The 960,958-nt window shown below is 41.4% G+C and overlaps 1 protein-coding gene, 1 long non-coding RNA gene and 3 pseudogenes across 23 annotated transcripts; 3 read left to right on the top strand and 2 right to left on the bottom strand.

Annotated features, from left to right (window-relative positions):
- Nucleotides 1-70,265: 70,265 nt before the first annotated feature.
- Nucleotides 70,266-71,493, top strand: LOC307098737 (argininosuccinate synthase-like; annotated as a pseudogene). The gene has a single exon. The product of its transcript is annotated as an argininosuccinate synthase-like (transcript).
- A 30,265-nt stretch (nt 71,494-101,758) lies between these two features.
- LOC307097596 (small ribosomal subunit protein uS11-like) lies at nt 101,759-159,501 on the bottom strand (annotated as a pseudogene). The gene is made up of 2 exons: nt 159,437-159,501; nt 101,759-102,204 (listed from the first exon to the last, which is right to left on the bottom strand). The product of its transcript is annotated as a small ribosomal subunit protein uS11-like (transcript).
- A 69,582-nt stretch (nt 159,502-229,083) lies between these two features.
- On the top strand, nt 229,084-925,750 carry PARD3 (par-3 family cell polarity regulator). 19 transcript variants are annotated; one of them, XM_079769113.1, is made up of 26 exons: nt 229,084-229,521; nt 336,939-337,040; nt 439,570-439,750; nt 499,537-499,715; nt 518,296-518,427; nt 578,243-578,331; nt 580,496-580,579; nt 604,401-604,526; nt 606,312-606,694; nt 611,288-611,427; nt 614,802-614,930; nt 618,627-618,665; nt 633,270-633,458; nt 634,804-634,974; nt 643,954-644,113; nt 651,303-651,492; nt 657,813-657,964; nt 659,009-659,053; nt 663,859-664,086; nt 687,316-687,547; nt 731,833-731,943; nt 741,809-742,051; nt 821,595-821,681; nt 902,698-902,818; nt 915,504-915,631; nt 923,760-925,750. In XM_079769113.1, exons 1-26 carry the CDS (start codon nt 229,402-229,404, stop codon nt 924,151-924,153), a joined length of 4,155 nt encoding a protein of 1,384 aa, XP_079625239.1. In that variant the 5' UTR covers nt 229,084-229,401; the 3' UTR covers nt 924,154-925,750. The 19 variants fall into 19 exon arrangements, with proteins under 19 accessions (XP_079625239.1, XP_079625229.1, XP_079625240.1 ...); XM_079769103.1 differs by lacking the exon at nt 821,595-821,681; XM_079769114.1 differs by lacking the exon at nt 821,595-821,681 and having other exon boundaries at nt 657,813-657,961.
- Nucleotides 310,295-311,398, top strand: LOC307098851. Its single transcript, XR_013813476.1, has 3 exons — nt 310,295-310,635; nt 310,677-310,717; nt 310,759-311,398. It is a non-coding gene; the product is annotated as an uncharacterized lncRNA (long non-coding RNA).
- On the bottom strand, nt 344,167-349,042 carry LOC307098388 (glyceraldehyde-3-phosphate dehydrogenase-like; annotated as a pseudogene). The gene has a single exon. The product of its transcript is annotated as a glyceraldehyde-3-phosphate dehydrogenase-like (transcript).
- Nucleotides 925,751-960,958: the final 35,208 nt, after the last annotated feature.

Here is a 960,958-nt window from a genome sequence, read left to right on the forward strand (position 1 = left end):
GCAAACAGTTATGCTTATACTAGAGGCCTGGTGCATGAAATTCATGCACGGGGCGGGAGGGTGTCCCTCAGCCCGGCCTGCACCCTCTCCAATCTGGGACCCCTTGGGGGATGTCCCACTGACGGTTTAGGCCCAATCCCACAGGCCTAAACCGGGGGTTGGACATCCCTCTCACAATCTGGGACTGCTGGCTCCTAATTGGTCGCCTGCCTGCCTGCCTGATCGCCCCTAACCGCTTCTGTCTGCCAGCCTGATCGCCCCCTAACCGCTCCCCTACCAGCTTGATTGATGCCTAACTGCTCCCTTGCCAGCCCAATCGCCCCCAACTGCCCTCCCTTGCTGGCCCGATTGCCCCCAACTGCCCTCCCCTGCCAGCCATCTTGTGGTGGCCATCTTGTGATGACCTAGGCTTTTACTTGTATAGATAGTAAGGACCTGAGATGTAGTTCCCGGGCCTTGTGTTTTATCAGACCCTGTAGGATCAATGCATTCAAGCTGGATGGGCCTTAAAGAGCAAATACTTAAAACTCTCACACTGGAAGATCCCCTTCTCAGAGCCTGACAGACTGGTCTCTGAATAAGCTTTTATGATATTTAAGTCATCATAAGCCTACTGAAATGGCTCCCAGCAGGCCCTGCTTTGCTGTCTCTACCCCAGCTTCCCTAACGCCACACATGGCATTTCATTCCCCAGGCCCACATGCACTTGCAGCACACCATGGTCCTGTGCATCCTGGGCCCCATGAAGTGACCTTAAACTATAGTGCTCTTGTGCTCTTTCTTACCTACCCCCTCTTCTCATTCCACTGGCCAAGTGCATTGGGCTGGCTTTAAACCATGGGTTTCTTCCCTTAATTTCTGTGCAGTTACCCAGCTTCATCCAAAGACAGCTTTTTCAGAACTCAGGTGATTATGAGGGACTTTGTCCTGTTGTCTCTTGCCCCCACACTCCCTGCCATTATTGTTATGGTCCTTTGAGGAAGGACATAGGAACTGTTGCCTAGATTCCCTAGCTGTTGTTCAACCTACTGCATTGGAGCACCTGGTTTCAGTGACTGCCCACCTGGTGCTGAATTTACCACATTATCTGACACTAGGTTTTGAGATAGCATGAAGTTCTTGCAGGAGCCAGACTCTAGCTATGCGATTTTTTCCATTCTTTGGTTCCACAACTTGTCCACAGATCTCTTCCTTGCCTAGTTTCCGATATGCCTCATGCCCAAGACAACCTATTGGTTCCAGGTTGGTTCTCTGGAGCAGCAGAAAATACATGCAATCTCCTGCTGCATGGTAATTTTTCACAACTTATTTCCTCCAAACTAAGCATTCTTAATTTAATATGGTTTCCAAACCATTTTCTATAACAGTGTACACTCTTTCGCTCTCTAACCGGGAAGTGTTTGTTAGCTCAACTGTTCAATGTTCACTGCTGAAGAGGCTCATGACTTGCCTCGAATGACTATGGGCAAAGGAGGAGTTGGTTTTTGTTTTTATCTTCTCCTGAGCATATACATATTGCTTTGAGAGAGAAAGAAAGTGGGTGGGGAAAACATCAATGCAAGATAGAAACACTATTGGTTGGCTCCCATATTTGCCCCAACCGGGGAATGAACCTGCAATGGGGATCAAACTTACAACCTTTTAGCGTATGGGATGGTGCTCCAATCAACTGAGCCACCCGGTCAGGAGCAAAGGGGATGTTTTTGGTGTGTGTTTTTTTTTTAAAGAGAAAAGTTTCTGGCGGTACTAGCCCCCTTTCAAAACTACATCAAAATTACAGCTAAACTACAGAACAACCATCATTCAGAACCACCTGAAATCTAGCTGAGCAGAAGTCCTACAATTAGGGAATTAAAGAAAAAGCCATTGAGACTGGTAGGAGGAGAGGAGACTCTGTGCAGAATTGTGTAACTGGCTGGTCACACACCCATGTGTGGCAGTTTAAAACCAGGAGGTATATCTTGGCTGTGGAAGTTTCCCTGAGGAGTGAGTGGTCCCAGTCCCACACCAGGCTCCTCATCCCAGTGTTCCAGTGCCAGGAAGAGAAGTCGCCATAACTTTGGGCTGTAGAAACCTGTGGGGATTGTAGCTGAGTGACATGGAGGCTGCTGAAGCTCCAGGCAGTTCCTTTTAAAGGGTCCACACACGGACTTACTCAGACTCATTCCCTCTGAGCTCCAGTATTGGGGCAGTAGCTTGAAAGGAACCAGGTACATTTGGGGAGGAATTAACTTATCTGGTATCAAGGTGAGAGTTGGAGGAATGGCTTTTCTCCCAGACAGAAATGCTGGCAGAGGCCATTATTCCTTTGCTGAGTCCTCCCCACCATAGATCAGCAGGCAGGAGCTATATCTGAGTCTCCAGTAACCTGGCTCACACTTTTCCCTCTGCCCAGGTGATTCCCTGAGACCCTGCCCCTCCCAACTTGCAGGTTCACCCAAGCCATTTCCAGTGGCTTTTCCATATAACTGGCCTCTCTTGCCTGATGCTTCCTAAAATCTCTCAAACAAGCAGCAGTTGGCCTCAGCATTCCCCATACCTCTCAATAAGTGGGCCTAGCTAGGCCTGACAATAGCAGCAGCCCACCTTGGTTCACAGCTTGGCCTCTCCTGGGCACTTCCAAGCCCAAGACAAGTAGCAGCCATCTTCAGATTGCTTTGTAGCTCATGCTGGGTGGCTTCGAGCAGGGCACAGACAGTGACTATTGTTGCACCTCCCAGGAGGCCCCAGAGCCAGTGCACCTGGTGGTCAGCTTCAACCACATCAAATTACAACCCTCTACCCTCCACAAGTGACACACTCAAGGGGAAAACTCAGTGAGCACCAAAGCCCCACTGAAGCAAGTCCTGCTCCATAGGGTTGGCTTCTCCACAGCAGTTCTTTCAATGTAGTCACACCCGATCCTCGAAACCTTTGACCTGGGGGTCAATCCCTCCCAGTGACACTAACATCAATCAAGGCTCAACAATAGTAGGACAGTGCACACTACTCATATAAGGGTGCACCTGGAGTGCCCAGCTCAGGTGACTGGGGAGACTGAGCCAGTGAACCTATAGGTCATCTACTACACAAGGCCACCCTACCAAGTCCAGGAGACATAGCAAATCTAGTTAATACATAGAAACAGCTAAAATGTGGAGACAAAGAGACATGTCACAAATGAAAGAACAGGAGAAATCTCCAGAAAAAGAATTAAATGAAAAATAAAACTACTAGATACAGAGTTCAAAACAATGGTTATAAGGATGCTCAAGGAAGTTACTGAGAACTTCAAGGAACTTAGAACATTAACAACATTAAAAAGGACCAGTCAGAAATGAAAGATATACTAACTGAAATAAAGAATAGTGCACAGGGAATAAACAGTAGAGGATTCTGAGAATCAAATCAAGAATTTGGAATATAAGGAACCAAAAAAACACCCAATCAGAATATCAAAAAGAATAAAAGAATAAAAAAATATGAAGATAGTATAAGGAGCCTCTGGGACAACTTCAAGCATACCAATATTCGCATCATGGAGATGCCAGAAGGAGAAGAGAGGGAGCAGGATATTGAAAACCTATTTGAAGAAATAATGACAGAAAATTTCCTTTTCCTGGTGGAAAAATAAATATACAAGCCCAGAATGCATAGAGGAACCCAAAGAGGCCCACACCAAGACAAAGCATAATTAAAATGCCAAAGATTAAAGACAAAGAGAGAATCTTAAAAGCACCAATAGAAAAGCAGTTAGTTACCTACAATGGTAGTACTGTCACCTGATTTCTTAACAGAAACTTTGCAGGCCAGAAGAGATTGTCAGGAAATATTCAAAGTGATTAAAAGCAAGGACATACAAGCAAGATTACCCAGCAAAGCTATCATTTAGAAGTGAAGGTCAGAAGAAGAGCTTCTCAGGCCAGAAAAAGCTAAAGGAGTTCATCACCACCAAACCAGTATTATATGAAATGTTAAATGATCTTTAAGAAGAAGGGGAAAAAAGATAAAAATGTGAACAATAAAATGACAATAAATACATATCTATCAAAAATTTAATCTAAAAGTCAAAATAGATGAATAAGCAGAACAGAAACAGATTCATAGATACAGAGAGCATTTTGATGGTTGCCAGATGGGAGGGGGTTTGGAGGTATGGGTGGAAAAGGTGAAGGGATTTAGAAGTACAAATTAGTAGTTATAGTATAGTAACAGTGGTGTAAAGTACAGCATAGGGAATATAGTAAATAATATTTTAATAACTATGTATGGTGTCAGATGGGTATGAGATTTTTTGGGATGATCACTTAATATGTTTTATAATGTCTAATCACTGGGGTGTACACCTGAAACTAATATATATTGTATGTCAACTGTAATTGAAAGATTAAAAATGATTTTAAAAAAGAGTTAACACTAATGCCAACCCTAAGAAAATGACTTTGAATATAGGAAAGCTTGTTCTTGAGCCTTTTGTACCTTTTGTGCTCAGTGATTAAGTGAAGACTAGAGAAAAGAGTCAGAAGTGGTCTAGAATAAAAATTGAGGAAATGATTTCTATTAGAGGAGGAATGATAATGGACCATCGGGTCAGTTCAACAAAATGTTGCTATTGAGGAAAGATCAATGGGATGAAAAAAAGTGGCCAGAACTCATGTTTTCACTCTTTGCTGTTATTACCTGTTCATAATTTTTCTTTCCTTCCCAGGCTTCAGCCAATGAGCAGGGATCAAGTGAGTTAACGAAAGGTCACAAAGGATCTAGGAAGTGGCTTGGAGTCAGTAATGTATCCTATGGAGAGTAGCTCATTAGAAATCCAGAGATTTACTAATCCTGTACAGAGAGCAGAAAGGAAAGAAAGGAAGAAAATAGATTTAGTAACATGTTCACCATGGGCTTGCAGGGCTTAACTACTGTTGGTCAGCCTTGTTCACATCTATTATGGGTATAACAGGTAACAGAATAATAGTAATAACTACACTAAATTGTAAATTGAGTCTTGATGATAATTTTTTGGGCAAAGGAAACGGCTTACCAAAATATAGGTACCCTGGCAGGTGGAGAAATTGCAAAGATGTTGGTCAAAGGGTACAAACCTGCAGTTAGAAGATAAATAAGTTCTGGGTATCTAATGCACAGCATGGTAATTGTATGGACATAAAAAGGCCTCTCTTTTTCTTTCACAATATATGAGAAGCACCTGGTAAATAAACCCTGAGATTGTTGACTCCTCTGTTCAAACTGAAGGACAAGATAAACTACTCTCAAGGTTGCATTCTTGCATCCCCTCCTCCCTGGTGTTTTTCTGCCTCAGGGATAATTCACACCAAGGAGTCTCTAGTTAATAGAAAATTCCCTGTCCCCTCCCTTTCAAACAAGCCTCTTTTGAATTCTGTAACTTTTGCTCTAAGCATATTTTACAGACTTGGGAAAATACTGATAAGACACCTCCTTAGGACATCTGCTGGACTGTCTCCTGGAAAGCAAATAAACTGTAACTTTTCAAGACAACCCCCTGGTATCTGCTCATTTTCAACACAATCCCCCTTGCTTCCTTCCTTAGCAACTGCAATTGCTTACTTTTAAAAGCAGAAGCCACTCTTTCTTTCCTGCCATTTATTAACTAGCAATACACCAACCCTTTTCTCCTTTAGTAAATAAAATAAACTTCCTCTCTGCATCTCTTCTTTTAGTTGTGAGTTCTTTCACAGCCCAGTCACTGGCCAAACCCTAACAGTGATTATAGTTAACACTAGAGGCACGGTGCAAGTGGGGGGTGTCCCTCAGCCCAGCCTGCACCCTCTCCAATCTGGGACATACCCCTAACAATCCAGGACTGCTGGCTCCCAACCGCTCACCTGTCTGCCTGTTTGTGCCTAACTGCTTCACCTGATCATCCCCTAACCACTCCTCTGCCACCATGATCAATGCCTAACTGCCCTCCCCTGCCAGCCTGGTCACCCCTAACTGCCCTCCCCTGCTGGCCTGGTTGCCCCTAAATGTCCTCCCCTGCCAGCCTGATCAACGCCTAACTGCTCCCTTGCCAGCCCGATTGCCCCTAACTTCCCTCCTCTGCCAGCCTGGTCTCCCCTAACTGTCCTCCCCTGCAGCCCTGGTCCCCCAACTGCCCTCCCCATACAGGCCTGGTCCCCCCCAACTGCCCTCCACTGCAGGCCAGGTCTCTCCCAACTGCCCTCCCCTGTAGGCCTGGTCACCCCTAACTGCCCTCCCCTGCTGGCCTGGTCACCCCTAACTGCTCTCCTCTGCTGGCCTGGTTCCCCCAACTGCCATCCCCTGCAGGCCTGGTTCCCCCCAACTGCCCTCCCCTGCAGGGCTGGTCCCTCCCAACTGCCCTCCCCTGCTGGCCTGGTCACCCCTAACTGCTCTCCCCTGCTGGCCTGGTTCCCCCAACTGCCATCCCCTGCAGGCCTGGTTCCCCCCAACTGCCCTCCCCTGCAGGGCTGGTCCCTCCCAACTGCCCTCCCCTGCTGGCCTGGTCACCCCTAACTGCTCTCCCCTGCTGGCCTGGTCCCCCCAACTGCCATCCCCTGCAGGCCTGGTTCCCCCCAACTGCCCTCCCTTTCAGGCCTGGTCCCTCCCAACTGCCCTCCCCTGCTGGCCTGGTCGCCCCTATCTGCCCTCTTCTGCAGGCCTTGTCCCTCCCAACTGCCCTCTTCTGCTGGCCTGGTCACCCCTAACTGCCCTCCCCTGCAGGCCTGGTCGCTCCCAACTGCCCTCCCCTGACGGCCTGATTGCCCACAACTGCCCTCCCCTGTCAGCCATCTTGTTGTGGCCATCTTGTGTCCACATGGGGCGGCCTTCTTTGACCACATGGGGGTGGCCATCTTGTGTGTTGGAGTGATGATCAATTTGCATATTACCTCTTTATTATATAGAATTATTGTACAGTTGACTTTTGAATAATGCAAGGCTTGGGGCACTGACCCACCAAGCAGTTGAAAGTCCACATATAATTTGACTCCCTCCAAACTTAACTACTACTAGCCTACTGTTGACCAGAAGCCTTGCCAATAACATAAATAATCAACTAACACATATTTTGTATATAATCTGTATTATATACTGTATTTTTATAATAGAGTATGGTAGAAAAATATTAAGAAAATCATAAGGAAGAGAAAATACTTTTATAGTATTGAAAAAAATCCATGCATAAGTGAACCCGCACAATTCAAATCCATGTGGTTCAAGGGTCAAATGGATCATGTACTTGAAAGTTGCTAAAAGACTACATTTCAAATATCTTCATCAGAACGAAGAAATTATAATTGTGTGACGGAGTGGAGCTGTTAGCTAACACCATGGTAGTAATCATATTGCAGTATATAAATTTATCAAATCAATACATTGTACACCTTAAACATACATAATGTTATAAGTTTCCTTTTAAATACAGTCCCTAGTGATGTTGTTGGCTTAAGTGAAATAGCTTTTTCTTTCATGTGCAGCATAAATACCCAAGGAGACACCTCAGTTCTCCAAATAATAAAGAGGTAATATGCAAATAGACCATCACTCCAATGCACAAGATGGCCACCCCCATGTGGACACAAGATGGCCACAACAAGATGGCCGGCATGGGAGGGCAGTTGTGGGAGATCAGGCCAGCAGGGGAGGGCAGTTGGGAGGGACCAGGCCTGCAAGGGAGGGCAGTTGTGGGTGATCAAGCCTACAGGGGAGGGCAGTTGGGGGGGACCAGGCTGGCAGGGGAGGGCAGTTATGGGCAATTGGGCTGGCAGGTGAGCAGTTAGGCATTGATCAGGCTGGCAGGGGAGTGGTTAGTGAGTGATCAGGCTGGCAGGCAGAAGCGGTTAGGGGCAATCAGGCAGACAGGCAGGCAGGCAGGTGAGCAGTTGGGAGCCAGCAGTCCTGGATTGTGAGAGTGGTCCCAGATTGGAGAGGGTGCCGGCTGGGCTGAGGGACACACCCCCTCCCCCATGCACGAATTTCATGCACCAGGCCTCTAGTTAGAGTATAAAGTTCTAGGTATTCCCTTTGAGAGCCAAGTGGAAGGTTCTCTAGAGGAACAGGATATATGAGACGCAACAAATGCTTTACTTATGTTTTTATAAGAAAGAGGACTGAGGGCATCTTCTTCCCTGACACTAGGATAAAATTGCTAGGGAAACCAAAAATGTGTTCTCCAGAATGGAAGCAGAATTGCAGACTTCTATGCCACTGTCATTCAAAGGGTCTGGAAAAATCTCAGACCAAAAACAACTTCCAAATATTACCCTGATCTCAGTGTCTAAAATTTACCTATTCAAGATTCCTTTAGATTTAGTTGTACAAACTGATTTTCTGAGAATGCTCACACATTTTGGAATACTTTTGCTTTTTCATCAGACAAACAAGCAAGCCAACCTTCTGTTCACCTGAAGGATTCAGGTCACAAATCTTGAGCTCTGGTTGGAAGGAGACAATCTGAAGGGCCCTGGAAGTGGGAGGATCAGCCCACAGGGATGTGGAAAAGGCAGAGACACTGAGAGGAAGCCCAAATTTGGAAAATAAACATTTCCCACTGTTCACAGCTAGAGCTCTTTGTCTCCCTCTGGTGGTGTGAGTTTTGGCAAATACAGTCAATTCTTTGTAACTTAACACATTCAAAAGTTGGGGTGAGTTTTATTCTCTTTTAGAACATGAAGTTTTGTCTCCCCAACTAGGGTGGCACCTTTTTGTCATAACAACTGGTATGTGTACCTGTGCAAGTGCATGATGTACGTGCAGGCTGCAGGAACTAAAGATGTGGAATCTAGTTTGTCAGGAAGGCTGTGTTTCTGTCCCTGGCCCCATGGTGAACTATAGACACTCAGCAGATGTTGAATAATTCTAGTCTCCGTAATAGCTGCCTGCAGTAACCCTGAGTAGGCTCCTTAATATTTTTCAATGAATAATAACCATAGCATTGTTGTGAGGATTAAAGGAGATAATTTATCTGAAGAACCTAGCATTTTAAGTGTTTGATAAATAATATTTGCCTGCCTATAGATTCAGGCTCCACAGGCACCAATCTTATCTAATAAAAAGGGAATATGCTAATTGACTATCACACCCTCACAAAGATGGCGGCACCCACAGCCAATAAGGAGGGAATATGCTAATTGACCGCCACACCCTCAAACATGGCAGTGCCCAACAGCCACAAGATGGCAGTGCCCAGTCCTCTCAGCCCCGCCGGGGCGGCAGGCAAACAGCACGGCTGGGCCCACCCCCAGGTGGGTCCAGCCACCCCATGAGCCTGACTCCAGAGTCCCCCAGTCCCCACAGCCACCCAGCCACCCAGGACAGGCCCAAGGTGCAGGCAAGCCTTGGATGTCGGCTGCCCAGCCACCCAGGGCTGGCCTGAGGGATGACCAAAAGACTGAACAAGCAGGCTGTGTGGGGCGACCAGGCTGGCAGGGGGGGTAGTGAAGGATGATCAAATGACTGAATAAGCAGGCTGTGTGGGGTGACCAAGCCAGCAGGGGGCGGGGCAGTAAGAGGCGACCAGGCTGGTGGGGGGGCAGTTGGGGGCAACCAGGCTGGCGGGGGTGGGTTACAGATGGGGACAACCAGGCCAGCTTGGGGGGCAGTTTGGGGTGATTAGGCTGGCAGGGAGAGCAGTGAGGGGTGACTAGGCTGGTGTGTGGGGGCAGTTGGGGGCTACCAGGTCGGCAGGGAGGGGGCAGTTGGGAGCAATCAGGCCTGCATGCAGAGGCAGTGAGGGGCGATCAGGCAGGCAGGCAGGTGAGCAATTAGGAGTCAGTGGTCCAGGATTGTGAGAGGGTGCAGGCTGGGCTGACGCCCTACCTTCCTCCCTCTCCCCCCGTGCACCAAACATCCCCCAATAAATTAGCCAATTGTGCAAGAAAGTGAGCCTAAATTCTGACCAATCTAGAGTGAGGGATATTGTGCATCCTGACAGACCCTGTGTTGGTGTGCATCCTTTTGAAAAGTAAAGATATTTACAGTCTGGGAGAAACCAAGCTGGCGGCATATGTAAACACCTGAAATTGCTGCCTCGCACAACCATTTTAAAACTACAACTAAAAGACAAAATCAACATCATCCAGAACCACAGGAAGGCTGGCTGAGTGGAAATTCTACAACTAGAAGGAAAGAGAAAAGCACACTAAGACTTATAGGAGGTGCGGAAGTAAAGTGCAGAGGTACAGAGGCGTGCGCGCGGAGAGGGGCCTGGCAACTGAGTACACGGCTGTCCTTTTCAATATGGAGGGAGACACAAGCTCCTGAGTGCTCTGAACGCCAGTTCCGGGCGAGACTCTGGGGACCCAGACTCATACGGGGAGAAACTGGACTATCTGGCATCGGGCGGAACTTGAGGGCGGCTTTCTCTCAGAGGTGCTTGCAGCGATTACCTCAGGACACTGAGACCCAGGGGCCTCTTAGGGCAGGGCTGATGGGAAGCCATTGCTGTTTGCTCTGCCCTGAGACCCCCCCCACCCAAAATGTGCCATGGCTTTTGCATATGAATGACCTGGTCCTTTGAAATCTAAAATTACCTAACAAACTGCAGCTGAGTCAGAGAGACCCAGAACATCCAAAAGAAGGCCCAAGGCCCCACAGCAGCTTGCATTGCTTCACAGCTGGGCCTCATCTGGGCACCTCCAAAACCCAAACAAAGAAGAGAAATCTGCAGATCTCTCCGTAGCTCCTGCTGGGTGGCCTCAGGCAGAGCTAAATTTGCACCTCCTTGGAGATCCAAGAGCCAGTGTACCCAGTGGTCAGAGTGGGACCATCCAGATTACAACTCCTCAGATCCATAAGGGACACACTCAGGGGGCAGATTCAGTGAGCACCAAAGCCCCACTGAAGCAAGTCTTGCCTCATAAGGGTGTCTCCAGCACAGAAGCTCTCCCATCATAGACCCAGCTGATCCTCACAGCCAATTGGCCTGGAGGTCAATTCCTCCCAGCAATACCAACAACAATCAAGGCTTACCTACAACAAGACTGTGCACACAGCCCACAAAGGGGTGCACCAAGAGTGTCCACCTCAGGTAACTGGGGAGGCTGAGCCACTGGGCCCTATAGGACACCTAGCACACAAAGTCACTCTATCAACACAGGGAAGTAGCCGAAATGCAGAGACAAAGAAACAGATCACAAATGACAGAAATGGAGGAAAGCAAACGACTGGATATAGAGTTCAAAACCACGGTTATAAGGTTACTCAAGAATTTTCTAGAAACCGCCAATAAATTTAGTGAGAGCCTCGAGGATATGAAAAAGGACCAACTAGAAATTAAGCATACACTGACTGAAATAAAGAATAATATACAGAGATCCAACAGCAGACTAGAGGATTGCAAGAATCAAGTCAAAGATTTAAAATACAAAGAAGCAGCCCTGACCGGTTTGGCTCAGTGGATAGAGCGTTGGCCTGCGGACTGAAGGGTCCCAGGTTCGATTCTGGTCAAGGGCATGTACCTTGGTTGCGGGCACATCCCCAGTAGGGGGTGTGCAGGAGGCAGCTGATCGATGTTTCTCTCTCATTGATGTTTCTAACTCTCTATCCCTCTCCCTTCCTCTCTGTAAAAAATCAATAAAATATATAAAATACAAAGAAGCAAAAAACACCCAACCAGAAAAGCAAAAAGAAAAAAGAATCCAAAAATATGAAGATAGTGTAAGGAGCCTCTGGGACAACTTTAAGCATACCAACATTTGAATTATGGGGGTGCCAGAAGAAGAGAGAGAGCAAGATATCGAAAACATAGTTGAAGAAATAATGACAGAAAACTTCCCCTACCTGGTGAAAGAAATAGACTTACAAGTCCAGGAAGCACAGAGAACCCCAAACAAAAGGAATCCAAAGAGGACAACACCAAGACACATCATAATTAAAATGCCAAGAGCAAAAGACAAAAAGAGAATATTAAAAGCAGCAAGAGAAAAACAGTTAGTTACCTACAAGGGAGTACCCATACAATTATCAGCTGATTTCTCAACAGAAACTATGCAGGCCAGATGGGAGTGGCAAGAAATATTCAAAGTGATGAATAGCAAGAACCTGCAACCAAGATTACTCTATCCAGCAAAGCTATCATTCAGAATTGAAGGTCAGATAAAGAGCTTCACAGAGAAGAAAAAGCTAAAGGAGTTCATCACCGCCAAACCAGTATTATATGAAATGCTGAAAAGTATTCTTTAAGAAGAGGTAGAAGAAGAAAAAGGTAAAGATAAAACTTATGAACAACAAATACATATCTATCAACAAGTAAATCTTAAAATCAAGTGAATAAAAAACCTGATGAACAAAATAAACTGGTGAATATAATAGAATCAGGGGCATAGAAAAGGAGTGGACTGACAATCCTCCGGGGGGAAAGGGGGGTGAGGGGTGCGGGAAGAGACTGGACAACAATCGTACACCTATGGGCGAGGACAGTGGGGGAGTGTGTAAGGGCATGGGGTGGGGTGGGAACCAGGTGGAGGGGAGCTATGGGGGGGGGGGGGGGAAAGAGGAACAACTGTAATAATCTGAACAATAAAGATTTATTTTAAAAAAAGATAATTACAGTCTGGCTCCCAAGTATCCTTTGTTTTCTACCCAGACCCCTGGTTTGGGGGCAGAATGGGAGTAGGACAAGCAATAGGCTTCTGGCTAGAACTCAGTGTCTGGAGAGAGCGAGGCTGGAGAAAACCCAGGCACCCACCCCTCTCCCAGGCAGTGATCCCCTAGTCCTGCGACTGCAGAGGGCTTGTTTTGCAGCTGAGGACAGCAGGGTCAGAAGAGCTTCCCTGGTCCTTGCATGCTTGCCACCTGCCAGCTGCCAAAACACCTAAAACAAAGCCGCCAGTGCTGGACTCCACTACTCATAGGATGCAAAAGTATCCCCTTGGAGCCATGAGAGAGAGAACGGAAGAAAGTAACAGTCCACCTGATGGGATCTGGCCCACAGAAAAGCCAGAATCAATAGAGACATTCAGCCACTTGAACCAGAAAGTAATAAAAAAATAAAATTGGGCCCTGGCTGGGTAGCTCAGTTGGTTGGAGCATTGTTCCAATACACTAAGGTTGTGGGTTTGATCCCCAGTCAGGGCACATAGAAGAATCAACCAATGAGAGCATGGATGGGTGGAACAACAAGTCTCTCTCTCTCTCTCTCTCTCTCTCTCTCTCTCTCTCTCTCTCTCTCTTCCTCCCTCCCTCCCTCCCGCCCTCTCTCTCTCTGTAAAATAAATAAATAAAAAGTAAAAAAATAAATAAATAACTCAATTACAACATAAAAATACTTTGCAGAAATAAGAGACATGCCTTTTGCATTTAAAATTTTAATTGAGGAATTGAAGTAGAGGATGGTTGATGTCTGCATTAGTAGCCCACAAGATTCAGCAACAGAAAAATATCAAAACATAGAACAAAATTACTGGAAGATGGAAATATTAATGGACCAGAGCCTGGCCAGCATGGCGCAGTGGTTGAGCATCGACCTATGAACCAGGAGATCACTGTTCAATTCCCAGTCAGGGCACATGCTTGGGTTGCAGGCTTGATCCCCAGTAGGGGTGTGCAGGAGGCAGCTGATCAATGATTTTTTATTATCATTGATGTTTCTATCTCCCTCTCCCTCTCCCTTTCCCTTCCTCTCTGAAATCAATAAAAATATATTTTTTAAAAAGTAACATATAGGTTATAATTTTTGTCTTTTAATATAATAGGGAATTCAGCCTCTTCACATTTAATGTAACAAAGTTTATAGAGTACTTGCTTTTAATCTTTCCATACTACGTTACTATTTATTTTATGTTGTTGTTTCATATCTTTCTTTTCCTTAGATTTGCTGGTGTGATCACATTCTCTTTTCTTAACTTCCCTTTCTTTCCTGTTAATTTGAAGATTTGCAGGAAAATTGCTTTCCAACTGGAAAGAAGGATGCAAAGGAACTGTTCAGGGATGCCTGGGCCCTGACTCTGAGCCTTACTTCAGCTTCAAAGATAAGGCATTAATGGCTCTGAATTTGACTCAAGAACCAGCACATTTATGTTTGTATTCATTCTTAAAACAGAAGTGTTAGCATTTCTTTCTGGAAATTTTATTATTCACGTGTAAGGTCTTCTGGATCTAATTTTCAAGTATTTTTTATCTGTTCCTTTATTTGTTTATTTTTTAAAATATTTTTAAGCCCAGGCAGTGTTGCTCAGTGGTTGAGCATCGGCCTATGAACCAGGAACTCACTGGGTCCTCCACCCTAAGGGTTATAAGGGTGGAGATTTTAGGGGAAGTCACAGGGGAAGATCTTAGTAAAATACTCAGCAGCTTTCCAAGTGTGTCCTTACAGGGTCTAGGTCTCTACTGAGTGATTGTGGGCTCCAAGGCAGGGGCCATTATTCACTGCAGCTGGTCCTGAGATCAGCCTTGGCTGGTTGTTGCTTATCTGGGCTTGGAGCTGAAATACATAGATATATAACTCGAGACATAGATGTTATCTCTAGGGAGGAAAGGTCAGGGGTCTGTGAGAGTAAACAAGAAATCTTTTCTGTCAAAGAAGGGAGTTTAGGCAGCAGCCATTTTGGGTCATGTGACTTGGGAGCTGCCATTTTGAAACAGCAAAGGTCAACCCCTCCCTTTAAATTAGCCAATTGTGCAAGATTGTGAGCCTAAACTCTTTCAATCAAGAGCGAGGGACAGACCACATGTGTCAGGAATAAAGGCCTGAGCAGACCGCTGCTCAGTGGGCATGTACTCCCTGACCATGTGCTGTGCACCCTCCTGCAGGAGGAAAGATATTTGCCTTGCTGCCTGGCTCCCGAGTATCCTTTGTGTTCTGCCAGGACCCCATATTTTGGGGGCTTGCCTTATTTCTAACATATTTGGGGGCTCATCCGGGATTCCATTGGTCACTATGAGGTGTCATTACACCCCTCTCCTGAGGAGGTGCGCCCCGCTGCCAAGTTGCAGTGGCCTTGGTGAGGGGGGACAGCCATTACCCCCAGGTCAACTACGAGCTCAGGATCAAGAGTCAACCAGCAACGCAGGAAGGGCCCAAGCAAGCAAGACCCATGGCAATCAGGTGACCTCATGCATGAGCCAAGGTGGGAAATTGGACTGAGTGCACTTTGGTGATTGGGTGTCCTCGGAGGTCGGGTATAAGTGACTGGGGTGTGTCTTTATTCCTGACACATAAAGCAAGTGCCGAGTTCTGATCTGTGGTTCTATTCTCCTGTGAGGGAAGCAGCCAGAGAGAGACAAAGCAGATTTCAAGGAGTGTGAGAAATCTCCAACATGGAGGGAACTGAGCACAGTGCAAGAAATCTCCAATACAGGAGGTTGAGCACATAGTCACAAGGGACTTTCTGAGGATGGAAAACAAAATTCTAGGCCTAAGGAATACATTCCCCCAAATAGTTCATTGGGAGGAATGCTGAGGTTCAGGACAGGAGACATTGCTCTGCTTCGGTGGTTTTTTTATGCAGGGCATTCTGTGGTGTCTGTGGGTCATGTGCACCTGTGTGCACCTGTATTTCTGTTGATTTTTTTGTGTCTCTTTGTTATTTGGTTTAATTTGTTTAAATATGGGGCACATCCTGCTTTGGGGGAGGCCAGCTATTTGTGGCGAGACTGAACATGTGGTAGAGATTACAGGAGCATCCCAGCTTGGGGACCCTTTCTGCTTTCCCTCTCAGGGCGTCAGCCATTAGAAACTCTTAGCTAGTGAGATTTTTGTCTATATGTCTATAATGTAATTTTGGTTACTGATTTGCCTTGCTTGCTTTCTATATTTTGGGGGACTTAGTTTGACATGGCAAAGTAGGGATTAAAGGCATGGGGAAGTAAGCAATACGGGCTAGGGTGGGATTCCATTGTTTAGGTAACAAGGTTAATTTTTCTTTTTCTTTTTTTTTTTTAAAGATCTGCCTTTTTAAAATATATATATATATATTATTGATTTTTTACAGAGAGGAAGAGAGAGGGACAGAGAGTTAGAAACATCGATGATAGAGAAACATCAACCCGCTGCCTCTTGCACACCCCCTACTGGGGATGTGCCCGCAACCAAGGTACGTGCCCTTGACCGGAATCAAACCTGGGACCTTTCAGTCCGCAGGCCGACGCTCTATCCACTGAGCCAAACCGGTTTCGGCTGTCTGCCTTTTTTTTTAAAAAAAAAAAAAAAACACACACATATTTTATTGATTTTTCACAGAGAGGAAGGGGGAGGGATAGAGAGTTAGAAACATCGATGGGAGAGAAACATTGATCAGCTGCCTCCTGCACACCCCCTACTGGGGATGTGCCCACAACCAAGGTACATGCCCTTGACCAGAATCGAACCTGACCCTTCAGTCTGCAGGCCGATGCACTATCCATTGAGCCAACCAGTTAGGGCAGGGTTAATGTTTCTATGATGATGGGCAGTTCTTGGATGAGAATGGACCACATTCCAAAGTTGACCCCCATGTCCTGGGAGCCTGTAACTTAAAACTTTGCTGGGTTAAATGGTAAAATTGTTAAATATCAAGGTATTTTGAAATAACAGGATACTGAATATATTAATCTGAGTTTGCCTTGTATGAAGAAACTAAAGGGTGGATTTGAATCTGTTAATGAATAAGTCTTGTATTTTATGTAATCAGAGGTATGTGAATTACTTACACGTCACCTAAAGATGAAGGTTTCTAAGGGTTAATAATTCTAATTGGAAATAAATTATTGTTTGGGCATCATTTTGAAGGAAAAAAAAGTGGGTTCTGCAAGTTGTAAGGTTTGTGAGGAAGGGTAATGTTTGTAAAGAGAAATGTTAAAAGGAAGTTATATAAATGACCCCTGCCGGTAAGCCAGGATATATAGAATAAGGAAACAGATGATTGAGCAGCAATTTGGAGCCATTTAGTAAATCCCATCTTCCTTAAACCAAGGACACTTAAGAGTAAATGATTTGCATTTTGCCTCCCTAACCAGAGGGCAAATAGCTTATATCAAAGTACTCAGGGAGACAGATAGCAGAAATCAAATTAGTGTCATTTGCTGTCCACACCCAAGGACAAATGAAGTAAAACTCTTTCTTGACCTAGAATTGGCTTCAGGTTATTCCAATAGGCACTGAAATGCCTCAAGATCTTCCTACAATGGAGACTATGGACCAGTTTCTTAAGAACTATGTACTGGGTATCTCTTCTACTTTAATCTCTCTCAGTTTAGAAGGTCTCCTGACCCAAGCCCTCCTCCTGAATTCTCAGCTCATTGCCATCGACCGGGAGACTACGTTCTGGTCAAGACAAGGAGGGAAAAAAGTTGGAACCATCCTGGGAAGGACCCTACCTCATCTTGCTTACCACTGAGACTGCTGTTGGGACTGCAGAATAAGGTTGGACCCATCACACATGGGTTAAGGGCAGACCACCAGCTTCTCCAGGTAGAAACACCTCAACTTGGACGGCCATACCAGGACATAGGCCCTTGAAATTAACACTAAAGAAACTGTAAGCTGTCTATTTGCTTTAGGGCTCTGGCAAATTGCTGGGGCTTACAATGTGGGCTACGGAAATGTGTACAATCCGGATCATGCTTACCCAGTTAAGTTATTGATTATAGACAACTTGAATGACTTGGATATTTCAGCCTTTAGGCCAAAAGGTTGGCTAAGACTAGATTTAGGAGTAGAAGTCACAGGACAAGATCCCCTAGGCCAATGCCACCACCATGCAAATAGAAGTAGGACATAAAGAAATGAATGCCCGGGTGGAATGGATTGAATATTCTGTACACGCCCTGAATAAAAGTGACTGTTACGCTTGCGCAGCAGAAAGGCCAGAGGCCCAAGTGGATGGACCTCAGACAGTAACGGGATGGAATGTGTGCTTGCCCTGTATCGGGAGGAAATCACCTGGGGAAACACTTCCTGTAAGACTCTCTCCCTGTTGTTCCCATCCAACAGAGGTAAAGAGCAAGGATCCCGCAAAACAATCTGGCCCCCATCCTCCAACATAAACTATACATCCTATCTCTCAGGATTGGGGAAACAATACTCAGAGTTTATGGGAAATTTATCCGGATGTGTAAATGGCCGAGTATCCTCAGAAACCAATCATTCTGCACTGTTGATACCCTATGCTGATGTCTAGTGGTATTGCGGGGGACCATTATTTGTGGCCTTGCCCAGCACTTGGAGTGGAACTTGCGCTCTGATAAAATTGGCTATCCCTTTCACTTTGGCATATCATAAACCTTTTTCAACAAACCGACAGTTTCCAGGGGGCTCCTTTGATCCCCATATTTACATAGATTCCATTAGGGTTTCAAGAGGGCTGCCAAATGAGTTTAAGGCTAAAAATCAGATTGCTGCAGGGTTTGAATCTGTCCTGTTCTGGTGGTCCACTGTAAACAAGAATGTGGATTGGATTAATTACCTAATCTAATAATAGACAAATATGCAAATTGACCACACCTTCGCTACACCCAAGCCACGCCCACCAGCCAAGCCATGCCCACCAACCAATCAAGACGAATATGCAAATTATCCCAACAAAGATGGCGGCTAATTTGCATATTGCGACAGCGTAGAAAGAAGCCAAGAGCTGCAGAAGGGAGCAAAGCTGCAGAGAAGCAAGCAAGCCGGGGGGGAGGAGAAGGGAGGAGCAGAGGCGGGGCCGGGGGAGAAGGAAGTTGAGCAGGCGGGGCCGGGGGAGAAGGGGCGGGGCCGGGGGAGAAGGGAGGAGTGGAGGCGGGGCTGGGGGAGAAGGGAGGAGCGGAGGCGGGGCCAGGAGAGAAGGGAGGAGCAGAGGCGGGGCCGGGGGAGAAGGGAGGAGTGGAGGCGGGGCCGGGGGAGAAGGGAGGAACGGAGGCGGGGCCAGGGAAGAAGGAAGGAGAGTGGGCTGGCGGAGAAGTTAGAAAAGCAGGGGGGCTGGCGGAGATCACGGGGCGGGGGACAAGGGAGGAGAGCAGGCAGCGTGGGGTAGAGTGCAGCAGGAGGATGATGTGGGAGAATAGGTTGGCCTTGGAAAGATTCTGGCAGAAAAAGGAGGAGTTTGTGTAATGTTGGGGGGCCAATGCTGTACATTCAACCCAGACAACACAGCTCCAGATGGAACCATTACTAAGGCCCCACAGGGATGAACAACTTTAGCTAATGAGTTAGCTGAGAATTCTGGAATTGAGGATCCATTCTCTGATTCACTAGAGCAATGATTAGAAAAATGGAAGGGGGTGATGGTATACATATTCACCTCTTTGATAATTGTGTTAGGAGTTACAGTGATGGGATGTTATATCATCCCATGCATGAGAGGTCTTATCCAAAGGTTAATTGAAACCACATTGACCAAACAGCAAAATAATCTTCTCCTAGATACTGCAGAGCATGAAAGTTAGCTAATGCTGACCGAGTTTGAAGAGTGAAATCAGTTAAGTAAGAAAAGGGAGATATTGTGAGAATAAATAAGTAATCTTTTCTGTCAAAGAAGGAAGTTTTAAGCATCTGCCATTTTGAAATTGTAAACGTCAACCCCTCCACAAGTCCTTTGAATTAGCCAATCATGCAAGAATGTGAACCTAAGCTCTGACCAATCAAGAGTGAGGGAAAGAAGGCATGCGTAAGGGATAAAATCCGAGTGGACTTCCCATTTGGTATGTGTGATTACCAGACCCTGTGTTGGTTGCATATCCTTCTGCAGAAGTAAAGATACATATTTTTCCATGTTAAGACACCCTCATGTATAAGATGCCCCCACTTTTTCAACCCAAAATTAAAAAAATCAATATTTTAAATATAAAACAGAACACATTTTTATTTAGTAGTTACTGCAGGTAATGTTTACATACCAGTACTATGATATTATGCAGCATATCACTTTATTCAGCCTCTGGTGCATCATTGCTCTCTTCTTCATCACTATTAGTTTCACACATCAATTTCTTCAACTTCTATTGTATTACTGCTGTCTTCTGAGTCACTGTCTATATATGTGAGATCATCCTCATAAACTGCTGGCATTTTTTGAGCTAATTTTGTTCATGTTCTCATGGCCAACCCTTCTCTCCTCATGAAATTGAAGCACCATTTTGCCTTTCCTGTAAAATCAACAATGTTCATTTCACTTGCAAACATTCTTGCCTGATATCGAATAAGCTTGGTTGACACACATAAGCCACTCTGGCGCTGCTCCATAATCCAAGTCTTAAGCCTCTGCTCCAAGTTTGCCCATTTTGCTGGTTTTCCTCTTAAGGCCTTCTTCTTTTTTGGCATCTTAAGTTGTTCTTCCTGTTTTCTCCACTATCTGATCATACATTCAGTGGGAGGAGGTCCAAATTGTCTCTCTGTAGCTCTATTTCCATGCTCTTTTGCATAGCTGATTACATTCAGTTTGAATTTTGCAGAGTAAGACAATCGCCTACTGGTATTTATCTTTTTTTTTTTACTTCTTTATGGACTCAGAATGCTCTGGTCCCTGTTGCATCTGCGCACTCTCCACCTCCACCTCCAATTACGGCATCAGCTGACATCAGTAACAATAACGCTTGTGATTGGAGGAAACCATTTTGACAAGGTATGGACAGCTACCCACCCTTGTGGCTTCTTCCTCGGCTGACTTCTGTGTATAAGACACCCCTTGACTTTCAGTCTAACGATTTTAGATAAAAATAGCATCTTATACATGGAAAAACACGGTATTTGCCTTGATGTCTGGCTCTCGAGTATCCTTTGTGTTCTGCCAGGACCCCTGGCTTTGGGGCTCCCCTTCTTTCTAACATTTGAAAAACAAAAAGATTTTAAAATCAGCAATATTTAAACCAGAGTCATAAGAACAATAATTATTCTCAGTTCATTTAGTCCCATAACCAATTCTTTGTTTATCCTTATTATTTGCCAGTATTTTCTTTTCTTTTAAAAAAATGTTTTTAAAATTGATGTTTAGAAAGAGAGGAAGGGAAAGGGAGAGAGATTGAAACATTGATGTGGGAGAGAAAATCAATCAGTTCCCTCCTGCATGACCTCCACTTGGGATTAAGCCCGAAATATGGGCATGTGCCCTGATTGGGATTTGTAACTTTTTGGTGCACTCAACCAACTAAGCCACACTGACCAGGGCTATTTGCCAGTATTTTCATGAATTCAGTTATTTCTTAGTGTTGTAGGCAGTAGGAACAGCAAACCACATGTCTGACCAGTGGGGTCAGAAGAATTCAGACCCAAACTGTAAGAGAACATTTATTTGGTAAACACAGAGGTAGAAGAAGTAATCCCTGGAAGAAATAGGCTTAGGGAGCAAGTTATAGAGGTAAAGGGAGGGCCCTTAGAGCGTGGCCGTGAGGAAGCTAATGGTAACTGCCGGGGGCAGGGAGGGAGAAGGAGAGGGAAAGTCATGCACTTGCTCCCAAGAGGGAGAGCACACTGGGTCCTTCATCATAAGGGTTTTAAGGGTGGAGATTTTAGGGGAGGGCTCAGGAGACGATTCTGTGACTTTCCAGGTGTGTCCATTCAGGGTTGTGGTCTCCACTGATTGGCCAGTACCCGGGCAGGGGGCCATAATTCAATGCAGCTGGTCCTGAGGCTGGTTTTGCTGCTTTTTTGGGTCTGGAGCTGGGAGGAAAGGTCAGGGGGTCCAAACCTCATGACCAGTGATATGCTAGGGGAGAAAAAGTCACTCTGGGGGCGAGGTCCCACCCTACAATTGATTGTCCATTGCTAGGCACCTGGGGCTTTCCACCCTCGTGACCTTCTGTACCTGGTCCATTGTCCTTGCTCTGCTCATGTCTGTCTAACTGCCTACCACATTAGAGTTCTATAAATCTTCATCTAGTTACAAAATATGACTTGTTTAGAAACCTATAATTTACAATAAGTCAGCGTCCTTTTCATGGATCTTTCTAAAGATGTAACACATTTGCAAACGTATTAGAGTAATACAATGTCTATAAACAAAAAAAAATTAAAGGGGCATGATTATAGATTGATTATAATGCAATTGATAAAAACTCTGCTTTGCTATAAGATATAACATAACATTCCAAGACAATAATTTCTTGGTAAATAAAATTACTGTAAAATGGCATAGAGTAAAGTATATAAAGTATATCTATACATACCGTCACACATACATATATTAGATTAAATACACAATTTCAATATATACAAAATAAATAACATGCAAGATTTTAAAACATTGCACATGGCTTATCGGAAGTGTGCATTGAGCATTAGAAACAATTCATAAACTCCCGATGTATGGAGCACAGACACCTGGAGTACTACTGCCAGAGGCCCCCACAGGGAACTATCAGTCTTGGCTTGCCTGATGTCACTGACAGAACACCTGCTATTCCTGGGAGCTCCCTGTTTGAACTTGGCTTTGAATTTTTACAAGTTCCTCCCTAGGGTAGGTTGAAATGTTTAGAACATTCATTTTAATGAAAATATGTGTATAAAAATAGTATATAGTTTTAATTATTATTTTTCTTTGGCAAAGTTTCCCATGAAATTTAAATCATATTAAATAGCCCCAATTACCCTAAATACTTTTATAAAAAGAGAGAATAAATCCTTGAGGTATTCCAGGGCCCATTGGAATAATCCATAATAACCTCTTGGTTAAAAAGTCTCTTAAAATTTAAACTTTGGAAAGCTTGTGAAACAAACTTAACCAACATATTGTGAGATCAATTCTGAAAAACCAGGTAAAATAAATGCATTTTTATGGTAATAATTTTAAAAGACATGAATCAAACTTAAAATAGTTTTAATATTATTTTGTCCAGACTATATATAGGATTCTGCTTAATCTATATAAATATTTAATCTTTTTTTAAAATGTAAATTCTTTATTATTTTTTAAAAATAAATCTTTATTGTTCAGATTATTACATTGTTCCTCTCCCCCACCCCCCCATAGCTCCACTTCACCCAATTCCCACCCAACCTTCTGCCCTTACCTCGTCCCCCCCCTCACTGTCCTCATCCATGGGTGTACGATTTTTGTCCAATCTCTTCCCGAACCCCCACACACCCCCTTCCCCCCAAGAATTGTCAGTCCACTCCCTTTCTATGCCCCTGATTCTATTACATTCACCAGTTTATTCTGTTTATCAGATTTTTTATTCACTTGATTTTTAGATTCATTTTTTGATAGATATGTATTGGTATTTCATAATTTTTACTTTTACCTTTTTCTTCTTCTTCCTGTTCTTAAAGAATATCTTTCAACATTTCATATAATACTAGTTTGGAGGTGATGAACTCCTTTAGCTTTTTCTTCTCTGTGAAGCTCTTTATCTGACCTTCAATTCTAAATGATAGCTTTGCTGGGCAGCATAATCTTGGTTGTAGGTTCTTGCTATTCATCACTTTGAATATTTCTTGCCACTCCCATCTGGCCTGCATAGTTTCTGTTGAGAAATCAGCTGATAATTGTATGGGTACTCCCTTGTAGGTAACTAACTGTTTTTCTCTTGCTGCTTTTAAGATTCTCTCTTTGTCTTTTGCTCTTGGCATTTTAATTATGATTGTCTTGGTGTTGTCCTCTTTGGATTCCTTTTGTTTGGGGTTCTCTGCGCTTCCTGGACTTGTAAGTCTATTTCTTTCACCAGGTAGGGGAAGTTTTCTGTCATTATTTCTTCAACTATGTTTTCAATATCTTGCCCTCTCTCTTCTTCTGGCACCCCCATAATTCGAACATTGGTACGCTTGAAGTTGTCCCAGAGGCTCCTTACACTATCTTCATATTTTTGGATTCTTTTTTCTTTTCCAGTTGGGTGTTTTTTGCTTCTTCATATTTCAAATCTTTGACTTGATTTTTTGCGATCCTCTAGTCTGCTGTTGGATCTCTGTATATTATTCTTTATTTCAGTCAGTGTATGCTTAATTTCTAGTTGGTCCTTTTTCAAATCCATGAGGATCTCACTAAATTTCTCGGAGGTTTCTAGAAGATTCTTGAGTAACCTTATAACCATGGTTTTGAACTCTATATCCAGTCGTTTGCTTTCCTCCATTTCTGTCATTTGTGACCTGTTTCTTTGTCTCCACATTTTGGCTGCTCCCCTGTGTTGATAGAGTGGCTTTGTGTGCTAGGTGTCCTATAGGGCCCAGTGGCTCAGCCTCCCCAGTTACCTGAGGTGGACACTCTTGGTGCACCCCTTTGTGGGCTGTGTGCACAGTCTTGTTGTAGTTAAGCCTTGATTGTTGTTGGTATCGCTGGGAGGAATTGACCTCCAGGCCATTTGGCTTTGAGGATCAGTTGTGTCTATGATGGGAGAGCTTCTGTGCTGGAGAAACCCTTATGAGGCAAGACTTGCTTCAGTGGGGCTTTGGTGCTCACTGAGTCTGCCCCCTGAGTATGTCCCTTATGGATCTGAGGAGTTGTAATCTGGATGGTTCCACTCTGACCACTGGGTACACTGGCTCTTGGATCTCAAAGGAGGTGCAAATTTAGCCTCTGCCTGAGGCCACCCAGCAGGAGCTATGGAGAGATCTGCAGATTTTTCTTCTTTGTTTGGGGTTTGGAGGTGCCCAGATGAGGCCCAGCTGTGAAGCAATGCAAGCTGCTGTGGGGCCTTGGGCCTTCTTTTGGAAGTTCTGGGGCTCTCTGACTCAGCTGCAGTTTGTTAGGTAATTTTAGTTTTCAAAGGACCAGGCCATTCATATGCAAAAGCCTCTGCGCACAGCTTGGGTGGGGTTGTAAATTGGGTGGGGCAGGGTCTCAGGGAATCAACATGGCGGAGCAAACAGCAATGGCTGATCGTCAGCCCTGCCCTAAGAGTCCACCGGGTCTCAGTGTCTCGCGGTAATCGCTGCAAGCACCTCTGAGAGAAAGCAGCCCTCGAGTTCTGCCCGATGCCAGCCAGTCCAGTTTCTCCCCATATGAGTCTGGGTCCCCAGAGTCTCACCTGGAACTGGAGTTCAGAGCAATCGGAAGCTTGTTTCTCCCTCCCGATTGAAAAAGACAACAGCGTACTCAGTTGCCAGCCCCTTTCTGTGCGCACGCCTCCGTACCTCCACACTTCACTTCCACACCTCCTCTGAGTCTCCGTGTGCTTTTCTCTTTCCTTCTAGTTGTAGAATTTCCACTCAGCCAGCCTTCCTGTGGTTCTGGATGATGTTGATTTTGTCTTTTAGTTGTAGTTTTGAAGTGGTTGTGCGAGGCAGCAATTTCAGGTGTTTACCTATGCCGCCATCTTGGTTTCCTCCTAAATTCTTTATTGTTTAAATTAATACATGAGTTTCCTTTCCCCCCCATTGACCTCTCCCTGACTGCTTCCCCCCACCAGCACATGCCCTCACCCCCCTACTGTCTGTGTCCATTGGTTATGCTCATATGCATGCATACAAATCCTTTGGTTGATCTCTTTTTTTAAAAATTTTTATTTTATTGCTTAAAGTATGACAAAGAGTAGTATATATGTCTCCTTTTGTTCCCCATTGAACTTCCCCTAGCCTCCCCTACCCCCCAGTATCTTGCATCCATTGGTTATGCTTATATGTATGCATACAAGTCTTTCAGTTGATCTCTTAACTCCCACCCCCAACCCTCCTCAGCCTTCTCGTTGTAGTTTGATAGTCTGTTCCATGCTGCTCTGTCTCTGTATCTATTTTTGTTCATCAGTTTATAATGTTCTTTATTATCCATAAATGAGTGAGATCAAGTGGTATTTTTCTTTCATTGACTGGCTTATTTCACTTAGCATAATGATCTCTAGTTCCATCCATGCTGTTGCAAGTGGTAAGAATTCCTTCTTTTTTACAGCAGCATAGTATTCCATGTGTAGGTGTACCACAGTTTTCTAATCCATTTATCTGCTGATGGGCATTTAGGCTGTTTCCAAATCTTAGCTATTGTAAACTGTGCTGCTCTGAACATAGGGATGCATATATCCTTTCTGATTGGTGTTTCTGATTTCTTGGGATATATTTCTAGAAGTGGGATTACTGGGTCAAATGGCAGTTCCACTTTTAATTTTTTGAGGAAATGCCATACTGTCTTCCACAGTGGCTGCACCAGTCTGCATTCCCACCAGCAGTGCAAGAGGGTTCCTTTTTTTCCGCATCCCCTCCAGTACTTGTTGTTTGTTGATTTGTTGATGATTGCCATTCTGACAGGTGTGAGATGGTACCTCATTGTTGTTTTGATTTGCATCCCTCGGGTGATTAGTGACTTTGAGCATGTTTTCATATGTATCTTGGCTTTCTGAATGTCCTCTTTCGAAAAGTGTCTATTTAGGTCCTTTGCCCATTTTTTGAATGGATTGTTTATCTTCCTTTTGTTAAGTTGTATGAGTTCCCTGTAAATGTTGGCGATTAAACCCTTATTGGAGATAACAGTGGCAAATACTTTCTTCCATGTAGTGGGCTTTCTTGTTTTGTTGATGGTTTCTCTTGCTTGCAGAAGCTTTTTGTTTTGATGTAGTCCCATTTGATTATTTTCTCTTTAGTTTGCATTGCCCTAGGAGTTGTATCGATAAAGATATTGCTACGACAAATGTCTGCTATTTTTCAGTCTATGGCTTCTTCTAAGATTTGTATGATTTCCCATCTTACATTTAAGTCCTTTATCCATTTTGAGTTTATTTTTGTATATGGTGTAAGTTGGTGGCCTAGTTTCATTTTTTGCAAGCATCTGTCTAGTTTTCCCAATACCATTTATTGAAGAGACTGTCTTGTCTCCATTGTATGCTCTTGCCTCCTTTGTCAAATATTAATTGAGCATAATGCTTTGTGTTGATTTCTGGGTTCTCTGTTCTGTTCCACTGGTCTACATGTCTGTTCTGGTGCCAGTACCAGGCAGCTTGGAGAACAGTGGCCTTGTAGTCTAGCTTGATATCTGGTATTGTGATCCCTCCTACATTGTTCTTTTTTCTCAAGATTGCTGCAGCTATTCGGGGTCTTTTTTTTTTTTTAAATTACAGATGAATTTTTGGAGAATCTGTTCTAGGTCTTTGAAATATGCCTTTGGTATTTTAATGGGGATTGCATTGAATCTATAGATTGCTTTGGGTAGTATTGACATTTTAATGATGTTGATTCTACCAATCCATGAGCATGGTATGTTCTTCCATCTGTTTACGTCTTCCTCTATCTCTTTTTTCAGTGTCCTGTACTTTTCGGCGTATAGTTCTTTTACCTCCTTAGTTAAGTTTGTTCCTAGGTATCTTAATTTTTTTTGTGTGATGGTAAATGGGATTGCCTTTTTAGACTCTCTGTCTGTAAGTTCACTATTTGTGTTTAGAAATGCCATAGATTTCTTGGTGTTAATTTTGCATCCTGCTACATTGCCCAATTCTTTTATTAAGCCTAATAGTTTTTTGATGGAGTCTTTAGGGTTTTTATGTACAATATCATGTCATCTGCAAATAAGGACAGTTTTACTTCTTCTTTTTTAGTTTGGATGCCTTTTATTTCTTCTTCTTGTCTAATCACAATGGCTAATACTTCCAGTACTAAGTTGAACAGGAGTGGTGAGAGTGGGCATCCCTGTCTTGTTCCTGTTCTTAGGGGAAATGGTTTTAGTTTTGCCCATTGAGTATGATGTTGGCTGTGGGTTTATCATATATGGCTTTTAATATGTTGAGGTATGATCCCTCTATTCCCACTTTGCTGAGAGTTTTTTATCGAGAAAGGATGTTGGATTTTGTTAAATGCTTTTTCTGCATCAATTGATATGCCTATGTGATTTTTATCTCTCAATTTGTTTATGTGACGTATCACGTTTATTGATTTACGGATATTGTGCCATCCTTGAATCCCTGGGATAAGTCCTACTTGGTCATGATGTATGATCTTTCTGATGTACTACTGGATCCGATTTGCTAGAATTCTGTTGAGGATTTTGGCATCTATGTTCATGAGGGATATTGGCCTATAATTCTCTTTCATTGTGTTGTCTTTATCTGGTTTTGGTATTAGGGTGATGCTGGCTTCATAGAATGAGCTTGGAAGTGTTCCTCCCTCAGGAAGTTTTTGGAATAGTCTAAGGAGGATAGGTTTTATTTCTTCCTTTGAATGTTTGGTAAAACTCCCCTGTGAAGCCATCTGGCCCCGGGCTTTTGTTTGCTGGAAGCCTTTTGATGACCGCTTCAATATCTTCCATAGTTATTGGCTTATTGAGATATTTAGATTCTTCCTGATTGAGTTTTGGGAGGTTGTATTTTTCTAGGAATATGTCCATTTCCTCCAGGTTGTCCAGTTTGTTGGAGTTGTTCATAGTGTTTTTTAACAATCCTTTGTATTTCTGTGGGGTCTGTTGTTATTTCTCCCATTTCATTTCTGATTTTGTTTATTTGGGTCCTCTCTCTTTGCTTCTTGGTGAGCCTGGCTAGAGGTTCATCAATCTTGTTTATCCTTTCAAAGAACCAACTCTTGGTTTTGGTGATCTTTTGTATTGTTTCTTTGGTCTCTATGTCATTTATCTCCACTCTGATCTTTATTATTTCCTTCCTTCTGCTTACACTGGGCTTTTCGTGTTGCTCTCTTTCTAACTCTTTGAGTTGTAGGGTTAGGTAATTTATTACCATTGTTTCTTGTTTTTTTGCAGTAGGCTTGTAGAGCTATGAACTTCCCTCTCAAGACTGCTTTCGCTGTGTCCCGTAGATTTTGGATTTTTGTATTTTCATTGTCGTTTGTTGCCATGATGTTTTTTTTATTTCTTCTTTGATCTCTCTGGTAACCAAGTAATTGTTTAATAGCATGCTATTAGGTCTCCAGGTGTTTGATTTTTTTTTTGGGGGGGTTGTATTTATTGTAGTTGATTTCCAGTTTTATGCCATTGTTATCTGAGAAGATGCTTGATATGATTTCTATATTCTTGAATTTGAAGAGAATTTGCCTGTGACCCAATATATGGTCTATCTTTGAAAATGACCCATGTGCGCTTGAGAAGAATGTATATTCTGTGGCTTTGGGGTGAAATGTTCTGAAGATGTCAATTAATTCCATCTGGTCTAGTGAGTCATTTAGGATTGATGTTTCTTTGCTGATTTTTTTGTTTAGAGGATTTTTCCAATGGTGCTAGTGGGGTATTAAAGTCCCCTACTATGATTGTATTGCTGTCAATCTCCCCCTTGATATTCTCCAGGAGTTTTTTTATGTATTTCAGTGCTCCTGTATTGGGTGCATATATGTTTGTTGGAGTTATTTCTTCTTGTTGGATTGCTCCCTTTAGTATTATGAAGTGGCCTTCCTTCTCTCTTATTATGTCCTTCACTTTGAAATCTAATTTGTCAGATATAAGTATTGCTACCCCAGCTTTTTTTTTTTTTTCATTTCCATTTGCCTGAAAAACCTTTTTCCATCCCTTCATCATCAGTCCATGTGTGTCTTTTTTTCTGAGGTGGGTTTCCTGTAGACAGCAGATATACGGGTCATGTTTTCTTATCCAATCCATTACTTTATGTCTTTTGATTGGGGCATTTAATCCATTTACATTTAAAGTTATTATTGATAGGTACTTGTTTGTCTCCATTTTAATTCTTTACCCCTGTGTTCCTTCTTCGCTTCCTATTTCTTCTTTTTACAGCAGACACTTTAGCATTTCTTGCACTGCTGGTTTGGTGGTAATAAACTCCTTTAGTCCTTTTTTGTCTGTGAAACTCTTATTTCACCCTCAATTTTTATTGATAGCCTTGCTGGGTACAGTATTCTTGGATTCAGACCCTTGCTTTGCATGTCTTTGTATATTTCATTCCATTCCCTTCTGGCCTGATGTGTTTCTGTTGAGAAATCAGTCGTTAGTCTGATGGGGGAATCCTTTGTAGGTAACTTTCTGTCTCTCTCTGGCTGCTTTTTAAGATTCTTACTTTGTCGTTGGTTTTTGCCAATTTAATTATAATGTGCCTTGGTGTTGGTCTTTAGGGGTTCATTTTGTTTGGGACTCTGTGAGCTTCTTGGATTTGTGTGAGTTTTTTCTTCCCTATATCAGTGAAGTTTTCTGTCATTATTTCTTCAAACAGGCTTTCTATTCTTTGCTCATTTTCCTCTCCTACTGGCACACCTATTATGCGGATGTTGTCTCATTTTGTGTTGTTCTAAAGTTCCCTTAGGCTCTCCTCCTGCTTTTTAATTTATTTTCTAGAAGCTGCTCTACTTGGGTATTTTTTCCTACCTTGTCTTCTAGCTCACTGATGCAGTTCTCTGCTTCTTCTAGTCTACTGTTGATGCTTTCTTTTGAGTTCTTTATAGAAGCTATGTCATTTTTCATTTCTTCCTGGTTCTTCTTCATTTCCTATTGGTTCTTACACATATTGTTGAATTTGTCTTCCATTCTTTTCATCCACCTTATGACCATTTCTCTGAATTCTTTCTCTGACAGGTTGCTTGCCTCCATTTCATTTACTTGCTTTTCTGGTGATGCCTGCTTTTCTTTCATATGTGGGCTGTTTCTCCCTATGATTTCTCTTCTCCTGGTATCTGGTTATGTAGTTCTCTCTCTTCTGTGTTGACTTAAAGGGACAAAATACAACACAACAAGGCACAATGCACAAGGCACTGAACACAAATGTATTCACAATATTAATAACCCCAAATAAAAGGTGACCACCAGAGAAAGACGAATTAGAGAATAAGAAAGAAAGAAGAAGAGGGGAAAAAAAGGAGTGCAAAAATGAAATTGGGAAAAGGAAAAAAAAGTATGACAGAAAAGAAGGAGAATAAGAAATAAGAGGGGAAAAAACTATTTATATGGGGAGAAAACTCCAATAGAACAGCCACTAATCCCAACAAATGCCAGCAACAAATACCTAGAGATGAATGCAAACTGCAAATAACAACTAATATCAAGCGAGGCAAGGGAAAACAGAAGGAAAAAACAAAACAAAAAAACAAATAGAAAAAGTGAAACCATCTAACAAACAAGCATAAAAAAAACTGATATAGTCAACAATCAAGCAAACAACAACAAAAAGACAGAGAGGGAAAAAATTTTTGCATAGTGAAGAAAGAGAAGAGAGAGGTGTGTATGGACTTGGAGCAGGGGATTAGAAATTAAATATATAAGTAGGGTGAAATTTTAACAGGGGGTAAGAAGAAGGAATAGGGAAAATCTAAAGCAGGAATAGGGTAAGAGAAACAGAACAACAAAAGGGGAAAAGTGAGGAAGAGAGTGTTGGCATAAAGGTAAAGTTGAGATAGAGTAAAATGATGCTAAAGGAAAGATGAAAATAGAATGTAGAACACTAATCCCAAAGTAAAATAGAGAGAAAATAAAATGACACTTTTTTAAAAAAAGGTAAAAATAGTAGTAGTAATAATACTGATTGAAAATAAAAATGTAATCATTAAAAAGGTAAAATCAAGTGAGGAAAAAAGAAAAAACATTAGTTTCTTAAGTAAAAGATGAAAAAAAAAAGTGCAGTAGTGAAGGTCATTCACTTCCTCTACTGTTCTGTTTGGCATGCCTGTTTCCTAGTCAGGACATTATTGAAGTTCCCTGCTCCTCAGTGTTGTAGGCCACAGTCCTGATTTTCAAGCAGGTAGTACGTCTTTATTTCTTATACTCCTTTATTTGTGTTTACACAAGAGTTAATTTGTGATTCAACCCCTGGGTGGCAGTGTTTCAGGATTGACCTCTGGGTCTATAGGTCTTCTCTAGCTAGTGTTTAGATTTGTTTTCCTCATGGCACTTAATACTGGTTTGGGGGAATGGGTTGCCCCAGAGCTGGTTCTCTGATCATTATTCCCCAATCTGATCCCCAGGTTCCACAATAACAACTTTCCCCTGCAGTCTCTTAGAGTGTCCCCAATTGGGTGATCCTATGTATTGGGCTTAGTAATCAATGGCAAGGATTTAAAGAGAGAGAAAAAAAAAGAGCCAGAGTAAGTGCGCAAACTCTGGCGCTGTGCGCAAGTCTGTGCAGTCTTTTTTCCCCTTGGGTCTAAGCAGCTGACACACTTTTAAAATGTTTAGGTTGTCCTTTTGCGCCCAGTTCAGCTATGGGTTGCTTTTTAGAGTTCCCTTCTGTTAGCAGCTCTGTGGACCCCCTTCCACATTCGTGGATCACACCAGGCCCAAGGGCCGCGGACTTTTCTGGGTGCAGACTTCCCCAGGTCCTCCAGCTCCCATGTGTGCGTTTCTCTCTCCTGCCCGGACCACAGACCTCACCTTATCCCAGGCGAAATCTGACCTTTCTGTGAGGGGGTGCAGAGCTCCTATGAATCTGCGTGCTCGTGCCACTTGGGGACCGGTGTTCTCGGGTTCGCAGCTGTTCGCTGGGTGCTGTAGTTGTAGATTCCTGGGCTTTTCAGGCTTCCGATAACATCCACTTTCCCCTTCAAGATGGCGTGGTCTCCGCGTCAGAGCCAGTCACTCCGGGAGGGAACCCAGCAGCAGTGGGGGCTTTCCAGTCAGGGGAACCCTGTCCGGCTGTCCCCCACAGTCTCCTGGAGTATAGCTGTCCCTCAACTCACCAACAAACACTCCCCGTGCGACCACACCCTCTCCCTTTTTTCTCTCACTCACACACTATCTTGCAGTCTCTAGTAGCCCATCTTTAGATATTAGGTAACCAAATTATTTTACCTGTGGTAAACAGAATCAGAGCTTGTTCTTTGATAGCCATGTCCCTTTGTAGCTAGCTATTGTAATAGGTATATTGTGTCCTTTTGGGAGTCTAGTAATTTTCTAGAACATAAAACAAACCATCCACATATTGGATTAGAGTGGAATAGCTAGGAAATTTAACATCATTTAAGCCAGCATTTAGTATCTATAACATAAAAGCATAATATGCTAATTAGACTGGACACCCTAACGACCTTCCAATGTCATTCCAGACATCCTTCTGGATGAAGCCGCAGCAGCGGGGGCCGAGGCAGAGACAGTTAGGGGCGATCAGGCAGGCAGGCAGGCGAGCAGTTAGGGACATCAGGCAGGCAGGCGAGTGGTTAGGGGTGATCAGGCAGGCAGGAAGAGGGGTTAGGGGCAATCAGGCAGGCAGGCAGGTGAGTGGTTAGGAGCCAGCAGTCCCGGATAGTGAGAGGGATGTCCGACTGCCGGTTTAGGCCTGAACCACAGGATCAGGCCTAAACTGGCAGTCGGACATCCTTTGAGGGGTCCTGGATTGCAAGAGGGTACAGGCCAGGCTAGGGACTCTCCCCACCCCCACCTCCATTGCACAAATTTCATGCACCAGGCCTCTAGTCTAAGATAATAGGTGAGATTCTTTGTATATACCTGAAGCATTTACTATCCAAGTAAACTTGTAATCTTTCCAGGTTAAGGCGAAGAAATATTGACTGTCTTTCTACAGAAATGCTGAAGAGGGCACTACATAAATTTACTATTGAAAAATTTTGGCAGTCCACAGGAATGGCTGCTAATAAGGTATGTGAATTTGGAACCATAGGATGTCTGGGAATAACTAGCTTATTTATAGCTCTGAAATTTTGTACAAATCTTCATCATTTTCCATTTGGTTTCTTTACTGGAGGATAGGAGAATTATAGAAGCTTGTACATGGAATTATAAGCTCCCCTTTTTGTAATTTTAATTTCTCTTAAGCTATTAATAAGGAGAAATGGAAATGCCTTCTTGTAGTCCTCAGAACAGCCCTATGCTTGTTTCTCTGGGTGTGTTTTTAAAATCCCATTACAATTCCCTATAATCCTTAAAGTGGACAGACTTTTCTACAGGAAGTACTTATTTAGTCATTCTGTTGCTTTTGCTCCCAGAAACCAGTAGGCATATTAGTTGAAATAGGTTAGAATAGCCAGGATCACATATTCTAATAGTTAAATTTCTTTGCAAACCCACCAGGGTTCCAGAGAAAATCAGGAACAATTGCTGGTTCCTCTCTGGCTGAGACCAGCTTTTCTCCAAAGGGAGCTATTAGAATTCCTATTCTCATTTTCCCTTAAGTCAGTAGGGAGTGTAGTGGAGGAGATAGAAAGGGAAGGAAGAAGGATGGAGAAGGGCAAGTTCAGACAAGGAAGCTCAAAGAGCAAAGGATATAGTGAAGGAGCTATAGAAGGGGGAGGAATGGGGAGTAGGCATTTATTAGCTTTAGAAGACTTCAGAGACAGCAAAATTTCCTGAGGTATTAGTGGTAAACTGACTCATACAGGTGCATTCTCTCCTTTGTTCATGGCCTGAGAGATGCTTTTTGTCATGCTAATGTAACTGCATGAAAGGGTTACCAAGACATTTTTTCTGTGAACAACTTGGTCAAGAACCAAATTATTTGAGATGGGAGACATTTGATGAGGTTTGACTGTATCTCAAACAAGCAGCATGTGGCCTCAGCATACCCCATACCTGTTGCTAAGTGGCCCCAGGCCCAGCACTTGTGGCAGCCAAGCTTGGTTCATAGCTGGGCCTCTCCTGAGCACCTCTAAGCCCATCACAAGCAGCAGCCATCTGAAGATTGCTTTGTAGCTCATGCAGGGTGGCCCCAGATAGAACACAGGGTGACTGATATTGGCTAGCACCTTGCAGTAGACTTCAGAGCCATCATATCCAGTGGACAGCTTCAGATCACAATGAAGCACCACCCAACCAACTCCACAAGTGACACATCAGAGCCCCACTGAAGTAAGTTCTGCAACTTGGGGTGGGTCCCTAAATAGCTGATCCTTCATGGTGGTCACAGTCAGTCCTTGCAGTAGATCGGCCTGGGGGTAAATCCTTACCATTGACATGACAAATGCAATCAAAGCTCAACTACAGCAGGAGGGGGTACACTTCCTACAAAGGGTTTTATAGGCAGTGGGAACAGCAAATTATGGTGGGAGTGGGAGGCACAACTTGAGTGCTCAGACTGGGTGATCAGGAATGCTGTGCCACTGGACAACAGAGGATACCTCCTACACTAGGTCATTCTACCAACCCCAGGATATGTAGCACAGCTCTGCCTAATATATAGAAACAAATGTAGGGAGGATGCCAAAATGAAGAGACAAACATGTTCCAAATGAAAGAACAGAATAAAACTCCAGAAACAGAACTATACAAAATGAAGACAAGCAATCTACCAGTTGCAGAGTTCAAAACACTGGTTATAAGGATGCTCTATGAACATAGGGGAAGAGTAGAATTTTATCAGCATAAAAATGGACATGGAAACCATAAAAAAGAACCAGTCAGAAATGAAAGATACACAACTAAAATGAAGAATAATTTATAGGGAATCAAAAGTAAAGTAGATGAATCTAAGAATCAAATCAGTGATTTGGAATATAAAGAAGCAAGAAATACCCAATTAGCAAAAAGAAAAAGGAATTTAAAAAAATGAGAATAGTGTAAGGAGCCTCTGAGACCACTTCAAGAGTACCAACATTCACATCCTGGGGGTGCTAGAGGGAGAAGAAAGAGAACAAGAAATTGAAAAGCTATTTGAAAAAATTATGACAGAAAATTTCTCTAACTTGATGAAAGAAAATAGACATAAAAGTCCAGGAAGCACAGAGTTTCAAATAAGATGAACCCAAAGAGGCCCACACCAAGACACATCATAATTTAAATGCCAAAGGTTAAAGACAAAGAGAGAATCTTAAAAGCAGCAATAGAAAAGCAGTTAGTTACCTACAAGGGAGCATCCATACAATTGTCAGCTGATTTCTCAATAGAAATTTTGCAGGCCTGATTGGATTGGCACAAAATATTTAAAGTTTTGAAAAGCAAGGAACTACAACCAAGATTACTCTACCTAGCAAAGCTGTTATTTAAAATCTAAGGACAGATATAGAGCTTCCCAGACAAGAAAAGGCTAAAAGGAGTTTATCACCACCAAACCAGTATTACATGAAATATTAAATGGTCTTCTTCTTTTTTTTTTTTTTAAAGACAAACTCTTTTTTTAAAAAAATATATTTTATTGATTTTTCACAGAGAGGAAGGGAGAGGGATAGAGAGCTAGAAACATCGATGAGAGAGAAACATCAGCCAGCTGCCTCCTGCACGCCCCCTACTGGGGATGTGCCCGCAACCAAGGTACATGCCCTTGACCGGAATCGAACCTGGGACCTTTCAGTCCGCAGACCGACGCTCTATCCACTGAGCCAAACCGGTTTTGGCTAAATGGTCTTCTTTAAGAAGAAGAAAAAAATTGTGAACAATAAAATGGTAATAAATACATATATGTCAACAAGTGGATAAAAAATAAAATAAACAAACAAGCAGAAAAAAATGACTCATACATACAAAGAACATTTTAATGGTTGCCAGCTGGTAGGGCACTTGGAGGATGAGTGATAAAGGTAAAGGGATTAAGAAGTACAAACTGAGTCCTGGACAGATGGTTCAGTTGGTTGGAGCTTCATCCCATATGCCAGAAAAAGATTATAGATTCAACTCTCAGTCGCACATACCTAGGTTGTGGTTTTGATCCCTGGTCAGGGTGGGTATGGGAGGCAACTGATTAATGTTTCTCTCTCACATTGATGTTTCTCTCTCTCCCTCTCCTTCCTCTCTCTCTAAAATAAAAAACAAAACATATCCTTGGGTTAGGATTAAACAAAAAAAGAAGTACAGATTGGTAGTCACAGAATAGTCATGGGAATGTAAAGTACAGCATAGGGAATATAGCCAATAATCCTGTATAATAAAAGGCTAATTTACAAATTGACCGAATGTCAGAACAACTGAACAACCAGTAGCTATGACGTGCGCTGACCACCAGAGGGAGTGTGCAGAACATGGTGGGCGTCGGCCACAGTGGGATGGTGGAACAGGTGAATGGGGGCGCCAGACCAAGGCGGGGCACCGGTTGCTGTCATCGGGGCGAGCCTCTGATGGTTACTGAAAATTCTTTGCTACCACGCACTGTGGTTCTGCCTGGCACTCGCACCTGCTACCAGCGGAGTTGCTGCTCACACCCACTGCCAGCGCTGGCCCTGCTCACACCTGCAGCTGGTGCCTGGCGCTGGTCCCAATTGCTCAGTGCCATCAGCAGGTGCAAGTGGCGACTGCTGGCCCTTATCACCCCTGAGGCTTCTCCACCTCACCCTGCTCCTGAGGGGTGATTGGGGCAGCAGCTGCCATTTGCACCCGCTGCTGGCACCAGCCTCAGTCACTCCATGCCATCAACAGGTGTGAGTGGGGCTGGCACCATCAGCACGTGGAAGCAGCGGCAGGAGCGGGGCTGCTGGCAGACAGGGGACCTGGGGCCACAGTAGGAGGTGCCAAGCAGGGGCATGGAGGATGGGCCGAGACCCACCCCTGTGCTTACTGCAGCCTTGCAGCCCACAGTTCCTTTCAAGGTGCCTGAATTCGTGCACTGGGCCCCTAGTATCCTGTATAATAAAGAGGTAATATGAAAATTGACCGTTATCCCCTCGCACAAGATGGCCACCCCCATGTGGTCAAAAGATGGCCACCCCCATTTGGTCACAAGATTGCTGGCAGGGGAGGGCAGTTGTGGGCGACCAGGCCAGCAGGGTAGGGTAGTTGGGGGTGACTGGGCTGGCAGGGGAGGACAGTTGGGGGTGACCAGGCCTTCAGGGGATGGCAGTTGGGGGGGATGAGGCCTGCAGGGGAGGGCAGTTGGGAGCAACCAGGCCTGCAAGGGAGGGCAGTTAGGGGCAACCAGGCTAGCAGGGGAGGGCAGTTGGGGGTGATCGGACCAGCAGGGAAGGGAAGTTGGGAGCAATCGGGCTGGCAGGGGAGCAGCATGCATCGATCAGGCTGGCAGGGGAGTGGTTAGGGGGTGATCAGGCTGGCAAACAGAAGCAGTTAGGGGCAATCAGGCAAGCAGGCAGGCGAGTGGTTGGGAGCCAGCAGTCTCGGATTGTGAGAGGGATGTCTGACTGCCAGTTTAGGCCCGATCTCACAGGGATTGGGCCTAAACCAGCAGTTGGACATCCCACGAGGGGTCCCAGATTGAAGAAGGTGCAGGCTGGGCTGAGGGACACCCCCTCCAGTGCATGAATTTCAAGCACTGGGCCTCTAGTAGTCTAATAACTATGTATGGTGTCAGATGGCTGATAGATTTATCATGATGATAACTTATTAAGTTATATAATATCTACTCACTGGGGTATACAGATGAAATTAATATAATATTGTATGCCAACTGTAATTGAAAACAAAAATGATTTAAAAAATAAATTTCTGTGGTTTATAAGCCACTGAGTTTATGATATTTTGTTATAGAAGCCTCCCAGACTTCTCCACTTTAAGGTTATTCCTTTCCCTTTAGAATTTAAAAGCATTTTGTGGGGTGGTATTTTGAAACTATGTAAATATCCTGTTCCTCACCAAACTTTCACTTATTGTTTACTTATATCAGTATGGACTTGTGATTTCCCCTTCTACTCAAAGGATTATAATTTATTACTGTCATTTATTTGGATGCTCAAGTTGTCCCAGATTTGGCCAGGGTGAATCCCTCCAAACTGCCCTCTGTATCCTTTTGACATGCTCCCAATATTTATTTATTTTAAGCACTTTCTTACTTTTCAGGACAAGACAGTCCAGACTCATATGTACTTTATGAGCTCCAGTCCTGGAACCAGCCACTTATACAAAGAGACTATGACATTTTTTCCCCAATCCTTGCACTGAATTCTCATGTTGGCCTAGAAGTTTCCAGTTATATTTTGAAAAGAATAAAGGGAAAGCCAAAAGTAAATTTAAGTCTGATATGCTCCAATGTAGGGATTGTAAAACACAGGTGTGGAGAGAGAACTGAGTCAACAGATCCATAATTGAATCAGAATTAGTCATGCAGGCATCTTCCTTGATGTGTGGAATACGCAATTGGTAGGTCTAGGACAGACTTTGATTTAATGTTAGGAAAAAATTTGGCTTGGAGTGGCTTTTCAACAAACATTTGAATATATCTCCCTTAAATATGGTCCAAGAGATCTCATGGACCCAAACCGTGGGCTAGAGAGACCCTTCAGTCAGTTTGGTCATCCTTGGACCATCTTCCTATACACAAATTCAGTGTAAGCCGGTCCTGTGGAAACTAGGCCCAGGCAGTGGATGGCAGCAGGTGCTGTGCCAGGGTGCTCTCAGGAGTTATGCTGTAGCCTCCTGGAGCCAATGGAGACAGGACTGGATTTGCTGGCTACTGATATTGCCACTGTCAGGATTTCTGGATCCCAGGACAATGTCACATGGGAGAGCAGCCTCTGCTGGCAGGGCCATCTCTTTCAGAGGGCCTGGTCCAGGAAACTCTTTCTCAAATTTCCAACTTAAACAGAGTTTTATATTTTAACTAGAGGCCCGTGTGCGGGGGTTGGGGGGGAAGGAATCCGTCAGCCTGGCCTGTGCCCTCTTGCATCCTGGGACCCCTCCCTCCTAACTGCCTGCCTGCTCTCTCCTAACCACCTGCCTGCTCACTCCTAACTGCCTGCCTGCTAGCTCCTTACTGCCCACCTGCTCGCTCCTTACTGCTTGGCTCACTGCTCCTTAGCACTGCCCCAGAGGTGGGAGAGGTTCCTGCCACCACTGCTGCACTTGCCAGTCATGAGCCCAGCTTCTGGCTAAGCAGTGCTCCTGCTAAGGGAGCATACTAATGACTAGGGGGAAGCTCCTGTGTTGAGTGTCTGCCCCCTGGTGGTCAGTGTGCATCATAACAACCGATCATTCTGGTCATTCCACCATAAAGGTCGCTGGGCTTTTATATAATAGACTAGAGGCCCGGTGCACAAAATTCGTGCATGGGGTGGTATCCCCCAGCCAAGCCTGTGCACTCTCACAATCTGGGACCCCTCGGGTCCAGCAGTCAGACATTCCTCTTGCAATCTGGGATGCTAGTTCCTAATCGCTGGCCTGCCTGCCTGCCTGCCTGATTGCCCCTAACCACTCTGCCTGCCTGATTGCCCCTAACCACTCACCTGCCTGCCTGATCGCCCCTAACCGATTTGCCTTCCTGATCGCCCCTAACCGCTTGCCTGCCTGCCTGCTCAGTGCATGTCATGGCTATCGGTGGTTCCACCCTTCAGTCTATTTGCATATTACCCTTTTATTATATAGAATATGGCTGAGACATATTCTCAATTTAGTGACCTGCTTTAGAAATTGGGGCTAGGGAATTTGTTCTGATAAGGAAACTCTCCCCACAGAGTTCAGAATGCTTCCCGGACACACACTGAGGCTTGCAGTTCTTCAGTCATAACTGGCTTTCATGGGTTTCCATGTTTCTGAAATGCCTTTTCATACCCTTTGCCTATTTCTATTAGGTTAAGTTTTCTCACTCATTGATGTTTAGGAGATCTTTATGTATATTTGGTAGTAATATTTTGTCAGTGACATGTACTGCCGATACCTTCTCCAATTTTGTAATTTGTCTTTTTGCTTTCTAAAGAGTGTCTTTTTTTGTTTGTGTTTTAATTGTGTGTGGTTTTAATTTTTACTTTCAATTTTGGAAAATTTCAGACAAATAAAAGTTGAAAGTGTGATATAATGAATCCCCAGATATCCAATTTTTAACAATTATCAGTAAGTGATTTGAGGTATTTTTAAAAAAATATATTTTATTGATTTTTTTACAGAGAGGAAGAGAGAGGGATAGAGAGTTAGAAACATCGATGAGAGAGAAACATCGATCAGCTGCCTCTTGCACACCCCCTTCTGGGGATGTGCCCGCAACCAAGGTACATGCCCTTGACCGGAATCGAACCTGGGACCCTTGCGTCCGCAGGCCGACGCTCTATCCACTGAGCCAAACCGGTTTTGGCAGATTTGAGGTATTTTTGATGAAAAAGGTTATTAATTGTATATTAGTCAAGTTTATCAATATTTTGTTTTGTTAATAGAGATTCTCAGTTATTATTTATTTACTTATTCTTTAACTTTTTTTTATTGATTTTTAGAAAGAGAGGAATGGAGAAAGAGAGAGACAGAGAGAGATTTGTGTTCTACTTATTTATGCATTCATTGGTTGATTGTTCCTGACCATGGATTGAACCCACAACCTTTGTGTATGGGGACAATGCTTTAACCAACTGAGCTACCTAGCCAGGGCTGATATTATTTAGTCTTAGAATAAAGTTTTTATTTTGGAATAATTACAGATTTACAAAAGACTTGCAAGGATGATAAGTACAGAGTTCCTGTTTCACCCTCACCAGTTTTCATTTTCTCTAATGTTATCTTACACTACTTTTTTGAAATTTTGTAAGAGTTTATTTGTGCCAAACTGAGGACATATGCCAGTGAGCAATATCTCAAATGCCCTAAAGAATAGGTTTTGCAGTTTTTTCCCCCCTTGATTGACATTTTAATTAATTTTTAAATTATTTTATAATTTTTAAATTATAGTTGACATACGTTATTATATTAGTTTCAGGTATACATCTCAGTGATTAGACATTACACAACTTACTAAGTGATCATCCCAATAAATCTAACACGCACCTAACACCATACAGAGTTATTAGAATATTATCGACTATATTCCCTATGCTGTACTTTACATCCCCCTGAATATTCTGTAACAACCAATTTGTACTTAACCACTTTCTTTTCACTCATCCCCCCAACCCTTTCTCATCTTGCAACTGTCAAAAATGTTCTCTGTATCTATGAATCTGTTTTTAGTCTGCTTGTTCTTTAATTTTGGTTTTTCAATTCAATTGTTGCCAGATATGTTTATTGCTATTTTATTGTTGATAATTTTGTTTTCTTCTTCTTCTTCTTCTTCTTCTTCTTCTTCTTCTTCTTCTTCTTCTTCAAGAAGACCCTTTAACATTTCATGTAATACTGGTTTGGTGGTGATAAACTTTAGCTTTTCCTGGTCTGGGAAGCACTATATCTGTCCTTTGGTTCTAAATGATAACTTTTCTGGGTAGAGTAATCTTTGTTGTCATCCCTTGCTTTTCATCACTTTGAATATTTTATGCCAATCCATTCAGGTGTGCAAAGTTCTGTTGAGAAATCAGCTGACAGCTGTATGGGGGCTCCCGTGTAGGTAACTAACTGCTTTTCTCTTGCTGCTTTTAAGATTCTCTCTTTGTCTTTAACCTTTGGAATTTTAATTATGATTTGTCTTGGTTCGTCTTATATGAGATTCTGAAATTCCTGTATTTTGTATGTTTATTTCCTTCACCAGGTTAGGAACGTTTTCTGTCATAATTTTTTCAAATAGCGTTTAAATTTCTTGTTCTCTCTCTTCTCCTTCTAGCATGCCCATGATACAAATGATGGTATACTTAAGTTGTCATATGGGCTCCTCATTGTTTTTGGATTTTTTTTTTCCTTTTTACTGTTGTGATTGGTTGTTTTTGCTTTCTTATATTCCCAATTGATGATTTGATTCTTGGTTTCATCTACTCTACTGTTGACTTCCCGTAAATCATTCTTCATTTCAATTGTGTAGCCTTCATTTCTGACTAGTCTTTTTTTATGCTGTTGAGGTTCTCACTAAGTTCATTGAACATCCTTATAACCAGTGGTTTGAACTCTGCATCTAAGAGATTGCTTGTCTCCATTTTGTTTAGTTCATTTTCTGGAGTTTTGTTCTGTTTTTTCATTTTGGGACATGTTTCTTTGTCTCCTCATTTTGGCAGCCTCCCTGGGTTAGTTTCTATGTATTAGGTAGATCTGCTCTGTCTCCCAGACTTGGTAGAGTGGCCTAATGTAGTGGCACCCCCAGGCTTGGTAGAGTGCCACAGCCTCCCTGATCACCCAATCTGGTCCCTGGAGATGCACCCCCCAAGTGGGCTGTTTACATCCTTTTGTTGTAGTTGAGACTTAATTGGTGTTGGCATGTCAATAGGAGGGGTTTACCTCTAGGCCAATCAGCTGCAAGGACTGGCTGTGACCACCAACCACTGACCTCCAACCATTGTGGAGGAAGAGTTGTACAGGAACCTGACCCATAGGACTTACTTCAGCAGGGCTCTGCTGGCTGCTGAGTCTACCCCTTGAGTGTCTTGCTTGTAGAGAAAGGTGGTGGTGGTACTTTGATGTGGTCTGAAGCTATCTACTTGGTGAACTGGCTCTGGATCTTCCTGCAAGCCAAGGTCAGCCACCACCTGTGTTCTGCCTGGGACCACTCAGCATGTGCTATACAGCAATTTACATATGGCTGCTACTTGTACTGGGCTTGGAGGTGACAAGGTAAGGCCAAGCTGTGAACCAAGGCCAGCTGCCACTAGTACTGGGTCTAGGGCCACTTAGCAAGAGGTTTGGGGCAGGCCAAGACCAGAAAAATCTGAAGCATGAGCCAAGACAGGCCATTTGTATGAAAAGCCACTGGAAATAGCATGGGTAGGCCTGAAATTTGGCTGGGGTGGAGCATCAGGGTATCACCAGGGCTGGGCAAACTGTGTGAGCCAGGTTTATGGAGTCTCAGATATGGCACAAGCCTGCTGGCTCTATAGAGGGAGGTCTCAGAAAAGGAAGATGGCCTCTGCCAGTCCTTCTGTCTGAGAGAAAGCTGTCCCACCCCCACCAGTTCTCACACTGATGCTGAACAATTCAGCTCCTCCTCATATATCTCTGGTGCCTTTCAAGTGCTGCACCAATGCTGGAACTCAGATGGAGTGAATCTGAGGAAGTCCATGCATGGACCCTTTAAGAGGAACTGCCTGGGGTTATAGCAGCCCTCTGTCCATTGTTTTTTACAGCCAGAAGTTATGGTGATTTCTCTTCCTGGCACTGGATCCCTGGGCTGGGGTGCTTGGTGTGGGCCTGGGACCCCTCCTTCTCAGGGGTGATCTCTGCAGTTGAGATAACCCTCCTGATTTTAATCTGCCACACACGGATGTCAGATCAGCCCATTTCACCCCTCTGCCCCTTCTACCCGTCTCCATGTGGTTTCTTTTTTAATAGTTGTGGGACTTCCATTCACCCAGATTTGAGATGGTTCTGAATGATGGTTGTTCTGTAGTTTAGTTGTAATTTTGATGTGATTGTGGGAGGAGGCAAGTACTGCTTTTACCTATGCCGCTCTTTTATTAGATTACTAGGAGCCCGTTGCACGAAGTTTCGTGCAATAGACTTTTCCTTCACCTGGCTGCCGGCACCAGTTATCCGCCAGCAGCAGTTTTCCTCTGGCCACCCGCCGATCAGAGCGCCTCCTGCCAGCACAATCGGCCACCCCGAGAGGAACTCCGATCGGGAGGCGCTCCGATCTGCAGGTGGCCAGAGGAAAACTGCTGCTGGCGGAAAACTGGTGCCAGCAGCCACGCAATCGGCCACCCCGAGTTCCGCCACCAGTGTCTTCCGCAGCGCCGGCCTAAGCAGCGCCGGCCGTTTAGGCTGGCGGGAGGAGCGGGGGTCGGGGACTCGTGAGTCACAGCCCCCCCCCCCCCCCGCTTCTACCGCCAGCCAATCGGCCACCCTGAGTCCCGCCCCCCGCGCCTCCAGCCGGCCCAATCGTGGGCGTAGCGGAGTGATGGTAATTTGCATATTACCATTTTATTAGGTATGATTACTAGGTGTACTGGTTAATAATGGCGGATTTTGTAATCAAAGAAAACAAGATAATTTCAAGAAAAACATCAAAAGTGCTTTATTCAAAGTAATGTCCATCGCTAGCTACACATTTCCCCCATCTTTCAGGTAATTTGTGGATATTGTCCCAATAGAACTTTTCTTGTTTTGAGGCAAACCATTCAGAGACCCAATTTTCCACTCTTCATAATGCTTTGAAGTGCTGCTCAGAAAGTGCATGTGCCATCGATCAGAACAAGTGGTAAGCTGAAGGAGCAAGGTCTGGTAAATACAGGGGGTGGGTTAATACTTCCCAGGCAAGATCTTTTAACGTGTCTTTAACTGGTTTTGAAGTGTGTGATGGTGCGTTATCATGAAGCAAAATAACTTTGCCATGTCTTCTGGCACATTCTGGTCATTTCACAATCAAAGCGTAGTTCAAATTGATTATTTCTTGTCGGTAGCGATCAGTATTAACTGTTTAACCTGGTTTTGGAAGCTCATAATATACCACACCTTCCTGATCCCACCAAACACAGAGCATTGTCTTCTTTCTAAAGTGATTTGGCCTTGCAGTCGATGTTGATGGTTGACCTGGATCAACCCATGATTTTGTGCATTTGGGATTCATAATTTTGTGCACTTTTCATTGCCAGTCATAATTCGATGCGAAAAAGACTTTCTTTCATGCTGTTGAAGCAACATTTTACTGATGACTTTTCGGTTTTCCATTTGTCTTTTGTTCAGTTGATGTGGCACCCATTTTCCTTCCTTTAAAATCTTTCCCATTGCTTGTAAATGATTGGAAATTGTTTGCTGAGCAATGTTTAATCTTTCTGCAAGTTGTTTTTGAGTTTGACACACATCTTCATCCAATAATGCTTGTAATTGTTGGTCTTCAAACTTTTTTGTTTGACCCGGACGTTCTTTGTCTTTCACATCGAAATCATCACTTTTAAAGCCTTTAAACCAACGATCACAAGTACTTGAGATGGAGCATGTTCACCATAAACTTCCCGAAATATACGATAACTTATTCTTCAAAATAAAATAAAGATTTAAAACTTTCTACAAATGCTCTTTTTTTGGCACAAAATTAGATATTTTTAATTGTAAAAATATCTATGGTGTTAACACCTTTAGCAAATTTGACATATGAAATTTTGAAGCTTGCTGCCAATACAACAAAATAGCATACATATCAAACCACATAAATATCAACATATGTGTAACTTCATCTATTGAAAAAAATCTGCATTATTAACTGGTACACCTGATAAAAGTAAGAAACCAATATTGATACATTACTATTAACTGAACTCTAGACTTTGTTTTATTTATTTTTCCCAGTTTTGTTCCAGGATCTCAGCCAGTGCACTTAGTTGTTATGTCTCCTTAGTTTCTTCTGGTCTGGGACAGTTTCTTGGTCTTTTTTTTTTTTTTCTTTTTACTAGTATATCTTCACAGTTTTGAGACGTATTGGCCAAGTATTTTGTAGATTAGATTTTATTTTTAAGTTATTCCTTACTTTAAAGTTAGAAGAAGTCACCTGTGTTTTCTTATACTAGTAAAAGTTAAAATATTTTTCTTTTTACATGTCAGTCTTAATCTATTCAGGACTTATTTATGGTAGGGATCAAGGTTCATCCCCGCCTCTCCCATGTAGATAACCAATTTTTGATAATTGAACAGTCATTAAAGATTTGCCATGATCCTTTGGTCATATATTAATGTTTCCCATAAGTATAGTTCTGTTTCTGGGTTCTTTTTTCATTCTTTTGGTTTCCTTATCTCTCTGCCAATAACATAATTGTCTTAATTACTCTAGCTTTATCATAAGTCTTTATTTTTGGCAGAGCTAGCCTGTCTCCTTAGTCTTCTTGTTCAGAAATGTCTTGGATATTCTTTGCTCTTCCTCATACATTTGTCATGTTCCACAAAAATAAACACATGAACTCTGTTGAGAATTTTCATTGGAGTTCCAGTAAATCTGTATAGATTATTATGTGAAACATGACACTTTTAAGTTAAACCTTCTTGCCCATAAATATATGATCTTTATCTGGGACTTTTAAATGTTTTTTTAAAGATACACTTATAATATTTTCTATTATAAGGCAGGCATATCTTTTATTAGGTTTATTTCTACGTTCATCAAAGTTTTTGTTACTATTCAATGGTGTCTTTTAAAAAATAAAATTTATAATTGGCTGTTGTTAGTAAACAGAGTGCAACTATTGTTTATATGTTTACATCTATCATCTTGCCAAACTCCATTTTCTTTTTATATTTACTAATTTATTTGTTAATTATTTTCAGTTTTCTATGAAAATAATCATATCATGTTATTATAATTTTATTTTTTGTCTTTTAACTCTTATGACTTGAATTTCTTTTTCTTTTTTTAAAATTTCTTTATTGATTAAGGTGTTACATATATGTCCTTATTTCCCCATTACTCCCCATCCCTCCCGCCCCCCCCATCTCCCTGAATTTCTTTTTCTTGACTTATTGTGTTAGCTGGGACATGCTGACTGGACTGGTGAAAGTGGACATCTTTGTCTTCTTTCTGGTCTTAAAGGTTACTATTCCTTTTAATTTTAAAATAAGAGTTATACTTGCTTCCTGAAATGAGTTTGGGGTAATATTTTTCCTCCATTCTCTACAAAAGTCTTTATAAAGTTAGACTGATCTATTCCTTCATTAGGTAGACTTGCCTGTGGAGGTGGAGCCCATCTCTGACATCCATCATGCAATTTAGCAAGAAACTAATTTTATTCACTTATTTTTTTTACTCTAGAAAATTTTTTATTTTTATTGAATTTATTGGAGTCGCTTTGGTTGATAAAACCATACAGGTTTTAAGTGTACAACTCTAAAAACACATCTGCATACTGCATTGTGCATTCACCATCCAAAGTCAAGTTTTTCTGGCTCTGGCCCACTAGCTCAGTTGGTTAGAGCATCGTCCCAATATGCCAAGGTTGTGGGTTTGAACCCCAGTCAGGTAACATATAAGAATCAACCAATGAATGCATAAATAGGTGAAACAACAAACTTATGTTTGTTTTTTTCTCTCTCTGTCTCCCTCCCTCTCTCTCTTAAGAAAAAAAATCTCTTTCTGCTACTATTTATCCCCTTGTTGCCCTTCCCCAACCCAAAACACTAATTTTATAAGCAAAAACCTATTAATGACACTCATTTTGTTAATAAAAAGACTCCCATTGAAGCCTTTGTAGTAATTGACTGCTGACTCTGCTGTGTGGCTTTAAGGTTAAATGTTAACTGACCATTCTTGAAGAGCAAGTTCCTGATGAAAAAAACTGACTGCTGCTTACATGCATTTTAGAAGAAAACGAGAGAGAGAGAGAGAGAGAGAGAGAGAGAGAGAGAGAGAGAGAAAGAAAGAATATTTTCCTTGCAAATATTTTAAAGAAAGTTACAGCATTTTAAAGTCAGTGAATTCTCTTTGTGTGGATTTAAAAAAATGTATTTTGTGATCCCGGGCTGACTTTTTTTTTTTTTTACACCAAGTTAGTCTACTCATTTGCTGCCCTACTTGCTGAAACATGAATATCTGGAAAGAAAGCTCTCAGTGAAGCAGAGATTAACTCTGTGAGAAAGAGGAAGAAAAACAGGCATCTATAACAAGCCTGAGCAAGTTACTCAGGTATTCGTTAAGATTCAGTCCTTGATGGACAGACTAAACTCTTATTCCCAAAGATAAGATCAACTTTTTGGAGGAAATGTCAGAAATGTAAGAAAGCAGGATAAAGTCTTTATTAACCATTCACTCATTCATGTAGCAGTTATTGAATGCCTGCTATGTGCAAGTAACCATGATAGACACCAGGACTATGAAGAATAAATATGGGACAATTTTTGCCCTCAAGTAACTCACAGTCTAGATATAAAAGATACTTGAATATGCAAAGAGTATTATGAGGAGTGAAGATGAGTGTTCATACTCAAGACTTTGTTATCAGTAAAAAAATAAATGATAACTCAATTTCTACTATGAGGTCTGAGCTGAACTACATAACACTCCAATCCTCTTGCTGAAGCCAACAACAACAAAAAAAACTTAGACAACATGTTAAAAAATAAAAAAGCCTTTCTGAAAGCTCAAAGACCTAGAAAGATAGTGAAGAGTTACAAGGATAAGATCTGGGATGAGAGAGGTTCAGATCGTTCCAGGGGTAGAGGAGGCATGAAGGATGACATTCAGGACAGATACTCTGTGGGCAGAAGGAGTGGATTTAATACTTTTAAAGACAGGGAAAATTATGACAGAGGTTACTCTAGTCTGCTTAAGAGAGATTTTGGGGCAAAACCCCAGAATCGTGTTTATAGTGCTGCAAATTACACCAGCTTTGGAAATAATTGTATGTCTGCTGGGATACAGACCAGTTTTAGTTCTTATCAGAATGGCTATGATAGCACTCCACAATATGGAAGTAACGTTCCAAATATGCACAGTGGTACATGATCCAACAGGAATATGCATATCCTGCTGCTACTGCTGCACCTATGATTGGCTATCCAATGCCAACGAGATATTCTTATTAAGACTCTAAAAGTATATGTGAATGTCTTTTTTTCATAATTGAATTTTATATTGTGTGTTATCAGACAAGATAGTTATTTAAGGAACATGGGTAATGCAGAAATGACTGCAGTGCAGTAGTAATTATGGTGCACTTTCCCCCTATTTAAGTTGTATATTTCTCTACGTTCCTGAAACAATTTTTGTGGGTTTTTTTGTACTAGAAAATGCAGGAAATATTTTCACAAAAGTAAATGTACAGTTATTTGAAATATAATAAATGAAGGCAATGCATGGCCTTCCAGTAAAAAAATATTTGAAGACTGAAAATAAAGGATATCACTTACGATGACATAAAAATGATAAACTACCTAAAAATAAGTCTTACAAAAGATGTGTAAGATCTCTATGTAGAAAACTATAAAATATTGTGAGAAACTAAAAAGAGCTAAATAAAGTGAGAGTTATACCATGTTTGTGAATTGGAAGACTCAGACTAAAGATGGCAAATTTCTGTAAATTGATGTATAGATTCAATGTGATTCTATCTCAACAGATTTTTTTGATAATCTGATTTAAAATTTATATGGAAATACAAAGGACCAAAAATAATCAAGACGATCCCTTGAAGAAAAGCAAGGTGGAAAGTCTTACTCTTCTAAGTTCTAAAACTTATTGTCACAAAATATTAAGTCAACACTGTGTTGCTATAACAATCAGCAGTAGGATAGAATATAGAGCCCAGAAACAGACCTTTGAATATATAAACATGGATGTTAGCAAAGGTGTCACTGCAGAGCAGTGGGGGAAAGATGCACTTTTAAATAAATGGTCCCAGAACAACCGGTCATTCATAAGAAAAAAATAAAACTTGACTTCTACCTCATACCATGCATAAAAGTCAACCTCAGGTAGGCTGTGGACTAAATGTGAAAGGCAAAACAATAAAACTTGTAGAGAAGAATATAAAAGTATTTTCATGATCTTGCATTAATATTAAAATTTTTTAAAAGATTGATATATTTGCATACATTAAAATTAAGTTTATTTAAAGATACCACCAACAGAATACAAAAGGCCAGCCATAGATTGGGAAAAGATCCTTGTACTACGTTGAACTGACGAAGGGGCTATATAAAGAATATGGAAAGAAGTGCTGCAAATACTCCAACAGAAACACTGGCAAGAGATTGATTAAATTTTACAAAAATAGAAACCCAGATGGTCAATAAACATGAAATGATGCTTACCCTCTTCAGTAATTAGGGAAATGAAAATTAAAATCACAATGATAATACTATTTCCTACTCAAACTGGCTAAAATTTTAGAGACTGACTATTCCAGGTTGTGAAGCTACTGAAAATTGCATGCATTACTGATGGGATTAAATCGGGACAATTATTTTGGGGAACTTTGGCACTGTCTCCCAAAATTGAAAATACCAATACCCTGTATCCCAGCAATTCTATTCCTAGACATATGTGCTCATAGAAATTAAAAGAGATGTATAAAGGTGTACATAGCAGCATTATTATAAATAGCCTATGGCTGAAAAGAACCCAAATGTCTATCAACAACAGAATGGATAGACCATGGTATAGTCAAGTATAAAGTGCAATGAAAATGGTATTCATTGAAAGCCATGATAACGAACTACATGTGCAGCAACATGAATGAATGGGCTCAGGTAACAATTGAAGTGACAAGGAAGACCCTACCCTGAGCTGGAGAAAAGTGAGCACACCACACAGAGAAGCCCTGGGATGGAGATGCCCTCAGTTCCCAGCTCTCAAACCCGAGGTCCCATCTGCTTCCCTACTCCCCCTCCTTCTCCTTGCAGTGCTCTAGATCCCTTCTCATTTCAGAATCTTCAACTCATTCTTCTTCTTTTTAATCCTCACCTGAGGATACGTTTATTGATTTAAGAAAGAGAAGAAGGGAGAGGGAGAGAGGGATAAACATCAATGGGAGAGAGAAACACTGATTGGTTGCCTCCTACATGCCTGCCCCCTGACTGGGGATAGAACCTGAAACCTAGGTATGTGCCCTGACTGCGAATCGAACCTGCAACCAATTGAGCCACCCAGCCAGGGCCAACTGGCTGTCTTGATGGGAGTCCCCTTCTCTCTCAGGGTTCCTCATTAGCTTATCATTAGTCTCCCTACTAACATGTAAGCTCCTCAGGGCAGATACCCCATCTGTATGGACCATTTCACATGGCTAGGGCCTCAGAGGGCCTAGTCTCACAGAAGAGGCTCAGTGGCTACAGTTGTCTGATTGAAACCCGGTCTCACCTTAGCCTTGACTGGCAAAGTGACACTTAGCAATGATCTTACTCTTTCCTGGGTTCCCATCTCTTCCCCTGTGAATGAGTTCTACTCCAGAATTCTACGATTCTCTGACCTGTGGTACTGGCCTCTGTAACATGCCACCCAGCGTGCTAGGGAGTGGATGAAGAGAGAAATATTCTCCTTCACCTCTTTCCTCCTCCATCTTTCTCAGAGGAGCTTTGGAAAAGATCTGAAGCAGAAAGGCAAAGTGGAGTAAGCGAAGTTTAACTGAGTGCCAAGGTCTGTGATGGGCTCCCATATTTTTTTCTCTTGTACTTAAAAATAATTTAATTATCAAAACAATCCTTTCAAGTGGTTGCCATTATCTCTTTTTCACAGGTGAGTTAACGGAGGTTTAGAAAAGGTGAACAATTTGCAGAGTCATCAGATTGTATGGCAGTCTGACTGCAGGGTTCCTGTCCTTCTGCTCTCTCTGTTGCCTCCCCAGGTCTGATCAGAGGGCGTAGGATATGTGGAAAGAGGATCAGTTGTGGTATTAGTCTCTGTCTTAAGTTCAAAATGGACTTATACTTTCTTTAGGTTGTGATGCCTTGAGCAGTTTACTTAACAGCTCTGAGCTTCAGGTTCCTCACCAGTAAAGTAGGCAAATGGGACAAGATCTCTGTGGCCTGATGGGTATTCACTTGGCCCTGGGGAGGTGCAGGTGAGCACTGTGCTCTGGGTGGGTTTCACCAGGCCAGGAGTTCAGGTGTGTTTCAACCTCTGCTCTGTCCTGTCTCCAAGTCTGAGAGGAATAATGGATACCTCAAGGGCAGCAGGTTTTTGAGGGAAGGCTCACCTCACCTGCACTGAAAACTCCAGGGGAGGATCAGAGAGTCCACAGGTCTGTAGTGCCTCCTAAGTGCCAACCCCTAAGTGCCACCACCTGACATGTTGATGTGTTAGTTGCAGGACATTGCTACAGTACTTTGGACACTACAAAGTCCCCCTCCTCTAACCCTGGGCCCATTTGTACCATCTCCTTAAGTTCTACCTTAGAAAATACCTGTCTGTTGAGTCTTGTTTATTCTGGAGAGGCTGAAGTTTTCTCAAAAAGGTCTTCATTCTTACTCCTTCAAGCTGTGAACTCTTCTACAGACTGCTGCTATGGCCTCCTCCCTTCTAATCTCTTTATACTGTTCTCTCAGCCTCTTCAGATCAAAATCCCGCTCATCTTTCCAAGTTTAACAACTTGGCCACCTTTCCTAATCTCTTCAACTCAAGTTAAGTCCTTTGATGCCCTTTCCCACCTTTATTATGGCATTTGTGTCAGAGTTCTGTGGGTTTCTCTGTTTCCACACATGGATGGTGACTCCTTAAGGGCATTTGTCTCTGTCACCTCCCATGCTGGGCCCTCACTAAATGCTTGAGTAAGTGAATAAGAGAATGACTAAAGAATTCAGTGGTCTTCATTCCTTTCCTCTGCCACTGATCAACTTGAAACAACATTGAAACATTTCTTACTGCTCTTTGCTCCTTTCTCTCAATTTTTCTTTTCTCTTCTTCCTTTTCATGGCCCAAAACAGCCCAAAACAGAGTCAGGGGTGGCCAAGTAACATGCATGGGAGATTCCAAAATTCTCCAGCTGGTCTTTTTCCTTAGACTCCAGAAATGGAGTACCTGGAACCCTTTATACTGTTTATCTGGAATGCATTTACTCTTAAGAATTGACTCCCAAGCCTTCTTCCGCTATATTTTAGAGAAGATGTTGTAGAGCTGCTCTTTTCTCCTATATAGTTCTCCATTTCTCCAACAGGAAGGTATAATCTAGGGAGAACAAAAGTGTACCCAGTCTGTGAGGACCTGCATATAAGGTGATGCCCAGAGCAGTGGGTCTCTGCTCAGGCCAAGAATGTCCTCAGGATATTTTCTCATTGCAGTTCTCTTCTTCTTCCACCTCAATTCCAAAAAGGAAATGCTCAGCTTTACAGATGTTTTGAGGCTGAGTTATGGGAGCTCCCCAGCAGTGTCAGGCTGGCTTGTGGTCGCTGCAGAATCCCAAGGAGTTGTGAGTTGGCAGTGAGGGCTCAGGGATAGTAAGAGAAGGGAGCATGATTCTAATTCTGAGAAGGGGGTGATAAAGGTACCTAATGTCTGTAGGTACCATCTGGATTTTCTAACCTGTGGGGTTGAGAGTCTGACTCCAAGAACCTCCAAAAGACTTCATCCCCTGGTCCTGCTTATTCAGGGTCTACTAGTGTTTGTAAGTCTGCTTCTTGACGGAGGCTTCCACATTCTGAGGACCTATAGCACTCAGGAGGGAGCCTAAAAGCGGGGCATCAGCCTATATCCTGGGCTGGAGCTCAGGGCCTTAACATTAACTATGCTCTTGCTGATCCTTTCTGCCTTCAGGGTCTTCCCACAGGTTTGATTCTATGTATCCCATGGAAACCCCTATGCCTGCCTAATTCTCCTTACTTCATAAACCTTCTTGGCTCTGAACTTCCCCAGAGGGCATTTATTTCAAATCAACAAAAATTCCTTGAGATTCTAGAGTTTTGGTCTCTGCCTTCAAGGAGTCTTTAACTTTTGTATTTGTTACGGAACAGGGTCCAATTACTCAGCAGTTGCCAGTCAAAAGACAACTCCTAGACAATGATTTTAGGAGAAGGAACAAACTTTATTGGCAGCACACAGTGTGTGTGTGTGTGTGTGAGAGAGAGAGAGAGAGAGAGAGAGAGAGAGAGAGAGAGAGAGAGAGAGTTTCCAAAGTGTTGTGTGTCTGAACAAAGGATTGGATTTGTCTTTATTCAGGGATATCATGCATAAACAACAAGGTGAGCTTTGTCATTGAATGTATACGTAGGGATATTTCTGTGCCTTTGCAGTTATAAAACATATCTATACATACATCACATGTTCAAAAGTGGTGGAAAATCTCTGCCCTTGAGAGATTTTGGTATTATGATGAAGGTATAGTGAGAAAAGTTCATGGGGAGGTCAGTAGAGGGTCCTTTGGTCAGCCCTGGTGGTTCAAGTCGGATCAATCCCCTGGTCCTACAAATTTCATCCTAGGCTTGCTCTTGAAAAGACAGCTTTGGCAGCCATCAATGTCAGGGATGGTGTAGGTATAGAAAGTTTAACTAGCCCTTCTGTTAAAGTCTTAGCAAATTATAGGTTGTGGTTACACAAACCTCATAACATCTAGGGTAATCTAAATGGGTTTACAGGTTAATCTAAGCAAAGTTATAAATTCTAAATAAAAGTTAATCTCTTTTTTTTAACAAAAAAGCAAAAAAGAAAAGAAAAGAAAAAAGAAAGAAAATCTCAAATAAGCTGCCCAAAGCCTAATGGTGAGGCTGAGATTTGCCCCTGGGGAAAGTGTGACTTCAGAGCCTGTAATCTCTACCTATGTCCTATGACAGTTCTTACTTTTTTGGTTAACTAATTTCTGAAATGTTAAATTCTGAGCCAGATTGATGTTTAATCCTACGTTTCTGAAATAAAAAGTATGAAGTTATTTTGGAAACTTTCAAAAAGTTATTTTGGAACTGTTGTGAATCATCTCTTAATGGAGAAGCTATGGATTTAGAGTGCCCAATCTTGAAGAAATCATGGATAACGTGAGTATTGCTTATTTATGGGAAAGTATGAATATACATGAATATCCTATCTAATAAAGAGGGAATATGCTAATTGACTGCCACGCCCTCAAAGATGGTGGCACCCATAGCCACAAGATGGCGGCGCCCAGTCCCCTCAGCCCCGCCAGGGCAGCAGGCACGTGGCACGGCCAGGCCCACCCCCAGGTGGGTCCGGCCACTCCGCACGCCTGCCTCCAGAGTCCCCCAGTTCCCTCAGCCCCCCAGCTGCCCAGGGACGGCCTGAGGCACAGGCAAGCCTTGGATGGTGGCTGCCCAGCCTCCCAGGGCTGCCCGAGGCTCAGGTAACCAGGGCTGGCCGAGGCTTGCACTGCCAGCAGTGGCAGCAGCAGAGGAGTGATGGGGGCATCACCTTCCCCTGATCGCTGGGTCGCCTCTCACCCCTGAGGGCTCCTGGACTGTGAAAGGGGGAAGGCCAGGCTGAGGGACCCCCCCCCACCTCCAGTGCATGAATTTTCATGCACCGGGCCTCTAGTCTATATATAAAAGCCTAAGCGACCGTCCGACCATCCAACCATCTGACTGGTAGCTATGATGTGCAATGACCACCAGGGGGCAGATGCTCTGACCAGTAGCTATGAGGTGTACTCACCACCAGGGGGCAGATGCTCAATGCAGGAGCTGCCTAGCGACAGAAACTTTGCAGAGTGCCCTCTCGCACTCTGGGACCCCTTGCAGGGTGTTGGACTGCTGGTTTTAGCCCAATCCCTGCAGGCCAGGCTGAGGGACCCCACCTGCTGAAGGGACCCCGCTCAATCCACAGACGCCCTTCAAGCACTGGCACTGCCCCAGGTACAGCTGGCTGGGGAGGTACTGTGGGAGATTGGCTCCAGGGAGTGTCCGGCCCATCTTGCCCAGTCCCGCCCTGCTGGCCACCTTCTAATTAATTTCCTTTCAATGTGCACGAATCCATGCACCAGGCCTCTAGTAATAGTATATATATGGAACTGTATATGAATATATTAAGATTCTATGACACACTAAAGAAAAAAAAAAGTTAGTCTCTGTTAGGCTACCTGCAAGGCTCTATATATAAAGTTTAGGTTACATAGTGAAAATAAGACACTTCTACAAAAAGCAAAATGTAGCATGTGGTGAGTGTTCCAGCAGTTGGGGATGCAAAGGGCTACTGGAGCCTAGAGGAGGAGATTATTTCCAAATGAGTAGAAGGAAGAAGGGTAGGGTAAACCTGGAAAGGCTTCTTAGAAGAGGTGGCATTGAGTTGGGCTTGAAAGATGGCATATGCTTCAGGAAGTACAGATGGTTGGACAAGGACAGTAGACAAAGAGAGGGCATGTTTGAGGAATCACCAGCATTTTGCTATGGCTCAAGTACAGGTGAGAGAGAAAGTGAGATAGGAAGCTTGCAAAAGAAGGTTGAAATGTCATTTAGGGTCTTCATATCAAGCTCAGAAGCTTATACTTTTGTAGATAAAAGGAAGCTGGTGAAGAATTTTGAGTGAAGAAATGCCCTAGTCTCAAACTGGGAGCCATTCATATCCCCAGTTAGTCACCAAATCTACATTCATAACCTCTTGAGAATCTCCCCAAGTCTCTTCTCCCTATGGTGTCACAGATTTTGTTCATGCCACAATCTCCTCTCACCTGGAGGATGCAACAGCACTATGACTAGCCTACAGATTCCCCTCAAGCACATCCACTTCTAATGTGTTTTCTTTGTCAAAGTGCAAATCTAATCATGTGAATTTTCTGCTTGGAGACTTTTAAGAGATTCTCTTTACCCTTGGGATAAAGTAAAAATTCCTTCCTTATGATGCACCTGTCTCCTGCCAGCATATTTAATGATCTCTAATTCTGCAGTCCCTTTCTCAATGGGAATGCCCCCTTCACTCATCACCTGGCTGAACCTTCCAGGTTGGTGAGTCAAGGTTCAACTCAGGTGTCACTGTCTCAGGGACCCAGGTCTGACTGCCACCCCATCCCCTGGCTTCTCCTGCTGCCTGTGCTTCCTATTGGCCTAGCACTCATCACAAAGTGTTGAAATTGTCTGTTGGTGTAGTTCCCCAGCTCTCTATTTTACTATATGACCCGTGTTCCCACAGAGAAGGTTCTTGGAGCTCCAAACAAAAAGTCATCAAAGGGATGAATAGATGCTCACTTCCTCTCTTTTTTTTTTTAAATCCTCACCTGAAACAGATGAAGAGAGAGGGGGGGAGGAAGAGGGGGGGGGAGGAGATAGAGGGAGAAAAGAAACATTGATGTGAGAGAGAAACATCAATTGGTTATCTCCTATACCCACCCTGACCAGGATTAAGCCCACAATCTAGTATATCCCCTGACTGGGAATCTAACCTGCATCGTTTTGGTGTATGGGACAACACTCCAACCAACTGAGCCACCCAGCAAGGGCCACTTCCTCTTTTGACTGACTTCTCCTGTCCCCCACAGCCTCCATGCCCACTGGACAAATATTTTGCTCCTGTTTCTTCTTCTTCCCATTGTTTTTCTGTCCTTACTTCTGTCCAAAGAGGTGACTGTGGTTCAGTAGAAGAACACACAGAGTCTTTTACAAACAATAGCTATGGAAGAAGCTGGAGTAAAATACCAAACATTAACAGTCATGGTCTCTGGGAGAAGGACAAGAGATGATATTTTATTCTTTCTATTTTACTGTAATTTATCATTGTATTTTGTAATGGGAAACTACTCTTTTTTAAAAGAAAGACTACTAAGCCAAGACTGAAAGAGGTTGGTTTCAGTCAAAATAGTAGAATAGTGTATAAATTATCATGTCTAAATAAAGAAAAGTAGAAGAACATATATTTACAAAATCTTTCTGAAGGGAAATATAAGAAATGGACAATGTCAATCACCTCCTGAGAGGGCAGCTAGGAGGTTGGGGCCTGGGGAGCTAACTTTACACCATATCCCTACATACATTTTGGATTTAGAACCATGTGACTATACTAACTATGCAAAAATTAAATAACTAAAGTGTCAATTAAAAATAGCTGAGCTTGAATTCTAACCCACTGGATAACTTAGGAAGCTTCACTTTCCCCATCTGTAAAATGGAGAAGAATGTCCCAGCCTCACAGGGTCATTGCAGGGAGAGGATGGTGCAAGAGTGTGGATACATACCTGGTGAAATTCCACAACACCATACCATGGTAAGGACAAGGCCTCTGGCCTTCCAATTCCACCCAGTCCTCCCTCCTTTTCAGCTCTTTTCAGCCTGAAAATGAAGCTGTCAAGGCCAAACTCTGTGTCTGCCAACATATCCCCCATAGGAGTTGCCTAGCCTGGTGCCCTGCCTGCTGGAACACAGCCAACAGCAGGAAGGGAGAGCAACATTTCGAGGATCTGGGCATTTCAAAGCAGGCAAACAGCTCTTTTTGTTTCCTCAGGCTCTCAGTTTGCCAGCTAGTTCCACACATTTGAAGTATTTTGGGTCAGCACTATAGTTGGCAGCCATAGCAGATTCATTTTGTTTCATAACAACTTTCTTATAATAGCGCTGGGAAAAACTGCACTGCGCCTAGTCCCAGCCCTGCTCTTGGGCTTTGCAAGATCCATTCAAGATGGGGTCTTGGGTAATAATCATAAAAGAAGTCAAACTCCCCTGCAGCTCTCTAGGACTTGACCTGGAAAAAGGGATTGTTTAGATTGAATTTCTAAAAGGCAGCCATTGCTTCTCCTTCCTTCCTTCCTTCCTTCCTTCCTTCCTTCCTTCCTTCCTTCCTTCCTTCCTCCTCCTCCTCCTCCTCCCCTTCCTTCTCCTCCTCCTCCTCCTTCTTCTCCTCTTCCTCCTCCTCCTCCACATCAATTGATTGGCTCCCACACATGGCCCCAACTGTGTGGCTGGGGAACCTGCAACCCAGGTAGGTGCCCTTGGCTGAGAATCGAACCCATCACCCTTTGGTGCGTGGGCCAATGCTCTAACACCTGAATGATATGACCTGTCATGACCTTCTAACTGTTTGAGACAGAAAAAGGAGCTTAATTTATCATATTTCTGCTGGATTAGCTGTTCCTACTTTTCTATGCAGCCAGTGGATTTTCTCTCCTATTTGTGAATATTTACTGAGTGTTGATGAGAAGTGTGCTGCTGAAGGAGGTACTTTCTTTGGTACCTGGGATAGGGCTGCCAGCTCTGGCAAATAAAAATACAGGGCACTTAAACAAAAGTTCTAGTTACCCAATGGACACGTTTTTTAGTTTAAGTATGTCCCATGAAATATTTTCATACTAATAGTAAATATTATTAACTAGTGGCCCGGTGCATGAAATTCATGCATTGGGGGGGGGGTGTCCCTCAGCCCAGCCTGCATCCTCTCCAATCTGGGACCCCTCAAAGGATGTCCTACTGCCAGTTTACAGGGATCAGGCTTAAACTGGCAGTCAGACATCCCTCTCACAATCCGGGAATGCTGGCTCCTAACCGCTCACTTGCCTGCCTGCACAATTGCTCCTAACCACTCTGCCTGACAACCTGATCTGCTCGCTCCCAAATGCCCCCCCCCACCAGCCTGATCACCCCCAACAGTCCCCCTGCCGGCCTGCTCGCCCCCAACTGCCCCCCTGCTGGCCTGCTCACCCCTAATTGCCCCCCTGTTGTCCTGATCACCCCCACCTGACCCCCACTGACGGCCTGCTCACCCCCAACTGGCCCCCCTGCTGGTCTGCTCACCCCCCAACTGCCCCCCCTGCCAGCCTGATCACCCACAACGGCCCTCCCCTCTTGGCCTTTAACTGCCTCTACCTCGGCCCCGCCACCATGGCTTTGTCCAGAAGAACGTCCAGAAGGTCTCCTGGAAGGTCTCCCAGTCTAATTAGCATATTATCCCTTTATTAGTATATATAGAGGCCTGGTGCATGGGTGGGGGCCGGCTGGTTTGCCCTGAAGGGTGTCCCGGATCAGGGTGGGGGTTCCCTTGGGGCATGGGGCAGCCTAGGCGAGGGGCCTGTGGTGGTTTGCAGGCTGGCCACGCCCCCATGGGGTGAGGGTCCCCACTGGGGGGGCGTGGCCAGCCTGGGTGAGGGGCTGAGGGCTGTTTTCAAGCTGGTCACACCCCCTTCAGGGTGGGGGCTCCTGCTGGGGTGCCTGGCCAGCCTGGGTGAGGGGCTGATGGCTGTTTGCAGGCTGGCTACACCCCACAGCGGGAACTCTTTCTCCATGGGGGCATGGCCAGCCTGGGTAAGGGGTTGTGGGCCATTTTCAGGCTGGCCACGCCCCCCAGAGACCCAGGCTCCCAGCCACCCCTTCAGCGGCGCCAGGGAGGGCGGGAAGCTTGGCTTCCACCATCGCCAGGGGCAACCCAAGCCTCCTGCTCGCTCCAGCTCCATGGTCACCGCCATCTTTGTTGGGTTAATTTGCATACTCACTCCTGATTGGCTGGTGGGCATAGTGGAGTGGTGGTCAATTTGCATGTTTCTCTTTTATTAGTGTAGATTGTTGATCTGAGATTCAGATTTAATGGGTGTCCTATATTTTATCTGGCAACCCTGTCTGTGAGGGACATGGGCAAAACATCTTTAGCTCTACAGAGGAACCAGGAGGCCCATTTCTCTTGCTCTCTTGCCTGGTCCTATTCCTTTAAACCAGTCCTTCAGCCCTGGGCCACAGATTAGAACCCAAAAGGAGCAAAGCCTCAGCTCGCTTGCTTTGTGGCACACACTCTCTCTCTTAGCACTGTGCCTCACCCTGTTTAGCACTCTGTTTCTGGAACAGTATCTAGAACAGGAACTCCCAGTTCCTGTCTTAGCACCAGGTTTTTCTGCAGGCTTCTGCTCTGCCTGGAACTCATTGCCATCCCATACAGCTTGTCTGGGCTGCCTCACTCCTCCTTCAGCAACACACCCACATTTTCTCTGAGTGTCTTCTGTGTGTCCACTCTACACAATAATTCAGCCTGAGTCAAGGCAGCCCCCATAGCTTGCTCTGGTCCCAGACCCTTTGACTCCAGCTCTAGATGTGTCCATTCCTCTTAATGAGTCCTGGGTGTCAGGATCCAGCTCAGAGAAGGAGATGGTAAAATACTATCAGTCTAGAGACCCTATTTCCATAAAGCCAGTTGCTTTTATTGAAAGCCTATTCTCTGAAGCTGTGGGTGGATTCAGAGGCAGGAGTAACATGCAACTGTTCTGAGTTCCAGAACAGTTGGGCTCAGTCTCTCTGGGGCAGGGGGTGATAGGGGTGTACTTCCTGAAGTTTTAAGCTGGCTCAGTAGGTAAGTCTCCAGTAGAACTTGGGCCAGAGTCCTCAGAAAGAGCTGTGTCATCTGAGAAAACAGAATTAAAATTAGACTCACTTCACACTGCCAGATGCCCTGAAAGCTCCGGGAGGCCCACGTGTAATCAATGACTTTCTCACGATTGTGCCTTGTGATGTGACCCTTTAATGAGTGGGCATGTGAATAGGCTGTCTTTGCAACTGATGGTCACCAACACGGTATTCAAAGATACCCCACTGTGGCTTACTGATATCTGACATTATGCTTCATGTCTGGTATAAGTCAGAGGGCATCAAATAGCAAAATCTGTGATGGTTTGCTAAGGCTGGTGTAACAAAGTGCCAGAAATGTATTGTCTCCGTTCTGGGGACTGGAAGTCCAGTGTGGGGACCACACTGCCTCTGAAACCTGTAGGGAAGGTTCCTTCCTTGCCTCTTCCTGACATTTGGTGGTTGGCTGTCTCTCTTTGGTGTCCACTGGTTTGTAGACATATCAGTCCAACCCTTCATCTTTAAAAAATATATATTTTTATTGATTTCAGAGAGGAAGGGAGAGGGAGAGAGAAATAGAAACACCAGTGATGAGAGAGAATCATTGATCGGCTGCCTCCTGCATGTCCCCCACTGGGGGATCGAGCCCACAACCTGGGCATGTGCCCTTGACCAGAATCAAACCCGGGACCCTTCAGTCTGAAGGCTGACACTCTATCCACTGAGCTAAACTGGCTAAGGCCCAATCCTTCATTTCTACATGGCTTTCTCCCTGTGCTGTCAGCCAAATGCTGCTGATACACATGAATTTCAACAAAAACTTCTTGGTTGCTAATAAATAAAAACTGAAAAATTTTACAGTCTGGATTACTGTAGGCCTTTGTAATTTTTTGTTTGTTTGTTTGTTAATCCTCACTCGATATTTTCCCATTGATTTTCAGACAGTCAAAGAGAGAGGGAAAGACAGAAAGAAATATTGATGTGAGAGAAACACGTCGATTGGTTGCGTCCTGCACGCTCCCTGACCAGGGCCAGGGCTGGGAAGGAACCTGCAACCAAGATAGGTGCCCCTGACCAGAACTGAACCCGGGACGCTTCCGTCTGCAGGCTGACGCTCCATCCGGTGAGCCAAACCAGCTAGGGCAGGCCTTTGTAATTATGATTACAGTTTAGACTTTGTCAGGGAGCAGGTGACAGTTTTGTCACACATACACAAGTGTAAATGAGTTTGTCACATATCCTTTTCATAGGCTCTGGGCACTTGAGGTAGGAGGTCAGCGTGACAACACCGTATGGAGTGGGAATGAGGGGAGGGTGCTGAAGGCTGTGTACCCCTTGGCAGGGCGGGGCAGGGTGGTTCCACAGGCAGAGCTGGACCTCAGGCTCTCTTCCCGTGTGGCACTGGGCAGCAATCCTGATGCTCATTCAGCCATCCTCAACCCTCCCCGCCCTCTGTGCAACCTGCGCTCCAACCTCTCAAGGGTGTCATGCTTCTCTAGTAATTTCCTTAGTCATGAGAAGAGGATTTTCAAAGGGTATTTTTGGAGACCTTATAATCCAAACAAGTTTTGGCTAAGGAAGTGTTTGCTTCAATTCCTGGTGGTGCCTACTGGCATCCGGTTTTACATGATTTTTGTGGCCGTCCTCACCCTTCAAGTTAATTAGAGTTCTAATTTTCATTAACATTTTTCACTAGTGCAATTTTTGTATTATTTAGAGCTTTTTCTGAAAACAGTTCCACAAATTGACATCTCTCTTTATTTTTCTGTTTCTAGAGCAGAGTGTGCAGTGATTTGTTCACATCCTTGCTCCAAGGCAACACCTTAGCTGAAATTCCTCCCCTTCATTTACCCCAAATTTGGACTTTCCTGGTTAACAATCATCACTGTCTTAAATTTCTTTTACCTTCATCACTGATACATAGCATTTGGCCTTTTAAGGGCTATTTCCTGCAAAGCTACTAGTCTTTTAAACATTTTTAAGTATAATATATGCTCAAGCTAAAAGGTTATAATCCTTCATGAGAGTTGGAATGATAAGAGTTCACTGAGCTTCAACTGCTGGTGGTCAGCAAGGTGGGATGATTGGGACCCATTGTTCTGGGTTTACAATATACAAGATGCTAGCTATGTGTTTCACTTGCATGACCCTATGAGGTAGACATTACAATCACCCATGCATGGGCTAGAAAGAGGATGACCACAGCTCAGAGCCCAGGGCACTTGCCCAAGTTCACTCAGCTACTACATGGCAGAGTAAGAATTCAAACTCGGGTTCCCTTCGTAGTATGCCCAATTCTTCATGACTGTGCTCCTCTGCTTTCTTGCCAAGTGACTAGCTGCCACACCCCTCAGGAAAGTCTGGGAGGAAACACACCCTTTTGTGGAGAAGGTGGTGGTGGTAGTTAGCAGTTGGCAATAAATAGCAATAAAATATTAACATTAGTGAAATAACGAATTAATAAAAATAAATATATTAAACATAAAAGAAATTGGGGATTCAGCAAAATTGCATTATTTCATGTCATTGATTTTTATAATCTTTTGAAAGTAGTTGAAACTGCATTGTAAATCAATGAATATTAAGAGTCTATGATGGTAGCTTAACTGCCATCATCTTGTTTGAACAAACGTTAGCTCTAGATTTCTGTCTCATGTGTTTACTGACTACCTTATATATTTTTTCATGATACAAATATATTAAAAATACATGAAAAAAATAGGAATGCACAAAAGATGTCAAGTCTCTCGGAACACTGAAAGTTTTCATTGCACCTTTCACCATCTTGGGCAAATTGCCTGAACATTCTCATCCTGGGTAGACTTTGCTGGTACTGTTGGAAATAAGAACTGGATCTTATATGGCAATAAGAGCAATAGATCTTTTTGCTTGGAAAAACAAAGCAATTGGAAAACAATTAAGAAATAGAAGTTATATGAGAAGGGAGACATATAGTAAGTACACTGCTTAAGTCAACAGTAAATATTTACATAGTTAATATTAAATGGACCATTAACATAAGTATTAGAAGAATGAAAGAAGGAAATAAGAATAGGTGGTTATGCTAAGTTCACAAAATCCTGTCAAAACACTGGGTCCAAAGTTAAAATATACCAGAAGCATCAGCTAAACTTGTTCGGCATGTTGCTACTGGAAGTGGGGCTTAGTGTGTGGGACTGCTCTTTTTCATTAAAAACTCATAATTCTTTATTGTTGAGGTTCTTAGTTGAGACAACAATCTTCTTGAGCCTTTACTCTTATGAATAAAGGAGTTTGTTGAGGAATAGCTGTGGCTCCAAGAATAATGAGGAGGCCTGAAGAGGGAGACTTGAGGCTGTGTTCTCACAGCAGTTCCCAGACCTTGACTGCACCGTGAGAGTGATGGTTTCTTACCATGACCCAGGTGCCCCCAGATGCCCGCTGCACCAACTGTCAGCAGCAGGTTGAGCCTCCCATCACAACCGGGACAAGCAAAACACAGGCCCCACACTCACCTCCTTGCCCACTCATTCAGTTCCAAACCACAGGTGTACAAAGGTCCAGGTGATAGCAGAACCCACCTCACATGTCCCTGAAAGTTCCGGGACCTTAAAAGTTTAAACACTCTGTTGGGAAGGTGTGTTTGCATGATGTGAAACTGTTCAATTTTTTTTAAAGCCAAGTAGACATATTACTTTGATGAAAATAAAAAGAATAAAAAAGGAGAGGCCTTTCTGATCTTTAAATAGAGCCAGCTTCTAGCATTGTCAAGTACTTTTGTTTAATTCCTAAGTTAGCATTTTCACATGGGATAGGTAGAACATTATTTGAAGGTTTGGTTTTTATTTTACTTCTTTATTTTATTTTTATTTTTTTAAAATATATTTTATTGATTTTTACAGGGAGGAAGGGAGAGGGATAGAGAGCTAGAAACGTCGATGAGAGAGAAACATCGACCAGCTGCCTCCTGCACACCCCCCACCGGGGATGTGCCCACAACCAAGTTACATGCCCTTGAGCGGAATTGAACCTGGGACCTTTCAGTCCGCAGGCCGACGCTCTATCCACTGAGCCAAACTGGTTTCGGCACTACTTCTTTATTTTAAGAGATGCAGAGTAGTCATTTTTCTGGCTACAGTTAAGTAAAAGGTAGGCAATGAGCTATGCCTCTAATGAGGAAAGAAAGGCATACAGTAAGTGTGTGCCTTCTTCCCAGGGTCTTGTTCTGAGCTCATAACCTGGACCTTCCCTTTCCTCCTTTACACCCTTTGCACTGACATTTGGAACTTGATTATCCTAAAAGCAGTCACCTGAAATCGCACTGTGTCCTTAGACAGATAGCTGACTGAGGGTCCTGGCAGGGACAGGTGTCCATGAAAGAAGGAAGAAGTTGCAACGCTACAGTACATATTTCTAGTAGTTGGAGCTAAACAAAAGCACAACCAACCTAATCCTAAAGCTCCTGCCAAACACAATGGTGTGAAGACCTCTGTGATGAGTGAGTCCAGTGCGGTGGGAAGAAAGGCCCACTCACCACAGAAAGCTCTAAGAAACAGCACTGCCCTGTGATCTGTGTTACCTGTGAAAAAGGACACATAGAAGGTAAATGGCCACAGGCAGTCTGAGCTCTTCACACGTCTGGCTTCCCCTCCAGTTAGATTGCAGACAGTAGAGCACAGAGGGGCAGCCAGGAGGAACTGCAGAAATGCTTTGAATGAAATCTGGAGGGCAAGACAGGACTTTATAAAGCAACTTCACATTTAATTTTTTTTGTTTTATTGAGATATAATTGACATATACTATTATATTAGTTTTAGGTGTGCAACATAGTGATTTGATATATGTATGTATTGTGAAATGATCACTGTAAGTTTAGTTAGCCTTCATCATTTCACATCTTCTTATTCACAAATTGAATCACTGGTAAGTTTGTCACTGGTGTATTGTGTCTGATCTGTTGACATGCACTTCTGGAAACATATGAAACATTGGGGAAAACTGCTTCCATGGTGAAAATATTGTTGCAAGTTATAAAAACCACTTTCTGAAGAAAGAAAAGTGCTGGGAGGAGAAGCAGGGAGTGTGCCTCTTTGGACCCTGTGCAGAGTGGGCACGGGGATGTGGCCAGGGGCCAGATCCCAGATCTCAGGGACTCTGTCAGGTAGGCCTGGGCTCCCTGCACACACACAGCCAGAGACAAGCCCTGGAGAGATGTCATCTCCTGGCACTTCCCACCATCGTCCACCACTCAAGAAGGGAGGCTGGGGTCCCTGCACCGCGCCCCCACAGCGCTGCCTCGGAGTCAGCTGGGACTGAGGAACCGGAGGACTCACTGGAGTGAGGATTGACCAAGGAGGGCCCTGGATGACCCACACTTAAAATCATAAAAGAGATTTTTTTTCTTTTTAATGAGAAATCTGAGCTAAAAAGAAGCATACTGACATGAGACTTGGGCATAACTACACACATTTCTCATTTCCTGGACATGCACACTTTGTTGGGTCGATTACTCACAGTGGCTGGGTTGTGGGTTCAGGCTTTGCACTGGGGACTTGGGCAATCACAGTTGTTGTTTTTTTTAAAGAATGTCTATAGCATCTTTATTATTTGGGGGGTGGCAATCACAGTTTTGAGAGTTAAAACAAATAAAGAAGATTGTATATGCATACCTCTAAGTGGCTCAAAGAGAAAGGAGAAAGCAGGGTCTGCGTGTCAAGCTGGCAAATGGACTGGAAAAAACATGTTCCCTCACGTGCTGACTAAAGGGGAGGATTGTGTATATCAAATTTCCTGTGCCTTTGTCCTCTTATTTCTACCCACCCCTGCCTTGCCCTGGCCTCCAAAACAAAAGTAAACTAAGCTAACCCTAACTAAACGAAACAAACGAATACAAAAGTGATAATGGTGGCTAGCTTACAGGTAGAGAGTTGTGAAAAAAAGTCAAACTAGATTTTGAAGTCTGCCCTGCTTAAGCTACTTCCAAGTGGTTAAATCACAGGTCTGGCTTCCCCTCCACTTGGGGTGCCCTGGTTTTAGGATACCCCAGGTGTCTTTAATTATCTGAGGGCTATTGTGAAATTCTAAAAATAAAATTACTTTAAGTTCTGCACTTTAAAATAAACTCACACCTTATATTCTCTAAAAGCACACAATTTTAGTGGGGAAAGTGATTGTGAAACCCAGCCCAACAGATGCCACAGAAATCAAAATACCACTTTTAAAAAAATATATACTTTATTGATTTTTTACAGAGAGGAAGGGAGAGGGATAGAGTTAGAAACATCGATGAGAGACAAACTTCAATCAGCTGCCTCCTGCACACCCCCTACTGGGGATGTGCCCGCAACCAAGGTACATGCCCTTGACCAGGATTGAACCTGGGACCTTTCAGTCCGCAGGCTGACGCTCTATCCACTGAGCCAAACCGGTTAGGGCCAAAATACCACTTTGTATTTGGGTAACGCTCCACAGCTTCGAGAGCATTTTCTGATTGCTGGGTTAGTGACTAAGCAAGTAAATTAATACAAAAGATGACTGTTCTGGCCTCAACACTGCACCAGAGGGAGAAACAGAGACCTGCCCTTCCTTCAGCAGGAAGCTGTTGCCTCCGGTACATAGTAACTCAGCTGTGAAATTGGAAAGAGTCTGGTGGCTGCCGGGTCTGCTGTGGCACTGCTTGGGCGAGGCAGAGAGGGTCACTGTGGAAGAGAAGTGGGGACGGCTCCGTGCTGGCTCTTCATTCGGCCGCAGCGCCTCTGGAAGCTGAGTCCTGGGCAGCAGCAGGGGTGGCTGGCCAGGGCCTGAGGGAGGAGCCCTTCTCCCACTTTCCCTGGCTAACAACATGCATTTGGATACTGTTATACAATTCTTTGCTTTACCGTGAGAAATGGAAGTCATTAAGCCCCATATAAATAACATCTTTGTCCAGGACTGAGATTGCCAATGCTATTTTCTCTGTGGCTGTTTCTCCCCTCTACAGTGCCTGGGGGTCCTGGGGAGGCCTGGGGGGAGGAGCCCTCTCTAGAGAACATGTGGTGAGACCTGAGTCAGTGCCGGCACCAGAGGCCCTCTCAGTGAGGTCAGCTCTTTTGAGGAGCTGCTCTGGGTCTTTCCTTCAAGATGCCCAGAGGAATCTACACTCCTTGGACTCTACCATTTTTCAAGATCAGGGCACTGAGCCTCAGGCCACCAGGTGGGAAGGCAGAGAGCCCTGCCCCACCCCACCTCTGCCTCAGCTCCCCATCTCCAGAGCTGCTCCCCTCACTGCTGACAATGCAGGTTAACATCCTGCATTTGGGCCTGGTTCCTGGAAGAAACACGGCTCTTGGGGATTGAGAGAGCAATTTACCTTTTCTGTGTTCTTCACTGCAAGTGCTTCCTGGCAGTCCAAATAAGTTGCTAATATAAAGTTCCTACAGGACTTTACAATTTACAAAGTGCTTGACCAAATGTCATTCAGACCTTCAAATGACCAGGTGAGGCAATGATCAGCTAGTTAGAATGCCTACCCTGTGGTGGCAAACACAGCAGGACCTTAGTTATTCCTCAAGCAGTGAGGGTCGAGTATCCATTTTTCTGAACTATGAGATCAAATTAGTAATGGAAGGCCCTGACTGAGATCTGGGTCTGTTTATTCTGAGCTCACATGCTTACCAACCTGACTGGCTTCCTCTCAATATAATTCTTAGAACTGAGTTGTATTCAGAGAAACAAGGGTCTGCTACCTGCAGCCATAATAGGTTTATATTTATTTTATAGTAATACCATGGAAATTGGAGAATGGAGAGCAAAATGGATTGTAAAGAAAATAAATACAAGCAAAACTGAGAGAAAGGAATGTTTGTAATGGAAACCATAACTTGGAGAGATTAAGGCCTCCTGCTTAATCAAAGCTTCTTTTCCTCCTCTTGCCTCTGGATTCACCCTGCATAGTGCTGGCCCACCCTGTCCACTCCCACCTGAGGGCTGAAGTGGGTGTTCTACTTGTGGTTTTAATGCCCGATTGGACAAGATGGCTCAGGGGCTCTTCATATGAGAGGAACAATTGAATGAGCAAATGGCCCAGGGAAGAGAAAGCTGCTTAGAAGGCTGATAGACAACCTAGAAAAAGTTAATGAAGGATATTACTAATGAGGTTTGTGGTATTTTTCTCTAGAAATATAGTCCAGAGGGTATATTGAGTATTTAAAGAATTAATTAAAATTGGAAACATAGAAATGCATATTATATCAATAGTTTATGTGACATGTGACATTCACATGTACTACATACAATTGTTCTGAATACAATTTCCTACCCATAAATGAAAATAATTTGGCAAGTTAATAATTTTCACAGTCATCTCAATGGTAGATAACCATCATATAAACTCATATACGCTCCTGGAATTTGACATAGTTTATTTGTATTTTGGGGATTTGGAACTACTAGTAAAGCTGCATTAAGTACATCAACATTCACTGAATCAATCCAGAGAATACTGTTGTATTATTTTATATTTTACTCTGAAAGAATAAAATAAAAAATCTTAGAATAGAAAAACATATGTAAGAAAAATCTTCATTTCCTTTACTTCCTTTGTAAATTGCCCAATTCTGGCTGTATGCTTTTAACTTATTTCAATATTTTTACAATGTATAGTTAGATCTGAATAAAAATTTTATCATTCCCCAGAACATAATATATATTATAGAAAACTACTGTCATTCTGTATTTACACTGACAAACAATTACAAAAGGAATAATCTGGGAACTAGAGTCTAGTTCATTTTCTGCAGTAGTCATAAAAAGCAAATGTTTGTTTTCACTTAGAAAATAGGATGAACATTATGCTAAGTGAAATAAGCCAGTCAGAGAAAGATAAATACCACATGATCTCACTCATTTATGGAATATAATGAACAACATAAACTGATGAACGAAAACAGATCCAGAAACAGAGAAGCAGCGATCAGACTGTCAAACCTCAGAGGGAAGGTAGGGGAGGGTGGGGGTAAGAGAGAGAGATCAACCAAAGGACTTGTATGCATGCATATAAGCCCAACCAATGGACACAGACAACAGGGAGGGTGAGGGCATTAATGGGGGGGGGGGGGCAGTTTCAGGGGTTAATGGGGAGATGAGGACACATATGTAATACCTTAATCAATAAAGAAATTAAAGATTGGGGGGAAAAAAAGAAAATAGGATACATTTTAAAAAATGAGATTAGACTTCTGGTCAAGATGGGGCTGTAGGTAAACGCAGTACTCGCCTCCTCCCACAACCACATCAAAATTACAACTAAACATGCTCCGCCATCGCCTCAGGGACCTCGAGTGGTTTGCCAAGCAGTGACGACAGATTCCAGTAGCCAGGAGCCCACACCTTCAACCCCAGATGATGTCAGGCAAAGGCTCCATGATTCTGGCCTACAGTGGTGGCCTGGACACCTCCTTCATTCCTGTGTGGCCGAAGGAACAAGGCCATGATGTCACTGCCTACCTGGCCAACATCGGCCAGAAGGTAGACTTTGAGGAAGCCAGGAAGAAGGCGCTGAAGCTCGGGCCCAAAAGGTGTCCATCGAGGACGTCAGCAAGGCATTTGTGGAGGAATTCATCTGGCCCTCCATCCAGTCTACTGCACTGTACGAGGACCATTACCTCCTGGGCACCTCTCTGGCCAGGCCCTGCATCACCCGCAAACAAGTAGAGATCGCCCAGCGAGAGGGAGCCAAGTATGTGTCCCACGGCGCCATGGGAAAGGGCAACGACCAGGTCCGGTTTGAGCTCACCTGCTACTCACTGACCCACCCAGATTAAGGTCATTGCTCCTTGGAGGATGCCTGAGTTCTACAACCGCTTCAGGGCTGCAGCGACCTGATGGAGTACACCAAGCAATATGGAATTCACATCCCGGTCACCCCCAAGAACCCGTGGAGCATGAAAGAGAACCTCATGCATCAGCTACGAGGCCGGAATCCTGGAGAACCCCAAGAATCAAGCCCCTCCAGGCCTCTATCCAAAGACCCAGGACATGGCCAAAGGGCCCAACACCCCTGATGTCCTTGAGATTGAGTTCAAGAAAGGGGTCCCCGCGAAGGTGACCAATGTCAAGGATGGCACCACCCACCGCACGTCCTGGGAGCTCTTCATGTACCTGAATGAAGTTGCGGGCAATCATGGCTGGGCTGCACAGACATCGTGGAGAACTGCTTCATCTGGATGAAGTCCCTGGGTATCTACGAGACCCCAGTGGGGACAGTCCTTTACCACACTCATTTAGACATCGAGGCCTTCATCATGGATCAGAAAGTGTGCAAAATCAAGCAAGGCCTGGGCTTGAAATTTGCCGAGCTGGTGTACACCAGTCTCTGGCACAGCCCCGAGTATGAATTTGTCCGTCACTGCATTGCTAAGTCCTAGTAGAAGGGAAAGTCCTGGTGTCTGTCTTCAAAGGCCAAGTGTACATCCTCTGCCGGGAGTCCCCACTGTCCCTCTACAACAAGGAGCTGGTGAGCATGAACATATAGGGCCATTACCAGCCGATCAATGCCACCGGTTTTATCAACATCAGCTCCCTGAGGCTGAAGGAATATCATTGCCTCTAGAGCAAGGTCACTGGAAAATAGACTAGCTGACAATGAGGAGCTGGGCCTTCTCACTTTGCCCATATCCCAAGTACAGGCTCTAATTGTCCTGATAATTTGTAGTTGTGACTTGTCCTCTAGGCGGGGCTGGCAGCTTAGTGGGGGTGCCAGGCTCCAGCTTTGTTCCCTGGTCCCCTGTAGCCTACAAAAGTCGTCAGTGAAGGGAAGAGTGGGGGTGGCTATGGTGGGGAGCTATAAGATGACAATTAAAAAAAAACACAAGATACACAAAAAATATTACAACTAAATTACATTATAATCATTATTCAAAAGCACCTGAAATCTAGCTGAATGGAAGTCCTACAAGTGAGGTGTCAGGGACAAGCTCCTCAGCCAGGGACTTGACCCTCCTGGGTGAGGAAAATCGGAAGAACATGCATGTACAAGCAGGCAAATGTGACATGCTTTATTCCACACAAAAGCAGCCCCAGCAGGCTGGTCAGTGGCAGCTTATATACATGCTCAAACAAGCTCAAACAAAAGTGGTTTCTTGTCAAATAGTAACATCAGTATTTTGGTTACAGAAAGGCATGTCTGCGCAGTGTAAAGCTTGCGGCATCCTTGCACCTGCGTATAGTATCTTAGCCTTGAACACCCTGATTAAGCCCAGGCTTAGAGTAGCCTTAAACATCCGGTGTATTCTAGACAGGACCCCACAAGAGGATATAAAGAAGAAGCCATATTGCCTGGCCAGTGTGGCTCAGTGGTTGAACATCAACTCATGAACCAATTGGTCCCCAGTTCGATTCCCGGTTAGGGAACATGCCCAGGTTTCAGGCTCAATCCCCTGTAGTGGGCATGCAGGAGGCAGCCGATCAATCTCTCTCTCATTGATGCTTCCATCTCTCTATCCCTCTCCCTTTCTCTCTCTCTAAGATCAATAAAAACATTTAAGAAAAACAAAGAAGAAACCACATTGAGGCTGGTAGAATGGGTAGGGCTGCGAAACAGGCTGGCCCCACGTCTACGTGTGGTGGATAAAAATTGGGAGGGATATCTTGGCTGTAGAGGTCATCCTTGAGGAGTGAGGAGTCATAGCCTCACATCAGAACCCCCGGTCCAGGGTTCCAGTGCTGGGAAGAGAAGTCACCATAACTTCGTGTGTGTGTGTGTGTGTGTGTCGGGCGGGGGTGGAGGGGACAACAACAGTGGGTATTGTGGCTGAGTGAGATGGAGGGCTGCTGGAGCCCCTGGCAGTTCCTCTTAAAGGGCTTATGCACAGACTTACTTTGAGTTCCAGCACTGGGGAAGCAACTTGAAAGGCACCAGGGACATAGGGGGAGGAACTGAACTGTCTGATATCAGGGTGAGAGTTAGAGGGGCAGCTTTCTGCTAGACAGAGGCGCTGGCAGAGGCCATTGTTCTTTTGATGATCCTTCCCCCCCTCACCCTCACACAAAGCCTGCAGATGGGTGCCATATCTGAGTCTCCATCACTCTTGGTCTTGCTCTCATGATTCCCTGAGACCCTTCCCTACCCAATTTTCATGCCCACCAAAGCTGTTTCCAGTGGCTTTTCTATACCAGTGGCCTGTCTTGCCTATGATTAAGACTTTCCAGAATTCCTCAAACAAGAAGCATCTGGCCTCAGCATGTCCATTACCTCTCCCTAAGTAGCCCAGGTATGGCACTAATGGCAGCCTACCTTGGTTCACAGCTTGGCTTCTCTTGGGCACCTCCAAGACCAGCACAAGTAGCAGCTATCTACAGATCACCTTGTAGCTCATGCCAGGTGGCCCTGGGCAGAACTGAGGCAGTGACTGATTTTGGGTCCAGAGACAATGCACCTAATGGACAGCTCCAGATTACATTTAAGCACCACCCAACTACTTCCAAAAATGACACAATCAAGGGGCAAACTCAGTGGACACCAGAGCACCTGCTGAAGTAAGTCCTACTCCATGGGGCAGGCCCCTGCATAGGTGATCTTCCACAGTGGTTGCAGCCAGTCTTTGCAGCTGATCTATATGGGGGCAAATCCCTTCAATTGACATGCCAATAGCAATCAAGGCTCAACTACAACAGGAGGGTGTGTACAGCCCACATGAGGCACGCCTAGAGTGCCCAGCTCAGATGAATAGGAAGACTGTGCCACTGGACCCTATAGGACACTTCCTACATTAGGCCATTCTACCAACCCTGGAATATGTAGCACAGCTCTATCTAATACATAGAAATAATCATAGGGAGGATGTCAAAATGAGGAGATAAAGAAACATGTACCAAATGAAAGACCAAAACAAAACTCCAGAAAAAGAACTAAAAAAATTGGAGACAAGCAATCTACTAGATGCAGAGTTCAAAATACTGGTTATAAGGATTCTCAACGAACTGAGGGGAAGAGTAGATAAACATAGAGAGAACGTCAATAGCATAGAAAAGGACATGGAAATCATAAAAAACAATCAGTAGGAAATGCAGAATACACAAACTGAAATGAAGAAAAATTTATAGGGCCTCAGCCAGTGTTGCTCGGTTGATTGGAACATTGGCCCACACATTGAAAGCTCACAGGTTCTATTCCCAGTCAGGTCACGTGCTCAGGTTGTGTATTCAAGTTCTAGTTGGGGTGCATGTTTATCTCTCATATAGACTCCCCCCTTTCTTCTTCTGTCTCTAAAATCAATAAAAACATATCCTTGGAGATTCCAAAATGGCAGCGGAGTAAATGAAAGTTACATTGACAATATCCCAGGACCAAATTGGAAATACAACTAAAATAAAGAAAAACCACCCTGAAAAGTCAGCTGATGACTACCTGGAGAGAACCCTGATAACCAAGCACAGAAAGTGAAGGCTGTATAGAGACTGGTAGGAAGTGTGGAGGCATGAAAAGGCTGGCCGGGCTTCCACAGACAGCAGCTGAATTTCCAGAGGGATATCACAGCTGTGGGCAGTTCCCACTTAGAACTCTGGGGTCTAAACCCCAAGCTGAGCTCCCTAGCCCAGAGCACCAGAATGATAAAGGTGCCCACATAACAGCTGTCTGTGAAAAGCAACAGGGTTGCTGTCTGCCAGTGTGAGATGCCTGGAAATGCAGGCACCCTCTTAAAGGGACAACACACAAAATTTCGTGTGTAGCCACTCGCCTTGGGCTCTGGCAGAGGGAGGGCAGAGTGTACTCAAGCTGTGTGAGCAGAAGCCATGATTGGGGGGCTCAGAGGGTAGCCAGCCCAGTTTCCTGTGCTCAGCCATTCCCTCACACTGCAGAGAAAAGCTTTCTCATGTGAACATTTTGTATACAGGCAGATTTTGCATGGTGGGAAGACAGCTGCCCTATCCTGTTGGAAAATCTCTTGCTCCACCCTGTGGTCAGTAGCCTGAGGATAATAAAGTCTGAAAGTCAATGGGGCTCAGGCAGAGGAGGGGTCTCTGGAGGCTTTGAGTCTTTGCCTGCTATAATCTAGAGCCCAGGCTAGGAAAAGCAGACCCTGGTACACATCATGGTCCTTTCCAAAGGTACTCAGCCCCAGGAGAGGGAGCCACAAGCCCTGGATAGTTCTAAGCAGTGTACTCAGGGCCAGTCACAAAGAGGCCTTGTCCTGCAATAGGGAGTGGGAGTCATAGTAGATCTACCTAGTACACAGACACAAACACAAACAGGCAGCCAAAAGGGGGAGACAAAAAAAACAACAATCTCCAAACAAAAGACCAAGAGAATTCTCCAGAAGAAGAACTAAATGCAACAGAGATAAGAAATTTATCAGACATAGAGTTCAGAATAAGGATGGCAAGATGCTCAACAGCATGAGAAAAGATATAGTAACTATGAAGAATGACATAGCACTAATACAGAACACAATGGAAGGAATACACAGTAGATTGGGGGAAGCCAAAGATTGGATCAGTGAATTAGAAGACAGGGTAGAAAATATTCATGCAATAAGAAAACCAAAAAAGAAAAAAAACAATTAAAGACCAGGAGGACAGCTTAAGGGAGTTGGGGGACAACATGAAATGTGCCAATATTCACATAATAGGAGTACCAGAAGGAGAAGAAAGTGAGCAAGAAATAGAGAACATATTTGAAGAAATAATGACAGAAAAATTTCCTAACCTGATGAAGGAAAAAGTCACAAAAGTTTAGGAGGCACAGAGAACCCCAAGCAAGAAGAACCCAAACATGCCCATGCCCAGACACATCATAATTAAAATGCCAAAAATTAAAGACAAAGAGAGAATCTTAAAGGCAGCAAGAGAAAAGCAATTTGTTACCTACAAAGGAGCTCCCATAAGGCTGTCAGCTGATTTCTCATCAGAAACTCTACAGGCCAAAGGGTATGATATGAAGTATTCAAGGTAATGAAAAGCAAGGATCTGAAACCAAGATTACTATATCCAGCAAGGCTATCATTAAAAATAGAAGGTCAAATAAAGAACTTCCCAAACAAAGAAAAAAAAAAGACTAAAGCAGTTTATCACCACCTAACCAGCACTGCAAGAAATGCTAGAGGAACTGCTGTAACAAGAAGAAGAAATAGAGAGAGAGAGAGAGAAACATAGGCATACAGAATTAAAATGGCAATAAATAAGTACCTATCCCATATAATAAAAGGCTAATATGCAAATTGACCGAACGGCAGAACGACTGGTCGCTATGACACCACTGACCACCAGGGGCAGATGCTCAATGCAGGAGCTGCCCTCTGGTGGTCAGTGCGCTTCCACAGGGGGAGCACCACTCAGCCAGAAGCTGGGTTCATGGCTGGTGAGAGCAGCGGCAATGGCAGACGCCTCTCCCACCTCTGTGACAGTGCTAAGCCATCAGTCAGACATCCCCTGAGGGCTCCCAGACTGCAAGAGGGTGCAGGCCAAGCTGAGGGACCCTGCCAAGTGCACGAATTTTATGCACTGAGCCTCTAGTCAACAATAACCTTAAATGTAAATGGTTTAAATGCTCCAATCAAAAGGCATAGGGCAGCTGAATGGATAAAAAAGCATGACCCAATTATATGCTGTTTCCAAGAGACCCACCTCAGAACAGAAGACTCACATGGGATGAGCTTGAAGGGATGGAATAACATTTCCCGTGCAAATGGAAATTAAAAAAAGCTGGGGTAGCAATACTCATATATGACAAATTAGACTTTACAATGAAGGCTATCACAAGAGATAATAAAGGTCACTACATAATACTAAAGGGATTGGTCCAACGGGAGGATATAACTCTGGTAAACATATTCACTCAATATAGGAGCCCCTAAATATATAAAAAAATCTTCTAGAGGACTTGAAGGGAGAGATTGACAACAATACAGTCATAGTAGGGGACTTTAACACCCCACAGGATAGATCTTCCAGATAAAAAATTAACAAGAAAACAGGGACTCTAAATTATACATGGGATCAGACAGATTTAATTGACATTTATAGAATACTAGGGGCTCGGTGCATAAAATTCGTGCACTGGGGAGGGGTCCCTCAGCCCAGCCTGCCCCCTCTCACAGACTGGGAACCCTCAAGGGATGTCCTACTGATGGCTTTGGCCCGCTCCCCACAGTCTGGCCTCCCTCTTCGGGAGGTGACTGGGCTGATCAGGAGAAGGCGCCAGCCCCATCACCCCGTTGCTGCTGCCACTGCCAGCCACCGCAGCTGCCAAGGTGTTTTCATCAACACAGACTCCAGTCCCTTCACCATGAAAAAATGACAACTTTCTTTAGGCATTTTCAACATGTGTCTTTCATAGGATATGACATTTCTTTCTTTCTTTTTTTTTTATCCTCACCTGAGGATATGTTTCCATTGATTTTTAGAGAGTATGGAAGAGAGAGGGAGAGACAGAGAGAAACATCAGTGTGAGAGGGACACTTTGATTGGTTGCCTCCTGCATGAGCTCTGACCTGGGCCCCGACCAGGGAGGAGCCTGTAACCTAGGTACATGCCCTTGATCAGAATTGAACCTGGACCCTGTGGTCAGCAGGCGAGGCTCTATCCACTGAGCCAAACCAGCTAGGGCAGGATATGACATTTCTTAGCCCCTCCAGCAGCGGACCTTCATTTTTTCCTCCAGGAGTGTGGTGGAAAAACCCTAGATCACCTTTTTGGATTCTTATTACCCAAGTTACCAAGAACACTGCAAGTGGCGGCGTACAGGGAGCTTAGCCAATGAGTGGTCAGAAAAAGGTGTTTACTCTCGAACTGGTTTGGCTCAGTGGATAGAATGTCGGCCTGCAGACTGAAGGATCCCAGGTTTGATTCGTGTTAAGGGCATGTACCTTGGTTGGGGGCACATCCCCAGTGGGGAGTATGCAAGAGGCAGCTGATTGATGTTTCTCTCTCATCGATGTTTCTGTCTATCCCTCTCCCCTGTTATTTGTAAAAAATCAATAAAATATATTGTTGTGTCCACTGGGCTAGGGGCGTGTCCCCGTGGCCCGGGGGGGCATGCCCCCAAGGCCGGCAGCCAGCCCCATGTTGTGGGCACCAGGCTGGGGGCATGGACCCGGGTGGCCACTTGGCGCTGGCGCATGTGCAAGCAGCCGCGGAGTGGGAACATCCACCCCCAGCTGCTTGGCACCTGTGCCCATAGGCCCGGAGTGGCCAGGGGGGTTCTGGGACCCTGGCCGCTCAGGGCCTATGCGCAGGCCTACAGGCTAGGAGCAGCCTGGGTCCTGAGGATGTTCCCAGGACCCAGGCCACTCAGTACCTGCATATGCAAATTAACCCACCATCTTTGTTGGGTTAATTGCTACTCACTCCTGATTGGCTGGTGGGCGTTGTGGAGGTATGGTCAATTTGCATCTTTCTCTTTTATTAGTGTAGATATCACCCCAACACAGCAGAATATACATTCTTCTCAAGTGCACATGGGTCATTCTCAAAGATAGATCACATAATAGCACACAAAACAAGTCTCTACAAGTTCGAGAAGACTGAAATCATATCAAGCATCTTCTCAAATCAAAATGGAATGAAATTAGAAATCAACTACAGTAAAAACACTCAAACACATGGAGGATAAATACCATGTTATTACACAATGAATGGATTATCAATAAGATCAAGAATGAAATAAAAAAACCTTCCTGGAAACAAATGAAAATGAACACACAACAACCCAAATCTATGGAACCACAGCAAAAGCAGTCCTGAGAGGCAAGTTCATAGCATTACAGGCATACCTCAAAAAAAAAAAAACAAAAAAAAAAAACAAGAAAAATTAATAATAAACTATATAACTCTACAATTTAAAGAATTACAAAGAGAACAACAAGAAAAGCCCAGCATAAGTAGAAGAAGGAAATAATAAAGGGTAGAGCAGAAATAAATGTCATAGAAACTAAAAAAAAAAAACAAAAAAAAACTAAAAAAAAAACAATAGAAAAAACCACTGAAACTAAGAGCTGGTTCTTTGAAAAGATAAACAAGACTGATGAACCATTAGCCAGACTCATTAAGAAACAAAGAAAGAGGACCCAAATAAATTGAATCTGAAATGAAAGCGGTGAAGTAACAACTGACACGATAGAAATACAAAGGATTGTAAGAATATACTAAGAATATGCTAACAAGCTGGACAATGTGGATGACATGAATAAATTTCTTTAAAAAATACAATCTCCCAAAACAGAGTCAGGAAGAAACAGAAAACCTGAATAGGCCAATAATAACTGAGAAAATAGAAGCAGTAATTTAAAAAACTCCCAGCAAACAAAAACCCTGATCCAGATGGTGTCACAGGGGAGTTTTACCAAATCTTCAAAGAACAACTAACACCTATACTCCTCAAACTATTTTAAAAATTCCAAGAGGAGGGAACACTTCCCAGCTCTTTTTATGAGACCAGTGTTATACTAATTCCAAAAACAGATAAAGACACTCCAAAGAAAGAGAATTACAGACCAATATCCCTGATGAACATAGATGCTCAAGTCCTCAATAAAATATTAGCAAATTGGATCCAACAATATATTAAAGCGATTGTACACCACGATCAAGTGGAACTTATTCCAGGGATGCAAGACTGGTACAATATTTGCAAATCAATTAACATGATGCATCACATAAACAAATTGCAAATCAAAAATCACATGATTATATCAAGAGATGCAGAAAAAGCATTCAACAAAATCCAACACCCATTTTTGATAAAAACTCTCAGCAAATGGGAATAGAAGGATCATATCTCAACATAATAAAGGCCATATATGCCCAGCTTGTGTGGCTCAGTGATTGAGCATTGACCTGTGAGCCAGGAGGTCATGGTTCAATTCCCAGTTAGGGCACATGCCCAGCATGGGGGCTCAATCTCCTGTGGGGGGTGTGCAGGAGGCAGCTGATCAATAATTCTCTCTCATCATTGATGTTTCTATCTCTCTCTCCCTCTCCCTTCCTCTCTGAAATCAATAAACATATATATATTTTTAAAAGGCCATATATGGCAAACCTATAGCCAACATCATACTCAATGGGCAAAAACTAATACCACTTCCTCTAAGAACAGGAAAAAGACAGGAATGTCCACTTTCACCACTCTTACTCAATATAATACTGGAAGTCCTAGCCACAATGATTACACAAGAAGAAGAAATAAAAGGCATCAAAATTGGAAAGGAGGAAGTAAAACTCTCATTTTTCCCAGATGACCTGGTATTGTAACCTTAAAGACTCCACCAAAACTTAAAGACTCCATCAAAAAACTACTAGGTTTAATAAACAAATTCTACAATGTAGCAGGATACAAAATTAACACCCAGAAATGATGGCTTTTTATACACCAATAGTGATTTCTCATATAAAGAAACTAAACAAGCAATCCAATTAACCATTGCAAAAAAAATATTAAGATACTTAGGAATAAACTTAACCAAGAAGGTAAAAGACTTATACTCAGAAAACTACAGGACATTGAATATGAGAGAGGAAGATATAAGCAAATGGGAGAATATACTGTGTTCTTGGATTGGTAGAATTAACATAATTAAAATGATTCTTTCTCATCATTGACCCAAAGCAATCTACAGATTCAATGCAATCCCTATTAAAATACCAACAGCATATTTCACACTTCTGGAACAAATACTCCAAAAATTCATATGGAACCAAAAAAGAACTCAAATAGCCATAGCATTCTTGAGAAAGAACGAAGTTGGTGGAATCGCAATAACAGATATCAAGTTATACTACAAAACCACAGTAATCAAAACAGCCTGATACTGACACAAAAATAGGCATATAGATCAGTGGAACAGAATAGAGAACCCAGAAATCAACCCAAGCCATTATGCCCAATTAATATTTGACAAAGGAGGCAAGAACATACAATGGACCCAAGACAGTCCCTTCAATAAATGGTGTTGGGAAATTGGGAAGATATATGCAAAACAATGAAAATAGACCACCAACTTACACCATACACAAGAATGGATAAAAAATCTTAAATGTAAGTCGTGAAACCATAAAAATCCTAGGAGAAACTACAGGCAGCAAAATCTCAAACATTTCTTGTAGCAATATATTTACAGATACATCTCCCAGGGCAAAGGAAACTAAGGAGAAAATAAACAAATAGGACTACACCAAAATAAAAAGTTTCTGCACAGCAAAAGAAACCATCAACAAAATGAAAAGGGAGCCCACTGTATGGGAGAACATATTTGGCAATGGCATATCTGATAAAGGTTTAATATCCAAAATACATAAGGAACTCATACAACTTAACAAAAGGAAGGCACACAATCCAATTAAAAAATGGGAAAGGACCTAAATAGACACTTCTCCAAAGTGGACATACAGATGGCTTAGAGACATATGAAAAAAATGCTCAAAGTCACTGACCATCAGAGAGATGCAAATTCAAATGACAATGAGGTATCATCTCACACCTGTCAGAATGGCTATCATCAACAAATCAACACATGACAAGTGCTGGAGAGGATGTGGAGAAAAGGGAACCCTAATACACTGCAGGTGGGAATGCAGACTGGTGCAGCCAATATGGAAAACAGTATGGAGTTTCCTCAAAAAATTAAATATGGAACTACCATTTGACCCAGTGACCCCACTTCTAGAAATATATCCTAAGAAACCTGAAACACCTATCAGAAAGAATGTATGTACCCCTATGTTCATAGCAGTGTTATTTACAATCTGGAAACAGCCCAAGTGCCCATCAGTAGATGAGTGGATAAAAAAGCTGTGGTACAGTTATATCATGGAATACTAATCAGCAGTAAAAAAGAAGAATCTCTTACCCTTTGAGACAACATGGATGGACCTGGAGAGTATCATGGTAAGTGAAATAAGTTAGTCAGAGAAAGACAAGTATCACATGATCTCACTCATATGTGGAATCTAAGTAACAAAATAAACTGATGAATGGAGTGGATCCAGACATGGAAGCATGGAACAGAGTGTGGAATCTGGGAGGGAAGGCAGGGGAGGGTGGGTGGGTGGGAGATACTCTACCAAGGACCTTGTATGCATTTATGCATGCCCCATGGACACAGACAATGGGGCGGTGAGGGCCTGGGGCAGGGGCAGGGGTGGGCTGGAGTGGGTCACTGGGAGAAAAAAGAGGACATACGTAATACTTTCAACAATAAAGAATTATTTAAATAAAAAGAAAGAAAAGAAAATTAGACCCTTACATATGCTGCCTACAAGAGACTCACTTCAGATGGGAAGACACAGACTGAAAGTAAAGGGATGGAAAAAGATAGTTCATGAAAATGGAAACAAACAAAAAGCCTGGGGTAGTAATACTTACTCCAGACTTTAAAACAAAGGCTATAGCAAGAGATAAAGAAGGACCCAGCAATTTCACTTCTGGCTATTTACCCGAAGAAACCCCAAACACTAATTAGCAAAGACATATACATCCATATGTTCATTGCAGCCTTATTTATAACTAGAGGCCCGGCACATGAAATTCATGCACAGGTAGGGTCCCTAGGCCTGGCCTGCGACCAGGACTGATTTTCCCTGGCTGCCAGCAGCCGCCAACGCCGGTTGACCTCTGTGTGTGGGGCAACCAGCAGGGCGATCAGGGCCCTGCTCGCTTGCACCCACCTTGGCCTGGCGCTGCCTGTGTCTGCTGCCACCCACCCCTGGTACCCATTCCCCACCGGGCAATTGGAGCCTGCCGGCTGGGGGGAGGGACCGAGAGGTTGACCAGCAGGCCCTGATCAGGTGATCGGGGCCTGCAGCCTGGGAGCAGCTCCTGTGCTGAGCGCCTGCCCCCTGGTGGTCAGTGCACGTCATAGTGACTGGTCATTCTGCTGTTCAGTCTATTTGCATATTATGCTTTTATATATATAGATTAGAGACCTGGTGCACAAAATTCATGCACGGGGAGGGGGGGGTCCCTCAGCCTGGCCTGGCCTGCACCCTCTCCAATCTGGGACCCCTCAGGGGATGTCCGACTGCCTCTCGCAATCCAGGACCGCTGGCTCCTAACTGCTTGCCTGCCTGTCTGCCTGATCGCCCCTAACCCCTCTGCCTGCCTGCCTGATCACCCCTAATTGCTCCCCTACTGGCCTGATTGCCCCTAACTGCCTCTGCCTTGCCCTGCACTCGGGACCCAGGCTTCCCTCACTCTGGCCAGCCGCAGGCACCCAGGACCCGGGCCGGCTTCACCCCGGCCAGCCACAACCACAGGGGAACATGGGTGGGCGGCTTCGCCCGGGCTGCAGCCACAGGCACCTTGGACCACGGGGCGAGCGGCTTGTCCCTCTCCCAGGCTGCAGCTACAGGTGCTGGCGCCTGGGACTGTGGGGCAGGTGGCTTGTCCCTCTCCTGGGCCACAGACCCAGCCGCTGGTGCCCAGGACCGCGGGGCGGGCAGCTTGTTCCTCTCCCGGATGCAGGTGCAGCTGCTGGCGCCCGGGTCGCGGGGACTGGGGGGCATGCAGATTGTCCCTCTCTGGGGCCGCAGGCACTGGCGCAGCCTCTGGTGCCCAGGACCATGGGGCGGGCAGCTTGTCCCTCTCCAGCTGCTGGCACCAGGGACCGCGAGGCATGTGGCTTGTCCCTCTCCCAGGCTGCAGCCTGGCTGGGCCCCATTTCTCTCTCCCCAGTGTTGAGTGTCTGAGCTGTTATGGTGTGAGGGTGTGATGACCATTTGCATATTATCTCTTTATTATATAGAATAGGTCAGATATGGAAGCAACCTAAGTGTCCATTAATTAATGAATGGATAAAGAAATGGTGCATATCTACAGTGAAATATTACCCATAAAAAATACTGAAATTTTGCCATCCGCAACAATATGAATGGACCTAGAGTGTATTATGCTAAGTGAAATAAGTCAAAGACAAATGACATACGATTTTTCTTATATGTGGAATCTAATAAGCAAAAGAAATGAACAAACAAAACAGAAACCATCTCATAGATACAGAAAGCAGACTGGTGGTTGCCAGAGGGGAAGGAGGGTGGGAGACTGGGTGAAAAAGAGGAAGGGATTAAGAAGTACAAACTGGTAGTTATAAAATCGTCATGGGGGCCCTAGATGGTTTGTCTCTGTGGATAGAGCATCGGCCTGTGGACTGAAGGGTCCCAAGTTTGATTCTGGTCAAGGGCACATTTCCAGGTTGTGGGCTCAATCCCCAGTGTGGGGCATGCAGGAGGCAGCCGATCAATGATTCTCTCTCATCATTGATGTTTCTATCTCTCTCTCCCTCTCCCTTTCTCTCTGAAATCAGTAAAAATACATTTTAAAAAATAGTCATGGGAATGTAAAGTACAGCATAGGAAATATAATCAATAATATTGTACTAACTATGTATGGTGTCAGATGGGTACTAGACTTATTGTGGTGATAACTTCATAAGTTTTATAAATGTATAATCACTATGTTGTGTATCTGAAACTAATATAATATTATATGTCGACTGTAATTTAAAAATAAAAAAAATATTTTTTTAAAGAAAAAAAAATGGCCTACAGGCGCTGTATAATGTCTACATTCCTCTCTCTGCCATAGCTACTAGTATATGACCAACTCCACCCACCATATGCCTGACTTCATGTCCCCTCACTCTATTACTCTGGCTTTCCAACTGCCCCTCACACAGATGTGCACAGGCCAGTGCCCTTCCCACTTCCAGGCCTTGGTTCACATGCCGTCCTCTCAGCAAGGTCTTCCCAGACCACCCGACTTAGATTTGCAGTCCCTTCCCTCATACTCTTTATCCCGTCTAGGCTTTGTTTTCTCCTCCACACTGTCACCATCTAACACTGTGCATTACTCACTTGTTTGTTTGTTTATTGTCTGTATTCAGCCACTAAACTGTGAGAACATATGCTCCAGAAGGTTGGCATTGTTTTCCCTGTTGTTCATTACTATGTCTTCCAGACTGAGAATAGGCCTGCCTGAGGGTGGCACCCTGTACATATTCGTTTACAGTTTTCTCAGAAACTACAATGTGTTGAGATAAAGCAGCATTTAAATAAATATTTTTCTCCTTAAAGAATAATTAGCCCTATAATTGGCTGAGTCTAGGTGGTTTGAGCCACAGGATCACCTTGTAGCAGCCTACTCTTCATTGCATGCAAAGTCCTACTGCTACCAGACAGGGACTGAGCCCAGGCAAGCCTGCCTCGGGCTGGCCTGTAGTGTGTGTGTGTGTTCTTGACTTTGTGTAGGAAAAATTTTACAACAGGAGTCCATGTGATTTTGAGAGTACATTTATTAAAGCAGAGGACAGTGAAACAAAGGAAGGACTTAGGGTAGAAGAAGCAACAGGAGAAAAGCTAGGCGGTGCTCTGCTTTGACTCCCTAGGTCAGTGATGGCGAACCTTTGACACGCGTGTCAGCACTTGACACACGTAGCCATTTCTGATGACACGGGGCCGCATGCCAAGGATGAAACATTTGCTGCTCCTGAGGATGAAACATTTGCGACTAGAGTCTTGGAGTTAGTTTTTTCCTCAAAGTGACACACTACCCGAGTTATGCTCAGTTTTTTGGCAAAGTTTGACACACCAAGCTCAAAAGGTTGCCCATCACTGCCCTAGGTTATAGGGAAGAAGTGAACCAAGGTGGGGCTGCTTTTTAGCTCACTGGGAAGTCAGAGAAAAGGCAGGCCTTGGAAACAGGATCAGGCGTCAGCCACCGCCTGCTCTTCCCCTAGTTGCAAGTCTCATGGGAACCCTTAGAGTTTAGGGGGAGGTAAAAAGTTCATGCACAAGAAGGGGCATGGGTATGCTTTAGAACGAGCCTGCCCTGGGTCTTTGTCTTGAGGCTTTTTAATCTTTTTTTTTTTTTTTTCTGTGGTCGAAAATGTTAGGGGAGGGTTTCAGTAGAATATTTACCAGCTTTCCAGGTGCATTTTTAATATGCTAATGCTCACAATGAGCATATAGGGGAGTTTGGGGTCATTCTTTGGTCTGCTTTACTGTTTTACTTTTTTCTTGGGTCTGTCTGGCTTCAATGGGGTTTTTGTTATTTGTTTCCCGACTTCATCTGTCCTTGGGTTTAGCTGGCACAAATGGCATTAATTGGATTTCTGTTCTCTATTTTCCCAGGTCAGGGTGATTTAAATTATGTATTCTCTGGTTGGGGAGAAGAGGTATAAACCACTTGCTCTCAAGCGTTCTTGGTTGGGGAAGATAAGGTCTTGCTATTTATAAGCTGGCTGTAAGTTGTTCAAATTGTTTGGACTTTTTAAATTTTCTTATCTCAGTTTCCCCATTCCACTTGCTCAGGAATTTTTCTAGCTTCTTATTATCCTGCCTCACTACAAGGAAAAGAAATGTCTTGAATGCTGTGTTTATAAACCTTAAGGGAAAATAACACTATAGCAGTATGTTTTAAAAGTAAAGGTTTGAGTATTAAAGGATGGCTTTAAAGACAAACTAGTTGGGATACTTAGTTTATTTGGAGAAAACTCAACTTTTATACCCTTCATCTACCTGGTACCTGGAAAAGCTTCCTCAGGAACATGGAAAGTTTCCACTCTGCTGCGGTTGTAACACGTTGCGGAGAAACAATCTGTAGGGTTCTAACCGTCTCAGTGGTCTCCTTGGGACTTACCTGTAGGAAAAAAGGAAAATTACCAATTTCCTCCCAGCGCCCTTCCAGGGGCCTGCTGAAAACACTTTTTCAGGAGGCCTGCTGCAGGCAGTCTGGCTCAGGACTCCATCTGTTCACCAGCCCCACTCCGACCCCCAAGGAGGAAGCCTGACAGCTCAAGGCTGCAGCCAAAAACTGTCATTGAAACACCATGCTCTGGTATCTCCTGCAGAGACCACTGACATTTTTTGCTTTGGAATCACCCTCTCCAGGAAAAGCCTTATATAAAACATTTAAAATTATGTAAAGTCACAAAAAATATTCTTACTGACAAAGAGGCAGGAAGAGCCAGAGGCTGCCTGACTTTTGGTGAGGGCCATCCTTGACTCGTCCAGCCTGGGCCTGCCTGGATCTACTTCATCGGTGCAGGCATTGACCTGGCAGCTTCTTTCTCTAAGGCCAGAAATTCCAGGGCACTGGGTGTGGTAAGCCATGCTGTCTGCCATATCCGAGGACTCCTGTCAGCTCTGGACTCTGAAGCTGACTCCAGTTCACCCTTTCAAATATGCTCTCTTGATGAATGTCTGTGCTCATTCCTTAAAACTTTCTGAAACAGGCTATTAAGTAACTGATGACTTCAACCTTAAATGAAAAGGAGTAATAAAAACCATAATGAATGTTTATATAGCATCTTTCTTCAAGAAACACGAAGCACTTTGTATCCAGAGGAAGTCTTAAAATACAGTCCACAGACCCCAAAGCTCCAAGTTGCCTTTTGTCTCTTGCTATAGGACTCTGGGTATATATAAATATTTTTTCAGCTCTTTAATATATTACTTAAATTTGTTGCTATAGTCCATGCATCTGGTTTAAATAATTCCAACAGAACACAAGGGTTTCATGGAAAGCCACAGGTTCTTGTCCCTCCTCTCTCCACCCTTTTCTCTCCCTTCCCTCTCCTTTCCTCTCGGCTTTTGTCACGGTACTTTTCATTTTACATAGTCATGGGTAACATCCTTCAGAAATACAATGGAATATGCTGTGCTCTATCTGTAGATTTAGTCCGAACATGTAAATGTCAAGCCCTTTTAACATCTGAGGGCTGTGTCTGTGTGATCACAAAACAAAACTCTGGCATGGTCCATCCAGTTATCTTCCAAACATCCCCTTTGGGGTGACAGGAATCATGAAGGCAAAGATTTTCCATTTCACACAGATGTACATGGCTTGTGACCAGATTTGTGAGGCATACACAGACATTGTGCAATTACCTGAGAGGTAATTACCAACTATGTCTTGCTCACTGCCTTGCAATAAAAATCAGAGAGTAGGAGTCCAGAGCTCAACCTTGTTCAGGCCACCAGAAGGCCCACGATAGACTTCTGAGCATGAGTTTTAGGCCAGAAGAAGTAGAGCTGGAAAAAGTGAAAATGCAAGCTTTTGTTTAGTTTTCAGCTTTTGAAAATGCATGTGGACATCATCCTGCATGGGCAGCAAATAAATAAATAAATAAATAAATAAATAAATAAATAAATAAATAAATAAAAAATAAGATTTCCCAAAGCCCTTGATAGACAAAGTACTTTTTAAACAGATGCAATAATCCTTCTCATCAAATAACGGTTATCAAGTACCCACATTCAGGCCATTGCACTGTGAATATCAGCAAAGCAATAACGCTCCTGCTTTCAGTTTCAGTACTGGGTTCAGACAACTTAATCTCTGTAAGACTGTTTCCTAAGGTGTAAATGTACCTGCTATATATTTCTTGTGGGATAATGAACCTAACATGCTCAGCACAGAGGGCTTAAATAAACCCTTCTCATCTATGATTTCTTCTCTTATTCCAAGGATTTTCAGAGTTTTTACTCTAGCTGATCCTATTTTAGACAGGGTTGGGCCAACAGCTGAAGACTGACTTCAAATGCATTTTTTAAACTAGAGTTTCTGGAAAGAATTACAGCTGTTTCTCCATTCTGCTTTTACTGACTGAAATTTTTAAATTCCAAGATATTTTACCATACTGCTTTTACTGAATGGAATTTTTAAGTTCCAAGATATTTTACCTTTCCCAGTTAGGTTAAAAAATAATATTCTTTTTAATTTCTTGACATGCAATACTATAAGCATTTAGAGATATGTAAATCTCAGTCCGACTAAGCCTAGTGAGTTGGAGGGAGAGTGAGATGATAAAAATTCTGGTGTTTTATGATTATCTAATCGAGATACAGAATGTGTGTATACGTTCCATGTGAGAAAGCATAATATGTATCTGCATGGGCCTTATTTTCGTGTTAGGATTAATTTCTAGTCCAAGTTTTTAAAAGCTGTCCATGGGTAAGAAAGCCTTTGTACTATGATCTCATTCATTAAAATACTAGAGGCCTGGTGCACAAAATTTATGCATGGTGGGGGGAGGGTCCCTCTGCTCGACCTGCACCCTCTTGCAATCCAGGACCCCACAGAGGATGTCCGACTGCTGGTTTAGGCCCCATCCTGCAGGCTGTGGAATTGGGCCTAAACTGGCAGTCGGACATCCTTCTCGCAATCCGGAACCGCTGGCTCCTAACTGCTCTTCTGCCTGCCTGCCTGATCACCCCTAACCTCTCTTCCTGCCTGCCTGATCGCCCCTAACCCCTCTGCCTGCCTGCCTGATTGCCCCAAACCACTTGCCTCTGCCTCGGCCCCCGCTGCTGTGGCTTCATCCAGAAGGACATCTGGAATGATGTTTGGAAGGTTGTTCAGCTGTCCAGTCTAATTAGCATATTATGCTTTTATTATTATAGATAGCTATATCTCATCTATTTAAATCACACACATTTCCATTTAATGTAGTGACAATCCTATATAATAAAGAGGCAATATGCAAATTGACCATCACTCCAACATACAAGATGGCCACTCCCATGTGGACACAAGATGGCTGCCAGGGGAGGGCAGTTGGGAAGGAGCAGGCCTGCAAGGGAGGGCAGTTAGGGGTGACTGGGCCTGCAGGGGAGGACAGTTGGGGGGGTGACCCAGGCCTGCAGGGGAAGGCAGTTGAGGGGGGACCAGGCCAGCAGGGGAGGGCAGTTAGGGGCAATCGGGCCAGCAGGAGATCAGTTAGGTGTCAATCAGGCTGGCAGGGGAGTGGTTACGGGGTGATCAGGCTGGCAGGCAAAAGCAGTTAGGGGCAATCAGGCAGGCAGACAGACAAGTGGTTGGGAGCCAGCAGTCCTGGATTGTGAGAGGGATGTCTGGTGGGATCGGGCCTAAACGGGCAATTGGACATCCCTCGATTGGAGAGGGTGCAGGCTGAGCTGAGGGACACCGCCCCCCATCCCCACCCTGTGCATGAATTTTGTGCACCAGGCCTCTAGTAATTGAAATAAAGGAACATTATTGGTAGGTATAATGTATACAAAAATTGCCATCATTACTAAATAAGTTGTGCATTCAGAATTAATGAGCAATGAAATTACTCTTTTGTTTTTTAACTCACTTGATGTTTTAAAGTTTTAGTTCTATTTTTACAAGCTCACTGAAATACTCACAGAAAACTCTTGAGGCATCTTCAAACTTGCTTTTGTATAACAATTAAAAGAAGAAGAATAACCCCAGAGTTTGGATATGCAGGCCCTGAGTTATTCTGGCATTTTTTTCGTTAGTTTCCTTTTATGACAGCATTTCAAATCTCCTTGTTTTCTCAACAAACATTTTATTTAGAAGTTCTAGATTTACAGAAGTATTGCAAGGATAGTACATAGAGTTTCATATATTCTATTCCTAGGTTCCTCTATTATTAACATTGGTATATTTTCACAAGTCATGAACCAACATTGATACATTATTATTATTTTTAATTTCTTTATTGATTAAGGTGTCACATATTTGTCCTCATCCCCCCATTCCCATTCCACACCCCTCCCCACGGATGCCCCCACCCCCCTGTTGTCCTTAACCATTGGTTAGGCTCGTATGCATGTACACAAGTCCTTTGGTTGATCTTGATACATTATTATTAACTGAAATCTACACTTCATTCAGTTTTCCTTATTTTTAAACTACATAATGTCATTTTTTCTGTTCCAAGATCCCATCAGGATCATATATAGAGTGTGTGTGTGTATATATATATATATATATATATATATACTAGAGGCCAGGTGCACGAAATTCGTCCATGGGGGGGTGGGGGATGTCCCTCAGGCCAGCCTGCACCCTCTCCAATCTGGGACCCCTTGAGGGATGTCCAACTGCCCGTTTAGGCCCTATCTCACCAGGATCGGGCCTAAATGGGCAGTTGGACATCCCTATCACAATCCAGGACTGCTGGCTCCCAACCGCTCGCCTGCCTCTGCCTGATTGCCCCTAACCACTTCTGCCTGCCAGCCTGATCACCCCCTAACCACTCCAATGCCAGCCTGATCAACGCCTAACTGCTCCTGGCTGGCCCGATTGCCCCTAACTGCCCTCCCCTGCTGGCCTGGTCACTCCAACTGCCCTCCCCTGCCAATCTGGTTGCCCCTAACTGTCCTCCCCTGCAGGCCTGGGTCCCCTGCAACTGTCCTCCCCTGAAGGCCTAGTCCCCTCAAACTGCCCTCCCCTGAAGGTCTGGTCCCCCCAACTGCCCTCCCCTGCAGGCCTGGTCGCCCTCAACTTCCCTCCCCTGTTGGCCTGGTCACCCCTAACTGCTTTCCCCTGCAGGCATGACCCCCCAACTGCCCTCCCCTGCTGGCCTAGTCTCCCCCAACTTCCCTCCTCTGCTGGCTCGGTCACCCCTAACTGCCCTCCCTGCTGGCCTGGGTCCCCCACAACTGCCCTCCCTTGCTGGCCTGGTCTCCCCCAACTGCCCTCCTCTGCCGGCCTGGTCATCCCCAACTGCCCACAACTGCCCTCCCCTGCCAGCCATCTTGTGGCAGCCATATTGTGTCCACATGGGGGCAGCCATCTTTGACCAATTGGGGGCGGCCATCTTGTGTCTTGGAGTGACGGTCAATTTGCATATTACTCTTTTATTAGATAGGATATATATATAATTTTTAAGGACATTTTAAATTGATTTTTTTGAGAGAGATCAGTTGCCTCCTGTAAGTGTCCCCACTGGGGTATGTGCCCTGACCGGGAATTGAACCTGCAACATTTTGGTGTATGGGGTGCCACTCCAACCAACTGGGCCATACTGGCCAGGGCAGGACATCATATTATATTAACTAAGGGCCCAGTGCATGAATTTGTGCACCTTGAAAGGAACTGTGGACCGTGAGGCTGCGGTGGGCACAAGGGTGGGTCTCGGACCATCCTCCATGCCCCTGCCTGGCCCCTTCTGCCATGGCCCCCAGTCTCCTGTCTGCCGGCAGCCCTGCTCCTGCTACCGCCACTCTCATGGCTGACAGCACCGGTCCTGCTCACACCTGCTGATGGCACAGAGCAATTAGAGCCGATGCCAGCAGCAAGTGTGAGTGGGGCCAGCGCCATTAGCGGGATGTGAGAGGTTGCTGCTGCCCCAATCACTCCTCAGGAGCAGGGGGAGGTGGAGAAGCTCTCAGGGGCGATTTGGGCTGGCAGCAACCGCTCGCACCCACTGATGGCGCCAAGTGATTGGGATTGGTGCCGGGGCCATCAGTGGGTGTGAGCGGCAGCTCCAGTGCCGGCTGTGGGTATGGGTTACAAAAGAGATCAAAGAAGAAATAAAAAACATCCTAGAAACAAATGACAATGACAACACAACAATCCAAAATCTATAGGACACACTGAAAGCAGTCCTGAGAGAGAAGTTCATAGCACTACAGGCCTACCTCAAGAAAACAAAACAAAACCCAAAAACAAGAAAAAATAGTAATAAATTATCTGACCCTACAACTTAATGAATTAGAAAGAGAGCAACAAGAAAAGCCCAGGTTAGGTAGAAGGAAGGAAATAGTGAATATCAGAGTGGAAATAAATGACATAGATTGCAAAACAAAACAAAATACAATACAAAAGATCAATAGAACCAAGAGCTGGTTCTTTAAGAGGATACACAAGATTGATGAACCTCTAGCCAAGCTCACCAAGAAGCAAAGAGAGGGGACCCAAATAAACAAAATCAGAAATGAAAGAGGTGAAGTAACAACCGACCCCACAGAAATAAAAAGGATTGTAAAAAAAAAAAAATACTACGAACAACTCTATTCCAACAAACTAGACAGCCTAGATGAAATGGACATATTCCTAGAAAAATACAATCTTCCAAAACTCAATCAGAAAGAATCATAAAATTTGAATAGGCCGATAACTATGGAGGAAATTGAATCAGTAATCAATAAACTTCTTGCAAACAAAAGCCCTGGTCCAGATGGCCTCAAAGGGGAGTTTTATCAAACATTCAAAGAAGAACTAAAACCTACCCTCCTCAGACTATTCCCAAAATTCAAAACAAAGGAACACTTCCAAGCTCTTTTTATGAAGCCAGCATTACCCTAATGCCGAAACCAGGAAAAGACGCTACAAAGAAAGAGAATTACAGGCCAATATCCTTGATGAACATAGATGCTAAAATCCTCAACAAAATATTAACAAATCACATCCAACAATACATTAGAAAGATCATACACCATGACCAAGTGGGATTTATTTTAGGGATGCAAAGCTGGTACAATATTCACAAATCAATAAACCTATACATCACATAAACAAATTGAAAGACAAAAATCACATGATCATATCAATTGGTGCAGAAAAAGCATTTGACAAAATCCAACACACTTTCTTGATAAAAACTCTCAGCAAAGTGGGAATAGAGGGATCATACCTCAAAATAATAAAAGCCTTACTAGTATATGACGAAACTACAGCCAACATCACACTCAATGGACAAAAACTAAAACCATTTCCCCTAAGAAGGATAACAAGTCAGGGATGCCCACTTTCACCACTCATGTTTGACACAGTACTGGAAGTGCTAGCCATAGCGATCAGACAAGAAGAAGAAATAAAAGGCATCCAAATTGGAATAGAAGTAAAACTGTCATTATTTGCTGATGACATGATATTGTACATAGAAAATCCTAAAGACTCCATAAAGAAACTAGTAGATTTAATAAATGAATTTGGCAATGTAGCAGGATATAAAATTAACACCCAGAAATCTATGGCATTTTTATAGACCAATAATGTACTCACAGAAAGAGAAACTAAAAAAAAAAAAAAAAATCCCGTTTGCCATTGCAACAAAAAAAAAAATTTAAGATACCTAGGAATAAACTTAACTAAGGAGCTAAAGGACTGTATTCAGAAAAGTACAGGATGCTGAAAAAAGGGATAGAGAAAGATATAAACAAGTGGAAGAATATACCATGTTCATGGATTGGTAGAATCAATATCTTAAAATGTCCATGCTACCCAAAGCAATCTATAGATTCAACACAATCCCCATTAAAATACTAATGGCATATTTCACAGACCTAGAACAAACTCTCCAAAAATTTGTATGGAATCAAAAAAGACCTCGAATAACTGTAGCAATCCAAAGAAAAAAGAACAAAGTTGGAGGGATCACAATACCAGACATCAAGTTATATTACAAAGCCACTTCTCAAAACAGCCTGGTACTGGCACAAGAACAGAGATATTGACCAATGGAACAGAACAGAGAACCCAAAATCAACCCAAACCATTATGCTCAATTAATATTTGACAAAGGAGGCAAGCACATACAATGGAGTCAAGGCAGTTTCTTCAATAAATGTGTTGGGAAAATTGGACTAATACATGAAAAAAAAATAAGGAGGAAGAAGAAGAAGAAGAAGAAGAAGAAGAAGAAGAAGAAGAAGAAGAAGAAGAAGAAACTTGACCACCAACTTATACCATACACAAAAATGACCTCAAAATGGATAAAATACTTAAATGTCAGACAAGAAACCATACAAATCTTAGAAGAATCCATAGGTAGCAAAATATCAGCTATCTCTCATAGCAATTTGGAAACTAAGATGTGTTACCAACACATCTCCTACGACAATGGAAACTAAGGAGAAAATAAACAAATGGGACGACATAAAAATAAAAAGGTTCTGTACACCAAAAGAAACCATCAACAAAACAACAAGAAAGCCCAATGTTACATCTGATAAGAGTTTAATCTCCAAAATTTATAGGGAACTCATACAACTTAACAAAAGGAAGATAAACAATCCAATCCAAAATGTACAAGTGACCTACATAGACACTTCTCAAAAGTGGACATATAGAAGGCCAAGAGGCATATGAAAACATGCTCAAAGTCACTAATTATCCAAGAGATGCAAATCAAAACAATGAGGTACTACCTTACAGCAGTCAGAATGGCTATTATTAAAAAAAATCAACAAACGACAAGTGCTGGCAAGGATCTGGAGAAAAGGGAACCCTCATGTACTGCTGGTGGGAATGCAGACAGGTGCCGCCTCTGGAAAACAGTATGGAGTTTCCTCAAAAAATTAAAACTGGAACTCCCATTTGACCCAGTAATTCCACTTCTAGGAATATATCCCAATAAATCAGAAACACCAATCAGAAAGGATATATGCACCCCTATGTTCAGAGCAGCACAATTTACAATAGCTAAGATTTGGAAACAGCCTAAGTGCCCATCAGCAGTTGAGCGGATTAGAAAACTGTGGTACATCTACCCAATGGAATACTATGCTGCTATGAAAAAGAAAGAATTCTTACCATTTGTAACAGCATGCATGGACCTGGAGAGCATTATGCTGAGCAATATAAGCCAGTCAGAGAAAGATAATATCACATGATCTTACTCATTTGTGGAATATAATGAACAACATAAGCTGATGAACAAAAATATATCCAGAGACATGGAATCATCAAACAGACCATAAAACCGCAGAGGGAAGGCAGAGGAGGGTGGGTGGGTGGTTGAGGGGGTATAAGATCAACCAAAGAACTTGTATGCATATAAGCATAACCAATGGATACAGACAATGGTGGGTGTGTAGGCCGGGACTGGGGGGTGAGGGTGGGGTGGGGAAAGGCTAGGAGACGACAATGGGGGGAAAAGGGGACATATGTAATACTTTCAACAATAAAGAATTTTTTTAAAAAGACTGTCAGCTGATTTTTCAACAAAAACTTTGCAGGCCAGAAGGGATTGACAAGAAATATTTAAAGTGATGAAAAGCAAGGACTTACAATAAAGATTACTCCGCCAAGCAACACTATCATTTATAATCAAAGGAAGACATAAAGAGCTTCAGGGCTCCACTGATTTCTTGTGAACAATGGGAATCCTACCTTCAGTGCAAGTATCTAGACCCTGAGGCCGACCTTGTGTAAGTAAGCCAGAACTGGTGCCATCTGATCACCGACTGTGGAAAGCCAACTGCACACATGAACTCTTCACCTTACTCTCTCCCACCAGCATCACAATAAATGTTAAAGGGACTTCTTTAAGAAGAAGAAAAAAGATAAAACATATAACTAATAAAATTGCAATAACCACATACCTATCAATAATCACTTTAAATGTAAATGGATTAAATGCTCTAAGCAAAAGAAACTGATTGAATAAGAAAACAAGACCCTTACATATGCTGTCTGTAAGAGATTTACTTCATATTGAAAGACACACAGAGACTGAAAGTAAAAGGATAGAAAAAGATGTTTCATGAAAGTGGAAATAAAGGAAACGCTGAGCAGTAATGCTTATATCAGACAAAATAGACTTTATAACAAGAGACAAAGAAGGACCTAGTAATTCCACTTCTGAATATTTATCCAAAGAAATCCAAAATACTAAATAAAAAAAGACATCTACATTCCTGTGTTCATAACAGCATTATTTACAATATAGCCAAGATATGGAAACAACCTAAGTGTCCATTGATAAAAAAAATGGATAAAGAAGGGGTGCATATATACAATGGGATGTTACTCAGCCAAAAAGAAAGGTGAAATCTTGCCATTTGTGACAACATATATCCATCTAGAGGGTATTATGCTAAGTGAAATAAGTTAGACAGAGAAAGATGAATACCATACGATTTCACTTATATGTGAAATTTAAAAAACAAAATAAATGAATAAACAAAAGAAAAGCAAACTCATAGATACAGAAATCAGATTGACAGTTGCTAGCAGGTTTGGGGGGCTTGGTGAAAAGGTGAAGGGATTAAAAAGTACAAAATTGGCAGCTACAAAATAGTCAAGGGGATGTAAAATACAACATAGGGAATATAGTCAATAATCTATATATATGAAGAGCCAGGGTCGTAACATCCAAAACGACTGAAGGCTTGACCGAATGCCAGGCTGTGCGCGCAGCAGGCAAGTGGTCTGAACTACTGACCTCTCAGAGAGAGGTGGGGCTGATCAGCAGTGCCACCTGCTGCTGGAAGGGCCTGGAGAGAGAAGCAGGGTGATCAGACCCTACTTCTCTCTCCCAGCCTCGCCAGTAGCCAAGCTTCTCTCTCTCTCCCAGAGGTCAGCAGTTCAGCCCGCTCTCCAGCAGCCTGGGGCGGCTGCTGATCAGCCCTGCCTCTATGATCAGGCCCGGAGATAGGTCCGGAGATGCTGGCTGGCATAGAATCGACCAATCAGAACCAAATCTGGGTGAATTGTGAGGAGCCAATGGCTGCCTAGGAGGCAGGGCTTTTGATGATGACTGGCATAGAAACTGACCAATCGGAACCAAATCTGGGTGAATTGCGAAGGCAGAACCTAAGGTGGGGACTGAGGAGGGGTTTTAAGGGCAATAGCTGTTTGGTGTAAGGTGTAAGAAAGTGATTCAGCCCTAACCGGTTTGGCTCAGTGGATAGAGCGTCGGCCTGTGGACTGAAAGGTCCTGGGTTCGATTCCAGTCAAGGGCATGTACCTTGGTTGCGGGCACATCCCCAGTAGGAGGTGTGCAGGAGGCAGCTGATCGATGTTTCTCTCTCATCGATGTTTCTAACTCTCTCTCCCTTTCCCTTCCTCTCTGTAAAAAATCAATAAAATATATTTTAAAAAAATAAAGTGATTCAATTTTTTAATGACTGGTTTGGCAGTATAGTGCATATGGCTCACTATCAGTCCATATATAGGAATTATGTATTTTTGTCTGCCAAGAGCATCTCCTCCTGCTGAAAACGGCTCCCCCCACCCCCATTTAAGCAATCCTATCCTATATAATCTATCTATACTAATAAAAGGGTAATATGCTAATTAGACCAGGTCGACCAGCCATCTTCCAGATGTCCAACTTCCTTCCAGACAAAGCCGAGGCAGAGGCAGTTAGGGGTGATCAGGCCAGTAGGGGGAGGGCAGTTGGGGGCAAGATCAGGCCGGCAGAGGAGGGCAGTTGGGGGTGAGATCAGGCTGGCAGGGGAGGGCAGTTAGGGGTGATCAGGCAGGCAGGCAGAGGCAGTTAGGGGTGATCAGGCAGGCAGGCAGAGAGGTTAGGGGTGATCAGACCAGCAGGGGGGCAAGGTAGGGGTGATCAGGCCGGCAGGGGGGGAAGGTAGGGGCAATCAGGCTGGCAGGCAGAGGCAGTTAGGAGTGATCAGGCAGGCAGGCAGAGAGGTTAGAGGCGATCAGACCAGCAGGGGGGCAAGGTAGGGGCCATCAGGCAGGCAGGCAGGCGAGTGGTTAGGAGCCAGTCGTCCCAGATTGCGAGAGGGATGTCCGACTGCCCGATTCATGTGGGATCGTGCCTAAACGGGCAGTTGGACATCCCTCAAGGGGTCCCAGATTGGAGAGGGTGCAGGCCGGGCTGAGGAACCCCCCTCCATGCATGAATTTTGTGCACCAGGCCTCTAATATTGTAATAACTGTGTATAGTGTCGGGAGTACTAGACTAACGTAAGTTATACAAATGTGTAACCACTATGCTATACACCTAAAACTGATATAATATTGAATGTCAACTGTAATTAAAATTTTTTTAATTAAAAAAAAAGAAATTGGTCTGTTCAACCAAATATTTTATTAAAACATTTTATCCTACTTACATATTTTGTTAAGGAGGTTTTCTTTATCCACCAAAATGTTTAATTTGTGGCTAATCCAGATAGTTTAAGTGAGCTGTCAACTTTGGCTTCAGTAGTTGCTTTGCCTCCTGGCCTACCCCAGGAGGCTGTGAGTGGCCTGTCTTCTTTCCTTGACAGCTGTTAGAGTCAGTTCTAACCAATAGCCATCCGAGCCTCCAGCATGAAATCACCTTCATTTGCCCTGGGTCCACTTTTAATCTGAGTGTTAAAAGAAAAGGCAGAGCAAGGAATGAATATGCAGTGCAAGTGGAAAGTTCTGGTTATTTTGCTTAAGGAAAAAGAAGTTGGTAAGATGAAAACAAATTCATATATTTTTTTAGATTTCAAGAATATACTTTAGAATCTCTCTCTCTCTCTCTCTCTCTCTCTCTCTCTCTCTCTCTCTCTCTCTCTCTCTCTCTCTTTCTTTCTTAGAACATATATTTCAAGTCCAGAAGCAGAATTGGCTGTGAACATCACTAGACATAGGCTTCACCTTGCTGTTGCAGGCTGCTCAGAAGCTGGGTGACCACTGCACGGGCAGTGTCTGGGTCCATCTGCCCTCTGCTGCCTTATCTATATTCAGCTGAAAAATGGCTGCTGTTAGTTGAGGCTGAACCAACTTTGTGCCATGCACTTGCTAACAATCCATGTCTTAGAAGCCTGCAGGCCAAAACGACTGATCTTTTGTTCAGTCTATTGATCAAGAATTATGTAAAGCAGACTACTACAATTTGCCACAATGAATGTATTTAAAAAGGGGAAGCTGCAAACCTATTGAACTTGTAAATTTCTCTGAGGATGTGTTTGGGGAAATTTACAGTCCTTGAACGCAAGGCTGTCTAGTTGTCTACTTTCCACACAGCAATGGCTGATCTAGTATTTAGAAGGGACAGCTTCATCTCCATCTGGTCTATTCCAAGGAGCTACTGGAATAGGAAATGCTTTTTTGGGTGGGGGGCTGGTTAGACTGTTTTAAATGAATTCCAGCAGAAAATTGAAAAGCCAGTGTCCTCTTTAACTTCTCCAGCCCTCTCTGCCCCTCAGTCAAGCCTTCCAGCCTTGATCAGAACAGAGCTGCTCTGTTATTCAACACTTCCCAGCTTTGGGTGGAGCTAGAGTCTCCAATCTCTACAGGTCAACCAAGTGTGAAGAATTCTACTATCAAAGAGCTTTCCTTGGGTTTCTTAGTCACTCTGGAGCAGGTGCCTTTAAAACACTACGGTGTGGCCTTAGGAGGAGAATATCAAAATGCAATTTTTGTTAGTTTATATTCAGAGATCACATTTGCTAGCTGTCACCTGGAGAAGCAGAGAGCACCTGTTTTCTGGTGGGGAATGGGGAAGGCGTAGGCACTTTTGTTCCCATGTGAAGTGCTGAAACGGGGAGACAAACAGAATGCTGGGGAGAGACTCCTAGAAAGACCTTATGGCTGTGGCGGGTCTCCCTAAGGATAATTTTCTTGCTTAATTTTGCATATGGCCTCTAAAATCTAAAACAAATTGGCAAATTTCTAGAAGAGCTATTGTTATTGTGATGTAATTCACTGTTTAAAAGATTCTAGTAGTTACTAGTAATAGTTCAGTTTGAGTAGGATTCAACTGCTCATCTGTTTGCTATTAAAAGTGTCATTGTAATATTCTTCAGCTTGAAGGAAATACATCCTAGGTCCTGAAGGCAGATGAACAGGGGTGGCTTATGTACAATTGCTTTGGCTCAAGTTCAAGGGCTTTATGACTGCCTAATAAATCCCATGGGCTGTTTTTAGCTACTATAATAACATGTCGATTTCCCCTTTAATCTGCTATAAATAAATTTAGAAATTCAACATCTTTCTTTTCTTCAGGATTTTTATATATAAAATTTAATTATTTGGCGCCCACATATTTTCAAAAACTGCTCACTATAATTATGTCTAGTTGTTGGATTCCAAGTGTAGAAATAAATATGGTCAATATTATTTGGCATTTGCACACTAGCAGGGTATGTGCTCAATGGGCTCAATAGCAAGAAAAAAAGAGATGATTGCTCTTCTGACCAATGGCACTTTCTTGAATGGCAATGATGAAACGGATCTGCTGACTTGAAACCACACACAGGAAAACAAATAGGGAAGAGCCTTGGTTTTGATACATAGTGCCCAAAGGACCACGGTTGAGTTCTAAAATCCCAGTATCCTTTCTTCAAAAACCATTTTATAAAGCGTTTTGCAACCAAAGTGCTCTCTGCAACGAGAATCTTCCTGCAGAGGATGATGCCTTTGAACCTGCCCAGCTCAGCACCTTTTCCCGTGGCCCCAACGTAGGCTTGCAAGGGCTAGACAAGCATCTCTGAGTAGTTCCCAGCAAGCTGGTTCTCACTCTCATCAGTGTGTGTGCTGTGTTCAGATGCAAAAAAAATATAGGCATTCGTGCTCCATCAGAGTGTATGCTCAGTGAGGAGTGGGACACTAGAGTTGATGAACTTCAAGCTTTACTTTCTACAGGGACAATGATTACTGAGTGCCTATTTGTTGAGTACCAGGCACTTTCTAGGCACTGGAGATTGCCTGGAAGTAAAGAGAGTATATGTTACTGCCCTTATAGAACTTACATTTTAGTGAGGAGAAAATAGACAATAAAGTAAACAGAAAAGGATGAACACTATGAAGGGGGGGAAAGGTTAATGAAGGGAATGGTGATGTGGGGCTTGTATTCAGAAATGTAGCAAACTGAGTTGTTTAAATAGGCATGACCATGTTTCCTGCCTGGTTTATGATGAGTGGGTAAGTCTACCAGCCATGGGGTCACAGCACTGTCCTTCCCTGCTTCTGGCAGAAGTGCTGGGGATACCATCATCATGTTAGTTCCATTTGAGCTAGAGGAACATTAATTTGAATGGTGTAGGAGAAGGTAATGGAGAAAGGTGATTTAGGATACAGTAGCCAGGAAGTTTGGTGTCTCTCAACACCAGAAAATGCAGCCACATTTGTGACCATAATTATTCATATTTTCTATAGAATAGTAGTCTCTGAATCTCAGAGAGAGAAGACAGACCCCATTGAAAGGCTGATGGGTCAGTATTAGATCCAATCCCACTTCACAACACAGCACTGGTGTGATCAGGGAGTGCTGGTAAATGTCTAGTAATCAGCTCTCTGGAAAAAAATGTATATGTAAAGATTTAATTATAAACTTTACTGATATAAAGGATATGTAACACATAATTTACAAATAACAATAATAATAATATATACAACTTTAGCAATACTTATGATTTTATTTTTTTAGCTGACACAAAGGCAATTTACTAACAGAAAACAGTAATTTGAGGAGTCCTGTTCACAGACATCAACCCCCCTTCATGCGGGTGCTGTTGGAAGGGAAGAAGGTGACATCCTCAATCCGTCCGATCTTCATTCCCAAGCAGGCAAGGGCTCTTACAGCTGACTGGGCCCCTGGACCAGGGGTCTTGGTCCTATTTCCTCCTGTGGCCCAGAGTTTGATGTGAAGAGCAGTGATGCCCAGCTCCTTGCACCTCTGGGCCACACCCTGAGCAGCCAACATGGCAGTGTATGGAGAGGACTCGTCGAGGTCAGCCTTTCCCTTCATCCCGCCAGGCACACAGCAGATGGTTTCCTGGCCAGAAAAATCAGTGACATGGACAAAAGTGTCATTGAAGGATGCAAAGATGTGGCAGACCCCAAATACATTTTCTCCTTCAGCCACCTGAGGTCCGAGGCTGATGACCTGTTCTTAACTTCTTTTCTTCCCCCTTGCGAGGTGCCGTTTCCCCACTTCACCAGCTCCTCTCTGAAGCAAGACCGCCGTCTCCCCAGACTAGGCGAGAACCTGTGTTTGGGGTCGGCTGGCCACGCTCTTCCAACTGGGCTTCCAGCCCCCCCCGCCCCCGGCCTTGCTGGACCCCCTTGCCATAGCATGCCACCGGATTGTCCTCGCCCGGGCCTCCTACTTACGATTTTATCTATTTATTTGTTTGTTCGTTCGTTCGTTTATTCATTCATTCATTCATTTATATTTTTATTGATTTCAGAGAGGAAGAGAGAGATAGAAACATCAATGATGAGAATTATTCATCTACTGCCTCCTGCACACCCCCCACTGGGGACTGAGCCCTTGACCGGAATTTAACCAGGACCCTTCAGTCCATAGGCTGACACTCTATTCATTGAGTCAAACCAGCTACAGCTATACTCATGATTTTAATTGTAAATTGCATATAGCGAATTAATTGGACAGAATGGCATTATTGATTTTTGTTAAATTCTTGTCTCTGTGAACAACCTAATGTTAAAACTAATGAACAAATATGGTTCCATTATGAAGGTTGGTTGCATTTTCTTTCAGTTAACAGATAACATGAAAATGAAACAATAAAGATGTATGTTGGAGTCCCACTCATTCAGTTCATCAATGATATGAGTGATTTATTTGCTCAATTGAATAATAGTTTTTGAAAACTGAAAAAGTATTACCTCAATTTTCTGTGCTTTTGACAATGTGACAGTTTTTTCCCTATAATTTTCTTAAGTCTCTAAATAACCAACAAAACAATAAGTCAAATCAAGCCCTGTAGTTTCCAAGTTGAAAATACTCTTACTATGGTTGATTTCAAGATACCATGTCATTTCACTGAACATGGAGCTGAGAAAAAATGTGCAGTAGTATACCAATATACAGGGTGGGACAAAAGTAGGTTTATTGTTGTTCTTATCTATATATATAAAGAGCCAGGATTTGAAACGTCCAAAATGACCTCAGGCTCAACTGAACACCAGAAGTCAGGCATGCGGGGTCTCCATGGCCGTGATGCAACCCAGCACTGACTACCGAGGGGGCTGTGATCAGGCCCAGACAGAGGCTGGGAGAGAAGAGCAGGGTCTGATCACAGCCCCCGTGGCAGTCAGTGCTGGGTTGGTGTGGTGGAAGTCAGTCCTGCAGTCATTGCTGGGTTGCTGTGGCGACCCAGCACTGACTGCCCCTCTGTGGGCACCTCAGCGACCCAGCACTGACTGCCGAGGGGGCTGTCATCAGGCCTGGACAGAGGCCAGGAGAGAAAAGCAGGGTCTGATCGCAGCCCCTGTAGCAGTCAGTGCTGGGTCAGCGTGGTGGAAGTCAGTCTTGCAGTCAATGAACATAGGGTCAATTAACATTAAGTGAACATAGGGTCAATTAATATCACTTTGAGAGGAGTTGAGAATATAAAGTGCAGTGTAGAGCAATTACTTATATTATTTCACATAAAACTCTTTTCAACTATGATATTTTCCTTTATTTTAAATGTATCTTTATTGTTGAAAGTATTACAGATGTCCCTTTGTTTTAGTTTTTTTTTATTTCCCCATTGATCTCCTCCACCCTGCACCTGCCCCTTCCAGGCCTTCACCAGACTATTGTCTGTGTCCATGGGCTATTCCTACCTAATACATAAAAATCTAGAAAGATTTAGAGAAAATAAAATAAAAGATATGCCAGGTAAATATTGAACAGAAGAGCTGAAGTTGCTGCATGAATACTGGATACAGGCTTGAAGCCAAAACACAACTCATGAGATAAAGTTAGTCATTGTAACATAACAAAAGGTTCCTTTCACTAAAGAGATAAGATGGTTCCCAATACTTATACACATAATAGAAAAGTGTGGGGGTTCAGAATGAGCCTCACCAAGATGTGTCTCAGTGGTATGCAGATTTTTGAGCTAAGGGCAATTTTAGCTTCAGGCTCAATTGAAAATTCTGCCCCTCCTTTTAACTACCTAAAAAAAAATTGAATTAGAGGCTTTGCCCATAATAACACATTATCCTATATAATAAAAGGCTAATATGCAAATCTACTGAACAGCAGAATGACTGGTCGCTATGATACGCACTGACCACCAGGGGGCAGATGCTCAATGCAGAAGCTGTCCCCTGGTGGTCAGTGTGCTCCCACAGGGGGAGCGCCACTCAGCCAGAAGCTGGGCTCATGGCTGGCTAGCGCAGCAGCAGTGCTGGGAGCCTCCCTGAGGGCTCCCAGACTGTGAGAGGGTGCAGTCCAAGCTGAGGGACCACCCCCCAAGTGCACAATTTCGTGCACCAGGCCTCTAGTGGAAAATAATATAATAATTCATAAATAATAATACAAGAATAAACTGTTGTGTGTACTCACAATGTAAATCTACTTTTGCTCCATCCTGTATATCATTTCCACCACATGAATACAAGAAATATAAATAGCCCTGAGAGCATAGACAATAATAAAATGTAGTAAAATTATTAGGAAGTGATCAATTTTGAATACTTTTTACCTTTGTTTTTAATATAATATTTTAATCGACTTTTTCAACTGTGGTAAAATACACATAACATAAAACTTGCCATCATTGCCAAATCCACTGTCATGAAGTAGCTCCCCCTAGGTTTTCTTCAAAGAGTTTCATAGCTTTAGGTCTTAGGTTAAGGTCTTTGATCCACTTTGAGTTAATTTTTGTGGTGTAAGCTAAAGGTTCAACTTCATTCTTTTGCATGTGGACATCTACTTTTCCCAATACCATTTGTTGAAAAGATTCTCCTTCCCCCCATGGAATGGTCTTGGCACCCTTATAAAAAGTTATTAGACAATACATACAAGGGTTTATTCTGGGCTCTCTCTTTTATTCCATTGGTCTATATGTCTGTCTTAATGCCAGTGCTACACTGTTTTAATTATTGTAGCTTTGAAATAAGTTTGAAATCAGGAAGTATGAGTCCTCCAACTTTGTTCTTTTTCAAGATTGTTTTGGCTTTTCGGGATTCTTTGAGTTTGAATTTTAGTGCGGATTTTTCTATTTCTGCAAAAAAAATGACATTGGGATTTTGATTGCATCAAATCTATATGCTGCTTCAGGTACTATTGACATCTTAACAATAATAAGTTTTTCAATCCATGAAGATAGGATGTCTTTTCATTTATTTTTTTCTTTCTACATTTCTTTCAGCAACATTTTGTAGTTTTCAGTATATAAGTCTTTCACCTCGTTGGATAAATTTTTCCTAAATACCACTGACTATGATATTTCCTGCTGACTTTTCATAAATGGCCTTTATTATGTTGAGGTAGTTTCCTTTTATTGAGTGTTTCTATCATATAAATGTGTTGAATTTTGTCAAAGGCTTGTTTTGCATCAATAGACAATCATGTTTTCTTTCCCTTCATTATGTTTATGTGGTGTAGCACACTGATTGATTTTTATATGTTGAACCATCCTTGCATTACAGGATGAATTCCTTTTGGTGATGGTGTATAATCCTTTTAATATGCTATTGAATTTTGTTTGCTAGTATTTTGTTGAGGATTTTTGCATCTATATTCATTAAAAATATTGGTCTGTAGTTTTCTTGTAGTGTATTTGACTTTCATATCAAGGTGATGCTGGTCTCATAAAATGAGTTTGAAAGTAGCCTTTCTTCTCTAATTTTTTGGAATTAAATGAAATTTATATAAATTAACTGTTAAAAGTGTCTGTGTTTAGCATTTCAAAAACTATAGTCTTATTCTAAGAAACTAAAAACCAGAGCAATTCTAAGAGAAATAACCATCCCCCTAACCCTTTCTCTATCCTCTTTGCAGTGTTTACAGTTTAATGTCTTCTACTCATTCTTGATGACCATGAAAACAGGTATAGCCCAGTGGGTGTGACTGAGTGGTGACTGTCAACCCATGCACCAAGAGGTTGCTAGTTTGATTTCGGGTCAGAGTACATGAACGGGTTGTACCCTGGGCTCAATGCCCAGTGCGGGGCATGCAGGAGGCAGCTATCAATGACTCTCATTATTGATGTTTCTATCCCTCTCTCCCTCTCCCTTTCTCTTTAAAATCAATAAAAATATATCTATATACTAGAGGCCCAGTGCATGATTGAATTATGCACATGTAGGGTCCCCTACACGCTTTCGCTTTCGATCACGGGGGAGCTGGGTGCCTGTCTGCTGGTGCACCAGGCCTTTCAGAAGCCTCCGCCCCGCCGGAGGCTTCTGAAAGGCCTGGTGCCTGAGTAGACAGGCACCCAGCTCCCCCGCTTTTGATGGTCCACGGTGGGACGTGAGCTCGTTGCCCCAGAGGCCCCTTCTATGCAGCACAGCCATGGTGCAGACGCTGAGCTCGAGCCGCCACTGGCGATGCGAGCTCAGCGTCCCCGCCGGCCCAATCGGCCACCCCGGCCACCCCGAGTCCCGACCCCCCGCGCCTCCTGGCCAATCGCGGGCATAGCGAAGGTACAGTCAATTTGCATATTTGTCTATTATTAGGTAGGATATAAAAGCCAAGTAACCAGAACGCCAGAATGACCAGAATGACTGGAATGACCAGTTGCTTTGACGAACTCCCGTGGGCCTCCCCCTGGCCAGCCCGGCCCCGATCAGGGGTGGGGCCGGCTGGCCAACCACCTGCAGCCCCTCCCCCCGGCCAACCCCGACCCCTATCGCCCCTGATAGGGGTCGGGGTTGGCCATCCGACGTCCCACAGCCCTCCCCACTGGCCTGGTCCTGATCAGCCCCAATCGGGGCCGGCCAGCCAGACCCACCCATGCACGAATTTGTGCACTAGGCCTCTAGTATTTAAATAAAAACAAATGGGTACAAGCATGGTTTTGTCTAACTCATCCTTCAGATAAAGAGCCTGACTCAGCTTCTTCTCACCATCTCCACTAGTATGGTTGTGGTCCAAGCATGGTCATCTTTTGTTGGCATTATTTCAGTCACTTCATATTATATTATGCATGGAATTGTATCTTCCCAAAATGTATATGTTGAAGTTCTAATCCCTGTGTGACTATATTTGGAGATAGTGCCTTTAAAGAGAAGGTTAAATTCAGTTAAATGAGGTAATAATTCAACATAACTAGTATCCTTATAAGAAGAGGATACCAGGAATGTGCACACACAAAAGAAAGGCCACATGGAGACACACAGAGAAGATGACTATCTTCAAGGCAATGAGAGAGGCCTCAGAAGGAACCAACCTTCCAACACCTTGATCTTGTATGTCTAGCCTACAGGATTGTGAGAAAGAAAATGTCTGTTAGTTAAGCCACCCAGTCTATAATACTTTATAATGGCAGCCTTAGCTGATTAATACAACTCTTGACTGGTCTCCCTGCTTCTGCCTTTGTCCCGGTAGTCTATTTGCAACACAGCAGAAAGGTGAGCCTGTTGAAATGTGATTATGGCATGTCTTTCTTCTGCCGAATACCCTGTTGGTTTCTCATGCAGCTCAAGCCATAGCTCCTTCTCATGCTGGCCACAATCTGTTATTTAGACCTTGCTATCTCTTTGACCTCATCTATTAAGTCACCCTTTTTTTCACATGACTCCAACATGGTGGCCTCTTTTCTCTTTCCCAAACATGATGAGCATGCTTCTGTCCTAGGACTCTGGTCGTTGTCTTTTTGTCCAGAACACTCTTTGTCCAAATATCACCCAGGACTCACACATTTCTCCTTCTCCTTCAGAGTGCCCCTCAATATCATCCTTTCAGTTGATCATTCTGACCAAGCAACATAAAATAGCAAACTCTACCCTCAGCCCAACACTCTTTATTCCCTTTTCTGAATTTATTGTCACCCTCTGACAATATACACATTTGATTCTTTATTATTAATTGTCTGAGTTTATTGAATGAACAAAAGAATGAATGAAGTTTCTTTATGTTCTTTCTACTTCTAAGTATTTTCCTGTGGTCTGATTTTATTCCAAAGGACTTGTGATGCAAGTCTAAGGGGACTATTTATGCCAAGTATTAGGAATGAAGTCAGAAGATCAGGCTCCATGAGTTTCAATGGGGTTTTACAATACCGGGGCGGGAGTCTCTCAAGACCTGGGAAGTAGCAAATGGTAACATCATGAAAGCTGGGCCCTTGTTACTGTGTTTAAGTCAGACAAGTGCAAGTCAATTAAATACTGTGCCCCCCCGCATCTTTGAGTGGGAAATAAATATATGTCAATTGCATATCCTTAACAAAAAGTTAATGGCTGTGAACTGGGGTACCAACTGCCACTGGCCATAATTAAAATGGAGTATTATGGAATTATAATTCTGTTAAATGAAAATCCATCTTGCAGGGAGTGTTAACAAATGAAGAATGAATCTCATTAGACACAACTACCTACTCAAACTGTGCTATCCAGCCTGGCCATTGTGGCTCAGTGGTTGAGCATTGACCTATGAACCAAAAAGTCACTGTTTGATTCCTGGTCAGGGCACATACCAGGTTGTGGGCTCAATCCCCAGTGTGGGGCATGCAGGAGGCAGCCAATCAATGATTCTCTCTCATCATTGATGTTTCTATCTCTTTCTCCCTCTTTCTTCCTCTTTTAAATCAATAAAAATATTTAAAAACAACAGCAAAAACCTGTACTATCCAATACAAAGAGGCCTTGAAGACCGCTTACTGTGCACCTGGGAGTTGTGGGTGGAATTGCCCCTCCTTTGACGTGTGTCACAGAGTGGCAGCTGTGCAGAGTGAAACAAAGCTCCTACCCCATCAGATTTTCAGTGATGATGGAAAATGAGGGAAGATACACATGAGACACAGCTGTATTTTGGAGCAGTGGGCATTTAGTGACATCTAAGGGGATTTCTTTGCCTCTTAAACTTATTAGTGTCTTCATAAGAATGATTTTGCCGTGATTAGTAGGTAGATATGACTCCTCAGGAAAATGGAATGAGAAGAAAATGTGAGGGGGCTCCTTTTTGAAGCAGCTGGAAAGTCCTGTCAGGAGGTGGTAAACCCTAGAGAACAACTGATTACACAAAAAGAGAGCAGCTGAAAGGGAGCCCCTGGAAGCCACTATCCCAGAAAGCCACTGAGCTGGCAGACCTGGAAAGGCCGAGCTCTCCAAGTTGAGCTGACAGCTGACACCTAAGCCTCATCCCCAGAAGGGTCATTTTCCTGGGCTGGAAGCTGGAAAAATGGGAATAGCAGCTCTAATTCAGCTGTTTGGGTAATTCTAAGCACTTGGCATCACCTCTGGTGTTAGTGATTTGGTTACTGTTTAATATATTTCATTTCACATTGGATATTAAGGGATGAAACTAGTCACCCACAGAGGCAGAGAGCGTGGAGAAAGAACTCACTTCTGAACAAGTCCTAGGGTCACAAGGTTAATATACTTCTATGGCTGTTAATTGAAGCATGGCTCAAGTCCAAGAGTACAGGAATGTTCTTCCTCTAATCATCGCTGTATTGTTATGATTACTTCATTCAGCTCCTCCTAGTGGTGACCCCCTCTGCCTTCTTATGGATGCTACCAACTGCTAGGAAGTAGTTGTCTGTCACAATACAACGTTTGTGTTTTTCTGTCACTCACCTATAATTTAGATCTGGCTCTTTAAAAAGAGAAAATCTCTAATACTCAAGTTGCATCTGAGTCATTGACATGTGATAATTTCCTAAGAGTAGACAGATGAAAGATAGTAAGCATGAAGCATTACTGTTATTATTACTAGATTCCTCAGGGGGAAAGGGAATTGTGTGATCTTTAAGTAGTGAGTCTTAGAGCAAAGCATGTGGGGTTTGGACATGGGTTTGCATTCAGATTCTGCCTCTTGAAAGTTGTGTGACTGCGGACGAGTCCCGCAGCCTATGTCGCCTTCTCTGAGTGAAGGTAACTCCAGACCGCAGACGGTTCCTGTGAGTCCAAGGAGATGAGCTATGCAAGTGTGCTTTGAGAGCTGTCCATGCAATACAAACACAGGTGGCCTTCTCACCCTGGAGGATTTCAAAGCTCTCCATAGCATGCATGCCTGTCGCATGTCCCCTATTCTTCCTCCACCCTTGCCCCTCCCCAGCATAACTCTTTTGTCCCACCTCATCTTCCTTTTCCCACTCTCATGCTCTTCCTCCTATTCTTCCTAAGCTTCAGCTACAATACATTCCTCTGGGAGAGACCTCAGTGATCTTTGAATTTGTCATCTGTGTACATCATTTAACACTGGAGTGACAGCATATCCTTCTCTACCTGCCTCTGTGCCATAGTCCAAGTCTTCTTGAGTAGATTCTTAAGCCCCCAAGAGCAAAATCAAACTTGATGTACTTTTCTGGCCATAATAGCCAGTTGGGAGGCTCAACCATCACCCAAGCGCCTACTTTTCTGATGACGGGATTGAAATGGTTTTTGTTGAAATTATGAACTAGTTTTGCAGAGTTTTCTGTTATCCTCATCCAACTTGGAATTAAAGTGACTACCATTGATGGATGGTGGAACTACCATTCCCTGGAGAAGAGAGGAGGCCCCAGGCTGACTGGGTGCCGGGAGATGGAGGCTCCTTCCTCTGCTCTGCCAGCCTCTGAGCTGTCTGCAGAGTATCCTCAGAATGGGGAGTGGGGCCAGCAAGAGCCAGAGAGCTCTTTTGTTTCCAGAAACAAAGGCTTTCTTGCGACTTTTCTTTCTAATTCTAAAACATCTATTAAGCTTTCACAATGAGCCAAGTACTATTTATAAAATATCTAATAAGACGGTCCTTACTCTCAGAGTCAGTTTTAAAAGCACAGCAATCATAATATTTTAGGTAGTAAAGAAATTTGTTTTCCCAAGTTGCAAATGGCTGAGCCCTGCCCATGCTGCAGTTTGCAGCCCAGTGGACCCACAGAGACTGCCTTTGGCAAAGCTGGGGAAGTAAACAGTGTGGTCTCTCCAGCCCAGGTGTAGCATCCTTCTTGTTAGTGTTCTGCTGCTAGCCATGCAGCCCAACTCTAGTCCTGAGCAAACCTTTCTACATCCCTTGCTCTCTAAAAGATAAAGCCTGCACTACTAGGATGAACCAGACAAAATGTAGGGCAAAAATGGTCAAATATCAGCAATGCCATATAGTTCATCTAGTATATGTCAGATTGACAGAAACAGATAAGCTTATTTTAGTTGATAGCATAAGGGATCTTAACTGTGATTAGGAACCTAGGCTCCAGAGTTAGATAGGCCTGAGCTCAAAACCTGATGCTGCCTCCCTGGCTGTCCAGCATGATAACTGTCCTGGTCCGTTATAAAATGGAGATAGTAATGCCTACCGCAGAAGTTTGGTGTGACAATTAAAATTCCAACCTAGAAGAAGGCTCTCAATAACTGGCAGGCATTTACTACTGGTAAGTCTTGATGGCATATTGGTAATGGAGCAGATCTTAGACAGCAAGTCTTCCTTCATCTGTATGGAATGCTGAGTGCACATACATCAGCACTGTTCTAAGTAGTTGACATGTATTATTGTGTGTAACTCAATAACAACCCTCCGAGACAGATGCTATTATGATTATTATTCCCATCCTACATAATAAAAGGGTAATATGCAAATTAACCATCACTCCGCTACGCCCATGATCACGCCAGCGGGAGGCGGGGACCTGCTCCTCCCGCCGGCGCAATTGGCTGCCGGGCCGCTGAGCGGGGACCGATGGGGCCGGCAGGAGGCACAGGTGGCGGGGACTTGCGAGTCCATGCCTCCCACCAGTGCAATCGGCCGCCGCGCCGCTGAGCAGGGACCGATGGGGCCGGTGGGAGGCGCGGGCAGCGGGACTTGGGGTGGCCGCTGAGAGGGGACCGATGGGGCCAGCGGGAGGCACGGGTGGTGGGACTCGGGGTGGCCGATCGCGCCAGCGGGAGGTGCTCCGATTGGCGGGTGGCCAGAGCCAAGGCCTGGGCCCCAGGAGCCAGAGGAAAACTGGTGCTGGCGGAAAACTGGTGCCAGCAGCCAGGTGAAGGAAGGTCTATTGCACGAATCTTCGTGCGACAGACTTCTAGTTGTATAGATAAAGAAATGGAAACACAGAGGGGCAATTCACACAGCTGGAAAGGGGCAGGTCTGGGAATTCAAATCCAGTCTGCCTCCAGAGCTCACACATGCAACCTTCTGGCATCTTACTTCTTTCTTATACCTGTAATCTACTAGGATATAAACTAGATTTCAAAAAGCTGTCTTATTAAAAAATGGGCAAAAGACCTTAACAGCACCTCACCAAAGAATATATACAGATGATCATAAGATATGAAAAGTGCTGAACATCATATGTCACTCGGGAATTACAAATTAAAACAACAGTGAGACACCACTACATAGCTATTGGAATATCTAACATCCAAAACACTGACAGTACCAAATGCTGGAGAGGATGTATAACAGGAACTCTCACTCACTGCTGGTGGGAATGCAAGATGGCACAGCCACTTTGAGAGACAGTTTGGCAGTTTCTTACAAAACATGCTCTTACCGTACAATTCAGCAATTGTGTTTTTGTATTAATCTGAACACAGAAAACCTGAACACGGATGTTTATCGTAGCTTACTTCATAACTGCCAACACTTGGAAGCAATCTAGATGTCCTTCAGTAGCTGAATGAATGAATAGACTGTGGTAATTTCAGATAGTAGAAGATTATTCAACATTAAAAATAAATTACTATCAAGCCATGAAAAGACATGAAGGAGCTTACATGCGTAAAGAAGCCAATTCGAAAAGGCTACATACTGTGTGATTCAAGGCATATGACATGGAAAAGGCAAAAATAAATAAATAAATAAATAACTATGGAGAAAAAAATATATCAGTGGTTGCCAGGGTGGAGGGGGAGAGAAAGGGATGAATAGGATGGCACACAGAGGATTGTTAGGGCAGGGAAACTATTCTGTATGATACTATGATAGCAGATATCTGTTATATATTTGTCAAACCCATAGAATATACAACACCAAGAGGTAAACTATGGACTTTGTGTGACAATAATGTATCAAGGTTGGTTCATCAATTAAAATTAAAATGAAAACAAAAACAAAACAGTACACTCTGGTGAGAGATGTTAATAGTAGGTGAGGTTTTAGGTGTGTGGGGACAGGGGTAAATGGGGAATCTTTGTAATTTTTTTATCAGTTTTGCTGTGAACCTAAAACTGTTCTAACAAATTATCTATTTAAAAACAACAACGCCGTTTTTAGGGTGCAAAGAAAACTTTGGGCAGACTTTACCTTTAAATCCCCTAGGATCTAACTTCAGCACTTAGAAAGAAAAATCCCTAACTCTAAACCCAGAGTTCACCATACACACATCAGGCCTTGCCAAAGCTATTTGCATGTTGATAGGGGAGAATTCCATGTTAATACATGATATTGAAACAAGGAGCTGAGAAATTAGGAAGTTTCTAGATATTAGAGTGGCCAGAAGAGCTTTCTGGTAGCCTAAGCTCAGGGTTTTCAGGCCAAGGGTCTTGGTGTATTAATTAGGTCTTTGACACACTTGTGAGCATATGGTGTGTGGGCTCATGACAGGCAATCACATGTGAATGAGTCCAAAGAGGTTTTTTAAAATCCAAGCTGTTTGTAAAGTTAAGATATTAAACACATGTAGAAACATCAATACTGTGCCACTAGGAAATAATATTTAGACACGTCTGATGTGGAACTAATAAACTCAGATGCTGAGTGCTGAAATATTCATTCTGTCCTTCATTTCTTTCTTATATTACAGTATCAAAACTCAAACCATGTAAGTCTGCCCACTAAGTTGATTTTGACTAACAATTTCAGAGCCTAAATGGAACTATGCCAAGCTTAAAAAAAAACCTCAGATTTGAATAAAAATTAAAAATACCACTTGTAGGTAAATAGCATGGTTTTTAGGCAGTACCTCTCTTTGTCGCCAAATGCTACTTCTGTTGTACCTGGACTATAAAAGCAGGTTTATAAGCTGACTTTTTAAAATTCTGTCTTTAATAATCTGAGAGCATATTACATAATAAGTCTGCTGAGTAAAACTCTTTCATTGTGTTGGAATCCTGGTATTCAATTAGAATAGAGGATAACTTGCTTTGTTATCTTCTGGGTTTCTATTTTTCTTTAAAGAGTACTTCTTCTGGATCCTTCTCCCCTTGTGAGGTGGTTAAACATTGATGAAGAAGAATACTTACCATGCAAGACCCACCTTTGTTCTTTGCTTAGGAAAATCAAAAGAGTACCCAAAAATTCAGAGGGTTTTTTTGTGGTTTACAATTGCTTTAGATGTAAATTATTTGGGGTCAATGCTTGCCTCTATTTTTATCCACATTTTACTGGACTTTTTTTCATGCTGACATATTTTGTGTCCATTAAGAACTAGTTATAGCTTGTTTCTATGAATAACTAGTTTGGGGAATAGAAAAGAATGTGTAGAAATAATTCATACTCTTTTGACTTCTTCAAGAAGTACTCATTATCTGTGAGATGTTCCTTCCTTTGGAAAGTCATTTGCATCTCAGAGGGTTCATGGTAGGTAGGGCAAGAATACTCTATTAGGGCATAAAAGAAACTTTTCTTACATATTCTTTAACGGAAAAGTGAAATAAGTTTTTAGTCTGGCATAAAGTCTCTAGATACTACATTACTTTATGACTCTACTAGGGATGCTCAGGAAAATGGTTATCATTTGAGCTACTTGATCATCTTCTCAAAATGATTTAAAAAATCGATTTTTTATGAGGCCAGATATTGTTCTGTATGTGCATTTCTTTATCATGCTAAGTGATTTGGACATATAGAGACTAATTTGAAAATATATTAAGATGAAATTATGAGATTATAATTTTAAATCAACAAGGAAAGTGAGTTGTCCCTTTCACTCTGTCAGATCATTCCACAAATGAATCCCTCACCTGTGAGAGTGGTGGTCAGCCATCAGGAATGTGGTTGCACTAATGAGGAGCTGAAGGTCCAGATTTCTAGGCTGTGGTTAGTGATGACAATGCCTAGACACTGTTGGCCCGTGTTCAGTCTGAGTTCATTAAATGTCAGCTAAACAGCCTCAGTTGGTAGTTGGAATGAAACATTTGAACTTGATGCATCAAGATCGTCTTCTCAACTGTCATCTTTCTTGAAGCTCATAGTGGTGACACCTCTTCACCAGGGTTCACACCCAGCCAGATGTTATATGGATCCTACTACTTTGTGGCACAGTGCAGAGCTGCCTAAGTTCCTCCTGGCTGGGGCTGGCCTGGAGAGTGGGGCTTTAAGGTGAGAAGAGAGGCTGCAGCTGCCCCAGCTGGTGGGGCCAGGTGGGGTCCCCTGCTCTACCTAGTGCAGTGGGAGAGCTCTGGACCCAGGCTCCACCGATTCTGGGCTGTGACTGCTCTTGACACACTGTGCCTATTCACTCTCATTCTCCTCTGAACATTTACGTTTCCCAGAATGCTTTTCTCACATTACATTGTGTTGTGTTATTTTTGAACTAGAGGCCCAATGCATGAAAATTCATGCACTGGATCGGGTATCCCTTAGCCCGGCCTGCCCCCTTTCACAGTCTGGGAGCCCTCAGGGGTGGGAAGCAACCCAGCGATCAGGGGAAGGTGACACCCCCATCACACCTCTGCTGCTGCTACTGCCAGCAGCGCAAGCCTCAGCCAGCCCTGGTTACCTGAGCCTCGGGCAGCCCTGGGCAGCTGGGCAGCTGACATCTGAGGCTTGCCTGTTCCTTGGGTGTCGGCTGGGCAGCTGCCATCCGAGGCTTGCCTACTCCTCGGGCCAGCCCTGGGAGGCTGGGCAGCCGCCATCTGAGGCTTGCCTGCTCCTCGGGCATCAGCTGGGCAGCCGACATCAGAGACTTGCCTGTGCCTCGGGCCAGCCCTGGGCGGCTGGAGGGCTGAGGGGATTGGGCGCTGCCATCTTGTGGCTGTGGGTGCTGCCATCTTTGAGGGCATGGCAGCAATTAGCACATTCCCTCCTTATTGGCTGTGGGCACCACCATCTTTGTGATGGTGTGATGGTCAATTAGCATATTTTCTCTTTATTAGATAGGATTAGGCTATTGGCACTAAGTCATAACATACTGTTTTATTTTTGTTTCATGGTGACATGGTAGACCCTCTGTTCTGGTCACTCATCTTATAGCTCCAGAGATGATATTTAGAGAGCAAGTACTGGTACTTAGTAAACACAGACTAATTAATTGATTGGTTGATTAATTGTCTCTGCTTTTTGCTTAGGTTACTACAATGCATCCCTTTGAGAAGGGGATTGTGTGCAACTGAAGAATGGGCTGTGCAATTGGCTGAGTCTAGAAAACCTCTTTGTCCAAGAGGTCCAGCTCTAAGAGACCCATATCTGAAAGATTAAATCCAGAGAGGCCTTAAAGCACTCAAAGCCTTAAGATTAAAAAGTTGTGGGGAAAACAGGTTCATGTGTGGCAGGCCCAGACTGTTTGCAATCTTCTGTGGCTCAGGGCCATGTGCAACAAAATAAAAATAAGTGTTATAGTCCTGGTTTCTGACTGAATGAATTAGTCAGAAATATGGAGGATTTATTTTTCCCTTTGAGCCTCATAGTCTCCTACTACAAGGAACTAGTAAAAAAAGGCCATTTGAACAGCATAGAGAAGTTATATCTCTACTGGTATTCTTGAGATTGTAATGTCTATCTTTGTCTTTAGGTTTAATGTTGAGCATTGAGGATCAGAATCCTGCATAATAAAAGAGTAATATGCAAATTGACCTTAACTCTGCTACACCCACAAGCCACGCCCACAAGCCACACCCACCAGCCAATCAGGAGCAAATATGCAAATAAACCCAACCAAGATGGCTACAGCCACAGAGAGCAGGAGGGAGGCTTGGGTTTCCCTGGTAACAAAGGAAGCCAAGCTTTCCGCCTGCCCTTGCCGGCCTAAGCCTCCACTCAAGGCTACAAAGTTTCAATTATAGAAGGTAAACAAATCGAAATAGAAATGGCGGCAGCTACGGAGCTGGAAAGAGCAGGAGGCAAGGGTTGCCCCCGGCAATGGAGGAAGCAAAGCTTCTGCAGCCCTGGCTGGCCTAGGCCTCCGCTCCAGGCTACAAAGTTTCAATTATAGAAGATACACAAACCCCAAAAGAAATGGCTGCCGGCCACGGAGCGAGCAGGAGGCTTGGCTCTGCTCCAGGCTATAAAGTTTCAATTGTAGAAGATACATAAATCCCAGATACCAGGGCCTCTGCTTGGGTCGCCAGGGGGCCCTTCACCCAGGCTGCCCCACACCCCAAGGGAACCCCCACCCTGATCCGGGATACCCTTCAGGGCAAACCAGCTGGCCCCCACCAATGCACCAGGCCTCTATCCTATCTAATAAAAGAGTAATATGCAGATTGACCATCACTCCAACACACAAGATGGCTGCCCCCATGTGGTCAAATATCCTGCCCCCATGTGGACACAAGATGGCCAGCACAAGATGGCCAGCAGAGGAGGGCAGTTGGGAGGGACCAGGCCTGCAAGGGAGGGCAGTTGGGAGGGACCAGGCCAGCAGAGGAGGGAAGTTGGGGGTGACCGGGCCTGCAGGGAAGGGCAGTTGGGTGGGACCCAGGCCTGCAGGGGAGAGCAGTTGGGGGGGGGGACCAGGCCTGCAGGGGAGGGCAGTTAGGGGTGACCAGGCCTAAAGGGGAGGGCAGTTAGGGGCAAACACGCTGGCAGGGGAGCAGTTAGGCATCAATCAGGCTGGCAGGGGAGTGGTTAGAAGGTGATCAGGCTGGCAGGCAGAAGCGGTTAGGGGCAATCAGGAAGGCAGGCAGGCAGGCAAGCAGTTGGGAGCCAGCAGTCCTGGATTGTGAGAGGGATGTCCGACCGCCCGTTTAGACCCGATCCCACCAGGATTGGACCTAAAGGGGCAGTCGGACATCCCTCTAGGGGTCCCAGATTGGAGAGGGTGCAGGCTGGCCTGAGGGACACCTCCCCTCCACCACCACCCCCCCCCCCGCCCCGTGCACGAATTTTGTGCACCTAGTTTTTGGGCCTCTAGTTTTATTATAAGTCAGAGAAGATTTTAGCTGCTATTCCTAGGCTCAAACTGACTCAATGAATGTATGGGTTTTGATTTTGGTATTTATAATTCTTGGCAAAAATAATATTGGTCAGGATAATTGCTAAATTAAGCTTTCCCCTAATGAAGCTCAGCTGATTAATTTTAAAGGTAATTGATGATAAACAGTTTTAGGAGTGTTTAACCAAGCTAATATGTATTTTTAAAACAGAAATCTTATGCTAACCACACTCTAAGCCTACTAAGTAAAAATATGCATTATAAAGCCCTACCCATTATCCACAAAAGGAAAATTATAGCGCATATATATATATATATATATATATATATATATATATATATATCTCCTCTTAGCTGAAATTCTATAATTTGTTGTATACAATTATAGAAAAAGGATAAATAAGGAAATGGTTTTGGTTCTGATGAAATTTTAGCTATAAAATGTTACAATGGCTTGTAGCTTATTTAATAATCCCCCTGCTCAGGTATCTAATTGATGTAGATACACACTCTCTGTTTTAGAATGAATAAAATTCAGATGCATAGGGCTTCACCTCTAAATAGCCAAAGCATTTTTTAGCTATAAAACTATGATCCTTTTGCCAGAAGATTTAACAATCCATGTCACACACACCTGTAAAACATGAATGCTCATTTGGCTAGTTTTCCTTGTTATAATAAAGTGATCTGTTCTATAACTTCGCATTTCTATCATTGGCAGGAATGTGTCTCTAACCAGAAAAACATATGTTAGCGATTTGCTGGCTTACGTGGACCATGGTTTTATAGGAGCTTCATGTGAAACTGATTTATTTGTTAAAAGTTAGCTAATATAAGTGGGGGGGGGGTTAGGAACAGTCATCTCCCTTGCCCCCCTCCTCTGGGGTATTTGGGGAAGAGTCTGGTTAGAGTTCTGGGCTCTGCCTCACAGCAAATGTTATGGTGAGCCCAGGGTTTAGGTGTTAGGCAGTGAAACTACCCCCGTTGGGCCTGAGATTTGATGCTGAAGAACTGGGTCTCTTGACTTGGTGTCTTACTTTTTTAAATCTTCTTTTATTTTCACAGAGGGGTATATTCTGACTTGACATAAGGATGTTTCTCAAGTCATAAAATTATAAAACACACCTGCACATATGCACACTGGAACTCAATGGAAAATCCCAGCCCTTGGATTCCCATAAACCTGGCTTCAAATACAGGTTCAGTTCTCATAGCTCTGTGACCTGAGCGAAGTTAATTTATTTTATCATTTACTTATTTATAAAATGAACATCAGAATGCCTACCTTGATGGAGATGACAGATGTAGTGTTCCTGGAAGAGAAAAGAGTATATTTTAAAAGGCCTGGGTACCCAAACCCTCATGGTGCTGCTATGTATCAAAAGATCTATTTTAGGACCCAGTGTTTACCAGTATACTAACCCATTTAGAGAATAGACTTTGAAATTAGGGCTAAGATTTCTGGTTATTTCTCTTTCCCAATGCTAGAAGAAACACAGACGACGAGACTGTGTTATATTTTGTTAATCGTGCAGTTTCCTCTCCACCTAAATATCTGCACAAGCTTAAAGGGGAAAGAAGTACTTGACTGAGGTACCTATCACCTAGGTAAGTTTGAGAGAGTTGATGGATTTCTCTGAGCTTCAGTCTATTCATCTATGAACTATAGAGATTAACGTTGGACTTGCTGAATCATTTGGACGTGATACATAACATAACATGAATGGCTGCTGCCATGAACCCCCACATTGCTTCATTTCTCCAAATACAGTCAGCAGTGCCTCCGAGGAGGTCCCCTGAGAAGAGAGGACAAACTGGTCATGTGAAGCACTGACCACCTTCACAATGAGAATAGAGACTGTGCAGCTGGACACATGGTAGTTTTTCAGGAACAAATATTTCCAAATCATTATATGATCTGCTTTTGTTTTTTTCCTCTTTGGGGGAACAGGAAATTTAAACTCTGAGTCATACTCCTCTTCCCCAATCCTCAGGAAATACTAACACATTTAAATAAGCAGATTATTAAAGCGATAAAAATATATTCCAAGGCTAGGTACATATTGCGTTAGGATTATTTGATTCATGTTGACTATAGTTTTACCTTCCTCTCTCCTATGTACCTATCACCTATGTTCTATGTTCCTATGTTCTAGGTTTTATAAACTTAGAACAAACCATAAAGTTCTTTCTTACGAGTCAGGGACATTCAAGTGAGAGATGGGAGAACTGATTTTCTCAACAGTTTGTTAACTCAGAGTACACATGAACCCCTCTCCCAGCCTAAGCCCACTCAGGACGAGACTGCGTGCCCCACAGGGGTCCACTGGGACTGGCCTCCAGGCCTGTGCTCGCCAGCTCCTGATACTCATTCCTCCTCCAGCCAGCGGTCAGCCACACCTACTTTCTATTCAGACCTCCCACTACCAGAGAGATTGTAAGAACAAAGTCTGCACCTAACATCACTTTGATTCCCAGGAGATTTTCTCCTAACTCTGGAGTTTCTCTGACTTTTCAATCTGCACTTGACCCTGTTAGGAGGAATAACAGGTTAAGCTCCTATGGAGGGAGATTTGCCAGTTCTTATTACTGAAAGGAAAACAAATTCTTAAGTACATTTCTTATCCTCTCAGAGTAAGACCATACAACACTCAATGTCTAGTAACATCATATTTCATTTTCATCTTTCTATTCAGTGCTTTACTACTCTTTTCCCTGGCCCTCACACTTATCCTTCTCCTTCATTTTATTTTATTCTTAAAATAGATTTTTATTGATTTCAGAGAAGAAGGGAGAGGGAGAGAGAGAGATAGAAACATCAATGATGAGAGAGAATCATTGATTGGCTGCCTCCTGCACGCCCTGCACTGAGGATTGAGTGCGCAACCTGGGCATGTGCCCTGACTGGGAATTGAACCGTGACCTCTTGGTTCATAAGTCGATGCTCAACCATTGAGTCACACCAGCCAGGCCTCCTTCATTTTATTTTTATTTCCTCTTTTCTTTCTGCTCAATTCTCCTATTCCAATAAAACTCTCCCAACTCTGGGCGGTGAAACTGCCTATCATTGAGCCATCTTCGCAGACACCACACTCCCCTCACTCCAGTACAGCTGGCTCACTCAAGCCCCTGTTGTCCACTCCCCAGGGTTATATACTTCAGTTTCTTCTAGCTCTTTTTTCCAGTATTTACCTGGTAGTCATATTTTTCAACAGTGTACTTATTCTGCTGTTTTTTAAAATTCATCAACTTTAGACATTTTCTGTTGACTTCTGATTCCTACAGCTGAGCATTTCACTATAATACCCTTCCCCCACGTGGTTGCATTTTAAGAGAAGCTTGTGTTACCGGGAAATCCCACTGTTGGGCTCAGGCTGCCTGTCGCTGTGTCCAATAACGAAGGCGGGGTTGAATCATATTAGATGTTTATTGAGAAGGCTAGACAACCAAGAACACAGGGCGCTTACAAGCAACAAATCCTGTCCTCCAGCAAGGTGTAGGGGACAGGATTATAAAGGGGAAGGGTCTAGGGTCAGGATTGCAGCTATGTGCAGGCCTGGGCATCCGCAGACGTCAGCTGTTCTAATTAGTCATCAGGCCATGAGATGATGTTGATGAGATGATGTTTTGACTCCTGGTGGGTTGGTCTGACCCTGCTTATGGGTTCTGCTTTCTATATTCACAGCTGGGTCACCTCCTCAATCACTCCACACAAGCCTTGAAAAAGAAACTTTAAGAAAAACTTAACACCCTATTCACATAAATATATGTGTTCTAAGATTTAAAATAATATGATTATTTTTCAGATTCATTCAGGTGCTCTATCTATCCTATATAATCCTATATAATAAAAGCCTAATATGCAAATTGTCCCCTCCGACAGTCATTGGACTGAGAGACCGGGAGTTCTACTGCTCACTATGATGTGCACTGACCACCAGGGGACGGTGACCAACCTCCCCCCAGTCAGGGGGCTGCAACCTCTCCCGGCTACCTGGGGGTGGGGGTGACTGGGATGGAGGTGAGGTGAGAATGTGGGGTGTCTGCTGAGCTCGCTGTCACTCACCCTGCTACCCTTCCCCGGGATGCCAGAGCTCGTGCACTAGGGAAGTCCCCGTGCTCAGGTGCTGAGTGCCTGTGAGGAGCCCGCCTTGCACCCGCGAGGCCTCTTCCAGGTGAGCCGGGCTGGGCCGCAGCCACGGGACCCACAGGGGCTGGTCGGGCTCCCAGTGGGTTTGCCCAGGAGCCAGTCTGCGAGGCCAGCGGGGAGAGAGCGCACTGCCCGCCTGGCTTCCCTGCGGTGCCGCCGGACGGCCCAGAGGCCCACACTGTGCCCTGGCCTGTGGCGTCTGGCTGCGCTCACTTAATCTCCACGTGGGGACTCGGGCACTGTGACTCCTGTGGAGGGCAGTGAGTGGGGGCCGAGGGGCCTAGGTGCTGCCCAGGGCCCAGAGGGTCAGCTGGGACCTGCCCTTCCACGACAGACGCTTGTGCTTTGATTGCCTGCCAGGCCTAGAGACCGAACCCGTGCCCGAATTTCATACACTGGGCCTCTAGTTAGATTATAAGTCCCCCCTATCAGTTGTATCAACAGTTTCTGTTAGCATTATGAGGACCTTTTAAATACTGTTTACTCCTGAGCCATACAGTGTGCTATAATTACTTTTTCTTTCTTATACTTTTCCATTTTCTCTGAAGTGAATAATCACTTTTTTGCCTTTTTGTTTTGCTTTTTTATAAACATAATCTTAATTTGACCCATAAGCTTCATCTAAGATATTAAAAATGTTTCAGTATTATTTTCCAAAAGACCAGACTAACCAGTTAATTTATCAATCCCAATTCTCCTGTCCTTTCCACCACAACGCCCTCCCAGAACCCTTCACTCTGCTATTTCAGTCTGTGCTGGCCTGGACAGAACTGTCATCATAGAAAGTACCTTACTGCTTACTGCTTACTGTTCTCTTTTGCTGAATTCCATTTCCTGGGTTGCATGTAGTGTTTCTTTATTTATGCGCTTCATTTGCAGGGGTACATCCTTTATTCTTGAGAAAGAAGGCATGGGAGGTAAATTTGAGTCCTTGTAAAACTCATGTTAGAGACTTTCCCCAGGTGTTATCATGCTCCTTGCCTGCCCATTCATGTTTAAGCCCTAGCCAGTTTGGCTCTTTGGATAGATGTGTCGGCCTGTGGACCAAAGGATCCAGGGTTCAATTCCGGTCAAGGGCATGTACTTCAGTTGCAGGATCCTCCCAGGCTCAGGCCCTGGTCGGAGCTTGTATGGGAGGCAAGCGATCAAAGTATTTCTCTTAAATCAATGTTTCTCTCTGTCTTTCCCTCTCATCCACTCTCTCTAAAAAAAAATAAAAAATAAATCAATGCAAAAATATCATCGGGTAAGGAATAAAACATAAAAAAAAAGAGCAGAGCACTCAAAAAGTTCTTGGGAAATTCTCTGTATGGTCATGGAGCTTGTTGGCTCAGGAGCTTCCCTGTTGGATGACTAGGTGGCTTTTTCACTGGCGATTCAATAAGTGTCAGCATGTTCAGTGCATTAAGAGAAGAATTCTTAAATCTCCTGTTCTCCTTTCCAGGGGGCCAGAGGGCATATTGCTAATATTCTGAAAGAAATTAAGAAAGAAGGGAGTCAATTTGAAGAATTTCACAAAATATTCCTGTGCTCAAACCTAAAGCTCACCCTGTTTTCTCTCTATCTCTTCCAGAGAATAGACTTCTGATCTCTTGACATTGCAGGAGGAGAATGATGGTTGGGGGCAGGGGGGGCGGGGTGGGGCAGGAATCTGATTTCTGGGGCTTAGGGAGTGAACTCCACCTTTCCCTTCCTTGTCTTCAGGTTTTGAGCCTTTCAGGAAAAGAACTGGTTGTCTCTTTAGCAATCCCTCTCCAGACACAACTATTAATCAAGTTGGTCTTTCATCCTCTAATGTCTCCTTGACCAAAATATACTAGTATAAACTCTACTGGTTTATATTTTTTATTCAGAAAGAAGAAAAAGATATATGTATGACACTAATTCATCATATTTTGTCACTAATTCATCACATTTAACCAGAAGCCTTAGGTCTGTCGATTTTGCTGAAGAAATTCCTCTAGCACTGATGATAGGAGCGAAGAAACAGAGCTTCCTCCACTTTGGGGGGTAAGGTGTCTGCTGAGTATCCTGTTAAGCTGGAGAGGTTGTTCTCCGAGGCAGAACAAAATTTGTTTCTGGAACATTCTCTCATTCTTTTAGGTCTTCCCCTATTCAGTCAGCCATATTCATGGCTTTGAGCATAGACGATACAGCAGAAAGGCAGAGTAAAGTTTTTAGACAAGTTTGTTAACCTGGGGTCCATGGACTATATGGAGTATTTGTGGATATAATTCAAAGAGTCCATGAAGTTGGATGGAAGAAATATTATATCTTTATTTTCAATAGCCTCTAACTTAAATTTTATTCCTTCAATTATGAATGTTGTAGTAGACCACAGAGGTAATGGCTCTATCTGTGTCTTCGTTACCAATAGAAATCACAGATGTTGTCATATCACAAGTCAGTAGTTGTGGATATCTCCTATTATCATTTACACTTACTAAAAATTGTAGTCATTAGACCTGTTGCTAGATTCTATTTTTTTAAAAAGCATTGTTACAACTTAAATATTTTTATAAATATATTTCCATATATTTGGCTTATTTTGGAATCCTATGCATTTTGTTTTTACACTTAAAACCATATTTTGAAAAGGGGTCCATAGGTTTCACCAAACCCCCAAAGTGTTTAAGAACCCTACTTTAGAGTTCCAGATGTTTAGCATTAGGGGCTGCAAGAGTCTGGGCTCAGAAGAGACTCAAGCAGAGTAAATGATGATGTAAGAGGAACAGGAGCTCCAATCAGAAATTGTTTGGTTATAGAAATATAAAAAGTGTTACATTTCTTAAACACCCGAGTTAGCAAGTGCAATTCACACCCAATACTTTGGTTCTAACTATACTGGTCTGAATGTGTAAAAAAATAAATAAAACAAAACAAACAAACAAAAACAGGCAGGGAAGCCTACAAATGTATCTTTTTGCGGAAGATTTGCTTTGATTTTTTGTTTATTTTGCTCTTTTTTTTTTTTGTGGTGAACAAAATTAATAAGGGCACCAGATAGGCAGGCAGAGACCTGGATTCTGTATCCAGAATAGGTGCCTTGTGGAATCATTTAACCTCAAATGGGAAGTTGGACTGGGTGACTTTCAAAGTTCCTTCCATTTTTCTGGATGTATGGTATTTTATTTATTTTTTTAATTTAAATTCTTTATTGTTTAAAGTATTACATATCTCTCTTCCCCTCCCCCCCCCCATTGACCTCTTCCCGGCCATTCCCACTCCCCAGAACATGCCTTCACCCCCCTACTGTCTGTGTCCATGGATTATGCTTATCTGCATGCATACAAGTCCTTTGGTTGATCTCTCCCCCCGCCCCACATCCCCTACCTCCCACCCCTGCCTTCCCCCTGAGGTTGGATGGTCTGTTCGATGCTTCTATGTCTCTGGATATATTTTTGTTCATCAGTTTATGTTATTCATTATATTCCATAAATGAGTGAGATCATGTGATATTTATCTTTCTCCGACTGGCTTATTTTGCTTAGCATAATGCTCTCCAGGGCCATCCATGCTGTTGCAAATGGTAAGAGTTCCTTCTATTTTACAGCAGCATAGTATTCTATTGTGTAGATGTACCACAGTTCTTTAATCCACTCATCTGCTGATGGGCACTTAGGCTGTTTCCAAATCTTAGCTATTGTAAATTGTGCTGCTATGAACATAGGAGTGCATATATTCTTTCTGATGGGTGTTTCTGATTTCTTGGGATATATTCCGAGAAGTGGGATTACTGGGTCAAATGGGAGTTCCAGTTTTAATTTTTTGAGGAAACTCCATACTGTTCTCCACAGTGGCTGCACCAGTCTGCATTCCCATCAGGTGCACGAGGGTTCCTTTTTCTCCTCACCAGCACTTTTCCTTTGTTGATAATAGTGATTCTAACAGGTGTGTGATGGTACCTCATTGTCATTTTGATTTGCATCTCTCAGATGATTAGTGACTTTGAGCATATTTTCATATGTATCTTGGTCTTCTATATGTCCTCTTTCAAAAAGTGTCTATTTAGGTCCTTTGCCCATTTTTTGATTGTTTATCTTCCTTTTGTTAAGTTGTATGAGTTCCCTGTAAGTTTTGGAGATTAAACACTTATTGAATATAACATTGGCAAATATGTTCTCCCATGCAGTGGGCTCTCTTGTTTTGTTGATGGTTTCTTTTGGTGTGCAGAAGCTTTTTATTTTGATACTAGAGGCCTGATGCATGAAAGCCAGCAGTCGAACATCCTTAGGGTTGGCGTGGGGGCGGGAGAGGCTCCCACCACTGCTGCTGGGCTCGCCAGCCATGAGCCCGGCTTCTGGCTGAGCAGCACTCCCCCTGAGGGAGTGCACTGACCACCAGGGGGCAGCTCCTGCATTAAGCATCTGCCCCCTGGTGGTGAGTGCATTTCATAGCAACCAGTTGTTCTGCTGTTCAGTCAATTTGCATATTTGCCTTTTGTTATATAAAATAAGCTTGTGGGTATTCAGTAGTCTTTTCACACACGTGGCAGCCTGGGTGGTTGGCTGATGCAAGAAGCAAGCAAGATTATAGAAGCCAAGGCTGTGGTTATGGTGGAGCAAGTAAGGGGAGGGTTATCTGCTCTCAGTCTGCCTTCTCATTCCCCCCTCTTGATTCTCAAACTGCCCCTAGCAGACTTAGAGAGCATTATTATTTTAAGGGTGGGTATGGGCAAAGGATTTCCTGCTGTGCTGCTTGAAGGAAATGGGGTGCTGACCACTCTTGCTACTTCCTGCTGAATGGGGGCGTCAAATGGGGAGGGGATGCAGCAACCAGGGCTCCTCACCGTCCAGAGGGTTGTATCAGTAGTTGAGGGTCTTTGAAGCATCACCTGGAGTTTTATTGCTTCTAGATGGGAGGAAATGAAATGGGTTAGCATGCTGAGAACACAGGGGCCAAAAAGGAGTGCCATGAGAAGCATTAGGAGGGGGCCAGCGAGCGGGAGAGCCCAAGATGCCCAATTTCAGATATTACTCCAGGAGTTCCAAGATTCTGACAATTCCTATCTCCTTTTAGTGACCCGTTCCTTTAATTGCTGGGCCACATCTCTAACTATTCCTGACTGGTTAACATAAAAGCAACACTCTTCATTTAAGAAGAGGCATATTCCTCCCTTTTCAGCAGTTAGTAGGTCTAACCCCCTTCTGTTTTGTAATACTACTGCTGCTAGAGAGTCTACTTGATCAGGGTCTGAAACCAGGATTAGCCCAGCAGGTGTTGACCATCAGGTCCACTGACAGAGTCCTTAGGCTTTTGTGTAGGTTGATCACAGGTTTTCTGTCTTCTTAAGGGTGATTGCAGAGGGTCGTCTTGGTTGGGGGTTATCTTCCACTCAGGTTGGTTGTCCATTGGTGGGTGGGCTGCTTTCACTCGGGAGTGGTGTATCCAGGTGTTCAGACCTGCAACTTTAAGGGCTGTGGGAGTGGTTAGTATTACTAAATAGGGCCCCTTCCAGGCTGGTTTGAGGGGTTCCTTTTTCCAGGCTTTTACCCAGACTTGGTCCCTGGCTTATGGGGATGTACCGTTATTCCCAGAGAAATGGGTATTCTGTCAGTTACCCACCTACGTACCTTAAGGACTGTTTTTCCTAGTCCTTGCAGCTGTTTTTGAATCTCTAAATTTCCTAGTTCTTTTATGTCCCCCCTGAGTTTGATTAATGGGGGAGGTCTCCCGTATAGGATTTCAAAAGGGCAGAACCTTATCTTTGCCCACGGGGTACAGCATACCCACAGGAGAGCCAGAGGCAGTATTTCAGTCCAGGGCAACTTAGTTTCCTGACATAGCTTTGCCATAGCCTGTTAAAGGTCCGATTCATGCATTCTACTTTTCCTGAGCTCTGAGGCCAGCAGGCTGTGTGTAAAAGAGTCTTAGCTACCTACTGTACTACTTCTGCCATGAAGGCTGGGTCATAGTTAATGGCATTCCATATCTCAGGATGATGTCTCGTAGTAGAGCTTTGGTTACTTCTCTTGCCTTCTCCATGCGTGTGGGGTAAGCTTCGACCCAGCCCAAGAAAGTACAGACAAAAAAACAGGAGATATTTGCTTCACCTGCTGGGTCCTATTTCAGTGAAGTCTACCTCCAGATCTTCAAAGGGTGATTGGCCACAGTGCTGGACTCTGGCAGGCCTGATGAGGACTTGCTTGGCATTGTTTTGAGCACAGAGGAGGCAGCACTGGGAGACCAAGGTGCAGAGGGGTGGAAGTCAAGCAGTCAGGTAGTACCGGCTCAGTAAGACTTCTAGAGCGGTTTTTCCCAAATGGGTGAGTTAATGTTGCTGGAGGACCACCTGGTGGGCTAGTTGCTCTGGCACATAGATCTGTGGTCTGGGAGTATCCACCATCCTTCCTTGGTCATATTTCCCCTCTCTTGCTGTGCCCACTCTTCTTCCTGAGCTGTATATTTTGGGGGTGTAGGTGGTTCTGGGGCCAGCATGATTTTGGATGGTATTTCCTGTTCTCTTTCAGCTTGTTTAGCTGCAGTATCTCTCCGACGGTTCCCTTCTGACACGGAGTCTTTTCCTTTTTGGTGTCCCTTGCAGTGGATGACTGCTACTTCCTTTGGTTCCCAGACTACCTCTAACAGTTTCAGGATTTCATTTTGGGTTTTGATTCCTTTCCCTCCTGCAGTAAGGAGTCCTCCTTCCTTGTATATAGCCCCATGTATATGTAGGGTGGCAAAGGTGTAGTGCAATCAGTATATATGTTGGCCTGCTTATTCTTGCTAAGTTCTGATGCCCTCACCAGGGCCCACAGTTCTGCTCTTTGGGCAGACCATCCCTCAGGAAGGGCCTTGGCCTCCAAAGTTTCAAAATACGGAACTATTGCATGCCCAGCATATCTTCTGCCCTCACTCATGAAACCACTGCCGTCTGTGTACAGAATGAGGTCAGAATTATGCAGTGGTTTATCTGTCAGGTCTGGCCGGCTGGAGGAGACTTCATTAAGCACCTCCAGCCAGTCATGCTCTGGGGCCCCAGCTGCTATCGGCAAGAAGAGTTTTTACTGTTTCCAGTCTTACTTGTGGGTTTTCATATAGGAGCCCTCGGTACTGGGCCATCCGGGCCTGAGTTAGCTAGTCCTGCCCTCTTGCATCCATCAAGGTAATGACAGAAAGGGGCACCTTGACATTTAGGTTTTGTCTCAACGTGAGCTTGTCTGCCTCCTTGATCAGTAGTGTGGTGGCCGCTAAGGCTCCCAGGCAGGGTGGCCAGCTTGCTGCAACCGGGTCAATTTGTTTCGAAAGGTAGGCCACTGGTCTCTGCCAAGGCCCAAATTCCTGGCTTAGGACCCCCAGAGCTATCCCATTGTTTTTGTGTATGAACAGGTTGAAGTCCCGTGATACGTCTGGGAGTCCCAAAGCCGGTGCCTCCATGAATTTTGTCTTGATGGTCGTAAATGCCTCTTCTTGGTCAGGCCCCAGACAAGGGGTGGCTTTCCTTCTCCTTTTAGGGCCTCATATAAGGGTTTTGCCTCTTCTGAAAATCCGGGAATCCATATTCGACAGAACCCAGCCGCTCCCAGAAACTCTTGAATTTGTCGACGGGAAGTGGGAACTGGCATAGCATAGACTGCCTGTTTTCTTTCAGCCCCAAGCATTCATTTGCCCTGGGTAATTCTAAAGCCTAAGTATTTGACCTCCTTTTGGCAAATTTTTGCCTTTTTCTTCGATACCCGGTATCTAGCCTCCATCAGCAGCCTGAGTAAAGCTCTGGCTCCCTCCCAGCATTGGGCCTGAGTGGGACTAGCCAATAGGAGGTCATCTACGTATTGGAGGACACATCCTAAGTCCCATCCTAGGAACCTGGCCAAGTCAGATGCCAGTGCCCGGCTGAACAAGGTTGGTGAATTTTTTAAATCCTTGAGGCAGTCCAGTCCAAGTGAATTGTTCCTCTGTGCCCATGGTGAGGTTTTTTTCATTCGAAGGCAGAGGCTGGCTATTAGGCACTAGTTGGAGGCAGAAAAAGGCGTCCTTTAAGTCCAGGCATTCTGCCTCAGAAGGTATGAGTCCTAGCAGAGTATGTGGGTTAGGCAGCGCCGAGTGCAGCGTGAAAACAGCTTTCTTAATGGCCCTTAAGTCTTGTACCAGGCGGTAGTCATTTGTCCCAGGCTTCTTTATGGGCAGCTGGGGGGTGTTCCATGGACACTGGCATAGCTTTAGAAGCCCCCACTAGAGTAGTCGGTCTAGGTGAATCTGGATCCCCAGACGTGCTTCTCATGGAACCATATACTGGCGTATCTTGACAGGCTGAGCTCCAGGCTTCAGGTCAATCAGTATTGGGACGTGGTTTTTTGCCAGACCAGGGGGTGTTTCTTCTGCCTAGGCTAATGGGAACTCAGCCTCTAGCTCCAGGGCCACTATTGGCTCATCGGGCAGGGAGGTATACAACCTCCATTCTTCCTCCTGTGGTACCGTCAGAGACAGAATCATGGGAGGGGCTTCCTTATCTAGGCACAGTCATGCCGATCCATCCGGGGTAAAGGCTGTCTCTGCACTCATCTTTGCCAGGAGATCCCTACCCAACAGCAGGACTGGGCAGTCTGGTAGATGCAGGAACTGGCATCGTCAGGGGCCACCGGATGCTCTACAGGTTTTGGTCCTGGTAGCCCCCACAGTGGTGACTTCTTGTCCTGATAGGGGTGCTACCTTTTGTGTCACTACAGAATGTTCAGCCCCTTGTCTACCATAAAGTTCACTGTTTTGCTCCCAGCCTTCATTTGGACCATGGGCTCGTGGGGGCTAAGTTGGATAGAGCCTGATCTTTCCTAGTCAGGATCTACTCCTGCCAGGCAGATCAGGTCGGCCTCTCGTGGTTCTGCCCAGTAGTGGCTGGGTGGAGCAGAAGCTCCTGGCTTCCCCTTCTGACGGTTGGGGCACTCATTTTTCCAGTGCCCAGATTCTTTGCAGTGGGCACATTGGTTTTGTCTCAGGGGCCCTTTCCTTCTTGGTTCTTTAGTCCCTCGTTGTCTCTGTTTGGGCTCCTTCAGCAGGACTGGTTGCCTCAAGGCAGCAGCCAGGAGAGTCGCCTCCCTTTTCATTCTTCATTCTTCCTCCTTCTTGGCAGTGCGGTCTCGATTCACAAAGACCTTGTTGGCAATTTCTAACAATTCAGTGGCATTCTTTCTGATGAACCCCTCTAATTTTTTAAGTTTCTGTCTGATGTCGGTTTGAGCCTGTCCCACAAAGGCAGAATTGACCATGTACTGGTTTTCAGGGGACTCTGGGTCGAATGGAGTGTAGACTCTGAAGGCCTCACAGAGTCTCTCATAAAAATCAGCTGGGCTGGAGAGACAAAATGACGGCAGAATAGGCAGATGTGTCCTGAGCCTTGTCCCAGAGCAAATAGAAGGAGCAACTAAATCAAATAACATCCACCCCGAATTGGCAAAGTAGACACAGCTGGTGAGACAATTCACAGCCTGGAAGGGTAGAGGATGCCTGGAGAATGGTAAAATCAGGGATCTGGGCTGGAGAGAATTGTGAGACCTCCAAGCCTAGAAGGTCAGAAGGAAGCCAAATGGTACCAAGGCCACGTCCCTTGGGACAGGCGTAACATCTGACTGTGGAGAGGAAGTCCACAGGGCTGCTGGTGGCAGGGGATTCTAGATCTAAGCCCACAGCTACAAGAGGCTGAGCCCAGAGGGGGCAGCCTGAACAACTGCCCAAGCCGCATGGTGCCAGGGGGGTGGGGTACTGGGGAGAAGGGCTTGAAGTGGTGCAGCTCTTTCCCCTCTTTCTGGTCTTTGCTTTTATTCGCTAAACCCAGTTCATAGGACCTTTCAAATACAAACATTCACCCATGGCTGAGGTACAGGTGGAGGTGCGGACTTGTGGAGTCTGGGGAGATGCTGGGGAGAAAAGCAGGCTGGGGAGAGGTGGCTGGGAGTCTGGCACTGAGACATACCTTACACACCGGACCTAAGCAGACATTTTTTTTTTCTGAAGAGACAGCCTTTCTCTGCAATCTCCAGACAACCAATACAGCCACAACCAGACTACACCCTGAGTGTTACAAAGGATACAAAAAACAAAATTTGAATAGTCCCTCAGAGTTCTCAGGGACTGGCCTGAAGAGAGGCCGTTCAGTCCCGGAAAGCCATATGGCAACCTCCCCAACTATAGCCCTGTGAGAAACAGCTGCTTGAGAGATTAAGATTGAAAGTGGGAAGATTGGTCCCCTCTGCTGGCAGTCAAGGCTGTGGAGATAGACATGAACAGAGGAGCGGTAGACCGCTTGGAATTTCAACAATCTAACAGGAAACTGAGAAGTGGCAGACAGTACAGACGAGTGGGATCTTAAACCAGCCCCAATGGGGCATTAAAACTTGGTGGAAACGAATGACACTTCACTTTTTCATTTTCATTTTTATTTTATTTTATTCTATTATTATTTTGTTATCTTTCTCTTTTTTTCTTTATTTTATTTTTTCATGTGTTTCTTTATTTTTATTTCTTTTTGCATTATTTTTTTTATCATTCTATTTTTATTTTTTCCTATTTTAAAAATTAATTTTTAATTTTTTTCTCTTTCTCTTTGTTCTTATCCACCCATCCTCTTTTACTTCTTCTATACTGAAATGAGGTCCTCCCCATATTCATCCAGTTCCTTAATCTTACTTTCTGTATATAAGCTCAGCCTCTACAGATTCTGCCCCCACCCTCTTTTCTGGGTGTTTGCATTTTTTGGTTTATCTGTTTGTTCTGTGGTGTTTTCTCCCATGTATATAAATATATACTAATATATATTTTTTCCTTTTTTTTTCTCTCTTACCATTTTTTTCTCTCCTCAATATCATTTGTGATCTCTTTTCTCTCCCCAAATTCTCTTTTCTCTGGTGGTCACTTATATTGGGGTTATCGGTGTTGTGAGTACATTCATGTTTTGTTCCCTTGGTGTCGTGTCTTGTCGAGTTGCATTTTATCCTGTTTGGTCAATGTGTTAGAGAGCGAGCCACATAACGAGATACCCATAGAGTAGACTCCATCCACGAAAGGGTCAATAAGACTCCAGACCCAACTACAGAGGCAGGAAGATGGCGGCAGTGAGGGAGAGAGCATGAGGGAGCAAAAGAGGAGTATGTGGACGTGTGGGGTGTATGTGTGTGTATATGAATGAGGGACAGTTAGATCCCACAAGACCTTTTGGGACAGACAGACCAGGCTTGCCTAGCTGAGCAGCCTCTGCTACCATTGCAAACAGTCCTGGGGTGGCTGGCTCTACAGCAGAGACCGCACCTTCTTGAAGGGGAGAGCTGTTGTGACTGGGAGCCCAGCCTCACCTCCACCCAGGGTGCCCTCAGACACCACCCAGGACTCTACAGCCATCCCCACCAGGGACCTGCTGCCTCGGCTGCGGTCCCACAGTCACCGAAACTCCAGCCACGCCTGCCACAGGCTCCTGTGAGCTCTGAAGCATGTTCCCCTCTGGCTGGCCCAACGCTTTAGCCCAGGGTGCTGTGAGCAGCAGCCATGCAAGCAGCCTGCCCCTGTCCGAGGAGCAGCAGCCTCATGTGGCCTGCCCCCATCCGAGGAGAAGCAGTCTCATGCAGCCTGTTCCTGTCCAAGGAGCAGCAGCCTCTCAAGCTGCCCACCCCCATCCGAGGAGCAGCAGCCACATGAGCAAGTTTCCCCCTTCCAAGAAGCAGCAGCTCCACAAACAGCTTGCCCCTGCCTGCCCAAGGAGTAGCAGCCACATGCAGCCCATCCTCCTATGATGAGCAGCAGCCTCGCAAGCAGAACACCCCCATCTGAGGAACAGCAGCCGTACGAGGAGCCCGCCCCCACAAGAGGAGCAGCAACCATGTGCAGCCCACCCCCATCCAAAGAAGAACAGCTGCGTGAGCAGCTTGCCCCTGCCTGCCAGAGGAGCAGCAGCTGCGTGCAGCCCATCCCCGTTTGAGAAGCAGCAGCCTTGCAAGCAGCACACCCCCATCTGAGGAGTAGCAGCCACGCGCAGCCCACCACCATCCAAGGAGCAGCAAATGCGTAAGCTTCTGCTTCCAAATGAGGAGCAGCAGCTGTGTGAGCAGCCCGCCCCTGTCCAAGGAGCAACATCCATGCAAGCAGCCCGCCCCAGCCAGCCAGAGGAGCCACCACTGCTGTGAGCAGCTGAGTGAGCACGCCCACAAGAGGAGCTGCCGCCAACTGTGGAGCAGCCACTTCCATGACCTCCTGAGGAGCAGCCAGGGCCCGAATAGCCTCTGCTGCCCGAGGAGCAGCCCCCGCATGACTCAACACCTAGATCCTTTGGTGAGAGCAAAAATGGGGAAACAAAGAAACCCCCAAAGGAAAGAAAAGGAGGAATAGCCAGAAAAGGACCTTAGTGAAATGGAGGCATGCAATATGTCACAAAAAGAATTCAGAATAAGGTTCATACACTTCATAACTGGATGGATGAAAAAATCAACAACTTATGTAAGAATCAAGAGGAAATAAAGAGTGACATAGCTATAATAAAAAACACTTTGGAGATGGAGGACGAGAGGTCTCTGAATGTGCAGACTATACCTGACTTGCCTCACCTTCTCCACCCCTCCCCACCCGACCCCAGCTCCTGCCAGCACATAGAGATGCTCGAAGAATGAATATATCTTACACAAACTGAACAGAGCATTCTTTTTTATTTTTAAAAAATATACTTTTAGGAAATACCAAGATGGCGGCATAGGTAAACACCTAACTGCAGCCTCACACAACAATTTCAAAAATACAACTAAAAGTCAAAATGGACATCATCCAGAACCACAGGAAAGCTGGCTGACTGAAATGCCCACAACTAGAAGGAAAGAGAAAAACACAAGGAAAATCAGAGGAGCTGTAAAAAACTGAGGTATGGAGACACGGGCGGAGACATGGGCACGCGCACGTGCAGGGAGGACGGAGCCGGAGAGGACGGGACGGCTGAGTGCCTGGCCGGCGTTCTCTAGCGGGAAGGAGATAAAAGCTCCAGATTGCACTGAACCCCAGCTCCGACTGCACTGAACCCCAGTTCCCGGGCAAGACCCTGAGGACCCAGGCTCATACTGGGGGAATCTGGGCTGTAAGGCGGAAACTCAGGGGAGCAGCGAAAGGCAGAGCTCCAGAGGCACGCACGTGAATGCGCACAGAGAATGGACTGTTGACTGTGCTGCTGAATTGCCTTAGCGGGAAGGAGACAAAAGCTCCGGACTGTGCTGAGCCCCAGTTCCGACTGCACTGAAACCCAGTTCCGGGTGAGAATCTGGGAATCCAGATTCATTGGGGGAGAGACTAGACTGTTTGGCAGCGGGCGAAACTCCAGGGCGCCTTTCTCTCAGAGGTGCTTGCAGGGAGTACAGAGGGACACTGAGGGACACTGAGTCCCAGGAACCTCATAGGGCGGGGCTGACGGGAAGCCAAGGCTGTAGGCTCCACCCTGAAACTCCGCCCCATCCAAGCTGAGCACAGAGGCTTTTACAATTTTGCAAGTCTAGTTGAATAAGGCTGTCTCCCGGCGTAGACACAGCTGAGCCTCACAGCCAATTGGCCTGGAGGTCAAATCCTCCCAGTGTACCAACAGCAATCAAGGCTTAACAACACCAAGACTTTGTACTCAGCCCAAAGGGGGGTACCAAGAGCGACCACCTAGGGAGATTGGGGAAGCTGAGCTACCGGCCCCTATAGGTCACTGACCACACAAAGCCACTCCATCAACACAGGGAGGCAGGCAAAATGTGGAGACACAGAAGCAGGTCACGAACAGAAGAGATGGAGGAAAGTAAACTAATGGATGACACAGTGTTCAGAACCACATTTATAAGGTTACTCAAGAATCTTCTAAAAACCACTGATAAACTTGAAGAGACCTTCAAGGACCTTAATGAGAATACCAAAAAAATGGAAAAGGACCAGTCAGAAATTATGCATACACTGTCTGAAATAAAGAATATACAGAAACTCAACTGTAGATCACTGTACCCCAAGAGTCAAACCAAAGATCTGGAACATGAGGAAGCAAAAAACACCCAACCAGAGAGGCGGAAAGTAAGAAGAATCCAAAAGTGTGAGGATAGCGTAAGGAGCCTCTGGGACGGCTTTAAGCGTACCAACATCTGAATTTTTGACGTGCCAGAAGAAGAGAGAGAGCAAGATACTGAAAACCTATTTGAAGAAATAATGACAGAAAACTTCCCCAACCTGGTGAAAGAAATAGACTTACAAGTCTAGGAAGTGCACAGAACCCCAAACAAGAGGAATCCAAAGAGGACCACACCAAGACACATCATAATCAAAATGCCAAGGGCAAAAGACAAAGAGAGAATCTTGAAAGCAGCAAGAGAAAAACAGTTAGTTACCTACAAGGGAGTACCCATACGACTGTCAGCTGATTTCTCAACAGAAACTATGCAGGCTAGACGGGAGTGGCAAGAAATATTCAAAGTGATGAACAGCAAGAACCTACAACCAAGATTACTCTACCCGCAAAGCTATCATTCAGAATTGAAGGTCAGATAAAGAGCTTCACAGACAAGAAAAAGCTAAAGGAGTTCATCACCACCAAACCAGGATTACATGAAATGCTGAAGGGTATTCTTTAAGAAGAGGAAGAAGAAAAAAAAGGTAAAGGTAAAAATTATGAACAACAGAAAGACATCAAATACATACCTACCAACAAGTGAATCTAAAAATCAAGTGAATAAAAAAATCTGAAGAACAGAATGGACTGGTGAATATAATAGAATCAGGGACATAGAAAGGGAGGCGACAGACAATTCTCAGGGGGATGGGAGTCTGAGGGGTGCAGGAAGAGATTGGACAAAAATCTTACACCTATGGATGAAGACAGTGGCAGGGGGGTAAGGGTATGGGGTGGGGTGGGGAATCAGGTGGAGGGGAGCTATGGGGGGGGGGGAGAGGAACACCTGTAATAATCATCTGAACAATAAAGATTTATGAAAAATAAAAAATAAAATAAATAAATAAAAAAGCAGGGAGATGCAAAGTACATACTATCCTACCTAATAATAGAGTAATATGCAAATTGACCGCACCTTCGCTATGCCCAAGCCACGCCCACCAGCCAATCAGGGTGGTTAATTTGCATATCAAGACAGCGTAGAAAGAAGCCAAGCGCTGCAGAAGGGAGCGAAGCTGCGGAGACAATCAGGACGTGGCAGGCGGTATGGATAGCGCCTTACGTCACCTGCAGGGTGCAGGAGGCCATTGGGACTAGGCAGTTCTAGCAGGCAGCGCCTGATGCTGTCTGTGGGATCCAGGGAGCTATCAGGACCAGGCAGGTAGCATGGACAGCGCCTGACACCGCCCACGGGGTCCAGGCAGCGATCAGGACCAGGCAGGCGGCATGGATAGCACCTGATGTCACCCGCGGGGTCCAGGGTGCAATCGGGACTGGGAAGATAGCGTGGTCAGTGCCTGACTGCCTGCGGGCTCCATAGGCGGGGGTGGCCAGGGTCTCCAGGATCACTGTCTGCCCCCAGGCCACCTGAGGACACCAGTGGAGCAGGCCAGGGTTGAACATTTTAATGAAAATGCGATGCCTGTGCCCTGCCCCACCGCGTCCTGTCCCTGGCGAGGAGCGGGAAGTGGGCAGTTAGGAGGCACCGGGGCTCTGAAGTGGCTGGGAACAACCTGCAGGTGTGCTACCAGGAAGAGGTGCTGAACCATGAGGATGCAGAGGGCTGGCTGATGGAGGTGAGCAAAGGTGATGAGGCGGCTCTTGCCAGCACTGAGCTGGAAAAGTCCATCGAAAGCCTGATGGACAAAATCGCCTTTCTGAAGAAGGTGCATGTCCAGTATGCTCAGATCTCCGTGGAAATTGACGTGTTCTCCAAGTCCAACCTCTCCACTATGCTCAAGGACATCTGCACCCAGTATGAGAAGCTGGCCAAGAACATGCAGAATGCCGAAGAATGGTACAAGAGCCGCTTCACCATGCTGATAGAGAGCACTGCCAAGAGCACCTACGTGGTGCGGGCCAGCAACTGCTCAAGGCCAAGACCCTGGAGATCAAAGCATGCTGGGGCATGAACAAAGCACTGGGAAAGCAGCTGCAAGAGCTGGAAGATAAGCAGAACTCTGACGTTAGTGCTATGCAGGACACAATAAACAAATTAGAAAATGAGTTGAGAACCACAAAGAGTGAAATGGCAGGATATTTAAAAGAATACCAGGACCTCTTCAATGTGAAAATGGCTTTGGACATTGAGATTGCAGCTTACAGGAAACTCTTGGAAGGTGAGGAGACTGGCTCAGTATCACCAGCATGGGAAGCATAGCCAGCAGCTATTACCAGAGTTCCCAGGTCTTTGGTGATCTGCCTACGGTGGTTTACAGACTAGCTCCTACTTGATGTCTGCTCACTCCTTCCCTTCTTAATACACCAGCCACATCCAGGAGGAGCAGATCGAAGTGGAGGAGACCATTGAGGCTGCAAAAGCCGAGGAAGCTAAGGATGAACCCCCTTCTGAAGGAGAAGCTGAAGAGGAGGAAAAGGAGAAGGAAGAGGCTGAGGAAGAGGAAGGAGAGGAAGAGGAAGAAGGTGCCAAGGAAGAATTTGAGGATGCAAAGGAGGAAGAAGGAGGTGAAGGTGAAGGAGAAGATGCCCAAGAAGCTGAGGACGAGAAGAAAGATGAAGGTGCTGGGGAGGAGCAAGCAACCAAGAAGAAAGATTGAGCCCTCCTTTCCTTAATTATTTCAGAAATAATCCTCCCAAAACCAGGTCAACCCCGCCACCAACCAAGCAGTTGAGTTCCCGATACTATATGAATTAAGAAGTCAATATATATAACATTCTGAGGTGACTCAGGTTGGACATTAAATGTTATGCTATGACTTTTCTCCTTATGCAGAGTATCTGTTTGCTTGCAGAGTGGCTTCCTGGCTTGCTGCCAGCCTGTGCATGGTCCATGCTTATGAGTTCAGGATCTATGACAATGTGAATAATTCAGATGTTTACAATAAAAACACATGAATACATGAATTCACTGATGTTAATGTTAAACTTCATGGAAAAAATAGTCCTTTGAATCTTTGGTGGTTAGAAATTAAAGACCTCAAATCATGTGCAATAAACAGTAAATAAAGTTACACTGAATGACAAAAAAAAAATACTTTAGGGGCCAGGAAACGTCAAAAGAACTGGGGAACCATTCCCACATCAGGAAGGGAAGTCACAGGGTATATATTATTGCTATGAATACAGTATTTCCTACTACTTACAACATATGCAATGTAATGTATTAGATGCCTTCCTATTGGATGAAGTATGTATTCTCATAGAGTAATACTAGTAGATATGTTATAGTTATGGCAGTATGTCATATCCTATCTATATTAATAAAAGGATAATATGCTAATTAGACCATGAGACCTTCCAGATGTCCTTCTGGACAAAGCCATGGTGGCGGGGCCAAGGCAGAGGCAGTTAGAGGTGATCAGGCCAGCAGGGGAGAGCAGTTGCGTGTGATCAGGCTGGCAGGGGGGTGCAGTTGGGGGCAAGCAGGCCAGCAGGCAGAGTGGTTAGGAGAGATCAAGCAGGCAGGCAGGTGAGTGGTTAGGAGCCAGTAGTCCCACATTGCAAGGGGTTTGTCCAACTGCAGGTTTAGGCCCAATCCCACAGGGGTCCCAGATTGGAGAGGATGCAGGCCAGGCTGAGGGACCACCCCCTCCCCGTGCACGAATTTCGTGCACCGGGCCACTAGTATGGTTACATTTATTTAAAAAATCCAGAAGAGGCAAAGCTAATCTATAGTTGCTGTTGGGGTATGGAGTTAGGACTTTTCTGCAAAGGGGCATGAGGAAACTGTTTGGAGTACTGGAAATATTCTACATCTTGATTGTGGCGGTGATAAATTCACAGATGTATAAATCATTCAAAACTCACCTATCTGCACAGTTTAAATGGGTGCATTTCATTATAGTTGATTTAAGAAAGATGACTAAGTTTTGGTCTGGTCTTCCTTCTGTTGTCTGGTAAACTATAGGAGAAACTCTCACCCTGAAGTGACGGGGGGGTGGGGGGTATCGGTGGGGAGAAGCATTGGTTTTCCAGCTCTGGGACTAGATGAGTGTGTTTGTCTTATTAGGGGGAAATAGTAGGAGGTTAATCTGACTGCTGATCTAAGCCACATTTTCTCATTATCAGTAATAAAAGAGATGTTTTATAAAGCACAATATAACTTAAGGATTTAAACACTTATTTATTTCTGACCCCATGCCTCACCCATTCTAGAATATAAGCTTTTATCTGCTTTTGTCTCTTGTGCCTGGCACATAGTTGGTGTCAGTAAGGTTTAATAGATGCCCACTTGTTATCTTTGTCTTATTTTTCCACCGGTTCCAAACTCATAAGGGAAAGATGGAGTTGTTTATTTTTCTCCTAAAACTCCAACAGTTTTCTCTTCCTACTGAAAACAATGACACACAATAATAAACCACACACTGGCCAACATTTATTGGGTGTTTACTCTGTGCCAGGTTTGCTATGTGTGAAAATGGTTATCAAACATTTTATCTTTAAACCCTCATAATAACCCAATAAAAGAATACTATTTTTATTTGCATTTTGGGAGTTGATTAAATGAAAGTACAGAGAAGTGAAGTAACTCACCCAGAGTCACACAGTTAGTATGTGGCAGAACTAGATTTTGAATCCAAGTACTGGGCTTCTAATATGATGGTCTTATCTATAGCTGCCTCAATTCTTATCTGGTTCCAGTCCATTGTCCACACAACAGACTGAACAATTATTTTAAGATAGATTTTATCAGGTTAGTTCTCTGCTGTAATTCCTTCAATGGATCCTCATGACCCTTAGGAAGAAATACAAACAAACAAAACCAAAACCAAACAAACAAACAAAACTTTGATATAGTTCGTAGGGCCCTGCCATTCTTTTCAATCTCATTGAAGCTCCTTTCTCCTCACTTACTACTCACCTTATTTTGGTCATACTTATCAGTGTATCAAATGGTTTCCTGCCTCAGGACCTTTGCACATGCTATTTTCATTACAGAGAAGCTCTGCCTCTTCCCTACCCCACATCATTGGTGACACTTCTTTGACACCCTCTCCTCCAAATCCAACCATATCTCCTAGTTATTCTCATTTTCATCTATGCTTTACAGCCATAATACTTATCACAATTTGAAATTATTTTTTTCAATTTCTGTATATAACTGGTATGACCTGCTTCACCAGCTTGGGTTGAAAATTGAGTCACAACACTTTATTCTTCAAGTCAGAACTGGCTCTAGTTTCCACTAGCCAGATTTACAGGAAGCTTATTCCCTTCCTGGGTTTGTGGGGAAGTTCTTCTCCCACCAAGTTGTCCAGTAACTTCAGGGATTTACACTTAACTCTAAGGGGCCAGTCCTAAGTAAGCGGGTGCCTCTGATTAATTCAGTAGTTCACTCTAGTTTTTTAAAGTGTTACTGCTTCCCGTAGTTTTATTTGGCTTTTTGTTTGTTTGCTTTTTGTTAATCCTTACCCGAGGATATATTTCCATTGATTTTTAGAGAGAATGGACTGGAAGAGGAGAGATAAAGAGAAAGAAACAACAATGTGAGAGAGACACATCCAAGGGTTGCTGGGGATCAAGCCTGCAACCAAGGTACGTGAAGTGCCCTTGACCAGAATCGAACCTGGGACCTTTCAGTCCATGGGCTGATGCTCTATCCACTGAGCTAAACCTGCTAGGGCTCACTTCCCTTAGTTTTAAAAACTGACCCTATATTCTGTGATGGGCCAAGTGTCCAGTGGCCTTTGTTGGCCCAGAGCTCACTCTTTGGGCTCATTGTGCTAGGGTGGGCATGTCAAAGGTGGCCCCTGGCTTAGCCCCAGGCTGGGCTAAGGTTTGCTCCTAGACCCTAACCTCTTACATGCAGCCTGTGACCATAGGTCCTAGCACTACACCCTCTCACCAGCCAGCCTAACCCGTTTGTGGCATTTGATGATAGGGTTCTGCTGAGATTCATTAGGACCCCTTCCTCCCATTTCAGAGTGTAAGCAGCTTATACTCCAGAGCTCCCGTGGAACCTGCTGAAGCTACCCTCTGGGAACTCTGGTGGGAGCACATCCTCCTGCTTCTTGTCAGTCCTGCTCCCCAACTCCCTACGCTTCTCCCTGGGACAGCCGCCTCAGGAAACCACTTACTGATGAATCTTCATTCATCTCAGGGTCTGCTTCTGGAAGGGATTAAAGACACTCCTCTGTCATTATGAGCCCCTCTTCAGCACTCTTGATACTCTTTCTGCCAGCAGATCTCTTGAAGCCAGCGTCATCTTAACAGTTCTAAAACTCTGCACCCATCTCAAAGTCTCCTTCCCTTTCATTCCAGGAAGTTCCGTGGCCCCTGTCTGAGTTAGCTCACCTCCCCAGCTTACTCAAGATTGGGAAAAGCAGCTTCTATCGGGCACACACATCAAGTGCCTTATCTCCTTGTCCTAAAGTAATGGGTGCCACTCACCCTCCCATCACTAAGCAGGGTCACTCAAGTGATTTCTTCCAACACAAAGACAATTTACTCCCCAAAACTGGGGATTTTCCTAAATAGAAATTGTGAGAAACTTTTACATAGAGGCTCATTTCAGATTTTAAAAAATTCAAACTTCATCCTAGCTGCATGTCTCTCTCCCTGTTTAAGCCTCAGATTCTCTGCTTTCCTGTAAGCCCAAGGCTTCCCACCACTCCTGGTATCTGATGGGCATTCAATTAGTGTTAGTTGAATGAACGAATAAATGAACGAATGAATCATCAACTTCTGAATAAAACAGTGTCTAAGGATGAAGAGTTTGAGAACCAAAGGATTAACAGAGAATTATCTAATTATTTCATTAAAAGCTGATCATGGCCAGATATATGTCTGTGTACTTGCAATTTTATACTCTTAATTTAAAGAAGAGCTCCTCCGTTTTATTTTAAACTTTTAAGAAAGATTTTAGACATTCAAGATGGTATAAAAAAATAATATTATAGCAAACGCCAGGAAATCCACCCTAAAGTTTAGGAAATAAACCAGAAGTAAAGTAGTTAAAGTCACCTATGTAACCTGTCCCCCCTTTCCTTCCCACTAGAGGTGACCATTGTCCTGAATTTAAGGAACTTCCACAGTCCACACACAATCACACAAGGCATGGGCGTGCCCCACCCCCTCCCATCACAGGTGATGAAGCAAAGGTGGCCTGACACACCTAGGTTACTCTGCTGCTGCTTCTCAGGGATTTAGAATTGAGGGCCTGATCAAATTTGTTATGCCACTTTAGGGGCTTAGACTTTTTTTGGGGGGTGGCCATGGTGAGCCCTGGGCAAAAAGAAGAGTGTGAAAAGTGTGGAGGGATGAAAAGACAGAGCAGAGGAAAAGTAATGGGGTGGGGAGGGAAAGAGCCTTTTGCCTTATTTCCAAAGAGTTTTCCACTTGCCTGTTCTAGCCTTCTAAGACTTTTCCTAGTTTTGTGAGAGTTCTTTATAACCTTCCCATTATCTTCATTGTACTTGAACTAGTTTGGATGGGTTCTATTACTTTTAGTTAAGTAATCCTCAAGATAAGCTTTCCCCACAAAAAAAGAAATAAAGAAAGAAATTTTATTCACCAGTACAAGTGGTCAATGTTCCTAGAATCATACAATTTGATTCATTTGACAGATCTTTATTGAGCACCTACCATAGGCTGGGACAAAAGTAGAGTTACCATTGTGAACACTCAAAACACAGAGTTTACTTTTATATTATTTATTAGTTACTGTATTATTTTCCATAGAAGAACTGTAAACCTGCTTTTGCCCCACCCTGTATATCACAAGCTTTGTACAGATCTTCAGTCCAACCTTCCAACTAGGTTGGGCTCAGTTTGTGGGGACTGTTCCAGTTTTAGTACTAAAGGTGCCACGCCCTGAAAACTGCCTCAGACTGGGTGAAGTGAGGCGTTGAGTTGCATTACTTGCAACCAAAGCAGGAATTCTACTACAATGTCCCTTATTGGTCTCCCAGCTGTTGATATTACACAAGCATTTGGCTACACTTCAATGGCTAGAAAGTTCTTTTTGCTGAGGTTAATTCCATCTTCATATAGTTTCTACTGATGTATTCTGCCCTGATTCTTTCCTTATAATCCTTTTTTTTTTTTCAATGTTAAAACTTATTCCTTTCTGACCAGGAGTGTGCTATAATTTAGGCCTGAATTGGTAATCTACTGCCCACCCACAAATAAGGTGCTTCCCAGGCTCCAACAATCCTGCTGGGGTGGTGCCTACACCCATCTCTTCTTTAGGAGGGGCGTCTGAGACCCCCTCCTTTTTTTGCCAAGTGATTCCAAAGCGGTTATCAGTACATGTGAGCAAGACTCCTTCATTTGTTCACCAAACACACCCATAAAACCTCTGGTCTATAGACAAGTCGGGGAGAGGAGTCCTGAATGCCAATAAATATAATACAATGTCATAAGGGCTAAATTCTGCAAGAGAGAGGGATCCAATGCTAACAGGACTGAGAGGAACGAGTGACCACAGGCAGCTATGGGAACCAATTACCTGAGATTAATGCACTGTCTGGAAAAGCAGCAGCTACAATGCACTTTTCTAAATTCACAGACCAAGCACATTGACATCATTTTCAAATTTGACTCACTTAACAAGTCAAACTTTTGGAGAGAACATGAAAAAATGTTTGTTTCATGTTCAAGTCAAAGCACTTAAAGCCCTCTGCCTCACTCCCCTTCCTTCAGGGAGTTGCATAACCTACTCCCAAACTTCATGTACATCTCTGTTTAAATAGCATCTTCTTGAAGGCCTTCTCAGACCACTCTCTCTAAAATAGCACCCACAGCCACCATTCTCTAGCCCCTCATCATACCTCTTCTCAGTCTACTAAATAGCTTCTGTTTGTTTAATCTCTTCCCCTGTCCGGTTAGGAGGTAAGCCACATGACAACAGGGACATTATCTATGTGACTCTGTTGTATCTACAGAGCCAAGAACAATAGGTGTTCAACAAATACTTGCAGAAGAGTGAAGGGAGACAGGTAAGTTTTAATGGGAGAGGAAAAGTCTGGTGTTGCTGAAGTAGAGCAAGTTCATGCAGTGTCTCTCAGTTTTGGCACTTACTTGGCTGAGAGACCTGAACTAGTTACTTAATGTCTCTGAACCTCAGTGTCCCCATCTGTCAAATGGTGATAATAACAGTACCTGTGGGCCTTGAAAAGTTGTCAGATTACATGGGATTCTACATATATTGCGTAGCAAAGTGCCTGGAAGTAGGAGAATATGCCCAATGAATAGCTGGAATGATTGTGCATAGTGGAGAGGAGCCAAAGCCCAGATGATGGATGCTCTTGGAAAGGTGATCCTCCTGCAGGGAGGGACAGGGAAGGGTCTTAAAAGCACAGAGTAGGATCCAGGGGGTCCATGATGGAGATGCAATTGGTAGTTGGTGATGGTTGATGACCCAATCAAGTCTTTGCTCTGAAAACCAGTTTTTCAAACCTCCAGACATCACAGAGTTTCTTTGAGGATCAAAAGAAATACTGTATACGAAGTTCCTTTTAAAGCACAGGTTGTTACATAAAGGCCTGCCACAGTCTTTCCGCTGCAAGTGTTCAGGAATCTGGAGAAGGGCTGTGTGTAAATGAATAAACTAGACATGAAACACAAATTTTGAAGTCATGGGGGAAAGCCAGGCAGAAACTTAGTTCTCGTGTCTAAGCTCCCCGAATCTCCAGACCTACGGCTTTTTATTCACACAGTTTTCCCTTTAGCACAGCAAATATACATATCAAAGGTAAGGCCTGGTAAACAATAAAGGACCATCAGGTTAGGGCTGTGGTCGGCAAACTGTGGTTCACGAGCCACATGCGGCTCTTTGGCTGCTTGAGTGTGGCTCTTCCACAAAATACCATGGCCTGGGAGAGTCTATTTTGAAGAAGTGGCGTTAGAAGAAGTTTAAGTTAAAAAAATTTGGCTCTCAAAAGAAATTTCAGGAGACGGAATAGAGACGTGTTCTGAGCCTGGTCCCGGAGCAGAGGGAAAGAGCAGCTGAGGTTCGCACGGGGAGTGTTTGTTAGAAAGCTAGGGGACAGCTGAACTCCAGGAGAAGGTGGGGGAGTGCTAGGCAGGGTTCCCCTGACCATGCAGCACCCACAGTGGCTGGGTCCCCTCCCAGAGCTGCGGGTTCAGAGGGAGAAACCTTGCCATCTTGCAAGGGAAGGAGGATTTTATCGGAAGCCTGATTTTCCACAACAATGGTGAACACTGAACAGCTGTGAGCACCAGAACACCGGTCCCCAATCGGCACAAACACGCGGATTCAAAGGAACTCTTCACTGCACCAAGGAAAGGTCAGATTTCACCTGGGATAAGGTGAGGTTTCTTGTCCCAGCAGCAGGAAAGAGAAATGCGCAAGCAGCGGGAACTGCAGGACCGGGGAAGTCTATGCCTAGAAAAGTCCGTGGCTGTTGGGGCTGCCGTGATCCGTGAATGTGGAAGGGGGTCCTCTGAGCTGCTAACAGAAGAGATCTCTAAAAAGCAACCCATTTTGATCTGATGAGGAGGGTCAGACTAAGAATTTCAAAGGAGGGCAGGCTGCTTAGTCTTGCGTGCAGACCCACTATCCGAACACTTGGGCTTTTTCCGATTCTGATTACTAAGCCCAATACATAGGAAAACCCAGTTGGAGAATACCCTGAGAGACTGCAGGGGGAAGTTGTTTCTCCGGAACCTGGGGAGCGGAGCTGGGAGTGACCATCGGAGAGGCAGCTCTGAGGCGCACACCTCCACAAACCGGTAGTGAGTGCCATAGGGAAAAAAAAAAAAGCTAGAGAGGCCTGGAAGTCAATTCAGAAACACTGCCACCCAGGGGCTGAAACACAAAATGTCTCTGGTGTAATCAAAAATAAATACGAGAAATTAAGACACCACCTGCTTAAAAATCAGGACTGGCTTACAACACTGAGGAGCAGTGGAATGCAGGGAACTGTAATACAACCCGGACTGGGAAACAGGCATGCCAAACAGAACAATAGAGGAAGTGAATGACTGCCACTACTGCACATTTTATTCCTCTTACTTTTTATTTTTTTATTAATTTTTTATTTTAATTTTTTATTTTTTATTTTCATTTTTTGCATCTTTTACTTAAGAAACTAAATTTTTTTTCCTCACTCGATTTTTCACCTTTTTAATTATTACATTTTTATTTTCAATCAGCATTATTATTACTATTATTTTACCTTTTTTTTTTAAGTGTCATTTGACTTTCTCTTTGTTTTATTTTGGGATTAGTGTCCTACATTCTATTTGCATCTTTCCTTTAGCATCATTTTACCCTATCTCAATGCTAACTTATGCCATCACTCTCTTCCTAACCTTTCCCCTTTTGGTCTCCTGTTTATCTTAACCCTTTCCGGCTTTAGATTTTCCCTACTCTTTCTGTTTACCCTCTGCTAAAATTTCACCCTACTTATATATCTAATTTCCAACCCCCTGCTCCAAGTCCATACACACCTCTCTCTACTCTATCTTAACAACAACAAAAAAATTGTTTTTCTCTCTGTCCTTTTGTGGTTGTATGCTTGAATGTTAATTAGATTGAATTTTTATGCTTTTTTGTGAGATTGTTTTGCTTATTCTTTTTTTTGTTTGTTTGGTTCTTTTGTTTGCTTTGTTTTTGTTTGTTTTTTACTTCTGTTTTTCCTTGTCTCACTTGATATTAGTTGGTGTTGTAGTTTGTATTAATCTCCAGGTTCGTGTTGCTGGCATTTGCTGGGATTAGTGGTTGTTCTATTGGAATTTACTCCCCATATATATAGGTTGTTCCCCTTTTCTCTCTTAGTATCATTCTTGTCTCTCTTACTTTTTTTTTCTTTTTCTCTTTTCCCAAATTCATTTTCATACTCCTTTTTTTGTTCTTCCTTTTTACTCTTTCTCTTCCTCTCCTATCCCCTAATTTGACTTTCTCTGGTGGTCACCTTTATTGGAGGTTATCAATATCGTGAAAACAATTCTGTTCAGTGCCTTGTGTGTTGTACCTGGTTGTGTTGTATGTTGTGCCTTTAAATCAACGCAGGAGAGAGAGAACTACATAAGACATACAGAAGAGAGACCATGGGAAGACAAAGAAACAGACCCCATAGGAAAGAAAAGCAGGCATCACCAGAAAAGGAAGTAAATGAATTAGAGGCAAGCAACCTATCAGAGAAAGAATTCAGAGAAATGGTCATAAGGTGGCTGAAAAGAATGGAAGACAAATTCGACAATATGAGTAAGAACCAAGAGGAAATTAAGAAGAACCAAGAAGAAATGAAAAATGACATCGCTGCTGTAAAGAACTCAATAGAAAGCATCAAGAGTAGATTAGAAGAAGCAGAGGACTGCATAAGTGAGCTAGAAGACAAGATGGAAAAAAATACCCAAGTAGAGCAGCTTCTAGAAAAAAAAAATTAGAAAGCAGGAGGAGAGCCTAAGGGAACTTTGGGACAACACAAAACAAAACAACATCTGAATAATAGGGGTTCCAGAAGGAAAGGAAACTGAGCAAGGAATAGAAAACGTGGTTGAAGAAATAATGACAGAAAACTTCCCTGATATAGGGAAGAAAAAAACCACACAAATCCAAGAAGCTCACAGAGTCCCAAGCAGAATGAACCCCAAAAGACCAACGCCAAGGCACGTTATAATTAAATTGGCAAACACCAACAACAAAGTAAGAATCTTAAAAGCGGCCAGAGAGAGACAGAAAGTTACATACAAAGGAACCCCCATCAGACTAACAACTGATTTCTCAACAGAAACTCATCAGGCCAGAAGGGAATGGAATGGAATGAAATATACAAAGTCATGCAAAGGAAGGGTCTGAATCCAAGGATACTGTACCCAGCAAGGCTATCAATCAAAATTGAAGGTGAAATCAGGAGCTTCACAGACAAAAAAGGACTAAGGGAGTTTATCACCACCAAACCAGCAATGCAAGAAATGCTAAAGGGTCTGCTGTAAAAAAAAGAAAGAAAGAAAGAAATAGGAAGCAAAGAAGGAACACAGGGGTATAGAATAAAAATGGCAACAAATAAGTACCTATCAATAATAACTTTAAATGTAAATGGATTGAATGCCCCAATCAAAAGACAAAGGGTAACGGATTGGATAAGAAAACAAAACCCATATATCTGCTGTCTACAGGAAACCCACTTCAGAAAAAAAGACGCATACAGACTGAGAGTGAAGGGATGGAAAAAGGTTTTCCAGGCGAACAGAAATGAAAAAAAAAAAGCTGGGGCAGCAATACTTATATCTGACAAATTAGATCTCAGAGTGAAGGACATAACAAGAGATAACGAAGGCCACTTCATAATACTAAAGGGAGCAATCCAACAAGAAGAAATAACTCTGGTAAACATATATGCACCCAATACAGGAGCGCCCAAATACATAAAAAAAACTTCAGGAAGATATCAAAGGAGAGATTGACAGCAATACATTCATAGTAGGAGACTTTAATACCCCACTGTCACCATTGGACAAATCCTCTAAACAAAATTTCAGCAAAGGAACATCAATCCTAAATGACTCACTAGACCAGATGGAATTAATCGACATCTTCAGAACATTTCACTCCAAAGCCACAGAATATGCATTCTTCTCAAGTGCACATTGGTCATTTTCAAAGATAGACCATAGGTTAGGGCATAGGCAAAGTCTCTCCAAATTCAAGAAGATAGAAATCATATCAAGCATCTTCTCAGATCACAGTGGCATAAAACTGGAAATCAACTACAAGAAAAACAATCCAAAGAAATCAAACACATGGAGACTAAACAGCATTCTATTAAACAATGACTGGGTTACCAGAGACATCAAGGAAGAAATAAAAAACATCATGGCAACAAATGACAATGAAAATACAACAATCCAAAATCTATGGGACACAGCAAAAGCAGTCCTGAGAGGGAAGTTCATAGCTCTACAAGCCTACTGCAAAAAACAAGAAACAATGGTAATAAATTACCTAACCCTACAACTCAAAGAGTTAAAGAGAGAGCAACAAGAAAAGCCCAGTGTAAGCAGAAGGAAGGAAATAATAAAGATCAGAGTGGAGATAAACAACATAGAGACCAAAGAAACAATACAAAAGATCAACAAAACCAAGAGATGGTTTTTTCAAAGGATAAACAAGATTGATGAACATCTAGCCAGGCTCACCAAGAAGCAAAGAGAGAGGACCCAAATAAACAAAATCAGAAATGAAAGAGGTGAAATAACAACAGACCCTGCCGAAATACAAAAAATTGTTACAAAATACTACGAACAACTATATTCCAACAAACTGAACAACCTGGAGGAAAAGGACATATTCCTAGAAAAATATGACCTTCCAAAACTCAATCAGGAAGAATCAAAACAGCTCAACAGGCCAGTAACTATGGAAGAAATTGAAGCAGTCATCAAAAAGCTTCCGGCAAACAAAAGCCCGGGGCCAGACAACTTTACAGGAGAGATTTACCAAACATTCAAGGAAGAACTAAAACGTATCTTCCTCAGACTATTCCAAAAAATTCAAGAGGAAGGAACACTTCCAAACTTCTTCTATGAAGCCAGCATCACCCTAATACCAAAACCAGATAAAGACAACACAATGAAAGGGAATTACAGACCAATATCCCTCATGAACATAGATGCCAAAATCCTCAACAAAATTCTAGCAAATCGGCTCCAGCAGTACATCAGAAAGATCATACACCATGACCAAGTAGGATTTGTCCCAGGAATGCAAGGATGGTACAATATCTGCAAATCAATAAACGTGATACATCACATAAACAAATTGAGAGATAAAAATCACATAGTCATATCAATAGATGCAGAAAAAGCATTTGACAAAATCCAACACCCTTTCTTGATAAAAACTCTCAACAAGGTGGGAATAGAAGGATCATACCTCAACATAATAAAAGGTATATATGATAAACCCACAGCAAACATCATACTCAATGGGCAAAAACTAAAACCATTTCCCCTAAGAACAGGAACAAGACAGGGATGCCCACTCTCACCACTCCTGCTTGACATAATACTGGTTGTATTAGCCATTGCAATTAGACAAGAAGAAGAAATAAAAGGCATCCAAATTGGAAAAGAAGAAGTAAAGCTGTCCTTATTTGCAGATGACATGATATTGTACATAAAAAATCCAAAAGACTCCATCAAAAAACTAATAGATTTAATAAATGAATTCGGCAATGTAGCAGGATACAAAATTAACGCCAAGAAATCTATGGCCTTTCTATACACCAATAGTGAACTTACAGAAAGAGAGACTAAAAAAGCAATCCCATTTACCATCACACCAAAAAAATTAAGATACCTAGGAATAAACTTAACTAAGGAGGTAAAAGACATATACGCTGAAAACTACAGGACACTGAAAAAAGAGATAGAGGAAGATGTAAACAGATGGAAGAACCTACCATGTTCATGGATTGGTAGAATCAACATCATTAAAATGTCCATACTACCCAAAGCAATCTACATATTCAATGCACTCCCCAATAAAATAACAACAGCATATTTCACAGACCTAGAAAGAACTCTAAAAAAATTCATCTGGAATTTTAAAAAAAAGACCCCGAATAGCCACAGCAATCCTGAAAAAGAAGCATAAAGTAGGAGGGATCTCAATACCAGACTTCAAGCTGTATTACAAAGCCACTGTTCTCAAAACAGCCTGGTACTGGCACAAGAACAGACATATAGACCAATGGAATAGAATAGAGAATCCAGATATCGACCCAAACCACTATGCTCAATTAATATTTGACAAAGGAGGCATGAACATACAATGGAGTCAAGACAGTCTCTTCAATAAATGGTGTTGGGAAAATTGGACAGATACATGCAAAAAAATGAAACTAGATCACCAACTTACACCATACACAAAAATAAACTCAAAATGGACACAGGATTTAAACCTAAGACAGGAAACCATAAAAATACTAGAGGAATCCACAGGCAACAAAATCTCAGACATATACCAAAAGAACTTCTTCACTGACACTGCCCCTAGGGCAATGGAAGCTAAAGAGAAAATTAACAAATGGGACTACATCAAAATAAAAAGCTGCCGAAACCGGTTTGGCTCAGTGGATAGAGCGTCAGCCTGCGGACTGAAAGGTCCCAGGTTCGATTCCGGTCAAGGGCATGTACCTTGGTTGCGGGCACATCCCCAGTAGGGGGTGTGCAGGAGGCAGCTGATCGATGTTTCTAACTCTCTATCCCTCTCCCTTCCTCTCTGTAAAAAATCAATAAAATATATTTAAAAAATAAAAATAAAAAAATAAAAAGCTTTTTTACAGCAAAAGAAACCATCAACAAAACAACAAGAAAGCCCACTGCATGGGAGAACATATTTGCAAATGCTATCACTGATAAAGGTTTAATCTCCAACATCTACAGGCAGCTTATGCAACTTAATAAAAGGAAGATAAATGATCCAATTAAAAAAATGGGCAATGGACCTAAATAGAATCTTTTCAAAAGAAGACAGAAGGAAGGCCAAGAGACATATGAAAACATGCTCAAAGTCACTAATTATCCGAGAAATGCAAATCAAAACGACAATGTGGTACCATCTCACACCTGTCAGAATGGCTATCATCAACAAATCAACAAACGACAAGTGTTGGCGAGGATGCGGAGAAAAAGGAACCCTCGTGCACTGCTGGTGGGAATGCAGACTGGTGCAGCCACTGTGGAGAACAGTATGGAGTTTCCTCAAAAAAACTGAAAATGGAACTCCCATTTGACCCAGTAATCCCACTCCTGGGAATATATCCGAAGAAACTAGAAACACCAATCAGAAAGGATATATGCACCCCTATGTTCATAGCAGCACAATTTACAATAGCTAAGATTTGGAAACAGCCTAGGTGCCCATCAACAGATGACTGGATCAGAAAACTGTGGTACATCTACACAATGGAATACTATGCTGCCATAAAAAAGAAGGAATTCTCATCATTTGCGGCAACCTGGATGGAATTGGAGAACATTATGCTAAGTGAAATAAGCCAGGCAATGAAAGAAAAATACCACATGATCTCACTCATTTATGGATAATAAAGAACATTATAAACTGATGAACAAAAAGATAGATACAGAGACAGTAAAGCATCAAACAGACTGTCAAATTACAGGGGGAAGGTTAGGGAGAGGTGGGGGAGATAAGAGATCAACCGAAGGACTTGTATGCATGCATATAAGCATAACCAATGGACGCAAAACTCTGGGGGGTGAGGGCAAGTATGGGAGTGGGATGGGAGGACAATGGTAAGATATGTACACATATAATACCTTAATAAAAATTAAAAAAAGAAATTTCAATCATTATACTGTTGATATTTGGCTCTGTTGACTAATGAGTTTGCCGACCACTGGGTTAGGGGAATTGCCTTCGGCTGTTCCAGCTGCAGGTTATAACATGCAGATTTTCAGCCCTGCTGAATATGTCCATTAAACCTGTTGAGGACTTCTCCCATCTATTATGACCTGCTGGACTTAGCCTCCAGCAAAGGCCCTTATGATAATCTCCCAGTTTTGCCAGGGCTATCTATAAAAACACTTGTCTGTCTTGTCCTCAGTGATGCTGTCCTGTTCTCCAGAGACTGGTGTTCTTAGGGACTGTTCAAGCAGAAACATTGCTGGTTATCTGCTTCTATCTCTACTCAAAAGACTCACTTTGTCCCCAAATTTACTTCCTATTATTTTAGTCTATTTTAATATGGTCTTTTAGCAGAATAAAGATACTTTTTTATTATTCTACTTTATCCTATTATATTTCCTTTAGTAAATATTATTTCCTTTAGAAAATGCTGTTTTTAATAATGTAAACACTATCCTCATCTGTTGATGCAAATCCTTTGTTCAGTTTGTAAATATATATAATTAATACACACACACACACACACACACACACACATATATATATATATATATATATATATATATATATATATATATATATATATATATATATAATCTTGGCTCATTTTTACTCCTGTAATCCTCTCCATATTCTTTTTTATAGCATTTTTTTATTGATTAAGGTGTTACATATGTGTCCTTATCCCCCCATTGCCTCCCACCCCACTCCCATTCATGCCCTCACCCCCCTGGTGTCTATGTCCATTGGTTATGCTTATATGCATGAATACAAGTCTTTGGTTGACCTCTACCCCTTACACCCACCCTTCCATACCATCCCTCTGAGGTTTGAGCATCTGATCAATGCTTCTCTGTCTCTGGATCTGTTTTTGTTCATCAGTTTATGTTGTTCATTATAATCCACAAATGAATGAGATCATGTGATATTTATCTTTCTCTGACTGACTTATTTCAGTTAGCATAATGCTCTCCAGCTCCATTCATGCTGTTGCAAACGGTAAGAGTTCCTTCCTTTTTACAGCAGCATAGCATTCCATTGTGTAGATGCACCACAGTTTTCTAATCCACTCAGCTGCTGATGGGCACTTAGGCTGTTCCCAAATCTCAGTTATTGTAAATTGTGCTGCTATGAACATAGGGGTGCATATATCCTTTCTGATTGGTGTTTCTAGTTTCTTGGGATATACACTGAGTGGCCAGATTATTATGATCATAATATGGCCACTCAGTATATATATATTAGAGGTCCGGTGCATGAATTCATGCATGGGTGGGGTTTGGCCAGCCTGGCCAGGGGGTGGGGACATGGGCGGTTGGCCGGCCTGCCTGCTGGTGGAAGGGACAATTTGGATATTAGCCTTTTATTATATAGGATATACACTGAGTGGCCAGATTATTATGCATTCAGAGATCATAATAATCTGGCCACTCAGTGTATTCCTAGAAGTGGGATCACTGGGTCAAATGGCAGTTCCATTTTTAGTTTTTTGAGGAAACTCCATACTGTTCACAGTGGCTGCACCAGTCTGCATTCCCACCAGCAGTGCACGAGGGTTCCTTTTTCTGCGCATCCTCACCAGCACTTGTCATTTGTTGATTTGTTGATGATAGCCATTCTGACAGGTGTGAGGTGGTTCCTCATTGTCGTTTTGATTTGCATCTCTCAGATGATTAGTGACTTTGAGCATGTTTTCATATGTCTCTTGGTCTTCCTTATGTCCTCTTTTGAAAAGTATCTATTTGAGTCCATTGCCCATTTTTTTATTGGGTTGTTTGTCTTCCTTTTGTTAAGTTGTATGAGTTCCCTGTAAATGTTGCAGATTAAACCTTTATAGGAGATAACATTGGCAAATATGTTCTCCCATGCAGTGGGCTTTATTGTTGTTTTGTTGATGCTTTCTTTTGTTGTACAGAAGCTTTTTATTTTGATGTAGTCCCATTTGTTTATTTTCTCTTTAGTTTTCATTGCCCTAGGAGCTGTATCAGTGAAGCTACTGCTTCAGCATATGTCTGAGATTTTGCTGCCTGTGGATTCCTCTAAGATTTTTATGTTTTCCCATCTTACATTTAATCCCATCTTTATTCATTTTGAGTTTATTTTTGTGTATGGTGTAAGTTGGTGGTCTAGTTTCATTTTTTTGCATGTATCTGTCCAATTTTCCCAACACCATTTATTGAAGAAACTGTCTCAACTCTATTGCATGCTCTTGCCATCTTTGTCAAATATTAATGAGCATAGTGGTTTGGGTCAATTTCTGGATTCTCTATTTTATTCCATTGGTCTGTATGTCTGTTCTTATGCCAGTACCAGGCAGTTTCGAGAACAGTGACTTTGTAATACAGCTTGATATCTGGTATTGAAATCCCACCTACTTTGTTCTTCTTTCTCAGGATTGCTGCAGCTATTCGGGGTCTTTTTTTTATTTCAGTTGAATTTTTGGAGAGTTCATTCTAGGTCTGTGAAATATGCCATTGGCATTTTAATGGGGAGTGGGTAGTATGGACATTTTAATGATGTTGATTCTACCAATCCATGAATACGGTATGTTCTTCCATCTATTTATATCTTCCTCTATTTCTTTTTTCAACATCCTGTAGTTTTCTGAGTAGAGGTCTTTTACCTCCTTAATTAAGTTTATTCCTAGGTATCTTAATTTTTTTGTGTGTGTGCAATGGTAAATGGGATTGTTTTTTTAATCTCTCTTTCTGTAATTTCACTATTGATGTATAAAAATGATTTCTGGATGTTAATTTTTATCCTACTACATTGCCAAATTCATTTATTAAGTGTAATAAATTTTGATGGAGTCTTTAGGGTTTTCTATTTACAGTATTATATCATCTGCGAATAATGACAATTTTACTTCTTCTTTTCCAACTTGGATGCTATTTCTTCTTCTTGTCTGATTGCTGTGGCTAGCACTTTCAGTACTATGTTGAACAAGAGTGATGAAAGTGGGCATCCCTGTCTTATTCCTGTTCTTAGGGGGAATGGTTTTAGTTTTTGCCCATTGAGTATGATGTTGGCTGTAGGTTTGTCATATATATGTTGAGGTATGATCTCTCTATTCCCACTTTGCTGAGCATTTTTATCAGAAAAGGCTGTTGGACTTTGTCAAATGCCTTTTCTGCATCAATTGATATGATTATGTGATTTTTGTCTCTCAATTTGTTTATGTGATGTATCACGTTTATTGATTTGCAGATATTGTACCAGCTTTCCATTCCTAGAATAAATACCACTTGGTCATGATGTATGATCTTTCTAATGTAATGCTGGATCCGGTTTACTAGAATTTTGTTGAGGATTTTAGCATTTATGTTCATCTTTCTTTGGCCTGTAATTCTCTTTCTTTGTGGTGTCTTTATCTGGTTTTGGGATTAGGGTAATGCTGGCTTCATAGAAAGAGTTTGGAAGTGTGCCTTCGTCTTGAATTTTTTGAAAACTCTGAGAAGGATTGGTTTTAGTTCTTCTTTGAATGTTTGGTAAAACTCCCCTGTGAAACCGTCTGGTCCAGGGCTTTTGTTTGCTGGAAGCTTTTCGATTACTGTTTCAATTTCATCAGTAGTTACTGGCCTATTCAGGTTTTTTGAATCTTCCTGATTGAGTTTTGGAAGATTGTATTTTTCTAGGAATGTGTCCATTTCATTGAAGTTGTCCAGTTTGTTTGAGTAGAGTTGTTTGTAGTACTTTTTTTACAATCCTTTGTATATCTGTGGGGTCAGTTGTTACTTCACCTCTTTCATTTCTGATTTATGTCTATTGGGTCCTCTCTCTTTGTTTCTTGGTGAGCCTGGCTAGGGGTTCATCAATCTTGTTTATCCTTTGAAAGAACCAGCTCTTGGTTTCTTTGATCTTTTGTATTGTTTCTTTTGTCTCTATGTCGTTTATTTCTTCTCTGATCTTTATTATTGCCTTCCTTCTGGTTACTGTGGGTTTTTCTTGTTGCTCTCTTTCTAATTCTTTAAGTTGCAAGGTTAGATAATTTATTACCATTTTTTCTTGTTTTTTGAGGTAGTCCTGTAGGGCTATGAACTTCCCTCTAAGGACTGCTTTCATTGTGTCCCATAGATTTTGGATTGTTGTGTTTTCATTGTCTTTTGTTTCCAGGATGCTTTTTACTTCTTCTTTGATCTCTTTGGTAACCCAATCATTGTATAATTGCATACTATTTAGCCTCCAAGTGTTTGATTTTTTTCATTGTTTTTATTGTAGTTGATTTCTAGTTTTATGCCATTATGATCTGAGAAGAAGCTTGTTATGATTTCTATCTTCTTGAATTTGAAGAGACTTTGCCTGTTTCTTAATATGTGGTCTAGCTTTGAAAATGTCCCGTGTGCACTTGAGAAGAATGTATATTCTGTAGCTTTGGGGTGAAATGTGCTGAAGATGTCAATTAAGTCCATCTGATCTAGTGATTCATTTAGGGTTGCTGTTTCTTTGGTGATTTTTGTTTAGAGGATTTGTCCAGTGGTGTCAGTGGGGTATTAAAGTCCCCTACTATGATTGTATTGCTATTGATCTCTCCCTTGATCTCTTCCTGAAGTTTTTTAAATGTATTTGGGTGCTCCTATATTGGGTGCATATATGTTTACCAGAGTTATATCCTCTTTTTGAATTGCTCCCTTTAGTATTATGAAGTGGTCTTCCTTATCTCTTGTTATGGCCTTTACTTTGAGGTCTATTTTGTCAGATATAAGTATTGCAACCCCAGCATTTTTCTCCTTCGGAAAACACAGATATTTTCATTACGATTCATAACAGTAGCAAAATTACAGTTATGATGTAGCAACGAAAATAATTTTATGGTTGGGGGGCCACCACAACATGAGGAACTGTATTAAAGGGTCGCAGCATTAGAAAGGTTGAGAACCACTGGTCTATGTGAATTCCTTGTTCTGAGGTGGGTCTCTTGCAGACAGCAAATATATGGGTCATGTTTTCTTATCCATTTAGCTACCCTATGTCTTTTGATTGGAGCATTTAATCCATTTACATTTAATGTTATTATTGATAAGTACTTGTTTGTCATCATTTTTATTCTTAATGTTTGTGTTCCTTCTTGTCTTTCTGTTTCTTCTTTTTACAGCAGTCCCTTTAGCATTTCTTGCATTGCTGGCTTGGTGGTAATACTCTCTTAGCCCTTTTATGACTCTAACGCTCCTGATTCCACCTTCAATTTTGAATGATAGCCTTGCTGGGTATAGTATTCTTGGATTCAGTCCCTTGCTTTGCATCACTTTGTATATTTCATTCCATTCCCCTCTGGCCTGGTGTGTTTCTGTTGAGAAATCAGTTGATATTCTAATGGGAGATCCCTTGTAGGTAACTACTGTCTCTCTCTAGCAGCCTTTAAAATTCTTACAAGGAGGCACCCTGGAGCCACCTATAGGGGCAGCAGACTCAGTAGCCCTGCGTGTTGGAAAGGCGTAATTGCAGTGTCCAGAGGTCAGCAGCCGGGGCGGGGAATGTCCAAATTTTTGCTGCCTTGCACCCTTGGTTGAAATCGCTCATGCCCAGCGGGGGCTCACAGAGGCCCCCAGGAGCTGTCTGTTGTGGTGGTGGGGCTCAGGAGGCCTGCGCTCCAGAAAGGCACGACTACAATGTCCAGAGGTTAGCAGCTGTGGGGTGGGAAGACTCAGTTTTTGCTGCCGGGGCCTTGCGTACTTGGTTGGATTCGTGCATGCCCAGTGGTGGCTCACAGAGACACCCAGGAGCCATCTGCCAGGGCGGCGCACTCAGTGTGGCCTTCACGTTGAAGCCGCATGACCGAGGTGTCTGTGGGCGGACAGCCAGATTTGGGGCTGCGGGGGAGAGTCCGAATTTCTATAGCCGGGGCTGTGCACCCTTGTTTGGATATGAGTGCGCCCAGCGGCGGCTGACAGAGGCACCGAAGAGTCGCCTTTGGGGCGGTGGGCTCAGGAGGCCTGCGTGCTGGAAAACATGACTGTGGTGTCCTGAGGTCGGCAGCTGTGAAGTGGGAAGACTCAGTTTTTGCTGCTGTGCCCTTGGTTGAATTCGCGTGCACCCCATGGTGGCTCACAGAGGCATCCTGTGGCCGTTTGCCAGGGCGGTGCACTCAGATAGGCCCTTGCGCTGAAACCACATGACTGAGGTGTCTGTGGGCAGGCAGCCGGGAGTGGGGGACCTCCGAATTTCTACTGCGGGGGGCGGGGCGGCCTTGTGCTCTTGGTTGGGTTTGCGCACACCCAGTGGTAGCTCACAGCTCACAGAGGCACCCGGGGTCAGTTTGCCAGGGCAGCGCACTCACACACTCAGAGGGGCCCTGGAGCTGAAGCCTCGCGACCAAGGTGTCTGTGGGCAGGTATCCAGAAAGGGGGAATTCGGAATTTCTACTGCAGGGGCAGTGAGCCCTTGTTTGGATAGGAGCATGCCCAGCGGTGGCACTGAAAAGCAGCCTGTGGGGTGGCGGGCTCAGGAGGCCTGCACGCTTGAAAAGCGCTACTGTGGCGTCCAGAGGTCGGCTGCTGGGGAGGGGGAGTCGCACTTACTGCTGCGGGAGCGTGGACCTTTGGAGGTGGAGGTCCCAGGGTCCGTGGGTCTGCAGCTGGGGCAGCAGGATTTTGGCTGGAGTGGCTGCAGGGTCACGGGCAGTGTCCAAGGCCTGTCTGGGTGGTGATGCTGATGAGTTCCTAGAAGAGACCGCTCTCCCCTTCAAGAAGTCATGGGCTCTGTGCCCCAGCCCTGCAGCCCCGGGAGTGCCCACAGCGGTGGTAGTCTCTCCCTGTCCAGGAGAGCCTGGTCTGCCAGCCCCTGCTGCTCCTGCCGGATTTAACTATCCCTCACTCTCTCTCTCTCTCACACACACACACACACACACACACACACACACACACACACACCACACATCCACACACTCTCCTCTCACCCCCTCACTCACTCACACCCTCTCCCTCACCTCCGTCCTGCCCACTGCCATCTTCTGAATCCTTCCCCCCCCCCCCCAACACCCTATTCTAATCTCCACAGCATGATCCTGATATGTGTTGGGAGTATTTTTTCTTTACTCGCCATTACTCATGCATTCATTCAATCATTTATTTATTCAACAAATATTTATGGAGTTCCTACTATGTGCCAAGCACTGCTGCATTGGAGATAATGCAGCAAACCAAACAGAATTAAAAATAAGAACTATGGAGGAAAATAAAGCAGGGAAAAGGGTTGTTGTTTTTTTTAATATAGACATTGTTTTGTCTTTTCACAGGGCTCCTGTAAGCCCTGGAGCGGGTGGGGGAAACAAGTGTCCCCAACAGAGACAGGGGGGACTCACAACCTGACTCTGGAACCCCTCTCCTGAATGCCAGGGTCTTTTCTGACTGCTACACCTGTGCATCGCCAACACCCTATTCATTCTGCAAGAAAGTGTCACTTCCTGGTGAGGACTCTGTGCAAACTGCAAAGAGAAATAGTAGTGTCAGGGATAATTAATACAAAGTTGGGTTTCTTATTCTTTCCTGAGTTATATTAATTTTTCATCATTTTCAGTTTTGGTTTTCCAAAGTTTATAAAAATTTTCAGTATTACTTGGTAAAGAACTACCACTAGCTAATTAACTGTGAAAAAAAATTTTTTTTCTATCCAATACCAAACTAACATGTCTTTTTGTTACCATGATCACATTGCAAATCAATTGAATAACCTGCAGAATAACTAAAGGTATAAATAAAATACCTATATATTGTCAAGTGTTTTAGCAAGTTAAAAAATGGATCAAATCCTAGTAGGTGACAATATATAGCTTAAGAACTTGCTCTACCTTAATTGTACTTTAGTTACGGTAATCTTAGGGAATTCTCTAGACAAAAAGCTTCCAGTTTTCAAATTCCTCAATCCATGCCTTACATGAACTATATTGATAAACTTTATTGCCTGTAAATAAAGAATATAGTTAGAGAAAGCATTTGGAACAAAACATGCTCTTACAGAAAAATTATCAAAATCCTCCTGTGAAGTACATGTTTTAAACAAAAAAAAAACAAGACCAGATCTGAATGAAAGCTTACTTCCCTCACAGAACCCTTCCCTTTCTCTATTCTGATCTCCTCAAATTTCAAGATGCGTTTGAAGCATATAACATTTAGTTGTACTTTTATTTATTTATTTATTTCATTACATTTATTAGGGTGACATTGGTTAATGAAATTTTATACATTTCAGGTGTACAATTGTATAATACATCATCTGTATATTGTATTGTGTGTTCACCACAAAATCAAGTTTCCTTCCGTCATCATTTATCCTCCTTTTATCCACTGCTACTTCCCCTCACCCCCTTTCCATACTGTTGAATGTGTCTGTGAGGTGGAGATTTTCACCTTTTGCACCCCTCGGACAGCTGTCAGTCTGTTTTCTGTATCTATAAGTCTGTTTCTATTTTGTTGTTAGTTTATTTTGTTAATTAGATTCCACATATGAGTGAGATCATATGATACTTACCTTTCTCTAACTGGCTTACTTAGCATAATATCCTCCAGGTTTATCCATGCTGTCACAAAAGGTAAAATTTCCTTCTTTTTTGTGGCCAAGTAGTATTCCATTGTGTGAATGTGCCACAACATTTTTATCCACTCATCTACTGATGGACACTTGGGCTGCTTCCAAATATTAGCTATTGTAAATAATGCTGCAATGAAGATAACGATGCATACTAGTATATTCTTTTGAATTAGTGTTTCAGGTTTCTTCAGATATATTCCCAGAAGTAGAATCTCTGGGTCATAAGTTCAATTTTTAATTTTTTTGAGAAAATTCCATACTGTTTTCCACAGTGGCCACACCAATCTGCTTCCCACCAATAGTAGCCACACCAATCTGCATTCCTTTTTCTCCACATCCTCACCAACACTTGTTGTTTCTTGATTTATTGATGATAGCCATTCTGATAGGTGTAAGGTGGTATTTCATTGTGGTTTTAATTTGTTTCACTCTGATGATTAGTGACATTGAGCATCTTTTCATATGCCTATTGGTCATCTGTATGTCTTCTTTGGAGAATTGTCTATTCAGGTCATTTGCCCATTTTTAAAATTGGATTGTTTGATTTTTTGGTGTTGAGTTCTGTAAGTTCTTTATAAACTAGGATATTATCAGATGTATCATTGGCAAATATGTTCTACCATTCAGTGGGTTGTCTTTTCATTTTGTTGATTTTCTTTGCTGTGCAAAACCTCCTTAGTTTGATGTAGTCTCATTTGTTTATTTTTCTGTTGTTTCCCTTGCCTGAGGAGACATATCAGAAAAAATATTGCTAGGAAAAATGTCCAAGATTTTACTCTCTGTGTTTTCTTCTAGGATTTTAATAGTTTCAAGTCTTACATTTAAGTCTTTAATCCATTTTGAGTTTATTCTTGTGTATGATGCAAGAAGGTGGTCTAATTTCATTTTTTTGCATCTGTCCAATTTTGCCAACACCATTTATTGAATAGACTATCTTTACCCCATTGTAAGTTCTTGCCTTCTTTGTCAATATTCATTGACCATAAAGGTGTGGACTTATTTCCAGGCTCTCTATTCTGTTCCATTTATCCATATGTCTGTTTTTATGCCAGTATCATGCTGTTTTGATTACTATGGCCTATAGTATAGTTTGATATCAGGTAGCGTGATTCTTCCAATTTTATTCTTCTTTCTCTAGATTGCTGTGGCTATTTGGAGTCTTTGTGGCTCCATATACATTTTTGGATTATTTGTTCTAGATCTGTGAAATAAGGTGTTGGTATTTTGATAAAAATTGCATTTAATATATAGATTGCTTTGCATAGTATTGATGTTTAATGATGTTAATTCTTTCTAACCATGAACATGATATATCCTTCCATTTATTTGTATCTTCTTCAATTGCTTTCCTCAGTGTCTCATAATTTTCTGAGTACAAGTCTTTCACATCCTTGGTTAAATTTATTCCAAGGGTCTTGACCGGTTTTGTTCAGTGGTTAGAGCATCAGCACACAGACCAAGGGGTTGAGAGTTCAATTCTCAGTCAAGGGCACGTACCTCGGTTGCAGGTTCCCGAGCCCTGGTAGGGGTACATGCAGGAGGCAACTAATTGATATATCTTTCTCACCTCAATGTTTCTCTCTTTCTTTCTCTCCCCCTCCTCCCTCCCTTCCATCTCTCTCTCCCCCTCCTCTCTCCATTGCACTCTCTCTAAAAATCAATGGAAAAAAACATCCTCAGGTGAGGATTAAAACAATAAATAAATAAAATAAAAATTATTCCAAGGTATTTTATTTATTTTTGATGCAATTGTAAATGGAATTGTTCTCTTACTTTCCCTTTCTGATAGATCATTATTTGTATATAAAAATACAATCAATTTCTGAATATTAATTTTGTATTCTGCCACTTCACTGAATTCATTTATCAGTTCTAGTAGTTTTTTGGTGGAGTCTTTAGGATTCTCTATGTACAGTATCATGTCATATCCAAATAATGAGAGTTTTACTTCTTCTTTTCCAATTTGGATGCCTTTTATTTCTTCCTCTTGTCTGATTGCTGTGGCTAAAAATTCCAGTACTATGTTGAATATGAGTGGTGAAAGTGAACATACCTGTCTTATTCCTAAACTTAAGGAAAATGCTTTTAGTTTTGCCCTTTGAGTATGATGTTAGCTGTGGGTTTGTCATATATGGCCTTTGTTATGTTGTAATATGTTCCCTGTATTCTCACATTGCTCAGAGCTTTTACCATAAATGAGTGCTAGACTTTGTTAAATGCTTTTCTGGCATCTATTGATATGACCTCGTGATTTTTGTTTTAATCTTCACCTGATGTGTGTTTTCATTGACTTGTGACAGAGAAGAAGGCGGGGAGAGAGAACCATTGATCAGTTGCCTCCAGTATGCACTCCAACCAGGGATCAAACCCGCAACTTAGGTATGTACCCTGATGAGGAATTGAAGTTGCAACCCTTTCGTGCATGGGATGATGCTAAATCCAACTGAGCAACCTAGCCAGGACTGATCTTGTGATTTTTAACCTTCATTTTGTGTATGTAGAGTATTACATTTATTGATTTGAGGATTTTGTACCAACCTTGCATCCCTGGAATAAATCACACTTGATTATGGTGTATGATCTTTTTAATGTGTTGCTGGATCCAGTTAGCTAATATTCTATTGAGGATTTTGGACTATGGTCATCAGGGATGTTGGCCTATAATTTTCTTTCTTTGTAGTGTCTTTATCTGGTTTTGGAATTAGGATAATGCTGGCCTCCTAAAATGAACATGGGAGTCTTCCATCCTCTTGAATTTTTAAGTATAGTTTGAGAAGGATGTTGTTAGTTCTTTGAATGTTTGGTAAAATTCACCTGTGAAGCCATCCAGTCCAGGACTTTTGTTTGTTGGATTTTTTTTTATTATTATTACTGCTTCAATTTCATTAGTTGTAATTGGTCTATCCAGGTTTTCTGATTCTTCCTGATTCAGTTTTGGAAGATTTTACGTTTCTAGGAATTTATTCATTTCATTCAGATTGTCCAATTTATTGGCATATAATTGTTCGCAATATTTTCTTACAATCCTTTGTGTTTCTGTGGAGTTAATTGTCACTTCTTCACTTTCATTTCTGATTTTATTTATTTGGGTCCTCTCTCCTTTTTCCTTGATGAGTTTGTTTAAAGGTTTGTCAGACTTGTTTATCTTTTCAAAGAACCAGCTCTTCGTTTCATTGATCTTTGTATTTATTTATACTCTATTTCACTTACTTCTGCTCTGATCTTTATTATTTCTTTTCTTCTGTTCACTTTGTGATTTGTTTGTTTTTTTCCTAACCTCGGGTAACCCTGATGGTGGCAGGTAGGCCAATTTCTTTCTTAATTGATACTGGGGCAACATACTCTGACCTCCCTGAATTCCAGGGCCCCCTTGTCAGTCAGAAATCTCTGTTGTAGGGATTGACAGCCGTATCTCACAACCTAAAATGACACACCCCTTATCCTGCTCTCTTAATTCTTATATATTCCTACATTCTTTTCTGGTACTCCCCTCGTGCCCCACACCTCTTCTGGGCAGAAATAGTCTCACTAAACTTCAGGCAACCTTTACTCTCTCCCACTGTAGACTCTTCTACCTCTTTACTTCACCTCCTTCAAGAAACTCCCCCCTCGGGCTCTTTACCTTTACTCCCCACAGATGTAAACCCCCTTGTCTGGGACACCTCCCTCCCTTCAATAGCAGAGCACCATAAACTGATCAAAATATCCCTCAAAGACCCTACTCTATTTCCATCCCCAAAACAATATCCCATCTCCCCGGAAGCCCTACGGGGGCTCAAGCCAGTCCTCACCAGACTCCTAGCAAAGGGGCTATTAAGGCCCACAAACTCTCCCTATAACACCCCTATTTTACCAGTGCAGAAGGCAGATGGATCCTACCGCTTAGTCCAGGACCTACATATTATTAACCAAGCTTTCCAACCCATACACCCAGTAGTCCCCAATCCTTACACCCTACTTTCCCATATACCCTCCAACACCACCCACTATACTGTTCTAGACCTCAAGGATGCCCTTTTTACTATCCCCCTACATCCTGACTCACAAAACTTCTTTGCCTTCACTTGGACAGATCCTGACACGGGACGCTCCCAGCAATTTACCTGGACCGTTCTACCCCAGGGATTTAGAGACAGTCCTCATCGTTTTGGATAGGCCCTAGCTCAGGACTTACAAGAATTAGACCTAGGCAGTTCCACCCTCCTCCAGTATGTTGATGATCTCCTTCTCTGCAGCCCCTCAGAGGAGGATTCAAAACTTCACACCAACCTCTTACTCAATTTTCTTGCTAACAAGGGATATCGGGTGTCTCCGAAAAAAAGCACAACCTCTCAAGTCATCTACTTAGAACTTGCCCTGACCCCATTTTCAAAGGGCATTCCCCCGTCCCGCGTCGCCCTCATCTCCAAAATTCCCACTCTGACAACCAAACAAGAACTCCTCTCCTTCTTAGGTCTTACTGGATACTTTCGTCAGTGGAGCCCCAACTATGCTGTTTTAGCAAAACCCCTATACCAAGCGGCCAAAGAAGACCCTCATGAACCCCTAAATCCCTCCACTCCTATATCCACCCCCTTCAAAACTCTCCAAGAGGCCCTTCTCCGGGCCCCAGCCCTCCCCCTCCCCGACATGTCTAAACCTTTCTGTTTATATATTACTGAAAGACAGGGAACGGCTGTGGGACTCTTGGGGCAGCACAAGGGACCCACCCTCCAGGCAGTTGCATATCTCTCCAAGCAGCTAGACAACACTGTTTTAGGATGGCCTTCGTGCCTAAAAAATCTCGCAGCAGCAGCTATTTTAACTCTAGAGAGCCTGAAAATTACCTCCATAGTCCGTTTACAGTATACTCTTCACATAACATTAAAGACATGTTGTCTCAAAGACATCTACAGAACATTATGTCTCCCTCTCATATTCAACAACTACACACACTCTTTTTCTCCAAACACCTCAAGTAACCATAGCTTCGACTTCCTCCATGGTTTCTACACAATGGTAAATAGATCCTGCCAGGGAAGCAAGCAGATTCTATCTTACATTCCTTACATCAGTCCTTCCATGTAGGTCCTAAACTACCCTTATATGCCTCCTTACCCCAGTCCTTACCTGTTCACACTTGTCTGACAGCATCTATCACCTGACACATAGCTGTTCTATATGATGCACCTATCTCCTCAGGGATCCCTAAGGCCTCCTCCTTATCCCACCCATCAGGCCTGAGGCTTTACCCCGGGACAAGATTGGCAGGTCAACTTCACCCACATGCCTCCAGTAAAGAGAAGCAAGTATCTCCTAGTCCAGTGGTCGGCAAACTCATTAGTCAACAGAGCCAAATATCAACAGTACAACGATTGAAATTTCTTTTGAGAGCCAAATTTTTCAAACTTAAACTTCTTCTAATGCCACTTCTTCAAAATAGACTCGCCCAGGCCATGGTATTTTGTGGAAGAGCCTCACTCACGGGGCCAAAGAGCCGCATGTGGCTTGCGAGCTGCAGTTTGCCGACCATGGTCCTAGTCTTTGTAGACACCTTCTCGGGGTGGGTTGAGGCCTTTCCCACTGCCTCTGAGACGACATACACTGTATCTCAGACACTCCTCAATCAGATTATTCCCCATTTTGGTTTACCCACCAGCATACAATCAGATAATAGACCAGCATTCATAAGTCAAATTACTCAAGCAGTGTCTCGAGCCTTAGGAATAAAATGGCACTTACATATTCCTTACCGGCCTCAGTCCTCAGGTAAGGTAGAAAAAAACGAATTCAATCTTAAAGACTCATCTATCCAAATTGGACCAAGAAGTTAAAATGCCTTGGCCGGAGACACTACCTTTAGCCCTTATGAGAATTAGGTCCACTCCCAGGGCTCCCACCTTCTATAGCCCTTTTGAAATAATGTATGGCAGAACATTTCTACTGGGTCATGACTTAGCAGGTGAGGCAGAACCGATGGGAGACTATTTACCAGTGTTACAAACTACCAGAGCTATCCTCAGGGACGCTGTCAACACTCTCTTACCCTCTCCTAACCCTGATCACAGGAGTGAAGACAACTTGGCTGGACAGCACGTTCTAATCCGCCAACCCGCAGACAAATTACAACCTCGCTGGACTGGACTGTTGACTGTCGTCTATAGTACACCTACGGCAGTTAAGGTCTGTGGTCTGCCTCATTGGATACACCGGACAAAAATTAAGGTAGCACCCCTGGAGCCTCACCCTAGGTGGAGGTCCAAGGTCATCTCACCAACCACCCTCCGGCTCACTAAAATCCCAGAGAACCTACCCTCCTAGTCATGCCCTGGTACCTCTGGATACATATTGCCCTTCTTTTCCTAATCATTCTCATTCTGTCTTATTTTGAGTGTCGCTGCAATCCTAGGATAATTCCCGGGGAACCCTCTTTTGTCCCTGCTGGGACCCTGAGTCACCCCACTCCACTAGCCTTTCTGAAAAAGAGTAGTCTCTCTCGCATGTCAGCCAAATGACTAGTAGATTATATACCCAGGCTTTCACATTCCTGCAGATTGTTAGTGACAACATTCCCTGACCTGGTGCAGCCTGTCCCATCCAAACAGTACAAGGTATTTTCAAATTCATTACAGACCTCTGGCTCCAGGGCGATTTACAGGATTTCACTCCAGATCACATCTATGTGTTTACCTTCATAATGGTTCTAATTCTTGCAGATCCCTAAAATGGTTCCCCTACTAGTCCTCTTACTTCTCACCCCTACCTTCACCCTATCCCTCACCAGTACCGCCTGGCACAGACCATCAGTCTATAGTCCAGACCATCAGGGCTGCGGGCTATCAAATTCATCAATCCTCCAACACAACGCAGTGCATATGTCACAAACAACCTACCCCTGGTAACACTCCCCTCTTATGGGGAATTCCCACAATCTTGTCTCACATACTACGAAGCCGCCCTACATGCCAGGAGCCAGGCACACCAAACCCCACTTTACCCTTTAATATTGACCAGAAGGCTCACCCCTTGTACTGTCTTCATGTTCCCCAGGCCACCTTCGCTACAAACCTAAATTCCCCCACCTTAACCTCGGGGACAGGCTCCAGTGCACTCCAGACCACCTATGTATACCAGCTACCAGCAGGGGGCCTTTATATATCATGGCTTTCCAACACTGTACAACACTATTAACCCAAGCCAAAACACGACCTTCAACTACACTGAGTGGCCAGATTATTATGACCACCTGACGTTTGTAGGCAAATTAGCCATACACCGCATCGTATGGGATATGGAAGCCGAAGGCCTGTTCGAACACCTTTGCTGTCTGCAGTTACCAAGGTAAATCGTCTCCAGTTCACACAGGAACACAAGGATTGGACAGTCGAGCCTTGGAAAAAAATCATGTGGTCCGATGAATCACGTTTCCAGTTGCATCATGCAGATGGCAGAGTGAGAATTTCGCGGAAACAACATGAAAGCATGCACCCCTCATGCATGAGTACAGCCCTTCAAGCTGGTGGGGGCAGTGTTATGGTTTGGGGCATGTTTTCCTGGCATGATTTGAGCCCTTTAATTCGTGTGGAACAACGTCTGAATAACACAACATACCTAAGTATCTTTGCTGATCAAGTTCATCCTATCATGTTGCTGGCGTATCCCAATGGAGATGGCTTCTTCCAACAAGACAATGCGCCGTGCCACAGTGCTCGTATTGTGCAGGAGTGGTTTCAAGAACATGAGGGAGACTTTACCTTGCTTAGGTGGCCCCCACAATCACCAAATCTCAATCCAATTGAGCATTTGTGGGACGAAGTTAAAAGAGCCATCAGGCAGCTGGTTCCACAACCATCAAATCTCACAGAACTGGACAGTGTTATTCATCAGGCATGGTGTCAGATTCCTCGCATCACCTTTCAACATCTCATGGAGTGAATGCCAAGAAGAATCGCCACAGTATTGAAGGCAAAAGGTGGCCCAACGAAGTACTGATGGGGTGGTCATAATAATCTGGCCACTCAGTGTATACTGCTGATACTCAGGTCAACATTACATCTAATATTTATCTCAACCTGACAGCAGCAATTTGCAATCTTACAATTCCAGGTTCCGGCAACAGGTGCAATAAGACGCAGTATGACTTAGCTTTGTCACAATGGAAGAAGTTTCAGGGCAACCGCTCCATAGAAATTAGTCACTCCCCCGGATGCTCCTTTAACACAATCATCCACATTTCTTGGTTTAACCACTCCAGCCTAACTTCAGGTCTAAGGTCAGGCACTCAGGGCCCAAACAACACTGGAATCCTCTGCCTACCCACAGGAATCATGTTCCTAGGGGCCCATGGCAATACAAAGGCACAGATAGGAACAGCTGTCCAGTGCTTAGACCCAACCTGGCAGGGGGGCCTCTGGGCCATCAGCTATGTCACCCCAGAGGCAGGCACTATTTACTCATTCAGGCCTGATAACACTTCTTGGACCACACCCCTCAGTCTCAAGAGAAAAAAGAGAGGGACTTTGGTATCAGTGCTGTTGTTATAGGAGCAGTTGCAGCAGCCACGGCGTGGGACGAGCTCGGGGAATAGCATACAATGCTGTCACTCTGGAAAATGTGACAGTGGCCATGGCAAGCATTGCAGAAGACACAGGGGAAATTTTCAAACTGCTCTCTAAATCTTTAGATTCCCTAGCTTGCATGGTTATAGACAACCGACTAGCCCTAGACTATCTTTTAGCCAAAGAGGGAGGGGTGTGTCTAGTTGCTAACACCTCCTGTTGTTTTTATCTAAACTCTACAGGTCAAATCGAGGAAAGAACACAAAGCATCCTACAGAATGCTCAATGGCTCAAGGAAATCAGTCAGGATAGTATAGAGCAGTCCATATGGTCCAGCCTACAAGCAGCTCTGCCCAAATTAACCTGGCTTTTACCCCTTTTTGGCCTCCTGACACTATTTCTCCTCCTCCTCCTCTTCCTCCTCCTTGGGCCCTGCATTTTAAAATTAGTTGCCAAGTTTATACAAAACAAGATTACAAGTTTTAGTTAATCAAACAGTAGGACAGTTTGTCCTTAACCAAGTAAAGAGACCCTACAGGCCTATACCCCAGGAAATAATCTGACTTTACTCCTTAGGCGTCCACTACAGCCCCTCCCACGCATGAAGCAGACATAGAGAAACGTCAACCCCATTCCCCTTCTTTTCCTTTATATATACCCTTTAAGACAGGAATGGAAGGGTTACAGAGAATAAAACGGGGCAGAAAAAAACTTATTGTGCTTAGCAGATATCTTGCAGAAAGCTTGCAGCCTCGAGCACCGCATAGTTCAGATAACCAGAAGACACCTAGCGGTGGGAGGAACAAAGGACCAGACCCTTACTGTCAGCCAGCCGAACTACTTGAAGCCAGCAATAGCTGACAAAAGTCTCCCCCCTTCTTACTCTCTCCACTGACTCTCCTTTGTCAGACTCAGCCCGTCTGCACCCAGATGCCTGAAATAAAAGCATTTTGATACACTATAGCCTCATGTTATAGGTGCGCGACCCCGGCCCACTCCAAACTTTTCACTTACCAGACACTGAATAACTGCAAAAATTAGTAAGTGTAATGCAAATAAACCTATTTTTCTTGTTCTCTGAAAGTGAAATATTTCCTGTTGCACACACCAAACAAGTCAGTCCAAGACTAAAGACATGACAATCGGCTGTTAAAATATTCACTGCTAGTATTAGTGGAGAGAAATGGTGCGCCTGCATGTAGGCACATAAGGGAAATGAATGCAACACAATTATAGTAATCAATCATTAGTGAATGTTGTAGTTCGTTATTAATAATTATGTAAGGGGTTAAAGATCGACCAAAGGACTTGTATGCATGCATATTAGCATAACCAATGGACACAGACATTGGGGAGGTGGGGGCTTGCCCTCGGGGGTAGGAGTGGTGGTGGGGGTCAATTGGGGAAAAAGGAGACAATGTAATACTTTAAACAATAATAAAAATTATGTATAACAGGATATTGTAAAAATTAAGTTGTGAAATTTTTATTAAAATGTTTCTTACATAACATTATATTGGCTGGGCTGCAAAAGTATTCGTTGTGGGCTGCGAGTTTGACATACTTGGCTTACATAGACCAGTCATTTACAAAATTCTAGTGTCTGACCCCTGGTGACCACTTTGGAAATGAGTTAGTGGCCCTATGTAGGTCTGACCATCAGAGTTGTGGGTATCACTATTCTCGTCTTCTACTCAACCCTGAGTAGTGTGACTTGGAGTGTGGACCAACCTAGCAGAAAGAGAGAGAGAGGATACCATGCCTAGTCACCCCTAACTTCTTACCCATCAGGTCAATAGATCCAGTTTCTTTGCTTTTTCACCCTTTACACATACTATACCATCTTTTCGGAATGTTTTTCTCTCCTGTTTCATCTTGGCAAACCCTTATTCATACTTTAAGAAATATATCACCTTTCAGCCCCTCAAATCTGGCTCACATCACCATATGCTCACAAAGCTTTTCCCCTAACTAACATTAAGTTCCTCAAAATTGATTATGTCTTCATCTTTTTAAAAATTAATATATTTTTATTGATTTCAGAGAGGAAGGGAGAGGGAGATAGAAATATTAATGATGACAGAGAATCATTGATTAGCTGCCTCCTGCACACCCCCTACTGGGGATTGAGCCTGCAACTCGGGCATGTGCCCTTGACTGGAATCGAACCTGGGACCCTTGAGTCTGCAGGTCGAAGCTCTATCCACAAACCAAACCAGCTAGGACATGTCTGTTCATCTTTGACATCCACCTCCTAGCAAATGACAGTAAGTTCTCAGTAAATATTTTATGAATGGATAAATGAGTGAAAACTAGAGTGATTTTTTTTTCTTTTTCTTTTCTTTATGGGTAAGCCACAGTTTCAAGACCTAGAATTCTGGGTAAGGAGAAAATAGTTCTATTCCAAAGGCAAATTCTCAGGCATTTGAAACAATTTCCCAGATAATCTCACACTGGAAACCTAAACTACATAAAAGTTTTCTTAATTCTCTATTTGGCTTTGTGTGTGGGAACCAAATCCTTGAGCATCTGACAAGAAGGGCCAGCTGCATCAGAGCCTCAGATTGTTGTGTAAAGGGAGTCTAGAGCTCTGGGCTGACTCAATATAATGCTGAACTTCCTGCTATTTTAGAGCTTTAGTGAAATAAAGTGAAGCCTTGAAAACAAATCTTTGGGGAAATGTAGAATAATTCCTAGCTGTGGCTTTCTCAACAGAGTATAGTAATGTGGGAAGCCACTCACTGCCAATACTATCATGAGAGTGCACCAAGGAATGCAGAAGGCTGATGGACCTTGAGCATCAGCAAGGCTGACACTAAATACCTCATCTATTGAGATAGTGGTGGCTTAAGGCAATTCCCAACCTGATCATCCTTTTACTGTTTACCAAACTTAACCTTTGATATGCCTGTATGCATTGCTAAAGGGAAAATGTGTATTCAAGTAAATAAATAGCAGACCAGCCAGAGGTCAGTGTGCTCTTCATGAAAGAGACACGCCCTGACCCCCAATGCCTTCTAAATTCATATTTATTGTATAGCATTTTCATTTGTTCATCAGCCCCCTCCTTCAGATCCTGAACCCTGCCATGCAGGTTGTGGCATTCTGGTGCCCCGACAGGGACTGGAAGAGAATATTTGCCTGAGTGAAAAATGAAGTGAAAAAGTAAAAGTAAAAATTCACTGGAAAGGTGGGAAGTTCACTGCACACAAAGTCCATGCCAGCTTTGGAGTCACAACCATAAGTGGATGGGGACGTTTTCAATCAGCCAGGTCATAATGGGGAAGAATTTGAGTAAAAGGCAAAACATTATTGTAAATTTTTAGCTTGCATGCTCAAGGATAAAGGAATTAAGGTGTCAAAAGGTACTTTCTTAAATCAGGCTCAAGGAAAACAAGTGCCCTTGTCATCTTTAACTATGTGGGCTCTCGTTCAAACTGCATTGTGTCCACTTAGTATTGAGGATCAAAAGTCTGTAATACCTAAGGCCCTGGATCCTCCACCTCTAGTGTGGGAAGGCTCATCAACTAGAGAAAATGGGGCTAACAATCCTTTTACAAAAGGACTCCTTAATGTTTTGTCTGAAAATTACATTATGATACCTTGGGACTGGCAGATTTTAGCTAAAACAATTTTAGATGCCAGTCAGTGCTATAGAGAGCAGAATATGTGAACAACAGGCTGAGATCTAGGCCACATCTGGCTGTAAGTCCCAGGAAATGAAGAACATCTGAAAGATCCATGAAAAGAACTCTGATTTATTAAGTCTTGTCTACATGTTATGCACGCTTGTAAATATCATATATATGTGTCTGTTAATTGTTGTTTTACCTGTCTTTTTTGTTTTGTTTAATGTGTTTATTGTTAGTCTGTTAAGCATGCCTTTAACTTATTTTAATAGAAAAGAAACAGTAGATGGCCAGGCCATTACTAAATTTCCCCGAGCAAACAGAATGGGGGAATAGGAAGAAAGAATATGGGGCCGATAACACGTGGCCGATAACACAGGTCCTAGGAAAATTCCCTAGATAAAAGGAAGTAGAGGTAACTAAAAAAGGCCCCAGCCCATTAATTACTAGGTCTCTTGGTAATCCTGTAAAATGGATGCCCACTCTCAAGAGCATTCTTAAAAGTCTCATTTTCTCCATGTTTTTATTTCCCAGTCTGTCATTTAAAATTTGAATAGATGAGACATTTCTCACAATTTAGGGATGCCATCTGGCACTTCTATAACCTTGAAGAGAAAAAGACTAGTTCAAGGGGGAGGCGCCCCACCCAATTTTGGGTGGCCTCTTGGTCTAAGCCCCACCTATTCATGGATGCTATAGAATAGGCCCCAGACTGTTTTTCTTTGGAAGATGGTAAAAATGACAGAAGGAAAATACACAGGCTGGGTTTGGGCAACAAAATTAGTGTTTCCATGATAAAGGGCAGTCTTGAATAATAATGGACCACATTCCAAGGTTGCCTCCCAGGTCCTGAGGGCACTCCTGTTTTTATAAAGAAAAAATAATAATAATACTTTAACATTAAAGCCACTGAAAGTCAGTAAGTTATCTCTGTTACAGAATTTGCCATGAAAATGCCTTGGGTAATAATAATTGACTTTAAAATCTCAAAGTTGTTAAGGAAAATATATATAACTAAAATGGAGAATATATGGTAAATCTTTTTCAGCAGTAATTATATATGACTAAACATAGTTTTCCAGTCTTTGATAACTTAAAACTTTGGAGTTTGCTGAATTAAATAATAAAAATTATTAAATATCTAGATATTTTGAAATAACAGGATACTGAAATATTAATCTGAGTTTGCTTCATAAGAAAATTCTAAAGGATAGATTTGAATCTATTAATTAAATATGTCTTATATTTTATTTGAAATATATCCTTAAAAATATGAATATGTCACTAATCTGAGAAATGCTAAGTATTTAACTTACCACCTAAAATTTGAGGCTTCTAAAAGTTAAAAGTAAGTTGGAAGAAATTATATGGTTGTGATAATAGAATACATGAAGTATAGAAATTCATTTTTGAAAAAAAAATAATTCTTATGTTTTCTCTGGAAAAATTAGTAGTTTAAAATATATTGTAGTCTTTATGTCTACTACATGTGGTAAAATTTCAACCTAGATTATAATATTTTATTGGCCTGATTAAAAGGGGGGATTGATTCTATGGTCCAAACCAAATTTTTAATATTAAGACCAGTTTAAATTTAATTGATGTCTTTTAGAATAATTACAAAAAGTGTGTTGATAAATGTCAATCTAAGAAATGCTGGCTGTTTATTTTTTGGTTATCATTGAAAAATTAAGGTTTCTAAGTGTGAAGAATTCTAATACATTTTAAAGAAAAAAGAAAGAAAAGTTCTGTACTAGTAAATTAGGGGTGTTTGAGTTTGACATGCTTGGTGTAAGCAGTCATGGCATAAACTCTGCACAGCTCAAGGGGGTGGTGTGCCAGAGAGAAGACATTTGCAGGAACTAACAAGAGTCTCTTGAAGGGCCTAGGTAAGTGCAGATACATGTCAATAAGAAGCCCTGGAGCCAGAGAGCCACAGGTTTGGGGATTGTGAAGTGCCTTTCATGTCTTTCCAAGGTGTTGAGTTTTGCCTTTTCCTGTAGGCAGGGGGAACTGGTAGGCTCTCTTTATACCTTTCAGTGTGGAGAATGTTAACAAGGTGGGAGGGAGTGGGGGGAGAGACAAGAATTCATGTTTTATTAGGTTGCTGTTGCAGTGCTTCCCTGACCCTATTAAGGTCTGAAGGAAGATGGTGGTAGTGAGGAGGGGAAGAGGGATATATATAATCTGGACGGGGTTTTGGTCCAGAAATAGCAGGGTCTTAATGCTGCAGGATGAAGAAGAAAAAGGAGGAAGAATTCTGCCTAGTATGGTGCTTGAGAAATGTGTTTCCTGTTGGTAGCAGGGATCTTGGCATGGAACTGAGAATAGCTACAAGCAGCAATAAAGAGCTGCCTTTGCTCCTGGCACCAAGCTCACCACTTTTCATGGTTAGTGCAATTGGTCCTGACTGCAACCCCGTGAGGCACCGAAAGTTGAAGCAGCTGCCCATGCTTGCACAATCGGAAGTGACCGAGCTGCAGCTGGGACCTGCATTTGCTACCTTCCCAGAAAATCGAGGTGCCATCCCAGTGTGAAAGCCAAAATAACTTCATGACCTTGGAGTATATGTTGGGCAGAACCATTGGGATCTGCATGAGTGACTGAGGAACCCCAGACAAATAACTAACTGGGGGAAGACACTGGCCGAGAGAAAAGGGCCCCAGATAAGAGGGGCTGTGAGTTCATGAAGTCCAGCCACACTTTCCCCAGGGGTTTGTTCAGATGCATTGAATGGAGCAGATGGTAAAGATGAAAGGTCTGCTTTCATGGGTCTCCTTAAGACATTGAAGAAGAGGCAGGGGAGGGGTACAACATTTTGGCGTCTTTGGGTGGATTGGAGGCCTAAGGTACATGGTGGATAGCAACATTGTGGCCCTTATCAGGGTTTTTTGGACCCTTAGGTATCACCCCATATAGTTTTAGGGACCAGACACGGAAAATGAGGTCTCCTCTGTAATAGCCAAAAAGATTCACTTTTTAAACAGACCCAAGGCACTCCAGGGGGCTTCTTTGAACCAGTAAGGAATAATCCTATCTAATAAAAGAGTAATATGCAAATTGACTGTCACTCCAACGCCCAAGATGGCTGCCCCCATGTGGTCAAAGATGGCTGCCTCCATGTGGACACAAGATGGCTGCCACAAGATGGCCAGCAGGGGAGGGCAGTTGTGGGTGATCAGGCCAGCAGGGGAGGGCAGTTGGGGGTGACCAGGCCTGCAGCGGGGGACAGTTGGGGGGGACCAGGCCTGCAGGGGAGGGCAGTTGGGGGCAATCAGGCCTGCAGGGGAGGGCAGTTAGGGGTGACCAGGCCAGCAGAGGAGGGCAGTTGGGGGCGACCAGGCCTGCAGGAGGGGACAGTTGGGAGGGACCAGGCCTGCAGGGGAGGGCAGTTGGGGGGACCCAGGCCTGCAGGGGAGGGCAGCTGGAGTGGACCAGGCCTGCAGGGGAGGGTAGTTAGGGGTGACCGGGCCAGCAGAGAAGGGCAGTTGGGGGTGACCAGTCCTGCAGTGGGGGACAGTTGGGAGGGACCAGGCCTGCAGGGGAGGGCAGTTGGGGAGACCCAGACCTGCAGGGGAGGGCAGTTGGGGGGGACCAGGCCTGCAGGGGAGGGCAGTTGGGGGGGACCAGGCCAGCAGAGGAGGGCAGTTGGGGGGAACCAGGCCAGCAGAGGAGGGCAGTTGGCGGTGACCAGGCCTGCAGGGGAGGGCAGTTGAGGGCGACCAGGCTGGCATGGGAGTGGTTAGGGGATGATCAGGCTGGCAGACAGAAGTGGTTAGGGGCAATCAGGCAGGCAGGCAGGCAGGCAAGCAGTAGGAAGCCAGCAGTCCTGGATTGTGAGAGAGATGTCCGACTGCCCGTTTAGGCCCAATCCTGGTGGGATCGGGCCTAAATGGGCAGTCGGACATCCTTCGAGGGGTCCCAGATTGGAGAGGGTGCAGGCTGGGCTGAGGTACATACACCCACCGTGCACAAATTTCATGCTCCAGGCCTCTAGTCTACCATAAGCTGGGTCCTCCCAACTCTGCCAGTAGACAGGGTCATGGACTCAGTGCTTTGCTATTGTAATTACCTCTCCCTCAGGAGAGAGCAGGTGGCAGGAGCTGTGCAATGCATAACAACAAGAATGGCCAGCACTTGCTAAATGTTGACTCTGCCCCAGGTGTGGTATTTAGTATTTAGATTCATTCTCTTATTTTTTTAAAATATATTTTATTGGTTTTTTACAGAGAGGAAGGGAGAGGGATAGTTAGAAACATTGATGAGAGAGAAACATCAATCAGCTGCCTCCTGCACACCCCCTACTGGGTATGAGCCTGCAACCAAGGTACATGCCCTTGACCAGAATCGAACCCAGGACCCTTGAGTCCGCAGGCCGATGCTCTATCCACTGAGCCAAACTGGTTAGGACCATTCTCTTATTTAACCCCTCAAATAATACTGAGAGGTCAATGTTATTACTGTCCCATATTACACATGAGAGAATGGACAAAAGAAGAGGTCCCTAAGTTTTTTCCTGAGTTAAAAGTTTATGGACCAAGGGTTCTACAAGCTTCATGTGATCATCACCCTTTCTTATTAAATTGAAAAGTCCAATTCGAATATATCTTACAAAAATGCTATGGCTACTTTGCAAATGGTCAGCACGTTCTCCTTTTCTTCTGTAATTTGAAGTTTGTTTTCTCAGTGGACTGGTCCTGTCTTGGGCACCCTGGAAGTGTAAAGTGACATCACTATCTGAGCAGCATCTGAAAATATGTTGGCCAATTGTTTAAAAATAGAGACCTCAAATGTGCTATCTTAATTATATTTGACCATTTGAGCAGGCTGCATGAAAACCCTGGGCAACAGCCTGTTCTGCAAGTTGTTTTTAAAACAAGCTCTTCAGTCTTTCGGGCTAAGAGGATTCTATTTAGAGGGTGTACAGTGTGAGTCACAGTTTCAAAGGGAAACAACAATACAAATCTCAGCCAAGCAATTTGTAAAACTGGATTGCTGGCAGAAACCTAGGAAGCAGCACGAAAACAACCCAGCACCAAGCAGTCAAGTGCCTGCATGGACGCTGAAGTAACCACGTGGAATGAGCCAGGATGAAGCGGATGAAAGAGGGAATAAAGATTCCAAGAGGCAGTCTTGTTCTGAAAAGCTGGCAGGGTGTGATGATCTGAGCCTGAAAGCATCTGGGAGCCCAGGATGGCAGGTTCCCCTGCATTTGGTACACAAGCTGCCTTCACCTGCTCTTAATGTGTGCTCTGTTCACCATGAGAACGGGCAACTGAGTGTTGTTGTTTTTCTATTACATTCTGTGCTTTATTATTTTCATTAACTCAATCAGTACAAATCTCTTTACATGATTACTTTAATATATTTTATGGTCTTTTTAAAACAACAACTAATATATATTGAGCTTTCTACCTTCAAAATGTATCAGAGCCGAAACCGGTTTGGCTCAGTGGATAGAGCGTCGGTCTGCGGACTGAAGGGTCCCAGGTTCGATTCCGGTCAAGGGCATGTACATTGGTTGCGGGCACGTCCCCAGTGGGGGATGTGCAGGAGGCAGCTGGTTGACGTTTCTCTCTCATCAACGTTTCTAACTCTCTATCCCTCTCCCTTCCTCTCTGTAAAAAATCAATAAAATATATATAAAAAAAATGTATCAGAGTCTCTCTGAATATAAGCTCCACAAAGGCAGGGAGTTTTATCTATTCTGTTCACTAATGTATTTATAGAACCTAGAATAGTGCCCAGCACATAGTAGATGCTCAGTAAATGTTTGATGAATGATTGGATGGGTAAACAAACATCTGTTGACTTTGGCAGGCAACATTCTAAGTGCTTTATTGATAGATTTAGTCTCCATCACAATCCTATGAGAATTTACTATTAGTCCTGTTTTACTATTAGTCCTGTTTTACAGATGAACCAACGGAGTTCCAGAGAAGTTAATTAGCTTGTCCAAGGTCATATGGTTGTAAGGGGCAGAGAGGCAGAATCAACCCTGGGCAGTCTGACTCCAGAATCCACTTCTCCACACTGTTAGTCTTCAAGCTTCATATTTTCACTTTTAGTTTTTTCCTTCATCTCCCTACATTTAATTTACTATAATGCTCTTCTTGTTATTATTTATTTATTATTATTTTATTTTTAAAAGTTTTTCTAATTATAGCTTACATTCAATATTATTTTGTATTGATTTTAGGTGTATGCATAGTGGTTAGGCAATCATACTTTATAAAGTGTTCCCCAGTATTTCAAGTACCCATCGGGCACCATACATAGTAATTACAATATTATGAACTATACTAGAGGCCTGGTGCACGAAAATTCATGCACTAGGGAGGGGGGTCCCTCAGCCCTCTCGCAGTCCGGGACCCCTCGGGGGATGTCTGACTGATGACTTAGGCCCGCTGCATGCGGGGAGCTGGCCTTAGCCATTAGTTGGACATCCTTAGCACTGCCGCGGAGGTGGGAGAGGCTCCCGCCACCGCCGCTGCACTGGCCAGCCATGAGCCAGCTTCTGGCTGAGTGGTGCTCCCCCTGTGGAAGCGCACTGACCACCAAGGTGCAGCTCCTGCATTGAGCATCTTCTCCCTGGTGGTCAGTGTGCATCATAGCAACCAGTTGTTCCAGGTCATTCCGCTGTTAGGGTCAATGTGCATATTACCCTTTTATTATGTAGGATTCCCTATGCTGCACTTTACATCCCCAAGAATATTCTGTAACTACCAATTTGTAGTTCTTAATACCTTCACCTTTTTCACCCAGCCCCCTGACAACCTTTGGCAACCTTCAATCTGTTCTCTGTAAATATGAGTTGCTATTTTGTTTGTTTGTTTATTTTGCTTTTTAGATTTTACATATAAGTGAAATCAGAGTATTTGTCTTTGCCTGACATTTCATTTAGCATAATAAACTCTAAGTTCATCAATGTTGTCACAAATGGTATTTATTATTTTTTATGGCAGAGTAATATCCCAATATTACTCTGCCATAAAAAGCTGTGCTATATATATGTGTGTGTGTGTGTGTGTGTGTGTGTGTGTGTGTGTGTGTGTATATATATATATATATATATTAATCCTAATATATAAAAACCCTGGGTCCATCACATCCACAATGACTGGGAGGCTCAACCAATTGGAAGTCAGTCCTACAGTCAGCGCTGGGGTGCTGTGACAAACCAGCACTGACTTACAGCTGCACGCACAGTGACTCAGCACTGACTGCTGAGGCAGCTGTGAATCAGGCCTGGAGAGAGGCCTGAAGAGAGAAACAGGGTCTGATCCATAGCCTCTGTGGTAGCTGTTGATCAGCACTCGCCTCTCTCTTTCTTTCTGGGCCTGGTCAGCAGCCGCGCCTCCATTTCTCTCCAGGCCTCCACCAAGGCTGCTGATCAGCCCCACCTTTCTGATCAGGCCCCGTTAATAGGCCCAGAGATGCTGAGTGGCATAGAAACTGACCAATCAGAACCAAATCTGGGTCAACTGTGAGGAGCCAATGGCTACCTAGGAGTCAAAGCTTTTGATGCTGACTGGCCTAGAAACCAACCAATCAGAACCAAATCTGGGTCAACTGTGAGGCGTCAATGGCTGCCTAGAAGGCAGAGCTTTTCACGCCAACTGGCATAGAAACTGACCAATCAGAACCAAATTGGCTGGCAGAGGAGGGCAATTGGGGGTGATAGCAGGCCGGAAGGGGAGGGCAGTTGGGGGCGATCGGGCTGGCAGGGGAGCAGTTAGGTGTTAATCAGGCTGGCAGGGGAGTGGTTAGGGGGTGATCAGGCTGGCAGCCAGAAGCAGTTAGGGGCAATCAGGCAGGCAGGCAGGTGAACAGTTGGGAGCCAGCAGTCCCGGATTGTGAGAGGGATGTCCAACTATCGAGCCTAAACCAGCAGTCGGACATCCCCTGAGGGGTTCCAGATTAGAGAGGGTGCAGCTGGGCTGAGGGACACACACCCCCAGTGCATGAATTTCATGCACCGGGCCCCTAGTATATATATATTAGTGTGTGTGTGTGTGTGTGTGTGTGTGTGTGTGTATATATATATATATATATATATATATATATATATATATCACAGCATTTTTTAAAAATAAAGTTGAAATAATAGCTGTGGAGCATGAAAAAAGGAGGTTTATTTATTAGTTTGTTTTACTGACTTAAAAAATTTATTAAAAGCAACTTAAATTTGTGTTGTGGAATAAAACCATTAAGATCATTGAACAAGATATAAATATCTGGGGTTTTTTTGTGTGTGTATGTGTGTTTTTACATTTTTGCAAATCTCTTTAATGTTTGGCTTAATAGAAGACAGTTGGATTCTCATATGTACTCCTGCATCCAATCTGTTATGCTCTGTTGTTTTGTTTTTCAAATTCTTTATTGTTGAAAGTATTACATATGTCCCCTTTTTCCCCCATTCACCTCTCCCAGCCCACCTCCGCACCCCCCACAGCCCAGGCCTTCACCCCCCTCATTGTCTGTGTCCATTGGTTATGCTTATACTAGAGGCCCGGTGCACGAAATTCGTGCACAGAGGGGTGTGTCCCTAAGATCAGCCTGCACCCTCTCCAATCTGGGACATCCCTCTCACAATCCAGGACTGCTGGCTCCCAACTGCTCGCCTGCCTGCCTGCCGTCCTGATTGCCCCTAACCACTTCTGCCTGCCAGCCTCATCACCCCCTAACCATTCCCCTGACAGCCTGATTGATGCCTAACTGCTCCCCTGCCAGCCTGTTTGCCCCTAACTGCCCTCCCCTGCAGGCCTGGGTCCCCCCAACTGCCCTTCCCTGCAGACCCGGTTGCCCCCAACTTCCCTCCTCTGCCAGCCTGGTCACCCCTAACTGCCCTCCCCTGCAGGCCTGGTCGCTCCAACTGCCCTCCCTGCTGGCTATCTTGTGGTGGCCATCTTGTGTCCACATGGAGTCAGACATCTTTGACCACATGGGGGCAGCCATCTTGGGTGTTGGAGTGACGGTCAATTTGCATATTGTTATTTTATTAGATAGGATAGAGGCCTGGTACACGGGTGGGGGCCGAATGGTTTGCTCTGAAGGGTGTTCTGGATCAGGGTGGGGGTTCCCTTGGGGCGTGGGGCAGCCTGGGTGAGGGGCCTGTGGTGGTTTGCAGGTTGGCCACGCCCCCTGGCGACCCAAGCGGAGGCCCTGGTATCTGGGATTTATTTATCTTCTATAATTGAAACTTTGTAGCCTTAAGCGGAGACCAAGGCAGGCCAGGGCAGGCAGAAAGCTTGGCTTCCTTCATTGCCGGGGAAACCCAAGCCTCCTGCTCTCTGTGGTCGCAGCCATCTTGGTTGGGTTAATTTGCATACTCACTCTTAATTGGCTGGTGGGTGTGGCTTGTGGGTGTAGCAGAGGTATGGTCAATTTGCATATTACTCTTTTATTAGATAGGATGCATACAAGTTCTTTGGTTGATCTCTTACCTCCCACCCTCTTCCCCCACCTCCCACCCTCCCCTGCCTTCCTCACCCAAGGATATGTTTTTATTGATTTAGAGAAAGAGAGGAAGGGAGAGAGAGAGAGAGAGAGAGAAACATCAGTTGCCTCCTGCACATGCCCTAACCAGCAATCAAACCCGAAATCTAGGTATGTGCCCTGACTGGCAATTGAATCCACCATCTTTTGGTGTAGGAGACACACTCCAATTAACTGAACCACTGGGTCAGGGCTTCCATAGACAAGTTCATAAAAAAGCAGTGGTGCAACACTAGTTTTGGGTTTCTTCAGATAGATAACCAGAAGTGAAAATGCAGGGTCATAAGGCTATAACACTCTTCTAACATGTCAAACTATTTTGTACCAAACCTTCATTACATGAGAAAGAAAACCATTATTTTGCTCTTTTTAAAGCATACATTATTCAGTATTTTTGTTGATTATACCAAAGGGCCTTGAATTCATTTAGATGTAGAAAAAAATTAAGACCAGAGAGTGAAAATATTACCTTGAAAATAAATCTATATTTTCTTTTAAGAAACAATATAAGCTATTATGATTTTTTTAAATAAAAGCACAAAATAAAATAAAAGCACATCTATACTCATTTTCTCTGTGGCACAGAAATCATTTTTAAGAAGTAAGTAACATGAGGCAAAATTTATTTTTAATTCTTAATTTTTATATAGCCTTATTAGTTTTTCAGGGCAATTTTATCTCTTCAAAAATAATCAGACATATGTAAGTGATATTGTATTTGGGGAAGTACAGGCTCACCACTAAAGAAATAGATAAAAACATATTATTTAACTAAAATTTGCCACTTGTGCTGAGCTATCATTTTCTCATGATACTCCTTGTAAATTAGATATGTTTAAGTTTACTTGCTTAGGCAAAGGAAAATTAAAAACTTCTGTTTTACCACTGTATTTTATTGAGTTTGCTTAAGTAATTTTTTCAGTTCACTTTTGAACATATAATTTACAACATTAAAGCATGTGAAATATGTGAAAGGTATCAACCCTCTAACTTCTCCACCCTATTTCCTGTCATCTTTTAACCCTGGAGCCTTCCCAGTTCATGAAAATAATGTACCAGTTGTCACCATCTCCACAGATTGGCCATTACTTTTGTATTTTGGAAGAGGATGGTAAGAGGAGGGAGTAAAGCTTTGCTGACTGTGTGACCATCTATATGTTTCTTGAATCTTCTGGCTACAATCCAGTGGCATTGGAAGTGAGGAAGGACACAGCGTTTAAACCAAGCCTCTTTTAGTAGTAATTTTCCTAAGTTACACCAATTCCTCACAAAAAAACTCACAATTTTAGAGCTATAGACTCTTAAGAGAGGCTTAATAATTATCTCGTACAACCTCTTAGGTAATTCAGAAATTTATATAATTCATTATATATGTAGAGAACCAATGTTACAATTGCATTGTTAAGATCTTTTAAAAATATTTTTCTATTGGAAAATATTTTATGATTAACATGGAAAAATATGGCCATATAATTTGTGTCTATCTCAAATTTTGCTAAATAGAAACAATCCTTATGGAATTAGATGAGGTCTCTTCTTTTGGACAGCCTCTCCATTTCATTAGGTTTTTCAGACAATGCAAACGTGAAATCTAGATCTTATTTGAATGTGTGGAAGAATACACCATGAAACTGCAATATCTCAAAGCCCATTGCTATCCTACATGCTAATTTAGAAGGATCTCTCCCAGGAGAAAGCACTTCATCTCCTACTTTAATTTTTCAAACAATGATCATGAACCCTTGTTGAATATTTGTCTAATATTAAGAGAAGTTTCTTCGGCCATTTTCCTTTTTGAAATTGTAGAAGATTCTTCCTTTCTAAATGTAGATACTTTGAGAGAAAAGCATTTTATTACTTGACAATTTTTACAAGTTTTGGTTCTGCCAAATTTTCATGTCAAAATCAGATTTTACCTTTGATTTATTTTATATTTATTTGATTAGGTCTAAGGATATTTAAGTGCATGTAGACCTCAATTTTTCTAATCCAGGTCACTACATCTTTAATTTTAGGAGGAATAAATCATGTTTTTTTTCTACTGCATTTCCACAATTAACTAGACAGATCATGTCCTCCTCTAAGGAACATTTCCAAATATCTTCTAAGAACTCTGCCCCTCCAGGATCCTCTCAAGCGTAGTCCCCCTCTCCCATCAGCATAGCTTCACTAATCTAAAATTGATCCCCTTTGCTTGGCCCACATTGATCTTTCAGCTTTTTTTAGGAGGGGAGATTTTTTATCTTTGAAAATTAAATACTTCATATATATATATAGCCAGCGACCATAACACCCATAATGACCCTGGCCACAGAAGGGACATTTGGAAATATTTTTCAGGAAGCTGCAGGGAGGAGGACAGACTCCCCATGCGACTTCCTGGTGGCTCAGGGAATGTGGAAACTCTCTGGGCACATGGGCGCGGGCTCCCAATTTCCTTTCAATGTGCACAAATCTGTACACCAGGCCACTAGTTATATATAATCTCAATGGTGAATATATTGCAACACCATAATTCCCAGTTTGTAAGCTGACTGTAGTGATTTAGTGAAGTTCTAAAAGGAGACCTATGGGTGATAGCCTATATAATAAAAGGCTAATATACAAATTGTGCCCTTGACCAGGAGTTCCACCAGGGGCGAGGCTGGCTGAATAACTGCCCTCAGCCCCTCCCCCCAGCCAGCCCCGCCCCGATCGGGAGCGGGGTTGGCCCGCCAATTCCCATGGCCTCTCCCCCCGGCCAACCCAACCGGATCGGCCCTGATCATGATGGGCTGGCCAGACCCCACCCATGCACAAATTCATGCACCAGGCCTCTAGTAGTGATAATAATAGCACTCACTTGCTTTTCAAAGCTCCTGGGAATATAAATCCACAAGATGGTGTTTTATATATGTCACCTTGGAATCACCACCAATGAAAGCTGGTGATAAAAGCTAAGGATGGATTCATTTACACAGCTTAATACTTCTATACAAATTAAAACGAATTTATTAGCAGCCTGTGTATATTATTTGTTTTTATTTAAATGAAGGTGTTTTTCCTTTTGTAGCCTTTCAGGAAGGACACCATCTGTCACTATATGTAAAATCTGAGTGTGGAAATATCCTTGATTCTTCACTTCCTTTCGCTCTTTTAATCTATCAAATCTCAGGGCTTTCTAATTATAACTCTAAAATATTTTTCATTATGTGTCCCACATAGCTTGGCTAGGGTCCTTTGTAGGGTTTGGTTAGCTCTTTATACCTTAACTAAGGATTGAAGTCTCCATGATGAGTGTAAGTGATAGTTGATCCCAAAAGCTTGAGCCACCTGTTGTGTAATTTTGGCTACAAAAGAGGGTCCATTGTCATTCTGTAAGCTTCTTGGTGATCCAAACCTAGGTAAGATTCCTCTTTCTTCCTTTCTTTCTCTCTCTCTTTCTTTCTCTCTTTCTTTCTTTCTTTCTTTCTTTCTTTCTTTCTTTCTTTCTTTCTTTCTTTCTTTCTTTCTTTCTTTCTTTCTTCTTTCTTTCTCCTTCCTTCCTTCCTTCCTTCCTTCCTTCCTTCCTTCCTTCCTTCCTTCCTTCCTTCCTTCCTTTCTTTCTTTCTTTCTTTCTTTCTTTCTTTCTTTCTTCCTTTCTTTCTTGTTGTTAATCCTCACCCAAGGATATTTTTCCCATTAATTTTCAGAGAGAGTGGGAGGTGAGAAGGGGGGTAGAGAAAAAAGAGAGGGAAAGAGAGAAATATCGACATGAGAGAGATACATTGATTGGTTGCCTTGGCCATGGTGGGATTGAACCTGCAACCCAGGTACATGTGCTTGACCAGGAATCGAACCAGCCACCCTTCGGTGCACAGGCCTGTGCTCTAACCACTGAGCAATGCCAGCCAGGGCAAGGGAAGTAAAATAAATACTTATTTTACTAAGTATTTAGCCACCTCAGTAGTTGTTTCTGTTCTTATAGGAATGGCTTCAATCCATCTGGTGAAAGTATCTAAAAATACTAGTAAATATTTAAATCCAGCTTTAGGGAGCATTTGAGTGAAATCAATTTGCCAATTCTCCCTGGAGTATGTGCTCCCATGTTGTATTGGTGTCAGGATGGGAGGAGGAGTGAGGTAACTCTGAGGGTTATTTTTCGAACAGAGCACACACCCTCGGGTCATTTTCTTTATCGTTTTATGAAGGCTTTGTGTCACAAACAGCTGGGAGACAAGGGTGGTAAGAGTGTCATCACGGAGCACTTGGATGTAGTTTGTAGGGAGTGGCTGTAGGGTTAAGCCTTCGACTGACCTATAGCAGGGCCACAAACAAGTCCCAGCTTGGAGGGCAGAGCCCTCCTAGCATAATTAAGCTTGACCTTATAGTCCTCCCTAGTTCCTTCCTAGGTAGCTAATGCGCTGTGGGAGGTGCAGCAAGTGCTGCCAAAACAAGTGAAACTTGCAAGAACATTGTAAACATGTTGACCACTTCTCTTGTTTTGCTTTGTGTGCTCTGACTGTAAACTAAAGCTTCAGCTTGCAGGCTTGGTCTCTCTGTGTAAGAGATCCACCTAGCCCCAGCTGTATTCTCTTTGTCTTCTTTAATCCTTCACCATCCCTCCTCAGGCTCATCGAACCTGGCTATGCTGGCACGGCACAGTAGTTCCATGATAAGGTCTGAAGTAACAAAAGTATATTGTCCTTTGACATCCAGCCTACTGGGTTTATAGAGAATCCATTCTTGAAGGCCCAAGAGACCTCCTCTCTGGTGTAGGAGGGGCCTTCTGGGGGCTAAGGAAGGTTGGGGAACAGAGCTGCTTCTAGGGTGATTGATGAATACTGTGCTGCTATTTTAGCTGCCCAATATGCTAATATATTGCCTTTTATTACATCTGTGTCCCCCTTGTGGTGGCCCTAGCAGTGTATTACTATTACTTCTTCATGGGAGGATGAGTTACATCTGTCAGGAGTTCTAAAATCTTTTTTAAAAATCTTTATTGTTGAAAGTATTACATATGCCCCTTTCCCCCCCCCCCCCATTGACCCCTTCTAAACCACCCCTACCCCTGCCCCATATCTTGACCACCCTATAATCTGTGTCCATGGGTTATACATATATATATGCATACAAGTTCTTTGATTGATCACTTCCCCACCTCACCTCCCACCCTCCCCTGACTTCCCTCTGAGATTCTGCAGTCTGTTCTATATTTCTATGTCTCTGGATCTATTTGGTTCACCAGTTCTTTTGTTTATTAAATTCCATATGAGTTAGATCATGTGATTCTTGTCTTTCCCTGACTGGCTTATTTTGCTTAGCGTAATACCCTCCAGGTCCCTCCAAGCTGTCTCAAAGGGTAAGAGATCCTTCTTTTTTATAGCTGCATAGTATTCCATGGTGTAAATATACTACAGCTTTTTTATCCACGCATCTACTGATGGGAACTTGGACTGCTTCAAGATCTTAGCTATTGTAAATTGTGCTGCTACAAACATAGGGGTGCATACATTCTTTCTGATTGCTGTTTCAGGTTTCTAAGGATATATTCCTAGAAGTAGGATCACTGGGTCAAATGGCAGTTCCATATTTAATTTTTTGAGGAAACTCCATACTGTTTTCTATAATGGCTGCACCAGTCTGCATTCCCACCAGCAGTGCATGAGGGTTCCCTTTTCTCCACATCCTCTCCAGTACTTGTCATTTGTTGATTTGTTGATGGCAGCCATTCTGACAGGTGTGAAATGATACCTCATTGTCGTTTTAATTTGCATCTCTCTGATGATCAGTGACTTGGAGCATTTTTCATATGTCTATTCGCCTCTGTGTCTATTTAGGTCCTTTGCCCATTTTTTAATTGAACTGTATGTCTTCCTTTCATTAAGTTGTATGAGTTCCTTACATATTTTGGATGTTAGCCCTTTACCAGATATATCATTGCCAATTATGTTCTCCCATACAGTGGGCTCCCTTTTCGTTTTGTTAATGGGTTATTTTTGTTTTGTTTTGATTTTTTTTCCTGTGCAGAATCTTTTTGTTTTGATGTAGTCCTATTTGTTTATTTTCTCCTTAGTTTCCTTTGCCTTGGGAGATGTATCCGTAAACATATTTGCTATCAAATATGTTTGATAGCAAAGAGACTTCTGAGATTTTGCTGCCTATGGTTTCTTCTAAGATTTTTATGGTTTCACGACTTACATTTAAGTCTTTTATCCATTTTGAGTTTATTCTTGTGTATGGTGTAAGCTGGTGGTCTAGTTTCATTGTTTTGCATATATCTGTCCAATTTTCCAACACCATTTATTGAAGAAACTCTCTTGACTCCATTGTATGCTCTTGCCTCCTTTGTCAAATATTAATTGAGCATAATGACTGGGTTGATTTCTGGGTTCTCTGTTCTTTTCCATTGATATATATGACTGTTTTTGTGCCAGTACCAGGCTGTTTTGATTACAGTGGGATTGTAGTATACCTTGATATCTAGTATTGTGATTGCTCCAATTTTGTTCTTCTTTCTCAAGATTGCTGTAGATATTCAGGTCTTTTGGGTTCCATATAAATTTTTGGAATATTTGTTCTAGATCTGTGAAATACGCTATTGGTATTGGAATAGGGATTGCATTGAATCTGTAGATTGCCTTGGGTAGTATGGACATTTTAATGATGTTAATTCTACCAATCCATGAACATGGTATATTCTTCCACCTATTTATATCTTCCTCTATCTCTTTTTTCAACATCCTGTAGTTTTGTGAGTATAAGTCTTTTACCTCCTTGATTAAAGTTATATCTAAGTATCTTTTGTAAATGGGATTATTTGTTTAGTTTCTCTTTCTGAGGGTTCATTATTTCCATATTAAATAGCCATCAATTTGGGGGTGTTGATTTTGCATCCTGCTACATTGCCGAATTCCTTTAACTCTGGTGGAGTCTCTAGGGTTTTCTATTACAATATCATGTCATCTGCAAATAATGAGAGTTTTATTTCCTCCTTTCCAATTTGGATGAAATTTATTTATTTATTTAGTCTTATCACTGTGGCTAGGACTTCCAGTACTATCTATTTATATAAAAACCCTGGGTATAACACCCGTCACGACAGAAGCTCAACCAACCGGAAGGAAGTCAGTCCTGCAGGGGTCGCCTTCGCAAGGGCTGTGCCCTCCCCAAGCTGTTTCCAGTGAGGGTGAGGTTTGAGGCAGGAACCTACCCTCAGAGCATGGAGGCATCTTACCTAATAATAGACAAACATGTAAATTGACCGTACCTTCATTACGCCCATAGCCAATCTATGCAAATTAACCCAAAAAAGATGGCAGTTAATTTGCAGACATAGGCGCCCAGCGCCTGTGTCCCAGGAACATCCTGGCACCCAGGTCACTGTGAGGTAAGGCCTGGGCAGGAGCGGACCCCTGTGATCCATCGCAGGGAACTGGCCGTCCGCTCCCTGGTGCAGGAGCAGACCCCCTGCGATCGATCTCAGGGAGCTGGCGGTCCACTCCTGCCCCAGGCCAAAAGCCTCCGGTGTAGGTTTTCAGCCGGGTGCAGGAGTGGACACCCTGTGATCGATCGCAGGGAGCTAGGGGTACGCTCCTGCCCAAGAGGCTTTCAACCTGGGACGGCCTGGGCAGGGGCAGAGCCGGTGATCAGAGGGAGCTGGAGGGCCCCTTCCCAGGCCTAACACTTTGGCCAGAGGCTTTAGGCCTGGGCAGGGCCCAGCCCACAATTGGTGTGAACTATAGAGGAAACACCTTTTCTGACTGCACATTGGCTAAGCTCCCTATATGCCACTGGTAATATTCTTAGTAACTTGAGTAATAAGAGTCCAAAAAGGTGATCTAGGGTTTTTCCACCACACTTCTGGAGAAAAAAAACGAAGGTCCGCTGCTGGAGGGCTAAGAAATGTCATAACCTGCCCTAGCCGGTTTGACTCAGTGGATAGAGCCTCGGCCTGCCAAAGGCAGGGTCTGGGTTCGATTCTGATCAAGGACATGTACCTAGGTTGCAGGCTCCTCTCTGGCCAGGCACCAGATCTGGGCTCATGCAGGAGGCAACCAATCAAAGTGTTCCTCTCACTTTGATGTTTCTCTCTGTCTTTCCCTTTCTCTTCCACATTCTCTAAAAATCAATGGAAACATATCCTCAGGTGAGGAGAAAGAAAGAAAGAAAGAACGAACGAACGAACGAAAGAAAGAAAGAAAGAAAGAAAGAAAGAAAGAAAGAAAGAAAGAAATGTATATCCTATGAAAGACACATTTTGAAAATGCCTAATGAAAGTTGTCAATTTTTCTTGGTGAAGGGACTGGAGTCCGTGTTGATGAAAACACCTTGGTGACTGTGGTGACTGGCAGTGGCTGTAGCAGCGGGGTGATGGGGCTGGTGCCTTCCCCTGATCAGCCTGGTTGCCTCCCACAAAGGGAGGCCAGACCACGGGGAGCGGGCCTAAGCCATCAGTAGGACATCCCCTGAGGGCTCCCAGTATGTGAGAGGGGGTAGGTTGGGCTCAGGGACCCCCCACCCCCAGTGCACAAATTTTGTGCACCAGGCCCCTAGTTTTAATACATTATATTAGAGGTCGTGGTGGTACAGTTTTACCCACAGCATCTACAGGAATTGCTGCAAATTTACTTCTCGGTGGAAGAACCTTTCAGTCCTAATATAAATTACCAATTCCATTAAATGAAACTTTAATTTCTAGACTTTATATAAACAGTGAAGTTGCTAAAACGATTAAAAAGGCTCAACTTCTCATTATTGATGAATGCACCATGGCATCCAGTCATGCTATAAACACCATAGACAGATTACTAAGAGAAATTATGAATTTGAATGTTGTATTGGGTGGGAAAGTTCTCCTTCTTGGATGGGATTTTTTACTATGTCTCAGTATTGTACCGCATGCTATGCGATTGGCCATAGTACAAACGAGTTTAAAGTACTGTAATGTTTAGGGATGTTTCAGAAAGTTGGCTCTTACAGCAAATATGAGATCAGAGGATTCTACTTATAGTGAATGGTTAGTAAAACTTGGAGATGGCAAACTTGATAGCAGTTTTCATTTAGGAATGGATATTATTGAAATCCCCTGTGAAATGAATTGTAATGGATCTATTAGTGAGCTACCTTTGGATATAATATATCTATATATAATATTAAAAATATATCTAAATGTGCAATTCTTTGTCCAAAAAATGAGCACGTTCAAAAATTAAATGAAGAAATTTTGGATATACTCGATGGAGATTTTCACACATATTTGAGTGATGATTCCATTGACTCAACAAATGATGCTGAAAAGGAAAATTTTGCCCTCGAATTTCTTAATAGTATTACTCCTTCAGGAATGCCGTGTCATAAATTAAAATTGAAAGTGGGTGCAATCATCATGCTATTGAGAAATCTGCATTGTCCAGCTTGTTGGCATATTCATAGTATAGTCTTAGAATCTTTTGTATTTCTGTGGTGTCAATTGTTACTTCATTGCTCTCATTTCTGATTCTATTTAATGGGTCCTCTCTCTTTTTTTCTTGATGAATCTGGCTAAGGGTTCATCAATCTTGTTTATCTTTTCAAAGATACAGCTCTTGGTTTCATTGGGGTTTTTTTGTATTTGTTTGTTAGAATCTATGTCATTTATTTCTGCTCTAATTTTTATTATTTCCTTCTTTCTACTTACTCTGGGCTTTTCTTATTGTTCTCTTTCTAATTCTTTAAGTTGTAGAGTTAAATAGTTTGTTATAAATTGTCCTCTCAGGACTGCTTTTGTTGTATTCCAGAGATTTGGGGTTGTTGTGTGTTCATTTTCATTTGTTTCCAAGAAGTTTTTTTTATTTCTGTCTTGATCTCATTGGTAATCCACTCATTGTTTAATAACATGCTATTTAGCCTCCATGTGTTTGAATGTTTCAGGGTGTTTTTGCTATAGGTAATTTCTAATTTCATTCCATTGTGATCTGAGAAAATGCTTGATTTGACTTCAATCTTCTTGAACTTGTGGGGACTTGTTTTATGTCCTAACATGTGGTCTATTTTTGTCAATGACCCATGTGCACTTGAGAAGAATGTATATTCTGCAGCTTTGAGGTGAAATAGTCTATAAATGTCAATTAAATCCATCTGATCCAGTGTATCCTTTAGAGTCACTATTTTCTTATCCATTTTTTGTCTGGAAGATCTGTCCAGTGAAGTCAGTGGGGTGTTAAAGTCCCCTACTAAGACTTTATTGTTGTCAACTTCTTCCTTAAAATCCTCTAGAAGTTTTTTTTATATATATTTAGGTGCTCCTATATCAGGTGCATATATATTTACTAGGGCTATATCCTCTTGGACCAATCCCTCTAGTATTTTATAGTGTCTTTTATAGTCTCTTGTAAGGGCCTTCATTTTGAGATCTACTTTGTCAGATATGAGTATTACTACCCTAGCTTTTTTTTTTTTTTCATTTATATGGCAAAATTTTCCCCATCCTTTCACTCTCATTCTGCGTGAGTCTTTTGTTTTGAGGTGGGTCACTTGTAGACAGCATATAGTTGGGTCATGTTTTTGTATCCATTCAGTTGTCCTATGCCTTTTGATAGGAGCATTTAATCTGTTTACATTTAAGGTTATTATTGATAGGTACTTATTTATTGCCATTTTAATTCTATATACCTATGTTTCTCTCTCTATTTCTTCTTCACATTACAGCAGTCCCTTAAGCATTTCTTGTAGTACTGGTTTGGTGGTGATAAACTTCACTAGCCTTTTTTGTCTAGGAAGCTTTTTATTTCACCATCTATTTTGAATGATAGCCTCTATGAGGTCCCCACTTTCCATCCTTGGTTTTCAGGGTTCTAAACTTCGTTTATGGTGTTTTCTGGGGGAGGTTTTTTGCTTTCAAAAGCCCTTTTTCCTTCCAAATAGCATCATGGGCATGCATGAAACCTATATTTTGAGTCAGTATAGATATTAACTCAAAAGTTTTTTCCTAGCCCTAACCAGTTTGGCTCAGTGGATAGAGTGTTGGCCTGAGGACTTAAGGGTTCCAGGTTTGATTCCAGTCAAGGGCATGTACCTTGGTTGCAGACGCATCCCCAGTAGGGGGCGTGCAAGAGGCAGCTGAATTGATGTTTCTCTCTCATCAATGTTTCTCACTCTCTCTCCCTCTCCCTTCCTCTCTGTAAAAAAAATCAATAAAATATATTTTTTTAAAAAAGTTTTTTCCTAATTGCATAGCCTTAATGAGTGCTATGAGCTCAGCCTTTTGGGCCAAAATAGTAGGAAGCAAGGGTTTTGCCTCTATTGTTTCCTGAATACTGACAATGGTGTATCCAACTTTCTGACCCCATCTATACTAATAAAAGCCTAGGTGGTCCTTGCACCCTTGTGCCTTCACATCATCACAAGATGGCTGCCACAAGATGGCCACCCCCATGTTGTCACAAGATGGCCCACAAGATGGCCACCACATGATGGCTGTCAGGGGAGGGCAGATGTGGGCAATCAGGCCGGCAGGGGAAGGCAGTTGGGGGTGACCAAGACTGCAGGGGAGGGCAGTTGGGGCAACCAGGCCGGCAGGGGAGGGCTGTTGGGGGTGACCAGGCCAGCAGGGGAGGGCAGTTGGGGGTGATCGGGCCAGTAGGGGAGCAGTTAGGCATCAATCAGACTGGCAGGGGAGCGGTTAGAGGGTGATCAGGCTGGCAGGCAGAAGTGGTTAGAAGACAATCAGGCAGGCAGGCAGGTGAGTGGTTAGGAGCTAGCAGTCCTGGATTGTGAGAGGGATGTCCGAGGGGTCCCAGATTGGAGAAGGTGCAGGCTGGGCATGAATTTCGTACACCGAGCCTCTAGTCTATATATATAAAAGCCTAAGCGACCAAATGACTGAATGACCGGTCAACCAGTTGCTATGATGCACACTGACCACCAGAGGGCAGACGCTCAATGCAGGAGCTGCCCCCTGGTGGTCAGTGAGCTTCCCACAGTGGGAGTGCTGCTCAGCTGACCAACCCATCCCATGGCCCACCAGCCCGGCGGCAGCCACTCACTCTCTCAGTAGTCCTGCAGGTCCAATCGCCAGAAAATGGGCCAGGCACCGATGAACCGGTGCTGCCGGCACGATCCCGACAGTGCTGCCAGCCTCCTGGAAGTCAGCCTCGGGCACCACGGCTGCTTCCCCTCCCTAGACACTCCACAAGGAAGAAACAATATAAAAGTGCAGCCAGGTGGCTCCCAACAACTGGCGCAAAAGTCAGCAGGACAGATCCAGATCCTTGGCTGGCAAGAGCATCCCACCGCCCACCCAGAGGGCCCACCCTCCCTCGGGACGGGCACCAGATGCAGGGCTAACGTCTTGTGAGTGCCGTTGCGGCAGCGCAGCAGGGCCAGGATGAGCGGGAGTGGCAGGCAGGAGCAGCAGGTGGTGTTGGAATGTGGATTTCAGCCTGATCTCCGCAGGACACCCCAAGGGACCCCACCCATGCACAAATTCGTGCACCGGGCCTCTAGTCCTGTATAAAACTGCTGCCATCCATAAACCATTGTGCTTCAGGGTTAAGTAAAGTTTCATTTTTTAAATCAGGCCTGCTTGAATATATTTGTTCAATTGTTTCTATGCATTGGTATGTAATCTGGGATTCTTTGTTTATTGGTAGCAGGGTGGCAGGGATTGTTTGACACACCTTCAGGGTTAATTCAGGAGAGTATAGGAAGAGAGCCTGATATTTAGCCTTCCCCCTGAGCCATTGTTGTCCCTTCATTTCTAACACAACTTAGGCTTGATGGGGGTTGTACTTCTAGTGGCTGCCCTAGCATAAGTTTATGGGCCTCTCCTACTAAGAGAGCAGTGGCTGCTACATCTTGTAAACAATATGGCCAGCTGGCTCCTATAGGAGCTAGTTGCTTTGAGAAGTAAGCTACTGTCCTTGGAGTCAGCCTAATTTCTGGTTGAGGACTCCAAGTGCTATTCCTTGTCTTTCTGCTATATATAAAGTAAATGGTTTTTCTAGGTTTGGTAGCCCTAAGGAGGGTGCACTGCTTAGTTTGACTGTTTGTTTTTTCAGTCCTCATCTGAGAATATTTTTTCCATTGATTTTTATAGGATGGAAGGGAGGGAGTAAGGGAAGGAGGAAAGAGAGAGAGAGAGAGACATCAATGTGAGAGACACATCGATGGTTGCCTCCCACTCCCACTCCAATGGATGGAGGGTCAGTAGGGGGGAAGAGAGTGAACCTGTAACCCGGGTAGGTGCCCTTGAGCAGGAATTGTTATGTTGTAAATCAGCGAGCTAAACAGAGGATGCCTTAGTAAGCCAAATTTTGGAGTCTTTATTACGTTGGCGGTCTCAGAGGAATTGTTTCCAGAGTCTGAGCAAAATAACATAGAGGAAGCCCTCCCTTTATACTCTCCTGGCTTTTTATCTTCCAAATATGGAGTGGGGCTTCCGGACCTGTCGCAGGCTTTTTAAAAAAAAACCACACACACCCTATGTGAGACTATATCTCAAGGCCTGGCCTGATGCCAGTATTGACAACCCCATCTGGGGGCTTGTATTATTCATGATTTATGGCCTTTCTAAAATGGGAGTAGTACTTTGGGTAAACAGGTCTTGCAGGACCAGATAAGTGAGCTCGTTTTCCCAATTTTGTGAGTGTGTTTACAGAAGCTAAGAATAGCAAAGTTAATTCACAGAACAAAGGGCCATTTTAGTAGAAAATTTCAAACAGTAGTTTTTAAAACATAGAGGTTACTGGAACAAGATGGCCTATGCTTCAGAATCAAATCCACAACCTTTTTGTTGTGGGCCAATGCTCCAACCACTTAGCAACACTGGCCAAGGCTAGTTTGATTTTTAACTACTCAAAGGCATGGTGGCATTAAGGGGTACAGTTATCATCTCCCTTTAAAGCCTCATATGGAGGTTTAGCAATTAGCTCAAAAACCTGGCATCCACAGGTAGCAGAAACTGGATATTCCTAAAAATCCTTGAAGCTGTTGTTTACTTTGTGGGACCCCAAGAGGGAGTATGGCCTGTTTTCTTTGGCAAGACAGGGACTGGGATGCTCCCTGGTAAGTGAACACCCTAGGTATTAGATCTTCTGGGAGATTATGTGGGGCTTTTGGGGAGAGACTTTATATCCGCTGTCTGTGAGGAAGTTTAATATGAGGATAGAATTTTTACATGAGTCTTCTTTGTTAGTACTAGAACTTAATAGGTCATTAACATATTATAGAATGGTCCTGTTGGCCAGTTGGAGTTCTCTTAATTCTTTGGCTAAAGCATTTCCAAACAAATGGAGACTTTCCCTAAAGCCCTGAGGGAGCACAGTCCATTTATATATTGATAAATCTCCCTAGTTTGGGGGTTAGTTCACTCAAATGCAATTAAGTACTGGGAGTCATGAAGGAGAATGCTGAAAAAGGCATCCTTTAAATCCAATACAGCAAAATATTTGGCTTCTTCTGGGATTTGAGTTAAGGTAGTGTAGGGATTTGGAACTATAGGATGTACCGGAATTGTAGCCTCATTTACTGATCTTAGGTCTTGCACAAACTGACATTCTCTGTTTGTCTTTTGTGCTGGGAGAATAGGGGTATTGCAAGGGGACTGGAAGGCCCTGAGAAGCCAATGGTTTTTAAATTTTTTTTATTTTTAAAAAATCTATATTGTTTAGCGTATAAGAGATGTCCCACTTCTCTCCCCCTCCCCCCATTGCCCGTGTCCTCTTGGTTCTGCCCTGCCCCAGGCCTTCACCACTCTATTGTCTGTGTCCATAGGTAATGCATGTAAGATCTTTGGTTAAACTCTCCCCACCCCTACCCCCTTCCCTCTGAGATTCGTCAGTCTGTGCCATGTTTCCATGCCTCTGGTTCTATTTTATTCATCAGTTTATTTTACTCATTAGATTCCTTGCTCATTTATTTTGATTTTTAGATTCAATTGTTGATAGATATGTATTTATTGCCATTATGTTGTACATATTTTTAATCTTTTCTCTTCTCCTTCTCCTTCTTTTCATCTACTTCAACAATACCCTTCAACATTTCATGAAATACTGGTTTGGTGGTGATAAACTCCTTTAGCTTTTTCTTGTCTGTGAAGCTCTTTATCTGACCTTCAATTCTAAATGACAGCTTTTCTGGGTAAAGTAATCTTGGTTGTAGGTCCTTGCTATTCATCACTTTGAATATTTCTTGCCACTCAAAGTTTCTGTTGAGAAATCAACTGACAGCCATATGGGTGCTCCCTTGTAGGTAACAAACTGCTTTTCTCTTACTCCTTTTAAGATTCTCTATTTGACTTTAACCCTTGGCATTTTAATTACAATGTGTCTTGGTAAGGGCCCCTTTGGGTTCCTTTTGTTTGGGACTCTCTGTGCTTCCTGCACTGGTAAGCCTATTTCTTTCACCAGGAAGGGGAAGTTTCTGTCATTATTTCTTCAAATAGGTTTTCAATATCTTGCTCTCCCTCTTCTTCTTCTCCTTTTGGCACCCCATAATGCGAATGTTGGTATGCTTGAAGTTGTCCCAAAGGCTCCTCACATTATCTTCATATTTTTGGATTCCTTTTACCCTTTTTCCCTTCTGATTGGGTGTTTTTTGCTTCCTCATATTCCAAATTGTTTATTTGATTCTCGGGATCTTCTACTCTACTGTTGAATCCCTATAAATTATTCTTTATTTCAGTTACTGTATGCTTAGTTTCTGACTGGTCCTTTTTCATGTCTTTGCCATTCCCACTAAGATCCTTAAAGTCTCACTAAGTCCCTTGATGCTCTCTTTGAGTCCCTTGAAGTTCTCATTAAGATCCTTGAGTAAAGTTATAACCACTGCTTTGAATTTTGTATCTAGTAGTTTGCTTGCTTCCATTTCATTTATTTCTCTTTCTGGAGATTTCTTCCATTCTTTCATTTGTGACATGTTTCTTTGTCTCTGCATTTTGGCTGCTTCCCTGTATTTGTTTCTATATATTAGGTAGAACTGCTATGACTCCTGGAATTGGTAAAGTGGCCTTGTATATTAGGTATCCTGTAGGGCCCAGTGGCTCAGCCTCCCCAGTCACCTCAGCTGGGCACTCTAGGTGCACCCCTGTGTGGGCTGTGTGCACAGTCTTGTTGTAGTTGAGCCTTGATTGCTATTGGCATCACTGGGAGGAGTTGACCTCCAGGCCAATTGGCTGTGAGGACCATCTGCAACTACAGTGGGAGAGCTGCTGTACAGGAGACATGCCTATGGAGCAGGACTTGCTTCAGTGGGGCTTTGGCGCTCACTGAGTCTGCCCCTTGAGTATGTTGCTTGTGAATGTGTAGAGTTGTAATCTGGTATGGTCTGAAGCTGTCCACTGGGTGCACTGGCTCTGGGGCCTTCTGGGAGGTGCAAAGTCAGCCACTGCCTGGAGCCACCTGGCAGGAGCTTCGGAGAGATGTGTAGATGGCTGCTACTTGTATTGGATGTGGAAGTGCCCAGGCAAGGCCCAGTTGTGAAGCAAGGCAGGGTGGTGTTAGTTTTGGGTCTTTGGCCTTTTATTGATAGGTTTGGGGCACACTGATGCCAGCTGCTGCTTGTTTAAGAGTTTTTAGGAAAGTCTGAAGCCTGAGCCATAAAAGGACATTCATATGGAAAAGCTGCTGGAAATAGTTTGGGTGGGGCTGCAAATTGGATGGGGTGGATCACAGGGATTCAACAAGAAAATATAACTCTTGTAAACATATATGCACCCAATCTAGGAACACCCAAGTACATTAAAAACTCTTGATGGATGTTAAGGGAGAGATTGACAGCAATATAGTCATAGTAGAGGACTTTAACACTCCACTGACATCACTGGATAGATCTTCCAAACAAAAAATTAACATGCAAACAGCAGCCTTAAATGACACCCTAGATATTTACAGAACATTTGACCCCAAAGCAACAGAATATATGTTCTTCTAAAGTGCACATGGAACATTCTCAGAGATAGACCACATGTTAGGGCACAAAACAAGTCTATACAAATTCTAGAAGATTGATATAATACAAGCATCTTCTCAGATCGCAGTGGCATGAAGTTAGAAATAACTACAATAAAAAAACCCCTCAAAAACACTTAAACACATGGAAGCTAAATAGCACGTTATCAAGCAACGAATGAGTTACCAATGAAATCAGGCAATAAATAAATAAAAATTCCTGGAAACACATGAAAATGAACACACAACCACCCAAAACCTATGGGACATGGTGAAAACAGTCCTGAGAGGGAAGTTCATAGCACTTACAGGCCTATTTCAAGAAACGAGAGAAAGGACTAATAAATTTTCTAACCCTGCAACTAAATGAATTAGAAAGAGAATACCAAGAAAAGCCCGGAGGAAGTAGAAGGAAGAAAATAATAAAGATCATAGTGGAGCCCTAGCCGGTTTGACTCAGTGGATAGAGTGTCAGCCTGTGGACTGAAGGGTCCTGGGTTCGATTCTGGTCAATGGCACATGCCTGGGTCTCGGGCTTAATCCCCAGTAGGGGGCATGCAAAAGGCAGCTGATCAATGATTCTCTCTCATCATTGATGTTTCTATCCCTTGCTACCTCTCCCTTCCTCTCTGAAGTCAATAAAAATATTAATAAGTAAATAAAGATCAGAGCAGAAATAAATGACATACAAACTAAAAAAAACAACACAGTAAAAAAATCAATAAATCCAAGAGCTGATTCTTTGAAAAGATAAACAAGATTGATGAATCCCTAGCCAGACTCATCAAGAACAAAGTAAGAAGATGCAAAATCAGAAATGAAAGAGGTGATATAACAATGGACACTGAAGAAATTTAAAGGATTGTAAGCAAATACTATGAACAACTATATGCCAACAAACTGGACAACCTGAGGGAAATGGATAAATACCTAGAAACATACAGTCTTCTAAAACTCAATCAGGAAAAATCCAAAAACCTGAGTAGGCCAATAACAACTAATGAAATTGAAGCAGTAATTTTAAACTTCCAGCAAACAAAAATCCTGGGCCAGATGGATTTAGAGGTCAATTTTACCAAACATTCAAAGAACTAACACCTATCCCCCTCAAACTATTCCAAAAAAATTCAAGAGGAAGGAACACTTCTAAGCTCTTTTTACAAAACCAGCATTATCCTAATTCCAAAACCAGATAAAGACACTACAAATGAAAAAAAAAAAATTACAGGCCAATATCCCTGATGAATGTAGATGCTAAAATCCTCAACAAAATATTAGCAAATCAGATCCAGCAATATATTGAAAATATCATACACCATAATCAGGTGGGATTTATTCCAGAGATGCAAGGCTGATACAATATTCACAAATCAATAAATCTGATACATTACATAAACAAATTGAAAGATAAAAATGACATGATCATATCAATAGATGCAGAAAAAAAGCATTTGACAAAATCCAGCACTCTTTTTTGATAAAAACTCTCAGTTAAGTGGGAATAGAGCGATCATAACTCAACATAATAAAGGGTAGATATCACAAACCTACAGCCAACGTAATATTTAACGGGCAAAAACTAAAACCATTTCCCCTAAGAACAGGAACAAGACAGGCTTTCACCACTCTTATTCAACATAGTATTGGAAGTCCTAGCCACTGCAATAAGATAAGAAGAAGAGATAAAGGGCATACAAATTGGAAAGAAGAAAATAAAACTATCATTATTTGTAGATGACATGACATTGTACATAAAAAACCCTAAAGACTCCACCAGGAAACTACTAGACTTAATAAATGAATTCGGCAATGTAGCAGGATACAAAATCAACATCCACAAATCCATGGCACTTTTATACATCAATAATGAACTCTCAGAAAGAGAAACTAAAAAAGCAATCCCATTTACCATTGCAATAAAAAAATAAAATAAGATACCTAGAAATAAACTTAACCATGGATGTAAAAGACCTGCACTTGGAAAACTATAGGACATTGAAAAAAAAAAAAAGAGGAAGATACAAACAAATGGAAGCATATGCAATGTTCATGGACTGGAAGAATTAACACCATTAAAATGTCTATACTACCAAAAGCAATCTACACAATTGAACACAATCCCTATTAAAATACCAATGGCATACTTCACAGAACTAGAACAAATACTCCAAAAATTTATATGGAACCATAAAAGACCCCAAATAGCTGCAGCAATCTTGAGAAAGGAAAACAAAGTAGGAGGGATCAGAATACTGGATATCAAACTATACTACAAAGCCATTATAACCAAAACAGCTTGGTACTAACACCAGAACAGACATATAGGCCAGTTGATCAGAACAGAGACTCCAGAAATTGATCCACACATTATGGTCAATTAATATTTGACAAAGGAGGTAAGAACATACAATCGAGTAAAGACAGTCTCTTCAACAAATGGTTCTGGGGAAAATTGGGCAGATATATGCAAAAAGATAAAACTAGACCACCAACTTACACTATACACAAAAATAAACTCAAGGTAGATAAAAGACTTAAATACAAGGCATGAAACCATAAAAATCTCATAAGGAAACATAGGCAGTAAAATCTCAGACATCTCATGTAACGTAGCAATATGTTTATGGATACATCTCCTAGGGCAAAAGAAAATAAGGAGATAGTAAACAAATGGGACTTCATCAAAATAAAAAAACTTTTGCACAGCAAAAGAATCCACCATCAAATTGAAAAGGGAACCCACTGAATGGGAGAACATATTTGCCAATGATACATCTGTTAAAAGGTTAATATCTAAAATATATAATGTATTCATATAACTCAACAAAAATAATATAAGCAATCCAATTAAAAATAGGCATATGGACCTTTACCCAGGGAGACCTTGAATATGTCCCAGGACCCTACAGCCACAACACCCAGGGACCAGCTGCCTCAGCTTTGAACTCACGAATACTGAGACTCCCGCCTCCCCAGCCACGGGCACTTAAAAAGTTTGTCCGGGGGAGACAAGGTGACAGCCGAATACATGAACAGGTCCTGCGCCTTCTCACAGAGCAGATAGAAGAAACAGCTGAATCAAATAACATCCACCTGGAGTTGGCAAATTAAACACAGCTGGTGAGGCAATCCATGGATGGAAAGGTCAGAGATTGCCTGGAGAGAGGTGGAATCTGGGATCTGGGCTGGAGGGAGAAATGCACACAGCCGGGACTAGAGTCCCAGAGGGAGACTGCGCTGCACCAAATCCACGGTCTTTGGGGTCAGTGTAGCCCTCAAATGTAGCCTCAAAGGGGTTCCACAGGGCTTCTGAGAGTGGGGGACTCTAAATCTAAGCCCAGAGCCGTGGAAGACTGTGCCCAGAGAGGCAGCCTGAAGTTCTATACCAGCTACACAGTGCTGGGAGGGAGGAAAATGCGAGGCAGCACAGTTGCTTTGTCGTTTTGACTTCCTTGCTTTTGCTTGCTAAGCCCAGAACCTAGGATCTTCCAATTAAACATACTCACTGAGACTGCAGGGGAAGGTGGTTTTTGTGGAAATTTGGGAGCAGAATAGGGAGAAACGAGCAGGAAACCAGCTTTGAGACAGTCTGTCCCTCAAACCCAGTCTTGAGTGTGACAGAGAAAGGAAGAGTCTAAACACCCCCAGGGAGCCCTAGGGGCCTGGGTTGAGGGGCCATTTGCTCCCAGTAACATCGCCACCCAGGGGCTGTGTCAGAAATAGATGCTTGTGTAAATACAACTGAAGGCAGGCAGAGAAACAAAGTGAGCAGAGTGATTCCACCTGCTTGAAACCAAGGTTATGGGTTATGACACAGAGGAGTGTTGGACTGCAGGGAACTTCAACACTGTGCTGACTACCTGATAGGAAACAGACATGCCAGGCAGAACAGTAGAGAGGGGTCTTAAATCAGCCCCCATGGGTCACTGAAGCTCCGCTGAAGCGAACGAATTTCACTACTTCACTTTTTTATTTTTTATCTTTTACTTAAGAAACTAAAATTTTGTTCTGACTTTTTTATTATTATACTAGAGGCCTGATGCACGAAATTTGTGCAAGAGTAGGCTTTCCTTCCACTGGCTGCCAGCACCAGCTTCCCTCTGGCACCTGGGACCCGGGCTTCCCTTAGGCCACCAGCAGGCACCTGGAAACCAGGCTTCCCTCGCAGCCCCGGCATCATCTGGAAGGACATCTGGTCTAATTAGCATATTATGCTTTTATTATCATAGATTTTTATTTGTAACTAGAGGCGCGGTGCACGAGATTCATGCACTGGTGGGGGGGGTCCCTCAGCCTGGCCTGCACCCTCTCGCTGTCGAGGGCTCTCACAGTCTGGGACCCCTCACTCCTTATCGCCCGTCTGCAGCAGAGGTAGGAGAGGCTCTTTCCACAGCTGCTGCACTCGCCAGCCGTGAGCCCATCTTCTGGCTGAGCAGCACTTCCCCTGTGGGAACACACTGACCACTAGGGGGCAGCTCTTGAGTTGAGAGTCTGCCCCCTGGTGGTCAGTGTGTGTCATAGCGGCTGGTCGTTTCACCATTCGGTCTATTTGCATATTAGGCTTTTATTATATAGGATAATTATTATTTTACCATTTTTAAGTTTTGTTTTATTTTTTCTTTATTTTATTATGTTTTTTGGATTAGTAGTCTACATTCTATTTTTATTTTAGCATTATTTTACTCTACTTCAATTTTTCCTTTATGCCAACACTTTCTTCCTCACTTTTCCCTTTTTCATCCTGTTTCTCTTACCCTTTTACTGCTTTAGTTTTTCTCTACCCTTCCTTTTTACTCCCTGTTAAAAATTGATCTTACTCATATATCTAATTTCCTCTCCCCTGCTCCAAGTCCATGCACACTTCTCTTTTCTCTTTCTTCACTAGCCAATTTTTTTCTTTCTTCTGTCTTGCTGTTTGATTGTTTTTTAGTTTGTTTTTTTCTGTTCTTTTTTTTTTTTTGCTGTTTTTCCTCTCCTCGGTTATTATCTTCTACTAATAGCTTAATTAGTTTCAGTCACCAACCTAGGCCTATCTACTCTCTACTCCCCTTTTCCAAAAATAGACAAATACATAGATAGATTAAAGAAAGGGAAAACTTTTTCTATATAAATATAAACTTTTATATATATATTTTAATATATATATATATATATACTTTTCATTTTTTTGTATTTTTATTCCTTTTCTTCTTATACACTCATTTTCTTTCTACCTCCTCTATACAGAGTTGTGGCCATTTCCCCATTCATTCAATTCCTTGACCTTACCTTCTGGAAATAAGCTCTGCCTCTTCAGATTCAGCTTCTCTCCTTCTTTTCTGAGTGTTTGTTGTTTGCGTTTTTTGGATTAGTTGTTGGTTTTTTGGAGTTTCCTCCCCATATACATATATTTCCCTCCCTTCATTTTTCTTCTCTTTTTTTCCTCTCTTACCTTTTTTACTTTTCTCAATATAATTTTGCACTCTTTTCTCTCCCCTAATTCTTTTTTCTCTGGTGGTCACCTTTATTTGGGGTTATTGGCATCATGAATACATTCGTGTTTCGTGCCCTCTATGTTGTGTCTTGCCATGCTGTATTTTGTGCCTTTAAGTCAACACGGTAGAGTGAGCAACATAACCAGACATCCAGAGAGGAGCAAAGATGGGGAGCCAAAGAAACAGCCCCCATACGGAAAAAAAAAAAAAGGAGGAATCACCAGAAAAGGAAGTAAATGAAATGGAGGCAAGCAACTTGTCAGAGAAAGAATTCAGATCAATGGTCATAAGGACACTGAAAAGGATGGAAGACAAATTCAACAACATGTGTAAGAACCAAGAGGAAATGAAGAAGAACCAAGAAGAAATGAAGAATGACATCGTGCAATAAAGAACACAATAAAAAGTATGAACAGTAGACTTGAAGAAGTGGAAGACCGCATCAGTGAGCTAGAAGACAAGGTAGGAAAAAATACCCAAGCAGAGCAGCAACTGGAAAATAAAAAACAGTAGAGTCTAAGGGAACTTTGGGACAAAACGAAACAAAACAACATCCACATAATAGGGGTGCCAGAGGAGAGGAAACTGAGCAAGGAATAGAAAACCTGTTTGAAGAAATAATGACAGAAAACTTCCCTTATATTAGGAAGAAAAAACTCACATAAGTCCAAGAAGCTCACAGAGTCTCAAACAAGATGAACCCAAAAAGAACTGCACCAAGACACATTATAATTAAATTGGCAAACACCAAAAACCAAGTAAGAATCTTAAAGGCTGCCGAAACCGGTTTGGCTCAGTGGATAGAGCGTCGGCCTGCGGACTCAAGGGTCTCAGGTTCGATTCCGGTCAAGGGCATGTACCTTGGTTGCGGGCACATCCCCAGTAGGGGGTGTGCAAGAGGCAGCTGATCGATGTTTCTCTCTCATCGATGTTTCTAACTCTCTATCCCTCTCTCTTCCTCTCTGTAAAAAATCAATAAAAAAAAAATCTTAAAGGCTGCCAGAGAGAGACAGAAAGTTACCTATCTGTCTCTATCAGACTATCAACTGATTTCTCAACAGAAACACATCAGGCCAAAAGGGAATGGAATGAAATATACAAAGTCATGCAAATCAAGGGTCTGAATCCAAGAATACTATACCCAGCAAGGCTATCAATCATAATTCAAGGTGAAATCAGGAGCTTCACAGACAAAAAAGGACAAAGGTAGTTTATTACCACCAAACCAGCAATGCAAGAAATGCTAAAGGGACTGCTGTAAAAAGAAGAAATAGGAAGGGAAGAAGGAACACAGGCATAAAGACTAAAAATGGTGCCCTAACTGGTATGGCTCAGTGGATAGAGTGTCAGCCTGTAGACCGAAGGGTCCCAGGTTCGAATCCAGTCAAGGTCATGTACCTTGGTTGCAGGCACATCCCCAGTAGGGGGTGTGCAAGAGGCAGCTGATCAATGTTTCTCTCTCATCAATGTTTCTAACTCTCTATCCCTCTCCCTTCCTCTCTGTAAAAAATCAATAAACTATATTAGAAAAAAAAAGAATAAAAATGGTGACAAACATGTACCTATCAATAATAACTTTAAATGTTAATGGATTAAACACCCCAATCAAAAGACATAGGATAGCTGAATGGATAAGAAAACATGACCCATATATCTCTGTCTATAGGAAACCCACCTCAGAACAAAAGACTCACACAGACTGATAATGAAGGAATGAGAAAAAAATTTTTCTGGCAAATGGAAATGAAAAATAGTTGGGGTAGCAATACTTATATCTGACAAATTAGACCTCAAAGTGAAGGCCATAACAAGAGATAAGGAAGGCCACTTCATAATACTAAAGGGAGCAATCCAACAAGAAGGTATAACTCTGGTAAACATATACGCACTCAATACAGGAGCACCCAAATACATAAAAAATACTTCTGGAAGATATCAAGGGAGAGATTGACAGCAATACAGTCATAGTTGGGGACTTTAATACCCCACTAACACCACTGGATAAATCCTCTAAACAAAAAATCAGCAAAGAAATATCAATCCTAAATGACTCACTAGATCAGAAGGAATTAGTTGACATCTTCAGAATATTTCACCCTAAATCCACAGAATACACTTTCTTTTCATGTTCACATGGGTCATTTTCAAAGATAGACCACATATTGGGACACAGGCAAAGTCTCTTCAAATTCAAGAAGATAGAAATCATGTCAAGCATCTTCTCAGATCACAATAGCATAAAATTAGAAATCAACTACAATAAAAACAATGAAAAAAATCAAACACTTGGAGGTTAAATAGCATGCTATTAAACAATGATTGGGTTACAAAAGAGCTCAAAGAAGAAATAAAAAGCATCCTGGCAACAAATGACAATGAAAACACAACAATCCCAAACTATGGGACACAGTGAAAGCAGTCTTGAGAGGGATATTCATAACTCTACAGGCCTACCTCAAAAAAACAAGAAAAATATGGTAATAAATTGTCTAACCCTACAACTCAAAGAGTTAGAAAGAGAGCAACAAGAAAAGCCCAGCATAAACAGAAAGAAGGAAATAATAAAGATCAGAGCAGAAATAAATGACATAGAGACCAAAAAAATAATACAAATGATCAACAAAACCAAGAGCTGGTTCTTTCAAAGGATAAAGAAGCTTGATGAACCTTTAGCCAGGCTCACCAAGAAGCAAAGAGAGAGGACCCAAATAAACAAAATCAGAAATGAAAGAGGTGAAGTAACAACCAACCCCACAGGCATACAAAGAATTGTAAAAAATACTATGAACAACTCTATTCCAACAAACTGGACAACCTAGACGAAATGGACAAATTCTTAGAAAAATACAAGCTTCCAAATCTCAATCAGGAAGTGTATATTTAAAAAAAAAACCTGAATAGGCCAATAACTACCAATGAACTTGAAGCAGTAATCAATAAACTTCCAGCAAACAAAAACCCTGATCCCAATGGCTTCACAGGGGAGTTTTACCAAACATTCAAAGAAAAACTAAAACCTATCCTCCTCAGATTATTCCAAAAAATTCAAGAGGAAGGCACACTTCCAAGCTCTTTCTATGAAGCCAGCATTACCCTATTCCCAAAACGAGATACAGACACTACAAAGAAACAGAATTGCAGGCCAATATCCCTGACGAACATAGATTCTAAAATCTTCAACAAAATTCTAGCAAATCAGATCCAGCATTACATTAGAAAGATCATACACCATGGCCAAGTGGGATTTAATCTGGGGATGCAAGGATGGTACCATATCGGCAAATCAATAAATGTGATACATCACATAAACAAATTGAGAGACAAAAATCACATAATCATATCAATTGATGCAGAAAAAAGCATTGGACAAAATCCAATATACTTTCTTGGTAAAAATTCTTAGCAAAGTGGGAATAGAGAGATCATACCTCAACATAATAAAAGCCTTAGATGACAAATCTACAGCCAACATCATACTCAATGGACAAAAACTAATTCCATTTCCCCTAAGACAAAGAACAAGGCAGGGATGCCCACTTTCACCACTCCTGTTCGATATAGTACTAGAAGTACTAGCCATAGTGACAAGAAGAAGAAATAAAAGGCATCCAAATTGGAAAAGAAGAAGTAAAACTGTCCTTATTCACTGATGACATGATACTGTACATAGAAAACCCCAAAGACTCCATAAAAAAGCTACTAGACCTAATAAATGTATTTGGCAATGTAGCAGGATACAAAATTAATACCCAGAAACCTATGGCCTTTATATAGACCAATAATGAACTCACAGAAAGAGAAATGAAAAAAACAATCCCATTTACCATTGCACCAAAAAAATTAAGATACCTAGGAATAAATTTAACTAAGGAGGTAAAAGACCTGTACTCAGAAAACTACAGGACATTAAAAAAGAGAGAGAGAGATAAAGACATAAACAAATGGAAGAAAATACCATGTTCATGGATTGGTAGAATCAACATCATTAAATGTCCATACTACCCAAAGCAATCTACAGATTCAATGCAATTCCTATTAAAATACCAGTGGCATATTTCAAAGATCTAGAACAAACTCTCCAAAACTTCATCTGGAATAAAAAACGACGACCCCGAATAGCTGCAGCAATCCTGAGAAAGAAGAACGAAGTTGGAGGGATCACAATACCAGATATCAAGCTATATAACAAAGCCATGGTTCTCAAAACTGCCTGGTACTTGCACAAGAACAGACATATAGACCAATGGAACAGAACAGAGAACCCAGAAATCAACCCAAGCCATTATGCTCAATTAATATTTGACAAAGGAGGCAATAGCATACAATGGAGTCAAGACAGTCAGATATATGCAAAAAAAAAAGAAAGAAAAGAAAGAAAAAAGAAACTAGATCAACAACTTACACCATACACAAAAACAAACTCAAAATGGCTAAAAGACTTAAATGTAAGACGGTTAACCACAATAATCCTACAAAACTCCATATGCAGCAAAATATCAGACATATGTCATAGAAGTATCTTTACTGACACAGCTCCTAGGGCAATGGAGACTAAGGAGAAAATAAACAAATGGGACTACATCAAAATGAAAAGCTTTTGCACAGCAAAAGAAAGCATCAACAAAACAACAAGAAATCCCACTGCATGGGAGAATATATTTACCAATGCTATTTCAGATAAAGGCTTAATCTCCAACATTTACAGAGAACTCATACAACTTAACAAAAGGAAGATAAAAAAACCAATTTAAAAAATGGGCAAAGGACCTAAATAGACATTTTTCGAAAGAGGACATACAGAAAGCTGAGAGACATATGAAAATATGCTCAAAGACACTAATCATCCGAGAGATGCAAATCAAAACAACAATGAGGTACCATCTCACACCTGTCAGAATGGCTATCATCAACAAATCAACAAATGACAAGTGCTGGCGAGGATGTGGAGAAAAGGAACCCTCATGCACTGCTGGTGGGAATGCAGACTGGTGCAGCCACTGTGGAAGACAGTATGTAGTTTCCTCAAAAAGTTAAAAATGGAACTCCCATTTGATCCACTAATCTCATTTCTAGGACTATATCCTAAGAAACCAGAAACACCCATCAGAAAGGATATATGTACCCCTGTGTTCATAGCAGCACAATTTACAATAACTGAGATTTGGAAACAACCTGAGTGCCCATCAGCAGATGAGTGGATTAGGAAACTGTGGTACATCTACACAGTGGAATACTATGTTGCTATAAAAGAGAAGGAACTTTTACCATTTGCAACAGCATAGATGGAACTGCAGAGCATTATGCTAAGCGAATAAGTCAGTCGGAGAAAGGTAAATATCACATGATCTCAATCATATGTGGGATATAATGATCAACATAAACTGATGAACAAAAATAGATCCAGAGACAAATGGCAGGGGAGGTGAGGGGGTTAGAGAGCAACCAAAGGACTTATATGCATGCATATTAGCATAACCAATGGACATAGACACTGGGGCGGTGGGGACTTGCCCTCAGAGGAGGGAAAAGCGGGGGGGGGGGGGGTCAATCAGGGAAAAAGGAGACATATGTAAAACTTTAGACAATAAAAAGTAAGTAAAAAAAAAAAATAGGCATATGCCCTGAATAGACATTTCTCCAAAGAGGGCGTACAAATGGCCAAGAGACACGTGAAAAAATGCTCAAAGTCACTAATCATCAGAGAGATGCAAATTAAAACCACAATGAGATATCACCTCACACCTGTCAGACTGGTTATCATAAAAAATTCAACAAACAAGTGTTGGTGAGGATGTAGAGAAAAGGGAACACTAGTTCAAGGCTGGTGGGAATGCAGATTGGTGCAGCCACTATGGAAAACAGTATGGCGTTTCCTTAACAAAATAAAAATGGAACTTCAGTTTGACACAGTGATCCCCCTTCTGGGAATATATCCTAAAAATCCCAAAACACCAATTAGAAAGAATATATGCACCCCTATGTTCATAGCAGCATTATTTACAATAGCTAAAATTTGGAAACAGCCCAAGTGCTCATCAGTAGATTAATGGATAAAAAAGCTGTGGGACATTTACACTATGGAATACTATACATCTGTAAAAAAAAAAAAGAGGGATCTCTTATCCTTTGGGACAACATGGATGGACCTGGAAAATGTTATGCTAAGTGAAATTAGCCAAACTGAGAATGACAAATATCACATGATCTCACTTATTTGTGGAATCTAATGAACAAAATGAAATGACCAACAAAATAAGACCAGAAGCAGGGAGGCATGGAACAGACTGACATACCTTGATATGAGGTTGGAGGGACAAGAAGAGATAAACCAAAAAACTTATATACTTATATGCATAGCCCATGGACACCTGCAATATGGTGGTGAAGACCTGGGCGGGGGGCGGGGGCCACGAAAAGGGGCTCAGAAGAGGAGGGGAATGGGGGGAGGAAATGGAGATATCTGTAATACTATCAACAATGAAAAAATATATATTTTTTTTTTAAAAAGAAGGAACAGCGTGAAGTGTTGCAGAAGGGGCAAGTAAGAAAAGGGCATTGTATTTGGGAACATGGAAGTTATGTGTGACCTTGCCAAGAGGGTTAAGTGGAATTGTGGAGACAGGGACATGATTTGAGAAGGTTTATAAGAAAATGGGGTGAGAGTGAGGATGGTAGGACCAAACAAGTCCTCCACAGGGTCTTGCTCTAAAGGATAGTAGAGAAGTGATCTTGCTTTCTTGAGTTAGATGTGGGTACAAGAGAAGGTGTTTGTGTTTTTTGTCCAAGATATGAGATTCTAGCCCAGCCAGTGTTGCTCAGTGGTTGAGCGTCAACCCAGGAACCAAGAGGTCATGGTTCGATTCCCAGTCAGGACACATGCCTGGGTTGCAGGCTTAATCCCCAGTAGGGGGTGTGCAGGAGGCCGCTGATCAATCATGTTGTTCTCTTATCGATGTTTCTGTATTTCTATTCTTCTCCTTTGCTTTCTTTCTAAAAATCAACAAAAACATATTTTAAAAAAAAGATTTGAGATTCTAAAACTTGTTTGTGTGTTAATGGGAATTATTTAATAGAGAGGGTAACATTGATGATGAAAAATTTGGAGACCAAAGTTCTTGAGATAAGAGGAGATAGGGAATATAGAATAAGAGTTCTTGTCAACAATGTTACTGATAATTCATTTTGGGGGGAAAATTGAGTTATTCCAATCACTCTGGAGTATAAAATAAGTATTACAATAATGACAATGACAATGTAAGATACTATTTTTATTAAGTGGGTTTTATTAAACTTACCAATAAGTCATATACTCTGCTGCTTTATTTACTTTATTGCTCACACAATACTCAGATAAAAATTTCATTTGTTTTTACAAATGGAGAAGTCGAGACTCAGAGAGTCTAGGCTAATAAAGTTTAGGTTATGTCACATTATAATATGAACTGAGTCTTAGAATAGACTAAGAACAAATTTTTTATTTGGGGAGGGGGTAAACTTTCCTGACACAATTGTCTAACATGGCATCCTTTGCTTCATAACTGATTTTAAAAATTTTGTTTTAAAAAAATCCTCCAGCTTCATCAGTTTCCCAAGAGCCTTTCTTGATCTTTTGATGATCAAATCACTCTTATTTGAAGCAATTACCTTGCATCACCTTCAGTTTTAAGCAGGTCCTCCCTGGGCACAGCTCTGCCTATGACGAGAGCCATTCTCCAGCATTGTTTCTATGAAAACCCTCCTACTTCATGAGATTGCAATTCCACTCTGTGCACATCTGCACCAGATGTTTACATCTTAGGCAATCAGATAGTTAAACGAATAAGACTTTGATGAGCTTTATGGCAAAAGAGACATGAACCTTTAATAGAAAGATGTTATACTGGTCATGCATGGTGCATTATTGGCCTATTTTTTGTTTGTTTTGCTTCTCTAAGCTATGTAATTTGGGAGTTAGGATAAAAAATTTTGCCCATCCCTGTTTGAAATCTTGGGGTGGAGGGAGAGAAAAAAAGGGAGTAAAGAATTAGAATAATTTAAAGTATTTGCTTTTGCTTTCCCACATCACCCCATTCAGGTCTTTTGCTATTCCATATATCTCCATAATATCAGCTTCCCTCCTGCTTTAGTGTTAGCCACATTACTAACAAGGCCAAAATCTAGGTTAGATGAGCATTCTAGTTCAGAAGCACTGTCTTAAACCACAACAGAATTCCTTTATATCTATAGGTTATATGCTATCTAGACTATAACAATCTGTGGTAATGAGGTGAATCTATTAGTACTGACATGAAGAGATGTCCAAGATGTAGTAAGTAAAAAAAAAAAATGGCAAAACTGTATCCATAATTTGAAAACATTTTGTATAGATTATTTATATTTACCTATATAATAATTTATGGAAGTGAACATTAAAACTGAAGTTTCAATCAAATTGTCCAGGGATGAGAGATATCAGACACCAAATAGACGCAGGCCACCCTGGAGAAATTTTCAAAGTAAATACTGCAAACTGGTTCTGGGATCCTCTTACCCATTTTTGAGACTATAAGAAAGTGGAGAACAGAGGGCTTTGCCAGGAAATCTATTTGAAGAGTTCTGCTACCGCAGGCCAAGAGTGGGGAAGTGTCAGATCCTTCTTCTAAAGCCGAAGAAGATGGGTATCTACAAACACAGAACTTGGTTTGCACTCCTGGGAGTAGGGGCTGCCACACATTGGTGCCAAATTCACACCTGAGAAAGCAGAAGGTGATTGTGTCAAGGCAGAGAGAGTGGAAGCTGCATTTGAAAAGTAACTATGCTTCCATCGATCGTGTTCATGGACCTGGAATGGATGACAGTTTCTTGCAGATCCTGGCCTAAGAGGGAGAGAGAGCCAGGCTGTAGCCACTTAAAGTCCACTTTAATTCCAAAAGGAGTGCAGGAGCGGGCGAGGGGCTCCATCAGTGAGAGATCTGAGGAAAGAAGTGAGGATAGCCATTTGGAGAAGAGTCACCACCCAGGCCTGAGTGCCTCAGAAGTACCCTGGAGAGGAAGTGTTGACTGTAAGCATTTGTCTGCCTAGAGAATGCCAGTTAGCCAAGTAAGGTGGTCTGTCTGTCCTCTCTCCTTTCTTCCCCAATCCCTTGACTTTACCAAGTGAGCAAGTGGGGAAGAGGAGAAAAGAGAAAGAAACCCATACCCCATTACTTTCAAGAATGGAAAAGGCTCTTTTGAACAAAGGCTGAATCGATGAATAAAATATTGGGCTAGATATCAAATTTATGATTTGGTACTGTATTTTGTGATTGCATGATAGTTTAGAACCTAAAACCTGAGCAAGAAAATTGAGGAGTCTGACAAGTTTTCAGCTAGTGGCAGAGAAAAATTTCCATGCTGAATAAACTTTTTCGTGTGTGTTTATGTTAATCCTCACCAGAGGATAATTTTTCCATTGATTTTTAGAGAGAGTGGAAGGGGCGGGGGGGGGGGGGAGAGAGGGAGAGAGAGAGAGAGAGAGAGAGAGAGAGAGAGAGAGAGAGAGAGAGAGAAAGAAAGAGAGAGAGAGAAACATCAACGTGAGAGAGATACATCAGTTGGTTGCCTCCTGTATGAGCCCCGATGGGGTTCAGGGATTGAGCCTGCAACCGAGGTATGTGCCCTTGATCTGAACTGAACCCCGGACCCTTCAGTCCTCAGGCCGATGCTCTACCCATTGAGCCAAACTGGCTAGGGCCATACTGAATAAACTTTAAAGGGTAGAGAGAAAGAAAACACAGTGGAGTTTGTCTTACATTACTTTGTTGTACTTCATGGAAAGACTACTTTCACAAACAAGGTAAGATGTCCAGAAAAGAGGATACGCCAAACACTAGTTATCTCTGGAAGCAGGGACAGGGGAGGAATTCACCTTTTCTCTTATCTATTTCCATTATGTTTGAATTATGGAAGCAGAACATGGTTACTTTTATAATAAAAAACCATGATGATAAGTGTGACCTCCTAAAATATCAAGGGAAAGAAATCATTGCTATGAGCAAAATATTATTGACGAGAAAGAGAGCAAGCTGAAAAACAAAATAGCAATCATCATAGCTAACATTTGTAGAATGCATTGCATTTTCCAAAACAGTTTCATTGTAATGATCTCATTTGATTGTTACAGCAACCCTAGAGTTATGCATTTTAATCATTCACATTGTGTAAGTGTAGGAACAGAGTGTCATAACTGTCGTTACATCACTTGACCAATGACACTGCTAGTGAAGTGAAGGCTCAAATTCAAGTTTTCTGGCTGTAAGTCCCATATTCTTCCAATTTCACAACACTGAGTATTGTATTGTGAAGATACAATAAATATTTACATGTTTATTACATATTTGGTTGTCAGGAACCACAACACTGAGTATTGTATTGTGAAGATACAATAAATATTTACATGTTTATTACATATTTGGTTGTCTACTCCCAATGGACTGTACATGGTGTCCTCGTGGACATGACATAACGAAGTCATGTTACCACAGCTACATTGACAACACTCTTCTGAACCATATTTCGCTTCCCTCTGTGAATGTTGGAATCTCGATGTGTTTAACACCTCACCTTTGCCCTCACCTTCTAACTAACATTCCTGCTTAATTCCAAACCTATCAATGACCCCATCATTTTTTAGTAGTATAGGCTTAAACTCCAGTTTTCTTTCCTTTCTACTTGTCATTTTATTCCATAGTTGGTCATTTTTAAGCCATTTTTGCTTCTCTTTCATAGGAACTCACAGATCTGTCCATTATCCATTTCCATGGATTGGATCCTCCCCACATGATTCAGTGATTTGCTGATGATCATCGATTTTTAAAAATTACCTTTTTTTCTGAAAGCTTTGTCTGACCACAGAGGTTTCTAGCCCTTGTTCCTGCGAGACCTGCACACTGCATTATGATGGCATATTTACACCACTCTCCTGCCACCACCCCCCACAACCAAGAAAAGGACATCTTGAGACATAGATTACATCTCACCTTATTACCATTACTTAGCACAGTGCTTGGCAAAACTCTAACTTCCCAATAAAATTAGAATGAGTTAAAAAATTTTTCACAAAAGACTCAAAGATCTACAAGGACACCTTTGGAACATATGAAATAGGTTGTGCAGAAGTGGAGACAGGGATGCTAAATGTCAGGAGAGTGAGGGAGATGACCAGGGCACCTGGACCTTGGGCTGGGATCCAGGTATGCGGAAGGAGAGGAGAGGCAGCCTCAGTATCATTTTACACTGGAAAAAGGAGCTGGCCTCACGCTATGGCCTACCCTCCTTCCCCCGCCCCGAGTCACTTCTGAGTCTGGGCAACCCATGGGAACGTTTCGGAGGGACCTGGGAGAAAGCATGGCTGCCACATCTCTAGCTAAGTGTAAGGGGGGTGAGTGAGCCAGCTCGGGTTCACTGTAGAGGTTGGGGAGCATCAGGATTGGGAGAGGTGAGCTGCAGCAGTGCAGTGGGGACCCTGTGGTCATGTCCAGGGGCAGTGACCTCAAGTGATTGTGTCCAAGAGGGCAGCACGGTGAGCAGGTGAGCCCTGTTGATGGGCAGCCCTGCAGAGGGGCGGTGCTCACCATTCAGGGGAGGGTGGCTTCCCAACCCCTCACTGCAATCACTTCTCGTTACTGTTTGTCAGGATGATGAGGCAGGGAGACAAACCCAGATGATCCGCCTCCTTTCCCTACCAGACACTTTCACGATCCCACTCTTGTACTCTAAATCCTTCAGACTCCTCACTGACTACTGAATCAAAGGGAAAGTTTGGCATGAAAGGCCAGCCATACTTTGGTGCCCTAACACACCGTGCACCCTCTCCCTCCAGCCACTGACTTCCAAGAATCCTCCACTTTCTTGGGCTTATCTGGCCCTCTGTGCTTCACAAAAGGCTCCTGTGGCCCTGCCTCCTGCTGGATGACTTGGAAACCATCCTCAGGATGCAGGGAAGGGAGGCCCCACACTGTCACAGAGCTGAGCAGGGACCCAGGGCAGCACAGTGTGGTGGCAAATGCATGCACACACAGAAATCCAACAGCCTCTGGCATGTCCTAAGCAAGGAGGTCCTCACTCCCCTTTTCTAGAGTCACCTCTCAGGTGGTATTAAATGTTCATTTTGAAACTGTTGAGATACTTTATTCTACATCTTGACATTAATTTTAACTTGTTTTAGATGTTACTTTGGTTTAGTTCTTCAGTACTATGTGCCCCATACCACCAGAACATGGCCCTAAGTCCAATTACCCATAACATAATTTATTCAACACACAAAACAAGAACTTTTTCTGTGCTGTTCTTAGGGGCTAATGGTGAGCAGGATTTGTAATGCTCTAAAAGTCCTAGGAGACAGACAGACCGATTAACTAGTGCTTCTCAAACTTCTATGTGCATCATAATCACTAGGAGGGCTTCTTAAAAAACAGATGGCTGGGTACCTTCCCCAGTTTCTGATTTGGTAGGTTAGGAATAGGGCCGGAAAGTCTGATTTTCTAACAAGTTCCTGGTGAGGCTCATGCTGCTGATCCAGAGACTCCACTTGGAGAACCATTGCTGTAAACTAACTCTCATTCTAAGAGTCTACTTTGAGATACTAGAATATTAGTTGCGTAAGGGGAGAGGTGTGTTCTCATTTTGTTCGTGGCTATATCCTTAGGGCCGAGTAGACACATAGTAGACATGCAATAAACATTGGTTGAATGAATGATAGAATTGTATGAAAAATGTAATGGGAACCCAGAAGTGGGAGGCTGTCCTGGCCAAGGGATTTTGATGATAGCTTCACAGAGGAGGTCATATTAGAAAATGAATAGGTATTTTTTTAAAAAAATACATTTTTATTGATTTTAAGAGAGAGAAAAAGGAAGAGAGATAACAGAGATAGAAACATTGATGGGAGAGGAACATCATGGATTGGCTGCCTGCTGCATGCTCCCTCAGGGAGTGATCCTGCAACCCAGGCATGTGCCCTGACCAGGAATCAAACCAGCAACCTCTTGGTTCCTGGGTCAATGCTCAACTGCTGAGCCACACTATCGGGGCAGGAATTTTTATCAGAGGAGCATGTTCTAGCCAGAGAACACATGTAGTTGTGGAGGTGCAAGAACATGGTATGTTTGACACTCATTCCCCATTCAGCCATTCCCTTGTCACTTCAGTTTTGACCACTTCAGCGCACGGTGACATTTCCTCTTTTATTTTTAGGACAACAAAGTTAGTGCTTTGATGACTTAAACTAGTGATAAGAATCCATCAAGATTATAGTTAAAAATACAGAAAGGATATATGCACCCCTATGTTCATAGCAGCACAATTTACAATAGCTAAGATTTGGAAACAGCCTAAGTGCCCCTCAGCAGATGAGTGGATTAGAAAACTGTGGTACATCTACACAATGGAATACTATCTTAATAATAAAAGCACAGGGTTGTAACGACCACGACCAAATGCTGACCATCCGGAAGTCAGCACTGGGTTGCCATGGTGCCCGCCAGGATCGGGGGCGTGGCTGGCCTCCAAACCAGGGCGGCCATTAGCCCAGGCTGGCCAGCACCCCAGAGGAGACCCCTGCCAGGATCTGGGTCGTGGCCGGCCTTCAAACTGTGGTGGCCCCTAGCCCAAGGAGGCCTCCTGGCCGAGGACGCCCGAGTCTGTTCTTGACCTAGGGCCGGGCTCTCCCCGCGAGGGACTCAGAAGCCGCCAAAGTCTAACTGCCAGTCTCTGGCTTTTGAAATTGAACTCTTAGTTTAACAGAGTAACTTGACAGAGGAGGTAAGAACGAGTGAGCCATTTAAAGTCAGGGACAGAGGATCAGCAGTGCTGGACATGCACTGGTACAGCACACCTGAATCATTACATAGAACGCAATGGACTTCATCGGAGAGTGGCCTCACCACCACTCACCTTCCTCTGACATAGCAGGTCTGGCTCTGGGGGAAGAGGACTCAGGGGTGGTGGGGGCATGGGAATGGTCTCAGGCTGGTAACCCAGGTAGGCCCACAGCCAGGAGGCACTCTGAGAAGGTCCTGCATAGTTTGTTTACTTCCACCACACTAACTGCAGTTAAAGGTTTTTGTTTTAATTATTTATGTATTGATTGATTTGAGAGAGAGGGAGAAACATTGATTTGCAGTTCCACTTATTTATGTTCTCACTGGTTGATTCTTGTATGTGCCCTGACCAGTGATCAAGCCTGCAACCTTGGGGTATTAGGATGATGCTTCAACCAACTGAGCTACTAATCATGGCAGTTAAAGCTTTACTCTTACTCATCCTCATTGTTTCAGGATTTGAGAATTGCAACTATTTAATCTTGACAAGGTCAAGAAAAAGTATATTGTTTCAATTATTTTTAACTAGGGGCCCAGTGCACGACGTGCACTGGGGGTGCGGGGTCCCTCAGCCCAACCTGCCCCCTCTCACGTACTGGGAGCCCTCAGGGGATGTCCTACTGATGGCTTAGGCCCGCTCCCCCACAGGGAGCGGGCCTAAGCCGCAGTCTGGCCTCCCTTTGTGGGAGGCAACCGGGCTGATCAGGGGAAGGCACCAGCCCCATCACCCCGCTGCTGCAGCCACTGCCAGTCACCACAGCCACTAAGGTGTTTTCATCAACACGGACTCCAGTCCCTTCACCATGAAAAAATGACAACTTTCTTTAGGCATTTTCAAGATGTGTCTTTCATAGGATATGCATTTCTTTCTTTTTTTTTTTATCCTTACCTGAGGATATGTTTCCATTGATTTTTAGAGAATGTGGAAGAGAAAGGGAAAGACAGAGAGAAACATCAAAGTGAGAGGAACACTTTGATTGGTTGCCTCCTGCATGAGCCCTGATCTGGCTCCCGGCCAGGGAGGAGCCTGCAACCTAGGTACATGCCCTTGATCAGAATCGAACCCAGACCCTGCCTTTGGCAGGCCGAGGCTCTATCCACTGAGTCAAACCGGCTAGGGCAGGATAAGACATTTCTTAGCCCTCCAGCAGCGGACCTTCATTTTTTTTCTCCAGAAGTGTGGTGGAAAAACCCTAGATCACCTTTTTGGACTCTTATTACCCAAGTTACTAAGAATATTACCAGTGGCATACAGGAAGCTTAGCCAATGTGCAGTCAGAAAAGGTGTTTCCTCTATAGTTCACACCAATGGAGGGCTGGGCCCTGCCCAAACCTAAAGCCTCTGGCCGAAGCTTTAGGCCTGGGCAGGGGCCCTCCAGCTCCCTCTGATCACCGCTCCGCCCCTGCCCAGGCCTGCCCTTGGGCAGGAGCGTACCCCCAGCTCCCTGCAATTGATCTCAGGGGCTCTGCTCCTGCACCAGGGAGTGGACTGCCAGCTCCCAGCGATGGATCGCAGGGGTCCGCTCCTGCACTAGGCCTTACCTCACAGTGACCTGGGTGCCAAGATATTCCTGGGACAGGCGCTGGGCGCCTATGTATGCAAATTAACCGCCATCTTTTTTGGGTTAATTTGCATAGTCACTCTGATTGGCTATGGGCATAGCGAAGGTATGGTCAATTTACATGTTTGTCTATTATTAGGTAAGATGCATTTTCCCCTTTATTTCTTTACTGAATGAAACTGCTTAACCATATTTGTTAAATAGTCTTTAAAAGCTGATTCATATCCCCTTACCAGACGTCCTTTAGAGTTCAAATTTATCTAAGCATTGGTGAGAGATTTTATGTTAATTCATTTCATCCTTTTTCTTTTAATCATCAAAGGTTAAATGTCCTCTGGGTGAAGAGAATTTAACTTCATAAGAAATTATTAAAATCATTTCCTTGATCACCTCATTTTCTCAGTTTTTTAGAGTACAAAAACACAAACAAACAAACAAAAAACAAGACTCAGTACATTATGTTCCTGATAGAACCCTGAGGAATTGTCTTCTACTCAGCAGAGAATTCTGATTCAGACACTGAAATTCCATCAACAGCAGTAATTTCACTAGCTACACCTCTGGTTTCTCCAACAAATTAGAAGGTAAGCACTCTAGGCCTCATTAGGGAACTTGATCTTGAACTTTGCTCTCTAAGATTCAGATGAAAGAACTGGCATTTATTAAGAACCCTGTGGAAATACCTCTTCACACCTCTGGATGCTCTGAACCCCCCTGCAGGATTCAGAGAGTAAGTGGTTTAGCTGCTTGCTTAACCCTCCAGAAGATTTGTTGAGTTTTAACATCACCAACTGTGCCAGCCTCCACCCTGAAAAAGTGGGCTCTCTCAGCAGGGTAGTGCTGCCTTACCTCCCTGCCAATTCTGGGAACTGGAAAAGGAGAACCAGAATGTGGGGACACTTGGTGACTGTAGGTGATATACTGATAAGGGCAACCCTGGAATATTCTGAAGGTGGGGACTTGGATACTTATAGTTAGGGCATAAACGTAAATCCTACCCCATCCTGTAATCACCAGCTGTTGAATCAGGAGCCATTGGATCACATTAGCCTCTAGGGTGAAGTGCTGGGTGTAGGGGAAAGGAGATGGCCTAAGGAAGTCTGTCCTATACAATTTACTCCTGCTTTGAACCAAGTCACTCCCTGTCTGATGACTGCTTTCAGCATTAAGTCTCCTCTTCTCTCTTATTCTTTTCCTTTCTTTTTCCCCTTTCTTTTATTGACTTTACTCTCACCCATACAAATCATATGAGCTCATGTTTCATTAGAAAAACCATTGCTTTTAGATTTATGTTTAATCTTGCACAACAGAGAAGCTCTACTGAGCCTGAGTACAGTTCTGATTTCCCTCTATCTTTGCACTGTATACTGAACACAGTTGTACTATTATATGGTTCACATCGATATCAAGAAGCCATCTTTCCTCTACCCCTCCATGTCCATTCACTCAGGCATTCACTTATCACTTACTGGGTAACTATCATGTGTTTGACCTTGTGAGAACCATTCTGGGGATATGCTGTGAACAACAAAATCTCTGCCCTCAAGGAGCTCAATATACATATTTTTAAGTTCCTCTGCAGTTCATGTGGCTTCTAGCCATCAGCAATCTCATCCCTTAGAGCAGTGATTTTCAATAGGTGCGCTGCAAGAGTTTTTAAAACATGCAATACCTGACTATTTAGTCAGGGATATCGACCTCTTTTTCCTTAGATTATAAAAGCACAACAACAACAACAACAACAAAACAACACACACACACACACACACACCCCAAAAAGCCGAGAGCAGCCAACACAACAATAGCCATCTGATGTGAATGCCCTGTCTTGAACCATAATATATCCTATATAATAAAAGAGTAATATGCAAATAGACTGAATGGCAGAACAACCAAACAACCAATCAAAGCATAATATGCTAATGATATGCTAAGGCTGCTCAACTGCTCACTATGACATGCACTGACCACCAGGGGGCAGATGCTCTGACTGCTAGGTTAGCTTGCTGCTGGGGTCCGGCCAATTGGGACTGAGCAAGATGGGCCAGACATGCCCTGGAGCCCTCCCGCTGTCCCTCCCTGGCCTGATCATGCACTGGTGGGATCCCTCAGCCGGGCCTGCACCCTCTTGTAATCCAAGACCCCTCAGGGGATGTCGGAGAGCCGGTTTTAGCCAGATCCCACAGGCCACTCCCTTTGGGAGGGCGCCAGATGCAGGGCTCATGGCTGGTGAGCACTGCTGTGGCAGCACAAGCCTCTCCCGGTCGGGACTGATTGGGTGTGAGCCTGTGGCAGGCACAGTGGGGCCAGGATGAGCGGGAGTGGCAGGTAGGAGCTGCAGGCGGCGTTGAACTGTGGGTTTCCGCCCGATCCCCGCAGGCCACTCAGAGGGACCCCACCAGTGCACAAATTCGTGCACCGGGCCTCTAGTGTTTAGGATATGCAGGGTTGGGCAAAAGTAAGTTTATAGTTGTTCTTATGGAAAATAATACAATAATAGCTAATAATACAAGAATAAAGTTTCGCAAAAGCACAAGTGTAAACCTACTTTTGCGCCACCCTATATTGGGTTAAATTAAATGTTATTAAATTAATTTAATCTGCAGTTATTAAAGGATTAAAAGTTGCCAATGTGATTCTTAGACAATTTTACTCTAGATGGCCTGCTTCCCCCTCCCTCCCTCTCCTCTGTCCCAGAAGTGAACTCCTCCTCAGCGGACCAGCACTATCCCTAATACAAGGTACCTGTCACACTCTATTGGCTTCGTATTCACAGCTGAAACATTTGCCAGAGTGGGACTCTCTTGGTGAAGGAACTTACATATCCAGCTTGCAGTGCAGTGTTTGGTATAACATAGGCAAATAATAACTATTTGGTGAATCCAATTCTCCTACTAGACTGAACTTGTGTGAGGTGAAGCATACAAGATTGTTAACCTGATCTTAAGTATAACATTCTTGACTAGGCACTCAATACATATGTGTGTGAAATACCCCAGAGATAACTTCAATTTCCAAAGTATGACAACATTTTAAAAACTCCTATAGGCAATGATATTGGGCAATACAATACCATTCCTACACACTTGGGGTGTGCTTTTATATTATGGTACATATGAATGCTGCTGGATATAGTTGAAATTATAGTCCATGTGGTCACACCTGCTCATTTGCAGATAGGCATAAAAGCTAGGTGGATCCTAATTAATTATTGGAATGTTCTGGGTTTTTCACAACTGATTGAACTCATCAACTGTAAAAGAGAAATACATGTAAGATAAGGGTTATAAGTTTTTACCTGAAATATGCAGATTTTGAGTAAACACACAGGAAAATATTTATGTAACGTCTGTCACTTTACTTCCATGATTTTGCTTCTCATTGGGACTGGGTTGGCTTTTATGTTCATCTCAGGCCAGAGCAATTTAAGCTGAACACTTTGCCGATGGGAAGGTAGCCTGGCCCTGAAACTTTATGGCTAGATGTTGGGTGAATATATTAAATGTCTTAATACATTATGTCATGCCCTCATGCCGTGATGCCCTCACACCCTCACGCCATAACAATCCATCACCAGGAGGCTGCGTGCGCAGCGGGCATGCGCGGGTGGGCAAGGACTTGACGCTGCGTGCGCTGCACAGAGGTGGGTCCCACGGCTGCGTGCAGCATGGAGGCAGGTCCCAGCGGCTCCGGGCGGCGACGACAGGGGCGGGAACCCTCGGCTCTGGCCTACCTCTTTGGGGCAATCCATCAAGGAGCCCTGGATGGGTGGGCGGGGCCTACCTCTTTGGGGAGATTGATTGCGGGGCTCCCACACTGTGAGAGGGCACAGGCCAGGCTGGGGGACCCCCCCACCCCGCCCCGAGTGCATGAATTTCGTGCACCGGGCCTCTAGTATCTAGATAAAATAGGTAGATTTGCTTAAAGCTTTAAAGGCTTTATCTGGTTAGTTGGATATTATAATTATTAATCATACAGATCATATTTTTAAAAAATTGTCTAAACCTTTATTAGCTATTGAATAGTAGAAGGAATTTATGTGAATAAGTGGTATGCATACACTTTTTTATGAAAGTAGGCCTCCCTCCCCAGAAGTACCATTAACATTTTGCTGGAACTTAATATTTAATGTATTGAATTACAGTTATTGAAGCTATTTTATTCTAAGCTCTATATTGTCTTTGCTTACTCACTTTTATAATTCTGTAATATTTAGCCAGTGTTTTCCACATGGGGGATCTTCTGTAACTGCATGTAGAATCTAACTGAAGTGAATTTAGTACGGGCCTGAGAGTCGTAAGTCCTGGTCCAGTTCCTCAACAGCCTTATCTCTAGTCCAGTTTTCTTGAACCTTGGCTCCTGCTCCCCTTGTTTTCCTTTCCCCCTAACATTATAATTTGCCGTTCTGTCCTGACTTTGTTACCTTTCACCTACTTTATGGTAACTGGATGGACTCTACTACACTATACATTTCCATGTGGCAGCATTTACTAAATGTCTTAATACATTATTTTATTTAATCCTCATAATTTGAGATGGAGATCATCAGCTCCACTTTTAAGCTGAAAAAACTGAGTTTGGAGTGAGATTGAAAGCCATATTTAAGGCACTAGTTAATGGTAGAATCAGGATCTGAACCTAGATCTATGTAATGTCTGATGTACTGTGGCTATTGCCTTTTAATCAGAATTATTTTGAAAAAGCCCCATTCTAAGCTGGTATACTCCTTCCTCTCCAATACATTAAAACAGAAACATCTAAAATTATCAGCAACTGCTGTGAATAGAAGTATTAAAACAAGAAGCAAAGAAGACCTCAACAGTAGTCCTGGTTGTCACAAACTTAATCAGTGGGTAGAATGAAAGTCGCAGCCACATAGGAGAGCGCTATCATAACCATGGATGTGTGGAAGGAAACCTGGGTTCCACTCCTGGGTCTGTCTCAAGTTTTCTCTCTGGTCTTGGGCAAGTGACTTCACCATCCCATCAATATCCTGGGGTAAGGTGGGGATGTTTACACACAGTGCCTACTCATAGCACTGGTTTGCTAGGACATGAATGAGTAGATGGGAGGAAGTACAATGCTTCATATGATAAACTGCACTATCTCTGGGACAGTGGGGAAGGTTGTAGGTATTCTGGGGAGCAGATGGATCCCTTTCTCCTGTTTTCTTATTTTAAAACTAAGGACCCAGTGCACGATTTCATGCACCTGGAAAGGAACTGTGGGCCCCGAGGCTGCGGTGAGCACAGGGGCGGGTCTTGGCCCATCCTCTGCTCCCCCGCCCGGCCCCTCCTGACGCTGCTCCTGGCCCCCTATCTGCCTGCAGCCCTGTTCCCGCTGCTGCCACTCCCATGTGCTGACGGTGCTGGCCCCACTCACACCTGCTGAAGGCGCAGAGCGATTGGGGCCCGTGTCAGCAGCGGGTGCGAGCAGGGCCGGCGCAGTCAGTGGGTGCGAGTGGCGGCTGCTGCTCCAATTGCCCCTCAGGAGCAGGGGGAGGTGGAGAAGCCCTCAAGGGCGATTGGGCTGGCAGCTGCCGCTTGCACTCGCTGATGGTGCCAAGCGATTGGGACTGTTGCTGGGCACCAGCAGCGGGTGTGAGCGGTGGCTCCGGCGCCGGTAGCGGGTGCGAGCGGGGCCATCACTGGCAGCGGGTGCAATCAGTGGCTGTTGGCCCCGATCTCCCCTCAGGAGCAGGGGGAGGTGGAGAAGCCCTGAGGGGCAATCGGGGCTGGCAGCCGCCGCTTGCACCCGCTGATGGCGCCTAGCGATCGGGACTGGTGCCGGAAGCCGGCAGTGGGTGTGAGCAGGGCCAGCGCCGGCAGCAAGTGCAAGCACCAGGCGGGAACGTGGTGTGTGGGAGCAAAGAATTTTCAGTAACCACCAGAGGCTTGCCCCGATTACAGCGACCAGCACCCCGCCTTAGTCTGGCACCCCCGCTCACCTGCTCTACCATCCTGCCGCAGCCGACGCCTGCCATGTTCTACGCACACCCCCTGGTGGTCAGCACACATCATAGCAACTGGTTGTTCGGTTGTTCTGCCGTTTGGTCTATTTGCATATTAGCCTTTTATTACATAGGATTATATAAGACTAGAGGCCCGATGCATGAAATTCGTGCAAGGGTCTCGGCCCTTGCAGCAGCAGCGGCTGCCTTGGCCCTCGTAATCCCAGCTTTGCCTGGAAGGTCATGGGGAAGGTCGTTTAGCTGTCTGGTCTAATTAGCATATTATGCTTTTATTATTATAGACGGGAGGTGGAGTGGAATGGATGGATGGTCTCCAGCCCTTCCTGCTCAAAACGCTGAAATTTTAGTTGAGCTCACAGGAGCTGTTAACCGCCTTCACATATTCTAGAAATGGCAGAAATGAATTGCCTATAGTTTGGGACATACATGGGCCAAGGACTCTCTGCTGACATTTGCCATTCTTTATACACAATAGCATCCAGTTATTAAGGAATTATAGTTCACAGCTAAGGCAGAGATGAACGTCAGTCACTTTTCTTGACTTTGTCCACGTTCTTTTGAAATGTCTCAGGTCCCACCAGCACCAAGGCACTGGAGTCGCATTTCTGCCGGGGTGGTGGTGGGGGGTGGAGGGAGGGTCAGCGCCAGTGTTAAGTGCTCGCGCATCGCGGGGAATCCCTTCCAAATTTCCCCCACCGCATCCTGAAATTTGGTCATAAGTTTGCGTTAGGGATGCTTATATTGCATAATTTTAAGAAATAAGATGATCTGAATTGCTAATGTTTAAGGTCTCCCTGTGGAAGTGGGTTGGATCACCACGAGGTCACACAGGAAACTTGAAGGTAAATAGTGGCCCTCAAGAGAAAGGCCAGATGGAGCCAAAGCTTCACCAGCTTCTCTCCAGGGCGGACGATTAATTTTTGCTTTCAAGTATAATGAGGTCTGCGAGGCCTAGCAGCCCAGCGAGAGAGCCCGTGCCAAACCCTGCCAGGCGGTGGGTCCCGCCCGGCCCACCCCCGCCCCTACCTTCCCCCGGAGGCGGTGACCGCTCCTCTCCAAAGGTACCAGGAGTAAATCTCTCTCTCTCTGGAAGCGAAATCACCGGTACCCCTCCAGTCCAAGAAAGGGGATTAAAAGCGACAAAGAAAGAGGGGGCGGGAGGGGGGGGGGGGTTGCTCCGGAGAGACGCGGGGGCGCGGAGCGGGCGCCTCGGGGGAGGGTTGGGGGTGGGGCGAGCGCAGCGCGCCGCGCGCCAGGCTGGCGAGGGGCAGGGGGCGCGGAGCCCGGCTCCAGCGGCGGGGGTCCCGGGGCGCGCTCCCCTCCCGCGGAGAGCCACCGCCTCCCGCCGCACGTGCGCGGTGTTGTGTGCCGCGGCTCCGCCCCTCCCTCTCTCAGTCCCTCCCTCCCTCCCTCCCTCCCTCCCTCCCATCACCGCCGTCCCCTCCCCCGCCGCCGGAGCGCGAGCCCGAGCCCGAGCGCCGCCAAGCCCGGGCCGCCGCCGCCGCCGCCGAGCGCGCGAGACGCCGAACAGGTGGCCGGAGCCGCGGGCGCCGTGGGGAGAGGCGAGGCGAACCCCGGAGGTGAGGGAGCCGGGCCGGGCATGTGAGCCGAGTGGCTCCTTGGCGTCGCCTGCCCGCGCCCCCCAGCCCCGCGCCCGCCAGCGGCCCTGCCGCGCCCGCCTCCAGCCCCCGGCCAGGGCTGCTCGGCCGCCGTCAGCGAGGGGCGCGGGCGCGGGCCGGCCCCGGCGGCGGCATGAAAGTGACCGTGTGCTTCGGAAGGACCCGCGTCGTCGTGCCCTGCGGAGACGGCCACATGAAAGTTTTCAGCCTCATCCAGCAGGCAGTGACCCGCTACCGCAAGGCCATCGCCAAGGTGAGGGGCTGGGGCGCGGGGAGGCGGGTTGAGCAGGCGCCGGGATCAATATGGCGCTTCCTGGAAAAAGGAGGAGGGAGGCGAGGGAGGCGAGGGAGGCGGGGAAAGGGAAAGTGCGGCGGCCGCGCGGGCCTCGCGGCGTCCCCGGCCCCGGGCTGCCGGCCGCCGAGTCCTCCGCGTGGCCGGATGGCGAGCGCAGTCCCGGTGACCGCGCGGGACCCGCGCCCCCGGGCCGGGCGCCCGACGTCTCCTCCCAGAGGTCCGGCCGCGAGGTCGGCGTGGTGGCCGGCGTCCCGCGAGCGGCCGGAGGAGCGGAGTCGAACCCCGGCCTCTCCCCGACCGCCTGCCGCGGTGGAAATCCAGCCCCAGGCCTCTTCCCACTCCCAGGCCTCGGGCGTAGCTGGGATCGGCAACTTTTGGTTGGGAGAAGAGTTTCCTGATTCCCTTCTCGCCGGAGCGCGGCTGCGCGTCTGCTGCTTCCACTCCCGGTGACCGTCGGGGAAGGACCGCGGCGGCGAGCGAACCTCCCCGCCCGCGCGGATGGCCCGGCGGCGCGGGCAGCTGGCGGGGGCGCCGGCCCGCGGTCGGGAAGGCGCCCGGGAGCGGGACGCGCTCCGCCAGCTCGTGAGCGCGGCTGAGCTCTGGAGCGGGGCGGTGCGGAGGCTCTCAGCAGGGCTCCTGAGTCCAGCGCCAGCCTGAAATGAAAAGTTTTCCTCCAAGGCCTCAGCGTGGACGGAGTGGAACTCGCTTCCTATGGTGTCGAGGCCGCGGGGCCTGTGTCTGATTTCAGAGTTGAGTCGATTTCCCTTTTTCTCGGTGGAATGATAACATTGTCTCCACTTAACTGCATTCCTGTACAATGTGTCAGCAGTGAAAAGGCATTTTGTTAAATTGTTTTATCTGCTGTGTCGGACAACAGGCCAGCCACCGAAGTTTTCTCTCAAGCAACTGAGGATGTTCCCTTTGCAGTAGTAATGTTTGATGGAAAGCATATTCACATTGAAAATTTCCCACTTATTCCCCATAGTGATGGCTCCTGTGAGATTTGGGGCAGCAGGTGAGGGGGACGATAGCTTTGTCAGCCTGAGTGTGTATGGGGTGCTCCAGGTGGCATCCCCTAATTTTCTCTGAAATTAAGAAGAAAAAAAACCGAAACCCCCCCCCCCCACACACACACCTTTTTACATTATTATTTTTTTTGTTTTTAGTATATATTGGAAAAATAGCATAAGTTTGGCTTTTTAAAGATAATGTTGGAGACGTTTAGAACCTGACACAGTGATGAACATGTTGACTTCAACAGTTCTAAAATGTTCCTTACAGTTAATTGAACTCTTACTGAAAGTCAAATAAATTTAGCAGAAAGTAGGCACCTGTTTAACTTGCAACACCAATGGCGGAGGAGTGGTGGTGGTGTGATGGGTAACAGTACCCTCTATACCTACATTTAGTATTTTAAAGGGTTGTTTGTGAGTGACAGTTTATGAGCTAACTTTTTTTTTTTTAATATATTTTATTGATTTCAGAGAGGAAGGGAGAGGGGGAGAGAGAGAGATAGAAACATCAATGATGAGAATCACTGATCGGCTGCCTCCTGCACGCCCCCTACTGGGGATCGAGTCCGCATCGGGGCATGTGCCCTTGACCGGAATCGAACCTGGGACCCCTCAGTCCGGAGGCTGACGCTCTATCCACTGAGCCAAACCAGCCAGGGCTATGATCTAACTTTTATAAAGCAGTAATCATCCAACAAAATGAATCCTGAGAGGAAAGAGAAACACATTAATATATACTTTGCGGTGTGCCTAGTTTCCTGAGTAGGGAAAGGTGATCCACATTTTCTTGCTTACATACTTGTAATTTACATGCTTAAATTATTTATATGATTAACAATTTATACACTTAAAATGAGTCATATTTCATTATGTGTACAGTGTACATTGGTTGAATAGTCTGGGAGATGCAGATGTAGTTGTTTGAGTCGTTTGTTCATTCCACGGAAATTTTTAAGCATCTGCTGTACTAGTATGTTCAAGGCATTGTTCTGGGTACTGGATGTTTAGGGGACCCACTAGCTGCTTTGTGGAAATTGGACTGTAAGAGTCTAGGACCAGAGTCTCCGTGACCCTCCAAGGGGAGGAGGCCAGTGGTGTGGACTGGTGCGTTGTGCAGTGGGGAGAAAAGGAGGCGGCCGGATGTTGGGTAACTGGAGATGGGAGGCCTTGGTGGACCTTTAAAAAAATAGTAAGGGTGGTTATTTCACAGTGACTTAGGAGAGTGGAAAAGTAAGTGCAGTTATCTTAAGGGAGGCTGGGAACGCATCCCAAAGAGAAGGGGCATATGAGCTGAGTTTTGAAGGAAAGTAGATTGCCAGATTGGGAAGGAAGTAAGGGTAATTCTCAGGGTGATGGCAGTATTGGAGTTGGATAAAATGAGAGGGAGGAGTCAGAGATGATTCAGGGGTTTGCAAAATTATTTAAATGCTCTTTAAGTGCAACTCATACTTCAGAAGGTGAATTTTCTGATGGGCTTTGTAGTATATAAAGTTCAGTAATTGGATTATCAGACTCTTTGACTCCCAAATGTTTCAAGAACCTGAGGATCTTCTAGGTCTATTTGTATTTTTTTCTCTTAAATCAGTGGTTCTCAACCTTTCTAATGCCGCGACCCTTTAATACAGTTCCTCATGTTGTGGTGACCCCCAACCATAAAATTATTTTCGTTGCTACTTCATAACTGTAATTTTGCTACTGTTAATGAATCGTAATGTAAATATCTGTGTTTTCCGATGGTCTTAGGCTCTACAGCAGCGGTTCTCAACCTGTGGGTCGCGACCCACAGGTTGAGAACCGCTAGCAGGGTAAATAATTTAGTAGCAACGAAAATAATTTTATGGTTGGGGGTCACCACAACATGAGGAACTGTATTAATGAATGGGTCACGGCATTAGAAAGGTTGAGAACCACTGATTTAAGAGAAAAAAATACAAATAGACCTAGACTTAATTCAAGACTTAAATTATCAGGTAATGGTTACAATGAAACTTCTTTATTTCTCCCACCTCATTTGAAATAAGTATGAAGCAATACATATTAACACCAGTTTCACCTTTTATTTTTTATCTCTTTCTTACCCCTATTGTTTAATAGAACAAGATACATTTTGTATGAAGAATTGGGAATCTGTAGAGTAGTGTTTAGGTTGCTAGGTGACATGCATGACAAACTCCCATCTGGTGGGGGAAATGTGGGAAGATCATGTTTATGGCTTTGTGTAAACACCAACTAAACCAAAGGAGGGAAAAGAAGGACGAGAGAAAGGAAGATCCCAAGTCACCAAGGCTTTCCCTGCAGTAAGCATTTTGTGGCATGGGGGGGGGCTAAGTTTTTGGCATTCTATTTGAGCTGTTTTCTCTTTGGGTTAAACAAATCAATTTTTCTGACAGTGAAGTGGTGTGACTTAATACCAAAAATATCCTCAATAAGCAGATATTTAAAGTCTTATACTTAGTCATAGCATTTTTTGTCTAGTGAAAAAAACTTTTTTTGCTTATGATCATTGACTGGTGAAAATATTTTGGCTGTTCACCCCCATCCATGGATTTTTCTCAAGTGCTTACAATTGGAGGACTGATTGCCTGTGTATGTGTCTGTTCTACTCTGGCCTGCGGTCTGACTCATCCATGGCTTCCGATGAATACAGGGAGTGGAGCCCCAGCTGCAGTGGCTTTCAGTGTGGTATGCTGGGGCTTTGTTGGGGACTCCTTAATTCTTAGCGAATCAAGGGTGGCACTGAGTGAGGCTTCCCGTTTTTCCTGCTGTGCTTCCAAACTTAGGAGAAAAATAAAATCGCTATGCTTGTTTTAAAAAAGGCTGCTGTGTACAAAATGCCATGCTCTATGAAGAAATAGACTCAATTCTTACACTCGAGAAACATACAGTGTAGGAGTCAGGACAATTATAGAAAACTATAAATAACAGTAGGCTTTAGCATTAATTGGCAGCAGGGTGGTACAGATGGTAATTGCTTCTGGATTCAGGGATGGGAGTGGTCATAAATGGCACTGGGTTTGCATTGGGTATAGTGCGTGGGAAGTGTTGCCTTGTTTTAGGGCAGTGCTCCCTAACTGGGTAATGGAGTGACCTCATAAAGCACATGCGTGGCCAGGGCATTTTGGTTCTGTAGGCCTGCAGTGGGGTCCAGGCATGTGAATGTGGAAAGTGTCTGTTTGATTCTGAGAAGTAGGAGGGAGGGCTTTGTAGGATGTGAAGCAGTCTGAACAAAGGTGTGCCAGGCTTTCAGGGATCTTTTGGCTCCTGCGGAGCATCCGTGTCAGGTGGTGGGTCAGGATTAAGCTGAGGAGGACTGAGTGCCAGGGCAAGACAGCATTTTATATAGTCTGGTGGTTTGGGAAGAACTGGGGTATTTGGGTAGGGCAGCAGTGTGGACAGAGGACTGGAGCTGTGGTGTGTGTGGGACTCACCTCTGCTGCTGACTGCTGAGTAACAACATAAAGGGAGAAGGAAGGACTGAAAGGGAGGGAGGTGGGGTGGGAGTTGTGGGAACCGCTTAACTCGCTGCTCTCTGGATTGGGTGTGGAGACGTAGGTTTTTTTCACCATTTAATCTTGGGCAAACCAACCCCACAGAGCTTCACTTTCCTCATGTCTACAATGGGACACTCCCTTGCAGGGTCAAGGTGAGTACCACACAGGATGGTGAATGTGAAACTCAGTCCTGGATCTGAATCATGACTATGTCTTTACTCATCAAACAGTTTTACTCGATGGGAATGTTTCCCAAGTATGCTATTCCTGTTTGGGTTTCTCCTCTGCTTAAGAAGGTAGTTTGTACTTTAAAGAATAAGCGACAAATGTTACTGTTTGTCCCAGCAGCATCACAATCAGAAGTGCAAATTGGGTGTGCAGTGTGTGTATGAGGCAGGGAATATAGGTAAAAGCCACAGATATTGGCTGTATTCTAGATTATCTGGTGTGTTTTTTTTTTTTTTTTTTTTTTGGGGGGGCGGTCACTGCATCTGTCCCTCAAGCATGGAAACCTTAGAGCTACTTAAAAAACTACAACCAACTTGAGTTAATGGACAGTAACTTATTTTTTAAAATGTTTTCTTTTCCAAATATATTTTTATTGATTTCGGAGAGGAGGGAAGAGGGAGAAATAGAAACATCAATTCTATTTCTCCTTCTTCCCTCCTCTCTGAATCAATAAAAATATATATATATTTTTAAAAAATAAATCAATAAAAGTAATCATTGATTGACTGCCTCCTGCATGCCCCCAATGGGAATCCAGCTGAAACCTCATGTGCCCTGACTGGGAATCCAACGGTGACCTCCTGGTTCATAGGTCTATGCTCAACCACCGAGCCACTCCAGTGGGGCAGGGCCAGAGGGACAGTAACTTTTGAAAATGTTTCCTTTTTTTTTTTTTTTTTTTTTGCCGTGAGAGAACTATAGACTACTAAATCATATAAGTCATGGTTTTATGAAAAATCTTGTGTCTGGTTTGAGATTTTTCTGTGAATAAGTGCATGTTGTTATACACTTAAAAGCTTATTGAGACTTTTAGGAAAATACTTATATTATTTCAGAGTTTGAATGACAATAGAGGCAAGCATAACAATAGTTTAATAAAATAGATTTTATTTTATTAACATTTTTTGTCTTCCTTCTAAAAAGAAAATATGTTTGAAAGGCTGGTCTCTCTAAAATGCAAATCTTATTATACTCTCTGCTTAAGTGCCGCTGTGCCCCCTTTCCCCAGAGGCAAGCCCTGCTGCCTCAGCACAGCCTGTCCTTGCAGGAATCCCTCCTGACTGCAGCTTCTCCCTCTCCAGACTACCCAACCCCACACCCTTGGACTTGTTTGCATTTTTCTACCTTTGCTCTGGCATTTTCTGTTTCTTTTGCCTGGAATGCTTGCTTGCTCCTCCCATGACTGCTTATCTGTGGAGCCACAGCTCAGACCAGCCATCTCTGCTCCTCAGGTTGGCTGAAATTCTCCCCTCTTCCTCTCAGTGCCTGCGCTGACCTGGATGGTCGTGCTCTGCTGTATAGTACTATAGTGTGTTTGTCTCTGGAACACAAGAATTGTGCTCTTTCCTCCAGGTGAAACGTGTGAAGGCCTCTGCCACATAGTTGTCTTAGAGGTTGAGTAAATACAAAGTTAAAAATAAATACATCACACATATTCTTCCACAAAAAAAAAAAACACCACTTTTACGTAGGAGGTTATAACCAGCACTTGCTAATTTTAAGGACATTAATATTTGTTGTATTTGGCATATTGCCACAAAGAGCTTGTAATTGAAGCGAAGCTTTAGTGTGATTTGGAGTTCCTGGAGTTATTCTTTTGTGTCAGCTATTTTGAAGGAGCTCAGTCTGTTTTCAGACCAAGCAGAGGATAGTCCTGGGGTTTGCATTGGACCAGGTTCAAGGCAGGTGGCCAGTGCAGTGTGGGAATCTGGCTTGAAGCACACCTATGCTCTGTCTGGTGCCTCTAATCCTGTCAGTTGGGATCTTTGGGAAAGTGACAGGAGTAAATAGAAAAGTTTAGGATCTGAGGTTTGCAGGGAGAGTGGCTGATGTGAAGTGCTTCTTGGCTCATAGTGAACATGCATGAATTAATTGGTCATGGTGGTAACACTTGCACCACTAACCCATAGACAGATCCTCCATCTGTCCTGGGAGCTTTTACCTCCTGTGGAGTTGGATGCAGGTTGGTGATGGTGAACACTCAGTAGATGATTGCAGTTTTTCAAGGATAGAAAGAAATATGTAAGATTGGTTCAGGAAGGTGCTTTCCACAGGTTAATTTTCAAGGTGGGAGAGGGAGGTGGTAGGTTAGGCCCACACGTGTGCTTTCCTCCTAATGGCCACCCATGCAACAGTCCTGGATGGGACCAAGGTCAAGAAAATAATGCCAAAGGGTCAGTAAATTTATACAGTTTTACTCACTTTTGGTATCTTTTTAGGCATTATTTTACCTTATTTAATTTTTTTTTGCATTTGGAGGAATTACATAAAAACTAGAGGCCCATTGCACAAAATGTATGTACTGAGGAGCGGGGGGTGGGGGGGGGTGTCCCTCAGCCCAGCCTGCACCCTCTCCAATCAGGGACCCCTCAGGGGATGTCCGACTGCTGGTTTAGGCCCGCTCCCACACCGGCAGTTGGACATCCCTCTCACAATACGGGACTTCTGGCTCCTAACCACTCGCCTGCCAGCCTGCCTGATTGTCCCTAACTGCTTCTGCCTGCCAGCCTGATCACCCCCTAACCACTCCCCTGCCAGCCTGATCGATGCCTAACTTCTCCCCTGCCGGCCCGATTGCCCCCAACTGCCCTCCCCTGCCAGCCTGGTTGCCCCCAACTGCCATCCCCTGCCGGCCTGGTCACCCCTAACTGCCCTCTCCTGCCGACCTGGTTGCCCCAACTGCCCTCCTCTGCAGGCCTGGTCCCCCCCAACTGCCCTCCCCTGCAGGCCTGGTCCCCCCCAACTACCCTCCTGCCCAGCAGCCTGATACTCTGCACTGAAATTTTTCTCATTGTAGCCAGCAGCACCTACGGAAGAGGGAGGTGATATTAGTTCCCGGTGTACCACAACACAGGGCAACTAATCTCTAAGCTCATTCAAGTTGAATGCAGGATTTGGTACCTTTACACTTGGTTCAAAATCTGGAGAAAGCTTTCAGACAAATCAAGAGTTTCTGAAAGTGAAATGCATCATTTAGTTTGATAACTGTGTAAGCAGCTACATAGGAAGATGGTGCTTTTTCAGCATTTGTACTGTCTGAGGAATACAATATAAGTATATTTTAAATTATGAGGGCACATACTATCAGGGTTATTTATTTTATTTTATTTTTTCAAGAAAACCCTGAATTTCCTATGATGGGCTCAGCTTTATCATTGGTATTTTATGACCCACTTTTTAAAGTACAGATGCTTGCAAAAAACACAATTAGCTAACGGTGGAAAGTTTGATGGTGGATGTTTTTTCTCCTAGGAGGCAGGCGTGTAAGATGACATGACATGTTCTGGACCAGGGTTCCGAAGAGCAGATTTCCATCATTTGTATGTCTGAGAGCAAACAGGATAACCCTGTAAGCCTAGGATCCGTGGCTTCAAAAATACCTCCTTCTTCATGGGACTATTGTTAGGGTTCAAACAGAGGATGTAAAAAAAGAAAGCATTGTAGGAAGTGAAAGGAGTAATGTTAGCAGTACTATTCTTTTGTTTTTGCTAAGAATGGTTGCTAGTGATTTAGGCTCATTGGAATAAACGCTCCTAAATTATTTCTTCTCACATCATAAGAACTGGCTCTAGATGTGTGAAACTGAATGTGTGCTAAAACTGTTCTCTCTTAAAAAAAAAAATCACAGGATAAAAAATTATTTAAAAATAAAAAAAATTTAGCTTAAATTAAAAAGTCTTTTTAAAAAATAAAAACGATATTTTAAAAATCACAGAACCATTCTTCTGCAATTTAAGGGAATTAAAAGGAATTTTAAAGAAATCCTACTGCCATTGATTTAGATGCCGCAAAGATGAGTGTAACAGAAGAGCTTTTCCAGTTACTGTTTTTTTTTTTTCTTTAGTAGTTTTGAACTTTGGCAAGTTCTGTAAGTTTTGTGAGCCTCCGTTTTCCCATCTGTTACTTGGGAATGCTCTCTTTTGTTGGCTTAAGTGATTTAATGTAGAGAATGCCCCTGTCATGTAATAGGCTCTTAGTCAATATTAGATCTTTTTCTTTCTCTTCAAGTTTTAAACATAACTAGGCACAATTTTAATGGCTAATTCATGAAGTCATCTTGATTTTTATTTTACTTATGCTGCCAAGTATTATTTTTCAAGATGATTTGTTAAAGGATCATTTTCCCCCCTAAAAGTATTATAGAAATTCCAGTGTTAGTATTTACTAAGAAATCAACTGGAAATAGAGGAAAAAGAATGTTCTAGTCACCCAGTACAATAGTTAAAGATGATTCTTTTATAGATCGAGGAGAATTGTATTTGTCCAACTGTCTTAGTTATGTGCCTTTTTGCTTTTACTATTAGCCCTTGTTACTTGACAAAATCTGCCATACTGCTAGATCAAAGGAAATTATGTAAAATTTATTTGCTGTATTTACAATATTTTAAAAGGCATTGGTTACACATTTTACATTAAAACATCTTTTGAAACTTGGAAAGAATGAAACTAGAAACTAAATACTATTGATATTTGTAAAATGCACAGATGTTTTAAAGTCCTTTAGTATTTATTTACTAGTAGTTCTGAGAATATCCTGGAGCTCAAAGAGACAATCTGAGCTATAAAATAAAATGGGAAAGTCAACCTATTTGTGACCTCCTTAATCCTTTATCATATAGGCCTCTATAATTCATGTGTCCATAACACTTTACCCTTCTCTGGATCTTACGATGATTTTGGGCAGCTAAGGCAGCAGTCAGTGAACACAGAAAGAACATCATCTGCTTAGACAGGTGGTTGTAATGGTTGACAGATTGATGCAACTTTTAATACCTTAGTTCAGCTAAAGGCACCCAGTGCTAGTCACCTGAAGACTTCACCCAAGAATTGACCTATTTATCATACTAAATAAGGAGTGGTGTCTTGAAGGCTTGCTCAGGTTCTGGGCGTGGTAGTGTTCTTACGTCAGACTTGCCAAATTATCAACAATGCACTGGCTTCGTGCTCAAGAGGACTAACTCCTCTCATTCATATTTTTCACACCAAAATATTGAAAGTTGTTTTCCTTTCTTTGAGGATCTTTAACATCTTATTAATTAAAATTATGCTTTCTTCCTCTTTCCATATGTGTTTAGGGAAGTTGCTAAGTAGTGATTAAAATAATAAAGCTCATCTAGTTGTGCAGTGCTCATATTTTGACTTTGATCCCTTCCAGTATTTGTAAACATTGTTTCACATGAGTGCAGTTGAAATCCAAAACTTGTTTAAGACAGGGCATGAAAAAGGGAGAGAGCAGCATGGGAGACTGAAATTTATATCTAGCTCTTTCTTTTACAACTTCCTGTGTTTTTGTGCTTTGCTAATGGAAGTGATGATTGGTGCTTTCAAAAATTTTCCAGCCGTGTCCAATGTGGCTCAGTGGATAGAGTGTTGGCTCGTGCACAGAAGGGTTGCGGGTTCAATTCCTGTTCAAGGGCACATGCCAGTTCGGTCAGGGCACATGTGAGAGGCAACCAATTGATGTGTTTTTCTGACATCGCTGTTTCTCACCCCCCCTCCCCCTCGTTCGCCCCTCCACCCCCAGCTCCTCATCCTTCCATCCCTTCACTCTCTCTCTAAAAAATTAGTGGAAAAAAACTTTCCAGAATACCCCAGCCTTTTATAGTAAAACTGTAGAGAAATAACTTGATGGGGAATTTTTCTTTCCAGGCTTATCCTATATAATAAAGAGCTACTATGCTAATTAGACCACACAGTGGAACAACCTTCTAGAACAACCTTCCGGAATGACCAGTGGGCGGGGTGCGGGGCCGTGGGGCCATGAGGCAGCTGGGGCTGTGAGGGCCTACGTTTGCACGAATTTCGTGCATTGGGCCTCTAGTTGAGGTATAATCCTATCTAATAATAGAGTAACATGTAAATTACCATCACTTCGCTACGCCCACGATTGGGCGGCAGGAGGCTGGGGGGCGGGACTCGGGGTGGCCTATCTGGCCATTGAGAGGCACGGATCCGTTGCCACTGAGGGGGGCTACCCTGCTGTTGAGAGGCGCAGGGGGCGGGACTCCCGCCCCCTGTGCCTCTCAACGGCCAGATCCTCGGCCGCTGAGGGGGCCTGCCGCGGACACCCAGCTGCGCCTCTCAACTGCAGGGTAGCCAGGTGTCCACGGCAGCCCCCCTCAGCGGCTGCGGACCATCAAAAGTGGGGGAGCTGGGTGCCTGTCTGCTCCGGCACCAGGCACCCAACTCCACCGCGAAAAGCGAAAGCGTGTAGGGGACCCTACACGTGCATGATTCAATCATGCACCGGGCCTCTAGTTGACAAATAAGATAGTAAGATATTTAAATAAATACATATATATTTCAGAGGGGAAAGGCAAGGGAGAGAGAGAAAATATGAGAGAGAATATTTGATCAGCTGCCTTCTGTATGCCCCCCATTGGGGATTGAGCCTGCCTGCAACCTGGGCATGTGCCCTCACTGGGAATTGAACCATGACTTCCTGAGTCATAGGTTGACACTCAACCACTGAGCCACACTGGCTGGGCAGGAAGGTATTTAAAGTGTCCAATGTGGTGATTTGATACACTGCTTACACATTGTGAAGTGCTTCCCCCAGTGTGTTAATGAACACATCTGTCACCTCATAGTTACCTTGTTTTACTTTATTTTATTGGTTAGAATATTTCAGTTCTCTCTAGTCTGTTTTGATATGTGAGATTTTAGTCTGAAGCAGAAGAGTTTTTGGTCCTGGGGGTGTGGGTACTTTTAGTTCAGTCTTTGCTTTTGGTGCCATTACATTTTTTGGGTCAGGACTGATGATTGAAAGCTCTTGCACAAGGGGTGCTATATCAGAGGCATCTGCCTGTCAGGTTTGGGAGTTGTTGAAGAAGTACCTTTAACCAGATGCCTGTCATGTTTCTCAGTGCCACTTCATTGAGGGGTTTCAGAGAGGTAGGAGGAGAAACTAGAAACAATGGTGTCAGGAAATAGTGGAGGTAATCCCATTATTACTGTTTTGTAATATGTAATAGTTTACATTTATGGAGCATTTTGTATATCAGGTAATAAGTACTGGGTTCAATCCTTTCTGTGTATTCTTAAATTCCATGGAGTGGTGGTGGTGTCGATGCAACCCCAAGTTTACAGGTGAGAACACTTGGGCTAAAGAGGATAAGAAAATTGCAAAAGGACAAGAAAGATACATGTGATGCATGGCTTGGCCTTCTCTGACGGCGGAGCCTGCACTGTGACCACCACCCCATGGCACGCTGGTGTGACTCGTATGTTAGAATGTGCAACCACAAGAACGAGTGCCCATAGGACGAGACAGGTTCTGTTCTGACTGCATTGGCTCGGATGGCGCGTGAATTTGGGTAAGAAGTGCACCTCTGGGATGACCAAGGTGGTGAGTGTGAATGACGCTGGGCTAGCTGTTGAAAACCCTGCTACTCAGGTGTGCTTTATGGACCAGCAGCATTGGCACTACTTGGAAGCTTATTAGAAATACGGAATCATGGACCTCATCCAGACTATTAGAATTTGGGTTTTAATCAGATCCCTAGATGGTACCAGAGCAGTTGCTCTCAACCCTGACTGCAAGTAGGAACACTTGGAAGCTTCTCTAAAAACCGATTCCCAGTCTCCACATACAGCAAGGGAAGTAGATCTCTGAGTAGGGTTTGGATATTGGTATTTCTACACAGCTTCTCAGTGGTTCTCTGTGCAGTTTGGGTGGAGAACTGCTGGTCTAGAACAACTTCTAGATCTTCTGGGGTTTTTGTGTTAAGTGATGTGGGATCCTGCTCCTCTTTTTAGCTGTACACAGAAATTTCCAGAATTCAAGTTGGGAGGATCAGCTAGAGTGCTCAAGGGCTGGTCCTTTATGTGGTAACTAGAGGCCCGGTGCATGAAATTCGTGTACTCGGGGAGAGGGGGTTCCTCAGCCCAGCCTGCGCCCTCTCACAGTCCGGGAGCCCTCAGGATGTCTGACTGACGGCCTAGGCTTGCTCCCCATGGGAAGCAGGCCTGAGCCGTCAATAGGACATCCTTAGCTTTGCTGCAGAGGTGGGAGAGGCTCCCTTCACTGCCGCTGTGCTTGCCAGCTGTGAGCCAGGCTTCTGGCTGAGCGGTGCTCCTAGTGCACTGACCACCAGGGGGCAGCTCCTGTGTTGAGCGGGATGGGGTTGAAACCGGCTCTCCGATATCCCCCGAGGGGTCCCGGATTGTGAGAGGGCGCAGGCCAGGCCAAGAGACCCCATCGGTGCATGATCGGGGTTGGGGAGGGATGTGGGAGGTTGGCCAGCCAGGGAGGGACCACGGGAGGGCTCCAGGGCATGTCTGGCCCGTCTCGCTAAGTCCAATTGGCCGGACCCTAGCAGCAAGCTAACCTGCCAATCAGAGCCTTTGCCCCTTGGTGGTTAGTGTACGTCATAGCAACTGGTCGACCGGTCGACTTTCTGCCCCCTGGTGATCAGTGCACGTCATAACGAGCGGTTGAGCGGCCTTAGCCTATCATTAGCATATTACGCTTTGATTGGTTGACCGGAGGACCGGACACTTAGCATATTAGGCTTTTATTATATAGGACTAGAGGCCCGGTCACGAAAATTCGTGCACTTCGGCGGGCGGGGGGGGGGGGGTGGTCTCTCTCAGCCCGGCTTGCACCCTCTCACAATCCGGGACCCCTTGGGTAGGGTCCCTAGGCCTGGCCTGAGATCAGGGTCTATTGGGGCTTTCCTTCCCCCAGCTGCAGGCAGCTGGCCCCACCCTCCACCGCTGCCAATGCTTGCCATCTGTGCAGCACTGCCCCCCCTTCCCTGCCACCGGTTGCCTCCCTCTACGACAGGCATGGGGTGTGATGGCTTGGCTGGCCTGGGCCTCCCTCTGTGGGGTGATCGCTGGCCAGCCACACACCTGCCACAGCGTTGCCAGCCGGTGGCCCGGGCCTCCCTCTTTCTTTTTTTTAAATTAAGAGTAATGTTTACTGAACGATATGGAACTGAGTACTATGAAGGGTTTATCAGGATGGAAATGCACCACCTCCCGCCCCTGCCACCCCCAACACCCAGAGACTACAGTACTTAGAAGTTACACGCAACGGCCATAACTTCTGAATATCTGTTCCTAACAAACCATAGCATATTTATACTGTATCACATCGAGTGATTATAGAAATCCATTTATATATTGCTTGTATAAAATCTTTTTTTTTTGGTAAGAAATATTTTAAAAAATTATAAAAAACATGTGCATTTGAAAGCCCTGCCAGGACAGCCAGTCTGTAAACATTCAGTGAGTATGTGCTTTGGAAGGGCTCCCGTGCCTCGTACCCACAGCAACTCCAGCAGGGCCGGCGAGGGTGCGCCCCGGGCGGCTGCCACTCCGGGCAGGACTGAGCTGGACCACGGTGGTTGGGTATAGCAGGGCCTGGCACTGTGCCCTTCTCCAGCCTTGCATCAGGATCAGGATCAGGGTCAGGGTCAGGGCTGGGGGCAAGCAGATTGCAGTTTCACTCTGAGTTCCATATTCAGCCTAATTTTGCTTGCACCTTATGGCTTTTCCTGGCTGCTCGGAGGTCCTTTGGGTGGGTGCCCTGGCGGAGAAGCCGGAGAAGTTCCCACAGCTGCCTGGTTGGGCATCTCTCCAGCCCAGAGCCTCTGTCCTGCCTCCTGCAAGCCTGGCCCCAGGCAGAACAGCCCACCCTCAGGACTACTTTGGTCTCAGTGCTTGGCCCTGGGTTTCATCAGCCTGGGTTTCTTCCCCTGGTGTGGCTGATCTGAGTTTCATAAAAAAGCTTGGCCGTTGCTGGCTGAGCTGAGCCTCATTGAAGAGTTTTTCATGCAGCAAGGAAGAGCCCTCTGGGACCCTCCTCCTCCTCCCTCTCCTCATCTCCTCCTCCTCCTCTCCCAGCCCATGGTCACTTCTTCTCCAGCTGCTCCAGCAGTGGGTTGCCTTCTGAGTCAGGGGACTTAATGCTGTTGGTCCTGACGATGCAGGTGGGGCGATGCCGGTTGAGCATCAGGATGAGCTGCTGCCGCTCCTGCTTTAGCTCATCCATCTGGGTTTTCAGCTCCACATTCATGAGCTCCAGCCACTCAGGTTCCCGCTGCAGAAACTCCTTCTGCTCCTTCTTCTTGTTCCGGCATGGGGCTGCCGCCACTTTATTCTTTTCCCTGCGCCTTTTCCTCCGCACTACTTGTAAAATGCCAGTCACTAAAATTTTCATGATGATTCAATGTTATATCAAATATATATCCCGGGATTTAAGTCTTAATATTTAGTGCCCATCCACTCCTTCTCAGCTCCTTATGATTGTAATTCTCTATTCATTTTAAAAAAACAACTATAATTACCATTCAATATATGCGAAGCTTTTGTAAAATTGATTTTTAGACAGAGAGCGGAAAGAAGAAAGTGAAACATCCATTTGCTGTTCCACTTATTTATGCATTCATTGGTTCCCTGGAGCCTGCAGGCCAGGGGAAGGGACCCAGAGGCCAGTTGGATGGCAGCATGGCTCTGGTTCCCCAGAGCCTGCGGGCGGGGGGTTGGAGGGGTGGGACCCAGAGGCCAGTCTGATGTCAGCATGGCTCTGAGGGAGAGGGACCGAGAGGTGCTCCATGCACTTCATGGTGACCGGTCGTTTGGTCGTTTGGTCGTTTTGGTCGTGAGGCCTCTTGGCCTTTTATTATGATGGGTCAGTCTATACATTTTTATTTCTGACTTTTGAAGTCAATTCTCCTGCCTGTTAATTTTGAGTTTTATTTGGGGAAACAGTTGACAACAGCTGTATTAGGAATTTCTTAGGTTTTATCTGTTAACTTAATGACGTTCTAATCTGAGTTTAATGACCACTTTACTAACAGAAATACGTTAAGGGGTCCAGGAGAGATAGTAAAAAGAGGAGTGGGAGGATAGTAAATGGGAGAGGGAAGGATCAAGATGAGTAAAATACCTGAATGATGGCGTGAGCCAGATGATAGCGTCTGGGTGCCTGTAACATAGAGAAACAGGACAACTAAGATTTTGGTTTGAGGTACAGTAAGGAAGAGAGCTTGTAGTAGATTAAACATATTCCTCTTGCTAGAGTTGCTTCAGCTTGTTTGTGGATATACATGCTTGTGTTGGGCAAACAGTACTGTGAGAGAAGACTGTGGGCGCTGTAAAAGGAAGCCCATAGGGTTCATTTTATACACTTTTCATTCAACTTCGTAGAACATTGCCATTAAACAATTTCCACCCCTGCACTAGACCACCATGGTGCCCTGGCCGATGCTGGCAAATATGTGCTTCTGGTCTGAGGCCTCTTGAACCTAAACATGGGTCAGATGATTTGCTTGCCTGTGGACCAGTTTTATCATCTTCGTCACAGCAGTGTCATTTTTGTTTTCCCTTTCAGCATGGCTCATACATTTCATATGTCACTAAAAGTAGGGAAAAGAGGACAGATGACCAAGATGCCATTCTTTGCACTGTCATGGGCTCAGGTATGCACTCCTGTGCAGGCCTTTCCAGCTCTCCTTCCTGACCCTCCCGTAGTGCTGTGTGCACTGAGCAAGCCGAGGACTTGCCTAAAGCTCCCAGTGTTTGTGCCAAAACTGGCGAGAGGTGACTAAAATAGGAAATAATAGCCTCAAGGGTGCTTTCAGAGCTACAAAGCACAGTTCTTGGTAACACTATTTAAAACATTGTCTTCAAATATTATGTAGCTCTAAGAACATACTAGTACTGAGTTTTATAGACCTGATAGACATACGCATGTAAGAATTTTCTTTCTTGTTTGGCAGTTTCAGATAGCACATAACCATAAGTTGGTTAATAAAATTGTTGCTTGAAAATTAATATGTGTGTGTGTGTGTGTATGTATATGTGTGTATGTATATATATATATATATATATATATATATATATATATATATTGCTGCATAACAGACTACCTGAAACTTGATGGCTTACATCAATCACTATTTAATGATATCTCATGATTTGGTGGGTCAAGAATTTGGGCAGGGCTCAGTTGGGTGATTCTTTTGCTCCACTTGGGGTTACTGGGGGATATTCAACTGGCAGATGACATGCTCTGAAAGGTCCTAGATAGGGCCTCTCACCTGATGCCTGGTGCTTGGTGGGGATGCTAGGAACCTGGGCTCAGCTGGGACTGTTGACTGTAGTGCTACACAGGGTGCCACCAGCATGGAAACCAGCAAAGCATCATCATCCCTGTCTTCTACGAGTACGTGCCAGACCAGTCACTGAGTGACCATGGCTCTGGGGAGGGGACAAAGTTGATCTCCACCAAACAATACAAGGAGTGTAAAAACCTTGTGGCCCCTTTATTCCGCCATCAGTATGTGTGCATGCGTATGTGTTTATTGCATGTAGCATCAAACATTTAGTCTTTTTATTGTTCTGTGTCATGTTTTAAAATGGTTCTTTTCTTGATCGGGGCATGGGTAATAAAATATATATCCTGAACTTTTAAAGCTGTCAAACCTAAGAAGTAGTTTGCATTCATAATTTATGAGTCGAAAGATCTGACTGCTTTTCCAGGCTCTATAGTCGAAAGAAATAAGGAAAATAACACCGTAGGTGTATGTGGCATCTTCTTCTCAGAGGTTCAAAGTGGTTGTGCCACTCACGGCCCCTTTATCAGAATGTCCTGTGGGGTACACATTATAAGTTAAAAATACCCAAAAATTATAGCAACTGTGTCAAAATTTTTTGGTAGGCACCAGACTTAAGTATCACCTTTTAGAGTGATGAGAAGAAAATTCCATTAATTATATAGTTTTGTTTTTCTAAAAAGTTCAAAACATCTCCACTGATACCTTGTGAGCACCAGTTGAAACTGAAATAGTAATTTCTGTTCTGTTGCCCTCTCCTCTCCCAACTTTTCCTCTCAGAAGCTCTTGTTTATTTGAGAACACATAACTGGAGTTAAATGTCTCATAGGAAAAGGTTTGGTATATTTAAAGAATCAGATCAAACTTTGCTCTATTTCAGAGTCATACTAACCTGTTCCTAAGAACACTGTCCAACTCGTGGTTTTATAAGATTTTGCTGGTTACCTTTCGATTTGAATCAAGCATTAGCTGTGAAAGAAAGCTGAAATCTTGCCCTTTTTTCTCCCAAATGTGGAAAACACCAGAAACCAATAAAAAAGAATGGGAAGTGACTAAGGAGCCAACAGAAAATACCAGTTCCTCCCGAGAAGCAAAACAGCTTGACCAAGGACTGTGGTCCTGGGCAGGAGGGGCAAGTAAGATACCCACTGCTGCCTTCTGCACAGGGTGTCTCTGCTACATGACTAGCAACCTCTGCAGCTATGCAGGCTCTCAGAAACGCTTGGTGCCACCCAGATTCCTTGATTTGTGCTCATGTGAGCCTTTAAACATGGCACTCAGGCTGAGTAGGTGGGTAAGTGATGCACTAGTTCCCAAAGATTTGGATACTGGGCTGGAGATGATAAGCTTGGGATGGAATAGTGAACTGCCCCAAGTTCAAGTAGAATGGGTGCAGTACATCTGGAAATACATCCCTTCAAATACAGGAAATCCCGTTGTTTTTGTTTCCTCTCACAGCTGAAATATCTTGCAGTTCAGCCTTAACATTGGGGTTCAGCTTCTTTTTATATGTGGCGTGGTGAATGTTAGTTTTTAGTATTTCCTTATTACAGCGTATTACATCTCACATCTGCTTTGATTAGTGTTCTTTGTTAGTTTACAAGTCGTGTTTAATCCAGAGACAAAGAACAGAAAAATAACATCAGTTTGGAATTGCCTCTCCTCTTTTTATTTAAAAAAATACAGCTTCTGTAAAAACTGTGGCAGAAGAGATATACTGTTAGCATAGGCATGAGACCAAAGAAGACTACCTTCCTACTTAGCAGTGATTTTATTAATGAACCCACTGTAGAGTCCTAACAGCAGGATTTCCTTCTATTGTGATTCTCGATGGCCTCCAAGAACTATTTCCTTAGGATAGTACTTCTCTGACACCTTTCTGATTTTAGGCTTGTAATGATTACATGTTTATTCCCAGAAAGCATTGCCATAAAATTTATTAACAGTGCAAGGGAAGTGCTAGTGTACCTTATTGTGTAATTGTTACTTAATAGCCTACAATTCAGCGGTTGCCAAACTTTGGGACCTCATGGACCACCAGTGGTCTGTGGACCACCAGTTGGTGACCGCTGGCCTACATCATTCCAAATTGTTTTTAGAGGGCTTTTGAGCTAAATCCCTCCGAGTTCCACCATAAACCAGTACCTGAATTTAAACAGAGAATACTCTTAAAGCACCTAGAAAATTATACCTGTACTTCCATTGTTGAAAAGCATCCAGGTTTGGTGGAAGAAATGGGAAACCAGGTAAGGATTCGGTGATTGGCTTTTGAAGTTCGGTCAGGTGATGGGTAAATAAATATCTTATAAAATATGTAATAGCAACTTAAAAACCATTCATGTAAAGGTTACAGCATATAAATAAACTTCATGGTGTTTCCATGGGGATTACCAACAGGTATAAGGCGCATCTTCTTTGGAAAAGAGATGATGGAGAGAAGGAAGAGAAGCAGGACAGAGTGATGGGGAATGTTGATTTCACATGTCATTCAGTAGTATTAATGTCATTGTTCATGTCTAAGGATCTACCAGGTGTACCGGTTAATAATGCCAATTTTTTTCAATAGATGGAGTTACACATGTTGATATATATGCGATTTGATATGTATGCTATTTTGTTGTATTGACAGCAAGCTTCAAAACTTCATATGTCAAATTTTCTGAAGGTGTTAACATCATAGATATTTTTACACTTAAAAAAGTCCAATTTTGTGCCAAAAAAAAGCATTTGCGGGAAGTTTTAATTCATTACTTTATTTTTAAGAAAAGTGCTGCTGAAAGTTATCGTATACTTTAGGAAGTTTATATTGAACATGCTCCATCTCAAAATACTTGTGAATGCTGGTTTAAAGGCTTTAAAAGTGATGATTTCAATGTGAAAGACAAAGAACGTCCAGGTCAACCGAAAATGTTTGGAGACCAACAATTACAAGCATTATTGGATGAAGAGGCATGGCAAACTCAGAAACAACTTGCAGAAAGAGTAAACGTTGCTCAGCAAACAATTTCCGATCATTTGCAAGCAATGGGAAAGATTTTAAAGGAAGAAAAATGGGTGCCACATCAACTAAATGAAAGACAAATGGAAAACTGAAAAGTCATCAGTAAAATGTTGCTTCAACGGCACGAAAGAAAGTCTTCTTTGCATCGAATTGTGACTGGTGATGAAAAGTGGATTTATTTTGAGAATCCCAAATGCACAAAATCATGGGTTGATCCAGGTCAACCATCAACATGGACTGCAAGGCCAAATTGCTTCGGAAAGAAGACAATGCTCTGCGTTTGGTGGGATCAGGAAGGTGTGGTGTATTATGAGCTTCTAAAACCAGGTGAAACCGTTAATATTGATTGCTACCGACAATAAATAATCAATTTGATCCACGCTTTGATCTTGAAATGACCAGAATGGGTCAGAAGACACAGCAAAGTAATTTTGCTTCATGATGATGCACCATCACACACTTCAAAACCAGTTAAAGACACGTTAAAAACACGTTAAAAGATCTTGCCTTGGAAGTATTAACCCACCCTCTGTATTCACCAGACCTTGCTCCTTCAGATTACCACTTGTTCCGATCGATGGCCTACGCAGTTTCTGAGCAGCACTTTAAAATGTACGAAGAAGTGGAAAATTGGGTTTGCCTCAAAACAAGAAAAGTTCTTTTGGGATGGTATCTACAAGTTACCTGAAAGATGGGGGAAATGTGTAGCTAGCGATGGACATTACTTTGAATAAAGCACTTTTGATGTTTCTCTTGAAATTATCTTGTTTTCTTTGATTACAACATCTGCATTGTTAACCAGTACACCTGGTATTTGAAGGCTTCGGATCACTTTTATTTACTTCCTTTGCAAAGGTACTGTCCTACCTTTGATATTGTCAATTGATATCAACATGTAAAAACAGATTTGTAATTGATATGTTAATGGATCATGCTTTCAGGGTGTGTACTTACTATATTTTTTTTCTATAATATGCATATCTCAAAGATATCAAATCCTCACTAAACAACTAAGATTCACACACTTTTGGATAAAGATTGAAATTTACACTAATGCATATTTATGTAGTACAGATAGATCCTTGCCAATAACGAGGCATATGTTCTCCATGCATCAGTGACCTCCCAGTTATATTTTTTAAAATTTAATAAATCTTTATTGTTCAGATTATTACAATTGTTTCTCCTTTTTCCCCCCATAGCTCCCCTCCACCCGGTTCCCACCCCACCCTCTGCCTTTACCTCCCCCTCACTGTCCTCATCCATAGGTGTACGATTTTTGTCCAGTCTCTTCCTGCACCCCCACACCCCTTTCCCCCTGAGAATTATCAGTCCACTCCCTTTCTATGCCCCTGATTCTATTATATTCACCAGTTTATTCTGTTCTTCAGATTTTTTATTCATTTGATTTTTAGATTCACTTGTTGATAGATATGTATTTGTTGTTCATAATTTTTATCTTTACTTTTTTCTTCTTTTTCCTCTTCTTAAATAATACCTTTCAGCATTTCATACAATACTGGGTTGGTGGTGATGAACTCCTTTAGCTTTTTCTTATCTGTGAAGCTCTTTATCTGACCTTCAATTCTGAATGATAACTTTGCTGGGTAGAGTAATCTTGGTTGTAGGTTCTTGCTATTCATCACTTTGAATATTTCTTGCCACTCCCGTCTGGCCTGCATAGTTTCTGTTGAGAAATCAGCTGATATTCGTATGGGTGCTCCCTTGTAGGTAAGTAACTGTTTTTCTCTTGCTGCTTTTAATATTCTCTCTTTGTCTTTTGCTCTTGGCATTTTAATTATGATGTATCTTGGTGTGGTCCTCTTTGGATTCCTTTTGTTTGGGGTCCTCTGAGCTTCCTGGACTTGTAAATCTATTTCTTTCACCAGGTGGGAGAAGTTTTCAGTCATTATTTCTTCAAAAAGGTTTTCAGTATCTTGCTCTCTCTCTTCTTCTGGCACCCCCATAATTCGGATATTGGTATGCTTGAAGTTGTCCCAGAGGCTCCTTACACTATCTTCAAATTTTTGGATTCTTTTTTCTTTTTGCTTTTCCGGTTGAGTGTTTTTTGCTTCTTTGTATTTCAAATCTTTGACTTGATTCTTGCGTTCCTCTAGTCTGCTGTTGGGTTTCTGTATAATCCTACATAATAAAATGGTAATATGTAAATTACCATCACTCCGCTACGCCCACGATTGGGCCAGCAGGAGGCGCAGGGGGCGGGACTCAGGGTGGCCGGGGTAGCTGATTGGGCCAGCAGGACGCTGAGCTCAGCGTCTGTGCCATGGCTGTGCCGGAGGCTTTCGGCAGGCCTGGGGCACCGGCGGACAGCCGGCCAGGTCCCCCGCGATCAAAGGCCAAAGCGGGGGACCTGGCCGGCTGTCTGCTCCGGCGCAAGGCCTTTCGAAAGCCTCCGCAGCGCCGGAGGCTTTCGGAAGGCCTGGGGCACCGGCGGACAGCCGGCCAGGTCCCCCGCGATCAAAGGCCAAAGCGGGGGACCTGGCCGGCTGTCTGCTCCGGCGCAAGGCCTTTCGAAAGCTTCCGTAGCGCCGGAGGCTTTCGGAAGGCCTGGGGCACCGGCGGACAGCCAGCCCGCTGGTGCACCAGGTGCATGATTAAATCATGCACTGGGCCTCTAGTATATATATATATTTTAAAATATATTTTATTGATTTTTCACAGAGAGGAAGGGAGAGGGATAGAGAGCTAGAAACATCGATGAGAGAGAAACATCGACCAGCTGCCTCCTGCACACCCCCCACCGGGGATGTGCCCACAACCAAAGTACATGCCCTTGACCGGAATCGAACCTGGGACCCTTCAGTCCACAGACCGATGCTCTATCCACTGAGCCAAACCGGTTTCGGCTGTATGATATTTTTTATTTCAGTTAGTGTATGTTTAATTTCTAGTTGGTCCTTTTTCATATCCTCGAGGGTCTCGCTAAATTTATTGGCCGTTTGTAGGAAATTCTTGAAAAACCTTATAACCATGGTTTTGAACTCTATATCCAGTCGTTTGTTTTCCTCCATTTCTTTAGTTTGTGATCTGTTTCTTTGTCTCCGCATTTTTGCTGCTTCCCTGAGTTGGTAGGGTAGCTTTGTGTGCTAGGTGTCCTATATGGCCCAGTCGGTCGGCCTCCCCAGTTACCTGAGGTGGACACTCTTGGTGCACCCCATTGTGGACTGTGTGTACAGCCTTGTTGTAGTTAACTCTTGATTGTTGTTGGTATCACTGGGAGGAATTGACCTCCAGGCCAGTTGGCTGTGAGGATCAGCTGTGTCTACGCCGGGAGAACTTCTGTGCTGGAGACAGCCTTATGAGACAAGACTTGCAAAATTGCAAAAGCCTCTGTGCTTAGCTTGGATGGGGCAGAGTCTCAGGGCTGAGCAGGCCCCTGGGTCTCAGTGTCCCTCGGTAATCACTGCAAGCACCTCTGAGAGAAAGCCGCCCTTGAGTTTCGCCCGCTGCCAGACAGTCCAGTTTCTCCCCCAGTGAATCTGGATTCACAGATTCTTGCCCGGAAATGCGCAGTTGGGAGCTTCCAGTTCCCTCCAGCTAGAGAAAGCCTGCCGACACTCAGCAGTCAGTCCTCTCTGCGCGCACTTGCGCGCACGCCTCCGGACCTCTGCCTTTCGTGGCTCCCCTGAGTTTCCGCCTGACAGTCCAGATTCCTTCTGTAAGAGCCTGGGTCCCCAGGGGCTCGCATGGAACTGGGGTTCAGTGCAGTCAGAACTGGGGTTCAGTGCAGTCGGGAGCTTCCGACTCCCTCCTGCTAGGGAAAGCCAGCCAGGCACCCAACCGCCCTTCCTCTCTGCGCGCGTTTCTCCGTACCTCAGCCCTTTGCAGCTCCTCTGACTGTTTGAGCTTTTCTCTTTCCTTCTAGTTGTAGGATTTCCACTCAGCCAGCTTTCCTGTGGTTCTGGATGATGTCCGTTCTGTCTTTTAGTTGTAATTTTGAAATTGTGTGAGGCAGCAGTTTAGGTGCTTACCTATGCTGCCATCTTGGTTTCTCCCCCAGTTACATTTTTTATTTGTACATATTTTTCTTGTTGATCTACAGGAAACTTAAAATTGTTTTACAGAGAAATTGTTATTTGATAAAAAAATATGGAAACTTTCGATAGCTGTTTTTTCCTTTAGTGAGGAAACAGGGTATGAACCATTAGTAGTACATTTTCTCCATTTTTGTTTGCTTGTTTGCTTTTGTTTCCTTTCAGGGCCAGGTTCGAGACAGCAGGCATAGTGGTCATTCACAGTTTTTTCATTTAAATTTACATTTATTAGAGTGCATCATCATTGAATAAAATTTGCTTTTTGGGAGACGAGGAAACGAAATGGACGAGGATCTAAGTTCTGCTTAGGGGAGATACTTTTCTGAGTCTCTTCGACTCTTCCTTTTTTATTTGCCTTCCTTAATTCTTTTCTTATTGAAGTTTCTTTTGTGATAAATGACAAAGAAAAGGAAACCCCTATCGATTCAACAACTAGGTACCAGGCACTTTACAAGGTGCTTAGAGATCCATGGTGTTCTAGCACTTGTATATTTTAGAGTATATTTTAGAAAATAAGATTATTCTTTGCTTTTAGAATGTACTAACTGGCATGTTATAAGACCTAAGTATTAAAAGTTAGTGAGGGGTATACTATCCTTATAAATAAAACACTTGATATAAAAAGTCTCAATTAGGGATCTCTTTCTCCCCTTCCTTCAGAAAAGAAATAGTTTACTAATCTAGGTTTAAGTGGATTGGTACCAATTCAGAAGAAATTTCTTTTGTTACAGTCTTAAGCAGTCATTGCTTATTCCCCAATGTACTTACTGATTTTCTGGGCTTGTCATTTTATTTCACTTATTTTTCAATTTTAAAATAAACTTTTCACAATTGAAGTATTATGTACAGGGAGACACACAAGTCATCAGTGTACAGCTTGATGAAGTCACACAAAGTGAACACAGTTGTAGAATCACCATGTAGATCAAGAAATACGATATGCCAGGAATAGAGCTGCACCCAAAAAGTCCCCACCCTCCCCACCTGTGTTCTCTTCCAGTCTTTATCCCACCATCTTCTCCCCAGGAGCTAGTTATTGTGAAAGAATTCAAAATATAGTCATTACCCTGATGGAACTAGCAATTCGAGAAGAAAACAAAAAGTTTTTCAGTGAGCATGAATTTTCTCAGGATTTTTGAGGACACAGAGGAAGTGGGATGTGGCACAGAGGGTAGTTGTGTTGGCAGTCAGACGGTAAGGTGTGTGTATCTCACATGCAGACTTGGGAACTTCTCTGAGACATGGAGGTCCAGTAGGGTTTTAAACAGGTGAGATTTCATATGATATTGTGGGAAGACCGTGCTGGCAGGGACCTGTAAGAATGAATTTCATTTGGAGAGGCAGCAGGCAGCAGACCTAGGGTGTCAGTACTTTTATGTCAGGGAGTAAGTGATGGGCATTTGAGTACACATGCTGGTGGGAACAGAAAGGGCCAGTGCACGAGCATGGATACTTCTTTGGATGCAACCTGTGAGGAAGGAGGCAAAGAAGCTGTGGAGAATTCGGGTTGAGAGACAGAGATAAAGAATTACTCAATAACAACTCAGTTCCAGGTTAGCAATCATTTTTGTAACCTTGCATGTTAATTTTCTTATCTGTTAGAGTACAGAATTAACCTGCAAGTTTCTTTAAACTTGAAAGTGTTATGATTACCCACTTTTATGTATTCATGTCTTCTTTTCTGAGGACAGTCTTGGCTTAAAGTCTGAGGATAATTTCAGGCCCCATAAATCCTTATTTTTGGTGTGCACATTTTGTCAATTGGATATTATAGTAAGGCGGGATTTGATCATTGCCCTGTGTGGGAGGCCTGGTTTTATGAGTGTTTTTCTGTTGATATTTTATTTAAAGGTTCGTGTGTGTGCACGCGCGCGTGCGCGTGTGCCATGCTCTTCTAGAGGAGTGCTTCTCAGATTTGGAAGTGCATATTGTGGTCTGTGGAAATGCAGGTTCTGATGCAGCAGGTCTGGGGTGGGGCCTGTGAGTCTCCATCTATACATATAAAAAGCCAGTGACCGTAACGGCCATAGTGACCATAGTGACCATAATGACCGGTTGCTGTGATGGCCACTGTGGCCAACGAACCGGCTGATCAGGGGGTGGGGCTGGCTGGCCAACCTCGCGGCCCCTCCCCCCTGCCGGCCTGCCCCTGATCGGACTCTCCCACTCCGATGAAGAGCAAATGCCCCCTCCTCCCCCCCCAGCCAGCCCCGCCCCTGATCTGCCTGCTCCACCACCATAGGCCCACAGCTCCCCCCCCCCGCCGCCAGCCTGCCCCTGATTGCACCCCCTTACCCCAATAGGGGGCGGGGCTGGGCGGCCAACCTCCTGCAGCCCCACCCCTCGCTGGCCAGCCCCCGATGGGCCCCCACCACCCTGATCAGCCTGAAGCCCCTCCCCCAAAGCACCTCAATAGGGGGCGGGGCCGGCCAGCCAACCTCCCGCAGCCTCTTCCCCCAGTCGACCCTGCCCCTGATCGCTCCACCCACCCCATTAGGGGGTGGGGACAGCTGGCCCACTGCCCACAGTCCCTCCCCATGGCCGGCCCCATCTCCAGTCGGCCTCCGAACCCCAATTGGGGGCGGGGCCCGCCAGCCAATCGTCTGCGGCCCCTTCCCCCTGCCGGCCTGGCCTTGATCAGGCCTGATTGGGGCAGGCCGGTCTGCCATCCTCCCACCATCTCCTCCTCCCGACAGGCCCAGCCCGATCTGCCCTGATTGGGGGCGGGCCAGCCGGACCTCACCCGTGCACGAATTTGTGCACTGGGCCTCTAGTCTCTCTATATAAAAGCCTAAGCGACTGAATGACCGAATGACTGGTTGGCCGGTCGCTATGACGCGCACTAACCACCAGGGGGCAGACGCTCAATGCATGAGCTGCCTCCTGGGGGTCAGTGTGCTCCCACAGTGGAAGCGCCACTCAGCTGACCAATGGGTGCCAGACGCTGGACTCAGGGCTGGAGAGCACAGCTGCAGCGGCACGAGCCTTGCCCGCCTCCACAGCAGCGCTACCGAGTGGCATTGGCAGGCACTGCGGGGCCAGGATGAGCAGGAGCAGCACCTGGCCCGGGCCTGGGCTCGGGCTTCTCCCTGGCCGCCTGCTGCTTTGCACTATTACATCCCTCAGGGGATGTCGGACTGCCGGTTTCAGCCCTATTCCCACTAGGCCTGTGGGGATAGTCCTACATTCCCCGAGGGGTCCCAGATTACAAGAGGGCATAGGCCAGGCTGAGGGACCCAACTGGTGCACGAAATCTGTGTGCTGGGCCTCTAGTTTCAAATAAGTTTCCAGATGATGCTGATGCCTCTGGGCCTTAGTGCTGAGGGGTAGTTGGACTCTGCAGGAAGTACACATCTCTTTGACTTACATGCTTTGAAAAATAATTTATTTTCGGTGGTGGGAAGGAACTTCATTGCTCAGGTTTTTAGTATTATTTTAATATTGCTTTGAAGTCAGATTTTCCTTGCACCATGCTTTCCATATTGCTGAAACATAGAGAGGAATCCCCCTTCCCATTCTTGAAATATTAATAGAAATATTAATATTTAGAAACAAGTTTTATGTATTGAAATAAACTTGACATTTGAATTCTGATAGTTTCTAATGTTGAAGAAACCTACATTGCTTAATAATATCTGCTAAGTATGGTATGTTTCCAAATGACTTTTGGCAAACTGCAATTCAAAGTAGACCCCAATAAAATTAGCAGGGTTTATTTTATAGTTTCAAATAATACAGTTTCAAAACATAGTTCATTTTATTTTGAATCATAATAGTACAGTACAGTAAAATATGCTATGGAAAATATTGGGGTTAGATGAGTGAAATTTTAAACATTGGTGTGTATCTATCATATTTTGGTCCCAAATGATTTTTTTTTGTTTACCGGAGGATATTTTTCCATTGATTTTTAGAGAGAGTGGAAGGGGGAGAGAGAGAGAGACGGAGAGAAACAGCAAAGTGAGAGAGACACATTGATTGGTTGCCTCCTGCACGCACCCTGACCAGGACCAAGAACCTGCAACCAAGGTACATGCTCTTGATCGGAATTGAACCCAGGACCCTTCAGTCTGTGGGCTGACGCTCTATCACTGAGCCAAACCTGCTAGGGCTGGTGCCAAATGATTTGAAGCAAAAATGATTTTAGATGCTTAAGAAGGTAGTCATGGGTAGTGAATGAAAGTTCTCTTTCTTTGGGAGGCTGGCTCCTAATTATATCCCTTTTAGAGAAATATCTATAAAGAGACATTTTAAATAAAGAAAGGGAAATACAGAGAAACCAATTTTAAGAACAGGGCAAAAAAGCATTACATTAGTCCAGTTTTCATTAAATTGCCTGAACATTTTCGAAAAAATTTACAGTACTTTATATACTTTTTATGTATTGGTAATGTACATTAAAAAGGCTGACTTTATTAAATTAATTGGTTTCTGATTTTTATTATATTTAGAATTCTTAAGGTGTCTGCTTAAGCTATGTCTTTGTAGATCCATTTCTCAATGTGAAGTCAAACATTTCGAAGTTTTGGTAATGTAATCACTGGGATGATTTCCATTCACAGTGAACAACTTGATTTTTGTCAACTTTAGTGTAATTTACTTTGTTCAGACATCTAGTATAGTTATGTTTGTCCTGGTTATTTTAAAGAGTTATTGGCATAGGTTGTGTCGTCCACACTAGTTGCCACATGAATGTCAGTTGTTTAATATGGTGAAGAAATTCCTCTGTCTCAGTTCTGTTAACTGCTCCAGCCACTGCATCAATAGCAAATGTGCTGTTGTCTCCAGAAAATGATCCGAGGATGCTGAGTGATGTTGAGTCACACAGTTGGGATGGACAGAACTGAGCTGACTACCTTAGTGTTATAACTTCCCTGTTGAAAGGCTTCAGCATCCACAGTTCTTTGTCTGCATTTGCTTTCAAAGGCCAGAACATTTTCATTAAAAGAGTATAAAGTTTTAAAAAAAACACAATAAATTAACTTTGTGTAGTTTCCTCATGAGAATCATGGCTGCGTGCCTGGTTTAAAATTGCAAATTTTAAGACTAGGTGTTCCTTCCTTTCTTCCCTTTCCTTTCCCTTCTTCCTTCCTTATCTCTAAGAGGAGCACTTGAACTTCATCTGAAACAACCTTTTGGGGTTTTGAGTTCCCAGAGGACCATCACAAAACCTCCCCAAATCTAATGATGTTAGACTTTAAAGGTCATAGGGCATGGGATGGCAAATCCACGGCCTCTTGTTGCTTCCTTCCAGCTTTCCAGGTCTGTGGTGGATACTGAGAAGGGGTCACATTTTCTACCTGGAGTCCCATGTAGCCTCAGTCATTGCAGATAGTCACTACCAGGCGATTGGAACTGGAAGTTGTGATATAATGTAGTCACTAAATCTAATTTACTCTCACAGAAAAAATTCTAAATTAGGTTCCTGTGGTCTGGTGTTTGGGTGGGGGATGTGAGTCATCTGCCCAAAGTTACATGCCTAGCATGTAGTAGGCGAGTCTGGATTCCATATCTAGTGCTTTTTTATTGTGGTTGGCCACCTTGATCTCCTTAGAATGCAGTTCTAATCACATAATTCATCTGCTCATAAATATCCATGGTTCTTCCTGACACTCAGTACCTCTATAATGAAAAGTTGGGTGAAAGACACTTTATCAAATCCAGATAACCTAGCATGTGCTAGGTATTAGTAAGGGTGATGGGATAAATCATATTTTAAAGCTCTGTCTTCAGGAGTTTACAGATTAGCAAAGGGCCAAATGTATAATATTTAGTTCAGGAATTATTAGAATACCAAGCAAAAATGTAATACTTTTTAAAAAAGTATATTTTGCCGAAACCAGTTTGGCTCAGTGGATAGAGCGTCGGTCTGCGGACTGAAAGGTCCCAGGTTCGATTCCGGTCAAGGGCATGTACATTGGTTGTGGGCACATCCTCAGTAGGGGGTGTGCAGGAGGCAGCTGGTCGATGTTTCTCTCTCATCGATGTTTCTAGCTCTCTATCCCTCTCCCTTCCTCTCTGTAAAAAAATCAATAAAATAAAAAAAAATATATTTTTATTGATTTCGGAGAGCAAGGGAGAAAGAGAGAGAGATAGAAACATCATTGATGAGAGAGAATTATTGATTAGCTGCCTCTTGCATGCCCCTTCCTGGGGATCGAGCCCACAACCTAGGCATGTGCCCTGACCTAAATTGAACCACAACCTCCTAGTTTATAGGTTGATGCTCAACCACAGAGCCATGCCGGCAGGGCGATACATTTAAAAAAAAATTAAATCTTTATTGTTGAAAGTATTAACAACATATGTTCCTCTTTTCCCCATTGACCCTTTCTAGTCCACTCTGCCCCCTGCCAAGGCCTTCACCACTCTATTGTCTGTGTCCATGGGTTATGCATATATGCATACAAGTTCTTTGGTTGATCTCTTCCCACACATGCACCCTCCCCTGCCTTCCCTCTGAGATTCCACAGTCTGTACTATGCTTCTATGTCTCTGGATCTATTTTGTTCATAATTTTATTTTGTTCATTAGATTTCACATATGAGTGAGATCATGTGATACTTGTCTTTCTCCAACTGGTTATTTCGCTTAGCATAATACTCTTCAGGTCCCTCCATGCTGTCTCAAAGGGTAAGATATCCCTTTTTTTTTACTGCTGCATAATATTCCATGGTATAAATGTGCCACAGCTTTTTTATCCACTCATCTACTAATGAGCAGTTGGGCTGTTTCCAATCTTACTAGTAGCTATTGTAAATTGTGCTGCTATGAACATAGGGGTGCATACATTCTTTATGATTGGTGTTTTGGGTTTCTTAGTATATATTCCTAGAAGTGGGCTTACTGGGTCAAATGGTAGTTCCATTTAATTTTTTGAGGAACTCCATACTGTTTTCCATAATGGCTATACCAGTCTGCATTCCCACCAGAAGTCTACTAGGGTTCCCTTTTCTCCACATCCTCACCAGCACTTGTCATTTATTGATTTGTTGATGGTAGCCATTCTGACAGGTGTGAGATGATACCTCATTGTCATTTTAATTTGCATCTCTCTGATGATCAGTGACTTTGAGCATTTTTTCCTATGTCTCTCAGCCTTCTGTATGTCCACTTTGGAGAAGTGTCTATTTAGGTGCTTTGCCAATTTTTTGATTGGGTTGTTTATCTTCTTTTTGTTAAGATATATGAGTTCCCTATAAATTTTGGAGATTAAACCCTTATTGGAGATAACATTGGCAAATATGTTCTCCCGTGCAGTGGGCTTTCTTGTTATTTTCTTGATGATTTCTTTTGCTGTGCAGAACTTTCTTATTTTGATGTCCCATTTGTTTATTTTCTCCTTAGTTTCCATTGTCCTAGGAGATGTGTCGGTAAACATATTGCTACGAGATATGTCTGCTATTTTGCTACCTATGGCTTCTTCTAAGATTTTTATGGTTTCCCGTCTTACATTTAAGTCTTTTATCCATTTTTAGTTTATTTTTGCATATGGTGTAAGTTGGTGGTCTGGTTTCATTTTTTTGCATCTATCTGTCTAATTTTCCCATCATCATTTATTGAAGAGACTATTTTAACTTCATTGTATGCTCTTCCTCCTTTGTCAAATATTAATTGAGCATAGTGGCTTGGATCGATTTCTGGGTTCTCTGTTTTGTTCCATTGGTCTATATGTCTGTTCTTGTGCCAGTACCAGGCTGTTTTTAGAACAGTGGCTTTGTAATATAGCTTGATATCTGGTATTGTAATTCCTCCAACTTTGTTCTTCTTTCTTAGGATTGCTGCAGCTCTTCAGGGTCTTTTTTTATTCCATATAAATTTTTGGAGAGTTTGTTCTAGGTCTGTGAAATATGCCGTTGGTATTTTAATGGGGATTGCATTGAATCTATAGATTGCTTTGGGTAGTATGGAAATTTTAATGATGTTGATTCCAGCAATCCATGAACACAATATGTTCTTTCACTTGTTTATGTCTTCCTCTATCTCTTTTTTCAATGTCCTGTAGTTTTCTGAGTACAGGTCTTTTACCCCCTTAGTTAAGTTTATTCCTAGGTATCTTAATTTTTTTGTTGCAGTGGTAAATGGGATTGTTTTTTTTGGTTTCTCTTTCTTAGAGTTCATTATCCTACCTAATAAAATGGTAATATGTAAATTACCATCACTCCGCTACACCCACGATTGGGCCAGCGGGAGGTGCAGGGGGCGGGACTCGGGGTGGCCGGGGTAGCCGATTGGGCCAGCGTCTGCGCCATGGCTGTGCTGAGGAGTAGAAGGGGCCTCTGGGGCAGCGAGCTCACATCCCGCCGTGGACCATCAAAAGCGTGGGAGCTGGGTGCCTGTCCGCTCAGGCACCAGGCCTTTCGGAGGCTTCCGAAAGGCCTGGTGCACCAGCGGACAGGCACCCAGCTCCCTTGCGATCGAAAGCGAAAGTGTGTAGGGGACCCTACACGTGCATGATTCAATCATGCACTGGGCCTCTAGTTGGTGTATAAAAAGGCCATAGATTTCTGGGTGTTAATTTTGTATCCTGATACTTTGCTGAATTAATTTATTAGGTCTAGTAGTGTTTTGATGGAGTCTTTAGGGTTTTTTATGGACAATATCATGTCATCTGCGAATAATGACAGTTTTACTTCGTCTTTTCCAATTTGGATACTTTATTTTTCTTCTTGTCTGATCGCTATGACTAGTACTTCCAATACTATGTCAAACAGGAGTGATGAAAGTGGGCATCCCTGTCTTGTTCCTGTTCTTAGGGGAAATGGTTTTAGTATTTGTCTGTTGAATATGATGTTGTCTATAGGTTTGTCATATAAGGCTTTTATTATGTTGAGGAATGATCTCTTTATTCCCATTTTGCTAAGAGTTTTTTTCAAAAAAGGGTGTTGGATTTTGTCAAATGCTTTTTCTACATCAATTGATACGATCATGTCGTATTTCTCTTTAAATTTGTTTATGTGATGTATCACGTTTATTGATTTGCGTGTATTGTACCAGCCTTGCATCCCTGGTATAAATCCCATTTGGTCATGGTGTATGATCTTTTGGATGTATAGCTGGATGCGATTTGGAAATATTTTGTTGAGGATTTTAGTATCTGTGTTCACCAGGGATATTGGCCTGTAATGTTCTTTCTTTGTAGTGTTTTTTTCTCGTTTTGGGATTAGGATAATGCTGGCTTCATAGAAAGAGCTTGGAAGTGTTCCTTCCTCTTGAATTTTTTGGAATAGTCTGAGGAGGGTAGGTTTTAGTTCTTCTTTGAGTAGAATTAAGTGGTTGAGGTTGTATTTTAATTTAATTTGATTTTATGATTATTATTTTTAATCCTCACCTGAGAGCAACAAGAAAAGCCCAGTGTGCTTATACTATAATGTGGTGTTATGTGTATTTTAACCTATGTTTATCCTATCAAGCTACGAACTCCTTGAGAGCAAAGCTCTAGTTCTTACTATGTGTGTGCTCTAACAGATGTCAGATAAATAGATGAACCAATATGTATCTGAAGTGAAGTTTGGGTAGGATTTTGGGAGTAAAATGAAAACTATGTTAATTTCTTTAATGTATTCAATCAATCACCCTATGAGGGATGTAGATACTATCTCCCATCCCTCACCCACTTTATAGATTAGAAACGGGAAGCTTATAGAGGTGAAGTAACTAGCCTGCATCATCAAGAAAATGGCAGAGGGCTATGGAAAGAGCGCTGATGACCTATTCATTTTCATATCTTAATACTTGTAGAAAGCCTTCAGATACATTAATTCAAAGCAGTCATTGAGTGCATAGTAAGGTATGAAGCATTTGAGGGTTAGTCATGTTCTGGACCTCAAGGAGCTTTCATTGAAACGGTAGCAGAATATACAAATGTAGAACCTGTAGTAATTACAAGAGTTTGTCTAATTGAAAACAAGTTGTTAAAAATTTGGCCCAAACCGGTTTGGCTCAGTGGATAGAGCGTCGGCCTACAGACTGAAGGGTCCCAGGTTCAATTCCGGTCAAGGGCATGTACCTTGGTTGCGGGCACATCCCCAGTATGTGCAGGAGGCAGCTGATCGATGTTTCTCTCTCCTCGATGTTTCGAACTCTCTATCCCTCTCCCTTCCTCTCTGTAAAAAATCAATAAAATATATTAAAAAAAAATTTGGAGGGTGGGTAAAGGTGGACCGAGTTCTTGTTCACCAGTACAGAATGGAGGCTATAATGGTGACTATGGTGGGAGGGGATCAGAATGAATGCAGGGCTGACTGTATTCTTTGGTGATGCTAAATTTGATGTTCCTTCAGAGACTTTCAATTAAGCCCGTTGAAGGCAGTATTTTATGTGAAAACTTGTTTGTAGGGTGGGTAAATAAGTGGTGACAGATTTCTTCAGGGTAGTGGTCTGAGAGCAGGGCTGCATATGTGGTGTTATTGGAAGTCCACCAGCATTGGCCATACAGCAGTCCTGAGATTCAGCTGTGCCCTCAGCATTTATCAAATAGCTGCAAAGCATGACACAGCAGTGAGCAGTATGTGGGCCAACTGTGATTATATGGAGAGTGAAGGTTTATTGACAGTGACATCAATTTGAAGTTGACATAGGATGGGATAATAGTATTTATTTATTCAGTTTTAGCAGGAGGCAGAGTTAAAGGAATTTATTGATGGAATCCTTGAAAGGGGAGGTGTTGAACATGAGTGAGTATTATCAGATATGTGCACCGAGGTTGACAGTGAACTAGAGTTCAGTGCTGGGAAATGGATATTTACCTGTTTATACCTAAGTGAATTGTACCCATCAGAGCTCTTTCTCCTTGCACTCGGTTTTTCTAATTCATGTTGTCTCCCTAGGATCTGGCCACATCCTAATTATGCTCAGCAGGTGATGGCATGTGTGTAGGGTTCAGCCAGGGCTGGGAGCCAGGGACCAAGCCATTTGCCTGGCTTCACCATCCAGTGTTCAGAGAATAAAAGTGGGCCAGTGCCAAGTCAGGTCTTTTTTTTTTCCCACTGTGTTGTGACATTCTCAGATAATAATTCTAGGCCTATATATGGTAAACATGGATCTTCAGAAGATCCTTAGATGGAACTGACAATATAAGGAGACTAATGAGAAAAATTTTCCCCATTTGTTTTCAAAAGAAATTAATGCCTCTTATAGAAAGATTGGAATCTCATAACTTAACATTTACATGTTCATCCTCTTTTTCCTCTCATATTTTATTAATTTGGAGGTCATACTAAGTATGATCATTTCCTGCTTTTAAAAACATATTTGTGTCCTGGTTAGGTGGCTCAGTTGTTTGGAGCATCATCCAGTACATCAATAGGATGTGGGTTCGATTTCCAGTGAGGTCACATATCTAGTTTTTGGTTCGATCCCTGGTCCAGTGAGTATAGGAGGCAACCGATTGATGTTTCTCTCTCACATTGATGTTTCTCTCTTTTCCCCCCTTCCTCTCTCACTCAATGCAATAAAAAAAATCCTCGGGTGAAGATTTAGAAAAAAAAAAAAGAACATAATTGAAAAGTAAAATAAAAAAAGTTAATTTTTTTCTTGTTAATGTTTCACACTTTCCTAATGGCTTACATGTATTTTTAAATCCTAACCAGAGGATATTTTTTCCTGTTTTTTTTTTTTTTGGGTGGGGGAGAGAGAGAGAGTGAGAGTGCGCGCGCGCGAGCACTCACAGAGGAAGCAGGATGCGGGGTGGGAGAGAAACATCGATGTGCGAGAGACACACATAGATTGGCTGCCTCCCACAGGAATCCCAGCTAGGCCAGGATGACCTGCAATGCAAACCGGCCAGGGGAGCTTATATGTTTCTTTGTATGGATATACACTGAGTGGCCAGATTATTATGATCTTTGAACGCATAATAATCTGGCCAGTCAGTGTATATCCTATGTAATAAAAGGCTAATATGCAAATTGTCCCCTTGACCAGGAGTTTGACCAGTAGGCAGGCTGGCCAACCGCCATGTCCCCTCCCCCTGGCCAGGCTGGCCAGACACCACCCATGCACGAATTCATGCACCGGGCCTCTAATATATATCTCTATCTCTATCTCTATCTCTTTCTCTATCTCTATATCTATACCTATATCTATATCTACTGAGTGGACAGATTATTATGCATTCAGAGATCACAGTAATCTGGCCACTCAGTGTATGTTTATATAACTTTTATTCTTAGACACATAATCTGTTTGTGGAAATAGCCCTGTAATGAATTTTTTTATATGGAAATTCTTATCTAAATATCCAGTATTATCATCTTGAGGTTACAAAAGAGGAATAATTAGGTTAAAGCAAAGGAACTTTATGTATCTTGCCATGTTGCTTTTTATTTTTTTTAAATTTTATTCTTTAAAGTATTACAAATAGTAGTACATATGTCTCCTTTTTTCCCCCTCGTTGACCTTCCCCCGGCCTCCCCTATCCCCTGGCACATGCCCATACCCTTCTCCCCCCACCAGTGTCTTGCATCCATTGGTTATGCTTATATGCATGCATAGAAGTCCTTCGGTTGATCTCTTAACTCCTCCCGCCAACCCCTCCCCAGCCTTCCTGCTGTAATTTGACAGTCTGTTCGATGCTTCTCTGCCTATGTATCTATCTTTTTGTTCATCAGGTTATAATGTTCTTTATTATCCATAAATGAGTGAGATCATGTGGTATTTTTCTTTCACTGACTTTTATTTCACTTAGCATAATGCTCTCCAGTTCCATCCATGCTGCTGCAATTGGTGAGAATTCCTTCTTTTTTACAGCAGGATAGTATTCCATTGTGTAGATGTACCACAGTCTACTAATCCACTTATCTGCTGATGGGCACTTAGGCTGTTTCCAAATCTTAGCTATTGTATATTGTGCTGCTATGAACATAGGGGTGCATATATCCTTTCTGATTGGTGTTTCCAGTTTCTTGGGATATATTCCTAGAAGTGGGATCACTGGGTCAAATGGGAGTTCCATTTTTAAATTTTTGAGGAAACACCATACTGTTTTCCACAATGGCTGCACAAGTCTGCATTCCCACCAGCAGTGAAGGAGGGTTCCTTTTTCTCCCCATCCTCTCCAGCACTTGTCATTTGTTGATTTGTTGATGATAGCCATTCTGACAGGTGTGAGGTGGTACCTCATTGTTTTGATTTGCATCTCTTGGATGATTAGTGACTTTGAGCATGTTTTCATATGTCCCTTGACTTTCTGGATGCCCTCTTTCGAAAAGTGTCTATTTAGATCATTTGCCCATTTGTTAATTGGATTGTTTATCTTCCTTTTGTTAAGATGTATGCATTCCCTATAAATGTTGGAGATTAAACCCTTATCAGAAATAACATTGGCAAATATGCTCTCCCATGCAGTGGGCTTTCTTGTTGTTTTGTTGATGGTTTCTTTTGCTATGCAGAAGCTTTTTATTTTGATGTAGTCCCATTTGTTTATTTTCTCCTTAGTCTTTCTTGCCCTAGGAGCTGTGTCTGTAAAGATATTGCTACAGCATGTGTCTGCAATTTTGCTGCCTATGGAGTCTTGTACGATTTTTATGGTTTCCTGTCTTACATTCAATTCCCTTTAGCCATTTTGAGTTTGTTTTTGTGTATGATGTAAGTTGGTGACCAAGTTTCATTTTTTTGCATGTATCTGACCAAATTTCCCAGCACCATTTATTGAAGAAACTGTTTTGACTCCATTGTATGCTCTTCTCTCCTTTGTCAAATATTAATTGAGTATCATGGCTTGGGTCAATTTCGGGGTTCTGTATTCTGTTCCATTGGTCTATGTCTGTTCTGTGCCAGTACCAGGCAATTTTGAGAATCATGGCTTGGTAATATAGCTTGATGTCTGGTATTGTGATCCCTCCAACTTTGTTCTTCTTTCTCAGGATAGCTGTGGCTATTTGGGGTCTTTTTAAAAAAATTCCAGATGAATTTTTGGAGAGTTTGTTCTAGATCTTTGAAATATGCCATTACTATTTTTATAGGTATTGCATTGAATCTATAGATTGCTTTAGGTAGTATGGACATTTTAATGATATTGATTCTACCAATCAATGAACATGGTATGTTCTTCCATTTGTTTATGTCTTTCTTCCTCTATCTCTTTTTTCAATGTCCTGTAGTTTTCAGAGTACAGGTCTTTTACGTCCTTAGTTAAGTTTATTTCTAGGGATCTCAATTTTTTTGGTGCAATGGTAAATGGGATTGTTTTTTCATTTCTTGTTCTGTGAGTTCATTATTGGTGTATAAAAAGGCCATAGATTTCTGGGTGTTAATTTTGTATCCTGCTACATTGCCAAATTCATTTATTAGGTCTGGTAGTTTTTTTGATGGAGTCTTTGGGGTTTTCTATGTATAGTATCATGTCATCTGTGAATAAGGACAGTTTTACTTCTTCTTTTCCAATTTAGAAGCCTTTTATTTCTTCTTCTTGTCTGATCACTATGGCTAGTACATATTTTAGTACTATGTCGAACACGAATGGTGAAAGTGGGCATCCTTGTCTTGTTCCCGTTTAGGGGAAATGGGTTTAGTTTTTGCCCATTGAGTATGATGTTGGCTGTAGGTTTGTCATATAAGGCTTTTATTATGTTGAGGTATGATCACTCTATTCCCATTTTGCTGAGAGTTTTTTATCAAGAAAGGGTATTGGATTTTGTCAAATGCTTTTTCTGCATCAATTGATATGATTATGTGATTTTTGTCTCAATTTGTTTATGTGATGTATCACATTTATTGATTTGCAGATATTGTACCATCCTTGCATCCCTGGAATAAATCTCACTTGGTCATGGTGTATGATCTTTCTAATGTATTGCTGAATTCAATTTGCTAGATTTTTGTTGAGGATATTAGCATCCATGTTCATCAAGGATATTGGCCTGTATTTCTCTTTTTTTTGTGGTGTCTTTATCTGGTTTTGGGATTAGGGTAATGCTGGCTTCATAGAAAGAGCTTGCAAGTGTGCCTTCCTCTTGAATTTTTTGAAATAGTCTGAGGAGGATAGGTTTTAGATCTTCTTTGAATGCTTGGTAGAACTCCCCTGTAAAGCCGTCCATACCAGGGCTTTTGTTTGCTGGAAGATTTTTGATCACTGTTTCAATTTCTTTGGTAGTTATAGGCCTATTCTGGGTTTTTGATTCTTCTTGGTTGAGTTTTGGGAGCTTGTATTTTTCTGAGAATATGTCCATTTCATCTAAGTTGTCCATTTTGTTGGAATAGAGTTGTTCATAGTATTTTTTCATAATCGTTTGTATTTCTGTGGGATCGGTTGTTACTTCAACTCTTTCATTTCTGATTTTGTTTATTTGGGTCCTCTGTCTTTGCTTCTTGGTGAGCCTGGCTAGAGGTTCATCAATCTTCTTTATCCTTTCAAAGAACCAGCTCTTGGTTTTGTTGATCTTCTGTATTTTTTTTTTTGGTCTCTATGTCGTTTATCTCTGCTCTGATCTTTATTATTCCCTTCCTTCTGCCTATGCTGGGCTTTTCTTGTTGCTCTCTTTCTAATTCTTTGAGTTGTAGGATTAGATAATTTATTACCATTGTTTCTTGTTTTGTGAGGTAGGCCTGTAAAGCTATGAACTTCCCTCTCAAGACTGCTTTCACTGTGTCCCATAGGTTTTGGATTGTTGTGTTTTCATTGTGGTTTGTTGTCATGATGCTTTTTATTTCTACTTTGATCTCTCTGGTAACCCAGTCATTGTTTAATAGCATGCTGTTTAGCCTCCAGATGTTTGATTTTTTTAAATTGTGTTTATTGTAATTGATTTGTAGTTTTATGCCATTGTGATCTGAGAAGATGCTTGACATGATTTCTGTCCTCTTGAATTTGAGGAGACTTTTGCCTGTGATCCAATATATGGTCTATCTTTGAAAATGACCCCTGTGCACTTGAGAAGAATGTATATTCTGTGGCTTTGGGCTGAAATGTTCTGTAGGTGTCAATTAATTCCATCTGATCTAGTGAGTCATTTAGGATTGATGTTTCTTTGCTGATTTTTTGTTTAGAGGATTTGTCCAGTGGTGTTGGTGGGGTGTTAAAGGCTTCTCTATGACTATATTGCTGTCAATCTTTCCGTTGATATCCTCCAGAGGTTTTTGTGTGTGTTTTTTTGCATTTGGGTGCTCCTGTATTGGATGCATATATATTTACTAGAGTTATTTCTTTTTGTTGGATTGCTCCCTTTAGTATTATGAAGTGGCCTTCCTTATCTCTTGTTATGGCCTTCACTTTGAGGTCTAATTTGTCAGATATAAGTATTGCTACCCCAGCTTTTTTTCCCATTTCCATTAGCCTGAAATACCTTTTTCCATCCCTTCACCATCAGTCTGTGTGAGTCCTTTTTTTCTGAGGTAGGTTTCCTGTAGACAGCAGATATATGGGTCATGTTTTCTTACCCACTCAGCTACCCTATGTCTTATGATTGGGGCATTTAATCCATTTACATTTAAAGTTATTAATAGGTACTTGTTTGTTTCCATTTTTATTTTTTTATTCCTGTGTTCCTTCTTTGCTTCCTATTTCTTCTTTTTACAGCAGACCCTTTAGCATTTCTTGCATTGCTGGTTTGGTGGTGATAAACTCCCTTAGTCCTTTTTTGTCTGTGAAGCTCCTGATTTCACCCTCAATTTTGATTGATAGCCATGCTGGGTACAGTATTCTTAGATTCAGACCCTTCCTTTGCATGACTTTGTGTATTTCATTCCATTCCCTTCTTTCCTGATGTGTTTCTATTGAGAAATTAGTCACTAGTCTGATAAGGGATCCTTTGTAGGTAACTTTCTGTCTTTCTCTGGATGCTTTTAAGATTCTTACTTTGTCGTTGGTGTTTGCCAATCTTTATATATAAGAAGCCAGTGACTGGAATGCTGTAATGACCTGAATGACCCGTCGCTATGATGCCCACTCTGACCAGTGAACTGGCTTGATTGGGGGTGGGACTGGATGTGGGGTGGGGCTGCGGGAGGTTGGCTGGCCTGCCCCACCCCCAGTTGGCCCCTCCACCCTGATCAAGGGCGGGGTGGTTGGCCAACCTCTTTTAGCCCCTTCCCCCACCTGATCCCACCCCTGATCGTCCCCCCACCCCAATCGGGGGTGGGGTGGCCAGCCAACCACCCACAGGCCCTGCCCCTGGCTGCTGGCCCCTATGAGCCCCCCAACCTATTTTGGGGCGGGGCTGGCTTGCCCACCACCCACAGCCTCTCCCCCTGGCTGGCCACAGCCCAGTCAGCCCACGGCCCCTCCCCCAGGCCAGTTCCACCTCCGATTGGGCCCCCCTCTCTGATCAGGGGTAAAACTGGCAGCTACCACCCCCAGCCCCTCCCCCCCAGCCAGCCCGGCCCTGATTAGGCCCCGATTGGGGCGGGCTGGCCAGCCAACCACCCGCTGTCTCCTCCTGACAGGCCCAGTCCTGATCCTTGGGCTGGCCAGACCCCACCTGTGTGCAAATTCATGCCCTGGGCCTCTAGTTTAATTATAATGTGCCTTGGTGTTGGTCCTTTGGGGTTCATTTTGTTTGGCACTCTGAGCTTCTTGGACTTGTGTGAGTTTTTCCTTCCCTATATCAGGGAAGTTTTCTGTCATTATTTCTTCAAATAGGTTTTCTATTTTTTTGTTCAGTTTCCTCTTCTTCTGGTACCCTTATTATGCGGATGTTGCTTCGTTTTGTGTTGTCCCAAAGTTCACTTAGGCTCTCCTCCTGTTTTTAAGTTTTTTTTTTCTAGATGCTGCTCGCTTGGGTATATTTTCCTATCTTGTCTTCTATCTCACTGATGCAGTCTTGCACTTCTTCTACTCTACTGTTGGTACTTTCTATTGAGCTCTTTATTGCAGTGATGTCATTTTTCATTTCTTCTTGGTCTTCTTCATTTCCTCTTGGTACTTACACATATTGTTGAATTTGTCTTCCAACCTTTTCTGTGATCTTATGTCCATTTCTCTGAATTCTTTCTCTGACATATTGCTTGCCTCCATTTCGTTTACTTCCTTTTTTCTGTTTCTTTTGTATTCAGGCTGTTTCTTTGTTTTTCCATGATCTCTCCTCTCTGGGTTTCTGGTTATGTAGCTCTCTCTCTCCTGCGTTGAGTTAAAGGCACAGAATACAACAGAACAAGGCACAATGCACTGAACACAAATATATTTATGATACTAATAAGCCCAAATAAAGGTGACCTTCAGAGAAAAGAGAATTAGGGGATACAAAAAAAAAAAAAGAGTGCAAAAATGATATTGAGGAAGGGGAAAAAAGTAAGAGATAAAAAAGAAGGGTGAGCCCTGGCTGGTTTGGCTCAGTGGATAGAGTGTCTGCCTGTGGGCTGAAGGGTCCCATGTTCGATTTCGGTCAAGGGCATGTAACTTGGTTGCAGGCACGTCCCCAGTAGAGGGTGTGCAGGAGGCAGCTGATTGATGTTTCTCTCTCATTGATGTTTCTAACTCTCTATCCCCATCCCTTCCTCTCTTTAAGAAACCAATAAAACATATTAAAAAAAAAAAGAAGGGGGAAAACTATTTATATTGGTTGAAAACTCCAATAGAACAACAACTAATCCAAAAAAATGCAAACAACTAACACCCAGATATCAATGCAAATTACTAACAACCACTAGCAACAAGTGAGGAGAGGAAAAATAGAAGCAAAAAAAAAAAAAGAAAGAAAAAAGAGAGACAATCACAGAAACAAAAAAACCAATCTAATCAACAATCAAACTAACAACAACAGTAGGACAGAAAGAAGGGCAAAACAAAATAAACCAAAAAAAACATAAATAAAACCTACAACAAAAAAAACAAACAAAAAAAGGGAAGAGAAAAAAATTGGATAGTGAAGAGAGAAGTGTATATGGACTTGGAGCAGGGGATCGGAAATTAGATATATAAGTAGGATGCAATTTTAACAGGGTAAAAAGAAGGAATAGGGAAATTCTAAAGCAGGAATGGGGTATGAGAAACTGGACAACAAAAGGGGATAAGTGAGGAAGAGAGTGTTGACCTAAAGGTAAAGTTGAGATAGAGTAAAATGATGCTAAAGGAAAAATGAAAATAGAATGTAGAACACTAATCCTAAAATAAAATAAAGAGAAAATAAAACGAAACTTTAAAAAAAGGTAAAATAATGTTATAACAATACTGATTAAAAATAAAAATATAATAATTAAAAAGGTAAAATCAAGTGAGAAAAAAATGTAATTTCTTAAGTAAAAGATGAAAAAATAAAAACATACTGTAGTGAAGGTCATTGACTTCCTCTACTGTTCTGTTTGGCATGCCTGTTTCCTGTAGGTAGTCAGGACAGTATTGAAGTTCCCTGCGTTCCACCACTTCTCTGTGTTGTAAGCCACAGTCCTGATTTTCAAGCAGGCAGTATTTCTTTGTTTCCCAGAGTGCCTTTAGTTGTATTTATACAAGAGTCAATTTGTGATTCAATTCCTGGCAGTGTTTCTAGATTGACATCGGGGTATAAGTCCTCTCTAGCCAGTATTTAGATTTTGTTTTCCTTGCTGCACTTAATACTGATTTGGGGGACTGGGCTGCCACAGAGCTGGTTTTCTGATCATTTTTCCCCACTCTGATCCCCAGGTTCCACAAAAACAACTTTCCCCTGCAGTCTCTGAGAGTGTTTTTAATTGGGTTATCCTATGTACTGGGCTTAGTAATCAAAAGCAAGGATTTAAAGAGAGAAAAAGAGCCAGAGGAAGCGCGCAAACTCGTGACTTTTACCTCCTGGTACTGCGTGCAACTCTGCTCACGTCTCTGCACGTCTTTTCCCCCTGGCACGGCGCAGCCGATATACTGGTGAAACTTCAGGCTGCCTTTTTGTGCCCAGCCCAGCTATGGGTTGATTTCTAGAGTTTCCTTCTGCCAGCCGCCCTGTGGATCCCCTTCCACATTCGAGGACTATGCTGGCGCCAATGTATGCGGATTTTGTGGGGCGCAGACTTCCTCTGAACCTCTAGATTCTGCTGCAAGCGTTTCTCCCTCTATCCTGGATCGCAGTCCTCACCTTTCTCTAGGCAAAATCTGGCCTTTCTCTGAGAAGGTGCCAAGCTCGTCCGGGTTTGCATATTTGTGTTGCTTGAGCCCTGGTGTTTGTGGGTTTGCTGCTGGTCCCTAGGTGTTGTGGTTGTAGGATCCCAGGAGGTATCCGATCCCTCCCGGTTGAAGGTAAGGCTAGGCTTCCGATCACAGCCTCTCTCCCCTTCAAGATGTCAAGGTCTCTTTGGCAGAGCCGGTAACTCCGGGAGAGATTTCAGCAGCAGTGGAGGCTGCCTGGTTAGGGGAGCCTGGTCCGGCAGTCCCCAACAGTCCCTTGGAATATAGCTTTCCCTCACCCACAAATAGACATTCCCTGTATGTCCACACACTCTCCTTTCGTTCTCTCACACTATCTTGCAGCCTGCCTTCCCGTCGGCAGCCCTCTTCGATCTCCTCTCCCACGTTGCTTTTTAGAAAGCCTGTAATTGTATAGTTCCACCAGCATACTAGTATTGTACACACTTCCACCTTTATCAATTTAATGATATAGTTTTAAAAACTTTGCTAACTTTGTTAAACAATTGCAATTAAATAAAGTGTAATGCTTTCTGGAAATTTATTGAATTTGTATCCATTAATGATTTGGATTGCAGCAGAAACAGGTTTGGAACTATTTGTCAACCAAAACCCCAAAGAGAACTGAATGCCACTTTTCAAGATGCTTCTACTTGTATTAACAAGAAATTGTTTACTGAATTCGCCTTGAGGTTGAATTTAAAAGACAGGGAGTCAGTTGAGCCTTCTCAGGCTGCACAGGTGTTCTGGAGCACCCTGTGAGGGCCTGTCAGTTACTTACGTCTCCAGAGCTGCCTTCCTCTCTCTTCCTGTTCCTTGAAGCCACCTTTCCAGAGGAACAAGGTTCAGCAGCTAAGGGAGCACACCTGCCCCTCTCTATCTCATTATCTTGTTTTATTTCTTTCAGCGCACTCTCATCAGCTGAAATTACCTTATATCTTTGATTCTGTCTTGTTTCCTTAGAATCCAAGGTCTCTTATTAACAAGAACTTGGTTTTTCTTACTCGTGTTGTCGCCCCAGGATCTGGCCTACATTAAGGTGCTGAATATATATATGTTCATTGAATGAACTCCACAGGCTTTCTGTTGCCTGTGGAAACAAGTGCAGACTTTCACCCTATCTTCAATTTGCCCTGTGCTACCTTTTCAGACGGTCTTCATGAATTACACTTTTCTAAATCCATGAGCTGCTTTCTCTGGTCCCAGGTGCGCTGCTGCGTGGGGTGGGAGTCTGCGAGTCCTTTACCTGGAATGGCTCCTTTCACATTGAGTCTGGGTCTGAGGAAATGTTGAATCTTGAGTACCCAACTCAATTTTTTACTTGTCTCCTCCACAAAATCTTTTCTAATTAATCACTTAAAATATGGCTGGTAGGAATCTTGGCCAAGATCTAGTCTCATTAGAATGTGTACCTGTGTTTTTCCATTAACTTTTGCCCCAGGAGTTTCAAAGAATCTTTGGGGCTAGTAGCAAATGTGGATAATTGTTTCTTGATTAGGAGTCAGATTTGACACTTTCTACTGAAATGTTTTGCTGTCTGTGATTGAAGCAGATGGTCGTTTATGGTAGAACAGATGTGTGTTGAGTCAGATCTTTTTAATCTGCTCTTGTACCCTGAAGTGTTTCCCTAGGGCCTAGGCCAGTGATGGGCAACCTTTTGAGCTTGGTGTGTCAAACTCCGCCAAAAAACTGAGCATAACTCGGGTAGTGTGTCACTTTGAGGAAAAAACATTATTTCGCAAATGTTTCATCCTCAGGAGCAGCAAATGTTTCATCCTTGGCATGCGGCCGCCTCAGCGGCCGCGTGTCATCAGAAATGGCTACGCATGTCAGTGCTGACACGCGTGTCATAGGTTTCGCCATCACTGGCCTAGGCAAATACCCACTTCTGACCTGCTTGTTTCAGCTGTTGGTGATTTTCCCCTATTAAGGGACTACATAGAGCATTTCAAAGAAATTTGACAAAATATGGTGAATACAATATAAATAATTGAATGTTGGTTAATCCACATACTTATTCCAAGGCAAGTACAGTGCTTTCATTGACAAGGTAAGCAGTGATTCATTAATAAACACACAGTTAACACCAGCTATTGATTATAACACTTGAAAAGGTAATTTCAATTAAATATAGTTTGATTCTTGAGATTATTTGTTGAGTGGTAGTATCAGTGGTTAAAAGCATGGACTATAGGTGGGCTGCCTGGTTTTGAAACTCTGCTCTGTCAGTTAAGACCCATTTAACTTTTAGGCAAATGACTTAACATTGCTATGCTTGATTTCCTCATCTGTAAAATGGGAGTGGAGTAGGGTGGTAATAATAGTATTTACTTTTAGGATTGAGTGAGGATTACATGAGTTAACAGATGAAAAGTGATCATGATCACTACAGAAATGTTAGCTCTGTTATTAATATCATACTTGTATCATCATCATTGTTGTCATTTGAGAAATAAGAGCTCTCTGCCCTTGTACAAAGAGCAAAGACTGGAGGAAGTACCAAATGTTATTAAGAAGTGCCTGCTGAAACCTATGAGTGGTCTACCTGGTTCGGCTTTGTTTCTCTTTCTACGGGAGTGGTTGAACCAGCTGTCACCTGGGATGCGTAATGCCTGTGAACTGCGTTGGTTTAAAAGTATAGGTTTTTGGACATCTTGTTGAGGTTTGAGTCATCATCCTCAGATTGTACTATGTTATTCTTTGTTTGAGAATTGAAATGTTGAAGAAAGGTTTTAGAACACAAGTGTATTGAAGTTGAACTGTACATTTTTTTTGGTAGATATCTAAATGCTATGTAATTCCTTTTGGCCCATATAATTCCAAACATGGGGAGGATGCAAGAGTCTTATAATTGGCAAATTTGTGTTTTTCATGCTGTGGGTGGTACTAAGAACAATGAGGTCTAATCCCACCCTCCCAAAGTTTTTAACCTGATTGGAATGTAAAGTGTAGTATTGATAGTGCAGGCTATTTAGGGAGATAAATGTGGTTTTATCGGACAGTGGTTTGATTCAGTGCTGTGTGCTGGGCTGAAAAACAACAACACACACATGACAGCAAGGTGTTCCTCTGGAAATGTGTTGTCTCTAAGGGTGGGTACAAAGCTCACGTGGAGAAGGAGGACCCCCCTCCCAGTCTCAGTTTTGCCTTCGCTTTCTTTTCAGCAGTAGTTCCCACCAGTTTTCACTTCACATTTCACATGCTGCCCTCCAAGTGCCCCACACACATTTTTTTTTATTATGGAAATTTTCAAACTTGTAAGTAGAGAATAGAATAATGAGCCTTCAGGTACCCATTACCCAACTCAACAGGTATTAACACATGACTAATCTCGTGTTTTCTTTTCTTAAATCCTCACTGAAGGATATTCTTTCCATTTATTTTTAGAGAGTGGGGGGGGGGGAGTGATGGAGGGAGAGGGAGAGGGAGAGGGAGAGGGAGAGGGAGAGGGAGAGGGAGAGGGAGAGGGAGAGGGAGAGGGAGAGAGAGAGAGAGAGAGAGAGAGATGTGTGAGAGAGGCACATTGATTTGTTGCCTCCAGCATGTGCCCCACTAGGGTTAGGGATCGAACCTGCAACCAAGGTACGTTCGCTTGACCGAACAGAACCTGAGACCTATCGGTCCATGGGCGGATGCTCTACCAATGAGCAAAACTGGCCAGGGCTGATCTTTTGTTTTCTTTAACTCCCTTCCTCCCCCCTGCTGGATTATTTCAAAGTAAATCCCAGAAAATATCATTTTCCCCCTGTAAATGCTTCTGTATATATCACTCAAAGATAAGGACTCTTACAAATTTTTTATTTTAAACTGTATTTCCCACAATTTTTCATTCATGAGGATTTCATTTATTGGCTGAAATAGATAGGTTGGCAATAACATTGTAACCCAGATTTAGATGGCATTCCTTCAGAAGTTTCAAAGGAATCATAGGTTGCTAATTCTCCTGAAATTTTGGCAGATATCTAACCCCTATTGATAAAAACAAACTTCTGTTGGCTTCTTGAGAAGCCTAAACCTGTAATAATATATGACCAATAACTGGGGTAGCTCAGAATTAAAAAAAAAAAATATATATATATATATATATATTTTTATCAATTTCAGAGAGACAAAATGGAATGGGTGGGGAAGAGAGAGAGACAGAAACATTAATGATGAGAGAATCATTGATTGGCTGCCTCCCTACTGGGGATAGGGCCCTGCAACCTGGGCATGTTGCCCTGACTGGGAATCGAACCCTGACATTCTGGTTCATAGGTCGATGCTCAACTAGTGAGCCACACTGGCTGGACAGAGCTTCTTAAACAGAATATAAAATGTTGATGCCCATCTGTCCTCAGGGAGGCCAGATATGAGTAGACTCAGTGTACTGTATTAATTCCATTTTAAAAATATTAAATGGAGCCCAAAAGGGTCAGGAACCACAGCCTATTGGTGATGGCCATATGAACTGAGTTAAAATCCAGCAAGATTACTCTGTTGACATTTTTTGGTCTTGTAAATATGTGGCTGGAAGGGATGAAGTCAGTGGAATTTATTTAAAACTAGAGGCCCGGTGCACGAAATTCGTGCACTGCGGGGGGTGTCCCTCAGCCCAGCCTGCACCCTCTCCAATCTGGGACCCCTCAAGGGATGTCCGACTGCCCATTTAGGCCCGATCCTACTAGGGGTCCGGGCTGGGAGAGGATCGCGCCAGGGGGCACAGCCGCCTCCCAGGCCAACAGGCTGGGCTGATAGCTGGCTGCTCTCAGTGGCAGCCTTCCCTGGGACTGGGGTACTCTGGCGGGCCTGAGAGGACTGGGCGCCACCATCTTGTGTCTATGGGTGCCACCATTTTGTCGCGGAGTGACAGTTAATTTGCATATTACGCTTTTATTAGATAGGATTTGAAAAGAAGATTCTACCTTGTAGAGGCTGGGAGAAGTTTTGCACAGTAACTATGGTGGCACAGAAGCCAAATAATTGAATTGGGAGCCAGGAGTTGTGGGTTTCAGTACCCTGTCTCATCTCCCGAGTACCTAGTATACTTTGGTTACCTACAGCTTTCCGTTTTCATTTCCTCGTGTAGGAGATGGATCAGGATTGGGCTGTAAATAAGATGAAGGTTGCTTTGGCCTTCCTCTGTGGAGTGGAGTGCAGTGAATGGGTGACCTGCTTCCTTATCTTAAGCTGCTGAGTTCAGAGTGGTGGTTCTCAACCCCATATGACTGAACGTCCCCTTTTTTCTTTTAAATTTGAGATAATTATAGATTCACAGGAAGTTGTGCTGATAGTACAGAGAGTGCCCGTGTATCATTCACCTAGCCTTCCCCAGGGAGTGCGATGGCCGATTGATGACTCATGAAAGTGTGTGGCGTTGGCCACTCAACATCACAGACAACATTGCAAAATGGTAACCAGTTCTTACACAGTTCTAGGTAGTCTTTGCTCAATTTATCTGATAACTATATTCCTGAAATATTGAGTGCTGCTAAAACTGTGAAAAAAAAATTCTGTGTTTATGTGTAAAACATATTTAAGCTCAAGGCTTAGAAATCTATAAATCTCTGACCTTCAGAAATTAAAGACAGTTCCTTCTTGGAGACTGTCTAGATATTGCAGGATGTCCAGCATTCCAGACCTCTGCCACTAAATGCCAGCAGTACCCCCAACCATTGTGACAACAGAACTTCCACAATGCCTCACAAGAAGTAGAACCACCACTTTGAGAACTACTAAGAGAGGGACAGACATGACTGTTCATGATGGACTCTGTCTTTTAGTACCGGTGTTGAAGAGAGAATTCTCAGGTATGGAGTCTTGTTTTGTACCAGTATGATAATTTTGATGCTCTGATGTGCCGTGTTTTTTATTCTTAAAAATAATAATATAGTGGAGATATATGTTGGTTTGCAAAGGTACACATTGCGTGCTTTGAACTGTAACTGGCAGGTTTGCTGCTTGCTGGATGTTAGAGCTAGAAGCCCTCCCTACAGCCTGGCCCGTCTTCTCTGTGAGTGCAGAGCCTTGCTAGTCCCAGCATAGGTAGCTGAGGTTTCTTCATCAGCAACAGTCTAACTCAGTCTCTAACCAAATAGTTAGCATCATATGGATAGAAACTTAAAAATAGTAAAGTGGTTAGTAAAATAGGTTGTTATTATAGAGATCTGGGACCGGAATCTGTTACAGGGCTGAAGTGGATGACTTTTAGGATTAGAGGCAGAATTAGAGATTTCTATTTTTTTATTTTCTTTTTTAAAGATGAACTTTTTCAGTGTCATTGAGAGAATGAGTGTAAACCAAGACAATGAAATAGCCTTGCTAAATGAAATTGAATTGACTTTTGTGGCTGAGTGTACATATACATGTATATGTTATGTAAATACATTTAATGAGTTGTCAAGCAGTATATATACAGCTACTTACTTGTGTGCAAGCACTTTTCAAAACCCATCCTTGAGACATATTCTTTCCTAGTTCATGTACCAAGACATACACATTTCTTTTGGTGGCAGCACTTTCTTCTTTTATGAGTCATGTACTTTTCTTAAATAGAAAGCAATTGGTCCTCACTACCATACGCCCACCCCATTTCTGGAGAACAATGTACTACACAGTATGAAATCCCACAAAAATTTCATAGAAGGAAAGGATTTGTCTGTGCTTAACAAATTGATTCTTCAGAGAAATCTTCTCATTTAAGTGCTATGAGGAATGCTACATTTTATGTGAATTAGAAGAAATGTGTCATTATTGGCCTCTGCATATCTCTTAGGGGTTTTATAATTTGCTTTTTTCTAAAATGTTTCACTTATCATATTTTGGAGTTAAAAACATAAATCTAAATTGTTTAGCTTTAACCCTTTGCACTCGCTTGCTTTTTTCTCGATTCCTTTATTCTACTTGGGATTTAATTTTTTAAATACCCCAGATTTTACAAAGCGCGGCAGTAGAATAAAAAACTGGAGTTTCTTTTCATACAAACTTATTTATTTGGATTTTTTTATATTTCAAATTATTGATACATTCAATACAATTCGACATACGAGCTGCTACCGATGCTAACCGTGTCGAGTCACAGTCGACATCCGAGTGCAAAAGGTTAAACTGTCATAGATACCAGAATATGTGTGCAACCTTTTTTTTTCTTTTTTTCTGGTCAAACTAATACTTTTTGTTTTCAGTAAGGCTAGATACTTGAATACATTTGTGCCTTTTTTTTTAAAGGTTGGTTGAATATTATGTCCAAATAATGTTATATCTTCTGTGACAGGCTCATATCTATATGTGTAAAAGCCTAAGCGACCGGTTGACTTGTTGCTATGATGTGCTATGATGCTCACTGACCACTAGGGGGCAGACACTCAACACAGCAGCTGCCCCCTGGTGGTCAGTGTGCTCCCACAGCAGGAGCGCCACTCAGTGGGCGCCAGATGTAGGGCTCGTGGCCCACAGGGATCGGGCCTAAACTGGCAGTCGGACATCCCTCTCATAATCGGGGACCGCTGGCTCCTAACTCGGAGTGCCAGCGGGTCTTTCTTTCTTTTTTTTTTAATTTAAATTTTTTTAGGGCAAAAGTCTATGATTTTTAATTAAAACTGAAAAACTGTCAGGGACAGGAATGACAGAGGACCCATCCTAGGTGGATGGGATCCTGGGGGTGGGGAGTGGGAACATTGTTGACACAGGTGTCAATTCAAATGGGGTCTGTGGATTGAACCCTAATACCATTTGAATGGAGATTTCCTCACGTGGTTGGGTGGAGAATTGTTATGTAGAAGTGTCTGCTTTTGGGAAACACACAGGGGTGTATCCGGGCATCCTGTCATGTGTAGAGCATGCTCCCAAACAGCTCGGAAAAAGACTGGGGGAAATGGGCATATATGTGTATAAATGCACACACTCACAGTCTAACCTTGCTATTTCCGACTCCACCTTTGTGCACCTGCCTACTTGCTAAGATCTGTAACTCCAGAACCAAGGCGTGCAGAGCTTCCTTGGCCATTGGGCCACGGCCAGGGTGCAGGAACCCTGCAGACAGACCCACCCGTGGGCACAGTCCCAGCTGAGGTCCAACAGGTGCCACTGTTTTCGTGTTTCCGCTCCAGTATGTGAACTGGGGTCTGTTTTGCGACGGGTTCCATTGGGGCTTTGGCATTTCTCTGCTCCCTGGTGGTGTCTGGCTGTGTGGGATGGCCAAGCTGGCGCTCCAGTGGCTGCCGGTTCCCTGAGCCCGAGAAGACTGTGCAGTAAAATCGGAGAAAAGATCGTGTCGTAAGCAAGTTCAGGCTGCCCCATTTTAACCTAAGGAATCAACAGCACCATCACATACGATGTCCTTTCCACGGAAACACAGAGAGCGCTGCCCCGAGCACGCACGGTGCCGGCTCACCGGGGCCCACAGACCAGCAGCGATGGCCACTTGTGGTGACGTCGTGAAGTCGTGACGCTGAGGCGACGCCGGGGGTGAGTCCGGCTGCCAAGGCCATGTCCTGGCCTACGCCTCACAGTGAAGCCTGCGGTCGGGCACCGACAGGTGGCTCAGGGAACTGACATAGCCATGTCAGTACTGCCGCAGTTTCTCTATGCACGTTTAAACCATCCGTGTTCTTCCGGAAAGAAGGGCTTTTTCTCCCACTCTGGATGGCGACGCTACCCCGGCGGCTCCTGAGGACCTGCGGCCTACCTGGCACCCCAGCCTCGCTGACCCCGCGGGCCACTGCCCTAACAGCTCCATACCTCTATGCAGCCCGCCGGCGCTGTCCAGCGCGGTCCGTCCATCTGCACAGCCCCCGAGGCCGCCTGGCCACACGTGCTTGGGCCACTCCCGCCTGGACTCCGCTTTCCCGCGCCTGGCGGTGGGCCCAGTGCGCCTGCGCAGAGCTGCGCCTCGGTGACTGCACTTCGAGAAGCTGCCCTTTCTTTATTTTTAAAAGACTGCACTGCACACGCCCGGCCCCCAGCACCGCCCCAGCCTGGGCGAGGGGACACCAGCGGTTTGCAGGCTGGCAGCGCCCCTGATCATGGTGGGGATCCCCTCTGGGGCGCTGGGCTGGCCTGGGTGTGGGCCACCAGCAGTTTGCAGGCTGGCTATGCCCCTGATCCAGGCGGGGTCCCCTCTCATGGTGACCAGTTGTCTATTACTGGTATAGATATCCCATATAATACTAGAGGAATATGCAAATTATCTGGGACGCCCTCATGGGTAACGACCGGCAGGAGCAGGTGGGCATGGCCGTGTGCTGCTCGCAGCCCGGGGACGTGAGGCTGCGTCAAATAAAATAAAATGCGTTCACATGCCCTAAAGCACAAATATCCCAGCAGATAACTCAATGCAGGTTATTATGTACCGTATTTTCCGGCATATAAGACGACTTTTTAACCCAGGAAAATCTTCTATACGCCCAGTCGTCTTATACGCCGGAAAATATGGTAATCACAATGATCACACAATAAATCTAAATGATTACACAATATTGATTATACAATAAACTTATTTTCACCGAAAAAAATATAACATCTTCATTTAAAGGTGCCCCAGTAAGGCTGCTGAGGCTTTCATCTGTCCCTTTCTACACCGAAGACGACAGGGTTCAAGGAGGAAGGGCTCCAGTTCCGTTTTCTCGGCACCCAGCTAGGAGGCCTCCCTGGGGTGGCTCTCCCCACTGAGGCCTGTGCAGGACAGGCGCTCCGCTCCAGCGCGGGAGCCCCAAAGGGAGGCTGAGCGAAGTGCTTTCCCTCCGGGGCCCCGCTCTCCCTGGTAGTCGGCAAATCCGCCTCCTGGGGCGACTGCGCAGCAGCCAGGCCTGGTGAGCTGTGGAGAGGGCGACCTACCCATGTGGATGTGGATGCTGATGGAGGCCACACATAGACTAACCATAAACAAACCAAACAACAAAGATAAAACAACAATCAACAGACACCTTATATACGATATTTACAAGTGCACATAACACATAGACAAGACTTACTAAGTCAGAGTTCTTTTCATGGATCTTTTAGATGTCTTATAGTGCCTGGGACTTATAGCTAGAATGAGCCCAGAGGGCTCCCAGGTGGGGTGGCCAGTGAACACCCACAAACAGCCTATTGTTCACACATTTCATCATATTCTGTTCTCCATAGCAAATATTGACTGGCATCTAAAGTCGTTTTAGTCAAAATCTTCCAGTCCCCAGGTGTCATATGGTAATGGAGCCCTTTTGTAAAAGGACTGTTAGGCCCTTTTTCTCTAGTTGATGAGCCCTCCCACACCAGAGGCAGTGGATTGGGGGCCTTAGGTATTATAGCTTTCCAGGCTCTACTTCAGGAGGAGGGGCTGGTGGTAAATGCTCCTGGCATCTGTAGGCTTTTGATCATCACTATGAAGTGGGCCAGTGCAGCTCAAACAAGAGCCCACATAGTTAAAGATGACAAGGGCATTCGTTTTCCTTGAACCTGATGTCTCCTTAAGTTCCTACCTACTTGTTCCCAGAGATCAAGGTCTAATGTCCTAGCATCAGGGAACCAAGGATTATATTCTGTGGTAATATGCAAAAATTGTAAGAAGGTACATTCTGACACCTTAATGCCTTTGTCCTTGAGCATGCAAGTCAAAAGTCTACAATAATGTTTTTGCCTTTTACTCGAATCCTGCCCCATTATAACCTGGCTGATTTCAGGAAAGTCCCCATCCACTTATGGTCGTGACTCCGCAGCTGGCACGGGCTTGTGCGTTCGACGAACTTCCACTTTTCACTTCATTTTTGCTCAGGTGAACCTTCTCCTAAAGCCCCTGTTAGGTCACCACTTGCTGTGACCTGCACGGCAAGTTCAGGATGATTTGTAGGAGGGCCGATGCACAATGAAGATACTATATAAGAAATATGAATTTTTAAGGGATGGGGGCCAGATGGAGCCTCTTGCGAGAAGAGGAACCATGAGTCCGGGTCCTGCCTGCTTTGTATTCAGTTTGGCTACACATTTGCCCATTAGTAATGCAAACAGGCAGAGCAGATAGAATCAAAGGTAAAGTTTAGTAAGCATTGTTAATATTATCAGGTTAGGAAATCGCCTTGAGCCATTGCAATCACATGCTGATTTCAGCCCTGCTGAGATCAAGGTCCATTGGTCTTCCAATGTCTCTTTTGCGCTTTCATGCTAATGCTGTTATGCATTGGTCTCCGGCCCCATATACAAGCAAAAGCTTATTTAGAAAGTCACAGAGGCAGAAAAAATGAGCCATGAAAATAGTGAGCCAGCTGGGTTGTGTGGACTCAGGAAGCAAGTTATAGAGGCAGAAGAAGGTTCCTTGGAGTTTAGGAGAAAGAAAACTCATGCATGTGTCTTGAGGAAAGCAAGAGAGAGAGAGGGAGAGAGAGAGGCTATAGGTATTTATTGATTTATTTTTAAGGTAATCGGACCACTTTAGTACTAAGTTTAGAGATTTAAAAGTGTGACTAAAAAAAAAAATCCTTTGCCAAGCCTGGCTGGTGTGGCTCGTTTGGTTGAGCATCTTCCCATGAACCAGGAGGTCACAATTGATTTCCGGGCAGGGCACATGCCCGGATTGTGGGTTCGATCCCCAGTAAGGGGTGAGCAGGAGACAGCCTATCAATGTTTCTCTCACATGAATGTTTCTCTCCCTCTCCCTGAAATCAATAAAAACATATTTAAAAAAATTATTTGCCAAGTCTATGCAGTGCCACTTTCTTCACTCTAAGGAAAATGATGTATTTTTAAAATTCATAAATGTTCAAGGCACATACATTAGAAAAAATAGCATAGTCTTTAATATTCAAAGCTCATTTGAGTTATTTCTATTCTCAGTGCTGAGATTTGATTAATAGAAGCAGCAGTAAAGTATTTTCTCTTCTTCATTTATTTTGATTTTCATTTCTCTTCAATGCCTACGCTTTTGTAGATTTTCTTTTCTATTTTTCCCCCCTTTCTGCTCTTCTTGGGCAGCAGTGAGTATCTGAAGTCATCCTTCATTTATCCTGTATTTGATAATCTGTTCTGTCTGACACAGCCTTCCATCATGACTTGGTTTAGCTGTTTCAGTCACACCCATTGCAGCTTATACAATGGGGGATTTACAGTGTTATTGCGCCTTCCTTGTCACTCAACACCAAACTGAAGTTATCGGGGTTCAGGTGTGCTTTCCCCAGGGGTGGGGCTGGAACGCTAGTTCTTGCATTGTAGTTAGGACATGATCTTGGGGATTTTTTTGTTTGTTTTATGAATGAATAACTGAAATTAATTCAAACTCGGTGCTCCTAGGATTAAAATGTATTTACATATTACACTGTCTATAAGTTAAAGGTCCATCGTACTTGATTGCCTCAACTAAAAAATGAGTCATACTTAGGTGTAGTTCTGTAGAAAGCATGACATGATACAGGAGAAAGGAAATTCAGGTGAAACAGTGACTCTTATAATTCACTTTGCTCCGCTAATAGCCTGTATTTCAAAGCCTACCTCCTGCACTAATGAGACAGTGCAGTGTGGTGGAGAGGCTTCGGAATGATGTTCTGCCACTTTCTAGCTGATAATTTGGAAAAATTACTAATCTTTCTGAACCTGGTTTCCTGAATCAGAGACCAGCTTAGGTTATCTATTATCACCAGAGATGCAGGTCCAGTTCACAGTGGCTCTGAGCCCAGATACACTCATCAGATAGTACCTTATGAGCTACCATTTGGACCTCTTGAAAGGAGGATTCCCTCTGTCCGGTGTCCTCTGGTGCTGGGCCCTGTAGTTTTTACTGAAGCTGTGAGCCCTTCCATTGCCTCTGAAAACGTTTGTCTTTGGCTTCCTACACTTGGTTTATGGACCTTGGGAAAATGACAATACCACCATTATTGAAATCTTCAATTTGTTCATAAGCGCAGGGGATTTCTTTGTTTTTATTTTTATTTTTTAATTTTTAAAAAGCTTTATTGTTGAAAGTATTACATATGTCTCCCCTTTCCCCCACTGACCTCTTCTAGCCCACACCCGCCTCTTACCCCAGGCCTTCACCATCCTGTTATCTGTGTCCGTGGGTTATGCATATATGCATACAAGTTCTTTGGTTGATCTCTTCCCACCCACATACCTTCTCCTGCCTTCCTTCTGAGATTTGACAGTCTGTTCCATGCTTCTGTATCTCTGGGTCTATTTTGTTCATCAGTATCAGTTTATTTTGTTCACTAGGTTCCACTTATGAGAAACTTGTCTTTCTCTGACTGGCTTATTTCACTTAGCATAATACTCCCCAGGTCCCTCCATGCTTTTATTATGCTGAGGTATGATCCCTGTATTCCCACTTTGCTGGAAGTTTTTATCAAAAAAGGGTATTGGATTTAGTCAAATGGTTTTTCTACATCAATTGATATGATCATGTGGTTTTTTTCTTGCAATCTGTTTATGTGATGTATCACATTTATTGATTTTAAAATATTGTACCAGACTTGCATCCCCAGAATAAATCCCACTTCGTTATGGTGTATGGTCTTTTTTTTTTAATCCTCATCCGAGTATATTTTTCCATTGATTTTTAGAGAAAATGGGAGGGGGAGAGACACAGAGAGAGAAACATTGATATGAGAGAGACACTCACCTGCACTCACCCCGACCATGGCCTTGCCGTGGAGGAGCCTGCAACTGAGGTAGGTGCCCTTCACTGGAATCAAACCTGGGACCCTTCAGTCCACAGGCTGATGCTCTATCCACTGAGCAAAACTGGCTAGGGCTAATCTTTTTGATGTATTGCTGGATCTGATTTGCTAATATTTTGTTGATGATTTTAGCATCTGTGTTCATCAGAGATTTAGCCTGTAATTCTCTTTCTTTGCATCATTTTTGATATCTGGTTTTAGAATTAGTGTAATGCTGGCCTCATGGAATGAGCTTAGAAGTGTTCCTTCCTCTTGAATTTTTTGGAATAGTTTGAGGATAGGTGTTAGTTTTTCTCTGAATGTTTGGTAAAACTCCCCTGTGAAGCCATCTGGACCAGGGCTTTTGTTTGCTGGGAGTTTTTTGATTACTGCTTCTATTTCATCGATAGTTATAAGCCTACTCAGGTTTTCTGATTCTTCATGATTGTTTTGGAAGATTGTATTTTTCTAGGAATATGTCCATTTTGCCCAGGTTGTCTAGTTTGATAGAATATAGTTGTTCATAGTATTTTTTTAATGCTCCTTTGTATTTCTGTGGGGTTAGTTGTTCACCTCTTTCGTTTCTGATTTTGTTTATTTGGGTCCCCTCTCTTTGTTTCTTGATGAGTCTGGCTAGATGTTCATCAATCTTGTTTATCTTTTCAGGAAACCAGCTTTTGCTTTTATTGATCTTTTTTATTTTTATTTTTACTTTTTAGTCTCTATGTCATTTATTTCCTCTCTGATCTTTATTATTTCCTTCCTTCTACTTACTCTGGGCTATTCTTGTTCTCTTTCTAATTCTTTAAGTTGTAGGGTTAGATAAGTTATTAAGTTTTTCTTGTTTTTTTGAGATAGGCTTGTAGTGCTATGAATTTCCCTCTCAGGACTGCTTTCACTGTGTCTCATAGATTTTGGGCTTTTGTGTGTTCATTTTCATTTGTTTCCAGGATATCCGTTTCTTATTTCTTCTTTGATCTCTAAAAATAGAAAATAGAAGAAAAAAGGGAGGAAAAAAGAGGAAAAAAAAAGGGAGAGAAAAAGTAAAAAAAAAAAAAAAAAAGGGAAGTGGTGTTCATTTCAGCCAAGGTTAGTGTCCCATGGGAGGCCGCTTTGGATCCCACTCTTCTGTTCTGTCTGCCATTCTGGGCTTTCTGTTAGGTACTTAGTTGCTAACCACTGTCAGGCACTGTCCTTTGGCTTTCAGCAACCTGCTTGGAGCTCCAAGCGATCCACTGATCCATCATTTGTGTCTGTTTCCACAGGCCTTGGCTGCACGCAGGAGGGGCCAATCTGCCCCTTAAAGTTGGGTTGTTAGTAGCAGGGTGCCCAGGGCTGGGTCAGCAAACTTCCCCTGATTCCCTGGGCTCTGCCTCTGCCCTTCTTTGCCTGCTAGCCAGCTGTCAATCATAATCATTCAGAGGTCTGTTTCTGGAAGGGCTTTAGGGAGGAGATGTGCCGTTCAGCTTTCAGGGAATATGGTGGGCGGGTTTCCCTGTCCCAGAGCTACTCCTCTGCGAGTGGCCCAAGGTATTACCCTTCCCTTGGCTGGACAGAGATCCTTGAATGGATACCAACGGGGTCAACTGGAAACCTGGAGTTTTTATCAGTTCTCCTGTGCAGGGAAATTACTGGTTCCCAGGATAGTGGGGTGGACGGCCCCTTCCACAATCCAGTCACTGAGGGCTTCTGAGACTGTTCAAACCGGTAAGCTGGGCCTCTGCTTTTGTTTCCTCGGAAAAGCTCCAAATGCAGGGTGTGGCATACCGGGCTCCTGAGGGTGGGGTGGGCTGAATCACCTAGGGCGGGTTTTTCCCTTTACCTGCCTTCTGGTTGCTGGGAGTGGCTAGCTCCTCTCAGGAAATATGGCTGTTTCAGTTTGGGGGCCTTTTACCAAATGTTCCTGGCTGCTGTTTTTCCAAGTTTCACCACAACCCTTCCCACCCCAGCCTCTCCTTAGGTGCTTGGAGTGTGTGTCTCCCTCCCTGCACCAAAGCCTTGGGTGAGTAGCTGCAAATGAAAACTCCTGTGCTATGAATAAAAAAACAAACAAACACAAAAACAAACAAAAAAAACCACACACACACACACACCACGCAAAACACACACACACACACACACACCCACCCACCCACCCACCACGAAACTGCAGCTTTCTCTCCAACCAGCTCCAGTCTCCTTGTGGCCAGCAGCCCTGCCTCCTTTTCTGGCTGGATGTTCCATGGGCAATGGGTCTTGGCTTTGGTGCTCTGGGCTGTGGAGCCAGCCTGGGTTCCAGAGCCCTGTTGTCTGAGGAAACATACCCTCAGAGTCCAATGTCTCCCTCCTCTCTCAGCCTGCAGGACTGCGGCCCCTGGAAGCTAGTTGATCTCTTTGGACCTCGCCCTTCCTATGGGTCTCCAAGTGTTTTCTGTCCTTCCTTGATATATCTTCTCTTCAGATGGATCTTAGTTGATAATTCCAGGTGAATGTTCTCCAATTTAGTTGTATTTCCAGTCTGGCCCTGGGACGAGGTGTGTGTCAGGTCTGCCTACTCGTCGCCATTTTTTTTTTTTCAGTCTCTCAAGGGATTTCTTGCAGGAGATCCTGCATCTTTGCTAATTAACCCAATCCATGTTCTCATTACTGTTGTTTTTTTTTGGCTTTGGTTAAGTATCTCTTCCTGCTATTAACTACTCATAAATGCCCCGTTTATCAAGATAGAATTGCTTCTTTTAGAAATGTTTGTATGTGTGTATTTAAGTCTGTAATCTAACACAGTCTGAAATACAAGGTGTCCCTCCATATATACGCTTTAAAATCTGATAGCTCAATTTTGAAAATTAAATGTATTTTAATAAACACTGCCTTTATAATTATTCAAAATGTGTGCATACATTTTGTGGGGACACCCTATAGTTTTGGAAGTTGGTATGGTTTCAGTTTAGCCTAACTTGTTCAGAGAAGCCTAGAATTTATAGGTTTTACTAGAAGATGGAAAATCTGCCTGATTTTGAAATCAGTGACTTTTAACAACTGTGTATATGTGATATGAAAAGGACAAATTCATCAAAACAGAATATTCTTTATTGCAAATAAGGTATTTGAGTATGCCATGTGTAGCCACGTGGATGCATAAGAAATGGATAAATTTAAAATATTGTATTTGCTTTCAAGGAAGTTGGCTTCTTTTGGAATACAGAACAAGATAGAAGATGTCACCTAAGGCAGGGTTGTAGTGTTAGAAATAAGGCGAGCCCCCCAAGCCAGGGGTCCTGGTAAAACACAAAACATACTTGGGAGGCAGGCAGCAAGGCAAACATCTTTACTTCTATGGAGAAGGTTGCGCACACATGGTCTAGAAGCGCACGCACGTACGCGCGCACCAAGCAGGCTGTCTGCTCAGGTTTATAACCCCTGACGCATGTGACCTGTCCCTTGCTCTTGATTGGAGCTCAGGCGCACAGCCTTTCACAATTGGCTAATTCAAAGGGAGGGGTTGGCCTTTGCTGTTTCAAGATGGCAGCCCTCAGGGGAGCTGCAAGCCATGTGGCCAACATGGTGGTTGCCAAGTCACGCAGTCCAAGATGGTGGCTGTCTAAGATGTTCTTTGACAGGAAAGATGACTTGTTTATTCTCACAGTGGGAATAGCCATTATGACTTGGAAGTTTTTATTGGGTTTGTGAACAAATGCTTATGTATTTCTCAATCAGAGATCCAGCAAAATTAATAAAATATGCTGTCTTTCCTTTGACAACTAATTTTTGTTTCATTTTCCTACAGTATCCTAAAAATCACTTACATATAGTATGTTATTCAAAACTTTTGTTTTTTGTTATAGGCATCACCATTTTTGTTTTCTTAACATGCTATAAGCCTAACAAGCACTCCTATTTTCAGATATTTTTCTAAAGCATCCTACATTAGAAATGTCTGCTTCATTTGTGTTTTGAGGTTGTTTCCCCCCCCCCCCCCCCCCACACACACACACACCCTTCTTGCTTGGCACACTTTGAGATCACTGTTGGGGCTCCTCTTTCCCACAGCATGCTCCTGTGATTCTCTGCTTTTCTCTGGCTGGATTTGCTGGTCCATAGTTAGTAGAAGAAGATTAGAAGGAAATGTCCTCTTGGATTTTATTAATCAAACATTGGAACTCCCCGAGTTCACACAACTTTCTGCGCTGCCCTCTGGAGAACATCTGGCTGCCTGGAGGATGTTCTCTCTTCTCAAGGAGTTCTCAGGAGTCTGGGAGCAGACTGAGACACTTGCCGTGGAAAACCAATAAAGGCACTCAGTATGGAGGGAAAATAATCTTGTTTTCAGGTGAAGTGTGTCACTAGGTAATTCACCCCATATCACATTGATTAGGAGAGGATTTTGTAGGTTGGAAACAAAAAATGCCCATTCAGGAAATCCATATACTTTAAAAAAATGCTGTAACCATATTCAATAGCACTTGTATTTTATGGTGTGAAATAATCGATGTGTATACTTCATTCAAATGGGTTAGGATTTAAGGGAGAAAGGAGGAGAAGAAAACTTACTATCAAATTAATGAAAATTAAAAAATTGCTTTCAACTTTCAATCTTGGTCTAAAACTTTACTTCCAGTTCTCTGTGAAAAATTCATTATGCTCTAGTATCCTATTACAATTATTGTAAATAGCTAAATATTTACTTTCATCCTACTTGCTATTTTGATATGCCGCAGTAAATTATAAAGTTGTATTATTTGACCAGAGTATGAGCTATTTTATGTGTTACTTACCATTTCATGTGATAAGGTCTTAGAAATATTTGTCTGTGCCTTTGACATTTTAAATGAATACATTTCCAAGTGTCATTTGTAGTGGTCTGCTCGTCCATAGGAGCATTATTAAAGTAAAATTAATTGGTGTGTTCATTTAGCTGTGGCACCTGGTGCCAACTGGTGAGTTCACAGTTGGCACCAATTTCCCTCTCCTTTGAGGTTTGCCTGAAGCTTGGCTGCCAGCTTTTCCCAGGGTGTCCTAGACTCTTGGTTTGTTTTTCCATTTGTCAATTCAAGTGCCCTTGGGTTGTGAACAGTGTGCCATCCAGTTCTGCTCCTCAGTTGGGTGTATGTGAAGAGGAGACACTTCATTGGTACACACTGTTTTGAGGATCCAAGCCAAGCTGGATTCTGAGGACTAGCCCTGAGGACATGTCCTTGGGGTTGGAGATGGCAACAGACTGAGGCCACCCAGTGTGTCAAGGAGGGGGTTTACCTGCTATTTTGGCTGTTTTCTCTCATCCTCAAACATCTCAGGATGGAAAATTTGGACAAAGAGGTAGTGGTAGAAGAAGAAAGAATTTCCACTCTCACTCTGAGACAATTTCTGTTAATATTTTGGTGTGGTAAGGATAAGCTTCCTTGAAACAAAAGCTTTTGGCTGAGACAGCTCCTGGCTCTTCATTTGTAGAAAGTCCGACAAATCAACGCACTGTATTCTGGCAATTACTAAATACCTGTCTTTTTAGTGTGGCAGATAATAGCATTCCTTTCCCCTTAAGAACAGGTGTCTGTTATAAGACATCATGTGCACAGTCTGACACTTACATTTTGTTTGATTTTTTTTGAGATTTCATTGAATTGAGGGACAGTAAGTATTTGATGTAAGTGATTACATCTGATCACATAAAACACTCTAAAATGCCACGACTGGTCTTCCTATCAGTTAGCTTCAGATATGAATATATATATATATATATATATATATATATATATATACACATACATATATATACATATATATATATATATATATATATCTTGCAAGCATATATATATATCTTCTTCTTACCTTATAATAGACAAATATGCAAATTGACCGCACCTTCGATACGCCCAAGCCACGCCCACCAACCACGCCCACCAGGAAACCGTTGCAGGGACGCTGGGTTTGGCTGAGCCCAAGGCCACCGCCCGGGGCCAAGCCCCGACCCTGAAAGAAGGCAGAAGGCGGTGGCCACAGCCAAGGCCTGGGTCCCCGGTGCCGGCAGAAAACTGGTGCAGGCAGCCAGGTGAATGAAGGACTATTGCACGAATCTTCGTGCAAACGGGCTACTAGTGTTAAATAATAGGGTGTTAATAAGAATCAATATAACGATATGCTGGACTACATAATAGTGCTTATGTGTAAGGTTCTCAAGGTCTACCATAAAAACATGTGACCATCTTATTTATAGTTTTTGAAGCAAAATAAATTAAACACAAAAGTACATGGGGGAGATACGAGAACAGGAAAGAGTTTGTGAGAACTAAATAATGGGAAAATCTAATGGAAGAAGATGAAAGTCAGTCCGATGGATGGGTTGCAGTTGATGGTAGCTACCTATGGATTCCATTAGTGCTTCATAGTCAGTTAAATGTCAGGCAGCAGCTGTGAAGATCAGGAAGTGTTCCAGACTCAGGGGGTACTCTAACAGTTTGTGAAAGAATACATGAAGCGGGGATTCTTAGTGACTGGGTACAGTAGAATCCTGGATGTTGTAAATGTGTCATAGGGAACAGTTGTCATAGGATTTTACAACAAGGCACTTCGTCCACCTTTATGGCTGCATTCCCTGCAACCAGAACAGTGTTTGGTAAAGAGCAGGTTCTCAGGTATACATTAATAGAGGACAGAAATCACTACTCATGATTTTTAGCCAGTGTCATGGAGGAGGTGAGCTAGGTTTTTGCTGGTAGAGAGAGTGGATGGAGAGGAAGAAATGGAAGAGTTTGATGCAAGTGAATTATCAGAGTGGAGGAGCAGATCTGTTCTGTTTGAGTTATAGAGTATTTGCAGGGAGCCAGGTGTGGGAGGGGAGGGCATAGCATGGCAGAGAGTAGAGCTTTCTAACTGCTTCAGGGTGGAGGTGTCTGGTGGTCTAGATCACCTTTGTGTGACTGGCTGGCTTAGGCACTTGGTCCGACGTTATCTGTGTTTTTCAAAAGGATTGTCCAGGTGGGACCTTTCCATCCATTCCTGCATGCCATCCCTGCTGTTTGACTGGGTTTGGTTTATGCCTCACCTGTTGGAGAACTGTGTCATGTGGTCAGCACAGTTCCAAGGGATCCTGGAACAGTGAGTAAGGGGCTTCCGCTTTCCACTCACCTTAGGCAAAGACAGAGGGGTTTAGGAGTACAGTGGAACCTTGGTTCTTGAACTTAATTCTTTCGGGAAGCAATTCGTTTGAAAACTGAATAATTTTTTCCAATTAGAAATAATATGAATTTAATTAATCCGTTTTAGACCCACAAATGATCCAGTTTTAAACTTTCTTATATACAGTACATGTTTAATGTACTGTTTAATCTGTTAACAAACACTTTTCTTAAATTTATCGAACCACCCCTACTAGCTTTAAACGAATCACTTTCAGCACTCATTCCAGGGGTATCTTTCAGGAGGTCAGTATGTGGCATTTTCACTTTTTCACATATCACTGCTTCTGAAATGCTGTCACCAGCTAATTGCTTTTGTTTATACAAATCAACAACAGTTTGTCTGCCTCTTCAATTGCCTCTGAGCATTGTTTCTTTCACATCATGAGCAACATTAGCACTCTTGATGGCCTCTTTATGTTTTGAAATTGTGCTAATTGTCTATTTCACCAGCAACAAAAGGAAAAAAACCCCACAAAAATATTGACAGCATAATTTCCTGAGGTGTTAACAATGTGATCACATTTTCTTCTTTGTTTGTGGCCTGAGAGAGACTTTTTTGATGTATCAGCATGAAAAGGTTGTCAGGTCTAGAGCTGAAGTTCACTAACCGAGATATTTTTTTCATTAACAGCTTGATTGAGAACTGAATTGTTTGAGATGGGAGACGTTTGAAAACTGAGGTTTGACTGTAGATGTTGAGGCAATCAGTTGCAGTGTCTGCCGCAGAACTATCCTAAAAAGCTGTTTCTGTAACTATTGTTCTTTCATCCACTATATTGTGAATATATTTCAGCATCTTCCATGAGTGGTTTTTTTAGTTATTGTTGGTCATGGAGCCTTTAATGAAATGAATTCTTGTGAGGGAGCTTGGTATAATGGACTATTACAAAAACTAGAAGCCCAGTGCACGAAATTCGTGCACGGCGGGGGGTTGTCCTTCAGCCCAGCCTGTACCCTCTCCAATCTGGGACTCCTGGAGGGATGTCCGACTGCCCGTTTAGGCCCGATCCCACCAGGTGGGATCTTGGTGGGATCGGGCCTAAACGGGCAGTCGGACATCCCTCGCACAATCTAGGACTGCTGGCTCCCAACTGCTTGCCTGCCTGCCTTCCTGATTGCCCCTAACCACTTCTGCCTGCCAGCCTGATCACCCCCTAACCACTCCGCTGCCAGCCTGGTTGATGCTTAACTGCTCCCCTGCCAGCCTGTTTGCCCCCAACTTCCCTCCTCTGCCAGCCTGGTCACCCCTAACTGCCCTCTCCTGCAGGGTTGATCACCTCCAACTGCCCTCCCTTGCAAGCCTGGTCCCTCTCAACTGCCCTCCCTTGCAGGCCGGGTGCCTCCCAACTGCCCTCTCCTGTTGGCCATCTTGTGGTGGCCATCTTGTGTCCACATGGGGGCAGGATCTTTGACCACATGGGGGCAGCTATATTGTGTGTTGCAGTGATGATCAATCTGCATATTACTCTTTTATTAGATAGGATAGAGGCCTGGTGCACGGGTGGGGGCCAGCTGGTTTGTCCTGAAGGGTGTCACAGATAAGGGTGGGGTTCCCTTGGTGTGTGGGGCGGCCTGAGCGAGGGGCCTGTGGTGGTTTGCAGGCCGGCCACGCCCCCTGGCAACCCAAGGGGAGGCCCTGGTATCTGGAATTTATTTTCCTTCTACAATTGAAACTTTGTAGCCTGGAGCGGAGCCAAGCCTGGGGCTCCGGCAGCCATTTCTGTGGTAGTTAATTCACCTTCTACAATTGAAACTTTGTAGCCTTAAGCGGGTGAGCCCGGCCAGGGTGTGCGGAAAGCTTTGCTTCCCCTGTTGCCGCCGGCAACCCTGGCCTGTTCTCTCAAGCTCCATTCTGCTGCCATTTGTTTGAATTTGTTTACCTTCTATAATTGAAACTTTGTAGCTTGAGTGGAGGCTTAGGCCTGCAAAGGCAATGGAAAGCTTGTCTTCCTCTGTTACCTGGGAAACCTTGCTCTCTGTGGCTGTAGCCATCTTGGATTGGGGTTAATTTGCATACTCGTCCTGATTGGCTGGTGGGCGTGGCTTGGTTGGCTGGTGGGCGTGGCTTATGTAGCAGAGTGATGGTTAATTTGCATATTACCATTTTATTAGAGAGGATAACTGCTTTGTGTTTGGGGAAGGTGTTGAGAGGAAAAGAGCCAAGACCACCCATCCTATCTAATAAAGAGGTAATATGCAAATTGACCATCACTCCAACACACCAGATGGCTGCCCCTGTGTCGTCAAAGATGGCCGCCCCCATGTGGACACAAGATGGCCGGCAGGGGAGGGCAGTTGTGGGCAACCAGGCCAGCAGGGGTGGGCAGTTGGGAGGGACAGGCCTGAAAGGGAGGGCAGTTGGGAGGGACCAGGCCTGCAGGGGAGGGCAGTTAGGGGTGACCAGGCCGGCAGGGGAGGGCAGTTAGGGGTGACCAGGCCAGCAGGGGAGGGCAGTTGGGGGCAATCGGGCCGGCAGGGGCGCAGTTAGGCATCGATCAGGCTGGCAGGGGAGTGGTTAGGGGGTGATCAGGGTGGCAGGCAGAAGTGGTTAGGGGCAATCAGGCAGGCAGGCAGGCAGGCGAGCGGTTGGGAGCCAACAGTCCTGGATTGTGAGAGGGATGTCTGACTGCCCGTTTAGGCCCCATCCCGGTGGGATCGGGCCTAAACAGGCAGTCGGACATCCCTCGAGGGGTCTCAAATTGGAGAGGGTGCACCTGGGTTGAGGGACACCGCCCCCCCCCCCCCTCCCGTGCACCAGGCCTCTAGTTTTTCCATAATATCTCCTCTCTGGGACTTTGAGGGAGGTGAGGGATATGGGCTGGGTATTGTGGAAGCCCCTTAAAGCTCAGCAAGAATGCTAGCAAAGACTATTTGTGACAGCAACATTTTCCATTTTTCGTTGAGTGACCTAGAAGGTGGCAGTAGAAATTAGGAAGATTTACTCTACATTTATAGCTTGCAATATTGTGCTATTATTTTTTAAAGGAGGATAATAATATGTCCTTCAGTATTTATAAATGCCTCCCTTATTGAAATACAAAACCCTGCAGGGCTTGGACTAGTGGTAGATCCTGAAGAAGAATGGCCAGGAGGCAAAGGAATTGGCACTTTAACCTTCTCCAAAGACAGTGCCTCTCTCTAAAGTCCTCTCTGCTTTCTGTAGCCGTGGTCACACCCAGGCACTGCAGCTCTTAGAATCATGGCTCAAGTGATATTCCTAGAATCCATTTCCTGATTTTTAAAGCTAAGGGAAAAGAACCCAGCAAGTTAGTCAGAGAATGTAGACATCAGAAATATTAATTTACAGTGAACAACTTTCTGTCCTCACAGTATCAGCAAAAGCAGGAGTGAGAACCAAATTCTCTTTAGTTGAAGGTACTTAATTTCCACTACAAGGAAGGTTTCAACAAAACAACACAGAGGAGCAGAGACCAGGGCTCACCTTTTAATTCCTGCAGCAAAGGGCTGAGGAGCAGATATCTGAACCCCAGAACTCTAGGTCTTCATGCAGAAGCCAGAGTGTTCTGCCTGAGCATGGCTAAGAGATTATTATTATTTTTTTAATCTCTGGAAGAGCATATGGTTCCTTTTTAGTAAAAATTTCACAGAAATAATATTTTATAATTTAATTTCCCAGTGATTCATTAATTGAAGAAAATAAATTCCCGTTTCTAAGAGGAGATTCCTGGAAACTTAGAAATTTAACATTGAAAGAAAATTGGGTGTCCAAATAACTGTTCTTTTGGGTTTCATAACTTTTCACTTTTTAAAATAGTTAAGTTGGCTAAAATGTTGGACTACTTATGGGCATATTTACCGAGATACTTAGAAACCTAAATTTGAGACATTTAACTTTCATAGTTTTAAATGTAAATTATGTTACCAATATTTTGAAAATAGGACTGAGAAATTATTTTAGAGAGTTATTTTTAGAGTATGCTGTGCTATTTCCTTTATCCAAACAGGGTCACTAAGTTAATCAAAAACAGTTACATGTAAGATCCTAGCTTTGTGGGGGAAAAGAAGCCCACTGCACTATTCTAAGTCAGAAGAAACTGTTTAAGGTACTTTATGTTTTACCATGAAGTTTATGAGTGTGGGTGCAGCGTGCTTTTAGAATCCTTATCAGAAAGTGTCTGTGAGTGTATCTCATTTTGGTGTGTAATTTCAGTACAGAGTTGCTTACAGAACTACCTTTACTGAACAGAGTTTTGATAGGTTGTTATGGGAAGGACTCTGGTATTTTTTGTTCAGTTATATCACAGAGTAGGGGTTTTGTATACATTATTTTATTAAGTTTTCACACTAATTCTCTGAGGTAGGTAGTATTATTCCCAATTTGATAATAGACTGAATTGAAGTCGAGTAATGTTAAGTAACCTGCACAATCTCCCAGGGCCTGTAGGGGAGAGAGGCAAGATTGACACTCAGAAATGCCTGACTCTGGAGTTCTACTGGGATGGAGGAAGCCAGGTCTCTGGGCTGTGAGGTGATTTGACCACTTATTGGAGAGCACATTGTGTAGAGGGGGCTGCTAATATTGAGAGGGAGTGGGAGCTAGGATTTCTTCCTATTTAAAAAATTCAAAATTTTATTACCTGTTCCCCCAAGATGAGATGCTATGTGCTAAGGGTAACGTTTACAGGAGCTTATCAGAGGAATTATAGACCACACAGAATCTACACTATTAAAATAACTTTAGCAAACAATTTGTGTTGGAACTTGCAAATCTTTGTAAAATGGGACTATGGATTGCTAACTCCGAACTGATTTAAACAAAATCTAATGCATTTTGTACTCATCTCTTCTAATGGGCAACAAAAAATAAAAAGCGTTGGCACTTGAAGAAAAATATCTTGGTCACCCTATGGTCATATTGGGATAGAGAGAGCAATTGTGGGTTTTGGTGATAAATTCCTGTTAGGAAGATTTACTGACATTGCAAAAACTGTAATCTACTTTTTACAAAGATGTGAAGCTTTAGTTCTCTATTTTTGAACTAAAAGTATAATATGGAATGGTCATTAAACATGACTACCAGTGTATTAAAATATTAGCTATATTTGAAAAAATTAAGTTTTAAAAAGTTGCATGTATGAAAACTCAGGCTTTTCCTTTTGGATCACCGTAAATAAATGTGTTGGAGAGTATTATTTTTATTATTGCTCTAGTGTTGGTTTTTGAAGAGTAGTAATCCCAAAAGGACAGATGAGAACTTCTTGTATAGAAAAATTTCAAGGTCTTGAACACACAATTACATATTCAAAAAATTTAAAGATGTAAAAATAGAAGGCATGCCCAGGATTGCAGAGTTGCCTCAAATGGCACAATTCATCCCGGAATTGCCAAGTGTGCTTGCAGCCCTGGTTGGGGGAGGACTTGGAGGTGTGGGTTTTCATTCTAGCCTTTCCACTAGCAACACCAATTCAATGCCAACAGAAATCCCCAGTTTGGGGTGTGGTGAAGAAGGAAACTTTATTCAGTGCAAAAAGCTCAGTTATGAAACAGTATGGCTGTGGAACAACACAGCTATGAGGTGGCCCTTGGATGAGGCCCTTCTCCAGGTAGACAGCTGTTTCATTCTCCAGTTTGTTTCTCTCTGTTCTGCCTTGCTCTGCCCTGGTCTGGTCTGGTTTACCTGCTTTGCTCTAGACAGACATCTGTGGTGTTTCACTCTAGCCTGGGAACCATCGTCTTCAGTCTTGTGTGGAAAGGGAAAGTGTACTCTCCTAGCCAGGGAGAGCTGCCCCTGATTCTGGACTGGCCCATCTTCATGCAAATGAGGACTCCAGATCCTCACTGTTTGATTGGTCCAAAAAGCAGTGTCTTGATTGGTCTGAATGGGGCTGCTCTGATTGGCCAGTGAAGATGTTAATGGGAGTGGCACAGGTCTGATTGGATAGGGAAGTCTTCAGTCCTGTTGGTTGAAATATGGTTCTAGGAACCTTTTTATAAGGGTTGGCTCAGAAGGCATTAATAGTGCAGGCAGGCACTTCAGTGCTGATTTCTCCCTGAAGTATGGCTGTTGGGTTCTGTTGATTCCAGTTACCCACTAGAAGCCCTTCTTTGTAGGTACTAGTATCTTCTTTCTCAGGGTCAACAAATGGACGGGCCCCTTACCATGCTCCAACTCCCCCTCCTACCCTGTGGGAAACAGTCAAGGCCACCTGTAAGTGGACTGTGAGACCTTGGGAACCTGGCCAACAACTTAGTCTAAAAATGGCCCAAGAGAAACTGCTTTTAGATGTGAGCTAGTTAAGTATTTTAAAATGATATCTAGTGATACGCTAGTAAGCAGCTAGTTTGTGTGTGTGTTTTTTTGTCAATCTTCACCTGAGGATATTTTTTGCCATTGCTTTTCAGAAAGAGTGGAAAGGAGGGAGGGAGAGGGAGAGAGGAAGAGGAAGAGGAAAAGGAAGAGGGAGAGGGAGAGGGAAAGAGAGCAAGAGAAAGACATTGATATGAGAGAAACACATCTACTGGTTGCCTCCTACACACTCCCCAACTAGGGGCAGGGAGTGAACCCCATCCCAGGTACATGCCCTTGACCGGGAATCAAACCCACGACCTTTCAGTTCATAGGTCGATGCTCTAACCACTGAGAACACTGGCCAGTGTATCTCACACAGCTTGTGTCCTTCCCTGAATGCCCCCCCCCCCCTTTTTTTTTTTTTCTGTTTTCTGTACTCTATAAAACCTTGTGTAGGGCAAGTCTGGGTGGCGGCAAAATAATACCACTGGCTGGCTGCCCCTAGTTTGGCCGTCCACAGAGGGGACTTAGCCGAACAACTTCCTCGGCAGCGGTGTGGTGGTAAACTTAACTGGTCAGCCACCATCAGAGCACACGTAAGTCCTGACAAACCCATGTCTTTCACAGCCAATCCTCTAGGTTATTTCTTCATTTCTTTGGCATCCATGAACAATACACTGAGGTTTTCTGGGACCCCAGCACTTTGCAAGACAGTATTCATTTCTGAAATTTATCTCCTTGAGTCTCATTTTTCTCATTTGTATAAAATACAGAGTTGGTTTCTTGGTTATTGATGTTCACTTTCTGAGGTCAGGACAGAGACTTGGTGCCTGGGAGGATCCTTACCTTCGCTTTCTCCAGCTGATTCTTCATCCTGTTTGGAGATGGAGAATTGAGCAGAAGGTTGAAGTGAAGAACAGTGGTAGGTGTGGCTGTGTCTCTAACCCGAGGCACCTGTGCTCCTGGGTGTGCACTGATTTCCTGAAGCCTGTTCATGCTCTTCTGATATCTGAGGGAAGGACTGTGGCTTGTGATTATGATGAACATTTTGGAGAGGAATTTTTTAAACTCCCTTCTTATCAGACAGGACCTACAAACAATCCTATTTTTATTTAAAATTTTGACATTTCATTTATCATGGATTTTTTGCATTAATTTTGCCTTTTTTCAAATACTATTTTAAAATACTTATGACTACTGAGATTTTTGCACCCCCTTAAATTTTGTCTCAGAGGCAGGTACCTCTCGTGTCACCCCAGACCTGGCCCTGCTCCCATCAGTGCCTTGATAAGACTATAATTTTTTTCATTTGTTGGTAAAAGTAGTTATCAAAGTCAAGTAACTTGGAGGCTTAAACATGAGATTCTAGTGATATGCTGGTAACAGGTGTCTGTTTATGCTGACTTAGTGGCTGGGCAGTAGCAGTTGTAAAAACCTGACACAAAAACAGGTGTAAAGGCAGGCTGTGATAGAGCCTTCATTCTCTTCCCTTGGGGTGAAAGAAGCCTTTCACATTTTATTCCTGGAATATAACTATACACAGCCAATTATTGAATTAACTTTTAAAATTTTGTGTTACTTTTTATAAAAAATTTTAAGATATGTTTTTATTGATTCTAGAGAGAGAGAGGAAGGGAGAGGGAGAGAGGGTGAGATAGAAACATCAGTGTGAGAGAGAAACACTGATTGGTTGCCTCCTTCATTTACTCCAGCTGTGGATCAAGTGCATGTGCCCGGACCAGGAATCTGACCTGTGAGTCTTCAGTAATCTCTCAATCAACTGAGCCACATGGACCAGGGCTTGTATTACTTTTGAGATGGTGAACATAATACCCTTGCTATTGAGTTCCTCTTAATATTGAGCGTGTTTTAAAACTGGTATTTCTTATTTTAAATATTTTAAGATTAACATGGAAAATGCAAATCTTGCCCCAACGTGGGTAATGTTAGGAGAAACAGATCTGTCTGGCTTATTGCCTTTTACCAATAGCATTAAGTTGCTGTGCTATTGATTATTATTTCTAAAGTGACACCATGGAGAGACCAGAGTAAGATGCAGGAGTGAAGCTCTCCTTGACTAGTCTGATCAACTGAGATTTATTTTCCTCTGTTATTTGGATGGGCCCAGGCGTGGCTGTTTATTGCTTCCTCCACAGGCTCAGTGTGTGTGTGGGGATCTCTTCGACTAGCAGAGACATGCTTTCACTCTGAGCAGCTTACAGGTAGCCCCGAGGGAGTATTTGTCAGGTGTCCAGCTCTGCCAAATATGGCAGGGAGCGGGCAGCCGTGGGAGGACCCGCCATGCCTGGCAGGGTGCAGAGTCATCGTGGCCATTCATGTGGCTTACGAGTGCTCGCAGATCAACTTGCTCTGTTTTTCTCTCCCCGCCTCCAACCTTGACCCTGATTTTTTTATGCGGAAATGCAGATTGAATTTTCACAATAAGTGCAACACATCTCTTCAACTTTAGAGATTCATTTGCCAGTCAGTGGTGTATGTGAAATTTGTCAAGGCTGGTTAGGATATCTGTGTGGCTCCGAGAAAGTGGATTTTAAATAGGGGAGAATTTGGTGACTTGGCTTTGTGGTTCTGTGTTCTGCATTAATTGGCAGGCAATCTCAGGATCTGAAATTTAGTTTATATTTTAATCCATTTTGTAAGGAAAGTGTGAAATAATGGCCCTCTGTGTGCCAGGTGATAATTAAGTTGGATTCGATTAGGGGAGATTAATCCTATATTTAGTTGTATAGTTAACAGGCCTATCCAAGACACTAGTCTGAAGTTGTGTCACCTTCTTTTCTTCCAAGATGACCAAGTTATGTTGGGTCTTTGGTTTTGAGCAGACAAGAGGACTAAAACTATGAACACATTGTGTGTGTCTGGTTCCTTAGAAAACTGCTCACATGATGAAGACAGCAGCAGACAAGCACCATGGCCGGGTGTGGGATTCTGTCCGGACATTGCCCGCAGTCAGATATCCCCCGAGGGCTCCCGGACTGCGAGAGGGTGCAGGCCGGGCTGAGGGGACCCTCCCCGCTCCCCCCGAGTGCACGAATTTCATGCACTGGGCCTCTAGTTTTGTTATAACTGGCAACGGTGATTGATAGAGGAAGGTGTTGGTGTCACTGCCACTGATTCAAAAGGCTGGTGATTTTGAGATACTTGGATCATGAAAGAAGCTGAATCCTAATGGTAAATTTGTTTATGAGGAGACCAGATCCCTTGATACTTAAAAAAAATGTATCACTTTGCATTCAGAGCATCCATGTCTTCTTGAATGAACTCCTATCACAGAATCTAGGAGAACTCTTCAAGTCCTCTCCTACCACTCATCTGAGAGCTTTGCCGGGCCCAGCCTGACATGCACTGGTTATAATGTTGGAAGCGTCAGTGACAGTGGGAACCCTTTTCTCTTACCTCTGCAGTGGTTTTGTATTGCCTTCCCTTTTCCTCTTGGGATGGCATTAGGGGCCAGGCTCTCAACAGCTGCTATCTTTATTTTTCTTCACTCTTTAACTAAAGCCATCTGATACCTTCCCTCCCGCCCACTTACTTCCCTGTGAGTGTGCCTCCTGTGCCAGCAGGTGGGAGTGGTGCCGGTGTTCCCGCCTTCCGAGATTATCCTGTGCCAGTTCTGAGATCTTGTTCTGCTCTTATCTTTTTCCAAGTTTTCTGAAAAAAGATAGAGAATATTTCCCCCTTAGATTCATGAAAATGTTTTGTGTTATCTGTAAAGAGACCCTCTGTGTGTCAATTAGTGTTTAGTTCTAGGATATCAGTTAAGAGAAGGATATTTTCTATTTTCTGCTCTCACTTCAACATCATAGCACTAGTGAAATCAGAAAAGCTGTCAGATGTGGTATTCAGAGAAGTGGAAGGTAGTGCTTGTAGGGTACTTGTAGGGTAATCTCTAGGAGTTTGGCACATGAAGAGGGTTGTCAAGGTAATTGGGGTTCTGGAGCAGAGGTTCTGAGGTCTTTCCCAGCTCCCCAACACAATCCCTGTTATTCTTTCCCTGCTTCCCCTCTCTCCTGGCACCTGTGGGATTTTAGCATTTTAATTAACACAGGGCCAGCGGACACCTTGCTAATTCCTCAGCAGTACTTGAAATGGTTGATTACTGTCTATTTTCTTGAACAGCCTTGGTATAGTATTAATTGCATTTAAAAAAATAAACTGTTAATTTTGGAATGCTTTCAAGATTATAGAAAAGTTGCAAGGAGAGTACAGAGAGTTCCTTTATACCTACCACCTAGCCCTCCTTGTTCTTACCATGGGTCATTTGTCAAAACTAAGAAACCAACAGCGGTGTATTACTTAACTGAACTCCAGACTTTATTTGGTTTTCACCAGTGTTTCTGTTATTGTCCTCTTTGTATTCTAGGATCCACTTCAGGATATCACATTACATTTAGTTGACAACTGTATTTTAACTAAAAACTTGCATATATTTCAATGATTGGTAGTTTTGTTTAAGGGGATTGTGGGGAGAGAGATATTTTCTATTGTTTCCTTCCATTTGTAAATATTTCATTCTGATATATCATCATAGCCATTTGCTGAATAGCCCCATTTGTACTTGTTTTACCTTTATGTTTTGTAGTATCGTGTACTTTAAACACTTTATATCCTACATAATAAAAGCCTAATATGCAAATCGACTGAACCGCGGACGACCCGTCACTATGATGTGCACTGACCACCAGGGGGCAGACACTCAATGCAGGAGCTGCCCCCTGGTGGTCAGTGTGCTCCCACAGGGGGAGCTCTGCTCAGCCAGAAGCCAGGCTCATGGCTAGCGAGTGCAGTGGTGGTGGCGGGAGCCTCTCCCGCCTCCTCTGCAGGCGGGTGGTAAGGAGTGAGGGGTCTCTGACTGCGAGTGCTCCGGACTGCAAGAAGGATATCTGACTGCTGGCTTAGCCCGCAGGCGGACATCCTCCGAGGGGTCCCGGACTGCAAGAGGGCACAGGCCGGGCTGAGGGGACACCCCCTCCCCCCAGTGCACGATTTTGTGCACTGAGCCTGTAGTTTACCAATAAAATTAGCAGTGGGTTCCCTTCCACTTAACGAGGTTTTGAATACATAGCAGTTTTGATGTGCCATTGAGCTGATTTGAAATAGTATTCTACCTCTCGGCACAGGTGGGTTTAGTACCAGCTTTCCCAGTGGTACTTGTAAAAGTCTGATCATTCCCTCCAACTATCTGACAAAAGTATTTTTCTTAAAATTATAGATGTGTGTATCACATAGAATGGTTAGTCCAATTTGTGTGGGGGAGGGAGGGGGGAGGAGAGGTTGTGTTTTTTTGTGAGTTAAACCTGGCCAATGTCTCTCAGTGGTTGAATGTCATCCTATGTGATCAGGAAGTCACAGTTTGACTCCAATCAGGGCACATGCCTGGGTTGTGGCCTTAATTCCTAGTGGGCAGTGTGCAGCAGGAAGTTGATAGATGTTTCTATCTCTTTATTCCTCTCCCTTCCTTTCTCTAAAATCAATAAAAAATATTTTTAAAAAAGAGAATAAAATAGAAAATATTTGAGAACATTGCATGCAGTAAGACCCATAGCCTTTAGGAGAAAAAGTTCAAAATTCCAGCTTATTCAACAAGATGTTACATCTGGTCTTTCCTTTCTCCTGGGCTTCCCGCTGAGATGCATCCTGTATTTTGGATTTTCTGCCCCGACCGGTATTCTGCACACCACTTGCTATCTGTCCCAGGCTTTCTGGCTGGGGCTGCCTTGCTTTGGTTTTACCTCCCCAAATATAAGCTTGTTGGGGAAGGGGAAATGACTTTTATCTCTGTGGCCCTGGGGTAAGTTCTACGCAGCAATGTTTATGGCAGATGTCTTCCCAGTCCATGGTGGGGCCAAGGTTAACTGCATGACTTCACCTGTCCCTGAAGGCAAAATGTAGCCAGGACCTCCAGAAGAGCTTTCAGCTTTTGACTGCTGTTACTGCAGAAACAGGATATCCTCCTTGCCTGACCATGTAATCACAGAATAAACTTTGGCTTCTGTTAAAAAGTGAAAAGCAAATTGTATGAGTGAGATACTGTTGACCTCATACCTGTTAGTTCAGCCACCTAAATACATACACTGTAGGATGAATTATTGGAACCAGGCCAACACCCTGCACTCCTGTTCCTATCTCTATGTCCTTCATTTTTTTGATGAGATTTGGGTAATCCACTTGGGATTGTGCAGTATCTCAACAATAAAAGGGGAGGGAGAGACTTGTTTCTGGAATGTCTAAAATAACCTCTTTCTTTGTTTCTAATCCTCACCTGAGATATTTTTTCCCCTTGATTAAAAAAAAAAAGATATTTTTATTGATTTCAGAGAGGAAGGGATAGGGAGAGAGAGAGAGAAACATCAATGATGAGAAAGAATCATTGATTGGCTATCACCTGCACACCCCACACTGGGGGTTGAGCCTGCAACCTGGGCATGCACCCTGACCAGGCTGTGACCTCCTGGTTCATAGGTCAATGCTCAATCATTGAGCCACACCATGGTTGAGCCACGCTGGCTGGGCTCTGTTGATTTTTAGAGGGTGTGGGAGGGAGGGAGTGAGGGAGGGAGGGAAGAAGAGAGAAAAGGAGAGGGAGAGGGAGAGGGAGAGGGAGAGAGAGATGTGAGAGGGAAACATCCATCTGTTGACTCCCACACTCACCCTGACTGGGGTGGCGATTGAACCTGCAACCCAGATATGTACCCTTGACAGAGAATCAGACCCTTGATCCATTGGTGCCCGGGCCGGCACTCTAACCATTGGGAAACACAGGCCAGGGCAAAAATAACCTATTTCTAAAATTGCAAAATCCTTTGTAAGCATTCTTCTCTGCAGTTGACACCCCCCTCCCCCCGGCCGGAGTGGCCCAGTTGTTTGGATGGTTGTCCCGTGCACCAAAGGGTTGCAGGTTCATTCTTGGTCAGGGCACACATCCAGGTTGCAGGTTCGATCTCCACTTAGAGCACATACAGGAGGCAATCCACCGATGTTTCTTTCTCTTTTTTCTCACTTCCTTTCTTAAAAAAAAAAAAAAAAGGTACATGTAATTGTTACTTTAAAAAAAATCCTCACCTGAATATATTTTTTCCATTGATTTTTCTGACAGAGTGGAAGGGAGGGCGGAGTGGGGGGAGGAGCGAGAGACACATTGATTGTTTGCCTCCTGCATGTGCCCTGACTAGTGTCAAACCCACAACCGACGACGCTCCAATCACTGAGCAAAACTGGCCTGGGCTAATTGTCACTTTTTAATGAATATAGACAAGAGTACAGAATCACTTACTTAAGTAACCTATTTTTTATTTTTTAAAATAACACTGTTAATGAAAAAAAAATCAACTCTAAATTGAGTTTAACCAAACACATATTATAAATGCATGTGGTGCATGAAAGGTGAACTTAAGGAAACGATTTATCTGTTTATTCATTCCACGTTTATTTCCTATACTTCAGACTGAATTCCATTCTAATTTGGGGCTGTGGTATTGAATGGGAAACATAGCCCCTGATTTCATGCACTTGGCTTACTGTCCAGCTGTGTGGATGGTGGTGTCCGTCACTGAAGTGGGGATGTCTGGGCAAGAGCAGGCTTGGAGGGGCTCAGAAGGCTGCATTTGGCCAATATTGAGTTTCAGATGCCAGTAGTATATATTTTTTGTTTTTGTAAAGTCCCAAATTCTGTACTCATTTTCTCATGACCAGAGAAAATCATTACACCCTCCTAATGTTCTATTTTGTAAGTTTTAAAATTTTTCTATTTTGACCAATATAATGGTCATCTGTTTTTCTTTTTTCAGTCATCATATATGCATTAAATAAAAATGAACATTTTATTTTGATTGTCTTCTCTTCACCCCATTGATGGGGGAGGGATTTCTGCTCTAGGGTTATGAGGATGGCCAGACACATATATTCACAGCCCAGGGGAGGAGAACACTGCATACCAATCAGGAACACACATTTTTTAATCTTCACCTGAGAATATGTATATTGATTTTTTTTTTTTAAGAGAGGGGGAGAGGGAGGGAGGGAAAGAGAGAGAGAAGGAGAAACATTGATGTGTTAGAGAAATATCCAGTGGTTGCCTCTTGTATCCAACCCAGGACTGAACCTGCAATCTAGGTATGTGCCCTGACCAGGAATAGAACCTGTGACCTTTTGGTGTACGGGATGACAGTCAACTGAACCACACTGGCCATGGCTCATTCCTACATTTTAGAAGGCAGTAAACTATTTGGGAAGATAAACGCACAGATAATTACAGTATCACAAAATATGCAGTTACCATGTGAGTGACATAAGCTAGTGATGAGCAGCAGGAGACCCATCCAGCTTCTTGTTAAGCCACGGCTTGGCTGGGGCCAGAGGGCTGATTGCCAACAGCTCTGTGTGGCTGGATGGAGACCAGAGCCTAGGTGGCATCTGGGAGCATCCCCTCAGTATGCATGGCTGGCTAGGTCTGTAAAGGCTGTTTTGTTTTTTTCCTGAGGAGAACGCATCCTCCCAGGGCCAGCTCTGTTATGAGGCCAAGGGACTTTTCTTTATGCATGAAATTTTAACTTCTGTTATCATTCTTGCTAAAAAGGAAGAAAACATGCCTGAATAAAAAACTTAGTGTTTCAAATATCGATATTTAGTTAATGATATGCATACTGAAGTGATTATAGGAAAAGTGTACTGATATCTGCAACTTATTTTGAAAGGCATCAGAAAATAAGATGGAATAATGGGTATATAGAGGCATGGATACACAGATTTGTGGTAAAGCAAACATGGCATACACTTAAAGTAGAATCTAAGTATTGTGTACACAGGTATTGATAGTATAGTTCTTTCAATTTTCCATGTTTGAATCATTTCTTAATACAGTAGGATAAAACACATGGGATGTATTTCATTACTGGAAAAAACTAGCATTAAGAAGTCAAATATTTGCATGCACAGATAAGACTGTTCAGTAGAATTTTTAAAATTTGTGTTTCTGTATAATGCTGTAAAAATATATTTTACAATTTGAATACACTAGCCTCAGGCATTTTTTGGTGTATTAAAGAGCAGTGGTGGTTTTGAGGCTCTGGAAAGATTTAGCACAATCTTCACCTCGCAGCCTCTGCTTAGTAAAGAAGACCTACAGTTAAGTAGATGATATTCCAAGGGTCTGAATTAATGAATTTTTGTTCAAGGAATTGATGTTGTTGAAGAATTTAGCATAAGAATTAGCTCATAACATAAGCACCAGCAATATTTGGTCTTGTTTTGTTTTTAGTTTCAGGCAAAAGAAAGAGAAACCTTTTAATGATGGGTAAAAAAAGAAAAAAATTATATATGCAGTTGTAAGTATTGGATTTCCTTTGAAAAAATTGTGTGTGTGTGTGTGTGTGTGTGTGTGTGTGTGTGTGTGTGTTTAAGGAGAAGAAAGGAAAAAAAGATGAAAACAACTCGTGGATTATATTTTAGAATACTAGTGACCCGGTGTGCGAAATTCGTGCACATTAAAAGGGAATTAGAGGAAATAATTTAATATTGCTATTTGCCCTTTCTCTATAATACAAGTGTCAGAGATGAAAGAAAATTAGTAAAATGTACATGAAAATCTTACTCCTGTCAGAGTCTGGGGTGCACCATGGGAACCAGAGTCAAGTCCCCACCTAGCCACGTGTGCCTCGAAATCGGGCGAGACCCAGACCCGGCCGGCCCCACCTTTGTCAAGCCCCACCGGGTGGGGGGTGTGGCCTAAGGTCCCTTGGCCCGGGCCAGGGGGCACGGCCTGAGGTCCCCCGTCAAGCCATGCCAGGCAGGGTGGGGGGGGGGGGGGGACAAGACTCAGGTCCCCCAGCCCAGCGCCAGGACAGGGTGCATGGCCTGAGGTCTCCCGTCCAGGGCAGGGGGCATGTCTTGAGGTCCCTGTCAGCCCCGCGGGTGGGGGGTACAGCCCCAGGTACCTTGGCAAGCCCTGCATGGCAGGGGGTGCAGCCTCAGGTGCCCCGGCCTGGCATCAGGGTGGGGGCATGCCTTGAGGTCTCCCGGCAAGCCCCGCATGGCGGGGGGCATGGCCTGAGGTCCCCTGTCAAGCCCCGCTGGGCAGGGGTCATGGCCTCAGGTCCCATGGCCCAATGCTGGGGGCGTGGGGTGTGGCCTCAGGTCCCCTGGCCCGGTGCCAGATGGGGGGCGTGGCCTGAGGTCCCCCAGCCCGGCCCTGGGGCGGGGGGTTGTGGCCTGAGGTCTCCCATCAAGTTCTGCCGCCCGGGGGACATAGCCTGAGGTCCCCTGTCAAGCTCTGCCGGGCGGGGGACGTGGCCTGAGGTCCCACGTCAAGCCCTGCCAGGCGGGGGGCATGGCCTGAGGTCCCCCAGCCTCACGCCGAGGCGGGGGGCGTGGCCTGAAGTCCCCCGGCCTGGTGCCAGGGCAGGGGGCGCAGCCTGAGGTCCCCTGTCAAGCCCCAACAGGTGGGCAGCGCAGCCTCACGTCCTCTGCCCCGGCCCAGTGCCACACAGTCTCAGGTCCCTGCTGATTGCTCGTTAAGGCTTGTTACAGGAACTTGGCCTCTGCTGTGGGCGCAGCCATCTTGTTTTACGGGATCCCCACATCTGCTGTGGGTGCAGCCATCTTGTGTTACAGAATCCTTGCCTCCACTGTGGGCGCAGCCATCTTGTTATGGCGTAATGGTCAATTTGCATATAATCTCTTTATTACATAGGATTCTTCCCCTCAAAATGATCAATTTTGTGTCTGACTTAAAAAGACTTAATTGCTTACGTAAATTATTTGGGAGAAACTCACATGAATCAAAAAAAAAAAAAGGAAATCTGTAATTTTATCTCTCCAAAAAAGTTTTTATTACACAAATGGGGGTATACCATATATAAAATATTTCATTTTAAAAATTGGGATTATATTACAATATTGCCCCGCTGAAATGAATTTAGACACTTTAAAATGAATAAGGTGCATTAATAACTTTCTGAATAAATACATGTTTATTTTAATTTCTTAGGCAAAATCTTTGAAGCCTCTTTTGTAAGGTAAGATAACATTTTGATAGGCGTTGCTGATGAAATTAAGGAGATGGAATACTTGATGTATAAGCCAGATTTGCTTGTGTTGTAGCAGATCCTTTGAGGAGGAGGAAGAGTGGGAATAACGCAGAGGATTTAGACTGTTAGTTATATTGGGGTTCAATGTCAGATTGAGTTTGGATTTTAGGTTGCATCTAGTGAGCAGTCTTACAATCATCTCTGCATATCCCATATTATTATTTGTTTCCAGGAAGTTTTTTATTTCTTTATTGATCTGATTGGTAATCCATTCATCCTATCTAATAAAAGAGTAACATGCAAATTGCCATACCTCTGCTACACCCACAAGCCACGCCCACCAGCCAATCAGGAATGAGTATGCAACCAACTGTAGTTGGTTTCTAATTTAATGCCATTGTGATCTGAGAAGATGCTTGATACGATTTCAGTCTTTTTGAACTTATAGTGATTTGTCTTGTGTCCTAACATGTGGTCTGTTTTAGAGAATGACCCATGTGCAGTTGAAAAGAATGTATATTCTGCAGCTTTGGGGTGAAATGTTCTGAAAAAGTCAATTAAATCCATCTGATCCAGTGTGTCCTTGTTGATTTTTTTGTCTGGAAGATCTACCCAGTGAAGTCAGGTGGGTGTTAAAATCCCCTACTATGACTGTATATCTGTGGATCTCTCCCTTTAAGTCCTCCAAAAGTTTTTTTTTTTTAAAGTATATTTAGATGATCCTATATTGGGTGCATATGTTTACCACGGTTATAGCCTTTTGTTGGATCATTCCCTTTAGTATTGTGTAGTGACCTTTAATGTCTCGTGTGATGGCTTTCATTTTGAAATCTATTTTGTCAGAAATGAGTATTGCTATCCCAGCTTTTTTTGTTTGTTTCCATTTGCATGGAAAAAATTTTCCATCCCTTCATTCTCATCCTGTGTGAGTTTTTTGTTCTGAGGTTGGTCTCATATAGACAGCATATATTTGGGTTATGTTTTTGTATCCATTTAGCTACCCTATGTCTTTTAATTGGAGCATTTGATTCATTTACATTTAAGGTTATTATTGATAGATATTTATTGCCATTTCAATTCTTTATGCCTATATTTTCCTCTCTTTCTTCTTCTCATTACAGCAGTCCCTTTAGCATTTCTTGCAATGCTGGTTTGGTGGTGATACACTCCTTTAGCCTTTTCTTGTCTGGAAGCTCTGTATTTCACCATCTAATTTGAATGCCAGCCCTGCTGGATATAGTAGTCTTGGTTTAAGATCCTTGCTTTTCATTACCTTGAATACTTAATGCCATTCCCTTCTGGCTTGTAGAGTTTCTGATGAAAAGTTAGTTGTTGGCTTTATGGGAGCTTCTTTGCTTTGCTCTTGCTGCCTTTTAGATTCTCTCTTTGTCTTTAATTTGTGGCATTTTAATTATGATGTGTCTGGGCATGGGCCTGTTTGGGTTCTTCTTCCTTGAGACTCTCTGTGCCCCCTGAACTTGTGTGACTTTTTTTCAAACAGCTTCTCTATCCCTTGCTCACTTTCTTCACCTACTTTTACTCCTATTATGTGAATACTAGAGGCCCGGTGCACATAATTCGTGCACTCGGGGCAGGGGTCCCTCAGCCCCACACAGGCCAGGCTGGGAGCCCTTGGGGGATGTCCGACTGACGGCTTAGGCCTGCTCCCTAAGCCATCAGTCAGACATCCTTAGCGCCGCCACAGAGTTGTGAGAGGCTCCCGCCACTGCCGCTGCACTTGCCAGCTGTGAGCCCAGCTCCTGGTGGAGCGGTGCTCCCTCTGTGGGAGCACACTGACCACCAGGGGGCAGCTCCTGCATTGAACATCTCCCCCCTGGTGGTCAGTGCGTGTCAGCAACTGGTCATTCCACCATTTGGTCGATTTGCATATTAGCCTTTTATTATATAGTATTGTTACAGTTCATGTTGTCCCACAGCTCCCTTAAGCTGTCTCCCTGTTTTTTAATTGCTTTCTCATTTTGTTTCTCTGACTGAGTGATTTTGTTCTACCCTGTCTTCTAATTCACTGATCCTATCCTTGGCTTCCCCTAATCTGCTGTGTATTCCTTCCAGTGTATTCTTTATTAGTGCTATGTTATTTTTCATTTCCAACTGGTCATTTTTAGTAGTTTCATGCTGTTGAGCGTCCTTGTAATCATTATGCTGAACTCTATATCTGATAAATTTCTTATCTCCATTTCATTTAGCTCTTTTTCTGGAGAATTCTTTTTTTTTTTTTTTTTCAATTGGGGCTTGTTTTTTGTCTCCCCATTTTGTCTGCCTGTTTGAGTAGATTTACTACAACTCTGGTGCTGGCCAATTTCAGATACTGTTTGTGACTGGCCCTGAGTACCTTTTGGAGGTATTAGCAATCCACAGCTTGTGGCTTGCTCTGCTAGAGCTATGCGCCTTTGGAAAGGACCAGAAGTGCACCAATGTCTGCTTTCAATAGTCGGGGGTCCAGAAGCAGATTAGGCAAAGACTCAAAGCCTCCAGAGACCAACCTCTGCCTGCAGTCCGTTATTCTCAGTTTTAATTAGACTCAGGCTATAGACCACTGCAATCTGTGGATTGCACAGGGTGGGGCGAGATGTTTTCCAACAGGTTGGAGCAATTGCAGAAACTGCATGGATTGTAAAGGTCTGTCTGACAAAGATGTCCTCTGCAGTATGGGAGGATGACTCAATACAGGAACCAGGTGTCCGCTGTCCGAGCTCTAATTCTAGAGCTCCCAACCCTGGGATCTCCTCACTTAGCTCTAATCCAGTCTGTTCTCCCTCTGCCAGAGCCCAAGGTGAGTGGCTGCACATGAAATTTTGTGTGTTGGCCCTTTAAGAGGGTACTTGCATTTCCAGCTGTCTCTCCCTGGCAGAAAGAAACCCCACTGCTTTTCACAGCCAGCTGTTATGTGGGTACCTTTCTCAGTTCTGGTGCTCTGGGCTTGGGAGTCCAGCTTGGGGTTTAGACCCCCGTCTCAGTGGGAATTGCCCACACCTGAGATATCCCTCCGGAACTTCAGCTTCTGTGTGTGGGAGCCTGGCCAGCCCTTTTGTGCCTCCGCCCTTCCTACCAGTCTCTCTTCGGTCTCCACTTTCTGTCCTTGGGTATGAGGGTTCTCTCCAGCTAGTCCTCAGTTTATTATTCAAGATGGTTTTTCTGTATTTCAGTTGTAACTCCAGTTTGGTCTGGGAGAATGTCAGTGTAGCTTCCACTTAATCTGCCACTATTTTGGAAAGTCACCCATATTATTTAACTAGAGGCCCAGTGCACGAAATTTGTGCACGGAGGGGGAGTGTCCCTCAGCTCAGCCTGCACCCTCTCCAATCTGGGACCCCTCTCACAATCCAGGGCTGCTGGCTCCCAAGTGCTCGCCTGCCTGCCTTCCTGATTGCCCCTAACCGCTTCTGCCTGCCAGCCTGATCACCCCCTAACCCAGTGATGGGCAACCTTTTGAGCTTGGTGTGTCAAACTTCGCCAAAAAACTGAACATAACTCGTTCATAACGGGTAGTGTGTCACTTTGAGGAAAAAACTAACTTCAAGACTCTAGTCGCAAATGTTTCATCCTCAGGAGCAGCAAATGTTTCATCCTCGGCATGCGGCCGTGTGTCATCAGAAATGGCTACGCGTGTCAGTGCTGACACGCGTGTCATAGGTTTGTCATCGCTGCCCTAACAACTCTGCTGCCAGCCTGATTGATGCCTAACTGCTCCCCTGCCAGCCTGTTTGCCCCCAACTTCCCTCCTCTGCCAGCCTGGTCACCCCTAACTGCCCTCCCCTGCAGGGTTGATCATCTCCAACTGCCCTCCCTTGCAGGCCTGGTCCCTCTCAACTGCCCTCCCTTGCAGGCCGGGTGCCTCCCAACTGCCCTCCCCTGCTGGCCATCTTGTGGTGACCATCTTGTGTCCACATGGAGGCAGGATCTTTGACCACATGGGGGCAGCCATATTGTGTGTTGGAGTGATGGTCAATCTGCATATTACTCTTTTATTAGATTGGATCGAGGCCTGGTGCACGAGTGGGGCCAGCTGGTTTGCCCTGAAGGGCGTCCCAGATCAGGTGGGGGTTCCCTTGGGGTGTGGGGCGGCCTGAGCGAGGGGCCTGTGGTGGTTTGCAGGCCGGCCACGCCCCCTGGCGACCCAAGCGGAGGCCTTGGTATCTGGAATTTATTTACCTTCTACAATTGAAACTTTGTAGTCTGGAGCGGAGCCAAGCCTTCTGCTCGTTCAGTGGATGCAGCCATTTCTGTTGGGACTTATGTATCTAATATAATTGAAACTTTGTAGCCTTAAGCGGAGGCCTGGGCTGGCCAGGGCTGCAGAAGCTTAGCTTCCTCCATTGCCGGGGGCAACCCTTGCCTCCCGCTCTTTCCAGATCAGTGCCTGCCGCCATTTCTGTTTGGATTTGTTTACCTTCTATAATTGAAACTTTGTAGCCTTGAGTGGAGGCCTAGGCCGGCAAGGGCAGGCAGAAAGCTTGTCTTCCTCTGTTGCCGGGGAAACCAAAGCCTCCCTCCTGCTCTCTGTGGCTGCAGCCATCTTGGTTGGGTTTATTTGCATATTTGCTCCTTATTGGCTGGTGGGCGTACTGGTGGGCATGGCTTATGGGTGTAGCGAAGGTATGGTCAATTTGCGTATTACTCTTTTATTAGGTAGGATTGTATGGAGGTATCCTAACTTTTGTACCCACTTCTCTAATGATAGTGATTAATATGTTTTCCAATATTCTATCTTATATAATAAAAGGCTAATATGCAAATTGTCCCCTCAACTGGGAGTTCAACCAGGAGTTCGACCAGAGGCCTGGGCCAGCCAGCCAACTGCCTGTGGCCCTCCCCTCAGCCGGCCCGCCCCTGATCGCCCCCTATCCCTTCCCCACCCCGATTGGGCCAGGCCAGCCGGACCCCATCTGTGCATGAATTCATGCACCGGGCCTCTAGTTAAAAATAACTACTGATACAGAATCATTACAGATATATTCCGTGTATGGGAGTTTTTCCTATAGAATATGGATGAATCTCTTGGTTCAAGGAGAATGCACATTGTATGTTGAAGATATTGACACATTACAGTAAAAAAAGACAATTTATCCTCTCCACCTTTTGTGAATATTACGTTACCTATAAATTTTTTTTGTCTACTTGGTAGTCAAAGATTGGTCTGTCATCATTATTTCCCTTGGTACTTGTGAGTCTCACTTTTTAAATGCTTATCTTTTCTCAGAATTTTCTGTTTTTCTTTTGGGTTGTTTTTATGATGAGTCCTTTATAATAGTAACTTTTTAAATACATATTCAAAATATATTTTCTGTCTTTTCCCTGTTGTTTAACTTTTTTTGTGTGGTGTATACCAGTGGTCACCAACTGGTGGTCTGTGGAGGTCTGAAAGGTTTGCGACCGCTGGTGTATACCATACTCTAGGATACTTTAACTTCTGGCTTTTGGGTTTTACACCCAGAGTCTTGCTTGAAAAGCCTTTATTTGCTCACATACAAAAATATTCTATATTTCTAAATTTAATACTTTTAAAAAATTAATTTTAGAGAGAGAGAGAAGGGAGAGGGACAGAGAGAGAGAAACGTCGATCAGAAAGAAAGGACAACATTAATCAGCTACCTCCTGCACATCCCCCACTGGAGATCAAGCCTGCAACCTGGCCATGTACCCTGACTGGGAATCAAACCAGTGACCTCTTGGTTCATGGGTCAAGGCTCAACTACTGAGTCACACTGGCCAAGCCCTGTATCTTTTCAAGTGAAAATAACATTTCCCTTTTGTGAACTCACATAGTATTTTTATGTCTATTTTTCTTATGACACGTGGTCTACCTGTTTTAAACTATGATATTTGATAAATTTTAATTTCTAACAGTAGGTAATGATTGCTGCTTTAACTCAGTTAGTGCTTTGCACATAGTAAATACTCAGTTTTTTTATTGACATGGGTTTTTCAGTTATCTTTTCTGATCTTATACACATAGATTTTCACTTGAAAACTGGACAGGATATAGACCATTGCTGTATGCCATGGTAATGTAAGAGTAAGGCACTGTTTCTAATTGCAGATACTTTTCTTTTTTTCTTTTTCTTTTTTTAAAATATATTTTATTTATTTTTTTTACAGAGAGGAAAGGAGAGGGATAGAGAGTTAGAAACATTGATGAAAGAGGAACCTTGATCAGCTGCCTCCTGCACACCCCTTTACTGGGGATGTGCCTGCAACCAAGGTACATGCCCTTGACCGGAATCGAACCTGGGACCCTTCAGTCCATAGGCTGACGCTCTATCCACTGAGCCAAACCGGTTACGGCTGCAGATACTTTTCTTGAAACTTGCTTGGGCATAATATATGAAGAGCCCTTTTGGTGGGGGTCTTTAGAGTTAGAGAAAGGGAAAACAACTTAATGCCAATTTTTTCAAAGAAGGATTAATAGGATTAAAATTATTTTGATATTTAGTATTGCAAATTTTTTCTCTTCCTTACATTCTTAACCTATTAATTCTGAGAAGTTGAGGAAACTGTCTTGGGAAACATTTCCCATTTTACTTGTCTCACATATTTACTTTGCTCCTCTAGTAAATATTTACAAATTATTTACAGCATTTTTCTTGTGGTTTACTTTTAAGATAAAGATTTAGGCAAAACATGTGGCATGCTGAAAAATATATTGCACTAGTCGTTAGGATTCACTTAAAGTTCAGTGATTTTAATGGCAAATGATTGTTTTATATTATTTTATGGCCTAGAAATTATTGTTTTATGAAGAACACTAGAGGCCCCGTGCATGAAATTGTGCACTCGGGGGGCGGGGGGTGGTCCCTAAGCCTGAACTGCACCCTCTCGCAGTCCAGGAGCCCTCAGGGGATGTCCTGTGGGGAGCCCTATGGGGAGCGGGCCTAAGCCATCGTTAGACATCCTTAGTTCTGCTGCGGAGGCAGGAGAGGCTCCCACCACTGCTGCTGCACTAGCCAGACATGAGCCTGGCTTCTGGCTGAGTGGCGCTCCCCCTGTGGGAGCACACTGACCACCAGGGCACAGCTTCTGCATTGAGCATCTGCCCCCTGGTGGTCAGTGCGTGTCATAGCGACCGGTCGTTCTGCTGTTTGGTCGATTTGCATATTAGCCTTTTATTATATAGGATAATGTCTTATTATGGGCAAGGCCTCTAATTCAATTTTTTTTTTAATGTAGTTAAAGGGAGGGGCAGAATTTTCACTTGAGCCTGAAGCTAAAATTGCCCTTAGCTCAAAAATCTGCATACCACTGAGACACATTTTGGTAAGGCTCATTCTGAACCCCCACAATGTTCTATTATGTGTATAAGTATTGGGAACCATCTTATCACTTTAGTGAAAGGAACCTTTTGTTATGTTACAATGACTAACTTTATCTCATGAGTTGTGTTTTGGCTTCAAACCTCTATCCAGTATTCGTGCAGCAACTTCAGCTCTTCTGTTCAATCTGGCATATCTTTTATTTTATTTTCTCTAAATCTTTCTAGATTTTTATGTATTAGATAGGAATAGCCCATGGACACAGATAATAGTCTGGCAAAGCCCTGGAAGCGGCGGGTGCAGAGTGGAGGAGATCAATGGGAAAAATAAAACTAAACAAAGGGACATCTGTAATACTTTCAACAATAAAGATAAATTTTAAATAAAGGAAAATATCGTAGTTGAAAAGAGTTTTATGTGAAATAATATAAGTAATTGCTCTACACTGTACAGGTATCATTTGGAAGGTTATTGACATTGCATGGAGAAAGCTATAGATCTCAATGTAGCTTCTAACTGCACTGCATTGATTTTCTTTTAAAAAGTGTTTTATATAGGAAAACATTTTAAATAATATAGGGTTAATTATGCAGCATTTTCAGTTGTTTAGTTTCTCATGAACACATGAGTTAATTCTAGTATCTGATTAAACTGTCCCCATCCTGGATATGAAGTTTCAATTAAAAATGCATTAACCTCCCTGCTCATAGAGTGCTCTCTGCTAGCAGTTTTGGCTTTTAACTGTGGTCGCAGACCCATCACTGTGTAAGTATAGAAGTAGGAACATAAACTTGAGAGATAAGGACCTCTAAAGCCTGACTCCTAGCCATAGGACCTCTCTGTTGTGTGGTCCAGAGCCTAAGAAGGCCCTGGAGGAAAAAGCTGGTCCTTGTGGAGTTGTCAAGCCTTAGGGCCTTCAGTCCCTCTGCTGCATCACTATGATCAATACTCGAGTATATTTTGAAACACAGTGTGCTAGAATAATGCAAAATTTATGAGGTGGATGAGTTTCTCCCCCAAGCAGGGAACTAGCTGTGGAAAATGGGAAGTTTGAAAGTTTTCTGACCTAAAGCTGAGATTAATTACTGTGATATCATTGCTAGCTAATACATTTTGGTTTTTAAAAGATTGAGATAACAGTAGTGAGCTGAAGGAAGATTTACCATGTTATCTGTGACAGACAGATGCCATGTTCCTTTAAGGGGGCACCCTCCTGAAAGTCCTAATTGACATAATGACTTTGCTGGGGATGGGGAAAGGGAGTGTGTGTGTGTGTGTGTGTGTGTGTGTGTGTTTTAGCTGCCATTGATGACTTTTCCTCTGAAGGATTTATTAGATGCTTGTGAGTCAAGGGCATCCTCTACCCCTTCAAGTTAATGTATGTATTTGGCAAATGAGAACATTGAATCAGCACTCTGCTCATAACCATGCTTTGCAAAGATGATTTTGTGTTTTGGAAGGGGGTTTTAAACATGCTTTGTGATATCCTAAATGCAGGGGCAAACTATGAATTTATTTACTATAGGCCCGGTGCACAAATTCGTGCATGGGTGGGGTCTCTTGGCCTGGCCAGCAATCGAGGCCTAATCCGGGGTCTGACTGGCAGAGGGGAGGGACTGCGGGAGGTTGGCTGGCTGGAGGAAGGGGCTGCAGGATGTTGGCTGGCCCAGGGAGGGGGTGGGCTGTGGGAGGTTGGCTAGCCCCAGGGGGGATGGGCTGTGGGAGCTTGGCCAGCTGGCTCCCTGATCGGAGCCTATGGAGGGACCATCCGGGGGGAGGAGCCGTGGGAGGTAGGCCATCTACGGGAGGTTGGCTGTGTGAGCATCTGCCCCTTGGTGGTCAGTGCGTGTCATAGCAACTGGTTGACCGGTCGTTCCAGTCGTTTGGTCATAACGGTTGCTTAGGCTTTTATAGAAAATAAATTTTTAGAAACATCAATGATGACAAAGAGTCATTGACTGGCTGCCTCCTGCATGCCCCACACTAGGGATTGAGCCCGCAACCCGGGCATGTACCCTGATTGGTAATTGAACTGTAAACTCCTGGTTCACAGGTTGGTGCTCAACCACTGAGCCACACCAGCCAGGCCAAACTATGAATTTAAAAGTTTTTGAAATTGAGGACTTAGACAACTTTTAGAGCTTGGGCAAGATTTGTTAAGCAAGTTTGTATGGGAAGTATGAGGTCCTGTGTGTCCCCACATGAAGAGGGAGATGAGTGACCAGGGGGGCACTCAGTCTAAGTTAACCTGCTACTTGAAATTGAGCAGCTAGCCTGTTTATCAGTCCTTACTAGTCATTGCACCTCCGTGGAATATAGTTTACAGTTACTGTGTGTAAAAGTATTGAATTGTTTTATGTGTAGGTGATATCCAGTGGAAAGTGCAAGGTGAATGACAGGATGGTGGTGTGTGAAATGCTACTATTTAGAAAATAATAAAGGCAGTGTTTTCTAGAATTACAGTTTGTATATTTGCAATTTAATATATGCTTATTTGGTATAATCCAAATATACATTGTTTTCATGTAACTCAGGTTGCTACTTAAATGCTTTATTTATATCTTCTACCAGAGACTGAATCAACTTAAGAGATCTCTTAATTTCTTCTTTAATTTTGTTGTACTTGGTAAAAGCTTGGAGTTTTAGAACTCTAGGAAATGCCACTCCAGCAGTATGTTTGTGCTTTGAGGTGTGGAGGAGTGATGCCTTGCTCCCCTGGTGACCCTGAGAACGGTGACCCTGAGAACAGTGACCCTGGTCACTTAACCCATGACTTCTGGTCACTTAACCCATGACTTGTGGACTTCAGGGACTTGCAGGGAGAACTTCCTCCTTACTGTCCTCCTCTCAGTTCAGCTCAGTGTCTTTGAGGGGGTGATGGAGTTGGAGGAAAAGGGTCACGTTTCTTCACTGTCCCAGCAGATCCAGTGTGCCTTTGAAGCATTCCTGCATTGTTAGCCTCTATTATTTTTCCTCTTTTCATATGGTTTACTTTGTACTCTATTCTTTCTACATTTGCTTAATCCCTTCCTCCCTCCCTCCCTCCCTCCCTCCCCCCTCCCTCCCTCCCTCCCTCCTTCCTTCCCTCCCTGTTATTCCTCACCCTAGTATATTTTCCCACTGATTTTTAGGGAGAGTGGAAGGGAAGGGGAGAGACACAGAGAGAGAAACATCGATGTGAGAAAGACACATTGATTGGTTGTCTCCCAACTGTGGCCTGGGTATGGAGCCTACAACCGAGGCACGTGCCCTTGACCGGAATCGAACCTGTGACCCTTTGGTCCTTGGGCCAATGCTCACTGAGCCAAAATGGCTGGGGCACTTAATTGTTTTCAAAGATAGCATGGAGATAGAGGGAAAAAATAACTTAATTTGAAGATTAGAATTCAGTTATTTTTATTTTATTTTAAAAAAAATAAATCTTGTTCAGATCAGGCGTCCTCAAACTACGGCCCGCGGGCCACATGCGGGTGTTTTTGCCGTTTTGTTTTTTTACTTCAAAATAAGATATGTGCAGTGTGCATAGGAATTTGTTCATAGTTTTTTTAAAACTATAGTCCGGCCCTCCAATGGTCTGAGGGACAGTGAACTGGCCCCCTGTTTAAAAAGTTTGAGGACCCCTGGTTCAGATTATTACAGTTGTTCCTCTTTTTTCCCCCCATAGCTCCCCTCCACCTGGTTCCCACCCCACCCTCTGACCTTACCGTCCCCTCCCCCACTGTCCTCATCATTAGGTGTATGATTTTTGTCCAATCTCTTCCCACACCCCCACCCCCTTTTCCCCCCAAGAATTGTCAGTCCACTCCCTTTCTATGCCCCTGATTCTATTATATTCACCAGTTTATTCTGTTCATCAGATTTTTTATTCACTTGATTTTTAGATTCACTTGTTGATAGCTATGTAATTGTTGTTCATAATTTTTTATCTTTACCTTTTTCTTCTTCTTCCTCTTCTTACAGAATACCCTTCAGCATTTCATATAACACTGGTTTGGTGGTGATGAACTCCTTTAGCTTTTTCTTATCTCTGAAGCTCTTTATCTGACCTTCAATTCTGAATGATAGCTTTGCTGGGTAGAGTAATCTTGGTTATAGGTTCTTGCTATTCATCATTTTGAATATTTCTTGCCACTCCCGTCTGGCCTGCATAGTTTCTGTTGAGAAATCAGCTGACAGTTGTATGGGTACTCCCTTATAGGTAACTAACTGTTTTTCTCTTGCTGCTTTTAATATTCTCTCTTTGTCTTTTGCTTTTGGCATTTTAATTATGATGTGTCTTGGTGTGGTCCTCTTTGGATTCCTTTTGTTTGGGGTTCTCTGCGCTTCCTGGACTTGTAAGTCTATTTCTTTCACCAGGTGGGGGAAGTTTTCTGTCATTATTTCTTCAAATAGGTTTTCAGTATCTTGCTCTCTCTCTTCTTCTGGCACCCCCGTAATTCGGATGTTGGTACACTTGAAGTTGTCCCAGAGGCTCCTTACACTATCTTCACATTTTTGGGTTCTTTTTTCTTTTTTCTTTTCCGGTTGGGTGTTTTTTGCTTCTTTGTATTTCAAATCTTTGACTTGATTCTTGTGATCCTCTAGTCTGCTGTTGGATCTCTGTATATTATTCATTATTTCAGTCAGTGTATGCTTAATTTCTAGTTGGTACTTTTTCATATCCTGGAGGGACTCACTAAATTTATCGGCAGTTTCTAGAAAAATTTGAATAACCTTATAACCTTGGTTTTGAACTCTATATCCAGTAGTTTGCTTTCCTCCATTTCTGTCATTTGTGACCTGTTTCTTTGTCTCCGCATTTTGACTGCTTCCCTGTGTTGATAGAGTGGCTTTGTGTGCTAAGTGTCCTATAGGGCCCAGTGGCTCAGCCTCCCCAGTTACCTGAGGTGGACACTCTTGGTGCACCCCTTTGTGGGCTGTGTGCACAGTCTTGTTGTAGTTAAGCCTTGATTGTTGTTGGTATCACTGGGAGGAATTGACCTCCAGGCCAATTGGCTGTGAAGATCAGCTGTGTCTATGATGGGAGAACTTCTGTGCTGGAGACACCCTTATGGGGCAGGACTTGCTTCAGTCTGGCTTTGGTGCTTACTGTGTCTACCCCCTGAGTGTGTCACTTATGGATCTGAGGAGTTGTAATCTGGATGGTCCCACTATGACCCCTGTGTACACTGGCTCTTGGATCTCCAAGGAGGTGCAAATTTAGCTCTGCCTGAGGCCACCCAGCAGGAGCTAAGGAGAGATCTGCAGATTCCTCTTCTTTGTTTGGGGTTTGGAGGTGCCCAGATGAGGCCCAGCTGTGAAGCAATGCAGGCTGCTGTGGAGCCTTGGGCCTTCTTTTGGAAGTTCTGGGGCTCTCTGACTCAGCTGCAGTTTGTTAGGTAATTTTAGACTGCAAAGGGCTAGCCCAGTTGTCGGCAAACTTATTAGTCAACAGAGCCAAATATCAACAGTACAACGATTGAAATTTCTTTTGAGAGCCAAATTTTTTAAACTTAAACTTCTTCTAATGCCACTTCTTCAAAATAGACTCGCCCAGGCCGTGGTATTTTGTGGAAGAGCCACACTCAAGGTGCCAAAGAGCCACATGTGGCTCGCGAGCCGCAGTTTGCTGACCACAGGGCTAGGCCAGTGGTCGGCAAACTCATTAGTCAACAGAGCCAAATATCAACAGTACAATGATTGAAATTTCTTTTGAGAGCCAAATTTTTTAAACTTAAACTATAGGTAGGTACATTGTTATTAATTAGGTATGTGGTATTTTGTGGAAGAGCCACACTCAAGGGGCCAAAGAGCCTCATGTGGCTTGCAAGCCGCAGTTTGCTGACCACTGGGCTAGGCCATTCATATGCAAAAGCCTCTGCGCAAGCAGGGGTCGGTTTGTAAATTGGGAGGGGCGGGGTCTCAGGGAATCACCGGGGTGGAGCAAACAGCAATGGCTTCCCGTCAGCCATGCCTTAGGAGGCCCCCAGATCTCAGTGTCCTGCAGTCATTGCTGCAAGCACCTCTGAGAGAAAGCCGCCCTCGAGTTTTGCACGATGTCAGACAGTCCAGTTTCTCCCCGTATGAGTCTGGGTCCCCAGAGTCTCGCCCGGAACTGGAGTTCAGAGCAGTCAGGAGTTTGTGTCTCCCTTCCGATTGAAAAAGACAGCTGCGTACTCAGTTGCCAGCCCTCTCCGCGAGTGCCTCCGTACCTCTGCACTTTACTTCTGCACCTCCTCTGAGTCTCAGTGTGCTTTTCTCTTCCCTTCTAGTTGTAGAATTTCCACTCAGCCAGCCTTCCTATGGTTCCAGATGATGTCCGTTTTGCCTTTTAGTTGTAGTTTTGAAGTGGTTGTGCGAGGCAGCAAGTTCAGGTGTTTACCTATGCCGCCATCTTGGTTTCTCCCAGAATTCTGTTATTTTTAGAATTCAATCTCAACTCTGGAATTGATATCTCTAGGTAGCTATTGGTCTTTGTAAAGAGTGTGACATTGCTTAAGATTTACTAGTATATGTAACCAACTCAAGTTTGCTTCACTATCCTATTTCCTTAGGTAAGCTTTTTCAAGGATACTTTGAATATTTGGTATAGATCTACAATAAACTAATTACTCTTTCAGGATTTTTATATTGCCTTTCTAGCATTATGCAGCACAATGTTTTATCAGATGCCCTCTAATTAGTCTGAAAAGTGTTTTCTTTTACTTCATAATATTGTGACTTCTCATTAAATAAGAGTGACAGCTCCTTTTTTTTTTTTTTAATAGTACACATTAAAACAATTTTTAAATCCTTGCTTGGGGATATGGTGATGGTGGTGGGAGGAGAGAGTGGGATGGCGAGAGAGAGGGAGAAGGAGAGGGAGGGAGGGAAAAAGAAGAGAGAGAAAGAGAAACATCTGTCAGTTGCCTTCCCTGTGTTCCCCCCAAACCCCCAACCCAGACACGTGCCCTTCTGGAATCGAACTGGCAACCTTTCCGTGCACGGACCACACTCAACCAACTGAGCCACTCCGGCAAGTTATTTTATGAAAAATGTGGTGAATTTCTCCTTACTTAAAATTTGGAACATTTTTATGACTTTAGCTGAGAAGAATTCTTGACACAATGCAAAATGGCATTGTTTCCAAGGCAGGTTTTAAAATTTTATTTAAAAAAACAAGTTTCAGTAATCCACACTACATTTGTTTACTAGAGGGTGAAATGGATTCTTAACACACTTATACCGTGAACTAAAATTTTGGTGCCAGTCCTCATTTTTTAGTCCATCCAAGTTCCAGACAAGTTTTTGCAGGAACGTCAGATGACTGTGGGGCAGGCGGGTAATGAAATTAAACTAGAGGCTTTGCATCAAAACCACTCGGGCTTTGCCTCTCCTGTGGCATCATATATTGCCGGGGCTGACTGGCAGACAGATGGATGATTGCTCTAACACACGTTCTGTGAAAGAGCGGGCTAAGGCACTGCTTGGCTGTCACTGCCACGCAGCCCTGCTCACCTGCCTCCTCTGGCTTTTTTAGCTTGAACTAAAATTAACTGTAGATACAATCAGCAGGGTCAGCATCCTTGGAAAAGTACATGCTTCTACAAGGATGGGTCTTTAAAAACTAAACAGAGAGATTCTAGTAAATCACCCCGGGGGATCGGACTTGTTTGGAAAAGTTGAGGTAGGGGCTGCCGCCTCAGAGGCCCCTGACCTTTTAGAGAATCCTCCTTACAGACAGGTCCCGGGCTTCCCCACAATATATTTTCAGCAAGAATGGGCTCTGGTACTATATTTCACATATGTGGTGCTAATTTTATGCTAATTAAGGCATATATGTGCTATTCATTAGTTCAGCTGTGATGTGGAAGTTAAAAGTTTGTTCAAATCTCAAGTTGCCTTGAAATGCCTTAGCAGTGAGAAGAAGGTAAGAGGGTTATGTGGAAACGCCTGGTTGCTGCATGGCATCAAGCACATCTACCATAAGAAGGCGGGTTGCTGTTTCTCTTGCATTTTTACTAACATATTTGTGGCCTCAGCTGTCAGACGAGTTTTGTTTTTCTTGTCTGGTCCTGTTTCATTTTGGGCTTTTGATAAACAGGAATAGCTGTTGTTATACTCTGAGGAAATGTTTGAAGAAACTGTTAAACACATTTGAGGAATGAGAGTTTTATCCAGAAAGGATTTAACTTTAAAAAGGGAGGAGTTGGGGGGAGAATCAAGATAATCACATAATTCTTAATATTTAGAATAAAAAATTGGAGTCTTTTAAAATGTTTTTTTTTTTTTTCTCTTCAAATCTCCAGTTTGCTGCAGAAGCAGCAAATAGTTGTTTTCCTAGTTGTTTAAGGCAAAGGTGACACTTGCGGTGATGTTCAGGTTAGAGCTCGAGTGCTGTCAGTTTTCACCCAGGTCTAAAGTCTCCTGTAGTCCGGCCCTCGCATGGACCCTGTGCATGGCCCGTTCAGCTAATCCTGATCACGGTACTGGGGGAAAGAGTACAGTGAAAGCCAAGTGCCGAAGGGAAGTCATGCCCAGGCTTTAGTCCCTGTCCTTCAGACATGCCGTGCATGTTTTGGCCTCCTTGCCTTGTGCTAAGATTTCTCCTGATTGAAATGAAGTAATTCCTTCCTGAACTATTCTGTGTTTTCTGAATTTTGTAATGGTTGGCATTTTGTTTTTGTAATTGGGTATTGTTAGTGAACTTTCCATATACCTATGGGTTGCCTTCCAAAATTGATTTTAAAGTCTTCGAGAACAGAGGTATCAGAGACTTGGCTGTGCCTCCTTTATTCCCAAACAGTTACTTGCAGACTAAGAAGGCGGGTTGCTGTTTCTCTTGCATTTTTACTAACATATTTGTTGCCTCAGCTGTCAGACGAGTTTTGTTTTCTTAGTTGGCTGGTTGTATGCACAGTGCCAGTCACCTCCCTCCACTTGTTACAGTGTGCACTAACACTGGAGGTGTTTTCAGTCATTAGGAACCTCCATGTGGATGGTCTTCCTATCCTTGGCTATTCCTACTGACAGGATCCAGCAGTCCACATGGGGCCATGATCTTGCTTGCTGTGGTGTGCTTTTCTACTGGGGGTGTGTCATGGTTCTGACATCATCACCAGACTCTCTGGTTTGGAAAGCTGTTCTGCGTAGATGGTGTCTACAGAGCTCAGAACTCTGCTACTGTAAGGATGCATGTTTACAAACATGTTTAACAGAGCACATTGTAGGGAAGGTTAGGCAGTTTTAAATTTTTTTATTGATTTTTAGAGAGAGAAAGGAAGAGGAGAGAGAGAAACATTAATGAGAGAGAAACATCTATTAGCTGCCTCCTGCACGCCACCTACTGGGGATTGAGTCCACATGTGCCCTGGCTTGTGCCGTGACCGGGAATCAAATTGATAATCTTTTGATGCATGGGACGATGCTCAACTGATTGAGCCACACCCGTCAGGGCTAGGCAGTTTTAATTTAGTATTAAGATCAAGTTAGCCCTGGCTGGGTAGCCTAGTTGGTTAGAGCATCGTCTGATACGCCAAGGTTGCGGGTTTGATCCCTGGTCAGGGCACATACAAGAACCAACCAATGAATGCATAGTAAGTGGAACAACAAATCACTCTCTCTTTCTCCCTCCCTCCCTCCCTCTCTAAAATCAATAAATTAAAAGTGTAAAAGAAAAAAAAAGATCAAATTATGGTGGTCATGGGAATGGTTACCTTATTTCTATTTAGAAAAGGAAAGTTGCCTGGAGTGTGTTTAATTTTCATGATATAACATCATAGACTGTCTGAGCAATATATGACCCTCAGAGATAATGTAATGCCTTCATTGAATGCATAAGGCATCAGTGCCTGCATAGAGGAAATGACTTGTGCAGTGTCAGACCACTTAACCCAAAAATATATTTTTATAGAATTTATCGGGGTAACGTTGGTTAATAAAGTTATATAGGTTTCAGGTATACAGGTCTATAATACATCATTTGTATATTGTATTGTGTGTTTACCACCCCAGGTCAAGTCTCCTTCCATCACCATTTATTCCTTCTTTACCCTCTTTTAGATCCCGCCACCCCCCTTTCCCTCTGGTAATCACCATACTGTTGTCTGTGTCTATGAGTTTTTCCCCCCGCAAAGAGACATTTTATTGCCCCCTTTTGTGTGACTGCTGAAATAGTATGTGCCACTAGATGCTTTTGTCATTAAAGCCCTGGTTTCTTGTTGCATCTACTCTATCTGTGCATTTTTTTAAATTCCCACCCAAGGATATTTTTCCATTGATTTTTAGGGAGAGTGGAAGAGAAAGGGAAAGACAGAGAAATATCGATGTGAGAGAAACATCGATTAGTTGCTTCCTGCATGAGTCCCGACCAGGGCCTGGACTGGGTAGGAGCCTGCAACTGAGGTACATGCCCTTGACCAGAATGGAATCCGGAACCGAAGGGTCCTTAGGCCGACACTCTATCCACTGAGCCAAACTGGTTGGGGCTATCTGTGTATCCTTAAAGCTTCACAAACTAGCTTTGCTCCTCTTTCTGTAACCAACCCTCTCTGGTACAAGTTACAAGTTTTACTGTTGTTTGAGGTAGTCCATTTCATACTTTAATTACTAGTTATGTAATTATGTTGTGCCTAAGTTCTCATAGAGTTAATTTGTTTCTTTGCTTCCATGGAAGATTTTTGTCAACATTTTACTTTTAAATATGCTACAGAATAGTAATGGTAGAGACTGTGGTATTGTACTTGCTGTGTTTTTTGTTTTAGTGCTTAGATGGTTGTGCTTGTTTTTTTTTCCCCCTGATATAGTATATACTATAATTTTTAGAAGGAATAAATTGAAGGCACAGGTATATAGATTTCAAATACTTCATAGGGGAAAACTTTATAAGGGCAGAGAACTAACCATATATTTAAGGAATTAAGAAATTATGTGGCACTGATGTGTATAATCTCCTTTACTTGTATTTAATAAGGTATCTTTGAGCTCCTATTTAAACAGTCCTCATTTCATCTGCATTTGAAATTGACCAGATTGGCGTAGGTAAAATCTTAAGTCACATTAGGGACTTTTGAGCCACATTAGGGACTTTCAGGAAAAATCTGAGTGCCAACAAATTTTGAAACAAATAGATTAATATAAGGATACAGATTGCTCTTTGGCTTGATATAACCAGTAACATATTTCAAAGCATTCTTTGGGGCTGTGGGGCTATGGTTATGAAAAAGTACCTGTGCTTTCATATGCTAGACTAAATATTCTAGGAGAGTAGGGACCATATATTTGTCATCATTTGTCTGGTTCAGTGCCTGCCACATAATAGATGTTCCATAAATATTTGAATGAATGCATAATCTCCACAGCCCCATTAGGGCGATAAATTGTAACGATAGACATGTACATCTTCAAGACATTGTTGTTAAGTGCTATGGAGGTGTAGGATAGAAAATAAAGTGGGAATGCAGACTGATGTTGCAAAGAGATAGATGTTAGGAATTGAAATTTGGGTAAGATTTTCTTTCACAAGTTAAGAGATGGAGAAAACTTTTCAGGAGGGCACAAATAAGCAGTAACAAATTTGAGCGGCAAGGAGATCCCATAGATGACTAGCTCATATCTTGGTGTATATGAATCTACACATATATGCCCTTTGTCTGTCTGTATTGCTCCTTTCCCTGCTGAAAACTTTTCCTAAAAGCTGACATGCAATCGGTGCCTGCAGAGATGTTCTTGGTAATAAGACTCGTGCACTCTGGTCTTTGTCAAACCTTTTGAAGATGGAGTGTCCTGGGAGGAAAAGGGAGCCCCACCTCTGGCATCAGCAGTCCTCAGGAGACATGTCCCTTCACTCTCCCAAGTGGGTATGGTCTGAGCCACATTCTAAGCAGATCTGGAGGTCAGTAATGGGCTGATTTCCCACATTGTTCGGCCAGTGCGCTATTCTAGGAGAGCTCTCATGCTAGCTGTAATAAAAAAGAACCCAGGCCCTAGCTGGTTTGGCTCAGTGGATAAAGCAAGGGTCCTGGGTTTGATTCCCGTCAAGGGCATATGCCTGGTTAAGGGCTCGATCCCCAGTATGGGGTGTGCAGGAGGCAGCCCATCAGTGATTCTCTCCCATCATTGATGTTTCTCTCTCTCTCTTCCTCTCCCTTCCTCTCTGAATCAATAAAAATACATTAAAAAAAAAAAAAAGAATGCCAAAAAGTTGGAATTCAGCTTTGGTGTCAATGCTGCATTTTCTTTTTTGATTGACAGATTGAATGAAGCCATCCTCTCTTCAAAGGAGGTAGCAGGTTTGTGATTTGCTCTGTGTTACGTTGTGGTGGTGAAATGTTGGTATTGATTTTTAGTGTGGTTTGGGGTGGAAAAGTGGGGGGCAGAGGAGTGCACTTAGGGTGACTAAATAGTATCTCTTCCTCATGGTGATAGAGGTTATTTTTTAATTGTTGAACATCAGCCACGATTACTGACCATTTGTGTTTTCTGCCTTTATTCAGAAGCACCCCCCACCCCAATATGTTTAACATGCAACAGTATTGCTACAACAAAATTGGCTAAAAAATAGGCATTTTTGAAAAGGAAATTGATCAAAGTAGATAAAGTTAAAACTGTATGCATTACATTTATATTGAAAGGCCAATTATTTATTAAAAAAAAGAACTAGAACATATTTTAAAAATGTTTTGTTTTGGGTTCAAGTAAATTGGAGAGTTATAAGAGAATCTAGAATGAGGCACCATTCATATTGATTGTGCTCTTCTATTGACTTTAAAAATGAAATGTTTTCTGTTATTTCATTAACAATGACTTAATTTGTCTTCACAACATAATTATCCTCTGGCTAATACGATTGACAGATGCTGAAATTTAAACTGTGTGGCATGTCTGTGATTTTAAGGAATTTTCAAACTGTTCCTCTTCATTTTTACTGTTTCCAATTATTATGTATGTGCATAGTCAGTTAGGAAAAACCACTATCCTGAGAGGTCACCTTTCCCAACTGTTGTGCCTGATTCTTTCCATATTTACCTTCATATTTCTGTGTAAATTGCTTATATTGTTTCTTTTTTTTAAAGTATATTTTTATTGATTTCTGAGAGAAAGGGAGAAGGAGAGAGAGAAACATCAATGATGAGAGAGAATCATTGATTGGCTGCCTCCTGCATGCCCCGCACTGGGGATTGAGCCCACAACCTGAGCATATGCCCTGACCTGGAATTGAACCAGAACCTCCTGGTTCATGGGTCAACACTCAACCACTGAGCCACAATGGGCTGGGCCCTGTATCTTTCCAAGTGAAAATAATCTTCCTCTTTTCTGAATTCACACAGCATTTTAATGTCTATTTTTCTTATGACACTTGGTCTACCTCTTTTAAACTATTTATGTCTCATCTGATATGTTTTAGCTCAGTCAGTGCTTTGCACATAGTTAATACTCAGGTTTTATATTGACATGGATTTTCAATTATCTTTTCTGGTCTTAGTTTACACATAGATTTTCACTTGAATATCGGACAGGCTATAGATCATTGCTGTATGCTATGGTAATGCAAGAGTAGGGCACTGTTTCTAATTGCAGATACTTTTTTTGAAACTTGCTTGGGCATAAAGTATGCAGAGCTTTTGTATGACCCAGGTCACAACTCATAAAAGCTCATTATCTTGTTGCATAATGTGAGGATTCTCTTTATGGAGTATGAGAGCTTTCTTGATGGTGAGCTAGGAGTCATCTTTCATTAGGACTTTTTCTGTACTGTTTTCTCTTGTCTCCTGCAATAGAGTGGATATCCTGCAATAGGCTGGACATCAGTATTCCTTACAACATGCAGCTTATCAAATCACCTATGCTTTCCTTCTCAGCAGGTCTTAGAAATCTTCCCTCTACCCTTTCTCAACCCCGGGTCTCTATCTGGGTGAGGAACAGTGTACTCAGTGATTTTGTCTCCAGATCCCCTCTCGGGCCTATGACCCATCTTTGGGGAACCTTGACTGACTCGGATATTTATTTCTTGGTAGACTTCTCTCTATCTGCTTGAGGGATGAACTTCTTTCCTTATTTGTTGCTCCTGTGTGATGGATTTTTTGCTCATCATAATGTAAAATTATTGTTAGTGTTCAAATCTTTGGTTATTTTAAATGTACACATCCTAAGTGAGTAACATTTTTTTTATTAAACGTTGTGTCATGTTTGTTTTTTAACCCAATGACAAGTATACTGATTGTAGAATTAGTGTTTTTGGTATTTTCAAAAGTGGCTTTACATTTTTTTGTTCAGTTACACTTCTAAATTTCTATAGCCAAAATAGCAATGATTGTGCTATTATTATTTTAAACTTTTCAGTGTAAACTACTACAGAGTGCAGTCAACGAGTATGCTGTAACATGGAGAAAAGTTCTTTTTCTGATGGGTACTTGACTATTTCCTTGAAAATACAGCAAGTCCTTTGTCATTTGAGAGAAAATTGTGTTAATGAAAGCTACCAGTTAAAAACTCCTAAGATACTATTGTTCCAAGGAGTGTATTTCTAAGTAGCAAAAAGCCTTTCTGGTTTTTATACTCTTGTGGGAGGAAATCACTTAAAAAATATATATTTTGTTGATTTTTTTCAGAGAGGAAGGGAGAGGGATAGATAGTTAGAAACATTGATGAGAGAGATACATCGATCAGCTGCCTTCTGCACACCCCCTACTGGGATGTGCCCGCAAGCAAGGTACATGTCCTTGACCGAAATCGAACCTGGGACCCCCTTCAGTCTGCAGGCTGACGCTCTGTCCATCGAGCCAAACCGGGTAGGGCAGGAGGAGATCATTTTTATATGGCCTGCTCAACTCTGACTTTTGTCTGTGTAGTATGTTCTGTTGGGATTATTGATGATTCCCTTTTGGTTCCTTCTTTCCAAGTAGTCATTTTAATCTATTCAGTGTGTATTATGAAGTGGCATTTAATAAATGCTAGCCTGATAATATGCATTGTCATGGTGTTGTCATGGCTATGTGGCATAGCTGATCAGTGAATCAGGTCCCTCAGCAACTAAATCTTGAATTAGACAATCCTTGATCATATTGTTGAAGGATTATAAGCCAGATTTATAGACTGTTTCAAGGAGGAGGGAGTGGTCAATAGTATCAAATTCTGTGATAGATCAGGAAGATGAGTCTCATGTGAGGAACATTGCTTAAGCAACATGGGGGCTGTTGGTGACCTTGATGGACAGTTTTGGGAATGTGGTGGGGAGAAAGCCTGATGGGCATGAGGTTTTGGGAGAAGAATCTGTGACCAGAAATCTTTAAAAAATTTTGCTGTAAAGAGAATCAGAAAATTGGTATAGTAACTAGATGGTAAAGTAGTGTCAAAAGAAGGCTTTATACTGTTAATTTAGCATGTGTAAAAATAAAATATTAGCAGCTTTTAATGGCTCACAGTTGACATCCAAGTACTATTTTCCATATAGTGAAGTCTGAGATAGACTTCTAACCTGTCTTGGGGTTTTCCAGTCAGGCAAAGCTCTTGAAGAAGCAGATGACTGAGTAGTTTTGATGGATGGGAATGGTTAGTTTGGAGGTTCAAGTGGGACTCTGGGTACTCAGTGTGGTGGAGAGGGTCCAGTTATACAGGCTGTGAAAGGGAAAGTGATGGGGAAAAGTCTGGAGCAAGTTCTGAGTGGTAGAAAAAATCTTTAGGTGGAAATTTATTTTAAAAGAGAAGCTCCACATTTTAAATAAAGGTTATAGGCTATGCTCTCATGGAGAGAGTGAGGAGGATTAGGAAGCTTAAAGTTTTTCTTTTTTTTTTAAACCCATTTTTGAGTTCAGTCTGCTTTTGTGGGTATAAAAGTGTTTCAGAAATGAAAGTTACTATTTGTTGATTAGGTAATCCACAGCTTGCTTGTGGGAAAAGAGGGCAGGATGGATGTGTTTTAAGACAGCGGTCGACCTTGCAGACCACCTGTTGGCGACCGCTGCTCCAAAGGTTTCCTTAAACCAGCGGCTGCCAGCCTTTCAGACCTCACGGACCACCAGTAATTCGCGGACCACCGGTTGGTGACTGGTGTTTTAAACAGACTAGGGAATGATGGTTAGGAGACACCTTTTCTTTGTAGACCCTCAGGATATTAATTTCCCTTGCAGAGTTAATACCATTGGGTACAGAAGAGTAGGAATATAGTTCATTTGGGCCTTTGTTCTTTGATGGTTCAACGAATCCAGAAATGACAAATTCTGGAGCACTCTCAGACTCATACAGCAGGTTTCTAAGGGCTGTCTGGATGACATTGGAATCAGGGGATCATGTAGAGGCCCTGTGAATTCAGGGGATGCCACGGTATGTGTGTGTATGTGTGGCATGTACTGTATTACGGTTGTGTTTTATACACTTAATCTGTGTTTTGGATGAACAGTTGATTTGAGTACTGAATCTCCTTTTAAAGAAGTCCAGATCTAGGAGCAGAGTAAGTATAGGTTATTTGCATGGTGGTTTTTATGTTTAATAACTTTGAGAATTAGGGTCTGAGCTGCTTTCTGTGCTGGTTAAAAAATGACAAGGATTGGTAATTATACAGTTTTTACGACTGTTCCATTTTAGTAACGCTTAGACATACCTTTGTTAGAGATTCTCTTGGAGGGCTTCTTAAGGATGTGGATTCCCTGGCCTCAACCCTGGAAGGTCTGTCTGAGTTAGGAGATCTGGGGTGGGGTCCAGGAATGTGTGTATAACTGTGATTAATCTTTTGCCTTCTCCCTCCCAGCCTTTCATTTAAGAAAGAATAGTACTTAACATCACTTTAAATTGGAAAAATGGACTGTTAACTTGAATTGAACTTTTTATTAATAATTTCGTGTTGTGGATAATTCAGTAGTTAAAGGCAAAAGGTAACAATTTAGTACATTTTTATTTGAGTATACAAATGAGAATGATTGTGGAACTCTAAAAACAAATAACTGTGCCCTGGCTTGCGGGGGCTCAGTTGGTCGGAGCATCATCCCCTACACCAAAAACGTTGCAGGTTCAATTCCCTGTCAGGGCACATACCTAGGCTGTGGGTTCTGTCCCTGGTTGGGGTGCGTATGCTTCTTTTTCACTTCGATGTTTCTCTTTTTCCTTCCTTCCCTCCCTACTTCTTTATCTCCTCCTCTTCCTCTCTCTCTAATCAATAAACATATTCTCGGGTGAGGATTAAAAAACAAACCCCCAATACAAAGAATTATGTTCTGTAAATAATTTCAAAACATGTTTTTTGTTACAGTGTATGTATGTATATATGTATACACACAATACATACCCTGTGTAGAAGTGTATAAGATTTCAAATGAAATTCTTTACTTGCAATTCCACTTTTCAGAGATAACCACTGCAAATTTTGGTGTGTATTTTTTTTGGACATTTTTTTAATTCTCACATGAGGATATTTTTATTGATTTTAGGGAGAGGGGGAGAGGGAAGGAGGGACAGGGAGAGAAAGAAACATTGATTTGAAAGAGAAACATCTATTGGTTATGTGCCCCGAACCCATAACCTAGGTATGTGCCCTGGTTGAGAATCACACCCTCAATCTTTAAGTGTGCAGGACGATGCTCCAACCAACGACTGCACCAACCACACTGGTCAGGACTTTTGTTGGTCATTTTTATATGCACAGATTATAGTGTATGTAATTTTGCCCTTCCAAAAATAGGCTCAAACCACACACATTGGTCTGAGCTTGCTTTGCTCACTTATGGTCTTCCATATTATTCCAGTGTATTCAGGCCTGTTATTAGGAAGTACTTTGGGCAATCAGGGTATGCCACCTCTTTTTATTCAGATATGCTATGACATTAGTGTTTCAGACATACCCTATATGTTGCTTGTTTATTAGAATATTTTTGTGGGTTGGATTGAGAGGTGGACAATAGGAAACCCAGCATACTTTAGAGAAATCATTATTTTTGATGCAATGCATTTTGCTGGTTTCTGCAGTTCCTATCATAAGAGGGTCTCAGCATATGAGCCAAAGGAAAGAGCATGTATGAATGACTGCATCATAAAAGAAAAGGAAAATTGATTCAACAGCAGAGATAGGGAGTGACCTGAATATTGCATCACTTGCAATGTATTTGATGGGGATGATTTTTCCTTTTCTTTCTTTTTTTTTTATAACAGGAAGTTCGCACAGTTAAAATTGTTGCATTTCCTTTTTGTGATGCTAACTTGGTGCATTTGATATTTGTGTTCTTTTGTACAGGATCCAAGCTACTGGATACAGGTGCATCGACTGGAACATGGAGATGGAGGAATACTGGATCTTGACGACATCCTCTGTGATGTAGCAGATGATAAAGACAGAGTGAGTTCAAGTCCAGGGAAGCTGCTCTGAGTGCCTGTTATGAAGACTGGGGAGGGAGTGGGTAGGTGGGAATATTTTCCTTCCTGTTTTAGACACACATACTTTAAAGAACATTTGGGCCACTCACTCTGGAATGTTTGTTTTATAATAAGTATTATGAATTTTCACTACCCTGAACCCTAAGGTATAATGCTTTCCTTGATACCTGGGATGCAGTGCTAAGTTTTGGAATTTTAAAATTGCAACTAAATGGATAGATCTTTAAAAGGTGTTTTTTCCCCCATCTCTCCCCCTCCCCCCCATTATTTTAACAAAACGTAGCATCTTTCCTGACAACTCTCAAGTCCCTCTGATCATTATGTGTTTCAATGTGCGGTACACAGGTTTCTGAGTTCTGATCCCCACTTTGGCTCATCCCAATAGTTGACCTGTGTGATGCACTACCTGGCTACAAAACCAGTGTGCATCCCTAGCATCTCCCTTGTGTCCTGGGCTCTCAGAAAGCCATCTTTTCCTTCATGTTACTTGGTTGCTTTTACTGGAATGCTGTCTTTAATGAAGCCTGTGATTTTGGCATGGTGAATGTGGCCACCCACAGGCCCTTCATCATTTGCTTGTACTCACCCTTTTGACTGCACTCTAAGGGAAGGAGGGGGAAGCGAGAGAGGAATAATGACTCAACATTTTAAGAATTTGTGAGAGGATATTTGTTTCTGCATATAAAAGTCAGCAAATTTTTAAAAAAAGTGTTTTTATTGATTTCAGAGAGGAAGGGAGAGGGAGAGAGATAGAAACATTGATGAGAGAGAATCATTGATTGGCTGCCTCCTGTATACCCCCCACTGGGGGCCGAGCCTGGTCATGTGCCCTTACCGGGGATTGAACTGGAATTGAACCGTGACTTCCTGGTTCATAGGTTGACGCTCAACCACAGAGCCACGCAGGCCGTGCATCAGCAAATTCTTTATTGTAATGAGGTGATGTGACTTAATAGGCTTTGGCCACACCCTCTTTTGTGTTGACTTATAACAAATTGTAGAAAGGCTCAGTGGCATGCACAGTTGTGTCATCATGGCCATGTAATAGCACAAGTTAGATTAAACCAGCGAGGATATGTCCTGGGGTTGATGGTAAAATCATCTGGGCCCTGGTCCTGCTGGGAGCTCTCTCTTATTACTGGTCCTTTGCCTCATCCTTCATCCCCGTCTTAACTTGGCTGTGAGCTGTTATGTCTTGTTTACCCCTACATTAACATGGTTCCTGCCTCAGAAATAGTGGGTGTCTTATATGTTTTCTTGAAATATTAAGAAAAATGAAAAATTTCAGGTACCTAATATTATGCACATCGAGGGATATCTGATTCTGTTGTTTCTGTGGGCCAGGAGCACATAGTGTCAGAAATGCAGAACTTTTCTGCCCATTTGTGATTTGCTGTCATTTATCTCTTTTGGACTTTCCAGTGAGGCAGGAGTAGGTGACTTCCAAATTCTTTGCCTGCATTCCACATAAAGACTTAAATTATAGTCAATTTATTGTGTGGTTCAGCTCCAAAGCTTAAGGCAACTACAGAGATTTATGGAGGTTTTAAACAGGTGCCCTTTCCCAGACATAGTATTAATAAGAGATGAACTAATGTTGTGTCAATCTTTCATTAATTTTCTCTTTTCCCTTCTTCTCCCTGTTAGTTCTTTCTTTCTCTTTCTCTCTTTTTATTTTCCCTTTTCTTTTCTTTCTCCTCCCCTCCCCTCTCTTTCTTTTCTCTCCCTTCCCCTCTCTTCCCTCATTCCTTTCTTGTATTTTTTTTCTTCTATAAAAATAATATAGTTCCTTATCAGGAAAAATAAAATGTAAAGAAGAAAATGATCACCTGTAACCCCATTGTTACTCAGAGCTCATCACTGTTGATATTTGAGTGGCCTTTACTTTCGACCCTTCTTTATCTTTAGATATAGACACATTCATACTTTTTGTTTTGACTTTGTGCCCTTCAATAGAGGGAATGAGAGTCAGTGTATATAGTTGCCTCTGAGGTATGTCTAGCTCTGCTGTATTGCTTGGAATAATCTACTGTGGATGTTGGGTGGTTGTATGAATAAGGTTGGTGGGACTGTGACCAGTGCTTCTGAGAACAATGAGCTAAATGGACTCATTACATTCAGCAACATGCACTAATGCTTTGTAGGTTTACAAAGTACAGATTATGCTTCCTCACCCTTCTTCCCTGCACCTCCAATCAACATACACACTTAAATAGAGTCTGAGTAGGTAAAATATTAAGATGAAGATGTGCAGTGGTATGATTACAAAAATCTTCTGAAAAGTATTGAGACTTATTTTATGCCCCATAGATGATATTTTTTGGTGGATGTTCCATATATAGTTGAAAATAATGTATATCCTGCAATTGTTGGATTCAGTATTCTATAAAGATGAATTAGGTTAAGGTGGTTGATATTTTTGTTAGATGTTTGGGGTAATTTGTTACTCAGTAACTGAAAATAACATACTCTTCTATAACACAATTAACTATTAGATCACACACAAAAACTAAGAATAAGGCAAATTGATCTTCTAAAATTGTTGCATATTAAATCCATAAGTTATCTAATAAATCATGTTTTAGATTTTGTACAAATTTGATGATAAATGTTTTCTAGAATCTATTATATTTCCTTCACAAGTTAAAAAATTGTTTAAGCTGGGAAAATGTTTTAAATATTAATAAGTGAAATACATCCTATATAATAAAAGCCCAGCGACTGAACAGCAGAACGACCAGAACAACTGGTTGAGCAGTCGCTATAACGCACACTGACCACTAGGGGGCAGATGCTAAATGCAAGAGCTGCCTCCTGGTGGTCAGTGCACTCCCACAGTGGGTGTGCCACTCAGCTGCCCGGGATGAGCAGTGCTTCCACAGTAGGCCTATCCCTGCAGGCCACACCCTTCCACCAGTGCACGAATCCCATGCACCAGGCCTCTAGTTTTTAGATAATTGTCTATGATGCAGATTAAATTCAGTTTCCAAATAGAAAAGTGTTAGAGAGTATAATGTACTACAGACTGAAATAACTCAATTTGTCCAGAAATACTTAAAAATATACATGATCAATTAAAAAATTTTTAATTAACTTTCTAGATTAAGGGACCATTTTATGTTGTAACTGAAAAAATTATATTGAATAATCCAGAATTGTAACATCCAAATCCCACAGGTGTTGTCAGGTGCATTGTTCAAATTGAGGGGTTGTGTGTGGTCAGTTGCATGGCCTCTTCCATGGCTCTGAAATTTGATTGTGATCTCGTCAGCCTATATTGGTTTTAATTACTTTGGGCAGCTACTCTGAGTAAAGAGCTTGACACCTGTTTTGCTTTTAGGTTAAAAAAAAAGCATTACAGATCTTCTAAACAATAAAATTCCTCCTAAAAAATGTTCTGTTTTATGAAAAACCCATGGGCACTTGTTTAAAACCCAGATACCTAGCCTAGGGAGTAGGATTTCTGTGAGACGGGCCTGCTCATCTGCACTTATAATTCTCCAGGTATCACTGAGGCTCACTAAACTTTGAAACTATAGGTTTAATGGCTCTGCCATCAATCTCTATAATGGGGAAAATTGTCTCAAAGGTGCAAAACTTATACTTGGTCACTGTGACTTTGTGAAATTATGAAACATTATTTTACATAGAGGGAAATTAGGATTAAGAGGCAATTAATTCAAATGTTAGCTAAAGAAAATTGAAGTATTTAATTAACCATAATTTTGCTCATTACTCTTTAATTATTAGAGTTCAATGCACAGCACTGGGGAAATTTTCTTTTTAGTGCCTATATAATCCCAATGACCAGGATTTACCAAAATTTGTTGAAAATTTGTGTGGGTTATGTTAGGTTCTTGTAGGTTTAATTTTCTAAAATACAGAATGTCTACATCTACTTGCCCTGTTTTGCTTGTCTCTTCTGTAATGTAGAGCATAGTGATTATATTAATAATACTGTATTTTTGCTTAGAAGTTGCTAAGAGAGTAGATCTTAAATGTTCTCACCACAAAGAAGAAATGTTAATTCTGTGATGTAATGATTTAGGTATTAGCTAATACTGTGGTGGTGATCATTTTGCAAATATATCAGTGTGGCGAATTAACACGTGTACACCAGGGGTGGGGAACCTTTTTACTGCCAAGGGCCATTTGGATATTTATAACATCATTCTCAGACCATATAAAATTTATCAACTTTAAAATTAGCCTGCTATATTTGGTCAAACATTTAACCCATTGTGCGCCATAAGTGTCTATAGACCAACTTTAAAGTCATTTTTCGTGAGAATTTTCAGCTGAAAATATTCCAATACGCCTCAAATGTGAGTAATATATTTATTTTAATAATATTCATTGCAAATTGATTTTTTAAATTAAATTCAAAATATCGTGGCATGTGGGGATGGTTTCCGTTTTGGATGCGTGACAGTTAATGGTTATCAACTCACCCCTCATGCCTTGACAGGGCCACACTAAATGACTTCGCAGGCCTTGTAAGGCCTATAGTCAGATGTTTCCCACCCCTGTTGTTCATCTTAAACTTACACAATATCATATGTCAATTATATTTTAATAAAGTTTGGGTAGGGGGCGGAGGGTAGGCCTTGTATACAGTTTTAAAATATTACCTGGTAAGCAATGACAGTTCTCTAGAAAAACAGCATATCCCAAAACAAGTGGGCCAGGATGAACAGTACCAAAAGCTGTTTTATAATAAACTGCATCTTTGAAAACGTTTAGCTTAAATTTTTCTTTGTCTCATATCTTGAATGAAACATGTAAAACCCAACATGTATATAATAAAGCATTGTCATCATGCAAAGAAAAAAGAAAAAAAGGTGTAGGGTAGGTTTCTTTTTCATGAATATTGTCTGAATAATTGTGGAGAAGTAATTTTAAATGATACATTTATTCCTTCGCACATTTACTCATACAGGACAGAAATCACGTAGACAGTAGCAGATTTTTTTTCTTTCCCATTTGGGTTTTATAGGAAAAGAAGCATGTTCTATACCTTTTGATCCTTCTGTAAGTCCAGAGTAAGCCAACTAATATAGTAACTACATTTTCATTCAGTCTTGTGTGCTGCATACTGTAGCAGGCTATGGTCATGCCTTTGTTTCAGTGCTGCAAGATAGATGTTAGTGTCCCCATTTTATTATTATTATTTTTTATTTTTTAAAAGTTTTCAGGGTTTAGCAGATAATTGCAATGTTTCTTTTTTAAAATATATTTTTATTGATTTCAGAGAGGCAGGGAAGGGAGAGAGAGAGAGAGAAACATCAGTGATGAGAGAGAATCATTGATGGGCTGCCTCCTGTATGCCCCACATTGGGGATCAAGCCCACAACCCAGGCATGTGCCCTAACTGGGAATTGAACTGTGACCTCCTGGTTCACAGGTTGACACTCAACCACTGAGCCATGCCGGCCAGGCATAGTGTGTCCCATTTTAAAATATGGGAGAACCAAATATGTTTTCCAAACTTACAGATCTTTTTTTCTTCTTTGGGCTACTGCCTGAACCTAAATAACAGACATTTTAACTGTTGGTTAGGGTTGCATAAAGAAGCTATTTTAGCTAGTAAAACATGTGACCTTTAATTTTAATTTTGTCACATTACTTTGTCTTCTTATTTGACTATTTATTAGTGCCATATATAATTTTATCACAGTTCACATTTATTGATGTCCCTTGCTCATATATCATATTCAAATTACAGCATTTATTTGAGCAAAGCTTAAGCAGATCTTAGGGATTCACTCATTTCTTCATTTCATCTTTCGGTAGTATTTCAACAGATGCTTTTCATTCCTAATATAATTGAGAAACAGCTGGAGGTGCTGAGGATGTTTGTGGGTGGAAGGAGTTCTCTCATATCCTAGAGCTTTCCTTGCAATGAGGATACAAAGTAAGTCTGGGATGGGACATAGAATAGATGGGTGGGTGGAGGGTGGTACCTGCAGCCTGTTGAAAAGTACATCTCTGAGGAGTAGACAAATGGTGTGGAGTTGGTTAATTGGATAATGAGGAGCCAGATCTGGGAACATCTAGGGTCAGAGGACTCTAGGCAGAGGGAGTAACTCATAGAACAATCTGAAGTAGAGAAAAGGCTGAGGTGTGTTAATGGATCCAAAGGGAATTAGTGTTGCTGATATGCAGTGAGCAAGTGGGAGAGGGGAAAGAGGTGGGTTTGCAGAGGAAAGGGGGAAGAGGGAGTTATTAAAGACTACATTAAGCAACTTTGAGATTTAATACTAAATGCAGCAAAAATCCACTGAACTGTCAAACTGTGGAGTGACATAGTTTTAGAAGATTGCTTTGTTAAGAATGCATTGTAAATGGGCAAGAGAGGGGAGAAAGACCATTGAGAAGACTGTCATCCTGTGAAGAGATGATGGTGTCTGAGCCTAGTGTAGACTTGGGGATATATGAATTGAGTTGAGATATGTTTTGGAGTTAGATTTTCCAGGATTTCAGGCTGTGAAGAATGAGTGCAAAGCAGATACAAAAGGTGACTTTTTAATTGGAGGAAGTTTTAACTGGAGGAAATTGGGTGGGGCATATGAAAGTTCCATTTATTGTTGAAGGGAATAGGGAGATTCTGTTTACTGTGGGAGGTTCGTTTAAGTCGAAGATTTAAGAAGTGGGATAAGGGTACAGGGTTGGGGATAGTCAGTCTCCATCCTTTTGAGACATTTAAACTGATTTTGAAATGCCATTGGGACATCCAAGAAGAGATGTCAAGTAGGTGATTAGACAAGTAAGTCTGAAGCTAGCTTAAGGAAAAGTTTAGAGTTGCTGATATGAATTTATAAATCACACTACAGGGATGGGCAAAAGCAAATTTTTAATGATAATAAATAAATAGTACAAAAATAAGCTGTGTTTTGTGTACTCAACAACTGTAAATTTACTTTTGCCCACCCCTGTTTGTAGAATATATGGAAAACACATGCAACAAATAGTGTTTCCACATTGTAAAAGTTTGCAGTAAGCCTAACCTAATAATCTTTTTCCGTGTTTTTTTTGACTGGGTACAGTGAACTTTATTGATGGTGTACGACAAGGTAGGGCTCCCTAAGCCCCTCCCCTTCTTCAGGGGCTCTGGGATGGAAATTGTGGTCAGGAGTTTCTTGGTGTGTTGGGAGATCAATTTGGGGCAAGGAATTCCCAGCAGCTGAGGGCCTCTTTTCCTCTTGTTGGGGCTGGTGGTCCAGGGGGCTCTTACTCCTTGGAGGCCATGTGGAGCATAAGGTACACCACTCTTGCTGTAGCCATATTCATAGTCATACCAGGAAACGAGCTTGACAAAGTGGTCATTGAGGGCAATGCCAGCCCCAACGTCAGAGGTGGAGGAGGGGGTGTCACTGTTAAAGTCGCAGGCGACAACCTGGTCCTCAGAATAGCCCAGGATGCCCTTGAGGGGGCCTCTGATGCCTGCTTCACTACCTTCTTGATGTCATCGTATTTGGCAGCTTTCTCCAGGCGGCAGGTCAGATCCACAACTGAAACATTGGGGGTGGGGACATGGAAGGCCATGTCAGTGAGCTTCTTGTTCAGCTCAGGGATGACCTTGTCCACAGCCTTGGCAGTGCCAGTAGAAGCAGGGATGATGTTCGGGGCAGCCCCTCGGCCATCACACCACAGCTTCCCAGAGGGGCCATCACGGTCTTCTGGGTGGCGGTGACGGCATGGACTGTGGCCATGAGTCCCTCCACGATGCCGAAGTTGTCATGGATGGCCTTGGCCGGGGGGCCAAGCAGTTGGTGTTGCAGGAGGCATTGCTGACAACCTTGAGGGAGTTGTCATACTTGTCAAGGTTCACACCCATCACAAACATGGGGGCATCCGCAGAAGGGGCAGAGACGATGACCCTCTTGGCTCTGCCCTTCAAGTGAGCCCGGCCTTCTCCGTGGCAGTGAAGACACCGGTGGACTCCACCACATACTCAGCACCAGCATCACCCCATTTGATGTTGGTGGGATCTCGCTCCTGGAAGATGGAGATGGACTTTCCATTGATGACAATTTCCCATTCTCAGCCTTGACTGTGCCTTTGACCTTGGCCTGAGTAGAATCATACTGGAACTTGTAGACCATGTAGTTGAGGTCAATGAAGGGGTCATTGATGATGACAATATCCGCTTTGCCAGAGTTAAAAGCAACCCTGGTGACCAGGAGCTAATGCAGCCAAATCTGTTCACTCCAACCTTCACCATCATGTCTCAGGGTTATGGTTGGCACTGTGCAGGAGGCAAGGCTGTCTGATGAACGGGAGGAGCAGAGAGCCTAACCTAATAATCTAATAAACTTCCTCTGATGGTGTACACCCTTGCCTTAATGCTTGCCTTGTCTGTGATGGAAAATGCTAATGCATTTTAATTAGGAAATTAGTATAAAATGTGGAAAAGGAACTCCTTAAATTCTCCTGCATCAAAACATTTGAATTAGAGTAACAAAATTTAGATTGAGCAAAACAACTGAATTTAAGAGGCTAAAAAGTAACAGTGCTGGGAGATTATTGCTCAGATATGAGGCACTGGTAGTATTATTTCTAAAATATGTACAGATAATCACACTAAGAAAAGCACTAGAAATTTTATGAGTATTATAATTGTCTGATGTTAGATGGCAAGCACTTGAATGCCACCCAGGAAAGAGCATATCCTATATAATAAAAGGCTAATATGCAAATAGACGGAACGGTGGAACAACCGGTCACTTTGACGTGCATTGACCACCAGGGGGCAGACACTCAATGCAGGAGCTGCCCCGTGGGGGTCAGTGCGCTCCTACAGGGGGAGCACTGCTCAGCCAGAAGCCTGGCTCACTGCTGGCGAGTGCAGCAGTGGTGGTGGGAGCCTCTCCCGCCTCTGCAGCAGCGCTAAGGATGTCCGACTGCCGGCAGTCAAGACTGCAGTTGGACATCCCCCGAGGGCTCCTGGACTGTGAGAGGGCACAGGCAGGGCTGAGGGACCTCCCCTTGCCCCCGAGTGCACGAATTTCGTGCACCAGACCTCTAGTTTAATATAATAAAGGCACCTAGTATACTAGTAACATCAGAAATCCATGTGGAATAGGGAATTATAGAATCTGAATCTTATATTTCAGAATTCTGATATTCCTTACATTGGAATGTCTAATATATTGCTTGACTTATTTTCTTATAAAAATTGATAAACAATACCTCTTTTTAGGGGATAGTCACATGATGACTGCTCTCAGGCATTTTCTTATTAGCAGTAATGTGTAGTGTCAGCAGAGATTTCTCAGTTCTAGGAACTTCAGACAAACGAACCTGCAGTTACATTTTTATAACAGCATAATTTTCTTTAATTTAGCCCACACATTCTTATTGAGCATCTTTTCCATTACAGTTAGAACTGGAAATATTCAAGTGAGGAGGGATTGCTTACCTTTAGGGAACCCTTGTAAAACAGGCAGGTGAAAATGCTAATAAAATATTTTCTCAGCCACAGAAATTTTGTTTCATGTGCTATAACTTAGTTGTCTTTTACCCTTTTAAAATTAGTATAAATGAAAGTAATTCCAAGTATTTTTAAAGCAAGAAATTCTCCATGTATAGGTGGGAATATTCAAGTTGGGTAAGTGAGGAGGTATGTTCAGGTCAGCCTCCATACCAGAAACGCTTCCTCATTCTTGTTCCAGTTCTGAATTTTCTTCTCTCCTAGAAAGGCAGTGTAAAGATGATTGACCTGAGTCACCACAGTAGATCACTGCTCCTTGAACTGCCTTGGTGAAGGACTAGAGTTGTTTTCTATTTCTAATCTGTGTCAGACCAATAATGTTGTAAAACACATTATAAGTTAATTACAAGGTAAAATTGGCTTGTGTTTTGCTTACTTTTATTTCACATACAAGGGCAGGTGGAAAGCTTGGATTCCTCCATTGCCGGGGAAACCCAAGCCTCCCTCCTGCTCGCCTTGGCCGCAGCCATCTTGGTTGGATTTATTTGCATATTTGCTCCTGATTGGCTGGTGGGCATGGCTTGTGGGTGTAGCGGAGGTACAGTCAATTTGCATATTACTTTTATTAGATAGGATAATTAGAGTACACAGACAGAATTATTCTGTCAAATTGATATTAGCATTTCCAAAAGCATACTCTATTTTTGTACTTCACTGGAGATTAGGTAACAGTAGTGCAGTATATAACAACACTTTGTTGCATTTAAACTTCCTGTGCTTGTATTATTTATCAGTAGATATTCTAGTATACACTAATGTTTGATTATGTAGTTTCTTTAGTTTTGTAGTTCCTTTAATGATTGCTGTATGTGTTTTTTAAAATAATAATGGCATTGCTCTTGCTAACAAGTAGTAAACTCTTAAGATTATTAGCTAAATTAAAAAGTATTTCCTTGAATATACTACCTTTCAATCCATGGGTTATGCTTATGTATGTCCTAAAGTTTTGAGTTCTAGTTTAATAGTACCTGAGTATTAATTGTGTCGTGAATATTCATAGTATTCAATGCTCACTAGAAGCCTAGTTCTCCCTTTTCTCACGTATCTTATTTTCATGTTCTCTCATCACACTCAGCCTCAGTTTAGTTAGATCTGAAATGAAGTGAAGGAAAGGTACTCTTGTTGCCTTTTGAGGGGACACACAAACACCCTCTTCTCTTTTCTGGGACAGAGAGGTGTTTCAGACTCCTATTTCATTTTCTTGTGAATATTTTGTCCTATATTTATCTGAGTAAAAGGTGTATATTTAAGCATTTGATCACTCAATTTCTCATTCACTGGAAGCAGAGAATGTTCAAGGAGTCTAAAGGATGGTCCTGCTAAGAGCAATCCTGTTTTTGGAGTAAGGGTTATGTTTTGATCCTATCCTGTAACCTCTGTCTGTTTTGGCAAAGAATGAGTTGAAACCTTTGAACCTGATGTGTTTACCACACTCTGCTGACAGAAGGTGTGTTGCTACACCCTGTGTGTGACTCTGGAGTAACTCTCTGCCCTATTTAATCGGTAAAGGTTGCTTTCATTTAGCGCAGTGGAGCCCGTCCCTGGTCTCCTAGTAAGCCTGGATCAGTGCTGCCATATGCAAAGTCCTGAGTCCATGGAGCGATACTTAACGTGGGGTGGGCTCTGTCCTTATTTCCCACTGATTTTCATTTTGTTACTTTCTTGAGGATTTAGCCTAATGCAGGTCAAATACCAGGATTTGGGGACTTTTTATTTGGGGATCATTTTATTCTGTAGTTAGTTTTAGAATCAACTTCCTGTGGATTTTGCCTTCTTCATAGGGTGAGCGGGCAGACAGAGTGAAGAGGAAACTACAGAGAGGTATCACTTTTTTTCTGGTTCCTCTCTAAAGGACTTATTTAGTGAAGGCTCTGAGATTTGCAAAGTCATTGAACCTCAAAAGGGCCATTTCATAAATCAGACAAAAGCAGGTTGGTATAAAAATTTCTCCTCTTTAAATTTCCTTTGGAGTTGAAGAAAGTAATAGCTTCTTTGTATTTATTTCATAATATTCTTTTGGAAAAGTTTCTTGATTAATTTGAACATTTTTTATAGCTTCAAAACCATATTGACATTCTCTGTGCTGTCAGTCAATTTGTGGATGTTTATTTTTTATTTTTGTGTGTATTCACTTATTACATGGGTTTAAATTATTGTGTGTCACAAAACCAGCAGTTGTAATATTACCAGAAGATTCTGATTAATATGAAATCTTCCAAAACACTATTTTAATCAGGACCCTCATGGTACTCAAACATGTTACTGAAAGAACTAGTTGACCTTTATGCGTAAACAAAATATTAGAATAAAAGCTAATTTGTGTTTTTATAATTACACTAGAGGCCCGGTGCACAAAATTCATGCACAGGTGTGTGTGTGTGTGTGTGTGTGTGTGTGTGTGTGTGTGTCCCTCAGCCCAGCCTGCACCCTCTCCAATTTGGGACATCCCTCTAACAATCCAGGACTGCTGGCTCCCAACCGCTCACCTGCCTGCCTGCCTGATTGCCCCTAAACACTCCTCTGCCAGCCTGATTGACGCCTAACAGCTCCCCTGCCTTCCCAGTCACCCCTAACTGCCCTCCCTTGCCAGCCTGGTCGCCCCCAACTGCCCTCCCCTGCTGGCTTGTTCACCCCTAACTGCCCTCCCTTGCCAGCCTGGTCGCCCCTAACTGCACTCCCCTGCAGGCCTGGTCCCTCCCAACTGCCCTCCTCTGTGGGCCTGGTCACCCCCAACTGCCCTCCCCTGCAGGCCTGGTTGCTCCCAACTGCCCCCCTATCCCCCACCAGCCGGGTCGCCCCATGCAGCCTGCTGTTCAGTCGTTTGGTTGTCCCTCACTAATTCCCTGCTGGCCTTGTCGCCCCATGCAGCCTGGGGCCGTCCATCCGGTTGTTTCGGTCGTGACGGCTCCTGGCTCTTTATATATTAGTATTTATTAAATAGAGGCCCAGTGCACGAATTCATTAACCAGTGGGGTCACTCAGCTTGGTCTGTGGGATCAGGCTGAAACCTGCTCTTCAATATCCCTTGAGGTATCCTGGATTGTGAGAGGGTGCAGTCCAGGCCGAGGGATCCCACCAGTGCATGATTGGGGCCAGAGAGGGACGTGGGAGGTTGGCCAGCCAGGAAGGGACTGCGGGAGGGCTCCAGGGCATGTCCAGCCTGTCTCGCTTAGTCCCGATCAGCTGAACCCCAGCAGCAAGCTAACCTAATGGAGTTTTTACCTCTTGGTGGTCAGTGCATGTCACTGTGACTGGTAAACCAGTTGACTGTCTGCCCCCTGGTGGTCAGTGCACATCATAGCAAGCGGTTGAGCAGTCTTAGCATATCATTAGCATATTATGCTTTGATTGGTTGAACGGCCGACTAGACAACTGGACACTTAGCATATTAGGCTTTTATTATATAGGATTATTATTTTCCATGTGAACAACTGTATACCTACTTTTGCCCACCCCAGTATTTTTGTCCTCACATGTGTGCTAAATCCTGAGTACTTTTAGTTTCATCTTCTTTTCCTTTTTTTTTTTTTTTTATCAAAGAGAACATGACGTATCAGAAACAAGTCAAGTCTGAGAAATTCCTAATCTCTGATATATTTTCTCCAGCAGAAATCACATCCATAATAGATATTTGTGGCTAAGAATTTTCAAAAATCCTGAATTATTTCAGTGTGGCAGGTTTTATGTTCAGATCAGTGTAATTTGAGTTAAGGACTCAGTAAAAACCTGTTTTAAAGAAATTAAACCTTGTATATAGAATATACAGAAAGTAATACCAGCAATGAATGAGGAAATTAAGGGTGCTGATTCAGTTGGCAAAATCTTTTCTTCTGTCCCTTTGAAGAAGCATGGAGTTTGTAAAACGGCTTTAACTTGAGGAGGGGGGCTCTGTGTGTTGGCATTGAAATGAATGCCATGTTTTGCCATTAATGATTTCATAACATTGTTTATAGAAGTCGGGTTCTCTGCTCAAATCCAATTTGTTTGACTAAATTATTCCTATCATTTTGAATTCCCTGCTCTAAACTACTTCTAATTGATAGTTCCAGTGGTGGTAATGAACATGCTTCTAAGCTATTAAGTTCTGAGCTGTCAGGTAAGATGATACTCTTTCTCACCCTAAGGATGAGATGTGGTCTTTTGGAGGATGCACAAAGACGTGGTGCAGGAGAAGAGCTCAGACCTTCTATACACCTGGGTCATTTTGTAATGATGAAAATGATACTTTTTTTTTTTTTTCTCCTGCAAGACATATGTCCTCTTTGGAGCATTGTTTCTCTGCTACAAGCTAGTGTGTGACTTTTAAGCAGTGATATAATTTCAGTTTTTGCATCACTTTGAGGAAAGGTTTCCATAGAAAATATGTTTCAAAATCATTGTTTTGTATATTCTTTGGAGGTTAGGAGGATGATAGTTAGAATAAGAGTATAGTGTTACCTCCATGAGTTGTCAAGTGGGTTGATATATCTAAATGAAAAAAAAATGCATAAAACTGAAATGTTGAATATTGGACAGTTTGCTGGGCTAATGCAAGGCCTTCAATTTAAAGCATGTATGGTTAAAAAAATCTGCCTCAAAAAAAACAACATAGTTTTTGAAGTAAATAGTTGAAATTCATGTATCAGGATGTGTTCCATGTTTCAGTGAGTGGATTTCAGTCATTTACATTAACACCAACACTGTGATTACTTACCTATATATCTGTATCTAGATGCCGATTTCTCAGTTTTGGTTATATAGAAAATTATGTGCATGTAGAAGTCAGCAGAATGATACATTTCCACAGGGTAACTTAATGGTGGGAAACAATGAAACTGACTCAGAGTTACACCATTTTTAAAATTCAACAGAGAGAAACCTTAAGAGCTTTAAGTTAGATACGCAATTTACAGCTTACATGTTAAAAAGCCTTTCTTTATAAGCAGAACACACTGAACTCAAAATAGCTGCTGCAAATGCAGGTGCCCAGGTAATGTCTCCACACAATGCTTGTGCAGTCCTCCATCAGAGATGACTTGGAGACTAAATCTTAGAAATTTAGGAACCTGCTGAATTTGGTCCATTTAATACTTAACATACACAGCTCCACAGCTGTGTTTAAAAAGGACTCATTTATAGTGACTACAGTACGCTTATCTTGGCCCAAAGGGCAGCAGGAATCAGCCCATCTAGGAAGTGTTAAATGATAGATTGTGTGAGATAACCAGGCCTCTTTAAAGCCATTGCTTGTAGGGACATCTATTTCCAGGTTTGCATAGTGTTCTTTAGATTTCTCATTATTACAAGGTGCTCTTGGTCTTATCAGCGACTCCTCACAGTATCACTGACATGAAAAGAGGAACATTCACAACAGGTCTTGAATTTGTTTTAAGATGAAATACATCAGTATTAAGAATCTTACCTAATATAAGAGAAACATGCAAATTATCCATCACTCCGCTATGCCCACAGCCAATCAGAGTGAGTATGCAAATTAACCCAACAAAGATGGAGGTTAATTTGCAGATGGTGGAGCAGCTGGGAGGGGTGAGATGCCCGCTATGAGGGGAATGGGGGCAGTGGAGGGAGCTGCAGGAGCGGTGCTCCGGACAGAAGCAAGGACTTGCCAGCTCCCAGGTGGGCCGGGAGCAGGGACTTGCTGGCTCCCGGGCAGCTGGGAGTGAAGCCAGGGGCAGGAAGGCCTATTCTTGCATGAATATCGTGCAACGGGCCTCTAGTTAAACAATAAAACATTCATGAAAGTTCTTAGCATTCCTTTTAAGAATTTCTTTTGAAGCTGACTTAACATTGTTGCATTTATTACAGTCACTTTGCAGCTCAATTTGGCTGTATAGGTTTTTAATCTTGTGTTTTAAGATGATATAGCATTACATTAAGTTTCAATCCGTTTATAAAAGTCAAATGTAGTTCTCAGATCCTGGTGCATGCCACATGTCAACATTAGGATGAAGAAAGTATTTTTATTTATAAACAAACTAGAGGCCCGATGCATGAAATTCATGCAAGAGTAGGTCTTCCTTCCCCTGGCTGCTGGCACTGGCTTCCCTCTGGCACCTGGGACCCAGGCTTCCCTCACAGCCCCGGCTTCCGGTTTGATTAGCATATTACGCTTTTATTATTATAGATTTTTCATGAGTATTTGAGATGTGATTTGCATGTTGGGTTTTTGTCTGGGATTGGTTTCTCCACAAGCACAGAGAAGGATAATGAAACATCAGGGTCTCATTGCACCCTCCTCTTTGACCCTGTTCTTTGAGGTTTTCTTTTAGGCCCCTGAAGCTGTGCTTAAATGCTCCCACCGACTGCTAGTTTCAAACACTGTGAAGCTAGGGTTCCAAATAGGTTTATCGTTATTTGACTAAATATTTTCAAAAGCTGACATGCCCTAGGATTTCTCTCAAATAGTTGTTAGCAACTACTAATATTGATTAGAAAACAAAAAGTGAAACTATGTTGTGCCTACTATTATTCAAACCAGTCTGGTACACTAATTGCTGCAAGAAAAGGAATTTTCAGTTTTTTATTTTTCTTTCATGTACAGATGTGCTTCTGTGGGCTTAAAGAGAAGTCTTTAAAGCGTCCATTTTTACTTCCCTGGTACTATTTGTCTTACAATACAAAATAAACTTAAATTTTACGGAATTGTATTGGTAGGATTATTGGCTTTGTGAAAGCTTTGCCCAACAGTTTTCAAAGTCACCCTCTTTATTTAATTCATCCACGCTCCCATTGGTACATGTATGTTGAATGCTTATAATATACTCTTCCAGAATCTGGGCACAGAGTAGGTGAAGACAGGGCCTTGTTCCCAGGAGACTGTCCCTCAGCTTGTTGCTCACCAGTAGTGGGCAATGTGAGGGTTATTCACAGGAAGGGATGTGTAATGGGTGGTTGTTCAAAATGTGATTCCCATTAGGTATGGACATACCGAAGTTCTGTATAGAAAAAAATGTCTTGCTTTATTGAAAGCAACTTACCCTCCCCTCCTTCCTCATAAAGTGAATGATAGCAATCAAGGTGAAATAATAAATAAATAAAGCTCTTTGCTTAAATAAAAGCAAATGCTTTCACATTTCTAAAAAATAAATACCTCTGTGGGAGGCAATATCAAAGATAAGAGGTACATGAGAATTTGGAGAGGAAGACAGTAATTATATAAGAGAACATGCTGTTACTGAATTAGCGATGTCACCAGGGAAAGTTCCTCTCTAAGAAACAATCGTGTGCTTCTGTGAAGACTGTTCTGTGACTGACATAAAACACTAACTGAACTTCCCTCTCGGGCTGTGAGTGGATGATGATCATACTTTGTAACTTATTGCCAAGCTACTATTATGCTCTCTGAGGTATGAAGTGATATTAATGACCATTTTTTCAATAAGAAATAACACTTTATAGCGTTGCTATAATATAAACATATTAAAATATGTTGCAATGGGGAAGAACACCCTGGGGAGAGAAAGATGAAACTTAGGAGTTGGGAAGTTATTTGGACAGCAGAGAAAGCTTTAGGGCAAAATTTCAATAAAAAAGTACATTATTTTCTAAACTATTCAGGAGGGAAGAGAGTCTTCTTTTCATGTATCCCCTGGACTTAAATATGATTACAAATACAATGTTTAGCCAATTGTAGTCACTTATCTGCACTAATCAAAAAACAAGAAGTTATTGATAATGTTTGTTCAGAAAAAAAACAATTTATTTTCCCACTGTAAGCATTTAGAGCTTATAACCACATTGTTAGTATTTCTAACTTGCTTCTTTCATAAAAACCCATACTTTTGCACTGTCGCTATGTTTTGGGGGATAATTTCCTAGTTTCTATAACATTTACTTTGTCAAGGTTCAGTGTTATCCTAGTGACTGTCCCGAAAGGTAATCAGTTGGAGAATTTCTTTTCCATTTCTAATTTTGGCCTAAAGTTTTATTCTTAGTAATAAAATAGTATCTAATTACATAACAGAAAAATTAGAACTCGTCAAATATAATAACATATTTAAAATATTTATTTATTTTATTTATTTATTTTTTAGAGAGAGTGGAAGGGAGAGGGATAGAAAGAAATATCAATGAGAGAGAAACATCTATCTGCCTCCTGCCCGCCTGCCCCTTGCTGGGGATCAAGCCCACAACCTGGGCATGTGCCCTGACAGGGAATTGAACCTGTGACCTCTTGAACCACACCAGCCATGCTATAATAACACATTTTTATAGTTTGCTCTAAAGATCTGTTAATAGGTTGGTAACATTCCCCTACCTGTATTTTGACTCCTCCCCGTCCGCCCCCCCAATCCCCCAGTTTCTTAGAATTTTTATTTATTCACTGATTTAATATTTATTGTGGCTGCAGAAATCAGGCTGTGCTCAGCACAGAGAGAGGTAGCTGCCATCCCAGCCATTCCCCTTCCCCGCTTTCCCCAAGACAAGAGGCCTATCTAGATTAAGTTCAAAGCCATCTGGCAGAGGCCATGGGGCTATATTTAAGGCCCAAGCTCCAGAGGCCATGCTGTGCTCATTACCCCTTGGCATCAGTTCTGGGAACATGGGGGCTTCAGGTGGTTGTCTTGGTCCTGCTATTCACACCCAGTGGCCTCCCCCCTCCCCCAAGTCCCTTGCAGAGGCTGAGGAAGCTGGTGTGGCAGGAGAGCTGAGTGGTTCCAGCACTCATTCTTCAGCCCTGTCTCTGTTGTCCTTAAGAGGACAGAGGCATGGGGATACTGAGGGGCTGCACAGAGGCACTTCAGAGCTCCAGGGACCGAACCCTGGAGCCCACGGCAAGCCCATTTCCAGGGCCAGTATTTCTACTCTTTTAAAGCTAGGTTTATTAATTTCTTCACGAGACCACGTGATTCCAAAAAATGCTTACCCGTACTTTCCGGCGTATAAGACGACTTTTTAACCCAGGAAAATCTTCTCAAAAGTTGGGGGTCTTATACGCCAGAAAATACGGTAGATTAGAAAAATCTCTGACAATGTATATCAGATTGCTTAAAACCCAAATACCGTATTTTCTGGCGACTTTTGAGATTTTCCTGGGTTAAAAAGTCGTCTTATACGCCGGAAAATATGGTAGTTGCTTTTAGTGGCAGTGTTGATTCTAGAATCCCATTATCTTTTTTTAAAAAAAATATATATTTTTATTGATTTCAGAGAAAAATGAAGAAGGAGAGGAGATAGAAACATCAATGATGTGTAAGAGAGAGTCATTGATTGGCTGCCTACTGCACACCCCACACTGGGGATCGAGCCTGCAACCCAGGCATGTGCCCTGACGGGGAATCGAACCTTGACCTCCTGGTTCATAGGAGAATGCTCAACCAATGAGCAACACTGGCTGGGTATATTATCTTGGTTCTTTATGCAGTGTAATTTTCTTCAAATCATACTATCTGCTTATCTGACACTCTCTTGGAAAATTAGGTGAGCATCCCAACAACACAAGAAAACTTAGTGGAATATCCAGTCTTCATTTTACTCATTTTAAATATGTATTTTTTTTCCCTTACTTATTGTTGAGTCCAAGTTCCTCTTCCAGGGACTTGCCCTCTTTGGATGCCGGGAATTGGAAAAAGACATGAGTGGCTGTAGGCAGGGAGGTTATTCTTTATTGCAAACAAAGTAGCCAACGACCGGCTGGTGAGTGGCACTTTGTATACTCACTCAAACAAAAGAGGCCTCATGCCAATTAGTGACATCTGTACTGGTATTACATTAAAATAAGTAGGTTATATAAGGGTGCACCTGTGCAGTGTGTATATTGCTACTGCCGAGTCATTGCCCTTACACATGCATATGGCAAATGGGCCTGTGGTATCTGGTGTACTCTGGTCAGGGCCTCACACTTTTTCAGCAAACCAGTTTCTTAAAATTCATAAACTATGGTCCTGGCTGGTGTGTTTCAGTGGTTGGAGTGTTATCCTGTACACCAAAAGGTTGCTGGTTTGATTCCCAGTAGGGGCACATACCTAGGTTTCCAGTTTTGTCCCTGGTTGGAGTGTGTACAAGAGGCAACCAGTCAATGTTTCTCTCTCACATCGATGCTCACCTCTCCTCTCCTCCTATAAAAATCAATGAAAATGTCCTCGGGTGAGGATTGGGGAAAATTCATAGACTATAAGATTTAATTCCAATTTCCTTGTCACTGAGAATTCTAGTGCAACTGAGCTGCACATGCTGAATGGATTTAATGTGGCCACATGCTAAGACTGCATGGTTGTCCTACCCGCTAAATGACATCCTCCAGAAACTGGAGCCAGACTGTTATCCTTGTTCTCTAGATTTATCTTGAAATAAGTTGCCAAGAAGAATCCCAGGATTCCATGTGCACTAGTGATGTGTGAAGCACTTAGTGTGCCTAGAACCTTGAAGATGACTCCTCTCTTCGGCTGCTCTTGGCCATGTCCGCCCTGTGGCACCAGAGAATACAACTGCTGCCTTGTGAGCAGTCAGGGCTGGGCCATTGGCACTTAGGCACTACTTGTATGAAGCAGTTTTAAAATATTAAGCTTGATAAACTCCCACTGAGCTGGGTAAAGACTTTGTGTCCTGCCCCAGCTGGTTTTATTCAGTGGATAGAGCATTGGCTTGTGGACTGAAAGATCCAGGGTTCGATTCTGGTCAAGCGCATGTACCTCGGTTGCAGGCTTGATTCCCTGGCACTGGTCAGGGCTCATGTGGGAGGCAAACAATCCAAGTGTCTCTCTCACATCGATGTTTCTCTCTCTCTGTCTCTCCCTCCCCCTCCCTTCCACTCTCTCTAGAAATCAATGGGGGAACAATCCTTGGGTGAGGATTAGCAACAGCAACAAAAAACTTCGTGTCCCTTGGGTGCTACCATATTTTATGGGTTTTCAGCTGGAAGGCAGTGTAGCTCCTCTGGGCTGCACTCTGAGGCACTAGGATGTGTAGCTGGCAGGCTTGACTCTGGAAGCCCCAAAAGACACAGAGACATGGTTTTGAATATTGTTAGTTTGTTTCAGAGTTCAATATTCAGTCACTTCACAATGTTTTGCTGCCTAAAAAAGTTATGCAGGTAGTGAATGGAATAAAAATCTGAAATACAGACACACAGAGACAAACACACGCACATGTACATCCCTGCATGGAGTCTTTTACTTCTGTATGTTCTGTAGTCCTTTTTTAGATTTACATGAGAAATGATGTTATTTTAAAATATGGAGCCCTGAATTAAGCTCTTTCCAGTGGTACTACATTTATAAATGTCAACACACAAAAAGAATAAGAGAAAGCTTTTGTGCCCATTTGACTTATTTATTTAGACTGTATGGGACTGTAAAGTCATAGAATGTCTTATTCACTCACTGTACAGATGTTCTTTAAGCTCTTTCTCCCAAGCCCAGTTTTATTGAGATGCAATTAACATACGACATTTTGTAAGTCTAAGGTGAAAAACATGATAATTTGATACATGTATGTATTGTGTAATGTTTACCACAAAAAGGTTAATTCACACCTTTCTCACCAAACAGAATTACCTTTTTATGTATATGTGGTGAGAACATTTAAGATCTACTCAGCAAACTTTAAGTATACAATATACAGGGTGGGCAAAAATAGATTTACAGTTGCCAGTATGGGAAACAGTTTATTCTTATATTATTATTTCTTATTGTATTATTTATTTGTATTATAACTGTAAACCTACTTTTGCCCACCCCTATAATATTGTTAACTATAGTCACCATGTACATTACATCCCCAGAAGTTATTTATCTTGTAACTGAAGGTTTGTATTCTTTCATGCATTGTCCCCACTTCTGAGCCTCTGCAACCATCTGTCAACTCTTTTTCTATTAGTTCCCATTTCGTAGATTTTACATCTCAGTGAAAACCTATTTGTCTTTGTCTAAATTACTTCATTTAGCATAATGCCCTCAAGGTTCATGGTTTTTCAAATTTCAGGATTTCCTTTTCACAGCTGAATAATATCCCTGTGTGTGTGTTGTGTGTATGTGTGTATGTGTATGTGTGATATTTACTGTATCCATTGGCAGGCACTTAGGTTGTTTCCATATCTTCAGAGATATACCCAGAAGTGGAATTGCTGGATTACATGGTGGTTCTAATTTTAATTTCTTAAAGAATTTCCATACTGTTTTCCATAGTGTTTGAACCAATTTATATTTCCACAAACAGTGCATGAGGCTTTCCCTTTTTCCACATCTTCACCAGCATTTGTCTCTCCTCTTTTTAATGAACAGGGATGAGGTGATGTCTCATTGTAGTTTGGGTGTTCATTTCCCCAATGATTTAGTGATGTTGATCACCTTTCCATGTACCTATTGGTCATTTGTATGTCTTCTTTGGGAAAATGTCTGTTCTTGTCCTTTGCCCATTTTTTATCAGATTATTATTTTATTTGTTATTATTGACTTGTATGAGTTCATTATATGTTTTGGATATTAACCTCTTATCAGATACCGGGTTTGCAGATATCTTCTCTTATTCTGTACATTGCCTTTTATTTTGTTGATTATTTCATTTGCTCTGTGGAAGCTTTTTAATTTGATGTAGTTCGATTTATTTACTTTTATTTTGCTGCTTGTGGTGTAAAAAAGAATCATTTCCAGTGTCAAGGATATTTTTCCCTATGTTTTCTTCTACTAGTTTTATGATTTGAGGTCCTATATTTAAGTCTTTATTCTATTTTGAGTTAATTTTTGTGAGTGATGTAAGGTAGCAGTCCAATTTCATTCTTTTGCATGTGAATATTCGTTTTCCACAATACCATTTATCAAAGAGACTGTCTCCTCCATTGTGAATTCCTGGCTCCCTTGTCAAATATTAGCTTGTGTATATGAGGGTTTATTTTTGAATTCTTGATTCTGTTCCATTAGTTTTTGTGTCTGTTTTTATGCAGGTACAATACTGTCTTGATTGTTATAGGTTTGTAGTATAGTTTGATATCAAGAAGGGTGATGCCTCTGTGAGAAAAGCTCACCCGTCTGAATTCAAATAAGGGACTCAGAAGTATGGCAAAAATGAGACTTTTAATATTCTCGAGAGTGGGTGTCCATCCCATTAAATAGGCATACCTGGGGCAGAGAACATAGCCTATTTATTTAGTCCCTCCTTCGGTTGCTCATTGGCTGAGCACTATGGGGTTGCCTAGACCTTGCTGTCTCCCATTGGGCCATTTAAAAAAGTTGGGCTGAGGCCTTTGTAGCTGCCTCCACCTCCCTTGTCTAGCTGAGGCAGATGCCTTAGGGGTTTCCTTTATTCTAATGCTAACCATGTCCAGTCACACTCAACATCCGAGTGCAAAAGGTTAAGGTTTCCGGATCAATTATAAGATCACAGGAAGCCATTGAGGGGTTTACAAGGGAGTGACCAGATGTGTGTTTTAAAAAGCAAGTCCATTGCAGGTCATTAAGCCAATGAAGAGGCTCCTTGGGTCTAGAGAGAGAAGAGAGGGAAGAGGGTGGATTTGAGAGTGATGCCATTCTGGAGGGGAATTGACAGGTCTTGGTGAATGACTCCTCCAGGGCATAGGAGAGAAGGGTGTCAGCCTTTTTGGCCTCAAGGTTTCTGGCTGGTGCAACAGAGAAGGGGGCTGAGATTGGACCTGAGGGGGTGATCACGAGGGGAGATATGGACACTGAGTGGATGTGCTGTGTGGCCCTCAAATTTCTATATTGAGCAGGTCATTAGATTTGGGGCCCAGAGGAGAAATCTGGGCTGGAAAAATTACCTTGGGTGTGACTGAGGAACAGAAGCGATTGTCTAGGGAGAGTGTAGGGGGTGTGATGGTGAGAGGGTCTCTAGCATTCAAGGCCAGCCCCTGAGGGTGGGCACCCGCTGCGGAGAGCCGGGTCCTCTGCTGGGAGTGGACACGGGGAGAACAGGCCGAGGCAGCAGGTGTGCAGAGGGAAAGGCGGGTGAGGAATTTGAAATTGCAGCGTGGGATATGGCTGAGTAGGGTTGTGGCTGAAGAGGGGAGAGGATCCCGTCCAGGATGGTTTTGGGGAAGGAGTGGAAAGTAAAAGAATAATTTTGGGAGGTGTGGTGATAGCTGAACTTGTTTACAGGGTAGCTGGGAGGATGGGTGGAGAGACAGGTGGATGATACAGAGGCAGTGAGAGACAGTGGACAGTGCCAGGGTTGGAGGAAGCAGGAAAGGCTGGGACCATTTGGTGGGTGCTGGGGCCTAGGCACAGGGGTCTCTCAGGAAACGATTGGTATTTGTATGGAACTTATGCAGTGCCATTTAATCTTTTTGCACAGCTGTGTGGGAAAGGGCTTCTATATGCTTGCCAGCCAAGGACACTTGCTCCTGTAGGTGTCTGCCCAGCCAGTAGGTGGGACCTCAGTGCTTCCCTGTTTCTTTTGAGCACATGACCAGCACATCTTGCCCTCCTTTCCCCTCCTCTCAGCACACCATAAACATACACTTAATGTTACACAGGACAGGATTAAGGTTCAGCCAGTGATCATCTGCTGAGCCATTCCCAGCAGGCACCTGCCTACCAGCAGTATTTCAGTGTCCTGTTTCATAGATGAGGGGGCAGACTCAGAGGTGAGGAATTGCATCCAAGCTTGCCCAGCACTTTTCATGGCCATGCACCCATGGGCATACAAGGCTCAGGGCCCTTGGAACCAGGGGTGTGGGAGGAAGGGGGAGGGCACTGATGTGTCCTGAATGGCCCTGCTGTCCTCTGTTTCCTGCGTATGCCCAGTATCTTCGGGACACGATCTAAGGAGAATCTAGAGGCCCTGAGACTCTTACGTAGTACATGTTATCATTACTTAACCTGCCACTGTTAAGTGAAAGATTGGACTAGAATGTAGAACTCAAGTACTCTTACATTTCTCCTGTTCAGAAGTTAGCCCAGGGAGGACTATGCCTTCTGCTGAAGAGGCAAAGACTGGCCCAAACCTTACTCCCACACAGCTTCTCTGAGCTCTGGCAGGCCTGAGTGCAGCATGGCTGATTTCACTGCATTGCACATTTGGCTTCTGTCGTTTCCTCATTGGCTTCAGGTATTTTTAACACAAGTAAGAATTCAATTTTGGAGTTTGTGTAATTATAAAATACAGTGTGCTCATGGTGAGGAAGTCATACATCACAGGCGAAGGTGAGGAAGAAGATAGAAGTGCCCTACCATTTCCATCTCCATTTTAATCGCCACAATTAATCACAAATAACATTTTTCATGGCGCATTGCTGTAGAAATTTTAAGTGTACAGAAAGGCTTCTGCAGGTAAAATGAATTTAATATGTAATTTGGGTCTCTTTCTTGATGAGCACATTCTGTTCTTTTTAATGATCACAGAGTATTCCATATTTATTCACATATCACGGTTTCTGTCTTCATCCTCTTTTTTCTCTGTAAAAAACAACACTATATTGAACTTATTTGAATATATTTTGCAGAATATATAGCTGGCAATGGAATTGCTGGACCAAGGGGAGTGTACATTTAAAATTTGGATGGGTGTTCTCAAATTATCCTCACTACAAAAGCCTTTTAGTGGAGGGTTTCTGAGGGCACCTAGAATTGTGAAACCTCCTGGGCCAGGACGGGGCAGGGATCTTCGGAGCTTCCTTGGGACCCGCACCGTCTTTAGCAGCGTGTGTGCTGGTTGCAGCAGCTCCCCTTGTTCTTGCTTAACTTGGACAAGAGGAAGCCAAAGAATGCTCGTGCAAGAGGTTGGGATTGACTTCTGCCCTTAACATAGAACCTTGGACTGTTTTGTGGAGGTAAGTGGAGGGACGTCCGTTGTCTGTCTTTTGTCGTTTGTCTTCTCCCCATCTGGATGTGCTCATACAAAGTCTAGTGTTTGTCAAGTTTGAGATATGTGCTCGGCGAGGTATATATGTGGATTCTCGTAACGACTTGCTCTGTCACTGCTGTTTCTCCTGCTTCACGGTTGAGGAAACAGAGGCTCATGCTGAATGGAGAAGCCTAGATCTGATCTCACTCTGCACCCTCCCCCACACTGATGGGCTGCTTCAGTCCTGTTTGTTTAAAACAGCCATTTTCAACCCGTGTGCTGCAAGAATTTTTAAAACATGCAATACCTGACTATTTAGACAGGGGCACTGACCTCTTTTCCCTCTTAGATGGTCAAATAAAAAAATGACAACAGCCAACACAATAGCCGTCTAGAGTGAATGAATCAAAATTACACCTATTCTTTGGTGTGCTTCAGCATTTTAGTAATTAGTTTGTGTGTGCCAATGAGATGAAAATGGTTGAACATAAGCATGTTCCTATGAGTATTAAAAGAAGTGGTAGTCATAATATATACTTTATTTTCCTATGCATACTTCTTCAAGAAGAGGTTTTGTATCATCATTATTTAAACATTTCATGCCTAATTATATCTTGTTTCATAACTAGAATGAATTTGAAACCAGAAAAAATTTTAAATATGCTAAAAGGCATGAGGAGTTTAGGCCTAGTAAGAAATATTATTTGAAATAACTTAATATAGTCATATTTCATATTTCATATTTCTCTTCTAAGAATTATGAAATAATTTATTTTATTTCCCCTGGAGGGAGAATTCTGAATCATAAATACAAACATGTTTGTGGATGGTTATGAATCAGTTTATAACTGATTTCCAAATCCAAGAAAACCCACTGAAAGCCTGAGCTTTTCTTTCAACTGTTTTGTAAAACTAGGTTGAGGGGGCTGTTATAAGACTAAATAGTTGAGCTATTCTGTGGTATTTTTATTTCAAAATACTCAGAAAGTATTTTGTTTTTTTTTAGGGTGTTATTCACAGAATATCCAGCAGAGGTCACTGCCAGGTTGTGATTGAGCATAATTGCAGACACTCAGGGCAAGACTGTGGCTGTGGTGCTTTGAAGAGGAAATAGGTCAGAGTGTAATGTGAAAATAGTTATATTTTATTTAGAATGTTGTCATTAAAATTATTATAGGTGTCATAACAGCATTTGTAAGGTATCTCAGATGACATAACTGTTTCCTACTATGTAGATGTACTGAACATTTTACAGTTAGCCACTTACCAATGTGGGGAATAATCCTAAAACATGGCTTGATTCCCTACTTTGATCCCTGCCCCAAAATTGATTTCAGTTTTAGAAATGAAATTTTACTACTTATGAATTTAGGGAGCAAATCTAATTTTTGGTAAAATTTTATTTTTTTGTACACTCCAGTGACCAGGCATTATATAACGTAATACATGATCATTGCAATAAATCCTGAACCCATCCAGCACCACACCTAGTTATTAGAATATTATTTATTATATTCCCTATGTTGTATTTTCATCCCCATGATGACTATTCTGTAACAACCAATGTGTATTTCTTAAACCCTTCACTGCTCCCCTCCCCCCCTCCCCCCCTCCCCCCTCCCCCCCTCCCGCAACCCCTTTCCCACCCGGCAACCAACAAAAAGTTCTCTGTATCTATGAGTCTGTTCTGCTTGTTCATTTTGTTTGTAGACTCAATTGTTGATAGATATGTATTTATTGACCTTTTATTATTCATATTTTTATCTTAATTATTGGTATAATTTAATATGTAGTAAAATATAAAGCATAACAAGTCCTTAATGGTAGCTTCATGACTTCCTGTTGAGTTTTAATTGTTCTTAAATTTCAATCACATATTCCTTAATCAGTTCTGAATCCTGGTAAATGACTGCTTTTTAAATTAAGAATCATATAGCCTAGTTATGTTTACTCTCCATCTTTCCTCCTCCCCACAATGTCCAAATTATTTTTTTTGTATTCTTTGTCTATCAGATTAACACAGCCATTATATTTTGTGGACTTTGAATTGCCACAATTTTCTTCAGTATAAGAATGGTTGGGTGCAATAAATGTATGTGTGTGTATTGTGTGTGTTATATATTGCACACATATAGATACAAATACATTTTGCCAAAGTTTTTCAGTAAGTAAAAGTTTTAGATAATGTATACTAGTAGACATGTCTACATTTATGAGATTTGAGTATTTCATGCCTGCGAACTTGAATATTGGATGCCCATAAAATACCGTTGCATTTTTTAGGAGAGAATCATTTTATATTTTCTTAGGGTAACTTTTTCTGTTTCTTCTCCTTACATTAATTGTGTCAGGCCTCATCTCTCTTGCTTATTTCACATGCTTTTTTCCTCCCCAATTGCTCTGTGCTTCTTTAGAAATACTGTGTTGGCAGAGTCCACGAGAGGGCAGCACAACTCTGCAGCAAAGGTCAGCTTGGCTTTCCAGTTGGCAGGTGCGAGGTGCACTTGTGAGAACAAAGCACATTATTACTAAAGGGCAGAAACCTCAGTGACAGAGCATTGTAGTGAATTCAAATACACAATTGGGAAATTCTCTGTCCCCACTGACTGGTCTCCACCACAAGGCCTATACACACAATCGCTTGTAATTAAACTAACACTTGTGGATGGGATTGAGCTAAATGTTCATAGATGCCTCATTGTGGAACTTCCAAAATCTGTGGCAGGCCTCTGATAGTGAGTCATTTTTTATTGCTTTAATACTTAGGAGTCATAAAAATGAGTTATTGGGAGTAAAGCTTGCTCTCTCCTCATCTTTGTTTTTGAAAAGAATGGAAAATACTTGCAAATAAAGACATATGGATTACTTTGTCCATCTTGCAAGAAACTTGCTCATAATACCTGATTGAGTCCTCGCTAACAGATTAATTTTATTTATTGATTCCTGGAAAAAAGCAGGCACAAAACTGGACTGTTTAACTATTAAGTCTTTGGAAAAGTTTGTTTTTATTTTATATTATTAAGTTTGTTTTTATATCATTTGTGTAACTTGTGTCTTACACTTATCTTGATTTTTTAAAATTCTATTTTTCAGTGCAGTTGACATTTAAGTTGATTTTGTATTAGTTTCAGGTGCACATCATAGTAGTCAGATAACAAAGTTCTCCCCAGACTTTACCTTGAGTTTAAGTTCCTTTCTTTCAGGTTTCATGCCTTATTTTCAACTTTCTTATTGCATCACATAGAGTTTTGAATGTGATAAGGCCAGGCAAACCTTTGTCTAAGAGGTTTTTATAATTTAAGCAATTGCAAAATTCCTCCACCCTCAGTTCTCATGTTTAGCACACTTTTCCCAAACCCTGCACTGCTGCTCCTGCCTGTCCATCATAGCAGCCAGGCCAACCTGCCCACTTCTTCTTCATGCACTAGCCCTCTAAGCTAGCATGCAGGTGAATTAGCAGAGACATAGCTCATTATGAAGTAAATCCGTTTATTCTGATAATTGGTTGACAACATTAGCCTTGATGGGAACTGGCACTTCAGCACCACTGTTCTTTTGACTTTTGGTGGGATTTTTGTTTTTTATTCTCCTGCGTGGCAAAAGCACTTGTGCAGTAACTAATTTTTTTTTTTTTGGTCTCTTGCTTTCAGAGCCTCTCACCAGCAGCCTGCACAGACTAGGTGGTGAGATCAGGCAAGGTAGCAGCAGTGAATAAGTGTCAGAGAAGTGCGACTGCCACGAAGGGTCTATAAGAAAGGAGGTGGTGGCCACAGGCCCTGATGGAGGGGGTAGAGCTCACGTGGAGTAGAGTGCAGGCTGACATGGACTTGGATCACTGAGGTGGTATGGAGATGCCAGTCCTGATGGAGTGGTGGGAGGGGTTGTATGTAGATGTACAGGAACCTAGGGCTGATTGTTGGTTTGGCTTAAACTGATGAAGGCCTTCAACACATGCAGAGGCTAAGTTTATCTTTCAGGCAGAGTAAGAAAAACCATTGGAGTCTTTCTGTTTTAAAGAAAAACAATATATTAAGAAAAGTAATTCTTATCATCATTGAAACCGAACTGATAGAATATGATGTGATGTGGGGTGTGTACAGACTGTACTCATCAGGCCTGGGCTTAAGACTCTGGTTTGCCACACATCATCACATCTGTGATCTCAGGTAGTTCCAGAACCTGCCCTAACTTGGTCCATTGATCTGTGTAATGTCTACTCACATAGCTCATGTGGAGATTGTTAGATTATATTTAGAAAAGTCTAGCACAGTATCTGCTAAATTCCAGCAGGTGTCACACATTTGTTTTCCTTTCAACATCATCCTTTCCAATTGAATTAATAGAAAATATAATAATTAAAACAAATATATTGAGTATTTTCTACACGTTGGTTGCTGACCTCAAGGAATGAACAGTGTAGCAGACTGTTCGGATGTGTTTAGGATAATAGGTGACATAATTTTGAGCCTTGGCTTTATGCTAGCTACTGTACTAAGTGCTTTATTATCTTAGTCCTTTTAATAACTCTGTCAAGTTGGGAGTCCTTATCACTGTTAACCTCAGCTTACCCCTGAGGTCACTAGGGACAGACAGAAAGGTTTAACTAACTTTTCCATGTTGGGAAAAGAAAGAATCAGGCCTCATGCCCATTGTCTGGCCCCAGTGCCCAAGCCCCAACCATCATGCCCAGTGCCTCTGACTCACAAAGGTAGCCCAGAGCTGACCTTAGCAAAAACTGATTTACGAATCCTTTCTGGTATCGCAGCTGAAATACCATGCCTTTAGCATTTCCATGAATATATGATGAGTACAGGCAATGTGGTCAGTACAAGCACCCAGGGGGAAAGATACTTAAGCTTGAGCAAGTCATGTCACGCCTGCAGGCCGCAGTTCTCCTGTTTGGTGCAGTGTTTTACATCGGGGCATTGTCAAAGATCTGGAACCACAGTTAGGAGTTACTATTTGGGGACCTCATGGAGGACCCTTCTTTAAGCTGGTGTTGGGCATTAAACAGTGTTGTGTATGTTGCCTTTATTAATGCCAGCCAGCTGGCTCTCGCCTCATTCATATTCAGGATGTCGCCTCTTTGCCTTTTGATGCCTTTTGTTACCAGCACTGCAGCTTCCCTCTTAACGAGAAATCACCTAACAAATGGAAAGGCTCCCAATTATGGAAATTACTAGAGGCCTGATGCACGAAATTCATGCAGGAGTAGGCTCTCCTTCCCCCCGGCTGCCGGCACCGGCATCCCTCTGGCACCAGGACCCGGCCTTCCCTCACAGCCCCAGCTTCGTCCAGAAGGTCGCCCAGAAGGACATCCAGTCTAATTAGCATATTATGCTTTTGTTATTATAGATATTTTGTAGCTTTCATTCAATATGTAATGGTATCCGCAAAAACAAAGCTTTTCCAAGTTACATTTGGAGTGTAGTTACTCACTGTGTGTGAGGGGACTTTTAGCCATGTTTTGTTTCTTTCCTTCTTATTAAACAGAACAATTCTTGAAAACCTTGCACCTGCCCTGCTTTGAAAGTTTTCTGTTCCGTTACAGCCTCAGTTTTTTATGTTTTTGTTTTTTTTAATTATAAATGTAGTTCATGCTCATGGGAAAAAAAAAAAGTGTGTAAAGTATAAAATTAAAAAAAAAAAGCCCTGAATACCACTCCCCGTCCCTCCCATGGAGGGAAAATACAATCATCTTTTTTTTAGGAGTGGACATCCTTCCAGAAACCTCTGTACATATATGAGCATTTTAAACACCCCCTCTCACTCCCCCACACAAATATTTCTTACTATACATACTGTTCTGCCAGTGCATCTTGGATATATTTCTGCATCAGCAAATGTAGATTGACTTCATCTGTTAACAGCTCCTTAGTATTTAGGGGATAGTTTCTTATAACTCCCCTATTTTTTTGTTTGTTCCAAAAAAAAACATGCTTTGGACACATTCCCAGTTTTTCCCACTCCACTTCCTATTATCCTTGCTCTTCCTGTCCTGCTTCCTTTAGGGAGAGTTTTTTTCATCTACTAATATTATCCACTTAGCATTTCGTAGTTTTCGATTGCCCAGCTGTTAAACACTACCTTTTTAATTAGAAAGGGTCAGGTCACAGAACTCGAGCTGGAACTAGACAGGCAAATGCATTGAGTATGGAATTGGGGCGGGCGGCGGGGGTCAACACATGCAATAATAACCTTTTATTCAAAATCTCAAAACCGTAGCTTCCGACTCAGGAGAACTTCTGGGGATGAAAGTTCTGCCTAGTTATTTGGTTGACAACCCAGGCTCCCCTGCCAGAACTCCACCGCTTCCTGGGTTCCTTCCTGGGTTGTCTTTGTCCACAGGGCTCTGGTTACCATTTAGATTCAACAGGAAGTAAAAAGATGCTCAAACAGTGTGTTAGAAAAGCCATGATCAAAATTATTACTGACTCATATTTGAACCAATGTAAATGTTATAAGTGCTTTGATGATATTATAGTTTGCTAGGTTTATTTTCTACAACTGTGTGCTACCAACAATTTATATATTTGTGTATAATCAGTATAATTAGCTTTTAACAGCATAAAATTTCCATTTTCAAAATGTACACCTTTACCTAATCCCTTTTTAATTTCTCTCTAAATTAGACACAGCAATTCTGAGTTTTTCTACCTGGTGTAAATGCCATAGAAGCTGGGGTTGGCAGCATTATCTATGATTATCTATATCAAACTATTCATAACACCCTTGTTTACTTTTGTTTCTGTATGTTTTGTGTGTCAGTCTTTAAAAGTTAATTTCTTTATGCTAAGTACCTTAAGCCTGACGCACAGCAGCCCCTCAGTCTCCTAACTGATATCACGTGATGGCGGTGGTGGTTTGTTTGGCATAGATTATGGAGTTAGATTCTGGGTGTGAGTACGTTGCGGACAGGAGGAGGAAGACTTAGGAAGTAGAATAGGTAAAATCAGCAAAGAGCCAGATGCTGTGGTCTTAACGGAACAGTTTGTTTTATTTTTTAGCTGACAGCACTGTGAATTTTTACGTCTCTCATATTTATGTTTAAATACATATAAGTGCCCAGTTATTCCAAGCACAATTACCAGTCCTGTATTATGTGAAGTTAGAGCAGTAGAATTTGTTCTGTGTTTTGGCAATTCCTCTAATGCTACAGGTGTCAGTTACCTGAGCAGACAGCTGGGGGAAGGTAGGGTCAGGTCCCTCACTGGCACCATACAAATAGAGAATGAGGCTCCCAGACTCCCTATAACCACCACCCATCCGTCCTAAGGGGGAGGCTGACTGTTGGCCTGGAGAACGTTCTCTCTGCACTTGTGCCTTGACTCTCACCTTACCCTGGTCAGTATACTTGCCTTGACATCATTTACATTTTCAGGCCATATATGATTATGTTTTTGTATGAAATTTAGCAGAAAGCATGTTGGATTGATTGTTGGAGGGTAGCAGGGGAAGTTGGTCACATGGACATTTTGCCTCACTAGTTACTTACATCAGCCAATTATGATAACTTGTGGATTTATAATTTTGGAAAATAAAGAGGTCTGTTAGGTTCACAGAAATTGTCGTGTGTGTGTGTGTGTGTGTGTGTGTGTGTGTGTCCTTAAAGAGAGTGGTTGCATGTGGATGGAGATGTCCAAGTGGGCTGGCGGCCATGGCTGGTCATGCATTTGAAGGGCAGGAACCAGGACACCTGAAGGAGCTGCTTCCTGCGGTGGGGCCTCGGCCAGCCGTGGGCATGGTGGTGTGACCATGGCTTAAACATTCATAAAGCCAAACAAGACCTAGGAATGAGTTTGTTTTTCCAGTTTTGGTGATTGGGGACCATCTCTGTGCTGAGTAAGCTCAAGACCCATAGGGAATGGAAATTTTTTTTATTTTCTAAAATCTTGAGTTATCATTGCTGTGGCTGCCATTTTAGATCTGTCCCACCTCTTCCCTCCCCACTCTCTTCTCGTTTGATGGGGTGTGTGTTTAGGTAACTTATGTAAGAGCTGCTCATTTATGTGGGGAATACCGATCAAGTTCAGCTGAGCACAGTGGGGACAGCTGTATGTGTCTTCATGTATCTTATGCATTATATATTTATCTAAATATCTACATACTACATATACTCTGTATCTAAACATCCTCTATTATAGTATTTGCTTAGTGAATAAATAAGCACCATGGACTGTTGACCTCAGGAAAATGACAAATTATTTAAAGAAATAATCTTAAAATCTCTGAATGAAAGCTGAGGGTCTTGAATATTTTGGTGCTTGTTGTTTTAAACAAGTAACTAAACAGGTATGCCAACCAGATGAGGTATTTTATCTCAAGCATTTGAGCTACTGGGTGGTCTCTTTATGGATCCTCAATAATGCAGTACAATATTAATTTTGATCAGCCTTTGTGCCTACATATGATATATGGACAGTTGGGCCCACTGAGGGCTTTCCCCTAGCAGATTGGGGGTGGTTTTATTTCTGGGGTTGCAGTAAGTGCATGCTCTAAGCAGCAGAACAAACATACTGCCATATCTGTACTCATTGACCTTAACTCCTGTGAGAGAGAGAGAGAGAGAATATTAAGGGAAGAAAATCCCCCTTTGTGCTTTTGGATTAGTATTTTGTTACATGTAGACTGAAAGACTTCCTCTGCTTTTTGGTAAGACTATAAAGAGAGACCACATTAGTATAACCTTTGCCTCCTAAGGTGTGGATGAGTGCCTTGTGGTTGGAATTTAATTTTAACAGCTTTTATCAAACTGCTAAAAGATATTGAAAATTTTTAATGTGAGAATCAGGGGCAGTAAATCACGCGCAGCCTTGTTAAAATTGATGTGCACAGTGTATGGGTGCAAGGACCACGTGTTTCTGCCCAGGGACTTTTCATGACTGCGCCAAGCTGTCCGTTACTCTCACCTTATAACTTTGCAATATTAGATGGCTCGTAGAGCCTGTGCTGAAGTGGGGATTTAACACCTCTCCCCCTTTTGGGGCAAGGTTTAAAGACCTATTATTTTACCCATTTGTAGGTTGTTTGGCTTTTCATAGGGATTTTTAAAAATTATATTTGAAGCATATAGTTAAATAATATTAGTGTCACCTGTGATATTGAATGTTGGCTTGTGACCTCTGCCACCAGTGAGGGAGATGGGGTGGCGATGGGGTGATGCCACATGGGAGACTTATCCCAGCCTGGCAGGAGTGTTGATGTGCAGTGGCGGAATGTGGGCCTGGAGGTTGCAGTGCCCTGATGGCCCTCACCTGTTTTGACATCAGAGTCAGGTGAGCAGCCCTTGCCCTGGGTGGGTCTCTATGGGTGTCAGCTTTCTTGAGGGGCCTGCACAGGGTGGGCCTTTCGGCTTCTGTCTGCAGGGGGTCTAAAGGAGCAAATATAATGAAGACCTACCCTCTTCTCAGGCTGCTCTGGTCAGCATAGGGTGGGTCTTGCTGACTCTGTTGGCCTCTGGGCACACCTGTGACATCTCAGAGGGCTCACCGGACTTTGGGGTGACAGGGCTCACTCTCTTTCTGCTTTGGGTGTATGAACTGGATCCATTTAATTCAGTCTTGTGGCTTTAAGCGGAAATAAACTTGTCTGCCCAGATTCTGCCCTTAGTCACCACAGGTCCTTTCCTTTGTGGTTTCTATCCAGTTTCTTTTCAGAAAGTTCTTCTTTTCTCACAGTTATGTGACAGGGGTTAAAATATAATGCTTATTATGTAAATGCCGTGGCTTATATTCCAACTGCTAGTTTCCTAACAGAGGGGGCCTTTTAGTTTTTTATGTACATTTTCCTGCCTAAAACAGAGGGGCATAAACATTTTAGTGGGAGACACAGCCAGGATATACAGTTTTTCACTGAGAATGTATGTATGTTTGCCATGGGAGATGAAAGAAAATATTGTGCAGATGATAGCAGTGGGTACATGATTTTGTGCGAGTTCTGTGGGCCAGACAGCGTGTGGCCAGCAGGGTAAGAAGGACACATGAGTTTAGGGTGAGATTGTCCAGCAGGCCTGTTTGGAGGAGGATTTGGAGGTCAAAGAATGGATTGGAATATTACCTTTGCTGAAATGTGCCTAGTTAAAATTTTCTAGCCCCTTTTGTTACCTGTGGAAAGTGTAGTCTCTTAGTTTTCCTTTTTAAAAACCTATATTGTTGACAGTATTAAATATGACCCCTCCCCCCTCACGTGCCCGCCCCCCACACACACACATTGACCCCTTCTAGCCCCCACCCCCACCCGAGGCCTTCACCACACTATTGTCTGTGTCCATGAGTTATGCATATATGTATACAAGTCCTTTGGTTGATCTCTTCCCACCTCCCCGCCCTCTTTTAACCACTTGTTTTGTTAATATGGTAAAACATTCTTGTTTCAGAGGTTTTAAATTCATATGCCTTGCTTTTAATAAAAGTTGAAGATTTTACATTAATTAAAACTGAACACAATTAGTTAGGGGAAAAGTTAGATAGCCTATTAAAGATGCATATAAAATTCCCATTTTGGTTTAGTAACATCCCTAAATAATGCATCTCAGATGTACACATCAATAGTCATGAGCCTGGAGATGTCAGACGTGGTGAAATACTGTGCCTTCACACGTGGGAGCAGCCTTCGGTGGTGTTCTGTGCCTCAGCTGTAGGTGTTACTGACACAGCGCATGAAAGTATCAATTTTCACTTTTGGGCTATTGAAGCTCAGTTTATATTACTTTATGCTTTTGTGTGTCTTAGTAGAGCACTAGTGGGGTAGATTTTTGCTGTTTTATCACTTTTCTTACTTTACCTTCAAGGGCCAGAAACACAAGTTTTACATGTAACCTGCAAACTCTTTAACTCTCACAAAGGCTAAAGAGCTAGAAGACGGTTACACCATTTGTCAGGAAAAAGGGGAAATAAATGCAAAAAGGTACCGAGAAAGTTTATTAACACTCTTCCCCAGTGGTCATTTTGAAAGATTATAGGAAATAATATTCATGTGAAATATTCCCAGGGCACTAAAAAACAATAAGCCTGGCCAGTGGGTCTCAGTAGGTTGGAGAATCATTCCATGCACTGGAAGGTCATGAGTTCAATTCCTGGTAAGGGCACTTACCTGAGTTGCAGTTTTGATCCCTGGTTGGGGTGCGTACGGGAAGCAACCAATTGGTCTCTCTCTCTCTCTCTCTCTCTCTCTCTCTCTCTCTCTTCCTTTCTCTCTTCCTTTCTCTCTCCCCGCTTCCTTCCTCCATCTCTAAAGTCAATTATAGAAAAAGCAACAAAAATCACAACCCAGGCAGTACTGTCCTGTCGGGCATTTTTTTTTTTTTTTTGTCTAGAAAAAGAATCTTGTAAAGGAAACTAAACACCTGATTGAAGTTTATCCAATAAATTCATTCAACCATAAGTTATTCAATGTTTTTATGTAGTCCGATAGGGCTAATTATAATTGATATCTATCTTCCTTACAGATACAAACTCATTTTTATCTCTAAGTGACTTTCCCTCCCAACCACAGAAGGAGGAAAACATTCTCTTGTGACAAATATCTAACTCATCCTTGTGTGACGATAGAAGTGACTAGCTTGACTTAAAAATTACATTGTAAAATTATTTCCAGAAATTTCAAAGAAGAAAACATAATTTCTTTCCACACATACCATTTTCTCTTTTGATATCCTTTTATTTAATTCATGATATCTGGAGGCTTTGGGTTTTAATTTAAAACATTAGCCTGCAAATTCAAAATTGATATTTATGTACAGTTTATGGAAAATATAAATCATAAAAATGAAGTTCTTCTGAATAAATGATGATCTTGGATTTTTGTTCCTGGAATGTTTTCCAAATTAAGTTCTATAAATGTATCTTTCCTTCAATATATCTCTAATAGGTGTGTAATATATGCCGTTAGAGGAGTTCTATTGTTTGCTTTCAACAGAGAATGTGGTCAGATGTAATATGAGCTTGGTTGGGGTTAAGTAAAATTCTTTAATTGAAACAAGTAAAGGAATGGCCACCTTTAGGAGAACCTGGTTCTTCTATGAATTTTACTAAATGTGTGTAAATTAAATAATAAATAAATAAACAATTGAGATTCATGTGTTGAGAACTCTTTCTTTAGCTGGCACAGAATGTTATGTAAACCTGAGCTCTGTGGGTTGGATACTTATCAAATTGCATTTTAAATGAAAATATTCTTAGATTCCCAGTCCTTTTCCAGTTTTGGTACCATGAAGTAGGTATAAGGAGAAAAATTTGACATAAAAAAAATTAAATCTGTGCACAATATGATTGTATTTGTCCTTATTGGAATAGCCTGTCACTAAACTTCTAGAAAATAAAAACATTATGCATGCTTCTTCAGAAAGTATACTGTTTAAATAAAAGTTAATATAAGATTTGTATGCAGAGGTGTGAAGGTAGAGGGGCTGGCTATTCATTTTAGGTCATGGTGGTGTTGCAGATAAGCTGCCAGGCGACGCAGGAGATTAATCAGCTGGGCACTCAGAGGGTATTCAGAAAAGCAGCCTTTATTGAAGATGCACTAGTGCTGTCACTCAGGGGACTCAGTCTCCAAATCCTGAGCAATGGATATGGACGAAGCTTTCCCTTTATACTTTTAGTTTCTGTGTCCTCCAAATATGGATCAGGCTTCTGGACTTTTCTCGGACTTTGCAGCCCCCTACTCCCCCCCCCCCCCCCACCACCACCGTGAGTTGGAATGGGGGAAGTGAGATTACACTCAGAGGCTTGGCCTGTCCTTCACCAGTGCTGCTAACCCCCTCTGGGGGTTGTATATGGTTTATGGCCTCTATAAAATGGGAGTATTCTGGGAAACAGGTTCTGCAAGGCAGGACAGGCATCACAGATAAGAATGGAGTTAATTATCGGCTAGCAAGAATGCAGGTTACTGGCACAGATTCAGATAGCTAGCCATCCCCCTCCCACCAGTGTCTTATTTTCCCTTTCATTCCCCCCTCTTGATCCTCAAGCTAGCCTTAGCCTTGGGGATTACAGAGACTCAGGAATGGGCATAGGGTAGCCTACCGCTCTCTAGCTACTTCCTGCTGAGGAGGGACGTTGTTATGGGGTTCAGCAGCTTGAGTCTTCTTCATCTTCCCTAAGAGGGTCATAATGGTAATTCTGCATCCTGGCTTGTAGCACCATTTGGAGCTTGAAGGGCTCTAATCTGGAGGAGATATATTGGGTTAAATAGTTGAGTAAGCATGGCCAAAGGTAATTACTAAGAATAATGCTGAGGCAAGTGGTAAGAAAGGAAGTAACCATGTGGTGAGATGGCTAAGGATAAGTCCGTAAGCGGTAGCTTGCTCATTTCTGGCTAGTCGGTCCTTAGCTCTGTCCGGTAGGTTTTTTACTATGTCTTGTACTACTCTAGATGGATTAGCAAAGAAACAACGTTCCTCCTCTAGTGCCTGGCAGATTCCTCCTTTTTTGGCAGCAAGGTGGTACAGTCCTCGCTGGTTTTGTAATACAGCCTCTGCTAGGGAGTTACTTTGGTCCTGTAGATTCTCTAAAGCTGATGAGATCTGGAAGAGCTTTTGCACAGTGTCCCACGCTAATTCCTGTATTGCTGCTTGATGTACTCCTCAGGACGCACCCAAAAGGGATAGGCTTCCTGTGACTCTGACCCCAAGTATTACTGGGATCGACTGTATAGTCCACTTTGTACAAGGGCTAGGGCCTGGAGGTCTTTGTGGTAATTCTTCTCCATATAGAGTGATGCCCGGTAAGCGCCAAGCTAGATAACAAGTACCAGTTCCTTCAGAGGATAAGCATTTAAAAAAAAAAATCTTTATTGTTCAGATTATTACAGTTGTTCCTCTTTTTTCCCCCCATAGTACCCTCCAACCGGTTCCCACCCCACCCTCTGCCCTTACCCCCCCCCCCCCAACTGTCCTCATCCATAGGTGTACGATTTTTGTCCAGTCTCTTCCCGCACCCCCACACCCCCTTACCCCTGAGAATTGTCAGTCCACTTTCTTTCTATGCCCCTGATTCTATTATATTCACCAGTTTATTCTGTTCATCAGATTTTTTATTCACTTGATTTTTAGATTCACTTGTTGATAGATATGTATTTGTTGTTCATATTTTTTATCTTTACCTTTTTCTTCTTCCTCTTCTTAAAGAATACCTTTCAGCATTTCATATAATACTGGTTTGGCGGTGATGAACTCCTTTAGCTTTTTCTTATCTGTGAAGCTCTTTATCTGACCTTCAATTCTGAATGATAGCTTTGCTGGGTAGAGTGATCTTGGTTGTAGGTTCTTGCTATTCATCACTTTGAATATTTCTTGCCATTCCCGTCTGGCACAGAGGGAAGTGGTAAAACTGGCAGGGCTTCCTCAGGGGGTTCTTGCAGAATAGGAGGCTTATTCTCCTTTTGAGGGGCCTGCTTTTCTTCTCCTGCCTGTCTCTTTTCTCCTGCCACTAAGACCTTACTCTGTCCCTTCTTACACACACAGAGCCAGCTCCAAGGTGGCTTGAGCTGAGATATTTCCAGCTACTCATCAATGTAGGGGAACTGATTGGGATGACCTGGGTCTCCCGTTATAACTCAGTAAACATTCCTGATTGTGGGGACATCCACTGTACCCTCCGCTGTCCATCCTACCCTAAAAGATGGCCAGTCTATATCACACATCTTAACTTTCAGGGAACTAATTTCACCTTATAGTCCCCAGTAAAACCTTTCTAAAATTCTTTAACATGCATTCTAAAACAGTAGGTTTGGAGGAACTACTTTCCATATTTGCAGTTAAACTGTGTAATCCCTCCCAGTTAACAGAGACACAGGACAAACACAACGTAACTTTTGCTACACACAGACTCTTACATTCAATTCATATTCACACACCAGTCAGTCTGAGCTTTGACTTCCAACCACGGAAAGTCCCTGAACTGAGGTAAATATTTTGCCTAGGTGGTGATCAGCTACTTCTTATGTCCCAAAAGACAGGCCTGAACTTGGACTGGTCCCCCGGGGGAGAAAATCACCCGTCAGATGTCTAGTTCCAGAAAGGGCTTTTCTGTCCTCCTTGGAGTCCACTGGGGCGCGAGTGGGGGTCCCGGTCGTCTGGGCCCAATGAGCACTGGAACCCAGTAAATCACTGGAGGCATGCCTTTCCTGTCTTCAGGGCAGCCTGGGCAAATGGACCTGGCCGTCGGCCTTTACCAGCGGTGCCCTAAGTGGGCAGCACAACTGGTATTTTTCCCAGCCAATACATCAAATTAATGTTGTAGATAAGCTGCCAGGCAACGTGGGAGAGTAATCAGCTGGGCACTCAGATGGTATTCAGAAAAGTAGCCTTTATTGCAGATGCACTAGTGCCGTGACTCAGGGCAGTCAGTCTCCAAATCCTGAGCGATGGATATGGACGAAGCTTTCCCTTTATACCTTTAGTTTGTGTCCCCCCAAATATGGATCAAGCTTCCGGACTTTTCTCAGGCTTTGCAGCCGTGAGCTGGGATGGGGGAAGTGAGATTACACTCAGAGGCTTGGCCTATCTGGCACCAGCGCTGCCAACCCCCTCCAGCGGTTGTATATGGTTCATGGTTTATGGCCTCTGTAAAATGGGAGTATCCTGGGAAACAGGTTCTGCAAGGCATGGCAGGCATCACAGATAAGAATGGAGTTAATTATCGGCTAGCAAGAGTATGTGTCAGAATGCAGGTTACTGGCACAGATTCAGATAGCTAGCGCCCCCCTCCCCCACCCCCCAGTGTCTTATTTTCCCTTTCAATGTGGAGCTAGGTGTTGGGGTCCCCACATGTGTTCTAGAGCTGCTAAGAATGTACAAAAATGTCATGCTCTAATGTGAAATGTTGGAAACTACTAGTTCTTCAATGTATCTTGCCAGATAAAATCTTCTGTGCAAACCTTGGAATAGAGTGTTCTCCTGTTGTGTCTGTTCAAAGATTTCTTATCAATATGTCATTGCTGAGGGAAGGCTTGAGGTCACACCCTGGCCTCCTTGGTAAACGTGTGCCATTCCTGATATTGTGGCGACGCTTGCACACCATGCTCACTGAGTTGCCATGAAACTTTAGGTGACTCAGCTGGGTGATAACTAGAGAATGCATGTGGCAATATGGTGATGCTGCTCCTCCCATTTCTAAGATTTGAGTGCTTCTCATCGTATGTGTAGTTTTCATAAGGAATGAGAGTTGGTTCATTGTTAGTGATTCAACTTTGATTCAGAAATTTCTCACTTCTCTTTCAAGCTTTTGAATCAGTTTAATTAGAGTGTCCAGAAATTGCAAATTTTATTGGTAAGAATTTTAAGCTGAGAATGTGTAAGTAGAACAGAAATGCAAAAACTAATTGGATTCTGAAGTTCATATAATCCTCAATCCAAATTTCAGTTTACTCTTTAATTCCTGAAACAGCCCCATTGTTTTCTTCAATTGTCTTTTTAATAACAAATGATATACATTCCAAATTAGATAAGTTTATGCTGATGTTGATTTTAGTTTGTTTCTATAAGAAGGTTCTCTGAAAGATTTTGTTTGCAAAATGGTTTCTCCTCCTGGTTCAGAGAGTGAAATGGAGGAAGAGGGAGATAGTTTCTAATTTACAAGTCACATGACCAATGAGAAAGCCTTGGGGAGTGGTAGCCAGGTGACATTAGAAAGGAAGCTGGGTCATTGTGGTGGACCTTAAATATTTTCCTGGCATTGAGGTACATGCCCTGTGATTGAGTATGGAGGGAGAGGTGTTGAGTAGGTGAAAAAATGATGAATGAGACATGAAGAATTTAGTATTTTGGAGATCCAATTGGAAATGGTCAATTAGGGAGATAACGTAGCTAAAAATACATTTGAAGTTTTGAAATGTCATCTATTTTGAAATGTCCATCTCTTTGTTGCTTTAAACATGCATTTGGTTTATTTTGAGCCTATTATTTTTGGGGTACATTTTCTTTAAAAATGGGATCATAGGTATTTACCAGAGTGCTGTTCTTCCTTTTTTGAGAAATTGCTTTCTCATTTGTACACTAATTGTGACTCATTTTGTCAGTTATTTGGAAGTGTTCTCACATGCTGGCCTCACTGGTGCAAGATGTCACTTAACATCACAAGTGTTGAAAAAAGCTATTTTTAGTGGGGTGGCAAAGGAAGGCATATCAATTTTTAAAGGCATCACTTGATTTTCAAACAAAGGTAAGAATTTCTAGAGCTTAGATATTTGTGCATTTTGTAATGTTGGAAGGTCTTAGGTCAAAAGGCTTTGGATTTTATTCAGGTACTTTGTAGGTCATTGTTAGTTATTCATTATTGAATGCTTAACAAACAGGTATCCTTTGTTACGTTCTGAACATTTTTAAAAATATTTTTTTATTGATTTCAGAGAGGAAGGGAGAGGGAGAGTTAGAAACATGAATTATGAGAGACAATCATTGATCACTTGCCTCCTGCATGCTCCACACTGGGGATCGAGCCTGCAACCTGGACATATGCCTGACTGGGAATCGAATCATGATCTCCTGGTTCATATACATTCCAAATTAGACAAGTTTATGCTGATGTTGATTTTAGTTTATTTCTATAAGAAGGTTCTCTGAAAGATTTTGTTTGCAAAATGGTTTCTCCTCCTGGTTCAGAGAGTGAAATGGAGGAAGGGAGAGACCCTCAACCACTGAGCCACATAGGCCGGACAGTTCTTAACATTTCAAAATAAAGACTAGGAAGACTGAATTTCAGAGGAAGTGATAGAGAAGTTGTGCTTTTTTTTTTTTAAGCCCTATAGTTAGGGTACACAAAGGTCATAGTTTTGAGGATCTTCTGTTGGTACACTAATACAATTTTTGCAGCAGAGAATATAGGTGAGTACCAATAGTTAGAGATAGGCCATAGCTAAACTTAAATTTCAAAGTAAATTGCATTTCTTTTAATTTTTACCTCTCACCGTTTTGCCCAAAACTAATAAGTAAGAAAAAAAAAAAGGATAAACATTAAAGATGTAATTTTGCTTTCTTTAGGCTCCCTGCATCCCTGGAATATAGCTCTTTATTCTTCAAGGGTAGCTGTCCCTTTATGAGTTTAAATGTATAAAACCAGTCCTTCTCCCTCCTTATATGTGCTCTGTTTTCAGTGTGTAAATCTATTAGTTAATTGTGGTCTATAGGGCCAAATTCCTAGGTTATTAATAGACAAATTGAAGTATGCTTTAGAAAACTTTCTTTTAAAAATTATGTAAAAATGTCAACAGGTATGTAAAATGTTTTAAATGTATGTTAGATATTTTGAGCATGACTTAGGAAAGAACTCATCTGGGTATAATTAGATAATCTGGTAATAAATGCTGTCAATTAGTTTTGTTACCCTTGAACAGTATACTTTTTTTTTTTTTTTTTGGGTCTCACCCTAATTTCCTTTGAACTTTACAGTTTTTTATTCCCTTTTCTCTGTCTTCTTTTTTTCATTTTTATTTTATTTTTTATATATACTAGGGGCCCATGCACGAATTCGTGCACTGTGAAAGGAACTGTGGGCTGCGAGGCTGCGGTGGGCACAGGGGCGGGTCTCGGCCCATCCTCCGTGCCCCCGCTCGGCCCCTCCCGCCCTCCCCCCCCCCCCCCAGCTACGGTGGCCCCTGTGCCCTGTCTGCTGGCAGCCCTGCCCCCGCTGCTCCCATGCACTGACAGCCGGCCCCACTCACACCTGCTGTCAGCGTGGAGGGATTTGGGCTGGCTCCAGCAGCAGGTGCTAGCAGGGCTGGCGTCGTCAGTGGGTGCGAGTGTCGGCTGCTGCCCTGATCGCCCCTTAGGAGCAGGGAGAGGTGTAGAAACCCTCTGGGGTGATTGGGGCCTGCAGTGGGTGGCAAGCGCCTGGCGGGACTGCGGCATGTGGGAGCAGAGAGTTTTCAGTAACCACCAGAGGCTTGCCTCAATGACAACGACCAGTGCCCCACCTTGGTCTGGCGTCCCCGCTCACCTGCTCCATCATCCCGCCATGGCCAACACCCGCCATGTTCTGGGCGCACCCCCTGGTGGTCAGCGCACGTCATAGCGACCAGTTGTTTGGTTGTCCTGATGTTCGGTGTATTTGCATATTAGGGTTTTATATCCTAATATTTAAAGAGCCAGGGGCCGTCATGACCGAAACGACTGAACAGAAGACTGGTTGCCATGAGGTGGCATTGACTGGCAAGTGGGCTGAACTGCTGACCTATCGTTCCCTACCCCCTGACTCCCGCGGGCAGTGGAGGCAGCTCCCTCCCGCCTCCCGCAGGCACAGGCGGCTCCCTCCCACCTCTTGCTCCCGCCTCCTGTGGGCGCTGGTGGTTCCCATCGGCCTCCAGTGAACCACCACCGCTGCCCACTGTAGCCAGCAAACCAGCCTGATCAGGGGGTGGGGCCGGCCAACCTCGAGGCCCCTCCCCCTGCTGGCCTGCCCCTGATGGGACTCTTCCATCCCAATCAAGAGTGGGCTGCCCAGAGCCTAATCCCTTCCTGGCAGCCCTGAGTCCCTGGGGTTGAGAATTCTGATGGTCCTGCCCAAAGAGTAGAGGTGCCTGACGGGCAGGGAAAAGGGACCACAGGCCTCCAGACCGCAGAGTTGGCAAGGAGAGGAGAGGGCCTGAGGAGAGGGAGGACGCGAAGCCAGCAGACGTCAGCCCTTCCCCCCAGAGTCAGTGGGCCCTGAACCCAGAACCCCATCCTGAATCATAAGAGCCCAAGGGAGGCTTCAGGAAGCTCTACGCAGAGCTGTGCGTTGAGAATGAGAGACTTCGTGAGGCTCTGGCCGAGACCACGCTTCTGGCTGGCGCAGCTCACGGTGGAGCTGGAGCGCGCCATGCAGAGGCAGGAGTGCTTTGCAGAGAGGCCGGCCCTCCTGGAGCTGGAGAGATTTGAGTGCAGGGCCCTGGGGCACAAGGCCGCTGATCTGAGAGAGGAGCTGAAGGGCCTGTCCAACCTCCGGGCTGACAACCAGCGTCTTAAGGATGAGAACGTGGCCCTGATCCGTGTCATCAGCAAACTGTCCAAGTGACGCCGGAGGACTTGCCCCTGTACCCGCATTTGTACAGCTGCTTCTGTCACATGCACCCCTTCCCCTGTGTGAACAGGAGTGACAGGGCTGCTGCGGAGTCTCTGAGAAGCCATAACCTCCCCTCAGGACCTCCAGGCTGGGAGTGGAGGACAGAGCCCCCAGGAGCCAAGGGGGCCATCTGAGGCAAGGATGGAGACGGGAGGCTGAGCCAGTTAGGGGGACCAGGGCTGCAGGCAGGACCAGGAAGGAACCGAGGACCAGGAAGTGCCAGGACCAGTAGCCAGGACCAGAGTGGTCACCCAGAGATCCCCTCTCACTTATGCTGCCACCAGCCACCCCTCCCACCCCTGAGCAGGGATCCGAGAATGTGCCAAGCATCCCGCCGTCCTGGGCCGGGTGGGCCTGTATATAGGGTCTGTGTGCAATAGGGAGGGATTCTTCTATTTTTTGCTGCCCCCTCCCCGACGCTGGGGGAGAAGTTATTTTTCAGCAGTTGGGGGTGATCAGGCCAGCAGGGGAACGGTTAGGGGGCGATCAGGCTGGCAGGCAGAAGTGGTTAGGGGCATTCAGGCAGGCAGGCAGGCGAGCTGTTAGGAGCCAGCAGTCCCAGAATGGAGAGGGTGCAGGCTGAGCTGAGGGACAACACCCCCCACCCCAGTGCACGATAAAGGTGCAAAAATAAATTTATGCTAATGATTTTAAATACTTGCAGTGGTGGACCAATTTGGGGTTGGTTCTGAGCATACTTTTAAATTCAGAAAAAGTTATTTTGGCCCAACTGGTGTGACTCAGTGATAGAGTATTGACCCATGAATCAGAAGGTTATGATTCGATTCCCAGTTAGGGCACATGCCCAGGTTGTGGGCTCAATCCCAGTAGGGGGCATAGAGGAAGCAACTGGCCAGTGATTCTCATCATTGATGTTTCTATCTCTCCCTCTCCCATCCTCTCTCTAAAATCAATAAAAACATATCAAAAGAAATGAAAAGGAAAGAAAAAAATGTTATTTTGTATGTTGGACTTTAAGTATGACTATTTATTAATATTTGTACTGTAAGTATCTTTGGTTGATTTATTGCAACCTTTGTGTGTTTAGATTTTTTATAGCTGCTTCTAGATTCAAATACATTAACTTTAATGAGTCATTACATTAATTTTTATTTAAGACTAATTACTATTTTTTACTTCATTGGCTGATCAAGTACTTTAAAATTTCTCCTTCAGTTGTTTTACAGCCCACATTGCTCAGGCATTTCACTGGCAAAGAACTTGTGTCCTATATTCTTACTTTTCCCGGAATGAGAATGGTACCCACCTAGTAGAGTTGCTGTGATCGTTAGCAACAATAATTTCCACTCACTGTGTCCAGTACTAGAAATTAGAATGAAGAAAATTTTTTTGCATCCATTATATCATGAAATATCGCTACTGCCCTTTGGGGTAGGATTTGTTGCCTCAGTTTTCCAATGCAAGACATTAATAATCAAAGTTGCCCTTGGCTTGGCCAAGGTTGCACACAGCTCCGAGAAAGCCAAGTTAGGACAATACATAGAGAACACCCAGCATAATGCCTCTCACACTGTTGTTATTCACTTGGGAAATGTTCCTAGGGAACTGAAAAGTAATTTTGTAAACATTATATTGTCAATGCTTTGTAAAAATCATGGTTGTTCTTTTCCTAAGGCCTAGGTTGGCAAACTGCGGCTCGCGAGCCACACGCGGCTCTTTGGCCCCTTGAGTGTGGCTCTTCCACAAAATACCACGTGCGGGTGCGCACGTACAGTGCGATTGAAACTTCGTGGCCCATGCGCAGAAGTCGGTTTTCGGCTCTCAAAAGAAATTTCAATCGTTGTACTGTTGATATTTGGCTCTGTTGACTAATGAGTTTGCCGACCACTGTCCTAAGGGATTTCTCTCTAATAGAATATGGATATAATTAAGAATGTTGAGGTGTTTTTGAAAAAAGATTTTAAATGTTAAAATTACTTCAAATTTTTACATTTTTAATGCATCTTAAACAGCTTTAGAACACTTGGGCATATACATACAATTATATACAATATTTCTAAATTATACCCATGTTCATGTATAGTTTACCTATGTTTATATATGCATACTATACGTATTTGAACTACTTTATTCTAAATATTAGGCATTAAATTTATTTTCCATCTTCGTGCACATGGATTAAAAAGAAATTTTATCAGTTTTTAGCAAACCCCACTATTGCATTATGAAAAATCTGTGTATGGAACCTTAGGAGTGCTGGGATTCTTGTTGTTTAGGATTTAGATTTTACTCAGGACCTCCTATAAATTTTATTCTGATTTATCATCTTAGAAGTTCATAAGGAAGAAATTCTGAAAATGGTATTAATCTTGTGATTTGCCAAGTTAATTTTCTGGTCATATTATCTCTGGTGAAGGGGTTCTTGCTCCCCCCCCCACGATAGAAATCAGGAGAAGAAGCAAAATAGATTCAAAAGGTGAGATTTACTGAAAAACAAGGTGGAGAGAAAAGAGAAAGTAAGGGAGCTTGATACTTCAAGGGAGCACACACCAACAGAAACATGGCTCTGGAGATGTTGTGGGGTCTGCTCTATAGAGCTGGGTGCTCCACGCAAGTATAGTGTAGGTTCTTTCCAGGTTCCTGCCTGGGCGAGTGTCCACGGAACAGGTGCAGAGCAGAGCTCTTTGGGAGTGCCTGAAGAGGAACTTTACACTTTTCTAGGAGAGGCTTAAAAACAACAACCCTGAAGAGCATTCATTTAAGAGAGGCTCAGTATTTACAATGAAATTTGGAAAGGCATCACGAAAACTGGAATTACTCCCTCAGGTTTCTTTTTCCTTGCCTTACTCAGGATATGAGTACTCTATGTTCCTTTTCATCGGTTCTGCCTTTCATTGTTCTTCACATACTGCCTCTATAAGGGTTATGCTTTCTTGTAAAATGTTTTTGTTATTTCCATGACATTTTTACATTTTTATATTCAAGACTACAGTTATTTAACAGTAAACTAATTTAGCTGTTAGGCAAGGTTATGTTTTTAAAATGTCTACTCTAAGGGACAAACTATGATGGAACACATTAATATTTGTATTACCTGTGTTTTATAAGTAACTAGTAAACACAGAATACTTCTGAAAACATAATTAATTTTTTATGTCCAGTCACAACAGAATTTTTTAACACAAGCATTGAAGCATTACGAATGTAAGAATAAACCAGTCCTTGTTCAGCTTTAATTCTAGAATCATGATTTTCTTCTGTTTTTAAGTATGAGTTTGTCAAGCATCATGAAAGTAGATTGAGTTCAGTTCTCTTAAACTGTTCAGGGACTAGAATGTTTTTAGCAACTAGTTCTTTTTAAAAGAGAAAAAAAACCATAGGTTTTTTTCGTTTTGTTTTGTTTTGTTTTTCTTATCAATGCTTGAATGTATTTCCCTGGGTGCTGCTTACTTTGTAAAATCATGGAAGAGTTGAAAATTTCAAAGTTTACTAATAACACACACATACAGTTTAGTCTATTAAGTTTGCAAATATAAATGAGCTATGGGTATTTCCTAATTGTTCTGTGGGGTAGCACACTTTATAAAACCTAGAGTTACTCATATACAGTGTTCAGCAATTTCATTTTACTCAGAATCAATAAAGATTTTGAACTGAAACAAAGCACAGTGCCACCACCAACATTGTGTAAAAAAAAATGACTTGTAACATGCCTAGCATATTCTAGGCACTCCATAGATAGTGTTTAGCACATGAATCCGTGCGCAAGTAGCTTGCTGCTGCTTGCCTCAGCTGGCCTCCTGGCCCATCGCAGCTCGTAGTTTTCCACAGCACATAGCTCACTGCCCTGCCCTCCTGTAGCTCTCCGCCGCTTATAGCTCGCTGCCCCTCCCTCCTGCTGTTGGTCATTATGCGTTACGGCGTAACTACCATTTGCATATTACCTCTTTATTATATAGGATGAGCATAGTTCATACTGGTTTCCTATTCATTCTTTGTACAGACATCTGTTTTCCCTTTGATGATATAGTCCTTTTTGATTTATTTGAGAATTCCCCCAGATGTCCTCTAAGGCTGGATTTCTATTGTCTGTGTAATGATTTAGTTGTTTGAAGAGTGTCCTTCCCACAATACCAGTTTATGATGATTACTGCCCTTTTCTGTTGTTTTTCTAGCAGTGACACAATCTGGCACATATAGCATGTTAGGGGATGGGAGAGTTTAAGAGTCGCCAGTGAGACAAAGCAGACTCTTACTCAGGACTGGCGTCATAACATGCAAGGAACAGTACAGAATGAATGTGCAGGGTCCTTTGGCCATAAATCAAGAATTTCAAGATGTTGACCACAGAACTTAAACCAAGTGTGAGTTTCTGTGCTAGTGCACATGGCATATGGATGGCCTGTACCCTGCTCCGACTCTCAAACAAATGACAGCACCCTCACCCCCCAATGCTTCTCACATAGCTTTGATTCTAGTGCCAGGGAGTAGAGCATGGTGGGGTTGACTTAGCTCTATCCATTTTAAGTCTTGGATTAGAGTTTTCTTTGCTAGTTCACCTCTGGCCCTCCCACTGAGTGCAGAATGACTCTGCGGGGTGCCAAGGGACACACAGAGAAACGTCTGATAGGTGCCCAAAGATAAATTTACCTTTTCCTCCCTTTCCTCAGTGCATTTGGAACAGAAAAGGATTATAAAATCAGATATCACCTAGGATCAGTGCCATTTAAAATTTGTCATTTCCATTCATACTGCTTTCCCTCTCAATATCCCAGGAAATTAGTTAATTATTCAACTGTTCTTTTAGCTGTTACACATTAAGAATTCCTGTTGTTAGCACAAAACCCTTCACATACATACAAGTCCTTTGGTTGATCTCTTACCACCACCACCACCCCCCGCCCCCCACCCCCAACCCTCCCAGTGTTCCCGTTGTAGTTTGACATTCAGTTTGATGCTTCTCTGCCTCTGTATCTTTTTTTGTTCATCAGTTTATAATGTTCTTTATTATCCATAAATGAGTGAGATCAACGGGGGAAAATAGGAGACCTATGTACTACTATTTGTAATACTTTAAACAATAAAATAAAATTAAAAAAAATTAAAAACCCTTCACATAAGCCTTATATTGGGAGTGCTCATCTTTATTATTTCTATGACTCTGAAATGGCGCAGGTTTTAGCATGTTTGTGTATTCCCTGGAGGGTTGTTTGCAGATGTGAGTTGCATGCTTTGTGAATTTATCTGTAAAATGATGAAATTTTTACGGTGATAATGTACCTGAAGTAATGACAGTGTGGGTGGGATGTAATCTGTAACATGCAGAAAATTTGGTGCTATCTTTCGAGAAACTTAGATCGTCCCCCAAAGATTAAGCTTTGTGTTCAAGTACCTTTCTCAAGTTTGCTTGTCATCTTAGAAATAATGCATCTATCACATGTTGAAATATACAGATCTTGTAACATAGAAACCCACACATGAAACCTATATATTCATGTTGACCAATGTCACCTCAATCAATTTAATAAATAAAAATTAAAAAAAAAAGAAACAATGCATCTATCGAAAAATCTCAACAGCTCCTTACATGTCCCAGCAGTGGTAGGACTATCCTATGGACTGTTAACTTTTTTTTTAAAAAATATTTTATTGATTTTTTTTTACAGAGAGGAAGGGAGAGGGACAGAGAGTTAGAAACATCGATGAGAGAGAAACATCGATCAGCTGCCTCCTGCACACCCCCTACTGGGGATGTGCCCGCAACCAAGGTACATGCCCTTGACCGGAATCGAACCCGGGACCCTTCAGTCCGCAGGCCGACACTCTAACCACTGAGCCAAGCCGGTTAGGGCGGGACTGTTAACTTTTATAGATGTAGCTTCTTTACCCCCTAAGACTCAAGAAAAACCAACCATCCAAGAGAAATCATGGAAAATCATGTTCCACAGCATGCTAACTTGATGAAGGGAAATAGATCAGCTATGTTTTCCCCAATTCCAGCTCCCTTCTCCCTTCTCTTGGTAACTTTGCCTTAGTTTGAGGCACCCATGCTCCATATTGTTTTCCCCTCGCACTCCAAGCATATCCCTTTAGAGACCCACCCACATATGTGTAGATATACTAGTATAATTTCTCCTATGAAAACTGGCAAGATGAACAAGAATTTGTTGATTAACTTGTTAGTTTTTTTTTTTTTTAATTTCTTTATTGATTAAGGTGTCACATATTTGTCCTCATCCCCCCATTCCCATCCCACACCCCTCCCCTTGGATGCCCCAACCCTCTGTTGAACTTAAGCATTGGTTAGGCTCATATGCATGCACACAAGACCTTTGGTTGATCTCTCCCCCCTCCCCCCACCCTCCCCTATCCTCCCTCTGAGGCCCGATAGTCCGATCGATGCCTCCTTGTTTCTGGTTCTGTTCTTGTTCATCAGTCTATGTTGTTCATCATTTCCCCTAGATGAGCGAAATCATGTGTCACTAGAGATATACTTATAAGAATTGAATGTGCGACGAGCAATAATAGTTATGCTGACAGGCAAATGAATCAGTCTGTAGTGAGTTTCTTTCTGGACCAACAGTTCTTTTGAGACCCAATATCAATGTCCACCAGTTCCCTATGAGTACATGTCGGCACTGACCCCTCAGCTCTGGATGGTGGACAAATGGTGGTAATGCAGGTCCGACTCCCTCTGGTTTGGTCTCGGCTGGAACCAGGGGCACGGCTTCACCCGGATCCAGGGGCCCACGGCCTCACCCGGACCCGGGGCCAGGCTCACCCGGATCCAGGGGCCCACGGCCTCAAACGGACCCGGGGCCAGGCTCACCCAGATCCAGGGGCCCGCGGCCCCCCCCCGGACCCGGGGCCAGGCTCACCCGGATCCAGGGGCCCGCGGCCCCCCCCGGACCCGGGGCCAGGCCCACCCGGATCCAGGGGCCCGCGGCCCCCCCCGGACCCGGGGCCAGGCCCACCCGGATCCAGGGGCCCGCGGCCTCACCCGGACCCGGGGCCAGGCCCACCCGGATCCAGGGGCCCGCGGCCCCCCCCGGACCCGGGGCCAGGCCCACCTGGATCCAGGGGCCCGCGGCCCCCCCGGACCCGGGGCCAGGCTCACCCGGATCCAGGGGCCCACGGCCCCACCCGGACCCGGGGCCAGGCCCACCCGGATCCAGGGGCCCGCGGCCCCACCCGGACCCGGGACCCAGGCCCACCCGGATCCAGGGGCCCACGGCCTCACCCGGACCCGGGACCCAGGCTCACCCGGATCCAGGGGCCCACGGCCTCACCCGGACCCGGGACCCAGGCTCACCCGGATCCAGGGGCCCACGGCCTCACCCGGACCCGGGACCCAGGCTCACCCGGATCCAGAGGCCCACGGCCTCACCCGGACCCGGGACCCAGGCTCACCCGGATCCAGGGGCCCACGGTCTCACCCGGACCCGGAGCCAGGCTCACCCGGATCCAGGGGCCCACGGCCTCACCCGGACCCGGGACCCAGGCTCACCCGGATCCAGGGGCCCACGGCCTCACCCGGACCCGGGGCCAGGCTCACCCGGATCCAGGGGCCCACGGCCTCACCCGGACCCGGGGCCAGGCTCACCCGGACCCGGGACCCAAGCTCACCCGGATCCAGGGGCCCGCGGCCTCACCCGGACCCGGGACCCAGGCTCACCCGGACCCGGGACCCAGGCTCACCCAGATCCAGGGGCCCGTGGCCTCACCCGGACCCGGGACCCAGGCTCACCCGGATCCAGGGGCCCGCGGCCTCACCCGGACCCGGGACCCAGGCTCACCTGGATCCAGGGGCCCGCGGCCTCACCCGGATCCGGGACCCAGGCTCACCCGGATCCAGGGGCCCGCGGCCTCACCCGGACCCGGGACCCAGGCTCACCCGGATCCAGGGGCCCGCGGCCTCACCCGGACCCGGGACCCAGGCTCACAACTTGTTAGTTTTATAACTCTCACAGAGGTATATTTTATTTTGGCATATGTCCTTTGCTTTGGGGGCTGTCTTTGTGAAATAAGGGAATCTACCCTTTTGATTTCAAGGTAGCAGGTTTTTTTTTTTTTTTGGTTTTTTTTTTAAACCACGTGGTTTTTAATTTCTTATTCTTGAAGGTGTCTGGGACTAAAAAAACCTTTGACTATCATCACCCTTCTGCAGGATTTGGGTATAGAGGAGATGAGGGTATATTGGATCATTATCCTTGTGTAACATGCCCTCTACTTGTCTTTCATTCAACTAAAAGCAGTGGCCTAAGGCAATTTAATCTTTTCCCCATGACTCTACATGTATATTTTACGAGCACTCTGTATTTTATGTTTTCCTGTATATTTATGTTTTTTAAAAATATTTCTATGTTTCCTTCCTCACTTTTTACAGACACTCTTCTATTTTTTCTCTGATAAGCTGGTTGGATTTTACACCCTCACATACTATTACACACTTCTGGTGAGGAAGTCTTTGGCAAAGAAGTTAGTTGTTGGGATCCTTCTTCTTTGCTAATTGCTTTGATAAATGAGGTTCCTTTCTGAGTTTTGAGCTCTGATTGACTTAGGAGCTCCTTTCCCCAAACACAGTGTGGAAATCCCCATCCTGAGCTGAGCATCTACATTTCAACATGTTTCTTTGCTGTTTGCATTCAGGTTTGTGTTATTTTGGAGAGAAACAGGCAGAAGGGACAGTCTTTGCAGATTAAAACCAGGCAAGTTACCAGTAATTTTGTGATTGGGCAAAGAGAATTAACTCCTGGGACTTTAGGAATATGTCAGGTCTTCTCTGCTAAGGGCAAGATACCATCAAGGACAAAGATGAACTCTTATGGTAAATAAGGATGCAACTTTATTAACACCAGAGCTTCAAAGCACTAAGCAGGTGGTCCTTTCTAATTAAAAACTTCCAGCCCACCAAGGCACCATAGCTTCACTGATAAGCTACCAGCCAAGAGTAATTTTCAAAGTACAACATTTATTTTTCTGATCTACTCCCTTAGGTCCCATGTCCTCTCTCTGCTGTATCCCCTGTGTGTAGAATAGTGTTTGACATGTGTAGCCACTCAAATATTGGTTGGATGAGAGAATGAAGATTTTTGAGCTTCAATTCCTATGTCTCTTTCCCCTTCTTCACCATTTATAGTTAATGTAAAAGCAGAAAGGCAAGATTAATTACAAACACTTGCTGAATGCTTGGTAATGGAGAACCATTGGGCACACATAGAGATAAAGTAAAATTTATTCTTTGGAAGAAGGTCTAGGCTCAAAAATGGGTATTCCGTTCCTGGGGATGAATGAAAGAAGTAGAGTATGGCAGGAAATGGGTAGGAGGATCCTGGGGACAAACTCATCCTAATGACTGGAGCCATGGGGCCTGTGGATCAGCACTGAGGGATGGTGTGTGGGACTTATTTTCTTCTGCTCCTTCGTGTTCCTGTTTCACAGCTGTTCTGCAAACACAGACCAGTCTCTGGGCCAGAAACAGTTGTTTCAGGTGTGGATTATGTTTGTGGTGGCAGAAGGGGGGGAGGTGGGAAATTTAATAAATGGCCACAGGAATGACAGAAAGAATTTTTTTCAGGCATCTGGGTACTTTGCCTGAAGTGTCTTTTCCCCACCTCGCTGCTCCTAGACACAGGATTTATGAGGTTTGCTCTTGAAGATTTTAATGGTCAATTTATGTTGGGGAAATTGTAAGGGACACAGACTCTGTGGACATTCCCATAGTTTTTGCTTTTATGCAAAACATCACCTAACAGCTAAATTAGTTTACTGTTAAATAACTGTCAGACAGGAATCCTTAATTGACATCAAGAAGAGAGCTGTGGTATTGATCACGGCCTCTCCTTTGTCTAACAGAAAAATTAAAGGTTGTGTTTCCCTTGCTCTTTTTTAACCTCGTTTCCAACTACCACAACAACTCCCCCTCCCCCGATTTAAAAATTTTAAGTATCAGAATTGTACTCTGGATCAATGAAAATGTGATCAACTCTGGGTTATTTACTATGATAATTTTCAAATAAACGTGTCTTTTCTTTCTCCGTTCCCCCAAGGAGAAAATTGGAAACTAGGGGAAAACAAAAGGAGAAATCACCCAGGCAGAATATACTTCATGTATTCTGAACATAGATGCAAAGTCAGTTTGATCTGTCACTGTTTTTAGGGCTCTTTGATTGGACATTCTGAGTCTTGTTCCTCCGCTAGCACTAATTTTGAATTACATTTGAAAAGTGGTTGATGAATAGCCCCAATTACCATTGCACCTGAGCCCCTTTGGCTAATGTTGCCCGTTGCCCATTTACAGTGAAAGAGAAGAGACTAACAGAAGACTTGAGAATGATACTTTGCTGAGATTTATATATATATACACTAGAGGCCTGATGCACGAAATTTGTGCAAGAGTAGGCCTTCCTTCCCCTGGCTGCCGGCACTGGCTTCCCTCTGGCACCTGGGACCCAGGCTGGCTTCCTTCCAGCTGCCTGCAAGCACCCAGGACCTGGCTGTCTTCCCTCCACTTGCCAGCAGGCACCCAGGAGCCAGGCTTCCCTCGCAGCTCCGGCTTCGTCCGGAAGGACGTCTGGTCTAATTAGCATATTACGCTGTTATTATTATAGATGGCCATTGTGCATCATGGCAGCTCCTGCATTGAGCCTCTGCCCCCTGGTGGTCAGTGCACATCATAGCTACTGGTTGGACGGACAGACACTTAGCCTTTTATATAATATAGATTGTTAAATCACAGGTTGCTTAATTATTTTTTAAATCATTTTATTTTTTAATTCTTTATTGTTGTACAGGTTGCTTAATTTTTAAAAAAATCCTCACCTGAGAACATGTTTATTGATTTTAGAGAGGAAAGAAGATAGGAGAGGGAGAGGGTGAGGGAAAGGGAGAGACAGAGGCAGGGAGGGAGGGAGTGGAGAGAGTGAGAGAGAGAGAGAGTTCAGTTGCTTCCCGTATGTGCTCAGACAGGGAATTGGCTGGGGATTGAACCCACAACCTAGGTATGTGCCCTGAGTTGGAATTGAAACTGCAACCTTCTTGGTGTGTGGGATGGTGCTTCCACCGACTGAGCCACTGGGCTGGGGCACTGTGACCATTTGTCATGTGTCCTCCCTAGCATAGTATTTTTAAAGATAGTTTGTATTTTAATGTAGAATGAATTCCAATAGAGCAATACTTCTCAGGGTTTTCCATGCACATTAATATTGAAGGGATTTTGTTAAGTAGCAGATTTCAATTCAGTAGGTCTTGAATGGAACCTGAGATCCTGCCTCCAACATGTTCTCCAAGTGATAGTGTTGCTGGTGGCCCTCAAACCACACCTTGAGAAGCAGGGCCAGTACTCGCTGCATGATTTTCAGGTACCAGTGCAGAATGAAAATGTGGGTCCCTTGTTCAAAAATGATTAAGAATTTTTAGGCTCTCCCAGCTAGCATGGCTTAGCAGTTGAACTTCAACCAATGAACCAGGAGGTCACAGTTCGATTCCTGGTCAGGGCACATGCCCAGGTTGTGGACTTGATTCCCAGTGTTGGGCTTGCAGGGGGCAGCCGATCAGTGATTCTGTCTCATCATTGATGTTTCTATTTCTCTCTCCCCCTCCCTTCCTCTCTCTCAAACCAATAAAAATATATTAAAAACAAAAACGAATTTTAAGGCTGCAGTAGCAGAGCTTTATACCAAGTGCATGCGGCCATTTGTGAATTTACCTGTGGCCTGGCACATCCAGGAGCAAAGCATGAGCTGGTTTCAGAGTGCTAATGGGAATGATTACAGGATACTTATTCACATTGATGTGTCAAATGATTACTTTTCTTCGCCAGTGATAAAATCCTTTTAACTAATCATGGCTTTACATTCTGTCATTATAAAACCCGCCTATGAACATGGGTAAGCAGTAGCATGCAGGAGATATAAATAAAATGAGTTCCTCCTGGCACTCTAAATTTCTTTATATATAAAACAGTATCATCACCAACATCACAGTGATTATAATATACTAGTGCCGTGCACATTGAAAGGTAATTAATTAGAAGGTGGTTGGGGGGTGGGACTGGGCGAGACAGACCGGACACGCCCTAGAGTCAACCTCCCGCGGTCCCTCCCTGGCTGACTGCACCTGGGGCGGTGCCGCGGCTCCAAGGGTGTCTGCAGAGTGAGTGGGATCCCTAGGCCTTGCCTGCGGGGATCAGGCCAAAACCGGCTCTCCGACATCCCTTGAGGGGTCCCGGATTGTGAGAGCGCGGTTCACCACAGCTCGGCAGCTCCTGCCTTGAGTGTCTGCCCCCCCCTGGTCAGTGCGCGCCACAGCTACCAGTCATATGGTTGGTCGGTCAGTCGGATGGTTGCATAGCCTTTTATATATATACTAGAGGCCTGGTGCACGAAATTCGTGCAAGGGGGGGCTGTCCCTCAGTTCAGCCTGGACGCTCTCCAATCTGGGACCCCTTGAGGGATGTCCAACTGCCCGTTTAGGCCCAATCCCTGGGATTGGGCCTAAACAAATGGTTGGATATCCCTCTCACAATCCAGGACTGCTGGCTCCCAACTGCCCTCCCCTGCAGGCCTGGTCCCCTGCAACTGCTCTTCCCTGCAGGCCTGGCCCCCCCGAACTGCCCTCCCCTGCAGGCCTGGTCCCCCCCAACTGCCCTCCCCTGCAGGCCTGGTCCCCCCCAACGGCCCTGCCCTGCAGGCCTGGTCCCCCACAACTGCCCTCCCCTGCAGGCCTGGTCACCCCCAACTGCCCTCCCCTGCTGGCCTGGTCTCCCTCAACTGCCCTCCCCTGCAGGCATCTTGTGGCGGCCAACTTGTGTCCACATGGGGGCAGCAGTCTTTGACCACATGGGGGCAGCCTACTTGTGTCTTGTGTCTTGGTGTGATGGTCAATTTGCATATTACTATTTTATTAGGTAGGACTAGAGGCCCGATGGAAAAATTCATGGAAGAGTAGGCCTTCCTTCCCCAGCTGCCGGCACCAGCTTCCCTCTGGCTCCCCGGACACAGGCTTCCATCGGGCTGCTGGGAGGCACCCAGGGCCTGGGCTTCCCTTGCAGCCCCAGCTTCGTCCGGAAGGACATCAGGTCTAATTAGCATATTATGCTTTTATTAATATAGGAAGATAATGTCCTTTCTTTGGGAAGTTTTAAAGGAATCTAGGCCATGGCACATGCATTCCTATGCCAAAATGATGAGCATTCCTGTTTGTCCTTGAGACTACACTGTGTCTGCTTTTTAATAGTAGTAGTTAATTCTGGGAGCAAAATTCATTCTATTTTCTCAAGGTGAAGATTATTAGCCTATCTAATAAAAGAGTAATATGCAAATTGACCATACCTCCACCACACCAACAAATCACACCCACCAGCCATGCCCACCAGCCACGCCCACCAGCCAACCGGGAGCTAATATGCAAATAAACCCAACCAAGATGGCTGCGGCAGGAGGGAGGCTTGATTTTCCCCGGCAATGGAGGAAGCCAAGCTTTCCGCCTGCCTTTGCTGGCGTTGGCTGGGGTGGAGCCGGGTGATCGGAACCAGCTGAGGGTCCCCTGCCCAGGGCCCGAGCCTTGGCTAGAGGCTTGCTGCCTTGGCCGGGGGTGGAGCCGGGCGATCGGAGCCAGCTGGGGCTCCCCTGCCCAGGGCCTGAGCCTTGGCCAGAGGCTTGCGACCTTAGCCGGGGGCGGAGCCGGGCATTGGAGGAGATAGGTGTGAACTACAGAGGAAACACCTTTTCTGACCGCTCATTGGCTAAGCTCCCTGTATGCCACTGGTAATATTCTTAGTAACTTGGGTATAAGAATCCAAAAAGGTGATCTAGGGCTTTTCCGCCACACTCCTGGAGAAAAAAACGAAGGTCCACTGCTGGAGGGCTAAGAAATGTCATATCCTGCCCTAGCCGGTTTGGCTCAGTGGATAATGCCTAGGTTTGCCAACTGCAGGTTCCGGGTTAGATTCTGATCAAGGGCATGTACCTAAGTTGCAGGCTCCTCCCTGGCTGGGGCCCAGGTCAGGGCTCATACAGGAGGCAACCAAGCAAAGTGTTCCTCTCACTTTGATGTTTCTCTCTGTCTTTTCCTTTCTCTTCCACATTCTCTAAAAATCAATGGAAACATATTCTCAGGTGAGGATTTAAAAAAAAAAGATAGAAAGAAAAAAATGTCATATCCTATGAAAGACACATCTTGAAAATGCCTAAAGAAAGTTGTCATTTTTTCATGGTGAAGGGACCAGAGTCCGTGTTGATGAAAACACCTTGGTGGCTGCGGTGACTGGCAGTGGCTGCAGCAGTGGAGAGATGGGGCTGGTTCCTTCCCCTGATCAGTCCGGTTGCCTCCCATGGGGAGCGGGCCTAAGCCGTCAGTAGGACATCCCCTGAGGGCTCCCAGTATGTGAGGGGGCAGGCTGGGCTGAGGGGGACCCCCCCCCCAGTGCACGAATTTCATGCACCGGGCTCCTAGTAATAACTATAATAGTACAAAAATTGAAATTAAAGTGCTTTAGTTACACGTACACATGGATTTGTCATTTTGTTCTCTGCAAAAAACCGCATACTCCTATGTACATCTTCAGATGTGGCCTCCATTTCTCCCACTTTTTCCCTCCCCTCCTTTACATTAAGGGAACTGTGTAGGTGGATAATTCTGGAAGCTAAGAAAAATGTTTTTTATTTGAGATTAGCCCCAGGAAAACCTGAGGTCTGATGAAAACTGTCTGAGGTGTATTCCTGCTCATCTGAGTTGATTGCCTCTTGATGCTTTTCCAAATTTTTGATACTGAATTCTTTGATCAAGTAATTATTTTAAAGAAAATGATCAGATCATTACTTCTTTTATGGTCTTACTAGGGGTCCAGTGCACGAATTCGTGCACCTTAAAAAAAACTATGGGCCTCAAGGTTGTGGTGGGGACAGGGGTGGATCTCGGCCCATCCTTTGCGCACCAACCTGGCCCTCCCAACGCGCCCCAGTCCCCTGTCTGCTGGCAGCTCCGCTCTCACCACCGCTGCTCCCATGCACTGACGGTCCTGGCCACGCTTGCACCTGCTGACAGCACAGAGCGATTGGGGCTGGCGCCAGCAGCGGGTGCAAGTGGGACCAGCACTCTCAGTGGGTGCGAGCAGTGGCTGCTGCACTGATTGCTCCTCAGGAGCAGGGGGGAGGTGGAGAAGCCCTCAGGGGTGATCGGGGCCTGCAGCCGCCACTCACACCTGCTGATGGCACTGAGTGATCAGGAGTGGTGCTGGGCACCAGCAATGGGTGCAAGCGGCTCCGGTGCTGGCTTCAGGTGCGAGCAGGACTGGTGTTGGCAGCAGGTGTGAGTGTCGGGCGGGACTGTGGCGCACAGGAGCAAAGAATTTTCAGTAACCACCAGAGGCTCATCTGATGACAGCGACTGGCACCCCACCTTGGTCTGGCGCCCCTGCTCACCTGCTCCAGCATCCCACCATGGCTGATATCCACCATGTTCCGTACTCTGCCGCCTGCTGTCAATACCCACCATGTTCTGCATGCAGCCCCTGGTGGTCAGCACACCTCATAGCAACCGGTTGTTCAGTTGTTTTACCGTTCGGTCTATTTGCATATTAGGGTTTTACATATATATATTATTTTCTACCTTATTTTCCATATCTTTCTTTCCTGTTGTCCTATTTCTTTGTCTTTCAATTGGGGCTGAAAACTAATGCGTGTTAAAGTAGTAGTTGTTAGTTGACATTACTGATCTATTTTCTTCTCATGCATATTTGAATAGCATGGGATTTTAGGAAAGATTTAAAAAAAATGCTGATAAACATTTTGTGGAGGTCTATAATGATAACGTGCATTTTAAAAATAAATGATCTATTCATATGGTTCAGAATTCAAAAGATAGAAGTAACACTACCATCTTCAAGCTATCTTCAATTTCTTCCTTGGAGAGATTCAGTGGGGTGCGTATGTCCTAGACTTAGTTTAGTTTATTCGAGCAAAAGTAAGCACCTCTCCTTCATTTTACCCAAACAACAAACTGTTTTCTACTGTTTACCTCATTTTAAAAAAATTACATGAACTAACGTTATAGGATTTACAAAAGACAAAAAACTTCAGTCTGTAACCAGTGGAGGCAGACGATTTGAATGGTGGGAAGTAGGTGTGCTCAATAATATGAAAACACACTTTTAGGCCATGATTATCTTCTTTTACTTCCAATAATGTTGGTATTATCTCCAGGTTCCTAGAGTTTTGACAAAAGAATTAGTAGAAAAAATGATGGTTCTTATTACTGGAAACAATAAAAGAATTAGTAGGGGAAATTTAGTAGATTGTTTTTAAAAAGAAAAATTAGCATCCAGTTAGTTTAATTTTAATTCCTAATAAGCTGATGAAATAACATTTATGAGAATGTGTAAACATCTATAAGATAATGGAAGCAGGACTTTAAAGTAGTAATCATCATACAAAAATGTTAATGATTTCCTTGATAGCTTTATAGAATTACTTGGTTAAAAAAACGGCTATAGGTGTTAAGTATCCTGATATTAATAAAGCATTTTTTTTGGGGGAAATCTTACATACCAAATTAACTGAATTGGATAAAGAAATGGTAAATGTGTAATAAACTGTTAAAAGAAGTAATGCTTATTGCAAAATGTCAAATTGAAGAGAACCAAAGGATAATGTGTATATATATTTTTAATAATCTGGAACCATTACTTAAGCAGTATGTGAATGAAATTTATAGATAATGGTGGATGGGGTGCCTTTTGTTTTTATGAGTGTTACTGAAACAAACACAGAGACAAACATGCAAGTTTAGTATATCAGCAAAAGTTTGTAAATAGCTAACTAATGTATCTGGGGAGAAAAAAATCAAATCCATGGGATCAAAATAGGGAAATACTTAGTGATCACACGATTGTTTTAGGAGACAGGTAGTAAAATGACAGTTGGTTATTTTATGAATTAGATATGAACTTGAAGTACAATTAATGTACAGTTTTTTAGTCCATAATCAAGTCATAATCTACAAATACTATACATATTTTGTCAGTCCCATTTCCCACTCATCATTAGATTGCATTATGATTGGGCAAACCAGGGGAATTGGCTATTATTATTGCAATAAGGGACATTTTCTAAAAAGGTGGGTCAATCAAGTGAGATAATAAAGAAAAAGTAGACAGATAGTGTAGAGACACACATGAAAATTCATTGAGTCAGATGACATTTGTTTTTATGTGAATATTGGGATACTCAACTTGTTGATTAGTTGGGCACTAATTAGCTGCTGGAGAAGAGATGAAGTGGGACCAAGGCACAAGCATCTGAATTCTCTTTACCATAAATATTGTCCCTATTTTATACTTGTTTAGGCTTTAGCTTACTGTACTTGCAATAGCTTATCAAACGTGATATTGATAGTAAGTGACTAAAGTGAAATCGAAACCCATGGTTCTTTACTCTCCAAGCACAGAGCCCTTTTCTTGCTACACCAAAAAACCTCTGTATTGGAGCATCCTAATAAAGATGGGAATATGCTAATTGACCCTCATGCTGTCGCAAAGATGGCAGCGCCCACAGCCAATAAGGAGGGAATATGCTAATTGACTGTCCTGCCCTCAAAGATGGAGGTGCCCACAGCCAATAAGGAGTGAATATGCTAATTGACTGCCAAGCCATCAAAGATGGCAACACCCACAGCCACAAGATGGCAGCGCCCAGTTCCCTCAGCCCCACCAGGGTGGCAGGCACGCACACCTGCCTCTGGAGTCCCCCAGTCCCCTGAGCCCCCCAGCCGCCCAGGGCTGCCCGAGGCTCAGGTAATTCGGGCCGGCCGAGGCTTGCTCTGCCGGCAGTGGCAGCAGCAGTGGTGTGATGGGGCGTCGCCTTCCTCTGATTGCTGGGTTGCCTCTTGCCCCTGAGGCCTCCTGGACTGTGAGAGGGGGCAGGCCGGGCTGAGGGCCCCCCCACCCCGTCCAGTGCATGAATATTCATGCACCGGGCCTCTAGTTCTGAGACCATATCAATAGTTCATTCTTTATTTTAGGAAGTTGTCAGGGATATTATATCTACATGGGCAAAGGAGAGGATAAGATTTCAGTCTCTAATGCAGTAATGATGGGTTTCCCCTTTGACTTAAAAGTCTCACATCCACAAATGCATGTCTCTTTTGGACCAAGAAAAATAATGGTCTCAAAAATGAGTATGGCATGCTAGGCATCTTTGTGTCTTCAAATTTATGTATCAGGCATATGTTGTATAACCTGAATGATGCTAAGAATTTGTCATATTGTATGATTTATGTACAACAAAGCTCTAATAAATAAAATATCTAGAAATGATATGCAAAGGACTTGTATGCATGCATATAAGCATAACCAATGGATGCAAAACTCTGGGGGGGTGAGGGCATATATGGGAGTGGGGTGGGGGGGGGCAATGGTAAGATATGTACACATATAATACCTTAATAAAAAAATTGAAAAAAAATACATACTAGCATTATTGATATGAATTAAATAGGTAGAGATGAAGGAATTAAAATTAGTTTCTAATTCATATTGATTTTAAAAAAATCAATTGTATAGAAACTTTTGGAGAATTAAAGTGATAAAATTGCAAAGTACATTCTTTTTCTGGGAGGGAACATGTTCTGTTTTCTTTATTATTTTAACATAGAATCAATCTAATATCAATTCTATGGTACTTTAGTGTTTGCAAAATGGAGTCGTATGTATTCTCATATTTCATTTTTGCAGTGACCTCTGGAAGATAAGATTTCCTAATTATGTTTTTAATGTCTATTTCTTAACTGTGTCTGAAAGCAGATTGATTGAGCTCCATTTCCGGATGTACTCTTTGACGGAACATTCAAGAAGGCAGAGGAAAAGAAAAGACAGATTAAAAAAAAACACTACCCCTGAAATGATTTGAGTAGCACTCTTGTTTTTCTAAAGGCTGGAGACAACAAAACCCAAAGAAATACAGCGAAAGCCAGGGAGATTGTGTGTCTCTGATGCTGTCATTCAGAGTAGCAGCTTTCTTGTCTGTTTACTTTTGAGAACAGATAGGACTCTTTGGATGTTTGTTTACAAGGATAGCTGTTTTGCTTATCAGTGTTTTATTGTTTTACTGGCATATACTTAAACTTGATACAAATTTCATAGCATTAAAACAAAAAGTAAGATCTTTATATTTTTCTTTTCATACTATTTTTATTATTTGGTAAATACTTTCTGGTAAACCTTTTACTTTGTTAGGATTAAGTATGGCATTTTATAACTCCAAACCCCCCCCAAAATAACAATGGCAACTTAAATACTAAAAAGTTTATTTCCTTTTTACGTAAAAGAGGTCAAGCAGTCGGCAGCCCAGGGCTGGTGTATATGATGTCCCTAATGTCAGGGAACCAGAAACCTGTCTTACTGAGGTGTCATCACCTGATGGCCCAAGGTGGCTGTCTGAACTTCCACCATTGGGTTCACATTCAAAGCAGCAGAGAGGAGGAAGGGTACCTCGTTTCTCTTGTAGGCTGGTTCTCTAAAGTATCAAATAGGATTTCAGTTTTTATCATGCTTTGGTTGTAGGACTAATGTGAAAACAGATTGCTGCAAGGCAAGCACATGCCTGCTCAGCTAAAAACCAGTTTCCTTACTGAGGAGGAAGAGGAGAATTGATGTTGGTGTAAGCACCTCTTAAGTGTCTGTCACAGAGAGTTGATAACACAACAGGCCTGCAGTGAGATCACTTCAGGGCAATCAATTCCTTTGTTTTGGGCTGTCCCAGTGGCTTATAATGCTTCACATTTTGTGAATGACTGACTACTCTTCATTTGTAGGTGCATATACATCAGAATAACCACTTTATTCACTTAAACAAGTGAATACAAGAGGATAGTGAAGAGCACATTTGTTCTCAGATATCATTTTCTAACCAGTAATACTATCACTAGATTTTAGTACTGCTTCTAATTTTCACATCATTTCTAAAGTCTTCAGGAGGAAATGAAAGCAACTTGATACTGGAATAGTTTTTTTTTTTGTGACTCTCCCTCCTCCTCCCCCTTAGTTTTTAATGGAACTGAAAATTATTTAGAGAACAATGAATCAATGCTCGCTCACCATTTTTTTTTAAGGATCTAAGATTAGACATTAGAGAATAGAAGAAAATTTCAGAAACATTCTTAAGAACGTTATTATTTCTTTCAAATGTGATTTGGAACAGTAAAGGGCAATATATTTATACCACAACCTTTAAGACATCTGAAGTGGTATGAAATTCACATAATGAAACTTCCAGCAAGTCTTTCTATTTCTACTGGGGAATTCATTGGATGTTGGTGTAAATTTTTAAGTAGTTAATATAAGCTTTATATTTCTATTTCTTTAGTTGCAGAGCTAATGTAAAATTAGCTTGCTATGTTAAAAGAATGCCTTCTAGTTAGCCAATGAATCAACTCCTGTGTGTTTCCTTTGTTGTCAGGCATGCCCATAACATTATTGTGAGATTCTAATTCATATCCATCACCAGTGAAGTCCCTTTTTTCTGCCACTACTTCTTATAGGTCCTCCAGCATTCTGGTTCTTTCCCACAATTTGTTTTCATCAAGTTCAACTCTACACCAAGAGAGAGCAAGTCCTGGTTTCTCAAAGACCTGGATTTTGGTTCTAGATTTTCTATAAAATGTGTGAAGTATAGTTTCTGTATAAAATCAGGCAAATTGATGTGTTTTTTAAGGCCTCATTATCTCCACATTTAAATCAGGTTGATTTAAAATACTATTTTCTTCCACTTTTGAAATTCTAAAACTCTGTGCAGTGGCTTTTGTTTTTTATAATTGGCTAAAACATTTTCTAGAACACAAATGACCAAGATTTTCAAATAAATTCATGTTCTAAGATGCTATATTTAATTTAATCAATGTAGTAATTATTAGGTTTCAAAAGGAATTTAAATAAATGTTTGATATTGAATATTGATTATGAGCTCAAGTATGTAAGCTAATTTTTAATATCTTACCTATATTTCATGGGGGAGAAGAAGCTGTATCAGAAAACTATTACTCCATACCGTATGTTCTACATTTTTTGGTTAGAAATTAAATGATAAAGGTATTAGATCATTTAAGTCAAAAGAGGAGTGTTGAAAGTGTCTCAGCAAATATTTCAGCCTTCTTGAAACATTCAATTTTATATGAATTTGTTGGGGTCTCAGTTCCCCTACCAGGAACTGGACCTTCATGGACGCCGGGTATTAGACGGAGAAGATATGAGCAGTGACAAACATATAGAGAGGCTTTATTACAGACCAAATAGCCATTGCTACTAAGGAGCCACCAGCAGCCACCCCTTACATAAAAGCAGCCTTGTACCGGCTGGTCAGTAATACATCTTTATACCAATTGAGACAGAAGAGGCTTCTTGCCAAATAGTGACAGTAATACTTTGGCTACAGACAGGTACACCTGGGCATTGCTACAGACAGGTACACCTGGGCATTGCTACAGACAGGTATGCCTGGGCATTGTGTACAGTACAATTGCTATGTCCTTGCTTTTGCACCTGCATGACAAATTGGCCTTGAGCATCTGGAGTACTCTGGACAGGGCCGCCCCACCAATTGGCCTTGAACATCCAGCGTATTTTGTTCCCACACTCCACCCCTTATGCTGGGTCTTCTTTTAGGGGTACCTTGGCCTATTTGCCAGCTCCTTGAATATAGAGCCTACAACAACAATATAAACTGTAGCATGTTAGGGCTAGTACTCTGACCTAAAAGTAAAACTTACAAATGCCTAATGCCATGTCCCTGACAGTCTATCCTACTCATCTCAGAAGGGGTCACGAGAAAGGGCTTGTATGGCTGTACCTCACTGTCTATCTCTTTCAGGGCACTGGTTACATTGCCAGGGCTGGATCAAGGGGCCTTCACCACATTATATGGCATTGGTATTTTAATAGGGATTCTGTTGAATCTATAGATAGCTTTGGGTAGTATGGACATTTTAAAGATGTAAATCCTTCCAATCCATGAACATGGTATATGCTTCCACATGTTTGTATCTTCCTCTGTTTCTTTTTTAGTAACCTATAGTTTTCTGCATATAGGTCTTTTAGTCCCTTGGTTAACTTTATTCCTAGGTATCTTATTTTTGTTGTTGTTGCAGTGGTAAATGGGATTGTTTTCTTGGTTTCTCATTCTGAAGAGTTCACTATTGGTGTATGAAAATGCCACTGATTTCGAGATATTAATTTTGTAGCCTGCTACTTTGCCACATTTATTTATTAAGTCAAGTAATTTTGTGGTGGATTCTTTCACATTTTCTATATACAATATCATGTCATCAGCATATAATGACAGTTTGGATAACTTTTTACAATTTGGATAACTTTTAGTTTTTCTTGTCTTGTTACTGTGGCTAGGACTTCCAGCACTATGTTGAATTAGAATGGTGAAAGTGCTCATCCATATATTGTTCCTGATCTTAAGGGATGTGCTTTTAGTTTTTGGCTGTATATTTTTCATATTAATATGTTGAGGTATGATCCCACTATTCCCACTTTGCTGAGAGTTTTTATCATAAATGGGTGCTATGTTTTGTTGAATGCTTTTTTGCATATGTTGATATGATCACATGATTTTTATCTCTCATTTTGTTTGTGTGATGTATGACATTTATTGATTTGTGAATATTGTACCTACCTTGCATTCCTAGAATAAATTCCCCTTGTTCTTGTGTATTATCTTTTTTATGCATTACTGGATTTGCTTTGCTAATATTTTGTTGAGGATTTTAGCATCTGTGTTCATCAAGGATTTTGGCCTAAAATTTTCTTTCTTTGTAGTGCCTTTGTCTGGTTTTGGAATTAGTATAATACTGGCTTTGTAAAAAGAGCTTGTAAGTCTTTCTTTATTCTTAATTGTCAGAATAGTTTGAAGAGGATAGGTTTTAGTTCTTCTTTGAATGTTTGGTAAAATTACCTGGTAAAATTACCAGGACTTTTGTTTGCTGGGAGATTTTTGATTGAGTTTTAGAATATTGTGTGTTTCTAGGAATTGGCCCATTTCGCTTATGTTGTCCAATTAATTGGCTCTTGATTTCATTGATCTTTTGTATTTTTATTTTTTGGTCTCTATTTCATTTATTTCTGTTCTGATCTTTATTATTTCCTTCTTCTTACTCTGGGCTTTGTTGTTGTTGTTATTGATTTAAAATTTAAAAAAAATTAAAAATACATTATTTTCTGGTAGTCTATGTGGTTTTTATTGGAAAAAATTCTCATCCCAATTTACAAGTAGGGAAGATGAATCCTATAATAACTCATCTTATTAGAGCATCAGTGATGAATTTGGGCAGAGTAGGAAAAGGGTGTGAGGAGAAGAACATCCTGGATTCTCATTTAAATTAGATTCATTATGCTGTGCTATGTGTTCAGCAGCAAGGCCAGCCATTTGAGACGTTTTCAATTTTGTGTCTGGGTTGTCATAATAGTTCAGTGCATGAGACTGGAAAGGTCTCTTGGGCAAAGATGCTAATTTAAGAATGTAATCAGTTTAAATATTCCTAAGGATTAAGAAAATTCCACAACAAATAAATAGACATGTTTGGAACATTTTCCCCTCAAGTAACTTCCAGAAGACATACACGAATCATTCGCTAAAACTAAATATGCAGATATATTAATGAGGCCAGTTCACATGAATTGACAGTCACTAAAGGAACTTCATCTATAGACTTGGGTCCAGCTATATGAGCTACACACTGATTTTAATTAGAATTTATTTATAGCTAGAATCTGCTCCTGTGCTTTTCCCCCCCAAGAGTCAGTAATGAAGCATTCCTTCTTGCCTCCTCATTAGTATTCAAAGCTCCATCAATCTGCAGTTAAAACTCTATTTCCTTGTTTTTGTCAGAGAAGATGATGGAGCAAGGTTGCTTAGAAACACTTAGCCACACTCTCAATGGGGATTATTAATCTGTTTGGTACATTCAGCTCTACACACGGGGGGAGAAAATTGAGTTTTGCTGCTGACAACATTAATTGATTGCAAGTTGTTTTAGTGGGAGTATGATGCTGAAAACTGGATTTCCTTTCACTTTTATGCAGTAGATGAGAGAAATGATACAGTGACACATTCTACTGTAACTAAAATTATCATAGAGGTATCTAATCGTAGATTTGTATGTTTTAGTATTCAGATCTTGACAATGGTGAGCCTACAGGATTATCTTTGGGTTTCTGTAGTGATTTTGTTGGTTTCTAATAAATTCACATAGCAGTCACCTTCAGTAGAGTTCTGAATACTGTAGTCAAGAAGTGACACATTGAATGCAGGTTGTTTAGAGGGGTGAAATGAAAACCAGCCACCATATGATTACCTCAAATTTTATATGCTTAAAACAATGCATTTGTCTCTTTTTTCTTCTGTTCTCCTCCCCTCTGTTCTAGTAAGATAGTTGTCTTAAAAAATTTCTTTCCCTAAAATGTAGCGTAATGAATACAGTTTGTGTCTATGGATGATTTCATTTGACTTGAATTCATTTTTAATGATTCTCTGATTTGGATATTTCAGCTCTTAAAAGCTGAAAGAAATGAAAACACTGCAGATGAGAGCAAGTTAAGACAAGTAAACAAATATCCTTCTGACGTAGGGACAGGTAGATTTAGGGTAAGGAAGAGAGGCCAGAGGCAAGCAAATAATATTATTTTGTTTTGGATCTGTAGCTCTTGTCCTCCATAGCACCTAATCCAGCTTGTATATTTAAGATATAGTGTCTTTTGCCATAACATATTTTATCAAGGACTCCATTGAAATGAATGGCTTGAGATTTGGGAAGATTTACCTTTTACTCCTTAATACTGGTTCTTATTTATTCAAGACTACAGCTTCTAGAAAAATGCACTGTACATTCTAGAGAGAAAGAGTAAAAACAAATAAAATCAAAGTATTATTAGGAAAATTATTATGGCCCTAAGAACCCCTAAAATAGACTTCAGGAAACCAAATGTCCATATGAATCCAGAAGGAGTTCAATCCATGTTGTAAGCTTACACATAATCTTAAAGGGAAGGGCTCCTGTCCTTTAATAATTAAAAAGAGTCAAGCTATATACTATATTATTTCATTTATATGACACTCTGAAAAACACAAAATTATAGTAATAGAGAACAAACCAGTGGTGTCAGGGGCTAAGGGCTGGGGGGAAGGCTTACTATAAATGGACAGAATGAGTGGATTTTGCTGGATGATGGTAGGCTTTTTTTAAAAAAACAATTATCTTTATTGCTGAATGTATTACAGATGTCCCCATTGTCCACCTCCTCTTCACCGCCCCCCCCCCTCCCAAGACCAGGCCACACTATTGTCTGTGTTTCTTGCTTATGTACATATGCATATTAGTTCCCCAGTTAATCTCCCCCCCCCATCTTCCTCTGAAATTCATTAGTCTGTTCATTGTTCTGTGTCTCTGCATCTATTTTGTTGATCAGTTTATTTTGTTCATTAGATTCCACATATGAATGAGATCATGTGATACTTATCTTTCTTTGACTGACTTATTTCGCCTAGCATACGATCCATGACATTGCAAATGGTAAGAGTTCCTTTTTTACCACTGTGTAATATTCCATTGTGTAGATGTACCACAGCTTTTTTTTTTTTTTTTTTTAATCCACTCATCTGCTGACGGGCACCTAGGCTGTTTCCAAATCTTAGCTATGGTAAATTGTGCTGCTATGAACATAGGGGTGCATACATTCTTTCTGATTGGTGTTTCAGGTTTCTTAGGATATATGCAAGTGGGATCACTGGGTCAAATGGAAGTTCCATTTTTAATTTTTTTGAGAAAACTCCATACTGTTCTCCACAGTGGCTGCACCAGTCTGCATTCCCACCAGCAGTGCACAAAGGTTCCCTTTTCTCCACATTCTTGCCAGCCCTTGTCATTGGTTGATTTGATGATGGTAGCCATCCTGGCAGGTGTGAGGTTGTACTGGCTACTGCTTTTCCACGTCTCCCTGCAGTGCTTCCCACCCCTGCCTCTCCTTAGGCACCTCAAACCACACCTCCCTCCTTGCACCAAAGCCTCGAGTGAGTAGTTGCAAATGAAAACTCCGGTGCTCTGAGCTTAGAAAAAAAACCAAAACCCAAACCAGCAAACAAAACAAAAAAATACTGAAACTGTGGCTTTCTCTCAGACTGGCAAAGGTCTATGGGCTCCAGACTGCCTGTATTTGGGCCCTGGTCTGGTGGCCAGCAGCCCTGCCGCGTTCCAGAGCTGAATGTTACATGAGCCGCGCGTCTTGGTTCTGGTGCTCTGCGCTGTGGAGCCCACTTGGGTTCCAGGCCTCTGTCTTCTGAGGGAACAGACCCTCCTGTAGCCTGGAGCTTCCTCCTCCCTCTCGGCCTGCTGGCTGCTGCCCCTGGGAGCTGAGTCAGCTCCTCTCACGACCTTACCCTTCCTACAGGTCCTCAGGTGTTTTCTGTCCTTCCTTGGAATGTCTTCCTCAGCTGGACCACAGTTGGTAATTCCAGGTGAATGTTCTTCAATTTAGTTGTATTTCCAGTCTGGCCCTGGGATGAGGTGCATGACAGGTCTGCCCATTTGGCCACCATTTTCTAAAACTTACTGATTTGTTTTCAGAAATCTGGAAGTTTTCTTGATTGTGTAGGTAGTTACAGGACTTCATTTGTGAAAACTCAGATCTAAACACCAAGAAAGAGGGAATTTTATGTAAGTTAAAAATAGCATTAAAAAATTAATACATAAAAAGTGAATGCCAAAAGGATATAATAGCTAATTGCCTAAAAAGGTGTTTCTAAGCATAGTATACTTCAAAATCACTTTTTAAAAACTCAGATTTTAAATATTGGGAATAAGTGGCCAAAAACATTAAGTTGTTAAAGAGTAAGTTGTTTATTTGAGTTAAGAAAAATGTAAATGTTTTAATAATTTTGTCTTTTATCTGGCTGTGTGGTCTTCAATAGTGACTAGATGAACTGTCTTGATATAATTAAACTAGCTCTTATAATTAGATCTAATTGGATAATAAATTGTCTTAGGTTTCTGGCCAACAATCAATATTACTGATGTTTTAAATTTATTTTAATGTTATTCATTTGATAGACCATATTGCCTAACATTATGTGAATGGGCTTAAGAGCCAGTTTGTCTGATCTTAATCTTGGCTCTCCAAGTTAAAAGTTCTGTGCTCTTGGATATGTTACTTGGCTTTTATGAGCCTCAGTTGACCTAACTTTAAAACAGGAATAAGGAATATACCTACCTCATAAATTTGTTGTAAGGAATCAATGAATTACAGTCAGCATTTGAAAAGTGTTGTTTTTATTTCATAAATACAAGAAAATTATGATATTAATGGCTTGAAGTTATATACTGAGATAATAAAATGTGTTTATGTTTCCTCTCAGAACATAAGTGTCCCCAATGCATAATCAGTATATATGAGTATAATAGAAAATTTACTTGAAAGATTAAAAAAATAGAGAATCTGTACTTGGCATAATCACTGATCCCAAAATATGGAGTGAGGATTTGTTAATTCTTTCTTCTCTCTTGGCCATCCTCAGCATGTAGTCTAGTTCTCCGAATCACAAAGGGCTGTAGCAGCCCCATCGCACACATTGCAGCTATGTGAGTTGGAATACAATCCTCCAAGCCCTCAGACTTACTTCAACCTGATGACATGTGGGTTAGAATTGAGACTCTTGCCCTTCTTAAGAAAATCCTGAAAATGAAATGAAATGATAATGAGTGCATAGCTAATCAAAGAAAAATACATACCTGAAAAAAATTGGGGTTCAGTTAGTTTTGAAAGAGGATGGAAAGAATGTTGAGTTAACGAAAATTGTTTTATCATTTATATTTATACTAGAGGCCCGGTGCACGAAATTTGTGCACGGGGATGGGGGGTGTCCCTCAGCCCAGCCTGCACCCTCTCCAAACTGGGACCCCAATTGCTCACCTGCCTGCCTTCCTGATTGCCCCTAACCGCTTCTGCCTACCAGCCTGATCACCCCCTAACCACTCCCCTGCCAGCCTGATTGATGCCTAACTGCTCCCCTGCCAGCCTCTTTGCCCCTAACTGCCCTCCCCTGCAGGCCTGGTCCCACCCAACTGCTCTCCCCTGCAGGCCTGGGTCCCCCCAACTGCCCTTTCCTGCAGGCCCGGTCATCCCCAACTTCCCTCCTCTGCTGGCCTGGTCAACCTTAACTGCCCTCCCCTGCAGGCTTGATCGCCCCCCAACTGCCCTCCCTTGCAGGTCAGATCCCTCCCAACTTCCTTCCCCTCTGGCCTGATCGCCCACAACTGCCCTTCCTTGCAGGCCTGATCCCTCCCAGCTGCTCTCCCTTGCTGGACTGATCACTCACAACTGCCCTCCCTTGCAGGCTTGGTCCCTCCCAACTGCCCTCCCCTGCTGGCCATCTTGTGGTGGCCATGTTGTGTCCACATGGGGGCAGCCATCTTTGACCACAAGGGGGCAGACATCTTATGTGTTGGAATGATGGTCAATTTGCATATTACTCTTTTATTATATAGGATAGAGACCTGGTGCATGGATGGGGGCCGGCTAGTTTGCCCTGAAGTGTGTCCCGGATCAGGATGGGGGTTCCCTTGAGGCATGGGGCGGTCTGGGTGAGGGGCCTGTGGTGGTTTGCAGGCTGGCCATGCCCTCCGTCGACCCACGTGGAGGCCCTGGTATCTGGGATTTATTTATCTTCTATAATTGAAACTTTGTAGACTTGAGTGGAGCCAAGCCTCCTGCTCACTCTGTGGCCTCAGCCATTTTTGTTGGGATTTATTTATCTTCTATAATTGAAACTTTGTAGCCTTGAGTGGAGTCCAGGGCCGGCCAGGGTGTGCGGGAAGTTTGGCTTCCTCCATTGCCTGGGAAACACAAGCCTCCTGCTTGCTCTGTGGCCACAGCTAGCTTGGCTGGGTTAATTTGCATACTTGCTCCTGATTGGCTGTTGGGTGTAGCGGAGGTACGGTCAATTTGCATATTACTCCTTTTTTTTTTTTTAATTAGATAGTATTTTTAAAATAGGAACATAACATTTATTTATGTATGACTAAAAAGGCCAAAATTTGTATATAAATAACCTATCTACCAGAGGACAAGTAAATTGCAGTATATTATTTCTCCTCATTAAAACCCAGTAAAGTACAAATTATTAACTTAAGTTGTACAAGGTGATTAGACATATATGTGAACCTCTGAAGTTTAACCTTTTCCATCATAACACACAGGTATCATGCATGATATTAGTTTGTTCTCAATGTTACTTTATTATAATACTGACTTACTTTAGTTATTTTTAAAGACAGGTATAATTTTGTGTGTGGATAGATTCTATATATAAGACACAGTGTTCCATATTCTCACATTAGCAAAATTTTTCTAATGATTAATCTTTAATTAAATATAAATTGGGTGTAGAATTTGTGAAATACTTCATGGTATCATATGGCAGAACTATGTAAGTACTTACATTTAGCCCTGTGATTCCATCAATTCATTATAATACACGTTTTAAACTCTTAATTTCTAAGATGTTTAAATGAAAACCCCAAAAAAGTTCAATACTGTCTATGGTTAGTACATTATAAAGTTTATAACCTGGGTAAACTGAAAGGATGGAGATACAAAATATGGTTGTATTTAGAAGGTTGAATAATTATAGTGTTATGGCTAGTAGAGAGTAGAATTAACTGTTGTTCATGGAGCTAGAATGATAGTTTAGTTTTAAAAAAATAAAAATGTTTACTTTTAGTAAAAAGAACGTATTCTTCTCTGTGTTTCTTCTCTCTCCAAAACATACATTATTCATTTGGGTAAAACTGTTTATGTTCAGCTTGGTTTAAAAGGATGTTGTTGTTTTATTTGTTTGTTTGTTTTGTTAATTCTCACTCAAGGATATTTTTCCACTGATTTTTAGAGAGAGTAGAAGGAAGAGGGTGAGACAGAGAAAGAGAAACATCAGTGTGAGGCACATTGACTATTTGCCTCCTGCATGTTCCCAGATCAACTGGGGCAGGGGATGGAGCCTGCAACTGAGGCACACACCCTTGACCGGAAATGAACCTGCGACCCTTCTACTGAGCCAAACCAGCTAGGTCTAAACAGCTGATTTTAACATGTATACAAGCGATGGACTTAAAAAATTAAAATGGCAATCCTTTCATAAAACTGCTGATAGAGACTTGGAAGACAGAAAACTAGCATGGACCTATAGAGTTAACACATGCTTGAGCTGGTGCAGCCAGAGATGCCTGTACTAAGAGAAGAAACACAGCAGTTTATGGTCCTGAATGTGCTTCACTGATGCTTAGAATGTCTGAAGGGGATAATGACATTTTTACGGGTTTCCTCACTGTACCTGGTTTTAATGAATACGGTTGTGGATAAGGATAAATGGAAATTGGAAATTACAAATGAAATACCATGTGTTTGAAATTAGAAGAAAAATACAATGCAGTTGGTAACCTTTTAGCAAGATAAAATTCCCATCATTTCACCTTTATAATTGCATGCTGAAGGCTGTCTCAGGCTGGAGTAATTTAATTCCTACAACACGAAATGTTCTGGGGATGATGACAAAGGGGGTTTCTTGTTATCGTTCCTCTTCCCACCACAGCACCCCAATATTGTGCATTAGAAATCTGAGTGATCAAAATGGTATTTCCTGGCCCCGCTTCCCTCTCAGGATTGGAACCTCACCTGTTGCACAGGTAATGTTGAGCTACAGTAACACCAGTTTTCACCAATAGAATTTTTTTTTTTCTTTAAAATCCTTACCTCAGCCCTGGCCAGTGTGGCTCACTTGGTTGAGCATCATCCTGTGTACTGAAAGGTTGTGGGTTTGATTCCTGGTTGGGGCACATGCCCGGGTTGCAGGCTCGTTCCCCAGTGAGGGCATGTAGGAGGCAGCCGATCAGTGTTGGACCTCTCACATTGATGTTTCCTTCTCTCTCTCTCTCTAAAAGTCAATAATATAAATAATAAAAAAACCTTACCCCAAATAATGGGTTTGAGGGAGCTCTCACCTTGATTTCATGCCCATAGGGAAAAGACAGAGACTAATTTGAATAAAATGGTTTTATTTATGCATGCAAATGTTGGGTTAGTTCCAAATACCTCAACAAATCAAAATGAGGTGCTGACACTTTCTTTATTCCCCTAGCTATCCTTTGGAAATCATGAAAACACTCATGAAAATGATCATAATTTGTTTAACATCATTGTCTCAAAAGACAAAGGCTTAAAAAGAACTCAGTGGCTGTGCTGTGCTTTCTGCTGTTCCCTAACCACTCCTCTCCCTAGCAGTTTACAATGTGCAGGCCCCCAATCTTGAAAGGGTTTGTTTCCCTGGAATTCTTAAAATAATTTTTAAATCTGTTGACACTAACTTTCAAGCATAGGTATTATTGTTAATACTAGAGCCATCTATAGATGTAAAACTCTAATATGCAAATAGACTGAATGGTGGAACAACCAAACAACTGAACAACTAGTCGCTATGACATGCGCTGACCACGAGTGGGAGTGCGTGGAACATGGTGGGTGTTGGCAGCAGGCGACAGAGCGCAGAACATGGCCAGCGTTGGCTGCGGCCGGATGCTGGAGCAGGTGCGGGGGATGCCAGAGCAAGGCGGGGCGCTAGCCGCTGTCATTGGGGCAAGTCCCTGGTGGTTACTGAAAATTCGTTGCTCCTGCACGCCATGGTCCCGCCCGGGCTCGCCTCTACTGCCGGCGCCTGCCCCGCTCACACCTGCTGCCGGCGCCAGAGCCGCCGCTTGCACCCGCTGCTGGCACCTGGTGCTGGCCCCAATCACTTGGCACTGTCAGCGGGTGCTCACGGCGGCTGCCAGCCCCTATTGCCCCTTAGGGCTTCTCCACCTCCCCCTGCTCCTGAGGAGTGATCGGGCCTGGCAGCCACCTCTCGCACCCGATGTTGGCGCTGGCCCCGTTTGCACTAGCTGCGGGCACCGGCCCCAATCGTCCAGCCTGTTTTGTCTTCGGACGGAAAGTATAGTGTCAGTCACCCGTGACTGACTGGGCACTTAACATGTTAAAATACAAATTTCTTATCTATGACCAGATATTTGGAGGTACTTTTGGAAGTGTTCACTATACCCCTTAGGGAAATGGTAATGAGTTGTACCACACATTCCTAAGCAAATGGCTGTATAGAGGCTGACGTAGTGTAATTCACACACATAAGCTATGTTTGTTTATTTTGATAGAGTAAGCTGTACAGTCAAATGCTTATTGACTTCATGTTTTTTAAAGTATTTCCTTATTAAATATATAGTTAAGCCCACTTTGCTATGCTGTCTAGTAAAGCAAATTCACTGTAGCTGATGATATTACTGATTTATGTATATGTACACCTTTGCATACCTAGGACAGGGCTCTTTCTACCCATAAAAAAATAAAATATTGTCCTCACGGATTCAAGGATTAAAAAAATAAATTTTAAAAAATGTCCTTCACTGAGGTAGGCAGATGTTGTGACTTGAGGCCTCTGCAGATGTTGAAATGGCCTGGACTTCCTGCTCTCAACAGCCTAGAGAGAAAAAACCTCCTGGATGCAGCTAACTGCCAGAGAATAGCAGTGTAGAGGACCAAGATGTTGTCCAACTTGAGGATACTTGCAGTGAATCATAAGAAAATAGCCAGCTTGCACATTTATAATATACACTAGAAGCCCGGTGCACGAAATTCGTGCACGGCAGGGGGTTGTCCCTCAGCCCAGCCTGTACCCTCTCCAAACTGGGACTCCTGGTGGGATCCGGGCCTAAACGGGCAGTCGGACATCCCTCTCACAATCCAGGACTGCTGACTCCCAACTGCTTGCCTGCCTGCCTTCCTAATTGCCCCTAACCGCTTCTGCCTGCCGGCCTGATCACCCCCTAACCACTCTGCTGCCAGCCTGGTTGATGCTTAACTGCTCCCCTGCCAGCCTGTTTGCCCCCAACTTCCCTCCTCTGCCAGCCTGGTCACCCCTAACTGCCCTCTCCTGCAGGGTTGATCACCTCCAACTGCCCTCCCTTGCAGGCCTGGTCCCTCACAACTGCCCTCCCTTGCAGGCCGGGTGCCTCCCAACTGCCCTCTCCTGCTGGCCATCTTGTAGTGGCCATCTTGTGTCCACATGGGGGCAGGATCTTTGACCACATGGGGGCAGCTATATTGTGTGTTACAGTGATGATCAATCTGTATATTACTCTTTTATTAGATAGGATAGAGGCCTGGTGCACGGATGGAGGCCAGCTGGTTTGCCCTGAAGGGTGTCACAGATAAGGGTGGGGGTTCCCTTGGGGTGTGGGGCGGCCTGAGCGAGGGGCCTGTGGTGGTTTGCAGGCCGGCCACGCCCCCTGGCAACCCAAGTGGAGGCCCTGGTATCTGGAATTTATTTTCCTTCTCCAATTGAAACTTTGTAGCCTGGAGCGGAGCCAAGCCTGGGGCTCCGGCAGCCATTTCTGTGGCAGTTAATTCACCTTCTACAATTGAAACTTTGTTGCCTTAAGCGGGTGAGCCCGGCCAGGGTGTGCGGAAAGCTTTGCTTCCCCTGTTGCCGCCGGCAACCCTGGCCTGCTCTCTCAAGCTCCATTCTGCCGCCATTTGTTTGAATTTGTTTACTTTCTATAATTGAAACTTTGTAGCTTGAGTGGAGGCTTAGGCCTGCAACGGCTATGGAAAGCTTGGCTTACTCTGTTACCTAGGAAACCTTGCTCTCTGTGGCTGTAGCCATCTTGGATTGGGGTTAATTTGCATACTCGCCCTGATTGGCTGGTGGGCGTGGCTTGGCTGGTGGGTGTGGCTTATGTAGCGGAGTGATGGTTAATTTGCATATTACCATTTTATTAGAGAGGATTGCTCTAGAATAAGAGCAAGTTTTAAAAGAATAAAGACACATGTGACTCTTGGAAGAAATTACATTTCCCTACCAGATTTAATAGCACATGATATAAAATCCCTATAAGTTTTGGAGATAAACCCTTATCGGAGATAACATTGGTAAATTTGTTCTCCCATGCAGTGGGCTTTCTTGTTGTTTTGTTGATGGTTTCTTTGTGCAGAAGCTTTTGATGTAATCCCATTTGTTTATTTTCTCCTTAGTTTCCATTGTCCTATGAGCTGTATCGGTAAAGATATTGCTATGATATACGTCTGATATTTTGTTGCCTGTGGATTCCTCTAATATTTTTATGGTTTCCAGTCTTACATTTAAGTCCTTTATCCATTTTGAGTTGATTTTTGTATATGGTATAAGTTGGTGATCAAGTTAAATTTTTCTACAAGTATCTATCCATTTTCCCAACACCGTTTATTGAAGAGACTCCCTTGACTCCATTGTATGCTCTTCCCTCCTTTGTTAAATATTAATTGAGCATAGTGGTTTGGGTCGATTTCTGGGTTCTCTGTTCTGTTCCATTGGTCTATATATCTGTTCTTGTGCCAGTACCAGCAGTTTTGAGAACTTTGGTTTTGTAATATAGCTTGATATCTGGTATTGTGATCCCTCCAACTTTGTTCTTCTTTTGCAGGATTGCTATGGCTATTTGGGTTCTTTTTTTATTCCATATGAATATTTGGAGAGTTTTTTCTAGGTTTGTGAAATACGCCATTGGCATTTTAATGGGGATTGCATGAGCTACAGAAAGATCTGCAGATTCCTCTTCTTTGTTTGGGGTTTGGAGGTGCCCAGATGAGGCCCAACTGTGAAGCAATGCAAGCTGCTGTGGGTCCTTCGGCCTTCTTTTGGACGTTCTGGGTCTCTCTGACCCAGCTGCAGTTTGTTAGGTAATTTTAGATTGCAAAGGGCCAGGCTATTCATATGAAAAAGACTGCACACAGCTTGGGTGGGGCAGGGGTCTCAGGAAATAAACAGGGCAGAGCAAACAGCTATGGATGATCCTCAGCCCTGCCCTAAGAGGCCCCCGGGTCTCAGTGTCCTCAAGCACCTCTAAGACAAAGCGGCCCTCGAGTTCCGCCAGATGCCAGATAATCGTTTCTCCCTGTATGAGTCTGGGTCCCCAGAGTCTCGCCTGCAACTGGAGTTCAGAGCAGTCAGGAGTTTGTGTCTCCCTGCAGATTGAAAAAGCCAGCTGCGTACTCAGTTGCCAGCCCTCTCCGCGAGTGTGCCTCCGTACCTCTGCACATTACTTCTGCACCTCCTCTGAGTCTCAGTGTGCTTTTATCTTTCCTTCTAGTTGTAGAATTTCCACTCAGCCAGCCTTCCTGTGGTTCTGGATGATGTCCATTTTGTCTTTTAGTTGTAGTTTTGAAATGGTTGTGCGAGGCAGCAATTTCAGGTGTTTACCTATGCCGCCATCTTGGTTTCTCTCTCCTGATTGAATATTTAAATAGCAGTAAAACTTTCCAACATTTTTGGTAAGTAGGATTAGTGGCCAAATCATTCTATTTCAATGGATTGGGACCACATAAGCCAAGCTAACAGTTGAATTACTGTTCTTAAAAAGACTATCTATTTGTTTATTTTCAACAATTACTAGAATCTCAAATACTTTACTTAGTGCCTTCTCAATATACTGTTAATAGTTTTCCAGCTTTTTCTGCCTGAATGAATGCTTTTGGCTACCTTCCTCATTGTGAAGAGTTGGCAAGGTTTTTAATAAAATATGTCAATTCCTGTTATCAAAAGTTTTAAAGCTCAATAATTTAAAAATATCCCTAATGTTGTGAAATTCCAATTTATGATGAAAGACTATTGAGTTGTCATTGGGCCTTAACTATACCTAGGTAACTTGGTATGTTAAGTTTTTCTCACTTTATCTTAATTTTTTAAGCTACTAGGGTTAATCTGCTTAGAATGTAAAGTCCTTAAATTCTGAGAAATTTATGTTCTCCTTTCTCTATTACATAAAAATAAAACTTGATTTTAAGCCATGTACTAGACACACCATTTTTTATTTAAGAAAGGCAAGCACTAAAAAGTATAAAGAAAGTTCTTAATCTAACTTTATTCAGAATTTTTCACATTCATAAGTCATGGAAAGCATTCATCAACACTTTATTACCAACATGGAGTATAAGTTAATGATATGCAAAGCTTTAAACCTCTTATATTCAACTAGAGGACCTATTAGCTTTGAAAGCAGTAAATAATAATTGGCACTTACTGAATTTTAAATAGGATCTACATGTTAAATTTTCGTTTAGAGTACATAAAGCATTTTGTGTTATGCTGTGAAACTTGATGTTCTGAGATTGCAGTAACCTTTTAGCATTTAACCTAAAGTCTCTTCCTTATTTTAATATGGAGTATTTCCTCCCTTTAATTGCTAACATGTTTTTCAAATATTTACAAATTATTTTTAAGTGCTAATTGGCACTAGAATAACTGATGGCTGGTAAACTCTTGGGATCAACATTAGCTTAAAGCACATCCATAATAAATTTTTGTATCCTGGCCTGGAATTGCTGGCATTTGTGTGTTAAATGCATCCCTAGTCTAGCAGTAAAATACATAAAACAGCAGTAGGTAGTTTTAGTATTTACATCACCAGAGTCTCAGGATGCCAGCCCCTGGGTCTGTTGGCTCTGACAGAATTTGATGGAGTCTTTTGTAGTATTGTAAATGTTATGGTGAGGGTCTAATCATGCTTTGTGTTTTTTTTTAACAAAACATTCCCTATTTATGTGGTCCAGTGGGGTTAAAAACACACAAAACTTCTTCTAAAACCCTAAAATTTGATTAATGTAAGCTTTTGTATCTCACGCTGGCTTTTTGTTTCATGGCTGCTGTGAAGGACTGAAGGTTGATTAATGGTGATTTGCACATTCTTCTAAGTCATCACCAGGATCTCACCCAGTATATGTTTGTCTGTTTTAAAGTATGGCCACATAGTATAGTTCTTTAGTTGTATTATATAGTGTCGTTTTGTGGGGTGTTTTAGTATTTGAAGTGCTGTTTTACCTAAGGGCATAGTCACTTCAAGTCATCACTGATAAAAATTTCAGGTTTCACTATTATATTCTAACTAGAGGCCCAGTGCATGAAATTCATGCACGGGGGAGGGGGCGTCCCCTTAGCCCAGCCTGCACCCTCTCCAATCTGGGACCCCTCAGACATCCCTCTCATAATCCTGGACCACTGGCTCCTAATCGCTTGCCTGCCTGCCTGTTCGCCCCTCACTGCCTCTGCGTGCTGGCCTGATCGCTCCTAACTGCCCCCACTGCCGGCCTGGTCGCCCCTAACTGCCCCCCACTGCCGGCCAGGTCTCCCCCAGCTGCCCCCTCCCTGCCAGCCTGGTTGCTCCTAACTGCCGCAGATCTGCTAGTCTGGGGAATTTCGGATCCAAAGCCTAAACTGAACTCCTGGAGAGGCTCTGACCTATATATCTCTTCCTGTGGTGGGCCCCTGAGGGTCCTCGCACCTCCTCCCAGGTCAGCTGTGGTGTGGCCCTGGGCTTAGGCTCTTCAGCTCTGCCCAAGTCAGTCAGAGTGGGGAAGTAAGACCATAGTTTTAACCAGATATTGAACTAGGTTGCAAGTGCGCACACCCTCCCCCTCCCCCCCATTTTCCTTTTCACTAGTTTTGCTTCTGAAATAACTCACATGCTCTGACATTTAATTAGTGAATTAGTGACAGCAAGCATATCCACTTTTCTTTCAATGTAATTACTATTCTTATAAATATAGTGAGTATAATTTATAAAATTATGATTAAAATTATTTTAAAGAATATCCTTTTCTTAGAATTTTACAATTTGTATTCTGTTGTATAGTCTCTCTTTCTCAGCAGTTTTAAAAGCAAATAGGAACTTGTCTATGTTCAGTTCTTCACCAGTCTGTGGTTCACCATAGTAATGGCTCTGTCTGTGAACAGGTTGCAAGTGGGAGGTTTGTTTAAAAAAAACAAACACTCTTAAGTTGCACTGTGGTTTGAGAAACATGCATGGTGAATAGGACGTAGAGGTCTGCTTGTTTTCTGGTTTGGTCTTTTTTCTTGATTTTACTTTCTGTTACTTCCTTTCTCATTTATCATCTTAACGTTTTAGGATTTTTTTTGCTTAACTCTAACTGGCATTTTCTGATATGTGAGTGAGAGTTGCCTTATTGTTAAAGTTTTTGTGTAAAAAATGAAAATTTAAACCAAGAAAAATCTGAAAACTAATGGTTTTTTCACAGTGTGTCTATCATAGGAATTTCTTACTTTCTGGTAAAAGGTTTACAGATTGTGAGACAGTCCTGCCTTGCTCTGGCTGTTAAAAATTTGTTACAAAACACTTTAGTCTCTTTAGTTCCAAAATTATCTGTAGTGAAGATCAATTATTTTTATAACTAGAGGTCCGATGCATGAAATTCATTCAAGAGTAGGTCTTTCTTCCCTTGGCTTCCGGCACCGGCTTCCCTGTCACCTGGGACCCAGGCTTCCCTCTGGCACCCAGGACCTTGGCTTCCCTCGCAGCCCTGGCTTTGTCCAGAAGGTTGTCCTGAAGGACATCCAGTTTAATTAGCATGTTATGCTTTTATTATTATAGACTAGAGGGGGGGGGGGGTGTCCCTCAGCCCAGCCTGCACCCTCTCCAATCTGGGACCCCTTGAGGGATGTCAGACTGTCCGTTCGGGCCTAAACGGGCGGTGGGACATCCCACTCACAATCCAAGACTGCTGGCTCCGAACAGCTCGCCTGCCTCTGCCTGATTGCCCCTAACCGCTTCTGCCTGCCAGGCTGATCACCCCCTAACCACACCCCTGCCAGCCTGATTGACGCCTAACTGCTCCCTGGCCGGCCCGATTGCCCCTAACTGCCCTCCCTTGCCAGCCTGGTCACCCCTAACTCCCCTCCCCTGCCAGTCTGGTTGCCCCTAACTTTCCTCCCTGCAGGCCTGGTCGCCCCAACTGCCCTCCCCTGCTGGCCTGGTTTCCCCAAACTCCCCCTCCTCTGCTGGCCCGGTCACCCCTAACTGCCCTCCCTGCTGGCCTGGTTCTCCCCAACTGCCCTCCCTTGCTGGCCTGGTCTCCCCCAACTGTCCTCCTCTACCAGCCTGGTCACCCCCAGAGTGCCCTCCCCTGCAGGCCTGGTCCCCCCCAACTGCCCACAACTGCCCTCCCCTGCCAGCCATCTTGTGTCCACATGGAGGCAGCCATCTTCGGCCACATGGGGGCAGCCATCTTGTGTCTTGGAGTGACGGTCAATTTGCATATTACTCCCTTATTAGATAGGATTTGGAGAAAAATATTTGTAACCAAGTTTTAACAGTGTCCATTGAGAGGCTATTGTTACATTCACATTTTATTAGCTGACTCCACTTAAGGCAATGCATATGTAAATTCATATATTCCTCATCAGAGTGATCATCAGATAGGGTGTATAGGGTCAGTAAACTGGCCTTTAAACTTTTAAATGTCTCCTATATCAGGGTTTCTCAATGTCAACACTAACTGACATTTGGGGCTGGATTGTCCATTGTTGTGGGGACTGTCTTGTGCATTGTGGGGTGCTTAATAGGTTCTTTGAGCTATATCATTTCTAGAGCTAGATGCTAATAGCACCCTCCCTCACTGTGACAAGCAAAAGTGTCTACAGATATTACCAATGTTCCCTGGGGAAAAATTATCCCTCATTGAAAACCATTGACCTAGAGTAAGAAGTACATTTGAGTTGGTGGCCCAGTGAGCAAATGTGTAAATGTACCTACGTCCTCCTGTCCCAAATGTACCTACCGCCTCACTGCTTGAAATATATTTTCTATTCAATTTTATTTAATTTTGTTTATTCCATAACATTTTACTTAAAAGTATTGTAGGGATTTTTTTTTCCCTTTTCTGGATAGTTTGGGTCCCTTTAGCATTTAGTATTCACTTAAAACTCTGTGTATGATAAAGATGTACTATTCATATATATATACTAGAGGACCGGTGCACAAAATTCATGCATGGTGGGGGGGGTCCCCTCAGCCCAGCCTGCTGGCTTCTAATTGATCACTTTCCTGCCAGCCTGGTCGCCCCATTCAGCCTGCTTGTTCAGTTGTTTGGTCGTCCCTCATTAACCCCTCCTGCCAGCCTGGTTGCCCCATGCAGCCTGCTTGTTCAGTCATTTGGTCATCCCTCACTAAACCCCCTGCCGGCCTGCTAATAGGCAGCCATCTTGTGAGGGCGTGAGGGTTAATTTACATATTACCTCTTTATTATATAGGATGGATTTTCTTAAAGTGAGGCACACCAAGGTTGAAGAACATTTTTATTCTGGGCTTTGTGTAGATGCTATGTATGGTAATGATTCTGAAAACTGGTTGCCCATGAGTTCTCAGAACTGCCGAGTTGCCTTCCTCCCTGTGATCTGATGCCTAGTACACAGACAGATTGTCAGTGGTGTGGTCTGAAGTTGTGGTTGCCGTTGATTAGGAGCTAGAGGTTATGCTGGCAGCATGAGAAGGTTGTGACATATTGGGCTGCAGGGAGGTTTATACAGACTTCAAAATGAAGGTTTCCTGTGAATCCAGAATTCTTCTGTAGAGGATTCATAGAATGAATTTTGTTATTTCTTTAGGAATATAGATGGATCTTGAGGCATAAGGTTTTTTGAGTCGTAATACTTCAGATTAGATATTTAAATTTTCATTTCTCTAAGGGAAGCTTTTATAAAGTTAGGTGCTTAAGCATTGAGAGTCCTTCCATTTTCTTTGCATTTGTGTTTCTTATGCAAATACTATATGTGAAATATCAATTATACTACAGTTTGTACAGGGTGAAGGTTTCTCTTGGGCAATAAGATATCTTCCAGTGCCTTATCAATATTGTGTTAAGATTAGAAAAGAAATATTAACTTTATCTTATAAAAAAATCAGTTTCTGAATTTTTTGTATTTAATTTTTTTAATGTGTTTTTTATTGATTTTTTTTTTTAAGAGAGAAGAAGGGAGAGGGACAGAGAGAGAAATACTCTTTGTTGTGTACTGAGACACCTCTTCTAAACTATAAGATTCTGAAGATAGTCTTGAATTCATTTTTGTCTGCATAGTTTCAAGAGAGTCTAACGCATTGATGGGCTTGTAAATGTTTAATAATTCACTGATTGATAGTGTTTGCCAATTTTATGATGTAAGTACTCCACTATGATATAGTTCAAGAAACCAATGTGACATCACTGAGGGTGGAGTTTGGGAACACACAGTTATAAATGATCATGAAGTACACTGGAACCTCAGTTTTCAAACTTAATTCATTCTGGAAGGCTGTTTGGGTTTGGTTTATGCTTCATCTGTTGGAGAACTGTTTTATGTGGACATCCTAGTACCAAGGGATCCTGGAACAGTGAATAAGATGCATCTGCTTTTCCACTCACCTTAGGCAAAAACAGCAAGGTTCAGAGGGGTTTAGGAATATAGTGGAAACTCGGTTCTTGAACTTAATTTTTTCTGGAAGCAATTTGTTTGAAAACAGAATAATTTTTTTCCCATCCTATATAATAAAAGCCCAATATGCAAATCGACTGAACGGTGGAATGACTGGTGGAATCACCAGTCGCTGTGACACACACTGACCACCAGGGGACAGACGCTTAATGAAGGAGCTGTCCCCAGCCTGCAGGCCCCGGGCCAGCCAAGGCGGGGGGGCCCCCCGATTTTTCCACCAGTCGCCCAAAGGAGGGAGGTGACTGGGGCTGGCCGGCAAGCGGGTGACTCCAGGCTGGCCAAGGCAGGTGCCAGCAGGGGCCACCCCATCACTCTGCTGGTCACCCCACAGATCATCCTTGATTGCCGGCCATGCCTAGGGACCCTACCCATGCACGAATTTTGTGCATCGGTTCTCTAGTTAGAAAAAATGTAAATTTAATTAATCTGTTTCAGACCCACAAATGATCCCTGTTTAACCTTTCTTATATACACTACATGTCTACTGTACTGTTTAGTCTGTAAATAAACATTTCTTTTCTTAAATTAATTGAATGACCCCCTACTAGCCATAAACAAATCACTTTCAGCTCTTCCCAGGATGTTTTTCAGAAGGTCAGTATGCAGCATCTTCATTTTTTCACCTATCATTGCCTCCGAAATGCTATCACTGGCTAACTGCTTTTCATTTACCCATATCAACAACAAATTTTCTACTTCATCAATTGTGCTGTGATTGTTTTTTCCTGAGCATTTTAAAAAAAATGTATATTTTATTATTGTTTTTTTTTACAGAGAGGAAGGGAGAGGGATAGAGAGTGAGAAACATCGATCAGCTGCCTCCTGCATACCCACTACTGGGGATGTGCCTGCAACCAAGGTACATGCCCTGGACCGGGATCTAACCTGGGACCCTTCAGTCCACAGGCTGATGCTCTCTCCACTGAGCCAAACCGGTTAGGGCTGTTTCCTGAGCACTTTAGTCAGCACACCCTTAGCAACATCAGAGCCAGAGGGGAGTGGACTTATAAGGATAGAAGTTCCCACCCTCATCTCTGATTGGTCTGTCCTCATGCAAATGAGAACTTCAAAATCTTGCAGTTTGATTGGGCCAAAAAGCACTGTCCTGATTGTTCAGAAGAGAACCACTTGGATTGGTTGGGGTTGAGCAGCTCTGATTGGGTGGGGAAAGCCTCAATCTTTTTGGTTAAAATAGGATCCAGGAACTCCTTTATAATGGCTGGCTCAGACGGCAGAAACAGTTCAGCACAGTGGCAGGCAGTGCAGCATAGGCCTCTCGTGAAGTTGCAATTTGTGTGAGAGGACCCTATGCAGAAATGGCTGCTAGGTGTTGTGTGTTTTTTTTTTTTTTAAATACTAGTACATACTAGTACATGTATTTGAGCCCAGTTAGCCACCAGGAGCCCTTCTTAGTAGATGTCTTTTCCCCTCAGGATTCACAGATAATTCTGCAGGAAAATATGTGTGTGAATCCATATTATAAGTAACTTTGCATCTGTTTAGGTTAGGTTTTGCCAGCAAATGTGCTTCTTACAAACTTATGGAAAAAAAAACCAGTTCCTTTTGGGACATTTTGATTTTGGAATTGTGGATAAGGCATTGTAAAGCTGTATTATTTAATGCAAATCAAGCTTTGTTATTCCAAGACTGGAAGAACCTGGGTGTTTGCTTTCTCAGTATGAAAGAGAACAGAAGCAGCATGCTCTCTTACTGGGATAACACCTGCAGGAGAGGCACATGGCCCCTGCATTTGTGCAGATTGATCCTCTTCCTAGAAACCCCCTCCCTTGTGAGTCCCTTCATCCTTCAGACTCATTCAGTGCTTCATTCTTTCTGCTCAGCTTCTTGGCCCCACTGCCCCCAGGGCTTTATCCCATAGATCTGATTCTTTCTCCTCCTACATACCTTCTATTGCTACTCTTTTCACCCCGTTTGGTATATCCTGCCAAGTACTGACGAGACTGTGGGCACAAAAATTTCATATCCAGGCCCTGAACTCAGACTCCAGGAAGTGGAATGAAGCTTATAGCTACCCCTGGAGAGCAGATTCTAGCAGTGGTAAGTGCATTTCCCAAAGGTCTAGTTACTGACATTTAGATCTTTGCAAAGCTTCTTTTCTTTCAAGTCCTATGATTGAGACAACTTCAATTAGATTCCAGTAGTTTATAACACATTTCTTTGTCCACCTATTGTGACTTTTTTATCAATGAGCATACATCTGTGGGACTTCAGCTGTTGGTAGCATCCAAACAAAAATGGAGGCTCATTAGGGAACAGGAGGCAATGAGTCAGTCTTCCTGGAATGCCTGTACATGCTTGTTTTTCTAGATCCACTGGTAACATTTGACATCAGAAACTCTGAATTACTAATCTCAGTCATTTCATGACACTCAATGATTTAAATGATTAATATTATCTTTTTAAGAGGTGAAACCAATGAGTGAACTTATATATTAATCACATTACATAGAATTTTAACTTAACCTTTCTTTTTAAATTTATTTTTTGTTAATCCTCACCAAAGGATCTTTTTCCATTGATTTGTAAGAGAGCATGGAAGGGAGAGACAAAGAGGGAGAGAAACATTGATGTGAGAGAGACACATGGATTGGTTGCCTCCTGCATGTGCCCCAACCAGGGCCAAGGATGGAGCCTGCAACCGAGGTACATTTACTTGACCAGAATCGAACCCGGGATCCTTCAGCCTGCAGGCCAACACTCTATCCACTGAGCCAAACTTACTAGGGTTAATTTATATATAAAGATTTCACCTCTTGTTGAGCAATATTTTATTTTATTCATTTACTAGAGGCCCAGTGCACGAATTTGTGCACCAGTGGGGTCCCTTAGTCTGGCCTGCGTGATCGGGCCCAAACTGGCTCTCCAACATCCCCTGAGGGGTCCCGGATTGTGAGAGGGTGCAGGCCAGGCCAAGGGACCCCACCGGTGCATGATTGGGGCCGGGGAGGAACCGCGGGAGGGCTCCAGGGTGTGCCTGGCCCATCTCTCTCAGTCCCAATCAGCTGGACCCCAGCAGCAGGCTAACCTACCAGTCAGACAGTCTGCCCCCTGGTGGTCAGCACACGTCATAGTGAGCAGTTGAGCAGCTTTAGCATATAATTAGCATATTTTGCTTTGATTGGTTGAATGGCCGACAGGACATTGGCATATTATGTTTTTATTATAGAAGATTGCATTTTCTCTCTTTTCACAGAAAAAGTAATAGCCTATTAATGGTTCGTTTACATGAACCATTTCTGGCGATTTTGATGTTAATTGTCTGGTAAGATTTGTGTTTTACTTTAAACACTGATTTGGCCAGCTTTGGAGTTTCTATTTTCCTTTCTTTTAGGCTAATATGCAAAGAGGTGTAAGAACTCTTTTTAAATGTCCCAGAAATGGCCTTTTCTGCATTTGCCATTGTACTGCTATAATAGTATCATCTGTGGTGTCTCCTGTGTGAGACTGATTTTATTGTCTGAGTGGTTCCCAGCTTCTAGGTCATTAAGACCATTCTAGCATTTTCTATGGTTTCAGAGATAAAACTGTTGATGAGGAGTGTGGTCCCCTCAGCATTCATGGTCTGAGTTGGTCTGCACTTTTATCTGTAAATATCCATTGTCTCCTTGGCTTGACAGATAGTTAGTTCCTTGTTGTCAATCTTCTGGTACTCTTCTTACTGTCTGTTACACTGTTGTTTCTCTCATCTTTGCTTTTAAACCTTTGGTCATTCATACTATTATGTTTTAAATTCATTATGTCCTGTTCAAGGTATTGTCTATGTTGACTTTTTCAGAGGGGAGCAAGGTTATGTGCTGAGATCACTGTGCCCTCGCAGAGGGAACAGAAGGGTCACTGCAAAGGCCAACCAAGAACTATGGAATCCTGAATTTAGGATTCTACTGTGGTTATTGTTTTTCTGGCAATAAGATAATGACACTGTCTAAAAGATAATGAGATGTTTTCAGGACCTTCTACAAAGAAATGTGATGATGAATGAGAAACAAGGGCTCTGTAGTTTATTTCCTTAAATGTCTTTATAGTTTTAGAAAACCAAATTTACATATACATGAAGAGCTTAGTCTTTATTCCCTTTGAGTCCTTCACACGTTTTTCATATTTGAGACATATTGGTATTGGGGAGAAGTTCTCTGCTACTCCATTACTCCTTCCATGGTTTATAGGAATGATTATTAACACAGCCCTGGCTTTTTTTTAAGAGTTACTGTAGAGTTGGAGACATGACACTCAATGATTTAAATACCTTTAATTTATATTTATATACTAGAAGCCCGGTGCACAAAATTTGTTCCTCAGCCCAGCCTGCACCCTCTCCAATCTGGGACCCCTCGAGGGATGTCTGGCAGTCGGACATCCCTCTCACAATCCAGGACTGCTGGCTTTCAACCACTCCCCTGCCAGCCTGATTGACGCCTAACTGCTCCCCTGCTGGCCCGATTGCCCCTAACTGCCCTCCCCTGCCGCCTGGTCACCCCTAACTGTCCTCCCCTGCAGGCCTGGTAGCCCCCAACTGCCCTCCCTTGCTGGTCCGCTCACCCCTAACTGCCCTCCCTTGCCAGCCTGGTTGCCCCTAACTGCCTTCCCCTGCAGGCCTGGTCACCCCTAACTTGCCCCCCCTGCGGACCTGGTCACCCCCAACTGCCCTCCCCTGCAGGCTTGGTCCCCCCAACTGCCCTCCCTTGCCTGCTGGTCACCCCTAACTGCCCTCTTCTCCAGGCCTGATTACCCACAACTGCCCTCCCCTGCTGGCCATCTTCTGGCGGCCATCTTGTGTCCACATGGGGGTGGCCATCTGTGACCATATGGGGTTAGCCATCTTGTGTGTTGGAGTGATGGTCAATTTGCATATTATTCTTTTATTAGATAGGATATGAAAAGGGGAGTGAATACTTAAAATATTTTAAATGTTATTTTGCTATACTGAAGTCCTACTCACTGGCTCTGATTTGTAGAACATAGGTATTAAATACAGGTTGAAATGAAAGGTGTGATATACACTAATGTGAATTAGTGATGAGGAACTTGGGATGGATTATTTTTGAAACATTTCTTTCTCTTCTGTTGTAGGCTGTGAAAGGAACTTTGTTTTCTGGGTGTAATCAAAGGGGTGAGGTTAGTGAAAGATGCCCAGAAGTTTGTAGGGTATTAACTTGCCTATACTTTTTAAAGGGATTGCAAAATAATTATGATAATTGATATTAATCCACCATGTATTTATTGGGGTACCTGTTAGACAGTAGCATGGCAGGACACAAAGATTAATGAAATAGACCCTTCCCTAAGAAAATCAGGAACTTTTTATTGAATTTGCATTTGTTAAGACAAGCATATTGGGAAGATGAATTTATGTGCTTGTTACTTGAACAAATATTTGAGTGTCTAAAATTAAGTTTATTCATATTCTTTTAATATCACTCCCCTATTATTGAAATCATTTTTGCACTGATATAAAATAACTTTAGGTCCCATTTGTTGAAATCTGGATTGATGTAACTTTCCTCAATAAAATACTGACAAGCCTCCTGTGCTATTTAAATGCTATAACTGAAACCACAGGTTGGCTGCCTGCTGCAACAAAAGCCATACTCCTGAGGCAGATGCTGGTGCCAAAGGAAAGAGGTTTATCCAAGTGCCGCAAGACCTGGGAGAATGGTGGGCTCCCATCTCACAGACTGTCTCCCCTTCTGCTCAAGCCCATGGTTCTTATAGAAATAGAGGGAGAAGGGCTTTATTTTCTATCCAATTATCTTTCTAGCTTCTGGTACATTGAGTTCCTGTCCATTCATTTTCCTAGCTTTCCGACACTCAGGTCCTGTTCATTCCTTCTAGCTTTTGGTGTGCAGGGGCCCTATCCATTCATCTTTCTAGCTTTGGCAGCTTGGTGTAAGGAATTCCCCCTGTGCCATCTTGCCCATTTAAGGAGACTCCCTGTTGCTCTGATTGAGTGTCTGAGGTAACACTACTGATCATTGCTCCAAGATATACCTTCCCTTTTCCGAAAGGAAGAGAAACCTGCAGTCTCAGCTCTCTCCTGGTTTTGCTCTTGATTTCCATACTTGATCCGGATTTAGACTGGAGAGCTTTTCTAAACGCATAGATGCAAGGACCACCAACTAGTCACTGCCACTCAGTTACATTTCTTTAGCCTTGAACTCCCCTTCATTCCCAGTTGTCTACTGGGAATCATATATATTGAATATCTGATAGTTTTATCTGAAACTGAACATTGTTTTTTGTCCCAAAGTTCGTCTTGTGCTTGCCTTCTGCTCAATTACCCACACCACAAACCAAGCATCTCAGATTCATCCCCTTTCATGCTGCCGCCCACCCACCATGTACCAAACTCTTTTAAATAAGTCCCTGTCTGTATTTTAACAATTATATATTTTAATTGTCTTTTCACTCCACTGGCTTTCCATTAATTTAGACCCTCATGACTTCTTCATTATTACACAAACAAGGTAGGAGTGTTTACCTTCTTGTCCTTTATTCTTGAAACCTTCTGCAGAATAAATGCAAGTTAAACTTATGTGTGTAAACTTTGATCTTTTGCTAATATTGGCTTGTGGTTGTCAGAATGAATACTGACTTTATGTTATCTATCATTGTAAACTGAGCTTTCATTCAGAATGGAGTGAGGAGAAGTAGTGGGATTGATGCATCTTCATTGGGAAAGAAATTACTGTTAAGCAGCAACTCTCATTCAAGGGTGAACCCTCTTTTGGATAACCCCAATCTCTTGAAATTCTCTCAAGTAATAATTGTACTAGCTAACATTGATTGAGTACTTGCTATTTTCAGGAATTATTTTGAGCAATTTGTCATAATTAAAGAAGATAGCACATACCACTATCCTATGCCGTCCAGTACTAAGACCTTCTAGACCAGTGATGGGCAACCTTTTGAGCTTGGTGTGTCAAACTTCGCCAAAAAACTGAGCATAACTCGGGTAGTGTGTCACTTTGAGGAAAAAACATTATTTCGCAAATGTTTCATCCTCAGGAGCAGCAAATGTTTCATCCTCGGCATGCGGCCACCTCAGCAGCCGCGTGTCATCAGAATGGCTATGCGTGTCAATGCTGACACACATGTCATAGGTTCGCCATCACTGTCCTAGACTGTTAAAGAAACTGCTCAGGTTTACACAACTGGTGAAGTCACCTCTCTGAGCCTGGACTCACCTTGGGGAACCAATTAAAGATTAGCAACCTCATGGTGGAGTGTACTGCAGGTGACAGGATACATGTGACTATCTCTACTGTTCAGGTCATCTATGGAGTCGTTTTCCTGTGAGATAATAAATGACAGGAAAGCACAGGCATTGGCTTTCCTCAGATGTATTTCCCTAAAAATTAAGTTTCCAAACTTTTTGTGCTTGGCTTAATCCATTAGATGCCACTTGATTTCAAAAGATTTGCATTAAATTTCACTGTTAAAGCGATTTGTGGATTGGGGGAAATGTTTAACTTGTAAGTTATTTCTTTTACTTATGAAATACAAGGGATAAATGATTGGCACACAATTAGTATTTATTCAGTGTTTTCTTTTTGAAAAAACACTGCTAAAGAGGTTATATAGTTGAAGAGTTGTTATAATGAATTTAATTATTTGTTTTTTGAGTAACCCTACCAGCTGATTAAAATTAGCCTAATTTAATCACTGTTGTATTCCATACTAAAGGTAATTTAAGCTAATGTCAAGAACACTTGTATCTGTCTTTGTAGAAGGTATTGAAATAACGAGTGTTACAAAAAAAGAAGTCAGAAAATGTTTGAAGTTTTCCTTCTCTGCCTCTGGGATATTGAAAAGCTCAATTTTCCCTTTTGCATGCATATTAAACTGAAAGGCATTTTGTAATATAACATTAGCACTATATTTTACAAAACAAAGTTATCGAACTTTGATCTTTTGCTAATATTGGCTTGTGGTTGTCAGAATGAACACTCTCAGTTTCTACCCTGCTTTTCTTAGGCCACTTTTTTTTTTTTTTTTACTTTTTTGCTCCTCTAACTCCCCAAAGAGTTAACAGAACCATTTTAATTTATTTCTTCTTTTAAAACAGTTAAACTCTCTTTTTTTTCCCTGAATATGCTTTTAGATGGAATTTAAGGTACCAGTGGGGTCTGGTTCACGTTGTGAAGTCAGTAGTTAAAGGCATTTCTAACTTCCAAGTGAGTCCCTATACAAATGGCAAGTTGTCTTGGCCATAGCTTCATTCTTTGTGTTGAAAATATTGTCTTGTCTTTAAATGCCACAGATGATGGTTTGCTTACCTCTGTTCCATCATCTTTAGGCCTAGCATTGAGCTGAGATGTTTTATGCTTAACTACTTTCTAGTAATGATTGATTGACTGGAGCCATAGCCAGGGTTTCTTTTCTTGAGCTTTAAATTTTAAACATAATTTGCAAAACTTAGAAGTACGAAAGTGATTCTTCAATTGTCTCTTTTAGGATGGGAAGTTTTCCACCACTGATTGCCAAAAGAAGAAGTATCATAGTTCACTAGATATGACTGGCAAGAAAATTTGTGTGCCGAGTCATTTGTCACATGTTCAACAGAGCTCTATGATTCAGGCTGGTAGGAGAATCTGATTGCTACTTGAGGCTTACCTTCCTCTCATGTAAAACTCCTACTACCTTCCTCTCATGTAAACATTTGTATCTTGCTAGTTGAAGGGTGGGAGGTGGAATTGAGGGTGACATGGGCATATGGAGACAAGGTTTTCAGATCAATATAACAGGTCCTAGCTTAATTTGCCTTACTCTAATGCCGCGACCCTTTAATACAGTTCCTCATGTTGTGGTGACTCCCAACCATAAAATTATTTTTGTTGCTACTTCATAACTAATTTTGCTACTGTTAATGAATCGTAATGTAAATATCTGTGTTTTCCGATGGTCTTAGGCTCTACAGCAGTGGTTCTCAACCTGTGGGTCATGACATGAGGAACTGTATTAAAGGGTCACGGCATTAGAAAGGTTGAGAACCACTGCTTTAAACAATAAAGAATTATTTTTTTAAAAAAGGGGTAGAGCAAGATTACATGAATTTTCTTTTGGAATCCATCTATACTAATACAAGCCTGGGTGGTCCTTGTGCCCTTGTGCGATGCCCTCACGTCATTACAAGATGGCTGCCACAAGATAACCGGCTGGAGAGGGCAGTTGTGGGCGATCAGGCTGGCAGGAGTGGGCAGTTGGGGGTGACCAGGCCTGAAAATTCTTAGTAGATGAAAAGCTGAATGATTGAAATTCAGAATTTTATTTTGAATGTAGTATTGATTTTATAATCTCTTTAAGCAAGGGCTCATGGTTATGAAGGTATTTGCAATGTTATTTGAATGTGTCCTTTAGCTACTATAGATAATTTGTGGTCTTTATACTTCTTTGGAAAAATTTGAAGGGTCTATAGAAGTATTGAAGAATTCTAAGTTACAGACAGCAAAGTGCAAAGATACTTTACTTTTCCAGTGGAAAAACAGAAATGTATTTAATCTCCATGCTTCTGCATTTAGTTAACTATAGAGAAATTTAAATTTGTGCTCCCATAGAATAAAAATGATGAAATAAACAGAATGAAATACTTTAAAAAATAAAAATAAATAGATAAATAAACAGCTCTTCTGATATCTCCGGCATGGAATTGTTTGTATTTGTTTTGCTTACCCTCAAATGTCTTCAGAAAAATGTAGGTGGTGGTATCAAATTGGTAAGTTCGGTTATTGCCTTTGGTAAATCAAGAATGAACAGAATCCTATTCAAAGACTTGTATGTGGTCACAGTCTACAGTTTTGCAAGTGGGCTGTGCTGTCGATATGTTAGCTGTTCAGGGGCAAGAGCATTGGGGCGAAGATACATTTGATTTCCAATCTCAGATTCTATTTATAATTCAGCTTTGGTCAGATTAATCTGAGTCTCAGTTTTCTGTAAAATGAAATATAAAAGCTGCTCTGACCTCTGAGCAGTTGGGAGGTTGTGGTGCATCTTCAAAAGAACTTCATTTTGTGGTTATTGGAATGTTGGATTTTTGTAGCAACGCCTCCTTTCCTTTTCCTGTTTCTCCTCCCTCTTATTATTGGTGTGTAGAAAAGCTTTGCATCAATCTTTAGTTATATTGAAACTGATCTCAAATTTATAAAAGTATTTGTCAACCACCCCAATATAACTTAATACTAGCTAATATTACATATGCACTTGTTATGTTCTGAAAGTTGATATAGCTTACAAAGCTAGGGCAGTAGGCATTGACACTATATTAGTTTCCTATTGCTGCTGTAACAAATTAGGGGCTTAAAACATCACAAATGCATTACCTTACAGTTCTGTAGGATAGAATTCTGGCATGAGTCTCACCAGGATAAAATCAAGTGTGAGCAGAGCTGTGTTAATTTCTGGAGGTCCTGGGGGAGAACCATTGCCTTTTCTTCTAGAAAGGCCCTTATGTTTTTGGACCATGGTTCCCTTTCCTCATTTTCAAAGTCAGCGATACAGTATCTCTCTAACCATTGTCACACCTCTCTCTGACACCACTGGAAAAGGTTCTCTACTTTTCTACTCACGTGATTAGATGGGCTCACCGTATAATCCAGGATAATCTCCCATTTTTATGGTTCTTTTTTTAATTGAATATATTATGGTGAAATCCTATATAATAAAGAGGTAATATGCAAATTGACCCTCATGCCCTCGCACAAGATGGCCATCCCTATTTGGTCAAAGATGGCTGCCACAAGATGGCCAGCAGGGGAGGGTAGTTGTGGGCGATCAGGCCAGCAGGGGAGGGCAGTTAGGGGCAACCAGGTCTGCAGGGGAGGGCAGTTGGGGGTGACCGGGCTGACAGGGGAAGGGAGTTGGGGCAACTGGGCTAGCAGGGGAGCAGTTAGGCATCAATCAAGCTGGAAGGGGAGTGGTTAGGGGGTGATCAGGATGGCAGGCAGAAGCGGTTAGGGGCAATCAGGAAGGCAGACAGGCAAGCAGTTGGGAGCCAGCAGTCCCGGATTGTGAGAGGGATGTCCCAGATTGGAGAGGGTGCAAGCTGGGCTGAGGGAAACCCCCCACCCACACCCCCACACCCCAGTGCACGAATTTCGTGCACTGGGCCTCTAATTGGTTAATAAAATCATATAGGTTTCAGGTATACAATTGTACAATACATCATCTGTATATCGCACTATGTTTACCACCTCAAAGTCAAGTCTCCTCCCATCACAATTTATCCCCCCTTTACCATCTTGGACCTTCCCCCACCCCCTCTTCCCTCTCGCATTCACTGTACTGTTGTCTAAGTCTATGAGTCTTTTTTTTTTTTTTTTCTTATTCAGGACAATCTCCCCCTTTTAAGATTTTTAATTTTAATCACATCTTCAAGTCCCTTTTGCCATGAAAGGATACCACCCACAGATTCTGGGGACCTGGGCATGGACAATAATGGGCATTATTCTGCCTGCCACCACTATCATGCTGTTTTTTGACATCAGTAAGTAAGGCCTAGAGATGGTAGAGAGACCACTGTATTAACCAGTGCCATCCAAGAGGTAAGATCAGAGCTGTTTTTGAATGTAGGACTCTTTGATTGTGAATTCTATACTCTTAGCCACTTTGCTACGAGCAGTTGTGGGCCTTCGACTCATCATTTTACCCATTAAAAGGGACAGCCTTGAACTAAATGGTTTATAAGTGTTTGAGTGTGATATTTATAAACAGTCTTTCTGTTGCAGGGTTTTGATGTTTCAGAGTTAAAATGACTCATCCTGAGGCAGGTAGGAGATGTGTGGCCCAGTTTGGAGTTTGTTTATATGTGGGTGATCAGGGGTGTTACCACAAGGTCATCCTATCTTTTCTTGTGGAGACTTGATACGTGAAAAGATCAGAAGAGATTAATTAATGACTATTGAAAGTAAAAGTGAACTTTCAAAAATGTTCTTCATGGGCTGCAGTGAAGAATCCATCTGTTTAAATATGAATTTGAGTCATGTTTCACAAATTTAAAAGCACTTGTTTTTTTGAAGGGCATGATTTTTAATATGATATTTTTGTGAAAGTCTCATCTTCTCTTGCTATATTACTATATGTATGCTTGTAGTAGATTTTTCTAAAATTATGTATCTTCCCATTTTAACACAGTTTCGTATCTTCACCTGGCACTTAAATTTTGGTTTAAAAGAATGCTGTAGAATTGTATGTTATTGGCATATTGCAAATCACCAACTGTGATTCTGCCTCTGAAATTCAAACAGCATTTGTTCCTGACACAGTCCAGATTTCGTAATACTTATATTTTCTAAAAGCCCTGAAGATAATTATTAAAACTAATTGTATGTAGAAGTTTTTCCATCATGTGTGGCATTTAAAGACTCGTTCTTTATAATTTTTATTTTCAGTTTATTCTTGAGGGACATCACTGTGAAAAGTGAATAACATCTTAATTTCATTTGCTTCCATTTAAGCACCAAAATGTCAAAACTTAGTATCTTCAAAATGCACTAAATGATTTAAAAATTTTTAAGGTCACCCAAGGATATGTTTATTGATTGTAGAGCAAGGGGGGGAGGGGGGAGGGAGGGAGGGAGAGAGAGAGAGAAAGAGAGAGAGAGAGAGAGAGAGAAAGAGAGAGAAGAGAGACATATCGGTTGCCTCCTATATGCACCCTGACCAGGTCTTGAACTCACAACCTAGGTATGTGCCCTGACAAGGAATCAAACCTGCCACCTTTTGGTGTACGGGATGATGTTCCAATCAACTGAGCCACCTAACCAGGGCTCAAAATGCATTTTAGGCCACACACCTTGTGAGAAGTCTGATGACATTAAAATCAAGAATAGACATTCTAAATCCTGAATGAAGAGCCTGCAATGGGTATTGTTAAGCTTATCGGGGTTACCAAGGAACCTTGACTTTTAGTTTTATATCTCAAATTGAAATTTACTAAAAGGATGAGCAGTCTATTGCAGGGTTGTCAAACATAGTTATGTTCATTTATTTATGTACTATCTGTGGCTCTTTTCATGCCACAATGGCAGAGTAGATTTGCTGTGAAAGGGATTATATGGCTTACACATTTCCAAAAATATTTACTCTCTGGCTCTTTTCCAAAAAACTTTACTGACCCTTGATGTGGTAGAATGTGTGTGTAACTAATATAGGGAGATGCTTGCCAGTCAGTGGTTACATACTCAGGCTGATTTTGTTACTGTACTAAAGGCTGGCGCATGAAATTTGTGCATGGGTATAGTCCTTAGGCCTGGCCTGCGATCAGGGCCATCTTCCCCGGCTGCTGGCAGCCGGCCCTGCCCCCGGCCACCACCCACCTCCGGTTCCCTGTTCCCCATCGGGCTGTCAGCCTGTCAGGGGCTGAGAAACTGAGAGGTTGGCCGTTCTCTCCCGCTTGCCAGGCCCACCCCTTGCCGCGGGTCATCCTCTGTGTGGGGTGACTGGCAGGGTTGGGGCCTTGGCCTGCGCTGCCCGCATGCACGGCCACCCATCCCTGGTTTCCTGTCCACATCGGGTGATCGGAGCCTGCTTGCCCTGACTGGGAATTGAACCATGACATTCTGGTTCATAGGTCGATGCTCAACCACTGAACCATGCTGACTGTTTACTTCGAATTAAAATATTGTATAGAGAGATACTTTGAGATATGCAAATATGCTATTTCTCATTATATTCTCACCCGTTAATTTTGGCATCCATTGGTAGATTTACCTGCAAAAGGTATTACTGTAGAGGTTGTCCCATGATGATTTTTATTTTCAGCATTCCTTCTGTATTTATTAGTTAGAATGCTACAATAAGGAAAAGCTGTCCATTCTCCACCGTTTGTTTATTTGTTCAATTATTTATTTGTATCATTGTGGACTCACAGGTACTTAGTTTATGTCTGGGTTATAATTTATTTAGTTGTTTACAGGTTGTCCCAGCCTTGGCCATTGGGAGCTTCTTCAGGTTGGCACCTGATTCCCTTTGATGTGCCTCCATCATTTTTGAGTGCATCACAAGATAGTCCAAGCTCATCATGTATTCTGTCTACCCCAGCCCTCGAATTATTTTTCTAAGGAGCCTAGTTTATTTATTGGCGAACTAGAGGCCCGGTGCACGAAATTCGTGCATGGGGGGGGTGTCCCTCAGCCCAGCTTGCACCCTCTCCAATCTGGGACCCCTTGAGGGATGTCCCAGTGGAATTGGGCCTAGACGGGCAGTTGGACATCCCTCTCACAATCCAGGACTGCTGGCTCCCAACCAATCACCTGCCTGCCTGCCTGATTGGCCCTAACCGCTTCTGCCTGCCAGCCTGATCACCCTCTAACCACTCCCCTGCCAGCCTGATTGACACCTAACTGCTCCCCTGCCAGCCCGATTGCCCCTAACTGTCGTCCCCTGCCAGCCTGGTCACCCCCAACTGCCCTCCCCTGCAGGCCTCGTTGCCCCTAACTGTCCCCCCATATAGGCCTGGTCGCCCCTAATTTCCCTCCCCTGCAGGCCTGGTCCCCCACAACTGCCCTCCCCTGCTGGCCTGGTCACCCCCAACTTTCCTCCCCTGTAGGCCTGGTCCCCCCCTCCCCCCGAACTTCCCTTCCCTGCTGGCCTGGTCACCCCTAACTGCCCTCCCCTGCCGGGTTGGTCCCCCCCAACTGCCCTCCCCTGCAGGCCTGATCGCTCCCAACTGCCGTCCCTTGCAGGCCTGGTCCCTCCCAACTGCCCTCCCTGTTGGCCATCTTGTGGTGGCCATCTTGTGTCCACATGGGGGCGGCCATCTTTGACCACATGGGGGTGGCCATCTTGTGTGTTGGAGTGATGGTCAATTTGCATATTACTCTTTTATTAGATAGGATGGTATTAGAAACCAAGATCTGGGTACATGTGTTCATTGGTACTGGGTGTCATTGATTCTAGGACCTGTCAGTGTATGGAACTAAGAAATATATGTTTGTTTACCACACATGCATTAACATCCATTTACACTCATCTGTCGGTCTACTTACCTACTTACCTATAAAAACCATGAGTTCATATTAATGCCTCCAGTTCTAATCTAATACCAAAGAGTGCATTTTCTTATTTGTATCTTCTGTTTTGACAGTAAGAATTTGGCTCCCATTATCCCAAATATTTTTCTTTCTCATTTATTCCTGGAGTGTGTGTGTGTGTGTGTGTGTGTGTGTGTGTGTGTGTGTGTGGTAGTAGTGGTGGTGGTGGTTATAGTAGTGTGAGAATTTATAAACTATACACTTGTGAGGAACAAATTTACTAACCAGAATACAGTTATTTCTCAGGCAGTTCTTTTTGTCATTAGCCTCACATTAAACAGTGAAAAAGTTTTCCAAAGTTACTTAGTTTTTATCTTGCCTAACACCTTCAGTTGGTTGCATTTTTCATTGGTAACATATTTAGGTTTATTTGTGTTCCATTTTAGATTATCCTGCTCTGTGGTTGATTTCAATTATTTATTTGCATTTTAGGTATTTGGATTATTATGATGGTTCTAAGAGTAACTTACAGAAGTATCACTGCACTAGTATTTCCATGATCATTCTCGTTCTATCTGTACCTCTCTCTTTCAACCCTATTTCTACTAACTCCTTGTAGGCAACCAATTTCATTTTATATCTTTCCTACATTTCTATCTCTCTTAGCATTCTGTGATATTAAAACATTTTTATTGTTTTTCACCCATAGAATTTTGGATATGAAATGCACAACTTAGAAAAGAAAAAGTAAAGCATCAAAACTCAGGGAAAGACAATTTCTTGAAATTTTTCTTCCTAAAACATAACATTGCTGTTAGCATAAATATCAGTACTGTTTCTCTGTCAGAGTAATTGAAATGCCTTTGTGTATAATACCCCCTTTACCTTTTGTTTCTAGCTGGTAGCAGTGTTTGACGAACAGGATCCACATCATGGAGGTGATGGCACCAGTGCTAGCTCCACAGGCACCCAGAGTCCAGAGATATTTGGCAGTGAGCTTGGCTCCAACAATGTTTCAGCCTTTCAGCCTTATCAAGCAACAAGTGAAATTGAGGTCACACCTTCAGTCCTTCGTGCAAGTAAGCGACAGTTTGTGATTTAATGCACATTTTATCTTAATTTACAGGGATGCCAACTTTTATTATCCAGCCATGACCCTGTGAATGGGATTTTATAAAAATTGTTTTTATAAAAATTGATTAAGTTTGGAATCGGGACAGATGTATTTTGCAAAAGAGATAGACAAGGTTCTTTGCATTTTCATAGATTGTTCTTACTTTACTTTGGACAGGTAGACTTTTAATTGCTCACTAAAAGTATATATTTAAAAGCCTAATATGCTAAGTGTCTGACCATTCAGTCGACTGCTCGACCAGTTGCTATGATGCACACTGACCACCAGGGGGCAGACGCTCTGACAATAAGTCAGCTTGCTGTTGGGATCTTGCTGATCAGGACTCGGCGAGAGGGGCTGGACATGCCCTGAAGCTAACCTCTCGCGGTCCCTCCCCAGACTCTAAAACATTTCTTCTAATTAATTTCTCTCAATGTGCACACATTCATGCACCGGGCCTCTAGTATTAGGATAAGAGTTAATTTCCTGAATTTTAATTTCATATATTTCAAACAGAAATAACTAAAGGGCTTTACATGGAAATAAAATATAGCAGGTTTGATTGCCAATCAACTTGGTTATAACCATTACTTAAATTTATCTGTTGAACAGGAGGAGAGACCTCAAGGCCATAATTATCTTCAGGGATCTGGAAGAGATGCTATTAGAATGCCATCTCAAGGAAAGAAAATATAGGATAGAGAGAGTTTATATTAGGAATCCTAGGACCGAGTGTACTGTAGTCCCAGTACACTCGCTTGAAGAATTCTGTCAGCCATTCCTAAAAGGTTACTCAGAAAAGTGAGTAACTTTGCTGGAAACCATGTGTGTTTTTTAAATTGTATAATTTTACTAGAGGCCCGGTGCATGAAAATTCATGCACTGGAGGGGGGTCCCTCAGCCCAGCCTGCCCCCTCTCACAGTCTGGGAGCCTTCAGGGGCGGGAGGTGACCCAGTGATCAGGGGAAGGGGACACCCCCATCACTCCTCTGCTGCTGCCACTGCCGGCAGCGCAAGCCTCGGCCGGCCCTGGTTACCTGAGCCTTGGGCAGCCACCATCTGAGGCTTGCCTGTGTCTTGGGCTGGCCCTGGGTGGGTGGGGGGCTGAGGGGACTGAGGGACTCTGGAGGCAGGCACGCGGAGCGGCTGGATCTGCCTGAGGGCAGGCCTGGCCGTGCCACATGCCTTCCGCCCCAGTAGGGCTGAGGGGACTGGGCGCCACCATTTTTTTGCTGTGGGCGCCGCCATCTTTGAGAGCGTGACAGTCAATTAGCATATTCCCTCCTTATTGGCTGTGGGCACCGCCATCTTTGTGAGGGCATGATTGTCAATTAGCATATTCCCTCTTTTTTAGATAGGATAATTGAGCACTTGTCAAGAGTAAGAAGGTTCATTTCAAGCAATTTAAAAGTTAAAAATAATTTATCTTTTAAGCACATCTATTGAGAAACATTAAAAATTTTTGAAGTAGAAAATTGTCTTGTGCTGTTTACTGATAGTCTTAACCCTTTGCACTCTCTTGCTTTTTTCTCGATTCCTTTATTCTAATGCTAACCGTGTCAAGTCACACTCGACATCCGAGTGCAAAAGGTTAAGTAGATCTTTACAGATATCAAATAATATAATATCTATAACATGTAAAAATAACATATAGAATAAAGTAGATAATATTTAGAATATATAGTTTCTTCTTCTAAAATACATCCTTGGACCTGGACCTGGCCATGTAGCTTGGTTGGTTAGGTCATTGTTCTGGTGCACCAAGGATGTGGGTTCGATTTTGGGTCAGGGCACATAAAAGAATCAACCAGTGAATGTATAAATAAATGGAACAACAAATTGAGGTTTCACTCTCCCTCTTTCCATCCATTCCTCTCCATTTCTCTCTCTCTCTCTCTCTCTCTCTCTCTCTCTCTCTCTCTCTTTCTCTCTCATTTTCTCTCTCATTTTCTCTCTCTCTGTCTCTCTCTCTCTCAAAGCAGTAATAAAAAATGCATCCTTCTACTTCTTCTGTTGGTAGCAATCTATAATATTTTCCCTATTTACATCTAGGTGTTCATAAACTGCTTCTGCTTCTACTACCCCTTGAAAGTATATGTGAGGAGAACAAGAAAAGAAAATCAATTTACTAGTTAAATCTGATGATGCATCAGAAACCACAGGAATAGTGTGTCATATAGAGAGATAGAGAATTGAGAAGGCACACTTGCATGATGGGATATGTAAGTGATGCCCTAGAGCAGTGGTTCTCAACCTTTCTAATGCCGTGACCCTTTAATACAGTTCCTCATGTTGTGGTGACCCCCATCCATAAAATTATTTTCGTTGCTACTTCATAACTGTAATTTTGCTACTGTTAATGAATCGTAATGTAAATATCTGTGTTTTCTGATGGTCTTAGACTCTACAGTCGCGGTTCTCAACCTGTGGGTCGCCCACAGGTTGAGAACTGCTAGCAGGGTACAAGGAGAGAATTAGCCTAGAAGAAGCAACAGGAGAGCCTAGGCTGGCTACTTTGGTTCACTGGGAAGTCAGAGAAAAGGGGGCCTTGGAGACATTCAGAAGGTTAGCCCAGGATGAGCTGCTGCTGCTCATTGCTTCCCTTGTTACAAGTCTTGTGGGGACCCTTTGTGTTTTGGAGATGCCAGGGGCATGCTTCCCAGATGGAGATTGTAGGCTGGGTCCTTTGTCTTGAAGTTTTTTATCTGTCTCTTATAGGCTGTAATCTCAGGGCTTCCAGATTGGAGAGGGCTCCCCTGAGGGCTCCCAGATTGGAGAGGGTGCAGGTCGGGCTGAGGGACCCACCCCCTGTGCACAAATTTCATGCACCAGGCCTCTAGTGTAATAATAATAAATTAAGGCATTGTATTCCTGATGGAGAAATACAACACTTCTTAGGTAGTGGTCTTGACAAAAGAGACATATGTCTCATCAAACATCTAGATCCAACTGCCAATTTATAGGAAATACAGAACCCTGGGAAACATGTTAATACCATGAGGTTGCAATCAGCCACGACAACACTGTGGAAATGGCACGAGACAAATGACTCAAATTCCTGAATAGATCATTTGCAAGGAGGGAAAACAGAGGGAATTTACACATTAAGACATTAGAAGGCATTGAATCCAATCATAATGTTCGGATCTTGTTTAAATCTCAATGTAAATAAAACTTTAAAAATAACATTTATATGCTGATAGGAGAGTAGTATGCAAATGGGTGTTATTAAAATTTTTTTAGAGTCTGTTTTAGTGATTCATAATGAAATATATATGGTGGAAATGATTTATTTAGAATTTGCTTCAAAATAAAGCAGGCTGTGGAAGTTGGGAATGGATACTTGAGTGGATACAGGAGGAGTTAGTATATTATTCTGTCTACTTTTGTATGTATTTAAAATCATTATTAAAGGTCTTTGTTTGTTTTAGGAAACATAATATATGAAACACTTCTATAACACTTTGAAAATTTACTTTATTCTTTTTTCCTTTAATTTTTTTTTTCCATTTCATTTTAACCTAATATATTTTTAGGCTTGAATGTATTTTATTGCCCATGTTTTCATATTTGTATGAAACAAAGAATATACATTACTATTTTTAACTTAAATTTTCTATAAAATGTAAATGTACTGTGTGACCATTATTAGTGTATAAATGATCAAAATAGCATAATATATAATTTAAAATTTTTGCTTATTAATGTGGGAATAAATGAAGAGCATTCAAATGAGAACTACTTGTTATTCAGAGATTTCCATGCGAGGGGACCAGCCACTATTCCTTGCGTTTGGCAGAGGCTCAAGGCAGGCAGAGGAATGGGAAAGGTTTTAGTTGCGAGAAAAAGCGAGGGCGGGGGATAGGTTTTAGGTGTGCCCTGACTGGAAGCTGTAACTGGGCCTTCTAGAAGTGGGATATCTTTTGTGATTGGTTAAGGGTGCATTTTTGGCTTTTTCTGGTTGTTCCTAATTTAGAAGAAGGGTAAAAAATTAGGGAAGTTGTCAGTTATAAATAAGGTCCTGGCTATTTTCAGCTGATTATTACAGGGCTATAGTTTGGTTTCTGAGCTTCTTGCTGCAGATCATAATAGTCTAACACCCTGAACTGGCTACTATAGGTAGCAGGCTGGCTTCCTAGGCTGGATTCCCCAGATTTTGGGTAGATTTGTGTTTTTTACATAGATTGGGCATTGTTGTCCATTTTTATATTTAGTCTAATAAATTATAAAAGTTGTTTTTATTATAAATGTATCCCTTTAAGATGGCATTTTCTCCTCCATTAGTACCCTCATCCAGTGAAAAATATTAAATATTTGTAGACTAAGAAATCATTATCTGAGAAAGTATTTTTATAGACATAAATAGAAATAAGTAGATGGAGTTTTATTATAACTTGATTGCCTAATTCTTCTAACTCCTGCCAAGGGGGGAATGCCAAGTATCAGTTATTCTTCATCACAAATTATTTTTATTGATATGTCAGAGGACAGACAACCAATTGCCTAATGTCGAAAGGAATGAACTGGAAACTAGCTGACTGGCAAAAGGATTTGTTACTATGAGTCATTTACTTTCTCAACAGGTCACTGTATCAAAATGTCCCTTTGTTTGGCATTCTGGAAGTTTTTATGTGCTGTTGTACATTGCATCAATTGTAAGATGCAGGTTAGGTAATGCTTATATTTTTATCTTGTAATTTTGTAATTTTTTTAAATTATTATTTTAACTAGAGGCCCGGTGCATGAAAATTCATGCACTGGATGGGGAATCCCTCAGCCCAGCCTGCCCCCTCTCACAGTCCAGGAGCCCTCAGGGGTGGGAGGTAACCCGGTAATCAGGGGAAGGAAACCCCTCATCACACCTCTGCTGCTGCCACTACCAGCAGCGCAAACCTTGGCTGGCCCTGGTTACCTGAGCCTCGGGTGGCCCTGGGCAGCTGGGCAGCCGACATCCGAGGCTTGCCTGCACCTCGGGCGTTGGCTGGGCAGCTGCCATCCAAGAGTTGCCTACACCTTGGGCCGGCCCTGGGCAGTTGGGGGGCTGAGGGCGGGTCCTGCCGCACTATGCGCCTGCCACCCGCCGCCTCCCCCCCGGCGGGGCTGAAAGGAGTGGAGGACTCGGGCGGGGCTGAGGGGACTGGGCACTGCCATCTTGTGGCTGTGGGCACCACCATCTTTATGATGGTGTGACGGTCAATTTGCATATTCCCTCTTTATTAGATAGGACTTTGTGAAGTAGAAGAAGGACGTGCCTAGATCTTCACAGACCCCTCCTCCCTTAATACTATCAATAATAAAAAGTACATTTCATATAACTTTACATATTTCAATATTTTATTTTTTTCTGTCCTATGCTAAATTTAATACTTTTTAATAGACCCTAAAATTATTATATTTGTATGATGTGAGAAAAAATTAAAACAATTTTTTTATTTTATATATTTCTAATTATATATATCTAATATATATTAGAATAATATATTCTGGATTTGATTCAAAGTTCATTTTTTTACTTCTGATTTTAAGAGAAATTAAAACATTTGGACCTTTCTTTAAAAAATATATATTTTTTTATTTCAGAGAGGAAGGTAAAGGGAGAGATAGATAGAAACATCAATAATGAGATAAAGTAATTGATTGGCTGTCTCCTCCATGTCTCCTCCCCTCCCCCACTCCACTGGGGACCAAGCCTGCATGCAACCCAGGCATGTGCCCTGACCGGGAATGAAACTGTTGACCTCCTGGTTCATAGATGAATGCTCAACCATTGAGCAACGCTGGCAGACATTTGGACCTTTGAAAGTACTATTGGCCTTAGCACTGTGCCTCACCTGCCTCATGAATATGTTAGCCTAGGGCTGTTGACAATGGAGAACTGGGTGGGAAGAACCAGCATTTTACTTGACCCCTTTGTTTGCAGGCGAGTAGAGCCATTTTAGGGAATGATGCATATGGAAGGTGAAGCTTTTGACATCAAATCCCTAAACTTTCATGTTGCCCCATATGTCTTGGCAAGTCTGCCTCATCCCAGGCATAAGCATATTTAAATTTAAAGCTAATTGGTTACCAAATAACCTATATAAATGTTACTGTGTTCAACCAGACTTTTGATAAGTTTGAGTGGGAGTATATTCGACTTTAGGCTTTTTTAATAAGAGTTTACTCTGCAGTCACTCCTTTCTAGGATAGTAGTAAAATGTATTCATAGTTCAAAAAGAGTACTGGAGATGTCACATCAGTCTGAACATTTGGGCAAGATTAGTAATCTTTCCAGCCTCAATTCTTTAATCTCTTAAGTACCTCCCTCATAATTGTTGTGAATAGTAAATGAGATGTTTAGGCTACTAATACATTGCCTGACACATAAGCACTAGATTAATAGAAGGTTGTAGAATGGTGATGATGATAATATCTCTTGAATGCAGAGCCACTTATTATTATTTGAAAGGGTTGAGAAGTCACAGAAACCAAATAACTAGAATATGTATTCTTTCTCTTTTTTTAATCCTCACCCAAGGATATTCCCCCATTGATTTTTACAGAGAGTGGACAGGAGGGAATTGGGAAGAGAGATGGGGAGAGAGACGAGAAAGAGAAAGATGGATGTGAGAGACACATTGGTCGCCTCCTCCACATTCCCTGACCAAGGCTGGGGATCTAACTTGCAACTCAGATACATGCCCTTGACCAGTAGTCTGATGGCCAATGTTCTAACGACTGAGCATGCCAGCCACAGCAGAACATGTATTCTTGAATAGGACATACTGGTCGTCTTAGGTAGGTGGGGTGTAGTACTTTCATACAGAGTCAAATGGACCCATTTTTCTTTTAATCTCACAATTCTGTGTTATACATTTAACTGTCTCCACTTTCCGTGTTCACAAATCCAGACTTAGAGAAACCTAATGTGCTCAGGGCACACATATCCTATGAAATCATTGAGTCCAAGTCCAGTGATTTTTTTTTTTCACTCATTTTTTTTTTCTTTTTAAATTATTAAGATTTGTTTATAGAGGTCAGATAGTTCGGGATAACCTTGCCTTAGAATGGTGGCTGGATTCCTTTTAACACCAGAATGCTGATTTTGTTTGTGTGTTTGTTTAATGTTTGCACTGGAAGATCCAGGCTGAAGACTCAAGATTCCTTTGGAACTGGCATATGCCCTTAGTGGTGGTGAAATTTCTGGAAATAGTATTGCTATAAATTTTTTGAGTAATGAAGTATCTGATTTATTGTGTGTGTGTTTATTACCTTTTAACATTTTAAAACTTTCCTAAGCTACGTTAATGTTCCAGTTACTTTTTATCTGTTATGAGCTAATTTTTTTCTGAAACTGTGCTACTTAATTAATTGGTAAGATTTACTAGCATCCTAACTTTTAGAACGTAAAATGGTATCAATAATTGTTATAGAAGGATCGTGTTATAAAGTGAGCACTCCTTCCCTTCATGTCTTAATTTTTTTTTTTTCTTACCCAACAATATGGAGATTGATTTTGTCTTGCTAGGATATCCAAGATCTCTGGTTTAGAGATCTCTCTTCTTAACGTTAACTGGTATTAGAATAATATATTCTGGATTTGATTTAAATATATATTGAAAAATAGAACTAATATTCCTATTGTGTTTCCTTTTAACTTGTGAAGTGGAGCATGGCATACAAATGATATTCTCAGTATGTCAAATAATTACCTTCTTACTGTGCAAATTCTTTTCAGCATATAAAACTCATCCAGTTTTGTTATAGATGCAATCTGATTATTACATGTTGACAAGGTCATATATCTATTAATTGGATTGGAGATGGGATACAAAATTGCTGTAATTATTGTAATTTTCTAGCTAATTGCAGGGTTGGTGGTGAATATTTTACTTCTGCAAAATGAAAAACAGTATTCCATCAGAAGTTGTGTTATGGAGGTTCACACATTTTGTTTTATATCTTTGGTGCTTTTTGCCCACAAGTATCTCTTTTTTCTGTGTGAGTGAGTGAGTGTGTGTGTGTGTGTGTGTGTGTGTGTGTGTCAATCCGCCTCTGAATGTCAGAGTGCTCATTTTCAGGGATCAGTAGAAGCTAGCAGAGACAGAGAGCAGAGTGGTACTCTCAGCTACCTCTTTGTCCTGGTTTCCACCTTACCTCTGTTGTTTATTTGTAAATTGGAATACTCTCCTTTCAGAACTATAGTAAAAGTTAGACGGGTCAGATCCAATTGGAAGAGTAATTCTCTTATCTGCTCTCTTGTCACCTGTGTCCTACTTAGAAAAGCTCTCTGAATTGAACATTTTTAAATTACATTCATATTGTTTGCGTTTGCAATAAAAAAATAAGTGAATTATTGGTCAGGCCACTTAGTATTGTTGCATGGAGCTTGTTTTGCATATTCTCTCTCTTGTATTTTTTTTTACATTTATTTAAGCTAAGCTAGCTTTCAGAGCTGAAAGCCCAATTGACATTTTAAAAATAATGGTACAGTCTCCTAAAACTCAGAAATAATCAGAAAACCTGAATAGGCCAATAGCAAACAACTAATGGAATAGAAGCAGTAATAGAAAAAAAAAACCCTCCCAGCAAACAAAAGCCTGGGTCCACATGGCTGCACAGGGGAGCTTTACCAAATATTCAAAGAAGAACTATCACCTATCCTCCTCAAACTATTCCAAAAAACCCAACAGGAAGGAACACTTCTAAGCTCTATTTATGAGGCCAGCATTACACTAATTTCAAAACTAGGTACAGACAGTACAAAGAAAGAGAATTACAGGCCAATATCCCTGATGAACATAGATGCTAATATCCTCAAAAGAATATTAGAAAATTGGATCCAGCAATACATTAAAAAGATCATACATCATGTATCATAAATTATCGAATGAGATACAAGACGCCTTAATGAGCGAATTAATTAGGAGTCATTTATTCACGCACAGCCCAGAGGGAGGTGTCTTTTCCAAATCTCTGAGCACCCCATACAGGAAGTTTTTCCGTACTTATACTTTCGAGCCTCTTAGTTTGCAGATATTACAAAGGGCTCTGTGTGAGTTATTGTTACAGACAGTTGTAACCTTGAAAACATAATGAGCTTGTACTTGGCATAATTATTACCAGTATTAGTCTATTACATTGGATGGCTAGTTTGCAAGGTCAGATAATTAAGTTTATCTTTTTCTATTATTTGAATGAAAAACAAAGTCATTTTACAGAATAACAGACTGTCTTAAGGTGACAGAATTTATAATGACAGAGTTTACAGGACTAGGGACTATCTAACAATAGCAGAGAGTTTCAAACAGCAGTTTTGTTTTTTTTATATAAGATGGAGGTTACTATGCTTCACATGAACAATTGGGATTAATTCCAGGGATGCAAGACTGGCACAATATTCGCAAATCAATAAACATGACACATCACATAAACTAATTGAAAGACAAAAATCACATGATTATATCAGTAGATGCAATAAAAGCAATTGACAAAATTCAACACCCATTTTTGATAAAAAAAAAACTCTCAGCAAAGTGGGAATATAGGTAACATATCTCAATATGACAAAGGCCATATATGACAAACCTACATGAACATCATACTCGATGAGCAAAAACAAAAACCATTTCCCTAAAAACAAAAATAGGACAGGAATGTCCGCTTTCACCACTCTTATTCAACATAGTACTGGTAGTGGTAGCCACATTGATCAGACAAGAAGAAATAAAAGGCATCCAAATTGGAAAGGAGGAAGTAAAACTCTCATTTTTCACAGATGACATGATATTGTCATCATGGTAGAGTCTTTAGAAAACCGTAAATACTCTACCAAAAAACAACTAGATTTAATAAATGAATTTGGCAGTGTATCAGGATACAATATCAACACCCAAAATCGATCTCTTTCTTATACACCAATAATGAATTCTCAGAAAGAGAAACTAAACAAACAATCCTATTTACTATTGCAACAAAAAGATTAAGATACTTAGGAATGAACTTAATCAAGGAGGCAATAGACCTGTACTCAGAAAGCCACAGGTCATTGAAAAAAGAGTAGAAGAAGATATAAAGAAGTGGCAGAATATACCGTGTTCATGGATTGGTAGAATAAAAATCATTAAAATGTTCATACTACTCAAGGCAAACTACTGATTCAATGCAATCCCTATTGAAATACCAACAGCATATTTCACAGAGCTGGAAATTTTACTCCAGAAATTTATAGGGAACCAAAAAAGACCCCAAATAACTGCAGCAATCTTGACAGAGAAAATCAAAGTTGGAGAAATCACAATATTAGATTTCAAGTTATACTACAAAGCCACTGTAATGAAAACAGTCTAGTACTGGCGCAAGAACAGGCATATAGATCAAAGAAATAGAACAGAGACCCGAGAAATTGGCCCAAGCCATTATGCTCAACTAATATTTGACAAAGGAGGCAAGAGCATACAATGGAATCAAGACAGTCTCTTTAATAAATGGTGTTGGGAAAATTGGAGAGATACATGCAAAAAAAAAAAAAAAATGAAACCAGACCACCAACTTACACCATACACAAGAATAAACTCAAAATAGATAAAAGACTTAAATATAAGTCAGGAAACCATAAAAATCCTAGAAGAAACCATGGGCAGCAAAATCTCAGATATCTCTCGTAACTGTATCTTTATGGATACATTTCCTAGGGCAAAGGAAACTAAGGAGAAAATAAACAGATGGGACTACATCAAAATTAAAAAAGCTTCTGCCCAGCAAAAGAAACCATGAACAAAATGAAAAGGGAGCCCACTGTATGGGAGAACATATTTGTCAATGATATATCTGATAAAGGGTTATTATCCAAAATATATAAGGACTCATACAGCTTAACAAATGGAAGATAAAACAGTCCAATTAAAAAATGGCAAAGGACCAATAGGTACTTATCCAAAGTAGACATACAGATGGCCAAGAGACATATGAAAAAATTCTCAAAATCACTGATCATCAGAGCGATGCAATGAGGTATCACCTCACACCTGCCAGAATGACTACCATCAACAAATCAACAAATGGCAAGTGCTGGCGAGTATATGGAGAAAAGGGAACCCTAGTACACTACTGGTAGGAATGCAGACTGGTGCCGCCATATGGAAAACAGTATAGAGTTTCCTCAAAAAATTAAGTATGGAACTGCCAATTGACCCAGAGGTCCCACTTCTAGGAATATATCCTATGAAACCTGAAGCACCAATCAGAAAGAATGTATGCACCCCTATGTTTATAGCAGCACAGTTTACAATAGCTAAGATCTGGTGCAGCCCAAGTGCCCAACAGCAGATGAGTGGATAAAAAAGCTGTGGTACATTTATACCATGGAATACTATGCAGCAGTAAAAAAGAAGACTCTTTTACCCTTTGAGACAGCATGGAGGGACCTGGGGAGTATTATGCTAAGTGAAATAAGTCAGTCAGAGAAAGACAAGTATCACATGATCTCACTCATACGTCGAATCTAAGTAATAAAATAAACTGATGAATGGAGTGGATCCAGAGACAGAGTGTGGAATCTTGGAGAGAAGGCAGGGGAGGGTGGGTGGGAAGTAATCAACCAAAGACCTTGAATGCATATGCATAATCCACAGACGCAGACAGTACGGTGGTGAAAGCCTTGGGAGTGGGCGGGGGGCGGGCTGGAGGGGTCTATGGGGTAAACAAGGGACATATGTAATACTTTCAACAATAAAGTATTTAAAAAATAATCCTATATAATAAAAGCCTAATATGCTAAGTGTCTTGTCATCCAGTTGGCCATTCAACCAATAAATCATAATCCTATCTAACGAAAGAGTAATATGCAAATTAACCATCACTCCGCTACGCCCACAATACATCTCCTAGGGCAAAGGAAACTAAGGAGAAAATAAACAGATGGGACTACATTAAAATTTAGACAGACAGTCTGTTATTTCCCTTTTATTTCTTCGCCTACCAGCCAATCAGGAGCGAGTATGCAAATTAACCTAACCAAGATGGCTGCAGCCATGGAGTGAGCAGGAGGCTTGGGTTTCCCCAAAAATGGAGGAAGCCAAGCTTTCTGCACACCCTGGCCTGCCTTAGCCTCCGCTTAAGGCTACAAAGTTTCAATTATAGAAGATAAATAAATATCAACAAAAATGGCTGCGGCCACGGAGCAAGCAGGAGGCTTGGCTCCGCTCAAGGCTACAAAGTTTTAATTATAGAAGATAAATAAATCCCAGACACCAGGGCCTCCGCTTGGGTCGCCGGGGGGCGTGGCCAGCCTGCAAACCATCACAGGCCCCTCGCCCAGGCCACCCCATACCCCAAAGGTACCCCTACCCTGATCCGGGACACCCTTCAGGGCAAACCAGCTGGCCCCCACCCGTGCACCAGTCCTCTATCCTATCTAATAAAAGAGTAATATGCAAATTGACTGTCACTCCAACTCACAAGATGGCTGCCCCCATGTGGACACAAGATGGCCAGCAGAGGAGGGCAGTTGGGAGGGACCAGGCCTGCAAGGGAGGGTAGTTGTGGGTGATCAGGCCAGCAGGGGAGTGCAGTTGGGAGGGGCCAGGCCTGCAAGGGAGGGAGTTGGGGGCGATCAAGCCTGCAGGGGAGGACAGTTAGGGGTGACCAAGCCAGCAGAGGTGGGAAGTTGGGGGCAACTGGGCCTGCAGGGAAGGGCAGTTGGGGGGGACCTAGGCCTACAGGGAAGGGCAGTTGGGGAGGACCTGGCCAGCAGGGGAGGGCAGTGAGGGGTGACCAGGCCTGCAGGGGAGGACAGTTAGGGGTGACCAGGCCTGCAGGGGAGGGCAATTAGGGTCAAAGAGGCTGGCAGGGGAGCAGTTAGGCATCAATCAGGCTGGCAGGGGAGTGGTTAGGTGGTGATCAGGCTGGCAGGCAGAAGTGGTTAGGGGCAATCAGGAAGGCAGGCAGGCGAGCAGTTGGGAGCCAGCAGTCCTGGATTGTGAGAGGGATCCCAGATTGGAGAGGGTGCAGGCTGGGCTGAGGGATACCCATCCCCGTGCATGAATATCATGGACTGGGCCTCTAGTATGCTAATGATATGCTCAACTGCTCGCTATGTCATGCACTGACCACCAGGGGGCAGGCAGTCAACCGGTCGACCAGTCGCTATGATGTGCACTGACCACCAGGGGGAAGACGCTCCAACTGGTAGGTTAGCTTGCTACTGGGGTCCGGCTGATCGGGACTGAGCGAGACAGGCCGGATACGCCCTGGAGCCTTCCTGTGGTCCCTCCCCAGCTGGCAAACCTCTCGCGTCCCTCTCTGGCCCCAATTATGCACTGGTGGGGTCCTTCGGCCTGGCCTGCACCCTCTCACAATCTGGGCTGAGGGAAACCGCCCCTTTAAGTGCACGAATTTTGTGCACTGGGCCTCTAGTTAAAAAATAATGTTAGGTGTCAGTTCCAGCCTGACGATTGAACTGGGCTGAGGTAGGGAGGTGGGATTTGAGAAGAGAAAGAAAGACAGGACAGCGGGATTCGGGAGGTCCACAAGCTCTCGAGAAGCTCTGGCAACTTTTCTTAGTAATACAGTGCTTTTTATACATAAGACACTAAGCAGGGAATCACTCACAAGGAAACATTCTTTGTTTCTCTAAAATCACTACTGGAGGGATAAGTTGAAGGACAGGTTTCTTGTTACAATAAATCTCACTAGTTGGATACATATTTCTTGGTAAGCCATGAAAGTAGCTCTTATCCTACTGATAGCAGTCATATAAACAAACCCTGGGAAAGCTCTGTAGGCAGGGGCTGCTCTCGTTACACTGATTAGTTGCCATCCAAACAGGCCTGGGAAATCTGTGCGGGTAGGGTGCCAGCCTTGCTAGCCCCTACAGGTGCAAGGACCGCGTCAGCTTACAGCCCGTTCCCCACAGTTAGGTACACAGGTGAGTCTGTTTGGAGGACTGCCAGTGGGTGGGGACGATGCTTCTAAGTGGGTTTTGGAAGCTCACTGAGGAAGATGGTAAAGCAGGCTGATGTTTACCCCCTTTTGAAACACACTGGAGGCACAGGTGAAAATTGCCAAACCTAATGAGCAATTTGGCAGATAAGACAGTTCTTCAGACGCTATCAGTTCAGCAGCAGGTGCACTGTCTATGAATGAACCATGTTGTTGTTCCAGAGGACCGCATTTAAATACCATAAATAAAACTCTTTTCATTGGTATTTGGTATCACAAAAATTTTATCCTTCAGTTTTCCAATTAAATAACCAGCAAAAAACTTATTTTAACTTTGTTTGTAAAATTATTTTTAAACTTTTCCTGTTCACATTTCATCCATAAAAAAGTGAACAAAATTTATTTTCCCTATATTAGAATACAAGTAAAACCAATAATAAAATGTAATTGATTACTTGCTTCATTGGGCTAAAACATTCATTTGTGGTCTTTTGGTTGGAGCACTCTAAAGTATTTTTATAGTCTTTTTAATGTACTGTTTTATTTATATTTACCCAGGAATCGTTTTCTTCCATTGAGCATATGAAAATTTAGACATGTGCATATATTCTCCCCACTGTGGCTTTTAGTATGTTGTTTGGCACATGAGACATTTGGGAAAGCTTTTCATATCTCTGTAGAATGTTGAAGTCCCTTAGGAAACTTCAGATCCACCTCCTTTATTTTTACCATTGGGAAGTGGTGGCAGAATGCAGTAAAGTAACACCATCTGTGCGTAAGGCATAACCACAGCTTCATATTTAATACCAGGGAAGCTATTGCCCAAAATGTGTGAATATTTACTGTATGTCAAGATGCCTTTTTTGGTTTCTTTGTGGCATATCCAAACCATTTTTGCAGTTCCTACCTGGCATCAGTATTTCTGAGGTGTCCTTCAGCAAAAGAAGCATTTGCCCCTTAAATAATTTAATTATATCTATGTGTACACTTAATTTTTAAAAATCTTCACACATATGTATTTAATAATAATTTACACTTTAATAATAGTGAATCAGTTCAATGGGAGTATTATTATTTTTTAAATTATCTACTCCATGTAGTCACATGGACTTTATTTAGCCTCTAGTTAGCAGCTGATCCTTGGATAGTGTATTTATCTGAAAGGCTTGCCGTTACGGGATTCCTAGTGTTGCCTGTTCAGAACTCCTCACTTTGGGGTGGGATGAGTTGAAATTAAACGGAAATCAGGGGGAACTGGACGTGTATACAGAGCTCTCTGTATCTGTCAAAATGTTGTGGCAGAACGCACTGGAGAACGATCAGCCAGCACTCTAAGGGAGGAAAGTTTTAACCTTTATTCCATAGATCTGCTAGTCCAGGGGAATTCCGGATCCAAAGCCTGAACTGAACTCGTGGGGAGGCTCTGGCCTATATATCTCCTCCTGTGGTGGGCCCCTGAGGGTCCCTGCAGCTCCGCCCATCAGTCTTGGCAGGGCCTTGGGGATGCTCTGCAGCTCTGCCCTTGTCAGCTGAGGCGGGGCCCTGCGGTTAGACTGCAGCTCCACCCAAGTCAGTCAGAGTGGGGAAGTAAGAATACAGTTTTAACCAGATACTGAACTAGGTTGCAAGCCCCCCCATTCTCCTTTTCAAAAACTGGCTAAATCTTTGGGAAGAACAGTTTTACCGATTCCTCTTCCTCCCCCTAAAGATTTCTCGATTGCCCAATCAGCTTCTTCCCTTCTAACTTCTTTTTGTCCTCAGCCACCATAATTTTTAATAGTAATAGAACTATGAATATATTAATAAAGGTACAATTTAAATCAAAGCCAGAAGGCCCGTTTCCAAATTATTACGTAGGGAAAATAATACTGTGAAAATATTTTAGTTGATAAGATTAAATTGTAAACTGATTTCATATTCATTTTCATCTTCCATTCTAACCAGCTATTAAGGTTCTTTTCGCTATTATTGCAAGTCACAGAAAAACACATTTTGGATTGTTTTGTGACCATGAAAGCCTGGCAGAGGAAATCTTTTCTTCTCTTGTTGCTGCACTTGTTATAGATCTCCTGTTTACTTTTTGAAACTAATATTGGAGAAATGCGTGGATGGTCTTCTCCATTGCTAGTGAGAGTGTGGTTCTTGGGGTACTACTGGAATAAGAATTTCCAGAGGTTCCCACTGGAGATAGAGAGCTTTATTTGCATGGAATTATATCATTGGGTTTGCAAAGTCCTATTTCCCTTAATGCAGTCCTGGAAGATGGGCAGTTGGGGATTTAGAGCTAGAAGCAAAGCCAGTCCAGAGTTTCTGTTCCATGGTGGATCTGGGTATGGGATGGCATTAGGCTAGTTGCAATCCATTAGTTCATTTTGTGGGGCATCCACAAATCTGTGGGCCACGTGGGCGAATGCAGGGGAGACGAGAGTGTACCCCCTGCAACAGGAGTCCCAAGAGTCCCACGGAACTAAGATGCAAAATAAAGAATTCCTTTATTTAGGAGTTTATCTCAACTCTTCCTGCACTTGCAGTGGCCACATCTACTCTGGACAATGACCTGTTCCCAGGTGTTATTGGTAGGCAAGTAACTTTCCTATATTACCCAGAATTTATTGGACGTGCATCCATTCTCCCCCTGTCCAGTTCCTGGCGAGTGTTAAACTGCAGCTTACTCCCATAGCTGCTCAAATGACATGTCTATAAAATTTGGCCTTCCTTTTGCTCCTTTGCAGTTATTCATAACTAGTTAATTACAACAGTATCAAGATTATGTTTGCTTATTTATATTTTCATTGCTTTTAATGTCAGAAGTGGCTTTGCATTCCCAGTTTTGTTTGCTACTGTTTGGCCCCAGGACCCAGTTGGTCATATCTCAGAATTATTGTGTCAGTCCCACATGTTTGAAAGACCCAGAGGAAGCTACACAAAAGGCACAAGGTGCTTGGTAAATGTGGAACCAACATTTTAAAGGAAAATAACAAGTTTAAATCAGTATATTAATTCATTATGCTGTTTTTATTTACTAAATTTATATTGACATAAGTTAATTTATTAATCATTATTTATCAATTTATTGCCTACATATCAGCAAATAGTTCTCCTTAATAAAGAGTCTGGGTGCTGTCTTGTGTTCACATAGTGTGCCTTGTGAATGTGTAAGTGCACATGAGTATAGGTGTGCTTGAGGAACACATTTGAGAAAGGGTCAATATTGCCTTTTCACAAAGAGTTCTTTTTTATGGAGCTCTTTCTATGCTTTAGATTTGATGCTTCCTTTAAATATTTTTCTTATATTGGCACTTGACAGTACTTAAGTAAATCTAGAATTTTCATAACTCCAAAAAGCAGAGTATGTTTTCATTTCCTCACCTACTGTTTCTCTCTCTTGGTCTCATAATTCCAAATCATTGACCTAGCTCACTCTTCAATACTGTCACACACTGATTTGTAGGATGGAATGCCTTTCTATCTGCATCATTATTACACATTTTCAGTGTTTTAAAAGTTGTAGAAAGTTTTCTGCACCCTACATTTTTCTATCTGTCCTGGGGATTAAATGACCACTATCTTTTATTTTTCAACTCTTATGTGCAGAGTCCAGGGTAAATATAGCCATCACAGCAGTTGTCACCTATGTTGCTTTTGTTTTTCTCTAGCACAGTATTAAAGCATCTTTTTCTTGTCTTTAGAGTGGCACGCTGTTTAGTGAGGCTGTGTATGGAAGGAATGTAGGAGTGGCATGTAACTTCAGGAAAATAGTTTTATAATGATGACTCCCTTGTTTAAAGATGGAAAATTATAACTGGGCCAGTTTAGGAAGCCTCAGACCAACTCTAATATGAAAAAAACAGTGACCAGAGTCTAAGTGGTTAGGGCGTCGGCCTGTGCACCAGAGGATTACAGGTTCGATTCCTAGTCAAGAACCTGGGTTGCAGGTTTGATCCCCAGCCCTGGTCCTGGCACATGTGGGAGGTAACCAGTGGATGTGTCTCTTTCACTTTGATGTTTCTTTCTCCCGCCCCCTCCCCATGCCCCTCTCCTCTCCCTGCTCCTTTCCCTCCCTTCCACTCTCTCTGAAAATCAATAGAAAAAATATCCTCAGGTATGTATTAAAAACAAACAAAAATAACAACAAAAAATCATGATAAATTAGCTAGAAAAGTATTTATTTTAAATATATAATTTTTGTTAATGCATTGGAAAAGATAATTCTATGGCAGAGACGTTACAGCCTAAATATTTATGACTTAGAACACCACAACTAGCTGCTGGTCCCTTTGCATGAGTAGTATGTATCTACTAATATTTGATGATAGCCATTCTTTAGTGACCAGAGTAAGGGAGTTGATAATGGGAGGCAGAAACAAGGTCACTGATAATTCAAAAATCATAGGACACAACTGCACTGAATTCTGAGAACAGGTCCAGAATTCTTAGTTAAGGCTTGGGAGGATCATGCATCCACTCTAAGAAGGTAAGGGACAGCCAGGTGGGCAGGGATATGTATGTGCCTGCTTTTTGTACTTCAGCCAGAAAAGTTACTAGTCTCCCTTCCTCATTTCTCTCCCTTATCTAATACTAGAAGCCCGGTGCACGAAATTCGTGCATAGCGGGGGGTTGTCCCTCAGCCCAGCCTGTACCCTCTCCAATCTGGGACCCCTGGAGGGATGTCCGACTGCCCGTTTAGGCCCGATCCTGGTGGGATCGGGCCTAAACGGGAAGGCGGACATCCCTCTCACAATCCAGGACTGCTGGCTCCCAACTGCTTTCCTGCCTGCCTTCCTGATTGCCCCTAACTGCTTCTGCCTGCCAGCCTGATCACCCCCTAACCACTCCGCTGCCAGCCTGGTTGATGCTTAACTGCTCCCCTGTCAGCCTGTTTGCCCCCAACTTCCCTCCTCTGCCAGCTTGGTCACCCCTAACTGCCCTCTCCTGCTGGGTTGATCACCTCCAACTGCCCTCCCTTGCAAGCCTGGTCCCTCTCAACTGCCCTCCCTTGCAGGCCTGGTCCCTCACAACTGCCCTCCCTTGCAGGCTGGGTGCCTCCCAACTGCCCTCTCCTGCTGGCCATCTTGTGTCCACATGGGGGCAGGATCTTTGACCACATGGGGGCAGCTATATTGTGTGTTGCAGTGATGATCAATCTGTATATTACTCTTTTATTAGATAGGATAGAGGCCTGGTACAGGGGTGGGGGCCAGCTGGTTTGCCCTGAAGGGTGTCACAGATAAGGGTGAGGGTTCCCTTGGGGTGTGGGGCGGCCTGAGCGAGGGGCCTTTGGTGGTTTGCAGGCCGGCCACGCCCCCTGGCAACCCAAGGGGAGGCCCTGGTATCTGGAATTTATTTTCCTTCTACAATTGAAACTTTGTAGCCTGGGGCAGAGCCAAGCCTGGGGCTCTGGCAGCCATTTCTGTGGCAATTAATTCACCTTCTACAATTTAAACTTTGTAGCCTTAAGCGGGTGAGCCCGGCCAGGGTGTGCGGAAAGCTTTGCTTCCCCTGTTGCCGCCGGCAACCCTGGCCTGCTCTCTCAAGCTCCATTCTGCCGCCATTTGTTTGAATTTGTTTACCTTCTATAATTGAAACTTTGTAGCTTGAGTGGAGGCTTAGGCCTGCAACGGCTATGGAAAGCTTGGCTTCCTCTGTTACCTGGGAAACCTTGCTCTCTGTGGCTGTAGCCATCTTGGATTGGGGTTAATTTGCATACTCGTCCTGATTGGCTGGTGGTCGTGGCTTGGCTGGTGGGCGTGGCTTATGTAGCAGAGTGATGGTTAATTTGCATATTACCATTTTATTAGAGAGGATTGGCTCCTCTCTTCTCTTCAAATTTGGGAACTTAGCTTAATCACAGTTAATACATAGTTTATCTGCCTCCAATTTTGAACAACAGGGTGTATGTAATTTTCTTTGTGTGTATGTTTATTTATATATTATATGTATTAGTTTTTCTGCTATAACAACTTGATACAAACTTAGTGGCTTAAAACAACACAAATTTCTTATAGTTCTCTAAATCAGAGCTGAAATCCAGCAGTTGGCAAGCCTGTGTTCCTTCTGGAGGCTCCAAGGGAGAATCTATTTCCTTGTTTTGTCCAGCTTTTGGAGGCTGCCTATGTTCCTTGGCTCACAGCCCCTTCCTCCATCTCCAGATCAGCAAACTTGCCTCTCTATGAGCCTTCTGTAGACCTAGTGCCCTCTCTTTTCTTCTGCTCTTCTCTTCCAGGTTAATCTCCTTATTTCAAAGTCTTTACCTTAATCACAAATGCAGAGTCATTTTTGCCAGGTAAGGAACCATAACAGGTTCTATGGATGAGGATATCGACATCTTTGGGGGCCACCATTCTGCCTACCACAGTGTAGATATGTTTTAATATTATAGAGTAGTATGGGAAAAATACCACTTCCATTTCTTTGTTATGATGGCATTTTCTTCCCTGATCAGGTGCCTGGGTATGACAATAAGCCAACAACATGCATGTGGTGGTCACTTTGATTTAAGTGCTTTGGGAGGGAAAGTAATGAACAGTGGGACAAACCACTTCATTTGTAAGTATTTCTTTGAGACTATTTTTTATTTAGGTGTGACAAAATGGAGAACTATTTGTAAAACTAAAACTCTAACCATTATTATATGATTCTGCTTGCTTGATAAAAATAATGTGGTAACAAATTTGATTGATTTCTTTTACATAATTAAAAGGAATTTTCATAACAGTAATAATTTTTATGCTTATAAACATAATTTTATTATAAAATTATGTATACTTTGTGAATACTAAAACATTGGGTAGTTTTGTTTTCTCTCGTGTGCTCTCTCTTACTGCTCTTTTCTACCCTTCTTCATCATTTATTTTTTAAGCTTTACAAATTATTATAGACTTAGAGGCCCGGTGCATGAAATTCATGCACTCGGTGGGTCCCTCAACCCAGCCTGTGCCCTCTCCCAGTCCGGGAACCCTCGGGGGATGTCTGACTGCTGGCTTAGGCCCACTTCCTGGAGTTGGACATACTTAGCGCTGCCACGGAGGTGGGAGAGGCTCCCACCACTGCCACTGCACTTGCCAGCCATGAGCCCGGCTTCTGGCTGAGCAGCGCTCCCCCTGTGGGAGCACACTGACCACCAGGGGGCAGCTCCTTCGTTCAGCATCTGCCCCCTGGTAGTCAGTGCTCATCATAGTGACTAGTCGTTCCGCCATTCGGTTGGTTTGCATATTAGCCTTTTATTATGTAGGACTAGAGGCTCGGTGCACGGATTCATGCACCGGTGGGGTCTTTTGGCCTGGCCTGTGGAGATTGGGCTGAAACTAGACTGGTGCACTGTTGGGGTCCCTCCGCCTGGCCTTCGGGGTTCGGGCCGAAACTGGCAGTCCGACATTTCCCGAGGGGTCCCAGATTGTGAGAGGGCCTCTAGTACGCATATAAGGTCTTTGTTTAATCTCTTCTCACCTTCCCCCTTCCCTCTGAGATTCATCAGTCTGTTCCATGTTTTCATGCTTGTGCGTTGAGCATCTGCCCCCTGGTGGTCAGTGCGCGTCATAGTTACTGGTCGAATGGTCGGACACTTAGCATATTAGCCTTTTATATATATATAGATAGATAGATATTTACTTATGTTCTAGACCTATTCATAAAGGATCTGAATGATGAATTCCAAGATGATTACATAAATTGATGAAACTTGTAAATAAATATTGGATGTAATTTTCAGTCTTGAACTTTTATATCAGTTCCTATTATCAGGCTATTTTAGAAGCCTCTAATAATTTGACTTTCAACAAAGGCTTTAAAGTGACTGAAGTCTAGTTCTAATGAGTATTCATGAATACATTCTCCTAAAGACCTTTTTTCTGTATTACTTCACTTTTTTTATTCTTTTGATTATTAATAAGTGTATTCTAGGGCATTTATCAATCTTTTAAAGACTAAAGTTTTCTTAAATATCTCATTTTTTTTTTTTTGGTGGGTCCTTATATTGTGCTCTATTTTGTATCTACTTATGTACCTCTCTAGCATGTAATTGGTTATACAGCAAGAATCATATTTTCATCATCCCTTTGCGTATACAACAGCTGGCTCACTGCTTTGCATCCCACAAGGATAGTCCCCTTTCCTCTCAGTCCCATGTGACTGTCAGTGTGTACAGAGGATAAAGCATGGACTCTGTCAGAACTGGTTTAGAGGGTAGAGAGTCTATTTAATTCAGGTTCTAGATAATGCAACATGATGAAAGACTATTCACATCTACCGAATGTAACATTTCAACAGATCCAAATTCAAAGGTATACTTGATCTTTTAATTTTATTTTTTAATTTGCTAACATTTCTTTAGTAGGAATGTTTTTATACATTGAAGAAATGTTTTCCATTGAACATGATTTTTCATATATTCCAATTTGTGTTCATTCTACAAGATAGTAAATTTACCTGGAAACCTCACAAATAACCTGTACATCTATAATCTCAATTAGATATTGAGAATATCCTGTGTTTGTTTCTATGTATTGGGTAGAGCTGCTTGTTTAGTGGCCAATGTAATGCTCTATTAGTATAGAAAATATTGAGATACTTGATGAGATAAAATGTCTCCTGAAAGCACATCTACAATGATTGCTCTCTGCTTTCTAGTTTTGTAATGCATCTTCATCCACGCCCTTTATTATGAAGACACTAGGGGTCCAGTGCACGAATTCATGTGCCTTGAAAGGAGCTGTGGGCCGTGAGGATGCAGGGGGTACAGGAGTGGTTCTCGGCCCATCCTCTGTGCCTTCGCCTGGCCTCTCCCACCATGGCCCCTGGTTCCCTGTCTGCTCCTGTCGCCACCACTCCCACACGCTGACAGCGCTGGCCCCGCTCGCACCTGCTGACGGCACAGAGCGATTGGGGCCGGCGCCAGCAGTGGGTGCAAGCAGGGCCAGTGCTGTCAGCGGGTGCGAGTGGTGGCTGCTGCCCTGATTGCCCCACAGGAGCAGATGGAGGTGGAGAAGCCCTCAAGGGAGATCTGGGCCGGTGGCCACTGCTTGCACCCACTGATGGCACCGAGCATTTGGGGCCAGGCCTGGAAGCAGGTGCTAGTGCTGGGCGGGATGGTGGCAGCTCATGGGAGCAAAGAATTTTCAATAACCACCAGAGGCTAACCCCAATAACAGCGACTGGTGCCCCACCTTGGTCTAGCGCCCCTGCTCACTTGCTCCACCATCTCGCTGCGGCCAACGCCCCTTCTGTTACATGTACGCCCCCTGGTGGTCAGTGCGCATCATAGCTACTGGTCAGAGCTTCTGCCCCCTGGTGGTAATTGCACGTCATAGCTACCAGTCTGATGGTCAGACAGTCGCTTAGCCTTTTATATATATATATATATATATACACTAGAGGCCCGATGCACGAAATTCACAGCCCCGCTGCCTCAGCTGGCCCTCACAGCCCCTTGCAGCCTCAACCGGCCCTCACAGCTCTGGCTTTGTCCAGAAGGTCGTTCAGCTGTCCTAATTAGCATATTAAATTTTTTATTATAGATAAAATAATAATAAAGTTAAGTTCATTGAGCATCCTTAGAACCAGTGTTTCAAACTCTCCATTTGGTAGAGTGTTGCCTCCATTTTGTTTATTTTTGGAGTTAAGTCCATATTTTTGGAGTTCTTTCATTTGGGACACGTTTCTTTTTCTCCTCATTTTGGATGCCTCCCTGTGCTTATTTCTGTGTATTAGGTAGAGCTACTATATGCTTGTTCTTGGGAGAGTGGCCTTATTTAGTAAGTGTCCTGTAGGGCCCAGTGGAAGAGCCTCCCAGTTACCGGAGCCGGGTGTTCGGGGTGCGCCCCTGTGTGGGCTGTGTGCACCCTCCTGCAGTAGTGGATTGCTTTAGCATGTCCATGGAAGGGAATTGCCTCCAGGCATATCTGCTGCAATGACTGGCCTAGACCTCCATGGAAGATACGTTGTGTAGGGGCCAACCCCACAAAGCACATGTCACTTCAGCAGGGCTCAGATACCTACTGAGTCCACTCTTGGAGTGTGTTGCTTGTGTAGGTAATATTGCTTCACATATTTATAGCAATATTAAAGAATATCATATGACATGAAGATATCATTTATAAAGCTGAGACAGTTTTTTCCGGCATGGTTAGTATATTGTTTCTAAGTAAATGAAATGTTATATTTTCTAGATTTTTAAAAAATTTACTGTCATAAATTCTGTCCTTGAAATACACACACCCATATACACACGAGCCACACACAGATATGCTTTTATGGGCATTATTAATCCGATAAACTTAATAAATACTGAAGTCTCTCTATCTACATCTGACTGCTTTTTATAATTTGCTTTTAATTTCTGTAGGTTTTATGCTGCTCACATTGGAAAGTTTTGTTTTTTTCCTATCTACTCATCTACTGATTTTATTGGTAGATGTTATCTTTTTGAACATCTTCTATTAATATACTTCAAGAACATTAAATAATCTCTATATATAAAAAGCCAGCGACCGGAACGACCGGTTGCTATGACACCCACTGCGGTCAGCGAACTGGCCCCATCGGGGGGCAGGGCCCGCGGCCAACCCCGCAGCAGCCCATCCCCCAGGCTGGCCCTGTCCCCGATCGGCTGCCCCACCCTGATTGGCCCACAGCCCTTCCTGCCCAGCCGGCCTGCCCCTGATTGCCCTCCACAACCCCAATAGGTGGCAGAGCCGTCCGCCCAACCTCCTGCAGCCCCACCCCACAGCTGGCCCCACCCCCAATCAGCCCTCCACCCCAATCAGGGGCGGGGCCCTCTGGCCAACCTCCCGCCATCTCCTCCTCCTAACAGGCCCTCCCCGATCTGCCCTGATTGGGGCCCAGCCAGCTGGACCCCACCTGTGCACGAATTCGTGCACTGGTCCTCTATTATAAGAATAATTTTCACATTCTTCACCATTTCTTATTGTGTATCACTCCATTGCTCCTTTAATTATTTTTTCAGAAAGATCTAGGTATGTGTGAGCATAATGCAATTTCTTTCTTTTTTTTTTTTTTTTAATTTCTTTATTGATTAAGGTGTCACATATTTGTCCTCATCCCCCCATTCCCATCCCACACCCCTCCCCTTGGATGCCCCAACCCTCTGTTGAACTTAAGCATTGGTTAGGCTCATATGCATGCACACAAGACCTTTGGTTGAACTCTCCCCCCTCCCCTCACCCTCCCCAATCCTCCCTCTGAGGCCCGATAGTCCGATCGATGCCTCCTTGTTTCTGGTTCTGTTCTTGTTCATCAGTCTATGTTGTTCATCATTTCCCCTAGATGAGCGAAATCATGTGTCCCTAGAGATATACTTATAAGAATTGAATGTGCGACGAGCAATAATAGTTATGCTGACAGGCAAATGAATCAGTCTGTAGTGAGTTTCTTTCTGGACCAACAGTTCTTTTGAGACCCAATATCAATGTCCACCAGTTCCCTATGAGTACATGTCGGCACTGACCCCTCAGCTCTGGATGGTGGACAAATGGTGGTAATGCAGGTCCGACTCCCTCTGGTTTGGTCTCGGCCGCACCCAGGGGCACTGCTTCACCCGGATCCAGGGGCCCACGGCCTCACCCGGACCCGGGGCCAGGCTCACCCGGATCCAGGGGCCCACGGCCTCACCCGGACCCGGGGCCAGGCTCACCCGGATCCAGGGGCCCACGGCATCACCCGGACCCGGGGCCAGGCTCACCCGGATCCAGGGGCCCGCGGCCTCACCCGGACCCGGGGCCAGGCTCACCCGGATCCAGGGGCCCGCGGCCTCACCCGGACCCGGGACCCAGGCTCACCCGGATCCAGGGGCCCGCGGCCTCACCCGGACCCGGGACCCAGGCTCACCCGGATCCAGGGGCCCGCGGCCTCACCCGGACCCGGGACCCAGGCTCGCCCGGATCCAGGGGCCCACGGCCTCACCCGGACCCAGGGCCAGGCTCGCCCAGATCCAGGGGCCCACGGCCTCACCCGGACCCGGGACCCAGGCTCACCCAGATCCAGGGACCCAGGCTCACCCGGATCCAGGGGCCCACGGCCTCACCCAGACCCGGGGCCAGGCTCACCCGGATCCAGGGGCCCGCGGCCTCACCCGGACCCGGGGCCAGGCTCACCCGGATCCAGGGGCCCGCGGCCTCACCCGGACCCGGGGCCAGCAATTTCTTTATATTTTATTTATTTGATCATGATGAAATGTGCTCATCTTTCTGAAAAATGAAAGAAATGAGACTATAGTTGCATTTCTGACTTACCTTTTCAAAGTCAAGGTGCATTAAAGTAAGTGGGGTTCATGCCACATCTAGACTGACTAATCATGTTGTAAATTTCACTAATCATGTTGTTAAATTTCATGTTGCATCTTAAGTCATTTAATTTGTAAGAAACAGCATTTTAGGAGGCTGGACTTAGGAAATCTTTTCAGTAAAACCAAATCTCTTCTGAATGAATATTTTATAAAGTTAGCACAGCTGTTCTAAAGAGATTTATACAACTGTAGTGAAATCATTATGATGGATATGCAACTTTATAAAGGCGGCTTTCCTTTTTAAAAACTATATAATTCTCTTTGGTAAAAAAGACTGATTTAGTATCATTACTTGCATCTACTCATCTTTATATGTTTATACTTTGCAAGATCATTTGTCATTTAAGATTATGATATAAAATTTCAAACATATACAAGACTGAAGAGAGTCTATCTATAGTAATAAAAGGGTAATATGCTAATTAGACCAGGACGTCCTTCCAGATGAAGCCGGAGGGAAGCAGCCTGAGTCCAGGTGCCTGCTGGTGGCCAGAGGGAAGACCAGGTCCTGGGTGCCAGAGGGAAGCTGGTGCTGGCAGCTTGGGGAAGGAATGCCTACTCTTGCACGAATTTTCATGCATGGGGCTCTCTAGGTGTGTGTGTGTGTGATATGTATATATATATGTATGTATGTGTGTGTGTGTGTGTGTGTGTGTGTGTAAATATATATATATATATATATATATATATATATATATATATTACTAGAGGCCCGGTGCACGAAATTCGTGCACGGGGGGTGCGGGGGAGGGGGTCCCTCAGCCCTGTCTTGGTCTGCAAATACACCAGCATCCCTCACCCTGGCCTATAGCTAGAGGTACCTCCCCTCCTTCTGCACAGCCTCTGGGAAGATGCTTGTCCTGGGGTCTCTCAAGACCCTGGCCCACAACGCCCTGCAGTTCGGGTACCCGGGGGCTTGGGCTTTCAAGTCTGGCTTCCTCACCTGGCATGGTGAGCATCAGCTGCCCATGGGAGCCTTGCCTTAGGAGTCACCCCCTTGGACCATACTACTTGTGAGAGTGTGTGTGTGTGTGTGGTGGGGGGGGTGGCCTTGGTGGCAGTGATTTGATGTCTGTAGCATGCCCGCTGACACCCACCGCCGCGGCGCCACACTGGTCCCGTCTGGACTGCTGGCAGGGCGCTTCCAGTCTGCGACTGGGGCTGATGGGCTGCGACTGGGGGCTGCAGGTGGAGGACCCCCGGCACCCATAGGGCTCTGTCAGCATCAGGAACTGAAAGATCCATTTTTCTGGTTCCTCCTCTGCCGCACAGATTCTGAGCTCCGGGCCCCACAGGCCCGTTCCACTCCCGCCGCAAGGCCGCCTGGGCGGGGACATGGGCTCGCTGGCCCCAGAGGCCCCTTCTGTGCCCCAGCACAGGCCATGCGCAGACACTGAGCTCGCAACCCCCACTGGCGATGCGAGCTCGCATCCGGCCGGCCCCATCGGCCACGCCCGGCCTTTGCCTCCGTTTGCGAGGGGGAGGGGTGCTGGATCTCGTCCGGAGGGAGGCAAGGGCGGGGGGCGGGAACCCTCCGTCCCTGCCGCCCGGCCTTTGCCTCCGTTTGCCTCCACCGCTCAGCGGCGTGGGGGCCCGATCGCGTCCGGATGGAGGCAAGGGCGGGGGGAGGGGACCCTCTGTCCCCGCCACCCGGCCTTTTCCTCCATTTGCCTCCGCCAATGGGGTCTGGACGGAGGCAAGGGCGGGGGGAGGGGACCTTCCGTCCCCGCCACCCGGCCTTTGCCTCCCGCTGGCCCAATCAGCTACCCCGGCCACCCGGAGTCCCACCCCCTGCGCCTCTCATCGGCCCAATCATGAGCGTAGCGGAGTGATGGTAATTTACATATTACCTTTTTATTAGGTAGGATGTATATGTATATATGTGTGTGTGTGTATATAAAATCCTAATATGCAAATAGAATGAACGGCTGAACAACCGAATAACCAAACAACTGGTTGCTATGATGTGCACTGACCACCAAGGGGTGCGCACGGAACATGGTGGGCATCGGCAGCAGGTGGCAGAGTGTGGAACATGGCAGCCGTTGGCCGTGGCAGGATGGTGGAGCAGGTGAGCGGGGCGCCAGACCAAGGCGGGTTGCCGGTTGCCGTCATCAGGTTGAGCCTCTGGTGGTTACTGAAAATTCTTTGCTCCTGTGTGCTGCAGTCCCGCCCAATGCTTGCACCTGTTGCTGGCGCCGGCCTTGCTCACACCTGCTGCTGGCACTGGAGCCACCAGTCACACCCGCTGCTGGCGCCCAGTGCTAGCCCTGATCACTCGGCACCGTTAGCAGATGTGAGCGGGGCCAGCACTGTCAATTCATGGGAACGGTGGCGGCGTGAATGGGGCTGCAGGTAGACAGGGGACCAGGGGCCGCGCTGGGAGGGGCCAGGCCGGGGAGCAGAGGATGGGCCAAGACCTGCCCCTGTGCTCACCACAACCTCATGTCCCATAGTTCCTTTCAAGGTGGGCCCCTAGTAGTATATTAAAACTCCATTCCCATTTCTTAGGTCTAACAATGATCAGTTTATGGCCTATCTTGCTTTATCTATTGTTTCCCCAAAGGGGTTATTTTGAAGTAAATTCCAGATCTCATATCATTTTTTTAGTATATATTTCTAAAAGATAAATTTTTTATATGCTCCCATCCTATTTCAGAAAATATAATACTTTCTTAATTCTATGTAATATTATTATTAATAGTAGAGGCCTTGTGCACGAAATTCATGCATGGAGGGATTGTCCCTCAGCCCGGCCTGCACCCTTTCCATTCTGGGACCCCTCGGGGGATGTCCAACTGCCAATTTAGGCCCTATTTCTGTGGGATTGGGCCTACACACCGGCAGTCAGACATCCCTCTCACAATCCTGGACCACTGGCTCCTAACTGCTCTCCTGCCTGCCTGCCTGATTACCCTTAACTGCTTCTGCCTGCCAGCCTGATTGCCCCCTAACTGCTCCCCTGCTGGCCTGACTGATGCCTAACTGCTCCCCTGCCAGCCCGAGGGCGCGAGGATCACCTAGGCTTTTATTTAGTATAGATTACTCCGATTGTAAATGTGGTTTTATATTTGGTTGCTTAAATCAGAGTCCAAAAAAAATCTATACACTGCATTTGATTGATATGTCTCTTTAAAAATAGCACACAAGTGTGCATGTGCACGCACACACACACACACACACACACACACACACACACACACACTGCAACTTATTAATTGAAATTGGGTCCTTTTTCCTGGCTGGATTTTGTTGAATCCATCTCTGTGGTATCTAGTTCTTATGTCCCTTGTGTTTCTTATAAACTGGTAGTTATTAGATGTAGAGTCCTGATTTGATTCTGGTTTGAATTTTTTATAATAGTATCTCTAGATAGTATCGTATGGTTCCATCACAACATGCATAAAGAATGGTTGTGTTTAGCAGCATTGGTGATTATTGCCTACATTCATTATTTTTTATGTTTGCAACATGTTGATATTCTGTCTTTAATTTATTAGCTATAATATGTCTGTAAAAAGAAATTTTTCCTTCACCAAGTTTGTTAACCCTGAGCTACCCCTTGTGCAAGAAAGACAAACCAAATGTTTCATTCTATCTCTTTTCTTACCATTTTTCAGAATAATGAGTTCATTTTCTAGCTTAACATCCTTATTTTTTCCCCTTCCCCTTTCTTTTAAAAAGTGTCATTAAGAACTCATAAATGTTAGCATTGTTATTGTTCCAATCTATTGAATTATCATTCCTATCAATGCTCAAGTTGCTTGTATTTGTAGTTCTAAGACCTTTCTAAACTGGCTGCTAAGTACTTTTTTTTTAATCCTCAGCTGAGGATATGTTTTTATTGATTTTAGAGAGAGGGTAAGGGAGAGAGGGAGAAACATCAGTGTGAGAGAAAAACATTGATTGGTTGCCTTCTACATGTGCCCCAACTAGAGATCGAACCTGCAACCTTTTGGTGTATGGGACGACACTCCAACCAACTGAGCCACCTGGCCAGGGCTGCTGAGTGCTTTTGATAATAGCTTCCTTTTTTTCTGCCATGACAATGTGTTTCTATTGTACCCAAAGGCCACTATTTGGGTACATTGGTTTTATTTTGCTAAACGTACAGGAAAATTAAAATCAAGAGCATCCTGGGCTCTAATTTCAATTTTCATAGTGATGTCTGAAAGTATAGTGAATTTATTCTTGAATATTGGAAAGATGAATCTTTCTCCATGACAATTCCGATTTTCCGTTATTTGGACTCGGATGAACTTTTTAGGTAAGTATAAGACTAATGTTTCTGTTCAGGCTGCTGCTGCTGCTGAGGTCTTATACTTGGTAGGTGTCAGAAGCACTGATGAGCAGTCCCACTTGGCCTTCTGTAGGATGCCCGGACAAATAGCTACCACTGTGCTTGTATTTGTAGGGGGTCCCTCAAAGGAATCCAGGTTATTTTATAATGACTGGCATCTAATGTTTCAAGGTGTTTTTTGTTCACATATTTAAAGAGAAGTGGCATCTTAGTTAATGAGCTTAAAATTTTATATCTGCCTCTGGTGAAACTGAGTGGTCAGAAAGCTGTGTCAAATCATTTAATGTCTTTGGTGGACCCCAATGTGAGGGAATTTGGTCAAATGCAAGCACTGCTGGGTTTTGCCCAGGTTTTTCCCAGTGTGGCGTGTCTTCTTAGCATGAGCTTGCTTGTCCCTGAGAGTGGTGTCATCCTCCACTTCATCTTACAAGGCTGGCGCCACTGGTGGTCTCTGAGGGTAGGATGCACAATTATCGAAGTGTGTCAACAGATTATTAGAACTTTGCATTCATCTTTATTTTATTATCTCATTTTAAAATTTACAATTTTTTGTATGAGTTGAATAATGTTTATGTTAGTATTGTATTTAACTAATAAATGATAAGTAAATGAATAAATACTAGTAAATAACATTGTTATTCTGTTATGTGCTCAAAAAGTTTTTGCTAAGAGGCCTATATTAACAGGCAGGGTGTGGGGCTACTAGAACTGTCATCTGCTGGCCTCTCTGCATCCTCTCTTGGTGCAACTCTTCAGTCTGTTCTGTTGTGAAGCAAGAATGATTGTTGAAAATCCACATCTCTTCCTTCTACCCCCAGTGCTTAAAAACTTTCAATATCTAACCAATATTTTTTTATACAGCTAAGAATATTAGTGTGTTTGTTAAGGTATGCAAGACCTGTCTTGTGTCTGTCTTCTCAGCATCATCTTTTTCTATCCTATAATTAGCTCCCTTGGATGAATTTCTTGGATGGGTTTCAGGCCTGCCTAGCTCTAAGAACCCTGTTTTCCCTTGTGTCGTAAGCTTATTCTCTGTCCTCATTGCCTACATAGCTAATCTTGACTTATTCCTTGGGAAAAAAGTAACCATTTATCTGGAAAGTCTTTCCTGATTCCATAGACTTGTTATGTGGCCCTATAGTGCCTCATACATTTTGGTGATTCCTGGAGAAGAGGGAATTTGTCTAGGTTCTCTAGATCTACTGGGGTACTGGTAAATGTTAAATAGCTGAAAACCAGAAAAGACTTGGTTTGTAGCATTTGCCCATTTCTTTGGTATAAATACTCTCACAGTGGCCAGTTTCAAGTTATCAGTGTCATATCACTGAACACGGTGTTGATAAGAGATATATCCTGGCACACCATTATATGGTATTTGTATAATACAGATGCAATAGATGCATCATGAGCATAAATACTAATAAAATGTAGTAAAATAATTGGAAAATGAATTATTTTGAGTATTACCTTTTTTTAAGGTATAATTTGTTTAATTGTAAGTTTATATAATTTAATTTTTGACTGTTTAACAACCCATTCTTAAAAATTCCTGAATTCTTTTATTTTTATTATTTATTAAATATATTTTTACTGTTGATAATATTACAGATATTTTCCATTCTCCCCCCCCCCCCCCCCAACTCCTGAACTCTTAACCTTTTGCACTCGGATGTCGAGTGTGACTCGACACGGTTAGCATTAGAATAAAGGAATCTAGAAAAAAGCAAGCGAGTGCAAAGGGTTAATCTGCTTTTGTGAGATAGTATGAGCCAGCTTTAGAAATCCCGTGTGTAAACAAGTCACATTTTTTGAATTGATTAAAAACGGTGGAATGAATCAAATGTGATAGGAAGTTACTACAGAAAATTCCAAATTGTGAGGTACCTGGATCAATTTTAAGAGAAATCAATGGAGGAAGGAGAGATAATTTTAAGGATAGATTGATCTATAGGTCATCAATATTTAGACACTGACTGGTGTGGGTAAAGGCGATAAGGGAAGAACATGTTCAAACAGTTTTGACTATAATTTTATTTAAACTGTGTATAACCTCCCTCCCACTTGGCTTTTCATTTTCATATCATTGTTGAGAGGCTATGCCTATAGATGTGTATAATAGTGAAGGTCAACATGTGCTGTGACTTTCTATTTTCCCAAACTCTTTTTGGTAATTACCTTTCCTAGGATATGCAGTAGCATCACTGGCTGTATGTTATGGTACATATCAGCCATCTGAAATTTTAACCTGGTGAGAAATAAAGGAAGGGTTCTTTTCCTGTTTGTTCCTTTCTAGTGACTTAGCTGTCATATAAAATTATTTAATGTAGTAGGTGTCCTGTAGGGCCCAGTGGCTCAGACTCCCCAGTTACCTGAGCTGGGCACTCTTAGGTGCGTCCTTGTGTGGGCTGTGTGCACAGTCTTGTAGTTGAGCCTTGATTACTGTTGGCGTCTCTGGGAGGAGTTGACCTCCAGGCGACTACAGTGGGAGAGCTGCTGTGCAGAAAACACCCCTATGGAACAGGACTTTTTTCAGTGGGGCTTTGGTGCTCACAGAGTCTGCCTTTTGAGTGTGTCACTTGGGAATGTGTAGAGTTGTAATCTGCTATGGTCTGAAGCTGACTCTAAGGCCTCCCTGAAGGTGCAAAGTCAGCCACTGCCTGGGACCATCAGGAAGGAGCTATTTGTATTGGGCTTGGAGGTGCCCAGGCAAGGTCCAGGTGTGAAGCAAGGCAGGCTGGTGCTAGTGCCAGATCTTGAGTCTTTTATTGATATGTTTGAGGCACGCTGATGATGCCACTTGCAGTTTGTTTGAGAGATTTCAGCAAAGTCGGAAGCCTAAGCAAGGACAGGCCATTTATAATGGAAAAGCCTCTGCAAACATCTTGGGTAGGGCTGCAAATTGGATGGTGCAAGGTCTCAGGGGGTCACCAGGGCAGAGCAGACAGTGTGGGCCACACTGATGGAAACTCAGATATGGCTGGCAGTCAGCCCTGTGACAGGAGAGGTCCCAGCACAGGAACAATGACCCCTGTGAACACCCCATCCTGGGAGAATGCTGCCCCCGATGCCAGGCAGTCTACTTCTTACCCATATGTGCCTGGGTCCCCCAGAGCCGCCCTCAGGTATTGGAGCTCAGAGGAAGTAGGACCTTGTAAGTTTGTGTGCCGGCCCTTTTAAAAGGAACACCCTTGTCTCCAGTAGCCTCTGTCACTCAGCTACAATCCCCTCTGGTTTTTACAGCCCGAAATCCTGGGGATTCTCTTCCCTTCCCAGCTCTGGAACCCTGGGCTGGAGGTCTGGTGTGGGGCTGGGACCCCTTGCTCCTCACAGGCGGCCTCTGCAGAGACCATCTCCCTCTCAATTAAAATAACGGCACATATGGGTGTTGGACCAGCCAGGTCCGCTCCTCCGCCCCTCCTACCAGTCTCCCTGTGCTTTCTTCTTTACTTCTTTAGTTGTAGGATTTCCATTCAGCCAGCTTTCAGGCAGTTCTGGATGATGGCTGTTCTGTACTTTAGTTGTAATTTTGATGTGTTTGTGGGAGGTGGCAAGTACAGGTGTTTACCTACACCATCATCTTGGTTCTCTAATTTTGATATTTTAAAACTTACTATCCATTGTGTAAATATTTGGTTTACATTGTATAGACCCAATAATGTTATATGTGTGTTTTGATTATCTAGTAGATATGGTAATATGTTGATCTCTAAAATAACAGAAGTAATAATCTATAATAATAAAAGCATAATATGCTAATTAGACCGACTACCTTCTCGACGATCTTCCAGATGAAGCCGCAGCTTTGAGGGCTGAGGCAGAGGCAGCCGCCGTGGCTGCAAGGGCCAAGCCCCTTGCACGACTTTCATGCATCGGGCCTCTAGTTAGGAAATAAAATTAGGGAATTATGAAAAAGGACAATGTAAGTTGGAGTTTCAAACTCAAAAAAAGGAATAGAATATGTTAGCTATATTTATGTCTTATCACATAGTTTTCAGGGCCATAAAGTTTTGGGTTTGTTTTCTAACAGCTAATATGAAAAGGAAAACAAGGTCAATATTTTTAACTTTTCCTTCTTTACCAAACATTTTGACCAAACATGCTTTATCAGACTCCTGGCAGCTATACACATAATTTCAGTCCATCAACCTGTGAGGATCTTTTAGGATCAGTCTATCTACCTGTGAGGTTTTTTGAGGATTACTCACTTTTCTTTTAATGGCCATATTGCTTAAATTTTCTTTTAGCTGATCTTACTTCATGTATGAAAGCTAATTTCTGTGGTAGTTTATTGACATTAAGTGTTCTGAATATTTAATAGTAAGAGAATATACAGAGTAAGGTAAAAAGCAAAAAAAAAACCCAAAATAAAAAAACCAACAAAACAAAACAAAAGAAAAAACACCCCCAAAAAACAAATATAAGTGAATCGAAATTAATGTGCAAGAAGGTACTCACTAATACATATGCTGCTATTTTATGGAATTTATTTTTCTGTCATAAGCTGCTAATCTTGCATTATAATTGCTGTTATATGAGAACGAGTATATAGCACCAGTGGAGTACTTGATTCATGAAAGGAACATAGATCCAGTGAAGTCCAGTGGCAGATGATTATCTCTGGGGAATGAATTATAATACATTAATCTAGCCTTTTGGGATAGACAAATAGAAAAATGGTAAACATTCTTCCTTGGAAAACCCCATTTTGCTTTTCATTCCTTTAATTTACCAATCATGGAGAGGTGAATTAGCAGAAAAGCACCACAGTGCTCTTTGCCTGCAGCTACTAAATTGGTAGTTTTGCCTGAATTGCTTAATCATTTCAACCTAAATTCCTAAATTTATGAAGCATGTGAATGAAAGGACTACTTTGGTGGAACTATAGGTTGTTTCATAAGATTTCACAAGATTGCAGTGACACATTGTGTGAGAATATAGATTAAGGGCATCCAGCACATTTCTGTTAATCCAAGTAACTATTCCTGGTATACTAGTAGATATAAGAACAAATGCCATCATGGTTACAAAAGCTGATGTAAAGTGTAGACATTTTAACAGCCATGTAGTAGGACATTTCAAATAATATCTTGTAAAGGTTAACTGCTAAAGTGTAGATCTTATAAAGAAAAACTTTTCAAGTGGTTTAGAATAACATACAAGAGAGGGGTGAGGGAATGAGTGGGGGGATTGGGGGGTAATGGGAGGATAAAGACATATATGTAATACTTTAAACAATAAAGAAGTTAAAAAAAGAAAAAAGAATATTTATTTTTTTAAGTAATGTTTCTAGACAAAACAGCCCTTCTATATTTATTTCTAAAAACCAAAAGCTGTAGAGTCAGAAAGGTCTTTAAGATGCAATCTAAGCTCTTCTTGTTACAGATAAGGAGACTGAAGCCACGTGAGAAGATGAACAGCCCAGTGCAGTTTTCTTTTGTGCTTTGAAATGTGTGGTTTACTGGTGGAATTAAGACTTAAGTATGTATGAGTTTGTCTCTATAACAGAAGGTGACTTACTTCTGTTGTATGTTGAATCAATGTATGGTCATATTTTCAGAGAAAAGTAAGGTTGCATGTTAAGGAATCTATACTAATCTAGCTAAATTTTGTAAAATCAAACAAGATGGATTACCATCCCTACTTAATTCAGAACCAAGGAAGGGAATCTAATTTTTCCATGACTCATTTGTCATAATGAAAATGGCATTTTGCTTTGAATCTGTTTCAATGAAATAATTTTCAATATTATTGTCTTTGTGACATTTTGACAAGTAAAATGTGTTTTCGAGACTACTGGAAATGCTGATATTTTTTATTTTTTATTTTTTATTTTCCACTAGCTGTGCTTGTTACCTAGGAAACCACTATTCTGTTTGCTTCGTTGTCAGGCTCTTGGAGTTATGGGTAAAGATTTTGGTTTTCTAGATGTGAAAGTGCTTCTTGAATATTAGAAATATTTTAGTAACTACATTAAAGTGCTTTATCACCTCAAAAAACAGTCAAGCAGTTGTTTGATTTTTTTAATAATAAAAAGAGGATTTCCCTCCCTTGAAAATTACTGAAATTTTTTGCTTTGTATACAAATATACAGTATTATTTTAATTGTTACATTGGTTTAGTTCTAAATATAGCACTTTAATGAAAAATTCTTTTGTAAAATTTGTGTACTGCTTTGGGACAGCTAATTCCCCAAATATGCAAATATAAACATTATATTCTAACTATATAAAAGGCTAATATGCTAAGTGTCCTTCCCTCTGTTTGGGTAATAACTTCAAGTAGCAACACCTGGCTTCCTCTCCCTAGTGACTGGCCTCCTTGCAGTTTGTGCAGCCCGGGAAAACGACTTGCTTTCTAGCCAGGTGGAAACACTTTACACCATAACCAGATGTCTGTGAAGTGTTTTCCAGTGCGTCATCTCATTTGATCCTCATAGAAGTCCTGGAGCAGGTAGATAGGAGACTCAGTGGAAACCTTTTTTCTTTTCATTAGCTGGAAAACAGAGATTTAGAAAGCTTAGAACCTTGACCCTGAAAAAAAAGTAAGAAATGGTGGACCTGGAAAATGACTTCAGGTTTTCTCACTGCGCAGAATATAGTCAAACACTGCTGCAGTTAAATATTTTACCCTTTGTTCTCCCTGTGTGATCTACAATAATAATGTTCTTCATGTTGATATTTACTGCTGTGTTGCTGCCAATTACCTGAAAGAGAAGTTGGGGTGCTTCCCTGGGCTGGAAATGTTTAGCTAAATCAGAAAGCAGGTCTAATTAAGCAAGTTTATTCTATATCTATAAAAGGCTAAGTTGACTCACGCATGCATGATACATATAAAGCTCTCTCTGGCGCCAATTGCACGCGTGTGTTTCCATCTGCCATTGTCGATCATGAATTTGGTTAACACTTCTATTATAGAGAAAGGGTGAATAACGATATTAAAATATTTCTTCTAATTAATTTCCTTTCAGTGTGCACGAATTTGTGCACTGGGCTACTAGTATTACATAAAACATGTAGTGAAACCTTTGAAAATACAGGTTATTTACCCTATATCTGATAAGCTAAAACCACTCTTGTATAACATTTTTAAATTAAACTTTAAACGAAAGCCCCAGATCTTATTGTTTCTTAGAGATTAAAAGTTTATAAAGCTGAGACTATAAAATTAATGAATATTTATTTTAGTATATGTGCTGCCGAAGCGAGCACAAAATTAATGAATATTTAGTTGTTTGTTATTTTGCTTAGCCAAATTTAGTGTTCTACAGAATTGTTTAATGCAATAAACATTTCAGAGATATGCCTTTGCACATTATGGTAGCCACTAATCCCATGTAGCTGCTGAGTCATTGAAATGAGGTAGGGGTAACTGAAGGATGGAATTTAAATAGGTAGCGTGGCTATTGGCTACTGTATTGTACAGCACAGATAGGGCCCTTGCAACTCCAAGGCATTGCCTGGGGACTTGTTAGAATGCAGAATCTCTGGCCCCACGCTGAACCAGTACTGAATCAGAACCTGCCCTTTTTTCTTTTTAAATCCTCACCTGAGGATATTTGTTCCATTGAAATTTACAGAATGTTGGGAGGGGAGGAGGAGGAGGATGGGGGGGGGGGGGGAGAGAGAGAGAGAGAGAGAGAGAGGAACATCAACATGAAATAGACATATCGAATGTTTGCCTCCCACTCGAGCCAGACTGGGGTCTCAAATAGAACCTGTGATGCCTCAGTCTGTAGGCCACCTGAAGGGTCAAACTGGTTAGGGCAGAACCTGTATTTTAAAAAAAGATCTCAGGATTGATTGGCAGTGCTCTCCAGTCAAGAGCATTGATTCCCAATCTTGGCTGCACATTTGATTCGTTTGGGTAGATTTTAAAAGTAATGCCTGGGCATCTCATCCTTGATCCACTTTTCAATATTTCTGGCCGTGGGCCTGGGAACTAGCATTTTACAAAATGTTATTTTAAGGGCTAGTGAAGAGCTAGAACCAATCATGTCATCCACAGAGTTTAGGTACAAATGCAAGGTGGGTTTCTGAACTTTTGCCAAGGCCAAATATGGGAGGGGATTTGGTGAGAGAAAGAGTTAGCCCTTATTTAATGCTTAGTATATGCCAGACATTATTATCCTAAATTGACTGAAAAGACACTTTTAGTGAAAATATAGCCTATTGCACAAGAGTAAAGTGTCCTTGTGTGAAAATACAGATTGAATCCCATATTCAACACATTTCTGTTAACCCAAATAAATATTCCCTATGTAGAAATGGAGTATGAAGCATTTAGTTTTACACATACACTCCATGAGGTCTCTTCCCCCTTCAATGTTACACTCCCCACTCCTTGCCCCAGAATTCCTAATAATAAAATAAATTATACATTCAAATTACAGCTGAACTACAGAACAACCATCATTCAAAACCACCTGAAATCTAGCTGAATGGAAGTTCTACAACTAGGGATTTAAAGAAGAAGCCACATTGAGACTGGTAGGAGGGGTGGATACAGAGGAAAGGCTGGTCCCACACCCATGTGTGACACATAAAAATTGGGAGGGTTATCTTGTCTGCAGAGGTGCCCCCTGAAGAGTGAGAGTTCCCAGTCCCACACCAGGTCTCTCAGCCCATGGTTCAAAAGGTAGGAGGAGAAATCCCCATAACTTCTGGCTGTAAAATCCAGTAGGGATTGTGAGGAAGAGGGCTGCTAGAGTCTTGAGCCGTTCCTCTTATTGGGCCCACACGTGGACTTACTCGGACTTATTCCCTGAGTTTCATTGCTATGGTAGCAGCTTAGAAGGAACTTAATTGTCTGGCATCAGGATGAGAGATGGGAGGGGGGGTGTAGCTTTCTGTCAGACAAAAGTGCTAGCAAAGGCCATTGTTCCTTTTCTGAGAACACCCCATAAAGCTGGCAGGTGGGAGCCATATCTGATTCTCCATCAACGTGGCTCACATTGTTTGCCTTGCCCTGGTGATTCCCTGAGACACCACCCCACCCGACTTGCAGATCCACCTAATCTGTTTCCAGTGGCTTTGCCATACAAATGGTCTCTCTTAATTCATGCTTCAGAATTTCCAAAAATGTCAAATAAGCAGCATCTGGCCTCTGTGTGCATCATACCTCTTACTAAGTGGCCAAGGCCCGGCACTACCAGCAGCCTGCCTGGTTCACAGCTTGGCCTCTCCTGGGCACTTCCAAGCCCAATACCAGTAGCAGCCATCTGCAGATTTCTATGTAGTTTATGCCCAGTGGCCCCAGGCATAGCACAGGTGATGGCTGAACTTGTATCTCCTGGGAGGCCCCAGAGCCAGTGCCACCCTGTGGACAACTTCAGATCACGCCAGGTTACAAACCTATCACCTCCAACAGCCACACACTGAAGGGTGGACTTGGTGAGCACCAAAGCACCATTGAAGCTAGTCCTACTCTGTATGATCAACACATGCACACTAGTTCCACCACTGTAGCTGCAGCAAGTTCAGGCAACTGATCTGCCTAAGAGTCAGTCTCTCCCAGTAATGCCAACAGCAGCAATCAAGGGTCAACTATAACAGGACAGTGCATACTGTCCACAGAGGGGTGCACCTGGAGTGCCCAGCTTGGGTGACTGGGGAGGCTCAGCCCCTGGGCCTTACAGAACACGTACTACACAGGGCCACTCTACCAACTCCAGGAGACATAGCAGATCTACCTAATACATAAAAACAAACACAGGGAAGCAGCTAAAATGCATAGGTAAAGAATCGTGTCGCAAATGGAAGAACAGAACAAAACTCCAGAAAAGGAAGTAAATAATATGGAGACAACAATCTACTGGATGGAAAGTTTGAAACATTGGTTATAAGGGTCTCAATGAAATTAGTGAGAACTTCAACAGCATAAAAATGAACATGGAAACAATAAAAAAGAACCTGTCAGAAATGAAAGGTATATCTTGGCATATGTCTGAGATTTTGCTGCCTGTCGATTCCTCTAATATTTTTATGGTTTCCCATCTTACGTTTAAGTCCTTTATCCATTTTGAGTTTATTTTTGTGTATGATGTAAGTTGGTGGTCTAGTTTCACTTTTTTTGCATGTATCTGTCCAATTTTTCCAACACCATTTATTGAAGAGACTATCTTGACTCCATTGTATGTTCTTGCCTCCTTTGTCAAAACATATGCCAAAGCAATATCTTCACTGATACAGCTCCTAAGGCAATGGAAACTAAAGAGAAAATAAACAAATGGGACTACATCAAAATAAAAAGCTTCTGTACAGCAAAAGAAACCATCAACAAAACAACAAGAAAGCCCACTGCATGGGAGAACATATTTGCCAATGTTATCAACAATAAATGTTTAATCTCCAACATTTACAGGGAACTCATACAACTTAACAAAAGGAAGATAAACAACATAATCAAAATATGGGCAATGGATCTTAATAGATACTTTTTGAAAGAGGACATAAGGAAGGCCAAGAGACATACGAAAACATATTCAAAGTCACTAATCATCTGAGAGAGGCAAATCAAAATGACAATGCGGTACCATCTCACACCTGTCAGAATGGCTATCATCAACAAATCAACAAACGACAAGTGCTGGCGAGGATGCGGAGAAAAAGGAACCCCCGTGCACTGCTGGTGGGAATGCAGACTGGTGCAGCCACTGTGGAGAACAGTGTGGAGTTTCCTCAAAAAACTAAAAATGGAACTTCCATTTGACCCAGTGATCCCACTTCTAGGACTATATCCCAAGAAACTAGAAACACCAATCAGAAAGGATATATGCACCCCTATGTTCATAGCAGCACAATTTACCATAGTTAAGATTTGGAAACAGCCTAAGTGCCCATCAGGAGATGAGTGGATTAAAAAACTGGTACATCTACACAATGGAATACTACACTGCGGTAAAAAAAGAAGGAATTCTTATCATTTGCAACAGCATGGATGGAACTGGAGAGCATTATGCTAAATGAAACAATTAGTCAGAGAAAGATAAATATCACATGAGCTCACTCATTTGTCGAATACAATGAACAACATAAACTGATGAACAAAAACAGATCCAGAGACAGAGAGGCATTGATCAGACTGTCAAACCTCAGAGGGAAGGTAGGGGAGAGAGGGAGTAGGAGGAGAGATCAACCAAAGGACTTGTATGTATGCATATAAGCCTAACCAATGGACATAGACACCAGGGGGGGGGGCGTTGAGGGGTAATGGGGGGTGGGTAAGGACACATATGTAATGCCTTAATCAATAAAGAAACTTTTAAAAAAATGCTTTCACGAAAAAAAAAAGATACACTAATTAAAATGAAGAATCATTTATAGGGACTCAACAGTAAGAGTAGATGACACCAATAATCAAATCAGCAATTTGGAATGTAAGGAATATAAAAAACAGCCCATCAGAACAGCAAAAAGAAAATAGAATCCAAAAAAACGAAGATAGTAAGGAGCCTCTGAGACAATGTCATGCATTGCAACAGTCACATCATGGGGTTGCTGGGAGGAGGAGAGAAAGGAAGAAATTGAAAACCTATTTGAGATAATAATGACTGAAAACTTCCCTAACCTGTGAAAGGATATAGACATACAAGTCTAAGAAGTGCAGCGAGTCCTAAACACGATGAACCCAAAGAGGTCCACACCAAGACACATCACAGTTAAAGACAGAATTTTAAATGCTGCAAGAGAAAAGTAGTTAGTTACCTACAAGAGAGCTCCCATAAGATTATCAGCTGATTTCTCAACAGAACCTTTTCAGGCCAGAAGGGATTAGCAACAAATATTCAAAGTGATGAAAGCAAGGACCTACAACCAAGATTACTTTACTCAGCAAAGCTATAATTTAGAATTGAAGACATATAAAGAGTTGCCCAGACAAGAAAGGCTAAAGTAGTTCATCACCACCAAACCAGTATTATATGAAATTTTAAAGGGTCTTCTTGAAGAAGAAGAAGGAGAAGATCAAATTTATGAACAATAAAATGACAATAAATATATATTAACCATTGAATCTAAAACACACTAAAAAAGCAGTGTGGTCAAGTGGGGTAGCAATGGGGGAGTAAAGGAGAAAGGTCTGGAGGAGTCTGTGGCCTGGTTACCTTAGATCATTTAATTGGTATCTGAGCAAAAGAAGGTGCCTCTGTCAAGCGCTCTAGCAGTGCTTTGGTCTTCCCGAGCACCATGATCACACTGTGTTGGATCCTTTGTCTGCCTTCCCCATGGCACTGCAGACCACACCAGGACAGAGGTCAGATCTGTGCTACACTGAAGTCTCCGGCGACCTGGTGCTCAAAATATCACTTGATAAAGAGAGGGAACTTTAAGGTTCTCTTTGTCAAAGCTGTATTAGTGATCTAGTGGGGAGGACGCTAAATAATAGTGGCTTAAAAAAAGTAGGGAAAGATGAAGCAGCCAACTCTGCTTTTTAAAAGATAGCTTATTGAGAAAAATATAAAAAGTAACAGGACAGTATCTGGAGAGGAACCTGGAGGAGGAAGTAGTGGTTCTTTTTAAAAAATTTATGAATCAGTTATTCATTGAACAATTACCTATTGAACCACTGTTGTGCCTGTTCCAATTTGAGGTTGAAGAAGGGTCATGCTGCTCTTCGTTCCACCACTCATATTGTAAACAAGTGTCCTCTTCATGCTCTAGTTGGTGCCATGGTTTGCACATTTTTGAACTTTTTTGGGACCATTTTGCTGTTTAAAATGAACCCTGAACATAAAATGTTGTTTCGTGTACTCAATCACAGCAAGTGCATGATGTGCCTTATGAAGAAATTATACATGTTAGATAAGCTTCATCCAGGCATTGTTTTTTGTTCTTTTGACCATGAGTTTAATGCTAATGAATCAACAATCTCTATTAAAGAATGTGTTTTTAAATAGAAATGCAGGTATTTATTGATTGGTTTATGAAAATATTATCAGAGGCCCTAACCTTGTAATTCCTCCTGGAGCAATGGTGTTCAGTATTTGCTCAATTCAGAGTTGCAGCCACTTTGTAGAGTGTAATTACAGTGTATAATGATATTCTGCTGTTCTGGGTCTGATGGGTCAAAAAGTGATGGTGACAGATGTACTAGTAATCTCTCCCCTTGTATATCTTATGTTCTAGTAGGGCCTTTTGGCCATATGGAAACAAACAATATACTACTCAACATATATCTGTTGGAAAAACACTATAACAATAATATAGATCTCCCTCTCCCCCAACACACTTTTTTTATTTTTCTCATCTCCAAATATTTTGTTTATATCTTAAGGAAAATAGCTTAGTCATTTAACTGGAGGACATTTTTGCCCCATGTGGTCACGGCCGATCTCTCACATAGCATCAAACAGGTTCTGTGCTCTTGCATGCGCACACGCTCCCAAGTGCACACTCTCACTCTGTCTTTCTCTTCTTATTGTTTCTTTTTTTCTCCAATTTTTTTATTAAGGTATTATATGTGTACATATCTTACCATTGCCCCCCCACACACCCCACTCCCATATATGCCCCCACCCCCCAGAGTTTTGCATCCATTGGTTATGCTTATATGCATGCATACAAGTCCTTTGATTGATCTCTTATCTCCCCCACCTCTCCCTAACCTTCCCCTTGCAATTTGACAGTCTGTTTGATGCTTTACTGTCTCTGTATCTATCTTTTTGTTCAAGTTTATAATGTTCTCTATTATCCATAAATGAGTGAGATCATGTGGTATTTTTCTTTCATTGACTGACTTATTTCACTTAACATAATGTTCTCCAATTCCTCCAAGGTTGCTGCAAATGATGAGAATTCCTTCTTTTTTTATGGCAGCATAGTATTCCATTGTGTAGATGTACCACAGTTTTCTGATCCAGTCATCTGCTGACGGGCACCTAGGCTGTTTCCAAATCTTAGCTATGGTGAATTGTGCTGCTATGAACATAGGGGTGCATATATCCTTTCTAATTGGTGTTTCTAGTTTCTTCGGATATATTCCCAGGAGTGGGATTACTGGGTCAAATGGGAGTTCCATTTTCAGTTTTTTGAGGAAACTCCATACTGTTCTCCACAGTGGCTGCACCAGTCTGCATTCCCACCAGCAGTGCACGAGGGTTCCTTTTTCTCCGCATCCTTGCCAACACTTGTCGTTTGTTGATTTGTTGATGATAGCCATTCTGACAGGTGTGAGATGGTACCGCATTGTTGTTTTGATTTGCATCTCTCGGATAATTAGTGACGTTGAGCATGTTTTCATGTGTCTCTTGGCCTTCCTTCTGTCTTCTTTTGAAAAGATTCTATTTAGGTCTGTTGCCCATTTTTTTTATTGGATCATTTATCTTCCTTTTATTAAGTTGTATAAGCTGCCTGTAGATGTTGGAGATTAAACCTTTATCAGTGATGCCATTTGCAAATATGTTCTCTCATGCAGTGGGCCTTCTTGTTGTTTTGTTGATGGTTTCTTTTGTTGTGAAAAAGCTTTTTATTTTGATGTAGTCCCATTTGTTAATTTTCTCTTTAGCTTCCATTGCCCTAGGGGCAGTGTCAGTGAAGAATTTCTTTTGGCATATGTCTGACATTTTGCTGCCTGTGGATTGCTCTAGTATTTTTATGGTTTCCCGTCTTATGTTTAAGTCCTGTATCCATTTTGAGTTTATTTTTGTGTATGGCGTAAGTTGGTGATCAAGCTTCATTTTTTTGCATGTATCTGCCCAATTCTCCCAACACCATTTATTGAAGAGACTGTCTTTATTCCATTGTATGTTCATGCCTCCTTTGTCAAATATTAATTGAGCATAGTGGTTTGGGTCAATATCTGGATTCTCTATTCTGTTCCATTGATCTATATGTCTGTTCTTGTGCCAGTACCAGGCTGTTTTGAGAACAGTGGCTTTGTAATACAGCTTGAAATCTGGTATTGAGATCCCTCCTACTTTATTCTTTTTTCTCAGGATTGCTGTGGCTATTCGGGGTCTTTTTTTATTCCAGATGAATTTTTGGAGAGTTCTTTCAAGGTCTGTGAAATATGCCGTTGGTATTTTAATGGGGAGTGCATTGAATCTATAGATTGCTTTGGGTAGTATGAACATTTTAATGATGTTGATTCTACCAATCCATGAACATGGTATGTTCTTCCATCTGTTTACGTCTTCCTCTATCTCTTTTTTCAGTGTCCTGTAGTTTTCCGTGTATAGGTCTTTTACCTCCTTAGTTAAGTTTATTCCTAGGTATCTTAATTTTTTTTGGTGCGATGGTAAATAGGATTGCCTTTTTAGTCTCTCTGTCTGTAAGTTCACTATTGGTGTATAGAAAGGCCATAGATTTCTTGGCGTTAATTTTGTATCCTGCTACATTGCCGAATTCATTTATTAAGTCTATTAGATTTTTGACGGAGTCTTTCGGATTTTTCATGTACAATATCATGTCGTCTGCAAATAAAGACAGCTTTACTTGTTCTTTTCCAATTTGGATGCCTTTTATTTCTTCTTCTTGTCTAATTGCAATGGCTAATACTTCCAGTACTATGTCAAACAGGAGTGGTGAGAGTGGGCATCCCTGTCTTGTTCCTGTTCTTAGGGGAAATGTTTTTAGTTTTTGTCCATTGAGTATGACGTTTGCTGTGGGTTTATCATATATAGCTTTTATTATGTTGAGGTATGAGCCATCTAGTCCCACCTTGTTGAGAGTTTTTATCAAGAAAGGGTGTTGGATTTTGTCAAATGCTTTTTCTGCATCAATTGATATGACTATGTGATTTTTATCTTTCAATTTGTTTATGTGATGTATCACGTTTATTGATTTGCAGATATTGTACCATCCTTGCATTCCTGGGATAAATCCTACTTGGTCATGGTGTATGATCTTTCTGATGTACTGCTGGAGCCGATTTGCTAGAATTTTGTTGAGGATTTTGGCATCTATGTTCATGAGGGATATTGGTCTGTAATTCTCTTTCATTGTGTTGTCTTTATCTGGTTTTGGTATTAGGGTGATGCTGGCTTCATAGAAGGAGCTTGGAAGTGTTCCTTCGTCTTGAATTTTTTGGAATAGTCTGAGGAGGATAGGTTTTAGTTCTTCCTTGAATGTTTGGTAAAACTCTCCTGTGAAGCCATCAGGCCCCGGGCTTTTGTTTGCTGGAAGCTTTTTGATGACTGCTTCAATTTCGTCCATAGTTATTGGCCTATTGAGCTGTTTAGATTCTTCTTGATTGATTTTTGGAAGGTTATATTTTTCTAGGAATATGTCCATTTCCTCCAGGTTGTCCAGTTTGTTGGAATAGAGTTGTTCGTAGTATTTTGTAACAATCCTTTGTATCTCAGCGGGGTCTGTTGTTATTTCACCTCTTTCATTTCTGATTTTGTTTATTTGGGTCCTCTCTCTTTGCTTCTTGGTGAGCCTGGCTAGAGGTCCATCAATCTTGTTTATCCTTTCAAAGAACCAGATCTTGGTTTTGTTGATCTTATGTATTGTTTCTTTGGTCTCTATGTCATTATCTCCGCTCTGATCTTTGTTATTTCCTTCCTTCTGGTTACACTGGGCTTTTCTTGCTGCTCTTTTTCTAGCTCTTTGAGTTGTAGGGTTAAGTAATTTATTACCATTGTTTCTTGTTTTTTGAAATAGGCTTGTAGAGCTATGAACTTCCCTCTCAAGACTGCTTTCGCTGTGTCCCATAGATTTTGGATTGTTGTGTTTTCATTGTCATTTGTTGCCATGATGTTTTTTATTTCTTCCTTGATCTCTCTGGTGACCCAGTCCTTGTTTAATAGCATGCTGTTTAGTCTCCATGTGTTTGATTTCTTTGGATTGTATTTATTGTAGTTGATTTCCAGTTTTATGCCACTGTGATCTGAGAAGATGCTTGATATAATTTCTATCTTCTTGAATTTGAAGAGATTTTGCCTGTGACCCAGCATATGGTCTATCTTTGAAAATGACCCATGTGCACTTGAGAAGAATGTATATTCTGTGGCTTTGGGGTGAAATGTTCTGAAGATGTCAATTAATTCCATCTGGTCTAGTGAGTCATTTAGGATTGCTGTTTCTTTGCTGATTTTTTGTTTAGAGGATTTGTCCAGTGGTGATAGTGGGGTATTAAAGTCTCCTACTATGATTGTATTGCTATTAATCTCTCCCTTGATATCCTCCAGGAGTTTTTTTATGTATTTGGGTGCTCCTATATTGGGAGCGTATATGTTTACCAGAATTATTTCTTCTTGTTGGATTTCTCCCTTTAGTATTATGAAGTGGCCTTCCTTATCTCTTGTTATGGCATTTACTTTGAGGTCTATTTTGTCAGATATAAGTATTGCTACCCCAGCTTTTTTTTCATTTCCATTTGCCTGAAAGATATTTTTCCATCCCTTCACTTTCAATCTGTGTGAGTCTCTTGTTTTGAGGTGGGTCTCTTGTAGACAGCATATATATGGGTCGTGTTTTTTTATCCATTCAGCTACTCGATGTCTTTTGATTGGAGCATTTAGTCCGTTTACATTTAAAGTTATTACTGAAAGGTATTTGTTTGCAGTCATATCTATTTTTGTGTCTGTATTCCTTCTTACCTGTTTATTTCTTCTTTTTACAGTATTCCCTTTAGCAATTCTTGCATTGCTGGTTTGGTGGTGATAAACTCCCTGAGGCTTTTTTTTGTCTGCAAAGCTCCTGATTTCCCCTTCAATTTTGATTGATAGTCTTGCTGGATATAGTATTCTTGGATTCAGTCCTTTGCTTTGCAACACTTTGTATACCTCCTTCCATTCACTTCTAGCTTGTTGTGTTTCTGTTGAGTAATCATTTGACAATCTGATGGGTGTTCCTTTGTAGGTAACTCTCTGTCTCTCTCTTGCCGCCTTTAGGATTCTCTCTTTATCATTTATATTTGCCATTGAAATTATGACATGTCTTGTTGTGGGTCTTTTGGGGTTGATCCTGCTTGGGACTCTCTGTACTTGCGTAACTTTTATCTTTCCCATATCCGGGAAGTTTTCTGTCATTATTTCTTTGAATAGATTTTCTTATCCCTGCTGCTCTTCTTGTCCTTCTGGCAGCCCTATTATACGCATGTTACTTCGTTTCATGTTGTCCCGAAGCTCCCTTAGGCTTTCCTCCTGCTTTTTAATTTTTTTCTCCAATTGCTGTTCAGATTGAGCTTGTTTCTGTACCTGATCTTCTAACTCACTAATTCGGTCCTCTGCTTCTTGTAGTCTACTGTTGAAACTTTCCATGGTGTTTTTGATTGTAGCTATATCACTTTTCATTTCTTCCTGATTCTTGCATAAGTTGTTGATTTTCTCATCCATCTGATGTATAAATTCCATGACCATTACTCTGAACTCCTTTTCGGTCATGTTGCAAGCTTCAGTTTCACTAATTTCCTTTCTTGGCGACTCCACATTTTCTTTCCTCTGTGAGTTATTTCGTTTCCCCATTCTGGCTATTACCAGAAAGCTCAAGCTTCCGTTTGCGTGGACCTGGGCCGTGTGCTGTGGGGACTTCGCTCCACCCTAGTTTCACTGAAGTGCTCTGACACTAGGACGTGTGGCTGTCTTTGGTTGGTGGGAACCAGACTTGCCCAGGATCAGTGTCCCCAGTGTTCCGTGTGGTCTCGTGTGCACATTTAGAATCAGGGGCCCTGTCTGCACCACACTGTTGGTATGTGCCGAGAATGAGATCCTTAGCATGTGCCAGGAGTCAGAGTTTCCCTGTGTCTGCACCAAGACTCGAGTGTCAAAGTCTCTGTTGCCTTGTGCGGTTTCTCGTTGAGAATCAGGGTCCCTGTGTGTGCATGCACCAACAATTGGTGTCGCTGGCTCTTAGTGTGAATGCGCTGTGAGTCAGGGATCCCAGGCAGCTGTGTCCGGCGTGCCAAATTCCCTGAAGTGGAGCTGCGTCCTGTGTGTGCTCTCTCTACTGAGCCAAACCGGCTAGAGCGCACATTCTTAAAATCCTGAAGGTGAGCTGGCTCAGTGCACTCTCCCAGAGTCCCGGAAGGGGGGCGGAGTCCGTCCTGCGCGCCAAATTCCCCAAAGGGAAGCCCCTCTGTGCACGCTCTAAGAATCCCCTAAGGGGGAGCTGTGACCCGCGAGCCAAATTCCCCCAAATTCTCCGAAGGGGAGCCCTCTGTGCGCACTGACAGATTTCCCCGACTGGGAGTTGCTTCTGTCCCGCGCGCGCGCCAAATTCCCTAAGGGGGAGCGCGTCCCTGCGCAAAGCACGGTAGCTTGGGCAAGGGGCGGGTCTATCAGTTACTATGGCGCTTTCCGCGTGCCTGTGGGCGCTCAGCAGCTTGGGGGAGGGGCGGGTCTATCAGTTACTATGGCGCTATCCGCGCGCCTGCAAGGCGGGGGTTAGGCTCTTTGACTCACGGAAATCTGCGGGGAAGTCTGGATTCTTGTTGTTTGTTGGTCTGAAGCTGTGATAGCAGTTCTCTGTCCCCAGTGGCTGCAGGGTCCTGGTTTGTGTCAGAAGCCAGGATCCGAGTCTCAGGCAGCTCTGTTTCTCAAGATGGCGTGGTCTCCGCGTCCGCTCCAGCCGCCGAGAAGTGTCCACTTTGTGCGCGGGGCTCCGCCGTCTAGGGCTGCCCTGTTAGGGAGCCCCTTGGAAGACCTGCAGAATCTAACTGACCCTATCTCATATACACACACACACACACCACACATCTACACTCTCCTCTATGGGTTCCTCACTCACACTCTCTCTCTCCCTACCTTCCTGCTGGTCGCCATCTTTTTTTTCTCTGCTTTCTCTTCTTATTGTTTCTTTACAGTTCACATTCTCATGTTTTCAACTTCAATCCCCTCGTTGCTCATTAAGGTGTTTTTCTGAAAATGAAAAACAAACAAAAATTTTTTTCATCGTATTTTCCTAAAGAAAGTTTCTAGTGCCGGCTGTTCTAATAGTTTGTTTCATCCACCTATGGTTATTTTCATCTGCGTACCTTTTTGCACTTATTACTCTTACCTTAACCTTCTTTGTTTTACTAAAATAAAAATAAAAATCTGTCCCAAGCCCATCACTCAGCAGATGGTAGTATGTTAGAATACTTGCTCCCTTTTGAATATTCAGAGTGAAATTGAATTCGAGTGATTTTTGGACAATCAGTGATTCTCAAAGACCCCTTAGCCATTATTCTTTTAAATCTATAGAATAATCATAGTGTTTAGTAGATGCCTGTTGATTGAAGTAGCCAGACTTTATACCTGCTATAGCCAAACTTAATAGCACTGCTGGCTCTGCTCTGGGAGGTCTGAGCACTCCCTGGTGGGTCCTGGTAGGTGCTCAGGGTTCTGACTAACGGACCATTTCTCCTGAGCTGTGGCTTTCTTAGCAGAGGATTTGGAGACACTAAGTTTTTATGTACAGATTCAGTAGCAGATTCATATTTTTATAAGCAGGTGGTCATTTACGAACTGCCTCAGGCCTGGCCCTACCCTCTCCACTAGGAGATAGGAAGATAAAAGTGAAAAGCTTTTCACCTCTACAACCTATTCTTATATTCCTATATATCTCAACCACTGTTTTCTACACTCAGGGGAATGAATGATAAGATACCAATCACTGGATTGTAATTGTATCTTTCACAATTGGGGGATATTTTGTTCTTGACTGATGTATTTTAACCAACTTCTAAAAATTTTAGTTCCTGCTGTGTGTGTGTGTGTGTGTGTGTGTGTGTGTGTGTGTGTGTGTGTGTAGAGGGAGGAAGGGTGGTGACAATGAATAGAGTGAATATTTGTCCTCTAGTTAAATGACTAGCTGATACTATTAGAAGCAGAAACTAAGTGCGTTGGGAGAAAGGAATAGAGGAATTCCACTAGCATCATGAACTATAGCTTTCTTGTGCTCCTCCAGATTCACTGTCCATTTTTGTCCCATGTGGTCAGGGCTGACCTCTCACATGCCATCAACCAGGTTCTGGACTCTCTAGCTTAGGCCTGGGGATGCACCTGCAGGGCATTGATGGAGAGTGGGAAAAGAGCAAAGACACATCTCATTTCTGGGCCCCCTCTTTGCCTGGCTGTGGTTTGCTGGTAGCTATGTCCCTGCAAACCACAGCATAGCTCTCCATGCTATGGAGTGGTGAGGCCTTATTGGAACTTCATCCCTTGTTGGTTTTTCTTAATCCTGCCATATATTTGTCAATAGTTCTTCCATTAAATGTTCCTCTAATACCCCTTTCTGAATTAGCCACCTGTTTGCTGCTGGGACCTAATACTGGAGCTGACAAATTTGAGGAATTGGTACCTTTTGAGGAAAACCCATAGAGCATAGGAAACTGTACAACAAAGGTTGTAAGTGGGATAGAGGGAATATGCTGGCCAGTCTGTTGTCATTGGTAAGGTGTGGAGTTGTCCTATTGTGAGGCATGTTGAGGAAGCCATCAGAGTGGATATTCTACAGCAAGCATGCCAAACTCAAAGGCTAACACAGGCCAAATAAACAAGGTTTAAGTTTATGTGGGCCACAAAAAAAAAAAAAAAGCTTCAATTTTAATAGAAATGCAGGTTTATTTCGTTAGAGACATGCTGAATACAAATGAGTAATCATTATCATAAAATAATAGAACATTTTAATAAAAATTAATATTTTTTCTTGAACATTAACTTACCAGACACTGAATAACTGCACAAATTAATAAGCGTAATTCAAATAAACCTATTTTTCTTGTTCTCCAAAAGCAAAATATTTCCTGTTGGGCACACCAAACAAGTCAGTACAAGAATCATGACGTGGCAATCGGCTGCTAAAATACTTGCTACTAAATGGTGTGCCTGTGTGTAAGGGAAATGAATGCAACACGATTATAGTAATCAGTCATTAGCAAACGTTGTAATTCGTTATTAACAATTATGTATAACAGGGTATTGTAAAAATTATGTTACGAAATTTTTATTAAAATGTTTCATACATACCATTATATTGGCTGGGCTGCAAAAATATTCCTTGTGGGCTGCATGGGGCATGCGGACCACGAGTTTGACGTGCTTGGTCTACAATGCGCAAACAGTGTGTGTAGCAGTTGAGCTTTGGCCATGAGAAGACTGTTGTAGGAAATACCTTAATAAAATCCCATTGTCCTGACTTCTATAGGCCTTCACATTGACTTCTCACCTGGGATTTTCTGTTTAACTTTTGTTTTCGTTTGTTTCTGTGCGTTTTTAAAAAAGTAGATTTTTATTAATTTCAGAGAGGAAGGGAGAGGGAGAGAGAGAGAGAGAAAGAAAAATTAGTGGTGAGAGAATCATTGATCAACTGTATTGCGCATGACTCCTACTGGGGGTCAAGCCCGCAACTGGGGCATATACCCTGACCAGTAATCGAACTGCGACCTCCTGGTTCATGGTTGATGCTTAAACACTGAGCCACGCTGGCCAGGCTTGTGTGTATTTTAATTGAGATAATTGTAGAATTATCATATTTTATTCCTCTGAGGCCAGTTACAAGAAATACTATAGAGATATTCCTTTTATATTTTACTTAATGGTAAGATTTAAAAAAAAACTGTAATATTTTTATCACAATAACAATATTAACATTGCTACAACTTACCAATCCTATTCAGATTTCCCCACTTTTACTTGTACTCATATGAGTATTTGAAGGGCTTTTGATCAGGGTAGTTATATTTTCAGTTTCAGAATGAGAATTCCAGTGCTACAAATTTAATATGCCTTGGAAAAGGTCTTGGTTTTTCTTTGAAAACATTTATATGACACTAGAGGCCTGGTGCATGAAATTCATGCATGGGGGGGGTGTCCCTCAGCCCAGCCTACACCCTCTCCAATCTGGGACCCCTTGAGGGATGTCCGACTGCCCTTTTAGGCCAGATCCCGGTGGAATCAGGCCTAAACGGGCAGTCGGACATCCCTCTCACAATCCAGGACTGCTGGCTCCCAACTGCTCACCTGCCTGCCTTCCTGATTGCCCCTAACTGCTTCTGCCTGCCAGCCTGATCACCCCCTAACCACTCGCCTGCCAGCCTGATTGCCCCTAACTGCCCTCCCCTGCCGGCCTGGTCACCCCTAACTGCCCTCCCCTGCCGGCCTGGTCATCCCTAACTGTCCTCTCCTGCAGGCCTGGTCACCCCTAACTGTCCTCTCCTGCAGGCCTGGTCGCCCCCAGCTGCCCTCCCCTGCCGGCCTGGTTGTTCCAACTGCCCTCCCCTGCTGGCCCGGTCACCCCTAATTTCCCTTCCTTACCAGCATGGTCACCCCTAACTGCCCTCCCCTGCCAACCTGGTTGCCACCAACTGCCCTCCCCTGCAGGCCTGGTCCCCCCCCGTCCCCTGCAGGCCTGGTCACCCCCAACTGCCCTCTCCTAGAGGTGTGATCCCTCCCAACTGCCCTCCCCTGCTGGCCTGATTGCCCACAACTGCCTTCCCCTGCCGGCCATCTTGTGCCGGCCATCTTGTGTCCACATGGGCGTGGCCATCTTTGACCACATGGGGGCAGCCATCTTGTGTGTTGGAGTGATGGTCAATTTGCATATTAATTCTTTATTATATAGGATTAGAGTATCACACATATATTTTCCCCTTGACTTTCTTTTCCTTCCTAAGTGTCTAAGGTTCAGTGAACCATTGAAGCTATCCTATTATCTATAGAAATGTTTTACATTCAACCTTTTCAAGAAATCTCCAGTTATCTCCAGTGAAATGTAAGCATACTGTGGGCTTGACACATTTTAGTTCTTCCCAGACAGCAGTGTGGTCAAATCCAAATTGTAAGGGCAGGGAGTCAGTTAACAAGCTTTCCTTTTACAGTTGGGTCACAGAGCAGTGTGACCTGTGACTCATCCCTGAATCTGTCTGTCTGGTTCTTAGTGCACTCATCTGTAAATGAGATATTTTAATTTATATCTAAGGCAAATTCCAACTACAGTATTACTTATTTATTGTTTACATATAAAATAATTAATAACAGGTGATAAAACTCATTTTATATCCTCAGAGTCATTCACTATTTTTTAAAGCTTATTTCTTACCTTGCTTTCCACTAATTTCTATCAAGGATTTTACCTCAGTAAGTGAAATACTGGTAAATTCCTTTATAAAAAGGGGCAATATACTGTATATTGGAAGGTCAGTTTTGCAATCCTGATGACAGGTTTTTATCTCATGGCATGTGATAATAACTTGGTTCTTATCACTGGGAGGTATGTCTTTGGAAATGTATAATATCCCCAAAGATTGGGGAGTCAGTCTTCATTATGCATAAAAGTAATTTTTGCTTTTGGTATCATAACTTCCAATAGATCATGTGAAACTATATCACTTGTAGATTTGATTAAATACCTCTTTTCTTGGAGATGGTTTATTCATTGCTTTGAGTGGTTAAATAATTTAGAAATCACTAGAAGAATGAAACAAGAGAAGCAATGAGAATGCTGATTAGGAGTAAGTATGGGATATTTAACAGTTAAAAATATACACTGAATGGCCAGATTATTATGATCTCTGAACGCATAATAATCTGGCCACTCAGTATATATCCTATATAATAAAAGGCTAATATGCAAATTGTCCCCTCTACCAGGAGTTCAACCAGCAGGCAGGCCACCCAACCACCCATGTCCTCTCCCCCTGGCCAGGCTGTCTGGACCCCACCCATGCACGAATTCATTCACCGGCCTCTAATATATATATATATACACACACACACACTTAGTGGCCAGATTATTATGCGTTCAGAGACCATAATAATCTGTCCACTCAGTGTATATCTGCCTTTTTAGTATTTGCTGTAATTCATTATTCGATTTGCAATTTCCCTCTTATTGAAAAGGCATCCTACCTAAAGAAGCATCAGTGCTTACAGTGAACTAGTGCCACGGGGAATTTTAAATCTTGTGATGAGAGTTAATTGCTGTTTTATCACTCTTCAAAGGAATGCACACATCAAACCATCACCACCATCCTCCTGGACCCAGTGTCATTGCACCAGTGCCTATGTGCTTCAGCCAGCAGCTTAATTATTGAAAAGCCTCATCTTTGAATTTTCTTTTTAATATTTCAGAGAATATACTTTGAAAATTTATATTTCAAATAAATCTGATACTACAGGGCAGGAATTATGTTTTTAAATACATTGATTTTCTTAAAATTGAGGATGAGGAATGGTAGTAACCAATGGTAATGAACAAATTACCTTAAATGAGAAAGTCATTTTTATTTTTTAAGTAGTGTTACAGTGTAGAGACAACACATTTTTAAAAATATATTTTTATTGATTTCAGAGAAGAAGGGAGAGGGAGAGAGAGATAGAAACATAAATGATGAGAGAGAATCATTGATCGGATGCCTCCTGCATAACCCCCAATGGGGATTGAGGAAGCAACCCAGGCATGCACTGTGACCGGGAAAAGAATCATGATCTCTTGGTTCATAGGTCAATGCTCAAACAGTGAGCCATGCTGACAGGATGCTTCTATTATTTTTAATTATTGTAAAGAACACAGATTACATCAGAATACTACTAGTAATGCTGACATACACTGTTGGTCCCAGAAATATGAACAAATCATAGAGGAAAAGGCTGTTTTCACATTTTATTCCACTGAGTGCAAGACAATTGTGCATTCTTCTTTTTTTTTAATATATATTTTTATTGATTTCAGAGAGGAAGGGAGAGGGAAAGAGAGATAGAAACATCAATGATGAGAGAGAATCCAAATATGCATTCTTTACGCAGTATATGTGTCACCAGGACAGTGAAAGGTGAGAAACCTGTCGGATGTACCAGGCAGTAGGGTTTTATGCTTCATTTTTTTGATTAAGGCCCAATGTTTATAGTATTTTTTTCTCCTATAAAATCAGGTTCAACTTGGCACAAGGCCTCATGCCATTTGTGACTGCATCTGCACCACTACCTATAGCTCTGGTGTTGCTTGTAATACTTTAACCTGTTTTGTTGCACCTGATAATGGTTGCTGAAAAGGCTTTGAAATACTTTTATTATTATTTTTAAGTACATTTTTCATAAATTGTTATAAGTTCTGCTGGGATGAGGCTTGGCAAGTGATCACTGGTGTAGGTGTGTATAAACTTAAATGAAATAACACATATTTTAGCATAAAAAAGATCTGATCCCATCAGTACAGCCTCTGTTTTTATAGTTTAGGAGACTGAGGCCTGGAGAGTGAGCGAACTTGCAAGGGTTGCAAGTCTAGCCAATGGTTCTTCATATGTGGTCTGGGGGTCATGCGAGTTACAAAGACCATGTCAAGGAGATAGTGAGGGCAAAAAGTTTTTTTCCTAGACTTACTGAGATAAATTTTGTGTTGTTTGCTGGGTTGTCATCTGCATCAGTGATGCCCCGGCACTGATGGGTAAAATGCAGGCCCTTACGACATATCAAAGCAGTGCATCATATGTGTTCACCCAGCACACACACAGGTTTTTTTTTTAAAGATTAGTGGTTTTCTTCAGAAAAACTTTTATGTGATGGCTTGAGTTAAATTGAAGTAACCATTTTTATTTGAAAGAAGGACAAAAAAAAACCTGTGGTTATTTAGCCATTGGTGTCTGGAAGATCTAGAAAACGAATGAAGTGAGCCTGTCAAGGCAAACAACTGACAGCATTTGTTGTCACAAATAACCAGTAAGCTTTCGAGTGAAAATTAGATTTTGGAAAACTTACATCCTGATGTGCGCATGACAACTTCTGACTTTTCTGATGAAATTGGTAGTGATGTTTGTTCACACACGTAATTTTCTGATATGAAGAAATATATCAGCATTTGGAAAATTGGCATAACCCAATAACTAATATATTACAAATAACGAATATTATAAATTTTTTATGGGTTTATGATCCATTCAAAGTGTAACAGACAAATAGATTTTAATGTAACAAAGAATGAAAAGTTTACATTTCTATTGCAGCTAATCTTTGGGAAATTCATTTATTAAGTTTGGTGTGGTATCAAAAAAGAATATTCATAATTACCTAGAAGAATTATTAAGATGCTGTTTATTTTCCAAAGGACTTGTATGCATGCATATAAGAATAACCAATGGACACAGACTAGGGTGGTGAGAGCATGTGCGGGGTGGGGGTGGCTGGAGAGAGGTCAATGCGGGGGGAAAGGAGACATATGTAATACTTTAAAAAATAATGAATTTTTTAAAAATGCGTTTATTCTTCCAGCTAAATATTTGTGAAGTTTTTAAAAATACTTTGTCATATTGCAGTAGATTGAATGCAGAAGCAGAGATGAGAACCCAGATGTCTTCGATTAAGAAATGTGTAAAACTCCCACTAACTTTGGTGTTTTGTAAAATGGAATTTTTATATAATTCTGTTCTTTATGTTAACATGTAATGGTTTTATTATTAACTTAAACATGTATTAATAAATTTTTTTTCAATATTTTTTTCATTTTTACTTCTAATATGTAACTGTTCTTAGCTATACCCCACATAAACTAAAGCTTTTGAGGTCCTCAGTAATTTTTATGGTGTGAATGGATCCTGAGCTGAAAGTTGGAGAGATCTGTACAGGCTCTTCTTTTCTGGGGCATTCTTGTTATTTTACACACTAGTGGCCTGGCGCATGAAATTTGTGCATGGGGGGCCCGGTGCATGAAATTTGTGCACTGGGGGGGGGGTGTCCCTCAGCCCAGCCTACATCCTTTCCAATCTGGGATCCCTCGGGGTATGTCTGACTGCCGGTTTAGGCCCAAAATCCCAGTGATTGGGCCTAAACTGGCAATTAGACATCCCTCTCGCAATCTGGGACTGCTGGCTCCTAAATGCTCACCTGCCTGCCTGCCTGCCTGATCGCCCCTAACCATTCTGCCTGCTGGCCTGCTCACCCCCAACTTACCCCCCTGCTGGCCTGATCGCCTCAACTGCTCCCCACTGCCGGCCTGCTCGCTCCCAACTACCCCCCTCTGCTGGCCTGCTCGCTCCCAATGCCCCCTCACCCCCCGCCGGCCTGCTCACCCCCAACTTCCCCTCCTGCCGGGCTGATTACCCCCAACTGCCCTCCTCTGCTGGCCTGATTGTCCACAACTGCTCTCCCCTGCCGGCCATCTTGTGCGAGGGCACGATGGTCAATTTGCATATCACCTCTTTATTATATAGGATAACCTTTAATGCCTGTAATTAGTTTGTCTTTAATTTAGCATCCTCAAGGATCTATGCATTTATATCATTGACCAAAGCATTAGTGTTCTAAAAATGTTTCTCATAGTGTAATGATGAGTTTAAAACACCGTTAAATCTGTTTTCTTAGAGACTTTTAAATAAATATTTAACCTGCATCCTGGTTTTTGAAAACAGATTTAGCATATATCAAGCTAATTTTTTTGCCTTGTTTTTAAGTGATTTTGCTCGTTTGATGAGTAGGGCTTTTGGGTCTGATTCTCAATGTTATAGACTTACATACTTTCATTTTTCTCTTTGTTTTTTCTCTACATAACAGTGATTATACCTGCCAAAATGTTCTTAATGATACTGATAACAAATGTTAACCTGGGTGTCTTAATTGATTTTGTTACAGCATTTGTAAACTCCTCTCTTATACAAATACAGTTATTAAAATACTGTTTTTTATATCATTTTGTATGTGTATATGCCAGATACTACCTCCTTATTAGCACATTACTTTTAATATTTTTAATCTTAAGGACATGAAATATGATTAATTTTCTTATAATAATTTATTGAACAAAATAAATATTTATTGAACAGAATTCTCTAATAGTCTAGCCAAACACTATTTAGATTTTGTATTTTTAATCCAGTAGATTTGATTTAAATTTTCATGAAATTTGTTTTGTGACTTATATTTATTAGTTATACTTTATTTTTAGAATATATATTTTATTTAGAAATATTAAGATAATAATGACAGTAATGGTCATTATTACTCTCTGCTGAGTATACACTTTGTATCTGGCACTGTTTTAAGCATTTTATATCATTTAGTCCTCACAGAAAGAAATACTGTTGTTTTTGTATTTTGCCTATGAATGCACTAGAGATAGAGGCTAGATAAGCAACTTGCCCAGAACCACACGAGTGGTGAAACACAAATTCAAGCCCAGACAATTTTACTTCAGAACAGGTCTTTCCTCACATTTCTTTTTCAATAAATTGTTTTAAAGGAACTAATGGAACTTCTGTCTAGAATACCGATCCATCTTTAATTGTTATTTTGCTCTTTAATCTTTGGGATTTAACTACTTTTATCCTGACATGTAGTTTCCTGTCATGAGTTACCCTTTTTAAGAAAAATGCTGTTTTGTATTTGTAGATATGCCTCTTCATGTCCGACGAAGCAGTGACCCAGCTTTAACTGGCCTCTCAGCTTCTGTCAGTGATAGTAATTTTTCCTCTGAAGAGCCTTCACGAAAAAACCCCACACGCTGGTCAACAACTGCTGGCTTCCTTAAGCAAAACACTGCTGGTAGCCCTAAAACCTGTGACAGGAAGGTAACCACTTCTATTTTGTCTTCTTAGTTTCTTCACGATAGTCAGTGTATGTGTTAATGAACTTTCACCTCAAAGTTCAGATAGCTTCCTATTTTATATTGCCCATGCATTTTATGATAACATTTGTGCTATATATGATGTACATTTATTTATCCAATTTTGAATAGATAATATATTTACAGGATTAAAAATGAAAACTTTCTGATATGAAGTATGAAGTGTGTACAAGTAAAGTCCCTACCTTGTTTCCTGTCTCACCTCTGTTTTTCTTCATGGGCAATGCCCTTGTTAACTTTTTGCATATTTTACAGGTATGTTTTACACATGTATAAACAGATACTCATATTGGGACACAAGATACATTAAAGAAATTGTAGCATTATGGATTTTGAAGGATGAAAAGGGACTCCATGGTCATTTATTCTAACTACACAATTGATAACTTCATTTCCCTCCAAAATGGAAGTGTTCTTTAGTCCACTGGTCGCCAACCTTTCAGACCTCAAGGACGACTAGTGGTCTGCAGACCAACAGTTTGCGACCACTGCTAGTCTACAAAATGAAAATTTCTTTTTTGATCTAATTTATTTTAGTCCTGACCTAATTTTTTTAGTCTGTTTAGTTTATTTTTTCTAATTTGTTTATTAATGCTCTTTGTCATATATTTCTACAGAACACTTATCATCTTATTCTGTTACACTTATAACCCTTTACCTAATGAGGTTTAACCTATGTTAGTCATTTTCCCTATTGAACCTATTGAATAATGTTCGGTAAACATCTGCTGAGTGAATTAATAAACATTTTTCAATGGTAGCACATTATGTATTGTGTGTGTGTGCATATATATATGTATATATATATGTGTGTGTGTGTGTGTGTATGTGTGTGTGTGTGTATATATATATATATATATATAGTATAGAGAAATGTGGAACTATACTAATCACATGTTAATATAAAAGTGAATGTGGCTTGAAGTTTGCTTTATTTATTTGTTGCATCTATGTGAAAATACCCATTTTAAATATTTCTTTTAACTTGGTTTTGTATTTCTACAAACTTTGTACTAGTTCAAGTAAGAAAACAATTCTGTAATACATGACTATAAACTGCAAAGCATCTACCAAGAAAAAAAGGTGTACTGAATTCTCTGATTTTTTTGGATTAAGGTTTTAACTGTAAGGCCCATTCTTCTGAAACAGTTTATTATATATTTGATGAGTAATTTGGAGTATTTTCTCATTGAGATTAGCTTGAAATTTTAGAATGCTTTATCATGTAGTAAACTGTCCAAACATGCAGAATCCAGTTTATAAATAGACCTCATGACATTTAACTTGTGTTTAGAATAGATCTAATTTCCATGGATATTCATAAATGTATAAAAAAGTTAGGCAGTGAGTTGAAGAGGTGAAGTGATTGAGGTGCGGGGCGGTGGGGATGGGGGGCAGAAAAGAAAAAAAAGAGAAAGCACTCATGGACACAGACAACTGTGTGGTGGTTGAGGAGGTGGAAGAGGGCCTAGGGGGAATAAATGGTGATGGAAAAAAAAATTCATTACTTTTAAAATAGGGTTTTAAAATTATTATTCTTATTATCATTATTTTATTGATTTTAGAGCAGAAGGGAGGGAGAGAGAGAGGTAGAAACGTCAATGATGAGAGAGAATCACTGATTGGCTGCCTCCTGCACTCACCCTACTGGGGATTGAGCCTGCAACCCAGGCATGTGCCCTTGACAGGAATCAAACCAGGGACCCTTCAGTCCACAGGCCAATGCTCTGTTCACTGAGCCAAACCAGCTAGGGATAAATAGGTTTTAAAGTAGTTGAAGTATAGTGGGTCAGAAGTCGTTGAGTGTAATCATTGTTTCCTTTATAACTCATTTAATATCTTGGGTGTGTGGTTCAGCTTCAGTTGTAGCAAAGAGAAACACAGTAGCCATTTTAAACATAACAGGACTTAATGCTAAGAATTTGTTTGGAGAGAGATTAAAAATGGTGATAGAGTAAGTGGATGCTACACAGACATGCTCCCAAGACTAAATTGGAATTACAACTGAAGTACAAAAAACCCCCAATACTGAATAATCAACTGAAGACTGCCTGGAGAGAACCCTGATAACCAGGAATGGAAAGTGGAAACTATGTAGAGACTGGTAGGATGTGTACAGCAATGAAAGGGCTTGCCAGGATCCCACAGACAACAGTTGAAGTTCTGGAGATACATTTCAGCTGTCGGGGGTTTGCTACTGAGAACTCTGGCATCTAAACTCCAAGCTGGAGCCCCCAGGAGAGAGCACCAGATCTGAGAAAGGTGGGCTGTGAAAACCAGCAGGGTGGCCTGTTTGCCAGGGAGAGCCGACTTGAAATGCAGGCACCCTCCTAAAGGACCAAGGCACAAAATTTTGTGTGCAACTACTAATCTTGGCTTCAGCAGAGGGAGGGCAGAGTGGACAGTAGCTCTGTGAGCAGAAGCCAGGATTGGGGCTCTGGAGTTAGAGTTTGGAGGGCAGACACCTCGGTTTCCTGTGCTAAGTTTTTCCCTCATGCTGCAGAGGACATTTTTCTCAGGCATACCTTGGCTATCCAGGCAGTTTTTGCCTTTGGGGGAAGACAGATGCCCCACCTTATTGGGAAACCCCTTGCCACACCCTGTGGAGTTTCAGAGGCCCATTAAGAAACTGAGTATTTAAAAAAAAAAAAAAAAAGAAAAGAAACTGAGTATTCAGGCAAATGCAATTGGCCACACCCTGGTGGAAAACTTCTCGCCCGACCTGTGTAAGATTGCTTTATGCTACTCAAGGCTGGAAACAATCTGTCTGCAGGCAGAGGTGGATCTCTGGAGGCTTTGTGTCTTTGCCTTATATAATTAGTCAGAAACAGCATTTGACACTGTCCTGCACTAGAGATTGGGAAGTGTAGCACATCTATCTAATACACAGTCACAAAGCCAGAGACAGCCAAACTGAGGAGACAAGAAAACAACCCTCAAATGAAAACAAGAGAATTCTCCAGAAGAAGACCTAAATGAAATGGAGATAAGAAATTTATCAGATATACTAGGTGTACCGGTTAATAATGCAGATTTTGTAATCAAAGAAGACATGATAATTTCAAGAGAAATATCAAAGTGCTTTATTCAAAGAAATGTCCATCGCTAGCTACACATTTCCCCAATCTTTCAGGTAATTTGTGGATACAGTCCCAATACAACTTTTCTTGTTTTGAGACAAACCATTCAGAGACCCAATTTTTCACTTCTTTGTACATTTTGAAGTGCTGCTCAGAAAGTGCGTGTGCCATTGATCAGAACAAGTGGTAATCTGAAGGAGCAAAGTTTGGTGAATACAGCGGGTGGGTTAATAGTTCCCAGGCAAGATCTTTTAACATGTCTTTAACTGGTTTTGATTTGTGTGATGGTGCGTCATCATGAAGCAAAATTACTTTGCCATGTCTTAAGGCACATTCTGGTCGTTTCACAATCAAAGTGTCGTTCAACTTGATTATTTGTTGTCAGTAGCAATCAGTATTAACTGTTTCACCTGGTTTTAGAAGCTCATAATACACCCCACCTTTCTGATCCCACCAAACACAGAGCATTGTCTTCTTTCCAAAGCTATTTGGCCTTGCAGTAGATGTTGATGGTTGACCTGGATCAACCCATGATTTTGTGTGTTTGGGATTATCATAAATCCACTTTTCATAGCCAGTCACAAATCAGTGCCAAAAAGACTTTCTTTCATGCTATTGAAGCAACATTTTACTGATGACTTTTTGGTTTTCCATTTGTCTTTCGTTTAGTTGATGTGGCACCCATTTTCCTTCTTTTAAAATGTTTCCCATTGCTTGTAAATGATTGGAAATTGTTTGCTGAGCAACGTTTAATCTTTCTGCAAGTTGTTTTTGAGTTTGACATGCATCTTCATCCAATAATGCTGGTAATGGTTGGTCTTCAAACTTTTTCAGTTGACCTGGAAATTCTTTGTCTTTCACATCGAAATCATCACTTTTAAAGCGTTTAAACCAGTGTTCACAAGTATCTTGAGATGGAGCATGTTCACCATAAGCTTCCCGAAGTATATGATAATTTTCAGCAGCACTTTTCTTAAAAAAAGGTAATGAATTAAAACTTCCCGCAAATGCTCTTTTTTTGCACGAAATTCAACATTTTTAATCGTAAAAATATCTATGATCTTAATACCTTCAGCAAATTTGACATAGGAAGTTTTGAAGCTTGCTGTCAATACAACAAAATAGCATACATATCAAATCGCATATATACCAACATATGTGTAACTCCATCTATTGAAAGAAATCCACAGTATTAACTGGTACACCTAGTATAGTTCAGAATAATAATGGTAAACATGCTCAACAGCATGAAAAAAGATATAGTAACTATTAAGAACGACATAGCACCAATAAAGAACAGAATGGAAGGGATATGAAGCAGATTAATGGAAGCCAAGTATTGGATCAGTGAATTAGAAGACAGGGTACAAAAAAATCAGAGAGCCAAAAAGAAAAAAAATAATCAAAAAACATGAGGACAGCTTAAGGAGTTGTGTGACAACGTGAATGTAACAATATTCGAATAGCAAGAATGCCAGAAGGAAAAGAAAGTTTGCAAAGGATAGAGAACCTGTTTGAAGAAATAATGGCAGAAAACTTACCTATCCTGTGGAAGGAAAATGTCTCCCAAGTTCCTGAAGCACAAGAGAGTCCCAAGTTAGAAGAATGCAAACAGGCCCATGCACAGACACATCATCATTAATGCCAAAGATTAAAGACAGAATCTTAAAGGCAACAAGAGAAAACAATTTGTTACCTACATAGGAGTTCACTTAAGGCTGTCAGCTAATTTCTCATCAGAAGCTCTATAAACATGAAGTACTCAGGGTCATGAAAATCAAGGTTCTGAAAACAAGATTACTATATGGGGAAATAAAGAGCTTTCCTGTCAGAAAAAGGCTAAAGGAGTTTATCATCACACAAGAAATGCTAAAGTGACTGCTGTAATGAGAAGAAATAGAGAGAGTGAAACATAGGCATAATATGGGAATAAATAAGTACCTATCAATAATAACCTTAAATATTAATGCATTAAATGCTCCAATCAAAAGGCCTAGGGTAGCTGAATTGATACAATAACATGACCCAACTATATGCTGTCTAAAAAAAAACCCACTTGAGAACAAAAGTTAAAGAAGATTGAAATCATATCAAGCATCTTCTCAGACCACAGTGGAATGAAAATAGAAATCAACTATAGTAAAAATACTAAAAAAAACATTCAAACACATGGAATTTAAATAGTATGCTATTGAACAGTGAATAGATATTGATAAGACATTGTGATTTTTGTCTTTCAGTTTGTTTATGTGATATATCATGTTCAATGATTTGTGAATATTGTACCAGCCTTGCATCCCTGGAATAAATCACACTTGGTCATGGTGTATGAACTTTTGAATATATTGCTGGATCCGATTTGCTAATATTTGTTTGAGGATTTTAGCACCTATGTTCATCAGGGATATTGGACTGTAATTCTCTTTTTTGTGGTGTCTTTATCTGGTTTTGGTATTAGGGTGATGCTGGCTTCATAGAAAGAGCTTGGAAGTGCTCCTTCCTCTTAAATATTTTGGAATAGTTTGATGATTATAAGTGATAGTTCTTTGATGTTTGGTAAAACTCTCCTGTGAAGCCCTCTGGACCTGGCTTTTGTTTGCTGGCAGTTTTTTAAGTACTGATTCTATTTTATCAGTTGTTATTGGCGTATTCAGGTTTTCTGATTTTTCCTGATGCAGTTTTGGGAGATTGTATTTTTCTAGGAATTGGTCCATTTCATCCACTTGTCCAACTTGTTGGCATATAGTTGTTCATAGTATTTCCTTACAATCTTGTATTTCTGAGGTGTCAGTGGTTACTTCTCTTGCTTTCATTTCTGATTTTATTTATTTGGGTCCTCTTTCTTTGTTTCTTGATAATTCTGGCTAATGGTTCATCAATTTTCTTTGTCCTTTTAACCAGCAAGCTCTTGGTTTCATTGATTTTTTGTTTGTTTGTTTTTTAGTCTATGTCATTTATTTCTGCTCTAATCTTTATTACTTCCTTCTACTTACTCTGGGATTTTCTTGTTGTTCTCATTCTGATTCCTTAAGTTGTAGGGTTAAATAGTTTATTGTTGATTTTTCTTGTTTTTGAGGTAGGCCTGTAGTGCTATGAACTTCCCTCTCAGGATTGCTTTTTCTGTGTCCCAGAGATTTGGGGTTGCTGTGTGTTCATTTTGTTTTGTTTCCAGGAAGTTTTTCTTTTTCTTTTCTTGATCTGGTTGATAACCCGTTCATTGTTTAATAACATGCTTGTCTTTCACATGTGTTTATATGTTTTGGGGTGTTTTTACTGTAGTTGATTTCTTTTTAAAAAAAATATATTTTATTGATTTTTTACAGAGAGGAAGGGAGAGGGATAGAGAGCTAGAAACGTCGATGAGAGAGAAACATCGACCAGCTGCCTCCTGCACACCCCCACCGGGGATGTGCCCACAACCAATATACATGCCCTTGACCGGAATCGAACCTGGGACCCTTCAGTCCGCAGACCAATGCTCTATCCACTGAGCCAAACCGGTTTCGGCTGTAGTTGATTTCTAATTTCAATGTGTCCTAACATGTGGTCTATCTTTGTGAATGATCCATGTGCACTTTAGAAGAATGTATATTCTGAAGCTTTGGGTTGAAATGTTCTATAAATGTCAATTAAATCCATCTGACCCAGTGTGTCCTTTAGAGTCACCATTTGCTTGTGAAGTTTTTGTCTGGAAGATCTATCCAGTTTAGTCAGTGGGGAGTCAAAGTCCCCTACTATGACTGTATTGTTGTAAATCTCACCCTTAAAGTCCTCTAGAAGTTTTTTTTATATATTTATATGCTGTTATATCAGTTGAATGTAAGAGTTTTATCCTCTTCTTGCATCAATTCCTTTAGTATGATTTAATGATCTTTGTTGTTTCTTGTGATGGCCTTCATTTTGAATCTATTTTGACGGATATGAGTATTGCTACTCAAGCTTTTTTTTTCTTTTCCGCTTGCATGGGTAATTATTTTCCATCCATTCACTCTCATCCTGTGTGTGTCTTTTGTTCTGAAGTGGGTCCCTTGTAGACAGCATATAGTTGTGTCATGTTTTTGTATCCATTTAGCTACCCTATGCTTTTTTATTGTATCATTTAATCCATTTAAATTTAAGTTTATTATTGATAATACTTACTTATTGCTGTTTTAATTCTGTATGCCTAGGCTTCTCTCTCTGTTTCTTCTTCTCATTACAGCAGTTCTTTTATCATTTCTTGTAATACTGGCTTGGTGGTGATGTACTCCTTTAGCCCCCCCCCCCCCCCCTTTTTTTTTTTTTTTTTTTTGTCTGGGAAGATCTTTATTTGACTGTCTATTTTGAATGATAGTCTTGGTGGATATAGTAGTCTTGGTCTCAGATCCTTGCTTTTCTTTACCCTGAGTACTTCATGCCATTCCCTTCTGGCCTGTAGGATTTCTGATGAGAAATCAGTTAACAGCCTTATGGGAGCTCCTTTGTAGATAACAGTTTGATATTCTCTTGCTGCCATTAAGAGTCTCTCTTTGTCTTTAATCTTTGACATTTTAATCATGTTGTGTCTGGGTGTGGGCCTATTTGAGTTCTTTTTTCTTGGGCTTCTCTGTGCCTCCTGGACTTGTGTGTCTTTTTCTTTAATAGGTGAGGGAAGTTTTCTTCCATTATTTCGTCAAACTCATTCTCTATCCATTTCTCCCTTTCTGCCTCTTCTGACACATCTGGTATTTGAATATTGTTATGTTTCACGCTGTCCCACAGCTCCTTTAAGCTGTCCTCCTGTTTTTTAAATTGTTTTTTATTTTTGGTTCTCCGATTGAGTCATATTTTTTTTGTTGTTGTTTTTTAAATTTTATTTTATTGCTTAATGTATTACAAAGAGTAGTACATATGTCTCCTTTTTTTTTTTCCCATTGACCTTCCCCCAGTCTCTCCTACCCCCAGTATCTTCCATCCATTGGTTATGCTTATATGGATGCATTCAAGGCCTTCGGTTGATTTCTTACCTCCCCCACCTCCCAACCCTCCCCATCCTTCCTGCTGTATTTTGACAGTCTGCTCGATGCTGCTATACCTCTATATCTATATTTGTTCATCAATTTATAATGTTTTTTATTATCCATAAGTGAGTGAGATCATGTGGTATTGTTCTTTAATTGACTGGCTTATTTCACTTAGCATAATGCTCTCCAGTTCCATCCATGCTGTTGCAAATGGTAAGAGTTCCTTCTTTTTTACAGCAGCGTAATATTCCATTGTGTAGATGTACCACAGTTTTCTAATCCATTCGTCTGCTAATGGGCATTTAGGCTATTTCCAAATCTTAGCTATGGTAAATTGGGCTGCTATGAACATAGGGGTGCATATATCCTTTCTGATTGGTGTTTCTGGATTCTTGGGATATAGTCCTAGAAGTTGGATTACTGGGTCAAATGGGAGTTCCATTTTTAACTTTTTGAGGAATCTCCATATTGTCTTCCACAGTGGCTGCACCAGTCTGCATTCCTACCAGCAGTGCAGGAGGGAATTTTTGCATTGAAACAAATGGTTTCTTATTCTATATTTCCGCAATATAGGAATGTGAGCTTGCCAAGACATTTGACCATCAGGTAAATAGCTGTTTCTGTGAAAAAAGTCTTGGAGTTGCAGCTTAGCAAGGCAGGAATAGGCTTCTATACCAAGGCATTGGTAGGTTCTGTGTAATTTTATTGAATTGTAATTGGCTTGGGGAGGGGTTAGGTGGAAAGAGGACATTTACTTGCCCTACTCTGGAAAAAATGTGGTCCACAATCAGGTTAATCCTACCACGAAACAGTGAATCAATATGTATTTCTCAGCCTGGGTAGCTTTTGATACCTGATGATGTGTGGGTACATTTAGATGATAAGAAAAATCCTTGATCACGTCAGGAACAACTGTTATTTACTAGCAAGAGGAAGTTTCCCACTCAACAGCAAAGCTTAATGGGGCAGCCTTGAAGATGGACAATTAAAGTTATAATTAAATAAAAAAGAGTATTTCCTTATGATGTTTAGATATATTACTAGAGACCTGGTGCATGAATTCATGCACCGGTGGGGTCCTTTTGGGTGGCCTGCAGGGATCCGGCCAAAACTCGCAGTCCAACACTGCCTGCAGCTCCTACCTGCCGCTCCTGTTCATCCCGGCCCCGCTGTGCCTGCCGCGATCAGTAGATCAGGAGAGGCTCGCGCTGCCACAACAGCGCTCACCAGCCATGAGCCCTGAGTCTGGCGCCCTCCCAAGGGGAGTGGCCTGCGGGATTGGGCTGAAACCATGTCTCCGACATCCCCTGAGGGGTCCCAGATTGCGAGAGGGCGCAGGCCAGGCCGAGGGACCACCACCGGTGCATGATCGGGCTGGGGATCAGTCCGGGGAGGGACCACAGGAGGGCTCCAGGGCGTGTCCAGCCCATCTTGCTCAGTCCCGATCGTCCGGACCCCTGGTGGTCAGTGCACGTCATAGCGAGCGGTTGAGCAGCCTTAGCATATCATTAGCATATTACATTTTGATTGGTTGTTCCATTGTTCTGCTGTTCGGTCTATTTGCATATTGCCCTTTTATTATATAGGACATTAAATAATCTTTTAGATAAAGTAATGATTTTATTGTAGTAGATTATTTTTTGTCATTGCAAATCTTTAGGATTTTGTATATTGGCACTGCCTAATCTACACTAATAAAAGAGAAATATGCAAATTGACCATCACTTCGTGACGCCCACAACCAATCAGGAGTGAGTATGCAAATTAACCCAACAAATATGTTGGCGGCCCCGCCCCCGGGTAAGCGAGCCTCCTCAGGGCCTCCCTGCCGCCCTCCACACCTGTCAACCATCCTTGCAGCCTCCTTGTGGCCCAGTCCCTGGCCTCAGAGATAACCCTCTGGTGTCTGGGTCGTAGCTCCCAGTGTCTGGCGTCTCCCTCTACCCCACCCCTGCCCCGCTGCTCTGGTAAACAAAACCCTAGTGTTGGAGCAGTCCCACGGGCATGGACGCGTGCGGGATCTCACTCGGTGCACAGTTAGCGCACCCCAGGAGCCCCAGGCCAGCCAAGGGGCGATGGTGGCGGCCGTTGCAGCAGCAGCAGGTGGCTCAGCTTTGTTTTGAATAGATGAAAGAGGCCACCTACACAGTAACCCAAATGATCAGATCTCCCTCCTCCCTATCTCGCCAAATCAAGAGGAGAGGGGCGATGAGCATGAAGGGAGGGTGAGTGGGCAGGAGGCAGAGGGCAGAGGAGGAAGAGGATGAGGAAGGGGCCAGTTGCATCCCACTTTCACAATGGGAAAGTGAAACGCACTAGTGCACCCAACCTCTCCAGTCCTCCCCACTGCCTCACTCCCCCCACCTCTTCCCCTCCGTGCCTCCCTGGGAGCACCAGCGCTGCACAGAAAAACTCTCAGGAGAAGGAGGGCGAGGAGGAAGCGGAGCAGGAGCATGCAGGGCTTGCCACCGCCGCCGCTGCACAGGCTGCCCGAGCGAGCCTGCGTTGTGTTGGCAGCCAGGAGAAGGAAGGCCTATTCTTGCACGAATCTTTGTGTATCGGGCTTCTAGTAACCTTTTATAAGTCTAAAGGAAAATATGTGTTTTTGCTTTGAACTTTATCAGTATACAAATTAGAGGCATTTTTTCACAGAATGAAATTGAAGTGAAATAATCCAGTCAGTATAACATGATCTTACTCATATGTGGATTCTAATGAGCAAAATAAAATCACATTCAGCAATCCTATATAATAAAAGCGTTGCAAATCTACTGAACGGTGGAACGACTGGTTGCTATGACACGCACTGACCACCAGGGGCAGACGCTAAACGCAGGAGCTGCCCCCCGGTGGTCAGTGTGCTCCCACAGGGGGAGCGCTGCTCAGCCAGAAGCCAGGCTGACGTCTGGCAAGCACAGCAGCAGTTGCGGGAGCCTCTCCCACCTCTGCTGCAGCGCTAGGCCCGCTCCCCTAAGCTGTCAGCTGGACATCCCCTGAGGGCTCCCAGCCTGTGAAAGGGTGCAGGCTGGGGTTAGACACCCCCCCTCCTCAGTGCACGAATGTCGTACACTGGGCCTCTAGTTTATTATAAATACAGCTTTAACTTGTTTCAAAAATACTAAATAGACACTTCTCCAAAGTGGACAACAGAAGGTCAAGAGACATATGAAAAAATGCTCAAAGTCACTAATCCTCTGAGATATGCAAATCAAAATGATAATGAAGTATCACCTCACACCTCACCTATCAGAATGGCTATCATCAACAAATCAACGAAGGACAAGTGTTGTTGAGGATGTTGAGAAAAGTGAACCCTAATACAATGCTGGTGAGAATGCAGACTAGTGCTGCTACTGTGGAAGACAGTATGGCATTTCTTCAAAAAATTAAAAATGGAACTCCCATTTGATCCAGTGATCCCACTTCTAAGAATCCCAAAAGACCAGTCAGAAAGAATACGTGCACTCCTATGTTGATAGCAGCACAATTTATAATAGGTAAGATTTGGAAACAGACCAAGTGCCCATCAGCAGATGAGTGTATAAAAAATCTTGGTACATTTACACAATGGAATACTATGCAGCAGTAAAAAAGAAAGAACTCTTACAATTTTCAACAGCATGGATGGACTTGGAGAGTATTATGCTAAGCCAAATAAGCCAGTTAGAGAAAGATAAGTATCACATTATGTCACTCATATGTGGAATCTAATGAACAAGATAAATCAGAGACATAGAAGCATGGAACAGACTGTTGAACCTCATAGGGAAGGCAGGGGAGGGTAGGTGAGTCTGAAGAGATCAACCAAAGAACTTGTATGCATATATGCATAACCCATGCACTCAGACAATAGGCCTCAGGCTGGGTGCCAGGGAGAACTAGAATAGGTCAATGAGGAGGAAAAGGGGACATATGTAATACTTTTAACAATAAAGATTAAAAAAAATATTAATGAAAAAAATTTGTGTTGGTTTGGTTTTCCCTTATTTAGGTTATGAAGTTTTGCAAATACATTTAACTTAAAAAATGTTGAATTTTTTTTTTTTTTAATTCTCACCCGAGGATATTTTTCCATTGATTTTTAGAGAGTGGGAGAGGGAAAACAGAGAGAAATATCGATGTGAGAGAAACATATTGATTGGTTGCCTTCTGCATGTGCCCAGACCAAAGCCCGGGCTTGGGAGGAGCCTGCTAATGAGGTACATGCCCTTGACTGGAATCCAACCCAGGACCTTTCAGTCCGCAGGTCAACACTCTATCCACTGAGCCATATTGGTTATGAGTGTTGACTTTTTTTTTTTTAATTACTTTATTGATTAAGGTATCACTTTTTAAAAATATTTGACTCTAGTTTGATTATTGAATAATGTAGATAGTCTTACATATTCAGAGTTAAGACGACCATATTTAAAAAATCATTTACACCAAAATAACTGTTTCCAGATTGAAAGTAGAATAAACTATGTACATTTCAATTGGAAACGGTTAATTTTCAAGCATATATTGTGAAATAGAAAATGTTTGGAAAGTTATGATGTGAGTGATACACTCACATCGTACATACAGTATCATAGCTTTACCAGTATAGGACTATATTCTCTGTATGTACGTGATCCAAACTTCAGACAGAATTGTCAGCATGATCATGGCTGGCTAGTAATACCTGCATGATGTTATCAACAAAATAATATATGTGTTGCATAGTGATTAATAATATATTTTATAAATTCTTTATTTGCCTGAAAATGACTGAAGACTACTGCATTTTTTCCCCACACATCACAAATAAATTAATATATGAATTCATTATTGACTTTACCATCACAAAAAAAAATTAGGAAAACATTTTTGTTATGATGGCTTAATGTCAGTGTTATTTTTTTTACCAAGTAACTTCTCTGAGTTGATTCTAAAAATATAAAACTGTGAATGTTTCAGGTGGACTTCAGCATTTATCTGATTACCCTGTAGTGGTCTGCTGCATGAATTACATGTCATAGTTAATGTAACTGGTGATATTCCACACTGCTTTTAAGATGCAATTGGAAATAATTGCATTTTCCACATACATTGTATACTGGAGGTATGACATTCATTTGAAATAGGCACATAACAATGGTTTACATCTTTTAGGGTCAATCTGAAAATTCTCTTACTACATTTTCACTGAATTTTATGTCTTTTAAGGCATTTCATTATCAATTTTTTAAAGAACTTATGGAAGTATTCTTTTAAAGTGTTAGTATTATGAAACCATCTGATAATAGAAAACATTGTATTTAAGAAAAGCCATCTGAGTTGGTGTAGGCCACTGAGCTAAGTGCTTGAGTGGAAAGATGCATGCTGATATTTTGCCTAGGTTTCACTGTGATAGTAGAAATAGTAATTTAAAAAATTAAATAAATTATTAAATAAATTATAACTTAGAACTGTAATTAGAAGTAAAATTAGAATATAATGCTAATAAAAAGCATGACATTATCAGTTCTATTGATAATCATGGAGTGCTTCTTAGAAAAGGTAGACTTTGTACTAGAGGTTGAAAAGTGTTTGTTTTTTTACAGAATAAATGTTCTTGAGAGTCTAGGTCAGTGATGGCGAACCTATGACACGAGTGTCAGCACTGACACGCGTAGCCATTTCTGATGACACGCGGCCGCATGCCGAGGATGAAACATTTGCTGCTCCTGAGGATGAAACATTTGCGACTAGAGTCTTGGAGTTTGTTTTTTCCTCAAAGTGACACACTACCCGAGTTATGCTCAGTTTTTTGGCGAAGTTTGACACACCAAGCTCAAAAGGTCGCCCATCACTGGTCTAGGTTAAGAAAGATGATTGAAGGTCAAGCACACTTGCCTGTAGGTTCCTCTGGTAACCTATAGTGCTTGTCCTAGGTGTGATGTGACCTAACATACCTTGTAGAAACGTCCTCTGTGGGACAGTGGCATGGTACATTGTAAGAGAGCATAAGTCTTAGCCAGTGTCCAGGTCAAAGGCTATAGTAATTTCAGATAAGAGACAAGTTGATCCTGAATGGGTGATGGGCAAAATGTAAAATCTTGGCAAAGAACAGCAGATTACCAAGACCTAGATACTGTATGGATTAGAGAGGAAGGGAATTGTTGAAGAGGATTATGAATATTTTTCATTGATAGATGAGTTTCATTTTGAATCTGTTGATTTTGAGGTATCTTTGGGACATCCTGTTGGAAATTTAGATCATGAATTCAGGAAAAACTTTAGAGTTGGTGACCTTTGCCTGGAAGTTGTTAGGGAGGAGGTGTTGATATTGTACACTTTTGAGTTTGCCTGGGAAGGCAGTAGTAAGCAATTTATTGAAAGAGTCAATAAGTCATTTAAGGGAAGAGCAAGAATGACAGAGAATCAAAAGGAATCTAATGGAAGTGCTAGTAGCATACTGTGTTCTCGACACCAAGAATAGGAAGCAGTTTGTGGCATCTAGTCTCTTTATTTTAAATACATATTTTTCTCTTTGTAAATGGTATTTTGTCACCGTGCAGACATCCAGGTCAGTATTCACTTTTTACCTAACAGTTTTAGCATCCATTGATTATCTTTGATTGAATGAGTATTTCATTAGGAGTTAAAAATTGTGATTTTTGTAATTTTATTATTTTACTTTCACTACTTGGCATTTTTCTGAAAAGACAAGCTTTTTTCCCTCTTCCACTGACATTTTTGGCTTCTCTGCAATACGGTTTCTATTGAAAGTCAGAATATGTTTTTAACACTTTTTCTTTAATACTTTTTTCTCCTTAGTGGCGGAAAATGAATAGAATAGCCAGATTCCTACCAAATGGTATTTAGCCCCAAAATCCTTGACATAAAAATTCTACTTGTGTTTCTCTATATTTCCAACCCCTCTTGTCTTCCTGTACATTTAAGGTGCTGTCATTAATAACTTTATGTGCCCTTTATGACTTACTTGAATTTCTCATCAATATGGACTATCATGTAAAACTGATAGTTTTGCTTTGTTTTGAAGTGAACATGTTCAAGTTTTAAGGAGGGGCTCTTAGTATTTAGGAATACATGAGCTTTAGTGTTTTTATTTGCTTCATTTTTTTTTGGACTTTGTCTCTGCCCTCTGTTTATTTTACCATTTCTATGTTCCTATAGGCAAGGTCAGTCCCCAGTCTCTGGGCCTGGAGCAGCATCCAACTCCTACCAGCATTCTTTTGCACTCACATTTATGCTCTGTCACAGCTTTCTTGAGCTGCTCTGACCAGAAATGTACCAAGATTTTCTAGTAAAAAGTACTTGCTGCTAATGTTTAATGCTGCTATTACTTTTTTTAAAATTCATTTTCTGACCCCAGCCAGTTTTGTTCAGTGGATAGAGCATTGGCCTGTGGACCGAAGAGTCCTGGGTTTGATTCTGGTCAAGAGCACGTACTTAGGTTGCAGGCTTGATCCCTGGCCCTGGTCAAGGGTACCTGTGGGAGGCAACCAATCAATGTGTCTTTCTCAGATCTATGTTTCTCTCTCTCTCTCTCTCTCTCTCTCTCTCTCTCTCTCTCTCTCTCTCCCCCCTCCCTTCCACTCTCTTTAAAAATCAATGGAAAAATATCTTTGAGTGAAGATTAACAACAAAAAATGTTTATTTTCTGTAGGTTAATTAAAAAAAAAACTTTAAAAATTTCATGCTAAAGTTTACATTGGTTAATATGTATAGATTAAAAGTTGTTTTTTTTCCCCATTTCTCAGTATTGGCATAGATCCAAGACTATAAATTTATTTTTAAGTTTTATTATCTTATGGGACTCATGAAGGAACAAAAACAATATCCTAAACTATTGCTAAGGTCTATACAATGCAAACCTTTTATATCACACTTTTTTCTATGTTTATATTCACGGTTCATGGTTTAAATAATGAAGAATAAGTATCAGTCATGTATGTAAGGTGTACAGTTAGCCTACCCTTAACAAAGTTATTAAGGAGAATGTTTTAGTACTTCTCTTGAAGTGGGGTATTGATGTAAGTGGGGGGAAGGTAGGTTAACATTTCTAATTTGTTCATGTAGGAGATATTTAGATTTAGTTATTGAACTAAAATGTTTGCGTTTCCTACCTTATAATAGCCTTCTTATTACTTTTTAGAGCATTGAAATTAAGTTTTATAGCCTGATAGCCAAAGCAAATTGTTTAAGCTGTGATTTAAAGCAGCCATCCAATAGCCTGTGGTTACTCTTGACATTTTAACCCTTTCATGCTGATACATCAGCATGACAAAAAGCTTCTCTCGGGCAACAAACAAAGTAGAAAATGCCAGTCACTTAACTTCCAGTTGTTAATATCTCAGGAAATTGTGCTGTGAATATTTTCCTGTTTTTGTTTTGTTTGTTTTTTGCTTTTGTTGCTTGTGAAATAGATGATAAGCACAATTTTAAAACATAAAGAGCCATCAAGTGTGCTGATGTTGCTAAGGGTGGGAATAGAAGAGGAAGAAAAACTGTTGATTTGGATAAAGGAAAAGCAGTTAGCCAATGACAGCATTTTGGAGGCAGTGATATAAGAAAAAGGGAAGATGTTGTGCTCCTGGAAGGAGCACTAAAGGTGACTTGTTTAAGGCTAGTAGGGAGTGGTTCGATATATTGAAGAAAAGAAGTGTTTGTTTATAGTTCAAACTGTACGTTAGACATGTACTGTACATAACAAAAGTTAAAATAGGGAACAGATTAATTCAATTTACATTATTTCTAATGAGGAAACAATGATTTGGGTTTTTTTTGTTTTTTTTAACAAATTGCTTCTTGAACAGCCTTTCAGAACAAATTAAGTTTGAGAATTGAGGTCCCACTGTATTTATTAACTGACTAGTTTGTGTGTGTTTTCTTTTTTTTTTTTAAGGAAATCAAATGTTTAATACTGTAAGAAATATGGCGAGCCCCCCAATTCAGGGGTCCTGGTAGAACACAAAACATAATCGGGAGCCGGGCAGCAAGGCAAACATCTTTACTTCTATGTAGAAGGGCGCACACACATGGTCTGGGAGCATGTGCACACTGAGCCAGGCGGTCTGCTCAGCTTTATAATCTCTCACGCACATCACCTGTCCCTTGCTCTTGATTGGAGCTCAGGTGCACAGTCTTTTGTGATTGGCTAATTCAAAGGGAGGGTTTGGCCTTTGCTGTTTCAAGATGGCGGCCCCCATGGGAGCTACAAGCCATGCGGCCAATATGGCGGCTGCCAAGTCACGCAGTCCAAAATGGCGGCTGTCTAAACTGTTCTTTGATAGAAAAGATGATTTGTTTATTCTCACAATACTATTCCCTTACACAATCAGTTTTTCAGGTTGTATCACATTTGGTCAGCTTTTATGGATACAGAGGATGAATATCATAAGTCAAATAGAAACTGACAGTTGTGCATTGTCTGTATTAAAGATTCAAGTTATCACTCTAGCAGTGGAAACAACTTTGGTCTCTAACAACTTAAAGATATCACTGTCATATCCCTTTATGCATCTACTAGAGGCCCAGTGCACAAATTCTTGCATGGGTGGGGTCCCTCAGGGTGGCCTGTGGAGATCGGGCCCCAGCTCGTGCCCCCAGCCTCGTAGCCACGCAGCCCCGCCTGGCACCCTTCCTTGGCCTGGCACCGCCCCCTCACCTGCTCCACATTCCCGCCTGTGGGGCGATCGATTGGGGCCTCCCTCCCCCCAGCCCCCTCACTAGGCTCAGTGACTGGGATCCAGGCGGTGATCGCCCCCCGCCCCCGCCCCGCCCCGGTCACAGTCTGCGGGGCGATCAGCAGGATGATTGGGCCCCTGCTCGCACCCACTTTGGCCTGGCACCACTCGCTCACCTGCTCCACCATCCCAACCCGGTCCCACTCTCATCAGGGCTCAATGGGGCTGGCAGCACCTCCACTGCTGCCCGCTGTCAGCGCCGTGGCACCGACACCTGTCATGTTTTGCTCCGTCCCCTGGTGGTCAGCACACATCATAGTGAGCGGTCGAACTCCCCATTGAACGACTGCCTGAGGGGACAATTTGTATATTAGGCGTTTATTTTATAGGATTATGTACCATGCATTGGGATAGACCAATTTGTTTCTTTACTTGATATTTGAAATAATGCTTACAAATAGCTTGTGAACATTACAAGCTCAGAACAGCCAAAGGGTCTTACATCTCTTGCTCAAAGTCATAAAACTACAAAGATCTAAATAGGGAGCCAAATTCATTAGTCTTTCTTATTTTACTAGTAAACCTTTTTGGTAAACTATAGAAAATATCTCAAAATATTATGAGATTGGAAAGAAGAAGAGAAAAAAAAAAACAGTAAAAGTTTTGTATGGAAAGTTTTTTTTGTGTGTTTTTTTTGGTGCATATACTTGGCTTGGGGAGGTTGATTTGGGAGCAAGTGCAAACCAGGTGCATCATTAATTTGCAGAATCTGTTTTTTACAACACAACTTTTTGTTTCTTTTTTAATAGAAAGATGAAAATTACAGAAGCCTCCCACGAGATACTAGTCACTGGTCTAACCAATTTCAGCGAGATAATGCTCGCTCATCTCTGAGTGCTAGTCACCCCATGGTGGACAAATGGCTGGAGAAGCAAGAACAGGTAACATAAGGAATCCTTTTCTATGCATTTTTGGTATAATATCCTAACCCATATACCAAAATATGTTTTCTTCCATTTCAATGATGATTAAAGGTAATTTATTCGAACAGACTTTAGTTAAGTAATGGGCTGTATGTTAGAGTTTGTCTAACATTAATGTAAAATAACTCTGTGGTGGTACCTGAGCACAGGTTTCTCATAAGGAGTTATCAATATTTGTGATACTGAAACATCACAACTTTGGGTTTTGTTATGTGGCTGAGGCACAGATATTTGGCAGTGAATAGTGCAATTTATCAGTAGGCTTTCAAGACCACTCATGGGTTCTTCTCTTCTTACATAGGCAGTAAGTCAAAGGATCTGAAGAGGCAAATTAAAATTTCGTTATACCTGACCTAACTTTATGAAAGAAATTTATGCTACCATGTTGTTTCAGAATTTAGATTGTCATGCTTGCAGATTTATCCTTATATATGTCAAGGACCTATTTTAGGTTTATACTTTTTAGAATTGCTTAGTTCACTTTGCATGATCACCACCTATAATTCATGAAATCAGAATGGTTTACCACTCAGTATAAATAACAGCTGCTTGTCTTGGGAAGAATTGTTTGCAATGTTGTTATATCATTATTAGCGAGGCCTGTTCTTCATATGAAGACTGAAATTTTATCTGGTAAGTTTTGCTGTATAAAAATAAAATTCTGCCCTACCGATGTTGCTCAGTGGTTGAGTGTCAACCTATGAACCAGGAAGTCATGGTTTGATTCCTGGTCAGGGTGCATGCCTGGACTGTGGGCTCAATCCCCAGTGGGGAGCGTGCAGGAGGCAGCCAGTCACTGAGTCTCTCACATCATTGATGTTTCTATCTCTCTCTCCCTGTACCTTCCTCTCTAAAATCAATAAGATATTTATTTTTAAAAAATTTTCCAGTTTTCTTTTTTTTAAGTCTTAATTATTTATTGTTAGTCACATTGTTTTCTTTGTAGTGGGAATGCCAGTGTTTTCTTTACAGTTTTAATAGTTTTGATGTTAAAAATTCACTTATTTGGTTATTTCTTCATTTAGTTATTTTCTTAAAAGGTTCATATGGATGGAAAATTAGGAGAGTACTCAGTGAGAGAATGTTTTGTTATCCATTTCAGTAATTTCTAAAATTTTTAAGAATTTTTTTGCTTAGATACTGGAATAGCTGTTTTTCAATTCAGATTAATGATATCAGTGGAAAGAAATCCTTAAGTGTTTTAATTAAGTCTATGCTTTATAGGATAAACCTAAAATATTTTTTGAATGTAGGATGTTCTAATATGAAACTATTAAAAAGAACAGTTTGAATTTGATACCACTGATGGTTAAAGACATGCACTGATTTTTATCCTAAGTAAATATTAGCATACAAAAACATTGTGTGATTGAAATAATTTTGGATAATTAGAAAATCATGGACGTTCTATTTAGGAAAAACATAATTTTCTCAAAATAATACAGGTTTTAAACTAATTGGTATTATTATTTCATTATCACTTTGAAGAAAATGTTTTTAAGACTCAGATTGTTTAGCATGGGCCTGGCGTCAGACCTGCTGATTATTAGCTTTTTACCATATATGAGATTTGACATGAGATTCTGGCATATTGGTAAATTAGTCCATACCTTAGTTTACTCATTTATCAAATGGGGATAATCATAGAACCTTCCTCAGATGGTTGCTGTATCAAGTAATGTAATACCTGCCAAGGAGCTGGAATCATGCCTGGTTAAAATTCTCTGCTGATAAGAGAAAATGTAGATTGTATAATAAGGAAACATTCATTACTCATTAACAAGAAGCCTGAAGGAAAGGAAGGGGGAGGCAGAGGTGGTAGTGGAGAGTGAGGATGTTAATTTGCAGCTCAGTGGCCTCACTGTGAATCTGGATTCTCCATCTCTTCCAGGAGCCTTCCCAGGGCTCCTTGCTGTGCTCTCAAGCTTGTCCTTTTCCTGCCAAAGACCCAACCATCATATCCTTGCACAGAGGAAGAGGAATAGTGCTTTTGATGATGTGGGGACTTGCATTACTTGCCTGTTCCGTTCTAAATCAAAGGGAGTAAGAGTACCTTGGTTTAGAGTTTGGCTAATTGAGCTTGACCTCCTAGAGCTGGGTGTGAGGTGTAGCCAATTCTCTTCCCTGAAGTACAGCTGCTCATCATTAAATGCAATCAGGGTTCTGTTAAGCAAGGAGGAAGGTACAGTTAGCTAAATATGTAAATATGACCATTTTTATTGCAAGATTAGGAGAAAAAAATGTCATCCCAGAGTTTTAAAAATATTATACATTTAATTATATTCTAAAGGCATAACTTTTATCTTACTACTGCAGTTGTAGATCTCTCTTAAGGAAGTAATATTGTTTGTCTTTGTAAATCCTAAATAAGAAAGAGGTAATATGCAAATTGACTATCACACCCTCCCAAGATGGCGGCACCCACAGTGCGGGTGGGGCAGCAGGGAGCAGGCTCCACGGGCCGCCTTCACCCGGAACTGCTGACTCCCCTGCCCACCGCCGGCTGCCTCCCCACTTGCCTCGCCCGGCAGTCTGTCTGCAGACTGTGGGGCCCTAGGCAGGCAGGGTCCGGCGGAGTCCACGCTGAGGTGGGTGAGGCGGGTGCGTGGGCCACGGCGGTCCCTGCGGCACGGGGATGGACTGAGACTTCAGGTGACTCACCCGTGGCTTCCAGGTGTCGCTGGGCTGGGCTTGGGGCGGGGAGCGCTGGAGTGAGGTGGGGTGGGTTGGGTGGGGGCAAAGCCTCACCGCAGGCAGCAGGTGGGGGTGCGAGCCAAGGTTTAGTGTGAGAGACGGAGAGGGGCGTGGCCCTCGGAGGGCGTAGACCGTCTGGAAGTCCCCATGGGGCGGGGCACCGTCGGGAGGTGTGGGGCAGGTCCGGGCAGGTGGAGACAGCACCTGGGAGCCCAACACTGGACCGCCTGGACCCACCTGTGACAGACACTTGTTGTGGAATTTCATGGTCACCCCGCACTTCCCTTAATATTTTCAAAACTGGAGTGATGCACCCAAGTGGGAGTCCTGTATGGTAGGCATTGGACCTTAGGAGTGGCGGCCAGAGGAAGCCTGTGGCCCAGGGGTTCATAGAAGCGGGTCCCCAAAGACTGACCTCCCGCCTGGGTGGGAGGACGGGCTGAGGTGAGAAGATCCGCAGACGGGAAGGAGTAGGGAGCAGGGAGCAAGCATGTCTCACACAAATCCCAGTCGCTTTGTGGTAATTGCCATGCCTGGAGTATTGTGTAAACCCTGGAGAGAAATATATAGGTCATTTCAGCTTTTATCTCTTAAAAACGGGATTTTTAAACTGCAGCTTTGTTTAACATACTGAATGTAAGGCCCCGTATTTCTTATGAAGGGATGTGACCTAACATGGCAATCATGTCAGGATTAATGATATATCACTTAAATTGATACCATATGGTTAAAAAAACAGGACTTTGACTAAGTCAACAGGTAAATTCCTATTTTAAATTACCTATATGAAAATAAAAACAGAGGAACTGTTGCCTTTCTGGAAAGATGTACATATCCTTTTGGAAAATGAATTAAGAAATAGCTTTGCTTTAATTGTTAAGATTCTCTTATGACAATATTCTGACTTTTCTGGGAGGGGTCTAGAGTTACAATTTTGGTCATTTTTAGATCAATGTGATTCTCCCCTCTCACCCAGTCATGTATTTCTGTTGTAACTATAAGATTGATCTAATTTTGCATTCTTATTTATGCTAATATTTCTTTACAGGTGACTTTGGGGGAGGGCACAAAAGTCTTCTTTGAAGAGCTTTGGACAGTTACTGAAGGATGTCAGAAGCAGTGTTGATTGATCTATTTGGTTTGACATTGAACTCTCAGAAAAACTATCAGACATTACTGAAGACATTGAATGCTGTTAGGTACCGCCATGCTGCCAAGGCCAAGTTCCTTTGCATAATGTGTTGAACCGGCAGTTGGACATCCCCCGAGGGATTGGAGAGAGTGCAGGCCAGGCTGAGGGACCCCCGACCTCCCACTGTGCACGAATTTCGTGCACCAGGCCTCTAGTTTGATATAAAATAGTTTATTTTTTAACCAAAAGGGATTGCATGTAGAAGCCACATTAACATATTTCCCCAAAAAAACTGTCTTGATTTGTTTCTCTTGAAGTTATTTGAAGTATTAGTTTCATAATCAAGCTTTGTAAAAAATAAGTACTTCCTTAGTCTATGTGGTCTAATATAGATGGCATTAGCTATGATTCCTGAGCCTAAAACATCTTTTTACTTGGCTTAAGCTTAAAAAATGATGATGCATTCACTAAATTTACATAAACAGGATAATTAACTAGCCTGAAATCTATTTAATTGGACAATAACAGCAAAAACTAAACCTATATTAAAACTTAGGCTGAAAGCAAGCACAATTGTTTGTGCAGAAGAGGACTAATAGGTTATGCTGCATGCACTGGAAATCTCTTCCAGCTATTCTCATTTAATTGTGAATTTATTCTTGTAACTGTTCTCTATTAGTCACCTGACTTTAATGACCTGATATCTCTTCTGTGGCTTTTTTCTAGTTAGGTTTTGCCATTAAAAATATAATAAAAAGAATGGTATCACATAGATAAAAGAATGTTATATATCGTTAAAAAAAACAACCACAAACAACCCTCTGTCTGTACAATTTGGGATTACCAGGGTAGAAATGATGGCTGGCTGCCTTATGCCATCTGGACTAAAGAGGTTTATAGAGTTCTAGATTTTATATGTCTCCAATGTTTTTGTCTTTGCTCTATTTCCTACTAGAGGGCTTGTCTCTCGTTATCTCTGTTCTGTTTGAAGACAGTCATGAGCACATCAGCTTTGCAGTGGGAATAAACAGTAGGGATGAAAAGGACAGAAGAGTGCATAGAATGCTGAGCTGGCAGCACCTCTGAAAGCTGCACGTGTCTTTCTCTGTTTGTGGAATTGGTCCTACATAAGGAAATATTGAATCTCCTTTCCCTCTGTTAGAATATTGGTGAGTTACACATCTATAACAAAAGTTAAATGATATACTGTACATTATTAGAACTCTGTACCAGGAAGCACTTGGCATCAAGCTCAACATTTTATTCCAAAAATAGTAGTCTTGCTTTTTATAGTGAGTAGTTCACTTTGCTCAGAATTGCCTATAGCTGAATCCTATATCAGGTTCATTTCAGAAGGTAAAGGACTATGTATCTTTCAAAGAACATCCTTTCCTTATGTTAACCTTGTGACTTCCTTTTTTTGAGAGATCTCAGAGGAAGCACAAAGGATTTGAAGAGTGGGTTGTTGTATTGCCTTAAAAAAGTGTTCATGCTTATGCAATTTTGATTCTCAGACCAAAGAAACAATGAAAGTAATAAGCCCCTTAATTTTGATGTTTAATATACTTTAATAAATCTAAATTCCTTTTACCATTACCATTTCTCTATGTGTAGACTATAATTTAATGTTGGAAGTTATTAGATTATATGCCAACTTGTTCTTATATCCCCACTGTTTATTTCAAGTAATAAATTCTACAAAAGAGAAGTCAGGAACTTTACAATACACTAGTGGCCCGGTGCACAAAATTCGTGCACATTAAAAGGGGATTAATTAGAGGAAATATTTTAATATTGCTATTTGCCCTTTCTCTATTATAAAAGTGTCAGAGATGAAAGAAAATTAGTAAAATGTATATGAAAATCTTCCTCCTGTCAAGAGTCTGGGGCGCACCATGGGACCCAGAGTCAAGTCCCCACCCACCCACGTGAGTCTCAAAATCGAGACCCAGACCCGGCCAGCCCACCCGCGCCCCCCACCCCCCATTGGGCTAGATCAAGACCCAGCCGGTCCCACCCTTGTCGAGCCCTGCTGGGTGGGGGGGTGCACCCTCAGGTCACCTGGGGCTGGGGGGGGGGGTGGCCCGAGGTCCCCTGTCAAGCCCCACAGGGGTGGGGGTGGCACAGCCTCAGGTGCCTGCTGATTGCTCACTAAGGCTCGTTATAGGAATTCGGCCTCCACTGTGGGTGCAGCCATCTTGTGTTACAGAAACCCCTGCGACTGCTGTGGGTGCTACCATCTTTGTGGTACAGTGACAGTCAATTTGCATATTCCCTCTTAATTATATAGGATTATTGAAAGAATTAAGGACCAGAAAGTAGAGGGTCCTTGGTGTACAGGCCTGAAACCAATTAGCAAAGATAGCAAGGAGGTGCTAGTCACCTTCCAGCCACAGCTTAAGCTCTGTTATAGGGGAATATAACCTTTAGAGGAAAATCCATGTTCTAGGTTTTTTTTCCATTAAGCAAAACCCTTATCTAATTGGCAGATTATACTAAAGGAGACAAACTGTTTTAGGAAAACTATTTTAAATGTTTGTTGATGACACAATTCAGGTGTGTCACCCTCACTTTTGTAACCTTGTCTGCAAGTGCCTCCATTTAGTGTCAAGTCTCATAGTCTCGAAACCTGGAGTTTTAGGAGCAAGCTCAGTATCTTTTTTCTTATTTTATGCACTTTTTTCACTGTCTCCAGCCATGATGCTTTTACTTCATTCTTCTTCATGCTGAACAAAGCATTCCTGACCTGTTTATTCCTTCTGAGATGAAGATGGCTAATATAGGAATTCTGTCTGTTTTTCTTTAGCCTGTATTTGTTGAGTCCTAGATATTAAGATTAGAAAATAGCTAAGTGTTAAATGAATAGAAAACATATTTAAATAAAATATTGCTACAGAATGAATGCGTATTATTTCTCTTATTTTCAAAGAAGAATAGTTCACCTATTCTAAAAGTATTCTTATACTTTTCAAACATTTGAAAATATTTATGCATTGTAACGAATATTTACATAATACACAATGAGTATATTTGTAACTAGAACCAAGGTTTGGCTGCCTGTCTTCATAAAAACTAAACACATGAGACAGGTGCTGGTAAGAAAAAGGAAAGAGGTTTATGTAAGTGCTGGTCACCTGAGAATATGGGGGACTTTTATCCAAAACCCATCTTAGCATTTTCAGTGCAGACAGGGGTTTTTATAGGGAGGGAGAGGGTAAGCAAACAAAGAGATCAGAAGGTGGGGCTGTGGACATGCAGGCTTGTCTTTGCTCATCCCCATATGGACCTTTAATGCCAGCATACTGGAGCTGACAGCATACCTCCAGCCAATCCTGCAGCTGGGTGATCTGCATCAACGGAAGTTATGGTCATGGCCTTTAAGGAAACTGTTAGTATGTGAGTTCCTTTATCAGTTTGTTACTACATTTTATTATAATTCCATTTAATGGTTAGTCAGTGTAGCATAGAGTTTTTATTCCCTGTTACATATTCACAAACATGGGAATGGTATGTTTCTATGAAAGTTTTTCAATTTTATTTTATTTATTATAGTTTGAGGCCTGGGTTTTGAAGATCTAGGGCAAGCATGTCAAAATCAAAGGCTAACACGGGCCAAATAAACAAGGTTTAAGTTTATGTGGGCCACAAAAAAACAAAAGCTTCAATTTTCATAGAAACGTAGGTTTGTTTCGATAGAGATATGCTGAATACAAAGGGCTGAAATAAATGAGTGATCGTTAACATAAAATAATAAAAATTTTTTTTCTTGAACATTAACTTACCAGACACTGAGTAACTGCACAAATTAATAAGCATAACGCAGCCGAAACCGGTTTGGCTCAGTGGATAGAGCGTCGGCCTGCGGACTCAAGGGTCCCGGGTTCGATTCCGGTCAAGGGCATGTACCTTGGTTGCGGGCACATCCCCAGTAGGGGGTGTGCAAGAGGCAGCTGATTGATGTTTCTCTCTCATCGATGTTTCTAACTCTCTGTCCCTCTCTCTTCCTCTCTGTAAAAAATCAATAAAATATATTTAAAAAAAAAAAATAATAAGCATAACGCAAGTAAACCTATTTTTCTTGTTCTCCAAAAGCGAAATATTTCCTCTTGCTCACACCACACAAGTCAGTATAAGACTAATGACGTGGCAATCGGCTGCTAAAATATTCGCTGCTAGTATTAGTGGAGAGAAATGGTGCGCCTGCGCGTAAGCACATAAGGGAAATGAATGCAACATGATTATAGTAATCAGTCATTAGCGAAAGTTGTAGTTCATTATTAATAATTATGTATAAGAGGATATTGTGAAAATTAAGTTATGAAATCTTCATTAAAACATTTCTTACATACAGTTATATTGGCTGGGCCGCAAAAAGACTCGTGGGCTGCATGCGGTGCGCTTGCTGCCAGTTTGACATGCTTTTAATTAATCTAGGGCAAAAGTAAGTTTAAAAAAAAATAGTCTATTTTGGATGCGAGTATAGAGACAGTAGTCAAGAAACATTTTACTAGTAAACTTAACCAGATTTGCCCAACCAGTGTAGCTCAGTGGTTGAATGTTGACCTATGAACCAATTTCTGGTCAGGGTACATGCCTGGGTTGCAGGCTTGATCCCCATTGGGGGTCGTGTAAGAGGCAGCCAATCAATGATTCCCATCATTGATGTTTCTATGTCTCCCTCTCCCTTCCTCTATGAAATCATTAAAAAGATATTTTAAAAAAATAAACTTACCCAGAAATTACCTTGGCATAGTTTATAGCAAATGATTAAGGCAGTCAGTAAGTAAGGTTTTTCCTGTTTTCCTAGATGTGATGAAATGATGGATGTGGAGTGATCAGGCCATGAGTTCTGCTTTCACATGTCTTACCAGTTAGTTTTTCCTCTGATCTGACTGCATAGGGAAAAATTTTCTTCCTTTCCCTTATATAAGTGAAAAAAATTCTCATTTCACAGACATCGAGAATTATCCAGCTAACAGAGTGTTCATATTATGAAATGATACTTCCTTATTAAAAAATTAGAAGATGACTTTTTCAGATATCTGATTTTAACAGCTGCTGACTGGTCAGTCAAATGACTGCAGAGTCATTCTGCTAAAACATGCAGAAGCTATAGAAGTTTTGACATATGGATAGACAGGGCTACAGTCGTATCAGCCATTGTTAATGGTAAGGTTCTGATGCTAGAAAATACCAACTGTAATGTGTTTTGTTTGTTTATGTATTTTTTAATTATTTAGCCCATAGACACTGAGTAACCAAATTACTGGGTTATAGGATGAAAATAATCAAAGCCCCCTGCCTCCAATTTCTAACTGGTAAAAGGAAGGGGATTTATTTATTTATTTATTTATTTATTTATTTATTTATTTATTTTCTCAGTGGATTCTCTACATTTTATTATTTTTTATTTTTTTAATAAATCTTTATTGTTCAGATTATTACAGTTCTTCTTCTTCCCCCCCCCCCCCATAGCGCCCCTCCATCGGGTTCCCACCTTACTCCATGCCCTTACCTCACCGCCACTGTCCTCATCCAAAGGTGTACGATTTTTGTCCAGTCTCTTCCCGCACCCCCCACACCCCTTTCCCCCCGAGAATTGTCAGTCCACTCCCTTTCTATGCCCCTGATTCTATTATATTCACCAGTTTATTCTGTTACTCAGATTTTTAATTCACTTGATTTTTAGATTCATTTGTTGATATATATGTATTTGTTGATTATAATTTTTATCTTTACCTTTTTCTTCTTCTTCCTCTTCTTCAAGAATACCTTTCAGCATTTCATATAATACTGGTTTGGCGGTGATGAACTCCTTTAGCTTTTTCTTATCTGTGAAGCTCTTTATCTGACCTTCAATTCTGAATGATAGCTTTGCTGGGTAGAGTAATCTTGGTTGTAGGTTCTTGCTATTCATCACTTTGAATATTTCTTGCCATTCCCGTCTGGCCTGCATAGTTTCTATTGAGAAATCAGCTGACAATCGTATGGGTACTCCCTTGTAGGTAACTAACTGTTTTTCTCTTGCTGCTTTTAATATTCTCTCTTTGTCTTTTGCTTTTGGCATTTTAATTATGATGTGTCTTGGTGTGGTCCTCTTTGGATTCCTTTTGTTTGGGGTTCTTTGTGCATCCTGGACTTGTAAGACTATTTCTTTCACCAGGTGGGGGAAGTTTTTAGTCATTATTTCTTCAAATAGGTTTTCAGTATCTTGCTCTTTCTCTTCTGGCACCCCCATAATTCTGATGTTGATACGGTTGATGTTGTCCCAGAGGCTCCTTACACTATCTTCAGATTTTTGGATTCTTTTTTCTTTTTGCTTTTCTGGTTGGGTGTTTTTTGCTTCTTTATATTTCAAATCTTTGACTTGATTCTTGCGATCCTGTAGTCTGCTGTTGGATCTCTGTATATTATTTTTTATTTCAGTCAGTGTATGCTTAATTTCTAGTTGGTCCTTTTTCATATCCTTGAGGGTCTCGCTAAATTTATCGGCCTTTTCTAGAAAATTCTTGGAAAACCTTATAACCGTGGTTTTGAACTTTATATCCAGTCATTAGCTCTTCTCCATTTCTTTCATTTGTGACCTGTTTCTTTGTCTCCGCATTTTGGCTGCTCCCTGTGTTGATAGAGTGGCTTTGTGTGCTAGGTGTCCTATAGGGCCCAGTGGCTCAGCCTCCCCAGTTACCTGAGGTGGACACTCTTGGTGCACCCCTTTGTGGGCTGTGTGTACAGTCTTGTTGTAGTTAAGCCTTGATTGTTGTTGGTATCACTGGGAGGAATTGACCTCCAGGCCAATTGGCTGTGAGGATCAGCTGTGTCTATGCTGGGAGAACTTCTGTGGTGGAGACACCCTTATGAGACAAGACTTGCAAAAGCTTCTGTGCTCAGTTTGGATGGGGCGGAGTCTCAGTGTGGAGCAGACAGCAATGACTTCCTGTCAGTCCTGCCCTAATAGGCCCCTGGGTCTCAGTGTCCCGCAGTAATCGCTGCAAGCACCTCTGAGAGAAAGCTGCCCTCGAATTTCACCCGCTCCCAGACAGTCCAGTTTCTCCCCGTATGAGTCTGGGTCCCCAGAGTCTTGCCCGGAACTGGAGTTCAGAGCAGTGGGAGCTTTTGTCTCCCTCCCGATTGAGAAAGCCAGCCACGTGCTCAGTTGCCAGCCCTCTCTGCATGCGCGCCTCCCTATCTCTGCCTTCTGCAGCTCCTCTGAATCTCAGTGTGCTTTTCTCTTTCCTTCTAGTTGTAGAATTTCCACTCAGCCAGCCTTCCTGTGGTTCTGGATGATGTCCGTTTTGTCTTTTAGTTGTAGTTTTGAAATTGTTGTGCGAGGCAGCAGTTTAAGTGTTTACCTATGCCGCCATCTTGGTTTCTCCTTGGAAGGGGATTTATTAATATTATTTCCTAATTGGCAAAATTTTGTAGAACTTGTGCAGAAACTAACATAATTGTATTTAGCTCTAGCAATAGCAAATGTAGAAAGCAAAAACTGTGTTTTAAAAGTAAATTCTGTTTTTATTATAAAATCCCAGAGCATTTCTTTATAGAAGAAGTCTATTATGTTCACAGTAGCACCAAAAGCAAAATAAATAAATAAATAAAACTTTTGAAGAGAGTTGCCGTATCACCTGGCTACATTAATGCCAATAGCAGATTATTTTGTTGATCTTTGATAATATGATGACTGGAACATATCTTAAATTTAGCTGAGTTTTAAAACATAATGATTCAAGCATTCCATATTGTATGTAACACATAATTATTTTCCATTAGCCTTATATATTTCTACTTTTATTATCAATGAACTGTGGACTAGAAACATCAAGTGAGGAATAGTACTGGTACCTAGGGGCCTGGTGGAAATTCTTCTGAAGTGGACAGACTAGTACTCATTTCCAGGGGCGCCTTGCCAGCCACATGCAAGGCCTACTTTGGGTAGTATTTTCTCCTGAGAGCTACAAGCAGCATTTCAGCCTTACATACATTCAGCATTGAAGACAGGAGAGCCTGAAGCATGTGTACCAGAATTGGAAACCTGCCCTTCCAATGAGGGCCCTATTGTCTGCCCCTCATCCACTGTCTGTGTGGCCTTGTCTAAGTTGTGTAAACTCCACAAACTTCGTTTTCACTGCGTGTGAAAGGGGGAAAATAATACCTGTTGGGCAGATACTGGCTTTGTGTTTGAAAATAAGTAATGTAGCACATGTGAAAATGTGGGTCCTGTTTCTGGTGTAGTGTTGTAGGCACTCATTACATGCTACTTTCTCTCTTAATTTTTGGTAAGAATAGGTTTAGTGGTTATTCCTCAACAGCTCTCTAGTATTAAGGAACTAATTTTTTTCCTTAAGTAATATTTCCTCTTTCCTTATTGGTAGAAGTACCATTTGGTATCCTGGGTTGGTTCATTTTCATCCCTGCTGTCTTTTTAATGTGCTCATCATCCTTTCAGAATCGGATTCTAGCTTCTATGGAATCTTATAATTAGAATAAAATATAATCTTTTAAAATCATTTCTGAATAATATAAACTGACATAAACACATTTGTTTTCATCTCTATGTCTGTGTCCATTTTTAATATTCACATTTGGTTTTGGCAAGCATACATGATTTTAATGCAATTAAATCTAAGGATACTGTTTAAGAATGTTGAGTTTCTTAAAAAAGGCTTTGCTTGGCTACTTGGTAAACATCTGGGTTCCTTTCTAATATATGTAAATGGCAATAGGGAGTGATTTATGTAGTTTAAGGGGTACTCATCAGTTCTCCTGTTCCTTTATGACTGGCCATATTATTGCTTCTTTGGCCTGTGGAGCTAAAAGCCTAAAAACAGCAGGGAAGTGAGTCACAAATTCTACTGGATGAAAAATCTTTCATGGTGTGTGGATTACTGCACGGGGAATCAAGGAAGCTCATGATTTTCTTGCTTGAGAACACAGCTGCTAGAACTAGGCATTAAGAGCTTGCACTGTGGATAAAGATATCCACATTCATTTTTAGCTGTGACCTTCAGGTGCCTTTTTATATTTTCATTGCAGGCAGTAATAAAGATTTTTGTTCTAAGCTGTGCAACTGAATATGATGATGAAAATAATACATACTTTATATACTAATTCTCTTTATTCTCACTTATCTATATGCCATTTGTTTTAGAAATTTTTTTTCTTTACTTCTACGTTCAGTGAGCAATGAAGCTGCTATTCTTTAAAAAATATTGGTTAAGAAATTGCATTAACATTTTCAGCCCACAGTATGTTGTTCTCACTAATTTCATGAGACCTGCCTGTAGAAATAGAATCAACTTATAAGCCACTTTTAGTTTTGAAATAATATGATGCATATAATCAGTGCTACACAGGCTTTTTCCAGTTGCCTTTAACATGGTTCTATAATGGTCTTGAAAAATTGCTATTTTAAGTGCTAAGACATTTTATCCAATGGTTTTATGTTCTTTATTCCCTCACTAGAGGCCCGGTGCATGAAATTCGTGCACGGGTGTGTGTGTGTGTGTGTGTGTGTGTGTGTGTGTGTGTCTTAGCCCAACCTGCACCCTCTCCAATCTGGGACCCCTTGGGGGATGTCCTATGGATTGGGCCTAAATAGGCAGTCGGACATCCCTTTCACAATCTAGGACTGCTGGCTCCCAACTACTCGCCTGCCTGCCTTCCTGATTGCCCCTAACCGCTCTGCCTGCCAGCCTGATCACCCCCTAACCACTTCCCTGCCAGCCCCTGATACTCCGGTTACCCCCAAATACCCTCCCTTGCATATTCCCTCTTTATTAGATAGGGTTTTTTTCTTTAGCATATTGGACAGCCCTAACTGTTTTGGCTCAGCGGATGGATGGAGCATTGGCCTGCAGAATCAAGGGTCCCAGGTTCGATTCTGGTCAAGGGCATGTACCTTGGTTGGGGGCACATACCCAGTGGGGAGTGTGCAGGAGGCAGCTGATCGATGTTTCTCTCTCATAGATGTTTCTATCTCTCTATCCCTTTCCCTTCCTCTCTGTAAAAAATCAATAAAATATATATTATAAAAAAAGAAACATTTAAGATTCCTCAATATCTGCCTGGCTGGTGTGACTCAATGGTTGAGACCCCAGGCTGCCACTGCTGGCAGGGGATGGGGCCCTGGCCAAGCTGAGATCCCTGCCCAGGCTGCCATCTCAGCCTGGCTGTGGATAGCCCGGTGCGGGTGTGTGGCTCCAGCCCAGGCTGCCTTCACTGGCCTGAAGATAACACGGTGGGGGTGCACCGCCCTGCCGCTTCAGACTGCTGCCACTGGCTGGGTGATCATGCAGTGGGGGTGCCCGGCCCTGCAGGCATGAGACCCCAGCCCAGGCAACCGCCTCAGCCAGGGGATCATGCGGCTTGGGTGCCAGGCCCTGCAGGTCTGAGACCCCAGCCCAAGCTGTCCTCACCGCCAGAGGATCCTGCGGCTTGGGTGCCAGGCCCTGGCGGTCTGAGACCCCAGCCCAAGTGGCTTGGCTTGGGGGCATGGCCCTGGCGGCCTGAGACACCCCAGTCCAAACCGGCGCAGCTTGCCAGGGATCACTCGCGAGTCCCCGCTCCCAGCTCCTCCTGCCAGCACGATTGGCCACCCCGAGTCCCGCCCCCACGCCTCCTGCTGGCCCAGTCGTGGGCGTAGCAGAGTGATGGTTAATTTGTATATTACCCTTTTATTATGTAGGATGTGGCCTAGGTATATGTGTCCAATTGTATTTTCATTTGGTATTTCTAAGAGCTGTTTTCTTGTGTTTTTCTTTCTTCACATTTTCTTTTTTCTCTGCTCTTATGGCTCAAAGGAGATTGTAGATCAGCTTTTAATAGTTGAACAAATTATATAAAGGAATTAAAGTACTGAAAGTAAGCATGAAGTTTCCACAACAAACTCCTAATGATATATGGGGATGTTTTGGGGTAAGTTTTCAGGTTTCTTTTTATGTATTATCTTATTACTTTCTTTTACAATAAGCATGTATTATTACTTTGAAAAATTTTAAATTTTAGTAATTAAATCTGACTGCATAAGATGGGGAGAGTGAGCATTTTTTTTCTTTTTCTACAAATACTGTAATTCCCAAATTGTAAGATGAAATAGCAATATTAATATTTATTGGAATTAAGTTAAACCCTTTGAGTAGCATAGTCACTTCCTACTCTTAATAATCCGTAATTCTCTGAAATAATTCATTAACTGGCCCTCTTCTTCATACTCCACTGAAGATATAGAAGCAATATAATGGTAGTATCCTGTGTTCTCACCATCATGTTTACAATTTTGTGCTCATCCTGCCCCTGCTAGTACTTGGAAAAACTCCCCTCACCTTTCACAGGGCAACTGACTTCCCCTATATTCTGTCTGCCATCCCTTCTCAGTCTTAGGACTGCTTTATTCCCCAGCTCCTCTCTACACAGTACCAAGTGTGTGTGTGTGTGTGTGTGTGTGTGTGTGTGTACCAGATCTTTCAGATTTTCAGATCACCAAATATATGCTCAATTAACACATCCCCACTCCCCCACAAGGCTTTGCCTCCCCATTGCCTCTGCTTGGCTTGCTGTCCCTCCCAATTCATAGATCTGGTTCCTTCTTATCTTTTATGTATCAAGTCACATATCGCCCCCTCCCACCCCAACCCCCCAGTACCTTCCATAATCCCGGTGTTTAAAGGAGGGCGACATCCCTTTCCTCCAATATTGTCTCTTCTCTCACCATCCTTTTCTATTTATATTTAAAAATTTAAATTTGTCTTTTCTTATGTCTCTTCCTATAATATGACACAGGAGTAGTTTTGCTTACTTTGTTTGTAGCTCCTTATAAGCTCCCATGTATTTTGGGGTGAATAAATTGAAAAGAAAACATCCATAATGCCCTCCCTTTTTCTGATACTATGTATGATGGGTGGTTGAGATTGAGCAGTTATTTTATAATGCTATATATGATGTGATTTTTATTAATTATGAGGTAAAATCTGCAGCTATAGGTAAGTCAAAGAAAACACTTAAATATTAAGTCATATACATATGTAAAGCTTATAAAACACATATACATATGTTTGCTTACATCATTGCTTGTCACTTAGCATCTGTACTTGGCAAAAAGATTGGAAAATAATTTCAGACTAAAGGATCAGAACATGGAAAATATTTCTAAGTTTAGTCAAGGTAAAGCAATGTTTTACTTCAGATAACTTGATATAATGGTGGAGAGCACAATCTTCCTTATCCAAAAGTTTATTTAATCACTTCTGATCTTTCTCTGAGAGTGTCTTGTAATTAAACCTGGGTTCAAGTGTTAAAAGGTGAGTTAATAGACTGTCAGGCTATTCTCAACAACCTCTCAGCATCTTTTTGATTTCTGCTGCATTCCAGTTGATGAAGTAACCCTGAGAAAGCCACCTGAGTCTTTTAAGGCTTTACTGAGGAGGTAATGGGAGGGTAGGACTTGCTGTGACTTCCATAACTGAGATTTTAGTGGGATATGATCAAAAAAGGCCCCCCAAGTTTTATAGGCCCGGGATAGTTATGAATTCTATTAGTTCTAAAAATACTTTATTACTTAAATGTTAAAATTATTTAGTAATAAAATATTAAATTATTCTTTATTTATAACTGAACTGACATAATTTTTTGTTTTATTGGAAAAATAATATTTGAACAAACCATTTTATTATATTTTATATTTTATGAATAATTGAGTTGAGAGCAATATAGTTAAAATATTATTTTCTGGACATATTATATATTTCATTTGTTTGAGAGCTTTTTTTTTTTTTTTCTAGAGAGGTTTTGAGGTTATTTATTTTTATTAGAATGAAGACAGCCCTAACCGGTTTGGTTCAGTGGATAGAGCGTTGGTCTGCAGACTGAAGGGCCCCAGGTTCAATTCTGGTCAAGGGCATGTACCTTGGTTGCAGGCACATCCCCAGTAGGGGGTGTGCAGGAGGCAGCTGATCAATGTTTCTAACTCTCTATCCCTCTCCCTTCCTCTCTGTAAATATATTCATAGTTCCAAAATCAAATATATTTTTTTAAAAAAGAATGAAGATTAATTATAATGTTAATCTTGAGATCCCAAGATTACAAACATTTACTTTTTTTTATGGATGAATTTTTTCATTTTAGAACACTGACGTTTGGTGCTCACATTTATAATATACAATATATGGATTTTAATCTCATCTAACATTTTATATGTAGTAGATAGAGTTTTGATATTACTGTCTTCACTCAATATTTGAATAAAACTTCTCTTTTTACACATGAACATTTGGTAGAATTAGATATTTGATATAAAATTGAGGTTTAGAAATTATTTTCAAAGAGAAAAAGAATATTCTTTTTTTCTTATAGAGCTGCACCAAAGTTTTTTGGTTATAGGAATTGATTTTGATCTCAAGATGACCCCACACTGATTGTAGAGAGTTTTACTGTTGTTCTAAGTTGATGATGATAGTTGTCCCTGTTCCTTTCTTATTTTCCTCTGGGTTCTTTAGAGATTTACATGAGATGAGTGATTATAATTAGGGTGTCTTTCCTGTTATCTTGGAAGACATTGGACTATATGGGGATATTTATAATATAGTAGGTCCTCGGGTTACGTTGGAGATCTGTTCCTACTGCGTGACTTAACGCGATTTTTGCAGTAAGTCAGAACCCACCTACATCACTCACATGGAGCACATACACAGCAGTAATGAAGTGAAACAGTAAAAAAAAATTTAAAAGATAACAATTCCTGACCTTTACTTGTGGTAAATAAGTAATAAAAAACATAAAGCACATATGTACATACGTCGAAATGAAGGAACTTTTTTTTTTATAAATCAACTAGAGGCCCAGTGCATGATTGAATCATGCACATATAGGGTCCCCTACACGCTTTTGCTTTTGATCACGGGGGAGCTGGGTGCCTGTCCGCTGGTGCACCAGGCCTTTCAGAAGCCTCCGCCGCGCCCGAGGCTTCTGAAAGGCCTGGTGCCTGAGCAGACAGGCACCCAGATCCCACGCTTTTGCTTTTGATCGCTGGTGCACCAGGCCTTTCAGAATCCTCCGGTGTGGCGGAGGCTTCTGAAAGGCCTGCTGCCTGAGTGGACAGGCACCCAGCTCCCCCGCTTTTGATGGTCTGCGCAGCGGGATGTGAGCTCGCTGCCCCAGAGGCCCCTTCTGTGCCGCAGCACAGCCATGGCACAGCCGCTGAGCTCGCGCCGCCGCTGGCAATGCAGTCCCGCCGGCCCAATCGGCCACCCCAGCCACCCCGAGTCCCGCCCCCCCGCGCCTCCTAGCCAATCATGGGCATAGCGAAGGTACGGTCAATTTGCATATTTGTCTATTATTAGGTAGGATGGGAGATGGCTAGGTAACCATGAAACGATGTACGTCGAGTCCAGTGTAACCCAAGGACTGCCTGTAGTTTGATAACATGATTATTTTATTTTGTGGAAAATGTTATTTATTTGATTTTTGCACAGGTAATATATTCATAGTTCCAAAATCAAATATATACACAGATATGCAAAGTACTGCCTTCCAGTCCTGGCTCCCCTCTCCATTTGCAACCAGTTACTACTTTCTTTTGAATTCTTTCAAATAGTACTATTCTTTAATGAGAAAATGTGAAAATATACTCTGTTCACATTTTTACATAAATACTGTCTACTTTGTTCATGTTTTATTATTATTTTGCTTAAGATGGCTTGGCAGTCTTTCCATATTAAAATATGAAAGGTGTCCATTTTTGAATACTTAATAATTTTTATTTGTATAGATGCACTATTGTTTTCTGGTGTGCATGTGTATTGTTTATAGTGATTTGCTATTGCAAACAATATTGCCATGAGTGACCTTTGTACATTAGCCTTTGCATTGAGCATCTCTTGGATAGGTACCTAAAAGTGAAATTATACATTGGTGGATATACATTTGTAACTTTGATGGAAGTTTCCAAACTGATGTTGGACCAAGTTACTAGTATACTCCCACCCACCAGCAACACCCAAGTTCACTTTGTCACTTTGTCACTTCACATTGTATCCTAAAGTTCCATGAAATCAATTAAACTGACTAGATGTGTCTTTAAAATAGTTCCTTTTTTTCAATTTTCTTATTGATTAAGGTATTACATGTGTCCATATCTCCCTATTGCCCCCCCACCCCACTCCCATACATGCCCTCACCCCTCAGTGTCTTGTGTCCATTGGTTATGCTTATATGCATGCATACAAGTCCTTCGGTTGATCTCTTACCTCCCCCCCACTTCCCGGTCCCCAGCCTTCCCGCTATAATTTGACAGTCTGTTTGATGCTTCTCTGCCTCTGTATCTATCTTTTTGTTCATCAGGTTATAATGTTCTTTATTATCCATAAATGAGTGAGATCATGTGGTATTTTTCTTTCACTGACTGGCTTATTTCATTTAGCATAATGCTCTCCAGTTCCATCCATGCTGCTGCAAATGGTAAGAATTCCTTCTTTTTTAAAGCAGCGTAATATTCCATTGTGTAGATGTACCATAGTTTTCTAATCCACTCATCTGCTGATGGGCACTTAGGCTGTTTCCAAATCTTAGCTATGGTGAATTGTGCCGCTATGAACATAGAGGTGCATATATCCTTTCTGATTGGTGTTTCTAGTTTCTTGGGATATATTCCTAGGAGTGGGATCACTGGGTCAAATGGGAGTTCCATTTTTAGTTTTTTGAGGAAACTCCATACTGTTCTCCACAGTGGCTGCACCAGTCTGCATTCCCACCAGCAGTGCATGAGGGTTCCTTTTTCTCTGCATCCTCGCCAGCACTTGTCATTTGTTGATTTGTTGATGATAGCCATTCTGACAGGTGTGAGATGGTACTGCATTGTTGTTTTGATTTGCATCTCTCAGATGATTAGTGACTGAGCATGTTTTCATATGCCTCTTGGCCTTCCTTATGTCCTCTTTCGAAAAGTATCTATTTAGGTCCGTTGACCATTTTTAAAATAGTTCATTTTAAGCATTCTCTAAAGCAGAAGGCTGGTGACACAGTTGGCCAGTATCTGAGCTGAAAATGGCTTAAGCACAAGCCACTCAATTTCCCTTATTTCTCTCAGGAAAAGAAAGAATTTGGGAGGGGGGTGGAGTTCTTGTTTTAGAGAGTTGTGTTCAGTTCTTTAGTATTTGCACATTTCTGTTCAGAAATACCTCAGCTGGTCTCAATTTTTCTTTCTCTTTTAATCCTCACACGAGGACATGCTTACTGATTTTAGAGAGGCAGGGAGGGACAGAAAGAGGGAGGTGGAGAGAGGGAGAGGGCGAGAGAAAGAGAGAGAGGTGGGGGGAGAGAGAGAGAGAGAGAGAGAGAGAGAGAGAGAGAGAGAGAGGTGAGAGAGAGGTGAGAGAGAACATCAGTTGGTTTCCATCTGTAGGTGCCCTGACCAGAGATTGAAAACCTACAAACTGGCAACCTTTTGGTATATTGCATCGGCTCCAGCCAACTGAGCCACACCGGCCAGGGCTTAATTTTTTTCTTCCTTAATTAACTTTAATTTCTGTATTTTTTTCTTCCCAAACCCTTAAGATACTTGGCAGCTGAGTGAGCACTGTCAGAGCTTAAATGCAGGGGAGCATTCAAACCTTATAAAATATATATTTTTAAGTTACAAATATTTATTAACATTATAATTTGTTTACTATGGGAACAAATTGATAAGGTTGAGTGTAAGAAATGATTTTCTTTAGTTGCCTTCCTTGGAAAAATTTAAATAACATTTTTGTTACTATTAAATACATAAAATTCACAGAAGTCAGATATTTTCTGAAAAATTTTTTTTGCCTTTGACATAACTTTGTATTCTTTTCACATTGTAAATCTCAGGTATTTCATATATATATTTGCTATTATGAATTAGAATGACCATATCCTCCCAGAGCGCCCCCCCCCCCTCAAATCTTCTAGTTGAGGACAACTGGTCAATAATTTTTCTTATTTGCATAATTTGCTCTAATACAAATGAGTTCATTGATGCTACAGGGAAAGGACAAGATTTTTTAAAAATGAGTGGTTAACTAAGTTTATGCTCAATTTGCAAAATAGTAATTTGTACACATAAATTCTGTTAGAGCAGAATCAATGTTGTTTTTCCTTTTAATGTAGCTCATGGTGAAGAGTTATTGAGATTTATTTCTGTGTTAACATTTTCCCCCTGTTATGCCTTGAACTATTTGAAAGACTTCAATTTCTTCTCAAACTTAAACATGTTGTGTTGTCCTCAACCACTGAGATTATAAAAAAGGCTCAGCGTCTTGAGATACAAGGATTTGTTTTGATGGAATTGGCCTGTTTGGGGTTTGAGAATGTTGGCCAACAGATATTAGTGTGTTATTTATAACCTTTCTCATCCCAGGAAGGATTGTTACCAATTTAAATTCACTTATTCTTTTATCACCTATTGGGACCAGTTATTATTCTTTCTCTTTCTTTCATTGTTCTAACATTTCATGGCTTATGTAAATGTTTGAGGAATCCTGGCTGATCAGAATCCTCTGTCTGTGGATGTACTGCCTGCAAAGTAACTGGTTTAGATTATCATTGTTATTTCCAAACATCTCCCATTCTGGTGCTTAGAAAGTTGAGGTGGTAAGGTGATGGTACCTGCAATTTCAAAAGAAAGTATCAGTGATAGCTACAAATGCAGTGATTTCATTCTTAATTTTTTCTGGTATTTATAGCTTTAAAATGCAGACCAGAAATGGTTACAAGAACACACACACCATTAAGAATTAATATTACATTAATTATAGATATCAAATGCAAAATTTCTAAAATTGCATTTAAGTTCTAGAAAGATGGGATATGTGTCACCATTTAAATGCTCTTTATAATTCCATGGGCACTTTATGTCAGTTTTCCTATCCCTTACACATAGATTAAAGTAGTTCTAATGTATTAAATACCATGGTTGATAAAAATTGATATAGAATCTGGATCAGAGTATAAAGCCTTGTATAAATATGCATATATGTTGGTGTATGAATGTGGTGTCATTACCTTACCTAGAAGCTATTTTTACTAAAGAAAATATAACCTAGGATCCTGTTTCTTGAATCTTCGACCAACCAGTGATATTTTAAGTATTATTTCTCACTTTTTCAATTTATTTTCTCTGTACCTTTATTCCTGGAGATTTTCTTTAAAGTGTCCTTAAATCTACTCCTTTCTCTCCATTCTACTTTCCTCCTTCCAAGTTCAGGCTGCAGTCAATTATCATGTGGTCACTAGGCTAGCATAGCAGCATTCTCTCTGTTGTCTTTGTTTCCACTGAGGTCAGTGACATGTGATGAAGAACCATGCACCTTTAGGGCTTTGACTATCCTCAGGAGCAGTCAGAGGCCAAGTGGTTAATAGCTGCCTTAAGTCAGAGTGTGGTGGGTTGGAATTTCATAGCATGTGTAACGCTAAGCAAATTTCTGAAGTTTCTAAGCCCGAGATCAGGTTTCATAATGTTCTAAGACCTATTTCAGAGGATTGTGAAAATTAGATGAATCAATTTATGTAAAACTTTAAAAACAGTGCATAACAAACAGTACAGGAAACAATAATGTTAGCTTTGATGTGGTGTTTTGTTGTGGTTGTATTCTCCTGTCGTTTTTTCACTGTAGCTCAGTTGCTTCTCCCTTGCAATCCCAACTGTACTGAACTCATTCTGGTCTCCAGATGCATCATGCTCTTGCATATTTGGTCTTTTCACATGCTGGCAGACTCTTCCCTTTTCTCTTCCTGATCCTACTTTTCTGGTCTCAACTTGGAGATCTCCACCCTCAGGATACTTTCCGTGACAGCTATGTATAGCCTGCTACGTTTTCCACACTCCTCCCCTGCCAAAACCAGAGTAAAATGCAAATGGTCGCCTTTTTATTTTTATTTTATTGATTTTTTAGAGAGAGAGAGAAACATGGATGAGAGAGAAACATCATCATTTGGCTGCCTCCTGCACGCACCCCCACTGGGGATTGAGCCTGCAACCGAGGCATGTGCCCTGACTGGGAATCAAATCCACCACCTCTTGGTTCCTGGGTTGGATGCTCAACCACTGAGCCATGCCGGCCGGGCAACAAGTGGTCGCTTTTTATTCTTTTTCCATCATCGTACTTAACACACTTCATTTTAGTTATTCGTTTTTTTTCTTTTAATGAGGACATGAGCCATATCTATTTCTCAGTGGTTTTCTTTTTTGTTTATTTTTGAGGAAGGCATGACCAAACTCCTGGTTGCATTAAATCTCTTTTATACTGTTTGCTTCTAAGCATACCCTACTTTTATGAACACACTTGTAAAGAGCTATATGCTTGTAGTGTGTGTATGTAAAAATGTTCTCTTAAAACATTTTTATAGCAAGCATTTTGATTTAAAAAAAAAAGTACCTTATTCCATAGATAGCAGTATCTTTCTTTATATTGAATCTTTAACTTTCCAAGGATCTCTTCTAGATTAAATTGGAGAAAGTTTGAAGGGAGGGCAAGGAATTTTAGACTATATCAGCAGAAATCTAGGTTTTTGGACTTACTCATATTTTTAAGTCCCTTGAGGAACTAATTTTCTGAGAACTTGGTATTTTAATCATAAACAGACCCAATGCAACAATACTTTTATTAATCCTTGGCTAAGACGTTGGTATTAATGTCCTGAACTCTTAGAAAAAGAAACATATTTTTGTAGGTTGGCCAAGAAAAATAGTTCTCAATTCAAGTAAAAATAATATGTTTGTTATTTTAAAGATATTTTTCCACTGAGCTGTGCATTAAACTTTTTGCTAATTTCGTTTTCTAATATTGGACATGACTTAGGCAGTGATTTAAATTATTTTCTGTGGCTCAATTTTCACTTTTGACTTGAGTAAGATTTGTTAGTGTATATATTATTGTTTAATGGTTAACTTTTATTTTTTTTCTGGATTTTAATAAAAGGATGAATCCTATGTCTTATTTTCTTAAATATATTGAAATTGGTAAAATGTGCAAAGAATTCTCGTTAATAGTGAAAATATTTCTTTAAGGTACAGGTGGAGTTTTTCTCCTGCTGTTAGTAAGTGGCTAACCTAGCACTTTTAATCTATTGGATCCCTGAAAAATTCCTCCTTAGCTTCTCCGACATCCTTTTCCTAAGCTCACTTGTTTTATCATTTAAAGAACCATTATTTGTCTGTTTTGACTATGTGTGTGCAGGTTGTTTTTTTTAGCTGAGGTTTCATATTTTCTTCCTTGATGTGACATTTTAGTTTCTGTTCCCATCTCTCCAGCCTTGAACTTAGCCACAAATACTAGCTGAGTAATTCTATTATAAGTCTTTGAACTATCTTTGTACTTCTCCATAGTGAATCCTATTGTCCCTAGTCTGTAGGGCAAAGTTGAAACCCCTTGTTCTGGACCTGATTCTCCATCCAGCTGTACAATACATGGCAGCCTTTCTATGCCAGAATGACCTCACCCCCTGTGAACATGTAAGTAATTTCCAAATATTTGCCTAGACATAGAAGATTGCATATTTGTGTATGATTCTCTGATTTCTTGGAATTTTGACACGAGTCTCCCAGGTTTCAAATTTCTTTTCTTTCATTTTTTTCTACTTCTTCATGCTTTACCTATTGCCAGGTATTATATGTTCTGCCTTTACTCTTGCATATGTGTATGTATCTTTCTACTTTCAAAACACCTCTCCTAACTTCAGCAGTATTCCTTTAACTGATGTAATATTTGTCTTCTTCTACCATCTGTTCCTTCTTTGATCAATTCTGCATATTCCTCTTTCCTTAATTTTTCACACCACAACTTATATTGTATCATCTTTAAGTTTAAAAGAATGAAGAAACTTCCTACTGCACTGTCTTAAAATTAAACTCATCAGCTTGATATACTATGTACTTTGCAATACAAATTCCAACTGAACTTTTTTAGGCCTCAACTTCTATGGTAATCTCATGCATATCACATGCTCTATGGGCCTACTATTCCTTCCTTTTAAATAAATATTTTGTTCCTTTGCCTCATCTGTCCTTTACCTGCTGAATCAGCAGTGCGTCATTACTTAATTCGATCTCTAATCACTGTGTATTGAAAGCTTGCTCTAAGACATCAGCATGCTTGAAGGTAAAGTGGTTAGACAGAGATGTTAGGTAGACCAAATGGAATCCTAGTTCATACTTCTTAACTGGAATCTTGAGTAAGCTACTTACTCTCTAGTTTCCTGGAAAAGCAGAACCTGGTTTGAAATGGTTACTTAATGAAAATGAGTATTTCAAAAACCACTCTGGAAAAAATGATGGTGGTAAAATCTTGTGGAAATCCAAATTATTTATTTCAATTAATGATTTTTCCACAACATACCAATTAGTTTTTGTTGTATTACTTGCATGTTTTTATGACAATGAGTAAAATCTCTTCTCGTGTCGCCTCTGTGTGGGGAGCCCTATGAGGGAGTGATGTCTTCTGCCTATAATTTGAGGCTTAGATTCTACTTCCTCTGAGGGATTTATTAGCCTAACCTCTCTAAGCTGCCATTTCCTCATTTGAACAATTGGGGAAATTACCTCTTTCTTCCTCGTACAGTTTTTTGAGATCATACCATAGTGGTCAACATCTTCCTCTCTCGATCCAGAAAAAGTTAGATTTCTGTTGCGCTTTTCTGTGGGGCCTTGGTCACATTGATTTGACTCTTTCCTGTTTTGACTTTCTTATTTGTAAATACGATAGATAATAGAACCTTTCTATTTCATGGGCATTTGTGAGGATTAGATTAAGTAATGTAACACAATATTCAATAAATGTTCATAATTATAATTATATAATGTGCTAATCAAAACCTAATATAGACTTCATTGTTGTTCTCTGCCACTCATTCTGTCCCGGTGATTGCTATGCATTTTCTATACTCATGTACTATTCATTAGGAGCCAAACCTGTTTTGTATCTTTACTTATAGGCCTTGTTGGATAGAATAATAAGCAAATTATATACAACAGTCTATTCTGTCAAAATTCTAGGTTATGATTTTTTGTATTTGAAACATATTTGTAGTATATAATCTGTATTCTCTTTGTATTTTCCATAAGTATTAGGCAGTTATGCTTTTCATATATTTGTATGTATGTTTAAAATCCTTTGATAATTAAAAAATATATAGCCAATTTGTATATTTTTCTACTAGCACTGAAAACACTTTATTTCCAGTACCTATGTGGGACCATACATAGTTGTTACAATATTATTGATTATATTCCCTGTACTGTACTTTACATCCTCTTGACTATTTTCTAACTACTATCTGTACTTCTTAATCCATTCAGCTTTTTCACCAAGTCCTCCAATTTACCTCCCCTTTGGCAACCATCAGTCTGTTTGGTGAATCTCTTTCAATTTTTGTTTATTTTGTTCTTTAGATTTCACATATAAGTGAAATTATGTGGTATTTGTCTTTGATTGCTTAGTATAATACCTTCTAGGTCCATCTAATACTGTTACAAATGCTAAGGCTTAATTTTGTTTGTAGCAGAGTAATAGTCTATACATGAATAATTTATTTGTGCATTGCTATCCCTCACATTCAAGTATAATGTTTGAAATAAAAGCAATGTATAGAATATTAGGAATTTTCAACAATGAAATAATCATGATTATTTGTGAGTAGACAAGGAAATTTTGTAGACTTGGGACTCTTTGCATTGTTTCTGAACTTACTAGGCCTATTCATAAGAACAATTACGTAAGTCACACTGATTTAAAATTTCATGATAGCTGGGGCAGGTGGAGATAGGAGAGGGTCTTCCTCCATGAAGCTTCCCGTTCTGAAAGCTGGGACACTCAGCGGTGCACTGGAGGACGGTTTTAGTGTTTGAAGTCCTGTGGTGGGGAGTTGCCCACCTTGCAGGAACCTTAGAACAGCTGCCCTTTCACAGCTTTGTCTGGTTGCCATTTTATATTCCAGCTCCCTCCCCAGCTTCCCCTTGCCAATATAAAGTGCTTGGCTGTTTTCTTCTTCCATGCCATACTGCTGCTCCGTCTAGCCCCTAAGACACCCTAGATTGACTTCATTTGATTCCCCTTCATGGTTGTTACGAGTAATTTTTAAAATAGAACTTAGTGAGAGCCTTCCACATTCTTTACACTGCAAGGGGAGGCACATTGGTAAAAAGGAGCATTCATTTGAACAACACAGATATTTATTAAATTTGAGTTCTTAAAATTAATGTGGTAGGATATTGTTATTTAAACTACTTAAAAAATTAAACATTTTATACTTCAAAAAAAAATCTCCACCAGAGGACATGCTCCCATTGACTTTAGGGAGAGAAGAAGGGGGATAGAAAGAGAAACATCAGTGTGAGAGAAAAACACCAATCAGCCACCTCCCACACTCGCCCCAACCAGGGATTGAACCCAAAACCCAGGCATGTGCCCTGACTGGAACTCAAACCCACAACCTTTTGGTACATGGGACAATGCTCCAACCAACCAAGCCACCAAGTCAGGGCTAAAAAATTAAACATCCTATCTAATGATCCTATTTAATAAAAGGATAATATGCAAATTAACCATCACTCTGTCACAAAGATGGCAACACCCAGTCCCCTCAGCCTCGCCGGAGTCCCCCAGTCCTGGGGGGCTGCCGCTGAGAGCGGGCAGCATGAACAGCCTGGCGGAGTGCTTGCTTTGTCACCACGGCGACAGAGGGCTTCTGGGCAGCAGGCGTGGAGCGGCTGGGGTGGGACACTTGCTTAGTCGCCGCTGTGACGCCCCAGCCATGGAGGGCCTCTGGGGGACAGGCGGGCTGGCCTACAGCCTCCACGCCAAGCGCAGGCCTGGAGAGGAGACCGCGGGCCCGCCTCCCGTGGAAGTGGCGTGGCTCCCAGCGGCGCTCTGTGGTTCCCGCCGGCCCCCGTGGAAGCGGCGTGGCTCCCTGCGGCGCTCTGTGGTTCCCGCCGGCCCCCGTGGAAGCGGCGTGGCTCCCTGCACGCTCTGTGGTTCCCGCCGGCCCCCGTGGAAGCGGCGTGGCTCCCTGCGGCGCTCTGTGGTTCCCGCTGGCCCCCGTGGAAGCGGCGTGGCTCCCTGCACGCTCTGTGGTTCCCGCCGGCCCCCGTGGAAGCGGCGTGGCTCCCTGCGGCGCTCTGTGGTTCCCGCCCGGCCCCGTGGAAGCGGCGTGGCTCCCTGCGGCACTCTGTGGTTCCCGCCCGGCCCCGTGGAAGCGGCGTGGCTCCCTGCGGCGCTCTGTGGTTCCCGCCCGGCCCCGTGGAAGCGGCGTGGCTCCCTGCACGCTCTGTGGTTCCCGCCGGCCCCCGTGGAAGCGGCGTGGCTCCCTGCGGCGCTCTGTGGTTCCCGCCGGCCCCCGTGGAAGCGGCGTGGCTCCCTGCGGCGCTCTGTGGTTCCCGCCCGGCCCCGTGGAAGCGGCGTGGCTCCCTGCGGCGCTCTGTGGTTCCCGCCCGGCCCCGTGGAAGCGGCGTGGCTCCCTGCGGCGCTCTGTGGTTCCCGCCCGGCCCCGTGGAAGCGGCGTGGCTCCCTGCACGCTCTGTGGTTCCCCCCGGCCCCCGTGGAAGCGGCGTGGCTCCCTGCACGCTCTGTGGTTCCCGCCGGCCCCCGTGGAAGCGGCGTGGCTCCCTGCGGCGCTCTGTGGTTCCCGCTGGCCCCCGTGGAAGCGGCGTGGCTCCCGCAGAAGCAGCGTGGCTCCCAGCGGCGCTCTGTGGTTCCCGCCGGCTCCCGTGGAAGCGGTGGGCGGTCCCTGCACGATATTGCGCGATGAACTACTAGTTTTAAAATAATAATAATGTAATTATTGATGTTTAAGTTGCCATTTTTAATTTATAGAAGTAGATTTTATAGTACTATAACTTTTTATTCTCCTTTTCTTATTTCTTTTCTGCAAAAGAATACTTTTTGCAAAGGATCATTTTAGTATATAATAAGCCAAATAGCACATGCAAAGGGTGGATTCCTATTTAACATTTAAAACTAGTTGAGTTTTATTCCTAAGCCAGTTGATTCTGCAGTCAAAAATGTAGTATTAAAATTGCCCTTTTGTTTTTGTTCAGTTTTTTTCTGTAGTATTGAAATACTGCTTGTAGGCATTGGTGCTCAGTATTGAGCAAATAATTCCACCCCTGCTCTCAGATACCTTAGAGTCTGCTGGGTCAGCAGAGGACTGGGATTATTTTTGTGCCTGTGATGGAGTAATAGAGGTGATTGAAAGGCATCTTATGAACATTTCAGTGGATTTGACAGTTGGGTAGATATTTGGGGTCTTCACCAAAACACTAAGACTACTTTGGGTAAATAGATGGTATTCACTTTGGGTCCTGAGGGATTACAGTGATAACCTGTTGGAGCCAGATGGATTCTTGTTTGTGATAATGTGGTGCATTAAGAATTTAGTGTTCATGTGTGTAGAAGATGGATATTAGAATTTAAATAGGACTCAGGCTGTAAAAGTATACAAATATGTAATATGCAGAGACAATATTGGTGGTAGAGCGGAGGGGTGTAGTCTATTACATTGGTTCAAAATACATGTTTTTTTAAACCATTAAAGTATACTGAAAGTGGATTTGAGAAGAGAGAGCCCCCACTAAGAGTATAAAAAGTAATGTCCTAAACCCAGTGGAGATAGAAAGAATAAATGGGATAGATATTAAGAGGTAGAATCAATTGGTTTTGTCAATAATCAGGATGTGATTTCTATGATTGAGACATTAAAATTGGTTCACAATTCTGGCCAGGTGGCTTAGTTGGTTGGGCTGTTGTCCTGTACACCAAAAAGGTTGTGGGTTCGATCCCTGGTCAGGGCACATATGGGAGGGAACTGATCCATGTTTCTCACCTCTTGCTCTAGCCTTTCCCCTGCCCTTCCCCTTTTCCTCTCCTCCCCCTCTTCTTCTCTCTCTCCTCCCCTCCTCTTCCCACTCTTCCTCTCCCTCTCTCTCTCTCCCTCTGTCTCCCTCCTTCCCTCTTCCTAAAAAAAATAAAAATAAAAAAAATCAATAAATATATCCTCAGGTGAGAATTTCAAAAAAAGCTCACAGCAATCACAGTAGAATGGAAGGACATACATCAGATTTCTAGGGGGGTTGAGGAATAAATGGGAACTATAAAAGATGTAATGCAAAGAGAAATGAGGAAAGTATTTGGTTTTTTAAATGATTTGCCTGCTAATGGGAATGAGCCATTTACTCTTTGATAGGGCTATTTGCTCAAAATTTAAATCTAATGAGAACCTTGATTCCCTTTCATTAATAAGCCAAATTTCGTCATGCTTCATATTTGATTATTTATTTCCTTCTGGAAGTTTCAAATACCTTTTTGGTTTCTACTAACCTAAATAGTTTTGTGTTACTGGTATTTATCTTGCTGTCTGTCTCATCAAATTTCTATGCATATATTAAACAACATTGGGCTTGATTATTATCAGAAGTGATTCTGACTATTAAAATCTCTGCTCATGTTTAGCAACTTTTTATTTTTATGTCTGTTTGTTAGAAAATATTATATGGCTGGAGATTTTATTTTTTACCCTCTGCATGTACGGCTTTTTTATTATGAGATTATGGAACTGTTTATCATCAAATTTTAGCTTCTTGTTATTTTTCTATTAGGTAAGATATTAATGTATAAATCATTTTACCTTATGACATGTAACACTTGCAAATATAAAAATATACATCAGCTTCAAAATAAGAGGGATTTAAAGGTTAATATTCAGTCTGTGTTGAGCTGCTTTTTGCTAGAATAATGTTGCTTAGGGACTTCCTGTGAATCAGAAGATAAAAATTTTACCAAAGTTGTATGGTTATTTTTCTTCAGTTTCCCAGGAGATTATAAATTTGCCAGGTTGTTAATGTTTGAACTATAATTATGATTCTGTGAATTTAAAAAATCATTGTGATTTTAAGATGGTCTGGAAAACCTGGGTAATTGGTACATAATTTAATTCAATTTCTCTTTCCTTTTTTTAATTTATTTTTTCTTAACCTTTTATTTTTAAAATATATTTTTATTGATTTCAGAGAGGAAGGGAGAGGAAGAGAGAGACAGAAACATCAGTGATGAGAGAGAATCACTTTTCAGCTTCCTCCTGTACGCCCCCCACTGAGGGATCAAGCTTGCAACCTGGGCATGTATCCTTGGCCAGAATCAATCCTGGGACCTTTCAGTCTACAGGCTGATGCTCTATCTAATGAACCAAACCAACTAGGGCTTAATTCAATTTCCTGATACTCCAATTCTCATAAAAACAATTTTAAATATAATAAAAACATGGGCTGGCTTTATTTTAATTTTTTAAACCTCAGGAGCATATGTGTGTCTGTATATCCATTTTGTGTTTAGTTAGGGTAATTTTTGGTTAATAATAATTAAAAATACCATTTCTTTCTGTCCTATGTCGAGCAGGAGTGGTCAAAATGGATATCCCTGTCTTGTTCCTGTTCTTAGGTGAAATGGTTTTAGTTTTTGCCCATTGAGTATGACGTTGGCTGTAGGTTTGTCATATAAGACTTTTATTATGTGGAGGTATGATCCCTCTATTCCCCGTTTGCTGAGGGTTTTTATCAAGAAAGGGTGTTGGATTTTGTCAAATGCTTTTTCTGCATCAATTGATATGACTATGTGATTTTTATCTATCAATTAGTTTATGTGATGTAACTAAAAATGGAACTTCCATTTGACGAGTGATCCCACTTCTAGAAACATATCCCAGGAAACTAGAAACACCAATCAGAAAGGATATATGCACCCCTATGTTCATAGCAGCACAATTTACAATAACTAAGATTAGGAAACAGCCTAAGTGCCCATCAGCAGATGAGTGGATTAAAAAACTGCGAGACATCTACACAATGGAATACTATGCTGCTGTTAAAAAGAAAGAATTCTAACTATTTACAGCAGCATGGGTGGAACTGGAGAGAATTATGCTAAGTGAAATAAGTCAGTCAGAGAAAGATAAATATCACATGATGTCACTCATTTGTGGAATATAATAAACAACATATGCTGATGAACAAAAACAGATCTAGAGACAGAGAAGCATCGATCAGACTGTCAAACCTCAGAGGGAAGGTAGGGGAGGGTGGGGGTAAGGGGAAGAGATCAACCAAGGCACTTGTATGCATGCATGTAAGCCAATGGACACAGACAGCAGGTGCGGTGAGGGCATGTCTGTGGGGATGGGGAGAGAGGGGGGAAAAAGGACATATATGCAATACCTTAATCAATAAAGAGAAATAAATAAATAAATAAATAAATAAATAAATAAATAAATAAATAAGAACATATATGCATAACCCACAGACAGAAAAAAATACACTACCATTTCTTTAATTTTACTCTGGTAAAGTTTTAAAACGTTATTTTATTTTTTTGAGATATAATTGACATATAACATTTTGTAAGTTTAAGGTATATGTGTTGATTTAACACATTATATATTGCAATAGGCTGACCACTGTAGCATTAGCTAACATCTGTATCACATCACATAATTATCATTTCATTTTGTAGTGAAAACAATTAACATCTTGTTTCTTAGCAATTTTGAAGTTCATAATACAGTATTGTTTGCCATAATCATTATTCTGTGCCTTAGATCCCCAGTGCTAAGCTCTTTGTATGCTTGTCCTTACACATAACCTATGAGGCAGAGTTTAGCATTATAATACCCATTTGTGAATGCAAAACATGAGTTTTAAGTTATATAACTTGTTAAAAGTCACACTGTAAGTACAATTCATTGCATTCAAATCTAGTTCTTTCTGGCTGGATGACCCATGCTTTTATCTAGTTTGCATAGAAAAAGATAGATTCCATAAAGTGAGATTCCCTGGGATGGGGTTGGTGTTACTGGATGTGTTTTGGGAATTCGATGAATTCTATTCTGGGCATGCTGCTCAGGCTCTGTTGGGGCAATTGCTCTGGTCCTCTGCTGGAATACTTTTTCTCCAGACATCTCCTTGCTTACCACTTCCAGCCCTTCGCTTCTTCGCTAGAATTTCACCTTCTGACACCTGTGTTTACAATTTTAAATTGCTGCCCCTAGTAAACCCCGAGTTTCTGCATTCCCTCTTTATCTAATGTACTCTATATTTTAAATTTGTAAATTACAGTTTACATTCAGTATTAGTATATATTACCTTCTGGTGTGTTGCATTATGGTTAGACAATCATATACTTTACAAAGTGATCACCCTGATATTTCAAGTACTCACCTGGCATTATACAGATCTTACAATATTATTGACTCTATTCTCTATGCTGTACTTTACATCCCTGTGACATTTTTCTGACTACTAGTTTGTACTTCTTAATCCCTTCACCTTTTTCACCTAGTTCCCCTACCCCTTCCCATCTGGCAATCATCAGTATGATCTATGTATCTATTATGTTCCTTACTCTGTTTTTTAATAGCACTTTCTTACACATATATAATTTCCTTATTATATTTAACTGTATATTTTCTGTCCCTGCCTATTAAAATATAAGTTTCAGGAAGGCAAAAATACCATCTGTTTAGTTCAGTATTGATTTGAGAATAGAGACCCGCAGTAGGGCTCTCAAATGCCTAGAACAGTTCTTGGCACATTATAGGCTTTGAGTCATCAAATAAATAAGTGGATAGATGGAAGAGAACTCTTGAATTCATGTGGAAGATGTCTTGTTTTATGAGTTTGCTCCTAGGAAAAGGGTTCATAGATTCTACCAAGTTCTCACTTTAAAGTGTGTACCCCGTGTCTACCTCAAGGAGTAGTGATTTATAGTCATAAACTGAACTAAAAACCATGAATCAAAACCACTAACTCAAAAAGGTATATGCACCTCCATGTTTATTGTACCATTATATTAGTCAAGATTTGGAAGCAACTTAAGTGACCAACTTAAGTACATACACACACACACACACACTCACGCACTGGAATATTATTCAACCATAAAAAATAAGGAAATCTTGTCAATTGCAACAACTTGGATAGACCTCAAGGCCATTATGTTAAATGAAATAAGTCAGAGAAAGACAAATACTGTGATCTCACTATTATGTGGAATAAACACACACACACACTGAACTCATAGATACAGAGAACAGATTGCTGATTATCATAGATTGTGAGTGGGAGTTGGAGAAATAGGTGAAGACGATCAAAAGCTATGAACTTCCAGTTATATAATTAAACTAGAGGCCCGATACACGAAGATTCATGCAAGAATGGGCCTTCCTTTCCCTGGCTGCCAGCACCACCTTCGCTCTGGCTGGAGCCGCCTTTCCGCCTTCCCACGCTGCCCAGAGGCCCAGAGCAGCTGGGGTGGGATGCAAGTGTACCGCCCCCAGCCGCTCAGTGCCTGCATATGCAAATTAACTCGCCATCTTTGTTGGGTTAATTTGCATACACACTCCTGATTGGCTGGTGGGTGTCGTGAAGGTACAGTCAATTAGCATGTTACTCTTTTATTAGTGTAGATAAGTCCTGGGGATGTAATATACAGCATCATGACTATCTATAATAATCCTATCTATAAAACAGTAATATGCAAATCATCACTCCGCTACACTCACAAGCCACGCCCACCGGTCACGCCCACTGGCCAATCAGAAAGGGAATATGCAAATACACCTAACCAAGATGGCTGCAGCCTCGGAGAGCAGTTGTTGGAACTGGGATATTGGAGCCGAAGATCAGAGGGGAAGATCAGAGCCAGCGGGGGTCCCCCACAGGTGATCAGAGCCAGCTGGGGTCCCCCGCAGGCGATCGGAGCCAGCTGGGGGTCCCTGTCCAGGGCCCGAGCCTCAGCCAGAGGCTTGCGGCATTGGCTGGGGGTGGAGCTGGGCCACTGGAACCAGCTGGGGTCCCCTGCGGTGATTGGAGCCAGCTGGGGGTCCCTGACCAGGGCCCAAGCCTCAAACAGAAGCTTGAGGCCTTGGCCTTGGATGGAGCGGGGGATAGAGCCATCTGGGGGTCCCTGCCCAGGGGCCGAGCCTCAAACAGAGGCTTGCAGCATTGGATGGGGGCGGAGCGGGGAGATCAGAGCCAGCTGGGGGTCCTGCCCAGAGCCCAAGCCTTGGCCAGAGGCTTGCAGCCTTGGCCGTTGGGGCGGAGCCTGGTGATCGGAGCCTGGCGATCAGAGCCAGCTGGGGTCCCCTGAGGACGATCGGAGCCAGCTGGGGGTCCCTGCCCAGAGCCCAAGCCTCTGCCAGAGGCTTTAGGCCTTGGCTGGGGGTGGAGCCCACGAGCGGAGCCAGCTGGGGGTCCCTGCAGGTGATTGGAGCCAGCTGGGGGTCCCTGCCCAGGGCCCAAGCCTCAGCCAGAGGCTTTAGGCCTTGGCTTGGGGTGGAGCCCTCCAGCGAGCCAGCTGGGGTCCCTTGCAGGTGATCCGAGCCAGCTGGGGGTCCCTGCCCAGAGCCCAAGCCTCTGCCAGAGGCTTGCGGCCTTGGCCGCTGGGGCGGAGCCTGGCAATCAGAGCAAGCTGGGGTCCCCTGTGGGTGATCGGAGCCAGCTGGGGGTCCCTGCCCAGAGCCCAAGCCTAGAGGCTTGCAGCCTTGGCCGTGGGTGGAGCCGGGCGATAGAGCCAGCTGTGGGTGTCTGTGGGCAATTGGAACCAGCTGGGGGTCCCTGCAGGGGTGGAGCCGGAGATCACAGGAGATAGGTGTGAACTACAGAGGAAATACCTTTCCTGACCACTCATTGGCTAAGCTCCCTGTATGCCACTGGTAATATTCTTAGTAACTTGGGTATAAGAATCCAAAAAAAGTGATCTAGGGCTTTTCCACCACACTCCTGGAGAAAAAAATGAAGGTCCACTGCTGGAGGGCTAAGAAATGTCATAACCTGCCCTACACGGTTTGGCTCAGTGGATAATGTCTAGGTTTGCCAACTGCAGAGTCCAGGTTAGATTCTGATCAAGGGCATGTACATAAGTTGCAGGCCCCTCCCTGGCTGGGGCCCAGGTCAGGGCTCAGGAAGGAGGCAAGCAATCTAAGTATTCCTCTCACTTTGATGTTTCTCTCTGTCTTTCCCTTTCTCTTTCACATTCTCTAAAAGTCAATGGAAACATATACTCAGGTGAGGATAAAAAAAAAAAAAGAAAGAAATGTCATCCTATCTAATAAAAGAGTACTATGCAGATTGATCATCACTGCAACACACAATATAGCTGCCCCCATGTGGTCAAAGATCCTGCCCCCATGTGGACACAAGATGGCAACCACAAGATGGCCAGCAGGAGAGGGTAGTTGGGAGGCACCCGGCCTGCAAGGGAGGGCAGTTGAGAAGGACCAGGCCTGCAAGGGAGGTCAGTTGGAGGTGATCAACCCTGCAGGAGAGGGCAGTTAGGGGTAACCAGGCCAGCAGAGGAGGGAAGTTGGGGGCAAACAGGCTGGCAGCAGAGTGGTTAGGGTGTGATCAGGCTGGCAGGCAGAAGCGGTTAGGGGCAATCAGGAAGGCAGGCAGGCAAGCAGTTGGGAGCCAGCAGTCCTGGATTGTGAGAGGGATGTCCAACTGCCCTCAAGGTAGTCGGACATCCCTTGAGGGGTCCCAGATTGGAGAGGGTACAGGCTGGGCTGAGGGACAACCCCCCTCCGTGCACGAATTTCGTGCACCGGGCCTCTAGTAAAAGCATAATATACAATTAGACTAGACGTCCTTCTGGACATACTTCTGGAAGACCTTCCGGATGAAGCCACGGCTGCGAGGGAAGCCTGGGTCCCGGGTGCCAGAGGGAAGCCGGTGCCGGCAGGCGGGGGAAGGTAGGGCTACTCTTGCACAAATTTTGTGCATCAGGCCTCTAGTGTATAATAAGCACCATCCATTGTACTTCACTGTTTTGAAAAGTTTCATGATAAACACTAAAAATTTACTTTTTAATTCTTGATGTTCATTATTCATCTTGCTTGTAGAATTATACCTTGTTTTGAAATTAGTACATCTAAATTTTTGAAAATGTACAATTAAGAAACATTAATTTTTATAGACTTCAGAAAAACTTTTATAAATATGCTTTTACTAAATAAAAGCTACATATTTATTCTCTATTATTTGATTTTAGATCTGCCTTGCTACTTTCCATGTTCTCTGAAAAACTAAACCTTAATCCTTTTTAGATTGGTCATTTTCCTCTGTGGAAACTTTTATAAAATTACATTATATTCTGTTAAACCAAGGATGTTTTTATTTATACTGTATTGAAAAAGTATTTGTAATATCTGGGCCTAAATTTCTAATCTTTCACAATTTAAACTTAATCTCTCTCTCTCTCTCCTTCCTTTCTCCTCTCTTCTCTCTCTTCTAGGTCTCTGTCCCCCCACCCCCCGACCTCACTCAAACATTGGAAAAGCTGAACAGAAATAAATGTAGTTGGAAACGATTAACATATATGTGCCTATCATTTCCTTACACAAATTTCTCCAAATTTAAAATAAACCTCAGAACTTGACATTTAATTTATTAGTTTCCAGTAAATTATTTATCTTCAGATCACCTTTAGAAATATCTATGACAGCTTAATCTTGATGGTTCGAGAATAAAATATGTAAGAGAGTACAGACAAATGTTAGCACTTAGTGATTTACTAGTAGGTGAAGGGTATGTTGTTTTGAGTATATTCAATATTCTGGAGGTTTTAAATTTTTCAAAATAAAAATTTTGGGTAAAGGAAATTATATGTAATTCAAGATCTTTTTATTTTTTTAAAAATTGCAATGTAAACTCATCGTTATCTGAATATTGACCATTGCAGCTCATGAAATAAAAAGTATTTAACTGTCCCAACTTATGATCTTTAGTTAAGGAATACAAAGCCTCAAATTCAGGTGCTATTTGAACTTCTTGTTTGCAGTCTCACCTTCCACATTCTGTTTCCACCAAATGGATGCTGATGCTAATGTCTGTAAGGATCCAGCCATGTTTTCAGCTTCATTTTGCATTACGTTGTTACCTTAGTAATGCAGTGCATTCTAGGAGAACTGAACTTCAAGGTTAGGACTCTGGAGTCAGGAACTGAGCGCAGAGATGGCAGAGGAAAGCCTGACCTGATCCTTCCACTGAGCGTGCTCACTGGAAGGACTTCTGATCTCTGCAGGCTGCTTCCTTCTGACCTGGCCTCATTCAACCAGGGAGTACTTGTTGCTCGTTAGTAATGATAATTTCTGCAACTTCTCCCCCTGCCCTCCTTGTAAATGTATAAAGTACCATGGGATGGGGGTGTTCTTGTGGACCCCTTTATATGGTGCAGCTATTCCACCTGTGTCTGCTCAGAGCATAGCTGACTGAAATGGCAAGAGGACAGGAGAGGTGATTTTGGGTGCTCTGCTCCTTACCTGCCTGTGAGATCTTCTCCGGTAAACGCGTTTTGCATTTATACCTGGTGGTACTGGTCATGTGTATGCTCTCAGGGAGCTCTCCTTTGAGTATGGTAGATTTTCACATGCACACCTGTTTCAGATGATTGGTAGCTGTGTGGTGAGGAATAGGTTCCTTAGCCACTCAGGGCTGAAGTTCTCTGTAAACAGGAACAGCACATACATAGTTCCTGGTACATTCATGGAGAAGTTTAATGTTAATACCACTCTTGTTTTCTCTCTGTCCATCTTTATCCTCTGAGGCAGTTGCTCCATATAAAATTCTATTCAGTGTTTAAAATATCTGTAGGATAAAATAAAATGCTTTCTCTAGAATATATGCCCTTAACAGGTATAATTATTATTAAACACCAAAAAGCCATTTTATGCTTTATGCCACTGCCTTTCGGTGTCTTGGTGAAGGGGAGAATTGGGGTGAAATGCAGCCTGTGCTCTGTACTCTAAGCTATGAGTCCTCTAAGGGGATGCCTTTCTGTAGTCTCACTTATTCTCCTCAGAGGTAGCAGATGCTAAAATTTTCAAAATTAAGAGAAAAGAGGTTGCTCTGGCCCTTGAAAAGCTAATCTGAATAACAGAGGCTGAGCTGACTTTACAGGGAAAGTGTATTTCTCTTTGCTTTGTCATTATTTGCAGATACTATGCATTGTTCGTACACATTAAACACATCCATTCTCTGGAGTGATGGCATTAAGTGGCTAGGTTTTGTGGCTTTAAAAATTAGACTTACTGTCTAATAAGTAAAATTTTATTTTAGTTTGTTATTAGTTACAAAGCCTTTTTTCTACTGAATTGATGTATTGATGGGTAATCTTTTTCAAGAGAGAAAATTCCCACTACTGGTAGTCCAGTTTAATCTGGTCTATTTGAAAAACAAGCAGATAACACGATCCTCATTTCAGGAATAAATATTTCAAGAGTAAAACAGTTCATATCCCTGAGTATAACCTAAATAAATGTTTCAAATCTTTTATTTTTGTATCTGAAAGTAACTAGTATCTGTTGTGTTTTATATTTTTTATTTGTCCTACATATACTTTTTGTATTCATTTATACTAAAAATTGTAACGAATCTCTTACTTTGAAGGCAGCACTTTCTGATAAATATTGATGAGACAATCTTTCATATAAAATGAGGTGAGATTTTTTTAGTGCATTTGCAAATCATGAATTCCAGATTTAATTATATCCCAAGGGAACAACCTAAGGAAACCTCAAGTACTGACATGATTAGATCAGATTGTGTAATCAAAAGCAAATGATGAGGTTATTAAATCTAATGAAATGATTTCCCAGCATTTAATTCATTTCTTTGATTGAAGAAACTTTGGCAATAATAAGCTGTGTTGAAATGGACATTCTAAGCAATCACCATTCCTAAACAGTTCTTTCCTTTGGACCATTTTTGGTTGGAAATATTTTTAAAGGTTACATGTAAGAGCAGAGAGTTACTATCCTTTGGGACATCAGTGAAAGGAAAGGTGGTAGGAAGTGAATTTGTGTCCTTATTAAAGCCAGAAGGAAAGCAATGAAAGAAGCAAATTGCTTATATAAAGTACTGTTTTCTTGTATTATCACCTCCATTTTACATAAGATGAAAATGAACCATTTCACAAATATGATATGTTCAACCTTACTAGTAATCTTAAAGTCAAAGACAATAGCAACAAGATTTCTATTTTTAAATTTTTATTTAAAAATTTTATTAAATGTTAGAGGAGATTTATATACAATTAACAAATCCTTTATAAACAATTGCCAATCTTACCAAATTGTAATTGTATCTATGCAGTCTTGGAAATTTTGTAGTGAAATAGGGTCTACAAAATACTTTTTTAGAAAGCTTTAAAACTAATCTTAGGCAAAATTATGTTTAAAACTGAAATCTCTGTATGCAAGTGAGTGAGGTCTCAAACACCCTTATTCTTTATCCCAGTGACAAAGTAATGGAAAAATGAACATTAAACTGACTGAGGAAATATGAATAAGTATTCCATAAACTTGTCAAATTTTTAATACTTTTAGAAGCAGTGTCATTACAAGGTATCAGTAATCATGTACTCAAATAAAATGAATATTAGTCAAGTTAACTTTCTAGGAATAAAAATACTGCTCCAAAGAGGCACCTCTTGTTATATGTTAAAGAAGTCTTTATTCTGAAGGCTATGGTGTCAGCCATAAACTGTACAAGAGACAGTCTCTTCACACAGAATAATGATAATTTATCCCTTTTAGAAGTGAATAACATCTCTTTAGTAGTGTTGCTGGTAAAAAAAAACACACAGGATATGTGTGTGTGTGTATATATATACACACACACACACACACTCAAGTTCAAAATATGATGGCAACACACAAAAGTGGCCAATAGTTTTTGTCTTTGAGGAGTACAGTCTGTATAATTTAACAAAGACTGACTTTGAATTATCATTTCAAAAGCATACTTCTTTCCTGATACCATTCCAGATAGCAGATTCCAAACCAACTTAGATGGGATATAGTTCAGTGAAGAAAATAGTAACCAATTTACATCAAAGATTAGGAACCAAAATCATTATCAAAGTATTTGAAATTACAAGGAATTTAAAAATTTGACACTTTCAAATGTTCCCCCTGAGCTAGGATGCTTTTTATGTATAGTCACTAGTAAAACATGCATTCCGTCATTCCGAGTTGTACTTATAAATGATGCTTGGCGTTGAAAATAGATGTTATGTTTTAGCACAAAATGGTAGGAATTACGTTTCATGAAAATCTTTGGTCTGACGCAGTCCTGTAGATACCACCTTATTTTGTTTCCCTCCTCCCTCCTAAGATTCTTAGAATATTTAAGTAATTTTCAGAGGAGAAACCAGAAGACCATAATGAAGGACCAGAAACCATCCTGCATTGCTGCATCACCTATTGCATATCAAATTTCTCTTATAGTTTGATACTGTATGCTCCAACAAGTGATTGCCACAGATGATATCTACCTGACAAGCTGGATCAAGATCCATTTTTCTTCTGAGAAGAACAGTTGCAGTAGTTGCTTTTTCTGAAACTCGAACAAACTTCTTTTCCTATGGTTTAAATATCCCATGCCTTCATTAGCACCAATAAACTCTAGTATTAAAGACATATCAAGTTCAGGTGGAATCCAACACTTTCTTAGATCTTCCTTTGCTTGAAGGGACTGGCTGTGGTTTAGGTACTTCTAGACATCTTTCTTTATAGAAATCTTGCATTTGCATTTTTCCCTTTTCTCTAGGTTGATCACTAGTTTGTATACTATGTCTTGTAATTGTAGGTCCAACCTTATGTTATAAAGAGGTTATGTCTGATGTACTACTATGTTGCAAGCTTTCAAAAGACATGAGACTTCTGGGTCAGAGACGAAAGATTTCATTACTTCAGCACTCGTAAGAAGCACAAGCCTCAACGTATTTCATTCAGTTTCTTTTACTCCCCAAGCCCTTGGAAGTGTCACCAGTGGGTGCAGGTGGAAGTCTGCACACTCTGTGGGTGATGTTCCAGGAGAGGAACCATGAGCTGAGGAACCTGACTCTTCTATAATGCACTATTGAGATGTCTGCCCTTTGCTTGGGACTTGAGAAGGAGATACTATCTCTGTTCTCAAGACATGCAAATATGCAAGAGTTTTGATGGACAGTTTTCTTCCAATACGGATAATAAATGCTAATATTAGGCTCTATGGTAATACCAAATGGTTTGGTCCTTTTAGAAGGTAATTTGGGCTCTAGCTAGTTTGGCTCGGTGGATAGAACATCTGCCTGTGGACTGAAGGGCCCCTGGTTTGATTCTGGTTTAGTGCATGTACCTTGGTTGCAGGCTCCTCCCTGGCCCGGGCCCTGGTCTAGGTGCATGTAAGAGGCAACCAATCAATGTTTCTATTTTCCCTCTCTCTTGCTCTCTGAAAATCAGTGGAAAAATATCCTTGGGTGAGGATAAAAAAAAAAAAAGAATAATTTGGCACTTAGTACCTTAAAATAATCTTCACTTAAAACATTCTATATTTTACTTTTTTCAAAGAAAATAACCTAAATATTGAAATATTTTTATTTAGAAATCTGTAGTTATTGAATTTTAAAAATGTGTTGTGATAAGTGAATTTGTGAAATATTAAAAAATTAAAAGTGGTTTCTTTCTGTAAACTTTGAAATAAAATACACATTAATTAAAATATTTATATTTTATTACTATATAAACAAAGAAAACCTATGATTTGAAAAAACTGGAAGAAAATGTCAAAGCAAAGGTGGAGGAGGTAGGAATCATGTCATATCAGCACATTGTTGTCTTAGCATGGCAGACTTAATGTAATCAAGCTTTTGTTCCATGTAAGATAGGACATAGATTTATTTGTTTATTTTTGATTCTACATAAGGATATGTTTTAGAGAGAGAGAAACATTGATGTGAGAGAGAAACATCAACTGGTTGCCTGCGGTACATGCCCCTATTGGGGGATCAAATACACAACCTTTTTCATACATAGAATGACTCTCAAACCAACTGAGTTACCTGGTTAGGGTGTGGACTTATTTTTAAAACCAAATGACATGTTATACATCAAGTTTTTAAAAATATATTTTTTTATTGATTTCAGAGAAGAAGCGAGAGGGAGAGAGATAGAAACACAATGATCAAAGAGAATCGTCAATTGACTGCCTCCTGCATGCCTCTTACTGGGGATTGAACCCGCAATCCAGGCATGTGCCCTGACCTCCTGGTTCATAGGTCAATGCTCAACCACAGAGCCACACCAGCCAGGCAAGGTGTTTCTTTCTTTATAATTTATGTAGAAGGCAGTATTGAAAACCTATGTATCACCTAATACTCCTGAGGCAATGTTTCAAATATTTTATATTAGTTAACTCTAAGATCCTCATAGAAACTCATAGATACGATTATTCTTTCCAGCTTATAAATAAGTAAACTGAGATAGAAAGGTTCCATAATTTTTCAAAATCATTCAGTAGGCAGAATCCATTTTTTTTTAAAACATAGGCTACCTTGCCATACCAAATATAATGTATGTTTAATACTTCTAATTAGTGTACTTGTTTAATAATTTTCATTTTTGTTTGGCATTTGTATCACATTCTGGATATTAAGGACAGTGCAGTAATACACAGCAAATCAGTTTTATTAATTTTAATCTCTAAATTTATTTTAAACTTTTGAACCATGATTTAAAAATTTAGCATTCACACTAATGATTTAAAATTGAGCATTTTAGACTAATTATCTTTGCAATGTACTTTGTTTCAAACATATTATTAACTTTCATTTCGTTTGAGGGAATATAACCTTTTTTTTTTTTAAAAGGAAACATTTATTTATTTCTCATTGATTTCAGAGAGGAAGGGAAAGGGAGAAATAGAAACATCAATGATGAGAGAGAATCATTGATGGGCTGCCTCCTTGCACACCCCCTACTGGGGATCGAGCCTGCAACCTGGGCATGTGCCCTTGACCTGAATTGAATTGGGACCCTTCAGCTGTAGGCTAATGCTCTATCTACTGAGCCAAACTGGCTAGGGAGAGAGAATATAACTTTTTGAACCTCGGGAAATCTATCAACTGGCTTTTGCTTCATTAATTCAACTAGAAAATTGAATGAAATCAAGATTTTTTTAAAGCATTTTAACTTGATCCAAATTATTGATTGGCTTGTGAAATCATAATTATTGTATTGGACAGTAACAAACTTGAATAAATATTTACATGAGTGGATTTTGTTATAGAAGCCATGTGTTGCTCCTTGATATTTAGCAATTTAAATTAATGAGGTATAGGACTTTTGGACTGCAAAATGTTTTCTTATAAGGCCCTTCAAAATTAATAATGGTGAAATAGGTTTTTATCATCAAGGAAAATGCTAAAAATATGTGCCTTGCTGCCTATTGAAAGCCCCTTATGTTTATGTGGACCACAGAGCTCAATGATGAACTTGCCTTGTGTGATGTTTCTTCATTCTTAACTTTATTCTTTCTTTGATTCTGTTGAATTGAAATTTCTTCCAGTTATCTAATTTATTTGATATGGCAATTTACCTGACTTTTCTTGTCTTAAACTTTTTTGCTATCTGAATACTGTACCAAAATATTGATTAAAAAATCACTCTGTTTGTCTTCTAGGACAAATAAAATGTGATATAATGCATCAGTATTAATGAATATAGTTCCATCTTTGTACTGCCCTATAATGTTCTATTTTCTTTCTAGGTCCTTGGTTCTTTGCACAGTTACATTTTAGAGAAATTATAATGATATTATGTACTAGTAAACGAAAGTAATTTATAAAAGTATCGTAAGGTGTGTTTTTTTTTTTAAATGGCCTTTATTTCTAAAATATTCTGTGCTCAGTGTGTAAGTTCTAAATATTATAAACACACAGTAAAAATCTCTTGTTGTCCTGCCACCCAAATATAACCACTGGCAAGATTTCCTGATGTTTCCCCTAAAATGACAATTTGCAAAACAAATATTTGAATAGTTATTTTCACTCTATATGAACATACATTTATTATATGTTCAGAATTTAATATGTTTTTACAACATAAATTTTATTATGTTTTCTTCTCATAAATTTTGTCCCTCACATGTACTAGTTGGCTAGGGTCACCTTTATTACTTAACTAGAGGCCTGATGCACGAAATTCATGCATGGGTAGGGTCCCTAGGCCTGGCTGGTGATCAGGGCCGATCTGCAGGGTGACTGGTGGGGGGCAATTGGGGCCCCCCCTGCTGGCATCTGCCTTGGCTGGCCTGGGGCCTGTGGGCTGAGGGCAGCTCCTGTGTTTAGCGTCTACCCCCTGGTGGTCAGTGCATGCCATAGTGACTGGTCGTTCCACTGGTTGTTCCTCTGTTTGGTCAATTTGCAAATCGACCAAACGACTGAATAGAATGACTGTCTGTATGACCTTCCGGATGACCACGCTATGACACACACTGGTGCCAGGCCAGCCAAGGCGGGTGTGATGCAATTGGTCAGGGGGCCCACCATCGCCCCACGATTGCCCTGCAGAGGAAGGCCCAGGCCACCGACCAGCGGGCTGATCAATCAGGGGGTTCCACAATCACCCCAAACAGGGAGGCCCAGACCACTCTCTGTGAGGTGCTCGATGGGGGAGGGGGTGCTCCGTGATCAATCGCCCCCCAGAGGGAGGCCCAGGCCACTAGCCGGGGAGCAATCAGTGGGGGTGGGGGGCTCCATGATTGCCCCAAAGAGCGAGGCCCAGGCCACCCTCTGCAGGGTGATCGATTGGGGGGCTCCACTGAACTTGGGAACCAGGGGTGTGTGGTGGTAGACGCGGGCAGCGCCAGGCAAAGGCGGGTGTGGGCAGGGGGTGGGGCTGCGAGGCAGCCAGGGCTGCTAAGGCCTACCCTTGCACGAATTTCATGCATCGGGCCTCTAGTATAGGATAATCTAGCTCACTCTTTTCTGAGTCAAATTGAGTGAAACAGACATGGTGAAACTGAAGGACCATAGGCCTTGATGCAGTTTTTCAAAATCCCAACTATTACACTAAAGAGAAATGTGAAATATTTTTTAGGCCTAATTTCCTCATAATAAGAATTCTAGCTTTTTGTGATGATTAAATGAAACAGTGGATATAGTTTGTGGTACATTCTAGATGTTTAGTAAAAGTAGTTCTTTTTCTTTTCCCTCAGCGATTTATTTTTATAAGTAAAGTGCTTTGCATGCAGTCCAAGAGTACACGACAGTAAGCTTATTAGATTGATTAAGTCATTTTTTAAATTATAAGTTTTCTTTAATTAAATGGCAAAAGAATGAAACTGGGTCAGTTTGTCCCCATCTACAAAAATTAAATCAAAATGGATCAAAGACCTAAATATAAGACCCGAAACAATAAGTTACATAGAAGAAAATATAGGTACCAAGCTTATGGACCTCGGTCTGAGAGAATACGCTATGAACTTGACCCCAAAGGCAAGGGAAGTAAAGACAGACACACACAAAAAATGAATGATACTATGTCAAACTAAAGTAATTTTTAAAATTCAGATTAAGAAAATAGAACTTGGAGAGATGAATAAAGACATGGCAGAGGCAAGTTGTTTTTTATACCTCTGCACATGCTGGGTGCGTCAAGTACATTTCTAGATATAATTTCATGGAAAATGTTCGGTAAGCCTGGTAAACTAATATTTTGCATGTCAACAACACAGCTCTGTTATCCAAAGAACATTGTGCTCAAATCATTGGAAACCTGTCATGTGGTTATGTTACTCAGTTATGTTTAGGAAAAAACTTTCCACATACTTAATTCATTAAAAATCCCATATATGTTGTTTAGTGAAATATGTTTAAAGATTGTGCTGAGGATGAAAGTGAGGAGTAAGGTTGTAACCCTGGTCAGTTTTCCTCAGTGGTTAGAGTATTGACCTGTGGGCCAAAGGGTCTTGGGTTTGATTCCTGGTCAAGGGCACGTACCTCGGTTCCAGGTTCAATCCCCAGCATTGGTCTAGGCATGAGCGGGAGTCAATCAATTGATGTATCTCTCTCATGGAGATCTCTCTCTCTCTCAACTTACCCCCTCTCTCCTGCCATCCACTCTGTCTAAAAATCCATGGAAAAAATATCCTCAAGTGAGGATTAAAAACAAAAGTGAGGTTGTATTGAGGAGTAAAGAAGTGGGTTCTACATCATAAGTCCTCAATATATACAAGCAATTACATTTTATTCATTTTAAAATTTGTACATATCTTGCCTTTTAAAGAAGTAATTTGCATTTACCACTAGCAATAAATATTTATTTAATTTGTATATGTTTCTTATTGATTTAAATGTTTATTCAGAGATTATTTCAGTTCCTACTTTAATGAATCAATTATTAATTTTGAAGTCTTTTTAAAGCCAAAGGGAAATTGAAGGAAAAATTCTACATTGCTTTTTAAAAATAATGGTCCTTTAGACCACTTAGTAAGATAAATATTATTTATTTACCCATGTATTACTTATTTTACCTCAAAAACAAAACAGTTTAGACTGGCTGGCATGACTCAGTTGTTGAGCATGGACCTATGAACCAGGAGGTCACAGTTCCATACCCAGTCAGGGTGGGGCTCTGTCCCCAGTCTGGGGGCAGGGGGTTGGGCAGCTGATCGATGATTCTCTTCCATCATTGATGTTTCTATCTCTCTCTCCCTCTTCCTTCCTCTCTTAAATAAAAAATAAAAATTAAAAAATAAAATATTTTAAAATGTCACTTAAATAAGGATTAGAATTTTGTTAGAAAACAAAGATGGGTCAGATTATAAAATCTGTATATTTTAACAATTCAAAAGTCAATATTTTTGAGGAATGTTCAAAACAACAACAACAAATTGGTGTTATTATGGTAAGCAAGCCACCTCTGAAATAAGATTAATTGGACTGATAAAAATCTGAATTTAAAAATTTCATGGGTCACCCCTTGGTCATTAGAGTGTGGTGGGGGAACTGTGAATAGTTGCAAAAGGCACTTCATGCAAAATAAGTGGCCACAGTATTGCTGACGTGGTGATCCTTGTATACGCTTCTGTTTGGGATAAATATGGATAGGAGTGAGACAGATGATGCCAGGTGGCCTGCTGGTGTTAGTAGCTATTGAAATCAGCCATTTTCAGTAAGCATTAATATGTAAAGCATCTAGAAAAGATGGAAGAAGAAAAGGAGATTCTACTATATGATTGATTATTGAAATAGATATCTTCTAATAAGGTAACTTCTTTATATATATATATATATATATATATATATATATATATATATATATATATATATTATTGATTTTTTACAGAGAGGAAGGGAGAGGGATAGAGAGTTAGAAACATCGATGAGAGAGAAACATCAGTCAGCTGCCTCCTGCACACCCCCTTATGGGGATGTGCCTTGACCGGAATCAAACCTGGGACCCTTGAGTCCCCAGGCCAATGCTCTATCCACTGAGCCAAACTGGTTAGGGCCTTGGTCGGCAAAGTGTGGCTCTTCCACAAAATACCACAGCCTGGGCGAGTCTGTTTTGAAGAAGTGGCGTTAGAAGAAGTTTAAGTTAAAAAAATTTGGCTCTCATAAGAAATTTCAGTCGTTGTACTGTTGATATTTGGCTCTGTTGACTAATGAGTTTGCCGACCACTGGGTTAGGGCAATAAAGTAACTTCTTGCCCTGAAATTCTAATAATTTATGAGAAGCAGATTTACATTTGGAACTTAATTTTCAGATTCCACTCTGCATGTAAGAGGTGCAAAGGTATGTAATATTTGTTATTTTCTGTAAGATAGCTGTCATAAATCAGCACCATCTGCTTTTTTTTTTCTCCCCACTAGAAAAATTTTTTAAATTTTTTATTGTTTAAAGTATTACATAAGTCTCCTTTTTTCCCCATTGACCTCTCCCTGGCTGCCCTCCCCGCATCCCTGTCTGAGTCCATTGGTTATGCTCATATGCATGTACACAAGTCCTTTGGTTGATCTCTTACCCCCTCATCCCCCGCCTTCCCTCATAGGTTGGACAGTCTGTTCTATGCTTCTATGACTCTGGTTCTATTTTTGTTCATCAGTTTATGTTGTTCATTATATTCCACAAATGAGTGAGATCTTGGGATATTTATCTTTCTCTGACTGGCTTATTTCGCTTAGCATAATGCTCTCCAGTTCCATCCATGCTGTTGCAAATGGTAAGAATTCCTTCTTTTTTACCGCAGCGTAGTATTCCATTGTGTAGATGTACCACAGTCTTCTAATCCACTTATCTGCTGATGGGCATTTAGGCTGTTTCTCTCCCTTAAAGTCCTCTAGAAGTTTGTTTTGAATACTTAGGTGATCCTATATTGGGTGCATATATGTTTACCAGGGTTATATCCTGTTTTTGGATGGATTCCTTTACTACTATGTAGTGACCTTGGTTATCATCTGTGATGGCCTTCATTTTGAAGTCTATTTTGTTAGGTATGGGTATTACTACGCCAGCTTTTTTTTTTTCATTAGCATGGAAAAATTTTCTCCATCCCTTGTAGAGAGCATATAATTGGGTTAAGTTTTTGTATCCATTTAGCTACCCTATGTCTTTTGATTGGAGATTTTATCCTTTTACATTTAAGGTTATTATTGATAAGTACTTATTTATTGCCATTTTAATTATGCCTATGTTTCTTTCTCTGTTTCTTCTTCTCTTACAGATGCTTTAGCATTTCTTGTTTGGTAGTGATAAACTCCTTTAGCCTTTTTCTTTGTTTGGCAAGCTCTTTATTTCACCATCTATTTTGAATGATGTTCTTGTTGAATATAGTAATCTTGGTTTCAGATCCTTTTCATTACCTTGAATAATTCATGCCATTCCCTTCTGGTCTGTAGAGTTTTTCATGAGAAATCATCTGATAGCCTTATGGGAGCTCCATTGTAGGTAACAAATTGCTTTTCTCTTGCTGCCTTTAAGATTCTTTGTTTTTAATTTGTGACATTTTAATTATGATGTGTCTGAGTGTGGGCCTCTTTGGGTTCTTCTTGCTTGGGACTCTCTGTGCCTCCTGTACTTATGTGATATTTTCCTTCACCAGGTCTGCCATTATTTTTTCAAACAGGTTGTCTGTCTCTTTATCACTTTCTTTACCTTCTTGCACTCCTATGATGTGAATATTGTTAAGTTTCATGGTGTACCACAGCTCCCTTAAGCTGACCTTTTTTTCTTTTTGGTTCTCTGACTGATTTTTTTCTACCCTGTGTTTTAATTCACTGATGTGTTCCTTGACTTCCCATAATCTACTGTGTATTCCTTCCAATGTGTTCTTTATTAGTGCTACATCATTCTTCATAGACCACTCTTCATGGTCTTTTTTGATAATTACTATATCTTTTCTCATACTGTTGAGTATCCAAGTTATTTTGTCAGATATGAATATTGCTACCCCAGCTTTTTTTTCCAATTCCATTTGCATGAAAATTTTTTCCATCCCTTCACGTTCATTCTCTGTGAGTCTTTTGTTCTGAGGTTAGTCTCTTATAGACAGTATATATTTGGGTCATGGTTTCTTATCCATTCAGCTACCCTATGTCTTTTGAATGGAGTGTTTAAGTCATTTACATATAAGGTTGTTATTGACTAGAGGCCTGGTGCATGAAAATTCATGCACTGGAGGGAGGGGTCCCTCAGCCCGGCCTGCCCCCTTTCACAGTCCAGGAGCCCTCGGGCGGGAGCCAACCCAGCGATTGAGGAAGGCGATGCTGCAATCACACCTCTGCTGCTGCCACTGCTGGCAGTGCAAGCCTCAGCTGGCCCTGGTTACCTGAGCCTCTGGCTGCCCCGGGGAGCCACCATCCAAGGCTTGCCTGCACCTCGGGTCAGCTCTGGGCAGCTGGGCAGCTGCCATCCGAGGCTTGCCTGCAACTTGGGCCAACCCTGGGTGGCTGGGCAGCCGACAGCTGAGGCTTGCCTGCGCATCGGGCCAGCCCTGGACGGTTGTGAGTCTGAAGGGACTGGGGAACTCTGGAGGCAGGCGCCCTGGCGGGGCTGAGGGGACTAGGCACCACCATCTTGTGAATGTGGGCGCCGCTATCTTTGAGGGTGTGGCAGTCAATTAGCATATTCCCTCCTTATTGGCTGTGAGCACTGCCTACTTTGAGGGTGGGGCAGTCAATTACCATATTCCCTCCTTATTGGCTGTGGGTGCTGCCATCTTTTGCGACAGCGTGAGGGTCAATTAGCATATTCCCTCTTTATTAGATAGGAAAGGTACTTGCTTTTTGCATTTTTTAGTCTTTATGCATTTGTTCCTCTCTCTGTATATTTCTTCTTTGTACAATAGTCCCATTAGCATTTCTTGCAGTTTGGTGATGATAAACTCTTAGCTTTTTGGTGGTGATAAACTCTTTTAGCCTTTTTTTTTTTTTTTTTTGTAAGTTCTTTATTTCACCTTTAATTTTGGATGATATCCTTGCTAAATAGTGTAGTCTTGGATTTAGTCCCTTGGTATTCATTACTTTGTATACTTTATATCAGTTCATTCTGGTCCGCAGTGAAATGAGCTGATAGTCTAATAGGAGCTCCCTTTTATGTAACTTTCTATCTCTCTCTTGCAACCTTTAAGATTCTTTGTTTGTCTTTATCATTTACCATTTTAAATATGATATGTCTAGTTTGGGGGTCTTTTTGGCTTCATTTTGATTTGGATTATCTGTTTCCTGACCTTCAGTGGCTTTTTCCTTCACTAGGCTAGGTAAGTATTCTGTCATAATTTCTTCAAACAGGTTCTCTATTCCTTGCTCAGATTCTTTCATTTGGGGGTTATTTTTTTGTCTCCCCATTTTTGCTGTTCCTTTGTATTTATTTCTATGTATTAGATGGAACTGCTATGCCTCCCAGGGGTTGTCTTATGTCGCACATGTTTTGTGGGACCCAGTGATACAGTCTCTTCGATCGCCTGAGCTAGGTGCTGTAGGAATGCCCTTGTCTGAGTTATTTGGGTTATCCTGTTATTGGGTATTGAATGTTGTTGTCCCATTTGTGGATGGAATCTCCTCTCACTCTGGCTGACTGAAAGGCTCATTGTCTTTTATATCTTTTTTAAAAATCTGTGAATGTAGAGAAGATATTTCATAACCTAGAAAAAATGCAACTATATAATTTTTCAAATTAAAAAGATGAATAGGTGACCAGTCACATTTAGTTTTCTTACACACATCGTTCATGTGAGTGCTGGTGATTTCAGGATGTCTTATCCATTGGCTTTTTCAATTGAGTCAAGGGTTTTTCAATTGAGGGTTAGCCTTTACTAGGTGTAGCGGTTAATAATGTGGATTTTTTTCAATAGATGGAGTTTTACACATATGTTGATGTATATGTGATTTGATAACTATGCTATTTTGTTGTATTGACAACAAGCTTCAAAACTTCATATCTTAAATTTTCTGAAGGTGTTAACATCATAGATATTTTTACACTTAAAAAATATCGAATTTCGTGCCAAAAAAAAGAGCATTTGTGGAAAGTTTTAATTCATTACTTTATTTTGAAGAAAAGTGCTGCTGAATACTTCAGGAAGCTTATGGTGAACATGCTCCATCTCAAGATACTTGTGAACGCTGGTTTAAATGCTTTAAAAATGATGATTACGATGTGAAAGACAAAGAATGTCCAGGTCAACTGAAAAAGTTTGAAGACCAACAATTACAAGCATTATTGGATGAAGATGCATGTCAAACTCAAAAACAACTTGCAGAAAGATTAAACGTTGCTAGCAAACAATTTCCAATCATTTACAAGCAATGGGAAACATTTTAAAGTAAGGAAAATAGGTGCCACATCAACTAAACGAAAGACAAATGGAAAACCGAAAAGTCATCAGTAAAATGTTGCTTCAACCGCACGAAAGAAAGTCTTTTTTGCATCGAAATGTGACTGGAGATGAAAAGTGGCTTTATTTTGAGAATCCCAAATGCACAAAATGGGTTAATCCAGGTCAACCATCAACATCGACTGCAAGGCCAAATCGATTCGGAAAGAAGACAATGCTCTGCGTTTGGTGGGATCAGGAAGGTGTGGTGTATTATGAGCTTCTAAATCCAGGTGAAACCGTTAATACTGATTACTACTGACAACAAATAATCAATTTGAACGACACTTTGATAATGAACTGACCAGAATGTGCCAGAAGACATGGCCAAGTAATTTTGCTTCATGATAACACACCATCACACACTTCAAAACCAGTTAAAGACATGTTAAAAGATCTTGCCTGGGAAGTACTAACCCACCTGCTGTATTCACCAAACCTTGCTCCTTCAGATTACCACTTGTTCCTATCGATGGCACATGCACTTTCTGAGCAGCACTTCAAAACATACGAAGAAGTGGAAAATTGGGTCTCTGAATGGTTTGCCTCAAAACAAGAAAAGTTGTATTGGGACGGTATCCACAAATTACCTGAAGATGGGGGAAATGTGTAGCTAGCGATGGACATTACTTTGAATAAAGCACTTTTGATGTCTCTCTTGAAATTACCGTGTTCTCTTTGATCACAAAATCCGCGTTATTAACCGGTGCACCTGGTATGTGTTTGTGTTGTGGAAGAGTTTCCAGAAGCTGCGAGCCGGTAGTTTCATACGATGCTCTTTTGTCCACTTGTCTAACACAGATTTCTAACCTGATGGAAAACTCCTCCTTTTTACCCAAGCTTATGAAATAATCATTTGTTATCCATTAGTTTCTGTCCTTTGACTACTTTGACTCCTTCATCTTTTAAAAATACTGCTTAGATCAATAGATTATTGTATAAAGGGTTAACAAAATTATCTCCCTTTTGCATGAGAATTTAAACTTTGGTTATCCTTTGGCTTCCTTTTTCTGGAAACCTGATAAAGGTTTCCATCAACTACCTTGGTGTAGCAAAAGTGACCTCTGATTGATAAATTGCATCTGAACTTGAAAAACTGTAAATGTCTGACAAGCAGCTATGGCTATGGTGTTAATACAAAAAATATTCCTAGAAAAATACTGGCTTCTCTGAGGCAAGAGGCTTGTCAACTAGGGCTACGCTTACAACCAGCCGATACGTCTTTCCCTGCAGCTGAGCTGTCAGCAGGGAGGCCCACTGGAAGAGCTAGCTCCTGGAAGCTGTGCATGCTGCTCCTTCCAGGAACAAAAGTAGGCTGCTGCCTTGCTAGCAAGTTGGGTTTCTTGACTTACACCCTTTGAAGTAAATCTGATGCCAGGTACCCTATGGGGGTCTCAAGAGTCTGGATGTTTAGTTGGATCATAGAACCCTTTCCACCCTTGTTAGGTTTTCAAATATGTAGTCAGAATAGCTTAAATAAAAACTAGGTGTCTCTGTTATACTCTTCTTGTTCCTGGACCCTCTGCCTAGAGGCTACAAGTTTAAATTTATGCAGGTGTTTGCTCTGATATTTACTTGCTTGTTTCTAAATAAACCATTTATGGCATCTGTTGACTGGTTATTATGGAAGATGGAGCTTTTCCTTTTATGCCACTTTCACTTTCCATGTTTGTATCCTCTCAGTATTGTTACATCAAATGTCTAAGTAAGTCAATAATATAATTTGGTTTGTAAGAATTGCCCTCTGAGTAACCAAGTCGGAATTCTGAATGAATTCCCTCTTACACATTTTCTTTTGTTGTTCCTGGAGGTAATTATTTTGATTTTTTAAAATTTTGTTTTGTTTTCTCTGTACATATCTTTACTTTTCTCTCACACACTCTACACATTCTGTATCAAAGTATGTCCCAAATGTTAAAAAATAACAGACCAATTACTAATATTTTTTTCTCATGGAGATTGATGTCCAGCATTTCCCCATTCTGCTGTTCTAGTGTGAACTGGTTTCTGGTTCTCTAGGCTGTTTTTTCACTATATTCTGGGACTTTCCTTGGGTTCTGTCTATTGTTTTATTGAATTCCCTGGATGTTGTTGGAGCATATTCAAATATAGCTTCTTATGAAAGAGCTTATGGGAAGTAAAGTCTTTACATGTCTGAAAATTTTTTTTCAACTTTCTCATTTTATTTTTTGTTTTTTGGTTGAATGTAGAGCTCTAACTGAAAGATAATTTTTTTTTCTTGATATAGGAGGGATACTTCTTTTATCTAATAAGATTTAATATTATTGTTAGTTCCTAATAATGAAGACATTATCTTAGGGCATTTCTTAATGATATTCCTAGGTTTATTTAGTTCATTATTAATCATATATACTGCCATATGGCAATACAAAAGTTAAACTCTGTTTTTTGGGAGATAATTCTCTATAGTTTTCTTGCATTTTCATACTTCTTGTTCTGGATGACTCTTTCAAGGATGTGTGTATAGCAAACAGCCTTGGAAGATAGGCAGTGTCTCCCTCCATAGCAATGAGCAAGCATGCTTACTAACTGTGTAAGAGATTCTCATTCCCTAAGCTCAGATTTCTTCTATGTGTGCCAGTGTTCCCTTGTCCTCTTCACATCACCTTGTGAAAATTTTAGCTTGAAGAACCAGTGCATAAAAGGATGATACTCTGACTAATGCTATTGCTGTGATAAACATTTCTTTGTCTCAAACAAGGAGTTTTGTTTCTTAAGCTAGCATACATGGAGCCATGGTAGGCTAACTTAGGACTTTTCAAGTCGGGTGAGATCCTAGACCCTTTTCAGCCCTTGACATCTATTTTCTGTTTGAAAATTTCTTCAACCAGTCACCCATAGTGTTTTCCTCCTCCTGCCATTTACTTGATTGTATACAGTATTTGTTTGCTTCTATTTTTTAATTCCAAAGGCTTTTTTAAAAATATATTTTTATTTTGGAGAAGAAGGGAGAGGGAGAGAGAGATAGAAACATCAATGATGAGAGAGAATCATTGATGGGCTGCCTCCTGTACTCCCCTACTTGGGATTGAGCCCGCAACCCAGGCATGTGCTCTTGACCAGAATCGAACTCGGGACCCTTCAGTTCCCAGGCCAATGTTCTATTCACTGAGCCAAGCCAGCCAGGGCTATTCTAAAGGCATTTTACAATGAAATTACTTTGTGTGCAGTAAAGCACAACAAATATCAGGTTTTATGCAAGGTTCTAGAATATAGATGCTACAGTGATGTATTTGAGTAGGTGTAATATGTTTAATATTGTATTGCAAGGCACGGAGTATGAATGGATGAATATGTATTCTTAAAATATCTTGTAGTTGTGTAAAGTTACTATGAAATATTTATTGAGGTATATTTTATATGTCATCTATTTATTTTTCTTTTCAATAATAGTTAACATTTATTGGGCAATTACTCTGTCAGGCGCCATCTTATTCCTCTCAATTGTCCTATGAAGAAGCTATTTTTTTCCTATTTTACAGAAGAAGGAGGGATAGAAATATAGAAGGGCTATATAACTTGCCTAAGGATATAAAATTAGCATATGGTAGAGATGGCATTGAAACCCAGGGCTGTTTAATTCTCTAATCCGAGCTCTTAACCACTACAGCCTGCTATAAAATGGAGAAAAGGGAAAGGATTTAAAAGTATATTGACTATATCAACTCACCTGGAGATTTTTTAAACATTGTGTAGTTTGCATTAATACTATGGGCCTTCACTATTAATTTGACATAAATAACACCAATATTCATTTACAGTAGTCCTTTACCCATGGTTTTGCTTTCCATGGTTTCACTTACCCACCGTCAATAGCAGTCCAAAAATATTAAATGGAAGACTATAAATAATTTATAGATTTTAAGTTGTTGGTCTTCACATTTTGTCCCCCTTGCGACATGACTCACTCCTTTTTCCAGCTGTATACTCACCTTGCCCATTAGGCACTTATGAGATCCCTTATGTGAGGGGGAAGGGTGTCCACATTCACATAAATCTTATTACAGTATATTTTAATTATTTTATTATTTTTGTTAATTTCTTACTGTACTATATAACTTGAATTTTATCATAGATACTAGAGGCCCGTTGCACGAAGATTTGTGCAATAGGCCTTCCTTCCCCTGGCTGCCGGCACCAGTTTTCCTCTGGCATCTAGGACCCAGGCCTTCGCTCTGGCTGTTGCCTTCCGACTTCGCTCCGGCCGGAGTCTTCAGTCTTTGCTGCGGCCAGAGCCTTCAGTCTTCGCTCCAGCAGGAGCGCTGCTCCTGTAGCTCCCTCCGCCCCCCGCCCTCCCCGTCATAGCAGGCGTCCTGCCCCGCCCAGCCGCTCCACACCTGCATGCATGCTGCCCAGAGGCCCGGAGCAGCTGGGGGGCGGGGCCACCACCATATTTGTTGGGTTAATTTGCATACTCACTCCTGATTGGCTGTGGTTGTCACAAAGTGATGGTCAATTTGCATATTTCTCTTTTATTAACGTAGATGTATTTATAGGCAAAACCATCCTATATAATAAAGAGGTAATATGCAAATTGACCCTCACGTCCTTACAAGATTGCTGCCCCCATGTCATCACAAGATGACCACCACCACATTGTCACAAGATGGCCACCCCCACGTTGTCACAAGATGACCGGCAGGGGAGGGCATATGGGGGCAATTGGACAGTTGGGGGAGATCAGGCCAGCAGGGAAGCAGTTACGTGTTAATCAGGCTGGCAGGGGAGCGGATAGGGGGTGATCAGGCTGGCAGGCAAAGTGGTTAGGGGCAGTCAGGCAGGCAGGCAGGTGATTGGTTAGGAGCCAGCAGTCCCGGATTGTGAGAGGGATGTCCCCCAAGGGGTCCCAGATTGGAGAGGGTACAGGCTGGGCTGAGGGATATCCCCGCCCCCAGTGAACGAATTTTGTGCAACAGGCCTCTAGTAGTATATATAGCGTTTGGAACTTTCTGTGGTTTCGGGCACCCACTGAGGATCTTGGAATGTACCCCCTTCAGATCAGTGAGGACTATTGGACTGCTTATAATGGAATTCAGTGTATAACTTTTGTTAAAATTAACTGTGTTCAGAAACAGCTTTTTAAAAGTATAAAACAAAAACTAAAGCAATATAGGAGCTAATATTTCCACATCCAGAAATTGGGAAATTCTAAGTTGTGGCTCCCACCACAATTGTAGCCGAGTCTCAGGTCAGTGAGTATTGCAATCTAAACTGAACATCATATGCAGCTTCATGAAATAATATTCTACACACTCTTGGAGGCCTGATAATGGCCACTGTGGGAACAATGAGTGTGTAGATTATCAGTAACTGTTTACCACTGTAGTTTGGGGCATATCGTTTATGTGACTGCTTTTCATAGTGCAACATAGGTGTTTCATATATTGTTGTGGCATTTCAGTGGTGCTTAAATTATTCATAAATACTGAAACAAAGTGTCTTTAAGTTGTAAGATTATGTTTTTCATCTGATTTATAAACAGTCACTTTGCTCTCCCTCCTCTATTTCCAATCCCAAAGGAAAAGCATACTTGTGGGAATTGTTTATATTTAAAGTGTGGTTCTTCGGTAGGTTCAAGATGCTAGTTAACTTTGGAAATGTAAGCTGGTGCTTAAAAGAGGTAAATGAATAAGAAGTGCATATAGGAGCCTCTAAAAGCACAGGATCGTGTCTTGAAGTAGCTTGGCTTTATGCAGTGACCTACCACTGAGGCTCTGTGGTCCCATCCACTAGAACAACTCAGAAAAATTTGATTCTCAGAGGAAATGTCAGTTGGACATTATCAACTGCTTTACTTTGCCTTAATATTGCTTCAATAATTTGTAATATTTCTTGACACTATGTCTTAAACATACAAGTTTTGCTTATCATTTTATTGATTGATGTCTCTGTTGACGGCATACACATTTCTATTATGAGTCTCTCAAATACATGTTTAAACATATAACATTTTTGCTAATGATGGACTCTTATATAGGTGGTTGTATAAGTTCACGTATAAAATTACTGTTATCTAATTTATGTGGTAGAAAGGATAAACTTCACAGGTTATTTGTATACATTAGTTATATACATAAACTTCCAAGAAATAAATTAAGTAAATTGTATTTAGGTATGGTTTTGTTTTCATTAGCAAAGTATTTACAGAGTATCGAGTGGGTGCCCAAAACACTGTGGTCCAAGGTGAAGCCCACAAGAGCCTCTTAGCCACTGTGTTTGGAACTCTTGAGTATTTTCTGAACATTCTAATTTGGTTAATAAGACGACTGATGTCACTCAGGCATGTTTATCATTATTCAAATGATCCTGAGAAGGCGGCTTAACTGTTAGTGAACTCCCTAGTGAAAAAACAATGACCATGATTATATATAAAATAAGGTATATTCTTGGGTGACATTTCATTTATTTTTATGAACCATCACATTTATTCCACATGGCACCTTTTGGAGTATCAGCATCTTACCCAATCCCAATTTGTACAACATGTTGGAACATAATTTTTACATGATACTGCCTTTGTAGAAGTAAGGATACCAAGGTGAGGGTTGATTATGTTGCTCTGTGTGCTTTACCCTTTACTAGGTCCTTCATTAACAGAAGTAAGCAGAAGTGATTCTTTAAAACTAAGATCTTAATACCTTTACAGGTAACTCTAGTCAATTGGCTCAGAGTAACTTGAAGTGATATTTCATAGGATGAAGGATTTGAGTTAAGTATTGTACTTACTGCATACTCATTTTGCCAAGCTGTGTTAGTGAAACTTAGGGACTGACAAATATGACTTTGCAGATTTTGGTAGTCATTAAGGATTATAATGGTCTCAACTGTTTAGATTAGTAAGAATTTTAAATATACATACTCAGTGTCATGTACATGTATTTATTAATATATTGATACTATATTATTAATATACTATAACATACAATTACTTCCTAAAATATACACCAAAAAAGTGAAGTAAAAATAATAAAGTTAACATTAAGTAGAAGTTCTAATGTTTTCTTATTGCATTGGTATCTTTTTCACCTCCGGGGAAATGCTAAATTAGTTGACTATTGCTTTGAAATGCAACTTTTCATATATACATACCCATCTAATTATAAAAGTCATCTTCAGTAGAGAAAATACCTAATTATAACATGATCATAATGCCTGCCAGTCTCCACTTTTATCCAGCTTTCTTTCACATTTTAGAAATAGATCTAACACAGAGTGTGCTATTCTTTGTGTCGTGCTCTTAGGATGAGGATGGGGCAGAAGACAACAGTCGTGTTGAACCTGTTGGACATGCGGACAGTGGTTTGGAGAACATGCCCAACTTTTCTCTAGAGTAAGTTACTGATGGTTTTGATTAAATATGTAATATACCTGCAGCATCACTGATAGCAGAAAGTGTTCCAAAAACATATGGCATGTGTGGGATGTTTGTGCTGAGTTAAAAACATGCCTGGCATTAGTTTGTTTTCCAAAGAGCATCTTTCATCGATTGTGTTAATTATTATCTAATGTAAAAAGAATAGCATGGAAATTCACATGTCTCTGTCCTGAGTTTCATGCCTTGGCAAGTACTATTAAGTTATAATATAAAATAGTGTTTGATTAAAAATGTTTGCTGAGTTTACAGCACTACAACTGTTTTCAGATTGATTTGTATGTCAGTATTTTGGTCATTTGTTTGTTGTTCAACTTAGCTAAATTAAAAAGATTATAAACATACTTTAACTGAAAAACTATTTGAATCATATAAGCACTAGCTATTTTAGCATATGTATTTTGATTTAAAAAATAGAATCTCTCAAGGCATTTGAAAAATTATAGGTCATAGGTTAGGGACCTGAACATGATTTTACGTATGAAAGGACAGAGTAAAATTTTCTTATATTATTATCACAACTGTACAATTATATTAAATATTGGCATGTTTAAATGGAAGGGGTTATCAGGGAGGTCAGTCATTTTGAATATTTTTCTTTGACTGTGGGTAAAAGTTAGGGGATCTAGACATTAACATTTAAACTCTTTCTTCTTTGGGTCTACCAAGGAAAACGTCTAAGAACTTCCTCAGTGAGATTAGGCACTAGAATCAGATTATGTTTGGATATAGAGTAACCAGCACTAAGTATTTTCTTTTAAGAAATACTTGCCATGTCCTAGTTCTTTTTAGAGAAAATTTAAAATAGCAATAATAATTAGAGTAACTACACTATTCTTAGTGGACAAACCAATCATTGAAAACTCTGTAAGTGATAAATAGTATCTAAAATAGGATGTTATAAAATTCTATGAGTATATTCTTAAAAATAAAAATCCATTTAGTGTTACTTCAGTATAGCTAATTTTTTATTTTGTCCTAAGTAGTATATATGACTAAATCTGTGCCCAAATGTATTTCAATTTTGTTTTCAATCAGTATTCCTATCTTTATTTTTCTTTAGCCCTTAGGCTTTTATTTAGGAAGGTTAAGAATTGGCATTTTCCATTATATAAAAACTATATTGTGACCTTTGTCAAATCCATTGATAATCATTTATGGTTGTTGATGTTGCTTAAATTAGATATTTAATTAAAATACTACTTCCAAATATTGCTTGTTAGATAAGTACTGCTCAGATTTCTATACAGTACACCCCCCCCACACACACGAGCACACAAAATCTACAAAGGAAGTGAAATCTCATTTAAATGGTTTAGAAAGTTTGCATTCTCTAAATTATACCAACTTGCATTAAACTTGGGCTTATTACATTAATAGTAAATTACTTTAGTTATATAATAGAAGTTACTTTATATAACTAGCTTCATTACTTTAACGTCCATTTGCAAACACTTTTATGAAAATGATTTGTTTTTCATTGGAAATCTATTGGCTTTGAAAAAGGAGTTTCATAACCTGCACTTGCAGTGGTTTAAGAAATGGCAACTTAAACTGTTAGGGAATGGTGAGAAGTCAGGATTGTTGGATTACATCTGGACTGTCACCTGTCCACAGGAGCAAAAACTTTGACTTTATTGGATTATTGGAAGGGTCAATGATGTGACATATTTAGGAGCTCTTTGTAAATTATAAAGTGCTCTGTAGTTTGCAACACCTTTATTCAGTTAATCTTCAATGCCCTTGAGTAGATATTGGGATGGAAAATTTTCATTGGAAATCTAGAGATTTGACTTGAAAATGTGTACTTGTATTACACAGAAGAGTATGGGCCCAGAGAAATTGTTCTGTGTCATTTTTAATGTAGTTATTTTTGATGATTGTTCTCCTTCCATGCCATCAGACTAGTGTTCGGGTATGTAGTGTTTAATGTTGCCTTCATCACCATGCTTATATTCCAGAATGTGTGTGTACATGCTTGTGTGCTTGGTGGGATTTTTGTTTTTTTCTCTTTTGTCGTTTATTGTGTGTCTGTTATTGTGTGTGTTTTTTTGTTTTGTTGTTTTGGTTTGTTTTGTTTACAGTCCATGTTCATGCTCCCTCATTCATCATTGTCTCACAGTGATATGGTAAAGCTCGTACACGTCCCCAACGATGGAGGGCCTCTGGGAATCCATGTAGTGCCTTTCAGTGCTCGAGGCGGCAGGTAATGTATCTTGGAGGTTTTTAATTGAATCATAATGTGGAGTGTTTTATCTTCATTTATGCTCACATATAGAGTTTTCAATGAAATGTTTTTATTTGTGGCAACTGTCACTTAATTCATATGTATTTATCATAATCACAGAAGGCACTTAAGCTGATGAAGAAATCAAGCATTCAAATTATCCTAATAAATTTATTGTTCATTGCATCTTACTTTGCTATAAATCGATGATAGACTTTAGTGTCAGAACTCCAGATGAATTCGCAAAGTGGAGGGCAAGAGCTTATTGTTTATGTTTATTTAGTTCCTTAATTTTATAAGATTTTTATGATTATGTTTGACATTTTAAAAAGTAAGACAAGCTCTAGCTTTACTTCCTACTCTGTGGCCTGTGGTTCCTTCCTTTCAATATCTGAACATTCAAATGTGAAAATTTTATATTGTTTATTAATATGACTTCATCCTTTTATAGACCATATATCCTTAAAATCTTAAAATATTATATGAGTTTCTCTCATCCTGCTGCTTTTTCCTGTGAAAAAATTATTTTGTTTTAATATACTCAAATACATATTATGAATTGATTTTGCAGCTAGTGGTTGATGGGCTTCTGCCATGGACAGGCCTTCCCAGGGACACTAACCATGCACATTTAACTTGTCGAAGTTTTAGCACATCCTCCTTTATTTACCCACATAATGATTACATGGTGAAATATTTATTTTATGTAGCAGTGGTGCCACTCACTATTATCCCTAGTGACCCACTAGCAATATTTTTTCCAATATATTTTTATTGATTTGAGAGAGGAAGGGAGAGGGAGAAAGAGATAAAAACATCAATAATGAGAGAATCTTTGATTGGCTGCCTCCTGCAGGCACCCTACTGGGAATCAAGGCCACATCCTGGGCATATGCCCCTACCAGGACCTCCTGTTTCATAGGGCGATGCCCAACCCCTGAAGAATATAGGCTGGGCTATTTTAACTTTGTTTACACTCGAAAGGGGGAAGCTGAAAAGTTGCCTTAGACCAGTGACTGAGGACTTAGAACATAGTTTAAACTCTGGCCAAGGAATTACAAGCATCATGTGTTGTAAAAAACAGATGTAATTTCAATACAAGCATGTGATGGGTATTTGAACAATTGTACTACATTCCTGTTATGTCTTCCTATCTGTGGCAAGTCCAGATTTCATCTCTTTAGGGAATGTCTGGATGCTGAAACTTTAAGTTACCCTGAGCTCAAGCCCAGAGTCTGAGGCTTGAATGTTAGTGTTGTATAAAAAGATGTGAAATTCACCTTGAATTTTGGGGTGGTGTTACATTCACAGAGTTGTAACTGCTTTCACTTTTTTCCTCCTTTTCTCTTTTAACTTTTAAATGTTGGAGAAGCATTGACATTTCTTCAAAGAACTTTCAGTTAAACAAACTTTGCTGTTTTCAAAATGGCTCATGTTTTTATTTTCCTTTAAAATATATAATTTTAAATGATCTGAAAAGGTAAATCATCTTTTCACTTATATCATAACTAGAAAAATAATATAAATGTATGGCTTATAGCTTTCTAATATTAATGTGTCTTTAACCACCTGTAGAATATAACTTACTACAAAGGAGACTTAATTGTTTATGCACCAGCTTTGAACCAGTATCTCAATGACACACATGTTATTTTCTGTCATCATATATTTCCTATGTCAGTGTGAAAGGATATTAAAATAAAATAAATCAATGAAAAGCCTAAAGCAAATGGGGAATAAGAGAAAAATACACATACTCTAGATTAATTCAATTGAAGGCATTTCACAGAATCCACTACAGTTACTGGTTACCATGGTGTTTAGTTTTGATATACAGAACACATTTAAGTAGACAAGGATCCCTTTGAAGAACTAGAAATTATTTTTCAGCCAAGTCATTTTTAATACCTGTTGATTTGACAATCAGTGAAGAAAATCTCCTGCAGCTTTCTTATATAAAGGACAATGGGATTAATAAAATCAAACTCTTTACCAACCCTATAGACATCATTGGTTTTCATATTGGGAAACAGAACAGAACTAATTTTTTCCCAAAGCCAGTGTTGTATTTTTAAGCTTCCTCTGGGACTTAGTAATGGCCTCATAGAGGTAGGCTGACAGTGGGAGTGAATGCGCAGGCAGGTTGCTCAGAATCACAGGAGCCAGAAACACCCATCTTCCTTGTTCTCAGAAATGCTTACCAGTGGGTTATTCTCATTCAGTTACATACCTTACCAAGCATTTAGCCTGTGGTAATTCGTTTTGTAGGACCTAGGAAACAAAGATGAACAGGACTAAGTCTTTCTCTTTTAAATGATCTCAAAGGTTAAAACTTTTTTCACTTATTTGTAGTCATGGTGGAGTGATAGCTGAGAAATCACAGAATTATAATTATGTGATGAATGTTGATATCCTATATAATAAAAGCCTAATATGCTAAGTGTCCGGTCGTCCCTTCAACCAATCAAAGCATAATATGCTAATAATATGCTGAGGTTGCTCAACCACTCTCTATGACGTGCACTGACCACCAGGGGGCAGAAAGTCGACCAGTCGCTATGATGTGCACTGACCACCAAAGGGCAGATGCTCCGACTAGTAGGCTATCTTGCTGCTGGGGTCCAGCCAATTGGGATTGAGCGAGACAGGCTGGGCATGCCCTGGAGCCCTCCTGTGGTCCCTCCCCAGCTGGCCAACCTTCCGTGTCCCTCCCCTGCCCCAATCATGCACCGGTGGGGCCCCTCAGCCTGGCCTGTGCCCTCTCGCAATCCAGGACCCCTCGGGGGATGTGAAAGAGTGGGTTTCAGCCCGATCCTGCAGATGTAAAAGGCTAATATGCAAAGCGACTGCTAAGGATGTCCAACTGATGGTTTAGGCCTGTGGTCGGCAAACTGCGGTTTGCGAGCCACATGCGGCTCTTTGGCCCCTGAGTGTGGCTCATCCACAAGATACCATGGCCTGGGCGAGTCTATTTTGAAGAAGTGGCATTAGAAGAAGTTTAAGTTTAAAAAATTTGGCTCTCAAAATAAATTTCAATCGTTGTACTGTTGATATTTGGCTCTGTTGACTAAAGATTTTGCCGACCAGTGGTTTAGGCCCACTCCCTGCGAGTTCACAGACTACGAGAGGGCGCAGGCTAGGCTGAGAGACCCTCCTCCCCCATTCCTTCCCCAGTGCACAAATTTCGTGCACCTGGCCTCTCGTAGTTATATAATAGCTACTCTATGAGCTGATAAAGTATTGTCTAAATTAGGTAATTGAAACTGGATTGTGGGAAAAGATAATTTTAAATGTGATGATTGCTAATAAAGGGAACTTCATCATCTTCATGGTGGCTGTAAGGGAAAATTAGGCAATTCAGTATAGGAGAAAGGAAGAAATTGAGTGGAACTTGTGAAGAAATTGCACATGTATCTAGTGGGAATGCAAAACTGCCCATTCATAGGATGTAAGGTGAAATTTCCAAGAATAACTTCCCTTTTACGAAATTCCAATACTTGGGCCATCTCAATTTTGGCGATATAACTAATTGAATAACACCAAGTAATTATAGGAATATAGCAGGTCCATATATAACACTAGAGACCGGTGCAACAAGATTCGTGCACTCAGGGGTGGGGGTCCCCTCAGCCTGGCCTGTGCCTTCTCACAGTCCGGAAGCCCTTGGGGGATGTCCCACTGATGGCTTAGGCCCGGTCCCCCTGGGAAGCGGGCCTAAGCTGTCAGTTGCACATCCTTAGCACTGTCTCAAATGCGGGAGAGGTTCCCACCACTGCTGCTGCGCTTGCCAGCCATGAGCCCGGCTTCTGGGCTTCTGTCTGAGCGGCGCTCCCCCTATGGGAGCACACTGACCACCAGAGGCAGCTCCTACATTGAGCGTCTGCCTCCTGGTGGTCAGTGCAGGTCATAGCAACTGGTCGTTCTGCCATTTGGTCGATTTATATATTACCCTTTTATTATATAGGACTAGAAGCCTGATGCACGAAAATTCGTGCTAGAATGGGCTTTCCTTTCCCTGGTGGTCAGAGCCGCCTCTTTCCGCTCCAGCCCCGCCTTCCCACGCTGCCCAGAGGCCCTGAGAGATGGGAGTGGGGCAGAACGCCTGCATCCCTCCCGCCCCGTCACTCGGAGCCTCTGTATGCAAATTAACCACCATCTTTGTTTGGTTAATTTGCATATCACTCCTGATTGGCTGGTGGCATTGCGGAGGTACAGTCAATTTACATGTTTGTCTATTATTAGGTAAGATATTTTTGTTCAACCGTGTCTACCTAATAAAAGAGTAACATGCTAATTGACCGTACCTTCATGACGCTCACCAGCCAATCAGGAGTGAGTATGCAAATTAACCCAACAAAGCTGGTGGGTTAATTTGCATACACAGGCGCTGAGCGGCCGGGGATGAGGCGGGACACTTGCGTCGTCACCATGGCTACGATGCAGGCATTCTGCACCACCCCAGCCGCTCGGGGCTTCTGGGCAGCATGGGAAGGCAGAAAGGTGACTCTGGGCCTGAGTGGAAAGGCTGCTCTGGCCAGAACAAAGGCGGTGCCGGCAGCCAGGGGAACAAAGGCCCATTCTTGTACGAATCTTCATTTGTGCATCGTGCATCAGGCTACTAGTTTTGTTCTAATGTTGATGAGATGTGGTGGGAACGTAACTCATATTTAACAATTAGCCTGTAGTAAAATGTGTTGTTTTTATCGCATTTGCATTAACTTATCCATGCTGTTACGTGAAGGCTTACTACACCTGGTTTTGTTGCACTTCACTTTGAGTTTTGCGACTATTGCATTCCTTTCAAATTTAAGGTAGACCCTTCACACACAAATAATTTATGGCTCGCTGAAGGCTGAGGTGAATGTTAGCATTTTTAGCAATAAAAAGTATTTTGAATTAAAGTATGTAAATTTTTCTTGTTGTTAATCCTAAGGATATGTTGTTAACCTGAGGAATATTTTTCCATTGATTTTTTTTTTTTTTTTTTTTTTTTTTTAGAGAAAGTGGGAGGGGGAAATACAGAGAGAGATACATAGATTGGTTGTCTCCTGCACATGCCCTGACCAGGGCAGATGATTGAGCCTGCAACTGAGGTTCATGCCCTTGACTGGAATAGAATCTGGGATCCTTTGGTCCAAGGGCTGAATGCTCTGTCCACTGAGCCAAACTGGTTAGGGTAAATTATGTACATTTTAAGACATTAATGCTATTGCATACTTGCTAGACTACAATACAGTGTAAACACTTTTATATGCATTTGGAAACCAAAAAATTTATGTGACTCATTTTATATTGTGATATTTGCATTATTGCTTTGGTTGTAACTGACCCTACAGTATCTCTGAGGTCTGCCCTTAGTTTTATAAGTGACACATATGTCAGTGTTGCTTTCTGGTTTAGATTTCAAAGTCAATTAGTCTAAGGAACAATACAGATTGGAATTACGTATCAAAAAGAAACAACTCAATGCAGAACATCTCAAATATAAAATGTAATTAGGAAAATAGGAAAAATGTGAAGTCAGTGTTAGAGAAAAATTTAAAGCCACTTAGGTATAATTATGGCCTGAGGTATAAGGATGTTTTGCGTGTTTTTTTCAATAAAGATCATACTGGGCCTATTTAAAAAGGCTGTTTTATAGAGTAGGTTGCGTGTTGATCTTTGAATGGGGCACCAGTGACAATTGGCATGTAGTTGCTCATCCCCAAGCCACTGCTTCTTATTTCCAGAAATAGAGACAAATACAGGGTGTTCCCTCAAAAATATATATGCACTTTGAATGATTATAAAGTCAATGTTTATTAACATACAGTTCATTTTCAAAATTTAGAAGAATCAATGCCTGTTTTTAAACTGATATCCGTTCTGGTCCAGGCACTGCTGATAACTCGAAGCAATTAAATTACAGACGTCAGGAACCATTTTGTTCAATATTTGTGTGCCCTTAATTCATCCATTTTGCAGGTTTTGTACCATAAGCTTTTTTTATGCATCCCCATAAAAATAGTCTAGTGGCACTTTAGGATAAATTTTCTTTGTTCAAAGCTTAGTCTGGCCACACCCATTATTTCAAATCAGTTAAACCTCAAAAGGAGTGAAAATTAAGTAACTTATGAGCTGTTAAAGTGTGTATATGTGTTTGGGGTTTACCTTATAGATGCATAGAAAAGGCAGCCTTATCTTCCCCTTGCTGCCATTTCTCTTTAATCATCATCTTTTATGTTATTAAAAAAATAGTTACTTGATCCACAAGCAGAACTATTTATTAATTTTTATCACCTAGAAATCAATTTTCACTTCATACATATAATTGCATTTCATCCTTATTTACTTGTCAAACAAAACTTCCTTATTTAAATCACAATTATTACCACTTTCAGAAAGAAAAAATTGTTATTTCCTATGGCACATACCTGGGTTGCTATTTGTATCTTCAGCTTGGTAGGGCACATTCTGGAAACAATCGATGTGTTGTTTTCACATCAGTGTCTCTCTCTCTGTCTCTCTATTTCTCCCTCCTTCTCTCCCTCCCCTTCCCTCTCTCTTTCAGTATCCCTTTCTTCTCCCTCCCTCTCTCTCAAACTAAATGGAACCAGGCTGGTGTGGCTCAGTGGTTGAGTGTGGATCTATGAACCAAGAGGTCATGGTTGGATTCCCAGTCAGGCCACATGCTCAGGTTGTGGTCTCCATCCCCAGTAGGCGGTGTGTAAGAGACAGCCCATTAATGATTCTCTCTCATTATGGATGTTTCTATATCTCTCCCTCTCCATTCCTCCCTGAAATCAATAAAAATATATATTTCTAAAAATAAAGCTCAATGGAAAAAATATCATCCAGTAAGGATTAACAAAAAAACAAAACAAAACAAAACAAAAAAGGTTAGAGTTAAAATAAAAGAGACCTTCTCGGAAAATATGTATTCATGTTATCAGATTAATATAGAAAATGATTGAAATGTAAAGCTTGTTTTCTGCATCAGATGTACATACTGAATAATTTTCCTCTCAAATAAAAACCAAAGTTTTCATAAAGTATTTAACTAGCCTGTCTACAAAAGTAGTTAGCAACTATCTTTTGAGGTCTTGAAAATTCTGTGCTCATTTACTTAATTATTTAGTAAAAAACCTAAGCTTGGTTTTCCCTCCTAAGATTAACATGGTCATAATTATTCTTACTTATAACTTAGCTCATCTAACCTATACTTTGTTAGTTACAGCACATCAAAAACAGAATGTTCCTTTTCTTTTCAGAATTTCTAGTTAGAAATGTATTATTTCTCTGTGTCAGTAAGTTCTGAATTGAACAGATGCGAAGTTTCTATCTTATTGTTAGAACAGTCCACAGTTTGAGGCCAGGGATACCTTTGAACGGAGCCTGGCTCTCTCGTTTTAGTAAGTGTGGCCTGGGCAAGTTAACTTCACTTACATCCCCACTCTTCACACCTGAGGGATGAGATAGATACTCTTATGACTTTGTATGGTTTAAATAAGAAAATACTTATAATTATATATTAAAATACATGTGGTACTTGGCCGTGGCCACTAATGAGAATGAAATTGTTTGTGTGCCCACCACCCAATGTCAAATCTTCTTGCATCACCATATATTTGACATTATATATATATATAATCTATGATACATTATCTGTATGCTTGAAATCTATGTGATCTTATTAACCATTGTCCGCCCAGTAAATTTAGTTTAAAAATTAAAAAAAGAATGATTTTTATCTTCCTGTATGTGCATTAAAACTCCCTCCTTATTGCTTTGTGGTCTGTTTTCTGGATAAGTGCTGATTAGTGTATATAATAATAGAAAAATTATCACTTTTCTATCATGAATCTAATATGAGGTTTTACTCTTATATCATAAATTTGAGAATATCAATACATACTTATCCTATATAATAAAAGGGTAATATGCAAATCGACTGAACGGTGGAATGACCGGTCGCTGTGATGCCACTGACCACCATGGGGCAAACTCTCAATGCATGAGTTGCCCCCTGGTGGTCAGTGCACTCCCACAGGGGGAGTGCCGCTCAACCAGAAGCTGGGCTCACGGCTGGCGAGTGCAGTGGTGGTGGCAGGAGCCTCTTCTGCCTTCAAGGCAGTGCTAAGGATGTCTTACTGTGAGAGGACGTAGGCTGGGCTGAAGGACCCCCCCACTCCCGAGTGCACAAATTTCGTGCACCGACCCTCTAGTTATGTTAATAAAAAATATAGCCAATTTGGATTTTATGCTACTACCTCAGGTGTAAGAGAAAGCTTTATTTGAGGTTTTTATGTTTCAGTTCATTATAGAATTTTAAAACAGAATATTACCTTTAAAAGAAAAAAATGCTCTTGAACTTTGAACACTCAGTTTTAATTTATTTACTTTAGTAAAAACCAATTTAACTTGACTGCACCTGTTGATTTTTTCTGAAAGTTTTTAATTGTACGTTCTCAGCTGCAGACTTGTTTGTTCCAATAAAGGACATAGTAAATGAATTTGTTTTTGAAAGAAAAGATGTATTTTACATTTAGAGAAATCTTATTTCTTTAAATGTAGTAGTATGATGCCTTGTCATTTCTGCCTTAATCTGAAGAAATTCTCTATTTTTACTTACTCTTTTTTGAATCTATTTCATCTCATCCATTAAAAAAATTTAAAAAATCAAGATACTGTTTTAACTTGGAATTCCTTTAAACTTTTGTTTGTTTGTGTAGGCTAAGACAGTGGCTGTGGTTCTCAGTGATCCACTGTAGTTAATTGCCAGCCCCTCCTGTTTCTCACTCAGTGAGGTGAGAGGATCAGTTGATGGGATCCATTCTATCCATTCCTACTCTGACTTCACTAAGTTGTGGTGTTTATACTGAGTCAGTTTTTATTAAGATGAAATGTGATTATTTTCACACAGCTGGGTGGTAGTTGTGGGGATTTGCATTATCAAAGCAAAACTAAGACTTGCTCAGCAATTTAGATGTCAATAAAACATTCCTTATTTATTTTCAGTTTTATCATTGGTTGTAATTTATACTTAGAATTAAAAATGTTAACATGTGTGACTGAGTTTATTTAATTAAGTGTCTAATTAGGCTAATGAATCTTGTAAAAATGTAGTGGTATAATCCTTAATATAATCAAAGCAGTTAAATTTCTAATTATGCATCTAAGATCATGTGCAAAGATGCACTATTTCAATGGCATGCTTTCTGTGACTCCATCTCTTTTCCTATTTTGGGAATTTGCATTATATTTTGTAAGAAACCTTATTCAAAAGCCACGAGGAAAGGCTTAAAACAGTGGTTCTCAACCTTTCTAATGCCGTGACCCTTTAATACAGTTCCTCATGTCATGACCCACAGGTTGAGAACCACTAGCAGGGTCACCTAAGACCATCGGAAAACAGATATTTACATTACAATTCATAACAGTAGCAAAATTACAGTTATGAAGTAGCAACAAAAATAATTTTATGGTTGGGGGTCACCACAACATGAGGAACTGTATTAAATGGTTGTGGCATTAGAAAGGTTGAGAACCACTGTCTTAAAAGAAATATCTGTATTTGCATTTTTAAAAATATATTTTATTTATTGATTTCAGAGAGGAAGGGAAAAGGAGAGAGAGAAACATCAATGATGAGAGAGAATCATCAATTGGCTGTCTCATGCACGTCCCCCAGTGCGGATTGAGCCTGCAACCCGGGTATGTTCCCTGACCTGGAATCAAACCATGACCTCCTGGTTCACAGATCAACGCTCAACCACTGAACCATGCCAGTTGGGCTGTATTTGTGATACAGTATTTTTGGACTGGAACACAAGATGTTCACCTGGGCAGGATGGCTTCCCTGGAATCTTTGTCCATAGGAGTCAAAGAATGAAACCATGGACAGAAGATGGTATAGCAAAGGTGGAAATTTATTGAAGAACTAGAGACCCAATGCACGAAATTCGTGCAAGAGTAGGCCTTCCTTCCCCTGGCTGCTGGCACTGTCTTCTCCCTGGCACCTGGGACCCAGGCTTTCCTTCAACCGCCAGCAGGCACCTGAACCTGGGCTTCCCTCCGGCCGATGGCAGGCACCCCAGACCCGGGCTTCCCTTGCAGCCCCAGCTTCGTCCTGAAGCTCATCTGGAAATATGTCCAGAAGGATGTCCGGTCTAATTACGCTTTTATTATTATAGACAAGTACGGACTCCCAGGTGAGGAGGGGGAAAGAGTCCCACTGAGTTCCTTTTCCCTGATTTATAAAGGCTGCAGTTTTTATGCCTCGATATCCCCTCTGATTGGCCACTATTCCCCTTTGACTTGGTCAATATCTCGACTCCTGAGCTCAAAGGTCAAACCTCACGTGGGACATATAAGGCCCTCCTTCTTTATTTTGTAAATATAGACCTTTGACTAATCCCATTTACTTATCTTATGGAAATGTAGCTTCTGCCTTTCCTTTGTCTTATGGAAAGGTAACTTTTTGCAGCTCCTTAGCCTGTGCTTTTTCTTTGGACCCTTTTAATTTTTAAAAGTTCCCTAAACCTGCCTATTCCACCCATAAAAATTCCTATTTCAGTCCTCCCTTCAATTAGGAAACCCCAGTTACCATTGGGGACTGGGGATGCCGGGTCTTTCTAGCTGCTTCCTATTGGCAAAGGGGTCGTAGTTTGAGGGCGGCAGTCGGTCCCATTGGAAGTGTGTGTTCTAAGGGTCCACGGACGATACATGTCGCGGCCTCCTTTTGTGGTTCCATGTGGAGGACCACTTGTAGCTTTAGGGCTTCTAAATATGAGGATATGAAACATAAACCGGTAATGGTTAAAGAAGAGTAATAAAAAACAGCATGAACAAGAGTCTGAGAAGGGAAGCTAGCTAATAGGGATGGCATCATATCTTTAATTGGTGCCTGGCCTTCTGGGGAAAGGAATTGTGAGGCCTTCCCTTTCGCTAAGCTGCTTACAGCCAGAAGTGTTATTCATGGCACAGACTCTGCTCTGTTCAGCTAATCGAGGGCTTCTAGTAAGTAAGGACCATGTGTGTTAGAAACTCTATAGACTTCTGGATGTCCTTAAAATTCTGGTCAGTATTCTCAGAAATTTGAGAAATGGGCCTGATTTGGTTGGTGGTAGTGGTAGCATAAGTTGTCCTATAGACTAAGATTTTTTTTCTGAGAGGGATATGGGAGATAAGTATCCAATTGAGATTATTTTACCCTGAATTGGGCTGCTTATAATATACTTAGTAGTTAGGGATTTGGGGAGCCAGTATGGCTGAAAAATTTGCTATATCAGGGATACAGAAAGTAGCTATAAGTAGGAGCTTCTTATGGGGTTTCTGGGTCCCAGCAAGGGCAGAAAAGGTCTTCTCCAGGTACCAGCCGATGGTTTAGGTGATACTTAAAAAAAAAAAAGACGGAATAAGAACTATTAAAAATATGAAAAGACTGATTTATCTAGAAATATCAGAGTATGTTACTTATCTGGTACTCATTAACTAATTTTTCAGGATCCCTTCAAAAGAGAAGTTTCAGGTCCTCTAGAGGCTCACACAAATAGGAATATGGTGATTCAGTTGATGGCAGTACAGTTTCATTCTCCTGTGCTGGCATTCAAGGTTCACTTGAGACAGATGGATTTAGGAGTTGAGGCTGCTCACCTGTTTCGAGACTTAAAGCTGGGGCCTGTAAAAAGAGCCTTTTGAGTTGTTTAAAGACCTGCCTAAATAAACTAGAGGCCCAGTGCATGAAATTCGTGCAGGGAGGCGGGGTGTCCCTCAGCCCAGCCTGCACTGTCTCCAATCTGGGACCCCTAGAGGGATGCCTGACTGCCCTCTCACAATCCAGGACTTCTGGCTCCCAATCGCTCAACCTGCCTGCCTGCCTGCCTGCCTGCCTGCCTGATTGCCCCTAACTGCTTCTGCCTGCCAGCCTGATCACCCCCTAACTATTCCCCTGTCAGCCTGATTGACACTTAACTGCTCCCCTGCCTGCCTGATTGCCCATAACTGCCCTCCCCTGCCAGCCTGGTTGCCCCTAACTGTCCTCCTCTGCAGGCCTGGTCGCTCCCAACTGCCCTCCTCTGCAGGCCTGGTTGCCCCTAAATGCCCTCACCTGCTGGCCTGGTCGTCCCTAACTGCTCTCCCCTGCTAGCCTGGTCCCCCCCAGCTTCCCTTCCCTGCTGGTCTGGTTGCCCCCAATTGCCCTCCCCTGCAGGCCTGGTCCCCTTCAACTGCCCTCCCTTGCTGGTCATCTTGTGGCGGCCATCTTGTGTCCACATGGGGGTGGCATCTTTGACCACATGGGGGCGGCCATATTGTGTGTTGGAGTGACGGTCAATTTGAATATTACCCTTTTATTAGATAGGATGAGGGCTGTTCCCAAAAATCCTGGGGCAGTTCTGACCATCTTAGCTGATAGCTTTGATTATTAGGGATCTTCTAAAGTCAAATGGGGACTGTGAGTTAGGATGTAGGGGTATACAGAAAAAGGCATCTTTGAGATCCAGTACTATAAACCACTCTGTGTCCTCAGGAATCTGGGCAAGTAAAGTGTAAGGGTTAGGGACAATTGGGTGGATAGGAATCACTGCCTTAATTACTAGTTATAAGTCCTGAACTAGTCGTCCTCCTCTGTTAGGCTCTTGTACCCCTAAAATGGGGGTATTGTAAGGACTACGACAGGTTTCAATAAACCTTGGGCTTCTGAAATAGATGGCCTGTTAGAATATTGAGTCCTTCTCGAGCCTCAGGGTTGAGAGGATACTGTCTCTGATGTGGATGTGAGGCTTTCTGCAGGGTCAGGAAGGCATGGGAAAGAGGTAACTTACCCCAGCTGCACCCTAAAGGCTGAGAAAAATATTTCTTTATTGGCTTCCCAGACAGGTCTGAAATGGCTACAGCCTCTGAGGATGATTTTCTGAGGGCTGGGGAGGAGTACAGAGATGGGGCTCCAACATTAGGGAGGAAATTAATGTCCTTGCCCGCCACTGTCAGGCTTACCAGGGCTCCAGTGGGTGGAGGTAGCAGTCCTCTGAGGTGCCGGGTTGAGGGACCCTGCGACCCCTCAGTCCTGTGGGGCCAGCTGGGTCGCCAGCCCCCCCAAGGGACCTAGGTCTCTGGGGGCAGTCCGACTTGCAGTGTTTTCCTTGACAGACAGGACAGGGCTTTGGGGGTTTTCCACGCGCCTTGGAGGCAGCTCCAGCCTATATGTCCGACCTGGCCACATTTGCAGCAGGTAAGCGGGACTAACCGTTTGCCTCCGGGCTCTGCCTAAGGCTCCTACTCCCAAAGCCAGCACCAAGAGCCTTGGTTTTGGCCTGGCTTCTCCTGTTTCTCCTCTTTCCATATCCTGGTCCCTATTATGGAACACAGAGGTGGTAACTTTCAGGAGATTCTCTAAAGTACTCTTGGGACCAATTAGCCAATTCTTGAAACCTCCTGATGTCTGGGACAGCCTGAATGAGAAATTTGTTCTTTAAAATTAGTTGTCTCAAATCTGATCTGGGGTAATGTTGGTGTGCTTAACCAAAGCCTCCCTGAGCCTTTCTCAAAAGCTGAGGTGTTTTCGTCAACCCCCTGATGAATGGTGGTTAATTTAGAGTAATTAATAGGCTTTGTTTTACTGTGTCTGAGGCCTTCCATAACATGGAACTGGCAGTGCTTTCTTTTCCACCTCTCAGTTTCAGGACTTTGCTTTTCAGCAGCTGAGAGGGTCCGGATTAATATGAACACGATGTCTCTATGTGAGAGGTCAAACATTTGAGGTTTTGGAAGACCTTAATATCTTTGTCAAGGTCTTCTGAGAACTTTCCTAAATTACTTTTAATTTGTTTCATGTCCCAGGGTGAGAAGGGGATCTGGGCTAAAGTATGACCAGATCCTTCATCTGTCTTGGGACAAGTTAAGGTTGGCTTATTCCTGGGCGGGGGCATGGCCTCCACCTTCTCCCTCGGTGAACTTTGGGTTGTTATTGCCAGGAAAAAGGAATAAGTTTATGGTTTTCCACCTGCCTCTGACTTGTCCCCTAGAGTAAAGAAAGTCTGGACGTATGGGACTTCCAACTACTTCCCATTTTTCCTACAGAAATATCTAATTGTAGGATGAGGCTTCCTTCTGAGGGCCAACTCTCCCCATTTGCTAGTTGTTATTGAGGCTAAACCTGAGTGCAGAGAAAAATCTTTAAGATTTGTGGGTCAAAATTACCCTGATTTTTGAGGATGCATCCTAGGGGCTGTCTTTATGTAGTGTGGATGACAAGCTTCCCATCTGAGAGAAAGAAGAAAGAAAAAGAAGTGCACAAGGATGATTCCTATATCCATTGTACTCGCTCAAGGATGTCCTTGCCAGTGGGGTGTCCCCCACCTGGCCAAGGCTGAAGGGAGTTCCCACTCTCAAAGTAGGAGTGAGGGGGACCTTGCCCACATACAGTTGCAAACAAGGCTGCTGGGTGGACTAACCTCACCACTGTGGTGAGGACCCGAGCTCACGCACACGCCGCCCTCCTGCCTCCCTACCTCGTGGGGGAAGTGTGCCTCATGTCTTGCTGTCAGGCCCCTTGCCTGTGATTAAAAAGGGCCTGAGATGGCTGTAATATGTTGGAAGTACCCATTGAACTGGAAGGGTTGAAGTACCTGCTGAACTGAATTTCCTCGGGGTCTACTCTAGGATGAGGACTTAAGAGACTTTACACAATACCCGGAACCCTGGTTCAGCCAGTATCCAGGGAAAGTATAAACAACTCCGGTCCCCAACCCTTGTATGCCCTTCGTCATGAAAGGATTTGTCCTCTGCCTGATTTCTGAAGAAAGGATGGAATCCATTTCTAGCCAAATTTAGTATTTTAAACTTCCTTGCTTACTGGCTTAACTCTTAGTTTTTACTGAACCTCAATTTCTGCTGTTTTACTTCCAGTCCTTAAAAATGCCACCTCGGAGATTTCATTTTCTTTTAAACCAGGCAACCAACTTGGTTGCTCCCCCGAAAATGCCTGGGAGAGGGACATGCTAGTTGACTCTGCAGGGAATAGTTTAGGAAAAATGCACACTTTCTTAGTTTTTATTAATGGTGAGTACTGGTGGAAGAGATTTTTATTTCCCCCTTTTAAGCTTAAATTTACTCATCTATATATTCCACTCAGGTATGCTCGAAGGGGGTACCACCTTATATATATACTTTTAATAAGTCCCTGAAGTTCTACAAACCCCTTTTAGTTCAAAGATATGACCTGCTTAGAAGCCTGGAATTTAGAGTAAGTCAGAGTCCTTTCCATGGGTTTTTCCAAAGACTTAAATGCACCAAAGTAAAGCAATGGCTGTCCAATGACAAAATCCAAAAGTGGCATGGTTATAGATTAGTTTAAAATGCTATTGATGAAACCTTTACTCTATAGTATTCTGAGACAACAACCTTTTAGTACAACAAACAATTTGTATATAAGAAATAACGTGGCACATGGTTTATTGCAGAAGGTGTATCAAACATTGAAAACAGTTTATAAATCCCAATAAATGAAACACAAAAGACCCAGAGTGTCATTGGCAGATGCAGAATTATCACTCTTGCTCAATGTCCCTGACTGGATATGTGCTATTTCTAAAAGTTTCCTTTTTGAACTTGGCTCTGAATCTGTGTGAGTTCTTTTCTGAAGCAGACTGAAACCTCTATAACATTCAAAGTGTATGTGTCTAAATAGAACACTGTTGTTAGTTTTGTGCAATTTCAATTATATTGAATCCGTCTAATTTAGTTAAAAAATATTTCTTTTTAGGAAGAGGGTATAGATCTTTGAGTGACCCCAGAGCCCTCAGGGTGTCAAAAAGCTGTCTCTTAGTTAAATTCTTGAGAGCTTACACCTGGAAGTGCTGCCAGAATATACTCAATCTGAAGATTATCAAAGCTTAAACCGGTTTTAACATTAAAGATTTGGTCTGGACCACAGAATTAACCCTTTTCTTTTTCTTTTTTAAACATTTAAATTAACATTTTATTTTATTTTTTAAATATATTTTATTGATTTTTTACAGAGAGGAAGGGAGAGGGATAGAGTTAGAAACATCCATGAGAGAGAAACATCAACCAACTGTCTCCTGCACACCCCCTACTGGGGATGTGCCTGCAACTAAGGTACATGCCCTTGACCGGAATCAAACTGGGGACCCTTCAGTCCACAGGCCGACGCTCTATCCACTGAGCCAAACTAGTTAGGACGGAATTAACCCTTTTCAATCTGGCTAATAACTTATTATATTCTAGTAATGCTTCAGAAGCACAGACACATACAATATGCTTTTGGACTGTTATCTTTTGCGGAGAAAAGCTGGGAGGACACACCTACCACCCACCTATTCCCTCGCCTCCATGCCCCTGTGAGCGCAGAAGCCACCAAGCTGTGACGGCCACATAGCCAGCCTCAGTTCTGCGTGGGTTTGGGGTGTCACCGGCAGGCACAAACCACCCCGTTCTGGCACTACTGATGCTGTGTACCCACTGCGTACCAGGTGTTTTAAGGCATGATTCTGGGCGGGGCTTTGCAGATTTCCCCGCCCTGCCCCTTCCCGAGTGCCTGCGAGGGTTTCGCAAGTGCAGCCTCTCATTCTGCTGCTTTGAAACCTAAAAGCTGCTTTTCAGGTTAACACTGACCCTTTTTCCTCTTCCCCCTCCTGTTTTTCCTCAGGCGCAAGAGATAATGGTTTGTTAGCAACAGGCAGGCTACAACTTTAGCTAGTGGTCTGGCTGTTGTTTAAACTTCCCTGGCTTAACACATTTCTCTTCAACCTTATCACATATACAACCTTCACAAATTTTACACTTCCAAATTAGCCTTAGAATCTTAAAATCTTAACCCAGCACAGCAAAGTGACCTTTGGTTCTGAGGGGCACAAAGCCTACACAGCGTAGAAACAGAAGTTTCCCTATGTTCATAAAAAGGCGAAGAGCAAACTAAACTAGCAAAAAAACCATCAGTAACCAAAGTAACATTCCAGACACACAGACAGAAAGTCTCTCAGAATTCAAACCCTCAATTTCTGGCCGCTAATGCCTTAAAGTTCCTGAAATCCCTGCCATGTGTTCAGCCTGTCCACAAGCAGCTGGGCCCCCAGCAAAGTGGGACGTGCCCCATCTTTAAAAAGATTGATCCAAACAACAAAGACACAGAATATCAACAGAGACATACTAGTACACAATATTTACAAGCGCGCACAAGCCACAGTCACCACAGAATGCCCTGCATTTAAAAAAGCACCAAAGCAGAGCAATGTCTCCTGTCCCTGGTTTGGGGGATGACCCTCCCCAGAACCTCAGCATTCTCCCAATGGACTATTTTGGGGAATGCATTCCCTAGGTCTAGAATTTCTATTTCCCATCCTCGGCAGGTCTTTTGTGACCTTTCGTGCAAACCCCGGGATGAGATCTGCTTTGTCCCTCTCTGGCCATTTCCCTTGCGGGAGAATAGAACCGCAAATCAGAACTCTGCATCCACTTTATGTCCCGGACATTTCCCAGTCACGTGTATCCGGCCTCCGAGGCTACTTAACCACCAAAATGACACTTAGTTCAATTTACCATTTTGGCCCGTGCATGTGGCTCTCCTGGTTGCCTCGTGTATATCCCCCTTGTGTCATTTTCGCCATCTTCCAAAGACAAAGAGTCTCGGGCCTGTTCTATCGCATCCATGAAGAGATGGGGCTTAGGCCAAGAGGCCACCCAAAAGTGGGTGGTGCGTGCCTCCCCTTAAACCAGCCTTTCCCTCTCCAGGGGTATAGAAGTCCTGGACCCGTCCCCAAATTGTGAGAAATGGCTCACCTATCCAAATTTCTAATGACAGACCAGGAAACAAAAACATGGAGAAAATTAGACTTTTAATAACACTCCCGCGAGTGGGCACCCATTTTACAGGATCACAATAAAGGCCAGAGACAAGCAACCTAGTAATTAATTGGCTACCTTAACAGCTGTGTCTGGTTATAATGCCGAATTCTCTGAAAGGCTAAAACTTCTACCGGGGTGGTGGCAGAAGTGGCTAAGGGCTGTGATTGACTCCTTTGTGACTGATGGGAAGATCTAGGGCCATGCTCATATGCCAGGAGTGGAGAACAGTTGGCTGGCTCCGCTTGTGTTAACTATTGCCTGAAAGTTTTTCCTTAGGACCCTTACTAGAGAGGCCTGCACAAATGGAGGCTGAGGAGTTACGCTTAATGGGATCTGGACCGCGGAGGCAGTGGTCTTGGCTGGATGCTATTGGACCTGACTGAGATAGCAGAAGAAAAAGGCAGATGACTCTCCGATTAAAACCTGCTTGGGATCTGGGCCAGAGGAGTGGGCATATGTAGTGGGTCAGAAATGTGCTGTTTTTGGAAACCCGGAATGCTGGGTGACCAACCCTTATTTGCATCCCCTGGACTGGTCAGGATTTAATTACGTGTGTTGTTTCTATGAGGTTGCCTTCACACCATGGAGACCTTTCTCCCAGCACCCCTGCAAGGTCTTTTACTCAAAGACATTCGAGATTCTCACACTACGGGGAGGAATTTGACTCTTTGATTCTTCGGAGCTTGGGACGGGAGCCCATTCACTCATTCAGTCGATGGCTGGGCTTTGTCTTCAGACTGGCAGCAGCCTAATGCTTAACCCGCCCCAGTACCAGTCTATCCTGACATGGGAGATGTTTTCTTCTAGTGGCAGTTGCCCTAGTGGCTTTTACTTGACTGACCCGTGCCCACTGTGGTTTTGGCCCTGGAGAATACATCCAGAAAGGAGCAGTGAAAGAGAGAGAAATGTCCACTTTTTAGATGGCAGCCAAGTTTAAGTGGCTGGCGGGCATCCATCAGCCTCAAGATCAGGAAAGGGGCAGAATCTGTGGGTATATTCACTGTTCGACGTGAAGAGGGCTAACACACCATTATAATACAGGATTTTTGGACTGGAACACGAGGTGTTCCTCTGGGCAGGATCACTTCCCCAGATTCTTTGTCCGTCGGAGTCAAAGAATGAAACCACAAACAGAAGATGGTACAGCAAAGGTGGAAATGTATTGAAGAACAAGTACAGACTCCCACGTGGGGAGGAGGAAAGAGTCCCACTGAGTTCCTTTATCCCCGGTTTATAAAGGCTGCAGTTTTTATGCCTCGATATCCCCTCTGACTGGCCACTATTCCCCTTTGACTTGGTCAGTATAGCAACTCCTGTGCTCAAAGGTCAAACCTCACAGGGGACATGTGAGGCCCTCCTTCTTTATTTTGTAAATATAGACCTTTGGTTACTCCCAGTTCCCTTATTTTATGGAAATATAACTTCTGCCTTTCCCTTGTCTTATGGAAATGTAACTTTTTGCAGCTCGATAGCCTGTGCTTTTTCTATGTTCCCTTTTAATTTTTAGAAGTTCCTTAAACCTGCCTATTTCACCCCTAAAAAATTATTTCATTTGTGTTTTTTAAAAGAAATTTATTCAAATGTAATTCATCAACATTGAAACATGGGAAATTTCTAAATATATATATATATATATATATATATATATATATATATATATATATAATATATATATATTTATATATATAATAAATAAATAAAAGAAATTTATTCAGAAGTGAGAGTTGTGGATATAGTATTCCCCTGACACACACACACACACACACACACACACACACACACACACACACGGTGGATGTAGTGTTCTCCCTCCCACTCCCCCGCCCCCACCCCCACTCAGATACACACAATTTTGAAAAAGATATAAAAAAAAAGTAGAAGAGGGCTGTGTTTGGGGATGTTTCAGATCTATAAGAAAAAATATTTATTTGCTCAAAAAGCACATGTGCCATGTTGGGTTTATATTAGATTCATATGGGAGGTCAAGGAGGTTGTGTTTCACATACCCCAGACCCTGTAGCCACATCTTCATAATTCTGCTGTTCCAGTAACCAGTACACCGAGTCTTCTTTCCGTCTGGGTGGTGGTTTCTGTTCCTGGACTATTTCCCCCAAACAAAGTTTGTCCAGCTCCTCATTTCCCTCTCTTTCTCTTATTTTTTGCAAAGTGGTTTCTTTTGATGGAAAATGGTTGCTCCTAATGAGGAATCCTGGTAATTGCCAAGGTGAAAAACTATTCTCTGTTCCAGCATATTGACATGCCAAAATGTTTTGAAGTTCATTACCTTCAGTTATTTTCTTTACTAAAAGTGTTACAGGAACCACAATACCAGAGGTAGTCAATTCTTTATTACTTCAGGTCAAGTTCTAATTACTGGTTGAATTTGCAAGATATATACTTTAATTATTTTTAATTATATATACTATTTGAGATTCCTTTAGATTGAATGTGGGAGGAATAGAAATATATCTGCTTGGACACACACATTTTCCAGGAAGATGGAAGCATCTGTTATTACTTCCTGTTGATTTCCCTTCAGAGGGTACTTTTCATTCTCAGTCTAGCTGTTATGTTACCAGTTTAATTTTCTTGTGAAGTTTTTTTGATAGGTCATTCCCATTGTTTTGTAACCATTTTCACCTAGTGAAGCTAATGAGATAATTTTGCAGATTGTGCTACTTTACTTTTAACTGAATCCATTCTTTTTCAGAGAATGATTCTAATAGTGTGGTCAAGTACTTAGAAATCAGCAGGCTACTAACTTCTAAATTCAGTCTGTTCTTTCATTCCCTGATTACTTGCCATGTCAGGCAGGGTGAAAATCTTCCTCTGCTGACTACCCCCACCCATCTGTTCTCTTATCTCTTATCTGCTGAGAAATAGGATTCTGATATTTTGTGACTATTTTAACAACGTTGAATTCTAAAGCTTCATTTAGTGAACCTCAGTTATATTTTATGTAAGTGTGGTAGGTTATTTATTATTTGTAGTATTTTTTTTTTATTTTCTGTTAGGATTATTGATGCATTTGGCCATAAATGAAGAATGCTATGCCTTTTTACTTTAGTTTATCATCTAGAGTGATTCCCAGAAAGAAAAAAGTAAATTTTAAAAGAAAAATAATTATTTAAATTAATATAAATCCATAGACCTGTTCATCTGAAAAATATTAATGCTACCTATAGAGTTAAATTATAGATTTCCAAGTTATATTATTTTAAACTGTCATAAATAGTGAATTAATACTATTAGAGATAAATTTATAAACTTAAATTATCAGTGTTAACTGCTAAGTAATTTCTGTTAAACATAATCTATATTTTTTTTCTAAAAATATTCTGTGGAATCTTTTAAAATACACAAACTATTTTAGACTATATCAAAACATTATTACTTAATTTAGGCTGAAGAAATGCTGTAACTATGATTTCACCAATTAAAAACTAATTGAGTGACTCTTGGTAGCATGTATTTTTACTGCAGAAACCATGTTTTGTTTTTGTGGGGTTTTTAAATCCTCAGCCGGGGATATGTTTTTATTGATGTTTAGGGAGAAAGGAAGGGCGAGAGAGTGAGAGGGATAAACATTGATGTGAAACATCAGTCAGTTGCCTCCTGCATGTTCCCTGTCCTGGGATTGAACCTGCAACCTGGATTTATGCCCTGACTGGGAATGGAACCTGCATCCTTATGGGACAACACTTCAACCAACTGAGCCACCTGCCAGTGCTGTATTTTTTTTTTTTTTTTAAGTAGTCTCAGTCTGTAGAAGCAGCTTGTAGCAGCAGGTGTGGCACCACATTTGCGATTATGTCACGATGGCCTTTGGGTCGTTGAGTCACCTTTTCCTTTGATGGTAAAGTAGCTAAATGTCTTTTACTTGTTCCACTATTATCAGTAACTGAGATTTAATGATGTCTCAAATTATTTTGTACCATTCAACAGAATCATAGATATGTCTTAACTTGATTCCTCTTCTAGAACACTGTTCAATTGGACATAGAAACAACTTAAACAATAGAGAAGCATAGGGTGGTAGACTGTGGGTATGATGATACTTTAACAATAACTTCTTCATTGGTGTGGCATATTATGAAATCTCTTTTCTTCCAAATACAGATTTAGTCTGTTACGTTGCTCATGCAGCTAAGTCAGTATACTTTATTCTTACCTTGAGCTCAGAGAATTTTTATATTGATTTATTTCCAATATATGGTAGTAAGCAACTAAAAATTACTTATATCATTCACTGGATTTTTAGACTCTTACACTAGTAGATGCTAATCCTCAAATGGTAAAGTTGCAATAGGAAATTTAAATGTTATCTTCTCTTGTTATTCTTGCTAGTTGGTAGACTTGGCCTAGTAAAACACAATGCTTCTTTACTATATTTAATAATAAAAATTAGAATGAAGTTAAATGATGACTGTAAATATTCATGAAAGAAACAAGATTAAATGGCAAAGTAATTGAAAAAGGACCTTTGCTGCAATTTAATTTATTTCAGTTCAATTATATATTTGGTATAAATGGCACCTTCATGAAGCAAAGAATCTGAGTTTCAGTTTCATTTCACTTGTATTCTATTTTGCAAAAAGCTAATTAGAAATATGAGACTTGTTTGCCTCAGATACACTCAGTCACCCATTCATTCCACTGTCACTTATCATTTACTACTAGCTAAATGCTTGAGCATATATTGTAGAATCTCATCTTCTCCATCTTCCAGGAGCTTACAGTGCAATAGCAGAGAGAAAGCGTGTCTATCAGTAACAGTAACAGAGGAGTAAGATGAATGGCCACAGAACAGATAACAACACTTACTGTAAAAGAAGAAACTATTTGGGTATAGATCTACTGGAAAGATATGTAGGGTACTGCAAATTGTATGCTATTGGAAAATATTTATATAAGCTATTGGAAATGATGGTATCTTCAACTTTAATTTATGCAGGATTCTAAATTGTATTATCAATCTGGGCATTTTTTCTCTAAATAGTAGGATTATGAAAGAAAACACAAACTTTGGACAGGCTGAAAATAAGTTCGTAAAAATTTTAACATGGTTCTGATATAGAATTTATGCTAACCATCAAGTAAGTCACAGCATTAGAACTAAGTAAAAATTCTTATTTCTTATACTGTGATCCTATAAAGTTTTGCTATTTGCTCTGGGGAATGAATAATGTCCTTCCTGATCAGTCAAATAGTTAATGTTCTAGACCATGTACACTAGTAATTTTTACTTTTCTCCCCTTCATATTGGTCTCTAAAAGTTTATTCAGGCTTTTCTTTCAACCTGAAGTTTGAATATACATTAAAGAGATGACTATGTGGCATTATTTGAACCTGTTACTTGTTTTCCTCCAATGGGAATAATGGCAACAAGTTACTTCAGGGAGATCTAACAAGTTTTGAAATTCAGAATATTAGGTCAGATCAAATTCAGATGCCAGGAATGGAATGTCTTCTATTTTTAATTCTTTCATATTTTGCTTCTCAAATGTACAATGTGCTCAGGTAGTCTTTCCTCCCTACTTTTACTTTCATGGTAAGATGGAGGTTGCCATTAGCAGTGTACCAGCTGGCGGAAAACAGAAAACCGACAAACCTATGCACAAATGCATTCTCATCCATAACCCACACTGCCATATCCACTGAGCCATCAGGCTAGCTCTGTTTGAAGCATTTTTAAGCATAGAGAGAAGTATACAGTTTGTTCCAGAAACACAATACTAACAAACCAGAAACGATTTGTTATATTTTTTGAAAGAATTCCTTTCTACACATCATTTATACTGTTTTACTTTTTTCTGCAGTGTTGTTTTAAAATAGCAATTGAATGTGCCTCTTTATTAGGAAGTCTCTATAAATATAATACCAGCATTAAAACAGTGGGACATTGTACATGATCAAAATATTACGTGTGTAATGATTTGCATTCTTAATGTTCCAGAACCCTGGGGTTATTAGTAAAACGATTGGAGAAAGGAGGTAAAGCTGAACAAGAAAAACTTTTTCATGAGAATGATTGCATTGTCAGGATTAATAATGGCGACCTTCGGAACAGAAGATTTGAACAGTAAGTGTGCGCTGGAGACACTGCTGTGCTTCCATGTGTTAGGCATGATAGAGTGCAGTCATCGAAATGCTTTCCACACCAAATCTGGGATCTCTGTCTTTCTACGAGAGTAGTATTTTCTGGTTTATGTAGCTTTTAAACGTTTAATCAAATTGGAGCTAATTACTACCATCAGACTGTATTTTAAAATGCCCTCTGGCCCTGGCAGTTAAGCTCAGTGGATAGAGCATCAGCCTGCGGACTGAAGGGTCCCAGGTTTGATTCAGGTCAAGGGAACATGCATGGGTTGTTTGCTTGATCCCCAGTGGGGGGCATGTAGGAGGCAGCCAATTGGTGATTCTCTGTCATCATTGATGTTTCTATCTCTCTCTCCCTCTCCCTTCCTCTCTGAAATCAATAAAAATAAAAACATATTAAAAAAATATAAAATGCCCTCTGACTGGTAGAATGCTTCTTAAAATAGTATGGCCCCAATTTAGGCTTTACAATTTTGCTACTCTCACCTTTTGGAAAATTTACCAGGATACCAGTTTGTTTTATACTGTAACTCACATTTCCAACTTTGTCTTATATAATGTCTCTCAGGACAAATAAGCAAAGCTTCTTAGAACCACAATGAATGGTTTGTCCAGATTTTCTTACCCTGATCATTTATACAAAGATGAAGTTGTTCAGTTTTTGTAAAACAAGGCAAGAGTGAGCAGAAATCATAAGGACTGGGCAATCAGTATGAAGCAGTACAATTCCCGGACTGGTCATGGAATAGCACGGGGCCAGTGACTCCTAACATTCTGAATCATTGAGGCTGTATTGGTGTTCTTAGGATTTTTGCACACACAGACTTGGATTAATTTTGCTGATACATAATGTGCTTTCTATTGTTTTGTAAGTATATTTCTAAGTATATTTATTTCTTTAAAAGCTCGAATGGTTCCCCATAAGGAAATAATTTAGAAATTTTTTTCTGTTGTTTTTTTTAAAATATATTTTTATTAATTTAAGGGAGAGGGAGAGAGAGAAACATCAGTGATGAGTGAGAATCATTGATCGGCTGCCTCCTTCATGCCCCACACTGGGAATCGAGCTTGCAACCTGGGCATGTGCCCTGACTGGGAATCGAACCATGACTTCCTGGTTCATAGGTCCACCCACAACCACTGAGCAATATCAGCTGGGCTATAATTTTTTTAAAATATATTTTATTGATTTTTTTACATAGAGGAAGGGAGAGGGACAGACAGTTAGAAACATCAATGAGAGAGAAACATCAATCAGCTGCCTCCTGCACACCCCCTACTGGGGATGTGCCCGCAACCAAGGTACATGCCCTTGACCGGAATCGAACCTGGGACCTCTGAGTCCGAAGGCCGACGCTTTATCCACTGAGCCAAACAGGCCAGGGCTGGGCTATAATTTTTTAAAAGTGGTATTGGAGGTTGTAGAGAGGAGGTTGTATTTAATTTCTATTAGTATTGAAATTATAATGCCTCCATTGGACTTAAAACTATTATTTAATGATTTATAGTTTAGAGCACAGTATTTTATCTGTAGTTATGATAATTTTCTCCTTTTATTTAGAGAATGAGAAATTTAAGTTTGGAGAAACAGCTATGCTTCTATCAGAGCTTGCAAACTTGATTGATAAATGGGATATCAAAATTTTGGTTTTAAGTCTCAACAAAGTGTATCATTTCTTGTTGCTTAGTTAGTATACTTAATTAAGCTCATAATATCTTTTGTCTGCAAGTCTTAATTTGCTAATTTTCCATTCATTCTCAAACCCAGAGCACAGCATATGTTTCGACAGGCCATGCGTACACCCATCATTTGGTTCCATGTGGTTCCTGCAGCAAATAAAGAGCAATATGAACAACTCTCCCAAAGTGAGAGGAACAATGACTATTCAGGCCGCTTCAGCCCTGACAGCCAGTATGTTGATAACAGGAGTGTGAACAGTGCAGGGCTTCCGGCACCGCAGAGAGCACCCAGATCGATCCACCCGGCCGAGCAGATGGACTCACACTCACGACTACCTCAGAGTCCACAGCCCTCTGGAAAGCCACCGGCAGCTCCAGCCCCAGCACCACAAAGTGTATTTGGAACAAGTGTGAGCAGTGGTTATAGCACCAAAAAAATAGGCAAGAGGCTGAATATCCAGCTGAAGAAAGGTACAACCTAACTTGTTTATGTTTGATGGAATTTATTCTAAAACTAAACCAACGAACCCAAAACACCCTATGTTTTATTCCATTATGTGAAAGAAGTAATGTAATGATTTTTTAAAAAGTATTTAAAATGTATTTTTATGCTTTTCAGATTAATTTGGCTACATAAAAATTCAAATGATCAGAGAATAAGGCTTTAAAAAATAAGTTTCATGTGAAGGTAGCAGTTACTATTGCAGTAAAATTTTTAACAATGAAGGAAAATGATTTCAGGATGTTACATTCAAATCCAAAACAGTAGTGAGGATTTGACTGTTTTGATCATCCCTCTTGATGAGGACTTTAGAAAGGTCCTCCATTTCAACCCTACCATTTTGGTTATTGGAAGTGATTGATTCCTTTGACACTGTCAATGGCTTGTGGTCGAATGAGGAGAAACTAGTTCATTGTTCCAGAATATTACACTGCTTCCATTTCTTAAGAAGACAGGAGGATTATAATGGGCCTTGCTAAAACTTTATTATATATATGTTATGTCAACTTATTTCTTTAAGTATCACTGTCCTATAGACCATGGATCCTTGTATACAGGATCCATGACTTAAAACATATGCTAGAATTTCTGATTTCCAATTGTTGTCCTCTCCAGGCATTGAGATATACTTTTGCTATCAGTCATCAATTTTAACTGATCATTTTGATATGTTTTTAAATTATGTCTTTCAAAATGGTGTTATTGTAAGAACTAGAGGCCCGTTGCATGAAATTCATGCATGGGTAGGATCCCTAGGCCTGGACGGCGATCAGGACCGATTGGGGCCTTCCAGCTGCCAGCCGGGGCCTTCCTTCATTCCATGCCGCCCCCTGGTGGTCAGCACATGTCATAGCGAGCAATCGAACTCCCTGTCAAACTCTAGAGGAGACACTTTGCATATTAGCCTTTTATATATATAGATATTTTTCTTTTTGTGAGCCCAACCCATTCCTGTAGTTAGACGGAAATGAACTGAAGAGAAAGTTGAGCAATTACCTGACATCACCTGCCTGTTGCTGGCATTAGTTTCCTACTAGAACATTCCGTATCTTGACATTTAGACAATTTTTCTTTCCATCTGGGGTAAGGTTTACAAGCTTGTAAGCTCTGAGATTCCTATTTACTTTCTAAGTCATGTTCTTTCATTGAGGTTTATGTGAACCACAGATTCCTTATTTCTGGTTATTGACTTTTAAGCTCCAACTACTTAGTTGACATGATTAGGAACTGACAGCTTTACTCCACTTTTGAAACCCATTACAAACAGAATCATTCCAGCATAAACCCCTTTTAGCTCTGTTAATTCCTAAATGAGAAATGGCAGATCCTCTTCCTGTTTCTCTACTGAAATGACAGGCCCTAATTTTTAAGCAAAAACATTAAAAAACACAAATAGAGTTGTAAAAAAGATAAAATTCTGCTTGGTTGGGATCTCTCAACAAAGGAAAAACATTTTACCTGGTCATTGTCATATAGATATTAGTCACAATACTGTTACAGGTATATTTTATACTGTTACAGGTATATTTATTTAATTAATTACAGTTTTTGATACAATTCTTATATTTTAGCAGTTCATGATATGTGAACTTTTTAAATAAAGTGAAATGTTATTTGCTATTAAAAGAATCATTTTTTGGATAAAGAAACTTTTATTTTAATAGCATTTTAAAAGCTATGATTACATTTTATACAACCTAATTTACAAAGAATGTGCTCAATCAACATAAGAAAAATAGAAACAATGATTTTCCTTTAAATATTTTGCTGATCTTGAGTAATCTAAATATTATAGAGCTTCATAGATCTACCATGATTTTAATTTACTGTGAGAATACATGACAAAAGGTTGGAACTGCCTGTGGGTTCCTGCCAATACTTACAAATATTTTACATAAAAATAGTTTACTGTAAATAAGAGTGAAGAATGCCGATTGCCTTTGATTAATACTAAATACATCTATTTAAATAATAATTGCATGGGAGTTGAACAAGCTTTCATTGTAGTTAATAGGTGTTTTTACCAATTATGTTACATTTAACATTGTAATTAATTTATTTTTTAATTCTCCCTGGAGGATATTTTCCATTTATTTTTAGAGAGAGTGCAAGACACAGGGAAAGACAGAGAGAAATATCGATGTGAGAGAAACACATTGATTGGTTGCCTCCTGCATGTGCCCTGACCAGAGCTCTTGCTGGGGAGGAGCCCCTAACCCAGGTACATGCCCTTTACCGGAACTGAACCCGGGACCCTTCGGTCCATAGGTTGACACTCTATCCACTGGGACAAACCAGCTAGAGCACATTTAACATTTTTAAAGAAGTACATAAAATACTTAGGGTATGTCAGTGTTAAACTTTAAATTCAGTTCTATTTAACCTGACATGCTTTGACAGAAGCTCTTCATAAACTGAGATCAGTTTTAAGTACTTAAAAAAAGAAGCCTTCATTATAATAATGCTTTGTCATAATTTTGGAATTATGCCATATAACATCACAAAATAGAGTAGCCCCTATGTACTTGCTTCCATAATTATGAATTCTTAATATTGCCATTTTGGCATTCTCAAATACCCTGCTCTTTTGTAGAAATTAGCTTTTTAATAAAGTCAGAAGGGAAGATCAATAATCTGTTTCAGTCAGTGCAAAATATTTTGTTGGCTTTGCTAAATGAAAAATGATATCTATTTATCTTTCTTTTAAAGGTCATTGCTTAAGCCGAAACCGGTTTGGCTCAGTGGATAGAGCGTCGGCCTGCGGACTGAAAGGTCCCAGGTTCGATTCTGGTCAAGGGCATGTACCTTGGTTGCGGGCACATCCCCAGTAGGGGTTGTGCAAGAGGCAGCTGATTGATGTTTCTCTATCATTGATGTTTCTAACTCTCTATCCCTCTCTCTTCCTCTCTGAAAAATCAATAAAATATATTTAAAATAAATAAATAAATAAATAAATAAATAAATAAATAAATAAAAATAAAGGTCATTGCTTGAACCTTTAGCTTACAGATTTAGAGGTTATTCCTAATATTTTAGTAGTATTAAGGTTTAATCAGCCTTTATAACTCATATAAATTAATGTTGCAAAAGGAGAATAATTTAGAATTTTTTCTTAATAAATGTTATTGCAAGTCATTAGAGTTTCATGAAAGCATGGAGACATATGGAAAAATCCCAGCAGAATAATTAGGAAAATTTCATAAAGACAGTGTGCCATTCAGGTCTTCAGCACAGAAGACTTAAGAAATGAATAGTCCAGGCATATTAAAGTGACTTTAGATTTGCAGTAAATGAATGCTTTGTTTGAACTTGAAAATATTTACAGTAGATTTTGATGCAGGTATAATTATTTGATATTTTCTTCATTTCTACTTTATGTTTCTTTAACTCACTTTTTCATTTGTATTTATTTGCCCACATTTGTTTGTTTACTTATAGAATATATTCTGTTCCTCATAGTTTTATACATAGTGCTGAATCAAATGAATGAATGTTATAAATTTTTCGCCTTTACACATCTCTATTCATTCTGAAATGAGCAAGTATGTGTTCGAATATAATTTTAACTGAAATGCAACCTAATATCTTAAGTAACCTTTTCAAAACCTCTAGTAGAAATTAATCATTATTAAAATGTTATAAAAGTTCTTTGATTCATTAGAAATTTTTTTATCTTCACATTTTTTTCTAGGCTTATTCTGGCCTATAGCATATTGGTTCCGGTGATACATAACCACCTTCTACACTATATTGAGCTTATAAGTGTTCCTGTCAAGAAAGCTGCCAAGTGACTTTGAATTTAAATTATATAAACCAGCATAGTAATTCTTAAATGCCTCATTAAGTTTAGTACCTTTAGATATGATATGTTGATTTTCAGACCTGCCATCTATGATCTGTGATGGGTTCTTCACTGGGTATTTTTGCCTTGTTGGTTGCTTTTTTCAAATGTACATGGTCAGATTTAGGTGAGTTAGAAGAGAACTAGGCAATTATAATGGTTTCATTCTGTTGGCAAATTGCTGTGACTAATTATAGTTTGGAGAGATTCTGTTATCTGTATCTAGAAAAAGTTCTCTTCATTTCTTTTTCATCTCCCTGAACATTTCTCTTCCTCTCCACTTCCTACTTGTCAATTGTAGATACCATTATTCCACAATAATACTTGCTATTGGAGGTACTGTGTATTTTAACAGAAATTTTGTTTTGTGTCAGAGAAATTAAGTTTATTTTCACAATCAAAGGTTTAGACCAATTTGAAAACTTATAGCAACCATATTTCTATATATGTATATTATCTTTAGTCTGTCTTTAGATGGATTCCAATTTTTTCTCAAAATAATGAATTTTTGATATGTAAAGCATTTAAACCATTCAGAATTTAGTCTATTTTGATAAATCTGTTGCAACTTTTAAAATACTAGAAGACATGTAGGCCATTGTGAAAGTTACAAAATGTTACGTTGGTATAGAGAATAATAACAATTTTTTTAAATGTATAAATACCTGTAAACTTTGACACATTTCATTTTATTTGCTTTCATTTTCTGCTATATATTTAGGTACAGAAGGTTTGGGATTCAGCATCACTTCCAGAGATGTAACAATAGGTGGTTCAGCTCCCATTTATGTGAAAAACATTCTCCCCAGGGGAGCTGCCATCCAAGATGGGAGACTGAAGGCCGGAGACCGCCTGGTAGAGGTGAGAGGCTTCCAAGTCAGAAGTTCCATAACTCTTGGAAGTTTTTTTTGTTTAATATTTTTAAAAATATGAAACATATTTTAGCAGAAGTATGCATCACGAAACAATGCATTTCTGCTTTACTTTTACATTGTCCCATGTTATTTGATAAGAAATACCTTTTTTGTTTAGTGCACTCAAAGTTTTAGTAACCTAGACATTTGTTTTATGAAGTACCGTAACATTTTGACATTATGTAAGTACAATGCCTATGAGGTTATATTCTAGATGGCTTTAAATTTATGTCTGGCAATATAGAAATGCTATCTACTTTGTAATCAGAACAGAGACAATTGAAGTAAATGAAACGGTGTATTTTAATGAGAGGAACAGGAAGTTTTTAAATGGCAGCATGGAAAATGAATTGAGACATAATAATCAAATGTCAGAAGAAAAAGAAAACACAGTTTTCAAAATTTCCTTTCTGTGCCTCATGAGTTTCGATCCATTGGTCTTTGGAAATGTTTTTGACTTACATAAATATACAGAATTTCTGTTTATGTGAATGTTTGTGCATATGGAAATAAAGGGGATAAATAGTGAGTAAAATATAATTTATTAGCCATTTTTTCTTAGTGTTTTCTTCAGAAAACATACTCTATATTCTTAGCTGCAGATATTAAATAGTATTCAAATTCCAATGTTAACATTTTTATATTAACCCTTTTCCTGTATTATTATACATTGTTAAATGTAATTTTATTTTTCCATCATCTTTTATCTCCTGTATACCCTCTACCACCTCTACCCACCCATCCCCCACCCCCCAGCAATCACCACACTGTTGTCCATGATGTCCATGAGTTCTCTCTTATTTTTTTTCTCAATTTCTCCCCCTTCTCCCCCTCCCCCTAGAGCTGTCTGCGCTCTCTGTCTGTGATTCTGTTTTCATTTTTCTTGGCAGTTCAGTTTGTTCATTACATGCCACATATGAGTGAAATCATATGGTACTTTTCTTTCACTGACTGGCTTATTTCACGTAGCATAATGCTCTCCAGGTCCATTAATGCTGTCACAAAGGATAACATTTTCATCCTTTTTACAGCAGAGTAGTATTCCATTGTGTAAATGTACCACAGCTTTTTTGTTTTTTTTATCCACTCATCTACTGATGGATTTTTGGGGCTATTTTCAATTCTTGGCTTTTACATAATGCTGCAATGAACATAGGGGTGCATATATTCTTTCAAATCAATGTTTTGGGTTTCTTCAGATAAATTGTCAGAAGAGGAATCACTGGGTTATTTGAACTCTCCATATTTAACTGTCCTAAACATTTCTTGATTTTTTTCATGCCTACATTTTGTACCTAGATTATTTAAATCTTAAGCTCTTATTCTTTTTTTCTCATTCACATGACACTATATTTTTAAACAGACACTAATAGGAAAGGCTGAATAAAAGGAAAGGTTTGAGTACAAATTATATTTAAAGTGTTGTTTATAAAAGGGACCACTTTTCCTTGGTATATAAATTATATAGAATTGATCATTGAATAACGCTGACACGCGTGCATTTGAAAATCTGAGTATAACTTTCTTTTAATTTAAATTTCTTATTGTTTGAAGTATTACATGTGTCTCCTTTTTCCCCATTGACCTCTCCCACCCCCCCAGCATATGCCCTCACCCCCCTACTGTCTGTGTCCATTTCATAACCAATGAGTATAACTTTTGATTCCCTATAAACTCACACCTACTGGTATTCTACTGTTGATCAGAGCCTTACCAATAGCATAAATAGTTGATTAACACATATTTCACATTATATGCATTATATACTGTATTCTTACAATAAAGTAAGCTAGACAAAATAAAATGTTAGTAGGAAAATCATAAGGAATTGAAAATACATTTATAGTACTGTATTTATTTATTGAAAATATATCTGTGTATAAGTGGGCCTGTGTAGTTTAAACCCATGTTGTTCAAGGGTTAACTAGAATATTATTTTTAGTCTGTATTTGTAGCGTGTTTTATTTAGTAAAAGTCTCAGCTGGGACTTGAATCTTTGCCTCTAAGTCCAAAAAGAAAAAAAATTTGTCCTTTTTTCCCAGACCTCTTCCTTTCCCTGAATTTGTCCCTATGTAACCTTCTTTCTTTCTAAAGGTCCTTATTTTATTTTTGAGTCTCTCTTTCATCACATAATTGCTCTACTGTGTCAACACATCACAAAGACTATTTTTTTATTTTTAGCAATGGGAAGGGCTTGCAACCTGTATTTTTTTCTGAATTAGGTTTTATTTTTTATAGCTATTAGCTTTCTCTTACAATTGAAACTACATTTCACATGTTTGAAATCTAATTGTTTAGTATCTACACAATATCAGTAATTCTGTGGGTTGTAATTTTTATGAGTATCTGGATATGTGGAAGCATATAGAAAAATTATCAAAAGATGTTTTTATTACTTAGAATTTTTTTTGCTTCCTTTTAACCTATTATTACTTATCTATTTCTTGCAATCCCTTAATAGTAGTATATTGAACTATATAAGATGGTTTTCAATAGAGGGGAAAGGTTCCAAAACATAGTCTAATTACAGGAAGATTTTGATATTACAATTTAAATAATATACTTAATTGGCTTGGACAAAATGTTATTTTTGTCTAAGAAAATGAGATAGAGAACTTTTAAAAAGCAAATTCCACTCTCATTCTGTTAAATATATAGTGCTTTCTGATAATGTTATTATACTTCCTACAAAATAAAAATGATGCAATTCTGAGGACTTGGTTGTTTTAAATCTTTTGTTTTGGTAGAATTTTTTTAAACATTGAAGAATATTGAGGTGAAATATTGCTATTCCTCCAAAATAATCTCCAGGATTATTTTGTGGAGATTCTTCTTTAATGTTAGCCTTTTAGGGTTGAAAATGTTTATCTTCATAATTGTTAGTAGAATTTCTTTGAAAGTTAAAATATTTTTGAGTGTGTTTTTACTACCCCCTATAAAAGATACAACTTTTTATTTTGGTATAAGAAAACCTATGCTGTACAGGCCATCAAGACATCTCAGTTCACAGTCAGTATGTTTTGTGTTAACTTGATATGTTATATTATTTGTTTATTACATGTTACTTTTTAATGCTCTGGTGGCTTTAGCTTTTGATTTATTGATAAGCACTGAAAGATTTACTACTTCATGTCTCACTTCTAAAAACCTTATCTGCATTTCTTTATTAGCACAACAGCCTGGTGGTTACCAGATTATGCCAAATTTTACCATGAAATGAGTTATGTTTTATAGCAGATATGATCAGTTCTACAATGTGTGTCTTTTCTTCTGTTATCTGTTTGCACAGGATTGCAGCTGAAAACTATTTGTTTGTTTTAGGTAAATGGAGTAGATTTAGCAGGCAAATCCCAAGAGGAAGTTGTTTCCCTGTTGAGAAGCACCAAGATGGAAGGGACAGTGAGCCTTCTGGTCTTTCGCCAAGAAGATGCCTTCCACCCAAGGGAACTGGTGTGTAAATTTAGAGCACATGAAAGATTTCTGATGCACATGAGCCAGGGGTGGTCTGGGCTACCTACCTAACCAATGTTTATTGGGATATTTTCCAAGCAGTTTCTATATTCTATATGTCTTTCAATCTTAACTTAATACAGGCATTCTTTTTTCATATTTCTTCAGGTTTGGAAATAGATATCTACAACGTTGAGTATAGGGTTATTTAAAAATCAGATTGCAGGGATATTTTCTAGGACAGCAAATGTTTATTATTGAATGATTTCTGATGGCCTGATTGAATACAGAGATGTTGATTATTTCATTACTGTCGCTTCAAAGGCTCTTGTTGAAATCTTGCTGTGTTCTCTACTACCTATGACAAATCTTCAGATTTCAGATTTTCATGGTCCATGTAGCTAAGCAAATAAAGATGCTTGTTTCTTTAATGAAAAGGAATACCTTTAAAATATTGTTATTGAAAATAAAAATACTGAGTGTCAGTAAGCCCCATGACCATTAGTTACTAACATAAACATTATTGCAAATAACATAAATCAAATGAAAAAACATTTTTTTTGCAAACTGTTTTACTTTTTATGTATATATCAACACATCTAAATATTAGATAAGGGTATTTATATAGTACTGGTGAAAAGGAAATATGTATATTAAGTTAACATAGTTCTAAGTGTTTTTCTGCAAAAAGGACAAAGTTTATCTATATACTAGAGGCCTGGTGCATGAAAATTCATGCACTGGAGGGGGCGGGGTCCCTCTGCCCGGCCTGCCCCCTCTCACAATCCGGAAGCCCTCAGAGGCGGGAGGCAACCCGGCGATCAGGGTAAGGCAATGCCCCATCACACCTCTGCTGCTGCCACTGCCAGCAGCGCAAGCCTAGGCCAGCCCTGGTTACCTGAGCCTCAGGCCGGCCCTGGGTGGCTGGGCAGTTGCCATCCAAGGCTTGCCTGTGCCTCGGGCCTTCCCTGGGGGGGCGGGGGGCTGAGGGGACTGGGTGACTCCAGAGGCAGGCGCGCGGGGTGGGCCTGGCCTTGCCATGCACCTGCCATCCCAGTGGGGCTGAGGGAACTGGATGCTGCCATCTTGTGGCTGTGGGCACCACCATCTTTGAGGGCGAGGCAGTCAATTAGCATATTCCCTCCTTGGGCGCCACCATATTTGAGGGCGGGGCAGTCAATGAGCATATTCTCTCCTTATTGGCTGTGGGCGCCGCCATCTTTGCGATGGCGTGAGGGTCAATTAGCATATTCTCTCTTTATTAGATAGGATATAAGAAGCCAGCTACCATAATGGCCATAACAACCAGTTGCTATGATGCCCACTGTGGCCAGCGAACCAGCCCGATCAGGGGGTGGGGCCGGCCAGCCAACCTTGCGGCCCTCCTCCCCCTGCTGACCTGCCCCTGATCGGACTCTCCCACCCTGATCAAGAGCGGGGCAGGCCAAACGCCTCCTCCCTACCCTCCTCAGCCCTCCCCACAATAGGCCCGCAGCCCCTTACCCGCTGGCCAGCCCCTGATCGCACCCCACCACCTCAATAGGGGGCGGGGCTGGGCGGCCAATCTCCTGTTGCCCCTCCTCCTGGCTATCCCACCCCTGATAGCATCCCCCACCCCAATAGGGTGCAGGGCTGACCAGCCAACCTCCTGTAGCCCCTCCCCCTGGTCACCTCACCCCTGATTGCACCCCCCACCCCAATAGGTGGTGGGGCTGGCTGGCCAACCTCCTGTAGCCCCTCCCCCTGGCTGCCTCACCCCTGATCGCAACCCCCACCCAAATAGGGGCGGGACCGCTGGCCAATCTCCTGCCGCCCCTCCCCCACCTGGTCCCACCCCAGATCGCCCCCCCCCCCACCCCAATCAGGGGCAGGGCCAGCTGGCCAACCTCCCGCCATCTCCTCCTCCCTATCCATGGCCCCTCCCCATGGCGTACCCCACCCCCATTCAGCCCCCTAACTTTAATCAGGGGCGGGGCCCACCAGCAATCACCTGTAGTCCCTTCTCCCAGCTGGCCCGGCCCTGATCAGGCCCCGATCAGGGACAGCCAGCTGGCCAACCTCCCACCATCTCCTCCTCCTTACAGGCCCAGCCCTGATCTGTCCCAATTGAGCGGGGCTGGCAGGCTGGACCCCATCTGCGCATGAATTCATGCACTGGGCCTCTAGTTTATATATAAAAACAACATAATTGGAGGAATCACCTTTATCTTTTGATGCGGTGAGAATTGTTTTACTTCAAGTACAAATGGTATTTTAAATATTTCAAAAATATTCTAGCTGGGTCATTTTACAACATTTGACATCTCTTTCAGCTGGCTTTATAGCTTTGTCTATAAAACAATTCATATATACTAGAGTGTCAAAGTTTTAGGGGCACAGGTCCTAAATTTGTTCTATAGCCCTAAATCTCTTAAGCTGATACTTCAAGTATGGGTGTGTCATGGTAAATAAAATGTCCCTTTTATTATAAGTCAGATAAATTTTAATTATAAGAATGTCCCATCTCATGGTTACTAACAGATCCAAATTTTTTTGTGATTTTGGGGAAATTTCAGATTTTGATAAAAATGAAAAGTGAGCACTTTTGTTTTAAGTAGATTTTGAAAAATGTCTATTTTAAAATGTTTAATGCATTACTCTTTCCCCCCACACTGTTATCCAATTTTGTGCTTAAAATGCCACCTGATCCTAAATCTGGAGATGTCTTTATTAAGTTGTAAATTTGCAATTAAAGCAAAACTAAGACTTAGATATGATTTGATGAAGCTTTAATTCTTCCTCAGTATGTGAGCTTGGGTAATAGCATTATTAGATTGCCAAAGCTTGCACACGCTCTTACGCAGCCTTTCCAGAGTCAGTGCCAACATACAGTCAGCTTAAGGTTATTTAGGTTCTTCTTGTCCAATTTTGATATTACAGGCTTCTGTTTTCCCCTTCTGCTACCTACTTTTTTTTCTTGGTTATTTAATTTATTGCCTTTGAGTGTTTCATTAAGGAGTGAGCCAGTAGGCTGTCAGTCTGTTACTAATTTTGCATCTGTTTGTCAAGATTTAGGAGAATAAAATTCTAAAAACTTAAAGGGGGCATTCATTTAAAATGATCTTTTAATCCAATGACCAAACTCTTCCTTGGTTTGGGGTGTCTGTGTATAAATTCTGTGTCTACAATGATATACTTTTATCAATATGTAGATTTTAAATTAATCAACCTTGTAACTGTGTAATTAAAGCTACTCTATAATATATTAAATAAATGACATTTAAAACCTATGTAATATTTTAAAGTATAATGCTTTTGGTTCACACTGTTATTATCTGGTCTAGCTATCAAGTTATATAACATAACATATTTAGTTGGAAAAATTAAAAATAAATTAGAAATAATGCTATGAAAAGAAGAGCTCTTTGTTGAGATTTGTTTTTTTTTTTCTGTATTAAATTGATGATGTACTGTGAATGAGCAATTAAAAACATACATCTAGAAAAATTTCTTAAAACACACACCCACAGAAGATAACATAAGCATCCCAGTGAAAGTTTGGAAGACAGAGTAATATATCAGCCAAAATATAATCATACTCTATTTTGTGGATTTTAAAAACCAGCATAATTTCCTTTCAACTAAAGCTTTATGTCCCTGTGTGTTGAAGATGGCTTTGGTCAGTCTTGTATTTATGATTTTCTTCAATTCTTCTAGAATGCAGAGCCAAGCCAGATGCAGATTCCAAAAGAAACGGTAAGAGCTTTGTCTTTTTCAGGATGCAGAGATGTTTGAAAAATAAATGGCACTAACTTCATACTAATTAAGTAAATATGACGTTAACTTTTCCTCCCTTTTCCTGGAACATACAGATATTACCCAAGTTTATTAAATTCCAAAGTGGTATTGTCTTAAGGTGACTTACTGTTATTATCCCCAATATAGAATATTTCATGCTTATTTTTGGTTAGACAAAAAAGGGAGATAGATTAGATTAATTTTCTATTAACTGCATAAGAGAGACCAAAAGTTGGTGATTCTGGTAGTTAGACATATATGTAAAGAACTTCATGAGTTGTGAAATGCTATAAGTGGCTACAAAGTGAAAAAATGAAACAAAAACAAAACTTGATTCAGACACAGAAAAAATAGGCAGGACTAAAAGCACAATAGAAACGTGTCATAATAAGGAAAAATAAAATGTCAGTAATTAGGCTAAATATACTAGTTTTCTTAATAACTCAGAGGTATTTTAGTATAAATTATATTAGCCTATTATGAAGGGGTAGTTTAATAAAAATAAGTATTCCCAACATGGATTAAAATGCAAATCTAGTTGTGTTCTGTTTGGTAAACAAACCCTAATACATACAGACTGGAAATCTATACTAATAAAAGGATAATATGCTAATTAGACCAGATAGACTGGACATCATCCAGACGTCCTTCCGGACAAAGCCACAGTAGCAGGGCCAAGGCAGAGGTGGTTAGGGGGGATCAGACAGGCAGGCAGAGTGGTTAGGGGCAGTCAGGCCTGCAGGGGAGAGCAGTTAGGGTTGATCAGGCAGGCATGCAGGTGAGCGGTTAGGAGCCAGCACAGGGATCGGGCCTAAACCGGCATTTGGACATCACCTGAGGGGTCACGGATTGGAGAGGGTCCAGGCTGGGCTGAGGCCCCCCCCCCCCCCCCCCCCCGCCGCCCAGTGTAAGAATTTTGTGCACCGGGCCTCTAGTAAAGGAATAAGTTGAGTTCTACCAGGCAGTACTAACACAGTGAAAGTAAGACATGACATATGAGTTGTGAAAATAATTTTTTAGCATGGATGCCCTGCATGGGGAAATAAAGAAAAGGTGTTTATATTGACATATAATGTCATTTGATAACATTCTAACAGTTAGGGCCTTTTACACATCAAACAACATAGCACAAAACATATCATACCTAAACTCTTGTAAGGAGAAAGAAAATTTAACAAAACCATATCCACATGGTGATGCTAATACATATTTTCAAAAATTGTCATATTAGGTAGACCCAAAATGGTAAGAATATGAAGAATTTGAATAACATAATTAGCAGGTTTGATTTTCTTTACAGATTCATAAATAAGCAAATTTGAATCTAATAAACAAACAAAATATTTAAAACCTATATAAAGCACAGTGCTTGTGGTTCACACTGTTATTATCTATTCTAGCTACCAAGTTATAATATAACTTATAACTTAGATTTAGTTGGAAAAATTAAGAATAAATTAGAAACAGTACTATGAAGATTTCATAATTACAAAAATGGATGACAAATCAGACCTCAGAGGAAAATCAATAAACAACCTTGAGAATATACATTCATAAGTATGGGTTGTAGAAAATTCATAATCTTAATTTTTTATTTCTAAAATCAATAGATCAGTGACAGCTAATCAGAATCACGGTGGTGTGTGTGTGTGTGTGGTGGGGTGGGTTGGAAGGTGAGGGATATTGAACAGATTGATTATAAAGAATAAAGTGAGCACAAGAGTGATTTTTATACTATTTTTAAATGATGACAAAAAGTACTCTAAAACTAAAATACTTATTAGTGATGATAGAAATAGACGTGCTTTGTAGATGTATGTTAAGGGTGGCATTTCAAAATGGTGGTAAAGGATGGTTTCTTTAATGTTTAAAACAATTAATTGGCCATTCAATTTAAAAAGTTAGATTTCTTTTTTTCTCACCATACAGTAAAATAAATCCCAGTTGATTCTGAAATTAAACCTAAAACAGTACCAAAACATTTTAAGATAAAATATGTGAAAATCTCTTTGTTAACTTTGGGGGAAGAATGCAGTGCAAGCATGAAGACGCCACATGTCCTTAGATAATAAATGGGTGGTAGATTATTTGTGTATGAGTGTATGCATTTGAATACTTCTGTATATCAATAACCAAACCGTGAACCAATTTCAAGAGAAATGCTACTTGGGGGCAATATTTTCTAGTGTGATCCCTGGGTAAAGAACATTCTTTGTTGTTAGAATCTTAATAAAATAGAAATTTCTGGAAAACAGAATGACTTCAGACATAAACTACATCAGTTAATGCTTATGACAATTTGAGATAGGACATGATGCTGTAAGCAATAAAGTATGTTCTTTCAAAATATTTAGTCAGTGCTCGTGAGGGCATTGGTGATTAGCCCTGAACTTTTCATTCACTAAGGGGAAGCAGCAGCATGGACTTTTAAGTGTGGTATATATTCCATTGAGAATCTCATGGTCCATTCTAATCCACTCCTCACCCACAAGCCCTGTGTATGCATGAGAGCATGCCAGAGATAATGACAATTCAGTCACCTTAACAGAAGTAGTACTATACATATACTTGTTGCCTGGGATTTCCAATTACAAATGGAATTTTTTTTTTCTGAGGGAAGTTTTCCAAGTAAACTAAAAAAGCATATAGTCTTTTTTCAAATGTTTTCTTTTCAAAATGCGTCCTCATATCTTTGCCGTTGTTTCTGCTCTTGCTCTGTATGGAGTACCATTTTGGGTTGTGAAAGGCTTTCTGTTAAAATTTTAATTTAGCAAATTGACTTCCAGGGCCTCTCCCACTCTTTATGCCATGTGATGACTAACCATTAAATTAATTTAAGTCTTATAATTCTCTGCTATTATTTAAACTGTCATGTTATTGTAAGCACCTTGAGAACAGATGTGTCCTAAAGCTCAGTTAGTTTGTTGACTGATTTTTCACAATGATCCATAACTGATTTAGTCTGATAAATTAATAAAAAGCATTAAGGTTGATGATTAGGGTAACTGCATAATAGTAGCTAATAGACTTTTTTGAACTTTTGTGATGTAAATTTCCTCTACATTGTTGAAATATTGTATTCATTAATGAGAGTGGGAAATTAGAAACTCTGGTTTTAGGTTACCTAATTCAGAATGCGACAGAAAGCTGAATTATTCAGCAAAGTCTCAAGGTCACTTGTTCCACATCATGAACAAACTCTTTGCCTTTGAAAAGTTCATTCACTTGATATAGGACACTCTCATGTGAATGTCCAACTTGGATAAGATATTCATGGATATATTAGAGCTCTCCAGATAAAACCAATAGGATGTGTGTATATAAAGAAATATATTTAGTATAATGAATTGGCTTGTGTAATTGTGGATGCTAGCAAGGCTCAAGACCCAGGAGAGCCCTGATCCAGTTCTATTCCAAAGGCTGGCAGGCTTTAACCCAGTAGAACCAGGGGTACAGATGAAGAACAAAGTCAGTCTGACAATTCACCCTTTGCTCTGAGAGGCCTTTCTGTTCTTCTGCTCAGGCCTTTAACTGATTGGATGAGGTCCACCTACATTGTGGAGGGCAATCTGTTTTATTCAAAGTTTACCAATTTAAATATTTAATCTCATTCATAAATACCCTCCAAATTGATACCTAAAATTAACATTAGAATGAGGTATGAAGTTACCTTTTGGCTCAGGCCTTCACTTCCCAAAATGTCACTTTCTTCCTGGACTAATGCAAACCTGAATAGTAAGTAAGCCCTCCAAGAACTCTTCATTAAGATCCAGGTAAGAATATAATTGTATGTTAAACAAATTCAGGGCTATTGGATTAAAGTAGAGCTTTAGAAAATTTTACAGTTTAGAGATGTTACCAGACCATAGAAATAAGATATGTTTACTTCATAGTTAAATATCATGTCAAAATGAATTCCAGAAAGAGTTAGTGGGTTCTTCTTACAGAAACTGCAGGGATTTATTGGGGAGTTTTGGGGAACCTTCCTGAAAATCAGGGGGCATCTTGATAAGCTAATTTCAGAAGGTATGAATAGCCTTGATTTAGAAATTTTAATGAGCAAGGCAATAAGCATGATTATTAATAGGTTCAGTTGACTAATGGTTGTAGTAGATCAAGTAAATGCTACCATATTGACCATCCCTCCTCCCCCGTAAATTGAGAAAACAGTTGAAGAAATTAAGAAGTAAATTCCATTTGCAGTAGCATAAAAAAGAGTAAAATACAGTTAGGAATAAATTTAACCTAGGGGTAAAAGATCTGGATGCTGAAAATTATAAGACAATATTGAAAGAAGTTGAAGACACAAATAAATGGAAAGAGAGTCCATATTCATGGATTTGAAAAATTAGTATTGTTAAAATGTTTGTTTTACCCATATGATAATACAGAATCATTGCAATCTATCAACATTTCAATGGCATTTTTCACAGAAATAGAAAAAAAAAATCCTAAAATGTACATGGAATTGCAAAAGACCCCCAAATAGCCAAAGCAAAGAACAGCAAAGTTGGAGGCACACACTACCTGATTTCAAACTATATTATAAAGCTATAGTAATAAAAACAATATGGTATTGACATAAAAACAGACACATAGATCAAGGAAACAGAATAGAAAGCTGAGAAATGAACCCATGCATATATGGTCAATTAATTGATGACAAAAGAACAGTGGGGAACAACATTCACTAAATGGTTTTGGAAAAATTTGATTACTGCATGCAGAAGAATGAATTTGGCCACCGATTTCACATTCAACTCAAAGTGGATTAAAGATTTGAATGTAAGACTTGAATCCATAAAACTCCTAGAAGAAAACTTTTGGGGTAAACTTCTTGACATCAGTCTCAGCAATATATTTTTGTTTGTTTTTTGGATTAGATACCAAAAGCAAAGGAAACAAAAGAAAAAATAAACAAGTGGGACTAAATTAAATATAAAAGCTCTGCACAGCAAAGGAAACAATGAACAGAATTAAAAGGCAATCTGTGGAGTGTGAGAAAATATTTGCAAATCATATATCTGGTAGGAGGTTAATATCTAAAAATGTATAAAGAACTCGTAAAACTTAATCTGGTTAAAAAAAAAATGGGCAGAGGATCTGAATATAATTTTTCCCAAAAAAGACATACTAATGACCACCAGGTTAGGAAGAGGTACCCAACTAATCATTAGGGTAATACAAATCAAAACCACAAGATATCATCTCATATCTGTTAGAAGAATGTCTTGTCAAAAAGACAAGAGATAACGTATTGATGACCATATGGAGAAAAGGGAATCCTTGTTCACTGTAGAAAAGTAAGTTCATGCAGCCACTATGGAAAACAGTATTAAGGTTCCTCATAAAATTAAAAATAGAACTATCATAGGTTCTAGCAGTTCTACTTCTGAGTATACAAGGTATCCCTCCGAAATGTGTATACTCTCTAACAACTGATAGCTCAATTTTGAAAATGTAATGTATTTTAATAAACACTACCTTTATAATTATTCAAAGTATATACATACATTTTTTCGGACATCCTATTTATCCAAAGGAAATGAAATCAAGATATCAAAGAGAAAGCTGCACTCCCATTTTTGTTGCAGCATTACTCACTATAGGCAAGTTACGGATAGACATAACTGTACATCAACAGATGAATTGTTAAAAAAAGATATGATATGTGTATGTGGAATATCACATAAAATGGAATATTATCCAGCCATAAAAAAGAAGGACGTCCTACCATTTGCAACAACATGTATCTACCTTTAGGGCATTATGCTAAGTGAAATAAGTCAGAGAGAGAAAGATAAATACTGTTTGATACATGTATAACTTACATATGGAATCTACAAAAGCCAAACTCATAGAAACAGAGAATACAGTGGGGATTCCCAGGGCCTGGGGGTTGGAGAGAAAGGGGAGATGTTGGTCAAAGAGAATAAACTTATAATATGAATAAGCTCTGGACATTTAATGTATAGCATAGTGATTATAATTACAAATACTGGAACATATAGGGTATCCCCAAAAATGTATACTCACATTTTTAATAATTATGAAGGCAGTGTTTATTAAAATACATTTCATTTTCAAAATTGAGCTATCAGCTGTTAAAGTGTGTATGCTTGCTAAAAAATAGTTCTTGCTAAAAAAATGGTTCCTAAATCATTTGTGGTTCTCAACCTTTCTAATGCCGCGACCCTTTAATACAGTTCCTCATGTTGTGTCGACCCCCAACCATAAAATTATTTTCGTTGCTACTTCATAACTGTAATTTTGCTACTGTTATGAATCGTAATGTAATTATCTGTGTTTTCCGATGGTCTTAGGCGACCCTGCTAGCGGTTCTTAACCTGTGGGTTGTGACCCACAGGTTGAGAACCGCTGCTGTGGTTGAGAACCGCTGCTGTAGAGCCTCTAGCAGGGTCACCTCTAGCAGGGTCACCTAAGACCATCGGAAAACACAGATATTTACATTACGATTCATAACAGTAGCAAAATTACAGTTATGAAGTAGCAACGAAAATAATTTTATGGTTGGGGGTCAACACAACATGAGGAACTGTATTAAAGGGTCGCGGCATTAGAAAGGTTGAGAACCACTGCTTTAAAGTAACACAAGGTCAATTATATCTCAATAAAGCTGGGGATCAGGAGAAAATAGATGAGCCAGACAAAGTAAATGGGGAACCTAATGGGGAAATAAATTATGAGTCATTATATCTTTATTGAAAATTTGTACAAATTCTTTGAGATAAACTCTTCATCAAACAATTCTTTAGGCTTCTAATGTAAGTTAACTTTGATATTCTAGAGAACATAGATGAAAGTGTACAAAACTTTATAGTTTGAGATTTTGTTGAAAATTTATACTATCATACACTAAATATGTTGACCTTAATGGTTTGGTTTTGAGCATCCAATGTTGCTATTGTCACGAAGAATTTTATAAAACACTAGTGGCCCGGTGCACGAAATTTGTGCACATTAAAAGGGAATTAATTATAGGAAATATTTTAATATTGCTGTTTGCCCTTTCTCTATAATAGAAGTGTCAGAGATGAAAGAAAATTAGTAAAATGTATGTGAAAATCTCCCTCCTGTCAGAATCTGGGGTGTGCCATGGGACCCAGAGTCAAGTCCCCACCCACCCGCGCGTGATTTAGAGTCAAGTCCCGCCCACCCACACGCACCTCGAAATCGCGCAAGACCCAGACCTGGCCGGCCCCACACCCATCAAGCCCCGCAGGGCGGGGGGCGCAGCCTCAGTTCCCCCAGCCTGGAGCTGGACTGGGGGTGCAGCCTCAGGTCCCCCAGCCACTGCGCGAGGGCGTGAGAGTATGATAACCATTTGCATATTAGCTCTTTATTATATAGGATTTACTGTTTCTAGTGCTTTAGATGCTCAAACTTACCTTAAACTTATAAAGTAATTAGGTGAATGTAATTCAAATGATACAAACTTATTTAAAAATCTTATTGCAAAATTGGAATATATTAATATTTTCATGATATTAAAAATAGTAATGACTTCATATAGTGATCTGTCAATGTTTAAGGATTTCATTTGAAATTTCTTATAACCATAGTAAGATAAGGATTTCTTAATGTTTGGTATGCTTTTCTTTGGGAAATATATCTTATTTTTTATTGTCTTTTTGTGGTATAGTGACAAAATAGATATCTTTAAAATTTAGTGGTTCTTTTCACTATTGAACTCAGATTATTTTAAAGATTATGTTGGTAGTAATACCTGATTTAAAAATAAAAACTATATTAGATACAGAAAAAACTATTCTGAATAATTTAGTAGGTATAATTGTTATTCTGATATTTCAGAATTTTCAGAAAAGTTTTAGAATTGTTCAAAGAGCTTCAGTATACCCTTCACCCACTTTCCTCAATTGTTAATTTCCCACTTTTGATATATAACTTTCTTCCATTCCTCCCTCCCCTGCTTTTTCCCATTTTTGATATATAATTTTCTTCCATTCCTCCCTCTCCCATTTTTACACATTGTAATAGCATGCATGCATGCATGCATGAATGAATGAATGAATGAATGAATGTTTGAATGAATGCATAAGCATTAAAATCTTGTTCAGGTTCCAGTTTAAGATCAGACATGGGACTTAATCATGTCTCCTTGGTCTCCCTTAATTTGAAACATATCTTTAGTTTATATTTGTTTTTCAGTTTTGAAGAGCAAGTTACTTTGAGAATGTCCCTCAATTTCGGTTTGTGTGACATTTCTTTGAATGGATAAGGATTTTTTTTCTGGCTTAACATTACATATTAATAATGGTATGAATCATTTATTTCTCAGTATTTGTGTTATGAAGGAACACATTTCTAAATTCTTTAAATTTTACACCCACTATTTGAATTAGTAAAGAGCACAATAAAGCCAGATATGACGTTAACTTGGCCAATAGGAAACTTAACCCTAAAATATCATCACAAGTAACATGCATAAACATTCATTTCACATATAGGATAAACTAAAATATTTAACATTAAGCAACTTTGGGAGTAAGTATGACTGGAGGGTTATTTTTTTAATGCAAAAATCTAAATGACCTCTATATTTAAAAATTAATCTTCTTAATTAAAAACAGAAATGTTTACTATTTACGATAACATATTTAATTATAATATTCACTTTTATAAGAACTTTCGTTAGGTGTGTGAATGGGGTGGTAGCCACTATGGTGTAATTGTTTTGTAAAAGCCAGTCTTCCCCTTGCCAGCACCAGCCCCTGCCCAACATTTCCTTCTCTCCCACACTGTGTTTTTGAAGAAGGAGTATTAAAGAATGGTACAGAATGGCGGTTTTATAATACACAAAAGTAATGTATATTGATGGTAGAAAATTAAGTCAAGCAGAGGAAAATATCAACCAATCACCTGCAATTATGTGACTTCAGTGCCACCATTTTGATGTGCATTTTAAAAAATGATTTTCTTCTGTACCTATGTAAATAATATATGTTATATCCCAGGCATATGTCATGTAGCTTATAAATTTTATGTCCCAGGCAGAAGGAAAGACTGATATATCCCTTCCTCATGAAGCTTTTACTGATATGAAAAGACAGACACTGAACAATTTAGAAGAATAGGATATCAAGGCTGATAGTGAGTGTGAAGTACTGGAAATTATGATAGTCCACAGGGTAAAACCCAATTTCTTAGTTGTAGATGTTTTTGTCTCACTAAATGTTTTTAAAGGATACTTTATCTTAAATCTACTTGATATCATACATATAGCTTATTTTCAATTTTTATCTATTGTGATTATAACAGTGTCCACCCTAACAGTTAAATCTTTTTTCCTAACCACAATTAACTTTTAAATGCCATATTATTAAAAGTTATATTTCTGGGTTAAGCAATAAGCATTGTCAAATTGGCTTCCATATATAATGAAACTTTATATTTTCACTAGCAGTGAAGAACATGCCCATTTGCCACACCTTCTGAATTCTTGAATATCATTACTTAAAATAACTTATTTTTTTTTTTAGCAATTTGATAACTTTTGTTGATGTGTGTCTTGTTGCAAGTAAGATTGAACCACCTTTTAGTTATTTTTTTGGTCCACTCATCTTTAATGAATTGCTCATTCATATCCTTTTCCCATTTGTTGTGGGAATGTTCACATGTTGTTATTAATTTATCATGACCTATGCAATAAAAATATTAACTCTATGGAGAAGGAGTAACAGAGAAATCAGTAAATTAAGGTGAAGCCATGAGCAGGAACAAACTGCTGTATTTCTCTACTCACACCTACCAGATGTGTGAGCTTTACTACACCAAGCATTTCTGACATTAACCTGGAGTTATTGTAGACCCCACTAGTTAAAGACTTAGTCCCACAAGACTGTCACCCCCTTCAGATGCCAATGTCAAGGAGTGGTCCCCAGGTTACACACAACTTCTAACTCTCTCCTTGAGTGCAATAATTTGCTAGAACAACTCACAGAACCCAGGAAAACAGTTTACTTACTATTGTTGATTTATTACAAAGGATGTTTTAAAGCATGTGAATGAATGGTCATTTGAAAAGATATTTAGGGTGAAGTCTGAAAGGTCCCAAGCTCAGGAGCTACTGTCTGTGTGGGTAGAGGTGTGTCACCCTCCTAGTATGTGGCTATGTTCATTAAATTGGAAGCTCTTTGAACCCCATACTTTGGAGATTTTTATGGAGGCTTCATCATATAGGCATGATTGATTATTAACTTCATTTCTATCCCCTCTTTTCTCTTTGGAGAGTGGAGGTAGGAATGAATGTTTCAAGCTTCTAATCATGGCTTTGTCTTTCTGGTGACCCACCAAAAATCCCCTCATTAGAACAAAAGATGCTCTTATCACTCAGAAAATTATAAGGGGTGGCCGGCTAGCAAGGCTCAGCGTTTGAGAATCGACCTATTGATCCAGGAGGTTGTGGTTCGATTTCAGGTCAGGGCACATGCCTGGGTTGTGGACTCAATCCCCAGGAGGGGGTATGCAGGAGGCAGTCGATCAGTGATTCTCTCTCATCATTGATGTTTCTGTCTATCTCTCCCTCTCCATTCCTCTCTGAAATCAATAAAAAAATATAGTTTAAAAAAAGAAAAAGAAAATTTGGAGGGGTTTAGGAGCTCTGTGTCAGGACCAAAGGCTAAAATATTAACAGGAATCAGATTTCGCAAGTGATAAAATATGTGCTGAGTCACTCATTTCTTTTCAGAGCCCCATATCAGCTATTTTACTCATATCTATAATTTTATGGACTCATGATATATATCAAATCCTATTTCTTTGGCCTCTCTTTACTATTTTGTACACTCATCAAAATTTCCATATGTTGAAGCTCAGATTTCTCATTATTTTTTTGCTACTTAATATAATCAACATTTATTTCCTCTCTTAGCAGATGCACTGCAGACTCAGAGTGACCTGGGGGACAGACTGTTGTTGGGGAGGAAGGAAAGTTGGGCCATGGTGTTGGGACTTGTGTCTGGTTTTGCTGTCTCACTGCAGATAGAAGTATGTGTCTTTTCTGCTGTTCTGAGGATAATGGGGAAGTAAATAGCTTGCAAATTGCCTATCCTGCAGGTTCTTTGCTTTTAATATGCTCAGTAAAAATGCCCTGTTTATTCTGGGCATTAAAAGGGCAAAATGTCAATAGAGTAATGAGCAAAGGAAGAACTGACTGGTTGTACTGATTGAAAAAAATCACTTTGAGTGTACATGTATGTATATGAGGGACACGATTATGTATATGGTTTGAAGAGCAAATTCTATAGAAAGAATTTGATTCAAGAAACTTGATAAAGTTCAGAATCTGTATGGACTAATAATTAAGGTGATAGAAAATTGGCTCCTCCTTTGTATCAGAATGAAGAGATCCTATACTCTGAAGACTTTGTAACAGTTCTCTGTAATGAAGCATTTAGTATACTAAATATGTGATAAATGATATCAGTATAATAAATATGTGGTAATGACATCAGTATGTAAATATGTGTTAATGATATCAGTATAGTAAGTATGTGATAATGATGTCAGTATAATAAATATGTGGTAATGCTTTCAGTATACTAAGTATGCCCTCCCCTGCTGGCCAATTTGGTTCTGATTGGTCGGTTTCTATGCCAGTCAGCGTCAAAAGCTCCACCTCCTAGGCAGCCATTGACTCCTCACAGTTCACCCAGATTTGGTTCTGATTGGTTAGTTTCTATGCCAGTCAGTGTCAAAAGCTCCGCCTCCTAGGCAGCCATTGGCTCCTCACAGTTCACCCAGATTTGGTTCTGATTGGTCAGTTTCTATGCCAGTCAGCGCCTCCGGGCCTGTCTCTGGGCCTGATCAGAGAGGCGGGGCTGATCAGCAGCCCCCGCGGAGGCCTGGAGAGAAACAGGCGCAGCTGCTGGTAAAGCCCGTAGAGAAAGAGAGAGGCAAGGGCTGATCAACAGCTGCCACGGAGGCTGCGGATCAGACCTGCCTCTGCGGGCCTGATCCACAGCCCCCTCGGCAGTCAGTGCTGGATCACTGTGCCCGCATTGGTGGCAGTCAGTGCTGGATCACCACAGCAACCCAGCACTGACTGCAGGACTGACTTCTGGTCAGTCGAGCCTTCAGTCGTTTTGGACGTTACAGACCCTGGGTTTTTATATATTAGGATTATTTTGTGTCTTTGAAATGTACCTTTTTCTCATAACTATGAGGCTGTCTGTTGAGCTGGCACAATGAATGTCCTACCATAAAATGTTAACATTGAATATTAGTAAATTAGGAGCATTACTTTACGAATTACATTATTATGGATTTAGCTATGTTAAACTAGCATACCTCTTATGTTAAAATAAGCTATAAAAATAGTTTCTTACTGATAAATTCCGTACTTCCAAATATTATTTCATCTAATTGAGATATTTCAGCTTGCATGTCAAATCCCTAAATTCCTTTAAAAAGTATTGTAGAATTATGCTAATTTTGATTGTTTTTAGAAAATTTTAAACGTTTGTTTGGATACAAAGAGAACAATTGAAGTCTACCCATAGTTTCATTACTCTGCAGTAGTCTGCTTTCATGTGTGTAATTGAACCAATCTGTAAAAGCACAATCTTTAAAGGATACATTATATTCCTTATGTACTGCTATATATAAGGTGTCCCCCCAAAAAAATGTATGCACACTTTAACACCTGATAGCTCAATTTTGAAAATGAAATATATTTTAATAAACACTGCCTTCATAATTATTCAAAGTGTGTGTATACATTTTGGGGGGACACCCTATATTTAGCCATTCATCAATTATAATTTGATAATTCCAACTTGAGTGACTAGGTAGATGCTGGTCTAATATTTCAAAATTGGGAAAAGGGGAGGATAAATAGGTTGTAGTACTAGATGAGGCATATAGTTTTGATTTGAGGAGGTCCTGCTACATGTTCATTATGTAGTTGTAAATGCTGAGTTTGAAAAAGAATTCTAGCCTTCCTCATTTTGGAGGTGACGAGTATAGAGATCTACGTATTTGAAGTCTTGGCCATGGGTGGGATTACTGAGGAGGAGGCACACTGCTTCATCTTGTGGCATACATTTTTTAAAAATATATTTTTATTGATTTCAGAGAGGAAGGGAGAGGGAGACAGAGATAGAAACATCAATGATGAGAGGAAATCAATGATTGGTTGCCTCCTGCACGCCCCCTACTGTGGATTGAGCCTGCAACCCAGGCATGTGCCCTTGACCGGAATCGAACCCGGGACCCTTCAGTCCGCAGGCCAATGCTCTATTCACTGAGCCAAACTGGCTAGGGCAATTTTTATTGATAGAATATGTCATCTCACTGCATTTAATTAGGTTAGACTTTAAGCTTTCATTTCTTCCTTGCTGTGTTAAGATGGGCAAAAGTTTATGTAAGTTAAAATAAGTTGTATTCTAAAACAGTCTTTTATGCCTTGATGACTGCAATTATGGCATTAAAGCTTGCATATACAGCTAATTTATTAAACAATATCGCTTGAAAAATCCCATCTGTAGTACATGAAAGGTTAACAATGGGTGGTACTTGGGCAGGCTAAATAGCCATCTCGGAGAGTAGATAAAGGAACATTGAATTTATTTAAAGAAAGGGGATGAAGGATGGGATATCCAAAGGTTGCATAGCATCAAGCCAAGGGGACATTGATTGGGTAGATGAGGGCAGCACCCAGGAGCTGGAGTTTCAAACTTCTATGAAGTCACTGGTGGGAAGTGCTTGTGAGTGGGTCTGGGGGCTGAGCTGGTGGGCTTGGAATGCGGATGGAATGCAGGTGTGCCATCAGGTGCCTTCAGGACAGTTTCCGTTCCTTATATGGTCTGATTGCTGGTGTCCAGCCAGTTTTTCCTGGTCTTTGTTCTCCTGTGAAGGGAAGCTTACAAATGGCCTTTAAGGACTGTATCTATAGTCCTAAAATTATGTTTGGTAAAGTTTTGTGAAAAATCTTCTCTGCATAAAACTATTAATAACATTGAAAGTTCCTAATGAAAAGCAAGGGACAAATGAGTTATATTTGTTTATTTTGATTTGTGTATTGTTTTTCACCTGTGGTTTAGAATATATACAGGGTGAGGCAAAAGTAGGTTCACAGTTTTTCATATTGAAAATAATACAATGATTAATAAATAACTCTGTTCCATTTACTCACAACTGTAAATCTACTTTTGCCCCACCATGTATAAACAGAAACCCTCCTGCCTCTCCCTTCCCTCCTCCCCCCACCCCCCAAAAAAATCCCAAACTCTAGGTGTCTACATGTTTTCAGTCCTTTTCACTATATTTCCCCCTATCTTTCTGATAATCTGTTTTGGGTTTGTTTCAATATTTAAATAAATGCTGCATATAAATAATAACAGCTGTCCCCAGGAATACTTCCAAGGGGTACAGATGCACTGCTATCCTGGATTTTGTCATGGAACTCTGGTGGAGATACTGTGCCTGTTATGATTAAGAACTGCTCATTAGCCCTTTAAAAATATCTGTGAGGAAGAAACATTGGAATATAATGTGCTTTGCAATTTTGTTCCCTATTAGAAAGCAGACGAGGAGGATGTTGTTCTCACACCTGATGGCACCAGGGAATTTTTGACATTTGAAGTTCCACTTAATGATTCAGGATCCGCAGGTCTCGGTGTCAGTGTCAAAGGTAACCGGTCAAAAGAGAACCATGCGGATTTGGGAATCTTTGTCAAGTCCATTATTAATGGAGGAGCAGCATCTAAAGTAAGCAAATGTCAACTTTATCGAGCTTATGTCCATTAACAAAAATGTTTAATTTTACCCCTATAACTATTTTGGAAATGTATACACTGCAGAGGAGGACAGACTTTCTATACCTCATAGATTGTGTTTTTGAGGCCCATTAGTTAAACTTGGGAGACAAAAGACAGATTAACAGGAGAAAAAGGTTAAAATTTTATTGAAGTTACTATTTTAAATTTTACATATATTGGGGCTCCACAGAAAAGAAGTATAAACTGAAGAAAAGGTGAGTCTTGGAAGGTTATATGCCATTTAAGCAAAGAGCAATACATTGTGTTTAATAAAAGGAAAAAGGGTTTGGGCTTCTAGGAGCTGTAAATTTTGGGAAGGTAATTATATCAGGGAAACTAATGATAGATAAGGTTTGTTTTGTAAGGTTTGTTTACGCAGACTAATCTCTTTGCCATCTATGTCTCTGGTGTTGAACATTGTCCTTCCTTCCTGGTTTGGGAGAAGTGAGGGGACACCTTCATAAAGGAAATGCATGTCCTGTGTTCAGGCAGAAGGGAGAGCAGGGAACACCTGCTGTGTCTGCCATTTCTCAATTGCCATCAGCTCAGAATCCTCCTTATGCCAAAGTGGTATATTTTGTGTTGGCATATTCTGATATCCTATAACACTTAACAAATATTTTCTGTGTTTGTTTGTGGGGTTTCTTTTTTTTTCCATAATATCCTAACCATGATCAAGCAACTAGAATAAAAATCAGTGATCTCTCACTTTGAGGTGGTGTCCATGGCTTCAACTCCCCATTTTTTGTCTCACAGATTTTACAACCCATAATCATACTAGTTAAATGAAGATAATCTATACAAAGACCTAGTTTAGGTTCTGGCTCTGAGCTGCCATAAAATAAAGGTTCATCTTTTCTTTTCCCCTTCACTGTCTATGGATCACTTATCCTATTTCCCAGTCTAGAGAAAATTTCCTGGTTGTTCGTTAAGGGGGCACTTGTCTCTCTGCACTTGTCTAATAGCCTTGAGCTCTGGCTTGTGTTGGGTTGTAAATAACCTCTGTGGGTGTCTCTGGAAGGAAGAAAGTAATCACTTTGTATCCTTTGAATTAGTATGCTATTTTGGTAAACAGATTATGATAATGACTTGTTTTACAAATGTATAAATGATTGAAATGGACAAAGGCTACAGTGACTGCTTGGACATTATGCTAGTAGTCAATTGGGAAAGTCCATCAGGATTAAAGTCCCCCCCTCTCTTTATTTTTTGGCATTGTTTTTATTTTATTTTTTTAACTAAAATGAAAGCAACTTCTTTTGTAACAGTGTTGTTTTTACCTGTTTGCTTCTCAGGATGGAAGGCTTAGGGTGAATGATCAGCTGATAGCAGTGAATGGAGAATCCCTGTTGGGCAAGACAAACCAAGACGCCATGGAAACCCTCAGAAGGTCCATGTCCACTGAAGGGAACAAGCGAGGAATGATCCAGCTCATTGTTGCAAGGCGAATAAGCAAGTGCAGTGAGGTAAAGAACAAATAAATGAAAAGACCAAAGGCACTAGCATTTAAAATTATAATAAGACTGAGTTTCAGTCTTGACTTTGGACTGAGCATGGCAAGTCCCGGGACTTTTCCTTGAACCACTATAAGTTATCTTTGCGTGCCGTGGTTTTATTGTGTTATCCGTGAGTTGTGATGTGTTTTCGTAGTTCTGTGGCCAAAATATTCCTACTTGCGCATTAGTATTTCTGTTGCCAACTCAACAGATAAGATGGGGACCTTAAAGGCACCTTTGGCTGAGATCACACCTTCCTGCTCAGAGCCAACAATTCTCTTCTATTCAGCAATGTTGTAGCTGGGAGGGAGAAACAACGAAACTAGAGTTGTTCATTTGTTTATCAGAAAATGGGTGCCTCTGACAAAGCCCCTTTATCCTTTGGCATTGTCAAAAGTATGAGCCTCCACTTCTATCTGCTACCTCCTCTTTCTCCTTCACTATAAGGTTAACTGTTTTTCCCCTTGAGTGCCTGCTTTTTCAGTTATATCTATTATGTAATACATACTCAGTTCAAAATATATGCTGTACTATGTAATTAGGGGTAGTAGGAATGTTATGGTCATGTCTTCCCAAATAAATAAAAACATGTTCTTTCTTAGCAGGGCATTTGAAAATTAAAGGTAAAAATAAATTATATATATAATAAAAAACTAATATTGGAACCTTAAACAAATTTCATAGATCTATTATAAATTATTTGCCATCTATAGAAAATACTTGGGACTGGACAGTTTATGAAGAACAGAACTTACTGAAAATGTAGTTTATTTTTATTGATGCTAAAATTCCCACACTTTTAAATAAAGTAAGAAAAAAATTACTAACAAATCACGCAAATTGAAAATGCTATCAAACTAGCTTGTGTTTTTCTTAATTTTAAAGTCTATCTTTAATAGTATCTAAAGCAAGCTTTCTAGGTTGTGATGATCAATTACCTGATCCTATAATACAATCATATTTTGCAAAAAATATATATATATACTCTTGAGCTCAGTGGGTAGTCAATGTAGAGGCAACCAAGTTTTGAAAGGTTATTGACCATTGACTTGCTTTTGTGTTATTTTTTAAATGGAGAATTAGTTAATAATAATTAAATTAATTTTCATACCAATAAGAGAAACAATGTAACTGTAACTAAACATCTCACAGTGGAAAGCAGTGTGATGTAGAAACATTCATTTTTATTATATAACTAGAGGCCCGGTGCATGAAATTCGTGCACTTGGGGGCGTTCCTCAGCCCAGCCTGCACCCTCTCACAGTCTGGGAGCCCTTGGGGGATGTCCCACTGACAGCTTAGGCCCGCTCTTGCACTCTGCGAGCCCTCAGGCAATGGCCGACTGACCACTGGCCCCACTTTCCTCAGGGATCTGGCCTAAGCCAGCTATCGGACATCCTTAGTGCTGCCGGCTTCTGGCTGAGCCTGGCTTCTGGCTGAGCGGCGCTCCCACCATGGGAGTGCACTGACCACCACTGGGCAGCTTCTGTGTTGAGTGTCTGCCGCTGATGGTCAGTGTGCGTCATAGCAACCTATCATTCCGCCGTTTGGTCAATTTGCATATTAGCCTTTTATTGTATAGGATTATGCCATTGTGGCCTGAGAAGATGCTTGATATGATTTCAATCTTCATAAAATTGGAGAGACTTTGCTTGTGACCCAATATGTGGTCTGTCTTTGAAAATGACCCATGTGTACTTGAGAAGAATATATAATCTATGGCTTTGGGGTGAAATGTTCTGAACGTGACAATTAAGTCCATCTGACCTAGTGAGTCATTTAGTATTGCTGTTTCTTTGCTTATTTTTTTGTCTAGAGGATTTATGCAGTGATGACAGTGGTGTATTACAGTCTACTACTATGATCGTATTGTTGTCGATCTCTCCCTTGATATCTTTCAGGAGTATTTTTTATGTATTTCGGTGCTCCTGCGTTGGGTGCATATATGTTTATCAGGGTTATATGTTCTTTTTGTATCGATCCCTTTAGTATTATGAAGTGTCCTTCCTTATTTCTTGTTATGGCCTTCATTTTGAGGTCTATTTTGTCAGATATAAGTATTGCTACCCCAGCTTTTTTTTCATTTCCATTTGTCTGAAAGGTATTTTTCCATCCCTTCATTTTCAGTCTGTTTGAGTACCTTGTTCTGAGGTGGGTGTCTTGTATACAGCATTTATATGGGTTATTTTTTTTTATCCATTCAGCCACTTGATGTCTTTAGATTGGAAAATTTAGTCCATTTACGTTCAAAGTTATTATTGAAAGGCACTTGTTTGTAGCCATTTTTGGTTTTTGTTCCTGTGATCCTTCCCTTTTTATTTCTTCTTTTTACACCAGTCCCTTTAGCATTTCTTGCATTGCTGGCTTGGTAGTGACAAACTCCCTTAGCCTTTTTTTGTCTGTGAAGTTCCTGATTTCCCCTTCAATTTTGAATGACAGCCTTAATGGATGGAGTATTTTTGGATTCGGTCCCTTGCTTTGCATCACTTTGTAAATTTCTTTCCATTCTTTTCTGGCCTGACGTCTTTCTGTTAAGAAATCATTTGATAATCTAATGGGATATCCCTTGTACATAACTTTCTGTCTGTCTCTTGCAGCCTTTAAGATTCTCTCTTTGTCATGAACATATCCCATCATAATTATGATGTGTCTTGGTGTGGGTCTTTTCGGGTTCATTTTATTTGGGATTCTCTGTGCTTGTATGATTTTTTCTTCCCCCCATCAGGGAAGTTTTCTGATATTATTTCTTCAAACTAGAAGCCCGGTGCACGAAATTCGTGCATGGCAGGGGGTTGTCCCTCAGCCCAGCCTGTACCCTCTCCAATCTGGGACTCCTGGAGGGATGTCCGACTGCCCGTTTAGGCTCGATCCCACTGGGATCGAGCCTAAACGGGCAGTCGGACATCCCTCTCACAATCCAGGACTGCTGGCTCCCAACTGCTTGCCTGCCTGCCTTCCTGATTGCCCCTAACCGCTTCTGCCTGTCAGCCTGATCACCCCCTAACCACTCCGCTGCCAGCCTGGTTGATGCTTAACTGCTCCCCTGCCAGCCTGTTTGCCCCCAACTTCCCTCCTCTGCCAGCCTGGTCACCCCTAACTGCCCTCTCCTGCAGGGTTGATCACCTCCAACTGCCCTCCCTTGCAAGCCTGGTCCCTCTCAACTGCCCTCCCTTGCAGGCCGGGTGCCTCCCAACTGCCCTCTCCTGCTGGCCATCTTGTGGTGGCCATCTTGTGTCCATATAGGGGCAGGATCTTTGACCACATGGGGGCAGCTATATTGTGTGTTGCAGTGATGATCAATCTGTATATTACTCTTTTATTAGATAGGATAGAGGCCTGGTGCACGGGTGGGGCCAGCTGGTTTGCCCTGAAGGGTGTCCTGGATCAGGGTGGGGTTCCCTTGGGGCGTGGGGCGGCCTGAGCGAGGGGCCTGTGGTGGTTTGCAGGCCAGCCACGCCCCCTGGCAACCCAAGGGGAGGCCCTGGTATCTGGAATTTATTTTCCTTCTACAATTGAAACTTTGTAGCATGGAGCGGAGCCAAGCCTGCTGCTCCCTCCGGGGCGGCAGCCATCTCTGTGGCAGTTAATTCACCTTCTACAATTGAAACTTTGTAGCCTTAAGCGGGTGAGCCCGGCCAGGGTGTGCGGAAAGCTTTGCTTCCCCTGTTGCCGCCGGCAACCCAGGCCTTCTCTCTCAAGCTCCATTCTGCCGCCATTTGTTTGAATTTGTTTACCTTTTATAATTGAAACTTTGTAGCTTGAGTGGAGGCTTAGGCCTGCAATGGCTATGGAAAGCTTGCCTTGCTCTGTTACCTGGGAAACCTTGCTCACTGTGGCTGTAGCCATCTTGGATTGGGGTTAATTTGCATACTCTCCCTGATTGGCTGGTGGGCGTGGCTTGGTTGGTGGGCGTGGCTTATGTAGCGGAGTGATGGTTAATTTGCATATTACCATTTTATTAGAGAGGATAGGTTTTCTAACCCTTGTTCCTCTTCCTGTCATTCTGGCACCCCTATTATTTGTTTTATGTTGTCCCAAAGCTCCCTTAGGCTCTCCTCCTGTCTTTTAATTTTTTCTCCAATTGTAATTCAGTTTGGGTGTGTTTTGCTTCCCTGTCTTCTAATTTGCTAATTCAGTCCTCTGCTTCTTCTAGTCTACTGTTGAAACTTTCCATGGTGTTTTTTATTGCAGCTGTATCACTCTTTATTTCCTCTTGATTCTTACATAAGTTGTTGATTTTTTTCATCCATCCAGTTTATGAAGTGTATGAACCTTATTCTGAAATCTTTTTCTGACATCCTGCATGCCTTCATTTCACTTAGCTGCTTTTCTAGAGATTCCTCCTTTTCTTTCCTTTGGGGGTTTCTTTGTCTACCCATTTTTGTTCTCACCAAAGGATCTAGGTGTCAAGTCGTGCAGGGACTGCTCTTTGGGTGGCAGTGGCACCTCGGGTGGCAGCTGCTCATCAAGCTATCGCCGTAGTGGTTGGTCCTCAGTTGGCAGCAGCTCCTCTAGTGGGTGCTGTTCGCGGTAGTGGTGGTTTTTCTGGCTGGTGGGGTGAGGCTGCTCATGCAGCTGCTGCTCCTCAGACGGGGGTGGGCTGCTCACAAGGCTGCTGCTCCTCAGTCGGAGTCAGGCTGAGCGTGGCTGCTGCTCCTCGGATGGGGACGGGCTGTTCGTGAGGACTGCCACTTCTCAGACGGATTCGGGCTGCTCATGAGGCTGCTGCTACTTGGACAGGGGCAGGTTGCTCGCACGGCTGCTGCTCCTTGGATGGGTGTGGGCTGCATGCAGCTGCTGCTCTTTGAACAGGGTTGGGCTGTGTGGGGCTGCCACTCCTTGGACATGTGCGGGCAGCTTGTGCGGCTGCTCGTCGGGTGGGGGCAGGCTGGTCCTTGGACTGGTGTGGGCTGCTCACCAGCTGCTGCTTCTCAGATAGGGGTGGGCTGCACACACGGCTGCTGCTCCTCCAACAGTGGAGGGGGGGGCACTTGCACAGCTGTTGCTCCTTGAAGGGGGACAGGCTGCATGAGGCTGCCATCCTCAGCCTGGGGCTGGCTGCTTGAGGGGCTGCTGCTTGCATGGTCGCAATGCCCTGGGCTAAAGCGTTGGGTCAGTCAGAGGGGAGCACGCTTCGGAACTCACAGGAGTCTGTACCCAGGGTGGCTGGAGTCTCGGTGACCATGGAACTGTAGCCAAGGTTGCAGGTCCCTGGTGGGGGTAGTTGTAGAGTCCCAGGTGTTATCTGAGGGCACCCCGGGTGTTGGTGAGGCTGGGCTCCCAGTCACAGAAGCTCTCCCCTTTAAAAAGTTGAGGCCCTTGAAAAAGAACTGTCCGATCTGGGACTGTTTGCAATGGCAGCAGAGGCTGCCTAGTTAAGCGAGCCCAGTCAGCCTGCCCCCCAAGATCCTGCGGGATCTAACTTTGCCTCAGTTACACACACACACTTCCCACATGACCACACACTCCTCTTTTGCTCCTTTACTCGCTCACGCTCTCTCCCTCACTGCCGCCTTCTTCCTGCTTCTGTAAGTGGGTCTAGAGCAGTGGTTCTCAACCTTTCTATTGCCGCGACCCTTTAATACAGTTCCTCATGTTGTGGTGACCCCCAACCATAAAATCATTTTCGTTGCTACTTCATAACTGTAATTTTGCTACTGTTATGAATCGTAATGTAAATATCTGTGTTTTCCAATGGTCCTAAACATCCTGCCACTGTCCTGCCAAAGCTAAACCCTGTCTATTCATTGTTTTCTGTTCATGTATCCTTTGGATGTGAGTATTTTCTCAATGCATAATTGAAATCTAGGTCAGTTTCTTTTCATTTCAACATTGTGCAGTTCCATCAACTTTAAAGGCCTACTTCCTTGTGGCCTAGTGTGTATAAGATCTCTATTAACCATTCTAAGGAATCTCTGAGTCATTGACTAGGGATTAACTTTATTCATCTCATTATTCAACCAGTGTGTGCTCTGTGCCAGGCATTGGGGATAACAGGTTAAGTCCATGATGACTGAAATATCGAATAATGAGATCATGCCAAGTACTAAGTAGGACCCACTTCTAAATTTGTAAAAGGGGGTGAGGGCCATATCTATACCAGCTTTTCAGTGTTTACAGTCGAGATAATGGGATACATTTTTTAAATGTGAAAGATATCATTCAACCTGCTAATGCATACTTTAAACAACATGAAATTTTACTAAACCCCACAGAAATTGTATTAGTTTTATATAAGAAACCAAGATTTTAACTTTTCCTAATAAGAAGAAGCTAAGTATATGATGAAAAACATATTTATTGGACAATATCCAGTTTTTTGTTACTAAATATCATTTGTTATTTTCTGATTATAACAACAATATATGATCATTTGAATATCTTTTTAAGGAGCATATTATTTATATTATTTTTAGATATTGAGATCATTCCCAGTTTTTATACCTTTGTAAATAAAGTTCTGAGAAATATTGATTCCCTTGAATCTTTATTATTCACTTTGCTTATTATTTTGTAAGGTTAGTGACAACAAAGTGAAATAATTGGCCTGGTCAAACGTATAAGGTATTTTTTGAACCGTGATATACTGTACATTTCCACATTACTTTAGGAAAAGACAGCATCACTTTACACTGCTACACATTATGTTATTTTGCTTCAACCTGGAGCTTATTTGTCTTCAGCAGGTGTTGAGCTTTCCCATTTGTAGGGATGGAGCTCTGAACGGAATGAAGCTGGGTTGATTAACATTTTTGCACTTTAAATAACTAACGAAAAAGTGAAAATTGCAGTTCATTTCTCCTTTTTTCTAATTAAGCTTAATTTTGATAAAGTTTTGATATAAGTAGTCTGACAGGGCCTGGGAGCAGCCTGAATTGTAGAGAGGCCTGGACTGCTCTCCCAGGGCCACCTGGCTCTGCCTCCGCCCCTGAGAGCTGAGTGCCACGCGGACAACACTTCTTGTTCTTAAACTTGTTCTCTAGTACACTCACACGAATCAGCAAAATATTTGAAATCAGGTTTTGTCTTGTGTTTTTTTTGTTTTTGTTTTTTGAAGTAGAAAGGCATTGTATCTTCTGTTAAATATTTATGTGGTAGTTCATTGATTTCTCCATTTAAATCTGTCTTTTGAGATGCAAATTAGATGTGGTTAGGGAGGCAGGGGAGGTGTGTATTCTTTCCCAGGAAAGTGGTCAAGTTGGAAGTTCTATCTGAGCAGGCATCTTACTGTTTTTCTCAAAAAGCCTGCATGGACAGTTTTTAATATCTAATTTTTATTTGACTTTGTAAAATTCTAAAGTAGCCTCTTGATATATTTAGGACTTTCTCATAAGGAGCTTTATAAAGATTTTATCATCTAGAAAACTGCAGTTATATAGTTTAATTAAATGTATTTGTTAAGCAAACTTGAGGATGTCTTATGATGAAATAAATGGTTGCATAGCAAGTGGGTCTTGTGTGTAGAGCGCCTATTGTATAGCAAGTCTTTAATGTATGTGCTTATTTAAAAAATTCAAGTATACTCGTTCTTAAAGATGTCCGGTATTTGTTTCATTTGCTTTTGTTTTTATGTCCCCAAAGTACCTTGGAGTTTAGCCTTATTATTCTTTCAGAAAATATTCTTTTATTCTTATACATCAGAGACCTTGAATATTTCATTTACTTTTCAGAAAAGCTGTCAGTTGTAATCTGCAACTTAAAAAAAAACAACACAACTAATAAAACAAATGCTCATTTCACAATTTAAACCTTATTGAGTCTAATTCACTGGCGCTGTGAGTTTATTTTTCTCCCACAGTTCGACGTGCCTCAATTGTAATTGTGTTGACCCTTCAATGCATTAAATCTCCCCAGTGCTTATCCGACTGGGAGAGATAAGTCTACAATTCGGAACTTCATTAAATATCTCATTTATATTAAACAGATGATATCTTCTTACAGAAATCATAATTTGTTCAGGCAACGGAACTGCCACAGTGGGGTTTCATCTGTTTGGAAAATGCAGTCTCCTTCCAGCTTTGCTGTGTTGTGCTGGGCTGCCCTGCCTCCCAAGCACTCTCTGCCTCTGGCTGCAGCCAGCACCAAAACACCCTAAGATACTGGTCCCTGGGTTAACCTCAGAGCCCACATTGGGAGGAGTGTGGTTAAGTGTGCTTTGTTCTTCCTTGAAAAAAACCTAACATAGGTTTTTTATTCATATTATCTTTATGGGGAATATGACTTGCAAGGCACTGCTATTTTAAAGAATGCCACATGTAATTTTATTCATAGTGATAGAAGTTGACCCATTGTATATGTTTGTGAAATACACATCTTTGCCTATTTCGTTAGAACATTGTTTGTATTATATTAAAGTGCTTTTCTCAGTTATTCACTGTCTCATGCTTAAGATTACAATCAGAGAATAGGATGATTATTCTTAATGTCTAGCAGAAGAAATTTAGGCTCAGTGTATTGTTCAAGACACATGAGCTGACAAGTGGTCTTTAAGTCTTACAGTGTGAGTAGTAATTCTACCAGCACTCACACAGACTGTAGGTGAAAAAGTAAAGTTTAATGTCCAGCTTCCATTCTGATATTGCATGCCTTGTGCAAAGCAACATCTTATGAAAAACTTTGAATTAAATCTTTACAAATTGACTTCAAATAGATACAGTCAAACTGAAAAACATAAGCAACAAGATACGTTTTTTTAAAATAGCTTTTAATATACATATTTTTCCTCTAGTGGTTGAAATCTGACAGAACTTAATGGGAGACACGGTGTAAAGTGGCCCAGAAAGTTGGTCATTAGGCAGAGCTGCCATCACAAATTATTATGGTACATGGTGAAAAGTTATAGTTTACTTGGTACCCAGTTGGATGCAAGCCTTGGACAAGTTGTTATAATATCCCCATGCTACTAACAGGCCTTCAGTCCTGACTCTCCCCTGTCCCCTTTGTCTACAGCTGAAGTCACCTGGGAGCCCCTTGGCACCTGAGCTGCCCATTGAAACTGTGTTGGATGATAGAGAACGAAGAATTTCCCATTCCCTCTACAGTGGGATTGAGAGGCTCGATGAATCCCCCACAAGAAATGCTGCACTCAGTAGGATAATGGGTGAGTCAGGTAAAGCTGTTTATCACATCTTATTTTTATGCTTTAACTGGTTCACACAGAGGTTATTAATGTAATATTAATGTAAAAGAGGGCCATGTTTTCAAGAGGAAAAGGGAAGGTTCTTTATAATCACTCAGGAAGTGTTAATATGAAGAGAGTAAATCAATACATTGCTTTTTTAAAGTGAGTTTTAGATCCTGTAATGTAGGAAGGAAAATAAAGGGATCCCATAGAAATGTTTTCCAGTGATCACGATAGTTTTAGCTTGTTTGAGATAATAAATGAAGCCGTGTTTTTTAAAAGGTCAAAATGTAGTGGTTTATGGCAAGGAGGCTTCATGGTAGCGCTGTTTGGAGGGAGAGGAAAAATACGTACGTGTATGTAAGATATTCACATTTATTTTGTTTGCATTTAATTGGAGAGTACCATTTTTTCTTGCATCTCTACTTTTTCAAAGCCTTCATTTTAAAATCCTGAAACAAGGTTTTGGCATCCATTGTTTGGATTCAACACGGTGCTGTGTGCATGGCCCACAGTGGGTAATGAGGTTGTGTGCACTTGCTCTGTAGCAGTGTAGCTTCTACTAACAGACCCAGTTAATAAGACTTATTTTGCCACAGGACTGGTTGGATGTACTGAGTTGCTCATCTTGGTATTACCTTGGGAGTTTTCAAATTTAAAATACAGCAAGCTGTTTTGATTAAAATAGCAACTGACATAAAACACTTTTATTGCTGGTATGTTTTGCTAATATAAAGCTAAACCCTAAATTTTACTCTATTTTGAGTACATTAAGTATAGATTTAGTACATTTAAATTTTCCATCGTGAAGCTTCATTAGAAGAAGGATTTACTTCATTCATCAGTGGATGTTTATTGGCAAGGCATTGTATATACACTTTTGTTATAGATACAAAGATGAATACAAACAATCTGTGCCTTCAAAGAACTTTCTGCTGGGCATGATAGGAAAAATACTTAAACATGACTGCTAAAGTTTTCTGTTGTTCTTTCTCTAATTCCTCTAGCTTTCTAGTTTGGAAAAATTGCTAAATTCTCATTTATTTTGTTACACATAGAATGTAGACATGCCAACTGTAGTTTTATTTTGTCACCATTCTTCCTTTTTCCATGGTTGGCTTAAGTGAAAGCAGAGGAAGATGATAAAGATATTGTGCACCTTTTAGGTGACAGGCATCTCATGTAATTATCACATTAATTTATTATTGCTGTTGGATTTTCCATACTTTCTTGGATATGGTATAAAACTTTATCTTTGCTAAATACTTTTTTATTGATAAAAGTTCAGACCCCTTGAGAGAGAGAGTGCATGTGTGCCTGGATCTGTGTGCATACAAAGTGATATGCTGTAATTTCCCCTCTATTATAGGAACATAGGACTTGCCATACTGAATCAGACCATTGGTCCACCAGTTCCTGTAACCGGCGTCCTGCCTCCAATCCCTGATGCTTCAGAGGAAGGCGAAAAACTAAACTAAAATACAAACCAAAAACCAAACAAAATCCACCTAGTAACCTTTTGAAATGCTGTATATTTGGGTTGAGGATTCCTTCATTTTCATTGTAGTCTGTTGCCCTGATTTGGTTAGCTATGGATTCATTAGTCTGCTTGCTTTTGCATTGTCATTGGCATTGTTTTCCATTCCCTCAGATAGAGATGTAATGGACTTTTAAAACTTTATGTGCTTCCCCCAAGGTAGTAACTTCTCTCCCAGCTCTGTGCTTTGTGATATATACTGTGCATGCCCTTTGGGCTGGGGGGTGACAGACTCTTTACATTGGATGATAGGCCAATTGACGTTGAATAATTAGATATTTTCTTAAGACAATATTTTTACATGTTGTACTGTAATCTAGGGATCCCATATAGTTTTACCCTGAGAAATACATGTACTTAATGTGATTTATTTTTAGTTTTGAAAATCTGAGAATTCCTCAGTCTTTGTCAGCCCCTATTTCAATATCATTGCCCCTAAAACACAGATACGCTTTAAGTCAGTTCCCCTTAAAGTTAGAAATCCTGCAAATGATGTTACCTTACAACAAAACAGGGTGCCAAATATATTAGAGCACTGAATTTCTATGCATCTCTACCAATACCAATAGAATTTATTGATTTGCATAGTATCTAGGTACATGGAAATTTCTCAGATCTTGCTTAGTAAATGCTTGTCTTTTATGCTTTTAGATTAACTCCTGTTAGACACTAGTGGGGGTGATGGCATTTACTTCATGATCAATTATGATTCTATTAGAACTTGGTATTGAAATTCTAGCTGACTACATTAAGAAATGGTTTATTTTATGCAAACAGGGTGAATTTTCACATAAAATATTTCTTACGTAGGCCTGACTCTAGACCAGAATGACTTTGAGACTTTCTGACTCATATCAATGGGAACATACCCTAGGAAAGAAACTACTAAAAAGTAGATTTAAAAAGGTAGAATTGTTAGAAATGGAAGGATGTCAGATGTCATCAGCCACACTTTCCCAATTAACAAATAAAGGAATGAAATCCCAAGATCCCATGGTGATTTTTATTTATTTTCTGGGGAATACTGAGATCACACAACTTGTGACATTCATTCTTTATTCCCATCAATTTATAAGTACTCACAGCTTTAAGCAAAAAATATTAGACAGTCTCTAAAATCTATTCCATTTTGGCAACCACTGTCATCTAAAAATAAAAGAAATTAATCTTTTAAAACAATGTTAGAAATCATGTAGTCCAACCTCCTTATGTTCTGTTCAAGGAATTATAGACCAAAGAAATTAAGTGACAAGTCTGAAGCTGCAAAGTTTCTGTGCTTCTGAACCAAAATGACATGTATATTTTTGAGTCATGAGTCCCACATTACTCAAACCTGTTCCATCTTAGCTTTTTTAAAAAATGTCTTTATTGATTAAGGTATTACATACGTCTTCTTATCCCTCATTGCCCCCCACCCTCCCACTAATGCCCTCACCCCCCTGTTGTCTGTGCATCTCCTTAGCTTTTGATGGGGTCAACCATATTTGCAACCAAAGGCAAGATGTCTCCAAATGTCATTCGTATTGGCTGACTTTCCACTATTGTGCATTTTAAAAGAGTCATCCTGGACTTCCATCACAAAGAAATCTGCAGTGAGCCTGCATAGGATTTCTTTATTTTAAAAGCCTTAAAAATACTTTACAAATTGTTAGACCATCCTAACTAATTAATAATAACAGTACTAGGCATAGCTAATTTAACCAACATACTCATTTCATAAAGTTACAAGCTGACATTTGGGCGCATTGAACCTTAAATTTTTTCCAATGTTTAATTTGAAGAATTTTTCTATCTAAAGTAAAACTGAAATCTGTTGTATCCATTTTAGAATTTAATCTTAGTAGCTTTTATTTTCACACATTTGTGGTGAGTTTTTAAAAAATTATGTTAATATTATTTCATCTTGTTAGAAATTCAATATAGAAAAATGGAACATGAATATTTTATTGTGAGTCAATCACTGGAAAAATTTTTCTCATTTCATCTGTTTTTAATATCATATATGGCATTGCCTTCTATGTAAATGTGCCAGTGAATAAATGTTTAGTAAACAACCATCCTGCATCTCATTGTTTCCCTCCTCTTTAGGATATTGACTGGTTGACATTTTAGTTTGTAGTTGTTAGTTAACTAGTTGAGGACAAGGGAATATGTATCCATCAAAAAATAGATCAAAGGCTTCTCAAGTCATCTTTCAAAGGTTTCACATTTATGATGTGCCAAGTACAGCAAACGTAATTAAGAGGTATTGACTAGGTGGAGTTTGGTACAATATGGAGTTAGATAATTTAGTCATCCATTACCCCCAATATATTCCTGGAGTCAGATTCTAAAACTATATTCCTAGCAAGCATGTTAAAAAGTAGAATATTGATGGAAAATATGAATTCTCAAATTTTTAAAGATATTAGCCTCCAGAATCATGGATGAGAGAAAAATAGCCAAATTCCTATCTCACTATTAGGGAAATTTCTTGCCATTCATTTATGTATAATTTTTTTGGATCACTAAGGTACAATATTGCTACTAAAAATATCTTATGAAAAAGGATTGTCATCTGAAGAACCATTCAGTGTTCCATATTGCTTATTAGGCTGTCTCTCAGAATAGATTGTATAAACCCAAGAGTTTTAGTTGTGTTAAAAATGAGTGTACTGTAATTACGCCATAATATTTCTTTCCCATATATTTTGCCTGTGTGGGGTTTTGGCATTTAATGCTTTGACACATGCCTTGTCAATAGCAAGCTGTCAGGGAAAATTCTGGTTTTGTCATTCTGTACACTTTTGTGGGGAAAAGTATGTCTTGAGAAGGAAATATTTCTTTGGGGAATAGTGCTAGACTGTCTAACCTTATTTATGAATGATATTTTATTGAACAGATTTCTGTCTTTCTCCTAATATCCTAAAACTCTAGTGGGAATAAATGAGTGACTTGAATTCAAGAAAGGCAAACAATTATTAAATATGATTTATATTTTTATTATGAGTGTTCATAAGAGGTTGCTAGTTTTTATAATTTGTCAAAATGAATGCATTTCAAATCAAAGTAGTGCTTTTCTTAATAAAATGCCGAGTAGAACTTTTAGTGAACGTGTAGTAGTTCTATAATAGAGTAGTTTATGCTAAATAATGAATGCATCTGAAATTTCTAGCAAGGTTGCTTTTGTGGGATATCCTGAAAAAATATATATATGATTTAATTTTTGCTCCTTTGTTGAAATGTCTAGTATCATTTATATTTTAGAAATCCTTAAAGACCATATATTCGTCATCCCAAAATTTCCATAATAGTGTTAAAACAAAAATTATCATTTACTTCAAAATTTAAATCTTAAGACTGATGTTAAAATGTTAATAGACTTTCTACACATTGCTCTTGTGCTATTTTAAGCAATCCTATCTAATAAAGAGAGAATATGCTAATTGACCCTTACGCTGTTGCAAAGATGGCGGCGCTCACCACCAGTAAGGAGGGAATATGCTAATTGACTGCCCCACCCCCAAAGATGGTGGCACCCACAGCCAGTAAGGAGGGATCATGCTAATTGCTGTCCTGCCCTCAAAGATGGTGGTGCCCACAGATGCTAATTGACTGCCTCGCCCTCAAAGATGGCAGCGCCCACAGCCAATGAGGGAATATGATAATTGCTGCCCCACCCTCAAAGATGGTGGCGCCCACAGCCAATAAAGAGGGAATATGCTAATTGACTGCCATGCCCTCAAAGATGGTGGCACCCAGTCCCCTCAGCCCCACCGTGCGCCTGCCTCTGGAGTACTCCAATCCCCTCAGCCCCCAGCCATCCAGGGCTGGCCCAAGGCACAGGCAAGCCTCAGATGGCTGTTGCCCAGCTGCCCAGGGCCGCCCGAGGCTCAGGTAATCAGGGCGGCAGCAGCAGAGGTGTGATGGGGCGTCACCTTCCCCTGATTGCCAGGTCGCCTCCCGCCCCTGAGGGCTCCTGGACTGTGAGTGGGGGCAGGCCGGGCTGAGGGACCTCCCCTCCAGTGCATGAATTTTCATGCACTGGGCCTCTACTGCTTTATAATACAGGAAAAGTGTACCCTCTGTAAAATGGTGGCTTATCATTTTTATTGGTATTAAGAACTAGTATAGCTGATTTAACAGCTTTGGACATTGGAGTTAAAATGAGAGTTTTCTCATTCTCTTGTAAGAGGATAGGAAAATTGTCTATTTTCCTTGCTTAGTTGGAAAAGCCAGGCCAGTGGATCCATATCATCCATGCTACAGATTTCTGTGCGCATGGCCTCCCACAAAGTATTCATGTGCATCAAAGCTTGGTCCACAGTTCTTTCTCATAATTATGGCACAAGGTTTTGGTAGTTAGCCAGAAGAACAATAGGCATTTTTTTGGGAGGAAAATGGCATCATTCAGACCCCAGCTTTATCTTTAAGGATCTAGGGCCTGGAATCATAATTTTATCCTAAGAAATGTAAATTCCTGTCACGCTGATCTCTGAACCTGAGCAGATTTTCCTGAAAAAAACTGATAAGTGTAGACAGTTCTGGGTCTTTCCTTACCAAGAACACTATATACTAATTGAATAAATCAAAATTTATAGGCTCCCTTGTCTTGGGCTGAAAATCTCTGGGCAGTCAGATTCTTTTTTTGTTTGTGTTCTTTTTTTGTTGTTGTTAATCCTCACCAGAAGATATTTTCCCATTGATTTTTAGGGAGAGTGGTAGAGAGAGGGAAAGACAGAGAAAAACATCTATATGAGAGAAACACATCAAATGGTTGCCTCCTGCATGAGCCCTGACCAGGGCCGGTGCTGGGGAGGAGCCTGCAACCAAGGTACTTGCCCTTGACCAGAATCGAACTCTATGCTCTATCTGGGCCAAACCGGCTAGGGCTCAGATTCTAATATTTACTTTTCAAGATCAATTGTGCCATCTTCTCCCAAACCTTTGATTCTATAGTTGCTCATCTTTGAAGCATCACTTGTTTGCACCGTGGGCATTTCTGCTTCATGCATTGAATGATGATCCTGCCGATGAAAAAGACATTAATCATTCAAAACCCAACTCTGATCTTAACTTTTGTTAAGATTCTGAGCATCCTCTGTCTCTAGTTACCCAGGCAGTAACAGCACTAGAGAATGCCACAGTACTTTTTGCACGTCACTCATAGCACCAATCAGTTATCACCTTTTAAATGTCTATCTCCTTCTCTAGGGTTTGAACGATTTAGGGGCAGAAATTAAGTCTTTCTTACATACCTGCTACATGAATGAATGGGTGAATGGTTGATGTAATTCTGCAGGGCTTCCCTCTAAGTTTCCTGATAAAAAAAATTTCAAAGGACTTTCATAATGTAGAAACTATGTAGCATTTTCACATTAGAAGACATTCTGGAGATCATATCTGGCTTTATGAAACTTAAAACCAGAGAAAATGAGTACTCAGATCAGAGCTACATAGCCCTGGTGGTAGAGGAAGGAATAAACTTGAGGTGTCCATTTGACATTCAACTATGAAAAATAAATTGCCTTAATTAAATTGTGTTCTATCAGGTTGAACAGATGTTTGGAAATTTAGATTTTTTTTCTGATGTAGCAAAGTATTAATACACATTAACACTTAACACGAGTCTAGAATTTCTTTCTTTTTTTCACTGGACAGGTAAATACCAGCTGTCCCCCACAGTGAATATGCCCCAAGACGATACTGTCATCATAGAGGATGACCGGGTGCCAGTGCTCCCTCCCCATCTCTCCGACCAGTCATCGTCCAGCTCCCATGATGACGTGGGCTTCGTGACAACAGACCCTGGCCCCTGGGCTAAGGCTGGAATCAGTGATTCAGCAGACTGGTAAGTTCACACTCCAGGGAACAGAAGACATTAGTGAATTACAATCACAGTTTATCTGTGTTTTTAGAAGCTCTATCACTGAGCACAGTTAATTTTTTTTTTTTTTTGGCAGTGTTCTATTTTCATGGTTTGAATACTCTTATTTATTATCATTCTTTTAATAAAATATTTCCTCAAAGCCTATAAACTTGCCCAATTGTTTTAGCCTTTGCGGGCTGTATAATAATTTAGCCAAAACAATAACAAAACTACCACTAACCAGAAAACCCTATTCATTTGTTAATTTACTATTTATTGTTTTTTATCAGTTTTAATTTGATAAATTGTTTTTCTATTAAGTAAATACATTGTATACAAATCTCTAAGGTAACTCAAAATTTGTTATAATTAGATGACTTTGGCTAAATTAATAGTTGATATGTTCTGAGAATGGGAAGATTTATTTTAAGAGTGCTATAGCTATACTATTTATTTTTCATGGGCTTTTATTTTTCTTCCTAATTGAGTTTATTGGGGTGACATTGGTTTACAAAACCATACAGGTTTCAAGTGCACAGCTCAATAAAACATCGTCTGCTCACTGCATCGTGCATCCATCTTTTGCCCACCTCCACCCCCACTTCCCTCTGGCGGTTCCCACCGTTGTCTGTGTCTGTGTATATATCTATATTTTTGGCTAATCCCTTCACCTTCTTTCACCCAGTTCTTGCTTGTAGTATTGTGACTTTGGGCAGTCTGATGCTATTTTTTTTCTCCTGTATCTTTTAAAATTGAAGTAAGCTTTTGATATTATTGAGCAAATGTGTGGTCCATGAATGTGGATGTGGGTTTTAATTTGCATGCCTAGCAATTATATAAATCAATAAACAATAGGAAAGTGCTGCTTCTCGATGACCTTGTAAGATTGTATTGATAATTAACACAAACGATGTGAAGCATTATACCAGAATTTTCTCATTGCCCTTTCTCTGGGATCTTTTAGGAATACATCCGCAAAATTATATTTTAATACTAGTGGCCCAGTGCACAAAATTTGGGCATATTAAAAGGGAATTAATTAGAGGAAATACTTTAATATTGCTATTTGCCCTTTCTCTATAATAGAAGTGTCAGAAATGAAAGGAAATTAGTAAAATGTATATGAAAATAATATATAAATTTATTAATAAACTGGGCGGGAACACAGGCAGGCAGCGTCACGTCCCTGGCCAGGGACACAGGCAGACAGCGTCATGTTAGCGCTGGGCATGCCTACGCACACCTCCGCCAGGGGCCACTCCCAGGCCGGGCAGCCTCCAGGCCAGGCCGTGTGGGGGCTGCCTCCGCCGGGGGCCACCCCGGGCTGGGCCACGGCGGCTCTTCTGGTGATGGCAGTCCCCGCCCACCCGCTCCTTCTGTACATGCCTCCTGCTGAGCGGTTGTGACATTACGGCGTCCCGGACAATTTGCATATTCCTCTATTATTATATGGGATTATAGTGTTGTTCCTTCACCACTTACCCATTTCTGTTTCCTCCTCTTCCCTAGACTTGCATCAACAATAAATATTAGATAGGATGAGTCCTGGTGACTGGCATTTATTTGTGTTAACATTTTAGTGATGACCTTAACAAAATGAACGACCCCCGCAGTCCTCTTCCCCCATTCCTCTCATGAGCTCATGAAACACATCCCGGTCATGGGTCAGTTCTCCATGGATCAGTGTTCTTTGAGAACAATCTCACCTTTTATTTGCACCCTTGAAAAGTCCATATCTCTCTTTCTTTCTCCCCTCCCCTCCCTTCTCCTACTCTCTTCTTATCTTTCTCTTCCTCTTCCTCTTCCTCTTCCTCTTTCTCGTTCTCGTTCTCTTTCTCATCTCTTATCTCTTATCTCTTTTTCTCTCTCTTTCCTTAATTCTCTTATTGAAACACAGGATTTAAAAATAGACCTCCAGCCCAGCCAGTGTGGCTTAGCCATTGAGCATCGACCCAGGAACCAAGAGGTCGCTGGTTCGATTCCCCCATCAGGGCACATGCCCAGGTTGCAGGCTCGATTCCCAGTAGGGGGCATGCAAGAGGCAGCTGATCAATGATTCTCATCATTGATGTTTCTATCTCTCCTATCCCTCTTCCTTCCTCTCTTTAAAAAAAAAAAATAATATATATATACATATATATATATATATGTATATATATATGTATGTATATATGTATATATATACCAATAAAAATAGACCTCCAGTCGAGCCCCCATGATAATAACTTATCTGAATGTGTTTAAGTAAACCCCCATTTGAACTCCACAGATGCCTTTACATTTGCTGCTACAGATTTTATCTTTCTGAAGTGAGAGCAACAACAGGGAAGAGCATTCATCTTCGGGACAAAAGCCTTTGAATCTCTGCCATGATGGGAAATTGTGAAGGTGGCAGAGGAATAGTTCCATCGGGGTCTCTGTGTTGGTGAAAGCAAATAAATAACTAGCAGGAATTAATTGTGGCATTATCTTCCCTGAAGGGATTCCTGAAATGGCGAGGACTTGTATGATTTTTCTGTGGGGGATGTGGGGCAAGGAAAACAATATGAATAAAGGGTTATCTAAACAAGAATGGCAGCTGTTCTGAATCACAGCAGAAAATGTAAGCTTTTCAACCTGACAATATCTCCCTAATCCTTGATGAAAATTTTATGAAAACAAAAGGGAAATAAGACAGGATTAATAATTGGAATTTTAATAACATTAGGGGTCAGGATATGGTTACATTCTTTAAAGAGTCAGCTGTTAGTCCTGAAATATAACTTGTTATGTATTCTACTGTACTGTTTATTGTGTCTGAAAGTAGTTTAATGGGTCTATTGATAGGGAAGAATTAATATGTCATGGTTTAAGAATATTTAGTTATATTAAGACTCATTAATTCACCAACTCATTTGACATTTTAAATTGTGTGTGTTTACAGTTCACTGTACTGGAATGATAAATATGTCAAATGGCTAAAATTTTAATTTTTTAACTAATAGAATATACTTTTTTCAATCCATTAGTTGATTTAGGGAACATTAACAATGGTTTATGGGGAAAACAGTATATCTAATTTTAATGACAACATAACTTTAGAGGATATAAAATTAGTTTATGAAATATGATAAGTAGTTTTCAAATAGCATTATCAATAACAATTTATATTTCTTTGAAAAATTTTTACCAGTAATTTTATTAAAATTGTATTTCAAATTCATTCTGTTCATCAATTTGATGCCTTATTGGAGTTCAGATTTTAAAATATTCCACATGATACTAAAACAAACAAACATGCAGAATGGTTGAAGAGATCAACTTTCAACATATAAAAAAGTAATTTTATTGAAAATGTGTTATTTCGAGTTTTCCATTACTGGATTTTAATTATATGGGTTTTAATTTTTCACTTCTAGGACTGTATATTTAAATTGGGATGTATGTGCTTTGGAAATTGTAAGCATAGTAGTATCTGAATACTACTATGTAAGCATAACACACAAGCATATATATTTAAGAAATATGCATAAATAATATACAATTATATATATAATGCTCACTATTTCTGTACATACCTATATACACAGTACAGTTGACCCTTGAACATCATGGGTCCACTTAACGTAGATTTTTTTCAATAAATATTGTACTGTTTTCCATCTGTGATCAGAAGTCTGCAGATACAGAGGGCTGACTGTATGATTGCTGTACACCATTTTATATTGAGAACTTAGTATCCATGGATTTTCAGTACTTGTGGAGGGTCCTGGAACCAATCCTTATGGATACTGAAGGACAACTTAAGTTTTGGGGGATTAAAAACATATGGATGTTTGACTGCTGGGGGGTGGGGGTAGTTGGCTCTAGTAACCCCAGTGTTGTTCAAATATCAGCTGCCTGTAAGCATCCTTGGATGTGAGTGGGCACATAAGGCTTCAAGATAAAGTTTTATAGGAAAATATATGTTAAAAATGGAAAGAGTTAGTGTAGAATATAAACAAAATAACTTCATTAGGGCATATACATATATGATAGTGTTTTACAAAACAAAAACAAAAATACATTGTTATTGCCTTGGGCTCACCTCCCAGTCTCTGTGGGTATGTCCTTTTTCAGTACCTGGGCCAGGACTAGGGTGAGGCAGGGTACTTGCCCAGGGTTAAAAATGTAAGGAGGCACTCACTCGCAGGTTCCAACCCTGAACTTGCATGGTCCTGAGAGTGAGTGCTGCCTTAAATTCGGAGCCCTAGACACTTACCTTGCCTCATTCTAGGGGAATTCTTTGTATTTGGTGGAAAAGATTGAGAAAGAGTATTCCTTTGTGTGGTTTTTAAGGATCCTATTTCCATTATCATATTTTGTATTACCTTTTTAATTTGAGAAAGTGTTGGGCAATAATAAGTTATTTTGTATAGGGTTTTGCAGTTTACAAAGGGCTTTCACCTATGTCATTGAATTCTCTCATGGGCCTTGTGAGATGGATGAAGCAACTAGTATTCTCTCTATTGAGCATGTAGGACATGCGGGCAATACATTTCAGTTCACCTAGCCCAGTGGTTGGCAAACCGCGGCTCGCGAGCCACATGCGGCTCTTTGGCCCCTTGAGTGTGGCTCTTCCACAAAATACCACATACGGGCGCACACGTACAGTGCGATTGAAACTTCGTGGCCCATGCGCAGAAGTCGGTTTTCGGTCTGGGCGAGTCTATTTTGAAGAAGCGGCGTTAGAACACTCAAGGGGCCAAAGAGCACGTGTGGCTCGCGAGCCGCGGTTTGCCAACCACTGACCTAGCCTGACATCAGAGCATTTTCCTTGATGTCTTCCTTTTCACCAGTTTTGGTTTAGCTACTTTGTAAGAGCCAGTTATTTTATGCTCAGTAAGCTGTAACTTAATATCTTACAGATATCCAAACTAGATCACTATCCTTTTCCCAATATGGAGGATAATTCTCAAAAAGGGCCCGTGAAGCTTGCTTCCGTCAGGAGCATGAGGAAGGTTGTCATGAACCCAGCTGACATAGGGGAAGTGGCCCCCACACATTCCAGCAGATTAGTTAACTGGGGAGGCACATTCTGCTACCTGGTCAGATAGGCAAGGTGGCACAGCCCCGACATAGGAAAGCTATTTATTTTCTCAGTGTGCCCAGAGCAAAATGATTTTCATTGTATGGGCTGTGCTCAGAAAACGTGAGATGCCTTTTAAAGTCTTTACAGGTTTTTACAAATAGGAGTGATTTCCTATCATCCCTGCCACTTCCATTGGGAAAACACATCAAACTGTATCCTGTTCCAATGGTTTGCCATACACTTCATCATCTCTGCTTCAGCCACTGTGTTGGTATGACCATATCAAATGTCATCTAGTCTAAGTCTTGCTTTTCCTGACTTCCTCAAATACTGTTTATTCTCTCAGCTATGGCAGCCACAGCTTCTGCTATATACTTCTGGTTTGGTATTTTTCTTAGGAACTCAGAGATCTGAGATCTTTTTCTTTGTTTTTTAAATACATTTTTACTGATTTCAGAGAGGAAGGGGGAGAGAGAGAGTAAAGTGTCAATGATGAGAGAGAATCACTGATCGGCTGCCTCCTTGCATGCCCCACACTGGGGATCGAGCCGCAAGCCGGGCATGTGCCCTGACTGCGAATCGAACCATGACCTCCTGGCCATGCCAGCCAGGTGAGATCAGAGGTCTTTTGACTTTGGTACCCAGTAGGAGGCCTTAATCAGAATAGGTTCTAATAAAGATTGTTGAGTTGACCTTCTCAGTTGATTAAGTATTGCAGAGAAACTACATCCTTATGAAACTACATGCCATAAGGTGCTTTGGTTTTATTTTCTGTAACCCCAGATAAAGGATATATATAAGAAGATCAGAAAACGTATATCTTTTTTAAAACTTCTATTCATTTTCAATTTATATAGTGACTTGTTTGCTGCCAATATTTGTATTAATATATGAAAGTTTCCTGAAATTTTCAATCATTTTAATGTCTAAAAGACACAAGGCTTATTTTTGATAATCATTTAAAAATAATAATGTATTGTCAAGTAGAGTGAGGAAAATGTCAGAGGAAAGTAGAAGAGGAGAGAACTCACATGGAGAAAGAATTACTAAATGTAAATTAATGTTGTGTCTTCCTATTACTATACAGCCACAGTTTTAAAAACTGTATTATATTTGTGTAATTTAGTTTAAATATTTTTGAGGAATATACTTATACACACACTCATATACACAGGTATATATGAACTTTCCTAAATTGAATGTCTTCTATTTTTAGTAAATATGTTTATGTTTTTCTTTCTTTTCACACCAGCTCTTTGAGTCCAGATGTTGATCCAGTTCTTGCTTTTCAACGAGAAGGATTTGGACGCCAGAGTATGTCAGAAAAACGCACAAAGCAATTTTCAGATGCCAGTCAATTGGATATCGTTAAAACACGAAAATCAAAAAGCATGGATTTAGGTAGTGAGTACAGTCTCCATGAATCTTTATCTATATAGATGCTTTCAGATTAAAATTGATGGTCCCAAATACATGTTGTTTACTTGAAGCAATAGAGAAAAGAAATGTGATAATTTGGCAAAAATTAATTTTCCTCAGAGTTTGAGATAAACATATTTCTCATAAATGGCATGTTTATATAATGTGCAATATATTAATATATATGTTTTCTAATGAGAAAAGAAATAAACACATGGTGCATATCATGCTATATTCATGTATCTTTATTTGAAGCAATGAAATGTTTTAACACTGGCTGTTTAAAACCAATTTCATTGAAATAATATTTGTTTGGTTTTGGCATTCTGAACTAAAAGAAAAAGTTTTGGAGAAAAATCATTATCTCAATCCATGTCTAGAATTTGGGTACTTCATATTTTCTTTTTAATGCTATTCTTTAAGGTTTATTTAATAGAAACTCTCATGTGTTGAGAAGAAAGGCATTTAATTGAATAATAATTTGAGAGACTATTGTAGAAAGTATTTGAAGCAAATGAGAGCAGGAAAATAACCATAGTGGTTCAATCAAACACCAATTAGGTAGTGTCTCTTTTTAAATTCTAATCCACCCAAACAAACAAACAAATAAAATAATCATGTCTGTAAACTGATTGAATGATTTTTAAACCCTTTGTTAATCAACTGTAACTTATTTATGCTGTTCCTTGGTGGCTTTTTATACTTCAAGACTAAAAACATTAATTTAAATTAATTACATTTTACATGCATAAAAGAAAAATTTGGCAATACATTGCTTTGGCTAATTATGATATGCTAACATAAATAACATTCCATGTCTGTGAAATGAAATGACTGGCATATTTGCATGGAGACACTGCTTCCCCCCCCCCCCCCCTTTTGATTATATATATTTGCTTGAGTTTTCATATTATTTGCATGAAATATTACATAAGAATTATCACATAACTGAAAAGATCTGGGAATGGTTGAAGCATGTTGGGCTGTGGGACTAACTGGGCTAACCATTATACATTTACCTTTTAACAGTAGCTGACGAGACTAAACTCAATACAGTGGATGACCAGAAAGCAGGTAAGAATGGACCATTAAACTGTTGCCATAGAAACTGTGGTCCAAGAAGCTTATCATAATTATAGAGCTGCCAATCATACTGTATGTATGTATTCCAGTCTTGCATGGATATTTTCATTGTACAAGAAGAAAAAGTTTCTGTTAGGAGAAATTTATCAGTGTAGTACATCTAAATTGAAATGTAATTTAGTGCTTCAAAATTGCTTAAACAATCTAGATTTCCTTTATTATATTTGTGTAGGAATGTTTTGTCACAATTTAAGAAAAATCAAAATCCTGAAGACATGATCTCTTGGGTAGACTTTTGTTTTTAAATTATTTATTTTGCCTAGATTAACATCCAAAGACATATTTTGAAAGTGGTGACTTTTATTTGAAAAGGGTAATAATAGCACAAGTGTAAATATTTGTCATCGAAGGACAATGTCTAGTAATTACTGTCATTATTCACTCAGAAAACCTTTTTTTTCTAATGCAAGAATTAGCTCATAGTTACCTGACATTGAAATTAGACTGTATTATACATATTGTTCCTTATCTTAACTTTGTGAACCTGTTTAAAAGTTTTTGTGCTCTAGCCAGTTTGGCTCAATGGATAGAGCTTTGGCCTGCAGACCAAAGGGTCCCGGTGTGATTCTGGTCACACAACACAGTTACAGGCTCCTCCCTGGCCCAGGCCCTGGTTAGGGCGCATGCAGGAAGCAACCAATCAATGTTTCTGTCTGTCTTTCCCTCTCTCGTCCACTCTCTTCAAAAATCAATGGAAAAATAGCCTCAGATGAGGATGAATAAATTAATAAAATAATAAAAGTTTTTGTTATTTTGTTTTGTTAACTATTTAGGGTGACTTCAGAATGCTGTCTAAACCATTCTATAGAAACAATGGGTTATATTGAACTGGGATTTTGCATTATAGTATATTTTACTTTTCATGTTATTTTATGAATATAATAAAAGGAAATTTTTTATTTACAGTTAAAGTAATGTGCTTTGTCCAATGAGAATAGTGTTTTAATTATTCTAGGCCCAATATGATGTAGCAGTTATACCACTTACCACTAATTAGGTTCAATTCACCTTTTTAACCTACAGTAGTAATTGATTTGAAAATGTGTATCCTACATATGTATGTAAAGATGATTGTGAATTGGAGTTTTCACATTCTGTAGAGTAAAAGATGGATTGTAAAAATGATATCCAATAAATCATGGATTCACTATAGTGCAAGGCAATTGACTATAGCCTCAGCTGTTAGTAAGTAGTTATTTCTCTTATCAAACATAAAATTCATTTAAATTTTGAAATAAGGCTAAAGAAAATAATTTTTGATAGTTTCCATATGCAAATTAGTTATTAGTTTTTGGAGATATTATTGTACAGTACTTTTAGGAAGTAACTTCTGTCCAAATTAATGTTCATAAAAACCAAAGTGAAAAAAATTCAATAAAGAACATGAATTTTTACATTATGCCAATTAGATAAAATAAAGGAAAATACTTAATTTAAACAACTCACTACTACTAAAACAGAATAGAACAATTCATTGTGATTAAATATAATGATATTCAGATTTTAACTGGAAACATTAAATAACTTTCATGGTGAGAGGGAAATTTTATCACCTTAATTGAATTGTGTTTATAGTGTTTTAACTTCCTAAATATAAAGAGCTTTTTTTTTTCTTTTTTTACTATGTGCAGTCCATCCTACAAATTAAATTGGAAAAACTTGGGCTGGGGCAAAAAAAAAAATTATTATATAGACAACACATTTTCAGTTATTTTTCTCATTTCACTTCACTTGAATTGTTAAGATTATCATGATTTTATAGTTTAGTCCAGAGTTTTTTGGTAAAGTCATAGTGGCATTTTTAGCATAGATTGTCTAACCATAGCCTTTTATAATTAAAATTGAATTCCATTTCCCTTTGCCCCTGCAAAAGACATTCTGTACTTGTTTTTCAGCAAGAGGGGTAGGAATAGAAAACGAGACCTTGGGAAAATAGTGTGATGATTATTTTCATTTAATTCCTGGAATTAAGGGTTTTCTGATATTTGGGAGGTAAATTTACTTTCTGAAAGAAAAGAGAGGACAGGAATTAGACGAGAATTGGGTTGCTAACAGTTTAATCCTTGAATAGAAAAAGTAAAGTATCCTAACGAACTAAAAGATTTATATAAGGAGCTTTAAATATTATTTAAATATTAAAAGGTATTGATTTTTTGTGTGTTTTGTAAATACCACTAATTCTTTGCCCATATTTTAATAGAGAAACAAATTTTCAATTTTCCTTAATAGTAAATGCAGAATTTTTAATATTAGGGATCTCACTAAACCTCATCCAGGAATTTAAACACATTAGTTAACTAAACCTTTGTTAAAGTTTCTTTGACAAATATAATACTTAGGTGAATAATATCCATTTTACAGATCAAGAATCAGCAAGCTCTTTCTGTAAAGGACCAGGTAGCAAATATTTGTAGGCCATTATAGCAGTTACTTAATTCTGATGTAGCATACAGCAGCTATAAAATATATCCAAACAAACAGGCAAGATTTGTTTCAAAATTTTTTCCCAGATTTGGCCCCAGGTCTACTGATCCCTGTTATTGATTCAAAAATTACAGATGCTTTTTCTTATAACATTTTATTGTGAAAAATTTTAACCATATATTAATATAGAGACAGTAGTTCATTGATCTGTCATATATCCCATACACACCATTGATAATTATCAACATTTTGTTAAAATGTTTTTCTACAGTATAACCTCTGATTTACACTTACAAAATATCTATTGCTTGTTTAGTTATACTTTGTTTTGCTTCCCAGATTTGCCTGCGTTTATGTATATTTTTAAATTTATTTTTTGTTAACTATCACCCAAGGATATTTCTTCCAAGTTTTTATTTTTTATTTATTTTTTACAATTTATCTTTATTGTTGAAAGTATTACAGATGGTCCCCTTTGTTTTCTTTTCCCATTGACCCTCTCAACCCCACACCAGCCCCTCCCAGGCCTTCACTACACAATTGTCTGTGTCCATGGGCTATGCATACATGCATATAAATTCACCAGTTAATCTCTCCCCACCTGCGCCTTCCCTCTGCAGTTCTTGTCTGTTCCATGCTTCTATGTCGCTGGATCTGTAAAAGTTCATCAGTTTATTTTGTGCATTTTATGAAACCAAGAAATCACCAAATATTTGCTTTATTCACTTTGGTTCCTTGATTTCTTACTTTTTGTTCAGTTACTTGGAACAAAATTTGTTTTCCATCCTGTGACATAACTTTTACGGGTATTTAGAACACAAACTTGTCAAAAGTTATACTAATGTTATCAAGAGAAAAAGTAATATTGATCATCCTGGAAAGAAATAGTTTATGTGAATTTTTGTCATAAAATAATCTATATATATGCAAACCTACATTGAGAAAGTTAAATAAATCATCTTTTTCTCCCCAAGCACAATAATTATGGGATATTTCTTCATTGGAATCATCTGTCTGTCTTTCTGCCTGTTACATTTTTACATATTTAAACTTAAAATTGCTATCTCATTGTGAAAATTAGGTGAAGATGTAATGTAAATGAATCTTAAAAAGATAATTCTTGTTTTGACTCTCTGAATTTAATTTTTACTCAGCTTTACACTCTGAGCCATAGAAAGCCTATGTCATCACCGTATATCTTTTAGTAATACCATACCAAACTACTCCTGAATTATTAATCAATCTAGGGGCTAATGACCCATGTAGAGACAAAACTAGTCTCTCCTACCTGCCCATTTGTTTGCAGGAGTCTTTCTAATCATGTACGTGAAGAACAAATTCTGTAACTTGGATTTCCCACTTGGTAGTACAAAACAGGTACTTCAGTCATCTAGAGGCTAAATTTATCTACTTTTAAGTCCCAGGTCAGGCAGTGATGGATGATACTTGCTTACCTCGTTAAAGAAATCTGTTTTGATTGCCTTCTAAAGCATGGTGCTTTTGGTGTTATCTTAGGCGTTTCTGCCCTAGATCTCAAGAAATAGGGGCAAATTGTGAATTCTCTGAGTTCTTCCCTCCATCTTACTGAAATGTTTTTTGGTAATTGGTAAGCCTTCTTCCTTCTATTTAGCACATCTTTCTCAAGGAGATATTTCCAGGCCTGGAGGTCTAACTCCTCATGTCAGCTCTTCAGTCTCTCCTCCGTTACTTCTCTCTAGGGAGAGCCCTTATGTAATTTGTTTCTGTTCAAGTCTTGTATTGACTCTTTCCATAGAATGCTAATACTGCCCAGAACGAGGTTTCAGCCTGGTGTCAGGGTGCCCTAATGGTATCGGTGACATGTAGTCTTTTGTGCTCTCTTTCAGGTATGAGTTGTGAACCTGCACTGTACTTGACTGAGCTCATTGATATGAAAGTGTAACTTCTGTTAAAAATTGGAAATATATTTCCAAATTTTGAACTATCAAAAACTAATTTCGATGAAGTTAAAAAAAGTACTCTTGGTTGCTTACCTTTGCCTTCTCATTATTTGTGCTCTACTAGTGAGCCTTTGGGTTATTCTGGTTCTTTTAGATTATTTACATAACTTGGAATAGATGATCTGACAAAAATTTCACTTGTTGGGCTAAAAATGGAAATTAATAACTTAAAGCTTAAAGTTTTACCTCATGAAAATAAAGAAAATAGACAAAATTTAATATCTATTTGGGAAAAATAAAAACAACTTAATTTTTTCCATAATTTATAAATGTTCAGGAATATAAATTCCACCACTAATTCTAATTAACATTTTATTTTTGTAACCCTCCAAGGTTCCCCCAGCAGAGATGTGGGGCCTTCCTTGGGTCTGAAGAAGTCAAGCTCATTAGAAAGTCTGCAGACAGCAGTTGCTGAGGTGACTTTGAATGGAGATATTCCTTTCCATCGCCCACGACCTCGGATAATCAGAGGAAGGGGGTGCAACGAGAGCTTCAGAGCTGCCATTGACAAGTCTTACGATAAACCCACAGTGGATGATGATGATGAAGGCATGGAGACATGTAAGTTTATAATGTCAGAAAGAAAAGCAGTTGCAAATAGCTTGATAAAGCAGCAGTTTTTTAAAGTGAACTTCGGGAGCCCTGAGGTTCACAGTACCCTTCACAGGGAGGTCTAAACTACTTTCATAATAAGAAGTTGTTTATCTTTTTATTCTTATTCTCTCACAAGTATACAGGGGGGTGTTTTAGAGGCAACATGTCATGTGACATTATGGTAAAGTGAATGCAGATCAGATAGGAGAATCTGTCTTTTCAACTAGGTTTTAATGAGATTTGCTAAAATATAAAACAGTGCCATTGTTCTCACTATTATTTTTGGAAGAACAGGTATTTTTTGTAAAAATATAATTCCTGTTAACATGAAATTTTATTTTTATAATGTAATTAATATTTTTAAGCTTTCTGTTTTAATTCACTCAATATTGATAATACATAATATTTTTATTTTGAGTTCTTAATAATTTTTAGGAGCATAAAAGTATCCTGAGACCAAAATGTTTGAAAACCACTGCAACAAAGTATTTGTATAATGTAATGTCTTCAATGACTATATTAGTAATCTATGATTTTAAAAACATATTTTTGTTTTGTTTTTATGAATTAATCATGCTTTCCTTAAACTGAACTAACAAGATATTTTTGTGAGTGTATATTTCCAAATTGCAAAATATTTTAAGCCAAGACAATTAAAAGTCAAAGGTTAATATGAATGAACAATATGTTTTCCATCATATATTGAGAAAAAAATTAACCTTTATCAATATGTACAATCCTATGCCTCGGGAAAAAGGTGTTTTATGGCTCCAGTCATGAGAAAGAAGTCAGCTCAGCTAGCTCTTCCTTTGCAGAGCCTGGCTTGCGGATTCTCACAGCACACTTCCTGTTGCTGGGCCTTTCCAGAATCTGTGTTCCCATTTCTAGTTGTGCTCCTGCATCCCTGCCTTGCAACATGACCCAGTGCCCAGTATCCTGCCATTGTCTGTGCTCTGTGGGACTCTGGCAGAGTGTACTTCCTTGTAAGGTGGTATGACAGCTGCAAACACTTGTTGAAATGAAAGTGCAATCTCTATTGAAGGTTGCTTTGAAAAGAAGACCAGTGTCTGAGCAGAGCATTTTTTTGTTATCCAGGACGTCTTGTAAGGATGCAGGTAGTGCACCCTGGAAACATTGGCATGGGGAGGGCCTGTTGTTAAAAAGCTGCATAAGGAGGGAGTCCAGGCTGGGTGGTGTAGGCAGACTTACTTGTTTTCTCCCCTGACTGAGCCCTTTTCTTCTTAGGCATGGGTACCATTGATTGCTCTTGTCACTTGTGTTGAGCATCTCCCTGGTGGCTATATTTCATGGCTCTAAACAGGCTTGTCTCTTCTTAGCAGTGTTGAAATCATGGCATTGACACAACACGGGGGGCCAAAAGACGGGGGCAGGATCCATGTGGTATCTGGTATCTGTCATCTTCTGTGACACTTACGCTCTTCCCGTGGAGATGGCAGAAGTCAGCGTTTTAGTCTCTCATTTCATCCATCTGGCCTCTCCATGTTGTATGTATGTGTGGTTCAAGATGGAGCTTTGTGCCCTGGGACCCATTATCTCTAAGGTTGTAGCCATGTTTGACAGGCCAAGGCATATACAGTCTGTTCTCTCTTTTATGCAAATTACATACCCTGCTTGGCTCTCAGCAAATGGCTTCCACATCCCCCATAATTAATCAGTTTCTGTTGCTACCAAGAAAATGCATGCAATAACATTTCTTTGTTTTCTTTTTGAAAAATATGTAGTTCTGTCCTAGCTGGCCTGGCTCAGTGGATAGAGCGTCGGCCTGTGGACTGAAAGATTCCAGGTTTGATTTCAGTCAAGGGCACATGCCCGGGTTGCAGGCTCAATCCCCTGTAGGGGGCCTCCAGGAGGTAGCCGATCGATGACTCTCTCTCATCATTGATGTTTCTATCTCTCTCTCCCTCTCCCTTCCTCTCTGAAATCAACAAAATTGTATTTTTAAAAAGAGAAAAATATATAGTTCTATTTTTTCTCAATTAAAAGTTGGGAACTTTTTTTGTTGGGATCAAGGAGGTGAAACACAACAAAACCAAATACTATCCTAATAATTATACCAATTGATTTTAATATGCTTAGAATTTTAAATGTGAAAACCCGTATACCTTAGAACATAGAGATAAATTGCTTTTGAGTAGCTTGTCTACTTTAATATGGTACTTTTATTAGGAGAAAGAAAAAGCATTGTTCTACAATAAAAATAACTTAGGTTACCAGTATCAGATTTCAAGAAACTAAATTTACTACATTAGTAAATCAGCTAATATGAGAGCTTCCTTGGGAATTATTGTTTGTTTTATTAGCTACAAAATAGCATATTGCATTTGTGGTGTTTTTTTTTTAAATATTTTTTTATTTTTTTATTTTTTATTTTATTTTTTTGCATTTTAATTTCTTTATTGGTTAAGGTATTACATATTTGTCCTCATCCCCCCATTACCTTCCCAAACCCTCCCCCCCACTCATGCTCCCCCCCCCCCACTGTTGTCTGTGTCCACTGGTTAGGCTTATATGCATGCATACAAGTCCTTTGGTTGATCTCTCCCCCTTATCCCCACCCTCCCCTACCTTCCCTCTGAGGTTTGACAGTCTGATCAATGCTTCTCTGTCTCTGGATCTGTCCCTGTTCATCAGTTTATGTTGCTCATTATTTCCCATAGATGAGTGAGATCATGTGATATTTACTTTCTCTGACTGGCTTATTTCACTTAGCATAATGCTCTCCAGTTCCATCCATGTTGTTGCAAATGGTAAGAATTCCTTCTTTTTTAGCGCAGCGTAGTATTCCATGGTGTAGATGTACCACAGTTTTTTAATCCACTCTTCTGCTGATGGGCACTTAGGCTGTTTCCAAATCTTAGTTATGGTAAATTGTGCTGCTATGAACATAGGGGTACATATATCCTTTCTTTTTTTTTTTTTTTTTTTTTTTTTTTAATTTCTTTATTGATTAAGGTGTCATATATTTGTCCTCATCCCCCCATTCCCATCCCACCCCCCTCCCCATGGATGCCCCAACCCTCTGTTGAACTTAAGCATTGGTTAGGCTCATATGCATGCACACAAGACCTTTGGTTGATCTCTCCCCCCTCCCCCCACCCTCCCCTATCCTCCCTCTGAGGCCCGATAGTCCGATCGATGCCTCCTTGTTTCTGGTTCTGTTCTTGTTCATCAGTCTATGTTGTTCATCATTTCCCCTAGATGAGCGAAATCATGTGTCACTAGAGATATACTTATAAGAATTGAATGTGCGACGAGCAATAATAGTTATGCTGACAGGCAAATGAATCAGTCTGTAGTGAGTTTCTTTCTGGTCCAACAGTTCTTTTGAGACCCAATATCAATGTCCACCAGTTCCTTATGAGTACATGTCGGCACTGACCCCTCAGCTCTGGATGGTGGACAAATGGTGGTAATGCAGGTCCGACTCCCTCTGGTTTGGTCTCGGCCGGATCCAGGGGCACGGCTTCACCCGGATCCAGGGGCCCATGGCCTCACCCGGACCCGGGATCCAGTCTCGCTCGGATCTAGGGGCACACAGCCTCGCCCAGACCCAGGATTCAGCTTCATCCGGACCCAGGGGCGCATGGCCTCACCCGGACCCAGGGGCGCGTGGCCTCTCCCAGACCCAGGGTCGCGTGGCCTCACCCGGACCCAGGGGCCCACGGCCTCACCCGGACCCGGGACCCAGGCTCACCCGGATCCAGGGGCCCACGGCCTCACCCGGACCCGGGACCAGGCTCACCCGGATCCAGGGGCCCACGGCCTCACCCGGACCCGGGGCCAGGCTCACCCGGATCCAGGGGCCCACGGCCTCGCCCGGACCCGGGGCCAGGCTCACCCGGATCCAGGGGCCCAGGGCCTCGCCCGGACCCGGGGCCCAGGCTCACCCGGATCCAGGGGCCCAGGGCCTCGCCCGGACCCGGGACCCAGGCTCACCCGGATCCATGGGCCCAGGGCCTCGCCCGGACCCGGGGCCAGGCTCACCCGGATCCATGGGCCCAGGGCCTCGCCCGGACCCGGGGCCAGGCTCACCCGGATCCAGGGGCCCAGGGCCTCGCCCGGACCCGGGACCCAGGCTCACCCGGATCCAGGGGCCCAGGGCCTCGCCCGGACCCGGGACCCAGGCTCACCCGGATCCAGGGGCCCAGGGCCTCCCCCGGACCCGGGACCCAGGCTCACCCGGATCCAGGGGCCCAGGGCCTCGCCCGGACCCGGGACCCAGGCTCACCCGGATCCAGGGGCCCAGGGCCTCGCCCGGACCCGGGACCCAGGCTCACCCGGATCCAGGGGCCCAGGGCCTCGCCCGGACCCGGGACCCAGGCTCACCCGGATCCAGGGGCCCAGGGCCTCGCCCGGACCCGGGACCCAGGCTCACCCGGATCCAGGGGCCCAGGGCCTCGCCCGGACCCGGGACCCAGGCTCACCCGGACATATATCCTTTCTGATTGATGTTTCCAGCTTCTTGGGATATATTCCTAGAAGTGGTATTACTGGGTCAAATGGGGGTTCCATTTTTAATATTTTGAGGAATCTCCATACTATTCTCCACAGTGGCTGCACCAGTCTGCATTCCCACCAGCAGTGCACTAGGGTTCCTTTTTCTCCACATCCTCTCCAAGATTTGTCGTTTATTGATTTGTTGATGATAGCCATTCTGACAGGTGTGAGATAGTACCGCATTGTCGTTTTGATTTGCATCTCTCGGATAATTAGTGACTTTGAGCATGTTTTCATATGTCTCTTGGCCTTCCTTCTGTCTTCTTTCGAAAAGTTTCTATTTAGGTCCGTTGCCCATTTCTTGATTGGATTGTTTATCTTCCTGTTGTTAAGTTGTATGAGTTCCCTGTAGATGTTGTAGATTAAACCTTGATCAGTGATAACATTGGCAAATATGTTCTCCCATGAAGTGGTCTTTCTTGTTGTTTTGTTCATGGTTTCTTTTGCTGTGCAAAAGCTTTTTATTTTGATGTAGTCCCATTTCTTTATTTTCTCTTTATTTTCCACTGCCCTCGGAGCAGTATCAGTGAAGAAGTTCCTTCAGCATATGTCTGAGATTTTGCTGCCTGTGGATTCCTCTAGTATTTTTATGGTTTTCCGTCTTATGTTTAAGCCCTGTATCTATTTTGAGTTTATTTTTGTGTATGGTGTAAGTTGGTGGTCTAGTTTCATTTTTTTGCATGTATCTGTCCAATTTTCCCAACACCACTTACTGAAGAGACTGTCTTGATTCCATTGTATGTTCATGCCTCCTTTGTTGAATATTAATTGGGCATAGTGGTTTGGGTCGATTTCTGGGTTCTCTATTCTATTCTATTGATCTATATGTCTGTTCTTGTGCCAATACCAGGCTGTTTTGAGAACAGTGACTTTGTAATACAGCTTGATATCTAGTATTGAGATCCCACCTACTTTGTTCTTCTTTCTCAGGATTGCTGTAGCTATTCGGGGTCTTTTTTTATTCCCGATGAATTTTTGGAGAGTTTGTTCTAGATCTGTGAAACATGCCGTTGTTATTTTAATGGGGATTGCATTGAATCTATAGATTGCTTTGGGTAGTATGGACATTTTGATGATGTTGATTCTACCAATCCATGAACACGGTATGTTCTTTCATCTGTTTATATCTTCCTCTATCTCTTTTTTCAGTGTCCTGTAGTTTTCCGCATATAGGTCTTTTACCTCCTTAGTTAAGTTTATTCCTAGGTATCTTAATTTTTTTTTTTTTGGTGCGATGGTAAATGGGATTGCTTTTTTAGTCTCTCTTTCTGTAAGTTCACTATTGGTGTATAGAAATGCCATAGATTTCTTGGCATTAATTTTGTATCCTGCTACATTGCCGAATTCATTTATTAAGTCTAATAATTTTTTGATGGAGTCTTTAGGGTTTTCTACGTACAGTATCATGTTGTCTGCGAATAAGGACAGTTTTACTTCTTCTTTTCCAATTTGGATGCCTTTTATTTCTTCTTCTTGTCTGATAGCAATGGCTAGTACTTTCAGTACTATGTCGAACAGGAGTGGTGAGAGGGCATCCCTGTTTTGTTCCTGTTTTTAGGGGAAATGGCTTTAGTTTTTGTCCATTGAGTATGATGCTGGCTGTGGGTTTGTCGTATATGGCTTTTATGATGTTGAGGTATGATCCCTCTATTCCAACCTTGCTGAGAGTTTTTATCAAGAAGGGGTGTTGGATTTTGTCAAATGCTTTTTCTGCATCAATTGATATGACTATGTGATTTTTCTCCCTCATTTTGTTAATGTGATGTATCACGTTTATTGATTTGCAGATATTGTACCATCTTTGCATCCCTGGGATAAATCCTGGTTGGTCATGGTGTATGATCTTTCTGATGTACTACTGGATCTGATTTGCTAGAATTTTGTTGAGGATTTTGGCATCTATGTTCATGAGGGATATTGGCCTGTAATTCTCTTTCATTGTGTTGTCTTTATCTGGTTTTGGTATTAGGGTGATGCTGGCTTCATAGAATGAGTTTGGAAGTGTTCCTTCCTCTTGAATTTTTTGGAATAGTCTGAGGGGGATAGGTTTTAGTTCTTCCTTGAATGTTTGGTATAACTCTCCTGTGAAGCCATCTGGCCCTGGGCTTTTGTTTGCTGGAAGCTTTTTGATGACTGCTTCAATTTCTTTCATAGTTATTGGCCTATTGAGATTTTTAGAATCTTCCTGATTGAGTTTTGGAAGGTTGTATTTTTCTAGGAATATGTCCATTTCCTCCAGGTTGTCTAGTTTGTTGAAATAGAGTTGTTCATAATATTTTTTAATAATCCTTTGTATTTCTGTTGGGTCTGTTGTTATTTTGCCTCTATCATTTCTGATTTTGTTTATTTGAATCCTCTCTGCTTCTTGGTGAGCCTGGCTAGAGGTTCATCAATCTTGTTTATCCTTTCACAGAACCAGCTCTTGGTTTCATTGATCTTTTGTATTGTTTTTTTTTGTTTGTTTGTTTGTTTTTTGGTCTCTATGTCATTTATTTCTGCTCTAATCTTTATTACCTCCTTCCTTCTGCTCACTCTAGGCTTTTCTTGTTGCTCTCTTTCTAATTCTTTGAGTTGTAGCATTAGATGATTTACTACCATTTTTTTCTTGTTTTTTGAGGTAGGCCTGTAGAGCTATAAACTTCCCTCTCAGGACTGCTTTCATTGTGTCCCATAGGTTTTGGGTTGTTGTGTTTTTATTGTCATTAGTTTCCAGAATGTTTTTAATTTCTTCTTTGATCTTATTGGTAACCCAATCAATATTTAATAACATGCTATTCAGCTTCCAAGTGATTGAGTGTTTAGGATTGTTTTTATTGTAGTTTATTTCTAATATTATACCATTGTGGTCTGAAAAGATGCTTGGTATGATTTCAATCTTCTTGAATTTGGGGAGACTTTGCTTGTTACCCAGTATGTTGTCTATTTTTGAAAATGTCCCATGTGCACTTGAGAAGAACGTATATTCCACAGCTTTGGGGTGAAATGTTCTGAAGATGTCAATTAAGCCCATCTGATCTAGTGAGTCATTTAGGATTGTTGTTTCTTTGCTAATTTTTTGTCTAGAGGATTTATCCAGTGATGTCAGTGGTGTGTTAAAGTCCCCTACTATGATTGTATTGTTGTCGATCTCTCTCTTGATATCTTCCAGGAGATTTTTTATGTATTTGGGTGTTCCTGCATTGGGTGCATATATGTTTATCAGGGTTATATCCTCTTGTTGTATCGATCCCTTTAGTATTATGAAGTGGCCTTTCTTATCTCTTGTTATGGCCTTCACTTTGAGGTCTATTTTGTCAGATATAAGTATTGCTACCCCAGCTTTTTTTTTCATTTCCATTTGCCTGAAAGATATTTTTCCATCCCTTCACTTTCAGTCTGTGTGAGTCCCTTGTTCTGAGGTGGGTCTCTTGTAGACAGCATATATATGGGTCATTTTTTTTTTATCCATTCAGCCACTCGATGTCTTTTGATTGGAGCATTTAGTCTGTTTACGTTTAAAGTTATTATTGAAAGGTACTTGTTTGTAGCCATTTTTATTTGTTGAGGCTGTGTTCCTTCTTACCTTTCTGTTTCTTCTTTTTACAGCATTCCCTTTAGCATTTCTTGCATTGATAGCTTGTTAGTGATAAACTCCCTTAGCCTTTTTTTGTCTGTGAAGCTCCTGATTTCCCCTTCAATTTTGATTGATAGTCTTGCTGGATAGAGTATTCCTGGATTCAGTCCCTTGCTTTGCATCACTTTGTATATATCTTTCCATTCCCTTCTAGCTTGATGTGTTTCTGTTGAGAAATCATTTGATAATCTGATGGGGGATCCTTTGTAGGTAACTTTCTCTTTCTCTCTTGCAGCCTTTAAGATTCTCTCTTTGTCAATAACATTTGCCATTGTAATTATGGCGTGTCTTGGTGTGGATCTTTTGGGATTCATCTTTCTTGGGACTCTCTGTACTTGAGTAACTTTTTTCTTCCCCATATCAGGGAAGTTTTCTGTCATTATTTCTTCAAATAAATTTTCTAATCCTTGCTGCTCTTCTTGTCCTTCTGGCAGCCCTATTATATGTATGTTATTTCGTTTTGCGTTGTCCCAAAGCTCCCTTAGGCTCTCCTCCTGCTTTTTAATTTTTTTCTCTATTTGCTGTTCAGATTGGGCTTGTTTCTGTACCTGATCTTCTAACTCACTAATTTGGTCCTCTGCTTCTTCTAGTCTACTGTTGAAGCCTTCCATGGTGTTTTTGATTGTAGCTATATCATTTTTCATTTCTTCCTGATTTTTGCACACGTTGTTAATTTTTTCGTCTATCCGGTATATGAACTGTATGACCATTACTCTGAATTCTTTTTCTGTCATGTTGCATGCTTCCGTTTCACTTATTTCCTTTTTTGGTGATTCCTCCTTTTCTTTCCTCTGGGGATTGCTTCGTTGTCTCCCCATTCTGACTATCACCTGAAGGTTCAAATGTTGAGTTGCGATGGCCTGGGCCATGTGCAGTGGGAGTTTTACACCCCCCAAGTGTCACTGAAGAGCTCTGACAGCAGGACGTGCGGTTGCTGTGGGTTGGTGGGAGCCACGCTCGCCCTGGGTCAGAGTCACAGGCGCTTAGTGTGGCCTTGTGTGTGCACCTAGAATCAGGGACTTAGTGTGGCCTGCGTCACGTTGAAACAGAGGACCCACTGGCGTGTGCCAAAAATCAAAGTCCCCTATTGCGCGTCAGGAGTCAGAGGCTCCCTGTGTCCATGCCGAAAATCGAGTATCAGAGTCTGTTGCTTGGTGCTACCTTGAACTAAGAATCAGGGTCCCTGTGTGCACATGCGCCCAGAATTGGAGTCACTGGCTCTTAGTGTGAATGTACTGGGAATCAGGGATCCCAGGCTCACGCAATGAGGATCAGAGTCTAGTCACTGGTGCTCATTGCTGCCTCTTGCATGGAGATTCAGGGTCCCCGGTCTGCGTGGGAGACCGGGTTGCTCAGTCGCACTGTGTTGGCAGGAGGCCCACTTCTGCCCTGCAGTAAACAGCCTTCTGTGTGCGCTTGCCCTGAATCAAAATCAGGTGGCACTGCCACTTAGTGTGGGTATGGGGTCTGGTCACGCGGGTGTGCACTGTGGAAAACAAACTTCCCGTGTCCCTGTACCCAGGCTCAAATTCAGCGCTTTCTCCCTGTGTGGTCTGGTCGTGGGGAACAAACTCCCCAAGTCCGCACATCCAGGTTCAAATTCAGCGCAGCCTCTCTGCTAAGGTGCAGGGTCTGGTCATGGGAAACAAACTTCCCGGTTTTGCACCCCCAGGCTCAAATTCAGCGCTGTCTCCCTGCATGGGTGCAGGATCTGGTCGCAGAAAACAATCTCCCCAAGGTCATGTGCCTATGATCAAATTCAGGACTGCCTCCCTGCCTGGGCGCAGAGACTAGTTGCACGAAACAAATTCCCAGAGTTTGCAAGTCCGGGCTCAAGTTCAGCGCTGTCTCCCTGCCCTGCGTGGGCGCGGGATCTGGTCACAGAAAACTACCTCCCTAGGGATGAGCAGCTAGGCTCAAATTTAGCTCAGTTTCCCTGCCTGGGCGCGGAGAAGAGTCGCGGGAAACAAACTTCCCGTGTCCGACACCAAGGCTCAAAGTCAGGCAGAGTCGCCACTGCTTTGTGTGTGCAGAAAGCCTTATTGTGTGGCTGGGGTCTGGTAGTTTCTATGTCGCTGCCGCAGGGGCAGCGGGGGAGGGGGATTGGCATTGTGACTCACAGAAATCTGCGGTTGTGGTGCCTGGAGTCTTGGTGTCCCTGGGTCTGCAGTAGTGATCGCAGGTCTTTTACCAGAGTGGCTGTAGGGTCCTGGTTTGCTTCTGAGACCATACTGGGTGTTGGCGAGGCTAGGATTCTAGTCTCAAGCAGTTCTATTCTTCAAGATGGCGTGATCTCTGTGCTGCCGGTGTCCTTTTCGGAATGTTTGCGGCGGCAGCGGGGTTTTGCCGTCTAAGACTGCCCAGATTGGCAGCCCCCTGGAAGAACTGCAGGGTCTAACTGTCCCTATTTCACTCACACACACACCCACACACGTCCACACACACCTCTATCGCTCCCTCACTCTCTCACACACTCTCCCTCTCTACCTTCCTGCCGTTCGCCATCTTCCCCACCTGCATATTGCATTTGATATCTCAGATTTTCTACTCAGCATTCTGCACACTTCTAGCCACCTTTGATTACTACCTATTTAAGCAAAAATAATGTAAGCTAAGTCTAATTTTATCTTGAGCAGATCCTTCAGATATAGCAAATATGTTGAAGGATCATGGGGCCATGAGATCAAGGAATAGGTATCAAAGTCAAAAAACTTTGTAAAATATTTTCTATTTGGTTATTATTTTAATGAGTATTGATGGATATTGATCTATAAAAGTTTTTTTTCTGAAATACTAGGAATAAGAGAACCTATTTTATCTTTTGATGCCAGTTTGTATACTTAAATATCATCTGCAGTTTAAGAAAAGCAGCCTTGATTAGTTTTGGGAAGTTTTTGAATGCAGTATGTATGTTCCATTCCTTTTGCAGGTGAAAAGTAACTGAAGCTATAACGTACAGGGAAAAATCACATCTGAAGTGTATGAATTACGGACTCCTCACCTTAACCATTTTCTTGATAAGAAAAACATATTTAAGTAGTTGACCAACGTCTTACTTAGGAACTAAATCATAGAATGCATACCTTCTGATTCTCAGTCCTATGATTTTTCTACAATATTAAACTTCCAAATGGGAAAGACGATTACATTAACACCACTTTAAATTAGTTAAGTGTGTTTAAGTGAGTTGTGGCCCCTAAGATCTGATATTTAGCCTCTAAATTCCTGAGGGGTCAGGGTTGGTTCAACCCAGTATATAAGCCAACATTGAGAAGCAGTGTAATTAAGAACCATTGTAATGCACATTTACCATGGCACCAAAGGGTTCCATACCTGCTCGGCATCTGTGTAATTAGAGTGGAGAGGGAAGTGAGGGGAGAAGGTTTCCTAGAAGAGGTGTTGGCTGAGATGAGTGCTGTTGCTTGAGTGGCCTTCAATAGGGTACACGGGGAGCATCTCTGGACTGCTGCAGTTCTATTAGGTTGATGTGTATAGTGCAGGTGAAGACATAGTGAGGAATGGGATTTAAGATGTAGGTGGAGAACAGGTCACTGATGGCATAATTTAAATTATTTGTTTTACACTAAGGAGGATAAAGAGCATTTGAAGAATTTCAAGTAAAAGAATATGATTGTTGGGGCCATGAAATCAAGGATGGGTTATCAAGGATGGGATGTAAGTAGCAGTGTTGGTGGCAAGATCAGTTATATGATAGTGGTACAATAACCCAGGTGAGTAATGATGCTTGGCAATGCTGGCGGAAAGGAAGAAACTGCATTTACATGCTTAGCATCTCTCATACAAAGATGGATGATGATTATATGATTTTTCTCATTAGCACTTCCAGGCTCAGAAACTTAGAATAATTATCTCATTGCATAGTCACTCCATTACCAAGCTTTCTTAAACTTCCCCCCTAATTTTACTCCTTCTTTCCAATCTAGTCCAATTCCTCATTATATAATATCTGAGGTTATGGTTAAGGTCACCTAACTGGCTCTACTGTCTTTAGATTTGCTGAGTGAGCTCTATAATCACATTCTTTTTTGTTTGTTTGTTTGTTTGTTTGTTTGTTATTAATCCTCACCCAAGGATATTTTCCATTGATTTTTTTTTAGGGAGAGTGGAAGAGAGAGGGAAAGACAAGAGAGAAACATCGATATGAGAGAAACACATCCATTGGTTGCCTCCTGCATGAACCCAGACTGGAATCGAACCTGGGGCCCTTTGGTCTGCAGGCTGATGCTCCATCCACTGAGCCAAACCAGCTAGGGCTATAATCACATTCTTATTCTCATTCCCCAAAGCTTCCATGCACATTCTTACCCAGACCCTGCACTTTCGGTGAGGTGTATCTTCTTGCTGCCCTCTAACTTTCCCCCTTTCATGTGTACATTAGACCTTTCTTCTACAAGAAACTTTTTTCTAAATAACCTAGTTTTTCCTTGACTTTTTTAAAAATTGATTTTTAGAGAGAGAGGAAAAGAGAGGGAGAGAGAGAAAGAAACATGGATGTGAGAGTGTAACATGATAGGCTGCCTCCTGCACAGCCCCCACCAGGGATCCAGCAGCAACCTGGGCATGTGTCCTGACTCGGGAAACTATGCCCAACCAGCTGAGCCACACTGGCCAGGGCTCGCTTGACTTTCTAAATCCCTAAGTGATTATATAGAACTAGCATTCCCGTTGCAGGAAAAATCCTGCAATAGGATTTCCTGCTGCACTCTACCCCACCTCTGCTCCTCCCTTGTCGCCCGCCCTGTCTTCTCAGCCAGCCCGCCTGCTTTTCCCTTAGCCCCCGGCCCTGCCTTCGCTCCTCCCTTCTCCTCCCCCCAGGCTTGCTTGCTTCTCCGAAGCTTTACTCCCTTCTGCAGCTCTTGGCTTCTTTCGACGCTGTCTTGATATGCAAATTAGCTGCCATCTTTGTTGCGGTAATTTGCATACTCGCCCTGATTGGTTGGTGGGCGTGGCTTGGCTGGTGGGCGTGGCTTGGGCGTAGCGAAGGTGCGGTCAATTTGCATATTTGTCTATTATTATATAGGATGTGTCTGAAACTTAGTAGTACAGTAAACCCTCGATTTTGTGGACCTTGATTTAACAAACTTCAGATTTAAGGGACAAAATTTCTGGTCCATATGTCATATGTGAAAAATAACACCCTGTTAATTTTAAAATGCTTTTAAACTTATTTTCTTATAATTTAATTAACAGGTTATTTTTTGTTATTAATTACTGTTATTTTTAACACATTTTAGCGAATAGGCCATGTGTTGGGATTACACTAGTAATTTCGCTGACGTGAATAAATATTACATATCTACAACTACAGTCTACATATTTAAATCCAAGAGTCACTGCTGTTAACAATGTTCAGCAAATGATTAGCACGTGATCACACCACATCATACGTGGTAGTTGGTTCTATTGTCGGTGTGACTTTCTGTAGCAGTTTTAAGGCATGCAGGCCCATGTTCTGGCATGCGCTAAGCCACGTCCCAGTTGTGTGCATTTGTTTACTCATGGTGACTGGTGAATGCATGCTTTGTTCAGTATAAATTTAGAATTACAGTAATACATACAGAAAACTTTTCTATGAAATTAAACTTTTCATACATACTTAATTTTAATTATACAGACGTGTCTACATAAGTAAAAACAGGTATACTAACTTGTCAATTATTTAACATATGCATTCAGAAAGCCTATTTTGTTATACAATGGACTTTCAGCTTTAATGGACACTCCCTCCCAGAATTATTCTCTTATATTGAGGTTTTACTATATACATTTTTTTTAATCAGGAAATTTTTGTGGGTGCCCTATATGGATTGGGTGGCATGGGGTTTAAGAGCATTGGACTAGGGTGAACAGCCATTTTGAATTCTCAATAAATATCAAAATAGGGTATTGCTAACCATTCAGTTTTTTTAAAAAATATATATTTCTTTATTGATTTCAGAGAGGAAGGGAGAAGGAGAGAAAGATAGAAACATCAATGATGAGAGAGAATCATTGATTGGCTGCCTCCTGCACACCCCTTCTGGGGATAAAGCCCATAACCCAGGCATGTGCCCTTGGCCAGAAAAGAACCTGGGACCCTTTAGTCCACAGGCTGACGCTCTATCCACTGAGCCAAGCCGGCTAGGGCATCATTCAGTTTTTATCACATTTGTAAATTTTTGTTGTTACTTATTTTTTGTTTTGTTTTCCATTTAACAAAGTCATAGTAGTGACCTGGAATGTCTTTCCTTGACACTATTACTAATATTTGTATATTGTTAAAACATAAATTTAACACCAAGCTCACTCCTTGATTAAAATAAAATATCAGTTTCAATAGCAGTGTTATTATGAATGCTACCATTATGATTATGTAACCAGTCAATTCTGTCTGTTGAAAGGAAAGCCTTCAGCTTCAATATACATTGTCTCATGGACTGGAAGCCATATCCATTGTAGACCATCATTGAGTACAAAATTTGGCTGGATATCAAAAGCAATTTTTCAATGATTCAGAAAATTGAGGGTGTTACCCTCATTGTACTTGTTCTGCAGCCCTTTCTTGGGAAAGATGAAATAATAGAGGTGTTATTCTACCAATATCTTCATGCGCATTTTACCTGATTCATTTGCAGGGAGCATTATAGAGAAGTTTAGACTGTAGAGTAGAAGTAAAGAATGGTTTGTGGTAATAACTGTAATATTCTTTGGGAGAGTGATCTTACTGTTTTTTTCTTCCCACATAGTCCCACCCCAATATAAACTGAGACATATAAATGTACATTTAGAATATAATTTCTTAGTAATTATTATTATTTTTAAATATATTTTATTGATTTTTCACAGAGAGAAAGGGAGAGGGATAGAGAGCTAGAAACATCGATGAGAGAAATACATCGACCAGCTGCCTCCTGCACACCCCCCACTGGGGATGTGCCCGCAACCAATGTACATGCCCTTGACCGGAATCGAACCTGGGACCTTTCAGTCCGCAGACCGACGCTCTATCCACTGAGCCAAACTGGTTTCGGCAGTAATTATTTTTTTGAACTTTCCTCCAGTTTGCTGAAAACTCTTCTATATTTATCAATTATCTTTTTTTTTCTTTTATGCTAATACTCTTGGTTCTTCAGTTATTATTTCTAACCCACAGCCTATATAATAAAAGCCTAATATGCTAAGTGTCCAGTCGACCGGTTGGCCATTTAACCAATCAAAGCATACTATGCTAATGATATGCTAAGGCCGCTCAACTACTCGCTGTGATGTGCACGGACCACCAGGGGGCAGACAGTCAAATGGTCAACCAATTGCTATGATGTGCACTGACCACCAGGGGTCAGATGCTGCGACCAGTAGGTTAGCTTGCTGCTGGGATCCGGCCAATTGGGACTGAACAAGACGGCCCGGACATGCCCTGGAGCCTTCCCGCGGTCCCTCCCCAGCTGGCAACTTCCCGTATCCCTCCCCGGCCCTGATCGTGCACTGGTGGGGTCTCTTGGCCTGGCCTGTGCCCTCTCCCAATCCGGGACAACTCGGGGGATGTCTGAGAGCCAATTTTGGCCCGATCCCACAGGCCAGGCCGAGGGACCCCACTGGTGCATGAATTTGTGCACCAGGCCTCTAGCCTATATAATAAAAGCCTAAGCAACCATTACAGCAGAAGGACCGGAACAACCGGTCCCTATGATGCACACTGACCACCAGGGGGCAGACGCTCAATACAGCAGCTGCCCCCTGGTGGTCAGTGTGCTCCCACAGGGAGAGCGCCTCTCAGCCAGAAGCAAGGCTCACAGCGGGCGAGCACAGCTGCCACGGCGGGAGCCTCTCCCAACTAACTCCATGGCAGCAGGTGCAGCAGGCCAGGATGAGCGCGAGTGGCGCCTGGCCCCGATTCAGGCTCCTCTTGGCACACTGCTACATCCCCCGAGGGGTCCTGGACTGCAAGAGGGCGCAGGCTGGGCTGAGGGACCTCCCACCCCACCCCCGTGCACAAATTTCATGCACTGGACCTCTAGTTTAAGTATAAAAGCTTCTTAATTCTTCATATTTTATGCCAGGTTTGTGTGTATGGGTTCTTTTTTAAAAAGTGTTCTGAAAAAGCTGAGTTTTTCCATTGCCAGTAGCTCATCATTCTAATGTTAAAAGTTAGAGTCCAGAAAAGCAGACCCTGTTATTGGACACCATCTGTATCACTAGCTGTTCATTTTCTACATCTTTCCTCCTTTTCCAAAGACAAAATATTCAACTAAAATAAAAAATATATATATATCGCCAAAGTTTTCAAATTCTAAACAGGATTTTGCATTGCCTGTACTCACTTATTTTTGTTACCTTGTGTTTTATTTAACATTTATCAATAGAAATTGGTAGTAGTCAGTGGATTTGCTAAGTGTAGTGAAATTTTACATTACTAATGTCTTATTTTAACTTAATTATTTTAAGTTTTGTTTTATGAAGATAGATTCTGAAGACTGTATCATCCTGTTTATAATTATCACTAGAGGCCCGGTGCATGAAAATTCATACACTGGAGGAGCGGGTCCCTAAGCCTGGCCTGCCCCCTTTCACAGTCCGGGAGCCCTCAGGGGTGGGAGGCGACCCAGCGGTCAGGGGAAGGTGACTCCCCATCACACCTCTGCTGCTGCCACTGCCGGCAGCGCAAGCCTTGGCCGGCCCTGGGCAGCTGGGGGGCTGAGGAGACTGGGGGACTCCAGAAGCAGGCGCCTCAGCGGGGCTGAGGGGACTGGGCACCACCATCTTGTGGCTGTGGGTGCCGCCATCTTTAAGGGTGTGGCAGTCAATTAGCATATTCCCTCCTTATTGGCTGTGGGTGATGCCATCTTTGAGGGCATGGCAGTCAATTAGCATATCCCTCCTTATTAGCTGTGGGCTCTGCCATCCTTTTGAGGGCATGGGGGTCAATTAGCATATTCCCTCTTTATTAGCTAGGATGTTGAATCCTTTGTCTTCCAAAGTAAAGTATAAATTACTCAATAATACTTGTTTATCATTAGGTATTTCCAGTACTGGGGGTAATTCTTTATGAATAGGAAGTAATAAAGAATAGTTTTCACATGGTTGGCTTTTTGTGCACTATGTCATTTACTCAGCAAATATTTTTTTTAAATATAATTTATTGATTTTTTACAGAAAGGAAGGGAGAGGGATAGAGAGTTAGAAACATCAATGAGAGAGAAATATCGATCAGCTGCCTCCTGCACACCCCTTACTGGGGATGTGCCTGCAACCAAGGTACATGCCCTTGACCGGAATCAAACGTGGGACCCTTCAGTCCGCAGGCCGATGCTCTATCCACTGAACCAAACCGGTTATGGCCACTCAGCAAATATTTAAGGATGCTTCTTTGGGCTGTGCCTGCAGAGGGGAATACTTGTTTACTAATGAATAAAAGTAATGATATCATTTTTATTTTGTATTCTTCTGTTTATACCTATTGAAAAATTCATTGAACTCTAGTAAAACATCTGAACAAATTAATTAATGTAAACTTGTCAGAGCTGCCTGGAATGACATTCACTGTTAAATCTTACACTTGTTATGAATAGCATTGTAGATATTTCAAAGTTGCTATAAAGTCTGATTTATATAATGTACTTACTAGGATGCTTTCAGCTGCATTCAAAAAATTCAATTCAGAGCACTTCGCACCATTAGGAAATACAGTCTTACATAACTGAGTTCTAGAGTTAGTTGGGCAGTGTCAGGGATTATTGATTCCACAGCCTTAGCTTTGTTATCAAAGACCAACATCTTCCTGCCCCTTTAACTGTACTGTTCACAATCCAGAGGGTAACTGCAGAGCTCAGAGGCATTTTACTTTCTTATCCAACAGAAGGCAGTGAGCCAATTTCCCAAGCATGGAATATGTCTGTTCAGATTAATGGGGTCATTCTGGGTAATAATAACACTGGGCTAATAAATCAATAAGTTAGGCTTATGTAAACTTTATAATGGATTTACCCCTTGGAGCTAGATTGCATTCCTGAACACAGTCAGAGTCCCATTAGGAAGAAGAAAGGGAGAAATGGATTTTGGATAAGCAACCAGCAGAGATCAACAGTAGCATTTCTTCTTCTTCTTCTTCTTTTTAAATATATTTTATTGATTCTAAAGAAAAAGGGAGAGGGAGAGAGAGATAGAAACATCAATGATGAGAGAGAATCATTGATTGGCTGCCTCCTGCATGCCCCCTCCTGGGGATCAAGCCAGCAACCCAGGCATGTGCCCTAGGCCAGAATCGAACCTGGGACCCTTCAGTCCACAGGCCGACGCTCTATCCATTAAGCTAAACCAGCCAGGGCAGCATTGCTTCTTAATGGTGAGGGTGTGGGCAAGATCATTGACCGTGTGGCTCATAGTCAGCTTTTGACAATAAAATGTTTGTGATGACTAGATAGAAATATTTATTTATGATATAAGGTACAGAACCTTGAGTTTCAATTGAAATCTGAAGTCATTTTCTCCATAATCATTAACATATGAGTGCCCAGTTTTTTCCAAACTTCTTGGTGACTCAGTCCTAACAGGATACTTGGCAGAATTGAGTAGCTTAATTTGTAACACAGACTAGAATTTTAATTGAGTTTTATTTGCATTTGTTGAAAACATGGTAATTAAATGTCTTAATTGTACAATGAGTATGCTGCATTAAAGAGAAATAAGCATCTTCATGCTATAACTTCTTTAAAAAGAGAAACTTGAGATTATCTATTGTTATAGGTAATCACATGGGAAAATGGCTGATAGTTCAGTGCATACAGTTAGTTAAAATAGGCATAAATGTTTATCAAAAATAGAAATTTCTATTTGTTTGGAAGGAGATCATATTTCTTTGTGTAGGCTCTCTGCAAAGGGAAAGGTAATAATCTATAAAGATGAGCAAAATTAAAGAGAACAATTGTAAAATTTATATACCACTTAAAATAGTAAATTATCTAAATGTAGGTTTATGGTTAGTTCTTACACTGTAATTTTCTGTGTGAACACATAAATCAAGCCATTTGTTGCTAATACATTCTCAGTAGTTTTCTTACTTGAAAAATTATTTATATGGTTTCTTTATTAGTCTCTTATTTTATTAATTTTGAGTTGTGTCTTATTATAAAGCTAGTATTAAATGTACAGAAATTTATTTTAAAATAACCTGATTAGTATATCAGTGACCTTGAGTTTGCATATATATATATATATATATATATATATATTTTTTTTTAATTAAGCATGGGTAGCCAATTTGTTTAAGTTTTTAAAAGAGTAATCTTGCATAGGGTAAAGTGAGATATTCCTATTTTTCCCTATCAAATAATTTTAGAGTTTGAAACATATGTAATGCAATACTTTAAAAGAACATCTTATGTTTGTACATATGAAACTACATATTGCTAAATATTTTTAATTAGTTAGCATCAAATGGATTAGTAAAATAAGTACACCCCCAGAAGAATTCCTGTGATAATGTATTATCAAAATTAGAATGTTCAAAATAAGTATAAAGAATTCTCAAATGTCCGAGTATCATGTTAAATAGTTCACTGGCTTGTGGCAGGAAACTGGGTAGGATATTTTATTTTATAAAATGTGTTTATAAAACCCAAAGTTAATAAATGATTTAATACTAATTTTCTCTGTTTCACCCAATTTATAAAATAATTGGTATTACATACACCAGAAAATTATTGTGATTATGAAAAGAATTGGCAACAAATGTAACTTGCGTTCACAGTTAGTTGTGACGGCTCTGCCTTTATTCTATTACCACGCCAAGAGCAGACGTATGCGCCTGTACTTCTGCCAGCTGTCAGGCCGAGAACTGGCCTTCAGGAGTTATGGTGATGGCTGCTGTGAAGACAAAGCCGTTTACATTTACTGTGCTCATTTTTTTGTTTATAGTCTCAAACATTGATGAGGGTTGTATAATCCATTAGACAATACATACAGGACTAACAATAATATCATAAAAATATACCGAAGATGATGAGAGCCAAAACAAGTCCAGTTGACCCTTAAACATCGTGAGTTTCAACTATGCAGGTCCACTAACACGTGGGTGTTTTTCAGTAAATAAGTACAGTACTGTCAGTGTATTTTCTCTTACGGTTTCATTAATGACATTTCTTTAACTTACTTTATTGTAACACAGTATATAATACATATGCTATACAAAAGCTGTAAATTGACTGCTTAATGGTATCAGTAAGGCTTCAGTCAACAGTAGTCTATTAGCAGTTAAGTTTTGGCAGAGTTAAAAGTTACATGTGGATTTTTGACCGTGTGGGAAGTTGGTGCCTCTAAACCCCGTGTTGTTCAAGAGTCAAATGTATAATGGGCCTTCCCAGTGTTACTGTAGTTGGGGTCTGGCCAGTTTTTTCAGGCTTGATTAGAGAAGAGTGGGCATTGTTCTGAAGCTAGAGGAATGGCAATACCCGGAGACTGCATAAATGCTTGTGTGGTTGGGATAAAGTCATGAGTCAGGTACCAGTGATCTTTCATTTAAACAACCTTTTATGAGAAGCTGCTGTCTGTGTGGCATTCCTCATTTTAGAAGCTCAGAGAGTGGGAGATAGACATATGTGAAGTGCAACAATAAAAGTTTGTTACAAAGAGATATGGAAGTATAGGTAAAAGGAGTTTTGCATGTTGGGTTTAGAAAATCCACTACCATCCATCTGTTTAATTTGAGTATACCAACCGACCTAGGTTCGTAGCTCCCAAGAACTTTTGAGAATTGTTTTATAGTGATGTGGTCAATTACCTCAAAGTTGAGGCCACACCTATTTCCCAAAAGGTTGAGAGAGTGGTTGGTAATCAGAGCATAACCATATCAAGGGTATTGACAAGGTGCTGCAGCTCTACTATAGCTGTATTTGCATTCTCCTGGGGGGCTGTCATTGAAACGGCTTTGCATAATTAGCAAGCTCTTGAGACACTAGGCCAGAATATTCTTTCCCTCCTCTTTGTAGACCACAAAAAATTACAGCCTTAGCTCACCATTTATTTGCAAGGCTATGGATTTTTACTAGCAATGGCCATCTGAAAATTGTAACTGGCTTCCTCCAATAAATCTGCACAATTCCTATTTATACATTAGTTGAAAAAGAGTAAAAGAAACAATTTTGTTTTTAATCTGCCATGTTAATTGGAAGAAGAGAGTGGCTCATATTTAGATAGCCCAGTACAGAAGGAGGTCAATCTTTCTGAAGTCATTTCTACAGTTGCTAACCCATCCTAGAGCCACTGCACAATTGATCTTGCTTCTTGAGTGATTCATCAATGTGAGCCACAAGTCACAGTATTCAGTTACCAAACCTGATTGACAACACGTTTCTGAAATATATTTCTGACTGCTGTAATTATATTCTGGGAAGACTGTGTAATGACTGGTTGATAGATTACTGAAATATATGCTGAATGAAGCATGGAATCTAGCAATCACAAACAGAGTTGACTAAAAATTCATGAGGGTCTTGCTAAAGTACAACTGTACAAGGATATAATAGTAGAAAGATCTGCAGGCAGGAAGTGTGCTGGACCCAGATCTTTCCGTTTCCTCAGCATTTAGAGGAAGAAGTTGGTCTAAATGACCTCCAGAGTACCGCCTGGGTTTAGACTCAGTGATGTTCTTACTCTTTGGCTAGACCTAGGGTATGACCTGCTGGAATGGGAAATAGGTTGGCTCATGTTTTTAACCAAATGTGTCAACAAAAAGAATTCTTTTAGTATTATGGTAAATAGCTGGCATTAATAAAAGTATCAATTGGCTGTACTCATGTCATCATTTGATAGTCTCTTTTCAGATGTGTGAGGGTTTAGTAGCATAACGCTAAGATATTGAGTTTGTTTTAATATGTCTTATTATACTCTTGTTATTGTGTATTGCTAACTTAAGTGCTCCTCACTGAATTTCACTTGAAGATACATTAACTTGATTTAGAGATCTGTTCTTTGTGAAAGACTGGGAAGAGGCCTAACTGTTCTATTTGGTTCTACATTAGAAAAGCTTAAAAATATTGATTCATACTTTGTTTGTTGATGGAGAAAAAAAGATGATCTCAGAATTCAAGAGGTAACACAAAGCCCCAAACAATAGGCAATCAATCTCAGAAAAGATCTTATGAGAATGGCTGAATATGTGTATCTATTGCTTCCCAACTTAAATTCTGAAAGATTTTTGGTAGGTGGAAACCCACTCTAGTTACTTGTCTTCTTTCAAATGCAAACAGTTTGGGGTATTGGACCATATTCTTATGAAATGTTGGTTCACAGGATGGAATCTTGTTATTTAAGTACAGCTTTTATCTACAAAGTTCAGAGGAGTACAAGGTTATTGAATCACACATTTTCATGATTCCATCCAACTCTGTTTACCTGCTATTGTGTAGACTCACATGCAAAATTAGTTAGGATTAGAAGATGTAGTACCATTTGCTTGTGATGTTGACCTTATTTAATAACATCATAAATAAAAGCTGCAGAAGCTGTGAAGATCCAGTCTTCTGTTTGCAGAAATGACAAATGGACATGTTTGGGAGCCTGAGGAAACAAATTCTTATGCTGCCATTGGTGTGCTAACTAGAGAGTGGTATAATATAACTCATTAATGAGGGGCCAGAGTGAATCCACTTCATTCTTACCCAGGAGGAATGTAAGCACTTGGGGAAGGACTGCTTATTTTCATTTTGCAAAATAGTAAAAAGGACCATTACGGGTCTGTGCTGTGATGAGGACCAGCCAATTCCCACAGCAATACATGTTCTGTGTCAAGGAGGATGTTACTCTGGGGAAATCAGCACCTGGCTGAAAAGCAGCTTCTCTTGTTGGTCTATTGGCACATCATTTTCTATACAAATGTGCAAAGAAGTCATCCACATCACATATTCAGTTTTAATTCCATGCAGAAGTAAATAGAACTGCAGCCCATGTTAATAGCAAGACTGTACAGTACAACATGTGGGAAAATAAAATCCTCACATATTAGCTTCCTTATTTTTGTTCCTTTGGTTCACTGTATTCCTTACCTGTTTTTGTTTTTGTTTCCTTCCAAGTGGAAGAAGACACAGAAGAAAGCTCAAGATCAGGGAGAGAGTCTGTGTCCACAGCCAGCGACCAGCCTTCATATTCTCTGGAAAGACAAATGAATGGGAACCAAGAGAAAGGAGATAAGATTAATAGGAGAAAGGATAAAACTGGAAAAGAAAAGAAAAAAGATAGAGATAAGGAAAAGGATAAAATGAAAGCCAAGAAGGGAATGCTGAAAGGTCTAGGAGACATGTTCAGGTAAGTCTTTACCAACCCAATCAGATCATTCCTCAACATATGTATGAGGTCAATAAGAAATACTAAAACACAAATTTGAAAACATTATGTTTGAGGTCAACCAAAATTCTTTTCTAATTTCCAGTCTTAGCTACTTCGTTGTTATATTCTTAATGATTTCACCTTCGTTATTTTAGACCATTTTATCAGCCTTAAAGTTGATATCTTGCCAACTATGGAAATGACTGTAGAGAGGAAGGAGGGACAAGTCTGTATCTTAGCTATGCATAAGATTAACAGCCCATTGAGACAAAAGACTGTTAAAGCAGTGTTTGTTCTTTTGTGAGTATGAACAATGGTTCATTATTTAAATGTAACATAGAGCTCAAGTTAGAGGTAGCATTTAAAGGTTCATTAATAACAAGTCTAATAAAATATTACAAATAGAGCTTTAATTAAACTGTGTTGATTAATTTAATTTATGTTATTTCAGTCGTAAAGGTTTAATTAAATGTAGTCTTTAGCTGTTTTCTGACAGAAGTTTTTGTGTCCCTCAATTATATTATAGGATTACTTAGCATATCATGCTTTACAAATGATTGCCACACAATAAAAGTGACAAGTTTTTCTTAAGTTTCACTGCAACTCTTCCATAAATGTTCATCTAAGGTGATTTATAATATTCAGGTATTTAATGTACAATATAAAGATTAGTTGATTGTCTCATAAATTAAACCCCTAAACATATCATGATGATGGTTTAAATTGAAAACATACAGCATAATCATTCAACTCTTCAAAAAGTAGTTATCCTACATTATGAATCCCTTCCTTTTGACCTTTTTTAATTAAAAATGTGAATGAGCTTTTTACAGAAATTTTTTATTGATGATCCTGAGGTTATCCTCAGTAACTCAAGGAATTATAGATATGTCAAGCCTACAACGTTGAGGACTTAAGGTCCAGCCTTCAGGCTACACAACACAATAGATGTGTTCTGTAGATGTCTGATTAAGACAAGTGCATGGAAGAAGTAAGCAATAGATGGAGATAACACAAAACCTGGCCTATTAGTTGTGTCAGTTTTATTTTAAATACAATTGGGTTTCCATCTCCAGTGCCTCAGAACATTGGGATTTTCATAGTTTTACATTAGTTTTTCTTGCTTATCTACTGATCCTTCTGAATCCATTTTCAGTCAGATCATCACTTTTCATTATATTCCATGTCCAAGAACACTTGGGGTGAAGTTGCCTTAATTGCCACTTTATTTCCGTTTCTGTTAGCCAGGGGGTTTTTCATTCCTTATATGCAAACGGACAGCTCCTAAATGGTCACCTACATAACACACAGAAATACGGTGGTTGCCTATCCATTAAAATTTGAGGAATTTGTACTACCGTCTTCTTCAAATTAGAGAATATGATAGGGGAGCAAGCCTCCCCTGAGACTTACAGAGCCAACTTGGAGCCCAGGCACATTTCCAGGGTTTCTCCTGAAGTCTTATTGAAAGCTAATGGCTTATTAGTTTTCATTCATCAGCTAACATTTATCTAATAGACACAGTGCTCTATTCTTCTCATGGAATAGAGAATAAGAAAACTTTTAGTTTGCCTATAAATTATTTTAATTATAAATGCTTTTTTTTTTTTTTTTTTTTTTTTTGTAACTTGTAACTTCAGAGTAAGAGAGACCTTATGGTAGAGTTTTCTTTTGGGGGCCAGGGGAGTGGAGGGTGTCAGGGCCATGGGGAAATATATATTGTTTCAAAGGGACCCTGAAATACAACACAGTCCAACCTTCTTTTTGATAAAAGTTCTCTGAAATACTATATGATGTTTTTTTCTAGATCAAATTCTATAGCTCATACCTGTAACCAGCTTTATGATGTGGAAGTGGCCCCATTTATGCTTTGAAGGCCTGGTATTCTTGAAAATAAACTTCTGTGTTTAGGTGCTAGGGCTGAGGGTTTTTTCTAAGAATTAAGTTTATGACCTTCCAGTATTTAAGAATGGCTATTAAGAAAATCAAAGATGTCTACACTTTTATGGGTACATAAATGGTCTGCTAGAGTCAACATACATTGGCTTGTGAAAGCCAGTTGTTCAATTTTTAGAGATTTTTGCCAACCAGTTGTTAAATACAACCATTACTAAAAATTAAATAAGTTCTATTAAGTACTCAAAATCTGTCACTTCTTAATTATTTTATTACATTTTACTATAATCTCTGCTTCTGAGGTTATTTACACTGATTGCATTGGCATGGTGCTAGTACTGTATATGGTGTGCTCTTCTCAGCTTCAGCTCTGGGACCTCATGCTGCCAGCTTAAAATCAGCCATGTTGGGAGGACTTGCACCATGGAAGTATGTGAATTCCACAAAACTGAGCTTTTTCTCCCAGGAGAGCACCACACCACATGGGGAGGAAAAATAAATTCTCTGCTACCCTTCTAAGTTCTCCCAGTTGAAGAAATAAACAGATTAACATGAGACAGATTAACAAGAGAAAATGACCAGATTTATTACCTATACACATCTGGGGTTCCTAAGAACATGGAACCTGCCTCTTTAACAGTGGGACACAGAAAGGACTGACTAAATGGCTCTTGATAGGTTCCTCCCTGTCTATCACACTAGTTCATATTAAAATATAGTTATCTGTGATAATTGCTCCTTTAGAGCAAGTCCTCTCAATTCTTTTAGACAGCTAGGGGGAAGACCAAAGATTTTTCCTGATTCTGTCATTCCTTAAGAATAACTAGCTTAAAATAATGTCTTAAAAAGGGGGCATATTTTGGGGTGGCAAACTTGGCTTCCCCTCACCATTGAGAATGTAAATATGTCTTAAGCAGAGTTGTTCCATCTTGTCTACTTCTCTTGATCATGACTGTCTTCTTTCTGACTGCAAACCAGTGCTTCATCCCTCTGGGAAATGGTTGAAGCTTACCAAACACTCTCCTTGGAAATAAGTTGAAAATAATTTATTAAACATAAAATAAGTTTTTTGTTTTACTATTAGCTCTCAATCATTTCTTAATACTATTATTATATCTCCATAGTATTTCAGAAGACTTTTAAAGCATTATTAGGTTTTTTAAAATATTTTTACTGCCTTTTATACCTACTGGATCTAATTATTTGAGACTAATAGACTCTCAGATTGATTCTTTTATGCTTTTTTAATAACATAGGGAAAATAGTAAGATTTTAAAATTAGTCGCTTCCCTTCTCTTTGTTCTTTTAAATAGTATGTGATTTCCTTAGCAAGGTTGCTTTTAAATAGCTTAATAAAAATGTGTATGTGCCTATAGATTTTTTAGAACAGTTTGTAAGGAGATTCAAATATAGCTTGCCCGTGTTGGCCTAAACTACAAAGCAGGGTTGTGTATGTGTGTGTGCTATGATTTTGTTTCTATGTGTTGGTTCAAATAATAGAAAACGGTTTTTCTCTTTAGTTGCTTGCGAAAGTAATAATGTGTTTTCCTTCGAAGATAGGCTCACAGGCCCTCTTCCCTCCTCAATTCCACCCCACCCCCGCACCTCTCAAAAAAACAAACAAATCACACACTCTATTCCTACCCCTATAAGGGTGTATGCGATTTTTGGTTAAATTTGATGAGGGCCTAATAGATGGACCATATTTTTAAAACTCTACGAGAGGAAGCTGTGGAACATTGAGCAGATATTTTAATTCATTGGTATATACAAATGACGTTGTTTTCTGTTTCACACACTGAATGATAGCCACAAAAATGATTTAATTTTTTTTTTTTTAGTCTAAAACATTTTTTTCATCTTTACCTGAGGATATGTTTTTATTGATGAGAGAGGAGACAGAGATAAACATTGATTGATTGCCTCCTATACATGCCCTGACCAGGGATTGAACTGGCAACTGAGGTGCCCCGACTAGGAATCAAACCCCTGACCTTTTGGTGTACAAGACAACATTCCAACCCATTGAGCCATATGGCCGGGGCAAAAATGATTTAATTATTGATAACTCTAGGAAAGAATATTGTGTCATATGAATTCTGTCTATAGATTATGGAGTATATGAAGTGCAAAGTTGTCTTAATGCAAGTTTTAAATCTATAAGGAATCAACAAATATAAAGTATGTCATGTTTGTATGAATTTCTCCTTGAATGTACATCTTCTTTTGCATGTAAGGAGCTCCTATTGCCTTAATTAAAGAGGCTTTGTAGCTCAGAAAGCTGTGTGTACTTACTGAACAGGTAACATGACTTGTTAATGCAATCATTCTGAGTGCAAAGTGCAGAGTAGGGGGACCGGCTGAACTTTTGAGTCTATATATGTTTGATTCTCAGATGCTTGACTATTCAAATTTAATACTCTAAAACATTTCTGAGAATTCTGCAATTGTATGAGATTGGCACCAAAGAGGGACAGATATCTATTGTGTAATGTTTTAAATGTGTTCATTTTAAAATGAAAATAATAGCATTATTATTTTTTAAATTGACTTTTAGAGAAGAAGGGAGAGAGAGATAGAAATAACAATGATGAAAGAAATCATTGATTGGCTGCCTCTTGGATGCCCCACACTAGGGATCAAGTCTGCAACCCGGGCATGTGCCCTGACTGAGAATCAAACCTTGACCTCCAATAACAGCATTATCAAGCAACATGTTTTTGCCTCAGTTTCTATCTCCAACTTGAATAATCAGCAAGATATTAAGCATTTAAAAATACTTTTCTTCAGCCCTGGAGTAAGTGCAATTTGATATTGCTTTTCTTGAAAACTCAAGAATTATCATCATTTGAATGTCCTGTAATTGCATGCACTGAAGGTTCTTACAGCTGACCTTACTGTGCACGTATCAGGCTATTTGTGCTGTTGTCCTTGTGTGGTAGCCTAGACCCTATCTCAATGGAAGCTCAAGCAAAAGGAATGTTGCAATATTCCTATTATTAAAATAGAATCCTCCAATTACATTTAAAATGATGACCTGAGTCCCTGCGGCATTGTTTATTCAGTTCTGTAAGAAGAAATAGATCATTTAGTTTGAAACCTTGTTTGGCTTAGAATATAAATGTTTTCAGAACACAGTGAACATGATCAGATTTTAACAGTTAATGTGCCAGCTGGTATTGGCTCAGTGCCTGAACATCAACCTATGAACCAGGAAGTCACTGTTTGATTCCCGGTCAGGGCACATGCCCTCATGTTTCTATCTCTCTCTCCCTTCCTCTCTGAAATCAATTAAAAAATATGTTTAAAAAAAGTTAATGTTGTGGTTGGATTATACCTTTTAGACTGTTGAGAGAATAACAAACACAATTTACTATTGCCTCTTCCCTTACTTGTGCGTACTAACTGTGTGTCTGTACCGTGTTTCTCGTTCAGCCTTGCCAAACTGAAGCCTGAGAAGAGATGAACAACAAACCAGATTCAAAAATGGCTTGAAAAGCACATGTTGCACAGTTGTTTTTAAACAATAAATTTACTTTTAATGAATTCTTAGTGGCTGTTGACAAATTTTGTTTACGACATCAGCAGTTTTGATGGCTTAGTAATTTCCATATTAATCAATTTGGAACTTCTTTATTTTGATTTCAATCTTGGTGTTTAAATCACTGCTTGGAAAGGCAAAGAAGTGTTTTTTCCTATCATTTTTATGGAAAACCAGTCCTAGCTGCTGGCGTATTCAGAAATCATCAGCACACACCAATTAGATGTAAGAATCAATGCTTTCAAGTGTATGTAATGTACTAATTTAGTTTCATTATGTAGGTCAGCGGCTAGGGACACAGGCAGGCAGCAGATGAACAGTTCAAGGGCAAGGAGGTGTGTCCATTGGGATAGTCACTCATCAGTTGATGACCAAGTGGGCCAGATAGAAAGTGACTTTTGGGCAAAGAAAAGTGCCTTCATGGATTACAGAATTTAGATAAAAAAATGAAGGGTTAAGAAAATATCTGTGTTCAGGGATGGCTGAACCAGCAAGTACTTCCAATGGGAAAAGTGGAGATACTTTGACCAGTAATCCTGAGGTTTGCTGAGACCATAGGGAATGGGGGCACACACTTTTAGAGAAATGTTTCTGGAGAGAGTCTGCCTGGGTAAGTGCTCCAGTCACAGATCCCAGTGCCGGCCCAGGTGGATCACAGTGTCCTTAGTTAGAATGAAGCTTTCTACTGGGAAGAAGGCTTTGTTTTCATGGCCCCTCAGGATTTCACACACAGACTGCATTTAGCAAGCTCTGTTTCTCTGAAAACCTTATGGTTACTGCATTCCACTTAGAAATGAATGTGATGATGAAAAAAAAACCATTTAATAAAAGGGTATTGGAGAACTGGGTTGTGTGCCATGAGAAGGATTTCACTCTGCAGACAGAGTAGAGCTTGCCACGCCACCTTCGCCCCCACTCTGCCTAGTGGAATTTACCTATATTACAGGAAGAACACACACAAAACAGGGTTTATTTGTTTGTGTCAGAAGTGTTGGGACTTGTAGTTTTGTATGACTCGGGCCTTGTGAATTGATGTGACCAGTTTCGTGTTGGTAAAATCAAATGGCATCTGGTACAACCTGCTGGGGATTTAGGGAATGCAGTTTAAATCATCCAAATGAGGTACAGGAGCAATACTGTGTCATGGCAAAGACTGAACTTAAAGGGAATGATTCTGCATAATCTTACTTGTTTTCTTATTTCATCTGGAATAGAACATATATTGTTCTATAAGTACACCTATTGGGAAGTTTCCTTGGAATAAGTTCCAAATTTGTAAATCCCAAGTACTTACAGTGTGCTTCTTTTAATTTGAATGTAAACAGAGGTTCCTGTGTTTAACACAGGAAAATAAGTGTCAGCCTGACCTGTTAGCAAAGACAAGTTCTAGGGTAGCGGATATCCTACTCTTCAAGTACTCTTCTCCTTGTTGGCAGTTGTAAGTAGAGAGAGAGCCTCTGACATCTACTGCACTGACGCTGACTGCAAAGGCAGCCGGAGGGGCACAGAGCATGACGGCTAGTCCTTTCTGAGGCCTTCCTGGCACTTCGTAACATTTCTTTTCCGTAGACCTGCAGCATGAATGCAGAATGCAAGTATCATGAATGACACCTACTTTATAGTCTCTGCAAAGCAAATCTTTTTGTAAAAGAAATTTTTGACAGTTCTGAGATGCTAAGTCAATTTCAATTTCAGACTGGGTAAAAAATGGAATCCCTTTTTTTTTTTTTGCAATTGATATTAAAATTGAAGGCTAGTGACTATTCACTCTCTAATAGCACAGGGTAAATAAATACTATCACACCATTGAAAAATGTACTAGAAACAGGCTTGGCTAATGACATTTACCACAACATATATTGGCAATATTATATCTGATGTTTTTTTATTTGTTACCATTAGAAGTTCTATATCTTTTACATTACAAATAATGGATCAAGTACATGTTATTTCTATATGTATTTTTATCATACCACAAATTATTATATAAAGGTAATTGTTTGATCCTTCCAAATAGTTTTTTAAATAATTCACTGGGGAAGTGACCTCTTTCATAATTAAATGTAAGATGGTTTTCTTTTGACCTATCTTTAATAATAGCCAATTTAGAAACAGAAGACAAATTGGAATAAATTTCATATTAGCAAAATAACCATGTCTTCTGTTAACATTTCTGCTTAACATTTTATTTTAGGACTAGAGGCCTGATGCATGAAAATTTGTGCAAGAGTAGGCCTTCCTTCCCCTGGCTGCTGGCACTGGCTTCCCTCTGGTACCCGGGACCCGGGCTTCCCTCCTCTGGCTGCTGGCAGGCACCTGGGACCTGGGCTGGCTTCCTTCCAGCCCCCCCCCCCGCCCCCCCTCCCCCGCTTCATCAGGAAGGACGTCCGGAATGACGTCCAGAAGACGTCTGGTCTAATTAGCATATTACCCTTTTATTATTATAAATGGGTGAGCGACCCATGCTTTAGGCCAGCAATTTTCAACCTTTTTTATCTCATGGCACACATAGACTAATTACTAAAATCCTGTGACATACCAAAAATACATATTTTTTGTCAATCTGACAAAAAATAGGTATAATTTTGATTCATTCACACTGGACAGCTATTGTTATGCTGGCTGTTATCATTTTTTATTTGACAATCTAAGGGAAAAGAGGTCAGTACCCCTGACTAAATAGTCAGGTATTGCACGCTTTAAAAATTCTTGTGGTGCACCAGTTGAAAAATTCTGCTTTATGCTAAGGCCATGCCCCCAAACCCATTCTGATCCTTTCTTGCCTATTCCAGGACTTTTGCCTATCCACAGTTCATTCTTCTCTCTACCACATCATCAGGGATTGCCCTTCTCTACTGGACTATTTTCACGTTGTCCTACACTCAGCTGTTATTTCCTCCATCTCAGAGAAAAGTCTCTCTTCCCCTACCTACCCTTTCAACTGCTACCTCATTTTCTCTTCCACTCTTCAGAGCAAACCTTTGGATACATTTGTACTTGTTGTCTTCATTTCCAGTTCTCTCTTAAACTCCCTGCAATGAAACTTTCATCCTCCATGGTTCCATAAAACCCGTTCTCATTTAGTTCACCCATGGCCCCTTCCTGGGTGGGTCTTTCCTGTACATCCTCAGCCCCGGGACTGCAGGTGCAATTGGCACATCAGCTCTTGCTTTCCTTGGAGATCACCCTTGCTGTTTTTCCTTCTTCCTCTCTGCACACTGTTTTGTCTCCTTTGCCAATTCTGTGTCTATCTCTGTTCTCCTGACATTGGAGTGCCTCTTTTTCTCCTTCCAGTAACACAGAATTTTTTTATTCCTAGGAAACAAAGCCTCAGGGCTCTAAATACAGCTTATGCACAGATGACTCCCCTTTGGGTATCCACTGTGAACGCTAGATTTGGAGGCCCAACCGTCTTCTTGATATATTCGCTCGTATGTCAACCAGGCATCTGGAACTTAATATGCTCTTAGCTCAGTTCCAGACATTTTTCCCCCAAACGTCTGTCAGTCTTTCTCAGAAAAAGGCAGCTGTGTTTTCAGTTGGTTAGGTCCAAAACCTTGGAGTAATCCTTGACTCCTAGTTTTCACTTACACCCCACACTTAATTTATTAATGCTCAAAGGCCAAAGCCCATTTGATCTGGTTTCAGCACATATCTCCGATCTTAGCACTTTCGTGCCCCCACTGCTGCCACCATTGACGAAGCCCTCATCGTCCTTACTTTCCCTGATTTCAAACAGAACCTTAACACGACAGCTAGAGGTCACATTACTTCCCCGCTCTCTTCAACTCCCTAGTAGCTTTCTGAGTCAGAGTAAAAGTTGAAATCTTTAGAGTCACCTGTTGGACCCTATAGGACTTGCCCCCACTCTCTCTGACCTCATTCCTTCTACTCTTTCCTTAGCTGACTTCACTCTAGCTACACTAGCTTCCTCTTTTCTGAATCTGTCAGGTACACCATAGACTTTGTCCTTGCTTACTGTCTGCCACGAATAATCTTTTCTCAGATAACCACAGGTTCTCTCTTGTGCCTTTAACATCTTTACTCAAATGTCAGCCTTTCGGAGGTCAAGCCAACATCATGGACTTTGCTCCCTCCCACTTTGATACTTCCTGCCCCCACTTTTTGGCATTGTTTGTCTCCTCTGCATTCATTACCACGTAACACATACTTATATCCCCTTGACTTGGGTTAATAGTAAGTCAAGAGTGGCAGGGCTTGTTAACCCTTTTCCCCCTACTGTATCCATAGCAGACCGCCTGGTGCATAGTCAATGCCCAGTAGTGTAACCGATGCCAAGTCACCGGCACCCCTTCAGTGCATCCCCCAACTTCCAGTGGCCAGTTTCTGCTTCTGTGCCAAGGACTTTCTGGAGCCTTGGAAGGAGGCTCTGCTTCTCTGTGCAGGACTACCGGTATGCCTGGGGATGACACCTTTACAGAGCCGTCCTCAACCAGTGACCCAGGAAAACCAGTGTAAAACCAGGTGCCTACTCCAGTCCCTGTGGCCCCTAAGAATATAATGCTAGGGCTTCAGTCTATACCAGTGGTTCTCAGCCTTTCTAACGCCGCGATCCTTTAATACAGTTCCTCATGTTGTGGTGACCCCCAACCATAAAGTTATTTTCGTTGCTACTTCATGACTGTAATTTTGCTACTGTTAATGAATCGTAATGTAAATATCTGTGTTTTTCGATGGTCTTAGGCGACCCTGCTAGCGGTTCTCAACCTGTGGGTCGCGACCCCTTTCACAGGTTGAGAACCGCTGCTGTAAAACCTAAGACCATCGGAAAACACAGATATTTACATTACGATTCATTAACAGTAGCAAAATTACAGTCATGAAGTAGCAACGAAAATAACTTTATGGTTGGGGGTCACCACAACATGAGGAACTGTATTAAAGGGTCGTGGCATTAGAAAGGTTGAGAACCACTGGTCTATACCCTTAGCCCTGAAAGTGGGTCCTTAGACTAGCAACATGGAAGGACCTAGAGCCTGTCAGAGGTGAAGAATCAAAAGCCCCTCTCCAGACCTACTGACCCCAGAACCTACAGTTTAACAGCCCTGGATATGTCTGTGCATGTTACAGGTTAAGAGCTGGCCTGTGGGATTGAGCTCTCCTGGCCCACAGTAGTAGCTGGCTTGAGAACTCTTCCTCTGGGTTGCCTTTCTGCCCTTCTGTCACATCTCCACTTCCCTACCGTGATTCTTGCAGCTTTCATAAAACCCCTGTCCTGAATCTCTATCTCAGGATTGCTTCCTCATGAAATTCAGACTGAGATAAGTGTTGTTTAAGCAAACAAATAAATAAATAAAATTTCTAGAGTGAGGGGTCCTGTACTATGGGATCCTCTTTCCACGTCCCGTGTGGTCCAGGGATCCGGTTCAGGGTTCGAGTTCTGGAGAAGGGCCACACACAAATGAAAAGACTAGAAGAAATTTAATTTGGCGATAGGAGGGACCAGGCGGTAGTCCAACTCTAGCGGGAGAACTACTCACTGCTCTGGCCCTGCTATCCCTTTTATTGAGGCTTTGGGGAAAACACCCATAGCTCTTAGGCAGGAAATAACAGAAATATACACAAGATAAACAGAGGTGGAGGCTGCTTCAGCTAACAATGTTTAATCTGAAGGGTGAGTGGTTAGAGCAATTTAATGTTGACAGCCTTCTTGGCTTCCTGTCCACATCTCTCTTATTAGTGAAACAGTAATTGGTTTCCAGCATCTCCCCCGTTTTCTTTCCCTAAAAAATCTTGCATCTGCAGACTAGAAACCAACATATAAGAACAAAAAATGAGACAAGCAACAATGGCTATGCTGAGAGTCAAATGAAATCAGTCTGCAAGTAAGTTTCTTTCTGGGCCAACAGTTTTTGAGTTCCAGTTTCAATGTCCAACAGTTTTTTGAGTACATGTCAGCAATGCTATCTGGATGGTAGACAAATGGTGGTAATGCAGGTTCGACCTCTGGTTTGGTCCTGGGCAACCTGCAGCGACGCACAGCTGCTGACTGCTAGCATGGCAAGGCGTCATCAGCATCTTCCATCTCTGGATTGTTTTTCCTCTTGTCTTCATGGCTGGAGCATTCCTGTCAATTCCTCTCTGTTGCAGGAATCCACATGGTCTTGGAGTTGTTTTCTGAAAATATACAAACATATTCTCGACCAAAAGTTAAAGGAATCTTTTCTATAAATTTTACTTGGGATCCTTTTTATTGTTGCCCAAACTATTTTCCTTTGGCTTATTCTGACACCATGTGTGTTTTTTCATAGGTGTCCTGCTCTTAGTATTACAAATGAAAGTTAGTTTTCAAAGTAAAAAATTTTTCTGGATATTTTTCCTTACATAATATTTTTCCACTATCCCCCCTTTTTTTGATTTATTAGGAGGCTTTTGGAAAATTTTTATAATGCAGTCTTGATCACTTTAAATTTTAATATTTTTGCACAAAAATATGACTGCTTTTAGGTTCATTACAATTAAGCAATTTTACCATGAAATGAACTACCAATAGAAATTTTAGTTAATACTTTAGAAACAGCTTTTTGTCCAGTATAATTAAATTTTCTTGAATATTCACTTATTTCAATTAGCCAATTTAAATTAATCTGAAAACTTGACTACTATTTTACTGTCAAATTTAATACTCTAACAACAATCTTAGTTTACTCTGTAAATATTAATGCAAAGGATTATTTGCATCCTTGAGAAGGCTCTAAGCATTCCTGGTGTTAGAGTGGATTTAGATATAGGGCTGCTGCTGTCAGCCAAGTCTCTGTTGCCTGGGTCCTGATCTGAGCTGGACAAGTCTCTGTCTGTTCCCTGGGTCCCAATCTGAGCTGGACAAGTCTCTGTCAGTCACCTGGGTCCCGATCTGAGCTGGGCATGGGAAGCACGAAGCAGCCATGGGGGCAAGAGACCTCCCTCAGAAGGGGCCCCTGCAATGTTGGGGGGGTGAGGGTCTGTGCCCCACCTCTGTTGATCCCCAAGTTCTCTCCTGATGGCCCCTCTGCGACTGTGCCTGTCTTAGGTTGTTCCTTCCTTGAGGAATCTTACCCATCTCTGGCTAACCAGTCATCCTCCGGGGCCAAGCAGGGTGAGGTGAGGTTCAATTTTGTCTCCTTGGTAGCCTATGCTCCTGTGGCCTCCACGCCCATTACCTGCCTTGGGATCCCCTCACCTGCTGGTGGGGCCCTGGCATTGATCACATATATTGGGGAACCCAGGTTTCTTCTCCAGGGAGGGCCCAGCTCACGCCATTGTGCGAGAGACAGATCCCTGGTACCAGCCACCATGAGGCTTCAACCTCAGCAGGAACAGAGAGTTCAGGCAACAGCTGTGGGCAATTGGATTGTGAGAAGAGGGTCCCTCTTGGCAAAAAGGGCAAGAAGGGCCAATATGGAATGCTCAAGTGCCTTCCCAGGGGGCCTTCCACACCGTGGAAGGGATTAAATCCTCTCATGTGCTTTTAAATTGCTGCCAAACATTCAAAGAATTAGTTTGTAAGTTTGTTTGGTATATGCTGTTGTAAAATATCAAAAATTATAATGACATTGTAGAATAATATCATGTAAGGATATTCTTTGCCCTAGGGCCATGACAATTCAATTTCAAACTATAATATTTAGTTACTTAGTTTTTCCCTTTCTGGGGCCAAAAACCTTCATAACATTTAAAGTATATTTATTAATTTTTATTTGATAAGGCTTTCCATGCAATTTCAATATATTAGATCTGTTTTTAAAAGATTTCCTTTAAGAAGAGAGAATAAATTTCTTGTATTACTCCAGGCCCTTGGAGCTTTCCAAGAATCATTTCTGTTAAGACCTTGAAATTTTAACATGGAAAAAAACCATCAAATATAAATATATCCATATATGATTTAAAGATTATAATATTTTTTATAATTATCTTAATATATCAAATTTAAACTTTTAGAGCTGGCTAGTCAAATATTTAGCATTTTGTCATTTCAAAATATCTAAACCTTTAACTTTATTATTTATATAATTAAGCAAACTTCAAAAAAAAATGTTTTGAAGTTTGTAGCCATTCAAATGCAAATTACCACATTCCTTAGCATACTGGGAGAGTGGGCTTTCATATTGGATCTCCACATGTCTCCCTTTCCTTCCCCACATCCTGCTTACTTGGGGGAAGAATCAGCAACAGATTTGGCCACACATTTTTTCATGCTTAATAGATAAAGACAGATCTCAATTTTTTTCTTTCTTTTTCGCTTTCCAAAGTAATAACTAACACCCAATTTGGCCAAGATTTGCACTTCTCTGCGAATTCTTTTATAATTTTTAAACAATGCATTGAGTAACCTCATTGCGGGCTAGCAGATAGCCTTGCCCTCTCCTGCCACCTTTGAATTTCTCCACACCAGAGGCAGTTTCAGCAGTGGAGTTTCACTTCTTATTACAGATTTTAAATTCCAAATACAAACTAAGATTTTAATTTGAACAAAAAACCACATTCTTTAAGCATTCAAACAAAAATTCTAATAATAAAGTTTACTTTATATTTATAACCTAATTCTTCCCCATTAGCCTGGCTGAAAAAGACATTCCCAACCTACTTACAGTTCATGACTCTACAGCTGGCCGTGGGCTTTTGCGTGCGGTGAACTTCCCTCACCTTTTTCCGGTGAATTTTCCACATCTTTTCTCGGTGTAATTTTTTTCCTTCCTTCGCTCTTAGGCGAAAAATACCTTCTCCTCCAGAAGTCCCTCAGTAAGCGCCAGATGTGGGATCCTCTTTCCACGTCCCGTGTAGTCCAGGGATCCGGTTTAGGGTTCGAGTTCTGGAGAAGGGCCGCACACAAATGAAAAGAGACTAGAAGAAATTTAATTTGGCGATAGGAGGGACCAGGCAGTAGTCCAACTCTAGCTGGAGAACTACTCTCTGCTCTGGCCCTGCCATCCCTTTTATTGAGGCTATGGGGAAAACACCTTAGGCAGGAAATAACAGAAATATACACAAGATAAACAGAGGTGGAGGCTGCTTCAGCTAACAATGTTTAATCTAAAGGGTGAGTGGTTAGAGCAATTTAATGTTGTTGACAGCCTTCCTGGCTTCCTGTCCACATTTCTCTATTAGTGAAACAGTAATTGGTTTCCGGCACTGTACATGAGGAATTTCTACCTGGTGTAATTTCATAAGTTTCGACAAGTTGTCACTCCTGGGCAGTGCTAGTGCTGGTGTTTGTTCTCATCTTTGAAAGATGATGCACTTCCAGAGTCAGCCTTGACTAAGGAACAATGATGTCCTGGAGAGCAGGCATTCTCATGCTCTACAGCAAGCACGTCAAACGCAAAGGCTAACATGGACCAAATAAACAAGGTTTAAGCTTATGTGGGCTACAAAAAAACAAAAGTTTCAATTTTCATAGAAACATAGGTTTATTTTGATAGAGACATGTTGAATACAAAGGGCTGAAATAAATGAGTAATCCTATATAATAAAAGTCTAATATGCAAATCGACTGAACGGCGGAACAACCGGTCACTATGACATGCCCTGACCACCAAGGGGCAGATGCTCAAAGCAAGAGCTGCACCCAGCCCACAGGTCCTGGCCAGTAGAGGTGGTGGCAGAGGGCGGGGCTGGCAAGTGGGCAGCAATAGGCCAGCCAAGGTGGGTGCCAGCCGGGGCCCCCTGATCGCCCTTGCTGGTTGCCCTGCAGATTGGCCCTGATTGCCAGCCAGGCCTAGGGACCCTACCCATGCACGAATTTTGTGCACCAGACCTCTAGTTGTTAACATAAAATAATAGAACATTTTAATAAAAATTAATATTTTTTCTTGAACATTAACTTACCTGACACTGAATAACTACACAAATTAATAAGCATAACACAAATAAACCAATTTTTTTCTGGTTCTCTGAAAGTGAATTATTTCTTGGTGCGCACACTAAACAACTCAGTATAAGACTAATGACATGGCCTGCGTGTAAGGCAAATGAATGCAACACGATTATAGTAATCAAGTCATTAGCAAATGTTGTAGTTTGTTATTAATAACTAGAAGCCCGATGCACGAAGATTCATGCAAGAATGGGCCTTCCTTCCCCTGGCTCTTGGCACCGCCTTTCCACTCAGGCCCCGGAGCCGCCTCTTTCCGTTCCGGCCCCACCTTCCCACGCTGCCCAGAGGCCCTGAGCGGCTGGGGCGATGCAGAACGCCCAGCTGCTCGGTGCCTGCATATGCAAATTAACCTGCCATCTTTGTTGGGTTAATTTGCATACTCTTGATTGGCTGGTGGGTGTCGCGAAGGTACGGTCAATTTGCATCTTTCTCTTTTATTAGTGTAGATTATGTGTAACAGGATATTGTAAAAACTAAGTTATGAAATGTTTATTAAAATGTTTCTTACGTACCGTTATATTGGCTGAGCCATAAGAATATTCATTGTGGGCCATGCGGGCCGCGAGTTTGACATGCTTGCTCTACAGATGCACAGCTTGTTCTTTGGTTTGTTGTTGAAGTTACCTTTTTCTTGGCTTTTAGTAAACATAAATGATTTAATTATTTCCTATTACAGCAGATTTGCAAATCTTGATTTCCAAATTAAATTTATTTCAAGCAGTTTCCATCCTTCAGGCTGCGAGTTGTATAGTTGAGTGGTCACGCCCGGAATACATGTTAAAATTGCCCTATTGATGTCTTTGTAAGCCTCAAAATGCCAGCCTCCAGGAGATGGTGTAAAAAGTCAGAACCTTGACTTTACTCTTCACAGGTTTGTGATCAGCCTCCTCTGGAGGCTGGGCTGGGCAGTTAGCAGTCTGCTCACCCTCGCTGGTACTCTAGAGCTTCCCCATTCCTCCCATCAGCCCCGTGCACTGCTGAGCACCTGGGGCCCGGAATCCTCCTGATTATTAGGTGTGGCTTCACTGGGGGTGGAGACAACCTCACCTCCTTAACTTCTTTCATAACATCAATAATATTTATATTATAACTTGCATTTCTTCTGTAAACATTATTTCTCTCTCTTTGATTATTTAACAGTTCCAGTTCTTTAAAAAAGAAAACAAAGGAATAACTTTACATTCTCTGTCCACACAAAGAAATAGAGACTTTGAAATGAACTAAACGGACACAAACTAACTGCAAAATGTCCCTTCTTTCTGTACTAGAGTGTCTGCTCCTCCAGGTGACTTCTCAGGTTACACATTATCACTCCAGTTCCCCTTTCTGATGGTTTTGGGTAACTGCTGGTCATTAGGTCTTCCCTAAGGAGAAAGGTATGCCGTGACTCCCCTCAATACTAGGGCTGCTGGTTGGCGCTTACTGAACAGTCTGCTAAAACTGTTGTTTGTAATAATCACTCAATCCATGTAATATCCCTCGGGTAGGTGCTCTTTTAGTCCCATTTTATGGATGAAGAAACTGAACACAAGGTTCAGAGAGGTAAACTAATTACCAAGCTCACACAGTGGTTGCGTGTGAGCCACACTGAACTCACTTCTGGATTCGGAATACTGGTCCACCTTTAAGACACGTGCAGGCCCCCGCTGCTGAAACAGCCGATCCTTCTTGTGTTTTGCTGCTCCCAAACCTGTGTGGAAGCCACGGTTGCTATGTAGCTAAGCATGTGAGGCAGCATTGCCTCCTGTGTGCTATGAAAAATATAGATCCTGCTTGCTAGCTGGGAAGTGAGGAAGTTGGTGTCCTTTGAAGCTGACTTTTCGTTTGTGTTCCTGTCCTATTTAATTTCTGTAGCTTTCTGTGTCTGAGTCCTTTCTTGTCCCAAAATCATTCCTCAGGACTCGGGATTTTACTGTTAATTTTAAAACTATCAACTGCCATATTCCCTCGCCAACAACTGATTGACAGACCTGCCTAGACAGGATCAGGAACCCTAAGGGAGATGAAACAGCCAAGTCTAGCATCCCTCCTGCTCTTTTCTCAGGTGGCTGTTGTAAATGCTCTACTCCTTGCCTGTTTTGATAGCTCACTTCCCTTCCCTTTCTACACACCTTCTTGTTCCTCAGCTCTGCTCCACCGCTCCTGTTACTTTCATCGTCCCCTATTAAAATAATTGTGAGGCCATGCTTTTCCTCAGGCTTTGTTGGAAGTCTGTGCTTTGCCTGCTAACCCTCTGGAGATTCTGTGTCTCCTCGCCCTTGAACCCTGTCAGCGTTGCCCAGACCAGCAAGCCTGCCTGACCCTACAGATGACTCTGAGGCCAGCTCACTCTGGGGCTCAGTAGGAGTTGCCTGCCTCTAGGGCTCCTTTGCTCACATGTCTGTCTGGGATCCTCAGACCTGGGCTTGGTGAATTTCCACTGCTGCTTATAGGGAAATAACTTCTTATCTAACTTATGTTTTTATAACTGATTTTAGTCATGAGGAAAGCATTTCCAGTTAGTTTACTTTTGAATTCCTAGAATTTCAGGTTTCGTTTCTTTCTTTTTTACTTCCTTTTAGAATATAGTCATAAAAACATTGTTTATATTGAGTAAGTGATAGAATCTACATACTTTTCCTCAGTATAGGTTGATTCTGAAACAACTAGAAGACAGTGAACTTTAGGCCAGCTGTCAGTAGGACCTCTCACGGGAAGGACATTCCCCTCTGGTGTTCTTTCTAGAGCACAGTGGGGAGCACGGGTAATCGTCCACGCAGGACGCTCTCTGCTGCACACCTGAATTGTCCTAGACACACTGGGGGAAAGGCGATTGCCCTGACATAAACTTGGTCTGCTGTGTCTCAACACCAGGTAAGTATAAATGAGTAGTAAATCTCCTGATGGGCAGTCATATTTCAGCACTTAATGATAAGTATCCTATTAAAGATTAGCTTGCACTACTCCTTTGCCAATTGGCGGGTGAAAGCTGCAGATCTGGAGGCAAAGAAATCTACAGTTTGGGAAGTAAAGCCTGATAAGCGTGTTGGCCACTCGGTGCTTCTGGTGGGAAAGGCCAGTAACCTGCTGTGGGAAGGGTGTGGACTTCTAGCCCTGGTTACCTCTCAGGGGAACAGTTTCATTTCCTTACCATACGCAGTCTCTGCTTCTGTTCCCCTGTCCACTGTAGGTCTGTGTGACTCGGAGACAAACACAGGGGGTATATACATGCATGTGCCTTACCCGAAGAATCACTTGGGCAGTGAAGTAAATTAAGGATTTTACTGTTCACCTGGCAAAAATTGTTTCTGGCAATGAGTAGGTAGAATTTTTTCAATTCCGGTTGTGGAATGTATATGATTCTCTAGTAATTGTAAGGTAAAACCATTAATTTACACATTCTACCAATATTTAGCAGAGGCCTACTAAATGCTAGGCCTCGTGCGACGTGACCGGACTTTAGTGGTGGGTGTAACTCAGCAAGCAGGTGCCAAGAAAGGGCCTGTGGTCATGGTTGTGTGAAGGCCTTGGCCAGACTAGGAGAGTCAGCCTCCCTCTGGAAGCTGCTATTGAAACTGAGACCCAAAAGGTGTTTTGAGTTCTATGTCTGAGGAGGGCTCCAGGGGAAAGGAGTATTCAGACTCTTTTGATATGATCTGCAGTAAGAAATCAATTCCACCTTGCAACCCTATGTACACATACACAAGTAACTAAAACATTGCACAAAGTTAATGCTTGTTCTTCCTCCCTATGATGCACTCTGACAGGTAATGCTGAGAGAGGCGGTTGGTTAAGGGCCTGAACTCTGAAGTTAGGTCACCTGGCTCCAAATCCCAGCTGCACACTGATCAGCCTTGTGTTTGGGCAAGTTAACAAACATCCCTTTGTTTTACTTTTCTCAGTGGTAAAGTATAGTCATGGTGCCTGCTTCACAGGGTTGTTTTGAAGCTACAGTGAATTAATATATACAAAGCACCTTAGAACCCCTCCTGGTACAAAGAATGCACTGTGTAAAATGATAGCTGCTGGGTTTGTTACCATTATTATTCTGTAATTCACTTAAAAAATACTAATACTAATAATTTGTATTACTAGTTGCAAATAGTGGGTTGTAACACACAGTTTGAAAAATACTATTTAGATGGTGGAAATCTCTACATTTGCCAAGGGCAGAAGAAAGGAGCCTGGATGGGCCTGAGGGCAGAGTGGCCTAATATTAAGGCCAATTGAAAGCCATTCAAAAGAATGACTTGATAATATTGACACTTTTTAGAAAATTAAAAGATTACTGTAACTACAGTGTGTAGAATAAATTAAAGGGCTGAACCAGAGTGCATGCCAGGAACTTTGTTAGGTAGCTATTGTAAAAACCATGGCCAGAAATGGTGGTGGCTATGGGGACAGAGATTCCATATATATTTCTCAGGAGGAATATCGGGGTGTTGGTGATTTGGTTAGATGTAAGAAAATGAGGAAGAAGGAAGAGTAAGAAGGACTCTCACAGTTTTGACCTGATCAGCTGGGTGGGTAGTCATACACTGACTAGAAAACACGGGAGGAGGGTCATATTTGGAGAAACGTGATATGTTGAATCTGACTTTCACTTGTCTGCAGTCTGCCCAAGTGGAGGTGCCTGATGGGCAGAAGAGGGGTGGGGGCTGGCCAGAAAGCTGATACTTGACACCTTGGCAGTACTAGTGGAGGGTGGTCTGGGAAGCCTGTGCAGGGGAAGAGGAGCAGGCCGAGGCCAGAGTGCTGAGGATTCTTCAAACACAGGGGGCAGCTCAGGGTAGGGAGTGGACTGGGCTGGTGGGAGATGTTGATTATTGAGAAGAGGCTTCTGTAGAGAGAGGTAGACAGCCAGAAGAGTATGGTCATTAAAGCCAAAGCTAGAGTATGTTTTTATTGATTAAGTACATGGTCAATGGTGTTCCTGCTGAGAGGTCCAAAGGTACTCATGGTCTCAGCTGCGTTGGAATTATCGCTGCCAGTAGAAATCACTGGACCGGTTTTGAATGGTTACTCCTTGTTATGCGATACTCTTTACTGTTTCTGCATGATGCCAGTACAGACAACCTCTTCTAGTGTTTCTTCCAAGTTAAGGATATCATATATTAATTCCTATTTTAAGAAGCAAAGCTCTTTTCCGCTCTAACACTCCCTACATAAACACAGAAACCTGTGCCAGATTTCCGTATTTTTGAGACATTTGTTACTTAAATAGAATTTAAGTAACATTAATCCCAATTGTAGTTTTTTACAAAAGATTGTAGAAATTAGGGTGCAAATTTTTAAAGTGAATTATTACCAAAATGTAAGTTGGACGGAAAATAAATTGAATGATTCTTTTTACTGATATGGGATTACTTCTTACCTTCAGTGATGAGAGAATCTATCATCCATCTCCTATCTGTTTCTCTTTTGGCTTATGCGGTGGCAGTTGTGGTATTGACCAGAGTTGGTGTGGATCCTGATGACATCAGCTACTCTAAATTAGAATAGTACTTAGTTCCAATTTTTGCTTGTATTTATAAAACAAGAAAAGTACTTAGGTCAGCTATATAGCTTGTTTCATCAAAGTACCAGGTTTAAAATTACTTTCTTTGAAAACACTTTTTTTAATTATGGCATTTAACCATTATAACACATAATCAGGAGTCCTCACTCTATACTTGTATACATTTCAGACTATGTTTTCCCAGGACCTATTTTCCCAGGGTTTGTGGGTATTTTTTATTCTCATGGCAAAACAAAAACAAAAAAAAGAATGAACTGTGATTTGCAGATGTCCTTGTTTTTCAAGGCAACACTGTTCATTTTTTATGTTCTGTTCAAGTGATATAAAATGTTGGGCGTGTCCAAGCTATTAATGCTTTACAAATAGGCAATTGAAACTGATACATTGAGCATGCCCAAGATTTTAGTTTGTCAGTCCTTTTAGAAGAGTTCCTAGCTGTGCTCTGCGTACCTGCATAATTTTTAAGAATCTTTTTGCTTTTTTTACATGTATTTTAAATATGAATCATTCTATGTATTATGTACTTTATGGTCATTGTTGCATTAAAAAACATTTCAACTTGATTTCTTTCTGGAAATATATTTCCCAGGAAAGTATAGAATTATGCATATTTCCTGCTGTGACACACTTTGGGTTTTTAAAAAGTAGAAAACATAATTAGTTGGTAATTGTTTGGTCCTAGTCAGAAACCATTACAGTAATAGGTTATTACTGATTTTATATCTGCCTTTTCAGTTTTAATAGACAAGTAGAAAAAAGTTATAAAACATTTTTTCTGTGTAACTATTTTTTGGAACAGTCCCATATTTAAATATAGTTTTATCCATATGAGTCTTATAACCTTTACTGTCCAAGTCCTACAGTTTTACTCAGAGTAGACCTCCATCTATTTAGTTGGGCCAAACTCCTATATGATGGAAGTCATATAATTCACTAAAGCAGAATTTTCATACTATTTCCAGTTAGTCTTGTCAGCAGTGGAAAAGAACCTTTTCTTTTAGACATGTCTTCTGCTATTCTGTATACATACAGCTGATGGGCAGCCATCTAATTAGAGAGAATCCCCCATTGACAGCCAAAATAAAAGGAAGTGTGTGAAGGCATTTCTACTCACTAACTGGCATCAGAAACAATGAAGATAAAATTAAAATCATTTCTGGCTCATGTAATGTTGTTTTCTTCTTGTCTTCAGAGTGGAATGGCGCCTTGTGCTGAATAGGTGGGGCTGCATATGGGTGGTTATTTTATCAATTAGTTCTGCTCTTACACTCCGGGAAGGCTGTAGGTACCATCTTGCCCTCTGTTGGCCACATAAATTGACTTTGAGCATAACGTCTTGACTATAGGACTGACCAGTGAAGTATTGGTGTGAAGATGGGATCATTTACAAATATGTTATAAATAATATATTTTCCTTTTCTCTATCTGGGAATTCAAACATGTAAAAGGAAATACTTATTCTTGTCTTTTTAGCTCTGTGATTTTATCTGTGAAAAATTGTTTAGTTGTAATATAGACCCAAGTAATTACGGTTTAAACATGATAGCACTTACTTTTTTTTCTAATTTAGAAGAAATCTGGAGATTGGTACTCCAAGGCTTATGTGGTGGTCCTAGAGCCTCCTTTTGATGCAGCCATGCTTAATATGTATTCCTTTATTTTTTTAAATCGTGGTAAAATATAACATTCATCACCTTAACCATTTTTAAGTGTTCGGTTCACTGGCATTAGTACATTCACATGGTTTGTGCATTCATCTTCAGAACTCTTTTCATTTGGCAAAATAGAAACTGTGCCCTTTAAATACTAAACCAATTCCCCCTTCTTACCCCTTTCTATATTCTTTCTCTCTGAATGTGAGTACTCTAGATACTTCATGTAAGTGGAATCATACAGTAATTATCTCTCTCTTTTTTTTTTTTTTTTTTTTTTTTGTCATTGGCTTATATCACTTACCATAATGTCCTCAAAGTGCATCCATGTTGTACTAAGTATCAGAATTTTCTTTTCTTTTTTATGGCTGGATTGTATTCCATTGTATGTATATGCCATATTTTGTTTATCCACTCATCCATTAACAGACACTTAGCTTGCTTCTACCTTTTACATTATGAACACAAGTATCCTCACAGGTATTTCTGTCCTCACTGTCACTTGCTGGTTACGGTTCTATCCATCTTGTCAGCATTCTCAGCAGGAAGGGGAAATGGCAACTTCTAGTGGAGTTGGCCTCCTTTTTAAGGATCTTTCCCAGGAGTCCCATAATCATTTTTATGAACCAGAAGTAAAGAATTAACAATGATAATAAAATGGTTAATATTTATTGAAAGCCTATATGTGCTAACACCCAGTAAATGCATAATTCATTTAGTTCTCAAAATAAACCTGTGATATGATGACTATGTTTTATCAAAGAGAAATTGAGGCTCAAAGTGGTTGAGTTGTCCGAGTACAGTGGTTCACATGGCTGTACATCACCTAGCTCCGTGGTCGGCAAACTGCGGCTCTTTGGCCCTTGAGTGTGGCTCTTCCACAAAATACCACGGCCTGGGCAAGTCTATTTTGAAGAAGTGGCGTTAGAAGAAGTTTAAGTTTAAAAAATTTGGCTCTCAAAAGAAATTTCAATCGTTGTACTGTTGATATTTGGCTCTGTTGACTAATGAGTTTGCCGACCACTGACCTAGCTAGTAAGAGGCAAAGCTGGGACTTTGATTCAGGAATCTTGCTCTGTCTTCTTCCTGTTTTCAAAGGCAGCTGGGAAGAGTAGTTTTATCTCAACTAGGCATATTTCCTCTCTACCAAATCAAGGCTCCACTTCTAAGAAGAGGAGGAGAACGTATACTGGGTAGGCAACTAGGAGCACCTGTTGTGGAGTGCCTTCTCCTGGGCACTGCCCCTCCAGCCCACTGTGCCTGAAGCCAGGCAGCCTCGGGCTTCTGAAATTGTAACTGCTTCATAGCACACTCTATTGTGCTGGCCAAGACCAACCACTGCTGGCCAGATCCTTTTGGCTTAACCAAAAAGACAGGGACTAGACCCCCAATGCTGAAACATATCTACCACTTAAAATGGCCATGATAGTTCCAACTTAGGGGACCTGGAAGAGCTACCTGGAAATGGAGGAGGGAAGGGATGACTATAGAGATATTTTTGTTAGAAAAGTGTATCTTTTTTTTTTCTTAGAGTGAGGATTTCTGCAGTGTGCTTCATGTTTAAAAACATGCTCATATTTAATCTTTGATACTACTATTTTTATAGATATTTTATTAGTATTCAATAGTGACAGTTGTTACACATAAAATAACGGATGTCTTTCTGTGCCGAGCCAGCTCATCCAGGTTCAGTGAGCCTGAGAGGGGGTGGTGAAGGATTGAGAAAAGACTGATAAGCGTCTGGGTGGGACGCTGCCCTCTCTGATGGAGAGAGATAGCGCCACAGCCTGTAAGCTGTCTCTTTATTTTATAGCCAGATTCCACGAGGCAAAGTAAGGGCGTGGTTACAAAGTTCTCGTGGGTTTCGAATCTACTCAGTTACATGCATCTGAACTCTGTCAAGCCCACATCACTCAGGCACATGGGACCACATGTTCGGACCATAGGTTCAAGCTTACAACTATAGCCTCTGGCTATAATTGTGCTGGGAGGGCTCTGCCTTCCAAGCTGGGACTTGCACGTGGCAATGAGAGGAGTGTCCCCTCTCATTACTCCGAGGCTTGATCCTGTCCAAACACTATAGCTGCTCTCCACATCTTTCTGATTTTTTAGTATAAGCTCTTAATCAGTGTTCTAATGTACTGACTTTGATGCCTTTTTAATGTACTGGTTTTTATGGCTACATCCCCCAAATATTTAGGTTACAGTATGCTAGATCTTGTCATCTAAGACTTAGCTGGTCGTTTGCATTCAGCCTTACTCATCTCAGTAGAGTCTTGCTTCTTCAGTTTTTAGAAAGTACTAGATGGAGCATTGAGGGTGAAGACCAATAAACCTCCCACTGTCCTTTGAATCCTCTTCTTCTTCTTTGAAAATAAGAAATGTATCTCTTTGAACTTAGTTGTCTTAAACGCTAACCCAGTGGTACTCAACCCACCAGGGTTTTGCCCACAGGGGACCTTTGGCAGTCTCTGATGATTTATTTGGTTGTCACAGTGGGGAGCGGGTACTACTCTCAGGTAGTTGCTACAGACCAGAGAGGCTGCTAAACAACCTATGATGTACTAGAGAGCCCCTCACTATACAGGATTATCTGGCCCAAAATGTCAGTGATGCCAAGGTTGAGAAACCCTGCCCTTGCCATCTCATCTACCGTGTGATATGTAATCTTGTTGATCTTCACATAAGTTATCTGAATTTTCAGTGTTTTATGCCTAATTGTCCGCAGGTCCATCCACCAGCAGCATATCTCCATCATTATTCTGTTTGGAGGAACATTGCACCATGCGTTTAGGTGGGCGCTTAAGAGTTAAAATTACAGAGAACACTTTCAAGTATTTTACAGTCTGGTTAGTATTAACACCATTTAGGATGCTTCCATAGTGATCTTCTTTAAAGTTTATTTTTAATATTATTTCAGTGTAACAAATAAGGATTTTACTAATTCATGAACTCTTAACATATAAAGTAACATGAAGAACCTAAGAGGCATGTGAAGAGATTGAGATCAATCTGAGAAGGAGAACAGTGTTCTGTCATAGAAAGAATTTGGGATTTAGACTTTGAAGTTCTCGCCTCTCAACCCAGCTCCACATCTCTGGCATTTAATCTGACAGCCTCAGTTTTCTCATTTCCATGTTCTTCATATTTCATTTTAAGAACTAAAATAATGTGTATGAAAAGCTTTTTGAAATTTTAAGTACTGTACATCTGTCAGCTTTTTAAGTTCTTTTTACGTGGGCTTTCTTTTCTTAGATTAATTATTTCTGCATTAGTTTGAAGATAGGTATTCTGCATACCTTTGATAAAAGATTATATGTGGGTTCTACCTTTTGGGATATAAATCTATCTATAAATAGATAGACAGACATAGTGTACTCAATGAAGTGAGGTTTGCTAATACACCATGATTATAAATACTAGTTTGAGCTAGACAGTTTCAAACTTTAGTCAAGGAAAAGCAACGTAATGATATCTTGTAAAAGCAGCCATAATTGGGAAGACTTGAGGATTTAAACTGATATTGGTGGTATTGGCTCTGGTTCCAGGACAGCTTATTGGACAGCAAGTCCATGAGCCTCGGACCACACAGCAGGCTGTGCAGATGTGACAGTTCTTAGGAGATGGGAATGCGTTGGGATGAGAGGAATTCCAGGCCAGTACACAGATCAACAAGTTCTATATTTGAATGCTTGTTGAACTCTTTAGCCAAATAAGGAAGAATATGGTGGTTTACCATTTATCGAATTTCATGTTTCCCTTCACATGAGGAGTGTGATTGAATGGAGCTGAGACACTAAGCAGGTCTCCTTGTTGTAAGCCTTGTCACTCGGTCCCTGAAACCATCCCAAAATTTCAGATCCTCGTTACCAGCTGGGTTCTAACCACGGTTGAGTCATAAATAATCCTCAGAGCTGTGCATCCTGGTCTAGTGAAACTGCAGCACAGAAGCGTAAAGAATCTTCTGGAAAAGAGAGGTGGCCATATTTAATGCCACACAATCATTTCTGTGTCAAATTTACCAGGAACCAGGTGTGCTGCAAGAACACAGAATTTAACCAACTGTGTGTGCCCTTTAGTCCCTCATTCTTCAAGAAGCTGCTGTGACTCAGATAGGCAGTGATGTTGGCAAGGAGGCCTGGGAGTCTGCAGTCTCTGCAGGAATCTGCTCTTTCCTATTCTGAGAATTAGGCATGGCCTCAAGCTCTGGGCAGCTTGCCCCCAGAGCCCAATAAGTGAATCAACTGAAAGATAAAACGTGGAAATCTGCACCTCTTAATTTACTCTGTAGAGAGCATTCTCCAAGAAATGGGAATCAACAGAAACTGTTTCCTGTCATCTACAGAAAAAAAGTGCTAACACCTTAACTTTACAGATAATGAGGTCTTTGGGGAAGTTTTAATCTTTCAGTTTCCAGGAGCTTTACAAAAAGTCTGTTCCCCTCTCTTCCCACATCAGTGACCATTTTCTGCCTGTCTTTGTCATTTCCATTTGCTCTATAAACATAAGCATGAGAACATACTTGAAGGTGTTTCAGCTGTACTTGTAGGTAGGTCTCACAGCAGTAGGTACAATGTTGATTTCCAATGTGTATTTAATTGAGGGTAAATATTTCTAACTCAAAAAAGGTATGCATGTAGCTCTACCTTGTTTGGCTCAGTGGATAGAGTGTCAGCCTGTGGACTGAAGGGTCCTAGGTTTGATTCCAGTCAAGGGCACATGACCCGGTTGCAGGCTTGGTCACCAGTGGAGAGCATATAAGAAGCAGCCAATCAATGATTCTCTCTCATCATTGATGTTTCTGTCTCTCTCTCCCTCTCCCCTCTTCTCTGAAATAAAAAAATATACATATTTTTTAAACAAATGTATGCATATATTAATTACCTCATAAGCATTTACAAACTGAAGGCCAATTTGATTATCAGATAGGCAACTGGTAACAGAAATTTTTTAGAATAATTATCATTGCTACTAAATACCCTTGATGCTTTTTCCTAAAAGGCAAGAAGCTGTGGAGTAAAATATTTTTCTACCTTTTTACTTTTTCTTCTTTCAACTGTCCTTTTAAATGATGTGTTGTTGTTTTTTTACTTAGGTCTCGTTAGCATTTCACACAGAGACTGCCTTTGCTAGTACCGCTGACTAAATTGTTGTGATGCTTTAGGAAAAGGAAAACCATGGTAACCAGATGCAGGGTATGATTATTTGCCTCTGACCTGACAAAGTCAGGGTTTAATAAAATAAGCTTAATAGAAATGTTCAAATTGACCCTTCTCATCACTTGGGCTAAGAGCTCAATCAGTCTCTCATTATTATCAGAGTTATTTGAGCAAAGGCAGTAGTGATAGTATTTTTCATAATCATTCCTTGAGTCAACTGTAATTGCAATTTGTAGTATTGTATTATGGAACAATTATGTAGTAAAATGAGCAGAGCAAGAGTTAGTAGTAAGGAAGGACCCAGAGGAGTTTTGTGAAAGGCACTCTCAGCATCATTTTAAGTGAACATCTCTGATTTCAGTGCCAAATTGAACATTTAGAAAAATCAGACTTATGTGTTGTTTTGTCTGTGTTTAAATGTGTATATACACATATTTAATTTTATATATATAATATATATTATTTATTATAAAGTCAGTGTAGAGTGGAAACAGAAAATATTATTTGCAATTTACTTGTATTTGCATGTTTGGCTTTATAGGCTTATTAGTGTGGTTTAATTATTTGTAAAACAAATAAGGTATATCAAAAATCGCGTATGGAGCAGTGATTACTAACTGACCCCTTTTTACAAAGAGGGAATTTATTTGTGCAGAAAATATGTCATGTGATCTATGAACTAGCTGATGCCTGAAAAACTATAATAGTATAAATAAGATATATCTTCACTAGTTTTCTGTCATTTTACTTGAATAGCTCTAAGTATATATTATAAATGTTATTTTTAGAATTACTTAGGTGTTTATCTTGTGTTATGAAGGATTACTGAGTTTGCTTGGGTTTGTTGTTTTCTTCTTGTCTTTATACCTAGATCCCACAGGTATGTTTGTGTCTGTGTGTGTATATATGTGTGTGTGAGCGCACGTGTGCGCACGTGTTTTTATTTTATTTTTGAGATCTTTGAAGTTTACCGTGATTCTTATAAAGAAAAACTGATAATGTGCTGGTTCCGTTTAATTTGTTTTTTGTAAACATTTTCTTGTTTTGTATCCTGCTAGGGCTGCTGAAGTGGAGAGTGACTAGGCATATCAGTGCACCCTTGTTTAGATAGCACAAGCTACAAGGGGACAAGTGCACTTATATGGACATTTAATAGGGGTCCTGAGAAGGATATGTTCATTAAGCGTACATTGTACTGCCTGTCTGGTGTTGCTCAGTGGTTGAGCCAGGAGGTCACGGTTCCATTCCTGGTCAGGGCTTCATTGATGTTTCTATCTCTCTCTCCCTCTCTTTTCCTCTCAGAAATCAATTAAAAAAATTTTTAAGGGTGCATTGTACCTCTAAAGGCTGTTCTAGCTTGGCTGTGTAGAAGCAATATTTGCTTTAGAAAAAGTAACTTCCGCCAGGCCGGCGTGGCTCAGTGGTTGAGCATCCTCCTGTGAGCCAGGAGGTCACGGTTCGATTCCCGGTTGGGGCACATGCCTGGGTTGTGGGTTCAGTCCCCAGTGTGGGACATGCAAAAGGCAGCCGATCAATGATTCTCTCTCATCATTGATGTTTCTATTTCCTTCTCCCTCTCCCTTCCTCTCTCTGAAATCAATAAAAATATTTTTTAAAAGAAAAGGAAAAACCGCTTCCTTTTCTCTGAATGCCAATCAACAAAAATTTAGTTTATTAAATCTAATCAGACTAGCACAGATGAAAACTGCGCACAATCAATGATTCTCAATTTTTTGAATTTTTGTTTAAAGAGAACCCCTGCTAAACTCTGTCAATTTAGAAATGAATCCCATTTTGCAAAAGCACTAGTGAGTAGTCATGTACCTTTTTCTAAGGCCCCTTCTCATATTGTTGATTACCAAGTTATTGGGGTTTTCTTTTTATCTAAATAGGAGCTTTCTGCTCCTTATTGTCAGCCTGCTCTTCCCTGATTCACCCAGCATTGCCACAATCTGCTGCTGAGCACATTAGTATTCCATCATGGTCATGATTTCTTAAAATGTTACTAAAATATGTAAGATCCTGTATGGAAAGAACATATTAGAGATTACTTATATTTTTCTTTTTCTCCCTTATGAAATGGAGGCTGAGGAAAAAATAAAAAAGATATGGCCAGAAACCATGAGCATATCATTATAACAGATAAATGCATGCAGTGAATTTTGGCTTTCTTGTCCTATGATTGTGTTCGGCAGTTCAACATGTTTCTGCTAATACCTGGCAGTATTTGCATATGTCAGTAAAGACAGTTTTGACTTTTAGAGTGTCATTGCATTTAGGAATATTGGTCGTGCCTGGGAATGGGGTTGTGGGCAGTTTTTACTATTCTTTCCAATGGTAGGATTAGCTGCATACAGATGCCGGCCTTTATAGACAAATTCCATTTGGGAACAATGTCCCCTGGATCTCATTGCTACAGGCAGTGCAAGATTTATATCATTTACTTCAGCAAAGATGTTTTAACCGTCTGCTCTCAGTAAAAACAACAGAGTGGCTGACTGTCTTTGTTTCCTAAAGGTTTTTGATGCGGCTAGGTGTGGTAAAGAGAGTGTTGGGTCTGAAATCTACCTTTGTGATTTCTTTGCTATAAGACCTGTGAGATCATTAAATTGCCCTCTACTTCTTGAGGTGACCCTTAAGCAGGAGGATGATAGTACCCACTTCACACAGTGTTTGTGGGAATCAGTGAGATGAAGTCCATAATAAGAATTCAATGAATTCTGGTTAAGTGTAATTAAATAATCAAAAGAGCATTCAATAAGTGCTCAATTATATGTCTCAGGATTTACAGAAAGTGAACTTCATAGATTTGAGAATTTTATTTCCTCTGGGAGGATCCAAGTTCAGAGCCACTGAGATATCTAAACTAGCTGTGAGGTGACCCAAGTGCAATTTCTAGCTTACATTATGACTTTGGGCATATCTGCATACCTCCTGGGTCTCATTTCCTTGTTTGTCCAAGACATTGGACAAGATGACTATTCTCTAGACTTTGATTTTCAATAACATGTGTACTTCTACCTTCAGTGCACATGGACAAAAGTACAATAGAACAAGCTACAAAGATATAAGGTTAGCTCTGTCCAGTTTGCTCAGTGGTTAGAGCACCGGCCCCTGGACCAAAGGGCCGAGGGTTTGATTCCCTGTCAAGGACACATGCGTGCCTCGGTTGTAGGTTTGATCCCCAGCCTCTGTCAGGGCTCATGCAGGAGGCCACCAATCAATGTGTTTCACATTGATGTTTCTCTCTCTCTCTCTGTCTCTCTCTCTCTGTCTCCCTCCCTCCCTTCATCTTTCCCACTCTTTGGAAATCAATGAAAAAAAATCCTTGAGTGAGGATTAATTTTATTTTTTTAAAAGAATTATCAATGTATTAGGTCATCTGGAAAACCAGATGGTCTGAGCATCAGAATGGCACCAGCCTTGGGTAAGGATTAAAAAAAAAAAAAAAGGTATATGGCTAGATTGATTGATTGAAATATATTTTTATTGATTTCAGAGAGGAAGGGAGAGGGATGAGAGAGAATCATTGATTGGCTGCCTCCTGCATGGCCCCTACTGGCGATCAAGCCCACAACCCAGGCATGTGCCCTTGACCAGAATTCAACCCGGGACCCTTCAGTCCACAGGCTGACTCTCTATCCACTGAGCCAAATCAACTAGGGCAAAATTTTTTTCTTTATATAAAATTTAGAGCAATTACCTTTTAGGGCTTTAAGTCAAAGGTAAGTTCATAATTGCATTAGAAATCAGAGTGATGGGTTGAGGGGAGTGAAAGCTCACAGCAAAATGTGGAAAAAGATAGTACCAGAATCAATTGAAAAAGATTTTCTAGAGAAAATTGGATCTAAAGCTATTTTGAAAAAGTAGGATGTGAGGCCACAGCCCACGTGGCCTGGGTTCAAAGGCCTGGAGAAAGGGCTGATGCGCAAATTAATACACAAGACAAGAAATATAAATTTGGAAATTATGGGGGAAGCCAGCTGTGAACTGAGTTCAAGAGGCTAAGCTCCACTGAATCTCCACACCCATCTCCTTTTTATTTACTAGAATACACAATTGCCTTTTAGGAATGCAAATAGACATATCAATGGTAATGTTTAGTAAACAGTGAAAGATTATCAGGTTGGGGGGGTTGCCTTCGGCCATTGAGTCAGCAGTAGGTAATAACATGCAGACATTCAACCTTCTGAATATCAAAGCCCCATTCAGCCTTCTGACTGGACTTCTCTCATTTGTATTAATTACTGTTGATCTTGGCTTCCAGCAGTAGGACTCAAAGGACTAGAGAGCAATGATGTTAAAAGCTCATGGTATTGCTTTGATTTGAGTGGACACTGTACTCCCAAGGCATGCAGAGGGGTTAGGACACAGGACGGACACAATACAGAGTATGGGATTTTGCTGTACAAGGTCTTGAACTCAGCTCATTGGGCAGCTGGTATCTCTCAAGGATTCTTAGGGCAAATGACAGCATTATCACAGCAGGCAGTAGTCAAAGACAGATTAGCACAGTGGCTTTCACATATGTGTGTCCACCAAAAGTAACTAGAAGGTTACAGAAAGAGATAAGAAAAATGGAGAATGGCAGAGATTGAATCATGTGATGATCAAATATGCAGAAACAGGGGCAACATTCAGGTCAGGGCATTGAGTTAAATGACTATGTTGACTACTCCAAGGCTGGAGCTGGGTTTGGGGGAAGATAGATGGCTTCTGGTAGATGACATGAATTTACATTTGACCCATATTCAGTCCCCTCCTCAGCCAAGCAGTATCACTAAGCCTACACATCTGAGAATGAATAGTAAGACAAGTATTGTCGAAAAGCCTTTGTTGCACATGAAGACCGCGGTAATTCCAGATTTCTAGGTGACATTTTGTTTTTTGGTTTATTTTTTTAAGAAAATCTCAATTTTAAATATTATTCCTCAAAACTTCTAAGATAATTGGTTCTGGATATTCTCTTCATCTACTATTACTTTTAAATGTGACTGTAGGTTTTTTAAGACTTTCCTTTTGCTGCATTGTTTTTAAATGTGATATTAAGAAAAGCCCTTTTGTTACAAAACCAGTTACATTTTTATGTTATCATTCAGCATATTTTTTCTAAAGATCTCTAATTTTATTAAATATGGTAAAACATTTTAATGTCATTTACACTGCAGAGAGAATTAGGCTTACTAAGAACCAAAATGATTGTTTAATAGCCTGAAACTCTTGTCAATAGTTAATTTTTACTAACAGTTCTCTCTATAGAAAAGCAATAGGATTTTGTTCCCGTCCTTTGTTGCTGCTGTGTGTTTGCTTTCCCCATGCAGCAGTGCACGTTTACCCATCATCCTTTACTATCCAGTCTGTGGCTGACCTGGCAGATGGCAGTGATCTCAGTTGTGAGGCATCACAGTACAACCCCTTTAGCAAATTACTTGGAGATACTTTGGCTGAATAAAACATTGTTATATTCTCTATGAAGAGAGCCATATAGTTAAGAGATGTCTATTCTGATGAGACATGGCTCATCTGTATCTTTCTGCTACTGTCTTTAGTGGCTTTTTGGTAGCAGTACCTCTAAAGCAATTTTTTTCCTATCAACTTTTTTACAAGCTCTCTGTTTTTCTTTATTTAAAAAAAAAAGGTCATGGGGCATATGTGACCACTTTCTATTTCAGCATCATACCTGCAAGGTGGTGGTTTCCCATGTGAATATTTGTGTGGGTTAGTCAGAAGACAGTTCATAAAACGGATTCTCTGCTGAGAATGGGTTTGCTTCCTGGTCACACTATTAGCTCAGTATTTTTTCAACTATTCTGTTCTTTGGGAAGTGACCCATTTGAAATTCACCAGTGGCTTTTACAAGATAAAATAAATATAAATGATATCTTCCAAGTATTTAAGCAACTTGGTATTAAATGATTGTCTTCATAGGTTGGTTACTGATTTCAGCAGTGAAACTGGCTTTTTGAATATTTGTAGCTGAAAATTTTCAATGACCCTCCTCCTTTTTCAGAGAGTTAAGCAACTATAAATTAAGAAGAACACTAGAATATATTGGGAAATAGAGTGAATGAGGGTATAGCTATATAATTTCTCCTTTTCATATTCTAGAATGGTTGGTATATTTTTTAACTTACACTTTTTTTCATTTTGTCAAAAAATTATAGCTGAGGGATTCATTTTTACCACAATTTTAAAGTAATCTGCTGTGATTTTATAGTATGCCATAAAGAAATTACATAATTTATTAATTAAAGCAGGTACTAAGGGAAATGTCCCAGTGCCAATGTATAAACATTTTATATGTAACTAGAGGCCCGGTGCACAAAATTCGTGCACGGGGGGGGGGGGTGTGTGTCCCTCAGCCCAGCCTGCACCCTCTCCAATCTGGGACCCCTCAAGTGATGTCCGACTGCCCTACCGGGATCGGGCCTAAACGGGCAGTCTGACATCCCTCTCACAATCCAGGACTGCTGGCTCCCAACTGCTCGCCTGCCTGCCTTCCTGATTGCCCCTAACCGCTTCTGCCTGCCAACCTGATCACCCCCTAACCACTCCCCTGCCAGCCTGATTGATGCCTAACTGCTCCCCTGCCGGCCCGATTGCCCCCAACTCCCCTCCCCTGCCGGCCTGGTCACCCCTAACTGCCCTCCCCTGCAGGCCTGGGTCCCCCCCAACTCCCCTTCCCTGCAGGCCCGGTCGCCCCCAACTTCCCTCCTCTAATGGCCTGGTCACCCCTAACTGCCCTCCCCTGCAGGCCTGGTCCCTCCCAACTTCCCTCCCCTGCTGGCCATCTTGTGGTGGCCATCTTGTGTCCACATGGGGACAGCCATCTTTGACCACATGGGGGCAGCCATCTTGTGTGTTAGAGTGATGGTCAATTTGCATATTACTCTTTTATTAGATAGGATAATTTCCTTACTTTTTTTTTTTAATCTTTATTGTTCAGATTATTACAGATGTTCCTCTTTTCCCCCCCATAGCTCCCCTCCACCTGGTTCCCACCCCACTCCAGGCCTCCCCCTCACCCCGCACTTACCTCGTCCATAGGTGTAAGCTCCTTGTCCAATCTCTTCCCGCACCCCCCACAACCCCTTCCCCCTGAGAATTGTCAGTCTGCTCCCTTTCCATGTCCCCTGATTCTGTTACATTCATCAGTCTGTTCTGTTCATCAGGTTTTTTATTCATTTGATTTTTAGGTTCACTTGTTGATAGATATGTATTTGTTGTCACTTTGTTGTTCATAATTTTTTATCTTTACCTTTTTCTTCTTTCTCTTCTTAATGAATACACTTCAGCATTTCATATAATACTGGTTTGGTGGTGATGAACTCCTTTAGCTTTTTCTTGTCTGTGAAGCTCTTTATGTGACCTTCAATTCTAAATGATAGCTTTGCTGGGTTGAGTAATCTTGGTTGTAGGTTCTTGCTGTTCATCATTTTGTATATTTCTTGCCACTCCCTTCTGGCCTGCATGGTTTCTGTTGAGAAATCAGCTGACAATCATATGGGTACTCCCTTGTAGGTAACTAACTGTTTTTCTCTTGCTGCTTTTAATATTCTCTCTATGTCTTTTGCTCTTGGCATTTTAATTATAATGTGTCTTGGTGTGGTCCTCTTTGGATTCCTCTTGTTTGGGGTTCTCTACACTTCCTGGACTTGTAAGTCTATTTCTTTCACCAGTAGGGGAAGTTTTTGGTCATTATTTCTTCAAATAGGTTTTCAATATCTTGCTCTCTCTCTTCTTCTGGCACCCCCAAAATTCGGATGTTGGTACGCTTGAAGTTGTCCCAGAGGCTCCTTACACTATCTTCATATTTTTGGATTCTTTTTTCCAGTTGGGTGTTTTTTGCTTCTTTGTATTTTAAATCTTTGACTTGATTCTTGGGATCCTCTAGTCTGCTGTTGGATCTCTGTATATTATTCTTTATTTCAGTCAGTATATGCTTAATTTCTGATTGGTCCTTTTTCATATCCTTGAGGGTCTCACTAAATTTCTTGGAGGTTTCTAGAAGATTCTTGAGTAACTTTATAACCATGGTTTTGAATTCTATATTCCGTATTTTGCTTTCATCCATTTTTCATTTGTGACATGTTTCTTTGTCTCTGCATTTTGGCTGCTTCCCTGTGTTTGTTTCTATGTACTGGGTAGCTGCTAAGTCTCCTTGAGTTGATAGAGTGGCCTTGTGTGGTAGGTGTCCTATAGGGCCCAGTGGCTCTGCCTCCCCAGTCACCTGAGGTGTACGCTCTTGGTGCACCCCTTTGTGGTCTGTGTGCACAGTCTTGTTGTAGTTAAGCCTTGATTGTTGTTGGTATCACTGGGAGGAATTGACCTCCAGGCCAATTGGCTGTGATGGTCAGCTGTGTCTACACTGGAAGATCTGTTGCACAGGAGACACCCTTATGGGGCAGGACTTGCTTCAGTGGGGCTTTGGTGCTCACTGAGTCTGCCCCCTGAGTGTGTCTCTTATGGATGTGAGGAGTTGTAATCCGGTATGGTCTCACCCTGACCACTGGGTACACTGGCTCTTGGATCTCCAAGGAGGTGCAAGGTCAGCCACTCTCTGGGGCCACCCAGCAGGAGCTACAGAGACATCTGCAGATTCCTCCTCTTTGTATGGGGTTTGGAAGTGCCCAGATGAGGCCCAGCTGTGAAGCAAGGCAGGCTGCTGCTGCCAGGCCTTGGGCCTTCTTTTGGAAGCTCTGGAGCTCTCTGACCCAGCTGCAGTTTGACAGGTTTTAGGCAGAGAAAGGACAGGCCATTCATATGCAAAAGCTGATGCGCACAGCTTGGGTGGGGTTGTAAATTGGGTGGGGCAGGGTCTCTGGGAATCACCAGGGTGGAACAAACAGCAATGGCTGCCAGTCAGCCCTGCACCAGAGAGGTCCCCGGGTCTCTGCGTCCCGCGCCCCTGTCCAGGAACAATGATGGCTATGAGCACCTCTGAGAGAAAGCCGCCCTCACGTTCCTATCCCAATGCCAGACAGTCCAGTTTCTCTCCATATGTGTCTGGGTCCCCAAGAGTCTCACCTAGAACTGGAGTTCAGAGCAAGTGGGAGCTTGTATCTCCCTCCTGATTAAAAGAGCAGCACTCCAGGTGCCAGCACTTTCCACACCTCCGCACCTCTTACCAGTCTCAATGCACTTTCTTCACCTCTCTAGTTGTGGAACTTCCACTCAGCCATGTTTCCTGCAGTTCTGGGTGGTAGTTGTTCTGCCTTTTAGTTGTAATTTTGATGTGGTTGTGAGAGGCAGCAAGTATAGGTGTTTACCTATGCCCCCATCTTGGTTCTCCCCTTCCTTACTTTTTCATACAATAATCTTGACTCTATAATTTGAAAAAGAAAAGTACATTTTAACAGTTTGGTAACAAATTTACAAATATAAAATAGATTATGAAACAGTCTAGGAAACTAATATTTTAATATAATACAATGAGAAAAATGTGATTCTTAAATTTGAGTCAGAATTTTTTTTCTTCTTTTTAATCTTGTGTCTCTAAGATAAAAGGCTGAAAGTTGGTAGACTTAGATATAAAACTAAAACTTTGTTTACAAAGTAGACCAAGACCACTATAAAAGAAATGTAATATAGGTAATTAAACTCAGTGTTAGGTTTGCAGCTGAAAATATATAAACTGTTTTGAGACATGGAAAACTCACTAAGATTTTCATTTTATTATTAACTCACAATTTTCTTGTAAGATGAAATTATACCTTTGGTACAAATATATAATGTATTCTGTGTCACACCTGTCAGAATGACTACCATCAACATATCAACAAACAAGTGCTGGCGAGGATGTGGAGAAAAGGGAATCCTAGTACACTGCTGGTAGGAATGCAGACTGTTTCAGCCACTATGGAAATCAGTGTGGAGTTTCCTCAAAAAAATTAAAAATGGAACTGGCATTTGACCCATTGATCCCACTTCTAGGACTATATCCTAAGAAGCCAGAACACCAATCATAAAGAACATATGCACCCTTATGTTCATAGCAGAATTATTTATAACTAGAGACCCGGTGCATGAAATTCGTGCACTCGGGGGGCATGGGTCCCTCAGCCCAGCCTCTGCCCTCTCGTAGTCCGGGAGCCCTTGGGGGATGTTTGACTGATGGCTAAGCCAGCAGTCGGACATCCTTAGCTCCTGTCACAGCCTCTGTGATCGCCAGCCGTGAGCCTGGCTTCTGGCTGAGCGGCACTTCCCCTGTGGGAGCGCACTGACCACCAGGGGACAGCTCCTGCATTGAGCGTCTGCCCTCTGGTGGTCAGTGTGCATCATAGCGACCAGTTGTTCCACCGTTTGGTTGATTTCCATATTAGCCTTTTATTATATAGGGTAGCTAAGATCTAGAAACAGTCCAAGTGTTCATCAGTAGATGAATGGATTAAATAAGGGTACATTTACTCAATGGAATACAATGCAGCTGTAGAAAAGAAGGATCTCTTACCCTATGAGACAGCATGGAGGGATCTGGAGAGCATTATTCGGAGCAAAATAAGCCAGTCAGAGAAAGACAAGTATCACAAGATCTTACTTATATGTAGAAACTAATGAACAAAATAAATGGACGAACAAAAAAGATCGAGACATTGAAGCAACAGACTGACATAGAGGGAAGGGAGGTGGGACGGTGGGTAGATTAAACAAAGAACTTACATTAGTACAGGAAAGGCCTGCTGAGGGGACAGGAGGGAAATGGAGGGGGTCAGTGGGGGTGAAAAAGGGGGAACATCTGTAATACTTTCCACAATAAAGGTAAATTTTAAAAAATGTTCTCTATGAGTCTATTTCTGTTCTGCTTGCTCATTTATTTTGATTTTTTTGATTTTTTAAAACATTTTGATTGATTTCAGAGAGAGGAAGTGAAAGGGAGAGAGAGTTAGAAACATCAATGAAGAGAGAGAATCATTGATTGGCTGCCTCTTGCATGCCCCCTACTAGATTCCCTAACTGGAAATCCAATTGTGGCCTCCTGGTTCATGGGTGGAAACTCAACCACTGAGCACAGCAGCTAGGCTAGATTCAATTACTGATACATATGTATTTATTGCAATTTATTTTTCATATTTTTAAAATTTATATCTATTGTTGAAAGTATTACAGATGTCTCCTTTTCCCCCCCATTGACTCTCTCCATCCTGCACCCAATGTTCCCCCCAAGCCTTCACCACATTATTATCTGTTTCCAAGGGGTATGCATATATGCACATAAGTTCTTATTGTTTATCTTAATTTTTCTTCTTCGTCGTCTTAAAGAAGATTCTTTAACCTTTTATATAAAGACTAGAGGCCTGTTGCACAAAGAGATTCGTGCAATAGGCCTTCCTTCCCTTGGCTTCCAGCACCAGTTTTCCTCTGGCACCCAGGACCCAGGCCTTCACTCCGGCCAGAGTCTGCCATCTTAGTCTTTGCTGCAGACTCCAGCTGGAGTCTGCAGTCTTGTCTTTGCTGCGGCACTCCGCTCCTGTAGATCCCTTCGCCCCCCCCCCCTCCGCCCTCCCTCTCATAGCAGGCGTCCTGCCCCACCTGGCCACTCCGCACCTGGAACAGCTGGGCGGCCGCCATCTTTGGCCTTCTAATTTGCATACTCGCTCTGATTGGCTGTGGGTGTAGCAGAGGTACGGTCAATTTACATGTTTGTCTATTATTAGGTAAGATACAGGGACTTCCCTTCCTGGTACTGGAACCCTGGGCTGATGAAGAGTCTGATGAGGGGCTGGGACCCCTTGCTTCTCAGAGAACCTCAACAGTCAAGATATCCCTCCCAATTAAAAACTGCCACAATTAGTTGTGGGGCCAGCCTGTTCTCAGTCTCCACCCCCACTCCCCACCAGTCTCCATGTGGCTCTTCTTTGATTCCCTAGTTGTGGGACTTCCATTCAGACAGATTTTAGATGGTTCTGAATGATGGTTGTTCTGTAGCTTAGTTGTAATTTTGATGTGATTGTAGAAGTGGGAGGAGGCGAGCACCTCCTTTACCTACTCCGCCATTTGACAAAAAAATCCCAGAAATTAATACATTATATATTTCCGGATGCCTCATTGTTGCAGAATTTTTAGGATAGGAATTCACATGGGCTTTATATACTGTCTACATGCTGATGACACTGTAGTTAATCTGTCTAGCCCTGTCCTCTCCCATGAACTATTTTTTTAAAATAAAGTTTTTATTTTTAATGCTCTGTGGATGTTCAATAAATTTTTGTCAAATAAACATACATTGTTTTAGATATTGACTTGTACTGAGATGTATACATTTTTAAATATTTATTCATTCATTCTGTAAACTCAATCATTATGCTTAACTTTTAAACATTATTGATAAAAAAAATTAAAGAGAAAGTTTTATTTAGGACTATATCCCAAGAAACTAGAAACACCAATAAGAAAGGATATATGCACCCCTATGTTCATAGCAGCACAATTTACAATAGCTAAGATTTGGAAAAAGCCTAAGTGCCCATCAACAGATGTGCAGATTAAAAAACTGGTACATCTATACAATGGAATACTACACTGCTGTAAAAAAGAAGGAGTTCTTACCATTTGCAACAGCATGGATGGAACTGGAGAGCATTATGCTAAGTGAAATAAGCCAGTCAGAGAAAGATAAATATCACATGATCTCACTCATTTATGGAATATAATGAACAACATAAACTGATGAACAAAAACAGATCCAGAGAAAGAGAAGCATCTTTCAGACCGTCAAACCTCAGAGGGAAGGTAGGGGAGGATGGGGGTAAGGGGGAAAGATCAACCAAAGGACTTGTATGCATGCATATAAGCCTAACCAATGGACACAGTCGCCAGGGGGGTGAGGGCATGAGTGGAGCCAGGGGGACCATGGGGGGATAAGGACACATATGTAATACCTTAATCAATAAAGAAAAAAAAGAGTTAATAGAGAAACTAACCAGGAAATATAACTGGGGATAAGGAGTAAATGGGGCAAACTTGCTAATTATCCTAAAATACTATTATTTGATACCAGTGGCCAGGTGCACGAAATTTGTGCACATTAAAAGGGAATTAATTAGAAGAAATATTTTAATATTGCCCTTAAGAAATATTTTAAAATTTGCCCTTTCTCTATAATAGAAGTGACAGAGATGAAAGAAAATTAGTAAAACGTATATAAAATCTCCCTCCTGTCAGAGTCTGGCGCACGCCGCATGACCTAGAGTCAAGTCCCCACCCACCACCCTTACGCACTTTGAAAACGCAGGAGACTAAGACCCGGATGGCCCCACCCCCATTGGGTGAGACTTAGATCCGGCCGGCCCCACTCCTGTCAAGCCCCTCTGGGCAGGAAGCACAGCCTCAGATCCCCTGGCGCTGGGGCAGGGGGTGCAGCCTGAGGTCCCCTGTCAAGCCCTGCCAGGTGGGGGACATTTCCTGAAGTATCTCCGGCCGGCGCTGGGGTGAGGGCTGTGGCCTGAGGTCCCCCATGAAGCCCTGCGGGGCGGGGGTCAAAACCTGAGATCCCCTGTCAAGCTCCGTGTGACAGGGGGTGCAGCCTGAGGTCTCCTGGCCCAGTGCTGGGGCGGGGGGGTGCAGCCTGAGGCCCCTGTCAAGCCTAGCCGGGTGAGGGGCACGGCCTGAGTTCCCCCGTCAAGTCCAGCTCCTCCTCACCCCCCTCTCCCCCCACAGCATCCCGTCAGCACAGAACAGGGATGCACGCAGGCAGTGTCACGTCCCTAGCCCGGGATGCAGGCAGGCAGCTTCACATCAGTGCTGGGCAGGGACGCACACAGGCCCATAGACTGGTTGTGACTGGGACACCGTAACGGACAAATTAGCATATTACCTCTTTATATGTCTAGATATTCCCATTTGGTTACATTACTTAAATAAAAATATAGTTTAAAGCTAAAAAAATGCTTTGAATTTAATAGTTTTAAAAGTATATTTTATCCCTCGTTAGAATTGGTTAGATGCTGGACTTAAGTTCTTGGGATTCTTTTTTTTTTTTTTTCAATTGAAATGATCTTCTAATTTCTAAGTAACATTAAAATTTAAGTGTAGACATACATTGAGTGGCCAAATTATTATGATCTCTGAATGCATAGTAATCTGGCCACTCAGTATATATATATATATATATATATATATATATATATATATATATATATATATATATATATATATATTAGAGGCCTGGTGCATGAATTTGTGCATGGGTGGGGTCCGGCCAGCCTGGCCAGGGCGAGGGGACATAGGCAGTTGGCCGGCCTGCCTGCTGGTCAAACTCCTGGTCTAGGGGAAAATTTGCATATTAGCCTTTTATTATATAGTATATACACTGAGTGGCCAGATTATTATGTGTTCAGAGATCATAATAATCTGGCCATTCAGTGTATTTTATAGAAGTTAATTTTACAGCCATTTTTGAGTGCTATCTAGTACTTTACATACTTTTTAAAGTAATGGTGGTGGTGGTGGTGTTTTAACTTTTCTGTTTTAACACTTTAAGGATGCTTTCTCTTCCTTACATACATCTGCAGAATGTTACTTCAGTTAACCTATGAGATATTGTCATGTAAACTTCACACATCAACCAATATTTGACATCAGATTTATATCCTATATAATAAAAGGCTAATATACAAATTGTGCCCTCAGAGGGGACACCCCCCCACCCTGTGCACAAATTTTGTGCACTGGGCCTCTAGTCTATAATAATAAAAGCATAATATGCTAATTAGACCAGACGTCCTTCCCAGTAACCTTCCAGATGAAGGTGGGCTGTTAGGGAAGCCCAGGTCCCGGGTGCCAGAGGGAAGCAGGTGCTGGCAGCTGGGTGGAGGAAGGCCTACTCTTGCACGAATTTCGTGAATCGGGCCTCTAGTTAATAAAATAATGACCTATTCTACTAACCAATACATTAATTGAAATACTTTTCTTTCTTTTATTTCAAACCCTTCACTCCTCAGTTTTTCACATGATTGTCACCAAAACTAGGTTTCTACGTTGTCCTCAGATAAAAATATCAGTATACTTTACTTATTTATGAATGCTTATGAGAAACTGTCTATAAAATATTTCTTTTCTGAAACATCTGGAGAGCAAATCACTATAGATCAAGATTATTTGAGGGTATGTAGCACATGTGTTTCAGACAACATGGTCTTTTATTGGAGAAAATAAAAGAGCAGGAAAAAGAATTGATACCAAGTCTGACGTTGCTTAGTGTTTTCTTAGAGATCCTCAAGCTCAAAGTCTATCTGTGGAAGTTGGTTTGGACTTTTTTTGAATCATGCATGTGTTTTGTTTTGTTTTTTAATCAGATATAGATTTCCAAGTTAAAGAGTCTACCTTCAGCAATTGCTTTCCATCAGATTTAGGAAAAGAATTTGATGAGAATGCCTTAAAGCTTTCAATTTTATAAGCTAAAAGTATTATAGCACTGTAAATTATCCTTTATACTTTAAACTTTGCAAACTGATTTGTCAGTTTTTAAACCATGATGAATGTTTCTAATAAACTTGATTATGAAAATAAATAGTTGTTATAGAGAGGTTATTAAACAATGATTGTGCATTATCATTCTCTCGTCCTAACAGAAACCTGCTCCAATGCAGACTTTTATCCTCCATTATCTGAAGTATTGGGCACTCAGTCCTACACATTTATTAATTACTAGAGGCCCGGTGCATGAAATTTGTGCACGGGGGGTGGGGGGTGTCCCTCAGCCCAGCCTGCACCCTCTCCAATCTGGGACCCCTCTCACAATCCAAGACTGCTTGCTGTCAACTGCTCACCTGCCTGCCTGCCTGATTGACCCTAACTGCTTCTGCCTGCCAGCCAGATCACCCCCTAACCACTCCCCTGCCAGCCTGATTGATGCCTAACTGCTCCCCTGCTGGCCCAATTGCCACTAACTGCCCTCCCCTGCTGGCCTGGTCACCCCTAACTATCCTCCGTTGCAGGCCTGGTTGCCCCCAACTGCCCTTCCCTTCTGGCCTGGTCACCCCTAACTGCCCTCCCCTGCCAGCCTGATCACCCCCTAATCCCTCCCCTGCCAGCCTGATCGATGCCTAACTGTCCTCCCCTGCAGGCCTGGTTGCCCCCAACCGCCCTCCCCTGCTGGCCTGGTCGCCCCCAACTGCCCTCCCCTGCTGGCCTGGTCACCCCTAACTTCCCTCCCTTGCCAGTCTGGTCTCCCCTAACTTCCATCCCCTGCTGGCCTGATCACCCACAACTGCCCTCCCCTGCTGGCTATCTTGTGGTGGCCATCTTGTGTCCACATGGGGGCAGCCATCTTTGACCACATAGGGGCAGCCATCTTGTGTGTTGGTGTGACAGTCAATTTGCATATTACTCTTTTATTAGATAGGATTTGTTTAATAAGGATGAACTTAAGCGTTCTGTTATTGTGTTGTTGTTTATTTTTGTTTTGCAGAAGAAAAATGGATATTGAGGCCATTTTCCAAAATAGTTTTCCCTGGCAAGTTTTAATGAAAAAGGAATAAAATAATCAAGTTAAATATGTTAATACTGGGCAAAACTAGCGAACCACAGGAGACAGTTTGGCCCTGATTTTTAGGGAGCTCACACTTATTGGGTACATATGTCTTTATCACAAAAGAAGAACTCATTTTGGATATATTGACAAGTTAGAATTTTTTGTTGTCAACAGGTTTGGCAAACATCGAAAAGATGACAAGATTGAGAAAACGAGTAAAATAAAAATACAGGACTCCCTTACTTCAGAAGAGGAGAGAATACGAATGAAGCAGGAGCAGGAGAGGTAGACATCAGTTATTTGATTAAACCTCATTAGATAGAGGTTCTTCCTTTCTTTCTACTCTTTCTTTTTTCTTTTTTTTTAATATAAAGAATTTGGCCCTGGCTGGTGTGGCCTAGTTGGTTAGAGCGTTGTCCCATACACCAAAAGGTGGCCGGTTTGATTCCCAGTCAGGGCTCATACCCAGGTTGTGGGTTCACTCCCTGTTGGGGGTAATGTGCGGAAGGCAGCTGATCAAATATTCCTCTCTTCTTCTTTTTCTCCCTTCCTCTTTCTAAAATCTATAATTTAAAGAAAAATAAATGTAAAGAATTTACATTCAATTGATTTTTATTTTTTCTGCAAGAATCCAAATACTGATGGTTATGGGATGAACACAATGCAAAAAAAAGGCTTAAATGAAAGAAAAACTTACACTTTTTGGGGGCATTAAAATTGATTTTATTGGTTTTAGTTAAGCCATTTTGCATAGGAGGTAGTAAGGCAGTAGATGCATGCATCTGGAAGAAATAAAGAGTATTTACTCAGTTGGCTTTAAATTTAGTGTTCAAGTTCTCGGAATTCTGACATCAGAATCAGAATCCATGTAATTCAGGTAACCTTTGCATTTAGGTCACACATTGTCATAGAAACAGCTTGACTTTTAAAAATTAACCTTATAGAAAAACATATTTTGCTATAGCTGAGTTTTCCAATATTTCCTCTGACCTCTTGAATCAGAAGAAGTAAATCTAAATGGGATTAGTTTCATCAAGTATTTTATACACACACACACACACACACACACACACACACACACACACACACATATGAATGTATATGTTTATCATGCAGAGTAACAAAAATTTTTAAGAATTTATTTGCTTGAGCCAATTCAGGCTTATTTTTCATGAGAGCTGATTTAGGTGTATTTGGAATTGTACCATCTCTTTGAGTTGGAAAAAACTAGGTGCTTTGATGCTTGTGAAAGCCGAAACATAATATGAGCAAATGAGTATCCATGAGAGTGTGTGTGTGTGTATGTGTGCACATGCCTGAATTTTGGTTAATTAAATATTATTTTAGTATTTTATTAGTAAGTGTAAAAGGGAAGTTTTTGTTGTTTCACCATATATTAAATACAGAATCCTATATTATAAAAGAGTAGTATGCAAACTGTCCCCTCGGGAGTTCTTCCAGGAGTTCAACCAGGGGGCAGGGCCGACCGGAAGAAGGGAGGGAGGCCCTAGCTGGCTGCTGCCAGCTGCTAGAGACCCTACCAGTGCACAAATTTTGTGCACTGGGCCTCTAGTATAATATAAAATGTTTATTTTTATAATGTCCACTTTCTCAGGAATCTCTTACCTTTGTTAAGAAAAGGAAAAGATTTTAACATGTTAACATCAACAAATTGATATAAGACAATATAATCAATTGTGAAAATAGATGACTATAGAGCTTGGGGAAAGGGAGAGATTGGTGGGGCTAAAGTTAATAATAAGTGCTTCATAGAAATGGTTATCTGGTGTCTAGGTGTAGTTCCCAAGAACTTACGCATTTAGAAAAATGGAAAAATTCTGTACCCACAGCCAGTCCCTCCCTATCCTTCACCCCACACAAGTGTCCTGGAGGGTGGGCAATTTTTGAAATGCTTAGATTCTTTAAAAATTTTGGTTGTATTAGTGGTTAGTGGTATCTCTATGAATGCTTTTCTTTTATTTCTTTAAAAATTTTAATTATTTTATATGGTACCACCTCATTTTAGCATTAAGGGATGAAACAACTTTTCCTCATACCTATAAGGTAGGTTAAAGAGCAAAACTTCAGTCATAGGAATTTGAAGATCTAATTAGCCCTATTGAACAATTCATGAATCAGACAGCATCCCATCTAGCAAGTAAACAGGTGGTCTGAGGAACCATGAAAAATAGAAGGTTTTTGTAGAAAACTGGGCTGGACAAGAAAGCCATTAGCAAAAGAAAAGAAAGGATTGTTTCAGGCAAGGTCACCTTCCCTGAAGAAGTTGGGGATCTTCTCAGGCAGATAGTCTCAGCTTCCTTTGGGGAAGATGGAGGGGCCCACAGGACAGATGACCTCATTGGTGTTGACCAGAAAATTCAGACTGACTGACTGAGACTCCATTTCCAGAGAAGGTTCGAAACTGCCGTTGGTATCAAGGTGTATCGTGTCTAGGTTCAGGGTTACGGGCTTTAGCATGATAGTGCCTCCATTTGGGGCCTGTGGTTTTCTCTTTAACAGGTACCACTATTGATTTCAACGTGTGTTCTTCCCTTGAATTGGAAATGTGTCTTTAAAACAGTTGTTCCTACCTGAGAAAAAAATTTTAGGAACCATTGTGAAATCTATGTAAGTCTTTTCAATGAGCTTTTACTCCGATATTACAAAAATGATAAAAATCCCACTTAAAATTATGACTTTTTTCTGCTGATGGTTTCTACTGTTATTGCTACTGAAATGGCATATTTTACATATTTTTAAAGTAAGAAATTTAGTGAAATATTATCTCTCATTTGGGAATTCAGCATAGACACCAAGTTGGCAGCTTCTATATTGGTGGGTGGCGTTGTTAGGTTTCCCTAGCAGGGTAAGCTGAAGCTTTTGATGGGTTGAGCCACAGTATTTCTGAAGTCTGTCATTTGCAGAAGTGTTTTGAGGAGCAAATAGAGTATTTAATTAGTTGACTAAAAACTACTTTATATTGAACTATTTCTTCCAGTTGTCTTGTAGCATAAATTTCATTCTGCTGTGAATTTAGATTTTATTTAATGAATTTTTGTAATACTGATTTTTGCACATAGGAAATACTGTTGGGAAAAAACCCAGGAACTTTCTTATTGTTTCTGGGTGGCAGTACAATAAGTTTGGGTAAAATGTTTTCCAAAAGAGTTGATTGTATGATCTTCAACATTGTTTTGAAGGTGATTAACAATTATCTAATATGTAGCAATTTGAAATTTATCTTTAAAATTTTTGTTACACTAATATTAGTACATTTTATCTTCTGTAGACATTAACAGCATTTTTAAAAATTAAAATCATTTAAGGTCAATTTCTTTCTTTTTGAGTCTTTTGAAAAAAATGTAACATTGATAGTTTTATGTATTGAAGCTTCTTTTTTTTTGTATTGAAGCTTCTTAAGCTTTAGAGATTCAAGTATTTGGGGTATAATGGAGTAATTTAAGTATGCAGTTGATTTTCCATCCTGAGGAGTTGGTCACTCCTTTTTTGGACATAAAAATATTTTACTTCATAGTCATAAAATAGTTATTCTTCTCTTACTTTATTGCAATTAGTGATAAAACCATTTATTATAAAAGCAAAAATCCTCATGAATAGAAATGTTACAGGAACAGAAGTCTTGTATGTTTTATCTTCATCATGCATCATCCATCTTAATTAGAGAAAAAGGGTGGTGAACACTGTGACAAGAGTCTGGAATGAAATCACTAATTGATGTCAAGCTGAAGAGAAACTGTTAGTATGAATTTAGTGACAGCAGGACAGAAATTAACCTTATTACTTTATTTAGTATATTACATTATTTTGTGTATTATTTTCAATGCAGGTTCAAGGCCACTTCATTACCATCATGGAAAAGACCTTTTTTTTTTTTAAGAAAAAGTAAAGGTGTGAATATTTTTATTTCAATTACAAATTGAAATGATAAATTCTTTTAAGTCTTAGTAAAAACATTAAAGGTTTTAATATTTCTTTTCCCTCACTCCCTTCCTTCCTTCTTTTCTCTCTTTCTCTCTTTACATGTCAAGGCTAGGGAAATAGTCCATGATGTTGCTGCCCAGCAACATTAGTCAGTACAGCTGTCTATGATCATTTAAATCTCAGAATAGCTCTGTTGTTCATAACTAGGAAGGACTTTCTGAAAGCAATATTTATTTCCTTTGCTAAGTTTTGGGCTAATCAGTTTCTTCTATCATTGTTGAGGTTTGGCCTGAGATAAATAAGATGAATGCTAAACAGCAACCTGACTCTTCAGAAAAAGGGATGACTCTTATATCTTAGAGATAATTTGTGACTTCAGGATCACAAAAAAGAATAGAGGGGGTGTTTGTTTATGGTATTGACCATCTGGAACTATTGTGGGCTCAACCATGAGACACTATCTTTTTTCAAAGTTTCCTTAAGAAACTGTACTATTTTTATTAGGTCCCAAAAATATTTTCTCCCCTCAACCAATTATTCCTTTCCTGAAATAAGTTTCTCCACAAAGAAGGGAAATATGTAACATGTAAATAAAACTCTGGTTGTGTTACAAAGTTTATTTTCTCAAATCAAATCATAATATGCAAGACATTCAAGTATAAAAGTATATAATAAAACCATTTGTGTATTTTGTTACTTTGACTAAATTGTCACTAAAATTCCCCAATGTACAATGCATTCCTAGTTTTTAAAATCTACTTTTGAGTGACATTTGCACAGCAAGCTTCCTTAGCAATTCCTTCTAGAATGAACTTTAAAATGCACAGTAACTTAGGCTAACCATCAGATTTGGTAGCCTTGCGCAGCACTTCTCTCACCTTTGTGGGCTGCAGGCATGCTATAGTTTTAATTTAATGTTTTCATTACAAGTATGAGCCACCAAGGTGGAAAGGAGGGGTGCAAACAACTTTTATAACTAAATTTATAACTAAATTCATCAGTGGTGACAATGTTAACAATAAAAATATAATTTCTTTTGTTATTGGAGCTTAGAAAAAATCAGGGGTTTTTTTTGGAATCTACTATAGAAGTGACTGTAATGTTTATTGGATTTGATGATTACTGGCAATTAGTAATATTATGTCAGTTTGGGTAAGAGAAAGCAATTAAGAACAGAGCTTTATGAATAGTATTTCATGCTGCTGAGCATTTCTTCTGAGCAATTGACTTGGTAGAAATTGACCTTCAATGAACATTTGTTTCTGAGTGATTTGGCACAAAAGAACATTCAAATCCAGAACTCATCAATAATATAATGACACTAGAGGCCCCGTGCACAGGATTTGTGCACTGGTGGGGACGTGGCCTGTGGGGATCGGCCTGCTGTGAGAGCGCCGCTCACCCCGGTCTGCCGAGCCTCTGTGCACCCGCCCTCTGAGCAGCTGCTCCCTGGTCCAGTATCTTCCAAAGTACTCACCTCTCCAGAGGACCCAGTTGGGGCTGGGCCCAGAGACAGTAACTCTGAGAGGCGGAGGAGTAGGCCTCAGTCCCGCAGCAGCCACAAATCCGCCTCCCAGCCTCTGGGGTCAGCTCTGCAAGTAGCGCACTGACCACCAGGGGGCAGCTTCTGTGTTGAGCGTTTACCCCCCAGGTGATCAGTGCATGTCATAGCAACAGGTCAACTGGTCGTTCTGGTCATTCCGCCACTCAGATGCTGGACTTTTATTATATAGACTAGAGGCCCAGTGCACAGAATTCATACACTGGGGGGGGGTGTCCCTCAGCCTGGTCTGCACCCTCTCCAATCTGGGACCCCTTGAGGGATGTCCTACTGCCGGTTTACAGGGATCAGGCCTCAACCAGCAGTTGGACATCCCTCTCGCAATCTGGGACTGCTGGCTCCTAACCGCTCACCTGCCTGTCTGATTGCCCCTAACCACTCTGCTTGCTGGCCTGCTTGCCCCCAACTGCCCCCTGCTGCCAGCCTGCTCGCCCCCAAATCCCTCCCTGCCAGCCTGATCACCCCCAACTGCCCCCCATGCCAGTGTGCTCACCCCCAACTGCCCCCCTGCTGGCCTGCTCACTCCAACTGACCCCCACTGATGGGGTGAGGGGCTGATGGCTGTTTGCAGGCTGGCCAAGCCCCCCAGTGGGGACCCTCACCCCATGGGAGTGTGGCCAGCCTGGGTGAGGAGCTGAGGGCTGTTTTCAGGCTGGCCACACTCTCTGGTGATCCAGGCTCCCAGCCTCTCCTTTTTTTCTTTTCTTTCTTTTTTTTCAGCGTCTCCTTGAGTGGAGGCCAGGGCCGGCTGAAAGCAGGTATCTGGGATTTATTTATCTTCTATAATTGAAACTTTGTAGCCTTGAGTAGATGCCAGGGCTGGTTGCCCCTGGCAACCCAAGCTCCAAGCCCCTACTTGATCGGAGGCTAGGGCCGGCTGGAAGCAGGTATCTGGGATTTATTTATCTTTTACAATTGAAACTTTGTGGCCTTGAGCGGAGGCCAGGGCCTGCCAGGGCGGGTGGGAAGCTAGGCTTCCTCCATTGCCGGGGGCAACCCAAGCCTCCTGCTCACTCCAGCTCCATGTCTGCCGCCATCTTTGTTGGGCTAATTTGCATACTCACTCCTGATTGGCTGTGGGTGTAGTGGAGTGATGGTTAATTTGCATGTTTCTCTTTTATTAGTGTAGATTTGCCAATAAATTTGGGGAGATTACTTAGTCCATGCTTCCCTTGAGAAGAGAATATCAATATTTTATTTTTCTGATGGCTTCCTTTCTTAACAGGACTGCATTTTCCAACATAAGCTAGATTGACTTCACTTTTAATGAAGTGAGCGCCATATGGTTCATTCATTCATAAACCAATCTAAGTTACTCCCTTTGATTTCAGGGTGTTCTCTACAAATTCAGAGCTTTTGGCTTTATTTCTATTATAGTCCTTCATGTTTCTTTAGGTTCCCAAATTTCAAGACTTATGTGAATGTCCAGTTACTCTGAACACCTGTAATATTAGGTGATGGTCTAATATAACTGAATATAGTAGTAAAGTGAGTTGTCAGATAAGTGATCATAATTGAGCTTCAAACTAATATCCCATTGAGTTGAAGAAGTTATTTCTCTTTCTCTGTAGTTTTTCTGGCTGAATACAAAGTCAAAAAGTATGGTGCAAATTATAAAATTATCTCTTAACTTTTATAAATATTTCATATGGATAGATAGTATTTAGTGGTAATCAGCTTATGTAATATCCTTGACTGTCATCATGCTCCTAAATACTAGTAAGTAGGCTATAATAAAAAATCTATAAATTTAGCTAATTTGACATTAGATTTTGAATTGATATTTCTGTTATAAATATTGTGTCTATGGGACTTATATTTATAAGAATGTAGGACTCTCCTGATAAAAAAAATAAATTTTCCAACATTCTCCTATGATTTAAGAAAGTCATTGGTTCTCAACTCAGGAAATAAGTTCCCCCAGGGAGGTTTAGGGTACCTGTGAACCACTGGGTACACTGATGGATGGGAGGTGGCCGGAACCAGTTGTGCAAGGAGTTCTACACAACAAATTGCTTTTTCTCAAATATCACTGGACCCTGTTTGAGATACTCTGAGCTAAATGAGTTTAAGTACTTCTATTTTATGTGCTGGGAAATTAGAGAAATTTGACCCTGTGGGTTCAAAATTTGGAAAGCAAGCCTGTCATGATGGTGATAAAAGAAAAAAAAAGGTAGAAAAATGCAAATTTTGCTTGCAGTGCTATGGAACAATTTTTCACCGTTTAATAAAAACACACAAACATTTTCATTTAGTAATAATTTAGTTTTACAGGATGTTGCAAAGATGGTTCAGAGAGGTCTTGTGTGCTCTTCCTGATTGCCCCTAACCGCTTCTGCCTGCCAGCCTGATCACCCCCTAACCACTCCACTGCCAGCCTGTTTGCCCCCAACTTCCCTCCTCTGCCGGCCCGGTCACCCCTAACTGCCCTCCCCTGCAGGGTTGATTGCCTCCAACTGCCCTCCTTGCAGGCCGGGTGCCTACCAACTGCCCTCCCCTGATGGCCATCTTGTGGTGGCCATCTTGTGTCCACATGGGGGCAGGATCTTTGACCACATGGGGGAAGCCATATTGTGTGTTGGTGTGATGGTCAATCTGCATATTACTCTTTTATTAGATAGGATAGAGGCCTGGTGCAGGAGTGGGGGCCAGCTGGTTTGCCCTGAAGGGTGTCCCGGATCAGGGTGGGGGTTCCCTTGGGGCGTGGGGCGGCCTGAGCAAGGGGTCTGTGGTGTTTGCAGGCCGGCCACGCCCCCTGGTGACCCAAGCGGAGACCCTGGCATCTGGAATTTATTTACCTTCTACAATTGAAACTTTGTAGCCTGGAGCGGAGCCAAGCCTCCTGCATGCTCCACGGCCGGCAGCCATTTCTGTTTGGGTTAATTCACCATCTATAATTGAAACTTTGTAGCCTTAAGTGGAGGCCTGGGCCTGGCCAGGGTGTGCAGAAAGCTTTGCTTTCTCTGTTGCCATGGGCAACCCTGGCCTGGTCTCTCCAGCTCCGTGGCTGCCGCCATTCTATTTGAATTTGTTTACCTTCTATAATTGAAACTTTGTAGCTTGAGTGGAGGTTTAGGCCTGGCAAGGGCATGCGGAAAGCTTGGCTTCCTCTGTTGCCTGGGATACCTTGCTCTCTGTGGCTGTAGCCATCTTGGTTGGGTTTATTTGCATACTTGCCCTGATTGGCTGTTGGGCGTGGCTTGGGCGTAGCGAAGGTGCGGTCAATTTGCATATTACCCTTTTATTAGGTAGGATTTCAGTCAGTGTATGATTAATTTTTAGTTGGTCCTTTTTCATATCCTCAAGGGTCTCACTAAATTTATCGGTGGTTTCTAGAAGATTCTTGAAAAATCTTATAAACGGGGTTTTGAACTCTAGATCCAGTAGTTTGCTGTCCTCCATTTCTTTCATTTGTGACCTGTTTCTTTGTCTCCGCATTTTGGCTGCTTCCCTTTGTTGATAGAGTGGCTTTGTGTGCTAGGTGTCCTATAGGGTCCAGTAGCTCAGCCTCCCTAATTACCTGAGGTGAACACTCTTGGTGCACCCCTTTGTGGGCTGTGTGCACAGTCTTGTTGTAGTTAAGCCTTGATTGTTGTTGGTATCACTGGGAGGAATTGACTGCCAGGCCAATTGGCTATGAGGATCAGCTGTGTCTATGATGGGAGAATTTCTGTGCTGGAGACACGCTTATGGGGCAAGACTTGCTTCAGTGGGGCTTTGGTGCTCACTGAGTCTGTCCCCTGAGTGTGTCCCTTATGGATCTGAGGAGTTGTAATCTGGATGGTCCCACTCTGACCACTGGGTACACTGGCTCTTGGGTCTCCAATGAGGTGCTAATTTAGCCTCTGCCTGAGGCCACCCAGCAGGAGCTATGGAGAGATCTGCAGATTCCTCTTCTTTGTTTGGGTTTTGGAAGTGCCCAGATGAGGCCCAGCTGTGAAGCAATGCAGGCTGCTGTGGGGCCTTGGGCCTTCTTTTGGATGTTCTGGGTCTCTCTGACTCAGCTGCAGTTTGTTAGGTAATTTGAGATTGCAAAGGGCCAGGCCATTCATATTCAAAACCTCTGTGCACAGTTTGGGTGGGGCGGGGTCTCAGGGTGGAGCAAAGAGCAATGGCTTCCCGTCAGCCCTGCCCTAAGAGGCCACCAGAACTCAGTGTTCTGTGATAATCACTGCAAGCATCTCTGAGAGAAAGCTGCCCTTGAGTTCTGCCCAATGCCAGACAGTCCAGTTTCTCCCCGTATGAGTCTGGGTCCCCAGAGTCTCACCCGGAACTGAAGTTCAGAGCAGTTTGGAGCTTGTGTTTCCCTCCTGCTTGAAAAAGACAGCCACGTACTCAGTTGCCAGCCCTCTCCACGCGAGTGCCTCCGTACCTCCGCACTTTACTTCCGCACTCCTCTGAGTCTCTCTTCCCTTCTAGTTGTAGAATTTCCACTCAGCCAGCCTTCCTGTGGTTCTGGATGATGTCCGTTTTGTCTTTCAGTTGTAGTTTTGAAGTGGTTGTGTAGCCAGCAAGTTCAGGTGTTTATCTATGCCGCCATCTTGGTTTCTCTCCCCCATTTTACAACATATTTTGATGAATGTTTCTATAAGCAGTTCTTAGAGGAGACATAGCTTTTCTTATTTCAACTTTGTTCTAATTTTACAGGATTCAAGCCAAAACTCGAGAATTTAGAGAACGACAAGCTCGGGAACGTGACTATGCTGAAATTCAAGATTTTCATCGGACATTTGGCTGTGATGATGAGTTGATGTATGGGGGAATTTCTTCCTATGAGGGTGCTCTGGCTCTCAATGCCAGACCCCAAAGCCCAAGAGAAGGACATATGATGGATGCTTTGTATGCCCAAGTAAAGAAGTCACGGAATTCCAAACCTTCACCTGTAGACAGGTAGGTTCTAGGAGCAATCAGGATATTGCTTTCAAATCGATTGAAACCAATTTGATACAGTTTTTGACAAGGGAGTAGATTGATCATCAGTCCCTAAACCAGGACTGCCTTTTATTAATGACCTTAAAAAAGCTGTTGTGTCTGAAAGTATTTTTACACAAACTGAAACAGTGGAAAGAGCAGCAGAAGTTTTGATAGCTTTTCCAATAATGCCAACATATTTCATCTTGTTCTTAAAATGGTTTTAGACCAGAGAACTAACCTTTAGTTTATAACTCAAATAAAAAGCAAACTTGAAATGATGGCTCTTGTACTAAAGCTGTATTTGCCTTTATTACTAGGAGAGCCTCTAGTTGTGGTAATTAAATAGATGGTGACTGACATGATTTGTTCTAATTGTGATTTATTTAGAAGGGCCACTTTTTTTTTGGTGACATGCTTTTATATGATAAAAGAATTAGTGAATGAGATGTACAGTATAGCCAATTTTCAACTTGCTTGTTAATAGCCACAGTTGCAGGTCTGTTTATCAGTGTAGCTCAAAGTAGTGTAATGCTGACTGTATGTTAATGGCTCTATACTTATTTCAAATTTTATCTGAAACAGTTTAAACATAGATCTTTTTCAATCCCTTCATTTATACTGTATATTTAAACACCCTTCAATTATATATTCAAACATCATATAAAGTTTAGTTCACAAAGAAAATAATATTAATTTCTTTGTCATTATGCATTACTTATTGTCATAAATAATGTGCTAATCCCATCACATCTTATAATGGTTTTATTTTATTTTTCCTTTTTTTATTACACTTATTGAGGTGACATTGGTTAATATGATTATGTAGATTTCAGGTATGGATTTCTGTGTTATAAGATCTGTATATTGCTCTGTGTGCCCACCACCCAAAGTCAAATCTTCTTCTATCTTATATATTGGGACCTCCTATCCCCTTCCCTCTGGCAACCACCACACTGCTGTTTGTTTTCATGAGTTTCAGTTTCTGTATCCCACATGAGTGAAATCATATGGTTCTCAACTTTTTCTGACTGACTTATTTCACTTAGCATAATATTCCCAGGGTCCATCCATGTTGTTGCAAATGACGCCATTTCATCCTTTCTAATGGCTGACTAGTATTCCATTGCATATATGTACCACATCTTCTTTGTTCAGTCCTCTGTCATGGGACACTTTGGTTGTTTCCATGTCTTAACCACTGTGAATAATGTTACAATGAACAAAGGGGTATATCTTTGCACATACATGTTTTCAATTTTTGGGGTACATACCCAGAAGAGGAATTACTGGATTGTATGGTAGCTCTATTCTTAATTTTTTGAGGAATTGCCAGACTGCTTTCCTTAGTGGTTGTACCAATCTACATTCCCACCAGCAGTGAATGAGGGTTCCCCTTTTTCCATAACTTCTCCAACACTTGTTATTGCTTGTTTTGTTGATAATGACCACTCTAACAGGTGTGAGGTAGTATCTCATTGTAGTGTTGATTTGCATTTTCCTAATTACCAGTGAGGTTGAACATCTTTTCATATATCTATTGACTGTTCCTGTGTCTTCTTACGAGAGGTGTATTTTCAGATCCTCTGCCCACTTTTTGATTTGGTTGTTTATTTGGTGTTGAGTTTTATGAGTTCTTTATATATTTTGGAAATTAAACATTTGTTGGAGCTTCTGTTTGCAAATATCATCTCCCATCTGGTTGGCTGCCTCTTTGTGTTGTTCTCAGTTTCTTTTGCTGTGCAGGAGCTTTTTAGTTTGATATAGTCCCATTCATTTAATTTTACTGTTACTTCCCTTGCCTTTGAGTCAAATTCATAAAATGTTCTCTATTATCAAGGTGCATAAGTTTGGTACCTATGTTTTCTTTTATGTAACTTATTATTTTCTGTCTTTTTTAAATATATATTTTATTGATTTTTTTTTTACAGAGAGGAAGGGAGAGAGATAGAGAGTTAGAAACATCGATGAGAGAGAAACATCGATCAGCTGCCTCCTGCACACCCCCTACTGGGGATGTGTCCGCAACCAAGGTACATGCCCTTGACCAGAATCGAACCTGGTACCCTTCAGTCCGCAGGCTGACGCTCTATACACTGAGCCAAACCGGTTAGGGCTATTTCCTGTCTTATATTTAGGTCTTTGATCCATTTTGAATTAATGTTTGTACATGGGGACAAACTGTAATCCAGTTTCATTCATTTGCATGTGGCTTTCCAGTTTTCTCAGCATCATTTATTGAAGAGACTATCTTTACTCCTTTGTGTGTTTCTGGCTCCTTTGTCAAAAATTATCTGTCCATATACATTTGGTTCTATTCTGTTCCATTGCTCTGTGTGTCTGTTTCTCTGCCAATAACATGCTGTTTTGATTATCATAGCTCTGTAGTATAATTTGAAGTCAGGTAGTATGATACCTCCACCTTCATTCTTTTTTCTCAGGATTCCTTTGGCTATTTGGGGTTTTTTTTATGGTTCCAACAAATCTAATTATTTCTCTTTTTAGTTCTTTAAAAAATGACATGGGATTTTGATGGGGATTGCATTAAATCTGTATTTTGCTTTGGGTAATATGGCCATTTTAACTGTGTTTATTCTTCCAATCCATGAACACGGGATATTTTTCCATTTTGTTGTGTCTTTTTCAATCTCTTAATAATGCTTTGTAATCTATCTATATAAAAGCCTAAGTGACCCTTGCAACTTAATGGACTTCCGAACAGGCTGCATGGGGCAACCAGGCCCGCAGGGGGGGGACAGTTGGGGGTGACCAGGCTGGCGGGGGGCGGGCAGTGCGGGGGACGAGGCCAGCGGGGGGGGGGGGACAGTTAGGGGCGACCAGGCTGGTGGTGGGGGCAGTTAGGGGCAATCAGGCTGGCGGAGGGGGGGGAGGTTGCAGTTGGGAGCTACCAGGCCGGTGGGGGGGGGCAGTTAGGTGCAATCAGGCAGGCAGGCAGGTGAGCAGTTAGGAGCCAATGGTCCTGGATTGTGAGAGGGATGTCCCTCGAGGGGTCCCGGATTGGAGAGGGTGCAGGCTGAGCTGAGGGAACCCTCCCACCCCCATGCACGAATTTTGTGCACCTGGCGTCTAGTTTTCAGTATATGGGTCTTTCATGTTCTTTGTTTACTTACTCCTTGGTATTTTATTCTTTTGGTTGCAATTGCAAAAGGAATTTTTTCCCACTTCTTTTTTGAAGTTTTGTTGTTAATATTCAGAAAAGCAGTAGATTTTTGTACTTTGATTTTGTAACTTGCAACTTTATTGTATTTCTTTGTTATTTCTAATAGTTGGGTTGTGTTTTCTTTGGTGAGTTTTGGAGTTTTCTATATACAGAATCATATCATCTGCAAAAAGTGACAGTTTTACTTCTTTCTTCCCCTATTTCAGTGACTTGTATTTCTTTCTCTTGCCTTATTGCTCTGGCTAGGACTTCTAGAACTATGTTGAATAAGAGTGGTGAGAGTGGACATCCTTGTCTTGTTCCTGATCTAAGAGGAAAGCTTTCAGTTTTTCACCATTGTATATAATATTAGCTGAGGGTTTATGGCCTTTATTATGTTGAGGTACTTTCCTTCTATTCCTATTTTACTGAGTGTTTGAATCATAAATGGATGTTTTATCTTATTAGATGCTTGCTTTTTCTTCATCTATTGATAAGATCATTTGATTTTTATCTTTTCTTTTGTTAATGTGGTGTATTACATTGATTAATTTGCATATGTTGAACCATTCTTTTGGCCCTGGAATGAACCCCACTTGGTCATGATGTGTTAATTTTGGATGTACTGTTGTATTTGATTTGCTAGTATTTTGTTTAGGATTTTTTTCATCTGTAGTCATCAGAGATATTGGTCTGTAGTTTTCATTTTTTGCGTTATCCTTGCCAGGTTTTGGTATCAGGGTTATATTGGCCTCGTAAAATGTGCTTGGAAGTATTGCCTCTTGTTCAGTTTTTTGGAAGAGTTTGAGAAGGATAGGTTTCAAATCTTTTTTGAACATTTGGTAGAATTCACTGGTGAAGCCATCTGTTCCTGGACTTTTACTTTTTGGGAAGTTTTTTTATGGTTGTTTCAATTCTCACTGCTGATAGGTCTATTTAGAATTTCCAATTTTTCATAATTTAGTCTAGGAAGGTTATATATTTCTAAAAGTCAGCCATTTCTTCTAGATTATTGAATTTGGTGACATATAGTCTTTCATAATATTTTAGTATGATCCTTTGTATGTATGTGGTGACTTCTCTCTCATTTCTGATTTTGTTTATATGGGACTTTTCACATTTTTTCCTTAGTGAGTCTAGCGGGGGGGTTGTCAATTTTAATAATCTTTCAAACAACCAGATCTTTGTTTTATTAATATATTGTATAGTCTTTTTGTTCTCTATTTCATTCAATTCTGCTGTAATTTTTATTATTTCCATTCTTCTGCTGACTTTGGAATGCTTTCTTTTTCTAGTTCTTTAAGATGTGATGTTAAATTATTTACTTGGATTTCTCTTGTTTTTCAAGATGGACTGTAATGATATAAATTTCCCTCTTGTTACTGCTTTTGCTTATAATGGTTCTATATCATTGTTGCTCTAGGGAAGCTGGGCTTTGAACACGTTTCATTTAAAACTAATGCTTCTGAAGCTTTAGCATGCATCAGAATCACCTGAACACAGATTGATTAACCCTCCCCCAGATTTTGATACAGTGGGTCTGGAGTGGAGCCTAAGAATTTGCATTTCTAATACGTTTCCATATCTCACGCTGGTACAGTTGGTCTACAATACCCCTGTAAAAGCACAGATGTACTGCAATTATATCATCTATACCATCTATGTATTATTTGGCTGCTGCATTTTGCAAGAAGTCTATTTTATTTATTTACAGCCAGCTATTTTTTCCAAGAAAAGCAATTTTAAATATAATAATATTATATATAATAAACATTAATATTTTAAGAAAAAAATTTAAAATATAATAATATTACCAAACTACTAAAATGGTATAATATTACACTTATACTATTTTCTAGAAATATACAAACATATTCTCAACCAAAGGTTAATAAAGAAATATTTTTATATAAATTAGACTTGGGATCCTTTTGATTTTTGTCCAAACGATTTTCCTTTGGCTTATTTTGACACCATAAGATTTTATGGGTGTCTTGTTATCAGCATTATAAATGAAAAACAATTTTTAAAGTAAAAATTTTCTTGATGTAATTTACTTACAGGATATTTCTTTCAGGAAATATTCAATTACTCCTTTTTATTGTATTATGAGGCTTTTGTAAAAATTTTTAATGCAGTCTTGATAACCTTTATTTTTAATTTTTGCACAGAAATATGACTGCTTTGGATTCATAGCATGTTTAGCAATTTTACTATGAGATGAACCATCAACAAAAATTTTAGTTAATATTTTAGGAACAGGTTTTTGTCCAGTACAATTAAGTTCTCTTGAATATTCATTTATTTCAATTTAAGTTAGTCTGAAATAAGGCTAATTTATTTATTAACTTTAATTTTATTTGTCCTAGGTTATGGACAGTAAATGACATTAAGTTTCTGCAATTAGTCTTTAACTTTACATAAAATTTTTCAGGGAGGCAAAAACATAAATTATTTACTTTAGTTTAAGAGGCCAAATATATAGGCTTTCAATTACAATCCTTATGACATTTGAAGGAAACTCTTTATTTCCTTCCAGAATAACTTTCAGGCTACAGAGAGTTTTATTTAAAAAACTTTGTCTTATTTTACAACAAGCAACCTGCAGGGCTGCAGTTGAGCTCAAGCGTACAGCCGAGTAGCTAGCTATATTATAAGCACTTTTACAGTCAGGGTGACTACTAATTTACTGTCAGATTTAACATTTTAACAACAATCTTAGTTTACACTGTAAATATTAGTGGAAGAGAATTCAAAAATTGAAAATTTCTCCTTTTTATTAAAATTATAATTATATTTTTAAAGTATCCTCTTAGGCTTATTTGCATATACAGAGGGGTCATGGGAAGCCTTCAGTAACTTTCTTAGAAAACTTATTTAAATTGCTTACAAAGACATTGGCTTATTCAAAGGAAGGGGGTTGGCCTTTGTTATTTCAAGATGGTGGCCCCCCTGGGAGCGTCAAGCCATGTGGCCAACATGGCAGCTGTCTAATCCGTTCTTTTAAAAGACAGTCAAATTTATATTGCAGACAAACAAAAATCTCACTAGCTGTTTCTGGTTTTTAGAATTGTTTATAAAAATATTGGTTTTTCATTTAGTTGAAAACCTTGATTATAATTTAATAAGCTAATTTATTTAAGTAATTAAAGTAGGTATCTTCATTTAAAAGGCAAAGCAAATTTACGTCTGATTCACAAGCTGCAAATGTTGCCCTGCCTCTAGCTTAATTAAGAATGCAGGCGGCTACCAAAGTCAGGCAGTAAATGGTGGCTTCTAATCTGTTCTTAGATTTTATTTGGATTCAATTACTTAAACATTGGCTTCTCATGTAACTTAATTTATATGAGACCTTGATTATGTTATCAAAGCTAATTTATAAAGTAACTTAAGTAGGTATATTTATTTAAAAAGGCAAAGCAAATTTAGTAAACTTACAGGCCTGATACTTATTGGTCTGATTTACAAAGCACAAACACTGTCCTACCCCCAGCCCATTCAAAATGCAGGCTGCTTGAGGCTTTTGTCTTTCTTAAAATTCTACTGCTGTTGAAAAATTTGGCTATATTTAAGAAGTATATTGCTACTTTATTTTACCCTTCTTAGAGGCCAAAACCTTCATAACATTTAATATATGTATATAAGTAAAATATATTGATTAATTTTTATTTGATAAAGCTTTCCATGCGATTTCAAGTATCATTCGGTTTAATTAAATAATATTTATTTTAATAGAGAACAAACTTTTGAAAACATTTCAGGGCCCACGAAATGTCTGAAAGTTACTCTCAAAGTCTTGAAATATACTTGGAAAGATCAAATATATATATTTACATATACGTTTATATATATGTTTTAAAGATTATATACTTAAATATCTTAAAGAATATCAATTACATTATTAAAGAATTCGGTTGGGATCACAGAATTAATCCTCCTTTTTAAATTAGACCAATAAGTAACATATTTTGAATTCCTAATTATCAGAGATAACACAACATTTTATTTTCTCAAAAGCACGTTTTTATATTTTAGGCATTTGATTACCACATTTATATAATTTCTCCCAATTCAATTTGCACTTTGAACTTTCAGAGCTTCAAATTTATGTGGCAAATTAAATACTTAGCATTTCTCAACTCAATAATATTTTTACATTTTTAAGGATACATTTCAAATAAAATATAAGGCATATTCAATTAATAGATCAAATTCTATTTTCTAGACTTCATACCAGGCATACTCAGATCAACATTTCAGTATTATATCATTTCAATACATTTAGATATAAGTTTTTATCATTTGATTTAGTAAACTTCAAAGTTTTTAAAGTTTCCAGCCGATAGGCCTGGCACAGCTGCTAACTTTTAAAAACAACCATAATTTTTCTGCTGGGGAAGTCAAGAAGCAAACCCGTAGCTATTCACATGTAAACTTGCTATCTACTTCCTGCTGGTTACTTGCCTCTGGGTGGGAAATTTTAAAAGAGCTACTTTAGATTGCCTTGGGAAATCAGCCTGTATTTTTTCCCGGTTCATATCCGCCATCTTTAAGGCTAAAAACAGTCTCGAGTTTTTATTCCATACATAGCAAAGAGTTCAGCTCAGCTCAAAAACTCTATCTAAAATGTCCAAATATTGGACAGTTGCATGCATTCGTTTTTAAACTGTCCTTTCCCTTTACACGTGCACAGAAATCCCTGATGCATTTATGAATTTATAAAAGTTTTAAGTCACTAGCCGGAAAAAGGCATGGCGAAGATGAGACCTTTTTAAAATGGCTTTCTTAGGGAGTGGCGTCCATATTGGATCGCCACGTGTCTCCCTTCCCCCACCTCCTTCTTGCTTTGGGGGAAAATACAGTAATGGTCTGGTGTCTATTGTTTTTATTTTATTTTATTTTTTCAATTTTTATTTATTTTTATTTTTTAAGGAAAGAATCATTGGCAGTTGCTGAGAAATTTCTTTAATCTTTTCTACTTTGTTACAAGTAGTTTGAGCCTCCAACAAAATGAAATATGAAGTCACTTTCGGCCAAGCGCCTGCATCCAGCCATAAAGGCTGGGCAGCTGAGAGCAAAACCTTTCTTATCCCGCTCACAGTGATGCTTGCCTCTCTTCCTCAAACTCTAGCTCCCGCTCATATTTAGGAGGTAAATCTTTGTCAGGCGGCCTCTTGGCTGCTGTCGCAGGAGCAACATGTGCAGGCGAAGGAGGCGCAGATGGTATTCTTAGAGATTCGCATGCTTCCACTGCAGGCTGTAAGGCCGTGGCCACATCCCGCTTGGACATTCTTAAACTCTCCTGTGCTGGATTAAGGCCATCACGAATTAAAGTAGGAATAGGAATCTTCTCTGGACCTTCTGCTGAATATCAGTCACGCAACTGCTTTCTGACCTTTTCCCATGTTTCATCAACAAAACTTAAGAAATCAAGAATCTGACTACGCTTGACAGAGCATCCTTGAGCTTTGAGCATAGTTTTAAGCATTTGAGAGTAGAAATCTCTTTCCTGAGACCCTGAATTACCCATATTTTACACCCAGTTAATACAATTCACAACAATCCGCTCCCTACCTTACACTTCCTTAAATCTGTGGTGCGCGCAATTCTTGGAGCGATCCCTTGCCTCTTGCCCCACGTTGGGTGCCAGATGTGGTGGGGGGTCAGATATGGCGGGGATCTCCCTTTTCTGCGTCCAGCACGGAAAGAGAGATGAACTGGTTCTGAGTGGAGGTGGCTGGGGATTGAGAAATGAAAGAAAGAAAGAGACAAGATGCAGAGATAGAAAAAAAGCTGGGAGCCGGGTGGAACCGCTGCCTTCTCTGATGGAAAGACAGGGACCCAGAGCCACGCAGCAAGTTTATTTTATACCCCCAAATACCAGGAAGTTTCACCAAAAGTTAGGATCAAAGGAGATCATTTGCATTCTTGAGTAGGCCCGAGCATTCCTGGTGCTTGACTGGATTTACATATCAAAGTCACACTCCCCGACACCTGGGCTGAAATGAAGGCCAAGCTGATAACACTTTTGCCTTTTTGGCCAAGTGTGTTCCCATGGTGCGGCTCTGCCTGTTGCCCTGAGTTCAGCTGACAATAATTAAAGAAATGCCCATGTGACTTCCCAGGGGGCCCTCTACACATGTGCACTTGAGAAGAATGTATATTCTGTAGTTTTAGGATGGAATGTTCTAAAGATGTCAATTAAGGCTCTGTGATGTAGCGATTATTTAATATTGATGTTTCTTTGCTAATTTTTTTGTCTAGAGGATTTATCCAGTGATGTTAATGGGGTATTAAAGTCTCCTACTATGATTGTGTTGCTGTGAATATCTCCCCAGATATCTTCCAGAAGTTTTTTTTTTTTTTAAATGTATTTGGGTGCTCCTGCATTGGGTGCATAAATGTTTACCAGAGTTATATCCTCTTGTTGTATCGATCCCTTTAGAATTATGAAGTGGCCTTTCTTGTCTCTTGTTATGGTCTTCACTTTGAGGTCTATTTTGTCAGATATAAGTATTGCTACCCCAGCTTTTTTTTTTTTTCATTTCCATTTGCCTGATAGATATTTTTCCATCCCTTTACTTTTAGTCTGTATGAGTCCCTTGTTCTGAGGTTGATCTCCTGTAGACAGCATATATATGGGCCATGTTTTCTTATCCATTCACTCACTCGATGTCTTTAGATTGGAGCATTTAATCCATTTATATTTAATGTTATTATTGATAGGTACTTGTTTGTAGCCATTTGTGTACTTTATGCCTGTGTTCCTTCCTCCCTTTCTATTTCTTCTTTTTACAGCATTCCCTTTAGCATTTCTTGCATTGCTGGCTTGGTAGTGATAAACTCCCTTAGCCTTTTTTTGTCTGCAAAGCTCCTGATTTTCTCTTCAATTTTTATTGATAGTCTTCCTGGATAGAGTATTCTTGGATTCAGTCCTTTGCTTTGCATCACTTTATATACCTTCTTCCATTCCCTTCTAGCTTGATGTGTTTCTGTTGAGAAATCATTTGATAATCTGATGGGGGATCCTTTGTAAGGAACTCTCTGTCTCTCTCTTTCCGCCTTTAAGATTCTCTCTTTTTTTCATTATCATTTGGCATTGTAATTATGACATGTCTTGGTGTGGGTCTTTTGGGATTCATCTTTCTTGGGACTCTCTGTACTTTTGTAACTTTTTTCTTCTCCATATCCGGGAAGTTTTCTGTCATTATTTCTTCAAATAGATTTTCTAATCCTTGTTTCTCTTCTTGTTTTTCTGGCAGCCCGATTATATGTATGTTACATGTTGTCCCAAAGCTCCCTTAGGCTCTCCTCCTGCTTTTTGTTTTTTTTCTCCAGTTGCTGTTCAGATTGAGCTTGTTTCTCTACCTTATCTTCTAACTCACTAATTTGGTCCTCTGCTTCTTCTAGTCTACTGTTAAAACCTTCCATGGTGTTTTTGATTGTAGCTGTATCACTTTTGATTTCTTCCTGATTTTTGCATAGGTTGTTGATTTTCTCATCCACCTGGTGTATGAACTGTATGACCATTACTCTGAATTATTTTTCTGTCATGTTGCATGCTTCCGCTTCACTTATTTCTTTTCTTGGTGACTCTTCATTTTCTTTCCTCTGGGGATGTGTTGTCTCCCCATTCTGACTATCACCAGAAGGTTCAAACATTGAGTTGCGTGAGCCTGGGCCGTGTGCAGTGGGAGCTTTGCACCAACTGAGTGTCACTGAAGAGCCCCGACACCAAGACGTATGGCTGCCATGGGTTGGTGGGGGCCATGCTCGCCCAGGATCAGAGTCACCGGTGCTCAGTGTGGCCTCATGCACACACCTAGAATCAGTGACCCTGCCTGCGCCATGCTGAAACAGAGACCCCGCTGACATGTGCTGAAATTCAGAGTCCCCTAGCACGTGCCAGGAGTCAGAGTTCCCCTGTGTCTGCACCAAGAATCGAGTATCAGAGTCTCTGTTGCTTGTTGCGGCCTCATGCCAAGAATTGAGTATCAGAGTCTCTGTTGCTTGGTGCGGCCTCACGCCAAGAATCATGTGTGCATGCGCCAAGAATTGGAGTCACTGGCTCTTAGTGTGAATGCACTAGGAATCTGGGATCCCAGGCGCATGCGATGAGAAACAGAGTCAAGTCACTAGTGCTCAGAGCTGCCTTTCACATGGAGAATCAGGGTCCCCCGGTCTTCTTGGGGGACGGGGCTGCACAGTAGCACTGTGTTGGCAGGAGGTCCACTCCTGCATTGCACAAAACAGACTTCCGTGTGCGCTTGCCCATAATCGAAGTCAGGTGGCACTACCGCCCTGTGTGGGCGTGGGGTTTGGTTGCCCGATTGCGTTGCGGGGAACAGATTCCCACTGTCTGCATGCTCCCAGGCTCAAATTCCTGTAGCAGAGCTGTGGCCGTGTGAGTGGCGGAGCTAGCAGTTACTATGGCACTGCCGCCAGCCTGCAGGGAGGGGGATGGGCTCTGTGACTCACAGAAATCTGTGGCCGGGATGTCTGGATTCTTGGTGTCTGTGGGTCTGCAGCTGTGGTCACAGGTCTCTGTCCCCAGTGGCTGCAGGGTCCCAGTTTGCATCTGAGACCAGACTGGGTGGTGCTGAGGCCAGGATCCTAGTCTCAAGCAGCTCTGTTTTTCCTACCTTAGGCCTTTTGATAGGAGCATTTAATCCATTTACATTTAGGGTTTTTATTGATAGGTACTTATTTATTAACATTTTAATTCTGTATGGCTAGGTTTCTCTCCCTGTTTCTTCTCATTAGAGCAGTTCCTTTAGCATTTCTTGTAATACTGGCTTGGTGGTGATATACTCTTTAGCTTTTTTTTTTTCTGTCTGGGAAGTTCTTTATTTGACTGTCTATTTTGAATGATAGCCATGCTGGATATAGTAATCTTGGTCTCAGATACTTGTTTTCCATTACCTTGGGTAGTTCATGCCATTCCCTTCTGGCCTGTAGAGTTTCTGTTGAGAAATCAGGTGTCAGCTTTATGAGATCTCCTTTGTAGGTAACAGTTTTCTTTTCTCTTGCTGCCTTTAAGATTCTCTCTTTGTCTTTAATTTTTGGCATTTTAATTATGATGTGCCTGGACGTGGGCCTGTTTGGGTTCTTCTTGCTTGAGGTTCTCTGTGCCTCCTGAACTTGTGTGACTTTTTCCTTTACCAGGTTAGGAAAGTTTTCTGCCATTGTTTCTTCAAACATGTTCTCTATTCCTTCTCCTTCTCTGTCTCTTCTGGCACACCTGCTCTTCTATTATTGTTACATTGCACATTGTCCCACAGCGACCTTAAGCTGTCCCACAGCTTTTTAATTGCTTTTTTCTTTTTGGTTCTCTGATTGAGCGATATTTTCAACACTGTCTTCTAATTCCCTGAGTCTATGCTCAGCTTCCCCTAATCTGCTGTGTATTCCTTCCAATGTAATCTTTATTTGTGTTATGTCATTCTTTATCTCAGACTGTTCTTTTTTCATAGTTACTATACCTTTTTTCATGCTGTTGAGCATCTTTACCATCATTACTCTGAACTCTGTTTCAGATAAATTTCTTATCTCTGTTTCTTTTATCTCTTCTTCTGGATTATTCTCTAGATCTTGCATTTGGGTGTTGTTTCTTTTTCTCCTCTTTTTGGCTGTCTGTGTGGGTTTGTGACTATGTATTATGTAGATCCTCTACACCTCTCCATCTCTAGTGCAGGACGGTGTTAAAGGCTGTTTCTGAATAATTAGATCAGGCAAAGACTCAAAGACTCCAGAGACCACTTCTGCCTATGGACTGATAGAATTCCGACTTGAATTGCCCCCCAGGCAATGGTCCTCAGGTGTGGCGAGACTTTTTTTTTTTCCAACAGGTTGGGGCAGTTGCTTCTGCCTGGAGGCTAATTGTTATTTTTAATCTCTTAAGTGTACCCATGGCAAGGTGTTTTCCAATAGGGTGTGTCAACTGTCTTCCCCCCCTCCTCCCCGGAATGCAAATGTCTATGTGGGAAAGATATCTTATGCTATGTGAGACAATGACTCAGCCCAGGAAACTTAGGGTGTCTGCTTTCTGAGCTCTATTCCCTGATTCTCCAGTCCTCACTTTTGCTCTCACAGTTCCAGTTCACTTCACCCTCCCTCTGCTGGCTCCACAGGGAATTTTTTGCATTGGCCCTTTAAGAGGGTGCCTGAATTTCAGCTGTCACTCCCTGGCAGATAGCACCTCACTGCTTTTCACAGCCAGAAGTTATGTGGGTACCCTTCTCAGTTTTCGTGCTCTCTGCTGGGGGCTCAGCTTAGATCCCAGTGTTCTCAGTGCAACCCCCCAGAGCTGAGATATCTCTCCAGGACTTCAGTTGGTATCTTTGGGTGCCCGGCCACCCCTTTAGTGCCTCCGCCCCTCCTATCAGTTTTTATGCAGTCTCCACTTTCGGTCCTTGGGTATCAGGGTTGTCTCCTGCGAGTTTTCCATTGATTATTCAGGAAATTTTTCTGTATTTTAGTTGTAATTCCAGTTTGTTCCTGGAAGCATGTTTGTGCAGCATCCACTTACTCTGCCACCATTTTAAATCCTCTGCCAGCTATTTTTAATAGAGGTTTGCAAAGGTAACAGGTAACCCTCAGGCAAACCCAAGAGGAAACATATTAAAGAATAGCAAAGGCAAAGTAGATCTTAAGGTAAAACTCTGGTCAGATATGTGTTCTGTTGTTTCCTTTCTTTTTTGTTTTGTTTTAGGTTTTCTTCATTGTTTTGTGAAAATCTGATGTTGACTGTAATGAGTGATTAATGTAAGTTAATATAGGAGGCTTATGGTTTATTTACACTCCTTTCCTGTGATCACCTAAAAGGTTCACAGTACTTATCAAAAAATACAGATGTGTCAAGATTCAAAGACTAAGGTTGTTATTAGTGACAGTGACATTTTCTTAAAAAACTTCTTACTGGGCTTTTGCTGTTTATAGAAAGTCAGATAGCATCTAAAGGTCATGAATGTCCATTGAAAGTTATTTTCTTGGGAGAAAGAACAGGAGAATCCCTGGCATTGCCAATTAGTAACTTTTGGAAAAACTATAAGAAAATTAGTTAATGTGTAATTGGTCATTGATAAAAGTATTAATCATTTTAGCACCGTCCACATCTGGTTTAAAAGTCTAAGAAATAGTGGATGTGCTTATAGTAGTTTTTCCCAAAGCTCAGAAGTCCTATCTGACATGAGAGGTGGTAGTTAGGAGGCATTTTTCTGGCTCCTGATGGCCAGAAACTGTTCCTTTAAACCCCAGTTTACACCCTGGTGCCTGAAGGTTTGTGCAAATTTTCAAAAGGGCCTATCTGCTCAGAACCCTGTCTGCTACTGGGCTCCAGCATCCCCACCTTCATTTCTACTTGCATGGATGCTGACCTCACCTTGAAATTCAGCCTTCTGACTAATTTCCATAAAAAACCCACTCAGCAAAACATTCCAGAGAAGACTTAAGTCATGGGAAAGTCATGGGGATGAGTCACAACAAGCAGTGAATAGCTCAAAATCACATCGTAGACATCGCTGTATTCAGAAGCGCCCTCAGACACAGCCTAGAAGGCTACTTGCTGGGGATTGTACAGTTCTATGCATTTGTCCCCCCAAAGGGTGTTTGGACTAGAGCATTTCTTTTATTTTTAAAAAACACACACATTTATTTCATTTTATTTTTTCCCATCACTATACATCCCCCCTATACTCTGTCCACCTCCACCCACCCTGCCTCTCCCTTCTGCAGTCATATCCTAGAGGATTTCTAAGACATTTCCAACTCAAGGGAGAGAGAATTTTTTTTTAAGAAGGATCAGAGAAATGTACATTTGGATTTGTTTGTTTTTTTGTTTGTTTGTTTTGCAGAGAGTAAGATGCCCATTAAATGGTGACATTTCTGATCCAAAAAGTTGGGACTTAGCACACCTGTGAAGTACTTCTTCACCAACTGGGAATTTAATATAAATTTGACTAAGAAATAATGGCATCACCTCTGTTATCTTTTTCTGTCAGAAAGAAAACTATAGAAAATGTTTTTTAGACTTGAGTATTATAGAGACTCTTTTAAAAGGAAAGACAGTCTTTTGATACTGCCATATAGAATTCAATTGTTTTGATTAAAATGTTACTTAAATGTATAAAAATAAAATAGGACTAAACTCATTCTGCTTACAGCCATTATACATCTATAAAACCAAACATCTTTACAAATTAAATACAAACAAAACAGCAAAACCATTACATCCAAATGAACGACATTAATTTAATATGGTCAATAATGTTGTTTTAATCTAAACTCTTCCACAAATCATGAATATGGTGGCTGCTGTGTGGCAGGTTCCTTTAAGATTGTTTGCCTGAATCTACAAGCCAGGGGCTGCCTCAGTTCACCCTCTATTTTTCTTAGTCTGGTCTCTGCAGTTATTTTGCAGGTCTGTATGCGGTGATCTTCGGCCTGTGTGTGCTTCATCAATGCATCGTTTATGCAGCAAGTCCAGCTTGCTTCTATTTTCATTAATAGACGTGGAAGTGAATAGACAGTGAAAGTAACATTTCTTGGTGCCTTTATATTTGTAAACTCAAATGGAGACAGTGAAATAACATACCAATAAGATGACCTAGAATATGCTTCTGTTAACTCTTTAAAAAATAATTATTTGAATGGAAAATAAAACTGAAAGGTCCTCAGAGAGTATACCTTATATGAAGAATATACATGACAAAGAAATTCCTATCAATTAACTAAATTTCACCCAAATTTGCAATTGGTGTCTGATGAACTTTACAATTCAGATTTTTTTATTTTATGGGAGTCTAGGCAGTCAGTTGACAATTTGAAGCATAGCCTGAATTTGTTCTGAGATTTTCCTTGTTCAGTGAGAAAGCAGTATTCTGAATTTCATTGCTTAATCAATTTGATTGAACTTATAGTTAGACCTGGTAGCCCCACATGGAAATAGCCAGGGATAATGTATTAAATGCTGTGAATTTAATGTTGAAATAGGACACTCTCTTGATTTCATGTGTCATTTATAAAATACTTTTTATAGGATAGCTTCATATGATGTCTAGAAATATTTCCATGCCTGTTTAATCTGATTGACTCATGAGTTCTTATCTGACTGTATGCTTTGGTCACAGTGTCATTGTTGCCAGTATTTATTCATGCTCTTGGTAACATTTTGATTTTTCCAAGAGAAGCTGACCCTACCCTTCTGTTGGATATGAATAACAAGGCTGAAACTCACAGAAATGTTGGTGTACTTATCTTTAATATTGCTCATAACCAGAGACCTCAATGATTTAACTATTGTAAATAATTCATAATTCTGTATTTCTTTGGCAAGAGTGCATTTTCTATTTGGTTGTTGTGTCTTCAGCTGGTGAGAATGCAGCCTGATACGGTACTCTCTCTGTTCCCACCTTTCTCCTCCACTGTGGAAGACACTTCTAGTTGCCTGTCTTATACCTCTTCTCTTTTCTTCCTTACTTAAGAGAATCCTAATTTTGTTCAGGCTGGCAATGTGCCCAGCTAAAAATTTCAATATTCCAGATTCCCCTATAGTAAGAGGTGACCATGAGTTAGAAATGAGTTAGAAAGTGGGTCTAAGATGGGACTTCCTGCAAAGGTAGTTTTTTCCTGATTAAAGTGGCTCTGATTCAGCTTTTTCCCTTTGCCATTTTCCTTCTCCCTTCCTGGAACTTTGATGGGTGCTCCAAGGTGGGGTTCACATGAAGGCCACATAGAGCAAGAAAGAAACAGCCTCATCCATTCCTGGCTGGTACAGCCTCTATTCCTTATTATCTTTGGAACTGAGCCCCTTACTTTTTTTTTAAGTATGTCTTTATTGATTTCAGAAACAGGAGGGGAGAGGGAGAGAGAGATAGAAACGTCAATGAGAGAGAAACATGACACCCCAACTGGGGATCAAGCCCACAACCCAGGCATGTGCCCTGACTGGGAATCGAACTGGCGACCTCCTGGCGCATGGGATGATGCTCAACCAACTGAGCCACACCCACCATGAGCCCCTTACTTTTTAGGTCACCCTTCATCAGCTTTCTGTTTCATGGAGCCAATACCAATCTGAGTGCAGTGAATCATGCGCATAGGAACTCAAAGGAAATCATTATTTTTAGATAAAACATCTCCACAGTATTTTGTAAAATTAAATAATGGACAGAACTCTCCATTGCTGGTCAATTAGCTCTTCTTCTTTTTGTTTTGCTTAGCCTTTACTTAAAGCAGTGTTATAAAACAAATGTTTGCTAGCATAGATCCTTAACTCTGATATACTCCTATCTGCAGGCAACACCTCCTGCTAGCAACAATTCTGCTCTAAAGTAGGAGACAGCTGAGTGTGAAGTACAAGAGCATAAACTATGGAGCCACACTGCCTGCATTTGATTCTGGGCTTTTCCACCATCAGCTGTGTGAACTCTATGCTTTATTTTCCTGAACTGCAAAATGGGATGATAACAGACTCAGTCCCCTTGAGCTTAGGGAGGACTGAGTGTGTTAGCACATACAAAGCATTTAGCACAGTACCTCGTCCACAGTAAGCACTGTTGAAGTGTTTGATGTTGCTGCTGTTAGTTAGGAAACAGGCGCTTGTTCTCAGGAAAGCACTGCACTCTCGCCTGGATGCAGAAACAAGCAAGGAATAAAACAGAAATGAATAAAAATAGGTTTTATTCCTTATACTTTACAAAGTTTGGGGATGCCATTCAGTGGATACCTCTTCAGTCATTAAATAGCTTGATCTCTAAGTGTTCTCTATGGGTCACATCATATCATGAACCGTTTCTCTTTAACTTAGAACTTACTGAGTTCAGTAGAACAAATGCGTTGGCAGTATAAATGCTTGGAACAAAAGTGCTGCAAATGGCTTATCTGAGAGTGACTCGGGGGATAGTGGTGTAAAAACATGATCTCAATCAATTTCCATCTGTCCTTTGACAATTTGGAAGTCTCCATTTTGTACTTTTATGGAATTATTTGAAATTCTTCATATTCTACTTTCATAAAATTCTTGCTGATTCCAAGCTTGTAATGCTCCATGGAGATATGGAGGCTTAAGCATCTCAAACCTTGTCTAAAATGTTGATATTTCTATTCATATCATTATCTCTAGGCAGGGCAGGTAGGCAGGAATCTTGATTTTTTAAAATTAAATATCCTATCCAATAAAGACGGAATATGCAAATTGACCATCACTCCGTCACAAAGATGGCGACGCCCATAGCCACAGATGACGGCACCCAGTCCCCTCAACCCCGCTGGAATTGTTCTTTTAGCCCTCGCCACGGTGAGGGGCAAGCAGGCCCCCGCAGAGAGCAGACAACAGGGTCTGTGGCGGCGATGAGCAGGCAGGTCCGCAGAGAGCAGAGAACCATGGGGAGCAGGCCTAAGCCATAAGTAGGACATCCCCTGAGGGCTCCCAGATTGGAGAGGGTGCAGGTCGGGCTGAGGGACCCACCCCCCACCCCCACCCCCCATGCATGAATTTTGTGCACTGGGCCTCTAGTATTTGGATAATATTGGTTAATATTATATAAGTTTCAGGTGTACAACTTTATAACACAACATCCATATACTCCACCGTGTCTGCCATCACTTAAAGTCTAATATCCTTTCATATGTTTGACCCCTTTTACCCTCTTTGTCCTATACCTACCCTCTGGTAACCACCATTCTGCCATTCTTTTGTCTGTGTCTATGAGTTTGTTTGTTCATTTGTTGCTTTTTGTTTTATATCCCACATAAGTAAAATCATACAGTTCTTGTCCTTTTCTATCTGACTTATTTCACTTAACATGACACTCTCAAGATCCATTCATGTTGTCACAAATAGCAGTATTTCATCTTTTTTTTGGCTGGGTAGTATTCCATTATATATGCACCATATCTTTATCCAATTATTCATCAAAGGATACTTCAGTTATTTTCATGTTTTTGGTTATTGTGAATAATGCTGAATGAACATAGGGATACATATTTTATTTATGAATAAGTATTTTCAAATTTTGTGAGTAAATAGCCATAAGAGGGATTGCTGGGCCCTATGATATCTCTATTTCCTTTTTTTTTTAAGGAGCTGCTATACTGTTTTTCATAGTGACTGCACCAATTTATATTCCTCTCCAATGCTTGTTATTTCTTGTTTTATTGATAATAGCCATTGTAACATATGTTAGGTGGTATCTCATTGAAGTTTTGATTAGCATTTCCCATAGAACTAAGCATATTTTCATTTATCTGCTGTCTGTCTGTATGTCTTTCTTGGAAAAGTATCTATTCAGGTCCTCTGCCCATTTTTTAAATTGGATTGTTTGGGTTTTTTGTTTTTTTTTGCATTGTATTCGTTCTTTATATATTCTGGATATTAGCCCCTTATCAGAGGTATCGTTTGCATATATCTTTTTCCATTTAGTTAGTTGTGTTTTTTTTAAATCCCCACAAAAGATATGCTCTCATTGATATGAGATAGAGGGGAGAGAGAGAGAGAGAGAGAGAGATCAGTTGCCTCCCAAACATGCCCCAACTAAGAATCAAACCCAAAACCTTTCGATTCATGGGACTGCACTCCAACCTACTGAGCTACACTGGCCAGGACTGCCTTTTTGTTTTGTTGATGTTTCGTTAGCTGTGCAGAAGCTTTTTAGTTTGATGTCGTTCCATTCATTTATTTTTCTTTTACTTCCATTGCCTTTGGGGTCAAGTTCACAAAAACCTCTTTGAGTCCAAAGTTCATAAGTTTAGTGCCTATGTTTCCTTTTATGTATTTAATTGTTTCAGATCTTATATTCAAGTCTTTTATCCATTTTGAGTTAATTTTTGTGTGTGGTGTCAGATAGTAGTCTAGTTTCATTCTTTTGCTTTGACTTTCCAGTTTTCCCAACACCATTTATTCAAGAGGCTTTCCTGCCTCCATTGTCAAAAATTAGTTGCCCATATATGTGTAAATTTATTTCTGGGCTCAGATTCTACTAAACATTAAAAGATGTAATACCTATCCATCTCAAATTTTTCCAAAAAATTAAAGAGGAGGCAATACTTCTAATTCATTTTACAAAGTCAACATTACTCTGATACTAAAACCTGGCAAGGACAACACAAAGAAACAAAATTATAGGCCAGTATATCTGATGAATACAGATGCAAAAATCCTAAACAAAGTACTGTTGTATTTGATTTGCCAGTACTTTGTTTAGGTGGAGCAGGTGAGTGGGTGACACCAGGCCAAATGATTATTAGGTGAACAATGGACAGTTATGAATGCCAAGATAAAGCTGTGTCCAATGTAGAAATTATAATTTACTAGAGGCCCGGTGCACAAAATTCGTGCACAGGTGCAGTCCCTAGGCCTGGCTGGCGATCGAAGTGTGAGCATCTGGCGTGGAAGGAAAGGTCCCAGCTGACCTCTGAGCTGTCCAGAGCCCAGAGGTCAGCTGGTCCAGGTGCTCTCCAGGGCCCAGAGGTCAGCTGGTACAAACAGGGCCCAATAGCCACACAGACGGCGACCAGCAGCTGTGGCGAGGGGCAGGGCCACTGCCCAGCTCCCAGGTGCTGAGGGAGCCAGGCAGGAACCCGATCACCCTTCCAATCACCCCTCAGAGGGTGAGCGGCAGCAGGGGAGTGGGGCCGCCCAGTTCGCAGTCACTGAGGATGCCAGGCTGGAGCCCAATGACTCAGGCGGAGGGGGGCACGCGGAGGTCTGGGGGTCCAGGTGCTGTCCAGGGCCCAGAGGTCAGCTGGGACCTTCCCTTCCACGCCAGATGCTCACACTTCGATCACCAGCCAGGCCTAGGGACTGCACCTGTGCATGAATTTTGTGCACCAGGCCTCTAGTAAATTATAATTTCTGTATTGGGCACAGCTTTATCTTGGCATTCATAAATGTCCATTGTTCACCTAATAATCATTTTATTTAAAAGGTCAGCCTGCCGTTGTAATATTTGTAAACATTATTGAGTATTTCCTTTTAAAATAAATTAATTTATATTTAATTCTCACCTGAGGATATTTTTCCATTGATTTTTTAGAGAGAGTGGAAGGGAGGGAGGAAGGGGAGAGAGAGAAACATAGACGTGAGAGAGACACATGGATTGGTTGCCTCCTGCTTGTGTTCTGACTGGGGCCAGGGATTGACCTGCAACCGAAGTATGTGCCCTTGACTGGGAATCAAACTCACAACCCTTCAGTCTGTGGACCAATGCTTTAACCACTGAACAAAACTAATCAGGGCTATTGAGTATTTCTTGAAACCAACAAATTTTTTTTTCCTAAGAGTTATACAATTTCAATTAAAAAATTTAGTATGCTTTGAATTCTAACAAAGAAATGATGAAATAAATGCTGGTCAATAATGCTTTTTTTTTTTTAACTTGAGGACACAATGTAATTCATATTTTTATATCCAGATACCAGAATCTGTAGTTAAAAACCTCACAGAAAGACAGCTCTAGTTGACATTTGCTAACTGTCACTATACAATCATATGCCACCAAGAGTGCATTGTCCTCACATATAATTGAAATAGGTACTGTGCTGCTATAAATCTAAAGAGCAGGAAAATAGTAGGCTACACTCCCACTGCTTGTTGAGGGCACCTTAATGGAAACGTAAATACCATAATCATATGCTTTTTACATGTCTTTTACCACTAAAGAGAAAAATGATGACTTTAAATGAAAAGACCTTTGTGAACTTGTTTTTCCATCATTAAGACTGGAATCCAGCTGTGTCAAAAGGAAGTCTGCCAAACACAGAAGAAAACTAATTTCCTTAGATACAGACAGTTATTAAATGTGTACTCTTTTAAAAATGTTGGGTCATGTAACTAAGTTGTATTTGCTATTCAAAAAGTCAAATACCACCTTATTTACTTACATTTACTTGGCATTATTTATCTCTGCTTTTCTTGAAATGTAAGAAAGTAATTCTCAAATGTGGTCAGTCTCACTGTTGCAGAGTTTTGCACGTTGGAGCTATTGCCATTGTTAATCAACGTGCTCTGCCTTGGCCCCGCTCCAGGTCCTTAGCTGTCCACTCCTTAACATGGCCAGCTCCATTCCCCTCAGCATACGTTCCAGACTTTGTTGTTCCCTTCAGTATACGTCGCGTCTTCACACCTACCAGCCACTTACATCTGCACCTGGGCTACATCTTTCTCTGCTTCCAAGCCAGCTCTGTGAACACGGCCAGATTTCAGCCCTATTACTGCCTCTCAGCCTTTCCTTCAGCCTGTGCCTCTCTGCTGACACTTCTGCATAGCTGGTAAACATGCTAATGTCTTTATCATGTTAAGAAAATCCTTTTTTACTCTCTATTTTCCTCCAGTTTTTCCTCTTCACTTATAATCCAAACTTCTTGAAAGATTAATCTAGATTTGATATTGACTGCTGCATCTTCTTTCCCACATCTTGTTCACTCTGGTAGGCAGAATAATAGTTCCCCAAAGATGCCCACACCTTAATCCCTGGAATTGTGAATGTGTTACTTCATACAGCAAAAAGGACATTGCAGATCTGATTAAGTTAAAGATCTTAAAATGGGGAGATTTTCCTGGAATATCCAGATGGGCCCATTGGAATCTCTGTAAGTGAATAAGGGGCCAGGAGAATCAAAGAGAGGGTTTGGACATGCTAGGTGGCTGCTAGCTTTGAGAAAAGGATGCAAGTGGATTCTAGAAACTGGAAAAGGCCTGTTTCCCCAGAGCCTGTAGAAGGAACTCAGCCCTTCCCACACTTTGATTGGGCCCAGGGAAACCCATTTTAGACTTCAACCTCCAGAGCTATCCTATATAATACTAGTAAAAGGCTAATATGCAAATAGACCGAACAGTGGAACAACTGAACAACCAGTTACTATGACATGCGCTGACCACCAGGGGGCGCGTGCAGAACATGGCGGGCGTCGGCAGCAGGCGGCAGAGCATGGAACATGGGGGGTATCGGCCGTGGCGGGATGGTAAAGCAGGTGAGCAGGGGCACCAGATCAAGGCAGGGCGCCGGTCGCTGTCATTGGGCCGAGCCTCTGGTGGTTACTGAAAATTCTTTGCTCCTGTGTACCACTGTCCTGCCTGGCACTCGCACCTGCTGCTGGCGCCTGCCCTGCTGCCCTGCTCGCACCCACTGCTGGCGCCGGAGCCACCGCTCACACTCACTGCTAGTGCCCAGTGCCCAGCGCCCAGCGCCGGCTCCGATAGCTCAGAGCCGTCAGCGGGTGCGAGCAGCAGCTGTCTGCCCCAATCTCCCCTCAGGGCTTCTCCACCTTCCCCTGCTCCTGAGAGGTGATCAGGGCCGGCACCCACCTCTTGCACTGCAGTTGGTGCCGGAGCCACCGCTTGCACCCGCTGCTGCCGCCCCGTGCTGGTCCCAATCGCTTGGCACTGTCAACAGGTATGAGCGGCAGCTGCTGGCCCTGATTGCCCCTGAGGGTTTCTCCATCTCCCCCTGCTCTTGAGGGGTGATTGGGGCAGTAGCCACCACTTGCACCTGCTGATGGCACCGGCCCCACTTGCACCCACTGCTGGCACCGGCCCCAATCACTCCACACCATCAGCGGGTGCAGTCAGCACATGGGAGCAGTGGCAGGAGCGGGGCTGCGGGCAGACAGGGAACCAGGGGCCGTGGTGGGAGGGGCCAGGTGGGGACGCAGAGGATGGGCCGAGACCCACTTCTGTGCCCACCGCAGCCTCGAGGCCCACAGTTCCTTTCAAGGTGCACGAATTCGTGCACTGAGCCCCCAGTAATATAATAAATGCATGTTATCATAAAGCACTAGTTTGTGGGCGCTGGTTACAGCATTTAGTTTCCTAATGCCCCTTGATTCCTAATTCAGTAAGCACTGCCATTCTTTTCATTCCAGATCTCTCTGTGGCATTCCTGAAACTGTTCTCTTAGCTTCCATGGGTGCTACTGCCATCTCTTGCTTCCGCCTTGCTTTATGATTGTTTCCTAACTGTCTCTTTAAAATTCTCTTCCACTTGCCCCCTAATTTTGAATTCCCTAGGAAAATAGCTGCACTCCACTGCTATACCCTAGGTGTTCTTTTGGGTTGATTTAACTTCCAGGTGGCACTGGTATTATCCCAGCTATCTTCGTGAAGCCCCAGGTTCCTGGACCTAAGGACCAGCTGGGAAAGTGTGCTTCCTGTGTCTCTCAGGCACTTAAATACCTAAACCCAACTTAATTCCAAACCAGATTCAGCATTTTCATTCCAAACCTCCTGTAGTTTTATGAGCCTAATGTCAGAGAATGCTATCACCACCCACACCTCTGCTCAAGCCATAAGCCTTTCTTTGCATCCAGCCTTCCCCATCGCCCCCCACAGGATCAGTCAGTGATAAGGCCTACCAATTTTACATTCTCAATCACTCCGAATCTTTTCTCTCCTTCCATACCACCACACATGGATACTGGCAGTAGTCTCCTAATTTTCCTCCCTGCCTCTATTCCTGCTCTCCTCAAATCCCTACTTCACCCAATAGTTGAAACTTTCTATCTAAAATAGAAATCTGACATCTCATTCCCTAGTTTTAAAATACCCTATGGTAGTTTATTGTCTCCACGATGCAGTCTAAGCCCTCCGCATGGTGTTTGTGGGCTCTAAGACCTCCCTTTTCAGACTCAGCCCTAATTATATCAGACTACGTCATATTGGTTCATGTCATACTTTTCTAATAAAGGATCAGTCTCAAAGTATAAATCTATACATGTGAGAATTAAGTGGCTCTGGTGTTATATGTTCTGCAAATGTTAAATCTTGGTGAGTAAAAACAAGTAATCACCATCCATTAAGCTATTCTAATATAGTTAGAGCTGCATCAGTGAAATTAAAGGCTGAGGAGACATAAGCAACCCAACAAATGAAATCTTAAAAGCAATGACACCATTAATAAGGTCATGGCTAATTGTAAAGCCTTCTTGTTTAATTCTTTTTGTTGATTAACATTGCCTAAAACCACAATTGGTTTGTATAAGAAATGTGTAATGGGTTGGTTTTTTATATATTTATTTTAACTTTAGGGAAAGTTTAAGTATTCTATAGAAATATGAGAATAACAGAAAACTGCTTTAGACCTTGATAGCAGTCATCAGGCAAATAGTCTTCCAGCACAGAGTTTTTGTTTCTTACTTTAGAGTCTTTTCCTCTTCAGGGCACTGAGCTTTTGGGTCTTTGATGATGAGCTGACCACACTGTGATCAAAGTCTCCTTGAGCTGCTTGGTATTTCATTTAACTTTAGCCTCTAACAGATGCTCCAAGATCCTGCTTACCTGAAGATTGGCATGATAACTCATCTTATTATCTGACCCAACCGCCTGGTTCTTCCATTACACAGGCCAAACCCACAGATTCCAGTACCAGTCTTATTGGTATAGTGGTCTTAGGTTGTTGTTATTTTCTTTCTTACTCCTGCACAAGGATGAAATATCAATCAAGTACAAATTTAAATTCATGAGAATTTATGTGAAGCCTCATTGTGAGATGTATTTTCAACTTCTTGGGAGACTTTGTCAAGACTTAAATCTAAAATCCATTTTTATTTTTATTTTTGTTAATCCCCACCCAAGGATATTATTTCCATTGATTTTTATAGAGAATGGAAGAGCTAGGGGGCGGGGGAGGGGGTAGTGAGAGACAGAAAGAGAGAAAGAAAGATGAATATATATCAACTAGTGACCCAGAGCACAAAATCACGCGAGACCCAGCCCCGCGGGAAATTGTGCGAGACCCAGAACCCCAGACCCCGCCGTGCCCCGGGACACAGCCCTGCCCACCCATGTGCGCCTCGCCGCGCACACAGCCTCTTGGTGACCAGTCTTTGGTTGTTATGGTGTTAGGGCCACTGGGTTTTTATAATATAGATGTGAGAGAGACACATCAATTGGTTGCCTCCTGCTGAGCCCTGACCAGGGCTCTGGATCAAACCCGCAACCCAGGTATGTGCCCTTGACTGGGAATCAAACCCACAACCCTTCAGTCCCAGGCTGTTTGTTTGTTTTAAATATTTTTATTGATTTCAGAGAGGAAGGGAGAGGGAGAGGGAGATAGAAACATCAATGATGAGAGAGAATCATCGATTGGCTGCCTCCTGCACGCCCCCTGCTGGGGATCAAGCCCGCAACCTGGGCATGTGCCCTGACTGGGAATTGAATTGTGACCTCCTGGTTCATAGGTTGACGCTCAACCACTGAGCCATGCTGGCCATGCTCACAAGTATTTTTAAAACTGAATTTTCAGTACCAATTTATGCCTTTTCTTATTACTTCTACCCAACAGCCTGTACAGGGGTCATATTGTGGAATCCTTAGGAATGCAGTTTTAAAAATATATGTTCTCAAAATACTTTGGGGCCCGATAAATGTCTCCAAGATGATTCCTTTGGCAAGGGGCAGGGTAGGTGGCTAGCTCTTTGAGCTTAACTGTTTTACAAATAAATTTACTACAGTGACTAACTGGGAGGGAAGAAGAAGGGGTGACTGTCGCCATTTTTCCCACAGGAGCTAGGGTGGGCTTATTGGAGTGCATTCTGGAGACGGGTTGGGCTTTGCCTAGTGATTGCCCAGTGTCCCCCCTTGGAAGGGAAATGTTTGGGAGGGGTATGACAGGCTGGGATGCTGACAGCTCCCTGGGCTCTGGGTGCCAGCTGAGGCCTTTGGTGGTGGCTCTGCTTTCCCAAGAGCTGCTGTGTGTGAAGCAGCAACTGTCAAGCCTCTCCAGTCACCGGGCATCGCCATTCGGTGGGATCCTGAGCTTCCTAGCCCTGCTGAAGCTTTGGAGGGTCTGGGCAACGGGGCGATGGTTTTAGACTCTGCTGGGAGACACCTCTGATTCTTTTGCACTTTCATGTTGTTTAGGTTTAAAATTTGAAGTTATCTTAAGGGTGTTGCTACCTTCTTTTTCACTTTACCTTTTGTATGGGTCTCCAATTAAAGGAAAGCCAAAAGGGTGGGGAAATCATTTCTTCAGGTTCCCCAAAGCTAGTAAGAATGAATATAAACTCATTGTAAAGCTTAGGTAATATTTTTGTAGGTCTCAACACCAACTTAAACTATTGGAAATACTATCCATTTCAGGAGTATTCAGTAAGTTCATTTGCTTTGGCAACCAGGCAGAGTAAAGAGATAAAATCTTATAGATTCAAGGTTTGTTAAATTAGGTATTCCAGACGTTGAATTGAGTTACTAAGAGAATGAGGAGGCCAGGAGGTTTGTGTTCTGCTTGCAAATATTGGAGAAAACTGGATGATGTTAGATTTAGTGTCTTTGGCATTTCAGGTGGTTAAGAAATGGCCAAGGGGTTAAATCAAAAGGAATTTAAAAATAGCCCTCTAAGTGAGGATAATTAAAATGTTTTGATTGACAGTTGAGATTTTAATGGCACCTTATTTCTTGGTGGGGCATGGGGGGTAGGCTGATCCTAATCAAAGTTTAGTTGCATAATTGGTGCCCAAACGCCGTTCGAAGGAAAATGGGACTTTTGAGTTTTTTTTTGAATACATGTTACTTAGGCATTTAAATGAGTTATTTTTATGCCCTTATAAAAATAAAAAAAAATGTTACTCAAAATTGGATTAGGTTACTTGTAACTGGAGGAATTGGCTCCTTTAAAACAGTCTCATACCCAATGGATAGATTCCCTTTGTCATACTGGAGTACAATATAAGAATTCGGATGAAAAACAAGGTGTTTCTTTTTTAAAGTGTTTTAATTTATACTTTCTGTATCTTACAGGTGTTATATCTGTATTTGGTAAGTTATTAAGCCCATAGCTCAGTTGGTTAGAGCATCCTCTTCATACTCCATGGTTGTGGGTTTGATCCTGGTCAGGGCACATATAAGAAGCAACCAATGAGTGCATAAGTGGAACAACAAATTGATGTTTAAAAAATGTTATTAAAAGAATCATAATATTTTTAAAAATAAAATAAATTTACAATAATTTTAAAAGTTAGATATCATTGGGTAAAAAAAAAATAACCTTGGCCTGAATTTGTGCTACTTTATTACCCTTGTGTTAACTGAAATGCTTGATTACCTCTCCAAGAGGCTCACCTGGCTCAGCCTCAGGTGATGTGAACCTTCCCAGGGTGGAGCCTGACTAAGTCTGTAACAAACTAAAGAGCAACAGGCCACAGAATACAGCTCATAACGAAACCCAGGCTATCCTCATGAAATGGAAAATATTACCTTAATAAACTGGACCTGAATCAGTCACTTAGAGTAGTAAAGTAAAATTTTAACTCCAAGTTTGCTTTAAATTCTAGTGTCACTTTGAATTCTTAAAGAAGGTAGCAAGAGAGGGTGGGTGGCATGCAAATGGAATTGGGGAGTGCTGGGGGACATAGGCTATCAGTGGAACAAGTTATGGACTCACAACTCCAGGGATTTCCATAAAACTACTCATTATTGTGGATTTGGACAGTTATGGTGATTTTTGTGTCAGATGGCAGTCAGTGAGGCTTTTCTCCAAATTTCACCATGTCATTGTGTGGTCTGTGGGGGAAAGAAGGAGGACCTAGAAAAATGACTTAAATTCTATATACTTATAATTCAGGAACAGAAGACCTTTTTTTGTTTTGTTTTGTTTATGCAAGCTACAGTAGGATAATTTTTATTTATTTATTTATTTTTCTAATAAATCTTTATTGTCCATATTGTTCCTCTTTTTTCCCCCATAGCTCCCCTTCACCTGGTTCCCACTCCACCCTCTGCCCTTCCCACCCCCGAAATGTCCTCATCCATAGGTGTACGATTTTTGTCCAGTCTCTTCCCACACCCCCCCACACCCCTTTCCCCCCCTGAGATAAGTCAGTCCACTCTCTTTCTACGCCCCTGATCCTATTACATTCACCCATTTATTCTGTTCATCAGACTTTTTATTCACTTGATTTTTAGATTCACTTGTTGATAGATATGTATTTGTTGTCACTTTGTTGTTCATAGTTTTTGTCTTTAACTTTTTCTTCTTCTTCCTCTTCTTAAAGAATACCTTTCAGCATTTCATATAATACTAGTTTGGCGGTGATGAATTCCTTTAGCTTTTTCTTATCTGTGAAGCTCTTTATCTGACCTTCAATTCTAAATGATAGCTTTGCTGGATAGAGTAATCTTGGTTGTAGGTTCTTGCTATTCATCACTTTGAATATTTCTTGCCACTCCCTTCTGGCCTGCATAGTTTCTGTTGAGAAATCAGCTGACAGTTGTATGGGTACTCCCTTGTAGGTAACTAACTATTTTTCTCTTGCTGCTTTTAATATTCTCTCTTTGTCTTTTGCCCTTGGCATTTTAATTATGATGTGTCTTGGTATGATCCTGTTTGGATTCCTTTTGTTTGGGGTTCTTTGTGCTTCCTGGACTTGTAAGTCTATTTTTTTCACCAGGTGGGGGAAGTTTTCTGTCATTATTTCTTCAAATAGGTTTTCAATATCTTGCTCTCTCTCTTCTTCTGGCACCCCCATAATTCGGATGTTGGTATGCCTGAAATTGTCCCAGAGGTTCCTTACACTATCTTCATATTTTTGGATTCTTTTCTCTTTTTACTTTTCCAGTTGGGTGTTTTTTGCTTCTTTGTATTTCAAATCTTTGACTTGATTCTTGGGATCCTCTAGTCTGATGTTGGATCTCTGTATATTATTCTTTATTTCAGTCAGTGTATGCTTAATTTCTGATTGGTCCTTTTTCATATCCTTGAGGGTCTCACTAAATTTCTTGGAGGTTTCTAGAAGATTCTTCAGTAACCTTATAACCGTGGTTTTGAACTCTGTATCCAGTAGTTTGCTTTCCTCCATTTCTGTCATTTCTGACCTGTTTCTTTGTCTCCACATTTTGGCTGCTTCCCTGTGTTGATAGCATGGCTTTGTGTGCTAGGTGTCCTATAGGGCCCAGTGGCTCAGCCTCCCTAATTACCTGAGATGGACACTCTTTGTGCACCCCTTTGTGGGCTGTGTGCACAGTCTTGTTGTAGTTAAGCCTTGATTGTTGTTGGTATCACTGGGAAGAATTGACCTCCAGGCCAATTGGCTGTGAGGATCATGTGTCTATGATGGGAGAACTTCTGTGCTAGAAACACCCTTATGGGTCAAGACTTGCTTCAGTGGGGCTTTGGCTCTCACTGAGTCTGCCCCCTGAGTGTTTCTTTTATGGATCTGAAGAGTTGTAGTCTGGATGGTCTCTCTCTGACCACTGGGTACACTGGCTCTTGGATCTCTAAGGAGAGAGGCCACCCAGCAGGAGCTACAGAGAGATATGCAGATTCCTTCTCTTTGTTTGGGGTTTGGAGGTGCCCAGAGGAGGCCCAGCTGTGAAGCAATGCAAGTTGCTGTGGAGCCTTGGGTCTTCTTTTGGAGGCTCTGGGTCTCTTTGACCCAGCTGCAGTTTGTTAGGTTTTAGATTGCAAAGAGGCAGGCCATTCATATGCAAAAGCCTCTGCCCACAGCTTGGGTGGGGTTGTAAATTGGGTGGGTCGGGTTCTCAGGGAATCATCAAGGTGGAGCCAGCAGCAATGGCTGACCGTCAGCCCTGCCTGGAAAATGTCCTGTGTCTCTGTGTCCCGCGGCACCATGCAGGAACAATGATCACTGCAAGCACCTCTGAGAGAAAGCTGCCCTCACATTCCTGCCCGATGCCAGACAGTCCAGTTTCTCCCCGTGTGAGTCTGGGTCCCCAGAGTCTCGCCCAAAACTGGAGTTCAAAGCAGTCAGGAGCTTGTATCTCCCTCCTGATTGAAAAAGACAACAGCATACTCAGTTGCCAGCCCCTTTCTGTGCGCGCGTGCCTCTGTACCTCTGCACTTTACCTCCACACCTCCTTCGAGTCTCAGTGTGCTTTTCTCTTTCCTTCTAGTTGTAGAATTTCCAGTCAACCAGCCTTCCCGTGGTTCTGGGTGATGTCCGTTTTGTCTTTTAGTTGTAGTTTTGAAGTGGTTGTGCGAGGCAGCAAGTTCAGGTGTTTACCTATGCCGCCATCTTGGTTTGTCTCCTGCAGTAGCATTATTTTTAAAAAGCACCTGCTTTGTAACAAACTAAAGCTGAGAATACTTATTTCTAATTATTCTCTTTTTCTTCCATTTCCTTCTTTTCTATAGTTTGTATATTTAAGCTTTGTGAAATAATGCTTAAACTCATTGAACAAGGCCAAAGTTCTTGTGCATGTTTGTATTCCAGCCTCTGTGACTGTCCTGGGAGGTATTCGGTGGCTGCTGTGTGCCAAGGATTGTGGAAGGTGTCTGGGTCACAGAATGAGCAAGATCTGACTCACCTCCCAAGTTCCTCTCACTTGGTGCCACATGACAGACCACATGCAATATGTTGTACAAAGAATGATAGGAATGAAATAGGATTCTGAGAATATTGCCTCAGGGAAGGAGGAGCTTCTAAGAGGTGGTGTGCTTGAGCTAAAAGGTTCAGAGCTATATATATATAGTTTTGACTTTGAATTCACAGTGTAATCTAATTAAGGTGTTGGATTTATGTACTGCTGGTGAATATTAAATATGGTCAACACTTAACTCTGTGAATTGCTTAATACCTCTAGCCCCTAAAAGTCACTGGCAGAACTGGTATGACTTTTCTTGAGTGTCTGATGCTTTGAAAAGTTTTGTGGGATTTCAGCAAGTAAGGCATGCTCAGCCTCTAAAGCTGTTGGTGTCTTGAACCCTCAAGCAGGTGGGGCAGACACGAAGAGATGCTACGACCCCATTAGATAGCATCTGGTTTGGGGTGGGGCGCACAGTGTGTTCAGGATTCAGGTACCATAAGTGACAGCTGTGGTTGGTGATACTGTCTTTATGGATAAGTTCCAAAGTAGGGATGTGAGAATATTAATGTCTTTAATATGGTATCACTTTAAGCATTTGAGGAATTTAAAATTCTTGTTTTGGGTATTCATGACTGTAAATGACATGTGAATTGCAGTATTGCTAGGGCCTGCAGGCTTCCCTGGAGCACGGAGGGAGAGGGAACTACATGAGTCACTGGCAGTTATTGGTTGAGCATCTGCTAGACACAAACAACTCACTAAGCCAGTTCAGAAACATTGGTGGAACTCATAAAATCATGATTAATCAACATCTTCTTTCTGATGTTAGTACTAAAGAATCTCATTTGCTTCTGGGAGAGTCCCGTTAATCTTCTTTGTAATGGATGAATTCAAAGTGCACAATCCTATTTTCCTTTAAATATCAGAACATCTGAATTGTGTTGGTTGTTATAGAAGACTTCCAGCTTTTATACTAGGATCAAGGCAGACTGGTTGCAGGTGTAGTGTGGCCCTTGCTGACCGCGGGGCTTTATGCTGTCCAACAATACTGACACACTTATGGTTGAAACAGTGTGTTGGTTGACTTTCAAAGGGCAGGCAGTGCTGTGGTTGTTACTATTATTGTGTGAGGGTATTACTTCCCCGCTTTTATATCTGGATATCAATAGAATTATTTCAAGCTACACAGATGAATCTGTTAGAAATCTTGTAACAAGAATGTGGCCTGCAGATGGGAAACCCTGCTTGAGGGTTCAAGACACCAAGAGCTCCAGAAGCTGACTGTGCCTTACTTGCTGAAATCCCATAAAACTTTTCAAATATACATCCTGATTTTCAAAAAAAAAAAAAAAAAAAGATGCCAAGGAGTGCAGTAACTATAGGACCATTTCCCACACAATTGAAGTGATGCTTGAGGTGATGCAACAAAGGCTTCTGCCTTATAGAGAGCCAGAAATGCTGGACGGTCAAGCTGCATTTAGAGAAGGAGAAAGCACTTGAGATCTAATTGTGAGCATTCACTGGATACTGGAGTGCCACAAAGAATCTCAGAAAAAGTTTAGTCTATGTTTTGTAGACTAAAGTCTTTGTGACCATCATGAAAAGCTCTGGGTTGCTCTGAGAGCAATGGGCATGCCTCCGCACTTGATTGTCCTAATGTGTTGTTACCTGTACTATGGACAGGAAGTTGCTGTCACAGAATATGGAGACAGAATCGTTTCCTATAAGCAAAGGTGTCAGGCAAGGGTGCATTTTATCTCCCTATCTGTTTATTTGTACACAGACCATATCATAGGAAAAACTAGGCTAGACTCAGAGGAAGGAGGAGTGAAAACTGGTGGAATAGCAATAATTTAAGATATGGGATGACACCATCTTACTTATGGAAAGTAGCAATGACTTGAAACTTCTGATGAAAGTGAAAAAAGAAAATGCCAAAGCAGGACTGCATTTGAACATTGAAAAGGTAAAAATCATGACTACAGAAGAAATACACACCTTTAACCTGGACAGTGAAGATATTGATATTGTTAAAGATTTTACCTTGGTTCAGTCATCAATTCCAATGGAGACTGAAGCCAAGAAATGAAGAGAAGGCTGAGACTTGGAAGGGCAGCAAATGAAGAATTAGGAAAGATTGCCGAGAGCAAAGATGTGTCATTAGAGACCAAGACTAAGATCATCCACCCTCGTGTTTCTAATTCCTGTGTGCAGATGAGAAAGCTGGTAGTGAAGAAGGCTGAGAGGGAAGAAATGGATTCACTTGAAATATGGTGCTGGAGGATAGCTCTATGGATACCCTGAATTAGAGGAAAGACTAAAAAGTGGGTCCAAGAGCAAATTAAGCCTGAAACATCTCTGGAGATAAAAATGACAAAAATGGAACTGTCCTACTTCAGGCATTTCATGAGAAGCCAGGGTTCTTTGGAACAGATAGGGATACTGGGGGAAAAAAAACACACAGCAGGAAAAGAAGAACAAATATGAGATGGACTCACTCCATAAAAGAAGACACAGACATGAGTCTACAGAAGCTGATCAAGGCTGCTGAGATAAGACATTGTGGATGTCACTCATTCATAGAGTCTCCAGGAGAGCTGACTGAACGGCAGGTAGGTCACACACACACACACACACACACACACACACACACACACACACACACACACACACAGATTTTGCAAGTGTTTAAAAGTAAAGTCACAATGCCAATACCACTCACATGCATGTATGAATGGGTTGGATGAGATTGCATTCCTCAGAGATAGAAACCGTGGTAAAAAGTAGCAAAGTAGGCACTGGTGATAAGCTCCACCATCATGGGAGAACTCGGGCCTGAGACAGATACAAGCCAGGGCTCTGCCACTTTCCTATCACGGGACAGGTATGTGGAGTCAGGTGTCTCTTTTTTTATGGACTGAGGCCCTTCTTTAGTGCTTTCTGGGCTCTGGGCCATGCTTGCACGTGGCCACCAGGCTGACTTTTCTTATGTGGGCTTCCTGCTTTCTCCTTCACTGCTAACCATGGGAAGGAGGGCAGGAGAGAAGATGGTTGGTTAGGGAGCGGAAGATGGGCCAGGAGACAAGTTGGTTTGCATTCCAAGCAAATTCTGGGCCAACCATTGCAGGAGCCTCACCCCTTAGGAGGGAGAGTCACAATGCTTCCAGGTGGAATGCCGTGCTCTCTGGAGCACTCACCTTGGAAGAGCCCAGGTGCCTCTGAGGGGGCCGGCTTTGTCCCCACAGCAGCCGTGGGGGAGGGTGGTGCAGGCAATGCCACCAGCAGTGACTAAAACTAATTAATATGAGAAAATACAAATAATTTAAAATCTCAACTCTGCCTTCCTTCTCCTTGATCTCTCTAACTACCTTTCCTGCTCTGTTTCTTACTAGTGCTTCTGATGTGATAGTGTGGCATCTTCACACTTTACAGTTTTTGTTGGCCAGTCATCTCCAACAACTAAAATGAAGTTCCATTTTAATGTAGGACTTTTTGTCTCTCGTCCATTCCAGAGCCTGACACATAGGTATTCAATTATGTTAATTAAATGAACAAATGTGTAAGCCCAAGTCTTTATCAGCATAGCAAAGATCGTTTATGGAGTGTAGTATATGATAAAGAAAAATGGAAGCTGTACAGAGCACCTGCTTTAGAAAAGAAATGTGGAATTTCAGCAAAATATTGTTAAAATTTTTCATTGTTTAAATCCCATTGGCTTATATGTCAAGTCTATGACTCTTATAGGTTTCCTGGAGCTTATATAATGTTGAGAAAGAGAGAGGGAGAGAGATGTCATAGGGTACCTACAACATGACATGCTAATAGGATGTGATGTAAGTATGATTAAGAGCATAGGCTCTGGTGCCAGCCTGAGTTCACAGCCCAGCTCTGCCAATAAACCTTCTGTGCTCCACTTCTTGCATCTGTAAATGCGGATAATAATAGTACTTACCTCATTGGGTTTTATGTGAGGATTAAATGAACAACTACATATAACTCACTTTGAATACTATTATTATTATTATTATTATTATTATTATTATTATACCATCACCACCACCATCATCATCTATATTCTTGAGCTCCAGGACATTTGGAAGTTCCAGTTTGCTGCATGTGAATGATATATTTTATATGATGATTCTATATTTTTAGCATCTTTTTTGTGTAAAAACTTATTTTAGGTTTCTCAACCTTTTTTTTTTTTTGATCAATGTCTGCAGCTTTTTACATTATATACTGGTGCTGAAACGTGTGTTGCTGTGGACATGGGGTTAACTTCTGTAATTAGGAAGTATTGCAGTCTGCAGGGATTTGGTGGAGTGTTTAACTTGAACAGCCACAGATTCGTTTCAGAGCAGGAGGCTAGGGTGAATGAGGGCTGTGGCATTAGAAGACGGATGAAGCTGGTACAGGCCTGGGCTGCAGTCGGGTTTCCACAGCCTGCGATGCAGCCTGTGCATGTTCCCACCTTGGAAGAACTATCTGCTGCTTCCCTCTGAGAGGCCTGGGGTGGAATAATGACAATAAAGATAAACTTAAAAAAAATTACTAAAAATAAAATACACACAAAAATAAACAGCTCTGTGATATATTGAAATAAAAACTACCATGTAGCCCTAACTGGTTTGGCTCAGTGGATAGAGCGTTGGCCTGCAGACTCAAGGGTCCCAGGTTCAATTCTGGTCAAGGGCATGTACACTGGTTGTGGGCACATCCCCAGTAGGGAGTGTGCAGGAGGCAGCTGATCGATGTTTCTCTCTCTTTGATGCTTCTAACTCTCTGTATCCCTCTCCCTTTCTCTCTGTAAAGAATTAATAAAATATATATTTTTAAAAACTACCATGTAATTGTATAATATTAGTATTATAAATGCCTTGTATCCATTATATCAGCAATTTTCAACCTTTTTCATCTCATATAAACTACTTACTAAAATTCTGCAGCACACCAAAAAATATATTAGCCCTGGCCAGATGACTCATTTTGTTGGAACATTGTCTTGTACACCAAAAGGTTTCAGGTTCAATTCCTGGTCAGGGCACATACTCAGGTTGTGGGTTCGATCCCTGGTCAAGGCACATATTGGAAGCAACCAATCGATGTTTTCTCTTACACTAGTGTTTCTCTCCCTCCCTTCCTTCCTCTCTCTCTAAAATCAATAAACATCCTCAGGTGAAGATAAAAACAACAACCATATCCTCAGGTGAGGGTTTAAAATATATAAATTTTATATCCATACTAATAAAAGCCTAGGTGGCGTCTTGCCCTCACGTCATCACAGGATGGCGCCCCCATGTCGTCACAAGATGGCCGCCCCATGTCATCACGAGATGGCCACCCCACATCATCACAAGATGGCCACCCCCACGTCGTCACAAGATGGCCACCCCCATGTCATCACAAGATGGCCGCACAAGATGGCCACCCCCAGGTTGTCACAAGATGGTCACCCCCATGTCATCACAAGATGGCCACCACAAGATAGCCACCCCCACATCATCAAAAGATGGCTGCCACAAGATGGCCGGCAGGGGAGGGTAGTTGGGGGCGACTGGGCTGGCAGGGAAGCGGTTAGGGGGCGATCAGGCTGGCAGGCAGAAGCGGTTAGAGGCAATCAGGCAGGTAGGCAGGTGAGCGGTTAGGAGCCAGCAGTCCCGGATTGTGAGAGGGATGTCCGACTGCAGGATCAGGCCTAAACCAGCAGTCAGACATCCCCCGAGGAGTCCCAGATTGGAGAGGGTGCAGGCTGGGCTGAGGGACACCCCCCTCCCTCAACGCACGATTTTGTGCACTGGGCCACTAGTGTGTGTGTGTGTGTGTGTGTGTGTGTGTGTGTGTATATATATATATATATATATATATATATATATATATATATATTGATTTTGATTCATTCACATTGGATGGCTATTATTATGTTGGCTGTTGTCATTTTTAAGTTGACAATCTAAGGAAAAAGAGGTTAATGCCCCTGACTAAATAGTCCAATATTGCATGTTTTAAAAATTCTTAAAGCACACTGGTTGAAAATCACTGCATTATATGTTAATTAATTAAAATAAGAGTCAGTGTTAATAAATATATAGTACAGAGTATTATTGATGTTATATTTATGGTAAACAACAAATAGCTCGAGTGATTTTTTTTTTTTTAATTCCCAGCTTGGACATGATAGATCAAATATTTGAAAGAGGCTAGACTTTTCTCTTATATAATATATCTTTTTCTGGCACATTTTGTCCACTCACCTGGGATCAACTATATACATACTTTACAAAATGAAGTCTCATTATACCCAAGGACAGCTAAATGCCCGTCAAGGAATAAATGAATGCGTTTGAGTTGTTTTAATTAGCTAGGTGTGATTTAAAGGTTGCTGAAATCAAAAAGGCTTATTCATTTTTCATCAATAATCACTTACCTTAATATTTCATTAGCACTCGCTGATTTGCAGACCTCCTTCTGGGCTTGGATTTATTATGATGGCAGACATAATTTAACTTTCCCTCTTTTTCTCATTCTGTAGTATACCTTTTGCCTCTGAGACACTGTTAAGATGTTTCCAACATTCACAGGATTGCTAATAATCCAACTTTTTAAAAACTGTACTTAAAATTAAGAGTTCTAGGCTGTATAAAGCTGTGTGTGTGTGTGTGTGTGTGTGTGTGTGTGTTTAGGCAGTTTTCTTTCATCATTTGAACAGCTGGTAGTAAGGTGCACACTTCCTGTTTCATATGTTCTGAGAGTACGTACTGATGTATCATATGCAAAAGTCAGGAAGTAAAGAGTTTGGACATATTCTTAGAGTATGCCATCAATTTGCAAGAACAAAGCATCTTGTGTGTGGCATACTCAGCGGATGAGATCACTATCTGCGCATGTACCTCATTTTCAAAACCTTTCTCTGGCTGCTGCAGACACAGCCTTTCTCTGGCTGCTGCAGACACAGCCTCACATGTGGCCTCAGATGTTCATTGTGCCTATGTATCCTCAGGTAGCATCACTGTCCCGGGCTTCTGTGCTGCCACCTAGGGAGCGCTGCTCTTCACAGTGAAGTCCGGAGCCTGCCCTCACTATAATATGATGCATGTGCAGTAAAGAGCCACTTCTCTTCTTAGACTGTCCACTGGTTGGATGTGAATGACCACAGCTAGAGACAGCCCAGGCAGGGTAGGGAATCTGATTGGAACCTCTCCTTAAATGCACAGATCTAGTCTAGGTTTTTAGAAGTAACTAATCTAGAACATGGAAACACCCCATACAAGACTGAGATTCTGACAGCTAACACTGGCAATGAAAAAAAAAAGAATAGATGAAGATAGATATTTTCTTTTTTCTAGATTATAAAACACTATGTATTTTATAGAGCCATATTTAACAGTTTGTATAAAGTACATATTATTAATTTTCACTAGCTATACCAGTATTGACGCTGGGTAAAAATTGCTAAATATTAAGAAATAAAAATGTGTACACTTCAACATTTGGAAAATGTGTACGTATTCAGAATTATACATATTTTCGTTGGACTGGAACCTTTCTTTCCTTTTTACTATTTCCCAGAAAACTCAATGCTTACTTCCTCATGTCCCAGATTTTTATCCCAGAAACATGTTTAAAAAATTAATGAACCACCAATAGATATATAAATATCTACTTACGGAGAATTAAAAGAACACTTTTGTGTGTGAGGAAATATTAGCCACCATTAAAAGTTTAAGTCCTTGTTTACCCAGAGCTACTCTTTACATTTTGCTTAGCTTTGGAATCTGTGTTGATAACTCTTTCCATAAAATACACACATTTTTGTTATATATTAGCATTACTGGGACTTGCTTGCTTGTGTTTCAATAATTCTGTTCTTTGCTTATGATACTCTTCAGGTTTCCAGGAAGAAGTTTTAAGACAGTGTATAATATTTCTTTACTGGACTTCTCCTTTATCTTTGTGATCTCAGCAGCCTTTGTTCTAGTGTAGGAGCAAGTGCAGCCAGGTGACAGAGGAGACCCATGTGGCTTTACATTCACGTCTTGGCTCTGACACTTACTTGGATGTTTGGCAAGTTATTTAACTTCTGTGAGCTTCATTAAACTCATCTGTATTTTAAATTTTTTGCCCCATTGTTAGACCATATGTCAGCTGTGTTTTATATGCAGAAAATATGTTCTTTATAACTATGCTTCATGATCTGTGTTAGAAAGTATTGGGGCTGAAAGAGAAATCCAGATCCAATCTCTGATAGTAATGCTCTTCCAGTCTTTTGGGAGAATAACAGATGGACTTAAATAGCACAACCAGTTTTATTGACCATGCTGTTTATTTTAATAGCTAGACCAGAATGATTTGATTGACTTTTTAAAAATCTGGTATTTTTTTTTACCATATGGACAAGGCCATATCTAGAGTGCCAAGCTAATAAGCCTTCTTTTCTCTGACAATGAATGAACCATGAAAAATGTTAGCAAAATGTTTTATTTCGAATTGATCCATGCTCTTGGTGATATAAACACCCATCTTAAGAGATAAAATGCAGATTACCATTCATCAGTTGTTGGAAATTTGTTGCACCAAAGCACTGTAGGCAACCAGTATGTGAAATGAGCTGGAAATGAATGTACACGGTGTGGTTGGGGTGCCTACAAGTGTAATAAACTACCCGAAATCAGTTGATTGTGGGTATACAGGACAGGTTGCTTTTTTAAAATGGTGGTGTAACACTTGAAGAATGTAAATTTAGAAGTACTTACAGTCACATTTTAAAAAGATAAGGTTTAAAGCAGAAAGACTTTGTGTGTTTTTTTCTCATTTTCACAACGGGCTTCATAGACAAATCATTCTGAATCAGAACACCACTAATTCCTGTGTATGGTATTGAAATACTATAACAGTATTAGGTTGTCTTCTAATCTAATCAGTTCTTAAGTATTCATCGCATCCGTAGCCTCTTTGGTACAATCACAATATGTGTACCTTTCATTTCTCTCCTCATGTTGGTAGTATTCCTTTACATCCTTTAGCATATATACTGAATCTAAAGTCCCTTCTAAAATGTCATTTTTCCTCTAATTCCATCATAACGACCCTTTCTGAATCTTTCCTATTGTCTTATTTTTCTTCTGGTTGTGGATCACATTTTTTTCTCCTTTTTATATCTGATATTTTTTTATACAATGTCAGACATTTTGAATTTTATGATGTTGAGGCTGGGTTTTGTTGTGTTTTTTAAGGGTGTTGGATCTTTCCTGGCAGGCCATGAAATTACTGGCTAATTACTGGCTGATTGTTATTTTTCTGTGTTACTATTGTTTTTTAAAATCCTCAGCCAAGTATATGCTTTTATTGATTTGAGAGAGAGAGGAATGGAGAGGGAGAGAGAAGAGGGAGAGGGGGGAGAGAGAGAGAGAGAGAGAGAGAGAGAGAGAGAGAGAGAGAGAGGTGAGAGAGAAACATTGATCAGTTGCCTCACATAAGCCCGACTGGGGATCGAACCCGAGACCCTGTGGTGCACAGGACAACACTTATTTTTATTTTTAGGTGGCTTTTTAATGTCTTCTAGGCGAGGTCTAGGGTAGTCTTCATGCAAAGGCCTCATTTACTCCCATTTCCAAAATGTGCCCTTCTTGATGGAATGGATGCCCGGTGTGCTCAGCCTGCATGTTCCATGAGGTCTCCTTCTCTGCTTGGAGCAAATGTGCCCAGTTCTGGCACTGTAAGAGTGCACACGATTGTTCCTCTCACTACTGCCTGGAAGTTATTCTTTTTTAATTTCTTTATTGATTAAGGTATTACATATGTGTCCTTATCCCTCCATTGCCCCCACCCCCACCCCCGCAACTCCCCCACTCATGCCCTTACCCCTCTGTTGTCTGTGTCCATTGGTTAGGCTTATATGCATGTATACAAATCCTTTGGTTGATCTATCCCCCTTCCCCCCACCCTCCCCTACCTTCCCTCTGAGGTTTGACGGTCTGAAAGATGCTTCTCTGTCTCTGGATCTGTTTTTATTCATCAGTTTTTGTTGTTCATTATATTCCATAAATGAGTGAGATCATGTGATATTTATCGTTCACTGACTGGCTTATTTCACTTAGCATAATGCTCTCCAGTTCCATCCTTGCTGTTGCAAATGGTAATAATTCCTTCTTTTTTACGGCACCATAGTATTCCATTGTGTAGATGTACCACAGTTTTTTAATCCACTCATCTTCTGATGGGCACTTAGGATGTTTCCAAATCTTAGCTATGGTGAATTGTGCTGCTATGAACATAGGGGTGCATATATCCTTTCTGATTGGTGTTTCTAGTTTCTTGGGATATATTCCTAGAAGTGGGCTTACTGAGTCAAATGGGAGTTCCATTTTTAGTTTTTTGAGGAAACTCCATACTGTTCTCCACAGTGGCTGCACCAGTCTGCATTCCCACCAGCAGTGCATGAGGGTTCCTTTATCTCCACATCCTCTCCAACACTTCTTTGTTGATTTGTTGATGGTAGCCATTCTGACAGGTGTGAGATGGTACCGCATTGTCATTTTGATTTTCATCTCTCGGATAATTAGTGACTTTAAGCAAGTTTTCATGTCTCTTGGCCTTCCTTCTGCCTTCTTTAGAAAAGTATCTATTTAGGGCTGTTGCCCATTTTTTGATTGGGTTGTTTGTCTTCCTTTTGTTAAGTTGTATGAGTTCCCTGTAAATGTTGGAGATTAAACCCTTATCGGAGATAACATTGGCAAATATGTTCTCCCATGCAGTGGGCTTTCTTGTTATTTTGTTGATGGTTTCTTTTTCTGTTCAAAAGCTTTTTATTTTGATGTAGTCCCATTTGTTTATTTTCTCTTTAGTTTCCATTGCCCTACGAGCTGTATCGGTGAAGAAATTGCTTCGGCATATGTCTGAGATTTTGCTGCCTGTGGATTCTTCTAGTATTTTTATGGTTTCCCTTCTTATGTTTAAGTCCCTTATCCATTTTGAGTTTATTTTTGGGTATGGTGTAAGTTGGTGGTCTAGATTCTTTCTTTCTTTCTTTTTTTTTTTTTTTTTGCATATATTTGTCCAATTTTCCCAACACCATTTATTGAAGAAACTGTCTTGACTCCATTGTATGTTCATACCTCCTTTGTCAAATATTAATTGAGCATAGTGGTTTGGGTCTTTTTCTGGGTTCTCTATTCTATTGCATTGATCTATATGTCTGTTTTTATGTCAGTACCAGGCTGTTTTGAGAACAGTGGCTTTGTAATACAGCTTGATATCTGGTATTGAGATCCCACCTACTTTTTCTTCTTTCTCAGGATTGCTGCAGCTATTCGGGGTCTTTTTTCATTCCAGATGAATTTTTGGAAAGTTCGTTCTAGGTCTGTGAATTATGCCATTGGTATTTTAATGGGGAGTGCATTGAATCTATAGATTGCTTTGGGTAGTATGGACATTTTAATGATGTTGGTTCTACCAATCCATGAACATGGTATGTTCCTCCATCTGTTTATGTCTTCCTCTATCTCTTTTTACAGTGTCCTGTAGTTTTCTGCATATCGGTCTTTTACCTCCTTAGTTAAGTTTATTCCTAGGTATCTTAATATTTTTGGTGCGATAGTAAATGGGATTGCTTTTTTAGTCTCTCTTTCTGTAAGTTCACTATTGGTGTATAGAAATGCCATAGATTTCTTGGCGTTAATTTTGTATCTTGCTACATTGCCGAATTCATTAATTAAGTCTAATAATTTTTTGATGGAGTCTTTAGGGTTTTCTATGTACAGTGGCATGTCATCTGCGAATAAGGACAGTTTTACTACTTCTTTTCCAATTTGGATGCCTTTTATTTCTTCTTCTTGTCTAATTGCAATGGCTAGCATTTCCAGTACTATGTGGAACAGGAGTGGTGAGAGTGAGCATCCCTGTCTTGTTCCTGTTCTTAGGGAAATGGTTTTAGTTTTTGCCCATTGAGTATGATGTTGACTGTGGGTTTGTCATATATGGCTTTTATTATGTTGAGGTATGATCCTTCTATTCCCACCTTGCTGAGAGTTTTTATCAAGAAAGGGTGTTGGATTTTGTCAAATGCTTTTTCTGCATCAATTGATATGACTATGTGATTTTTATCTCTCAATTTGTTGATGTAATGTATTACGTTTATGGATTTGTGGCTATTCATAGAATGAGTTTGGAAGTGTTCCTTCCTCTTGAATTTTTTGGAAAGTCTGAGGAGAATAGGTTTTAGTTCTTCCTTGAATGTTTGGTAAAACTCCCCTGTGAAGCCGTCTGGCCCCAGGCTTTTGTTTGCTGGAAGCTTTTTGATGACTGCTTCAATTTCTTCCATAGTTATCGGCCTATTGAGATTTTTAGATTTTTCTTGATTGAGTTTTGGGAGCTTGTATTTTTCTAAGAATATGTCCATTTTATCTAGGTTGTTCATTTTGTTGGAATAGAGTTGTTCATAGTATTTTTTCATAATCATTTGTATTTCTTTGGGTTGGGTTGTTACTTCACCTCTTTTATTTCTGATTTTGTTTATTTGGGTCCTCTCTCTTTGACTTATTTGAGATAAAGAATCTTTTTCTAATGAACAATGTTCTTCATTAGTTGCAAGTTAAGCTTGTCCCAGGATATAGGACAGGCTGCTGCAAGCCTTTGGCCATCGTATCCAGGTTTTTTTCTTAGCTATTCATCACCCGTCTCTATAGCTATACAATATTCATCCAGGTTAGATCCATATATAATTCTACCAGTGGAATTATCAGGGAGGTATTCTTGGAGGTATTTGCCTAAGGTGGGTCTTTTATAGTAGATATAGTCAGAAAAAAATGTACCAAAGCTTATATTGATAGTAGGAGAAGACCAATGTGTGGCCAGGAAAGCATTAATTTCACTATCATACCTGATAATCAGAACATCATTGTATAGTAGGTGGGAAAGATTAGCAGGTATTCAAGTTAAAATTTTCATATCTAATAAGGAAGGAGGTCTGGGGAGGCAGATATTGTTTCCACTAGGAAACCATAAGGAGGATAATAATAATATGAAAATCATTTTATATACATTAAATCAATAACCATCAGATGATATAAAAACAAGGTTTAAGCAATATCAGTTTGTGAGCATACAGGCCTTGTTGCCGTTGTCTTGGGATAGCTGTCTGCCTCTGTGGTCAGCGACTCCTCATCCTTGAAAAGTCTGTGATCTCCGCTGCAGACGGAGATGGTGTCAGAGATGGGAGTAGACATCCATTCACAGTCAGGTGCCTTTTTTAAATGAGAAATGTGAATCCATGAGCTAACTCCTTTAAGTTCAGCTGCACATGGGTTAGTTAGTAATACCTGGTAAGGTCCCCTCCAGTGAGGTTGGAGAGAGTCTTTTATTTGGTGTCTTTTCCAAGACACCAAATCTCCTGGTTGTAAGCCATGATCTTGGAAATTTTCATCTCCCAGGAATGCACTGTGAAATGAATCTGTTACCAATTTGTTAGTTCCTACAATGCGGAATGTCTGCTCTTTACTTTTCCTTATATTTAGGAAACAAAAGATTTAAAAGTCAACAATATTTTAAAGAGTCATAAGAATAATTATCCTCAATTCATTTAGTCCCATAGTTATTTTTGTTTATCCTGATTATTTTCCAGTAGTTTTTGAATTCAGTTATTCCTTGAAGTTCTATAAATCTTTATCCAGTTCAAAAATATGACCTGCTTAGAAGCCTGCAATTTACAGTAAGTTAGAGTCCTTTTTATTGATTTTTCTAAACATTTAATATACCTACAAATGTATCAGAATAAAGCTATCCACGAATGACAAAATTTAAAAGTGGCATGGTTATAGATTTTATAAAAAAAACTTTGCTTTTCTATAAAATATAACATTCTAAGACAACAATTTCTTGGTAAGTAATAATCCCTGTAAAATGACATAGAGAATAATATAAAATTTGTATACCTTTAGATTCAATTATATTTTCAGCATATAAAGAATAAATAATATGTAAGATTTTAAAACGAGGCACATGGCTTACAGCAAGCAGTGTATTGAGCATTGAAAATAATTCATAAACTCCCAATATGTGAAACGCAAATACCCAGAGTATCACTGGCAGATGCCCCCACAGGGAGTCATGACTCTTGGCTTGCCTGGTGTCCCTGACTGGACACATGCTACCCCCCTGAAAGTTTCCTGTTTGAATTTGGCTCTGAATATTTACAAGTTCCTTTCTGAAGCAGAGTGCCTTAACAACGCACGTGTGACCTGTCCCTTGCTCTTGATTGGAGCTCAGGTGCACAGTCTTTCCCGATTGGCTAATTCAAAGGGAGGGGTTGGCCTTTGCTGTTTCAAGATGGCAGCCCCAGGGGAGCAGCAAGCCATGTGGCCAACATGGAGGCTGTCAAGTCACACAGTCCAAAATGGCAGCTGTCTAAACTGTTCTTTGACAGGAAAGATGATTTGTTTATTCTCACAATAAACAAGGGAAGAGCAAACCAAAATCCCTAAAAGATAGACAGCCAAAATTATATTCCAGACAAACAGACAGAAATCTCACTAGCTGTTTCTGGTGGCTGAACCCTGAGAGGGAGAGCAAGAAGAGCCCCCAAGATTAAGAATTCTTGGCAGCTGCTGGGAAGTTCTTGCAATCTCTCTCATGCTTTCAACCCTGCCACACATAATTAGGCTTCGCCAAAGTGGGACTTGCCTCTTCTTAAAATAAATTAAACAACAAAGAGACACAAAAACATCAACACTCTTTTTTTTTTTTTTAAATATATTTTATTGGTTTTTTTACAGAGAGGAAGGGAGAGGGATAGAGACTTAGAAACATCGATGGGAGAGGAACACCGATCAGCTGCCTCCTGCACACTCCCCACTGGGGACGTGCCCGCAACCAAGGTACATGCCCCTGACCGGTATCGAACCTGGGACCCTTGAGTCCACAGGCCGACGCTCTATCCACTGAGCCAAACCGGTTAGGGCAACATCAACACTCTTATACAGGCATGCAGAACACATTAAAAGTTTACACCAGAGAATGTCCAGCATTAAAAATTACCAAAGCAGTGTCTTTTGTCCCTGGTTTAGGAACTGCCCCTCTCTACAATTTCAGTATATTCTCAATGGACTATTCAAAAAAAATGGGCTGGGGTCTTTTCTAGTTGCCTCTATCTCCCTTTGTCTGGGGGAATCTTCTATGAAGATAAATCAGAGGCATGCTTCCTATGGGGAAAAATCGGGTGTAGACATTTATTAACTTCAGAATAATTCTGAGACAGTCTCTAAAATTTTGTATTAATTTCCATCTTATTGGAATAATTTTTTCTATGTTTTTACTTAGAAGCTTCTAATTTCCAAATCAAGATATGCTTCCCATATACTCATTCAGTTTAATTTCAGAGCCAGCATTTTCTAATTTCTGCATGCAAAATATTAACATAGGTACCCAAAAAAACTGCATTTTTGGCCATTTTTCAGTTAATATTGTCTAGTTAAATCTTCCCATTTCTGTAAAGTACCTGCGAGTAAAGGCTTCTTATCAGGAGTATTAAATGAGGGCTGGGGTTTGGGAGCTTCTGGCCTTGGAGGCACAATTTCCCATGTTAATTTTTTTTTTTAATTTTGGATATTTAAAGTTTAATCTGAGCAAAGTTTCTAGACATGTTATGTAGTGGGTCAAATGTGGCCTCCATTTCTCTCCAAGCTGTCTAAAACCACAGGAAAAGTTCAGGGCCGGGCAGACCAAGCCTGATGGTGGCCCCCTAGATGAGCCATTTAGTTCATTACAATTGCATTGGGACTTCCCTATGGGGCTCCTGCATTTCTGACACCTCCACAAAGATTCTTAGTCACCTAAGAACACCCCAGAATTGGACTATTCTTAAAAAAATGTTGCCCCTTTATCTTTGGAGCTGAATGAGTTCAGCTCATTTATACGGCAAAGGTTATTTTTTGCTCAGACTCTCAGCAATTCCAATTAAAAAGCCAAAATCAAAACCAGCCACCCATTTTTTCCTCTAGTACCGCCTTAGCCTGGGTTCTGTCAACTCTTAACCTGGGGTTCTGTCAACCCTTAACCTGGGGTTCTGTCAACCCTGGTTCCACCTCAAGGATTTTAAAACACAGCTCAAATAAAGTCAGACCCTCTACCAAAGCAAAGGGAAGGTCCTGGATCCGAGAGACAACTCACCCAAGTTCCGCGATTGGGAACAGAACTGGCGGGCTCAATGGGCCCTTTGCTGGATCCTAGCACTGAGTCCAAGTCCAAGGGATGGTCCTGGGTGAGCTTCTTTGGAATCCTGCTGACTACGCCAAGTAATGTTAACGTAAAAAAAACCATTGAAACCAGTAAATAATTTTTGTGAGTTTATTTGAGCCAGACTGTCAACATATGCCGGGAAGCAGAACCTCAACGAATTGAGATAATGCTCCTGGAAGTTATTTTTTCACAGAAGTTGTTCCTGTCTGGGCTGGTGGAGTTTTACTCACATGTACTTTGGTATTAAAGACTAAAGAGGATCCTTACAGGTTTCTGGATCTTTCTCTGTGTAGATACTTCCTTTCAGGTAATCTGTCCCACAAATTCTGACCACCTTCGCCTCCCCAAATTCAGAATTCTGTCTCCTCACCCCCGTGTGACTGCGGTGCTGTTGGTGTTCCCCTCCCTGCACACAGTTTGGAAAGTACCACCAGAAAGCAAGCCTCGGTAACGGTATGGATCACTCCTTTGTTTCTTTTTCTCAGATATTTCATTTCTAGGCTTCCTCATCCCCTATTCCTGAAAGTATTTATATCCTGTATTTTTTTATTTTTCTATTTGCTTATTGTAAGAAGATAACTCCAAACTACATTATTTTCTCATTGTTGGGAGTGGAAAGCTTTTAAAATTATTTGAATAATTGCTCTGTCAAAGGTCTTTTCCCTCTTACCTCATTCTTAGTCCAGAACCACTCACATTGGCTTCAGCTCCTCTCTGTTAAGACTCCTCACAAGTGACCAAATCTGGGTGTTTGTACTTTCTGAAATATTTGGTCTTTTTTTTTTTAATAAAAGAGAATTGTGTCAACTTTGTTTTTTAAAAAAATCTTTATTGTTGAGAGTATTACAGATGTCCCCCCTTCCCCCCTCATTGCCCCTTGAAATATTTAGTCTTGATGACAATTCCTCCACACGATCTTGAGAGGGCATCCACATTCAATTTGTAAAATGCTCTTCTTCCTTGGTCTCTGATGCTCTTATGTATTTTCTTTGCTGACCTCCACCTTTTCAGAGGATTCTTTGGTCCCTATATACTGCAATTCTCAAGCACCTACTCTCTCATTTTGATTTGGAAGTAAGCTGGTCTATTTCTGAGTGCCAGACCTACTTTCTACAAGTGTCTCTGGGTATCCTGACAGCGCCACAAACTCAACAGGAACAAACCTGGTGTTACCTTTATTATCAAAACTGCGACTACCATGGTGTCTCCTCTCTCTGCTGTTTTCACTACCATCCTCCTTGTCTCCTATGCTTTCTTCATCTTTCTTTATCCCCATAAGTAGTTGTGAGGTTTTATTGATTCTGTTTCTAGACTGTTTGTCTTATCAGTTTATTCCCACCTCTTTCATTTTCCCAATTTAGGGATGCATTATCCCTTGTCTAGTATAACAACAAAGCAGCACTTACATTTTCACACCCCTCTCCACCACCCTGTGATCTTCTTACACAATCCTGTCAGCATTTTCTTCCTAAATTCCACTTTGCGTGGCATTACTCCTGCTCAGACAAACCTAACTGCAGCATCAAGTCCAAACTTTTTGGTGTGGTATTTTCCTGGAGACCCACTAGTCTTACTCCTCTGTACTTGTCCTCATCAAAACTCTAGTCACTCTAGGTTGTTTCCTATCCCAGAACATGTCAAGCATTTTCCTACCCCAGTCCCCATTATGAATGCTTTTATTTCAATCAGTAAAGAACTGATGCATAAAGCCCTCAATATCTCTATTATTGAAATACCAGTTCTCAAGTAGCATCTCCTCTGCAAATTTAGTACATCTCATTGGAATGACTCTCTCCTCTTACTTGGATTCAAAGCAGTTTGCATGCCTACTAAAGATTTCCTTCAAAGTCTATACAGGATAGTATCTCCTCCACTCTTCGCATGGTTTGTGTTTTTCCACATGTTCTTCTGGACATCTTCTTTAGTGATGGTGGGAGATCACCAAGGCCTTCCCAGGAACGTCCCTGCTTACAGTAGGACTTATGCTGCTGCTAGAAAGCAATCTTCTACATGGGGACCTTATGACGCTTAAAGGAGATCAGGATAAGGTCATGCCTTATTCACCCTTAATCCCTCCAAATGCTTCTGTACATTTTTTAGAATTTAAAGATGGGATGTAAGATGCAGGAATGAAAAAAACTTGACTTAAAGTTGTTTAATGACTTGATTTATAAGAAGATTCCATAACGTAGCATGTGACTTCAGCCTGTAAAGAAGATTCAATTTATAAAAATTAGGTATATGTAACTTTAATAACATATCAATGACATAGAACAGAATATATTGCTTTACAAATCCATTATTATACTGTAATTTTTTGCTAGGACTCTCACCCCCCCCCCAAAAAAAAATAATTGTAATTCAGAAGTGATAAAGCTGTGTGTGTGTGTGTGTGTGTGTGTGTGTGTGTGTGTATACATACATATACTAGAGGCCCAATGCATGAAATTTGTACAAGAGTAGGCCTTCCTTCCCCAGCTGCCCGCACTGGCTTCCCTCTGGCACCTGGGACCCGGGCTTCCCTCACAGCCTCAGCTTTGGCTGGAAGGATTTCCTATGTAATTAGCATATTACACTTTTATTATTATAGATATGTGTAAATTTCTTAAGCCAGTGATCATGATATATCCTTCACTGATAATGTTGGATTAAAGACCAGGCATCACAAGGAAACAAAGAGTGTATGTTATTTGGGGATCCTCCAATATCTTCACTCTTGTCTATGTTTTCTTTCTGTGCAGATATTCAGATATTACTGGGCACTATGTTTAACTAGACACAACATTTTTCAGATTTTCTTTAAATGTTTCCTAAAAAAAAACCACCATATTATCAGTTAATCAGCATCATTTGAGATATCTGTTTACACTAAACAAAATCACATTCCAATTAGTTTCAAATTCTAAGCAAAAGCTCTGGTAATTAAACATTGTCTGATGGAACATCTTGTTAGTGTACTGCAATATTGAAGTTGAGGTGCAGTAGAAATAATACTAGTATTAAGCTTATTAGCACACTTATCAATTTAATTGATCAACCACATAGAAGGACTAATTACTGACATAAGGATTTTTTTTCCATCTGAATTTGGGAAGCTAAACACCTCTATTTTGTCATCTGTAAAATGAAATACTAGTAACTATATATGAATAAATAAAAATCACTATCTTGTAACATTGTATAGGATAGATGAGATAATATAGATAAAATATTTGGCACAGTGCCTGCTTACAGTATCATAAATATATTTGTGGTGCAGGTCAAGTCTCAGAACAAAATTATTTTATGATAAAGAAATCCTTCTAATGAGTAGATCTTGAAAATTCAATAAATAGCATAGTTACTTGAAGAAGCATCAGTTTTAGCAATTGTAAAATTTTGGACAACTTTGTAGACAATTTTTTTCCCTTTAAAAAATGTTTATTGTTGACTCTATTACAGGAGTCCCCCATTCTCTCTCCACCCAGCCCCTGCTCCCCCCAGGCCTTCCCCACTTTATTGTCTGTGTTTATGGGTTATGCATATATGCATGTTTGTTCTTTGGATGATCTCTTCCCAACCTCCCCACACTCCTCCCCTCTGAGATCTGTCAGTCTGTTCCATTTGTCCATGCCTCTGGTCTTGGACTTATTTTTAAATCCAATTTAATCTATATAAACTGCTGGCCAAACTGTGGGTAAGCAAAATGAAGTAATCTCTGAACATGACATATTGCTCAATGTACTTACTCTGTGTTGCACATGCATAATAACACTTTATATCTACCTATTGTAATGTTATCCAGATACTGTTGTGAATGTGGGCATCAGCTGAATGAGAGCATTTAGATGAACCACTATAACATAAATTGGCACCAGAATTTATTTCATGTGTATGATCTGTTGCAGTTGTAAAATAGATTATTGTTAGATTCCTATATAAAATTGTTTTCTCACTAGATAATTATAGTCAGCTCTGTGTGTAACATAAATTTTAAATATTTTATGTTATTAGTAACATCAGTGTAACACAGGAATTAGCAAGATAGAAATGCAAATACATTTCCTTGTTTCTTAAACTGTGCTGCAAACGGAGAATTGGTTCTGTAAATTATTTTTAATGTGCACATTTTTTTAACAAGGCCCTTAAAGTGGTAATCATTTCCTGGATTCCACCATCGTGGGGTAGCAATGCTTTAACAGCTTTTGTTGGTGATAAAATATTGGTTTTCATTAAATTTTATGTTAAAAACTTATTTAGAATCAGAGATTTTCACCTTGTTATAGCTGGAAGGAACCAGATCTAACAGGCCTTTTCTTACAGAAGTGGGAGCAGAGCGGTGGGGGTGCAGATGAAGGTGGTGGCTGCTTATGTTGTGTTTACTTTTAAGGAAGTATTGGTTCCATGGCAAGAATACCTGACCTGGAGTCAGGAAACCTCGGGGCTTCAAATAGATGTGCTGCCTGTGTGAGTCACCTCTTTACACATTTATAAAATAGAAATGATCACCCAAGGAAGGGAATACTGATTAAATAAAGTTTGTGTGAGAGCATACTTAAAAATATAAAACATGCTATTATAATTACCCTGCCGATTGACTTCTTCCCAGACCTCTGGAATTGTGGAGCGAGTTGATTCAAAGAGAAGATGTACGTGATAGCAACTTTAAGAAGTAGAGTATGCCTTCCCATGCCAGCAGGTTATTGGAATACTGGATGTTTCTGTAATAAGTAATACCCAGGCAAGGGTCTTAATGGTCAAATGAGAAGGGATTTTTAAAAAAGAACTTAAAACGTACAATATAGGTAGTTATAACCAGATTTACTAGTAGTTCAAAGTTAAATGGACAGTTATTTGTGAGTAAACAACGCAGTGTGATTTGAATGTTTGCCATCCTTTCTCACTTAGAACTTGGTAAGGATGCTCTGGCTTGGGATGTCTGTGTCCATTTCCTCTGAACTCCATGTCATCCTTACTATTCCGCTGGCCCAAGTGGTTGTGGGGCCCTTAGCTGTTGCCATTTTTCAGGTTGTTACAGATTCTTGTGAAATATCCCCATGTCCCTTCATTGCAGTGTGACTGACATATTGAACCTGTTCTGCAGTAAGTGCTCAATTTTCCTGCTTGCTTTGCTCTGGCCCGGGCAACCCTCTGCCCTGTCCTGGGCCACTGCTCCCCAGCACTCTCTTTATCCAGCAATGCTAGGCTCCTCAGGGCTCCTGGACCAGGCCAAGAGGAGTGGCCACTTGCAAGTATCTTTTCATCTGCTGGATGCCCTGCCTTGGATCTTGACCTGATGGCTCCCCTGTCATCCAGGCTTGGCTCAGAGTCCCCTTTGCAGAGCAGGCTTCTTGACACCCAGTCTAAAGCAGCAGGCTGTCTTCCTCCCAACCCTCTGTAGTCTGTTCCTTTCTTCAATTCTTTACATATATGTATCCTTATCTCACATTGCCCTCTTCTTTCATGTGTTTTTTTATGTCTAATTCTGCCCTCTTGACTATTAGTCTACAAGAGCAGAGACCCCATCTGTCCTGTCTATATGTGTGTCTATAAACTAACAGTGGCTGGCAAGCAGTAGGTGCTAGTTGTTATTTGTTTATGTATGTATGTGTGTGTGTGTGTGTGTCTGTATTTATGGATGTTTGTGTACATAGGTATGTGTTTATATTTGTATATATGAATGTTTGTATACTCTCATGAATGTGTGTATGCTTATATTTGCATGTATATTTTTGTATGGATGGATGTTTGTGTGTACATATGTATGTTTATATGTATGTTTGTATGTTTCTGTGTATACACTTGCATGTATGTGTGGGTATATTTGTATGTATCTCTGTGTGTTTGTAAGTAGGTATGTGTTTGTATGTGTGGTGTATGTGTACACATATGTCTGTGGAGTGTGGGCTCCCAGCCCGTGCTCTCTTTCCTTTCCTTGTTGGGTAAGCTCTCTCAGGCAGTCCTCTGTGCTGTCTGCTCTAGTTCCTTGGTTTACAGTTTTGAACTCTGCCTGGTGGGAGGGACTATTTGTCTACCCTCAGAAAATATCGCTGCATGGGGATGGCTGACTCCTGGGTGTGCCACCAAGAAGGTACCCCTGCCAAAAGCAAAACACCTCTGTGGTGCTTTCCATTTCTTGTTTGTAGAGTACTTCCTTTTCACCAAGTCCAAAATCCTCCAAGCCTAAAGGCAAATATATATAAAAGCCTATTCATAAAAGATTTTGCTTTAAACCCTTCGTGAGTGCCTTCTAAAAAAAATTCCTGGGTTGTATTTAGTGGAGAGCTTCTGGAAACTGTTGTCATTTAATTAACATACATTAATAGTATGACTCCTTTAACTAAACCTTAAATTAACTTAATATTAAAGTCATACTTTTAAAATAAAACTGAGAAAATATAGAAAAGGAAATGATAATCCCACCACAAAACAATAACTGTTAACATTTTAGAGTATATTCTTACACGCACACACAGATTAATATTTGTACAGTGAGCTTATTCAAAACTAAAATAGTATTGTACTGTAGCCCTTCAGTAACCTGCCTTTTTACTTAATATGTCACAGACATCTTTCCATACCAGTAAGTATTCTCTTACAAAAGTATTTTTTAAATGGCTGTGATATTTTATTTTATGGCTTTATCTTGCTTAAATTGCTTAACCAGTTTTTCTAGCCTAGAGGGCTTAATGATCGTGCCTTCAGTCGTCTCGGGGAATTAAAGGAGAAAGTGCATATAAAGCTCTGAGAACAGTGCCTGTCCCATAGTAAGTGCTCAGTGATCAGTCCCTGTGGTTTCTATTGATCCATTTCCTACTATCTTTTAACAACTTAAAATGTACTTTGATCTAGCCTACTATTTCTTCTTATACATCCAAATGTGTACTTGTATTTTATCAGTAAAATAATTTAATCTCTAAAAATAAAAATTTTCTTTATTTTCAAATAATATTATCAAAAATGGTAGAGCATCTTTAGTGAAGGCTAATCCCAAATTAAAAACACTTTGGTTTTATAAAAGCAATTGCCTCCAGGGTTTCCATCAGCAAGTAGAAGTTCCTCCCTCTTCCCTCATCCTCTCTCATCCTTGGCTTCTGCTGCCTCTTCCACCCAAACTTTGACCTTTGACCTCTGGCTACAGGTTAGTTTCCAATTCTCTGCAGATTCCCACCGGGCCGGTTCAGAACACAGCTCTGGGCCCTCCATGATGGCTCAACACGATCTTCTCCTTAGTTCTCTTGTTGCAGAAGACCAGAGAAAAACCAAGCAATGCTTTAGAGAAAAGGAGTTACACTGTTTATTACGCCGGGGGACTCAGCGAAATAACTTCCCAAGTCTGAGCAAAGTAACATGCAGGGAGCTTCTCTTTTATATTTTTCTGGTGTCTTTGTCCCTCAAATATGGATTATGCTTCCAGTCCTTTTCACGGGCTTTGCAAAAAGGCCCCAGGTATTGGGGGTCTCCAGGTCTAATGGTCTGGCCTGGCGCCAGCACTAATCACCTCCCCTCCGGGCCTGTGCACTGGTCATAGTTTTATGGCCTCTGTGAAATGTGAGCATTTAGGTAACAGGTTCTGCAAGACCAGTTTCTGGGAAAGAGGCAGTGACTTAATTATAGGTTATCAAGAATGTACACTGGGCTTGCTGGCACAGATTCAGATTGCTACCCCCCCAAATATCAAGGTTACATTGGAATTAGCCTTTTTAGCCTTCTCACTCTTATTTCTTATCCCCTCTCTAGGCTCCAGCCTAAGGGTGGCATTAGACTAAAAGCATTGTCTGTTAGTGTTGAGTAATTCACCAACAATCTTTAAGGGTGCACGTGACCTTAACTAAAAAGTTGTTTAATTTTATTTAAAGTGAACCTTCTTATTTGAATCTTTTTTTTATCATTGGGTTAAGCCTGTAAGTAAACAAATTTAGAAATGTTGAACTGTTTCTGTTATTTTGCATTATTTTAAAAAAATACCCATCTCTATTTCTAATAAAGATCTATTTCCCTTTTAAAATATGTCAAAGTTAAATTTCAGGCTGAATTTATACATATTAAAAAATCTATATTCATAGTTTCATGATATAGTCATTAAGAACTGGAAAGAAACTGTTGTTTAGGTTTTAAGTTGACACAGTATATCTGTTACTTTTTCTCCATTTTATGAATTACTCATATCTTTCTATAAGAGGGTGGGGTAGAGTGGAGAGATATATTCCTTCAAAGTAGAGTCAGTAAAGTAAGCATCTCTACCCTTGACAACTGTTTCTCAGGGATTTAATGTGTTCTGCACTGCATAGGTGTTTTTTTTTTTTAAAGCATTTTCCCTGCTTTGGAAAATATTGTATGTTTCCCTTTAAAATTCCTTATTGTCTTTTTCATATTTCTCTTTCTTAATCTAAACCAATTATTGGCTGCCAGCTCCTGGGCCCCTATGTTTAGGAGATATGTGGGATTGAAGGAGTTTGTTAGCCCTATGAACATTTGTATTATCTACGTGGAAATGGCTATTGTAAAATGCTAACACAAAACCTCATCCACTCCTTTATTCATGCATTAAAGATCTTGACCAAATTTATAACCCAGGAGAATCTTGTTGAGCCTGAATCTGTTAGGCTCTGAAATGCACCCTGGGTTTTGAAGAAGTGAGCACATTTATAGCTTTAATTATTCATTCGGGATACTGCAGTCTGTTGCCAAAGCCAGTTATCATCAGCTTTGATTAGAAATCACGAAAGACAGCTGCTGAAATGCAGCGTGAAAAGAATTGTATTGGATTAGAAAGGCATTCTTTTGAATCTGAAAGAGAAGGAAAGTATCTTTGGGAAACATCTGAATATGCATTTATTTTAATAATGGAATGGCTAGAGGTATAGAACAGTATATTCTAGGTTGAAGTGGTTTTTATTATTAAATTAAGTGCCTTTGTTCAGTTCATCTGGATTTTCTTATTGGATGCTGTAGCCTTTGTCCTCTTTTAGCTCCATTTGCTGCAGTGTTACATCCCTATTTGTGGTTGAAATGTGTCAGTATTCATAAACTAAACTCATATGGACCATCTTCCCAATTATTTGGGCTGATGAAACACCATTTACCGGAGTGAAGCCAAGCCAGGAGAGGCACATAAAACCACATTCACATGCTAAGCATGAAAAGGCAGTGTTCTTCCTTCCCAGTCCCGCGTGTGCCGAGGAGCACTACTCTGAGCCATATTGTTTTAGCCATGGCTTTCATTGCACATCAGAGCAATGCCATATGCAAATGATCCTAAGGAAATCAGAATTTCAGTGCTCACTTCAGAACATGGATATGTTCATAGTTTGCAAAATCAAAAGATGTGTCAGGAAGATTTGCTTTCTGCATCTGAAAGCTGTTTGAGATATTGTATGGCAACTTAAATTAGGCTATATCCTCCTATCTTTAGTTAAACTTTGTTAAACAGCAGCATTTCTTCTATTTCTACAAAAGAGGATTTTAGTTGCTATATATATATGTATATACACATATATATATATACACTTTTATATACAATGTACATAAAAGTATGTCTAGCCCTTAAATAGCTATATAAGCACTAAGAATGGTTGTATTTGTGGTCATATTTACAGGAGAGTAAACATTTATGCAAATACACTAAGAAAGATTATCAAACACTTTGTCTCCATGTGGTGCTCTAGCTTCAAAGTAAAGCTGAGAATTTTCACCCAATTATTTAACTCTAGGCAGTGTAATGCTTTCAACAAAACAAAGATAACATTCTCTACCTACACAATGGATCAAAACAGCTTCCTTCATCCTCACTTTGGACCATCTGTTTAAAAGAAACTAAAAACCTTCAGGAAGCAAGCCTCTAATCTGTGGTTAAGAGTTTAAAGACACATGCTCCTTCTGACAACCAGCTCAGGGCTCCTGGTGCTGTAATGGTTTTGTATTAGCTGTAAAAGGCGATATGGCTTGACCTCAGCATCTGTCAATTACAGCTTCTCTGTTCTTGGTAGGGATTTAAAAATTCTTTTCATAAAACATCTAAATCTATGTTATTTTTAACACCAACTATTATAAATATTGGCAATAATATTTTAAGAGGTAAATTATTCTTAAAGTTTCCAAATACTTTGAGAATCTTATTTCTCAGCCCACCCCCTGCCTGCGTGATGAAAGGAGCCACAGATAGGTGCCAGTGACCTGTTGGCACAATTGGAGTCATTCAGCCTTATTGGAGAATAGACTTGATTGGTGCTAAGAGAATGGTGAAAGCCTTTATCCCACACTATCCCTTCTTAAATCCCACTAAAACTTTTGAAAATTTAACCTTGGTTGAAAGATTTTGTCATCCGGGACCATTGGCAGTTTGAGCATCAGCATGGGATAGAGCCACTTCTTGTGAACAAATGCTGCAGGGCAACTTCTACATAACACTAACCGGGAAAACAGCAACAAAAGGCACCGACTTTACTAGAGGTGAAATAATATTTCCCTAATTAAAGCTTTTCATTATTTATCACATATTCATTGTAGAAAAATGCCATTATTTTTAGTCTTATATTTGACATAGTTAAGTAAATTATTTGTTCTTTGTTATAATTATGGGAAAACGCTAGTGAAAATGGCAATAAAACTGTACTGATCAGGCAGCCCTGGAAACTGAAGTGGGGTGGGGGTGGGGAGTAAAAGTAACTTTCAATGTTTGAGTGGGAAAATAAATATAGTATCTATTATTCGATACTTTTCTTTGATTGACATTCTGTCACTGGACCACAGGCTGTCTAGATGTGGAATCTAGTCATTAACCTTCCAGAAAGTGCTCTCTCTCTCATTTCTCTGGATCATAAACCATGGATTATTCATATGCTAGCCATCACAGACCTGACACCAGCCCTGCACGTTTTGTAGATGGTTGGATTGGACACAGTCTTCAAAGTTTTTTCCTAACTCTGTCTCGCATGTTGAGTCTTCACCGATTATGGAACAGGTGACATTGTCAGACTGGCACCCTTTAGTTGGGCAGGATGTTCTTGGTATCTTCTGTCTCCATGATACAGACACCATTAAAACATATATGAATGTTCTTATCTGGTTGCATACTTTTGGAAGAAAATATTGTGTTTGGAAGAATTTTAGCTGGAAAATGCATTGCAGTAAATATTGTAAGACATTTTCTTAAATCAAATAAAAATTATTTAATATTATGTAAAATATCAAAGACATGCACATACAGAAGCAATTATTGTAACCCTCACTTCTATAAATAGGCATCACTGATTGATACTTAGACCAAGAAAACCTCAAGTGAATATCATTAGTCAGAACTTGGCAAAACCTGACGTTATGCCAGTCACATTCACACACACACACACACACACACACACACACACACGCGCGCGCGCGCACACGCGTTCCTTTATGTCAGTCATCAGAACTCAGTAAATGGCAGCGGTAGTAAATGTGGCCTTTTATAAACACTGTAGATGAATTGGAAATAGTGAATAGTGAACAGTTGCAAATAATGCCTTATCCATCAGAACAATATCTGTAAGTAGGAGAGAACATGATAAAGGTGAATAATTTGAGTGAGGGTTTACAGAGAGTCAAAGTGCAGAGTCTAGAAGGATGCCTAGAACCTCCCCGGTCCCTGAGCCAGTTCTGACCCAGCTCGTCTGTCCTCAGCAGCAGCAGTGGGCTGACACTGCAGAGCTCTCATTGCTCCTTTCCTCTCTCACCAAACAACACATTTTATATTTTCAGGAGAACTTGTGACATTCCAACCTATGGAATTGAAGGAGTGTTTATAGTTCTATAACATAATAATTTTACTTTAAAAAAATGAATGCAGGAAATACAACAAAAGTTAATAAATTCACATGAAGTAGGAGCAAGATCTAACTAAATTAGTGGCCTGAATTATAGAATCTTAAAAGAAATTAATAGTAATTTAAGTACTTTCCAATTCGTGGCGTTCCTTGGAGAAATTGCTTTGGTAAGTACTAGTAGATAAGAAAAATAGCATATCAGTTGGTAAATAAAGCAATATTTCTAAAGAATCCACTAGGGACTAGTATTTTTAAGTGGTTTCCTCCCTGGAGTGTATGTATGTTGTTAATTGGCCATGCAAAATCTTTCTTTATAAGAAATAAAGAGAAATATTTCTAACTTTTAGATTATTTGTGGTGTTTGGAAGTCATTCGTTTATAGAAACGTAGGAATGGTAGTAATTCATTTATTTATTCATTCATGCCTTTTTTTATTGAACAAATATATGGGGAGGTTTTACTGGGCACACAGTAGTAAGTTCAACAAAGTCTCTGCCTCTTGTATCCTGGGGTTGGGGTTTACTGAACATTTAAAAAACAAATAAACGTTTAATTGCAAGTTATGTTAAGAATTTAAACAAGATACAGAAATACTTTCAAAGGAAGGAGATTTTTTAAAGGTGCCATTTGGACTGGACCCTGAAGGATGTGTAGAAGTCAGACAGGGGGAAGAGCAGCTTAGGCCGAGGAGCTGCGTGAAGTAAGTGACAGGCAGGGGAAAATTCATCATGTTCCAGAAATTAGAAGAAACCAGTTTGTATGGGATGAAATCGGAGAGAAATGTGTACATTGAAGCTACCTGGGCAATGCTTACAAGATGAGTTTTATTCAGGGTGTCATGGAGGAGCCATTATAGTGTTCTTTAGATTATAAGCACAGTCTGGTTTATAATTTTAAAATATCCCAGTGACTGCTGGGTGGACAGTAGATTATAAGGTGGATGTGTCAGCCAGGAGGAGAGAAACTACACTAGGTATTTCAACAGGTGGGACTTAGTATAGGGGCTTGGTTACCAAGGTGTTGCGAGAGGGGAAGGGTAAGACAGAAGAATCTAGAGATAAAAAGTGTAGGAAGCAGCTCCAACAGCACAGAGCAGAGCATGAAAGTGTGGCTTTGGAGCCCAGAGATGCTAGATAAATACCAGCTCTGTGGGCAGTAGCAGGCGCAGGAAAACTGTTGTACTTGGTCAGGAGATGAAACAAGGCAGGCTGGGACTAGGTGGTGGGATGGAAAATTAATAGATTTGAAAGAGATTTTGGAGATAGAATCAAGAGGACCTGCTGTGACGGATTGGTGTAATTGAGTAGGAAATCAAGATTGACTTTAACAACTGAATGCATGGTGGTACCGCTTATTGAGGTTGGGAAACCATGAGGAGCAGGTGTGGGAGAAATTTAAGTGGTGAGTTTAGAACACGGGAAGTGTGAGATGTCAAGTGAATCATTTGATATGTGAGTATGGATGTCAGGATGTGTAGGCTGAGATACAAGTGTGGGAATCATCAACTTGCAGACAGTATTGAAAACTATGGAAATGCTGTAGCATTTAGGGAGAAGATGAAGAGAGGGGCTATTTCCTAGTGCTGTGAATCGCCTGTGTTGAGAGGTCAGTGCAGGAGTGGGAGAGAGCAAAGGGAACCGACACAGGCTAGAAAGATGATAGGAGGGAAGTCAAGAAAGTGTGGGACTGCGGAGACCACGACAGGAGGGGTGCAGTGGTCAGTGTTTCTGTAAGAAATAAGGGGAGCCCCCAAATTCAGGGGTCCTAGTAGAACACAAAGCATACTTGGGAGCCAGGCAGCAAGGCAAATATCTTTACTTTTACATAGAAGTGTGCACACACATGGTCTGGAAGCCCGCACACACCGAGCAGGTGGTCTGCTCGGCTTTTTAATCCTGACGCACATGACCTGTCCCTCACTCTTGATTGGAGCTCAGGGGCACAGTCTTTCATGATTGGCTAATTCAGGGGGAGGGTTGGCCTTTGCTGTTTCAAGATGGCGGCCCCCAGGGGAGCTGCAAGAAGCGCGGACAAAATGGCGGCTGTCTAAACTGTTCTTTGACAGAAAAGATGACTTGTTTATTCTCACCGTTTCCAATTGTGCTCAGAAAGTGGAGTAAGATTGGACAGGATGTGACTACATTTAGCAACATGAAATTTGGCTACATTCCTGATGAAGTGGAAGGCAGAAGAGTTTACAGAAGTCAGAGGCACGCCATCCTGACACAAGAGTCCTAGGGGATGTAAAAGCCAAATTGTATCTTCAGCTTATGTCCCAGCCAGAGCTGGGAAAAAATTGTTATTCATATTTGACCCTAATGTGTTGCATTCTGATAGTGTTCCTAGCATGAATTCTATACCTGCTATCAGTCAGAGATCCCATCTACTCTTCCAGGTCACTGCCTCTGCATTATAATTTGGGGACCAAGTGTTTATTTACACTGCACAGCATCCATTACAGAAAAACGTCGATATAACAGACTAATTCGGGCAAGGGGGTGTTCGATAAAGCTGAAAGTACATTATGTAATAAAGTAGGTTTTCCAAATGGATATGTTAAAAAATCGACAAATTAGCTAGCTTACCTGTTTTTACCTATGTAGACACATTTGCATAATTAAAACTAAGTATGTATGAAAAGTTTAATTTCACAGAAAAGTTTTCTATATGTATTACTGTAATTTTTAATTTATACTGAACTAGAGGCCCGTTGCATGAAGATCCGTGCAATAGGCCTTCCTTCCCCTGGCTGCTGGCACTGGTTTTCCCCTGGCACCCGGGACCCAGGCCTTCACTCTGGCCGCTGCCTTCTGTCTTCGCTCCAGCCAGAGCACCGCTCCTGTAGCTCCCTCCACTCCCCTCCCTCCCCCTCATAGCAGGCATCCTGCCCCACCTGGCCGCTCTGCACCTGTATGCATGCTGCCCAGAGGCCCGGATCGGCTGGGGGGTGGGCCGCCACCATCTTTGTAGGGTTAATTTGCATATCCACTCCTGATTGGCTGGAGGGTGTCATGACATGATGGTCAATTTGCATATTTCTCTTTTATTAGTGTAGATAGGTCTAGTAAATGCGTGCATTCACCAGTCACCATGAGGAAACAAATGTGCCCCTCTGGGGCGTGGCTTACTGCATGTCCAAGTCTTGGCCTGCAGCCTTAAAACTGCTGCAGAAAGTCACACCTCAGAGGGAAGGCAGGGGAGGGTGGGTGAGAAGAGATCAACCAATGAACTTGTATGCATATGCATAACCCATGGACACAGACAATGGGGTGGTGAGCGGGGTGGGGGGGCGGGAGCAGGCTGGAAGAAGTCAGTGGGGGGGAAAAGGAGGACTTAGGTGATGTAATACTTTCAACAATAAAGATAAAAAAGACAAACATCAAAAATAAATACATACATACATACATACATACATACATACATACATACTGCAGAAAGTCTCCCACGGACAACAAAACCAAGTACTGATGGTGGTTCTGTGTGAACACATGCTAATAATTCACCAAACATAGTTCACAAGGGGTGACTCTTGGATTTCAATATGTAGACTATAGTTGTCGATATATAATGTTTATTTATGTTGGCAAAATTACAGTGTTTTTTCCAACATATGAACTATTTGCTAAAATTTGTTAAAAATAACAGTGAATTAATGACAAAAAAATAACCTGCTAATTTAATTATAAGCAAATCTTGGTTAAAAACATTTAAAAATTAACAGAGTATTAATTTTCACATATGACATGTGGACTGGAAATTTTGGCCATTAAACCTGAAGTTTGTTGAATTAAGGTCTGCAAAATTGAGGGTTTACTGTACTTAATTATTTTTGTGACCAACTTTCTTCAGTCATACTGCTCAATAAAGGAGGACATCTCCATCTACAAGTCTAAAAGTCTTCTTGTTTGAACATCTCAGGACATATTTGTTGGGGCTTGATATCTTTTAAGTCTAATGAAAGGCTTGCCTTTTCTAAGTGCCAAAGTGAAGTCCACATGCAGCATTTGCATGTTTCCTGAACTCTGTAGGTCTGCTCTGGGATGCCAAAGATCAGTGTTACTGTAATCTTTCCAAGCTTTCCTCCTATCTGTCATATACAGGTCAAGCCGTCTCAACTGAATAGAGAGGATGATGAAACTGCAGTTGATTGGAGTCTGTGGAAATCAATATTTTGTCAACTTTATTCAGTCCCCAAATATCCCATCTGGACTAAAAACATACCTTAGGTGTTGCTATTGTCTACATATAAGACTTTTTTCCTAGTGACATTGTCTCAGTGACAATAGCATCTGCCTCTGCTCTGGGAGCCAGGATTGGAAAAGGGATTGTTCTAAATGATTGATTAATATTTGAACCTTTATTAGATTTCCATGGAATGCCTGACATAGCCCTGAGATGTCTAGACTATTACTTCTTCATGCATAAGTTATCTTTCAGTTTGCTTTGCTACCATAATTAGAGGGATGAGAGCAGAAATCCTATTTCTTAATCAAAGTGCTATTTTTATAGCAGGACAAAACGTGCATTGTTTTACTTTACTTATCACCAGGCCACACTGCTATTCACTAAGGTTGTGTTTAATAAGTATGTTCTGTTGGACCAAAATGTCAAATCTATCCCTAATGAGTTCAATGACATCACCGAGCGTGCTCATGTTCCTTGCCAATAGTCTGCATTGTTGGAGCAGATCACATTAGCTGTCATTCAAGCACAGATGCCTGGGTCAGGGCATTAATAAGCAAGAGAGCCTCAGAAAAAAAGATGAAGATTTAAAGCAAAGTCTGTCCTTGTCAGAGGACAATGGGCGACTGTTTAGAAGAGAGTGGCGGAGACTTTCCAGGAAACGCATTTGCCTCAGACACGTTTTCTGTACATCTCTGCCCTGTGAAACTTGTGTAAGACAGTGATGGACCTGAAGATGCTTCTTTAAGCCACAGCTGCCACTATGAATGTGGGGTTTCGGAATATGCTGCAGACAGCCCTGACATTCTAAAACTGATTGAAATTTTATGACCTTCAGAGGTAACTAATATATTTTCAGCTATTGTGACTTCTGGAAATAATAAAGTTCAGCCACCAAAAGTTGATTCTTCACAGCAAATAGTGCATGAATGCAGTTCTTTTGTTTTATAACACTAAAACATGTATCAAAAGGGAAAAAACTCATATAACATATATACTTCCCTGTAAGCATGGAGTTTATAATTTCATTTCAAGAAACATTGTTCATTTGTGTATATGTGGATATCTGATCTAATTGGACAAACCTTGTCAGCTTTTCGTGGCTGGATGAGCTAGAGTACTTAGGGATGAAAGGAACCCTAGGGGAAATTGGTGTTTTCTTTTAAGTTATTGCTTGTACACTTTCCTTTCTGACCTTGTCATTTTTAGGTGAATAGAGAAAGAGTTCTTGTGTTCCGGGTGACTGGTTTGCATTGTAAAAGGCCAAAATAGAGCAAGACATCTCCAGTGTTAAGTTGACTGAAAGATGCATCGCTTGGAGGTGATAGAGCCATTGCAGGTCTCTAAGTGTTTAGATGGAGTTTCTAGGCATGGAAAGCTTCCAGTCTGTTTCTTCCCTAAACCAACATCTAGATATTGGCTATATTGAAATGTTGTTTTACTATTGCTTTTTGATAAATGTAAACAAATGCTTAGCCTTACCAACATGAATTTAGAAGGAAACCTGTCTTCAGATAGCCGTGTGGGGTGGAAGGAGTGGGCAAGAATGGATGGGTGTGCAGCACTTCAGGGCCAGCTGCGGCTGTGGTCTGGGCTGGGCAGTGCCTGCTGTATTTTTCTCCGGTCTGGAATTGACAGCTTGAGGCTTTCCTGGTTTCTGTGTTTGGGTTTGTTTATGTTCTGTTGTATGTATTTCTTTACTGGCTGCAGTCTTTGATTTGTGGTTGCTCAATGTATTAAATAGAGCCAAAAGGCCAAATTGTTTCATCAGCTCAGGGCCTACCCAGAGCTGGGCAAGGAAAAGTTATTCATATCTGACATTAATGTATTTGAGTTTTCTATCTCACCTCATAGTTGACCAAAGGCATAAATATGAACTAAAGCTATGTTGTTTTCAAACTACCCAAATGTAAATAGTAGTTAACATCAGAGCCACGTGATAAGAAAGGGCTAGTGGATGAATAGTTTGCACTGAAGACTTTTCTTGTGTAACTAAAAGTATTTAAATGGGAAAATTGGATTAATCATTTAAAATGAAAGAAATGTTTCTTGTTGCATCAGCAGTTCATTCATTCATTCCTTTGGTCATTTATTTCCAAACAACAAAAATAACAAAAATGCATTATGTGCAGGGCATTGTTTATGATGTTTAGTTTTTAATCTGGTTGTAGACACACACACACACACACACACACACACACACACACACATACCAATGAGAAAATAATGACAAAGGGACATATGAATAAGAGCAAAATTAAAGAGACATTTTTAGGCTCAATAGTTGTGAGATACGTTCTGAAAGAAGAGTGTTAAGTCACATTTAGAGAAATAGACATACTAGTAGGTGCTCTGGAGACTAGGAGGGGTGTTCTATGTAGATAGAGTCCTGTGGCTGATGCTGAGAAGCTGGGCTTGAAAGCCACTTGCCAGGTGTGTTAGTGAAATGAAGTAGCTGTTTGGGGAGATGCAGCTTTAGACCAAATGATACAGAAGAGCTGGTTGCTGGAGGTTTTGAGACTGAGGAAAATTATCAGGAAACACTTCATCTCATCTGTTTCATGAGAAACAGAGACCAGGCGACTTGAATAATCTTAACTAATAATATACAAACATGTAAATTGACCGTACCTCTGCGATGCCCACCAGCCAATCAGGAGGGAATATGCAAATTAGAAGGACAAAGATGGCGGCTGCCCAGCTGCTCCAGGCTCAGAGTGGCCGGGCGGGGCAGGACACCTGCTATGAGTGGGAGGACGGAAGTGAGAGGGTGTGAAGGGATCTAGAGGAGTGGCACTCTGGCCGCAGCGAAGACCAAGATGGCAGACTCCGTCCTGAGTCTGCAGCGAAGACGAAGATGGCAGACTCCGGCTGGAGCGAAGGCCTGGGTCCCGGGTGCTGGAGGAAAACTGGTGCTGGAAGCCAAGGGAAGAAATGCCTATTGCACGAATCTCTTCGTGCAACAGGCCTCTAGTTTAGATATAAAGAGCAAGAAAGCACAGTCACAGGCAAGATAAGGTGACAGTAGAAATGAACAGCAGAAAGCAGAGAGAATTCCAAATAACTCACAGTTATTCTTCAAGCACAAAAGTACATGTGAAAAGAGTTCTGCATAATTGAAGGTATTTATCAGCATATATTGGAGGCATGATGTTCATTCTTTATGTATTTGTTTCAAAAATTTTATCGTGCACTAGACTAATTCAGCTACCATGCTCCCTAAAAAATTCTTATCTTTCCCTCCTATTTTTATCCTAACCAATAATTTTAACAGCTTTATTGAGGTATAATTTATATGCCATAAAATTCACTTGTTTTAAGTGTATAATTGAATTATTTTTAGTAAATTTATAGCATTGTACAACTACAATCCAGTTTTAGACAATTTTCATCTTCCTCAAAAGATCCCTTATGCTTATTGGCAGTTATTCTCTGTTCTCAGCCCCAACCTCAAGCAACTACTTATCTGTTTTCTGTCTTTATATATTTGCCTTTTCTGGACATTTCATATTTCATATAACTTGAACTATACAACATGATATTTTGCATTTGGTTTCTTTAACTTAGCTTAATGTTTTTTTATTCATCCATGTTATAGCATATATTAATAATTTATTTTTATTCCTTCATAGTATTCCACTGTGTAGATATAGTTTGTTTGTTCAGTCACCAGTAGAGGGATATTTAGATTTTTTACAGTGTGGGGCTATTATGAATAATGCTAAGAACTTTTATATACAAGTTTTTGTGTGGACATGTTTCATTTCTTTTGGGCAGATACCCAGGAGTGGGATTGCTGGGTTATACACTAAGTTTATATTTAATTTTTCAAGAAACTGCCATAGTTTTTCAGAGTGGCTGTACAATTTTATATTTTTACCAGCAATATATAAGTTTTTTAAAATTTTATTCACATCCTCACCAAAACTTCTTATAGTCTTTTTTATTATAGCCATCCTAGTGGGTGTAAAGTAATATCTTATTATTTTAATTTGCATTCCCCTAATGACTAATGATGTAGAACATATTTTCATGTACTTATTAGCCATCTGCATATCATTTTGGTAAACTATTCATATATTTTGCCTATATTTTGATAAGATTGGTTTTCTTGTTATTAGGGAGTTATGAAAGTCCTTTGCATATTCTGGATATAAATACTTCAAAATATATGTGATATACCAATATTTCTCACAATCAAGCTTGTCAGTTTTCTTAATGATGTGTTTTGAAGTGCAAAAGTTCTTAATTTTGATTATGCCAATTGATCAATTTTTCTTTTCTTGATCATGATTTTGGTGTCATATCTAAGAATTCTTTCCCTAACCCAAGGCCATGTATATTTTCTCATGTTTTCTTCTAGAAGTTTTATTTTTAGCTCTTGTTTAGGTCTTTGATTCATTGTGTGTGTGTGTGTGTGTGTGTGTGTGTGTGTGTGTGTGTGTGTGTAAGGAACTGAAGTCATTTTGTTTGAATGTGGATATCCTAACCAATCCTATCTAATAAAGAGGGAATATGATAATTGACCATCATGCCCTCACAAGATGGCAGTGCCCAGTCCCCTCAGCCTAGCCTCATCCAGCCGGGGCTCTCTAGTCCTCTCAGCCCTGCCTCATCCAGCCTCAGTCCCCCAGTCCCCTCAGCCCCACCTTATCCAGCCTCAGTCCCCAAGTCCCCTCAGGCCCACCTCATCCTGCCAGAGCTCTCTAGTCCCCTCAGCCCTGCCTCATCCAGCCTCAGTCCCCCAGTTTCCTCAGCCCCACCTCATCCAGCCTCAGTCCCCAAGTCCCCTCAGCCCTGCCTCACCCAGTCCCCGTAGCATCCAGCCTCATCCAACCTCAGTCCCCCAGTCCCCTCAGCCCTGCAGGGGAAGGCAGTTGGGGGCGATTGGGCCAGCAGGGGAGGGCAGTTGAAGGCAATCAGGCTGGCAGGGGAGGGCAGTTGGGGACAATCATGCCAGCACGGGAGCAGTTAGGTGTCAATCAGCCAGCAGGGGAGCAGTTAAGGGCTATCAGGCAGGCAGACAGAGTGGTTAGGGACAATCAGGCAGGAAGGCAGGCGAGTGATTAGGAGGCAGCAGACCTGGATTGTGAGAGGGATGTCTGACCGCCGGTTTAAACTGGCAGTCAGACATCCCCCGAGGGATCCCAGATTGGAGAGGGTACAGGCTGGGGTGAGGGACACCCCCCTGCCTCTGTGAACAAATTTCGTGCACTAGGCCTCTAGTAATTACATAAAAGATAGACAAGAGTCTGTCTGGCAACATTCCATCCATCCTTCATAACCTATCTTGGCTATTTAAGTTCTCCATGATGTTTTCCATGTCCTCTCTTCTCCATTCTGATAGAACTTACTCATTTTCTATCTCTTTGTATCACTGTTGAATGTAAGACCCTGTATTGTCATGATGTGTTTATGTCTGTCTTCCTTGTCAGAATATGAGCTTCTTCATCTCTGTATTCTCAGTGTTTGAAACATATTTGGACCAAAAATATTTCTGGTTTAATTTTATTAAATATCAACTTCTATGATCCTTGAAAATCCCTTCCTCTCTCTCTCTCTTTCAAAATGTAAAACAGGCTAACATTTGAAACAACAGCAACAATGACAGTAGTCCAGGGAACCAGCTTATTCAGGAAAAGGTATTAATCATTCTAGCTGACAGTGCCCAGATTTCTGCAGAGCTGCTTGGTAGCTTTTTGAGAGAGACATACAAAAAGAGACAGTGATTTGATGGGACTTGAACATGGTGATGGATAGCTGCCACAATCTAATGAAATAGCACAGCTAAGAAAACCTGGACGCCCTCAGATGACAGCAGACATGCATACAGTTCTCTCTCTATGATTTACTTGCAGTCTTTCTGTGCTCTGTTCTGCTCAGGGCTTTCTTTGTCCCTGCTGATCACAAAGACATGTCCTTTTACTTCTCCCCATCCCGCACACTTCCTGCAGTGGCTCCTGAGATACCATTGTCTTAGTCCACAAGGTGAGACATCAACCAATACCTTGTGATTTATTTTAAAGTTGTACCAACAAAGATTTGTTTATAGTATCTATATATATATAAAGAGCCAGGGTCGTAACATCTACAATGACTGGAGGCTCGACTGATCGCCAGGCTGCACACACAGCAGGTGAGCAGGCTGAACTGCTGACCTGTGGGAGAGAGAGAGAGGTGGGGCTGATAAGCAGCGGAAGCAGCTGTTGGCAAGGCCCGGATAGAGAAGCAGGGTAATCAGACACTGCTTCTCTCTCCTGGCCTTGCCAGCAGCCAAGCCTCTCTCTCTCTCCCAGAGGTCAGCAGTTCGCCGCTCGCCAGCAGCCTGGGGCAACTGCTAATCAGCCCCTCCTCTATGATCAGGCCCAGAGATAGGCCCGGAGATGCTGACTGGCATAGAAACTGACCAATCAGAACAAGTCTGGGTGAATTGTGAGGAACTAATGGCTGCCTAGGAGGTGGAGCTTTTGATGCTGACTGGCATAGAAACCAACCAATCAGAATCAAATCTGAGTGAATTGTGAGGAGCCAATGGCTGACTAGGAGGCGGAGATTTTGACGCTGACTGGCATAGAAACTGACCAATCAGAACCAAATCTGGGTGAACTGCGAGGAGCCAATGGCTGCCTAGGAGGCGGAGCTTTTGACTCTGACTGGCATAGAAACTGACCATTCAGAACCTAATTTGGGTGAACTGGGAAGGCAGAACCTAAGGTAGGGGGCGAGGAGGGTTTTTAAGGGCAACAGCTGTTTGGTATAAGGTGTAAGAAAGTGATTCAATTTTTTAATTACAGGTTTGGCAGTATAGTGCATATGGCTGGCTATTAGTCCAGATATAGGGATTATGTGTTTTTGTCTGCCAAGAGCATCTCCTCCTGCTGAAAAAGTATCCCCCCCCCCCCCCCGCATTTAAGCAATCCTATCCTATATAATCTATCTATACTACTAAGAGGGTAATATGCTAATTAGACTGGGTCGACCAGCCATCTTCCAGACATCTGACTTCCTTCTGAACAAAGCCATGGTGGTAGGGGCCGAGGCAGAGGCAGTTAAGGGTGATCAGGCCAGCAGGGGAGGGCAATTGGGAGCAAGATCAGGCCAGCAGGGGAGGGCAGTTGGGGGCAAGATCAGGCCAGCAGGGGAGGGCGGTTAGGGGCAATCAGGCAGGCAGAGACAGTTAGGGGCGATTAGGCCGGCAGGGGAGAACAGTTAGGGGCGAGATCAGGCTGTCAGAGGAGGGCAGTTAGGGGTAATCAGGCAGGCAGGCAGAGAGGTTAGGGGCAATCAGGCTGGCAGGGGGGCAAGGAAGGGATGATCAGGCAGGCAGGCAGAGGGGTTGGAATGATCAGGCAGGCAGGCAGAGGGGTTAGGGGCGATCAGGGAGACAGGCAGGTGAGTGGTTAGGAGCCAGTCATCCTGGATTGCGAGAGGGATGTCTGACTGCCGGTCAGTCAGACATCCCCCGACAGGTCCCAGATTGGAGAGGGTGCAGGCTGGGCTGAGGACCCCCCACCTCCGTGCACAAATTTCATGCGCTGGGCCTCTAGTTTCTTTATAATCAGATGAGAGAAAGTTCAGTTTACTTTATCCATACATATTTATTGAGGATTTAGTATGTATTAAGCTCTTTGCCCTATGCCCTGCATAAACACTTATTTGAATGAGACCTGGCCCTTTCCCCAAGTCAGGTTATGGTTCAATAAGTTTAAAGCATTAACAAAAGAGAAAGAAATATTGCCCCAATTTCCCTATGTGCCTCTGTAATATCTTGTGAGATTTTCCCAAATCTGACTGAGAAATAATCTTTCCATATTGTCAACTTAAGCAGGATTCAATGAGTGATCTATTTGAATATTGATCTTCTTAATTATGTCTTATGGAAAGCTTTTAAGTTAATCTCTTAAGGTTCATTGTTTTGAGATAGGAATATAAGGGCAGTAATGATCAGGATTTGGCATAGGCTCTCAGAATGAGACTTTTCCCTCCTGAGGCTGACCTGCGTAGGAGTTGTACCATATCAAACTGTAAGGATCAAATATATTCTCAAGGTTTAACACAAGCACTTTAATATCCACCTTTATTTCCTTACCACTCATCTAGTTTAAAGCATAGAGTTTAAAATAATAATTAGGCTGGGACTTGGAATTATAAAGACCTGGGTTGGAATCTTGGGATGTGTGTCCCTGACATATTACATGGCCTCTCTGAGCCCTAGTTTCCTGTTCTGTAAAAATGGTATTCACACCTATCTCACAAAGAGATTATAAAGGTTAACTAAGACATATAGAAGGTGTGTAGATCTAAGCCTCACACATAATAAGCTCTTAATAAATGGCTGTCATTACTGTTTTAAACTATTTCTGTGCTGGCATGAATTTTATGTTAAGTCTATACGATCTCTTCATAGCATTCTGTGCCTTGAATAGTGTCCTTGCTTTTTCTTTTATGCTTTAGACAAGAGGCCCAGTGCAAGAAATTCGTGCACAGGGGAGGGGGGGTGTCCCTCAGCCCAGCCTGCACCCTCTCTAATCTGGGACCCCTCGAGGGATGCCTGACTGCCTGTTTAGGCCTGATCTCGGTAGGATTGGGCCTAAAAGGGCAGTCGGACATCCCTCTCACAATCCAAGACTGCTGGCTCCCAAATGCTCACCTGCCTGCCTTCCTGATTGCCCCTAACCACTTCTGCCTGCCAGCCTGATCACTCCCTAAACACTCCCCTGCCAGCCTGATTGATGCCTAACTGCTCCCCTGCCAGCCTGTTTGCCCCTAACTGCCCTCCCCTGCAGGCCTGGTCCCCCCCAACTGCTCTCCCCTGCAGGCCTGGGTCCCCCCACCCCCAACTGCCCTTCCCTGCAGGCCCGGTTGCCCCAACTTCCCTCCTCTGCCGGCCTGGACACCCCTAACTGCCCTCCCCTGCTGGCCTGATTGCCCACACCTGCCCTCCCTTGCAGACCTGGTCCCTCCCAACTGCCCTCCCCTGCTGACCATCTTGTGGTGGCTATCTTGTGTCCACATGGGGGCAGGATCTTTGACCACATAGGGGCAGCCATCTTGTGTGTTGGAGTGACAGTCAACTTGCATATTAATTACTCTTTTATTAGATAAGATAGAGGCCTGGTGCACGGGTGGGGGTCAGCTGGTTTGCCCTGAAGGGTGTCCCGGATCAGGGTGGGGGTTCCCTTGGGGCATGGGGCGGCCTGGGCGAGGGGCCTGTGGTGGTTTGCAGGCCGGCCACGCCCCCTGATGACTCAAGCTGAGGCCCTGGTATCTGGGATTTATTTATCTTCTATAATTGAAACTTTGTAGCCTTGAGCGGAGCCAAGCCTCCTGCTCGCTCTGTGGCTGCCGCCATTTTTGTTGGGATTTATTTATCTTCTATAATTGAAACTTTGTAGCCTTGAGTGGAGGCCTGGGCCCACCAGGGTGTGTGGAAAGCTTGGCTTCCTCCATTGCCGGGCAAACCCAAGCCTCCTGCTCGCTCTGTGGCCGCAGCCATCTTGGTTGGGATTAATTTGAATACTCGCTCCTGATTGGCTGGTGGGCGTGGCTTGTGGGTGTAGCAGAGTGATGGTTAATTTGCATATTACTCTTTTAGTAGGTAGGATTTCTTATTAAAGAAATCACATATTATAGATGTGGTCAAATTTATCTCCCATTCCATTCACCTTCCCCCCTCAAAGAGGTAAACTGTCTCATGATGTTTGTCTTTGTCTTTTAGTCCATTTTTAAATACTCTGCCCTTCCTAATATATGGTGATGGATGATTTGGCTGGGTGGTCGACATACAGTGCAATACACAGATTTTGTAACGTAGAAACCCACACCTGAAACCTCTTTGATCCTATTAACCAATGTCACCCCAATCAATTTAATTTTAAAAAATACTCAATTCTAATAAGTTAATATTGATTCAGTGGTATCTAATATATAATCCATAGTCAGTTTCCCTATTGGTATACTTTGTTTTTGATTCATGATCCAGCTGAGTTTTACGTACTGCATTTGGTTGCAATGTCGATTTTAGCTTCTCATCTGGAACATTCTGCAGATGCAGGTGCATTCCCCACTCTGCCCTTGCTTCATCTGCAAGGCCACATGTACTGCTGACCTCTCAGAACCTGCTTCTCATCTAAAACATGGCGTACACCACAGATGATGGTCATGAGTTCCCAATGAGGTGATTTATGGAAAGGCCTAATGCAGGCACCTGGTCGACCCGCAAAGCGGTAGCCAGATAGTAGAGGGTATCAGTGAGAGAGGCCCCGGGCCTGGAGAGGATGGGAGTAGACAAAGCACATTCTAAAGGACAGCGCCAACCAATGTCCGAGAGGGCTGGGGTTTTGTTTTCCTTTCTGGCATTCCGCTGTGACAGGGGGTCCAGAAGGAGCAGTGCAGCCGAGGCTTTAGCGCAGGAGACTGAGGGGCTGCTAGAGCAGGAAAGTCCCCTTGGAAGGTGGGAGGTAGTAAAGACTTTGCTGGTGTGGGCGGACTGAAATGCGGGCCGAGAGGCCCGTTGTCTCCCTTCACCACCTCCACATGGATCTCTGCCTCTCTGTGTGCTGTCAGGCTGGGGATGCCAGGAAGCTGCTGCTGTGACTGCTGCTTCTGTCGGCACATTTATTGCAAAAGCAGGAGGGTATATGGAGGGTCCCTAAATCTTTAAGGTGTCTTCACATTTGGAGCCTCGTGTCATGGGTCCCTAGGAGCCCTTTTATCCATGCTGCTCTCTGTGAGAAGGCCGGCTCCCGGTCCTCCTTGGACAAGCCTCAGGTGTGCTTAGGTCGCACCAAGGCAGAGGCTTGCACACGGTCAGTGCCGGCCGCATGGTTCACAAGGCCCAGCACTAAAGGAAAATGCTGGCTCTTGTGCAAAATGCAAGAAAAGTGACATTAAAGGTGCACAAATAAAAAGCTTGTTTTTTTCTCTTCTGTGGTCTCTTTTCTCATCTGTCATGATGTTTTTCATTTCCTTTTAATGTTGTTTTAAGTAAATAAACATTGAAATTTTAAATGATTAGCATGAATTTTACCGTTCACCTTTAGATTGTGCAATGCCAGTGTTTAATTGTAGTAAAAACTACATAAAATTTCCCATCTTAACCATTTTTAAGCTCAGTAGTGCTAAGTACATTCACATTGTTGTGATTAATGCCAGTTTGAAATTCAAATATAAGAGTATTTAACTCATTCATAATTCGTAGCAGCTCATATATCCGTATGTGTTGCATTGTCAATAGAGTAGTGAAAACTGTACAGAATTAGCTCTACTGTTTTCATTTCATCTCTTGATAGTTGCAGTTTCTACCAACATTCTCTACTTTTGTCTTACCAATGAATAAGGACTCAAAGGAGAAGGAACTTGGTGTAGTCCTATCTTTCCCTTTGCTTCTATTCCACCCTTTACATTGTGTGTTTGGCTATGTACGAGAATTAACGTGAATAAGAAAGAATACCACAGGGCTCCTCGGTCATTCCTATTTCTTGGAACGCCATTGCCTCCTTTCTGCTTTCAAACCTCGTTCTGGTGAGAATGGAAAGAGTGGCCTCTGGGGCTGTCAGCAGCTCTGCTGCGCCCGCCCGTGAAGTGGGCCCTCCCGAACCCTGTGCTGTGGGCGTCAAGGACGGACGATGCTAATGGAGGACTAGGAGCAGGGCGCGCAGGGACAGTGCCAGGACCTCCTCTCCTCACACCATCTCCACTGTCCTGTCAGACGTCACAGACTCCCAGATAAATTAGACTTCAGGACAGTGACAGCACAGGCCTCTGTACATGGGTGCCTATGAGACTGACTGCCCAGGCCGCACCCGTGAAGCTGGCCCTGCTCATGGGAGATGCTTTGCACAGCATTGCAGGAAGGGAAGATACCGGATACCGCACAACTTTGGGGAGCCCCTTCAGTCTCACCACTTTACATCCTGCTCCCACCCCCTTTCGTCTCCCTGGTATCCCAGAACTAATGCAGCAAGAGGTGCAGTTGGATTTGCTTTATCCATCAGAATATATTAACTAATTCAAACTGATATGTGAACCAAATAACTATAATTTTATCAAATGTATAAAACATTAGTTACCTAATGAATATTTTATTGAATATGTTCTGGGGGGGCAAGGAATATTCACAGCTGTGTCCTAAGAAGAAGCTATCATCAGCCCATTTTATAGCTGATGAGATTGAGGCCCCAAATAGGTAGGGTGGATTTTGGCATTCCTCAGCCACATTACAGGCCCCCAGGTTCTGATACCAGAGCTTTGTCAAGCATTCCCTGATCAGAGGGCTAAAGGAAACTCCATTTCTGCCAAGAGTCATCAGTCTTCTGAAGTAGTTCATGTCTGAGCATAAAACTGTACAGGTAAAATGCACACTAGGAGGTGGAAGGTGCCATTCATGTGGAGGAAAGTACTCATTATCCTGAAGGTTGCAAATGGATTTCTAAAGTGGGACTGTCCCTTTTGCTTACTTCTGGAAATGAAAGTGCACAGTTCTCTCAACATATTTTTTCAAAAGCTATCAGAAACCTCATATTTTTAAAAAAGCAGTGTGTCACTCCCCATCATCTCTGTAGTTCCCCTGTGGTTTAACATTTTAATCAGCTGTTTTGTGCTCTAAAGATTTTTCACTTGATTTACAACTTGTAGGAGTGGAGTTGCAGTGAGTAATCAGGGAGAATGCCACACAGAGGACACAGAGAAGGTGAAATGCAGTGTTAATAATTTAGTTTCAATAACCTTAAAAGGTTTACTGTTCGGTTTTAACCTTGTATCATCCCCAAAAGCAAGCTACTGCAGTGAATCATAAAAATGTTTCTTTTAATTTGCAAGTGATTTCTTTTAAGTCCACTTGTGGGGCCTGATATGTCCCTTCACATAGAGGTCGGCAGCACTGGCTTCCATTCTGCCTCTTTGAGGTTGCTCTGCCTTTGATGGGAGAGATCTTAAGCTTTAAATGTTGTAGAGGCTTGTTTTCAAAATTTATGGATTATTATATTGTTAAATTATTAATTTAATAATGTTTTAGTTAGTTCTGAGCAAATCAGAAAAAAACGTATGCTGGCAGAGAGGCAAGGAGAACATAGAGGTGATTTTTGGTGGGGACAAGATTTACAGGTGATATTTAAAACCTAATGTCAAAACTAGGGGGCAAGCTGGAGCCATGCTTGGTGAGGAACTTTAAAACACTTGCAAAGTATAATTTTAACATCTCAGAAGGATGGCTAAATTAACAGGTTTATCACCCAGATCTCATTACCAACCCTATTAAAACAATCCCTGTTGAGCATTATACTGCACCATTGCATAGACAATGACCAGGTGCATAAAGGTGAGCTTTGTTTCATGATTGGCAGGGGAGTGGGGGGTGGGGGTACATATTCCAGCTAATGTGAAAGTGGTAATGGAACATTTCTTTGGGGATCTTCCTTGTCTTTGATTAAGACTATGTACCATAATAAATGGAACCAGTTTTTTCTAGAATGTTTATTTTATTTCTGGTATTGGGGTTTGTCAGTGTAGTAAGTCCTTGCTTAATGCTGTCAGTGGGTTCTGTGACTTTAAGCAAAACAACATACGTATAAGGAAGTCAGTTTCATTGCAGGCTAATTGATAGAAACAAGAGTGAAGTTCCTAGGGCATCTCATCAGTGTTGATCTGAGTGGTGGTGTTTGAGGACCTGCTATATTTATTGCTCAGTTTCTCAGGAAGTATTGAGCAACACTTCCTCCTGCTGGGCCCTTCCTGCAGCTGGGAGGGAATAACCTTGAAGAGCAAGAGAGGCTGTGGTTATCTAGAAATCCAGAAGGAAGTTACTTGATCTCATTTTGATTTTAATGATTTAAATTAGCAGACCCAATTGAGGAGGGGAACTCATCATTCCTAAGTCATCAGTGGATTTTGGTTTTTAAGGTGAGCATTTACAAAGGGCTCTTCCTCTTTCTCCTGGCCTGTGAATACCAAAGCACTGTTGGCCCGTGCCCGCAGTTTCCTCCCGCAGTGACCTGAACTGCTTACTCAGTGTCAGTGGGTGGACCCGGGAGTGCACACTCTGACAATCGGAGCTGGACTGAGAATGGGGTGGCAGCACAGCTTCACCCTGGGCTCCCTGGGCCGGTTCTGCTCTTTCACCTTCTGAATTGGATGCACCTGTAGTCAGGCCCGCCAGTAGCCCTTTCTCCAGTCTCATTGTTTCCTCTCTCTGTGGCATTTTAGTAACATGGGACACTTACTGCCACTTGCCATAAAATTGTCATCACAATTCCAGATTGACATTGTTGCAGTGGTGCCCATGGAGTCATGGCCCATGTATGCACCGTGCAGCCCGGGCAGCCGTGCGAGGAAAGCCTGAGGGATTGTGAGAAAGGCTTCAGGATCAGTCGCGGCTCTGCCTCTCGCCAGTCACGTGGCCGTGAGCAAACTGTCCGAACTCTGACTCCGTTTCCTTGTCTGTTAGAAATAAGAACAGAACCTCCCTGTCAGGTGGGTACAGTGCCACACACACACAGAGTGGTATTAGTTTCTGTCTTTTCTGTCGTTTGCAACACACTTCATGAACTTCGCCACGCTTGCATTCTTGAGTGGATAAAGAATCACCTCAGGTTGTGATGGGCTCCATTGAAAATGACCATTTCTTTTTTCTATTTTTTCTATTGATATCTCTAATATAAGGGTTTTTTGTTGTTATTCTGAGTTCTTTCTGTAAGGAAATCTGTCATTGTTAATCCTAGCTTGCCACCATATTCTTTTAAGATTAATAAAAGTGATGTTTAACATGTGACATCTTGATAAATATCCATCTTAAAATATTGAAATTCAGGCAAAACTCTTTAGTATTAGTGTCCATGATTTAACAGTCATTCTATCACCAGTGGGCTAGCATGTGCTCAGCGAAGGCATAGCCTTGTGTGTTAGCGTAAGTTCTGAATGAGGCCTCTGAGGACTGTGATTTGGGAAATAGGTTGTTCACAGGTCCCCTCTGTTTTCTGTCCTCCGCGTGCACACTCCAGCCCTCAGTGCCGTGCTGGTGAGTCAACGGAGGTCCCTAACAGTTGTTTCTTGGTGCTCTTGCCACTGGGCACCAGCACCGATTCCAGTTCTTCCAGCTGGGCTCTTAGGTCTGCTGGTTAGAAATTTCTTGGATGCTTTGATTCTTCTGTGAGCTTCCTTTTTTGCCTATATTTGGCACATTTTTCTCGCTCTCTTGTCTTAGAAAATGCTGGGCTAGTTTCAGTTAAGTAGAGGAGATCTAATTTCATTTCCAAAAGCAGACCTGATCTTAAAATCTCCTTATGGTCTGTCATTCTCACGCCACTGACTGCAGAACAAATCCATTTTTGCCCTTCCCCTTCCTCTGTGTCCTTTTGCCTCCGAGTCCTCCAGGCCCTCTGCCTTCATCCGCCTCCTCTGTGCCTTCTCCACCCCTAAGGTGGGATCAAACCACTTGTTACACCTCTGTTAACGGTCCTTTTAAGGATGAGTGATAATGAATTGTCCTTTCCAAAGGCTTACAAATGTGTGGAGACCTTTACAAATGGAGGAGGCTCTGTGCCCCCCCCTTTTCATAATTAAAGGACAGCTCGCATCAGCACTGTGGTGGCATTAGGTCCTATCTCCCACGTGAGGACAGTATCTGGTTCTGCCTTCCTGGAGAGAGAGAGGTAAGCAAGGGCTCAGGGACAGGCTGGCAGTTGAGGAGACTTACCCCGCCTGAAGGTGCTATCTCAGGCAGTGCCAGAATTCATGGATTTTAGTCTCTAATCTTCCTCCAGTCCACCAATTCGTATCACCTACACTGGTCTGAGGAAGAAGAATGATGTCTTGAATGGGTACTCATTTAAGGTGTCACAAATAAAGAAGCCATTTGTTCAAAATATAGTGAAATAAGAATCAAATATATTTGAAATGAACAGTTTCTTTTTTTTTTTTCCAGAAGGATGCCATTGCATGGGGGTGACTATCCCCCATTTAAAGATATCAGTGCTCAGAACATGTGTATCAAAATAATTTCTTCTGCAGTGTAAGTGGCTGCAGTGTTAATCTCTATGTCCATAGACAAGGAAATCACCATTGTAGTTTTCACATATGGGGGACGTTAAACGTGCCTTCTTTACATTATTGCCATTTATAAAACATTTAAACAGCTCTTCTGCTGAATAAACATTTAAGAGCCTGAAAGATAAGCATACCACTTAAACTTCTTAAGATTAAACTTTCCAAACTATTTCCTGTCAGGGGGACACAACAGCAAAATTGCAAACTGTGTACCCGAGATGAGATAGGCTGAATTAGATTAAGCAGCTTACTGTTGACGTGTCTATTTATCTGGGTTCAGTGCAGCTTCCTGTCTGTGCCAGCAGTCGGGTTGCTGTGTACAGTAACAGTGGCCTGGTTTATGTGGAGGGACTCCAGCATCAATTACTCCAGGAAGGCAGTGGCACTGGGAGATAAGGTTAAGCTGCTTGCAGTGTTTAAAACTACTAAAATCCAAGCAACATATTTGCTGTCTAAAATGTTGCTTATAAATTTGACAGTGTTCCATTTATAACATTTCCAAAGAGATCATCCACTGTTATTCTCTGCAAGCAGAAGTACAAACATTATGAATGCTTATTGTTAAAACAGTATAACCCACTTCCTCAGTTTCATGCCTGTTTCTTAAGTATTTGTGAAAAGATACTGAATTGGGTGGCAGGACATCATGAATGTTGCAGAGCCACCTTAGACTAAATAATGTCAGCCATTTGATTCGGATATTTTGATTTCTTTTTTTCTGAGACCAATTGAATAGATTCAGTGGGTAGTGCTAATACCCACTCATATGTTCTTAGAGAGCACTATTTTACTAAATGCAAAATACTACATCTTCAATGGAAAAACCATGGGGAATACAGGAAAGCACAATGAGAGAAACAAATGTCACCACCCAAGGATAATTATTATGTGTTTTTGGAAACAGGTATTATTTTAAATTTGTATCTCTCCACCACCCCTGTATACACACATGTGTACATTCTTATTCTTTACTAAATGCTCATTTAATTGTGAATATAAGTTGTTTGTTTATTTATTTTTGGTTAAAGGAAATATACCTTTCCTTAGAAAGTTTTTACTATTTATCTTGCTTCACACTTAGGATGGAAGTGAGCCTGTATTGATATACTTCTGTAGAGACTATCGGACAGGCGGTATTATAATCCATGGAGTTGGAACTCCTAAAAAATTCTTGGTGGGTCTACTATTTAGGTCTGTTCACACAAGTTGTTAAGTTTAATGCTTAAAATGTAACTCCTTTTATTCCTATAAGAAATGTTCACAGAGTAAATCCCATGTTTTCTGATGAGACAAAGATGCTATGGATAAAAGGATAAATTTTTGAAAGTGACATTTCAGCTTGCCTATCATAACATTTTATGTATTTTTCAATACACATTTATCTTAGAGATATATTCCTCTAGTACAGGCAGAAACAGAGCTTCATATAAAACTAGAAAATCCCTTAAATGTAGTTTGATGGAAACTAGACCTGGAAATTTGGCAATTCTGAGCACATTTTACTCATTTAATCATATTTTCTAGATTGCCCTGCTGAGATTGATACCATCCTCAATAAGGCTTTGCAACATTCACACTATTCTATCTCCTAAGAGTGATGCGAAATGAATGTATTCAACATGTATTTAGCATTTATTGGCATAGTTTTAGGTTTTATCTTTTAATGAGATTTTAATTGGTTTTATTGAAGAATTTATACCAGGTGCCTGGAACGCAAATAGAAAAGAGAGACCTAATAAGTTAAGTGGGCCATTACAATTAATGCTAATATGACATCTGTTAGCAAAGCTAGCGTGTTAACTTCCTGACTAGGTCTGATCCTAAAGGCAGGCATTGGCACTTAAAGCTTTCCAAGTGGTCTAGACTCTCTGACGTGCTGAAAACTCATTTTGTAGTCTTCCTTTACTAAAAAGTCCTAACTTGGTAAAGTTTTTTATTTTTTATTTTTATTCTTTTACTTTTTTATTGAATTTATTGGGGTGACATTGGTTAATAAAATTATATAGGTTTCAGGTATACAGGTCTATAATACATCATCTGTATATTGTATTGTGTGTTCACCACCCCAAGACAAGTCTCCTTCTATCACCATTTATCCCCACTATACCCTCTTCTACCTCCCCCCACCTCCTTTTGCCTCTAGTAAAGTTCTTGTCTTCAAATTGCCACTTCTGATGTTAGACTTCTCCTGAGAAAGAGTTGTTAAAGTCCCCCTTCTATATGATACTTTCAGGCATTCCTCATGTGACACATTCAATAGAAACAACCATGCTTTCCCCCGGTTACACAGAGGTGGTGGCAGCCAGAAGAAAGGGCTGATGGGAGACCCATGGTTGTTCTTCTCTCCTCTGTGCACAGAACAGTCACAAAACAGTGCTTGAAACTGTTAGGCCTTTGAGGTCCGTTTACCTTGTCATTGATGATGTGAAAGGAAGAAGCACTGAATTCTTCCGTAACAATTGCATGTATAGCCAGATTAATAATGACAGTGACTTCGGGACAGTTCTCAAACCACAAACATCCACCTGCTCCCAATATGTGGACCCCAAAGAGCTATAAATTAAGGCACTCTACTTAATCAAAAGAGTCCACATATAAAAATTAGCATGAAAAGTTACCCTGTAAAAAAATCAAAATAGTTGAAAAATGTGTAACAGAAAAAAGTCAGTTTTTTTTGTTATCAAATGAAACAGTTACCAAATGGAAGTGGCATTGGCTGCCTCACCTGCCATCCTCTGAGTTGCTGGACGCTTGTTTGCCCCTCATCCCTGTTACTTATTAATATCCGATCTCTACTACCGACCTCTACTACAAGACAAAACATGTTTTGGTCTTGTCTGCCTTATATTTGTAATATTTTATGGTTACACATTGGAAGTTATTTCCCTAAGTAAACGTTTTGAGGGCCTCTCTCTTTACATCCCCCACACAACTGAATGGCACAGAAAGCCGCCATACACTTACAGTCCTCAGTAAATTTGTATTTGTTCATTGACTGCATCAAGTTAGGCCAATAGTTTTCTAGGTCTGAGTGGGATGTAGGGAGTGAGGATGAAATAAAGGTTGGCTTCATTGGAGAGAAGACTCAAGGAGGTTTGTGAAGCCCTGAGGTAGTATGATCAACAAAGAGAAGCCAGTGAAGTTGGAAGTTGATTAAGGTGATTTTAAGAGTGGAATAGGATAAGAAAGATGTTGGAGATTAAGGAGCTTTCAAGAAGCATGTCCTGATTTTTCTTATGAGCCTGAGGGTTGGTAGAAGTGTTGATGAAGTTAAAACATCTCTTTCCTGGCCCTGGCCGGGTGGCTCAGTTGCTAAAGTATGTCCTGTATACCAAACCTACATTGCGAATTTGATCCCTAGTCGGGGTGCATATGGGAGGCAACATATCTCTTACATCTCTCTCTGTCTCTTTCTCTCCCAAAAATCAATAAAAACATATCCTCAGGTGAGTATTTTTTTTAATCTCTTTTGTGGACTCTTGCAAGAGCTTCCTAACTGTTTTTTTTTATCACAACTTTCTCCTCTTTCCAATCCATTCTCAATATGAAGGTTTCAAACTAGGTCGCACTCCTGATTTATTAACAGCATTTCTTAGTACTCTCCCTCCCTCCATTAGCTAAATGGTCATATCCAGGCATCTTACAATCTTACAATGAACTGGGGTCCATCAGCTATCCTCTCACCCCACTGCTACAGCCTAACTCCTAGTCTCCCCAGCACCCTCTTGCACCCCAACCAAAGTCTCCCATCAATCTTCCCATCATTCTGTACCCTACGAGAGGCTAAAAGACTAACAAAACATGTTTAAGTCTTGTCTGCCTTATATTTGTAATATTTTATGGTTACACATTGGAAGTTATTTCCCTAAGTGAGGCCCTTTTCTGAATATCTCTCTCAGTAGCTGCCACAGCCTATTATATTAGAGTATTCTGACTTCAGAGGGATGGAAATAAAGCTGGAAAAAGAAAGGAGAAAACGAAATAACGATGCTACTTTGGGCTAAAAGATACTGCCATCAGGGATCAGGCTAAGACAATATGAAAGTGGAAGGCTGCTTAGGGAGGTGTTGACATCCACAGCATCCAGAAGAATGGGCCTAGATAGCAGGCCTTCGAATTCTGCCATGAGTTTATTAGAGATGTTTTAAAATATATATTGGCTAAGTTGTGGGAATATAGCAAATAAAAGCATAGGGGGAGGAATAATAATAACGAGTGTCAGATTTTCCAATATGACTCCTCTGATACCATCATAAATTTAGTTAGGATAATAGTGAATTGAGCATACTTAAATAAGTAGAAACAAGAATGGGAGGAATGGGCAGAAATACACATGGGGGCAATACATAGAGCTGAAATTATGGGAGCACAAAAGAAAGGAAGTCAGCTTCTGAATAAATATTTCATGATGCCCTAAAAAAAAGTCGTTCCTGTTGATGGAAGGAGGAAATCCAGTGTCTCCAAATGTCCGACAGCAGAAGCCATGGGAGAGTGTTGGTGAAAGGCGAACAGTAGCCACACTCATGCTGACAGAGAATGAGGCTCTCAGCGAAAGGGACAACATCTGTACTCCGTTTGCCAACTGGCACTTTGCTTCCTGCTCCTTTTCCTTATTTCTACCTCTGTCTTTGCCTTTGTCTCTCTCCTCTCTGCTTATGCCCTCTTCAGATGCTGAGCATTTCTAGTATATAGTCCTTCCCTGTTGCCATGACTGATTCTAAAGAGAAACAAACTTTGTAGGAGGTGAATGGCAGAGAGGAAAGGGCTTTGGGGACCGATTGGCCTGAATTGGGCCTGTATCCTTACTCAAGACATGTTTCTGCATCTGTTGGTTGGGGGTAATTACTCTGACCTCAGAGAAATGTAAGAATTAAAGGTTAAGGGAAGAGAACCAGCATTTTTCAGTGTTTATAATGTGCCAGTCACAAGCTATAGGGCTGTGTACCAATTCTCATGACAACCCAGTGAAGTAGGTGTGATTAAGTGAGATAGCACCCATAAATAGCTTGATACAATACATAAAAAGCAGTACATTGTCACCTTCTCCTAATATTGGGAGAGGGAATCACAACAGGGTATGACACCATACTCTTTACCAGCACACTACGTTGATGAATTAAGTCAATAAGAAATTGTCTATAAATGGCCACTGTGGACTGAATTCTAGTTTTCTTAGGAATCAGATGGTTGAGATAATCCCAGACCACCACATGCCCTGGGAAATGAGTCTAAGTTGTGACAGGGATGGCAATGTTTTAAAGTTGAGGCATTTTTACAGGTAGCAAATTGGTGGTAATTAATATCTATTATGTCAGTCAAGAGAGAATGATAAATTATTTCCACTTTGTACCACTGGTATATCCTTTTCTCGATGTATATACAAGAGGCATAACAATTGGAGTTGTTTGGGTGCTACAAGAGCATTCAACCTCACTGCAGAGGCATGTCCTATAAGAAGTACTTTTCATCTCTACTGGTCTCTTCAAATGCTCATCCAACACTCAAACACAGAATTTGTTGGGGCAATATTCTGTGAAAGAGCAGTTGTGATATGTGTTAATATGCCATGGAAGAATTAAACTATGACCTTATTGAACAGAGGAAAGAAATAAAACCCAAATGCGCCTCATATTCTTCCAATTGCTCTTCTCTCCACCACATACAACACTCACATATGCACAACATGTTCACAAATGCACAACACATATGAGTGCACACACCCGTGACCCATTTTTACATTTATGGTAACAAAGGAGATATATGAGATATTTTCTTATATGTTGGGAAATCCTTAGTCCTGGCCTAGCACATACCACAAAAAGACTATATCATGCAAATGTTTACATTTTGATATGAATTCTAAAATAATCTTCCTATCCTTACAATCTGTGGATAATTTTGTTTTTACTTTAAATAATTTTTTAAAATTTTTTATTATAGTTAACATACAATATTACATTAGTTTTGGTGTACAATATTATATTAGTTTTGAGTGTACAACCCAGTGATTAGACATTATATAACTAATTTATCATCTTGATAACTCTAGTACCCATCTGACACCATACATAGTTATTACAACATTATTGACTATATTCCCTATTCTGTAATTTACATCCCCATGACTATTCTGTAACTAACAATTTGTACTTCTTAACCCCTTCATCTTTTTCAGCCAACCCCTTAAACTTGCCCCCCCACATCTGCCAACCATCAAAATGTTCTCTGTACCTATGAGCATGTTTCTGTTCTGTTTGTTTATTTTTTTGCTTTTTAGATTCACATATAAGTGAAATCATCTGGCATGTGTCTCTCTCTGTCTGACTTATTTCTTCCCTCAGCACAATATGTTGTAGGTCCATCCATGTTGTTGCAAATGGCAAGATTTCTTTTGTGTGTGTGTGGCTGAATCATATTCCATTGTATATATGCACCATTTCTTTATCCATTTATCTATTGATTGACACTTAGGTTGCTTCCATATCTTGGCTATTGTAAATAATGCTGCAATGAACATATGGATGTACTATATGTATCTTCCATTTAGTGTTTTGGGTTTCTTCAGATAAATACCCAGAGGTGGAATTGCAGGTCCTTCTTTGTCCCTTGTTATATATATAGCCTTTGTTTTAAAGTCTATTTTGTCCAGTGTAAGTATTGCTACACCTAGCTTTTGTTTGTTTATTTCCATTTTCATGAAATACTTTTTTCATCCATTTACTTTCAGTCTGTTTGTGTCTTTCTAGACAACATATGGAAGGGTCTTGTTTTGTTATCCATTCAGCCTTCACATGTGTTTTGATTGAAACATTTAATCCACTAGCACTTAATTATTGATAGATATTTATTGCCATTATTCATACTAGAGGCCCGGTGCACAAAATTTGTGCACACAGGGGGGGTCCTTCAGCCCGGCCTGTGCCCTCTCACAGTCTGGGAGCCCTCAGGGGATGTCTGACTGATGGGAGCGGGCCTAAGCTACAGTTGGACATCCTTAGAACTGCTGCCGAGGTGGGAGAGGCTCCCACCACTGCTGCTGCACTCGCCAGCCATGAGTCTGACTTCTGGCTGAGCAGCGCTCCCCCTGTGGGAGTGCACTGACCACCAGGGGGCAGCTCCTGCATTGAGCGTCTGCCACCTGGTGGTCAGTGGGCATCATAGTGACCAGTCGTTCTGCTGTTTGGTCGATTTGCATATTAGCCTTTTATTATATAGGACTAGAGGCCCAGTGCACGAATTCGTGCGTGGAGTGGCGGAGGGGGGGCGGAACGGGAGGTTGTTGGGGGTTGGGGGGAACCACGTGAAGTTGGCCGCCAGCCCTCGGCCTCCCTGGGAAAGGGACCGCGTCCACCACCACCCACCCCTGGTTCCCATCCCAGCCTGGGCCCGAAGGCCCTGGTGGGGTCAGGAGAGGAGGCGACAGCCGCCAGGCCGGGCACGAAAAGAACGGATGCCAGACACTGACGCCACCATCCGTGCCCCGCCACCGCACGGTTCCCCACCTACCCCTCTCCTCCTTCCCTCACCGCTGTGCCACGTCCATGGCAGACGGGCGGCCCCGGGGAAGGGAGAGAATGGGAGCAAGACAAACCCTTGTGTTAAGGGCTGACTTTCAATAGATCGCATATATGAAAAAGCCACTGGAAAGTGCCTTAGTGGGCCTGAAAGTTGGATAGAGTGGGGTAACAGGGAAACACCCGGGTTCAGTGAACAGTGTTAGCCAGGTTGATGGAGACTTGCATGTTGTGTCCTGCCAGCTCTGTGGGGGAGGGCTCAGGAAAAGAACAGTGGCCTCTGTAGGCACTTCTGTCTGGGCAAAACCTGCCCCTACAGCTCTCACCCTGATGCCAGACAATTCATTTCCTCCCCATATGTCCCTAGTGCCTTTCAAGCTGCTGTCCCAGTTGCCAGAGCTCAGAACAAGTGAGTTGGAGTAAGCCTGTGCAGGTCCTTTAAGAGGAATGCATGGGACTCTGGCAGCCTCTCTCTCACTCAGTCACAATCCCTGCTGGTTTTTATAGCCAGAAGTTATGGTGACATCTCTTCCTGGCGCTGGAACCCTGGGCTGGGGGCCTAGTGCAGAACTGGGACCCCTTGGTCCTCAGGGAAGACCTCCACAGCCAAGATATCCCTCCTAATTTTTATTTGCCACATGTAGGTATGGGACCAGCTCCTCTGCATCTCTGCCCCTCCTACCAGTCACACTGTGGCTTCTTTAATTTCCTAGTTGTAGGCTTTCTGTTCAGCTAGATTTCAGGTGGTTCTCAATGATGGTTGTTCTGTAATTTTGTTGTGGTTGTAGGAGGTTCGAGTACTGTGTTTACCTACATCTCTGTGGATAATTTTAGAAAAATATATGTTAAAACTGTAATGAATTTAATCTTTCTAGGTAGGATTTTTGGTAACTGAGGATGAAGTTTACATATGAGTGATAATCAAACTGGGTACCTGTTTTTTTATTTCTATCCATAAATATCTTACCAGAATAGCTTTATCACTGCACAATCTTGTTATAAAAAGAATAATCCTTCATAATAAAAAGGCAATATGCAAATAACCAACACTCCGCTACACCCACGATTGGACGGTGGGAGGCTGGGGGGCGGGACTCGGGGTGGCATATCCGGCCATTGAGAGGCGCGGGACTCCCGCCCCCCCCCCCCCCCCCCCCCGCCTCTCAACGGCTGGATTGGCGGCCGCTGAGGGGGGCTGCCTCGGACACCCTGGACACCCAGCTCCGCTGCCATCGGAGGCGGGGAGCCGGTTGTCCGCACCCGGATCCCCTGCCGTGCTCCCCTTCGTCAGCGCCTCAAGCCCCAGCAGCAGCGGCAGCGGCTGGGGATGAGCTGGGGATCCCAACAGCCTGGCAGCTCAGTGGCGGCGGAGGCAGCATTGGGCCTGGGGACTGGTGAACAGGCAGAAGATGGCCCTGATCGCAGGAGGCTAGGCCTAGGGACCCTACCCGCACGATTGAATCGTGCGCTGGGCCTCTAGTGTTAATGATAACCAATAATAGCTAACATTTAAGTACTTTCTCGTGCAAGAATTTGCATGCATTTTCTCTCTTTGTTTTCATTGCACCTCTGTTAAGCGGACATTTTTTTAAACCACTTGACAGTACTCAGAGCTTACAGAGACTTAGAGATTTCCTCAGCCAAGATCCCAGAGCTAAGAAGTGGTGGAACCAGCATTTGAACCCCTATTTCTCAGACTCTAATTTCTTTGCTCTTGGTTAAGAAAACTGAATTAAGAAATATTTCCCTGTTTATAAAAGATGTTAAATTTTTACTTTGATAGTAGTTTTCCCACAGCACATTAATATTTTACAGTAATTTTAATATATTTTATCTCACAAAGAACAGAATCCACTATGCTTTGTTTCTCAGAACACTTCTCTTACTGCCCGAACTCTAATACTGGCCCTGATGATGTCTCCATGTTAATTCTACCCCTCTTTCATCTCTAGAATATTTAATGGTATGATATGAAAAGAAGTTAAGTACTATTGAATTGTTTGGGTTCCTGAAAACCAAATAATTATCCTACTAAATATTCTGCTAGATGTTTGATGAGAAGATATGTTTCCTGTGAAATGAAGTTTGTTTCTCATTAAAGCAACTAATGCATTAATATTTTGTTCATCTCTCAGCCCAAGAAATGGAATTTAAAGGAATTGGGGATAGTTAGGTTAAAAAATAGAAAAATATAAAGTCATGTTTTCCTTCTATCTAATTTTAAACCATAGGATTAAAGCTTACTTTGTCTTATTTTTTATCAAAATATCATTTGTGAAAATTTAATTTGCATTAAAATGGTTATCCTCAAGTGATATTACTTTTCCCTTCTAGTCAGAATATTCACATATGTATCAGACAAGTATATTTCTGAATGTTTAAAGAACTTGAGATATTTAAATTTGGGGAGGAAGTTTTACCGTAAAATGTCTGTTTTTTTATAGAGGTTTCCGATGCTCAGCTTTTGTTGAAGAATTATGGACTCCCTTTATACTATTTTTTTTAAATATATCAAACCCTATGACTAAGTGTCTGCAGGGTCCTTAGAGACCATGTCCTGAACTCTCAGAACATCTGGGGATTCTGATGGCCATTGGCTTTCCAGCTTTGTGCACATAGTCTGATGTGGCCATTGTTGAAGGTGGGTACACAGCTCCTACTCAGCGTGCTCTTGTCATGACTGAGGAACCAGGGAACCATCCTGTCATGCATCACACATTTCTGCTGCCACATTTGCTGCCTCTCTTCCCTGCCTTCACTGTTATCTTTAACCCTGTGCAAAGTAAGACTCACAAAACATCAGCTATAGATGTGCCTAGGGCAGGAGGGGTCGTATATTGTCAACAGCCTTGTTAAAAACGCACTTAAAGGGCCTTCGCCAGGTGGCTCCGTTGGTTGGAGTGTCATCCCATGCACCAAAAGGTTGCAGGTTCATTTCCTGGTCAGGACATTTATGGGAGGCATCCGAAAGATGTTTCTCTCTCTCCCTTCCTCTCTAAAAATCAATAAAAAACATACCCTTGGGTGAATGTTTAAAAGTAAGAAAGAAAAAACACACACACAAAAAAAACAAGAAATGTATCAAAGGGCTGGGATTCCCCTGTGGTGTTGGCAAGGATTTTGAAGATGGAAGACAGAAGGGATATTATTGAGATGTTAGATGAGAGCTCACTAATATTGGAGTTCTCCTCTTCAACAACTGAATAAATAGTCACGCAAAATCTGTGCCATTTAGTTCAGCTTCCTGAATTCAGGCCACCTGTAGGCAATCTGCCTTATGAGTTAACCTTATTATCAGTTACTTTTCTTTGCTAAAATAGTTCTTCTTTAATGAATGCTATTATTTGCATTTGATTTGACAGGACAGGCTGATTTTTTAAAATGATATATATGAGGGAAAAAATAAATCTTATGTTCATAGTTATTTGTCTCTAGAAAATGCAATTCTGTTGACTTATGGCTAAAAGCCAGCTTATTAATTAGCAAAAGTACTTACAATCCTATATAATAAAAGCCTAATATGCTAAGTGTCCGGTTGTTTGGTCAGCCATTCAACCAATCAAAACATAATATTCTAATGATATGCTAAGGTTGCTCAACTGCTCACTATGACGTGCAATGACCACCAGGGGGCAGATGCTCCGACTGGTAGGTTAGCTTGCGGCTGGGGTACGGCCTATCAGACTGAGCGAGACGGGCCGGACACACCCTGGAGCCCTCCCACGGTCCTGCCCCCTCCTCCACCCTCTTCCCCCCTCCACTGGCCAACCTCCCACATCCCTCCCTGGCCCCAATCATGCACTGGTGGGGTCCCTGGGCCTGGCCTGCACCCTCTCGCAATCCGAAACCACTCGGGGGATATCAGAGAGCCGGTTTCGGCCCGATCCCGCAGGCCAGGCCAAGGGACCGCACTGGTGCACATGTTCGTACACCGGAACTCTAGTTGTTTTATAGCAGAAAGAATATCCAAGCTTTGAAAAACTATGCATGAGAATCTCAGGCATATTTTGTCCAGAGAGATCTCATTACTTTTTCCTCTCTTATGAAAAATTAGATCACTGCCTCTTTTGACATAAAATTTCTATTTTTGAAAAAGGACAGGAAGCATACTTTTTTTTTTGTTTTAAAATCAGCCATTTAAACTTTTCTAATAGTGTCAATGTCCACCATAAAAAGTAGAATCATACTGGTTATTTCTATTTAAATTTGGGATTGAGAAATTTAACATGAAACCTACTTGGTAAATATCAACTGGGAATCTTATAAGATTTACTGTGTTTTTACTAGTGTGTATTTTGGGGGGGAGATTTTTTTTTAAATTTCTTTATTGATTATGGTATTACATATGTGTCCTCATCTCCCCATTACCCCACCACCACACACACACACACACACACACACACACACACACACACTCATGCCCTTGTGGGGGAGATTTGTAAAAAGGAGGGGAAATAATCTTATCTTGGAAAAAAAAAAAAAGTGGTATATGCATTTAACCGTCAGTGACCCTAGGCCTTATTTATGTAACTAGCTTTTTGTCAGGAGTGAGTGAAACTCAATCCTTGGTGTTTCAGCCTGCATTGACCTCTGACCCTCCATCTGAGGACCAAGGGACAGTTGTGCTCCATACACTTTGGAAATGTTTTTACTAGGAGTCCCATGGCTGGGGCTTCACTTTTCTTCCTCCTAACTTGTTTACATTAAATTAGCTTGCAGGAGAACAGTGATACCTCCCAGCAGTTAGTCTAAGAGGTGCTTATTGAAAATACTTGCTGCTGTGCTTATTTTTATTTATTTCATTGCTTTTTTTTTTTTCACCCAAGATTTGCAAAGCAACCAGACATTTGAATGAGAGATAATTAGAAGACTGAATGTTAATGAATCATGTGTCCCTCTATAAGATAAAGGGAGAATATATTTTAGGAGGGAATTCATACTGTAAGCTTAATAAGTCTTGTTTCTCTGGTTAAATTGTAACCAGGGAGGCATTCCTGCCCCAGAGCACCAAACACACAGACTACTGTACTGACGGCATGCACACACCATGGCAGATGGTGGCTTAAGGCTAGGCACTGGGTAACTGACAACCAGATGCCTGTTGGTTGATGAAACTATATAGAGTCCAATATTATCCCTTTTGATTGTAGGGAGAGTACACTGTTTTCCTCTAACTATATTCAAGAAAACTTGCTCCAGAAACATACAAATGGGACAGGCCTAGATCCAGCAGGGGCTTGACAAGTTTCAATAGCAAAAGGAGGGCCATAAAAGGGGACTTGGGAGTTCACTAAAGGTAAATGTCACCTGTTTTCTGTTTTCTGAGATCGCTGGATTTGCTGGGACTCTCTCATGACAGACACATGAGACCTGTAGACTAGTTTGATACCCCAGTGTGCTAAAGACTGGAATTAGTAGCCAGGGCGCAATAGAGTTCTTGACCAGTCACCATGTGCTCTTTCCTCCCTGTCTCTGTGCCATCCTGTCAGGCACAGTTCTGGCTCCAGCTCACCCAGCAGCCACCTCTCACATCTGCTCTGGAGCCTCCCACCCTCGTTCTCTCTTCCTTGAGACTGAAGTTAGGTCCAGTAAAATAATGCATGGTGTTGACCACCAAATTGTATACCTGTGCAAGAGTTCTTTACATTATCCATCCCTCCTTCTCAGCCCTCCCTCCACAACGTAGCTGCTCCTCCTTCCGCCCTCAGCATCAGTCTTCAGCCATGACCCACTGGGTTTTGGTGACAGCAGCCCACAGATGCCAAGCTCCAGGGGCTGGAGGGACCCTATGAAGATTTTTTAATTTTTAAAAATACTACAAAAAAAATTCAATACTTTTAATTAATTTGTTTTCTAATACATTGAAAAGTTTTCTCTTTACCCCTGGCCTGTTGTGGGAACCCTAACCAGAGTACGCCAGGTGATCAAGGCCAGTTTGCCATACGCAGGCGTGCAGGCGAGGACACTGCAGTATCACTTGGTGAAAGGCCCCTTTGCTCTTCGCAGGTGCAAGGGCAATGACTCGGTGGTAGCAGTATACGTACTGTGAATGCTCACCCTTATGTAGCCTGTTTATGTTCATGCAGCGTGAGCGTGTATCGCTCATTGGCACCAGGCCCCTTTTGTTTGAGTGTGTATATAAGTTGCCACTGACCAGCCGGTGCCCGGCTGCTTTTGTGGGGCTACTTTGAAGAACTACGTTGTGTGATGGCTACTCGGTTTACAATAAAGTCTCTCCTATACATGCCTGCGCCTTCTCATGTCTTCCTCTCATACCCGGCATCCGAGGAGCTGTTCTTCCAACACCTGTGTAGCATTTTCAGAGACTTTAGGCCAACATAGGGTTATTTTAAAATTGAGTTCAGATATCAATAACAGACTAAATATAGTCAGATTAGGCAAGTTTAACATCAGGCGTTAAGATCTCAGCTTCTGCTAATTCTCACCTGAAAGTTCCAATGACTTCAGCATCAGCTGTTTTTTAGTTGAGAAACACAAAATCAAAGATTTTTTCCCCATTGTTAACTAACACACCTAATTGATTTCACTGGAGCCCTGAGGCTGCTGTTGATGAAATGTGCTTATGATGCAAAGGTTTACAGTGTGTTGTTTTCCATTTTTTTAAAGATGATTGTCCCCAGACTCAAATTATACCTTACATTTGCTGTATTGATGCCAGTATAATTGTTTTGCTTAATTATGGTTGACCGTATAAAACTGCCTTTTCCTTGAGTCATAGAAAAGTTTTATTGGAGTTCTTTAGTATGATTATAGAAATTAATAGGCTTATAATTAGATGTGAGAGAAACAAATCCAAAGTTTGCCCAACAGTTGTTCTACTTATTAAAGTTACAACTGACCAGGAAACCATAACAGAGATGGCATGCATTGAAAAATCTTATTCCACATCAAGAAATATAATTTGAGCCCTGGCCAGTGTGGCTCAGTTGGTTGAATGTCATCCCATTCACCAAAAGGTTGCTGGTCCCATTCCCGGTCAGGGCATGTGCCCAGGTTTTCTGATTCGGTCCCCAGTCAGGATGCATATGGGAGCCAATCAATCAATGTTTCTCTCTCTCTCTCCTCCTTTTTTTCCCTAAAATCAATTTAAACTATTTTTTAAAAGAAATATAATTTAAAAATTAATTTATATCCTCTTGTAACTTTCATTGAAAAGGTAACATTATCATCATTGAAATTAGTACTGTCAATAAATGTTGATATGTTTACATCGTGTATACCTTCCATTTTCTGAGATCTAGACTTAGTCAATACATATATTACTCAGAAACCTCTAATGAAGGGATAGAGTGGTTGCCAACCAGTGGCCTGCAAACCACTGGTGGTCCGTGAGGTCTGAAAGGTTGGCGACTGCTGGAGAACTCTTATGAATATTCTAACTACAATCTAGGTACCACTGATTTTAATCATAACTTGAGAGACATCTTTGGACTCATTCAGGTATCTCTCACACTTCTCTTGCACATGAATAAAATGTTTCACATCATCTTGATTTCCTAACTTGAGAATATTTTCTACCCTAGCAAAACCAGTTACTGACTTATCAGCCACAGAACTTGAATGTGGGGATTCAGGAGGTGGTTTCTCCGACTATATTTGGGGATGCTCTTCGGAAGCTTAGCAGAAGGCTGTGTCTAGAATGAGAATTTCTCTATAGGAGCTATTTATTGGTGATTCATCCATTTTGTCTTCATTCTTCAGTTGTTTGGTTTATACATGGAAGTGTTATGTTATCCTATCTCATGGTAAAAGTAGAGAGAAACATAGCTCTTTTGCATTATACCCAACCAAAAAAATTACCATCAGAATTAAACTGTCATGATGTCTTGGCATAGGCAGAGGAAGAAACGAGATGTGTACACTGGGGCTGCAGCTGGCAGCAGGGTCTGGATGGTGGGGAAGCCAATGTTAGCAAAAGGTTACAAAGCCCACTCAGTTATATTCAAATGTAGACCTCAGGGATTCAAGTTCTGGCCCCTCAGATACCAGACATTCTCAGGACAGCCAGCTCAGGATGGCCATTGTCACTGAGTGGATTACTATTTTATTGTTTCCTGGATCTAAGCCACTTGTCTTTCATCTGTATATCACAGTAAGAGAAATAGATACATGTATTGTGCCTTAAATATTGCCAGGAAAAGTAACATTAAACACATATTTAGACCTATTTTCCTTTTTTTCTTCTGTTATTAACTTAGAGACAAACTCATAAAAAGAATGAATTCTACAATGTAATTTAATTGATAAGGAATGCCACCACATGCAAAAAAACAAAAAAAACAAAAACAAAAACAAACATCACTTGGAACAACAGGAAGAGAAAGTTTCTCATTGAGTTTCCAGATATATTGGGAAATAGTTTTGGCCGCCTGCTTTGGCCCTGGTTCTGGGTCTGCTGTGTGATATGGTGAAATTACTGGGCTTCTCTGTACCTGTTGTATTCTTCATTTATACAATGTGGTGTTTGCACAAGAAATGATGCTTTCTTCTTCCATCTTAGTGAGCTCTTTCTCACTTCCCATCAGTAAAATGGTAAAGGGGTATGCAATGAATATGCTTGAAAGAAAAATATGTTGGAAGCTCTCTGATCCTTCTCTCCAATAACATCCAGGTTCTGGGGTGTGGATCTTGGCCTTCAGCTTTGTCTCCCTGCTGCCCAGTATGCCCATCAGCATAAATGAGCACTCAGTGAGTGTTTGTTAAATGGAACTGCACTTCCAGCTTTGGTTTTTGGGATAATGGAAGCTCTGCATCCTGATTGTAGGATACTTACATGAGTCTTTTGATGTATTAAAATTCATTTGTTCTTTAAAAAATTATTTTAGATGCATTAAAATTTATTTTATTTTTATTAAATTTATTGGGGTGACATTGGTTAGTATGATCATATAGGTTTCAGGTGTGGGTTTCTATGTTACAAGATCTGTATATTGCACCGTGTGCCCATCACCCAAAGTCAAATCTTCTCCTGTCACCTTATATTAAGACTCCCTTCTTCCCCCACCCGTATTCCCTCTGGCAACCACCACACTGCTGATTGTATTCACGAGTTTCAGTTTTATATCCCACACATGAGTGAAATCATACGGTTCTTAGCTTTTTCTGACTGACTTATTTCACTTAGCATAATGTTCTCAAGGTCTATCCATGCTGTTGCAAATGGCACTATTTCACCCTTTCTTATGGCTGCGTAGTACTCCATTTTGTATCTGTACCACATCTTCTTTATCCAGTCCTCTATCACAGGACACTTTGGTTGTTTCCATGTCTTGACCACCATGAATAATGCTGCAATGAACATAGGGATGCATGTATCTTTGCGAATACATGGTTTCAAGGTATATATCCAGGAGAGGGATTGCTGAGTCATAAAGTAGCTCTATTCTTAATTTTTTGAAGAATCACCAGACTGCTTTCCACAGTGTTTGTACCACTACATTCCCACCAGCAATGAATGAGGGTTCCCCTTTTTCCGCAACCTCTCCAACACTTGTTATTATTTATTAACAGTAGAACTGAGATATTTGGTGTACAGCTCTGTGGATTTTAATATACAGAAACACACAAAAAGTCAATTCTACTCTATGTTGATTAAAAAGAATTTTAAGTCTCCCCTTTTGAAAGAATCACTGTTGGCACACTGAAGAGATGGACCAGCAGCTGGAATTTCTCTCCAAAATATGCTAGCTTTTCTAATATAAGTGGCATTTCATTTCTTTCTATTTTTTAATTATATTTCTCTTTGGTTTTTCTAATAATTTTTAAGTAAACTTTTGTTTATGCTGAGATAAGGATCTTTCTTGTTAGAAAATATTGTTTTTAAATAATGGGAGAATACCTGTTTCCTTCCAAGGGTCTTGCTGTGGAAATAAAATATGGTTTATCAGCCTTTCCTGAGAAGCAGCTACTAATAGTGTTAGTGAATGGCATTCATTGAGTGTCTCAAGTCCAGACCGCTGGTCCTGTAACCTGGGTTACTGTACTTCATCCTCAGAACTCCCTTGAAGGAGGTGAGCGTACCCTTCTTTGACAAATGAGAAATGAGAGACAGAGCAGCCACAGAGAGGGCCGTGCATGGGGACAGAGACAGGACTGTGGAACCCAGCACTCTGTCTCCAAATCCCGTATACACACAGGCGCTCATACATACACTGGAGGGGGTAAAAGGAGAGGTTTGCCAAGAGTGTGCCAAAGATTTTGTTCGAATTGCCCCTGTTTCTGAAATGGTGAAGGCTGATGTAGGGACAGCCACTCCCCTCTAGATGCCTGTGCTGACCCCCGCAGCCAGCCAACAACCATCTGCTCTTGTAGTTATGGTGTCTGCGTGGAAGCTTGCCATCCATGCTGCAGCAATAGCCCAGTGTGGCTTCGAAGAGCGATAGCCTAATGACTAAAACTTTGTCCCTTCCTTCCTATTGTCACTCCTTTGTGTCCATTGATGCTCAGTCCACAGCAAGTCCCAGCACCTTGAGCCATCAATACCTTATCAGAATGGAATAAGTGCTAACCCTTGTGGTGGATGGGCAGAGAGCAATTAACAGTTTCTTTTTCTGATACAGGCTGGCTCCTCCACTGCAGATGAGCAATAGGTGGATTGGTTCTACGCGCTGCCACACATTCATTTCCTGACGTGTTTCTTCCCTCCTGGGAGGTTTTAACTCCCTCAGTTTCTCCACAGGGCAGCAGCCATCTCTTAACCTCCTCTCATGCTTAGCGACTATCACATGTCCCTAAGTAAGTTAACTGTCAGCGGAAAATGTATTTACTTTCTCTGTTGTTAAGAGGTTTTGGAAATCAACACTCTTGGAGTATTGCTCATCCTGACTCTGACTTGCTGGATGACATTAGGCCGGTTACTTTCTGTCTCTGAGCTGTACTTTTCTGCAAAAGAAGAGTCATGGTGCTCCCTCTCTTACGGGGATGGGTTTGGAATTGAGACAATAAATATAAACTGCTTTCCATCGCTAGAGATCAGTATGTTATTCTCACTATTTGTAACAAAGACCCATATGATCATAACCTCAAAGATAGTTCATTTCCAAAGATAGTTCATTTCCAAAGATAGTTCATATACAATTCCACTTTTTCTGAGCAGGCCTTTACTTACCAATCCCATTTCATGGCTCAACAAAATCCTGGAATCACTGGATATAGTATTCTGCCCTTTGTTGAGCTATGCAGTTGCTACTCATGTTTCAAGAATAGTCTTTGCTGTTAAAGCGCCTAGCAGAGTGCCAAATGAAGCTAGAACTAAGCACTCACTCCTTTCTTCCGGCCCAGCTGATTAGTTGTTCAGAAGTGAAAGGTTACATCCTTATTCTTGAAAGTGGGAGTGAAAAGCGATTGCTATACACTTGGCAGGAAGGTGAATTTTTAACACCCTAATTGCTTTGTTTTATTAATGTTTCCTCAACATAACAGGCCGGCCTTTGCTGACAGTGAACTGGAGTTAAGGGCACTTTCAGTGGCTTCAGAGCAGAGCAAAACTCCCTAGTCACCCGCTGGAAACTCTGGCCTTAGCCTCGTTAACTCTGCGTTCTGCCTGCGCTAACCAGCCACAGGGGATTGTCAGCTATTATCTCTTGGTCCTCACACCAGTACTCCTGGGAAGGTCCTTCCTCCAGTTCTGTGTGTGGCGTGCGTGTTTGTGACTTCTCCAGGCTGAAGTCAGTTCTTACTTAATTTAAGCCATCCCCCTGCCCATGGAGCAGAGACACACACATTATACAGAGTGGGCAAAAGTAGGTTTACAGTTGTGAGCAAAAGAGTTTATTATTGTATTATTACTTATTCATTATTGTATTATTTTTCATACAAACAATGGTAAACCTACTTTTTCGCCAACCTGTATAGTGCAAAGCTATCAAGTCACAGCCCAAATTAATTCAAGGTCTGAGATTTAATCTGGCAATTGTGCTTTCCCTTTGTATTTGCTATGAAGGAATTAACTTCTTTCGATAATTCTGTAATCTGTAAAGAGATGTCAGGGGTGATTAAGTGGTTCAATTGCCTGTTGTAAAGCAAAATGGCAGCCAATGAATATTTTCAACCAAAATAGAATAATTTTACTTTTTTAATGATAAAAGGAATAGTGTTAATTATAAAAAGTCAAAACCACAGACAAAGATAAAGCATAAAAAGATGATCCATGTCCTACCAGTAGCCTTTTAGGACCTTTCTCCAAATATCTCTTTGTGTGGATATACACATGCCAGTCAGTGGTTTCAAATGGGCATTTTTCTAGATTTTAAATTAATTTGGGTTAAAATCAATATTCATGTAGATTAGAATTTATTGATATAAGATAAATCTTTCACTGGATCACTAATTGAATGTTAATTATGAGGAGGAAAAAACAACCAAAACAAAGTCATAATTGCCAGGATATCAATGAATTTCTTTTTAATGTGTGTGTGTTGATTTTTAGAAAAAAAGAAAGATAGAGAAAAAAAAGAAAAACATTGATTGATTACCTCCATACTGGGGATCTAGCCCACAACCCGTGTTCCCTGACTGCGAATCAAACTGTGGACCTCTTGGTTCATGGGTCTATGCTCAATCACTCAGCCAAAAGCCATTTTATTTTTTTTATTATCAAGGAACTACAATAAATTTAGATAATACAGCTATGTAAAAAGAAGAAAACAGCCCTGGCTGGTGTGTTTGAGTTGGTTGAGTGTCACCCCATGTTCTAAGAGGTTACTGGTTTGATTCCTGGTCAGGGCTTATACCCAGGTTGCAGGCTCAATCCCCAGTAGGGGGCATGCAGGAGGCAGCGGATCAATATTTCTCTCTCATCAATGTTTCAATCTTTCTTTCCCTTCCTCTCTCTCTAAAATCAATAAAAACATATTTTTTAAAAGTTAAAAATACAATGGTTTTAAATTTTAAGTTGATTAGAAATTATGCATGTATTTGGCTTACAGATAGAATTTTCTTCATAGTTATATTTACTGCACCATCTTCTAAAAACCTGCTGCTATCATTACTAATGTTGAGAGCTGTATTGTGAATGTTGAGGTCTAAGAGCATTTCTCATCCTTTTTTAAAATACTAATAACAGATTCATATTCTATAGTTGGAGTTAAGGTTACACAGTAAACTATAGTGGAGAATTCAACCAAATAACTAACTAATTTGTTAGAAAATACTTTGATGTGTTAACCTGAAGTCCTGAATTTGCTAGTTCACTCAGTAAATACCTAGTAAGAGAGATTTTTATGTCCCAAAGTCATTAAACACAAACTAATGATGTTTGCTTTGCATTGTTGAAGATTTGATGATGGAATACATGCCAGGAACTTGGAGGTTGGAGAGGGGTTTGGTTTGGTTTGGTTTGGTTTGGTTTGGTTTGGTTTGGTTTGGTTTGGTTCGGTTTGGTTTGGTTGGTGGAGGTGGGCAGGTGGTCTGTGTTTTTTCTTGGAGGGAAACAATAGGAGTTCAGTCTTAACTGAGCACCTGTGGAACAAAAACTGGAAGGTTGAAGGATTCCCTCCACTTCTTGTCTAATCAGTCCCTCAGACTGAGTAATTAAAACACTAAGACCATCTGTGAATACTCAGAAGCCAACTAAATCTTAAAAACAAGTGTTTTTCCTAAGAATACATACGTAGTGTTTGGTCACTATAATAAATTATTTAAGATTATGAGCTAGATGTCTCTGTGTGTACACGCATATTCTTTTAATGTTGGAACAAAATACATTGTTTCAAGACCTTGAACTATTCAAGTTAATTTAACTTAGTTTGGAACTGAGAATTTTCTCATCTATGGAGTGCAGATGGGAAAGCATAGGTGATAAAATGTAATATCTATCTGCTTCCAGACACAGCCAGCCATTTTATAAACACGGGCATACAAAGCCCGCACTGTAACATCAATAACAGCAGAATTGGGCTAGGGAGGCACCACATAGGGTGTCAGGCAGATATTGGTTTTAGCTCTGGTCTTCCTCTTAATTTCTTTAGTAATCAGAACAGAAAGAGTACAAAGTATTTGTAACTTACAGGATAATAAAGTTCAAAAGTAAGTAACAAGAAAAGCCAGTCATGAAAATCTCTGACAGAATAAGTTCTACACTTCCTTGAAGAATCTGTTTATTTCACATTGTTCAGTTTAAGATGGGAGGTAGGGTCATGCCTCTATTTATCAAAAATTGTCATAAACACAAGAATTAGCCCATGATACAAAGAGATTCAGAGATATTAAGAATAAAAGTGATAAAAAAGTGACTCTTTCATTAGATTTGGTAGGGTATACACTAGCACAATTCAGTGACTCTGTACAAAGCATTATGCCCCAAAACTGAGATGTAACCATTGCACACAGTGTCACCCCTGGGGCACTGAGGCAACAGACTTATTTCTAGAAAGTGTAGACAAGAGGAGGGGTCTTCCAGACCAGAACCAGACTGATTAAGGAGATGGGAAGAGTTGTGATGAGGACAAATTAAATGACATAAGAATGAGTAACTGGGCTGTTAGTAAAAAGGAGGGTGAGGTACCTTTAATGTAGATTAGTTCTATTATAGCTCATATCACTTGAAAGTGTAATCTGTTCACCAGGCACTGCAAAAGCACTTTACGTGGATCCAGTAAAGTTTTGCAACATTTCACTTTCACAACTCTGTGAGTTCCTACTGTTGTCCACATTTAATACATCAAGAATAGGTTTAGAGAGATGGTGAATGAGCTTGCCCAAGGTTCCATAGCTAGTGAGTGGCCAGCTTTTCTCTGTGTACCTAAAGAATCTCTCGTATTGTTTGCCGGCACCATGCACTCTTCCTAACATTGTTTGGGATGTTTGAGCCATCCACATGACTCTTAATACATTTTAAGTGATGCTTCTTATAGTACTTTCTGATCCTTCGTGGTTTGCTTGTAATATAAAATGCTTTATAGTCTCAGCTATATAAATGTATCTTGTCTCATAAGCTAGAGCTAATTTCTTGGGAGTGATAATTGTGACTTCTGTCTCGATCCATAAATATTATATAAATGTTGCCTTGACAATGGAGGGAGAAAAGTATTTGTTGGGGAAGAGGGTGGAGGAGGTGGAAGAGGCCATATGGGGGATAAATGGTGATGGAAAAAATAATAATAAAGTAAAACAAAGGAAAAACAAAAAGTTATTTCATGAATTATTTTAGGAAATGCAGTTCTCACTGATTTCCAGAGACCAGAGTTGTCACATAAATTCTCTAATTTGTTTACTTTAGAGAGCTCAGCTCAAGTGCAGCATCTGTTTTTGCTTTTTCTGTGAAATCTTGGTTTTATATCAGTAGGACTGAGGCACAGGCCAGTCATGTGACCAACTTGGGCCCACATAAGAAGCTCCTATAAGCGCCGTGTTGGGAACTTCCTCCAAAGAATGGTGCCTTGGCCTCCCTTATGTTCATATCTAGCTTTTTAGCTGTCTATCAAGGATGAACTCAATCTGCCAGATAACATTATTTTACGACTAAAAGAATGTCAAAACTCTAATTTTGCTTAGGTTTGTCTAATTTTCAACGGACAGCTCTCTTCTGTGAAACTCACTCAGAACACCAACCTAAAATTACTTTCAATTTGTAGAATGGAACGCCTTCTGTAAGTGCAGTGGTTATTTGTGAAGCTTGAATGGTGGGTGAATTCCCTGCCATGTTCCCATGAAATTAGAGAGATAAAATGATAATGTTGAAGGCACTTATATTTTAAGTGTTTTCTACCATTATGCTCCCTCTGCATTCCTTGCAGAAATGGCTGCTGCAGGAAACCTATTCCCAGAACCCTGTCTGAGCCCAGGCTCCAGGCCCCAGGGAGAAGAGCACCCGGATTCTGTGATGTTAGTAGAACTACAAAAAAGCAACAAAGAATGGCCCCTGCTTGTTCTCCAGCTTCAGACAGTGCTCTTGTTGGGATGGGGGCATTTTCCTAATATAAATTCAAGCTCAAGAAGAGAGGGATGTGGAGAAAATCCAATTCACAGTGAAGGTCATACAGAACAAACTACTCGTCACTAAAAGAAATAGTTTTTAAAGTGGATGAATATTTAGATTAGAATTGATAAAATGTCATTATTGTATAAGAAAGTTGTGCTTTGCAAGTAATATTTTTCAGGAGGCATCATCTGCTTGAGGATGTTTCCTTTCTTATTAAGAAGATGATCAGAAGTTTGGAGCCTTTTTCATCATCATTATTAACATGCAGGGAAAAGACTTCCTATTGCTCTCTGTGTGTACAAAATTTAGTTATCATCTTGAAAGTACTATAGATAAGCAAGGAAAAATGCCCTGTTTGTTTCCTCATAGAAATGACATTTTTTATTTAGGGAGAAAAATCTATTAATTTACAATCTCTCCCTTTCTCTGTTTTTCAGCATTTCTTGCAAATTGTATGTAAATGAATGCAAATAAGCAATTTTCACTATCAAGCTTCTGAGAAGTATACGATGCATAAAATTAAGATGCTGAGAGAAACATGCAACTAGTTAAGGTAGCATGTAAAGAAATGTTTAAATTCAAATTAGATACTTAAGTGGAAAATATTAGTTGTTTAATTCAAAAGGTGTTTTATATAATTTAGGGAAGACTTGTCCTCAGTAGTGTTTCCATTTTCTTCAAAAATAAGTTTTAGTAGCTTGCACTGGCCCCATTAAACTAAAAATTGAGTTTAACCTAAGAGTTAGAATGCAATAAAAATGTGTTCTAGTTTTAATGCTTCTACCATCAGAACATATAAGGGAGTCAGGAGTGATCATTTGAGAGTGAGGATGGTGGAAATAGGGATCATTTTCTATCCCATTCACATGAAGCCCCCATGGTACTTCCATGTAATGGGTACACAGAAAGCCTTCATACACAGACCACAGCCAGCTAGTTAACCCTAGACCCTAAGAAGGTTTTCTGTGCGATGCAGGAAGGATTCCACCCACGCCATCGACAGCACCTGCCACCTTCCATCCAGGCAGACACCTTCACTCTCAGGGCAGCATTGGGCATCTACCAGCCCTACCAGGGACAGAAGAAGAGGGAAGGAACTTGATCTCCAGTTAGGAGCCTTTAGTTTCAATAAATGGAAAACATTTTTGCAAGGCATAAAGCAACAAGGAAATTATTGAATAATTTAAGATCTTTGTTGAGAAGATGTAAGCTATCTTATAATATTGGTGCTATTTCTGCCCCCAGACAGAAAAACAGACAGGAACGTGGCTTATGCTAGTTTTCCAAATGCTCAACTTTGAAAGTGTTCCACAAAGTTCCACTTAACATGGGGAGAGTTGTTGTTTTCTACCAACTTGGTGTTCAGACTGGGTTTTCTGATTTCAACAGAGCCCATGTTTTAGCCCAAAGTATCTATTTCTTGGCTTCAGAGATGAAACAGTTTTGACCACATGTAGTGTACAAAACTCTCTCTTAGACTTGGGTTCCCTCATCTGCAATTCCTCTGTCTGTGTCTGATATAGGGAGTCAGTAGATCAACATTTTTACATTTTTAAGAATCTCTTTAGTATCTGGCTTATTAAGAAGACAGCTAGATTCTCATAACTGCCTCTACATTTACTCTGGTTCAGTTGGTTGTTTTGTTTTCAGTATATGAAGATGATGCTCCTCAATTATGGCTAGTTTTCTGCCTCAAGACTTGATGAGTGATAGTTTCTTACCTGCTATTGTAATGTGAAGCCTAAAACCACTTATCTTTACCTTTAAACTACGATATCTCCTGCTTTCAAACCTTTTACCCATATGATTAAATTATACCAAGCATTGGTCACTGAGAATATATGGGTCCCCTAAGTTGTAAAGATTTTCCAAATGATGATACAGTTATATAAAATATTAAGAAGACAACAGAGATCTCTAAGTATTAAGAAGCTATCAAACTCATGGTGGTAGGTATAAGTTTTCCAAAGTTCTAATATTTACTTGATAGCTCAAATTTTATCATTGGCAACAAATATTGTCAGTAGCTTTCCTCAGAAGACAGTTCCCTTTTGTTCATTTTCAAGAAAATGCCTTTTGAATACTTAAGTCTGATAACAGATTTTTATCAGTTGTTCTTCTGAAGTAAAAATGACGTTATTGTGGGGAAAAATGGCTGGTTCAGCTGCAACCCAATCACACCAGTGCTTTTCCTTGAGACAAACATCAGACTCGGGTGTGTAACAGAGCTGCTTTATGTATACTTGCTTTCTTGTGACAGAATATTATAAAGAAGTGTACTCAGGGTCAAGATTTATTAAAGTTGATATTTATGGCCTCACAGTGGTGTGCTGAGGTGAAACTGACTTTATTTTCCTTCACCTGCTTGGAGGGGAAAAGTACAGTGACCACTAGTATTGTTTGGGGCCAAAAGTGTCTTTTCACTCTCACTGCAAATGTTAATCTAGTGAAGAAGGCAAATAATGTTTTAATCCTATATAATAAAAGCCTAATATGCTAAGTGTCCATCGTCTGGTCGGCTATTCAACCAAACAAAGTGTAATATGCTAATGATATGCTAAAGCCTCTCAACTGCTTGCTATGATGTGCACTGACCACAAGGAAGCAGACATTCAACTTGTCAACCAGTTGCTATGGCATGCACTGACCACTAAGGGCAGACGCTCCGACCAGTAGGTTAGCTTACTGCTGGGGTCTGGCCGATCAGGACTGAGGGAGCCAGGCCAGACACACCCTGGAGGACCTCCCACAGTCCTTCCCTGGCCCCTATCATGCACCGGTGGGGTCCCTCGGCCTGGCCTGCGCCCTCTCGCAATCCAGGACCCCTTGGGGGATGTTGGAGAGACAGTTTTGGCCCAATTCTGCAGGCCAGGCCGAGGGACCCCACTGGTGCACGAATTCGTGCATGGGGCCTCTAGTATTACTGTAAAACAGTTCTGACCTGGGAACCATTTAAAGATCTTGGAGACCTCCATGAGCCCACAGACACACTTTGAGTGCCAGAGGACTCGAGAGCCAGGCAGAGGCCCTTTGCCCGAGGCTCTAGAGTTAGTCTGTGGTGGGCCGGGAAGGGTGTGGAAGGAGTGGCATGGTCAGATGTGTACCCTAGGGTGACAGTGGTGGCAGCAAAGTGGAACTCATTCTGGGAAGGAAGATGGAGATTGGAACTGGGCATCATTGCCAAGAACTAGCCATGTTTTTTTGTGTGTTGCCAGATGACTGTATAAGATTGAGTAAGCCACAAACTCTTAAACACATTCAACTGTATGCATATAGTAAGTTGAAGATATTTCTGGGTGTTCTTATTTCTACTCTGTGGGGTCTTCAGGGATGAATCTCAGGCATGTGTGCACATACATGAAGTTTGGATGTGCATCGCTGGCTCATTGGCCTCCCAGGTTGCTATTTTCTAGCCCAGTTTGTCGTTGTGCTTTATCATCAGCACATTTCCTGGATGACACACATTCATTCTGTATCATATGTGGAAAACATTTATTTACCATGGAGACCTCCCACTCAGTAGAAGTGTGGGAGACTCGTTAGTTAGAAGGTCTAGGTTCATATGATATTCAGAAGTAATCACAAATCATTCTGACCAGCTTAGCAGTACTTGCTTAGGACTCCATGCAGGAGCCCTGCCTCTCTGTTGATACTAAGCAAAGACAATGAATCTTCAAGCTCAGCTGATTTCATTGTGATTGATCTGAGCCAATTTTTAAGGTAATTGATGATTTTGCCTTAGTTGAGTCTATTAGTGCAAATAATTATTAATCAATATGCTCTCAGCTCTTACTTCAGAAGATAATTCTAACACATGATTTATTCTGAACATTTCACTTGAGCTAACTTTACAAGAGGAAAATCAATTGGCAAGTGGTCTAAAGCACTTTAATTATCTGTAGCTCCATATTCCTTTCTCAGCCGTATTTACCCACGTAGCTTGCTGTCCCTTTCTGGCAAGGGTGACAGGAAGGTTTTTATTGCCATGATGGCAAGATAATATATAGTTCATCTTTGATTGACTAAGTTGATTTATAGTGATTTAGTTAAATGTCTTAAAAACAAAGTGTTGTGGCATTGCTTTGGAGAGTATAGTTAGCATTGCCCTTGAAAAAGAAGGAACATATTGCCCGTTGGAAAGCAGTTTACTAGTGTGGATAGTGAGTGTTGTGGAAGTCAGTTTACCCTGAAAACACAGGGAGACCGGAATCACAGGACATTAAGGTATGAAGCATTTTATGGGCTAAGCTTATAGTACTCACCACATTGTTGCTCTTGTTGAAGATGCTTGTGGCTTCCCTATGCTAAGGTGTTCCTACCTGGGAGTTGGTGTTTTGCCAGGTAATGTCTTGAAAGTTGTGGTTTGATTTTTTTTTTTCTCTGAGAAAAGATGCAGAAGAAAATAATCAGCACCAGGAATGAGCCTGCATTTGTTCCCGAGTGGAGTGTCCAAGCATCTGTTTTTGTTGTACTGTGGAGGGCACAGGAATGTGTGGGCCTTGACCTGAGACGTCCAGACATGATTTTAACAGATGGGTATTCTAAACGTCAGTTCCCTGAATTGTCATTATAGAAGCACTTCAACCAGCATTGAGATGCTCTGTCACACCTCTTGACCAATACCGTGCCTCTTGCTATGGCAGCAGATCAAAATGGCAAAACATTAATATGTCCAGCAGCCTTCAAGGTCAGTTCTTCACTGCCTCCACTCCCTACCCCCATGCACTTCCGGGACACCCAAAGCTTGGGCCCAAGACCTCACATACCAATAAACTAAAATTCCAACTCTTTGTTAACAGCTGGCCTGGTGTCATGTCTCCAGAAGGTAATGTTCTTAAGCATTGAATAGAGCTTATACTATCAATTAAACAATGAGAGAGAGGGAAGGTGGGTTCTGAGCAGACTTGGGGTTTAACAAGCTAATTCAGTGGATGTCTGGCTTGGAATTAGCACTGCAGGGAAGACGAGGAAAAGTGAGGTCCTGCTTCTGTCTGTAGGAAGTCACAGTCCTGGTAGGGAGGGTTGGAGTGGAGAAGTGAGACATCAGACAAGAAGAATACAGTAGAGAAGGGGCTGGCACCAGATGGACAGGCTCTGATGTCCAGAGAAGAAGAAGGAGAGGCTGATGGACAAGACTGGTTGATACCATCCAGGAGCCCCGAGGACACCGCTGCTGTGTCTCCTCCTCCCCTCTCCCTGCCACCCCTCTCTGTTCTCTGGGAACAGCAGCTAACTCCAGGCTGATCAGAAGGAAACTGCGGCTTAAAACCTGGGGCCAGCCATGGTCTTTGTGATGACTTCTTGAGTGACTGTCTTTGAGTTGCAGGTGGAGTCCAGGGGACCTTGTAACAGAGAATAGAGACTGAGTATCAGAACCATTGGGGGATAACTCATATTCCAGCTTGTAGATGCAAATCACAGTGTTTGGAAATTTTTCTGACCAGGGGGCACTTTGGAAGCTGGTGTGTCACCTTTCCTAGAACATTCCTCCCACCACACCCCTCCTGTATTTCTTCTCTCACCAGTTGCCTCCCACCTTGCTCATAAGTTGAGCAAGTTTTGAGAAGGCTAACCTTCTCCATGGATCGGCTGTTCCCTAGCCTCAAGTGCAGCTTGTGCACCTGGATTGGCAGTGTGAATCTTGGATACATCACTCAACTACTTCGAGGCAAAGTTTTCCTGTCTGTAAAATGGATATAATACTTTACTCATGGGATGGTTGTGAAAATTCTTTGAGGCAAATTTTAAAGAACTTTCTAAATAAACTATAAAACCCTGCAGTATAATATATAATATGTATACACATATGTATAAATGTAACATGATTAGTAAGTTTATTTTACATTTTCAATGTTATTATTCCTCCTTACCTACTGCCTACTCTGGGGCCCGTCAACATTCCTGTAATTGTTTTAGTTCTGAGATGGAGCCCTGAGTAGTTGTGCTGGTCCCTGTTTGCCTTATCCTTTTCTATCCAAAGTGACTTAAATGTTCTAGAGCCGAAATATGAGAGGTAAAAACATCCTAAAAATAAATTCCATGTCTTTGTTGCATATAGTACTTCAACAAATACCTAGTAAATGAAGGGATTATTTAAAATGGTTCCTTCTTTTCCTTTTGTTTGTTTTTTTCAGTGTTTTATATACAAGAAAACTAATTTAAAGCCTTTCTCCTTCTTCTAAGTATGTTTAGAAACCTATATGACAATTTTGCTACTAACCTCGTGTCATACTAACGACAGCATATGAAAGACATTGTTCTTTAGGACAAAGGAATGGAATTTTAAAGACCAGTAAAAATTGCCAAAGACATACCAGTATGTGGATCAGGACCCAGGGCAATGCTTACATAACCTCTCAACTGTTTTCCCAGGTTTAAAGTGAAAATAAAGGCGGAAACGACATGTCTGAACATGATATATTAATAGCTGATCCAATCTACATAACAAAACAAACCAGGGGCCTAGGCCCTAAAAGTGATAGCCATGGCATCGAATATCCTGTTCACCTTTATTCCAGAGGATAGGGCTGTGGCGGTGAAACACAGCATTTGTTTACACAGAGGAAGACCATAAAACATTCACGGGCAGGAAGTGGCAATGGGTAGGACATGCAGTTGGAGCAGCGGGACCTCGAGGTGAGCAGAATGCAATCACTCAAAGCGGAATTGGGCCAGGGCCTCCTGAGTCCTATCAGGACACAGTGCACTTTCTAAAACGTCAAAGACCTCTGTCTTATCTCCTCCCAAAGATGAAAAAGTGAGATGTGAAGCCCTTTTCTGGAGGTGGTATTTGTTTTTAACGATAGGTTCTGATCTCTTTTGCAGGCTTTGAGCATATGAACCAAGAGTTCAAAAATAGCTCCTGGAGGGAAACAAAACAAAACAAATCCCCAGAGGCCTGGAACACGGGCTGATGTGCAGACATTGGTGATCTGGGGTTGTAAATGGACAATTCTGTTAACAGAGGATGATCTGGTTAAAGAGACAGGTGTTCTTATAAGGCGTGAGTCAGTGCTCTGGGCAGTTTGCCCCTTTGGGAAACAGAGTAAGGCTGATAATTTGCATTTATATAATACCCCTTGGCTTGTGGCTCTACAAGAACTTTGCAAACGTTAATTAATTCTCTAAACCCCCTGTGAGGCAGGGGTGTAGTAGGTAACTCTCAGGAAGGCAGGCCAGTGATCCTAGCCAGAGTGGATATGCACGTTAGAAAGCACTGCAGGCTCTGGAGCCCAGGAGGTTGAGTGGAATTTTTATGAGGAAAAAAAACAACAAAGGTTGAATGTTGGTCAGCCTATGTGGGTAATAAACCTGGATACTATGACCATGGGTGAAGTTCTAACATCTAATTATTTAGTTTCTCTCCTGTGATCCCAGGCATTTGTCATGAAGTGTGCTTTGTGACTGTTTTGTCTTTGGTCTTTCTCTCTTCATTTTCAAAGCTCCGCTTGTAAGGGGTTTCAAACCCCAGTGTAAAGATCAGGGCCCAGTATATGAGGATGAGTGGCAGCCAGACCATACTAGAAATCAGTATTTTTATAGCTGTTTTAGCAGTCAATTCAAAGATTCATTCATTGATTGACCTATTTACTGAATCACTACTTTATTTGACAAGCACAGGTTTTTTAGTTTGCTCCCCTTTAGACATTGAGGTACCCCAAGAACTTATATGTGAGAAAACCATTTCTCTGCTCATGGTCTAGGGCTCAGTACTATTTTCTTTATTCTCTTCATGTTATGGAAGTATTTCCGTTTCCCCAGTTTGTATCTGATATAGGTGTTAGGACCATTGGAATGTTTTAGCACTTTGGATGTAATTTACCAGTGAACATTATGTACTTGAATTTCTTATGAGAAAGACATACTGCATAGAAGATCGTAATGATGTGGCATAAAAGAACCCACTTCTCTGTGTACTTAAATCTCACCACCTGTTAGAAGGCCTGTTGGAATTTGTGAAAAGTTCAAATTTTAACTTTTTTTAAAAAGAAAGTGTGTGTGTTTTTTATGAAGTACTAGAGGCCCAATGCAAAAAATTCATACAAGAGTAGGCCTTCCTTCCCCCGGCTGCCGGCACCGGCTTCCCTCTGGCACCCGGGACCCGGGCTTTCCTTGCAGCCACAACTTCGTCCAGAAGGTTGTCCAGAAGGACATCTGGTCTAATTAGCATATTATGCTTTTATTATTATAGATAGTTTGATGCTAGACCAACAAAGTGCTACTTACTGGTGGTACTTGGGGAATTTGCTTGTGATGAATAGGTAAGATTTGTACATGATTTGGCCTGTGTCATGTGGAATGGATAGTTGTTCTGAGGTGCTGAGAGCTGATTATAGCAGTTGTTTCCTATAATAGATTCCCATTGTGTTAGATTTTTTAAAAATTCAAGTAATTTGCATAACAAACTTTTTACAGATTAGTTCAAAAGCCAACTTCAACCTAGCTCTTCCCAAGTTATAAGAATTAGTGGTATGTGAATTCTTGGGATGTACTCTATGTTCACATACTGTGGTGCAAGCCAGATAAGATGTTACTTTCAGGTTAACTAGGGAGAGATCTACTGGGGAAAACAAGGTGTATTATTTCTTTCAAATAATTTGGAACACTAGGAAAAAGAATGAGATTATGCAATTGCTCCCAAAGTCTTAGCTGAAGCTGGCTGTCAGGACAGCCACCCAGGCATGGCCTCAGGAAGGGAGTGCTCTGTGTGGTGTGTGTGAGAGATCAAACACACCAGGCTGGACTGCTCCCAGCAAGACACACACTTTCTTTCAGGCTGTTGCCAGCTGGTTTTGCTGTGGGCAGTGTTAAGCTTTATAGATTGAAAACACCTGGCTTTTCATCGGCCTTGTGTACCCAGCAGGAGAGCAGTGTTAGCCAAAATAAATTCACCAAATTCTTATCTGACATATTTACTTGACTTGAATTTAATAAGTTGGGGCAATTTCTGAGGATGAATCTTGTTATCATCTGTGCAACTGTTCTCTTCTATCCTTACCCTGCCTTTGGAAGAATCTTCATTTTAAAATATGGACATAAACCTTTATTCGGGGCTTTCAAATGCAATGTCAGTAGTGATTTCTGAAGGTACCAAGTTATTTGCATAGAGGTCACACACACTGTTTCCTGTAGGAACTTCCTGACTGAGGAAGATTCAGAGCAATCCCATGTGACCAGATGTCAGCAGGTTCCAAAAAGGACTTGTGACCTGTTGCGGTTAAGAGCATTTGAAGTCTAGTGTTAACTGATTTCTGAAGAAATAAAGAAAAGAAAATGTGTAAATAATAGAAAAGCTGTACTTATCTACTAGATACAGACTGAGAAACAGGTGCAAATTATGGTGCAGGGACTCTTGGTTGCCTTTACCTTTGGAAAGCATCTTTTATGATTTTGTAGCCCATTTCTTCTGCCCCATTTTACATGGCTTGGTAGAGAAATTTCAAGACTGAAGCTTAATTTAATTCTACCTCTGAGTTAAGCATATGAATGGTTTTTAACTTCCAAAATTGCCACCTCACAGATTCAGACCTTTGAGCAGCAGTATACAGACCCCACTGAGTTAAGACTTCAGAGCTGACAAACACCCATCTTGGTGTTTTCTCTACCAGTTCCCTCTCTACCATTTCCCTCTCTACCAGTTCCCCTGAGAGGTGAGGCTCGGGGGCAGCGGCATTCATTTGCCTGACTGTCTGGGTGGTGTGCAGAAGCCGTATAATCAGTGTTTATAATTGGTTGGCTGTTGTCATTGGTCTTAGCACTTTAACTTGAAGTTAATGAGAAAGTTTTTCTTAAAGAGACTGATAAAAGCCAGGACTATTTATATTGTGCCAGAGTAATGTTGAACACCTATTATGTTCCAGCACAACAGTAATCCTATCAAGATGGCAGTAATTATCAGAGGTAAAGCCCCTCCTCCATATTCTAAATTGCTCAGAGGATAGAAAGAAAGCTAATATCCTTGAACATGCAGAGTAATTTACCAAGCACTGGGCTAATCATAATTCCCCTTGCGATTGGTGCTTTAGCCACGGAGGCTTCTCTTCTGATCCACAAATACATTTGCTGTTGCCTCAGGGCCTTTGCACTTTCTGTTTTTTTCTGTCTACAATTCTGTTTCTCCAGATCACCATATAATATTGAAGTACTACTTGTCATTTTGAACTCAACCCCCTCTTCCTTAGAGGGTCCATCTAACCACATTGCCTCAACAAAATTATACCTCAAACCACTCAAAAGAGACTTGACTCCCTGCAGATACTGAGAACTGGACTCTCTTACTTCTCTATCTCCCTGAATTATGGCATCCTGATTATTAATCAATCTGGCCTGTATAAACCTACCCCTGCACATGTGCCTCTTCTCTTTTACATCAGGGGTGGGGAACTTCTGACCCACAGGCTGTATAAGACCAGAAAAATCATTTGATCTGGCCCTGCCAAGGCATTAGGGGTGAGTTAATTAAATGTTTGACCAAATATAGCAGGCTGACTTTTAAGTTGCTAATTTCGTATGACCTGCTAATTATGGTATAAATATCCAAATGGCCCTTGGCAGAAGAATGGTTCCCACCCCTGTTTTACATATTCCTCAAGGAAACAAGTGAGAAACAGGCTCTATTAAAAATGTCTGTTTGATGAATATTGCTTTCTCGTTGCTTTTTACCTTGGACTTAGCCTTCCCTTTTCAGAAGCCTAAATATGTGTTTTGTGCAGGTTTGTTGGATTAGAACTAGATATCAACTAGAAGATAATTTTATTTAGAACAGGTATAGCCAAGCATATGGCATTTGGTATGCATTATGTGAAGAAAGTCAAGTTACATTATGAACAAATGAGTTCTGAGTTTCTTTCTAATGTGGAACATTTATTTATTTTGGATTGTTACAGTGATTTTCTGGACTTTTTTTTGTTATAATTACCTGATTATATTTAAGTGGTATGTTTACATTTTGAATTGATTTATATGAAGCTTTGCTTTTTCACCACTAAGACACTCAGGTTTCTCGTTACCCCAGTCATAGAAACCATTCTCTCTGCTCCATGCCTTCTGCATTCAAAGGCTTTCTCAGTTAAAGAATGGTAGTGTGTTCACCCATATTTTTGCGAAGCGGCAGCAATCACACAGCCAAAATGTTCCACCAGAGGGCTGTCCTTCCAGATCTTCATACTATTTATAGATATCTCTACGTAAGACCTCTGTAACCTGCAGTAAATTGTAAAATACAGTCTTTAGTTGTGTGTGTGTGCACGCGCGTGTGTGCGCGCAGTGTGTTTACTGCACATGAATTTCCTTTGTGTTATTTCTGTGTTAGAAGGGCAGGGAGAAATCTTGACATCTCCCACCACACTTGTGCCCCATCTTGGTGTTTTCCCTCCATTTCCCTCTCTACCAGTTCCCTTGAGAGGTGAGGCTCGGGGGCAGCGGCATTCATTTGCCTGACAGTCTGGATTGTGTGCAGAAGCCATCAGCCACTGCCCAGCCTCAGGCACAGGCCTGGAGTCTGGACTCCACTGCTTGTTTCCTATCACATCCTCACCAAATCATTATCTTCTTTGAACTTTAATTGCATTATTAGTAAAACGTTTATAACTAGAGGCCCGGAGCATGAAATTCCTGCACAGGTAGGGTCCCTAGGCCTGGCCGGTGATCAGAGCCTATCTGCGGGGTGACCAGGGCCGCTGCTGGCACCCACCTTGGCTGGCCTGGCACAGCCTGCTCGCCAGCTCCGCCCCGCCCCCCCCCCCTCCCCCCCCGCTGCCACAGGTCACCTCCCTCTGCTGGGCAATGCGGGGGGAGGAGGGCTGGCACCCTCCTTGGCTGGCGGCCTGGCACCACCCCCTGCCCGCGCGCGCCCCCCCCCCCCCCTAGCCACTGCTGGTCAGGGCCTGTGGGCTGGGGGCAGCTCCTGCATTGAGCATCTGCCCCCTGGTGGCCAATGCGCATCATAGCGAGTGGTCGTTCCGCCATTCATTCTGCCATTTGGTCAATTTGCATATTAGGGTTTTATTATATAGAATAATACACTAGGCTCTTCTTTAAATTATAAAAGCACTAATAGCCCACCGGTAGCTAGTGCTTGAATCCGTGCACCAGTAGCTCACCAGTAGCTCGCTGCCGCCCTCCAGTAGCTCTCCGCCTGCTGCCCTGCCCTCCTGTAGGTCCCCTCGTCCCCCTCTCCCCGCCCCCCCCTCACAGCTTGCTGCCATGCCCCCTCCTGTAGCTCTCCGCCGCATGCTTGTAGCAGTATCTCACTGCAGCCCTCCGTAGCTCTCTGCCCACTGCCCTGCCCTCCTGTAGCTCCCTCCGCATCCACCCCCCATAGCTTGCTGCCTTGCCCCCTCCTGTAGCTCTCCGCTGCCCGCTTGTAGCTCGCTGCCCCACCCTCCTGCTGATCCGATCTGGTCATTACAAAGTGTAATGACCATTTGCATATTACATCTTTATTATATAGGATTGTATTAGCTGATCACTATGCAAATTATGGGAAGTTAAAATTATTATATATCTGTTATCACCAAAAAAATTTCCCCCTCATTCTACCACAAATCATTCTTTTTTGAAGTTGGCAAATGTTCATTCATTTGTAGACCCCAAGCCCCGTACCTCAAGGCCCAGTGTTTCAGGATGAGTGCAGAGCTGGTCTGTTGTGGTGATTGCAGGTAATACAAGAGAGGCCATTTAGTCAGGAGGATCCATGAGGTCTACTTATCCCTTTTTTTCCTTAGGAGAAATTCTCACAATAAAGGTCAGTGTTTGTGAAGCATGCTACCTCTCGTGGCTTTCTTTCTTTTACACGGATTTTAAAACTCATTGTCTTATATTAAGGAAAAAAATATTGGTAACAACATCTTTGAGGGCTGTGTGAGCTGTTGACCTACCCGACTTGTTCTCAGAATGTCTTGATTTAAATTAATCTCCCCTTTCAGTGCTAAAATCTTAGGATTTCCATTTGCTGAACTTGGATTATAAATAAAAGAAACCAACTTTGCTGTAGGTAATTATGTTGGAAGAAAGTTTACTAGTGTCACTGTTCATTTCATTAGAGAAGGCTCAGCTTATTCACGATGCATCTTTTATTCCCCATCTTTATCAATGCACAGTTTACAGATTTGCAGCCAAAAATGTGTTCTAATTAGATCTCTTTTATCAAACATAAAAATTTCATTTATATGTTATTTTTTTATAGCAAAGACAGTAGAAAATACTCTGTAGACATTAATATGTATACTTAAGGTTATGTTTCATTATTGTAATATATCTCAGGACAATGATAATAATGTGTGTAAATTAACTTCATAAGGTCTGAATGGCTGAGGGCTAGAAATCCCCTTCAGGACAAGAAACAGGCGCAGATGAAGGGGTGAGCGCCAAGGAAGCTAGCACTCCTTTCCGGTGTTGCTGTTAACTGTGAGGGCGGATGTCGCAGGATCTCTAAAGCATCTGTGAAGTTCCAGAGACTGGTGCCGGCTTCCTGCCCTTTCAAGGGGACTCCTTGATCGTGCGTTAGACTGAAAGGAGGTGGTTGGAAAGCAGTTCTTGTGTTCTAATTGCCCAGTGGGTTGAGGTTTGGGGATAATAAGTGGATACCAAGGAAGGGTCAGATTTGAAAGCTGGCAACCCAGTGAGCAGACCAAATCAGAGAGAATGGAGGATGACTCCTTAAAAAAAAAATTATTTTGTCTAAGATAAGAGGTTTTCTTTCTTAAACATTTTGAAATCTGCTTGATGAATACTTGTCAAATTGATTTGGGGGGGTGTTTGTCTTACCTTTTATCTTATTCTGTCAGATCATTAATGAAAATCTCAGCTCTACAAGAGGTTTAGACCAAGGATTGTTCCAAAAGAGGGATAATAGAGAGCACAGGAGCTATGAAGGGCGGGGAGTGGGAGAGAGGTAGGGCACAGGGCCAACCTGTGCGGGTGGGGCTTGTGGCATTTCCTGCTGCTGCCTCCAACATCTGCTGTGCTAGCATGCGATTTTAAGTATCTGATCTATTCTTTAAAAACTACAAGGCCTTTTGCTACTTTCTTGCCTTCAGCATGTCTATATATACCAGCCTTAGATTTTAAGATATTTATAATAAAAACAAATAGTAAACTGGTTCCTTCAACCCCACGCCTCCTAAGGAAGGATTTTTAGAGAAAAACAACTTGTACACAATTGCAAATCATTTCCCGTTGACAGTTTTTTAACCCAGGAAAGCCATTTGAATTGCCTTGCTTTGTCATTTAGAGTTTTATGATTGGTTGACTTTATTAATCCCTGTAGCAGGGTTTACCATTTGCAAGCTCCTGTGTGTGTGTGTGTGTGTGTGTGTGTGTGTGTGTGTGTGTGTGTGTGTGTGTGTGTGATTTTCTAATCTGATTGCGCCAGCCTTTGGAACACCCAAATTCCTTACCCCAGAAGTCCAGGCTTCCTTCATGGCTTCTGATGGTGCTGGAGAGTGATTGGCAAGCCTGAATGGGGGCAGGAGGGGATTGCAGGGACTGGTACAGGTGGCAGAAGCTGCCCCAGAGACAAAATACACCACCACTGGGCCCATTATTTTGGTAGGAAATACGTAAGAAAACCTTTCCTCAAAGTAGAAACAATAAACAAATTATCCACTTCCACAATCAGCTAATTGAAACTGTCTCTCAATAAACAAGTGGATAATCTTCAGTGCTCTTCTGTCTACCCCCCATTTTACTTATTCTCACTGATTTTTTTTATTTTTTTGTATTGTGTTTTATTTTTGTTAATCCTCACCCAAGGATATTTTTCCCATTAATTTTTAGAGAGAATGGAAGGAAGGGAGGGGGAAGGAGAGAAATATGGATGTGAGAAAGACATTGATTGATTGCCTTCCATATATGCCCCGGCCAGGCCTGGGGATCAAACCTGCAACCCAGGTATGTGCCCTTGACTTGGAATTGAGCCTGGGTGCACAGCTGAGGCTCTAACCACTGAGAGGCACAGACCATGGCTCACTGAAATAATTTAAAATTACATTACATCTTAGTAATACTTAATACTGTATCCCTATTTTTGCATCCTCTTGAATTAAAGTCCATGACTGTCGTTTGATTGCATGGCACAGTTGTTTTTTTAATTGGAATTAAAATTAAATTGATTCAACTCATTTTATTTTCTTGGCTGTAATAAGTCAAGGAAGGGAAGTGGCAGCCACTGCAGCCCATGGGCATGCAAACCTAGTCATTTTAAGAGCAAGTCAGTAGCCTCCTTTTTTATAATCACACCTTATTTTAAAATTATCAGATTACAAGTACTTCTAGTTCAAAGATATGAAACAAAGTTTTAGAGAAACATATTTGTTAAGTATTTGAATTACCTACTAATTATTTCTGGAATGTTTTCAACCAGTGTATGAAGGATGCTTAGTAACTGAAATCACTGTTTGGAAATCATCTTAATACATTGAGAGGAAGAGAATGCTATAAGTATGAAGAACATAGTCTGAGAACTTAAGCCCTTGTTTTCTGTTTAGCAATATAAGGTGTTTTAAATGAATTGATATGGGGAGATTTAACACTTAAAATATTAATATAATTTTATTTTAAAAATGTTAATCATCCCATAAAACTGATTTTTTAAATCTTCATTGTTGAAAGTATTACATATATCCCCTTTTTTCCCCACTGACCCTTTCTAACCCATCCTCACCCCAGGCCTTCACTGTTTTAAATTCCCTTTCTTAGTATCTCCTATATTCACTCTATATTACCTCCGAATCCAAGAGAAAGTAGTAGCTTTATTAAGCTTCTTAAAATTAAGAGTGTTCATTTATTATAAATTGTCTGATACTTGAATGTCTAAATAAAATATACCATTGCTTGCCTGGGGAATATTTTTTCCCAAGTGCAAGTGTTCTATGTGATTGTGATGATGAAATTGTTTAGTACACTTTTGAATCAAAAATTCTTGTAGACAATTTAAATGTACAAGTTTATGATCAAGTCTTGGGCTCATGCACTGGTGTATGGAAGCATACTTAAATTTATTTTTAATTTCTTTTACCATTGGTCATGGTTTCTTTTGACTCAGACACATGCATATTCACTTGTGTAAATGTGTGTGAGTGCGCACGCATGCATGCGCGCGCGCACACACACATACACACACACACATGCAGAAAGCATAAACAGGGCTTTTCCAGGCTATCAAGGCAATTTTCTGAATGAGCTGCAAAACTGAAATTAATATCTTTCTTTAGAGCCATCAAGGACAAAGCCCATCACCTATTATCCCTGCCTGATGCTTAACTCTCCATGAAGTTAATGTGGATTTTGTACATAAGGGCACATGATCAGGGGAAGCAAGCAATTCCTTTGACCATGCACAGTTAAATCCATAATGGTGCATACTCTGATTTAATTAGTTCCCATATAATGTGATGCAGCCAGACTGATGTAATTAACAATGATGGTGCTGGCAAGAACTTTGCCATTATAGATACTGAAACTCCAGGTTTCAAGTTAAGTATTTATATTGTTTTAACAAGACTGTGATATTTAAATTAATTTTGAAGTGAACTTGTATTAAAAAGAAAAAAAATGCTTTAAATTAATCAATACTGCTCTTTCCTGTGATAACTAAGAAGGTAGTTCTCTATCATTGGTGTCATTCTTTTTTCTTTAAAAAAAATGTGTATAGAACCTCAACATATAAAATTGATCAAAACAGTTTTATTAGTATAAACTTAGATTTAAGGTCAAAGGTGTTACATTTCTTTATTCTTAATATAAGTTTTTAAGAATATTGAGTCATCTCTAGCATCTTAGCTTTCTGAGAAACATTGTTTGGAAAACATCCATCTGCTGGATGGTATCCAAGCTCTTTGATTTGATGATTTTCTTACTTTATCCACAACCCAAATTTCTGCCTATCTTTTTTGCACCATCCAGACAGGTTGCCTCACTTGCCCTGAGCATCAGGGTTTCCTGACAGCATGTCCCTAATCTGGAATGCTATTCCTTGCCTCTCTTTACACAGTTTTCCTGATCTTCAGGATATAGTTTAAGCACTTCTTTCTTATAATTGGTGCCATTTCAAAACATCTCTTATATTGACATTCTTAGCTCTGTAAAGTCACTTACCTGCTTATATGTGCACTAGAGGCCCGGTGCACGAAATTTGTGCACTGGGGTGGGGGGGTTGTCCCTCAGCCCAGCCTGCACCCTCTTCAATGTGGGACCCCTCGAGGGATGTCTGACTGCCCGTTTAGGCTCCATCCTGATGGGATCAGGCCTAAACGGGCAGTCGGACATCCCTCTCACAATCCAGGACTGTTGGCTCCCAACCGCTCGCCTGCCTGCCTGCCTGATTGCCCCTAACTGCTTCTGCCTGCCAGCCAGATCACCCCCTAACCAATCCCCTGCCAGCCTGATTGATGCCTAACTGCTCCCCTGCTGGCCCGATTGCCCCTAACTGTCCTCCCCTGCAGGCCTGGGTCCCCCCCAACTGCCCTCCCCTGCAGGCCTGGTCTTCCAACGTCCCTCCCCTGAAGGCCTGTTCCCCTCTAACTGTCCTCCCCTGCAGGCCTGGTCCCCCCCAACTGCCCTACCCTGAAGGCCTTGTCCCTCCCAACTGCCCTCCCCTGCAGGCCTGGTCCCCCCTAACTGCTCTCCCCTGCTGGCCTGGTTGCCCCCAACTGCCCTCCCCTGCTGGCCTGATTGCCCCTAACTGCCCTCCCCTGCTGGCCTGGTCGCCCCTAATTGCCCTCCCCTGCAGGCCTAGTCCCTCCCAACTGTCCTCCCCTGCAGGCCTAGTCACCCCCAACTTCCTTCCTCTGCCGGCCTAGTCACCCCTAACTGCCCTCCCTTGCAGGCCTGACTGCCCCCAACTGCCCTCCCTTGCATGTCTGGTCCCTCCTAACTGCCCTCCCCTGCAGGCCTGGTCCCCCCCAACTGTCCTTCCCTGCAGGCCTGGTCACCTCCAATTGCTCTCCTCTGCCAGCCTGGTCACCCCTAACTGCCCTCCCCTGCTGGCCTGATCACCCCTAACTACCCTTCCCTGCAGGCATGATTGCCCCCAACTGCCCTCCCCTGCAGGCCTGTCCCCCCCGCCCCCAACTGCCCTCCTCTGCCAGCCCGATCACCCTTAACTGCCCTCCCCTGCTGGCCTGATCACCCACAACTGCCCTCCCCTGCTGGCCATCTTGTGGTGGCCATCTTGTGTCCACATGGGGGCAGCCATCTTGTGTGTTGGAGTGACAGTCAATTTGCATATTAACCTTTTATTAGATAGGATGTCTTGTATTCCCATGTAGATTGCAAATTTCTTTGCTTTAAAAATAAAGGGGGGAACCCTGCACTGTTCCCAAACTTAGCCTAGCATGATACTGGGCATATAGTCGCTGTATGACTAATATTGAAGGATGAGTTTATGACAGTCATATCTTTCAAAATCTATTTTGAGCAGTCCTACCCAAACACATAGCACCTAAGTTTATTTCTATTTGTCCATAGGTAAGCCTGGATACATTTTCGTGGAGAGCATTATTATGCTTGGTGACATTCCTGGTCAGCCCACCCAACCAGCAACATGACATTGCTCCAGGACCAGTTACGTAGCATGGTGATAGGAGGAAAGGCTTCCTTTCCGTGCCTGAGAGGGAGGGAGCAGAAACTTCTTAGTGGGGCTCCCTTGGTGATGGGGATATGGCCTTGAGTTCTTCCACTGCAGAGCAACTTAAAGCAGGGAAGGGAGCCAATAGCTGTGATTCTTGGGGCCATATCAACTTATTGACCTTCTTCATTGGCTGTGATAAGAAAACCTTCTGTGACTGTTTTTCCAGGGGTTCAAATGTGGAAATGGGGTGGGGGCAGTGACTGGGCAGCTGTGTGAAGGGGCTTTTCAGAACCTGGGAATGACCTTGCCCTTAGAGAGGCAGTCAAATATATGTCTTCCTGCCAGAAGAGTGAGAATAATGGTATGGAAGTTGGAGGCTTTGATAAACACTTCTCATAGCTTTGCTATTATGCTGGTAAGCTGCTTCTCTGCTTTAGTTTACCCAGAAGAAAACAACAGCATTCTTCATCTTAACAAGTTTCCTATGAAGTTGCATGAATAAAAAGTGGGTCCATTCAAACCCTGGGGGGAAGCCTTGAAGTTATGTATTGAATGTTTTCTCAGAACATTGGAGGTTGCCTTACCGAGCTCCGACATCTATCCCCTGCTCTCAACCCCTAATTCCAGGTGGCAAATAGAATTGGATTTGTTACAATTAGAACAGCATGAATTCTTATATTGTGTACATGAGTATGGCTAGTTGTATGGCCTTGGTTTGCCAGTACTGATTTTATAGGACATGCAGTTTATTTAATAGTCTAGAAGGCATGTTGAGGGACTCTTGGGAATTCAAAAGGAAGAAGACATAGTTCACACCATCACAGAGATTAAAATCTCGATATGAAAAATTAATGTGTGCAATAGAACTAAACATTCCTGACTAACTAGTCATGTGGTTAACAAAAAAGTGCTTGAATTCAAAACAGGCCATATCTCTGAAGTCTGGATTGACTTGGAAGATTTTCTGAAAGGATTCCCAGTGCAGTAGGATATAAAATAGTAGCAGAGCTGGTGATGATGAATATTTGTTGGTTTTTATTTCTTTTTTCATTGTTCATGTGTAATAATGATACATTGCACATTACTTCTAATCAGTATATATTGTTATGCAAATTTCATAGCAATTATCTATACCTGTTTAGCAGAATATTTTAATTCCCATTGATGTCATTTTACTTGGATTTTTTTTTTTTCTGGTCATCAAGCGAATTGGAATCTCAGAAAGCTCAGAGATATATAACTTAGTATAAATTACAAGTGTTGAGTGGTGACGGCAGATGGGTGATCTAGATTGATTCTGGCTGCTCAGATGTGGCCTGTGGACCAGCAGCAGTGGCATCACCTGGGAGCTTGTTATAAGCACAGCAGAATCTCAGGCCCCACCTGAGACCTGCTGAATCAGATCTCATTTTCACAAGATCCCCAAATAACACATGTACACATTCAGTGGTAGGAAGCATTTCCCTCAGCTACTCACACTGGGCATTTAGTGTTCTGTCCTCGTCCCATTCTGTTGGAACTCTTTACCAATTGTGAAGGTAGGTGTTTAATCACTATGTATGCAGTCTTCCCTGAGAAGGATACATTCTTTAAGAGAATAAAGTTTTGTAGCATTAGGGATGAATGATTCTGGCCATAGTTAAAAGTTAAGTGAATACCTAAACTATTTTCCCAGCACTTGGAGTTTTTAAAAATTCAAACCATGTTTTGGAAAACACTATTTTCCCTTTTATATCTAAGTCCATATGAATTCAATTTTGTGGGAAATTGAAGCCACATGTTTCTGATTCATTTATACTTAACCCTTGAGAAGCTTGTGTTTGTTACAACAAAAATTGCCTGTCCAAAAAATTCTTAGTCTTTTAGTAAATCCTTCATAGGGGCAGAGAGATGGGGAAAAGAGAAATGAGGAGAAGACATTGGAAAGACCCAGAGAAGTTGGGATTTGAGTTCAGGACTCTGAACCTGGAGGCAGGTCTGTGAAGATTCCACCTGTGGATGGCTTCTGTTGTACACATCTTTGGCAGGGGTAGGGGAGGGCACTATACTAGTATGGTCTCATGTGCTGAAAAGAAACAGGAAGATGTGTGGGTCATGCAGCAGAGACAAAAGCCATACTTTTATTAACCATCCCAATATATAAAAGCCAGGGGGTGTCACAACGGAAACAACCAGATGGACAACCAAACAGCAGGCTGTGTGGGTGACAAGGCCGGCAGGGGGGTTAGTGAGGGACGACCAAACGACTGAACAGCAGGCTGTGTGGGGCAACCAGGCCGGCAGGGGGGGGGGGGGGGCGGTAAGGGGCAACCAGGCTGACAGAGGGGGGAAGTTGGGGGTGACCAGGCCGGCAGGGGAGGGCTATTAGGGGTGTCCAGGCCGGCAGGGGGGTGGGGGCAGTTGGGGACAACCAGGCTGGCAGGGGAGGGTAGTAGGGGGTGACCAGGCCGGCACAGGGGAGCAGTAAGGGGCGACTAGGCCGGCAGAGGGGGACAGTTGGGGTGACCAGGCCAGCAGAGGGGGCAGTACAGGGCGACCAGGCTGGCGGGGGGAAGGCAGTTAGGGGCGACCAGGTTGGAGGGGGACAATTGGGGGCAACCAGGCTGGCGGGGGGGGTGCAGTTGGGGGTGACCTGGCCAGCAGTGGGGGTAGTTAGGGGCAATCAGGCCAGCAGGCAGAGGTGGTTAGGGGTGATCAGGCTGGCAGGGAGGGCAGTTAGGGGAGATCAGGCAGGCAGGCAGGTGAGCAGTTAGGAGCCAGAGGTCCCGGATTGTGAGAGGGATGTCTAACTTCCGGTTTAGGCCCGATCCCCAGCAGTCGGACATCCCCTGAGGGGTCCCAATTGGAGAGGGTGCAGGCTGGGCTGAGGGGACACCCCCCCCCCCCGCCATGCACGAATTTCATGCACCAGGCCTCTAGTATATTAATATTTCTCTTCCTTTCTTCTACAAGTTGTATTTTTGTCATTTTGTGAGAGTTCTGTATTTTGATCCCTTCAAAGACCTTGTCCATATTTAGTAACAGCCATCCTCTTAGTGATGCTGACAGGCGAGAGGACCAAGTGCTGCACATAGCTGCTGGGAACCTCGGTGGGGGGCGAACTTAAAAAAACAACCTTCACTGTCTTTACTTTGAGTGTTACAATTTGATCTGATGTATAACCAGAGAATTGGAAAAATTCACTAAGCTTCTTTTTGCCTCCCGATAAAGCTTGAATTTTAGCTTGTCAAATTGTACATTCAATGTGACATTTTTTATTGATTGATGGATAGAATTTCATATAAATGCATGTGTACACATATGAGAATATATGTTATGAATATAGAGTGAGTGTTTACGGTGGAAGAAAACAGTGATCAAATTAATCATGTTTTCTATTTAGACATCTATCCCTACATTTCATGCGTTTGTTTAAATAAGAGAACTTGGCTTGATTACAGTTCTTAGTAGCCGTTGGTAAATCAAAGGGCATTTGAATTCTATGTCTAACACATTATCACAGGCAGCCAACAAATACATATTCATATGACAGATGCTCTAATCAAGGCTGAAGGTCTTAAGTATTTAAAAAAGCAGGCTTGATGCTAGAAGGCAAATAAAATGCTAGGGGAGATTATGATTTTGCAGTTTTCCCCTGCTATGGGCTTTGCATGATCATCTTTTTTGTGTGGCATGTAATGCCTTCAAACATGCCCTTCCCACTCTCTAGAGAGAAAGCCTTTTTCCTCTGTCGTCAGCTGCCTGACTCTTTCCCTCCAGCCTCACCCAAAATCAGTCCGTGAACCTTCTCTGTACCCTCTGTCTAGCGTCAGTGTCCACCATCTGTGCTTCCCGCACATTCTGGGCTTACCTCTCTCCTAACATTTGTCACTCTGGTGCATGGATAGCTGGTTATGTGCCTGTCTTCCCCAGGGTAGTGACTCTGTCTCGTGTAGCTGTATGCCTACCACCAAACACAAGAGGAAGCCCTCAGTGAGCAGTTGAGTGAATTAAACCTGTAACTTACATAATAGTCTAAACCAGCTCTAACAGCTAAACATTTTCTAATAATGCCAGACTAAAATCTGAGCTTGTGGATTGAGTCTGTTAAGGATTGTGTAAATGAATCTAATGTTGTAGCTTCCTGTCACACGGAAGCTTTGCTTCTCTGAGTTTAGTCTGGGGTCCTCTTCGTTGTCCACCTCACAATACCCACGGTGGGTCAGTGAGGCTTTGTGAAGGAACAGGATGGCTCACTATGACCATCATGGCCAGAAAAAAATAATCCCAAGCAGATGTACCAACAAGCAGATATACCAAGATATACTTTGTTCAGTCCTTGGAAGTTCATGCTCTGAGGTTTCCGTTAGGCTAGTATGTGCCGTACCTCACCTGCTCCATTTTTTAAGCTGTTGAAAATACATCCCAGTTTTAAATTTCACAGATGACATTTTCATTTTCCTTCTAGAACCTATTCCATTATTTGTTTAATACGTCTCACTGTTAGAACTGTATTCTTTTTTCTTATCTAAATCCCCAAATGCCCATTTTCCTCCATTCAGTCCCCAGTAGGGAGGGGGAACAGCTGGCCCCTCAGTTTTCTTCTCTATCAATCTCTTGGATCATGTATCATTTCCCTAGGGTTTCCAAAATTTCTCATTATGTTTGTTAGTAAAAATAAAGACTCGGATGTTCAACTTCAAGTTTATCATTAGAAAATCCAGCTCCCTTTGTCACCTCCTGCTCTGCGTCTTCTCCCAGGCTATGTTCTGTTTGCTTTTGTCATCGTCATGGGAACCCAACTGTATTCTGTTTGCATTTGGTCTTCCTCTGCAGTTCATAAGCTTCTTGAAAGCAAAGATTCATGACTCTTCTTTGTATTTCCTGCAATGCATGGTACTTAGAAATGGAATTTTCAACAGCTGCTCCTTTCTTTGACATACCTAGGCTCAGTTTGTCTAAAATTGATTACAAAAATGGAGCTGGTAAACTTAATTCCTACTCTTAGGGCAGTGGTCGGCAAACTCAGTCAACAGAGCCAAATATCAACAGTACAACGATTGAAATTTCTTTTGAGAGCCAAATTTTTTAAACGTAAACTTCTTCTAACGCCACTTCTTCAAAATAGACTCGCCCAGGCCGTGGTATTTTGTGGAAGAGCCACACTCAAGGGGCCAAAGAGCCGCATGTGGCTCACGAGCCGCAGTTTGCCGACCACAGTCTTAGGAGAAAGTTTGTAGAAAGAAGAGGCATTTTAGGAAAGGAAGTTCACCAAAACTGAGTATGAAAAAGACAATATGGAACAGAGAAAATTCTGCAGTATACATTCCAGAGTTCTGTATTCATTAACAGGCAGCAGACATTCTAGGTAGCATTAAAGCATATTCCATTAACTGCATTTCCATGGTGCAATTCAATATAGAAAGTGGATTCATTAGTATTGCAGATAATTAGGATAACAGTAACATCAGTAATTACTGTGAAAGGATTTTGTATGACATAATTCATGCCCTCCAACTATGGAGAAATTCTTAGATGAAAGAAGATACAGAAGTGGGAGTTTTGGTGTTGAAAAGACAAAAGCAAACTGTGTTTGAAAGAAGTTACCAAACATCACGTTTTATGAGCACAGATTGTCGAGACAGCAGGACACAGCTGTTGGTGATAGATGCTCTTTTCAGTAACTCCCTCGGAGCCGGTGACCCTGTGCAGGGAGAGCTATCAGGACCATCAGAGCAGAGTGTGTTGCCCTCACAGTGACTTACCAGGTCGCATGCCTGCCCTGGAGATGTCCCCCAATGTCTCAGAAAGCCCGAGACTAAGTGGAACCACAGAGCTAGCTATGTGTGAGCCTGAACGTGTAACATCAGAATCCAGCTTTGGCAAGATGTGTCGGCAAAGCGCAAAACATGCTCTTCATTATGCAGATGAAGGAACAGTAAATTTAAAAAAATCAGAAACGCATTTTAAAATTAGTGTCTGCTATGGCATGTTTTATACTAACATAATTTTGCAGGAAAAAAAAAAACACATTTTAAATCAAAGTATGCAGCAAGGGAAATGTCTACGAAGCTTTCATACCAAACACAAAAAGATTACTAAATAACTGTTTCTGAAACTTAATATGTAGTCTATATGTATGATATTGTTAACATTTCTGTTGGAGGAGGCATTTTCCATAAAATATCTAAGCTACACATCTCAGCACTTTATTTTGGCAACTGATACCAAAGATATAAAATGAAGATAGTGTGCATGTTACAGTTCTATCACATACTTAGTTTTTTCATTAAAGAAAAAAAAAAAAAAGAAAAACCCAATATCAAGCCATTACTAGTGGCATAATCTTTGCTCAACTAAGTTCATGTTTCAACATAACACCCTTACCCTGGGAGCAGTAAAGGCCAAAGGGCAGCCCTTCCTGTTAATGTTGGTACATGCTTTTAGGGCACAGGGTCAGTGGATATTTCAGTTAGTACCAAGAGCCTATTATTATACCAAAGGACACAAGAAGTAGCAATAAAAATAATTAAACTATGACCAGCTGGTGTGGCTCATCAACCCATGAACTGGGAGGTCACAATTCGATTCCCGGTCGGGGCACATGCCCGGGTTGTGGCTCAGTCCCCAGGAGGAGACATGCAGGAGGCAGTGGCTCAGTGATGTTTCTCTCTCATCAATGTTTCTCTCGAAACCCCCTCCCTTACTTTCTCTAAAAGTCAATAAAAATATATTTTTAAAAATATATTCAGAAAGATTATTTTTAAAAAAATAACTACCTTCCATTTCTAGAGTAGAGACATGTTCAAGTATAAACACATTATTCTGTTTGAAGTTGGTAAAACAAGTTTAAAATATATCAATGAGAAATTACCCTAAGAAAGGTATTTTACTTGGTTCTGCTTTCTGATTTTTTTCATTTCAGATGTTCTTTTTTCCATTTACCTGAATATTATGTTTTCTATTTTCTACTACTAACCATAGAACTAATTTCTTGACTGTGGTTTTAAAAAATACTTCTTTAGAGACTGATAAAGAAGTCAGTGGTCACTTAGAGCACTTCATGAAAAGGACTTCCTGTTCTTCCTGGTGTAGACTTGTTATAATGAAAAGGCCTTACAGAGAGCCTGAGTGTGCAGCACCGCATGCCATCCGGTGCCCTAACCCATCACACACCAGAATGCACGTGCTGGCCACCTTGAGCAATGAGGGTTGATGGTCACAATAACCTGAGGGGTTCAGTATAATTTGGGGCTAAGGATACTTAATTATAGTCAAACTTGTTGGAAGTAAGATCTAGATGAATAATAATTAGAGAACAATATTTAATTGGTCGTTGTGGATAAGCGGGAGATTTCTACAGCCAAGCTCAGCTGCTCCTGTGTCTGAGGTTATTCCCTCAGATAGGCCCCAGACAAGCCCTCCAGCAGCAAATTTAAAGAGGGCAGAAAAACCAAGCTGACACCAAAGCAGGTGTAAATCTCTGGTTTATATCGATTTGGTTCTGCCCAGACAAATTGGTCATTCTTATTTTATTTGTCTTCACAAATCACTCTCTTAATTAGCTTCATAGTTTTGTTTTGCAAATAGTGACCCCCAACAGAGTGTATCAGTTAGGATGGATTATTTAAAATGTTGACATTGAATTATCCCAGCCACCTTTTCTTAACTAGAAATGGAGAAAAAGACAAGTTACAAATATCTTTAAGGTTTACTTTTAGTTTTTGTTTTTTAAAAAGGAGTATACTATATAATAAAAGGCTAATATGCAAATTGTCCCCTTGACCAGGAGTTCGATCAGGAGTTCAACTAGGGGGTGGGACTGGCTGGCCAACTGCCTGCAGCCCCTCCCCCTGGCCAGCCCGGCCCAGTCAGCCCTGATTGGGGTGGGCTGGCTGGACCCCACTTGTGCACAAATTCATGCACTGGGCCTCTAGTTTAAGGAGAATTATAGGTTGGGGTTTGTGTGTGTGTGTGTGCATATGTATGATGTAGGGTGGTTGTGTGGGTAGTACAGTTGACCCTTGAAAAACATGGATTTGAACTGAGTATGTCCAGTTATATGTGGTATTTTTCAATGACTATGATAAATTTATTTTCTCTTCCTTATGATTTTCTTAATAACATTTTCTTCAGCTTACATTATTATAAGAATACAGCATATAACTTACAAAATGTGTGTTAATTGACTGTTTTATTGATATTGCTTCTGATCAACAATAGGCTATTAGTAGTTAACTTTGGCAGGAGTCAAAAGTTACATGCATATTTCTAACTGGACTGGGGGAAGGTTGGCACCCCTAACCCCTGATTGTTCAGGGTCAATCATCTTTCTGGTGGTTCCATCTGTCAGGGTCAAATAGAACTTTATCTTGAGACTCCAGAAGAATTAACATCCATTAATACTCTTTAAGGAAGAGCAGAGTCCATGCTTTGGAACACACCAGGATTTATTCCTAAATTTAACTTTTTCTTCCAATTAATTTTATTCAATAGAACAACTATTTTTCAGAGCTTAATTTTTATCAACAATAAAGTAAACTCCCTTATTCCTACTTCATATCTTTCAGTCCAGCTCATTTAATTTGAGGGAGGGATTAGAGAAAGAATTTAAATATTTTAAAGGCAGAATGGTGCCCTGGCCAGTATGACTCAGTTGGTTGAGTGTCCAGAGGTCACTGGTTCAATTCCCGATCAGGGCACATGTTTGGGTTGTGGGCTTGATCCTCAGTTGGAGGCATGCATGAGGCAAATGATTGATGTATCTGTCTCATCAATGTTTCTCTCTTCCTCTCTCTCTCTCTCTCTCTCTCTCTCTCCCTCTCTCTCAAATCAAAACAACATATTTAAAAATAAAGACAGAATGGTGATAGCATTAACCAATATAGGAAAAAAAGAAATAGGGGAAATTTTAGGGAGAAAGATTTTATTTTTGTATATAACAAGTTCACAATGTTGCCAGCATATCCAGGTGAGATTGATATCCAGGCAATTAAAATAATGAATGTGGTCTTTAGAAGAAAGGTCAGAGCTGAATCTGTAGGTTCCACTGCATGAAAATGATTACTGATGGGCTAGCGGCTAGCCTATAGAAGCAACAAACAGAGAGAGATAAAAGATGATAAATAGTTTGGGGGTACTCCTTAGCAAAACAAAGAATTCCTGTTTTAGCCAAGTAGTCGGCAGGGTCAATTTTTGCAAGAAATATGAAGACCAGAAAGAAGCCACTCACTGCCTTAAGGTCTTAAAAAATCATTTGAGAATGCAGAGGGAGCTCCTGAAGCCACATTGCTGGATATTGAGAAGACATTGTGAACTGAGGGAGTGGTGTGTGATGACTCTCATGCAATGTTGGGTATAAAGGAGTAGATATAGAAATTAGTATTTATAACTCGACTGAATAGGAAACTCAAGGAAAGATTAATCAACCCGAGGTACATCAACCAGCAACGAAAGAGGCATTGATGGTATCAGGGAAAGATAACTCGGGCAGTAAAGTCCTAATGACTCATCCCAAATGAGTGAGGGCAGAGAGGGAGGTGGGTGGAGGAGGCCATAAAATTAGAGACACAAAAGATAGAGTTATCCTTGAGAAAAAGCAAGAACAGTTTTTCCTCTTGGACCATGATGGCGTTTGTCCCCATACATCCCCTTGCAAAGTGCTACGTATTCAGTAAGATTTCAGCACACACAAGAGTGGCTTTTAAAATTTCTAAATTTTCCTGATTTAAATATTTGTAAAATTTGGTATCGGTATATAGAAAGGGAAGTGGAGAAGCTGGCAAGCTTAACAAGCAGTGCTGAGGGATGGAAGAGAGGCTCTATGGGAAAGTTAGAGAATTGAGATTCCCTCAGCTTGTAAAACAGAAAACTAGTTGGAGATCTAGTTCTTATTCTTTGAAACACAAAGGGTTTTATGAGGAGGAGTCTGACCAGTTTTCCCCTACTCTTCTGGAGGCCAAACAAGGGAAAATGAGTTTAAATTAAAGGAGACTTTTTTTTTCTCCTGTGGTTTAAAAAGAATTTCATGAAAATATTAGGATGGGATTCTAATAGGGGCTATAGTGAACTTTAAAAAAATCTGTTTTAAATAATTTATATTCAGTTGGCTGAAGTCAAGGGTCAAGGCCAGGTGATTTCTTGAAAATTTTCCAGTTAGTGACTTGATAACATCTATGGATTAATTCAATCAGTCAGTTTGTTTCAGAAATGCTACTACTTGCTTTTTAAAACTCAAACAAGGTTCTATAAAAATAATTACTGTGTGTGTCCATCCAACTAGGAGGGAAACTAAACGTAGTATTTTCTAAATTTTGAAAAAGGAGCAACATCTTTAAGTGAAAGTCAGTTTTAAATTGCACACAGTAAAACTACAAGTCATCTTTGGCAGTGGCTATAGAGAGGGTGTGCAAAACTAGTCGTTGGAATTTGCTTAAATGTTTCTCAAGGTAAACAGAAAAGTACTGGTTCTGCTTATCCAGACCTCTGCTTCTGATGATGCTTCTGCTGTCTCTCACTGTTCTGTGATCTGAAAGGAATAATCCAATACGTACTAGTCTTCCATGAACGCTTTGAAATATTATTTTCTAGAATATACAGATGCATTATAGAATATATTAGCAAGAAGTATATTATTGTAGTATAGAATGACCTGAAATTATCCATTTTTGGTTAATTCCTAGAGATTACAGGAATTACAGCAGTTGCATGCAGAAGTAGTATGCATTTGCCTGTTGCAAAAGTAAATTGTGATCATCTTTGACATATTTAATAATGTTAACAGCTCAGTGAAAAAGGTCCACATTTAAGAAATGTGGTCAGACTCCTCCTCATAAAACCCTTTGTGTTTCAAAGAATAAGAACTAGATCTCCAACTAGTTTTCTGTTTTACTAGCTGAGTGAATCTCAATTCATTTTGACACGAGTGAGTCAAAAACAAAAGGAAATTTTTATGGTCTTTTTTTTTTTTTTTTTTTTTGGTAGCTCTTTGTTTCAAATTCCCAGCCGTCCATGATACTTGGCTGCTTTAGGCAGAGGCTGTGTTAGTGCTTTGCTTCATTGCCCTCCATAGTTGACCATGGTGTGTGTATAATTGTGCCATTTTGGGGCCCATGTTTACTCATTATGTATTAAGAAAATAATAAGTATGCAAATTAAAAAATGGAATAATAATTCAGTTTAGTTACTTTGCCCCTTGTTACTTCTTTCCCTCGGGTATTTATTGTTTTTGGAACCCTTTGGTATAAATAACGAGAATCCATTCCTTCAGAGTGTTAATGTTATTCATTGGACTCCTCTCTTCCAGACCCTTGATTCTGCTGTCCAAGTTGCTATCGGACCACAATGTTTAAGCAGATGATATATTTCTGAAACCCACTAAAGCAGGGGTTTGTAAGACACTATGGGGTCTGCACACAGGGGTATGCAAACTAAACTTTGTTTAGGTATTGTCTGTGCCTGTTTTTGAACTACAGAGACAAAGCTGAACAGAAAAGTTTATTAGTGGTTCTTCATCCCACTGTGTATTATTTGACCCCTATTTCTTTATAATTTCATCTCCTACTCTTCAGTAAGGCATCCTGTGTCCCCGCCAAAGTGATCTTACTTTTTAAAAAATCTAACCACAACATCTTGCCTATGTTATCTTTCATCTCCTGCCCTTTCTTTATATTTTCAAATTCTACTTCTGTTTTAAGATCTAACACACATGCTTCCTAACCTAAGAAGTCTTACCTAATTTAGCCAGCATGAATTTCTCTACTTTTTAAAAAATATATTTTTATTGATTTCAGAGAAGAAGAAGAAGGAGAGAGAGAGAGAGAGAGAGAGAGAGAGAGAGAATGAAACATCAATGATGAGAATCATTGATTGACTGCCTCCTGCATGCCCCCCATTGGGGATCGAACCCGGGATCTTTCCGTCCACAGGCCGATGCCCACTGAGCCAAACCAGCGAGGGCAGAATTTCCCTACTTTCGATCTAACTTTCTATCCTGGTCTAGATTGTCCAGAAGCACGTGTCTCTCCTTTAGGCTTACCTTTCCAGATAAGCGTTCAGCCCCTCACTGACATGGCTGCTCTGAGTCCCAGCTTGGGTGTTGGGCTTAAATCCTCATCTTCAGTCTAGTGGACGATAAAACACTTGTTTCTGAATTAAACATATAACAATTACCTGATACTCACAAGGCATTGGAATTAGTCTATAGCAATGTGGAAAGCACAAACTCGTTCACATCCGTAAGAACACAAGCTTATTTCTGCACTGATGGAGTCTTGGACGGTTCTTAGCTATGTGTGCTGTGCATTCCCTTAGGACTGTTTGCCAGTTTTTGGAAGTGTTTCTAGCTCTGAAATTATGGGGTTCCCATGTGATAGTGCCTCTATGCAAGCAACTCACTCCAGAGTTTGGGGGATGAGTTTGAATTCTCATACTCCTGTCACAAATGTGTGTCCAGGCTGGTCACTTTAAATGCCCATCAAAGGGCACTTTCATTGCTTGTAGGACTGTCTAGCCTACCAGGTTAACTTTCAGTGAAGTTTCTCTACTTTTATTTCAATTTATTACAAGAATTGGGTCAATGTTGTAAGCTTAACTCAATCCAGGTACACCTCATTTTTCTCCATCTTAGCACGTAACACAGTTCTAGTTAAAATTTATCATCAGCACAATTGTTCCATGAGGACAGGAAACATACCTGTTCTAGTCATCACTTTATGCCCAGCACATAACATACTAGGCTCTGCCAAAAGGCATGCCAAAATATATATATGAATTTGTAATTTCATGTCTCTCCTACTTTAGTGACTATCTTATTCATCTCTTTATTACCAATAAGTGTTTCATAGTGCCTTTCACTCACTGTGCACTGTAGAAATGTTAGAGTAAACCCACTTCTCCCTTCTTGGCATTGAATATCAATTGAATACTCCTCTCAGTTCATGCTCACTCCATTCTCTCTTTCATGATGCTCCTCCCTAGTTTGCAATGGCCTAAGGCTGAACCTACTGTGGGATGATGAAATCTTCCTCCTTATTCTCCCTCAGTTGAGCCTATGTACTAGGAACAGGCCCCAAAGGCACTTGACTCTTTTTCCAATGAATCTTGCAGTAAGTTACTGGCTCCCCTGTCCTTTAGTCCAACTGGTCAGTAACCGCACACTGTGAGCAGTCAGAGTTTACATGTTGGCAAGAAATCTGGGGCTATACATCATGTTCTCTTGTTTTCTTTTTCTATTGGAAAGCAATTGCTTTTAACACCAAAGCATGATTTCAGGAGATTATACTTTTTAAAGGCAATCTCTGCATCTTGTTTAGTATAAGAATATGGTCTCTAACATGTAGTGTGACTTGCACCTTGTTAGATCTAATTTCAGAACACCTCATTGCCCATTATTTTAGCACGTTTTTTAAAATGTACGCAAAAGCAGTGTTGAAGTTGCAGTTCTCTTGAAGTTGTTGACCTGGTGCCTTCTTGTTGCACCAACCTGTATATTCTTTTTTCATTGTAAGCACTTAAAGGGCACCGGATCAATCTGTTGTGTTGATTGTAGCCTTATTAGTTCTACATGACTATGTCATATGTTCAGTGTAGTGAATCTTCAAATACCCAAAGCTTACTACTTTTAGGAACCAAAATTTCTTCCTATATTGTCTTTAGTATTTAATGGGGATTCTCTTAAAGTATATCTAATGACTCCCTAACTTCTTCAGCAGTATGTTCAAATGACAATTGAACCTTACTTGATGGCTCTAAGCCCTGTATTTGCATTGATCATTTTCTTGGGTTATGAAGTTATAAAGGACTGATTGCACCTATATTAACTAACTTAAGATAGTTAAAATACTTTAGTCTGTTTTTATGAGACTTCTCTGTAGTCATCTATGATTTTTCAACTTCTGCTGTTGTGCCCTTGATGCTGTTTAATATGCTACCTCATTTCAAATACAAGTTTCTGGGAGAGTCTGTTAAGATGAGTGTATTCCATGTAGACCTACTACAGGCCGTGTGTGTAGCGATTAAAGTGTGCACTTTGTTTTAATCCAAGTTCTGCTTCCTACCGGCTGCTGATCTTGGACATGTTACTTCATTTTTCCATTTCTCTCCTCACTTACCTCACCTAGTGAGTGGGCATACTAGTACTCACTTTCTAGAATTGTGTGGATTAGGTGCATAGCACAGTGCCAAGTAGCTGTGCCAGCTGTTTTGTGGTGGCTACACTAATGAATGAGCTAGCTCACAGACCTGATTTAGGCCTGCCATGTTCTAGGTTTGGGGATTTACCAAGAGCACAGATTGTAAACTGGAAATTTGCTATTCAGATTATTTTATCTCCCGCAATTTCTAGATTTCCATACCCTTTTCTGGGAGTAACACAAATGTAAAGTCGGCTTTCTCTCTGTGTGATTTAAATCCATAGTTGTCCTGAACTAGAGTAAGAATTGTTTGCACATCTGCCTGTGCACACACTATTGAGTGTTGTGAATGACTACCACATATACCTTCCCTAAGCCGCAGCACTGAGTGCTTCCCTTCCACCCGCTCATTTGCTTCTTAGAAGAGCTCATCAGTAGCTGGGGAGGCTAAAAAGATCATTTGTAATTTACTCCAGGTCTTACAGCCAATCTAAGCATAGGCCTTTCCAAAACCTTACAGTGAACTAGATTCTTGCCTCCTCTACCCCTCAAAGAACATTCAGCTGTTTGTCACAACACCCTTCACTGCAGACCTAGTTGGAAGAGACTGCTATTTACCAATGACTGAATCCCACAGTGAAACTCTTAATTTTTTTAATTTTTTGTTTGTTTTGTTCCATAAACTCTATTTCTCTTTCAAGCTTTGAAAATGCCAAATGCCTCAATTCAATCCTGAATCTTGGAAATATCTGGTGGAATAAAAGAGTCAGGATAAAGTATCTCCAAATTCGTATCTGTTCCTAAGCCTTATGACCTCATGTCTCTACCCATTTTTAATAGGTATAAGGGTTGTACTCTTCAGTATGAAAGCCACTAGACACATTTGGCTCTTTAACTTTCAATTAATTAAAGTTAAATCAAATTTAAAATTCAGTTTCTCCATTGAATTAGCCACATGTCAAGTGTTCAATCGACACATGTAAGCTAATGGTGGCCATACTGTAACATACATGTCGAACATTTCCAGCAGTGTAAAGGGATATTCACAGAGACCCATGGCACATACACACTGTGACCAGCTAAGGTTTGGGACCTCGTTGTTTGTTGATGCACTGCTGTGTACGAGACAGGATCCCAGGTGAGCTTCAAGGCTTCCTCTGACCTTTCAGAATAAAGCCTGGGCTGACCAGTCAGGGCTGAGCAGGCCCTACTTTTCTGTTTCTCCTGGGTCCTGCCTGCTTCCTGCTGTTCTTACCATGCAGGCAACATGAAATGGAAGAGAAGAGAGAGTCAAACAAACAGAAGTTATCCAAAGCCATAGAGGTGGAGATGCAAAGAGAATAAACCTGAGAGTGATTTCCCCAGAGGTTCTAAGTTCTTTAGCTTCTTTCATGAAAGTTATTTCCAACATTATGGAATTTAATGACTGAATTTTGCCTTTGAATCACATCAAAACTTCTCTCTTGAAATGAGAGATGGACACTTTGAGGTTATGAACTACCTCCCATCGGGTTATGAAATCATCTTAGTAGGTTGGCATGTACAATTTTTAAAGAGAATATTATAGAATAGAATAGAAAATGTAAGAGTACAAATAGTTTCATTTTATAATCTTTATTTCAGTTATATATTTATGTGCATTTGTACTGGTTGCTATGCAAAATGTACTTTTTATCATGGGTTGTGGTCAAGTCTGACTAATACTGGTTAGAATTGTAGTTAACACAATAAATATAATTCTTTTTCTAATTTCTCAATGCTTGTTCCTTCATAGTATTAAACTTCATCATTTGTTTTAGGTCATCCTTGTATAGGTATCAGAACCCTGAAAAATTAGCGCTTTATTTTGTTATGTGTGGTTAGGAGGGGAGAATACTGGATAGGAAGAAGATGATGGTCTCAAATCTTTAAACATGAGTCATGAGTTTGGAAATCATGGAAATATATACCGTATTTTCTGGCGTATAAGACAACTGGGCGTATAGAAGATTTTCCTGGGTTAAAAAGTCGTCTTATACGCCGGAAAATACGGTAGTAGAAAGAATTTTATTATGAAACTAGAGGCCCGATGCATGAAATTCATGCAGGGGTGTGTGTGTCCCTCAGACCAGCCTGCACCATCTCCAATCTGGGACCCCTCGAGGGATGCCTGACTGCCGGTGGGATCAGGCCTAAACAGGCAGTCGGACATCCCTCTCACAATCCAGGACTGCTGGCTCCCAACCGCTTGCCTGCCTGCCTGCCTGATTGCCCCTAACTGCTTCTGCCTGCCAGCCTGATCACCCCCTAACCATTCCCCTGCTGGCCTGATTGCCCCTAACTGCCCTCCGTTGCTGGCCAGGTCACCCCCAATGTCCCTCCCATGCAGGCATGGTTGCCCCCAACTGCCCTCCCTGGAGGCCTCATCCCCCCCAACTGCCCTCTCCTGCAGGCATGGTTGCCCCCAACTGCCCTCCACTGCAGGCCTGGTCCCCCCCAACTGCCTTCCACTGCAGGCCTGGTCCCCCCCAACTGCCCTCCCCTGTAGAGCTGCCCCCTCCAACTGCCCTCCTCTGCATGCCTGGTCTCCCCCAACTGTCCTCCCCTGGAGGCCTGGTCACCCCCAACTGCCATCCTCTGCTGGCCCGGTCACCCCTAACAGCCCTCCTCTGCAGGCCTGATTGCCCCTAATTGCCCTCCCCTGCAGGCCTGATTGCCCCTAACTGCCCTTCCCTGCAGGCCCGGTCACCCCTGACTGGCCTCCTCTGCAGGCCTGGTCCCTCCCAACTGCCCTCTTCTGCTGGCCTGATCACCCACAACTGTCCTCCTCTGCTGGCCATCTTATGGCAGCCATCTTGTGTCCACCTGGGGGCGGCCATCTTTGACCACATGGGGAGGTCATCTTGTGTGTTGGAGTGACGGTCAATTGGCATATTACCCTTTTATTAGATAGGATTTGTAGATTTAAGTAAAGGGAATCCTTCCTGATGTTCTGTGTTGCGAGGTGCAGACACAGAATATAAATTTTTGTAAAAGAAAATTTTTTAAATTGGAGGAAATGCCTGGAAAATGATCAGAAATTTTCATTCATTCAACACATTCATGGAATACTTATTTGTCTTGCCTTGGGATTAAGGTTAAGGAAACAAAGATGAATATGACAAGGTCCCTCCCCTCAAAAAGCTTGCTGAGAGAGACAAGTCCACCTATACCTACAAAAGAGCATGAGCATAAGACAGCTGAGCACAGAGGGCTGGTGGCCAGAGATGCTGCTTACTTGGCCAGTGGAAGGGTATTTTCATCTTTGAGAATGCTTTGTCAAACCCAGAATCTGGTGCCCCACATCACCCTCACTGTCCCAACCAAGTCCTGCCACTGAGATCAATAGCATTCACAGGATTTATAAGTAGCTATAAAAGTAGATTTTAAAATTCAGTTTGAGTCTTTTCATATTATAATTATGTTCATTATTCAGCATAGGTTTTTTTATTTGCATCATACTCAAAGGCTGGTGGTTGTTTTTTGCCTCCTTTTTTTCCACTAAAAGAATGCTAACAGGAATAAATTGAGTGGGCTGAGCCTTTATTGTCACCTTTTGTCACTTAAGTATTTATAGTAAGAGGATTAAACGTGCAGAAGGTGTTCTTCTCATTCATGTAAACCAAAGGTATATGGAATTGAGTAAGTACCTAGGTGGTGCTTTTGTTTAATAATGGCATCCTGGGGAGCTGGAGCCCAGCTAAGCCTTGCCTCCACTGTCCTGGGAGGCTGTGCCGCACCAAAATGGAAGCAGCCAATTCCAGCAGCTGCATTCCTGTCCTGGAGTTGTGTGGGGGCTGGAAGCCAGTAGGACCTTCTTAAGCAGAAACCTTAACTGGCAATTCTCTTCTGACACTTCTGAGTTTTCTTGATGGAGCGCTTGCAGTTCAGTCCTTCCCTTATAACTCCTTTCCTCATTTAATTACAACTTAAAAATTAGGACATGTACCTTCACTATGAGCAGTCTGTCATGGATACAGGCTATTTGAATGTGTGTATGTCCAGCAAAATCCAGGACTTGTGACTATTCTATAAAAGTATGAAATGTAGTCATTTCATTTAATACTTATTTGTTGCTTCTAGGTCATGTGGCTTGCATAGCCTTGCCCCCCTCCTGTTCAAAGTACTCTTTCAACGTTACCAGAGTGGGAAGCAGCTTCCAGGTCCAAAGTGTGAGCCACAGCCCTCTTGGACTATGCTAAACTGCTGTTTGTTACACAGCCAAGCAGCTCATTGTGAATGAGCAGTGTAGCCTCTGCTCCTGCTTCTGGGTATCATGGTCAGCACATTGTCCCAGCAGCACGTGTTCAGTTCTCCGAGGGCCTATGTGTCCACCGGTGCCCAGCTTCTCCACTGAGCTCCGTTCATTGGCCCTGTTACTGCTGCCATGAGAACCCCCAAAGTTAATATGTACAGTATACATATGAAAAGGAATTTTTGGACTGGAACCCGGATTCTTTGTCCACCAGAGTAAAAAAATGAATCCACGGACAGAGGGTAGTATAGCAAAGGTGGAGATTTATTAAAGAACAAGTACAGACTCCCACGTGGGGAGGGGGAAAGAGTCCCACAGACTTTCTGTTTCCATGGTTTATAAAGGCTGCAGTTCCTGTGTCCTGATATCCCCCCTGATTGGTCAGTATTCCCTTTTGAATTGGTTACTATAGTAACTCCCAAGGCCCTCCTCCCTCATTGTCTTCCCATTCCTTCTGGGCTTTCTTCCTTCTTCTTTATTTTGTAAATATAGACCTTTTTGGCTACTTCCAGTTCCCTTGTCTTATGGAAATGTAGCTGCACCAAGCTTCCTTGTGTTATGGAGATGTACCTTCTTTCAGTCTTTAGCCCTGTGTTTTTCCATGGACCTCAATTTTAAATATTCCCTAAGCCTGCCTATATTCTCCTAAAGTTCCTGTTTCACATATATGTGTATACACACATATTCTTAAAGAGTTTCTGAAGATGGAGAAGGGGAAGGACTGTGTGAAGCAAAAATACCCAAAGAGCCCCATCCAGTTTGGCTCAGTGGATAGAGCGTCAGCCTGTGAACCGAAAGGTCCCAGTTCGATTCTGGTCAAGGGCATATGCCCAGGTTGCAAGCTCAATCCCCAGAGTGGGGCATTCAGGAGGCAACCAATCAATGATACTCTCTCATCATTGATGTTTCTATGTCTCTCTCCCTCTCCCTTCCTCTCTGAAATCAATAAAAAAAATATTTTTAAAAAATGCCCAAGGATTCATCTGCGCTAGCCCACATGTATCTGGCTGTGGGTGTTCAGAGGTTCCTGTGACTCAGTTCCCAAGTCGTTCTGAAAGTTTTCAGGTTAGGCCAGGGTCATACGGAACTGACTCAAGGTTCACGATCATCAAAGTGATATTTATTCAAGACACCTGGGTGTAGGTGGACTGAATCTGAGAAAGGAGTCAGTGGCAAATGGGGAGGGAGCAGGCTTTTTATGTGCCTAGGCCCTAGGGAAAGCTGCAGGCTTCGGCTGACATTTGTATCTGGACCATGCTGCAGGCAGCTTCTTGTTAACGCATGTATCTGGGCTGGGCTGCAGGCGGCTTCTGCTGAGCATGTATCTGGGCTGTGCAAGAGTTGTGGTCTTAGAAGTTCCTGTAAGGTATTTGCTCAAGGGGAACATGTTTTTACAAGGCGCAGGCTTGCAGAATGAGTTTCCCTTTGACATTTGTTAGATTTTTGTAAGGCTCAAGGCTTGTGTTCTCCAGTTAACCCTTTCAGTTCCTGGGCCCTGCAGAACTGAAACTGCCTCTCAGCATCTTCCCTGATGCAGGCTTAGCTTCTGCCTTTTCCAGTATGCTGCGTCTCATTCCTGAACGTTCAGCTTCTAAAGTCTTGTCTTTCATTTATGGTGGTCTCTTCTTGTTATTCTCTTTATCTTTGTAGTTTTAAGACTCATTTTTTCTTTGTTCATGCTTTAGCGGGATTTTAGAAGTTAGATGAGTCATATACACTGAGTGGCCAGATTATTATGATTTCTGAATGCATAATAATCTGGCCACTCAGTGTATATCCTATATAATAAAAGGCTAATATGCAAATTGTCCCCTTAACCAGGAGTTTGACCAGCAGGCAGGCCGGCCAACCGCCCATATCCTCTCCCCCTGGCCAGGCTGGCCGGACCCCACCCATGCACGAATTCATGCACGGGTTCTAATACACACACACACACACACACACACACACACACACACACACACTGAGTGGCCAGATTATTATGCATTCAGAGATCATAATAATCTGGCCACTCAGTGTATATGTGTTCAGTCTGATTTCTTTTCTTCTGGTAGTCTTTTTTAAAAAAATATTGAATTTATTGGGGTGACATTTGTTAATAAGATTATATAGGTTTCAAAAAAATTATATAGGTTTCAAGTGTACAATCTATAATACATCATCTGTATATTGTATTGTGTGTTCATAACCCAAATTCAGATATCCTTCCTTCACCATTTATTCCCATTTATCCTTTACCTCTCCCAACCCTCTTTCCCTCTGATAATCACCATACTGTTGTGTCTGTGAGGGGATTTTTTGCTTAATCCCTTGACCTTTTTTTATCCAGCCTCCCAATCTCTAACAGCTCTCAGTCTGTTCTCTCTATCTATGCGTCTGTTTCTATTTGTTTGTTTATTTTGTTCATTATGTTGTGGAATTGGCATGGAAAAGCAACAGTTAAGCACTCAGGGTATCAGGAGAGACCTTTATTCAAACAGTGCTGCTGGCTCAGGGGATTCAAAGATCCAAAGCCTGAACAAATGATATAATGAGATTGCCCCATACATATATTCCTAGGTTTCTTTGTTTTCTGTCTGTTTCCTAACTACCAGGCCTTTGTGGTGGGCTTCACAGCCCCTCCTGAGTCAGTTAGAATGGGGAAGTTAGAGATTGTATCTAAATTCCTGTTCTGGGTAGTGCCTCTAGCTAAGCTGTTACATTCTTTGTTTATGGCCCTTTGTAAATTGGGAGTAATTAGGAAAACAGGTCTTGCAAGACCAGATTGTTAAGAAAGGGCAGTGACTTAATCATAGTCTACCAAGAATGTGCACTAGGATACTGATTAACAGAGTCAGGCTGCTAGCCTTCCTATATTCTTTCTCAATTAGATTCCACATATAAATGAAATCATATGGTATTTGTCTTTCTCTGACTGCCTTTTTTTTTTATTCACTCATCTACTGATGGGCACTTGGGCTGCTTCCAAATCTTGGCTATTGTAAATAACAGTGCAATGAACATAGAGGTGCATCACTCTTTTGAATTAGTGATTTGGATTTCTATGGGTCTTAAGACAGTTGCATTTTTAATTTTTGAGGAAACTCCATACTGCTTTCTATAGTGGCTGCACCAATCTGCATTCCTACCAAAACTGCATGAGGGTTCCCTTTTCTCCACATCCTCACCAACACATTGTTCGTTCCTTTATTGGTGATAGCCATTCTAACAGGTGTGAGGTGTATCTCATTGTGGTTTTGATTGCATTTTTTTTTATGATTACTGACATTGAGCATCTTTTTAAATGTCTATGGGCAATTTCTATGTCCTCTTTGGAGAAGTGTCTATTCAGGTCTTTTGCCCATTTTTTAATTGGTCAACCTGTCGTGTTTGATTGGAGGTCTCAGCAGCCCCTTTTTAGGAATAATCAGCATCCACTCAGGGACCCAGAACCACTGACTGCTTCTTAAACCTGCCTCACCTACACGTGGTCCCATATCTCAGCCTGGCAGATACCCACTCCTCACTCCAAGCCCACCTTAAGAATTGATCACCCCCTCCTCTTATTTTCACAAATAAGTATGCTTTACCTGTATCACTTAAGACCTTACCTATTTTTATGTTACCTGACTGTTGAGTGTAGGAACCACTTATCACATCTTTGTATTCTGAACAATTTAAGTGGTAGTACCTGCCACTTAATAGGTGCTTAACAAATAATGATGGTAGTTGTGGCTACATATTATGAATTAAAGAAATATTTTATACCAGTTTTAAGTCTCAACTAATCTTCCCATATGAACTGGAGAAAAACATTTTCAAGCACAAGTAATGAGTACCAACCCTGATGGAAGCTACTAAAATAGCAGGCATGGTGCTATGTGTGTTGTGGGACAGGGGGAGGATGCAAAGAAATAAGCTACCATCTCCTGCCACCTTGGCCACTCTTTCTCTCTCATTGGAAATGCAAGGAGAGATGGAAGATGGGGGCACTGTCTGGGAAGAAACAATCTCTTGAGTAAATGTGCTTTAGTTTCCTACAAAGCAAGTGTGGCCCAGGCATTCAGCCTTTGAAAATAATTGTACCTGATCATTTATCTACTATTGTTCCTTATTGATGAGGAGAATCAAGTGATGCCTGTCTGGGATTGTCTACATCACTCCTTGCTCAGAATCCAGGCATCATTCATTGAGTCCATTGCCAGGAAGGCCACCCTGTGGGTACTAAGGGGATTCACGTGGCTACAGAGTTTACAGCATTTCTTTTCTTTCAGACTCACTGAGGAGAAAGTTTCACTTGTATTTGCCCAACACAAATTATTATGTTTCCATAGATAATTTTTCATTGAAGCCTCCCATTATAGTTTCCCATCCAACAGACTATCCCCACACGATATACACTGTCATTTCAGTGGTAAGTATGTTTGTCAGAAAACTCTAATTGCTTTATATGTGAGAACATTAAACTGCAATAAATTTATGTACACAGCTGCTCCATTACTGGAGAACAAGTTTTATCTCCTAATAAATTGATGTTTCTTTTTAGTGTCAACTAAACCCAAAATTTACACCAGAGGAAGTGAACCTTAACATTAAATAATTACTTCAATGCCACTAGTGGTAAGAAAGGGTACTTACTACCCTACTCTAAAAGGGCCTGAGCAAGGGAAATGGTGTTTTCCTCTGTTAATTGTTTCTGGAATGCATAGCTGCTGAGGGGCTTTAATTGAAGTAGGAATGGAAGCTATGCCTTTTCAAAGCAGACACTGTAAAGACTGTCATCATTTGGTATGAATTACACCATAAGGGAAAATACTGAAAGTTTTATTTATGTTGGAGGGTAAGGGGTAGAAAAAGATTTGCTTTGGTGGTTTGTCTGGAGTTACATTTAAGATAATGGAATACTTAAAATTCTCTGGACTTTAATATTTAATTCACCTTTCCTATAAGACTTTGAATGAAACTGATTGCTAGTAAAAGATACATCTTGGGCAAAGGAATTATATAAATTTGACTGACTTCTGGAGGGTCTGAATTGAAATGGCCAAAGGCTGGATTTCTTATTTTTGCTTTTATTATACCTCAAATATGGTACTCTTTTAGGAATGATGTACCTCAAAGACTTCAATTGCTGATCTCATGTGGGATACATAAGAAATAGTTTCATGTTTACTTTAAGTGTATATTTTGAACTAAAAGTTTATTCTGAGAGAAGGCATGCACACACTTGATATCTCCTAATTCAAGTATGGCACAGATGAGAAATCTTTCCCTCCAATGTCTATGCATCAGGAAGATGTAGCCCACAATAGAGTGTTCACACATGTGCCACCCTGGAGTAGCCCTGACCTAAGAACCCACATACTTGCATTGCCCTAAGCCTGCCATCACCTCCATTGTTGACCCTGGCATGTTATTTTACCTCTCTAGATCTCAATTTCCTCATCAATAAAATAAAGGGATGGATCTTGGCTTAGCTTCCTTGTACACTACTATTTGGACATTGGTTGAACATAAAAGTACAAGGAAAGCAGTGTTACAGTCTATTTGGAAAGGATCACACTGAGTTTTAACAGATGTTTTGCTCCATTTCTTTCTCCTTTGTGCTCAGGTATAAGCTGGCACAGATCCTGCCTTGGTGAGCTTCAGACACCAAGGCTGGTTTTGAAAAGTGCACCTGAATTCCTGTGACCTTTGCTTCTTCTACTCGTGGTTCAGTAGCACCTTGGCTGGGTGCTACTCTTCCGTTTCCCAGCTCCTCTTTGTTATCGGGAAGATCAAGAATCCTGTGTTTATTATAGGAAAACAAATCTTCATTAAAACCTATAACAAGTTAAATGATTTTTTTCCCAAAAGAAAGTTAAGTTAGCAAAGTGTCAAATTAAAATCTTTGAACATTTTAGACATAGAGATTTGAAAATGTTACCAAATCAATCAACTTACAAAGGTCAAAAGTTTTTCATCAAAATTTTAATTTTAAACAATTTGTGTCTGGAATTCAATATTGTTGATTTTTTTTTGGTTTAGAAGTTTGAAAATCCTTGAAATTAAGAGAGAAAAATGTCAAGCCAGAGGAAAAAATCTCTTCTATTATGAATATCATGCTCACAAAATAAGTAAAGATTTTTTTATCATTTTTCTTAGCTATAGTTTAATTTTAAAGTCATGTTTAAGCACTACAATACAGTAAAATCTCGCAAACCCACAAGCAAACCCACAGCTAACCAATGTGTTTGAAAATTAATTACACTTTTAGAAGAAAAATGTAGATACATACAAAAGTACTGCTGTTGGGAGTTTGTAAAAATAAAGCAGTGAGAAAGCAAAATGTCTTTTGGGATAATGCCTGATGAAGCAGGAGATTCTTTTAAACCTTTAGTTAGCATTTTAAAATATAAACTGCACATAATAGGTATTACTTTGAAAACATGGAATTTACAAAAGAATGATGCAAGCCACTTTCAAATCCATCAATAATTCCAAACCAGTATGTCACACTTTTTGTGTTTTCTCATCATAATTTAGCTGAACATGAAATGAGAAGTTAAATTGATTGGCATTTCTAACTCTTTTATTTCCTCTATCCAGGTAGATTATTAGTGCATTGGGACATGGGCAAATTGTGAATAGATGAAAAGCCTAGAAAATTATTAATTAAAGTTAAAATTATTAACTACTAATTATGAATCTAATTAGGAGCATAAATGGAAGTTAAGAAATTATTAGTCAAGAAAAATATTTCAATGATCTAAAACAGGTTTAAAAATCAGTAACACATACCGATTTTTCATTTGGGCACATTTGTCAACCAGTGGTCGTTGGCATCATTTCAATGCCAACAGGAATCCCCAAATAGGGTTGCGGGGAAGAAGGAAACTTTATTCAGTGCATACTGCTCAATTGTGATACAGCATGGCTGTGAAAACAGCACAACTGTGTGACAGCTCAATAATGTCACAGCTCGGTTATAAAACAGTGCAGCATGGCTGTGTCTCCAGGGCCAGGTGGCCTAGGGCTCTCTCCCGCTGGACAGCTCTGCTCCGGTCTGCTTCACCTGCTCTGGTCTGCTCAGCTCTGCTCCTGTGCTGCTCTCCTCCGACAAGATATCTTTGTTGTTTCAGCTCCAGCTGGTGAAAAGCAGTCTTCAGTCTTGAGTGGAAAGGAAAAGTGCACATTTGAAGCCAGAGGGGAACTGACTTATGTAGATAGAGGTCCTCACCCCTGAATCCCTGATTAGTCTGTCCAAACGCGGACTCCAAATCCTAACAGTTTGATTGGTCCAAAGAGCATTGTTCTGATTGGTAGAATGGAGCTGTTCTGATTGGTCAGTGAAAATGCTGATGTTAATATAGCTGCACAGCTAAGATTAGATGGGGAAAGTCACAGTGCTATTGGTTGAAATACAATTCCAGGAACTCCTTTACAAGGGCTGGTTCAGATGGCAGAAACATAGTGCAGACAGGCAGTTCAGTGCAGGCTTCTCCCTGAAGTGCAGTTTGCATGACAGGCCTCTGTGTAGAAATGGCTGCTGGCTCGGGGGTATTTTTGTATGTTTTTAAATTTGAACCCAGTTGGCCACCGAGAGCCTTTCGTATTAGGTATCTCCTTTCTCAGGGTTCACACATCCAGTGTTCTGGTTTAAAAAAACAAAAACAAAAAACTAACCAATGTATGTTTCTACTTTTATTCTAGTTCTCAAAAGCATTTCAGAGTTAGCTACTCATAAAATGTACATTCTTTTCCATTTTAACTCATTTCAGGAAAGTCATATAGAATTTAGCCATGATTTAAAATTATGACATGAGCATTAAGCACTGCATTATACTGGAATTTTTATCTTTTAAAAAAAGCTTAATTTTGTGTAGTTTTGTGGGGGTTTTGGCAATTTTGCTATCATTAAAGACAGATTGCAAAAACAATGAAAATGTTAGCCTTGGATTCTATAATTAGTTCATGATTAAAGAATTAAAATAATGGTTCTATAATTACTTTCTATATTTGAATGATAAAACCTCTCCAATATTAACAAGAACATGGTAATCATTTTCATTTTATCAAAATCTATCAGGTTTTGTAATTTAATTTTCACTGCTTTTTTATTTCAAATTTTTATAATGTATTCCTGATTTTTGCTCTTCTTTTAGTTTTTCAAGATTTTCACCTGTAATATTAAATTTCTTTTCTTCTTTATTCAGACACCCAAATGTATATTTTTGTTTGAAGCACAGACTTTAACTGTGAGTCACAACTGGCTAACCTTTATATTCCCAGTCGTTTTATTGAAGGAATAGTATAATGCGTAAACTTTCTTCAGCTCTCTAACCTATTAGAATATCTTATATATCCTTGCCATTTATTAGACAGTTCATGAAAATCACACACTGTAAGCATTAACCCCAAATTATAACTGCTTCTCGCATTGTTAAAAAGATGACAGATGCAGTTTCTTATAGGAAGTAACATTTAATTTTCAAGAATGCATTTAGCCCTGGCCAGTGTGGCTCAGTTGGTTGGGTGTTAGCCTGTGCACCAAAGTGTTGCTAGTTCAATTCTAGGTTGCAGACTCAATCCCCAGTGGGGGGCATGCAGCAGGCAGCTGATCAATATTATGCTCTCACATTGATATTTCTCTCTCTCTCTCTCTCTCTCTCTCTCTCTCTCTCTCTCTCTCTCTTCCTCTCTCTCTCTCTCCCTCTCTCCCTTCTTCTCTCACTAAAAATTAATAAAAATAAATTTTAAAAATGAATGCCCTTAAATTCATCGGGATACCTGGAAAACATTTTCTCTCCCATCATTTATTCATGTAAAGCTACACAAGGTAGCCAGCTAACAATTTGGGAAGACTCTGAGGCACAGAAAACGCTGCTCTGTCCCTGTCCTCCTTCAGGGGACTGCAGAAGTTTGATTTGGATTTTCCCACTATCTTGGGTTTTGAGCTTTAACATTCACTCTCACAATATTCAAAAGTCATTTCTTTCTTTTTTTTAAAATATATTTTATTGATTTTTATGGAGAGGAAGAGAGAGGGATAGAGAGTTAGAAACATCGATGAGAGAGAAACATCGATCAGCTGCCTCTTGCACACCCCCTACTGGGGATGTGCCCACAACCAAGGTACATGCCCTTGACTGGAATCGAACCTGGGACCCTTGAGTCCGCAGGCCGACGCTCTATCCACTGAGCCAAACCGGTTTCGGCCAAAAGTCATTTCTTTAAAAAATTTGATTAGAATACGGTTTCTGAAACAACTTTGATAATTAGTTTTATGATGATATTTTTTAAAACTTGCTAAGTAATATTACTTTTGTGCCATCTTAAGCCAATGCCTCGTTGGAGGTGTGACTGCAATAGACTTATAATCTTTTTGGTAGAAACTGACTTGGATTATTTCTGTGACATTTACTAGTCAGGAAAGCTTCCTCAGGCTCATAACAGAATGTCTTTTTTGAGTGTGTTTGTTGTTGCTTTCTGAAATTATGTATGTCTGTGCACATATACATGTTCTTTGTAGCTGGAATTCCCCTCGAAAAAGTAAAGCTAAATTTATCTCACTCCTGCCTGAGACCAATGACAGGCTCGTAAGGAAGAGTGATGATAATAAAAAAATGGGTGAGGATTGCATTCCTGAGATTTTCCTGCTTATAAAATGATAGCCCTCTTACTGAATGACCACGGAGGGACTAGGTGAGATCGAGTCCTGAGTCTTCCTGATAGAGACAGGCGACCATCCCCGTTACTCATCACATCAGAAGCAATGCAGTATTAACAGCGTAGAGACTATCTTTTCAACCCAGAGAACATAGCTGCATGTTTTTAATTTGTGATGATTTATTACACTGAAATTGGTGTGAAATGGACAACAAATCTTGGGTGTCAGAATCTGAAAATGAACGCGAGTGCCTTTGGCATTTGTGAAAGTTTCTCATAATTCTTTTCATAGTATAAATGATGAGTCAAACTGTGAAAATAAACTGACAATGGCATGCTATTTCCTAAGTAGGTAATTTCACATATATACAAACACATAAATATAAATATAGCACTTAGCTTCACTTTAGACTTTGTCTTTAATTCAAGGTAGTTTGTACCTATCCAAAGAAATATTTGTCTAAAAACAAAGTAAATATGAATACCATTTGTTATAGCTCAAACATGTCTGGGATTATCTATAGAAAAATGCAAACATTGTAACAAGGTTTTTACTAACTTTTTTTTTTCACTGTTCAAACTTGAAAGAGAATTTATACCTCCATTCCAATATAAAAATGCTAAGATTGATGAAAAAGCTGCCCTAGTTAGAAACTAACTTTGCATGCATAATTAATTTGAGCACCACATTCCTACTTCACAAGCAGAAGAGAAATTGAATTCAGGTGTTTGGTGAACATGTGGGGGATTTACTGTGAATTTATGACCTGCGGTTTGAGTGTAAAACCCCAAGAAACTTGCTGATAAAACTTAATGAAGCTTGTGCAGAGGAGCTATTTTTATTTGTACTTTGGTAATTGATACATTTCTTGGTTTAACCCTCCCACTCCTTCCCCGTATTGCTCATAAATCTTCTGGTTTGAGCCATCCATAGTAGAAAGCCCCAGTCTAAGTAAGCGAGGTTACTCTAATGCTTAACTAATCTGAAAGTTCAAAGTTGGCTTTTTCACAGCATCTGAGTCTGTTCCTTCTTTCTGTTTTAATTTAGTGATTTATGCTTCCTTGCCTGAGTAGGTGACAGGAGGCAAACCCATGCACTCTGGGGGGAAGTGCTCCAGGTTCCTCCAAGAGAAGCAAAAACTTTCTCAGGGAGGGAGACGCCACTCACGCTGTTTGAAGTAAGCAAAGATAAAGGCACAATGTAGCTCACTATAAAAATGTGGTCAACAAATTCGTTACCATTAAACGGCTTTTCTCCCCAAGAATAAGCACATGTTCAGGGAGAGGAATCTGTCACACATACAACCCTAGCAATATCTGCTTTCATGTCTGTACCCAGGAGTTTACAAAAAAATACTACTGATCTGAGTGCCAGGAAGGAAAACATGTTGCAAGTACTCCATTTTATCATACAGTTGCAATGGGTTTAAATGAGAAACCTGTGTTTGCTCACTAATTTATAGCAATTACAAACTCAGTTCTGACATCTGTGGATTTTAACTCTTTGGTGATTACAGGATCAGGAATACTTTATGGACCTGCTAATCAGCACAGGAGCGCATAGCGTTGTTTACCTGTAGTCTCTGAATGGCATCAGTTCCTGGGGGCTGTGCTGGCGCCCCGTTTTAGTTCAGTGACATTCTGCCCCCAGTGCTTTGGTCGTCCCTGTTCAAGAACTTGTTTGTATCCGCTTTACCATGCTGACAATCTGTTTTGAAAGGATTACAACTCTGCACATCCGTGCATGACATCACAGTGAAGCATTGCTTAATGATCTGAGACACTTTCGGTCATTGCTGGCTGCCTGTTTCTAAAGCTATGTGACAGGTCTGTCCTACATATGTTTTTCCCAGGGTCACTTTTTGCCTAATCCAGTCCTGGTGTCTGTTTTAAATGACATCTATGAAATAGCTGAATTTTAGATTTGTCATTGGTCCAAACAAAGGGATTGAATGTTTTCTCTTTCTTAGGCTGCAAGAAGAATTAGTAATTGGACAAGGTTTAGGGTGGAATGTTTACATAATGTGCTGAATCTTTAGTCTTCCATTTGTGCAATTACCAAGGAAGTCAATAAAGAGATACCTTTACTTCAAAGAAGTGACTAAAAAACCATGGAAACCTCCTGTGAAGGTTGCATCATTACCTAAATGCATCATCAAGGCCTGGAGAAGTCTAGATCCTTGGGCGTAAATGGAGCCCTTGGAGCTTTAATATACTGCCGTCTCTCTCCTAAGAGTGCTGGGGTAGACTGCACTGTTCAGAGTCTTGATTGGGAATCCCAGAGCCTGTGCGACCTGAGGACTCTGCAGCTCTGGCGAGTGGAGGAGAAAGAGCTCCTTAAGCAGAGAAGTTGGCCGTTAGCAGAATTCTAGCATTGCCCCTCCGGGCTGTGTGTGGGAATACTGAGTGAGTAGTAGAAATACAATAGGAAAAAGCATCAAGTGTGGAGATTCATTGTTTCCAAGATCTCACGATATAATTTGGAAATATATTTTTGTATTTTTTAATTGGGAAAAGAATACTGCCCTTTTGTATCCCCAGTAATTGGATGCCAACTGCAGGTGTGAAATTCATTAGCATTTGGAATAAAATTTTGTACTGAGGTCCAAAAATAAATTACTAGGGCTGAGAATTATATCTCAAAAATGAAAAGGCTAAAGATATAAGCTGATATGGTTACCCCAAATCTTTACTCTGTACCTAATCTTTTGTAAAGTGGGGGTTTGGAGGACATCTGTTAACGCCTGGACCCTTGGCAAACTAAGTAAAATCAGTTTTAAAACCAAACTAAGTTTTGCGGACTCCGAGAGAGAAGGGCTTCTGGTGGCTAACTGGGCTCGAATTTTAAAGAACAGAGCCCAGCAGCCATTTCTCCACAGGGACCTTTCATGCAAACTGCTCTTCAGGGAGAAGCCTGCCCTGAACTACCAGCCTCTGCACTGAACCGCCTGCCTGCACTGTATTTCTGCCAGCTCAGCTAGCTGGTGTAAAGGAGGTCCGGGAATTGTATTTCAACCAATAGGACTGAGGCTTTCTCCATCCAATGAGAGCTGTGCAGCTATATCTCCATCAACATCATCACTGACCAATCAGGACAGTGCCTTTTGGACCACTCAAACTGCCAGGATTTAGTCCTCAGTTGCATGAAGACAGACCAGTCAGGGACACAGAAGTGAGGACTGCTGTCTGTATAAGCCAGCTCCCCTCTGGCTCTGAGAGCATACGTTCCTTTTCCATTGAAAACTTAAGGCTGTGTTTCCCTGGGTGAAACAGCAAAGACCGCCTCACTGGAGCAGGGCAGTGCAGGCCGGAACAGCGCAGAACAGAACAGCACAGTGCAAGGCAGAGTGGACCTGTCAGCCAAGAGGGTGGTATTCCTGTTGGCACTAAATTGGCGTCTATGACCATTAATAGACAGTTTTAACCAGGAATATATCTCCTTGTGATATTCTAACAGGTCACCCGTCTCTGCTAGGAGTGAGCCCTTGGGTTCAGTTTCACTACACTCTGGGGGAATATCCACATTTCTGCTTTGATCGCATGAAGGCTAATTTTCAGAGATCAGAGCCAGAGTGGTGTGTTTTGGGTGAAGTGATTGGGAGGTTGACAAAAGGAGTCATGCCTACATGAAATACAAAGTTTATTCTTGTACTATTATTTGTTAATCATTGTAATATTTTCTATGCAAACTGTAAACCTACTTTTGCCCCACACTGTATTTACTTAGTGCAGTTTTTCTCTGAGACACAAACTTTGGCATAACTAACTATATCCATAATAGTGGTAAAATTTATTCTGCAAATATGGTTCCTCTCATTTATTCTGTTCTCGCCAACATGCTTTTGCAACAGGTAATATTTGTTTGGTTGCAACTGTGGGTAGGGCATAGGTCTGTGTGCTTCTAGACTACTTTATTTCATGTAATATGTATAACCCCCTAATATTTTTTAAAGTGATGTGGTGGTAGTAGTGTAGTGTAGTGTGGATGTACGTGTGTGTATACAGAAGGTGTAGGGAGTTCGTTATCTTTTGTTGCAATGAAACACAAGAGAGCAGACTCACCTTGCCATTTTAAACCCCTATTTGCCTCACATCCACTGACATCCTATTAACCAAGTCAAGTCACATTGCTGACATTGGCATCAGTGGGTATAGTTTTCTATTGCTGCATAACAAACTAACAGAGACTTAGCAGCTTAAAACACACATTAATTACTAGGTGTACCGGTTGATAATGGCAGATTTTGTAATCAAAGAAAACATGATAATTTCAAGAGAAACATCAAAAGTGCTTTCTTCAAAGTAATGTCCATCGCTAGCTATACATTTCAGGTAATTTGTAGATACCGTCCCAATAGAACTTTCTTGTTTTGAGGCAAACCATTCAGAGACCCAATTTTCCACTTCTTCGTATGTTTTGAAGTGCTGCTCAGAAAGTGTGTGTGCCATCGATTGGAACAAGTGGTAATGTGAAGGAGCAAGGTCTGGTGAACACGGTGCGTGGGTTAATACTTCCCAGGCAAGATCTTTTAACATGTCTTTAACTGGTTTTGAAGTGTGTGATGGTGAATCATCATGAAGCAAAGTTACTTTGCTGTGTCTTCTGGCACATTATGGTTGTTTCACGATCAAAGCGTGGTTCAAATTGATTATTTGTTGTCTGTAGTGATCAGTATTAATGGTTTCACCTGGTTTTAGAAGCTCATAAGACACCACACCTTCCTGATCCCACCAAACGCAGAGCATTGTCTTCTTTCCGAAACGATTTGGCCTTGCAGTTGATGTTGATGGTTGACCTGGATCAACCCATGATTTTGTGCATTTGGGATTCTCAAAATAAATCCACTTTTCATCGCCAGTCACAATTCGATGCAAAAAAGACTTTATTTTGTGTTGTTGAAGCAACATTTTGCTGATGACTTCGCGGTTTTCCGTTTGTCTTTCGTTCAGTTGATGTGGCACCCATTTTCCTTCCTTTAAAATCTTTCCCATTGCTTGTAAATGATCAGAAATTGTTTGCTGAGCAACATTTAATCTTTCTGCAAGTTGGTTTTGAGTTTGACACACATCTTCATCCAGTAATGCTTGTAATTGTTGGTCTTCAAACTTTTTTCGGTAGACCTGGACGTTCTTTGTCTTTTGCATTGAAATCATCACTTTTAAAGCATCTAAACCAGCGTTCACAAGTATCTTGAGATGGAGCATGTTCACCATAAGCTTCCCGAAGTATTCAGCAGCACTTTTCTTCAAAAAAAGTAATGAATTAGAACTTCCCGCAATGCTTTTTTTTTGGCACGAAATTTGACATTTTTAAGCATAAAAATATCTATGATGTTAACACCTTCAGCAAATTTGACATATGAATTTTTGAAGCTTGCTGTCAATACAACAAAATAGCATACATACCAAATGGCATATATATCAATATATGTGTAAGTCCATCTATTGAAAAAAATCCGCATTATTAACTGGTACACCTAGTATATCTGTGTCTGTGGGTCTGGAGTCTGGCAACAGCTTAGCTGAATCCTCTGCTCAAGGTCTCATCCAGTGCATTCAGGTGTCAGCCAGGCTGGGTTCTCACCTGGCGGCCCCGGGAGGCAGTGTTGTTCCTTCCCCTGAAGTTGTTGGCAGCATTCTGTTTTATGCAGCTATAAGATCTATGGCAGCTTTCATCTTCAAGAGAGATGGACTATTAAGATGGACACTCTTCTTATATAAGCACAACAATGTGATCATATTTATTCCTTGACCTTTGTTGTATTTCACTGCACAGAAACAAGTCACAGGCTGACCACACTCAAGGTTGGGGCTTTGCACAAAGGTGTGAATAGCAAGCGGTGGGAATCACGTAGCCACCTTAAAGTCTGTCCATCACAAATATTTGCTGAACAATTTTCCCTGCCACAGGGATGCAGCATACAAAATGTATACATGTTAAGTGGTTATGATAAAGGTATAAATTTAAGAAAGAGAAATATACATGTAAGTTCTAAAAACACTGTTGGTTCAGAGGATACTTATTATTGAAGAATTGAAAAGAACAGGTGAACATGGGCTGGAGTAGTTAGGAAAGGCTTCAAGGAAGTGGAATTTGATTTCTTAGATTTACTAGTAGAATTATAAAAATAGAAAGAAAAGGAGAGGTTATTTCAGAAAGAGACGAGCAGATTTATCTTACCCTTTTCTTGGGTAATTTCTCTTCTCTTAGGATAGAGATTATAATTATCTCCCCCTATGAGGACCATGGAAAGCCTGCCAAGATTTATTCCCTCCCTCTGTTTCCCTCCCCCTTTTTTTCTTCCATGGGAAGGAGAGTGTATACTAAGATGGTACCTCCCTTTTAAAAAAAATGAGTGGTTGTTTTCCCTTCTGTTGAATTCTGAATCTTAAAGCTGTGCTCTCTAGTCCAATTTTTCAGATTTCCTTTGCCTAATTAAAAATGTAAATTTGAAAGTGCTCTTACTCCATAAAGAATCAGTCACATCACAAACTCTTCTCTCTCAGCACCTGCAGGTCTGAAAAGATAGGCCAGAACTCAAGCCTGCAGGGCAGTCAGTGTCATCAGGGTTTGACAGATCAGAGGGAGCAGACACTTTACAAGAGGCAAGACTATAGGCACAATGCCCATTGTTTTAACATTTGTTTTTTGGGACTGTGACCGGGGGACCACTGGCCTTGTCTTGATGCAGTAAAACTAAATAGCCTAGAAAAGCAGCTATAAAGTCAGCAGCAGCTGCAGAATAAAAAGTAGAAGTTGCAAGATAGTACATAACAGACATTTTGGGGGAGGGGGCTCATCTAGGATCTTTAAAAAAGCCAACATTTAAAATTTGGGGCAAAAACTGTAGTTCTGACTTTTTAAAAAAAAAATTAGAAGCGAAGCCATCACCAGACCTTCAGGGCAACAACTTACTAGAACCAAGTAAGAGCCTCCCTTCTAGACCAAGCATATTACTCCCATTTGTCACAGAATACACATTGGTGCTTCCAGGGGGGTCTCCTTCACTCTTTAGTTAATGACCCACAAGCACTGGAATTTGTCCCGACTATGAAGCCTGTGGGCATTGTTTTCAAAGAATTCACCACATAGCACCTCCAGTGCTTTTGAATATATGCAGATTCCTGGGCCCTGCACAGGACTTACTGAGTTGGAAAATATCCAGGGCAATCTCAGTGAGTCAGCATTTTTTAACCCTTTGCACTCGCTTGCTTTTTTCTCGATTCCTTTATTCTAATGCTAACCGTGTCGAGTCACACTCGACATCCGAGTGCAAGCACTCGGGACGGCTCTCATATAATGTGTTTACGTGAGGGCCATTGCCATAAAATTTTTCCCATTCACTCTTCCTAAGGAGATGGTTGGATTGCCATCTGTGAAGCAAGGTACAGGACAGGTACCATGGCTGCAGTTGGCAGGAATTGGTACATTCAGCCCCTTTTGTGAAGCACATTGCAGTAGGCCAATCTGAAGGTTCTAAAGCCTAGTACACTGTGTGGTCTGCCTCTGACTGGAGAGGATACATCCCATGGTAATTATGGATGGGAAATATTAGAGTTCCATATAATTCAGGGTGTTGACATGCATGCCAGGTTAGGAATCTCCATAGTGTGTGATCCAGTGTACCCTTCCTTAACTCAGACTATTCTCAACTAAAACTAACCCTCTTTATTTAGCTAACATATAGGGTGTCCCAAAAAATGCATATACACATTTCGAATATTTATAAAAGCAGTGTTAATTACAAGACATTTCATTTTCAAAATTGAACAATCAGCTGTTAAAGTATGTATGCATTTTTGGGACATATGTGTGTGTGTGTGTGTGTGTGTGTGTAAAATTAAGTTTTAGTTGGGCTATAAGTACCAATTATAAAGAGGGGCTAAGTATTAGTATTGGACTCTACTGTCTTACTGTCCTCACCACTCCTTTCTGTTAACTATTATTAAAAATTACTAGAGGCCTGGTGCACGAAATTTGTACACGGGTAAGGTTCCTTAGGCCTGGCAGGTGATCAGGGCCTATCAGGGCCTTCCAGCTGCCTGCCGGGGCCTCCCTTCCCTGGCTGCCTGATGGGGCCTTCCTTTGTTCCGTGCTGCCCCCTGGTGGTCAGCACACATCATAATGAGTGATCAAACTCTCGTCTCCCGGTCCAACTCCCGAAGGGACAATTTGCATATTAGGCTTTTATATATATAGATGATTTACTGACTCCTCATTGAGTTTTATTGTCTCACTCGCCCATCAGATTGATTCAGGTGGTATATTTATTCTAGACTTCTCAAAAATATAATGAGCAACTTTAAGTTGTCAATGAACCCAAATATAAGTTGGTTGGGGTGGGTAGCCATCAGTGCTAATGAAAATTTAAAATTTCCTTTGGCTTTCTTGGCAGAAGAGCTAACCAAGAACATTAGAAGTCTAAGTATGAATTATTAAATCATTATAGATGAGCCTGAGAAACAGAACTGAGCAGCTGCAATGGTTTCATCTCTTGAAGCCAGGATTTTACCTTCAGATGCCAATGTTATTCCCCAAGGATGCTGGATGGCCTTCCAGTCTTTGGAAGTCCTCATCAATCATGAAAACCATTGCAGCCTGCTTTCCAATTTCAACCCTTAGAGGGGCTTTCCTAGTGTTAGGCAAGTTGGTTGGCATTCTCTAGAGCATAGGAGAAAAGGAAAAGAATGTGCAACAATGGTCTCACCAACTGCTCAGATTTGGAAATAAGGGTGAAGTGACTTCCAAAACTCATCGAATACTGTGAAAAACACTGAAGTTGCCAGAATTTCAAATGAAGAATACTAGGTCAATTCCTCTTGGGAGATACACTTTCAATTATTCACAAATAGTTAGAAGTCAATTTTCATCAATGGCTTGGACTTCATGTACCTAGTAATTATTGGATTAAAGCCATCTGTGCTACATGAAAATAATAGAAACATGTTTGTAGTGATATTTGTTGGTCAAGCCTCCTACGATTCTCCTATAAATGTTATGAAGTATGCCCAGAACAGAAAAAGGTACAGCTGGAAAGATGGCAATGAGATTAATGAATGTTCACTTTTCTATCTCTTTGTCTGTGAGTGTAACAATTCTAATGCCTACGCCATCACAGTTTCACGGAGAGAAACTGGGTATTACATTGGGAAGCCAGTACTGATAATTTATCTGTTCAAACAAATGTTTTAAAAGCCAGTAGGAAAAGTAACCTGCCTGGCTCAAGAGTGTGGAGGTCAAGTTTTAAAGCTGTACATAAAATGGGCTGAAGCCTTATGTTGTCAAGTAGCACATTTTAGAGACCCATTCACCTTTAATGTTCTCAGGCTAATCAATTCAGAAGATTTGTCAGAAGAAAAGCAACCTTTTATTGACTGGGAAAATAATCAAATTGAATATATTAGCAAGATATTCCAGAATCTCTAATGAAATTGATAAAAACATAAAGGTGATAGGGACCAACCCAGTAGATTAAATGGTGACAGACTATCCCGCATTCATGGAAGATGTTAAGGCTTTGGTCCTATACGTGAGCATTTTCAATTTCAGATTTTTAAGTTTTTGCAGTTCTTCAAAATATGTGGACTTATACAAAGACATGTTGGTTTGAGGATTGTATATACTCTACCATAACAGACTTTTATTTTTCCAAGCTACCTCATAAATTCCATCACTCAGGAGTGTGTGCAGCCAAAAGAACTCAGTAACACACTGAGTATCCAGGGCAACCTGTTTTCAATGAAGAGACTTCATCTTCCTAATAACTTACTGCTTACCATTCTGCTAGCAGTTTGAAGGGTAAATGTGATAAATATAAGACTTGGTCCTTATCCTTAACAGGTCTGAAGTCTTCTTGGGGAGACAGTATATTCCTAGTGTGCTTAAATAGCTTTTCTGATAGGATGCAACTTAGTGCTCAGGGAATGGAATGAACCAAAAGTGGTGGGAGGTTTAAGATTGATTTACTTTTGGTCATCTCTATTACTCTTTCAAAATACTGTTTTTAAAATTTGTATGATTTTGTAAAGGGGTGTTTTAGAATATAATATGTGTTTTACTAACTGACACATGGTATAGTGGGATGGGGACTGGACTCTAGAACCCAGAAAAATCTGGATTCTTGTCTTACTTTCCATGCTGGGCAGATTGGAGGCTTTTAAAAAGTCACTTGTCTTCTTTGAATGATAGTTTCTACATTGGTGTGTGTGTATGTGTAGGGGTGTAATACTGCCTTCTGAGCCTATGTTATAAGCATTTGTGAGAATAAAGTCAAATTCAATGCTACATAAAAAAAAAGAAGGCAACATCATTATGAACTAACTGATTACATCAAGCTAGCACCTGAAGTTATTTTTAAAAATGCTTTTCATTTATGCTCTGAGAGTTGCATTTTGTGCATAGACCTCTGTTAATGCATAAGTAGGAACTTTATATAACGGCATTATGAAATAATACTGTAAGACTATATTGTATGGTATTATCTTACTTGATTGTTAACAGCATGATATTTAGAGCAAAACATGATTATTATGTTCATTTCATATATTTAAAGAAACTGCAGCTTAGAGGCATTAAGTGCCTTAGTCTAAGAAGGTGGTGGGGCTAGGACTGGACCCTGATATTTCTGACTTTTAAAGCAATATTTTCCCCAAAAAGTTTTTCTGTGGATACCTTGCCAGATTACAGAAAGGAAATGAGGCTTTTACATTCCTGTGAAAAAGGAATGTCTAAAAATACTACTCTCCCTCTTGAATATTTGTCTGACATAACTTCAATAAGTCTTAATCAAAATGAGAACATATTTCGAATGCTCAGATACTGTTTTTAAAATTCACTTCCTCTTAAATAGTGTCATCTGCCAGCAAGATGCCCTTTTCCCTAGTAGCTGCAAGGCACAGATTGCATTTGTGAAGGGTGTTCATTGTTGCCTATTCTCTCTTTTAGCAACAGGTCCTCTACTAGCAACCATGATCGGATACAGCGTCTACGGCAGGAGTTCCAGCAAGCAAAGCAGGATGAAGATGTAGAAGATCGGCGACGCACTTATAGCTTTGAACAACCCTGGGTGAGTGTTTGGTTCTTTGACACAATGGATAGTCCTGCAACTTTCTGCAATGACAGCCACTAAACTATGACCTCAGTCTTTTATGAAGCGAGACAAGATGGAGCCAAATTCCTTTGACTTTTAACATATCAACCTTCCCCTCATTTCCATGTGGATTTCATCATTGCTAATTTCATTTTACATCTCATTGCACCATCTGTCTATTGCACAATAGCTTTCATTTGCCTTATGACAAGGCATAGCAAAACTATTCTTGGTCTCAATTATACATTTTTTAAGTTCAGTAAATGTTTTTCTATATATATTTTCCTCAGAATCAGAGTCAGAATAAATTAGCTCAACACATGACTGTAGCGTACTTACTATATGAAAGTACAGTGTTTAGTCATTCTTATTTCTTTATTCTTCCACAGCCTCTTTGTGTAATTGCTGAATCCCTCTCATTTATCTGCTTCTACCCTGTTCTAATTCATCCTCCACATGACTGCCAGAGTGATCTTTCTAAAGTAAAACTTTGAATGGCCTCTCAGTGCCTGCAGACACAGTGTGGCATGCTAATAAACCCTCTTCAGTCTTGCCCTAGACTTGGGCTTCCATCTTGTGTTTTGCCTTAGAGATGATGGGAATGGGAGGTATTGGAGCAGACTTGGGGGTTCAAGATGATGGGAATGTTTAGGAATATCTTTGGAAGCTTGAGGAAGAGTCCTTTTGGGGTGAATAAATTGTCTGCTTGAGGCAAGAAAATCTAGCTGGGGGTATTATTAAGGTTCCATCAACATAGTAATGTGACCATAACCAACAATGCTTAGAGGACTAGGAATTCTGTGAAGGAGATTGGCAAGACAGACTTGGCAGAAAGACGAGGCAGGCACTCTAGAACCCTGGTGAGGATGCAGGTGAAGCGTCATCCAGTTTGAGGAGGGTGGTAAGTACTGCTCAAGGAAGGATTACCTTGATTGCCTAGGATAAAGCAAGAGAGGACAGCAGGCAAGGGATCATAAAACCTAGGAGACTATTGTCAAGATAATCCGTTATTGGGAGTCCAGAATCTTGGAGGTGGCCCAATTCTGGGTGATGTTGAGGTCCAAGATGTGCCATCCATGCATGTGAGTTCCTGAAGTAGATAGTAGGGTCAAAAAAGTTAATGAGCCAAACCGGTTTGGCTCAGAGGATGGAGCGTCGGCCTGCGGACTGAAGGGTCCCGGGTTCGATTCCGGTCAGTGGCATGTGCCTTGGTTGCAGGCACATCCCCAGTGGGGAGTGTGCAGGAGGCGGCTGATCGATGTTTCTAGTTCTCTATCCCTCTCCCTTCCTCTCTGTAAAAAAATCAATAAAATATATCTTTAAAGCTGAAACCGGTTTGGCTCACTGAATAGAGTGTCGGCCTGCGGACTGAAAGGTCCCAGGTTCGATTCCGGTCAAGGGCATGTACCTTGGTTGCGGGCACATCCCCAGTAAGGAGTGTGCAGGAGGCAGCTGATCGATGTTTCTCTCTCATCGATGTTTCTAACTCTCTATCCCTCTCTCTTCCTCTCTGTAAAAATTCAATAAAATATATTTAAAAAAAAGTTAATGAGTTCAATTCAAAGTGTTGGGAATATAATTACAGTAGATATTTGGGAGGGGAGGCAGAAAGAAGAATGGTGGTAGGAAAGACTTGAAGTAAAAAAAAAAAGTCTGTTTTGTTTGGGGAAGGATAAATGACCCAGCTAACACAGAACTGAGAGATTGGTGATATAGAAAAGAAGAAAGAAAAGTAGAAATATATTGGGAGCCTTTAATGTGAGATTGAAGGTTTGAAGATGGATGGACAGAACAGTCTCCCACTAACCAGGTGACCTGGTTCTCCAGGCACCAGTTTTCTTATTTGTAGACTCAGAGAGTTAGAGTAGGTGACTGGGTGTTTGTTATTAAATAAACCCTTTGTTTGAATGAAAACTTAAGAGGAAACTGAGAATGTAAAGTAAAGAAGATAAGTAGAGCTTCTCCAAGTGTGGTCCACAGACCAGCACCTTCCCTGATGCTGGGAGCTTGTTAGAAATGTACCTTCTTATTCTGCCTCAGATCTACTAGATCTGGACCTTTATGAGTGGGGCCCAGGAATCTGTATTTTAACAAGCCCTCCAAGTCCTTTTGAAACATGTTTAACTTTGAGAAGCACTGCTGTAGAGTTTATATCATCTCTCTTTTGTCCTAAAATCCAGCACCCTCAATATGCTCTTACACAAGGCCAGAGAGCTATAAAGGTTTTTTAACATGGGATTTACTGATCAGATTGGAGTTGGTGGAAGATGAATTTTGTGAATGCAAGAAGAAGACCAAACAATGGGAAGACCATTACTAGTGTGAAGGACTTGGTGTAATTCAGGTGTGGAAGATGGGGCCTTAGAACAGGCAATTGGCAATATGAGGCCAGCATCCACTAGTAAAAACTCCTGAAATCAACCCTAACCCAACTTTGGGATGTTATGGGAAAAGTCCAGCAGATTTAATATCTAAGAAAATCTCTAATTATCCTCTGCAACAAGATTACTATTAATGGAATTTTTAATAAAGTTTATAGCTGATCAAGTAAATTGAGTCATTTTCATGTAACACCATAGCATAATTTTTAAATCTACTTATGTAGTTTGGCATAATTGACTCAATCTATGCCTAATACTCTCCATGTCCATCCTTGCTGTTGCAAATGGTAAGAGTTCCTTCTTTTTTACCACTGTGTAGTATTCCATTGTGTAGATGTACCACAGTTTTTCTATCCACTCATCTGCTGATGGGCACTTGGGCTGTTGGAATACATTTTAAATGGATAACTTTGAGAAATAGAGAAAGGTCTGTTAGGGAACCAAGATTAATTGGATTTATTTCTGGTTGGTGACATTGTATCCACATGCTTCACCGCCAAGTTTGTTTTAGGCTAAAGGAGCATTTCCTACTCTTAGCTCTAGATGTTTTTCACTGGGAGATGTGGAAAAGATTTGATATTCATTTTGGTTTCTTTATTTGTTTGAACGAGGACTGTGAATATGTTTCTATATTATCTACTTAATATGAACAATCATATTAAGAAAAATGTTTGACAAAATCTTGTGGATTTAGAAATGCAACTACTGAAAGTCATGAACCAAATTATTGTATAGCAAAATGCCATAGCAACTTTAGACATTTGGCTTGTTGTTATCACTTCCTGTAATTAATGAGAAGGGAATTATTTGGATGACAGGCTGATTACTTTAGGAATGGAATAATTTCCTAAATTGTGGGGTCAGAAGTTGACCTTTTCTTTTTATTTATTTATTTTATTTTCAAACAATTGGGATTTTGCAGTATAATCTCCATTTTACTTGTCATATAAATGAGCTTCAAGTGACTATAATTCTACTTAGTGTATTAATTTTCATACCAATTCTCATTGTTACCCTAATAGGAGCTGCTTGCTTATTCAAAATGCAGCTTAGTATATGGTATTTATTATGTGTTTTACAAACTGAGCTTTGAGTATCTTGGAGTCTTTTTTCTTTTCCCGTATTTGTTTTGACCTTGACAGGTCACTATGTTTGGAAAGGGTGAGAATCATTTTAGCTTTAAGGAACCACAAGCTCATCTTCAAACTGTGTACAGCTTAAACCATATTAGTTGAATTTGCCATGCTTGTTAGAAATGCCCACACACAAAGTGCAACCAGATGTGTCATATAGAAAAATATCCAAGCCGATTACTTTATATACAGAGAGAGATACTGCGGAAAATTCATCCGAGGAGCCCTTTTCAATTCAACCATTTTCAAAATGTTCTCTCTAAACTCTATGGAATGCACCTGTTTCTGGGCTTTTGTTCAAAACGATGTTCGGGCCTGAGGGAGCTGTTTTGTGGCACAAAAGGTCTTTAGAGGAGCAGAGGCCCAGAAAATTTCCTTCGCTCCGTAACTGAACTGAATTCTCTCCCAAGCTGAGTAAGAGAAGAATCAGAAAAAACAGCTTCTTCCCCACGTAGTGCCAGGTGCAACATAAGTAAAGCAGCAAGTTGCTTTAAATCTTCCCTAAGTTAATGGAACAGTAGCCGAGGTTAGGGTTATTATCACCGAGCTCTGAAAGGGACAGGACTTAGTGTTGCTTTTAAAAGAATTAAATTGCAGGCTGCAGACATAAGTATAGTATGCTGTTCAAACTTTGCAGACACTTGAGTACTGCCCACAAGGAGACTTGCTGGCTGAGAGGACTGATAGATGGGATAATGGAGCCTTTAATAGCTATGTTGCTAAATCCTTCCCATCCCAGGTTGGTAATGACTGAGAGTAGTTTAGTCCTGCAGATAGAAAATTGATCCAATGCGATGTGAATATCCTCTTCTCCCCCAAGCTTTCTTCCTAGCTGTCTGTCTTTAAATAAATTTTTAAAAATCTTCTTGGACTTTTAATGGCTTCTCTTACCATTGTAGAGTTTTGCCTGCTGAAATTAGAGAGCCAATCTATAGTACACAGCCGACAGCCACCCTGCACTCCTAGATTGCCTTCCCTACACCTGGGGAATTTGAGAAAAAATGGTTTTCTTTTTGTTTTCATCTTTTAAGACTTCAAATGTATGTGCTCTCATTTCCTTACAGTGAGTATCCATACTTTAACTTAAAAAATGCCTTCTTAGTTGATAGCTTTGCAGTAGTATTGCTCCAGTTCAGTTTGGGTGGAAGTCACCTCCCTTGGAAATTGACCTAGAGAAAACCATTCTTGCAGCAAAGGGGTACCCTTTAGTCATGGCACAACCTCTGTGCTGCTGCAAAGCTGTCCCCTCTTCTTATAGCCCTGGCCCCATCCAGCTGAGCAAAGCCTCCGAGACCTGTGGGCCATACCAGCGGCAGAGCCTAGTAGTTTCAGAGGCTGCCTTAGGCTGTGAGCCTGCAGCACCAGAGTGGGGTATGTTTGTATGTGTAGAGCCACACCTGTGTTTTCCATGCAGCTGCTACTTAGATGGGGGGAAATAGATCCAAACACTGGTTGGGAAAGATGAGATGAAGACAGTAGTACTATATTAAAACCAAAACATGTGTTTATAAAAACGTTATGAGGGAAATTGGCATGCTCAGCAGATTTCTCAACCATTACATTATTAGTAGCAATTAAGCTTTTCAACATTCAGAACCTATAAGAGTTCAATCAATAGTTGTCTAAATATAGTGGATAATGGGGTAGAGGTGGGCTGGGAAGACAAAGATTGATAGACAAAAGTTAATGTTGGACTAAAATGATAAAAAAAAAAGTCTACTATCCTATCTAATAAAAGAGAAACATGCAAATTGACTGTACCTCCGCTATGCCCACAAGCCACGCCCACCAGCCAATCAGGAGTGGGTATGCAAATTAACCCAACCAAGATGGCAGCGGCCACAGAGCTGGAGCAAGCAGGAGGCTTGGGTTGGCCCCAGCGATGGAGGAAGCCAAGCTTCCCGCTGCCCTGGCCTCCGCTCAAGGCTACAAAGTTTCAATTATAGAAGATAAATAAATCCCAGATACCTGCTTCCAGCCTATGCTTGGGTCGCCGGGGGGCGTGGCCGGCCTGCAAACCACCACAGGCCCCTCACCCAGGCCGCCCCACACCCCAATGGAACCCCCACCCTGATCCGGGACACCCTTCAGGGCAAACCAGCCGGCCCCACCTGTGCGCACCAGGCCTCTATCCTATCTAATAAAAGAGTAATATGCAATTTGACCATCACTCTAACACACAAGATGGCTGCCCCCATGTGGTCAAAGATCGCTGCCCCCATGTGGACACAAGATGGCTGCCACAAGATGGCCAGCAGGGGAGGGCAATTAGGAGGGACCAGGCCTGCAAGGGAGGGCAGTTGTGGGTGATCAGGCCAGCAGGGGAGGGAAGTTGGGGGGGATCAAGCCTGCAGAGAAGGGCAGTTGAGGGGGATCCAGGCCTGCAAGGGAGAGCAGTTGGGGGGTACCAGGCCTGCAGGGAAGGGCAGTTGGGGGGGACCAGGCCTGCAGGACAGGGCAGTTAGGGGTGACCAGGCTTGCAGGGGAGGGCAGTTGTGGGGGACCAGGCCTGCAGGAGAGGGCAGTTTTGGGGGGACCAGGCCTGCAGGGGAGGGCAGTTGTGTGGGGGGGGGACCAGACCAGCAGGGGAGAGCAGTTAGGGGTGATGAGGCTGGCAGGGGAGGGCAGTTAGGGGTGACCGGGTCGGCAGGGGAGGACAGTTGGGGGGGACCAGGCCTGCAGGAGTGGACAGTTGGGGGGGACCAGGCCTGCAGGGGAGGGCAGTTTTTGGGGGACCAGACCAGCAGGGGAGGGCAGTTAGGGGTGACCAGGCTGGCATGGGAGCAGTTAGGCATCAATCAGGCTGGCAGGGGAGTTGTAAGGGGTGATCAGGCTGGCAGGCAGAAGCAGTTAGGGGCAATCAGGAAGGTAGGCAGGCAAGCAGTTGGGAGCCAGCAGTCCTGGATTGTGAGAGGGATGTCCGACTGCCCGTTTAGGCCCGATCCTGGTAGGTAGGATCGGGCCTAAACGGGCAGTCGGACATCCCTCGAGGGGTCCCAGATTGGAGAGTATGCAGGCTGGGCTGAGGGACACCCTCACTCCCAAGTGCACGAATTTCACGCACCGGGCCTCTAGTAGGAAATAATGACCTATAATAGCAATGGCCACTTTTAAACAGAGTAAACTATTTATCCCCTTTATATGATTCAGTGCCATAAAAATTATTTTTCCCTCTACCAAATCTTTAAATTACCATTATTATATCAGCATATTAGGGTTACAGCACATTTGAATTGCTAAAATAAAGATTATAAATCTCAAGGGGATATCAATATTCTTTCTGCTATTGCCAGTCTCATCATTCTCATCATCACCTTCACAATAGGTGTTGATGCAAAGCACACACACTCTATGTATTGTATTTTTGTTTTCTATACTTGCCATTGCACATATGTGGAAATTTGAAAATCTTTTGTTATTCAGAGTATTTTAAAATTATTGAATATTTTATGTAAATGTTAATAAAACAGTAATGGATTTTATTTCATAAGGGACATGTATACTTTTATATTAACCTTTAAAAATCTTATATTACCTAGTTTTCATTAGTACTAAAACTTAGTACTGTATTTATTTTTGTTCTTTCTTTAGTCTATCAACTGTAAGCAGGTTTTTTAAAATTTTTATCTTTATTATTGAAAGTATTATAGTTGTCCCCTTTTTTCAACACATTGACCTCCTCCACCCGACTCTCATCCCTCCTCAGGACTTACCCACACTAATGTCTGTCCATAGGCTATGCATACATGCATATATGTAAGTTCTTTGTTTAATCTCTTCCTGTCCCCCATCCACTTCCCTCTGAGATTTGTCAGTCTGTTCCATGTTTACAAGTCTCTAAATCTATTTTGTTTATCAGTTTAATTTGTTCATTGGGTTCCACATATGCGTGAGATCATGTGATACTTGTCTTTCAGTGACTGGCTTATTTCGCTCAGCATAACACCCTCCAGGTCCCTCTGTGCTGTTTCAAAGGGCAAGAGATCCTTCCTTTTTGCAGCTGCACAGTATTCCATTGTGTAAATGTATCATTGCTTTTTAAATCTATTCATCAACTGATGGGCACGTGGGCTGTTTCCAGAATTTAGCTATTATATATAACACTGCTATGAACATAGTGGTGCATATATTCTTTCTGATAGGTGTTTGTGGATTCTTAGGATACATTCCCAGATGTAGGATACTGGGTCAGATGCAGCTCCATTTTTAATTTTTTTGAGAAAGCTCCACACTGTTTTCCATTGTGGCTGCACCAGTCTGCATTCCCACCAGCAGTGTACTTAGAGTTCCTTTTTCTCTACATTCTCACCAGCACTTGTTGTTGGTTGATTTATTGATGGAAGGTATTCTGGCAGGTGTGAGGTGGTACCTCATTATCATTTTAATTTGCATCTCTCTGATGATTAGTGACATTGAGCATTTTTTCATGTATGTCCTCTTTGGAGAAGTATCTATTCAGGTCCTCTGCCCATTTCTTAATTGGATTGTTTGCCTTCCTTTTGTTGACTTGTACGTGTACTTTATATATTTTGGAAATTAACCCCTTATCAGATGTATCATTGGCAAGTATATTCTCCCATACAGTGGGCTCCCTTTTCATCTTGATGCTGGTTTCATTTGCTGTGCAGAAGCTTTTTACTTTGATGTAGTCCCAATTGTTTATTTTTTCCTTTATTTCTCTTGATCTAGGAGATTTATTTGTGAAAATTATGCAACATGAGATGCCTGAGATTTTGCTGCCTGTGTTTTATTCTAGGATTTTTATAGTTTGATGACATACATTTAAGCTTTTTCTTGTGTATGGTGTAACCTAGTGGTCTAGTTCCATTTTTTTTTTTTGGTATGTATCTATCCAATTTTCCTAACACCATTTATTGAAGAGACTGTCTTGACTCCATTGTGTATGCTCTTGCCTCCTTTGTCAAATATTAATTGAGCATAATGGCTTGGGTCGATTTCTGGGGTCTCTGTTCTATTCCGTTGGTCTATATGCCTGTCCTTGTGCCAGTACCAGGTGGTTTTAAGTATAGTGGCTTTGTAGTATAAGTTGATGTTTGGTATTGTGATTCCTCCAACTTTATTCTTTTTTCTCAAGATTATTGTGGCTATTTGGGTGTCTTTTTTTATTCCATATAAAATTTTGGAGTGTTTGTTCTGATATGTGAAATATACTGTTGGTATTTTAATAGGGGAATCTATAGATTGCTTTGGGTAGTACAGACATTTTAGTGATGTTAATTCTATCAATCCATGAACACGGTATATTTTTCCATAGTTTATATCTTCCTGTGTCTCTTTTTCAATGTTCTGTAGTTTTGTAAGTACAAGCCTTTTGCTTCCTTGGTTAAGTTTATTCCTAAGTATCTTAATTTTTTTGTTTCAGTTAACTATTCAGGATAAGTTTTCTATGTTTTAATTGTAATTCCAGTTTGGTTCTGGGAGAATGTCAGTGTAGCTCTGACATTTAATCCACAGCCATCTTGCCCAGGTCATGAAAGGACCAATTTTACATTGTATGTTTGTGCTAAGAATTAGCAGTTGTGATTTTGTATTTTGATTTTTTGTATTGTTTATTTTTATTTTGGAAAAATAGGATTTTATTTAAATGAGAGAAATACTTTGTTAATGACTTAATTTAGTGAAACACTATATGGAAGATTTTTTTTGTTTTACACTAGTAAGTGATACCAAAATCTTGTAGCTTTCTCAAGCTTTATATAATTTTTATATAGTATAAATAGTACCTCTTTAATAATCACGATAGATACTACTAGTTTGGAGCTAACTTATAGAATGAATGTGCACAGTTTCACTGGGGTTTAAACAGCAACCATGGAGAGATTCACATATAATGTTTCTCCAGCACACTATGTAAGAGAGAATCATGGGTTATCTCATCTTGCAATCTCTATCATATTGTCTTGGCAACCTTGTCATCAATATCATCAGCAAGAAGACCAGGATTATTTGTAATTTGCTCTCTTGAAATAGAGTTATTGCCTTGTTATCTGATGAATCTCCAGAATTTTTCCAAGTATGCTTTACCTGTATGTTTCCCTGTATAGATGTCACTTTTTTGTTAAAGCTGTTGATACTGTTTTCTTTGAACACAGACACTTCTCTCTGGGGTTACAAAATATCTCTTCATGTTTGTCTATGTTTTTGCAATTTGGGACTCTCAATACATTATTCTGTTTCTGCCTTACACATGGAAAACTACAGTATTGAAAAATCAGGATTGTAGATTATAGTTCTGTTCCCACAATTTACATTTTTATGAGATCTTCATTGAAATAATGAATGAGGTTATTTTCTATTCAGGCCAAATATAAAGCTTTCCAGATGGACTTAGTAAGTTGTTGCTTTAAGCTGGTCATGTATCCAATCTTCTTTGAAATCTCTGGCCCAATAAAATTTCATCTTAAAGATAAGAGTGATTCTTTTTAATAACCTACCCTTTTGTATGCTCTGAAAAGATAAATAGAGTAAAACATTAATGGTAAGCCTGAGATTCATATTTCATCATAGTGAGCACAATAACATGAAATGTGTCAATATGCTGATACCAAACTCATTCACTCATTTTTTTAAGTTTTCAGATCCCATCTCATAATAATTGCATTTTGAAGTTCATCAAGATCCAACTAGATGCTTGCTGCTCAAAATATTTGAGATGAACAGTATCAGAAAACACACAGTTAAGGAAACAAAAGCCCTTCAACTTTTTTTTTTTTTTCTATCAGAATCAAATTTTCAGGTCTGGTAGAAACAACTAAAAAGTACACCTGATGCCCTGACCTGTTTGGCTCAGTGTTTAGAGCATTGACCCACAGACTAAAGGGTAGTAGGTTTGATTCCCGGTCAAAGTTATGTACCTTGGTTGCAGATTTGATCCCCAGCCCCTGTTGGGGGGCATACAGGAGGCAACCAATTGATATGTCTCTCACTTTGATCTCTCTCTCTCTCTCTCTCTCTCTCTCTCTCTCTCTCTCTCTCTCTTCCTTCCCCCCTCCCTTTCTCTCCCTCTCCTCCTCCCTCCCTTCTACTCTCACTGGAAATAAATGGAAAAAAATATCCTCAGTGAGGATTAAAAAAAAAATACACCTGAAATTTCTACAAGACCTTGCATTTTCTTTTCACATCTCCACAGCCATGTGTCACAAACAGCATGAGCTCATGAAACTGGTTACTGAATCTTGCTGCAGAATGCCAGCTCTTTCAAGGCTGCTTGACACGTGTATATGACTTATTCCGAGTGAAAAGAAAAGGGAAATATGGTTGTTTTTGAAGGCATATTGCGTAGTGTTTTCTTGCTTTGCTTTCCCTCTGTCCAGTAGCTTCTCTCAGGATTCCCTGTGAACACTAGAACAGCTTGATTTTCTATTTAGCCAGCCTCTTCAAGTGCAATGGAAGAAAATGTTTGTCTTCTTCAATGTAGTTGATGAACACTTGGTTGATGCTCTGTTTGCATAAGCAGGACTCACTCAGTGAAGTGTTTTCCTTGCTAAAGGCACCATTGATGTGTTGACTCCCATGTTGTGGAGAGGGTCTGTGGACACACATTTGTTCCTATGAGTATGGCTGTAAATACCCACTTGTAGAAATTGGGGTAATCTTCACACACTATATTTGTATCAGGATATTTTTAATATGTTCACTGGCTATGCCCGTATGCTTTGAAATATTTGTCCTATATATTGCCATATTGTTGCTTACCAATAAATAAGATAATGCTGGCCAGGCAGAGAGTGAATGATAGATGATGCTTGCTTTCTGTTCACACAAAACATTGTTTAAGTAACAGGCCCACATGTTTCTTACAGCTCTCCAAATGAACGCTATAACTCTATTATTTTAGAAAATTATGAAGTCAAAGTCTGCCATTGGCTTTCAACTCTAAAAGAAAATTGATAACTTGTTTTTAACAGACATTCTTCACTCAGAATATGCCTGTGGCGTAACACCAAGGGGAACAGAAGTTAGCATGCACCAAAAGGATTATTTAAGAGCGTGAGCCACTGATGCTATGATAAACCATCGTGGGGTGTTTGTAGCATTAGAGGCATTGTTGTCTATTTTTTATTTCAAAAAGCCATATCTAGAAGGTAAGCTAAGACCTGCCGGTGAGAAGCCAGAGCATCCACAGGACCAGATCTATGCAACACAGTGTGGACATCCAGTATCTGATTTGAGCGAGAGGCACAATCAGCACATGACTGCTGACCGAAGGATTTAGCCAGCAGGATTGAACATTCCTCTATAGGATACAGTTAACCTCGGTAAAAATGCCATTTCCTAATCACTAAGGCAAAATGTCTTGTCTCATAACCAATTCAAGTAGCTATTAGCTTTCAGGTTTATTAATTTGATAAGCATTTCTAGTCCCCATTTGGCTACCATTGCTGGACTAGAGGACACCTGTATATGGCTAACAATAGGTAGTTTCACCTAAACTTGGTTCAAATTTAACTGTTATTCTTTTTTCTCTCTCTCTTTTTTGTTGTTTGTTTGTTAATCCTCACCCGAGGATATTTTTTCTATTGATATATATATATATTTTTTTTTTGAGAGAGCGTGGAAGGGAGGCAGAGAGACACACACAGAGAGAAACGTCTATTGGTTGCCTCCCTTACGTGCCCCAACTGGGGGCTAGGGATCAAGCCTGCAACCCAAGTATGTGCCCTTGACCAGAATAGAACCTACAACCCTTTAGTCCACTGGGTCGACACTCTAACCACTGAGGAACACCAGCCAAGGCTTAACTGTCATTGTTTAGGAAAAGGGGGATCAGCTTATATTATGTCCTACTGTTAAACTAAAATACATAACCATCGAAAACATTTGCCAGCATAGCTAACCTTCAATTTTATTTATTTACTTGACATTGAATTTGTCAAACCTCATTAGGAAGACTTAGGAAGGTTGACCTCTCAATTTCTAACCATTCTAAAGCCATAATTAAAATTTAAGATGATTCAATATTGGGGCTCATAAGAGCAATTAGATAAATGTCTCTTTTCTCAAACTTGAGAAAATTGCAGTTGGTTTTATTTTAATTTCACAGAATTTCCCAAATGTTTCTAAGTCAGTCTATAAGAAACGATGTGATTCCCTTCTCGTGAATTATTTTGCATTTTCCTCCTGCAGCCCAGCTCCCGACCTCCGGCGCAGAGCGGCAGGCACTCGGTGTCCGTGGAGGTGCAGATGCAGCGCCAGCGGCAGGAGGAACGTGAGAGCTTCCAGCAGGCCCAGCGCCAGTACAGCTCTCTGCCGAGGTACAGTACTTACATACGCTCGTCCTTCCGAAATTGCCCTGGCTTCTCCACCATACCCACGATGGTCAGAGAGGAACCGCAAGTGGATGGTAGGGCTTGTTGCCTGGCTTCAAGGCCATCTTACTGTGTGGCAAGAAGACTAGAAAGAAAGGTGTTTCAGGACATGCCAACATCATCACTTAAATACTGAATAATGCAAAGGCAGTGCATTGACAGATGAGTACTTAGGGACTGGACCTGGGTTATAGCTTTGGTTCTGCTGCCTCCCATGTGGAGAAAGTTTCCTCATCTGAAAAATGGAAAGATAACTCTCATTTTGCTTAGTTCCTAGGGTAACCAGAATAACTGCTACTTCGGATATCTAGAGCTCTGTAGAAGGGTGGAGTGAATACTCCATGCTCTATACTTAGGTGGGCTCTGTGGTCCCTAACCCTATTGCTCTACTTCCAGCTCTGCGTTTGCTTGTGTTGATCCTCAGAGGATCCCAGTGTACCCACCTCATTACCTGACAGCCACATGGAGGTACCTCTGCTCTGGGGGCTCTGTCAGGCCTAGAAAGTGCTCAGGTGACTGAGCCCTCACACATGGAACAACAACCATTTTCCCAACTGAGTATTTCATATATACACTAGTGGCCCGGTGCACTAAATTCATGCACATTAAAAGGGGATTAATTAGAGGAAATATTTTAATATTGCTATTTGCCCTTTCTCTATAATAGAATTGTCAGATGAAAGAAAATTAGTAAAATGTATATGAAAATCTTCCTCCTGTCGGAGTCTGGGGCACACCACAGGACCCAGAGTCAAGTCCCTGCCCACCAATGTGCGCCTCAAAATCGCGCAAGACCCAGACCCGGCCAGCCCCCACCCCATTGGGCTAGATCCAGACCCAGCCGGTCCCACCCCCATCAAGCCCCGCCGGGTGGGGGATGTGGCCTGAGGTTCCCCATCAAGCCCCACTGGGAGGGGGGCATAGCCTCAGGTCCCCCATCAAGCCATACCAGGAGGGGGGTGCAGCCTCAGGTCCCCCAGCCTGGCACCAGGGCGGGGTGTGTGGCCTCAGGTCCCTTGGCCCAGTGCCAGGGCGGGGGTGTGGCCAGAGGTCCCTCGCCAAGCCCTGCCGGTCAGGGGGGCGCAGTCTGAGGTTGCCCAGCCTGCCACTGGGGCGGGGGGTGCAGCCTGAGGTCCACCATCAAGCTCTGCTGGGCGGGGGATGTGGCCTGATATCCACCAGCCTGGCGCTGGGGTGGGGGTTGCGGCCTCAGGTCTCCTGGCCCGGTGCTGGGGCAGGGGGCGCAGCCTGAGGTCCCCTGGCCTGGAGCCAAAGCGGGGGGCGCGGCCTGAGGTCCTCTGTCAAGCCCCAGGGGGGCAGGGGTGGGGGCACAGCCTCAGGTTCCTGCTGATTGTTCGTTAAGGCTCCTTACAGGAACTGGCCTCTGCTGTGGGTGCAGCCATCTTGTGTTACGGAAACCCCGCCTCCTCTGTGGGTGCAGCCATCTTTGTGGCAGAGTGATGGTCAATTTGCATATTCCCTCTTTATTAAATAGGAGGATAGTAAAGAATAAAAATAGTTTTAAATATTCAGCCTTCCAAACTTTCCGAAATAAGTCACTCTTAGTAATCACAATCTTACAGGCATTTGTTTTTCTACTTCAGACCAGGTGACAAAAACATTTTGGGTACAAAAAAAACCTCCACTTACCTTGTTTTTATCAACTGTTTTGAATTTGAACAGAACAACTTTTATTTGAGGGGAGGGGAGGGAACAAATGTTTATTTGTGTAAACTTAACTGACCAATATAAAAGTGATCTTGATTCAATTTCTAATAAAGATGAGACCCTTTAAATGTTAAATAATCACTATATTAACTGTGAGAGATTTGACTACATTGACCCAGGTCACCATTGGAATGTGGATGTGTATGAGAATCTATACTGGGGTGAGTGCCATTACTATAGTAACTCATTCATTCAGTTCTTTTTTTTCAGTTCATAAAATTATATTTCCTTTGAGTAATAAGTTATGTTTTTTGTTTTATACAGAATTATCTTTTCTTTTAAATAGGAGGATAACTAACAGTTATTTAGCCCATTCTAAGTAAGTGTCATTGAAGTTTAAGTCTGGACAGGACCTGGAGATCACCTTGTCTTACAAGGAAACAGCTCTGAAAGATTAGACAGCTTTCCCTAAGGTCACACAGCTAGCACGGAATTCAAACACAAACCTGCCCATGCCCTTTATAATCATTAATTTCCATATCTCATTGCCACCAAAGCTTTTGTTCCCAAGTTTGGAATATTGACAGATGTGGGCGTAAAGTCCCCCTCTGTGCGCTCCTGCCCTTAGCATTTGGAAGGAGGCCCCTGTATGACTCAGCCCAGGGCATCAGCTGCTGGATGCCTTCGGATTTTACATAAAGTGTCTTCCATGTGAGTGCCTTCTCCCAGCCCTTTGGCTTGCAGTCGTCAGAAAGATGAGCACGATAAAGAAGATGAATTGACTGACACACCGGGTATGGCCCTGCTGCCACAATCATAGGTGGCCCATAGCACATCAAGGCCTGTGTGTGTGACTACAGCGTGCTTTAGGAATATATTGTCTGTGCAGGGACCGGGTTCTTAATCTGTTGACAAATAGTCTGGCTTTCTGTATTTTAGTTGTGTTTGAGAGTATTTATAAGAAGTGAAAGAGAACTATTATATCTATACTAATAAAAGCCTAGGTGGCCCTTGCGTGTGATGTTGCCACAAGATGGCCTTGCACACAGTGGAGGCAGGGCCTGGCAGCCACTCCACGCGGTGAGGCCTGGGGGTCCCGCGGCTCCACATGGCGCGGAGGAGGCCAGTCTTGGAGGAAGAGGCAGGTCACAGCAGGGGAGGGCAGTTATGGGTGATCAGTCTGGCAGGGGAGGGTGGTTGTGGGCAATCGGGCCAGCAGGGGAGGGCAGTTGTGGGCGATCGGGCCAGCAGGGGAGCAGTTAGGCATCAGTCAGGCCGGCAGGGGAGCAGTTAGGGGGCGGTCAGTCTGGCAGGCATAAGCAGTTAGGGGCAATCAGGCAGGCAGGCAGGCGAGTTGTTAGGAGCCAGCGGTCCCGGATTGTGAGAGGAATATCTGACTGCTGGTTTAAACTGGCAGTCGGACATCTCCCAAGGAGAGGAGAGGGTGCATGCCGGGCTGAGGGACACCCCCCTCCCCCCGCACGAATTTTGTGCACTGGGCCTCTAGTAGTGTATATAAGAAGAGAGTGAGTTGACATGCACAGAACTAAGGATGGGACGTGAGAGAGATGGTGGCCGGATGGCCTGGAGGGGTGGATACCCTGGCAGGAGAGAGACTAGGGCCCTGTTCCCCAGGAAGAGGACACAGATCAATGCTTCTGTGGAATTTCTCCTGGTCACATTCCACAGGAGCTCAGTATTCCAAACATCCTTTTGTCCTGGCATGTCTCTCACCTTCTTCACTCGCCACCTGTCCTTTTCCACCAACTCACTCTGCCTCCCTTCCTCTCTCTCTCCCTCTCCTCCTGAAGCACCTGGTAGAAGTGTCTGTATTTCCATGCAGAAGATAATTGCTTCTATTGGTACTACTAGTGTCGTTTAGTGTTTCCCTAAATACGTAACTGAAACTTTCCATCTGGGTATCGTGACTCCCTGATTATTAGCCATTTTACTCTGAGCAGATATGAGAAAAATAGAAAACCCAAAATGAAAGAGCTGTGTACATTTAGGCAACTGGGGTGGTCATGGTGCTCTTCTTTTAGAGCAGTGGTTCTCACCCTTCCTAATGCCGCGACCCTTTAATACCGTTCCTCATGCTGTGGTGACCCCCAACCATAAAATTATTTTTGTTGCTACTTCATAACTATAATTTTGCTACTGTTATGAATCGTAATGTAAATATCTGTGTTTTCCGATGGTCTTAGGCGACCCCTGACAGCGGTTCTCAACCTGTGGGTCGCGACCCCTTTCACAGGGGTCGCCTAGACCATCGGAAAACACAGGTATTTACATTACGATTCATAACAGTAGCAAAATTACAGTTATGAAGTAGCAACGAAAGTAGTTTTATGGTTGGGGGTCACCACAACATGAGGAACTGTATTAAAGGATCGCAGCATTAGGAAGGTTGAGAACCACTGTTTTAGAGAATCATTTTCAATGTGAATTTTCACACGTGTGAGGAGGATTAGGAGTGCAGAGCCCTGTGCCCCCCTGGCTTGCTGGCAGAGCGGCTGCACTCCACAGCAGATGTGTGCAGAAACTTGAACTCGGTAAAGAACCCAAACAGGAGGTCAGAGGAGGACTGCCGCAGCTTGTATGAGCTTGAGTCCAGCCCACGTCTCTGACATGTGATATTCTTCAGAGACACTGACCTCTGCTTCTCGGATGTTGACAATTAGCAGGGTTTCATCTAAACAAGTTGGTATGGCATTTGATACCAAAAAAGATTTCACACACACACAAAAATAGTTCAGCTGCCAAGTGGAACATAAAGTAAAACAAATGGTCAAGACTTTGTCTCAGTCACAGTAGATAAGGTGGTTTGAATTAGAGGGATGTATAGGAGCCAGAGTAGTTTGAAATTCTAACTGTAATTAAAGAAGCCGATTGGCAGAATTCAAGTTTCATTTTGAAATGTCAGTAGGAAACATTAGCCAGGTGGTAACACTGGTTCTGAAGGAAAGGGGTCCTGAGTGGCCCCACACTCAATTCTCAATCAGACTAAGACTTCTTTTTTATTTTTTAAATTCCTAAATCAGTTTTCATTTTTCCTTTCTTTTTTTAATCTATTTTTTAGTCTTAAATTAGTTCCTTTATTTAGTATCCAAAAGGCAACTCTCAGAGAATGTTCATAGTCAGCAATAGAAAAACTTAAGATCCTTTATTAATTTTTTAAAATTTCCTGCTGTCTCCCCATTTCTTCATCTTTCCCTCTCCCTTGGTTTCACATCTGTTGGTATCTCACTTCTCTGCTTTGTACGTCTCACTTCTCCACTATGTCTTCACACCCTGACGTGGTCTCCCCACCAGGCCCATTTATTATGTCTCTGAGCTGCTTGTCAACTTGTTAGCCTTGGTCTTTATATCTTTCATCATCCTTCTGCATCCTCCTCGCCTCGGTGGCTAACTGGCTTTCCGCAAGCTGTGAGTCCTCCGCATGATGATGGCCTTCAGACCACTTTGAAGATATCTGTAATCATTGACAAACCAGGTGTGTGTGCTTTCAATGGATTCAGAAATATCTAGTGGGCTCATTCCAAGACCAAACAAGCCTGCATGTTGGCTATAAAGAAATTCACATTGATGGATGGACATTGATGTTTTCTTGCTGCTGTTGTTATTGTGGCCTTTGGGCAATCATGGGACATTAGAAAGCTTCCTTCTCATCTCCGTGGAATTGTGTGGATTTGCCCTCACTTAGTGAGGATTCTTCAGTTATTCTCTAGTACCTTTCCCTCCTCCTTGTTTCTACCCAATTTCTCTGACAAAGGAAAAGAAAGCTAATATTTTTCTTCATTGGTCAGAAAGATGCTTCCCAAAACCCAGAGCCTACTCTTTGAAGGCAAAGTGACGTTGCCTTCAAACTACTCCTCCAACCCCTTAGTCAGCCATTTACTCTGTGCCATACCTTTCTAAACGTTTTGCATGTGTTATTTGTTCATTTCTGCCTCATAACCCTATGAGGTTAGCTATTATACCTATTTTACAGATGAGGCAAATTGGGCCCAGAGAGCATAACTCTCCCAGCATCCCCCAACTGGCAAATGGCAGATTCCAGATGTGAATCTATGTCTATATGATCCAAAGCCACTCTCCCATTGTGCCTAGTACCCAGGGGATGGGTTTCCTAGTGTTGGAAACTCTTATTGTCTGCTGCACTCTTATGTTTCTCTGTGACCTGCTCATTTCTTGTGTCTTAACTAAGAGTTGTGGGTACCACTAGCTTTCTTACCAAGGAAGTGTGTGTGTGTGTGTGTGTGTGTGTGTGTGTGTGTGTGTGTGTACATGTGTATGTTTCTACATGTATGTACTTTCTCCACATACCTTATTTTAAACCTCAGGGAGGTCTGCTTCCTTCTCTCTATACAATTAATTTGAAGAAAATTTTAGCTAAAAGAAATTCTTCCACATCATCAGAGTTTCCATTCCTAACAAACCTTTAGTGAGTTCTCAGTGTGTTCCTGGAATGATTCAAAATTCAGCTTATGGTGCATGACCTCCACAGAGCGCATCCTCAGGCTTTCTAGAGTTGGGAGTGCAGGATGAAGAGGGTTCATGGGTCTCAGTAGGACAAGGATGAGAAAGAGGTGAAATGTCTGCAGCCTATTTCTGGTTATCTTTAGATTGATAACCAACTTATGAAGGAGTCCCACTTTTGTTACTGTAACCTCAGTAACAAGTTTGTTGTTTTAATTAAAGTTTCATGATTAATGTCAAATCCCTGGTTTCATGCTGGCACTTTCCATCATTCCTGTCTCTGAGCAGATTAATGTATGACTTTTTAAGTGAAGATAATCAGTGCTTTGGGCAGATAAACTATTCCACTAAATGTAAGGATTCTTGCTTGGGCTGATTGTACAAATGGTCTGATTTCCATTAACCCTTTGTACGTCATAAGCATCTATAGATGCTTTAAAATCATTTTTTGTGAGAATTTCCAACTGAAAATATTCAAGGACACCCGAATTTTGAGTAATATATTTATTTTTATAATATTCATTGCAAATTGATTTTTTAAATTAAATTCAAAATATCGTGGCATGTGGGGATGGTTTTTGTTTTGGACGTGTGGCAGTTAACTGGTTAGAAGAGAACCAGATAGATATACTGTAGACTGCTCAATTAATCATGGTCATATCCAAGATGATGCTGATCATTAGTTCATTTCCTTATTGAAAATATCCCTGACTACATTTTAGGCCATATGAAAAATAGGCAGATTTGATCCAAAGCCCTATTTGATGGCACTTTTGAATGTTCAAAAATGCAAATTGCTTCATCCCTGTGGGAGATCCAGTGACTGCATCGACCCTGTTTTTCCTCTGCAAGGGCCCTTTTGAACATTCCATCATGTGTGTGTTGATGCAAAAGGCTGAGTAATATGTACTGTCACCGAATGGTTTTCTTACTCATACATGGAGCAATAGATTTTGTTTTATTACTGGATTCTCTCTCCCTCTCTCCCACTTTTAAAGCTAAATATTAGGGCTTGTCTTCCTTTCTAACAAAAAATTGTTTTACTTTATCATATCCAATCTTATGGTGAATTCATAAAATCATCTAGAGAATTGATAATAAATTAAAGACATTTCAAAACAGTAATGTTTCCTGAAAATGATGCGTAACTTTATTGCACAGATGATGATAATTTAAAATTTCTGTGTGCCTGATTTATTCCCCTGTCCTGTGGTGACCAAATGTGAGTTTAGTAAGCTGTCCTGGCCTTTGGTGAGGGCACAGTGCATGGAAAAGCAGGGCTCACTCTGCGGACTTCCAGGTCTATGGTCTTGGTGAGCATGTGTTCTGAGGCGTGTCCATTGCTGACATATACAACTCAAAAGCCAGGGCTGTAAGGGACTGCCTGTTGCATTTTTAATCATAAAGGAGTCGAGACTTAAATCTCTCATAGCTGGACTCACATTGTAATCCATTACATGTACTTCCTATTAGCTAGCATCTCTGGCACCATGGTGGCGGTTGTGTAAAATATTTGTTTTGCTTGTTTAGAATCGAATTGTAATGTTCTGAAGCAAGCAATTATTGCGAGAGTAGATGCTGCCAAATCTCCAATCCTCCTCTAAAGCATTTTGCCAGTGTGTCTGAATTGCAGGAGATATATGTTCCCTAAGTAGAATAGACAGTACCTCCCAGACACAGAAGGCGGAACCTATTTCTGAATAGCTGTCAGTCAGTTCTCTCTCCTGTTTAGCCCTTGTTTGTTCACTTGTCTGAGATTTGAGCTTGCTGACAGTCACATTTTCTTTCTCCAGCCCCCATCACAGTGCCTGGAGCACAGTACTATTTGTTGAAATATTGAAATGCATATGCCCCCTTACCCCTTCCCTCCTCTTTTTTTCTCTCCCCTTCTCCCAATCTCACACTGACCTTTGGCTTTGCTTTCTAGGCAAAGCAGGAAAAATGCCAGCTCTGTCTCCCAGGACTCCTGGGAGCAGAACTACTCGCCTGGGGATGGCTTCCAGAGTGCCAAGGAAAGCCTCAGGTACTCCAGCTACCAAGGCTCCAGAAACGGCTACCTGGGCGGGCACGGCTTCAATGCCAGGGTGATGCTGGAGACCCAGGAGCTCCTTCGCCAGGAACAGAGGCGGAAAGAGCAGCAGATGAAGAAACAGCCTGCGTCCGAGGGGCTCAACAGCTATGACTCATATAAGAAAGTCCAGGACCCCAGTTACACTCCCCCTAAGGGGCCCTTCCGGCAGGATGTGCCCCCATCCCCTTCTCAGGTCGCTAGGCTGAGCAGACTCCAGACTCCTGAAAAAGGGAGACCCTTCTATTCCTGAGCAGGAGAAGAGCGGCTGCTTCATTCATGCAATAAAGGACATTTTCCTATGGAGACTTGTATTTGGGGAGTTTTTTTAAAAACCTCCTTGGTACTATGGAATATTTCTGTTGTTGGTATCAGTGCCTTTAAGCAGTATGGGCAAAGAAATGGAAGGCCTTAATGTCTTTGCCAGTATGTCTCAAGTGTATTTCATGGAAGGATTCCCCACTATCTGACAATCATCTGCTTGAAGCATTTGTCACAGCATCTCTCAGGAGGACCAGGAATTCTTGGCCTGACTCAAGAGATGTTCATGGATTTGTGTCACAGCCCCGTACAACTAGTGGTGACAAATTACCTTGAAGCTGAGGTAATGTTGTTTTCTCTTTATTCCCTTTAAATTTTCTGAGATGTGAGGCAACTCTCAGTTTCTGGTGGATGAAAGTGGGTGACATACTTCAGAAATTGGGGCTTTACAGTACCTCATAGCACAGTCATTTATAATTGGTATGGTTTTCCCTTTTCATTCTCTGCTCCTCATAACAGGAAAGTTCCTTCATGTTATTAAGAAGTTAAGCCATATTCCATCACTGTCAGGTTTTCATGGGGCTTTTTTTGTAACTGCCTTATAACTAAACATTACCAATAAAGTGATAATCTATTCTGAGATTATGAATGCTCTTCTTTAGTCATGTTCCTAACACATGTGTTAAGTCACCACACCATGTAGGGAAGGCTGGAGGGACCTCTGGTGGGGTCTGGGCTGCCCAGTGCCCTGTGTATATCATGATGTGGGAGGTGGTAGCTAAGGAAACAATTCTCCCAGGATGAGCTTCTGGTCCATTATATCTAAGCAATTATTTTAATTAGTTTTTGATTGACAGGTTGGCAGGAAGGGCATAGAGTGGGACAAAGATAGGTCATTCATTTGGAGATTCTAAAAACTCATCTGCTTTTTACCATTCCCAAGTCGATAGGAATTGACATGTGTCTAATGCACCCACATGCTATATGTCTGCCTGGTGATACCATCCATGTTACTAAATAATTCTGCTATGAAAAAGAAAAGACAAATAAGGGAAAACCTGTCACACTTCACAAGGAGAACATTCTGGTGTCTGCAAACAGTGGTGACAAAGTGCTTCTCATGCCAATATTTTCATGTACATGTGGGTCACTGGACTTCATCTGCTCTCATGTTTTCATCTTTTGGTCTCAACATCATGTATTGTAAACCCATGGCTGAGTTTCTAAAGTGCCTGCGAATCCCGATGTGAAAAGCTTGAGATAAAAGCTCCACATCCATGTATTAACGAAAAAGGAAAAAAAAAAGAGACATGTACTGATATGCCTATTTTTTTTATTGGCACATTGTATTTTGTGTCCACTTGTTTTTAGAAAATGTGTGAAGTGTCCATACACGTACCTATGTCTCTTTTGCATTTCTGTGTAATGTTCTATTTGTTCATAATGTGCAGTGACATTTCAGTGGTGTTACCAATGTAAACGCGGTGACCTTGAATGACAGGGCTCTTTCTCACAGCCTACCCTGAGCTTGAGAAAGAACTTTCTCTGTACATATGAAACTTAAAATAAAAGGCATATTTCTTCCTGTTGTTTGTGGTGTCTGTAGTATTCTTGTGGAAACGCTCCTACCTGGAGTTATTTTTTAATGTATACGGTGTTCCAAAAAATGTATACACACAGTTTGGATAATTATATAGGCAGTGTTTATTAAAAGATTTTTCATTTTCAAAATTGAGCTGTCAGCTATTTAACTATGTATACATTTTGGGGGGACACCCTGTATATTAGCAGATGTGGGGTATTTTTTTTCATATTTAGTGAAAGTTGAAAAAGGGACCTTCTTTTTTTTTTTTTAAATATATTTTATTGATTTTTTACAGAGAGGAAGAGAGAGAGAGAGGGATAGAGAGTTAGAAACATCGATGAGAGAGAAACATCGATCAGCTGCCTCCTGCACACCCCCTACTGGGGACGTGCCCACAACCAAGGTACATGCCCCTGACCGGAATCGAACCTGGGACCCTTGAGTCCGCAGGCCGACGCTCTATCCACTGAGCCAAACTGGTCTCGGCTGGGACCTTCTTTTAAAACATTTTTTAAATTGGTTTTTAGAGAGGGAGAGGAATGGGGAGAGACAGACAGACAGACATCAATCTCTTGTTCTACTTATTCATACATTCCTTAGTTAATTCTTATATGTGCTCTGTCTGGGGATTGAACCCACAACCTTAGCATTATCGGGGGAACCTTCTTAATGAGTCCCTTGGAAGGCCCAGGCTGCCAAAAGAAGTCTGGGAATTCTGAATTGAAAGAACCAATACATTAGAACTAAATTTAAAACATAAGACAGAAAACTACATAAATATTTCTATTATTGCCCTTTGCTCGCTTGCATCATTTCAGCAAACCAAATGTTTTGATTGTGTACAGTGAGCCCAGAGAAATGTCCAAATTCTAGTTCACTTCCAATATTAACCTGTTTTATATTTCCCAAATTATGAAATAAGGTTTTGCTAAATCTTTCAGGTGGACACTTGGTAATAATTGTACAGTGCTTTGATGATATGTAGATCCTAGGTATGTCTTCCGCATAAATGTTGACGTGGTACCTACCCAAAAGGCAAGCTTTGCTAAATCCCGTCAAAAATGCCTTCTTGTGGAGTGCCTGGCACAGTTAGTTGCTTGTCACAGCAGCCCTCATCGTGTCACCAGATCCAAATTCTATCACCTCAGGATTCTAATAAGAGATGTATAGCAAGCCAAGTAATAACATATCATTGGTTCTTATATGCATGCAAGGTGTGGAAAGTAGAAGGGCAAGATGGACAGATTTGTTAATTTTCTCACTGACCAGGAGGCCCATCGATTGCAAATGCCCAAACTGGCAGGTTCTTTATCTCAACTGGCAGTGAGAAGTAGAGCAGGAGAGGTAATATTGAACATTGTGGGGACCCAAATCACAAAGGACTTTGTAGATTAAAACTGGCAATGTGAGCCATTCTAGAAGTAGGCATTGTTATGAGTCATCACAGAAGTGAGACTCTGCTCCACGAGGCAGTCTTGTCCAAATGAGCTGATGTCCTGTGGCTCCAGAACACTTCACCAGGCCTTGCACGAATCCTGGGGAGAGTGTGGCTATGGGAGGCCAGGCTGGGGTGGTCTGCACATGCACTGTGCTCTGCCCATACCTGCAGGGGTGCCCCAAGTCATGAAATGGGCAGCCACACTTGGATGAGGAGTCACTCAACTGTCCCTCAGAAAAGATGGTCTCATTATTACATTATCACCACTTTAGTCCATTAAGACTATATAGTCTTAAAAAGATTTATATATAAATTATAGAAATAATATTATATAATGTATCTATATTATATGTAATTTAAGCACCACCACCCACTGGTCGGTTAGAACTCAGGCTGCTCAGAGATCAAAGCACCCACAATGGCACGGTTGTCCCATGAACAGGAAGGAAAAATTTGTTTCACTGGAAACCCTGTATGAAAGGGGGCAGAAAATAGTCAAATGGAGCCGACCACTTTGTCAGCAGTGAGCTTAGTGACAGTCCTCATGTAAGACCAGAGATTGCTGAAGCTCCTCTGTCCATGTCATTGCTCGAGACTTAGCCAGATATCCTGGTCATCTTGGGGACTGCTCCCTTTCCTTGAATTGCTTTTATTGGAGAGTACATGTTTGTATAGACATATAACAAGCATATGTAGCATCTATAATAATCTATGATAACAAAAGGGTAATATGCTAATTAGACTTAACGTCCTTCCAGACGAAGCTGGGGTTGGAGGGAAGCCCGGGTCCCAGGTGCCAGAGGGAAGCTGGTGCTGGAAGTCAGGGGAAGGAAGGTCTACTCTTGCATGAATTTTGTGCATTCAGCCTCTAGTATTTCTATAATTATTTGTCTATACTAGGTGTATTGGTTAATAATGTGGATTTTGTAATCAAAGAAAACACGATAATATCAAGAGAAACATCAAAAGTGCTTTGTGCAAAGTAATGTCCATTGCTAGCTACACATTTCCCTCATCGCTCAGGTAATTTGTAGATACCTTCCCAATAGAACTTTTCTTGTTTTGAGGCAAACCATTCAGAGACCCAATTTTCCACTTCTTCGTATGTTTTGAAGTGCTGCTCAGAAAGTGCGTGTGCCATCGATCGGAACAAGTGGACAAGTGGTAATCTGAAGGAGCAAGGTCTGGTGAATACAGTGGGTGGGTTAATACTTCCCAGGCAAGATCTTTTAATGTGTCTTTAACTGGTTTTGAAGTGTGTAATGGTGAATCATCATGAAGCAAAATTACTTTGCCGTGTCTTCTGGCACATTCTGGTCATTTCACGATCAAAGCGTGGTTCAAATTGATTATTTGTTGTCGGTAGCAATCAGTATTAACGGTTTCACCTGGTTTTAGAAGCTCATAATACCCCACACCTTCCTGATCCCACCAAATGTAGAGCATTGTCTTCTTTCCGAAGCGATTTGGCCTTGCAGTTGATGTTGATGGTTGACCTGGATCAACCCATGATTTTGTGCATTTGGGATTCTCAAAATAAATCCACTTTTCCATCGCCAGTCACAATTCGAATCAAAAAAGACTTTCTTTTGTGCTGTTGAAGCAACATTTTGCTGATGACTTCGCGGTTTTCCGTTTGTCTTTCGTTCAGTTGATGTGGCACCCATTTTCCTTCCTTTAAAATCTTTCCCATTGCTTGTAAATGATCAGAAATTGTTTGCTGAGCAACATTTAATCTTTCTGCAAGTTGTTTTTGAGTTTGACATGCATCTTCATCCAATAATGCTTGTAATTGTTGGTCTTCAAACTTTTTTGGTAGACGTGGACGTTCTTTGTCTTTTGCATTGAAATCATCACTTTTAAAGCATCTAAACCAGCGTTCACAAGTATCTTGAGATGGAGCATGTTCACCATAAGCTTCCCAAAGTATTCAGCAACACTTTACTTCAAAATAAAGTAATGAGCCCTGGCCGGTTTGGCTCAGTGGATAGAGCGTCAGCCTGCAGACTAAAGGGTCCCAGGTTCGATTCCAGTCAAGGGCATGTACCTTGGTTGCGGGCACATCCCCAGTAGGGGGTGTGCAGGAGGCAGCTGATCGATGTTTCTCTCTCATCGATGTTTCTAACTCTCTATCCCTCTCCCTTCCTCTCTGTAAAAAATCAATAAAATATATTTTAAAAAAATAAATAAATAAAGTAATGCATTAAAACTTCCCGCAAACGCTCTTTTTTTGGCATGAAATTCGACATTTTTAAGTGTAAAAATATCTATGATGTTAACATCTTCAGAAAAATTTGACATATGAAGTTTTGAAGCTTGTTGTCAATACAACAAAATAGCATAAATATTAAATCGCATATATATCAACATATGTGTAACTCCATCTATTGAAAAAAATCCGCATTATTAACCAGTACACCTAGTATTTGTCTGGTTTAATGTGTCCCTCATTTCATCCTCTGAGTCCTTAAAACCCAGGTCTTGCCGAAACCGGTTTGGCTCAGTGGATAGAGCGTCGGCCTGCGGACTGAAGGGTCCCAGGTTCGATTCCGGTCAAGGGCATGTACCTTGGTTGCGGGCACATCCCCAGTAGGGGGTGTGCAAGAGGCAGCTGGTCGATGTTTCTCTCTCATCGATGTTTCTAACTCTCTATCCCTCTCTCTTCCTCTCTGTAAAAAATCAATAAAAAAATAATAAAATAAAATAAAAAAAACCAGGTCTTGCCCCCAGTCAGAACCAACCTAGACGAAGCAGGTAGTCTTTTACTTCTGGCTCTGCTAGTCATGGAGAGTGCGCACTAGTGTACTCTATGTGCACTCCATCACTGACGTCCTGCTTTGCATGGCAGAGTGCGCCATAAATTTAAATGTCTATTTAACAACCTTTCCCCCCACAAAGATTACTCTAATGATGACATGTCAGGTAAGGAGATAATTTTATTTTTTTTACTTCAGAGACAGGATATCATCTTAATAAGGCTGCTAATAAGAGCCTTCACAGGTCAGAAAGTGAGAGTGACGAGGTGCTTTAATGGAAAACCACCTTCAGCTCTGAGTAATGATTAGATCACAAAGTTCCCTGAATTAAAATGACTTTTTTTTTTTCTTTTAGTGTGTGGAGGAGGAGGGTTGTAATTCTGAGCATAAGCTTTTCTTTTCTTTTTTAACAAGAAACTGATTATTTTAGTTTCGATCTCATGGTGAAAAGGGGAAAATTATCATTGCACTACACACAGAAGGAACTTGTTTCCTGTCAGATGTGTTCTTCCCTCCAAAACGCATCACCCTCTGAGCCTGCACTCATCTCCCTGCTCTTCCCTTTCTCTTGGCTTTCACATCCCATTCAACGAAGTAAACACCTCTGGGTGTCCTTTATCCATAGATCTAGTTTCTTCAGGTTAAACCCTATAATAGAAAATTCCATTTTTAAAGGATTCCATTTGGTTCTATTGATCAATCATCCTTTGCTAAGGAAGGTAATTACCTTTCCTCACAAGTTTTTTTTTTTTTTCCTCCTTTTTGAGTTTAGATTTAAAGGATCCATTTTTCTTCATTTTTAATTTTTTATAGCAAGTTATATGCATGTTAGCCTGGACACAGGAGAAAAGTGCAAGAGACAAGACCAAGTCCTTTTTCCAGGAGGTTGAACAATTACTCATCTTTCCTCCTTAGGGTTAGGATCAATTAAATGTGTGAAAACACGCTTTTCTGAATCGCTCAACTAATTGCTGTCACCTCACACTGTTGTTGGCTTATAAAAGCCATTTGGACTTTGTCCCAGGACACTGGGGCTGTCTCCTGTGAGGCACCAGCCCGAGAGGATCAACTGCTGGCAGGCGGGGGGGGGGGGGGGGGGGGGGGGGGGGGGGGGGGGCGCTGGTGGCAGGAGCCTCCATCTCTGAGGCAACTTTGCTGCTTGCTGTGAGGCTCCTCCTGAAACTGAAGTTTGGCTTCCACCAGGGGTTTTATGATGCAAATATTTTAAGTACAACTCTGAAGATTTTGCCATTAAAAACAGTCTCACATGGCTCAGGGCCCAGCCTACTGCAAACTACAAGGGGGCGGGGAGAGTGCCACGTATTGCTGGCAAGTGATGGGCAAGAGAACATCACAAATTTCTAAAACAGTCATAACCTTGGCTAATGATCTGGTTTTGGGGTTCGGTTCAGATCGAACTTGCTTTTATTCAGCTCTAGTTGTCAGTGGCAACATACTCATCACAATTGTTTATGTTGAGATGAAATGGGTGAAAACATCAGCTCGACAACCCAGAGACAGGTCAGATTAGGATTTGCCAATGAATGTGGGGTATTTTGGCATACCGCAAACCTTTGAACTTGTCTTGTGAAACCTCAAAGGGAATTTGCCCTGCACATGCCTTGACCTGCTACTCAATTTCCAAACTTTTCTTAACTTTATCTGCTTGGTTTGCCTCCCATCTGAACCCACAGATCTCCCCTCTGGTGCAAGCACCCAAAGCATTTCCACAAAATCTGCAATAAGAGTGCACAGCTGGCTCTGGCTGCTTTATTCACAGAGCACTTTAAAATTTGTACAACTCTCTCTGGTTTTTGGACCCCTAAACCCCGTGAAGCATGATAGCGAAATGATAGTACAATTTTTCAAAATTTATTTTTATTGTTGACAGTATTACAGATGCCCCCATTTTCCCCACTTTGCCCCCCTTCCACCAGCCCCCGCCCCACCCCAGGCTTTCCCGACACTATTGCTTGTGTCCATGGGTTATGCATATACGCATATAAATTCTTTGGTTAATCTCTTCCCACTCATCACTCCTCCCTCTACCGCTTTCCCTCTGAAATCTGACAGTCTGTTCCATGTTTCAATGTCTCTGGACCTGTTTTGTTCATCAGTTTATTTTATTCAATAGATTCCACATATAAGTTAGATCATGTGATAATTTGTGTTTCTCTGACTGGCTTATTTTGCTTAGCATAATAATCTCTAGGTCCATTCATGCTGTCACAAAGGGTAAGAGATCCCTCCTTTTTTACAGCCGCATAGCATTCCACTGAGTTTTTTTATCCACTCATCTACTGATGGGCACTTGGACTGTTTCTAGATTTTAGCTATTCTAAATAACTCTGCTATGAACATGGGGATGCATATATTTTTTCTGATTGGTGTTTCAGGATTCTTAGAATATATTCCCACAAAAGGGATTATGGGATCAAACAGCATTTTCCATTTTTAATTTTTTAAGGAAACTCCTTACCATTTACCACAGTGGCTGTACCAGTCTGCATTTCTAACAACAGTCCACTATGGTTCCCTTTTCTCCACATCCTCGCCAGCACTTGTTTGATGATTTATTCATGGTAGCAATTCTGGCAGGTGTGAGATGATAATACCTCATTTTAGCTTTAATTTGTATCTCTCTGATGATTAGTAATGTTGAGAATTTTTACATGTCTTTTGGACATTTGTATATCCTCTTTGGAGAAATGTCCATTAAGGTCTTCTGCCCATTTTTTAATTGGATTGTTTGTCTTCCTTTTGTTGAGTTGTATGTGTACTTTATATATTTTGAAAATTAAGCCCTTATCAGATGTATCATTGGCAAATATGTTCTGCCATACAGTGGGCTCCCTTTTGATTTTGATGCTGGTTCCATTTGCTGTGCAGAAGTTTTTTAGTTTGATGTAGTCCCACTTGTTTATTTTTTCCTTTGTTTCTCTTCCTCTAGATGTATCCATGAAAAGTCTGCAATGTGAGATGTCTGAGATTTTGCTGCCTATGTTTTCATCTGATTTTTACGGTTTCACTGTTGTAGAAGACTGAAGAAACCCAAGCGACGCTTAGAGAAATGGAGTTACACAGCTTTATTATGCAGGCAGTCTCAGAGGAGTTGCCTCCAAAGTCTGAGCAAACCAATATTGTGGAAGCTCTTCTTTTATCCCCTTTGGTTTCTTCCCCCCCCCCCCCCCCTCCCACCCCCTAGATATGGCATGAGACTTCCAGACCTTTTGCAGGCTTTTACTCTTGAATGTTAATTCCAACATAATTTTTGTAACACCTCTTGAAAAGGATCCCACCAAGTTTTTGATAGTCCATATGATAAAACTTACAGAAAAATACAGCATGAGACTTTCATTCTCTCACTAACTTCTTCATATAACTGTAATTCCTCAGCCTCTATAGAATGAAAAAGGAAAATAAAAGTGCCTTCTCTCATTCCAAGGCCTTTTTCAGTCAGGCAACCACAAAAAGAAAGAATGAGCCTACAATTCATGCCATGTAATCTCTATCAGGCATAATTCAAATCAAATCCCATCAGGCAAAGTCTGGGATAATTAAAATGTATAAGAGAACAGTGGTGACCTGGGGGAGAACTTATGAAACCTTATCTCCTGCTTTTGCTGAGTATTCTTTTTGTTATGCTAGACTCCAAGTCCCTATCGTGGACCTGGTCAGGCGGCTGCGGGCGCTAACCCACGCCACCTGCCCCAGTCTGTGATCGTGATTGGGGACCTGGGCAGGCGGCTGTGGGCACTAACCAGTCCGCGATCGGGACTTGGAGTCAGCCGCCACTGGCGGCAGCTGACTCCAAGCCCCGATAGCGGACCTGGGCAGACGGCTGCGGGTGCTAACCCACGCCGCCTGCCCCAGTTCGTGATCCGTGATCAGGGATTGGAGTCAGCCGCCACCGGGGACCTGGTCAGGTGGCTGCGGGTGCTAACCCACGCCACCTGCCCTGGTCCGCCATCATGGCTTGGATCCCCCCGGTGGCAGGCGCTGCCCCCTCCTCCCGCCATCTTTGCTGGGTTAATTTGCATAGCCCCCTGATTGGCTGGGGGCATAGTGAAGGTCCAGTCAATTAGCATATTGCTCTTTTATTAGATAGGATTAATTGAGCACAATGGCTTGGGTCGATTTCTGGGTTATCTGTTCTGTTACATTGATCTATATGCCTGTTCCTGTGCTAGTACCAAATTTTTTTTATTACAGTGGCTTTGTAGTATAACTTGATATCTGGTATTGTGATCCCTCCACCTTTGTTCTTCTTTCTAAAGATTGCTGGGGCTATTTGGGGTCTTTTTTGTTTCCATGTAAATTTTGGAATATTTGTTCTAAATCTGTGAAATACGCCATTGGTATTTTACTAGTAATAGAGTTTGAATTGAATCTATAGATTGCTTTGGGTAGTATGTATATTTTAATGATGCTAATTCTTCCAATCCTTGAACACAATATAATTTTCTACTTGTTCATATCTTCCTCTATCTCTTTCTTTTCTTTCTTTATTGATTAAGGTATTACATATGTGTCCTTATCCCTTCATTGCACCCCCCACCCCTGCTCATGCCATCACCGCCCTGGTGTCTGTGTCCATTGGTTATGCTTATATGCATGTATACATATCCTTTGGTTGATCTCTCTCCCTTACCACCATCCTCCCCTTCCTTCCCTCTGAGGTTTGACGGTCTGAAAGATGCTTCTCTGTCTCTGGATCTATTTCTGTTCATCAGTTTATGTTGTTCATTATATTCCACAAATGAGTGAGATCATGTGATATTTATATTTCTCTGACTGACTTATTTCTCTTAACATAATGCTCTCCAGTTCCATCCATGCTGTTGCAAATGGTAGGAGTTTCTTCCTTTTTACAGCAGCATAGTATTCCATTGTATAGCTGTACCACAGTTTTCTAATCCATTCATCTGCTGATGGGTACTTAGGCTGTTTCCAAACCTTAGCTACTGTAAATTGTGCTACTATGAATATAGGGGTGCATATATTCTTTTTGATTTGTGTTTCTGGTTTCTTGGGATATATTCCTAGAAGTGGGATCACTGGGTCAAATGGGAGTTCTGTTTTTAGTATTTTGAGGAAACTCCATACTGTTCTCCACAGTGGCTGCACCAGTCTGCATTCCCACCAGCAGTGCAGGAGGGTTCCTTTTTCTCCGCATCCTCGCCAGCACTTGTCGTTTGTTGATTTGTTGATGATAGCCATTCTGACAGGTGTCAGATGGTACCGCATTGTCGTTTTGATTTGCATCTCTCGGATGATTAGTGACTTTGAGCATGTTTTCATATGTCTCTTAGCCTTCCTTATGTCCTCTTTTAAAAGTATCTTTTTAGGTCCATTGCCCGTTTTTTGATTGGGTTGTTTATCTTCCTTTTGTTAAGTTGTATGAGTTCCCTGTAAATGTTGGAGATTAAACCCTTATCAGAGATAACATTGGCAAATATGTTCTCCCATGCAGTGGGCTCTCTTGTTATTTTGTTGATGGTTTCTTTTGCTGTGCAGAAGCTTTTTATGTTGATGTAATCCCATTTGTTTATTTTCTCCTTAGTTTCCATTGTCCTAGGAGCTGTACCCATGAAGATATTGCTTCACATTTGTCTGTGATTTTGCTGCCTGTGGATTCCTCTAAGATTTGTATGGTTTCCCATCTTACATTTAAGTCCTTTAACCACTTAGAGTTTATTTTTGTGTATGGTGTAAATTGGTGGTCTAGTTCAATTTTTTTTTTTTGCATGTATCTGTCTAATTTTCCCAACACCGTTTATTGAAGAGACTGTCTTGACTCCATTGTATGCTCTTGCCTCCTTTGTCAAATATTAATTGAGCATGGTTGTTTGGGCCGATTTCTGGGTTCTTTATACTATTCCATTGGTCTATGTGTCTGTTCTTGTGCCAGTACCAGGCTGTTTTGAGAATAGTGGCTTTGTAATACAGTTTGATATCTGGTATTGTGATCCCTCCAACTTTGTTCTTCTTTCTCAGGATTGCTGCAGCTATTGAGGGTCTTTTTTTATTCCAGATGAATTTTTGGAGAGTTCGTTCTAGATCTGTGAAATATGCTGTTGGTATTTTAATGGGGAGTGCATTGAATCTATGGATTGCTTTGGGTAGTATGGACATTTTAATGATGTTGATTCTACCAATCCATGAACATGGTATGTTCTTCCATCTGTTTATGTCTTCCTCTATCTCTTTTTTCAGTGTCCTGTAGTTTTCTGAGTACAGGTCTTTTACCTCCTTAGTTAAGTTTATTCCTAGACATCTTAATTTTTGGGGTGCAATGGTAAATGGGATTGTTTTTTAAATCTCTCTTTCTGTAAGTTCACTATCAGAAAGATCATACACCTTGACCAAGTAGAATTTATCCTGGGGATGCAAGCATGGTACAATATCTGCAAATCAATAAATGTGATACATCACATAAACAAACTGTGAGATAAAAATCACATAGTCATATCAATTGATGCAGAGAAAGCATTTGACAAAATCCAACACCCTTTCTTGATAAAAACCCTCAGCAAAGTGGGAATAGAGGGATCATACCTCAACATAATAAAAGCCTTATATGACAAACCTACAGCCAACATCATACTCAATGGGGAAAACCAAAACGATTTCCCCTAAGAACAGGAACAAGACAGGGATGCCCACTTCACCACTCGTGTTCGACATAGTACTGGAAGTGCTAGCCATAGCAATTAGACAAGAAGAAGAAATAAAAGCTATCCAAATTGGAAAAGAAGACGTAAAACTGTCATTATTCACAGATGACATGATACTGTACATAGAAAACCCTAAAAACTCCATCCAAAAATTATTAGACTTAATAAATAAATTTGGCAATGTAGCAGTATACAAAATTAATGCCAAGAAATCTATCTGTTTTTTTTTTCAATGCCCTATAGTTATCTGAGTACAGGTCTTTTATCTCCTTGGTTAAGTTTGTTCCTAAGTATCTTATTTTTTGTTGTTGTTGTTGTTGCAGTGGTAAATGGGATTGTTTTTTCAGTTTCTCTTTCTGAGAGTCCATTATTGGTATATAAAAATGCCATCAATTTCTGGGTCTTAATTTTGTATCCTGCTACATTGCTGAATTTATTTATTAAATCTAGTAGTTGTTGGTGGAGTTTTTTGGGTTTCCTATGTACAATATCATGTCCTCTGAGCATAATGACAGTTTTACTTCCTTCTCTCTCTCTCTCTCTCTCTCTCTCTCTCTCTCTCTCTCTCTCTCTCTCTCTCTCTCTCTCTCTCCTTTTTCTCCTTTCCAATGTGGATGACTTTTTTTTCTTCTTGTCTGATTTATATGATTAGGATTTCCAGTACTAAGTAGAATAAGAGTGGTGCAAGTGGGTATCCCTGTTTTGTTCCTGTTCTTAAGGGAATTACTTTTAGTTTTTGCCCATTGAGTCTGATGTTGGCTGTAGGTTTGTCATATATGGCCTTTATTATATGAGGTATGCTCCCTCTATGCCTACTTTGCTGAGAATTTTTATAAAAAATGGGTGCTATACATTGTTGAATGCTTTTTGCATCTATTGATATTATATTGTGATTTTTATCCTTCATTTTGTTTATATGATGTATCACATTTATTAATTTGCAAATATTGTATCAGCCTTGCATCCCTGGAATAAATTCCACTTGGTCATGGTGTATGATCTTTTTAATTTATTGCTGGATCCAATTTTCTAATATTTTGTTGATGATTTTAGCATCTATGTTCATCAGGGATATTGGATGTAATTTTCTTTCTTTGTAGTGCTTTTATCTGGTTTTGGAATTAGGATATTACTGGCCTTGTAAAAAGAGCTTGGAAGTTTTTGCTCTTCTTGAATTTTTTTGGAATAGTTTGAGGAGGATAGGTGTCAGTTCTTCTTTGAATATTTGGTAAAATTCTCCCATGAATCCATCTGGTCCAGCACTTTTGTTTGCTGGGAGCTTTATTATTATTATTATTATTATTGTTGTTGTTTTAATTTCATTAGTTGTTATCAGACTATTCAGGTTTTCTAATTCTTCCTGATTCAGTTGTAGAAGATTGTATGTTTCCAGGAATTATTCCAATTCGCCCAGTTTGTCCAGCTTGTTGGCATATAGATGTTCGTAGTATTTTTTACAATTATTTGTATTTCTATAGTGTCTGTTGTTAATTCACCTTCTTCATTCTGATTTTAATTATTTGGGTCCTCTCTCTTTGTTTCTTGATAAGTCTGGCTAATGTTTCATCAATCTTGTTTATCTTTTCAAAGAAGCAGCTCTTGGTTTAATTGATCTTTTGTATTGTTTTTATAGTCTCTGTGTCATTTATTTCTGTTCTGATCTTTATTATTTCCTTCCTTCTACTTACTCTGGTCTTTTCTGTTGTTCTCTTTCTAATTCTTTTAGTTGTAGGGTTAGATAGTTTATTAGAAATTTTTATTGTTTCTTGAGGTAGGCCTGTAGTGCTATGAACTTCCCTTTCAGGACTGCTTTTGCTGTGTGCCACAGATTTTAGGTTGTTTTGTGTTCATTTTCATTTGTTTCCAGGAAGTTTTTGATTTCTTCCTTGATCTCATTGGTAACCCATTCATTGTTTAATAACATACGTTTAGCCTCCAAGTGTTTAAATGTTTTTGAGTATTTTTATTGTAGTTGATTTCTAATTTCATATCGTTGTGATCCTAGAAGATATAATTTCAATCTTCTTGAACTTGTCAATACTTATTTTGTGTCCTAATGTGTGGTCTACCTTTGAGAATGTTCTACGTGCACTTGAAAAGAATGTATATTCTGCAGTTTGGGGATGAAATGTTCCTTAATTATTAATTAAATCCATTTGATCTACTGTGTCATTTAAGGTCACTGTTTCCTTGCTGATTTGTTGTCTGGAAGATCTATCCAGTGAAGACAGTGGGGTGCTAAAGTCCCTTGCTATGATTGTATTGCTATTGATTTCTCCTTTAAACTCCTCCAGAAGTTTTTTTATATACTTGGGTGCTCTTATATTGGATCTATATGTGTTTACCAGGGTTACATCCTGTTGTTGGATCGATCCCTTTAGTATTATGTAGTGAACATATTTGTCTCATTTATGGCCTTTGTTTTGCAGTCTCTTTTGTCAGATATAAGTATTGCTCTCCCTGCTTTTTTTGTTTTTCACTTCCATGGAAATTTTTCCCCCCATCCCTTTACTTTCATCCTCTGCAAGATTTTGTTCTAAGGTGGGTCTCTTGTAGACAGCATATATTTGGGTCATGTTTTCATATCCATTCAGCTACCCTATGTCTTTTGATTGGATCATTTAATTCATTTACATTTAAGGTTATTATTGATATATACTCATGTATTGCCCTTTTTATTCTGTGCTTCTCTCTCTTCTCTCTCTCTCTCTCTCTCTCTCTCTCTCTCTCTCTCTCTCTCTTCTTTTTCTTCTAAAAGCATTCCCTTGGCATTTTGTACAATGCTGGTTTGGTGGTAATATACACCTTTAGACTTTTTTAGTCTGAGAACCTCTTTATTTCAGCTTAAATTTTGAATGATAGCCTTGCTGAATAGAGTAGTCTTGCTTTCAGATCCTTTCTTTTCATACTTGGAATACTTCATTCCATTCCCTTCTGCCATGTAGTGTTTCTTTTGAAAAATCAGCTGATAGCCTTATAGGAGCTCCCTTTTAGTAACAGACTCTCTCTCTCTCTCTTTTGCTGCCCTTAAGATTCTCTCCTTGGCTTTAACATTTGACATTTTAATTATGATGTGTCTTGGTGTGGATCTCTTTGTGTTCATCTTTATTGGGACTCAGTGCTTCCTGAGCATGTGTGATTTTTTTCCATCACCAGATTAGGGAAATTTTCTGTCATTATTTCTTAAAACAGGCTCTCTATCCTTTGTTCATTTTCTTTTCCCTCTGCTACCCCTATGATACAGATGTTGTTCTGTTTCACATTATCGCAAAGTTCTCTAAAACTCTCCTCATGCTTTTAAAGTGATTTTCCTTTTGCTGTACTGATTGTTATGGTTGTTGTTTTTTTACCTTGTCTTCCAAATTGCTGATTCAATTCTCTGCTTTATCCAGCCTGCTTATAATTACTTCCAGTTTATTATTGATATCAGATATAGTATTCTTCATTTCTGACTGTTTCTATGTCATTTTTTTTTTAATGCTGATGTAGTTCCCATTAATTTTTTTGTAGTTCCCATTAAGTTTCATGTATTCTTCAGTCAGTATCTTGAGCATCCTTATAACCATCACCCTGAACTCTATGTTTAATGCATTGCTTACCTCTATCTCATTTAGGTCTTTTTCTGGAGATTCCTTCTTTTCTTTCATTTGGAGGTTGTTTCCTTGTCCTCCCCCTCCCCCCCCCCCCCATTTTAATTGACTCTGTGTTTGTTTCTATGTATTAGATATAATTGCTATGACTCCCAGCCTTCATGATGTGGCCTTTTATAGTAAATGTCCTTGGGACCCAGATCTGAGTCTCCTTAAACTCCTGAGCTGTATGCTCTAGGACAGTGATGGAGAACCTATGACACACGTGTCAGCACTGACACGCGTAGCCATTTCTGATGACACGCGGCCACATGCCGAGGATGAAACATTTGCTACTCCTGAGGATGAAACATTTGCGACTAGAGTCTTGGAGTTAGTTTTTTCCTCAAAGTGACACACTACCCGAGTTATGCTCAGTTTTTTGGTGAAGTTTGACACACCAAGCTCAAAAGGTTGCCCATCACTGGTCTAGGAGTATCTCTTTTGTGGGTTATTTGAGCTCTCCTATTGTAGTTGGGTCTTGATTTTTTTGGTCTCAGGTTGACTGACTGTGAAATTCAGACCCAAACCACATCGTGCGAACTGCTGTACATATGCTGGCAGGACAAAATAAAGCAAAACAAGAAACAAATAAAAAACATACAAAAGAACCTAACAATAATAGTAAAAAACAACCACAAAAGAAAGGGGAGTTAGGAAAAAGAAAACAAGATTAATAAAGGAAAAAGAAATAAAATAAAAATGAAAATAATACTTGAAGAGAAAAGGGGAAGAGAAAGGATTATGAAAGGAAAGAAGGGAGAGAAAAAATAAGAATAAAGAACAGGAAAAGGAAATTGTTTTAAAAAAGAAAAGAAAGAGAAAAAATTACAAAAAGGTAAAAAGAGATAGAAAGATAAAGCAAAAGAAAAGAAAAACAAGTAGAGTAAAAAAAGGAAAGAGGCAAATAAGGGATATGAAAAAAAACCCAAGAGAAAATAATAATAATAATAATAATAATAATAATAATAATAATAACAACAACAAAGCAGTTAAAAAAGAAAATAATGGAAAAGCAAAACAAAACAACAAAAGACCAAGTGAAGTTTGTCTTGGCAGATTTTAGTGCCTGCTAGGATTTCCTTTTGGATCCTGCTGTTATGTTGTCTGAGGCTGTTTTGTATGCCAATTTTGCACCTCCTGAGAAGGTACTTTGGTGCTAGCCAATGTCAAAAGCTGTCCACATTTGTATCTCCGCACCCTGTTTGAAGGTTCAAGTGATCCACAGCTTCTGGCTGCTTCAACTGGGCTTGGTTGCCTACAGAGTGGTGATGCTGAGCCCCTAGGCTGGCTTTTAGTAGCATGGGACACTGTTCAGACTTCAGAGAAGATGGTAGGTGTGGTCCCTATCCCAGAACCACTCATCTGAGTCTGTCCTGGAATATTTCCCTGACCTTGGCATGGCAGAGTCCCTCTTAGGCAGGCCAGTATGGCTTGCTGGAAGCCAGGAGTTTCTATCAGTTCTCCCATGAGAGGGAAGTGCCAGCCTGGTTCTCCAGAATGTGGGGGGAATGGCCTGTCCCAAAACCAGTCACTGGTGCTTCCTGAGACAGCTGTCTCCTCAGCAGGGGTTGAGATGCAGGGTGGGGTATGCTGGATTTTAGAGGGTGTGGTATTCGAGATTTCTTAGGGTGGGTCCAGATGTATTCCATGGGAATGCAGATGGGGTATTGCCTTTCTCCAGGCTTCTGTTATTGGGTGGAGTTTGAGGCTCTCAGGAAAAATGGCTACTGTGATATCATGAGGGGCGGGGTGGGCGATAACCAGCACATGTATCCTGGCATCCTGGCAGCTCCCCCCGCCCCTCCCTCACTGCAACTTTCCCCAACTCCTTCTACCCCAGTCTTACCTCAGGCAACTCCAGTCTGCACCACCATCCCTCGGTGGAAACCTCATGTGAACGGTCAGGAACAAAAATCCTGTACACCAACACTTTATAAGAAATGGTTTTGTCTTCAAGAGGCTCAGACTCTCTTTGGCAGATAGAAGCCCTGTGGCTAGTTACTGTGTGGGTGGTTTTTCCCGGCTCTGGCTATCTGGGCCAGGGTGCCTAGCCTGGGGTCCAGGCCTCTCTCCCTTCAGGGGGACCCCTCCTCACCCTTGGCCTGTTACTTCTGGGAGCTGGGCCAGCCCCTCTTGAGACCCCACCCTTCTACCAGTGGTTTCTGCCCTTTGTTTGAAAGTCTTCTCTTCAGCTGGTAATTCAGGGTGAATATTCCCCAATTTAGTTTTAATTCAAGTTTGGTTCTGGGAGGAAGTGCCAGAAAGATCCACATACTCTGCTGCTATCTTAAACCTCTCCCCATGGTAGCCCAGTTTTACACACAAGGAAACTGAGACTCCAAGAATTTGTGACTTGCCAATTGGTGAGCAGCTCAATCAGAACACACACCTATTGTCCTGAGTGCAGTCCACCCTTGTGGTATAAAGGTTTTATCAAAAGAAAAGTTTTTCATTTATAACAATTTTAAATTTCTTATTTGATGGTAATATATTGATTGGAAAATAAATGCAATATAATGAATAAAGAGTTGTGAAATTTGCAAGGCCTTGAAAATAAATTTTATTTTATTAACCACAGTACTATTTACATACACTAGAAAATTACATTTGTGTATATTATATACATATATACATGTCATGTATGTTTGTGATATAAATGTAATGGTTTATTCACACTTTAGGCCCAGTGTGTTGTAAATTTAAAATGCCTATTGAAACTGACAATGCCAGGCTTCCATGTGGATTTGCAGACCCAGTGGGTCCCTTGTTGGTAACCACTGTTCTATGTTTTAGATCCTTTGCTTCATCATTTAAACCTCTTATACAAGAAGGTATTCATTTCTAAGCCAGGCTTTCATGTTGAGAAAGGAGTCATATTATGTTAAAGCCATTTATATATTAACAAATATATAAATTGAGTAGGATCTATAACATGAGGAAACTAGGATGCAATGGATGCAGAGTGGCCACAGCAAGAAGAAAACCATTCTTAGCAGGTCAATTTCTAAAGCAGATGCAAAAGAGACACCAAATGCTAATACAAAATAGAAAAGACTGCAGGGAGCTTGTGAAACAATAAAAATTTACATTAAATCATAAGCTGTATTTAGCACAGATGGAAAACCCTGTTACAAAATGTTGTAAGACATTTGCAGCAGGTTTTAAGCTGGACATGCATTAAAAAAATTCTTAAGCTTTTCACTTTGGGGAAAAAAAAGTAAATCATTTTTTGTGAGGATTTTTTTCTTTACTTATTTTTTTTTTTTGTATTTTATTTTTTTGTTAAGAGATGACATAGTACTAGCCAAGGGAAAATGATCCATTTGCAGAGTTGGATAAGTAAAATTCAAAGAGGCAGAATATGAATTATACATGGAAGGAAACTTTTAGCTTTGAAACATTCCCAGTGAAACAAGTGGTTTATTTCACTCGAGATTCTAATCAAACACAGTTACAATATCTCAGAGAGAAACACTGGCAGTTCCTGAGCGTGGTTTGTGTTTTAGAGCTGCAAGCAGAGTTTGGGCAGCTCAGGGGACTGACACAGGGGTTGTGTCTATCCTCTGTGGGTATGGGAGCATCTCCTTCCTCCTCCTTTAAGTGGCCTGCGGAGTTGTGAGTCCGGAGCCAGGAGCTGATGCTCTAGGTCCCTCTCCTCTGATCTCATGCCCCCAGAGAAGAGATACAGACAGTCACAGACTCCGTGTCTGCAAGAACTGGCTGGCCTAAGGAAACACGTTTCCAATAATGAATCCAGCTGAATGAGGCACTTCCCTTGGCTCCAGCTCTCCTTCCTGTAAGCCAGGAAATGTTCTCCCCGCTCATTAGGGGATGGCTCATCAGGGACTTCTAATCTCTGATTGGTTACTGCATATACTATGCTGGTATTTCTCTGCTGCCTAGCTTCAGTCCTCTTAGGTTTCCCTCTGGAATAATTGAAAATCATGGATATCCTGTCTGTGTGATTTGTTCAAAGTAATTGTAAGAGGCTAATATTGATTTTTAAAGAAGATGCCACTTTGTTTGACCTGAAATGTGGAGTCAGTTTAGAAAAAATAATGATCTCATATTCATTCACTCAATCATTCGGTTCATTCATAGCTGCCACTTTATGACAGGTGCTGTACTAGATACTGGGAATACTCTAGTGAATAAGTCTTATTCTAATGGGAAATAGCTATATAACATTAAGAGGGTGAGACTTGGCATGAAGAAAACATGGTAAGTTTAGGGGATAGAAAATGAAAAGTTCCAAGGGACTACTGTTTCAAGCAGAGTGGACAGAGATCAAGTTGGGCAGAGATCTGAAGGAGGATGGTGCTCTGTGGTTATTTGAAGGAAGAGCAAAACTGATGAAGGATTGGCAGGTGTAGATCCCTGAGGCAGCAGTGTGCTGGATCTATTCAAATAGTAAGGAGATCACGCTTAGCGTTCTGCAGGTGAATGTGGCTGAGGAAGTGAGGAACAAGAAAGTTTATTATCATAATGATCACAGCTGGATAAGGAGAAAAATGAGGACAAGAGTCAGGTAAGGACACAAAACAATGTTGGTCAATGATCTGGAGTTAAAGAATAGTTGGAGTTGGGGGATAGAATGGTGAGGGAGTAATGTTCTAAATAGACATTATGGGGGGATATTGATAGGTGTGACCATGTGGAGAAGGTGGTTGACTTGATGTGAGGCAAGACAAGATCAATGGAGGTAAGCGGTTAAGGAACAGAGAGACCAGTATATTAGGAGGATCTTCTTTGTGGGTATTGAAATCAACAACAACATGGTTGTAAAATAGTTATTCAAGTATTAAGATCTTCACAAAATGGCAATCTTCAGAAGATTGCAACAAAAGTGAAGTAATACAGATTGTAGCTAATAAACAGGTTTAAAAAGGTGAGGAGGTTAGGGAAAAGAGAGGAATAATGTCAAGAGGAGTAAGAGAGACACCTACCCCATTTCTAAGACTGAAATATGTGCTGTGTGAGTGAAAAATAGCCATCCCTGGGAAGGCTGTGAGTGCATTTTGAGCAAGAAATAGATGGGAAATAGGGAAAACCCTTTAGGGATGTCAGGCCACACAATGAGGGTGACCTCATAGTCTTGGGCTTCTTCTTTTGAGATCTGAAGTAAAAAAGGATGCAGAGCACAATAAAGTTCTGTGGTCTCTAAGGGGAGGTAGAAATTCAGTTCTAACCATTGTCTACTTTCCAGATGCTGAGAGGTAGTCTTGCAAGGAGCACAGTGGGCCTCCAGGTCTGTGGCAACCCTGTGTGGAGCAAGTCTATTGGCACCATATTTCCAACAGCATTTGCTCTCTTCATGTTTCTATGTCACACTGTGACAATTGTCACATATTTCACATTTTTCATCTATGTATATAAAAGGCTAAGTGAATGAACATACGTCCATCTGACCGACTGACTGGCTGGTACATATGACATGCACTGGCAATTTAAAAACAAACGTTGACTTGTGCATGTGCAATACATATTAAAATATTTTGTATTTTAATTTTATAATACTACTAGAGGCACAGTGCACAAAATTTGTGCATGAAGGGGGGTTCTCCTCAGCCCAGCCTGCACCCTCTCCAATCTGTATAGATATTATATATAATAATATCTATAGATATTATAGACCTACTGTATAGATATTATATATACTATTTTGACATGTAATTTTAGGCCCAGGGATTGGGCCTAAACCAGCAGTCAGGCATCCCTCTCACAATCTGGGACCGCTGGCTCCTAACTGCTCACCTGCCTGCTTGCCTGATCGCCCCTAACTGCCCCCCTGCCAACCTGATCACCTCTAACTGCCTCTGCTTGCCAGCCTGATCACCCCTAATTGCCCCCCATGCCAGCCTGGTCTCTCCCAACTGCCTCCCTCTGCTGGCCTGATTGCCCCTAACAGCCCCCCCACCAGCCTGGTTGCCCCCAACTGCCCCCTCCCCCCCACATGCCTGGTCACCCCCAACTGGCCCCCTGCATGCCTGGTCACCCCCAACTGCCCGCCCTGCTGACCTGGTCGCCCCACACAGCCTGCTGTTCAGACATTTGGTCATCCCTCACTAACCCCTCTGCTAGACTGGTCGCCCCATGCAGCCTGCCAGCCTGATGTTTGGTTGTTACTGTTACTGTGACGGCATCCCAGACAATTTGAATATTCTTCTATTATTAGTACAGTCAGTTCTCGGGTTACGTCAAACTCAACCTAAGTCATTTTGTGGTTACATCACCACCTCCCATATATATATATATTTCCATCATTTTGATGTATGTACATATGTGCTTTATGTTTTTTATTATTTATTTACCACAAGTAAAAGCCAGGAATTGTTATCTTTTAATTTTAATTTTTTTTTTTTTACTGTTTCACTTCATTATTGCTGTGTATGTGCTCCATGTGAATGATGTAGGTGCTTATGTAGGTGGGTTCCAACTTACAGCAAAAATCGTGTTACATTGCACCATAGGAACGGATCTCCGACGTAACCCGAGGACCTACTGTATAGATATTATATATACTATTTTGACATGTAATTTTTTGCAGTAATGTAATTACTGCATGAATCTTTCTTCTAATCAATCTCCTTTCAATGTACACAAATCTGCGTACCAGGCCACTAGTTATTATTATGTTGGTATAGTGACCTGTGATCACTGATCTTTGACATTACTATTTTAATTGGTCTAAGGTGCCATAAACCACTCCCACATAAGATAACAGACGTAATAGATAAATGTTGTATGTGCTCTGACTGCTCCACCAACTGGCCATTCCCATCTAGCTCCCTCTTCTTGGGTCTCCCTAGTCCCTGAGACAAAACAATATTGAAATTAGGCTCATTAAGAATCCCAAATTTTGGTAAGAAAATGGCAGCAAAATAGGCAGATGTGTTCCAAGCCTTGTCCTGGAGCAGAAAGAAAGAACAGCTGAGGGTCGCACTGGGAGTGTTTGTTAGCAAGCTAAGGGACAGCTGAACTCCAGGAGAAGGTGGGGGACTGCTAGACAGGGTTCCCCTGACAGGGCAGCCCCCCTGGCAGCTGGGTCCCCTCCTGGAGCTATGGGCTCGAAGGGGGAAATCTCACCATCTTGAAAGGAAGAGTGGATCTTGTTGGAGGCCTGAAAATCCACAACTGCGGTGACCGCTGAACAGTTGGAGCCCCAGAACACCAGTTCCAGGTGGCACGGATGCTTGGAATCAAAGGAGCTCTTCACTCCACCATGGAAAGGAGAGAGAGAACTACATAACCAGACATCCGGAGAAGAGAGACCATGGGGAAACAAACAGTCTGCATATGAAAGAAGAGTAGGAATCACCAGAAAAGGAAGTAAATGAATTAGAGGCCAGCAACCTATCAGAGAAAGAATTCAGAGAAATGGTCATAAGGTGGCTGAAAAGAATGGAAGAGAAATTCGACAATATGAGTAAGAACCAAGAGGAAATGAAGAAGAACCAAGAAGAAATGAAAAATGACATTGCTGCTGTAAAGAACTCAATAGAAAGCATCAAGAGTAGACTAGACGAAGCAGAAAACCACATCAGTGAGCTAGAAGACAAGATGGAAAAAAATACCCAAGTAGAGCAGCTTCTAGAAAAAAAAATTAAAAAGCAGGAGGAAAGCCTAAGGGAACTTTGGTACAACACAAAAGAAAACAACATCCACATAATAGGGGTTCCAGAAGGAAAGGAAACTGAGCAAGGAATAGAAAACCTGTTTGAAGAAATAATGACAGAAAACTTTCCTGATATAGGGAAGAAAAAACCCACACAAATCCAAGAAGCTCACAGAGTCCCAAGCAAAAATGAACCCCAAAAGACCGACGTCAAGGCACATTATAATTAAATTGGCAAACACCAACGACAAAGTAAGAATCTTAAAAGCTGCCAGAAAAGACAAAAAGTTACATACAAAGGAACCCCCATCAGACTAGCAACTGATTTCTCAACAGAAACTCATCAGGCCAGAAGGGAATGGAATGAAATATACAAAGTCATGCAAAGGAAGGGTCTGAATCCAAGAATACTGTACCCAGCAAGGCTATCAATCAAAATTGAAGGTGAAATCAGGAGCTTCACAGACAAAAATGGACTAAGGGAATTTATCACCACCAAACCAGCAATGCAAGAAATGCTAAAGGGTCTGCTGTAAAAAAAAAAAAAGAAGAAGAAGAAGAAGAAGAAATAGGAAGCGAAGAAGGAAAACAGGGGTATAGAATAAAAATGGTGACAAATAAGTACCTGTCAATAATAACTTTAAATGTAAATGGATTAAATGCCCCAATCAAAAGACATAGGGTAACAGATTGGATAATAAAACAAGACCCATATATCTGCTGTCTACAAGAAACCCACCTCAGAAAAAAAAAAAACGAACACAGACTGAGAGTAAAGGGATGGAAAAGGGTTTTTCAGGCGAATGGAAATGAAAAAAAAAGCTGAGGTAGCAATACTTATATCTGACAAATTAGATCTCAAGTGAAGGACATAACAAGAGATAAGGAAGGCCACTTCATAATACTAAAGGGAGCAATCCAACAAGAAATAACTCTGGTAAACATATACGCACCCAATACAGGAGCATCCAAATACATAAAAAATCTGGAGGATATCAAAGGAGAGATTAACAGCAATACAATCATAGTAGGGGACTTTAATACCCCACTATCACAATTGGACAAATCCTCTAAGCAAAAAATCAGCAAAGAAACATCAATCCTAAATGACTCACCAGACCAGATGGAATTAATTGACATCTTCAGAACATTTCACCCCAAAGCCACAGAATATATATTCTTCTCAAGTGCACATGGGTCATTTTCAAAGATAGACCATATGTTGGGACATGGGCAAAGTCTCTCCAAATTCAAGAAGATAGAAATCATATCAAGCATCTTCTCAGATCACAGTGGCATAACACTAGAAATCAACTACAATAAAAACAATCTAAAGAAATCAAACACATGGAGACTAAACAGCACGCTATTAAAGAATGACTGGGTTACCAGAGAGATCAAGGAAGAAATAAAAAACATCATGGCAACAAATGACAATGAAAACACAACAATCCAAAATCTATGGGACACAGTGAAAGCAGTCTTGAGAGGGCAGTTCATAGCTCTACAAGCCTACTGCAAAAAATAAGAAACAATGGTAATAAATTACCTAACCATGCAACTCAAAGAGTTAGAAAGAGAGCAACAAGAAAAGCCCGGTGTAAGCAGAAGGAAGGAAATAATAAAGATCAGAACGGAGATAAACGACATAGAGACCAAAGAAACAATACAAAAGATCAACAAAACCAAGAGCTGGTTCTTTGAAAGGATAAACAAGATTGATGAACCTCTAGCCAGGCTCACCAAGAAGCAAAGAGAAAGGACCCAAATAAACAAAATCAGAAATGAAAGAGGTGAAATAACAACAGACCCCGCCGAAATACAAAAGATTGTTACAAAATACTACGAACAACTATTCCAACAAACTGGACAATCTGGAGGAAATGGACATATTCCTAGAAAAATATAACCTTCCAAAACTCAATCAGGAATAATCTAAACAGCTCAATAGGCCAGTAACTATGGAAGAAATTGAAGCACTCATCAAAAAGCTTCCAGCAAACAAAGGCCCGGGGCCAGACAGCTTCACAGGTGAGTTTTACCAAACATTCAAGAAAGAACTAAAACCTATCCTCCTCAGACTATTCCAAAAAATTCAAGAGGAAGGAACACTCCCAAGGTCATTCTATGAAGCCAGCATCACCCTAATACCAAAACCAGATAAAGACAACACAATGAAAGAGAATTACAGGTCAATATCCCTCATGAACATAGATGCCAAAATCCTCAACAAAATTCTAGCAAATCACCTCCAGCAGTACATCAGAAAGATCATACACCATGATCCAGTAGGATTTATCCTAGGAATGCAAGGATGGTACAGTATCCACAAACCAATAAATGTGATATATCACATAAACAAACTGAGAGATAAAAATCACATAGTCATATCAAATATTAATTGATGCAGAAAAAGCATTTGACAAAATCCAACACCCTTTCTTGATAAAAACTCTCAACAAGGTGGGAATAGAAGGATCATACCTAAACATAATAAAAGCTATATATGATAAACCCACAGCAAACATCATACTCAATAGGCAAAAACTAAGACCATTTCTCCTAAGAACAGGAACAAGACAGGGATGCCCACTCTCACAACTCCTGTTTGACATAGTACTGGAAGTATTAGCAATTGCAATTAGACAAGAAGAAGAAATAAAAGGCATCCAAATTGGAAAAGAAGAAGTAAAGCTGTCCTTATTTGCAGACGGCATGATATTGTACATAAAAAACCCGAAAGACTCCATCAAAAAACTAATAGACTTAATAAATGAATTCGGCAATGTAGCAGGATACAAAATTAATGCCAAGAAATCTATGGCCTTTCTATACACCGATAGTGAACTTACAGAAAGAGAGACTAAAAAGCAATCCCATTTACCATCTCACCAAAAAAATTAAGATACCTAGGAATAAACTTAACTAAGGAGGTAAAAGACCTAAATGCGGAAAACTACAGGACACTGAAAAAAGAGATACAGGAAAACATAAACAGATGGAAGAACATACCATGTTCATGGATTGGTAGAATCAACATCATTAAAATGTCCATACTACCTAAAGCAATCTATAGATTCAATGCACTCCCCATTAAAATACCAATGACATATTTCACAGACCTAGAAAGAACTCTGCAAAAATTCATCTGGAATAAAAAAAGACCCCGAATAGCCACAGCAATCCTGAGAAAGAAGAATAAAGTAGGAGGGATCTCAATACCAGATTTCAAGCTGTATTACAAAGCCACTGTTCACAAAACAGCATGGTACTGGCACAAAGAACAGACATATAGATCAATAGAATAGAATAGAGAATCCAGATATCAACCCAAACCACTATGCTCAATTAATATTTGACAAAGGAGGTAAGAACATACAATGGAGTCAAGACAGTCTCTTCAATAAATGGTGTTGGGAAAATTGGACAGATACATGCAAAAAAATGAAACTAGATCACCAACTTACACCATACACAAAAATAAACTCAAAATGGATATAGGACTTAAATATAAGATGGGAAACCATAAAAATACTAGAGGAATCCACAGGCAGCAAAATCTCATACATATGCCGAAAGAACTTCTTCACTGATATTGCCCCTAGAGCAATGGAAGCTAAGGAGAAAATAAACAAATGGGACTACATCAAAATAAAAAGCTTTTTTACAGCAAAAGAAACTATCAAACAACAAGAAATCCCACTGTATGGGAGAACATATTTGCATATGTTCTCACTGATAAAGGTTTAATCTCCAACATCTACAGGCAGCTTATACAGCTTAATAAAAGGAAGATAAATGATCCAATAAAAAAATGGGCAATGGACCTGAATAGAATCTTTTCAAAAGAAGACAGAAGGAAGGCCAAGAGACACATGAAAACATGCTCAAAGTCACTACCATATTTTCCAGCGTATAAGACGACTTTTTTACCCAGGAAAATCTTCTATACGTCCAGTCTTCTTATACGCTGGAAAATACGGTAATTATCCGAGAGATGCTAATTAAAACGACAATGCGGTACCTTCTTACACCTGCCAGAATGGCTATCATCAACAAATCAACAAACGACAAGTGTTGGCGAGGATGCGGAGAAAAAGGAACACTCGTGTACTGCTGGTGGGAATGTAGATTGGTGCAGCCACTGTGGAGAACAGTATGGAGTTTCCTCAAAAAACTGAAAATGGAACTCCCATTTGACCCAGTAATCCCACTCCTAGGAATATATCCTAAGAAACTGGAAACACCAATAAGAAAGGATATATTTACCCCTATGTTCATAGCAACACAATTTACAATAGCTAAGATTTGGAAACAGCATAGGTGCCCGTCAGCAGATGGCTGGATCAGAAAACTGTGGTACATCTACACAATGGAATACTATGCTGCCATAAAAAAAGAATGAATTCTTACCATTTGCAGCAACCTGGATGGAATTGGAGAACATTATGCTAAGTGAAATTAGCCAGTCAATGAAAGAAAAATACCACATGATCTCACTCATTTATGGATAATAAAGAAAATTATAAACTGTTGAATAAAAAGATAGATACAGAGACAGTAAAGCATCAAACAGACTATAAAATTACAGCGGGAAGGTTAGAGAGAGGTGGGGGAGATAAGAGATCAACCGAAGGACTTGTATGCATGCATATACACATAACCAATGGACACAAAACTCTGGGGGGTGAGGGCATGTATGGGAATGGGGTGGGGGGGGCAATGGTAAGATATGTACACATATAATACCTTAATAAAAAAGATGGGGGAAAAAAGGAATTGATGAAAACAACAACAACAAAAAAAACAAAACAAAACAAAAAAGAAGTTAATCTTGCCACCTGAGACAACATGGATGAAACTTGAGGACATTATACCAGGTGACATAAGTCAGAGAAAAACAATGTATGGTCTCCTATGTGGAATCTAAAATACAAAACTCATAGAAACAGATTAGATTGGTGGTTGCCAGGGGAGGCAGAATGGGAGAAATGGGTGAAAGTGATCAAAGAATACAAACTTCCAGTTATAAGATAAATAAGTTTTGGGAACCTAATGTACAACATGGTGACTACTGTTAATAATACTGTAATGTAAAGTGGCTGAAATAGTAGATATTAAAAGTTCTCACCCCTCCAAAAGGTAACTGTGGGAAAAAAAAAAAGAATCCCATATTGGCCTCTAAGTGTTCATTCAAGTGAAAGGAAGAGTCTCACACCTCTCCCTTAAATCAAAAGCTAAAAATGATCACGCTTAGTGAAGAAGGCATGTTGAAAGCCAAGACAGGCCGAAGGCTAGGCCCCGTGTGCCAAACAATTAGCCAAGTTGTGAAAATAAAGCAGTGGCAGGGTTTGAAAGGATTGAGTCCAATTTTAGAGAAGTTCCACTGTGGGTAAAATGCTATCAAACAGCATCAAATGCTACAAAGAAATAATTTGTGAAAGGAAGATTCCATCAATGCAGCAAGCTTCACTGTTGTCTTATTTTAAGAACTTGCCACAGCTACCCCAGCCTTCAGCAATCACCATTCCAGGGGTCAGGCTCCTGAACATTCATTTATTCATTCATTCACCACCTTTTCATTGACTGGATCAGGCACTATTTGAGGTGCTTGGGATATACTAGTGAACAAATCAGATAAAAATCTCTGTCCTCATCAAGCTTACATTTGAGTGTGTGTTGGGGAAGTGCGGGGAAACAGACAATAAGCAACCAGCCCAATTAGTAAATGTTATATTATGTTAAAAGTGATGCTTTGCTGGGAAGAAGCAAGCAAAGTAAGAATGAACAGGTGTATAAGTGAAGGCCAGGGGCTGGTTGCAGTATTGAATAGGCTAGTCCTGGGAGTGCCTCATTGATACCTCATTTGTGTAAAGACTGGAAAGCAGGGTGGTGAGCCATCTAGAAACTGAGATTATGAAAGGGTTTAAAGTATTGGTTATGACAGGTCCTAGAGCGAGTGGTTAAGACACATGAAAGATAATTGGAAGACAGATGTCTAAGAAAGAAAGAAGCAAGGATGTTATTATCATTATGAATACTGATATCACCATAAATGATGACAAGAACAGCACTGGTAAAGTGACAGCGAACCAGGACAGAAATCCTTGAGAAATGAGGAAGAATGATGTGATGTGATGGATAATAATCAATGATTGAGGAGAGTTTTGTGAGAGAAGAAAAGCCTGGAGCTATACTAGGATAAAGGAAGATGCCCATCCTAGCTCTGGGCCCAGAACAATGAAGAATGTAGGAGACAAACAGCCACCACATATGCTGGCGGAAGAGCCATGCCCTCAGAGAGCTGGGCTCAGAGATGAGACTGAGAATACAATAGCTTTGCTGTTGTAAATCTGGACACTGCAGTCCTGAAGCACTGGGGAGAAATCTAAAACTAGAGTATGGCCAGAAATGAGAACAAAATAGGGGATGCACAGAGCTCTACAGGGATTAGAGAGTTAGGGATGGAGATGCCATTGGAATCTGTGGCTTCTTGTGATGACCACCATAAACATGAAAAATGGGCATAAACAGGAGAAACAGGAGGAGAGAGGAGTGGGTATCTATGGCTTTTTATTAACCCCCATTAATGGAGGCACTAGATCTGGGGAAGCCACATCATACTCTAAGCCTGGGGCCCCCTCTTCACTCCCATTGAAGGTACAAAGGCCTGGCCGTCATACCAGGATGCTGGCTCGCTTTTGACTCTTGTGGAGTTTCCAGGGCTCCTTCATGCCTCCAGAGGATTAACTTGCAGATGTCTGGGGAAGCCATCTAGATGATCAAGCAAGGGAGAGATAGGATAAGAGCAGCATTTGAGGAAAATTAACTACACCACATATGCAGATGGAATGGATAGTAAGATTAGCTAAAAGATGGGAGGGGGCATACAGTATCAGAAGGTGCACAAACCCTAAGAAATTCCACTGAAGTTCTTGGAAGACAACTTGGTTTATCTCGAGATTTAGTGAATTATCTGCTGAAGCTATTTGGTGGTGGTGACAAAGCCTTGTGCACTTTGTATTGGATATGGGGACACGATCTTTTCTCAATGGAATAATATGTGCATTAGTCTAGGTCTTTGAGAAGCACACACCAAGATGAGATTGGATGTATGCTAGATTAATTGGGGAGAGCTGGTGAGGTATAACAGGGATGGAGCCAGAGGAATCTAGAAGAGACATCTGATCATGCAATTCTACTTGCTATGCAGAGAGAGGGAAGGAAGAAGAGCCACAGAATAAAATGAACCTAAAAAAGCTTGATAAGGCCCATAGGGAGTCTTTGAGTCAAAGTCATCTCTCAGAAGAGCCCGGGAACAAGTCTGCCCTAGTATCCTGCTGCCTTGCTGCCTGAGAGAAGATCATGGAAAATACAGCCTTGATACAAAGATAGGGATGAACTTCAGAATGCAGCAGTCAGGACTCTCAGTCAACTACACTAACTCTGAAGAGGATCCTAGAGGCTCCCCTTTATAGTACCCAGGTCTTAGGTTAACTCTCTATTCAGGATGATTGCCTGGACCATGGGCATTTTGTCTATCACCCAATAGACTGTATGGACCTAACCAAGCCCTCATGCCTGGTTAGGTCCACACATCTTAGAACATAGTTGGGACTGCCTACAGGACACAGGGATACTGTGTTATCATGTGTGACTTAAGTTTTTTAAAAAAATATATTTATTATAAATTTTATAGTATAGCAATACCTCAACAGTACAATAAATGAACTTTAAATGTACTGTGTATAGAAGCTTAATTTTTTTTAAAAAATTATATATTTTTATTGATTTCAGAGAAGAAGGGAGAGGGAGAATCATTGTTAGGCTGTCTCCTGCATGCCCCCCACCAGGGATGGAGCCTAAAACACGGACATGTGCCCAGATTGGAAATTGAACTATGATCTCCTGGTTCATAGGTCGTCACTCAACCACTGAGCCATGCTGGCTGGGCTTCATGTTTTTCTTTTCTTTTTTAAAAATTAAATTCTTTATTTTTGAAAGTATTACATATGTCCCCTTCCCCCCCCTCCCCCACGCTCCCTCCCGCCTCGTTGGCCTCTCCCAGCCTGTCCCCACACCCCAGCCCCAGACTTAACCCACCTCCCCCCGAACCATTGTCTGTGTCCATTGGTTTTGCTTATATGCATACAAGTTCTTTGGTTGATCTCTTATCCGACCCCCCCAGCCCACTTTCACAAACCCTTCCCTGCCTTCCCTCTGAGGTTTGAGGGTCTGTTTGATGTTTCTATGTCTCTAGATCTATTTTTGTTCATCAGTTTATGTTGTTCATTATAATCCACAAATGAGTGAGATCATGTGATGCTTATCCTTCTCTAACTGGCTTATTTCACTTACCATAATGCCTCCAGGCCCATCCATGCAGTTGAAAATGGTAAGAGTTCTTTCTTTTTTTTAATAGCAGTGTAATATTCCATTGTGTAGATGTACCATGGTTTTTTAATCCGCTCATCTGCTGATGGGAATGTAGGCTGTTTTCAAATCTTAGCTGTTGGAAATTGTACTGTTAAGAACATAGGGGTGCATATGTCCTTTTTGATTGGTGTTTTTGATTTATTGGAATATATTTCTAGGAGTGGGATTACTGGGTCAAATGGAGGTTCCATTTTTAATTTTTTGAGAAAACTCCATACTGTTTTCCACAGTGGTTGCACCAGTCTGCATTCCCACCAGCAGTGTACTAGGGTTCCCTTTTCTCCACATCCTTGCCAGCACTTATCATTTGTTGATATGTTGAGGATAGCCATTCTGACTGGTGTGAGGTGGTACCTCATTGTTATTTTGATTTGCATCTCTCAAATGATTAGTGATTTATAGCATTTTTTCATATGCCTCTTTGTCTTCTGTATGTCTGCTTTTGAGAAGTGTCTATTTAGGTCCTTTCCCCATTTTTTGATTGGATTGTTTATCTTCCTTTTGTTAAGTTGTATGAGTTCCCTATAAATTTTGGAGATTAAACCCTTATCAGATGTCACATTGGCAAATATGTTCTCCCATGCAGTGGGCTCTCTTGTTATTCTGTTGATGGTTTCTTTTGCTGTGCAGAAGCTTTTTATTTTGATGTAATCCCATTTGTTTATTTTCTTCTTAATTCCCATTGTCCCAGGAGATGTAACAGTAAATATATTGCTAGGAAATATGTCTGATATTTTGCTGCCTATGGATCCTTTTAAGATGTTTATGGTTTCCCATTTTACATTTAAGTATTTTATCCATTTTGAGTTTACTCTTGTGTATGGTGTAAGTTGGTGGTCTATTTTCATTTTTGACATGTATCTGTCCAATTTTCCCAGCTCCATTTATTGAAGAGACTGTCTTGACTCCTTTGTATGCTCTTGCCTCCTTTGTCAAATATTAATTGAGCATAATGGCTTGGGTCGATATCTGGGTTCTCTGTTCTGTTCCGTTGGTCTACATGTCTGTTCTTGTGCCAGTATTAGGCTGTTTTTAGAACAGTGGCTTTGTAATATAACTTGATAGCTGGTATTGTGATCCCTCCAACATTGTGTTTTTTTCCCCTCAGGATTGCTGTGGCTATTTGAGGTCTTTTTTTTATTCTATAGAAATTTTTGAAGAGTTTTTTCTAGGTCTTTGAAATATGCTGTTGGTTCTTTAATGGGGATTCTGTTGAATCTATAGATTGCTTTAGATAGTATGGACATTTTAATGATGTTGATTCTACCAAGCCATGAACATGGTATATTCTTCTACTTGTTTATATCTTCCTCTATCTCATTTTCCAATGTCCTGTAGTTTATTGAATACAAGTCCTTCACCTCCTTAGTTAAGTTTATTCCTAGGTATCTTAATTTTTTTTGCAATGGTAAATGGGATTTTTTGTTTGTTTCTCTTTCTGTGAGTTCATTATTGATATATAGATTTCTGAGGGTTAATTTTGTATCCTGCAATGTTGCTGAAGCCATTTATTAAATCTAGTAGGTTTTTGATGGAGTCTTTGGGGTTTTCTATGTACAATATCATGTCAGTTTTACTTCTGTGAATAATGACAGTTTTACTTCCTTTTTTCCAATTTGAATGCCTTTATTTCTTCTTCTTGTCTGATCACTATGGTTAGTACTTCCATTGCTATGTCAAACAGGAGTGGTGAAAATGGGCATCCCTGTCTTGCTCCTGTTCTTAGAGGAAATAGTTTTAGTATTTGCCCATTGAGTATGATATTGGCTGAAGGTTTGTCATATAAAGGTTTTATTATGTTGAGGTATGATCCATTTATTCCCAGTTTTCTGAGAGTTTTTATCAAAAAAGGGTGTTGGATTTTGTCAAATGCTTTTTCTACATCAATTGATATGATCATGTGATTTTTATATTTCAATTTTTTATGTAATGTATTACATTTATTTATTTTCAAATATTGTACCAGCCTTGCATCCATGGAATAAATCCCACTTGGTCATGGTGCATGATCTTTTTAATATATTGCTGGATGTGATTTGCTTATATTTTGTTGAGTATTTTAGCATCTATTTTCATTAGGGATATTGGCCTGTAGTGTCTTTCTTTGTAGTGTCTGGCTTTGGGATTAGAGTAATGCTGGCTTCATAGAAAGAGCTTGAAAGTTTTCCTTCCTTTTGAATTCTTTGGAATAGTCTGAGGAGGGTAGGTTTTTAGTTCTTTTTTGAATGTTTGGTAAAACTTCCCTGTGAAGCCATCTGGACCAGGGATTTTGTTTGCTGGAAGTTTTTTGATTACTGCTTCAATTTCATCAGTAGTTATCTGCCTATTCAGGTTTTTTTATTCTTCCTGATTGAGTTTTGGAAGATTTTTTTTTTAAAGGATATATTCATTTTATCTATCCAGTTTGTTGGAATAGAGTTGTTCATAGTTTTGTTTTGTTTTGTTTGTTTGTTTGTTTGTTTTTACACTCATTTGTATTTCTGTGGGGTGGGTTGTTCCTTCATCTCTTTCATTTCTGATTTTGTTTATTTGGGTACTCTATCTTTGCTTTTTGGTGAGCCTGGCTAGAGGTTCATCAATCTTATTTATTCTTTCAAAGAACCAGCTCTTGGTTCTATTGATCTTTTGTATTGTTTTTGTTGTTGTTGTTGTTGTTCTCTTTGTCATTTATTTCTGCTCTCTCTTTATTATTTCCTTCCTTCTATATACTCTGGGCTTTTCCTGTTGCTCTCTTTCTAATTTTTTAGTTGTAGGGTTAGATAACTTACTACCAGTTTTTCTTGTTTTTTGAGGTAGGCCTGTAGTGTTATGAACTTCCCTTTCAGGGTTGCTTTCACTGTGTCCCATAGATTTTGAATTGTTGTGTTTTCATTGTCATTTGTTTCTAGGATGTTTCATATTTCTTCTTTGATCTCTTTGGTAACCAAATCATTGTTTATTAGCATGCTATTTAGCCTCCATGTGTTCAATTGCTTTTTATTGTAGTTGATTTCCAATTTTATGCCATTGTGACCTGAGAAGATGCTTGATATTATTTCAATCATCTTGATTTAAAGAGACCTAGCCTGTGTCCTAATATGTGGTCTATCTTTGAAAATGTCCCATGATGCACTTTAGAAGAATGTACATTCTATAGCTTTGGGTTGAAATGTTCTGAAGATGTCATTTAGTTCCATCTGATCTAGTGGGTCATATTGGATTGGTGTTTCTTTGTTGATTTTTGTTTAGAAGATTTATTCAGTGATGTCAATGGGGTATTAAAAGTCCCCTACTATGGTTGTATTGCTTTCGATCTTTCTCTTGATATCTTTCAGAAGTTTTTTTTTTTTTTTTTTTTTTTTTTTTTTTTTTTTAATGTATTTGGGTGCTCCTATATTGAGTGCATATATGTAGACCAGAGTTATATCCTCTTGTATCGATCCCTTTAATATTATTAAGTGGCCTTCCTTATCTTTTGTTATGGCCTTCACTTTCAGGTCTATTTTGTCAGATATAAGTATTGTTACCCAGCTTTTTTTCCCTTTCCATTTGCCTGAAATATTTTTTCCAGCCCTTCACTTTCAATCTCTGTGTGTCCTTTGTTCTGAGGTCTTGTAGATAGCATATGTATGGGTCATGTTTTCTTATCCATTCAGCCACCCTATGTCTTTTGATTGGAACATTTAATCCATTTACATTTAAGGTTATTATTGATAAGTACTTGTTTGTTGCCATTTTTATTCTTTATGTCTGTGTTTCTCCTTCTGTTTCTATTTCTACTTCTTACACCAGTCCCTTTAGCTGGTTTGGTGGTAATAAACTACTGTAGTCTGTTTTTTACTACAAAGCTCCTAATTTCACCTTCAATATTGAATGATAGCCTTGCTAGATAGAGTATTATTGGATTCAGTCCCTTGATTTTCATTACTTTGTATACTTCATTCCATTCCCTTCTGTCCTGATGTGTTTCTGTTGAGAAATAATATGATAGCCTAATGGGAGATCTTTTGAAGGTAACTTTCTGTCTCTCTCTTGCACCCCTTAAGATTCTTTCTTTGTCATTAACATTTGACATTGTAATAATGATATGTCTTGGTGTTGGTCTTTTTGGGTTCATCTTGTTTGGGATTCTCTGTGCTTGTGTGACTGCCCCCCAAGTCAGGGAAGTTTTCTGTCATTATTTCTTCAAATAGCTCAACTTCTACTCCTTCTGGCACCCCTATTATGAAGATGTTACTTGTTTTCATATTATCCCAAAGCTCCCTTAAACTTTACTCCTGATTTTTAATTTTTTTTTCTAATTGCTGTTCAGAATGGATGTTTTTAATACCCTGTCTTCTAACTTGCTGATTTGGTCTCAGCCTTCTTCTAGTCTACTGTTGAAACCTTCCATTGTGTTCTTTATTGCAGCTATGTCATTCTTCATTTACTCTTGATTCTTACACATGTTGGTGAATTTCTTATCCAGATGCTTAAACATCCTTATAACCATTAATCTGAATTCTTTCTGTGACAAATTGCTTGTCTCCATTTCATTTAGTTCCTTTTCTTGAGATGCCTTCTTTTCTTTACTTTGGGAGATTTTTTTTTGTCTCCCCATTTTTGCTGTCCCTTTTTATTTGTTTCTATGTAATGTGAGTTACTGTCAGTTTCTGGCCCTGGGAAACCTGCTTGAGGTC

The sequence above is a fragment of the Cnephaeus nilssonii genome (assembly GCF_951640355.1).
Source record: "Cnephaeus nilssonii genome assembly, chromosome: 4".
Lineage (NCBI taxonomy): Eukaryota > Metazoa > Chordata > Mammalia > Chiroptera > Vespertilionidae > Cnephaeus > Cnephaeus nilssonii.

Coding starts and splice junctions, on each gene's coding strand:
- PARD3 (XM_079769113.1), top strand. CDS start 229,402: ATGAAAGTGACCGTGTGCTTCGGAAGGACCCGCGTCGTCGTGCCCTGC. Junction 614,931..618,626: donor CCTTCCACCCAAGGGAACTG/GTGTGTAAATTT, acceptor CAATTCTTCTAG/AATGCAGAGCCAAGCCAGAT. Junction 657,965..659,008: donor AAAAAGCATGGATTTAGGTA/GTGAGTACAGTC, acceptor ACCTTTTAACAG/TAGCTGACGAGACTAAACTC.